The 1,077,434-nt window shown below is 40.2% G+C and overlaps 1 protein-coding gene and 1 pseudogene across 3 annotated transcripts; one reads left to right on the top strand and one right to left on the bottom strand.

Moving 5' to 3' along the window:
* Positions 1 to 120,098: 120,098 nt before the first annotated feature.
* CTNND2 (catenin delta 2) lies at positions 120,099 to 1,056,019 on the top strand (the record flags this gene model as incomplete). Of its 2 annotated transcripts, XM_082650873.1 has the most annotated exons (23): positions 120,099 to 120,135; positions 283,188 to 283,324; positions 462,201 to 462,313; positions 619,311 to 619,345; positions 620,303 to 620,419; positions 636,936 to 637,108; positions 650,594 to 651,173; positions 673,899 to 674,093; positions 684,537 to 684,792; positions 799,319 to 799,451; positions 833,328 to 833,541; positions 872,560 to 872,743; positions 914,557 to 914,674; positions 920,377 to 920,562; positions 935,852 to 936,025; positions 949,282 to 949,356; positions 950,396 to 950,546; positions 1,001,439 to 1,001,649; positions 1,011,897 to 1,011,981; positions 1,038,215 to 1,038,341; positions 1,042,074 to 1,042,205; positions 1,047,720 to 1,047,793; positions 1,054,988 to 1,056,019. In XM_082650873.1, 23 exons carry the CDS (start codon positions 120,099 to 120,101, stop codon positions 1,055,243 to 1,055,245), a joined length of 3,765 nt encoding a protein of 1,254 aa, XP_082506999.1. In that variant the 3' UTR covers positions 1,055,246 to 1,056,019. The 2 variants fall into 2 exon arrangements, with proteins under 2 accessions (XP_082506999.1, XP_082507000.1); XM_082650874.1 differs by lacking the exon at positions 949,282 to 949,356.
* LOC309820227 (sialomucin core protein 24-like) lies at positions 367,182 to 367,774 on the bottom strand (annotated as a pseudogene). The gene has a single exon. The product of its transcript is annotated as a sialomucin core protein 24-like (transcript).
* Positions 1,056,020 to 1,077,434: the final 21,415 nt, after the last annotated feature.

The following is a 1,077,434-nucleotide window of genomic DNA, read 5'->3' as shown; positions in this document are numbered from 1 at the left end:
TGTTTTCTTAAAACTGGTGGTGTTGCTTATAAACCAACAAATCTGTTCTTCATCTAATAGGATACTCTGAAATTGACACACATAGAAATATTACTAGGTGCTTACACATTTATGATTGCTCTTGACAATCTACCCTTTTATCATTATCCGTCCAATTTTCCATTCTGTTATTTACATTTATTTGCCACCTTCTGTGTACTGGGCACTGTGTTGGTTGCCTGAAATTTTAAAAATAAGTTAAACGTCAGTCTTTCTCTCAAATAATCTATGATATAGATGTGGAGGAAAACGGCCAAACTGATCATCAAAATTTGGTGTCAAAAGTTCTTTATTTTAAATTATACATTGTGTAATATGAGAGCACAGAGAAAAATGCTCCTTACAGAGGAATTAACACTTGAACAATCTGTACAATGGGTAGTGTAGATATTTTCACCAAGAAGAGGAAAGGCCACCCTAGGCTTAGAGGTATCACTGTATCTTACCAAATAAATGAAATGATGGATGAAAGAATCTCTCTCACAATTAATAAAAGACAATGCAACCTAATTTCCAAGAGAGGTTGTGTCTGCCTTCTCATGTGGGGTTTCAATTTATGTCTAACGAACTGCAGAAGCATATTGTGAGTTTCATTGCTTGAAAAAGAAAGTGATGAATATCATGTCGAGAATTTGTGCCTGTCTACAGGCAGTTATAAACTAGGCAGTAAAAACCAAAACCATCCATCACCCCAAACCATCCATCACCTGTCTCATCATTAAGATAGCTTAATTTCCATAATCACCAAATTGCATAATCACTTCTCAATGCATAATTATTAAAGGGAGTTAACCATTGCATAGGGAAAGTGTCTGGATCATCAGTTCCAAGCATTTCAATGTCTTAAAAGTGAAGCCAATGGCTGTGTCACTTAGGCAGCAGCATGTTTCTAGAAAGAATTAGCAAATTAAGTGGAAAGCATGTATTATAAAATCTACGTATTATAGATTGTATGGTTTTTGTAAGCTCCAAATTGATACATTTCGGTTATTTTACAAGTCACTTCCTCCTTTCATGACCATTAAAATCCACTGAACTAATCATTCTACAAATCCCTGGAAATCCATAGTTCTCACCTAGATGAAAATTTATGTAAACTCATCTTTCAGAAGTTAAAGGTAGTAATAAAATATAAAACCTATACACCTTTGAAAATTTAGGGAGTATATGAACATGATTATTAAAAAAGACTTGTGATATTACTGTGCTCAAATAAATATACACTGCATCGTACATGTAATGTGGCCCATTTCCTTTTATCATGGGATCACAGAAGTTCCTTAAACTTTAAAAATACGATGTTCAAAACGTGACAGTTTATAGCCATTACTTTGCAGAACATCAGTAACTTCTTAGTTTTCTAATCAAGACTGTCACTTCCCGCTGACTTCTGATGCTCTCTGAGGAAGAAAAAATTATTTTTCCTCTTGATTTATTCTGCCTGTCTAATATGCAACCCTAACTGAATTTTTATGAGGCTTCTTTCAACATACATTGGTACAGTGGATGGTGAGCTGATGTTTAGACTAATAATTTTTTGTGTGGGTTTATACAAAATTATTGGGTTCTAGAGATTTCCTTTTGGTAAAATACTGAAACATAATGTTCTATATAATAATTTGGGGTGGGAGAGAGATATTATGGAAATTGGTTTAAATTAAATACATCAGCTAAGCAATGCTGTAAAATTCATGTTCTTTCTCAGTTTTGTGAAAACTTCTTACAAACCCATAGATAACATCTGGATGTACCAACCCTAATTAAACAAACACGGCAGGAAAAGATCTCCTTACTGCTAACCCATCTGACACCTGCAAATTCCTCATTAAACCATACATACCAATGAGAAGAAGGTTTTAGACATTAGCAAAGCCTACCTCTACCCTTCACTGCCAAACTTAACAAAAGTCAGTGAAATGAGAAATCGACTTTGTGTTTAAATGTAGACTCTCAACTCCCTTGGTTTACTTTTAAAAATTAGTGCTAACTTCTAATCTTTTAACGTCTAATCCTTTAAAATATACCACATTTTGCATACTAATTTGACGATGTAGCAGTTAAATTCAGTATGTAACTTTATATTTGAACGTACACTATTTTAGGCTTTGCGTTTTAATAAAATCCGAAATAAGGCCAATAATTTCTCCCTTTAGGAATGTGTTATCTCTTCCTCAAGAAAAATAATCCAAAAAGGGCTCCACGTAACTCTATACTTGAGAATATTCCTTAGGTGTTTTATTGACAAACAAGATTTGGTAAACACTACATTCTTTATCTATCTTGAATGGTCATGTTTCATAGGAACATATTAAAGTCTCTTAGAATTGCTGCAGTAAAGACTTGTTTTCATTGATGATAGAACCTTTTTTCCCACTAAAATTCCTGTTAAAAAGATAAACTCTGGTACAACCTATCCTAGAATATTCACCTATCTTAATTTCATTTAGTATTTGCAAAGAAGCATCTTATATAGTAAAGCTAAATAGCCCCTTATGTGATACCAAGTTCCTGTCCACTGAAAGAACTGGCATGCCTAGGACGATAAGCTGAGAAATCATGAAATGTCCACCATCTGGCAGCTGGAAAACTGGAATGAAAGGCCTGAATCAAAACAGGCCATGTTTTTCAACTCCTAACTCCTCTTATCTTCCAACTTTAGAAAAAAGTGGAAAATGCCCTTTATTCAAATGTAATGCTAAGTAAGTTCCTCTCTAAATAACCATTCAGCCAAGTGGAAAAGCCTATCTGGACTACTAGAATGCTATCATTTCCATGAATTTGTTGGGTTGAAAAACTGCAGAAGTCTCCTCTGGAGCTGCTTCCTTTATTCCACAGATGACACAATAATCCGTCTCAGTAATTCTTTCACTGTCCTTTTTGTCATGCCATCCCAGGACTTCCTTTGATGGAGCACCATGGGATTAAAGATTAACATACAAATTAATTTTTTTTTATTTTATTGATTCTTTTCTCTTCTATTGGGTATAATGTACAGATTTGAAGCGTACCATTGAGTTCTGACAAATTAATACACTCATATGAATGACACTCCTATAAAGATCAATGCACTCATATGAGTGACACTCCTATAAAGGTTAAAAGTTCTTTTTGGCCTTGCCAGGGGCCCCCATGACCACCCCACACATGTGGTTTAGTGATTGCTAGGAGGATCCCAGGACTCAGCATATAGTTGTGCTCACAGCAGCAAAAGGATACAAAGCAAAACCAGAAAAGGGAAAAGGCACACACAGTGATGACTAGAGGAAACCAGGTGAGAGCTTTCAAGAGTCATCAATCAGTAGAGTTACACAGAATGAGCTTCATTCCCCCAGCAGCAAGCTATGATGACACATGTGGAATGCTGTCAACCAAGGGGGCTCCCTGGAGACTCAGCACCCATTGTTTTTATTGGGGTTGATCACGTAGACACAATAGGTCATACACAATGTATGAACATTTCAGACTCTGAGAAAGAAAGCAGATGTTCAGAATCAACCAATTCTTTGCATAAACAGTTTAGTCCAAGGAACCATTCTTATCAGAGAGTGGTGGGAACCCTTCCGAAATACAAATTCCCAGATGCAAGTCAAAGGCCAATCTTGCAAGCAGGCCTTGCTAAAGTCTCAGGATTGCTATGCTAACTCTTTTATGCATGTGTGTCCATTGCCCATCAATCCTTCAAGAAATCACAGATCTATTTTCCAGCAAAATAAATTAGTTTTGCCCATTCTATAAATTCATGTCAATGGAATCACATAGAATAGCAAAATGTTATTTAACCATTTAATTTTCATGCATAATTCATAGTTCTAAAATACTTAGGGTTTGATTTAGCCTGCATTTTAAATTGCAACATTTTATATCTCAGGAACCAGGGCCCTCTGCAGCTCCTGGCTCACCTTTACACAGCTTGGCCCCTCGAAAGGAAAATGAAGTCTCCAGTCAAGTGCCCATTTGAAAACCTCAGGTTTCTTAGTCTATTTGAGCTGCTATAACGAAACATCATAGACCAGGTGGCTTATAAAGAACAGAAATTGATCTCTTACAGTTCTGGAGGCTGGAAGTCCAAGATTGAGGCACCAGGATGGTCACATTCTGGTGAAGGCCCTCTTCAGTGTTGCAAACTTCTTGTGTCCTCACATGGTGAAAGGTGCTACAGAGTTCTGTGGGGTCTCTCTTATAAGAGCACTAATCCCATTCATGAGAGCTCTACTCTCATGACCTAATCATGTCCCAAACCCCCCCTGCCCTATACCATCATCTTGGAGGGTTAGGATTTCAACATAGGAATTTTGGGGAGACCCAAATATTCAGATTATAGCACCAACGAAGAATTCTGATTGGCCTTTGTTAAGTGATGGCTCACTTCTGACCAAGGCCTGGAGCAAAGAAGGTAGTTCAGCTGGCATTTACAGCTTAAGTAGAGGTTATCAGGGAGGAGCAGTTTTCACAAAGAGCAGGATCCAGCCGCTAGGGGAGAGGACATTGAGGGAGACCACCATTCCAATGCAACGATATGATATGATGTTAACATTTTAAGATGTCTATGAATTTTCAATTCCAAACCAAAGAATTTTAATTTATTCAACAATGTCATCACTCTGCTAGGCACCTGGGACAATACAAAAATGAATAGGAGGAAGGTTCTCTCTCACATAAATTGTTGTAGACCATCCTAGAGAATGGCAGTTACAGCCAGCCAGGCGAACATTCAGTAGATCTTATAAAGTGGACAAAAAGCATTCCACTGGAAACAATTACATCTTCCACTTTAGAATTAAAAATATTTTCCCCATTGCATGTTCATCTTCTTTGACTTCTTGATAAGGAAACCTATCTGACAAGTATTTAGACAGAAAGCTGAATGCCAGAGTTCAATCCAAGACCCACCATCACTCTGCCTTTCCGGGCAGGCAAGAGACTGAATAAAAAGTACTCCCTAGTCAAAACAGAAGTAGACTTCTTAAGTTATTTATTACCATTTTTAAAAATTATGGTCTTAATAGTAATACTTACTCTAATTGAACTGAATCATGGATTAGAAGATGACATATTGAGTGAATATTTTCCCAAACTGACCTATATATTTATTTCAATTTTTATCAAAATTCCAGAAAAAAAATATATATATATATTTTAAATATTTACAAGCTTGATCTGAATTTTATTTTGAAATGCAGATGAACTAGAAGAGCCCAAACAAGTTTGAAAAGAAAAGTCTGATTTCAAAACTTTCTTAAAAGGTACAGTAATAGGGCTTCCCTGGTGGCGCAGTGGTTGAGAGTCCGCCTGCCGATGCAGGGGACACGGGTTCGTGCCCCGGTCTGGGAGGATCCCACATGCCGCGGAGCGGCTGGGCCCGTGAGCCATGGCCGCTGGGCCTGCGCGTCCGGAGACTGTGCTCCGCAGCGGGAGAGGCCACAACGGTGGGAGGCCCAAGTACCGCAAAAAAAAAAAAAAAGGTACAGTAATAAATAGAGTATGCTAATGCAGGAAAGATACACATAATGATCAATGTAACAAAATAGTGTGTCCAAAAATAGACCCACACAGTGAGTTTTGGCCAAGGCCAAAACCAGTTCAATGGAGAAAGAATAGTGTTTTCAACAAATGGTGCTGACACAATTAAATACCGTATGACAAAAAGATTAACTTGATCCTTACCTCATATGTTATGTAAAAATCCACACAAACTGTTTTGTAGACCTATATGTAAAACTTATCAAATAAAATGCAAAAGAACATCTACTATGGGTAGGCAAAGATTTCTTAACTATATAAAAACCACGATCCATAGTTGTAAAAATGATACAACTATCATTGGTGACACTATAAAGAAAATGTACAGAGAAGACAGCCAGAGAATAGAGAAAATATTAGCAAATCACATATATGGTGAAGGACTTGTACCAAGAATATATAAAAATCTCTCAAAATTCGATAATCAGAAAACAAGTTATCCAATAAAAAATGGGTGAAAGTACATGAAAACAGGTTCAACATCACTAGTTACCAAAGAAATGCAAATTAAAACCACAATGTAATACCAAAATATATCTAATAGAATGGCTAAAAAGAGCACCAGAGAAATTTTTGGTGTGATGGAAATGTTCTATATCTTGATCATGGTGTGGTTTCATGACTGTCAAAATTCTGTCAAAACACAAAAATTAAACTAAAAAAGCTGAATTTTACTGTATCTCAATTAAACCTTGATTTTTAAAAAAGGAAAACAATCATGACAGACAAATAGTATTCATACACAGATGAAATTGTAAAGCAAACCCTTTATTTGGCTTTTTGAAGTATGTTCTCCAATTATATTCCAGAAATTATAACTGTTAAGAAAATTGGATAAACACAGTAAAGTTATCACAAGTGAGTAAAAATTATCTTATTTATGTCTATGGATGGAGAGATTGATGGATAGATAGATATGACATAAATACGGAGATATGTGTTCATTTTCAATAGATTTTTCTCATAAGCTTTTTAAAAGAGTGATTGTCAAGTAATTACTGACAAGTTATAGTCATCTAAACTAGACTAAGTAAAAGAAACTATAATAAAAGACCTAACGACTTTAATTTAAAACAAAACAAAATGAGCAGTCTAAAGCTATTTTCCTGAGACATCTAAGGAACTGAGTGATTTCTCAATATTTTGTAACTAAAGAAGTATTGGGCTTAAATAAAATGCTTTGGCACGTCATGAAAAGTCTATGTATTAAATGCAACATTTCCTACAGGTGACTCATGATCTGACCTCTATTTACGACCCTTGCAAAGTTTCTATATATATGTCAGGCTGTGTAAGCTTTTTCTGCTTCTACTTTTAAGAGAATCGTATAATTTGTGCTTTACACTTGAGCTTAATATTTACAAAAGAGTACAGTGCATCACGGAAAGTTTTACCGAGATCGATAATTAGTAATAATTAGTAGTGGAGCCAGGCAGTCTGAATCTGAGTCATCCCTCTTAAAGACTATAGAATATCGTTAAGGAAAACTCACTGTGAATTTTGATGTAGATATATTTATATATCAATCTGTGAGTGCTGTTTGATATTTGACCCTCTGGGGCTAGAGCTTAAGGCAAATACATATCAAATCGCATTCATTAATGATACATTGGGGATAGGTCATGAGAAAGCATCCCGAAAAAGATTAATTTACCAAGTGATCCAAGGGGGTGGAGGAGACAATTCAAGAATCAGCAGATGTCTCCAAGAGCATGGCCTGTGGGGAAGCAATCAGTCTTGGAGTCTGATTGGAAACACAAGAAGGTCAGTTGTATGGGTCAAGGAAAACTCTGCAAAGGAAGAAATCAGACTGGGCCAGGTGTCCTTGAGCGCTCCTACTTCTAATAAATTAGGGGGTGCATCATAAAATGTCATATATATACATATATATATGAAGAATCATTTTTATCATATTTACTATCATGAATATTTCACGTTGAGCAAAATAATGCAGATATTGTTACCACTAATTAATGTTGAAGAAACCGAGCCTCCCTTGGCTGCCAAGGTTATACATTCCAGAAACAGAGCTCAAACTTGGTTCTTTGAACTTCAAATGAAGTGTTCTTTCCCTTTTCCAAATTGCTTCTTATTTAATAAATCCTAGAAACACAGACAGCTAATCCTTAATGTAGAATTAATTCATTATTGAGGTATCTGCGCTGCCACACTTAACTGTGTATGAAAAGGAAGGAGTGGTAAAATCTTACCACTAAAATCTTACCATCACTTAAAACTGATGTTTTTCAGTTTTAACATAGGTGGTGCTTTTTAGCACCACCTTTTTAGATAGACGGCCTGCAGGAGACAACAGCTTGGAGTCAAGGGTTAACACTGAGATTGTGATTAAACCAAAATGGTTTAGATAATCCAGAGTCTAAGATACCTGAATTTATTTTTCATTAGCTAGGAAATCCAACTACATATTTGTATGCATTTATAATTAATCAAAGTATTAAATTAAATATGTATATTTTATATATGGGTTTATGGACACTGTGACACATACCGTATTCCCAGCCCTGCTCACCAAACCCACTCAGCACCAGCCTTCAGCATCTTGTCAAACGGAATTGATTAGTTTTCTGAAAACTTGATTCCGTAAGTGCCCATCTCCAACACCCAAAACATCAGAATGTTCTGCCTTCAGAAAGGGAGCTCAGCCTGGTGCTCTGTGATGACCTAGATGGGCAGGATGGGGGTGGGGGTGGGAGGGAGGTCCAAGAGGGAGTGGATATATGTATACATACAGCTGATTCACTTCTTTGTACAGCACAAACTAACACAACATTGTAAAGCAATTATACTCCAATTAAACAAAAAAAGAATATATCCTCCTTTGATCACTTGTCACACTTTGTCAAGCCGGGCCACACTGGGCCAACGTCCATCATCTCTCACACGGCTTCGTCTAAAAGCCTCCTTCTTTTTCCCATCGTCTCCACTCTTTACTCACTATAGTCCGATCTCTATACAACTACCAAAGAGAATGTTCTAAACTGTAAATTATATTGTATATGCAATCCTCCTGCTTGTAACTCTTGAATGGCTTTCCATTATTTGTAACATTATATTTGAAATAAATCACAAACATGTACCCATTACCAACACAGGCCCATATCATCTACCCTGCTAACTCCCCACTTCTGTCTTCATCACTCTTGACCTCTCTCAGGAGAAATCAATAGGGCATGCCCTTCTCCATCTCAAGGCCTTTATATTTGCTGCAAACTCTGTAACTCACCCTTTCCCCAACAACTCCCCAGAGCTGGAATCTTTCCCATCCCTCAAGTTTTTGCTCAAGTGTTCCCTTTACAGATAAGTTGTCCATCAACAACTTCTGGAAAAAAAAATACTCTCCCAACTTCCATGTGGTCACTATCCAGTTACCCTTCTTCATTTTCCTATGGCAATTATCATGGCCTGAAATTACACAATTTTTGCATTTATTTACTGTCTGACCTCTAAACAGTGGGCTCCAAGATAGCAGCAACTCAACTGTCCTGCTCCTTATGAAATACCCAATGCCTTGAACAACCTTGGTTTCTCCAAGGGGCTCAGAGTAGATGTCAGTATTAGCAGCCCCATCCTTTCTTCTGGCAAGTGCAGCCATCCCTCAGCTGGAGTGAGTATTGGCTGATAATAAGCTGCCTTCTCAGAGGAGTTCCATCACTCTCCCCTGAGAGGCTATGCGTTCCTTAGCACATGCGGGACTTGGCTAAGGATGACTGACACAGAGGACAAAGGTCTGCCTGCCTTGCACCAACCAAGATGACAAACATTCAGTCCAGTTTGTGCTCCAGAGTTTCTCGGTGGGATTAGAGTCAAACCAGTGTCGAGCTGAGTCCCTAAACCTCATTCTTGCCTAGCTTCTTCTCTGCCGTGCTACTCTGCTCCTCTTATTTCCCCTCTGAGAACATGCCCTCAATAAATTACTTAAAATAGAATCAGCATCTCAAGGGCTGCTTCTAGGGAAGCTGAACAAAAACAGCATTCGATAAATTTCTTATGAGTGAATGACTGTTGCCCAGCAAGCCTGGTTAATGAAGGCAGCAGACTCTGAGCCCCAAGATTAATTCTTGGGAACCAGAAGAAAGTTGTGAACATGGAATGCTTTTTTTATATTGGTTTAACTGAACTTTTCTGAAAGTCTCAAAAACCAACATCTGTTTTTTTAAAAAGAAGAAAAAAGAAATAGATTTCCTAGTCAAATATTCTTGAGAAACATTATATAATCTAAACATTATATAATCTAACATAAGCACAAAAGGGCTCAGGGATTGATATCAACATATTAAAGGACCTAAAAATATTTAAGCCCCTATAAAATATTCACATACTAGTCCTGGAACCTGCAATTCTGCCATGTTAGATGGCAAGAGGAATTAGAGTTGCAGGTGGAATTAAGGTTGCTAATCAGTTTATCATAAAATAGAGTATAATAGATTATCCAGGTGGGTTCAGTACAATCAAAGTGTCCTTTAACATCAGAAAGGAAGGCAGAAGAGGAATTCAAAGTCAGAAAATGACTCTCCGCCTGCTAGTCTGCTGGCTTGGAAGCTGGAGAAAGAGGCCAGGAGCCCTGCAATGAAGGTGGCCTCTAGAATCTTGAAAAGGCAATGAGTGGATTCCCCCCTAGAACCTCCAGAAGGAACACAGACCTGCTGACACCTTGATTTCAGACCAGTGAGACCCACTCTGACTTCTGACCTCCAAAAACACAAGATAATAAATTTGTGTTGTTTAAAACCACTTTGGGGATACTCTGTTACAGCAGCGATATGAAACTAAGAGATGAAGTAAAGAAGCTGGTTTACTTTTGTTGAATTCAACGTTCATCAAATACAGTGGAGCAAGAACAATATTTTCTTTAAATACCCGTTAACACTTTTTGTTAAATTTAACCGTCATTATTATTAAATAAATCTAACCACCATTATTATCATACCTAAGTTAAACCTGATTTTCTGAAATGCAGAAAAGTCGTCTTTTTTTTTTTTTTTTTACAATATAACGCTTCTGTTTCTGTAAACTATCTACAAATTTTGTCATAGGGAGAAAAAAATCATGATTAAATATTTAATCATACTCAAATCTTGGCTTGGCAAATAATGAAAATATGCTTTTTGTATAAATTTTGTAGAATTTTGATCTGGATTCACTCCTTTTAAAATAAATATTTATTCAAAAATGATAGAAAATAACTTTGCTCACCATGTAAAATACAGAGAAGACCTTTAAACAAGTAGTAGCAGTGCTATTAGCTTTTGAAGCCTTAAACATGAAAGGTCTCAGTAGCATCTCCCAAAACATCCAATACTTTGCCACACACAAAAACTTCAATAAACGATGAATAAAATCAGTTTATCCTCTGTCTCCTGCGTGTTTTCCATTCCAGAGATTCACTACTCTCATCCTCTAGCCTGTAAAATATACAAAAATAAATTGTCTTTGATTTTCAAACTACCCTACCCCCACTTTCTCTACCACCACTGATGTTCTTTTTTTTTTTTAACATCTTTATTGGAGTATAATTGCTTTACAGTGTTGTGTTAGTTTCTGCTGTATAACAAAGTGAATCAGCTATATGCATACGTATATCCCCATAACGCCTCCCTCTTGCATCTCCCTCCCACCCTCCTTATCCCACCCCTCTAGGCGGTCGCAAAGCACAGAGCTGATCTCCCTGTGCTATGCAGCTGCTTCCCACTAGCCATCCATTTTACATTTGGTATTGTATATATGTCAGTGCCACTCTCTCACTTCATCCCAGCTTACCCTTCCCCCTCCCCATGTCCTCAAGTCCATTCTCTACGTCTGTGTCCTTATTCCTGTCCTGCCCCTAGGTTCATCAGAACCACTTTTTTTTTTAGATTCCATATATATGTGTTAGCATATGGTATTTGTTTTTCTCTTTTTTCTAACTTATTTCACTCTGTATGACAGACTCGAGGTCCATCCACCTCGCTACAAATAACTCAATTTCGTTTCTTTTTATGGCTGAGTAATATTCCATTGTATATACGTGCCACATCTTCTTTATCCATTCATCGGTCGATGGACACTTAGGTTGCTTCCATGTCCCGGTCACTGTAAACTACTACAATGAACACTGTGGTACATGACTCCTTTTGAATTATAGTTTTCTCAGGGTACATGCCCAGTAGTGGAATTGCTGGGTCATATGGTAGTTCTATTTTTAGTATTTTAAGGAACCTCCATCTGTTCTCCATAGTGGCTGTATCAATTTACATTCCCACCGACAGTGCAAGAGGGTCCCCCCCGCTCCACACTCTGTCCAGAATTTATCGTTTGTAGGTTTTTTGTTGATGGCCACTTTGACCGGTGTGAGGTGATACCTCACTGTAGTTTTGATTTGCATTTCTCTAATGATTCCACCACTGACATTCTTGACAAGGTGATTTATGTTCATTAACCACCTTCCATGCACTGTTATCTGATTTTTATTCACCCTCCTCTTTTGGCCCCAGGGATTCAGGCTTCATATTAGTAGGTATCCATGTAGCATTTGATCTGCATTAGCATAGCTTCAGGTGGCCTTGAGAGAAGCATTCTAGGTCTAGCCCATTACGTGTATCTAGAGGTCTTGAGTGGCGTGAAGTGGTGTGAAGGTTAGTGTGTTCAAGAGGGCAGGTCCACTGTGGTGGAGGTGCCTTAGAACTGGAAACAACTTTAATTGACTCTATATCTAGAGGTTCAAAGAATGTCTGTGGGAGAGGGCACGTGGAGAGGCCCTCCAGCCCACGGCCCTGTGGGCTCCGAGCCAGCCACCATAGAGAGCTGTTCAAGACACCCAGCCCAGTCAAACCTTCAGAGGACTCATCCCCAGCCTCCTTCAGACTACACCCCAGGAGACCCCAAGGAAGAGCTTCCTCTATGATCAGTCAACCTGGAGGACCATGAGAGATCATAAAAACTGAGTGTTGAGCACCTATGTTTTGAGCGTGTTGTTAAATAGCAATAGATAACAATGTTGCAACCATGTTGCATTTAAGCACTGTTTTGTTTTGTTCCTCTACCTGACTCCATCTTCCATCCTGATAGGCAATACATACTTTTGTGTCTTTCCTAGGGGAAAAAAAAACACATAGAATGTCTGTGGACAGGTTTCTAATCTTGGTAGGTTTTCAGGCAAACAATTATACATAGAGAATTATAACTCTTATATAATTAAATGTTTAAAAATTACTTTTTTTAAATGATGGAATTCTGTAAGGAGTAATGGCTTTATTTTGCATCTGAGCTTAATTCAGTATGTTTGTGGCTCTCAGTTTGTGCTGGACAGTTGTATCATAAAATGCATAATACATTTCCCAATTCTTTACAAAGCTCGGTGAACGTATGTTATTGTGTAAGTTATTCCTTAAGACTAAATAAGTACTTAGGTACTCATTGAGAGTATTCAATTTATTAACTAATACATTAAGTAGAAAGCAGTGCTAATTCAATAACAGAATTACTATGGTTTAATAAAATCCACTGATCTCTGGGTTTTGTAAGTTTACGTCCTCTCGATCAATGTAAACATGCAGAATAACCTAATTAGAACACATGTATACTTGCCCAGTTCTAAAAAATTTAAAGTGAAACTGTGTTTCATTCCATATATTATTCTTTTGATCAATGTTTCTTTATGAAATAACCAAATACTAACTTGCATGAAATTTATACTTTAGAAAACTTTAAACATACTTCCAATTTCATGAGAAAAGGTAGATGCTCAAAGGCATCAAAAGTATTGATGTTATATAATGGATGATCTTCCAAAAGACTAAGGCACAGCCAGGCATGTAATTTGTAACATCCTTGCTCAAAATTAAAAGCCACATCTTTGGCATGTTGTACCTTTTAACACACGACATTTTCAAAACAAGTTTCAGAGTTAAAATGTCCAAGAAATTACTCTCTATTACTAAGGGTTTTATTATTTTCTTTAAATCTGAGTTCTTATTTTTCAAATAAGGAAGCTGTTTAGCGTAAAATAGTTAATATTGATTAAAAACATCACTGAGTACCTGCATTTAATGACCAGGAAGAAAAATCAGATTCCATTTTAGCATGTAAAAGTTTTAACTTCTATAGACATTTTAATTTTATAAATGGACATCCAAAATTAGCTGCCTTTCAAAAGTACTGAAATATATTTCCTTCTTTTTTGGGTGAAAATGGGATAAACTAGAAGAGTGATTCCATTTACTTATGGTTTGAGTGATAAAACACATTTCTAGAAGTAACTGAATGAAAATGTGAGATGTCTAAGTGAATAAAAAGTATTTAATAGAATGAAGTTGTATTTTTCCTATTTTACATTTGTGTTTTCATATTACTTTTGTAAGTAGCAACTACATGATTAGACATCCTTAAAATTGGTAGTATTATTTATAAAAATTTATATAACTTTTGTTTCCAAAAAAATATTTTAGGGCTTCCCTGGTGGCGCAGTGGTTGAGAGTCCACCTGCCGATGCAGGGGACACGGGTTCGTGCCCCGGGCCGGGAAGACCCCACATGCCGTGGAGCGGCTGCGCCCGTGAGCCATGGCCGCTGAGCCTGCGCGTCCGGAGCCTGTGCTCCGCAACGGGAGAGGCCACAGCAGTGAGAGGCCCGCATACCGCAAAAAACAAAACAAACAAACAAAAAAAAATATTTTAGAAAGGAGATGGTAACTCAGAAGAATTATTTAAACAATACCTAAAGAAAATGAGGTTCCAACCTTAATCTGGAAAGTATAAAAGTTTATAATCTAACGACTCCTAAAGAAAATGTGAGAGTGTTTTTGTTCAGCAAGTTTCTGAACTCTGCAGTTGTAGTCCTGCTGATCAGAAGGTAAATTGACCTAAATTTTATAGGCTCTCCATTTCTGTGTAGGAGAGAGTTGGAGAATTGTCATTCAATTGCTTGGGGAGCATGGCTTCAATTGTAGATTTAATTTATTAATATTGATTTTTGTACCAACTTCACAAAGCCACATGTTTACTTTCTACACAAAATAAAGTATCCTTTTTTTGCAGGTGAGGGGGTTAAATTTTTACCTTAAATTTTGCTGGTGAATCAGTTTCAAGATAATATTGAGCTAGTATTTTATGAAATCTACAGTGTGAGACCCTAGAGAGAAGAAAATGAAAAGAAAGAGTAATTTCCTATCAAGATGCATAAATTCTAGTGAGGTAGGCAGACATAACTTGCATAAAGGCTTCTAAGCAGAACTGAGTGCCAGGAAACTTCCTGGGGCCGCATAAAGGACAGATTTTAATTCCGATGGTTGGGATCAGAAATGACTTAATGGGGAAGGTACGTTTGAGATGAAGCATGATCGGAGCTTCTCTTGCTGTCAAGATGGAGATGGAGTGGCAGAGCATTCTGAGATGAAAAATAACAGAATAATATGCCAAAGTGGCTGGGCATGGTAAAGTCAGAGTTAACAAATGGTCTGATGTGGCTGGAGCTGATAGACAAAACACAGCAAGAGAGATGTGGAAAGACAGTGCAGGTGTTAGGAGAAAGGATGTAAATTAAGGCAGTGTGACTGGTAAGTGAGAACAGGAAATAGTATAGATACCACTGTCCAGAGCTAGAACCTGCCAGACTTTTCCAAGTAGATGCAGATACTATTGTAAGATCCGTGTTAGGAAACTACACAGGCCAGCACCCACCTTTATTTTTTATTTTATTTTATTTTATTTTATTTTTGCCACACCACACGGTTTGTGGGACATTAGTTTCCTGACCAGGGATCCAACCCAGACCCCCGGCAGTGGAAGCACAGAGTCCTAACCACTGGACCACCAGGGAATTCCCAGCACCCATCTTTAGATCTCCTCCAGCTTCTCACAAGTTCTTGGTCTCTATTTATCAGGTCCTACATGTTCAACCTACTTTCCTCCAAAGTCCCATGTGTGGGCCTACAACCCAAACCCACCTGTAATGTCTATTCTTCAGAACAATGTGTAAAAGTAAACCATGTGAAGTTTAAAAGGAACTTAAACACCTTTCTTTATTCCTTCATTCTGCTTTAAAAAATAGCAAAGGAACCTTCTTTCCAGGACCCCCCCCCTTTCTGGCTTCAAGTTTTAATCAGGCTAAAAATGCCCACAAGTGACTCATTATTTCCTGTGAGTAAACATCATCACACAAGCCTTTCAGTCATAAGTCCAGTCCCCAGGCCTGTCACCTGCTGATGAGAGAGCACCTTGTAGACTCACGTAATCAACCAGGGATAGGTCCAAGGTTTCCACCTACTGTGACTAGGAAGATAACTGTGAAATTTACCACGAAACAAAATAAGAAGCAAAGAAAGAATGGAAAAGAAAAGGGAATATAGAAAATGTGAGGAGAAGACAAGGGAAGAAAATGACTGCTGTATGTGGTTGGTGTAGGCTCTTGGTACTGAAAGCTGGGGTTTCCAAGCTCTTGTTAATCCAGGCCTGTGATGTGGATCTCAGGGGTGAAACATTCTCATTCACCCACGCAGCCAAAGTCTGCATTATATCAGGAGAAAGATACCTGTCAGTTAGTGTGCTACAAAGTCTTCTCCTATCTCTAAGTACATACAATGAAATGTTAAGTTCCTCAGTCTTAGAAATCTGTTACTTGTTTTTAGCATTGTGAGGCCTGCATTTGAAATAAGGCTAATAATTTTTTTAAAAAAACCTCAAATTGATACTCTTATTACTACTTGAATAAATATAACAATGTATGATTCCATATGAAGTCTTCATACATATGTCAATCTTAAAATTTATGTTCTCTAATTTCTGTCCAAGATCATGTTTAACGTTACTTCAGTTTAACTGTACTTTATAAGTTTACAGGAAATTTTCTTTTTTCTAAAGTATTAATAGTGAACAAGTGGTTAGTACTTCTAGATTCTCTATTTGGCATTTCAATTTCAGTCATCATAGGAGTCAAGGACACATTACTAATGAGAGTTCAGGGTTCATCTGTTCAGATGCACAGAACAGAACCTTGATAAAGGAGGAAAATATCAATAAAAATCCAGATGCTTGGGCTTCCCTGGTGGCGCAGTGGTTGAGAGTCCACCTGCCGATGCAGGGGACACGGGTTCGTGCCCCGGTCCGGGAGGATCCCACATGCCGCGGAGCGGCTGGGCCCGTGAGCCATGGCCGCTGAGCCTGTGCGTCCGGAGCCTGTGCTCTGCAATGGGAGAGGCCACAATGGTGAGAGGCCCGCGCACTGAAAAAAAAAAAATCCAGATGCCTTACATGACTGTCCAAAGCTACAAAACAACTGTCTTTAATTAGAACCTTAAATGATGTTGTAAAGAAAATTTTCCGATGCATTCTTCACAGTTTATATTTAGTGGATAATGCAATAAACTGTCATGTATACAACATAAACATATCTGCCACAAATAAGTGCCTATTAAGGAAATTAATGCTAAATTCTTACTATCAGTAAGACAGTGTGCTGTACCAGTAGTGATAATGATATTGTTATAGATTACACATATAGCATATATTATTTGATAGTTGCTAGTCTAAGTACGTGACATATTAATTCACAATGATACTATGAAGTAGGCAATATTAGTATCCCCATTTTTCAGATGAGATATTGATGTTTGGGAAGTTTACTCTGCTTGCCTGAAGTCACATTGTTATTATGTTTGCCAGGATTGGATTCTAGACTGTCTGGTTTCTGAGTCTGAGCCTCTGACCACACTCTAATTGCTAGCACCCTAACATGTCGTGTCTTATTGTGCCAACACTATTTCTATTCCACAAAAAAAACCCACCAGAATGAGTTCTGCTACCCTTTATTCTGTAACAAATTAAAATACAAATTAAAATTTTGGAAAAGATTGTTTTGATGGTAATTGTCAATAATAATGATATTTTCCTTCTGAGAAGAAATTAATATGATTAATTTTAAGAGTTTTGGATAATAATTATTCACATAAATATAATTCAAATTTAGAGAACTAAATCTCATGGATTACAAGTTTATTTATGAGATTTCTTGTTAATACTGAATCATTTTCTCATCTAAATCAGCATATTATAATAGCAGTTGTAGATATTCATTTATTCAAGAGTATTACTGAATATTTCTTACGTACTAAGATAATTTCTAGGAATATCCGGCCTGGATAAAACAATGGATGTTTAAAGGTATAGATGGAGAGTAAAGAACTTACTAAAAATTCAGAGGAAGAAAGTACATCAATACATTGCAATTCTTATACTGCTTGCCATAAAAATTACAAAAAAATATTTCAGCTTGGACTCACTTTTATTTCTCAGTGACAACAGAAAGCCATGGGATGAGAATTCAAAATGCAGTTTAAAGGAGCCTCTCATTGTTCTCCACTGAATGATAATTCTTTCATGTCTTATTACAAGACAATATAACTATAATTGCTTAAAGAGGCTCCTGAGGGAGTGACATCACCAAGAGGGTGACATAGGTCATTCCTGATTTCCCTCCCCCTCACAAGAAGAACTAACAACTGTTCAAGAATAGGACACTACTGAGAGAATTCTAGAACACGGGGGTGAGACTGAAGCACCCCCTCTACCTCAGAGACCAAGAGACCAAGACAGATTCCTTTAGAAGGTAAAAGAAGTGTCTACACACTGACTGAATTGCCCCTCCCCCAGGCCAGCACAGCATCACAGGGAGAGGCCTCCCCGGAACCTCCTGGAAAAGAGAATCTGGGGTGACTAACAATATCCCCCATCTTGTGGGTCAATTTGAGGAGCCCCTACTCTGACCCTGCACCACGAGGGTTGCAGAAGTACCACTGGGACACTTGAAGAGAGAGCACAGCCTATTGCTTCCCCACCAGAGTATACAGGCAAACACAGAGCCCATCCTACAGCCTCACTTGGGTAGGGAACCAGGCCAGCAGTCCTACCTAACTATTCTCAGCCAGTGGCAACCCCCCACCCTGTCCTCAGAGCCCAAATAGTTGTCTTACTAAAAAAAATAGGTCATAATATCAAGAGCCAACTGCCCAAAAAAATTACCAGCAGATACACCCAGAGACCCAAACTGAGCTGACTGGTGAAGAACTGCTTCTGCCAAAGAAAAACCTGCGAAATCTGGGAGGAGAGCACCATCATTCAAATGTGCAAATACAAACATAAGGGATCAAGGACCACAAAAATCAGGCAAACATCACCAAAGGAAACTAATAAAGATCCAATAACAGATCCTAAAGAAATGGAAATCTGTGAACTGTCAGAAAAAAGAATTCAGAATAACTCTCTTAAGGAAGTTTTGTGAACTACAAGAAAACACAGGCAGGTAACTAAACAAAAGTAGGAAAATAAAGCACAAACAAATGAGAAGTTTTACAAAGAAATAGCAACCATGAAAAAAAATGCAGAAATCCTAGAGTTAAAACATACAGTAACTGAACTGAAGAAGTCAATAGTTTCAAAAATAGACTCCACCATACAGAAGAAAGAATCTGCAATACAAAGGATAGGACAATGGAAATTACCCGGAGTTGCAAAAAGAAAAAAAAGAATGAAAAAGAGTGAAGAGAGCCTATGGTAAACATAGGGAGCAATGAAAGTAAACAATATTTGCATTATGAAAATTCCAGAAGACAAAGGAAAAGGGACAGAAAGTATAGTTAAAGCAATAATAGCTGAAAACTTCCCAAACCTGGTGAGAGAAATGGACATCCAGACCCATGAGGCCCAAAGGACCCCAAAAGAGGTTGAACCTGAAAGGGTCACACTGTGACACATTATAATTAAATTGTCAAAAGTTACACACAAAGAAAAAAATTTAGGAGCAACAAAAGAGAGAAGTTATATGCAGGGGAAACCCCATAAGACTAGCAGTGAATGTCTATCCAGAAACTTTTCAAGCCAGAAGGGAATAGAGTGACATATGCCAAATATTGAAAGAAAGTAACTGTCGACTGAGAAATCTATAGCCAACAAAGCTGTCCTTCAAAAATGAAGGAGGGGTAAAGATTTTTCCAAACAAACAAAAGTTGAGGGAGTTCATTACCTACAGGACTGCCTTACGAGAAATGCTAAAGGGAGTCCTTTGAGTGGAAGTAGAAGAACACTAATTAACATCATAAAAACATAAAAAGGTATCATAAATCTCACTGGTAATGGTGACTATATAGCAATGGTAGTAGCAGTGTATAAGTCACTTACAACACTAGTTGAAAAGTTAAAAATGGAATAGAAAGGTTTCCCGTATTCATGGATTGGAACAATTAATTTTTTAAACTGTCAATACCACACAAAGTCTCCTATAGATTTAATGTAATCCCTATAAGTTTCTAATGGCATTTTTTACAGTAGTAGAAAAACACTCCTAAAATTTTATATGAAACCACAAAGGACCCTGAATAGCGAAAGAAATCTTGAGAAAGAAGAACAAGCCGGAGTCATCACATTTCCTGGTTTCAAGCTATGCAAGTAAAGATATAGTCATCAAAACTTTTGGAACTGGCATAAAAACAGACAAAGACACCAATGGAAGAGAACTGAGAGCCCAGAAATAAACCAATGCATATATAGTCAACTAATATTTGACAAGGGAGCCAAGAATACTCAGTGGAGAAAAGACAATCTCTTCAATAAATGGTGCTGGGATAATTGAACATTCACAGGTAAAAGAATGCAACTGGACCCATATCTTACACTACTTACAAAAATTAACTTGAAATGCATTAAAGATGTAAATGTAAGACGTGAAACCATGAAACTCCTAGGAAAAAATATAAGAATAAATCTCCTTGACATGGATCTTGATAATGATTTTTTGGTTATGATACCTAAATCATGAGTAACAAAATAAAAATTATACAAATGGGACTACATCAACTAAAAAGCTTCTGTACAGCAAAAGAAACCATCAAAAAAGTGAAAAGACAACCTAGAGAATGGGGAAAAATATTTGCAAACCATTTATCTGATAAAGGGTTAATATTCAAAATGTATAAAGAACTTATACAACTCAATAGCAAAAAGCAAATAATCCAGTTTAAAAACAAATGGGCAAAGGACCTAAATAGACATTTCTCCAAAGAAGATATTTAAAAGGCCAACTGGTATATGAAAACTTGCTCAACATCACTAGTCGTTAGGGAAATGCAAATTAAAACCACAGTGAGATATCACCTCACACATGTTAAAATGACCATCATCAAAAGGAAAAGAGAAAACGAATGCTGATGAGGATGTAAAGAAAAGAACACTTGCATACTCTTGGTTGGATTGTAAATTGGTACAGCCTCTATGGAAAACAATATGGAGATCCTCAAGAAAATTAAAACAGAACTACCAAATGATCCAGCACTTCTGCTTCTGGGAATATATCCAAAATAAAACACTAATGCAAAAAGATATCTGCACCCTCATAGTCATAGCAGCATTATTTATATAGGCAAAGCTCAGAAACAGCCTAAGTGTCCACTGAAGGCTGAATGGGTAATGAAGTTGTGAGGTAGATAGATAGATAATAGGTAGATAGATGATAGACAGATAAATAGATAGATAGATAGATAGATAGATAGACATGCATACAATGGAATATTATTCAGCCATAAAAAATAAGGAAATCCTATCATTTGGACAACACAGATGGACCTTGAAGGCATTATGTGAAGTGAAATAAGTCAGAGAAAGACAAATACTGTATGACTCACTTTTATGTGGGCTCAAAAAGAAGAAATCCAAACACCAAACTCATAGAAAAAGAGATCAGACTTGTGGTTGCCATAGGCAGAGGATTGGGGTGAGGGAGAAATGGAGGAAGTTGTTCAAAAGATACAACATTCCACTTATAAGAAAAATACTAGAGATATAATGTGGCTAACACTGACATACGATATACAGGAAAGTTGTTGAGATCAAATCCTAAGATTCTCATTGCAAGGAGAAATTTTCCATCTTTCTTTACTTTTTATTGTATCTATATGAGAAGATGAATGTTAGTCGAATCTACTGTGGTATGGTAATTGTTTTGCAATATATGTAAATCAAACAATCATGTGTACACCTTAAACTTACACAGTGATGTACGTCAATTAGTCTTTTTTTTAAAGAGAACTAGGTGTCTCTCTTTTATTTACTTATTTATTTATTTATTTTGTTGTGCCAGGTCTCTTAATTGCAACAGGCAGGCTCCTCAGTTGCGGGAGGTGAGTTCCTTAGTTGTGGCATGCATGTGGGATCTAGTTCCCTGAGCAGGGATCGAACCCAGGGCCCCCTGCATTGGGAGCGTGGAGTCTTAACCACTGCACCACCAGGGAAGTACCTGTCAATTATTTTTCAATAAAACTGGGAAAACAAAGATGCTCCTCAGTCTAATTATTTATAATGTGTACATTGTAAAATTCATGAATTCTTTCAAAATATGAAAGGTGAATATTTCCATCAAATATAAACTGCAAAGTATATAAATCTCTTATACAAAATAACCATATTTGTATGACTTCCCTCACGACATTTTCCTTCTTTTCTTGTTTATTTGTTTGTTACTTGGTTGTTTTTCTTACTATTACTATGGACCATCATCAAGAGTTTGAACTAAATAATGGACAAAAAAGAAATAGAAAGTTACAATGTACAACTAAGGCATATTCTACAGCGAACTCTGCTGTTTTAAAAATAAATAAATACGATTTTTTTTTAAAAAAAGGATCTGTGTCTGTGGTATTTCATCGTGTGTCCCAACTGCAAAACAAAAGGCAGCATGGTAACTTTTGTCCTGGTTATACTTCCAAGTCACTTTCACTTGAATAATTTACTTTTCTTCTAAATTAAGCATAGCAAAATCAATATTTCCTCCTCTTTTCTCTGGAGTACACCAGTTCCTAGAGCTACTACAAATATTTATGAAAACAAAAACAGAACAAAAAAATCACTGGGGAAATTCTGTGTAAACTACAGAACAGGGACTTCCCTGGTGGCGCAGTAGTTAAGAATCCACCTGCCAATGCAGGGGAAACGGGTTCCAGCCCTGGTCCGGGAAGATCCCACATGCCACAGAGCAGCTAAGCCCGTGCACCACAACTACTGAGCCTGAGCCTGCGAACTAGAGCCCGTGAGCCACAGCTACTGAGTCTCTGTGCCACAACTGCTGAAGCCTGCGCGTCTATAGCCCGTGCTCCGCAAAGAGAATCCACCGCAATGAGCAGCCTGTGCACTGCAACGAAGTGTAGCCCTGGCTCGCTGCAACTAGAGAAAGCCCGTTTACAGCAACGAAGACCCAACGCAGCCAATAAATAGATAAATATTTTTTTTTAAACTACAAAACATATCAGTGATTTGATGGTGTTAATATACAAGACAAATCTCTCGATGAGACTTTTCATACTCATGAGCTTATTTTATAGGGAATCAGAAAAAACAATGAGCTTATTTTATAGGGAATCAGAAAAAACAAAAAAACAATCACCCAAATAAATTTTAAAAATTGCATATTGTAACTCCCAGAAGGAAAAACGTCTGGGGTCATAAATGTTCATAGAAGTGGGGCATCCCTATTTTGGGGTGTTCAGACAGGACTCCCCTCTGAAAGAGATATTAGATGAGACAGTTGAAAAGTGAGGTTCCTTGTTTTTTACCCTATCTCCAACAGTGATTCTATGAACGTGTTGTACACCTTTCCCTGTATATGTCATAACGTTGCTGCAGGTAATGTACCTAAGGGTGTAATTTCAGGGTTTAAGGCTATGCATATTTTCACATTTGCTAGATTTTGCCAAATTATTTTCCAAATGGTGTATTCCAATTTATCTTTACATTTCCACAATCATTCCCATGATTTGACATCCTCATTGATACTTAACATTATCTAATTTTAAATTTGTTGCCAATCTGATAAACATGAAGTGGTATTTTATGATGGTTTTTCCATCTCCCTGACTACCTGTGCATTTGATAATCTCTCATATGTTCATCAGTCATTCTTATATTCTCTCCTTAAAATTGCCTGTTCATTTATGTCTCCTATTTTTCTACGGAGTTACTTAGTATTTTCATTTAGATTTATATTTTTTCTATCTTAGGAATATTATACATTGCATTAATGTTTTGCAAATACATTTTCCCAACTCTGGCCTATTATTTCACTTTTTACACTTTTTCTTTTTAATTTTGATGAATAGCAAGTTTTTTTCACTTTTCAGTTTTGGAGTTTTTCTTCATTTTAATGTGGTTGACAATATTAATCATTTCCTTTGTTCTTTTGCTTTGTGTTACTGGCTCAAGAAATTCTCCCATAAAGTCATGAATGGATTCTCTTATTTTATCTAAAATTGTTTAAGCTTTGCATTTTATATTTGAATTACCTGAAGTGTATTTTTTCAATATATAAGGAAGGCATCCAATTCTATTCTTTACATATGGATTACTAATTGCCCCAGAACTCTTTATTAAATAATTCATTCTTTCACATCTGATCTATATGGACAAATCTGTCATGTATCAGATTTGTATATACCTGTGTCACTTTCAGCTTATTATATTTCTTTGATCAATTTGCCCATTGCTGGGCCAACAAAAAACTGCTTTAATTGCAACACTTTATGTCTTTATATCTAGAGGACAACTCCCTTCAACCTGTTCTTCTTCCCTTGAGGGGGTGTAAAGAAGAATCGTAGATTTAAAGTATCACTATGGCCGCCTAGGAAAAGCCAAGGTAACTGGCACTAAGGACGTGGTGATCTGAGAGATGAATGAACACTATGAGTATTTACGAGGTAAGACAGATGCAATAGTTGGTTGGATATGCTTGGTGATGGAAAGAAACATTTGATAGATGACTTCAATATTCTTCCTTGAAGAAATAAAAGAACAATGATGCCATGTTTAGAGACAGAAAAATACCAAAGAAGGGTAAGGATGATCTGCTACTTACTCAGGAACTAGCAAATGTGTGACTCAGCCAGCATTGGACTAAGATCTAATGTACCAAAACAAAACATGGTTGTTATCTATGATTCACTTGGATTTTCTAATTGTCTCTGCACTTGACATACTTGTGTTGAAAAGGAGAGAATGTTAGCAGATGGATATTACTTGAATGCATGAGGTTGAAGGATAAACTGTTGGCACTGTAGATGCTAGTACTATTTCTGAATTGATAAATTGGTTTTTATTTTGAAAAATGTATTAACTCTACAAGATAATAATTTCAGACTTGTCCCAGCTAGAATTCCTGCTTTTTTAGAATTTTATCTTCTAAAGATTTCACTTTCCATCCTATTATTCTACCTATTGACATTCAAGGGAATTAAGAATTTTGCCATGTTAGAACAGAAAGGAATTTAAAGCTTGTGTAGTTATATTACCTACACTTCAAGGGAAGCAGCTATGACATAGAGGTTTAGAGTTTAGACTCTAAGCTAGATCGTCTGGGTCCAATTCTTCCCTAGAAGTTATATGATTTAGGAAGTTACTTAACTCTCTCTGTCTCAGGTTTCTCCAATTGTAGTGGCAATATTTTTACTACTTCATATAACTGTGATTACAGTGTTTATGTATGTAACAGTCTGAATGGTGTCTGGAACATAGTAAATGGTCAATAAAAATGTCTACTTTGTTATTAAATTTTACTTCCATAGAAGAGATACATGAAATTCCAAATCACTGCCAATTGCCCTTCTTAATGTAGCCAGCCTCGCGGGCATAGAATATGGACCAGAATCTATTTATTTCTTTTCTTTCTGATTTCAAATTCTTTCCAGAAGTCTGATTTACATTTCTCCCTCCACCCAACATATACATTAAAGTAAAATGCATACCTTATACTACAATAGTTTCATTCATTTATGAGTTGTTCATTGATCTTCACCTATGTGCCAGGAGGAAAAGAGAAATGATAGTATAAAATAAATGATAAACTATACTAGTGATGCTTTATAATCTAATGGATGAACTGATGCTAGAGAACAGTTCTTCTTATACGTGCTCCTTTCTGAAGAGTACAAACATGTACCACAAACCTTCCAGAATGGAGCAAGGGGTGAGTATCCCAACCCCAGACACAGAGCAAGTGAGTTTCCAAATCAGGCCAGTGAGGGTGGAGACAATGGATCGGAGACCTCAAGAAAAAAACTGTTAAAAAAAAAGTAGGAATTGGAGAAAATCTTTGAGGTTCCTGTCTTAGCCAACTTTGAATAGATTGTATATCAGTCCGGAGAAAAAAGTACATAAATATTTTGAACCATTATAACCATCTATGGTAAGTTAAAAGAAATTTTGGCAATGCACTGTACATGAATGCTTGCCCAGAGTTTGCAGGGCATAATAATGGCTACAAATCTATTACATTATTGCATCATAAGTAGGGGCATATATTTTCAATAAGGTTAACATACTTCAAAAAATAATCATTTTCTGTACATAGAAGTTTAAAATCCAGCCTGTGAGGGTGGATTTAAGAGTATGTATAAATTGTTAAACTGAGGGATACAGCAGAATCTCAGTGGCTTGACTGCAAAGTGCATGATTGGTGAGAAGAGAGGGTTGGCTGCAAAGACTACAATTCGGGTTAGTCTGAAGTGTTAAAACAATTTTTTATATCCACTATTATTTAAAGGGCATAGAAAGAAGAGTGGTTAAAACTAAGAGGCAAAAACATTAATCTTCTTCTACCAGCTTTAATGTAGTAAAGCAAGACACTTTCTGTTGCATAAAGAAAATTTCATTTGAGATTATTTTTAAGAGGATTTCTGTTATTAGGAAAGTAAGATAAAAAGCAAAACTCCAGGGCTTCCCTGGTGGCACAGTGGTTGAGAATCTGCCTGCTAATGCAGGGGACACAGGTTTGAGCCCTGGTCTGGGAGGATCCCACATGCCGCAGAGCAACTGGGCCCGTGAGCCACAACTACTGAGCCTGCGCGTCTGGAGCCTGTGCTCCACAACAAGAGAGGCCGCGATAGTGAGAGGCCCGTGCACCGCAATGAAGAGTGGCCGCCGCTTGCCACAACTAGAGAAAGCCCTCGCACCAAAATGAAGACCCAACACAGCAAAAATAAATTAATTAATTAATAAACTCCTACCCCCAACATCTTCTTTAAAAAAAAAGCAAAACTCCATTACCACCCCATTACAAAAGGTCTTGCTATTCTATGAACACAATTGTATTTCAGGAGAAGTCACATGCCCCATGTGCATATTCACAGACAGTAAACTCTGGCTAACCTCATGGAGAGCAGTCATGGTAGAGATGTTGTGAAAGGTGCGATTCTTGATCTCTTTAGAGGAGTATGGTGTGGCCATAGACCTCAGAATTTAGTGAGAAACATACTTGGGATTTAATACTGACTCCTACTCTCTGCTACTTTTGACAATTAAATTGGGTTTTTTTGTTCATAAGATGAGAAAAATAATAGCCACCTCACAACTTTGTTTCCAGGATTAAATAATATAATGTCTGGAAAGCCCCTTACAAACATCTTGCACCTATCCCATTCACCATTGCAACATAAAGAAAAAAATACCTGGGAATAAACCTACCTCAGGAGGTAAAAGAACTGTACTCAGAGAACTATAAGACACTGATGAAAGAAATCAAAGATGACAGAAACAGATGGAGAGATATACCATGCTCTTGGATTAGAAGAATCAATATTGTGAAAATTACTATTCTACCCAAAGCAATCTATAGATTCAATGCAATCCCTATCAAATTACCAATGGCATTTTTTACAGAACTAGAACAAAAAAATCTTAAAATTTGTATGGAGATACAAAAGACCCCAAATAGCCAAAGCAATCTTGAGGGAAAAAACACAGAGCTGGAGGAATCAGACTCCCTGACTTCAGATTATGCCACAAAACTACAGTAATCAAGACAATATTGTACTGGCACAAAAACAGAAATATAGATCAATGAAACAGGATAGAAAGTCCAGAGATAAACCCATGCACCTATGGTCAACTAATCTATGACAAAGGAGGCAAGGATATACAATGGAGAAAAGACAGTTTGTTCAATAAATGGTGCTGGAAAAACTGGACAGCTACATGTAAAAGAATGAAATTAGAACACTCCCTAATACCATATACAAAAATAAACTCAAAATGGATTAGAGACCTAAATGTAAGACCAGACACTATAAAACTCTCAGAGGAAAACATGGGAAGAATACTCTTTGACATAAATCACAGCAAGATCTTTTCTGATCCACCTCCTAGACTAATGGAAATAAAAACAAATAAACAATGGGACCTAACAAAACTTAAAAGCTTTTGCACATCAAAGGAAACTATAAACAAGACAAAAAGACAACTGTCAGAATGGGAGAAAATATTTGCAAATGAATCAGCCGACAAAGGATTAATCTCCAAAATATATAAACAGCTCATGCAGCTCAATATTAAAAAAACAAACAACCCAGTCAAAAACTGGTCAGAAGACCTAAATAGACATTTCTCCAAAGAAGACATACAGATGGCCAAGAAGCACATGAAAAGCTGCTCAACATCACTAATTATTAGAGAAATGCAAATCAAAACTACATGAGATGTCGCCTCACACCAGTTAGAATGAGCATCATCAGAAAATCTACAAACAACAAATGCTAGAGAAAAGGGAACCCTCTTGCACTGTTGGTGGGAATGTAAATTGATACAGCCACTATGGCGAACAGTATGGAGGTTCCTTAAAAAACTAAACATAGAATTACCATGTGACCCAGCAATCCCACTACTGGGCATATACCCAGAGAAAACCATAATTCAAAAAGACATGTGAACCCCAATGTTCATTGCAGCACTATTTACAAGAGCCAGGTCACGGAAACAACCTAAATGCTCATCGACAGACAAATGGATAAAGAAGATGTGGTACATATATACAGTGGAATATTACTCAGCCATAAAAAGGAATGATGTTGGGCCATTTGTAGAGACCTGGTTGGACCTAGAGACTGTCATACAGAGTGAAATAAGTCAGAAAGTGAAAAACAAATATCGTATATAATTGCATATATGTGGAATCTAGAAAAATGGTACAGATGAACTGGTTTGCAAGGCAGAAATAGAGACACAGATGTAGAGAACAAACCTATGGACACCAAGGGGGGAAAGAGAGAGGTGGGGTGGTAGTGGGATGAACTGGGAGATTGAGATTGACATGTATACACTGATGTGTATAAAACAGATAACTAATAAGAACCTGCTGTATAAAAATAAATAAAATTCAAAAAAAATCTTGCATATAAAACAATGAATAGATATTAAGTATTATTAGTAGTATTATTATATAATTATTACCTTTACTAAAACAATAATATAAATCTACCAGGTTCAAATCATATACTTGGAGAAAGTGTGTCCCCAGGCAGAGTAATTTTTTTTTAACCCCTATTCAAATCTGATACTTTAAAGACTAATCTATACCCAGTTCTCCTAGGAATCCTATCAGTGGATGCTCCAGCTATCCCTTGTCATCTCTCTTTCTCTGAGAACTCCAACATGTAATACATTGTGATTTCTTTGTAGGTAATCTTGCTTTTCTCCCTAACAAATTTTTAATGTCTCACTTTGTCTTTAATATGTTGCAGTTTTACCACTATGCATCTCGGTATGAATTTTTCATTTATTTTGCTCAACATTCAAAGCACACCTTTGACCAAGACAATCAAGTCCTTTTCCCATCTGAAGAAAAGCAGAGTTTTGTCTCTTGAGTACTGTTTCTGGTAAAGATTTTACATGTTCTCCTGAAATTCCCAATGGATATAAGGGAACACAGATCATCTCCTCTCTGTTTTCCTTTAACATTTTAGGTTTCATATTTTCCAACTCTCTGTATGCTAACACCACACATGCTTGTCTAGTTCTCTATTTTCCTGGGTGGAATCTTCTGTCCTACATGCTGTGTCAGGTTGTGTGGTCCAAAGTCCAAAGGAAGCTAGCCGCCATGTCACATGAATGACGACTCTGGAGGGGGCGGGAAGATGAGACACAGCGCACTGTGGAGGGAGAGGCTCTGTGGACAGTGGGTCCTCCAGCCCCTCAATGTGGATCAGAGATAAATATTGTCCATCTTAAACTCATCCCAAATTTCCAACCCTCAAAATAAAATGCTTGCTTTGCGACAGTAACTTAGAGCAAGGGTCTATTGTTACTTGGCCATAGATATCAATGAAACAGCTGTGTCTCTTTTTATCATTTCACCCACTTTAATATTATTTTAGAACTTCCTTTGAAGGTGTCTGTGATTTTCAATTCTTGTGGGACTGATGTCTCTCCATGTTAAGCTGTTCTTTCCTGTAGTTGTTTTGGTTTTGAGTTCATTTCCAATGGAGAATGATTTGATTGATTGATTATTGATTGATTGGCATATACGTGTCCCTGTAGAGCTGCTTTCCCCCCTTTTAAAGCCACACGGTTTCCTTGGTCTTTTCAGCTATTTTCATATTAACTTGACACACAGAAACTCACACCTAGAGTTTTCCATTTCTTGCAGTTGGCTTTTTCCTCCATTCTAATTAAGGATTTGTTTGGTAGCAGCCATCCTAGCAACTTCCTTGTGCCAGTATACAGAGTTTCCCTAGTCTTTTCGTTGTGAACTGGGCAGCACTTACAGAAATCTAGCTTTGGGCAGGGGTATTATTTTAAGCACCCTCCCTGTGGGGGCTTAAGCATTTTCTCTTGTCTCTTACTTGAATAATAAAGTCACCAACACCTGGACATTATTTAGGTACCAAACAAATATGGTGGCCATGGTGTTATTTCCCACTTAATGTTCTGCATCTCTCTTCATTTCTGCACATAAGGACTTTCAAACTTGACAACATTTTAAAAATAATCTCTTTGGGTAACTTCTTCCACCCAGGATGCACAAATCTGGGATGAGTGTCACTGCACCCTAACAATCAGAAAAATCTGGTTACACAATTAAACTCAACCATATATATGAATGTATTTAATTCCAATGCTGGGTAACAACATAGTTCATATATGTAAACTTCTTCTTCCACAGAGAGAACTCTGGCTCCCAAACATTTATATAGTTACTCAGGTACTTAAATCTACTCTACAGATAATGTTGTTTAAGAATTTCTTTTTTTTTAAATTTTATTGGATTGGAGTATAGTTGATTTACAATGTCATGTTAGTTTCAGGTGTACCGCAAAGTGATTCAGTTATACATGTATATACATATATTCATCCTCTTTCAGAAGAATTTCTATTCTATGACATTAATTACAAAAACTTACTAAATAAATTCCGAAGTTTCAAATTTTTTTCTTCCTGTCTTTAGAATACATTCTTCCCAGATATATACTACTGTTCAAAAATAACTTGGATTAGTTCTGTATTGCTTTTTGGAGATGTTATTGTCAATGTGATATGCAGTTAGAGTTAGCGGTTTTTTTCATATCTTTGTTGATATCAATATATAGGTTATTTTTTTTGTTCATTTGTTTGTTTTTATACTCCTAAGCCCATCTCTTTTGTAAACAGCTTTATCGAGGGGTAATTTACATACCGTAACATTCCCTCATTTTACATGTACAACTCAATAAATTTATTAAATTACAGAATTATGCAACCAACACCACAATCTAATATGAAACATTTCCATCATTCCAAAAAGAAATATCATGCCATTCGCGTCCATCTTCATTCCCACTGCCAACCCCAGGCAACCATAAATCATCTTTCTGTCTCTACTCTTTTTTTTTTTTTTTTGCGGTACACGGGCCTCTCACTGCTGTGGCCTCTCCCGTTGCGGAGCACAGGCTCTGGACGCGCAGGCTCAGAGGCCATGACTCACGAGCCCAGCCGCTCCGCGGCATGTGGGATCCTCCCGGACCGGGGCACGAACCCGTGTCCCCTGTATCGGCAGGCAGACTCTCAACCACTGCGCCACCAGGGAAGACCCCTGTCTCTACTCTTATTCTGAACTAGAACAAAGGTCAACTCTATTAAGAAAAATATTAACTAAATTAATTAAATATTAACATTTTTAAATGCATGACATAAAAAATTTGAAAACAAAGAAAACAGTTATAAACACAACTGTCAAATCATTTAAAAATATGATATGGTGAAGTGATATGTGCTTTATTACTAATGCATTAAATAACAATATCTAGTATTGACTCTATAACAAATAATTTTAAAGTAATGAGGAGTATTAGTGATAATTTGAGTATCTGCAACAAGTATGATATGAAAGAAAGATGATTCCTATTGCTGATAAACTCTCATTATTCTTATGGTTTTCTACGTAGATTTATAAATGAAGAAAATGCTAAATTTCAGAAAAATAGTATGTATGTATTTTCTATTCACATTTAATGTAGATTCCCCTAAGTTCTCTTCATGGCCCCCTATGAACCATAAAGAATTCCTGTTGTAGAGAAATAGAAGACAGTTTTGGTTCAGTCATTGGATGTGACTGACTGTGTGTGTGTGTAATGTCATGATGGATTCTTTCTTTTTAGAAAGGTCTCTGAAGGTAGGATAAGTGTTCAATAGCCCCAGGAAACCTCAGTAGATGGAATTTTCTCCAGGTAAAAATTTAAAGCACTGCCACCACATCCTTACCAGTCACATGGCTTTTAAAAGAAACTCATACAATTAAGAGTCTAATCTCTTTGGAATTTTTATGAATATAGCTCTACTTATGATACAATTTTATTGGATTGACATTATTTGAAAAAAATTTCAGTAAAATATTCTTGAAGGAAAAAAATTCTCCCTGAAAGCCATCTGAGAGGCTTTCCATCTTCAGGTTAGAAAATTTATTTAGTCAAAAAGAGAATCAACAAAAACTATTTTCAGAGAACTTGGCCCTGACATCAGATACTCCTTCGCTCCTAGTTGGCAAATAATTTTGCTGTATCCTCAGTATTCACAGGAGGGTGTCAATTCCACCTTAGTTCAACTAATTTTTAAAAATGTGTTCAGTACTTAGCAAGTACCATGAAATATTATTATAGGTAACTGTAAGGGAATATGATATAGAAATGGCTGCCATTCTGAATCTTCTAAAACTCCGGTTGATAAAAACATATTAATATGATATACAAGATTAATAAAGACATGAACTTTATTCAATTTTAGATCATGTATATAGAAAAATATTTTTTGTGCTTTCTGCCACCTTTAAATGTTCTAAAATATATATATATACATATATATTTCATATACGTATACATATGTATATATACATATATATGTATATATCATATACATATATATTTCATATTTTCAATACTTATTCAGTATTACTTAGAGTTTATGTTTATAAGCACTGTGATATTGAGTTTATGATATTTGTATTGAACATTTGTCTTTTGGGTTAAGGAGTAATTAACATAATCTAGCATGGTATTAATTTCTAAAACCCCTGCCCTACACTGTAACAGAATATAAGGAGAGAAAGAAAAAATACACTTCACAGTTCCTCACTGATATCTCACAGAAAGTATTCCTGAAAGCAAACAACATTATATCACCATCTAAATATAAACTCATCATAAATATAGCTAAAGTTATCAACAAAATAAAGCTATAAATAAAATAAAAGGTAATATTACTCTCTACCTGCCTCAGGTACCAGCTCAGATAAAAAAATCCTTGAAATTAATGCCATACTGACTTTAATTTCCTTATCACTTAACTGGTTTATAATACAATATACCAGTTATCTCATATATTTAAGCCATCAAAGGATCTAAGGTCAAATCAAGATCTTCTCACATGCAAATCAAAGAATACATTTATTCAAAACAAGAACATAGCAAAGTATTGTTATATAAAAGTGTCTATACGGAGAAGTCAAAGATTCTCATATTCTATGATCACATTCCTCAGCCCCTTCAGGTTAAAAAATATCAGGGTAGATAATTTGAATTATCTTTTCATATATTCTCTACTCTTAAGCAATTAGAAATCCATTAATAACATCAGATTTTTCTTTACCCAGTAGAGGGCAGTGCTACATATGGAAACCCATATATTACTAGGTCTTCCAGGGTTAGTGAATGAATGACCCCATTAACTCCCATGCCTGGAATTATTTAATTTGGCTTCTTGAAACAGAGAATCAAATCCAAAGGAAATAAGTGGCGATAGAGATATAGAGCAGTAAAATGTACACACAGCTAAGCAATAACTACAGAGCTGGCCAGCAATGATAACACTAGTCTTACTGTTTAATATGAGTTAGAGAAGTGTTTTCAAACAACGGATCAAATAGATAGGTACATGAGAGTCAGAAATAAGACAAGTTTTCAGAATTAATAGTCAAGAGTATTAGAAAATATATAAATTATCTTGTATTTTCCTCTGCTTACTAGAATTAAGATTGCAAAAGTCATCCAAGACCAATGTCCTGGATGACATCATAATTTGGTAGGATGTAAATTATAGCTATTGAAGTTTTCACTCCATTTGGATCTCCACAGTGAGTGATTCATTCTTTTGAATCAAAAATCCCAACTTCATGATCCAGTTTTATTTTGCTATATATATTATGATGACATCAATATCCTAGCACCAAAAAAATTGAAGTATTATTTCCTAATAAACCTTCTTTACAAAGATACTGAAATAATAACAAAATGACTTTTTTCAGCATTTGAGCACCTTACTATATATTTTTTTTAATTTTTATTTTATATTGGAGTATAGCTGATTTACAATATTGTGTTACTTTCAGGTGCACAGCAAAGTGATTCAGTTATACATATACATAAATCTATTCTTTGAGCACCTTACTTTAAAAAGCCAGGAGCTGTTATGTGTGTTTGGTCCTTAGAGGAAGACAGCATCTACTCTTTTCTGCTATATATAGTTTCATTTGTTTTTACACTATATACATATGAAACCAGCTCCTAAAAATTGCTATGCTAGTTTATCACTTTACAACTTTGTTACATATTACAATGGGTAAAATGTTTACCTTCAAACATTTCCGCAATATTTTTCATTTGAATCATTCCTTTACAATTTATTTGTTTTTTTATTTGTAAATGTAAATATAATTACCTGTTGAAAATGATTTCATTCTGGATGTTTAGTCCTTAGACTGCCCTCTTTTCAGATGTTAGTTTTAGGAAGTAGGAATTGTGTCTTCTGTATTTTGTAAAGTGCTTAGAAATAAATGTTGGGTGATGATAATGATGATTATGATGAAGCATCCATGGGATTTCTCCTCTAGTCCATTATTGAAATCTTGACTAAGAGGAATGTCTGAAAAAAGATCTAAATAAGCATGACAAACATTTCCAGCTAGTCTATGTGGCAGCACCTGAATCAACAGTGCTATATGCTGACTCTCCTATTAAAGCACTCTGCAGGGAGAAGAAATTGGTAATTTGACAGAAAATTACTATTCAAAATAGTGGCTTTAAAAAAAAAAAGATACCGTCTGCAGAAATCTCCAGGAAACTACTATAAATTATTCTATATTTAATCATTTGACCTGAAAAATATGGACCCAGATTATTCTGCTATCATTAAAAATTCATTGATATAAACTGTTAAATGAGGAGAAAAGAAGATAATAGGAAAACTATTTTATGACTCACAGTGAAATGCTCTTCATTTAGTTCTAGTCTCTGACACTTACTTAGCTGGGTTAACGTCTGTTCTCCTATCAGTTAATTGGTAGTAACATTAAATACCTTGGAAGGTTGATGCTAGCATCACAGGCAGATATATATAGGGCACTTATCTTTATGACCAGGCTGTTTGTTGCTTAGCAAATGCTGATGACTCTCATTAGTTCTGCAAATCACATTTTATTTGATGTTGGGCAAATGATGGACTTCTCTGAATCTTTTCTTCATCCCTCAGATTGGAATTATCATGCTCACCCTTCTTATCAAGGAGTTTTGTTGATTTGAAATGAGATAATAATTGTGCAAGTGTGAAAACTTTGCAAGTGATAAAGTGCTGTATAAATATTAAGGTATATAATTAACTGAGAATATACACAGGAATTAAAACTGGCATAAGAGAAGCTCTTTTGCATATACCATCTTCTGGGAAATTGTTAGAAAGATCACTCTGAATGAAAGTTTCCATTGGCTGTAGAGAGCAGTTCATTATTTATAGCATCATTATAATTTTTGTTTGTTTTGTGGAAATCATGTTTAAATTTCAGAGTTTTGCCTGAATACTGATGGATTGATTTAGTGGGTCAGAACTAAGTGTTGACTATAAGTATGAAGTACGAGACTCCCAAAATACATTTACATTTACCCTTCTAAGATAAATTTTATTCCATAAACAGGAGAATTTCACATTTTCACTCAAGGAAAATTCTGTTACTGCAAATTTACTGATAAGAAAAGCCTGGCCAATATTACAAGGATTTGTATTCAAAATTACTGTATATATCTGTTACTTGGGAGTTCCTTAAGAGGCAAAGGACATGGATGCTTTAAACCTATAGTCTCTGAAAAAGCCGTGCAAATGTGGAAAGGCAATCTTTTTTTTTTCTCCTTTTCTTTGTCTTTTAATTTGAACAATAACAACCACAGAAAACCAATTACATTTTATTCACACATAATTATCTGAGCTTAATAACTTGCAATTATGCTATTTAAGGTAGGTTTAACTCACACAGTCAGCTCTTCTTTTTTTTGTTTGTATTTTTTGTTATTGTTATTTCTTTAACATCTTTATTGGAGTATAATTGCTTTACAATGTTGTGTTAGTTTCTGCTGCATAACAAAGTGAATCAGCTATATGCATACATATATCCCCATATCCTCTCCTTCTTGCATCTTCCACCCACCCTCCCTACCCCACCCCTCCAGGTGGTCACAAAGCACCTAGCTGATCTCCCTGTGCTATACAGCTGCCTCCCACTAGCTATCCATTTTACATTTGGTAGTGTATATATGTCAATGCTACTATCTCACTTCGTCCCAGCTTACCCTTCCCCCTTCCCTTGTCCTCAAGTCTATTCTCTACATCTGCGTCTCTATTTCTGTCCTGCCCCTAGGTTCATCAGAACTTTTTTTTTTAGATTCCATATATATGTGTTACCATACTGTATTTGTTTTTCTCTTTCTGACTTATTTCACTCTGTATGACAGACTCTAGGTCCATCCACCTCACTACAAATAACTCAATTTTGTTTCTTTTTATGGCTGAGTAATATTCCATTGTATATATGTGCCACATCTTCTTTATCCATTCATCGGTCGATGGACACTTAGGTTGCTTCCATGTCCTGGCTATTGTAAATAGTGCTGCAATGAACATTGTGGTACATGACTCTTTTTGAATTATGGTTTTCTCAGGGTATATGCCCAGTAGTGGGATTGTTGGGTCATATGGTAGTTCTATTTTTATTTTTTTTAAGGAACCTCCATACTGTTCTCCATAGTGACTGTATGGAAAGGCAATCTTAACATCTCTCTTTTACAGGACTATCATCATCAAGAGCTAAGTCCTTCCAGAGGACTACTGTAGAAGAAAACGTGTTGAATAGCCTTTAACTTCTTTCAGTATCTTTTCCCCACCAACAACCACAGCTTCACTGTGTCCTCTGAATGCCTATTCATATCCAGCTCCCTTGGAGGATAGGAAAAGACAAGACTACTTCTACATTTAAACAAACACTTTTGGTAGTTGTGAGGATATTGGTAAGACCAAATTTTCTGTCTCATGTATCTACTTACTTAATTAGGATTCCTTAACCTCCTAAACACACACATACACTAATAATCACTATAAAATTTAAGTAGATGACAGTTGATAGATAGATAGATAGATAGATAGATAGATAGATAGATAGATAGATAGATTTTAAGCTTGTGGAATTGCCAAGCCAAAGGCTCTATCTTTAACTTTTAAGTGGTAATGACTTATCCCTCTAATGGACCATATTCATAAGAACGAAAAGTGAATGGGAGAAATACGTTGTTCACCTTGATGAGGAAATGCCCCAGCCGAGGGTAACATTAGAGACCTGTTTGAATTGTTCCCTCCATAGACATCTGAATGGACATCAGATCCCACAGTAAATCCAGCTGCCTAATAAAGCACTCAGAGCATCATACTTTAAGACACACATATCTTGTACTTTTTCCTTTTTTACACCTACAGATTCTTTTTTTTTCAATTCTTAAAACACATCATGCTACTTCCAACCACACGCCTGCTTGCTCAACCTGGAATGAAATCTCCCTGCATCAAAGTCAGGCTCCTTTCAGACAGGCTGTCCTAGAAATGAGGCCCCTCCCTTGGGAGTACCCCTCTGTAAACAGGCATTGTATGACGATGTCTATCAATGTGTCCTTCCCACTAGACTACAAGCCACAGAAAAAGCAGGGCTGGTGTCTATTTTCTCATTATTGTACCTAGAGATCCTTGCACAGTGTAAGCTCATAGTAGGTACCCAGTAAATGTTGCTGAATAAATAAAGTTGGGAGGAATGAGCATTTTAATCAAAGAAGAAGGAATTCCCTTTTGCAAGAGTTTCAGATTATAGTGTCTCGTTTTAAAAAGCAAAAGATATTATGGGGTTGTTTTATGGTTAGTTAAGGAGAAAAGAGTTAGCATCAAATCCACGGAGAGGCAGAAAGGTATGGCAACAGAGGGGGAAAATGATGTGGAAAAAATAAAAGTACGTTCTGTGGAGAATTTTGTAAATAGTGTCGGAAAGACTACGTACATTGAAAGTTGCTCAATGGAAAGTGAGAGGTGACCTAGGAGTATCAAACCGTCTGTAAACATGAGAGGAGATGGTAGCAGAGAATGACTATGAAGGATGATGAAACAATACTTGTTATACGATTCTTGCTGCTGTGAAATCATGTACATTTTCTCCTACAGCTAATTAGGTGCTTGTGGAGTTACTTTAATGTTTATTTAACCAACTGAAAGTAATATCATGATAATACCTAAATAAGATAGAACAAAAGAATCATAGAAGGGACTTCCCTGGCGGTCCAGTGGTTAAGAATGCGCCTTCCAATGCAGGGGTTGCGGGTACAATCCCTGGTTGGGGAACTAAGATCCCACATGCCACAGGGCAGCTAAGCCCATGCACCACAACTAGAGAGCCTGTGTGACTCAACTATGGAACCCGTATGCTGCAACTAAGACCCGAAGCAGCCAAATAAATAAAAAAGAATCACAGAAGGTAATCCATGGAAAGGTGGAAAGTCAGCTAGTTCAACTCCTCCAGTATGAAAACTCAGAGGCAGAGAGCTCAGTGTTTTGTTTCAAGTAACCAAGCACTTTAAGGATACAGGTGGAACTGATCAACTTCTATTTCACCAAATTTTACACCAAATACGACAAACGCTTATTAGAATTTGTTACGTATATTTTTTCAGTACACTTTAAAGGGATGCAAAGTAGAAGCTTTTGTTCTACAAAAACTGCTTCTGCTAATTAAATCATAATTAGTTAAAACCATGTAATTTGATTTAATTTTGATGATATGCCTTTATTCTTCAGAAACCGAAAGAGTGTTTCTATAGTTCTGCTTACATTTTTCATTTGGTAGCTATCCAAGTACAGCTCTTTGCAAGTTATGTATCATAAAAGCTAAAAATAATGTCTGGGTATTTGTTTCAGAATAGAAGGAATTTGAGACTAATGTGATAAGTGGCATTCCCCCAGCTGCACCCATCACGATTCCATTTTGGTTATAGAGTCAGTTCCAAGACTATACAGAGTCTAAAATGCCTACCTTAATGTACTTTAAATTGACGACATTCAGAATTTCAGAGATGGGAATGCATTTGCTTCTGTGTGCTTTAATCCATAGGTGTAATAGTGAATTCTAACTCTTATTTTATTTTATCTTATTTTATTTTACTTGAGCATCATTTGAATGGCCAACATTCAGAAAATTTAGGTGAAAATTATCAAAATAGGAGCTGTCGTGGGGGGAAATACATATATATATAATATATATATATATTATATATATATGTATTTTTGTGTCCCAATGCCCAAGTCTGGTAAGGAGAATGCCAAGGTATATATTTTTTCCTCTTTTTAAAAATTCATTTATGCCCCCTTGAAACTCACATGGACATTGCGGTTATGCCAAGTAAGAAGAGAAAACCATTACTACTTAGAGAGCTAAGAATTTAATGACATTACAATCATATTATCTGTGATCAGAATTAAATTAGTTTCTCTCAATATATTCCTTTCTGGTACAATCATGCCTTCAGTCAGAACCACAGAACTCATTTCTAAACGGCGAGGATTCGATTCTAAAGAATATCAAAAAGAGAAAAAAAAAAAAAGAAGTTCCCAAATTCCACTCTCTGATCCATCCTTTTAAACATTTTTTTCAAACATGTATTTCCCATAATTACAAACAAATCTTTCCAACCAGCCCAGAACTAATTCATCATCAGCAAAGGAATAGACATCATGGCACCCTGAAATATACATACCATCCTATGTGTCAAAGCTATGACCAAATAATGGTTACTGTACTTATTTGTACCAATTCCATGGAGTAATAGTGGGGAACAGTGGGAAATGGGGTTGAGTAATCACTGGCAATGAGGAAAAGCTCTATAATCACTTGCTGGTTGTGACAGAGGCTTTATCCAAAAGGAAGAATATTTTACTTTTGGTTAGAGATGGATTGGCAAGAACTTGACTCTGAACTAACAGCACAATGGATACTCATTAATTTTAATTGAATGAATTGAATGTCCAGTCTAGATACAATTTTTCAAACCCAATTAATAAGGTACTTAAGGTATTGACAAAAGTCACTGCAAGACTTCTAGCTATAATTTAGAGAATTTGAAAAGTGGGCAAGATGCCTAGAAATTATAAGAGTCAATGCAATAATTCTAGGTGAAAGCAGGAGAGAGGAGATGATGCTGTATGCACTAGAAGTCTCAACTTATTATTCACTTCTGCACAAGAAGTCTGAATTAAAAATGTCAGTTTTAAAACACCTGGGTGAGATCAGAGTCCTAGGGAACAAACAACACTGCCAAAGAAAGAAAAAGATATGTCAGATTCCTTCTATTTCTCACTGTGCACAAGAGCCAAAATTAACATCTTGTGCTGGGAACACCTTTTATCTCTTCAAATATTATCTTTCTTGTTAAGAATATTCATATTTCAGACTTCCCTGCTGGCACAGTGGTTAAGAATCTGCCTGCCAATGCAGGGGGCACGAGTTTGAGCCCTGGTCCAGAAAGATTCCACATGCCTTGGAGCAGCTAAGCCCACGAACCACAACTACTGAGCCCATGTGCCACAACTACTGAAGCCCGCGCGCCTAGAGCCCGTGCTCCGCAACAAGAGAAGCCACTGCAATGAGAAGCCCGCACGCCGCAACGAAGAGTAGCCCCCGCTCACCACAACTAGAGAAAGCCCACACGCAGCAACAAAGGCCCACCACAGCCAAAAATAAAATACAAATAAATTAATTCATTTTTTAAAAAAAGAATATTCATTTTTTTTCTTCCTTTGGCAAAATGTTTAATATTTTCTCCTCTAAACTGGCCCATTACTTATGCTTAACCATCCCTCTCCAGGCTAAATTTTACTGAAAGATTGATTTGTACATTCTAGCATGCAATTTTTTTTTTTTTTTTTTTTTGCGGTATCTGGGCCTCTCACTGTTGTGGCCTCTCCCGCTGCAGAGCACAGGCTCCGGACGCACACGCTCAGCGGCCATGGCTCACGGGCCCAGCCGCTCCGCGGCATGTGGGATCTTCCCGGACCGGGGCACGAACCCGTGTCCCCTGCATCGGCAGGCGGACTCTCAACCACTGCGCCACGAGGGAAGCCCAAGCATGCATTTTTAAAACTGGTATCACAATATATGGCAATGTCACACGTCACGCTTTCTAAAATAAATACATTCAGATCGAGTAACTTATTCAGTTTGATCTTCGCAAATGTCTTGCATGCAGAGCCCTGTTGGCTTTGCTAAGTCAGTTCTAAGTAAGAGAAGGTTCCCTGGGCTCTGATGGTGGGGCTGAGAGGAAGCTGGCAGCCGGCTAGGGGAGGACGAGGACCAGGGGCTGTGGCTGCGATCGGGAAGATTCAGAGCTAAACCCTGTGTGGTGTGGGGTATCGATCCAGAGCTGGAAATGGGGCTCTGACCGGAGGGAAACCTGATTGACAGAGAGAGTGGATGCAGGAGGAGGGGGCTGATGCCCTGCGGCAGGTCCAATAGACAACTAGAAGCCGTAAGGGCAGAAGGAGCCCAGCTGCGGAAACTGGCGGCAGGTCGGGGTGTCAGGTGTAGAATAGGTCCCTGTGGGACTCAAGTGGAGCGGCTATGTGGGATCAAGGCTGCAAATCATGTGAGGATGCAAAAGAACTTTTTCATGTTGCCCGGGCTCCAGGCTTTAGGGATAGAGTTAATGATTTATGAGACCCTCAGAGTGTGGACAGAAACAGAGGCCATAAGAATGAAAATGCTAATTCTTAACTTACGGAATTATGTATTTTATATTAAGAGAGAGAGAGAAGCTGCTAGGTACATAATAACGTGCTAGATTCGGATCATTTTAAAATAATAAACCTACCTTCTGTGTGTGTATGCCTGCGGTTGAATCTAATTATAATCCAATTGAGAATCGAAGCGAGGAGGTATATATTGATCTCAGCCCTCCCGCTGGAGCTGGCCTCACCAGCACCCCTGAAGGGGACACAGGGGAGCACCCTAAGAGAAGACAGAGGGGCTCCAGGACTCAGCAGGAGGGAGGCAACTCTGCCTCTGGAAGGGACTGGAAACAGCTCTGGAGTCCCTTCTGGTTTTCTTCCTCTCAACTCAGCTCATCTCAGTTCTGTTTACTGAATCTCCTTCCTCATCAGGCCTGCATTTTTTTTTTCCCTGCCATATGGAAGAGAGAAACAAATGTTCTCTCCATTTCCAGACTTACAGATGTTGACGAGATGAATGCCTGAGGAAAGCGCTGCTCATTGGAGCAGATCAGTCACCTCCATGTAGGGCTGGGTTCAGGGCATGAAACGGCAGCCTGTGGCCTCTGCTCTACTGAAGGGGAGAGACTTTAATACAAATGGGAAGTGTCAAGTTTTTTTAAGTGAGGTTGTTTTTATGTAGATCTCACATATGGTAAATTTTGCTCAGATGTCTCATTATTTGTCTGGATTATGAAGTCACATACATGAATGAAAGGGTCAAATGCTGCTTAGAAACTTGTGGCAACTGGATGGGCTTTGTCAAATCCCAGACTGACAGGGAGACAGTTGCAAAGTTGCAGGATCACTGAAACTATGGATATCTCTACCTGGAGGTATACTTTTATTTTCCTTTTTTCCCTTTCCTTTTTTTTTTCTTTTTTTTCTAAGGGTAGGCACCTGATGTCTGGTATTTGTGAAATGGAGGGAGGGGAGGTGGGAAGGGTGAAGGAATGAAAACCAGAGAAAAGTCCACATTTTGGTTGGGAGTTTCCTGACTTCGTTTCCTTCTTTCATTAAGAAAGCTGTGGTTTTACGTTTTTAATTCTCATTTTCATTGAAGAGAAAATGTCAGTTTCCAGCAGCAAAACTTCCCCCAGATATTATCTGTAATAAACATCATCACAGCGGGTCCCACATAGGCCATGTGGAGGGGGACGATGCACTTCCTTACATAGTGCCATTTCCTGCAGCAGCTCTTCATGAGACAGTGGGAAACTGCCCCAATGCAGCTGCAACTCTGCAAGCTTTCAGAACCAAATGGTCCCTGGATACAGTGCTCAGGTGATCTGACTTAATTAATGATGAAATCTGAGAGAGAAAAGAGTCAGCTTGGTCTTCCAGAGTCATCCATAATTACAAAGTCTCTCAAATCACCCTCTGATGATGCTAAACAGAGATATTTCCAGGTTGTGTTCTTTGGTGAAGACTTGGATTGTAAGTGAAGCAAATCTGCCCACTGATATTTAACTCTATTTTATTTATTTTATGTAATTTCAAATGATTTTTATGTCTTAGTATTTTTTAAGAATTTATCCAAGAGAGCATGATTACTTCTCTTGGAAAGTGGGATCCATACTTTTTCTACCAGGGTTACCAATCATTCCTTACCCTTCTCATGTCCTTTTTTGAATGTATCCCTATGCGTGTTTTGGGAATACCTCCACAGAGCGGCCTGTGGTTAGTACTCTGTGACGCACCAAGACTCTGTGAATCTATTGGGCCAGAAGTATTGTCGTTCAATGATATGCGACCTGTTTCACAAAGTTAACCTGAGATCATTATATTCTCTACCTTGAGACTCTGGGCCCACCCAACAAGACAATTTGAGGGCGAGGACTTGAGAAAATATGTCATGGAGCTCTGAGATTGGGACAGCCTTCATGGAGCAAAGGGCACAGGAAAGTGGGTAGCATGTAAATATCCAGACACAACTGGTAAGAAGAAACAGACAAAAAGTTGCAGATGCACAGAGAAAGGGAAAAGTCATGAGTAAAAGATATGGGGGTAAAAACTACTTATCTATGAGCTGCCTGGAGTCCTGCCTTTGCAAGCTCTTCTGCGTTCAACTTTTCCCAGAGTCAGAGAGATGCCTCTACGCTGTTCGAGCATCAGATAAATCTGGGCATAACAACAGCAACAAAAATGGCACGGACCTGCAAAGACCATCATACAAAAGCACAATTGAAAGAAATCATCAGTGTCTTATGATAAGAGAAAGTTACCTTAAGCCCAGAGATCCCAGGTCTCAGCCCCAGCAATACTCTCCTTACTTTCTTGACCTCTATAACTCAGATGACTCTGGAATCCTTGCAATGAGCCACCTCCTCATTTTTCTTGATCTAGCTCAAGAGCATCTCTTTTACTGTAGAAAAAGAAAGTCAACATTAATTAGCATCTCTTTATTTTACTAAAGATAAATAATAAATGCATAACTATGTATTACATTTCCTTGTGGAAAATACATAAATAATCCTAGCTGTTACTTATCCTTTGTTTTTTATATCAAATGTTATGTCTCAGTTAAGCTTCACAAAGTATCTTTTTTGCAATGAGGAAATTGAGACATTAGTTGCTATTATTACTATAATAAAAATTCACCTAACAACAAGCCCTCTTTTTTTTTTAACATCTTTATTGGAGTATAATTGCTTTACAATGGTGCGTTAGTTTCTGCTTTATAACAAAGTGAATCAGCTATACATATACATATATCCCCATATCTCTTCCCTCTTGCATCTCCCTCCCACTTTCCCTACCCCATCCCTCTAGGTGGTCACAAAGCACTGAGCTGATCTCCCTGTGCTATGTGGCTGCTTCCCACTAATTATCTACTTTACATTTGGTAGTATATATAAGTCCATGCCACTCTCTCACTTGGTTCCAGCTTACCCTTCCCCCTCCCGGTGTCCTCAAGTCAACTGGCCCTCTTGAGGAGATCAAAGAGATGGCATATAGTTTAAGGTAAAATATCTAAAGGAATAAAGTAGAAAACTGTTTACAATTTAATCCCCAGTATAAATGAAACTAGTTTAAATTAAACCTTAATAAAATGTTATAAATAAAAGAATTGACTGAGTTTGGCTTTATGTTATGAAATTTAAAGATAGGGAGTGAAATTGAAGCATATTTCATATTATGACTTGCTTATAGATATAATTCAAAGCACAAATCTTTATCTTTTTCCCAACTACAGCATATTAGCTGGTTAAGTCTTTGATTGTAACATGTACATATGTTAAACTACTTGAAAATGCATAAAACAAATTATAGCAATAAATAAATTCACTTAGGCATGTTAACATATAGTAAACATGTTAGTTTTAATCATACAAAAATATTTATCTATCAGTCTTTTGTGCAATGTAATATAATAGCTTCTATGAATCCATTCTACTTGTTTGCATGGGTTGTAACAAAAACAACCAAGAAACAAACAAACATAAAAACAGAGAAAAGGAGAATTTGTGACTCTATGAGGATGAGGGAATTTATAAACCAATTTTCAAAGTCTCAACAGGGCATATATTTTTGAAATCCAAATTTTTCAACTCAGTGGTTTATTCTCATGCAGATAGCAAAATGGGAAAAGCATAAAGCATTTATGGGATAGAAAGGTACTGACATTACCCCGTAAAAAGAGAAATGTTAAGAGAGGAAACTAGAAGGATGGAAGGACACTCTACAAAAATGAGAAGCTAAAAACCCAAGAGCTGGTGGAGGAGACTGGCTGGTATTGATCCCACATTAGATGCATCTTGCAAACCCTGTCTGTGTCAAATTCAGTCTTGCACTGGCTCACATATTTGGCCAATATCCTTGCTCTTTCTCCAGCCTTTTTCAGAATCTCTCTGTTTGATCACAAAGGGATTTGATGGTATTCTCAGCTGCTAATCCAAAGAGAATTTTCCCAGGCTGATTTCTAAATGTCTAATATGTTAACTGGATCTAAAAGATCTAAGGGAACTTTGGGGAACCAGGAAAGAACCAGAGTGTTTTCTTTTTTCCTACTGAAAATTTAGAGCATTAATATCAAATCAGAGATAATAAAAACTCAAAGATACTCATGAGGTCTCATTTAAACCAGTATTTTCAACTTCTTTCATTTTGAAATTGAGGCCAGCTCTAAAACTGAGCAGGGAAATGAGTGCTTTGACCTCTGTGTTCTCTCCTACATTTGTCTCTGTGTGGTATGACACTCAAGATTACTGAAAGGGCATCATTTGTGGGCAAGGGAAGAAGGTGAAAGGGAGCAACAGTTCTTTTAACTTCTTTAAGCTTGATAATTAGATCAAAAATGTAATGACTGTACTCAAGAATGTTTAATTAATAGAGTAAATTGGGCAGCTAAATATATCATTCAAATATGCTTCTAGCATACATATTTTTTTTAACTCCATGTACCCCACACTAAACTGTTTATTAGGAACATATTCAATTACAAAGAGTTTGATACGATTATGACATATCAGAAATTAAAGAGAAATTAATGCACACCACACCTCTTTTCCCATGGAAGGATATTTGAATGTTGGTCAAATCGACTAGTCATACCATAAAGGAACTGCGGCAATTTCTACCACACGGAAGGGGGTAGAAAAGAAGATAAAAAATAAAGGACTTAAGGTTTTCTGAGTGCCTACTATGGACCAGAAACCTCAAGAGGAACTTTTCTACATGAGGTCTAACAATTTTTATAAATATTTTACTGGGTATAATTATTCCTATTTAAAGGTGAGTGAAGTGAGGCTCAGAAAAACCAAGACTTGCTGTAGATCACACAAGTAGAAAGTAGCTAAGCTTTTCTGAAATTAATATTCAGGCATGTCTAGGCCCACAAACAAATTATTTTAAATCTGCCAACTTGTTCGTTAAGTTCCTTGTTATCAGATCAGAGAAAGTTTGGCGTTAGTGGAACTTTGAAGTCAATTTCTGTTGCTAAAAAATTGGTTGGGAAAGTGGAAATCAAGAGCTACAAGATCCCATCTACAACTTTAACTAATAAAAAGTTAGAATATCTCTTGAAGTACAGATGCATTTAATATATTTAAATCCATGGGTTCATAATGATGGGGAAAAATGCGTTGGGTATCTTTAAAGTGTACTGAGAAACCAACCAGTTAATTTCAGAACTGGTAGGTAACGGAAAGGAATTTGTTTTTCCATGTGTTTTTCCTTTCCTATATGAACTGTACCTTAAGGTAACTGAACAGTTGATGTGGGAAAGTTCCTTACTGTAGAAGTATTCCAGATGATAAGTAAAGTACTGATCGAATTAGGATATCACCAGTTAGTAACCTGGTTAAAAGCATGTATGAGGTATCCATTATTCTATAATAAATCTTCCCAAAAAATAGTGGTTTAAAAGAACAGTCATGTGTTAGCTTACAGTTCTTTGGAGAGGAAATTCTGTGAATGTAAGGACTCAGCCTAACAGACCTTCTGTTTGTTTCTCCTGAATCACATCTGGATTCAGTCAGATATGCTGGTTTAAGAGAGCATCACTCACACATCTGTCCATTGGCACTATTAGCTGGACCTCTATCTCTACACATCATCTTTCACATGTAAGAGGCTACTGTAAACTTCTTCAACTAGTGGTCACAGGGCAGCACGAGGGCAAGAAGGTCTCTCTTAGGTACTCCATTTCAAACACCCAAATTCATGTCCACTGAATTATGTCAATCACAGCAAGTCACAATACCAGCCCAGAGTCAAGAGGGTGGGAAGTGAATATATCCTTCCTATATCTTAATGGGAGGATTGGAAAAGTCCATTGCAGACAGAGCAGGGCTAATGGGATGAGAAGAATTTGTGGCTAATTTTGAAATCTATCAATTTTTCATAGCAGCATTATTCATAATAGCCAAAAATGGAATAATCCAAATGTCTCTCAACTGATAAATTGTTAAACAAAATGTAGTATATCCACACATTGGATTATTATTTAGCAATGAAAAGAATAAGGTACTAATACATGCTACAACATGAATGACCCTGAACGACACTGCTATGTGAATGAAGCCAGTCACACAAGACCACATCGTATGCCTACTTTTGTACGAAATGTCCAGAGAAGGCAAATCTTCCAAGAGAATATAGATCAAAGGTCCTGAGGAATGGAGGATAGTGGAAAATGGAGAGTGACTGCTAATGAATATGAATTCTTTTTGGGTGTTGAGAATGTTGTGAAATCAGAGAGTAGTGATCATTACACAAGTCTGTGAATATACTAAAAAAACACTAAATTGTACATTTAAAAGGCTGAATATATAGTATGTGTAGTATATGCCAATTGAGATAACATTTTTAAAAAATAGTAAAATCTACTTGTGACATCAGAGTTACTTTCAATTTAAAATCTCTTTTAGGAATAAATAAAAAGTGCTTAATGCTGTATAAATTTTTCAAGGGCAATTTGAAGATATGCCAATTTCTTAGAAACTAGAATAAAAAGTATATTATCACTGCTGAATTTTTAGACCCAGAGTGGGTCTTCCTTATCTTTTCATTTATTAAATTGCCCATTTTAGAATTATCATTCATTGAACCGAGATAAATTGTCTTTTTGCAGATGAATGAACCAAAGTCAAGTGAAAGAATTTAGAACTTTTAAATGATGCCCAAACTTTAAATTATGAAAAGATGATATTACCCATTTTAAAGAAATATCATTTCATTTTCCTTTCATGTTATTTTACATTCATACTGCTGATAAGCCTAACAACAGATCAATGAAAAATACTAACAGTATACATTTCAACAGAAGGAAAAAGGAGAGGATCTTGTATGGTGATTATAAAATGCTGATTGTAACCCAGTCATCCTTTATAATCATGCAAACTTCTAGTTTTTGTTTATTATTTTGGGTAGATTTTGTTTGCATTGATTTATTAGAATGTTTTACACAAGGATATTTGCTCACTGCATATTATTTTAGCTAGCATAAGATATAAGTTTAAAATAGATTTCTACTTTGTCTTTAAGTTGTAAATAAAACTTAACCCAGATTAGCAGTATTGTTGGAACTAAACAAATAAAAGATTAAATACATTGGACTTGTCTTTGGAATTATTTATCAATATGCCTATAAATAACTGGGCTGGTTTAAACAGGAGTGTACTGTATAAAAATCATGGGACATACAGCTGTGTACAATGAAATCACTGTCAAGGTTTACTACATTAAAATTCTCTTCTGAAACCATCACTTTCATACTTGTTTAATTTGTATATTTAAATAAATTTATTGATGCCCCCGCCATGTTTTATTGACTCTAAATTTTTTTTTAAATAATTTTTAATTGGTGGATGTTACGATCAATAGAATTTTTTGTTATTGCAGTTAATGTTGCTTTCTTTTCTTTTTTCGGCTCCTATTTGTTCATTGTGCCATGGAGGGTCCATTGTTAGTCTGAGTTTCATGTTTCAAAGCCTCTGTTTAGTGCATACATTATATTTGATTATATTTGATTAACACCTTGACTTGGATAAAAATAAAAATTTCCATCTTTATTTTGTCTTGGCTGGCTAAAATACAGGGTCTCACTTTCTTCCCCTCAGAATTTTAAACATTACTCCATTATTTTTTCACACGGGAAATTGCTGAGCAGAAATCCTTTTATAGTCCTTTTATAATGAAAAACAAAACACAATGAACATTTTAAAAACACTTGTAGAAAATAGAATCAAAGAAATTCCCCTACTGATTAAAAAAAGCAACAGTATATATTATATTTAACAATAACAAAGAAAGGGAGACTAGGGATAAATTTAGTTAAAGATGCCAGAGAACATTTTGGAGATTACAAAATGTTATTGAATGACATTAAAGAAAGCCCAAATAAATAGAAAGCTAATGTCTCAGATTGCCCCATTCTTTGCATAAAAGAAGGAGTGATTTGGAGTCCCCAAAGCTCAGCCTGATTCTTATTCTAGGACATTTTGCTCAGCTGTTGCTAAAGAGTTTTTTATTCCAGGATGAAGAAGATTCACACAAGGAGTTTGAAAGATGGCACAGACTCAGTCAAGCCTAGATAGAATGATTTTCTTAAATTAACTATAAAGTTAATTCCCCAAACGCTACCCTATTCTAGATGATTTAAAGAGCCATTGCCTGACACCTCCACTTGCTCCAGCAAGCTGGGTTAGGGCCCAGCACCTAATAAATGTATCAACACATGCAATAATGATTCCAATTTCTGTCTCTACTCCACCAGGACAGGGTCCACAGAGGGCAAGAACCCTTTTATATGTGTCTTTCATTACTGTGACTAGCAAAGAATAGGTGCTAAATAAATAGGTGTATAAAAATGTCCTGGATGTAAGCCCTGACTTCACAACTACATGTGTGAATGAATTACCAAATGTGCAAATTTGAATTTTCTCATTTATAAGATGAGGTCAATGATCCTGACCTTCCTACACTCCAGCATGGTTTAGAGAATCAAATGAGATCATGTGAGAAGGTAAGCTATAGATTGCCAGTCATTTATTAGTATTGATTTTATTGTTATTAATTATATACCCTCCAGCAATTACAACTTATATAAACATAGGGTTAGTGTTTTATAAATAATTCTTTTAAACATAAATTGCCCCCAGACTTTTAAAAATGTCATGTGTGTCCTAATGCCTTCATACTGTGATATCCCAAGTGTGACACTTACATTTAAGAAGTTACAGTCATATATTCAATAAAAATGTACAGAAATGAATTATGAAAATATAGAACAGCAGGAGTAAAGGACCATTGATGAAGTGATGTAACTAGGTTGAACTTTGCCTTCTGAATTGAGTAATTTATAAATTATTATACAAAGAGAATCAGATGTTTGTGTTGGTTACAAGTCATGAAATTTCACTGTGGCAAAGGAACTTGGAGCACTTGCTTAAAAGAAATTAACACATTTATTTTCATTAACCATTAACTAAAATATGCCTTTTCCTTCAAGTATGTACTTGTGCAACAAACCACAGTGGTATCAGTAGTACTTGTGTCTGTCACAAAAAGAAATCACAGATATTGTCATATCCTACTATGGACTTCAAACATCTCAAAATATCACTATTTTGAAATTGTAGAAGTTATCAGACCCAAGGTTAGGCCTTGATATTTAATGTGTTAATAATGAAGCACATATATTACCATCGAGCAAACTATTTTATAATAGTTTGATGCTGGTATTTATAATTGCTCCTTTTGTAATCTTATTTATTTTATGAACTTTATTACATTATTTTGAGAAAGGTCCATAGGCTTCATAAACCTCTCAAAAGAACCCATGACACAAATTTTTAAAAATGATTAAGAACCTCTGCCCTACAGAATATCCAATCTTACTCCGCGTCCCCTGTGGCCTTTCTACTAAGAGTGATGACCAGCAGCATTAACTAGGAACTTACCAGAAATGCAGACCTTTCAGCCCTACTTCAAAACCACAAAATCAGAATCTTCATTTCAACATATTCTTTGGAGATCTGGACATATTTCAGTGTATAATTCTATAATTTTAACATATTTCCTAGAGCAAGACCCTCTTATTACCTATATACTTCTCATTGCATTACCTAAACTATAGTCAATCAACCAAGATCAAAATAAAACTGAGAGACTGGAAGGCAGGAGGAGGAAGAAAGGAAGGAAGGAAGGAAGGAAGCAAGGAAGGGAAAGAAAGAAAACCAAAAGAATAGCAATAATCTATTACCAATAAACAATGCATTTTCTGGTTTTAATTAGACACAGACACTACTTATCTAAAGTAATTATTTATTATATTAAATCCATGGAGGAAATAATCTTTCTAGGTTCCAAGAGACATGACTGGAACTGCCCCAAAAATGAACACACCTTGATTCTTTTTAGTCCCACTTTATAATTTAAAAGTCCATGAAAATATGGGTTTATCTTGGGGGCAGGGAAGAAGGAAGAAGAAACAGGTCACGAGGGAACATGAGAGCATTTAGTTAGCAAAAGCATTTATATTAAGACTTGTGAAATGAGAATCAGGAGAGGAAGAGATGGCTAAGGGAAACTGACATTGGCTAATTACTTCAGTTTATCATCCAGTTTTGAAAATTAAACGGATATATTAATATACTCATTAATTTAAAGGGTACTTGGAAGTCACAGAAGTGTCTGCATGATTTTCATAGAAATCCAAAATGATACTGAACTTTTGGAAAGCAAAGTTCATAAAGTAAATGATGCGATATCTTTCTACAAAAATTTTGACTCAGTGATTTCCTGCCAAAAATGTCTTTAGCAGTACTGCTTTCCAAGAACATGAATAAAATGATGAAGCACAGAATACCTTCAAAATATGAGATAAGGCAACATGCTTGTGTAATGACACTTTCTGAAATAAAATTAAATGTGCATTTTTTATTCCTTGACAGCAGTATTTATTGACTATGATGTCAAAATTCTGAGCAGCTTATGAAGAAATGAGTGGAGGAGCAAACACTGATGCTGCAACTTTCTTTTAATTCCATTTATTAAAGTTGAAAAGCTATAGACAGCCAGTTATTTTTAAAAAATAAATAAATAAGACACACACACACACACACACACACACACACACACACACACACACACACACCCCTACTATTTAACCAGGAGATCTAAAGTGAGGATTTTTTCTTCTAGCCACATTAGGAAAAAGTATATTTTTAAAAGAACATTTTTCCTGAGGAAGCAATGATTTATCAGATCAGAAACTAAGACTTTTTCATCATAAGAAAAAACTGAAAAATATAAGTGAAAATGATGAAACATACACATTTGGAAATAGAATGGAATCTGTATTATCACGTATAATTACTATCAGAACTCATGAATAAATGGACATAAACAGTGAGCAAATTTAATTACACTTCTTTCTAGGGAACAGGATTCAAGATTCAGAGTAAAAAAAAAAAAGGACTCTCATTGAACATGAGCCACTTTGGAAACTAGACGATGATGCAAAAATCACTCATCTTTGAGAAGAAATAGCCCAGTTGTAAAGAGCAACTACAATAGGGCCCCCTTCCTATCTCACGGTGAGGTTTTACCCTTATGCCTTCAGGTGTGAAAAGTTTCCAATGTAGTCTGCCATCTTGGATTTCTCTCTGCATCCCTGCCCTGATCTGGTATAAGTTTCAGGTGTACAGCACAGCAATTCCATTATATATATATATATATATATATATATATATATATATACTTGTTCAGATTCATTTTCCTTATAGGTTATATTGAGTATATAGTTCCCTGTGCTATACAGTAGGTCCTTGTTGTTTATCTATTTTATACGTAGTGGCATGTATATGTTAATCCCAAAAGGATCACATACTTGAGACTTGACAGGACAGAGGGTCTCTGTCTCAGTTACTTCACTCCATCATTTTAACATAAAAGCAGCCATAGGAAATATATCAACGAATGATCGTGGCTGTGTTCCAATAAAACAATTTTTGTGGACACTGAAATTTGCTTAATAATCATTTTGCAATAATTTGTGAATATGTACCGTGTTTTCAAGGTTTTGAAACTTATCAGGACACAAGAAAAGTAACTTTTGTGCTCATGATAGGACATGCAGAGGTGCCACCCAGACTTCCCAACAAGGACCGACATTTTCCACTGATGCTGATATGGCAAAGCTGAGCTCCACTTCAAGGACTGCCTCAGCTGCAGAGTCACCCATCCCAAGACTGTGGCCTTTGTGGGCAGATCTGCATCCAAAGACGTATGAGGCCGGGCTATAAAGGCTCACTCAATCATTTCATCCAACAAGGGACAACTCTTCAGGCCATTGTAGCCCCGGAGCTGCCTGGGAAAGGGACCAAGCTTTTGCCAGTCTCCATTGTACCTTTACTCCTCCCTCTTCCCAACCTGCTCCCTGGGTGTTGCTGAACCTAAAGGCACTCCCTAATAAGCACCTTGCTCTCTTGCGGACTCGTACTTTATCTCAGAACTTTCCGAGGAACCCCACCTGAGACGCTGCTACTTTAGAAAACCTAAGCAGGCAAGGATGGTCTTTGTTCTTTTTCTTTTTTTCCTTTTTTTTTTTCCTTCCACCTAATAGACTTTCTCTGTCTAGTAGTCTATTTTTGAAAGTATTCCAGTTAGCTAACTGCCAATTTAGTTGATGGTTAAGCACCTCCCAAGAGTGCATTTTAATGAGGAGATTTTTGAAGATGATATTGCCTTGACAACCCAAAGGAATGAAGCAAAAATGATAGGAAAAGAAGTAGAAGTTAGTATTTTGATGCAGGCAACTTCTTAGTATCAACTCTTACACCATTAAGGAGCATAGCAATGACAGGAAAACCAATGCTCAAAAGGTTTCTGACCTCAAAAGGAACTCATAGAGAACCAACTAAGAGCAACATAATGGAGCACATAGCAATACACCAAATGAATCTCTACATTCAAGGATCCACTTGAATTATTCCTTAAGCATCTGGGGGAACTACACCTAAAAGGCCTGTAGACCTCACCTTTACCTCTTCCTAAAACACACCTATAAGGATGCTCTATTGTTTGGAAATTCTAATGGATCACAGATGTTAGAAGGCTTGCTGATGTCCATCATTCTCATCAACAGCCTTCCCAGAATCATCCTTGGTAATGATCAGAAACCCAGGCCAAGGTGACAAGTTACATGCTGCCATAATCTGGCCTGTACCAAATGCCCTTTATATACTTTATGTAAATCTTATAAAAATTATTTATGGAAATGATTTTGGATTTGTTTAGGAGCTTTGTAAATATGTCCAATATGTCTAAATTCTCCTTAAATTCATGCATACATATAGCTCTTCAGCAAAAAGCACTCTAGTTACATGGAAATAACTATATTTTCTTATTGTAAAAAAATAGTTTGCTTCTTTTATTTTTATATTGAAAAGAACATGTGATCAAGCAATAGAAATTCATAACCACTCATTACATTTAACCACTTAACTTTTCATTCAATATTAAAGCACTGAGTTTTTTATACTATGGCGAACACGTGACTCAATAGATTTTTTTCTGAGTCATCTAATATCCTTGAAAAGAATAAAATAAGTGGAATATATATATAACTGACTGAAGCCACTTAACTTTCAAAAATATATCCAACAGATGTTTTTAAAGAAAGCATACTATAAGCATTTTTCCATGTAAAAAAAAGTGAAATATTCTCTTTGGCATAGCAAAAGAAATGAAGTAATTTATTGAATGATTCCAACATAATATGATTTTTACTTGAAATTTTACTTGAAAATTCCACTTGTTCTGTCACTGAAACAAGATAGATTTTTCCATAGTTACTTTGTTTGGGAATGATATGCTAAAAAAGTAATCAGTTGGACATTTGCAGTAACACAGGAAAATGTTAAATACCTTTAAAATACTATTCTTAGTGAATTTAGAGATAGAATTATATTAATTTCACTTGCTTCTTAAAGTAATTTTCACTATTAATAGAATATTTGATATAGAAAAAGTGGCATATATTTTAAAACCATCATAGTAATTAATACATATTTTGTGGAGGACACTCTGAGACTGTACAAATATTGCTTCTTGCTAAAATTTAGCCTAATAATTTTAGCATTAATTTGTAGATCTTGCCTGCCACAATTATTATTGTGATGTTCTAATGATGATTTCTATTTCCCTAGTTCCTTCTATATTTATGGAACGGAATTCTCTCGTGAGGAAGAGTTGTTCCTTCTATTTATTTCCTTATTTATTCGTTTAATCATTAGTTTATATCAGTATACTCACAGCATTTGAGTTCTATTCGCAGGATTTATTTTGAGAATTAAAATCCAAATACTATCATTATTTATTTTGCTACTCAAATTGTTCCAGATTTAGTCATTGAGAGCTCTTTAAGGTTTTTTTCTTATGTTCTTTGGACATGTCCATCTTTATTTTCTCCTTTCTTACTTCTTTGTATCCCTTTGCTTAAGGCATGTTCTTACTTTCTGGTACAAGACACTCTAGACTCAATTATATTTTCCCTGTCTCAACCCCATCTCTCCAAGAAATTCTTCTCTCTTGTGTTAGAGAAGGGGCTTTAGAAACCAAGGTCTGGACATTAGGTATATTCATTGCTCAATGTGCTTAATTTTATGTTCACTAATCATTTTCACAAAATCATGACATTTCATTAACTTTATTGCCTGTCCATGTGTTTTTTTTTTTTCCATTTCTTTCTCCTTGTCTCTGTGCCCATTCTTCAATATTTTCTCCTGATAGTATGATACCAGAGCACACTAAGACATCTTGTTAAAATAAAATAAAACAGAGACCAGGCTTGAAAATCACCCAAGCAGACAAAACCATTTAAGTCACACAAGCAAATCTATATCTAACTTATTTTGTGAACACAAGCAAAACTTAACATATGCTATTTCTTATAAATGCTCCAATAATCATAAAAGAACTTAAGTCATCTTCCTAAAATGGCATAAGATAAACACTTTTAACCAATCCCCTGCCATCTGGAAACTCCCGTTGTAATGTCCAGTCATTGTAGAGGTCAACAACTTCCTCATTTTCATTTTAGAAGCCATCCTGAGTTTCAACTCAGTTTTGGATTTGAAGACTCCCAATTCTTGAACTGTTCTTTCATGCACAATAAACTCTTACTAAATACTATTTTACTAATCTAGTTTTCATTTTTACTGGATTTTTGACAACCTCTTACTTTTGGATTTACTTTTCTTATTTTTTCTATCTAAAAATCCACTACATCCTGAAAGGTTCATCTTTCTGCTCTCCTCTTTAGTATCTGTCTTAGAAACCTTAGCCCATTTCACTGATTCACAATTGACCTACAACGTGGACCTCCTTCTATTTCCTATTTGAGCCCTCCTTTCAGGTTAAATTGCTTCAAATGTTATATTTGCCATATCTGTCCTCAACTGTCTTCAATAATACTCCATTTATTTTCACTAGAATTTTCATGGTGATACAAAAAAGAACTGCCAAAGAGTAGTTTGAAGAGGGAGTTGAATTTTTGAAGGATTTTCTTTTGTCTTCCCCCTGGCTTTCTTTCCATTCTTGCAGGATGTCCGCTAGCAATACGAGAACAATAAAGCTGCCTAGAACTGGATGAAAGCCTTCTCTCTGTAATATGGGTCCTCGGGAAAGCCATAAAATTAGAAAGGGACAAAATCCTGAAACTGTTTAATAGACAAATGCCTCATCCATTAGGACATAAGTTCAGATACTACTATAACAGAAACCCAAATGACGATGGCTTAAACTAGATAGAAATTTATCTGTCTCCTACATTAATGTTGAGGTCCAGGGATGACACAGCAGTTCTGATTTATCAGGTCATCAAGGGACCCTGGTTCCTTCTGACCTGGAATGTTCTGCAGTCTTTGGGGTACTCCTCATGATTCAAGGTTGCTCAACACCCTCTCTACACTTCAGCACACAGGAGGGGCAAGGAAAGAAAGGAGAGGGCCTTCCAGAAGTCCCAACACCTCTTTTCCCTTTGATATGTTTCCTCTCTACCCTATCCTTGCTCAGGTTGCCCTCTCCTTAAATTTTAACATGCTTCTAAATCACAATCCCTAGATGTAGGATTTTGTAAACCCGTTCACGTATCTTCTGCAGGATCCTGTGATATGTAATGTTAACCTGTACTACACACTTCCATGTATATTTCTTGTGAAATTATCCAAAAACTACTACTCCACATTTGTTTTGCCCCCTCAATAAACATCACTAAAATTTTGGAATTCTCTTGATTCCACTGCTTTATTAAAATATTACTTGGAAATATTATTGCTTCATATATTATTAATAACAAATAAAAAATTTCTTGTGACATGATACCAGGCCACCGTTATCATGTCAAGAACCCCCTGTATTCACGATTATTAGGAAACACATTAATGATACATTACTTTTCTTTGGAAAAAGTATCAACTGATTCTCATTGTCTGGAGCTTGGATGAAACTCTTTTGTCTGATTTTTATACTTTTTGGATTTAGAAATTGGATACTTGCTAAAAATTCTATATAGATACTCACTTCTTCCATTCTATAACAGTAAATTTCCAGGTCTGAGTTTTTCTCTGGACTGCATTGTTTGCTCACTGGCACAGGGATATGCAAAATTGGTCCCATAGAATATCATATTTGTTTTTAGCAGCCACCCTACTTCTGATTTCCCAAGTCTGCCCATCAACTAAAAAAAGCATTTTCCTACAGAACCAAGAATACATAGTCCTTTGATAAATACAAGAAATTTTTTGTTTCTTTGATCCCAGAAATTTTTTTTTACCTGCTCACCTTATTTTGTCTTTCCTGTATTCTAAGTTGCCAATGGCCTTACCCTCCTCTCCTAAGGAAGTCCTGCTACTTAAGGCAGCCAAAGAAGTATTTCGATAATGATAATTTTTCTTCCAACTATTCATTGGTCATTACCCTCTTCATATTAGTAATGGGAAAGTTTCTCCCCTTAAAAATATTTTCTATATTTCCATTCTTTGAGGTACATTATGATTCAAGGTATCACACAATGGTGATTAGATTTATATAAAGAAAAACTAGTGGAAACCATCCTTATTTCTAACTTATGATCCATCGTGGAATTTTAATCATACAGTATCATTCAGCTCTTCATTTGATTCAACTAGGAATCCCATCCATCTTCAGTTCATCTGAAAACAAAACCATTTCAGTTTTACTTTTCATATTATTTTTCCCAGTAGGACACCATATTCTTAGAAACTTGCACACACATCACTTTGATTTTATTTTCCCATAGAAATAACAGAAGGTCTGAACTACACTGTATGTATTTACGTATATTCGCTCTTTCTGCCTGTCACCTCTGTGCTACCTTCCAAAGTTTATCAGGAGCTCCCGCACTATAGTTGCGCTGTGAAGCTTGTCATATGGCATTTTTTCAGTTGCCTTTCACAAAATGGCACCATTTTCTATATTAACACTAAACTGTTAAGACATTATGCGATACAAGCAGGTTCCTCCAAGATAAAACTCTCACATCTACCTCCAGTTTAAAACAGCAGTGTCAGGTGTGGGTCCTGGTGCTTGGTCTGGATCAAAAGAAGGAAAGAGGGAAATAAACACAGAAATCAATCATTCTGTATTAAGCCATAGCTTGAACCAATCATAAGAATTAGTATGCTTGCATTCCAAAGCACACTTGGCAAAATATAATTATCTGTTACTCTTTCCAAGCTCTCCCTTTCCACAGTCACAGTCCAGGAAAGTTCTGAACTATCTGCAAAATGGAAGACTTAGACCAATGGTCTGACAGTAGTTAAAGATGTTATTTTGCTCAGCGGAGTCCCCAAAACCTATCTAATTGGTGCATGTAATTAAATACATCTACAATCATCATCAAATTATCCTCTGTTCCAAGCCATAAACAGCTAGATATTCCCACACTTGAGTGAGAGATGGTGCATCATGTGGAAGAGCATTATAAGAAAGATGGAATAAAGCATTATAAGAAAGATGGAATAAAGATGGAATAAAGCATTATAAGAAAGATGGAATAAAGAAAGATTCCATAAAGATGGAATAAGCCTCTGTAATACCTGCATGTTGTCCTGGAAATTTCTTTCCAAACTTCTCCTTGTGATTTCCTAGCATTTCATGACCTTTGCTACAAGCATCAAGGTCTTTCCTAAGGTGTGGCACCAAGTGTTTTGGATCATCCCTATACATAAACTTTTCAGACCCAATGAGTATTAAGGTTGCATAGATCCTACATGAATGCCGGGAGTACCAGCATCATGAGAAAATAAGAATAGAGGGAAAGCAGTCATCAGATGGACATTAGATAAGGAATTACAAAATGATGTTCAACTCTAATGGTTTAAAAATCCTAGGAAGGGGCTTCCCTGGTGGCGCAGTGGTTGAGAGTCCGCCTGCTGATGCAGAGGACGTGGGTTCGTGCCGCGGTCCGGGAGGATCTCACATGCCGCGGAGCGGTTGGGCCCGTGGGCCATGGCCGCTGAGCCTGCTCATCCGTTTCCTGTGCTCCGCAACGGGAGAGGCCGCGACAGTGAGAGGCCCACGTACCGCAAAAAAAAAAAAAAAAAAAAAAAAAAAAAAAAAATCCTAGGAAGCCTCTAACTCTAAACTCCTGAGGCTAAGGAGGGGCTCTCAGAAGAATGCCACAATCTAATTAAACCATCAAATACCAACTGTTCTCAAAAGGAGCATCAGTCAATGATCTCACTGTCCAGATGACAACCAATGGATGGTTTTCAGAGATTAGTAAAGACAATTGGCAACTTTTTCGAATACATATTAAAGTCCAATTCCTGATTGTTAAAAAGACAGAACAGGCTTTTTTTTTTCCAAAATAAAAGTTCAGTGCAAGACATAGGAGAGAGAAAAAGTAGCCTCTGGAGAAAAAAGTATAAAAAATTATTAAAAAGGAAGGGTTTAGTGGGAGCTTGTAAAAAATGAATAGAGCAATGAAGCTAAGCAATAACACAGAAAGATGGTAAATTTTGATATATCATATTTTGGCCAGCAGTGGAAGTTGGCTTACTGGTGAAGAGACAAAGATCGCCCTGGGGAGTAATAGAAGCAAAGAAGTGGAGAAAGAAAATATGCTGTGTATAGTTTCATAGTTCAAAATCTGAGTTTAATTTTTTAAAAGTCCTTTCATAAGAAGGAGATATACAGAAGAAAATAAAATAAAAATTTTTAACATACACTCGAGTATATCTGAAACTCTTCTACTCTTGTTTCTTATTAAATTCAATCTCAAATTAGATATTTAATTTTAGATTTCACTACACAATACACATTTTTAAAGCCAAATAAAAAACTCCCTTCAGCATTTTCTAGAAGACTTAGAAAACATATAAGGCATTCCCTGGTGGCGCCTGCCAATGCAGGGGACACGGGTTCGTGCCCCGGTCCGGGACGATCCCACATGCCACGGAGCGGCTGGGCCCGTGAGCCATGGCCGCTGAGCCTGCGCGTCCGGAGCCTGTGCTCGGCAACGGGAGAGGCCACAACAGTGAGAGGCCCGCGTACCGCAAAAAAAAAAAGAAAACATATATAAGGCACCGTGTGGCTATGCTTATTAATTTAATGATGATGAATCTGAAGAGAAATTTATGATTGTATTATCCAATTACGTGGGTCCAGCCTTGTCAGGAAATAAAATTTGTATACACTCTTAGTAGAGAATAACCACCCTTAATGTTCAGATTGCCAACTGTCGGCAACTAAAACACAGTAAGTATACCTACCTCTGTTTTTACAATTCCTACTTTCCTACCACTTTCCTCAACCCAACCTCCACCCTGAGTATATTTTCTTAACTTCTCTTCCATGCTGACAACTACATTTCCACTCCAGTTGCATTTCCTATTTTAGGATTGGAGCATCCAATCCTTTTCTGATGCTCTGCATTAACAAAAATGGTCAGTCATTGTGTAGGTGAGTATGTGATAAAAATTTAGTACAGTTCAGATAGTGGAACAAAGACCAGTTCGTATACCATCTGTATTAATATAACCAGAATTCCCTTTACAAAATTACGTGATTTTGGGGGGGAGGGTGTTTTTATTTTGGTTTTTATTACTTGTAATATATAGTAGATATACAATATTACATAACTTACAGTTGTACAATATATTGATTCACAATTTTTAAAGGTTATACTCCATTTACAGTTATTTAAAATATTGGCTATATTCCCTGTGTTGTACAATATTTACTGGTGGCTTATTTTATACCTAACAAATTTAAGTTTTTTAAATGTTCATTGCGCATGTGAACTTTGAGTCATTGAACAAATTTGTATTCAGTGTTCCACAATATTGTAAATCAAAATTCATAATCTACATTCATACTTGACTTATACACCATGATTATTATTCATTTCATAGTAATTTTATGTTATCACCTATGTTACTTAGATTTTGCTGCATAACAAATTATCATAAAACTTAGCCACCTAGAGCAACCAGTATTTCTTATGTCACCATTTCTGTGGATGGGAATCTGGCACAGGCTCTCTGGATGTCAGTGGCTGCAGGTCTCTCACAGGCTGCAGTCAGGGTGTCATTCAGGGCTGCAGTCTCATCTGGAGGCTCACCTGGGGGAGGATCCACTTCTAAGATCAGTCACATGATTGTGGGAAATCACGCTTTGAGTTTCCTTCTGGGTTTTGGACTAAGTTGTCTTAGTTTGTCACTGTCTGTTCACTGAGGTCTCCCTCCCTGTCTGTGGAGCACCACAGAGAGAAGCTCACAAGACGGCAGCTGCCCTCCATCAGAGTAAGTAAAACTAGCAAGAGAGGGTGCATAAGATGTCTCTTTACACCCTAATCTCAGAAGTAACAGTCTACCCTTTTTTCCATATTCTAAGTGTTTGAAGTGAGTCACTAGGGCCAGCTCACAGAGGGAAATAGGTTACACAAGGGTGTGAACACCAAGAGCTGCAGAATTTGGGCACCTTCGTAGGGGTTGCCTGCCACCTCACGTTTAACCACTGATTCCCTGAGTCCATGTGGTAGACAAACACTGAAATGACCCCAACGAATCTGGCCTGTGTAACTGCATCCCGCCTCCCTTGAGTAGAGCCTATGAATGTGATGAGATACCAATCCAGTGATTAAGTATGTGAGAGAGTTGACTATAGAAAGGGAGATTGCCTGCGTGGACCTGTCTGAATCACTTGAGCCCTTTGAAAGCAGAGAGCTTCCTCCATGCTGTGGCAGAAGAGAAAGTCAGAGGGAGTAGAAGTTTGAGAGGGATTCAAAGTAAAAGAGATTATTCATTGTTGACTTTGATGATGGAGGGGGCCACATGGAAAGGGACAGAGAGCAGCCTCTAGGAGCTGTGAGGAGCCCCAGGGCCACAGCCAGCAAGAGAGCGGAGCGGTGATCACAGTCTTATAGCCATGAGGAAATAAACTCTTCAACTGTCAGGATGAGCTTTGAAACAGACACTTCCCCAGAGCCTCTGGATGAGAACTTAACTCAGCCAACATTTTGCTATCTACCTTGAGATACCCACAGCACAGCATCAAATTGCATTGTGCCAGACTTCTGACTTACAAAGTGTGAGATAATAAAGGGGTGTGGGAAGTCACTTGGTTTGTGGTAATTCGTTATGCAGCAGCAAAAACGAATATACCCAGCTAACCAACTTTAGCCTCCTGAGGCACATTGTCCCTAGAGACTTTTTGGTGTTCAGACAAGCTTATACAAATATAAGCATTTGTGTAGTTGATTTGACTTTTTGAATTTTTTAAACAGGATATTTAACAGCATGTATTACTGTTACATGCATGCATATCTATATGCCTATATATAGACATATGCACATGAACACATACATAATCACATATATGATGACATATTCAATATATTATATCAATAAGTATATATATATTTAATTGTTTTTAAATATACCTCTGAAGATTGCCTCCTCATTTATTACAACTTGGCCATTCCCCCAAGTTCATAACTAGTAATTTAGATCAGTAGTTCTCTAACTTTCGTGGGTGGTTGACAGCAAGGTCAAAAATATTTTCATAATAATATTAAGGCTTTAGTTGCTTTCTTTACTTTCATTCTCTCACAAGTACGTGATGGAGTCTTCCAGAAGCTACATGAAGTGTGATATCACAACAGAATGAATGTAGAAGCAACTATGATAACCCAGGAATCTTCTATTAAGGCAGGCATTGAAGTGATTTTCCATATGAAAACAATGCCACTCTTCTTGATGTTATTTTTCATTTTAGTAAACATAGTTGTTTTCTTTGAAAATATAATTTATCTTAATATGTAATGAATTTACAATCATTATTTTTAAATGAATGAATACATAATGATTTTGATGTATCCTCAGTATTAATTGCTTCTATGGTAAATACTGATAGGTAACACCCATTTAAATAAAAGTTCTTTGGGTTCCCAATTGTTTTTAAAAATATAAAGCAATCCTGTGACAAAACATTTGAGAAGTCTTATTCTAAACCTTTTCTTTTTGGAGGTGCTTTATTAGCTCACTGAGTGAAGGAACCACATTTTATACTGGGTATTTGTTGATTTCGTGACTGTGAATTCCTTCACCTTTTGTTTCAAAGTATTCTAGTAAAATATAGAACCTAAAACATACATAACTTTGATCCAGCAGCTCTATTTCTGGGTATCAAGCCTAGGGAAAACAAGTTGTGATAGGAGAGAGGAGAAAAAAATGTAGTAGCAGTATTAATTAGGGAAGGCTAGGCTAATCCTCTTGGAACAAAGAAACCCAAAATAGTAGTGAATTCACACGTGAAAGGTTTAAGTCCCATTCATGCTGTATGTCCACAAGGAGGCAGGTGGACTTTGCTCCACAGGGACAAAGAAAAAATTAAGAACTAATCCGAATACTAGACAATTTATTTATAGATGTATGAGGTCAATTGTGCAAAATATAAAGCACTAATGAACTTGTTATTTTAAGACAACACTCACTATGCCACATTAATGTTGTGATAAAAACATAAAAATAGATTGCTTTATGTGGAGAGAATTAGAAAGAAGTCATAGAAAAGTATTTAAGGTTTTTTTTTAACAACAATTTAAGGTGGAAGTATATATTATGGTCAATGGCTTATTGTCTTATTTCATCAAACTAAATATCTCCTTTTCTTTCTCTTTGCATAATATTCTGCAACGTGTACCCATACTTGTCTTTTATGTCAGTTAAATTTTAAGAGCAATGTATTTTAGACAGAAGATTTTGGATGACATTCAAAAAATAACATTTTTGTGAAGTTGCTTTGACAAATAATTAGATGTGAAATGTGTATTTAAGTTTCAGACTAGCAATTGCTGCCTAGCAGGTTTTTTTTAAGCCAATAAAGCTCAAGTAAATTGTACAGATGACAGATCTAAAAGTTCATAGCTTTTTTCATCAGTCTATTGTAGATACAAGGGAAAGTGGTTGACATATTTTTGAACAGTGGTAAGTTTTTCAGAACATGATATTTTCAATTATTTTTAAATCTTGAGATTCCACTTCGAAGGTGGAAGGAAAATATCAACAAGGTTTCTCCTGAGAGTTTGAGTATATGAGTTAGGTGCTCAAATCTGAGAGTAATGCACTAGTCACATGTACATAAATCGAAAAATATATATAACCCCCCAATAATTCTAGATTTCCAAATCTTTTTTTTTTTTTATTTTTTGGTATCAAACTACCCTGATCAAGGATGATTTATTGCAAAAAAAAAAAAAAAAAAAAGGTCTTTTGAAGATGTCATTGACATAATCCTTCAGGACTTTGAGATTTTTGTACATATTTATTCATACAATCTGAAATCTGGCTTCTGCTGGCATGGATTTGCCCAGCAAACAAAATTGCAGCACAAATTATATTCCCAGATTCTGGTTTTTTCTTCATTGTTGTTTTTGTTGTATGAAAAGACCAAAATATAAAAAGCTAACTATGCATATTGAGAACATCTCTGCTGTGACATTCAGTAATCAAAGGCCGTGAAAACTGACAGAGCTATGCATGATGAGAGGCATAATCAAAGAGCTCAAAGTGAATTACTTAAAAAGCTATTGCAAAAGATGCAGATGTAGAGAATGGACTTGAGGACACAGGGAGGGGGAAGGGTAAGCTGAGACGAAGTGAGAGAGTGGCATTGATATATATACACTACCAAATGTAAAATAGATAGCTAGTGGGAAGCAGCCGCATAGCAGCGGGCTTCCCTGGTGGCGCAGTGATTGAGAGTCCGCCTGCCGATGCAGGGGATGCGGGTTCGTGCCCCGGTCCAGGAAGATCCCACATGCTGCGGAGCAGCTGGGCCTGTGAGCCATGGCTTCTGAGCCTGCGCATCCGGAGCCTGTGCTCTGCAACAGGAGAGGCCACAACAGTGAGAGGTCCACATACAGCAAAAAAAAAAAAAAAAAAAAAAAGGCCGCATAGCACAGGGAGATCAGCTCAGTGCTTTGTGACCACCTAGAGGGGTGGGATAAGGAAGGTGAGAGGGAGACGCAAGAGGGAGGGGATATGGGGATATATGTATATGTATAGCTGATTCATGTTGTTATACAGCAGAAACTAACACAACATTGTAAAGCAATTATACTCCAATAAAGATGTTAAAAAAAAATAAAAAGCTATTCCATACTACTCAGCCATAAAAAAGAATAAAATAATGCCATTGGCAGCAACATGGATAGATCTAGAAATTATGACACTAAGTGAAGTAAGTCAGAAAGAAAAAGACAAATACCAGATGATATTTATATCTGGAATCTAAAATATGACACAATTTTTCTACAAAACAGAAACAAACTCACAGACATAGAGAACAGACTTGTGGTTTCCAAGGGGGAAGAGGGTAAAGGAGGGAAGATTTGGGAGTTTGGGATTAGCAGATGCAAACTATTATGTATAGAATGGATAAACAACAAGGTCCTACTGTATAGCACAGGGAACTATATTCAATACCCTGTGATAAACCATAATGGAAGAGAATATGGAACAGAATATATATACATATATAGAGAGAAATATCTGAATCACTTTGCTGTACCCAGAAACTAACACAACATTGAAAATTAACTATACTTCAGTAAAATAATTTTTTTAAAAGCTATTCCAACGTGGTGTAGGAAGCAAAAAGAAGTGAATTTGGAATATGGAGAAATAGATTCTGACTGTAGATCATTTTCACGGTGCCTCTAAGCAGCTCTATTTGGAGGGAGGAGGATGGAGTCTCCATAGGCTCCCTATGTGGTTACAGCAACTTTCTTGTAGGCACCATCAATCACTTAATCCAAATCAGTCCCACTTGTCCCCTGCTTCAACTTGCTTCAACTGAAGAAAATTCTTCTGGGAAAAAGGAACCATGAGGCAGAAGAAACTTTAAGGTAATATTCTAAACCTAAATAAATATATACAAACATTTGAGGATAGGGGAAAATACCATGAATCACAACATATAAAACTAAGAACAGAATTCTTTTTGAAAAAGGAAGAAATGAAGAGTTGATTTATGTAGGAAGGAAACAAACAAACACAAAAGATAGAATAATCTTGGAAATGAAGCCTAGACCAAAAGGTTTAATTGACAAGGCAAAACTGACTTCAGTGAAATATAATGAGGACCACTGAAGAAGCACTGTAGGGCTTCCCTGGTGGCGCAGTGGTTGAGAGTCCGTCTGCCGATGCAGGGGATGCGGGTTCATGCCCCAGTCCGGGAAGATCCCACTTGCCGCCGAGCGGCTAGGTCCCTGAGCCATGGCCACTAAGCCTGAGCGTCCGGAGCCTGTGCTCCGCAGCAGGAGAGGCCACAACAGTGAGAGGCCCGTGTACCGCAAAAAAAAAAAAAAAAAAAAGTACTGTAAAATGACAAGAAGAATGAAAATGAGATTTTAAGAAAGGAAGTAAAAAAAAGTCACAATGGGAAGTGGTGGCAAAGTGGAAAGCAAGAAAGGAATAATATTCATATCATCGATGTCTCTGGGAAGAAACACAAAACAATGGAACAGACTAATATTGAAACATGAGCCAAGAAAATTTTCCAAAAAAAACCCAAAAAGGATTAGAATCTAAATACTGAAATAACCTACCCAGCAATCCAGAAAAGTTAACTCTGAGACATCTCCTAATAAAACTGTAAGATTCTAAAATGAAATCTTCAAGGCTTCCAGGTACAAAGATAACTTACATAGGCAAAAGACATCAGTTTTTTCACAAACCACACACAGAACAAGGCAACAATGGAGCAGCTTCTTTACAAAACTCAATAAAAGAAAGTATAAGCCAAAAAATTTATACCAGCCAAGTTTCCCTTCAAGAACCAAGGCTTTGACAGAGGTGCCAAGAATGCACAATGAGGAAAGGATAGTCTCTTTAACACAGCATGTTGGGAAAACTGGCTATCCACATGCAAAAGAATGAAATTGGATTCCCGGGCTACAATCCTCGTTTTGCCCCAAATAAAACTTAGCTCCAACTCTCATCTTGTGCATTTTTTTCAGTCGACACTAGGAGGGGCCGAGATTGGCCATCCTTCCTCTCTCCGAGGCTTGATCATTTTCCTTTCCTCTTCACTTCCCCGAAGTGCCTGTGACTACCTTGTGGGGAGGATGGAGGTGGGGAGGGAGGAGGGGTGAGTTTCAGGCACAGGTGCAAGCCAGGCTGTGCCCTAGGACCCTGGCAGATGCCCCTGCTGATTCCCTTCTCTCCTGTCTTCTTGGAGGCCCTCTTGAGCTCGGACTGGACATGGCCCAGGACCAGCTCTCCCCTCAGAAGCTCCCTTGGCTGACCCTCCTCCCATCAGTGAGTCTGGCCCCCAGCAAGGCACATCGCCTAATCCCAGCCCCACGCCCTGAAATACCTTCTCCCATTGCCCACCTCCACCTACCCGCATGTCCAGAAGGGCTAATTACTCGCTCCTGTTTCTCAAAGTAAAAAAAGACTAATAGCATATCTAATAGAGTTGAACCTTCGTATCCAGAGTCAAATGCAAGAATGAAGTTTACTTGGGGGCATTTTAAATGACCAGATATTACAAGTGACCTAAGACTTGAAGTGTGCTGCTGAAACATAGGAGTCTCATTCAGATAAATTTCTTTTAAGCTATTTTTCTTCTTTCAGGCTCAGTCAGGTTAAAACAGTTGTTAAATATAACGCATTTAGCCAAGGTTGGCAGCAGTAACCCAGGCCTTTGGGGTGATAATCCGTATGATAATAATTTTTTAAAACTGAAGAAATGCTTCGCTTTTAACTGTCAATTTACATCAACTCTAAAATACAGGTTTTGCTTTTTAAATTAACAATAAGAACCAAGCTGTATATAACTTTAGATTTTTATATACGGTAGTTTGATAAGGGTTTATAAAAATAAACACATGCACTTTTTATAATGCCAAACACTGAAATCTGGCATCATGACTCGTGGATATAGCTACAGACGGAAGTGTAGGATGGTATATGTTTAAAAAAGTCTATTTTCGGAAACACTGCAATAACAAACAAAAAAATGTGTCTGAAACTCTTCCTTCTTACGGACAGTCCCAGCCTCGACATCAATTCTCTGATAGATCGTGTGTGTTCACCTGGCTACGAGGGCATAGTACTAAGTGAGAGGTTTTTAATTACATTTAAAATTGTTTCACTTATAGAATATTCTTAGCAACTAAGGGATATAGATTCAATTAATTAATAAAGGGACACACACACTCACACATAGAGGGAGGATTAACATATTCCACACTGAGCCAAGAAGACCTCTTCTTTTTCTGGATTACATTCCTATACCCAGAGGTGATACGTTGATGAAAGTGTCTGTAGATAAAGAAGACTATAATATTCCTGGAATAACCCTTTCTTTTCCTAAGAAAGTAGGGGTGGGCATATTAGCTGAGGTTATATGTAACACAAAGGCATTAAACAACATGGAAATTAAATTTACAATAACTATGAAGCTCTACAATGCAAATCTAACAGAAATGAGTATTATTTATTAAACTGGATGACACTATTTTTCGTGCAGTAGAAATTTTAGGAAGTATAAAGAGAAGGTAACAAAGAGGTAAGAAACTTATATCATTTCTATTAGCCCAGATTAAATGGGGGGAAAACATATAAGCCATGTAAAATAATTAATTAGGCAAATCTTATGGGTGTATTTATATGAACTACTCTATTTGTATTTATCTGTACAACTTCTTAGCAATTACCCATGAAACATTTGAAAAGCTTACCATTAGCCAAAACTAAAACTTCATGGTATTCTTCAATAAAGCAGGAAACTAAGAAAACTATGAAACATGATTTGCTGTACCACTTAGAGATGTTTTTTAAATGATGATCAAGGAACTCTAAGACCCAAAGGAAATCAAGCCACAATTCAATAAGATATAGAAAACAATGATGAAGACATTATCTCTTAGAAATTATCGAATGTCAACAAAGCAGTGCTCAGAGGAATATTCAAGGCCAAAAATGCATTCATCATTTGGCAAAAGTAAATTAAAATAATTTAGGCATGTAATTTAAAATGTTAGAACTAGAACCACAGACTATCCTGTGAAAAAAAGTGAATTAAAATAGCTTAGGCATGAAATTTAAAAGTTAGAACTGGAACCACAAACTAAACCTGTGAAAAAAACTGAATTAAAATAATTTAGGCAAGTAATTTAGAAGTTAGAACTAGAACCACAAACTAAATCTATGGAAAGCATACGAATGAATTAGTAAAGATTAAAGCAGAAAATAGTAGCAAAACAAAAATGTTCAGAAAGAACAATACAAAAATCCAGTGGCTGTTTCTCTGAAATAAAATAATAATAGAGAAAAGATAACTAATCAAGAATTTTCTCAAAAGAGAACAAATTCACATATCATAGTCAGCATCTTACATACACATATATTCAAGAAATATAAATTAAAAGCAGGAAGCGAGATCCAGCAGTGCATTAAAAAATTCATAAAACACGTTAAAATTTATTCCAAGAAAGCAGAGGTAGCTAAACATTTGGCAATCTATTAATGCAATTCATCATATTAACACATTAAATAGAAAATAACTCATGAAAATGGTAATAATAAAACCCCCATGAGAGGTAGGGAAATCGCTTGGAAATATTCAACACATCTTTAAGATAAGTTGCAAACAAAGAAGCTAAGAAACTTTCTTACAATGATAAGTGTATTCATTAAAAATCTACATCCAACACCATACTTAATGAGAAAAACGTTGAAGCATTAGTTTTAAAGTTAGGAACAAAACAAAGGTAACCACTCTGGCTGAGAGTATCAGCATAAAAACACAGTAAAGACTATCTTACACAATACGACAAAAAATGATAAAATATTTGAGATTGGAAACAAAAACTGAAACTATCACTGTTAAGAGAAAATACTGTTTAGGAGAGTATCACAGACAAACGGAATTAATCATAAATTTCAACAATGTTGCTGGTTACAAGATCAATATAAAATAGGTAGCTTTAGACGAAACAACTATAACAATTAGCAAATTTATTCAATAAAATAAAAATCCCATTCTGACAGCAACAGAAAATAGAAGTTACCTAGGTGTGAATCTTAAATGATGTATAAACCTCCATGGAAGAAATGATAAATTCCAGGTATAAATAAAGATGACTATAACATCAAAATTTATACTATTATGTAGAATTAGAAAATGTCTGTTTAAAAATCACACTGCCCATCTGGAGCTGATTTTTAAGTACTGTGGTGCTAATAGCCAAATTTTTAAGCATGTTGATTGTTCTTCAAAAATCAAGGATGTTCCAAGATCAAAAAGAGTAGTATTCCAAGGGTAACAAATTAGATAATATATTGTCTAAAATGTACTTAATACACAGATCTAAATATGCAGTGTGTTATTTAATCTACATGTGGCATGGCTCAAGGGCTTTTAAAGCAGCCCAAAACTCTGTAGATTGTTTTTAACTGACAGGCAACCCCACTGGCATTAATTTCAATTGACCTTCATGCCCATATTCCTGAATTTTCCCGATCAGACTGATTATACTGACATCACTTGTGATGTTAGCTTTAACTCCAGCACACAACTGGAGTGTCCACAATTCTGTCCTCCTTCTTTTTAAATCTTTTTCTTTGTTTTTCTTTTCTCTTTTCTTTTTTTTAAACAAAGCTCAAACAGGATTTCCCAGTTGGTACCTTGGCTACTGCCCCATAGGGTTTCACAACCTTCTCTCTGAAGAACTGCTATTTCCAAATTGAATTTTCTATTTAATGAGCAAAATTTCCTCAGGCCTAAGTATTTAGGCTTTAGAGACAATTTGCAGGGAAAACATACAAAGAGAGATTTTAACCACTGGATTAAAAACACAGGGTTCAAAAGTGGCCACTTTAAAGGAGACAATATTTTGGACGGGTAATGTCACTTCACACCAAATATTTTTGGAGTACTTTCTGTTGAAAGCAAGCAAGAAATTCTCCACCTCTGCTGAGCATAACTTTTTAAATACATCATTTTAGAGTCACCGTTGATTTTTAAATTTAATAATTTATTTAAATATGTATATATTTTTTTACATTTCCTTGAAACCAAGGTGTGTTTATTTGTAGAGCAATATTTTGTTGCAGGAAGAACTCATGTACCTGCATACAGAACTGTGACATTCTTAGGTCAAAAGTCAACTTGAAATTAAAATAGTTTATTATAGAATTAAAATATCTAAAATAAAGTCCATCCCAAAATTGTCATCCATATTCATTTTCTCCCCCTTCTGGATGATTGAAATATTTAGAGCACCAAGTTCAGCTACAGGAGGTTTTGGAGGAGATGAAGGGCAGATAAAACCCCTTGAGGCACCTTCACCACCAGGACTTGCTGAGGTCTGCGAACTATTTTCTCTCCGAGAAAATCGTTCCTCAGCCTCTGTTGCTGCTTTCTCTTGCAAAATTTCTCATCCAAATTAACTAAAGAGAAATGGATACCCTAGTTGAATGGCTAATCATAAACAATAAAGAACAATAGAAACAGAAGCAAATGAACGATAAAGACAAAAACAACAATAATATTTATGTGCTTCTAGACCAGCGATGCCTCCCATTTATATGTCTTAATAAAAATTCAGGAACTCTTTTATTAGAAATGGGTTTTTTTTACAGGTTTACACACTTATAACTCTATTAAAAACAAAATTAATGTATTTAAACTAAAATGTCAAGTAAACTAGAAAGTAAAGTTTGTATGTACATACATTTATTCACACACATGAATACTAATGCAGCTCTTTACACTAAGGGATCATAAAAATTTAATGATGCAAAACAGGATATTCTGAAACTGTTTCAAACCAATTTTGAATGTCTTTGAAAAGAATAGTCATTTATAGTTAGAGTGATTTTCTTGTTTCTAGAAGAGAACAAATTCACTCTTCACCATTATCACATTTGAGTTTTTTGAACAAAGTAGTCTCTCAAAAAACGAGGTCTCAAAAAAGCCCTTCCAAAAAATGTTTATAATGGTGAATGTTCAAGAAAGAGTTTGGTTGATTGACTTTTATATTTACATAAATTACTTTTTTAAGACTCCTTGATGCCTTACTGTGCTTCTACCCTAAATAATATATTGATAATAATTTGATAATTTGAACAATATTTTATTAGTCTCTAATGCTCTTACTCAAAAATAGACAAGTGACATAATGGCATTACTAATTATTTTTATGTTCAGTTTTCCTAATCTTGTGAATATTATTTTTGAAGCCATGAAAAATAAAACTTCTTCTTAAACAATTTATTTTTTTCCTCCGCAAATAACCCAAAATAATAGTGAGAACAAAGTACACATCGAAGATTCATACTTTGTGGACAATTCTAGTCAGTTTATATTAACTTTATTGGTTTTACAGTCTTTTGATTTGATTTTTAATTTAGAGATAATTTTGGATTTCTAAAAAAAAGGAAATAAATAAAAACCATTCTCTTGAGATAAGATGATACCTCTGACATATTCTATTCTATTTGATACTTGTCACCTTTTGATGACAGTGAAAAAAAAAATTCTAAGACATTTTTATGAATCATAAATCTTAAAATTAGAATATCCATATCCCAGGAATCTAAAAATAGTAACCCCCCGACCCTTGTGTAGTGCAATCCAATTGAGTTGGCCACAGGGTGTAAACATCAAAATGATATGGAACTCATTCAAAAGGCAGCTTACAGGTTTCTAGAATATTAATTGAAAACAATTACAATCGGATGGAAAGTATATTAAAAGGTGATGGAATTTTATACTTATAGGTGATTCTGAAGAAACTGAATCTTGTAAAGTTTTTTCAGTCTTCAATCCTGAAGAATCTTGTGAAGAATCTTTCATGAATCTTCACATGAAGAATGTGAAGAAAAATTTCATTCACATTGTCTTAAAAAATGACGGTTTGTCTCAATGATCTAATATATTTTATGGACCATTCATTAATCTTCTCATGTCTGTGCAGAATTATGTTAAACTAACCCTGAAATTTTTAAAAAATAAAACACTAAATCTATAACACTATTTACAAAGACATTAAAAATTCTAATTAGAGAACATAATATTCTATTTATTGATCAAATTAAATAGTATAATAAAGCTAAAGACAGGTATTATTATTTTAATGATAGCATTTTTTGCATAACAACAGTATAGAAGTAAGCACATCTAAGATTCTGATGAATGAGCTGAGAGATTATAAAGTAAAGAGAAATACAAGCTCTGTGGAGAGAGGGTTATTCACGTTTTTTACAGCATGGAGTAAATTATGCTTTGATGACATTACAGAGAAGGATACTTAAAATTTATTTATTTTTTATTGAAGTATAGTTGATTTTCAATGTTGGTTAGTTTAGAAAAAAGGATACTTTTAATAAATTAGCATCTCTAGAATATTATATTAAAAAGTTATCAAGGAAAATACCTATAAAACATGGTAAAATGATAACTAAAATTTTACTAGCTATCTGCAACAGAGTGGCATGGTCCCCTTTGTCCTAATACATGATACTGGTGTTCAGATTCCTGAGACCACTCTTTGAATTCACCTCTTCACTGCCTGATTGCTTTGGATGGGCAATTTCTACGTGACCCGCAGGCATCTATGAAAATCAAGAGTTCCTTTGTTACAACTCAGAAACAGGAATCAATTTTTTGACACACAGAAAGGAGTGCCTCTTTAACCTTCCAAAACTTATGCTGCTTCAGTGATTACAAGTTAATTGATCTTTTCTCCTCTGTGAAAAGCCAGTCTAAATCCATGGTTTTCTCTAAGGATGCTCTAACGAGAACTGTTCTTGCCTCTTTGGAAGTATGTAGTTTAAGCCAATCTGAAAAAGATTTTAAGTGTAAAAGTCTCCATCATTTCAAGTATACAGTTAATGTTCTCTATAATTTTATTCAAATCCAACCTTAGAAATATTTTTCTCACAAGGTATTTTTATTTTACTTTATTTTTTTAACATCTTTATTGGAGTATAATTGCTTTACAATGGGGTGTTAGTTTCTGCTTTATAACAAAGTGAATCAGTTATACATATACATATATCCCCATATCTCTTCCCTCTTGCATCTCCCTCCCTCCTACCCTCCCTATCCCACCCCTCTAGGTGGTCACAAGGTATTTTAAAAATGAAGCTTCAAGAAAAGAACTGGGAGAAATAAAAGAACAACCCACAAAAGTATAAAGCTCAGCTTTTTAGTGTTTTCCCTCATGCTTCTTTTGTGAAAAGAAATGGAGGTGGAGAGTTTTCTATTGAGAATTTGGGTGTGAGATTTATATATTTGTTTCCTTCCTTTGAGTAGTAGCAGTAGAAGGAAAGCTATCAAAACCAAACTTCTCAGATTGCCAACAAACACGTGAAAGAATGCTCAACATCATTAATCATTAGAGAAATGCAAGTCAAAACTACAATGAGGTACCATCTCACACTGGTCAGAATGGCCATCATCAAAAAATCTACAAACAATAAGTGCTGGAGAGGATGTGGAGAAAGGGGAACCCTCTTGTACTGTTGGTGGGAATGTAAATTGATACAGCCACTATGGAAAACAGTATGGAGGTTCCTTAAGAAACTAAAACTAGAACTACCATAACACCCAGCAATCCCACTACTGGGCATATACCGTGAGAAAACCATAATTCAAAAAGAGTCATGTACCACAATGTTCATTGCAGCTCTATTTACAATAGCCAGGACATGAAAGCAACCTAAGTGTCCATCAATAGATGAATAGATAAAGAAGATGTGGCACATATATACAATGGAATATTACTCAGCCATAAAAAGGAATGAAACTGAGTTATTTGTAGTGAGGTGGATGGACATAGAGACTGTCATACAGAGTGAAGTAAGTCAGAAAGAGAAAAACAAATACCATATGCTAACACATATATATGGAATCTAAACCAAAGAAAATGGTCAGAAGAACCTAGGGACGAGACGGGAATAAAGATGCAGACCTACTAGAGAATGGACTTGAGGATACAGGGAGGGGGAAGGGTAAGCTGGGACAAAGTGAGAGAGTGGCATGGACATATATACACTACCTAATGTAAAATAGATAGCTAGTGGGAAGCAGCAGCATAGCATAGGGAGATCAGCTCGGTGCTTTGAGACCACCTGGAGGGGTGGGTTAGGGAGGGTGGGAGGGAGGGAGACGCTAGAGTGAAGAGATATAGGGACACATGTATATGTATAACTCATTCACTTTGTTATAAAGCAGAAACTAACATACCATTGTAAAGTAGTTATACTCCAATAAAGATGTTTAAAAAAAAAAAAAAACCTCCTTGTACAGGGTTTCATGTGAGAGAATTTAATCTGAGTACCAAATAGCATCAGGCTCCTGCAAGTGTCTGACACTTCTGCCCCAGGGCTGTTTTTAAACAATTTTCCGCTTTCCTGTCAATGAAATTTGGCATACAGCTCCACGCACTGCCTTATTACTAAAGGAGGAGGGGTAAATAAAAGTCGTTTTCCCACCTAATGAGATGTCAGAGGTGAAATCAACAAAATAAAGCAAACTCGGACTCCAATGTGGAAAAAAATATTTCACGTGTAAATTTTGTATTATGTGGACTCAGTTCTTCATAAAATTAACAGTAGTCACACAAATTATAGATTAGGATTGTTTGGTTTTCTGTGAATTATCTAAGTCCTGATAGTTTCATTTATAAAGATGGGTGAACATTAGCAGTATTGGAATTTCACCTGTAATATTATTTGCAGGAAAAGAATTTAATTCCATGATCTTTGTTAAGAGGAAATAACACAATGGAAAAAGTTCCAGAGCCATATGTAAAATGCATGAATAACTTTTCAGAAATGACTCCAACTCCAGCTGAAATGTTTCTAACGTTTTAAATACGGTCCTTAGACAGAATATGTTCTTTACCTTGAAAGGCAAAAATTTCTCCGATATTTGTTTAGAGAGTTTTTTACTTGTTTATTTCAATAGCAGGATGACAATTTAAAAGAAATGTCCTTTCAGATAATGATGTAACCAAGTTACATTATTTGCTATCAGCTGTGATTTTTTTATTAAAACCTACTCACACATACTTGCACAAATACTTATAGATTCATGGCTATAAGTTTTGCCTTCAAAATAATCTAAAAGTGTTATTTTATTAAAACTGAAGCATAGAGACATTAAATGACTTGAACTTGTACCCAGATAGCTACTAACAGAAACTGAAATGTAATAAATTTCTAGTGTAATGTTTGCTTTCTTGTTCAATGATAAAATGTATGCTACCAGTGAAATGCTTGTTATTTTAGTATTGGTTGATAAGTATTATTGAGAATAGTCATAATCATTTGTCTCATGCTATTTGCCTTCTGTATTTGTTTTACTTCAAAGTACTTCACAATCATCTTTGAAAAGAAGATATAGATTGTCTAATGTCAGAGATGGAAAAAATAAGACAGGGAGAAATTGAAGGAAAAGGTCAGCCATAACTAAAGATTCAAGCAAGAATTACAACTTAGATCTCTCTTGAAAAGAAATTCAGTTCTAAGTGACCTATAAGACACTGTCACTGTCTGTAAAATTAGTTTTTTGTTTAACATCTCCGTTGTTGAAGAATCTGATTTGCCAGATTTGCTTTCAGTGCATTGTATCATTGTTTTATTAAGGTTGCATATAATAATAGAAGGAAAGACCATTAGAATAAACATTGCATCTCTCAATTTATTTGATAACTCCTTTTACACATACTAAACTATGTGACCTTTCTTTAAAGTAAACTTTTAAGTGTACCAAACATACTGACCCCTTTCTTAAATACTGGCATAACATTAATGGAAGTAATGGGATTGTTTCACGGTATTATCAGAGTATTCATAGTGTAGCACATTAAGACTGGAGGTTACAGAGATCTAAAAATAATGAGCAATCAGTACAAAACCATATTTAGATTCCCAGGTGTAAAGCTGTAATATCTTCTGAATACAATTCCTGAAGGGATAGGACACATTTACAGCAATTAAACAACACTCCCTTTTATCTCATGAAATGGTGAAAATCTATTTTCGCTATCAGCAGCCATTATTGGTCCATTATCCTATTTTCCCTCTGAGGATTGTTCATGATCTTGGACCTCCTTAAACACATGAGCTCCCATCACTTTAGCCTTAAGGTAATAGCCATCACCATGTAAAGACAGCTTAGTAATGGCCCATCATGAAATAAAGATAGAGCACTCAGGACAGGTGACCTCAGAATATTCAAGTAAATATGTGAAATTAACAAGGGCATTCTGAAATTGCACATCATAAGACATAATCAAACATACACTGATTATGTCAATATAAATGGTATTCTCTAGAGCGGAGGGAGAACTCAGAAGAATTAAGATTTGGTAATCCACACATAAAAACCACGCAAGTGCCTCATTATATATGGTTTCAGGGATATCATCCCAGATCAAAATAGCAATAAATAAAATAAATTTATCAATCTAGTATTCAGGGAGATAAGACATAGAAGGAAGCGATTAATGACAGCAGTTTACCTTTTCCCTTGAAGGATTTCAAACTACTTTTGTAACAATAAAAATACACCTTAAAAAAAAACCACCATGCAAGTGCCTCTCATATGCAAAGCACTACTGGGGGCTGTGATGTGGTAGCCTCAGAGTTATAAGCAGAATTCTACCCGCCAAAAAATTTAGTCAGGAGGTCCCACAGGTAATGACTTCAAGGTGAAATGTGATTAACGACCTCTAAGTGGGCAAACCATGCTGGACAGTTATAGCCACTTAAATCACTCCTGGCTGGAATAGCCAGGGAACATTTAATTTAAAAAAAGCAATATTTCATCTGACTTTTATCCTTTCTGGGGGAATCTCAAATATAGCTGGACAAGTTTATTTATGCCAATGTATTTTCTGATACAGGGCAGGGTGGAAAGGCATCCCTAAGACCAGTATACCTGTCCGTTCCAGGCTATTATGAAAAAGGAGGCATTCATTCTAGGAAGGATGCATAGCTACAGTTCTCAAGCCAATAAGTGTATGGTGGTACATAACATGGCATCCTTTGGTTGACTAGGGCCTAAAGATTGTTCTGTCCTCCTGTATGTTGTACCAGTTGACCCTCCTTGAGACAAAGGTGAGAATGATTTTTTTTTATTGAAGGTAGTTGATTTACAACGTTGTGTTAATTTCTGCTGTACAGCAAAGTGATTCAGTTATATGTATATATGCATTATTTTAATATTCTTTTCCATTATGGTTTATCACAGGATATTGGATATAGCTCCCCGTGTTATACAATAGGACCTTGTTATTTATCCATTCTGTATATACTAGTTTGCATCTGCTAATCCCAAACGCCCAATCCATCGTTCCCCCATCCCTCCTCCCCCTTGGCAACCACATGTCTATTCAAGGTGAGAATGATTTGAAGTTCCATGACTTAGAGCTTCTGACCTCTAAGAAAAGTGACTACATGCTCATAAAATAAATGGAGTCACCTGGGTAAATACTGTCTGGGTTCACGTGAGTCATAGCCATTTCCACATTTCCTGGAATATGATTCCACTGTTTAAAAATTCCCACCATGGACAAACAATCCGAGATATCATAGCTATGCAGTTTGTTTTCACCCAAGAGCTTCCTCTCCAGATATTAATCCAACTGACTCTCATCTCTCCCTCCAGCTAGCAGTGTTCAAAATCATTACAGGGCACGGTAAACGATGGTTTCCAGCATAAGAGAGAAAGCAAGTTTGTTAGGAAGGCTAAAAATTCTCTTATCTTCATGGTACTATCAAGCTTACCCATTTGCTTTACAAAAAAGTAGTCTCGTTAATTGAGGTTTAGTTAAAGAGTTAAGGAACTCTTTAAAACATTTCCCTCTTACTATATATTAAAGAAGAAAAAAGAACCAATCGTGCATATGTGTTTTGTTTATGCCAAAGTAAAACACAGATCTCATCAGAAAGCCTCTAAAGTGATATATTAAAAGCTCTACCTGGGCTTCCCTGGTGGCGCAGTGGTTGAGAGTCCGCCTGCCGATGCACGGGACACGATTTCGTGCCCCGGACCGCAAAGATCCCACATGCCGCAGAGCAACTAAGCCCATGAGCCATGGCCGCTGAGCCTGCGCGTCCGGAGCCTCCGCTCCGCAACGGGAGAGGCCACAACAGTGACGAGGCCCGCGTACCGCAGGGGGAAAAAAAAAAAAATGCTCGCTCTTATGAAACTTTCCACAGTAAACAAGTGTTTATTTTTTTTTCTTTTTTTTTTTAACATCTTTATTGGGGTATAATTGCTTTACAATGGGGTGTTAGTTTCTGCTTTATAACAAAGTGAATCAGTTATACATATACATATGTTCCCATATCTCTTCCCTCTTGCGTCTCCCTCCCTCCCACCCTCCCTAGCCCACCCCTCCACGCGGTCACAATGCACCGAGCTGATCTCCCTGTGCTATGCGGCTGCTTCCCACTAGCTATCTACCTTACGTTTCGTAGTGTATATATGTCCATGCCTCCCTCTCGCTTTGTCACAGCTCACCCTTCCCCCTCCCCATATCCTCAAGTCCGTTCTCTTGTAGGTCTGTGTCTTTATTCCTGTCTTACCCCTAGGTTCTTCACGACATTTTTTCTCTTAAATTCCATATATATGTGTTAGCATATGGTATTTGTCTTTCTCTTTCTGACTTACTTCACTGTGTATGAAAGACTCTAGGTCTATCCACCTCATTACAAATAGCTCGATTTCATTTCTTTTTACGGCTGAGTAATATTCCATTGTATATATGTGCCACATCTTCTTCATCCATTCATCCAAAGATGAAACAACACTTAGGTTGTTTCCATCTCTGGGCTATTGTAAACAGAGCTGCAATGAACATTTTGGTACATGACTCTTTTTGAATTTCGGTTTTCTCAGGGTATATGCCCAGTAGTGGGATTGCTGGGTCATATGGTAGTTCTATTTGTAGTTTTTTAAGGAACCTCCATACTGTTCTCCATACTGGCTGTACCAATTCACATTCCCACCAGCAGTGCAAGAGTGTTCCCTTCTCTCCACACCCTCTCCAGAATTTACTGTTTCTAGATTTTTTATGATGGCCATTCTGACTGCTGTGAGATGATATCTCATTGTAGTTTTGATTTGCATTTCTCTAATGATTAATGATGTTGAGCATTCTTTCATGTGTTTGTTGACAGTCTGTATATCTTCTTTGGAGATATGTCTATTTAGGTCTTCTGACCATTTTTGGATTGGGTTGTTTGTTTTTTTGTTATTGAGCTGCTTGTAAATTTTGAAGATTAATCCTTTGTCAGTTGCTTCATTTGCAAATATTTTCTCCCATTCTGAGGGTTGTCTTTTAGTCTTGTTTATGGTTTCCTTTGCTGTGCAAAAGCTTTGAAGTTTCATTAGGTACCATTTGTTTATTTTTGTTATTATTTCCATTTCTCTAGGAGGTGGGTCAAAAAGGATCTTGCTGTGATTTATGTCATAGAGTGTTCTGCCTATGTTTCCTCTAAGAAGCTTGATAGTTTCTGGCCTTACATTTAGGTCTTTAATCCATTTTGTGCTTATTTTTGTGTATGGTGTTAGGGAGTGTTCTAATTTCATTCTTTTCCATGTGCCTGTCCAGTTTTCCCAGCACCACTTATTGAAGAGACGTCCTTTCTCCACTGTACATTCCTGCCTCCTTTATCAAAGATAAGGTGACCATATGTGCATGGGTTTATCTCTGGGCTTTCTATCCTGTTCCATTGATCTATCCTTCTGTTTTTGTGCCAGTACCATACTGTTTGATTACTGTAGCTTTGTAGTATAGTCTGAAGTCAGGGAGCCTGATTCCTCCAGCTCCATTTTTCATTCTCAAGATTGCTTTGGCTATTCGGGGTCTTTTGTGTTTCCACACAAATTGTGAAATTTTTTGTTCTAGCTCTGTGAAAAATGCCAGTGGTAGTTTGATAGGGATTGCATTGAATCTGTAGATTGCTTTGGGTAGTAGAGTCATTTTCACAATGTTGATTCTTCCAATACAAGAACATTGTATATCTCTCCATCTATTTGTATCATCTTTAATTTCTTTCATCAGTGTCTTATAATTTTCTGCATACAGGTCTTTTGTCTCCTTAGGTAGGTTTATTCCTAGATATTTTATTCTTTTTGTTGCAGTGGTAAATGGGAGTGTTTTCTTGATTTCACTTTCAGATTTTTCATCATTAGTGTATAGGAATGCCAGAGATTTCTGTGCATTAATTTTGTATTCTGCAACTTTACCAAATTCATTGATTAGCTCTAGTAGTTTTCTGGTAGCATCTTTAGGATTCTCTATGTATAGTATCACGTCATCTGCAAACAGTGACAGCTTTACTTCTTCTTTTCTGATTTGGATTCCTCTTATTTCCTTTTCTTCTCTGATTGCTGTGGCTAAAACTTCTAAAACTGTGTTGAATAAGAGTGGTGAGAGTGGGCAACCTTGTCTTGTTCCTGATCTTAGTGGAAATGCTTTCAGTTTTTCACCATTAAGGATGATGTTGGCTGTGGGTTTGTCATATATGGCCTTTATTATGTTGAGGAAAGTTCCCTCTTGCCTACTTTCTGCAGGGTTTTTATCATAAATGGGTGTTGAATTTTGTCAAAAGCTTTCTCTGCATCTATTGAGAGGATCAGATGGTTTTTCTCCTTCAATTTGTTAATATGGTTTATCACATTGATTGATTTGCGTATATTGAAGAATCCTTGCATTCCTGGAATAAACCCCAATTGATCATGCTGTATGATCTTTTTAATGTGCTGTTGGATTCTGTTTGCTAGTATTTTGTTGAGGATTTTTGCATCTATGTTCATTAGTGATATTGGCCTGTAGTTTTCTTTCTTTGTGACATCCTTGTCTGGTTTTGGTATCAAGGTGATGGTGGCCTCGTAGAACGAGTTTGGGAGTGTTCCTCCCTCTGCTATATTTTGGAAGAGTTTGAGAAGGATAGGTGTTAGCTCTTCTCTAAATGTTCGATAGAATTCACCTGTGAAGGCATCTGGTCCTAGGCTTTTGTTTGTTGGAAGATATTTAATCATAGTTTCAATTTCAGTGCTTGTGATTGGTCTGTTCATATTTTCTATTTCTTCCTGATTCAGTCTTGGCAGGTTGTGCATTTCTAAGAATTTGTCCATTTCTTCCAGGTTGTCCATTTTATTGGCATAGAATTGCTTGTAGTAATCTCTCATGATCTTTTGTATTTCTGCAGTGTCAGTTGTTACTTCTCCTTTTTCATTTCTAAATCTATTGATTTCAGTCTTCTCCCTTTTTTTTTTTTTTTTGATGAGTCTGGTTTATGGTTTATCTATTTTGCTTATCTTCTCAAAGAACCAGCTTTTAGTTTTATTGATCTTTGCTATCGTTTCTTCATTTCTTTTTCATTTATTTCTGATCTGATTTTTATGATTTCTTTCCTTCTGCTAACGTTGGGGTTTTTGCTCTTCTTTCTCTAATTGCTTTAGGTGGAAGGTTAGGTTGTTTATTCGAGATGTTTCCTGTTTCTTAAGGTGGGCTTGTATTGCTATAAACTTCCCTCTTAGAACTGCTTTTGCTGCATCCCATAGGTTTTGGGTCATCGTGTCTCCATTGTCATTTGTTTCTAGGTATTTTTTGATTTCCTCTTTGATTTCTTCAGTGATCACTTCATTATTAAGTAGTGTATTGTTTAGCCTCCATGTGTTCGTATTTTTTACAGATCTTTTCCTGTAATTGATATCTAGTCTCATAGGGTTGTGGTCAGAAAAGATATTTGATACAATTTCAATTTTCTAAAATTTACCAAGACTTGATTTGTGACCCAAGATATGATCTATCCTGGAGAATGTTCCATGAGCACTTGAGAAAAATGTGTATTCTGTTGTTTTTGGATGGAGTGTCCTATAAGTATCAATTAAGTCCGTCTTGTTTAATGTATCATTTAAAGCTTGTGTTTCCTTATTTATTTTCATTTTGGATGATCTGTCCATTGGTGAAAGTGGGGTGTTAAAGTCCCCTACTATGAATGTGTTACTGTTGATTTCCCCTTTTATGGCTGTTAGTATTTGCCTTATGTATGGAGGTGCTCCTATGTTGGGTGCATAAATATTTACAATTGTTATATCTTCTTCTTGGATCAATCCCTTGATCATTATATAGTGTCCTTCTTTGTCTCTTGTAATAGTCTTTATTTTAAAGTCTATTTTTTCTGATATGAGAATTGTTACTCCAGCTTTCTTTTGGTTTCCATTTGCATGGAATACCTTTCTCCATCCCCTTACTTTCAGCCTGTATGTGTCTCTAGGTCTGAAGTGGGTCTCTTGTAGATAGCATATATATGGGTCTTGTTTTTGTATCCATTCAGCCAATCTGTGTCTTTTGGTGGGAGCATTTAGTCCATTTACATTTAAGGTAATTATCGATATGTATGTTCCTATTCCCATTTTCTAAATTGTTTTGGGTTTGTTATTGTAGGTCTTTTCCTCCTCTTGTGTTTCTTGCCTAGAGAAGTTCCTTTAGCATTTGTTGTAGAGCTGGTTTGGTGGTGCTGAACTCTCTCAACTTTTGCTTGTCTGTAAAGGTTTTAATTTCTCTATCAAATATGAATGAGATCCTTGCTGGGTAGAGTAATCTTGGTTGCAGGTTTTTCTCCTTCATCACTTTAAATATATCCTGCCACTCCCTTCTGGCTTGTAGAGTTTCTGCTGAAAGATCAGCTGTTAACCTTAAGGGGATTCCCTTGTGTGTTATTTGTTGTTTTTCCCTTGCTGCTTTTAATATGTTTTCTTTGTATTTAATTTTTGACAGTTTGATCAGTATGTGTCTTGGCGTATTTCTCCTTGGATTTATCCTGTATGGGACTCTCTGTGCTTCCTGGACTTGATTAACTATTTCCTTTCCCATATTAGGGAAGTTCCCATATTAGGGAACTATAATCTCTTCAAATATTTTCTCAGTCCCTTTCTTTTTCTCTTCTTCTTCTAGAACCCCTATAATTCGAATGTTGGTGCATTTAATGTCGTCCCAGAGGTCTCTGAGATTGTCCTCATTTCTTTCCTTTCTTTTTCCTTTATTCTGCTCTGCAGTAGTTATTTCCACTATTTTACCTTCCAGGTCACTTATCCATTCTTCTGTCTCAGTTATTCTGCTATTGATCCCATCTAGAGTAGTTTTCATTTCATTTATTGTGTTGTTCATCATTGCTTGTTTCATCTTTAGTTCTTCTAGGTCCTTGTTAAATGTTTCTTGCATATTGTCTATTCTATTTCCAAGATTTTGGATCATCTTTACTATCATTATTCTGATTATTTTTTCAGGTAGACTGCCTATTTCCTCTTCATTTGTTAGGTCTGGTGGTTTTTATCTTGCACCTTCATCTGCAGTGTTTTTCTGTCTTCTCATTTTGCCTATCTTACTGTGTTTGGGGTCTCCTTTTTGCAGGCTGCAGGTTCGTAGTTCCCATTGTTTTTGGTTTCTGTCCCCAGTGGCTAAGGTTGGTTCAGTGGGTTATATAGGTTTCCTGGTGGAGGGGACTAGTGCTTGTGTTCTGGTGGATGAGGCTGGATTTGTCTCTCTTGTGGGCAGGTCCACGTCTGGTGGTGTGTTTTGAGGTGTCTGTGGACTTATTATCATTTTAGACAGCCTCTCTGCTAATGGGTGGGGTTGTGTTCCTGTCTTGCTAGTTGTTTGGCATAGGTTTTCCAGCACTGTAGCTTGCTGGTCGTTGAATGAAGTTGGGTGCTGGCATTGAGATGGAGATCTCTGGGAGATTTTCGCCATTTGATATTATGTGGAGCTGGGAGGTCTCTTGTGGACCAGTGTCCTGAAGTTGGCTCTCCCACCTCAGAGGCACAGCACTGACTCCTGGCTGCAGCACCAAGAGCCTTTCCTCCACACAGCTCAGAATAAAAGGGAGAAAAAGTAGAAAGAAAGAACTAGTAGAAGTAGAAAGAAAGAAAGAAAGAAAAAAAGAAAGAAAGAAAGAAAAAGAAAGAAAGAAAGGAAGGAAGGAAGAAAAGAAGGAAAGAAGGAAAGAAAGAAAGAAAGGAAGGAAGAAGGGAGGGAGGGAGGGACGGTGGGAGGAAAGAAGGAAGGAGAAAGGAGGGAAGGAAGGAAAAAATAAAGAAAGAAGGAAGATAATGTAAAATAAAAGAGTAAAATATAGTAAAGTTATTAAATTAAAAAATAATTATTAAGAAAATAAAAAGTATGGATAGAACCTTAGGACAAATGGTGGAAGCAAAGCTATACAGACAAAATCTCACACAGAAGCATACACATACACACTCACAAAAAGAGGAAAAGGGGAAAAAATCATAAATCCTGTGCTCAAAGTCCACCTCCTCAATTTGGGATGATTCGTTGTCTAAAGGAGGGAAGGAAGGAAAAAAAAGAAAGAAAGAAGATAAAGTAAAATAAATAGAGTTATTAAAATTAAATATTAAGAAAGAAAAAAATTAAAAAAAAGAACGGACAGACAGAACCCTAGGACAAATGGTGGATGCAAAGCTATACAGACAAAATCTCACACAGAAGCATACACATACACACTAACAAAAAGAGGAAAAGGGGAAAAAATCATAAATCTTGCGCTCAAAGTCCACCTCCTCACGTTGGGATGATTCGCTGTCTATTCATGTATTCCACAGATGCAGGGTACATCAAGTTGATTGTGGAGCTTTAATCAGCTGCTTCTGAGGCTGCTGGGAGAGATTTCCCTTTCTCTTCTTTGTTCTCATAGCTCCCGGGGGCTCAGCTTTGGATTTGGCCCTGCCTCTGCGTGTAGGTCGCCGGAGGGCGTCTGTTTTTTGCTCGGACAGGTCGGGGTTAAAGGAGCCGCTGATTCAGGGGCTCTGCCTCACTCAGGCCGGTGGGAGGGAGGGGCATGGAGTGCTGGGTGAGCCTGCAGCGGCAGAGGCTGGCGTGACGTTGCACCAGCCTGAGGCTCGCCGTGTGTTCTCCAGGGGGAGTTGTCCCTGGATTCCGGGACCCTGGCAGTGGCGGGCTGCACAGTCTCCCCGGAAGGGAGGTGTGGAGAGTGACCTGTGCTCACACACAGGCTTCTTGGCGGCGGCAGCAGCAGCCTTAGAGTCTCATGCCCGTCTCTGGGGTCCGCACCTTTAGCCGCTGCTCCCGCCCGTCTCTGGAGCTCCTTTAAGCAGCGCTCTTAATCCCTTCTCCTCACACACCAGGAAACAATGATCTCTTGCCTCTTAGGCAGTTCCAGACTTTTCCCCGGACTCCCTCCCGGCTAGCTGTGACGCACTAAACCCTTCAGGCTGTATTCACGCCGCCAACCCCAGTCCTCTCCCTGCGCTCCGACCAAAGCCCGAGCCTCAGCTTGCAGCCCCGCCCGCCCCGGCGGGTGAGCAGACAAGCCTCTCGGGCTGGTGAGTGCCTGTTGGCACCGATCCTCTGTGCGGGAATCTCCCCGCTTTGCCCTCCGCACCCCTGTTGCTGCGCTCTCCTCCACGGCTTCGAAGCTCCCCCACTCCGCCACCCGCAGTCTCCGCCCGCGAAGGGGCTTCCTAGTGTGTGGAAACCTTTCCTCCTTCACGGCTCCCTCCCACTGGTGCAAGTCCCGTCCCTTTTTTTTTTTTTATCTCTGTTTATTCTTTTTTCCTTTTGCCCTACCCAGGTACGTGGGGGAGTTTCTTGCCTTTTGGGAGGTCTGAGGTCTTCTGCCAGCGTTCAGTAGGTGTTCTGTAGGAGTTGTTCCACGTGTAGATGTATTTCTAGTGTATCTGTGGGGAGGAAGGTGATCTCCGCGTCTTACTCTTCCGCCATCTTCCCCTCATCCCCCAAGTGTTTATTCTTGAAGTCAGGTCAAGAAGAAACATGTCTTAGATCCTGCTTTATTCTCTTTCTGTCACTGCAGAGTTAAAGCTATTTTTTACAACTTTAATTACTAATGTTTATCACAGTGCAAGATATTTAAATTTAAATCACATGTTCATATTATTGTGCCAGTTAATTTCTAGTTTCTTATCTGCAGCATTGTTTTTTCCTGTACCCATTTCAATACTTTAGAAGGAAACGAAGGGATGGGGGAAATAAGGATTCATTCAATGATACTCAAGATTCTCTATTATCTAACTAGATTAAGATGCTCACTGTAAAGACTGGGAGTTTGGGATTAACAGATGCAAACTAGTATAAATAGGATGGATAAACAACAAGGTCCTACTGTATAGCACAGGGAACTATAGTCAATATCCTGTAATAAGACATAATGGAAAAGAATATGAAAAAGAATAGATATATGTATAACTGAGTCATTTTGCTATACAGCAGAAATTAAACACATTTGTAAATCAACTATATTTCAATAAATATTTTTTTAAAAGATGTTTACTGTAACTGATATGAAAATTTTCCTGAAATTATTCCCAGTCACTAGCATGGTGTTTTCCCTTATTCCTGTGGAGAAAATCCTATAATTCATTCAAGATTCACCTCAGATCCGAACTCTGTTTAGCATATTCACTATAGAAATTAACCACTATGATACTAGAGCAACTAACTTTGCCACAATCATAGCATTTATCAAAGTTTATATTTTGCCACTCTCATTGCATTTTTATGATATTACATGTTTATTGACTCATTTATTCAATTTTCTTGTTTAATAAATGCTGTCCATTATTCTAAATTCTGAAAAGAAGAAAACTGAGTCAGACTTGGATGTGCTACTCATAAATCTTTCTGTCAACGTGACACTTTGGGCGTGTACATAGATATGTGAGATTATTAAATAACATGCTAGGCCCCAATTAAGAGTTATAGGAGCTCATAAATTGGAAAAGGGAGTATCAGAAATGATGATGAAGAGTATAGTGTGCCACATGGTTGCGTAGTTTGGGCTTTCCTCTGTAAGATCAAAGTGAAGTTATTCAGCAGCAGAGTTAAATGGTCAGGTATAGCCTTAAGGAAAATTAACCTGACAGCAATGATTATGTTGAATCAGGCGGAGCATGGCTGGAATGTGAGAAAGCACTACACTATTTGAGATTTAATGGGAACCCAAATTAAGTAAGTGTCAGTGAAAGAAAAGAGAAAGAAATAGTCTCAAGATAAATGTTAAAGGTAGATTTAGCTGCACCCAGACGCTGATGATGAGACATTGGAGGTAAGGGTGGGAATCAATGTTTTGGGAACTAAATGACTGAAAGGTTTGTGAGAAGAGGAATCAGACATACAGGAAAAGAAACCTAGTCTGGAAAAGAGGGCAATTTCAGATGGGACACTCAAGAATGAAGGTTAGTAAGATATGCATCCACATTTTAGGAGACATGTAAACAATTCCATTACAAAATATGAGGAGGAATTTAAAATCCACATAGAGATATGTGAAATCATGATCTAACGAAACTTCTTGGGGGACATATAAAAAGAAAGACAAAGTTGGCCCTTCCTTTTGAGGGTAATTCTTACAAGGAACTTTTTAGTAGGTTATGGTTCCTCTGGGCTGAACTCCTACGTGGCAGGGACAGACAGTATTGAGAGATTTTTATAGGCAGACTTCCAAAACATGTTTACGATATTTAATCATTTCAAAATCTGTGTCAAGGATTTTATGCATGTTTTTATAAGGCAAATTAAGAGGAGTGGATTATGTGCTCCATAAGTTTCTGCTCCCATCTTTGCTTATTTCTGCACAACAAAATTCCTTTCTTTGCAACATAATAGCTTGCTGATAATATCACTAGTGGTGAATGAGAGGCTGAATATACAAATGGACACTAGTCAGACGGCGTATGACAATCTAAGTCTGAATCACCACCTGGCAGCAACCAGCTCAGGAATCCACACACCAACCTCTGTAAGCTTTAGACCCAGAAAGATCAGGACTTGGTGAATGACTGCCAGCTTTATTCATTTTTGTCCCTGTTAGGAAGCAGGACCAACTAAAGAAAGCCAAATATGTTCCTCTAAGCAATCATATGAGGTGCCCCACTTCTAGTTACCTGTCTTCAGCTTCCCCACGCCGACAGCGTCTAGTTGGAGCACATGTGAAGTCTTCTCCTTTTACACTATAAACCTTGCCCACTCCCCTGCCTGCCTTTGAGTCTCTGCCAAGTGCAAGTGACGGTGGCCAACCCCCTTTGCTTCAGCAAGCTCTGAGGAAATAGCTTCTCTCTTTCTCATTTGGGTGGAGCTTCATTTATTTCCATTCTTCCTGGAGAAAACTTCTGCACTGCTCATCCTCAGACCCCAGCCTACAAACAGGTGCAGGACCCGTGGCATCCCCTTGTGCCTTGCCTCTCATAACTTGTCAAGTCTGCATCGACGTGGTATGTCAACACCAGGTCTGAAATCTGCTCTTTGTGTTGGGGTCCTCAACTATTCTCAGGATGCCTGTAAATATTGTAACAGAATAAAGATTGTCCTGCCAGTAAAACAAACAAACAAACAAACCAAAAAAAAAAACCCACTGAAGATACTGATTTGTTCAATCAGGACCATAAACAAAATTGTTATCCCTCAATTCCCAGTGATACCTATCCCAAATATCGTCCTGTCTTCAATTCCTCTGGAGCCACTGATTTCATTGTAATAGAATGTGCCTTTTTCAGTGTGCCTGTAGACTAGGATAGTCAAGAGCTTTACGCCTTAACCTGGGGAGGACAAAAATATACCTGGACACTTATGCTCTAGGGATTCACTGAAGGCCCCTCCTATTTTTCTGAGGCCCTCGATCAAGACTTAAAAGACCTAAATTTCCTTTGTGATTCAGTTCTGATACAATAAGTAGATGATCTCCTACTGTGTTGAAAGAACAAGGAAATCTATTAAAAGGATCCCATTTTCTTGTTCTCAAGGTTAGAAGAAAAAAAGACATAAAGTTGCAGAAGATAAATTACAATTTTACCAAAACACAGTCCATTATTTAGGCCATGACCTATATCTACAGAATAAAAAAAAAAAATCTCTCTCTACAGACTAAAGCCTATCCACACTTATCCTAGAGCTCTTACATAACAGTTGAGAAGATTTCTAGGTTTAATTGTGTGTTGCAGACACTGGAAGCCAAATTCCTCTGAGACTGCAGCTCTCCTTTATTAATTGCCTCAGTAAGAGACCCGTGGCTTTGGGAACCCAAATATGAACAGGACTTCTAGAACCTTAGGGAGTTTCTTTAAAAGCTTCCTTAGCTACAAAATACTTTTTATTTTTATGTATTTATTTATTTTTGTCTACCTACGCATGAGTGATTTGGACAAATCTTTCTGCCCTTTTGATGGTTTATGGGAACGATCAAAAATTCATCACTTACTACATATAGTCTCACCTTTTACCCAGTTGCAAAGGCTTATCCTCAACCGCCCCTCACACTCATCTTAGGGCAATAGTTACCACTAAAAACTTGTCAATACTTGTGCTAAACTAGCTCTAGGCTCCGTACTTCACCTCCTGATTCTCAGTCAGTAGCCACACAACAGCCAGCTAATTGATGCTGTGAGATTCTGTTACTTTCTTCCTCTTATACTACTATTCACCACTACAACATCCTGAGTCCCACCATTCTCAAATCCCTATCTGAAAAAGAGGGACCTTGGGATTATCTTATGTGGGTTAGGAAACTTTTGATACCTCACTTAGATGTATCAGAGGCTCCCATTGAGAACACTGACCTAATATTACTTGTTGGTGTGTCCTACTCAAAACTGAGTCTGTAGGTTATCAAACTATATGCCACCACTAATTTAAACTCTCCCTTTATGGAATTCCCTGGTGGTCCAGTGGTTAAGACTTCACCTTCCAATGCAGAGGGTGCATGTTCGATCCCTGGTTGTGGAGCTAAGATCACACATGCCTTGCAGCCAAAAAACCAAAACATAAAACAGAAGCAATATTGTAACAAATTCAGTAAAGACTTTAAAAATGGTCCACATCAAAAGAAACCTTTAAAAAAATAATAAACTCTCCTTTAGCTACAGTCCTCTACCTGAGATAAAATCTGCCCAGATGGAAGAACTTATTGAACTTGCTAGAATTTTTCAATAAGCCAAAGTTCAGAGTGCATATACATATTGATAGCAGGCATGCTTTTGGAGTAGTACATGACTTTGGGATGTTTTGGAAACAAAAAGTTTTCTCATTACCTGGAACACCCACTGAAAACAAAAATGGACTACAAGTCAAGAAACTTTTAGTTGTACTCCTACTTGTAAAGAGATAGCTCTTGTAAAGCTTTAAGCCCATATAAAAAAATAATAATATGGAAACTAAAAGAAATTGTCCAGCCAAACAGGTAAGCTTAACCAGTTACAATTCTATCTAAACCCTCAAAAGATAAATCTCTGGAGAGAGTCAAAGAGGCCATTATAGAATACAATGTTTAGTCTCTGATTTTGAAAAGGAAGAATGAAACGATCTGGTTGTACCCTTCACTCTGTTAATCTCACTCCCAAAACAGACTCTTGGTGGTACCAGATGATTTTAAATGGAGATTAGTTAAATTTCTCCATGAAACTTCTTGTCATGATACATATAAATTGATTACTTTCTTCAATCAACCTTAGTGGAGAAAGTTTAAAAAGATAGCTGACATATTTTCATGGCTTATGTCAACTGTCAATAGCATAAGTGTAAAGGTGACACACAGTCATGAACCAAAGCTTCTAAGGTCCCTCTGAACACCTTGAGATGGATTTTTATTCAGGGTCATTGTTCAGTAATTGTATATGTATATTTTCAGGATGGGTTGAAAATATTCATTTCTGAAGATCTACAGCAATTACAGTTTCCAGAAAGCTACTTGATTTTGTTTCCAACCAGGAGCATACCAACTTTTTACGAAGAGACTGAAACTCTACTAACTTTACAGGATGCATTACAGAAAACAAAAACAGAAACAAAACAAAACAAAAACCTCTGTAAGGCACGAACACTTACTCAAATACCACAATGCCATTATTACCTACAATCTTCTGGGAAGGTTGAAAGAACAAATGACATCCTTACATTAGAATTAGCAAAGCTTTCAGAAACCCTGAAGCTCCTTTTTCTAAAGGACCTCCCACTATCCTTTATGGCCATATGGTTTCTTCCCTCAGAGACATATCCATTATCTTCCTATGAATTGGTAGCTGGAAGACTGGTGCCTGTAGGAATTTCAGCTTCTTACTAGATTCTTCCCTGCTGCATGAAGACATGGCAAAATGTTGCAAGAGACTCATGTACTATAGCCAGTCCTATCACCAACAGGTTAACCTCAGCTTCCTATAACATCTTCCTGAACAATCTCTTCATAATGTTCAACCAGAAGATTTCATGCACTAGAAGACACATCAGAGAAGAAGTGCTCTTGAACCGACCTTTGAACACCATCAGTTGGATTTTATCCACCTCCCACTCTCCAGGGGATTTGAGTATATTTTAGCTATTGTATCTTATCAGTTAACAACAAATATCTTATTGTTATCTTACTGTTAACAAGTACAGCGGTGAAATTTCAAGAAGTCAATCCTTAGGTTGACATTTCACAATTAAATAATCAATTCAGAATTCCACACAATTCGAAGACTATTCCAAGAGAAGGTCCCATGCTAAGGATTCTCAGAAATCCAATGCCCTCAGTCTTACAGACTGCTGGATCAGTTGTCCATCACCAGACCCCCTGATAAATTGCCTCTGGGCAACTCTGGTCTCATCAAATGAAACCATAGAGAATTACAGCTGATAGTATTTCCACTTGCCCCTCCATGGGCAAATGACCTTAAACAAATCCATCTATAACCAGAAGAAAAGCCAATTGTTACAATCTGTTTGTCAGACCCTAGGTAATTCTAAATTTGAATTCAACAACCTTCATAGGAAAATAAGCTAATTATTTGCCATCTAGAAGACACTGATAGAGATCCAAATATGTAGCCCAGATAATGTAAGATCTTGGTTCTGACCTTATGTTGTAATAATAAATATCTTTTCTCCTCCATCTCCATGTACCCTGACCAAGTATTACCTTCCTTTGTGATCAAGATACATGGACCTGTTTGTCTCAGACTAAAGCTTCCTGAACTTCAGGATAGTATTTCAAAATTTGTCTGTACACAGAGATACTAATCCCACAAATAACCAAGGCAGGAGATTCAAAACAAGACATGAGCTTCAAAACAAGGCCATTCTTGACTATGCAGGCAATATACCTGGGAGAAATACTGACTCATTATTTCTGCAAACAATTCGAGCAGTGTTCCCAAAGGAAGGGAATTATACAAACAGAAAAGACTGTAATAAATTGATCACTAACTTTGACAAATATAATTAATGATAACATTTTGCCATAAATCAGAAGCAGATCAGTCTCAACATGTTGGCAAAAGTCATGATGAACAATTACTTTGCTCTAGATTTCTTGTTGGCGAGTCGTGGTGGTGTCTGTGCCATTGCTAATATTTTGTATTGTATTTGGATCAATGAAACAGGTGAGGTATAACAGGCTATACATCGCCTTAAGGAAAAAACTACTTGGCTCTCTAAGGTTGATTCTCATGCCCTATGGGGTTTGTTTTCTTGGCCTGAGGTGGGCAGTTGGGGTTACTGGTGCCAAAGCATCTTACAGGGAATGTTATTTGTTCTTGGTGTGTGTGTGTGTGTGTGTGTGTGTGTGTTTGTGTGTGTGTGTGTGTGTGTCTGCGCGTGTGTGTGTGTGATAGTGGTCCTGATGCTGGTCTGATGCATTCTATCCCAGAATCTTAAATCTTCTGTGCAGTTGCTCTCTTGCCAGGTAATTTCCATGATGACACAACAACAAAAAGTTCAAGAAGATCTCTAAATACAGTTGACTAAGGAGAAATATGGACCACCCCCCAAGCCATAAAGATCTAGAAATTTAGCCTTCCCTGAACTGTTCAACTTCTCACGAGCAAGAGGGGGGATTAGGACTTGAATATACAAATGAATGTTTGAATATACAAATAGACAATGACTAGATCATATATAACAACAGAACGCTGACCCACATCCCCTGTAACTACCAACCCAGGAAGCCAAACCACAAGCTCTAAAGCAATCAGCCCCAAACATTAAGGACTTGTTCAGTAATTGCCAGCTTCCCTGTTTTCTGTCACCACTTCTAAGTCAGACCAGTTACTTTTAGCTAGCTCACCTCCAGCTTCTCCATGTCTACCCCTGCAACCAGAGCACACCTGAAGCCTTCCTTTTAAGTCAATACAGCGTTCCCTCTCCCCTCCCTGACTTGGTAGTTATCCAGTGGGCATGATATAAGTATAAATTTTTATCATTTATTGTTCACTGGTATTAAAGGTTGCAAAATATCTTGTGAAAAGTGCTGTATCACTAAGTACTCATTTTCAATTATTGTGACTTCTTTTATCAATGTGTATTGGATCCATAAAACTGAATAAAAGCTGAAAGTAATTTCATGTGAAAAAAATCTATTTAAAAGCTGTTATAGTTTTACAGACCTTGGTTTAGTATCCATGTTCATAACAAAAGTCTGTGTCAGAAAAAAATAAAAGTCTGTGTCAAATATTTCTTTTGCTATTAAGAATCATATTTGCTATAGAATTGAGAGCAAAATACAATACTAACTCGTTTGTAATTTTTTCCAGTGTTCCTTTTGATTATGTTGATTTTGTGGTAATTTATAGAATAAAAAAATCCTGAAACTCAACAGCTTTTTTTTAACTGGTTGGATTTTTATCTTCTAACGCAAAAGCATATTTAAGTCTATTTTTAGAGATATCTCCTCATACAATAATTTTTTAATTACTAAATGTGATCTAATTTTCATTTCATATCAAAATCAAGATCGAATATATGAATGAAAAGTATTATCTTTCAGATTGTTCATAATGTAAAGTTTGGATCCTCTTGAAACCCTTATTCCCCAAGCCTATTTATATGGAAAGGATACAGACACCAATAAACAAAGTAGGATCTTGGATTGTGTAGTTACTGTAGTATTTACTATGGAAAAAATCTGTGTATAAGTGGACCTGCACAGTTCAGACCTGTTGTTCAAGGGTCAATTGTACTGCATTTTGTTTGTCAGCTAAAGGCCATTTGGGTTGTTCCCACTTTTTACCTATTATGAATAATGCTGCTATGAATATTTGTATACAAGTTTTTGTGTGGCCATGTATTTTCATCCTTTTGAAGACCCAAAAATTGGTCCTCTTACCTAGAGTCCTAGTAGGCCTATGGTAAGTCTGTGACCACATATCACATACAAGAAGTGTGTGAGTGAGTCTGTGTGTGTGTGTGTGTGTGTGTGTGTGTGTGTGTGCGTGCGCGCATGTGTGTGCGTTCCTTGTGTGTTGGGGGTGGTACCTGTGGAGGTGATGGGTTGTTTGTTTTATGAGATGAAAGGAATAGAAGAGAAATCCTTAAATGGAAATTAAATATAAACATAGTCTTATAATTTAACAGAAAATGTGTTTATTTTAGGTTTCTTTACACGCAAAATGACATAGAGACATAGCATTTATAGTTTGTGACATTTTAAAAAATATTTCTAACTTTACTCTGTCACCTAAACAATATCTCAACCCTAGATTCTATTTATTACCTATTCTAATGAAAATACAACTTTGAGATATTGAAGTCTTCCTCATTCTCTTATATGTATCTTAGTATTAATCAACAATTATGCCATTGTTTGCTTTAGCCTGCTCACATGCTTCAGTCAGCTGAGAAAGACCAGCCTGCCACTTAATGGTGTAGAATGGATGAGAAGAATATCAGATTCCATGATCTCCAGAGCAGGCAAAGTGGTGCAGCAAAGCTGAGGGAGGGAGAACATGCTTCAATCCGAGCTCATCCACCATTGGCCTCACTTAGAATCTGCTGAGGATGGGCTACTCCCGGAGAGTGGAAAATGGTTAGATAATGGATGAGGAATTAATAAGGTGAGTTAATATGCTAGTAAATTTACTACATCGGATAGCAGATCAATACCTAAATTATATAACAATGTTATTCAATGTGACTTTCCAGCAATGATAGGCAGGATTTTTAATGATAAGCCTCTCTTTTATATCCCTTCATTTACCTGTTAGTTAAAAATGCAAATCCAAGTCTCTGATGATTTTTAATCCAGCTTCCTCTCTCTTATGGTGTGCTGTAAAACACACCATCCACTATTTCTGTTCACCATCCACTTTAACTCTATTTTCCTGTTTCAACCACCCATATTTTTCTAGTTATTGTTACATAATATGTGAATGGGATTTATGAACTCTAAGGATGAAAAAATTGTACTTTAAAAAAAGACACATATTTCTCTCATAAATGAGAGATTATTGGTACAATAATGCAGTTATTCTGTCTAGTCTGTTGAGAAATCTGTATTAGTCTGCTTGGGCTGCCATAACAAGAGCCCAGACTCTAGGTAACCTAAAGAACAGAAATTCATTCTCTCACAGTTCATGTGGCTGCAAGTCCGAGGTGATGGTCCAACAGAGTCAGTTTCTGGTAAGACCTTTCTTCCTGGCTTACAGATGGACACTTTCTTGCTGTGTCTTCTCATGGTCTTTCTTCAGTTCATGTGCACACACACGAGACAGGAGAGGGGGAGAGAGAAAGAGACAGAGAGACAGAGAGTTCTCTGGTTTCACCTCCTCCTTTTACAAGGACACCAATCCCATCAGATTAGGGCCCCACCCTTATGACCTCATTTAACCTTAATTGCCTCCCTAAAGCTCTAATCTCCAAATACCACGTGGGGCTTAAGGCTTTGACATGTGAATTGAAGTGGTGCAGGGTGGGTGGGGGGAGGCACAATTTAGTCCATAGCAAACCCAAGCAGTTTTGGGTAATTATACACGAACTCAGGTTGTGAGTTTTCAACTTTATTGATTACATAATATTGAGGCTAAACACTATATTCTAACAACACATTCTGCACATTCTAACTATGTGCTGGTTATCTGATTGAGACTTCTATGTATGCTGATACATCAATTCATAAACGAACATCAGCATTCCTGGTAATCTATTCCAATTTTTAAAAGCAGGATTTTAGTCATTGTTTAATTAAAATAATATAAACTTATTTCTAACAGATCATGAGATAGAGTTGAAAAAAATCTCCTTTCACATCGGATATGCTTGAGTATGTTTAGGAGAGAGAGTATTGGGACTTTATCAAACTAAAAAGTTTCTGCACAACAAAGGTAACAATCAACAGAATGAAAAGGCAACCTACAAAATGGGGAAAAAATATTCACAAACCATATATCTGAGAAGAGGTTAATATACAAAATATGTAAGCAACTCACAAAACTCAATAGCAAAAAAAAAAAAAAAAAAAGTATCCTGATTGAAAAATAAGTAAAGGACCTGAATAGATATTTTTCTAAAAATGTCATATGAAAAAATACTCAATGTCACTAATCATAAAGAAAAAGCAAATAAAAAACACTATGAGATATCACCTGTTAGCATGGCTATTACCAAAAAGATAAATGATAACAAGTGTAGGCAAGTGTGTAAGGAAAAGGGAACCCTTGGACACTATTTTGGGAATGTAACTGGCACAGTCTCTATGGAATGCAGGACAGAATTTCCTCAAAAAATTGAAAATAGAACTACTATATGATTCAATGAGCCCACTTCTGGGTATATATCCAAAGGAAATGAAATAAGTATCTCAAAGAGATATCTGCACTCTCCTGTTCATTGTAACATTATTCACTACAGCCAAGATATGGAAACAACCTAAGGGTCTATTTAGCAGATGAATGGATAAAGAAAATGTAATACACAAACACACACACAATGGAATCAGTAGACCATTATTCAGCCATAAAAAGGAAATCCTGCCATTTTTGACAACATGGGTGAACCTGCAGAATATTATGCTCAGTGAAATAATCCAAACACAGAAATCAAATACTCAAATATATAAGCAAACATATAAGTGAATAATCTCACTAATATATGAAACCTAGAAAAGTCAAACTCACAGAACCATAGAGTAGAACAGTGGTTGTCAGGGGCTAAGGGGTGGAAGAAATGGGGAGATATTGGTCAGAGGGTACAAATTTTCATTTATAAGATGAATAAGTTCTATGGATCTAATGTACAACATGGTGAGTATAGTTAATACTGCTGTATTGTGTACTTGAAATTTGCTGAGACAGTAGATGTTAAGTGTTCTCACCACACACAGAAGAAAGTAATTATGTGAGGTGATGGGTATGTTAATTAAGTTTATTATGGTAATCATTTCACAATAAATACATATATTGGATCATCCTAGAATTTTTATTTGTCAATTATACAAAATAAATAAATGACAAAGAGTATTTCCATCACTAGTATTAATTTTGAAATTTTAAGATAAATAATATGTCAGTCTTGGAAGGCTGCTCTTTTATGAAGTTGTCAATAAAATCCATTAGTGTCCCATATGTTTTCTTATGTGTGAAATATACACATATTTGACTGTTTTGCATACTACTTATTGTTCACAACTGTAATCAATTTTACTTTTTTTTTTACTATGTGCAATAAAAATGACCATTAGTAGTTTCTTTGTCTTGTGGAAGAAAATTATGTTTGCAAAGATAAATCATGTCTGATACAGAGAAAATGTCTACTCAACTGCTGTTTAATAATCAAAAGTTAAAAGACAAACTTGCTCTGGTAAAGCTGCCAACAACATTCAGAAATACCTGTGTATGCATGTGCTTCCCTTTTTCCAGCAAATTTAGACTACTTACTATATATAGAATTTCGAGTGGCATTCTGGTTGGAAAATACAATGTTGATGCATCAAATGTCAGGCTGAAATTTACAATATTAACAGCAAATACTTTTTCATAGTAACCTTCTGCAATTATCACCACATTTAAAAATTTTGCATAATCATTCTGACTGATGTGGTATAATGTTTTTCAACAAGTGTCCGCTCTCATTCAATGATGAATCTAGCAAATAATAGGAGGCATGTCAATATCAGTGTGGTATCTTAAAGCATAATTTCATTTCTCTAATTTTTTTTAATTAAAAATAAGTTATAATTAAAGCATAACCTTGGGTCTGATGTTTCATCCTAACTCTTGCGACCTTGGCCAAATAACTTATCTTCTTTAGGCTTCACATGCAAAATGAGGGAGTTTATTCAAATGATTTATGATATCCTTTTAAGGTAAGACTTTCTGTGATAATCATGTGAAATAAAAAACTCATTTCCTTCAGGCAACAAACATTTTAATCAGACTCAGATTAAAAAGTCTTCCGTTTATGGGCTTCCCTGGTGGCGCAGTGGTTGAGAGTCCGCCTGCTGATGCAGGGGACACGGGTTCGTGCCCCGGTCCGGGAAGATCCCATGCGCCGCGGAGCGGCTGGGCCCGTGAGCCATGGCCACTGAGCCTGCGCGTCCAGAGCCTGTGCTCTGCAACGGGAGAGGCCACAACAGTGAGAGGCCCGCGTACAGCAAAAAAAAAAAAAAAAATTCTTCTGTTTAGTGGCATCCCTGAAAAAAATGTGATTTCTGATTCAACCCCCGTTTCCTTTCCAAAAAAAAAAAGAACACAATCACTCAACACATACACAAATATTGAATTTAATAAAAGCAGCAGTCTAGCACAAAAAAATTAATGATTTATCAGGAACACACTCGCACTGTCTGTGTCTTGCCCTCTTATGGTGTGAACAAGAAATGGGAGGAGTGAAGGTCTAATGGTTCCCTGTTATCAGCCTTGGGTAAAAAGACTTGGAGTGTAAAATATTTGGCAACATCCAATATTTTTATATAATTATACACTGACATGATTTTGCCTAAATACAGTAAAAAAAAACAAAAAAAGAGACATTATTTGTCTCATGGAAGTGATGTCAGGATTCCATGACAAATGTGGTTAAAACACTCATACAGTATCAGGCACACAAAACACACACTGATGTGGGTTCTTTCATCCCTGTGGGAGTGTATTTTACCCTAGCCCTCACCTCTTCTTCCAGTGGGACAGGCACTCTTCCCACAGACAAGGGTGGTCTGTCTCCTCCCCCTGAAACTGGAGTGGTGGGGATTCTGGCCCCAACTGACCAATGGAATAAAGCTGAAGTGATGCCATTGACTTTCTGAGGCAAGGTCATTCAAAGAACACAGCTTCTTCCTGGTTCTCTCACTCTTTCTCTTTCATTCTCTCTCATTCTCACTCTCTTCGCACAGGGAACCAGCCATCATCTTGCGAGGAAGCCTGGTCCACACGGGGAAACCACATGAAGGTGTCCCAGCTGAAGGTGACAGCTAAGCTTTCAGCCAACAGCCAGCATCAAACCCAGATTCATGGGTGGATTAGCCTCAAGTGGTCCGAGCTCACAGCCTTCACATCTTCCGTCAGAGGTTCCGTGTATGGAGCACAGGACAGCTGTCCTCACTGAGTCCCCTTCAATTCCTCACCTGCAGAAACTGACAGGTCAGTAAAGGATTACTAGTACTTCCCTGGTGGCGCAGTGGTTAAGAATCCACCTGCCAATGCAAGGGACAGGAATTTGAGCCCTGGTCCTGGAAGATCCCACATGCCACGGAGCAACTAAGCCCATGCGCCACAACTACTGAACCTGCATGCTACAACTACTGAAGCCCGCGTGCCACAACTACTGAAGCCCGCAAGCCTAGAGCCCATGCTCCACAATAAGAGAAGCCACTGCAATGAGAAGCCCATGCACCACAATGAAAAGTAGCCCCCACTCGCCGCAACTAGAGAAAGCCCGCATGCAGCAAAGAAGACCCAATGCAGCCAAAAATAAATAAATTAAATAAATAAAAATTTTAAATAAAGGATTACTATTGTTTTAAGCCACAGAATGCTGTGACAATTTGTTACACAGAAAAAGATAACTAATACAACTTTAAAAAATTTTCTTCCGTGATGGAACATTTCAAAGGGACACCCCCTCAGTACCATTGTTACTTAATAAATGTTGATTGACTTGAATTAAAACAAATTTCATATCACAAGCATACACTAGGGTATACCTCACATGCTGTAATCAGATAAAACTCTTGAGTAATGCTTATTATAATAAAGATAATGATAGTTCTAATATTGGGCCCTAAAAAGATGGGGGAGTAAACATAGACACCATATAATGACAGCTAAAGTCATAATATATATGTTTTACATCTCTTGTCAAACGTTAGTGAAAACATACATTTTATTAAAATTATATTATTATTTAAATTAACTAATTAGTAATGAAAAATAATATTTTAATATAAATGCTTCGTTTCCCCTATTTTGTTGCCCCCCTCACTGAGCCTTAGCCAGGACCACAGTGGCAGCCTGTGATCGCACATAATATAGTGTCCCACTAGGGGGTCCACTTTACTGCACAGGAGGTGCAGGAAGAGCCCATTTCCATGGGACCAACTGTTCACTTCACTTTCCTCACCGCTCAGAGGCGCCTGGTCCAAGAAAGTGCTGGGCTGGGCTGCTAGAGGCATAGCTAGAGTGCCAGCTCAGAGGCGGCATGCCCAAAGAATGGGTGCTATTCTCCCAGGACACAGCGTACACTTCGAGTCAAAGTCCTTTCAATAGCGATGTGTCTCTGAGAAGAAGAATACATGGGTCAGGAGTCAAGGGGTAAAAACAGCAGGGTCTTATTTTACAAACTGTGCTTTCTGTCCTTGCAGTGCTGGGTTCTGCAGGTTTTGAAGTCCTGGTCCCCAGAGAAGGGATACTTCCACCAGGGACACACCAGCTGTTGCTGTCCTACTGGTCCTTTGGCCAAGAAGAGAAGTGTATTCATTTCCTAGGTTTGCATTAACACAAATTACCACATACAGGGGGCTTAGAAACAACAGAAATGTATCCTCTCACAGTTCTGGAGTCTATAAGTCTGAAATCAAGCTGTCAGCAGGGCTCTGCTCCTTTGGAAGGTTCTAGGGAAGAATCTATCCTTGCCTCTTCCCAGCTTCTGGTGCCTGCATGCCATCCTTAGCTTGTAGCTGCACCTCAAATCTCTGCCTCTGTCTTCCCATAGCCTTCTTCCTTGTGTAAGGACCCAACATTGGATTTAGGGCCCACCCTAACCCAGTCTGACCTCATCTTAAGTTCATTGTTGATACCTGCAAAGACTCCATTTCCAAATAAGGTCATATTCTGAGCGTCCAGGTGGAAGTAGCTATTTGGGGGACACTATTCACCCACTCCAAGGAGTCACTCTCCTGGCAGAGTCCACGGACTTTGATCACCAGCAGAGAAAGAAAATATATTGTACAATGGGAGTAGGGAGGAACCTAATAAATATTGGAAAATCTCTAAGTATAAGCTCTGATTTTATTAATATGTTGTGAATATTGATATTTTCTCAGATATATTTAACTGTATATTTTTCTATTAAGGTATAATTTACATTCAGTAAAATTAATTTGGGTGGGGGTGTACTGGTCTATCAGTTGTCAGAAAGGCATTGGAAAAATTTATTGGTTCAAAGGGAAATCTAACTTCCAGGATTGTATACGTTAAACACAAGTTTGTTCTTCTAAATCATCTTGGTAACCCATATGGTGTTTATTCTAGCAGCTTATAATATTTCAAGGCTGGAGGCTCATATTTCATATTGGTGAAGATTGCAAAACTGATTCTCCAATTCACAGAGATTTAGTGTTAAAAACTGTATCCACACATGGGGTCAGGCTTCCAGATAATATTTCTTACTGAGATAAGGGATAGCCTTACAAATTCATCCTCTTACATTGACACAACTATGCATTTGGGTGTCATAAATACACTCCCCTTTGCTCACAAACAGGAGTTTTGTCAACCAGTTGCCTGACCTCAATATCTTCAAAGGAGTGTGAGTATGCTCTGGCACTGGTCATGTTAGTGATGTGACAGTTTTCAATGTTTCCTTGAAACAAAACCTCTCCGAGGGCAAAGCACTTGAACAAGTTCACCTACAAGTTAGTCTTACAAGCAGTCAGTCTTATAAGCAGTCACTCTTACAGGCTGTCTAAGCTGTATTACCTCACCCCGTGATCATTCACAGGGACCTGATAGGACAAAGGTTTGAAGAGTGAAGTTCCTTTAAAACAATTTGGTAGAAAAAAGTGTGAGGAGAGTTAGTAGTTGGTAGATAAAGCATACATGTTTTTTTTCCTCTTTCAACTCTGAAAATCCAGAGTTTTATTTTTCCAGTTCAAAAGAGAAATGCAAAAAACAAACAAAACCCAAAAATGACCCCCAAACCAAGGTCATGTTTCAAAACCCTGCTCACCTTGAAGTGGTAAATCTATTATCCACGTGCCTCATTGCCCTGAGTAGTGTATCCTTCACTCCCCATGTGCAAGGTTGTGTGCAAGTTCCTCGTTACCTATGTTCAACAAGTAAAGGTAGGTTATTTATGGATTTCTGGGACATTTTGAGATTTCATGGACACAAACGTGAGTACATATTGCTAAAAATTGTAAATGTATATATGACAAATTACTTAAATTTCCTAATTTGTTAAAATGTAGGCTTTTCCTGAAGAATCAAGAAACACTTTGAAAGTAAAAATAAAAATAGAGCTTTAGCCTGGATCCTGACAGAGCGTAGTTATCGGTTGAGGCAACCAAATCCGGTGAGACTGATACTGAGTTGAGGAAGGGCATTCTACACAAAGAGAAATCGTGGAAAAAAGGACTCAGAAAACGTTGACCCCATAAAGCAAAATCTGATAGGAAAATCTTATATGGGACATCATACTTTATGGGAAAATGTTACGCTCATTAAAATTCAGTGTAATGAGATAAGGAAAAAAAGGTATGAGATTTCAAAAGGGAAGACACCAACCTGATGATCTGTTAACAGTATAATTGTCTACTTAGAAAATCAAAGGCAGCACTCTCTAAATATCTAGCACCATCTTCTTCACTATTTTTCCTCGGAGACCTTACCACTCACAATCTGATGGTATAATATGGAAAAATGAATTTCTGTGTTGCTGTGATGAGGTAAGTAATATCGCTGTATGTTCAATGCCTAGAACATGGTCTGTCGCTGAATTGGTATTTAGCAAATAATTGATGAGCTGATGAACAAATGAGGGAATGATTGGTCCAAGAGAGTGAAACTGAAGGGTGATTGACTGAAAGAGAACTAAACCCTCAATTATCATTACAAGCAATCAGTAGGTGGTAGCTAAATAGGATAAACCAAGAATCAGTAGCAGAGAAACGTATTTAGAAATACAGAAGTGAGCACAGTAAAAATAGATGAAGGAACTAGTACTTAGTCTATTAAGCAAATTGATTCGAAGTTTTAAATCTAGCCTGAAAACCTTTTTAACAAATTAGGGAAATCACATTTCTGACAAAATTTTATTAAGAAATTCATGTAAGTTTCTAAGTAAAAGGCATATGGATTACCTATTGTTAAATTTTGCTGGAACTAGAACAGATTTTAGTTTTAAATAAAAGAGACTGAGTTAAATAAGCACAAGTTGGTTGAATACTCCTCATTTAGAGCAACAGCTACTGTAAATCTATCTACTAAAGTTGAAATTTAGTTTTTGGCCACACTCTAGTACATTGATAGTTAAGCCGTGCAGGTAAGTAAGAGTAATTTATGCTTAATGAAAAACAATGTTAAATTATATGGAAAGAGTGAGAATTATGAAACTTGAAGTTAATGGATACATGTCAACCTGAAGAGGTCTCCTAAAAATTGGTACACATGAATGAATTTTAATAATAAAATTAAAACTAATTAAAAATAATAATGTAGGAGGGTTTAATTGTGTCAAGCCAAAAATTCCAGAGGAGTACACAGAATGGTGAGAGGGTGACAATTAATGAGAAGCAAAGTGACCAGAGGGTTTGAATATTACGTGGCAGCTGGGGATGGCAGTGCTGAGAGTCACAACTAAGTGACTCTGAAGGGGATCCAGGTGGCATCAGAGGTCTGCTAGGTATAGTAGACCTAGTGGGGCTTAATTTTCATGTCCATACTAGGATGAAGATAGCTTTCCAAGCCTGTGGGGAATTAGATTAGCTGGTGTCACTGATGTTCACCTCCGAATAGAATTAGCAGCAGTTTGCAATAGTTAGGAAATTCAATCTTCCCTTGAAGGCACTGGAAGGAAATTTCCCTAAACAGATCGAATGGAGTGTGTATCATTTCGTTCCATGAATACTCATGTCCCAAGGACTGGATGCAGCCAGTGCAGGCCTGGTACAGGGGATCACTGTCCAGAATCTATGACGTCCCAAGCTGGACTTGTTCGTACCATTGTTTTAACCTAAGGGAAGGACTTTATGTTTCTCTGTAGTGAATTTCATTTTGTTAATTTTAGACCACTGTGTTCATCTCCTAAAATATGTCCTGAAACTTTTTGCTCTCTTTCAATCCTTTGATTTTTATTTCTTGCATGTCCAACCTCATATTATGCTTTCTGTGCCTTCATTTACTTTTATGAGCTTACAGTATGAAACAGGGCAAGGTCACTTGCAAATCACTAAGAAACCTCTTTTCTGATTGACGTCTATCCATTAAACAACCCCAGAAATCCACTCCACAGCAAAATCATCCTGTTCAGTATTTTTCATTCTTTTTGGTCTGGAAGTGTTTTACAAAATATTTTATTATATGTCCTGGAAAAATAAAGATAGAAAAGTCCTAAGGAAGTCTCATGATCTCTACCAGAGCAGAGACTCTGACGAAACGAGATAGGTATCTTAATTTTGCATGTGTGCGTGCATGCATGCGTGTGTGTCGTGAAAGCAGAGGCACTCAAGTAACCTATATTGATAAGTTCTTGCTTGGTTATGGCTAGATGTTCAGAGACCAGGATCACTTCAAATGGGGGCAAGGGGAACGACAAGGACACCGGAGACTATCATGGCCTCTTAAGTGCATTAACATTTAAATTATTGCTCTGAGTAATCATAGAAAGGTTTGACTGTTTGCCATGCTCTGCTTAATAAAAAAAGAAATATGCCCTTCAAAAACATTTTACACAACAAAGTTTGGAATGTTTTTCAGGATCTTGTCATATATTGCAAACTAACCACTAAAGATGTTATGATAAATGTGCCTTTTATTATCATTTTTCCATTCTAACTAACACTGAATATTATAAGTGAAGGAGAGTTAGCAAATTTGATAGTGGCATATTGGCATGGTAAAACTGTTTTAGTTATTATGCCTATTATTACTAAATTCATTTCAGTGATTACATTTTACATATTTTTGTGTATTTTATATAGCTATATGTGGGTATTATAAATTTCCATAATCACATGCACAATCAATCATTTTAAGGTAACATCCATATACTTTTATTCCTAGTGGTACACACTGACTTTCCAAGGGTACTGTTCAGTTTAAGGAAGTTGCTTTCCATATAATCAATTTCCATATATGTTCTTTAAAAAATGTTATAACCCCATATTATGATTGTTGTATAAAAGGAGAGCTTTCTTCCCTACTCCCCCTTCCAAATTTCCCTCTTTGCCAATCAGACAGAAGAAAGGTGTGTATCACTCATTCAATCCTAATCTTTTTTATCTTTATGAAATGTTCCTCTTTATCTCAGTAAATTCTTTTTGTCTTAAAGTTCATTTTATAGACACTATAGCATTCTTTTGCTTACTTTTGTGTGGTAGATCTTTTTTCATCTTTTACTTTCAATATATTTCTACCTTTGTATTTAGCCTCTAGTAGGATCTTCCTTGTTACTCAGTTTTTAAATGGAGTGTTTGAACAATTAACATTTAACATAGTTATTAATATGGTTGAATTTAGATGCACCAATTTATTTTCTTTTTCTATTTGCTCCTTCTTTTTTGTTCCATTGCTTCCCCTTGCCTACCCTGCTTTGGATTACTTAGAATATTTTAATATTCTGTTTTAACATGTCTATTGTTCTTCTAGCAATATCTCTTTGTATTATTTTTATTATTGGTTGCTAGGGGAAATAATGCACTACTTCAATGAAGACATAGAAACCTTGCAATCATATAAGCATAAATGCCAACTGACATTTATGTTATAGTTGCTAAATGTGTTACATTTATGTAAATCAAAAAACACACCAGAAAACGTTAGAAGTCTCGTTTTTAACAGTCATATATCTATAACCAGACTTAAGAGGAGAGAATAGTCTTTTGTATTTGTCCAGATATTTACTATTTCTGTTGCTCTTCCTTACTTCCTAAAGTTTCAAGTTTTCCTCTGATATTTCCTATCAGCCTGAAGAACTTCCTTTAACTTTTCTATTAGAGCAAGACTGCTAGCAATGAAGTTTCTTGTTTTCTTTCATTTGAGGATGTCTTTATTTTGCCATTCATGCCCAAAGGATATTTTCAATGAATTTCAAAATCTGGGTTGATATTCTTTTCTTTCTGTTTTTTTAAAGATTTGTTCCATTGTTTTATACTTCCATACCTCTTTTGAGAAATCTATGGGTTTTTCCCAATTGTTATTTTCCTCTATGAATGTATTGTTTTTCTCTAACTGCTTTTAAGGTTTTTTAAAATGTTTTAGTTTTCAACAAATTTATTTTGATGAGTCCTTTTCCTTCTTTATTTGTATGGTTCTTTCCCCTTCTTCTTTCCATACATAATTGTGTTTTTTATTGCATTCTGAAAAATTCAGATAATATCTTGAAGAGGCACTGGGTTACATTATTTTTCCTCAAAAAATACTGTTTTATGTTGGCAGACAGTTAAGTCTAATAGGATATGTTGATGTGTCATGCTCTGGTTTTAGGCTTTCTTCAAAGAGGTCTATTACAGTTTTTTCTTTTTTTCCCGCATACTTCTAGATTGTAGCCCTCAATCCTAATGTGCAGCTAGCTTTACATTTTGTATGAGTTTGCTAGGGCTGCCATAAAAAAATCACACATACTGAGTGGCTGAAGCAACAGAAATTTAATTTCTCACAATTCCGAAGGCTGGAAGTCCAAGATCAAGGTCTCAGCAGGATGAGATTCTCTGAGGTCTCTCTCCTTGATTTGCATATAGCCACCTTCTCATCATGTCCTCACATGGCCTTTTCTCTGTGTGTGGACATCTGTGGTTATCTCTTCCCTTTCTTATAAGAACACGAGTCCTATTGGATTAGAGCCCAATCTCTCTGAACTTATTTAACCTTAATTACCTCTTTAAAGGTTCCATCTTTACATGCAGTCGCACTGGGGGTTAAGGTTCCCACATATGAATTCTGAGAGAACAGAATTCAGTCCATACACTCTTTAACCTGATATCTCAACTCGGTCTTTGATTTGTTCATAAAGACTTTCTACTCTATTTAGGCCTGACCACCCAAGTCTCCATAATACAAAACAAGTTCCAGGCTTTCTGCTCAGTTTGCTGCTGCCCAGCAGTTACTCTCTACCTAGCTTTTATGAGTCTTGTGCCCCTCTAATGAATCCAGGATTTGGTCAAGACACCCAAGAGGGAGCTCAATGGAAACTTCTGGATTTCCCTATCCATAACTCCTCTTTTTCAAGTACCTTCTCTTCCAGATCACAACCAGCTTAATAATCCCCAACTCTGATATCTGCCTTTTCTGTCCAGTGAAACTAATGCTCTTGTTTGCATTCTATATAAATGCACCACACCCCAGAAAATTTCCCTAGGAAGAAAACCAGTATAAAAGTAGGACATCCTTTGTAAGTATCCTCTCTCTGAAGGACCTCAGCCTCACATTGACTGCTGTTCAATGCCTGCAGCTTGCTGTAGTTCATATATTTTGTACACGACATAATAGATTTTATGGATACTGTAAAGATGTCATAGTTGCATCTCACAGGTTTTGATATACATATGCTTATCATTTATGTGAATATAATTCAACCTTCTTAAGTAGATATATTCTGAAGTAGTATAGATTAACCTCCTAACAGGGAGAATTTTCTGCTTTCTTTTTTTTTTTGGTATGCGGGCCTCTCACTATTGTGGCCTCTCCCGTTGCGGAGCACAGTCTCCAGACATGCAGGCTCAGCGGCCATGGCTCACAGGCCCAGCCGCTCTGCGGCATGAGGGATCCTCCCGGACCGGGGCACGAACCCGTGTCCCCTGCATCGGCAGGTGGACTCTCAACCACTGCGCCACCAGGGAAGCCCCTCTGCTTTCTATTTTTTAAATTGAGTTATAATTAAAAAGCAATATTATATTCGTTTCATGTGTACCACATAGTGATTCAATACTTTTATACATTATGAAATGATCACCACAATAGTTATTCATTTCTGACTTAATTCCACAACTGTCTGAGAATATGCTCTGAATGATTCCAAACATTTCAAACTTGTTGTGACTTGCTTTATCATCCAGCATGTGATAGATTTTGTCAAATGTTACATGTGCATTTGATAATATTTTGCATATAATGTGTTAAATTAAATTTATTATTAAAATTAATTTCAGTTGTTATATTTTTAAGTTCTGGAATTCCCAGTGGATTCTTTCTCATAGATTCCAATTCTCTGGTGAACTTCTCCATCTTTTCATGTTTTTCTCTATTTATTCCTACATTCCTATATTTTCTTGAACATATTGATCATTATTATTTTAAAAATCTTGTCTGCTAGTTTCAATATCTGGGTCACCTATGTTTCTATTTTTATCATAGATTTGTTGATTGGTTATTGGTCATTTATTCCTATCCTTGCATAATAAATTTTACTGAATATTGGACACTGTAGATTAAAAATTGTGGAGTTTTGCCTGGAAGGGTTCACTCTTTCCTCTGTTAGTCAAATAGATGACCCGATCACCTCTAATGTAATCAGGGACTTTTAGCTGAATTTAGCTGGGGTCACAGCACTGTTAAGTGTCCATCTGTGTCTGTTTTTCCCAGTTCTCAGAGAGCACCCTTCTAGGAATTTTTAACTTAAAACTTGATGAGTTTCCCAAGACACTATCTCAGGAAGGTCTTGGATGCAAATGCTTTTCTCTTCTGCATAACAAGACTGTTAAAATTATATTCTGATTTTCAGAGGCTCTTTTCTTAACTTTTTAGCCCCATGCAGTTCAGAAATTAGCAAATTTTTGAAGGGAAAATCAGCCATGTTTCAGCCTCAGTTCTCTCTCTGTTTCCCCCTTCTCACTGGGATCTTGATTAGGTTTCAATTTGAAGCCCTAGGAGATCAGCAAAACCTCTGCTTGCATCTGTGTCTCAAATGATGACCCTCTGCCCAGGAAAATTCTCAAAACTCAGCCTCTTTCACTGCATCCAGTATTGGTAAAAGTTCCAGGGAATATACAGATATACAGCATCATTTCGACCTTCCATATCTTCCGCTGTTTGAAATCGTGGAGCCTCTAGTCATTTTTGCTTCAGCAGGTTTCTGATACTTTAGAGAAATATTTTTGGTTTTTATTCACTAATTATAATTATTTTCAGTAGAAGAATTGGGCGGCCACAAGTGATTCCATCTTAATCAGAAATAGAAGTTTGATCTATTTTTCAATTGGGATGTTTATCATTTCCAACAACTTGAGAAAACAGTCTTAATTGAAACTTTATTATCATGGAAGAAATCATGTAATAACAGCCAAGTGTATAAAATAGAAAATTGGCTATATCATTAATAACCTTATAATAAGCAAGTATAGTCATAAAAATGAAATGGGAAAATTACAAGAATATAATTTTAACTGAATGAGAGGATGTACATTTGTGGACTATAATTAAACAAACTGCTTTAGTTCTGGGTCATGTGATTATGATTTTTTTTCTTTTTCATAATTTTTTGATTTTTCTAATTTATTTAGTATGAGAATTTGTTGCTTTTAAAACAAGCAAAATTTTACACAAACTTAATGTTCAGTTATTGGGAAAATTCATCCCCAACAATTCTGCAAGCTTGATGGCTTTGACTGCAGGAAATATAAAGTCTAACCAGCCATGTGCGTGTTCCATGTACACAGACAAAATCTTAGAGAATATGGGAACTATTCGATAACATTATTATCAAAAGATAAACTAAAGTGATAAATTGTATACAATACCCAATGAATGCATATAAGATATATACCATTATGAAATATAACAAAGAGGAAAGCTACTTGACTCTGGTCTGGATGTCATGCATCTTGGAATTCCTAAAAATTCAGTGAAAGCAATAAACACAGCCAGTTTACAAAATGAAGATCAGTGTAAACTCTCATCATTAGTCTACGAGATATATTTATCTGCATGTGGAAGAAATTTAGTTAATGCTTATTAGGAATAATGAATATGAAAAGCATTCATTGACAAGAGTGTATCACCTCTGTGTCTTGATGACTGAATAAGATACCAACAATCAGATAATAGGTGTGCTTTGCTATAGCAGCTAAAACAGCAGGAGTAAAAGGGCATTTGAATGTCATCACTCATATTCTCCATAATTTATTAGTTGCTCCCTGTATGCTAGGCATAGAACCATTCATTCATGTAATTCTCACAATAATCTAAGAAGGAAAATTTTGCTTATACTACCTAAAAAATAGGTAGTAAAATGAGATCTTCAAGAATTTTAATGAGTAAATTCATTTCAGAATGTGAACTCTATACAACCTTAAGAGTAACATTGGAATGGTGGAAAACATTAAGGAGACCCAGAAACTGAAAATCGTTATTCATTTTGGGAGATTGTGTTAAAATCATTGGTTATGTAGGGTGGACTCATTTTGCAAAACTTTGAACATGACTTCATTTATTGGTCAGTGACAAAAATCTCATCCTATATTAGATTTCTTTTTTTTTTTTTTTTGCAGTATGCGGGCCTCTCACTGTTGTGGCCTCTCCCCTTGCGGAGCACAGGCTCCGGACGCGCAGGCTCAGCGGCCATGGCTCACGGGCCCAGCCGCTCCGTGGCATGTGGGATCCTCCCGGACCGGGGCATGAACCCACGTCCCCTGCATCGGCAGGTGGACTCTCAACCACTGCGCCACCAGGGAAGCCCTAATAGATTTTTTAAATCATTGATTTATCTTCTACTACATGTAATTTCCGACCATATTGATGTAGTCATTTCTCTGAAAAAATTTAAATTTCATAGAAATATATTGCAAGGGAAATACTTAAAGTGATAACAGCTATAGTAAGCAGAGGGGCGAGATTATGAACATATATATCCGAGATTGCATTTGACTGAACATAACAGAAACCTACTACAATGGCTTAACCAAATAAAGGTTAATTTTTCTCCCATAATAAGAAACTAAGGGAGTAGAAGTCCCAGGCTGGTACAGTGGCTTCAGGAAACTTTCAACATCCTTCTATTTTAGGTTTAGCCACCTTTGGTCTGTGGCTCTCATTCTATGGAAAATTCCCAGTTGCAATGTGGCAGGTCCAAATCCAGCCTGCAGTCTGCATTTCAGACCGTAGGAAGAAGGAAAGAACAAGCAACATTGGGGAATTTTCCTCAAAAGCAAACTGCTCTCTGAACACTCCCTTAGACTCTCATGTTTGTCTTGATGACAGATGACATGCAGCAGCAATAGAAGCTGAGAAGTGTTTTTTTGTTGTTGTTGGTTTGTTTGTTTTTAATACATTTATTTATTTGGCTGTTGGGTCTTCGTTGCTGTGTGCGGGCTTTCTCTAGTTGTGGCAAGCGGGGGCTACTCTTTGTTGCGTTGTGTGGACTTCTCTTGTGGATCATGGGCTCTAGGCGTGTGGGCTTCAGTAGTTGTGGCACGCAGGCTCAGTAGTTGTGGCGCAGGGGCTTAGTTGCTCCGCAGCATGTGGGAATCTTCCCAGACCAGGGCTTGAACCCATGTCCCCTGAATTGGCAGGCAGATTCTTAACCACTGCGCCACCAGGGAAGTCTGAGAAGTGTTTTATAGGCGGTCACATGCCTCTCCAAACAAAATTTGGGTCCTGTACAAAAGGAAGATGGGGAAGACAGATATTGGGAAGGTAACCAACAGCGATTTGGACTTAATTAGATTAGTTTGGCTTAATTAGAAGAGTGAATAGAGAAAGTAGAGGATAAATAAATTTGAAAGGCCAAATCAAAGTTCTAAGGCAAAACAACACAATAAATGGTGATATCGACAAATATTTGGGATTCAGGGAAGAAGCTGAATCTGAGGCTGTAAGACTGAGGAAAAATCAGGATTAATTTGTAGATTCTTCCTATGCATGCATGCCAAATTTAAGGCCTGTGTATGTGAGTAATCATTAATTATAATTTTTACACTATAAAAATAATAGAATAATAATTAACATGTTTGGTGGGGTCCAAACTCTTTAATGAACCCAGCTTCCCTTCCTGAGGCTACAGTATACATGATTATAATAGATAACTATTGATTTTCCTAAGTGAATCATTTAGATATTTCATTCTCAAACCTATTGAAACCCCAATGCCTTATTTCTATAACAAATATTGTATAATGCTTAATTTGCTATTTTGAAAAGAATTTCACAGATATTAACTGATTCTTAAGGGCCTACACAATACTTTAAGATAAATATAGAGAAGAAAAAAAGGAAACTTATTTAAAATAAAATATTATGTTTTTCTTTATGTAAATGCTTGGTCACAACTAGGTTTGAAGAGCTAACCAAATACTCAGATACTTCCCCCTACGTGTAGCATCACCGTAATGATAATGGCTATAACAACAGACTGATACAGGAGTCTTCTTTTGGTGAGAAGTATACTACTGGTGACATTGTTCTTAATCTTCTGAACAAACTGTGGTCAATTTCTGAACAAAACAATGTTAAATCTTTCCATAATTTATATCTTAATAGCATTCCTGCAAAATTCAAGTTATATTGAAAGCATGCAAAATTTTTTCTTGCTTCTATGTAAAATGGAGTAATGTAGTTGGTTTAGTTACATATGAACAAGTTCTTAACAACATGGATGAAAAGCTGTGAGGGATCCAAAATTCCTGTATCCTTCCTCCTGTGGGATTTTCACATATATTGCAGAATGTTTAAAAGGTGTGGCTCGTGACCACAGACTGCTAGTGACAATTAGAAAATACCCTCTTCCACATTTCTAAAACGGAAACAGTAATGCTTCCATTAAGAACCACTGACCTAGATGTTTGGTGGAAAAACTGAAATTTTGTTGATGAAATTTTTCTACTAAATCAACTCTGCCTTAAAATTTATCTAGAAAGTCTGGATGAACCTTGATAGGAAATTCTCTGGTCCACTCTTTGGATCTTATTTTACAGGATTCTCCTTCCTATTCTTTGTCTGTAGGTATCAAGCCAGCCAATTTGGGAGTCAATTCCTTCATCCTCTAGAAGTACATTAAATTTATAAGCATTGCTGATAAATCATAGCATAACATTTATTTCTCCTTGTCACCAATGCCTGTTATTAAGATCCTGCGTCCAGGTCCACACTCCATAATTTGATGTTTTCTTTCTGTATATGTAATTCACCAATGCCTGTTGACCTAGACTTCTGACTCATTGCCCGGTTCTGATCTGTAATGCTTAGCCTTCTCCATGCCTGACCAGCCTACATTGGATTTAGACATTTTTTAAAAAATTAATTAATTAATTAATTTTAATTTTTGGCTGCACCATGCGGCATGTGGGATCTTAGTTCCTGGACCAGGGATCGAACCTCTGCCCCATGCAGTGGAAGGGTGGAGCCTTAACCACTGGACCACCAGGGAAGTCCCAGATTTAGACATTTTAATACTAGGTTGTAACTTTTGATACATGTAGGGGCCTTCGTTAGATCCCTCACTTCTCATTGATTCCTTTCCTGGGTTCACTCCTGTTCTGTTGTACCTCCAAGAACCTCAGCCTTTACTGAAAACACTCGTTGTATACCTCTTCTTGCTTTGCTTCAGTACTTTAGGTCCTATTTCCTCACCATGCTGCCCATGCCTGACATAAAACACGAAATTCCTGGAAGAGGCAAAAACAATGAGAAAACATGGAAAGAAAGACATTGATTAAACGAATCATCAACACCATAAGCATATAGACAATTAGAAAGAAATAAGGCTATATGAGTGTGGTTACCTCGTCAGTATTTTTCTTTTCTCCCATCATCTAATAACCCCAATTTATAATTAAATTCCATAAGGATAGGGATTTAGTTTTCTTGCCTATTGTGTGCTATTGATTTTCCAAATTTTATCCAGTGTCTGAACCACAGTAGATGCTCAATAAACATTTGCTGGTGAATGAATGAATGACACCATCACATGAATAGTAGCAGCAGTAAAAGGTAGTTTTACTACCTTGCGAAAGTGCGAGGTTTCAAATCAAATAATGAAATAACCCACACATTTGTCTTAATTATAATGGTTAATTCAAATTAGTTAACTTACTTTGAAAGTCTTCTAATAACATTCTCTAGTAACAAATGCATACTTTTAAGACCAGTAACAGTGTTTATTAGCCATATATATGTGTGTATATATATATATATATATATATATATATATATATATATATATATATATATACAGTTTTGTCCGTATTTTAGAGAATTTGATTTGAAATTTAAATTGCAAATTTTAAAGGAGCATCATTACTCTCTCTGTTTAAATGCTGGACAGCAACAACAATCACTCACATAGTTTAACTTTCCAACTTGTGAAATTTCCACGTGTTTATCTAGTGGGTAATTCACTTTAAAAATTACACGAATACTATCTTCTATTTGAACCTCAATGGCAAGTTACATTGCTATATTTAAATCACTTCAAATCAAACAAGAGTTTCAATCTCCTAAAACTGGCATATTTTGAAGTATAAAATATGATACATTAATGTCTAAGAATATTTTAAACTATTTGGTCTTATTCCTAAAAAAATAAGTAAAATTCCCATATAGAATATATTTGCTTCAAATTTTGAATTGATCTGAAAAATCCAGAGGTAGAACGCTCAGTATTTAGATGTGATTTCTGTATCACATAACTCTTTTGATGTATAAACAGAAGAAACAGTAAAAATTTCTCTTTTAGCATTGAGTACTATAATTTGAAAATAATAAGTTAATAATTTTCTGGTCTCATGGTGAACTAGGGAATTCAGAATATTTCTTTTCACAGGAACCATCAGAAGCAGGAGGCAAAAGATGGCAGCAGTGAGTCGTTCCAAGATCTCACACTACCCAGGTTCATTTTATTTTTCAATATTATCAAATTGTGCATTTACTAATATCTTCAGTTACAAATTATTTTAGAAGAACAGAAATCATCTTCCCTCTAAAGAAGTCTATAGGGACTGCCTACAGGTCATTTCCAAGGGATACAATTAGTGAATAGGGTTTGCTATTGCTCAGCTCAAAAATAACTCTAAAAAACTTTAGAAAATTATTTTCTTAACTTAGATCTATACGGGCATAAAAGACACCTGTATTTTCTGTGGATGGTATCTATACACCTACTTCAAATTTAATCTAAAATGGAACTGATCTACCCTCCAAGTCTGCATCCGTCCCCCCTGCCCCCCCCCCCCCCAACACTTCCTGAGTTAAAAGATGCAAAGAGGAGTACAGGTTAATTTTTTTTTTTCTAAAAATCTGACGAAAGCTACGGTGAAAACAAAGAACATCCTTTAAAATATAATGTGGCCTAATGGATACAGCACTGCTAATTAGTCTTGTACCAAATACTCCACAGTAACTGAACTGCCTTTCTGAGAACTAAAATAAAAAATACAGTTCAGCATCTGCTGAAAAATGGCCCAGCAGTGTCCTCCCTCAGAGGAGTCAGAAGTATATATATTTTAAATAAACTTATTTATATTTTTGGGTCTTTGTTGCTGTGCACAGCTTTCTCTAGTTGTGGCGAGCGGGGGCTGCTCTTCGTTGTGGTGCACAGGCTTCTCATTGCGGTGGCTTCTCCTGTTGCGGAGCACGGGCTCTAGGTGCACGGGCTTCAGTAGTTGTGGCACATGGGCTCAGTAGTTGTGGCTTGTGGGCTCAGCAGTGGTGGTGCACAGGCTTAAGTTGCTCTGCGGCACGTGGGATCTTTCCCGGACCAGGGATCGAACCCGTGTCCCCGACCTTTGCAGGCAGATTCTTAACCACTGCGCCACCAGGGAAGCCCCAAGTCAAAAGTACTTTAACATAGAGCAAGCTTTAAACTTGGAGCCAGGTTGGAGAACTACTTTTGGAGGTGAGACCAAGCCTATATATGCCTATCCAGCCTTGAGGTAGGAGGATTAAAAACGTACATTTGCACTGTTGTCAAAAGTCCTTGCTTAATCTTGCCCCTTGCATATATTTCTACCCGTCTAGCCTGTTTAAACACTTCTCCTTTGCTCTTACTTCAAATTTTAACTTCCTCCAAAGTATGCTAGAAAATAGCCTGGGATAAATATTCAGGTCATTTAACTTTGTTGGATAATCTCTTCTGACACAAAAGAGAAATACTTTGTTTCTGAGAATCACAAGCCCCTGGAATCCCTCTGATGACAACTTCCTGTATGCTGCCATGCTCTGGGGAGGGGAGGAGTGAAGATCACAACCTCAGACAGTCTGGGATCCACAGGGTCAGGGATGGTGCACGGTGGCATCGTTAGGAAGGGTGTTTGCCCTGTTCCCTGGGCACGCTGCGCTCTGCCTACCCAAGTCTTGTAATTGCAACAGGGGTGAGCCCCGTCATTACTTCCAAAACCGAGGGACACGGGTGAAGGCCCAGAGGACTTCCTTGGCACAAGGGTCTTGTTTTCTAACAAGACTTTCACTGTTCACTGCGGTGATGCTCCTTGCTGTATTTCACAGCAAAGAGAGGCAGGCAAAGAGAAGTCCCCATGGAGTCGACGAGCTGTCAAACCAGGAGGTGACATAGAAAACCAATCTGAAAGTGACAAGAACAATACAGGGGGTATAGGAAGACTTTGGGGGAAGAAACGGGTGAGGGTTTTCATCTTAGCCTGGGAGAGGGGGTAGGGGGGGAGGAAGACCAGGTGGCAGAGGTGCGGAAGTTGGAAGAAAGAAGAGGCGGCGCTGGAGGAGGAGGTGAAGTTAGCATTACGATCCATTCAAGATCCAGACTAGACAAAGGTCTTTCTCCCAGGAAGTTACATACTTCCAGGTTCAAAACCAGAGGGATTTCGTTTAAGGAGAAAGTCTCTCCACCCGCGAAAAGCATGTTTAATCGAAGCACTGGAAGTGACAGAAGACTGGACAGACGCTGTGGGGAAGACCGGAGATGGATGTCTTGCCTTCTTCGCTCTAGAACCACAGGATTTGAGAGCCTCCATCTCCACCCAGCAGCGGTCACATTCAGCCTCCAGCCTGCCCCAGCGCACACACATGCTGTCTTAGAACCCCCTCCATCCCTGCCCTTTGTTTGCACGCTGACTTCTGCCAGACTACCATAAACTGTCAGCATCTTGCACGTAAATGAAGGCACTGGTCCTATGAGCACCGTTCTAACCCCGGGTTCCAGGCCTTCCTCGGGTCCTTCCCAGCTTTCGCCTGGTTCGCGAGCATCCACCCATCTGAGGGCCGGAGTCTGCGTTCGCAAGGATGCTCAGCCCTCTCCCAACCCGCGGCCTCCTCCCCTCTCTCCTGCTGCTGCCGCTGCTGCAGCGAAAACCAGGAGAAGTGGAATGCGCACGGCGAAGCGCGGCGCTCTCGCGGTGGCACTGGGCATGCTCGGCACCCAGGGCAGGTTCGGGCGGCGGGGCGGACGCTGCTTCACTAGCCGGGCGCCCGAGCCGGCCGCCGAGGTATAGGTGGAGGCTGAGGCTGCCGCGCGCCGCGGGAGGAGCTTCGCCCGCGGCGGCGGCGGCGGCACAGGTGGCGCGGGCCGCGCGCGGGGCGCAGCACGGGAGCGCTCGGCGCCGGGCGCCGCGGCGGCCCCAGGCTCGCGCCCGCGGCGGCAGCCGGCCGAGCGGAGCTGAGGGCGAGGCGGTGGCGGCTCTCCCAGCCCGGCCGGCCGGCGGCGGCGGCAGCGGCGGCGGCGGCGGCGGCGGCGCCCAGAGCCCGGAGGAGCCCCAAGGAGCCGGGAGGAGCCCGGAGGAGCCGGCGGGAGTCCGCAGGAGCCCCGAGCCCGCGGAGCCCGCGGAGCCCGCGGAGCCGGGCAGGGGGCGCTGCGCTCGCTGCGCTCGGAGGGGCCGCCGGGCCGGGCGCCGCGCACTGGCGTCGGGAGCCGCCTCTCCCCCGCGGCGCTCGCCCCTGCTCCCGGCCGGCATCCCTTGTTCCGCGGCCGCGCTCAGACAACAAAAGCTGAAGATGCTGCAGTTGGGCAAGGTCAGGACCTTGCCCTGAAGCCGGGCGGCGGCGCGCACGCCTTTCCCCGGACTGAGAAGCTGTCGCTGGTGGCGGGTGCATGTTCGCGAGGAGGCAGTCGGGCGCCGCGCCGTTCGGTGAGTTGCCTTCCGCCGGGCTGCTGGGGCCAGGCGCATCCTTCTCGGCGTCGTCGTCGTCGTTCTCCTCCTCCTCGCCGCCAGTGGGGGTTGGTCCTCAGCTGCTCCCGGCCGGCGGTGACGGCGGCGGCTGCTGCGCGGTCCTGTCAGCCGGGGGAGGACCGCGATCGCGCCGGGTCCCCTCTCGGAAGACGGCTCTGCCTGGAACGTGGCGCGGGGTTAGTGCCTTTCTCGGAGCGGTGACCAAGTGGCTCCTCTGCGTGTTCCCGCTCCCCGCCACCCATCTCCCCCGGAGGAGGCGTATATAGGGCAACACCAACAATACTGCTCCCTGCCACCCTACCGAATATACCCGTTGCATCCATGACGTCCCTAATATACGGGAGAAGACGGGTGGGGGTGGGGAGGACTTCCCTCCAGTCTTTCGCCCTTATGTTCAATGTCATTACGATGTTTGGCTAGAACAAAATGGAAATACTTGGTCGTATGTGTCCATGGCTGTTTCTTCAGTCTCCCGCTGCTTGCCAGACCCCGAGCCCCTTTGGTCTATATTTAGCTGTTTCAGAAGAAGCATTTGCAGCTCGATTCACAGGTTTTGGGGGCTTCTGCGTCCTGACAATAGAGAGCGAGGCTCCGGCAAGCGCCGTCTGAAACCCAGGTTCGGAACGCTGTGCATGTGGGTGGGAGGTGGCTAGGCGATATTTGGGTGATCGGTAATTAATGGCCGAAAGCAAAGCTGCTTTTCTTTTTCGCCGACCTTCCTCTCGTTCTGGCGTGTACTGTGTTTCTGTCGATTGCTGCTCAGCTGGTTCCAACCACTGCGTCCCGAATTAAGTCGCTAGAGAGGTGGTGCAGCCTCCCTGGTCTGTGTGGTAGGAAAACAGTCTGAGAGGTTTTGGGATGTGTGTGTGTCTGTGTGTGTGGTTCCCACCACGAACAGTTACTTATAAAAATGCCTAAAGTTGTGTTTTCCTGCGAATGTTGGGGTAGTGAAGGGTGTGGAAAAAAAGATGGGCAGGTTGTGGTTCCAAGATGTTTATTTTCCCCTTGCGTGCTTCTCTTGAACTGATCTGATTTGCTTTGGCTCTGAAAGGTGTTTTTAAGCATGCATGCCTAATGCTACCAAGCAAATACGTTAGTTTCGAAAAGGGATATGTTACAACCATAGTGTCAGGTCTGATATGTATATATTTTCACTTTTAGGAACTAGGTGACCGATATTTAAGATGCTTGGAATTTTCTGCAACGACTTCTATGAAAATAAGGAGGTGCTGAAACTACTTAAGAGTTATCTCATTGTGCATCTTTCCATCTGCAGCTTTAAATTACCATGGCTACTGATGGTAGTTTAGTTCACCTCTTTGCTGTTAGTAGTTCACCTGCAGGATTAAAAGGCTTTAGAGCTGTACCACTTAAAAAAATCTCATGGAAGAGTGTTTGATATGACTCATACAGAATTACAGGGCTGAACCTGTGCCTCATTTGGGGCGCTTGCTCTATGAGAAGTATGACAGATAGGGGTGGGCATCCTCAACTGTGGACTCAATGCTTTAAAGCTCTGTGAAATCTCTTTGCCACATGCAGAATCCATTTTTAATGTTTTGGGGAAAACGTTCGATGGCATCCTCACTGATTGGTGGGTTACACGATCTCAGGGCTTGAATGAAGATGATTGCATCTGGAGTTAGATGTTGAAATTTGGGAAGCCTGTAATTATACAGCTAGCAAGGCGCAGCGTCGCAGAAGGACTAGCAAGGTCTATATGGCTCGAGTTAATCGAAGACTGTGATTAGTTTTACCAATGTTGCTTTAGTTTCACCTTATTCATATTCAGAGAACTTTCCAAGAGCACTCTGGACACACTCTTGTGCTTGTTGCATTGTTTTAACATCAGATTTCTTGCAGAAAGAAGCAATAGGTGACATACACATTCATTTCTCTTTTCAATTTTCCTTTTGAATCTAGTGTTTCAGTTTTAAACATGATTCTTAGAGGACCAGTAGAGATTACTCTGTGCCTATGTGTGCACACGGAGAGCAGCTGATGGGCGTGGGAAAAACTACATGGATCGGATGTGTGAGTTTTATGTTATATTGCGGGTTGAAAATGATAGTAGTTGATTGAACGGCAGTTGTAGTGAGTACAGGAGGTCGTTGCCCTAGTAAAATTGTCATAGTCTTGTGGAAAGGAGTTATTTAATTTGGTGTATGTTTGTGTCGTTGTAGAACCTAATCATTAGAGATGTCACTAATGTTTTCGTTGTTCACAATAATACTCATGCACTGTCAAATTACAGTAATTCCAGCAAATTCACATCTTTCACAATTAGAATACAAGCCACTTCTTTCTTCCACTGAAATAGTTCATCAGAGAGAAAAATGGAATTCAGATGATATTAGTTGAAAATGTGATCTATAATTTTGTTAAATAACTTCTAAGGATAATATCACATTCATAGTGACCTTTAAAATTAAAATGAAGTTATAATATTATCAAATATAACATTACTTTTGACATGTAAGTGAATACGCAGTACTTTTCCTGACAGTGTTTTGGAACTTGACAGTTTCTATTGTGCTTTTTCAAAGTTCTGTTTTATATGGTATGCATTTATGTAGAATTGTTGAAGAGTTCTCCAGAGTAATTTCATCAGGTTGTCTTTATGTAAGAAAATACTAAAGTTAACATTTAAAATAATTTATTGTAATTTGTCCATAAAGTGAGGGATAGTTTGTATGGACCAGTATTTCTGGTTGTAACAAGTCAGTTGAACTAAAATAGGAACTGTTGCCATTTTGAACTGCCAAAAGTGTTCTTTTTTTTCTTTCTTTCTTTCTTTTTCTGATGATTATCCCCAGAAGATATGAATGCCCATTAATGGTTATTTCTCTGTGTGAACTTTAATTTATTTAGTGGGGAATTGGTTATGCTAGGATTACTATTCCTAAAAGTTTTTATTTTTTATAAAGATTTTTATCTTTAAAAGATGCCACATAGTTGAGAGTACCTAAACTTGAACACACATAATTCAGAGGGTGAACAGTAATCAAGAGAATACCAACAGGTGTTTTTAAATCCAGTACTTCCATTGATGGCGTAGTTCAGTGGGTCTTTGCTGGGCTGAAATACACCTTCAAGCCAAATTCTTCAGTTGGCTTCCATGATGGTTTTCATGACTCATATTCCAAAGGTGTTCTCAGGACTATGGTACTTTGATGGCTTTGTGATAAGTGTCACATGGATAGGGATGAAAAGTTAATTTGAGCGAGAATAGTTCATGATACTTGTTGCTGGCTTTATTTTATCTGATAATATGCCAAAGCAACAGGTTTTTATATTAATGTAAAATATTAAACATGTCATAGATAAATAATTTCTATCACATTCTGTGCCAGTCTAGCCTACTGATTAATAAACTGCCTGGTTGGCTTTAATGAATCCAGTTATATTCACAAACACTACCTCCAGCCCAGGAATCTCACAGAAACATTTTACCATACTGTGCTTTTAGTCCATGAAAAATGTTAAGACTCATTACAGAAATGTGTAGTTATGACACCTCCACTTGTTTATCTTTTGATCACGTAGCAGCTGAGTGTAATTTGAAGTTCTGTATCATGGTTAATTGCTTTGTAGGAAATGTCTTAGCTATATTAGGCTATGGAAGTTACACTCTGTATCAATTAGTTTTTGACATACTGCAAATAATGACTAAGTGAAACAATGCTTCCTAGAAGCTTTCCATCTTAGGCAAATATTCACCTGTGTCCCTTGGTGAGATTCTTGAAAAGTTATCTGTGAAATGAATTACATGTATTGAAACTTATTATTCCATTAATTGTTATTTCAGGTCAGAAATATATTTCTAGAGAAAAAGTTGGGCTTTGCCCTATAACATATATATGTCATATTTTTACTATTTAACATATTTATGTATAATATTAGAATATAGATATCATAGTGTAATGCTATTTTGGATTCTGCTTCGAGTAAGTGGAGAGGTGAGAGAGCACCGGCTTCGGATGGATCCCAGCTCTGTCTGTACTAAGCTGTGTGTCCTTGGCCATTTATGTGATCCTCAGTTTTTAGCTCGGTTTTTTCAGATGTAAAATGGGTACGATAAATAAATGTATACATTCAATAAATAAATAAACAAACAAAATGAACGAGTCATGGCGATGAAACGTACAGCATGGGGAATATAGTCAATAATAATGTATAATAGATTTGTATGTCTTATTTTAAAAAATGAGTACAATAACACAGGATCTCAAAGTGTTTTAGGGTAAAGTAAGTGCATAAGTAGCTTGTAATTATAAATATTTGTACAAGTACAAGAGGTGGATATCTACATATTAGGATGAGTACTTATGCTTCACGTATGTATTATTAAATACATTGTAAAAGCCATGACCCTCTCTAACAAAGGCTTTTAAATAGATATATTCTCTCCCTACTACTATTGATATTATTAGTGTGTTATGTAGATTTACATATAAAATATGTTTTCTGCTCTTCAACATGCCAGTCCTTTACATATGAAAATATATAATAGTTAAGCTAAAAGAGAAGCAAATTATATCTCCTGGCACCATTATTTAAAAAGACTCTAATCTAACAGTCAGAAATTGCAAAATTTTGATATTTTCTATTAATGTTATACTATTCACCTGATTACAGTCAAATTTTTTACAAAGATGAACAGTGTACAAAGGATATTATAGACGGTTTAATAAACATCCCTCTTCACGAGGTCAAATGTCAAACATCCGCTCTGTTTAGAACCACAGAGCATGAATCCCGTCATAAAATCATTGTGACAAAGAAAAAAAGAAACTTAAACAGCTAAATTTATTGCATAAGGAGAAGACACACCCCACCCATAATTACAATCAAGTTTTTTTGGAAAAAAAAAGTGTGAGTCCATTGGTACCTTTTTGAAAATAAATGGTCATTTCCACTTGTCCTTTCACTCTTAGTTGCTTCAGTGAAATGCTGAACCCCTCTGGGTTTGATTGTGCCCAGCTCCTGTGAGGTAGAACTGAGATCTTCAGCATAATTTTTATGATAATAATGCTTGTATGCATCTTAGACTTTGTTACAGAATGTGACCCGTATAACAGGAGGCTAATTTATCTTCAGTCAGAAAAACATTTTGACAATAAATGTGGGTATTTATATTCAAATTTATGTATTGCTGTGGGAACTGCCAGTTATAAGTTACCAGAGTGAAATCCATGTTACCATAAAAGACCGTTCTGCTTTTTAGATCAAAGTATCTGGGTGAGCCAATTATGTTTGGTTAAATAACTATGTGTCAGAGTTTCTGTAAGTTTTGAATGATACGGAGTGTGTTACTAGATGGGATGTTTAGTTTATAACATTAGATGATAGGGAACAGTTAATTCTATCATTGAAATTAGTTATTACATTTATCCTGAATAGCTGAGGACTGGAGATTTTTCATGAATAACATTTTTTGCTTAATAGATGTCATTATTACAACTTTCATTAGACATTTGGTTTAATATATATGTATTAAGAAAAATGCATTTTGTACACATGTTTTGAATAATGTATGATTTGGTTTAGAAGCATCTTCATAATCTTATAATGCTTATTGTAATCTTTTCCTCCTTAAATATGCAACAACATAAACCACAGAAAGGTATGCATTTACCTCAAATTATAAAATGTGCAGAAATGTGGACTGGTGGTATCTCTAAGGAACCCAGTAAATATCAACCCTCCCTGATTCTGAAAAAAGTTGGGATGTGGGAAGAAAAAAAGGAGAAAGGGGTGGCCACCATGGGGGAAATACCATTTTGATTAGTATAGCTTGATGTGATGCCAAATGACATCCAGGACCCTGGCCTTCCTCCCTCCCCCCTTCCCATGGGGACAGAGCTGGCTCTGAGCTCTAGAGCCCAAGCCTTGCTCTCTGCAGGCAGGGAGATCTCCAGAGGAAGAAGGAAGAAGCTAGCCAAGCTGCTTCCTTTATTCTTGAGAGGCAGAGAAAACCAAGGGCTGGGGAGAGGCCAGAAGTGTTATATTAATTAAGTTCCTTTCGCCTGGAAGGAAATATCACCAGTAGGGAAAAAGTGTTCCTTTTATTGATATGGTTTATAAAGAATTCTGGTTGTAGAATTCTGGATATAGTAGCTTTAATGGTATTTTGCTTGATGGTTGAACTCTTTAAATATTTTATGGTATTTTGACACTATAACAGGAATTACCAGGGGAGTGTGCAATGCCCTGGCTGATTTATAGAGTATGGTCCATGAAATTCAGCTGATTTATGTATTGCCAACTTAAAAATAACTCATTTCTTCCCTTACTCCCCATGCTAGACTTTGACTGCCAGTAATTGGATGGCCTTGTAAGTGGTACAAATTGGACATAAAAAGGACAGTGTCAAAATCTGACTTCCCAAACTGTATATAAATGGTGACCCATGCTAGCTATTATTCACAGCACTTTCTACCTCAGTGTAGATAATTAGAGTTTGGCTGTTGTTTCATGTTTTAACTTTGAATAGGAGCAATAATGGACACCATTAAGAAAGAAGAAAAAAAACAGGATTTCCATAGACATGATGTCTGATTTGACTTCAAGCATGACTACTCAACCTAAAAAAACCCAAAAAACGAAAAGCTCATTTCTTAAAATAAATTTTCTTCTTCTCTCTCAAATATTTTATTTGGACTTTCAAACATTAGAGTAACATAGCGGTCATTACCTTCAGTAACACAGAATAATTTAATTTCCAGGAAGAGCAACTTCTTTGGCAGCAAAGCAAGTCTTCCGAATATAAAAGAGCCCAAATTCAGCCTCTTGTTTCTAACACATTCCTCATTGATGCTGAGCATGGTATTTTTAGGCTCACTGGATGAGGAGGGAAGGAGTTCTCCAGAAAGACAGACAGGTGACGTGGGCATCGTGTAGATAGTCTGAGAGACAGGAGGAATCATGTCACATTTACCCAGGGCATGGAAGGTAGTGCAGAAAGACTGGGGCTTGTAGTGTGTGGATCAAACTGTTTGGCCTGAGTTGGGTTGGAAAAGAATATAATGTTGAATGCATAGTAGATGTATAGACATGCAATGGCACCTCTATCCAACAGAATATTATGTAGCTACGAGTTATCTTTTCAAAGAATAGTTGAGTATATGGGCAGTATTCATGGTACTGAAGGTGAAGAAGAAAATCCAGACAAAAACCTGTATTGAATAGGATACCCATCCTACACACCCACTCACGTAGACACACAAACACAAGAACATAGTATTTATGGCAGTTTCAAGTGTTTTGTTCTTTATATATTATCTCTCCACCAAGTATATCATAACTTGATATATAATACATCACCACACAGGAAAAAAATCATGCCTTTAAATTTTTGAAAAGAATATTATATATTTGCTTTGGGATGAATTTCATTAATCAGCTGAATGTCTGACTGAAAATAAACAGAGCTCATTTTTCGTGGAGTGCATATTACACATATTCTAATCAGTGCCACACCTAGGTTTTTTCTGCTTTTAAATTTGAGAGATGTATTGTGTAGTTTTAGCAAGTTGTTGTCTTCTTGAGAACTCCGCAGCATGTTAGTGAAATATTTTTCTCTTTTTCAACTAATGCTTTATTATTGTTTTCCGTTTTTAAAAGTAATGCACGCTTATTAACAATTTGGAAAATAGAGAATTGATTCAAAGAAGCTAAAGTTCATGTATGAGTATATTTTTAGTAGAAATGCTATCCCATATCCCATACACATATTTAAATTTAGAAGACTTCTCATATTCTGTTTTGTTACCCTTTTAACATGTAAAATGGCATTTGTCATATAATTAATATTCATCCATACCTTTATATAACATCAGTTTACTTAAATAACTTGCTGTTTTTGGAGATTGATGGCATTTTCATTTTGGGGTCGTGTACATGATGTTATAATTAAAGCTAAATAGTTTTCATCTGGTTATTTTCTCTAGGTTACTTCCCTAGAACTGGATGTTTTCAGGACTATTGATATATGTTGTCACATTGTCCTCCAGAAAGATTCCATAAATTATATTTCTTCAGGCAAGGCAAGAGTGTGCCAATTTCCCCATAATTTTGATAACACTGGGTATTATAATTAAAAAATAAAACCAAAACAACAATTTTCAATTAAATAGGGGAAATATCGTGTTTTCCTGTGGTTTAGTTTCCTTCTCATTGAATATGGCTGAGGTTAAATATTGCATAAGTTTATGACGCACTCCTAATTCTTTGGAGAATTATCTTTCTGTATCTTCTGCATACTGCTTAATTGGTCTATTTGCCTTGTCCTTGATTTGTGTTCTTGTTGATAGTAATTACATTACCCTTTGCCATGTTTTATCCGTTTATCCCTCATTTTATGAATTCTTATTTTATTTCATTTATTTTTGATGTTGGGGTAGGAGTTTATTAATTAATTAATTTATTTTTGCTGTGGTGGGTCTTCGTTTCTGTGCGAGGGCTTTCTCTAGTTGTGGCAAGCGGGGACCACTCTTCATCGCGTTGCGCGGGCCTATCACTATCGCGGCCTCTCTAGTTGCGGAGCACACGCTCCAGACGCGCAGGCTCAGTAGTTGTGGCTCACGGGCCCAGTTGCTCCGCGGTATGTGGGATCTTCCCAGACCAGGGCTCGAACCCGTGTCCCCTGCATTAGCAGGCAGATTCTCAACCACTGCACCACCAGGGAAGCCCTGAATTCTTATTTTTAAAGCATAATTCTAAAGCTTGTAGTTCAGTATATCCCCATTTCTTAGAAGGAATTCTTCTTTAAGGAAACTTTCTACTGCTCTCTGCTTCTGTGTGCCCCAGTAGTAAAGATGCCAGTGGAACACATGGAGGGAATAGCTTAATAGTTGTATCTCAACATGACGGAGTTCATAGCTCAACTTTTCCATTTTTTAGTGAGTAGGTAAGTTACCACTAAGCGTCATAGTTGATAGAGGGGAAATAAAAATTCCTGTGTCTTCAGGTTTTTGTGTGGGCAAACTAAGAGAGTATGGACTTAAAATACATAGCGAGAAACTAGTACATTAGTGAACCTCACTTACTTTAGTAATTTAGTAATCATATATACAGGTACATATATATCTACATATATCATATATACAATGTACAAGTCATAGAGGACCATGCTTCTCCCGACCCCCACCCCATATTGCTAATCAGTCCCTTTTTATCACTGATTCTAAAATCGTAGGACATAGTTGGCCCACAGTAAACACTCTGCTAATCATGGTGAGACATATGTACACTTTAAAAATTTTATTTGTTTATTTATTTATTTATTTATTTATTTTACAGCAAGTTCCTATTAGTTATCTGTTTAATACATGTCAATCCCAGTCTCTCAATTCATCACTGCCCCCCCCCCCGCACCACTCTCCCTCCCCCTTGGTGTCCATACGTTAGTTCTCTACATCTGTGTCTCTGTTTCTGTCTTGCAAACCAGTTCATCTGTACCATTTTTCTAGTTCCACATATATGCGTTAATATACAATATTTGTTTTTCTCTTTCTGACTTACTTCACTCTGTATGATAGTCTCTAGATCCATCCATGTCTCTACAAATGACCCAATTTTGTTCCTTTTTATGGCTGAGTAATATTCCATTGTATATATGTACCACATCTTCTTTATCCATTCATCTGTCGATGGGCATTTAGGTTGTTTCCATGACCTGGCTATTGTAAATAGTGCTGCAGTGAACATTGGGGTGCATGTGTCTTTTTGAATTATGGTTTTCTCCGGATATATGCCCAGTAGTGGGATCGCTGGGTCATATGGTAGTTCTATTTTTAGTTTTTTAAGGAACCTCCATACTGTTCTCCATAGTGGCTGTATCAATTTACATTCCCACCAACAGTGCAAGAGGGTTCCCTTTCTCTACACCCTCTCCAGCATTTGTTGTTTGTAGATTTTCTGATGATGCCCATTCTAACTGGTGTGAGGTGATACCTCATTGTAGTTTTGATTTGCATTTCTCTAATAATTAGTGATGTTGAGCAGCTTTTCATGTGCTTCTTGGCCATCTGTATGTCTTCTTTTGAGAAATGTCTATTTAGGTCTTCTGACCATTTTTGGATTGGGTAGTTTGTTATTTTTATATTGAGCTGCATGAGCTGTTTATATATTTTGGAGATTAATCCTTTGCCCGTTGGTTCATTGGCAAATAGTTTCTCCCATTCTGAGGGTTTTCTTTTAATCTAGTTTATAGTTTTCCTTTGCTGTGCAAAAGCTCTTACATTTCATTAGGTCCCATTTGTTTATTTTTGTTTTTATTTCCATTACTCTAGGAGGTGGGTCAAAAAAGATCTTGCTGTGATTTATGTCAAAGAGTGTTCTTCCTATGTTTTCCTCTAAGAGTTTTATACTGTCTAGTCTTACATTTAGGTCTTTAATCCATTTTGAGTTCACTTTTGTGTACGGTGTTATGAAGTATTCTAATTTCATTCTTTTACATATAGCTGCCCAGTTTTCCCAGCACCAATTATTGAACAAACTGTCTTTTCTCCATTGTATGTCCTTGCCTCCTTTGTCATAGATTAGTTGACCGTAGGTGCGTGGGTTTATCTCTGGGCTTTGTGTCCTGTTCCGTTGATCTATATTTCCATTGTTGTGCCAGTACCATATTGTCTTGATTACTGTAGCTTTGTAGTATGGTTTGAAGTCAGGGAGTCTGATTCCTCCAGCTCTGTTTTTTTCCCTCAAGTTTGCTTTGGCTTATTTGGGGTCTTTTGTGTCTCCATACAAATTTTAAGATTTTTTTGTTCTAGTTCTGTAAAAAATGCCATTAGTAATTTGATAGGGATTGCACTGAATCTTTAGATTGCTTTTGGCAGTATAGTCATTTTCACAATACTGATTCTTCCAATCCAGGAACATGGTATATCTCTCCATCTGTTTGTGTCATCCTTGATTTCTTTCATCAGTGTCTTACAATTTTCTGCATACAGGTCTTTTAACTCCTTAGTTAGGTTTATTCCTAGGTATTTTATTCTTTTTGTTGCAATGGTGAATGGGATTGTTTCCTTTATTTCTCTTTCTGATCCTTCATTGATAGTGTATAGGAATTCAAGAGATTTCTGTGTATTAATTTTGTATCCTGCAACTTTACCAAACTCATTGATTAGCTCTAATAGTTTTCTGGTGGTATCTTTAGGATTCTCTATATATAGTATCATGTCACCTGCAAACAGTGAGAGTTTTACTTCTTCTTTTCCAATTTGTATTCCTTTATTTCTTTTTCTTCTCTGATTGCTGTGGCTAGGACTTCTACAACTATTATGAATAATAGTGGCGAGAGTGGACATCCTTGTCTTGCTCCTGGTCTTATGGGAAATGCTTTCATTTTTTCACCATTGAGAATGATGTTTCCTGTGGGTTTGTCATATATGGCCTTTATTATGTTGAGGTAGGATCCCTCTATGCCCACTTTCTGGAGAGCTTTTTTCGTAAATGCATGTTGAATTTTGTCAAAAGCTTTTTCTGCATCTATTGAGATGATCATATGGTTTTTATCCTTCAGTTTGTTAATATGGCATATCACATTGATTGATTTGCATATATTGAAGAATCCTTGCATCCCTGGGATAAATCCCACTTTATCATAGTGTATGAGCCTTTTAATATGTTGTTGGATTCCGTTTGCTAGTATTTTGTTGAGGATTTTTGCATCTATATTCATCAGTGATATTGGTCTGTAATTTTCTTTTTTTGTAGTATCTTTGTCTGTTTTTAGTATCAGGGTGATGGTGGCATTGTAGAATGAGTTTGGGAGTGTTCCTTCCCCTGCAACTTTTTGGAAGAGTTTGAGAAGAATGGGTGTTGCTCTTCTCTAAATGTTTGATAGAATTCACCTGTGAAGCCATCTGGTCCAGGGCTTTTGTTCGTTGGAAGATTTTTAATCATGGTTTCACTTCCATTACTTGTGTTTGGTCTGTTCATATTTTCTATTTCTTCCTGGTTCAGTCTTGGAAGATTATACCTTTCTAAGAATTTGTCTATTTCTTCCAGCTTTTCCATTTTATTGGCATAGAGTTGCTTGTAGTAGTCTCTTATGATGCTTTGTATTTTTGTGGTGTCTGTTGTTACTTCCCCTTCTTCATTTTTAATTTTATTGATTTGAGTCCTCTCCCTGTTTTTCTTGATGAGTCTGGATAAAAGTTTATCAATTTTGTTTATCTTCTTAAAGAATCAGCTCTTAGTTTTTATTGATCTGTGGTGTTGTTTTCTTTGTTTCTATTTCATTTATTTCTGCTCTGATCTTTATGATTTCTTTCCTTCTGCTAACTTTGGTTTTTTGGTGTTGTTGTTCTTCTTTCTCTAATTGCTTTACGTGTAAGTTTAGGTTGTTTATTTGAGGTGTTTCTTTTTTCTTGAGGTAGGATTGTATTGCTGTAAACTTCCCTCTTAGAATTGCTTTTGCTGTATCCCATAGGTTTTGGGTCATCGCATTTTCATTGTTATATGTTTCTACATATTTTTTGATTTCCTCTTTGATTTCTTCAGTCATTTCTTGGTTATTTAGTAGTGTATTGTTTATCCTCCACGTGTTTGTGTTTTTTATAGTTTTTTTCCTGTAATTGATATCTAGTCTCATAGTGTTGCATATCGAAAAGATACTTGATATGATTTCAATTTCCTTAAATTTACCAAGGCTTGATTTGTGACCCAAAATATGATCTAGCCTATAGAATGTTCCATGAGCACTTGAGAAGAAAGTGTATTTTGTTGTTTTTGGATGGAATGTCCTATAAATATCAATTAAGTCCATCTTGTTTAATGTATCATTTAAAGTTTGTGTTTCCTTATTTATTTTCAATTTGGTTGATCTGTCCATTGGTGAAAGTGTGCTGTTACAGTCCCCTACTAGTGTTGCATTATTGTCGATTTCCCCTTTTATGACTGTTAGTATTTGCCTTATGTATTGAGGTGCTCCTATGTTGGGTGCATAAATATTTACAATTGTTATATCTTCTTCTTGGATTGATCCCTTGATCATTATGTAGTGTCCTTCTTTGTCTCTAGTAATAGTCTTTTTTTTTAACGTCTACTTTGTCTAGTATGAGAATTGCTTCTCCAGCTTTCTTTTGATTTTCATTTGCTTGGAATATCTTTTTCCGTCCCCTCACTTTCAGTCTGTATGTGTCCCTAGGTCTGAAGTGTGTCTCTTATAGACAGCATATATATGGGTCTTGTTTTTGTAGCCATTCAGCCAGTCTTTGTCTTCTGGTGGGATCATTTAATCCATTTACATTTAAGGTAATTATCAATATGTATGTTCCTGTTACCATTTTCTTAATTGTTGTGGGGTTTTTTTTGTATGTTCTTTTCTTCTCTTGTGTTTCCCATTTAGATAAGTTCCTTTAGCATTTGTTGTAGAGCTGGTTTGGTGGTGCTGAATTCTCTTAGCTTTTGCTTGTCTGTAAAGCTTTTGATTTCTCTGTGGAATCTGAATGAGATCCTTGCTGGGTAGAGTGCTCTTTGTTGTAGGTTCTTCCCTTTCATCACTTTAAGTATATTGTGCCACTCCCTTCTGGCTTGTAGAGTTTCTGCTGAGAAATCAGCTGTTAACCTTACGGAAGTTCCCTTGTATGTTTTGTTGTTTTTCCCTTGTTGCTTTTAATAATTTTTTTTGTCTTTAATTTTTGGCAGTTTGATTACTGTGTGTCTCAGCATGTTTCTCTTTGGGTTTATCTTGCCTGGGACTGTCTGTGCTTCCTGGACTTGGGTGGCTATTTTCTTTCCCATGTTAGGGAAGTTTTTGACTATACTCTCTTCAAATATTTTCTTGGGTGCTTTCTCTCTCTCTTCTCCTTCTGGGACCCCTGTAATGTGAATGTTGGTGCATTTACTGTTGTCTCAGAGGTCTCTTAGCTGTCTTCATTTCTTTTCATTCTTTTTTCTTTATTTTGTTCTGCAGCAGTGATTTCCACCATTCTGTGTTCCAGGTCACTTATTCATTCTTGTGCCTCAGTTATTCTGCTATTGATTCCTTCTAGTATATTTTCCATTTCAGTTATTGTATTGTTTCTCTGTTTGTTTGTTCTTTAATTCTTCTTGGTCTTTGTTTAGTGTTTGCTTCATCTCGATCTTTGCCTCCGTTCTTTTTTGAGGTCCTGCATCATTTTCACTATCATTATTCTGAATTCTTTTTCTGGAAGATTGCCTATCTCCACTTCATTTAGTCGTTTTTCTGGGTTTTTTTCTTTTCCTTCATCTGGTACATAGCCCTCTGCCTTTTCATTTTGTTTATCTTTCTGTGAATGTGGTTTTTGTTCCACAGGTTTCAGGACTGTAGTTCTTCTTGCTTCTGCTGTCTGCCCTTTGGTGGGTGAGGCTATCTAAGAGGCTTGTGTAAGCTTCCTGATGGGAGGGACTGGTGGTGGGTAGAGCTGGGTGTTGCTCTGATGGGCAGAGCTCAGTAAAACTTTAATCTGCTTGTCTGCTAAAGGGTGGGGCTCAGTTCCCTCCCCGTTGGTTGTTTGGCCTGAGGCGACCCAACACTGAAGCCTACAGGCTCTTTGGTGGGGCTACTGGTGGTCTCCCCGAGGGCTAACGCCAAGGAGTACTTCACAGAACTTCTGCTGCCAGTGTCCTTGTCCCTGCAGTGAGCCACAGCCGACCCCGCCTCTGCAGGAGACCCTCCAACACTAGCAGGTAGGTCTGGTTCAGTCTCGTCTGGGGTCACCGCTCCTTCCCCTGGGTCCTGATGCACACAATACTTAGTGTGTGCCCTCCAGGAGAGGAGGGTCTGTTTCCCCCTGTCCAGTGGAAGTCCTGCAGTCAAATCCCACTAGCCTTCAAAGTCTGATTCTTTGGGAGTTCCTTCTCCCATTGCTGGACCCCCAGGTTGGGAAGCCTGACGTGGGGCTCAGAACCTTCACTCCAGTGGGTGGACTTCTGTGGTATAATTGTTCTCCAGTTTGTGGGTCACACACCTAGTTATGGGATTTGATTTTATTGTGATTGTGCCCCTCCTACCATCTCATTGTGGCTTCTCCTTTGTCTTTGGATGTGGGGTATCTTTTTTGGCGAGTTCCAGTGTCTTCCTGTCGATGATTGTTCAGCAGTTAGTTGTAACTCCGGTGCTCTCACGATACGTACAGTTATGTTTTCATTGTCCAAAATGATTCATGAACTAAGATTTGTTTGCTTTTGGTTCGTTTTGAGTGCTCAGCACTGTGGCTCTCTGGAGGGAACACTGGCTTAGAATTCCGAGTTCTGGCATCCAGGTCATGCTTGATACTAGCTTTCTATCGTGACCTTGAGTCTGTACTTATTTTGTCTTCTGCTCATTGGGATCAAAATTCACAGGTCTTTTGTGAATGTGATATGATAATTCATATGAAAATGCTTTGGGAGGCCGAATCATAACAAGCATTTAAGTATAAAATATATTCCCTGGAACTTTCGATGTGCTTCAAAAATAGAGTAATCTTTTTTTTTTTGCATGAATTGGAATCAAAAGATTTTCTTGTCTGTAAAACTAAGTCTCTGACCTCCATTACTAATAGCGTCATAAACTGCCCAATTCTCTGATGGTTGTAAAGATACTGCTACATTTCACGCCATTGGGTATCGCCTAAAGGAAGAATTCTCCTTTATCCATCAGCGGAAGTAATTCCTGTTCTTTCTTTATACCACTTCAAAAGTTATATGTTATACCAAAGTGGCTCAATAAAATTCCTTCTAAATTTTTCTTTTTTGCACAGATATTTGCCACTTAAAAAGGAAGTAGAATGAAGCCCTATTGTTCCTCAGAGATTGAAGTCTGTAGAAATGTCCCCAGAATATTATTGTCTCTCCTGGTGGGCTGCGGAGTCTGGCGCCTGGAAGGCTTTATCAGAACAGTTTTAGAAGTGTGAACGATAGCTGGCTTCCATTTTTTGAGCAGATTTCCTTAAATACTTGGAAGAAAATTTCAGAGAATTCTTATCACTGTAACTGTAGCCTGCCAGTAGGAAGAAATCATGTGTAAGTTACAGAAAAAAAAACACCCTTTAATTTGTTCCCTATTCTTATATAACTTTTGAAGGAAGGGGAGTTAATATGCGTCACTGAGAACATTTCTTAGTGAGTAGCAAAGTTTTAGGTACTCAGGAGGAGATGCAAATTATGGTTTTGCTCACTGCTTGGAGCAGGCTCAGGTATGATCCTTTTCTCTTAGAAATATAAAGTCTTCTTTCTGCAGCTGAGGGCAGGTTGGGTGATAAATTGGATAGTGATTTCATATTTCCTGGTTCAGCAGTTGAGATGATTCATGGGGTGCTTTTAGCTTGTACATATGAACCCTAGAGAGAAGCAGAGTGTGAGAAGGTGGGGCAAGAGGATGGCTGGGGGAAATTGACGCTTGGCGACATTCCGTCTTCCTCCACAGATACAGACTGTGGACACACAAGACAGTATGTTCTGGAGAGCTCTGATAGATGGCGTGGGAACTTGCTAACACCTGGGAAGAAGTGTGGAAATTTTAAGTGAGAAGAAGCAGGCAGCTTAAACTACTTTTGGCAACATAACATTTTTTAACGGGCTGGTCAACTGTTCACTGATTAATCCATTCAGTCAACAATGGGCTGAATATGAGTTTTGAAGGAGCAGTAAGTTTTAAATAGTGGCAAACAACATGCTACTTCAGAGCCAGATAATGTGCCCTGCTCTGAGTAGTTTAGCCATTTTCTCTAGTTGGAGAGTAGCTACTTCTATCCTTTGCAGTCTTCGATTTGAAACTCAGGTGGCCATGCTGCCTTGTTTCCCATCACACCTCTGAAATCCTTCCCTTCCTCCCTGCCAGTTCTATTTAAAATGCATTCATTGCAGGTAGGACTCAAGATCTTTCATTGCTAAACATAAATACTTTACGTTTATATAGTGTAATAATATGAGTTTATGTGGCTTCCTGGCAGCCTGACAAATAATGCATTTTATAATAGCAGGTATACCTACAGAATAGCAGGTGATACAGACTTACAAGGGGGAGAGCTGGGGGCAGCCTGATAAAGTGCTGTCTTGAGTTGAACAGGGTGTGAGAGGAAATATAAGCGGAGTTATTCCTTTAAGTTTCATAGCATGTTAGTCATTACAGGTGCTTTCTCATATTTTATCTTTTGAAAGGGAGGATAAGGATTTTGAAAGCAATGTAACAGATCCTCGAACCAATAGGAGATTTTGTCAGTTTTGCTTATTCTCGGAAGCTTCTTAGGTGATTTTTTTTTTATCTGAGTTTAAATACATATGCAGATCCTTGCAGTTATTCATGATTTTAGTTATTTGAGATGTGGCGGGTTGCGGGTTTGGTGGCTGGATGAGTTTTTTAGCTCTGACACAGAGAAGATGCTCTTAAACTCAGAACTAGTTTCACAGTTTCGCTCAACGTCTCAATGTTATGCTTACCCAGCTGTGTTTGGTGCCTCTTGTCTTTTCTTCTTCTTACTTTTTAGAACAAGTTGTTTTGTGGACTGTCAGGGAGAATTCTGTTTCTTATTTATTGTACCTTATTTTCAATACGTATGCCCATAATTTACTTTAAAAAGCTGCTCGCATACTATAGGAGTCATTTCAGTGTTTCTGCTACATAGTTTTTGTATAAGTAGATCATTGTTACCTACATGTTTACTGCTAATTTATCTCTGAAGATAAATATCTTTGGGCATTTGGCAAAGGGTAAGGCTGCTTCTACATTCATTTCAAGGCATTGAGAAGGACAGTGCGGGCAGGTGGGTCATCCCAGTATATCCATATGGTACTCAACACTTTGCAGTGGTACTGTTGGCACATGGAAAAGTTGCCACCATCCTATCAAGAAGCTAAGCTGTGCATGCATATTAAGCTAAAAGTGTAGATGCGAAGTGCGATTTCAGGTGTTGGGATGTGCAGATGTGTGACGTTATGGAGAATGTCATGATGTCAGAGGAATTTGTGGAGCTGTTTGCAGATCACCAGGAGAAGATGGTAGAACGTTCTGACAAGAGATCTATAGACTCCTCTGTAGCACTGAGTGGATAATTGAATACCTTGCTAAGTGGTGGGACTTTTACCTCATTCAAAAATGAGAACACACCATGTCCCCTCAGTCAGAGAATGATATCATTTCATGACTCACTACTAGCCCTCATACACAACCCATGAAATCCCCAGGATGCACCTAGGGTTAGGGTTGCTAGATTTAGCAAATGAAAATATAGGACACTTAGTTAATTTGAATTGCAGATAATAGTAGGGTTTTTTTTTTTTTTTTCCAGTATAAGTATGTCTCAAATATTGCATTGGATACACTTATACTAAAAAATATTTGTTGTTTTTCTGCAGTTGAAATTCAACTGGACCTACCCACGTAGAATCTTTTGGGCACAATAAGGACCTGCAGTTCTCTGGCTTTAATAATGATAATAATAATAAGTTGTTGAGCCTTTATTGTGTGTCATAGACTGCCACACCTTACTTGTGGTAGAAGGCCTTCTTGGTTTACTAATCATTCAACATCATTATCTTAAATGCCACTTTCTTGTGCTAATAAGCCTTTTAGTCTTAACCTCAGGCCAAATTGAACTGCTACAGAAATTTTGTTTTTCATGTATGGAGTATTTCATTGCCCTTTATATCAATCATCTAGGAAAGAATCTGTTATAATTCTCTGGGCACCTCATACAAATGACCATAAATATTAAAATATTTTATGATTGAAAGAGGAGGTTGTGTATCCTTCTCTAGGATAAGCTAGATTATGCTGCTATAACAAACAGCCCCGAGATTTCAGCAGCTTAAAAGGGTAAAAGTTGGTCCATCTGCAGCATGGGTTGGTGAAAAGTGGGAATGGAAACTTGGATAATCCTTTTTACCCTGGGACTCAGGCCAATGGCTCCCACATCTTTGCCTATTCTTCCATGATCATGGAAGTAGCGAAAGGGAAATGGAAAATTGTGTCTTATATCATTCAGTCTTATTCCATCAGGCAAACCAAATTATGTGGCCATGTGCAAATTTAAAGGGAGGGTGAAGCCCAGTCCCACCATATGCCCAGAGGATGAGGAAAACCAGCATACTGGTGAGCAGCCCTGAACACATCATAGAAAAAAAAAAATATTGGTGGAATCCTTGAATGAGAGCTGGACAGCTTACATATACTCTAACTTTAGGAGTTAGTCTTTGTGAGCCTACAGTTTTTATTAGTGAAACAAATCTTGCTTCAGAATTCTTATACATAAAATAAAAACCGAGGATTTCAGAAAAGTAGGAGAAGATGAATGTCAAAGTCTCATTAATGGCACAGACTAGGGCGTGAATCATGATCGGGAATAAATATTATGATAATGTGCTCAAATCAAACTGTATACTCCAAAGCCCTCTTGCTGTTTTTCGATATTTCCATGAAAATTAACTCTTTGATGTTGGGAAAAGGCAGATCAAACTTTTCCTATGTATACACACACATGCATATGAATGCATCTGTATCGTTTTTTAAATAAACTTGAAGACCTGATTTTTACATTTCATATTGGTAGAAACCGGGCATCATATCCAGAGACGCTTGCCAATGCTAAAAGTCCCTTTCTCATCTCAGTTTGTTTTCTGTCCTATCATTTCCCCGCCTTCCCGTCCCTGTGGCTGACATGTCTGTCCCGAGGACCTCAGGAGGCCGTGGTGTGGCGGTCAGGGTCCGCTGCTCCACTTGGCATCTGCCTTGCCCCGCCCTCCTCCGTGCGGGCCACCGTCTCCATGGAAACCGCAGGCTGCTCTGCAGGCAGCTCTGCGTGCGGGGCGGCTGGAGCTGGCAGAGGCAATCAAAGAGCGAGCAGGCCTTGAAGAGCCCTGGAAAAAGCTTCCAGTGTAATTGCGGAGACAGGACTGAAAAATGTTATTAATCTGAGACATTCAGGCCAGCGGCGAAGCTCCCAGGAGGCCCCATCTGCCCTCGCATCTTGCAGATGTGATGCTGCCACGTCCACGTGCTTCCTGCTCCCCTACCCTTGTGTTCTCTTTCAGGGTCTGAGGAAATCTGGGGAAGGCAGTGTCCAGGCTGAGCCCCTGCTCACATGCAGGAAACAGGCATGGCTCTTATGCAATAATAATCCCAAAAAAGATGTAGACACCGAATTTCATGGTCCATGGATCTTCAGCTACAGACTTCAGCTCAGGGTTCTAGAAATAACTTCCAGTCCCTTTTGCAGCTCGAGGAGCTGTAGAGTTTTCTAATGTACTCAGTTTGAGTGCTGAGTTATAGAACTCTGCCGGACATTTGCTTCTCCTCTTTTCTCTAAGCATTGATCCACCTTAAGGATGGTAGTAAAGAACAGTACAGATGCCGTTAGTTTCTTGAGTTCCTCTGAACCCTGCCTCACTTGGCCCTGACCTATTCTCTGGGGAGCTGATCCTGGCGACAAGTGAGCAAACTTTTACAAGACATAACACATCTTGGTGAGGAGAGACAGCAAAGAAGACAGAGAAGAAATTCTTCGAGGAAGAGACTGAGGAAAATGTGCGATATCTGTAATAGGTTTTTTAAAAAATACAGCTCTGGTTTTGTTTTTTTTGCGGTACGCGGACCTCTCACTGTTGCGGCCTCTCCCGTTGCGGAGCACAGGCTCCGGACACGCAGGCTCAGCGGCCACGGCTCACGGGCGCAGCCGCTCCGCGGCATGTGGGATCCTCCCGGACTGGGGCATGAACCCGCGTCCTCTGCATCGGCAGGCGGACTCCCAACCACTGCGCCACCAGGGAAGCCCTGTAATAGTTTAAAAAAAAAATACAGCTCTGTTATAACATGTTTGTTAACACTGATGTAGTTTTTCACATATAAAATGAAAAACAATTCAGGAAAAAATCACATTTTTGAGTAGGTCTCTGATTGCTTCCCAAATTTCTGTTCCTTTGTGTGTGCCTCTGTGTGTATATATAACATTGTTAAGCTGTTCTAGAAAGCACTTTCAAAAGCAGAAAGCTTGAATAGGAGATAATTGTCTTCTGCATTTCTTTTCTTATATGCAAGATTGGCTTATTTGATTCTGTCCTACAGAAAGTTTCAAAATTTTGCATGCTGCTCTTTGGTGCTTACATGTTTTTACTTATTAGGTGGATTTATATATAGTCTTATAGACTTTGATGTTTATGACTTGAAATTGCATTTTTCTTCCCTTTGTACTATAGCACTTCTTCCCAAGTAAAATAAGGCATTAGTCTTATAAGGCATTAGAGAATCACATTTGATTCTCTTATGTCTCTGTCCTAAAGATCAGCGACAGCTGCAAACAGAATATGATGATAATGATGTTGATGATGATGGTGATGATATTAAACGTGAGGACAATTTTTTCCAAAGCTTTTATTTTCCAGCTGTGGATCAAGCAGTAATATGAAGTAAAAGCTTCTCAGTAATAGATACCTTAAACACTGGGGATTATCTCCAAACATACTCAAGTGTTGATAATACAGTTTAAGAATTATTTCCTTATCTTTTGAGAAATACTTCTTTTACTAATTAAATATGATTTATTTCTTATAAGTTGGATTTATAATGATAATTCAAAGTTATTTTTAAAAGCTAACTTTGAGACATCATGATGAATTTTAGAAAATGTAACGGAATGCCAGTTAAAACTGCAAATAGCAACATTCAAAGAATGTACTTAGTGTAGTGCATAGAGACCAACTTTTCACATTCATTGCATATATCAGAAAAGAAGAATAACTGCTAATTAATGAACTAAGTGTTCATCTCAAGAAATTAGGGAAAAAAAGGCAATGGAGGAAAATGAAAGAAAGCAAATAAAAGTCAGCTCTTATACAAAGATCCATGCTACAGTCATTCCTAAGAATCCAAGTATGATTTAGTAATAGAAATTTGTTTCATTAATCACAGACCGCTTGAGTATTTACAGCAGAGAGAATTTAATGTAGGGGATTGGTTACCTTAGTTGAGAGAAAAACTGAGAAGTCAAATAAGAAGGCAGAGAAAACTCAAGAGACTAGCCTCAGGAAGCATGACTTCCATTAGCCTAGAGCAATATTTCCCAGTCAGGGACTATGTGGCTTCCTCTCTGCACCAGGAGCAACTCATAACCTTTGGAGATGTTTTGATTGTCATGACTGGGTCAGGGTGCTACCAGTATCTAGTATGTAGAGGCCAGGGATGCTGCTAAACATTCTGTAATGCATAGGACAGTCCCCACAACAAAGAATTATCTGGCCACAAAATGTCAGCAGGGTGAAGATTGAGAAACTGTGGCCTTGAAAGATAGGAGGAGGCAAGGCCACCAGAACCCAAGGCCTGGACTTCCCAGAGGGAGGGAGCCATCTAGCAGGACTTAGAGACAAGGAGGGGATGCAGCAGCTGTCAGAGAGGCTGTGGGAGGCCAGAGGAAGGAAGAGTGATATTCTGCCTCCCCCCTCCTCCCACCCAGCCTCCCTCCTAGGGCCTCCTGTTGGCTGAACTCAGCTGAAAGTCTGCTGTTACTGAAGCACAGAAAACTGCCTGCAGGGCAACCCCATGAGGCAGGGCAGAGCCAGGAAGGTGGAGGGGTGGATCTGAGGACACAAGGAAGGGACTAGCCAACAATCACTACATTAACAGGTGAAGGAAAGGAACCATTTCAATCAATGTTTTATAAAAATAATAAATTTTAATACTAGGTCATAATTAACAATTCTTAGTAAACTGGGAATTAAGAAGAATATTCTTAAACTAAAAAATACTGAAATCATAAATTTATAGTACCATTTTAATCACAAGAACTAAAGAATGCCTGCTGTCACCACTTCTTTGACCTCAGCCATCACAATAAGACAAGAAAAGACATAAGAAGCAAAGTTAACTTTGAGACATTATAATAAACTCTAGAAAATGTTTATAACTCAGGGCCAATTAAAGTGGCAAAAGTGCAAAGCAAAACAATACTGGCTATGAATACTTATTTCAATTCATAACATTATTAAATGTTCATGAATATGTGGTATGTTTTGAAGATAACTTTTTATGTAGTTTAGGCTGTTAGACTATATCTCTCAGCTTCGTTTTCCATGCAAAGTTATCTTCCTGTTTTGTTTAAATATTTATATGCATTTTCATATGTATGTGTGTATACACACACACACAGTTTGTTGAAGGAATATGATTATACTGATTTAGCTCTATGAGTAACTGTTAAACTTGTAGACTTTTAGAAATGGAATTCTTCTCTATGAAGTGCATTTGTGACCCGAGTTACCCTGTTGCAAGATTATATGTATAAATTTATAAATATATATATAAATGTATAATCACACACATGACATAGTCTTTCTGTTCTTTCAGGGGAATAGGAATAGGAGTGGACCTGGTCTTCTTCTTTTTTATGTGAATAGCACCAGGTTAAATATCTTATGTAACATTATTCAGTCATCATAGGGCTGTTATGAAAATGGAGAATTTATGTGCTTTCTTCATGACTTTATTTAATTCCTTACCAAGGATGCTCCCTTAAGACTGTTGTGGAAGCAGTAATATTCCTGATGGGGAGCCAGTATTTGACTTTTTTTTTTTTTTTTTTTTGCGGTATGTGGGCCTCTCACTGTTGTGGCCTCTCTCATTGCGGAGCACAGGCTCCGGACACACAGGCCCAGCGGCCACGGCTCACGGGTCCAGCCGTTCCGCAACACGTGGGATCCTCCTGGACTGGGGCACGAACCCGCATCCCCTGCATCGGCAGGCGGACTCTCAACCACTGTGCCACCAGGGAAGCCCCCAGTATTTGACTTTTGATGACCTTGATTGCTGTCTTACCAATGTTTATGGATTGGAAACTCCATGTGCTAGTAGTGATTCTTTCCAGTAAAACCCAGAGTCTAATCCCAAGTGCTAAGGTCCTTTGGGTAGCACTTTTTCTTTGCCAGGTATGAAGATTTTTGATTGAGTTACATATCTTTGAGTAATCACCATAAAAGCAGCATACTTGCATGAGATGGATTTAGGGGGTTAAGAAGCAAAAATTGAGACTGTGGGGTAAGGGAAGTATTATAATTATGAAGTTGGCCACTTGGATAGGACTATAGGCTGGTAACTAGTGTTTGAAACTCAGTAGAATACAGGTTTCTACCAGAATGATTTGGCAGTTTGGAAACCTTTGTGCTTAAATGGATAAAGTCTTTGTAGTTCTATAGGAAAATTATTTCTAAATTACTCACAAAGTTGGAGGATGTAGCCATGAATAGTGTAAGAGGTTAAAAGTCTTGTTTTCCACGTGTACAAACAAATATTTGGGGTTAATTTAATTTTTTCAAAATTGGAAATATCAACTTAAATCACTGGTACATATGCATTCTTTTATATTTGGGATTAGTTAATTTTTGCAAAAGTGAAAATATCAACTTCATCACTGGTATATATACATTGTTTTGTATCTAATGTGAAACATGTCTGGGTTCTATTTTCCTTTGAAAATTAATGATGGGCTTTACCTTGACTTTGTACAGGTTATCTGGGTGAGGGATTGTGGTGCTAATTTCCTAATGTAAGTGTTATTATACATCACTGGTTCAATGACATTTGATTTTAATACCATGTTTTTCTGCAGTGTGGAGGTTATGATAAGTTTTTCACAAAGAGATGGTAAGAACGAGAGAATTTTATCATTAAAGGTTGCCGTTTTCACATAGAACTAGGATAGGGCCTCAGTGTATGGGTAATGAGTTCAAAGTTTGCCTTTTCCCCCTCTTTTCCTTTAAAGCAAGTCTATAAAAGTGATCAACATTCTATTTACCATAGACTAGTAGGGCTTGAAAGTCTATATTAGTCATGATATGGCTATTATGAAAATGGAAAATTTATGCATTTACACACAAACATGACAATTTAACCAAACTTATAATACCTTTCCCACAAGTTGTTCTCTTTGGGACACAGATAGCGTGAGCAAAAATGAAAATGTAACTAGCCTATTTTTTATATTTAGAAGAAAATAACAGTGTCCAATGAAATGAGAAATGTGGGATCTTTTATGTGTTCTTATGCATGAGCTATGAAAGTGTTTCCCTGCAAAGGGAAGAGCCTTATTGCATTGTCACAAAATGATGGGGTGTGCAGAGGGAAGGTGAGATATAAAGTCATTAACTGGAATAACAAACAGTATGCACCTTGGGTGTTAGCAAAAGCAAAGCTAAGAAGTTATAAAAAACATGTGAAATATATACAGTAAAAAAGAGTTCATATACATCTTAATTTAAAATAATGCCATCAGAACCCTGTTGTACGACTTCAACCCGAATATCAAATTTAAGAGTCCAGACATGTTACCGTGGCTCTTCCCCACATGTAACACATACACAGTATTAGAAATAATTGATAAACCCTTCATATTCTTGACTCTAGGTTAGTGAGGTGTTTCTCTAAAAATCTTCCAAATAAATAGCTTTAACAAAGAAAGTATATCTTAAGCCTGTGCTAGTTTTCCCATCCCCTGCACTCCCTGGATGTGGTAATATTAAATGGTCTCTTCTGGGCTCTTTCTCTGTTGTCTTCTTTGTCACCACCAGCGAAGGCGTGTCAGCCCTCTGGTCCTTCTATTGGAACGAATGTGTTGAAAGTCAGTACTCAGCGCAAGGCTGCTGTCAAGTGCATGTTCTCCTCTTCTTATCACCTCCTCCTTGGGCCGATGTCATGGGACGGGCCTCTGTTCCAACCCCTTTCCCAGTTGGGAAGGTTCCACTCAGAAAGGGAGGTTGTGGAGTGACTGTTTTGGCCTCTAGTCCAAGCTGACAATTTAGCTCCGCCAGCAACAAAGTGGATGCTGTGTTTTACATTCCATCCACTCCTTCCTAATTGGTTCAGAATAGAGAGATGACTTATAGGCATTGTTGTTTATATTGATTTTAACTTTATGATAAAGTGGTAGTAAACTCATAGACAATCAGTAAAATCTCCTTGTGACCCAGTTCACCTTGGAAGGTAAATAGATAGGGGTTAGTGAGAAGAATTCTCCGCCATCCCAGGATACGTCTCTGTCCACACGCTGGTCCTGGGAGTAGACACACTGTAGCTCACCTTCCGCTGGTTGCCTTGTTTGGTTTGGAAAAGATGGTCACATTTTAGGGTAACTGTTTCCATCTTAAAGTGCCACTTCAGGTCATTTCAGGTGGTATCATGATAGTGATTAACGTTTAGATACTTGTGTATGAGTGTGCTCTGCCTTAAATACTGTAAATATCTTGGAACTACCTTTGACTTTTTTGTTGTTGTTGTTATTGTGTAGGAGTTTTGGACAGACATGCAAGAGATTACTAACTGTTTAGGAATGAATAGGTTTTCTGCGGGAAATATCCAGAAGTGGTCACATCGAATCATACTGCTTCTTTACCCACCCTCCCCCAAATGGTTATTGGTTTCTCCTTCCCAATAATAGAATAGGAGATTTGCCAGTGACAGCTCTTACTACCTCCACTGTCTCTTATTCTTCCCTAATCTCAGGTCTCAAAATGAATTGGGCAGAGCGGCTTCACTTTAAACTACTGAAACATTACCAGCATCGCCAGGAGGAACTACATACTCAGTGGGGAATCATTTAGAGACACAAGTAAATCCTCTAGAGGGTGCCAGAAAGTCTGTCTTTGGTACAGCTTATGAGAACTTGGTAAACTGTCAGTTAAGCTTCTGAAGATTTCAGCATCTTTTCTTTTTTAAAAAAATAGGTTGTTACAAAATCTGATAGTTCTGAACAAAACGAAACAGTAAAGAGAAACAAGGGGTTCCATGAAACCAGCCTGCATCGAATGCATTTTGTAGGTTTGCTTCAAAAGCAGTATAGGACGTGAGCTCACTGTCCTTTGAAAAGGAGACCTTGCTGGGGCCTGAGAGCCACTTGGCAGGTACTCACATGCAGAGTGACTGTGAGTGGAAAAGAGGTCATGGTCAAGTCCACCACCCCTGTCATACTGGTCCCAGTGAGAGGGCCAGAAGGGAGAGCATGGGGTGGCTGGCGGGGGCATTGGGTCTGGTAAAAGCCTCTTTTGATCCACATCGTGGTTCTCATCCATGGGTGACTTCCCACCCCAACCTCCAGGAGACATTTGGCAATCTCTAGAGACATGCTTGTTACAACAGGAGTGGGGTACTGCTGGCACCTGGCAGGTGGAGGCCAGGGCTGCTGCTAAACGTCACACAGTGCACGGGGTGGCTCTTCACAACCAAGAGTTACCCAGCCCACGACTCCACGGGAGCTGAGGTGGAGACACCCTGTCCCGGGAGAAAGCTGAGCCTGCTTGGTAGTCAGTCTAGCCATTATAACTGTGCTTCCTTTTGTATCAAAAATATTCATATTGGGGCTTCCCTGGTGGCGCAGTGGTTGAGAATCTGCCTACTAATGCAGGGGACACGGGTTCGAGCCCTGGTCTGGGAGGATCCCACATGCCGCGGAGCAACTACGCACGTGAGCCACAACTACTGAGCTTGCGCGTCTGGAGCCTGTGCTCCGCAACAAGAGAGGCCGCGATAGTGAGAGGCCCGTGCACCGCGATGAAGAGTGGCCCCAGCTTGCCGCAGCTAGAGAAAGCCCTCGCACAGAAATGAAGACCCAACACAGCAAAAATAAATTAATTAATAAACTCCTACCCCCAACATCTTTAAAAAAATTTTTTTTTCATATTGAATGTAATATACACACAGAGGTAAGCCCACAGTAATTTGAAATTAAATTAAACTTGTCGATGTCAGGCAAATATCTCTCAAGTTTATGGACAAATAATAGCTTTTATTCGCAAACCCACAAGTATCAGTAGACTGGGTGCAACACTGTAAAGTGATACCCCCAGCCACTAGCATTCATCGTTCTACTTTCTCTGTCTCTGTGAATTTGGCTATTCTAGGTACAGCCTATAGGTGGAATCACACAATGTTCGTCCTTTTGTGTCTGACTTATTTCCTGTAGCATGATGCTTATAGCTGAATAATATTCCTTTGTATGTGTAGACCATATTTTGTTTATACGTTCGCCTATTGATGGACACTTGAGTTGTTTGCATCTTTTGGCTATTGTGAATAATGCTGCTACGACATGGCTGTGTCTCCTTGAGGCCCTGCTTTCAGTTCTTTTGGGTGTATCCTCGGTGTGGAATTGCTGGATCTTATGGCAATTGTTTCTTTTTGGGTCACTGCTCTGTTTTCCATGGTAATTACACCATTTTACATTCCCACCAGCACTGCATGAGAGTTACAATTTTTCCACGTTCTCACCAACACTTATTTTCCATTTTTAAAAAATTATAGCCATCCTAAGGGGTATGAATCTGTATCTCATTGTGGTTTGAATTTGCACTTCCCTGATGACTAATGACATTGAGGATCTTTTCATGTGCTTCTTGGCCATTTGTGTATCTTCTTTGGAGACATGTCTCTTCAAGGCTTTTGCCCATTTTTGTAGTTGTTATTGTTGTTGTTGAAGGGGATACTTTTAAAGAACAGGTGAATTCCATGGTCTTCTTGATTCTGACCATCCAGTTGTTTAACAGCAAAGGCCATTAGTTTGATTCATTTAGTTTATATGGGTTTCATCCCTCATTTGAACTGGTACTTTGTCCTAATATTAATGTTTCCCATATGAGACTGCCTTGAGGTTGGAATTCGTACAAAAATGAGGTCACACAGGAACACACGAAGGCTGTCCTGACAAGTGGTCCAGCCCCAGCTCTTAGTCGTGGTCAACCTGGTCATAAAGCAGCACTGCAGGGATAGAGGCTGGAAGTGAGGCTGGAAGACCTGCCACTTCACATCTCACCGTGGCCGTGTCTACACTTGACATCTAGCCTTCGTTTAGATCGGAGGATTCGCACCTGCATCCCTTCTCTCCCTGGAACCCAGTTTTCTGTCATGGTGCCCAGAACAGCTTGGCAAGTCTCGACATGAGTCATAGGATCCACTTTCCATTTTATGGTGAGAACTCACTGTAAAGAGGTTCATCCTAATCATTGCTCATCAGTGTGAAGGTGGCAGAGTTTCTAAATATAAAAACCAGTAAAACCCCCCAGGAACCCTGTGAGCATGGAGGCAGCTCTATAATATTGATGAGAAAGATGAGGATAAGAATGGGGAAGTGACTTGCCAGAGGTCACATGTTGTCATGATTGTCACGGCCAGTCTCTACATTGGGACTCTGTGCATGCTGTCCCTGCTTCTGCACGGCTGGTTTTTCTTGGATGATCCAAGATGATGCTGAATGGCATCAACCCCATGATGGCTGGGGAGAAGAATCTGATGAGGGTTAGATCATGAAACAAGGAGAAATTTTACATGTCCAGCTCTGTGTAGATGCCACTTCTGTTTTTCATATATTCTTACAATCTATGAGCAGTCGATTATTTTCTTTAGTTACAGTGTAAGTTGGTATTTTAATAGGCATGTGGATTGATCTGTGCAAGTTCTTTTTTTTTTTTTTTTTTTTTTTGTGGTACACGGGCCTCACTGTTGTGGCCTCTCCCGCTGCGGCGCACAGGCTCCGGACACGCAGACTCAGCGGCCATGGCTCACGGGCCCAGCCACTCCGTGGCATGAGGGATCTTCCCGGACCGGGGCACGAACCCGTGTTCCTTGCATCGGCAGGCAGACTCTCAACCACTGTGCCACCAGGGAAGCCCCCCCCCCTTTTGTTTTTTTAATCTCTTTCCTTTATTTATTTACTTATTGGCTGCGTCGGGTCTTAGTTGCAGCACGTGGGCTCTTTGATGTGGTGTGCAGGCTTCTCTCTAGTTGTGGCCCACGGGCTCCAGGGCGGGCCTCTGTAGTTTACGGCAGGCGGGCTCTCTAGTTGAGGCATGCGAGCTCAGTAGTTGTGGCGCAAGGGCTTAGTTGTCCCGAGGCCTGTGGGATCTTAGTTCCCCTACCAGAGATCGAACCCAGGTCCCCTGCACTGGAAGGCGGATTCTTTACCACTGGACCACCGGGAAGTCCCTGATCTGTGAAAGTTCTTGTCTTAGGAACACAGCTTGGTTACTGATTTTTGCTGGGTGCTTCAGGGTCCACGTTTGAGACCTGCTCAGGACTTAGAGAGCATAGATATTATTGTTAAATGAACTAATAAGCAAAGAGTCTCCCTATCTGTCACTAAGGGCATAAGAGATTGCTCTTTCAAGTTACCCTCAGCTTTAATCCACAGTAATTCGAAAAGTGATGATTGTTCATCTCTCAAGCAGTAACCTCTAAGTTTTCTGCCAGGGTGACAGAGCATTCTGTTGATGGGACAGAACTGCCATCTCCATAGAGGAGAGAGAGAGAGAGAATCTTAAACAATTCATTAAAGTTCTGATTGACTGATTATAATAATCTGAGACGTTCCTTTTCGTCTGTACTGTTTTCTCTGATTTTGTATTTTCTTCCCACAAATAGAAACAAAAACAGCAATTATTTCTTGCTTCAAATAATTATTGGATATCTTTTTCTGAAATCACTACGAAGTCTGAGCGAAGGGCAATTTTTCCTGGCTAGAATTAACGTGGTACACGATTAGCACTGCAGCCTTTAGCAAGTTCATGCTTCTCTGGAGTAACGTAATTTGTTGAAACCATCCCTGGCTTCACCGTAGATTTGCATAAGTCAACCGGCTGGGTGTTCTAGGCAAGGTCGTTATGCCTTGACAGTCTAGAAGGCATTAACCTGCAAGCTTGAATCAGAACCATGAGGCCTTACATGCAGACTTGTGTTATTAAAACAAGGCTGGGTGGAGAAAATAGAATGCCATATCAAGCATTTGTCACAATGATCGATGTGCTTGCAGACATCCAGAAAAATTGTTACTGCTTATCTACTGCTCCTGATAAGGTGTCAGGGAGGCAACAGCTTGGAGTGAGTTCATGATGACTGGAATCGTGTATTGATCGGGACCACACAGAATAGCACACAGTTATTGATCATCCTGAGAATTCAGAGAGAGGCCTAAGGGCATGTGATTTCTCTCACTCCCTGTGTGTTTTGCATGAGCAGAAGTGTAGCTTGTTGTCAAGCCAACACAGGAAAGACTCTTCCATTGTGGCAAAAGCTTTTTCTGTTTGTCCTCAGGGGAAATGCAGTAGAATATCCACGATAAGCATTTATTTAGCACTTAGGATGTGCCAGGCACTGTGCTGCATGCTCTATGTCCAAAATCTCCTTAACTTCTCCCAATGGGTCTCTGAGATGGATTTCTTTTTGAATTTCCTGTATCACAGATGTCAGCTAGGGCCTCCTGATTTTCACAGATGATGAACTGTGGCCCACACTCCCGTTGATAAGGCTGTTGAGATATGGGCATCTTCCACTGTACAGGTTCTGTAAATTCCTGATAGTTCAGTTGCTAAAGCTTCCCTGTAGCCAAGCGGTATGTCCTCCCATGCTCTGTCAGGTAGAGCAGCTGACTGTGGCAGTTTGCTTTTGCTGCTACAAATTATCATGACTTGAGTGGCTTAAAACAATACAAATCTATCCCCTTACGGTTTTTTTTTTTAATTGGAGTATAGTTGCTTTACAATGTTGTGTTAGTTTCTGCTGTGCAACCAATGAATGAATCAGCTATATATATATATATATATATATATATATATATACACACACATGTATCTCCTCCCTCTTGGACCTCCCTCCCACTCCCCTCCCCCATCCCACCCATCTAGGGCATCACAGAGCACCGAGCTGAGCTCCCTGTGCTATACAGCAGGTTCCCACTAGCTATCGATTTTACACATGGTAGTGTTAGGTTAGAAATCGAATATGAGTCTCACTTGGCTAAAATTAAAACGTTAGTAAGGCTTCGTTCCTTTCTGGAGGCTCTAGGGGAGAATTTGTTTCCTGCCTCTTCTGGCTTCTAGAGGCTGCCTGCATTCTTTGGCTCCTGGCTCCTCCCTCCATATTCAAAGCCAGAAACAGAAGGTTGAGTCCTTCTTACATCACATCCCTTCAATTTCTTCTTCTGCTTCCTTTGTTCACTTTTCAGGGCCCTTGTGAGTTCATTGGGATAATCCAGGATTATCTCCCTATTTTAAGGTTAGCCGATTAGCAACCTCAGTTCTATCTGTACCCTTAACTCCATTTTGCGTGTAACATGAAATATTCATGGGTTCCAGGGATTAGAAGGATATAGACATCTCTGAGGGGTATCATTTTGCCTCCCATAGCGATTCAGACTGAAAGTGAAAATCTGACTCCATTCTCGTCTCTATTAATAAGCCATTTATCTCAATTATATCAGGAGTTTATTCACTCTGTCAAGGGCTAAAGACGTCAATGATTATACCACCTCTCTCCCCCTTTCTCTCGTTTCCTTTTCTCTCTGGAGTTATTGGTAAATGTCCCTCCTTTCTCAAACCAGAGAATTCTTTCCATCTCAGGCATATTTCTCAGTCACAGATGGGCTACCAAAAAAAAAAGCAACTTCAGAACAATAGAATATTCATCCTGAAAGAAACCTTGGTGAATATGCTTTTCTTCATCTCATGTTAGCCCATTTTACAGATTAACAACAGCAACTGGGACTAGGCAGGTTAGTGATTCTCATCAGGAGATGATTTTGCCCCCGTATGGGACACCTGGCACCAACTGGAGGTATTTTGCTTGTCACAACTAGGGGAGGAGTGGGGAGCTACAGACATCTATAATAGTTTTCTAGAGTCAAGGGGTGCTGTTAACATCCTTCAATGCACGGGACAGCCCCCTCCCCAACTCCCCCCCACCCCGCCCCCGGAAAGAGTTCTCTGACCCATAAGGTCAGCAGTCCCATGGTTGAGAAACTCTGCTGAGTCATGGTGGATCTAGGAAAGTCGCCTGAGTGCCAATCCCACATCTGCCAGACGGCCACGCAGGGGCTGAGTGCAGTAAACTGAGCTATTATTCCAGGGAAGAAAAATGACGTTTTTAGATAAACTTCCAACTTTTCTTAATTGTAAGATTGTCGTATTTGTTTTTCATGAATCGTGTTCAGAGGATTTGTAAATATCCAAAAAAAATGCATTGTTTTGGCTGTGTTCGCTACGGCTTCCCCATTTCTTGGTAGTCCAGTGATGACTTCTACTATACACCTGCCGTAGACACGTCTAAGAAGAGCAGCATCATTTGTCTGACCTTAAAATTAAATGACTCTGCTTCTGTGAATGAAACCTTTTTTCTTGAACTGGGTGTCATCGCAGGCCCTTGGTGATGGCATCCCTAGGTCAGCTCTTGGGAAGAATGTCTTCCTGTGATTAATGAAGACAAAGCAAGTCAGGGAATAACTAGGAGGTGGAAATCCTGACCTGAGCAGTGAAGTGAAACAATAGCCAGTATTTATGATCCGCTTATGATAAACCAGTAGAGAAGGCCTGAACTATTGAAAGAAATCAGAGTTCTGTTCTATGTGGACCACAAATTAGACCTTAGATAAGCGGATGTTAGGCCTGGGTGTACTAATTCTGATCTCAAATGATCATCATTCCTGTTTCATAGAGAATGTTAGAACAAATTCTAGAATTTGGAAGTATAAAACCATTTCTTTGTCTCAGACAACTGTAAATCAGACTACCCTTAATTATATATTCTATGTAATATGTTGCCTTCAAAAATGTGATTTTTTTTTTTTTTTTTTTTTTTTTGCGGTACGCAGGCCTCTCACTGTTGTGGCCTCTCCCGTTGCAGAGCACAGGCTCCGGACGCGCAAGCTCATTGGCCATGGCTCACGGGCCCATGGCTCACGGGCCCAGCCGCTCCGCGGCATGCGGGATCTTCCCAGACCGGGGCACAAACCTGTGTCCCCTGCATCGGCAGGTGGACTCTCAACCACTGCGCCACCAGGGAAGCCCCAAAAATGTGATTTTAATATTCTCAAGTTTAGTTTGGACAGAAGTGGTGCTTTAATGGAAGAAGCAAAGTATGGATGTGGTTACAATTTTATGCTGATTATTTACTTGTAGCACTTTGATATTTACCAAGCAGTTGTTAAGTTGAGCTTCCAGTGCTCAGATTTTATTATTTTCATGAAAATCAGCACTAAGAAAAAAGAGCTTCCCTCCCCTCCTGCTTTGCCCATGTAAGACATACACAAGCACCTATTGTCCTAATAATTGAATTTGCTTCTGGAAGTTATTAATAATGGTAGTAGCCTTCCATGTAATGCTTTTACCAATGAAAAATAATTGGTTTGGGAGCGGGGGAAGCTATTATGCTTGGGATCTAGTTGTGATATATCTGGCTCCATAATTTGAGTTTTTCCCATTGAGTAAAATCCTTTGAGATCTACAGCTCAGGTTCTGAAAGAGAATATTTTTCAGGATATACCATTTACGGTAGGAAACAGCTACTGTTTGGCAATCAACAGCTTTATTATTGGGTATTTATTTGCATAACAGTGTGCTGGGTACCATGAAGAATGTATATGGACATCAATATATGGTTTATTCTCTTTAAGAGAAAGCTTTCAATTTCATTAGAAAGACATAAAACATGAGCATTTTAAAAAATAAGTTTAAGAGTTAAATAAAAAACGAGAAAATAGATATCATCAGGTTGCGTTGCTAAAATGGGGAGTCCTAGACAATCAAAGCCTCCGGATCAGATGTGAGCTGCACAACTGAGCCTTGAAGTCTAACTAGTCTTCATATTTTATTTTGGCTCCAATTTTTCTTTTGGGAAAAAGAAAATGGGATGCAGAAGACTTTTTACTTTTATCTTGTGTCTTCAAATCATAGTCACTCTACTTAATTTATATTCAATTTTGATATTCAATTTAATATCAGCCTCGTTTGTATCACATTACATGTATTAAAAAATGGATGGTTAGTGGGCTTCCCTGGTGGCGCAGTGGTTGAGGGTCCGCCTGCCGATGCAGGGGATGCGGGTTCGTGCCCCGGTCCGCGAGGATCCACATGCCGCGGAGCGGCTGGGCCCGTGAGCCATGGCCGCTGAGCCTGCGCGTCCGGAGCCTGTGCTCCGCGGCGGGAGAGGCCGCAGCAGTGAGGGGCCCGCGTACCGCAAAAAAAAAAAAAAAAAAAAAGGATACTTAGTAAATACAAAGGGGTTTGAGAACTGTCAGTAGGCTAAAAACAGGAGAGTCGGCCCCGCGGTAAAGGGAGTAGATTGAAGTATAACCAAGAAACAGTGTTCTCATAATTACGATAAAACGAAGACTCCTTTTGGGCCAAAGGGTGGGAGTGAGAAGGAACATGAAGTAGCAGTCGTAAGGTTATTATTTTTTAGTAACTCTTCAAAATGTCAACCTTTTAGGATTATAAGGTAACTCATTAAAACTTTTATTTTAGTACTAATGCTAAGGAAAGCATCAAGTTCTTGTTTCCTAATGGCATTCTATACAAATGCATGTTTGGGGTGAACTCTTTGAATAGGTGGAATATAAGTTTATTTCAAAACCATAGTGCCTGCAAAATAGGAAGAGGGCATGTTAATGAATACTCGGACAGATTCCATGGTTTGAAAGGAAACATCCTCAAGATTTGACCAACAGTCCTTAAAATCCAATGGCAAGCATGAATGACTGTGGCAGATACCTTCCTATATACTAGTTTATACTGGCTGAAACAGAACAGTCTTTGAGAAAAGTTTCATAGCAATCAGTCCATATTTATGTGAAACAAATGTGGATATTTGGTTAAATCAGCAGTTGGAAGAAGTCTTGATTTTTATTTTCCATTTCATTTCATTTCACCCAATTAGAGGAGAAGGTGGTAAATGCTATGAAAAAGCATAGAGCGTGGTTAGAGGGATCAGGTTTTAAAAGATAGGGTGCATTATTTGAAATTTTAAAAAGGGTAGTCAGAGTAGGCTAGATGGAGAAGTGTCATTTGAGCTATACTTTCAAGAAGGTGGGGATGTTAGCCTTGTGGCCAGCTGCTGGCTGGAGAGCTAGGAAACAGTGGATGAGGTCCCCAGGTGTTCAAATGCCCAGTGTCCTCAAGGAATAACAAGGATGCCAGTTGTGGCTGGACCACAGGAGGGATAACTAATAGGAAATGTAGTCATGACAACAGAGCAGCAATGGGAGGGCAAATGCAGTGATTTTGTCCTCACCACCGTGAGGACACTTCCACTTTCATTTCTGAACAGTTTTGAGAAGAGAAGTGACGTGATCCAATCCATGTTTTAAAAGAATTCTCTGATTGCCCTGGAAAAGTTGGTTGGGGGGGCGAGTGTGGAAGCAGGAAGCTCAGTTGGGAGCCTCTTGCAGGGATCCAGACAAGAGCTGTCGGCTTGGACAGTGGTGTGGAGTTGCTGAGAGAAGTGACCGTATTTTGGATATGTTCTGAAGGTCAAAGAACTTGCTGACCAATTGGACAGTGGCATAAGAAACAGAGGGATAAAAAATGACTTCAGGTTTCTGATGGAAACTGGAAGAATTGACTTTAGTCCTCTGATGAGAGAGGAGAGAGTGAAGGTTGGAATGGAAGTTCAGTAGATCACTTCTGTGATGTTATTATGTTACCGTTATGTTATGTGGCAGCATTTTTTATCTGATATCAAAGTGAAGGTGTCCAGTAGGCTATAGATTATGCAGGTATGGCCTTGAGCTCTCTGCTTAATAGGACTAGGAAACGTGAAAGCATGAGGTTGGTAATCATTATATAGACATAAAAATGGACTACATATGGGTTTAGAATATGTATGTGCAGTTTGTTTTCTGTTCAGGTCTTTTCTGTGGTTTACAACTTAGAGAACAGTAACAGGAAGAACATTCCAGTGATTTTTAGAACGCTGTCATTTAACAATCTTATTTAGATTGTGATTTGCAATATAGAGAGATTTCAGAAGACATTAACCTTTAACAACAAAAAGAAACTTATGTTTTATTGAGAGAAGACTTCTACTCTCGTAGTACAACGTAGAGGAAAATTTAGTCAGACCTTGTGCCACGCTCCGTACTTACAACACTTACAGAGATGGAATGTTTTACGTGAGATCTTGGATTAATGGGATTTGCCAGTCTTCTTCAAGAACTATTATATTTAAATGCCACATCACAGTTGCTGAGGTCACTGCTTGAACTAAAGAAAATTAACAGTTCTAATTGGTGTCTAAATTACCTGGTTTAGCTTCTTTGTGTGCTTTAAGGTAAATTATAGCACTTGTTTATTTTTTAACAACAAACTGACCTCTGGCTTCCATAGGATGTAATTGTTACAAGCTGTAAAGTTATGTGTTTGTGTTTTACTTTTTCCTGTTGTGTAACTGGAACACATCTCATGTGCATTATAGAATTTTATGTATAATTACCAGGAATCCAATTAAGATTCTGAAACAACAAAATTTACAGATGAGCTTAAAAGTACCTAGCTCTAACAGAGAATTGGTCATTCACCTCAGTGTTAAACATTACTGATCATGTGTCTTTTGAAATGCTACAGAATGTATTACTAAAACAACAACATTCACAACTGTGCTCTAAAATTTTCTGAGAAGGGAATTGCCCGGCAGATGTGATTACAGGATTGACCAGTGGTTGAAACATTAGTAAATCTGCAAAAAGCAGTTGCAGAGAGGGAAATGTGAGAGCTGTTTTACTTAGAATATGCAATGCTTCTTAACAGAAGAATTGAACGTAAGATTAAACCATTTGTATAGCCAGTACGTCTTGGTTACAAAACATCCCAATTTTTTTTTAAATGGTGTGTTATTACAAATATCCCATCTATACATTCATATTCTCTAAGGATTCAAGAGCATCCCAATGCTATATAATACTTACTGAAATCACTTGCTATTTAATTCCAGTGTGAGCCAGTATAAATAGAGGAAGCATATACTGCTTAGAAAAGTTAGCTTTAGAGCAGGAATTGCTTGCAAAAAGTAGCAATTTTTTCATTCTCAGTACTCCTGCAATTTCTATTTTCATGGGAAATGGAAGTGGCAAGGCTGAAATACTGATAGAATCACTGTTCCAATGGCATTCCCTGGAAGATTAGAAACCCAGGACGTCTAAAGCAGAGTCCAATTTCTGAATGAAGTTGTACTTCACATATACTGTCCAGGAAAGTTGTAGAGGTTTTACTTTTTTTTTTATCATAGGATAATCTGGTTGAACCAGAAATACTTCAGAGGTTTCGCCTGATTGATTTCGATTCATAAGATGAACCAGTGTATGATTGACATGTGCATAAAAATAGAGCACCGATTCAAGTGACATTTTGTTTGGTTTTGTTTTGTTTTCTCACTGTGACAGTTACATTCCATCTCTGTAAGTGTTGTAAGTATGGAGCGTGGCACAAGGTCTGGCTAAATTTTCCTCTATATTGTTCTTTGTAAATAAGACCGGGGCAGAATCTTGTCTATTGCTGGTAGTGTCTACACTGTGCTTATACTGCGGCAAGTGTAGGCATTGAGGACAGCGTGCTCAATCCAGAGTAGCTGTACTACCTGCCCTCGTGGTACTCGGTCTTGTGGCAAAGCTGAGCTGAAAGCTAAGCGGGAGGAAAGCAGGATGATGGCAGAGAGAGTACTGGACAAAGGCTAATGTGTGGAGTGTACGTGAGAAACAGACATGTAAGTAGGTCTACAGAATGAACAGTAGTTATGAATGTAGGAGTCGGAGATAGAGAGCTCTGGGGAGAGCACGTGCAGAGACTCTGGGCCAAGAAAAAGCATAGACCCTTCCCTGAATTGAAAGAAGGTCTGTGAGAAGCAGGATGGGGAACAGTGGAGGCCCTCCAGGTCAGGGTAGAGATTCAGAAGGGCCAGATCATGCAGGAACTGGATTTCTTCTGAGAATTGGGAATTTATATTTCCTGTAATAATGTCATGAATTGAAATTGGGTGTGATGATCGGCTGAAAGATGTTTTGATGATTTCTGTCATTGTTGTTGGGTTTTTAAAATAAATTTATTTATTTATTTATTTTTGGCTGCGTTGGGTCTTCATTGCGGCACGCGGGCTTCTCATTGCAGCGGCTTCTCTTGTTGCGGAGCATGGGCTCTAGGTGCTCAGGCTCAGTAGTTGTGGCTCGCAGGCTCTAGAGCACAGGCTCAGTAGTTGTGGTGCATGGGCTTAGCTGCTGTGCGGCATGTGGGATCTTCCCGGACCAGGGCTCGACCCCATATCCCCTGCATTGGCAGGCGGATTCTTAACCACTGCGCCACCAGGGAAGCCAGTCATTGTTGTTTAGTGTATCTTGTTTTGTTTTTCCAGACTTGTTGCTACATGAAGGTATACATGTGGAACTTAACTCGTGCAGAGAGAGTGTGAACTATAGCTGCTAGCACTATGGGTTAGGTGTGATATCTGTAGCACAGGAATGAACTGCTTCAATTATTTGTAGGAAGCAGACATCAGTGTTAAAGGAAAGTGAAGTGAACTGCTTTTAGCTGGGTTTGAGCCACATTGGCTCTAATTTTATTCGATCACATCATTTTGAGGCAGTAAGTCCAGCCACCCAGAGCCTGCCGCAAGGAGTCCCAGTCTTGCTGTGGGCCCCAAGCACGTGTTCCTAAGGAATTCACAACGTACGTGTCTCCCATCAGAAAGTTCTCTCTTCTCCAGCCTCCTGCTGTCCGTGAGCAGGCCTCGTCAGCCTTTCGTGGATCCCAGTTGGAAGGCTTATTTTGAAATCATAATATATTATATTGTGTCTTCTTCTTTTTCCTATATGCTTGTGTACTATATCAAAACACATGAGATAGCAGACTGGCATAGTTTCCCTTAGATGGAGATGATATTTTTTTCTTTAATAGAAGAGGTAGTCAGTGATTAAATATGCACATTTGTAGCTTAGCTTATCTTGATTAAATATGACATTAAGTGGGTTAACCCATACTTAATGATATTAGCTCGTATGCTTATTGACCCAACAGATACCCTTATGAGCCAGGAGCTTTTTTTTTTACATTATTCTGGGTCCGGATGACAAGATTTGCATTACTCATTAGAACATAAGCATAAACTCATTGGCAAAGAGTAACCGGATCGTGTTATTCTTCTGCTTACCACCCTCCCCAGCGATTCAGTGCACTAGGGAGACCACCTTTTCCGTGGCCTGCAATGACATGCCCCTTTGGCCTCTGGGTCCCACCTACACGTGGCGTCTCCATTTCTCTCACACACCAAGTATGTTCCTGCCTCAGTGCCTTTGCATCTGTCACATGTCCCTTCACAAATATCTTTGATGGAGCTTCACACCTTGATGTGGCTGGCTGGTCCTTATCATCGTGGACTCTTTTCAAAAGTTTCCTCCAGGGCTTCCCTGGTGGCGCAGTGGTTGAGAGTCCGCCTGCCGATGCAGGGGACGCGGGTTCGTGCCCCGGTCCTGGAGGATCCCTCATGCCGTGGAGCGGCTGGGCCTGTAAGCCATGGCCGCTGGACCTGCGTGTGCGGAGACTGTTTCCTCCACAGGGAGGCCCATTTCTATATCTATTATCTTATACAAGATTTAAATTAATCACATGCAAGTAGAGAACATTGAAATATGAAAACAGATGTTTTCAATGTTCAGAACAAACTTTAGGATTCGGGAATCTAGTCCTGATGTTGGTAGCGTAGGAATGATTTCTAAGTACAGATATCTAAAGAAGAACATGAAATTTTTAAAACGCACGTTCTCAAAACAGCTAATTGGACATTGGTATGTCTTTATCCCTGACTAATTTCAGCTGTGTAAGTGGATTGTGTGGGGATTTGATAAATTCGAGAATAAACAGTCTTGCGTAGTATTAAAGGGGTTTCCATAATCGTGTTTCCATTTTGGTTTGACACTCTAAAGTGCTGCGATTTTGGTTTTGTTTCCTGTGCACTAACCCATCATATAAAGCTCAAATTTTTTCCAGTACGAATACACATTTTAAACATATTGTACATAGCTTAGCTTCAGCCACATTATCAGCAAATGCATCATATCCAATGCCACATGCATGTTGAAGGAAAATATATTGGGAGGTTCATTTTAGTTTTAAACCTGGGACCATATTTGGCTCATGCAGTAAGTAACTCATCCTGCAGATCTAGCCATTGATGCCCTTGTGGGCTCTATCCAAATTATGCTTTGCGGTTTTTGCTTCCATTCCATCCTCATCACTTCTCTTTCTCTGCACAGCAATCTATTCTTCAAATCTCTATCTAGCCTCTTTCTTCTCTGCACCTCAAATTGTTACTAAACTATCATCCTGAACTGAGTTTTGTGGACATGGAGACACTCTCTAAGACCTTCAGCAACTTTGTACTGAAAAAAAGAATAAAGATCAAACTCCTCAGGATGACAACCAAGTCCCAATAGCACATCCAGCCTCCTCTCTAAGAACATCCTTGTTACCTCCTTGCCTCCTGCCATGCCTGACCAACTACTGTTGTGATCATTCCTTGCGTGTTTAATGTTCCAGAGCCTTGCTCGGTTGCTTCTTAGTTGTGACATCAGGAGCTACATTTGGCTTTGTATTTTTTTAGTCTTTCTGGGTCTGAATACCTCATAATGTTATAAACTCCCAGGGGAAAAGGCCCATGTTGTATTCTTTTTGTCTCTCCTGTTGTATAGGGTGGTGGCCAGGTAGATATTTGTGAGTTGAAGGTTTTATGTCCTGCCAAACCAAATACAATTTTACCATGAATACTGTTTACACTTAATGTTTTCTACAGACATTTTCTTGCAATCAAACACTGTAAACTAGGCGCTCAGATACAGCAGTGGAGAGTCAGGTGTGATCCTTCATTGATACCTTGTCTTTTGGGAGTTGATGGCTTAGGGCAGTGGTTCTCAGACTTTGGAGCACGTCCCCGTCATCTGGGGGCTTGTTATAACTCAGATTGCTGAGTCCCAGACCCCCAGTTTCTGATTCATTAGGTCTGTGTGGAGGCCCAGGAATATGCATGTCCTCCAGGCTGCCAGCTGATGTGGATCCTGCTGTCCCAGAGCCCTGCTTCCTGAGGGAACCTCAGGTTTAGGGTGACCGGGAGTCGCTGGTACTCTGTCCTAAAGTGACTGAGGCAGAGAATGCCCACTCTGGGGGTAATCTTAACACTAGAGGTTCAGGTAGAGTCAAGTCATGTCTATTTCCACATCCCCTTTGGCTTTAGATTTTCTTTGTTTCTCTTCCCAATGAGAAGGTGCTTCCCCACCTCCCCTCCACTGGCCTTTACTTAACTGGCAGGGAAAATGTTTTCACCCGCTGTATACATATATTGAACTTTGTTTTGCTCGTTTCCCCAGGCTTGGTTACCCAAGAGAATTCCTTGGTTGACTACAGGTCTTCTAAGTGCTCCGTAGGTGGTAGCTCATGTAATTCTCAGGCTAAGCGTAGGGATTGTCTCCATTTTTCAGATGGGGGGAGGTTAGGCAGTTGGTCCGAGGCCATTTACACTGTCAAGGTAGGTGAGCCAGGGGTTGAACCCGGAAGTCTGGCACAGGAGCCCGGGCATCTCACCCCTTTCCTTCGGTCTCTCTCCAGGTAAAATAAGCTGCTGTTGTCCTTGTCTCAAACCTATGGCTTGATGCCTTCTCCACAAATCCTTTTGGCATCTCCAGTTAATCCCTGGTTTAAGGCTGCCTTCTGGGCATCATAGGATTCTGACGCTTGAATGGGAAAACCCAAGTAACCATCACTCTTTAAGGAACTGTGTCTCAATCAGATTTATTTTGGTCTGTGAGTGCAGCTGCACATCACAATTACAGAGTATTTTTATTACTTGCTTTGTAAAAAATGACAGCACATGGCAAATGGTCCAGTGCAGGGGAAGAGTGGACCCTCTCATATGATCTTTTGCACTTTTGAATTTATCATTTTACATGCATCGTCATATTTGGTCTTAAACATAAAAACAACAACAAGAAACTGTGAAACAACTGTGAAACTGTGTATTCTGATTTTATAGAGGAGGAACTGGGTCTTGGGGAAATTAAAGAATTTCTTCAAGGCCAAGTGGTAAGAACGGGGTCCCAGCTCATCTCTAGGTTTTTGATTCCCAGTTCAGTACTGAGTTCAGTCCACATTAGGAATCTGCCTTAAGTTGAAATATATGTCTTTTGTAAATTTTAGGGCAGATTTTGCAAATATTGCATACAATTTTCAAGTTAGTGCTCTGAGTATTCTTTTTTTTTTTTTTTTTTTTGCTGTACGCAGGCCTCTCACTGTTGTGGTCTCTCCCGTTGTGGAGCACAGGCTCCAGACGTGCAGGCTCAGTGGCCGTGGCTCACGGGCCCAGTCGCTCCGCGGCATGTGGGATCTTCCCGGACCGAGGCACAAACCCGTGTCCCCTGCATCAGCAGGCGGACTCTCAACCACTGTGCCACCAGGGAAGCCCCTGGGTATTCATTTATTCAACAAGTGTTCACGGAGCCTCTTCTTTGAGCCAAGCACTATTCTGGGTGCTCAGAATATATTAGTGAACAAAACGCAGAGACGTGTTCGTGGGGAGTTTGGGCTGTCATGGGGGGACTGACAGTCAGCAGTAAGCATAAATGAGTGAACTATAGTGTATGTTAGAAGCCGACAAGTGCCATGGAAAACTAAACAAAACAAGAGCAAGGCGAGGGAGAGCGGTGAGCAGGGAAGAGGAGGTTATTGACATTTTGCATTGAGTAGCGAGGAAGAGGTGAGGCTGAGCAGTGAGTCAATGTGAGGGAGTGAGCCGGGGACCTGTCTGGAAGAAGACTGGTCCAGGCACTGAGAGTGGCCGGGACAAAGGCCACCTGGACGTGGGATTTAGGAATAGCAAGGACGATGTGGCTGTGGGGATAGGGGTAGGGGAATACATCAGAGAGCTGATGCTCAGCCGGATTTTTCTAGGGCCTTGTGTCCCATGGAAGGTGTTGATCTCAGGACCGGCGTGATCTGACATGGGCTTAGATCAGTCTGGTGACTCTGTTAAGAACCCACTGTAGGGAAGTGATGGTGGAAGCAGGGCACCAGTTAGGACGCTGTGTCATGAGCCCAGTGAGTGAAGATGGATCTCAGACTAGGGACAGAGGACCGTGGAGGTGGTGAGAGGTGGCCCAGCGCTGGATGTATTTGGAAGGGAGAAGCAAATGAATGACCCAAGGGGGGTTGGGCATAGGGTGGGGGGAGGCAAAGCCGGGTTAAGATTTTTGGCCTGAGTAACCACGAAGGATGGAGTTGGCATCACATGAGACATCATAGAAGGATGTGGGTAGAGTAGGTGTGAGAGGTGGGTGAGCTTGAGAGATCAGTGCTGAGTTCAGAAGGCCTCTTGGGCATTTGGATGTCAGTGTCGAGTAGGCGGGGTGGGGGAGGATTTAGGCATCTGGGTCCAGGCTGGAGAGAGTGATAATCAGCAGGTGTGTGATGTTTGAGGCCACCAGACTGGCTGCAATCCCCCAAGAAGCGAGTGTACAAGTAGAGAAGAGGACATCAGGCCAGTGAGCCGTGGCGCACATGTTATAGGGAGGTCAGGGTAAGGAGGAGATAGCAGAAGAGCGAGGACGGGTATGGCCAGTGAAGCAGGAGGAAAACCATCAGAGTATGATGTCCATGAAGCCAAACAAAATCAGTCAAGACCTTGGCTGTGGTGAAACCTGAAAACACTGTTGGTGGATGAAGGAAGGCAGGCCTGAGAATCCACCCTGAGTTTACCAAAGGGATGGCCACAGGGGGACTGTGGCCAAAGTGGTTTTGGTGGAGTGAGGGGAGCAAAGCTGAATGGAGCGTTTCCCATGGAGTGGGAGATGGGGCGGGGTGTGGGCACAGTGGATGCTTCACACAAGTTTGCTTATTCAGCTTCCAATTTGGAGATGCTTTGACTAGGTTCCTCGGATTGGACTGTTATTTGATTATTTGGGGGAGGTTCAAAAAGAGAAAAAAACATTGAAAGATAGATACAGGGAAGCAGATAAGAGACAGGGGAGAAAGAAAAGAGATCTAACAGAATGAATGACTCTCCGATTATGGGGGGGCGGGCGGGGACTTTGAGCTGTGAAAGTGCACAAGGGCAGATGCATTATGAAATCAGTTTCCTATTGTTCATTTCCAGCCACCTGTTTCTTCTAATGAATAACAGTTGGGTCCTCTGTGAACACGTAACTCAAATACATGTTTTTGGCCTTCTGTTACATTTCTTACCTTGTTAAGCTTCGGATGTATCCCATAAGCCATTTTCAAAGGGTCAGTGGAATTCCAAGATCTAGGAGAGACTGTGTTCAAACCCCATTTAAACAAAAGTTTTGAGGTTTCAGAATGTTAAGTGTAGAGTATCTTTTCACTAGATGTGTAGTTTTGAACTTGATGCTATTTGGACACCTTGGTGGTGTTGAGCCTCTAATGTTGTTTCTCTGACCCGTGATATTGTCATAATCTCTGTTGAGGAAAGGGAGTGTCAGCAGTTTCCTTTGTATGATGCTGTACCATGAGGAGGTGCCCCGTGTTTACTCAAATATGATTTCTTACAGTATCTTCCTCAGTTTTCTATTGATTCTTGTTATTGTTTGTATTACGATTAGACCATCACTGGGGTCAAGGGAGGAAAATAATAGTTTAGAATTATCTATCACTAGCAAACAGGGATTCTGTTATCATTTGTTTCTAATTTGAAGAATGCACTTTTCTTTTTAATCTTTTTTGGACTTTTAAATATCACCTTTGATTATAACGAATGGCTCTGAAGTGAGCCTTTCGAGGTCAGGTGCTGGGTGATGTTCTTAGAGCTGAGCACAGGGCAGTTGCCCATGGTGGGAACTGAAAAATGTAAAGTTAATAACTGGAAGCTAATGACTGAAAAAGGTAAAGGAAAGGGAGAACAAACAACAAATAACACTGGATACAGTGAAGGAGGGAGCAAGGTCAAGATCTGTAAGCCTCTTCTCAGTGAATAGAGGGGAACAGAAGGAGATGGAGAGGGAACGAAGGCTTGTGGTTGACTTGAGGTAGAAGGAGAAAATGCACCATGGCTGTTTGACTAGGAAATCATACTCAGAAGCTTTTACTTACGGTTTCTGGAACGCGTGGAATGCATTCAGCTGCCCTCTGACCTAACCCATTTGTTTACCACTGATTAAAATATGAATAGCTTGTTCTGGCTAGGTTTTTGGACATCAAGACTTAGATTTTAGAGATTACTTTTACCATCAGCACCTTAGGAAACATATTGTGTTTACCAAAATCACAAATGGCATTGTTTATTGCCAAAGTGGAGAGCTGGCAGCAACACACAGGCCAAGCAAACTCCCAGAAATATAAACAGTCTTGCTGGTGGATTCAGAACTCCAAGCAGAATTCAGCACTTATGAGAGAATGTCCTGGTGAGACTCTGTTGAATGACTTTAGAAGTAGGATCACCAAACAGGCTCTGTGTTGATTAACAAGAAGGCAGAGAGCCAGCTGCTCCTGTTGACTGTGGATGGGTGGAACCAGCCACCATCAGGCCCTAGAGTGGAGTTGGGAAGTTACCTTGAGAGATAAGTAGAGCTGAGAATACAGAGCGCCAGTTCCTTCAGTCATGCAGAGTAAGGACTTTTCTTCTCCTCATAGGTAGAGTTTAAGCCAAGATCTTTTCTGATGGCATTTAAATCTCATTCCAATAAAAGAAATCCACTCCGTGGTGAACCATGTGACCATATTCTGTTTTATCGTTGAAGGTGTAGATTTTCATTGGTAAATGTATTAGTCAGGATTCATTCTCTCTCTCTCTCATATATGTGTATAACATATAAGTAATATATGTATATATTATGTATAAATATGTATAAAACATTTACACATATCTAGAGAGAGAGATACATATCTATCTATATATTGATTTATATATATATATAGATCTTTAATCGATTTTGAGTTTATTTTTGTGTATGGTGTTAAGAAGTGTTCTAATTTCATTCTTTTACATGTAGCTGTCCAGTTTTCTCAGCACCACTTATTGAAGAGGCTGTCTTTTCTCCATTGTATATTCTTGCCTCCTGTGTCATAGATTATGTGACCATAAGTGCATGGGTTTATCTCTGGACTTCCTATCCTGTTCCGTTGATCTATATTTGTGTTTTTGTGCCAGTACCATACTGTTTTGATGACTGTAGCTTTGTAGTATAGTCTGAAGTCAGGGAGCCTGATTCCTCCAGCTCCATTTTTCTTTCTCAGGATTGCTTTGGCTATTCGTGGTCTTTTGTGTTTCCATACAAATTATTTTAAAAAGGCTACAAATGAACTTATCTACAAAACCCAAATAGAGTTACAGATGTAGAAAATAAATTTATGGTTAAGAGGGGGAGGGATAAATTGGAAGATAGGGATTGACACATACATACTACTATATATAAAATAGATAACTTATAAGGACCTACTGCATAGTACAGGGAACTCTACTCAATATTCTGTAATGTCCTATAGGGGAATAGAATCTAAAAAAAGAGTGGATATATGTATTTGTATAACAGATTCACTTTGCTGTCACCTGAAACTAACACAACATTGTAAATCAATTAAACCCCAATAAAATTTTTAAAAAATATATAGAAAGAGTAATAAAATATACTAGGGTTCTTTCTCTCTCTCTCTTTCCCTGTCATTATATATAAGAGAGAGAGGGAGAGAGAGGGAGAAAGATACATATCTATCTATCTAGATTTATTTTAAGGCATTGGCTCATGTAATTGTGGGGACTGACAGATCCAAAATCTGTAGGGCAAATTGGCAGATTGAAATTTTAAGTGAGAGTTGATGTTGCCATCTTAGTCCATTTGGGCTGCTGTAACAAAATACTACAGACTGGGTAGTTTATAAACAAATTTATTGCTCACAGTTCTGGATGCTAGAAGTCCAAGATCAAGGCGTCAGCATGGTCAGGTGAGGACCCTCTTCCCTGTCTCTTGCAGACTTCTCCTTGTATCCTCATATGGTGTAAGGGGCAAGGGAGCTCTCCCAGGCCCCTTTTATAAAGGCATCAATTTCATTTTATTGGCTCCACCCTTATGACTTAATTGCCTTCCAGAGGCTCCGCCTCCTAATACCATCATATTGGGGCTTAGGATTTCAACATATGGATTTTGAGGGGACATAACATTCAGACCATGGCAGTTACAGTCTTAAGTTCAGAATCTGCATGGCAGGCTAGTCAGCTGGGAACTCAGGCAGGGTTTCTATGTGGGAACTCAGGCAGGGTTTCTATGTCGTAGTCTTGCGGCAGAATCCCTTGTTTGGGAAACTTGAGTCTTTTCCTAAGGATTTCAACTAATTGGATGAGGTCCATCCACACCTGGAGGGTAATCTGCTTTACTTCAAGTCAGCTGATTATAAATGTTCATCACACCCACAGACACCTTTACAGCAACATCTAGACTAGTTCTTGACCAAAGAACTGAGTACCATAGCCACAGCAAATTGACACACAAAATTAACCACAGTAAATGGGGAAGCTTTAGGTAGTAATTTACTTTATAAATAAATAGTATGTCTGAACTATATTTAAGGAAGCTTATCTCAGGTGGTATAAAGGATTATATCTATTTGAAATAGAAACTTTCACTTTTCATTAATCAGAGGCAAATGTCTATGAGTGAAATACTGTAATTTTAGATTTGTATCCAGGTGCTATTATCTTTATTTATTAGTGCCCAGTAGCAGAATATATTTGAAAATAAATGAACAAAAGAATTCTCCCCTATAAACAATAAATGCTGGAGAGGGTGTGGAGAAAAGGGAACCCTCTTGCACTGTTGGTGGGAATGTAAATTGATACAGCCACTATGGAGAACAGTATGGAGGTTCCTTAAAAATCTAAAAATAGAACTACCATATGACCCAGCAATCCCACTACTGGGCATATATCCAGAGAAAACCATAATTCAAAAAGACACATGCACCCCAATGTTCAATGCAGCACTATTTACAATATCCAGGTCATGGAAGCAACCTAAATGCCCATTGACAGACGAATGGATAAAGCCGATGTGGTACATACATACAATGGAATATTACTCAGCCATAAAAAAGGAATGAAATTGGGTCATTTTAGAGACATGGCTGGATCAAAAGACTGTCATACAGAGTGAAGTAAGTCAGAAAGAGAAAAACAAATATTACATATTAACTAATATATGTGGAATCTAGAAAAATGGTACAGGTGAACTGGTTTGCAGGGCAAAAATAGAGACACAGATGTAGAGAACAAACGTATGGACACCAAGGGGGGAAAGTGGCGGGGTGGTGGGGGTGGTGGGATGAATTGGGAGATTGGAATTGACATGTGTACACTAATGTGTATAAAATAGATAACTAATAAGAACCTGATGTAGAAAAATAAATAAAATAAAATTCAAAAAAAATGAATAAAAGATGTTTTCTTATGTTAACAAAGAAAAAAAAAAAAAGAAAGGTGTCTTTCCTCAACTGAATTGCTTTTGAACCTTTGTCAAAAATCAGTTGTGTAGGGGCTTCCCTGGTGGCACAGTGGTTGAGAGTCCGCCTGCCGATGCAGGGGACACAGGTTCGTGCCCTGATCTGGGAAGATCCCACATGCCGCGGAGTGGCTGGGCCCGTGAGCCATGGCTGCTGAGCCTGTGCGTCCAGAGCCTGTGCTCCACAACAGGAGAGGCCACAACAGTGAGAGGCCCACGTACCGCAAAAAAAAAAAAAAAATCAGTTGTGTAAATTCAACAACAACAAAAACCAACCTAATTCAAAAATGGGCAAAGGATTGAAGAGACATTCCTCCAATGAAGATATACATATAGCTAATAAGCATGTAAAGATGCTCAACATTACTAGCCATTAAGGAAATGCAAATCAAACCCACAGTGGGATACCACTCCATACCCATTAGGATGGCTGTTATTTAAAAAATGGAAAATAATCATTGTTGTCCAAGATGTGGAAAAATTGAAACCCTTATGCATTGCTGGTGAGAGTGTAAAATGGTGCAGCTGCTGTAGGAAAGTTTGGCAGTTCCTCAAAAATTTAAACATAGAGTACAATCCAGAAATTTACTTCTGAGTATATGCCCAGAATATGAAAGCAAACAGATACTTGTACACCAGTGTCCATAGTAGCATTATTCACAATAGCCAAAAGGTGGAAACAATGCAACTGTCCATCTATAGATGAATGGATAAACAAAATGTGGTATTATCCATTAAATGGAATATTATTCAGCCATAAAAAGGAATGAAGTACCGATACATGCTACAACATGGATGAACCTTGAAAACATTATGCTGAGTGAAATAAGCCAGACACAAAAGGACAACTATTGTATGATTCCACTTGTATTAGGTTCCTAGAATAGAGATAGATAGTAGAACAGAGATTGCCAGGGAGCAGGGGAAGAGGGAAATGGGGAGTTATTATTAAAGGTTATGAAATTTCTGTTTGGAATGAGGAAAAGGTTCTGGAGGCAGATGATGATAATGGTTGCATAGCATTTTAAGTATCCTTAGTGCCACTGAACTGTACACTTAAAAATGCTTAAAATAGTAAATTGCTATGTATATTTTACAGTAAATTTTTTTTTAAAAATCAGTTGAGCATAAAAAAAAGAATTCCCCTTATTTTTAGGAAAAATTATGTTTTTACATTAGTAATATTGGCCTTCCTTCTCATTCCCCAATCCAGTTTCTTCTGTCAATTTAATTACTTATGAAAAATGTGCAGTAGGAATAATATTAGTATTCATAAAGGACATAAAGCTGGATATTTGGTAGAAATAATGCAAATGAATCCATGCTTTCTGTATAAATGAGCAGTTGATTGTTAGTAGCTATTTTATTGCCAATGTATTACCTTTAGAATTTCACATCTAGGAAATGTGCTTGTCTTTATGAAACAAAATATGTTCATAATTTTTAATTTGACACACAATTTAAGCCTACGTTTTCCACTTAACGTTTCTCATTTCCTTGGAATTTTTGGCAAAGTGGAATGAAACTTCCTTCATGTTGGTAGTCTCTTGTCTTTGGATGTATTGTATAAATGAAAACTTCTAGTTTATCTTTGTGCCCAGAGCACCCCCTCTCAGCTGGCTTGATATATTTTTTATATTTATTTTATTGAAATATAGTTGATTTACAATGTTGTGTTAATTTCTACCATACAGCAAAGTGATTCAGTTGTACATATATATACATTCTTTTTCATATTCTTTTCCATTATGGTTTATCACAGGATATTGAATATAGTTCCCTGTAGGAACTACAGCTGATTATAGTGATTAATAAGAAAAAGAACCCAGTTAACTGCGATTTCTGAAAAACCATCAATGCATCAAAAGGCTGGCAACAGGATAAACATGGCATCATGGCATCACCTCAAAGAGGTGAGGTTAAAGTAAACAACAGGTGCTCTGTGAATCCAGGAGTTCTACAATGAAAAACAAAGTGATATAGATGTTCTGGGCTGTACTACTTTATGCTGTAACCGATTTCTCAATTTGCAGAATGAATGAAATAATTATAGCTAGGAGATTGCTTTCATTTTAATGGGAATTTGCACATGCATATCCTGATTTGCTTCAGGAGTTGCAATGTTAGACTTCAGAATCTGGCAAGGAATGGTGTGTGTGTGTGTGTGTGTGTGTGTGTGTGTGTGTGTGTGTGTGTGTGTGTGTGTGTGTATTTCAGTCTATCCATCCCTTACTTAGGAGTATTCCTAATGCATTCAAGATAGATGGCTTTATCAATTTTAAAAAGTCTTTGGGGAGCTACTATACATCCTTCTTAGAAATATGTATTAAAATATTTCTGTGAGGTTATTCAGTCTTAAATATCACATAGGCTTTATTTGGATGAAAATGGGTTTTCTTGGGTTAAAGAGGAGGTCCTATTTTCCTTCCACTTACATAGGAATATGGACTAAGGAGAGTGGAGCTGGAGGAATGATAGTTCAACACCCAATGATCTCATTAAGCACCGAGCAAACTAAAATCTCATAATTTAACCTTGATGAGAAGTAGGATTCAAACTGAGTTCTCTTGAATCTAAATCCAAATTGGACAGCAGTGTTTGAACCACTTTGGGCTACTGATATTTTTAATATTTTTTATATTTTTATATTTTAAATTTCTTTGCATTACATGGGAGCCTGTCACTGTTGTGGCCTCTCCTGTTGTGGAGCACAGGCTCCAGACACGCAGGCTCAGTGGCCATGGCTCACGGGCCCAGCCGCTCTGCGGCATGTGGGATCTTCCCGGACCGGGGCACGAACCTGTGTCCCTTGCATCGGCAGGCGGACTCTCAACCACTGCGCCACCAGGGAAGCCCCGGATATTTTTTAATTCAAAGATAGATCCAGCTACTCTTCAGATTCTTTGTGCCAGATCCAATAATATTTTTTTCTCTTTAAAAGCCTGGTCTGTTAAAACCACATAGCCCTTGAAAACATTTACTTTTTGAGATTTTATTGATCCAAGTAGAGTCAATCTCGTAGGACCATAAATAATTACTTAGCATTTTTAATAGACAGCTAGAAGATGAGTTACTTAAATCCGAAATATGAGCCAGAATTTTGTAGCTTTGTCTTGGAATCAAGAGAGTTAATTGTTTTGCATTATCTTCAATATCATATTGGTGAGATAGATATTTCTTGCTAAACTCTGTTGTCAGTCTTCATCATATATTGTTGATCAGATTTATGGAAACAGGGAGACTGTATTCACTTATTTATTTTCTCCTCCTGTAGTAGTGAAGCAGGCTGGCTGGGAAGCTTGACAGTCTCAACACAGCAATCTTTGTTCTAATAGGTGATGTGTAATTTATCCACATAGACAATAGCGAGGGTCCGTGGCATCTTTGGGAAGATGTCCACCTGCAAGCATGGATATCAGTTCCTCTGATCATGCTCTAGCCTGTCTGCACCCCCACCAGTCCTTCTCCAGAGACTCTTAGATTCAGTGATGAATCTGTGGAAGTGATGACATTCCCTACTGGGCATGTTTGGAAAACAGGAGATTTCTTTACCTGCTCGGGGTCATATAACATTATTAAGTCCTTGTTCTAATGTTTGGTTGTGTCTGAGACAGGTTAATATTTCTTCCATACAGTGGGGCTCCACACGTTTGAAAAGAGCCACCATGTGTCCTCCTGGGTGTGTCTACAGTAGCGCTGTCAGAAATAAAATGGGAGCCACATAGGCAATTTAAAATATTCTAGTAAGCCATGTTAAAAAATGCCCATAGGGCTTCCCTGGTGGCGCAGTGGTTGAGAGTCCGCCTGCCGATGCAGGGGACACGGGTTCGTGCCCTGGTCCGGGAGGATCCCACGTGCCGCGGAGCAGCTGGGCCCGTGAGCCATGGCCGCTGAGCCTGCACGTCTGGAGCCTGTGCTCCGCAACGGGAGAGGCCACAACAGGGAGAGGCCCCCGCGTACTGCAAAAAAAAAAAAAAAAATGCCCATAGAAATAGGTGAAATTAATTTTAGTAATATACTGCAGTTAATCCAATATATCCAACATATTATGTCAACATAATGAATATAAAAATTATTAAAGAGATATTTCACATTCATTTTTTGCTTACTAAGTCTTTGCAGCTAGGGGTGTATTTTATGCTTACAGAACATCTTAATTGAGACTAGCTTCATTTTAAGTGCTAAATATTTGCATGTCTTTGGCTAGTGGATTTGTGTGTTACAGAGCACATTCTGAACTAAGCATCCCCAGCGCCTTTGAATAATCCTGATAGTTATAGGGGTTTAAGCTTATCCCCTGTCATGGTTTAACTGATCTACATCTCATTATCACGTGATGACAGGTACTCCTGTATTGCAGGTGTGGTCTCCCTAGGCTGGACTAGAGTTTCACCTGGTGTGACCTGGTTAAGAGCTCGGGGTGGCACTTCCCAAGCTTTGATGTGCATACAAAATCACCTGGGAACCTTTGTAATCTGCAGAGTCTGCTTACGTATGTCTGGGGTGTGTCCTAAGATTTTGCATTTCTAACCAGCTCCCAGGTAATACTGATATAGCTGGTCCAGAGACCACACTTTAGGTAGGAAGAGCCTAGGGCGACTGCCTGCAAGAATCTCTTATTATAGGTTATTCCAACATATACTTATTACTGCTAAAACTCCTAAGGAGATTTTCTTCATATGTGTTGCTACCCAGTCTCTCCATGCGATTCTTGTTCATTTGGTTTTCTAATCCCTAGTGTAGAATTTTGCATTTGTTATTGATACATCTTACAGGATTCAGCCCATCAAACTGGACTTAAGAGGTCACCGAGGATCCTGGTTCTTCAGCCAGTGTATTCAGAATTGTCTCCTCCCTTCATGTAATCCCTACTTGTGGTACCACGTCCTCAATATCATCTTTCATATCATTTAAAAAAATGTCAGAGTTTCTGCACTGACATTGATTTCATCAATTACAGTTTTTCAGGTTATGAGGATTTGGGCAGTAAATAATCAGTAACAAATTAGATATCTTACCTGTTCAGCAAGATAAGTTAACATGGAATCCTGAAAATTCATTGCTAATGTTCAGAAATATTATATCTGGTCAATAAATGGTACTGGCAAACTGGACAGCACATGCAAAAGAATGAAACTGGACCACTGTCTTACACCATACACAAAACTTAACTCACTGGCTGAAAGACATGAGTGTAAGAGCTGAAACCATAAATCTCCTAGAAGAAGACATTGGTGATAAGCTCTGTGACATCAGTCTTGGCGATGATTTTTTGTATCTGACTCCAAAAGCAAAGGCAACAAAAGCAAACAATAAACAAGTAAGACTACATCAAACTGAAAAGCTTTGCAAAGCAAAGAAAATCATTAATGAAATGAAAAGACAACCTATGGAATGGGAGAAAATATTTTAAAGTATATATCTGATAAGGGGTTAATATCTAAACTGTATGAAGAACTTATACTACTCTATAGCACACAAACAAACAGACCCCCCAAACAATCTAATTGTAGAATGGGAGGAAGATCTGAATAGATATTTTTTCCAAAGAAGACATACAGATGGCCAACAGGTACATTTTGAAAAGATGCTCAACACCACTAATCATCAGGAAATACAAATCAAAACCACAATGAGGTATCAACTCACACCTGTTAGAATGGCCATCAGCAAAAAGACAAGTGATAACAAATGCTGGCGTAGATGTGGAGAAAAGGGAACCCTTGTGCACTGTTGGTGGAATTATAATTTGGTGCAGGCACTATGGAAAACAATATGGAATTTCCTCAAAAAATTAAAAATAGAACTGCCATATAATTCAGCAATTTCACTTCTGGATATTTATCTGAAGAAAACGAAAATACTAATTCAAAAAGATATATGCACCCCCAGGTTCATTGCAGCATTATTTACAATAGCCAAGATATGGAAGCAACCTAAGTGTCTGTCAGTGGATGAATGGTTAAAGAAAATGTAGCGCGCATATATATATATATATGAATATTATTCGGCCATAAGAAAGAATGAAATCCCTTCATTTGCGACAACATGCCTGGACCTTGAGGGCATTATGCTAAGTGCAATGAGTCAGACAAAGAAAGACAAATACTGTGTGATCTCACTTGTATGTAGAATCAAAAAACAAACAAGAAAACAAGCTCATAGATACGAGAACAGATTGGTGGTTGCCCGAGGTATGAGTGGGCAAAATAAATGAATGGGCTCAGAAGGTACAAACGTCCAGTTATAAAATAAATAGGTCACGGGGATTTAAAAAACAAAATTAAAAAGTGTTATGTCTATTTTATAACAATGTTTGCTAGTTAAACAGCGTTCTTAGATTAAAAAGAAGAGCTCAGACCTTGCCTCTCGGCGGGAAAGGTTCATAAGGAGATGCAGCATGGTGGTAGATTGGAATCAGAGGGTCTTTAGTTAGTAGAACAAACTCTTCACTGTAAGGCTTTCTTTTATTTATTTATTTATTTATTTTGCGGTACGCGGGCCTCTCACTGTCGTGGCCTCTCCCGTTGTGGAGCACAGGCCCCGGACGGCTCACGGGGCTCAGCCGCTCCGTGGCATGTGGGATCTTCCCGGACCGGGGCACGAACCAGTGTCCCCCGCATCGGCAGGTGGACTCTCAACCACTGCGCCACCAGGGAAGTCCCTGTAAGGCTTTCTTTTGAATGAAAGGTCTCTGAGTGACAGAACTTCAAAGCCTGAAGGTCCATTAAGTGCCATTCTAGTCTAATCTGTAATTTTAGATCAGGAAATTTGGAACTAAAAGGTTATGTGATTTGTCCAGGGAAAGCCAGCCAGTTTCTAGATAAGCCATAAAATATAATGTCACCTCTGCTGAAATGTCAACCCCCTAGAAAGGCCATCCCTGCCAGGGTCACTCTCTACATTCCTTGCCCTGCTTCATGTTTGTTTCTTACCACTATGTCTTTATTTTGCTGTTTATTTCTTGTCTACCTCAACTTCTAGAATGGAAGCTCCAAGAGAAGAGGCATTTGTTGTTTTGACTGTTTTATTCTTTTGCCCGTCACAGAGTGTGTGGTCAGTAAAGATTTTCATTGACTTAATCAATTTAAGGCTTAAATTCAGTGATCATGTTCCAAGTTTAATTAATTCTTTAACTGCAGTGACTTACGGGGCTGGGGAGGACCCAGTATCTCATTAGATTTTTTGTTTTATTTTGTCTGGGATTAATTGATTGCAGGTCTGGGAACTAGATATCCTGTAAGGCTGATGGTAGTGATTCTGTAAAGCACTGGCATGAGGAAACAGAGGCTTCTAAAATGGACTAGTGAGGAACGAGAGGGTGAAGATTGCCTGTTGGAAGGTTATTTTACTTCTTCTTTCATTATTGTTGGTTGTGAAGAGTTGAAATGATTCCTTGAGCATTTACAGAAAATTGGGTGGTTTGTACACTGGGTTTCTTAGATCTAAAATTGAGGGGATATCATTGGTCTTGTAGGTTTGTGGTGAGAATTCAATGAAACAAGGTATATCAGGATGGTGTTTAAAATAAAATGTGTTTCATTAATACCATTATCATGAAAATATCTTAATTGAAAAATTTTGTGTCATCAATTTCTCTGTTACATTGAAAACATATATATATATATATTTAGCATCTTTATTGGAGTATAATTGCTTTACAATGGTGTGTTAGTTTCTGCTGTATAACAAAGTGAGTCAGCTATGCATGTACATATATCCCCATATCTCCTCCCTCTTGCGTCTCCCTCCCACCCTCCCTATCCCACCCCTCTAGGTGGTCACAAAGCACCGAGCTGATCTTCCTGTGCTATGCGGCTGCTTCCCACTAGCTATCTCTTTTTCGTTCGGTAGTGTATGTATGTCCATGCCCCACTCTCTCACTTTGTCCCAGCTTACCCTTCCCCCTCCCCATATCCTCAAGTCCATTCTCTAGTAGGTCTGCATCTTTATTCCCGTCTTGCCCCTAGGTTCTTCATGACCATTTTTTTTGTTTGTTTTTGAAAACATATTTTTAAAGTTTGTTAGTGGCTGCTTTTCAGGATAGGTATGTACATTAAAAAGTGGTATTTCTAAATCACTTTAATTCATAGCACCTGGACAAACATTTTGGGTGTTTCTTGTTTTAAAGTTGAATACATTATTTACCAACATTACCTACCTCCTGTTAAATCTATGATTTCCCCTTGTGCCTAATTCCCATTGAAAATCAAGCTCAAAATGCTAATTCTGGAGGCTTTTTACCCTACACAGCATAGATTCTCATTCACATATACTCATGATCTTAAATAACAGGAAATAACACAGAATTATTTTGGGGGGCTTGGCTTGCAGCTTTTAAATCCGAGTGTGCAGGTTTTAAAAGTTGAGTCTAAATCACAGAGAATGGGTATTGCCCCGTTAATGTTTGTTTCATTGAAGAATATAAAACATATAGAGCATGTTTATTGTTTTGATTATTCAGGTCACTAGACCTCACATTTCTCCAGATGCAGTTCATAGATAAGAAGAAATACCTTCCACTAACCTGAGATAATTAATTCTGAGGGACACAGATCCTTTCATAGCATTTTGAAAGTGGTCTTCCACACATGGTAGTAAGCAATGAATATTTCATAAAGAAACATTATTTATGGTATTTTAAGCAACTTTGTTGAGAGATTTTGTATTGATCCAGTTTGTCTTTAGGAAAGGCATGCTTGCAGATCTGTGAATTTTTTTATGCTGTTTAGAATTGTTTGCCTTGGAAGAATACTTACATGTAGTTATGATATTTTTTTTCCTACTAGTCAAAAATATTGCAGTAACTTTTATAAGTTTTTTAAGAAAAAAAATCAGATTTTTCAGTGATTAACTTTCCCAGTAGAGATTATTTAAAATAGAAGGCTTGACTTTAATGTTCAGAGAATGGTCACTTTTTAAAATTTAAAATACCTCCTTGTGGCAGTTTTAAAACATATCCATAAATTTAATTATCTGCTCCTTGAATATAGACTGGGTTTAGTGATCCAATTCTAATAAATACTATGCAGAGGACTCATGACTACGTAGGCTGGGTCATAAAGAGCTAAGCAATTTCTATAGGCTCTCTCTCCATTTCTGTCTCTCTCTCTGTCTCTGTTTTTGTCTCTCTATATCTCTATCTGTATCCCTACCCCTATCCCTGTCTCTACCCCATCCCTACCTCTAACTCTATCTCTTTCTCTTTCTCTCCCTGGAAACACCCACCTTTGGAGCCCTGAGCCTACATGTAAGAAATCTGACAACTAGAAGCCAGCATCCTGGAGAGACCTCATAAACAGGCCACATAGAGATTGAGAGAGTTGCTCAAGGAACCCAAATGTCCTATCGCCAGCTGTTTGTGTCTTTCCATCCCAGGCATCATATATGTGAGATGCCTCCAGCCCTTAGTCGCTCATGATCTGGCTGCAGCCCCTTGCAGGACCCCAATGAACTCCACTTAGTTGAGCCCAAAGTAACCCTTGCAGCCATGATAGGTAGCAGTAATTTTTAAAATTGTCATTGTTTTATACTACTAGGTCTGGGGTAGTCTGTTATGCAGAAATAGGCAACGCTGGAACACTCTGTTTCCTGAAGGGTGCTCATGATGAACCCGAGTTTGGTGACCCACAAGTCAAGAAATTCAGAACTGAAATGTGGTCCAAGTCCCTCCCTTTCATGGCTCCTGAGAAGTCAAATTCACTTGGAAGGAAAGACTTCAGTTCTCTAGGTGATTAAATACTAGATCACCATGTCAATTTCTCTTTTATACTTTCATATTTAAATATCCTAAACTGAGTTAAATAGATCATTTTAATATTGTACCTTTCTGCCATCTTATTTCCATAATACTATTAGAATTGTTTGGTTACAGCTTCTCTCTTGGCTTCAAGTTACAGTAGGACTTCCTTATCTTTAAATTTTGATTGTACATTGCACCATTATATTAGGTGTTAATGTGAAAGAAGAGATGCTGACAAATATTTTGAAGATGCAGTTTTTAAAACATAATCCCAACATCAAAGACATTAAAATGTGAAAAAAAGTGTGTCTCATAAATGGATGCAATATAATATTTAATATTGATACTCATATTTAGCAAAGAATACTAAAAACTAAAAATTACATTTCAAGATAGGCATCAGGGAGCGCCACGTGATTTGGGTGAGTCTGCTCTAGGACCTGACTTTCATTCTAAAATACAGAATTCGGTAGTCAGTTACTCAAAACAGAACCTTTCTGGGGCAGCTGAATCATATTACCCCAAATCCACAGCAGTATCTTTCAGATGTCCACATACATCAGAATCCTTGCCGGGAGAGCTGGTAAGTCACAAAAAGGCTGACATTCATTTAAGGAGAGGGCTTGGGCTTCTGCATCTTTACCAAATCTTCCGTCTGACTCTCACACACTCCAAAGTTTAAGAACTGTTACTCTGGAACATACTTAACTTCACATCTGGCAGAAAAAAAATGCAAAATAAATGTGCCTGATGGTTGTGAAAGCATTAAGGGACAGCTCGGGAAATCTAAAAATGCAGAGCTGGAAGAAAAGGAGTTCCAAGAAGCATAAGTAAATCCTAGGAATTGTGCTGTTTGGTGGAAGCAAAGGTCTGAGGTTTGGACAATTAGGAAATTCCTTTATGGGGAGAGGAAATATATGAGATGTGAGACATCTTCCTGGGATGTCAGGAAGGGCGGGTTCTCTAAGGAGGGAACACAAGGATAAAAATGAAAGAGAGCTCGAAGAAGATGAGTGGTGTTTTCAGAGCAGAAACTGTGTGTAAAATGTCCCAGCACGGGTGAGGGACCGGAGTCAGGGGAACCAATTATATGTGCCTCGTGCCGGTCCAGGGGGAAGGTAACGAGAGCTTGTCATGGGGGAGGGGCTGTTGTAGTGAAGAAGAGTCGAGGCCCTGGAAATATTAATAAGAGCAAAAGTATATACGTTTAACTCTTTTCAGAATTGATTTCTTCTCAAAATATGATCCAAAGTCCCAGTAACCAACTGCTTTATGGATATTCATGACCAGAAATTGTGTACATTATTTTCTCAGTCTAGAACGTGTTCTCAAGTCTTTGAGCTGAAGAAACAAATTCAAGAAAAGATTAAAAAGTCTTTGAGCTGGGAAAAACAAGAGCAGAAACTTCAAACCTCTTGTCCAAAGGGTCTGTTTGGTCCTCAAAGATATTCATACTATAAAAGTTAAAAAACATGGACAGATCCATTTTCGCACAATCCAACAGCTAGGGCAGTGGCATAAATACCCAGCTATGGACTGTGATTCCAGATCGCCACCTCTTATAGTGACTAGTCTTCTCTGCCCTTGCCTAATCTTCCTTTCCTTATCATATGCTGGTTAAAACAAAAAGTAAATAAAGCTAATTAGTTAAAAATTCCATAAAAGCGATGAAGTCATGAGGCCTTATCAGTTCTGTTCCTCAGATATTGACCACTGGCAATGATGTCCTTATTGTATATTTGCAACTTCCAAAGCATTTAAAAAAGGAACCAACCTGAAAAGGTTACATATTGTATGGTTCCATTTATGTGGTATTTATGAAAGGATAAAATTATGAGTGACAGAGAACAGATCAGTGGTTGCCAGTGGTTAAGGGAAAGCGGAGGGTGTAGTACAAAGGGGCAAGGGAGATTTTTGAGTGGCGGGTATGTTCTGTGTCTTTATTGTGGCGGTGGTTATGCAAATTTATGCATGTGTTAAAATTCATAGAACTGTACATAAAAAGGTAATTTTACTGCCTGTTAATTTGAAAATAAAATTCAAAAAATGTGAACCCTAAAAGTAACGGAAAGGATAGAGTGTCGGTAAAAGCTGCAAAAAATATAGAAAGGATAAAGATACTTGAGTTATCTCAATACCTCACAATAATTAACTTCTCTGGACTTCTCTGGACTTAGAAAAACAGTATTTCATACACACACACACACACACACACACACACACACACACGTATTATGTGTATTTATAGCTGAATTACAGTTGAAAATAATATATAACTTTTAAAATTGAAAATTTTAGATTCATTGTCATCTAAAGAAACATAATACTTGTAATATGATCACATGCTCCATGATTATATTTGGTTTGTATGCTGTTTCCTAGGAATGAATCTGAAATTCTGTTATGTGATAAATAATCATATAAAAATTATACACTCATCAAGGAGGACAATATATATAGAAAGTACTGCAGAAATTCTAGCAACTGGTTTTGATTTTCTTCTACAAATACACAAGCTATTCATCACCAATTTCTATCTTAAATATTAGATTAACTTAAACAAACCCCTGTTAGGTACCCTGTCAGAACAATTTGTTGGAAATGAATTGTTTTCAACAGGTAAATTATTACCTTCCAGTGGTGGTGTTACCTTTTTATTATTATCAATTACCAGTATTAAATGGCCATTAATTATGTTTAGTACATGCCATGTATTTTTTTAAAGTTTATTAATTAATTAATTAATTTTTTGGCTGTGCTGGGTCTTCGTTGATGCGCGTGGGGTTTCTCTAGTTGAGGCGAGCAGGGGCTACTGCTTGTTGCAGTGCACGGGCTTCTCATTGCGGTGGCTTCTCTTTGTTGTGGAGCACAGGCTCTAGGCGCATGGGCTTCAGTAGTTGCGGTACGCGGGCTCATTAGTTGTGGCTCACGGGCTCTAGAGCACAGGCTCGGTAGTTGTGGCACACGGGCTTAGTTGTTCCGTGGCATGTGAGATCTTCCCGGACCAGGGCTTGAACCCATGTCCCCTGCATTGGCAGGTGGATTCTTAATCACTGTACCACCAGGGAAGCCCCGCATACCATGTATTGAGTAGATTCCTTCAGTAGTCTCGCTTCATGGGAGAACATAGGGTAGGGTAAGCCAAGAGCCTTGTAGAGAGCAGGCACTCAGTACATTTCTGTTCTCTTCCTTTCCTCATCCATTTGTTTAAAAAGTTCTGTAGTCATGTTTCTTTCAAGGGATGTCACCTTGAAAGGGGGCAAGTTGAGAGACCTGTGAAATCAGGAGATGTGCTTCTTGTGTTTGTCATTCTGGTTTCCCCAGTGTCAGAGTCAGAGTTCAGTACTCTGTTATGTGATAAAGGGACACTCAAAATGCCATCCATTCCAAGGCCCTGCAGGGTACAGGTGTTCATGTATATTCCAACTTAGCTGAGTGCTTTCAGATCACCTTTTATCTTATGCTCAAAAATCAACACTGCACAATTACTTGCTTTGGCTTCTCGTGCTATCTAGGGAAGCAGAATTAGAACGCATAGGAAAAATCTGTGGATACTAGTGGTTCAGGTGTTGCAGATGAAGGTAAACATGGGTGGACCGGGAGAGCTAAGCAGAGGAAGAGATCATGATGTGTTTTGTAAAGCATTTATTTTCACATGTGTAGGTTTACTAAAGGGGTGGCCTTAATATTTTTGCAGGCATTTTGATGGCGCAAGGATTAGGAGTATTAGCTCTTTGTCACTGGGTGTGTGCTTTCATTTTAATCCCCAAAGTTCTCTTTCTCTTTAGTTTTTTTTTTTTTTTGAGATTTTATTTTTTAATTTTTAAAAATTTATTATTATTATTTTTTTACAGTAGGTCCTTGTTGGTTATCTATTTTAAATATAGCAGTGTGTACATGTCAATCCCAGACTCCAGGGGAGGGACAGATTGGGAGTTTTCCTTCAGTTTTTATCTTAAGCTACTGCCCGGCTGCTCCAAAAACACACCACCCCCTCCCCTCCTCCAGGCTCAACTGCCTCTTCCACATGCATTGAATTTGTCACGGCATTAGTCCTTTGGATCTCTGTCATGTGATTCATATTTTTAAAAATTCAAGTATGTTTCAGGATAGATTGAGGCTTTGGTGTATAATATCCATACAATAAAAGTCAAGTTTTTAGGTTTAAATCCAATGAGTTTTGACAGATGCGTACAGTCTTATAACCACCACCCGAAGTGAGATATGAAATAGTTCTCTCCTTCCTCAAAGCTCTGTTTTGCCCCTTTGTAGTCATCCCCTCTCTCCATCATATCCCCTGGCAACCACATCTGACGTCTGTCCCTGTAGTTTTGCCTCTTCCAGAATGTCATTTATGAGATTCACACCATATGTAGCCTTTGGGGTCTGGCTTCTTCACTCAGCATAATGTAGTTGAGTTCCACTATACTGTATCTGGCATCAATAGTGCAATAAAAAGCTACTGCATAGCATTCTGTATGGATGTATCACAACTTGTTTATCCATTCACCAGTTAATGGACTTCTACATGGTTTCCAGTTATTAGCTATTATGAATAAAGTTGCTATAACCATCTGCTTACAGATATCAGACATATGTTTTTGTTTCCCAAGTCCATGCCTCCGAGTGGAATTGCTGGGGCACACTTTCAAGTGTATGTTTTGGCTTTTTAAAAACCATCAAACTCTCCCCAAATTGCTGTTGCACTTTTCCATTCCCATCACCAATGTATGAGGGTTCCAGTTCCTCCACATCCTTGTCAGCACTCTGAAGTTTTAATATATTTCTCTTTTATGCATTTCAGTAAATGGGTAGTGGGATTTCATTGTGGGTTTACTTTGCATTTCCTTAATAGCTACTGATGTTGAACACTTTAAATGGCCTTTTTGCCCTCTGTATTACTTCTTTGGTCAAGTGTAAACACTCCAGTACCACAGTCCATGATTGGTTGAATCCAGGGATGTGGAAGAACCGAAGGTGTGGAGGAACCATGGGTACGGAGGACCCATTATAAATTCTATGTGGATTAACCCCTGCATTGTTCAAGGGTCAACTTTGTTTCAAAGAGCAGAAGTTTTAGATCTTAGTGAAGTTCTGTTTTGTCATTTTTCTCTTTGATGACTCATACCGTTTGTGTCATATGTATGAGATCTTTACTTAACTCAGGGTTATTTATAAAGACTTCTGTGCTTTCTTTGAGCATTTTTACACATTAAGTTTTACATTAGGTCTGTGATCTTTTTAAGTTGATTTTTTGTCTATGGTGTTAGGTTCCTTTTATGTATATGTCCAAAAATACAGCATCATTTGTTGAGAAGACTTTCTTATCTCCAATGAATTATGTTGATACATTTGTCAAAAAGCAGTTGACCCCGTATAAGTGGGCATATTTCTGAAATGTCTTCTATTCCTTGGTTCTATAAGTCGGTTCTTATGTCAAAAAGATATTGCCTTGATCACTCCAGCTTCATGTTAGGTCTTGAATGAGATAATGTAAGTCTTCCAACTTTATTCTTCTTTTTCAAATGATAATGAGTATTCCAATGCATGAGAAAACTACCTTTCCTTTAATTTCCTTATAATTTTCACTGCATAAATCTTGTTATTTTATGATATTTATCCCTACATATTATATATGCTTTGATACTATAAATAGAATTGTTCTGTTTCAATTTCCAATTGTTCATTGCAAGCATATACATAAAAAATAAATTTTTCTATATTGATCTGTGTCCTGCAGTCTTGCTAAGACAACTTATTAGTTCTAGTAATCTTTATGTAAATTCCATACGAATCAGTACATAATCAATTCTGTTGTCTGTGAATAATTACTGTTTCATTTCTGTCTTTCCAAACGATGTATCATTTATTTTCTTTCTTTTACTGTCTAACTCTCTAGGACAATGTTAAATAAAAGTGGTGAGAATATACATCCTTACTGTATATTCATTCTTAGAGGAAATCATTAACTCTTTTGTCATTGAGTGATTTTAGCCATTAGTTTTTTCCTAGCTCTTTGTCAGGTTGAGATTGTCCCCTTCTGTTCTTAGTTTGCGGAGAGGTTTTATTATGATGCTGAAGTTGGTCAAGTGCTTTTTCTTCCTCTGCTTCCTGCAGAGGTAGGATGGAGGGCTACCCTTTCCCCTCCTCAGGAGAAGGACACTTTTTGCTTCTACTACCCACCGCCGCTACCACCCTCACTCAGGCCTGGAGTGAAAGCATTTGCTGACCCCCCCCACCCCCCCCACCCCCGCTTAATGCTCTTTTTCCCATGTGAGAAGGGTTTGGGGATGAGGGCTGTGTTTTTTGCCTGTTGGTTGCATTTTTAACTGTGTACTATGGACATTTATGAGGCGACTTCTCATTGGCAGAAACAGTGCTTATGTCTAACTCACTTCTTTTCAAGTCTGGATGGATTCTGAGGGACCTGGTGAGAAGAGCATCTGTCTCATATTTTTTTAACCTAAACATTTTTATTTGTACTTATAAATGTTTTCTAAAATTCCAAATATATGTACATATATATACATACACACACATATATATATACACATATATAAAATTATGACATTACACATATATTGAAAGATAGTAAAAACTACAGTGAAATGGCATTTATTACCATAACATCCCTATTCCCTGTGTGTAAGAGCAGTGTAATCTCTTCAAGTTTCACGCCTTTGTTCTCTTCCTTACCTATTCCAAACCCTCCATGAAGCTAATCTGACATTTTATACTTCTCTAATACAGCAGCTTTAAATACCTTTCATGTACTTCCCTGTCAACATAATCAATTTTTGAAAATTTCTGTAATTTTTTTTGCGGTACGCGGGCCTCTCACTGTTGTGGCCTCTCCTGTTGTGGAGCACAGGCTTCGGATGCGCAGGCTCAGCGGCCATGGCTCACGGGCCCAGCCGCTTCGTGGCATGTAGGATCTTCCCAGACCGGGGCACAAACCCGTGTCCCCTGCATCGGCAGGCGGACTCTCAGCCACTGCGCCACCAGAGAAGCCCGAACATTTCTATAATTTTAAGAATTATTTAATTTAGTCCTACTTCTTGTCCTCAGAGATAACAGTTACAACTCATCAATTAACTAAGACAAACAAACAAGCAGACAATACAAACAAAATATTCACTAATGTTTCTGTAAATGTGTCAGATGGAGGACTCTGTACATTTAGCTTGTTTTTTGTTGAATGTACAGGTCAGAACAGAAATGCTTGATACCCACTTCCTTTTTTTTTTTTTTTTTTTTTTTTGTGGTACGCGGGCCTCTCACTGTTGTGGCCCCTCCTGTTGCGGAGCACAGGCTCCGGACGCGCAGGCTCAGCGGCCATGGCTCACGGGCCCAGCCGCTGCGCGGCATGTGGGATCTTCCCGGTCCGGGGCACGAACCCGTGTCCACTGCATCGGCAGGCGGACTCTCAACCACTGCGCCACCAGGGAAGCCCCCCACTTCCTTTTTGATGCTTTCCAAATTTATTTAAATTACCAATAACGCTTTATTATTTTGCTATTGATGCTTTTGTGCAAAGTGCTTAAGAAAGGAAAAAACTATCTTTATTCTTAAATTGTTTAACTTTATGCTCATGTGTGTATCCATACAAATAAAGAGGTCTGTGATAAGGATGCTAGTGACGGAGCATAGCAATATACCATTGGAGCTTAGTGATTAAAAGTGCCTCACTTTGTGTATCATACTTTTCATGTAAACCCTTCCCGGGATGTCATTCATAATTTCTAATAAAGATTTAATTTTTAAAGTAAAACGGTATGATATAGCACTAAAATGGTACCTAATAGCATAGAAACCTTTTACATATCATCAAGAATACCTTCCCCCCACTTAATTACTAATATGAGAACATTGTTCTACCTTATAAAATTTTTGTCATGTAAAGAAAATATTTAACATCAATTTAGTTAATGAAAATGAGCTGCATAACAGCTAAAAATTCAATGGTTTGATAATGACTCATATTTACACCTTCATCATCATTATCTTCAGATGTGAAAATATCCGCAGTGATTAATATCTGAGTAGGCTGCTAGTATATTTCCATAACTGTGACTGTAATGCTTTTAGTATCAAGCTAACAATAAATAATGAGATGTTGTATTTGAAAATATTAGAGAACCAAATTGAGTCAATAAGCTAAAAATAATGAGATGTTGTATTTGAAAATATTTGAGAACCAAATTGAGTCAATAACATTCCTGATAGACTATAATAATCCTCTCAGTGCAACCCAGCCCGAACTCAACAACACAGTAATTGGGAAAAATTGCAGACATCATTAGTGGTTTTCCTTAATTTGATCTTTTCATCTTCTATTTTAGAGGGCAGTAATGTCAAAGCTTAAAATCTTCACCATGTGTAGCTCTTTAATTCTTCTCATTTTAATCAGTGTTTTACTTCTGAACAAAATTCCTATTAATTTAGTTCAATATATATTTGAATTATTGACACAGGTATGAAATGAAATCAGTATGTCAAAGAGGTATCTTCACTCCCATTTTTATTACAACATTATTCACAGTAGCCAAGATATGGAAACATCCTAAATGTCCATCAACAGATGAATGGATAAAGAAAATGTGACACACACACACACACACACACGAATATTATTCAGTCTTAAAAAATAAGGAGATCCTGCCATTTGTGACAACATGGATGAACCTAGAGGATATTATGCTAAGGAAAGAAGCTAGACACAGAAAGACAAGTACTGCATGATCTCACTTACATATGGAATCTAAAAAAATTGAACTCATAGACAGTGAGAGTAGAATGGTGGTTTCCAGAGGCTGGAGGGAGGGAAAAATCAATCTATAGATATTGGTCAAAGGGTACTGACTTTCAGTAATAAGATGAAGATTTGAAGATCTACTGTACAGCATGGTGACTATAGTTAATAATAATGTGTACTTGAAATTTGCTAAGAGAATAAATTTCAGTTGTTCTCATCACAAAGAAAGAGGCATATATAGAAAAAGAGAAAGTTTAATTTAGACATAACCGTCTTTTCTAAAATCTGTTACCCTGCATGGAAACAAAATGAAATAGTAAAGTAATTTGCAATTAAAAAAAGTAAGTTGTGTACGTTAAGTACTCTATATTCACTGTATATTTAAATACCTGCCAACTAGTGTTTAATGTTGCCTACCGTCAACTAGAACTCAGTATTTCTTTATGGTTTCTTCTTAGGTAAACTTTACATAAAATGGTTTGACTAAACTTGTGTCCATTCAATAAGTTCTGATGAATGAATTTTCTTTCAACCTTAGTTTATATGTGATACATATTTTAAAAAATCAGTGTGAGAAAACAGAGACAACTGGCCAAAGTTACCTATAAAAAATCATATGAATTAAAGTTATAAATAGAGATTTTATTTTTATAATAAGTGAGAGACAATGTTACAGAATGCCAGGGACATCAGTAGTTTGACCAATAAAGGATGGTTAATTTGTGAATTATACATCCCTCTGCAAGCTTAATTTACCACTGAGGATCATTTCTGTTACTGTGAAAATCCTGGGACTGTCAGACTGCTGCCAACTGGGGAATGAACTGAACTTGACATTTACTGCAAGTGCAGAGAGCGGGCATCCTTTAAAACCCACTTCATGCAATGCCCGAAGTTGCAAGGAATTTACTCAACTTGCTTAATAGAAATAGAGCAACTATCTTAGTGAGTGCCATGTTGACAGAAGACCTTATATCAAAGTAGCACATTAATTTTCAGACCATATAGAAAAAATCTGAATTGGAGAAATTCTGTAAATTGTGAGAAATTAAATCCTGTATGTAGGGTCATTGGCCAAGAGAATTTCATTTGAATATGTAAAACTTTTTATGAACACATCTTAGTTTGAGAGTTGGAAATGTTGCCATTGTGTTAATTTACCATAAAGTATGTGTCAATACAGACAGTGTGATTAATTTTGGAGCAGACACTAGCGTAGTATGGATAATATTTTTCAAATATTAAAGGAATGCATTTAAATTTCTACATGCAGACTTGTTTGGGGCACCATTCTCATTCTACATTTGGGCCTTCAGGTTTATAGTGCTGGGGAAGGAGATAGATATTAGCTAGTGTGGAGAGGCAACTTTGCATGTCAAGTTGACTTTCTTGTCCTCTTAACATGACAGAGACATGAATGGCATGGGATGTATAGACATAGAAGGATATTCCAGATTTCCTTAATCCCATTTACCATATAACCAGGATTGGCAGATTAGACTATAGAGTTTCATATCTGAGTCCTGATCAGATGAGGAAATGAGAGCTCCCATTTTATGCCTGTGGGTGCTGTAAAGAAAGGAGACAAAGCAGGGGAATCAGGTAGTTGGACATGTGTTCCTGTGTCCCCTCTTCCAACCGGAAGTTCTGAAAAGAAGGAGGTGTGTTAGGTCAATGTAGGAGAAAACCAAAGGCTGAGGGTGATTGAGGGCTCTTTATGTAGCAATCAGAGAAGAATTCGCTTTCCATACTGCTAAGTAAGAACAGACTCATGAAAATACATTTGGGGGCTTTTTGTTTTTTTAAGAGTGCCGGCTTTGTTTAGCTCTCCTGTAGCACTCTGAGATCTCCTATCAGGGAATAAGTCATGAAGTACCCCGACAGGACCCAGGAGTCTGCTGAGATGCCTCCTGGAGAGTTTGCCAAAGGTGTCGCCAGGTCAGAGGGGCCGCGCCGTCTAGGATGCAGCAAAGATTGTCTTGGCCTGGATTCGTCCAGACCTCAAGAGGATGGAGAGCACCTGTTGGCTCACCTGAGTCCTAAGAGAGGCTGAATTGACTCTGCTCCAGCGGAGCATGAGAAGAGATTCTGAGGTTTCACCTGCTTCCAGCGTCTGTAGCAAAACCCGACAGAATGCCAAGGGAGAGTCCCAGCAACGCTTCGGCTCCAAAGATGGTGAACAGTCCAGACCAGAGAACGTCAGGCATTTGCAGAGTCCGTCTCCCTATCCACGTACTCCGGGCACATTGAAATTGGGTACCGTCTGGGGAAGGAAAGGGGTTGGCCGTCCTCTGAAATACTGAGCATTGATCCCAGACGTACAGGTAAAGACTGTTACCTTTAGGCTGTTTAAATTATTCAGTCTTGTAAGAATCACCTCATTGCAGTAAAATTTAATTTTCTGCCAACTGGTGGCTTCAGCTCAGGGAAATCAAAATTGTTATGGAGAATTAGGAGACATATGTTTTTTAGGCTGGCATGTGTGAGTGGACAGCTGAGACTTCACTCTGATGTTTTTCTTTGTCAGTTTTGTAGTTAAATTATTCTAAGGTGTATTTATTACGTGGCGATAAAAACTGTAGCTGGTATATTGCAGATATACGCCCAAAGTCCATAAGAAACAAGGAAAACCATTTTGAATTCCTTGCTTCACCTCTTTCCACTCCTCAGTATGTCTTCAGGAAGACCCAAGTGTAGAGGAAAATAGGAAAAACTTATTAGTTGCTGCTGCCTCAAGCTACAGAACCCTGAACAGAGATGGATTCACCAGAGCTGGGATAGTTCCTGTGGGGCTGCATCCCACAGGCCTGCAAGCCTTATAGTTGTCCATCCTCAAGACTGAAGAAGGAGCCTGCAGTCAGCGACAGAGACATCCATGGTTTAATGGTTGGAGGAGCTTACTTGTCTGAAGCCAGGTCCTAGAGCGACTCTCCACCGTGTACGGCAGATGGTGGGCAGGATGTGGCAGTCATGTTCGCTCTTGGGGACAGGGGAGGTGTTACCAGTTATAGGGGGAATTGACCTTGACCTCAGGGTGGCTCATCAGTTGCCAGAGAAACCAGCAGAGGAGCACACCCCTCACTGCCCCTTTGATAAGCTATTAGGGTGGAGATGTTCTGATACAAAGATTAGAACAATCACTAGTTGGGGTCCAGGGTAAGTACGTAGACATTTACTGAGGAGGGAAGGTCAGTCAGGTGAGTAGGTGTAGGTGAGGCAGGGACTGGTCGAGCAGGGGATGCACAGAGAGCAAGAGAACAGCCATCGTGGGGGGCCTGACCATACATTCCCCAAAAGTATCTGAAAAGAAAATTACTTGAGGTTTTGCACGTTTTTTTTTTTAAGAAAATAGAGATTTTTGTCGCTTTTACAATCTGTGAACCTTCTTTTCTCTCATACTCATAAAGCCTGATTTAACAGTGTTAAGTATTTATTGAATTCCTACCATACTGGTATGTTTTAAGTGGCGTCTCAGTAACGTACAGCCCTTTCCTACAGCTGGGATTCGCAGCGCAGCTGGTAAGCAGGGCACAGGGAGAAGCTGTTTCCTCTCCTGATAGGTACCCTCTTATATCTCAGTGGGTATCTTGGAGATCCCATCAGTGGCATGAGGGGTGGGAGTGGAGCCTTCCTCTCTGGTCTCCCAAAGTTAGGACCAGACTCCCCACTTCTTAGTGAGTCTTGGAGGAGGCAGATGGCAGCTCATCTCAGCTGCTCTCCTTGGAGGGAGAACCTGCTTTGGGATTCTGCTCGAATGCCCAGACAGCAGGAAGGGTTCCATCCTTCATCCTGTTATACTAACCAATGGTTGGCACAAGCTCCGGTACCTGAATGACACCTGAATGACGCAGTTGATTTGATCAGATCTGTCACTAAGGAACACTGCTTTCATGTAAGGTGTGTATTTACCAATTAGAATTAGATTTTTAAAATTTGGCATTGTAATCCAGGTCATGTTTGTTATACAACACAAAGAGCAACTGATCTGTAATCGGAAGAATTCAGTTTGAGTCTCATAAGGATTTTATAAGATAAAAGTAATCAGCAGCTGTCAATTGGTTGAAACAATTGGTCAAATGATATCTTTCATTTAAGCATTTACTGTTACTGGTATAAGTATGAAAGTAGGCATATTGTTGGCAATATTTCCTCCAATTTCAATATGTAAAGTAAAATATTACAGGTAAAAAGTTCTACATTAATGTTGGTTCTAATTAAGATTTAATGTTAATTTTAATTTCAATTCATTGGTACAGAAACTTCACCTTTCTCTGTGGTTTTGAATTAATTTAAATTTCCTTATTTTCATTTTCATTCCATTCATGGCAGTCTTGTGTTATCGCTGTATCTGGTTGTATAGAACACCTTAGTGATATCTGTCCTCTTTTAATGAACCTGCATTTTGTAAGGATTTGGGTTTTAGATATAATTTGTAGATACGATTTCTTTAGCAAGTAGGATCCTGGCATTCACAAAACTCTCATTAATGAGAATCCTACAAAATGAGAGAAGAGCTTAAAGATAAGTTCTTTGAAAAGTATTTACCTTTTATAATATAAACCTATTGGATTTGCCCTGGTCAATTATAACTTAGCTGCATTTGGTCATAATAGTAGAAACACCAACTCACTTATCTTGTTAAGAAATCCTAACTCTAGGGACTTCCCTGGTGGTGCAGTGGTTTAGAATCCCCCTGCCAATGCAGGGGACACGGATTCGAGCCCTGGTCCAGGAAGATCCCCCATTGCCACGGAGCAACTAAGCCCGTGCACCACAACTACTGAATCTGCGCTCTAGAGCCTGCAACACATAGCTACTGAGCCCACGTGCCACAACTGCTGAAGCCCGTGTGCTTAGAGCCCATACTGTGCAACAAGAGAAGCCACCGCAATGAGAAGCCTGCACGCCGCAACGAAGGGTAGCTCCCGCTCGCCACAACTAGAGAAAGCCTGCGTGCAGCACCAAAGACCCAACACAGCCAAAAATAAATAAATAAATTTATTAAAAAAAAGAAAGAAAGAAATCCTACCTATAAATCTATATTGTAACCTCACAATGAGACTTATGGTGTTTTTTCTGCTATACGTTTATTTGATGCTTTATTTTATTTTGATCAAGTGGAGAAAGTTCTCTATATTTGGGCGACGGACTGAGACCTGGGAATCTCTAGCAAGATCCTTGACATTTGCCCATTAAAACTTCAACTTTCGGCTTCCCTGGTGGCGCAGTGGTTGAGAGTCCACCTGCCGATGCAGGGGACACGGGTTCATGCCCCGGTCCAGGAAGATCCCACGTGCCGTGGAGCGGCTGGGCCCGTGAGCCATGGCCGCTGAGCCTGTGCGTCCGGAGCCTGTGCTCCGCAACGGGAGAGGGCACAACAGTGAGAGGCCCGCGTACCACAAAAAACCAAACCAAAACAAAACAAAAACTGCAACTTTGATAGGATTCAAAGTAGCTGAGCCCTAACCAGCAGTAGCTCACCATATGCTATATAGCTTTCTCTTTTCAACTGGCCAGTTGCCATTCACTTTGCTTTTCATATATATCGTGCAGTTCTCTCCATTCCATTAGCTCATGTGCTGTCACTATTGCTTTCAAACTTTTAAGGTACATTTTAGATGGCTCTGCCTTACTGTCATAGAACTATTTAAATGAGCAATCCATTACAGTGTTAATACATCCATCAGTGATCTCCCACCCACATAGACTTGAACTGCCATCGTCTACCACATCTTTTAATTAAATGGGTGTCCACTGGGAACCCAGTGTTTCACAACAAGATGTCTTCACTATTAAGTGTGAGATTCCCCATTGCTCTCTGTAGGTACACTGAAATGTGTTCTGTTTCAAAGTATAGACACATTTAATACTCATTTTAAAATCTGCAGTAGCATAATTTGAAATATTTTGGGTACCACCTAATTGAACTCTGAAATATTTGAATTTCATCAATGTTAAAACAACATATGTTGGAAATAATAGATATATACATTAAATAAGACACATAGATGATGAAAATATTATTAGATGCATAAGCAAGCATAAATTAAAAGGTCCCCAAATTATAATAACAGCATAATTTTATTAGCAATTTTATGGTAGCTGTAATAGATTATACTTCTCAAATAATTAATCAAGTTCTTACAGGATTTACCTGGAGTAGTAAGTGTGCCCATCAATGACTTGTGGTAAAGCATGAAGATTATAGCTTCATTTTAAAGCCTCGTTAACATTTCAATTAAAATGCTTATTAAAATATTTGTTCTAAAACAGATGTGGGCTCTTTTAGAAAGTGGATGCTGGCACAAAATGAGATATATGTATCACCAAAAATGTTGGTTGCTAGGGAAATATTTGGATATTCATGTCAGTTCATACAAGACCCAATTAAGAGCAGCAGTATTTGAATACACTTCTGTAACAGGTGATGGAGGAGGAGAGTTATTCAAGCTACTAAAATGATAAATGAACAGAGAACATTTCAGATTGTGAAGACATTCCAGGGTTTGGGTAGCTGAGGCAGAGCTATGCTATTTCACTTTATTCTGGAAGGGTGTAATACAAATGAGATTCTGAAAAAGCCTCATGAAGGTGTACATCTGAGTGTGTGTGTACATTTTTGTGTATGTGGGGAGGTGGTAGTTTAGGTTGCTTTGGTCCCATAAAGTAGGAAAAAAAATAGTTGTAGGGATTTGTTACTTGACATATCTGAAAAGTCTGCTGGTATCGTGAACTTCAGGCATGGTTTGATCAGGGCTCCATAACATGTCTATGTGATTGCCTTTACTTTGTCTTCTCCTAAGAGGCAGCTTGATTCCAGGTTGTCTTCCGTTATCATAAAACAAACGCTATGACAGTTCTGTGTGTCACCTTTCCAAATACATCAACCAGAGAAAGGAACCTTCTTTTTCCTGACCACCAAACAAAAATGCTCAGCTTTGTTTGCTCTCATTTTCCTATCTTAGATTTTGTGTACATCTGAGTTGTTCACTGAGGCCAGTGGAATGACATGCGTGGGTTAGCTTAGACCTGGGATACTGACCCATCACTACCCCAAGTTTTGTCACAGTGTGCTGATCAAGTCAGTCCAAAGCAAAAGCCATGGCCACTGAAAAAATGGGCTAGGAAAGGAATGGAACTCTGCAATGTCTGCTCTTGGGGAGAATGTGAAATAGGAAACCAGAAGGATAAAACAGGGGCCATGCCATGTCAGCCTCAGAATGGTTTCCAGGCTTGCAGTTCTAAAATGACAGAAGGGATTTGGACCTACTTCCAAACTGAACTCTTAACTAAAGAGTATGTTTTACACAGAATCTTAAAAAAATGTTCTAATATAACCTAAGAATAAAAATAGGGCTAGAGGGCTTCCCTGGTGGCGCAGTGGTTGAGAGTCCGCCTACCAATGCAGGGGACACGGGTTTGTGCCCCGGTCCGGGAAGACCCCACATGCCGCGGAGCGGCTGGGCCCGTGAGCCATGGCCGCTGAGCCTGCGCGTCTGGAGCCTGTGCTCCTTAACGGGAGAGACCACAACAGTGAGAGGCTCGCGTACCGCAAAAAAAAAAAAAAAGAAAAAAAGAAAAATAGGGCTAGAATAGCAATGACTGCAAACGTGGAGTAATGATAATAACATGTGATTGTAATTAACGTAATTAACTTGATTCCTGCCCCTTAGGTGACTTCTTATCTTTCTTCAGATGTTTGTGTTCTCAGGGAGGACATTTTGATCCACTCTGTTTAAAAAGCAACATCTCTTAGCACAATTCCAGTTCACTTTCTCTGCTTGATTTCTCGTACACAACTGAACATCTGTAACGCACTAATTTATTTCAATGTGTAGTGTTTATTTCTCTCCTCTAGAAGATAAGCTCCATGAGAACAGGGATTTTTGAATATTGAATGGAATGGTGCTTCATTTGGTAGGTGTTTAATAAATACTTGATGGGTACATTATCATGTATCCTTTTATTATGTTACAGTAGCACTTGAAGTTTATGAGGATGGCATTTTAATAAAGGTTTTTAAAGAAGATCATTGAATAGAAAAGCACTCACATATCTTGCTCAGGGATACCATGTCTGATGCTGTTCCTAACCTAAGACACTGCCAGCTTCCCTCTGTCCAGCCAAGGATAGTGTAGTAGTCAGCTCGAGCTGCCATAGCAAAATGCCAGAGACTGGGTAGCCTAAAGAACAGAGATGTATGTAGTCACAGTTGTGGAGGTAAGAAGTCCAAGATCAAGGTTTTGGCCAATTCGCTTTCTGGTGAGGAGACTCTTCCCAGCCTGGAGGGAGATGGAGAGGGGGAGGGGCAGGGGAGGGGAGAGGAAGGGGTAGGGGAGGGGAAGGGGGGGACAGGCGAGGAGGGCAGGAGGAGGGAGCACACAAGCTCTGGTTTCACTTCTAAAAGGACACTAATCCTGTCTAGTCAGGGTCCCATTCTTATGATCTCATTTAACCTTAATTACTTTCTCCTCCAAATAGAACCACACCGGGGCTGGGGCTTCAACATGTGAATTTGGGGCGAGGGGAAGGGAGTGGAGCACAGACATTCAGTCTGCAACACACAGCTTACCTGAAGATCCGGGGTCTAAAAAGAGGCTGGCTACCAAGTTTTAACTCACAGAGTGACAGTGGAACTCAGTATCATGTGATTTTACTAATCAGATCCTCCCAGTATTGAAGTGGAGAAATCTTGACTAGTTGTTCCCCTTTGTCTTTTTTTTTTTTTTGACTGTTTAATTTTTTTAAACATCTTTATTGGAGTATAATTGCTTTACAATGTTGTGTTAGTTTCTGCTGTATAACAAAGTGAACCAGCTGTACGTATACATATATCCCCATATCTCCTCCCTCTTGCGTCTCCCTCCCACCCTCCCTATCCCACCCCTCTAGGTGGTCACAAAGCACGGAGCTGATCTCCCTGTGCTATGCAGCTGCTTCCCATTAGCTATCTATTTTACATTTGGTAGTGTATATATGTCCATGCCACTCTCTCACTTTGTCCCAGCTTACCCTTCCCCCTCCCGGTTTCCTCAAGTCCATTCTCTACATCTGCGTCTTTATTCCTGTCCTGCCCCTAGGTTCATCAGAACCTTTTTTTTTTTTTTTTGAGATTCCATATATATGTGTTAGCATATGGTATCTGTTTTTCTTTTTCTGACTTACTTCACTCTGTATGACAGACTCTGGGTCCATCCAGCTCAATATAAACAACTTAATTTCGTTTCTTTTTATGGTTGAGTAATATTCCATTGTATATATGTGCCACATCTTCTTTATCCATTCACCTGTCGATGGACACCTGGGTTGCTTCCATGTCCTGGCGATTGTAAATACTGCTGCAATGAACATTGCGGTACATGACTTTTTTTGAATTATGGTTTTCTCAGGGTATATGCCCAGTAGTGGAATTGCTGGGTCATAGGGTAGTTCTATTTTTAGTATTTTAAAGAACCTCCATACTGTTCTCCATAGTGGCTTTATCATTTTAGATTCCCACCAACAGTGTAAGAGGGTTCCCTTTTCTCCACACCCCCTCCAGCATTTATTGTTAGTAGACTTTCTGATGATGGCCATTCTTACTGGTGTGGTGTACCTCATTGTGGTTTTCATTTGCATTTCTCTAATGATTAGTGATGTTGAGCATCCTTTCATGTGTTTGTTGGGAATCTGTATATCTTCTTTGGAGAAATGACTATTTAGATTTTCTGCCCATTTTTGGATTGGGTTGTTTGTTTTTTTGTTATTGAGCTGCTTGTAAATTTTGAAGATTAATCCTTTGTCAGTTGCTTCATTTGCAAATATTTTCTCCCATTCTGAGGGTTGTCTTTTAGTCTTGTTTATGGTTTCCTTTGCTGTGCAAAAGCTTTGAAGTTTCATTAGGTACCATTTGTTTATTTTTGTTATTATTTCCATTTCTCTAGGAGGTGGGTCAAAAAGGATCTTGCTGTGATTTATGTCATAGAGTGTTCTGCCTATGTTTCCTCTAAGAAGCTTGATAGTTTCTGGCCTTACATTTAGGTCTTTAATCCATTTTGTGCTTATTTTTGTGTATGGTGTTAGGGAGTGTTCTAATTTCATTCTTTTCCATGTGCCTGTCCAGTTTTCCCAGCACCACTTATTGAAGAGACGTCCTTTCTCCACTGTACATTCCTGCCTCCTTTATCAAAGATAAGGTGACCATATGTGCATGGGTTTATCTCTGGGCTTTCTATCCTGTTCCATTGATCTATCCTTCTGTTTTTGTGCCAGTACCATACTGTTTGATTACTGTAGCTTTGTAGTATAGTCTGAAGTCAGGGAGCCTGATTCCTCCAGCTCCATTTTTCATTCTCAAGATTGCTTTGGCTATTTGGGGTCTTTTGTGTTTCCATACAAATTGTGAAATTTTTTATTCTAATTCTGTGAAAAATGCCAGTGGTAGTTTGATAGGGATTGCATTGAATCTGTGTATTGCTTTTGGTAGTATAATCATTTTCACAATGTATAGTCATTTTCACAATGTTGATTCTTCCGATCCAAGAACATGGTATATCTCTCCATCTGTTTGTATCATTTTAAATTTCTTTCATCAGTGTCTTATAGTTTTCTGCATACAGGTCTTTTGTATCCTTAGGTAGGTTTATTCCTAGGTATTTTATTCTTTTTGTTGCAGTGATAAATGGGAGTGTTTTCTTAATTTCTTGTTCAGAGTTTTCATCATTAGTGTATAGGAATGCAGGAGATTTCTTTGCATTAATTTTGTATCCTACTACTTTACCAAATTCATTGATTAGCTCTAGCAGTTTTCTGGTGACATCTTTATGATTCTCTATGTACAGTATCATGTCATCTGCAAACAGTGATAGTTTTACTTCTTTTCCAATTTGGATTCCTTTAATTTCTTTTTCTTCTCTGATTGCTGTGGCTAAAACTTCCAAAAATATGTTGAATAGTAATGGTGAGAGTGTCAACCTTGTCTTGCTCCTGATTTTAGAGGAAATGGTTTCAGTTTTTCACCATTGAGCACGATGTTGGCTGTGGGTTTGTCATATATGGTCTTTATTATGTTGAGGTAAGTTCCCTCTATGCCTACTTTCTGGGGGGTTTTATCATAAATGGGTGTTGCTTTTGTCAAAAGTTTTTTCTGCATCTGTTGAGGTGATCATATGGTTTTTATCCTTCAATTTGTTAATATGGTGTACCACATTGATTGATTTCAGTATATTGAAGAATCCTGCATCCCTGGGGTAAACCCTGCTTCATCGTAGTGTATGATCCTTTTAATGTGCTGTTGGATTCTATTTGCTAGTATTTTGTTGAGGATTTTTGTATCTATATTCATCAGTGATATTGGTGCGTAGTTTTCTTTTTTTGTTACATCTTTGTCTGGTTTTGGTATCAGGCTGATGGTAGCGTCATAGAATGAGTTTGGAAGCATTCCTCCCTCTGCTATATTTTGGAAGAGTTTGAGAAAGATAGGTCTTAGCTCTTCTCTAAATGTTTGATAGAATTTGCCCATGAAGGCATATGGTCCTGGGCTTTTGTTTTTTGGAAGATTTTTAATCACAGTTTCAATTTCAGTGCTTGTGATTGGTCTGTTTATATTTTCTATTTCTTCCTGGTTCAGTCTCAGAAGGTTGTGCTTTTGTAAGAATTTGTCCATTTCTTCCAGGTTGTCTGTTTTATTGGCATATAGTTGCTTGTAGTAATCTCTCATGATCCTTTATATTTCTGCAGTGTCAGCTCTTCCTTCTGCTTTTTCATTTCTAATTCTGTTGCTTTGAGTCTTCTCCCTTTTTTTCTTGATGAGTCTGGCTAATGGTTTATCAGTTTTGTTTATCTTCTTAAAGAATCAGCTTTTAGTTTATTTATCTTTGCTCTTGTTTTCTTCATTCCTTTTTCATTTATTTCTGATCTGATTTTTATAATTTCTTTCCTTCTGGTAACTTTGGGTTTTTTTGTTCTTCTTTCTCTAATTGCTTTAGGTGTAAGGTTAGGTTGTTTGTTTGAGATTTTTCTTGTTTCTTGAGGTAAGATTGTATTGGTATAAACTTCCCTCTTAGAACTAGTTTTGCTGCATCACATAGATTTTGGGTTGTTGTGTTTTCATTGTCATTTTTTTCTAGGTATTTTTGGTTTCCTCTTTGATTTCTTCAGTGATCTTTTGGTTATTTAGTAGTATATTTTTTAGCCTCTATGTGTTTGTATTTTTTAAAGTTTTTTTTTTTCCCCTGTGATTGATGTCTAGTCTCATAGCGTTGTGGTCAGAAAAGATACTTGATATGATTTGAATATTCTTAAATTTACCAAGGCTTCATTTGTGACCCAAGATATGGTCTATCCTGGAGAATATCCCACGAGCACTTGAGAAGAAAGTGTATTCTGATGTTTTTGAATAGAATCTATAAATATCAGTTACGTCCATCTTGTTGAATGTGTCATTTAAAGCTTGTGTTTCCTTATTTATTTTCATTTTCGATGATCTGTCAATTGCTGAAAGTGGGGTGTTAAAGTCCCCTACTATTATTGTGTTACTGTCGATTTCCCTTTATATGGCTGTTAGCATTTGCCTTATGTATTAAGGTGCTCCTATGTTCGGTGCATAAATATTTACAATCATTATATCTTCTTCTTGGATTGATCGCTTGATCATTATGTCATGTCCTTCTTTGTCTCTTGTAATAGTCTTTATTTTAAAGTCTATTTTGTTCATATGAGAATTGCTACTCCAGCTTTCTTTTGATTTCCATTTGCATGGAATATGTCTTTCCATCTCCTCACTTTCAGTCTGTATGTGTCCCTAGATCTGAAGTGGGTCTCTTGTAGACAGAATATATATGGGTCTTGTTTTTGTATCCATTTAACCAGTCTGTGTTTGGAGCATTCAATCCATTTACATTTAAGGTAATTATTGATATATATGTTCCTATTACCATTTCCTTAATTTTTGGGGGTTTGTTATTGTAGGTCTATTCCTTGTCTTGTGTCTCCTGCCTAGAGAAGTTCTTTTAGCATTTGATGTAAAACTGTTTTGGGGGTGCTGAATTCTCCTAACTTTTACTTGTCTGTAAAGCTTTTAATTTCTCCATCGAATGTGAATGAGATCCTTGCTGGGTAAAGTAATCTTGGTTGTAGGTTTTTCCCTTTCATCACTTTAAATATGTCCTGTGACTCCCTTCTGGTTTGCAGAGTTTCTGCTGAAAGATCAGTTGTAAACCTTATGGGGATTCCCTTGTATGTTATTTGTTGCTTTTCCCTTGCTACTTTTAATATTTTTTCTTTGCATTTAACTTCTGATAGTTAGATTAATATGTGTCTTGGCATGTTTCTCCTTGGATTTATCCTGTTTGGGACTCTCTGTGCTTCCTGGACTTGATTGGCTATTTCCTTTCTCATGTTAGGGAAGTTTTCAAGTATAATCTCTTCAAATATTTTCTCGGACCCTTTCTTTTTCTCTTCTTCTTCTGGGACCCCTATAATTCGAATGTTGGTACATTTAATGTTGTACCAGAGGTCTCTGAGACTGTCCTCAATTCTTTTCATTCTTTTTTCTTTATTCTGCTCTGCAGTAGTTATTTCCACGATTTTATCTTCCAGGTCCCTTATCCGTTCTTCTGCCTCATTTATTCTGCTATTGATTTCTTCTAGAGAATTTTTAATTTCATTTATTATGTTGTTCATCATTGTTCGTTTGCTCTTTAGTTCTTCTAGGTCCTTGTTAATCATTTCTTGTATTTTCTCCATTCTATTTCCACGATTTTTGATCATCTTTACTGTCATTACTCTGAATTGTTTTTCTGCTCGACTGCCTATTTCCTCTTCATTTGTTTGGTCTGGTAGGTTTTTACCTTGCTCCTTCATCTGCTGTGTGTTTTTCTGTCTTCTCATTTTGCTTAACTTACTTTGTTTGGGGTCTCCTTTTGACAGGCTGCAAGTTCATAGTTCCCCTTGTTTTTGGTGTCTGCCCCCAGTGGGTGAGGTTGGTTCAGTGGATTGTGTAGACTTCCTGGTGGAGGGGACTGGTGCCTGTGTTCTGGTAGGTGGGGCTGGATCTTGTCTTTCTACTGGGCAGGGCTGTGTCCGGTGGTATGTTTTGGGGTGTCTGTGAACTTACTATGATTTTAGGCAGCCTGTCTGCTAACAGGTGGGTTTGTATTCCTGTCTTGGTACTTGTTTGGCATGGGGCATCTAGCACTGGAGCTTGCTGGCCATTGCGTGGAGCTGGCTCTTAGCATTGAGACAGAGATCCCTAGGAGAGCTCTCGCCGACTGATACCACATGGGGCCAGGAGGTCTCTGCTGGTCCAGTGTCCTGAACTCGGCTCTGCCTCCTCAGAGGCTCGGGACTGACACCAGGCCAGGGCACCAAGACCCTGTCAGACGCACGGCTTAGAAGGATAGGGAGGAAAAAAGAGAAAAAAATAAAAAATAAAATAAAATAATTAAAATAAAAAAAATTAAATAGTATTAAAATAAAAAAGTAACAAAAAAAAAGGAAGGGAGCAACCAAACTAATAAACAAATCCCCCAATGTTAACAAGCACTAAGAACTATACTAAGATAAACATAAAAATCAGAAACAAGTCAGTCGCTGACAGGAAACCCCAAGTCTACAGTTACTCCCAAAGTCCACTACCTCAGTTTTGGGACAATTCCTTGTCTATTCAGGTATTCCACAGATGCAGGTACATCAAGTTGACTGTGGAGATTTAATCCGCTGCTCCTGAGGCTGCTGGGAGAGATTTCCCTTTCTCTTCTTTGTTTGCACAGCTCCCAGGGTTCAGCTTTGGATTTGAACCTGCCTTTGCCTATAGGTCACCCTCAGGCTTCTGTTACCGCCCAGACAGGATGGGGCTAAAGGAGTGGCTGATTCGGGGGCTCTGGCTCACTCAGGCTGGGGGAGGGAGGGGTATGGAATGCAGGGTGAGCCTGTGGCAGCAGAAGCTGTTGTGACATTGTACCAGCCTGAGGCATGCCGTGTGTTCTCCCGGGAAGTTGTCCCTGGATCATGGAACCCTGGCAGTGGCGGGCTGCACAGCCTCCCGGGAGGGGACGTGTGGATAGTGACCTGCGTTTGCACACAGGCTTCTTGGTGGCTGCAGCAGCAGCCTTAGCATCTCATGCCAATCTCTGGGGTCCACGCTGATAGCCATGGGTCGAACCCATCTCTGGAGCTCGTTTAGGCTGTGCTCTGATTCCCCTCTCTTTGCACACCCCGAAAGAGTGGTCTCTTGACTCTTAGGCAGGTCCAGACTTTTTCCCGGACTCCCTCCCACCTAGCCGTGGTGCACTAGCCCCCTTCAGGCTATGTTCACGCAGCCAACTCCAGTCCTCTCCCTGGGATCTGACCTCTGAAGGCCGAGCCTCAGCTCCCAGACCCCATCTGCCCCGGCAGGTGAGCAGACAAGCTTCTCGGGCTGGGGAGTGCTGGTCGGCACTGATCCTCCGTGTGGGAATCTCTCCGCTTTGCCCTCTGCACCCCTGTTGCTGTGCTCTTCTCTGTGGCTCTCTGAAGGAGCCCCTGCCACCTCTCCCCTGCCACCCTGTCTCCGCCAGTGAAGGGGCTTCCTAGTGTGTGGAAACTTTTCCTCCTTCACAGCTCCCTCCCCGAGGTGCAAGTCCCATCCCTATTCTTTTGTCTCTGTTTTTTCCTTTTTTTTTTTTGCCCTACCCAGGTACATGGGGAGTTTCTTGTCTTTTGGGAAGTCTGAGGTCTTCTGCCAGCGTTCAGTAGGTGTTCTGTAGGAGTTGTTCCACATGTAGATGTATTTTTGATGTATTTGTGGGGAGGAAGGTGATCTCCGCGTCTTACTCCTCTGCCATCTGGAAGGTCCCTCTCCCCTTTATCTTTAAATGTCAAAATGAAAATAGATCAGAAGCTTAAGTCACTTTTTATCAATGCATAATATAGGGCATATATATAGGGCATCAATTGGACTCTGTTGAAATTGGGTAGATCTAGCTTTTAAATGGGAACTTTTGCCACCTTACATGTTGGCTTATCCAAAGGGAACTTCTGAAAGCCTACTCTATTTATTTTTGTTAATACATCATCTTAGTTCCTTACAGTCTTTTACAAAAATCTAATCTAGGATCAGTCAATTGTGTTACATATGTGCACTCAGTCAGGGCAGTTAAGATGGCATTATCGGCCAAATCCTATCAGCAGTTTTACCGACCCATTAAACTGAGCTGGAGTTGGTGTTTTCAGTTCCCAAGGCAGTATTTAACCACCTTCTCTGTAGTTTACGCTCTCTACCCAGCTGTCAATTAAGCAGCAGTGTTGGGCTGGGGAGAGCATGTGGCGATTGGAATTGGAATACCAAGGTCAGATTTTAGCTCAGCTGCAAGATATGTGAGAAGGTTTGTACAAGTGATGCAGTCAACTCTTAGGCTCAATTTCCTCAGTATCTCTTACAGAACCTGAGAGTGCCTGCTTCCTAGGAAATCCAATAAGTATTTGTTGGCTGAATGTAAAATCCTCATATATTTCTAATAATGTTTTTTGAATACAAAATTTTCATTTTTAAGATGATTTCTTAAGGCTTAAAGTATAATGAACGTATCTGATCCGTATAAAGGGTAGTATTATGGATACCAATATACGAACCGTTTTCACCATTGTATGTCACAAACTATGTCTTTCTTTAAAAATAGGTCCTTACCTACTGACTCCAAGTATTGATTAATTTACCCTAGGATTTTAAGCTCACATTTAAAATGATATGACAGTACTTAATTAGCTGATTTAAGAGGTTCATTGTTTTTCATTTTAATCAATAGCATACGTGTGTGTATACACACATACACCCACAAACACACCCAGGTAATTTGGTTGCTCTTTAAATTACAATCATGCCTTATAATTAGCATTAGAAACAAAGTTGTTTTTTACATTAATGGTTTTTCTAACACAACACAGTTGATGTAATTGCAACTTACATTTTACAGTGAGTGGAAAATATGCTCATTTTTAATTTAGAAATCAACATTTGTTAAAAGTACTAATCCACATTCAAAAATTTAATGCAATGCACGTTTAATTTTCAAAACATTGCTTCAGGCAGTGGTTTGACATTTCTTATAATTTATCAGATTGCTTTTCAAAATTAAGCTAAAAAATTAATTTGCTGTAGTAAACCCTTTAAAAAATTATGATTATCATCCCAAACTCTACAACCGTCCTTAATGAAGGCCTTTCTTCTTTTTCATCATCAGTGTCATGGTTATTGTTAATTGCTTTTTAAGCTTATGTCATAATCTTAGCAATTTAACCCCAATTAACACGATAGCTCAGATGGCAACTTCAGCAAATGCTCAGGAAATGTACGTAACACCCTTTAAAATTACTGTGCTATATACCAGATATGGATTTTTGTATAAAAAACAGCATATTATATGGAAATATTTCATAGATTCAAGAATATGAAGTTCAACTTGGGTGCATATGGCCTTAAATTTAGTTCTTGTATTTAGGATGCCAAGTTTTTCTGGGCATATGGTTTTTTCAGTATTTGAAACATAGAGTACTGTCGGGTTCCATGCTTTTGCTTCAGAGACTGACATTTTCTTTGGTACATTTACTGGATCATTGATGCCTGCATTTATAGCTGATAGTGTTTCTTACGTTCTACTCTTCCATTGAGAACTGGTTCAAGTCCTCCCTCCTGAAAGAGAAACTTTTCATGATAGGGTACCGGCGACTTCCCTCATACCTTGCACCATTTAATTATTATTGACTGCACCATGCATTTGACAAAAGATACCATTGATTGTTATTCACAATTGTTTTTCTGGTTCTCCTCAGCTAAATTGTGAGCCTTCTATGAGCTGTGACCCATTCCTTTATCTTGGTGTAAAACAAGAGCTTTACCTTGTCTCTGTGTACACCTAGTGATAAATCAATATTTGGTGATGATGAGGAAGTATCCCCTGATTTTGGAGACCTGGGAGTTTGCTCTCACTGAGTTATTCCTTTGTGTGCCACAACGGATGAATTTCTTCTAAGGCTCACTCTTTCTTTACCATTTGCTACATTCATGCTTTAAAGGTATCCCATGGGGCTTCCCTGGTGGTGCAGTGGTTGAGAATCTGCCTGCCAATGCAGGGGACACGGGTTCGAGCCCTGGTCTGGGAAGATCCCACGTGCCGCAGAGCAACTAGGCCCGTGAGCCACAATTACTGAGCCTGCGCGTCTGGAGCCTGTGCTCCGCGACAAGAGAGGCCACGATAGTGAGAGGCCCGCACACCGCGATGAAGAGTGGCCCCCACTTGCTGCAACTAGAGAAAGCCCTCGCACAGAAACGAAGACCCAACACAGCCATAAATAAAATAAAATAAAATAAAATAAAATAAAATAAAAAAAGTATCCCACGGAGGTGAGTAAATTCAGAGTTGGGTAATGAAATTGTGTGCATGTTCCTTGATTTTTGAAATAAGCTTCCCAGTATATAATCTAAGAAAAGATGACTAAGTTAGAGTCCTGCCAACTTACTGTGACACGCATATACTTTTTGAATTTGAAGCTTGATACCTCTCAAAATTCATCTTTTGTGTTCTATTATGTTATGCATGGCTTTACATCACTTTGAGTGGTGTAATTCCGTGGAATACTAGAATAATGGGTAGCCCATTTAGAATTCATTCGTGCTGAGAGGCTTACAATAAGGTTGCCATAGTTGAAAACCTGATTATGAAAACATCCAGATCCCCCATCCTCACTGCAGAAATGTTTATGCTTTCATGTTTTGCACATACATTTAGAATTTAGCTCGATGCTCAACCAGCACCATTCCCAGGGAGGTAAATTCTGGGAACCCTCCACTTCCACTTTACCCACAGATTAAAGTAGCCCCCAGCAGCTTCGTTGTTGATAATTCTGGCAGCCTTCCCTTCTTATTGGACTTGGACCTAAGTGGCTCAAGTTAATTTCATTAGTATCTCCTTGGATGTCTTATTGGTAGTTGTCAGTACTCTCGTTTCCACTTCCAAAATCTTTTATAATAATACATATAATGAAACTTATTTATAACCACTGAACTTGTGGTCACATGAATATTGAGATGAAAATATGCTTTGTATTTCAGTACAAATCTGTTTTGCTGAAATGTTTTTAAGACATGTTCTGATGGATTGGAATAAATAACTAAAGGAGGATAAAATCACTTTAAAGACGAAATCTCAGTATCAGATTTGATGTGCGTTTGATTGTTCAGGGGCCAGATAGTGTGGCCAGTGCAAGTATTTGATGCCTTACCCACGATTTGGAGATGCAGAAGGCTTGGAAAACTAAGAGCTCTTTCACGTGTTCATGGAAAAGCCATTGGGGCAACGTCAACCTGGACAGATGCACAGTTATACATAATCATTGTTTAGCCTACTTATTGTGAGTACTCATATTTTTGTCTCAGAAATGTCAACATGTTTGTTGATGAGTACTGTCCCGGACCCTGCTGGGGGTGTTAACTAAAAATGGTGGATGCAGCTTTCTCAGTCCAAAAGAATTTGAACATGGGAACACATGTGATTCCAAGGATCCAGATAACCAGCTGAGGAGCCTGTAAAAGATGAAGGTTAATAATTTTTTTTTTTTTTTTTTTTTACTGAAAAATTGATGGGGTCATGATCAGGATAGAGAAGAGTTGCTACATCTAGGAAGATACAGACATGTTGGTCTCTATTGCTAATTCTGCACTGAATAACTGATTTCTATTTCCTTAGCCTCAGTGCCTGTCATAGATGAAATAACTGGATGCCAGTGAATCCAAGGTGGTGAACTAGAAGGGAAAGATATTAAAATATAAGCCATCTAGTTGTAACAGAAATCAGCTTCTGACAGCTATAAAAAGCACCACAAAAAGTTGGCATGAAACTGCTCGAAAGCCCAGAGGTACAGAAAAGCCCTGAGAGGATCTGATTCTAAATTAAAGAATTCCCAGTGGAGGTTAGGTTTAGGTTAAGTAATGATTGATCTTAGTACTTGGTGAGCTGCATCGTTATTGCCTGTTTATATCTCTGTACCCTGCTCTAGGCCACAAGCTCTGAGTGTGGTTGTTTCTATGTTATGGGGGGAGGGCTTCTCAGTTCTGAGCATGTGGCCTGCCAGGTGGTGGGTGTTGATTAAACATTTGGCCATAAGTGGATGAAGTGTCTTTAGTTATGCTCCAGTGACTGTAAGTCTGCACATTATATTTCAAATCTATGATGTTTATTGTGGTTTGGTGGAGTAGGGGAGAAGGAGGGAGGTGGCCACAGGCTTCTAGAACCTCTTTGGACAGGGAAGTGGGATTTATTTTCAAACTACAGTGCTCATGCCGTCCATCCAAATTCTGATATGTCCTGGCAGCCTACATCTGATGAGAATTTCTGTTGTAAGGAACCAGTATTACTGGTGGAATATTTCCTGTTTTTGCTTTGCATCAAAGTGAAAAATAAGGGTGAGAACCACTGTAGAAAACAGCACATAATTTAGAATCATGAATGATACCAGTTAATGTATCGGCTTAGCGGTTCTAATAATAATGGCTGTTTTAATATATATTTGATAGAAAACCCATGGCATGCATTTCCTTTTGCTTAAGTAAGCCTGTGGAACATGCGGACATAACTGGGATGTCTCCATTCATAGGTCTCAGTACATGTAAATTACAGACAAAGTACCAAGGGGAAATGTGCAATGTGTTACGGTTGGCTTTGCACACACAAATCTATAGCAGTGACAGAGTGAAAATTCTAAAGTAATGTTCGAGATTAAGTCTGTGTTTTCTTGGATTTCCAATAAATTCTACCATGTAGATCACAGCTCTGAACTGTATGTTATATACTCTCATTTCTCTGGCCTTGGTGACCTTGGTACCATAATTGCTGAAGTAATACTGAGGAACATTGGTGGCAAAAGAAATAGAGGCTTATGAATATTATTTAAATTTAAAAACCTAACCAATACAGGAACTTAAAGTTCTAAGTACAAAAATTGGGAAGCAGACAAGAGTAGGGATGGTTTAAATGAGCTAAATTCTCCTATATTAAAGTAGGAAGTCAAAAGACAATGTCTAATTAGATATAACAAGCATTCATGAGATATAATTTATAGGTGTGGAAGTGACCAGTAGGAGAAGCACAAATAGAAAAATGTTAGTGTCGCCAGCACTAAATGAGGAAATGAATGCAGAACGAGGTGGGAAAGGAAAGAGTTGCTTTTCAATATAAATCCTCCTGAACTATCTAACATGCAAGTATGTGAATATATTATTTTCATAATATAACATTTAAAAAGAGATGATATAAGCATTGACTTAATATATCAAATTGATTCAGAATTTTAAATATTTTTATTACAAGTTAATACAGATTCATTAGCAATTTGAGAAATACAGAAGAGCATAAATTAAAATAAAATCACCGGTGATCCATCCACTCAAAGGCAGTTGCTACTAGCAGTGTGGTGTCTGTCCTAGCAATTCCACCCCTGCCCCACAGATAACAATAAAATGGAATTTTAGAGTAATTGCTGATCATTTGTAATGATAATTTCTTCATGATAATAAACATCATCATAATGCTAACTAGTATTTTTTGTTATGATAGGTATCCTTTTAAGTGGTTTATATATATTAATTCTTTTTATTTCCCCAGCACCCTATGAAGTAAGTGCTTTTACAGTTTCCCTGTTAGAGATAAGGTAACCAAAGTCCAGAGTGTTAAGAACTTACTCAAGACACTAGTAGATGGCAGATTCTGGAAATGAACCCTGGAAATGAATAAACAGGAGTGATAAAAGATTGTCAACCAAATTTTGAATATGTTCTACCCTATGCGATACGAATTAGATATTAAGATATCTTTGATCCTTTAAAATTCCTTTAGGTATCTCTTCTGTATTCAGTGTATAATGTGGACTCTGGTTATCAGTTCCTGTTGCTTTTATTCACTTTAAATTGTTAAAGTGTAATACTTTTTTTGAAATACATTTTAAAACATTTTAGAACAGTTTTATTTCTACAGAAAAGTTGATTAAGATAATACAGAGAGTTCTTGTATGTCCGACAACTGGTTTCCCCTGTTATGCATTTCTTATATTAATATGGCATATTTATTATAACTAAAGAGTCACTGTTGATACATCGTTAATAACTGAAGTCTGTACTTTATTTCAGATTTTGTTAGGTTTTACCTACTGCGCTTCTTCAATTCCAGGATCCCATCCAGGATACCGCTTAGATAACTCTTGCCTGTGGGTATTTCTCAGTTTTCTCTTGTTTTTGTTGATGTTGACAGTTTTGAATAGTACTGGCCAGGTACACTCTAGGGTGACTCCTACTGGAATTTGATGGTTTTCTCATGTGTGGACCAGCCTTAGTGTACGTGTGAATGTGATTTTCCATTGGTGATGTTAACCTGATCACTTGGCTGAGGTAGTGTCTATCAGATTTCTCTCATGTAAAGTAACCCTTTTCTCCTTTGCAGTCATTGTGCAGCCCACACTCAAGGAAGGGGGAGCTATGTTCTACCCTTTTTGAAGCTGGTGTATCTATATGAATTATTTGGAATTCTTTTGAATGAAAGATTTGGCCTTTATTCTCTATTTATTTATTTATTCAATCCTTTATTAGTATGGACATGTGGATATTTATTTTATACTTTCAGTTATAATCCCATATTACTTTATTTTCTTGCTCAAATTGTTCCAGCTTTGATCAAGGCGTTCCTGCGTCTCTTTGACATACTCCTATCTTTTTTTACTAGCACTTCCTTACTTTCTGACACCATAAGATGCCCCAAACTCATCTTTATTTTCTCCATTGCAGTCCTAGAATCATCCATGTCTCCAAGGAGCCCTGGCTCCTTTTATTGGAGAATGGTGTTAAAAACCGCGAGTGGTAGGCGTGCTCATTGCTACCGGGGTGTCCTTGTTTTAGGCCCTCTCAGCTGACTGAGCAACAAATACACAGTGAGTGTATTCACCCATCAGTAATTGTTTCTGTGTGTAACAGTGTGTATCTGTATGAAGCTATCCATGAGTCCATGTGATGTCTGCAACTCGATTCCCTCACCACATGGATCGTTCTAGCCTCTTACCCTTGTTTATGTGTAGCTTCCTGCTCTAAATATGAGGAATCTGGTTCAAACCATCTGCCATCCATTTACTTAGTCATCCACGGATAGTTTACACGGATAGCAGGAGCAGAACTGTTAACCTGTGCCCCTGTGGAAAATAGCATCAACTAGATGACAGTGCTTTAGAGCAGTTTATTTCCCCTTCAGTCTTGCAGACTCCTCATGTCTGAAGTTACTTAGGTCACACCTCTCTCCCCCTGCCCCTTCAGTGAGATTATTTCATACATTTGTAAGGCAGTCAAATTGCTTCCTCACATTCCGCATTCCATTCTTGGATTCCCTGGTCTCCTACATGATTTTTAAAATTTGCATACATCAAGCTTCACTCTTGTACTGTAAAGTTCAGTGGGTTTTGGAAAATGTATAATGTCATGTATCCACCGTTACAGTTTCATATTGAATACTTTCACTGCCCTAAAATACCTCCTGTGCTTCACTATTCAGCCCTTTTTTTCCTCCCTCAGAACCCCTGGCAACCACTGATCTGTTTACTATTCCAATAGTTTTGCTTTTCCCGAGTATCACATATTTAGAATCACACAGTGTGTAGCCTTTTCAGATTGGCTTCTTTCGTTTAACAATAGGCATTTAAGATTCATCCATGTCTTTTCATAGCATGATAGCTCATTTCTTTTTGTTGCTGAATAATATTCTATTTTCTGTGGATGTACTGCAGTTTATCCATTTACCTACTGAAGGAAATCTTGGTTGCTTCCAGTTTTGATAATGAATAAAGCTAAAAACATTTACATGCAGGGTTTCTTACCCCCTCCCCCAATTTATTGAGGTATAAATGACATGTAATATTGTGATATGCATATATCTATTACGTATGTATTTAACGTATACAGTGTGACAATTTGGACATGTTTTCAAATAAGTTGGGTAAATACCTAGGAGTGTAATTGCTGGATACTATAGTAAAACTATATTTAGCTGCCAGTTGTCTTCCAAAGTGGCTGTACTGTTTCACGTTTCCATCAGCAATGAATAAGCGTTAAGTTGTTCTGTATCCTTGGTAGCAACTGGTATTATCAGGTTTATCCTTATTTTTTAGCCATTCTAATAGATGGGTAGTGGTATCTCGTAGTTTTAATGTGTAATGTATTATCTAAAAGAAACGATGGCTTTTACTTGAAATAGCATCTAGAAGTTCCTAGACGTCCCTGATTAGAGTCTTTGCGAATCTTACTCCAGAAAGTGTGGAGACTTTGAAAATGCGGAGAACTCATATGAATCCTCAGAATGAATGCCAGCAGTTAAAATTTAGTAAGACTTTTTTTTTTAACTGATTTGAGCAGAAAAAAATGAGTGAAAAAAGAAAAAACATAGCAATACAGCAGGACCAGATAAAGGGAAGTGTGGACACTGGCAATAAAACTCTGAATTCCAGGAGGAGTGGTATAAAATTTTGTGAGTCCTGGGATCTTCCTTTGAAATAGTAAGAGAAATAGCCTATAGAATAGTAATAAGTTCATCTTCCATTGGAAGGGCACTAGGCAATGGCAGCCTGAAAAACCCCGGAAAATGAGCTGCGTTTGAGTCACGTATGGCAGGAAAAGGGTTAATTTCTTTAATATTTCACTAGCGTTCAGTTTGGTGGCACCTATCTTTCTTTTACCCCCATTTACTGAATCACTAAGAAGTCCTATTGAGTCCACCTCTGAAATATCACAAAGCCCCCTAGTTTATGTCATCCATTCATAATTGGATGGTGGCAACAGCCTGTTCTACTCAATCTTGTCCACTTCAGATCCATTTTCCTCATTGGAACCAAAATAATCTTTCAAAAACACAAAGTTAAATTCCTTAACAGCTCTTCTTCCTATGAAAGCTGATACTTCTTAATTTGGTTAAAAGCCTATGTGAACTCATCCCTTCTTAATAAATTATTTATACATCAAGATACTCTCTTCCTTCTTTTTAAGTCAAGGTCCCTGATCTTTGGTGTTTCAAGAGAAGTCTAGGACACTAGATTGTAAGTTTTTGAGAGCAAAGACTGATTTTATTATGTAATTGTTCATACAGAGTACTCAAAGGTTATTAGTTGAATGAATATACATTTCATAAAGTGTTTATTATAATGCACTTAATAATAATAAGTAAAATTTTCCAAATAGCTAATAGTAGGAAACTGTTAAATAAATTAGAGAGAGCCATATAATGAACTACTATGTACTGTTAAGTGGTGTTTGGCTTGTATTCTTGGTAAAGTATATGCACTGTAACAAACAATAAATAAAGCTGTTTATATAGTATGATTCCAGTATCAGACACACATGGACATAGAGATGAGTTTGGAAAAAGGGTATCAGAACATTAGTACATTAATATCTCTTGAGTATAAGGACTATTTTTGTTTCTATGCCTTTCCTGTATTTTCCAAATACTCTATAGTTAATCATGGAATTGCTTATTTTTTCAAAATTCATAATAAAATATATTTTTGTATTCTATAGAAAACAAACTTACGGTTACCAAAGGGGAAAGGCGGGGGGAGGATAAATTAGGAGTTTGGGATTAACATATACACACTCCTATATATAAAATAGATAACCAACAAGGACCTACTATATAGCACAGGGAACAATACTCAATATTTTTAAATGACCTATGAGGGAAAAGAATCTGAATATTCTTTTTTTTGTTTTTTTTTTTTCTGCGGTATGCAGGCCTCTCACTGTTGTGGCCTCTCCCGTTGCGGAGCACAGGCTCCGGACGCGCAGGCTCAGCGGCCATGGCTCACGGGCCCAGCCACTCCGTGGCACGTGGGATCCTCCTGGACCAGGGCACGAACCCGTGTCCCCTGCATCGGCAGGCGGACTCTCAACCACTGGGCCACCAGGGAAGCCCAAATATGTATTTTGAGTATATAAAAGAACGTATATATGTATACATATATATGTTCATATATATATGTATATTTATAACTGAATCACTGTGCTGTACATCTGAAACTAACATTGTAAAAACTTAAAATAACTGATTATTGTTTAGTGATTTGATATCATAGGATTACTTTTAACTTTGACAAAAGAAAAGTGCTAGCTTTATGTTCATGCAGTTAAAAGGTCCAGTTCTAAGTAATACAGTATAGCCAAGGGTATAGAAGCAGATACAAACACCAAAAAAACAAACAAACTCACACACAAAAAACAATTGCTGCCTATGGAGATTCCCCAGTTATATACCTGGAATGTTCTAGCCATTCTCATTTCAAATGCTGTTAGATACAGTGTCCCCCCAGCAGCATTGCAAAAAATGGAAATGATAATTGCTGAATTATCATAGGTAAGAAAAAGCCAGTGCTAACTTTACACATCTCTGTGCCTACTCAAATTAGGTTATTCACAACTGAGCGAAAGCCCAGGTTTCTTTATTAAACACGGAGCCAAAAACAGATGTGAGTTAAGAGAGATCCAAAAGCAACTGTGTCATCAATTCAATGTTTTGTACTTTGTAAATGCAGCTATCACTGTTACTCACCCTAGGTAAGAGTTTGCTCATTATTACATTTGTTCTGTATTGGCTCAGAAAACAAAACCACTGTGTAACTTACACAAAAGCGCCATGCTTAACTAGCACCTATCAGCTATCAAGGCATTTTGCCAGTGTGCTGTTTAACTTGGAACAACAACAGCACAAGAATGTATTCGTTTTGGAAGATAAAATTGTAAAAGAAAATTGTGGAAGAACACCCCCGGAACTGTGGAAACCATGTATCATTCCTGCGGGAAATTAGCTTCTTAAATACCTTCTTTCTTTCAGCACTGATAGATGCAAAGAACACGCTCCTGAAGAACGGTAAGGAAACACTGTCTGCAGGTCCTCATTAGGTAATTAGCATGCTACTAGACTCAGCAACAGTATTTTCTGGAAGTCCTAAAAGTACGAGAAGGGAAGTACAAAATGTATTTTATTATTTATAAATATCATAAAGTATCTACTACTTTATCTTTGGGCTTTAAATATAATACTCAATTTTAAAGAAGAATCATCAGGTTTCCCCTTAGCTGATTATGACAAAATGCTGTTATTCTGCTAAAAGATACTCTTGCTGCCTGATTATCTCAGTTGATTCCATTTTTATCAATCATTGTTTCATATATTGAAGAGTCTAATGATAATAATTATAAAATCTTTTTTAGCCGACTGAAGGGTAGGCCATTTTTTTCCACTGTAACGGGTACCCAGCAGAATTTCTGGACCACAACAAATATCTGAAGCATGGATGAATAAATTAAGGAATTTATTCTGTCAGCTTGACGATTCAGCTAATTAGATCGTCAGACTCAATAACATTCTTAATATGTATTATGTGATTCCCTGACTACAGTACTGAGTATATCATGTCTATTTAGAAATTTGAAGTGTATGTCTTCACGTGTTTATGTCATTAAGCATTTTGAATCACACAGACAATATTAATATTCAGTGCTAGGGTCCCAGCTATCTTTATGCCGTACCATATTGAATCATCTTTGTCTTCAGCTCTTCTCAGCAGTTTTATACCTGCTAATAGGTGGTTACATAGGGAAAGCCCAAACTGATACTCTGTAATGTGAGTAATTATTTGAAGGTTTAAATTCCATTCAACAACATTTACTCAACATCTATAATGTATCAGGCCTTTTCACATACTTTATTTCATTTAGTTGCTTCAGTGACCCATGAAGTGGATATATTATCACTTACATTTTGGGGAAAATATTATTGAAGTTAAGAGAAATTAATTCACTTGACATAGTAAGTAGCTGGGTGCGCAGCCAGTCTAAGATTCTGTAATATCCAGCGCTACCACCCTAGTCTGTTCCTCCTTGAAATAATTTCAGAGGGAGTTTGGTGTAGTAAAAAATTCATGCAGTATCTTGACATGAGTCTGAATCCCTGCTTTGCTGTTTGTTTGTACTATGACTTTGAGTAAATTACATAAACTTTTCCAGCTCATTTTCTTTAAATTTATTTGATTGCCGTATAGTTGATTTATAATGTGTTAGTTTCTGGTGTGCAGCAAAGTGATTCTGTTATACATATATATATATATTTATATTCTTTTCCATTATAGTTTATTACAGGACACTGAGTGTAGTTCTCTGTGCTATACAGTAGGAGCTTTGTTATCCATTCTATATATAATAGTTTGCATCTGCTAGTCCCAAACTCCCAATCCATCCCTCTCCCATCCCTGCCCTTTGACAGCCAGAAGTCTTTTCTCTGTGTCTGTGAATCTGTTTCTGTTTCATAGATAAGTTCACGTGTGCTGCCGTATTTTATATTCCACCTGTAAGTGATATCATATGGTATTTGTCTTTCTCTTTCTGACTGACTTCACTTAGTATGATAATCTCCAGGTCCGTTGGTATTGCTGCAAATGGCATTACAGTACTATCTATACTGTTAAAACATTGTTTCATTATAAAGTGTTGCTAACACATATGCAACATTAAACAGCCCCTTCTTTAGATTTGGACAGAAAAAGGGGGGATATTTCGTAGTAGAGGTACAGTAACATCTCATATCTTCTCCCGTTAAATTCTATGTAAATGTCTATAAATTGCCTGAAAGAAAATAAGCGCATTGAAAATAATATAACTTAAAGGGGGAGTAGAAGTTCATAAAAAGCAATGTTGGATGATTAAATGTTTTGAAAACACACATAACACCTCAAAGGTGGGGGGCAGTAAAAGTGAAGAAATGAACTCTAAGCCATGAAATTCTGCCACAAAATAAAGACATCGAAACCAGCAACGAATCCAGATCTTTACTCCAAGAGATAAAAGAGTAAAACATGCGGTAAAGCAAAACAATATGGGATAAAAAAAAAAAAAAAAAAAAAAAAACCAGAGAAAGAAAACTACTGTAGAAATTATTAAAGTGACACAGAATGGGAAATTAAATCAGTGAAATAGAAGATAAAGTCCTGACACAACTGGAGAATGTGGGAAAACTTGATAAAAAGATAGAGTAGGTGACAGATCATGTAGGACCCAAAGGAAAAAGTACAGAAGTCCAAACCGAGTATACTGGTTTCCAAAGTGGCAGAAAATATATCACATACTAAATTGCTGAGTATTTCCAAAGTAGAAACAGGAATTGAGTTTTCAGTTTGAGAGACATTATAGACTACCAAGAAAAATATGAAAAACACAAACTAATACAGAGAAAATTATTTACAAAGTTTATAAACATTAGGGGAACCTTGATATATGGTGTAAATTGAAAAATGTGCATTGTGTATAAGTCAACTCTTTTGGATGTTTCCCCTATTAACTGAAGGTCATGATACGTGTGTGTATATATATATATATACACACACACACATATATACACATACACACATATATATGTGTATGTATATATATACACATGTAATACATATATATGCATATATGAATTTCACTAAGTGATATATACTTGTGTAAATAAGTTACATATATATTTCCAGTATTATTTTACTGAAATAAATTGATGTTAAAGAAATGAAAAATTCACCTAAATGTTTCTCCACAGTTTCAGGATCAGTTATTCTTGAATGGAGGGCTGTGACATTGCTGTGGAAATGTATGAATTATGACAATTAGTTATCCAGACAACTTGTATAAAGATGCCATTCATTATATAAGCACTGGAGGGAATAAATGAATATTTAAATAAACAAAGCAAAACTGTAATTTAACAATATCTTAAATTTAATGCTCAACAGGTCAGTCTTATAATAAGGAAAAAAAAGTGAAAATACAACATGTTATTGTTATGGTCTGAATGTGTCCTCCAAAATCCATATGTCGAGCAACCCCCCCCAATAACGTGATGGTAGTAAGAGGTTTTGGGTGGTGATTAGGTTTAGATGAGGTCATAAGGTCTCTTATAAGGATTAGTGCCCTTGTAATAGTCACTAGAGAGCTTGCTCTGTTATGCTCTCTGCCTTGTCCGATACAGTGAGAAGGTGGTCATCCATGAGCCAGGAAGTGTGCTCTTACCAGACAGCGGATCTGAGAGGACCTTGATCTTGGACTTCTAGCCTCCAGAATTGTATCAAATGAATGTTTGTTTAAGTCACTCAGTCTTTGGTATTTAGTTACAATAGCCTGAACTAAGTCACCAATAGGGATTTGATAATGGCATAAAACAAGCAAACTTCTTCTGCATGATCGTCTGTAAAATCATATGGTAAATTAGAAGAGCTAATAGTGACTAAAATATGAAGTAAGTGGTAAAAACTTTAGTCCAGTGAGATGTGTGATCTACGTAAAGAAAACTTAGAAATTTTATTTGAAAATATGCGTAATCTTTTTTGTTTAGTAATGTTTTCTGGTGATCTATACCGTTTGATTTTGTACCCACATATACTATGCTCCTATTATGTGCCTTGAAGAAAAGGTAGAATACAGTGTTTAGGAAATACTTCTTGATTGAATGAATGGTGGCTCTGAATCAAGACCCCTCTTTCCAGTGGATGCCATTTCTGCTCCAAACTACATGGGTTCATCCATCTTTGAATTCCTTAGAACACATTTACTTGTAGCACACTTTTAGTTAATTCAAGAACTAGTTATATATATTTGCTAGTGAATTATCCTCCTTAATAATAATGATAAAAATTGTAGGTACCTCTGTTTAGGAAAGTGTTACAAAATGGAGATCTCACATATTTAAATTTTAAATAGTTGTGTTGACACCAGAGCTTGTTTATTAGGGAAGAATTGCATCTTCACTGATCATGTAATCAACTTGAAATGTGCAATGTGCAGTGATAGTTTCAATGCATTTAGTGCAGAGTTCCTCAGGGAACAATGATAAAAAATGAAGTGCATGAGGGGAAGCTAACAAACTTAGATTTGAATGATGCTATTAATATTTTAATGGTTTCTCAATGGTTTAACAGTATATGGGTTTAAAACAAAACTTTTTTGAGGATAAGATTATTTTTATGTGGTAATGCATTTCTAAAATATAAGCCAGCTTGAAAATATGTTGTCCAGTTTCTCAGGAATATCTATCCTAAATTGAAGACAACCTCTTTTGAATTTTATGGATGAGAAGTATTTTTTTAATTTGACCTCTTCCTCTGAATCATTCTCGAAAATCCTCTATTTCAATATAAATGTCTCCTCTGGATTCTTCTGGGTAAATAATTTATATTCTAGCCTACTCACTTGCCATTTGAATCTGCATACAAAGTTCTGTTGCCCATATTTGTCAGTGATATTCTAATTAGTGTACATATTTATGATGTATTGTTTCATGAAAATATTGAATTATAAACATAATTTTCTACTTCATTGAATATATTAGGATAATGTGTTTCATAATTCATATCACCCAGAAATGCTCCTTTGGAATGGTTTTACATTATTATTATTATTTACAAATAAATGCTAGTACATTGAAGATTGAAGATTTTACAAATTAGTAAGTTATGGTTTATAAAGATTAACTAACTCAAAGAACACTCAACAAGGAAAAAAAAATATTGAAAATATTGAAAAAGCAAGATTCAGCCTTAGCCTTAGCCTCAGAATTCTGAGCTAGCCTTCTTATTTATGAATGAAACTGCCTGCAATCTCCCTCAAATTCTGAAATAAAGATCATCTGTACCGTGAGAGGTACGAACATTTTCTAAATGATTTACACTACATTATATGTGCTGTGTATAATGTGTTCAGTAAGTTTTAATGCAAAGCCTTTTCAAGCAAAACTTTTCCTGCTGAATACTTGCTGCAGAATAATGTTTACACCTATATAAATTATCTACATTTTAGAAAATGTCAAAGCATTTGGTGTTACTTTACACTTTGCACACACACATACACACACACACACACACACACACACTCACAAACCAGCAGTTATTAGAAGAACGGAAAGATTCTAATATACAAGAAAATGGTTCCCAGTATAAGGAAGTTATATGTAAAATATTTAACGAAGTACATTCATATCTTGGTTTGAAGAAACGTAAGCCATTGAAACACCTTCTCTTTTCACTTTTGCTCTGTGGTACATTTAAACTGCATCCAGGGTTAAATAAAAGTTACTTAAAACATACAGAAAAAATAGAATGTTGCATTTTTGCATGGTTACTGATGGGGGAAAGGTAACGCATGAGACCATCTTTTTTGTTAAATAAGTCTAGCAACTGTGCTTATGAATTAAATTGTTAAAATGAATTGATACAGGAAAATAATTAAAATTTACATCTATTGTTAGATAATCTTAAATTTCTAGGGTGCTAGCAAATATTTATTGCCAAGCATATTTTGAAACAGTCTATTATTTTCATAATTGTTTAAAAAAATTCCACATGTAGAAATATGATTATAGACATTTATATTTAAATTATTCAGATAAATAATGTGGAGATGTAAGTTTAGAGATGAGTTACTTGAGAACAGCATATTTAATACTGAACATTTAATTTGGGATAGTATGCTTACAAGTGATAATTAAATAAAATACTTATACAATTTATGTTTGATCATAAAGTTATCCTATAATAATGATACCACTGAACCCTCAATCTTTAGATACGTTCAAAATGAAGGAAAAAAATAATCCTTCTTATCCTTTTCCCATTCTGATAGCCCTGGCTGGAGACCAGGACCTTTCATCAGTCCAGATGAGGCATGGCCCGGGTGCAGGGCTGTGACAGTGACAGGAATGCAGAGTGTCCCTAGTGCCCTGTGACAGCAGTCAGGCTACTCCAGCTGAAATGATCAAGGATCATTTATTCAATTGCAGCAGTGAACGGAGGGGACTTTTAAAACTCTTTTCACAGTTGTTTCATCAAGAGAGCTCATTTAGGAAAAATACTTGCAACATCAATCTATATTAAAATTTTTCTTCTCACTTAATTTTGCCTTTTTTAGGATCTTTAATCACTCTTTTTCTGGTTTATTTGCTTTTTGACTACTCTTGGTAATGAGATAAATGCAGGCACAACCCAGTGCGTGGGGGGGTCTTGGTTCTGTAAAAGACTTCTTTAGTCCAGTGCTAAGTCAAAGAAAAAAATGGATAATAATTACAGACTTGTCTTTGATAGTTTGCTTTTTAAGTTTCACCAACTGCAGTATAACTAAATCTGCTCTTTTTGGTAGGAGTTTTCGGTAATTTCTATAGATATTTAATTTTAGCAGCCATTTTTTTTCCTACTGAACTATTCTGTTACAAAAATACAAGTAAATGCATTGTATAAATCAACGTTCAGTTTTCATATGGATTTTTGTGGCACTTGACTATTTGAAGAATGAAACCATCCTACAAATGGCCCTAATACCTATGATTTTAAGTACAGTATTTCAGTTTTTAAAAAAGGTTCGGCTCATTACCTTGAAAACTGGCAAATGTTTATACTTGAAAATGTTGAAGGAAAGCAGTAAGAAGTAAATTAAGTGGTTCACAGTGTGAGACAGGGTTTTCACAATGCTGTGGCTACAGAAGGACCAACTGCCTGTCTTGGGAATTCTTTTTTGGTAGGGATTATGCTGAAATACCACTGCAGAGGAAAGCTTTCTCAGTCAAGGCTGGAGGGGAAGAACATGCCCCTCAATGTGCTCTGTTCAGAATAAAATAGCATAAAAATCATTTCTAAGGAAGTAATTGGACTGGATTGGACCTCAGGTGTGTGGGCAGAAACATGGCATATGTGTGGGTTGGCGGAAGAGTGGCCCCCAATGATATCCACGTCCTAGTCCTAGGAAACTGAATATGTGATGTTACATGGCCAAGGGCGCTAGGGTTGCAGTGAATGAATGTTGCTAAACAACCAATTAATGATCATGGGAGGAAGCAGCTGACCTTGAGAGGGGGCGATGAACCTGAATTACCTGGTGGGTCTGAAGATGAGAACTTGTCCTGGCTGTGGTCAAAGGGAGAGGTGACTGGAAGAAACAGAGGAGGACTCTACCTGCCCTGGCAGGCTTCGAAGGTAAAGGGAGGGGCCAGGAACCAAGTAATGTGGGCAGCCTCTAAGAGCTGGAAAAGGCAGGGAACCAGATTCTCCCCAGAGCTTCCAGAAAGTAATGCAGCTTTGTTGGCCCCTTGATGTGGCCTGCTGAGACCTGTGCTGGCCTTCTGCCCTAAAGAGCTGTAAGGTAATAACTTTGTGGTGTTGGAAGCCACAGAGGCTGTGGTAAAAATTTTCCATCAGCAGTAAAAATCTAAAAGGTGAGGTAGAAATGTCAGACCTTCCATGCTGAATTGTTCCTTCCTGTAAAGGAATAACATTTTGCATGTTAAGAAATTGCATTTTCCTTCCTGAGACATCTTGGCCTCCTTCCTCTTCAGCTGGCATGTACCACCAGCCACTGCTGTCTTGCCTTCCACATTCTGAATCCGTCTCAGATCAGTTTGGTTCTTTCCATCCCCCTTGCTTTTCTTCTACCCCTGCCGTTCCACTTTGAATCTAGATCTGGAAGCCACCTCCTAGCTGGTCTCCATTCTCTAGTTTCACCCTTGCCTTTGAGAGACCCATTAAATCTAGGGTCACGAGCCCTAAATTCCACTTGACCTTCTCAGTTCTCTTCAGGGAAAACTGCTCAGTGGGTTCTCATGACTCATAGGATAAAATCGCATCTCCTTGAAGAGTGGTAAATCTTGCTTTCAGACTTGAATTTCTTTGTGGTTTGTATCCTCACCTGTTGGTTTGGTGACTCTTTCTTTCTTCAGTGCTCTGCTTAAGTGTCTCTTCCTCCAGAGACCCTCTTTGACCTTCTAAACAAAGGTGAACTTGGCATCTGCTACCTCTGCCTAACTCCCCACAGCGGTGGGCTTTAAAGTTTACCTGGGTGCCACTGGGTTCACAGCCCTTCGTGAATTATCTAGCCTGGTAGGCTCACTCTGTATTTGTTTCAAAATTGAATGAGTTAATGCATAAATAAATGGATATTTATTATCTCTGAAGCATATTTTAATTGATTGTTTTTTCACCCCATTGCATGATGTTGTGAAAAGAGAGAAGTCAAAAATTAATGAGAGGGCTTCCCTGGTGGCGCAGTGGTTGAGAGTCCGCCTGCCGATGGAGGGGCCGCGGGTTCGTGCCCCGGTCCGGGAAGATCGCGCATGCCGCGGAGCGGCTGGGCCCGTGAGCCATGGCCGCTGAGCCTGCGTGTCCGGAGCCTGTGCTCCGCAACGGGAGAGGCCACAACAGTGAGAGGGCAAAAAAACAAAACAAAACAAAAACATGAGGCTGGTGGTTACAAATACAGTACTATTTGGAAAGAGAATAATAGTAAGTTTGTTTTCTAGGGGGCTTATAACATGAGTTTTCCTGTGTTGAGCCTACTAATAATGAATACAAAAGTTTAAACCATTACAGATGCAAAAGGACATCCAAGTGAATATTCCTTACCCAGGAAGACTTGGAGCCACGCAGATGGGGAGAACTCATCTGCTTGGGTCCTAATAAGCATTCATTTCATTTCCCGTCAGTCATTCATACACTGGAGGAAAGGAGGTCCAAAATCTAATTTTGTAACTGGCTGGTGTTATAATTCTTGCTCTCCCTACTGCTTTACAAGTTATTGCCTTTCAATTCTGTTGGAAAATCAGCATTCCTCGTGGACAAAGATGTTTAACCACGCTTTCATATAGTAAATTAATTCTAAATACTTAAAAAATATCCCGAACAGAGATGAGGGTACAGATGACAAAGCAAACCAAAGAGAGAAACACACACAGCAAGACTCCAATCCTCTCATTGATCTAAGCCTCCTCTGATCTCTTCCAGCATGGAACATCTGTCTGCACAATTTAGCAACTAATTACACAGCGCCTCATATCAGTAGCTGTTGCATTTCAGGTTCACAAACTATTTTTTCCAAGTTTAGCTCGGTTACTACATTTTCAACGGACTGATTGAAAAACTGTAAACCCAATGGATGTATTAAAATACAGTGAGAAATGATAGTGCTTAGTAATTTTGAGGACTTCAGCTGGCGTTTTTGCTCATCCCTTTTCCAGCAGAAAAACGCTTTGGGAAACAGAATTAATATTGAAAGCTTGACTGTGAATAAAGATGAAGAGAATCTCTACTTGGACCCCAGGTGGATTGCCCGCTGTGTAGACATGTAGCAGGTGGACAGGCTTCTCCGCGATCAGCCAGAGAGGGTGGAGGAAACGACAAGCCATCGAGCTTCATACCTTTTCCCATATTTCTTCTCAGTCAATTTAAAATAATTTTACACCATGAGTATTGGAGTCAAGGTGAAACTAACAGTATTTCAACAAAAACTTGCTTGTGGGAAGAAAAACCTAGGAATAGCCCCAGAGTTAGAAGGGAAACATTTGCGAGTAACTGTATAGGTACAGAGAGACAATAGGATTGGCTGATGGATTGGATACTCTATTAGTTTGCCAGGGATGCTGTAATAACGTACCACACACTAGGTAGCTTCAGACAACAGAAGTTTATTTTCTTATGGTTTTGGAAGCCAGAAGTCTGAAATCAAGGTGTCAACAGGGCACTGCTCTCTCTGAAAGCAATAGGGAAGGATCTGTTCCAGGCGCTTCTCCCAGCTTCTGGTGGTTCCCTGGCTGGTGGCAGCATAACTCCAGTGTTCACATGGCATTCTCACTGTGTGTCTCTGTGTCCAATTTCCCTTTTTCATAAGGATCATATTGGATGGGGGGCTCACCCTACTCCAATACAACCTCCTGTTAATTACATCTGCAATGACCCTATTTCCAAATAAGGTCATATTCTGAGATATTGGGGGTTAGGACCTGAACCTATGAATTTGGGGGAGGACACAGTTTCACCCATAACCAATACTGTATGTGAAAATAGAGAGTCAAAGATGAGGCAACTAGAAGAATACAATTGCCCTTCAATGGGAAAGCGAAGGCTGAGAGGACCAGATATATGGGGGAAATCAGATGTAGGGCCCTGGAAAAATGGATTTTGTTGGATCTTTGTGAAGAGTGTATGTTTAGAGTGAGGATTGGGGAGTCTCATAAACCAATAAAACAATAAATGACAAAATATTTAATTCTCTGTGTCTGGAAATTCATATCAATAATGCTTGTGTGGAGAAAAATATATTGATTGCATAAGATAATTTTTAACTATCCAAAGCATTTATAATTTTTCTTAATGGGCATCAAGGGGTAATCATCATCTATATTAAAGAGTTATGCAAATGCGGACTTTTTCTTTTTCCTAAATAAATGTATCTTATGCATTTTATCCCTGAGTTAGTTTTTCATTTCCAGTCTTTGCTGGCAAGAGTTTATGGGCTGTGAATGGGATTTGGCAAGGAAGGCTTCCTTAGGGAATGAGGAAATGGAAAGCAGAATAGAAGCATTGTGCACTGCTAGAAGATTTTTCTTTTAAGAGGACATTGCTGTTTTATTGGTGGAAGTAACCATGGAATTTGATAATTAAAGAAAGAATAAGCAAAATTCCAGGCAACAAGAAGTGAGACTTTTATAAGAAACCATGTCAAGCATGAATAATATCTTGAACACTCAATTCATTGGCCTTGATATACTTCCTCTTAGACCCCTGCTGTAATCATATTTAAATTTCTGAAAGCTTTCATGCTCACACAAAAGGAGACAGGGAAGAAGTGTCTCAGGACTTTTTCTCTCTCTTACAGTAGCAGGCCATGTGATAATACAATATTTGTGTATTCTTTCAGTTAACCATTATTTCTGAATTATTTGGAAATGGAAAGTAAAACATAAGCATCACAGCTAATTCGATAGTCATACATTTGGGCTAATAATTATCAATGATAGGTTTTTAATATCTACACATTCAGACAATTGAAAGATATGTGCATATATGTTATACAGAAAATTGGATCTTGGTATCTATATCAGTCAGCATTGCTCAACAATTTTTGAGGGTAGAACATTGCAATAATTATTATCTGTCCTTCCTAACTATGTAATTAGAGCATTGAGTTTGGCAGGAGGTTTCTCATTTAAATTGATGATCATTGAAGAATAAAAACTTTTAGACTGCATGGTCTGGAAAAGAGAAAAGAGAACTGGTGGTGAGAAATCCTGGTTTTGTTCCCAGATTTAGAATAGCTCCATCATATAACTTGGAGAGCAAGTCAATTAATTCTATTTGTAGAGTGTTAAATGCAGTCACCCACTTTCTTGGCATGGTATCCACATCTTTGATCTTGTTTGACCAGAGTGAAACCAGCATGACTACATTTTGCATGCCTAGACTATCTGATCAGATAGAGTAATGATCCATGTAGCCTTAGTCATCAGTCAGGAAATAGGGAAAGATGAGGAAGAGGAAATTCTGAAGGTTGAGATTGACATGATCCAAGAAAGGTACAGAGCTCAAGTTTTAGCAGCAATGAATTGATGGGACAAATGTGAGTTACCAGGCAAGAAAGAGTCTCAGTGCCCAAAATGCTTTTTCGTGAACCACTTTTCTGGCAAAATTACATTGGGGATTATGACTTGTTTAGTGTTACTGTGCCTGCAAGAAATTGTGCTTTATGGCAACATCTACAAGACACATTGTCAAATATATGCTAGCAATTAACACTGTAGCCATTACCCAATGAATTAATGAGTATCTGATATAACTTTGGTAACTCTTTACCCCAGTTCACCATTATGATAAATGGCCATATTCTTTGCAATATGGCCCCCCTTCTAGCCATGTCCACTTGTGTTCTGCTTGGTTCACAGTTCAGAACATGATCCTGTTTTCATCCTAGCTCGAGTTAACATTTGACTTAATATCAACACTTTTTTGTTACCGGTGCTGTACCACCTTCCTCTTGGTTTATTCCTTTGACAACCTGAAACTCCAGCCATTCCCTGGTTCTGATCCACAGGATACTCCTAGGGCTGCCATAACAAAGTAACTCCAAGTGGATGGCTTAAACAACAGAAATTTATTATCTTAGACTTCTGGAGGCTAGAAAAGTGGAATCAAGGTGTAGGCAGAGCCACACTCCCTCCAAAGCTTCTAGAGGAGGATCCTTCCTTGTCTCTTCCAGCTTCTGGTAGACCCAGGTGTTCCTTTGCTTGTAGATGCATCATTCCAGCCTCTGCCTCTCTCGTCACCTGGCGTTCTCCCGGTGTGCTGTTGTCTTCACTTTATCTTCTTCTTTTTTTTTTTTTTTTGTGCTGTACGCGGGCCTCTCACTGCTGTGGCCTCTCCCGCTGCAGAGCACAGGCTCCGGACGCGCCGGCTCAGCGGCCACGGCCCACGGGCCCAGCCGCTCCGCGGCATGTGGGATCTTCCCAGACCGGGGCACGAACCCGTATCCCCTGCATCGGCAGGCGGACTCTCAACCACTGCGCCACCAGGGAAGCCCTATCTTCTTCTTTTTATAAGCATACCTGTCATATTGGATTAAGAGCCCACGTTCCTCCAGTGTGACCTCATCCTAACTCTTTATATCTGCAAAGGTTCTCTTTCCGAATAAGGTAACATTCACAATCACTGCAGGTGGGATGCCCCTCAACAATTCATCTTGGGGGACACGATTTAACTCAAACGTCACTTTTATGAGTGATATTTGTGCATTTCCTGTGTAAACCCTGTGCATCACTTGACATGCTAAGGCTGACATATCCAAAGAAACAAATGCTTATGTCCCTGTTGGTCAAGGAAAATCATCACAGTCACTATTTATAGAAAATCCTGTATATACCAGATACTCTGTGAGGATTAACTTAGTGTTTTCAGCAGCATGCAGGTAGGTATATTCATTTTACAGAGGAGAAGTAGGTCTCATATCACACAATTATCATGGGCCACATCAGATCTGACTCAAAAGTTGGTGCACATTCTGCAACTGTATGACACTGCCCTCGACCCAGAGGGCTTATTAAAGTGCTCTTTGAACAATTAGTGATAAGCATATGGTGGGCACTAAGTGGGTGAAACGTAATCTGGGTCAGGGAAATGGAAAGGGTGTCAAGCCAGTGACACAATGTAATTTGAGTTGATTAACCAAGGGAAGGTTATTTCAGAGAAATTTAATGTTATATAAGCAATACAGGACCCCAATACCCAAACCAGAAATGGGTGAAATTATAATTATAAATTATTATATATAATAAATTATAATTATAAGTGAAATTATAGCTCAACTTCACTTCTAAGCATTGGAGCAAAAACCTTAAGTAAAATTCAGTCATATAAATGTGAAAGGATCATAGCAAATTGAGTTTTCTTTCAGATATGCAAGGATAGCTCAATATTAGAAAACTAAATAATGAAACCTAGCATATTAATATTAATCAGAAGATAAGCCTGTGGCTATGTCCACAGATGCCTAATATGCATTTGATAAAGTATAATACCCTGTCATAATGAGAAATAATTATTTTAGGAGAATAACATAGACAGGAAGGTCTTTAACTTCTTGAGGAGTTAACAGTCAGAAATATCATATTTAGGAGTATAGTAGAAGTACTTCCATAAAAATATGGAATATTATGCCTTCTACCACCTGTAATATTCAGCATTATACTTGAGATATTAGACAATCTTAAACATAAGGGTTAAAAGGATGGGGAAGCAAGAGACAGGCCATCATAGTTGTAGAAGTCACAGTCATGTACCTAGAAGACACAAGGGAATAACTAACAAGCTGTTATCACTAATAAAGTGAGTCCATTATGCTATCCAGATCCAATCTCAAAACACAAAAAAATCAATAGTTTTCCTACATACCAGCCATAAATAACTAGAACATGTAAAATGGTATGAAGTCCCTTCTACAAAAATAATAAAAGCATAAGATATAGGTAAAATCCTCACAAAAACATGCAAAACTTATTGGGAGAAAAATATTAATTCATTAAAGTCCATAACAAAGACCAGAGGAGAAGGAGGATATATATCAGATTCATGAATGACAAGACTCACTATAGAATCCGTGCTTATAAAAGAGAGAATTCTTTCTAGTATACAAATTTAATGCACCTCCATTCGAAAACTCCAAGATTTTTCAGAAGTGGGGAAAAATTGATTCAAAAAATCACATGTAAATAAAAATGAATAAAACAATCCAAGACAATTAAAAAATAGTCATAATGATAATAAGACAAAGTAAGTACAGGCACTTTTTTTTTTACATGAATTACCTCGTTAAGTCCTTAAAACAATAATATGAAGACTAGAAATAGACTTCTATATATGTAACAATTTCATATATGGGAGGGAGAGAAAGAAGAGACTCTTTCAATCAGTGCTCTCGCCCGAATGAGGTATCATTGGCTCTCTGTATGGAAAAATGAAGTAAAACTAGATTTCTGCCTGCACACTATAAAAAACATAAATTCTGGGTAAAGGCCTGTTTTAAGAGAATAAAATAATAGGTAAAGTCATGGAAATGTTTATTAACGTTGCATATTTAATGTCCTTATGGTCATTAAACGTGAAATGGACAACACAATTAAGGATTGAGAAATTTAACCATGTCGATCCTTAAATCTTATGGAGAGAGAAAAAAAATGTCTTCATAACTAAGGTTAAACGTCCAGGGACAGGGGCTTCCCTGGTGGCGCAGTGGTTGAGAGTCCACCTGCCAATGCAGGGCACACGGGTTCGTGCCCCGGTCCAGGAAGATCCCACATGCCGCGGAGCGGCTGGGCCCGTGAGCCATGGCCGCTGAGCCTGCGCGTCCGGAGCCTGTGCTCTGCAACGGGAGAGGCCACAACGGTGAGAGGCTCGCGTACCGCAAAAAAAAAAAAAAAAAAAAAAAAGTCAAGGGACATGCAAATTAAAACAATAGCGAGATACCACAACTCATCTACTAGAATGGCCAAAATACAAAAATACTGGTGACACCAAATTTTGGTGAAGCTGTGGAGTAGCAGGAACTCTCTTTTATTGCTGAAGGGGATGCAAAATGGTGCAGTCACTTTGGAAGACAGTTTGTCAGTTTCTTACAAAACTAAGCATAGCCATACCATATGATCCAGCATGTGCTCCTTGGTGTTTACCCAAAGGAGTTGAAAACAGCTCCACACAAAAACCTGCACATGGAAATATGCAGCTGTATCCATAATTGCCAAAACTTGGAAGCAACCAAGATGTCCTTCAGTAGGTGAATGGGTAAATTAATTATGGTACAGCCAGACAATGGAATATTATTCAACACTGAAAAGAAATGGCCTATCAAGCCATAAAAAGACATGGAGGAAATTTAAATGCATATTACTACGTGAAAGAAGCCAATCTGAAAAAGCTGTGCTGTATGATTTCAACTTGATGTCCTGGAAAAGGCAGAACCATGGAGACAGTAAAAAGATCAGTGCTTGCTAGGGGTTGGGGGAAGGAGGGGTGAATAGGTGGAGCACAGAGGCTTCTTAGGGCAGGGAAAATACTCTGTGTGATACCATAATAATGGATACATATAATAATATATTCGTCCAAATGCAGAGAATGTGTAACATAGAGACTAAGCCGTAAGATAAACTGTGGACATTGGCTGATTATGATGTGTCAATGTAGATTCATTTGTTGTAACAAATGTAGTGCTTTGGTGGAGGATGTTATAATGCGGGAGACTCTGCATGTGTTGCGTGGGTGATATTGGAAATCTCTGTACTTTTCCCTCACTTTTGCTGTGAACCTTAAACCTCTCTAAAAAATTAATTCTGAATACAAAAAAGCCAAGGGACTGATGGGAATACACACTTATAAAAGCAAAGAATGAATACCGTGAATATGTACAGAACTCCATGAATGAATTTTCAAAAGTCACATACATGAATAGAAAGGAAACAGAGATGGACAATACACATAAGAAGAGACGCTCAACCTTGCTTGCACTCTGAAAGCGCAAACTAGAAGGAAATACAGTTTTCACCCATCGAGGTGACGGTAATTAATGTTGGGTAGTACGATGATTAGCTAAAGGTGTGGGAACTCTGGGACTCAAGCTGAAGAGCAACTGCTTGGGAGGGCGCTTTGGCAAGATAGTGTTAAATTTGACATCTGCATCACTCATGCTCCAGCCATTCTGTGTCTTTGTCTCTTTCCTGTATCAGTGATTCTAAAAGTGTATCTCCATTCTAGCAGCATCAGCACCACTTGGGATAATATCAAAAATACAGAGGTTCCAGCCCCACCCTGGGTATACCCAATCAGCAGTTAATGGTTCAGCAGGTCCTCCAGGGTGATCCAAATGCCCAAATTTGACAAGCAGGATTAGGGCCGTTATTAGGGAAATAATAAGGAATGACAGAGCCATGCAGTGGAACACTATAGGCTATAATTAAGCAAATATGGGATAGATCTGTAAGTCTTGCTATGCCAAGTTATATTGTTTCCACAATGCAAGCTATAGAATAGGACGTGAAGAGTAGCCATTTATGCAAGGGGTTCAGGTAAGACTTGAGTCTTACCTCAAATGATTCCATTTGTTATGATGGAGAAAGTATTACGTGTTATGTATGTACATTAAAATGAACAACAACAAAAGGTCTTCCCAAGAGTGACTAGCCCAGCATAGACCAAATAGAATTCACCATCGCCAAGTGGGCCATGTCTGGCATGGTCTCCAAATTGGGGTATGCCCAAACCATACAGTACACCTTGGGCTCTTGGAGAATACATTAGATATTCTGCTTAAATATGCAGTTTTTATATCCTGAAACAGGAAGAAAACATTGAATTTTATAAGTTTTAATAATGGGATGATAAAGGGGCCTTTGTTCTGTACATCAGATGGTTGTCTGCAGTACCCATGATAAACTGAGGGAAGGGTTGATATTCCACCGTGCAGTAATGTACCTCTGATTTTTCATTGTCTTTGGTTTATTCAGTTTAAAAGGTTAATGGAACATGTTCTTTTAATATCACAGAAACTTGATGATACTTTGTAATGGCTAGTGAGGGTAAAAAAAAAATTTGTATTCTATGTTCACAGGTTAAATGATCACTGATGGGAAAAGTTGCAACCTTCACATTTCCCAAAGGAAAAGGTTTCAAGTTTTCCTGAATTTTTCTGTGATGACAGGTGGCTGTCAGAAATATACTACATATTTGAGAAGAAAACACATTTAAAAAGTGGATATTTAAAAGTGGCCCTTAAAAAGTGAAGAGTAAGTTAAGTGCTTTTATAAGTGTGTCATTGCTCTGGAAGGAGCATTTTGAATGTTTGAAAGGACTTGGAATGTTTGATTAATCGTTACATGATTTTGTTGCTAAAATCATGTAAGCCATCTTGTATTTTTTTTCGTATTCGCCCACTTCACAAACCCTGAAAAATAGACGTTCTAAACATTTTCGATTATTCAAACATACAATTTTATTTGGAATTTGGACCCATTTGTTCAAAGCTATTAACATGAAATAACTAAGTTGGATGACCGGAGTGGAAATAAAAAATTACTACCTCAAGTTCAATAAAATATACCTTAATAGGGCTTCCCTGGTGGCGCAGTGGTTGAGAGTCCGCCTGCCGATGCAGGGGACACGGGTTCGTGCCCCGGTCCGAGAAGATCCCACATGCCGCGGAGCGGCTGGGCCCTTGAGCCATGGCCACCGAGCCTGCGTGTCCAGAGCCTGTGCTCCGCAACGGGAGAGGCCACAACAGTGAGAGGCCCACGTACTGGGAAAAAAAAAAAAAAATATATATATATATATATATATATATATACACCTTAATAATAATGAATAATAGCTAACTTTAGTCAGTTACAAGTGAAATTGATCAAGCATGTGCAGAAAGGAGCACTCAGTCTCTTTGCTGTTCAGCTCTCTCTCTGCTATTCTCTTCATTGCTAATTTCTAATAATTCTGTATTTTCTTCCAAAAGCTCCTTTTTCCTTTTCTTGCCTGTCCCACCCATGCCTCTCTCACTTTGGCTGATTTTATGGAAGTTGTTGAAAGATCATCACTGTCTTGCGCAGAAGCCCAGTTCAAGGAACTGATTCACAGCAACCGTGGTCACCGGCCAGGGCTTCAGAACATGTGGTGTCCCATGCATGTGCTGTCAGGTGCAATAATCATTTTTTATGAAGTTTATTTCATTCATTCAAATTTTCAGCCAACACAAATGGGTGTACTTGAGATGAACAAAATATAATTCCTTCCCTCAAAGAACTGGCAACCTAGGGAGGAAACGGTTAATACAACAGCAGTGTACATAGTCGTGGGGAGAGTCTGGGACCATATGGTTTATGTGACCATCTGGGAGGAGAAAGACATCAAGGAAAGTTTCCAGGAGAAGTAGGATTGGCCAGTTGGAAACAGGGCATTTTAAGAGCATACAAAGACAGGAGAGTGAAAAACAGTATAGTTTTGAGAGGAAATTACCGCGGTTTGCTCTGCTGGTAGAAAGCTGGTCCGCAGCGGATGAAATCTGGTTTTAGGCTGTTTTATTCATTGCATTATAAAGTTGTGGTTCTCAGCCCTGGCTGTACATCAGACTTCTCTGGGACCCAACCCTGACACTACTGAATCAGAAATTTCAAGTGGGCCCAGGCACTGGATTTTTTATAAGGTTAGTTAATTCTGAGGGGCTGAGAAGCTTGTCTACAGGTTGTCTGTATTTAATGCTCTTTTGATATTGCAGAGTCCCTACTTTATAGTTTACCTGTTTCAGCATGTATCCATGGCATTCCTAAGTTAGTTAGTTGTTTCCAGGCCTTGGTGTTTGCTGGAGTTGAAGGCAGCACTTTTACAGATTTGAGCAGAGCTTACTAAGAGTCCTCAGCACTAACTTGAGCATAAAGTTATTAGTCTGATTTAATGTGCAGGAATAACCTTAATAGCCAGACAATGAAAGTCTTGAATACCATGCTAAGTTATTTAAAATTTAAATTGACTGAAAAGGTGGATAATCAAACAGAGCAAAACCAACCAGGGTTAAAAATTAGATGTGGCCATCAGGTAATGACTTCAGTTTAAAAATCTCCTGAAAATACCTTTAATTTGGGTTTGAACAAGAGGAACATAACTGGATTTTCAGCGTCTTCTCCAAACACAGTAAAGTCCGAGCGAGCAGTGTTCTACAGATGAGTATCAGCTGTGTATTTGTTGGGAAATCAGGCATTAATTTCTAGAGCCCTGTCAATACATATTCATTTCTTTATACGTCCATGTAAAAGTGCATTAGAAATGGGACCTGGTCTCAGCAGGAAGTAGAAATATTCTCCCAACAAAATGCAACTGTATTTTAGGATTCACTTTCATCTTTCTTATTGAAACTCCAAAGATCGCTGTATAAAGTAATCTTCATAGAAATAATCCTTCCTAACTCATCTCAAAACTAGAGTCAGGCAGGCACACGCATGCATGCACACTCACATGTACACACACTGAGCCCATTATTAAGTGATGGGAGTTTGTGCAAAATCCAATAATTTCTAATATAAACAGCCAAAAATTTCAAATGAAGTTTCAATAATCCTTTCTGTTAATTAAAAATCTTAAATACTCCCGATTCAGCTTACTAAGAAATAAAAAGTAAACTTTACAAGTGCTCTACATAACTAGACTGATTGCAGATGTGATTAGAGTAGTCATAACTGGAGAACCTATTTCACAGTGTAGCTATGGTGGCATAGACGTGATTCCCTAGAAAAGTGGCTAAAACACAGTGTTTAATAAATCATGAATTACGATTGTTAATATTGCTGCATTTATTTTATCTGTGATTTATGTTCACTCTCAGATCTTTTTCTGAGTTGTGACATAGTTAGAAATATCTTATAGGTCTTGATTATGAACAGACTTTTCAATCTAGGTGTACATATGCATAATAATTTTGCTTAGCTCTATTTAAGCAGAATAGTATATAAAGATACCACTGCTTAAGTGAATAAAATTTATTAGTAGTACTGAAGACTTGCATTTACAAACATTTTGTGTCTTTAATAACTTGCCCACTGTAGTGTAGTCCAGAAATTCTACGTTGGAGTGGGATAATTCTGTCCATAACATGTCACAGATGGAGAGCTGACTTTAGCTCTGGAGCACATGTAAGTTGTTGCTATGACTTTATTGTTTAACCAATTTCGCATCTTTGTGGCAGCCAAGCATTAAGAAGGTAAAGAGTCCCTTCCTCTGGAATTTTCATGATCTGACTGCTGGCTTACGAGTCCGTTCTAACACTTAGAAAAAAAAGAAACTCTCGGGCAATAATAATATGAAAATGTGGGTAAACCCTAAGCTATCACCGGGAATCACAAACTCAGTATATTAGTTAGCATAACGTGAAAACTTTGGACCATTGAAGATAAATGTTTATTCATGAGAGTTATTAAGGAAAAAGTGCCAAACTTAGAAGGAGAGAGATTTCAAAGAAGAGTTATTCATTTTTTACTTCAGTTCAGTTTCTTTCATCCAAAATAAACTGATTTGCTTTAATGATCCTAGGATAGTTTCACATCATCTTTGTCATTTCATTTTTATTTTGTCTAACACCTGAAAATGTTTTATCTGTATCTTGCTCCAGCCTTTTCTGATTTAAGGAAAGAAGTGAATTTCCAACATCAGTTAATTTTCGTAACACCTCTCTGGAAAATCAGTAGCATTTACTTTTCTGGCCTGGGTATTGAGGGACTTAAGGTGTCATGCTTTATTTATAACCACTGCAATGATTTATCGAACAGAGAGCACCCTGGGAAGCTACATCACTTTAAAAAGTATTAATACATTAATAGAGTAACGGAAAGCAGTCTCAAGGAAATATGCAAATTGAAGCATTCGCTTCTGAGAGGGCTGTCTTACACTTTTCTAAAATACAATTATGACAGTTGTAGAAGCGGCTCGTGATGATAGAGAAAGAAGCAGCAGCCCCTGGGGTCCGGGAGCTGTCCTGGCGCCCAGGGCTCCACCCGGATCATCCGCACTTCAGCAGGGGGAGGTGGGCCAGGCGTGCAGCCCCGAGCTGGTACACGGAGATGCTCCAGGGAGCACCGCTGCTAAAGGAGATAGCAGCGGGACAGCCATCCATGACTGCCCAGAACACTTCACTGTCCAGCGCGAGAGGCTGCAGGGCCAGTTCCCCTTCAGGCCTGGGAGCTGAGATTCAGGAAGGGGCTCAAGTCCAAACACCATATCCTGGTCTTACCAGTATGTCACCAGTTCTGCTATGGGGGAGGAATTCTCTTCCCCTCTTGAAAAAGTTGGGGAAGATGCTAACAGCCCATCTCCAAAATTCAATCAAGGCACTTTCTTCTGCAAGATAAATTCTGACACTAGTTGCTAAGGTTCATTTGTCTGTTTTCACCGTATAACCTCCAAGTTTGGGATACTATTATATTTTCTATTTTGCAGTTTCCGTTTTTTCTCTGTTAACAATATGTGACTGGAGTATTTTTATTCCACTTCTTCTTTCAACTATGTTAAATAGTATAGATCTATTTTGATAGAAAATGCATTAAGCAACCAATTTGTATTTTATTCACTTTAAACTGGAGCTTAATTTTTTTAATTAGCTTTTAATATTTGATGTTAAGGTGTTCAAGGTACTGTAAAGTATTTAAAAATGGTTATCTTGTTAAAAAACCACACTGATGGGCTTCCCTGGTGGCGCAGTGGTTGGGAGTCCGCCTGCCGATGCAGGGGACGCGGGTTCGTGCCCCGGTCCGGGAAGATCCCACATGCTGTGGAGCGGTTGGGCCCGTGAGCCATGGCCGCCGAGCCTGCGCGTCCGGAGCCTGTGCTCCGCAACGGGAGAGGCCACAACAGTGAGAGGCCCGCATACCGCAAAAAAAAAAAAAAAAACACACTGATTAACCTTTCTTTACTTCAGCCATCATTATTTATTATATTTCTTTTAAAACCCTACCTGTCCTACTTCTAACCAGATGGCTTACAAAATTGTTAGTGACTATTTTTGACCCACAAATTATCATAATCTTTTACTAGGTATATGTAAATATTATAATATTGGGATACATTAATTATGTTTCAGTGTGTTATAATTCTCAGTATATACTGTAACTCATATTTTGTTGGGAGGAAAACAACTATGCATAATTGTTGCAATTAGATAAACAACTGTAATCAAGAATTTTTTGTTTTTCCTTTGTGTGCACATATAAGCAAGATAGACATACATGTAGTCACGTAATTTGCATGCACAGTAGAAGAAAAGTATGGCACAAATTGTGCCTGTATTATCAGTTGCTGCATAACCAATTACCACAAAGTTAGTGGCTGAAAACAACACCCATCCGTTATCTCACACAGTGTCTGTAGGTCAGAGGTCCAGCCGTGGCTTAGCTGGTCCTTAGCTCAGCACACCGCCAGGCTGAAATCAAGGCACTGGCCAGGCTGCAGTCTCACCTGCAGGCTCGACTAGGGAATGATGCACTTCCGCATTCTTTCAGGTTGTTGGCAGAATTCATTTCCTTTTGGCTGTAGAAGTCATGGGGCTTGCCTGTTCATAGCTGATAACAGAGAAAGATAGTCTGTGGCTTCAAGTTTTTTATCTCTAGACCTGCTTTAAAGAGCTCACCTGATTAGGTCAGGCCCACCAGGGCACTGGACATCCATTGTATTTACAAGTCTTGCCCACACTGAAGAGGAGGGCATATAACACAAGGGCAGAGGTATTAGGGGTCATTTTAGAGTTCTGCCTCCCATCTCCCATTTCCCAAATTCAGTTATTACTGGCATTCTTTGAGTTACTAGTATATGATAGAACCTGTATTATTATCATTTATTAAGCACTTAAAATCGTTATTTTCACAAAAATTTTAAATGTGCCACATTTAAAATTTCTCTTATTTTCCATTGTCCACTTGACTTCCATGAACATTTGTTTGATGGCTTGCATGTTTTCCAGTATGTCAACAATTGTTGTCACTTTGCCATAGCTTATTTCCATATTTCCATAGCTCATTTCCACCAAGGCACCGATACATTTTACTGTTATCAACATCGTATTCGTTCACTGATCCCAGCAGAAAGTCTCCTTATTCTCTAGTGGGTTTTGTGAACTGTTGTTGTTTTTGTTCTACTCTGTTTTGCAGCCACAACTGTGGGCACAGTGTCTACTGAACGTGGTTGCGATGCCCTGCCGTGTAAGTGGGTTTACAGGGCTCCTCCCTGACTCTCCTAGCTTCTCTGTGAGCGTTCTCTCACCCAGGGCACCACGGAGAGCCATCACCCATGAAGTCCTGGGGAATGGGACTACCGCGTGGGTGGTCAGGGCCTTAGCTACCCCTGGTGGCCTTGGGAAGGAAACTAGGAATTCCCTGAGCAGTGGAGCAGAGTAATGTCTTTTTTAGAAATAGAGCAGGTGATGTAATTGTAGGTGGCAAATGGGAAGCCCTGCCAGGATGAAACAGTGGTGCCTGTTTGGCAGTTGGTAGTGGGCATCATGACTGGGTCTGCTTGTCTACCAGTAATTCCATGTGTGTATGCCCAGCTTTCGCTTGCCACGTGGAGGCACACCAACTAGAGCAATCATCCGAATTTTTCTCAGCAACTGTGTCACTCCTGTCCCCTTGGTTGCTGCAGAGCCTGCGAACTGGCAGGTATGATCCCACCCCTCTTTCTTCTCTTTGGGATCTGCCTCTCCATTGCCCTGCTTCTTAATTGGTTAAGTTGGCCAAAGGCACCCTCAGTCCGTCTAGCTATGTATATGCTTCAGTATTAGAATTCCTTCTGACCCACAGCTATAAACCGCATTCACCAAAGTCCACTAGACCAGCACTGAAGGTGAATTTTCTCTGTACATTTGCCTGAATCTTGCATCAGTCTCTTCTTTGGTTCTAAACCTGAGTGCGAAACATGAGTGCAATTTACTCAGCTTCCTAGAGTATTCACATCATAAATGTTGGGGAGTTGTTTTATTTTATTTTTTTTATTTTTTTATTTTTTAGCTGGGAGGCCTCTTGTGGACCAGTGTCCTGAAGTTGCCTCTCCCACCTAAGCGGCACAGCACTAACTCCTGGCTGCAGCACCAAGAGCCTTTCATCCACACGGCTTCTTTTTTTTTTTTTTTTTTTTTTTTATATATAGTGATATGTTTATAGCGTTTTTATATAACATCTGATATCATTTATTATTTTATGCTCCAGAATGTGGTTGTCCACGAATGGGCCCTGGTTTCCTCATACTTTTTTTTTTTTATTTTTTTTTATTTTTTAAACATCTTTATTGGAGTATAATTGCTTTACAATGGTATGTTAGTTTCAGCTTCACAACAAAATGAATCAGTTATATATATACATATGTTCCCATATCTCTTCCCGCTTGCGTCTCCCTCCCTCCCACCCTCCCTATCCCACCCCTCCAGGCGGTCACAAAGCACCGAGCTGATCTCCCTGTGCTATGCGGCTGCTTCCCACTAGCTATCTACCTTACGTTTGGTAGTGTATATATGTCCATGCCTCTTTATCGCTTTGTCACCGTTAACCCTTTCCCCTCCCCATAGCCTCAAGTCCATTCTCTAGTAAGTCTGTGTCTTTATTCCTGTTTCACCCCTAGGTTTTTCATGACATTTTTTTTTCTTAAATTCCATATATATGTGTTAGCATACGGTATTTGTCTCTCTCTTTCTGACTTACTTCACTCTGTATGACAGACTCTAGGTCTATCCACCTCATTACAAATAGCTCAATTTCGTCTCTTTTTATGGCTGAGTAATATTCCATTGTATATATGTGCCACATCTTCTTTATCCATTCATCCGATGATGGACACTTAGGTTGTTTCCATCTCTGGGCTATTGTAAATAGAGCTGCAATGAACATTTTGGTACATGACTCTTTTTGAATTATGGTTTTCTCAGGGTATATGCCCAGTAGTGGGATTGCTGGGTCATATGGTAGTTCTATTTGTAGCTTTTTAAGGAACCTCCATACTGTTCTCCACAGTGGCTGTATCAATTTACATTCCCACCAACAGTGTAAGAGGGTTCCCTTTTCTCCACACCCTCTCTAGCATTTATTGTTTCTAGATTTTTTGATGATGGCCATTCTGACTGGTGTGAGATGATATCTCATTGTAGTTTTGATTTGCATTTCTCTAATGATTAGTGATGTTGAGCATTCTTTCATGTGTTTGTTGGCACTCTGTATATCTTCTTTGGAGAAATGTCTATTTAGGTCTTCTGCCCATTTTTGGATTGGGTTGTTTGTTTTTTTGTTATTAAGCTGCATGTGCTGCTTATAAATTTTGGAGATTAATCCTTTGTCAGTTGCTTCATTTGCAAATATTTTCTCCCATTCTGAGGGTTGTCTTTTGGTCTTCTTTATGGTTTCCTTTGCTGCGCAAAAGCTTTTAAGTTTCATTAGGTCCCATTTGTTTACTTTTGTTTTTATTTCCATTTCTCTAGGAGGTGGGCCAAAAAGGACCTTGCTGTGATTTATGTCATAGAGTGTTCTATGTTTTCCTCTAAGAGTTTGATAGTTTCTGGCCTTACATTTAGGTCTTTAATTTGAGCTTATTTTTGTGTATGGTGTTAGGGAGTGATCTAATCTCATACTTTTACATGTAGCTGTCCAGTTTTCCCAGCACCACTTATTGAAGAGGCTGTCCTTTCTCCACTGTACATTTCTGCCTCCTTTGTCAAAGATAAGGTGACCATATGTGCGTGGGTTTATCTCTGGGCTTTCTATCCTGTTCCATTGATCTATCCTTCTGTTTTTGTGCCAGTACCATACTGTCTTGATTACTGTAGCTTTGTAGTATAGTCTGAAGTCAAGAAGCCTGATTCCTCCAGCTCCATTTTTCGTTCTCAAGATTGCTTTGGCTATTCGGGGTCTTTTGTGTTTCCATACAAATTGTGAAATTTTTTGTTCTAGTTCTGTGAAAAATGCCAGTGGTAGTTTGATAGGGATTGCATTGAATCTGTAGATTGCTTTGGGTAGTAGAGTCATTTTCACAATGTTGATTCTTCCAATCCAAGAACACGGTATATCTCTCCATCTATTTGTATCATCTTTAATTTCTTTCATCAGTGTCTTATAATTTTCTGCATACAGGTCTTTTGTCTCCTTAGGTAGGTTTATTCCTAGGTATTTTATTCTTTTTGTTGCAATGGTAAATGGGAGTGTTTTCTTGATTTCACTCAGATTTTTCACCTTAGTGTATAGGAATGCCAGAGATTTCTGTGCATTAATTTTGTATCCTGCTACTTTACCAAATTCATTGATTAGCTCTAGTAGTTTTCTGGTAGCATCTTTAGGATGCTCTATGTATAGTATCATGTCATCTGCAAACAGTGACAGCTTTACTTCTTCTTTTCCGATTTGGATTCCTTTTATTTCCTTTTCTTCTCTGATTGCTGTGGCTAAAACTTCCAAAACTATGTTGAATAAGAGTGGTGAGAGTGGGCAACCTTGTCTTGTTCCTGATCTTAGTGGAAATGCTTTCAGTTTTTCACCATTGAGGACGATGTTGGCTGTGGGTTTGTCATATATGGCCTTTATTATGTTGAGGAAAGTTCCCTCTATGCCTACTTTCTGCAGGGTTTTTATCATAAATGGGTGTTGAATTTTGTCAAAAGCTTTCTCTGCATCTATTGAGATGATCATATGGTTTTTCTCCTTCAATTTGTTAATATGGTGTATCACGTTGATTGATTTGCGTATATTGAAGAATCCTTGCATTCCTGGAATAAACCCCACTTGATCATGGTGTATGATCCGTTTAATGTGCTGTTGGATTCTGTTTGCTAGTATTTTGTTGAGGATCTTTGCATCTATGTTCATCAGTGATATTGGCCTGTAGTTTTCTTTCTTTGTGACATCCTTGTCTGGTTTTGGTATCAGGGTGATGGTGGCCTCGTAGAATGAGTTGGGGAGTGTTCCTCCCTCTGCTATATTTTGGAAGAGTCTGAGAAGGATAGGTGATAGCTCTTCTCTAAATGTTTGATAGAATTCGCCTGTGAAGCCATCTGGTCCTGGGCTTTTGCTTGTTGGAAGATTTTTAATCACAGTTTCAATTTCAGTGCTTGTGATTGGTCTGTTCATATTTTCTATTTCTTCCTGATTCAGTCTTGGCAGGTTGTGCCTTTCTAAGAATTTGTCCATTTCTTCCAGGTTGTCCATTTTATTGGCATAGAGTTGCTTGTAGTAATCTCTCATGATCTTTTGTATTTCTGCAGTGTCAGCTGTTACTTCTCCTTTTTCATTTCTAATTCTATTGATTTGAGTCTTCTCCCTTTTTTTCTTGATGACTCTGGCTAATGGTTTATCAATTTTGTTTATCCTTTCAAAGAACCAGCTTTTAGTTTTATTGATCTTTGCTATCGTTTCCTTCATTTCTTTTTCATTTATTTCTGATCTGATTTTTATGATTTCTTTCCTCCTGCTAACTTTGGGTTTTTTTTGTTCTTCTTTCTCTAATTGCTTTAGGTGCAAGGTTAGGTTGTTTATTCGAGATGTTTCCTGTTTCTTAAGGTAAGATTGTATTGCTATAAACTTCCCTCTTAGAACTGCTTTTGCTGCATCCCATAGATTTTGAGTCGTCGTGTCTCCATTGTCATTTGTTTCTAGGTATTTTTTGATTTCCTCTTTGATTTCTTCAGTGATCACTTCGTTATTAAGTAGTGTATTGTTTAGCCTCCATGTGTTTGTATTTTTTACAGATCTTCTCCTGTAATTGATATCGAGTCTCATAGCGTTGTGGTCGGAAAAGATACTTGATACAATTTCAATTTTCTTAAATTTACCAAGGCTTGATTTGTGACCCAAGATATGATCTATCCTGGAGAATGTTCCATGAGCACTTGAGAAAAATATGTATTCTGTTGTTTTTGGATGGAATGTCCTATAAATATCAATTAACTCCATCTTGTTTAATGTATCATTTAAAGCTTCTGTTTCCTTATTTATTTTCATTTTGGATGATCTGTCCATTGGTGAAAGTGGGGTGTTAAAGTCCCCTACTATGAATGTTTTACTGTCGATTTCCCCTTTTATGGTTGTCAGTATTTGCCTTATGTATTGAGGTGCACCTATGTTGGGTGTATAAATATTTACAATTGTTATATCTTCCTCTTGGATCGATCCCTTGATCATTATGTAGTGTCCTTCTTTGTCTCTTCTAATAGTCTTTGTTTTAAAGTCTATTTTGTCTGATATGAGAATTGCTACTCCAGCTTTCTTTTGGTTTCCATTTGCATGAAATACCTTTTTCCATCCCCTTAGTTTCAGTCTGTATGTGTCTCTAGGTCTGAAGTGGGTCTCTTGTAGACAGCAAATATATGGGTCTTGTTTTTGTATCCATTCAGCCAATCTGTGTCTTTTGGTGGGAGCATTTAGTCCATTTACATTTAAGGTAATTATCGATATGTGTGTTCCCATTCCCATTTTCTTAATTATTTTGGGTTTGTTATTGTAGGTCTTTTCCTTCTTTTTTGTTTCTTGCCTAGAGAAGTTCCTTTAGCAGTTGTTGTAGAGCTGGTTTGGTGGTGCTGAACTCTCTCAGCTTTTGCTTGTCTGTAAAGGTTTTAATTTCTCCATCAAATCTGAATGAGATCCTTGCTGGGTAGAGTAATCTTGGTTGCACGTTTTTCTCCTTCAACACTTTCAATATGTCCTGCCACTCCCTTCTGGCTTGCAGAGTTTCTGCTAAAAGATCAGCTGTTAACCTTATGGGGATTCCCTTGTGTGTTATTTGTTGTTTTTCCCTTGCTGCTTTTAATATGTTTTCTTTGTATTTAATTTTTGACAGTTTGATTAATATGTGTCTTGGCGTATTTCTCCTTGGATTTATCCTGTATGGGACTCTCTGTGCTTCCTGGACTTGATTAACTATTTCCTTTCCCATATTCGGGAAGTTTTCAACTATAATCTCTTCAAATATTTTCTCAGTCCCTTTCTTTTTCTCTTCTTCTTCTGGAACCCCTATAATTCGAATGTTGGTGCGTTTAATGTTGTCCCAGAGGTCTCTGAGACTGTCCTCAGTTCTTTTCATTCTTTTTCCTTTATTCTGCTCTGCAGTAGTTATTTCCACTATTTTATCTTCCAGGTCACTTATCCGTTCTTCTGCCTCAGTTATTCTGCTATTGATCCCATCTAGAGTACTTTTAATTTCATTTATTGTGTTGTTCATCATTGCTTGTTTCATCTTTAGTTCTTCTAGGTCCTTGTTAACTGATTCTTGCATTTTGTCCATTCTATTGTCCATTCTATCTCCAAGATTTCGGATCAACCTTACTATCATTATTCTGAATTCTTTTTCAGGTAGACTACCTATTTCCTCTTCATTTGTTAGGTCTGGTGGGTTTTTATCTTGCTCCTTCATCTGCTGTGTGTTTTTCTGTCTTTTCATTTTGCTTATCTTACTGTGTTTGGGGTCTCCTTTTTTGCAGGCTGAAGGTTCGTAGTTCCTGTTGTTTTTTGTGTCTGTCCCCAGTGGCTAAGTTTGGTTCAGTGGGTTGTGTAGGCTTCCTGGTGGAGGGTACTAGTGCCTGTGTTCTGGTGGATGAGGCTGGATCTTGTCTTTCTGGTGGGCAGGTCCACGTCTGGTGGTGTGTTTTGGGGTGTCTGTAGACTTATTATGATTTTGGGCAGCCTCTCTGCTAATGGGTGGGGTTGTGTTCCTGTCTTGCTAGTTGTTTGGCATAGGATGTCCAGCACTGTAGCTTGCTGGTCGTTGAGTGAAGCTGGGTGCTGGTGTTGAGATGGAGATCTCTTGGAGATTTTTGCTGTTTGATATTATGTGCAGCTGGGAGGCCTCTTGTGGACCAGTGTCCTGAAGTTGGCTCTCCCACGTCAGAGGAAGAGCACTGACTCCTGGCTGCAGCACCAAGAGCCTTTCATCCACAGGGCTCCTTAATTTGGGATGATTCGTTGTCTATTCAGGTATTCCACAGATGCAGGGTATATCAAGTTGATTGTGGAGCTTTAATCCGCTGCTCCTGAGGCTGCTGGGAGAGATTTCCCTTTCTCTTCTTTGTTCTCACAGTTCCCAGGGGCTCAGCTTTGGATTTGGCCCCGCCTGTGCGTGTAGGTCGCCGGAGGGTGTCTGTTCTTTGCTCAGACAGGACGGGGTTAAAGGAGCCGCTGATTCGGAGGCTCTGGCTCACTCAGGCCGGGGGGTAGGGAGGGTCACGGAGTGTGGGGCGGGCCTGCGGCGGCAGAGGCCAACGTGACGTTGCAGCCTGAGGCGCGTCGTGCGTTCTCCCGGGGGAGTTGTCCCTGGATCCCGGGACCCTGGCAGTGGCGGGCTGCACAGGCTCCCCGTAAGGGCATGTGGCTAGTGACCTGTGTTCGCACACAGGCCTCCTGGTGGTGGCAGCAGCGGCCTTAGCGTCTCATGTCTGTCTCTGGGCTCCGCACCTTCAGCCGCGGCTCGTGCCCGTCCCTGGAGCTCTCTCAAGCAGCGCTCTTAATCCCCTCTCCTCGTGCACCAGGAAACAAAGAGGGACGTAAAAGTCTCTTGCCTCTTCGGCAGGTCCAGACTTTTCCCCGGACTCTCTCCCGGCTAGCCGCGGTGCACTAATGCCCTGCAGGCTGTGTTCACGCCGCCAACCCCAGTCCTCTCCCGGCGCTCTGACAAAAGCCGGAGCCTCAGCTCCCAGTCCCGCCCGCCCCGGCGGGCGAGCAGACAAGCCTCTCGGCTGGTGAGTTCCGGTCGGCCCGATCCTCTGCGCTGGAATCTGTCCCCTTTGCCCTCCGCACCCCTGTTGCTGTGCTCTCCTCCGCGGCTCCCAAGCTCCCCCACTCCGCCTCCCGAAGTCTCCGCCCGCGAAGGGGCTTCCTAGTGTGTGGACACTTTTCCTCCTTCACAGCTCTCTCCCGCTGGTGCAGGATCCGTCCCTATCCTTTTGTCTCTGTTTAGTTTTTTCTTTTGCCCTAACCAGGTACGTGGGGGGTTCCTTGCCTTTTGGGAGGTCTGAGGTCTTCTGCCAGCGTTCAGTAGGTGCTCCGTAGGAGTTGTTCCACGCGTAGATGTATTTCTGGTGTATCTGTGGGGAGGAAGGTGATCTCCGCGTCTTACTCTTCCGCCATCTTCCCGGAAGTCCGGGGAGTTGTTTTATAATCACAGGAGAGATCAACATGTAGAAGAGAAATAAAATTCTTATATCATAAAGAAATATGATAATGAAATATGTGAAAGATATTGTGCATTTCATGGTGAACCTAGATAGTTCAAAGATGAAAAAAGGTTAAATTAGGCCCAAGCCAATGATTTTTTTCGGCACGCTGCTTGAAATAAATTTTTGGTAGTGATATGCAACCATTATTAAAATATTGCAGCAGTAGATAACAAAGGATGAAGTTTTAAAAGAAAAAACATACATATATGTAGACTTGCTTTTATGCTGCCATGTTGACACAGGATTTGCTTGGATGGAGCCTAGATGATGGGTCTACCTTAGCCATTTTGTTGCCTTGTTATAGGATGACATAGGGTTAGTCTTCAATCTTATTCCTTAAAAGCAAATTCTAAATATCGTAAGTTTACAAAAGATAATTTTTTTCATACTTAGCATTTAGTAGAGCGGTAGCTTTCAAACAGTGGTACATATTAAAGTTACCTTCCCAAATCCAGTGTTCACCCCAGCTCAATTTCATCAGAATCTCTTGGGACAAGGACCTAGGTATCAATATACTGATACTGATATATCAATATGTATATCAAATATATATTGATATCAATAAATATCAATATATATTTAAATCCAGACAATCCCAAAGTATAGACAAGTCTAAGAACCACTGTAGCAGTAATTTAAAAGTAGTACATTCCAAATAGTCAGCGTGTAGAAATTAGAGAGATGGTGGTTACCAAATACATGGCCATGTTATCAAACGTGGTCATTGTGATACATTGCCAGTGTCATTCAGTGTAGAGAAACTCAAAGGAGAAAAGATTGTGAATATATTTTTTTTGCACTGGTGATAAATCAGTTGTCAGCCTGTGTGAATTATCTAATGTGTAAATTGTTACGTATATTTCAGAGAAAAGCAGACATTTCCCCTTGTATGTTACTCTTCATTTCAAAATCTATCTTAACATAGGTTATGTTCACAAAGCACCCTGCAGTTTTATCAAGTATTCTCCAAATTATAAAACTTATTGCAAAAAGACAGTTGAAGTGCAGTAACAAGCAAAAGCAAGGAGGCCCTTGGGGAAAGGAGCCCTCAACCTTTGACTGTAAGCTCCCAGAGGGCAGGACCCAGTATTGTTCATTTCTCTGCATTCCTCAGAATCCTTAATGCTTGGTTGTGTTTCCATTAAACTCTGGATACTTGGGAAGTGATCGTGGTAGGGAATTTATAGATTGGAATGATGATGCAGTGAGAAAGGGCATGAAATTGGAAAGGCATGGCCTTTTTTTATTCAGCTGGGTGGACCTCAAGCTGGGTTGTATTTAGTTCCCTCCTCTGTAAATGGGATTAGTGTCCTCTATCTTATCAGCTTGGTTAAGTGAGATAGTATCTGTAAAACTCCTAGGGACTGCAATAACATATGTATGTTAACATAGTTCTTTTCCATACCTGTCTTGAAAACAGTTTATCTGTGTATTTAGGTAAAGCAGTGGCTATAAAAAGGAAATAAAGTAGTTGGCTTGGGACAAAGGTTAAGGATGTTATCACATTTAAATTTGAAGGAAATGGAGAGCCCTTTATTGGTTAAAGAAACTCTTGTAGAATACAATTCAATTTCAAAAAAAACAACCCAATCATAAAATGGGCAGAAGACCTAGATAGACATTTCTCCAAAGAAGACATACAGATGGCCAATAAGCACATGAAAAGATCTTAACACTGCTAATTATTAGAGAAATGCAAATCAAAACTACAATAAGGGGCTTCCCTGGTGGCGCAGTGGTTGAGAGTCCGCCTCCCGATACAGGGGACGCGGGTTCATGCCCCGGTTCGGAAAGATCCCACATGCCGTGGAGCGGCTAGGCCCGTGAGCCATGCTGCTGAGCCTGTGCGTCCGGAGCCTGTGCTCCGCAGTGGGAGAGGCCACAACAGTGAGAGGCCCACATACCGCAAAAAAAACCAAAAAAACAAAACTACAATGAGGTATCACACTGGTATCACACTGTTCAGAATGGCCATCATAAAAAGTCTACAAATAACAAATGCTGGAGAAAAGGGAACCCTCCTGTACTGTTGGTAGAAATGTAAATTGGTGCAGCCACGATGGAAAACAGTATGGAGGTTACTTAAAAAACTGAAAATAGAGGTACCGTATGATCCAGCAGTCCCACTCCTGGGCATATATCCGGAGAAAACTCTAATTCGAAAAAATAATTGCACCTCAGTGTTCATAGCAGCACTATTTACATTAGCCAAGACATGGACCCACCTAAGTGTCCATTGACAGCTGAATGGAAAAGAAGCTGTGGATATATACAATGGAATGTTACTCAGCCATAAAAAAGAATGAAATAACGCCCTTTGCAGCAACATGGATGGACCTAGAGATTATCATACTAAGTGAAGTAAGTCAGAAGGACAGATACCATACGATATCACTTATATGTGGAGTCTAAAATATTGAATATGATACGAGTGAACTTACTTACAAAACAGAGACTCACAGACATAGAAAACAAATTTATGGTTACCAAAGGGGAAAGGGGCTGGGGGAGGGATTAATTAGGAGTTTGGGATGAAAATATACATACTGTTACATATAAAATAATCAACAAGGACCTACTGTGTAGCACAGGGAACTATACTCAGTATCCTGTAATAAGCCCTAATGGAAAAGAATGTGAAAAAAGAATACATAGATATATCTGAGTCACTTTGCTGTAACCAGAACTAACACAACATTGTAAATCAACTACAGTTTTAAAAAATTGTAAATTAAATATTCAAACATTAAAAATAAAAAAAGAAATTCTTGTAGAAATCCATGGCCCCAGGTACTTTGCTTTCCTTGTTTTCCACCTCAGTGGGAAATGACTGGCCAACTTCTGATGGGCTCTTTGGCTCCCTGATGATGTCACTGCCCTGTTTGCTTGTAGGGCTGGCCTTGGGGAAGTCATAGAGAAGGAAGGCACCGCCTGCTTTCAGCATCTCCAGGTTCAGCTTTCTGTGCCACCTTCCTTGCACCAAGGAAGCACCCCTGCCAGCCTCTCTCCACACCCCCATCCCTCTCCTGGTAGGAGCCAGTGAGAGAGCGTCTGTGTGACTGGGGGTGGGCGTGCTAGGTGGGATCTTCTCTTCTCTGAACTGGGGATAGGGGTCCATGGGTTCAATCACATTCTGCCTTCAGAGGTTTGCCATCTGGGGGTTCTCACTCAGGGGTGATGAGAGGTGCCATTTCACAGAACAGTCACCAAGGCCTCAACACTCCCTGGGGTGGGGGGGGGCAGCGGGAGGAGTCATGGTGGCCTTTGGGGGCCAGTGCAGTGTGAACAGAGGCAGTCCTTCCTCATCTTCCCCAGGTGGAGGGGCGGCTCGGGACCCTGGAGGGTGTTCCCTTCCTGAGGTCACGGCAGTGACTGACAGAGGTGGGCGATGCCAGCACGAGTGGAGTTGACCACTCGCTGAAGTTGACCATCGGGAAGAAGTGTTGTGATGGCTGGCTGGCATTGCTTTGAATTTTGGTTTCTGGGTGGGTGAAAGATGGGTCCCACCTGTGCCCAGGGGCTCAGAACTGGGCTGCAGAAGGTGGATGAGATGGGAGCCCTCGGCTTCCCAGGGGACACAGTGGTGCACTGCTCTCAGGCATGTGACTTGAAGGTTGCAGGTGGGTCATCTGGATGGCTTGGTCCCTCCTCTACAGGGTCTGCTGATGCTCAGAACAGATTCTGTGGTCCGACCTGCTCTCACGTGGCATGGGAGAGCTTTGTCTTTCCAGGAGCTGTACAGGTGGGGCCCCTTCCAGAAAGGAGACGTCACACTCAACAGGGAAAGTCACATGAAGTCCCCATTAAAAAAAAAAACAAACCCGGGGCTTCCCTGGTGGCGCAGTGGTTGAGAGTCCGCCTGCCGATGCAGGGGACACGGGTTCGTGCCCCAGTCCGGGAAGATCCCACGTGCCGCGGAGCGGCTGGGCCCATGAGCCATGGCCGCTGAGCCTGTGCGTCCGGAGCCTGTGCTCTGTAACGGGAGAGGCCACAGCAGTGAGAGGCCCGCGTACCGCAAAAAAAAGAAGAAAAAAAATCCTGCTTTGACCTTTCCCAAATCCTAGAAGAGGAAGAGAGAGAAGAGAGAAGTTGCAGCATGTAGCCTCCACGCTCTGTACAGTAGAAAACAGAAAATTGACTTGAGAATGATGTTGGGGTCTTAAAATTGACAAGCATTAAGTCCTATTAACTGAAACAAGACTGTTTTAGTAACCAAGTCAATGAAAATTTAATAAGTTGGACTCAGCTGTCCTGAAGCAAACCAGCCACCCAGCAGAAAAGGAAAGATTGACAAATCACAACAGGTAGAAGTTACTGGAGAAGAGAAAACCATTTGATATTTATACATCAACAACTGGCAACTTCTCATATAACCAAGAATAGATACTTTGAGACCAGGAGAAGCTGTGATAACAGCTGATCTCCGTCTAAGTGACTTACCAGTTCTGCCGACTCATTACCAATGTTCTAACCCATGTCAGCACCCTGTTATAAGCCAGTAGATAACCCATGTTATATGCAGACTGAGATCACCATCTTTCTGGGCACTCTCTGTACAAGGCACCCTATGATTTCCCCCGCCCCACCCAGGGCTTGTTTGTGCCCCTCGTGTTACCATGAATTGGTAATTTAGCTAAATAGCATATAAACCAATGGAATGGAAGGTCAAAGTGAAAGCTGTTGTTTCAATGAAAGCTACAGTAAGTGCTGGAAGGTGAGAATGAAAAGGTAGCCATTGGATTACGGTGTGGGAGAAAGCAGTAAGAAGTATGGTTAAAAAAAATCATAAAAACCCAAAATTGGTCTTCATTCAATCTATTTCACGGTTTTGTTTTTTAATCCGCCCACCATTTTCAAATAACTGAGATGTGAACTCATAGAGCCCACACCATGCATTACATATAATGTGTGAGGATAACGTGACCTTCTGATCCAAGGCTCAGACCTCACAATGGCGTGTTCTTCCGTAAAAAAGATGGGAGATGTGTATATTATGTTCTAAGATTTTAAAATATTGAGATGTATCTAGTTCTGTCAATTTTTTAATCATAACTGATTTTTTGGCATTTTCTTCTTATTTTAGGACACTTTTAGATTTACAGAACAATTGTGAAGGTAGTAGAGAGTTTCTGTATGCCTCACACCCAATTTTCCCTATTATCATATCTTACATTCTTATATTACATTTGTCACAGTTAGCGAACCAATATTGATAATTACTCACTTAAGTCTATAGTTTATTCAGATTTCTTCACATTTTTCCTAATGTTTTTCTGTTGCAGGATCCCATCTAGGATTCTATGTTATATTTAATAGTCATGTCTCCTTAGGCTCCTCTGAGCTATGCAGTTTTTCTGACTCCTTATTTTTGATGACCTTGACTGTTTTGAGGTCAGGGATTTTTTAGACTATCCCTCCACTGGGATTTATCTCATGTTCTTCTCATGAGTAGACTGGGGTCATGGGGTTTGGAAAGGAAGACCACAGGGATAAAGTACCATTCCCATCACATCCTATTAAGGGTATGTCCTGTCAACATGACTTGTTTCCATTGATATTGACCTTGTTCCCCAGGCCTGAGTAGTTGCTCAGAATCACCTGGAGAACTAACTCACTGACCATTCACACCCTTGGGCCTGGAGCTTTTCGTTCCAGAATTAAAAGATATTGATCACAGGTGGTTGATACAAATAGTGCAAGGACTGGAATGCAACAAATACCATTAAGAGCCTGGGCTCTGAAATTTTTAAATTCTGGGACCATCTTAGAACCAAATGCCAGGTGCCGAAACTTACAAGTTTAGGGCATAGACCAGTGGTTCTTAAATACTCAGGTATATCAGAATCACCTGGGAGAGCTAATAAAGTACCCCCAGGGTTCCCAGGGGCCTAGAGTCATTGAAAGAGCCAGGGCCTGGGCTTTTGTATTTTTTACTAAGATTTTCAGGTGAATTTTGGTATGACTGATGTTTGAGAACTAAAAATAAAAACACTGGATGTAGAATAACTTTACTGTGGAAGATGCCTGTTCTTTTGGGTTTTTTTCCTGTCAAGCATTCAGTTCCCAACTTCAGTCACAAGCCCCTAATACTTATTAGGGAAGCCCACCCTTCCCAATGTTTATGGTGGCCTCTGCTAAGATTCATAAGTGAAGCTCTGACCTGGCTAATCAACCAACTCCATGTTCCTTGTCTCAGAACTTGACCCGGGACTGGAAAGATGAACCACGTGAACCTGATTCACTGGAGTTAAGCATATTGAATGGGAACAATGAATATATACTTTGTTTCTAACACTTTTGATGTATTGAATACTGACATATGAAATACCAAGGTAAACTTGACTCAAGAAGTGTTTTGTAGGGCTTCCCTGGTGGCGCAGTGGTTGAGAGTCCGCTTGCCGATGCAGGGGACACGGGTTCGTGCCCCAGTCCGGGAAGATCCCGCATGCTGCGGAGTGGCTGGGCCCGTGAGCCATGGCTGCTGAGCCTGTGCGTCTGGAGCCTCGTCCACAACGGGAGAGGCCACAACAGCGAGAGGCCCACGTACCGGAAAAAAAAAAAAAAAAAAAAAGTGTTTTGTAATCAATAGTCAGTGAACTGATTATCTAGTTATAGGCAAAACGCCGTTTTGGGACTCATGATAGATGGCTATTGTTAAAGTAATTGTGTATAAAGGCCCTGTTTGTTGAAGAGAAAGGTGATTCATTTGTAGCTGAGAGGCAGATTCTTATGCCAAGAGATGTTTCTTGATGGTTTGCTCATGTGAAGGTCAATTATGGTAATTTATTTAAACAATTCATTGAGCATAATAAAACAAAGTAATTGAAAGTGAGGATGTGCTTCTACAATTAATTTTTTTTTTTTTTTTTTGCGGTACGCGGCCCTCTCACTGTTTCGGCCTCTCCCTTGTGGAGCACAGGCTCCGGACGCGCAGGCTCAGCGGCCATGGCGCACGGACCCACCCGCTCCGCGGCATGTGGGATCCTCCCAGACCGGGGCACAAACCCGTGTCCCCTGCAGCGGCAGGTGGACTCTCAACCACTGCACCACCAGGGAAGCCCCCTAATTTTTTATTATGGGATGCTTCCTAGTTCTCAATTATTCAGTTATTTTGACCTTTATTGTTAAGAACTTGTAACTATAGAATGTTTAAATATAAAGTATTTCTATCCTTTAGTATTCAAGAGTATGTCCTTTTTTAAAAAAAAGAACATGGAATATTTTGCTTACTACGTGATTAACTTGGGAACATCTTGCTGGGGTAAAGCAACCTGTAATCGCTACAATCAGGTATTTTGTGTGGGAATCCCAGATCAGTCACTCATCAGCTGTTTGTGAGGTTGAATATGTTAATTAATCTTTCTAAGTCTCGGTGTTCCCATCTGTGAAATAATTGAGATTTTCAATGTTACATCTCTGATTCTGTGGATAAAAAAATACGCAATAAGCCTATCGATAGTATGTACTGAAATAATGGTAGCTCTTTTAGAGTCTTCATCCATTGCATCTGTTACTTTTCCCCATCCGTGTCCCTGCAGACACACTTGTATTCTCAATAGAGGCATACAAGGAATTAAATTAACAGAAGATATTCTTTAAAATGCATTATTGGTAGAATGCGAGTTGACAATTTCAAGTCCCAGCGTTTTCAACATTGTTTTTCTTGCTCACTGGCTGAGAGGTGAAGTCTCTCAGCTCCCCACCCCCTCTGCTCTGCAATCTCATGACCACAGCAAAACCAGATTCGGGCACACTTCTCCCTCCCCAGGTGTATTTGTTTCCTAAGGCTGCTGTAACAAATTACCATGAACTGAGTGGCTTAAAGCAAGAGAAATTTGTTCTCTCACAATCTGGAGGCTGGAAGTCCTCAGTCAGCGTGTCAGAATGCCACGAATGCTCTTCGAATGCTCTAGGGGAGAAGTCTTCCTTGACTCTTCTAGTGTTGGTTGGTTGCTGGCAATGCTTGGTGTTCCTTGGCTTGTGGCAACATGCTCCAGTCTCTGCCTTCAGCATCCCATGGCCGTTTCCCTCTATGTGTATCAGTGTCCAGATTTTCCTCTTAGAAGGACACCAGTGACTGGATTAGCCCTCACCCCAATCCAGCATGACCTCTGCTTGATTACATCTGCAAAGTCCCTATTTGCAAATAGGATCACATTCACAGGTTCCAGCTGACATAAATTTGGGGGGGACACTTTTAAGCCAGTTCACCAAGGCTTCAGACACATGCTCCCTCCCTAGTCCCTTCTGGAAACCAGGGTCTCTCACATGCTTTGCCCCTCTGACCCCTCTGCAAGCAGCAGCCACCCATAAGAGCGACGCATAGCCCTCCATGACATTCTGTAGGAAGGAAAGTGGCCAAGTTCTCCTTGTGATATTATCCATGTCAATTCATTAGGTAAAATAGCTGTAAATCCTCCATGGGGTGATAGTCTCTAGGAGAAAGTGATGTCAAGTTGCAAGAGAGTTGGGGAAAATGCAGTGGAGGAACATTGTCGTAGTTATTGAATGTTCCCTGGTGTGGTGAGCTCAACCTTCATGTGCTCAGCCTCTCCCCTCCCCTCTCCTCCCCTCCCCTCTCCTGTTAGTACTTAGTGTTATCTCAATTTCACAGATGAGGAAATGGATATGGAAGTTACATGACTTCTTCAAGATCGTATAGCTAATACATGGCACAGAGGAATTGTATATCCAGTTTTCTCCGACTCAGATATCCAAATTCTTTCCTGTTCTCCAAGGATTTAGGATATGTCTTTTTCCCTTTGAACTGCCCACTGAATTTCTATCATCTTTTCTCATGTGAAATCAGAATGGTGAAATGAGTCCTGAAAAGATGATCTAGTAAAAACTGCACCTTTCTAACCAGAGGTATTAGTACCCCATGTGTCCTCTTCATCCTCTTCGTTTTGCTGTCTTTGATTAAAAACCCTCTCTGACTGCTCCTTAAAAGTCAGACAAGATGTGCATTTTGCAGGACAGAAGGAAAACCGGGATGGATTTGGATGTGAGAAGTGAATGCTTCTGGAAACGCTGCTGACTGCGCTTCCAGCTGAACTGTATTGTAGTTGGAAAATTGCCAGCGTTTGAAGTTACGGGAAAGCATACGGTAACACAAAAAGAGTAGTATTCTACAGTTGAAAAAAATCCATTCCTTAGATCAGGACTGAGATTATACATTATTTCTATTTTGCAGATGAGCATTTAAGTGACTGTAATAATATAATCAACAAGGCCAGCATAGAAACCAAGTGTTTCAGACAAAAGCCAGCATTGTTTTGTTCTCCATCAACAAATAAACAAATTGATTTAGGCTTGAAATATATTCCAATGAACTATTCTGTGTATGTATTGAAAAGTTAATGACATAGTAACATTAAGGTTTATTTAGTTTTTTTTTAAGTTATACTTGAATTTCCTTCTGTTCAATATTATTTGATAACCAGTGTTCCATCCTACAATTAGATTAATGTACTATCACTTCTTGCTTTACATGTTCAGTATTTTATCTCCTTTAACAAATTGTTCAGAACAGCAAGTGCAAAATTTAAAAGATAATGTCTATGGATCAACCCTATTGTTCATTCTTAGTATTAAAAAAAGAATTGAATGGCTTCTACGTGATGATTTCCTTTTAAAATTGATTGGGTATAAATTTGCATGTGTTTTGCATGCTTTTTTATTCGGTCCTGATATGTGGAAACTAGTTATAAAGCAAAACAAAATTATGAGAGTTCTGTCCTTAAACAGCATCTAGGGCTAAGGCTAAGCTTGGCATAACTAATTCTATATCACAATAGTTTCCAAATCAGTTGTCTATATTATTCATATAATAAAAATTAACTGTTTTGAGCAGTATTTTAATACTGCACAAAATAGGACAGCTATAAAAACCTGAGTTTTACCGCTTGAGAAAATGATTACATTTGCGTGGGCTTACAGACATATTTAAATTTACATGTGGATGCATTTTTTCCTGTTACTTTCTCAGTTGGGTGAGTGAACCCTTGCAGATTATTGACAGGAAGTTTGGGATTTTCAGTGGGCTCTACTGGTATTTGAGGTTGATTTCATGGTGGACAGTCACTGTTCAGCACAGAAAGCTCCCTCTGTGATACTGTCAATCCAGTTTTGCAGTAAAGCCAGACAGTCTGATACAGGATGATGACTTGGGTCATCTTATATTCAGCTGTTTGAGATAAGGGTGCATCTCCCTTAACTAGTCCACTGCATAATTTATTTCAGATTCTACAACTGTCACAAATTTGACTTAGGATGAGTCGTTCAGAGAACTTCTATTTGCAGAGGTAGAAGAGGAATTCATATGGCACATATTTTGCCCCTTGAACCATATTCTAATACAGTATTTTCAGATTCTGCTCCAGATTTCTAGGATCTGCAGCTCATCCTTTAGCAGAAGAACTTTGCTGTATCTGTTGGGCTTTGTGTGACATTTCATTGGAACAAAGGTTGGCAGTGGCCAAAAGATCAGATGGCTGTGTCTGCTCTTCTGAAATTTAAGGGGATTTACCATCTTTTTAAAGAAAAGGGCCACTGTGTGCTTAATCTATATTTTATTCTTTAAAGCCAAGTTCTTCACCATTTAGGTTTCATATGCCTCACTGAGAATTTCACAGAAGCTATAAGACTTTTTAGTAAAATTCACAAATTCATAGGCATCCAACTTTTCAGAGACAATTTAAAATATTCAAAGTCCACTGTAAGACCTGGGATCCCAGGTTAAGAACTCTTATCTAAATTTTATATTACTGTTATTAATTCTGCCACCAGAAAACCTGAGACAAAAAGCCCTACCACTTGACTTTATACTCTTTATCAAGATGAATTCAATAGAGATGTAATTTTAAGTCTAAAAATAAAATTTTAGAAATAGTTGAGAAAATGTAAGTATTCATAGAATATCAGAAAATCAAAGGCAGAAATAATAGTCAAAGATTGAATCAAGATTAAAACTTCAAATTTCTAAGTAACAAAATCAATAACATACATATGCTAGTTAGAGAGTTCATCTCTCTCCTATGTAAGGAACAATGTATAAGAAAATCAATGTCACAATGGTAGAAAAATGGGTAAAGACCATGAATGTGCAGATTGTAAAATGAGAAATAAAAATGGTCAAGAGGGGGAAAAATCATTTTCCCTAGTAATTAAAACTATGAGGTAACTGTTTGTCCTTCAGATCAGCAAACTTGACAAAAAATTCCTAGTACCCAGCATGGCATTCTCATTTTCCTACTGAACCCATAAATCGAACAAGCTACCTGGAGTGAAATTTTTCAGTATGTTGCAAAAGCCCTAAAATGGTACAAGGCTCGAGGCAATAATCCCATCCCAAAGAATTTAAGAAAATGGACAAGCAAGCAAGGTTTCTGTTGCAACCTCTTTTAGTAGTGGAAAATTGGAGACAACGTACAAATTCAAAACAGCAGATGGAGTGGATACATTATAATGCATCAGTTAATTAGATACAGTGGAGTCATTAAGATACTGCAGAAAATGATTACTGATATAGAAGGGGGTCAAGAGAGATATTAATAGAAGACAGCATGTTACAAAGTAACTATAGAATTTTGTGTATCTATGAAAAATATCAGTTTTATATGTCAACATATTAATATTGGTTTTCTCTAAATGGTGGTAGTTTAAGTATGTTTATTCTTTTAAAAATTATGTTGCTTATCTGTATCTTCTGTTTGCTATTGTAGTCCTGTGCTAATGGGATAATTTTTTTTTTATTTGGTCAGGCAATTGCAAAGGTTTTATTTCCTCTGACCCACATATCTAATTGTAGAAGTAGTTTATTATCGCTGCTTATATTACAAATATGTAGCTAATTAACTCATCATATTCTCCCTGAAACATTCTCTTCCCCCTCCTTCTGTGCTCTCAGTTTCTTTTCTTTTCTTTTCTTTCTTTCTTTTAATGGGATACTTTTTAAATTTAAGCAAGTTCATACCAAATTCTAAAAAAATAGTGCTGAAGATGTGGCTCTATGAAAGATGTAGTTATTTCCAAGATGGTAAGAGATTTGGACTCCTTCCTTTGTTATATCGTAAAGCTTTTAACTTCATGTGTATATGTGATTTCATATATATATTCCTATTCACATGCATATATTCGTATTAGTAGGGATATGTGATTCTGATGGAATTCAATTCATATATGGTTAAGAAAAGAAGTGGGTTTTGTTTTGTTTTATAATGATATAGTTGTGTCTCCCTAACCCAAGAAGAGGCATGTGGCTGTTTCAGGAAACATGAAACTAATCAACCCTCTGCTTCTTCTTGGGCACTTGCTGTGTCCCTCCCCCCCCCCCCGCCCCCCCCATTCATTCTCTCTCTCGCTCTCTCACTTCCTCCCTTCCTCTGAGTCTCTCTCTGTCTCTCTCTTTGCTTTGCTGGCTGACATGGTGGGAAATGCAAGCACTCACTGCTTTCAAACTCTACAGTCTTAGGGCTGTGGTCGTTGGAGGAAGATGGCGTAACCCCCTGGAACCCAAGCCAAGGATCCCAGGGTCTGTCTGTGGTGGCATGGGTCAGATGCCCATGGCAGACAGTTGGCTTGGAAGGAGGTGTGCAGTGTGGTCTAAGAACATGTCAGCTCTCCCCTGCTCCCTGTGGATTGCAGTGCAGGCATGAGTTGTTCCTTGAACATTGGGAAAAGATCAACCAAGTGAAAAATGTATCCACCATACTGAACAGTCTTTTTTGTTTCCTTTTGCGTAATGCCTGACTAGCTAAATCTGAATCTTCACTAGTATTTCATGATCTTTATATATTCTAATTATGTGTACTTGGTATAGTGTTAGTTCAGCACTAAACATTCAGATTAAGATTAGAGTAATAAATTGCTATCAAGTTCCGTGAATGCTAGTTCTGTGTTTTGAAAAATATGGTGACCAGGTTTTGGTGCTTCTCCTGTCTCTCTCTAAGTCTGTGATGCTGGTGAGGTCTTCTCAGCTTCAGGGCATCTCTGTTTTGTCTTCTAGCACGTGACTACGGCTTCTCTGCAAAGACTTGCCCAACCCTGAAAGCCTAGGCTATTCTTAACGATTTAACCCATGGTGGTAGCTTACTTGAATAGTTCTCACAGGCTGATTACATTCTTTTACATTTAGCTTTTTTGAACTTCATAATTTTCCCCAGAGTTCTAGCAGAATATAGTCCTAAAAATATACAGAAAGTTATTAAACCTGGAATTAGACTGCCAACATATTTTCAAATCGAATGCTTAATTTCATAATTGGAAAATGATACATCTGCGTGGAGAAAATCAGTGGGGTTGGAAAACAAATTATGTGTCGACGGTGTTGGTACAGAAAAATTATACATATTTATGAACGGCCAAATCATCTTATTACTGGAATTTGAAAACATAATTACCAATCATTTATAATGATTTCAAGTGAATGCCCTATCTCGGGGCATGTATTTTATGTGTGTGTGAATTTACACATATATGCTATATACTATACAGTATTTCTAGGTACCGTCTGATTTGATTTTTTAACTAGAATTCAGATTTTAGGGAATTCAGTGCTAGGGCAGATAGATACTATGTGAAATGATTAGTAAAATAAATTGCCACTTTTAAGCTCTAGAAGAATGCTATGCTTTACAGTATTTTAATAATAATGTATAATATACACTTTAAGTACATTGTGTGAATTGTTCAAAGACCATATTAAACTAAGTTCCTTTAAGGATTTCGTTTTACGGTCGTAAATGTGAAAGGATTGTTCTTCCATATGTGTTTTTATTGTAGTTCATATAATTCTCTCTTAATATTGCTGGGACTGGGTGACATCAACCTTCAGAGAGACACTCTGGAGGCCCCACCACTGCCTCCCACAAAGTTGCCATGGAGACAGCCTCACTGCAGCTTCGTGTCTGGGTTGTCAAAGTGAGGTGCAGGGCAGGTGGTCCCTGCAGTGACCCGGGCCCAGATCCCTGAAGGAATTCTGGAACTTATAAATCTGATTTTCTGGTATGCTGCCTAAAAATCTACATTTTTACCAATGTCCTCAAGGTGATTCTGTTACCCATTGAAGTTTGAGACCCACTGATTTGATTCAGATGGGAAATGCATCCATTACATAATGTATGGAAATCCGAGCACAGAAAACACTTATTTCCCTTTTAAGAGAAATCGACTTCATTATCTTAGCGGAGTGAGCCCCGTCCTGCAGAAATATAAATCTGGGCAGAAAAACTCCATTGCAACTTTCCGTCACTGAATTCTCCAAATGTCTGAAAGGCAGAGAAAGATCCCAGGACCCTGAAGACATGGGGAATCTGGGTCCTTAGTGGCAGTCTGTTTCTCTTGGGAGCATCTCAGTGATTCACCTCTGGTACTGCTTTGTCCTCAGAAGTGACTACAGGTAGTTTTGGTCAGTCAGCTCGAGATAATAGTACTTGTTTGCACGATGCAGGATGGCGTGCTGCTGAGAACACCAAATGCCCAGTCAGACAGCCTGGGTCCTGGGTCTAGCTTAGTCCCTCACTGGTTATACGAACTTGGTAAATTCTTAGGGTCCCAGATACTTTGGCCCTTTACTAACATCCGGATTGGAAGGAGGCTCTTTGGGTTCTAGGTGACCCTCACTGCCCATGATTTAGTATAACATGTCAGTAATGTAGTACTGCGGTGGTTGTTAGAAAGGCAATAGACTAATTGAGGGACGACAGAAAACCGGGTTCATTTAGTTTTGTGAAGCTTCATAGAAGAGTTTTTTCATCCCTAATACTGTAATTAGACCAAAACATTTGGAATGACAAGGCATGCCAACCCCCATTTTGGGTTATTAATAGAAAAGCAGGAGTCTGTAAATGCAACCTAGAATTTTTATATTTTAAGGATTTGGTCAGACATTATTGGAATACTCTCCTAGCTGACCAATAAAACTATGGGTTATTATGCATATTATTTGCATGTGTTATATATTTTTGTTTTCACTTAATTTGATAAATATTATCCAAAGAATGTACAATGAAGTAGCCGGGGGTGTAGCAACAAAGATTCTGTGGACAGAATGTGCAGTGCTGTTTGTCAGGTGGTCGCCAAATAACAAGTTTGCTTCACGCCACCTTCGGCCCTCCTTTGAAAGTGGACATCAGTACCCGGTCAGTGGGAAACCAGCGCAGACTCAGGGAGAATTGTGCCTTATGGCAGTCGGCCGTGATACACATTCTCTAGGAATCTATTTTCAGTATACTAAAAGAGAGGCTAAAAACACTCTGGAAGTTTACCAAAAGACAGTAAGATAAAAATGGGCGTTCATCGGACTCACTCTGCAGAGGGATATCATTCTTGTTAGTGGCTCCTTCTAAATCATCTCTTGAGCGTAGCATGTACCCGGTGGTCTTTTGTCTTAGAGACAGAGGTGCTCAGGCTTGCACCCTGAATTTCTGGAAGTGGAATCGTAGAAATTCAGTGGATGTATATGAACAGACAGGGATAGAGACACAGCACACACACACTCACACCTTAGTCATCGACGGACATTGTGTAGGCAATGGTTTTCCTGCCATCAAAGCAGTATTGAAGCGGTGGTGGTGTTCGGGCCACCACGTACAGCTGCACAGGTTGTACACTGCACAACTCTAGGAGATGTTATCCATCTATACCTCTGCCCCTCACATGTGCTTACGATCTTGTTACAATGCTCATTCCGTTCAGCTGCCAGGTGAAAGCCAATGCTGCTGGTGTACTGACCACATGGAGTAACGAGTAACCAGATGACAATGTGGATGGAACCCCCCAGAGTTGTGTGGTGGTGGAGCCCTGGGGCTGAGTTAGGCTCACAGTGAAACGCCACACTCCTGGCCACAGCTGCGTGTTACAGAGATCAGCCAGTCCTCGGTGCCCCTCACCTTTAGGGTGTATTACTGTGAATACTTCTGACTCACAGTCGTTGCCCTAAAATGCAGGGTAGGTTTGAGATTTTATGTTAACTCTGCTTTAAAATTTAAGAGCAAGGAGAGATGAGAAAGAGAAGTTACAGCACATCAGTTCATGGGTGACAGGACTAAACAGCTTCCCTTCATGGATAGCGTGGGGCTTCCAACACCACCCTGGTCTGAACTGAGGGTCAATTAAGTGTCCCCCAGGCTAACCATTCTGAACATCAAATGGATCCAAGTCACCAGCACTAATATCATTGTAACTTGCATTATCTCGATGTAGTGTTTTCCAAATTCTCCACATGGGATGTGCATTCACTCAGCCAGCCAATGACACGTTGACTGCACAAGTATATGTTAATGATTTATTGCTAGAATGTGATCTAATTATTTAATGTAAATTTAATAAAAAAATAAAAATGTATAACTTGAGTTCTCATTAGAGGAGTGAAATAGCTAAAGTACCTGTTATAAATACCATAGGATTTCCCAAAATTGAATATTATAGTACTGGCTTCATGGAAGATATTTTAGAAAATCCAAGTCTTTGTGTTCTATCTCTATGATGACTCTAGTTATTAAGAAACCATGCAAAGTCCACAATGTATAATGGATCTGTTCTGATGCAATAAACACATAACATTTTACTATCTCAATAATTGTTTTTAATTGAAATATTTAATAACTCATTACTGATAAATTACTTGTTATTGAAAAATCATGATCTAACCCTAAGTAGTTTTGAGTCATTTTGAAAAAACCACGTCCATCAAATGGGCTGCTTTTTTTTTTGTTTTCGTGGTACGCGGGCCTCTCACTGTTGTGGCCTCTCCCGTTGCGGAGCACAGGCTCCAGATGCGCAGGCTCAGTGGCCATGGCTCACGGGCCCAGCCGCTCCACGGTATGTGGGATCTTCCCGGACCGGGGCACGAACCTGCGTCCCCTGCATCGGCAGGCGGACTCTCAACCACTGTGCCACCACGGAAGCCCCTCAGATGGGCTTCTTGATATTGATTCCTGGCATCTCCTGTCTTTGCCCTTCTCTCCACCTTCTTGAGCCCATTATACACATAGATGACTCCAAGAGTCTTATAACTAAACTCTCCCACAACTACTACACCTTTTTCCAAAATAATTTTCAGGCTGGATTTAGAATAAAATTTTCAAAATATTATCTCAAAGGTCACTAGCCCATGGATGAAATCTCATTTTTAAAAACATTTTTATGTTTTAAAATTTGTTTTATTGAATTATAGTTGATTTACAATCTTGTGTTAGTTTCTGGTGTACAGCAAAGTGATTCAGTTATATATATATATTCTTTTTCATATTCTTTTCCATTATGGTTTATCACAGGATATTGAATATAGTTCCCTGTGTTATACAGCAGGACCTTGTTGTTTATCCGTTCTATAATGGTTTGCCTCTGCTAACCCCAAACTCCCAATCTACCCCTCCCTCACCCCCTCCCCCTTGGCAACCACAGGTCTGTTCTCTATGTCTGTGAGTCTGTTGCTGTTTCATAGATAAGTTCATTTGTGTCATATTTTAGATTCCACATATAAGTGATATATCATGTGATATTTGTCTTTCTCTTTCTGACTTGGTTCACTTAGTATGGTAATCTCTAGGTCCATCCATGTTGCTGGAAATGGCATTATTTCATTATTTTTTATGGCTGAGTAGTATTCCATTGTATATACGTACCACATCTTCTTTATCCATTCATGGATGAAATCTCTTAATTCATGGCCAGGTTCTTCAAAATATCTAAAGAGTGCAAGTTCAAAAGAGTGGACACCAGACCTTTCTGGCCTGGATCTTCCTTTCTTTCTTGTTACATCTTCTAAGAGTCTTTTCTCTGGGCCTTCACTCCACTTTTCTGATCCATTTGGCAGCCTGGAGACTTGCTCTATATATCACTGCCTCAGGCCAGCACGCATACTCCCGGTGACTGAAACTCCCCTGCTGACCGACTTCTGCCTGTCCCTCAGGACTCAGCTCAGCATGCTCTCCTCAGGGGTACTCCTGACCTTTCCGTGCCTGCCTGGCTCCGTCAGAACATTTGTCTCACTGCAGCAGCTGTCTCTTTATTCATCTGCTTCCCACTCAGGACCACAGAACTGCAAGATCCTTTGACTTCATTTCTCTGCCTGCTGTTCCCTGAGCTCAATGCATTAAATAGGGGCTTCATGAACACCTGCTGTCTGAGCAGACTGAAGGAAGGAAGAAGGAAGAAAGGAAGCAGGGAGGGAAGGAAGGAAGGAAGGAAGAGCCCTACCTGAAGAGAGATTTAGTGACTCCCTTCTTGAAGACAGATATTACAGTATGCACGGTGCATATTATGCGTCCATGGCCAACAGAATCTTGACACATTTGCAGTCTGAGTTTGTGCCAGTTAGACGATGTTCTTTGCTTTTCATCTAGACATATTTTTCTTGGTATGAATATAACTTATTCCTGTGAATTGGATGTGCAAGATTGGCTATTAAATTGTAAGCCCTTTGTAGTAGAAACAGCTTTTCCTCTTAATGTCTTGACTCTCTGTGTCTAGCACAGTGTCTGGCCCTTGGGAAATACAATTTTAATAGCACAAGGGACCAGTGGTATTACTGCAACCAGGTTAGGTAGCTGGATTGAGTGAAGTGTATCAGTTAGGGTCGTTGATTGGTTACAAATCAAAGAACCACTGATTCGCTCAAGGGGGAAAAATTATTTGTTGGAACAATATGAGATGCTCATAAAAGAAAAGGACATGTCCAAAAGCTAGGGTTTAGGAAGGGCAGGACCCAGGAAAACTGCAGAGGTATAGGCAGCAGGGACTAGCAGATGACTTCAGGGTGTCCCCATCGGCAGAATCAAATTCAACTATTTTTTGTCTTTGTGTTGCTCTCCTTAAGGCTCAGAGCCTAAGAGGAGCTCACTGGATTAGAGACATGCCTACAACTGGCCAGGAAAGCATGCTGTATTAGTTTCCTATGGCTGCTGTAACAAATCATCACCAATTCAGTGGCTTAAAACAACACAGATTTATTGTTTTCTAATTCTGGAGGTCAGGGACCTGAAATAATTCTCGCTAGGCTAAAGTCAAGATGTTAGAAGGGCTGCATTGCTTCTGGAGGCTCCAGAGGAGGACCTATTTCCTGCCTTTTCCGACTTCGAGAGGCTGCCTACATTCCTAGGCCCGTGGTCATCTTCCATCTTCAAAGCCAGCAATCACATCCCTCCATCTTATTCCATTGTCCTGTCTCCCCTGACTCTAACCTTCCTGACTCCCTCTCCACTAGTTGGGATCCTTGTGATTACACTGGGCCCACCCAGATAATCCAGGATCATCATCTCAATGGAGGGCAGCTAATTAGCAATGTTACTTCCATCTGCACTCATCCCCCCTTGCCATGTAACATGACATAGTTGCAAGTTCTGGGGGTTGGAACATGAACATCTTTGGGGGCCATTGTTCTGCCTACCACAGATGGGCACCCTTGATTGTGAGCACTAGAAACTTCATGCATTGTAAATGAATAACTCCCCCAGGGAAAAACTCAAGGTTCAACCAGCAAAAGCAGGGAGGAGGGCTACAGATCAGACAAAACCAACAGACTTCCCCTGCACATGTTGAAGTTCCATTTTTAGCACTAAAAAGTGCATTCTAAAGATGTTTCTCCTTGCAGTGAAGGTATCTGAAATTAGGTGAGTAAATTTGACAATATGAAATGTCTAAAATAGCATTCATGTAAGTCATGCTCTTTCTTCCACTGAAAGCTCTTGTAATGCCAACTGGCCAAGTCTGGCAGACAATTAAAGCCAAGTCAGCATTTCTTCTACAAAAGTATTGCCTTGGTCAGTTGAACCATAGGCAGGTGAGACACTAAATGACTGCTACAGAGAGGGTTCCCATCCTACAATGAAATGGCCTAAAGGCTTTGTTATCAATTTGCATGTTTTCAGAGGATTGCATTGGCCTGGGTAACTGGGCAGATTGTAATAGCTCTGAGTAAAGGTGTGTTTCTACCATTTCTGTTGCCTTTTATGAGCCTTACTGAAAGCAAGTGGAAAGAGATTCTGTGCCCTAGATTAAGAATAGTTGTCCAGGCAGGATTCAATTCATGAATTCTCTTTCTTTTGCCAAGTTAAATGTGTGATTGCAGAATCAAACTTGCAGATACGCAGTAGAAAAGAGGACACAGGCCAGCGTTTGCGGTTGGCTGGCCCCTGTAGGAGATGTACTTACTTCCTGTAAGGAGTTGCTCCTGGCCATTCTAAGACAGTTAAACTCGTAATTCATGATGCCCTAGACTAAACTCACAAGGTCACTGCAAAGCACATGAATAAAAACAAGCAAAGGAGAAATACGATTGAACACTGTCATTTATCTTAAAGCAAGCTCTCATTTGGAAATCGTAGTGCTCCTTTATTTCATCTTTCATTTACTTTTTGAAGTAATTCTTTTTCGGGTCATTTCGTTTCTTGGATACCCAGGTGTTTCATGTTACCCATAAGAGGGTTGTCCAGTGCCAGCTCTTCCTTTTGGTTCATTGTGCAAGAGTACAAGATTGGAAGCTTGCTCTAGACATTACAGTGTATATATCTAATAGACGAAACGTATGGTTTTATTCTCTGCTCTATTAAAGACTCAGGGTTTGACCTTGAAAATATTACATAGTTCCTTTGTGCCTCATTACCCTCCCATTTATAAAATATATCTGCAAAGAGTCCTTACTGGCCCAGGCTGCTTGCTCTAGGGCTGCTCGTGTGCTTCTGTACTTTTTGCTGTGTAACAAGAAGAAACATATGCATTAGATGTCAGTACTGTAGGGGACTCCAGGATTGATGAAGTGAAATTGAGGTTTCACCTAGTTATATCAACAACAAATGTATTTTTCATATTTAAATTATTACTTTATATTGGAGTATAGTTGATTTACAATGTTGTGTTAGTTTCAGGTGAATCTGAAAAAGAATAGATATATGTATATGTATAACTGAATCACTTTGCTATATTTTTCATATTTAAAGGTGAAATTTATCTTCCCCATATCTAAAACCTAAATATATTAGAAGTCACGTATGTATGGGAATAACATAGGTTTTCCTCTTACTAATTTGACCAATAACACTTACTCTACATGATGTGATTCAGTCCCTTGATTTTTCAAGTCCCATATTCTTCTCAACATGAGAGAGTCCAGTTTCCAAATTTGCCTAACATGTTAGCTAATGTGGTCAATTTGAATTTTAAATTGGAAGTTGTCTTGGTGACCATCACAAGCTACACATTCTTTTGGTATAAAATCCTGTATGTCGGAGACATTGGTTTTAGAGCCTATTCATGGTTAATGGCAGCTGAGTGAGGTCTTCTGCCACCATGGCAGCATTTCTTATATTCAGACTCTGTTTATCATCTGTTCTGAGGTTGTTCGCTCCTAAATCCTTATGTAGTAACTGTAACAACTTGAATATATAAAATTAAAATTCAATGCATTATTATTCAGTTTTCTCTAGGTACTTATACAGTGACTAAATCATGACCAGTTATAAATGATCTTGAAAATAAAATCTGTAAATTAATTTCTGATTAATGTTCTTCACCCTATTTTGTTCAATTCGTTCAACCTATCACTGGAACTTTAATCCTGTGTTCAAAGTTCAGAGAGATTTAAAAAAAAAAAAACAGTTGAGAGTGTTTTTTTCTCAATTGCACAAATTATATGTGTGGTACACAGAAATTAGATAATGATTTTTCCGATAGGGTGATGGGTTGATTTGTTATTCTAAATTGAAATTCAGTCACTTGTACAATTTAAATTTAGCATCGTTCTCAGAGTAATTACTGTTTCATAAAAGCAGTCTATCAGATGGCATTGCCTCATGTGGCTGCCACGTACAGACAAAAAGTCACAGGGGAACAGAGGCAGAATCCATGCAAAACAAAAGGTTCTTTCAAAACCCGGCATCATTTTCTTTGGTGGAATTATTGACATCAACAAGTACCGATAGCCACTTGTTTCTTAATTAAGTTAATAAATGACTAATTGATCTAGTAAGTAAATGATTCCAGGCAAAACAAATGCTCATACAATGAAAAGACCAACTAAATAATCACATACAGACGAATAAGTTAAACATTATCAATTCACTTGCTACGTTATTCATTAATTCATTCAACAAAGCAGTATTGAGCCACTGGTTGGTAAGAAAAACTCTTAACTAAGGGATTGGGACAAGTCAGTAAAGAGAAGTCATTTAAAATTAGAGAGTCATTAAAAAATACATAAAAGATATATTCATTTGATTTTGACATATTTATACCTGTGTTCACTGATCTTATAGGACCTGGTCCATTTACTTAACTATGGGCCTGCTCATAAAGGTTCCAAACGAACATTCTTGCAAACCCTTCCTCACCCTAGTCTCCCCTCATTGCATCCTCTACGATGTCCAGTTTCCATTTATCTAAAGTAAGAAATCAAAACACTTTTGGAGTATTTTGAAGGAAAAATCCTTCTAGATGTGTATAATTGTTCCCTAGCCATTTACAATCATCCCATCTATAAATCCACGGCATTTTAAAATGGATTTTCTTAAAGGAGTTTCACCAAAGCATTAAAAAAATAATAATAACAACAACCTTTTATGCAGTTGTATCTCACTGGTTTACATGTTTAGTTAAATAATAGAATCACAAGTTAAACTGGAATGAATGGATTTGGAAGCAACACAGCTAGCTGCTGGTAAACTACCCCTTAACCACTGAGGGCAGGGAAGGCCCAGCCTGCTTTGGAGTGGAGAGCCGACCACAAGTGCAGAAGGGGTCGGTCAGCGAGGGTTTAGAATGGAGCCAGTTAAAAGAGCTTCTAGAATATGTACTGCTCATTGTGCTAGGCACTGGGACACTAAAATAATAAGCACTCTGAAGGCATTCTGACTTGTAAACTTTTCCTCTTTAGAACAAAGATCCACACTTTAGATCCAATCTCTGTATTCACCATTTTTCTCTGGGGCACCTCCAAGGTGGGAAGAGACCATTTCCTATTTGTCTTTTGCATCCACTACTCGATGCCTAGTAGTGGGCCTGGCACACTTTGTGGTCAGTGAGTTATTTTTAAATTAATGAACTGCTTTTTAAATTGGTACCAGCATTGAGGCATCTTATAGATTTGTAGGACAGTATTGTGATTGAGAACCACAGGCCGTGTAGCTTTAAACAGTAGCTCCTCCCTTGGTAACTTAGGGAGGTTAACCTCCCTCAGTTTCACCATCTGGGAGTTGGGGATAGTAATAGAAGTGCAGCATAGGGTTGTTGTAGTAATTCATCATACTGGTGAAGAGCTCAGGAGAGTGCCTAGTACACAGTAAGTATGCATTAATATGCTTATGATATTGTCTTGTAAAACATATTTATTCAATTGTAACTTAAAATTTTAAATATAACTTCATAGCTATTTCCTCATTTGTACAACCATCCACTTATAGATAATATTCTTTTGTATACCTGCCAGGTTGGGTATGACACTGATATGCATTTTTTATTGCTTTTTCATCTAAGACACAGAAAGTAATTGATAGGAAACTTTATTGTAGGGAAGATAAATATAAGAGAAAATTTTTGTAGTTAAATATTTATGGTTTTTCTAACCAAATTCTATATACCTACAGTGTTTACATAATTGAGATTTTTAAATAAATACCATGTTGATTTATCTTTAGGTAGATTTTATTTTTTTAAGTCTCTTGGACATTTAGATATAAAAAATTCAATTTCCAGTACTTGTTACTATGCTTTTAATAACCCCTACAGTTTAATAAGGTTTTCACATTAGCTAGAACTTAAAAACTTTTTTCACCCTTTAAAAAATAACATCATCTTTGATTGAAATTTCATCTATCAGTTATCTTTTGGAGACAGTGGAAGTTTGTCAACAATATAAAGATATAAAAGATTGTAATCAAGTTTACTCTTGGACCTCTCCCTCCAGAAAGACCAATACAAACACCGAAATATTACCCCATAAAAAGTACAAAATTCCTACCTAAGTGGCAAAAATTTTATTTTTCTCTCTGGACATAAAACCACAATTTCATTTTATAAGGGTTATGCTCATTTTCTTTAAATTTGTCTATATTTGAACTCTTATAATGACTAATTTTTTTAATTGACTAATTTTATAACAACTAAATATCAAAATGTTTGGCATTTTATTCAGGAATAATTTGTGTACTAGAGAGTGGGAACTACTGACCTTCGGAGATATTGTAAATATTTAGGAAAAGGAGAAAGAAGAAGTAGAAAGTGGGAAACCTAATGCTAGAAAGAGACTTTTCCCCATACATAGAAGGAACTAATTGTGAAAGAAATCATTTTTAAAAGTATACTAGAAAAATGATACAGATGTATTTTTAAATGTTAAATATCAGTTTTAAATCAGGAATATGACATCATCATACCAATCCTATTTACTCATATCTGAGATTTAAAATATAATGTGATTGCGTACAATCACAGAACATATAGAGAAAATTTTTCAAACAGCTTTGCTGAAATTTTCCCTTGGAGATTTGAACAAGTTTAGTCTTTTAGCGCATGATGGACTTCATAACATATTAAAAAGGTGTTGACATAATGGTGACTTAAAAAGGTGACATTCTACTTTCAAGATCTCAAGAGTAGTTGGTACCTTAGTGACAAAAACCTAAGGATTTATCTAAAATTAAAAAAAATAAATCTTCCCTGTAACTGATGAGTATTGTTTCGTAGTCAGATTTTTAATGTAAAAGAACTATTACATTCAAACATTGAGAATCCTGAGGTCTAATCAAAAGGATATGACAAGATATCAGGTATTTGGGTTAAAATCCTCGATCCCTGTTGACTTCTTACCTCTGAGACTGGACTTGCTATTTATTTTTTCTGAGTCTCATTGTTCTACACTCGTGAAATGAAGTTATTAGTAACTACTTTTTACGTTTGCTGTGAGGGTCAGAATTTTTATCTGTAATCTCAGTACGGTGGATAAAGTGCTATAAGAGAAACATAATAACACCCACTTGAAAAGTCACAGAGTGAAAGATGACTCATGTTTCTCTGTAGTTGGAATCAGCTTTTTGTTTGCTGTATTTATTCTACAATTTAAAATATAATTTTATGGGAAGAGGCGCCAAATAGACACGTTTTTCCAGAGAAGATATATAAATAGCCAGCAGGTACATGAAAAGGCACGAAACATCACTAGTCATCTGGGAAACACAAATCAAATCCACAAGGTAACATCGCACCCCTGTCAGAATGGCTATCATCAAAAAGAGAAGAGATAGTCAGTGCTGCGGAGGATGTTGGGAAAAGGGAACCCTTGGGCACTGTTTGTGCAAATGTAATTTGGTGCAGCCATTATGGAAAACGGTATGGAGGTTCGTCACAAAATTAAAACTCTAGAACTACTTTATGATCCAGCAATCCGACTTCTGGGTATATATCAGGAAAAGCAAACAGGATATCAAAGAAATATCTGCTCTCCCATGTTCATTGCAGCATTATTCACAGTAGCCAAGATATGGAAACAACCTGTGCCCATCCGTGGATGAATAGATAGAGAAGATGTGGTACATATGTACGATAGAATATTATTCAGCCGTGAGAAAGAAGGAAATCCTGCCATCACAACAACATGAATGAACCTGGAAGGCATAATGCTAAGTGAGATGTCAGACAGAGAAAAACAAATGCTGTAGGATATCACTTATATGTGGATCTAAAAAAACTGATCTCATAGAAACAGAGCCTAGAAAACAGAAAACAAATTGGCAGAAGTCGGGCTGGGGATTGGTAATCTCCTCTTCATATATCCAATCGTTCATCCATTTAAAATATTGATTGATCCCATACCAAAGATATTGAAACCACTGATATGTAATATTTAATGAATATAAATACAAAAATAAGAAAGGTTCTTTACTGTATAACCTTCACAAGTACAATAAAAACCTCTTGTACACATATAATTTAGATTTAATTCTCTAAGCAAAGCTTTACTTTTTTTTCTCGAGGTTGTGTGCTGTAATAAGCTAATAATGTCACTTAAAATTTCTGTCTGTAGGTAAAAAATGTCAACATATCTTGGCAACTTTCAGAAATGATCATGGCTGTATTTAGGTTTTGTTTTATTTTTGTTCTTTTAAGGACAGTAGAGAGATTTATTTTTAAAATTTCCAAGTCTGTGCTAACACCTAAAGTTGTATAGGAGTAGCTGAAACGCTGTGTTCTATAGTTAAATATAAAATACTGATTGACAGTTTCCCTGCTGCAGTGGGTTAACTATATCGGCTAAGGAGGACAGATATCTATTTACGGTGTGAGATTTTGTCCTTGAATGCCCATTGATAGTAATTCCGGAAAAAAAAATGCGTGGTTGAGCTCCAGTATCTTGAGAAATTGTGAAGTGGCAGATACGTATTTGGAATCAATGTGAAGGGCAAATTGCCATAATTTGAGTAGACACTTTCAAGTACTATGAAGTGAGACCACGTTGCAAGCCAGCGTGTGGGTGGTATTTGGGGACTTGTTTAATAGATTGTGACAGTCAGAGTTGGTACTTCACAGTAAATTGTTGTGCACTGGCTTTAGAGTATGATTTTTGTTTTTTTTTGGGTACCAGACTTCATCTTGTGAATCTATGATTAAGCAAAGAAATATAAAATGGAAAACTGCATGTTTGTGTAAAATATTATTAACGAGAATATTTGCGAAGCCAGGTTGTCTTTGCTTATAAGCTTAGACGTTGTTCAGCCTCTTGCACAGATACGATGTAGGAGATGGATGGTAAGTCTTCAGAAGCTGTACTAAGGGGAACCCCAGTGCCTGGGACATTTGGCAACGACAGTATTTTCTGGGAAGTCACTGTGTGTGATGTGGGACGAGCACTGGATTAGGAGCTGCGCTCAGCATACTGTGAAATTTCAGCCAAAAGAATAGTCACTCTACCACTGAGCCTCTTTACTATAGAATATATTAGAACTTCCCCTCCTATTAAGGGGGAGTCAAAATCTAAAGTATTTTACCTATTTCAATTTCTGTTGAACTTACTATTACTGTGATGGATCTATACTTGCAGAATCTCAGACTTTCTTTCTCTGGCACAAAGAGAAATGTCTCTGTAGCCTAGTAAACCCATGGAATCAACTGTTAACACGTATTTGTGGTGTCTGGGAGACTAGGATGGTTATTGATTCTAGAAGTAGGGTCACTATCCGTTTTTTCGTAAAGAGGAGCCCTAAAATTTTATACTGTTTTTATAATAATTAAAATTGAAATAACTAATTTCATCCAGATATATTCCCACTGTAAATGCAGACACAGGTATGATTAGGAGAAATAGATATGGTTTGGCTACTTTAATATTATATATTACCCAAGCTCATTAATTTGAATATTTTTATTTTATAAACCCAGGAAGATTTATAGGACATTTATGTACCAATCACTGTTGTAAGAGTAAAATTCCCTGACAATTTAAAGTAGGGCTGATGATGCATTATAAATATTCTTTCATTATAACTTACTCACTAAGCATTAAATGATGCCAACTCTTTACTGGGAACTATTCTAGGTACTGAGGTTGTTAAAATGAATAAGACAGTTTCTGTGCTCAAAGAATTCATGACCTAATTAGGAGATATATAATGTAAAATAAAGGATATTTCCATAAATCTGAGATGCTGAGAAATGTATCATTGATTTAATAACTTTTAGTGGCAAGTGACACAAAATCCATCCCAAACGACTCAAAGGAAAAGGGTGCCAACAGTCACGTAAAGAAGCATCCCAATTTAAAAAACATTCGAAGTTTTAAAAAATCCCAGAAGAGGTAAGAACATGACAGCTCGTTGTGATAAAGGCACTGCTTGAGGGAGGTTCTAGTTATACAAGTAGCAGTCAGGAGGAAGTGGTTCAGATTGTGGAGTGGTTCAGAAAGGCTGTGGAGAGCAAGAAATGCTTGTGGGAAATTATGAAGGAGGAAGAGAGTTTAATAGCCAAACAAAATCTTAGAGGTGATAAAAACATGCAGGAAGAGAAATCTGCATGTGCAGAGTTTGATTGGATAAGACGTATTTGGAACTATAAGAAGCTCAGGGTATCTGTGGTATAAGATGTGAGGGGAGAAGCAGCCGAGCTTGAGAATGGAGATGTGAGCACTGGCCGGAGCAACAACAGCCTCCTACATCAGGCAGAGGAGATTTCACTCCATCCTCCAGGTCACTGGTCTCCAAACTCTCTTGTAGCCATCAGTTTAGTGGGTAACCGTTAGGATTTTTAAATGAAATGGAATAAAATAGAATAGAAATATGGTGCATCCCATGTTTTAAGGTTTTATATTTCCTGAAATTTTGTTTCAGTTAAGATGTGGGAGTCATGATATAACATACATTTCCTGTCTCTGTAGGTGTTGGAAACCTCTGTCCTAGGTGTTGGGATCCATTCAACTCAATATAGAAAAAAGGTGTGTCATAATCAGATTGATGGTAAGAAAGTTGACTCTCCCAATAAATAGTGCAGGAGTTTGATTGGGCGAGTCACTATTTATTGCAGGCAAGCAAGACAATTTGGACAGTTTTTGTGGCTGTCCAGGCGAGAGATGAGAGGTCACGCCGAATTTGGTGCATTGGTGGGGTTTTCAGGGAAACATTTGTAATAGGTAGTGAGATATTTGGATATTAGGTGTGAACTCGCGGGAGAAAACATCTGAGTCATTATTTGCATACCCAATGTCAGGTGTGCATGGCTTTACCCAAGAGAGGTGTGGATGGTGTTCAGTGAGAAGAAATGGACCATGTGAAGCCTTTGGAAACTCACGTGTAAAACAAAGGTTGTCAATCTTGGTGTACTGGCCCACCAGGATTCCACCAACAGTTGTAGAAAATGTCTCAAGTCACTTGTGAATGTAATAGATGCGACAAATCATTTGTTTTTTAAAATTACCAAGTTTAAGTTCATGATCTCCATCAAATTCCAGGTCATAGCCATACTTCTTACAATCAAGGATCTCCCTCCAGCCCAGCAGCAACCCCCAATTACCCCCCTCTCTGTGTTTCCAGGCTCACCTCGATGCTGCCTGAATCCCAGCCCAGGTGTTTACCCTTCCTGCTCATCTTATCTCACAGTATAGATTTATTCTGGCCCTTTCCTCTCTGCCAGGAACCCCTGGCCTTTCCAATATCCACTAATCAAACCCCAACCTTCCTTCAGCTTTTCTCTTACTCATTGGGTTCTGAGGGGACCCTGCTTGCAGTTGAGGAATCTGCCAGATGTCACTAAACAATCTTACCTGTCGGGAGACACACGTGTAGGAGGTTGAGGTACCTGCCCCTTGCTTTACCTGTGTGGGCTTTGGCATCTCAGGTCACAAGCTTGGCTGGGGCAGGGCTCAGGAGGGCCAAGGACTCACCCTCATCTGCTGACTCCTTGGTCACGAGTACAACCTTTTCAATACTTTTTTAAGGTATTAAGTGTTGATAGAGTGTTTGTTAAGACTAGATGAAGATGCCTGAGATGATGCTTTAGAAGACAAGACTGCGAGTTACTGAGAGAAAAGAGCCAAGAGAAGACCCTCTCCTGTCCTCACCAACTTCATTTTGCTAGAACTTTCCTGTGTGTGTGCCTCCCCCGGGCCTGAGCACTGCTATGCCACCTTGCCCCGTGGTCTCCACAGAAGCTTTCTTTTTTACCTTCAGACATAATTCAGGTCCTTAAGAATAATCATTCAGGTGGGCCTTAAGTCTGTGGTGATATTTAGGTTTGTCCCATTTTCCTCAACAGTTGATAGAGCACGCGGTGACTCATAATGGATTTCCTGACCATCCGTGTTAGGTTCAGCCTCCTACTGTTCCCTCTTTTCTGAATACAGATAAAAGAGTCCCCTCATGTTTGACACGTGGACTCAGCATTCAGAACTCAACAGCTCTCCACGCTGCCATCATACATCTTCCACCACAGCAACCAATGACCTTGTGTCTCTGACTCCATGGCTATCTCACACCTTATCCCCAACTTATCAGGTAGCATCGGACATTTCTCCACCTCCTGGCTTTGCCTGCTGGTGCCCCTGTAGTTGCATGTTCTGAATATGGCTCAGTGCTTCTTCCCATCCTTGCGTGGTGCTCTCCATAACTTTTGCCAGATTCTGTTTGCAAGTTGCGGGTTCCAAGTATCAAGTCCTAGAAGCCCCAGAGTGTGCTGCATGGGTGGTCCTTGTCTTAGAACCAACAGCCCAGGGTATACATTCTCGGCTAGTGCACTAAGGCAAAAGTCTTACACTCGTTCTAGGATTTGGGAAGAACAGCTTTCTTGAGTCGAAATAAAAAGATGTCATTTCAAATATCATTTAGAGAAACGTTCTTAATGCAAAACCCGTTTTACTTATATTACGTGCTCTAGTGAGCAACCACTACTGATTTTATAGTGATAGTTCATGCATTAACTCAACAAATATTTATTAACTGGCTGCTATATACTAGATACTGAGCTAGATGTGGGAAATTTAACATCGACCAAGACAGGTTGAGTTTCTGCCCTAATTGTATTGAGTTTTGACAAATTTTAATTATGATATTGTTTATGTTATTAGGAGAAGCTGAAATTTTACAGTTTTCTTTAAAAGGAAGGAGCAAGGATGGGTATATCTTTATGTGTGTAGCGTGCATCTGAGAGAGAATGATGCTATGCCTGTTCCTCTTGGTAGTGACATGCTAGTTACAAATACAGAACTGCAATTTTGGTGACCAGAGTGATTACACAGATGAGGTGTTCCATAGTGTTGTTCAGGTCATTAGTTCATACTAATTCACACATTCCCTGTACCCTAATGTTAATGGGATGTTTAGGCTTATTCTTCCATTTCACATAATCATAGTCTTTTAAATGTTGCCTGTGGAGTGGAAGGTTATAAGATCAACATGTTAATTACGTTCAGTTTTAAAATATTAAATTGCATATGTATTATATATAGATACATATATAAATGATAATATTTGGAGTATTCTAATGGCCAGTTTCATTATCTACTTGGGTGGAAGGTGATGGCCAGTTATGAAAGTGATGCATAATGATGAGGGTAAAGCTAAAAGTCAGCATTTGCTAATATTTTTGTGTTTTAGAACATAGAAGGGGGACTGTCTTGAAGAGGGTGGGACTCATGAGAAGGGAGTAAGGCTAGGTGTGGCAACATGAGTTTTGCTTGCCGGTTTGGTGTGAAGGCAAGATGTCAAGAAAGTTAATAGCAGAGAGTCTTGAAGCCATAGTCTAAAGGTGAGGGAAGAAGAGAAAAGTTCTAGAAGTTTCTAGCAACTGTAAAGTAAAAAGTGAAAAGGGACCTGGCTGAAGGGGAAAAAAGCAGTATTTGGAAATCATCAATCTTTACATTCCCTCATTCACATAAGAGTGTGGTTTCTGGCTAGAGCTGCTGTGTGCTGCCCAGATGTCAGCAGCAAAGAAGACTCACAGGTATATGTATTTGAGGTTGTAATTTTTCAGGCCAGGTCACCTTCCTCCGCCCCAAATCTGTTCCACCTGCAGTGTGGACACCTTGGCTGGTGGCCACTCAGACCAAATCCCGGAATCACCTGTACTCCTCTCTCTTTGTCTTATGTACCACATGCAGTCTATCAACGATCCTGGCAGTTCTCACTTCAAAATATAATTATAATCTGACCACTTCTTCCATCTTCTACTGCCCATGACTAAAGCCGAAGATGAAAGATTACATGAGAGAATTGACTATAGGGTCAATTGGGTATAGATCAAGGCCGTCAATGGAGCTTTCTCCAATAATGGAATTCTTCTGTATTTTCACTGTTCAGTGCAGTAGCCACTGGCCACATGTGGCAGTTGAGTACTTGAAATGTGAATAGTGCAACTAATAAACTGGCTTTTTAAAATGTTATTTAAATTTAAATAGCCCCATGTTGCTAGGAGCTACTGTATTGGACAGTGCAAGTCTAGCTAATGAAATACAAAGTGAGAGAGTGGCATGGACATATATACACTACCAAACGTAAAATAGATAGCTAGTGGGAAGTAGCCGCATAGCACAGGGAGATCAGCTAGGTAGTTTGTGACCACCTAGAGGGATGGGATAGGGAGGGTGGGAGGGAGGGAGATGCAAGAGGGAGGAGATATGGGGACATATGTATATGTATAACTGATTCACTTTGTTATAAAGCAGAAACTAACACACCATTGTAAAGCAATTATACTCCAATAAAGATGTTAAAAAATGAATTAAACATATGACATTTGTATTTAAAAAACAATATGTGTAAATAAAGTAACATTTTGTTATCAATGTAAAAAAAAAATACTTAGTGAGTCCCACTGTATGCAAGGAATTTGGAGACTCTGGAATTTGAAGCAGGTAGGACTTGCTAACCTAGGAGGAAAAAGAAAACAGGTCTCCATGACAGCAGAGTATAATTGAAAGGATAAGAGGTTGTGGGTTACAGATTGGGGGTGGGCAGCTCAAGAGGAACAAAGACCGTATCATGGCGAAAGGAACTTGTTTCTGACTCAGAGAGGAGGAGATCCAGTAATGCTGGCACAAGAATGCTGGGTTTGTCACTGAATTAGATGATTGTGTGACACAACGGTTCATCAGTTATTTTTTGAAGATGGCTTTATTTTGGTGTCAAAGTCATCAGTTGCTAGGCAGAAGTGGCTAAAGAAGGAACAGGTTTGAATTACAGAATAAAATAAGGATTTATTTTCCTTCTGTGTGTTGGAGGTCAATAAAATATAACATTGAATTGAGAGCAAGAGAGTTTAGCCTTTCTAAGCGCAGATGCGATTTTAACATGTTACCTAGTGTAAATTCATAGTGACTATGTTTGGGGAATAAAGGTTTAGAACATATATTTGGACCTTACAAAATCTTATTACATATGCATATAAGAGTTCAAGTTGAAAAGGAGTCTCTGTATACGGGAACTACCTGATTTTGCTATTACTGTCATCCTAACCAAGTTTCCTGAGTTTCTTATCAGATTGTCTACGAAAGTGGTCGTACTATGGATGTTCTTAAGTTAGTGCTTTGTTCTCCAGGCTTATTTCACAGCACTGGCACACATCTTTTTGTAAGCTTTGGTTTATCCAGGTGTGCTGATTTGAAGCAGTCCGTGCCTTATCTCGACACCTGTAGTTCATCTGGGATGAGTGTGTTAGCAGAGGGCTGCACTAAATAGTACCACCCTGCTACTCTCGCGATTCCCGGGCCTCCCGTGCCCACCTGGAGGTAATTAAGGGAAAGGAAGCTGAGAACGATCTAACCCTGTTTGTATCAGTCTGTTTGGGCCGCCATGACATGATATCACAGACTGGGTGACTTAAACAGCAGACATTTATTTCCCCACGGCTCCGGAGGCCAGAAGTCCAAGATCAAGGTGCTATAGCCACAGAGGTTTCTGGTGAGAACCCCCTTCCTGGTGGTCACTTTCTCTCCGTGTCCTCACGTGGTGGAGAGAAAAGCTCTGGTGTCTCTTCCTCTTCCTCTTTTTTTTTTTTAATTTACCATTTACTCATTATTTATTTATTTGGCATGCAGGATCTTAGTTCCCCAATCAGGGATCAAACCCGTGCCCCCTGCAGTGGAAGCACGGATTCCTAGTTCCTGGACTGCTCTTCTTATAAGGACACCAGTCCTCTCAGATTAGCACCCCACCCTTATGACCTCATATAACGTTAGTGACCTCCCTGAAGGCACCATCTCCAAATACAGTCACAGTAGGAGTTAGGGCTTCAATCTATGGATTTGGGGCGGCAGTGAAGGAGGGGAAGGTGACACAATTCTGCCCATAACACAGCTCCTGCATGTGAGAGTGTAGAGCAGTGTAACGTGGGCCCAGGGGCGGCTAGTCGTGTTGTTTTGTATTTTCTAGACCTAGAACATGTGAGTAGCAAATTCTGCTAGAGAATAAACCACCCAAAATCTGACATTATGGTTCCCTCATATTGTCTCTTTTTCTCATGCTGATGATGAGTCTGTTTAACATGCAATTTGGGTGTTTGTAGATTCTCATTCGACTACATATATGGAAAGACTTCTTACACAGTAATCATGTAAAGGGTGTGAAGGGGTATTGTATGTAGGAGGAATAAATCTGTGGGAAAATATTTCTTGTATTCGTGGTAAAATAAAAACAAAGTCAAAGAGATAAGTTTTTCTATATCAAGTTGGTGAAAGCAAGACAGGGTAATAAAGGCCAGTGTTGTCATCCTCTTGGGGAGGAGACATTCTCATGACACTGCTGGTGGGCAGGTATGTTGATTTGCTGTTGGCTCTCAAAATCCGTGCAGATTCTTCATTCCATCAAGTAACACTTTTGGGAATTTATCGAAAATGTCAGAAATGTAAAAATGGGTAAAATGATAAACAAAAAATAAGTGAATTATGATGCATACAATTATTGAATACTAAATATTTATTACATCATTAAACTATATAACAAATTTTGCTGATGTAAGAACTAGTTCGTGATAATGTTGCTGAGTGAAAAATTTTTTAAAAATCAAAAATATTACATTAATACTCCATTATGTAAAGTTCATTATGCAAAATAAGTCAAATCAAAAAAAAAAAAAAGTAGGAAAAAACCTATACCAAAATACCAAAGTAAATATGTTTATCTGGGATGGCAGAATTACTAATGGTTGCTTTTCCTTTTTTTTTTTTTCTTTTTGTCTCTCTACATTCTACAGATTTCCTGGAGTTAGAATAGATTAATTACTAATATTTAATGGATTAGCTCTGTTTAAGACTAAAGTACTTAACCGTAGGCTGCAAAGTCTGAAGGCTTAAGGCTTTTTATACTTATTAGCAATCCAGGGCTTGGTTCTGGCAGTATTTACCCAGCCCTCCCTCTTTTCTGTAAGCTCTAAGCTAAAAAGGTTGGAAGTGGAGGCCTGACAGTCTTTACCACCCATACGTAGTGATGACCAATGGTTAAATTAAATCTGGATGTTAAAAATTACGAACCACAGAAATTATTCCAAGTCATTTTCACTAGGGCATAGAGGTTGCCTTGGGTAGCAGTGCCTCTATGGTGGGAAAAGCCTTAATATTTCACTTCTCTTTCTGTTATTGCGATCAGGGGGAAGGAGGGAGCATATAAACAAACCGAATCATTGCTTATACTCTGTGGGTCAAAGTTGTCAAGTGCCTAAGGATATACTTTGATTTGTTGCCTATTAAATCCCATATTTTAAGATGACAGGTGACTATCATACTTTTAAGAGTTACATTTTATAGAAATTGGTGTGTAGACAGCATTTAGAAGGCAATAGAAGGTATGGGAAATAGGCTGAAACATCAAAGCCCACTAAAATAGGGAAAAAAAGGGAGAAAACTTGAGTTCTAGGTCCACTTATGTTACTTAATAACTTTGGGACCTCAGACAATTTCGTTGTTGAAAAATTGTGTTGATAATAATACTGGCCCAGAGCTTGAATTCAAATCAGCCCAATAAAATTTAGAAACCACAGAAGTTAAAATAATAATTTGAGGTATGTAAGAACGCTTTTTTCTCAGCGTAAGGCTGTTCTTACGTAGAGTGCCCTTTGGAGGCCCGTGCCATGGATGTAGGTGGAGATGCACGGTCAAGGGGGGGCTCCCCTAATGACCAGAGGTGACTCTTTCTTCAAGAACTGCCATTTTCCTTTCTTCTTTCTTTCTTCCCTTGCCCTGTTCTCCCATCTCCCAAACTTCCCCTAAATAGAAGGACATGCCTTTCAGGCTGTTTTACCAGGCATGACATTTGCTGGTCTGTTTATGTCCATCCTTGTGATTATAAGGCTTGATCAAATTAGAAAACCACATATGAAAGTAAACTGAACACACAAAAGTACTTTATTTTTTATTTCCCACCCCCAGCATCATAATTACCTAAACCTCTTTCTTTCCTCCTGTTGGTATCCATCACCTAATATACTTTCCACTTGTTTGCCATGGTTGCATTTGGCCAAATTATATTTCACTTGATCCTTTGCTTGCATTCTGCTTGTTAATGTCATTTGCCCAAATCCTCCCATATATTCTATGTTTGTAACAGATTTATTTTTCCAATGATATTCTAATCCCCATTAGTAATATTATAAGGAACTTCAAAAAATAAAAACAAGTCAAAACTAAGTTGGAATGTCCAATGAGAACATTAGGTTACCACGTTTTTGTCATATATTTAAAGGAAAATTCTATACTGGAGCCCTTTGGGGTTTGCATATCCCTAAATTATTAACTAAATGCCGCTAATAACATAGTACAAGGGCTGTGAAGAAAATTATGTTGCTTAGTTTGAAACCCAGGGTGCTCAGATACAGTATAATAGGAGATACCTTTTAACATTCACACAGCAATGGTTCCTGGAAGGACATGTAATATAATAGCTTAAGGCAAGAAAATAACCTTGATCTACTGCCAGCCTTTTATTTGAACAGTGATTTTTGTTGTGCCTGGGTAAAAATTGCCCTGAGTTACTTATTACTTCCTCTGCTGATGACCATTGCTAAGTAATACATGTGACAGATACTTCAGTCTTATTTATTTGTGTGAGAAACAGAAGTACAGTGGAAAAAATAACTTCTGAGAGTCCTGTTTTTAACCCATACATGTCTGTCCCTTTATGAAGTGGGCTGATGTTATCTGAGTCTCTCCTTTCTTTCATCAGTGAACTCAGACAATAAACTGTGGCCAATGAGTCTCGCCAGCTTTGCAGCTCTTGTCTGCTGTTGGTCTCAGAGTTAAGAACTCAGCAAATATTTGTGGAGTAGGCTAGCCATTTACTATATTTCACAATACCAGCCGAGGTTCTTATGTCAACTGTGGTGTTTCTTAATTACTTATAAATTATTGATCACTTATTTTGTGTGATTTTCATATCGAGGAGAATATCTTTAGGTTTTCTTTTTTTGAGGTGAAAGTATGTCAGTGCACAAGTAATAAATGTATCTAAATCAGATAGAAAATGGTAGTTTGACGAGCTTTTTATCTTTACTTCTTTATCCCTCTGTTTTTTCTCATCTTACTTGCCTTTTCTATCTCATCATTTCTTCCTCCATTTACCTCAAAGACAAGACACAAAGTTGTGAGCGTATTTTGGAATTTGGTTGGGGTGGATATAGGAGAGACTGTCTATTTGCTTGCTTCTCCTTCTACAATTATGTCACGTGCTTTCTCTGTAGTTCATACTTTCCATCTTGCCAAAGTGTACCTCTTAGAGCTGCCTGATAGTTACGTCTGTTTACAGGGCCAATATCCAGTGGCACTGAGCGTGTCCTCTTGCATTGCAGGAGCTATGCCTGTCCCAGACCAGCCTCCATCAGCCTCGGAGAAGACCAGCTCCTTGAGCCCTGGCCTCACCACCTCCAATGGGGATGGCTCAGAGACAGAGACCACCTCTGCTATCCTCGCCTCGGTCAAAGAACAGGTAGAAACATTCCACTTTTCTGACATACACGTGGGGACATTGTAAACATCATTCTTTCCAGATGAAAGATGGTGATTTAATTATGTTGGGATGAAAATCATGGTTTTCTAGCAGAATGTTGGTATTCATTATACAATTGCTATTCACGTATGATTATAATAGCTTTTGACTCCGTTTTTATTTGAGATTTAGGCAGCTTTCCTTGAAAAAATATTCTACAGGAACAAAAACGAAAATTGCAGTCAAAAATCCTATAGGTGAAGTTTTGGCAGATTAAGTGATGGACCTGACGTTTAATACTGTTAAATGTGTGAAGCCAAATAATTGGTTTGTAGAAACCTAAAGTTTAATAAAATTTCAAAGTATATCCATGACGCTAACAAACTGGTAAGAGTGAGAGCAGATGAATATTGTATCATTGTGGGCCTAAGCAAATTTGTTTTCCCAGTGTTTCCAAGATGGCTCTGGAAGAATGCATTTGAGAACTTTTCCTGTAAAGCTGTAGTCTAAATGATTCTTCCTCGACCGTTTCTTTGCCATAAAAATGAATAAGCAGATAAATCTGAAGTCTTAGATTTAAAAGTAATTGTTTCATAAAATTCACGTTTCTTATAATTAAAATGTAATAAATGATTAAAGAAAACTGGAAAATAAAAAAATTTTAATTTGTTTCTTTTGCTTACCATGAGCTAGAATGCAAATCAATATTCTTTTTAAGTGCAAAAGCATCCTGTGTTTGAATTATATGATTCAGGGATGCTGAATTAGCAGCAGCAGTGGGGTAAGAGTGACATAACTTCACTGATCCCAGGAACCTCTCAACAGAGCAATAGACTAAATGTGGCAATTAAGGACTCAACTAGTAGAAGGACTCAGTTTTCCTAGAGGACATTGATTTTGTTTAATAAATGGGGACTGATTTAGGTAAAGGTAGATGCTCAAGTTATCAAAGAGTAGCTAAGGAAAGGTTCATTGATGGAAAGGATCAATGATGCTGTCAGTCAGAATTGTGTCACTAGGTCAAGAAAGCGTGAAGCAAAAGTAGGTTCACAAAGGAGAGTCGAATAGATTGATTGGATAATCTAGTTTGTGAAAATGGTAAGTGAGCAGGAAATTGGGTTGAGGCCCAGGCTGTATTGCTTGATTAGTTTGCTTCCAAAAGCCTACCTGTGAGAGTTTTCTGTTTATTTTTCAGGGGTAATGGAAAAGGGGAGCAAAAGTTCATGATACTTCTTATACTCCAAATACTGCTTTGTTATATAGCTGGGTTAGGTCATGGATTTTTATTCTGTCATGGTCTGGAAATCTTGCTAGGCCACTAGCTTTAGAGCAGTGACAAAATGTAAAACACGAGGAATAAATTTGATAAGATAACCAGACCCGTCTGATGAACACTATAGTATTTTATCAAAGCACATAAAAGAATTGAGAATAAAGGACAAGGCATGCTACAGTCCTGTGTAGACGAGCTTGACACCATACCAATATTACTGTCTCCCAAATTAATGTAACATTTAGGCAGTTGTACTCAGGATTCTGTGGCTGACTGTTTCTTTGGCAAATTGGATCAAGCTATTTTAAAGATCGTATGGAAGCATAAATATGTGAGAGTTGCAGGGAAAATTTTGATCGAAATATTTTACCTTGGACTTATATATACTACCAAATGTAAAATAGATAGCTAGTGGGAAGCAGCCGCATAGCACAGGGAGATCAGCTCGGTGCTTTGTGACAGCCTGGAGGGGTGGGATAGGGAGGGTGGGAGGGAGGGAGATGCAAGAGGGAGGAGATACGGGGATATATGTATATGTATAACTGATTCACTTTGTTATAAAGCAGAAACTAACATACCATTGTAAAGCAATTATACTCCAATAAAGATGTTTTAAAAAAAAAAAGAAATATTTTACCTTACTAAACATACAGTTGTGTCCAGTTGGCCCCAAATAGAAAGAATAATCTCTCTAGGACATAACTAAAGATTCAGAACAGATTAAAAAATATAGAGGAGCCTGACTCATTTCAAAGTATCTCGGTTGAGTACAAAGCAGTGGTGGAACTGGTGTTAGCATAACTGGCTAAACATCTGGAAGAAAATTAAGGCCCTTAACTCACAATATATTCAGAAATAAATCTCAAAGGAAAAGCAATGTAACTGTCAAAATAAAACTATAGACTTGATGGGAGAAACATTGGGAAAATATTCATGCAACCTAGAGGTGGAGAAGGCTTTCTAAGTACGTGCAGGAAACTCAGAAGCCATACATGAATGGTTGGTACAGTTGGCAGTGTGAATACCAACAATAATAGCAAGGAATAATTTAACATAAAAAAGGTTAAAAATAGACCACGGGAAATAACGTGTCACAAATATGACAAAATGTTGATATAATTAATAAATTAAGACTTCCTAATGTTGATGAGAAAAAGACAAAGGAATAGAAAACTAGGCAAAAAATATCAACAGGAAATTCAGAGAAGAAAAATGCAAACAACCAATAAACATATGCAAATATTTTTCACCCTAATGTGCCAATCAAGGACATAAAATTCAGAATGAAAACATGATTTTCTTTAATCTACCAAATAGACATTAAAAAACAGTATATATTATAAGCTAGCTACAGTTAAATTTTGAGGAAATTCACATTCTTTTTCATTCCACATGAAAATGTGCTTTACTGTAATCTTTTTGTAAAATGGTGTGTTGCTGTGAGTTGGCTTTTGAAATACTTCATAGCCTTTGATTAGTCATGCTTAGACATAGGTTCTATAGAAATGAGTGACCTAGAACATAAGGTATTAAGTATGAGTATGTATTGCAGAATTATTTGGGATAGTAAAAAAAAAAAACAGTATTGATTGATGAAAAGTTTTAAAAATGGTATCTCCTTTATATAAAATCCTCCATATAAAAGATATATCCTTTCTATGCAGTTATTAATAAAAGTGAGTTAGATATATATCTAAACTTTGAAAAAAATCCATGAAGATTTTAGAAAGGAATGGTATAGTATTGTATTATCCTGTTTTTAAAAAGCGAAATAGTAAACATATTTTTTGTTTGTACATGTTTATGAGCCTCTAGAAAAGTGTACAAGGAAGTAAGCCAAATTATTAGATTTCTTGCCATACGCGTTTACATTTGGACAGAGGTAGGAATGGGCATAGAGGACTTAGAGGATCAGGAAGTGTATCAAAAAAGGGGAAGATAATTGGGAGACTGGAAGAAATATTAATTGGGTTTGGATAATAGGAAATAGTCCTTCAGCTTAAATAGTGATGTCTGTAGTTGAGAGAGTGGATAAGCTACTTAAAGGAAAAATACATTACAGTAAATAGAATGGCCTCTCCAAAGCCTTGATGAGAATTTAATAAAAACTTACTGTGAAGAGTTTTTTTCTAATTATTAAAATAAATTCATTGCTCGTTTTTGGAGATGCTTTGTGGCAGATAAGTAATGTGAGGAGGAGTGAAAATGTCTTGGGAAGCTGAGTTAGAGCAGGTGGGAGCGGCCAAATCAGAGACGCGGCGGTCAGGTCCCATGTGTGCTGTCTGGCAGTTTGAAGGCAGAAATCAACAAGCGGCTAAGCCCGTGGACTTCCTTAGTGTGGCCTCATGCAAACAACCAACCTCTTCCTTCACTGGGACATTTTTGTCCTAAATTATTCTTAAAACGTCCTTCCTCTCTTTTTCTCATGCATAGACCATCCTTTATGGAGTTAAAACTAAGTTAAATATATTTTTAAAAAATATTAGCTGAGATGAAAGAAAAACGACATTAGAAATTAATACCTTCTATGATTCTTAACAATTACGTGTATAACCTATTTATAAATCTTTTCACGTAAAGAATATCGTTTGCCTGGTGCTTCTGGTGCTCAGAAGAGATAGCTTTCTTGAGTAAAAATCCTATTTATTCATTTAGAGAATTTCAAGTAAAAATATTTTATGACATTACAATTATGTACCACTCTAGTCCTGGCTTCTTGGACGTCAGTTCTGTAGGAGGGAAGTGATTTTTTTTTTTTTTTTATCATAGCAAGCATATATTCTGAGCTGACTGGATATAATAGGTTCCATAATGTAATTACTAATTCATTAAATATATTGCATACCTTATTTAAGCAAATCACAATAAAGGATAATAACAGAAATGGATACGTAAAGAAAATTCAGTCTAGTAAGAATTCATTGGAATAAGTTGTTAGTGAGACTAAGAACAGAAGTTCTGGGGCTGGTAGTTGACATTGCATAGAAATAAATTCTACTCTATAACCATGGAGTGGAACTTAAGTCATGCCAAACCATGAACCATGAAATGCACCCCACGTAGCATGTATGGCACGACTTAGACATTTTTAAGCTGAGCCCTAAGTGTTTGAACACACAGCAGCCATGGATTGCTCAGTGAAAAGGTGTTCATTGATTTTTTTCTTTCTTTGCTCTGATTTCCCATCTTGATTGCTTTTTAACTGGTGAATTTTGTACTTTTATATTAACATAAACAGAACCATGATTTATGCTATACTCTATGGATAATTTTCTGTATTTCAGACACATCTGTCTCGTTGCCAACAGTTACCAAGTCTCTTGTCCCATGGGGCTCTAAGAGAGAGGGACCCAGTCCCCACTCCCTCTCTTGTGAGTGTCCTTCACCAGAAGAGGAAGAGAGGACAGAGGTTGGGCATGTGATGATTCCCATCATATCATTTGAGCAAATAGCTGAGAGGAGACTGATAACCCTTCATCACAAAGAGGAGACAGAATGATGTGATGGCTAAAGGGGCGAGAAGGGCCGAGGGATTTCAGGCTGGGAGATATTGCTATGATGATGGCAGTGACCCAGAAGAAATTAATGATGCTTGGGAGGGGTATAATTTCAGCGGGAAAATCACTGAGTAGGTGAGAGTGAAGGGGACCCAGTGCACCAGCAGAGGGAATGGCTTTTAGAACAAAGACATCTATGAGAATGGGGGAGAGGCAAAGTTCATGGCCTCAGGAGGGCTGATGGCTTGGTACGGGAAACATATGTATTTCTCTTCTCCTGTCATCAGGTAGACATGGTCAGTTTGTTTTGAGTTGTTTTGGGGTCTGGAGAGCTGGGCTGAGCCGAGGTGGAGAGGCACTGGATATGATGAATGCAAGAAAATGATTATAGTGACGGATTTTGGAATTGCTGCTAAGTGAAAAGGGGTAAAAGGCAGAAAAAGTGGTAGGAACAGTGGATTCACAGAGTGAATATGTATGGTGATAGCATGAGAACTGTGTGCTTAAATGAAGAATTTGAAAGTAATTATTGTTAGTGTCGAGACCTAGGTAATGACTCTGGGAAATGAGATCAAATCAAGAAAAGAGAGAGAGGGGACTTCCCTGGTGGCGCAGTGGTTAAGAATCAGCCTGCCAGTGCAGGGGACATGGGTTCAAGCCCTGGTCCGGGAACATCCCACATGCCACGGAGCAACTAAGCCCGTGCGCCACGACTACTGAGCCTGCGCTCTAGAGCCCCGAGCCACAACTACTGAAACCCGTGTGCCTAGAGCCCATGCTCCACAGCAAGACAAGCCACTGCAATGAGAAGCCCGTGCACCGCCATGAAGAGTAGGCCCCGCTCGCCCCAACTAGAGAAAGCCCGCGAGCAGCAACAAAGACCCCGTGCAGCCAAAAAAAAAAAAATAAATAAATAAATTAATTAATTAAAAAAGAGAGAGAGAAAGCTTGTTGTTGACTGTGAAAGCTGATGTGAGAATGAGGACAGGGCAGAGGCTCACATCCCCATCACTGGAGAGACCCGAGGTGGCCTCATGACTGCAAGAAATACAACATGTTTGCTTGTGGTTTGCCTGGGAGTAGTCATCTGATCTTCATTTTCATATTTTCATTAAAAAAAAAAATTGTTCCAGTGCTGGTCTGTACTATTAGACAAGAATTTACATTTACTCATGCCATGTAATGTTGACCTATGTATTTTACCTTAAATCAATATGTGTACTACTTTGCTCTTAAGAAAACCATGGCTTTCCTAAAACTACACTTGTTTTGAAATACATTTCTTTCCCTTCAGTTGACCTATGTCTCCTTTGATCATCACATGCTTCCAGAGTTGATATCTAAAGGGTCTTCTTATGTAAGCCAAAAAAATTATGGGGACTTTAAAAACCATGTTTTAATTGAAGTATAGTTAACTTACAATGTTGGGTTAGTTTCAGGTGTAACAGCAAAGTGATTCAGCAAAGTGATTATGATTTCAGATCCTTTTCCATGGGGAACTTTTTAAAAACCTTTAGAGCTCATATTGATCTTTGTAAATTATTATGGCTCAGATAAATGTGTTTTTTGTCATGATTCTACCAGTGAAATATACTTAATAATGAACAGATTAAATAGAAAATTCTAGATACATAACAGTATATGCAAATGTGTCATTTTGTTGGGTTTATTTAATAGTGTTTATCAATTGCCTGCTATGTGCATAACACTGTGCTTCCCCTGGGTGATACACAGATTTGGAGTTTCATTGCTTTCAGTTAGTTAGCCATGAAGCTAAAAAGATAAGACAAACATATATAAAAAGTTATAAAACATTAAAAAATTGTAGGTGAAATTTTAAGAAAACTCTCGTCAATATATTATGAAATTCCAAGTTATTTATACCAATAAACTTATTCCTTAAACTTTATAGTGTTTATAACCTTAGATACTGTATTGCTACGGTAATTTCTCCTGTTCTTTACATTCCACAAGGACAGAAGATTACATTATTGCTTTTAGAGGAAATTTTTAGGACCACAATTTAGGGTATTGCTGATTTTCAGGTAGTAAGACAGAATTCTCTTGCTTTTAATCAGTTTTGTTATTATGTTTAATGTAGAAAAGTAGGAGAAAGGCATTTCTGAGCTCCCACTCTGCAAAACTACTACACAGAGGACTTTCTATATGTTTGAACCATATAAAGGTACTAAAAAAGCATTTTAAAGGATTTATCTTATGTAAAATCTAAAAAAAATGTAGATCATTTACATTGACTCATGTGTGAGGATAGCATGCCTTTATTTTCACTTAGTGTCTACACTTATAATTTTAAAATTACATAGCTCTGTATAACAAGAATGCTATTGGGAAGGAGTACATTATAAAACACTTCCTTAATTGGTATTTTTCCAGTGCCACGTAGCAGTGCAGAATCTCTCATTATTATTAGTGTTCCTGTAATGTGCAACAATAGTTTCTGATAACACAGTGTGGGAAATGACCTATATAACTAATCAATTTCCCAACTGTATTTTGGAAAACCGTTTTATGAAAGTAATGACAAAATTATCGTCCATGAAAAAGAGGAAATTAAAACACCTTTAGGAAAGGTCGAGAAGATAGAGAAGGATTATCTGTAAAGACTAGTGAACTTTATATTCATTTAATCAGGGAGGAAAAGAATTAGACCATAGTGCCACAAGTTGAACTTTCTGCATGTATTAAAATTAAAATGAGGATTATTTGATTGATGATTTTCAAATTTATTTTTTGTGTTAGGCCAGATATAGATTGAAAGTGAAAAAAAGGGCATGATTTTCCCCCTATTTTCATTGCTAGACCACAGACTATGTTAGGAGAAGTAAATGACTGTCTGGACATGTGGATGGGGAGAGGAAGGTGCAAGCCAGGAATCTGTAGACCTGGGTCTTTGTCGATGGTATAGTTCATAACAAGGAAAGTATTAGAAAGCCTTGTAGATATCACATACACAGGAGGGGAGCCAGATGTAGATATAGTGACCAAATGGGTATTAGACTTCCAGCCGGGCAAAGAAAGCAAGCACGTGGTGTAGGTAGAGTTCCAGACTTCCAAGTAGGAAGGAAAGGGATGGTCATGTGGCACCAGCCTGATAGGACTGGCTAGGTTTGAAGCAAGTCTGTTTCTTTGTGTATCGTGGATCTTTTGAATCACAAGAATGGTGGTTGAAATTGGAGATCAAAGAAAGACAAGGGTCATAAACCATTTGTGTAAGATTTGGGGAATTAATGCTAGGAGTTCTAGTTATGGCTGAATAATTCTGGAAGTGTGGATACATCATCTGCCTCCCTTCTCCGCACCCTCCCATGCTCCCTCATGTGTATTCTAGTTGTGCCTGTAAGTTATTTTGACTTTTTTTCCTAAAGCTTGATTTTTCCCTTAACATTTTACTTTGTAACTCTTCTCAAGACACATACATACTCATCCGTCTTTTTAATAACCCCAGATTCTATTCTAAGAATTAATTCATTTGGTTGCTGTCTGCCCCGCCCCTTTGAAGGTATTAGTTCAGTTTTTAGGGGACTGAAGGCTATAATGGGAAAAATAAAAATGGATTAACCCTTTATATGCTAAGTTAGAAGGTAAGCTTTTAATAGGTGGGATTTTGTAACAGGACATCATAGTGCATTTCTAATGCTTCTTTCATATTTATTGTTAGAATTCATTGTTGAATATTAATATGTGAAATCACATTGACTATTTTAAATGTGATGTTTTAATAGTTTTTAATGAATTTGCCATTATAAAATAATTCATGCACATTGTGGAAAGTTTAAAAAACTCAGAAAGGAATAAAGATGCAAATTTTCTTTGAGAATAACACTGCAGCTAGAGGCTGCTGCAAGTATTTGGGAAGATTTCCTTCTAAGATTTTTATGTGACTATAAAATTATTTGTGCACACTTTTAATATTTTATACTTTGTACATTTAACAGTTATATCAAGAGTATTTTATATCACTAAATATTAAAACATTTTTCTAATGGCTATATGAGCAGACACACTGAATTATTTAATATTATAATTTTATTTAACTTTTTCCATCTTAATCCAGTTCTTCGGTTGATTCAGTTTTCTCAGATTGAAAAAAAAAATGACATGTCTTACTTTCTTGTACATAAATCATTGGGTCTACTTTGACAGAGGCTGCCTGGAGCAAAGTTTTGAGAATGATTTTAAAGACCCTTACAAACTCACTGAGAAAATCTGCCAAAATTAATTACTGATAAGAGCCACAGGCAGGACATATGAAGCAGGAGCTCCTGGGGTATAACCCTCTACAGGATTTGTACAGAGCTGGAAATTAACAAATAGAATATTCTAGAGGGAGTAAATGGGGAAAACATGTTTAGTATTCAGAGCAACTGAACCAAATATGGTAGAAATAGGCAGAATAAACATAGGAATTATCATAGGGCGAGGAGACAATGTTAGTGTCTCAAAATAACAAAAACATTTTTTAAAAGGACAGATGTTAAATTTCTTTAAACTTTGTATATTTTAATGAAATATATATTATATATTTCATTAAGATCTCTATGTAAATCTTATTTCATCAGACATATAATTAAATAATGACTTTTTTCTTTAGTGATTATTTTGTTCAGTGTTTCCTGTATATGACCAAAGAAACTCGAACTTTAAAAACTACTCAGTTTACCTACCATATAGGAAATTGCTATAGAACTGAAATGAGAAATTAGCTTGTTTTTCTCTATGACCAAGGTTTTGCTGAGGTCAAATTAAGTGTTGCGCCTTCCTGTATTGTTCTTATTTAACTCAGAAAAGGGAGGTGGGTCATTTCACCAGTTTGATCTGCAATGTGTTTTTGAAATCTGAAGGAATCATTAATGAGACTCCAAACAGATAGAATTCAACGAACTTATACAGCTCAGTGTTAGTTAATTTCTGTGGAGAAAATGTGAGGCGACAGGAGTCCCGTGGATTAAATACCGTAACATTGCTTTCCTGGAACATTCCTGTTTCTGAGAGTCAGTGGTTCGGACTGACGCTATCTCTGGCATGCATCAGCAACACAGGTAAACATGCCCCAGGCAGCCCATCGATCATGTTCAAGTTGCTGTCATTCGGCTGCAGTCATTAAAGGAATGTGCAGGTTCATGCCCTGGGCTCTAAATGAGCCGGCTGTCTAGCGGCTGCCATAGAAAAGTGAAGACCAGCGTCTCTCACTAATGACAAGTTCTGACTTTCACATTCTACTCATGGTCTCTGAAAGCAGCTGGAGGACTCAATATCAATGAGACCAAAACAAAAAAAACAAAAATCACTTTTGACAAGTAATCTTCGGCATTTATGTAGCGAATACTAACTAGTTCTATTCACCAAGTCTATAGATTTAGTTATCTGGGGAATCATTTTGCAGCTTACATCTCCTGGCAGATCTGCTGTATGAAGAAGTTAAGTTCAGAATTAAAAACTGAATTACATAACAGTCAACCTAAGGTTGTTCCACAGTTGTAGGCAAGTCCAAGCAATTCCATGCACAGTTGGACACTGCCATCTCTTGTGCTCTGGGAAGCAGGACTCCAAGGTATCAACTAAGGGTCTTTACAGCTTTGAGCGGATTGGAAGCTTTTGAAGGGCAACTGTAGCTCTGCTGGCCAGCGCTTCTGCCCAACACCTCCACAACTGAGAAGCCCTCCACCCAAACTAAAGATCTGCTTTGAACCTAGCCCATTAGCTAACGCAGACACTTTTAAGAAATAATACCGTTCATTCCAGCTGCTTGTCAGAGACCTGCAGTTGCCTGCTGTAGACCTGTCGAAAGTCAGAGGCAGTTTATTCTTAAAATGAATAATCTAGAATGTAAATTCTCTCTATTTTGGGATCTCTGCTCATATCAGGGATCGCACCTCAGTCCTCCGCAGTAATGTCTTCCAAGAGCGTGGCTTTAATAATGCTGCAGTAATGCGATGACTCCACCTTTAGGGAGAATAGAGGTAAGAAATTACCATCCTGGGAGCTTTTCTGGGTTGTATGGAAACCTGATGTTGAAAACCTTTTGCACACTGTAGTCACTTGATTTAGCAGAAATGAAACATTTTAGTACTAGATAGATAATACTGTTATTCCTAGAAATAATAATTAATAATGCTTATTTTCTGAGAAACATCTAAGTTTACTGATTAATTTATCGGTTAGGTTGTGACCAGGTCTCCTCCCCTTACTGTGTCACCAGCACCCAGGTGAGTGCCAGACCCAGAGGGCATGTTTAATATATTTGTGTTGAGGTTGTAAGTTGACGAATAAACTTACTGTGTTTTCCTGTTCTGTTGTAGCTCAAAAGTGAATGCTTTGTCTAATTGTGATGAAAGCCATTAGTTTAGTTGTATGGCACAAGGATCTCGTCTCCACTGTTACACTGATTACGTTCTTTTATCCTTATTTGAATGGTTGTATTGCATCCATGTCTTCCCTGCATGTTGTTTCAGAATTAGCCCATTTACTTTGATGAATCCCAGACCCCCAAATTGCAGTTTCCTCCATAAACAACCCAAATCGAAACTTTAAAATGAGGCATGTTAACTGAAACATATCCTTCACTAATAAAATATGTAGGCGAGTGTCTTTTTTTTTTCCTTGAATGGACTTGTGTGCCTTATTTCAGCCGAAAGTAAAAACAAAAAACAAGCCACCAACTTCCCTGTTAGTACATGAATCAGCAACTTCACACATAAAAAGGCACACAGACACCCAATTCCTTTTGTTTCTATGCAGTTATACCAAATTTCTCATATTTGTTGAGTATCTGTCTCAATCATTTCTAACTATTCTTTGAAAATATACTTTCCCCCAGAGGTTAGAGCAATCCAGCTACAATAATTGTTTGCTGGTCTTGCATTTCCTTTGTGTTTGGGAGATTTTTCACCTATTCACAGTTGATGGAACTCAATATGGTCATAGTAGAATCTTCTGATTATTACAGATTTTGACATACGTTGTTCTGTAGTTGCTATTTATTTGTATGTTTTTTTAATGGTGGTATGCTGTATGTATTGTGGGGTTTTCTTGTTGTTGGCTTTTTTATGTACTGGCATAAGATATATTGTGTCTTTTTAAAATTAAATTAATTTTTAAATTGAGATATAGTTGATTTACAATGTTGTGTTAGTTTCAGATGTACAGCAAAGTGGTTCAGTTATATACATATCTGATATATCTGATATATATCTGATATATATATCAGTTATCTATCTATCTATCTTTCTATATATATATTCTTTTTCAGATTCTTTTCCCTTGTAGCTTATTACAAAATACTGAGTATAGTCCCCTGTGCTATACAGTAGGTCTTTGTTGTTTATCAATTTTATATATAGTAGTGTGTATAGTAGTGTGTATAGTAGTGTATATATGTTAATCCTAAACTCCTAACTTATCTCTTTCCCCCATCGTGAGCTTCTTTATTTGGACTTTTCTGGACACATAGGAAGCTTGCTTCTTCATAACTCAATACAAGACTAATTTCAGTTGTATCTACAGGTTACAGGAAATAGAGTCTTCATATTAAAATGTTATAAGGATTTCGTTTGAATAATCATAAGTGCTATTGTAGCATATCCTGATTATGTCCCCAGCTCATTTGAGGGTTATTTTGCAGGATTTTCTCATGAGAAAACTCTACAAAGTGAAGATGGCCTTAAAACAGCTTGTTACTGAAAGCCACTTCACTAAAACATAAAATCGGAGTATACTTTCTATGTCAACACCAGAAGTGCACAGGTTGTTTTTGTGAGAAATGTGGACCCTATATAAATGTTGCCTCATGGTGAATTAAAACAGGTGACAATATATTGACCCTGTAATACTCACTGTGCAAGGTTGTATTGTCAAAAAGTGGCCATAGCGTTATTTCCCATCTCTGTGACCTTCTTCTGATGTGAGTCTGACACTCTCCCATTGACAGATGGGCTCTCTATTCCCTGTCCTTCACTTTGTATGGACTCGAGACTATGGTGGAAGTGACACCGTCTGACTTTTAAGACGAGAGTGTGAGGGGCAGTACACTTTCTAGGTGGTTCTCTTGGGATACTCATTCTTAGAAACCAGCCACCATAAAGTGGAGGTGGCTATGTGGAGAAATGCTCAGTCCTTGAGCTCATAGCCCCGTCTGAACTTTCAGCTGACACCAGCATCAACTCGCCAGCTTTCTGTCATCAACTTTCCAATGAGTCATCTACAGTTGAGTCCCAGACAAGTGGCCCCAGCTACAGTCTGATCCCACCGATACTTGAAGAATGATGACCAAGCTAAACCATTGTAGTTTTAAGCCAGTTTGGGGGTGGTTGGCTGCATAGCAGTAGATAACTGATTTAGTTGATTTTCCATGTTTATAAAAAATCAGTTGTATTAGACCGTCTGTATACTTTTCTCTACTTCTAAGTCTTATGGTTCTATACATCCTGAGGTAACTTTAAAAGATAAGCTTATTGAAATATAACTCACATACCATACAGTTCACCCATTTCAGTGGTTTTCAGTGTAGTCACAGAGTCAAGTATAGTCACAGATGCAACCGTCACCACCATCTAGCTTTGAAACACTTTTGTCCCCTCAAAAAGAAATCCCATGCCCATTAACGGTCACTCTGCATTCTCCCCAAGCCTCACAACCCTAGGAAACAATTAATATACTTTCTTTCCTGATAGATTTTCCTCTTCTGGCCATTTCATATAAATGAAATCATACATATATGGTCTTTTGTGAATAGCTTCTTTCACTTTTCATAATGTTTCAAGGTTCACCCATGTGGTAGTATGCATCATTATTTCACATTCCTTTTTATTTCCAAATAATATTCCATTGTATGGATATATTTCATTTATTTCATTTATCCATTCATCTCTTGATGGGCTTTTGGGTTGTTTCTGCTTTTTGGCCATTGGGGATACCGTTGCTATGAGTAGTTATGTATAAGTTTTTGTGTGGACATATGTTTTTATTTCTCTTGGGTAAACACCTAGAAATGGAAATGCTGGGTCATCTGATAACTCTCAGCTCAGTATTTTGAGGAACTGCCAAACTGTTTTGCAAAGAATTTGCATCTGTTAGTGTACCACATTCTTCACATCCTGCCATCACTTGTTCTTGTCTGTCTTACTTACTTTAACCATGCTCTTGGGCCGAGACAACTTTTTTAAATGAACTGCTAGACCAGAGCCTGAGGACACACACCAGACAATCCTATGGTAGATCAATAATACATATTTAAATATTTAAGTATTATATTTTAAAAACTATTTAGCAGTATATTTTTGCAGTAGACAAAATAAGCTCCCAAACATTTGTTATAAGCCCCAGTGTTTCCAGGGCAGCATACACAGTCCTGTGAAGAGTCCAGAAGCCAAGTTACGTTGAGTTTCAAATGGAAGAGCCAATGATGTTTGGCTTGCAAACTATGGTGGTAGAGTGGGAGGGGTGGGGGAGGGAAGAAGGGCTATAAGAACTGCCGTCAAATATGGAAAAGAAGGAGGAAACATCTATTGAGCAGATGTTGTACGGCTAAGAGAATTAGGACAAAGGATCAACATTTGGAGGAGGCGCGTTTCAGTTTCGTATCAGACGTGATTCTTAATTGAAACTTAGGCAATTTTAAGCTGAAAAGGAATAATGCAAAGACATAGGTAACTCATGAAATATTTTGAAGGTCCAAATAGTCAGACTTGGGGTTCATATTGCTAAGGATGATGGCCAGTTTTCTTGCAGGTCTACCTCGGGGATGGGTTCAAAAGGTGGTAACTTTCAAAAATGGAAGGAATGTTCTCAAGGATGCTGGCAAATGACAAATTTAGGAAAGTACCAAAAAGTACAACTAGTTATTACTGCCTCTTCAGGAAATTCACCAGCAAATAAGGATCAATGGCAGCCCTTTTGACCAGTGGGTGGCAGCACAGAAATGTACCGTGATTGTCTATAAATTTGTTGATAGCGATCCCTGCAGCCCTGGGTGGGGCTGGTGGGGGAGCCCTTTGTTGCCAGTTTCGTCTATTGCCTTTCCACAGGATGCTCAAAAAATGTTATTCTTTTTCTGACTAGGACATAAAACTAGGATATGGAATTTCTAGGATACTAGGATATGAAAAATTGGGGAAGGATATGTGCTGTACCATTACCTAACCCCCAACCCCCCCCCAAAAAATTAGACTTCCCATAATTTCAAAGAAAGAAACATCAAATTCTTGATTATTAAAATTAAGCAAGGAGAATCTAAATGAGTATCTGTCAGGGACTCACTTTGGATAGAAGGTTGAATTAAGTGAACTCAGGGCTTCTCCAAATGTTAAATATTTTTGAAGTCTGACATTCAACTTGTTAGTAAATAAAATCTCCTAATTAGTACTCCATCACTAAAGATAAATATTGCAAATTATTTTATAAATATTAGCAAAGTTTGAATGTATGCATATTTGTCATACCTGCTAAGAGTCTTTTCCCGGGTCTGAGATAGTCCTAACTTTTAAATATTTGGTATCTATCAACAGACCGATTATTATCGCGGAGCATTAGAAACTATTGCCTCCATAGCAAGTCCAGTTAAAGACTTAAGCTAAGACATTTGATGAACTTTGATAGGGGGAAAGGCAATTGGCATTACTGGGCTGAAAATGTTTCTTCCAGTTTCAAGGACAAATTAAAACTTCAGAGCTTCTGCCATGGCACCATAGTAAGCTAGCAGTAGCTCCTGTAGGTGAAGTGTATCATCTTGTTTTAATGATTTATTTGTAAGTAGATATGGGATTTGGGCCAATATTTGGCATGATGGGAAAAGTAATAAACTTGGCATCAGTAGATTTGATTCAAATTCTTCCAGCATTTTCTTATTGAATGGCTTTGGTTAAGGCATGTAACATCTCTCCAAAACTAAGTTTGAGGATCTAGTGAAATGCGGACAATCATATATCAGAGTTACGATGGAATGTATGCAAATTATAACACAACTTGTAAAAACACATGTTATTTAATTAGTTCATTATGATCTCGTGGAAATCTATGCTCTTAATTAGTTTATATCAGCTTGGTGAATTGCTCTTCACCAGTCTTTCTTAGGCAGTTAAACATATATGCAATCTCAAACTTTGGATGAGTTCATGAAACCCAAAGGTAAATCTGGAGTTTCTTTAGTTACTTAGGAAATTGAGAGAGAAGAGGATATTTGACTGAGAATAAAACTACATTAAATTAGCTTTTAGAGTTTTACTTATTGTCAGATTATTACGTGAGATGGTCGATAAATGTAATGCTGAAGAGAGAGTGTGGGAGGTGTTTTGAAGCTCCTTGATGACACATAACTATGTTAAATTTCAACTTGCTGGGAGAATATGTAGATCATTCTTTCTCTCACTTTTCTAAATCAAACTCTTCATAAAGAAATAAAGAAACATGTGTTTAGAACTCTTGATAATCAGGTCATTTTTGTTGCTGTGATTTAAAATCCTCTGAAACCACAGGCTGTGTAAGTCCTAGCACAGGCCAGTGTCTGATATCAAGGAGTCTGGGGAAAATCAAAGACAGCAAGTTGTGTTCCTCATATTGGTCTGCACACGGAATAGTTGTTGTGTTTGAGAGAGGAGGGAGCTCTTTCCTACAGACCTGGAGCTCAGAGCCAAAGATGCCTGGAAGAACATTAGGCCCTAGGGTTTGCATAAATCTTGGGCCAGTGGGGATTCTCACAAAATGAAATCGGGGACCCCAGGTAGTTCTACTTAAATATCAAGGACATTAGCAATATTTGAATGATACTGTGGAAAGTGCTCCTTTTTTCTTTTGTATACTATATGAAGGGCCTTTCATAGTACCTGGCATATGGAGGCTGCTCTTTGTACAGTGGTTACAATGAAGAAAGTTGGCATTATTTTGTTAATTAATAATATGACTAACAGTAGTAATGAATTTCATTCTTAACCACCAAGGTTGAATTGATTGTGTAAAATTCATTCCAGGAGTTCTGATATTTTATTGCTATTGGACTGTTTTATGGAAGTGAGTGAAATGAATCCACCTATTTCATTCAAATTGTTGGAATCCTTATAGTGTTAATAAGTGAGCTTAGTGAAACACATTTTATGGCTTTTGCAAAATTTTTGTTTGATAACAAAATTCCTAGTATCAAGGCTCCAGTACTGTCTAATTTCATAACTGGTGATGATTCAGTTTTTGGTGGAACAAATGAATGAATAATTAAATAACAGCTGTTGGGAATTATATGTAGAAAGAAAATAAGTAGACGAAATTTAATATTTTTAGATAGAGGTAAGAGTTGTAAGGTCATGATGTAACTATTTCATTAGCAGTAATACCTCACATTTAATTTTAAAATAATTGAACCAAAGTAAACCATCTTTCCTACTCACAATAATGTGATACGTCTGGGTATTTGCTTGAATTGTACCTTTCTGATAACGTACACATGAAGAATGAATGAGAAATTGCATTTTCACCTTGTTAACTTCCTTCATTTATGATTTCGTTCTTTAAACTGCTTAGCTGTGTGTATAACTAAATTGCTATTCTTTTTATTGCTAAGATTTACATTTTTTTAAGCATTATGACTTTATAATGACACAGTGTCCCTGCAGGCCTCCAGAAGTTTACTAGCAGAGATGAGACAGCTTAGAGGTGTCTGCCAGGTTACCCTAAGCCCCCAGTTTCTGTACAGTCCCAGTTACCCAGTGTTTCTGTTGGCACAGAGGATTGATGGCCTCTGCGTGGAGACTTGAACAGTGGTGGGCATATTATCACATTTCTCTGAGTCTTTTTGTCCCAGCAGTTTATATTGAGTAGAGTCTGATGGTCTAACATACGAAGTTTGGACAGTTGGAGGTCTTGTTGACCTGTGAAAAAAGCCAGAACGCTTGGTTTTTCAACTTTTTGAAAAATTCACTGAGATATCCCAGTACCTTTCCAATAAGTTATTATTATTTTTTTAACATCTTTATTGGAGTATAACTACTTTACAATGGTGTGTTAGTTTCTGCTTTATAACAAAGTGAATCAGTTATACATATACATATATCCCCATATCTCTTCCCTCTTGCGTCTCCCTCTCTCCCACCCTCCCTATCCCACTCCTCTAGGTGGTCACGAAGCACCGAGCTGATCTCCCTGTGCTATGGGGCTGCTTCCCACTAGCTATCTATTTTACATTTGGTAGTGTGTATATGTCCATGCCACTCTCTCACTTCGTCCCAGTTTACCGTTCCTCCTCCCCATATCCTCAAGTCCATTCTCTAGTAGGTCTGCATCTTTTTTCCTGTTTTGCCCCTAGGTTCTTCATGACAATTTTTTTTTGTTTTGTTTTTTAGATTCCATATATATGTGTTAGCATATGGTATTTGTTTTTCTCTTTCTGACTTACTTCACTCTGTATGACAGACTCTAGGTCCATCCACCTCACTACAAATAACTCAATTTCGTTTCTTTTATGGCTGAGTAATATTCCATTGTATATATGTGCCACATCTTCTTTATCCATTCATCTGATAATGGACACTTAGGTTACTTCCATGTCCTGGCTATTGTAAATAGAGCAGCAGTGAACATTTTGGTACATGACTCTTTTTGAATTATGGTTTTCTCAGGGTATATGCCCAATAGTGGGATTGCTGGGTCATGTGGTAGTTCTGTTTTTGGTTTTTTAAAGAACCTCCATACTGTTCTCCATAGTGGCTGGACCATTTCACATTCCCACCAACAGTGCAAGAGGGTTCCCTTTTCTCCACACCCTCTCCAGCATTTATTGTTTGTAGATTTTTTGATGATGGCCATTCTGACTGGTGTGAGATGATATCTCATTGTAGTTTTGATTTGCATTTCTCTAATGATGTTGAGCATTCTTTCATGTGTTTGTTGGCAATCTGTATATCTTCTTTGGAGAAATGTCTGTTTAGGTCTTCTGCCCATTTTTGGATTGGGTTGTTTGTTTTTTTGATATTGAGCTGCATGAGCTGCTTGTAAATTTTGGAGATTAATCCTTTGTCGGTTGCTTCATTTGCAAATATTTATTTTTTGATGTTTGTTTTGTGTCTTTTTTTTTTTTTTTTTACTTAAACCAGTTCAAATTGAGCTTCTGTCGCTTAAAACCAAATGAGTCCTAGCTAAACCATGTATTTGAAAATTGATGGGCAAGCTTGTTAAAGGCAGACCCATCACTTTTCCTTCTCTATTTTAAGACACATAAAAAATGCTTTAAAAAGGCTGTTGAAGAGTTAAAACATTCCAGAATATTGAGTTCCCGCAAGACCTCTCAGAACTGAATTCCCAGCAAAGAGCAGGAGAAGAAATCTGCTTTCCACATGTAGCTGTGATTTAGACAATATTTTGTAGTTGGTTAAAGGATCTTTTCCTTGGGTAAAAAAAAGACTTGCTTGACTCAGAGGAGAGTTCTGGAAGTAACTATGAAGTCAATTATTGGTGAATAATTGTAAAAAAAAAGTCATCACACGGAGTCGATCAAGATGCATTAAGAAGGAACTTTTACAGATTGCCTTTTAAAAAATATTTTTCTTTTTCAAAAAATAGATTAACATACAGATAAGAGCAGTGACAATCCGAAGATGTAGTGCTTTCTGAGTTCAATAAAGCCTTTGACGGTCTCCGGTGATATTCTTATGTAAAATGAGGAAGTGAAGCGTTTATGCATGACAGTACAGTTCACATCTGCACTGGCCATGGAAATAAACTCTTGCCCAGAGAGTACTGAATATTAAATTGGGGCACTTAAAAAATTCTGCCTGCCTGGGTTTATGGCAACAGAGGGAAATCTAATCTAAATTTAATCTAAGACAAAAATCCTGTCTCCCAAAAGCTTAAGATATTTTATTTTTACGTAGCTACTATTGTTGCTTTTAATAATGATAATCATAATAACATAATAACTAAGGATTACATGCCATAATACAAATAAGTATGTATCACTCTTTAGCTTCCTGAATCCTTACAACTTACTTGGGAGGAAGGTTGCTTTATCCCCATTTTGAAATGAAGTTGAGATTGATAGAATTTGCAACTTGCTCAGATTATATTATATTATATTAAATTATTATATTATATTAAATTTCAGAGTGGATCCCAGCCTAAATTTCCTTGCCTTGAAAGCGAGTTCACATCCACACTGCTCTATAATGTATTTAAATAAAGTAAGCAATCAGGGCAACAAGTGTTGGGCTCTGAAACTTTACCTGAATAAGGTGTCAGAGAGGAGAGAGAGAAATTCAGGCAATTATTTTTAGAAGAATATGGAGGTTCTCATTTAAAAAATCATCATGCCTAAGAAGATAAAAATGTTTAAAGACTTGTTGAGGCATTTGTTTCTCTGTCTGGAAGATCGACACCAGTCCATTTTTGCTGGGGTTTCCCTTTTTCATTTTCTACCAGTTTTAGCACCACAGGAACCCTCTTCCATCAGATTTGTTCACTTTGTTTTCAGATATAATCACAAGAAAAATCTTTCAGGTTCTCTTTAAAAATAAACCATCACTCACAGGAAACATATTCTCTCTGTATCACGGAATTAAATATAGAGGGTAATTTACAGTTAGGGAAATATTTCACTTGCTGTCAGACCTACAGTCTTGTCGGAGACAAGGATTTGAATGGGTATAACTTGAAATCCTCAGGGTGCCCCTGGTCTCCTCTCCAGGAGAACAGTAGGTCAAGATGGATTGAGCTTTTCAGACCACTAATTTTAATCTTCAGATCCATCACAAATTTTCTTCCAATTTATACCCTAAGAAAGATGCAGAACTGACGCTCTGTGTTAAACTTAATTTCTCCCTATTGAAGTGGAGCTGTTTTAAAATATTTTAATGATATTGACGTTGTTGGTATAGAAGCCTTATCTTCCTGATGAAAATACTAGGAAAAGAACTGTTCTGGGTATGTGCATATTTGCATTTCTTGTGTATCTAGGTGCTAAATATCTCTATAAAGAGTAAATAATTCTTAACTCAGCCTTCATAATAATAGCAAAAAAAAATATGGTGTTGGTGAAATATCTGAATCATGTTCATTTCTTCATCCTAAAGTGAAAATAAAACACTGAGTATATTTACTATTTCTGTTTGGTCATATTCAATGTTATTTTTCATAGGAAGATATAAATATCTGAAGTTCTCATTTCTTCCATCTTTTAATCTAATTTGCAACAGTGTAAACATAACACTTTTGCAGTGACTGGGATTATAACTTTATTTTTATTTAGCTTTAGCATGATTTCAGGCTCATATAGAAGAAATTATTATCAAGAAATAACCCTACTTTCATATGTGCTTTGGTACCATTTTCCCATAATTATATTGCATATAATTAATCAAAAATTAACCTTATACAGCCTTTCCTTCTCAAACCAGTATATTTGTTTTGTGTTGTTTTGAACCTATTTTAAGCCACTGGATATGGGAACTGTGGGAAGTTACTAAAGTCTAAGTTCTAGAATGAATGACTGGTTAGTGTTATTTTACTCTTTGTTTGCTACATGCAAAAGCAATGCTTATATCTCTAGGTTTTAAAAATATTGAATTATACCCATTTACTCAACATTGTTGGAAAATGAGTTTAAAATAAATAAGGGAATTTACATTTTATTAATGTTTGATCTTTGTCAGCACTATAATATTTTCATCTAAATTATCTTATAAAATTATTTTTATCTTAAGATCTATTTCCTTTAGTGAATTAAGAACAAACACTGAAAACATTTCAAAGTTTTCTTGTTGCCTGGGTATTGTTTGTGGGAACACAAAATTTACTGAATTTCACCCATAATTGTAGAAACAAGGGCTATGAAACTTTGAAGAGACAGACCTGTGTCCCAAGACAATCTCAGAGAGTTGCTTTGTTGAATATATTCCTGAAAGCTGTTTTTCTTTTCTTTTTTTAAAAAAATCATCTCCCACTTTGCCATTAAAAAAAAAAATGTAGTGAAAACATTTCGTTGTGTGAGCTCAGGGACCCTGAAACTTTCTGCAGTGGTAATTGTGGAATAAAAGGTCAAAGCAATTTTCTCCCAGTTGATTTAGTAAAAGTGATAGTTTGTATGTATAGAGTTCTTTACATTTGACCAACTGCTTCTGCAAACACGGTTTGATGTGGTTTTGTGCTACCTGTTGTGGTCGGCAGAGGAGGTTTAGCTCATTTCACTCCACAGGTAAAGAAACTGGGGAAACTCGGGGCTTACGTGTCTTCTCCAACATTATACAGATTATTAGCTCCAGATCCAAGGCTAGAAGTCAGTGTCGAATCCTAGTCATAATAATATTAACTAAACATCATTGAGGACATACTCTGAGCCAGGCACTGTGCCAGACACATTATCTTATTAATCCTCCCCATATTCAAGCGTATACAATGGCAATGCCCATGTGACAGATGAGGTTTAGTGAGGTAAAGTAACTTGCCTAATCCCATGTGGCTAGTATGTAGCAAAGCACAAATGCTCAAGATGTAAGAGTTATTCATAACTAAAAGTGTTGTAAAATATATTTCATTACGTTATTTAACCTCTCTGTGTTTCAGTTTCCTCATCTGTTCATACATCAGTAATACTGTCTACCTCATAAGGGCTTGTGAGAATTTCACAGTTCATATGTAAAGAGCCTCAGTGCATGGTGTGTAGTAAACATGCCATAATTATGAGATATTACTTTTATGTGATATTAGCCTCAGAATATCTGCTTATTTTTTTAATTTAAAAGACAATCGTAAAACCTGAGCATTTATTTCTTTTATAGCTTGGTGTTAAACCAATTGAAAGTGACAGAAATACATTTCTATATGTAAGTGGCAAGTGATAAAAATGCCCTACAGGTTAAAATTAGGACTATGCCAATTAAATTATAAACAGTGTCATCAAATAGGACCAGTCATGGGTAAACAAGAATGTGAATCTCAGTGGTACCCCTTGGAGAACTAAATCAATAAGAAAGACATTTGAAAGCAAAGAGTAGTATCTGTATGGGTTACGTGGAGTGACAGGTGATTAAAACTTGTTTGCCTTCATGTGTTTAAAGTTAATCGGCAAGGGATCAGATCGCATTGTATTTTGTTTTGCCATGACAAAGAATAAAAGAGTGGGCTTCCCTGGTGGCACAGTGGTTGAGAGTCCGCCTGCCGATGCAGGGGACACGGGTTCGTGCCCCTGTCCGGGAAGATCCCACATGCCGCGGAGCGGCTGGGCCCGTGAGCCATGGCCGCTGAGCCTGCGCGTCCGGAGCCTGTGCTCCGCAGCGGGAGAGGCCACAACAGCGAGAGGCCCGCGTACCGCAAAAAAAAAAAAAAAAAAAAAAGAATAAAAGAGTAATTTAGCAGAAATCTTACTGCTAATAGTTGAATCATGCCTACCCTTCCGCCCACTGACTATGCTCTTGTGGTGGCCCACTATCCCGAGCTTCAGCTGCAGCTGCTGGAGGAGGGACCAGGGTAGGGTATTTAGTGAAAACACTAGATACATGCAGTTAAAGTCTGATTGATCTTCAATTCCTTCCCCCCAGACCTATCCTAGAGGATTTCCATGTATAAGCTAATGAAGGAGAAAGTTTAGACATCCTTTGTGTTGCTTTTGCTATATCTGAGATCAGTTTGCAGGGAAACTATTTTAGGCTTCTTCACAACTATTTGACCATCAACTCCATTTTTTCAACTTCCAGGAAGTATTTAGTTTATCACATAGACACAGCCTTGGATTCGTATGTCAGATCCGGGGAATAAATTCCTTAGAACTGTTGAAGAGTTCACCCAGTTAAAGGTAGACTTAACCCCTGTATCTCTTCAGATTTATTGGGCTGGAATTTCGAGAACATCAGCTGAGGAGCTTTGTAAAAGATATGTTAATTGAGCTCATTTACATCATATAGGAAAAGCAACAGCGAATTAGGTATAGGATAGGGTCTTGAAAAAGTTCATTCATTTGTTCATTCAACTATTTATAGATTCTGCCAGTCAACAAACATTTATTGAGCTATTTATATGCCAGAACTGGAAAGATTAGTGAAAGTTTGTGCCTCTTTGAACAAATCACAATTAGAGTGGTGGCAGTGGTTGTGTTTTAAAACAAGAGAGTACTGTAATCAGATTATCCTTTGGGGAAAAAAAAATAACTCCAGGGGCCTTGCTGGGAATCTAATCGAAAGGGTAGGAGCTTTTGCAAAACTCCAGGAGAGCGAAAGCAGACCCCTATCCCAAGGAGGTAGCCTGGGGAGTGGAGTAGCATAAGAGAGAACTGAAGGTGATGGGATTTGGTCGCTGGTTGGATGTTGACAGTCACAGGGAGGGGTTAGTGGATCCTTTTAGCCTAAAACTTTAGGTGAGGGCTTCCCTGGTGGCGCAGTGGTTGAGAGTCCGCCTGCCGATGCAGGGGACACGGGTTCGTGCCCCGGTCCGGGAGGATCTCATGTGCCACGGAGCGGCTGGGCCCGTGAGCCATGGCCGCTGAGCCTGTGCATCCGGAGCCTGTGCTCCGCAACGGGAGAGGCCACAACAGTGAGAGGCCCACGTACCGCAAAAAAAACAAAAAAACAAAAAAACAAAAAAAACTTCAGGTAATTTAGGACATGGAGACAAAGCAAAGCTGGTCGAGATCCAAATTAATTGTTCTTGGCTTCCCAAAGCCTCCCCAAGGAACAGTCATCTCTCCTGTGCCTGCATCTCTCTTGGGACCCATCACACTTTTCAACTGGTATTAGAGTTATCTGTGTATGTCTCCTCTCCCTTGCTAGATTGAAAGATCCCTCTGGGTTTAGGTTAATTCTACAATGAAAATGTGTTTAACTTCCATGTATCACAGAATACAGAGCATTCATGGATTTTAAGTGAAACACTACAGTCATTTTCCTAAGTACATTTTGGTAATAATCTACCAATATGATTTTTATAGTATCTCCATTTAATCTTATTTAAACGAGGTTAATTTCTATTTTTTTAAATATACTTAGATGGCAGTTTTACTACAGGATGTTTTAGCTAACAGAACATGAATTTAATATTAAAATATTGTTCTTGGGCTTTCCTGGTGGCGCAGTGGTTGAGAGTCCGCCTGCCAATGCAGGGGACATGGGCTCGTGCCCTGGTCTGGGAAGATCCTGCATGCCACGGAGTGGCTGGGCCCGTGAGCCATGGCCGCTGAGCCTGCGCGTCCGGAGCCTGTGCTCCTCAATGGGAGAGGCCACAACAGTGAGAGGCCCACGTACCTCAAAAAAAAAAAAAAAAAAAAAATGTTCTTTACAAAATCTGTTTATATTAACAAGATCCCGATCTTATACTAATTGACAACAGCATTGGCATTCTTTTCACATAATTTGAGTACCATTTCAAAAATGCTGGAAACCGTTCTCTCTGGGCTGCTCTTACTGCTTTTTGCATAACTTTTAACTTTGTACATTGTTTTTGCAGTTCACTGCATGTTCTTAGTAAGCAGGAAAGAAATTAAAATAACTCAAAGTACTTGGCATTATTGTGTACCATTTTAGAATACAGTATTAGTTCATCATCGTATTTTATCCGACGTTTTGACAAGTGTCTTAACAGATCAGAGAAAAGAGAAGCTTTTACATGATTAAATTATACAAAGACACACAGACACACCATATCACAGTATAGCTGAGAATTTTCCCAGAGTCAGTAATCATTAAATAAGAGATAATTCATACCTATATATAACTGGGCCTGGGAGTTAACTCTAGCTACTGAGGTCCTTAAAAATGAAAACATGTAAAAACTCTTTGAACTTTTAAAGTCTCTGCCAGTCACTGCAGATTGGCCAAGTTCAGCCACCATCTCCCTTTCCAACCTTGCTATAAAAATGAGAAAGCTGAATTTTACCTTCCAGCCTCTTCTGCAGCGAGGCTGACATATATTTGACAAATAAGAGCATAAACCTACCGAGACAGTTCTCGCTTCCCGGATAATGGTTGATGCACTGTCCTTCCCCATTATCCCTGCCTCACTGTGGATTGATGCCTGGAACTACAACAGCAGCTCACGGCCCTGAGTTGGCCAGCAGCACACCCAGGATGGGGAAGCGTCAGGAGAGATAGAGCTTGGGTCTTCAGCGTCTTTCAGTCACAGCATTGAAGTCCTAGACTAAATACCTCCAGACTCATCATGCAAGGAATATAAACCTTTAGTTTTTAGACATTGTTATTCAGGTCGTGCAGATGGACACATCCCAGCAGATATAACAGTAGGTAAATAAAAGAGTTATAGTGAGTGTTATTTTAAGTATTAGAAGTACTAGAATCTCTCTGATGTCTGGAAAGAGCCATAATTAAACCCTTGCAGAAGGATGTAATCTTTTCTTACTTAAAGCTTTTCGTTGTAGGAGACTTTTCGGCCTCCTCTGATATATCTTGATTGTGGTAGTGCTTATACAACTCTAGACATTTGTTAAAATTCGTTAAACTTTATACTTAAAAAGGGTGAATTTTACTGAATGTAAATTTTACATCAGTGAACTTGACTTTTAAAAAGTGTTTGGAGAACACAGGTCTTGAGAAGTTCTCCTCATCCCTCTCCCCTGCCCTGCTCATGTTTTATCACCATGATTCAGATCATACTAATGGAAATAGTTTCCGTTTCAGAATTTTGCTTTTATTTTGTTTTTGGCCTAAAACAGCACACATATGTGATTTCACAGTTTCTGCAGGTCAGAAGTCCATGCATGGTTTAACGGGGTCCTCTGCTCACAATTTCACATGAAGGTAATACAGGTATCAGCTGGGTTGGGTTCTCATCCAAAGGCTCAACTGAGGAAGAATCTGCTTCCATGTTCACTCAGGTTATTGGCAGAATTCATTTTGTCACACCTGTAGGTCTGAGTGTCCACACCCGTTCAGCCTGTAAGAGGTTGCAGGCTGCCCTCAGCTCTTGGGGAGGCTTCCCTGGTTCCTTGAAATTGCCTACAGTTCCTAGCCACGTGGACTTTCCTAACGTGACTGCTTACCTCACCAAGCCAGCCAGGAGAGTCTCTTCAGCAAGGCTGTTAGCAAAGGGAGTCTTAGTAATGTAGTGTAATCACAGAGAGTAATGTAATGTAAATCTTTTGGTTAGAAGCAAGTCCCATGTGCTACCCATGCTTAAGAGGAGAGTATTACACGAAGGTGTGAACACCAGAAGACAGACATCATGGGGGTATATCCTAAAGTCTTCTACCACAGCCAGGGAGAAGAGAGAGGGGAGTTTGCTGGTTACTGGAGGGGAGCAGTTCATGGCATGACAGAAGTGGGAGCTGGATCGGGACCAGGGAAGTACTGAGTATGTGAGGATGAGCGTTTGGCAGGGGGTGGATAGGGTAAAGGTTCAACTTTGACTCAGCATTACAGTACTTTTCTGGAGAGATGTCCACTCTTTCCAGAGACTAAACTCAGCTCAGATCTTTTTTTTGCAGTACGTGGGCCTCTCACTGTTGTGGCCTCTCCCGTTGCGGAGCACAGGCTCCGGATGCACAGGCTCAGCGGCCATGGCTCACGGGCCCAGCCGCTCCACGGCACATGGGATCCTCCCGGACCGGGGCACGAACCCGTGTCCCCTGCATCGGCAGGCGGACTCTCAACCACTGCGCCACCAGGGAAGCCCTCAGATCTTTTTAAAATGGTATTTTAAGAGAATCAAAATGTACCTGTATGAGGAAAAAGTAGAAGTTTCACCTTCCTTCCTTTAGCTCATAACTCAGATATCTGTTTACATCTTCAGATGTTTCACATGAGATATTTTCTTCATATGCCTACATATACCTATATATTTATATAAATGGGATCAGGCTATATAAACGGTTTTGTAGCTTATTGATCTATTTCTCTCATCTTTTCTTTTTCTAATAATTATTATTCTTCTTTGAGTAGAGATCTTGCCCACAGTTTGCTCAAGAATGAAATTGGGTGGGGGAAGTAATCTCGGTCGGCCTACTTGCTCAGATATGTTCTGTTTCTCCATATACAATCTGTAGCATCCTTTGGACTGGAGACACATCTCCAGGTGAAGGAGTGGATCATCCTGGAAGAGGGCCCATGTGGTATTTTCCCTTTACAGGTATTTGACTGGCCATTCGGATAGGGTTTATTTCTGTACCGTTGGCAAATGTCAGCTCTTCAAATGCTTGTAGTTATTTTCTTTTTCTTTCCCTCTGGCTTCATCTTCAGTTTCTCTAGTTTAATTGTCAGAAAATGGACCATTGGTTGAGACTCTGAGGATTCTCTTATTTTATTCTAGAGAAATCTGCCTTCTGGTAAAGCTCTGGAGAGAAACACTTTGGCTTTTGTGTATCCTTAGTTGAGTTTCACTGGTTTGCATTTGTGTTGTACATATTTTCTGTTTTTAGTATATGTGATTACATCAGTTATTCTCCTTCATTCCAGCAGGTTCCAGGGAAGGGGGCCAAGGAAATATACTTAGGCAGCTTTTCTCCTTTTTGTAACTCTGAGCCACAACTAAACTGTAAAAACTACTTCATAACTAGGCTGGACAGAAGGTCTGTAAAGGAATAAGCTGAATGTGTATTCATTTAGATGTGAGCTTAAGTGCATTCATCATATTATGGGTTAAAGGTTAGGATGCATCCATTAGAGCTGATACAAATGGACTCCTCTAGGACCAGCACATTCAGTTTTAAACCTCAGTGGCCTCCACTAATGTGTGCTGTTATCTGAAAACCAGAACTTGAGCTGCATCCCTGAGGCTCAGGGCTGGGGTGCAGGATCCCTCTGCGTGACTGTGGTGCCTTCAACACTCCGCCACGTGAAAACTGAGAGGCGCTCACTCCTGTTTTCATCAAGTCCATGTTAAAGTTAACCATCTGCTACTTGACCTAAGTGAAAAATGGTATGTATCACTTCAGTTCTCATTAGGTAGGCATCTGTATTCTGAGAAGCCTTCTTAATTAATCTTCATGAATGTCAGCCAAGGCCATGCATGGAACAGTTCTGAAGTGTGAGCTTCCTTCACACCTTTGTAGGTGGTCCTTTGAGGTCAAGCCCAAACAAGATTGATAGGAAAGGTGCTCTTGAGACTTCTTAGATAATTAATTTCAAAGGAGTTTGATTACATGTAGTCTTCTAGTCATTGGTATTAAAACAGCATGTTCAGATGTTTGATTCAGAAATCATTTTCTTTCTTCTTCTCTCTCCTCCTAATGAAAGATGCGAAGATTGTAGGATTATGGACTAATGATGCTTTGAGATGAAGATTCCAGTGCAAGTACTAAGATACTATATATTGTCTTTTAAGATTCCACAAGAATCCCTCAGACAAGAGATGATTCTTTTCGTTTTCTCCCTCCAGGAAAATATTCCTTTATTCCTTCTTAACTAATTCAGTTACTAATTGGTTCTGATCAAAGACAACTTGTTCTAATTAAAGTGTATTTTATACCTTTATTCCAAATTCTAATTCTTTGACAAATATACAAGATATCCAGATAAATAATTCAAATCCAGTTTTTTAAAATTACCTTTTCCAGACACAAAAAACTGAAAGTCATATGTTTCTTTATTTACTAAATACTTCTGTGCAGTTCTCTCTCTACTCCCTTGAGGGTAGAGACAATGTTTTCTTCTGCTCTAAATCCTTGAGACAACTAAAGCAGTACCTTGAGCTTAACAATTGCTCAATAAGCATTAGAATGATGGTGAAGATTTTATTTCAATATATATTTGAGGTTGGCAGGAGCTGTGATTTGACAGTGACAATACAGGTTTGCCTGTGTAGCCTGTAAGTGCCTCTGTGTTACACTCTGACTCTGCAAAACTCAGTTAAAGGCAAGATGGGAGCATGTCGTTTCCAATAAACACAATGGTCCAGGTATCTCTCAGGTTTTTCTGCTGGAAAAATCCCCCAAATAGCTCAAACCCCTTTGGTTAGTTGCCATCTCCTGATTCAAAGGTAGCAAAACTATAGCCTCAATATCTATTTTGTTTGGACCAGGTTAAGATTTTCTTTAAAAATCAGTTGCCAACTATGTATTTTTTATTACTTTTGAGCATTTGGAAGATTGAAACACTTTTCTTGGGAAGGATTGACAAGAGCTTGAGTAGCTCTTCCCTGCTTTGGATGGAGCTAGCAGATTCTGGTCAGTTCTACGCCAGCCAGCCCACTGTAACCATGTGCATTACCTGCCTGATCCTATAGGATTTGCCTTTCTGGTCCCTGGAAACTTCACCCTAAAGCTCCCTGTGGCGGGTTTCTCCTATTGCCATGTTTTGGAGGTGACATTGTGACTAAAGTTGACATGATGAGGTACTTGGTCTCTCCTCCAAGTTAAGGTAAGGAGCTTGGTTGTCTGGCTCAGGGTGGGGTCATTAGACCTCATTTGCATCTGCAGAGAGTTGAGCCAGAAGAAATGGAAGAAAGCATCCCAGGAAAAGAGGGACTCAGTACCTCTGAGTAGAGAGAGAGAAACTGGGTTAATAACCTTGGTGTTTTTGAAGAGTGTCTAAGGGAAGCCCTCCCTATATGAAGGGATTATATTCACATCTAGGCAGAACAGCCGGACAAGGTCTTCGCCTTGGGTTTTCACCACCAGGATCCAACGTAACAATCCTTGACCTTCAGAGAGTGGCTTGGGGATGGTGACACTTGGTTATCTTTTCAGTTGTGTGTGGAAGGAGGAAAAGAAGAGAAGTGATATTGGTGGTGGATAGAAGCACTAAACGATGTGGAGAAAGTAGAGCTTGGCAGGGTCAAGGAGAATGACTTGTGTTAACATCTGGGCAAGAAATACAGTAAAAGAAGTACTCTCTGATACCGCCTTCATGTATTCTGTGTAACTCTTGGTCTGTGGATAGGGGAAACCGACACATAGGTGTGGGCTTGCAACTGATTTTAAACGATGTCCATCAAAACAGGAAAATAAACTGGGAGGTACCTTCAGATACCAGGGGATTGATAGCTATGTCAGTCATCTGTTACCAAAATTACGCTGTGTAACAGCAACCACAAAACCTCAGAGGTACACAGCGAGAAGCAGTTACTGCTCACACTGCTGGGATGTTAGCTCAGTTCTGCTGATTTGGGCTGCACTTCCTCATATGTTTAGGGTCAACTGGATGTCAGCTGGGACAACTGGGCACCCAGGTCTGCTTTCTATGTTTCATAGGCTCATCTTTGCTTATTTTCATAGCAGTGGCTGAAGCACAAGAGAGAGGACAAACCCAACTGTGCAAGTGCTTTTCAGGCCTTTGCTTGTGTCGTGTTTGCCGTTACACATTATTTGGCCAAATCCAGAGACAGAGTGGAAGGGCACTGCAGAATTAATCTTCACTAAAATCTTGTTGTGTTAAGCCACTAAGTTTTTAGGATGTCCTTACTGTAGTGTAACACAGCCTACCTTGGCTGATGGAATTATTAAATATTTTCTCAGCATTATTTTTTTGTCACAGATAAAAAGTATACAAATGACAAATATGTATGGTCATACATTTTACAAGACTTTGTGATGAAAATTCTATGCTTATACTGTAGGGATCTTATATAAAGGAGTGTGCCATAACACTCCATTCTCTCTTATTCTTTTATTCTTATATTCATAAACAGGTATTTTTTAATGAATTTTAATACACTGATTATGTTATAGTAAATGAAGTGGAAAAAAATTATGTCCTCATATACTGTCATCACATATATAGTCACCTATAAAACTTAATAATTCAGTATCTTATAATTCCTGAAGTTTAGCTTAAAGTAAAATAAATATAAATATTGACTGTATAGAAATCCTTTGAGACATTTATATTGATATAATCACTTTTGTGCAAGATGTCAATTGGCTGAATTTGATGTTATCATTAAGCTGTCAGTTAATTTCAATGTGGATTCATTTATACTTTACACACTTTTATCTTGAGCATTCAGCTGCCAGTTCCTCATGTCTGTCCAGCAGACTGGTTGAACTGCAGTTGTTATCTCTGGCATCGGGTGATGGAATTCCTTACACGGGAAGTTCCTAGCTGATGGCATAGCGCTGGAGGCTCCTTTTAGGAGATGTCATCATAGAGAGGAAGGTCTTATTAAAGCAGAAATAGACACTCAGAAAGCCTGCTGTGCCTTCAAATAAAGAGGAGAAATATCTACTCGTGGCTCATGTTTATCTTAGAAGCTCCCTTTCAGAATTTTGACGGCTCAGCTAGACACCCTAGATAATTATTCTATGCAGAATGGTCTTGGGTGATCACAGAATATTTAACCAAAATAAACATCTGTTTAATAAAGCAACTGCCATTTGATTAGGTATGATATTAATGAAGCAGAGATAATCTTCTCTGAGTAATCCAGAATTCACACACATTCTATCTTCACCAACTTCTTGCATATTCTCTCAACAGAATAAGTTTATATTGTAGACCCAATCCTCTAATTTCAGTAGATCAACATGTTTTAACAACAAATTGATCACTTGTTCTAAAAAGGCCTGTCTTTCTCTTTAGCTCAGTTCATTAGGACTCTTATTTCAGGATCACATCTCTCTCTCTCTCTTATTTTTTGAAGCTTCCAAGAATTGTTGAGTTTTTAAGAAATTCTTGTGAATTTCTATTGGTATTTATATTGACTGTTGGCTTCAGTGAGTGCACAGGTAACAGAAAAAAGTATGCCAGTGCAAGAAGATGACAGAAAATACAACTGTGTAGTGCAAATGAAAAGCTCTCAAATGTGTGTAACTATGTGGCACATTTTCACTGCACGTTATTTTCCAATCACACTTAATAAAACCAAGTGGGGATTTGATTCATTAAGTCATTATCCCACAATAAACTGTAAGCTAAGTGTCAGGGGCCATCACCTTCAGTAATTAAATCTTTGAATCAAAAATTAATTTTCAGTAAATATTGAAATGATATTAAACACACACACACACACACACACACACACACAAACATTTTAAAACCCAATGTATAAGTGATTTGGACAAAGCCTCTAAGATCAGTAAAATGGAGTTTCTGCAAAGCACCCAACTTCCTCTGCTATACAAGAATGAAGCTAGACCAAAGAGGAGGGAAACCACTTTCTATGAATTTGATTAAATTTACAGTCTGGTGCATTGTATTCTTTTCATGCTCATCCTTATAATTTCTAATTTCAGAAAGGACTAATTAAAATTTTGCTTAAGCAGGTATTTTCATTTTGGAAAGAAACTTGTGAACTATACACAATTCCATTTGGCAAGAATTTATAGAGATGCCAACAAGAGAAAGGAGATGTGGGCCAAAGTTGTTTTTGTTTTATTTTTTTTTTGAGGCTCCTCTTTCTCTTCTTCTCCTTTAAATATTTCTTTTCCTCTTGTCTCTTTTCTGTCCCTCTCACTGTATCTTTGAAGAATATTTTCCTTCCCCTGTTTTCACTTACATTGCTGAAAATTTGGAAAAGTTTTGCCCAATACTTTCTTCAGTGATTTAGACTTTTTGATTCAACTGCCCATTCCCTGTGGACACCTTGAGCTCAGCATACCCTTAACTAACCTCATTTTCTACCCACCCCAATCTTCTTCTCTTGTCATCCTCAATCTAAATCCTCAGAAGACTCAGTTATCCTCCCAGTTCCCAAGCAGAAAGCCCAAGGCCATGACATGCTCCTTTCTTCTTTGCACACAGCCAATTAATTACCAAGCCCTCATTCTTCTCTCTTACCTCTTTTTAATATCTGTTCCCCTCCATCCCTACCTCCACTTAGTTTATGCTTCTGACTCCTTACTTTCCACTTTGTCTCCTGATGGGCTCTTGACCTCTATTCTGATTTGTTCCAACTTATCCATACAATGACGAGCAAAATTCCTGAAATGCAAACCTCACAATATCATTCTAGTTCTTAATATTGTGATTGAGTGTGGCAAACCTATTCTACAGATATTCATTGATAAGTATTGACATGATTAGTGACAATTTTTAAAAGTTTGCTCCCTTTTTAAAAGAATACCTACATACTTCTAAATAATACATGGGTCAAAAAAGAAATCTCAAAAGATATTTTTAAATATTTTTAACTTAATCAAAATGAAAATACAACTTATGAAAATTTGTGGGATGCAGCAAAAGTTATGCTTTGAAGGGAATTTATAGCATTGAATGCATATGTTAGAAAAGCTGAAAGCTCTAAAATCAATAATCTAAATTTCTACCTTAAGAAATTATAAAAGGAACAAATTAGATCAAAATCAGCAAAAGAAAAGAAATAATGAGAATCAGAGCAAAAATCAATAAAATTAAAAACAGGAAATCAATACAGAAAATCAACAAAACCCAAAACTGGTTCTTTGAACAGTTCAATAAAACTAATAAGCCTCTAGCCAGAATAACTAAGAAAAAAAGAAAAGGACACAAACTACTAATACCAGAGATGAAAGAGGGGATGCCACTACAGACCCCATAGAAATAAAAAGGATAATAAACGAATACTGTGAACAACTCTCTGCCCCAAATTTGATATCCTAGATGACGTGGACCAATTCCTTGAAAGACAATTTGCCAAAACCTCACAAGAAGAAAAAAAGATGAACCAAATTGGCTTATATCTATTAGAGAATTGAACTGACAATAAATAACCTTCCAAAGCAGAAAGTGCCAGGCCCAGATGGGTTCATTGGTGAATTCTACCAAATATTTAAGGAAGAAATCATAGCAATTATCTCTAATCTCTTTCAGAGGATAGAAGCAGAGGGACTACTTTCTAACTCATTCCATGAGATCAACATTACACAAATACCATAAGTAGACAAAGACATTACAAGAAAAGAAAACTGCCAGATTTGCCAGAAAAAACCAATATCTCTCACAAACATAGATGGAAAAATACTCAATAAAATATTAGCAAATTAAATTCCATAAGAGTGTATAAAGAATTATACACTATGGCCAAGTGGGATTCATCCCAGTTAAACAAGGCTGGTTCAACATGCAAAAATCAATTAATGTAACTTATTACATTAACAGACTAAAAAACGAAAATCATCTTAATAGATACAGACAAAGCATTTGACAAAATCCAACAACCATTAATGATAAGAAACTATCAGTAAATTAGGAATGGAAGGGAACTTTCTCAAACAAAGATACCCCTACAGTTTACATCATACTTAATAGTGAGAAACTTGAAGCTTCTCCACTAAGATCAGGTACAACACAAGGATGTTTCCTCTCACCACTCCTTTTGAACCTTGTCCTAGAAGGCCTTACTAATTCAATAAGTCAAGAAAAGAAGATAAAAGGTGTACAGATTGAGAAGGAAGACATAAAAATGTCTTTGTTCACAAATTGCGTGATCATCCATGTAGAAAATCTGAACGCATCTGTAAAAAAATCTCCTGGAACTAAGAAGTGATTATAGTAAGGTTTCAGGATACAAGTTTCATGTACAAAAGTCAGTTGATTTCCTGTATAACAACAATGAGAAAGTGGAATTAGAAATTTAAAACACAATGCATTTCCATCAGCACCCAGACAAAAAGAAAAACTTAGGTATAAGTCTAACAAATTATGTACAAGATCTATATAAGGAAAACCACAAAACCTGATGAGCAAAATCAAATAAATGAATGGAGAGATATTCCGTGTTCATGGATAGGAAGACACAATATTGTCAAGATGTCGGTTCTTCCCAACTTGATGGGTAGATTCAATTCAATCTCAGTCTAAACCTGAGTAGGTTATTTGGTGGATATTGACAAACTGATTCTGAAGTTTATATGGAGAGGCAAAAGACCAGAATAGCCAACACATGTTGAAGGAGAACAAAGTTGACACTACCCGAATTCAAGACTTAGCATAAAGCTATTGTAATCAAGACAGTGTGGTATTGGTGAAAAAACAGACAAATTGATCAGTGTAACAGAATAGAAAACCCAGAAGTAGACCTCATAAATATAATCAATTGATCTTTGACAAAGGAGCAAAGGCAACATAATGAAGCAAAGATAGTCTCTTCACTAAATGGTGCTGGAACAACTGGACATCCACATGCAAAAAAATGAATCAAGACACACACCTTACACACTTCACAAAATTTAACTCAAAATGGATCACAGACCTAACTGTAAAATGCAAACTATAAAACTCCTAAAGATTACATGGAAAAAACCTTGATAATCTTGCTTTTTAGACACAACACCAAAGACATGATCCATGAAAGAAATAATAGATAAGTTAGACTTCATTAAAATTGAAAACTTCTGCTCTTTGAAAGACAATATCAAGAGAATTCAAAAACAAGCTACAGACTGGAAGAAAATATTTGCCAGAGACATGGCTGATAAAGGACTGCTTTCCAAAATAGTCAAAGAACTCTTAAACACTCAACAGTAAGAAACCAAACAATGCAATTTTAAAAATGAGCCAAAGACAATAGACCAAAATAGACATACAGATGACAAACAGCATATGAAAAGATGCCCCACATCATATGTCACCTGGGAAATGCAAATTAAAATAACAATGAGATACCACTACACACCTACCAGAAAGGCCAAAACCTGGCACACTGACAACACCAAATGCTGGCAAGGACGTGGAACAACAGGAACTCTCGTACATTGCTAGGAGGAATGCAAAATGGTAGAGCCATTTTGGAAGACATTTTGATAATTTCTTACCAAACTAAACATACTCTTACCACAGAATCCAGCAATCACACTCCTCGGTGTTTACCCAAAAGTGCTAAAATCTTATGTCCACACAAAATCCTGCACATGGATGTTTATAGCAGCTGTATTCATAATTGCCAAAACTTGGAAGCAACCAACCTGTTCTTCGGTAGGTGAACGGGTAAATAAACTATGGTATATCCAGATAATGGAACAGTGTACAGCACTGAAAAGAATTGAGCTATCAAGCCATGACAAGACACAGAGGAACCGCCTGTTTCTAAGTGAAAGAAGCCAATCTGAAAGGCTCCATACTGTGCGATTCAAACTGTATGACATCCTGGAGAAAGCAAAACTGTAGAGGCAATAAAAAGATCAGTGGTTGTTTGGCGCTGGGGTTGGCGAGAGAAGAGTAGAGAGACCAGAGAATTTTTAGGATAGTGAAAATACTCTGAATGATATTATAATAATGGATTTATGTCATCATACTTTTGTCTAAACCCATAGAATGCACACCACCAAGAGTGAACTCTAAGGTAAGCTATGGACTTTGGGTGATTATGATGTGTCAATGTAGATTCATCCTTGGTAAAAAGAAAAAAAAAAAAGAAAAATACCATTCTGGAGAGTGATGTTGATAATGAAGGAGGTTATACATATCTAGAAGTAGAGGGTATATGGAAAAGCTGTGTACTTTCAATTTTCTTATAAATCTAAAACTGCTCTTAAATCACAAAGTCTTAAAAAATAAATAATAAAAAGATGATTAGATAGCTAGGTAGCTAGGTAAAATTACAGATATGTGTGTATGTATATTATATATATAGAATTATATATTTAGTTAACTAAAACATAAATTGTAATATATTTTAATCACTTTTTAAAGAAAACAATTTTATCTTTTTCTCTTTTTCTTCCAGTTTTATTGAGATCTAATTGACTTATAGCACTATAAGTTTGTGTCCAGCATAATGATTTTACTTACATACCTCATGAAATGATGACCATGATAAGTTCAGTGAATGTCCATCATCTCATATCAATACAAAATTAAAGGAAAAAAATGTTTCCTTGTGATGAGAACTCTTAAGATTTACTTTCTTAACAACTTCCATGTATAACGTACAGCTGTGTTAATTATATTTATCATGTTGTACATTACATCCCTATATTTGTCTTATAACCGGAAGTTTGTACTTTTTGACTACCTTCATCCAGTTCCCCGTCTCTCACCTCCTGCCTTTGGTAGTCACAAATCTGATCTCTTTTTCTATGAGTTTTTTGTTTTTGAAGTATAATTGACCTACAACACTATGTTAGTTCCTGGTATGCACCATAGTGATTTGATATTCCTGTGCATTTCAAAATGATCATCATGATAAATCTAGTTTAATTGCTTTTAATAGCATAGTAATATGTGGCAATAGGTAAAAGGAAATATGTCTATTGATATGAATTATGCTTGAATAATTGTAATTTATATAATAATTTATAGTTTAGAATAAATGATAGAATATATCTGTAAATTCTCTAAAAGTTTAGTTTTCCAAAAATGATGTGCATAATGGATTACATTTGACAGTTCTTACTGTCAACTTCGTTGTGATACTAGCTCCACTGCTTTTGTGATGTTTTCAATGAATTTACCTATGGCTCAGTTGGATAAGAAAAAGAAAAAATTCTTCCTATTTAAATTCAGTCCCTTATTTCCAGTGCTCCAGGGAGAGGGAGGTAGGTGCAAGCCCAAGAGAAAAAGGGAGTGTGTAATTTAGTGTAAGATAATGTATTCCTTTAATATGAGAAATACAGTGATTTATCCTCAGCATCCAGTTGATTTCATGGAGAGTTAGGTTGGGGATCATTGTTTAGAAGCTTTTGAACTGTTTCTTAAATGGGCTCTGGCAGTTTCTCTCTCTACAGCGTTTACCCAGGTCTAAGCTGCTATTGTTTCTGGTCTTCAACAACCACTAGCCTGTGTCACCTTATACATTCTTGTCCCCAAGTCCCCTTACCCAGTTTCTACTCAGTCACCAGAGTGATTTTTAAAAGTAAATCTGATCTGTGACTCTCCTACTTTCAACCCTGCATTGACTTTCTGCTGCCTTAACACGAAAGCCTAGCTCCTAACCATGGCTTCTGGTTTTCCAGGCATATCAGCTTCCTTTCTGTTCCAGGAACAGAGAAATCTTCCAGATTCAGGGTCTGAGATGCGCTGATTGGAATGCTTGCCTTTTTCCATGGATGATTCTTTCCCATACTTTAGGCTTCAGTTTAAATTATCCCTGCTAAGATAGGCTTTCCCTGAAGGCCCTCCTAAGCAACCCTGCCACCCCAAAGTTCCTCCACCTGGAAGTGCAGAGGTTAAGAGCACAGACTCAGCCTCCAGCAGCTCAGGTTACAATCCAAAACCACCATCTTAAGGTTTTATGATGTCAAGAGATTCCTTAATCCTTGAGGATGTCCTTCAGCTTCCTCATCTGAAAGATAGGGATAATAGCATTAGGGATAACTTATTTGATAATTTGGGGTTTTGAATATGTGTCATGGCCTCGGTGCATGAGGCCAGTGCTTGGCACATAGAAATCCCTACTGTGATTTCTATTATAATAGAAATTGTGTGATTATAGTGATTACTATGCTACCCTGTTATTATCTTATAACATAGAAAAGAATGTTTAATACATTTTGTTTGCTTACTTTTTAATTCCCTCTTTTATAATAACAGTGTCACGGCAGGGACCATATCTTCTTTTTTCTACCACTATTTCCCCAGTCATTCCTGGCACATAGGAGAACCTCAGCCAATATTTTACTGAAGATCTGTGAATTGAGGTTTTCGTAAATGAAATCAAACCATATTGCTGAGGCACAACCTTTTTTTTTTTTTTTTTTTAAACAGCTAAAAGTGGAAGCAGTTCTCAAAAGCAATTCTGCCATGCCTACAGACATTAGTAAGACAAACTGATTCTCAAGCAGGCAGGAAAAGAGTGCCTCCGCCTGTATGTGAGATCAGAGAGTCCCTTCAGGCAGGGCTGATTTCAGCTACTGTGCCCTGGCCCCGTTAAATCGGTTGTTAAATGCTAGCTGTTCGTGCTAGGTGGTATATAATTCCGGGCAGTTCCCAGAGTTCCTCTGACCTCCCTTAAAATCTATAGGAGCTCTGAATGAGTAAGAAAGCGTTAAAATCTAGCACTGAATACCACTAATTTCAACAGTGAGAGCTCATTTCTAATATCTGTTATGCTAACAAGCCCCCAATTTCACCACTGACAACTCATTCTGATATAAATTTTTAAAAATAGCTGCTTAAACTGGAGATCTGCAAACTGCAGCCTGAGGGCCAGATCCAGCCTGCTGCTGGTTTCTCTATGGCCTATGAGCTAAGAATGATTTTTCATATTTGTAAATAGTTGGGAAAAAATCAGAAGAAGAATATATTCTGTGACATGTGAAAATGATGTAAAAGTCCAATTTCAGCATCCATAAACAAGGTTTTATTGGAACACATTGTTTATGCACCGTGTATCACAATTTGGCATTACTATGACTGAGATGAGTAATTGGGACAGAGACCTTGTGACCCAGAAATCCAAAAATATTTACTTGGTACCTTTGTTGCTGAACCAAACTTGGGTCCTCTCACCTGCACACACACCTGTACACAGTAAAGCCAGTTTACTGATGTGGGGTTGCAGTGAAGGAGAGTTCAGTGTTTATTGTAAGGTGCCAGACAAGGCGTCTGGGGCAGCTAATGCTCAAAAACCCTGAACTCCCTGATGGGTTTCAGGAAAACCTTTTTTTTTTTAATTTTTGTTTTTGATGTCGACCATTTATAAAGTCTTCACTGAATTTTTGTTACAATATTGCTTCTGTTTTATGTTTTGGCTTTTTGGCCACGAGGCATGTGGGATCTTAGCTCCCCCACCAGGGATCGAACCCACATCCCCTGCATTGGAAGGCGAAGTCTTAACCACTGGACCGCCAGGGAAGTCCCAGGGAAGCATTTTTAAAGGCCAGGTGAGGGAGGGTGGTTGCAGGGTGTGTGATCAGCTCATGCACAATTCTCTGCTTGATGGTGAGGTAACAGGGCAGTGTCACCGGGGTTAACGTTATCAGTCCTCAGGCTCCAGTAAGTCTGGGGGCTACATGCTCATGGTCATCAAGTAGTTAATTTCTTCCATTTAGTGGTGGTTTTAGCATCTGCAAAATAACTGAGGCCATGTGCATGAGATAGTGTTATCTAGGTACTTCAGAAAAGAGCTAAAGATTCTGTGACTGCCATATGGCTGATTTACTGTTTAAATTCTTACCAGTTCTCCTGGTCCAGTTGTTACTTTTGTTACTACCTGTTAGCATGCTTTGGATCACTAATTCTTCAGCCAGGCTTTTGTGACTCAGGGGAGGCCTAGGAGACTATGGCTTTTCTATAAACAAGAGGCAGGCAGGGAGGATGGGGGGAGGGGTCTATCCCGGGAAGGCCCCATAGGGTCCTGCTTGGTCACACCTTTACAGAAAGAGTTTGTTGATCCTGGCTTAAACTAACACAGGGGCAATATCACGCTATCTGTGCTCAGTATTTTAAAGCAAAAATAGATATTTGTAAAAAGTGTACAAATACTTATAATAAATGTGGCTAGTGTTTAAATAGCTCAGGCAATACAGGTGTGAACTAAGACTGTCACCTGCCATATCAGTAAACAAAGGATGTTGCAGCCATCAGCCAGTAGATCTGCCCTGGGACGGTGCACCCTGAGGAAACTCAGGATGAGAAAATGGAGGATACTGGCCCCAGAGAGCTGAGGTGCATATCAAAGGAATGATTTCAGTGAGCCCAGACTTTGCATTATCCGATACACAGAAAAATGCTAAATTCCTTAACTTGAGATGTCTGGTTTTCTTTAATTAACAGTCATCTTTTGGTGTTCTGACCACCTGGTCTTTGTTACAAAAACTCTTATGTATCCTGGCTCCAACCCCCTTGCATCTTCAGAGCCATCTCCCAGTTATCTGAGATGCTGGGTCCCAGGCTTAAGTCCTCAGGTTTGTCCACCGAATAAAACATAACTCTCAACTTTTAGGTTGTGTGATCAGCTCTTGCACAATTCTCTGATTGGTTGATGGTGAGGTAACAGGGAAGTGTCACCGGGGTGAACATTGAGCCTCAGGTACTGTGAACTCTTTTGGAAGACTGTTTAGTGACACTGGACAATGCTCATTATGTATTAAATGTTTAAAATACATATATATTGAGATCACAATTTTAATATTAACATATGTACATTTATAATGAAAAAGAAAGCGGGCATATTATGGGATTATGGATTTTACTTTTCTGTATTTATTGCCTAAATAAACCTATATTTATTGTACATAAGCCTCATCAGCTTTAAAATAACAAGACTCCATAATAATATAAAACGTCAAACTCATGCCAAAGCAAAGAAAAAGGGAGTTTGCATAGTCTTTTTTTTACAAATGAAGTAAACATGAATGTGGCATCATTAGGGAATAAAAATATTTCATTTATTCACAAGAGATAGGAAAGCATTGTTATAAGATATAAGCAGGAAAGCACCTCTGAATTGCTTGTCATTTGTCCATCGTATTATAAAAGAGGAAGGAGAGATGGTGGGTGCTCTCTCTGTAGTTCTTAATGATTCTCTAGAGAATAATTCTACTCTAGTGCTTTAGTGGGGTCAGAAACTCTAAACCAATGCACAAAACACAGAGCTGTCAAGACAAAATATCTTTTCCCCTCACTGCTTGCCAGGAGCAATGGCTTGGATAGATTATGATAGGGTATTAATTTCCTCTAAAGCCAGTTGCTAGACTTTGTCCTGAACAATAAGGGATGTGACAGGATGTGACAGAATCAGCATTTTTAATAATGTACTATTTAAACCCACTTCCTCCTTTGTGTGATGTCTCTTCTTCCAGGCTGCCTCTTCCTGATCTGACCTTTTGTGATTGTAACTTTCTATAGTCCTTGATTGAAGCTAGTGATTTTCTCTATCAGCTTCCTCTTTACTCAACCCCATGTAACACATTTCCATTTCTTCTAACTGTTCCACAGCCCAGCAATGTTTGTTTAAGGCCGTACCTCTGTGGGTAACATCTTTCAAAATAACCTGCTGTATATAATATTTTTTGGATGGCAACTCTACTGTAAATATTTAAGATGACAAGCAAAGTTGTGAGATTCTTAGTCCTGTTGTATATGTTGTTTCCATTGGCCTTAAAAATCTCCCAAACGTGCTCATTTTCCTATTTAGCAAGCGCTGATTGGGTGTTTACTGCTTGAAAAGCAGTATTCAAGATACTGTTGAACAGAGAGAAGGGGAGAGGAGAAAGGTATATAAAATTAGCAAGTGTGATCCTTATTGGAGTCTCTTATATTCCCTATTAGATATACAGTCAGTCCTCATTGTTCGCAAATTTTGTATTTGTGAAATTTGCCTACTTGCTAACAGTTATCCGTAACCCCCAAATCAATATTGGTGTTTCTTTTGCAGTCATTCACAAGACTTGCACAGGGTGGGGAAAACTTTTAGTCACCTGGCATGCACTTTCAGAACTGAGGTCAAACGAGGTGACACGCTACCTTTTTTTCCCCAGCTCTCATACTATAAACAAGTGTCCTTTTTGCAGTCTACTTAGTGCCCTTGTTTCAACTTCTGTGCTTGTTTTGTATTTATTTTGCTGTTTCAGATGGGTCCCAGGCATAGTGCTTACGTGCTGTCTAGTGTTCCTAAGTGCGAGAAAGCTGTGACGTGCCTTATAGAGAAAATACGTATATTAGGTAAACTTCATTCGGGCATGAGTTATAGTGCTGTTGGCCATGAGTTCAAGGTTAATGAATCAACAATATATTCTGAATAAGGTGTCTTTAAACAGAAACTCACATAAAACAAGGTGATATATTGATAGGTTGTTGAAAACGTTGTGACCCAGAGCCTCGCAGGAACCTAACCCTTTATCTCCTCTATGAACAGTGGTTCCTTTATCACTAATTCAGTGTTCGCATTGACCTTGTAAAACATAAGAGAATCTACTGTATTATGTTTAGGTTGGTACCTACTTTTAGGGAAAATTCTTAGAATAATTATTGATAATAACAGTAGTTATTCATTCAACAAATAGTTATTGAGCATTTCTGTGTGCTAGGTGAACTGCAGTGATCGGAAGACGAACATTCCTGCCTTTGTTGTGCTTCCATCACAGTTAAGATTTTTTGATTTCTAGGAGCTGTGCCCATCACTTCATGTATATCACATAATCCCCTCAACAGTACCATGAAGCAGATATTTTTAATCCCATCTTAAAGAAAGCAAGCTGTAATTCAAATAAATAAGTTGTCCAAGATAAAACAGAGTATCTTCCAGGATTGAGTTTCAAACTCGAGATGATTTGATCTAAAGTCTGTGCTCTTAAGTACTATGCTATTATGTCACCATTTATTTTTAAATTACCGAAAACAACATGCTGAGAATATAGTCATAGCAAATCCACATGACTACTGAATATTTGTTTCATATATTAAGTGCTACAGAGTAACATTTCTTCAGCTTCAGTAATTTAGATGACTATTACATCATGGTACTAATTTTGCTTTGTCTTTGGTAGATCTTTTTCATCTTGTTCTTTGGAAATTGGAGTTACCTTTTAAAACTGTTCTTGGTTTCTGGATTGTGAGTTTATGTGTAGCAATATGTGAAGATAGATAACCCAGACATTTTTAGGTTTAAACTCTGAAGAGGGATGGAGATTTTTTTCTAAAGTTTTGGGGCCACAGGAAGAAGAGATTTTTATCAACCATCTCACGGTTAAACTTCTAAAAATTTTTAATCTATGTCTGCATCATTTTCTAAATTTCACTGTGGCATTTATCGTCTCAGCGTCATTGTCTTTTCTGTCTCATATGCCTCCAGCCTCCTCTTGAGCTATTCCTCATCCTCAGGACCCTCCTCAGTCTTTATGTCCTCTTGTCAACATTTCTTGGCTACCCAGTAAGACAAAGTCCAGACACTGAGAATTTACCAAAGCTGTATCTGTGGCAGCAGGCTCATTATGCCTCTGGTTAGTTTCGTTTTAATACCTTGTTCTTTTTCTGATATTTTTCCAATTCAAGTTTTATATTTTTTAAGATGGCTTAAGATTCATATTTCCTTATTTTAAAAATAGGGTGTTTTTTTTGTTATTATTTTGTTTGGTTTTTTTTTTGTTGTTTTGCTGGAGAGTTTAGAAAAAAGAGCAAAAGGGAGAAAATTAAAATCTCCAGCAATTATATGCTCAGTGTTTTCCAAGGTTAAAATTAAAAAATATATTGCAGCCATGTTTCCAAATTATTAAATATTCATCTGCTAAAACACAAGGTTTTAATGATAGCATCATCATTCAAAAATATATTTGTGATGTTTTGAGATATTAGGTTGAGTAAACTTTTTTACTAAAGTTTCAATTGTATACTTTAAAATTATTAGCTACATAACCTTTAGATTTTAGAGAACCACTTCAAAGAAAATGTTAACATTTTGTGTGGAAAAAGGCACTGAGCACATTTAAAAAATATAGTTGCATAATTGAGAACCAGAATATTTCTTTATTTTCTTTATACTTAAATTTTCCTTCAAAAACATAAAAAATTGTATTGAACTTTGTATCTTTAAGATGAAAGTCACTTTTCAAAGCATTGATGCTTTTGTTGAGTACTTGTGTGTTTGGGGAACCTATAATTTTCGAAACTCACCCTGAATACCACATTCTGTGATCTATTAACCAAACATATCATTTCTGTCAAGATATTTACTTCATTCACATTCCTTTGTCTTTATCTTGTGGAGACTCCGTGTCTGATGGATTTTTTTTAAAAAGCATCAAAACAATGTGGCTGTTGACATGGTCAGAATCATTACGTTTTGTTAACTAAAGGTTTACTTTTTCTTTTCAGTGTGTTTTCAGGTTAGTATGCTATGATCCTCCTGTGTGGAGTTATTAATTTCATGTTAACCCATAGTAAACAGTAGTGTTTTATATCATAATTATAAATAGTCAGACTTATTATTTTGGAAACAGTATTTTGTTGAGAGCACAGATTTCTTAAGTCAGAGCTCCTGCAACCTTGAATGAGTAAGAGAGCTGTGGCGTCACTTGTGCATTTTCACTTTGTTTCACTTCTCCTATAATTCTAAAAATGAAGCAGCAGTTGAGGACCATGTGGTCTTCAACAAATACACTTTCTTATTCATTTGTAACATTGTTTGACAGATTTTTTTTAAACGTTTAGTTGTGCATTTAAGCTGCTGTGTTGCTGAGTAAGGATTTGTCCACGGTTACATGATCTTGTGATATGCCAGTGGCCTGATACATTGGATTGCATTCTCTTCCAGCTCACTCCTGGCGCTGACTTTATTTCCCCATCAAAGTGCAATTTTCTTTGACTTTGTCACTTTCAAGTCATTTTACAATTGCGGCAATTTGAAAATTGCCAAACTTGGCATGATTATCTTTTAAAACTTGTACTCAGGTTATTCTTTCTCAAAGAGCAAGACAGATTTCTCCCTGATGTTTGACTGGTGCTACATATTCTTCACAATTTTGTGTAGGAGGGAAGAAGAATGGCGATTCACTCATGCTGTATATTTGCTATCCTGCCTGGAGGCCAGGGATTGTAATACTGCTGTGACAAAGTCACTTTTACTATATGACAGGATATACTGTTGGAAAGAGATGGTAGGATCCTCATGTTAAGTTGGAGGAAATAAATTTCCTTACTTTAGCTTTCCAGGTAATTTGATGTAACTCATTCTTTATTTCTTTATGGTCACAAGCTTTTATAGCTACCCCTTGTCAAATGTCACAAGATCACCATAATAAAATGTAGAAGTGGTCTTGCTGAATAACAGACCTATTAGACAGTTTCTGCAATTCAGTGATTATTAACTGTATGAAAATGTGGCACATTCTGTGTGAAAAAAAAAATAGTATGTCTCAACATTTTCTACAGTGACATTCACAAATTGATTTATTTACTCAAAAGTTATGAAAGAGAGTGGAGTGTAATGCTGGGTTTAGGTTCTGCTAGTTATCTAGATGGTAGAAAAATTCCTTCATATATATTTTATAATTATAATAAAATAAATCCTTAGTATAATATCATGTAATTTTAAGGCAACACAATTAATCCACAAATATATATGGAGAGAGAGATTTTCATTATCTCTTACCTTCAGACTACACATCATCATTTTTAATAACCTACCATATTACTCGTCCTGTAATAAACCTTTAAAAGAGATATTGTCACCCCCATTTTACAGATTGGAAAACTGAGTACCAGGATTAAAATAAAGAAGCATTTCAAAGATCTCCTAGGTAGTTAAATGCAGAGTCTCTCCTGAGTCTGAGCACAGTGTTCATTAGTCTTTGATTGGCGCTACAGCTGCTCTGCATTATATATTACAGATTATACTACTACATCAGCATTAGACTAGACAAAAATACAATATAATAAAACAGCACTATGGAGAATAGACACTATCGGGAGTAGTTTTGGCATAAATACTGTTGGATCAAGTCACCTTGGCAGTTCTTGTCAGCGCCTCTAGTTTTGTGGTCCCCACTGCCTCATTCATCAGAAGGGTGACACCATCTGTGATTAGTAGGTGCAGAATGAAATTCTTTCCTGCTTATGTGCTACCCCCTCACTCTCAAAATTTGCTTCACTGTCTCAGATGGTTGTTAGAATTTTTCTGCCCCATCCCAGCTCCCTCTGCTGCAGCCGGTCTGCTCTGATGTGGGTGTTCTTCTGTGCTCTCTGTGCTGTAAAGTGTAGAGCTGTTCAGTACAAGCAGCCAGCCCCTTCTCACAGGACGTGGGTTCCTGAGTTCTAGGACTGCGTCTGCCTCTAGTCACTTGTTATTTCAGGCCTCAATTTTGTTACTTGGAGAACTGAGATACTTCAGTCTGAAAAGCACAGGGTTATTTTTGAGACAGATTTAGAGAACACATGCAAGAATTTTGAAAATTATAAAAATAATTTTCGCAAAGTAGTCTAGTGTCTCTGAACCTGATTGCTGAAAATCCAAACATGATGTCAGTGGGAGACATATGCTTATTTTCTATCACCGTTTTTAGAATCTTTTTTAAAAAATAATTTTTATTGGAGTATAGTAGATTTACAATGTTGTGTTAGTTTCAGGTGTACAGCAAAGTGATTCGGTTATACATATACATATATCCACTCTTTTTTATATTCTGTTCCCATATAGGTCATTACAGAGTATTGAGTAGAGTTCCCTGTGCTCTACAGTAGGCCCTTATTAGTTATCTATTTTATATATAGTAGTGTGTATATATCAATCCCAGTCTCCCAGTTTATCCCTTCCCCCCCAACCCCCTGATAACCGTAAGTTTGTTTTCTACATCTGTGACTCTATTTCTGTTTTGTAGATAAGTTCATTTGTACCCTTTTTTTAGATTCCACATATAAGCGATATCATATGATATTTCCTCAGCTCACTGTGGCATGGACACTTTTTGTTGGCCTTCTGAAAGTGTGTCGCTTATTGTTCATTTGTTTGTTCACCATTTATTCATTCGTTCTTTATCGAACCATCCCTGCATGCTGAGCACCCAGAAAATCGCTGGTACTGAGATGAATGACAGAACCTTCTTGAGTCGGAGATTTGCAAAGGCTTCTGTAATAAATGCCATGATGAAGGTACTAGGTACCCTATGGGAGCAGAGACAGAGGGTTTCTTACCCAGCTTGGAAGATTTGGGTAAAATTTCCCACAAAGATGAATAAGTGCGAATAACCAGCAGTGGAGTAAGACCCAACATCCTTACAATGGCTCCCAAATCACAGCACAATCTGCTTTGCCATGGTTTTTTGTTTTGTTTTGTGTTGTTTTGTTTGGCCAAGCTGCACTGCATGTGGGATCTTAGTTCCTGAGCAGGGAATCGAACCTGTGCCTCCTGTAGTGGAAGCTCAGAGTCTTAACCCCTGGACCATTAGGGAAGTTCTACTATGGCTTTTCTGATTTTATTCTCACGGTCACCTCGGCAACTGTGAGGCAGTCAGCCTCACAGGTCTCCCTGCCATCCTCAAATCCAACAGGCACATTCCCTCTGCAGGGTCTTTACCCTGTCCTTTCCTCTGCCTGAATCTTTTTCCCCAGATGTCCACGCAGCTGCTCACCTACTCACCTTCTTCACATCTTTGATCGAATGCCACTTTCTCAAGGTCTTCCCTGCCTGCCATACTTATAGTGACACTTCTGCTAATCCTGCATTAGTGTTCTTCATAGGAGTTTTTAACTTCCAGCATACTATATAAAATTCATCAATTTTTTAAATTGTCTGTCTCCACTGGAATACGTGTTCTATGAGGGCTGGGGTTTCCCCTGCCTGTTCTGTTAAGTGTAATGCATTTTTAGCTCTTAGAATAGGGCCCTGCAAGTATTACCAGTGGGTGAGCCAAGCACTGTAGGGAAAGCTTTCCATGCGTTATCTCCTTTGATCCTTACAGCTAAGCTCTGAGTTAGGTCTGATTAGGTCCTTCCTATTACAGGAGAAACCACGGCTTCAAGAGGTATAGCACCTTCCCCAGGCCTGTGCTAGTGAGGTATCGAAGCAGGTTTTGAATCCTGGTAGATGCTGCTAGAGCCCACACGCTGAATCTTTACCCTTGAGTCTAGACAGGAAAGAGAACCCCATGTATTGGGGGCACTGGGAATAGTTACAGTGATCAGTGTGATGGCTGTGGGTCAGGAGTGCCAGAAGTGGAGGCAGTGAGGAGGCCAGCAGGAGGCCGTGATGGAGGCTGTCTGCTGGCTTCGTGGTGCAGTTTGTTTTCTATACATGACAGTTATTGTAGGATGCTGAGCAGGGGGTGATGTGATCAGACTTGGGTTTCAGGAAGATCATTCCAGCTAAAGTATGAATAAATTGGAAAGAATCAGTGTTCTGTTTTGGAAGCCAGTTAGGGGGTTATCAGAGTAGCCAAGGCAAAAAATGGACAAAGAATTGAACCCGGTGAATGGCAGTGGAAATAGAGAGGGTGAATTCAAAAGACTTTTGAAGGCAAAATGGACTGAATTTTAGTAAAAGTAGATACACAGAGCACGTGAGAGAGAGTCTTGGGTTACACATTTCTCGGAGGGATGGGAGATGAAAGTTTCCATTTTCTTACCTTCTTGACTATGTTTTCTACTTTCCTCTATATTAAAAATATATTACTCTATAGTTTATATAATGATTATGTATAATGTACTATTATACAGTATTAAATATTATATATGACTTCCACTAACAAACCATGTTGTGAGATTTTTTAATGAGAATTTTATCAATTTTTTAAAAAAAGTTTTTGGTGAGATTTTTTTTTAACGTGCTAACATTTAGGGATGTATCACCCTCGCACATTCAGCAGCAAGAGCTGTTTCATGAGGGGTCAGGGATACTAGCTCTGGTAACCCCTGTCGGGAGCTCACAGATGCTCCTGTGAGAGCCCTTTGAATATGGCAAAAATAAAAAAATAAGTATAGTTTATTCATTAGTAATAGTATTATCATTATGATGATGATGATGTAATTTAATAGCACATCCTCCCCCCTCCACCCCCGTCAACTAACAGCTCACCTCCAAAAGGTTGCTTCCCTAACTGCCTGGAAAAGAAGGTTTACTGAATACAAAGGTGGGACTATAACCAATGCAGCGGTCTGCTGTTGGCGGGTTCTTCTGCCATGCCTGGCAAAGTTATCCACGGTCTCTTTATCACTTTATCTTTTGTACTACAGCAGAATTTTCCAAAGTGCAGTGTTTCCTATGAGTTTTCTTTTTTAATTTGTTAAGCTTGTATTTATAATATATGTGAATGTTAAGGGGACTTCTTTTTAGGGATTGTGAGGGGTTAATGATAAACACTTCCGATCTTCATCGCCTCATCTCTACACTAGGGAAAATAACTCCCATGTAGGTGTGGTGTGTAGGAATTACATGAGATAATGTTTGTAGAGTTTCTCGGAACAGAGATCAATAAAATTACTAGTGTTCGTCAAATGGCAGTTAGGAGTAATAAGATTGGTATTATCATTAAAATGATTATTGCATTATTTATTGATTTAATTTAACCTAGAAAAACCTTCCAGTGTTTACATGCAAAGCTTGCTGTCTTGAGTGTCTTTATTAATAAGTAAAAGGTTGAGTTTAAGAAAATAATTTTGTTTGGTAAAGTAAGTTGTAGTTAGAAGAAATTGCTTTATTTAAATTAATTCTTACACCTAAATCCCCAAATCTCTCTTGAAGCAACTGGTAGGTCATGTAATACTAGTCTGATTGTTTACATAAATTTGAGTACAACCTGGCACTTGAATAACCAGAAAACTCAAATTTTTTGTAAGAAATTCATGAAAGATGAGATTGTGAACTGTCCCTGTGTTTATTATGATGGCTGCCATTTTTATTTCATTTTTAAAGAGATTGAACCAGTTTTGGCTCAATCAACCAGTTTTGGCTCAATCAAGAACATGCGTTCTTCGGGTCACTTTGGTCCTCATGACTCCCTTAGTTTTTATGATCATCAACTTCATACATACAATTCACCTGCTGCCCCTCTTTTGAATGTGTGACCTCAGGTCTAGTGAAGAAAAATGTCTTAGCGGTCAGCATCGTCTTGATATTCCTGAATGCTATCTGGGTTTTGTAATCATCTACTTTTCTGAAAGTAACAATCCACTTATGCTGAACTACATGGAATTGCTGATACTAGACTGTTTTAGACCCATAAAATGGCACTTTTGTTTGGTTCTATCACTAATAAGACAAAGGTAATAAGCTGCAAAGCTTCAGTCTAATGCTAGTTTCATGAGGGTAACAAGTAGGTGATCATTTAACAGAGAAGAGGAAAGACAGTGGATCCTACTTGTTTGACTATAATAGTAGGAAGGATTCTAAGGAAGGAAGGTCAAGGAGTTTCAGAAATGGGGAAACTCTTCTTGTCCTTAAAGCAGTTAAGTAAGGAGATGATTCACATACACATCTTGAGACGTACAGGTGAGATGCCTCACCAAAGTGTTTGTCCAAGCACATAGTAATCACAGGAGTATTCAGTGGATCACATGAGAGTACTATAGTAACAAAGTACTGCAGGTACCGTATACTCTGCAACATCAAGCCTTTTGATCACCCACCTTGATGTGCTTTTAGTGAATATTATAATAAGCCTAATGTGTTCTTCCTTCTTTTTAGTCTTTGTGAAGTTTTTGGTTCTTTACTAGGGGTTCTCCTCCAATCTTCTGTCCTTTTGTAGCAAAATCAAAAACTGTCAACATGTAAAAAAGTTGTTAATATAAGTAAACATAACTGGTTTTAAAAGCCATGTTGACATTTATAATTAGAAAGGAAGGACCTTCCGGGGCTGGGGGTGGGAGGAATACTCCTATCTGTCTAAGAAGTAAAGTTCTGTTGGCATCAAGCACAGACTGTAAAATCACAGCTTCTCTCTGAAAGCGAAATTGCCACGAAAAGCCTATCATCATCCCCTGGGATATACTCGATAGTGTGTTGAACACTGGTCAACATGAAAATCAGACAGACACACAAAGGCAGGATTTTTTTGCCTATACTCTTCCCCAGATGTGGCACAGCTGCAGAAACCTTTTAAAAATGTGTCACTGTCGTCCCGGAAATCATGCGACCCTGGCACTTTTACCGTCATAACGCTTTAGAACTGTTCAGAGCTCAGTTTATTTCCTCCAAACCCTTCATGTTACACATGAGGAAGTGGGGACGTGGGCAGGACACAGTGATTTGGAGCTTTGACCTGGAGGCTGTCACTCAATCATCATGATGGAAATACACTGTCATCCTGACTGGAGCTCTGTATGTTGTTTCTCCATGGGGTTTCAGCAGAGATTTCTAGTTTACCCTGTGTGATTTCAAGTGGCATTTTAAAGGCGCGAGATTGGAAACTCACTGTGTCTGATCGGGGTGATCTGTCCCTTGGACCATTTTAGCCATGGCATTTCCACTTCCCAGAGCGTATTTGCCTTCACTTAAAAGTCTAAGAAGATATGCATTCCTTTTCTCTTTGAGCACTTTATAAAGAGCAGTCTTGTAGCAAAGAAACAAAGAATGCTAATTATCAGCAGAGTACCATGTAAATGCACAGGAGGCTTTCAGCAATCATGGGATCATTAAGTTAGGTTGTCTATGAACCATTGAAAAAGATAAATACGGGTTTTGGGGGGAAAATCATCGTCTTTATACTGGATTATGAGTATCCTACTGGTAATTTGATCATGGCTTATAAATCAAGGTTTAAATATGTGACTTAGGAGAAAGTAAATGTTAGAAGCAAATGAAACTTGCTCACTTTCTACTGCTGTTTAACACGTAGTTTGTGCAACGCTGAGAATACTTTAAATTGTTGCAGTGAAATTTTTATCACCTCTTTGGAGTTTACATTCTGACATGGAAGCTTAATATTCTGGTTAATGCACTGCATTTAAAAGAATATTTAAATGTCTTGAGCCTCCACTATGTGTCTGTGAATTTCTAAGTGATGTACAGAGAAGGATAAGGAAGATATGTCAGAAACTAGTCAGGTAACCGATAAGAACATGATTAGTAGCAGTGCAAACTGAACCTTAAGAAAATACAGGTGAATTTATAAATCGATGCATGATTGATTGGCAGATATATGATGGGGAAAAATGGGATTTAAATTATGTTGTGGTGATACCTGTTCTATTCTGAGAAAATTAATAATTATCTGTATTAAATTATTACATTTTCCACTTTCAGTTTGTAAATTTTAATTCTCCCTTTCTTTTCCTCCTCATTCATATGTGTTTATTTCTGTGATATTTGTTTTGTTGCTGTTGTCGAATCCTATTCTGAACAGCAGAATACGTGCCAATATATTTAGGTTCTTGGTCTGATTATTTGTTGCCTTTCTCTCCAAGACTAAGGACCCTTAGTATTACCTGCACTGAATCACTGAATACCTGCAATATACCAGGAACTGGGAATGAGACAGTATGTGTCTCCTTCTACTGTTCACCTTCTGTTTATCGTGAAATGTGTTTGGATATACATTGCACCAAGTTTGTTGACCTTTATAAATATAGCAAAATAAGTAAGAAGGAAAATAAAGGTGGACCCTTATTCTTCTCCTCCAGATTTACTCAAGGAAATGTCCTTCCCGTATACATTCAGTGGAATTCTTTGCTTTTGAACACATTCACCATCTACACATGCTCACATTTTATGAGTGTATCCAGATGTCACTGGTATAACGTGCAAATGGTCCTGAGTAAATTGTGTTTGGATCATCTATGGAATATTGTGTGTTAGGGCGCAAGGGCGGTCTTCAACACCTGGCCCTATCTTGTCATCCTGCTTCCAACTGTTGGTTGCCAGTAAATATTGAAACCAGCCCAGTAGAAGTGCCCTGGGCTTCAGGTACAGAGAATCACTTTAATACAAAGATCTGCTTATCTCAGAAGAGGATGTAAGGCTGCCATACATTAAACCACGGCGCTGCCTCTGCATGTCTTCTCCCTAAAAGCCAGAGAGAATTCAGATGCTGCATGACTTTGTGCTGTGATTCAATGGCGGGGAGCTACAGAGAGGCCAGTGTGCTGTTCCCAGGTGCCCGGGGGGAGAACATGCAGCGCATTTACCTGCACAGAAGGACAGCAAGCTGTTGCAGTCATTTCTATGTAGACAGCTTGTCTGTTTCCTGCTATATGGTGATAATTACTTCAAAAGGTGGCCAGGGGAAGGCTGCTGAGAAAAAGTAACCCTTTCCTGACATGTCAGGAGATTCTCATAACAGGTAATTAGTAAACTTGCAGGTAGCTGGCAAGATCTGCCTTTCTTAGGGGTGTGAGCCGATTTTTTAAAGGAATTTTGCATAAACTTGTAACACGTATCCTGGAATGGTCAGTAGTAATTACCTGGTGATAAATGACTTTATAATTAAGATTATTGTGTCGTAATAAAAAGTGTTGGCTTGTACAAATAAATGAGTCTTCATACTTTTCTGTTGCCTTTCTCCTCCCTTCATTAACTTACCCTGTTGGAAAGAGAAGGAGAAGGGTTTGTTTACTCAGGAACCAGGATTGCTGAGAGTCTTTTAGGTAGTACACAGTAGAGGCACTGCGGAATAGGTAGCAAGATCAGGTTTGCTAAAGAAACCAAACCAATACTGTATGATATCACTCAACTGTGGAATTTAAAAAAGCCCCGTGCATAGCAACAGAGACTAGAATGAGTGTTACCAGGGGCTGGGGTGGGAGTGAGGAATAATGGAAGATGTAGGCCAAAGAGTACTAACTTCCAACTATAAGATGAATATATTCTGGGGATCTAATGTACAAACATCGTGACCATAGCTAATAACACTGTACTAGAAAGATGTTAAGAGAGTAGATCTTAAATGCTGTCACCACCAAAAAAGAAATGGTACACATCTTCCTTGATTTACAATGGGGCTACTTCCCAATAAACCCGCTGTAAGTTGAAAATATCCTAAGTTGAAAATACATTTAATACACCTAACCTACAGAACATCATAGCTTAGCCTATTCTGCCTTAAAGTGTGGTCAGAACACTTATGGTAACCTACAGTGGGGCAACATCATCTAACACAAAGCCTATTTTATAATAAAGTGTTGAATGTCTCATGTAATTTGTTGAATTCTGTACTGAAAGTGAAAAGCAGAATGGTTGTCTGGGTACAGAATGGTTGTAGGTGTGTTGATTGTTGACCCTCGTGATCGCACGGCTGGCTGGGAGCGGAGGCTCGCTGCCACTGCCACGAGAGAGTATCCACCACGTGTTGGTAGCCCTAGAAAAGATCAAAATTCAGAATTCAATGTATGCTTTTCACAGGATGCATATCCCTTTCACACCATCGTAAGGTCAAAAAATCGTAAGTTAAGCCATCATAAGTCAGGGATCCTCTGTAGTTATGTGATGTGATGCAGATAGCTAACACTCTGGTGGTAATCCTTTTGCAGTACATGAATGCATCAAATAAACACAGACCCCCTGAAACTTATGCATTGTTCTAAGTCAATTATATCTCAGTAAAGCCAGGGAAGGAGAAAATCCAAACTAAGAAAGTAAAAGGTAATCTGAAAAGGCAGGACTCATACATCAGTGCAGACACATGCTTTTGACTTTAAAAAAGTAAAGTTTTTATTAAGTTCCAAAGTCTTTAATTTGGGATCACTTAGATTCATTCATTTGAATATTTCTTGAGTGTCAGCTGTGAACATGGTTCTGTTCTTATTTTACTTCATCTCCAGACTCCATGCTATAGTGTTGAAGCCTCCATCCTTCTTGAAATACTCTTTTGGCTGCTGAGTACAAAATATTCTTCTCTGGGTTTACCCTCTGGCTGTTCCTTTCATTTCCTTTGCCACCTTATTCTTCCCATCTTTTTTTTTTTTTTTTAGTATAGTTGATTTACAATGTTGTGTTAATTTCTGCTGTGCAGCAAAGCGATTCAGTTGTACATACACATATATATGTATAATATATATATATGTATATATATATATATACATTCTTTTAAAAATTCTTTTTTCATTATGGTTTATCACAGGATATTGAATACAGTTCCCTTTGCTATACAGTAGGACCTTGTTGTTTATCCATTCTATATATAATAGTGTGCATCTGCTGACCCCAAACTCCCAATCCATCCCTTCCCCACCCCCTCTTCCCCTTGGCAACCACAAGTCTGTTCTCCATGTCTGTGAATCTGTTTCTGTTTCATAGATCGATTCACTTGTGTTAGGTTTCGTGTTCCACATATAAGTGATATCATATGATATTTGTCTTTCTCTGACTTATTTCACTTAGTATGAGAATCATCTCTAGGTCCATCCATGTTGCTGCAAATGGCATTATTTCATTCTTTTTTATGGCTGAGTAGTATTCCACTGTATATATGTACCACATCTTCTTTGTCCATTCATCTGTCAATGGATATGTAGGTTGCTTCCATGTCTTGGCTATAGTGAGTAGTGCTGGTATGAACAGAGGGTTGCAGGTATCTTTTTTTTTTTTTTTTTTTTTTTTTGCATTACGCGGGCCTCTCACTGCTGTGGCCTCTCCCGTTGAGGAGCACAGGCTCCGGACGCGCAGGCTCAGCGACCATGGCTCACGGGTCCAGCCGCTCCGCGGCACGTGGGATCCTCCCAGACCGGGGCACGAACCTGTGTCCCCTGCATCGGCAGGCGGACTATCAACCACTGCGCCACCAGGGAAGCCCATGCAGGTATCTTTTTGAATTGTAGTTTTGTCTGGATATATGCCCAGGAGTAGGATTGCTGGATCATATGGTAACTCTGTTTTTAATTTTTTGAGGACCCTCCATACTGTTTTACATAGTGGCTGCACCAACTTACATTCCCACCAACAGTGTAGGTTCCTTCCCACCTTTTAAATGTGGAATAGAATTCCACGAGGCTCTGCTGGAGCCTTTCTGTGCATCTCATCCTGGTCTTCCTAGATGAGCTCATTCATGTCCATCACTGACATCTGTAATTAATAACAGCCCCACCTTCCCTACTTCCTCTAAATCTCCACTTCACTGCTTCAGAGGCACCTCAAACTCAAAACATCCAAACTGAATGTGTATTTTTTCTCTCCAAAAGCTGGTCTTCCTGGAGCCTTCCCTTTGTTGGTGAATGGTATCTCTACCTGCCCAGTTGCAAAACCTAAAACCATAGGAGTCATTCTTGGAACCTTCTCTTCCCATGTTCCCCCCCACGGCTGATTACAAACAAGCCCCTTGGGCTTTGCTTCATGACATTTCTTGAATATGCTCATACTTTTCACCTCTACAGCCACACCTGTCTGTGCCATCATTTCTGTTCTGTCCTCCTGGAGCAATTCCCCCTTTGTCCGCCCCACATCTACTGTTGCTCTCCTATTTGTTTTCCTAGTAGGAGCTTCAGTTTTTTGTTTGTGTGAAGTACATTTTGTGCACATTTTAACTTAGTACTTCTCTGCCTAAAACCTTCCTAGGGCTTCCCATTGTTCTAAGGCAGGGTTTCTTAACCTCAGCACTGTTGACATTCAGGCCAGACAACTCTTTGTTGTGGTGCTGTCCTCTGTATTGTATGATTTAGCATCATCCCTGGTCTCTACCCACTAGATGTCAGTAGCACCCCCATCCTCACAGTTATAACAGCCATGAATATTACCTTATGTGGCAGAAGAAATTTTACAGGTGTGATTCAGTTAAAGATCTTGAGAGATTGTCCTAGATTATCTGGATTTTTCACAAACCATCCTTATAGGAGGGAGGCAGAAGGGAGGATTTGACTACAGAAGAAGGCAATAGGATGATGGAAGGAAGAGGTGACATTGCTGGCTTTAAAGACAGAGGAAGGGGCCATGGGCCAAGGAATGAAGGCAACCTTCAGAAGCAAGAGAAGGCAGTTAAATAAAGTCTCCCCTAGAACCTCTGGAAGGAAACAGCCCTGCTGATACTTTGATATTACCTTAGTGAAACTGATTTTTCACTAAGTGAAACTGAATTAAGACCTCCAGAACCTATAGTGCGTTAAGCCACTAAGTCTGTGGTAACTTATTATAGCAGCAATAGCAACTAATACATCAAGGCAAAGTTCTAGTGGTGAGAGAATCTATGGAGAGAAGATAGTTTTTGGCATCAAAGACTTTATAATCTAAGTTTAAAAATACACATAATTATAGGACAAGATAAATGGGTTATAATTGAGGTACAAAGAATACGCTGTTCTGGTGCAAAGGAAAGATTGGCAATATCCTGTGAGAAAGATCAGGAGAGGCTTATTAGAACATTTGCAATTTGAGGGGGTCTAAAGGACACATGGTGTTTGGATGCACAGAGATAATGTGAGGAAAGTTCAGGCAGTAGAAACAGCTTGCAGGAGGGAAGGATGGAAACTATGAAATACATTGGGGAAAAAGGTCTAATTTATCTTGAGTGTAGAATGCCTTGAAATTAACTGAAATGAACTCAACAGCATGAGTTTGCTTAGTAAGGTAGGCTGGGACAGATGACAGAGGATCTTGACTGACAGCTATCCAGTTGGTCACATTGTTCGGTAGCCCATGAGAAATCACTGAAGTTTTTGACCAGGGCATGAGATGATAGAGCTCTGCTTTAGAAAGCAAGCCTTGGTGCATTGTATAACATGTGCTTGGTTAGAGAGAGGCTGGAGACAGAAAAACAAAGTAGATGTCTTATCAGCCGAGGTTAGAGATAACTAGACCTTGACTAAGGGTGGTAACAGAGGGAATAAAAACCAAAGGAACATCTGGAGAGATATTTTGGAAGTGGGAGCCACAACAATGTAATGAAAGGTCAGGAGAACAAAAAAATTGATGTTGTCACCAAATAGGGATTTCCATCTGAGAAATGAGGGTGTCAGAGGAACGAGCTAGTTTGGGGTTATGATGGTGAGTACTGAATGAATTTGGCTCATGCATGGGACGTGCAGAAAGGGCAGCTCCTGTTCAGAGAGGCACGAGCTGGAGATCCTCCATCCGGAGAGTCAGTAAGTGAAACGCTGGAAGGTGGGTGAGATTGCCTAGAAGGTGGGGCCTGTGAAAAGGAGCAGCCGTGAGGGTTTAGGGGGAAATTACAGGATGCTTTAGGCTGCAAGAAACAGAAAAGTCTCACCTCAGACTAGCTTAAACCACAAGATAGTGTGTTATTCCCCAAAACAGGGTGTATAGAGATAGGTTGGATCTTAAGTCTTGCTGCTCCACTATTCTTTCAGTCTTGCTGTCCTCTGCTCGTAGACTCAGTACTCAGGCAGGTGGGAAGCAGGCTGAGTACACGTAGACATGACAATTTCCAGACAGAGAGGAGGCTAGCTCTTCCAAGGTCTCTTTCTTAGTAGCAAGACAGCATATCACAGAAGCATCACCCAACCCTCACATGTCTGCCTGCCAGTTTCAAACTGGTACATCCCTGAACCAGGCACTGTCAAAGTGACCGGGATAACCATGATTTGCTTGGTAGACGCTTCCTGATCTCCCCCCTTCACGTTTCTGACTACCCCCTTCAACACACACTGACCGTGTGGAGGAAAAGTAAACTCCTGACCAAATCCTGGTCCTGGGGAGGGATCAGTGTTTGGTAGGCGTCCAATAGTGTCTGCTCATGGTGATGTTTAGGAAAGGCAGGGAGGACAAGGAACAAGTCAAGCAAGCATGGAAAGAAAAGTCAGTTAAGAATAATTCGAAGACACTGGTTCCTCAAAAAAAGACAAGAAAGGAAAGTTTCACGAAACTGTTCAGTACCAGAAGCCACAGAAGTGGTGCAAGGTGAGGTGATAAGAAGGTCATTGGTTACATGAGAGGGGACATTTCACTGAATAGGTAGTCACAATGAATCAGGTTAAAGGGAGGCAAGAGATTGAAAATAATGAAGATTCACTCTTGGCTTAAAATGTTTGACAACAAAGACAAGATCCAAAGAACCATGACACCGGCTTAGAAAGATATATTATGTGGAGTTGGTTTGCCTCTGTTTGTTGACATGTTTATGAAGGTGGTATGTAAGAGTCCTGAGCATATATAGGTACAGAAAGTAAGGAAGTTGGCAAGAGTGGTAAAAGAAAGGGACCACTGAATTAGCCAGTAAAGCCATTGAGGCAGTTATTTCAAAGTCTATCCCTAAAGCTTTGGGTTGTGGTTAAAGTTATTAGCACCTGACTGGGTGAGACCCAGCCTGGATGAAAATTCCTTGACCTTATTGCAGACTGTGTTTTAGACTTGGTTGTACACTTCTGTTAATTACAATACTTTAATTGGGATAGAAATGGATAGCAGCATCAGTTTTAATTCACATGTGTCTGGTTTTCTAGGGCTTCGCACAGGCCTGGCCCATACTAGATACTCAGTAAATAGTATCCAAATGGAATGAAAAAAAAAAATGTCCGTAGTAGACTCATTCTGTGTGGTTCTATTGGAATGGTTGATTTTAGTTGTCAAGGATAGGGATGTGACTCATGTCTGGCCAGTGAAGGACTTCATCTCCTTGATCACAGTGATTGGTTTCTGGATGGACATCACCCCATGAAGGGTTAGTCAGAGTCCCTCCATGGAATATAGTTATAAGGATGCTGAGAAACTGTATGTTTGTGTCCCCCACAAATTCATATGTTGAAATCTAATCCTCAATGAGATAGTATTTGGAGACAGGGCCTTTGGAAGGTAGTTAGGCCATGAGGGTGGAGCTCTCATGAAGGGGATTAGTGCCCATATAACAAAGACCCCAGAGACCTTCCTTGTCCCTTCTGCCATGTGAGGACACAGTGAGAAGACTGCCATCTGTGAACCAGGAAACAGGTCTCACTGACACTGAATCTGCTGGTCTTAGAATTCCCAGCCTCCAGAACTCTGGGAAATGAATTTCTGTTATTTATAAGTCACCCAGTCTGTGGTGTTTTGTTATAGCATCCTGAACAGATGAAGATACTCTTTCTCCCTCTGGTATCTCAAACTTCCAGAACGTTGTAACCCTAGAACCATCGGTGTCTACCTTGACACCGTGTGGAATATGTATATCTGTTAATGGGACCAAGCACAGGCCAGTAAAGAAGAGAAATGGTAATGAGAAAAGGATCAAACAGACATCTCTTCTTGGTTCCTGGAACCAGCTATGCCAGAAACTCAGGTACCCGGGCTTCTCATTTACAGGAGCCAGAAAAAAATTTTTTTTTTTAAACTAAGCTATAATTTGCCACAGTCTTATTAACACAGTGCATTAGAATAGTATTTGTTACTTTTTACTGAAGGAAGAACAGCCTTAACTCTTTTCATGGTCTGCCTGGTTTACGTTAATTTAACCAGATTAATTTGCAGGGTGGATCAAAGGATGCAGAACCTCATGTTAGACTTAATCCACTGCTTGTATCAATATCCAGCAGTGCTAGAGTGCTGTGCCTTAATATTTAATTTCCTAACCAAGCCCCATGGTTGTTATAGCATTAACTAATCCTTCTTATTTCATTTGAGATCTTTCATAGACTCTGCTGTGTGCATTGTGGCCTCTTGACCTGTCCAGATGAAGGAATACTGGGTTTTATTATCACTCTGGACTCAGTAGAGGCCCATAGCTCTAGACAATTCTATTCAGGTAAAATACAGTCCTGAAATTCTGAAGTCATCACTCAGGAAACCTAGGCTCCCCCCAATAGATATTGGAGTTGTTAAGTTGCAGCTATTTGAATAGTAAATGAAAGCACATTTCTATCAGAAGAGGAGGTAACTCCAAGTTGGCATACAGAGGATTGATCTGATACGAAAATACCTACTCAGATTATTTTCCTGACAGTGAAGGGAATTCTGACATTCCATATTTGCTTCATTGTCAATGCCAAGTTATTTTTAACTGTTTATTGTCAAAGTTTTGGTCAGTTTCCTGCTCATCAATGATTTATGATGGAGTGGATGTTTCTTCTGATTTGATGAAGGAATCCTTTCTCTCTCTTTGTAGTACACTATCCATTTATGGAATGTTGGGCCAGAATAGTATTCTGAAAGGGTAGAAAATAAGGAAAAAGAAACATTTCCAACATAAATAGGACCCCTGAAGTGTTCTGCTTGAAACCTCCCGAATCAGGTTAACCTGACCTTTGCCACAAATCTGGACTTCTTGTTAGAAATGTCTTGGATAAACACTGACAAAATCTAGGTATTTGGTGAGGAAATGATACATACTTATGATCAAAATAGAATTTACTCAGAAAATGTTCATTTTCACATTTTTGAACAACTGTGATTGGATAAAAACGACGACTTGAATGCATGGGTTTGCCTAAGACTGTATATATACTTTGTAATTGCTCACATTTCTCTAAATACATTATTATACCTCATAGTTTTAAATATTTCTGCTGGAAACCTTTTCCACCTCTTAATATCTCTTCATATTAACCTCTGTTTCTAGGAATGGCCATCACTATAATAATCTGTCTGGTGTCACTTTACTGGAGAACCACTTAGAAACAAAAAGGTCAGCAGAGAATCAATTAAGCAAGCCAGGAGAAAATGAAAAGATTCTTTTACAGTGGAAGCAACCAATGGAGAACCATCCTTTTAGAGAATTTTGAAAAAATGGAATGTTTGGTAAACTTTATACCATTTACTGGTAATATATTAATTTACACAAAAGGGAAACAGATTCAGTATTAATTGGAGTAGTATATTTCATAGGAAAAGTCCTGGGCTTAAGAATTTGCAGTCAAATATGTGGCATCTAAAAAAATGCTACAAATGAACTTATTTACAAAACAGAAACAGACTCATAGACATAGGAAACAAACTTATGGTTACCAAAGGGAAAAGGTCGGGGGAGGGATAAAGTAGGAATTTGGGAATAACATATAAATGCTACTATATATAAAATAGATAAACAACAAGGACCTGCTGTACAGCACAGGGAACTATACACAATATTTTGTAATAACCTATATGGGAGAAGAATCTGAAAAAGAATATACATATATATGTATAACTGAATCACTTTGCTGTACACCTGAAGCTAACACAATACTGCAACTATACTTCAATAAAAAATAAATTAGTTTTAAAAAGAATTTGAAGTCAAGCAGAATAGCAGAAAACCTTGGTAAACTTAAAATACAATTTATCTACACCAATGAGGAATGTCTCAAGTCCCTTCTACCCTTGAGAGAAAAACCCTGTGAAGGAATGATAAAATGTGGCCCAGATTTGGGGTTAAAAGAGTTTTTTCAGGTATTGAAAAAATAACTCCAAGGGATTTGAAAGATGTACATCTTGTTTCTTTTAACTTTTGTGACCATCCAAAGATTATTTAGACTAAGTTTAATATTCTGATTGCTACCCTAAAACTTTGGAGATTTACATCACTCATAAATACTCATTCATTTCCAATCTGCGAGCTTCTCCTTAATGTATTTAATCACTGAATTTCACCCCACTCTTCTCCTTTCTGACTCCTTGCCCCATAAATCAGGCCCGGGATTGACAATACTGAAGATGTGTGAAACATCTATTTCACTTCCATATTTTATGACTCTCTAAGAATTTCCCACCTCTTTTCTCAGTAATTGTAACCCTGTTGAGAGTGACACAGCAATCGTGACAGTATTCAGCTATGATGTAGATTTTCTTACCACATCTAATAAGGCCTCTTTAGAAAGTAAGCTGCTAGAGAAAGCTGTCTTTATACCTGAAAGGTGATAGAGAAAAAAGGGAAATTTATGTAAGCCATTGAAAAATGTTATGCATAGATAGGACTTGTGTTCTTTAAAAAAAATTCAAGGGGCTTCCCTGGTGGCGCAGTGGTTGAGAGTCCGCCTGCCAATTCAGGGGACACGGGTTCGTGCCCCGGTCCGGGAAGATCCCACGTGCCGCGGAGTGGCTGGGCCCATGAGCCATGGCCACTGAGCTTGAGCGTCCGGAGCCTGTGCTCTGCAACAGGAGAGGCCACGACAGTGAGAGGCCTGCGTACCGCAAAAAATAATAATAAAAAAATTCATATTTACTGAATTTATGGATGTTTCATTCACAGGGAAAATTTTTGATTGTTGCTACATTAAAAATCTCTTTGGGGTCACCTATGATTTGAAAGACTGACAACAGAAAATGCAGGAGAGAAAGGAAGAAACAAAGAAAAAGAGAGAAAAATTGGGGAGGGCTCAGGTTACACAGAGGTGGTGAGAGAAAATGGGGTCCTGGGAGGAGCAAGACCAGCCCTTTCCAGTTGCTTCAGGGTCTCTGTAACCGCTTGTGTTTCCCTCCCTTCTGTCCCACTGCATTTCCTGACCAGAGACCACCATCCCACTTGGATTTGAAATGTCTGTACTCGCCTGGCAGACCACAGGTTCTATTTAGATAAGTCTCTGTTGGCTATGCCAATGGATGTTTCAAAAATGAGATGACAGAATTGAAACAGGGGTTGGAGTAGGTGGTATGGAAGACAGGTTTCTACCTGCTGCACTGATTGGTTTATTCCCCATTTCAAGTACGTGTATGGCATATCAGGTGCTTTTTGTTGTTATTGTTTCTGTTTTTGGTAAATGCTATACTTTCTTTAGTTCAGTGCCTTTCAGAATAGTTCCATCTGCAATCTGACTTTGAATATTTGAATCAACGCAAAAATTCTGCCTTCCTTAAGTAGGTTATAAAGCTCTTAATGAAACTTGACACATGTTATCAAACCAGACTCATTAAAACTCTCTTTTTGAAAGTCAGTGGATTATTTCATTAAGCAAAAAAGCTCTAGATACTATTTTACTTTAAAATCCGCTGGTGTACCGTATGTTTGGCATTCAAAAGACATTCAAAGGTTCAACACGTAGACTGAGCATATTGTATACTTGTTTGGGGTCCAAAAAGTCATCACATTTACTCATTTGAATTTATGGATGACTTTTTCTTGTAATTAGATACTTAGATCTATTTCCCAAATCTCTGTGAATATATGTGGCTTCACTTCTTTTTTTAAGGAGATGAGTGTGCCCAGGTCTGGTCAACATGGTTTAAACTGAATTGATCTTCCCTAGATCTTGAACTTATCAAGTCATAATTATGGTCTAGGGGAGATGCACAAATCAGAAACCTTGCCAGGAGCCAACACCTGGGAACCTTTCCTCTTCCTTTCTGTGGTTCTGATGTAGGACTTGTTGACCAATGAGAGAGCCTCCAACTAACATCGGTATATAGATGTGTGTGTGTGTGTGTGTGTGTGTGTGTGTGTGTGTGTGTGTGTTCAGTTTTGTATCCCATTCTCTTATTTGAAGTTATGAATAAAGTCCTTCCTAAAACACCACTTTAATTTTAATGTAAAAATCAGTTATTCCTGATATTGAATAAGTACCAGCATGCTAACATCAACTCGAAACCTTAATGCTTTTGGCCAGAGGCCATTGTAAAACTTCCAGAACAATAAAACACAGCCTTCGGAATAAGGTTTTAAAATACGAGAAAAAGATTAGACTGAATTCCCAAATGTAAAGCCACAACATCCCAAGTTAATTTTAACTCATAAAAATGAAAGCATCTGCATAATTACTTACTGCAATTTGAAACAAGTCTTTGCTCAGTGTTGGAAGCAGCTTTTCAAAAAAAAATACTGTAAAACCACAAACATGCCTTTCTACAGTGGCATTTATATCCATATCTATCTATATACATAGTGAGAGCTATATCTATAAATAAATGGAAAGATAAATATAACGAGAGTACAGGCAGTAAAGGCAACAGCAAGAAGTACGGCCCCCCTGCTGCTCCCTACTTGTGTGGGGAAATCAGATTAATCCCACCTAACGCTGCATAAGTTCCAGACTTTCTGGAAAATTCAGGAGTGGTGTGTTTCCAAAATGGAGGTCTTGGATTTCCTGATTGTATAACCTGTGAGTATTGAAACGATCAACTAAAACATGATAAGTGATTTGCCGATTCGTATCCCAAATTTGTGGCCTTCATATCAGTTTCGTAGAAATCTGATTCTCTCAACTTTAAATGCAAAAGAATTCATTCACTTCACATTACGAGAGAGTGATTAAGACGCTCCAGCACGTTCTTTCATTTGTTTATACAGAAATGGGCCAGGCAACAAGCTCTGTGTCTACTACTCAGATGCAGAAAGAGAACAATGTGCAACGATGAGACACAACTAGTGTCGTTTTACAATCTTATTACAGTGCACTTTTATTTTTACCCAAACGTATTGCTCCAACTTAATGTGGGGAAACTTTTTTTTTATTTTGTCAGTTCTGACTATTGAGATCATCCCATCTATGAAAAGTCTTCTTTAAAACTTCCTCTCTGAAGGGTGTGTGGATCTTTCTAGGCAAAAGCATTCTTTCCTTGTTCTTTGTCCTTTTCTTAAGGTACTTGTTTTCTTCTGAGTCTCTAAGGTTTGGTTTCCCCTCTGGTATGCAAGCCTATTGACTTGGGTTGTTCATTCTAGGAAGACAGCTCTGGAAAAGGGTGCATAACTCAGCCAGTGTAATGATTTCAGCCTCTAGTTACTTATTCCTCCAACAACTTTTTGGGCAGTGCACAAACTGTGCAACTGGACATGGGGGCCATGATGTTATGTCAGGTTGCAGTTTGTGTAAATGCCTTTATCCCCCTTAACCTTTGGTTTCAGGATCATCTCATCTTTCTTCTCCATCCTTCTATAGTACAAATCCAGTTTGTGTGAAGTAAATTTAATAATTGTTTGCTCACTGCATCCAGGTCTGGTGAAGAGTTCAGATCTTTGGAAATTGTTTATATTTCTTTGCTCATAATGCATATGATTCCTAAGTGATGTTTAGCTTAAAAATATGCTGTATTTTCTTCTCCTCTGACACATTTCAGCTGTACATCTTAAACATGACACTGTATTTGTGAAGCAGGAGGGTAACTGGTCCATTTGGAAGTACAAAGCAGAGGGATTCAGGCAAGGTGAGGCAGGTAAGCCTGAGGGGGTTGACTGCAGTGAGTCCTTTCTTGTCACTGAGCTGGTCTCTGAAGACACATCTTACTCAGTTCTCAATTCTGCACCAACATTTTAAGATAGAAGTTGATACATTTTATTTAATATATGTGCAATTATGTAAAGCTACCATTTTAGAATGTTAAAACTATCCAAGAAAATAGCCATGCTTGATGTAATATCTGTTATAACGTTAAAATATAAAACAAATTACAACACCTGAAAAGGAGAAAACCCTTATATCACATAGTCTGTTTTCTTTTCAAGCTAAATCCCTTACAACAGTAACTTTCTGTCTGTGGAAATATGGTTAAGAATTATACACAGGTCTCAGGAGTTCTGTTTGTATTATGTAGCCTGCTGTATGCTACAACTAGATACTTTGCAATTTATATCAACCTGTACAACAATTCTTAAATATAAATGTTATTATCCCAATTCTAGTGACGAAGCAACTCAGCTTAACTTGTTCACTATCTCATCGCTAAGTAGTGGGACTGAGATTCACGGGCTCAGTTCCCAGGGAGTCTTTGTACTCATCACCATATCTGTGAGCTACATAATTTCATTATTGATACATACTGTGTGCCAATTCCAAATATTAGCCCAGTTACCTGTAAACTCAATCATGACTTTAGTTAGTTATTCAGCGGAAATCTGGTTGGGGAAATTAACTTCCATTTCACCCTCGCGCTCATTGTTTAACGAGGGCCAGCACCTTGAATACTAGGAAACCAGAAGACACCAAATATAAACATCTCAGCGATTTCCCATTCAGAGGAGCCATTCCTTTAGCTGGGGTTCTTTCTTCAAAGCAGTGATTTCACAATGCAATTAATTTGTCTTCGTTCTACAATTACATACTTAATCCTGCAGTGAAGAGCAACTTCATACTTCATTCTCTGAACAAGAGCTAATGGAGCAGTTCATTTTGTGGAGAATTGAAAACTAAGTTGTCAATTCCAGCTTTCCCCGATAAGTATCCGTGGGGGGAAGTAGCAAGGCAGATGAATTAGAGCTGATAATTTGGATGAAAATGATCTCAGCCATCTGAGACTCAGGCAATGAACTCATGTTTTTCTGTGATATTTTAATTTGTTCATGAGTTTATGTTATGAGATTAAGATATCTATTTTAATTTTTTAAAGTCTCCTTAATACAATTTGTCCTGAAATTGTATTTTTTCACTATTTATGTTTATTTATTTATTTATTTTAACATCGTTATTGGAGTATAATTGCTTTACAATGTTGTGTTAGTTTCTGCTGTACAACAAAGTGAATCAGCTATATGTATACATATATCCCCATATCTCCTCCCTCTTGTGTCTTCCTCCCACCCTCCCCATCCCACCCCTCTAGGTGGTCACAAAGCACCGAGCTGATCTCCCCTTGCTCTGTGGCTGCTTCCCACTAGCTGTCTATTTTACATCTGGTAGTGGATATATGTCCATGCCACTCTCTCGCTTTGTCCCAGGTTACCCTTCCCCCTCCCTGTGTCCTCAAGTCCATTCTCTATGTCTGCATCTTTATTCCTGTTCTGCCCCTAGGTTCTTCAGAACCATTTTTTTTTTTTTTTTAGATTCCATATATATGTGTCAGCATATGGTATTTCTCTCTTTCTGACTTACTTCACTCTGTATGACAGACTCTAGGTCCATCTACCTCACTACAAATAAGTCAATTTTGTTTCTTTTTATGGCTGACTAATATGCCATTGTATATATGTGCCACATCTTCTTTATCCATTCATCTGTCGATGGACACTTAGGTTGCTTCCATGTCCTGGCTATTGTAAATAGAGCTGCAATGAACATTGTGGTACATGACTCTTTCTGAATTATGGTTTTACATTTAAAATTTTTTTAAAAAAATTTTTTCTCAAAGAATGACCCAGCAGTGATCTTTTTCTTTTTCAAATGCTCTTTTGACAATGATATTGTATGTGCATAAGTATTTGATAGACATACGATATTTTGAATAAAGATATCAATGTTAGCAACCAATTTCTATTAGTATGGAATAGCATTTTCATTAGCAGCTTCAGCTGAGGCATTGAGATCTGAATGAATTTCAAGACTAAACCTTTTTTTAATTAACTTCTCTGTAGCTTTGAGATATGTTGGCAACTAATGGAATTTGAAGATGGAATAGCCATCTGGTTTTAAATGGTTTCTACCTTCTTGGCTCACTAAGAAGTGCTAATGTGGAACATTGCCAATCAAGTCCCTTCTACCATCATTAAAATTAATTTCACAAACTAACATAATTCAATGACATAACTTAGAGTTACTTAATGCTATCAGGCATGAATGCAATGGTGAAATAAAGAATATCTTTAAATATTATTATTTTACCTATCTAATATCTTATACTTATTTTCTTATTCTTCCTGAGTGAAATTCTGACTCCTTTCTGGATTATTTTATTAGACATAATCCTTGATTATTCAGGGTCTTTGAACTGAATGTTCATGTTTGAAGACTTCATGAGCGTTTAAACTTTGGCTTCATCATCTCCCATTTATAAATACTGTACTAGAATATAGTCTTTTAGAAGGGTAATTAAGAAGAATGTTTATCCTCTGTTAATTGCAAACAGATACATTCTGTACATACACACATGTAATACTAATTCATGGTCTTAGGAGCACATCATACTTCAGCGGTCTTTCTGGTTATTTTCATAAAGAAAAAAACCATTTGATTTTCCAGGAATAGATATCTTTTCTTCCAGCAATATCTCCATCCTACTCATTAAGCACCTTAATAGTTAACTTGACTCTATTTTCCGTTGGATACATAGGCTGTATATATTACAATGTCACTTGCAGATAGGAATGGAAATTCAAGTTCATCGTTGAGTATTTCCTCTTTAGTGGGAAAATATGATTCTCTTTTAATTATAGATCAACCTATGGACAGAGAACATTAGGATAGTGGAGAACATTAAGATAATCTTTTTTTTTTTTTTTTTTTTTTTTTTGCGGTACGTGGGCCTCTCACTGCCGTGGCCTCTACCGTTGCAGAGCACAGGCTTCGGGCACGCAGGCTCAGCGGCCATGGCTCACGGGCCCAGCCGCTCTGCGGCATGTGGGATCTTCCCAGACCGGGGCACGAACCCGCATCCCCTGCATCGTTAGGTGGACTCTCAACCACTGTGCCACCAGGGAAGCCCAAGATAGTCTAATTTTTATTTCAAGTTTATATTTCACATCAGTTATGCAGACATGGTTTTCTTCAATGCCATGGTCACTTTTTCTCCAGAAAGTCCAGATTCATGGAAAGTCATCTGCAGTGACTCGGTGGGTGCTGTGTTTGAGTCTTGCCTTCATTAAGACACATATTAGAGGCATTTCTTTAAAATGAAAATCTTAAAAATAACTAGGAACCCTTTGGTTTCTTCCTGACTCCCAAAACCCATTTAACTGATGACTTAATACAATCCTCTCTGGTACTTTCTTTCTCAAGCAAGTAGAGACTGGAGAATTTTGGCTACTGTATTTGTTCACTGGTGGCTTTTGTCTAAGCAGTTGTCTAGTAATCATGTTAGGCTCATAGAATGAATTAAAGTAAAAGCCTTAATTTGCTTTCCTTATTATTTACACCAATTAGAAGGACTTACTCTTCACTCGGAACTTATTTCTGTCTCCAAAAGGTAATAAGAAAAGAAATAGAAATCTAAAATTCTTTCTTATTTGGTCTTTCCAATCAGAAAGAAGTAATTACTTTCTAAAGAGGGAGGACATGGCTCTCTTTCCATTTTCAGTTCCATGAGTGGCTTTCTCAATGGCCTAGTAAAGGTAAAATTTGCAGCAACTTTAGAAATATACTTTTATAAAATTATCTCATCTGTATATTTTAACAATATATTAAAGTAATTTTGAGATGATTTTAACAATATATTAAAGTAATTTTGAGATGATTTAATCATGTTTAGGGAAAATTAATTTTGTGAAATATAAACCACTGAAGAGATCACACTGAAGAAAGTCACAAGACTCAAAAAAGTTGGCATTTCAAGAGACAGGTGATGGATTCCATAAGAATCAGTGCCTTAGTTTAAGAGATCAGGAACTAAGTTTCTAAAGGGTCTGAAGAGTCAGTAAAAAGTTAGAAATGTAGTTCCAATTTTGCTGCTTTTTTCAGTGTAAACTTTTGCAAATTCTTCTCACCTTTCTGAACCTCAGATTTTCTTCTCTAGAAAGAGCGATCTCTAAGATGTCTTCCAAGTAACATCATGGGATCTATGTGGCAAAATAGAGAGTATTCTTGCTTTTGTCTAGTACTCTTTTCAAGTCTAGAGGCTTTTTGCTCACTCTCACTCCTTATTATAATTATAATCAATTTTTTAAAAATTAATGGATTTCCTGGTAACTTTTGTAACAACTGCTTTCTTTGGGTTTAGTAGGAAGAAAAGAACAATCATCATACACTTATATTTATATCCCTAAGAGTTTATTTTTCAGATATAATGGACTGACTTTTTATGTTTTCTTATTTTATATATTTCACAGGGAAAGTTATCATGGTTAGTAAATAAATATTACTTGAATAATTCTTTAATCCAGGAATCAACTACACATGTTTCAGAAATTCAGGCACATTTTCAAATGCCACTAATATTCTTCTTTACAGTTTTCCATTTATTATTTTTTCTCAAGATTTTAAAATTAAATTTTGCTTTTAATGATACTCATCCTACATAGCTTTGTGTGCTTTAACTGTGTTTTACTTTATTATCACCTGGATAATACTGTGTCATTACAATGATAACCGTTTTAAGGTTTAATATGTCAACTTGGGAAACACAGACACACACAGACAGACACACACACACACACACACACACACACACGCAAGCTAGATTAATACTTTAAATGCAAGGACTTCTAATGGTCCCAAAGTATGAATAATTGAGACCATGTAGGTATTGCCATCTTCCCTTTCCCAGTTTGGGTTTTTCCCTAAATTCTATCTTATGCTAATGATTCATTGTCTCTCCTTATGTAACTCACCCATCTCCTACATATAAACAAATATTCTCAAATTAATGTCTTGAATTCAGTTCTATCAGGAGACTCTAGACCAATATTATCAGCTGTCTGTTGATCCTTTCCATCTTGGTACCTCATTTTTCAATGTTTGCTATCCTACCAGCCCTCCCACTCAAAATGATAGAGTTGTTTTTGAAATCAGCTACTCTCGGGAATTCCCTGGCAATCCAGTGGTTAGGACTCCATGTTTTCACTGCTGAGGGGGCTGGTTCAGTCCCTGGTTGGGTTATTAAGATCCCACAAGCTGCATGGTGGCCAAAAAAGAAAAAAAAAAGAAAGAAATCAGCTACTTTCCCCAAATTCCTCATTTCTAGTGACTGTACTTTCCCCCTCCCCCAGATCAGGCAGACTCAAAACCTTTGGCTTGTACTTTTCTTGCACCACACTAATCTAGTTGTAGTCCTTCAAAATGGAGTGTACTACTATCCTTGCATTAACTTCCTCACTGTCCCCATCCTTGTTTGTGGCCGTACCACCTCAGGTAGCAGCATCTTCACTTGTCTCTCTGTCTATGCAGATCTCATCCCTTTTCTGGTCTCTGCTAAAGCTCAGCTGGATTAAACTCCCTCAAGCACAAACTGTTGATCTCATGCTATGGGCTCAGGATTCTTCAAAGCTGCCGCTTTGCCAATCTAATGGAGTAAAAACTCTTTATTGGCAGCTAAAGAAGTCCAGTGTATTCAATGGAATATGACTCAGCCATAAAAAGGAATGAAATTGGGTCATTTGTAGAGACATGGATGGACCTAGAGACTGTCATACAGAGTGAACTAAGTCAGAAAGAGAAAAACAAATATCGCATATTAGAAAATGCATATTGTGGATTCTGAAAAAATTGGTATAGACGATCTTATTTACAAAGCAGAAGTAGAGACACAGACGTAGAAAACAAGCATATGGATCCCAAGGGGGAAGGGGAGGAGTGGGATGAAATGAGAGGTTGGGATTGACATATACACACTATTGACACTATGTATAAAATAGATGACGAATGAGAACCTACTGTATATCTCAGGGAACTCTACTCAGTGCTCTGTGGTGACCTAAATGAGAAGGAAATCCATAAAAGAGGGAATATACGTATACGTATAGCTGATTCACTTTGCTGTACAGTAGAAACTAACACAATATTATAAAGCAACTATACTCCAATAAAAATAAAAAGTAAAATTTTAAAGAATAAAATAGGATGGACCAATGGGGAAAAGAAATCTGTTCTCCTTTTTGTTCTCTTTTATTTCCTTCTTTTGGATTTATTGTTATTATTATTATTGTTATTCTTTTCCTTGCTAGTTTGTAAATTATGTATTCTATTTTCTTTCTTTCAATAATTACTCCACAAATAAAAATATTTACATGTAAAACAAAAAAAAAAGTCCAAAATCTGTTTCCGTCTATCTTTCTACTATTTCAGTAAGTGGACCTAATATTCTAACCTGTTTTAGTGTTTACTGGTCACCTGAAAATGTTCATTATGTTAGTTAAATACTATTACTAACATAATAGTAACAATTCTTCTTCACATGTATTTGACTGGAATTCTGCTTCTGGTCATAAAGAAACAATTACTAGAAGATGGGAACTTATGGCATAAGCAAATGTAAACACTGAACAAATATTGGATATGATGCAGTCATTTTCAGGCTTTGGCCAACAGGTTGTGCAGGACTTGATTCTTGAGAGAAAAGAAGCACATGAGGTGTCCCATATTTGTCTCAGCTTTCAGCCTAGGTGTGGTTTCCCAGCACTGACCCAAGGAGAGAAAGTGGAGCTTTGTGAGGGAAGGAGCAGATATCAGAGAAGAGGAAAATGTAAGATCTGCATAGGATGTTCCCTCAGGTCCATCTGAGTGCACCTGAGGGCTGAGTGCACATGCACAGGAAAAGACTCCCAAAGGCTTCAGGTAGGACAGCTGCTGTGGAACTAAGAGTTGAATGGAGATTCAACTCCACAGTCAGAGGTCATGTGGTGCTGAGTGATGTTGGAGTTCTGGTCTCTCCAGAATGAATCAGCCTAGCTGAGCACAGTGGACATTCAGTTGAGATCCCAGAAAAGCCACATTTTGGAAGTAACCACAGCCAAGAGTAAAAGTGATGTCTTAGTACTAAGGAGAAAAACAGAATACACTGACACTATCATGCATGAAATCAAGCCTGACTCTGGGGTGTTTTCGAACCCTAATAACCAGTTTTCCGATTCTCTGGATACTAATCAGGTGCTCAACAAGTAAATTCTGACAGTAACTACCCAGAGTTATGATAGATCCCACAGCTTAAGGGCTCAGGGCTGCAAGACTGCTTCTCATTTCAGATGCCTACTGCAAGTCCCGGAGTCACCTGACCTCTCATCAACCAGCTATAAATCGGGGGTTCCCACAACGCTCTCCTCAGGTCTGATTTGCTAGAACAACTCACAGAAATCAGGAAAACACTTTACTGTGACTCATTTATTGTAGAGGATACAGCTCAGGAACAGCCACATGGAAGAGATGCACAGGGCAAGTTACGTCTTGTGGCATACAGAGTTTCCATGCCCTCTCTGGGTGCACCAGCCTCCCAGCAACCAGTGTGTTCAACAAGCCAGAAGCTTTCTGAACCCCGACATTTAGGGGCTTGCAGAGGAGGGTTATGGAGGTTTCATTACATAGGCATGATTTAGTAAATCATTGGCTACTGGTGATTATTAACTCAATCTCCGGCACCTCTCCATACACCCCCTCACCAAATTTGGGGGCTGGGGCTAAAGTTCCAAGCTTCTAACCAAGGCTTGGTCTTTCTTACAACCAGTTTCCATCCTGAAGCTGTCTGGGAGCTGGCCAATGGTTGCCTAATTAGAAAAAAGAGGCATGCCTATCAATCACCCTTATCACTCAGGGAATTCCAAGGGTTTTAGGAGCTGTGTGCCAGGAGCCTGGAACAAAAAAACAAATACATATTTCCTGTTATACCACACTGAGAGAATCCAGATGTTCCACTTGTAGCTCAACTATCTGTTAGAGAAAAAGTTAGCACACTTTATAGGGGAACAGCGTAATCTACACTCCCTGCAATGAATCATTAACAAATAGAAAAGTATAGAAATATGGTAGATTAAATTCAACCTTATTAAAAATTACAATAAATATAAATGGACTAAACATTCCATTTTAAGGGTAGAAATTGTCATATTGTGTAAAAAGAAGACTCAAATCTGTCTACAAGAGTTATACTTGAAGTATAAGGTCACAGATATTCTGAAAATAACTTAAAAATTATACAGGCATAAATTGTTTCATTGTGCTTCTTTTTATTGCACTTTGCAGATAATGAACTTTTTACAAATTGAAGGTTTGTGGCAACCTTGCATTGAGCAAGTCTGTTGGTGCCGTTTTTCCAACAGCATTGACACACTTCATGTCTTTGTGTCACATTTTGGTAATTTCTGCAATACTTCAAACTTTTTCATCATTATTATATTTGTTATGGTGATCTGTGATCAGTGAGTTTTGATGTTACTATTGCAAAAATATTATGATTCGCTAAAGGCTCAGATGATGGTTAGCATGTTTTAGCAATAAAGTATTTTTAATTAAGAGATGTGCATTTTTTAGACATAATGCTATAGCACACTTAATAGACCACAGTATAGTATAAATGTAACTATTATATGCACTGGGAAACCAAATAAATTTGTGTGACTCACTTTATTACGATATTTGCTTTATTGCAGTGGTCTGGACAAAACTTGCAATATCTTTGCGGTTTCCTGTGTGCAGATTTTTTTAAATTAATGAAATCTAAATTGACCTTTTAAAAGTTTATATTTAGAGCTTTCCTAGTCTCTCTAAAATATTCTTCCCTAGGTCAAGATTGTAAAAATATTCCCTTATAACAAGGATAATTCAGCAACTGGACTTTTCATATATTACTAGTGGGAGTATAAAGTGATATAATCATTCTGGAGAAAATTCTGGTAGTTTGTTATAAATTTAATCATACATCAAGCATATGACACAGCATTCTACTTCTAGATATTTACCCAAGAGAAATGGAAACGTTTGTCTGAAAAGAGATTTGTACCAGAATGTCATGGTAGCTTTATTAATAATAGCCCCAAGGTGAAAACAACCCAAATGTCTGTGATGATAAGCATATTGTGGTAGAGCCATAGAATGGAATATTGCTCATCAATGATATATGCATGTATGTATGTATATGTATGTATACACACTTCTGAAACATACAACAACATGGATGAAACCTCAAAAATCATTTTGCTGAGCAAAAGACCCTGAACACAATTTATTTATGATTCTGTTTATATAAAGTTCAAGAACAAGCAAAACTACTCTCTGGTGACAGAAATCACATAGTGGCTGAGGCATGAATAAAAAGAACATGAAGGTACTTTTAGATGTGATAGAAATGTTCTGTGTCTTGACTCAAGTGTGAATTATCTGGTTGTATGTATTTAGCAACTTATCAAATTATATACTTAAGATCTGTGCATTTCACTTTAGGCATATGTTATCTCATATTTTCAAGAAGATAAATAACTACTTTAAGAAATTGAGTTTGACCTGGAAAAAACAAAGAAATGAGAAAAATACTTTGAATGCCCCCTTGTCTGACTTTTAAAATTTTCTAATTTATTTCCTCTCATTTGAATCCTACCAGGCTTCCAAGCCCATTTCAGATGGGAATTACACTAAATTCTAGGAATTACGCTAGATATAGATGGGTGCATTCATAGAGCAACTATCAGAAATGATCCTGCCTCACAACTGTTTGTATAAATGATATATCAGCAAACATAAATGTCCACTGCTTAAGGCAAATAATTCACCTGTTCATTCAAGAAAAAATAATTGAACTGGACATTGGGCTGAGTGTTGTCAAATCTAAGAAAAGGTACTGTCTTGGGCTTCAAGGCTCCTTTTGTTTTGAATGAATTTGTTCACTAAATGGATCTATTAATAGCATTTATTCCTCAACATTTATTTTACACAAAGTATTACCTACCATATTCAATAAAATGTTCCCAGGCATTAAGGATAACAATGATGTCTAATAGAATATGGCTCATGACTTCAAAGATCTCACAGTTAATGTTCAAGTCAAACAACTGAATAAGGAATTACAAAAATTTAGACCTGTGCCAAATGCTTACATAAGGTTAAAAGAAGCAGACTGGGGAAATGCCCTGGAGGGAAGGACTTTTAAATTGAAACTTGAAGAGAGAATATTAGGGTAAACCTTACAACCTTGCAGTATTGCTGAGATTCCGCTACTTTTGACCTACAGAAATGGCAAATCCATATGACTCAAGCTAATACCTACAAGAGCACTGTTTCTAGCAAGAGGACCTGGGGAAAGGCCCCCAAAGAAAACAAAGTATGATGCATTCAAGGAACTGAACAATTTAGTTCAGTTCTAGTAAGACCAAACCCTAGGGTGAGAGTTGAAACTGCAGCACAATGTCAAAATTATGGAGTGAGGCAGCCATTATTTCAGAATGGCAATGAGAAGAAACAAACATCAGAGAGAGAGAGGAAAAAAAGCACAAAAACATCAAGCCTGAATTCAGGAAGTGATGCATTTGGCCATCACATCTCCTAAGCTTGATGTTCTGGAAGGTTCGTTACAGCTGCGTAGAGAGAACCCACTGAACAGGTATCACGAGTCCTTATTCCCATGGTCCCTGTTCCAATTCTATCTGTAGAGACATTTATGAGCTGGTGCTCCCGCTTTAATGGACCTGCTGAGACTGGGAAGCTGTGATGCACTAGACAAAGAGAAGAATGATGCCTGGAAGTCTAGAGTCTCCACTTACTCCTCTATAGGACTTAGTGACTCATTCGAAGAGCATATACTACATTAAGAACCTTTGCGAGAAAAGAGCCTACCAATTGTGCACAACCTACCAAAATGAATTTTTTAACTTTTTATGAAAATGTGAAATGATTCTAAAATGCTATCTAGTTATACTCACCATGTAATGATAATATTGAAATCATTGTAGATCTATACATTCTTTTCACTTATTCTTTGTAAACTAGATAAAAATGTGACTTCTTTTTATTAAAAATTATTGTAATTTTTATTACAATTTTACTGCAATTGAAGGACTTCAATTTAGAAAATTCTAAATTCCGTACCTCTTTTCAAAACACATCTTAGCAGCCAATAATGCTAATTCTCAGGAAATGTATTCATATAGCACAGTGTAAACTTGTAATTCACTAATGTGTCATTTCCTCCCATTAGGAAGCAACCGTCATTTATGGAGAGCTTGAGAGCAGAGTGCACAGAGCCAGAGGGCTTAAGTGACTTCAAGATGTTGACTGTAATGTTTTTAGGGCCTTGACAACGATGAGGGATGTCAGGTTTTTTCGATTTAGTGAGTTTCCCACTGAATACAGCAATTCAGCATAGCACAGGGAGACAGGAAGTAAGAGCTTTCTGGTAATGGATTCTTTTTATTTGTTGGTTGTCAGTGATTTGACTTCACTCCTGATCCACTCCAGAACAGCCGATGAACTCAGAATGCACCACCGCCATACTGTAAAATACCTGATGTTCAGACAGGCTTTCCTTAATGCATGTTTCTTTCTTTCTTCTTTTTGCTCTTGTTCTTGACCTCTGCAGTGATTATATTCCTTGTTATCTGTGAAAGGTTTGTTGAACAAAGCTCGTGTGTCAATATGAACACTCATACATACAAGTTATTTTCAGGAAGTATGTGTTATTCTCATTTGGTGACAAAGATATAATAATGCCAGTTTCATCTTCTTTATAAAACTTGAAAGTTTATTGTAACTTGTGGATATGGACATTCAGAATATGTTTGTTATGTTAACTAGCAAATAAAAAAGATGAATGCAGTAATTTTTAAAAAAAAATTACTTGAATAATAAAATAACATTCTCTTGGACGATGGTTTGGAGAAGATTTTCAGCTACTTTGAAGATTATAAACATCTATATGGCAAAAGTCATGGAGTGAATAAGAAACAACCCAGGTATTTATGTCATTTAAAATATAAAGCATTGAGGCTTCCCTGGTGGCGCAGTGGTTGAGAGTCCACCTGCCGATGCAGGGGACACAGGTTCGTGCCCCGGTCCGGGAAGATCCCGCAGCGGCTGGGACCATGAGCCATGGCCGCTGAGCCTGCGCGGCCGGAGCCTGTGCTCCTCAACGGGAGAGGCCACAACACTGAGGGACCCGTGTACCACAAAAAATAATAACAATAAATAAAATAAAATATAAAGCATTAACTTGGTGAGTATTTGAATTTTAAGTTCAATAGGATTATCAGAAATACTTTAAAAATATATTTTGATTAGTATGCCATTTAAAATGTACTTATAAAAACATATTAATTGGAAAATTGCTTTTTGTATTATCATCTTCAGATTCATTGTCACTAATTGTGTGACTAATTGTCAGAATCACTAGCACTATTTAAATTATTGCCAAATTTCATAAAATCTGAGACACTTTAAATATGCACCATTATTTTATATACAACTAAGAGAGAAAGGAAAAGGGAAGAAAGGAAGAAAAGGAGGGAAGAAAAAAAGAAACAGCAGAGTAAAGGAAGGGGAGGGGGGAGGAGGAAAGGGAGAGAGAGAGAGAAGGAAGGGCGGGAGGGAGGAAGGAAGAAAGGAAGGAAGGAAGGAGAAGGAGAGAAAGAGAAAGAAAATTAGGATGCAAACTGGGACACAAGGGTTTTTTTTTTACTTAAAATTTTGTTTCATTCCTATTGGAAAAGCTCTTTTAGATTCATCTAGATATAGATTTTTTCTTATCATATATTATTGTACATTCTTAAAAATGAAAGTACAAGCTCCATAAGTTGAAGTATTCCCAAAACTTTTCCACAGTCTCTCTTATGATTCACTTTTGATGCTCTGTCATCAGCATCTTAGTTTTCCATGCACAGCCATCCTCAGTGACACTAAAAGTGGTGAGAGTACAGAACCTTTTTAAGAAGGGTTTCACGGTTGCCTCTGTGATTGTCTTTCCAGCTCTTGTGGCACATCCTGCAAGTTTTCTTTTCTTGATCTCACCAGAATATGTTCCTGGAAGGTTTTCAGATAATAGTCAGAACTGATATTTCTTCCTCAAAGTCCTTCAAGTGGTTTTTGAATGAAACACAGCAGGCCCAAGTTCCCACCTGTGGCAGGACTTGAGAACAGTGTCATGACCACCATCTGGCTGAAAGTGATTGTAAGAAACTACTGGCTGGAAGATGCATTCTTATTTCAGAGATGTTAAGAAATGAAAAGTGTGCATCTCAGAATTGTTGGAATGCAATAATTTTATCATTCACTTCTTTTTGTCACTCTTATTGAGTTTGTATAGTTAAATTAAAAGGTGTTAAATGTCTATCTTATGGGGCTCTGCTTTAAAGCTCATCTGTGTAGGACAGGTTAAAGGCTTTCCTATCTGTAGGTTTCTGTGGCTCATAGGTCAGTAAGAACAAAAGTTACCTCTTGAGATGGAGAGCTGGTGAGTTCATTGGGGGAGACAGCATGATATAGGTTTGAGGTAACCTCTGCGGTGACTGGGACAGAGAATCCAGAACACAAAGAACCTTTAACAGATGCTCTGAGGACGAAAATGGGGTTGTACAGTGGCTCTAGTCCATGTTGGTATGGCACTTTTCTCTGGCAGCATTCAGCAGAAAGGATAGAAGCAGAGACATGGGGTTAATCAGAGGTAGAGGTTTTATAAAGCAAGCTTCGAAGGAAAATCTCCTAAGACCTACACTGCTCTTACTTAGTTGAGTTTTGTACGACCACTGCAAAGGGTGACATTGCAAACAGAATTAAGGAAAGAGCAGAGAGGTAAAACCACTTCTTGGTTATATTTCTGCATAAGGTGCATATGGATTAAAACAGGAAAAGAATATAAATATAGATTTTAAAAGTTCAGATTTGTCTTGCTTCACCTGCCAGTCTTCTTTGGCTGCAGTTCAGTCTTGTGCCAATTTATAGGTGTTCACATTTTGTGGAACTCTCTCTAAGTTCTGTAACCGTTTCAATGACTGAAACCACAAGTGTGTGTAGTGTTTACTTCCCAGGTAACCATATATGAAATGTGTGAGAGCTGCTTCCGGCTGCTTCTAGTGCATTTGGATTGATCTAATTTGATTCCTAAGCCCTGAGTGAAAATAATCATTCAGTATAGGCAAAGGCTTCTGCCATTTGGATTGTGATTTCTTTCAATCAAAAACACATAACCTTGGGCCGAACAATGAATGCCTTCCTTAAAAATTACCTCTAAATATAATTTATTATAGAATGATTTTAAATTAACTCAGAAGGATTAATGACGACAAGAATGAGGAATAAATTTCTCCTCTTGCCTTTCCTCTGTATTTACAAATGCCAGTTGTTATCTATCCATATTATGGAAATCAGAGGTCTCCTGGGTGATACATAGCTTTCTTTTCCATCGAATATATAGCCCTATTTTGTAGGATGTGGGAGAGCTTTGGTACCCTATAATAATGAAAAATCCAGGAAATGATAGTCACTGACTGAATGTAAGAATCTCAATATTATTGGTTTTTTTAATAGGTTAGACAGTACCTGTCTTAAAAAAAAAATAGTAGAAGTTCTTTTTTATTTTTTAATCCAAAAAACATGTACGTTTATTTTAAATCAGTTTGGTACATGATACAGATTGGTTTTGGAGTTTTTAATGAACTGAAATAGAAATTTCTAAATACAGCAGTGTCTGTGCAACAAATATCTGTAAGGTAAAATAAGGGATTTTAATAGAACTACAGTCTACCTGAACAAATCAGATGAAAAATCTGCAAAGGTTTCTATATACCTTCGGGATTAAAAAGAACCCCCAAATTATTAATGGCTCAAGATACTAAACAGCTAAAGGAAGAGGGGAAAAGGCTGTGAGTTCTGTTGTAAGAGCTCTTTTTGTAAAATCCAATTCCATATTATCATTCTGTTAGAGCAGTATTCAAAATTACAGAAGATGAGAGGCTTCATCAGCTATATTTTCACAAAAATAGCTATAGTGTTAACATTAATGTGTGGCAAGGTATTCCTGTCTAGGTAAATGACAATTATAACATTGTAGCTAATTTTTACCACTTTGGGAGAATGGAAATTGTGTATATTTTCAACTGAATCTTGTATCTTAAAGTACTCACTAAAAACTAATAGCCATGGCACTATAATAAAATTTGTTGTGCAGTACCAAAAATATTACTACTGAGGGAAACAAAAATGTGAGGTAAGCCTACCTTTCCCCAAAAACCTTTGAAGCCAGAGATTTTAAACAATTAAGGCACTTGAAAACATTAGGTATATATACCAGTGTGCAAGTAAAACAAACTTTAGCTGTACCAGCAAGTAAAGAAGAAACAGTAAATCTTCATTTTAAGAACCTTTTATTATCTAAATGTAAGGAATTTTGGCTTCAGAAATGGACCAAAGCAACTTGTCATTTCTTACTATAAAATACTGAAAACCAAGTGCTAAACACAGCTGCTATAGGCTAGAGAAACTAAAACAAAAAACCTTAATGACCTAGAAAAGCAAAAGCTCATTTTAAACTGATTTAAGCCTCTGAACTAATGCAATGTGTCAAAGGCAGGGAAGAAGTATCCCTCTAAACCTGAAAAAACTAGTGCTTCATAAGGAAACTAAAAAAATAAAAGTATGCATGCTTATCATACTACAGGAATTGAAACTAAGAAGAAGGAAGGGTGGAAAAGGAGAAAGAAAAAGTACAATCTATTTATCCAGGGCAATCATCATTAAAAATCTACAGTAATCTGATCAACTAAATTTTTTTCTGAAATTACACTGCTCACATTTGCTATCTTAAAACGATTGTCTTATTTAAAGAGTTAATAAATGATTCTAAAACAACTTCTTTCTTTCTTGCCTTATAGAAGTTACTTTTCCAGAAAGCTTGGTGGAAATCCTTTTAAGGTACAACAGTGTTAGGATAAGTTTTTGAAGTACAAAGGAAAATATAATTAAATCAACTTTATACTTTTTAACAGCCATAAGCAAAATGTTGGGAGGTTCAGTATATCAACGCTTTTGACTTTGTGTAACATCCTTTAAGTTACTCAGGCTTGAGATAAAGTAGGTAAGTTTTCAATTAAATAGTAACATTATGGTATCTAAAAGCAGGTTTACTACTGCTCACATCAACAGTTACATCCTCAGTCCAACCTTTCCCTTCATTAATGTGAAAGAACAAATCACCAACATTTTAAGTTACAGTCTACCTTTCAGTCTGTCTTTTAAGGCACTGTTCTTTATTTTCTCAATGATATAAGGTGCTTTACAAGTATCAACAATAACCTGCTACACTTTAATGTTTTGTATACTTTCCCTTCATTTCTTTAAATCTGGAATGTAATTCTATGTGTGGCATCTTTTTTCTAATGTAGAAAAAATAACTTATCAAGCACAAAATTCCACTCTAAGGATACTAAATTTATAAATTTATTCCACTTTTTGCAATTATAGCCCCAAATCCACCTGATTGCTGCTCATTTGGCACATTTTTCTCAATTCTGGTCACTAAACTACATCCCAAGTTAGCATGAAAAAATGCAGCTTTCAGGCTTTAAAATGACTACATTTGAATTGCTAAGAGAGTCATGAGGTCGTCTGCGCAGGACAATGTTTTCCATCACTTATAGAGTTACATTTGGCATGTCAAGAAGAGAGAACTTAATCACACAGCAGCAGCCATTTAAAATAAAAGAAGACAGCCACAAGCATTCATACAGAATATTTTAAATATTCCCGTTGAGCAAATAGATTTAACTGGTTTCTCTTCAAGGGCGATGCTCCTATATGCATCCTCTGAAAAATTAAAGATCCTAGAATAGCATCTCCCATGTGGCACATCTTGGAAGAGAATATTTTGGTTTCAGTGAGTTACACACCAGTCCGTGTTAATTTAGCGGGTCTGTTTACAGAGTGCGGTAGTTTCGATCTTTCGATTTGCGGAATTTATAGAGAAAGAAAATTACAGCCTGCACACCCAAGACAAGGACAGTTCCTTCAACGAAACTGGCTGGCCCAAAGGTAGACTTGCGCACAGGTTGTGAAGCCGGAGTTGAAGTGGTATCCGTTGTACCTGATGTAGTAGCCGTGGTGCAGGCTGTAGACGGGGAAGGCGGAGTTGTGGTTTTCGCTGCAGAATTGGTTGGCAGTGGTGTGGCAGGGAGCCCAGGACAGAATTCTGTGCTGTTCACCCCCTTGCCATCACAAACTGTGGGATTATCTGAACAGTAGCTTTTACCTTTGCATTCTGACCCCAAACGGGTAGCGTTAGCATCGAAACAGGAAACACCGTGCTGCGGCTCTCACAGATTTCTGGGGCTGGAGTGGTGCCCGGCGGGAGCGGCGGCGGCGGCGGCGCCGAGGCTGTGCTGGCGATAGTCGGTAAAGCCGCGAGTGTAGTCGCGCTCGCGGCCAGGGTGGTGGTGTGAGCCGCGCTCATCCTGCAGAGCGCTGCCAGACAGCCGGTGGCCGAAAGCCGCGGTCGCCGGAGCCCGGGCATCGCGGCCGATGCGCTGGCCTTCGAGCGAAGGCTGGGACACCCAAGGTTGCGTCCGTCCCTCAGAAGTTCTTTTACTAGAGGAAAACTAGAGGCCTTACCCCTAAAGTGGAATAGGATGTCTAATGCAAAATTATTCATTTAAAATTTGGGGGAGGTGCTAACCCAAACAGTTTTTTAAAAGCATAGAAATGATGCATTTTGCATATCGAGGAACAAAACCTAGCTTTATTTTGATGACTTCCCTGAATAACCCAAGATAATCAACTGATAATCGTTGGAATTTATAGCTTCAACAGGTTAGCAAGAAAATATACAAAAAACAATGCTTTCCTGTAGACTAGCAATAACAAGATAAAAATAGATTGAGAAAAGTTTCACTGGTAAATATCAATAATATATGAACAGGGCTTCCCTGGTGGCGCAATGGTTGAGAGTCCGCCTGCCGATGCAGCAGACACGGGTTCGTGCCCTGGTCCGGGAGGATCCCGCATACCGCGAAGCGACTGGGCCCGTGGGCCGTGGCCGCTAAGCCTGCGCGTCTGGAGCCTGTGCTCCGCAACGGGAGAGGCCACAGCAGTGAGAGGCCCGCGTACCGCAAAAAAAAAAAAAAAAATATATATATATATATATATATATATATATGAACAGTTAAAAATATAGTACTTTACCCATGATTTGAGAGGTAAATCTGAGAGCTTAGTAGCCAAAGTCATGGGTTCTGGAGCCAAGAGAGTGTAACAAAAATATCAGCTTTGTCACTCACTGGCTATGTGATACGAAGTCATTTAATGTGAAGAGCCATCTCTGTGCTTCGGTTCCCTATCTGTGGAATGGAAATAATAACAAGGCCAACACCATAGGGTCACGGTGAGAATTAAAGTAGTTAATATTTGCAAAGCATTTAAACAATGTCTACAGTGTGGTCAGTACTCTAAATATTACTTCTATTGACAATATAAAACTTTACTGAAGAACATAAATAAGTAATTGGATAAAAAATAATCATAATACTGAATAGGAAGACTTAGCATTCAACACTGTCAGTCCTTCCCAAATGAATCTAGAGATTTCATCCAAATCTGATCCCAGTCTCAACAAGAGTTTTTATAATGGAAGTGATGCCCTGCAGTCATACACGGCACAAGTTCTAGAATCAGACAGCTTGGGTTCCTTCCTTAATGGTTCCAATGATTGTTCTCCTAATCTGTAAAGTCAATATAATGATGAAGTATATCTCATAAGATTAAATTTGATGATTCATGTCAATAAAGCCTTTGACCCAGTGCCTGACCCATGGAAAGCAATTTGCAAGTAAAAGTTGACTGTTATTAATATTTGAGGGGGAAAGTGTTTTACTAAAGAAATAATTGTACAAGAGTAGAAAAGTGATTTTTTTTTTTAAATAAGGGAAGGAGGGAAAGGGGCAATGACTCAGGGAGATTATTCTAGACAGGGAACTGTGTTCTCTTTCTACAGCAGTTAGAACAGTGCGGCACAGGCTCAAAGATGAGCGGGTGAACAGAGCTGAAGATGAAGTATCTAAACAGATGACAGTAATAATCTACAGGAGGAATTAAAGATCTACTCTGTATCAGTACTCTTTTGAGCAGTTTACATGTAAATTAATCACAACACTGAAAGATACTATTGTTGTTACCCCTGAACTACAGAGGCACAGGGAGGTTAAGTGACCTGCCCGAGGACTAGTGAGTGTCAGTGTGGGGTTGGATCTGAGAAGCTGGCCCTAGAGTCCACACTCTTCTCCACGCCCTAGGAGATTTTACTGTTTGGTAGAGCTGAAACGTTAGATCACGGGAGAATATTTAAAGAGTTTGATAAATAGTGCTAGGATAACTAACCAACTAGAAAAAGAACTATATATATATATATATATATATATATATATATATATATATATATATCGCCTTACATCCCAAATTGATTAAAGATTTGAGCATGCTAAGTAAATCTAAATAAACTTGGAAGAAATCATCATGGGAAGGACTTTCCAAAGTGTAGCAAGGTGTAAAGCTGAACCCAGATGGGTCTGTTGATTCCTCGTTGAGAAATGGATGGGTCTTCATTGGCATCAGTTAGCAAGAGTCGATAAGCTTGGAGAAAGGGGCTTTTGAAGCAGATGTCTGTGCAACGATCCCTAAAAAATGAGAGCTGAGGCATGGGGATTAACAGGGCAGGACAAAACTGCCTGGCCTTGGTTGCCTCTGTATGGAGAGAAAACCCAGGAAGAATCTAATTCCATCCAGTTCAGTTCATCTCAGTAACATGAGCACCTGCTGTGTGCCCTGTGTAATGTTGCAAATACAGTGTGGAAAAAAATCAGCACTTTCTCTGTCCTCATGGGGCCAGTTTACAGTCAACTGAGAGAGACAAAAAAATTGTGTAAGAAATTATAATACAGTGTGTTAAGTGTGATAGAAATTCAGGCTGTTTTGAATAAGAAGGGCACTTAATCCAGATTTGGCACTTATAGAAGGCTTCCCAGAGAAAACAATATCTAGGCTAAGATCTCAAAGTTAAGTAAGATGTAGCCAAGCATGCCTGCCCCTTTTCCTATGCCTATTTGTGACCACAACCATATTTTATCCAGGTGGCAAAGGCAGAAACCTGGACTTCTAAGGAAATAGGCAAATAAACAACCAGATATATAGGCTCCAAATCAGGAGCAAGATTGGATGGATGTGTAGAACGCAGGCCTCATCAAGCCAGCTGCTAGTGATGGAAAACACGTGAGAAGAGATTGTCAAGGGACAGGGTGTAGAGTTAGCACAGGTCCTAAAGCAGCATCCCGAGTCACCACCAGTTCTGGGACAGACAGAGAAACCCAGAAAGTATAGTGGGAAAGGGGAAAAATCATATAGAAAAACACTAGGAGAGTGAGGTGTCCTGGAAACCAGCGGAAGAGGATTTCAGACTTACAGGAGAAGTGAAGTGAGATCATCACTGATGAGCAGAAGGTTGGTGTGAGAGCTCAGTCCGCAGAGGAGTTCACGAGGAAGCCAGACCACAGTGGTCAGAGTGATGGATGGAGAGGAGGAGCCAGGTGACTGGGGACCTAGAAGTACTGTAGGGAGAGCTGGGGTTGGATTCCCCGCAGCATGGGTTCTCAGGAACAGCAGTCTGTGCATCTGGGCTATTTTTCCAGCGGAAATCAAATAGTTGGAACTCAGACATGGAGAAGGCAGACAGCCTAATTGGATGTTTTGCCAGACTAATAATGAAAGGAAATGGACAAGGGATTTAGAGGTCCTTGAGGAAAGCTGGCTGAGGGTTTTAATACAGCGGGGAGTTCAGCTAAGGAATGACGGGAGTGAAGAGCACTAGAGATGCTGGATAGGCAGAAACGGTGATGGGACAGGCCAGTCGTCACGGGTCGAGTCGCCCATGAGCACAGGAATGATTTTACCAGACCTAACGGATTGGAGGTGCTGGAAGAATAGAAGGCTGAAGTGGACTAGAAGACAGAAAAAGAGAAGGCTGTTTTTATGAGGCTCCCCTGGACTTTGCAACCTGGGCACACGCTGCTTTGGCATCCTGGAGACATTGTGAGGGGGTGTCGGGAGAGACGGTCAGTTCTAAGGAGGAGAGTGCCCAGTGTGCACGGGGACCAAAGAGACCAGGCCCCAAGTGTCAACAGCTCTGTGAGCATGGAGGGACAGCACCTGGGACCAGAATGCACCTTTGGCATCTAAGGGTTTGACTGCATTAGGAGGTCAGGCAGCGTTATCCTTGGACATCCTCAGGAAGTCTGGGTCAGTAGGCTTATTCCTCTGGTGAGCTCAGGAGGTATGAGACTGCAGAGAAGACTCCTACCTCAGCAGATCAGAACAAAAAGACAAATTGAACAAAAATATTATTAAATATTGAATAAAGAAAATTGGATCCCAGGAAGTGGACAGCCAAGAATTTCCACACATGTTTGGCAAAATGTGAATTGAAGATCATTTGAAAATACATGTCACAAGTTTTAAATTAGGACATGAGTAATTCCACTGCGGGAAATTTATTCTGAGAAAAACGTTTTGGCAATTTGGGTTTCAAGGTCTGTTTCAGTGAAATGGTTAAGGGAGGGTTATAGAAAACTGACCCTCCTGGATTTGGATCTCAGCTTTGCCGCCTACTATTCTTGATGACCTTGGGCAATTCCTCTGTCTCTCTAATTCTCACTTTCATTATCAGTAAAATGGGTGCATTAGTACTGACTACTTAGAAAGTTTTGAGGGACACTATGATGACACGTATAAAACCCTGAACACAGAAGCTGAGATATCACATGGTAAGTCCTCAGTTTATTTTAATCATGCTAAAAAAAGGAAAAAAAAAAAAAAAAAAAACAGAGGGAGAGGAGAGAACTGAGAAAAAGAAAAGGGAAGAGAAGAAATCATTCACAGCCTACTGGTGAAATAAAATACAGTGTATTGAGAAGATGAATACTATATTATATATTTATGCATACTGACAAGAACAATTGTGGGAAACAGATTTTTTAATTTTACAAAAGCAGATTATGAAACTAGATAAATAACATGATGCCATTTTTTAAAAATTGGAACATGGTTAATTTTTATAAAATAAGTATTTATACAGATGTAGTTTTTTTGTATTATTTTCATAGGTGGTGTGATGATTATTTTCTTCTTAATATTGTTTACTTTTCTGAATATTTTATGGTAAGGAGGTAATACTTAGATGATCAGTAAGCACACGAAAATTTTTATTTTCCTGTTTCTAAAAAGGAAACTACTACAAGTGAGTAATACAGAAAATGTGTCTGGAAGTGCTATAGACTTTTTCTTAATTACTGCACCAGAAGAGAGTCCCAATCTATTGAAAGACTATAATGATTATCATTGACATATTCAAATATCTCAATAAAGAATTGTTCATATATGGTTTAATTTAGCACAAATAACTATAGGAAATGATTTTAATATCTCTTCTTTTAAAAAAATGCTATGAAGAGCAAAATTTCTGGGTATAATGTTATGTTATATATACCTGTTTCATATTCTGCTGGGTCATAGTATAATAAATATATGGAAGGAATCATTATAGCTTGGAGTTTGTATATCAGAGAAAATTAATAGTTTGCTTCTTGATGGTTTTATAACACATCTACTAGGTTTCTGCCATCAAACTAAATTACTTCTGTCATATCTCTACTTGAAAAACGTACCCATTGAGTTTATTTTAATATTTAACCTCAGGTTGATTTATAGGTGACAAGTATCAATTGTCTAATTTTATGCATGAAGGGCCAATACAATGATAGACAGTCATGACTGATGTCCTCTGTCATTATGTATTTATAAAACCAGCAGGATTTAAAAAAATACATTATGGGGTATCATTCACACAATTTAAGTGTTGCTGTAGTTAGAAGTAACAATTACAGTTGTTTACCTAAAACATGTTCCAGATATTTACAGCCATAAAATAAGTTAATGTATTGCCGTACATATTACACAAAGTGACACTTTGGTATCTGTGTTCTCTATCTGGCATGACGTGTTCCTATCAGCCTTTCAGATCCTATTATCTAGGTTGTTTTCACTTTTTCCTATTGATCCATTTATTGATTCAACTATTAATGAACCTTTTCCCACTGTGGAGAAGATGGCCAAAAGTAACAAAGTTGGACTGTAGACTAAGTGATTTTCTTTTACTTCGTACACTGAATATTTAAGAAGCAAAATCGAGGGGCTGCTTCCCATCATCGGCCTATCTTGTGTATTTGACAACTGGAGTGGGTCATTTTTTAACATTCCCTCCTCTAGACAAAAAGTTATTTCCAATAATAATTATGAAATCAGATGAATAATAGTTATGACCAGAGAAAAGGTGAAATTGAAAATTTCTTTGATTGTACTTTTATGTATATTCAGGCTGGTAAAAAACAAACAAATATAATGGTAAAAAGGAAATATGTAATTGTTTCATATTTCTTAGTTACATTAGTGCATTTTTGAGGAAAAAAATAGAAAAGAAACATATTGCTTTTCGGTGTCACACAGTAATAGATAATATTACAGTTTAATCAACTATATTTCAGTAAAAATTAAAAATAATACTGCAGTTTAATAAGTTATGATATAAGATGAATAACAATTTAAAAATAATTTTCTAAAGTTGCAGTTGAAAACAAGTAAAATATTACTTGTATGAACTAAAATTTGCACACACACACACACACAATTACACCTTACAGTTTGCAATCTGTTTTGCTGTTTTCAATTTGAAACACAAGTAAAATGCCAAGAGCTTACATAGAATATAACTCAAGATCTACTTCTTTGCCGTTATAATCACTATCCTATCCTGACTTTGAATCTAAAGGCAGTAGATCCGCAATCCTGTAGTACCACAAGGATTGGAGACACAAACTGAATCCAGAGCAAATTCAGGCAATCTGGATCATTACAGACTTTCTCCTGCAATGAATACCTGTGGCTGAGTCGGCAGCTTTTAGGGGTTGACTGATAGCAGGAAGTTATACTGTATATCTTACATACAATTAAAATTTCACAGTAACCCCAGCAATCATTTAGAACTTAGACCAACAGAAGATTTAGGGGTTGAGAAGTATTTTATCTGTGACATTGCTTAGAGTTACTGGCACGTGATGTAAAAGAAAAGTATAGTGATTCCAGTTAGGTTTTTTTAAATTAAAAAATGTTTTTTAATTGAAGTATAGTTGATTTACTGTGTTGTGTTAGTTTCAGTTATCAGCAAAGTGATTCAGTTATACATATACATGTATTTATTCATTTGTTTGTTTATTCTTTTTCAGATTATTTTCCATTACCAGTTGGTTTGTTACTATCATTAAATTCTCCACAAAGTGTATCTTTATTGCCTGTACCTAGGTACTCTCTCCCCAATGTCCCACTCAGGGGAACCCTGCTTCCTCTTCTTTTAAGACCTGGCAGGCCCCCTATCACCTCTTGGCCCTCACCTGCCCACCTTGCCTAGCTCCCCTGCAGGCCTTGTGCATACCAGTTTGGTTTAACCTCAGGGCCTTTGCATTGCTCCTTCCTCTGCCTGGAAAGCTCATCTACTATTCTTTTTTTTTTGCTTTTTTTTTTTTTTTTTTTTTTGCGGTATGAGGGCCTCTCACTGTTGTGGCCTCTCCCGTTGCGGAGTACAGGCTTCGGACGTGCAGGCTCAGCGGCCATGGCTCACGGGCCCAGCCGCTCCGCGGCACGTGGGATCCTCCCGGACCGGGGCACGAACCCCTGTCCCCTGCATCGGCAGGCGGACTCTCAACCACTGCGCCACCAGGGAAGCCCTCATCTACTATTCTTTTTAAAAATACTTGATTAGCCTTTCCAGCAGACTATATAATTTGTTATAATAATCATTATTTTCTGCCTCCTGCTGCTAGTATCTAAGTTCCATGAGGACAGGCATTTTTGTGTGTTTTCATCACTGAAGTTGTCCAAACATCTGGGCAGTATCTGATACATAACGGTACTCAATCAGTATTTGTTGAATAGCTACCCCTTGATTTTTACTATGTGTAACTGGGGTACAAAGTTGTTTTCAAAGCCTTGTGTCTTTTTTTCGCTTTTAAGAAAAATTTTCCCTGATCTTACATGTCAATCTTGTGCAATTTAATATCCACTGAGGACAGCAAACAACAATTACATTAAGCCTTATGAGAGAAGGATGTGATTGTATCATGCCCCATAAAGAAGAGGCTATTGGGAAGATAATGGGATCAATGAATAGCTTTATCATTTTAAACATATGTTATTTTATGATACCTGAATGAATTCTTTGAATAACCTTGTGAGTGAGGGAAAAAAATTTTTTTTTTCCTTTATTCTTGTTCTGAGAAGGAAATAGATGCCAAAAGAGATTGAACGACTTTTCTGATAGGACATGGACAGTCATAGCAGAAGTGAGAGCGGAGTAGAGTTTATCTTGTTCCTGGACCAGTGATGTTTCCAGTGTATGCTTTTAACCCTCACATTGCACACAGTAGGGCAAAATGTCTGAGAGAATTAAGAGGTACCTAGCTGATGATTCTATACTGTTGCAGAATCAAACTGTTCAGTAATTTCACATGGAATCATAAAAGGGGAGGATGGCTCGCCTTTTCCAAAATCCTGTACCTTGTACTCAGAGTGGGCTTGAATCCATTCATGGTTACCTTTAGAAAAACCTCTGCCCAACACCTTGAACTCAATCCCGCATCTCATAATAAACACTTGATTTCTTAAAAATATAAATGCTACACCCAGTAAAAGTTAAGTACTTTTAAGGTTTGCTCTTAATGCTGTGTGGCTCTGGCATTTATCACTCCATTGATCAGCGGAATTGATGTGGTTCATTATCCCTTTATCACACCATTGATTGTCACAGGTGATTGGGCTCAGTTTTCCTTATGGGAACTCTGTCCAAGAGAATGACTTTGATAAACTGAAATGACTGGTGTTCACCCAAGGATGTCTCAGTAGCTAGGTAATATCTCAGTAGCTAGGAAGCCTTAAAAATATAAATTTAAAATAAAATGATAGTAATTTCTGGTACCACACTGCCTTATTACGTACAAGATCCCTGCTCTTATAGCTCAGATCTCTCATGCCATGTTGGTACAGGTGTTTGGTGAGGAAGGTATAGTGCTTTCTTTTATATGGCTGGGGGTGCCGTGTATGGGGAATTCAGGCCTTAATAACGCGGGGCTGTTGAGGTTTGAACCCAGACATGTGTGACTCCATGTTCTGGTCTTGTAGCCATTATTCACAGATATAAAGGTATGCTTTTTTTTTCTTGTAGTGTAACGCTGTATCTATTTATAAATAAGTCCATTAAGTGCCAGGGATTCAAACTTAGTATGTAGCATCCCTAAGGCATTGTTAATTGCTAAGGAAATGTCCATGATTTTTGCAAAGCTGTGGCAATTCCATTCATTAAGTGAATCTTATATAACCCTTAGTATAATTAGTGATGAAAAGAGACAGTCTGTGACTGCACATAATTTATGTGCATAATAAAGTCACCATTGGCCTTGAATTACTTATGTCTTTTCCCTTCTATTTTGCAATTTGTTCCAAAGAATTGCTTATGAAATGATTTTGGTTTTGTTTTACTGTGACATTCTGAAGAAAGTGTTATATCACTAGAGCAGTCAGATAGTATGAGGAAAGCATGTATCTTTTTAATATGATTTCTGAACAAGGAGATTTCATCTTCAGGCCTAAAGTTTGTTTTTCCTTTCAATATGCAGTGGTACCCAGGAGATTCTTCACTCTCAAGGCAGGCCTTGGGTTTTGTCTTTTGTTGAAGCAACATGTAGTATCATAGGTAATAACCCATTCAAGACTCTATTGAGAGAGATCTGAACTTTAATCAGTTTCTCTTTAGTTTCCATGCTGAGAAAAGGAAAATGTGTTCTGTGAAACCTTAAGCCTCTTAAATGCTCTGAAGAAAAATAGATCCTACGGTTAAGTAATTTGGGGAAATAGTACATATGATAGCTCTCTCTTGGAGATTATTAAGGTACATTAGCCTATTAGAGATTTCAATACATTTAAGTTTGCTCTACATAGAATTCTCCATATTATTGAGCAATGGAGTTTTTTTGTGTATGTAACAATGACTGATATCCAGTGGAACTAGTGGTAATAAGGGTAATATTGTATTAAAGACAAGATGCTGTAGCAGTGAGCCTATTATTTAAGTTAAGGGTATTCTTTTGGGCTATGAGACAGCTGATCTTTCAAAACACTTAAGGATTGACTAAGTGTTGTATAATCAGTGCTTCTCAAACTTAACAGTCCATGTGAATCACCTGGTGATCTTGCTAATGTAGATTGATTGAGTAGGTCTTGTGGTGGGACTCAAGTTTCTAAATGTAGATTGATTGAGTAGGTCTTGTGGTGGGACTCAAGTTTCTAAGAAGCTTCTAGAAGAGCTCAAAGCTGCTGGTATGAGGACAGTACTCGGAGTAGCAAGAATTCAGATCAAGGCTCTCACCCCTGGCACAACTGACAATTTGGGCATCACTGTCGTGTGTGGTGTCCTGTACATAGTAGGATGTGTAGTCCTGTCGCTGGCCTCTATCCACTAGATGACTGACTATGTAGCACCTCCTCACTTTTTTTTTTTTTTTTGCGGTACGCGGGCCTCTCACTGTTGTGGCCTCTCCCATTGCGGAGCACAGGCTCCGGACGCGCAGGCTCAGCGGCCATGCCTCACGGGCCCAGCCGCTCCAGGGCATGTGGGATCCTCCCGGACCGGGGTACGAACCCGTGTCCCTTGCATCGGCAGGCGGACTCTCAACCACTGTGCCACTAGGGAAGCCCCTCACTCAGTTTTGACAGTCAAAAACGTCTACAGACATTGCCAGATACTCCTTGGAGGAAGAATCGCCCTCTTTGAAAGCCACTGATTACGATAGTTTGTACTGAGATGATGTGCTGTCTCTGATTTCTCAAATCTTTCTTTTCAGTTCCAGTGGAAATGATTGGCCAAAACCAGGATATTTAAATTGTCATAGGTCATGGAAGTGTTTTCTTCTTAAAGAGCAATAAGAAAGTAACCTTTTGCAAAATTGGGGTTACTGGAAAGAGAGTAGTCGGCACCCATGTTCTGTTCAGTTATAGGGATGGTTGGTGTGCAGTTAACGACTTTTTTCCAGGGAACATGTTTATAATTCAAATGGACTTTGTAGAACTGAAGAACTAAATGGGAATTCAGCAAATTTGAGGACGTATGCAGAGCTAACGAAGAGAATGAAGGCATCCAGTGTATTGCTAGAATACCAGTTATACCTTAGACTAATGCTAGCGCTTCTTGCTAATTTTTAAAGTGACAGTAGAATTGAGGCAAAAAGAAAAGATTAGGAAACATAATATAAAATGCGAAAAGTTAGTGTTGATAGCTTTCCGAGGAACTGGATTCTCTAGTGAGAGAGTCCTTGGCAGAACTTTTGGGAATGGATCATTCAGTCTGGAGGCATCCTTTTTTAAAAGTGTTTTTTTTACTATTATTATTATTTTTTTTTTTTTACTGAAGTATAGTTGATTTACAATATTGTGTTAGTTTCAGGTATACAGCAAAGTGATTTGGTTATACATATATATGTATATATCTATATTCTTTTTTTCAATTATTTTCCATTATAGTTTATTATAAGATATTATAGTTCCCTGTGCTATAGTGTAAATCCTTGTTGTTTATCTATTTTATATACAGTAGTGTGCATCTGTTAATCCTATACTCCCAATTTATCCCTCCCCCCTTTCCTTTTTGGTAACCATAAGTTTGTTTTCTATAACTGTAAGTCAATTTCTGTTTTGTAAATACGTTCGTTTATACTATATTTTAGATTCCACATATAAGGGATATCATATCATATTTGCCTTCCTCTGACTTACTTCACTTAGTATGATCATCTCTAGGTCCATCCATGTTGCTGCAAATGGCATTATTTCATTCTTTTTTATGGCTGAGTAATATTGTATATATGTACCACATCTTTATCCATTCATCTGTCAATGGACATTTAGGTTGCTTCCATGTCTTGGCTATTGTGAATAGTGCTGCTATGAATATTGGGGTGCAAATACCTTTTCGAATTAGAGTTTTCATCTTTTCTGGGTATATGCCCAGGAGTAGCATTGCTGGATCATATGGTAGCTCTATGTTTAGTTTTTTAAAGAACTGTGTGCATGTTCTTTACAGAGCCATAGAGAAGAGATGTGCTGTAGCCAGACCTGGACATTAGTGTGCTGTAGCCATTAATCTCCAGGAGGGGGCAAACGCTACCCCCTCATCTAATCTAAAGTTCTCAGAATACATTCACAAAACTTTAAAAAGTCTGAAGTGAATTCATTTGAATTAAAAGAGAGAGAGAGAGAGAGAGAGAGAGAGAGAGCTAGAGAGGCTATTATCTTTTCTCATTAAAATCAAAGACTCTGGAGACCAGTTCTTTACATTAGATTTTACTGATGCCTTGTTCTCAGGTACTACTTTTCTCAAGCAGATTAGCCTATATCCTTCTATGTATTTCTTCTCGGGGCCCCAATGTCCTTCCCTATAAACTTTACAGCTATGAAATTAAATGGCTGTCTTTTTATTCTGATTCCCATCTGTTTGAGGTAGTGACTCCTTTTTCTGCTGGTATCCCTTTTTTTCCCCATGGTTTTCTAGATCATGATACTATTTATTCCTAGTACAGTCCGCCTGCACCTTGGAACTCTGAGAAATAAATTCTAAATGCACAAAAGTCCATGTGAGGAATTGCCTCCAACTTCTAAGCGGAAGGTCATTGCTTACTGTTTATGCGGTCTCCACTGCTCTTTCTTCATGCTCCATTCAGCACCAGGGTGCAAGTCTTCAGCTTGCTCTCTGCGTGGATTGATAAATAGATTTGCTCCAAGTGGATGCACTCCAGCTGGTTGCTAAGATGACACACTTTATAATGTTTCAGAAGTATCTTCCAAACTCGAACATTGGACCTGATTTTCTTTAAGAGAGTCCCACTTTTTCAGGCAGTAGAGGTGGCTTGCCAAGTTGTACTGGAGGGTGGGATATAATCAAGAGGGGGTAGAAATACTCACTGACAGTTGCCTGCACTGTCATCACTGCCTCTTATTAGTGGATATTAGTCATTGGCACAACTTCCTCCACCCCAAGTCTATATTCCCTTTCTAGTAAAAGTTTTGTCTCCATAATTACTGAGGACAGGAAATCTCTGCTATAACCGCTATCTAGATGGAGATAGCAAAGCAGTATGCCCCTTCACAAAAATTACTTCCTACTTTAATAGATATTTCATCCCAGAATGGGAAGAAGGGGAAGGCAAAGCTGATATTTCCTGTAGAATGATCCTGGGGCAAGAGTAGATTTGAGATTGGCAGTAGTTACAGCTATAAAAGAGTCTATAGCCAACTTATAAAGAGTTGTGTTTGTGTGTGTGTGTGTGTGTAATTTCCATTGGAAGTGTAATATACATGCTAAATTGATTATGTATCAAAGGATCGTTTGTAGTGTTCATTGAAGGGGCAGGTTTTTCTCATTTTTCTTTCATCTCCTTTAAACTCCATTAAGGTGATAGTAGAAACATGAATGAATGGGGATTAAACTAGTGATGCTGTGTTCTTCATGTCCTCAGAACATGAAGAATTTGAACACAGTTCTAGAAGACCGCAAATTAGCAGAAGAGCTTTGATTTATGACATCAAGTAGAGGACAGAGAAATTCAGAATGCTTGCAGAAAAGCTGGCATCCAGGATGAGGGAGGGCTGGAAACTGGGAGCTGATCTGCTGATCTGCTGGCAGAACCCAGAGAGGCTCCAGGTCCCGGACAGGAGATCTGCAAGGCAAGACCGAAAAGGGACCTGAAAACAAGGGGTTAAAAAAATAGCCTATCTACCTTATAAGAAGAGAAAGCAAGCTCTTTCCTGTGAGGAATATCAAGAGCTGATTTACTAAAGTACAGTCATAGAAACAGGAAAAGAAATGAATGTTAGAAATAAGATGAGCATATTAACCGTGTTGAGATGTGGCTGAATTGTGGTGATTCTGAAAAAGAATTTGGAGAACTGTAGATGTTAATAATAGAGATGTATTATCCCTGACATCCCTTCAGAAATAATGAAAGTTCCCTCCTCCCAGTCTCAACTCTTAAAGCGCCTGTGGAATTATTTCAGTACATAATAAACAAGGCCCTGGTGAGCTCCATTTCTGCCCCGGCATCTCCTCCCTCCCCCAAGCTTCCTGCTCTCTTGTTTCCTTCCTGCTTAGGAGGTGACCTTAAGACTCCAATTTCTCATCTTCTATCCAGTCATTACCCCTTTCTCAGGGGTGGTCCCTTCTCCTTTTTAAAGATAGCATTTAATCACACTCCTCCACACTCTTTCCTGTCCATATTCTTCTGAATCTTGCTTCATAACTTATTCTTCCTCAAATTTTTAATAACACTCTTTCTATTGCTCCATATTCTTTGCCTAAAAACGTGCCCAAATCATTGCCTCCATCCTATATTTATAGGGGAAAAAAAATCTTTGATTTTTTTCTTTTCAAGCTATCTTTCCCTTGCTGTTACCACCAAATGTCTTGAAAGGGTGCTGTACACTCTTTGCCTCTAATTCCTCATTTCCTATTGATCTTTCAACCTCTTGGCTCAATCTTCTGCCCACAATATGACATTAAAACTGCTCTAAAGGCTCATGATCTCCAGGCTGCCCAAATAATAGCCTCTTTTTGTTTCTTAACCTATTGACATGTTCACAGCATCTAATACTGTGGGCTGCACATTTAGGAAACTGTTTTCATCCTGAATTTTCTTGAAAATTCTTCTCATTTCAAGCACTGGTTCATTTTCTTCCATCTTTCCCTTAAATATTACAATGCCCGTAATTCTACCCTGATCCTCTTGCCACTATTCACGTACTTCCTGGGTCATTTCATCTTACCTTCTCTTCAACTACCACCTACTTAAAACAGTAAACTATTTAACTTTCCTGACCTGTCTTTCAAACTTCAGTGCATAGAGTGCACAGAAACTCCAACCATTGAGAACTTAGCCTCTCTTGGGAGAGAATCCTGGTTTGTCACCTCTCCTCTTCCAGAGTAGGAGGAGGACTGCAGAGATGGTACACAGGATTGGAACTAAGAAGAAAAAAGGAGACTATCCATGCATTTTACATCCCCATGAAGTGGAAGGGAAAAGTGCTTATCTATTTCCTGCTGCCCAAAGTCCCAAGATGTGAATTGTCCAGAGAATCCATTGGGAAGTTTATGAGTACTTTCAAGAAGAGCTGCCCTGCTCATGGCTCTGTATCTGTGAGCCTGTGGTGCTGCTCTGGTTCCACTGGGGCTAAAAAAAATTGGAAAAATATGGTACTAGGTACAACCAGATAAAGAAAGGATAAAGTCCTCTTTTTCTGGTGAGGGTATGGTTCCTTGAAGGTAGAGAAGATTGATCCCGTTGTAGCCAAAGGCCCAAGAGTTGGGAAAGGAAGATAGATGAGATTGGGGGCTACGAAAGCATAAGACAGAGTTGTGTGCAGCAGAAGCATGAGCCTGATTCTGTCGGCCGGATATTGGACTAACAAGGTACCTGGGTTTCACAAGTCATTCCCAGGGGGTGCTGCCTGGCACCATGTCCCTTATGCTTTCTCAGCCTCCACCAGCTCTCACAATGATATTTCTCAAGTTGCTGGGTGTGCCATGATAACCAGCACAAGGGGGATATCCATCTTTTCACTATGATTGGAATTGCGTGGTAGAATTGTTCTTGTTGTTGTCAAACCCAAGTTCGTGTGGCTGACACACAGTGAGGCCAAACAAACTGACACATTGGAGTCTTGTGCAGAGAAAGGTTTATTGCGAGGGCCAAGCAAGGACTATGGGCGGCTCATGCTCAAAAGACCTGAACTCTCCAATGGTTTTCAGGCAAGAGTTTTTAAAGGCAAATTTTGGGGGGAGGGCTGCAGGGTGTGTGCCTTTCTTCTGATTGGTTGGTGGTGAGGTAACAGGGTGGTGCTCCAGGAATCTCAATCATCAGCCTTCTTGTTCCAACCAGTCTGAGGTCCACATGCTTGTGCTCAGCCTGAAGTTACCATCCTCCACCTGGGTGGGGGCCTTGGTTCCTGCAGAAGAACTCAGAGATATGTTTCAGATCGTTATGTTTATCCCCTGTGGAGGAACTAGGCCTCTGCTTTATGCTGCATTATTGTTTCTTGACTGCTTTTCTTTTGTTTCTGTGTTCCCTCACTTCCCTGATTAGTAACTGTTTGAATTTGCCCTTTAGAACTTAGGGAAGGTCTACAAACAAGAAATGAGGGACACAGAAAGGCTTTTGTACCTGGGAGGGCCCTACAGGGACCTGCTTGGTTTCAATCCTCTGTTTTCTTTGATACTCCTCAATCTTGAGAGAAAACAGGTGAGGGACAAGAAAGGGAATAAAGTTTTGAATACAGAGGTTAATTATAAACTCAGCAGAGAACTTGGCTTTAGGAGAACTGGGTTTCATTGTGTTTACAAATAATTACCCACTTTCAATGACAGCATCATAAACAAACACCTTCCCTTTCCCTATCACTGGTTAATACCCAAGGAGAAAGATCAGGTATAAGAAGATGAACTTCACCCCTATCCACTCAAAATCACTAAAAGCCTCAAGTCTAGACCTCATTGGAAGAAGGAAGATATTTGATTCCAAGTGAAGGTTTTACACAAATGGATAGAATCAAGTCTTAATCTGAAAGACACTGTTTTCAATAACCTAATATAACTAGAAAGTTATGGGCTCAGACTGAAATGTTTTAAGAAAGTCTGTACCCAACACAAAGGGGAAGAATTCCAGTGCTAACCATAAGGGTACAAGTTTATTTCTAGACTTTGAATTCTATTCCACTGATCTATATTTCTATCACGTTTTTCTATTCATTACTATAAATGGAATACTTAAATCTCCAACTAATAGTGTTGAATTTTCTTTGTCTCCCTTTAAATCTATCAGTTTTTACTTTGTGTATTTTGGGGCTCAATAGTTTATTGCATTGTATGTACAGAAATTTTATATCTTCTGGATGGACTGACCCTTTTATTATTAAAAATGTCCCTCTTTATCTGTAGTGACATGTTTGTTTAAAGTTTATTTTGTCTAGTATGAGGATAGCCATTCCAGTTTCCTCTCTCTCCCCCCCTTTTTTTTTCTTCTATTTGTACAGTCTTTTCCCATCCATTTGTTTTTAATCTGTTTATATCTTTGAATCTAAAGGGTGTCTCCTCTGGATAGCATATACTTTGATCTTGTGTTTTTTGTGCTGTTTGTTTGTTTGTTTCAGTATGATGATCTATGCTTTTGATTGGATTATTTAATTCATATACATTTAATATTTGCAATAATTGAATTTATATCTGTCATTCTTTTTGTTTTCTATATGTTTCATGTCTTTTTTGTTCCTCTTTCTTGTTTTCTCTTGCATTGAGTGAATATTTTCTAGTATAATATTTTAAATCTTTTAATACATTTTTTACTACTTTTTTTAGTGATTTTCTTGTGCAGTTGTTCCACAAGGGATTGGTTCCAGGATACCAAAATTCTCAGATGTTCAAGTTCCTCATGTAAAATGGGACTTGCATATAGCCTATGAACATCCTCCCATACACTTTGTCATCTCTAGGTTACTTACAATACCTTATACAATGTAATACTGTGTAAATGGTTACCAGTGCTCAGCAAATTCAAGTTTTGCTTTGGGAACTTTCTGGAATTTTTTTCCTGAATATTTTCAATCTGCTTGGTTGAATCTACTGATGTGGAATCCATGGATATGGAGGGCCAACTGTGGTTGCTTTAGGGCCTAAATATGCATATTAACTTACCAGATTTATACTAAATTAATTCCAGGGAGCTATGGAAAAGTTATCCTCATATAGCTTATTTTCTTCTTCCCACTTTTTTTGTGCTTTTATTGTTATATTATGACAAATACCTGTGTTCCATTACAAAACCAAAAACGTATTGTTATAATTATTCATTGTAAAACTTTATGTTTTTAAAAGAAACTGAGACAGGAAAAGAGAGCAAGAATGTATTTACAGAATTTAAAAAAAATAATTCTTGGGCTTCCCTGGTGGTGCAGTGGATGAGAGTCTGCCTGCCGATGCAAGGGACACGGGTTCATGCCCCGCTCCAGGAAGATCCCACATGCCACGGAACGGCTAGGCCTGTGAGCCATGGCCACTGAGCCTGCGCGTCCGGAGTCTGTGCTCCGCAACGGGATAGGCCACAACAGTGAGAGGCCCGTGTACCGCAAAAAAAAAATAATTCTCTTCATTTGTTTCTGCATATGCTATTTATCATCTGGTGTCATTCCTTACTCTAATGATGCTTTCTTCCCATTTATTTCCTTTGTGCCATTTTTGTCAAATATATTTATATATATGACAGGAGCAATACTATATTGATATACACGTATTATTTTATGCAGTTGTTTTTAAAATCAGTTAAGAGAAGAAGGGGGAAGAAGTAAACATTTACACTAAATACGTAATTACCTTGAATGGTGCTCTTTGTTTTTTCATGTTGATTTGAATTAATGTCTGGTGTCATATACTTTCAGCCTGAAGAACTTTCCTTAGTACTTCCCATAAGATGGGTGTGCTAGCAATAATCTCTTATTTTTGTTTATTTAAGATTTATTTATCTCACCTTCATTTTTGAAAGATGGTTTTGCTGAATATAAGATTCTTGGCTGACAGTTTATTTTCCTTTCAGTACTTTGAATATTTCATCCCACTGCTTTCTTATGTCCATTGTTTCAGGTGAGAAGTCAACTGTGAATTTTATTGGTATTCCCTTGAAATGAGGAGTCATTTTTCTTTTGCTGCTTTCAAGATTTCTCATTGACTTTTTTTAAACATTTTAACCATGGTGTGTCTGGATGTGAATCTCTGTGTTTATTCTACTTGAAGTTTATTGGGCTTCTTGGGTGTATAGATTAATGTTTTCCATTGAATTTGGGATGTTTACAATTATTATTTATATGAGTTTTTCTGTTTCTATCTCTCTTGTCCTTCTGGTACTCCTTTTACATGTATTATAGAATACATAATAGTGTTCCACATTTCTCTGAGCTATGTTCAATTTTGTTCTTTTTTCTCTGATCTTCAGGTTGCATATTTTCTATTGGTCCATCTTCGAGTTTTCTGCATCTTTCTATTGCCAGCTCAGATCTACCATGGATCCCCTGTAGTGAATTTTTCATTTCAGTTATTGTACTTTTCAACTCCAGAATTTCCACTTGGTTCTTATTGATATTCTGTGTTTGATTAGTCATTGTTCATACATTCCTTGTATTCTTTAAATATTTTCTTTAGTTCTTTTCTTTCTTTATACATCTTTACTGGAATATAATTGCTTCACAATGTTGTGTTAGTTTCTGCTGTACAACAGAGTGAATCAGCTATATTCACACACATATCCCCATATCCCCTCCCTCTTGAACCTCCCTCCCACCCCTCTAGATGGTCACAAAGCACCGAACTGATATCCCTGTGCTATGCAGCAGCTTCCAACCAGCCATCCATTTTACATTTGGTAATGTATGTATGTCAATGTTACTGTCTCACTATGTCCCAGCCTCCTCTTCCCCGCTGTGTCCTCAAGTCCATTCTCAACACCTGCATCTTTATTCCTGCCCTACCACTAGGTTCATCAGTATCATTTTTCTAGATTCCATATTTATGCGTTAGCATATGGTATTTGTTTTTCTCTTTCTGACTTACTTCATTCTGTGTGACAGACTCTAGGTCCATACACCTCACTACAAATAACTCAATTTTGTTTCTTTTTATGGCTGAGTAATATTCCATTGTATATATGTGCCACATCTTCTTTATCCATTCATCTGTTGATGGACATTTAGGTTGCTTCCATGTTCTGGCTGTTGTAAATAGTGGTGCCAAAACCAGACAAAGATATCTAGGTATTTTTTGATTTCCTCTTTTATTTCTTCAGTGATCTCTTGGTTATTTAGTACTGTGTTGTTTAGCCTCCATGTGTTCGTAATTTTTACAGTTTTTTTCCCCTGTAATTGGTATCTACTCTCATATCGTTGTGGTCAGAAAAGGTGCTTGATATGATTTCAATTTTCTGAAATTTACCTAGGCATAATTTGTGACTCAGGCTGTGTTCTATCCTGGAGAATGTTCCGTGTGCACTTGAGAAGAAAGTGTTTTCTGTTGTTTTTGGATGGAAAGTCCTACAAATATCAATTAAGTCCATCTGGTCTAATGTGTCATTTAAAGCTTGTGTTTCCTTATTTATTTTCATTTTGGGTAATCTGTCCATTGGTGTAAGTGGGGTGTTAAAGTCCCCTACTGTTATTGTATTACTGTTGATTTCCCCTTTTATGGCTGTTAGCATTTGCCTTATGTATTGAGGTGCTCCTATGTTGGGTGCATGAATATTTACACTCACTTCTGGCTTGCAGAGTTTCTGCTGAAAAATCAGCTGATAACCTTATGGGAATTTCCTTGTATGTTATTTGTTACTTTTCCCTTGCTGCTTTTAATATTTTTTCTTTGTATTTAACTTTTAATAGTTTGATTAATATGTGTCTCAGTGTGTTTCTCCTTGGATTTATCCTGTATGGGACTTTCTGCGCTTCCTGGACTTGATTGACCATTTCCTTTCCCATGTTAGGGAAGTTTTCCACTATAATCCCTTCAAATATTTTCTCAGACTTTTTCTCTTCTTCTGGGACCCCTATAATTCGAATGTTGGTGCGTTTAATGTTGTCCCAGAGGTCTCTGAGACTGTCCTCAATTCTTTTCATTCTTTCTTCTTTATCCTGCTCCGTGGCAGTTACTTCCAACATTCTATATTCCAGCTCACTTATCCATTCTTCTGCCTCAGTTATTCTGCTATTGATTCCTTCTAGAGTATTTTTAATTTCAGTTATTGTGTTGTCCATCACTGTTTGTTTGCTCTTTAGTTCTTCTAGTTCCTTTTTAAGTGTTTCTTGTATTTTCTCCATTCTATTTCTGAGATTTTGGATCATCTTTACTATCATTACTCTGAATTCTGTTTCAGGTAAACTGCCTGTCTCCTCTTCATTTGTTGGTCTTGTTGGTTTTTACCTCGCTCCTTCATCTGCTGCATATTTCTCTGTCTTCTCATTTTGTTTAACTTACTGTGTTTGGGGTCTCCTTTCTGCAGGCTGCAGGGTCATAGTTCCTCTTACTTCTGTTTTAGGTCCCCATTGGGTGAGGTTTGTCCAGTGGCTTGTGTAGGCTTCCTGGTAGAGGGGACTGGAGCCTGTGTTCTGGTGGGTAGAGCTGGATCTTGTTCCTCTGATGGGCAGGGCTGAATCCAGTGGTGTGTTTTGGGGTGACTGTGAGCTTAGTATGACTTTAGGTAGCCTGTCTGCTAACAGGTGGGGTTGTGTTCCTTTCTTGCTAGTTGTTTGGCATGAGGCGTCCAGCACTACAGCTTGTTGGCCGTTGGTGGAACCGGGTGTTAGTGTTGAGACGGTGACCTTTGGGAGATCTCTCACCAATTAATATTGCATGGGGTCAGGAGTTCTCTGGTGGTCTGACGTCCTGGACTCTCCTCTCCCACCTCAGAGGCTCAGGCCTGACCCTGGGCCAGAGCACCAAGACCCTGCAAGCCACACAGCATGGAGGAAAAGTAATAAGAAAAAAATAAAACAAAACAAAACAAAAAAAGAACCCAAACAAACAGACAAAACCCCAACAGAAATGGTTAAAGCAAAACTAAACAGACAGAATCACACAAAGAAACATAAGCACATGCACTTACAAAAAGAAGAAAAAGAGAAAACAAAGAGAGCAACCAAACCAATAAACAAATCCAAAAACAAACGCTAAAAATTAAAGTAACAAAAAATAAAACCAGAAACAAATCAAATGCAGAAAGCAAACTAAAAAAGGCAACGAAAGCATAAAACCAATACACAAAAACGATCAAAGAAAAATGTGATGACAAAAGAAAGATGAAAACAAAAGGAAAAAAATTAAGAAAGGTAAAAATAAAAAAATATAAAATATAGTTAAAAATAAAGTGAAAACAGAGAAAAACAAGGGAAAAAATCAAACACCAGGAAAAAACACAATATAATGAAAAAGTGCAGTAGAATTAGGAAAGTAAATAAAATAAAATATATATTAAAAATAAAAGCATGAAAAGTAAATTAAAAAGTAAAAGTAAAATAATAATACTAAAAAAGAACAACAGAACCAAAGAAAAAAAAAAGGAGCAATGTCGTCTTGTGGCCTCAGCTGTCAGTGTCCTGGCCCCCACAGTGAGCCACAGGCAGTTGCTGCCTCCCCAGGAAGCCCTCCAGTCCTTCTGGGTAGGTCCCTGCACCTGCTGTGGGCTCTGTGGGGCAGCTCAGACTCTGACCTGGCCTTAGTCCTGCGTGTCCTGGCCCCCAAAGCCCACAGTTGCTCCCAGCGTCCCCACCCTCAATTGTGGGCATACTTGTTTTCTATTCAGGTGTTCCACAGGTGCGGGGTTTACCCAGCCAATTGAGGGCAATCAATCCAGTGCTCCTGCAGTTACACAGGGATATTTATCTTTCTCTCTTTGTTCGCATTTCCCCTGGGGTTCAACTTTGGTTTCTGCCCTGCCAGTGCGTGTGGGCCACCCTCAGGCGTCCGTTCCCTGCCCGGGCAAGAGGGGGCGAAAGCAGTGGCTGACTAGGGCTCACTTGCTCCCTCAGGCCTGGGGGGAGGGAAGGAAATGGCAGTCATAATTGGGATGTGCGGGGAGTGCCTGCATGGGGCAGAGGCCGGTGTGAAGTTGCAAGAGCCAGAGGTGCATCGTGAGTTCTCTCCGGAAAGTTGGCCCTGGTGCGTGGGACCCTTGGCCGTGGCTGGCTGCATGGGCTGCTGGGAAGGTGTGGGCAGGGACCTGGCTTCCACACAGGACCCTTGGCGAGAGCAGTGGCAGCCTCTGGGGTCCAAGATCACAGGCGCATCTCGTGCTCTTGTTCACGTAGGCATTGCCCTGCCGTCTGTGAGTGCATGCAGCGGGAAGCTCTTATGGCATGCCCGCGCCTGTCCTTGTGCATCCTGCAACAAAGCTCTCCTGCCTCTCCGGTGGGCCCAGGTTTTTTCCCAGACTCCCTCCCAGCTAGCTGTGGCGCACTAGCCCCCTTCAGGTTGTGTTCACGCAGCCAACCCCAGACCTCTCCCTGCGCTCCGACCGAAGCCCGAGCCTCAGCTCCCAGCCCCGCCTGCCCCAGCCAGTGAGCAGACAAGCCTCTCGGGCAGGTGAGTGCCGGTCGGTACTGATCCTCTGTGCGGGAATCTCTCCGCTTTGCCCTCTGCACCCCTGTTGCTGCGCTCCCCTCCGCGGCTCCGAAGCTCCCCCGCCCCGTCTCCGCCAGTGAAGGGGCTTCCTACTGTGTGGAAACTTTTCCTCCTTCACAGCTCCCTCCTAGAGGGGCAGGTCCTATCCTGATTCCTTTGTCTCTGTTTTTTCTTTTTCTTTTCCCCTACCCAGTTATGTGGGGATTTTCTCACCTTTTTGGAAGTCTAAGGTCCCCTACTAGCATTCAGTAGGTGTCCTGTAGGCACAGTTCCATATGTAGATGTATTCTTGATGTATTTGTGGGGAGGAAGGTGATCTCCACATCTTACTCCTCTGCCATCTTGCAGGTCTCGTCTGGTTTCCTTTAGTTCTGTGGACATGTTTGCAACAGCTGCTTGGAAATCTTTGTCTGCTAAATCTACCACCTGTGCCCCTTTCAACAACAGTTTCATATGTCTCCTTTTGTTGTCCTTTTTATGGGTCCTGCTTTCCTACTTCTTTGTACGTCTCATCACATTTTGGTTGAAACCTTGACATTTTAGATAATATAGATAGTATTAATACATTGCAGCAATTCTAAATACTGATTCGATTCCTCCTCTGACACGCATGCTTGGGCTTGTTTCCATTGTTTGCTTCCTTAATTTTTTAGTGACTTTGGTGGACTAGTTCAGTGAGGTCTGTTTTCCCTGGTCATCACCTGATGTTGCTCCTCAGAGGGTACACCCTTAGGCATACACACAGTCTCCCTTACTGCCTTCCTTCACTCCGTGGTTGACTTTGGTTTAGCCAGGCTGTCTTTCCCTGTCTCTTTCCTTGATCTCCTGAGTCTTTGAGATTTGCTCCATCCCCAGGAGTTGTCTGCATAGCTGTCTGTTTCCTGGATTCTCTCTGGTAAACTTCTAGCTGGTCTGCCACTTCATTTATTGCTATCGTGGAGCTGCCAGCTTTCTCTTAAATGCCTATCACCAGGATGATCTTTGTTTTCAGTATACCCTTAGGCTTGAACTTCCCCGTGCTCTGTTTCTAATACATTCAATCCCATCAGGGAGAGGACTGGTGCTCTCTGTTCTTTCTTTCTTTTTTTTTTTCTTTTTTTTGCAGTAGGCGGGCCTCTCACTGTTGTGGCCTCTCCCGTTGCGGAGCACAGGCTCCGGACGTGCAGGCTCAGTGGCCATGGCTCACGGGCCCAGCCGCTCCGCGGCATGTGGGATCTTCCCGGACTGGGGCACGAACCCGTGTCCCCTGCATCGGCAGGCGGACTCTCAACCACTGCGCCACCAGGGAAGCCCTCTCTGTTCTTTCTTGCATCTCCCTTTCTGCAGAACATCTGCCCCACTGCTCTGGAGTTGGGACCAGGACAGTGGCCCACTTCTTTGGAGTGACACTCCTGCTCTGTGAGCAGAGCGCTGAGCTGGGATGATAATTCCTGGTCTCAGCTTTCCTCTCCCAGCACGGAACCATCTCCTTACAAGCAAGATGGGGCGAGACCAATCAGAGCTAGCTTGCTGCAGCTGGGATAGAGCTTTCCTCATACACATTGGGCTGAGTGGAGAAAGAGTGGCCCCAGACCTCTCGGTCACATTGCCTGAAACAGAGCTTCTGCGAGATGGAGCTGCAGGGGATAGATAAGTAGTGCTGGTAGTTTGCCCTTCCTGAGAAGAAACTACAGTCCTAGACTCGGAGGTGGTGAGACGGGGAACCCTGTCTTCTTGGCTTAGCCACACAGAGTAGAGCTTCCATTCCATTTAAGGGCAAGGAGGGGAGTCTGCGATGGTTCCAATGCCACAGGTTCTCTTCATACCAAGATTTAGTTGACTGTCTTATGTAAAAATTTCTCCCTTTGTTACATGACCTTAAGATAATATCCAGAGATTTTAAATGGTTGCTTGTTTTTTTTAAAAAAATCATTCTTACCAGTTTGTTTCATTGGAGAAAGGGTTCCTGATGTTTGTCACACCCCCATTCTTGGAAGGGCTTCCCTACCACAGTCCAGTTGTAGAATCTCCCTTACCCTGAAAACTTCTATGTCCTTTTCCAGTTAATCCCTGTTCCCAATCTCAGCTTCAGGCAACTACTAATCTGCTTTCTGACTCTACAGCTTTGCCTTGTGTAAACATTTCATATTAAAATGACATCCTAAATATATCATCTTGTGCCTCTGGCTTCTTTCATTTTTCATAATGGTTTTGAGAGTCATGCACATCTTAGCATGCATCAGTAGTTCATTCCTGTTAACTGCTGAGTAGTATTCCATTGTGTTGATATTCCATATTTTGTTTACCCATTTCCCAGTTGGTGGACTTTGGTATTGTTTCCAGTGTTGGGCCATCGGGAATAATCCTTCTATGAACATTTACATCCAAGTCTTTATAAGGACATACATTTTCATTTTTCGTGGTTGTATCCTTAGGAGTATAATTTCTGGGTATGATGAGTTTATGTTTAACTTTTAAGAAACTGCCACACGTTTTCAAAGTGGCTGTATCATTTTACGTTCCCACCAGCCATGTATGAATAGTATAGTTTTTCCACATCCCAGGCAGCATTTGTGATTATCTGTCTTTATTTCAGCCAACCTGGAGAGTGTGTAATGTTGCCTCATTTTAAAATTGTGATAATGAAATAGTTATTTTAATGCCCCTAAGTAAAACTTCTTACATTTTTGAAAGTTACTATAGATTTCCTCTAAAATACCTGAAGAAACTCAGTTTTGTCTGAGGGGAAAACTGGCGTAATTATAAGTTACCAGTATTAAGTGATATTACATATCATATTTTTGAAATAATGATATGTATTAAAAATGATGTACTAGTTCCCCCTGAGATCTCACAAAGAAATATTTCAATTAATATTCTATAATGTTTAGACATAGAAGGGTGCCTTTTTGTCTCTACGTAAATTTGATTCGTAAGAACACATTTGTACAATACCATTTTAGAAATACAGATTTGGTTTGATGAGGTATGTCTAATCCTTTTATCTCTTGTTTTATTAAATTGCTCATCTTCAGTCCTGAAGCATGTTATGTTAGTAAGTATTAATTTAACATAAATTTTCGTAGTTCTGTGTTGTTTTCACTATTTAATTTTTAATCAACCTACTTTGGAACAAAGGAAGTTTCTGTACCCTCAGTTGGTCTAGATATGATCTTATGTTTGAGACAAGGCATGAAGGTGAATGCCTGAGAAATCCTACCTTCTAGGAAACTTTTCCAGAAATAGAGATAGATTACCTTTTTCACTGAAATTTCTATTTGGCTGATTTTTTTTTTTTTTTAAAGAAGATGTTGGGGGTAGGAGTTTATTAATTTATTAATTTATTTTTGCTGTGTTGGGTCTTCATTTCCATGCAAGGGCTTTCTCTAGTTGTGGCAAGCGGGGGTCACTCTTCATCGCGGTGCGTGGGCCTCTCACTATCACGGCCTCTCTTGTTGCGGAGCACAGGCTCCAGATGCGCAGGCTCAGTAGTTGTGGCTCATGGGCCTAGTTGCTCCACGGCATGTGGGATCCTCCCAGACCAGGGCTCGAACCCGTGGCCCCTGCATTAGCAGGCAGATTCTCAACCACTGCACCACCAGGGAAGCCCTATTTGGCTGGTTTTTATAGGCTCATAAAAAATTTAGAGCTTAAACAGACCTTCAACATCATCACGTCCATTCATTTTATTTTAGAAATGTGAAAACCACGTCTTGGCATCAGATTTTAGTTGTAAAGAAACCTTAAACCTTATAAAACTTTCCCTTATATTAAAACTAAATGTTTATACTTCACAGGAAATATGGTGAACAGAGTCCTTATCAATGAAAATATATGGATGTCTTTGTGATAACAGTGTATCCCTTAATCTAGTACGAATATTACCAAGAACTTAATGTTTTTATTCAATATTGTAGAATATTGAATGGAACTTTTTAAAATTAAGTATCTTATCTTCAGTATATTAAAATAGTAAGGCCGTTTGTTTACCATGTAATAAGAACAGTTTCATAGTAATAAAGTCTGTGTATGCTTGTTCAGGAAAAGAAAAACAGATCTTTGCTTCCGAGGAGTCCAGAAAGGACACTCATGAATATATGCAAACTTGATACAAGGTAAAAGTAGTAAAGCTTGCGAGGAAACTTCTCTTACAATGGGAAGAGAGTATAAAACTTCTGATCTTTTAGAGACCTAAATGTGATCCCTGGTCGGGGAGCTAAAATCCCATAAGCTGCACGGTGTGGCCAAAAAAATAAGTAAATAAAAATAATAAATAAATAAATAGATACCTAAATGTGAAAGGTAAATCCTATAAAATGTGGAGAATAAAATGTGGAGATTTTTTTTTTTTTTTTTTGGAGAATGTTTTAATGACATCAGGATAAGAAAAGCTTTCTTGAACAGCCTTTTTTTTCCCCTAAAAAGCAAAAGTCATAAGGGAAAACAATTGATATTATAAGACTATATTAGAATTAGTATTTCTATTCAGTGGAAGAGAACATGGAGAAGTAATTTAAGAGATGTATGAAATCTCTTACATCTGAGAGTTTGGGAGAAGACATGTTTATTTACCAGCAGAGAATTAATACCTATAATATATAAGGAAGCAATAGAAATACATTTTAAAAAGGAGAGGTTATCCTAGTGGAAAAATGGGCAAAAGCATTTAGCTGGACAGGTTGCCAAAGAAGAAACCAAAACCTCTTCTTAGTAATTTGTGAATGCAATTTAATAAAAAGATTATCTCCTTATACCAGTCAGTTTGGAAAAAGGCAGATGATATCAAGTGCTGTCGAGAATAGGGAAAACGGAATCCCACCTGCTGTCCTGGTCGGCGTGTGTGCTGATCAGCCCTCCAGAAGCCAGTGCGATTGAACTGGGTGAAATTCGGTCTGTGTGTTGTCCAGTGTCCTGTCCACCCTGGCGGATGTTACCAGAAACATTCTCCTAGCTCACAAGGAGCCATGCATTGCAGGCACCCATCACAGCATTTTGGGTAGCAAAGGGCAAGAGAGATGCCTCAAGGAATGAAAAAACAGTGCATGGAGAACTCAGCATCGACCTCAAGTAATGAGTTGTCCCTATACAGGCACAAGGGCTCAGAAGCATAATGTTAGGTGAAAAAAAAGGCAAACGGAGCTAAGAGACACAATGTGTCTTTTTCAAAGATACACATATAAATAGATAACCATATGGAGAATGAATTAGAAGAATGTATGGTAAATCAACTTGGGTGAGTTAGTATGAGGGAATAGGGATTGCATTGAGGATAGAAGATGAAGAAGAGGATGATCAAAGCAAACACATACAAACACAGGAACAAACATACAAAAAACATAGAGTGACCTTTCATAGACCAACAATAAGTGTTTAACCTGGGGGAAAATATGCAGATACATTTCTATATTTTCTTCTGTAAAAAATAAGGTAGTTTAACTTTCCATTAATTTAATTAGCTTTGTTTTTTCAACCATTAAAGTAGGACATATCATAGCATGTTTGATTTGGGGACTGACTCTACATTTAAAAAGAAATTGAGCAAGTGTTCAGATATAAACAACATGTGCCTTCAAATAAAACAGAAAATGGATAACACTGTAAATGGGCAAAAAAAGCCAGTGGTGTTACTCAGTTCTTGGTCACTATGTCATGATCTCCCTTAACGGCTGCTAGTTTTTTTTGTTGTTTTTTTTTTTTTTTTTTTAGGTTCAAACTGTTCTGTTTTAGAGGTAGAAATATTATTTCCACATAAATACTATTATCACTCTTAGTGATGTGAGCATCCTGGAGAATTTTAAAGAGATGCCTGGAGTCCCTATACCGCCTGTGGAGAACAGCTGTCACAATGTGCACCACACACATCTGTCCCATCTCCTTCTGTATCTTTATTGGCTTCAGGCTTATTGACTCTTATGAATTTCCCCCCCTTTTCTGGGTTAGGCAATGAGAGTATAGCCATGTTCAGTAATTCAAAGAAATACTTGATATGCATTTTTCAAAAATACTGACTCGGAACTTAGTTTTTGAATCATAATTAACATTTTCATCGGTTCTGCTAACTAGGTCATTGGTGAATATAGAATTACAGATACGTAGGGTGGCGAGGCACCTCTGGGGTCACCTGGTCAAATCGGCTGGCCTGGTTCAGCTCCCTGAACTTGCGTCATGCACCTTCCAAATGAGCACTCTCCTATGTAGAGGAATTTCCCATTTCACAAATTAGCCGGTTCTCTTTGGGGGCACTTGTAATTGCTAAGTAGTTTTTCCAGTTGGCTCTTGTCCCACCTTCTGGAGTCAGGCCAAAAAGGAAAAGTCCAATTTGCAAAGGACAGTCCTTCAGATATTTCAAGATGGCGGTCATGTCCTTCCAAGTCTTCTCAAAAGTTGTAACCATTTTTTGTGTTTTTGGATACTTTACCATCCTGGAAATGCTGTAATTTGGACAACCATAATTTTATAATGTACAAAAAGTGGTGAAGAACAGTCACCCTTCTTAGTCTGGACATAATACATCTGTTAGCACGGCTTAAAGTTGTAATATTTTAAGGGGCCAAGTCACACTTAGACTTCATTGAGAATCAGTGTAGCATGTGGATCAAGGCTTTGGACCTGGAGAACCAAGGATCTCGCCCTGTGTTGTGTCACACACTATTTGTGTGGCCATAGGTAGGTTACCTAAGCCCTCCTCCCAGTTTCAGCTGCCTCGTCTTTTACTTACAGATTCTGATATTACTACGTTGTAATGTTAGAGTATTGAGCTGAGTGATACCTGTAAAATGCTTAGCACTTAAACTGATGAAGAAGAGGTGCTCTAGGACTGTTCGCCACTAATTTGTAGTCTTCTATGCATGTTAGGGTATTAAGCTTCAGTGTCTTGATCCTGGACCATAAAATATTTTAACTTGAGATTAGGACTTTTTCATTTATCCTGATTAAATTCTACCTTTTAATCTTTAACCCAGTGTTCCAGCATCGTGAAAATTCATCGAATTCTTTCTGTCTTCCAAGTAATAGCTATCCTTAGCCAAATCACAAGTTAATAAAAAAGTCATTCGGATACTGTAAGATAACTCTCTGTCATTTGAAATAGTAGATACTGTTTCCATGTTGTCATTAAGTATCAATCTATATCTAGTGTTACTCTAGTAAATTTTTAAGATGTTGTCTGAAGGACTTCAGCTGCAGCTGTCTACAAATATTTTTGAAACCTTAATGCAGGCCAAGCATTATATTACATTACGAGTCATATTCTAGTAGAGGAGGCTGGTGTTAAAACAAATTATTAAAAGCACTGTGATGCACACCTGATAAAATGACATCATAGAGAACATCTGTTCTAAGGAACTAGTGAACAGCTTCTGGTGACTCTACCTGGATTAACTAAGGTCTGCTTTGCAGAGTTGGCCACATCTGGATAGGTCTTAAAGAATGACCAGGAATGATGAGAGTTAGAAGGGCATTCCGGGATACTATGAACAGACTTCTCAGATGCTTGACTAAAGTCCAGAAACATTGTTTTCACAGAATTCGCTAGTTCTTCCAGTGCTCATACATCTATCAGAAAGACAAAAGGTCTGTATTAGGGGACTTGTGCTTTATGACCCAATTTTGGAGCCTAGAGATCACCAGTAATTTTTCAAATGCTTTCCAAACACCTCTGCAAATTAACTCAAATTTTATTCACCATCTATTCTCTACCTGGCAGCTAAAAATAGATGAAACAGGTTCCTGGCTTAGCAGAAATAGTGAAAGATCCTCCAGCACACCAAGTAAAGAGAAAGAAGAACAATTTTGCATGACTTTTAGATTAAAACACCAATGGGTAATTTGTGTATGTGTGTAAAACTCTTCTTATGTTTTTACTTTCCTATTTACATAAAACTTATTGCATAGTCTAGAGCAAGTATTTCATTTTATAAAAAGCACAAATGACTGTATTTTTGTGGGTGGCTATGGGTGTCATGGCTTCTTCTATCAAAGGTAGTGCTAATCTTGCTGTCTTTGCTTTTCTAAAAAGAGAACATTAATTACACAGTGGCAGCCACCAGAGACAAAGTCAACGTGTCTAGCAAACACATTCCAAGACCCAATTACTTAACAGCTTGTTAAGTGGCTTAAATACCCTGACTCTTCAATTTGTGGTCGTTGATGGAATATAATTTTGTAATTAGCAATGTGTACATTCCTAATATGATAGTGTTTTATACAATCTCAGTGAATTATGTAAATGTCTTACCTGTAAGCTTATATTTTAGTTTTTACCTAATTACTCAATATCACACATGCTATAGTGTTCACTTTTAAGACAATGCAATTAAAAACTTTAAGCAAGGGCTTCCCAGGTGGCGCAGTGGTTGAGAGTCCGCCTGCCGATGCAGGGGACACGGGTTCGTGCCCCGGTCTGGGAAGGTCCCACATGCTGCGGAGCGGCTGGGCCCGTGAGCCATGGCCACTGAGCCTGCGCGTCCGGAGCCTGTGCTCTGCAACGGGAGAGGCCATAACAGTGAGATGCCTGTGTACTGCAAAAAAAAAAAAAAAAAGTTTAAGCGAGGTAATAAGGAGGCCACGACAAGCAATCAGCTTGAAATATGCAGTCAAATGGAATAAGAGGTAAACATTACTGAGTGTTTGGGGGAACAAAAGGCTTGGGTGGAAGAAACGTGTCCTTTTTCTGTGCTTGCAATGGGGAAACTTTCTAACCAATGCTTTCTTAGATTTTAGTTGGGTTTCGTTTCCATTAGGGCCTCAAAGTTTATTTCACATGAGGTATCTGATATACCTAGTACTTTGTATTCAGTCTTTTAAAGAGGTATTAAAATGATAATACCATTCTATACTGGTCAGCAGAATATTAAAAAATATATGTTTTAGAGTATCTGGATGTTCTTTGTCTTCAACTGTATTACTAGATTTTTGCTGTGTACTCATACTTTTTCTCACTTCTTGATATTACCCAATGCTTCTTGCTCTAAGTGTCAATGACTCTAAGCCCCTGGTCATTTGCAGCCCTGGTCAGAGATGACTGACCTTCTCGGAATTGTGTCTATAACAAAAAACAATGTCTGTGGTGGAGAGGGGATGCCAGGGAGTGGTCTAAGGGCTACTAATGATTCATGATTGGATTATTGTGAGGTCCATTTTGACTGTCTAGCACTTTTGTATTGTATCTAGGATTCTGAGTGTGATTCAGATAAAATTCTCAAGGCAGTGGGCTAGTAGCAAAATCCTCAGATAGGATTGGTCTATCTTATTTCATAAGTTTCTTGGGGTGGCTGGTTGCTTTCCACAGTGGAATCCCCTCAAACGAAGAGGTGGAGAAAGATAGATTGACTCTCCCTAACATAGATGAGGATAGTTCTTTCTTTCACGACGTCATGAGCAAGAACTTGAACTCTAAAGATAGAAACCGAGAGACGCCAGGTCTTTGAACAGACCCATCAAGAGTTGGACACCAGTGATATTAGTTGAAGAGACTGTTAAGTTCCCGTTGCAAAGTTCTTGTTTGTTTGTTTGTTTGTTTGTTTAAATCTCATTCCTGAAGTTATCTCACCAGTCTTCTCACCATCCTTGTTATTGGTCCTCATCCTCCCACATCATCACAGAATCCTGTACCACCTTTCATGTCCTCACTTGTGACCCTGCTGCTGACCTTCACCCTGCCTGGGGGTGAGTCTGACTGGTTCCTGGGTGGTCAGTGTATTCATATCCACCTCCTCCTGTGCTAAAGCTGCACTATAAATCTGAGCCTCGTTACTTCAAGGGAACTGACTCCTACTCTTGCTAATATTTCCCCCCCTGTATTCCATATTGCTGAAAGAAGCTGCGTTAACTTTTATATTCCCTTCCTTTCTTTGGCAGTAGCTGCCTGACTAGAAGATATATCCACAAAGGAAATATCCTAGGACAGTAGAGATGATCATGCTTATGTTCACACAAATGACAGCATTTTCCTCAGAATGTATTAAGCTCTATTCCTCTGGAATATATATTTGGGGTGAAAATAATATGCTTGTAATTTTAAAGTTAAACAAGTAATTCTGGGGCTTCCCTAGTGGCTCAGTGGTTGAGAGTCCACCTGCCGATGCAGGGGACACGGGTTCGTGCCCCAGTGCGGGAAGATCCCACATGCCGTGGAGCGGCTGGGACCGTGAGCCATGGCCGCTGAGCCTGTGCGTCCAGAGCCTGTGCTCCGCAACGGGGGAGGCCACAACAGTGAGAGGCCCGCGTACCGCAAAAAAAAAAAAAAAAAAAAAAAAAAAAAGTAATTCTGTACCTGAATTATCATCTGAAACATTAAATCAGTATCTAAACTCTGCAGCAAACACCTGTACTATTAAATTTTTTTGTTAGACTTATTGAAGTCTAATTTACTAAATCATAAAACTGAACAATTTTAAGGATGTAGTTTGATGAGTTTTGGCAAATGCATTCGGTCATGTAGCCACCACCACAAGCATGACTGGAAACCTCCCCATCACCCTGAAAAGTCCTCTTGTGCCGCTTTGTCATCAGTCCCCTCCTCCCCCTCCCTCTGACCCCTGGCAACCATTGATCTATTTTCAGACACTGTATTTGTGTGTTTTCTGGAAGTTCATGTAGATAGACTCAGAGTACTTAGTCTTTGGTGTATGATTTCTTTTAATTAGCAAAATACTTTCAAGATTCATCCATGTTATTGAGTGTATCAGTGATATGTTCCCTTTTATTTTTGAATAGTATTTTATTGTATTTGTTTATCCAATCACCAGTTATTTCCATTTTTTTGTGATTGTGAATAAAGCTGTTATGAACGTTCAAGTACAAGTCTTCATATGGACTTGTTTTCATCATCTTGGATAGATGCATAGAGGTCGAATTGCTGAATCATATGTTAAGTGTATTTATTTTTTAAGGAAACCACCAAACTCTTTTTCGAGTGGCCCTCCCCTTTTGCTTTTCCATCAGTAGTTTGGGAGCTTCCATTGCACTGCATCCACACACAGTATTATCAATCTTTTTCATTTTAGCAAATCTAGAGTTTGTTGTAGTATCTCATTTCTCCAATGACTAACTATGTTGTGCATCTTTTCATATGCATATTTATCACCCATATATCTTCTTTTTTTAAATGCTCAGTCAAATCATTTGCTCATCTTTTTAATTGAGTTGTTTGTAATATTGCTATGATTGAGTCATAAGAGTTCTTCATACACTCTGGTGACAAGTCCTGTGTCAGATGTGTGTCCTGCAGATATGTGATTTCAGTCTGTAATTACTTTTTCATTTTATTAACAATGTTTTTGGGAGAGCAAAAGTTTGCACTTTTGATGAATTCCAATATATGCATGTTTTTATTGTGTAGTTCATTTGTGTATGTCATTTTAAAGAAATCTTTGCCTAAACCATGCTCACAACAATTTTCTCATACTATTCTCTACAAGTTTTATAGTTTTAGGTTCCATATTTAAGTCTATGGTTCATTTAATTAATTTTTAATGGCATGATATAACGGTAGGATAGAGATTGATTGTTTTTCCTTTTTTTATTTTTGCATATCATTTCTTAATTGTTCCAACACCATTTGTTGAAAACATTATCCTTTCCCCATTGAATTGGAGGGACCCTTTGTTGAAAATCAGTTGACTGTGTATATGTGGTCTTTCATTACAAGTTTTAGACAAAATGCACCCCCCACCAATCATCCTAAAAAAAAATTTGGTGGAAAGAATTTTTGAGGATAAAGTCCCTTTCCTATGAAGATGAGAAGTAAGAAACAAAGGACATACTGATTCATAGCTATTTTGTAAATGTCATTGATTAATTTTTTTATGCTCTAGCAATTTCAGCCATGTGGTCATTTCTCTGCATGCTGTTTCCAATGCATGTTATTGAAGTTAATTGTAGTTTTGTGTTTTGTTGTTGCTGTTAGTATTGCTGGATTTTTTGTTTGTCTTTGCTTCTAAAAATAGTAGATTACATGCACTTTAAGTACACACCTGGCATTCAGTAGACTCTAAAAAGATGTCAGTTGAATGAATGCACAATTGATAGATCCAGGTTTATCAATGGTAGTTATATCTTTGAATTTTATTTTGGAATTTTTTTTTTGTCAAGATTTGGAACACCTGCAAATTTCGGGGAGAGAAAAGATCTATCATTGCAAAGTTCCTCCTGTTAATTTTCCTTAACTGGAGAAAAATCATTTTGTTTTATTTTCCTTTTCTAACATCTTCTGAACCAAAATCACAAAAACCACTTAAAAAATTACTGTTAATAAATATAAATTTTTCTGAATATTCTTGCTCCATTTCTTTCAAGTCTCCTTTTAATTTTATATTTGAAATTACATCTGTTTAACAAAATTGCATCTGAAATTAAATCTCTTTAACAAAATACAACCTACACAGTATATTTTGTCAATGACTAAAATGTCACAGTTGTCACTAAGTATTAAAAAGAATTCCTTATGTAAATGAAAACAGTAGTTCAATATTTTTATTCATCCCTAGAGATAGATTTCACATTTGTGCCTCTTTCCTCTTAACAAGCCAGTTGATATGAGCTATTTCTTTAGTTAAAGGAGATGGCTTGAGAGTTCTCATATTTCTGAGTGTTCAGTCTTCATCAAGACATGATCTTTTTCCTTATCCTATAAATTGCTAATATAGTATTCTCCATACCATTCCTACCTAATTTGCATAAGATTTTTTCCCAAATATATACTCTTTTTGTTACTCCTTGTTATATTTTCTTTCACTTTCCTGACTGCCAAGGGTTTTTTTGTTTGTTTGAATTCATTCCTGAACCCAATTCATATTATATTTTCATCCATATTATTCCTACACACACAGACACACACACACACACACACACACAGGAGTAAACACAATTTTGCACCAAGAGAACTCATCCAGTTCTAAACTGGTGGGAACTGAACAATATAGTTCCCTCTTCTCTTTTAAATCTGAGCTTAAATTCTAACTCTTTAAAAGATCCTCTTGTTATTCTAGATCACAGTGACTTAATGAATTTCTCCATGCAGTTACTCAAATGTGTAATTTAAAAACTGTATTTAATTGTTATTCTCTGTCTCTTCCAATAAAATGGAAGGCAGGGAGGGACCATTTCTGTCTTTCTGGGTTTATATCCCCACCACAGACTTGTGCTAAACTTCTAGTCGTCACAGGAAAGGGACTTTATCCTCAAAAATTCTTTCCACCAATTTTTTTTTCTAGGATGATTGGCATGGGGGGTCATTTTGTCTAAAACTTGTAATAGAAGACCACATATACACAGTCAATTGATTTTCAACAAAGGGTCCCTCCAATTCAATGGGGAAAGGATAATGTTTTCAACAAACGGTGTTGGAACAATTAAGAAACGATATGCAAAAATGAAAAAGGAAAAATAATCAGTCTCTATCCTACCCTTATATCATGCCATTAAAAATTAATTAAATGAACCATAGACTTAAATATGGAACCTAAAACTTGTAGAGAATAGTATGAGAAAATTGTTGTGAGCATGGTTTAGGCAAAGATTTCTTTAAAATGACATAAATGAACTACACAATAAAAACATGCATATATTGGAATTCATCAAAAGTGCAAACTTTTGCTCTCCAAAAAAATCTTTGTCTGTGAAAACAGAATAATAGATCCTCTCTGGGGATCCAATGAGATCTTATCTTAAAGCCTTTGGCACTGAATCTAACACATAGTAAGTACTCAATGCATGAAGTGTGGTCCTAATTTCACTTCTTTACCAGCCTATAAAGAAATAAATATAATCCAGTGCAAATTTATCAATGCATTCTTCTCCTGACTTGGCATTTTTCCCTCTAAAATGAAGAGCAGTCTGCCTGGAGGTTAAAAGTCTCATACATGTATGAAGGAAGGAATATTTCCACTGGAAAATTTTCAAAGAACAACTGGGTAATTTAAGTTTCTCGTTCCGTGGGAGCAGTTTGCCGGTAAATATTCTCCTTATGCTGCCAGAAAGAAACCTGTCATTCTGTTAATGTGACTTTGAAGGACATAGTCATTGGAGACTGAAAATAGTGGAAATCATGCATGTTTTGGAGCAGCATGCCGTTTCAATCATTCTGAAGTTTAATGTGAAAGATACAAAAGTTATTTGCTAGTTTGCTTTTTCTTTCTTTCTAGGTTTTTTTTCTCTTTGATATAATTGTCTCAAATCCATTTTGAAGTAGACAGGCTATACATAAATGCTTAAGAAGATATGGTTGTATGAGTGTGGGGAAGCTTTCAGAACCATGCTTTTGTGGTGACAAGTTTGCCTCTGTGGAGGCCATGTTTTTCTAGAAAACACTGGACAGAGCCATAGTCAATGTTGTCATTTAGCCATTTTAACTGCATGGTCAGTCCAAACAGTTTTGCCATCTAGGATGGTTGGAATGAAACCAAATCAATGGAAATTGTTCAGTCCACCAGCCGATAGGAATACCACTGAGATCTCTATTTATTGACAAGGACTCTTTTCAAGAAAATAGTCAAAACTACCTTTTATTATTACTGTGTTTACTGCAAAATTCATTAGCTGTATTTGCTTTCTATTGATGTTTGATATTAAGCTGGCTAGTCTTATATCTCCAATCAATAGTATATTCATTACGTTTTATGTCAGTAAGAAAATAAGTTCATCTAATTTTTGGTCATTTAATGTAAATCTTCACTTGGGAAATAGAATCTATTCAGTGTAAATTCCTATATACAATCATCATTTTAAAGTATATTGAGAGCTAGAGGAACGAGTTACATGATTCCTTAACAGAATTTTATGTTAGGTAATTATTGGTAAATCTGCAAGAAGATACAAGTGTTGTTCATTTCTCTAAGTAAGCATTATGAATTAAACCCAGTATTTGGGTTTAGTCATATTTACAGACTGTTGAATTTTAAAGAATCCATTTGAGGAATTTGAATTTAGTTTTATTTTGAAACGATGATGAATATTTCATTTTTAACATAGTATATTTTCATTTGTAGATTATATGTGCAGGCCACAGAGGCTTTGGGATAAGGGAAGGAAAAGTGATTAAAGACAGCTTAAAGAACAAGTCAACTCCAGCAGGCAAACTTTCATATATTTAATGAAGCAATCCTTAATATAGGACATAGCCTGGGTCCCTGGGGGATGGGAAGTATCACAGAACAATTTTAGTAGAATCTTTCCATAACATTAGTGCTACAACTCTTTCCCTTTTGAGTCAGACTTTTTACCATGTTCTCTTTTGTTGCATGAAGGAAACTGGGGTGGGTTGATACCTCATGTATACACAGCTAAATAAAATAAGCCATGCCACATTTGTTTGAAAGATATGTTATCATGTTTTTACATTATTTAAGCATATTTATGTAAACTGTACATGTGTGCTATTTACAGTTTTTTCTCAATAAAAAATAGGAATTCCACATTCAAGGAAATCTGTTATCTAACAAAATCTCTAAAAATATAAATGAAACTTCTGGAATGAACACCACATTAATTCTCAATTGTGAAATCAGCTCGTAGGCTACTGGAAAAGTGAAATATTTACATTTGTCTTATAGTTCAAGCAAAATGTAATGATTAATGTAATCAACATGAAATTTGTATTTAACAGATTTTTTTCCTTTGCCAAAATATAATTACTGTTGTTATCTGCCAATGAGGGTGTGTGTGTACACAAACATATATTTTAAAATTATCTTCTAATTATACAAATATGGTAGTCCAAAATCTGATATTGATTTTCCATAGTTTCCTTGATATTGATTTTACATGTTTACATACAGTAGAATACTTTAAGAAAGATATATGCAAGTGTACGCGTGTGTATATGAACGTGTGTACGTATGAGATGCATGCAAGCACTCATCCACGGAACTCCTGGGAATGCTGGATAAATAGCAATGAGCCAGGACTTGGAGCTGACCAGGATCTCTGGCATGAGACAGTGTCAGGCAGACCAAATGTTGGCTAACAGATTGTATTTTCTGTAGCCATAAACAGCTCATCAGGGCCGTACTGGGGCTGGTATGCCCTGAGCACCAGAAGAGCCATTCAGGCATTTGCATTAGGAAACGCTGGGAGTCATATCAGAGCCACTGGGTTGAGTGTCATCTGACACTTGTGCCTAGAACTAGGAACCCAGATAGAGGGGCGAGGATTCATAGTTGACAAACATGGAAACTTACAAGCAGATATTAAGACCTGGACTCAGTGACCTATTGTTTTAAAATGTAAGTTTTAGGGCTTCCCTGGTGGTGCAGTGGTTGAGAGTCCACCTGCCGATGCAGGGGACACGGGTTCGTGCCCCGGTCTGGGAGGATCCCACATGCCGCGGAGCGACTGGGCCCGTGAGCCATGGCCGCTGAGCCTGCGCGTCCGGAGCCTGTGCTCCGCAACGGGAGAGGCCACAGCAGTGAGAGGCCCGCGTACCGCAAAAAAATAAATAAATAAAATGTAAGTTTTATTAGTATTCAGGTATGGTGAGGCCAGCAGATCAGGAGATGGTTGCCATTGAAAAGTCACAGATCCAGAGAGGCAAGGATGTGCCACATGGTGAGGGGCCTTACCGGGAAAGGCCAGGGTCAGTCAGGAGGCAGAGGGAGTAAGGGGGTAAATGTGGGCAAGAATCTGTGTCGTGTTTTCCATGGGAAGGAACAGGTGAGGCAGGGCAAGCAGGTTTAGGATTGGCTAGCTTCCAGAATAATATCAGGGGGCTGGGGGGGGGGGAGGTGTAGGGGATGCCCCAGCTTGTCTATTTCCTGGCCCTGCCCTGGGGGTGATGAAGGCAAGAGAATATTGACCCTGAGAGTGAGAGCCTAATGGAGGATGCAATGGGGAGCCTGGGCTCTGGACTGGCTCCTTTGCATATGAAAGGCCTGCTCCTTGGGAGGGTCATTTACTATGCCTGGGAGGGGCAGTCTCTCCAGAGGTGTCAAAGCATCAGAATTACAGAAAATAAAAGGGCACGATTCATACACCTATGATACAGAATACTCTGGGGAAGAATCACAACAATAACGATACAGCTGCTATTTTCCAAGTTTTTATTCAAGATGTTGGAGATTTTTAAAATCTAGAAATGCGAAACATCATTGATTACGAATTTCTTTTTGTTAATATTAAAATGCATTTGACACATTATTTTAAATATTTCTTGAAAGCCTATTTAAAAACAAACGTAAAGCTCAATGTTTGGCCGCAAGTTCAAATCAGTATAACTGTAAATGAGCTGTGACACCAAGCAGAGGGCACCCACCAGAGATGCTTCCTGCCTTGTAAGGCAATAGAGCAATGTGAAAAATGGAGGCATATACTATGATGATAACTTCAGAATTCAAATAATAAGATGACTCGTGATGTTCCTCAGTGAAATATCCATATACCTTCCAATTTGGGTGCTCATTCCCTAAGTACCAACAGATGGCAACAGTCGTTGATGGTGAAGGGTTATGACTCTGAGATAAGTGAGGGAATTAGAGAGTCTCAGTTTCTTGTGCAACATTTGAGAAACTGGGATATTTTGATAATGTCATTTTTGTATACTCAGCTAAACCAAAAATACTTACGCCTTCTGTTTGGAGTGTTTAAACTCTACCGTCATGGAAGCAAGTTCAGAAATTTAAAATATATTAATTATGACCCACTTTAAAAGTACAGACAGGTTCTGATCAGCAGAGAGTCTCACACATGGGAATGAAAAAAGACTAAATAATGAATAACCCACTGGATCACAAAGCCCCTGTACTTTCAGACCACACACAGGGCAAGGCAAAGGAAGGGGAAAATATTGAAAATATATTTGGAATCGTTTCAGATTTAGATTAGGGTGTTTAAGATTAAGTTTGTAGTGCCTATAAATGAAAGTCATACACCACCAGAAAAAACCCAGAAAGGAGATAATGGCTTTTTTAAATGATTGTCTATTAATTTTTACAAAATTCTTATTTGGATTCATCTCCTAAAATTACATAACTTACAAAAAAATTGGAGGGCAACGTAGTTTCTGGTTAATTGGTAATATGTTTAGTAGAATTTTATTTTATTTTTCGCAAAATGAAATAAACATTTGAGAGATAAAATAATGTACTGATAAAGTAAGGATGCAAATGATGCCAAATATATGTAGAGGCTCATCTAATTCCTGAGAGATTGCTTGGGTGGTAATCATAGTGTTTCTTGTAACTAGAATAGGCTATAATTATTTGATTATAAAAAAATTATTTATTGTAAATTGTACCACTGAATGAGAATTATTTCTTGTTATTATCAATCTAATGTATTAAGTAGTAATTTTACCAAATGACAGCTATTATCATTTAACTCCAAAATCTGTGAGAGGGGTGTGTGTGTGTGTGTGTGTGTGGTGAATATTGGGTTGTGAAGATGTTTCCTGGGACTAATTAGCAGTATATTGTCAGCAAGGTCTTAAGGAGACAAGTGACCAAAAGCTTTTTGCCTTTTGAGTCTAAACCTGACCTGAACTAATACGATGTATTATTATCATATTAGTTAATACAATGTGCCAGAATTATTTCCCCATAACATTTACGAAAATATTGTTCCCTAGAAGGCATTTGGGAAAATGGCCCATATTCCTCAGCATACCAGTATTACACAGGAATGGAGGTCAAGAGCCATATTTTACTCATAGTCATATTAATGTGTTCTTGACCTAACAGAGCCTAGAATAGCTGCTCAGTAAATGTTTGTCGAGTGATCACATGAAAAATAACTCTTATCCAAGTACACATTGCATTATCCATACTCCATAAATGATAAATGAATGGTGTGGATGAGCTAAAAAAATGGCAGCATGGAAGGCACAACCTGAATCAAGTTGAGAGATTATGACATCAAGTGCCTTGTGGGTGTTAGATGAGATGAGAATGAAATGGTACCAGGGGTCCAGCTAGTGAGAAATGCCCAGGAATTTCTCTCCAGGGGTGAGAAATAATAAAGATGGTCTCACTAGAAGTAAATGAAGGGTCATATTTGACAGACGCTCATGAACTTGGAAATAAATATAGGAAGCAAATGAACAAGAAGAGTCAAAGCTAACATCATGGCTTTGAGCCTGGGGGGCAGGAAGAATGTATTGTTATAAACCAAGATAGGGAAGCTAGAAATAGGAGCATTTGTATAAGGGAGAAAAATACTGTTGTGATCATGATTTTCAGTAACCTTTGGCTCATCCATGGAGGTAATGGACAGTTAGAAATATATTCCTGGGACTTCTGAGGCAAGAGATGGCTGGAAGGGTAAAACACGTAGTTATGATGGATGATGCTTTGGGGGCAGACAAAATAATGGAAGAAATGTATGGAGAAGAATCAATCCTTGGAGGCAGAACGTAAGAGAATGGCTATGTTTAGAAGGAAGCAAGAGGGGACAAAAAGATGGGCAAAAATAAATGGTGTAGAGATAGAAATTAGGCTAGTATGAACATCACGGCCAAGGTACATAAACTGTGTAAAGAAGAGTGGGTCATCAACAGTCAGATGCTACAGACATGAAATGAAGTCTCTCGGGAAGGCAGTCACCCTTTAGAATGGGGAACCCATTGGCCGTGTTTGACAAAGAGTTTCTGTGGAGTGACAATGATAGAAACTCTTGCAGTGGACTAAGATGTGGATGGATGGAAAGAATCGAACGAAATATCTTGCGATGCTTGACAAAAAGTCACAGTAGAAAGTGTCTTAACCAAAAAGGTTGAAGGAAACTACAAAGTGAGCATTTTTGTAGTGAGAGAGACCCAACGAAGAAAGTGAGATTAGGGCTTCCCTGGTGGCACAGTGGTTGAAAGTCCTCCTGCCGATGCAGGGGACACGGGTTCATGCCCTGGTCCAGGAGGATCCCACATGTTGCGGAGCGGCTGGGCCCGTGAGCCATGGCCGCTGAGCCTGTGCGTCCGGAGCCTGTGCTCCGCAACAGGAGAGGCCACAACAGCGAGAGGCCCGTGTACCACAAAAAAAAAAAAAAAAAAAGAAAGAAAGAAAATGAGATTAAATATGAAAGCAAAGTTAGGGGTTAATTGAGCATCCCAGCCCTGGAGGAGCCCAAGCAGAGGGAGGAGAAGAATCTTGGCTGCAGGAGCAAAGAAGGGGAGGCTTCCTGAAGACCCAGATGGATTTTAAAGTACAGGGAAGTAAGAAGTTGCTGCTGGGAGTTGAGCGTCTGTTGAAAGTAGAGGTAAGATCGGAGGGCGTGGAGGCTGGAGAGGTCGTTAGGCCTCAGGGAGACAACAGGGGCTCCTCAAAACTGTCATTCTCCCCTCAGGGTCTTTGGGAAGCTGGGCTTACTGCCTAAGAAGTTCCTCTCGGACGTATCCACAAGGCTAACTTCCTCCTAGAAGACGTTGCTACATCCCACCATCAACAGTGCAGTTCAGAAAGTCAGCTCAACTCTTGTGTTATCTGTTATATTCTTTTTAATGCATTTATATGATGTACTAGAAAGCAAACTTGCTAGCAGTCCATACGTATGGTTTCCAGTTATTCGCCTGTCCCCAACTCATGTAATTGTTTTTGAATTTTGGGGTCTCAGTCTTCCCCGTTTGAAAAATCAAGGGCTGTGAATACATGATTTCAAAGATTTACTCCAATTTGGAATTTTTTTCTGTTTCTAAGAACTATCTCCATCATTTCTAATTTCGGCTTTTAATTGAAGAATGTATAGTCATGCTAAAGTGCTCATTTAGTAGGTGGCCTTACATTATTTTTAAGAATAGAGAGTATTTTAAATATAAACTCAATTAGGATTGGAAAATACTTTATATTGAGTGTCTACATGTTTCCTTAAGTAACGGCGGATGAACAATAACTACTATCCTTCCATGTTTAATAACTGCTATAATTCCAGTTAAATATATCCGAACTTTTTCATATGTTAAATATAACAAATATAGTTACGCTATAAGAAGTAGAATGGATCTCTTCTACATATACTTAATAAATATGAACATTAAATATATTTGAATTTTACTCAAATCCTATATTCTAGTAAAATATATTCAAATAGTAAGAACAAACGCATATGTAGGGCCATTACCCCTTCTAGGTGCTGTGTCTGTATATATACTCATTAATTCTCACGAAGGCACTGTGAGATGGGTACCATTATTCTCACTCTCGAGATGAGGAAACTGAGAAAAAAAGAGGTTACAGAATTTCCCAAGGTCACACTGATATTAGTGCCAGAGCTGGTCTGGCTCCTTCATCTGGACTCTCAACCCCATGCTACCCACTCCCACAAAATGGTGAAACACAGATTTAGATGCCTGCATGCTGTGCCCAGCTGTAGTTCACTGAGTTCACTGCTCTGGGATATTCAATCATGTGACAGTGCCACAATTTGTCCATTCACCCTTTATGACCATTTGAGTTGTTTCTGAGGTTTTGCTATTATGAACAGTACTGTCATGAACGGTCTTGTACATACCCCTGGCTTAATTTATAGTTTCCAAGAGTTTCTCTTCATTATATACCCAGGAGTCAAAGTTCATCTTAATAAGTTAATACTAAATTATTTCCAATATAAACTACATTCCTGTCAGCAAGAGAAGAGATTCTGTTGCTTCACATTTTTCATCACTTGCATTTCTTAATCTTGGTAGACTGAAGTGGAAAAAATAATCCATCAGGTGGTAAAAAGGAAGTCGGTATTTGATACAGAGGCAAAATACAGCTCTAGAGGCAACAGAACTTTCTGTGTTTGAAATCTTGTTTCTTCAGACTTATCAGAAGTCATACCTCAGGCGCAATTTTTAACCTTTCTGAACATTATTATGTACTTTTGTAAATGAAAGATATTTTATTACTCAGTTAAACATAGTCAAAACATAACAGGCAGTCAGTATAAATTTGCTAAAAATGTGAATGATGTGTAAGTAATTGGAAGTATAATTGTACCTTCAAAGGAATTGAAAACAAAAGTATAGAAAAAAAGGCATATTATCAAGCAAGGAATTGAATTTTGTATCAAAATAATAAAACTTTTAAAATCGGCATCCATTTTGTCTTTCTGTACATAAATACATGTATATTTTATATACAGTCTGATTTGTCACTGTGGATGCAAAGATGAACAAGATTGAAAGGAGTTGATAAATCTAATAAAATGGAAATGGGGATTTGGTTGGTGAGTCAGGGGAAGAGGAGGGGTAGCAAAGTTAAAATACCCAGATCAGTTGTTATTGAGCTACAGATACGCACTAACTATTACGAAAACACAGATTAAGGTCTAATCCTAATTCCAGCCCTAACCAGGCTGTGGAAAGTAGGGGAGCAGGTAGGAAAGAGGTGACACAGGAACTGAGACTTCCATGGGCAACAAAGCCTAATTCCTTGGGCTATTTACATATGGTTGTCTCTGGGAGGAGTGTGCATGCAGTATTTAATTCAATCCTGAAGCAATAAGTTGCCTGTAGCAGAAAGAGCAAATTTTTGTATAAAAATTAAATTCTGAGCAGGTCAATTATGATACGTTTGAATGCCCTGATTGGACCTCAGGTTTGGTTAGCTACTTAGCTCCTAGCAGTGGTTTATCTTCTGGATTCTGTATACCATGGTGGTCTTGGTGATATTTTCTTATCTTTCTTTTTTTTTTTTTTTTGTGGTACGCGGACCTCTCACTGTTGTGGCCTCTCCCGTTGCGGAGCACAGGCTCCGGACGCACAGGCTCAGCAGCCATGGCTCACGGGCCCAGCCGCTCCGTGGCATGTGGGATCCTCCTGGACCAGGGCACGAACCCACGTCCCCTGCACCGGCAGGCCGTCTCTCAACTACTGCGCCACCAGGGAAGCCCCTCTTATCATTTTGAAGGAAGCATCAGGGTTTGCTTTTGTCTTCATAAATGTCATAGGCAATTTTAATAAGAAGGACTTTTAAAAAGATTAATTTAAGCTTCCACAAATGACATAGACATACACACACATGCATATGTCTACACAGTTGTGGGAAAGAAGCAAGTTAATCTGTAATTTCATTACTTATACAAGCTACTTTAAACAGGATAATTGCTATATGAATGCCATCTTGACATTAAAGACAACTCCAAAGCAAAATGGATTTTGATTAAGAAATCTTGACATTGGCAAACAATTATTAGAAAATGTCACACAAGAAGTAGGTTGGTACCGTACTCCACAGCCGTAGACCATCAACAGCATCATTCTGTTCAAAGGGGAAAAGATGGGGGAATTACCTGGCAGTCCTGGGGTTAAGACTCCGCACCTCCACTGCAGGGGGCTCAGGTTCGATCCCTGGTCGGGGAACTAAGATCCCACATGCCATACAGTGCGGCCAAAAACCAAAAACAAAAATAAACAACAACAAAAGGGAAAAGGTGGGCTCAAGAGACTGATGTCATACCCAGGACAGAAAACCTGTGACTCTATTGTAAGGTGTTGTTAATTGACCCTTAGAAAACACTGAAAGTTTTTTTGTGGTTTTGTTTTTAGAGATAGGAAGAACCTAGTCTTATTAAGCAATATAATCTTAAAGCCATGCTTTCTAGGAACAGTTTTTCTTTATATTCAAATTTACCATGTAACGTGTACCATGAAAGGATAGGAAGATGCATAGCTGGTATTCAGTGTATTGTGGCATAAATCTGCTTCTTTAGGTCATTAGTAATTTAAATATATTTCAGGAATACTGAATTGTTTAATATTATTTTTTGAAGATGATTCCTTCTGAAAAATTGTGGTTTCTATAAAGACAAAACTTCCAACTCAGAAGGCATGAGAAGTGATATACTGAAAGATAGAGATTAAAATCAAACAAAAAATCGCACTTTCCTATGTTCCTTTTGCCCAAAGTCAACACCGTTTAAGTGATAGAACAGAGTGCCCACCCTCTAATATTTGGGGTTTCCTATCAGAAATGCTCATATATATATATACAGTATTAGGTTTAAAGCTCTATATTTCTACATTTTGTGACTACAGTCTAGGCTTGGTGAATACCTAGAATTGGGACTTATGTCAATAGAAATGAAAAGGATGTGATATTTTGTTCTTAGTGTCAAATGTTCCTTGATTACTTATTTGTATTGGGAACACAAGTAGGAATTACATACAGTCCTTGCCTTCAAAGAGCTCCGAGCTTAGAGAGGACTGGTGGTGAGAGACAAATGTTTATCATACACTGGACTGAGAGTTGGGATAACACATCTGCCTGGTGTTTTGAGCATGTGGTGGTCCCTCTCCTTGGGGGGAGGAGGAAAGCTTTGTATGGCAGTTGACCCTTCAACTAGGCACGAGCTAATGTTTACCGGACTGGAGTGGTGATTGCTAAGGGATTCCTGTAGAAGGAACCGAACCTGCAAAGGCTTGTGAAGCAGGGCTGAGTGTTCACTCCAGTGATGCTGTCTATCATCATAGAGACACCTAGGGTACCCAGGGCCTGCATGCTGAGCAGAGCACAGGAAGAGGAGACCTGGTCAAGGCGTCCACCTCATCTGTTCTGGGTTCAAGAAGACCTTTATCATTGCATCCTGATCAACAGAGTATAAAGTGAAAATACATAGACTCCATGATTAAGTGTAGACTAACAAGGGTGGTCCTAAATCTTGCTTAAAGTGCAATTTTGAAGGTTTTAGAGTTGATAGATTTTGCTGTTAGAGAGACTCTTTCTACTGACTTAGACCCTAGGTTTTCATCCTAACTCTTGGCTCGAAATTGCAGTCTACCTCTAATCTAATTGCTTTAGGTAAAGTGTCTCCTTTCAGCAGACAAGAGCTTCCTTTGATAGCTTGCAGTAGCATTTTTTCCGCCTAAACGTACATGCAGCTAAAGTTCAATAAGGCATCCATGTAGCCAGATCTATAATATGTCATTTCTATTAGAAATATGAATTTATTGCACTTCTTTGAGATAAATAGAACTCTGGATGATATTTTTGAACCAACGTTTTTCCCCTAGGATTGATTTAGGCAACATTCATGATAATAATATTCTATTGCTTAAAAGTTACAGACCATCAGCTAGAACCCTAAGGGTTTGTTTTCATAAGCAGAGGAAGGAAAGTGGCTTAATGGAAGGTGGGTGCCCTTGACTGAGAGGAAAACTCCAGACAGCCCTCTGGCATTAAAATGTAGTGATTTATGAACCTGGGTAACACACTTCACTCCTCTAGACCAAAGTTTCTCACCCTGAAGGGGGAATACTCTTTCTCATGCTTTATTGGGTTGTGGTGAATATCACATTGGTTATCACAGGTTTATCTTTTTAAAGTATTTTAGAATGTTCAGCTATTCTTCTTTTTTTTGGCTTTATTGGGTCTTTGTTGCTGCGCGCAGGCTTTCTCTAGTTGCAGCGCGAGGGGGCTACTCTTCGTTGCGGTGCACGGACTTCTCATTGCAGTGGCTTCTCGTTGTGGAGCATGGGCTCTAGGCACACGGGCTTCAGTAGTTGTGGCACATGGGCTTCAGTACTCGTGGCTTGCGGGCTTTAGAACGCAGGCTCCATAGTTGGGGTGCACGGGCTTAGTTGCTCCACGACATGTGGGATCTTCCCGGACAGGGCTCGAACCCGTGTCCCCTGCATTGGCAGGTGGATTCTTAACCACTGTGCCACCAGGGGAGTCCTGTTCAGCTATTCTTATAAATACATTCTTCAAGATCTTTTCAACTAGACAGTTTGAAATCGTTAGTATTTTGAGATACAATATACAAAACAAGATGTAGCTTTTGAATGTCATTTCCTTGATGGTACAAACCAAATGTTTGTCCTTCCCAAACTACACAAGGCGCTGGGTTTTTGCTTAGGATCCATTTATGAAAGTCACTACTTTCCTTGGGGTGGCTGGGCCTTAGTCAGCTCTGGCCTGGAGACTTTAGTCTGTGCCTTTAGAGGGAACTCAGTGTATGGGGAATGATAGTCGAACTTTGGGTCAGGAACCAGTCATAAAACTCTTCGTCATGAGCACTTATATTGTTATCGTAAATCAACATAACAGATACTAGGACTCAAACCAAATTGCTGTCAAATAAATCAGTTCTAAATTTCTCCTCATGTTTAAAGGAGGTCACTGTGTAGGTTAAAAGATTCTCAATGTGATTTTGTTGGGAGGAAACTAAAATGATAAAAGGCTAATAGAGTCTGGCCAAGTGGAAGAACTTTATTATCACCATGTTGTGAGGTCAAGATCCCAACCTTTGGGGTGGGGTGAGGAGGGTCCTCAGGTTCAGGCCAGACCTTGGCAATTGGCTTCAAACCTAAGGACTCCTGGGTCCAGACCAGGCTTTGTCTAGACACATCTTTCTAGGACTAGAACACAGTCAGACCTTCAGACAAGGTGTTCCCTTCTGTTATCTCACTGGTCAGTGTTGGGCATTATTAATCTCTACTGGACCAAAAAATAAGTTTCAAAATTGTGTCCATCATCAGTATTATGAAATAGACTATTGTTCTCCCAAAGATTCAAGAATGTCATTCTCGCATTAGGGTGTCAGTGATTAATAATTCTCCCTCAGTTAAGACTATCATAGTAACAGAGGGTCAACTGAGATCCACTGATTTGTTTGTTTTTTGTTTGTTTGTTTCTGCGGTACGTGGGCCTCTCACTGTTGTGGCCTCTCCCGTTGCGGAGCACAGGCTCCAGACGCACAGACTCAGTAGTTGTGGCTCATGGGCCTAGCCGCTCCACGGCATGTGGGATCTTCCCGGACCGGGGCACGAACCCGTGTGCCCTGCATCGGCAGGCGGACTCTCAACCACTGTGCCACCAGAGAAGCCCTGAGATCCACTGATTTGGAAGGAAAATTTATACTCTTGAAGAGCGCACATATTCTGTGTTCAGTAGGAAAAGAAATAGCTGCAACCTTAGGTCAACAATTCATAATTCATCAACAAGAAAAAAAAAACCTTCCTGTTTTGTAAGTAAATAGAAACTAAACCATATTGATTTACCGGGGGAGACAATAAAAGTATACGTAAAAACAACAATCAAAGATGAAAAATAAATAAGCAGTACATATACTTTCAGGTAGTGGTCAGTGGTATGAAGAAAATGAAATACATGGGGCAATGAAATTGAGCTTAAATGGGGGAGAGTTGGGCAAGATTAGGTGGGGGAAGACTTCTTTGGATAAGCAACATGTGTGCTAAAACTCAGAGAAAGAGCAGGAGAAGCCAGGTGAGAAAGAATGATCCAGGTAAAGGAATTGATTCAGGGGTCTAAGGAAGAAAATGCCATGTTTGGAGCTTAGCGAAAAGAGGGGACACTGGAAGAAAATAAAGTCAGAGAAGTAGGCAGGGACCAAATCCAGGTGCTCTGTGAATGAGATGCTGCTGCTGCTGCTGCTGCTGCTGCTGATGATGATAATGATAATGATGTTGATGATGATGATGATCATGGGAAGCCATTTGAACATTACAAGCAAAGGAGTGAAATGATGTGATTAAAATTTGGATAAAGCTCTCTGACTGCTCTGTGGAAAATAAGACTCTAGAGGCAGAGGGGAATGGGACAAGAAGGGAAAGAGGGAAACCAAGTAAGATGCCGTTGCAGAAAAGCAGAATAGAGATGATGGACTAGTTGGCATCAGTAGGGATGATGTGAGGTGGAGGAGATCAAGATATAGTTTGCAGGAGAGCAGAGCAAACACATTTGCTGATGTATTTTTGTAGGGTATAAGGAAAAGAATCTGGTCCTGAATCTCTTCTGTTTTTGTCCCCAAGGACTGGATTGATGGTGATCCAATTTTACAGAGATGAGGAAAGGTTGGGAGAAATAAAAAATTCTGTTCTGGTGTGTGAACTTATGAGAATTCTGGTAAACAAATACCCAGTGGAAATGGGCAGAAGGTAGTTGACTAGACTGGTCTAGAGTCAGTGGGGACGGCAGAGCCGAAGATGAAAGCATTGGGAATCATCAGCATATAGATGATGTTTAATGCCTTGGGCCTGGACAAGATAACTGTATGAAATTTCTCCTTCCAGTCATTTGTTTTCTGGGTTTCTATGAATCATAGTTTTTCGGAATTTAACAGAACTCTTCATAGCTTCCATTGCTCTGGGTAGGTTCACATTACATTTAGCATAATACATTAAGTTTGCAGCTCCTAATTCCAGGTTTGTTGCAAATTGTTGATAAAATTCACAAGTGCTCTATTTTATAACAGTGCCCTGGGTTCTTTTCTTATGGTTGTTAATGAGCTTGAGAATTTTTTATAATGCATAGTGTCAACTTTAAGCACATTTCCTTGCATGGGACCTAATTATGTATAAATTTCTGCTTATAGCAGAAGGTATGTTCCTTTTAAAATTGGAGGAGGGTTGATACCTGCTGTGTTCATAGACATTCAGCCCAAGTTTTGAGTTTCTTCTACTTGGGATGTTGACAGTTTGACATGTTTAACAGGTCTGAATTAAATAAAACAGTATTTGAATGAACACAAGGAGTATCGTGGCGAAGTAGATTCATAACTGAGACTGTTGGGCACCTTTCTTTCCGTAATTTTTCACAGGCTTAATAGTCAAATAATAGTAATTTATATCAATTGAATTGCAGTTGATTTTAATATCATCTAATAAAAGACGGTTAAACTTCTAAGTGAATTTATGCATTATAATTAATATGTGTTTGCTGTTTCTTAAAAAATTAAATACTTAAAATTGTGTGATTACTGCTAGAATTATTTTAATAGATCATTTTTCCTTGCCATATTTTCAATGATTTTATTTATTTTAAAATGGGTGATAATTTTATATATGCCAATTTTATATAGAGAGACTGTACTCAAAATACATCTCAAAATATATCTATGCAGCTACCTCAGGGGTCAACTTTGCAATATTAAGTGTGTGATTTAGTTAGTTAGGGCTGCTGTAACAAGGTCCCACCAACTCGGTGGCTTAAACAACAGAAATGTATTGTCTCTGTATTCTGTAGACTAAAGACCTAAGGTCAAGGTGTTGCTTCCTTCTGAGGTTGGAAGAGGGAATCTGGTCCATGATCTTCCCAGACTTCTGGTGGTTTGCTGGCCATCTTTGGTATCCCTTGCCTTGAGGAAGCATCACCCTGGTATCTGCCTTTATCTTCAATGATGTTTCCCCTCTGTGCATGTCTCTGTCCAAATTTCCCCTTTTCATAAGGACACAAGTCATTTTGGATTAGGGGCCACCCTAATGACTTCATTTTAACTTGATTTTATCTTTAAAGATGCTAAAACCAGTTGTGATCACATCCACATGTTCTGGGCACTAGGATGCCAATATGTTTTTTTGGGAGAGACACAATTCAACACGTAAAGATATGTAATCTCCTTTCCTCCCTAACATTGGTTATTTTCCTTAGACATTTTTAGTGAAAAATCTTGAGGATTTTCTAATTTTATCTATATACGTATATCCCTAGGAACACACACGTAGCCCCATTTATATGTTTATAACACATCTGTGAAGCCAGTGTACATCTCCTGCCCTGACCACTTCTCTATGCTCCAAATGTGTATTTCTGCCTGCTTTCTTATCACCTCCAACTGGATGAATGGTAGACATTTCCAGCTTAACATGTTCAAAACAAATTTTTGTTTTCTATCCCCATCCTCTAATGTTCTTCCATCATTCTTTTCCACCTCAGTAAATGATTCTTCTATTCCCCTAAATTCTGCCCAAAGAGCTAAGTCATCCTGACATGTCTCTTTTCCTTATTCCTTTCTTATATCTATTCCATTGCTGTAGTAGTTTCATACTGCTGCTGTGTCAAATTACCACAACTTAGTGGCTGAAAAGGATACACGTTTATCCCACTGTTGTAGTCCACCATGTGTCTCACTGGGCTAAAATTAAGGTGTCAGCGGTGTTGCATTCCTTTCTGGAGGTACTGGGAAGAATAAACTGCTTATAAGTTTATTCAAGTTGTTGGTCAAATTCACTTGCATGCAGTCCTAGCATTGAGGTTTCCATTTCTCTGCTGGCTGGTGGCCGAGAGCCATTCTCTGCTTCTAGAGCCCACCTGTATTCCGTGGCTCGTGACTCCCTTTCTTCATCTTCAGAGCCAGCAGCAGTGGCTTTGAATCCCTCTGACCTGTTCCCTGCCTCATCTTTTGCCTCCTCTATTTTATCTCTCTGGCTCTAGCTGGAGAAAATTCTAGACTTTTAGTCGCTCATGTGCTTAAATTGGACCAACCTGGATCCAGGATAATCTCCATATTTTTAGGTCAACTCATGTGTAACTTTAAGTTTATCTTCAAAGGCGCTCCTTGGTGGAATTTCAATGACTGTTTCAATAACCAGAGCACAGGCATCTTGCGGGGAGAGCGACCCTTTAGAATTCTCCTTTTTACAGCTCCCATGTCCTGTTTGCTCCATTTCAGGACAGTTTTGCTTTTCTCCTTTCATCACAGTAACCATATTCCCAACCACCGTTACTTTTTCTGGATTATCCTCATATCCTCCTCACTGGTCACCCTACATGATTTCTATGAATCATGGTTTATCAGATCCAAACAGGACTCTTTCTTCATAACTTGTATTATACCAGGTGGTTTCACATTAACTTAATATAGTAAGTCGATCTTTTTAAAAACAATGCCTAGATAACCAACAAGGACCTATGGAAGAGCACAGGGAACTCTACTCAATACTCTGTAACGGCCTATATGGGAAAATAATCTAAAAAATGAGTGGATATATGTATACATATAACATTCACTTTGCTGTACACCTGAAACTAACACAACATTGTAAATCAACTAGACGCCAATAAAAATTAAAGCAAAACAAAAAAGTAAAACAATGCCTGTCACATCATGTCACTTAGATCCCTCCAATGGCTCCCTTTAGCGTAAGATCCAAACCTTAAAATGCTCTACAAGGCCCTGTTTACTCCTGTGAAGTCTTGGTCACTTCACCAGACTTCTTTCTTATCCCTTCAAGAAGCCATCTTTGTCATGTATGGTGGGTGTGAATTGTCTGTGATTCTCTGTTAGAATGTGAGAACCTGATCTGTTTCCTTAGTGCCAAATCTTCAGCTCCTACAGCACACGGACATTGGGATTGTTCCACACGTTTGTTTCCCTGTAGAATTTAGGTTGCTTTCTTATGTGTACCTTCATTCCATAGCATGTGAGGCCGTTGCAGTGCTGGGTGCCCTCTCCTTTTCCTGATGAGGAGTTCCCCTTAGACACTATATGTGTTAGGCAAGTCCTTGACCCCCCAAAACTTGTAGCTTGGGCTTCCCTGGTGGCGCAGTGGTTGAGAGTCCGCCTGCCGATGCAGGGGACGCGGGTTCGTGCCCCGGTCCGGGAGGATCCCACATGCCACGGAGCGGCTGGGCCCGTGAGCCATGACCGCTGAGCCTGCGCGTCCGGTGCCTGTGCTCCGCAATGGGAGAGGCCACAACAGTGAGAGGCCCGCATACCGCAAAAGAAAAAAAAAAAAGAAAAGGTGAACTGTAAGCTATGTGAGGGTGGAGCCACGTCTGTGTATTTTACCACCCTTCAGAATAGTGCCTGGAGCAAAACAGATGTTTAATAACTATTTGTTGAATGAATGAATGAATGAACGAATAAATGAATGAAAATCAAAACAAGAGCCTTCTCAAATTGAGAGATTTCTCAACTTTATTGAGCTATGTAATAGACTTCTCTACAATACTTGTCATCTGTCGTAAACTCAACCTCCGTCTACATTGGCTTTTATTTTTAGGGAAAATAATCTTCCTGGATTTTATATTTTACATTAAAATCATGTGATTATGTAAATCAACCATACTTCAATAAGAAAATAATAATAAAAGAAGAAAATAAAATAAAATCATATGATTATGAAGTGGAATGCAGGACCTCTGTAATTAGCCATTAACCATGGATTCCTTTGGGAATCCAGTCTATTTCAAAGCAGGTACTGGCAGGTAATCTTGGTTACTTAAGATCAGGCAAGGTTTTTCAGGAGTCCTAAGGCAGCACATGAAGTCCTAACAGTAATACCAACAAAGGGTAGCAAAGTTGAAAACCATCAGCTGCTGCAGCTGTGACATTTACAGTTATAATGGGGATAACTAATTATGTTTGTTACATGGTATGGTTCATGGTAAATTTGTATTCTTTGAATCTGTTTTAAAACTAGAATTGACAACTTTCATATTGCAAGAGTAGGTGGCCTCTTTTTTTTTTTTTTTGCTGTACGCGGGCCTCTCACTGTTGTGGCCTCTTCCGTTGCGGAGCACAGGCTCCGGACGTGCAGGCTTAGCGGCCACGGCTCACGGGCCCAGCTACTCCGCGGCATGTGGGATCTTCCTGGACCAGGGCACAAACCCATGTCCCCTGCATCGGCAGGCGGACTCTCAACCACTGCGCCACCAGGGAAACCCCTGAGTCACATATTTTGATCATGAGTCATTTACCCTCGGATTCATATTTATATCCGTGTGTCAGTATTGGATAATGAACATTTATGGTCCCAATATTTGGGATTTCCTGAAAGTAGGAAGGAAGTAGCAAGTTGATGCATTTTTGAGCCACTTCTAACTTTGGAATCCTCAGCACGTAACTCAAGTATCCATTCAATTGCAAGAGAATGCGATCAGCATGTCAGAAGAAGCTCTTTGAGATTCCTTTGAGACTCCCATGCATATATATAATAAGACCCTTAAGAGACTGGGTAGTCATATCCACGTGCCATTTCTCATCAAAACAATAAACCTCGTGGCTTTATGAACCTCAATAGAAAGGCTAAATTATATTTCATTGAACCCTTTTCCGTTGCTCTGATTCGTCACTGAATCGTACTCCCAGGCATAATTCTCACATTTGATCCACACCAACCTCATAGGTAAGTAGGGCTTCCAGCCTTTTTGGGTTTTAGGAACTAGCAAAAATAAAACAAAAAGCAAAAAATCCTTTGACAGCCATGGATATCACACTTTGGGGAAAAACACTGTATCTGGTAAAAGCTGTTGTTGGCAAGTTCAAGATTCCATTCATGATTGGGGATAATGAAAACAAATTGCAAAAATGTCATTAAATAAGTACTCAGATATGCTGATACCTACAAAAAAGTTCTAGAAGACACAAGCTTCCAAAAAAAATCTGTTAGAAATAAAATACCTGTTTGAGATAAAACTTGCCATGATAAGTAACTTTTCTCGTTTAACACTGTTTCTTTCAGTTTTCCAGAAAATACCCCTGTGGTTTCATGATCTACTAAAGCAGAATTTCCATGCACATTTTAGTTGTTATTACAGGCACTGTACTTACCTTTGATATTTATAAGCCAGTCCTTAGTGAATATTAACTTTAATGAATATTAACATTTTTACACTTGCCTTTATTGATAAAATGTTTTGGTTAAGTCCTGTACTTTTCATAAATTTTCATGGTGAGTGAAGATATGTTTTTTTCAGCTCTTGGTCTTCAATCCATATATGAAAAGGCTATAAGTAATAGACACTTCTTCTCTCTCCTTATCTTTAAACCATCCCCTAGGAGGCTAATAAAGGAGAAATTGAAATGTGTTTCCTTTCACTTAAAGAAGTACAGCTAAGTCATTCAAATGTAAGAGAATAAGAGATATTTAAATTTCTGTATACAATATTGATCTTAATGACCTTTGAAATGGTCCACAAAACCCTCGTTGGTGAAGGATTACTTAGGTAGACTGGATGGGGGGTAGCTCCCTCAGGAATGTGGCTTAATATAGTAAGCTGGGGGCTGGAATTTCTCCTCATCAGAGCCTTCTTCCTTGGTAGGGGGTAGGGAGATGGATAATCCAATTCTTCATTGCTGTGCAAACCCCATAAGAACATGATGCTGTTGTGGTTTGGGGGCAATACTCTAGGAGACAAACTTAAACCTTTGCAAATAGTGATAGGTATCGTCGTGGTTAATAACACCAGTTCTGAAGTCAAACTGCTCAAGTTTATACACAGGTTTCATTACTTAAAATCTGTGTGAGTTGGGGCAAATTTTTTAATCTTTCTCAATCTCTTTTCTCATCGATAAAATGAGATTTAACTTGTTCCATTTAAATGTGTGCAGAAACAATGGTAAAATTCCACTCTGTGCTTAAATGGCTTTTTATTACAACAAAAAAGACAACTCTTCCTTACCCCACGAGGATATGGACTGAGGCAGTTACAGGGCTGTGGGAAGCGAGCCCTCCTTGTTGTCCAGTGGTGAGTTACCTACCCAATAAAAGGCCAGCTTTTCTCATCTTCATTATTTTTTTAAATATGCCCCAGTCCAGAGTGCTCGATTGTGAATTAAGGGAAGCACATGGGCTTCCCTGGTGGCGCAGTGGTTGAGAGTCCGCCTGCCGATGCAGGGGACATGGGTTCGTGCCCCCGTCCGGGAAGATCCCACATGCCGCGAGCGGCTGGGCCCGTGAGCCATGGCCGCTGAGCCTGCGCGTCCGGAGCCTGTTGCTCCCGCGTACCGCAAAAAAAAAAAAAAAAAAAAAAAAGATCAGTGTGGACTTGTGTAGGCTAGCTCCCTGCCCTGCCCCACACACATCCAAGCCCACCCTAGGGCAAAGAATGAACTTACAGAGCGTTCTCAGGCATCCAAGAAATGGAACAAATACACTATAATTCAGATTATAGTGAAAGATTGCTGAGGAAATATTTAAATATTGCTCTCAGTTAAAAAAAAAAAAACAAACTTCAGAGAAACAAATAAAAAGCACAAAAAGGACACTAGAGTCCTAAAGTTAAAGGAACACCAGCCATATTGAGCCTGTTCATCCATGTGTAATCCGCATCTCCATGACAGAAGTCCCAGTAGCCACTGTCCTCTGTATCTTAACTTCCCACACAGTTAAATCTTAGAAGTGAGAGGACAGAATGTTCCAGGCTAAATGTAAAAAATCGTGCTAATACCCAAGGAGGATGAATATCTTCTACAGGGAATAATTATAACAAAATACTTAGAGTTATGACTTGATGTATTGAAATGTATGTTTTCAAGAATTTCCTCATTTTTTTAAAAACACATCCTTCTGATTTCTTTGAACTCTAGTGTTTTTTTTTTGCAAAGAACTATTTTTAAAGTATTCCCTTTGGCTTGTGTCTTAGCCAGACACATTGTGGGAAGAACTTAAAATGCTTAGTCATGTGCGTTTTCTTATTGGTATTCCTGAGGTGCCTCGGCCTAGGGCAGTGACATCATACCTAACTTTGGCCAAAGGGACAGGGCTCACTGTGTTTTGAGAGAGTATTATTCACGATCACCACTTTACAGAAATGTTAAAGAATATCACATAAAGACATGAGCTAATTATGCAAAAACTCAAAACAAAAGCTACTTTTAATACTGGGAGATGAAGACCCAATAATCTTTAGTAGTCAGGGAAATTGAGTTATTTCTTAGGAGATAGTGCCTCAGATATATGCTTGAGATATGAAAAAGGGTAAAATAAGATAGACATTTTCCATCTGCGTTCTGCCATAAGGAAATTTAAAATGTTGCATCATTCTGCCAAGGAGTATGTTTGTGTGTGTGTGTGTGTGTGTGTGTGTGTGTGTGTGTCTATGCGCAGGCTTGTGTGAGAGACAGAGAGAGAGAGAACTTTAAAAATGAGGAATTCTGCTTTTGTTATTACTAGTATTTGGAAAGCATGTATACTCATTGTAAAACGGTTGCATTGTGGCGTTTTAGGAGTAGTCTATAGAGCAGATGTGTTTCTACCTCTAATTAATTAATGCATGAAAAAGATTGTGTTCTAAATTCATTCTCTTGCAGTCTTTGCAAGCATGTATTCAGTAACTGGAGATTCCTGTGTTCAGGCTTTGTTTATGCCTAAAATATAAATTTATATGAATTTCATGGATTGACAGTGTACAACATCAGGGATGCCAGGGGTTTGCTGAACTATAACCGGATGGTCAGTACACATTCTATGTGAGAAACCAAGAGTGCTTTGAATACAGTGAACTTAATTCCATACCAGAGGAGAGCCCTGAAATCCTTCTGTCTTAGTCCATCATTGTATGAGCTTTAATTTTAGGCAAAGAGTGAAGGAAGGCAAGTGTCTTGCTCAGTGTAAAAGGTCACACATAAGAGGGCATTTGCCCCAATAGGGCAAATGAGAACCAAAGTATGTTTTGTTAATGGGATTTAGTATAAAGATCCTACACTCCTAGTTAGAGGGTTCAAATTTACACCGATTCACGAATATGAGCTGGTGTGTGAAGGTATGTATTTCCAGCCTCTGAGTACGGACAGTCCTACTTCTGAGTGTGTCCCACACCAGGTCACCAGGGTTTAGCTGCAGCAGGCGCCATGGCAGTTTCGGTTTTATTTGAGTCGTTGTCACTACCAGCGCCCTGGGCAAAAGGCCAGCGTTGTTTGTTTGAGTTCCTTCCTCTTCCTTTCCTCCCCTTCTTTCCTCGCCCACGTCCTGCCATCCATTCTGGCCATGGACAGCAGAGATAACTGCAGACTACAAATGAAAAGCTGAACTGGCTCTAAAAATATGACTCCTTGCAACTGTTTAATTGCAAAAGAATCTTTGTGCTAGAGCTTCACCATGCCCCTCAGAAGGCCTACTCAGTAATTTGGCTGTCAGTCATTTGTAATTTTATACCTTAGAGTCTGGAGGGATAATAAATAGAATTAGCGTTTTCTATTGGAATGCTGATTGTTAGAAAATGAAAAGCCAGAATTTCCAGAAGAGCCTTTACAACGTCTCTTCAAGAGATCTGGTTTTATCAAAATAAATCAATAAACTATTCATAGTAAACTTATTTAAAATCACCACGAAGTCTGTCACTTATTTATGTTAAAGCATTCCTGTATTATTGCTACTTGTTCTTCTTACCCTGCTGTCAGTATTAGTAGGTAAAAATAGCCAGGATGTTAAAATGCAGTTTCTTTCTTTTTATGTGGTCTGAGAAATTGGATTATTTGCCCAAAAGAACCACAACATAGTGAATTATTTTAAAACGGATGATAGTACACCAAATAGTGAGTCCTTCATTCTTTGGTTCTACTTTTATTTTGTAAGACTTAAAAAATCTTTTATTTTCTTTTAAAACAAAATTGGTAAGGATATTGCTGGAAAACTATAAGGTTAAAATGGTATTTTAAAAAAATCGAGCACGTTAGAAGGTAAATAATATTCCTGTTTTCATGCATGCCTATTATAATGTCCAAATATCTGGGATTGAAGATAACTTAGGGTTTTATTTTTTAAGTATAACATACATACAAAAAAGAGCATATGCCATCAGGTATAGCTTGCTCAAGATGATGTGTGTAACACTCGACCACGGTACTGCATTTGGTTATTGGCTTATTTTCTTTGCTAAATAGCATTTCACTGTGCACATATAGCATACTATATCCATTCTTGTAACTGGGCATTTCAGTAGTGTCCAGTGGGGGCTGATATTAATATTGCTGATATGAGCATCCTAGGTGGTGTCTTCTGATGCAGTTAAGAACATTTCTGTTGAGTGTATATATGAAAGAATTTCTGGGACACAGAATATGCATAAAAAGAGCTTTAAAAGAGGTAGAGAGAAATCAAATTTCTGTTACCATTTTATATTCCCACTCACAGTCTATGAAAGTTCTGATAACACCCAATATTTGCCAATATTTGGCATTTCCTTTCCTCTCTCTTTTTTATTTTAACCCTTCTGATGGTTATGTATTGACATCCCATGAAAGTTTAAATTTCATATCCCTTGTGAGTAATGAAGTTGTTCATCTTTTCATTTGTTTATTGGCTATGTGGATATCCTGTTTTATAAAGTGCTTGTCCAAGTATTTTGAAATATATGTGTGTGTGTGTATACACACACACACACACACACACACACATATACACTTGTATATACATACACATGCGCATGCACACATACACAGAATACAATATTTTCTTCCATTACTGCTTCTTCACTTTTTCAGTGAAGTCTTTGATAAACTGATTTCTCCAATTAATATGGCCCAACTTATACCTTTTTTATTCTTTTTATGGTTAGCAATTTTTGTGTCCTGTGTAAGAAAGCCTTGGCTACTGTAAGGTCATACATGTATTCTGTATTTCACTTTCAAAGCTTTATTGTTTAATCTTTCATATCTAGACCAGCACTTTTCATGGAATTGATTTTTGCATATTTTTGAGATGGGAATCAAGGTGCATTTTTTCACCATACAGATATCCAGATGAAAGCACCATCTTTTCCACTGCATGGCAGTGTCATCAGCCTCATAAATTAGGAATATGTGTGGCTTGGTGTCCAGATTCTCTCTTGTTCCACTATTCTGTCTCTCCTTACGTGGACACCACATGGTACTAATTGCCACAGCTTTGTAATGTGCCTTCTTATCTGTTAGGTTCAGCCTTCCAGATTTGTTTCTTTTCTTCAAGACTACTTGCTCTTCTTGGCAACTTGCATTTTCATGTACATGTTAGAATCCACTATCCATTACCTCAGCCTCTCCCTGAAAGGAGAGGCTGTATTGGAATTGTGTTAAATCTATCAGTTAACCCAAGGAGATTGAAATCTTTACAGTATTGAATCTGTCAATCCATAAACACAGTATTTCCCTCCAATGATTTGGGTCTGCTTTAATTTCAACAGTGTTGTTGTTACCACACTCAGGTTAGGCAGCTTGCTGCTCAAAAGCCAATAAACGAGGGGCAAGTGTCAGTAGAAAGGAAAGATGCTCTATTCAGAAAAGCCGGCAATCTGGGGAGAAGGTGGACTCATGTCCAGAAACCAACTCTGAAGATTGTGCTCAGCCATGACAATTTTTAAAGGGAAAAAGGGGTGACAATCTCAGTTAATCATTAAGGTAGGAGGTCGGATTCTTCATCATCTTTCCATTGCATGCAGACCTGCTGACTTCTCCTGATCTTCCTTTGGATGCTTTCTTGCCTGCATGGTCTGCCTGCAGATCTACTAAAGGGGAAGCTGGGAGTGTAGAGTCAGACATTCTTTAACTACTTAATTCTTCATTCACTCCTCTAATCCAGGGAAGGAATCAACAGGTTAGGCAAGGCATTGTGTACATTCAGTAAAGCAAGAATCAGGAGCTAGCCTAGTGATCTCATCTTTATGATGAAGGTCTGAGGAAAACAGGGATGAACAAACAGAAAAGGGGCAGAGGAGCTGCTTACATTGTGTAGTGTTTAGTGTGGAGGTCTTATACCACTTTCACAGATATGTTCCTAGTCACTGGATGTTTTTCTATGATATTTATATATATATGATTATTGTTTTAATTTCTTTATTGCTAATGTACATTAAAGAAAATTGATGTATTTTTACATTTCCGTTTTGGTTTTACTCTATTGCCTAAGACCTCCAGTATGGTGTTAAGAAGTGTGGTGATAGCAGTGAATGACATTTCATTCATATTTAAGGAGATGTTTTCAGTATTTAACTCTGTAATTTTTTCATTATCAAATGGAGGGGACTCCTCTCCATGCCTAGTTTGCAAAGATAGTATTTTAAATTACAAATGACGGTTAAATTTTGTGAAAAACAAGTATTTATGCTTTTCTAGGATATAGTTTTAAACCATTATTATGAATATTCCACAATGTTCGGCTCATTCTGCTTCTTTCCGGGAAACACTAAGATCAACCAAGAATACAAAAAATTAGAAATACGATTCCACTTACAACAATGCTGGGAACAGAATCAGCCACAAACTCATATAAAGAAGGTACGCAGAGTTTAGAAACCGCTTTTCAGATTTCATTCGGTATGCAAATTTCATTTCAAAAGAAGGAAGGAGGGAACGATGGATGGATGGAAGGAAGGAGGGTCATGACTCAGCATTCTTCATAGGAACATGGAGCCCTGAAGATGTGGGGGAACATGGGAGTGACAAAAGGCCCCAAGGAGGACAAGCTTCAACAAGAGAGAATAATCTTGAGGGGGTGTTACAAGAACTGCATTTTTAGTTTTCACTTCCTTCATACTCAGCACCCCTCTCTTCCTCAATCTGTTTCTAAGCAAAAGTCAGGCCAAGATAAGGTCACCATAATTCAAAAATAAGTAATAAACCGAAGAGTTTAAATAAAGACAGTGGGTTAACACTATCAAAAAAAGTAAAAAATCAGAAAGAGAAGAAAGTAACACAATAATATACAAAAGGCAGAGAAAGTATAACTCCAGAAAATAAAATTACCCCCAGGAAGCTTAAGAGAAAGTTAGCCATATTCTTTTTTATAGCCTGAAGACATTTAAAATCATGGGGGAAAAATGAGATCAAAGAGATGATAATAAGACAAAAAAGACATGAAAGGAGTAACAGTGAGCTGGTGACGCTCATGGAAAGATAGGAAAAAATGAAGCCATTTCCTGAAATGAAACCACATTTGAAGCCTCAAGAATAGAGAGTGCAGAAATAAAGAGGACTGGTGTGGGGAAATAAAACAAAGAGAAAAAAACACATAAAAGCAACAAAAAAGAAGGCAATAGATATGGAAGAGAGAGAGCTGGGAACTAATGTATGAGTGGTCATCATTCTCACCTGGGAGAGTAATTTTCTTAAAAGAGAGACTGTCAGCCTGAGAATATCAGCCTCAGCCAGTATTGCCTTCTTCAGTTTTCAATGTCAGAAGAGACCTGAATGACTTATTCACACACATTGGAGAACCTCTAAGTAGGGCCATGATTTGCCCGACTTCAGGGGTATCTTCACAGAAATGGAGGTGAGCTGAGCTCTGGAGGCACCAGGAACACCCCATTCTAGGTGAATAAAGCCTCCTGGCCTTATGGGACAGGGATATTTACCAATCTTGCAGGTGACAGAAAATCTTATCAAATCTGCACTGGCAGGAAACACAGGCACCCATGGAGCATTCTTGCAAAACTGTCTTAGGGACGACATAGTCAATCAAGACCTAGATCAAGGTGCATGATTTAGGCCTGGACATACAACTGTATTAAGGGAGAGTGGGATTGGTGTTGGTGTGTGGAATAAGAAATACCCTTTACTTTATAAAAGTATGTGCTCTTTGAATTTTTAATAGTAAGCTTGTATTGTTTAAAAAAAATCAAAACTTAATTTTAAAAAGTCACTGTTTCTACTGTATATAAAATAGATAACCAACAAAAGGACCTACTGTATGGCACAGGGAACTATACTCAATATTTTGTAATAACCTATAAGAGAAAAGAATCTGAAAAACAATATATATACATATATATAAATATATATATGTATATATATATATAACTGCGTCACTTTGCTGTATACCTGAAACTAACACAACATTGTAAATCAACTGTACTTCAATTAAAAAATTAAAAAAAAATAAAACCACAAAAAGTTTTTTTCAGTTGTAATAAACCATAAAAAAGTCAACCTGTTTGGTTCTTATCTGAGCTAATACTAAATACAGTCCTTTTCAAATGAGGTCTAGTAGTACTTCCTTTCAACATCATCAAGTATTATCCTGACAATTATAGTTGTATAAACTTTTAGAATTAAAGACAGTATTTCGTCAATAAGTTATCACCTTGTTAATACTCTCAGTTACCTAATTACATTGAGCTGTCATCTCTGTTTTTAACTTGCCCCAGTTTGTATAACTATAAAATGTGACCTGAGTCCCTTCCGTACACTGTTCAATAAAAAATGTTTAAAATACGTTGTTCAATTTGTGTGTTTGTAAGTCATGGCTAAAATGGGGAAAATCGGGTAAAAGATTCAAAGGAGTGTTTGAGGTATTATAATAGCTGGGGGTGGATATCAGTATATAAAGTTTAGTTTCAGAGTCAGCATCTAGACAAGTTCTCTTTTCTGTGAGCCTTTTGGGTTGCTTACACTTTGCCGTATTTTTTATTTCTTTTGAATTACAATCTCATTTCAAAAAATAAAAAAAATTTGAATAAACTTGTGTTGGTTGCAGTGCCCATCTTTGAAATATAACTAGACTGGCTTTGAATGTGAACTCTAAACAATCTTGAATCTATCTCCTGCCTTTGAATTCACCACGGAAACAAAGTCTAGATTCAGTTTGAGAATAATTTTATGATTCTGTGGGGAATTTTTTTTTTTCAATGTTGAGATGCAGGTAGGGATCCAGATACAAATTCAGGGCAAAGCAATGGAAGATTAGAAAACTAGAATTTGCTAGGCAGGCTAGTGGGAGGGTCCTTTTGTGATGAAATGTTGCATAAATAATGCCGATGGGGGTCTAAATTCACTGTTGCCATGGAGACCTTTGTGCCTGGCTGAACTCAATTCTTTTCTCTTTTAAGACTGCAACCACTAAGCTTGTGGTATCTCTGATGCTTCTTGCTTTGCTTTCTCTTCAACCATTTGCAAGTGAAAGCAGAAATTAAACTCTGATAATTTGACGTCCTGACTTTTTTGAGGCTGTTTTTCCACGCCGTTCGTGATTTTTGAGCTCCTCTGGGGTTCCTTGTAGCCGTGGTGCGGGACGGGAGGAGAGGAGGGAACCGCCTGCCTCGTTGCTTGGGAAGGAGGGAAAAGTAAGCCCGCATCTTTGTGGCTAGTGGACTTGTTTGCCTAGACTACGGTTTTGAGGTATTTAAGGACCATTTATTTCCAAAGGTAACAGAGAAAAAATGAAAAGTAAACGTATTTGTTTTTTGAATGCTTTCATTGTGAATGTTGTTTTTGTGATGGTTTTAACTAAAGTTTTAAAACTGCAGGTTGAGAGTTCTGTGTAGAAAACATGGTTAGAATTTATTTCTGGCTTCACAGTTGTCAGTGTGTTCAGAGTATTAATGTTGAAATTGTAAAAGAAAATTAAATACCAAACTACCAAATACCAAATTAAACAGAAAGCAGTTGTAAGGATCGATGTGCCATTTCCCTTTCAACTAACCATTGTAACTGTTTAATAATCGTTTTTAGTAAAACTTGGTGTGCCGTAGATACATACTTTAGATTTTATGAAAGTTACAGGTTGTCCCTGTAAGTAGCCATGTATAATTAAGTGCGAATTATCTAGTAATTAAAAGCTAATTTGGAAATTATGGGTCTTTTCTTTTTCCCTTTCGGTACAGAATTAAATGAATAACCTCACCCAGAAAGAAATTACTCATAGAGAGTAAAGGCATAAAAATCACCCAAACACTGACACTATATAAGGTAACTAAAAATTCAGTATACTGGGCAGCTAACTTGTTGCATTGCATACCCTTTCTTATAGAGGTAATTTGATCCCTTTCTTATAGGGATAATTTAGTTCTCAATGATGAGCTTATATTGGAACTAGAATACAATAATTACATGTTTTGATCGTTCTAAATGGTGCAGGTGTAAATGGGTTGCAGTCATCCCATAATTATAGAAAACCTTTACCATAGAAATGTTTCCAGATTGCTTTTATGCAGATAACTCATTGAGAGAATCATTGACCAAATTTACAATGACTTCATAGATTTTACCTGTGTTGCTGCTAGAGTTAGAATATTTGTGATACTCAAGGGATTAAAGAAACAATTTCAGAATGCTGGCAATTTAACAAGATGACCGTCTGTGGGTGTTGTATATCAGACTGTATATTTGTAGGAGAGATGTACATTGTAGAATTGTGAGTATAGTAAGATGGAATGCCTCATAAAGTCTTTAGGTTTTTATCTTTAGAGCGTTTCCAAATGGATGATAATAGCAACAGAGAATGACTCTCAGCTTATGACAATCACAAATTAACAATTCTACATGATGAGTATTATTTGAAACTTGAATGACTTTGTAACTCAAATACTAAGTACAAATAATGACCATGTTGACATAAAGGAATGATTTATTTTTATCAGATACATATTGTTACATGTTTTAGTATTTTAATTGCCTAGCATGGATAAATTTTATTTTAAAGAAGCTAACAAAGGAAGGCTTGCATATACTCTGGGGGTACCTCTTAATAAATATTTCATTTAATTAAAGTTAAAAGTATATGTTAATCATATTAAGGCTAAGAAATCTTTTCATTTTTAAGGAATGGAAGTAAACGTCAATGGTATAGATTGAGGATAGTGTCTTAAGAAAACTTTGATCTTTGAAAGATTTTCCATATATTGACTTATTTAATAATACTGCCTATATATAAAGGTAAATGACTGTTAAGCTTCACTTCAGGAATATAGTGCCTAGGTACTCACTTTGGGTAACATCAGTCTAATGGGTACAAATGACATTAAATCTTTAAACCATAGAGCACAGTATATGCATTTTATCCAAATAGTTTCTTTCTTTTTTTTTTTTTTTTGCCGTATGCGGGCCTCTCACTGTTGTGGCCTCTCCCGTTGCGGAGCTCAGGCTCCGGACTCACAGGCTCAGCGACCATGGCTCACGGGCCCAGCCGCTTCGCGGCATGGGGGATCCTCCCAGACCGGGGCACAAACCCGTGTCCCCTGCATCGGCAGGCGGACTCTCAACCACTGCGCCATCAGGGAAGCCCCAAATAGTTTTTCAAAAAACAAAAAGTTAACTGACATGCAGAGATGCTATTACCCCACATTGCCAAGTATAAATATTTTTATGGGAAGGACATTTAAACTATTTTTAAGTAACTTCTTTTTAAAATCCAGGTATTTATATCATGTGGATATATCTGAAAACACACTTAAATAGGTCCTTTAGGTGACATCCTGAAACATAAGCAGAGAGTCAAACAAAATATGATTTTAAAAAAATAGGCATTCTGATGATTTCCAAATGCCAAATGGCAAAATCCTTTCTGGGCTATTTCACTCTTAAGTTTTATGCACACAATTAAGAAAAATATTTTCACATTTACCCAGGAGATTCCAGATTCAGTCCAACTCAGCTGATTATATTGTCAAGTTGCAGAATTACAGTGAATAAATCTGACCAACAGTTCCTGTTGGAATGGTTTTGGAACAAAGATTTGGGTTTGTGTTTCTACAAGTAGCTTATTAACATGTGAATTCTGATTTAGAATTCTGCTTTATAGCTCTTTTATAATTCTTGTATTTCACAATACCTTCTATTCACCAAATCTTTGTTGAGTCCCTTTTAGGTGCTAAACATTGCATCAGATGCCAGGTACAAAAATGGAAAGAGGTATTTTCGAGGTTCCAAGAACTGAAAAATCTGGTGGGGATGCAGATGTGAGAACTAGTAACTGTCATGCAGTAGACTCATTGCTCTCATGGAGGTGTGGCCAAGGAGACCATGAAACATCACTCAGGTTTATACAGCACGTTAAAATATGTTTATTTGATCCTCCCAACCTGAGATGAAAAAAGGTTAAGTGACTTGTAGAAAATGACTGTAAATGAATGACTATAAAGATCATTTCTGTATAGCAGTCAGAGATATCCTATGAAAATGTAAATCCTATCATGTTACTGCTCTATGTAGAGTAGAAGTCAAAGGCCACACAGTGGTGGGCAAGCCCCTCCGTGGTCTGCTGCCTGCTGCCCCTGTCTCCCCTGCATCTCCTCGGAGTCTCGCCTCTTGTTTACTTGGCTCCCTCGTACAAAACTCCTTGCTTCTCCTGGAGGGCGCCCACAGCACAGGGCCTGTGCATTTGCCCTTTACCTCTGCTTAAAACCCGACAACAGCCTCCCTCCACCCCAAATCCAGCCCAGGTAGACACGTTGCCTCACTCCATCAGCTCTTTCAGATCTTTGCTCAGCTGTCACCTTGTCAATGAGTTCATTCTTGATAACTACTTAAATTCCCTCCCCATCTCTTCCTGAATTGTTATTCTCCATCGCCTTTACCAAAGACGGGGCTCTATGTAATCCACCTGTCCGTTTTGTTCAATGTTCATTTTCTCCACTAGATTGTACGCTCCACAAAGACAGGGATTTTTGTCTGATTTTTTCATTGATGCTTTCCTAGCACCTAGACCCATGGCTGCCTTTTCTTTACTGAATGAACAAATGAAGATCTGAATGTAGTTGCTTCTTTGTATTGGTGGGTCCCGCCATCCACAGTTCAACCAACTGCAGATCGAAATATTTGGGAAAAAGTAATTCCAGAAAGTTCCAAAAAGCAAAACGAATTTGCTGTGCCCTGGCAACTATTGACAAAGAATTTACATTGTATTCACAACTATTTATTGTTACATAGCATTTACATTGTATTAGGTATTATACGTTATCTAGAGATGGTTGAATGTGTGTAGGAGAATATACACAGGTTATATGGGACTACTTTTTATATAAGGAACTTGAACCTCTGTGGATTTTGATATCCACTGGGTGTTCCGGGACCAATTCCTCGAGGATACCGAGGGATGACACCAAATATATAGCTTTCTACTTTATTGTTGTTTCAGATTTTTAAAAATAAAGTAGAGGATGTTGAAAGTTATCACTTGCAACCTATTATTGTAGCTTAAATGTGAAAGCAGTCAAATAACAAGAAGCAGATTCATAATTGCTTGTGCATGAACTTGCTTGCCAAGTCTCCTATGTTATTACAGAATAGGAGTTGGGAATTTCCCTTCTGTGGCATGGTCTGTGACATCAGTTGGACTCTTAGTGAAAAAACCCAGCTTCTTCTCCCCTCGTCCCACCCTCCAGCTGTGGAAACTTGACCAATGCCTTCAGTTAGTTTCTATAGCCTTAGGTTGCTTCTCACCATAAAAGGTGTGGTTGTCACTGTAATAGTCCAGCTTTCCCTAAGGTTCTGTCATTTACCTGCATGGTCTCCAAAGTATTTTTTATAAGAAACACATAAAGAAGTATGTAAAATCTCTAAAATGTTAAATCATGTATTTCTTGATGTTTCTAATGTCCATTGACATGAGAAAAAGAGTCAACGGCCTGAATTATTTATGTGATCATGTTCAGTCAGCAGCTGGGTTAAATAAAATGCTACTCAAAAAGCACAATACATTCTTGGGATCTTAAGAACGACCAATAAATATTAATCGTGTCCATAGTGATATCTTGAATCGTTTGGCCATGTCTCATGCTGGCTCACCTAGAAAACATAATAACATTGGGTATATTTTGTTATTTGTGGATCAGATCACCTGCCTCTGTCTCATCAAGTTCATTGTACACTTGACAAGTTTAATTAAACCCAGTACTTGTGGTTTTAAAAATAAACTCTGCAAGCTCTAGGAATTTAATAAACACTACAGTGTGGCTAATTTCATAGTGACCTTCTCTAGCGTCTCAATATTTTTCAAAGATGTGAAGGTTACTTCCTCTAGGAATAAAACTGTTGACTTTGTCTGTAGATTCCAGTGGTACTAGCTCACTTTTGAAGAAGAAAAACTAATTTTCCATGACGGTCAACTGTCTGTTTCAGTACGAGGCAGATAGATTATTGGACCTTTCTGTATGCCGTAAGCCTCAGCTATTTGCACAGAGAGTGTAATGTTTGTATGCATGTCCCTCCAACGAGAGGAACTCGGAATGTGATTATTTATTGCATGGGCTCCCCATTGGTCACATGGCCCCTCTTCATGAATTTCAGCTGCTTCAGTTCATTTCAAGCCCTCATGCTCTTCTGAACCAATTTCTGATCATTTTCGTCAGCATTAATAGAGTTTCTGCAGGAGATACTATATTTGACATGGAAATGTGAAAGGCAATTAAATTTAGGTGCCACGTTTGGGGATTAACTGCACCTACATTGTCACAGAGAACTTCTGCCAAAAATTAAAAAAAAAACATCAATGCAGAGGTGAAGGTGAAAAGACTTAATGAGGGAAACTTTGAGTGGGCTGTCGCCTGTGTCTACGAAATCACAGGCCCCTGGGTTGCTGGGCCGTGTGGCCTCGCTGCTCCCCAGCTGTTTGCAGCCCAGGGAGCTGTGCTGGAGTGCAGTCCTGCCTTGTATCTGATATTACTTTGCAGACTCTGTATTGTATTTGGCAAACAAAGTACACAGATATTTGTCAAATATCGTACATTTCCCCTTTAGGGACTTATTTATTCTCTAGGCATATGGACTTAAACAGGAACTTAGCATTTCTTCATTTAAAAAATGATTAACTTGAGCCTTCCTTTTATTATTGCTCTGAAATTATAAGTGGTACACTTACTGAGCCCATCCATTGATCCTGATTATGTGTTTACTTACCGTATCTCATTAAATCCTCACAAAGGCCTTATATATGTTAGATATTATCCCTGTGCTATGGATGAGAAACAGTAAGGTGAGTAATTATTTTGTTCTGTGGTATGTCTAAGGCCACAGAGATAAATTAATGTAAGATTTAAAATCCGTGTCTGCTTAACTCTGCAACTCACTCTTCTTCAGCCTTCCAACCAATGGCACTGCTCACTTTAACTGTCTCACTTAGATTTTGGAAAACCTTTGTTGAGTTTTGCCTTTTTACTGATATCCACTCCCCACCCATCCCCCCCATTTCATGTCACTCCCTCTGTTTTTTTGTTGTTTTTTTGTGGTTTTTTTTTACTAGTCACCTCCAGCCCAGGGGCTCCAGTCCACTCTCCCTTTTACTGTAAATGGTTTTACCCACTAATCGGCATGTTCCTATTTGGAATCCTGCGGGGCTCAGAGCTCAGGGATGGGTAACGGTGTGCTCCGGAAAGCCCTCCCGTATCAGAATCAGCAACCGTTATAAATGCAGCTTCCTGACTCAGCGTCTCAAAGGCTGGGCTTGGACATCTGCATTTTTAGTAGTTTTCTCTAGAAAACTGCTAGATGCATGACTACTTGAGAACCACCTCTCTGATTCTACATATGGAGAAATTGGCTGTACAGGAGGTGGAAGGTCAAGTTCAAGGGCGATCTGACAGTTCTCTGCAGAGAATAGGGAGCAGGGTAGAGATTGGAACAGTCCTATCTGCCACCTTGGAGACTCATGCAGGTGACAGGTTCAAGGTGATAAGCGATTGGAGGGGTCACCAGCAGCTGATTAGTCTCAATCTTGTATTTTTCCAGACCCTCTCTCTGCCGTGCTGTATTTGTGCATGCACACATAGACACAGAGAGGGAGGCAATCAGACAGTGGGGGGGTGGGGGCAAGTTCTGTTTGCCTGGATACCAGCTGGGCCACTCAGCGCTAAGAGGGTGGATGCTGTACACGTGGGTCCAGGCCTGATCTTAGGAGGTTGTCCCCATTTCTCAGTCCACTTCATTTTCACTCCATTTAATAAGTCTACAGATCTCAGTATTTCTAAAGCATCTCACAAGGATGTTTAAATGAAATGGCATACATCGTGCAGTTGTTTTTACAACCCTCTTTACTAAGCTTCTACTACTTGCCCTTCCCTCTTCTAAAAGTTAGGAATAAAGAGATGCCAAGCCACTGCCATCGTGGAGCTGTCATCCTAGTAGGGACCGGAAGATAAATCAATGACTACTGTTACTATCACTCCTCCTTTTCAAAGCACCACGATCTAGGAGTAGAGTGTGTTATGGTGACACAGAGGCTACGCCCCTCCTAATGAGACCCAACAGGTTTATCACTGTCAGTGTTCTGTAAGACCTTACTCTTAACTTCCATTTTTAAAAGGAAGCCAGGGCAACTTTTTGTACCGTCCTTGTTTGTAGGTAACATTGATATTTTGTGGAAAATTCAAGAATGTGTGTTTTCATTGGAGACAAAGTTTGTAGTGTATTTAACCAGGTATGAAGTAGCTTTTCATGGTAGCTTTTCACCCTTATCTGGGGTGTAGTGGGAAAAAACATGGGCCTGGAGGTCAGAGGCTTAGTTTCTTGTTTGTTTAATTTTTTTTTCAGAGGCTTAGTTTTATATGCAGGCCTCGGTACACTCCAGTTGTAGGATTTTAAGAAAATGTGGACATACTGTGTACACAACTTTTTCTCCGTAGGAATAGTGACATTCTTCTTATCGTGCTCAGGTGCAAGGTGATGGCATTTATAAAGTATATGGTAACTTCCTTTTCCATCTGCACAGGAACATTTTACTGGATCAAGGTTCCCCTACTGTAATCTTGATTTATTTTGTGGCAGTGTATTATTCATCTTAGAACAGTGTGTATGTTCACAACTTTTGAAGATAGCATTCTAAAGGGGTTCAAAGTTAGAAGACGACTCTGCTCACTGAGGGATGAGCTGAAAGATGCCGAAAGATGTAGTTAAGTGACTATCTCCCTCCAATCCCTTCTATTTCTTTTCTTTCTTTGTTGTTGTTTTTGGCTTTTGGTTTGTTTGTTTACTTCCTTATGGGGGTAACATATTTGGAGTAAGAGCAATAGAGTGGGATCAGGTCTAGCTCTGGTGTTCACCTTATTTCATTTCATTTTCTTCTCGCTGGTATGTCCCCCAAAGGGCTCTGAGGCTCTCAATCTAGTCACTAAATCCCTCTGTACCTCAGTTTTTGTACCTGCAAAATTAAAAGCTTCAATTTTGTGATCCCTTCCAAATGAACAGGATTTTATTATCTCTCGTACAGGGGCCTCCCAGTGCTGAGTTGTCACCATTTAGCTGTGGAGCAGAGCAGATTGGCTGAGGCTGGTACCATACTCGGGTTTGCCTGCTCACAACTCTAAAGCCAGTACTCGAGAGGCAAGTGTTGGTTGGAAAGGAAAGGTTGCTTTATTCAGGAGGCCAGCAACCTGGGAGAAGGTGGATTCGCGTCCAAAAACCTATTCCAAAGATGCTCCTCAGTCATGAAGGTTCTTAAAAGGAAAAAGGAGAAGCTAGTCACAGTTAATCAGTTGGGGAGGGGTTCAGAGTCCTCTTCATTTTTCACTGTGTGCAGACCTGCTGACTCTGTGTAATCTTTCTTTAGATACCATCTTGTTCACACAGTTTGTTCAATTGGATTTTTGAAGGGGAAGCTGGGGGAAAGATCTAGTCGTCTGTTAATTACTTATTCTTCGTTTCTACTTCTTTAATCTAAGAAAAGAATCAACAGGTTAGGCAAGGTATTTTGTGATCAAAAGATTTGAAAGGTGTGCTTGGGCTGGAGGTTAGTTAAGCATGGGGCATGGGGGCACCTGGTGTAAAGGTTAGTTAAAGTTTAGCTTTGCTAAACTGATGAGACAAAGGGCCTCCTGAAAAGAGCTGCTTCCTTCAAAGAGCTGCTTACAAGGTCAAGTCTTACCTGGGCCCCTGGCCCAACCTGTGTGTGTCTCTCATCGAGGGGTCTGCAGCCTTTGTCAGTTTCACTCCTTGATTAGTAAAAGTCTTTTGGGCAAGAATATCCATTATGTGCTTATTTATTTATACATGATATATATATATATATACTACTGTATCAAAACTCCTATGTTAGAAAATATAAAAATCTCATTGAAAAAATAAGAAGAACAGTAATTCAAAATATAGCAAACCTTTGCTTTCCCAACTCCAATGGGTTGTCTGGTGCATCCCACTTTAGACACAGTTGCTGCCACATCTGAGCTGAACAGCTCAGCAGTGTTGGGAAATTAACAATCAAATTCAAAACCCAAGATATGAGAAATAGGTATACTTGTAAAGCTCAGCCATTTGTCCCTTTAAGACCCTCTGCCTTGACTATAACTAAATTTGATGAAGAAGATCATATAGCTGTGAATGATCATTCATCATTTGCAAATGAGTGCATAATAACCAACAGGCATTCTGCAGGTGAGGGGCCAGTAAGGCAGTGTGGACACCACAGTGTACTCCATCTAGGGACTAGAAAGCAATCCAAGGCTTATGCTGTGCTTTGTATGCTGATGGCATGTATTAAACATGTTTTTATATATCCCTTTGGATACACCATTTAGTAGATTGTTAAGAACTTGAAATAGAGCCTGCATTAGAGAAGCATTGAGCTATGTGTGTTCTATTCAAAACTATAATCAAAGAATGGAGCTAATGTCTTCAAAGCAGGCTTATAAAATTTGTAGATTATACAAGGCTAAGAAAATATGCATACATTTGATGCAAATGTGCATGCATTCGATTTCAAGAAGAACCTAAAATGCTGAAAAAATTTGAGATAAAAACAAGAAGTTGAAAATTTGGGATATATGTCCAGCCTTGTCTATAGCTTGAAAGGTATCAACTGCAGACGTACATCCTGTATGGAAACCTAACTTGGCAGCAGTTTAGGGAAAAAAGTACTAGAGGTTTAGTTGAATTCAAATTTCATATAAGGCAACTATTTGACAAGGTGAAGAAAACTAATGCAATCTTAGGTTACATCAACGGAAGTTCAATTTCAATGCTACAAGGCAAAGGATGCTTAGGTACTTGGCACTTTTCAGACTATATTTGGAATAGTGTGTGAAATGTTGGGTATTAAGAATTAAGGGTTGGGGGAATCTACACACTAGAGAGACAATACAGAAGTGGGTAGAGAATGATGAGACCTCTAAGTACGATGACGAGGCTTCTGAACTGCCCCTTTGTAAATCACAGAAGAGAAGGTGAGTTTTCAAATATTGGTTGGTCTGTCGTATTAGTGAAAAAGTCAGTGTGATGCTTTGGTGAATCAGAAGACAGAACTAGAACAGAAGTCAGAATCAGAATCAATTACTAGATTTTTACTACAAGGCATATTATGGTTTTGACAACCGGAGCTGTCCTTCCGTGGAATGGCATGCATCTAAGTTTGAGCTGCTGTCCATGGTAGCTTTTCAGCCAGCGACTGTTTGAGGGGCTGACTCATCAAGGATGGATGATGAGGTAAATGACCCTCTAGGTCCCATCCACTTATGAAATCCTGTGAGATGTTTAAGACATTGTATGTAGGTTGATTAGAACTAGATGTAGGCTGAGTGCATCTAGATTTTGACAAAAATCTAGAAAACTCATATTGATATTTGCAGCACCCATTTTTCTACATGCTAAGGTTTTTGGAGGTAGGAGGAAGGATATGAATCTTGAAAACACTGCCCAAGTGATTCAGGCACGCCCACTGTTTTTAAGAAAGAAGAAAAATAGGGAAGTTATACTTTTCATGTAAGTATTTATTCATTCTAGACATAAAACTCTATGAAAATACCTTAAACTATATATTAAGTGTCTGTTTCCTTAGCTTAGCAACCAGTTAACTTTGGGTAATCTATTGCACTGTTGCCTCATCTATAAAACAGAAATAATAATTATTATAGTAGTGATATTATTACTATTATTATTATAATTATTGTTATTATTTCCTGAATCCCTAAAGGATATTCACTCCACTATGGGAAGAGGAGGGGCACATTGCTTTATTAGGGAAAACAATGGCAATGGCCTAAATTAATTAAAATAGGAGGGTTCTTCATGCTGAGTTTAGTAGGATATGGTTTAAGTCATTTTGCTTAAAAAAGTATAAGTTTTATAGATAGGCACGTCTTGTTGACTAATTTATGACTAGACTATCGCTTTTCCCACTTGAATAGCAAGAGGAAATGGTTTGGGAGGAAATTGGCCTAATGTGTGCAGAACAGCTGCCAGAATCACGAGCAACTTGCTGCCCAGCTCTGTGGCCGGGGAGGCTGACGTTGATCAGCTCTACCCTCTCTAGCAGTTAAAAACTGCAGTTGATGGAAATTACAGTCCCTGGTTTCAGGGGACACGAGGATAATTTGGCTGTTCCTAAAAAGGCATAAACAAAATATTGGCTAAGCACAGACAGATGTTAAGGTTATACTCTGTACATGGATTCCTGTACTTGAATTCCCTTTAATAGCATGGAGCTTATGTTGTAAGATCTTGCAGCCCATTATAACGAAGTTGTTATGGGCTGCTAATTTGCTAGAAGCTGCTGTATCATGAGCTAGCCCAGCTACCTTGATGGGTCTTCTGGTAGTTAATATGGACTAAATGTGAATCTTTTCTTTTTTCCCCTGTGGTCTCTCATAATGAGATTAGCTTGTCTACAGTGTGACCAATTCAGTGTACCAGGAGCATCTGGTACACCCTTCTTTATGACTGAAAATAAGCCTGCAAACTTGGTAATGCGCATCCGTTAAGACACTTCCCCAAATTGGGGAGATGTGGAAGGATGACGACTAGGGAAGGGATTTATTGGTCACAGTTCATTTTGCTTCTCAACGGTGCTACAGTCATCAACACTGCATTCCTACAAGTTCTTGTTTGAATTTCAGGATGCAAATATGGATATATTCCTTGATATAGTCCACTTAATTCATTTCCAATAGAGAAATTTTGAAAAGGAAAAAAAAAAATAAAAGGAAAAGAAACTAAAACTTTCATAGCTTGAAGATAGGTTTAAATTCAGCCTTTGGAAGTTGATTAGAGAAAGGATCACAATGAGATGTAGCTACTCAAGCCATGAAGCTACTGTAGTAAAGAGGGTATTTTTTAAATCATCTGTGTAGTATGATAAGGAACGAAAAGTGGACTCAACTCCTGTTGTTCTATTTGTATTTAAACAAGTTAATATAAGAATGTTCATGTTTTGAATGTATTACTCCCTAAGCAATGGGGAAATATATTTCACAGATGAAACAAAAGAGTTGATATGCATATTACATACCTGGTCAAGAACAGGAAAGACCGCTGGGCTGGCTGTCACTGTGTTATTGTCTCTGCGACACCACTAACTGGGTAATCTTGAATTATTCACTTAACCTCTCTGATGGCCAGTTCCTTCCTCTTTACACAAATGGATTGTATTTCATATCCTAAATCATTCACTGGGTCATTTGAAGTCAAAATAATTAGAGTAACAGTACAGCCGTCGTTATACAAAGAGTGAAACCATTATACTATTATGTCAGGGTACAATTAACGTATACTAATAACTCCCTCTTACCTGATGTCAGCCGAGTACTAAACTCGAGTCTCTCAATCAACAGCATATGTAACAGTAGCAATTAAAAACCACTCTGGGGGCTTCCCTGGTGGCACAGTGGTTGAGAGTCCGCCTGCCAATGCAGGGGATGCGGGTTCATGCCCCGGTCTGGGAAGATCCCACGTGCCGCGGAGCGGCTGGGCCCGTGAGCCACGGCCGCTGAGCCTAGGTGTCTGGAGCCTGTTCTCCACAACGGGAGAGGCCACAGCAGTGAGAGGCCCGCGTACCACAAAACAAACAAACAAACAAAAAAAAACACTCTGGAGGCAATGAAGAACAGGAGTTCTGAAGGATACACACGAAAGTCACCAGAAAGAAATGTCAATAATATAAATGTAGCAGAAGAGAAATGAGACCATTTCTTTGGTTGTAAAAGCCGATAGCTGTCTGTGTCCACAACCCCAGAGGACTTGACTGTGTCCAGCTAATTATGAAAAAACTCTACAGTTGACAGGGACATTTCAGGACAGGCAAACTAACATCCTTGCAGTGCAATATCCTTATAATGTAGTACAGGATCTATGTTAACACTACTGACCTTCAGATGTGAAAAAAAAAAAGGTTAAATTTTATTAGGTATTTTCTTAACAAGGAAACAGATGAGCTCAATAAAATTTCAAGGGACTCTTTACTTGGAGTATGGAAATAGATGAGATATGGTACATCACAGTCAATGAATAAGGAAAATCAGGATCATTGTTGAATATAACCTTTTACTTCTGTCTAAACTTCCAAGCTAATTTGCCTAGTATTCAGTCTTGCTCTATATGCTTCAATCAAACTGAACTCCAATTATTCCCTGAAACACATAAGCGCACGTTCAGTATTTGCCTACTTCTGTGCCTTAATTCATGCTGTTCCATCTGTAATGCTTTTCCGCTACGCTTTCACGTGCTCAAATAGTAACCTCTCCCTGTCCATCTCAGGTGCCACCTTCTGCTTGTGCCATTGTCCTTGATTTCTTCATTCTCCCCACGCCCTTCCATCTTCCCCAAGTGGATGTTGTCTTTGAAATTCATTTAAATCTCTCATCACAATTTAGTATTTTACTTTGTACTCTAGCTGATGATGTACTTTCAAAGAATTGAGAAAGATTTCAACAATTTTGCTAGACGTAAATCAACAGGATCTGTATTAGAAAGGAGCACAATGAAACATTTAAGTCACGAAGCTACTTTAGTGTAAAGAGCGTATTTTTTTAAATCAACTGTGTAGAATGATAAGATATGAAAAATAAAATTAGACTCTGTTGTTCATCTGTATTAAACAAGTTAATATAAGCGTGTCCTTGTTTTTAACATTGTAATTAACACCATCTTGAATGATGCCCACCCGCATTGGTGAGAGTGGTCTTCTGTACTTAGTCTCCTGTTTCAAATGGCAAACTCTTCCAGAAACACTCTCAGAGATATACCAAGAAATAATGTTTTACCAGCTGTCTGGGCAGCCCTTAGCCCTGTCAAGTTGACACATAAAATTAACCATCACAGGATCCGTACATGAACTAATTTTGTACCCGTGCCTTTCCTATTTGTGTCATTCAGCACCTTGCAGAATTCTTTGCATGTAAATATCTGTTGCCCTGTTTTATTTTTTTTACTTATTCATTCCATCAATGTTTATTTGGCATCTACTGTTTAGCAGGTACTAGAGATTTGAAGGAAAAGGTAGTATTGTTCTTGCCTTGGAATCAATCATAAGAATAATCACTCTAAAATAATTGGAACTTGTGGTTTGCTACCAGGCAAGTAAGTGTTGATGGCTCAGTCCCCTCCTTAGGTTGCTGTTAGTGAGAAGTATTACTTTTGCATGTCATTTGTGTGCCAGAGGAACCTGAGAAATTAAGCAGCAAAATCACCAGATTACTGGAGACAAATTTTGATTTATAGGGATCTAATGAGAGAACTCTCTAGGAATTTTGAAGCCACTGAAGACACTGGACACATCTCCTAGTTCTGAAATAATGACAGGTGCTCAGTAAACTTCAGAGAGCTACCAGTAAATTTCATTAGAGAATTTTGTGCTAAGAAGATGGTAAATCATGGGAAAATTGATTATTCTGCCACACAAATGATATAGCATAAAAGTAACTGACAATGTCAGTTTTACAGTTGAGATTTTTTTTTAAATACAGATTTCACAATCTCTCAAGAGAACTTTGGAGGCTAGGTCACTAGAAAGCAAGTACTTCCTGATGCTTTTCTCAAAATCAAAGATGTGTTCTGGGCTTCCCTGGTGGCGCAGTGGTTGAGAGTCCGCCTGCCGATGTAGGGGACACGGGTTTGTGCCCCGGTCCGGGAGGATCCCGCATGCCGTGGAGCGGCTGGGCCCGTGAGCCATGGCCGCTGAGCCTGCGTGTCCGGAGCCTGTGCTCCGCAACGGGAGAGGCCACAACAGTGAGAGGCCCGTGTATCGCAAAAAAAAAAAAAAAAAAAAAAAAAAAGATGTGTTCTTTCTTGCTCCGAAAATTATGACATACACTTCCTGGTGGCCAAAGGAAGAATATGTTTGAACACGGGAGTAACTGCGTTGTAATTACCACAAAAATTGTTTGATTGTAATTAAACAGTAGTAAAGTTTGGAAGAAAATGTGATGACAGGATTAAGTTTCAGTTAATTATTTTAGATTACGTCTATAATTTCAAATTAATAACTATATTAACTTGCAAAAATCTGTCTTTGTGTAAACAAAAGAAAAATATGAATAGGGACAACCAGTCAGACTTGTTTAACACGTTCAAGTCCTCCAATTAATATATAGACTTAAGAGAGACATCATGACGCTTGTGGTCAGGAATATTTCCTTTACTGTTATAAAGCGCTCCGCCATTGGAGGATTAAATGTTAAGAACTATTAATTTTTATCTTTAGGAAATAAGGAGTCATTGAAAGGTTCTAGGTAGATGAATAATGGAATCACATTTGTTTATTTTTTTAAAGATGATGTTTGGTTGTATCATGGAGGAGAGATTGAAAGCAGGTATGAACGAGAGGCAGACACTCTAATTAGGATAATGAGTTTAGGTTTCTGGGCAAGATGCTGGTGGCCAGAACGAGAGTGGTGTCACTGGGGATAGTGGACAGATTAGAGAGTTATAATTCTGCTGTCAATTTCAGCTTGGGGTTTTCCCCTACAGAAGTAATTCTCTGGTACCTGCTGGGTGTCCTACAGTTCAACTCCATTCTGACACTATCTATCTGGAGATGCCAACATCAGATCCCATAGGCTAAAGGCTCAGTCCTACAAGATCCTCCCCTGACAGCCACCACCCTGACATACACTTAAGATGCCAATGGAAAGTCCAAGTTGGCACTTGTTCTTCTAACCAACTGACAACCTCCTTTGCAGGTTCAGTTAATTGGCTAGACTGGCTCACAGAACTCAGAGAAACATTTTACTTACTAGATTACTGTTTTTTTATAAAAGGATGTAATTCAGAAACAAATGGACGAGAGGTATAGGGCAGGGTATGGGGAAAGGGCCCAGAAATCTCTCAGAGCAGGCCACTCTCCACAAATCACCATGTGTTCACCAACCCAGAGGATCTCTGAACCACATCCTTTTGGGATTTTATGGAGGCCTCATTACATTGGCATGGTTGATTAAATCATTGGCCATTGGCACTTGAACTCAATCTCCAGCTCCCTCCCCCTTCCTGGAGGTCCAGGGGCTGGGACTGAAAGTTTCAACCTTTTAATTACCTTGTTGCTTCTCCTGGCAACCAGCCCCCATCCTTACCTGTGGTCCAAAAGTCACCTCATTAACATAACAAGACACCTTTGTCACACTCTTCTCACTTGGGAAATTCCAAGGGTTTCTGTGATAGAAATGGGGATGAAGACCAAAGGTATACTTCTTCTTATAAATCACAATATCACAGTGGTACTTAATGATTTGTTACGTATATTTGGAGAGGACAAAGTCCAGAATGATACACAAATTTGGGGATTAGGCAACTTGGGTAAATGAAGGTGCCATTTTCTGAAACAGGAAAACAAGGGAGTGATGGCAGGTTTATAGGCTGGCTGTGATTTCAGCTTTGGACAGAACCTCTGGGTTTTCCAGAATAGATGTCAGTGGACAGTGGGATATACACCATTACTGGTTATTGAAGCTGTGGAAATGGATGAGATTATTCAGAGGAAGTTTAAGAAAATAGAAATTTAAAAGAATTCCAGGGAGAACGGTTGCTTAAGAGAGAGACATTCACTGAGAATCAGGTCAGCCAGAGAGGTGGGAAGGAAAGCAGGGGAGGGGTGTATTGAAAACCATATGACGACTTTGCTCCAGGAAGGAAGGAGAGGCCAACGAATTAAATGCTAACTGTAGGTCAAGTAAAATACTGATGTGGTTTAGTTATGAGAGCATATATAATTATTCCACTGGTATGAATATTTAGCTATTTAAATTTCAACAAAGAGCAGTGAGTGAGAAAAGATAAATATTGGCCTTTTGTCACTCAAACATTTCTGTTCTGAATAGAATTTTTTTTTTAACATCTTTATGGGAGTATACTTGCTTGACAATGGTGTGTTAGTTTCTGCTTTATAACAAAGTGAATCAGCTATACATATACATATATCCACATATCTCCTCCCTCTTGCATCTCCCTCCCACCCTCCCTATTCCCACCCCTCTGGGTGGTCACAGAGCATAGAGCTGATCTCCCTGTGCTATGAGGCTGCTTCCCAGTAGCTATCTATTTTACATTTGGTAGTATATATATGTCCATGTGACTCTCTCACTTTGTCCCAGCTTACCCTTCCCCCTGCCCGTGTCCTCAAGTCCATTCTCTACATCTGCATCTTTATTCCTGTCCTGACCCTAGGTCCTTCTGAACCTTTTTTTTTTTTAGATTCCATATATATGTGTTAGCATACGGTATTTGTTTTTCTCTTTCTGACTTATTTCACTCTGTATGACAGACTCTAGGTCCATCCACCTCACTACAAATAACTCAATTTCATTTCTTTTTATGGCTGAGTAATATTCCATTGTATATATGTACCACATCTTCTTTATCCATTCGTCTGTCGATGGACACTTAGTTTGTTTCCATGTCCTGGCTATTGTAAATACAGCTGCAGTGAACATTGTAGTACATGACTCTTTTCGAATTATGGTTTTCTCAGGGTATATGCCCAGTAGTGGGATTGCTGGGTCGTATGGTAGTTCTATGTTTAGTTTTTTAAGGAACCTCCATACTGTTCTCCATAGTGGCTGTACCAATTCACATTCCCACCAGCAGTGCAAGAGGGCTCCCTTTTCTCCACACCCTCTCCAGCATTTATTGTTTGTAGATATTTTGATGATGGCCATTCTGACTGGTATGAGGTGATACCTCATTGTAGTTTTGATTTGCATTTCTCTAGTGATTAAAGATGATGAGCATTCTTTCATGTGTTTGTTGGCAGTCTGTATATCTTCTTTGGAGAAATGTCTGTTTAGGTCTTCTGCCCATTTTTGGATTGAGTTGTTTGTTTTTTTGATATTGAGCTGCATGAGCTGCTTGTATATTTTGGAGATTAATCCTTTGTCAGTTTCTTCATTTGCAAATATTTTCTCCCATTCTGAGGGATGTCTTTTCGTCTTGTTTATGGTTTCCTTTGCTGTGCAAAAGCTTTTAAGTTTCATTAGGTGCCATTTGTTTATTTTTTGAATAGAATTATTCTTACAGTTCTTATCCCATAATTCAAGTTAGTTATACAGAAGTCATATAATGAAAGAGAAAGAGAGAGAGAGAAATTCATGGAAAAGATTATAGAAATTTTGCATTGGAAGTGCCACAAAAGTAATTTAACTTCAACTTCTACATTTTATCAGATGCATTAGTAAGTTTGTTCTATGCATACACACTATTGCACAGTTTCTTATATTGACCCAATATAATATATTTGTATCATACATTAAATCATCCATCCATCATCCATCCATCCATCAATCCATCCATCCATCTATCCATCCATTTACTGAATGCACTCTATGCTTGATGAGAAGAAGGTGATATTCAAAGGCATGGTCTCTGCCAACAAGACATGTATGTTCTAAGAAAGAAGACGAGTATGTAGTTAAGTGAATTCGATACAGCTGTTGGTGCTGTGAATGTCATGGTCATTTGTTGTCTTGTGTAAGGAGTGAGGGGCAGGTCATGAATGTACTTGTATAGAACAGATGGAATTAAATGAGTCGATGCTGAGATTGGCACCATAAAAATTGAAGGCAAAGGCATTTTCCCTAGACTTAGAATCAAGCAAAGAGTGGGGAAGAGGAAGTGGATATTCAGAGCAATGGGTACAAAGTGAGACCGTTCAGAGTTAATTTGAGGGACTGCAAGTCATGGTTCTTGGCTGAGCCTGGGGTCTGGTACTTCTTCTTTCACCCTTTAAATATTGGAAGGCTGGTTTCTCCATTACGGGCTAAATATAGACAAGGACACTGAAGTATAACCCCTCAGCATCCTCATTGCCTTCATGGGGTATATCTGAGTTTGGCAGTGGCCCTCTTAAAAGTCAAGGGCCTTTATTAGAAGAAAATATTTCAGTGGTGGTGTGGACTTAAATGGTACAGTGAGCATAATTCTTCCTATGATTGGACATAGTAATTCCAATATTTTATATCTAGAAAGGGAAGAAAAACTAAGATGAGTGAGCTGTAGTCATTCCTCATTAAGGAGAGTTGTGTTATTATGTTGGCTGTGTTGTTCCTAGTTCTATAGCTTCCATTAAAACAATGCGAACAAATACTCAAGAGCTTTGAGGCAGTGGGGTTCTGAACAGTTAATTTGAGATAGACTTCTAGTCCGAGTGCCAGCTAATCTTTGGGGAAGCTAGTTAACATCCTTAAATTTGCAATGTCTTAGAAAATAAAATGCCTCCCTTTTTGGGTCAATGTGAGGAATAAATAAGTTAATGCATGTAAAGCATTTAGTTGAGCATGATACGCGATAAGTAAATACGTAAAATATTGATTGCGATTATTGTGGGCTGTGTCGTAAATAAAAGTTATTCCCAAGTAGTTAAGGGCATAAAAATCACTAGTAGAAAATTTTCAAGATGTACATTAGGGCCCCATTACCAAGAAAATTTTATTTTGTGGCTCTGAGTTACGCACCAGGCGTTAAAAAACAGTTCCAGAGATTATCATGATGTAGGTAAAGGGTCACCCTTATAGTAGCATCACTAAACTTTGTATGCAACCTAGTGGATTCTTACATGATCTAAAACGCCCAAGAAATGTGGCCTCCTTTATTTTGTGGAGCCCTGCCTTTTAGTGGAATTAAGTAAATTTTGATAAACAAGCTTTATTTGGATATCAAGGCATTGGCTAGAACAAAGCAGATGGAATCTTACAGATTGAAGGAGTTGGTCAGAAAGAGGTATTTGTTATATTTTATTTTATTGAAACTGTTCTGGAAAGGTGCGTTATGATTCCGCTTTGGGGCGCTGATTCCTGTCATCCGCTGTCTTGCTAGGTGACCCAGGATGACAGCGTGATTGTTTAAAACATTAATCTGTCAGTTTTGGTAACTTTCACGGACAGCTCTTTGCCATAGTTTTTGACTCATCGATGAGGTTTACATAGTTTTACAGTTGACATTGATTTGTTCCATTCCATCTCGACCTCTGGGCTTGTTCTTTCCAAACTTGTTGGATGCTTTGCTGTAAGCCTGCTATTATTACCCTGTCATCTGTGCCACCTTCCCTTCAGATTTGGCTTCAGAACATGTCTCCATGGGATGAAATTAACGTTGCCCAGAATTTGTGGCTATGGAGTCCACTCGTTCATATGAAAGGAGAATTAAAAGTGATGTGAGAATAAAGGTCTCCCAGGATCACTTGATAATACAAATCCTTGATGGGTGCAGAGATGAGGGAATCAGGGGGCAAGAACTCATCTACACAGTGGAAAACTAGTCTTTCATCTTTCCTGCAGAGATTCAAGCCAGAGGACAGAGAACAATTCCTAGACCCTGATTCTCTCCCAGGTGGAAAAACATCTGAGGACAACATTTATACGATGATAATGACTATAATTCACTCTCTAATAAAATACTTCAAAACATTTGAACAGTCATTTTGCTCCACTGTTGCAAGCAGAGTCACTAAGTCAAGATTCCCTAAAATCATTGCATCTTAGAGCCTGAAAAGAACTAGCAATGATCTTCCACTTCTCTCCTTTGACATAAAATTAAAGTGATTGTGTTGATATTGGTGCTTCTAAAAACTAGATCTGATCTGCAGAAAAGATGGCAAGACATGGGGGGGACTGAAATAGAGAGGATGTAGTGAGCGTCTGGGCGAAATAGACAATGTGCTGAGTCTCCAGCAAGAGGCAGGGAGATATTAGGCAACGGGCAGCCTTAGACGGGAGGATGGAAGAGGTCAGGGGAAAGCAGAGTTATCTGTTGGGTGAAGGGCTCATTGGACAGGCCAAGGGACCATCGAATGAAGCCAGCAGCAGGCACAGAAATGGAATATAGAGAAAGGGCCTCAGTCCCCAAGAAGGTTGATTCCTTAACAAGACGCTCCTATAAAGGCCCCAGGCCTAGAGCATGATTGCTATCTTTATTACCGACCCAGGGATTTACTCAAAATTAAAACGAGGTATGGACCAAATGGAAGAAATAAAGGACACAGTAGGAAAGTTGACTGAGTCTTTCAATTTTCCTCACAGGACTAGCACCTTGAACAAGACCAGTACCTTCTGTGGCTCATTAATAGGTTTTCCTTCCTCATCTAACTTGATTCAGCACGAGGGGCAAGTTTTCTTGAGGGCTCATTGAGGAGAACCCTGGGGCCTCCACTGTGGAGGTTGAACCCGACAGAGCCCATGCCCCTTTCTGCCCTCCGCCCTCTTGCCCGCCACCATTCCGTTAGCAAACAAGAGGAGGACTTTTGGGCTTCCTTGGTGTCGCAGTGGTTGAGAGTCCGCCGGCCGATGCAGGGAACGCAGGTTCGTGCCCCGGTCCGGGAAGATCCCACATGCTGCGGAGCGGCTGGGCCCTTGAGCCATGGCCGCTGAGCCTGCGTGTCCGGAGCCTGTGCTCCGCATCGGGAGAGGCCACAACAGTGAGAGGCCCGCGTACCGCAAAAAACAAACAAACAAACAAAAAACAAATAAAAAACCTCCTTTACTGTAGGATGCCCTCTCTAATCCACCCACTTCTTTTTTCTTTTTAATTGGCACACAGTTGATTTACAATGTTGTATTAGTTTCAGGTGTACAACAAAGTGATTCAATTGCATATATATATATATATATATATATATATATATATATATATAGGTTCTTTTTCAGATTTTTTTCCATTATAGGTTATTACAAGATATTGAATATAGTTCCCTGTGCTATACAGTATGACCTTATTACATAGTAACGGGTATCTGCTAATCTCAAACTCCTAATTTATCCCTCCCACCACTTCCTCTTTGATAACCATAAGTTTGATTTCTATGTCTGTGAGTCTGTTGCTGTTTTGTAAATAAGTTCATTTGTGTCATTTTTTAGATGCCACATATAAGTGATAACATATAGTATTTGTCTTTCTCTGTCCGACTTCCCTCTAGGTCCATCCGTGTTTCTGCAGATGGCATTATATCATTCTTTTTTGTGGCTGAGTAGTATTACATTGTACCACATCTTTATCCATTCATCTGTCGACGGACATTTATGATGCTTCCATGTCTTGACTATTGTAAATAGTGCTGCTATGATTCACCCACTAGTCTTAATTCCCATGAAATCCCATTCTCTAGACAGTTTCTAAGTCCACATTTTGGGGGTATTTTTTTAACAATTTTATTTAGTATAATTGATATACAACCTCCACCCCTCACCCCGCCGCCTATATTTAATGTATACAGTTTGATGAGTTTGGACATATACATACACCCAGGATACCATCACCACAATCAAGGAAATAAATATGTAAACATACCCATCACCTCCAAATGTTTCCTTGTGTCCCTTTCCTTTTTTTTTGAGGGGGGTGCTATAGAAACACTAAAAATGAGGTATACTCTCTTGACAAAATTTTAAGTTAACAATTTTAACACTGTTGTTAAATATAGGAGATCTCAAGACTTATTCATCTTGTATAACTTAAACTTTATACCCTTGAACAGCAACTCCCCATTCACCTCACTCCCTAGCCCCTGGCAACCACCATTCTATTTTCTGCTTCTGTTGTAAGTTGGACTCTTTTAGATACCTATGTAAGTGGAATCATAAAATTTTTGTCTTTCTGTAACTGACTTATTTCACTTAGCGTGTCTTCCAGGTCCATCCATGTTGTCGCAAATAGTACAATTTTCTTCTTTTCAAAGGCTGAATAATGTTGCATTATATGTATATACCGCATTTTCCTTATCTATTTGTCTGTTGGACATTTAAGTTGTTACATATCTTGGCTGCTGTGAATAATGCTGTGGTGAACATGGGGGTGCAGGTATCTCCTTTAGATCCTTATTTCACTTCTTTTGGATATATATACCCAGGAGTGGGATTGCCAGATCATATGGTAGTTCTGTTCCTAATTTTTTAAAAAAATAAATTTCTTTGTTTATTTATTTATTTTTTGCTGTGTTGGGTCTTCATTGCTGCACGTGGGCTTTCTCTAGTTGTGGCGAGCAGCGGGTACTCTGTTGCGGTGCGCGGGCTTCTCATGGCAGTGTCTTCTCTTGTTGTGGAGCATGGGCTCTAGGTAGTTTTGGCTCACGGGCTCTAGAGCGCAGGCTCAGTAGTTGTGGTGCACGGGCTTAGTTGCTCTGCGGCAAGTGGGATCTTCCCGGACCAGGGCTCGAACCCATGTCCCCTGCATTGGAAGGCAGATTCTTAACCACTGCACCACCAGGGAAGCCCCTGTTTCTAATTTTTTAAGAAACCTCCATACTGTTTTACATAGTGCCTGCACCATTTTACATTTCCATCAACACTGTACAATTTCTCCACATCCTCAGTAACACTTGTTATCCTTTGTTCTTTTGATATATCCATCCTAATAGTTATTAGATGATATCATATTGTGGTTATGATTTGTATTTCCTTGATAATTAGTGATGTTCAGTGCCTTTTTTATATACCTGTTGACCATTTGCATTGAATCTTCTTTGGAGAAATGTCTAGTCACGTACTTAATGCATTTTTTAATTGGTTTGTTTTTGTTTTGTTTTTTTACTATTGAGTTGTATGAATTCCTTATCTATTTTAGAAATTAACCCCTTTAAATATTTTCTTCCATTCCATAGTTGGCCTTTTCACTCTGTTGGCTGTTTCCTTTGCTGACAGAAAAGGAAGCTTTTTAGTTTGATGTAGTCCTACTTGTCTGTTTTTGCTTTTGTTTCCTGTGTTTTTGGTGTCATATCATGTTTTATATAGCCTGATTTATATCACCACTTCTCCACTGAAAGTGCCCAGGAGAAGCCATATTAGCGGTCTTGTGCCTTACGCCTATTCTTGTATTTATTTTGCTGACTTCTCTTGTTCCTTGTCCCTCCAAATCCAGATAACCTGCAAAGATCTTTCTTCACCCTTCTTCTCATCTCTCTTTATAGTTTCACCTTCACTGAATTAATTTAATAGCACATATTCACTTACAACCAGTATTATAAAGTTCACTAAATATATCTACATTTATTTTTCCCATTAATTTCTTGGGTACCCACCAGCCCTTATTAGCAACATCCCTCTCTTGAATGCTCTCTCATCTTAAAGTCTCTAAGATACCCAAGAATTATTCAGTCCTGAGAGGTCTGTTCTCCCTCCAGATATCAAACTGAGTTAGAACTGGGGAAGGTCATCTTCCCACCCACATCACAGCATAAGTATCTCCCAATGGAATAGAAGCTCATTCACTGTTGTAATGTTGCCCTGGAGGATACTACAGATGCTTTTACGCCACAGGAGTGATCCAAGTTTGAGAACCTCAGTTGCAGCTCAGCTAGTTCCCAATTCTAAGGTCAGTTTTCAATTCCAAGTGTAAAACCATACAGGACTAGCTTAGGTCCTGACAGTTCCCATCCCCAACCATGTGCTGTGGCCAAAACAGCCCTTCCTATAAGTCTTAGGCCCTTGGGTTGGGGTAAGGTAGAAAATGGATGTAAAATAAGTGACAATGCAGTAAGGCATTTTGGAACCCAATCTCTAGAGTTCATACTAATAAAAACTATTTAAATAATGAGTAAATATGAATGTTAATGAACTTCATAGTTGACACTGACATCTCATGTCTCTACAGTAATGGACTGCTGTGGTCTCTGAAACAAAATAATTGACAGTATTGAGAATATTTAGTTCATTCAATATTAATTCGTTCATTCAACATTTCCCTTCTCTATGTCCAGATCTCCTAAGACATCATCTTTGATCTCATTCTCTTTCCTACTTTTGAAGGAAGAATTTCTTTCCTGACCAAGGCTAATCCTTTCATCCCATTACCTTAACATTTTTGTAAAGTAAGGAAAAAAACAGAACCTAAGAAATAGCAGGTTTATGATGTTTATATAAGGCAATGCATGTGAAGCACTTAGTATCGGTATATTTATTTAAAAGATATTTATTGAGCACCTACTATGTGCCAGGACTGTCCTAGATACCAGATACAGTGGCAACTCAGCAGGAAAAGTTTCCTCCTTATATGCTGTCCTAGTAATTATGCACTCAATAGTAAGTGATCAATAAATACTTTTGCCTCCAATTTTTTTATTATGTTTTGTGTTACTTTATTAATAAAATATAGGATTTTAGGTGCAGAAGAGAAACTTCCTTGCTCCTGGAAGACCTTGACATTTGCTGTGTACTCCTTAGAGAAACACAGAGGGAAAATTCACTTAATTACTTGCTTGTTTCATATATGCCATGACAAAGTAAACATTTATTGAATGGACATTTTAAAAGGCAAAACATTGATTCAGTTTCCTTAATAAAGAAAATTCCAATTCAATTAAAAAGTCATCATGCAAACTAAAGATACAAGTAACCCAAAAAGAGCTTCTATTTTTAATACTGAAATAGTGAACAAAATTAAACGGGTAAAAACTTCAGTACTTAGCTGTTTAGTAGTACATTTAGTATGAATTTTTAAATACAGTGGAAAATAAACATTTACAAATCAAGCATGGGGGAAAAATAGTTAATTCTTAATCTTTCACCTTTCAGCTAAGAAAGTAACAGTGACCCAGAAGTAATACCTTCCCACCTGAAACAACAACAACAAAAACAAAAACACCAGTTTTCAAAACACTACACTTTAGGCAATGAAGGACAGTGATTTTTTTTTTAATTTTTATTGAAGTAGAGTTGACATATATATATATATTTTCAGATTCTTTTTCCTTTTAGGTTATTAAAAAATATTGAATATAGTTCCCTGTGCTGTACAGTAGGCCCTTGTTGGTTATCTATTTTATATATAGCACTGTGTGTGATTATGAGTGTGTGTGTGTGTGTGTGTGTGTGTGTGTGTGTGTGTGTGAAAGAACCATAAAGCTCTGTAAGACAACTTTTATTTCTCAAAAATGCATTGTGTGGGGCTTCCCTGGTGGCGCAGTGGTTGAGAGTCCGCCTGCCGATGCAGGGGACACGGGTTAGTGCCCTGGTCCGGGAAGATCCCACATGCCACAGAGCGGCTGGGCCCGTGAGCCATGGCCGCTGAGCCTGCGTGTCCGGAGCCTGTGCTCCGCAACGGGAGAGGCCACAACAGTGAGAGCCCCGCGTACCGCATTGTGTGTATGTTACAAAAACATATATATATATATATATATATATATATATATATATATACACACACACACACATAGGTTATATATATAGATCATATACATATATATATATATATATATAACTGAGTCACTTTGCTGTACACCTGAAGCTAACACAACATTGTAAATCAACTATACTTCAATTAAAAATAAAACTGAAAAAAAAGATTCTTTAAATACATAAAGCAAATGAGGTGAGCCCTACAATTGCCCCAGCTTACTGCCTTGAGAGAGTTTCCCCACAACAGTGGAGAAAAGGAAGGGGGACCCAGGCAGAGCCCAGAGGACTCCCTGAGTTGGGGAGAAAGTACTGAGAACCCAGAGAGGTAAAGGTGCCTGAAATTTGCAGGGCAAAATAGAAGAAAGGTGATTGCTGCTCAGAAAGAGAACCCTTGAGATCTGCAGAGGGTCCCCTTGGACTATTCAGCAGAGAACTGAGCAGCACATGTATGTAAGGAAACCAGCAGGGGGCAGGGAAAGAACTACCTGGAAGGATGGGAGGAACTAGTACCTGGTGTTCACACCAGAACCCAGAATATGTGCTTACACCCTCCAGCCAAGCTGGGAAACCAGCTGGGAACCTGATGCAGATGCTAGAATTAGCAAATCAGGACACTGAAACAGTTTTTAATATGTGTATTCCATATGTTTAGAAAGTTAAATAGAGACATGGAGGATTTTTTTAAAAAGACCCAAATGAAACTTCTAGACATGTTTGATTCATCAGTGTTTGAGATTAAAAATACACTCCATGGGACTGATGGTGGATTAGCCACTGCAGAAGAAAAGACTGGTTAACTTGAAGACACCAATAGGAATTAAACAAAATGAAATACAAAGAAAGAAAAAAAGACTTTTAAAAGTGGAAAAAGGAATCCATGACCTGTGAGACAATTCCAAGTGGCCTAATGTACACTTAATTGTAGTCACCAAAGGAGAGAAGATAGCGGGAAAGAAAAAAAAAAATTTTGAAGAATTAATGGCTGAAAAATTTCCAGATTTGATGAAAACTATAAAGTCACAGATCCAAGAAACCCACTGAACCCCAAGCATAAGAAACCTGAAGAAAACTACACCCAGAGAACTTTAAAATCAAGTTGTTCAGCACTGATGATAAAGAGAAAATCTTAAAAGGAGGCAGAGAAAAAAGATACAATATATTCAAAGACATGAAGACAAGGAATATCATAGTTTTGTTTGGTTAGAAACAGTAAATGCAAGAGAGAACAGTGGAGCAAAAATGTCTTTCAAAAATGAGGGCAAAATGAGAACTTTACTAGGCATATACATCTGAAAGAATTCATTACTGAAGGAGCCATATTACAAGAAATATTAAAAGAAGCCTTTCAGACAGAAAGGAAGTGATGTCAGATGGAATTAAATAGCTGCACACAGATGAAGAGCACTGAGTATTGTGACTATAAGTTTGGAAGGCAGATTTCATGAAGAAAATGTCTACTAACACCCCCCTCCCATAAAACTAATGTGAAGAAAACATTTAGTGAGGCCACAGCCTTCAGCAAGCACACCCAAGGGTAGTGTCTGTCCTAGCAGAAGCCCAAAAAGTTTTGTAAATCCTGACTCAGATTGTCTTGCCATATTGGACTGCTTGTAACTTATGCAAAAATGCAGCAAATTAAAGTGCTTTAGATAATACGAATAATGAATTTCTGTTTACCTATGAGGAGCTCTGTATAATCTTTGTGTTAATGTTTTTAAGGTGTTATCAATTCAAAAGTATGAGTTTGTTTACTGTTATACAGACACATTTAAGATAAAATATACAGACATACCTCGTTTTATTGCACTTCACAGATATTGCATTTTTTAAAAAATAATTAATTAATTTTGGGGGGCTGCATTGGGTCTTCGTTGCCTGCATGCAGGCTTTCTCGTTGCGGCAAGCGGGGGCTACTCTTCATTGTGGTGCACGGGCTTCTCACTTCAGTGGCTTCTCTTGTTGCGGCGCATGGGCTCTAGGCACGTGGGTTTCAGTAGTTGTGGCATGTGGGCTCAGTAGTTGTGGCTCATGGGCTCTGGAGTGCAGGCTCAGTAGTTGTGGCACACGTGCTTAGTTGTTCTGTGGCATGTGGGATCTTCCCGGACCGGGGCACGAACCCGTGTCCCCTGCATCAGCAGGTGGACTCTCAACCACTGCGCCACCAGGGAAGCCCCCAGACCCTACTTTTTAAAGGTCTCACCCTAGGGCATCCCAGGGTAGCAAATAAAATAAACTCATCTTTTCTGGGAAGACAAATCCCTGTAATGCTGGGAGTTTTAGTTCTCCCAAGTTAACCCCTACCCTCTTTTTCAGTATTTTTCCACATTCTTAGAAGGTTTCCCATCCTTAAAATACAACTGTGCCAATAATTTATTTTTTAAAAGAAGTTATTTGTGACATTATGAAAACTTTTTCAGAATTTTTTAGTTAAAATACATAATTTACTATAATTATGTTTATAAAAACTTAAGTGTATGGAAAAATAAAACATAAAGCTTACAATATGGTATAAGAGTCCTGTAGCTGGAACAGCTGAAATCCTTGCCATACTCAATGAATCATTTTTCATTAAAGTTAATCTTTTAACAGTGGGTGTCAGGCAGATTTTTAGAAGCATTCTTCCTTGGTTCAGCTGGCTGTTTTTTAAGGTGATGTATCAAATATCACAAAGGTAATTCACCGTGTAATTAGACTCTGTAATTAGAATCAGCGTCCTTGTCCTTCTGCTGGAATATAAAGAAGGAAAAGTGTAGGTTTAAGGCATTATTTTCTTCAATCTGCAATAGGTAAGTAATATGAAGATGCAATTAGTATATAGAAGCACCTAGATGGCCAGTAGGGACTAAACATGATACTCCAAATCATATAACAAATAAATTGTTTATTTATTGTTTCACTTTTGGTTACAGGGGTATTAATATCTGTTGGGTACAGGACATTTGCCAAACATAGCACAGGCTTATTTTTCATGGTCAGTGTCTCATTTAATCTTCAACTCAACCTAATGAAGTAAGTATTGTAAACCCATTTTACAGATGACGAAACTGATCCTTAGAAAGACTATAGCTTATTCAAGGCCCTGCAGCTGATGGGTCCCAGGACTGTGATATGAATTCAAGTCTGTTTGAAATCCTCATCCTTCTTCGGGTCCACATCAGCAACCTCTGCTTCTCAAATTTAACATCTTGAGAAATCCTAATCTTCCCTTTGACCATACTGTCTTTTTGGTCTGATTTCCAGTTTCCGTATAGCTGATAGCATTAATCTTTTTGATGGTTTTATTTCAGGAATTACAGTTTGAAAGGCTGACCCGAGAGCTAGAGGCAGAACGCCAGATCGTCGCCAGCCAACTGGAGCGATGCAAGCTTGGATCCGAGACCGGCAGCATGAGCAGTGTCAGGTACTGTGCGCACTGCTCCTCAGGGCTGGGCTTTGAGCTGCCAGTGGAAGGAAATTGTGGTGTTTCTCTTCTCCTTGCAAACCTGGTGGTCGATTAGAACATTCAGTCAGATAGATGTTGGAAAGGAATTGTAACCAACCCAATTTAAGATGTTCAAAAGGTGTCTGATCTGATTTGTACTTGAAACTCTTCATAAAATGAATGCCTGCCCTGAATGCAAATTATGCATCATTTTACACAAAAAGGAGGCTTTGTGTTTAGTCAACTTACTGGAAATGAGGAGATGCCATGTCACAGTCTCTCAGCTTGGTTCTTTTTTCTAAATGATCCAGAGTTGCAGGTTCTGGAAATGAAGGCGAGAAGGTTTTGGTGTAACTTGTATTGTTTGCTAATATACAATGCTAAATTATCCTGTGTGTGAAAGCATTCAAATCCATAGATAGAATGGATTGCTTATTCAGTTAGGGGTTGGTTTGAGATTATGAAATATTTAAAAACAAACTTAGTCGCTTGACCACAAAATAAATTATCTGCCTAAGGACCATGTGTTCATATTTAAAAATAGAAGTGTGTGTGTGTGAGTGTGGCGTGTGAGTGTGTGTGTGAAAGAAACATAAATAAACCTCCGTAAGATGACTTTATTTTTCAAAAATGCATCGTACTTTCCTGTCATCTTGTTCTGTATTGTGGTTTTGGCATGCTACATTTTTAGGGAGGTATATTTGTTAAGGAAACAACAGTTGCTATGGCAAATAAACTCCAGCATTCTAGCGACTTAACACAATAGCGGTTTGTTTCTTACTCATGCAACAGATAGAGGTGGTGGATGCTGGTCAGGGGGCTGCTTCCCTTCCACGCAGTAATTAAGGACCCGGCTTCTCTCTTGAGAGCCCTGCCATCCCCTACGGCCTCTTGGTCAATTGCATTGTCAATTGCATCACTGCAACCACAGTCCATTGGTGAGAACCAGTCACATGCCCTCTCATAGATGGAAATGGGGCAGGGATTCCTAGTCTTGGCGTCTGTAGCCACTCTTCCTAAGAGGCAGGAACGTGAGTTTGAGGGTCTCTTAACCAACTACTGCCACAAAAGAACTAAAACATGCTTGAATCCATTGCTCTTAAAATATTCTATCATTGTAAGATTAATTTGTAGTTGGAATGTTTCCTATTGGAGCTACCTGCCATTAATCTTTTAACATTGTTCTTTGCTTTGTCCAACAGTGATAACCTTTAAATGGAAATCATTGCACCTCTTGTTAGACTAAGTTGCTTTGAAATATAATTTTCAATAGTAAAGCCTTAATTGCGGTATGTTAAAGCCCATCTGCTTTGGCACGCAAGCACCTAGGCTATACTAGCTACAAATAGATACATTGTAATCTCTTAAACTCATCACAGACTTGTCCGAACATCCATATTGACTAAAGTAGGTTGGACGAGAAAAAGGAGAAGTGAATTGTGTCCACTTGAAATTGTTTTCAGAAGGGTGACTGGTTGAAGTTAGTGAGACTAAAGTATGGGGAAAAATAATATTTATAAGTGTGTATTTGATTTAGTACATGTGGTTGTACATATTTGAAGAGCTCTTTTTTAATGGTGAACATTGCCTGAGAAGTAAGTCTGTCAGATTTTTTTAGGTCTGTAAACACTGGTTGAGTTGACATCTACATCATTTGCTTTGAAACCCATTGTTTCACCATTGGTCAGATTACCTTTTCAATTTGTATTCCTAATCTTTCTGTGTGATAACTTTGCATACTCTTCATCTCCATCTTGTATTTTGTTTCACCCCCCTCCAGCCCTTGGTAGCAGCAGGCCTGGGGGACCATGTTGTATCCTGTGTCTCAATTCCCAACTTCTGATTGGATCAAAAATGGATATCTGACCCAAGGGTGATTAATCCAGTAACTGGCCTGCAAGAAATTAGTCTTGTGCTCTTGAGAATGTGAACTAAGTGACCCCAAATCTGTGACATCTAATGGTTTGTGCTAGGAGATGGTGGCCATGAGGATTGGGTGCTGGTGGAAGAATCTGTGGTGACATAGAGTAGTCCAACAGAGACTCTGTGGTTCCTGAAAGTCAGAGACCAGTTTAGTTCCCATTAGGACTGGCTGCATTTAGATGTTGCATCTATTAGATTACCTTTTAAATTCTTAAAAACTTTCCTCCTCCCTCATTTGATTTGATTGAGTTGATATCTTTTCTTAGGTCTAATGTTTCATGAATAGAACACATCAGTGAACTGCCAAAGTAGGCAGAAAAATTATCCCATGACAGCTTGTGATTATTTATACTGTCTCTTGTATTCCCAGATCACAGCCCATGATACATAATCAATAATTCTGTATTAAATATATATTAAATAATAGTGCTGAGTGCAGATGACTCTGCCTAATTATTTCCCCTTGCCGTATAGCTATATATATGTCTTCATCAAGCTTGATTATTTTTGTATTTTGGAAATGTCTAATGTATGAATCTGCATTTGAATAATACAAGAAATTTACTGATATTTCATTGGAGAAAATCCAATACATAACTTCCACTGTTTTTTTTTTTTTTTTTTTTTTTTTTTTTCTGTCACAACCTAGTTGTTTGCTCAGCTTCAGAAATGCACCTTTGGAAATTCAAGTCTTTATTAAGGGTGATAGACTAACCTAGTTAGCACATCAAAGGGGATGTTTAAAAATAAACAAAATAGAATGTAAACAATTTTTGAAAAAGGAGAGCAGGTAAAGAAGTCTGTGATGGTTTAGATTTGTTTTATCTTCTTAGGGATACTAGGGAGGAGTAAGAGGGTTTGTTAGAGGGAATGAAACAGAATCAAATATTTTTCAGATTTTTATATAAGTGGTAAAAATGACTGATAAATACAGTTTGGTTTTCCTCTGCCTGTACTGGTGTTAGGAAATTGCTCCATCTGATTCCTAAGACCTTTCCTGGTAGTTACACTGACAATTTAAATGTAATGAAAAGACATTATTAGTATGCATTAATAACAGCCAACTTTGCAATAGTCAATCAAATCATAAATGAGAATGCCGAGAATTTGGAGAGGGGAGAATCTGGAGATAGCTATTGTTACAGCACAAAGCAACTTCTGCATCCTCATATCTAGGGTACAAGTAGCTGCAAATAAGAACACTGTGATCTCTTAAACTCTTCTCAGACTTTTCTAAGCAAATTCATATCATAGCTTCCAGAAATCAGATCAATTAGTGGTTGTTGAAGTGTTATCAGTCTTCTAGAATAGAATTATTGTTGCTTCTTACTGTAGCTACAGTTCCACTATGTCCCTCATCGCCTTCCTCTCTTGGCTTTCCTCACTGGTTTCAGGCCAAACCTTTCCAAGCTCTTGGATCCTCCTTCCTCCTACAACAAGAGAGTTTGGTTCCCTGGCTTCTCCCTAATTCCCCAGAACCATCGAGATCTGAATCAGGAATGTTATTTATATAGAGGAGGCCCTTTATTTAGGGTCATGACCAAATCCTTCTTGCTAATAGGCTAATAGCCCAATTCCACCCTCTGGCCAGTTGCAACTACTTGGTTCTCACCCATTCCTCAGGCTAAGACCTGTCAGGGAGGTCTTGGTCCAGCAGCCCTAGGAGCCACCTGGTCCTCTTCTAGATGGGGCCCTCTGTTGCTCCTGCAAGCCGCAGAGGACCTGCCTGTACCCATGCCCTTGTCATACTCTCTATAGACCCCTGGAACAGCATTCTAACTCATCCCTTTGCCTGCATTCTGCCCAAATCCATCCTCCATGTGGTGTGAAATTGATCTATGTAAACACATAGATCAGAACCATGTCTACGAAGGACCTGTTCCCGCTTCTGCAATTTCATGAATACACCACTCTTTCCCACCTCACGTGGTTATAGGCATGTGATCCCTTCCATCTAGAATATCCTGCTTCTTTTGCCAGGTCATCTCTTCCTGTGGATCCAGTTACCCAGCTCAGGGCTCACATTCTTCTGAATGTCTTCTTGATCTGTTCAAATTGGGGCTAGATGTCCCTTCCTTGGGAGTTATTAGAACTTAACAAAGTTTGGAGTCTGGGACTCTGTTGACCCTTCTAGAAGATCCTTGCCACAGAATGTTTTAACCTTCAGTCAAAGGACCCTGGGGACTTTCTCAAGTGCTACTGAAAATTTAAGGATACCAGACTAGATGCCTTACTCATATCCCTTGATTCCCATGGGCAGCAGGAACATAATGGGAGAGAACTTGAATTCAAGTAATAGTTGGACCTATCTTATGAACTCTTCCTAAAGGAGACCTGATGCTTGGAAGACTGATGATGATGATGCTGACGATGATTTTGACAAGAGTCGGTCTGGAGCTCAAAGACAATGTCAAAAAATTCAAAGCTAGAGAGATTTGACACATGATAAATTCTCCTTTGCTGGCTTTAAAGATGGAGCTAAAGACGTGGCTAGCAACACACGTGGCTTCTAGATCCTGAGAGTGATTCTCAGCTGACAGCCGGCAAGGAGAAGGGGACCTCAGTCTTAGGACCAAAGGGAATTGCATTCCACTCATAGCCTGAATGAACTTGCAAGCAGGTTATTCCCCAGAACCTTTAGAAAGGAAAGTAGCCCAGCAGAAACTCTGATGAGAACCTTGTAAGACCCTGAACAGAGAATCCAGCCATGCCACGCCTAAAAAACTTATGAAATTTACAAAATTTACAAAACTTACAAAACTGTTAGCTATAAAAAAATTATATGTTTTCTAAGCTGCTCAGTTTGTGGTAACTAGTTATGCAGTAATAGAAAATGAATATGGTGCTTTTCTATTGGTGGTATTATATATTACAAGCTGAATTATGAAAGTTTTTTAGAGAAAATAAATTTTATTCTATGAGCATCTGTATTCCATTCAAGAGTTTAATTTCTGTTGCCAATTTTATTTTTCATGCATATGCACATGCATTTGGATTCACATATTAAAATAATCTATGGCTTTGATTCTAAGAAGTAGAGGTATTTGAATGTAGAGTGGAGTCATTATTTACTGTAGAATAAGGAAAACTAATAAAGCAATCATCTTTAGCCTTGCCATTTTTATAATATAGGTACCCAAGACTCCAATTGGAGTAATATATGTTTAAAAAGACAAAATGTAGGAACTTCCCCGGCAGTCCAGTGGTTAAGACTCTGCCTTCCAGTGCAGGAGACAGGGGTTCGATCCCTGATTGGGGAACTAAGATCCCACATACCAGAGGGGCAAAAATTACAAAATGTATATATGTGTAAAAAATGCTTGTTCCACATTAGAAGATGCTCTTTCTTTCTAGCAGATGAATTATTGAATTTCTCACAAACCAGTTTCTTCAAAACATTGAGCACCTAAGTCTGTTCCAGATGTGTCACTGTGCCCTTCATCTCATTCAAACCTTTCATGATACACAGTAAGTCACGTCTGAATATTTTAACATGGGGACTTTTCTTGGACTTGAATAATAGAGCCAAGTAATTCAGTCGTGAGGATGGCAAGATGTTACCAAATAGATTTGGTGCTTCAGAGGAAGGCAGATAGATGTCTACACGTTTATGTGGGGAGTTTGTTCAATATGGGAACATCTCCAGTTGGGTTATGGCATGGACTTTATATTTGGGAAAACACAGTCTAAAAGAAGTTTGTAAGTATATTGTAAACTGCCTCAGATAGTCTAGGTGTGTTCTACATTGTCTAAAAGCTGGGCGAAAGACAGGTAGCTGGAAGAGAGCTTTTCACACTGAGAGCTCACGTGGACCGGGACTCTTAAGAAGTAAAATCACTGGTTTTATTTATTTAAAAAAAGATGCTTGTGAAAGACTGTATGGACCCAACATGTTAGCAGGCACTCCTTGGGCTTCAAAAGTGAATGTGGGGCTTCCCTGGTGGCGCAGTGGTTGAGAGTCCGCCTGCCGATGCAGGGGACGCGGGTTCGTGCCCCGGTCCGGGAGGGTCCCACATGCCGCGGAGCGGCTGGGCCCGTGAGCCATGGCCGCTGAGCCTGCGCGTCCGGAGCCTGTGCTCCGCAGCGGGAGAGGCCACGGCAGTGAGAGGCCCGCGTACCGCCAAAGAACAAAAATAAATAAATAAATAAAAAGTGAATGTGGTGAAGCTCCTGGTCTCCAGGGGGTTCCTGTCAAATACAGAGAGAGACACGTCAGCAGGCAGAGCACGCTGGAACACGTTGGTGCCATGAAGAGAACAGGAGGCCATGCCAGTGATGGTTTCACAGAGGGATATTTGTGTGTTGAAGATGTGAAACATTGGCAGGGAAGGAACTGGGATAAAGGCATTGCTCAGAAGGAAAGTACAAAGTCAGAAAGACAAGGGTGGATAGGGATCAGTGTGGTTGGTATAGTGAGCCCATAGATGGACTGGTGTTGATTAAGGGTGCAGACAGACAGGACCATTTGGTGAGCAGTCAGGCTAGAGACTTTGGGTTTTGTTGAGTGGGCGATACAACATGGAAGACGGTTCTCCCCAAGGAAGTGATATTCTGGTAGGAAGCGTTGGTTCTGCCAACTGCGTGGAGAATGGATTGAAGCCCATGGAGGCTGGTGACAGCCACATAAGATGCTAGCCTCTGTGCAGGAGATGGGTCATAAAACTGAAAGCAAGGTCATGAGCACTTGACAGTGGTTTCAGAGTTAGAGTTGGGAGGGTCTGGAAACTCACTTGTGTCAAAGGAGACAGAGCAGGATTGCAAAATTACTATTTTTTTTTTTTAACTTAAACATTTGGGTAGGCTAAGCCAACACTGTGAGCTTAGCTCCAACACAACCATTGCCTGTTTTCAACAAGGAACCTTTGATTTTTTTATTTCATGGTATGTGAATGTATGCTAATTCCCTTTTATCCAGGAGAAGCTATCATAGAATTTTAAATTTAAGAGATTGCTGCGTTAGCAGCAGGCAGCAAAGATGTTGCCTAATTTGTTGACAGTAAAGTGGTATTCATAAGCCCCAGTCTTCGGAAACATCTGTTTGTTTAGTACCTCAAGAGCTGAGGAAGTTTAAAACTTGTCACAAATTGTTGCTTCGTCTTACACACTTATTTGAGAATGTAACTCTCAGCAAGATTTTATTGAAAAGATCTGTCCAAGGAATTGACTGCCAGCTTTACCCCAAATCTAGCAATTAACCTTCTCTTTCTGATGTGTAGATGATGGTCTCCACCTGTTGAGACTCACTGTCATTTTGACAGTCCTCATTTAAGGTAAAGAGTTCATTCTGTCTTTCGGGATTCTTGGATTGCCTGTCGTATCGTAAATGCCCAAGAAATACTGAAGCTCTAATGTTTAGGAGGTGGTCCGGGTGGTGTTTAAGACAATGCAGTTTGGAACCGGTAAGTTTTGGCTTTGAATCTTCGCTCTGCCTATTGCTAAGTGTGTGACATTGGGAAATATACTAGTCCTCTAGAAACTCAATTTATCTGCCTGTAAATTGGGGCGAATAGTACTTATCTGAGATGTTGGTTATAAGGATCAAATGTGGAAAAGTGTTTAAATAACATAGTGTTTGTCACTGAGAAAATATTTGATATATGTGGGCTGGTCCTCTTCTTAATGAATTAATTAATTTTTATAAATATTATAATTATGACTCACTTGTCACGTGCACAAGTAGATAGGAAATGCCCTCATCTTCATAGAGCACTGTTATTTGTTTATACCTTTCCTTCTTTTTGTTTTATTTAGTGGATGATTATGATGATATCAAATTAACTGAAGACAGAGTATTCTGACTGTCACCATTTTCTGCTAGGGACACCACAGTATGGTGATATTCTTGAATTAATGTGTGAGCAGTATGTATGTGATCATATAGCCACGATGTACTGAAACATCACACTGTTTGATATGGTCTCATAACCATAAAAACTGCACTTGCCTCAGGTGGACAGTTGCTCAAGTCACTATAATTTTGAGTGTCTGTGTCCTACTGTTACTAATAAGCTCATTTAATGCCTTTGTAACCTGGTACTAGAAAATAATTTTACCAAAGAGATGAAGGTGGGAATAGAGAAATTCCTCAATGTTACTGAAACACTGGAATTGTTAGCACTGTTTTAAAGCCTTTTGGGGTCTTTGAGGGACTGTGGAAGCTAATAGCATCCCTCTGGGACTTGTGTCTAAAAGCTGAGGTCTGCCTATCTAGTTCCCAAATCAGAGAAGTGTTGCCCTCAGCCGTGTGAGTGGGTTGCTAGGGCCAGTGAAACAAGGACAAGTCTGTAAGAACATGGGTTTCTGGACTCCTCTTTTAGGACAGGAAGGAGTGCAAGATCTCATTCATCCATTCATTCATGGCTTCGTTAAACACACATAAATTATGGCCCTACTATGTGTCACACAATGTAATAGACACTGGGAGTACAGCTCTGGATGAGAAAAGCACATTGCCTGCCCTCAGGTAACTTAGTCTTCATGCTGCCTTAGGGATGTTATTTAGGATAATAGCAAGATCTTTCTCTGCTGTCCTAGTGTCTATAGCAAGATGTCTATCAAGCTAACCTTCGTGTGTGTGATCAACCACTTAATATGGAGATAATGCAGCAAATGCAAGAGCGAAACTCAAGAGACAGAATTAAGTTAGCTCGATTCTATTTAAACTGCCCTTTGGGGTGCGGGTACAGAGATTTCGTTTAAGCTTGAACCTGGCCATTTCAAACACTTCTTATATTTGGCTAATGAACTAGCATTCCAGAGGGAGAAAATTCATCCGAACTTAGTTTCCTGTGCAGCTCTAGAGTCAGAACAAAGAAATAATAAACTAATGAAGAAATAAAGCTCCGTAGGATATTTGAAAGTTTTTAGAGAAATATTAAAAACTTCAAAATAAGGGAATTTTAGGAAATAAGATATAAAGGAATCAGCAGTGTTTCTGCCAGGGGATTGAATTCATCATTTTTCACAGATTTCACTGGCATCATTATTCCCAGGGAGAATTCTTTCATGTTAAGTCAGAAAAGCACAAAACCAAATAAAACTCTGAAATGCTAATTGAATACAATGATAAAATAAGGTACTTCCAAATAAAAGTATTCTATTAAAATGGACTGATAGCTTATTTTTTAAATGTTATCATTGATTCATAGGGCTTTAGTTATGAAGTGAATTTTTTTGAGATTATGCTTTACAAATGATTCTCAGAAAAATCTTATACTTTAAGATAGTGGTATATATAGTATAATGAAATATATGATATATACAATGGAAAATATGTGGTATGTTTTCATGGATGTTTTCAAAAATGCCACAGCTCTACTGAGGAAATAGAATTTGACCAATGGTTGTTTGAGATGCTTTTCTGCCTTTCTTTAATTGCCTACCTCACCGTCTTAGAGATAAACACTAAACTGAATTTTTATGTTTATTCATTCCCTTGGATTTCTTTGTATTTTCCCACATGCAAACATCCAGATATGCAAAATATTATTTGGTTGGCCTGTTTTTGTTTTTTTGTGTGTTTTTTAATTAATTAATTTAATTTATTTATTTTTAGCTGCATTGGGTCTTTATTGCTGTGCGCGGGATTTCTCTAGTTGCGGCAAGTAGGGGCTACTCTTCGTTGCGGTGTGCAGGCTTCTCACTGCGGTGGCTTCTCTTGTTGTGGAGCACGGCCTCTAGGCGTGCGAGCTTCAGTAGTTGTGGCTCACGGGCTCAGTAGTTGTGGCTCGTAGGCTGTAGAGCACATGCTTAGTAGTTGTGGCGCATGGGCTTAGTTGCTCCGCGGCATGTGGGATCTTCCCGGACCAGGGCTCGAACCCATGTCCCCTGCATTGGCAGGCGGATTCTTAACCACTGCGCCACCAGGGAAGTCCAGTTGGCCTGTTTTTGAATCTTACATAATTATGTTACATATTCTTTGCAACTTGCATTTTTTTCACTCAACCGTCTCTTTTGCAGATTTATTCATGTCGATATAGGTGCTTGTAGTTCATGAATTTTTTTTTTTTCACTGATGCCTCCTAGTTCATTATCTGACTATGCCAAAAAGCATTTATCCTTTCTCCTGAGAAGAACATTTGCAGAGTTTGCAGGGTTTGCTTTTTGGAAACATATGGCTTGGGACATGGTTGTGTGGGACTCCTAGTGTAGGTGTGCATGTGTTTCTTTTGGGTACGCACAGGGCAGCCCTGGCAGCCTTTCAGGATTTGAACGTCTTCAGCTTCCTTTATAAAGTCAAAGAGCTTTCAGAAGTAACTGTACAAATTTACGGTCCCATCAGAGATGACTAATCCTTTGCTCCATATACTCAGCAAAAACTTGCTACTTTCCAAGTTTTCTTGGCCCTTTTGTTGCAAATCTGGTGGCTTTGAAGTTGGCATCTCCCTACCTTCTGCACTAACAGGACTTTTTACATATTTATTAGAGATTTGTGTTTATTTTTCCATTAAATGCCTATTGATGTCTTTTACACATTTTTCTGTTACTGATTTTCCTTTTTCTTAGTTATTTTAATTCTCAGTATATTTGTACACTCATTTTCTGTTAATTTAATGTGTTTACCACCATGTTCTTCCAGTTTGAGCTTTTTCACCTTCTTACGGTGTCCTCTGATGAACAGAAGGGCTTATTTTAGTTTTGCTAGATTGATCAGTCTGTTTTCTTTAGGATTCATGCTTTTTGGAATCTTGCTTAAGAAATCATATCTACTAAAACAACATTAAAACAATTTCCTAAGATTTTTGGGGTTTTTTTAGCTCTGCCACGCAGCTTGTGGGATCTCATTTCCCTGACCAGGGATTGAACCTGGGCCACAGCAGTGAAAGCCCGTAATCCTAGCCACTGGGCCACCAGAGAACTCCCTATAGCTTCTTATATTAAAGCCTTTTTTTTTTTTTTTTTTTGCGGGTACGTGGGCCTCTCACTGTTGTAGCCTCTCCCATTGCGGAGCACAGGCTCCGGACGCACAGGCTCAGCAGCCATGGCTCACGGGCCCAGCCGCTCCGCGGCATGTGGGATCTTCCTGGACCGGGGCACGAACACGTGTCCACTGCATCGGCAGGCAGACTCTCAACCACTGCGCCACCAGGGAAGCCCTATTAAAGTCTTTAATTCGCTTGTAATTGATTTCCTGGTTGTGTTTTGGTTTTTGATTTTTTTTTTTGGAGGGGGGCGCCTGGAAAAGGTAGAGATTCAGTTTATTTTTTTTTTCATGTAAATAACTGATTGTCCCAATACCTGCTATTGAGTAGATTGTCATTTGCTCCATGAGCTTAGAATGCCATCTCTATCATATGTCAGATTTTCACATATATGTGGTCTACTTCTGGGATATTGGAGGAAATTATAGCTTTGTTATTTTAAGTCTTCCTATTCATGAACCTGATGTCAATCCATTTTGTTTACTGTCTTTCAGTGAAGTTTATACGTTTCTTCTTAAAGACTTAGCACTATTCTTTTTTTCATTCATGCTTAAGCCCCTTAGAGTTTTCGTTGCTCTTGGAAATGTTATCCTTTTTATAAGGTGCAACTTCTAAGAGCTTCTTTTTATATAGAAATGCAATTGATTTTTATGTATTGATCTGATACCAAGCAAACTTGCTAAAAACTCTTTAAGTATTTCTGTAATTAGTTTTTAGATTCCTTCAGGGTTTTTATATGAGTAACCTGTAAAGATTACTATATTCTGTTTTCTTTTAAAATCTTTTAACTTTCATTTTGTTTTGTTTTCTTTTTGTACTGATAAGAAGTGGGCAAGGCTAGGCAACCTTTTATTTAATGGAATTCCTTTATCATTACAAGAATTGCTGCAGGTGTTTTTAAATAACAACTTTATTGATATATAATTCATATACCATTCAATTAAAATGTAAAAGTTAATGGGTTCTAGTATATTTATAGGGTTTTACAGCCATTACCACAGTCAGTTTTAGAACATTTTCATCACCCCAAAAAGAAACCTCATACCCTTCTCAGCCCTATAGATTTGCCTTTTCTAGACATTTCATATAAATGGAATCATGCCATATGGGGTGTTTGGGGATTGGCCCTTTTATCTAGCATAGTGTTTTCAATGTTCATCCATGTTGTGCCATGTATCCGTATGTCATTTCTTTTTTATTGCCCAGTAAAGTTCAATTGAATGGACATAACACACTTCATCCATTAACCAAGTGTTGGACATTTAGGTTGTTTCCAATTGGGGGATATTATGATTGGGCTTCTGTGAACACTCATGTACATATCTTTGTGTGCACAAATGTTTTCATTTCTCTTGGGTGTATAGCTACAAGTAGAATTGCTGGGTCATACTATATCAATACAGTTTTTTAAAAAATAAACTCTTTATATAGTTAAGGTCTTTCCTTTTAATTCCTAGTTTGCCAAGTGTTTTATCATAAAGAATTATTAAATTTTAATTGTTACAGATATCACTGGCTCATTCATTTTTGGTGCTGAGTAGTATTCCATTGTATGAATGTAGCACAATTAATGTGTTCATTCACCTGTTGATGGACATTTGGGTTGTTGATAGTTTTTGCTATTTACAGATGAAGCTGCTATGAACAAGTCTTGTACACAAGTCTTTGTATGACATATACTTTCTTTTCATTCAGGTAAATATCTACATGCAGAATATCTGGGTCATATGGCAGGTGCATGTTTAACTTTTCAAGAGAATGCCAAACTGTTTCCCAAAGCAGTTGTACCACCTCCAATCCTATGAGTGGCATATGAGGGTTCTATTAAGCTATTTCTAATATGCTAATTTAAATTATGTTTTTCATTTCTCTAAGTTCAATTTGTTCTCATTCATATTTGCTTTGACATATTGGATGCTCTCTTTTAAGTTTCAATTTCAAAGTCCCCTTTATATCTTTAAGCATATTAAGTATGGGTTTTTTTCATATTCTGAATCTGATAATTCTACTGTCTTCAATCTTTGTGGATTTTATTCTTCTGCTTATTGCTTCTAATTAATATGGCTCATAGGGACTTACTCATTCTGCTGTTTGAGATTTCTGATTGCAGGTTCATGTTCCTAGGAGCTTATGTGTGGGCATTATATGAGGTCTGAGTTTAAAGGTGGTCCTCCAAGGAAGATATGTCATTTCTTCTGCCAAGTATGAGAAAGCCCTAGTGACTTAAAAGCACTTTAAACTAAATTATTCACCTGAATTTGGAGAGAGCATCACAAGTAGTATAAACCTGGCATTAAACTCAATTGAGTAATGACTTCTATTTTTTTTTAATTAATTTTTATTGGAGTATAGTTGCTTTCCAATTTGTGTTAGTTTCTTGCTGTACAGCAAAGTGAATCAGTCATACATATATCCACTCTTTTTTCGATTTCCTTCCCATTTAGGTCACCACATAGCATTGAGTAGAGTTCCCTGTGCTATACAGTAGGTTCTCATTAGCTATCTATTTTATACATGGTAGTGTATATATATGACTTTTCTATCTTGTAATGCCTGTGATTCTCCTCTGTGTTTAGATTGAGCTGATAAATGATACATATCATACTTGTTTTAATTGCTTCAGTACATACTTGTGGCTTTAAACAGAAGTTGTTGACATCATCCATATTTTTATCAATGAATGAATGAATGAGTAAAACACAACAAAATAAAGCAAAGCAAAGCAGAACAACAGTAAACCTCCAAACTATTTAGTTATTGCAAACATGAATTTTACAAGTGATGTAGGGCTGTTTTTATTTGTAAGTGTTCGGTTAAAAGAAGTATCTTCTGCCCTAAACCCCATCTTCCTTACATCACAGAATGCTTCTATATGTGGAGTACACTTACTCTGAGTGGAGAGCATATCTCATTACCTTTCTGATCAACCCCTACTCTATTTCTATGTAAAGAAGCATTATTATGAGCCTGGAATATTCGAAGACTTAATCTACATAGAAAATGATAAGAGGACCCTGCCTGTTTTGACTGTCCCTGAATAGGTTAGACCCGAAGTTAGACCCGAAAAGAATTCAGTGATTTGACTTCAGATGATTGAGCAGCCTCATAGGCAAAAGAGGATTTCACTTACTTGACATACCTGTTTGTAACCCCAGAGCACAGTTAGATGAGGTATACACATGTTTATCCGAGTTCTACAGATGCCAGACAATTATGTACCTTGCCTATTCTGAGATTTTGATGTGAAAAATCCAGTGTCAATAAATGAGAAGACTAGAATTCAGAAATAAAGGGCAGGAACAGACTGTACCCCATCCCAAATGTTTTGCCTCTGTTTCCCATTGCTGTGGGTTTTGCAGGACACACATAAATCTGAGGTAGGGTGATGCATTATTAAGGCTTTGTCATTTTCCAGAAAAGGCATGGGTTTTGATCCACACACAAAGAGTGAAAATGAAAATGGAAGCCACCATTTTCATAAGTTTATTGAGAAATTGCCATTTCTTTCAAAGGTATAATTATAATAACTTGACTGGATTATAGGCCTTCTTAAGTTTATTTGTAAATACATAATCATTTCATCACCTTTCCATTACTTAAATAAGATAATATAGCAAAAGCATTTTTAAATGGTAAAATCCAACGTAAATGAAAGTTGTTATGGATAGTAATAACATATTTTGCATTACTAACTGCTCTACATCCCCAACTTATGTTGGCCGCAGTAGCCATCAAATTGTTTATTTTAAAACTAAACAAAGTTAATACTCAGAATTCTCATTTTGAGAGTTTACTCAGAGAATGAGCAGAAAAATCTAGAACGTCAAGAGAACATTTCAGATAATGGATAAGTGGAGTCATTATTTTACAATTATCCATCAATTTACCTTTCCCTCAAAAGAAGGTGGTATCCACCAAACAGTAGGATTCTGCAGCATGGTATGGGTGAGGGGTTAGAACTTGACCCAGTTCATTATCGATTATGAGTATTTACTGATTCCGAGATTTAAGACTATTCTTTTGGGTTTCCTCTGAAGCTGAAGTGAGCTGCAAGACAAGAGACTTTGAACGCAGCTCATTTGAAGCTGGAGCCGTGTTATACAGGGTGCTGTCGATTTGTAGAAATATTTGGTCAAACTTATGAGATTGCTAATATCCAGCCCCTTGACCCACAGCCATAGTAATTTCATATGGTTCAGCTTCTGAGAGAGGGTGATCCCACTAGAGAGACTAGCAAGTGACAGTACCGTGAGAGTCCCTGTGGTTGCCGACCAGATAGCATCAGCTGGAGAAGGCTGAGATCTCCACTGGCCATTGGTGTCATCCATGGCTTGCTGATTACGTCAGTGTTATATCCAGGAGATTCTTGCACTTGGCTCATCTAGACCACAGACCTGTACTGATGGTCCCCCAAACAGCAACAGTACAGAGTGACTCAGAAGTCACTAAGCCCCTTGTAATTGACAAGTTAAAATAGGTGATCAGAAGAGAGTTGGAGTCAATGCTTCCTTCATTAGGGCTGAGAGCTCTCAAGACTGAACAGAACTGAACCAATAAGGCAAACCCTTGGCTGGGTCCTGGGCCTCAGAGATGGGTGAGCTCTTTCCCAGAGCACCACCCCCCAGAAGGAGTAAGAACTCGAGTGTGGGTGCACTCTGTAGTCAACTAGAGCAACTTCCAAGTCAAAGAACCGTCTTCACACGCACTCAATGTTTGATGAATTCTGCGTCTCACATCTGCCGTGAGGCGCACCTGGAGAGCAGTGACTTTGACATTTGCACCTTGGACTGCCCCCAAAGTCTGAACGTCGGACATCAAAGAGCACTGCACACTTGTAAGCTGAATTGACTCGAAGTATATCTTACACATTGAGGAAGCAACAATTAATGTTATAAGCAGCAATTTTAATTAACTTTAATAACGATAACTTAGGGATTTTTAAAAAATTGAACGTACACGCTACACATCATTATTATAAGAAATACGGTTTTTGTTCATTCCATTTAAATCTTATCATAGACAGCCAGGTGAAAAATCTTACTAGTGAACTGGAAAACTATTGAGAATTGTTTATGAGAACTTTGTCATTAAAAGTAATATCCTGTGACTTGTTGGAGAGCTCTACAAAACAGAATGCATGGGCCTAAGTGTTCCCAGCCAGTCTGATTAGGAAAGAGCTCTTCACAAAAAATAACTAACAAGACACCAAGAAATAGATAACTTACATTTCCCTTCATTAAGCATCGATATCTCAAGTAGAATGCCATTGAGTAACGATGTAAAGTTGATCAACTGCCAAGATACTGGATTTCTTAGCATCCAGACAGTGTTATGAAAATAGCAGAAGCAGCAGCCTTAATGGCAGCAATTAATCTTGGAAATTAAGATCAGGAAAAAAATTATTGTAATAAATCTCTTTGCCCTATTTATGCAGCATTCTTTTATAGGCTAAGAATACTATTAAAGATAGTGGGCATTAGCTAAATGAGCAAAGTGTTACATTGATAAAAGTTGAAATGAGTTTAAGTTATAGCTGGGCTTCCTTTGAATGAGCATTGCTTAGTGTCAGAAAATTATTACACAATCAGCACAGATGTGTATGCTTTGCTGGGTGTCCTGCAAAGAGCGTGCAGTTTTCTTCCTTTCCCCCCACGCTTCTGTTAGAGGAAAATCCTGACTTCTAAACAATTCCATTACAATTGGGAACGGAGTTTATGTAACTGTGGTGTAATTCGAGGCTGTGGTCAATCTTCCAGTCTCAGGGAAGGAACTGGTTTATGGACACACTGCTGCTTTGCTATTTGGAATAAACCAGTATGAGCATGGATCACCTGTTCCAAAAGGGTGCTCATGCAGGAAGAGTTTCTTCAAATTCAGTTCAGGGTGAATCCCACAAATGGTAGATAGGCTCTGGAGTGGCTTCAGGATATTCTAGGAATACTGTCGGTGAGTACAGAGAGTCTTAAATTGGTGATTAATGAGCTCAGCAGTAGCACTTGTGATTCTACATGCTATAATATTATCTTCCAGGAGAATATAATGGAGAAATATTTATAAAAGTTTTATGAATATGTATTTAAACAGATTGCTTTTACTTTACTTTTCTGTAGGAAGTTAAGATATGCTTTTCATAATTTTATTTACTAAAAATTATGCTGTTAGTATGTATCCTACCTTTCTTCTTGCTCTTGGGAGAGTACCATCCTGTATTCCCACTACAAGAGTTCTCATTCCCCCAACCTAAGGGCGACTATCTTTATCATCTGGTTGTTGCCTTTCTTTTCCATGTCAAAATAGAATGAAAAGGAAATGGCATTTTTAAGGTAACTATTAACTCTCTTTCTATAGGATACTAATGCCCAACTCAAAAGAATCATTAAGCATTGACTTATCATTTATTAATCATTTAATATCTGAGAATGAATGGATTTTCAAAACTATGAGTGCTATGTGTGAGTCCTATTCAATCCCGTAACGTTTTTTTATTAAAATAAAGTTTTTAATACTGATATTTGCTCTTCATTTTGTGTGGCATTATAACAGAAAGGAAAATTTTAACATTATATTTTAGTTATCTAGTTTGTTAACCTGAGGATGGATTTTGTCTCAGAATGCCTAAGATTCACAGAGATCATTAATTAATGTTAAAGATGCCTGGGTCAGCTATACTCTAGGTAGTGCTTTATAGCTGTTAACCAGCCTTTCCCTCACCACCTCAAATTAATTAATCCATAAAAGAAAACTGGAAAACCGTTGGGAATTCATATCTATAAAAAGAGTCAGTGGTATATTCTGCCTTTATCCCAGTGGTTTGCAAACTTAAGAGGGCATTGGAATGACCAGGAGGCTTATTGAAAGACTGATTGCTGTCCCCCTCTTTTCTGATTCCGTTGGTCTTGGATCAGGCCCACGAGTTTGTAATTCTAAGTTCCCAGGTGATGATGATACTGCGGGTCTGAGGACCATACTTTGGGAATCACTGCTGTCACCCATGAAATGCATTTTGATGTAATTAGCACTATATTTATTGAGTACTTACTATGAATCAAGGGCTCTTGTGAGCGCTTTGCATATAGAATTGCATTTAATTCTTACAACAAGCCCATGAGGGAGTTTCTTGGCTTAGCCCTGTTTTATGGATGGGGTAATGGAAAGTCATAGAGTTCAAGATACTTTTCTAAGTCACCTAAGCAGTAAATGGCGTATCTGGGATTTAAGCCCAGTAATGAAGGTCCAGAGTTCATGCTTGTAACACCAGGAGAAAATGATCTTTGTAGGTCAACCCTTTCATATATTTTACTAATTGTGTAATTTTCACACTGCACAGTTTTCATATTCCACCAATTCCATTTTTTCTGAGATGGGTCAAGCATGGAAATACCATATTTTTTTGATACTATTCTGTGAGATTACAGATGCAGTAATGCTTTTTGTTTCCCTTCAATCTATAAATACTCAAGGAATAAACAACGAAAAAAGCTGCCTCTTACAAGATTACACTTGTAAAAAATGCTCATGTTATAATGGACAGTAATGAAAGCAGGGTAAGAAATTTCACACTCAGCGTGATACTACCTATGGGGAAAAATTATGTATAGGAAACAAACAAATTTGAGAAGAAAATACACCATAATCCTAACACACACACACAAGGGAGTGTTGCTGTATGTTAGTTGGGGTATTTTGAAGCCTGCTTTATCCCATAGCAGCCTGTTTCTTTGACAAGGCAGTATAGTTGAGTAGATTGAGAAAGTGAAATTGTTTTATTAGCATTCCTTTTGTATATTAAATTAGTGCAGATTAATGTACCATAGAAGTAGATGTAGTCATCTTTACTTTTTTAAGTTTAAGAACCAAAGCGAGATCAGGGAGAATGGTTTGTCAGAAAAGTCTTTGAGGAAAAGATAGCTTATGTGTTTCTTAGAATATTTAGACCACAAACATCTAGCAACCAACTAAAGAGGGAGGCATCACTCCCATTTTCAGACAAGGAGCCTGAGACTCTTATTTTAAATGCATGTTGCCATTCATCTGTCGATGTGGTAGATATACACAATGGAATATTCCTCAGCCATTAAAAAATGAATGAAATAATGCCATTTGCACTGACATGGATGGACCTAGAGATGACCATACTAAGTGAAGTAAGCCAGATAGAGAAAGACAAATACCATATGATATCACTTATATGTAGAATCTAAAAAAAACAAAATTAATACAAATGAACTTATTTACAGAACAGAAATGGACTCACAGACATAGAAAACAAACTTATGGTTACCAAAGGAGAAGGGGGGAGGGATAAATTAGTAAGTTGCCAATTAAAACTTATACACTACTATATATAAAATAGATAAGCAACAAAGACCTCCTGTGTAGCAGAGGGAACTATACTCAATATCTTGTAATAACCTATAATGGAAAAGAATCTAAAAAAAAATAGATATATGTATATGTGTGTGTATAAAACTGAATCATTTTGCTGTATACCTGAAACTAACACAACATTGTAAACCAACTATATTTCAACAAAAATTTAAAAAACAAAAAACCCAGCATCTAAATAAATAAAGCATGGTGCCAGGACTCTGGCAAAGAATCAGCCCTGGGGTCTCTCGGCCTCCGACCCCTGTGAGCTACATCGTTTCCTAACTCCTTCCAAGAAAATGGGACTCTAGTGCCTCCCAAGCCTGGGAAGCTATGGTGGTTGCAGGTATTTGCAACAGCTTTGTGTTAGGAGTCCAAGCTGACTCTGCTCAGACAAGACAGGCCAATAAATCGTGAGAGGAGGTGCTGAGGCAAGGAATATGACTTTATTGGGAGAGCCGGCAGACCAAGAAGATGGACGATTAGGGTCCCCCAAAACCATCTTCTCGGAGACTGGTTACTTGGCTTTCAAAGTGAGGTGCCGGGGGCTCAGGAACATCATCTCTTGGGAGCTTGTCAGACACGCAGAATCTCAAGGCTCTGGGGTGATGTCAGTACACATCAGGGCTTGAGAGGATGTTGACGTGGGGAGGGGAGGCCTTTGCCCAGAAGGGAAGCTTCCTGGTCCCCCAGGAGAGCTGGAGTTGTCTTGGAAGCCAGGGCTCAGCCTCCGGGCTCCCGCTAGAGCTCTGTGGTTTGGTCAGGGCTAAAGGGTGCTGATTGCCTGAGGTCCCAGCAGCTTTTGCTCGTGATGCCCAGTGGATCTGCTGGAAACGTGTTCTCCTTTGGCAGCTGTGGACCAGCAAGTCCCATCCCAGGTGGAAGGAGTCCTGAGGTCAAGTCCCCTTAAGACTTCAGGGACTGTTCCTCAGTATGATTTTTGCAGGGCTATTGAGGGCTATTGTATACATATAAGCATGGCTGATTATGTTGTTCCCTATTAAAAATGCTTATCCATTTAGGCATTAAAAGTCTTGCATTTGATGCGAGAATTCATGTCAATTCAGTATTTTTAGCAAAGATAGTGACTCTTTGGCATATGGATGTGAGCTCTCCTAGACTGCTTTTAGCTCTGAGTGTCTTTGTGATGAACCTGCATTACCGCCTTTCCCCTCCTTGGGCCCCCGGGGGCTGCACTTCACCGTGAACACTAGTGGCTGGTGTTTCCACTAATTGCCTTATCATTTCATAAAGAGGCATTAATTGCTCACATAATTTCCTCTTTTTCTCTGAATTGCATGTTCCTTTTATGCAAAATGACTACTTCAAATGCTTTGCTATCACCCTCCCTCTTTTTTTTTTTTTTTTTCCCCTGTCATAAGAGAACAACAAGCAAGCCTTGGGTGGCTTTGGAAGCCAGCATCCAACTCATCCAGCATCCTTAACATTTACTCTATGAAGTAGTGCTTAAAGTTTGTTTCCTGAGCTAGCATGATTTTTTTTTCTTTTTTATTCTATTTTGAATATATAGAAATAATTTGAAATGATAGAACAAAATATTTTTATACACGGTGGTTTTCTTATTTTCCGTTAATTTCATCAGTTTCATACCATATTGTCAATAGTTCTGTTCTCTATAGACTCTTCACCCCAACTCACATATGTACGTACAATACACACACACACACATATCAGTAATCTCCATAGAGTCTACAGAGCAAGGACTATGTTTGTTTTAATATTTTCAGCCCCTGGCAAGATGGATACCCTGCATTGTTGCTCAATAGCTCAATAAAATTTGCTTTTTAGTTCAAAGGTCTTAAATATCCTTTTGAGTCGGTATTTTAAAATTTTGAGATTGAAATTGTCTTGTAGAATGCTGTCTCAAAAGTAGTTGGAGATTAAAGAGCTTACGTTCCTAATAAATGCTCGTGTCTTTCAGGCCGGGGTCCCCAGGAAGCTGACTCTGACATGAAAAATAGCATACAGGAGGCTTATTGGGGTGCTCTTGGGGTCAGCACTGCTCAAGGGAAGGGAAGGTAACAGGACACTGGCCAGGACGGAGGGAGAAGTTGGGCTGTGGTACAGTCACAACAGAGGCTCCAGCTGACCTACAGGAGAGCTGCAGGGCTTGCTTGGGGTAAGGGGGCTGGGCCTACATATCCTCACAGCCAACCAGTCAAGGGTTGTAGGCTGCTCTGGAAGGGAAGGGAGCGTGATTCTTGGGCTGAGCCACTCCCCAGGGGGCTGACAGCTGAGGGTCGTCTGGCAGCTGGGGGAATAGATCCTTCCTGGGAGGGATCTGATCATAGCACCCACCCCAGTTAGTAGGTCTTGTAATAACATCACTGGACCTGATTTAGTGGACAAGCAAATCAATGATCAAAATCATTGTTAAATGACATTAATTGTAATCTTTGGTGACAACAGCAGAATATAAATTCCTATGTGACGACCTAAATGGGAAGAAAATCCAAAAAAGAGGAGATAGATATATATGTATAGCTGATTCACTTTGCTGTACAGTAGAAACTAACCCAACATTGTAAAGCAACTACAATACAAATTTTTTAAAGATAAATAAATAAATAAATTCCTATGTGCAGTGTTTCAACTGTGTAAAAATATTCATAGGAAAGAAGCCTGGAAAATCATATAACAAAAGGATGAGTGTTGTCTTTGGGTGGTTTTTATTTTGTTCTTTTCTGAGTTCTCCGGCTTTAATAATACCGTGTGGTAAAAATCGCCCATGTAAGTGGCTCACCCTAGCTTTTTGAGTTCACCCCCGTGAGCCAAGGTCTCCTACCATCCTCCATGTCCACTTCCCTTACCTGCATAGATTTGATTCGTTGATATACTCCCCTGTTGTTTGCTTTTGTTCCCATACTTGACCTGTTGCCATGCCCCTATTCCTATTTTCCTTGGCCAGCCCTGCTTTTTTGGGAACAAGTGTCTCATCTACTTCAGCCTGATCACACTGGATTAGGCCCTTTTTGTAAATTCAGAATTAGTGGTTCTAAGAAGGTAATAACTTTTTCCATCACTTCCTGTCCCACCAGTGGAGTAAGCCTGTAATGATGATTATGTCTGCAGGATGTGTTACATTGTCCAGAGAGTAATTTATTTTGAAAATAGCTCAGTGTAAAATGCGTGTGTTTGCAAGTTAACATTATTTTTCACCCTAGGCATGGATGATTAGCACTTGAGAATCCCAATCAGGAGTCCATAATCTAGGTATGGTCACTGGGCCCTTCAAAAATGGGTACCAAGATCTACACCAATGGGTTCTGCCAGTGCAGAAGGGGTGCTAGAGACATGTAGTCATGGATGAGATGAACAGGGTCAAGATATATATATGGTTAGAAATGTTGGCAAGGCCCTGCCGCCCTTGGGTGACAGGGTGTCAGGTTCTGGAAAATCCTGCACTCTAGAACTTTGGGTGCAGTGCTCAGGGCTTGAGGTCCGAAGTCTTGTGGGTCCCACATCTCCCCAGCTGCAGAGGACTCTGTCTCCTGGATTGATTGGAGATTGGCCATGGAAATGCTGCTGTGTCCATCTTGGAGTGAACTTTAGCTTTCTCCTGGAAAGTGCTGGCCCCAGGGCCTAAAAGCAGAGTGGGGAAGGAACTCCCTGAAGCCACAGACACAGTCTGTGTGACTTTGTGTCTACTGGGCAATGATGCCAAAAGGGGTCTAAAAACTGAATTCTTTTAAACCACATGGGTGGGACAGGATTATTCCTCTCCTACCCATTTCTATTGATATTTACCAAAAGAATCTTTCCTTGTTGTTTTCATTATGTGTATAGAGATTATACACCTTTCTGGAATCCTCACCTCACACTTGCTTCTCAGCTAGAATTATAACAACCTCTTTGGTAATGAAAAGTTTGAGGTGGGCACTTAGAGAGTGAAAAACCGAAGGAACTATTTTACTCAAGGAACATCTGGGGTGCCCGTTTGGTAGAAACATTTTGGTAGCTGAAGCTAAGCTGACTTCAGGGTACAGTATAGCTTAAAGCTCTGGAAAGCATACAGCTTAAAAAGCAATCTCATAGCATATAGTATGCAATTTTCAAGGTAAATTATTATTTCTAAATAATGTAGGAATGGTAGAGTAATCAGTACCAAAGGATTTTGATAATTCTGTTCTAGATACCTAAGTGCACATTGTTCTGAGTAATTTTTGAAGACAATAAACCAGAGCAAGATCTTTTAAATCCATGATTTTAGATTGTTTGAAGTACGATTAATCTCTTTACAGCCCTTTTTTATGAAAATATTTCTAAATCTGTGTGAAATTTTGCTCTGAATAAAGCTTAAGCTATCTGCATAATCTTGGGTTACTTGGAAGTTCCCATTCATATTCATAGTTTTGCTGAAAATCTAGTAAATCCATCACATGCTTTGTATTTAGGAGACTACGAAACATATTTCCAAACTAAGCTTTATTTGATTATGCTCCCATGGGGATATTGCTTTTTATTGAATCATTTTTCCCTGTGAGTTTCTCTTGAGCACAAAAGCAGAGTTAAAAATAGATCAGAGATGGCTCAGGTTATGGAGAAACACAGTGGATATTTCTTACTTATGAACTATAGAAGAATTTCCCTTTTTTCGTCACCTTTTTTGAATATCTACAAATAAAATGTACTTCACTGAAAGAAGATTTTGGATTTACAGAGCATTTGATTTTTTTTTTTTTTTTTTTTTTTTTTGCGGTACGCGGGCCTCTCACTGTTGTGGCCTCTCCCATTGCGGAGCACAGGCTCCAGACGCGCAGGCTCAGCGGCCACGGCTTACGGGCCCAGCCGCTCCGCGGCACGTGGGATCCTCCCGGACCGGGGCACGAACCCGTGTCCCCTGCATCGGCAGGCGGACACTCAACCACTGCACCACCAGGGAAGCCCACATTTGATTTTTTAATAGAAATTAGATAATCCGTTTATTAGCATTCCCAAACATAATGATATCTCTGTTGAAAAAACAAACAAACAGTAAACCTGTTTTTACATACTTGATAGAACATCCAAGCTAAGCATTGTTCCACCCCTGGGCAGGGTATATATAATTAGTATTCCCACTTTGATTTGGGAAGACTTCTTAGTAGGATGGAAACAGCACTGCCTTGGGTCAAGCCTTGATTTCCTTCACCTTTTGGCCAAGGATAACCAACCTTTACTCCCCAGATCTCTCAGTAGGTAATGCAGATTGCCCAAGCATCCCTGTTCTGCTCATTGCCATTTACTGCAAGCATTCACTTACCAAAGTGTGAGCCTGGGGTTTCTCTTCCCCAATATTTTCATCACCCCACTGGTCTCAGCATAGGCCTGCTGCCTCCTGTTAGTGGACTGGAGACTCAGGTGTGTCCCCTGAAGCCGCTGACATAAACTGCCGACCGCAGGCAGCTCTGCCTGGTCCAGGCAGCGGCCATGGGGGCTACCTCCATGCTGATGATAAGCAGCTTGGTGTCCCCACTAAAATGAGGCTAGATGGGGATTAATTCAAAGAAAGGCCCTGCCACACCTGACTGCCTTATTCTATCCAGCAAGCACGTGGGTGCTCACATCCTGTGTGGCCTGGTCCAGACTCTGCCCCAGGTGTCCAGCTGAGAATGGTCATCTTCCCTGAGGTAGGGCCAGGCTGAGTTGGGCGGGGTTTTTTGGCGTCTGTGTGTATCTGGCCATTTGGGACGGAGTTGTGAGGACCTTGGCCGTGCTCAGAATCTGGTACCAGACCCCGATCCTGCACCCCCCTTTTGGTGGTTTCCGAGGGACCTGGATTCCCATCCTAGTCGGGGCTGCCCTGATCCCTCTGATACATTTCAATTACTTTGACTTTCTAAAACCTCCAATGAGGCGGAGGGCTAACTCCTGAATATATTTAGTAGTAAGATATTTCATTTTTAAGTGAATCGTTGGGAAAAGATACTCTTCATTTCATGGGTTGCTGTGTTTTACTTGATGAACCCAATTGAAAAGCCGGCCATTCATTCTTTAAGAGTATGGCTTTGAAGCTCTGAGAATAATCAGTGTTCCCAAAAGCCTCTGTGCATACGGCTCAAGGCAGGCTTCACTTGAATTAACCGCGATGCCTCCTTGATGGATGACGTTGTCATTGGACACCAAGTACGATTGCGGGAGTAACAATACGTTCATTCTTTCTGAACCCTGTATGAGATGGACTGTGAAATTGACAGTGATGGATAAGTCCGCTGGGAGCTTTTAAATGTGCCCCTCTATAGGGATGCTTATATGGCATGCTTTCTTTTTTTCACTGAACCTGTTACTATTATTATGTTACTATGATGTTACTCAAGGTTATTTACTTTTCTTGAGAAATCTGTTTAATTCTGTTTAGAAAAAAATGCTCCACACCTGTAATGCATCTCACTATCCAAGTCACAAACTGTGGCCCTTACCTCGATGACTCCCTAGTGTGTCTGTTAGGAAGACATTTGTTAGGCAAATGTTTAGTGCTTGTCTCTGTGTCCGCTGTTCTCTGTTAAGTGCTGAGGGAAAAATAAAACATAAAATCACCCTCTCTTCTTTAAGAGGACACAGTAAAATTCCGAAGACAGGTTTGTAGGAAATGTTAAATATAGTGACATCGTCGCTTAGAAGAGTGTTACGTGGTCACAGAATTCTTGGTGAGGATCTATAGCTGGCGTAACAAACAAACAAACAAAAAGTCCGAGAGATGTATACTGGAATGTTGTAGAAGATGTTGGTGGAACAGACATTGATGGCTGACGGAACAGCTCCCATCTGTGCTTCAGTTGATCCAAAGTGAAACATGCAAGAAATAGGAAAGGTGATCTTGAGAACCTGGAGCTAAAGGGAAGAGGGTGTAGGCGGTTAGCTGAGGTAGGCAGGGTGCTGGGAGACGCAGAGTGTGGGTCAGAGGTGTGTGCGAAGGAGAGTGGGAGCCATGGGCAGACTGGCAGACGGCCTCGTCAGGGTCTAGTCGAAGCTTGGCAGGTGTGCCAGTGTGAGCTGTAGTCTGCCACGATGTGCCTTGCGCACGAGCGTCTCTGCGCGTTCCCATGACTAGCACTGATGGCAGATGTGGGTGCAGGTATGTGAATCCGGCAGCCACGTAGCTAACATGTGGCCTCTGGTGCCAGACCCCCTAAGCTCTAGGCCAAGCTCTGCCATGTACAGGCTCAAGGATTTAGAGCATGACATTGCACTTGTACCTTACTTCTTTTCTTTTCTTTCATGGTGGTAAAATATAAATAACATAAAATCTATCATCTTAACCATGTTAAGTGTGCAATTCAGTATCATTAAGTACATACACGACGTTGTGCAACCGTCACCACTGTTTCTAGAACCTTCTCGTCATCCAAAACTGAAACTCTGTGTCCATTAAATAATAACTCCCCTCTCCCCAGCCTCTAGTAACCTCTATTCTACTTTCTACCTCTGTGAGTTTGACTCTTGTCGGTACCTCATGTAAATGGAATCATACAAGATTTGTTCTTCTGTGTCTGCCGTATTTCACTTAGCATTATGTCTTCACTTTCATCCATGTTGTAGCTTACATCAGAATTTCATTCCTTTTTAAGGCTGAATAATATTCCACTGTATGGATAGACCACATTATGTTTATCCATTCATCTGCTGATGGCTGTTCAGGTTGTTTTCCTCTTTTGGCTGTGGTGAATAATGCTACTCTGAACATGGTATACAAGTATCAAGTCGAATCCCTGCTTTCTTTTTTTTTTTTTTTTTTGCAAATATATCTGGAAGTGGACATTGCTGGTTCCAATGGTATTTCTGTTTTTAACTTTGCATGTTAGTTTTCTTAAATATAAAATGGGGATAATGATAGTTCCTAGTGAGCAGGCTGTTGTGAGGATTAAATGTATATGAAGTGTTTAGACGTGCTTAGAGGCATATAGCAAGCTATAGGTAAGTGTCGGCTGGTTGATTTTACCTGAAAGCACAGCCTTGTGCAGCCTGAGTGGTGAACACCTGCAGATGAGGTCTAAACATCAGCGCTTTTACTAGCAAGGCAGCGTGCCCCTGCCAGTAGTAATGGACAGTCCTTCTGAGATGCGTGCCATCCGTGACAGTCCTGCTGTTTCTCCAGCTTTGGGTATTTCTGGTGTCCCACGGGTAACAGGTGATAGAAAATTAGATCTCCTTACATGCAAAACCTGAGATCTTAAATCAAAATGTTTAAATTGAACTCCTTCCTAAATTCTTTGGGAAAATCAAATATGATTATGTGTTTTTAATGTGAACATTTTATTCATAATATAAAAAGACAGTGTACCTATTGGTGTACCATCTGTTAATTTTAACTCTGAAACATCACATGTGTTCTAGGAGCGTCCTGGTGAAGGGGGTGTAGCCGGAGAGGTGGTTTCCTGTTGATAATTTAACAATTATTGGCAACTAATAATTCGGTAACCATTTCATATTGATAATCGTGCTCTAAGTGCTATGAGTTGGACTGAGGGTGAAAAATCTTCTTGGATACATAACTCCCACGTGGATGTTTGACCATATTTAAAAGCACTAAAGTCCTCACTGGTGCATTTCTCCTGAGGAAGTTAGTACCTTGGATGTATTCCTCACTGTCTCCGGAAAGACCGTCTCTAATAAACACAAAAGCCACTTTCAGCTTCTTTAGACAACCTGCCTTTCTAACTTAGGTAAAATTACTTAAATATTCTATTCAAATTCCTTTGTCAAATCATATCATACAAACAATTGTAAGCTGTGGATCAATGAACACAGCATATAAAGAATGCAAGTTAAAGGATTCAAGTAAAAGGATACCATTTTATATATATATATATATATATATATATAATTATTTTTTAGATTATATATATTTATATATATAATATATATATTACATATATATATATATATATATATATATATATGTTTGCTTCCTTCACATGATGGAAAACAAAGAGAAGCTTTGCAAAATGAGCTGACTCTCCATACATAATTGGACCTATGATGCAAGGCCCAGTGTATGTTGCCACCAGAGAACATTCATACTATATTTATTTTGTTATGGGCAATAACTGTGTGGAGGTGTGTTGGTGCTTTGTTGAAAATAGAAAAGGTGGACTTTTTTAGAGACAGGAATTTGCTGAGGAGCAGACAGAAGCTATTCTCCACCCACGAACCCCCCATTCGTCTCTAGCACCAATCTTCCTAGTACCTAAAATCCTTTTGGAGAGGGCTTTGTTGGGGAAAGAAATGTGTGAACACAGCTTTCTCTGTGCATGCCATGTCACTGTCACCATTAAAGCAGCAAGGGCTGGCGCATCGCTTCAATGGTCCTTCTAGACCCCAAACAACAATAAAACTCTTCTGTTTGCTGATGCTTCAAATTATGTTAGCCAAAGAACAAAAGCTTTTCATGCCGCAACTTAACAGCGAGAATACTTTGGGTTTAATGCTTTAGTGTGATTGTGTTGAAGTTGGGTTGTAATAAGTCAAGGAAAGCATTAAAATGACTCTGTTTTGGTAGGAAGAGAAAGGGCACACTTGTGACTGAGTGCCTGGTATTGGGGGTGTGTGGGCAGAGGGGGCGTGGTAAGGCAGAGATCCAGGGTGGGGTACATGGGGTGTGGGGGGATGCCAGGGTGCTGAGGGATTAGAGATTCCAGCAGGGGCTTTGCGGCTCCTTCTGTCTGTCATCTTACCTTCAACAGAGACAGTTCTAAAAGGAGCTGGCCCTGAAGGGATTTTTTTTTTTCTTCTAAACAAGCATTTCTGCCCATCATGATTTATGAGGATCACTTTTGAAACATGGCTGAACTTGCATAATCAGGGGATTAATTAGCTGAAGAATCACCGTGACAATAACATAGATAAAGCGCCAGGACCCAGGGCTATGGGTCCATGGGTGGAGGATTGGAGACCACACAGATCGTGGAGGAAAGGAAAATGGGAGGTGCAGGCATTCCCACCCCTCCACCCCCCCCACCCCCCACCATGCACAGCAAGGAGAGGTCAGTGTGTGCTGACCGGGTCCAAGGAGGGTTGATGAAGAGTAGGGTTATTGGACCTAAATAAAAAGCGTGGACAGGATTTGGATATGTGAAGAGGAGGCATTCTAGCCAGAGTGGGGAGAGAGGGAGAGAGAGAGAGAGAAGATTCAGGAAGCCCTCCATGCATTGGATCTTTCAGACACCAGTACATAGACCAGTCCATTCTTGTCATTATATTCCACTTGGTGATGCCCTGGCATTTTCACTATTCTGTATTCACCCCAAATTTCTCTCTCAAGAGATGTGGACTCCAGCCTATGGTACTTTGCACCTGAACCTCTAAACCTATGGGCACCTGAGAAATGCCCCTTTGTGGGTCTGGGATTATCCTGGTACAGAGTGGTAAAATATAAATATAGGATTGAAGTTCCTGGTCTGCGTGCTGAAGTTTAGGATCATTAATTGTTGAGGGATTGATGGCTGTGCAACTATGCCTCAGTACATATACTCTGTGCATTTGTGTCTACTGGGGAATTATTTTCAAAGGCGTAAAAACAGCTCCAAAATAGAAACCAAATATAAAAAGTAATCTTATGTGATATAAAAATAGCGCTGTTACACATCCACTTATTGCTGCAGATATTGTAAATGATTTGCTTTAGAGCTGGAACAAGCATTGGAGAAAACCTAATTGTTATCCTTCATCATTTTGTTCTGTATTGAATTCTGAACATGGCCAGTATTTGTGGATTATGTGTGAAATTAGTACCGCAGAAAATTTTTTTAAATCAACATATTCAGTAGCAATGACATGGCACGCCAGCCCATTGCATATAATCATGCCACATCACTCTACTATAACTTCTTGATATCAGAAATATTAGACAGTGTATGCTGAAAATTTCCTTGTTTTCCCACAGAAACTTGATTTTTAAAGTAATTAAAACTTATATGTGCTGCTGTACGAAAGTATATGTGTATGTGTAGCTTATAGAGACAGTATTTATCGTATCAAATTTTTCTAATGTCCAGACATTTCTGTCTGCTCCTTTATTATCCAAGAATGGTGCCTGTGTCTATAGGGAATGATGGGATTTAATTAGTTCTGAGTAATGTGATCTGATACCAGCTATGGCCCAGTCTGCCATCTTGTCATGAGTAGGCTGTGATCAGAATGAATGGGAAATATTGGTTTATGATATCTTTGGACTGTGTGAGATGCTCATTCACATGGAGAAAGAGTTGCCTGGCTGCAACAAATCCTCATTGTGAGTGCTGATTTAATATTGTCTCCCTGCAGATAGAGCCAGGATAGAATGTTGAATTCTAAGGTGGAAAATAGAGTTGACTGTCATCTGTGACAGTGCTTCCAGAGGAAGATACTAACAAAACACCGATTGTGATGATGAGGTTATTATTTGAAACTTAGAGTTTTACAACTGGAAGGGAACGGACAGGTTTCAGTCCTGGAGATAAAGTGACTTGTCCAAAATCATGAAATTGAGACTAGACATCTGGATTCCTGTGACTTCCTGTCCAGGACTCTTTCCACTAAATCAACCAGTCTGGAGGCTGAGTAATCAATTGTACCTTCATCATGTCTGTCATGCAAAATTTACAATCATAAATGCAACACACACATTCAAAAATCTGTTTCAGTGACGGTATTAAATGGATTACTCTCTATTTAACATCTACCTACCTATTTAATATTTTAAATTCTCACACTCTTTGATGCCAGAATTAATAGCCAATAACCACACAGTGTGCCGTCTTGATTTGAGATGCATCTCTTTCTTCTCTGTGCTTTAATATCACCACGTAAAGCTGGTCCCAGACAGCTGTGTAGATGCTATAGGTTACAGCAATGTTGTTATACAGGTAATCAGTTAACAGTAAAGAGCAAGAGAGGAGAGTTTATAAATTATTCTTGCTGGGAGTGGATCTGGTGTCGCTTGTCACCGTAATGGAATACATAGGTCTCTGCATCATTTCCTAATGGCTGTTTAACGTTGGCTGTGCACTCTTCATTCAGTGAGTATCTGTTGAGTTTGCTGTTCCTAACACTATATCCAGCCTTGGAAGGGATGCAGCATGACCTTTATCTCAGCAGAACTACAGAAGAGGATGGTACATGAACAACACTCCATATACATTTACTAAATGCTTAATTTCTGCCAGATGCTGGTTTAGGACCAGAATCCTCATAATGTGTGGCAGACTACTTTGAAGAGTGCTAAGGACATTCAAAGTAGGTGTTGATTAAGTATTTGTTGAGTGGTGATGGTGACAAGGATGACAATGACAAACATGTGTTGAGCCTTTACTATGAACCAAGCATGCAGTAAATATTCTACCTGGATTATTTCATTCAATATTCAGAACAAAGGTCAGAGCTATTATTATTCCTTTGTAAGCATGATGATGAGGAAATAGAGACTTCGATAGGTTAAATAAATTGATCAAGAGTTATCAAGGAAGGCTCAGTTAGAAAGATGAGTCCTTTGATAGGCACCTTGATGTTAAGATAGGATTTATTTGACTTGCCATTGCTGGAGGAGGGGACAAAATTAAAAGTACTATTGAAAGGTAAATAGCCTTAATAATGTATGACCATCTTAATTTTGAAAAGAGCCTTTGATATGTCATTTTTCCTTTGATATGAATATTTATTATATTTCTGAGTGTTAATAAGTATATCACCTGCTTGAGCATTCAAATGACTCCTGTACTTCTCTGTGAATTAACATAGGAAATATAGAAAGTAGGAAAACAATGAAAATTGCATTCAGTAAACTATAAACCAAATAGCACAAAGTAGTCATTTCTTTTCATTTGTTTCTTTAGGTTCAGAGAATCACACTGTTTTCTTGTGAAATGTAAATCATTATCATCATTAGCATTTCTCCTAAACAGAAATCCTGACTATATTAAGTCTATTTATTGCAAACTGCTAGGTGCTGAGCTCTGGCATATGGTAGATGAAATAACACAGCTTCCTACAAAAGCTGCCGAGGAACAGCTGGAGATCAGGGCTGCCCATCTGACTGGGGAAGGCGGAAGCATGATGATTGATGAGTTGACACTGGATGCAGGCCCTCAAAACTGGAAGGACCACACTTTGAGGTCAATCTAGACAGCATCAGACGGGACTCTTAAGGAAATTAAATAAAGCCTCGAGTGTCTTGTGAGCGACAAGTCGCTATGACGGAAATCAAGGCCTGGTGCTAAACTGTAGGTTTCTCAGAAACACCTTGTAAAAGGGATTCTACTCTGAGCTTACTCACTTTAGACCTAGTACAGACTTCACTCTGCTGCTCTGAGTTTTGGCTTCCCTGCTTGTTGAGAGGGTGGTTAAATCTCCCTTCTGGAGAGTTTAAACTCATACCATGTATCACAAACTGAACTGGTCCAACTTTAATCTATTTCAATCTTAGAATTCAATAGAGGCAGGCCAGGATAATACTCGGAATCAACAATTCTGATGCATATTGGCCAAGGAAGTGGAATTCAGACAAAGCCAACCCAAGCTTTGTCAGAAAAGAGAGCCCTTAAAGTAGAGATATTCTATGGTCACTCCTTACCAGGTCAGGTCACAGTTTTTCCAGGAAGAAGAGATTAAAGATTATACCCACACTACACTCTCTCCCTTCCCTCCTTCCATCCATCCATCCATCCATCCACTCACCCACCATTCATCTATCCATCCATCCATCCACCCACCCACCATTCATCTATCCATCCATCCATCCACCCACCCACCATTCATCTATCCATCCATCCATCCACCCACCCACCATTCATCTATCCATCCATTCATCCATCTGTCCTTTGATCTAGAAAACACTTACTAAATACTTCCTATGTGTCATGACTCATGGATCTTACATACTAGTGTGGGGAGACAATAAATCAGTAGACGAGGAAATAAAATCCCGATAATTTCAAACAGTATCTTCTGTCCACCTCTGAAAATGCAGATGCAGAAGCCAAGTTGCCAATGGTATAGGACTGAACCACCCTAATATAGCAGTTGAGCAGAAGGAAAGAGCCCACAGAAGAGAATGAAAAGCAAAGTATAGGAAACTTGAAGTCATAGCTGACAAGAAGAGAGGATTTCAGTGCTGCTTAGAAGATGTGGAAGATGAATCAAGACTAGGAACTGTTGGCTTGGCTAACATGGAAGTCATGGGTGACCCTGGCAGATCAATTTCAGTGAAATGGTAGGCATGAATATTCTTAGTAGGTGAACAGTACCCAAAGATGTAGAAGCTTTTGAAAAGTTTTGCTGTAAAAAGAAGCAGTAAATGGCTGCTGTTAAGAATGTAATAATGATCACGTATGGGGTCTATAAAATGAGACTGAGTTCAGTTCTGGCTACAGTGGTTGTGAGCCATGTTACAATGTACTGGTCACTTAGCCTTCATGGGCTTCAGTTACTTCATCTGTATAATGATTTTAATAACGCCTATTAAGGAAAGACACACAGGGCTAAATGTTTTCTTTTTTTCTTTCAACGTTCTTACATTTGTATACGTGTTTGGAGGTAGGGAGGGGCATAGAAAAAAGAGAAGAAGAAACAGTAGATGTTTTGGAGGTAAAATTATATTGTCTTAAAGTCGCTTAAGTAATATAATCACTTAAATTAGTGTTTCCCTCTCTTAAATACACGATTTTAGGCCTACTAGGTTTACTTGAACTTGATTTTGTGTGCAAGTGATTTAATTTCAGTGGGGATAGATGTAAAGGCTTGACCTTTTTTGTGTGTTCTTCTTAGATTTATTAGTAAGTATATATCTTAGTCAAAGTAGATGTAAAATTATGGAAGATCAAGTTAAGCTGGTGATTGAAGGCATAAGATGATAATCCACACGATGTGCGTATGTTTTGTGCGGGTATTTAGCAGCGTGCGCTGCACGGATCTTATATGGAGCTTACAGTGGTCAAGTATGCTTATTCAGATACTAAGACGTCCTGGTGTCTGGAATATTGAAATTCCTTTTGATATTGGAAAGTAATTATCATATACCTGCCCAAGAAATATGTATTTCATATGCAAGATACATTGTAGATGGTAGTTAACAATATAAACATCAATACCTGTAATAGTTATTACCATTAATAACTACAGTTACTGTATTTATATGAAAGTACAGTGCCTCTAAGTAGATCTTGTTTTAAATTTATGACATCTTTTTGAGGTAGGCATGGTGAAAGAAAATCCCTCTTCCAAACAGAAATGCTTAAGTTCCTTGGTATGATCATATGGTAGCAGACAGGTGATTGCAAGCAAGGCCTTCTGATTCTCAGAATAGTGCTTTCTTATCTAGAGAAGCGTCAGTATAATTAGATTGATACAGTGCAAGCAAGAAAATATCAAACACAGCTCAGACCATTGTGCAAGTAGTTGGTCTTCATTCTAAGTGCTTTCTAATGGCAGCCAAAACATCTCTGGCCCAATTTTATACAGTTTTTCAACGAGCAGAAAATGAGTATTTTAGCTATAGTTGCACATTCTCCATGCCAAAGAAGCAGTGGTTCTGTTGCTGTAAAGATGATTTTTTAATAACAGCTTTATTAAGTTCACATGCCGTGAAATCCACACTTTCAAATGTACACTTCAGTGAGTTTTAATATAGTCACCCTGTAGTGCAATTATTACCACTATCTAATACTAGAACATTCTCATTAACCCCCAAAGAAATCCGGTACCCGTTATCTATCACTCCTCATTCTCCTCTCCTCCTATCCCTCTTAGCCATGAATCGACTCTCTCTGTATTTGCTTCTTCTAGACCTTTCATATAAATGGAACCATACAGGGTGTGACCTTTTGTAACTGATTTCTTTATCTTAGCACCATGTTTTCAAGGATCATTCATTTTGTAACATGTATTGATACTTCATTCCTGTTTATGGCTGAATATTCCATTGTATGGATATACCACACATTGTTTATCCAGTCTTCAAGTGATGGACATTTGATTTGTTTTCACTTTTTGGCTGTTATAATAATGCTACAAGAACATTCATGTACAAGTTTTTATGTGGAGGTGTGCTTTCATTTATTGTGAGTATATGTCTAAGAGTGGAATTGCTGGGTCATATGGTACCTCCATCTTTAATAATTTGAGGAACTGCCAGACTGTTTTCCCAAATGAGAGCACCATTTTACATTACCAGCAGCAAATGAATGAGGGTTCAGATTTCTCAACATTGTGGCCGATACTTGTTAACATCTGTCTTTTTTTTTTTAGTTTTTATTGGGGTATAATTGATTCACAATGTTGTGTTAGTTTCAGGTGTACAGCAAAGTGAATCTGTTATACAGATACATATATCCACTCTTTTTTAGATTCTTTTCCCATATAGGCCATTACAGAGTATTGAGAAGAGTTCGCTGTGCTCTACAGTAGTAGGTCCTTATTAGTTACCTATTTAATATATAGTAGTGTGTATGTGTCAATCCCAATCTCCAATGTATCCCTCCCCCCCCTTACCCTCCTGTAACCATAAGTTTATTTTCTATGTCTGTAACTCTATTTTGGTTTTGTAAATAAGTTCATTTGTACCGTATTTTTAGATTCCACATATAAGCAATATCATATTTGTCTTTCTGTGTCTGACTTACTTCACTCAGTGTGAGAATCTCTAGGTCCATCCATGTTGCTGCAAATGGCATTATTTTGTTCTCTTTTATGGCTGAGTAATATTCCATTGTATATATGTACCACATATATACATTTCTCTGTTGATGGACATGTAGGTTGCTTCCATGTCCTGGCTATTGTGAATAGTGCTGCAATGAACATTGGGGTGCATGTATCTGTTCGACTTATGGTTTTCTCTGTATAAATGCCCAGGAGTGGGATTGCTGGATCACATGGTAGCTCTATTTTCAGTTTTTTAAGGAGCCTCCATACTGTTCTCCATAGTGGCTATACCAGTTTGCATTCCCATCAGCAGTTAGGAGGGTTCCCTTTTCTCCACACCCTCTCCAACATTTATTGTTGTAGACTTTTTGATGATGGCCATTCTGACCAGTGTGAGGTGATACCATCTATCTTTTTATTTCATTTTAGCATCCTAGTAGGTGTGAAGTGGTATCTCATTGTGGTTTTGATTTGTATTGTCCCAAATGACTAGCAATATTGAGGAACTTTTCATTTGCTTATTGGCCATTTTTATATCTTCTCTGTAGAAATGTCTGCTCAGATCCTGTGCTCATTTTTAAATTGGCTTTTCTTCATATTGTTGAGTTTCAAATGTTTCCTAAGATTCTGTGGTTTTTCATTTCAAATCCTTAATGGTGTCCTTTGAAGCACAAATATTTTTAATTTTGATGCAGTCCAATTTATCTAGTTTTATTTTTTGTTGCTTACTTTTTTTTTGTCATATCCAAGAAAACCATTGCCTACTCCTAAGTCATGAAGATTTATCCCTGCATTTTCTTCTAAGAGTTTTATAGTTTTAATGTTTACATGTAGGTCTGTGTTCCATTTTGAGTTAATTTTAGTATACGTTGTAAGGTTAGAGCTCCAATTTCATTCTTTTGCATGTGGCTATCTATTTGTTGAAAAGACTGTCATTTTTCCATTAAATTTTCTTGTCATCATTGAAGAAATCAGTTGACTGTAAATCTAAGGATTTGTTTCTGGATTCTCAACTTTATTCCATTGAGTTACACGTCTACCATTATGTCAGTATTTCACTGTCATGATTACTATAGACTTTCCCAGTTTTGAAACTGGGCAATATGAGTTCTCCATATTTGTTCTTCTTTTTTAAGTTTGTTTGACTACTCCATGCCCTTGCATCTTCATATGAATTTTAGGACCAGCTTGTTAATTTCTGCAAGGAAAAAAAAGATAACAACTGAGATTTTGATAGAGATTTTGTTGAATCTGTAGGTTAATTTGGAGAGTATTGCCATCTTAACAATATTATAATTTCCAATCTGTGAACGTGGAATATCTTTACATTTATTTAGATCTTCTTTGATTTCTTTCAACACTAAAAAATTTTTTTCACAGTGTAGGTTTTGCACTTATTTTGCTAAATTTATTCCTAGATATTTTCTTTCTGATGCTACTGTAAGTAGAATTTTGTTCTTAATTTCACCTTCAGATCACCCATTATGTAGAAAAGCAAATGACTTTTTGTATATTGATCTCATGTTCTGCAACCTTGCTGAACTTAATTATCAGTTCTAAAAGTTGTTTTCTGAATTCTTAGCATTTTCTTTAGGTAAGATCATATCATTTGTGAACAGAGATAGTCTTACTTCTTCCATTCCAATCTAAGTTCCTCTTATTTCTTTTTCTTGACTAATTACTCTGGCCAGGACTGCTATTGGCATGTTGAGTAGAAGTGACTGTAGTGAACATCCTTGTCTTGTTCTTGGTTTTAGGGGTTATGGTTTGTTTTAAGATGTAACTTGTAATGAGGTGTATTGGTGGTGACTCTGAAAATTCAGATACTTTTGTTCTCTTTCTTGTTTAATAATAATGAAATTATTGTACTTAATAAGTTAAGTAAATATTTTTGACCTGAGTGGAACTATTAACAAGTTTTCTATTTACTAAAAGATTTTTATTATTGACTCTATAGCTATTTTAGGGCTTTTTAGCAGAAAGCTGTATCTTTGAATATTTAGATTTTCCTGTAATTAACACATGCAATTCTGCTGAAATTCAAACATGAGTGTTATTTTAAAGCCCAATGTGGTGCTATGTGCATAAAAAGACACTTTGTATTTTGAAGATTGTGTAATCACATATTTGTGTTTCACTTATGTCTGGGATTACCAATACAAAGGAATTCAAAGATATATTGGTATAGAATATGATATAACTCAACCTAGTTTGCCCCTTGGTTATAATGTCTTGAATCCTCTTAACCATGAATTAAATACCTATATGTATGTCTATATGCTATCTAGTAAAGTGGAGCCCCTGCTCTGGTAAAAATATGTCATAAACTGAATTTCCATCTGAGACTCTTTTTTTTTTTTTTTTAAAGCAAATTATTTATTTATTTTTATTTTTGGCTGCGCTGGGTCTTTGTTGCTGTGCGCAGGCTTTCTCTAGTTACAGTGAGCTGAGGTGACTCTTCATTGTGGTGCGCGGGCTTCTTATTGCGGTGGCTTCTCTTGTTGCGGAGCACGGGCTCTAGGTGCATGGGCTTCAGTAGCTGTGGCACACACGCTCAGTAGTTGTGGCTCGCGAGCTCTAGAGGGCAGGCTCAGAGCTTAGTTGGCACACGGGCTTAGTTGCTCCGCAGCGTGTGGGATCTTCCCGGACCAGGGCTCGAACCTGTGTCCCCTGCATTGGCAGGTGGATCCTTAACCACTGTGGCACCAGGGAAGGCCCCCATCTGAGACTCTTGATCTCTTTTCTAATTTTTTCACATTGCATTACTATGGTCTTGTCAGCAGAAAGAGGATAGTAGCTTCATTTTGCCTGCAGGGTTTCACATCATTAACCTTCCAGTATCATTTTTATTATATGAGGAAAAGAAATGGACTAATATTTGAGGAAAAGCACACAACATTCTCCATGCTGAGAAAATACACTTTCAGACTGTGATGACCACAATGCTCTACCAAAGAAAAGCATCCTCTTTTGTAAAAGAGTTGATTTTGTTGGTGTGAATTAATGGGATGCATGTTTTTTGCTTGTGTGTTTATTTGTGTGCTTGCCTTGTTTTAAGGAAACTTGATTGGTTTGACATTCTTATTATGTGACACAAACATTAGAATACATTCTTTTCATTACTGCAACGCAAAAAGTATTTGAATGTATTCTATAGGAATATCATTGCCTATGATTTTTTGAGGTGTGTGTGCCTGTATGTACGGATACGTGTTTGCATCTTATGCAGAAGTGAGGTCAGAGTCTAAGCAAATGGGTACTTTAGAGGTTTGTTTTAATATTTCCTGTGCATATGCCTAACATGCCAACTCCTGTGCATAACTGTCACTGCACATTCATGCAATGTTGCTTTCTGAGGTCACACTTTGACATTTAAAGACAAGAAAAATTTTATTTTGTAGAGAGTTTAAAGGGCACAATAAAATAATCTTGAAGCTGGTCATCCTTGAAATGTGTTAGCAATTATATAGAGAGAAAACGATTTTTAAATATTTGTTTTACATTCATACTCTTAAACATGTTAGTAACACAATATCCATCATGTGATTACAGCCAGCCGTCAGGGAAAGAACATAGCTAACTTCTTTCTAAAACAAGACAAATTTATACAACATCATTTTTAAAGGCTGAATTATCTTGCATGTATAGCCAGGTAGTAGGTTTTATCTCAAATCTTTTAGTGTATCAATCAAGATGATTATTGCTGAATACTCGTTCACTTCTTAAATTATTTCTTTATTATAAATACATGGAAATGGAATTGCTAGGTCAAAGGCATGCTTGTCTTTAGGGCATTTGATACTTATACCTACCTTATATTATCTTATTATGTATTTGTAAATATATCCCTCTTCCTTTTTAGATTATTGAGTTATATGTTTCTCGACTAAGCACAATAGTTAGTATGGACTTAATAAGTGTCTATTAAATAAATGGTTCTACTTATAGTTAGGCTATTTTGGAAATTAAGACATACTTGAAGAGATTTTTTAAACTATAGGACTGAATTGCAAAAAAAAATTTCAATCATTTATATGTATTTGGTGATCTTCAGTTACACATTTTCACCCATCTTCTATTTTTTTCTCTAATAGAGGTGGTTTTTAATGTAATAGTGAAAATCATAATTTTTAAAGTGAAATGGTGAGGTACAGAAAAGTTGAGTGAAGGTAAGTTTCTATTCTTACAGGAACATAAGAATTAACAAGGTTAATCCATTCTCCATCCCATTGACTAAACATTTTACAGCCTATCTTATGAAATAGATGTGAAAAGATCCAGAAATTTCAGACGTGGCCCTTGCTGTCAAGGATTTCACTGTTCGTTGTTAGTCAGGACTAGTTTGTAGAACAAGCATAGTGTGAGGTCACGCATTCAGGGGCATGAGTTCAGGGCCTTTATTCCTTACAGAGAGAAATGGAAAAGAAGGAGAGGGAACTTTGGACTGTGGACAGTCCTGCAGTGCCTGGAAGGGGTGAGGTGAGTCAAGTCATGCACAGAGCTAGGAAAACAGCCATGAAACGTAGGCCATGATTTCAAGCGGGTGAGTTAGTGCCATCTTCAGGAAGATCTGGAAAGAAGCATTGGGAGAGTTTTGTACCACAGAGAAGAAATGAAGTCAAGAAAGGAAGGATTTGGGATTGGTATGAAAAGTCTAGCTTGAACCGATGCCCTGGAGAGAAGATGTGGTTTGGGAGCATATGTTTTTTTCTCCCTCTGACTTTGGTCAAAGCCAAGGTAATTAATTACCTGCCCGAGTTTCCTCACCTATTCTTGTCATCAGCCACGCTGCTGGAAGAAACCGTGGACTGGAAGAGTCATTCCTCATTGCCCTGGAGCCCTAGGTGAATCAGCTGGTAATCATTTTCCGTGCAGTACAGTTGACCCAAGGTGAGGGGCCCTACCCAGAGAGAGTGATGAAAAGCAATGAAGAGCCATACACCTCATTAGTAAAATTGAATCTTGAAGGATGGATAGAGTTGTCAAATATAGAAAGGAAGAAGTGACTTCAAGTCCATGTGATATTGACACAAACACATGAACACCAGGGCGGGATGCCCCCTGTAGGTAGGTAGAGGTAAAGATGCTTGGGAATTTACACTGGTGAATTAATTGCAGTCAAGGCCCAAAAGCACTTGTTTTAACTTTACTCTTTGGGAAATTGATAGCAGAACTTTAGTCTTTAAAAACAAAAATAATGGAGGTGAGAAGTGCCTAGATTTGATTTATGAAAATAATTCTGACAACAGGGTGTAGGGACAGGTTATAGAGAGGCAGGACTAGGGCCAGAATTTACAGGATTTGGGGACACAGCCAGTCATATAATTCATAGGGTCCAATTCACAATGAAATGTGGAGCTTGTTGTTCAAAAATTATTAAGAATTTTGAGATAGCAACAGCAGAGCATTAAACCAAGCACAGAGTTCTTCTGAGCGCAGGATCCTATTTGACTGCCCAGCTCGTGTGCCCATGCAACCGGCCCTGGTTGGGGAATGAGTGAGAGGTGAGATAAATCCAAGAAACCTCTGTGTTTATGTTTGAATGGATGAAAGTGCTATTGTCCTATTAAATGAAAACTGAATTCTGAAAGAAAATCTGCTTCATGAGAATGCAAGTAGATTTATCCTGATGATTTTGAGCTGATTTCAAAAAAAATTTTTGGTAACATCCAAGGGCAATCAGAAATATGAATCTGGACCTCAGAGATGTGAAATCTTGAGTAAAAAGCTGAGTGTTAGAAGGTGGTTTGTGATAGCCTCAGGAAAACTATATAAATAAGAGTAAAGGTGACCAAGGACAGAAGCCTGTGGGACAGCAGGATTCAAAATGGGGGAAAATTTCTTAGGATGTCTCTTTATCTCAAGTTTCCAGCTCAAGCTCAGTGCTTGGCATATAAAAGGGAAATTAATGGGCAGGAGAAAAATGAAAGGTGAAATAATTATTTGAGACAAAATGGAATTATTTCAAATAATTTGAAATAATTATTATAATTATAATAATTATTCCACAAGATGGAAATAATTATTTGAGACAAGATGGAAACTTTCTCCAACTACATTTCTCGAAATTAGACAGTCCATCTACCGAATGTTCCCAGATGGACTTGTTCATCACCCTCTAAGTTTGGGGAGAGCCAAATGGAACGGGAAATCCTTGAAGTTCGGTCTCCCCACTCTCTAAGCTTGCCTCCATCATTTACCTTCCTCCTTGAAACCATCTCAGCACTAATATAGGATTCCTGCCATCTCTAACCTTCCCCAAAACCGTGGCTCTGGATCAATTATTCTAACTCCCCAGCACATCCTGGGTTAAAACTTTGGTTGTGATCTTTGCCTACTGCAGACAGAAACCAAATAAAATGATATGTCTCTGACTCATTAAATGTTAGGTAATTTTTTCTTAGGAAAGTGAAATGGCCTTTAACATTTTCTGAGAAAACATGATAGAAATGCTGAGAGTAATGATTCCTTTAAACCAGGGGTTCCCAACCCCTGGGCCGCAGACCGCTGTCAGGAACTGGCCACACAGCAGGAGGTGAGCAGTGGGCAAGCGAGCAAAGCTTCATCTGCAGCTCCCCACCGCTTCCAATGGCTCACATTGCCACCAGACCCATCTGCCATTACTGCCTGAACCATCCGCCCATTACCTCCTGAACCATCCCCCCATTACCTCCTGAACCATCCCCCCATTACCTCTTGAACCATCCCATTATCTCCTGAACCATCCGCCCATTACCTCCTGAACCATCCCCCCATGACCTCTTGAACCATCCCATTATCTCCTGAACCATCCCCCATTATCTCCTGAACCATCCCCCATTACCTCCTGAACCATCTCCCCCATTATCTCCTGAACCATCCCCCCATTACCTCCTGAACCATCCCCTCCATTACCACCTGAACCGTCCCCCCATTACCTCCTGAACCATCTCCCCCATTATCTTCTGAACCATCCCCCCCATTACCTCCTGAACCATCCCCCTATTATCGCCTCAACCATCCCCCCATTACTGCCTGAACCATCTCCCCCATTACCTCCTGAACCATCCCCCCCATTACCGCCCAAGGCATCCCCCCACCTCGCCATCCGTGGAAAAATTGTCTTCTACGAAATTGGTCCCTGGTGCCAAAAAGTTTGGGGACCTCTGCTTTAAAGAATAACTGCAGTCAGCTCTCAGCAAGACAACGTGAAATGCCACAGGGCTTTTACTGTGCAAGGCCTTATTATCCTAAAGTTCAAATGCTTGGACATAGTACCGCAGTATGAGTTTCCTGTTTGCCATGTAGAAACTCTGCTACGTGTTCCCCTTTCATGAAATGATGACGAAAGCTAGAGGCAGAATTTCTGTGCAAATGCATTTTAATGTGAGTCTATTTACTTTTTCATTACTTTGAATTCGGTTTCTTACATAATTTTTAATGCCACTCACAAATATGTACAATTAGAGAGAGTCTTAGTAATAACTAATAAAAGAAAAGTTGGAATTGGGCCGTTCAAATTATATAAACATAACTACGAGGTAAAGTTGTCATAAATGATACCCGCCTAAACAAACTCAGTTTATCTCTCATAACAGTTATTTAGACTAGTGCATCTGAAACTACTGATCATAGGAATCGAGCGTCTTGCTGAATGCAGATTCAGACAGGGTAGCTTGCTGATGGAGCCTGAGAATCAGCATTTTTAACAAGTTCCTAGCTGACTCCCATATTGCCAGGATCAAAGACCACACTTTAAGTAGCAGGGGTTTTGGTCTGAGTGCAAAATGCATGACTTTAAAAAAAAAATTGTCGTTTATGTACCTTATAAAGATTTGATTCTGTTCCTGAAACTTACAACAAGCATTTCTGTCTTCCTAAGGAGGGGAACCCTCTCTAGAGAAGGTGAGAAATTTAAACACACTCCCCAGTAAACCCTGTTTGGAACAGCCATGTCTGTGCTATAATGTAAATGCATTTTTGCCTTAAGAAAGGGAAAGGGGCTACTACATGGACTCAAGACTTTTCCTACTTCAGAGATTTTATATGAATTGTACCTTTTTTAAAAAATAAACAAACCAAACACTCATTTCTTATTTATTTTCCTTTGGAACTCTTTGTGGCCCTTTTCTCTACTGGTCAATTTATATTTATAATTATAAATATTCTCCTACTTTCAAGCCCTCTTACATGATTCACTCTCTACCTCCCCCCCATACTTTTGTGGGTTTTTTTCTTTTTTAATTTACTTATTCATTTATTTATTTATTTTTGGTTGCATTGGGTCTTTGTTGCTGCACGTGGGCTTTCTCTAGTTGCGGTGAGCAGGGGCTACTCTTCGTTGCATTGTGCAGGCTTCTCACTGCGGTGGCTTCTCTTTGTTGCGGAGCACGGGCTCTAGGCATGCAGGCTTCAGTAGTTGTGGCACACGGGCTCAGTAGTTGTGGCACATGGGCTCAGTAGTTGTGGCACACGGGCTCAGTAGTTGTGGCGCATGGGCTCAGTTGCTCCATGGCATGTGGGATCTTCCCAGACCAGGGCTCGAACCTGTGTCCCCTGCACTGGCAGGCAGATTATAAACCACTGCGCCACCAGGGAAGTCTCCCCACCCCTCCCTGCCATACTTTTCTTACTTTTTTCCATTATTTACTTTCTTTTCCTCCCCGCATCCCCTAAGTCTACTACTGGATGGGAGAATCAGAGGAAATATAAAGCTGTTTCCAAGTAGATCAATGTCGTAGGACATCCTATGGGATGCCTTTTTAAATAGTTTTTTTTTTATAGTTCCACAATGTCTGTAATTTCTGGCATCCTCCCTCTATATTACAAGTACCTTTTGTAAGTCAAAATGCCTGTATTTACAGACAGTTGTTCCCTTTAGCCAATAAAACTCAAACCTGTTCACTGATGCAATCCCTTAGGGAAACCAAAAAAGCGCCAGACTTTAGAGTTACTGGAAATGTAGTCTTTTTTATTAACACTTAGTTATTTGATCTTCATGGTACTCTTGCATTTTAAAGCAGTTGATTGGTTTTTGGCTCTAAAAAAATCAAAAGATATCGATAAGTTACCTACATTAAAGTCAAATCACGTTAATATCATATTAAAGTCACCCTGACTTAATGATATTTCTAGTGATTCCCTTCAGTTCTAACATCAATATTACCTGTTTTGTCATTTAAATGATGACTTGGCAATTGAGCTACATCCTGGAGGAATTTTTTATGTTACATTTCTTTTTTTCTAACTCTAAGCATTTCTTATTTCCACATGAATATTAAAAATTTTTCAGAGTGCAACATAAAAGAGGTGACTTCACTTGATAATGTGTCGATAGATGGTGTTTGGGGCTACATTAAAGAAAACTAATTTTCTCCGTTGCATTATCATATCAGAAGCAGAAGAGAAACCCCTTCCTCTCCAGCTCTGCATCTGTTGTTTCAACCTGAAGTCTGATGAACACAGTAATTGTTTGCTTAGCCAACTATCAACATAAACGCAAGGAAAACAGGATCCCCTTCAGCCTAAAGCTTTGTATTAAAATGCTATGTGGAAGAGAGAACCTTGGCTACAAAATAGTTTTGTCCCTAAGAAAAGGAAGTGTTTGTAAGCAAAATTTTTCTGGGCCAAGGAGAGACCAGCAATTTCTAGTAGCTGAATTATTTTCTTAGAATAACTCCTCAGAGATAGTAGAATATTATTTCATATACTTAAAGTAATTCTAAATCCTAGCAGCCATAACATAAAGTTGAGTGCCTGAAGACAAAGAGGTAGAGTAAATAACGTGCCTTTATCTGCAGCTAATGCTGACAAAGTAAAATTCTACGGCTTTGTATGTCCAGTGCATCCTTTCCTGATTTGTTGGAGCTCAACCCACTCAGGGTTATTCTAAGTATTCCAGAGCGTTGCATGTGGGACCTCAGTGCCACAGCTGTGGAATACATCCTCCATCGCTTGCGCTTCGATTCCTCTGTTCCCCAGGGCTCTGTCGATGCTGATATGCCCAGGAGCGCGTGATCTGGGCAACTCCAGGTAGTGGGCTGGAACCGCATCATCCGGTTCTCATAGCATCGATCATTCTAACACTTGGGAAACCCCACGAGGAAAGGGTGTACACGTGCTCTCAGACCCGGCTGCTGGCCACCCTCGGGCCTGTGACAGGCTTTCAGCAGCCTCATGACGGGGGTGGGGACGCTGCGTAGCTCATTGCCACACCCGTGAGCCCATGGGGCAACACCCCGTGCCACTGAGGAAGAGGATCCCTTCCCCACTCAGAAGCCCAGCTCCTGGAAGATGGAGATGCTCGGAGCAGAATCCCCTGCCCACCTCTGCAAGGTGGACCCTGTAGCCTGCATAAGACTGTCTTACTCCGTTCATGCTGCTCTAACCAAGTTTCACAGGCTAGGAGGCTACTAAAAAAACAGCAATTTCTTTCTCACAGTTCCGGAGGCTGAAGTCTGAGATCAGGGTGCCAGCGTGGAGGGGCTTCTGGTGAACTCCCTCCTTGGTGGCAGAGCTGTTTTCTCACTGTGTCCTCATATGGCAGAGAGTGGGTGACAGAGCTCCCTGGGGTCCCTAAAAGGGACTGATCCCATCTTGGGGCTTCACCCTCATGACCTGGCCACCTCCCAAGGCCCCATCTCCTGAGAGCATCGTGCTGGAAGGTTAGAATTTCAACATACGAATATGGGGTGGGGCGGGGCGGGGCAGGGCGGGGGGAGGGGGGGAGGTTGGGGACACACAGTTCAGTCCATTGCAGAGACCTGTCACAATACACAGCAGTAAGACTGGGCAGTCCTCATCTTAACCGCATGAGGCTCCAACAATAGAATCCAAGTTATATGGGGCCAAACTCTGATTTCTAGTCACTGGTTTTTTCTTTTTCTTTTTTTTTTCTTTTTTTTTTTTTTTTGCTGTACGCGGGCCTCTCACTGTTGCGCAGGCTCAGCGGCCATGGCTCACGGGCCCAGCCGCTCTGCGGCATGTGGGATCTTCCCGGACCGGGGCACGAACCCGCGTCCCCTGCATCGGCAGGCGGACTCTCAACCACTGCGCCACCAGGGAAGTCCTGTTTTTTTCTTTAACGAGAGTTTAAGAGAGGATCAGACCAGCCCTGATACCCACTCCCCACAACCTACCCCAGATTTTCTGAGAACTGTGTGGAGGAAGTATGAACATGTCTCAAACACAAGCACTGAGTACTTTCTTCCTCTTCAAAGGCATAATCCAGCCAAAAATATACCCAATTTATATTACTAAGCAGCACTTAAAGTCTCGGGCTGAAGCACGTGCTGGGTTCACATTTGTCTGCCATCTGGGTGCCTGAAAGGGTTCCCTAAAGCAGTATCCCACCCAAAGAGAGAATGGTACCGCAAAGCTGAATTCCACTTGGCATTATCGAATGCAGGGTCTGCAATAGTTGAAGGAGCACCATTTCAGCTTCAAAAATTCCGAGATCCTTTTCCCCAACAGAACCCCCATCATCGTGGAACCAGAACATCATGATTAGCTGAGGATATTACACCGCACGGCAGGAAAATGACTGCATCTTCCAAAGGCATCTAACTTGTTCCCCAAATATGCATCAGCCACTTGGGAATTCTGGAACAATTGTCAGGATAAAGAATAAGAACTTATTTTCCAACTTGGAGTGTTGTCATTTAGATGGAATCAAAGCCTTGATTCTTTCAAGTTTGTTCCTTCCACCAACATTTAAGGGCTGATGACTCCGGTTGGGGATCTGAATAGCAGCAGAAGATAGTTAATTAAAATAAAAATAGTTTCTATCCTCTAAGCACTCAGATTTCCTACTGGTGGAGGGAGTCAGATGTTTAATGCATAATGAGGTGATAGATATTAAAATAAAGGTGTGAAGTAAAGCACACTGAGAGGAACATCAAGGTAGGAGATGGCCCTTGGAAGACTGTTGTCTAAAGTGTGTGTTGAAAGGTAGAAGTTATCCAGGCTGACCTCATGGTACGATGGCATGCATAAAGAGAATGAGTAGAAGTGGAGAATCTAAACATTGTACATATCCCTATTATCTAATAAGGTAATTGAATGTTTCCTGAACTATGGACACAAATTATAGTTACATTCTTCTGCAGGGATCTCTTTTCAGTGAGACTTTTGATACTTCTTTTCTTCAGGGCTTTTGCCTTTTTTTCTTCTCAAAGGGGCTTTCTGTCGAATTGTCCCTTATTATATACAAGTGGGAGATCATTCCCTAACACCCAGGAATTGGGTCTCTCACCAGAGACTTCTATCAGTTTAATAGACTCCAGGCATCTGTTAAGGAAAGGGTACCAAGTTCCAGCAGAGAATTTGGTCTCTGGAAGTTTGGGTTGGCACAGTTTGCTTGTCCTAGGAGTGTAGCATGTGGAGGCAAGGGGCCAGATACATCTAAAGGAATATCTTTAAAGGAATTTAAAGGAATAGTCAAATAAAAATGCCAGGTGAGTCATCCCCAGACTCTGTACTGGAGGTCTCACACAGAGAGGAAGAAACTATCAGAAACCCAATAGGACTGGAAGTCATAAGACAGTGGATGCTCAAAGTAGAGAGATGGAAGGATCTAGAAGGCACCAGGGTATTTTATAGGATTTCTGCCCCTGTAATAGGAATATGTGAAAAATGTAGCACAAAGTGAGCCTAAGTCCATCTGATTTGAAGTCTGATCTTCATTGTTCAGCCACAAAGTTTTTTAGATTGTAATAAATTTATAATAGATAATATATAAGCCAGTGTTGACTAACAACTTTGGGGATTTATTTTATATAATCTGGAAAAAAATGTGTTTCCTGCCATATATTTTATAACACATTTCAAAATGCCATAACTCACAGGTAGATATATATAGCATAGAATATATTCATACATTCATTCATTCATTTTTGAACCCATCCACTGCTCTGTTAGTAAAATTAAGATAAGTAAAATCTTCAATGAGCATGTAGTCTATTAGTCTGTAACATATATGTATGTGTCGAAATATATTTGCATATAATGTATGTGTGTGTATAGATTATTATTAAACATGGAAAAATACATGGTTTATGACAGTTTTGAGGAAGTAGCACAGAAAGATGGAGAAGGAATTAATTCTTTAATTCCAAAGAAAGTTTATTTAGGAGAACATCAGGAAAATGATGGGCTTTGAAATACAGGTAGGACTTTTATGGTCTGAAATGGAAGCAAAGTTTCTTGTGCACAAGGGTGTACAATGATTGGAAGACTGGGAATCTGAGAAGGTGCCACGTGCAGGGAATCACAGGTGCCTGCCTGCCTGCACCTGGGAGAGGAAGTTGGAAAGGTGGGTTGAGGTCAGGCCATTCGTTGCTTAGAATCACCTGGATTGATTCCTCAGGTGGTAAAGAGCCATTGAAAGTTTCTGAGCCGTTTAAAGAAAGTATTACGTAGGGACATTACTGGCAACCGTATAAGGGTATATTCGAAGCCAAGGGGAACTATTATGGGCTAGTACTCTACAAGGGAGTCCATTGTACAGTAACCCAGTGAGGGGCCTCCTGCAGGGTCTAGATGAAATGTGACGAGGGCCCAAAGTAGGTCAGTGGCTGTGGGAACATAAAGAGGAACACAGCTCAGCTTTAAGATTGAATTTTTAGATTTTGGGGGAGGTTGGGGGAATGGGCGGGATTTGGCAATTTATTGGATGTGAGGCTTGAGAAAGAAGTAGAAAATGACTCAGAAATTGATTACTGGTCTCAGTGATTAAAGCTGTGCTAATTCAGTTACTGAAGCAGGGCACAGAGCACAGATGTGAGGTGCTATCTAACAAGCAGTTAACAAAGCTGCTGTTTGTGGAGGGCTAGCTATGTTCCCAGCACTTTGTAAGACCTTGACATGCTTCATACTGTTTATAATATAATGTTTGTCATTTTATTATCATCAGTGATATTTTATTACCACTTCTGGAGCCCAGATAAAGGAAAAGAGTCTTAATTGAGTAACTGTCCCTGTTGGCCACTGCCCAGTGATAGCCCCTGAGTATGTGGATTTGGAGTCTGGGGAGAAGTCAAGGCTGACAGTGGAAGTTACCCATTTATTCACGGGCTTTACTGCATCCCTGCCAGTGGCAAAGTGCAGTGCTCTCAGCTATGGGCACCCGGACACCGTTGGCAACACCCCAGAAGCGTGAGTTGAAATAACAAGGAGTTGTGAGCAAGGGGAAGAGAAGAAGCTGAAACAAGAGGACCTTGGTTGTGCCCATGAAGGCACCATGGAAGAAGAGGAAAAATAAGTAGTCAGAGAAAGAGGAAGAAAACCCAACTCAACAGCCCGGGAACCAGGGTGGGCACCCTTGTCATTGCTCCAGGAAGTAACTCGATGGAAGAAGACTGAGGAGCTTACTTTGGGGGGTGATGAATTCCCTTCATGGAAACCAGCCTGTATGACTTTCTGAGGGATTATGAAGTGCAAAAGTGGACATGTAAGTAGACTAATAGAATTGAGACTTGAAAGAAAAAACAGATAGGGGAGGATAACTTAAGGGAGAACCAAAATGAGAAGAGGTTTTGCTTTTGTTTTCTACCTCAGATTTTTTGGGGTTTTCCTTTTGTCTCCTGATTCTACAACCTGAGGAAAGGAGATGATGGCAGAATGGAAGCTCTCCGTGTTCACAAAGTCAGCAATGGTGGGGAGAGGGTCAGGCAGTTGAAAAACCTGGTTCAAACAGAGAATCGTAAATATGATACATGTGTACATTGGGTATTTTATTTTGACATAAACCTTGTAAATGTGGATTTCTTCACTAACTTTTTGCTTAGGAGCTGGGCCTTTTCTTTGCATGGGGACCTGCTGCTTGCATTGCCTCACCATCCATTCTGTACAAACTGCACCCCTAATACTACAGTCCTGCCCCTTCCAGTTCTGGTGTCTTTAAAGAGAAGCGGACCTAGGGTTACTCGTGAAACAATTTGAATACAGAGACCTTCTTGACGGATTTTTAAATTTATGGTTCTTTCCCTCTTTGTCCATTTTTTCTCCTAAGTTATTCAATATTTTTTTTTTTTTTCGGTACGCGGACCTCTCACTGTTGCGACTTCTCCCGTTGCGGAGCACAGGCTCCGGACGCACAGGCTCAGCGGCCATGGCTCACGGGCCCAGCCGCTCCGTGGCATGTGGGATCTTCCTGGACTGGGGCACGAACCCATGTCCCCTGCATCGGCAGGCGGACTCTCAACACTGCACCACCAGGGAAGCCCTATTCAAAAATTTTTGATAATGCCTTTCCAGAGCATTCAACCTAGTTTTCTTAGAAGCATCAACTCTCTTTTATAGAAAGTTTCTTAGAAATGCATCAACTCTCTTTTATAGAAATGTTTTATACTCTGATTCAAGCCTGCCCAGCCTCCAAGCAGGAAACTGGCTGGAGTGGCCCACAGCAGCAGAGTGCAGGGCCACGGGAGAGAAGATGGTCCTTTGGACTGTAGGGCGAAAGCCAGATATGGACTCTGGGGTGGGTGCCTTGCTGGGTCATTGGGAAAGAAGCCCACTCAAGAGACCTACCAGGAGCAGGAAACTTCAGGAAAGAAGGCTGCAGGGGCACCCTCGGGTGCTCACCCAGGGCTTGGGGTGGGTCTTAGCAAAGGAATGGTGGAGAGCTACTGCCCACTTCCATTGCCCAGGCAGTGGCCTTCAGATGTTCACTGACGAGCATCTCTCCCACAAAGAGTCAGCTCCAGAGCATCAAGGCTGGGCCATGACCTGCTCCTGCAATCAGACTCTCCCGTCCTCAGCACTCACTCCCACCCACGGTGACCCCTGCAGAAGTGGGAAACCCCGGCCAGCAAGCTTGGGTGTGAAGAAAAAGGAATGCAAGGCAAGGGGGTCAGTGAAAAGTCCCACACCCTCGACTGTACGACCAGAGACTTCCCAACTGAAGCACGTCCTACCTGGGAAGACTCTTGATGAAACCGTATATATATTTTGGAATTTTGACTCTTACAAGAGACTGAGCATTTTAATTACTGAAATTATCTCACTTTTATGATTAGTCATGACCAAAAGACTTCTAAAATTATGATCTGAGTAATCAATGTAAGGATAGTAAGAATGGGGATAGGCATAGGAATTTTTTTTAAGAGTCTCTTGCAGCGCTATTCACAGTAGCCAAGACATGGAAGCAACCTAAATGTCCATGGACAGATGAATGGATAAAGAAGATGTGGTACATATATACAATGGAATATTACTCAGCCATAAAAAAGAATGAGGGCTTCCCTGGTGGCACAGTGGTTGAGAGTCCGCCTGCCGATGCAGGGGACATGGGTTCATGCCCCGGTCCGGGAAGATCCCACATGCCGCAGAGCGGCTGGGCCTGAGCCATGGCCGCTGAGCCTGCGCGTCTGGAGCCTGTGCTCCACAACAGGAGAGGACAAAACAGTGAGAGGCCTGCATACCGCAAAAAAAAAAAAAAAAAAAAAAAAGAATGAAATAATGCCATTTGCAGCAATATGGATGGGCCTAGAGATTCTCATAAGCCAGAGAAAAACAAATATCATATGATATTGCTTACATGTGGAATCTAAAAATATGATACAAATGAACTTATTTATAAAGCAGAAATAGATCCACAGACATAGAAAACAAACTTATGTTTGCCAAAGAGGAAAGGGGGTAGGGGAGAGATAAATTAGGAGTTTGGAGTTAACATAGACACACTACTATATATATTTATTTTTTTTATTTTTGGCTGCGCTGGCTCTTCATTGCTGTACGTGGGCTTTCTCTAGTTGTGGTGAGTGGGGGCTACTTTCTTCGTTGCGGTGTGTGGGCTTCTCATTGCGGTGGCTTCTCTTGTTGCACAGCACTGGCTCTAGGCGCGTGAGCTTCAGTAGTTGTGGCTCGCGGGCTCTAGAGCACAGACTTAGTAGTTGTGGCTTGCGGGCTCTAGAGTGCGGGCTCAGTAGTTGTGGCTCATGGGCTTAGTTGCTCCACAGGATATGGGATCTTCCCGGACCAGGGCTCGAACCCATGTTCCCTGCATTAGCAGGTAGATTCTTAACCACTGTGCCGCCAGGGAAGCCCCACACTACTATATATAAAATAGATAACCAACAAGGACCTACTGTATAGCACAGGGAACTATACTCAATATTTTATAATAACCTATAAGGGAAAAGAATCTGAAAAAGAATATATAGATATAGATATAGATACAGATATGGATATATAACTGAATCACTGTGCTCTACACCTGAAAACAGCACAACATTGTAAATCAACTGTACTTTAATAAAAAAGTAAACAAAAAAATAAAATTAGTCTCATTGTATACACATGTAATTTCTATATCATACGTTTTTGCTTTATAAGTAATTCACAGCCGTGTATGGTCTCCTACACTTCCTACAGATGCTAAGTAACTAGCCCAGCCACTGTTTAGATCCCACAACCAGCACAGCTGATATTAAATCCCTTGACCAGTCTTCCATCTCCCAACTCAGAGAACCGTCAGCTAGAGCTAGTTGTGTATTACGGGTTGTGTAGGATTTGGTCCCCCCAACAAGACTCCTTGAGTTTATTTTCTTCAAAGAAAGGTGTCAGTTTGTCCAGCACCATATGACCAGCACCTTAAAAAAATGCACAGCACGTAGTAGTTGCATAATAAACATTTGTTGAACCTATGAGTGTAACGGTGAGTTTCAAATTGTGGTATAAGGCCCTTTCAGTGTTGAGAGGCAGGGCTTCAATAGTTTCTGCTTGGATGGTCCTTGGTCAGGTGAGAGGTCCGACAGTCACTCTATGTTGGCCAGGAGCACAGATTCTAGAGTGCCATTCTCCTGGGACAGTGGAGCTCTTACCTGGAAAGAGTCCATCATGGAGGCTCCTGCCTTCTTCTTGGAGCACAGAAAACTGTGGGGCTTCTCCTTGGTTCCCAGGAATGGGTTCAAGAGGGATGCAAAGAAGTAAGTCTGTTGAGGACAAGAACTGTGACTTTTTATCCTGTTCTGTCATGTTGGCTAAGCTTGTAAGCATAGTGTTTTAACAAGTTGTCTAATGAAAGAATGAACAGTCAGATAACCTGCCTTCCTTCAGTGACTAAGCCAGAGTCATCTCTGCTTTTTTTTTTTTAATAAATTTATTTATTTATTTAATTTTTGGCTGCATTGGGTCTTCGCTGCTGCATGCGGGCTTTCTCTAGTTGCAGTGAGCGGGGGCTACTCTTTGTTGCGGGGCGTAGGCTTCTCATTGTGGTGGCTTCTCTTGTTGCAGAGCACAGGCTCTAGGCATACGGGCTTCAGTAGTTGTGGCTCGCAGGCTCAGTAGTTGTGGCACACGGGCTTAGTTGCTCCGCGGCATGTGGGATCTTCCTGGACCAGGGCTCGAACCCGTGTCCCCTGCATTGGCAGGCAGATTCTTAACCACTCGCCACCAGGGAAGCCCCTCATCTCTGCTTTTAAGGAGTTTTGAAATACTCTTGAGAAGCACAGAAAGTTAAACAACAAGAAAATTCAGTAAGAGAGATATTCCAAGGCAGTTGCTGAGTGATTGCACATTAAGAGGAGCTGACAGCTGACATGCTCATGTTCTTCCAAATGCAGCCCTCACATCAGGGTTCATTAGACTTTGTCTATATCAGTTCTAATAATAATCCTTAGTTTTCTCCGAGTAGCAGATTTGAAGTCTACCTGAGAGAGTACAAAAAAATCAATTCTGTTTATGTTCTTCAGATAAGATCATAACCGACTTTGAGATGCATTTAACATCGCATACTTCACAGCCTGGTGTTCAATGTCTGTGTTAGAAAGTGTATCGGTAGCTACTGGAGGATAAAGCTGGGCGGTATGTGGGGTGACAGACTGGCGATGAGTATGTGGAGAATTCATTTTTCCTGTGACTGTACGATGTGAACCAACTAAAATACTTTTTTGCCTTCCTAAGTTGTATTGAGTATTCAGCCTTTTCACTGGGTATTTTTTTTACTGTTTATTTTATCAGTTTTCGGAACCAGATAAGCACACAGTTCTGGAGAAGTTGACGTCATGTGTAACCAAGAATGGGAAGGGGTATTCTTATTCCATTGTCAATACAGAGAATCTTGGTTTATGTTGTGATGAGTTGTTTTCCTTAATCCAGAAGCTGATTATTTATTTTAATAACTGAGATAGAGTTATTGGGAGTAATTGAGATTTCCTTCAGTTCAACTTCAGCCAACATTGAAGACCTGGCCATTTTTAGGGGGACTGTGCCAGGTGCTTCCATGCATACTGTCCCAGGGCAAGATGTGGAATACATTTTATTACAGCCCATCTGCTCTACAAACAGATCATATGCAGGAAAAAGATAGTTGCTTTATCAGGAAAGGCCTGTTCCTTAGAAGAGTAATGAATCAGTAAAATGATGAAAACACGTATTATAAAAGACCGGAGGGAAGTTCAGACTGAAAGGTAAAAATATGTCTTCCATTGATCCTACTCTCCATTGAGTGAAAGGATTCTCATAGACTTTTGCTCCCTTCTAGATTAAACAGAATAAAGCCACAAATAAACATCACCTGTCTCTAATTCCCAGATTTTAGGGCCTCATAGGATGGAGGAAGAAATTCAATGAGAGTGCAAGGAAGTTATTGGCCAAACCCGAAATGTGGGAGATGCTTTGAGAAAAAAAATTAAAAATTCATTTAAAAACAAATCAATAAAAAAAAACATTCAGGAAGGAACTATTAAATAGAAAAGAGTTAAGAGATAACAAGCAAATTAAATGTGCAAATTTTGGAGAATCTTGATTTAAACAAACCAACTGTTTAAAAAATCTTCAAGATGAGAAATTTTTTTTAAATATTATATGGTCACGTTATTTATTTATTTAGCTGCACCAGGTCTTAGTTGCAGGATGCGGGGTCTTCACTGTGGCATGCAGGATCTTTAGTTGTGGCATGCGGACTTCTTAGTTGCAGCATGCGTGTGGGATCTAGTTTCCCAACCAGGGATCGAACCCCAGGCCTCCTGCATTGGAAGTGCAGAGTCTTACCCACTGGACCACCAGGGAAGTCCCAAGATGAGAAATTGTAATATGAAGTTGGGATTAGACGATAGGAGGGATTTCTACTAATTTGGATAATGGTGTATCCTCATCATCTAGAGATGCACATTGCAGGTTTCATGCATGAAATAGTAGGATGCCACGGATTTGTTTTTTAAATACCTCAGCCAAAAAAGTGAGGGAGGGGGAATAGATGAAACCAGGTAGCCAGAGGCTGACAGTTAGAGCTGGGCGACAGGTACACCACAGCATAGTAAATTTCTCTCTAAATACTTATGAATGTTTGAAATAAACCAGAAGCAAGTTGACAAACAGTAGTCCTGTAGAGGTCTGGCCTCTCTCCAGGCTTTTAACCACCACTGAGCCTGCAGGGCAATGGGGAATTAGATGGATAAAACAGGAAAAATGATTCACATCTAGAATGCGGACAGGATCAGAGCTTTTATTCTGGAGACCATGAACTCATGAGATGTCCATAGATGGGTTTCAGAACGGTCTGAACTCCCTGTAGGTACATACCAAGTTTTGATACGAATTTTTTTCTGGGGTGGCATCTAGGTTTCACTAGATCCTGAAAGGCATTCATGACTCACACAATTTGAGATACACTAGGTTACAGCAGTTCCGAAACCTATTTCAACTCTAAAATTCTGTAAACTCATATATCTAAGAACAAGAAATTTAATTGTCCTATTTGAAGAACTCTCTGCATAGTGGAAAGGACTCTAGATTTCATGAAATCTGTATTTTAGTATATTTAAATTCTTAGGATATGAGAATGTTTAAGAGCCATCAGATACATTTTTAAAAAATCACATCTAGAGGGGCTTCCCTGGTGGCGCAGTTGTTGAGAGTCCGCCTGCCGATGCAGGGAACATGGGTTCATGCCCCAGTCCGGGAAGATCCCGCATGCTGCGGAGCAGCTGGGCCCGTGAGCCATGGCCGCCGAGCCTGCGCGTCTGGAGCCTGTGCTCCGCAACGGGAGAGGCCACAACGGTGAGAGGCCCGCGTACCGCAAAAAAAAATAAAATAAAATAAAAATCACATCTAGATCTTAGGCTGGTTCAGCGATTAACACAATGGCCAAATATATCAATGCAATTTTCTCTCTTTTAGGTGCCTTTCAATGTCATCCTAGAGTCTATGCAGTAAAACCTCACTGTTAAAAGACTTACTTCAAAAAAACCCTTAAGAAGTGGGAAGCATTATAGCAATATAAAAATCCCCCAGTTATACACAAGGGAGCGATGTAATAGCTTTAAGTGCCAGCATCTTATTGGCTGTAAAGACGTGTGCTAGAAAAGACGGAGGTTTCCCTAAGCTGGAAACCGAAATGGTGTATGTGCAGCTGCTCAAAGCAGTTCTCTTTTGCCATTGCATTTTACTGATATCCTTCCCTTTTTTTTGAGTAAACTAATTTTGCAGAAGATCTGAAATATTCTGTGTAATGGGTTTATAATGAAGCCAGAGCAGTGCAGTCAGTAGCAGCAGCCTGGTTTAACTCGATTACAAAGTCATGGTCTAACTAGCCATCATTTAGGGTAGAGTCAAGGATAGTGCTTCACATGCTGCCTAGACTGCTAGACATTATTTCTCTGTTTCTTCTTCTGTTGTCTAGAGGCGAGCAAATGTGTGTGTGTCTGTGTGCGTGCGTGTGTGCTTGCAAGTGCACCTGTGCGTGTGTGTTGAGGGGCGGACACTGAGGGCAGTTCTTCATGTTACAGCTTTGTGTTAACTATTGCTCCAACAAAACCACATTGTGCACCACCCAGAGCTCCACAGATTGTTATGCGAAGCATTTATTCACACACTCACAGTTATGCACGTCACTTGTGACGCGTGGTTTCTGGACGGCCTTGATGCGTGCAGGTTGCTGTCTGCCCTTGCCTCCTGGCTGCAGGCAGGTTCAGATCAGCTTGATGTGTGGTCATTCTGGGCCTAGGATGAATGGGCGTGTCCTTCTTCTGGTTGGTCACCACGTCTTCCTGAGGCTCACATCCCATCCTCTTCCATCCCAATGACTGAATCAAGTCCCCTGGCCAACCTAATGTCAGTGAGGCACAGAAGCCTAGTCCAGCACAGTGGGGTGGGGCGGAAGTCAGCTTTGCTGAAAGATAACCTAATTTATCATAAAACCATTTTCTTACAATATTACACAAGTATGTCAATAATTTTTCTTGTTCAATGTATAGGTAGTTTCTGACATAAAAATGCTAGATTTATGGGTGATTTACACATACAAATCAATGTCTAAAATGTACAGCTCCCTGATCTAGTATGGGCCACCTATCTTTTATTTTCTAATATAAAATTCTTCTGCCCTTTGGAGATACTCCTGATCTCACCCCTGCCTATTTTTGCACACTTTCCCCTCACCACTCTTCCCCCCTCTCTACCTCCAGCAGGTCTTTCAGTTTCCTAAAATGCACCAAGCTCTTTTGTGCCTCAGGGCCTTTGCACACACCATCCCTTCTACTCTACCCATAATTCTTTGCCTCCTAGACATCTACTTATCCTTCCTATCTGAGCTTAAATGTTACCCCCAAAGTCGTCTTCACTGACCACTGAATCTAATATTGCCCTCATTAAGCTTGGGTCACCCTACCCCTTTCTTCATATCCCATCATAGTTTCTATTTACATAGTTCCTTTTTTTTTTAATTTTATTTATTTATTTTTGGCTGTGTTGTGTCTTTGTTGGTGCACATGGGCTTCTCATTACAGTGGCTTCTCTTGTTGCCGAGCACGGGCTCTTGGCACACTGGCTCTAGAGCGCAGGCTCGGTAGTTGTGGCGCACAGGCTTAGTTGCTCCGCGGCATGTGGGATCTTCCTGGACCAGGGCTCGAACCCGTGTCCCCTGTATTGGCAGGCAGATTCTTAACCACTGCGCCACCAGGGAAGCCCTATTTACATAGTTATTTATGTGATCTAACCTTTCACGTTAGACGAGGAGTGTCATTGATGCAGAAGTGACGTCTTTATTCTCCTTTGCATTGGAAGCACTCAGCCTGGTACTCAGAAAAGATAGTTTTCTAATGAATGAGTGAAAATAATTAGAACCTGGGGGAGGGGGGATTTCCACTTTTCAAATGTACAGAGTTTATAAGTTTGGAGACACATAGACAGACATGAGTTTGAGCCCCAGCTCTAGTGGTTAACTAGGCCTCCATCCTTCCCCAAGTGACTTGACTTTTCTGTGCCTGTGTTTACTCCTTCTGTCCTCCCACACTCTGATTGTATGTTTGAGGAGTAATGAGGCATACAGTGGATGCAAAGATTTTGGCCCAGAGCTAGAGGCGGTCAGACTCAGGCATCCAGTGCAGGGCTACTGTCTTTCTTCTTCCCTGAGTGTGAAGCCCGCCCCAATCTCAAACTGTGGCCAGCATTTTAGAGCTCTGGTCATACTTTCTGCTTAGTGTAGTCCAAAGAGTGTGCTTAGACACTGAGTCCAGTAATACTATGATTTATGTCAAAGAGTGTTCTGCCTGTGTTTTCCTCTAGGAATTTTTATAGTATCTGGTCTTACGTTTAGGTCTTTAATCCATTTTGAGTTTATTTTTGTGTATGGTGTTAGGGAGTGTTCTAATTTCATTCTTTCACATGTAACTGTCCAGTTTTCCCAGCACCACTTATTCAAGAGACTATCGATCTAAAAAATGATACAAATGAACTTATTTAGAAAACAGGAATAGACTCATAGACATAGAAAACAAACTTATTGTTCCCAAAGGGGCAAGGGAGGAGGGATAAATTAGGAGTTTGGGATGAACAGTACTGTATATAAAATAGACAAACAACAAGGACCTACTGTATGGCATAGGCAACAATATTCACTCTCTTGTAATAACCTGTAATGGAAAAGTATCTGAAAAAGAATATATGTGTAACTGAATCACTTTGCTGTACACCTGAAACTAACACAGCATTGTAAATCAACTACGCTATGCATCAATAAAAAGCTGTTTGTTTTGAAAAAAGAAAGTAATATTATGAGTGGGACATGGAACTAACGATCATGAGTGACACCGTTTTCATGGGCAAATGAATTTAGACTTAAAAACAACTGGCTGAGTAAAGGGCTTTTGGAATATGGTACTTAAACAGAGGATTCTCTCTGGTGAGTTCCCTTTACTGGTACTAATGAGGGAATCTCTGTCCCCCCCCCGATTGCATAGACCTCTCCCAAGTTTATCGTCAAGATGTATAGTGTTTTATCCAAGTTCCTAACGTGGCGGGTGGCGTGGGGGACTGAAAACCCTGACTGCAGCTTCCGATGGAATGCAGAATGCCAGTAGCTGCGTCCACTGAACAACCCTATTTTATGCATCCTGGGCCTGAAGAACAGCTCTGATGGCATTAACCCCATGAAGAAATCTGACAATAAAACCACCGATGCCCTGAATCACTGCTGGGATGAAAACCAAACATGCTCTCGGCGTGACAGTTCTGACCCTGCGCTGTTTGGTAACCGGGGATGGGGGGTAGGGAGGGGGGCGCACAGGACGTGCCTGATGGAGAAAGAAGACGGCTGAACCTGGCCTGGCCGTTTGAAACCTATTCATTCCTGATGGTCCTGAGGTTACCACGCACACTCTCATGGTCCCTACTTTTTAAGGCTGTTTTATCATGGCTTACAACAATAGATAAATAAACGTTAAAACTCAGCCTTGGGCTTCCCTGGTGGCGCAGTGGTTGGGAGTCCGCCTGACGATGCAGGGGACGCGGATTCATGCGCCGGTCCGGAGGATCCCGCGCGCCGCGGAGTGGCTGGGCCCATGAGCCATGGCCACTGAGCCTGCGCGTCCGGAGCCTGTGCTCCGCGGCGGGAGGGGCCACGGCAGTGAGAGGCCCGCGTACCACAAAAAAACAAACAAACAAACAAAAAAAACCCCAAAAAACTCAGCCTTGGCGGAATAGCCATGGAGCTATCTTATCCAGGTAAGGAGAGACAGACAGGGAGGCGTCTGGGGCATTGTTTAATGTAATGCTCTCAGTTCAGAATTATCGTGATGAAGGATGCTGAGTGAGTGAATTAAAAAGGAAGAGCTGTGAGGCAGGATACAGGGTGAGGAAAGGAGAGGCATGGTAATAAAGTCGTAGGAAATGATTTCAGACACTGTTGGCCTCATGGTTCCTCTCGAGGGAGAAGCATCTTTGGGGTCATTGGATTGAGGGGCTGTGGAAGAGGTGTGTGGGATGCGAGGGGCAGAGAAGGAGCTGGGGTTCTGTGTGTCCCCACCCTCTTCAGGCCCCTGTAAGGGAGGCTGGAAGTTAGAACTTGGATGAGTTTCTGTTGCAAAAGTCACTTAAGGGCTGAGCATCATGACGTGGTCTGCAAGGGTCGGGAGATGCGACAGTAGGAACTCAGAAGTTTAAGAGCCAGGGATGGAAGCTCTGCTGTGACTCTTGGAATATGCAATATCCAGCGAGGGCCTGGGGCGTCCACCTACCACTGTGCAGTGAAAAGATCCGAAGCACTGTGTTCCAGACCTCAAGGGGTCTCAGCCTAAATATCGGCTGTACACTGAAGGGCAGTTCAAGGTCAACGCTAGTATAAAAAACTAGATTAGGTCTTCCCTGGTGGCACAGTGGTTGAGAGTCTACCTGCCGATGCAAGGGACGCGGGTTTGTGCCCCAGCCTGGGAGGATCCCACATGCCGCGGAGCGGCTGGGCCCGTGAGCCATGGCCGCTGAGCCTGCGCGTCCGGAGCCTGTGCTCCACAATGGGAGAGGCCACAACGGTGAGAGGCCCGCGTACCGCAAAAACAAACAAACAAACAAACAGACAAAAAAACTGGATTAGGGCTTCCCTGGTGGCGCTAGTGGTTGAGAGTCCGCCTGCCGATGCAGAGGACACGGGTTCGTGCCCCGGTCTGGGAGGATCCCATGTGCCGCAGAGCGGCTGGGCCCATGAGCCTTGGCCACTGGGCCTGCGCGTCCAGAGCCTGTGCTCTACGGCACGAGGGGCCACAACAGTGAGAGGCCCGCGTACCACAAAAAAAAAAAACAAAAAAAAACAACAAAAAAAAAAAACTGGATTAAATCTCAGTTTCCTTGAGTCCTTTAACATTAGCCCATGGCTTACGTGGTTGGACACTGTTCCTTTAGTCTGCAGGTACATTTTGGAAACCCTGTAAATCTTTGGCATGTGGAGTCATTGATTTGAATAAACAATTATTTTAAAGGAATTGAAGAAATATTGTAAGTACCAGCAATGCTACTCAATATTCCTTAAGACAACTGCTCAATTGTTAAAGTGAAATAATTGACATTTAGCATACCATGATTAGCATTTCAACTTGTTAAAATATTTTAATAAATAATAAATATCACCATTTGACTGTAAAAAGTTTCAATTTCAAGTCAGTCAGTTAAATGAAGTCATTAAAAAAATCATGGGGCCTCTTCTTATTATAATTATTGATTAGACTATAGTAGGAAATTATTTCCTAAGCAGTATCTGTTGTTTCAACCTTAAAGCAAATTAATTCCTTAGGAATGAAAGAAATTTTAAAGAACTTTACAAGAAAAGCAAAATTTGATCCCTATTCTATTTAGAGAATGGAATTAGTAAAAATACTCACAAATATGAGAAATAATGAATGATGAAATGAGACATGAAGTCTAAATGGAATGCTGAGTACAGAAGGTATATGTGATCTTTCCTAGTCTTCTGTTCAGTAGAATAAAAATTACCTTTTATTGCCTCAGTTGGTTGGTGTGATGGGCATAGCGTTAACATGCCTGACCTCAAAAAAACTTGGAACGTTCTCCATTTCTAAAATGAATGTTTTCTACTGCTGTATTAACATTTGGAAAAATTACTTCATATCAACGAGTCAAACCTATCAAGAAGAGTGGGTGCCATCTAAGTAAGAAATTCCGAGGACATCACAGAATTGCTTATGATTCTGAAATGTTCAGTCATTTCATTCAGGGCTTCTCCTGACTTCACAAGCTTTCAGGAATGAGTGTATGCTTCATGGAAGAACAACCAAAAGGTGGCAGCATCTCTTTGAAAATTATTTCTATTTATTTCATGTCCACATTTCTTTTTCAAATACCACTCCCACTTAGTTGAACCATGTTATAATAGGCATTTATAGATCAGAAAGCACCCTTCCTTTTGCAAACGAGATGAATGCAGTAATTGCTATTGATACAATGGAACTTCAAAACATGTTTACTTTCAATGAAGGCTTGACCTTCTCTTTAGCCAAATGGTTCATCATGTCTGATGACGTAGCAACAAAGACACATCTTCTTCTGAGTCAGAAAATATTAACGGAGTCACCTAATCGTTAACAATGACTATTAATTATCATCTGGAAGATTTAGAATCTTGCTTGGCAGGATATTATGAAAACTGATATATTCTTAAAAACCATGAGTAGATCTTTTATTCCTGAAGAGTGGACACTGAATGAACAATCCTTTAAATGTAAATATTTTTCCTTAAGCACAAATCCTACCATTGTTTTTTTATAAAAAGTTTTAAATCACTGTGATATTTGGCACTCCTTTAGTGTTATGTATTTAAAATTTTTTTTTAAATAATTCAGATGTTCGTTAATCTGAATTCTCAACTACAAATCTACCTTTATCCTAGGTTAATGTTTTTCAGAACCTTAATGTTTCTCATATACTGAAGACTTATAGAGAAAATTAGCAAAGCTGAATTCAAAATTTTAATAGTTTGCTCTTCTGAAATAAGACATTATGTAAAACCTCATTGATTCAAGTAAAATAAGTTCTGAAGATTAGTATTCTGTTAAATGAAATTTCATTACTGTTGAGCACTTACGGTTAACCTAAATTAAGCAACCTTAGGCAACAGCTCATATCAGAGTCTTGCTTTTATATATATATATATATATACACCCACACACACATATAGATAGGTAACAGTGACTTCTAGACAATTAGATTGTCAGCTCCATTAAAACAGCAATATTAGAGGGAAGAGATATGGGGACATATGTATATGTATAAATGATTCACTTTGTTATAAAGCAGAAACTAACACACCATTGTAAAACAATTATACTCCAATAAAGATGTTAAAAAAAAAAAAAACACTGGGCTTCCCTGGTGGCGCAGTGGTTGAGAGTCCGCCTGCCGATGCAGGGGACACGGGTTCATGCCCCGGTCCAGGAGGATCCCACATGCCGCGGAGCGGCTGGGCCCGTGAGCCATGGCCACTGAACCTGTGCGTCCGGAGCCTGTGCTCCGCAACGGGAGAGGCCACAACAGTGAGAGGTCTGCATACCGAAAAAAAAAAAAAAAAACAATATTGTACTTTTCTGTATTTTGCACATATGTGTAGAGAGTGAAGATGCCATGCTATATAAGGTCACAGTAAATATTAAGATTAGTGTGTCTCTTTAAGGAATTAAATGACAAATGTACTGTAAGTGGCCTTAAAGATCAGAGATTTTCACACAGGTTTTGATCTTGAATTTCTAGTGAAATCTTCCTCAGAAATCCAGTCTATAACTCAGCCCAGAGAGGTGGAGTTTTAAGTTGCTTGATGGGTGTGAAGCCTAGAGTCTTACCTCCTCCCGCTGCACCCCAGACACACCGAGACTGGAAACTCAGGGACTCTGCAGACCTTAGGTTGAAAGGCACTGGTGTCGTCCAGTGCCTTACCCAAATCCCTTTTTTTTCCAAATGGCAAGTCAGGATTCAATCACCTAATAAGCAAGTGGTTCAAAGTCATTGAGGTCCGTAATTCAAACCCAGTCATTGTAAGAATAATTATATGAATCAAAATCTATATTCATTTTTATTTTACTATATCTTATGTTAGTCCATTTTTTCACACACACACAAAAAGGCTGGCAGTAGAGAGAAAATCTAGATATAAATATAGGTATAGCTATATGGACATAGACACAGGTATCAGAAAATCAATTCACAGCACATGTATAGGCATACTGTCTATATGTATACACATTTTCTGATATATACACATACTTATAAACATGTGAGACATACCCACACCATTGAATAAAACTTTCCTAGCACTGAGACGTCAAGAAACAAAGAATGGATAATATTCTGTAAAGGAAAGAACAGTAGTCTAGAAGCTGGTTCGCCACAGGGTAGTCATACAAGATTCATGTTTAAACCTGTTCAAGCCTTGAAGAACTTTACTGAGATAGAGCAAGTAGAAATACCTACTTACCTACCCTACATGGTGGTCGTAGAGATCATGTGAAATAACACAGGCAAGTGTGTTTTGCTAACGTTATAAAGCAACATATGGATGTGTGCAAAAGAGTATTACTGGTTAGGAGATTTGAAGTTAATATCCAAGTGCTGTACCCGGTTTCCATTTCACGCCTAAAGATACCCGACAGCTTATTTCAGGATTCCTCACATTGCAAAGGTTATGATCATTTTTGACAGCTGTCCTTATTCTTTTTGAAAATATTTTTTGCTAAGCAAATTCTCATGCATGAAATAGCAGTATTTTGGTGACAGCAAAGTGTCTACAGAGAACCAAATGTGCGATGGTAATTAGAAAGAATGCGTCACAAGTAGTTGCTGAGTTGCTAGATTCTTTCCAAAATATGTTATTTAAAACACTGACTGGGTATCTGCTTGGAAATCAGACTTGTCACCGTAGCATCTTTGCATTTTGGCATCAGCAACTGCTTTAAGGGTCCCCCACTCTGACAGGGAACCAGGGTGCTTGCAAAGAGGAGGGAGTCAACGGGATGAGAGTTGGAGGGAGGCTTCAGTCTTTCTAGAGCATCCACTGTAGAGGCGATGCCTGTTATTCTTGGGAGGATGTTCTGTGTTTCTGTCTTCCTAGGAGGCAGGCAGGGGTTAAGATTGTGGACCCCCAAGCCAGACTGCCTGGGTTGGAATCCCAGCTCTGCCTCTTCCTAGCTCTGGGGACCTGAAAAAACTTTTTCTCTTCTCCATGCCTCAGTTTGCTCTCCCCAGTGTTGGGGATGGTATTAGTAATGTCCTAATCTCCTGGAGTGGTTGAGAAGATGATTGAGATAACAGGAAAGCCCTCAGAATAGTGCCTGGCACCCACCCAGTCAGTGCTGTTTGACTGTTTGCACTTACTATAATAAAGGATCCAGCCCATTACACATTCCAAATCCTGTCGTCAATGTAAAACTAGAGGCCTCCCCAAGGTCCTGGAGGCGACCGTGCATCACTGGGGAAGCTGTTTCTTATCAGGACAGGTGGACCCTAGGTAGAGATCATCATCATAATTGTGTAGCACTGTGGAATTTAAAAGGCCACAGGCCTTCTAAAAATGTACTCTTGCTACCTTTTCAAACATTGGGGAATTAACAGTCACATTCATCTTACTTTCTGATTTTTTAGTAATGCCTACATTTTCCATCATAAGCAGTCTCTCGCATTTTTATTTTAATGTGTGTTCTTTTGAATATTTCATTTCAAGGAGAGAGTTTACTTGAAAGTTATTGAAGACTTCTGATTAACTGTGATCATGCATCCTGATATATTTATTAACACTGAAGAATGTGAGGTTACAGATTATAAGCAATGAAGAAACAAAATTGAAACAGAGAGAGTGTGTGTGCCCATACACACATATGTTCCATTTTGTTTCTTAAAGCCAACGTTTATTGTCAGGCACAAAAATTGGAATATAAAATTTTAAATGAAAAGGCTTGAGATGTTTAAAGAGTCCTCATTACATTTGTCTGGCGTTTTGTGGATCTTTTAGATCTCTTGGCTAGTGCCTCGACTCGTTTTTGCCCAAGAGTAAATGTGGGATAAGTATGCATTGAATTTCAAAAGCTATGGAAGAAATGAAAGCTATGGAAACTAAATCTGTTTATCTTTTAATGTTTATGTTTTATAAATAGAACATAAGGAATAAAACTCCACATAGTTCTCAAAATATCTTTTCATTTTTAATAGATAAAACACAAGTGTGAACCATTTTCCTATTCTTTGACTTTTAATATCTGGCTTCAAAAATGCATGCATTATTACTTTTTCATGTGGAAATTTTGAAAATCTCATAGACCAGAGTTTTAAAATATCCTGTTGCAAGCTCTGGGTAGCAAAAAAGTCAACCGTTAACACGATCAGTCTAGAAAGTGAGATTCTTAAGGAGAGGTTTAGGTTCTGCTTTATTTTGAAGTTTGTTCCACCACCAGCATGAATTTGCATCAGGAACTTTGTGCACCTCCAGTGTAGCCTGGGGTTTCTGCTAGGCTGTCTGGGAAGCGCTTTCTAGAATATGAATCTGAGCCATTACAGAGCAGGTGGAGCCAGGATGCATTGGAATAAACACAGTAAACCTAGAACGCAATTTGCAAAGACTGCCTCTTAGGCGTTCACCAAGTTGTCGTTTCATACACAGCTGTGCCTGCAGATGACAAAAATGCTTTCCTAATAACAAATCTAGTTTTTAAAAAGCCTATAAATAAAGCGAATAATAATTGAATGTGTGTTAGGACACCTCGATGAGCAGGTATAGAGAATAAATTTATGCGAATGTAAAAGTTATGTGGGCAGCTGTGTGCCAATCACTGCATTACTACTCATTAACTTTGCTCTCCTTTGCATATTTGGTTACATTATCCAGAATGCATCTCCCAACTCATTCTGTTTGCATTTCACTCGAAGGAAGTAAAACTGTGTGTTGAAAAGCTCCTCTATTCATATGTTTATTTCTATTCAGTGATTTTGAGAGCACATTTATGGAATTTATAAAAGCAAAATGAGTTGAAGGCGTAAGGAATTCAAAAGGATTGCCTAATCCAGCCATATTTTTATAGCCTATAGATCTTATCTAGAAAAATGACAAAGAAGAAGTATCTCTGGAGTTTAAAATGAAAGCATATACAGAGGACTTGAATAGACACTTCATCAAGAGGATATGAAGATGGCAAGAAAGCACTGGGGAAGATGTTCTCCATCATTAACCATTGGGAGAAAGCAAATGGGAACCATAATGAGATATCAGAATGGCTAAAATTTAATAACAAACAATTATTTTTTAAAAACACTGACAGGGCTTCCCTGGTGGTGCAGTGATTGAGAGTCCGCCTGCCGATGCAGGGGACACGGGTTCGTGCCCTGGTCCAGGAAGATCCCACATGCCGCGGAGCGGCTGGGCCTGTTAGCCATGGCCGCTGAGCCCAGGCATGCGGAGCCTGTGCTCCGCAACGGGAGAGGCCACAACAGTGAGAGGCCCGCGTACCGCAAAAAAAACCAAAAACAAAAACGCTGACAATACCAGGAACACACAAGAGCTGGAACTCTTACACATTCCTGGAAGGAATGCAAAATACTACGACTCTGGAAAATGAGTAGTTTCTTATAAGGTTAGATATCTACTTACCACATGACCCAGAATCAAACTTATGGGTATTTACCCTAGAGAAATGAAAACTTATGTTTATATTAAGACTGAATATGAGTGTTCGTGTTAACTTTATTTGTAATCGTCGAAGCTAGAAACAACCCAAATCTCTTTCAACAGCTGAATGCTGAAACTAAATATGGTACATCCCCAGAGGGAATACTACTCAGCAGTAAAAAAAGAACAAACTATTAATTTTTCATGTTTACTTCTTTATTTTATTGAAGTATAGTTGATTTACAATGTTACGTTAATTTCTGCTGTACAGCAAAGTGACTCAGTTATACATATATGTATTCCTTTCATATTCTTTTCCATTATGGTTTATCACAGGATACTGAATATAGTTCCCTGCGCTATATACAGCAGGACCTTATTGTTTATCCATCTTATATATACTGGTTTGCATCTGCTAATCCCAAACTCCAAATACTTCCCTCCCCCTTGGCAACCACAAGTCTGTTCTCTACTCTGTCAGTCTGTTTATGTTTCGTAGATATAAAAAAGAACAAACTATTGATACCTGCCACAACTTCAACAAATCCTAAGACATTTGCTAAGTGAGAAAAGTCATGACATTCTCCAAAGACAAAGTTGTAAAGATGGAAAACAAACCAGTGATTGTCAGATTGTCAGGGGCTATAAGTGGGAGGAAGGAGTGTCTAAAGGGATTGCATGAGGGAAGTTTCTAGGGTATTGGAACTGTTCTGAATTCTGATTATGCTACTGGTCACATGAATCTATGTGTTGAAATTCACAAAACTCTACATCACAAGGAAAAATACCAATTTTATTGTATGGTCATTAAAATTATTTTTTAAAATCATGGGCTAACGTATTTCTAGTTAAACTGTATAAGAAGCTAAAGTCACATATGGAAAAGGCCAAGTCAATGGCAATATCAAAAACTTTAATATATGTGATGAAATTATATTTTTGGTTAACATGTTCTTTATCACCTTTGTGAACTAGAAATACCTGCCTCTCAGGCAGCGCTAAGTTGGGGGAGTGAGCTGGTGCCCTATGGGATGGTTGCACGTGGCTCATGGCTGAACCTTTGCATTTTAACAGCTATATATTTCTTTCAGTGAGTACTTAAAATACACAAATAACATGTCAGATCCGTAATTTCATGGATAATGTTGCCTAAATGTAGGCAAACTACAAAAGTGGCAGGATAATTTACAGTCATTTAAAGATTATATAAATAACCATAATGGGTGATTCAAAGATAGCCGAGAAAATTGTTTGAAATTTAAGAGACTCTGAGTAGCTTAGTATTTTCAGAGATAATGAGCTTTTTGGATCATATACAGTAGGAAAGAAAAGGTTATAAGGAGATGACCATATAGTCAGGTTTTTAAGTTACAGTAAAAGTAGTAGTTTGTTTCTGAAAAAAGAAGAAAACATTATACTGAGAATTTCCATTGCTTAAAAAGTGTGTCTGTGTGGGCTTGTGTTGTAAAGGTAAATTCTAAAATGTAGAACAGGCAAGAAAAACCTAGTTTCACATTTTACAAAATAAAAACTCATGGGTAAAAAATTCAAATAAATGTTCTTTCTTGATTTATCTATTTTAAATTATTTCTGATGTGACCATTTATATCCTATATTCCATGTTCAGTCATGGATATTTCAGTAAGGATAATAAAATCTCATTAACATACAAGTGAATAAAAATATTTAACTTGTTTCATATTTTCACTGAGCCAAGTAAAGAATTGTTTTTATGTGAACATAACTATGGGCATTAAAATAATTGAACAATTTTATATATTGTCCGAAGCTTTGGGTTATTGCTATGTATGTCATATGCTTCCCAACAAACTGTGGGTATTATAAACTATATTTATAAGCAACAAGAAGGAAAAAAAAAACACATAGCTAATCAAGATGTGATTATTTATATTAAAATTTAAATTATTTAGTTGACAGCCTTGGAAAGATTTTTCTCAAGTTAGAGATTAAAAAAGATAGTTTCACATTGTCATAATACTATGAAGACTACTTAGGTTTGGTTTCTCTGGAGATAAACTGGCAATGATTGTTGAATTGCTTTTCTTTCTCAGTCAGTCTCTCCTTTAGTTCTTTTTTTTAAAAAAAAATTATCTTATATTGGAGTATAGTTGATTTACAATGTTGCATTAGTTTCAGGTGTACAGCAAAGTGATTCAGTTATACATATACATGTATCTATTCCTTTTTCCTTCTTTCTCCCTTCCTTCCTTCCCATCTGCTTTGCTCTTCCTTCCTCTCCCCTCCTTCCATCCCTCCCTCCCTTTCAGCCTTCCTTTATTTTTTCCTTCTGTCTTTCCACCTTCTTTCTTTCCTTCTTGCACAAGGAGCTTTCGGATCGAAGAGTAGATGCACTGATGTTTCAGTCGTTACTGACGAAACCGATTTCCTGAAAGGTTCTGCCAACTCACCCCACCTGCTGCCGTGCAGATGAACCCTGGATATTATCAATCAAGGATATCTCATTCTTATATAAATTTGCATTTCCCTGACCACTAATGAGGTTGAGTGTGTTTCCTTCTGTCTGTAAGCAATTTTTATTTCTTCTCCTTTTTGAGTTACCTCATTGGTCATTTTTCTATTGGGCATTTGTCTTTTTCTTCTTGACTGCCTGGGCTTCTTTTTATACTATTTTTATTAGCTATGTATATACTTTGCAAAAATTTTTCAGTCTTCTTTTGTATTTTTTTTTAACTTTGTTTTATACTGGAGTATAGTTGACTAACAATGTTGTGATAGTTTCAGGTGAAGTGATTCAGTTATACATATACATGTATCTCTTCTTTTTCAAATGCTTTTCCCATTTAGGTTGTTACATAATATTGAGCAGAGCTCCCTGTGCTGTACACTAGGTCCTTGTTGGTTATCCATTTAAAATATGTCAGTATTTTAAATTGTTTATGGTATCCTTGGACTTAGAGAAACTTTAATTTGATCACTTCTGCCTTTTGCATCTTGATTATTAGGAAGACCTTCCTCAGTACAAGATTATAAAATAAAAATAATGGCCTCATATGTTTTCATCAACTTTCATAGTTATTTTTTTCTTCCTTGGATTTTTTTTGTTTCAAATTTTTATCTAGCTGGGATGTATTTTCAATATCATGACAAGAGATCTATGTATTTTTTTCTAAAATGAGTATATAACATTCCTAACACTTATTATTTACTAAATAATATTATTTACTAAATCCTCACATACTATGAGTTATTCTGGACACTCAGTTATGTCCCATTTGATATAGTTGTCTATATCTGTCCTAATAACAAGCTATTTAAGTTATTGTCATTTTAGAATACATTTTGATAACTGATAGGTCTTCTTTTTCAAAACTGAGTTTACTGATTTTCTATAGGTAGTATTTCATATGAATCTACTTTGACACTGTAAGTAAAGAAAGGATCCAAATAGATTTTGAGGGGATTGCATTGAAGACATATATATGTTCTGGTGAGAAGTGGCATTAAAATAATATTATCTCTTTCCATCTAGGAATATGATTTTTTTCCCAATTTGCATGAAAGGTTTTTATTTTGTTTTCACTCCTTCAATGAACTTTTATGATTTTATTTTTTACATTTCTTTCACCTTTTCTGTTAAATGTATGTTTAGGTATTTTATAATTTGATCCTATGGTGAATTTTTCCCCCAATAATATTCTACATTATGTTGTGTTTTTGCCAACATATGGAAAAACTATTGAGTTTTTGATATATAACCTGTCATTAAGCTGATTTCTTTTTTGGAGACGTGGTAATTAAAGATATTTTTCAGTTGATTATTTTTGACCCTTCTCGGTGTATGATAAAATCAAGTATCAGTAGAGAGGGTTTTGTATTTTTCCTATTACATTTCTTTTGGAAAGTGTTGGTAGGCACTCCAGGACATGGTTAGATACCTTAGTGAAGGTAAGGGTTGCTGACTGTGGGAGCATTTTCTAGTATACATTGTGCTCGTCATTTTAAAAACTGCTCTATTTGTTTGCTACCATTTTAACTAGAATCTTTGCTTTTCTTTTCATAAATAAGGTAGTATTTGTTTGTCTGATTTTTATGAGTTCATGCTTGTTCTATATAAATACGTACAGATACTCTCTCTCTCATTCTCTGTGCTTTAGAATAGTTAAAATAACAGAATATAATATGCAGAATTATCAAGGAAAACTAAAGGGCCTGGAATATAGAATCTCCTCAGTAAACTACAAGGTAATGGTTAAGAGCATAGAGTTTGGAGACAGATCTGGGTTTAAATTTCAGGTCTGTCGCTGACTCCCAGTTTGACCTGGTGCAGTTTACTTAGTCTGTCCAAGTGGCCATTTCCTGGTCTATAAAGTGCAGATGACAATAATATCTGTTTTCTGAACTGCTCTCACCTGTCTCTTTGATAATAGCCTCCCCCAACATACAGTCTGGCCTGCTGTTCCATATCCGTCCGTTTTCATGTTCTGAATTAGATTATAAGACTCTTGAGCGTCCTATATTTACATTGAGTCCCCTGAAACTCAGAACCTACAGAGCGGCATGCAATATACTGTCTGATTAATTGAATTTCAGTACTTTCTTCTTTTTTCCTCACATCTTTTTCAGGTTATGATTCTTAATTTTGCCGACACAGCACATTTTATTTATTCACCGATTATCAGTAGACTCTGGTGAACTCTACTGTACTAACCAAAACCAGGAAGCTCATTTTTAAACCGTAGCTGAAATGCCTTAAATGCCTTTTAGAAGTGAAGAGTGTATTTGTCACCAAATATTTATCCTCCATCAAAGGTAATTATTTTTCAGTGTCAGGTATGAAAAGTTAAATTAAGAAGCAAAGGACTGCTTTTGTTATCGAATAGTCCAATGCATCGGGTCTGCTGCTCGCTGTGTAATTACAAAGTCGGTACCCACAGATGTTGATAGGAAGGAAAGGTGCCTTTGATCAGAATGCCGGCAATCTGGGGAGATGGTGGACGCAACGTCTCCCAGAAACCACCTCCGAAGATTCTGCTGGGCTGTCAAAGCTTTTAAAGGGAAACTGGGAAGCAACTCAGTTAATCATTGAGATGGGGGTCAGGGTCGTCACCAAACCCCATTGTGTGCAGGCTTGTTGACTCCTCATGATTCCCCTCTAGACGTTATCTTGTTCACACAGTTTGGTCACACAGTTTGTTCAGTTTACTGAAGGGGAAGCTGGAGAAGAGATCTGGTCATTTGTTAATTATTTATTCTTCATTTCTACTTCTTTGATCTACGGAAAGAACCGACACGTTACACAAGGTATTGTGTGATTAAAGGATTTGAAAGATGTGCTAGGGCCGGAGATGAGTAGAGCATGGGGGTGCCCAGTTTAAAAGTTAGTTACGATATAGCTTTGCTAAAGTGACAACAGAAAGGGCTTCCTGCCGAGGGCGGTTTCCTGCAAAGAGCTGCTTACAAATCCCCACTTGTCAAAGAACATCATCCCATTTCTATGGGATTAGGGCGAAGGTCTATCTTCTGTAACTTCATGCCGACATAGGCACCGTATTCTCAGAGTGGGTCAACAAGGGTCTGTAGCATCTCTTTCCTGACAATTTTAATTGCCCGCCTAAATATACGAGCAGAGCAAGCTACAATTATTTGATGCCCATAAAGATATTGGTTATTATAAGCAATAATGTTAATCCCATTCTCTTGAGACCAGTTCTTGGAACTGCTTAGCCATAGATTCAGTACTGCTCAGGATGGAGCAGCTTATGTCATGGCTACTGCCTGGTCATCATGCAGTTAGCTTTTTTTCCTCTGGTGTCAGTTATAGTAAAACGACTCAGGAACGTGCATCAGACACTGAGCCTGTGACTCTGTCGTCCTAATCATTAACTGCTCAGTTTTGTGCTTGGCGGAGGGAGGGGTGCCTTGCAGGTTTCTGCTTGGTTCCACTTTGTGAACATGAAATTAAAAAACAAAACCGTGGGCTTCCCTGGTGGCACAGTGGTTGAGAGTCCGCCTGCCGATGCAGGGGACATGGGTTCGTGCCCCAGTCCGGGAAGATCCCACATGCCGCAGAGTGGCTGGGCCCGTGAGCCGTGGCCGCTGAGCCTGCGCTCCGCAACGGGAGAGGGCACAACAGTGAGAGGCCCGCGTACCGCAAAAACAAACAAACAAAACAAAACCGAATCCAACATGGGGGCAGGGAAGAGTTGGTCTTGGGTGACCCATCTCAGCATGTTTGGGATCCACGGACTCCTCTCTACAGGATAGAGTTGCTGCCTTCCCTAGTGAGTAGATGTTGGTTCCCTTTGGATATAGCCCCTTCCCACGAAAGACTGACCCTTTCTTACTTGTCGGCTCTCTGTTTCTAGCTCTTGTGCTACATCAAATGGAACACACATTTACTGGCTCTTCCATAGGTGTTGCACTGCTGCCTATACAGTATACCATGTATACTTTGATGTATGTGAGCCAAATGACTGATTCAGACCCGAAGTCAACTCTGCACACCACCATGTGACAGAGTCTAAAGTTTATATGAAGTAGTGATGGGAGATGTTCAAAAGCAAATTCTTGGTGAGAGCTTTGAATAAGGAGGGAGTGTCCACAGGTAGAAGAGTAGAGGAAGGGCTTGGAGAAGAGCCTGATCTAGGAGGTGTGAACAAATGTGGATGTGTGTGAAATGTGGAGGGGTCCTCAGTTTAGCTACTTGAACATCGAGTGTGGCTAAAATGCAACTGGAAAACCAGACTGGGGAGGCTGATTCGTGATGCCAACAAATTTGTGCCGCCACGTTGACCCAGACTGATTCTGATCTCTAGTTCTAAGGCCTGCTTTTAATGCCCTTCTCAATTCGACCCTCTTGATTCACTTGTATTAACAATCCGGTTTTCCATCCCCTAGGTCTGCCTGATAATGAAAAGTCCATTCTGGGACATTTCTTTCTTCTCAGTCTGTTTCCTCCCTCACTTTCTAATCTTCCCATATACTCCTAGGACTTGACATTCCTCTAAACTTTGTTGAGCCCTTTCACTATTCTGCACCAGAAATCAGCAAGATCCCTACTCATTCGTGAGGAGCTTACAGGGAGCCTGGGTATCATGCAGGTGGCATAGGACAGGTATAAAGCCAAAGAGAGTGATGGGAGCAAAAGAGAGTAATCAAGGGTTACATGCTCCATCTAATGACACACAAATTCTCCTTTAAAACAACTGACAGCACAATGAACCAAGCCTGCCAGTTGAGTCCACTCCAACTTTAAATGCTATCTGTTCTCTGCCAACTGCCAAATATCTATCTCCAGCCCAGAATTCTCCGTTGAACTCCAAATTCCATGAACTCCAGAGCTTCCAACTCTCATGGCCTCTTGGATGTCTGATGGGCACCTAACACTCCCCAGGGTGAAAAGTGGACTTCTGCTCTCACCCATCCCAAACCTGAGTTTCTGCGCCCGCCTCTCCAAGTCAGGAAATAGCAATTCCACACTTCCAGCTGGTCAGATAGGAAAACTCAGGTGTTATCTCTGACTCTCATTTTTTACCACATCAGGTATTCAATTCATTAGACCCATTGGCTCTAACTTCAAAAATTATTCTGAATTCAAATTATTCAGAATAAAATTATTCTGAATTCAAAAATTATCCAGAATTCAGACAGTTTTTTCTGCTCCTCTGCTGCCACCTTTGTCCCAGCCACCTCTGTCCTCCGCCCATTTTCACCTTTGTCCCCAAGCAAACTCATTTCCATAGTAGCCAGAGGGAGCCTGTAAACAAAAGTCAAATCATTTTACTCCTCCCTCAGATACCCGTCTAAGCTTTCCCATCTCAGAGAAAAGTCCAATATTTACAGGGGCCTCAAAGACCCCATATACAGTCTGCTTTCTCCCTCTTCCTACTATCCCTCCTTCCCACCCAACCACACTCCCTGCACCACCCACTCACCCCTTCTGGTTTCAATACTTTAGTCTCCTTGCTGATAATGAGTCTTCCAGCCAAGCTCAGCCTCAGGGATTTGCATTTGCTAGAACTTTCCCACCAACCCCCTAGTTCACCACTTACCCCCTCATCTGATTAAAGTCTTTGTTCAAATGTCCCCTTCTCAGTGGGTTCTCGGTGAGACTGTTTTTTTTAATGTATTATTTTTTTAATTGAAGTATAGTTGATTTACAATGTTTCAGGTGTACAGCAAAGTGATTCAGTTATATATATATGTATATATATGTATTTTTCAGATTATTTTCCATTATAGGTTATTATAAGATATTGGATATAGTTCCCTGTGCTACACAGTAGGTTCTTGTTGTTTATCTATTTTATATATAGTAGTGAGTATTGGGCTTCCCTGGTGGCGCAGTGGTTGAGAGTCCGCCTGCCGATGCAGGGGACACAGGTTCGTGCCCCAGTCCGGGAAGATCCCACATGACGCGGAGCGGCTGGGCCCATGAGCCATGGCCGCTGAGCCTGCGCGTTCGTAGTCTGTGCTCTGCACTGCAACGGGAGAGGCCACAACAGTGAGAGGCCCGCGTACCGCCAAAAAAAAAAAAAAAAAGTTAGTAATATAGTAGTGAGTATCTGTTAATCCCAAACTCCTAATTTATCCATCCCCCCTTCCCCCTTTGGTAACCATAAGTTTGTTTTCTGTGTCTGTGAGTCTGTTTCTGTTTTGCAAATAAGTTCATTTGTATAGTTTTTTAGATTGGGTGAGACTTTTTTTTTTTTCTTTTTAATGACCAACCTACCTAAAATGACATCTGCCCACTATGGGCGGTCTCCACCCCATCCCTGCTTCATTTTCCTCTCCAGCACTTCTCTCTCTCTGACTCACCATCTATTTTACTTATGTATCTATTTATTGGCAGTCTTTCCCCACTGGAATGTTAGCACCTTGAGGGCAGGGAGTTTTGATCCTTTTATTCACTGCTTCACTCCCAGCCTCTAGAAAGGAGTGGGATACATAAAAGGCAGTCACGAATTCTTTGTTTAATGAATGCATAAACGAATGCATAAATGAATGCATTCACAACTACTGAAGCCTATGTACCTAGAGCCCATTCCATGCACTGAATCTTGAATACTGTTGGGGTCAGTGCTTAGAATATTTATCATTTAAATAGTGTGTGTGTGGAGGTAGCAGGGGAGCATTTCACAAAGGGGCCTTGCTCTACAGACTGCTCCCTAAAAACACGATGTGCTGGGGGGTACACACTCCAGACTGAGGAGCTGCCAGAAAGATGCAAAGTATAGAAGCGTGCACAGGAAGGGCCCTGGGAAACCTCCCAACACTGCCTCCTGCAATACTGAGGTCTATGCCAGAGCAAAATCTAGTTCAGGTATGAGGCTGGGCTTCGGTGGTGGGAGAGAGTTGGACTTTTGATCTATAGCTTTTGAACTGGTACAAAGACGTTTTCCTCAGACCCAGGGAGGCAATAGCAGGGGGTCAGGCGCTCCCTCCAACCCCCAAGGCTGTATGTTGTTCTTTACCCTTTACAGTCGAAAGGAATTCAGAAAGAAACAGCATAGCTAAACACTTTCCAAACAGTGAGGCTTGTACTGACTGCTGGTGTCGGTGATTCCCGGGAGATTCCCGGGAGAGTTTGGTCTCCCTGTACCAGTGGCTTTCCACCTTGTTTGGCTGTGACTGCAGGAAGGAATACATTTTATAGCCCAGGCCTCTCAGTGCAGATATGAATGTTTAAAATAAAAAATACTCAAGCTTCCTATGGATGAGGCACCCAGAGGATTCCTGTTTCGTTCCCTTTCATTTTATTATTACTACTTTCTTAATGCTGGCTGATGGAGCAGGATTAGGGTAAAGCAAGTGAGGAACTTCCAGCGGCACAGAACTTAAGGGGGAGCCAACAACCTCAACAACCACAATGAACCACAGTTAATAGAGAAAAATGCTATTTTAAGTCAATATTTTTAAAAGCCCAGGTTAAGGCAAACAGTCCATCAATATGATGTGGAGACTTTACATAAAGGCAGGCAGTTGTGTTTTATGACCCTGGTCAGTGGCACCCTTAGTTACTGTTACAGTGTCCTTCGCAGTCAGCCGCGCATCCCTTCCAGCTGTGTGTACGAGGGTTGACAATGGCCTGGGAAAGATTGAGCAGCATGGGGGCTTTAAAGTCATGCTTCTTTTTTAATTAAAAAAATTTTATTGATGTACGTATGTATATATATGTATCTGAATATATATATATATATATATGTTCTGTTTCAGATTCTTTTCCATTATAGGTTATTACAGGATATTGAATACAGTTCCCTGTGCTACATAGTAGGACCTTGTTGTTTATCTCTTTTACGTACAGTAGTGGTGTCATGCTTTTTGATTGTAGAACAGATATTAACTTATTCTACTTGGTTCAAAATATGGGAATGTGTTTTGATGAGTGGATATAGGGGCACATTTCTCCTTTGGCCTCAGGCTCCAACATGGCTCAGCACAGCACTGTGGGTTGACTTATGCCCACATTTATTTCCTACACAGCTGCCCTGTTACCTGCCTTCCTGGGGTCTGTGACTCCAGCAGCCTGGAGAGTTCACTTGATGTCAACCCCTTCCCACCCACCAGTCTCCTAGACAGCCCACCACCCCACACACCTGGAAACTCTCTCACCTGCATGGGGCTCTGCGTCCCTGCTTCTCTTCCAAGAACTCTTTTTTTCTTAAATAATCTATTGAATTATATATCCGTGTAAACACACACATTTTTAAATCATAAAGAGGGCTCATTTTATTTGGGGTTTAGTTAACAGAAACATATCTAAGTGGTTTCAGCAGAGTAAAGAACTATTACTGAATTGACATGAGACATAATATGCTGGGGCTCTGAAGGGAGTTTTCAGGGTTCTTCATCTGCGCACCTCACTTACATCATGGGAGCAGCAGGTCAGAGAGGAAAGTTCTATAATCAGCTCCTTCAAACAATAACACCAGTGGGGCTTCCCCTCCCTGGTGGCGCAGTGGTTGGGAGTACGCCTGCCGATGCAGGGGACACTGGTTCGTGCCCCGGTCCGGGAAGATCCCACATGCCACAGAGTGGCTGGGCCCGTGAGCCATGGCCGCTGAGCCTGCGCGTCCGGAGCCTGTGCTCCACAATGGGAGAGGCCACAGCAGTGAGAGGCCTGTGTACCGCAAAAAACAATAAAATAAAATAACACCGGAGATACAAAGAGTGCGCTCTGTGTTTTGCTGGTGGAAACTTTCAATCGTAAAGAGGTGATTACCCTGTCCAAGATTGCTCAGAGTGGCATTGAATTAAAATTCCAAGTTTGTTTCCCCCTCTGGTGTTTAGTATTTTTTTTTTAATGTTATAGTTAAACATTTTTGCAGACTTCCCTGGTGGCGCAGTGATTAAGAATCCACCTGCCAATGCAGAGGACACAGGTTCGAGCCCTGGTCTGGGAAGGTCCCACATGCTGCAGAGCAACTAAGCCCGTGAGCCACAACTACTGAGCCTGCACTCTAGAGCCTGCAAGCTACAACTACTGAGCCCATGTGCCACAGCTACTGAAGCCTATGTACCTAGAGCCCATGCTCTACAACAAGAGAAGCCACCCGAATGAAAAGCCCATGCACCACAACGCAGAGTACCCCCGCTCGCCGCAACTAGAGAAAGCCTGTGCATAGCAACAAAGACCCAATGCAGCCATATATATATATATATATATATATATATATATATATATATATATATATAAGTAAATAAATAAATAACTTTATTAAAAAAACAAAAACATGTTTGGACCACAATGAGACTTTAAGTGAGGGAGGTCATCAGAGTGGATACAGTTTTCATCTAGTGTCTCCTAACCTTAGGTCTAATCTTCGATCTAATCCTATTTGCATTTCTTTATGTTCAGATTTAAGCTTAGCAGATCGACTGTGTTAAAAAGTTCCAAGTTCACAATTAATTGCAGTGGAGATGACTAAGTTGCTTTCAGGAAGCCAGAGTACTCATGGACCAGTGCAGATTTCAGAGGACTGTGAAATAACATGCATAATTATAGTAGGCCAATGAGAAGTTCAGGCCGTCAAGGGGAAAAATAATGTATACCTTTGGGAAGTCATCAAGCAGCAGCAATATGCCCTATCTAAGAAGATCTTAAAAGCTGTTTTCTCTGGTTCAGATAAATGAGCGGATGTGGCTGGTCTGATGTGTTTTGACAAAGTGCTCCAAAGACACTGTGCTTAACAGGCTGAAAAGCCACTGCTCCAGCAATTCCCGTCTTCTGAGAGCCACGTAGCCAGATTTCACAGGTCTCACACAGGATATGAAAGCAGTTTATGAAAGTGCAAGGGATGGGGGCAATTTCAGAGCCACAGGTAAAATGCAGGATTCTACATTCAATCAGCTGTGCTATAAAAACTGCTTTTGTAAAATAGACATCAAATTCAGAGGTCCCCCAAGCACAGCAAAGGCAGTGGGTTCACAATGTGATGGATACAAATTGATAAAATAGGGTGGGAGAAATTACAGTCTTCTATGAAATAGAAGGAAAAAAATATGTGCACACACATTCATGTATCAATCCATACATACATACAAGAGCAAAAGCCTGGCATGAAGTCTACTCTAAGTGGGTAATGAAAAATCATTCTAATAGGTTAGTTTTTACCAAAGTCATATTGTTTTTTTGACTGAGTTAATTTGAGGTAAAACCCTTTCACCCAAAGCTGAATGATTTAAGGTAATGCCTCACTATTTGACAGCAGTCATATTTGCTTGATCCTAAATCCCTAAAAACCAGACAGCACAAGAGTACAAGAGTTAATTGCCAGTGGTTCACTATTTGTACCAATGTTTTCTTAGCCTCCACCCAAATTTTCTAAGGAAAAGTGAAAAGCATTACCCAATGAAAAGAAATTCTTCATAGACCATTGAAACCACAATAGAAAGATAAACTTGTAAGCGGTGGTTTTGTGGTCATATCAAGATAGGTGATATGTACTAACTCGTAAACGTTTTTCCCTTGTGTTGAATTTACCTCCCTATCAGGTGTGTCTACTCTGTCCAAGATTACCCTCATATAGTTGTTAAAAAAACAAAAACAAAAATAACTTGCTTTTCAAAGACCAGATCCTGTAGAGTTGAGAGTTAGTTGTCATGATAAGTGTGGTATAAATCATGATCTGCTAATAAAACAGTGAGATGTAAAAACTCCACCTGTAAACCTATGGGACTGATTTCACTAATAATCATTCAACACAGTCTCATTCTTCTTGACATTCAACTTGTTCTAGTCAAGTTAGAAAAGACATGACTAAGGGCCAATTATTTCCTTAGTCAAATATTCTTAAATGTGAATCCACCAAGTTTCTATGTTAAAATGAGACCCTTATATATTGATAAAAAGGGGGATGGTTCACTTCAGTCATTCGAAGGTATCTTGAACCCTTTCCATTCTGTACAATGTTATAATTTAGTTGGAAGGAAAAGACAAGCACAGAAATATCTCTGATAACACAACTGTGGCTTCAATATTACACAATTGTTTAGTATTATTTTTTACTATAAAGTGTATTAAAATGTTACATTTATATAGCACTTTACTTTTTTCAGTGTTTGGGGCTATCCTTTAATTAACTTCTAACAATAATCATGTGTGTTTAGTCTAGATTTCTTGCTCTACCCAGATATAATGCCCTCTGGGCATGTCCCCATACTGGATAGGAAATGGATGTTATTATTTATAGAAAAAGAAACTTGTGAGAAGCTGTTACAGGGAAGATTGTTGAGTGTGTGGGTGTGTGGAGCTGTAAATATGTGAAGGTGATTCAGAATCAGCTGGTGTTCAGTTTTGCCTCCAAAGTTTCCTTACCTATCTGGGCCCTACATTGCCTCACCTGAAAAACATGAATGATAATACTTATCTTGCATTATTATTGAGAAGTTTGAGTGAAATTGTGCATGTAACTCACGTAGTATGTTGTCTGGCACCTAGTAAATCATCCAAGTAATAACTTTTATTGGTAATTATAGCTGAGCACAGAAGAGTCAAGTGGGAATTTAAAGGCGTTCTGAAATTCTGAAAAGTCAGTAATAATGTAAAACTATGGATAGCGTTACAAGCCCGTAAGTGGATAATCCAAGTTAATTAGTTCCCAAAATTCTTTGGTTTGAGTCCATTCAGGTTTAGCAATATGAGGTGGTCTCTTTCCTTTATGTAACTATAGGACATAAGATGCCCAAAGCAACGCTGCATTTAAAGATGGAAAGTAGGGCTTCCCTGGTGGCGCAGTGGTTGAGAGTCCGCCTGCAGATGCGGGGGACATGGGTTCGTGCCCCGGTCGGGGAGGATCCCACATGCCGCGGAGCGGCTGGGCCCGTGGGCCATGGCCGCTGGGCCTGCGCGTCCGGAGCCTGTGCTCTGCGGCGGGAGAGGCCACGGCGGTGAGAGGCCCGCGTACCACAAAAAAAAAAAAAAAAAAAAGAATTTAAAAAGATGGAAAGTAGAAAAATATAGAAGTTGAATTGTTTCAGCTTTTGCTTTCCCTTATCAGTTGACTCTGCAATGTATTACAATATCCAAGTTCTTACTTTAATTGATAGCATTGGGAAAGCTTAATACATCAAATTTTAGGCATTCCTTCTGTCCTGATTAGAATTCACTCTTTACATGTGTGTGTCCCCTAAATTCCTTGAGAGGAAGAGTCTAATCAAGTGTTTTGCACACTCAAATTAGGCATATAATAAATGCTGTTGGACCCAAACTGATTCAGGATGGTGTATTGGAAATTTTTATGCCATTAGTTGTTCACTTTTAGGTTCTAGGGTGGAGAGAAGGCAGTAGGAATTAGTCATCCACTGCTCCTTGTGTATCTGGAATCCTAAATTTAATTTCTCGCAGTTTGGCTTCTTGAGTAAGCTTCGTAAGTCATATAACCCCTTGGTCTTACTGGACAAAAAACAAACCAGAAAAACAAAGACAAAAACCTCTCATCAATTCTACATTCTCTCACTTTCTGCCAATATCCATTGTAGCTCACACAGACTGTGTATGTGAAATAAACCTCATGAGCCACATTGCCTTGTTTGCAGTGTGAATGTGAGACTTGCTTAATTTATAACCTCTAACTTAAAGACTTTCCATAGATTGGTGGTTCAGAAAATTATCCCTGTGGAAGCAGCACAGCTTTAATAATCACACCTCAACTTTGCTGGGCAAATGCAAATGGCTGACAAGGAGATGCCCCAGAAGCACACAGAGCCAGTGAGAGTCAGGTGTACACAATACAAGTGCTGAGGACACTTCAAGGGTACCATGTAAGATACTTTGTAATATAGTAAAAAGAGCTGGGAAACAACCATAGGGAACTTGTTGAACTAATGGGACTCATCTAAGGGGCTCGGTTTGAACATATATAATGACGTCAAGACTGAGAAATTACAGTTATCCTGGTCTTCAAAGATACTTCATAAGAAAAAAAAAAAAAAATTCCCATCCAATATTCACAATGATGCTCCAAGCCAAGCCATGACTTTGGAGTAGACACGTGCCAGGGCCCCTTTTGTCTTGGTGCCCTCTCTCTGATTTTCCACCAAGAAAATCTCTAGTCCCCACCTCTGTCTTTTGAAAGCTACCCAGTGCCCAAGGCCAAGGTCAAATACTACTTTCTCCAAAGTAGTTTTTTGATTCTCACTTCTTGATTAAGTTTTGTCTTAGTCTATTTGGGCTGCTGTAACAGAAGCACCATAGCCTGGGTGGCTTATAAACAACATAAATTTACTGCTCACATCTTTAGAGGCTGGAAGTCCAAGATCAGGGTGCCAGCATGGTCTGACTCTGCTGGATTCCTCTTCAGGGTTACAAACTTCCAACACATGGCAGAGAGCAGAGAGAGAAAGCAAATGGTCTTATGACCCTTATAAGGGCACTAATCCCATTCATGAGGGCTCCACCCTCATGACTTCATCTAATCCTAATTACCTCCTTTGGGTCTACCACCTAATACCATTGGAGAGGGAGGGAAAGTAGAGCGACTATTTTTTTCTCTTTCTCCTGGGCTCTCCTGATGCCATTTTTGAAACTTGATTCTCACTGTTATAAAAATATTTTTTTGTATTACAATATTTATGTTCCCACTGGATAGATTGGAAGATCTTTGATAAGTCTTGCTTATTTAGAGGAGGGGGGGTGGAGAACACAGTATCTTGCCCAATGCATAGAGTAGGGGCTAATAATGAATTTAATCAATAAATATATAATAAGTATCTAAATAAATAATCAAAGTCTTAACCATAGAAACTGTGCTTAATTTTTTTTTCCTTCCAATTTCACATGGCCAGAATGCAAAAATCTGCAGTTACAAAGGTTTGGTTTTTCTCTAGACAAATCTCAGTGGAAACCAAATGATCATATACAGATATCTCTCTTGTTTGTGTGCCCTCAGCTCCAAACAGCATCGATGCTTTTCTTAAGGCTCTTGTGTTTGCTGCTTACCAAGGAAGAAAGGGCCCTTTAATTCTAGCCAGGCTTGGTCACATGCTCATGCAGGAGCTTAAAATTATAAGAGGGGTAAGGGATATGTTCTCACTTGTCACTGCAGTTTCACTAGGATGGGTGCAGCTCCTTTGCACCCTGAGGGTTATACCCAGCATACCCATTGGAATAGCTGTGTGCCCTACAGAGACTCTTCTTAGATACCCTGACCTCAGACTTTGTCCTGTTATTCATAGTTGTCCTTGCTAACTTCCTCCTCAGTTCCTGATTCAGTAGTTGGTCTTCTTACAGTGTTTTGACTGTGTGCATACCTGCTGTATCCTCTTCCTGGTGCACCAGGAGAGGTTTTTAACTCTCGCCTGATATGAACATCTTCCCTGGGAGAGGTGTTGGAACCATTCCCTCTCTTGTTGACTGTACCAGTGAATTCTTCTCAGCATCAGTGAGAATAAACCTGCTTGGGCTCCCTCCTTTGCTCTGGAAGCCACTGTGAATGCTGCCCCATCCAGAACTCAATATCCCCTTCTCAATTGAATGGATGCCCTTGGGATGCCAGGTGTTGCTTAAATCTTTATTACTTGGTCTAGAGAAAGCTTATTACTTACAATAAACTATGTGGACATTCAATGCCCGGAGTGTGCTAGGAGATGCTACAAGTCACAGTTGCCTCTTATTGATTTTGCATTTTCTCTCCTCCCCCCTCATGCTGTTGGCATGCCTCTGTTGTGTGCTATAAAATCTTTGAGAATGTAATTGTCATCTATTCTCCTTAGTCCTATACTCAAAGGCTCTAGCTATAAAATGAATCCCATTACTTTAGCTCTTGAGGTCTGGCAATCCATTTTGTATTTTCTGCTGAAGATTTTGACCTGCCACTAAATTTTGAGTATGGGTGACACTGCTATAATTTAATCAGTAAAGGTCTCTCATCTTAGATGGGACTAGGAAACATTTCAGTTTTATCCATTTCACTCTTTGTACCAAACTTGATGTCACATAATTGCTGGTCAGTCTAACACTTTCATACTGTAAATCTTTCCAAATTAGAAAATATGCTATAATTAAAAAAAATCAATAGCAGCCCTAAATATCTGTAAGAACCTGTTAGAAAACTTAACAGTATAAGATCTCAAATTCAGTGGCTGCAGAACTATAACATTCTTGGAAGTTATTTCAACCAAAACTGCTTGAAATCTAAATGCAGAAACTTATAGAAGTGATAAAAGTGTTATCTATTGAGAGACTTTGTGTAAAAACTGCACATTGAAAAGATGTAAGTTCTTCCCCAACACACTTATAGATTGAATACAGTTCCAGGTAAAAAACCCAATTCATTAAGGATGAGGCAAAATATAGGAAATAAAAATTAATCTAAAGTTTATCTGGAAAAAATCAATGGGTGAAGCAAAAAAACTTAGGAAAAGCATAATAAGAGACAAAATTTATCTTCAATTATGCAACAAAGGATGGTACTGGTGCCAAGCATTTTATACAAAGCTATGGCAAAGCATGAGAGAATTCCACTGAAAGTTATTGCTGGTTATCCCATAAGCTGTAAAGTGAGAATCAACACATTAGTAAGAGTTCTGTTAAGTTCAACGTTTTCCAACAATCATAGGACTCAAATGAAAATCCACCATAAAATAAACCAGGATGAAGTAAGTACTCATATCAGATGAGAGCCTCACACAGTGGTACCTTTCATTCTTCAGCATTTAATTTTAAAGGCAAGAAATTAAACAGGTTTGGGGGATGTCTTTGTATATTAAAATGTTTGCTCCTGAAAATAAAGGCTGAGTTGTTTTCACATGGTAACGGGAAGGACAAGTCATTTTGCCAGCCCGTATTATAGCCCAGACATAGATTTATTCACTTTAACAATTTTAATAGTTAAATAGTACCAAATTCCAGTACCCTGTGACTTTACTTTGGGAACTAATGTCATATTAAACCTAATTCCTGTTCTTCTTAACAGTTATATTTATTCTCTTTGTCATGGGTAACTCCTACCTGGAAATTAAGCCTTTACAATGACAGGGAGTTCCCATATCAATTTTTCTCAGGATGATTTTGGCACGATACTTAATGAACCCGTTTTTGGCCTTTACAGAATGAACTGTCTGAGCTTTTAAAAGTCATCGTCAATATGTGTCTGTCAGATAGAGAGGGACACACTGATTAGTAGCATGTGTCACCTATTTGTTTAGCATTTACTGTCAGTACATACCTTTATCAAAAGCAATATTCTCTTCCTGGAATTTATTTACAGATGTTGATAACATCACCAACTGTGCTTTAAAGACAGTAGGAAACAATAAATTCTGAGTATAATCAGTCCTTGTTTCTCCTTGTTAAAGAAAAAAAAAATGAAAGAAACTATTTCAGTAGAAGAGGGTTCAAATGTGTCTAATTTCATTTCTTATACTACAAAGTATGTCATAAGATCATATAAAAAGAAAATAAAAAACAATTAATAGCTAGAAAATACATTAAAATTATAAACTTTATACCAAATAGTTAAAATAGAAGGATTTGGAGACTGAGAAATCTAGGTTGAAGTCCAGCTCTGCCCATACTAGTTGTGTAATTTGGTGAAGTTTCTTGACCTAGCAAAATCTCAGTTATTGGGGATATAAGCATCTACCATGTTAGAACAATATAAGCATTAAATGAGTTATAGAATCCAAGTGCTTAAACATAGGGCCCCGCAAAAAATATTAACCCTCAGTACCTTGGAACCATTATTATTTTTATGGTTTTGTTCAGATAAAGACAGTGAATTTTCTATTTCCCATGAGGAATGTTCTTCTGTGTTAACTGTCATAAAGCCACTGGAGCAAGCTGAGGTTGTGAGAGGTTCTGCTCTATTCCATAGTTCATGAGTTAGGTAAATAATAATTACTGATCATTGAAGTAGACCTCTCTCCCTATGGTCCAAATAAGGGGATATAGCGTAAAAGTAGGAACAGAGATTTTTATCTTTAGACATCCTGGGTTTAAATCCCTACTCTAGCAGTTACTTATTAGCTGTGCAAGTTTGGGCAAGCTTCAAATTTTTGTCTACAAAATGTCAGTAATAATCTTTGCTACTTCCTAGAACTATGCAATAGGACATGCAATAAATGTTCATTAATCCTGTTGTTTTATTTTGCCTCATAAGAAGAGGAAACAGTAGCTCTGATGGCCTACGAAACTGGCCAGTGGTCATGCAGCTGGTAAGTGGCAAAGATTTAGAGGTTTTACTACCTCTTTGGGGTTTAGTGTTAGCGGGGGAGATAGGGTGCTTGGACATGCAATGAATTAAACAACTAAATTAAAACGAGTATTTAAGAAGAATCCACAGAGAGGTTGGATTTTGAAAGACAAGTAAAGTATGGATATGTAGAGATAAGAGAAAAACATAAGCCCATTTAACTATAACTTATATAATTATGCTTTTTTATTAGGACCGGCATTGAGTATGATCAATAGTTATAAGTTAATAATAACCCAGCAAACTAGAATCCAATATCAGAGCTGGGTACTTAAGGGAACCTTGTGTTTGGTGATCTTGACATCATAAGTCACAGGATAAAGATGATGTTCAGTGCCTGATGTTGAAAATTGGCTCACTCCATGGAGAAAAATTAGTTTTATCTCAATATCAAATTGTATAAATTCATAATCTAGAATAGTATATTGACCACCATAAGAAAAATATTTCTTAAACAAGATACACAGAGGCCAAACCATAAGTTGAGAATTTGATGTATTTGACTACAGCAAAATAAAAGATTACTACTTTGAGTAAGGGCATCATAAACATAGGTGAAAGCTGGGACAAGGTAATTGCAGCAGGTATCCAGAGTGTGCAAGAAACTTTAGTCCACATCCACTGGAAGGGCGAAATCACAAAATACAAAAAAAAAAAAAAAAAAAAGAAATGGACAGAGGAGAGGATTAGGCAATTCATAGGAGGCAAACAAATGGTAAGACTTGTAAAAATAAGTTAGACCTTACTAATTGTGATGGTTAATTCTCTGTGTCAACCTGACTGGCCGTGGGGTGGGAGAACCCTGACTGATACACTAATAATCAAAAATACAAATGAAAACAGTAAGGATAGACTGCTTTATACCCATCAGTGTGGAGAATGCTGCAAAGTCAAATAAAATTAAATCCTGGGGAGGATGTGGGCAAAGAAGCACTCACATCCCATGTAAACAGGTGCAAGCGCTTTGGAGCTGGATTGCAAAAAGCCCCAGGACCCAGTGTTTCTACCCCTGGGCAAATAAGAGGGGAAAATTCTCCCACAGGACCATAAGGAGACCATCCCAGGAATTAACTCAAGCACTTGGTGTGGACAGAGAAGCTGGAAGTATTCTAGTCTCCATAATTTGAGTCATTGATAAAAGAAAATATGGTTGATATACCCAAAGAACCATTAGGCAGCAGTCAGAAGTAATGAACTGGATGGTTACCCAAACCTAATGTTATTTGAAGAAAGTTTCTTTAAAAAGTTATTGTAACACATAGGTGTTTTTTAAATTATGCATGCAGAAATACCACCTTTTATCTAATAAGGATAGAGAAGATAAATAGGATGGTTATACATTTAATATGTTAAGAGGATATATTGGGGTAGGCATGGCATGGATGGGTATAGGGATAGAGGATGAAGGAAAAAATAATAAAATAAAATTGAACAAAAGAGGGACCTCACTAAAAGCCTTCTTAAGCATGTGCCATGAACTAATGTGTGAACAAGATGCAAGCGATGAGTGGATGCACCAAGGAGTCCTGAAAAGAAGGGGAGAAACCTGACAAATAAACAGTACCTTAGCCAAGTCATGAAGATCCACATCAACAGGGGAAAGTCATGTGGACGGTGTGCACCCTTGTTCTGACGTGATGAAGTGCTCTCTTCTCTTCTGGGGTCTTCCTCCCCAAAACCTACAATCTCAGTCTTATCATGAGAAAATAGAAAGATAAATCCCAATACTGGACATCCTACAAAACACCAGACCAGCATTCATCAAAACTGTCAAAATCATCAAACACTAGAAAAGTCTGAGACACTGTCTCAGCCAAGAGGAGTCTGAGGAGACACGATGACCAAAGGCAACGCGGGATCCTGGTGGATGGGTTCCTGGGACAGAAAAAGGACATCAGAAAAAAACTGAAAAGGAAATTGAAGAAACTATGGACATTAGTTAATGATGATGTACCAATATAGATTTAATAATTGTGATAAATATGCCATACTAATATTAGATGTTAATAATAGGGGGAAAATTGGATGTGGGGTATATGGGAACTCTCTGCACTATTTTCTCAATTTTTCTAAAACTATTCTAAAAGGTATAGTCTAGGGGCTTCCCTGGTGGCACAGTGGTTGAGAGTCCGCCTGTCAATGCAGGGGACACGGGTTCGTGCCGCGGTCCGGGAAGATCCCACATGCCACGGAATGGCTGGGCCCGTGAGCCATGGCCGCTGAGCCTGCGTGTCTGGAGCCTGTGCGTACCGCAAAAAAAAAAAAAAAAAAAAAAAGAAATGGAGAAATCGAAGCTGATGGAGCTTAAACCCAAGGCTTTATGATCCAGATATAATCCAAGAGGAAAGAGGACCAGATGCTAAAGGCTCACTACCATAAACTGAATATTTTTGTGTCGTCCCACCCAAGCTGCAACTTCATGTGTTGGGACCTAATCCCCAATGTGATGCTATTTGGAGGTGGGGCCTTTGGGAATTGAATCATCATGAAGGTGGAGCCCTCAAGAATAGGATTAGTGCCCTTATAAGAAAGGCCCCACAGAGCTTCCTCATCCCGTCTGCTATGTGAGGACACAGCAGGAAGGTGGCCGTCTGCCAGGAAGAGGGCCCTCACCAGACTCCAGCCCTGCTGGCACCCTGATTCAGACTTCCAGCCTCCAGAACTGTGAGAAATAAACTTCTGTTGTTTATAAACCACCACCCAGTATATGGTACTTTGTTGTAGCAGCCAAGCGGACTTAGATATCCACCAAGAAAGAAGGAAATGATTTTAAGCTGGATGAGAAGGGAGCTGGAACAGGGTCTCTGCACAAAGCCTGTGGACTGAAAGGGCAGCCCCACCTGTGGAAAGAGCTCAAAATGCCTCATCACTGATTTGGGATCACCAGGGAAGCTTGTCCTCTCTGGTGCTTAAGTGGGGAAATTTTTCTCCTTTGAGAAACCAGACGTGTTTGAGGGCAGGGTCTGAACTTACAGCTTGTCTGTTGTAAAGAAACCTGAGCTGAAAAGAATAAACTGAAGACTTGTCTAGAAACCCTGAGGTTTCCTAGCATTAGGTGAACATAACACTTTTCTGCAAAGCTTTTCCACACAGTAGATCATGCAAGAACTCCTTAGGAAAGAAGAGAAACCCCACTGATGATAAGCTCAGAGTTCAAAAATGTCAAGGACAAGACAAATGAGTCACCAGGAAGGAGTCAGCACTTTCAGCAGACTAAATGATTTGGGGATCCAGGAATTTGAGTGACTAGAGCAAGCTGAAAGAAACCATAAAATAAGAGACTATAAAATTTTTAAAAGGCCCAAATAGAATTTCTAGGAATGAACAAGTATAGTCACTATAAGTAAAGCCACCCGGGAATGTTTGACTGACTCAAGGATTGTCCCTATGCTCCTTGGACATTTCCGGATAAACACCTTGCATACTGTGTCTGGAGAGTGATCTGAAATCTTGCTGTTCTTTTGACAGATCATCTCTTCTGTGGTTTACACCGTGGAACCACTGAGATGGCTTCATTCTCCCCCAATTTTTATCCTGAGTGAGTTTGCTTTGATCGAAAAGTACTTCATAATCCCCCCCCCTTTTTTTTTTGTTTGCAGTATGCGGGCCTCTCACTGTTGTGGCCTCTCCCATTGCAGAGCACAGGCTCCGGACGCGCAGGTTCAGCGGCCATGGCTCACGGGCCCAGCCGCTCTGCGGCATGTGGGATCTTCCTGGACCGGGGCACGAACCCACGTCCCCTGCATCGGCAGGCGGACTCTCAACTGCTGCGCCACCAGGGAACCACCCCCCCTTTTTTCTTTTACAACAAGAATGTCATAAGTGTATTTACTATTTATCTTAATGACTCTATTTTATGATCACATAATGATAAAATTATTTTACCCTTTCACCTTCACCTCCAGTGGCCAGAAGACCTGATTGATACTTAAATTCTCATTCAAAGGATCATATAACCTATTAGGTTGCTGTGATTCCCTCTTCCATGGGCTGGGGACCACCTTGATCCCAGGATACCTGGCACCCTGGAAATATCACAACAGTGCAGTTTTCTTTTATTGTTAATTGAGCCTTGAGTTTCATTCTCCCTGCTGCTTCTGCCATTTCCTGGTGTAGATTAATTATTCCAGCTTGGCATTTTACACTGAGAGATTTTTAACTCTAATTTGAATTAATAAAAGAAGAAAAAGCAAATACTTTAGTTAAAAGAAAAAGAACAGCACAGTATCACTAAAAGCTAACATGTACTTTTAATCCTATTCTTTTTATTAACTAAATTTAAAAATAGGAAGTTTTTCTTATTCATCTTTATTCCCCCTAAAAATATTGTATATGTGTTAGATGCTTAAAGACTTACTCAACGTTTTAAATAATTCTGCATATCCAAAAAAATGGAATGTTAGTCGTACAAGACAACCAGTTGGTCATAATTCACTGGAACTGAATCTCCAATACCTGCTGCTTAAATAACTTTAAAATTTCTATAAGTACAAAGATACTCCTAGGAACCCAATCACCTTTTTTAAAAATCGAATCAAAATGTATTTATTTGTTTACTTAGTTATTTTTTTACATACCTACACACACAGAGAAAACCAACCAAATTATATTTCAAAGGCCAGACCCTATCACAAGTTATTTACCTTCAGGAATGTTCTGGGTAGCGTCGGGCACCAGCCCAACTTAGAGAACAGGAACTGACACAATAGCCACTCACCCCAGAGACCTCAACTGTCCGGACTCTCCTCAGCCTTGGACATGTAGTAAGACTGGTCCCAGTGAGGGAAGAGGAGAGAGGGGCTTCTCAGGGTTGGTCCATTTGAAATAAAGCCAGGACAAGTAGAAAGCACGCAGGAAGAGGAAGGTGGGGAGAAAAGAGGGAAGCAATCACATGGTCTAGGTGGCCTGTCGTTTCTGGGGTGGGGGCAGGTGAGCCTGGAGAGCCTGGCTCTCCTCATCCTCTGATGGAACCCACAGCCTGTGCTGGTTCCAGTGACACCTCCTGCATGTGTGGGCCACGGTTCAGACCAACTGCAGGCAATGACGTGGGTACCAGTCTTGTGGATTAGCTTATGCCTGTGCTCTTTGGATGGCTCCAGTGAGTACCCTTGTGAGTAATACCACCCTTGGGCCTGGGCATCTGGGTCCTATTATGGGCTCTATGTCTTTGCTGTGTCCAGCCCCTTCTTCTTGACCACACTTGGGATCCCTGGACCCTGGAAAGATGGCCATAACACCGTTTTCTTTCCTTGTTAATTCTACCTGTGTAACATTTCTGCTTCTGTACATGCATGTGTGGAAACCTGACCAACACATAGAACATTGTTTGCCCTGAAAATGAGCCTGTCACAAAGAATTGGTTGGTTGATAGGGCGGGGGGAAGCAAGTGGATGAGAAGGCATCAGTCACTTTCATACTGACAGTCTTACAGAACAATGATGAACAGGGGCCTTGGAAATGCTGTCATCTTGTCAGTATCTCAGGAGTCTGGGAATAAGTATGCTCTTTAGCAAGTAATTTTTTGACTGTCGTTATTAGAGGCATGATTTTTTTTTTTAATACTTCAAATTAGAATGCAAGATGGTAGCTGGTAATTTTGAACACTTTGGAAAAGGAAGAGAAAGGAGATAAAATTTTCTTATTGTTCATAGTAATTTTTACACTTGAGTCTGTAAACTTTCCTCTAAATGTGATTTGTCATAGTCTAGTGTTGATTTGATGGTAGAGTTTGGAAGACATTGGCTAGTCCATTTTGCCATAATTTCTTCAATTTTTTTCAAAGACGGTGGATCCAAACGAACTCATGAATAAACTGACGGGTGAGTGTCAGGATATAGGACACACCGAAAAAAGGTCTAGAACTCAATGATAATCAGTAGCTCTTCCAAATGAGCTACATTCCAGGTGAATGGCTGTAGGACAGAGCAGTCTCTTATTAAAAATTGTTTTATCTTTTTAAATTAGGAAATAAAAGTCCCATGAAGTTTATTTTTAGTTGTACTCCCAAACTGTTTCCATAAAGTCTGCCGTTAGGGAAGGTTACTCAAAAATGGCTATCTGTACCTGTGGACTGAAGTTGACTACTGTCTTTGACCACATTCTGTGTGAGTTAGTCCCCATGTGCTGTAGCAGTACCCACATTCTTATAATGAAATTCCAAGGAATATCAATAAACTCCAGACGGATTTGGTTATCTTCTCTCCAGTATTTTCTGAGAGGCTAAACTGGACCACCCTGCTAAATGTATTTAATCACCTTAATCGGTTTTAATATTTTCAGGGTCTGAACGATTGTGGAGGGAGAAACAGATGTTTTGTGATAGCTCTGAATTTTTCAGGAGTTGTTCCTGAAATAATTACAGATCGGGAATCATACAGTCAAAAGTCATCTTCATTTGAGTCAGTTTGGCAAAATAAAGGTGACAGGAAAGCTGTCTCACTTTTGTTTGCTTAATCCTTGCGTTTCAAAATTGGGACAGAGATCATGTGAGAATGCCCAGGTGCACAGCTGCTACACTTATTATGTTTCAAATTTTTTACCATTTGCTGAAACATGCATATCCATCTACAGTAATTGAGAGCAACCCATGAATTGTATTCACTTTGTGAAAGTAACAACATGGACTGGAAGAGAATGCAAAAAAAAGAACAGTCTAGTTTGGGGTGTCTTCTGCTATTTCAAGAAAAACTTTGAGTACACATAGTGAAAGAGTTTTCTAAAAAAATATTTTACAGTTTAATGGGAAAAGGTATGCAGATTAATAACAATATGAACAGTAACTATGTGAAAATATAAGATATATTTAGTAATTTTCAACATAATTATTTAAGAAAAAATGTGTGCTCTGAAAGACAAAAAAACGTTAAGATGTTTATGAAGTCTAAAGAAAATATTTGGCAGGGGAGAAGAAAGAAATATCTTTTCAATGAGGGAAATCAAAGCATAAAGGGAGAAATCATATTGGAATCCCTACCTGTACTCAAGGTAGCTTAGAAAGATTTCCTTCTTTCATGTTTTTAGGAATTCATAGTAAATATGGTCACAATGAATGAACACCTACATCAAACCCATGATTGACTATTCCTATAATTTTAGTTAATAAAGCATATGAGTCAATCTTGGCTCTTTTTATCTCTTAAATCCTATATTCTAACCAATAACCAATCCTGCCACCTTACTTTCATGATCCAGCCAGGGTCAGCCACCTCTCACCACCTCCTTACCTGCCTGGTCCACTGGCCCACTGAACCTAAATTGTTACCTTTACCCCATTACCAGCCTCCCAGCTTCAGTTCCCCAGCAGTCTGTTCAACACCAGAGTCAGCATGATCTTTAAAAGCATAAATTAGGTCAGTTCACTTCCTAGTTCAAATACTTCCTATGGCCTTTCAGATACTCAGAGTAAACATCAAAGTTCCTACAGTGACGGGCCATTCTCCTTCTTGCCGGAGCCCTGTTGCTCCACTGAGCTCGTCTTTTGATGCTCAGCCCCTTTCTGGGCTGTAGGCACACTGTCCTTGGGGTGCTCTGTCCCCCCAGAGACATTGAAGATGCTCCTCCCTCACCTGGGGCTCTCCTGACATCTCATCACCTGCCTGCTCCCTCTCAACATCCACTCAGTGAGGACCCCACAATACTTTATTTAGAGCTGAACCCTTGACACTGCGTATCCCTGTTTCCTTTATATCGCCTTCTAACATACTCTATATGTATTTACTTATTTACTTTGTTATCTTTCTCTCTCAACTACAAGTGAAGGAATTTTTGTCTGTTTGGTTAACTACCAAATTTCCCAATGCCTTAAAGAGGCATAGGCACATTGTAGGGTATCAGTAAATATCTGATGAATGAATGAAAAATCCAACATATTTACAATTTAGTTTTAGAATCATTTACCTAGATATAATCTCAAAAGTGAATCTTAGTTCTGGATCACCTCTAGTTAACAAAAATTAACTCGAAATAATTAATTAAAATTGGTTCTAATTAATTTTGGCAATCTCTGTAGAGCTTGCCACACTAATCAGTTGAGAGTGGAAAAGAAAACCAGAAATCTGTCTCTCTCATTTACAAATAAAATCATATTTATTAGGAACACTTTTCTGGCTGCCAAAGCTTAGCTTGACCTGGAGTTCATGAACATCTGTCTCCTTCACTCAGTGCTTTCCAATTCATTAAAAATCAAAAAGAAAAGAAATTGAGTCAGTGTTTGCTGTGTTTGCTGTTTTGCATGACAAAGGAAAAAAAAGGATCCTTAAGATTAGTTTTTTTAATATTGTAAACACATCCATATATGCTTTCTCGAGTATCTAGGACAGCTAGAACAAGGGTTTTGTGCTCTGACTTAATCCTGGAGAAGGATAAGTCAAGAGTTGGGACATAAGGAATGATGCCAGGAACTGCTTCTCTCTCTAACTCATAGGATCGACTAAGCACAAGTGATTTCTCAAAACTCATAACTGGGAACCATATTCCCGTTATGCATCTGTTTATAAGCCGGAGCAGGCAAATGAATGTGATCTCTGGTATAAATTTCTTATTAAAAACACAAGTGAGGGACTTCCCCAGTGGTCCAGTGGTTAAGGCTCCGTGCTTCCACAGCAGGGGGCGTGGGTTCGATCCCTGTTCCGGGAACTAAGATCCCGCATGCCGCACGGCGAGCCCCCCCAAAAAAAACACAGACACACAAGTGAGAGATAGAAAAGTGGTTGCATAAAAAGCCAAGACACCCAAAGGGTAAGTAATTAGCCCTTCTTATGGATTTATGGATATTTACATAACCGCACAGTTTAAGGGATGGATGGATGGATGGATGGATGGATAGATAGATAGATAGATAGATAGATAGACAGGCAGACAAAGACAATCTTACTTCTTTAGACACATAAGTACATTTTCAAGTTTTGTGCATAATTAACATGAGAAATAGTGCTAAGAGTGTACCATATACCAAAAATAGGATTATTATTTGAATAAATTTTCTAACTCGACCAGAAACAATATAATATAATTACAATACACTTGAAATGAAACGGTAAAGTGGGAGCATTTTAATTGGCAAAGCTATCATGTTGGACTTGTGTGATTAATCTTTTAGAGGAATGGCAAATAGATTTTTAATGAGTTTTAAATGTAAGACTGAGATTGATGGATAGTCCACACTTTATCAAGACTGAGGAGTGAGCAGTATGCAAATACAGAGAAGGGAGGGCACCCATGCAGAGTCCACATGGGACAGAGGCAGTTTCTGGGTAGTTAACTTGGTCGTCCTTTTGCTTGCTTCTTTACACTGTGGTGGTTTATTTGCTGTAAACCAAAGTTAAGAAACACATAGACTGGAATGGTAGCAGCTCATTTCTTTGTTGAATCTGTAATTATTTAAACAAAACACGCTATAATATAAAAGTCAGTTACTTTCCACGACCCCAGTAATGGAATTTATTTCCCATTTATATTTCTAACTTCACTTTTTATTTGAATTCCTTTGCTTCAGTTTTCATGTTGACATTTTTTCTCATTGTAGCCTATTTCAGTATCCAGCTTATCATTCTGAAGAATTTCTTCCATAAATGCACTTATAATATCCTAAGACTGAAGCCTGTGGCCACAAATGGTGAACAGTGTCCACTGCCACACCAGGAAGTGGGCAATGAAGAACAGGGAAGCCAGAAGAGGCCAAGGCCAGGACTCAGGTTGAGAGGAGAAGCTTTGCAGATATCAGTGCTTTTAATAGATCAAATTCAGACTGAATGCCAGGGATCCAGGCCGTGCCTGAAGTGGGAGAGGCAGGTTACCTGAGTCCTCTGGCTGACAAGTCATTAAAAACGAGGCATGAATAGCCTAGACTTTAAAACTAGAACTGTGATCTCTCTAGTCCTCAGCTATTTGCTCTTAGCCAGGAATTATGCCCTCTGTTTGGTCCAAGTGGCCACAACTTGCAGAAGTGTGTTTAGATATCTTTGGATTACAATGAGGAGAAGGGCGTTCATTTGTCAGCAAGGTCAAATTTCAGTGACCCTCTGTGGACGCCTTGAAATCAACCACTATGGTCTGAATGTGTCCCCCCAAAATTCATATGTTGAAATCTTAACCCCCTAATGTGATGGTATTAGGAGGTGGGGCCTTTGGGAGCCACTTAGGTCATGAGGATGGGGCCCACAGGAATGGGATTAGTGTCTTATAATAGAGACCCCAGAGAGCTCCCCCATCCCTTCTGCCATATGAGGACATAATGAGAAGTCTTTGACCAGAGGAGGTTCCTCACCCGACCGTGCTGGCACCTTGATCTCAGACTTGCGGCCTCCAGAGCTGTGAGCAATAAATCTCTGTTGTTTATAAGCCACACTCTGTGGGGTATTTTTGTTAGAGCGGCCCAAGTGGACAAAGATACCACCATGGCCTGGTCACTCACCTGGTTACCTCCTGCCCTTGTTTTCCTCTGTCACCTTTTGTTAGGTCAAGCCAGACCACAGGACTCAATATACCTGGGTATCAAATAACAGTGTAGCACACTGATAGTAACATCACTCTATTCTTCTGTAAATTTTTAAGCTTCACCAGGGATTTCTGTGGATGCTACATAGCATCTCTCAGAAGCAATGACTCAGTCCTTATTTCTTTCTAATCTAAAATTATTTCTTGGAAGATAGTTTCCCCAAGCCTTGAGTGCAAACATTTGAATTTTTACAAATGTCACTCTAGCTTTTGGATCCTCCATCTGCAGTGGCACCGCCGCCAATGTGCAGATTTTCGTGAAGACCCAGACGGGGAAGACCATTACTCTCGAGGTCGAACCCTCGGATGCAGTAGAAAACGTAAAGGCCAAGATCCAGGACAAGGAAGGAATTCCTCCTGACCAGCAAAGACTGATCTTTGCAGGCAAGCAACTGGAAGATGGACGTACTTTGTCTGACGACAACATTCAGAAGGAGTCCGCTCTTCATCTTGTGTTGAGGCTTCGTGGTGGTGCTAAGAAAAGGAAGAAGAAGTCATACACCACTCCCAAGAAGAACAAGCGTAAGAGAAAGAATGTTAAGCTGGCTGTCCTGAAATACTATAAGGTGGATGAGAATGGCAAAATCAGTCTCCTTCGTTGGGAGTGCCCTTCAAATGAATGTGGTGCTGGAGTTTTTATGGCCAGCCACTTTGACAGACATTGTGGCAAATGTTGTCTGACCTATTGTTTCAACAAACCAGAAGACAAGTAATTGTATATTGGTTAATAAAAAACATGAACTAATGAAAAAAATTTTCACTCTATTGTTTACTCATTTATGAGGCGTGTTGGCTCAACTACGCAAAAATCCATGCCAGGTTTGAAATTCAAGGATTTTATAATACTAGTTCATTGGAGCCAGAACATGCTCTAGATGAGTTAGGTCATCCACATTGAAGGGCAGGGGAACAGACTGCACACTGATCTTGACCCCTTTTCTCTGGGCTTAATCCACCCCTGAGAAAAGCCAGTCACAGAATTCTTGAAGCTAGACTAGCAGAGACATTCTTAGTTCCAATAGCTGAGAGGTTTGTGAGCAATCTCTGACTCTAAGTCTTAGTGGGTCTACTCCCACCTGGCCTGTTTCTCACTCCTTGGGTTTATTTTTACATTTAGCCTCAGGTTCTTATAAAAGGACTGGGTTTGGCCTGACATGGGGACTGTTGTGCCTTCTGCTCTCTGTTTGCATATTTGGCCATGTGCAGATAAGATTTGAAAATGCTTCACTTATTTATTCACACCGTTGATCCAATGAATTTTTATTTAGTGGCACTTTTATTCTACAAATTTCCAGGGCTTGAGATTCATCAGTAAGCAAAACAAGCAAAGTTTCTGCCTTCATGAAGTTCACGCCTAGTGAGGGGAGAAAGAAAATTGAAGAACCATAAAGAACAATGAAGGAGAACAAGGGGGAAAAGAGTGAAGGGAAGGGTGCTATGGTGAAATGATGCTTGAGCAGAGAACCCTACAGGAGGAAGAGAGGGAGGAAGCTGTGTCCCAGGGTAAAGTACTAGGAGTAGCAAGTGCAAAGGCCCTGAGGTATTTACAGGAGACCAGCATGGCTGGAATGAGGCCAGATTTAGGAACAGATAGAGAAATGCAGCAGGGCCACTTCTGGGGGTAGAACATTAATCAATTAATGAGGGTGGCATAGTAGAGAACAATGGAAAGGTACATTTCGGGTTCTCATGCACATATTTCTCAATATGAAAATATGAGTGAAATCTAGTGTCTCAACTTTTAAGCTCTTCTGATGTAAGTTAAATTCAGAAATTGGCTGGACAGGACTTCCCTGTGGCACAATGGTTAAGAATCCGCCTGCCAGTGCAGGCGACACAAGTTTGATCCCTGGTCCGGGAGGATCCCACATGCCGCAGAGCAACTAAGCCCGTGCGCCACAACTACTGAGCCTGTGCTCTAGAGCCTGCGAGCCACAACTACTGAGCCCACGTGCCACAGCTACTGAAGCCCATGCACCTAGAGCCCGTGCTTCGCAACAAGAGAAGCCACCACGATGAGAAGCCTGCGCACCACAATGAAGCGCAGCCCCCGCTCACCTCAACTAGAGGAAGCCCATGTGCAGCAACGAAGACCCAACACAGCCAAAATAAATAAATAACTACATTTATTTAAAAAAAAGAGAGAGAAGAAATTGGCTGGGCAATTAAGGAAACAGATGACAAATATTAGACATAAATTTATTCTCTGCATTTTTCTACTGAATTTCTTCCTTAGGTCATCTGTTTTCTGTTCCTTCTTAGATTATTGTTTTCTGAGACAGCCCTATGACTGACGAGTGAGATGGGAAGCTTTCAGCAGGCTATTAGTGAGGAATACCAGAGTCTCACCTATGTTGGAGGCACCCTCTGACTATTGTAGAATGAACTTTTGAGGGCAGAATGTACTGGAAGCAAGACCATTAAATCTTCTGTCAAAAGGGCATGAGAGCTCTGTCCATTCCAGTTGGATGATCTTGTCAAAATGATGCATAAATATTATTGTTTGAGAAAGGTTCGGCTTCATCAAAATTCAAAGTGTAAACTTTGCAATATTGCAACATCATTTGATCAGATTGCTTCAGTTATTAACCGTCATACCCTTTGTTGGTACACAGACCACAAGGTTTGTGAGAGGTGAGGAGAAGAATGTAGAATCTGATTTCATCTGAAGGTACTTGCAACATGATATGGACCTAAATGTATATGTAAAATCATAAAATATTAAGCACAAATACAATATTGACTGAACACACTCTGGCAGGTGTACACATGACTCCTTCCACATGGGTTAGAAATTATATTAGAATAGTTTTATCGTTATTGTCATTTGTTTTGAAGTTTTAAATGAAAGTATATTTCAATATCTTTATGCAAGTTTGAGGATGCATGGTCTGTGGAGAAGAAGTGCTTTCCTTGCCTAGTGGAGAAATAAAAGAATTATCTGGAAACATTTTCCATTCTGAGATCAGATACCTCAGTTAGCAGTGTGTGCTGATGAAGTACATGAAGGTCGGGCAGCTTTAAGTCTATCACTTTATTTGTTGTTTTTCTTCTTGGCTTTTAAAAAGTGCAAAAAAGATGTATATCATTCTTTTTCAATCTATTGTAGTTAATAAGACAAAGCAAAACCTTTCCATCACCTACCGCCAAGTAGAACTTAAGGCGCAGTTTTCATATTTACGACACTACTTGTTTTTCTAAATTGGCAAATTTAAGACTGTTTCCAGAGATAAGATTTCAGTGAAAACCTAGGACTCTGGCCTCATATTTGGAAGACAGAGTTCTTTTTATCACCAACAGTGTTGTTGTACTCTAAGTAGTTTAAGCTTTTTTTAAATTAATTTTTATTGGAGTAGAGTTGATTTACGATGTTGTGTTAGTTTCAGGTGTACAGCAAAGTGAATCCGTTATACATATACATATATCCACTCTTTCTTAGATTCTTTTCCCATATAGGTCATTACAGAGTATTGAGTAGAGTTCCTTGTGCTATACAGCAGGTTCTTATCTATTTTATATACAGTAGTGTGTATATGTCAGTCCCAATGTCCCAGTTTATCCCCCCTCCCTTCCCCCTTGGTGACCATAAGTTTGTTTTCTGCATCTGTGACTCTATTTCTGTTTTTGTAAATAAGTTCATTTGTACCATTTTTTTTTAGATTCCACGTATAAGCTATATCGTATGATATTTGTTAAATAGTTTAAGCTTTTGAACTCTGTAAACCGAAGAGTAAAATAACAATAATAAAAGCAAAACTTGTAATATCTCCTTTATCTGTGTCAAGCCCTCTGCTAAGCACTTTCCATGCATTGTCTCATTTAACTTTTACCTTCTTTTTTCCTTTGAGTCAGACCAGCACTATAATCTCTACTATATAGGTGAACAAAGTGAGATGGCAGAGTTCAGGGGGTTATCCCCTAGTATTTGCATGGAGAGCTAGTTTTTGGAATCAAGGAACCCAGTGTTTTTCTCTTATACACGTGAATCACTAAATCCAAACCATCTCTGCAAAAGTGAACTTCCTAGAACTGTGTACTCTGGTAACTTTTTCTAACATGGTCTTGTATCTTGTCCTTTATTTTCTCCACGGTAAAAATCTCACATCTGATCTCCTAGATTGGGGTGAAGATAAGATGAACATAGAATAAATAAAAGTTAGGAACAGGAGGACCAGGCTGCAACACAGTTAAGCTTACTGGTTTACAATAGGAGTTCTAAGAAACTTCAATATGTGAATGTGCCTTAGGAGTCTCCAAGGTACAAAGTCAAGTCAGGGAACAGCTATTACTGTGTTCCCCTTCTCCCAGACAGAGAAATAATGAACTGGAGAGGAAGATTTGCTTGCTCTCTGTTTCACTTCCCAGTCTTTTGACCCATTCTGCTCAGATACTGTTTTCTTGAAGGGAATTTCACATTCACACATTCACCTGGAATTCCCCAGCCATCAGGCTTGTGTGAAAATGTGCTTTAGGATGACTCATCCCTGCCTATGTTTCCTGGGCTCACAGTGTTCCCAGTTTTCTCATGTTACTCAGAATCCAGCAGCCTATCTGGACTTTGCTCCCATCCCTGTATCTGTAAACCCCATCACTTGTGCTTCTTTCCATGCACCTGTGTCTTCCATGCATCTATGTTGGTCTAGGAACCACTCTCTCATGGAAGTTAGCCAGCGGGTTTCCATTCCTTCACAGATTCACAGTCACAATTCTCAGGGATTTCCCCCAGTATACACATTGGTGAAGACTGGAGAGAAAGAGGGGGTCAAAGGTTGAAGGGCTTAAAAAGATGCTATTTATTCAGCACTAACTAAATGCCAGATTGTTTGGCTCTTTACATGTATTATTAACTCTTTTCATCTTATCAACTTTTTTAGGACCGTGACACTAAAACTTGCCCAGCTAGTAAACTGTAGAACTGGAATAGGGTTGAAGTCCAGGGGTCAGATTCCAGAGCCCATGAAAGTAACACTGTGCTGTTTTTTTGTTTTTTGTTGTTGTTGTTGTTGTTTAGTTTTTTGTTTTTTTTGTGGTACGTGGGCCTCTCACTGTTGTGGCCTCTCCCGTTGCGGAGCACAGGCTCCGGACGCGCAGGCTCGGTGGCCATGGCTCACGGGCCTAGCCGCTCCGCGGCGTGTGGGATCTTCCTGGACCGGGGCATGAGCCCACGTCCCCAGCATCGGCAGGCGGACTCTCAACCACTGCGCCACCAGGGAAGCCCCACTGTACTGTTTTGCCTCTCATCAGGTAACATGATTAAGTTTCTAGGGGGTTACAGTCAGGGAGACGACAGTGGATTCCAGGGGGTGGCTGAACTGGTGGGAAGCAGATGTCTCAGCAGTGGAGACAGGCAAGGAGCTGAAGGGCCGTGTTTTGGCGTTTTGGAGTCATCCAAAACGATGGCAAGAATCTGCTCTAAGGGAGGCTATGAAAGCATATCCTGGCATGAATTGAAAGGTGACCAAAACAGTCCACATCTGGGGAATAATCAAGCATGACCCTTAGGAGCTGAAGATACATTTCCTCTTCTTTACCAATGATGAATTGATGAGTATTCCAATTTCTTAAGGAAATAAAGTGGAAAGAATGTCAACTGTGGAGTCATAAGTCCTGGTGCCACCACCGACTAGCTCTGTGACCTTGAACAAATGATGTCACCTCTTTTGATCTTAAAAATGTGGATAATACTATAAAGGGTGTCACATGAATTAACGTGATGACATGTCAATTGTCGTGCAAATAAAATGTGGTGAATTAATATTGCTTATCCATGGTGGAGCTGATATATATAGCAATTCTGCTTCTAAAACATTTTACGTTTTGAGATTATCTGTACAAAATAGCTCCTAGACCTTTACTCTGGATAATATTTTGGGCAAAAATAATTTATGATAAAATTTTTAATTAACAGAACATATTGAAGTCTGCCTTCCCAGGTATTAGGACTGAAATGTAGAAACATGCAACTAAATGCATGAGCAGAATTTTCTCTACTCCCGTGTGATACAGCTCTCTGCTGGGTCACAGCACCTGTGTCTAGCCACTGATGTGAGACCATAAATCTGTGTATAACTTCCTGTTACTATAAATACAATATCACGTAAAATTGGAGGGTTTCCCTAAAATGAGTCTCTTTTCCATGCTCACCACACCCTATTTTGCACAGCAAACATGCAGAGCAAGACTGTTTTTACAAGTGGGTAGAACCGACACAGTCTCTTAGATTCAGGGAGGAAAACCAAACAAAATCCTTCTTCCCTTGGGGCACATCAAGAAGTAGCAGAACCCATTAAAATCTATTGCCTAGATGATTGAATTAGATTCTAAATGAATGGTGGTAATAAGTGCGCATTTGGCCAAGTGGATAAAGACAGAAATATAATTTGTAGTCTTGTGGGTGCTGTGCTGTGCAAAGACTAATTCATAACAGTGGATAAAAGTTCCATTGTCTTTAATTGTATTCATTTAGTAGCATTAATTCTCCTGGCATAGGAAAGGTTTCTTTCTTTTTCTTTTTTTTCCTAAATAAATAAATAGATTCCCATTGCCAATAGGGAAGATTTATGCTGACAGAATCTAATAGCCTAAGTCATCTTGTGTTGTTTCTCAAAGGCGCTTGAGCAAGCAGTCTTGGTTTGGATGGAAAGCAAAATGCTAAACTCCTATTATATATGATGACTTTAATTCTGAGCCAAACAAACATTCCTTGATAAGCATTTGTTACCCTTATTTAGAGTAAAAAAGTCATCTTTTCTCATGCCCTTACTTTCTCTCCTGTTGGAAATGTATGATCACTTCTTGAATGACAAAATGATTGATTTTTAAACCAACACATCCAAAACTGAAAGGCAAAGAGGAGGAAGGAAGAGGGAATGATTCCCACAGAACTTTCTAAGCGGTCTCTGGAAGAGACTTTTAAAGGTCACCTCTTGCCATTTAATTTGAAATTTCCAATGGATACTTGGAATTCTAAATCAAGAAATCTCACCATGAGACAGTAGGGGTGAGCCGCCTCTGTGTCACACATTGTTGTTCATACAAATATACGTGGTTTGGATAAATTATTTGCACTATAACAGTAGGAAGATCATGGTCATAACGTGTATACCCTGCAGTAAAGTGGCCTGGAAAAAATTAGAAGGGGGTCCAGAAAAAACTGTGTTATTATCCTACCTGGCAAAACCAACAGGATTCTTTACACTGTGCTTTGCCTTGGAAGCAGGGAAAATAATACTGAGTATCTCTTCCTTCTCTTCTGCAACAGAATGAAAGCACCTTTTAAAAGTTACATCAATTCCATGTATCAGTCCTACACTTGGACTTCTTTACTACCAGTGTTTGAATAGTGTACAGAACCTGGTGCCATGCATTCTTCCTAAGTCTACCGAAAAAAACAACAAAAGCCAGAAATTCTTCCCTACCTTGTCCAGCTTAGACCTGGAAAACGTTAATTACTTCCATCTTCAGTGTCATGATGCAAAAGGGGAGTTAAATTATTTGCCCATATTCAGTTTCCTAATCCTCAGAAAAGTTATCTTATTTGTAAGAAAGAATCCAAAAAAGTACTCTTCTCAGAAAAACCACTTTCTATCATAGATACTCTATTATATCTTAAGGTTGCATAGCATGGAGAAATCACAAGATTCCTCTAAACAAAAATTACATTTGATTTGAATATAAATAAAATTGATTTAGAACCTAGGAAAAACAAAATAAATACCACGCTAATCACATTTGTTTTTCTTCTACCAGTTGTATTGAAATATAATTGACATACAGCACAGTACAAGTCTAAGGTCTCCAGCATAATGATTTAAATTACATGCATCATGAAATGATTATCACGATAAATTCAGTGACCATCCATCATCCCATAGGGAAATGAGATTAAAAACTAGAAATAACATTTGTGTATGTGATGAGAACTCTTAGGGTTTGCTCTCTTAACAACTTCCATGTATACCACAGAGCTGTGTTAATTATATTTATCATGTTGCACGTTACATCCCCAGTACTCGTTTATCTTATAACTGGAAGTTTGTAGCACCTTCTGACTGCCTTCATCCAGTTACTCCTTCCTCCGCCTCCGCCTCTGGTAACCACAAATCTGATCTCTTTCTGTGAGTTTGTGTGTATGGTTGTTTGTTTTTGAAGTATAATTGACCTACAGCAGCAGGTCAATATTTTTCTATACATTTCAAAATGATCACCAATGATCTTGATATGGCATCACAAAGATATTACTTAGTTATTGACTACATTCTACACACTGTGCATTTCATACCCAATGACTCATTTACTTTGCAGCTGGAAGTTCGTACCTCTTAACTACTACCCTCACCCCTTCCTTCCTTCCCTCCTTCCTTCCTTCCTCTTTCTTTCTTTCCTTTCTTTCTCTCTTTCTTTCTTTCTATATTTATTTTTTTTATTATATTTTTATAAGTAGAGTCCTAATATAATCAAGGAAATGTTACAGAGAATACAAGACAACCCATATGGAGAGAATCAAATTAAATACTTTGCTATTTAATAGTTCACCCTGTGGCTCATTTTAAATATGTTAAAGCTTATAAAATGTTAATGTTGATAAGGTAAATTTTTATTGATAACAGTACTCCATAAGAGAATGGGTCTCAATTCTCCATAAATCAGTCCTGTTTATTATTTATTTATTTATTTATTTGGCTGCGTCGGATCTTAGTTGTGGCACGTGGGACCTTTCGTTGTGGCGCATGGGCTTCTCTCTCTAGTTGTGGCGCCTGTGTTCCAAGAGTGTGGGTTCTGTAGTTTACAGCACGCGGCCTCTCTAGTTGAGGCACAAGAGCTCAGTAGTTGTGGTGAGTGGGCTTAGTTGCCCTGCAGCATGTGGGGTCCTAGTTCCCCGACCAGGGATCGAACCTGCATCCTCTGCATTGGAAGACGGATTCTTTACCACTGGACCACCAGGGAAGTCCCAGTCCTGTTTATTTTTAAAAAGTTACTTGTCGGGCTTCCCCGGTGGCGTAGTGGTTGGGAGTCCGCCTGCCAATGTAGGGGACACGGGTTCGTGCCCCGGTCCGGGAGGATCCCACGTGCCGCGGAGCGGCTGGGCCCGTGAGCCGTGGTCGCTGGGCCTGCGCGTCCGGAGCCTGTGCTCCGCGATGGGAGAGGCCACAGCAGTGACAGGCTCGCGTACCGCAAAAAAAAAAAAAAAAAAAAAAAAGTTACTTGTCATCAAATTTTAAATGACTTTCAAACACAGTAATATAAATTTAACAAAAAAGAACGATCTTCAAAAGGAAGAGTACAAGTATGCATGGAAAGAATAAAAAGAGAATCATGTCATATCTTTACCTAATGAAAAACGAAATGCTTAAATTGCATAAATGCGATTTTAAATTTGTTTTTTAATGAGATGTTTGTTTGTTTGTGGGGAGGGCTACACCACAGCTGGTAATCCTGGGTTATATATTCTTTCAGTATACTAGAACTAAGATACAATATTGCGTAGATGGAAAACTCTCCCTCTTTGTCATAAATAATTCTGAGTCTTGTCCTTTTGGTTCCAACTCCATATGATTTACATTAAGCAATGACAAATTTTCCAGCGATTAAAGCATTGCAGGACAATAGGAAAGAGATTGTGATTAGGTCTCAATAAATCTACAAGTGACATAGTTTCACAGTCTCTGCAAAGAGAGCTAAAATATTTTGCAGGAACATTGGGACAGCTTACAGTGGCTCGTGATTTCACTCTTGATAACTCGGTTTTTAGTGTTAGAAGTCAGCCTCTGATATTAGCTCTCACCGACATGTACCCATTAACTTAGGATGGTGGTGAAGATTTATTGATACAGTAGTTGTGTCTGTTATAAGTAAGAAGCAGGGTTTTAGGAGACAGGTGTAGTGGAGAGGGCACAAGGTTTGAAGTTGCTGAGATCTAAGCCAGCTTCATTTGTCACTTTCTAGCTCTATGGCCCTTGGCAAGTCACTTCGGTTCCCAAGCCTGTGAAATAGAGGTGATGCCACTTGCTTTTCTGGGTAGTTGACAGAGTCTCAGTTGTATATGTAAAGAACCTGAAACAGGCAGGGACTCATCACTGGTAGCTGTTGATGAGTAGGATAGAAGATTTTTCTCCAGAAATTTCTTTCTTCAACCTAAAGTTGATCAGTGTAATATAATTACATTATGATGGATTTCAAACATATGCATTTCAAACAAATGTTGCACATAGTCTGCAAATCACAAAATTCTTCAAACTTTCACTCAAATGAAGTATTTCAAAGGAAGTTTGAGTTTCCTGTCTGAGCTTTTTTTTCTTCCTGAAAACAGCCAATATTGTAGAAATTATTGGATACAGGTCAAAATGCTCATTGGTGTAACAGGCTACAGAGAACAGATAGAATTAATAGAATCTTGAATAACTACACGTCACTCAGCATCTAGCTGTATTTTGCTTTTTTAAAAAAATATGGAGCAGACGTTGTCAGATAATGGCATCCATTACTGAACCCCAAAGCAAAGTCTTTAGAAGTTTCAGCAGAGAGAGTTGTAAAAAGTGAATTTTCTGTGAGAAAAGAGTAGCTTTCCAACAATTTCCCAGCTCCTCCCTAAACATCAGTGTTTCCAGTCACATATATATATATATATATTTGGAATTCTGCAGTAAAATTGTATGACCTAAAATATTTGCATTTCTGAAAAACTTGAGACTTCCCAGCATTTTAAAAAGGTTTAAATTAGTTTTTGGGTTTTGAAATTTTTTTTAGAAAAAGCATAAAATTTTATCATTATTTGGGGGTATATTTTTCCATAGCAGCTCAATTTCCCTTTGTGGAACATGAAATGCATTTCTGTTTACCAGTGTATTCTCTTCATTAATTCAGAGACTTGCCATAAACTATATCAGCCATAATAGTTGAAAGACTAGGATAAAAAAGGCAAACACTGAATTCCATTTGCTCTTTTTATTGATGTCCTAGAGCCTGGCTTTCCATCCTCTCTGTGCCAGCATTGGGTTCTTAGCCCAGAGGGATGTAATAGTTCTTAACCACGCAAACATGTAACATCATTAAAATAAGCTAATCTATTATTTTTAAAGTTTCTTCCTGAGGATGCTTAGCCATAGAATTTACAGTTATGCCCGGGATTATCCTTGTAATTACCATAGAAATTATCACTATAGGGACAAACAACAGAAAAGCAATCTTTGGAGTGCTCTGGTTGCCAGTTGTACTTATTTGGGTATAAATAACTAAAGGATAATGCTAAGTAGAAGGATATGCCATTACATTTTTTTTTTTTTAATGAAAGAATGTATTATTCACATGTATTGTTTAATTTGAAAAAGTCCTGATCGGTTTTCTGTTACAGATTTAAAATAGGCATATTATAGGATTTAGGCAAACATATGCGATCTTTACTACGTGAATGATATCAGTAAAAATAAGTTGAAAAAGTCTTTCATAATAAATAATGTGCCATTAAAATTTAGTATTGCAGCCTGATGCTATTGTAATATTACCATTCTTAAGATAATTGTGATGGAAATTTTTCAAAAAATGCAAGGCTTGTGTGTGTCATTGTTATACACAGTTGGGGGAGAAGAATTTTGCTGTACTTGATATGCTTCTAAATCCCCTGGTTCTAGCTATGACTCTGCAACCAAAGTAGGGTGAGCTTAGGGAAATATATAATGCCTCTGTTGTAGGAAAAAATGGGGTGCGAGAGGATGGACATGTCCCAAGTCTCGAGTGAGTCCCTGGGCCGGGCTTCCAAGTGAGCATCCTTGGCTTCATGCAGGAAAGAATTCAAGGGTGAGCCCCAGTGAAGTGAAAGCAGGTTTATTTAGAGAGATACACACCCCACAAACAGAGTGTGGGCCATCTCAGAAGGCAAGAGCAGGCCCCAAAGTGTAGAGGTGGTGCGTTTTGATGGGAATTGAGCCACCACCCGCTTTTTGACCTTTTATGGTGGGCCTTGGAACTGTCATGGCGCCTGTGGGTGTGTCATTTAGATGCTAATGTATTATACTGAGTATGTAATAAGGCTCAAGGTCTCCTGGAAGTCAAGTCTTCCAGCATCTTGGGCCTAGTTGGTTCTAACCAGTTTATGTCATATCCTGTTCTTAATGGTTGTGCTCTGCCCCCTTCTTTCCTGTCTCACCTCCAACCTTCAACTCTTACGTTAAGTATGGCTTTTCTATTAGCTGAGCTACAAAGCCTTTTTTGGGGGCATCCAGGTTAAAAGCTTATATACTACTTCAAGACTGTGATTATTACCCCAAAGGTATATTTCTAATTCAGAAATGGATAGGTATCATAAGTATAAGCCTAATCTGCATTACAAGTGACTCTGGTCCTAAAGTTAATATTTTTGTCCTTTTTAAAAAGTTTCTATAAGCCTCAGAAATTTTGCAACATTAAACTACTCATTTGTATTAAAGACTGCTCCTATATTTCCTTCTTATGTCTACCCTATATGTTAACTTATAACAATGAGAATAGTGTATTAAAAGAGACACCGGGGCTTCCCTGGTGGCGCAGTGGTTGAGAGTCCGCCTGCCGATGCAGGGGACACGGGTTCGTACCCCGGTCCGGGAAGATCCCACATGCCGCGGAGTGGCTGGGCCCGTGAGCCATGGCCGCTGAGCCTGTGCGTCTGGAGCCTGTGCTCCGCAACGGGAGAGGCCACAACAGTGAGAGGCCCGCGTACCGCAAAAAAAAAAAAAAAAAAAAGAGGCACCGGACATTTGAAATGGGAATAAGGAATTATTAGTATTATTAATAAAGAAAGAGCACTTACAAATAACAACAAAAAAATAACAAAAATTCTAGTGGAAAAGTGTGCAAAGGATATGACATAAAATTACCAAGAAAAAAGTAACTCTTTACAAGATAAATAAAAATGGAGTCAAGGTTTTAAAATATCAGAGAAACCAAAATTAAAAGAATTGTTAATGGGCTAATATTTGTGACCCCCTCCAAGATTCGTAGATTGAAATCCTAACCCCCAATGTGATGGTTTGGGGTGTTAGATCATGAAAGGGGAGGCTTCATGAATGAGACGACTGCCCTAATAAAAGGGACCCCAGAGAGCTCTCCAGCCCTTTCTCTGCCATGTGAGGATATAAGAAAACAGCTCTGCAACCAGAAGAGAGTCTGCACCAGAAGCAGATCATGCTGGCACCCTGATCTCAGGTTTCCAGCTTCTCCAACTGTAAAAAATAAATTTATGTTGTTTATACGGCACCTAGTCTCTGATATTCTGTTTTAATAGTCCAAACACACTAAGACCAGAAGATATACTACTTTTACCTACAAAATTGAGAAATACATGTTCTGAAATACCCAGTGCTAGCTTGGATGCAGGATACCCATAATGCTCATAAACTACAGGCAGGGCGAGAATATAGGTCTCAATTTTTTTAAGTGGCAATATGTTTGCCATCCTTAAAAATTATTACAGGGCTTCCCTGGTGGCGCGGTGGTTGGGAGTCCGCCTGCCGATGCGGGGGACGCGGGTTCGTGCCCCGGTCCGGGAGGATCCCGCATGCCGCGGAGCGGCTGGGCCCGTGAGCCATGGCCGCTGAGCCTGCGCGTCCGGAGCCTGTGCTCTGCAGCGGGAGGGGCCACAACGGTGAGGGGCCCGCGTGCCGCAGGGGGGAAAAAAAAAGAATATGCATAAAAGTTTAGATATAATTTAATAAGAAAAATACAAAACTAACCCTCAATATAAGGTGAATAGTTAAAAAAAATTGCAGTGCATCTACTGGTTAGAGCGTTATTAAGCCATTACTTTTTAATGAGGTGATATAGGAAAAAAATTGACAATAATATTGAGGGACAATATCACATATGCCAATAATACACATAAAAAACAGGATACCTCTGGTTAAGTTGTATGTTAGTATAAATTTTATATTTCTCTCTCTTAGCTGTGGAATATGGTTAATTTTTATATTAAATATAAATTTACTATTTCTGAAACTTCAACAATAGCATATATTACCTGATAAGGTGAAAAAAGGAGACAGTCTGGACACAATTCACTCTTTAATATTGGTAAATTATTGAACTCAATTTCTTGTTCAGAATTATGAACTTGAATAAAAGCCTATTTTGGAACATATTTTTAGGTTTAAAATCCATGTCTTTCCAGAAACTCATGTTTTATCTTGAACCTTTGATAGGACAAGGCCCTTTGAAGAAGCCAGCTGTGAGCTGGGCATTAGTGGTGCAAACCTGAAGACGTGCTGGCTTCCCTCCCTAGTACTAACATGTTGGACCATTGGATGTGATAATTGACAATACAGCTCTCTCCAGTGCCGTTAGTCATTCTTAGGAGCTTGAAGTTCTACCCACTGACACCATCACTGGAGACATGAATGTTCCATTGCAGAGTCCTAGAAATTGTTAGGATGACATGCAGAGTAACATCTTCTGTAGATTTTATGATAAAATTTACCAGTAGCAGCTTTGACTGATCCAGATTTGACAAGTATGGTGGCCCAAGGGTAGAATCTTCTGAGCGAAATTTACAGTATATATTATAGACATGGAAGAAGTAACCCATTTTATAAAAATGATATGTAGTCAAGATCTGCAGAAGGCAAGGAGTGTGGGCATGAGATGTGTGAGTCAGTGGAGACAAACCATGTCTTTCCTAAGAGCTAAGTCTGGGAAGGGCTTTTCCATCACTCAGCTTATGATAATTCTGTAAAAAGAAGGGCTCTTTCCAAATCTCTCAGAATAAAACTATAGCACATCATGCTTTCAGGCAACTGTAAAGGTGGAGAATTCCTTGGACTAACATTATATTCATTGGATCCAGCAAAAACTATCTTATATTCAGTCAACATTTATTCAGTGTCTGTGTGCCAGACGGGGTAGATATTGGGGATACAGCAGTGAATGAGATAGAAACTATCTTCACTCTCAAGGAAAGTATATTCTAGTGAATGATACAGATAGTAGGTGACTGAGCAATAAATAATATAATTTCATATTACACTAAGGGACATCTAAAAAATAATAATATCAGTTAGGATGCTTTCAGCTGCAGGTAACAGAGAACCCAACTAGCACAACCAATTAATTTAGTATCTCACTTCTCTTGAAGTGACAGTCTGGATTGGTTGTGACTCAGTGGAGTCATTAGGGACCAGAGAATTTCAGAGTCTGCTTTTCTGTGTACCATGTTGTCTATATCCTGTGAATGCACAACCTCTACCTCCATTTCATAGTCCTCAGGTGGCTCCTGGCCTCTATAGGGCCACCTGTTGTTTGTCCATGTTCAAGGGGGAGACCGGCTTCTTGATGAATAGCTGATCTAAATCTTGTTGACATCACAATGGCCAATAACAAAGTGGGTTTTGGCTGCAGTATTGTAGCTACATGTGCTCATTGTCAAAGCCTAAAGACGCTGAGTTTTCCATCCATTCACTATTCATTTGAAACAGTTGATCAATTAATTTGCCTTCAAATACAGGGACAATGAAATGCTCATGAGACAAAAGCTTAGCTTTCTCTTATAGACAGTCATGTTATATATCTATCAATAACCTTAACATAAACAAATGGCATTTTTATGACAGCATTGAAAACATTTATTTGACCTCATAATGAGCCAGAACAGTGAATTGTTTGTGTATTTTTAAACTTATTTTATTGAAGTATAGTTGATTTACAGTGTTGTGTTAGTTTCTGGTATACAGCAAAGTGATTCAGTTATATATATGTACATATATATATATATATATATATATATATATATATATATATATACACACACACACATATATATATATAGTTATTCACATTCTTTTCCATTATGGTTTATTAAAAAATATTGAATATTGTTCCCTCTGCTATACAGTAGGACTTTGTTGTTTATCCATTCTATATACAATAGTTTGTGTCTGCTAGTCCCAAACTTCCAATCTATCCCTCCCTCACCCCCCTCCCTTTGGCAACCACAACCCTGTTCTCTATGTCTGTGAGTCTGTTTCTGTTTCATAGATAAGTTCATTTTTGTCATATTTTATATTCCACCTATAAGTGATATCATATAGTATTTGTCTTTCTCTTTATGAATTGTTTGTGTTTTGATTAGAATTAACTTTAAGTGAAAAGTTTAGGTACCTAGACAATTGTGTTTTTCTTTTTCATTCTTTGGGCTTTATTAGAATCAGAACCCAGGCACTTCCCTGGTGGCACAGTGGTTAAGAATCCACCTGCCAATGCAGGGGATACAGGTTCGAGGCCTGGTCCGGGAAGATCCCACATGCCACGGAGCACCTAAGCCTGTGTGCCAAAACTACTAAGCCTGTGCTCGAGAGCCCGCAAGCCACAACTACTGAGCCCTTGTGCCACAGCAACTGAAGCCCACACACCTAGAGCCCGTGCTCCACAGCAAGAGAAGCCACCGCAGTGAGAAGCCCGTGTACCGCAACGAAGAGTAGCCCCTGCTCACTGCAACTAGAGAAAGCCCCCGTGCAACAATGAAGACTCAACACAGCCAAAAATAAATAAATAAATAAATTTATTTTTTTTAAAAAAGAATCAGAGCCCAAATTCTAGGATTAAAAATTATATATTAGATAAGAATGTGTGGGTAAGCATTTTCTACCTTTCAAAGGCACTTGAGTAAAATAAAAACTTTAAAAATTTTAAATTAGACCCTTTTACTTGCATTCTTATAGTAGCACTTGTAAAGCTAAAACCTGATTCTTTTCTTGTTTGTTAAAATACAAAACAAAGCAAAATCAAACACACTAATAAGACATTAATACAGCAAGCAAATCTAACCTCTCTGAAGGTTTTGAAATATCCTGATAATATTCTGTTTTGTTTTTTTCTTGGCTCCTGGGTAAGGACACATGTATCCCACCTGTCACCTACTGATTAAGAAAAAAAAGTAACTAAAATTTAAATAAATTTAATAAGCCTAGCACAAAAGTCCATAAACTCAGTGTTCAAATTGATGATATTCTAGATCACATATCAAACGTTTTTAGAGTTATATATTATTGTTGGCTGTTTTAAACCATTTGGTTTGAACAATGTCAATAGCAGTAACAACTGGATGGCATGGCTAATCTTAAATGCACACAGCTAGGATAAAATTACAGTTTTGTGATTCCACACAGGGAATCCATCACCTTTTTCCCACCATTCAAAAGATTTTGCCTCTCTCTCCTTCTCTTGCTTCCCAGAACAATTGCTCATTGTTTTATTTGGGGGCCAGTCTCACCTCCCAATTTCTACAACCTCATCCTTAGGAAATTGAATATGGTACAGTTGTAGATATCAGACCATCTCTAATCAGCTCATTAGTTAATATAAATAACTAGTATATCAGTCAGTCAAGATTCACGGGATGAAATCACAAGCATTTTTACTTAGTTCCCATTATCCCTTTAAAATGTATTCTGTGGGAAAACTCGTTCCTAGCCCCATGGTTTTCAGGCAGCCCTTGACAGCCAAGTGGTTGTTAAAATATCAACACACTGCTATATGGGTTGATAACAGCCATCTGCCTTGAATAAACCTCACCCACCCACTGCCAGCCAATGACAGGGCACCCTGACTTCTCCCCTGTAACCCGCTCTCCCCAAATTCCCCATATCTCAGCAGCTTAAAAGCACAACAAAGGGCCCCCAAGACTCTGCTCCAACATCGCTGGTACCTATTCTTAGTGACTGGTGCCCATGCCATACTGGTTGTTAACTATTTTGAATATTTGGTTAATAAATATTTTTAAAAGTTACTTTAATTTTTAAAACAGAGCTGCAGTATGGTACTTAGAGTACCTACTCCCGTATAATAGTCAAAGCTTCCAGTTTCATTCAAAGTTACAGCTCTTCATTCTCCCTCCAGGGAAGGTGTCCTACAGGGTTTTCTTCCGGCTACTTGGGAAGGGAATGATGAACCCCTTGCGAGGGGCACGTGTGCGTGTTTGTGTATGTAGGTAGGTGTGTAGGTGTGTGTATGATTATGGTGGGGAAATAGGGAGGAAAGGACCCCAGAGAGTTGAGAGACGCAGGAAAGTCTTGCACCGCTGGCACTGGTCTCAGCTGGCTTCTTAACATCGGCATCCCCAGCACCACCCTCTCTGAAGAGCTCTCACCTGCAGTTGCCTTGTTGCGGACGATGTGCTCTCCTGCAGGCTTTCTGCTCTCTCTGTGGAGGTCTGCCCGTCAAGGTGCCCCTCATCCCCAACTCACTGTCTGGTAACCCACATCAGGTCCACGGAATCCACGTCCCTTTCCCACCCCTCTCTCTTGTGCAGCTTGCATCCTATGTAGCCACCTGTCCTTCAGACCGTCACTCAGCAGCCAGACAGCCTATCTCTTGCCCTTGTTAGCTTTTCCAGTTCAGACTTAGAATATGAGTCCCTTGTGTCCCCACAAATAGTCACTGCAGGCTTGAAGGCACACAGGAACGTCTGCCTCTAAGGACAGAAGGTGAGCATGGCAGGTGGTACACTGGCCCCATAAATCTTCTTCCTGTGGCACACCTCACCCCTACTCACGTAGGGGTGGCCAGAGGATGTCACGTGACTGCTTTTAACCTGTGGGGCTAGGAAATCCCAACCCTCCCCTGCATCTGGGAGGAGACCAGAATTTTTGTCAGCATCACTGATTAGTACAAGTTAGGGAGCCGGATTCACTGAAAATTTGCATCTAAGTTTGCATCTCATTTGGTATCTGATCCATGCTGTCTTATGTCTGTGCCCAAACTTCCATTTAAGTACTCTGTTGCATTTACATTTAATGGTTGAGAAATAATGCATTGCACACTGACACTGTATTTTAGAAAATTGGTTTTCGTGTTATTATTTATAGAATTCACTGCCTGACCAAAAAAAAACATCTCCTTGCCTTGTAGAGCATTTGCTTTCCCATTTTCAACTCTGTCACCCAGCACTTGTGCCTCACCAGCTCTATGATTGATTGTTTTGCCCAAGTTCCCTCCCTCTGACTTCACGGCCCCTACAAATGGGCCTGCATTAATATTGATTTTTTTCTGTTGGTTCGCTGGGGTTCAGTCTTACTGTTTGGGTATCTTAGCATATTTTGGTCCTAGGCGTGGGTGCAGAAAAGCATACAGAGCCTGGCAGTGTGGCACCTAGGAGAAGCCTCTTTGCTCTTGGGCCCCCAACTCTCACAGACTTAAGGGAAAGGGAGGTACAGCCTGCCATTTAGTTCTGGTTCTGACGTGTTGAAGTCCTAACCCCAGAAACGGCACATGACCTTATTTGGAAATAGGGTCTTTGCAGATGTAATCAAGTTATGATGAAGTCATACTGGATTAAGGCGGGCCATACCCCAAAGTGACTGGTGTATTTATGAAAAGAGGGCAATCTGGACGCAGAGACACACACGGGAGAGTGCGACGGGTGGCAGAAATGGGAGTGATGCCTTTGCAAGCCAAAGAATGCCAAGGATTGCCAGCAACCACCAGAAACTAGAAGAGAAAAGAAAGGATCCCCTCTAGAATATTCCAAGAGAACATGGTCCTTCCAACACGTTGACTTCATACTTCCAGCCTCCAGAACTCGAGAAAATAAATTTCTGTTGTCATAAAGCCACCCAGTTGTTGATAGTTCGTTACGTCAGCCCTAGGAAACTAAGACAGTTCCCTCTTGGCTTTCTGTGGCAAGCAGACCCTCACACCCACTTGGGGTTGAATAGATCTTCTCTACCCTAAGCAGACCTCTGCTTGTCAGTTCTTCCTATATTTGGACACCCCATCCATGCCCCTGAGTACTGCCGCATCCACAGAACCTCAGTGCAGCTCAGGGCTCTACCCACACTCGATTGTCCACATCCCCCAAGCGGCTCCCAGAACAGGAGAGGATAAGAACCAGGGTCCTACAAACTCCTACAAACCACCAAGTTCCCAGAACTGGTCAGTTATTTATAATTACTGTGTCAAATACATGGACTCATTCCATCTTATACTCCTGATTTTCCCATTGCTCTTAGCATAGCCACTGGTGCCTTAGAGGAAGTGAATTGAATACTTTTGGGGCATTGTAGAGAATTGCTTTTTCTATATGAGGATCCACAGTTCTCTCCTGTTTTTCACTTGAGTCATTTAAGGCAATGGTAGGAAAAGTCATATTTTTGTGAACACTTTTCAGTGTATTAGGTTCTAAAGAAGAGAAAATGCTTTGTCTGTTTTCTACATAATCCCAAAAGTTGTTAGGTGATACTATTTCTCCAGTAACCTAGTGATTTATGCAGGACACATATCACTTCCACAGTGTATTAGACCAGTTGTTGAGTTGTCCGTTGCTTACTTCTAAGTGTCTTAATTCTCCTGAATTCTGGCAGTAAGTCAATGTTAGTGTAGCTCCTTTAGCTTTTTCTAGTTACTGTTAATGAACTGAGTTAAGCAAAGCCAATATTCTGCACTACTGATGGAGAGTAATTAATCACTTTATTTATCCATATGTGTAGATCATGCCATTGCTAAGCACCCAATAAACAGTTGGTGTCAGTATGGAATAAATAGATTAAGTGGAAGGAAACTAATGTTTATCCAATGCATACTTTTTGTTAAGCCTACCCATTAAGGTTGATATTATAATGCTTTCTTGGAAAAGAAACCTGAAACTCAACAGTGTTTAAAAATCTTACTCAAGTTTATGCTGTTGAGAAATCACAGATTGAATTTGAACCTGATTTTCTGTGATTTCCAAATGAAAAATGTTTCCTTTGTTGTCACTATCTCATTCTCATTATTTAGAGTGCTGGTAAATGGTCACATTTGGTTTAGTTTTTCTTAGGGTTAGCAGTATATAACTTAAGGGAATGTAAGGACAAGTAAAAAAATAGATCATCAAAATAGAGAGGAAGATAAAGATAAAAATTTGGAAGAGAATTTCTAAGTAGGGAATTTAAGTTAATCTGTATCTATCTGCATGTGTGTGTATATTATATATATTGAATAATATAAAATAATAATAATTAATATATTACATAGTTGAAGTCAAAATCTGGATTTGTCATAAAACAAAAGTGACCTGTGTTGCGTACCAGTGCCATAGTGCCAATGTATTCTCATTGGGTCACATCAATGGCTTTTCTTCACGTGCAGAATAAGTCAATATATACTTTGTTTATATGTATCGTGGTATATATCATGATTGCAGTCCCATAAGATATCCCCCCCGCCCCGTCCCTGTTATGCTGATTCAAGTGCTTTTCTTTCTGTAAACTTCAGAAATAGTTTAGGTTCAAAGCCAGAACACAACACATCTGAATTTACCCTACGTTCACCCCTTCAGCACTGAGCCTTCAACAAAGAGAAACACATTTCACAAAACTATTGATACGCACAATAAGGAAATTCTTGAAGTTTCTGCAGACTAACTGTTCTTTCTTCTACAAATGGTGATGGAATAATTTTTTAGTTCTTATGTCATATGTTTTTAATCAGCTAGTGCAGTTGATTTTCTGTGTTTATTTATTCAGTGTCAGTGTTAGTTTTATTTCCACAATAAGGAGCCGCTAAGCCACATGTTTAATAGACTAATTAGATAACTCTTTTGTATATGCATAAGAAATGCTAATTTGGCAATCTATCCAATATATGTCTGTACCTTTATCTATATATTTTTATACAAAAATGAGTTAGAGAAAAAATATCAATACACAAACTATTTTAATAACATACACGTTTCCCCACCACCACCCTTATTCTGTTTAACAGAGTACTGGTGGCCCATGTAGGATGTATCTGTTGGGTAGATGTGTAGTACCTTTTTCGTGGTTATTTCATGGAAGCTACAGCAGAGTATTGCATGGGTATCTCTTCATTCAAGGAAATATTAAGCTATTGTTAAATAAAAGAAGAGATTGATGGGATTTTTACACTCACAAAATCTAGATTCAAATTTGAGATACTGTAATTGTAAAAACATAAAAGAATGAAAAATTATTGGCACCATGTCAACTGTTTACCTGTAAGTAGTGTTATAAAGAAGGAAATGATAACCCAGTGGAAAATTCAGTCGTTCTCTTTTGCTAAATTAAGTTGAATTTGATCAGAACAAAACAAATTTAGCCAATTATACATAAGCATGTGGAGTTTTAATATTAGGCAGTATTGCTTTTATAGTTCTTTTGAGGAACATAGGGATAACATAAAAGTAGATTTATTGTGTGCTTTATAAAGGGCAGAGTGTTTTTTCAACATTTTAATCTATTTGGACTTAATTTGTATATAATTTATTGATCTTATATATTTCTATATTTTATGAAATTAGGAATTTGACCTACTGAGAATTTTCAGTTTGTAGTTGAATATTAATTTAATCTTTTGTTTTAAGATGTTTTTTGATGTGTGCCATTTTTAAAGTCTTTATTGAATTTGTTACAGTATTGCTTCTGTTTTATGTTAGTTTGGTTTTTTGGCCATGAGGCATGTGGATCTTAACTCTCCAACCAAGGATCAAACTCTCACCCCTGCATTGGAAGGTGAAGTCTTAACCACTGGACTGCCAGAGAAGTCCCTATGTAGTTTAATCTTAATATGAAATTCAGATTTATCTTTAAAAGCCGTATATGACTTGAACTTTTGTCAAACTAACTGTAAACAGTATTTTTGGAAAGAAATTTGTAAAATTAATTAAGAACACTAAAAATTGTTTGTGTTTGTCCTCACAATGCCACCTCTAGAAATCTGATTAAGGAAAACAATCGAAATTTTGTAACAATTCATTACAGCCATATGTATACATTTATACATATATATATATAATGAGATATCTATAGCATTTATGAAAATAAATATATAATCAAAATAAATTAGAAATAAACTAAATGATCAAAAATAAGGTAACTTTTAAGTGTTTTAGTACATCTATAATGATGTGGTATGTAGCCATTACAAATTATTTCCTTAAGGAGTAAAGACTAGGAGAAATGCTAACAAAACAGTGGCAAATAAAAAAGGAGTATGATTTTAAATTTGTAAAGTATAAAATAAAAAACAAATACATGTTAATGGATAATAGAGGAAGAAAATGCAATGAAATGTTCACAGTGATTGCCTCTGACTTACGGGATTAAAAGTGATTTTAATTTTTTTTAACTTTACTGAATTTCTCACTTTTTTACCATAAATGTGTATTACTTTTATTTTTAAAAAGTCTTAAGAAGTAATCAAAAGAAACTGGATTAAAAGGCACACAAAAGAATGTCATCCCTGACAAGTTTGGAAAAAGACTAGATGAGAAAGCCACATGGGTCTATTTGCTACTGCAATTTTTATGTCAGATATTTAAAGATGAAAAAAAGCATAAGGTAATTAGGGCCCAGAATTATGCTAATGGAAGCACATATTGGAGAAAATATCTTGTTAATAGTCACATTAACTGATGATTAAATGAGAAGACAGTTTGACTGATAGACTTTCCCCCCGACATGGTAACAGAGCTGAGCGGTTGCCTCTGCTCCCATCCCCTGTTGGAAATTTGCACCATTTTCCTTGTTTTCAATTGTGCATATAATGACCTCAATAATAAATGTCTTGATGAGCAGTTTTTACACTGATACCAACTCTGCTCTATGCAACCGAAATTAAACATTACAAGATTATACATAGTTGTAAGAAAAATTCTAAACTCTCACTAGTTTATTCGTTATTAATTCTATGACATATTTCAGTTGCAAACATAATTAATTACCAAGCATGATCTTGATGTCGTATTTTTTTAACTTTGACTCACAGCAAAACTATCATCCTTTTAAAAACAAAATCAGTATAATTGTAATACATTACGTTTTCAGCTCTCTAGATCAAAAGAAAAACATATTCTTCTCAATCCAAAACTGTCTTCTGGCAACTGTGGATATTCTCTATATAGTTTATATCTTTTCATGAAGGACAGTCAGGCATTGACAGATATATAATCTGTCTCTGCATGATTATATTTACATTATATTTGTTTGCGTACTACTGTGCTTAGCATGTAAAAGCTAAAAGATAGTTGACAAATGTATAGATAATAGGGCTTTAGGAATAACTTTGTGCTCTCTGAAAGTTAAATTTTAATTTGTGGAGGGAATAAATCTGTGCATAGTATTTTCCCAACACCTACTTACTTTAGCATAAATATGTAAAAAGATTCATATTAGCCCTCTAACGTCATTCTAGCTTTGAATATCGGTACATATATTTTATAATGCTGTGACTGTGAGTATTTCCAAATAGTAGTTACAATTCAAAATATACTTGAGCCTTCTTAGCTTCTGAATATAAGGCTAGATTATTTCCCAGTATTTCTCATCTGGGGATTCTCTCGAGTCAACATGGTTTCATCCAATAATAGTACCTAAGAATTTAAAAATACATTTTATTTGCTTGGAGCTTTTCATAGGAGTTCCAATATTCTCAAGGTAAATTGCCTGTCTTATTAAATAGTTTTAAGAACCCCACACAGCTAGGATCATAACCTATCACAGCCCTCTACGGCCAGTTTTCTAGGAAAGTGTCAGTAAAATTGAGCTTGAGGAGAATAAAAACCTACATCATTTCTTTTTAAATTTGAGATAAGATGAAGCATCACTTCCAGATAATTTTAATGCAGGGGATGAGCCAAGTTTCTCCATTGACTAAAAAAGTTGCCATTTAGTATACATTAAAATTAATGAAAGAATATGTAGAGATGAAGGAAAATTTATTAGATTGAGCAAATAATCATCTAAATAATACTTTTACTTGAATATTAACAATGAAATCCTTAAATTTCTGCTTAATTATGGGGAGAAGGCCCTATTCCTTGTTTGTCCAGAACAGGCTGGGTTATGCCAGTTGTCCTGACATTATTATTAAAAACCTGCCCTCTAGTCTTCCTCTCCAAAAATGTCCCAGTTTGGTTCTACTATTAGTAATAGGTGCTACTATTCACATTCATTTATCCCACCCTTTTCCATGGAGCCCGTTAACAAGAAATTAAAGGAATAAAAGGGAAAGAGTGTTTGACTTCCCCTTTTTGGCTAATGAGGGTGCCACAGAGCTTCTGGCTAACTCATGGTCAGAAGACCCACTCTTTGCAACCATTAAGGTCTGTGGGGACCCTCTGTCCCCCATCAACCCTAATAGAATACTCTGTGCAGTCTAGGTGTGATTTGCCTAAGGAATGACTTGATGCCAAGTTAAGGATCTGAATGGTAACTAGGAAAAGCATTGTATGGCTTGACTTTCAAGTTGAACAGTGTGGAGATGTGTGGCTGGTCACAGAGACCTGAAAAGCCCATGCCTTGGGTCCCAGGCTTGGCTGGCACAGAAACTGAGACCTGATTATTGAGCTGCCTCTCTGCCAGGTAAATGCCCTCTGTGGGAGAAGGCGTGTCTGCTGCTAGTTGTAGATACACACCAATCATGGTGGTGTGATTCACATCTCACAATCAGCATTGGATATTTCATTGAGTGCTATTGCGAGTTGTTGAACTTGTGTAACTTTTAGGTGTAACCACGTTTTCGCAGCTCTATTCACTTGCTCTGGGAGAAGGAATAAGGAATAAAGAGAAGAATTACGTGTAGATTAGATTTGCCATAAAGGAAGTAAGTCCCTTAAGCAAGGCTATGTACTTTATTTCCTATAAAGTTAAAATCGAGGCATGTCTTTTGGGAAGAAGTTAATCATGTTTTTCTAGACGTTGATTAAATAATCTGATCTCAACTGGTCTATGTAATAAGAACATGGGTGATAATGCAAAAATATTGTTTCTCTTGTATGTGAGACCATCCAAATACTCTCCCTTTATAAACCATAGAGCACTAAGATTAACTAGTATTGTTTTCATTCTTAGTAATTTGCTGCTTCTTACATTCTTTAAATCTTATAACTCAGAACCTTTTATCAAGTGTGATTGTGAAACTGGGTACACATTTTTAATATGGGACCATATGTTTTTCTCAAGACCATGGGTAGTTCATATATTAGAACTTGGAAACTCCCTACCTACTCCCAGAATCTTCCCCAGACAGCTCACCCTGTCCATTCCATGTGGATTCTGTATTCACAGTGGCACCTCCTTGTCTGTTCACCATTGAATCCTTGGCTTCCAAAAGTACCTGGAGCATTGTAGACACTCATATATATCTGTTGACTGACTGAATTAATTAATTAATTAAATGAAAAAATTTTAAGTGCGTGTACTTTGGTAGTTGTATATTCTCTATGAGATGCCTTTACCATAGTGGTACTGAATGTCCTTTGAACATGAAGATCCTGCTCTCCCAGTTTTGTACATTTGGCCCAACATTAAGCACCTGGCTATTTTGTGTACCTTTGAGATCCTCTTAACCTTCCTCCCCGACCAAAACTCAGCAGCATCAGTTATGGATGGACTATGGCATCTTCCCCCATGTTGCTGGTGTCTGACTGCACAGACACCCTGGGATTGCTAAGTTGAGATACCACATAGCAGCCTATACTGAATCTGCAATGAGCCACACAGGTACCAAGTTTGAGATCTAGAACCTCAGACAAGGCTCAGCCACCCCTAAGCTTGTGATGCTTGTGTGAAGGTGCTTGTGGGAAATTCTTCCCTCCATCTTCTTTCATCAGGCCATTCTACTGCTCAGAAATCTTCAGTGGCACCTAAGGCCTTCCAAAATAAATGCCAAATATTGGCATTTGGGGTCTCTCACAAACTGGCTCCAGTGTATCATCTGGGACTATCTTCTACTACCCTTTCTTTCCTTTCTTTCCCTTCTTGAAGGCACCTCCTTTACTTCCGGCCTACCAGGGTATTGTCTGGGCCCCAGACTTACCCTTTAGGTTCACACATGTCTTTATTTATCCCAATGTACTCTTTCCTTCATGCACCCAGTCCCCAACTGTAATCACACTCCCACTGTTTGTTCCTCAAAAGTCCCCCTCAGCTGTCCAGTCCAGTTCCCACACCATCTCTCCTTGGACATTTCTGCTGTTTCTTTCTTCACACCAAATCCTTCCTAACACTGTGCTTCTGATGCCACAATATCCTAGACTTGGTGCCCCCCCCCCAAGCCTGTTCTTGCCACTGAATCCCGAGTACCCCAAGGGAGGGAATGCTGTTTGTTATCTTTTCCCTCCAGTGATGGGCACAGTGTTGGGTGCAGATGAGGCACGTTAAGGTGATGCTAAATGACCTGAACTCTTATTTGTTCCCTCCTTGGAAAACACTCTCTCAGAAGAAAGCAATGAATCTCTACACCTAACTTGATGTCTTGTATGAGGAATCACGAACTGCTGTTATGAATGTACAGGGCTCCTGAACCTCAGAGTTCAATAAAACAAACATAAGGAAGCAGTTTGATTATCTTAGTCTTAAAAGGTCTAAACTACATAGTAATAATTCAGTAAATTTTCCACTTGCATATACTGACAAGTGCATTGTTGAGTTTTTAGAGTGCTTCGGTATTTCCATTTGGAACTCCAAATCATTTTTTACAAATGATGAGTTTATTTCAAAATATTAGGAAAATGTATGGCTTCAAACATGGGTAGGTTTAGTATAATACACTACCCCATATTTTTAGATATCTATCATTTTCACTTGTAAGTTAACATTTTAAGGCATGACTAATAAACTAACAAATAAAATACAGTGTCAACTAATTGAGGTGTTATAGTTATTTAATTTCCATTACTTTTATCTTTCAATTTGTAAGGGAGTCAGTATCAGGGAACTAAAAGATCTTAAAAGCAGTCAGTCTCACTTGTGTCATTTTGAAAGTGTCAGCAAAAGATAATGAGTGAAATTTTGTTAAATTCCATTTTCTAAATAAAATAGCTTGCTTTAACCCCTGACTTGAGATAAAGAGGCAGATGGTTTACAAATGTTTCATTCTTTTTTCTAAATCAATCAGACCTCAGGAAAATTTAATGAACATCTTTGGAAAGGAACTGATTATTGTAGTCTGCTGAATTCTCAGTAAAGAAAAAAGTTGGTACAGGTAAAAATATCTTCAAATACTGTGCACAATGAGTAACAAGGCCCTGTTACTAAGTATAATCTGTTTAATCTGATATTTTCTCTCTTCCAGTAACAAATTAGATTTGTAAATTGTGACCATATGTGTCCGCTTCTGGATTTAGTCCTTCTAATTGAGGCATTGTTCTAATATGCATGCCTGACTGGGGATCATTTTCTTCTCCTTGATTAATTCCAGAGATGGTGAGCTTCCTCCATCCCCAAGTATAAAACCCAAATCAGATGACTGCAATTATAGGAAGGCCTTTTTAATGGTTGAATTTTTCTTCCATTCACCTCTTATCCATTTTCCTGTTCCCAGAAGTTAACTAACAGTATAAGTTCCTGAAGGGCAGGAGCTAGGTCTTGGTAGAGGTTGGTTCTCCCACCTTGCCAGCACTGACTAGGAGCTGAGTAAAGGGAGGGAATCTCCTCTCCCCTGCAGGGACAAGTCCTTTGAAGGCCCTTACTCTACCCAGCCAGGTCTTCTTTCTCCTACCATGATTCTCTCAACACTCCTCCTAGTTATATCCAGTACTATTACTTTATCCTCATCATTATACATGAATAATAAAAACCCCAAGCACTCAAGGCACCAGGACATGTGAACATTTGACACCCAGTGAATTTGAAAGCAAGACCTGGGGCACAAAGCAAACCCAACCAGAAAAATATCCTGTAAAAAGAAACCTCATCAGGTAATAGAACTATGTCCCTAAAGTTATTTGAATTAGAAGACTTGAAAAAAGTAAGGTTGACATACCAGTTGAAGTTACTATCTGAAACAATATTCACATTATAAATTCTATAATATCTGTGATGCAAGGTTGCAGTATAATTCAATTATGAATACTCTTCAAATAGAACAGGAGTGGGCAGACTACAGCCCGAGGCCCAAATATGGCCTGCCGCCTGTTTTTGTAAATAGTTTATGGGAACTCAACCCATTTGTTTAGGTGTTGTCTGTGGCGGCTTCTGCACTGCAACACCGGAGTCCAGTAACCGTGGTACAGACCTTGTGGCCCACGGAGCCTGAAACATCTGCCCCGACCCCTAAGTAGAATATCAACGAAAATAGACATTCCTCTCATAGCCCTGAATAACTCAGATATTTCTGTAGTAAAATAGAATATTTTATTTGGATTAGCATTGGAGAAGAACTATCTCAAGCATGTTGTCAGTGATTGTATGTTACACTTGTGCATGCTATATTTTCTATACAGTTATCCAGTTAGATTAGATTAGATACACTCTTTACATGGGGAATTTGCTTTTTCCATTCATGTATACTACACAACATGTTTGAGCCACGAATATAGGATTCATTCTTTTCCCAATTATTTTCTATCATTTAATTATGAAAAAAATTAAACATGCAGGTAAGTTGAATCTGTTTTACAGTGAACATCCATAAACCTACCACCTATATCCTACCACTAACAGTTTGATATATTTGATTTATCATATTTATTTATGTATTCATCTATCTATTCTCTATTCATGTTATTTGTTATAACAAACAAATGTTATTTCCTGATGCATTTCAAAAAAATCACAGACATAACTACACTTCCCCTCCAAAATACTTCAGCAGGCACGTCAATAACTAGAGTTTAATATTTATCTCCAGTTCCTATTTTTTCCTTTGAAGTATAATTTATATGCAAAGAAATGCACAAATTTTAAGTATACCATTCATCAAGTTGTAATAAATAACACAGATGTGTAACCCAAACCTCTATCAAGGTATAGACATTGCCCATCACCCCAGGAAGTTGATTCATGCCCCTGCCCAGTAAATCTGTAAACCTCCACCCTACTATCTCAAAGGCAGCCTTGTTGTTACTCTGATGTTGTTGTTTTTCCTGCCATCAGTTAGTTTTGCCTGTTCAAGAGTTCCATATTAAATGAAACCAAGAGTATGCATCATTTTGCCTGAATCTTCCTTTATTAAGCATGAAACTTTGGGATTCATCATTACTATTGTGTGTATCCACAGCTGTTTCTTTTCCATTACTAGGCAGCATCCCATTGTATGAATGGACCACAGATTTTTTTTTTTTTTTTTTTTTTTGCTGTACGCGGGCCTCTCACCATTGTGGCCTCTCCCATTGTGGAGCACAGGCTCCGGACGCTCAGGCTCAGCAGCCATGGCTCACAGGCCCAGCCACTCCGCAGCATGTGGGATCTTCCCGGACCGGGGCATGAACCCGTGTCCCCTGCATCGGTAGGCGGACTCTCAACCACTGCGCCACCAGGGAAGCCCCACAGAATTTTTTTTAATCCATTCTCCTATTGTTGAGCATCTGGGCTCTTTCCAGTTTGGGGCTATTATAAATAAAGCTGCCAAGAACATTCTCGTACAAGCCTTTTTGTATATATATGTTTTGATTTTCTTGGGAAAATATCTAGGCTTGGAATCTCTGGATCATTGAGTAGGTGTCTGTATAGTTTTGTAAGAAACTGGCTGACCTTTCCCCACAGTAATTGCAGTTTTACAGTCCCACAAAAACATATGAGTTTCAGTTTCTTCGCAGCCTTGCCAACTTTTGGTAGTATCAGTATTGTAGAAATAGTCATTCAAGTGAGTATGAAGCACTATCTCATTTTGGTTTTAATTTGCCCTTCACTTGTGACCAAGGGTATTGAGTATTTCTAAATTTTCTTACAAATAATTTTAACATAGGTATTTACTGCTAGTACAGCAATCTTAAAACTATGAAAAACTTGATGTGAGGAAAATGCACATACAGTTTCATGTTTTTAAGAGCAGTTTTCCCTATAAAATTTCCTTATATAACTAATTTTAACCCCCTTTTTTCCAAGACACCTAAGATATTAAAATATTTGCTGTTGCAAAACGTTTGTGCGTGAACAGAGAATTATTGTAATTTGTTCAAAGCAAGGTGCCCCTGTAGTAGTTTCTCATTACTTTGTATGTTTTTTTGTTTGTTCGTTTGTTGGTTGTTTTGGGGGAGGAGGTTGTTTTATTTTGCCTATCATTTTATTTGGCTTATTTTCTCACACTCTTTCTCCTTCTGATAGATCCCAAATATCAGTGTTCAGTTGAAATGACCAATCTCCCCCCTGACACTTCCCTTTTACCACCACAATAGCATTAGAAGAAATATTTCCCAGGCTGAATTACATTCTGCAGAGCTGAGCTAGGATGTTGTCTAGAAATGTTAAAGTGACTTAAATAAGTTACTGATGTTTATTTTTTCTTTCATCTTTACCTCACATTAGAAACCTGCCATGTCAGTACTCCCTTGGAGTTACCCTCCATTGTGTTGTCTAATTTTATCCTATCATTTTTTTTTAAGATCTGTTCAAACCACATTTCTGCCCAGATAGCTTCCCTGGTGAATTTCACTTCTTTTTTTTTTTTTTTCTGGTCTATGTGGTTATATGCCCCTGTATGCTAAGTTAACAGTTTCTATGTTACCCACTCTTAATTTATAATTTTATACATTGTTTCCATTTCAAACTGTATTCCTCAAGGTAACAAGCCTTAAGTGTTTTACTTTTTTTTGAATCTCAACCCCAGAAGCTTATTGTATGGAGTCCATCTAGTGTGTATTCACTTTCATTCAATGTAAGATTAAATAAAATACAAGATTAATTTACTCAGGGTACAATGAAGCAGATAGTTAAATGTTTGACCCTGTATTTCTGCAAGTATTCTTCTCTTCAAAACAAAATGCAGAAATACATTATCCCTTGTAAATTTAAAAGTCAATCACTAGATCAGTTTCCTTTACTACTGTTGGCTGCCAAGGAGTGTTCTGTGCTATGCACTTGTTTTGATTATCTGTTACCTTTGACAAACTAGCCCAAACCCTAGTGGCTTTAACAACAAACCCTGTTTTACTTGCTCAGGATCCTGTGGGTGAAGAATCCAGGCAGGGTTCATGTGGGTAGTTCTCTTGCATGTGGCATTAACTGAGGTCATACACTCTACTGGCTGGGCTCTCAAAAGGAAGCTCCAGGAAGGGCTTGCATGTGCCCCGCCTCTCCATGTGTCTAACTTGCGCTTCCTCCCAGCATGGTTGTCACCAAGTAGTCAAACATCTAATATAGAGGCTGGCTTCCAAAAGGAGCATTCTGTCATGAAGGGATCTACAACTGTGTATCTCTGAAGGTCCAGCCTTAAGAAGTTAGAAGGTTACAAAGCATCACCTCTGCTGCATTTCAGTGGTCTAAGTCCAGGTTCAAGGGGAAAGGGAGTGAAATCACTCCTCTGTGGATGCAGTGGCAAGAATTTGCAGCTAACTTTATCACTCATCTTCCTGACATAAGTGTGTCTAGCTAGTTTAACTGGCTAGACTTCCTTTTAACCAGGATTCACTGCTGCACTGGGGCTATAGAGTATTAGTCTGAAAGCTCTGGGGTGATTTTCTGACCTCTCTATGAACTTGTGGTTTTAGCTGAATTCGCAGCAAGAGCTCTTTGTCACCTTTCACCTCTATGTGCAGAACACAGGCTTGGGATGTGACAGCAATGCAACACCTTCCACCAAAAGAGGGCTCAGGATAAAGATGAAGAAATTACATAAAAATCCTCTAAAAATGACATAACCTCAGGAAAGAATAGCTACCGAATGCTGTTTTATTTTGCATAAAGGTATTTCTGATGACCAACTCTCAATAGGTAGTATATGCTAATTATTTTTTTTCAAACAGTGATGATACCTTTCAAGGACCTGGGCATGTTAAACTGCTTAACCCTGTTGCAATACAGAGCCCACATTTATGGCATAACAGGCTAGAGTTCTTTACTGGATCTCTGGAAAGGATCAAAAAGGGGAGATACAAAGTATGACCCCTATGCTTAGCTTATTTTGTACAGACTTTACATTTTCCTTATGTTAATGCTAAGGTTAAATAATGGCATTTCTATTCTCTACTCCCTGACCTCCCTGACACAAAATACTGTTCCAACATCCATATTAGGACAAAAGAAGCTTGGTGCTTTTGGTGGTAACGGTGGGGTGGAAGGTGTGTGTGCGTGTGTGCGCGCACACACATGCAATTATATGACGATGGCAAGGGGACAGGAGGTCTAAGTAAATGATGGGAAAATAAAGAAACAGTTATTTTCATGAGTTAAATAAATTGACACCGAGTCTAGCTTGTCTAGTCACCATGGGTAAAATCAAGTCATTTTCCAGGATAGTGCATTAATTATATAAAATTCTAAGTTTGGAGGAATTGAAATTTTTGGTATTTTCCTATATTTTGAGGGTCAAAAAGGACAAAAGAAAGGAATTATGATGTTTATTTTTGTTTTGACTTTCAGCTTCCTTTTTAAAAATTTCAAATTATTCTTACCTAATAATTATTTGTTTATTTTTCTTCCAGGTTTATTAAAATATAATTGACAGCACTATATAAGGTTAAGGGGTACAGCATCATGATTTGACTGACATACATCATGAAATTATGACCACAATAAATTTAATGAATATCTATCATCTCATCTAGATACAACGTCAAAGAAATAGAAAAAAATTTTTTTTTTCCTTGTGATGAGAACTCTTAGGATTTCCTGTCTTGACAACTTCATCTATATCATACGGCCGTGTTAATTATATTCATCATATTGTACGTTACATCGCCAGTACTCATTCTCTTATAACTGGAGATTTGTACCTTTCGACCACCTTCATCCAGTTCCCCCTCCTCACACCCCTGTCTGTGAGAGCCACAAATCCGATCTCTTTTTCCATGAGCTTGCTTGTTTGTTTTTGAAGTATAATTGAGTTACAGCACTATGTTCATTCCCAGTACACAACATAGCGATTTGGTATTTCTGTACATTTCAAAATGATCACCATGATAAGTCTAGTTTACTATCTGCCACTGCACAAAGATATTACATAATTATTGATTATATTCCCCACTCTGTGTGACTCACTTGTCTTGTAACTGAAAGTTTGTACCTCTTAATCTCCCTTACCTATTTCTCTCCTCCCCCCACCTCTGGCAGCCACCTGTTTGTTCTCTGTAGCTATGACTCTGTTTCTGTTTAGTTATGTTCGTTCATTTGTTTTGTTTTTTAGATTCCGCTTATAAGTGAAATCATACAGTATTTGTCCTTCTCTGTCTGACATTTCATTTAGCATAATACCTCTAGGTATTATTATTTTTTAAGGGAAGTACTTTTATTTTATTATTATTTTTTACTTATTTATCTATTTTGGCTGCGCCAGGTCTTAGTTGCAGCTTGTGGGATCTTTAGTTGCGGCATGAGAACTCTTAGTTGCGGCATGTACGCGGGATCTAGTTCCCTGACCAGGGATCGAACCCAGGCCCCCTGCAATGGGAGCATGGAATCTTAGCCACTGGACCACCAGGGAAGTCCCTTTAAACTATTAACCATTTACACAATAAAGCAAGAGAGGTATGTCTTCCTTGATTCTGGAGGAATCATTTTATTCTGTTTATGTTCCATTCCAACATTTTACTCCTTTTCATATATATATATATATATTTCTTTAAGATTTTTTTTTTTTTTTTTGCTGTGGACCATTTTTAAAGTCTTTATTGAATTTGTTACAATATTGCTTCTGCTTTATGTTTTGGTTTTTTGGCCCTGAGGCATGTGGGACCTTAGCTCCCCAACCAGGGATTGAACCTGCACCCCCTGTATTGGAAGGCAAAGTCTTAACCACTGGACCACCAGGGAAGTCCCTCATATATATATTTTTTAAATAACTCATGTTAATTTTTTAAAAGTCACTTTTTAAAGTAATCAATAATGCAGTTCAACCCCACCAATAACAAATAAAACAAAACAAAAATTACGTTTGTTCTCCCGGTTATCTCCTTCTGAACAGGAAAAGAAAATGAAGAAAATCTCTCCTCTGGTTGGGATAGCATTTTCTCATAGGTTGATACTGACCTGTGTTTTGATAACCTGCTTACTGAAGACACTTTCATTTTACTTTTTTGATGCTTTAAAAAATCTATGCAGAATACCAAGATCTAGTTTCCATGGTACATTTTCTGTGAGAAGAGCTCATTAGAGTAATTCATCGGGGCTTGTATGACTTAGAAATGGGTCCAACAGGAGGTAAACCAATACCACCAACCCATTTCATGTAGACCATTAAGCACATTAGGTGATGAAGATTCTGTCAGCTCCCCTCCAGCCAGATTAAACCAACAAATTAAAAATGAAGGATGCCCGCATTGCCTGCGAATTTCCGGAGCTGCTTTATCAAGGCTTCCGCTGGGGTCCTGATTTGCCCTATTGCCTTCGACCAGCATGGAGGCATCCGAAGCAGAACAGGGACAGCCCTCTTGCTGACTCAGCGGCCACTGCTCACTTCAGATTGATCTTCATATAATTGTCCCCAATTAGCAACCCCTAGGAACACATCATGGAACATTTATAAGTGAAAATAATGTTTCATTTAACAGGAAGCTTGAGTGAATGAAATATGGCAATGGGCTTAATTAGGGAGAGGAAAATTAGTGTGTTCAAGTCTGTAGGATAAGTAGAATTTAACAGTTGAAAAAGAGAGAGATTACTACATAGTGACATTAAAAAAAGTAGTACTTCTGGGAAAGGACGGATTTTCCTATGTGTGTGGACATCACCCTCACCCCCTACCCCACAGAGGAAACATTTTGCCCACTGCAGCCTTCCCTTGAATCAACATATACACTGAGTTTTAGAAAAAAAAAAAAAAGGTTATATGTAAATTTAGATATACAGAAATGTAATAAAGGTTTTGTTGTTTTTATAAAAGGATTTGTCATGGTGCAACATTAGATAATAGGTACCCTTGAAGTATTTAATATTTGGGGCAACTGATAGCTTAGCAGCTGATTAGTGAATGTTTTTATTCCAGTTGAGGTTGTACAAGTCAAAACATCCACTCAGGAGGTTACTTGCTTATTCCAATGATGCTTTACGACAGAAGTATAATAAAAGTGTTAACATTCCCTTTTTTCACAGTGCAGTTCTAAGACAAACTTCAGGGAGATAAAGGATACACTTAGAATACGAAGTGAATGTCCTGCCTTTTACTGACTGTGCTCATCTCCATCTGTGAACAATTTTTTTGAGTACCAGGCACAGAACTTCCTATTTTGAAGTACAGAGGTGTGAGTGCTATTTGGTCTCTGTCCTCAAGGAGCTGACAATCTGGCAAAGACAAATATTAAAAACAAATCATCGTAGCATGTTTTGATAAGTGATAAAGCTGCTCTGGGGTCTCCAGGGATGCAGAGCCTTGATCAGCCTAGACACCTAAGGCAGGTGGCTGAGACTGCCTTCTTAAGGTGGGTCACAGGGTCCTCGCAGACGGAGCGTGCTCTGCAAAGGAGTTTGCTTGGGTTTGATCTCACAGACAGTGGGAAACCACGGAAGGCTTTGGAACTGGGGATTGCCATGATCAGACTTCTGCTTTAGGATGTTGGTTTCAGTGAAATGGAGGATAATTGATTGGAGCAAGAAAAGACTGCAGACATGAAGAATAGGAGGGAGGCAGTTGGGTGGAGTGAATCGGGGAGAATTAGGGGGGATTGGTTGATGTTCTGTTTGTGCCCAGGACCTTCATATACATTATCATTTCATCCTACAGAAGTAAGCTGAGGTAGCTCATGTGTAGAGCTGGCTATATAATCTGCAGCGCCCAGTGCAAAATGAACATTTAAAGCTTGTTGTTCAAAAAGCAGGAAGGGTGGACTTCCCTGGTGGAGCAGTGGTTAAGAATCCACCTGCCAATGCAGGGGATACGGGTTCGAGCCCTGGTCCGGGAAGATCCCACATGTCACGGGGCAACTAAGCCCGTGCACCACAACTACTGAGCCTACGCTCTACAGCCCGCGTGCCACAACTACTGAGCCCGCAAGCCACAACTACTGAAGCCCGCGTGCCTAGAGCCTGTGCCCTGCAACAAGAGAAGCCACCGCAATGAGAAGCCCACGCACCACAACGAAGAGTAGGCCCCGCTCACCACAACTAGAGAAAGCCCATGCTTAGCAGCAAAGACCCAACACAGCCAAAATATTAAAAAAAAAAAAAAAAGCAGGAAGGGAAATGCCATTAAATGTACTAAAAAGATACTCAAGCTTTATTCTTTCTTCCATGGTCTCTCTCTTGACTTGTCTTGATTTTTTTTTAATTTATTATTTAATGTCATTCTAAATAGAGAATAATTAAAATTTCAAATTATTTCCATGCAATCTACCATTTATCTGTATATTTTGCAATGTCAGATTTAAATACAAATACAAGAGCATGTAACTTGTATGCAGAATCACAGGAATTACACAATTCATATTTTATAGTCTATACATGCATATGTATTTCATTCTTACCAAAACAGTAGAAACACTGCACCAATCTACCTCAGCTGGTTTTGTTTCATTTCTTAATATGAGTGTATTCTACCAAGTTCTCTTACTGAAGACTGAGGAAGGACTGGAAGGAAACAGAACTGTGGGTTGACACAACTTCCCTTTCCTCCTAGGTCATCATTTCCAGTATAAGTAGTTGGCTAACCCAGGTAAATAATACGAGTAAGAAAGGGTTACTCTGTGATAAGTTTCCTTGATCATTCGTGCTTCTTGGAACATCATTGCCTTCTTCAATCAAAGGCAGTTCTGGTTCAGAGGGAGCATGGGGGCTGTTAGCCCTCTTGCTGACTCGGTCATAAATGTAACACACTTACACTGTGCTCTCCCCGAGTCTTATTCAACTCCCACAACACGTCATGGCCCCAGTAGGGCTGGATTGCAGTATTCACATATTACAAATGCTATGTGTGAATGAGGCAGCAGGGAACAGAGGAGTCTACTCATGCACGTGTTTCCTTGTCCTGTTAGATTTCACTTGCAAAACACAAGTTCAAAGGTAGAATTATTAGGAGTTCCAAGATGGCGGCAGTAGAGAGTTAAACCAAGCTTGGGGTCCTCTGAGCGTGGAGCCCTATATTATTGCACAGGTCTCCGACCCATGAAGTTGGCCCTGATAGTATTATCTCAGTACAAGGTAGGAGACTGAGGTTAGAGAGGGGATATGACTTCGTCCATGTTCCTCTCTGGCAGGGGGAAATTGTGATGAGTTTAAAGAAAAAATTATTCCATGACACCTGTTAAGGAACAGTAAGGCAGACTTTATTCAAGGGGGGCTACCACAGTGGGGTTTTGTCATAGTGGGGAGAGATTGGGCTCAATGCCAAACATAAGGAATAAAGGGAATTTATTGCTAAGGAACAGGGTGGGAGTCAGTGGATGGAAAATCACTAACAGAAAATATCAGGAGGAAGGGAGAGATTCTGGCTGAACAGACCTAACAGGATTCTTGCTGAAGGCAGGCCAGTGATCAGACCTCATCACCTGGGGGAGGAGGGTGGAGAATGAGGAACCTGACCAGATATCAAGGGTGATCAAATATCGAGAGTGGGGGGTTCTGGTTGACCTGACTTAGCAGGACTCTTGCTACAACCGGACTTTGCGAAAAAAGACATGAGAACCCAAGATTGAGCCTAGTTGAAAAGAGAGTCCAGAGGAGCCAAACCCAAGTTTGGACAAGGAGAATGTCATCGTCCATGGGAAGACTTACTCCTGTCCTCTGGGTGAGAGATAACAAAACTTGAGTTTCAGGGGACATTTATAGTGGCGAATGGATAGGTAGAGGCTAAGGATCTTAAAAATGAGTGAGGGGAAGAAATGCTTTAAATATTTTGAGAGCCTTAGTAGATATTTCAATTCATTGCTTTTTAAACAATTTTATACATTTGACAGGCAGTACAATTGTTTAGTGACATGTCACATCCAAATCCTCATTCTTTCTTAAAAGGAGGAAAAATACAGCTGCCATGTGATGGCAAAATGAGAGAAGGTTTGGAGGCTGATCTAGCTTTTCAGTTTCAAATATCTGATGTTAAATGTTGGAAAGAAAGTGATTTTTTTAATGCATGATTTTTTTTCCACTGCAATAAATATGGAGAGAAACGGCCAGATGTAATCACGTAGACCAGTTTCCAGGAGTCAGGGTGGGGGGAGGGGACCATGAAAGTCGATGGGCACTACTAGTCCCGCTATGAATTAGTGGGAGAAGAGGTGCTTACCTGCCAGGTGAGAGCCTAACTTGAATGAACTTGCTTCCCAGAGAGCCAGTGAATTATATCGTTTGAGGTCTCTTAGACTCATGTAGAATGCATTAAGACCTATGCTTTGCTTTACCACTGTCGGCCAAAATGCCATTTTTAATTTTCCTCAGAAGCATACAATGGTAGAAGTGAATGTGGGGATGAGCAGGAAGCTCAGATATAATGGATAAGTTTTCATTGAGAAGCAGCACAGTTCCTTGCATCTGATTGGCAGTGGGCAGTATGATTGGTATATTATGCTCCAGGGATAATGCCTTCATTTACAGAACAAAGCAGAAATGAGCCGAGAGCAGGGCCACTTGAGCTTTGCCTGTTAAGGATCCAGAGAACAAAAAGGATAATCACAAGTGGGTACTGGTGTGTTTTTTCTTTTTCCTTCCTATTTACTCCATTATTCTCAATCTTCTTTTAATCCTAATTTAATTATTACATGAGAATAATTAACTGATTGCATGTAGAAAAATCCGTTCAGGGCAAAGAAATAAAGTGACACTGAACCATACCCCACTGAATTGTTTTTACCTTTTTATTTTGAAATGATCATAGATTCATAGGAAGTTGCAAAATAAAATCCACAGAGAAGTGTACTATAACTTCTCCCAGTTCCTGCCAATGGCAGCATTGTGCATGACTATATATGTAGCACAGTATCAAGACCAGGAAATTGACATTGGCACCATCCACAGATTTCCCCAGTTTTACATGCACTCATCTGTGCGTGTGTGTTTAGTTCTCTGCAATTTTATTACCTAAGTAGCTCCTGTAACCACTGCCACAATGAAGATTCAGGACTTTTCCATCACAAGGCCCCCTCCTGCTACCCCTGTTATAGCCACACCCACACTCATCCTCCCAAAGCCCTGATGACCACTAATCTGTTCTCCACTTCTATAATTTTGTTATTTCAAGAACGTTATTTATCTTCTTCCCTCAGCATAATGGCCATGAGATCTTTCCAATTGCTGCTTGTCACATATATCATAATTGGTTCCTTTTTATCGCTACCTATGTCTCCTTGGTATGGATGTATCAGCTTGTTCAACCACTCACATGTTGCAGGACATCTGGTTGCTTCTAGTTTGTGGAAATTATGAATAAACTACTATGAACATTTGTACACCCATTAAACGTTTGAACTGAACTTTCAAATGGTTTAAAGACCACTCACTACTGGTCGTAAGGAAGTAAAGATATGATGAGAGCTGTTCATGAATATTACATGGTTTCTGCTCTATAAGGGCACTAAAATTGAAATTTATTTTCACAAATCATCTGTTGGTACTCAAAGTCATAAAACAGAAGATTCAGGTTTGTCTTTCCTATAAAACAGGCAATGGTGATTTGCATAATTTTCCTTAAATATCTAAGGGGTGTTAGCTTCACTTATATTAATAAAATTATATCAATTCCAGTCAAACCCAGTACCCAGGGTTTAACATATCTGCAATAGACCACACACTTATGCAGAAGAGCAGGTGAAAGAAAAACTATGAGTACATCAGTGTGTTTTAGAGGAAAGGAAAGGTGAGATGGACCCACATGCACGTTCACACACACTCACACATAAACACACTTTTCACCCACTCACACACACACAAGATCACCCGATCACAGGAAGCTAGGAAAACTTAAACCTAAACCCTCCTTTTGCCCAGCGATGTCTCCAGGTTAAGGTGCTCCCTTCACTGAGGGGACCCTAACAATGGGCATATTTCTGGGAAATTGAATGCAAAAGACTGAAACTTGGAACATCAGAGAACCTTGGTAGGGGCTCCACCTCTGTCAGCAAACACACCAACTAACCTTCTCTTGCCTAAGAAATCAGTTTTGAATGATCAGACTGCAAAATACAGAGACTTTCTGTTCACGCTCAGGATCAGTGAATAGGGCATTCAGGTTAATCAGAGACCTAACTGTGAGTTACGATGAATACCAAAGGAGATTATTAATATAACAATGTATATAACACGGTAGTAAACACTGAGCATATAAACCACCAAAACTATTCAATGTTTGATGGTTTGGAAAGCATTTCAAAATATTATAAGATCTCAGAATCATTTGGTTAACAGTATCCCTGGTCATCTGCAATTGCGATTTATATATTCCAATCTACGGAATGCTCACAGACAGAGATAATATAGTACTTTATTGCCTAGTGTGGCTGGCATTCAGAAATTTTGCTTCAACTACTGTAAAATTCTTGTGTACTAGTATAAGCATCTTAAAAAACACCTAGTCCGTGTGTGAGAAGTCTCCCAAAAGACTGCAGAGGGAAATATAACGTGAGAATTTTCTAGTTTATAATTCACCATTTGTTCCTTCTTCTGATATTGAATTTTACACATAATATGTCTATTGTAGTATAACTACAATCAACTCCAAAACTGTGAAAGCATTTCCAAAAGAGAAACTTGACAGTATGTCTTTCCCATGGTAAGAACTTGGCTTTATTTAGATATAGTACATTTAGGGTGATTGAGCCTAGGGCTAATTCTTTCTGGTTCCTAGAAACTGCAGTATGTATTTTGAAGGCATCAAGACAACACAGAATTCCTGTTTGTTCCCCCTTGTTTCGCTCTAGCTGGCCAGCTCACAAACCTGACAGTGTTGTGGTGCCCTGTGATAAACACTGGGGCCGTCTGTATCCAGGCCATGGCCTGGGAGCCTTACCGCTTTGCGGTATCAGTTGCCTGGATAATTGATCAGCCGCCACGTCCAACAAAATTAGCTTAGGAATATGAATTTCCCCTGCCTCAAACTAAAACGAAATTACTAATAGCAATTTGGGTCTGATTCATTTTCTTCCAGGGTTTTGAGAATAGCAAATGGTCTTTATGCTTTTTACTATGGCAAGAACAGTAGTAGTTGCCAGGTGAGGCAGCCTGTGTGGGGTTTTTTAAGCCCTAGGAAAACCCAGGGTTTGAAAAGCAAGTCATCTTTCTTTGGAAATCACAGACTGCCTCTTTTCCTTCCCCAGTTTAGTGTGGAACAAAGAAAAAGGTAGACAATTTAAATTCTGCAAAGCCTGTAACATATTTGCGTGATAATATTCATTGGCCCCCAACACTGACAAGTGGGATTCTGTAAGATAACTTATTGAACTTTCAGTTCTATGAGTTATTCTTTCTCAGGCCTCTATTCTTTTGCATGTGATAATGTTAGCTTCCTTTGTCTTGTTTTTTTTTTTTTTTTAACATCTTTATTGGAGTATAATTGCTTTACAATGTTGCATTAGTTTCTGCTGTATAACAAAGTGAATCAGCTATATGTATACATATATCCCCATATCACCTCCCTCTTACGTCTCCCTCCCAGCCTTCCTATACCACCTCTCTAGGTGGTTGCAAAGCACCAAGCTGATCTCCCTGTGCTATGCGGCTTCTTCCCTCTAGATATCTGTTTTACATTTGGTAGTGTATATATGTCCACGCCACTCTCTCACTTCTCCCCAGCTTACCCTTCTACCTCCCCGTGTCCTCAAGTCCATTCTCCACATCTGTGTCTTTATTCCTGTCCTGCCCTAGCTTCATTAGAACATTTTTTTTTTTTAGATTCCATATATATGTGTTAACATACGGTATTTGTTTTTCTCTTTCTGACTTACTTCACTCTGTATGACAGACTCCACGTCCATCCACCTCACTACAAATAACTTAATTTTGTTTCTTTTTATGGCTGAATAATATCCCATTGTATATATGTGCCACATCTTCTTTATCCATTCATCTGTCAGTGGACACTCAGGTTGCTTCCATGTCCTGGCTATTGTAAATAGAGCTGCAATGAACATTGTGGTACATGACTCTTTTTAAATTATGGTTGTCTCAGCCCAGTAGTGGGATTGCTGGGTTGTATGGTAGTTCTACTTTTAGTTTTTTAAGGAACCTCCATACTGTTCTCCATAGTGGCTGTATCAATTTACATTCCCACCAACAGTGCAAGAAGGTTCCCTTTTCTCCACACCCTCTCCAGCATTTATTGTTTGTAGATTTTTTGATGATGGCCATTCTGACCAGTGTGAGGTGATATCTCATTATAGTTTTGATTTGCATTCCTGTAATGATTAGTGATGTTGAGCATCCTTTCATGTGTTTCTTGGCAATCTGTATATCTTCCTTAGAGAAATGTCTATTTAGGTCTTCTGCACATTTTTGGATTGAGTTGCTTGTTCTCTTGATATTGAGCTGCACAAGGTGCTTGTATATGTTGGAGATTAATCCTTTGTCAGTTGCTTCATTTGCAAATATTTTCTCCCATTCTGAGGGTTGTCTTTTCGTCTTGTTTATGGTTTCCTTTGCTGTGCAAAAGCTTTTAAGTTTCATTAGGTCCCATTTGTTTATTTGTGTTTTAATTTCTATTTCTCTAGGAGGTGAGTCGAAAAGCATCTTGCTCTGACTTATGTCATAGAGTGTTCTCCCTATGTTTTCCTCTAAGTGTTTTATAGTGTCTGGCCTCAAAACTCCATTTTGAGTTTATTTTTGTGTTTGGTGTTAGGAAGTGTTCTAATTTCATTCTTTTCCATGTAGCTGTCAAGTTTTCCCAGCACCACTTATTGAAGAGGCTGTCTTTTCTCCATTATATACTCTTGCCTCCTTTATCAAACATAAGGTGACCATATGTACATGGGTTTATCTCTGGGCTTTCTATCCTGTTCCATTGATCTGTATTTCTGTTTTTGTGCCAGTACCATACTGTCTTGATTACTGTAGCTTTGTAGTATAGTCTGAAGTCTGGGAGCCTGATTCCTCCAGCTCCGTTTTTCTTTCTCAAGATTGCTTTGGATATTTGGGGTCTTTTGTGTTTCCATACAAATTGTAAAATTTTTTGTTTTAGTTCTGTGAAAAATGCCATTGGTAGTTTGATAGGGATTGCATTGAATCTGTAGACTGCTTTGGGTGGTAGAGTCATTTTCACAATGTTAATTCTTCCAATCCAAGAACATGGTATAACTCTCCATCTGTTTGTATCATTTTAAATTTCTTCCATCAGTGTGTTATAGTTTTCTGCATACTGGTCTTTTGTCTCCATAGGTAGGTTTATTCCTAGGTATTTCCTTCTTTTTGTTGCAGTGGTAAATGGGAGTGTTTCCTTCATTTCTCTTTCAGATTTTTCATCATTAGTGTATAGGAATGCAAAAGATTTCTGTGCATTAAGTTTGTATCCTGCTATTCTACCAAATTCATTGATTAGCTCTAGTAGTTTTCTGGTAGCATCTTTAGGATTCTCTATGTATAGTATCATGTCATCTGCAAACAGTGACAGTTTTACTTCTTTTCTCACTTGGATTCCTTTTATATCTTTTTCTTCTCTGATTGCTATGGCTAAAACTTCCAAAACTATGTTGAATAATACTGGTGAGTCAGCAACCTTGTCTTGTTCCTGATCTTAGAGGAAATGGTTTCAGTTTTTCACCATTGAGAACAATACTGGCTGTGGTTTTGTCATATATGGCCTTTATTATGTTGAGGTAGGTTCCCTCTATGCCTGCTTTCTGGAGAGTTTTTATCATAAGTGGGTGTTGAATTTTGTCAAAAGCTTTTCTGCATCTATTGAGATGATCATGTTTTTTTTCTCCTTCAATTTGTTAATTTGGTGTACCACATTGACTGATTTGCATATATTGAAGAATCCTTGCATTCCTGGGGTAAACCCCACTTGATCATGGTGTATGATCCTTTTAATGTGCTGTTGGATTCTGTTTGCTAGTATTTTGTTGACGATTTTTGCATCTATGTTCATCAGTGCTATTGGCCTGTAGTTTGCTTTCTTTCTGACATCATTGTCTGGTTTGGTATCAGGGTGATGGTGGTCATGGTGCTAGAATGAGTTTGGGAGTGTTCCTCCCTCTGCTATATTTTGGAAGAGCTTGAGAAGGATAGGTTTTAGCTCTTCTCTAAATGTTTGATAGAATTCACCTGTGAATCCATCTGGTCCTAGGCTTTTATTTGTTGGAAGATTTTTAATCGCAGTTTCAATTTTGGTGCTTCTGATTGGTCTGTTTATATTTTCTGTTTCTTCCTGGTTCAGTCTTGGAAGGTTGTTCTTTTCTAAGAATTTGTCCATTTCTTCCAGGTTGTCCATTATATGTCCATATAGTTGCTTGTGGTGATCTCTCATGATCCTTTGTATTTCTGCAGTGTCAGTTGTTACTTCTCCTTTTCATTTCTAATTCTGCTGATTTGAGTTGTCTCCCGTTTTTTGTTGATGAGTCTAGCTAATTGTTTATCAACTTTGTTTATCTTCTCGAAGAACCAGCTTTTAATTTTATTGATCTTTGCTATTGATCTTCATTTCTCTTTCATTTATTTCTGATCTGATCTTTATGATTTCTTTCCTTCTGCTAACTTTGGGATTTTTTGTTCTTCTTGCTCTGATTGTTTTGGGTGTAAGGTTAGGTTGTTTATTTGAGATTTTTCTTGTTTCTTGAGGTAGGATTGTATTGCTATAAACTTCACTCTTAGAACTGCTTTTGCTGCATCCCATAGGTTTTCGGTCGTCTTGTTTTCATTGTCATTTGTTTCTAGGTTTTTTTTTTGATTTCCTCTTTGGTTTCTTCAGTGCCCTCTTGGTTATTTAATAGCGTATTGTTTAGCCTCCGTGTGTTTGTATTTTTTACAGTTTTTTTCCTGTAATTGATGTCTAGTCTCATAGCGTTGTGGTCAGAAAAGATACTTGATACGATTTCAATTTTCTTAAATTTACCAAAGCTTGACTTGTGACCCAAGATATGATCTATCCTGGAGAATGTCCCATGAGCACTTGAGAAGAAAGTGTATTCTGTTGTTTTTGGATGGAATGTCCTATGAATATCAAATAAGTCCATCTTGTTTAATGTGTCATTTAAAGCTTGTGTTTCCTTATTTATTTTCATTTTGGATATCTGTCCATTGGTGAAAGTGGGGTGTTAAAATCCCCTACTATAATTGTGTCAATTTCCCCTTTCATGGCTGTTAGCATTTGCCTTATATATTGAAGTGCTCCTATATTGGGTGCATAAGTATTTACAATTGTTATATCTTCTTCTTGAATTGATCCCTTGATCATTATGTAGTGTCCTTCTTTGTCTCTTGTAGTAGTCTTTATTTTAACATATATTTTTTCGGATATGAGAATTGCTACTCCAGCTTTCTTTTGATTTCCATTTGCATGGAATATCTTATTCCATCCCCTCACTTTCAGTCAGTATATGTCCCTAGGTCTGAAGTGTGTCTATTGTAGACAGCATATATACGGGTCTTGTTTTTGTATCCATTCAGCGAGTCTGTGTCTTTTGATTGGAGCATTTAATCCATTTAACTTTAAGGTAATTATTACTATGTATGTTCCTATTACTATTTTCTTAATTGTTCTGGGTTTGTTTTCATAGGTCTTTTCCTTCTCTTGTGTTTCCTGCTTAGAAAAGTTCCTTTAGCGTTTGTTGTAAAGTTGGTTTGGTGGTGCTGAATTCTGTTAACTTTTGCTTGTCTGTAAAGGTTTTAATTTCTCCATCGCATCTGAATGAGATCCTTGCTGCATAGAGTAATCTTGGCTTTAGGTTTTTCTGTTTCATCACTTTAAATATATCCTGCCACTCCCTTCTGGCTTGCAATGTTTCTGCTGAAATTTCAGCTGTTAATCTTATGGTATTTCCCTTGTATGTTATTTGTTGCTTTTCCCTTGCTGCTTTTGATATTTTTTCTTTGTATTTAATTTTTGATAGTTTGATTATTATTTGACTTGCTGTGTTTCTCCCTGGATTTATCCTGTGTGGGTCTCTCTGTACTTCCTGGACTTAAGATTGACTATTTCCTTTCCCATGTTAGGGAAGTTTTCAACTATAATCTCTTCAAATATTTTCTCAGTCCCTTTCTTTTCTCTTCTGCGTCCCCTATAATTTGAATATTGGTGCTTTTAATGTTGTCCCATAGGTCTCTGAGACTGTCCTCCATTTTTTTCATTCTTTTTTCTTTGTTCTGCACCCTGGCAGTTATTTCCACCATTTTATCTTCCAGCTCATTTATCTGTTCTTCCACCTTAGTTGTTCTGCTATTGATTCCTTCTAGAGTATTTTTGATTTCAGTAATTGTGTTGTTCACCACTGTTTGTTTGCTCCTTAGTTCTTCTAGATCCTTGTTAAATGTTGCTTTTATTTTCTCCATTCTGTTTCCGAGATTTTGGATAATCATTACTATCATTACTCTGAATTCTTTTTCAGGTAGGTTGCCTATTTCATCTTCATTTATTTGGTCTTGTAGGTTTTTTCCTTGCTCCTTTGTCTGTAACATATTATTTTGTCGTTTCAATTTTTTTTGTTTTTTTGATGGGTGGTGCTCTCTTCCTGTCTTACTGGTTGTTTGGCCTGAGACATCCAGCACTGGAGTTTGCAGGCTGTTGGATAGAGCCAGCTTTTGGTGCTGAGATGAGGAACTCTGGGAGGCCTCACTCTGATTAATATTCCCTGGGGTCTGAGGTTCTCTGTTAGTCCAGCGGTTTGGACTCGGAGCTCGCACCAAGGGAGCTCGGGCCCAACCTCCAGCCTGGGAACCAAGATCCTGCAAGATTCGTGGCGCAGTTAAGAAAAAAAAAAAAGAAAGGAAAAAATGAGGAGTACAGTATCAAGGAATAAAAAACAAAATAAAATTAGAAAGATAAAAAATATAGTAGGAAAAATAAAACTGTAATTGAAACAACTGATTGCTGGGTGTTCCTCCTGTCCCCTTAGGTATCCGTGGTACCCCACCTGTGCCTGGTAGGTGCCCTAGTTGTGCGGAGACGCAAATTCCACGTCCTCCTAGTATGCCATCTTGACTCTGCCCTCCACTTACTTCGTTTTTAATCGCTTCTATGTTCCCAGCACTGTTTTATGGGTTTTACATACATTACACACTTAACTTTTACAAGATCCTGCTCAATGTTATGTAATAACTTAAGTGGGAAAATAATTTGAAAAAGAAAAATGCATGTATATGTATAACTGAATCGCTTTGCTGTACACCTGAAACTAACACAACATTGTTAATCAACTATACTCCAATATAAAATTAAAAAGTTTAAAAAAATTAAATTAAAAAAATACAAGATCCCTATGGGGAAATTTCTAGTAATAGCCCCATTTTACAAATCGGGAAACTGAGACTCGGAGTAAGTGACGTGCTCAAGGTCCCATGGACCTGTGTGCAGTAGTGCCTGAACACACCTGTTCCTGAGTGGTCCTTCCTGCTTTTTGTGCTTACTGTTCCATCCCCCATGAGAATGCCAAAACATGGGGATCTGTCACTGTGTCTCTCTGTCTGCAAGCCCAAAGTCATGGTGAGCACTCACCTAGGGTTTGTGGTGGACGTTGTTTTACATTTTCTCCAGGACTGGGTGTGACCGAGAGCCTAGGCACGGTCACACCATTCCTGGGTATTTCCTTAATGTCCCCTGTTCCCATTTCCCCATGTCTGTCCCCATTTTGACCCTCCTACAGTGTCTGCAGTGTATGCTAAGGGATGAAATAGATGAGAATAAGCCAGAATCTAGAAACCATAGAAACCATTTGAATAATAAAATAGGACACAGTTGCATCCTTACTCAACATGTGCCAGGTCCTGATCACTTAATACATAAATCACTTGATATTAACTCGTTTCTTTAAGCCTCAAAATGTCTCCATTTAGGCCCAGAGAGGTTAAGTAACTTGCCAGAAGTGTCCTATATAGGACAGAGCTGGAGGGAGTCTGGCCTTTGAGCCCACACACCTGGACACCATGCACACAGCCTCCTAGTTTGGGAGCTTTGTGGTCCTATGACTACCCACTGTATCCCTGTAAACATTATTGTAATAGCTGTAAAATTACATGTTGATGAAAATAGTTAAAGCAGGTAGAAGATATGTGACTTAAGAAAGAAATAAACATTCTAATTGCACAGTGGAGATATTATGACCTTCATTTGGGAATATATCACAGATACTTATAGAGACTAGAAGGCAATAGACTGAAAGGAAGTCAGCTCTGCAGAAAGTTCTGGGGGAAGCACGGTTACTCACCAACCAAACTAATAAGGGTTGGATACAGAGCACTAAAGTGCAAGGGCAACAGCAGCCTAAACAGAGCTCCAGAGGTACCACTTCTCACTATTTTTTCTAAATATGTTTTATTTCCACGGTATTCGAGACTTGACCAAGCTCATTTGATTTTGCCACCGATGCCTAGTTTTGTGATATGGCTGCATGCAAAAGCCATATACCAAAAAAGACTTTATGTCATAATACAGTTTCAGGTCATATGGACATCATAAATATAAAGCCCTTTGTTCCTGTGACCTGAGGATCGAACATCAGTTTGGAAACAGTTTACTGCACATTAGTTTCTCTGCCTTATGTTTTAGGTACATTGCTTAACTTGAAAGCCAACTAACCAAAAACTCATAGTTTCTTTCTTTATTTCATTTTGAATGACATTGTGAGCAGTAGCATGCCACACGATGCAGTGCAGGGATTGATGCCTTGGACATCAAAAAGTTGAAAAAGAAAATAAGAAAATGTATTTGAGCAGGTTCATAACAGACAGAGTAGCTGTAGTAATGGTTTGCTTTGTGCCTTTTCCTGACATTAAGAAAACTCTCTGAACTTTCTTATTAATTAATTAATTAATTAGAAATGGCCCACAGGTGGATAAGGAGACTATCATGCTAAATATGATGAGGGTGAAAATCACTTCTTGAGGAACTCAAAGGTTATTCTTTGGTTTAAACTAGATTTCCCCCCCACCTCATCCCCTCAGAACTTGAAAGTTATTGTTTGCTTACTTGAAATGTTCAAAGTATGTCAGACTTGAGCCACAGTAAAAGTGATGCTGTCATTTTTCTCATGTGCACAACAGAGGGAAAAAGTAATTATATTCAAAACCATTATTTTTCCTCTATTATTATACTTATAAATTTCAGAATTGTTTTGCATCATTTGAGTTTCAACTATGAGTGACTCCAACAATGATGAGAATATGACGTAGAATTGAATCACAAGGTTTTATGAAAGCATTTAACTAAACATGTTTCTAAATGTAAGATTCGTGATTTCCCTATTTCAAGCATCAGAGACATTCTTAAAGTAGTGTTAACATTTTCCCTCATTTTTCATAACATAAAAACATAGAGATAGGTCTTCCCTGGTGACGCAGTGGTTGAGAGTCCGCCTGCCGATGCAGGGGACACGGGTTCGTGCCCCGGTCCGGGAAGATCCTACATGCCGTGGAGCGGCTGGGCCCGTGAGCCATGGCCGCTGAGCCTGCGCGTCCGGAGCCTGTGCTCCGCAACGGGAGAGGCCACAACAGTGAGAAGCCCGTGTAACGCAACAAAACGAAAACAAACAAAAAACCCCCAAAAAAACCCATAGAGATAAAAGTGAAATTCCCTTTTTGCCCCTCCTTAGACTTATTTCTCTCTTTTCTCCCCCAGAGGCCACCACCATCATGAATTTGGGTGTATCTTTTTTTGTTTTGTTTTGCGGTACGCGGGCCTCTCACTGTTGTGGCCTCTCCCATTGCGGAGCACAGGCTCCGGACGCGCAGGCTCAGAGGCAATGGCTCACTGGACCAGCCGCTCCGCGGCATGTGTGATCTTCCCAGACCGGGGCATGAACCTGTGTCTCCTGCATCAGCAGGTGGACTCTCAAACACTGCACCACCAGGGAAGCCCTGGTTGTATCTTTTTAATCCATGTTTGTTTGATCTCTGTCTCACACACATATATGTGTGTATGTGTGTGTTTGTATTTATACACAATATTATTTAGTCAGTGTTTTAAATATTTTCATAATTGGAGTCCTGCAGTACACGTCCTATGTGCAATTTACATTTTCCACTCTTATTTCACTTTTGAGCCTGACCCATGTTGATACATTGTGTATCTGGCTAATTTGTTTTACTTGCCAAATAGTGCTTATTGCATATTTTGTCATATATGATTTGGAATCATATTATTATATTTATCCATTCTCCTATTGCTGATAACTTAGGTCATTTCTCTTGTTTTGCAACTGCCAACATAGAGGCATGAACAGTCTTGTACAAGTCTCCTGGGCACAGGTGCACAGGTTTTTCTCAAGGCTCTACCAAGAAGCAGAATTGCTGGATGATTGGGCATTTGCTCATAAAACATTATCAGGTCTTGACTGATAGCTCACCCAAGTGTTTCACTAATTTACTCTCCCACATACAATGTATGAGAGTTCATATTTCCTCATCTCCTCTTCAACACTTAGTACAGTCAGACTTTCTAATTGTTTTACAGCCTATGAAGTATAAAGAGGTATCTTTCTATTTCTATTCTTTCAATTGCTAATAGGGTTGAGTATCTTTTAATGTGTTTGGTGACCATAAATTCCTGATTTTTCTGCTCTGCAGCTGCTTTACATATATTTGTTGACCTCTCTTCTATCTGATCATTTAATCTCTATTTCATTGATTTGTAGGAGTTATTTATTTGTTCTGGAAACTAACCCTTTGTAAGCTGTATGCATTGCAAATATCTTCTCTCAGGATGTGGCTTGTTTTTTTAACTTGGTTTCTTGTGTTTATGTTTATGTTTTCATTTTTAATTGCATAGGAGTTCAACTTTTGTGCCAAGTGTGTGAATAGAATATTAGTTCAGAATGTGGCCTCTAGAACCAGATGGCCAGGGTCACAATCCTGGCTTAATTATTTGCTGGCTGTGGGATCTCCAGCAACTTCCTTAAGCACTTTTTAACCTTACCTTAGTTTCATTATCAATAAAATGGGAAAATATCACCTCTCTCAAAAGTTTTGTCATGAAGATTAACTATAAACCAGTTAGAATATTGCCTGTTGTAATGTGAGAGCTATCTATGCATTAGCTACTAGGATTTTTGCTTGTGATACAATTGTTTTAAAAATTCGTTCCTGGGCACCACAGTGGCTTTGGGACAAGTGCCTGCGTGTGGCCACATCTGCAGGAAAAGAGTGTTTCCTGTCTGTACCCTGATATCTGAGGAGAGGCGCTGCCGACTTTTTTTTTTAACATCTTTATCGGAGTGTAATTGCCCCACAATGCTGTCTCTGCTGCACAACCAAGTGAATCAGCCACATGTATACATGTGTCCCCATATCCCCTCCCTCTTGCGTCTCCCTCCCACCCTCCCTATCCCACCCCTCTAGATGGTCTCAAAGCACCGAGCTGATCTCCCTGTGCTATGCAGCTGCTTCCCACTAGCCATCCATTTTACATTTGGTAGTGTATATATGTCCACGCCACTCTCTCACTTCGTCCCGCACTGACAACTTTTATCCAGGATATTTTTTTCTTAAATAGCAGCATGGAATCTTCCTTTTCTAGAGGCTCCCATGTGGTTTACTCTCTATTTTCTCAGGTTTTAATTCTAGAAGGAAGAAAGTTTCCACCTGCTAATATAACCATGATTCCACTGAACTGGAAGTGAAAGCTGCCACTCAAGAACTTCAGATTCCTCATGCCTCTGGAACAACAGGCAAAGGAGGGAATTATGGTGTTAGCTGGCATAATTGATCCTGATTACCAAGTGGAAATTGGTCTACTATTCCAAAATGGAGGAGGGTTACCTGGCATATGAGCACTTCTGCTACTTGAAATAAGTCACAAATTAAGTGAGTGGCAGGATTCTACTTCCCATTAAAAAAAAAAAAAAAAGGCTGTAAAGAGGATGTCTTCTCTTTCCTTCTCCCTAGCTGTGGGGATGTTTTTGTTTTTGTTTTTGTTTTTGTTTTTGTTTTTGTTTTTGTTTTTTGCGGTACGTGGGCCTCTCACTGTTGTGGCCTCTCCCGTTGCGGAGCACAGGCTCCGGACGCGCAGGCTCAGCGGCCATGGCTCACTGGCCCAGCCGCTCCGCGGCATGTGGGATCTTCCCGGACCGGGGCACGAACCCGTGTCCCCTGCATCGGCAGGCGGACCCTCAACCACTGCACCACCAGGGAAGCCCCTGTGGGGATGTTTTAAGTTTAGTCAGCTGGATGCCTCCACATGGGACTTCAAGCTTGACCTGGTGACACAAAGAACCTGAAACAGTTGGAGATTTTTAGCGTGGTAGCAGCATAACCAAGTGGTTTCCCATTCATACTGCTCCTGGGGCCTGACCTCGGCTGTGCTTTCAGCTGCCTGACCTCTTCACTCTTGCACACTTTCCATGGTTGGTGTTTCAGCTTTCTTGTCAGTTTTGTGAGGTCCCAGAAATCCGTCCAATAAATTTCTTTTTTTTTGCTTAAAAAAAAAAAAAATTTCTTTCCTAGCACTACCAGTCTTACATGTATATTATGTGTATGTTTAAAAGGTAAATGTTACTTATGATAGTTTTTGTTATAAATATATATATATATTTTCTCATAATAACTGAGTTCTGAAACTTATACAAAGTTATGTTTAAATATAGACTAATCTAAATTACATCTACATTTTTATTAATTTTAATTCTTTAGAAACTATTTCTATTTAAAGAAATAGAATTTCAGTAGTGAAAGCAAACTTTATTTCCTGAATTTGAACATGCATGAAAGTTACAACAACCTCAGAAGTGACTTTTATGTTATATTAAATTGAATAATATAATTGGGAGAAAGCCACAAGTAATTCCTAAACACCTGAAATAAGAGTGTGTGAGACATAGGCATGATTTGTGTTTATTGAATGAATAAAGAGTTTGCTTTTTATAAAAGCATCCACCTTAGAGCAGTCTTTAAGAAAAAGAATTAGGGCTTCCCTGGTGGTGCAGTGGTTGAGAGTCCTCCTGCCGATGCAGGGGACACAGGTTAGTGCCCTGGTCCGGGAAGATCCCACATGCCATGGAGCAGCTGGACCCGTGAGCCATGGCCGCTGAGCCTGTGCGTCCGGAGCCTGTGCTCCGCAACGGGAGAGGCCACAACAGTGAGAGGCCCGCGTACCGCAAAAAAAAAAAAAAAAAGAAAAAGAATCAAATGCACAAAATATGCAGTTGTATAGAATCCCTTAACAGAGAGAATAAAGTGTGCACTTAGAGGAAATAAAATCTAAACCCAGTTTCTCTTGGGACTTCTATTTTCTGTGATCAGTCATACTTTTAATGCATTTTAACTGTGCTAAAGGAATCAGGAAACCATTTAAGTGATTAGTGCTCTTTGTCTACTCAAAAGGAGGATGCTCATGCTTTGAGAACATACTTTCATATTCAGTGTCAGTGTTATTTTTTCAATTTGAATAAAAAATGTTCCTTCTTGTTTCTGTTGCACGTAAAATCGAAACACTTTTGAAAGAGACAAACAAAAAGTAAATATTATTTAACAGTGTGTTGTGTAGTTCTGTATATAAAATCACCCATTATGGTGGATGAGTGGATAAATCTCAAAGGATGCGTGAAAGTGGTGGCACCACCTTGTTTGTGCCAGGTGACCCAGGACATTGTCTTCCAGCTCTAAGCTGTGGGAATGAAAGATGGAGAAGTAGAAAATGCCTTATGAGCTCAAATAATGGCACATTTCTGTATTAGTCAGTGTGACATTTATTCTACCAAAGCAAACAACCCTCCAACTTCAGAGTTTCAGCAAAACAGTGGTTTATTTCTCACTTGTGTTGTGTCTTCTCTGGGTTGGCGGAAATCTTCCCTTCGCACGGTTACTCAGAGACCCACCTCAACTCAGGGCTTAACAAGGGAGTGCATGGAGATCGCGTACCTGCCCTTCTGTGCTTGCGGAAGGAGGTGGCACATGCCCCCATCTACATGCAAGGGGGCAGGGAAGTGTGCTCTTCAATGTGCCTGGAAGGAGAAGAGAACAGGGCTTTGATGAGACATGGGAGAAGCTTCCAGTGACTTGGGCGTTCTTACTGTTTCAAGTGGGAAGTAACAAGTGTGTTTCCCTCCATGACTTTTTTTTTTCATTGAATGGAGGATTCTTTAAATTCTGTGGTGCTTTACAATTTTCAAAAGTTTCAGACAAATGATTTTATATAATTCTATAATAACCCTTTTTTCCCTCTACCCCTTTCTTACCCCTCCCTTCTTCCCTCTTCCCACTGGTAACCACTAGTTTGTCCTCTACACCTGTGAGTCTACTTTTTTCCTGTTCTCTAGTGTGTTGGTTTTTTTTTTTTTTTTTTTAGATTCCAGCTATAAGTGATATTTTACAGTATTTGTCCTTCTCTGTTTGACTTTTTTTTTTTTTTTTGCGGTACGCGGGCCTCTCACTGTTGTGGCCTCTCTCGTTGCAGAGCACAGGCTCCAGACACGCAGGCTCAGCGGCCATGGCTCACGGGCCCAGCCGCTCCGTGGCATGTGGGATCTTCCCGGACCAGGGCACGAACCCGCATCCCCTGCATCAGCAGGCAGACTCTCAACCACTGAGCCACCAAGGAAGCCCTGTCTGACTTATTTCATTTAGCACGATGCCCTCTAAGTCCATCCATGTTGCTGCAAATGGCAAAATTTCCTTCTTTTGTATTGCTGAGTAGTATTCCATTATATATCGTATCTTCTTTATCCATTCATCTGCTGATGGACACCTCAGTTGCTTCCATAGCTTGGCAATTGTAAACAATGCTGCTATGAACATTGGAGTGCACTATCTTTTCAAAATAGTGGGGTGTTTTTTGGATATATACCCAGGAGTGGAATTATTGGCTCATATGTAGTTCTGTTTCTAGTTTTTTGAGAAACCTCCATACTGTTTTCCACAGTGACTGCAGCAATTTACATTCCCACCAACAGTGTACAAGGATTCCCTTTTTTCCACATCCTTGCCAACATCTATTATTAGTGTTCTTTTTGATGATAGCCACTCTGACAGGTGTGAGGTGATATCTCATTGCAGTTTTGATTTGCATTTCCCTGATGACTAGCAATATTGAGCATCTTTTCACGTGCCTCGTGGCCATCTGCATTTCCTCTTTGAAAAAAATGTCTATTCAGTTCTTTTGCCCATTTTTTAATTGGGTTGTTTATTTTTTTGATATCAAGTTGTATGAGCTATTTGTATATTTTGGAATTAAGCCCTTTTTGGTCATATCATTTGCAAATACCTTCTCCCATTCAGTAGGTTGTGTTGTCATTTTGTCGATGGTTTCCTTTCTTGTGGAAAAGCTTTTAAGTTTAATGAGGTCCCATTAGTTTATTTTTACTTTTGTATCCTTTGCTTTAGGATATGGATCCAATAAAAAAAATATTGCTGAGATTTATGTCAAAGAGTGTTCTGCCCACGTTTTCCTCTATGAGTTTTATAGTATCTGGTCTTACTCCAGTTTGAGTTTATCTTTGTATATGATGATAGAGAATGTTCTAATTTCATTCTTTTACATGTAGCTGTCCAGTTTTTCCAGCACCACTTATTGAAGAGACTGTCTTCTCTCCATTGTATAGTCTTGCCTCCTTTGTCATAGATTAATTGACCAAAAGTGTGTGGGTTTATTTCTGGACTCTTTATTCTATTCCATTGATCTATATGTGTGTTTTTTGTGCCAGTACCATACTCTTTTGATTACTAGAGCTTTGTAGTATAGTCTGAAGACAGGGAACCTGATTATTCCAGCTCTGTTCTATGACTTTTGGAGTTGGACAGATTAGTTTAAATCCCTGCTGAGTTCCTTATGATGTGTGTGGTCAAGTTATTTAACATCAATAAGCCAGTTATTCCCCATCCACCAAAAGATGTTAATGATTGTTGTGAATTAGCAGAGCCTTGGTGTACAATAAGTACTCAGCAAAGGACTGAACTGGTAAAAGGAATGTAGTAGCATAGAGATAGTAGTAAATCTTGAAGGATATAGCATGAGAATATTTTTACTGTATCAGAAGAATACTGTATTGGCTTCCTTGGGCTGTCATAACAAATTACTACAACTGAGTGGCTTAAAATAAAAGACATTTATTATCTCACAGTTTGGGGGTCCAGAAGTTCAAAATCAAGTTCTGTCGACAGGGCTATGTTCCCTAGGAAGGCTAAAGGGGAGGAGTTTTTCTTAACTCTTCCAGGTTCTGCTGGCTCCAGACATTCCTTGGCTTAAAGATGCATAACTTCAGTCTCTTCCTCTGCCTCTGACCTTCTCCTCTACATCTTTCTCCTTTAAGGATCTTTTTTAAGGACACTTGTCATTGGATTTAGGATGATCTTATCTGAAGATCTTTAACTTAATTACACCTGTGAAAACCCTTTTCCAATAAGTAACCATTCACAATTTCTAGGGATTTGGTGTGGACATATCTTTTGCGGGGGAAGGGCACCATTCAACTCACTACAATTATGAAAGCATTTTCCACCCCTATATTAAATGCCACTTACTAAGTGAACATGCTTTGTAATTTTTAAAATATTAATTATAGGATTACATTTCTGTTTTAAGTGTTAAACTTTGCAGTTAGACCTTACTACTTTATCATGCTATATATTTTTGAAGCAAGAAGTTGCATTGGACTGAATTTGTAATGTTATCGTTTCATGTATCAATTGTCTATAGCGCTCATCGTTGCAAAACCATTTTCCACTTTTCTAAAATGGATTGGCTGAGAAGAAAGATAGCCTAAAAAAGTCATATGTCTCTTAAGGGACTACTCTTATATTCATGTATATCAATCATGGCTATTCTGAATGCTGATTTATACCAGAATTTCCTTTTCCCCCAGCAAATGTATTCAGAAGCCATCTCTAAGGTACAGATTAAAGCTCTAAAACCTGCTTGCTGTTGTGAAACTGATGAGCTATTCATAGAAGCTGCTTGATCAGAGTAAAAGATCTAGTGAAGTAAGGGTAGAAAGTCATTCTCAAAATGATACCTGTGTGTAATTGGCCTCTGGATTTCTCACAAATTATTGACATATTAAAAAAGGGTATGTTGGAACTATTTGCATATATAATGAAAGAGCTGTTCATATTTAGAAATTTTAAATTTATTTATGTATTTTAATAAATCATTCAGAATAAATTTATGTGCCTACATCATTACAATCTGCACAGTATCTTTGGCATATCATTTAGATGAGCAACCCTTTCTACCTGGGTCATTTTATAAGATGTACTTATAAAGTGAGAATTTGGGAACTGTATATTCAATTGGTGTAAAGTGTTAAAACTTTTATATTACTTACTTTAAAATATAATAAACAGCTGAAAGGAACTCCTTATATGATATGTCTAGAAGAAGGTATAGATTTATTTTATCTCTTTATAATGAAAATGGAGAAAGTTATTTCTTTGTTAGAATACCTTACAAAGTCTACATGAAACTATTCAAATTTGTATTTTAAAATGACTAAAGTTAAATAGAACTGTATGTATGTAGAAATTATTGTAAGGAATAAGTATGATATGTTGGGATTTGTAAAAAATGAGCTGTTCTTCTGAAAATTACTGAACGACATCCATTTATAACATGCTAATACCTGTGATTCAAAAGAGGTATCCATCAAACATGTTAAAGCTAAGATCGTGTTAAAATGGGATCCCTTTTCTCAGTCAGAAATTAAAGGGAGTTCCATGGAGCCACCATTACTACCCTCATGTGCCTTTGTGTCTTATAGTCTAGAGTTCTTTTGTTTCTAACCGATTCATTATACCTATGTATTCTCTCTTTTATAGTTCAGCAGAAGAGCAGTTTCACTGGCAATCACAAGGTAAAGTACAGCTTCTTTTTTTTATTGAAGTATAGTTGATTTACAGTTTTGTGTTAGTTCCTGGTGTACAGGAAAGTGATTCATATATATATATATATATATATATATATATATATATATATTCTTTTTCATATTCCTTTCCATTATGGTTTATTACAAGATATTCGATATATTTCCCTGTGCTATACAGTAGGTCCTTGTTGTTTATCTGTTTTACATAAAGTAGTTTGTATCTGCTAATCCCAAACTCCTAATTTATCCATCCCCTACCCCATTTCCCCTTTGGTAACCATAATTTTGTTTTCTATGTCTGTGAGTCTGTTTTCTAATTTGCAAATAAATTCATTTGTATCATATTTTAGGTTTCACACACAAGTGATATCATATGGTATTTGCCTTCCTCTCTTTGACTTACTTCACTTAGTATGATCATCTCTAGGTCCATCCATGTTGCTGCAAATGGCATTATTTCACTCTTTTTTTATGGCTGAGTAATATTCCATTGTATATATATATATGCACCACATCTTCTTTATCCATTCTTCTGTTGATGGACATTTAGATTGAAAGTACAGCTTCTTGATGAGCATTTATACTTAACTGCTGCATATATCTCTGTTGATTAATTTTCTTGTGAACTTTAGGAAGAGACTTATGAAAATGAATATGACAACACATGACACTAAAATTAGATGAAGCTGTTCTGATAGCTCAAGATTTCGTGGGAGTTAAGTTCTCCCAATTCCCTAGGAACTTTGTGTTCTTCATGGATACATGGACTTGGCTGGCCTTGGTTTTTAATGGTGGTTGACCAAGGGTTGCAATGTGATATCTAATGAGCATTTCAAAAAGATAATATCTTTGGTTAGGATATTTTTGATTATTAAATGATAGTCTTAAGCTTTAATATTGACATTACCATGTATTTGTTCATGTCTTTAAAATATTATATTTCAGATGGTCAAAAAGATATCGAAGATGAGCTCACAACAGGTCTTGAATTGGTGGACTCCTGTATTAGATCACTGCAGGAATCAGGAATACTTGACCCACAAGACTATTCAACAAGTGAAAGTAAGTCAAATGACAGTTAAGCTTGAAAACAATTAAAATATAAGAGCATTATGTCATTAATATTATAATATTATTATAATTTATATCATGAGTCATATCTAATAGGACTTCAAGATGTGTTTATACTTGTTTTATCCATTTCACTCCTCTCTCACCTACTTCCTTCCAACATCACCCCATACTAATTCACATTTGATTAGAAACTCTCTTAAGTCAGTAATTATCATCTAGATTTCTCACCAATTATTGAAATATTGGTGATCCTCACCAATTCTCTTGATATCCTTTTTGGCATCTAGAGTAGCACATTGTACAAACTCATCATTTAGTTGTTTAATCAACACAGTGTCTGCTTTAAAGTTAACTATCAATGCTTTACTCATACAGATTATTGTTGGTAGAGATCTTAAACGGTAGAGCAATTATATAACAAAATAGAAAAAAAATGATGTAACATATGCAGTACTATTTAGCACCATGCTATAGTACTATGCAATAACTCCTTCTATTTCTATGCTTAGCTATCTTGCATAGCTATATTAATCTCAATAGAATATTTAAAGATTTCTTTCTTTTACTTAGTTATGTGTTTTTCAACCAGAGTAGCTGAGGCTTTGAAATTAAAGTTCTATGAATTGAAATGAGCCTCATTTTAATAAATTATAAAATTCTCTTGACCTATTTTAATAAAATCCCACAAAAAGCTAAAAATTAAATCATTAAAATGTACCTTACCCTGATAATTTCTACATGAGAAATCAGTGGAGCATTTTATTCCTTAATTAAAAAAAATAAAATTTCCTTGAATACCCATCAAGGTTTGCTATATAAAAGAAAGATATAAGAGTAAGATAGCATAGTGATCTCAAAACCATTTAATTTATATATTAGTTCATTTCTCTATGATCTTTATAATACCACGACTCTTAGGGTAACATCATCATGAATATCCAGATTTATTTTAACCATATGCATCCCCTTAATAAAACTCCTAAAGTAAGATGCATGATTTGTATTATACTTGTTCTCTGTGTTTTATATTTTAAAATGTAAGATTGCTACCTCGTTTTTCTCAAAGTCTATAAATATATTTCTTTTGTAGGGGTAGTTGTAGTTAGAACTATATTTAATTAATATTTGAGGCACATGTACTCATTTTATTATAGAGTAAGGAAAGCAGAGATAAAATAATGTGTCTCAGGAGGATGATATTGGCTATCTTATTTTTTACAGAATAATAGAGAAATATATTTTATTATGATTTTAGGAGGGAGATAACCTTTTATTCATAGAAAGTACAGAAAAAAGAAGGAAGAAAAGAGTAAATTAAGAAGCAAATTAAAATAGAAGTGATAAATCAAGTATATCAATCTAACACTATATGTAAGCACTAAATTCTCTGAAAAGAATGAAAATTCAAATTTGCAGTAAATAAAAATAAAATAGTGATGTTATGTTTAATATACACACTTATATTAATGAAATAAATATTGAAATTAAAGGAATAGACAAAGTAGTGACAGCAAATACAATGAACACAAGGAGTGGGATTGGGAAGAATAATGTGAGGTGACGTGGACTTTAATGCAGAAGCACTAAGCAGGGTCAAAAAGGAATTATCCAGTAAAAATATCTTAACTTATAATTATGTGGTAAAATCTGGTGAATATGTATGTGCCAAACAAAATAGCACCTGAATATTAAAAATTATTAAAAATGTAAGAAGGTGATGAAAAATATTGTGAACACTTTTTCTTTTAGTATTCAGAATCAGACTGAATCCTAAAAGGAAAAGCCACAGAAAGTTGGAATAAATAATTAACAAATCAGTGCATTAAATAAATTAAAAACATTTTTTGAACAATAATAAACACTTGTTATATATGTCCAAGGAAAATTTATAAAAATTGATCAGCTGATGGACTGTAAAGACAATCCTAAAAATTAAAAAGCGTAGGAAGGCCACGTTCTTTGATGATAATTCAGTAAAATTAAAAGTAAATAATAAAATGCTAAGCAAACATATAATCACATTAAAATTAAGAGACATACTTTTGGCTACTGTGAATCAAAACGGAAGCAAAAAGAAAATTACATGCTATTTACAAAGCAAATAGAATAGCAACATTTTATAATGAAAACATAAGTGTATGGTAAAAAACTGCACTCAGAGGAAATCAGAATTTTATTATTAAAAATAAAAGACAAAGTAAAGAGATGTGTATTCATTACTGGGACACCTTAAAAAGAGTTAAATAAACCAAAAGAAGCTAGGAAGATGGAAATACTAGAAGCAATTCAGAGATAAAGTAATATAAAAAAGAGTAGAAGAAATAAATAAATGAATACTAAAAGAGATAAATAAATAAAATAATAGAAAGGATAAGTATATGAACTTAAAAAAAAAAACTTTAAGTCAATTAATAATCCTGAATTTCTGAATTGAGACACTCTGCTACACCCAGGAGAAGTAGAAAGAACTTTTAGTGTTCACTTTTGTATTTCTGCAGAATGTTTTCAAACACTGTCTACAAAAGATGTATCTTTATTATGGGAAATTTAAATACTCCAGTAAGATTTTTTTGAAATGTATTTGCTAACTGCTGAATTAGTTGGTTTTCAGAAATATTACTTAGTTTATGTTATTAGGTAGTGAATTATCTTTTTGAAGACTCCTAGTATTTTAGTTAATTATTCTTTTTGGAAGGCCCTGCTTCCTTGTTTGAAGATAGGAAAAAAAACAAAGCAAAATTAAAAAATGAACAAACAGACAAAAAACACAGGTGATGAAAATGCCACTTGAAAATTTTATACCAAAAGATCTGAACCACAGTGAAATGTGAAATATTTATGTTCTTATGAAATGTTTGTTCTTAACATTTTCAGAGTCGGTTTGAGACTGAACGAATTGAATAAAGTTTAGGAAGTTAATTTAAAAATATTGAGTAGACAGCTATCATTGGGGGGATCAATTATTGCTAATTTTAAGTACTGAGACTATCATAAATTAAAAATCCTGGGCTTGCCTGGTGGCGCAGTGGTTGAGAGTCCGCCTTCCGATGCAGGGGACACGGGTTCGTGCCCCGGTCTGGGAAGATCCCACATGCCGCGGAGCGGCTAGGCCCGTGAGCCATGGTCGCTGAGCCTGCGCGTCCGGAGCCTGTGCTCCACAACGGGAGAGGCCACAACAGTGAGAGGCCTGCGTACCGTACCACACACACACACACACACACACACAAAAAAAAAAAAAAAAAAAATCCTAATTGCTGTTTGTATTTGCATCAGGGTCCAGATGGGAAATAGAGTCTACTCAAAAAAAGTTTAACTGAAGAGAATTTAATTAGGGGACGATTTACAAAGAACTGAGCAAGATTCAGGGAGCAATCAATGCCTGCAGAAGTACTCAGGGGGTAGCAACCGATGGAAACCCTTGCTACCCTTAGTCCCGAAGGAAAAATCGAGGAACTAGTGCCAGCAGAGTCAAGAGGCAAGGCTGGCGGGAGCAGAGAAATAAATATCCTGGCCTCTCTCTCCTCTAACCTCTGATGCCCTTCTCGTGCCTCTCGCTGGCCAAGTCCAATCATAAACCAAGTGCCAAGTGACCCTTGTGATACAATTTCTGTGGGGAGAAGGACGGAGAATGAATATGTGGAACAAAGAGAATAATCAGCACAACCTTCTACTCAATACTAGAACAATATACGTGTTTATATTTATATAAACATAACTCATATAATATGTAATGGCTCTTTGACACGTTTCATATAATTAGCACAAGCCTATGAGATTCTGCTCGTCCCTTGTTTGTGTGATGATTCAATCAATGGACTCATTAGCTAGAACAGACATGAAATAGCTGATGCTAAATTGGACCTGGCACGCTGCCCTTGAGAGCCAGTGTCTTAGTCCTAACCGGAAAGACTCAAACAACACGAAATACAGTCTAAAACCAGCTTGCAACATTACTACAATGGCAACCAGTCTCAGCCCCTAAGCACATAGTACGGAATTTGTTGTTTAAAAGCTTTTGTTATCTTTCTTTCCAAGATCTGATTAAAGTAAAATTTGAATCTTAGTAAACCCATCTTCTTGACCCTAAGGCAAGCATTAACTGCTCTAGTATACAGACTGTAGCGTCCTACAGTTATCAGTGTTTTCCAACACTTCCCATTTTTACAAACTGTCATCGTAAACAGTATGTAAATCATGTGTACAGCCTCTGCCACCCACCACTATTTTGTGACTGCCGGCTGTGTAATTTCAGTTCTAATAAATACGTGTCATGGAGTCACCAGAATTGCTGCTGCTTTACTGGGAGAAAAAAAAAGATATTGACAGAAGCTCAGGGCCATTAGCTTCTCATATAATATACAGCTTGACCTAAACTGCCATGGACCAAGTACCATATTTAATCCATGCATCCTTGGAGATACAAACTCAGAAATAAGGGTCATTATATCTCAGCCAAAAGTTAATGAAAGTATTTGTCAGTCGAAATCAGAAAGAGAATGGACAACTTGGGGGAAAAGGGCCTATATGTTTATAGAGATTGTTAATTTGTTTAATTATTATATTTTGAAATAGCAAGTATTTTTCTATAGCAGCTGGACAAATTGAAATTCCACCATATCCTAGAAAATCCCAGCATTCAGTAGGAAGGAAATCTTAGGAACTTAAGATATTCTGAGTATTATGGCAAAGAAAGCAGTGTTATCTTATTGAGTTCTCAAATCAGAATATATTCAAGAAATCAAGAATCAATCATGTAAGTTACCATTCTTAGCAGGTAAAATCCAAATAGAATAATCATATGTAGTTTGACAGAAGGGAATATATTACTTACTCTTGATTTACAGTCTGTCATTTTCATTTAATTACTGTGAATATACTTAATTCTATGTGGTGAGAAAATTGTTGAGAGATCAGGTTATTAAAATGCTATAAAATGTTATCCCATATATTCTTATGTAATAATAACAAAGGTAAGAGACATCCTTGTGAAGTGAATATTTTCATAACTCCTGGCAAGCATGGCAACAAAGGATTCAGAAGTGGTTTAAGAGTATAAGATTTTTATAGTAATTAGAATAATCAAAATAATAAATATATACATAATGTGGCTCACAATATTGATAACCTGTTATGGTGGAAACCAGGTCCTCAGTTAGACCCGATGGGGTGGAGAGCCTCTGGGTAGGGGTTCAAGGTAGCCCATCCTGCCCTTGGAACCATAAGACCTGGATTCAAGTCCTACTGTTCCCCTCACTCCACCAGTGGTTGACGACTGTCACCTGGGCTCTGGAGACCCCAAGTCCTTTCCTGGACATGCATGTATTCAAGTTAGTTGAGTACATCCTTGAATTGTTCATTTCTTGTGAAATTACTTCATCATATGCCCTTTGGTCCAAATTTTTGAAATACAAACACGAGAGTCTCCTCTGCAGAAGTTTGTCATGGTTCAAGCCTGAAGTCGTCTGATGCTACATGTGTCCTTTTGTTTCCTTTCCAAATTCTCTCACACCCACCTCCTCCACTACCTTTGGCGTTATAGAGCCAATGGGAAGTTAGCACTGGAAGGTGCGAGCAAAAGGTGAAGGAAATCACTCAGGTAGCCCACAGGCTGTAGTGATATCCTCCAGGGAGCTATCATTATCTTTCCCTCCAGATTTTCTCTCCACCTGTTTTTCAGCTAATGTTCACTTCTTTCTCTTAAATTTCCTTCTTTCACATAGACATGTAAGAAGCATGCTATACCTTCTCCAAAGAGGTCACCAGCTCAGAGGCAGACCTCGGAATTGAGACCTTGTCTTGTTCTTGTGGCTTCAGCTTCCACCACTGATGTGCAAAGACGTAAAATACCAAGTGCTCCTTATACATTCCCTAAGCAAGAGAAAACAATGCAAATTTCTCACTAAAAACATCATTCTCATCTGTGTAATCCAGGTCTCCTGGAATCAAGCACAGAGTTTAGAGCCTGGGGAAATTTTTATTTTTATTTTTTTTTGCGATACGCGGGCCTCTCACTGCTGTGGCCTCTCCCGTTGCGGAGCACAGGCTCCGGACGCGCAGGCTCAGCGGCCATGGCTCACGGGTCCAGCCGCTCTGCGGCACGTGGGATCTTCCCGGACCGGGGCACGAACCCGTGTCCCCTGCATCGGCAGGCGGACTCTCAACCGCTGCGCCACCAGGGAAGCCCATGGGGAAATTTTTAATGAAAATATAATTGGGTTTTGAAATTGTCAAGGCACTCTAGGTGCACAACACACAAACATGAGGGTCAGATGAAAGCTGGTGGAAGTGAGGAAAAGTAAAGAGGCAGAAAGCTCTGGTGAGAAAGTCAGATTAAGCAGACTTTTCCCCGGGGCATAGTGGAGGGAGGGGTCTCCTGGTAATACCTTATGGAGATGTCATATAGGATTCCCCCAGAAGTTAAAACATTAAGACTGCCACTGGTCAAACACTAAGTCACTTCAACAGCAATTGATAAAATCAAATCTTAACATACTGGCTTTTTATTGTATCACTATAGGCACAGGTAAGTGTTACATTCTTGTTTTAAACTTCTGTATTAAGCACTTATTAACTGTAGCACAGAGAGTCTCTGCCCTTGTGGCATTTACATTCTAGGCAAAAAAGGCTGAAATCAAGCACTCTAAATACTGTAAAGTCAGGTAGGTAGTTGCCTCCAGCAATGACAAAGCCAGTGGGGAGTAGAGTAGGACAGTGTTTCCCAGAGTGCACTTGGGATTCCTGGGGGTCCTTGAGAACTTTTCAAGGGGGGCTGCAAAGGCACCCATTTTCACAGTAATCCCATGATGCTCGTTGCCTTTCCATGCTCATTTTCACACAATGAGAGCGAGAGTGAGAATGAGAGTCACAGAGAGAACAGACTTGTGGTTACCAAGGGCGGGGCGCGGTGGGAGAGGGATGGAGTGGGAGTTTGGGGTTAGCAGATGCAAACTATTATATATAGGATGGATAAACAACAGGGTCCTACTGTAGAGCACAGGGAACTGTATTCATTATCCTGTGATAAACCATAATGGAAAAGAATATGAAAAAGAATGTATATATATGTATAAATGAATCACTTTGCTGTACAGCAGAAATTAACACAACATTGTACATCCACTATACTTCAATAAAATAAACAACAACAAAAAAAGAATGAGAGTCACACATGATGAGTGTTCAGTGAAGCTTCCCGGATGCTACGTGGCACTTGATAGCATCATCGCTCTGACGGCTCATGGAAAGTGTGTGATGCAGCCTTCTCTTTTAAACACTTCCCAGCTTTAGTATCATAAATAGTATTCTATGTCACTCATATGGTAAATAAAAGCTCTTTGGGGCATGTGGGGTCTTAGTTCTCCGACCAGGGATTGAACCTGTACCCCCTGCAGTGGAAGCGTCATCTTAACCACTGGACCGCCCACAAAGTCCCAAAACTACTCTAGTTTTGAGAGAATGATCAAAGGGCCAGGAAGTCATCCTTTGTGAGAATATACTTGATCAGGGACCTGAATAAATGTGTGAGCAAACCATGCAGGCATCTAGGGAAAAGTCTGTGATTTGCAGCAAATCAAAAACTGGTTCTTTAAGCTAATGTAATTCCATAAATACATTGTAATGTTTTCAGAATTTGGCTTTTAAATTTTGTTTTCTCCTAAACTGATTTGTATTAGTTTTCTATTTCTTTTCACAGTTATTGATAGTGAGAAATATAAATCTATTATCTTTAGACTGTTAATTTATAAAGAAATATAGGTAATGCTTTTCCTCATTTTGTGCTACATTAATTTTTTTAAATGGTAAATAATCCAAAGACAAAACTGTTCAAGGAAATAGTTGGGGACTAGAGCAAGCTATAAAAATACCATTCTATGGGGCTTCCCTGGTGGCGTGGTGGTTGGGAGTCTGCCTGCTGATGCAGGGGACGCGGGTTCGTGACCCGGTCCGGGAGGATCCCACATGCCGCGGAGCAGCTGGGCCCGTGAGCCATGGCCCCTGGGCCTGCGCGTCCGGGGCCTGTGCTCTGCAGCAGGGGAGGCCGCAGCGGTTAGAGGCCCGCATAACGCAAAATAAATAAATACCATTCTATGATTATAACATTATGTAAGAATCCCATGCCCAGTAAAATTCTTGAGCTGTACATTTTAAACCAAAGTTTTATATTTGAAGTTTATTTTTTGTGATAAATGTCATTTTGCTCATTCCCCTCCATTGTATACAGATGTAAAGAAACAGTTATTGTATTTAGTGTGAAAGCTTTACCCATCTTTGGTTATTTCACATACAGTAGTCAAACTTGAAAGAGCGGACTAGCTCGGCCAGTAGCATTGATTGAATCTAAATCAGTTTAAAATGAGTACTAAATGAGTACTTCTGTATTCTTGGGACCATTACAGTTCTCACTTTTAGTAAAGCATTATACATTGAAAGGAGCTGACCAGATGAAACTGATATTCTGAAGAAAGAGACTTAGAAATCAAGTTTAGGAACACGTCTGCCTATAGAACAACCACATCAGCCCTGAGCTTTCTTACATAAGTGGGCCGCTCGAGCTTTTGCCCCCAGTTAATTTTAGGGATGGTAGATTTTAGGTTAGTGAAACTCCTTCCTGTGATCTTTTCAAGTTACTATTGAAGACCAGGAGAAAACAACTAGTTTTTCACTACTAACTACCTCTTATTCCAAGGGGGTTTGTAAATTGGCAAGTTCATCCAAAGCCCATAAAGAAGAAACTGCGGCTATGAGTGAAGCTGATTAATAGTGCAATTTAAGCAAAAGTCAGTACTTGTACGGTGTAGAGTTAACTTGCAGTTAGATATGACTAAAGTGCTTTAAGCTTGATTTAAATCAGTTCAATCACCTTACAAATAATTGACAATTTTTCTCATTGATTTTGGAATTTATAATAGCCCTTTTGTGTGTGTATATATATACACACACATATATATACATAATTTCCACTAGCTATTTCCTTTCTTCTTACTCAACATTTTCCACTAAAAGATTTCCCCTTTTTTTTATGTGTTGCTGCTCTAAGATTTTATTCTCATTTAAAATAAAATCATACTTAACCTTCAAATTATTCTTAGCCTTCCACAAAGATTGGATAACAAGAGGGTGGAAATGAATGCAGATTCTCTGACGGTTATCGATGTGTGTGAATCTTATTGGCTTTATTTTTCATGGTCTACGTAAAGATGAGATTTTATATTATTTTGAAAGAGTCAGTTTAACCTAAGAGTAAGTAAAGAATGTTTCTAAACTTCCTGACAAACGGAAATCTAAACAAAGCTGCCTTTGTCAGTTATTCAGTCCTGAATTTGTCTGTCTCAACTTGTGTGTTTATAATTCCTGATTATCCTGAATTAACAACCTAACAAAACATTCATTGAGCGCCTATGCGAGACATTGCCTAGATCTCATAGCTCTTTATTTCAGTGCATTCTTGTCAATAACTCTTTTGATGGTAAAATAATCCCTCGGAATTAAATTGATATCTTAGTTACCACTTAGAGACCTTGTCTTGTTCTTGTGGCTTCAGCTTCCACCACTGATGACTTGGAAAATTACATCTCTGTCCTAAAATTTCACTAACATATAACCAAACTTTGATCTTGGAAATTTTTTAAGATCTAGAAAGAGAGTCAGGTCTGTTAGAGCCAGTATTAAAACCAAGCCCAGACTCCCTTTCTAACTATGTGAACTCCCACCATCTCCAACAACTCCGTAATTTTAAGATTAAGCCTGTCCTTCCCCAAAAAACGGGGTCTCCAACATATGTCTCTTGCTAATCCTTCCCTTGGAATGACATGTGAGGGGAGTTTTTTGCTTTTTTCACACTCCTTTAGTGAATATTTGCTGAGTTCTGGGACAGATGTTCAACTGAAGCAGACCAGAATTAGCAACTGCCAATAAATCACCTTAAAACTTGTAGAAACAGAAGGTGTGCACCTGACACTAAGAGTTCTGTCTTGTCTGCTCGGCTTTCTAAAAGGACTTACTCTGCACTGTGGGAATCTCCCCAGCGCCCAGTGCAGTGTCAGCGAGATCCTGCTAGAGATCAGCTGAACAGTGGCCAGTCATTTCAGCTGTCCTTCCCTTCCTGTCTACTTAGTCCCCAAATACCGATGAGCTTTTTAAAAAGGATGCCTCTTAAATGTGCACTTTCTCTTCCTTCCTACCATGGCCACTACCGCAGTTCATGTTTCCTCCATTATTACCGGTTTCCTTTCTCTGCACTCCAGGAAATTCCTGGCCTCTAGTGTCTCCAAGTATCCAATCCCAGAGTCCTGCTGCTTTCACATGAATGTTCAGACTCCCTGTTTTTATCCTGTTACTCTACTTCTGTATAATACTGTACATATCTCTGTTGAAATTTCTCAGAGTCTGGTCTATGCAGAGTGTTAAGGTAGCATGATGGGGGTAGGGTTAATTTCCTCGGGGCAATCAGGCATCAGGGCAGGCTGCATGGAGGAGGTAACATTTAAACAGCACTTGAAGTTTGAGAATGTTTTGAGGTTGATAAAGATGGGAATTTCAGGCTAAGAGAGAACTTTCTCTTCCCCATCTCTTGGCTCTGACACTAGGTTTTATTTGGTTTGGTTTTAATTTCAAGCCATTTTAATGATCTATGCCTTGTATGTCTCCTTTGCAGAATGAAAGCTCACAGGCTGTTGAAAGAAAACACTGATATATGGGACAGTACTATAATAAGGGTTTCAGGACAAATTCCAATCAGCGTTTTATTCCCAGATCATGTGGCTCAGTAATTAGATAATTAGATAATAATACTAATAACCGACATTTGTGTAGCAGTTTATATTTTTCCAAGCACTTTCACATCCATTATCTCATTAGGTACTCAAATTTGTAGATATTAAAATTTTAGAGGACAAATAATGAAGCGTGGAAAGAACGCACACTCTGAAGCCAGAATGCCTTGCCTGCACCAGGCATCAGTGTGTGTGGTCTCAGTCACTGGGACCTTCAGCTCTGTCATCGTAAAGGGGGATAACGGCACGTTTATTGGGATCTTGTTAAGATTCCAGGGGTTAATAGATGTAAACTGCTCAGGACAGTTCCTGGAACTTAGCACTCAGGGAAGGTGAGCTGGTATTGATGTCCTCATCATCATTTTCATCATCATCATCATCTTCTTCTTCTTCATCCTTATCTTCTTCATCATCATCATCATCTTCTTATTCTTCATCCTCATCTTCTTCATCATCATCTTCTTATTCTTCATCCTCATCTTTTTTTTTTTTTTTTTCCGGTACACGGGCCTCTCACTGTTGTGGTCTCTCCCGTTGCGGAGCACAGGCTCTGGACGCACGGGCTCAGCGGCCATGGCTCACGGGCCCAGCCGCTCCACGGCATGTGGGATCCTCCTGGACCGGGGCACGAACCCGTGTCCCCTGTATCGGCAGGCGGACTCTCAACCACTGCGCCACCAGGGAAGCCCCATCCTCATCTTCTTCATCATCATCATCATCTTCTTCTTCATCCTCATCTTCATCATCATCTATGCTTTCATAAACGTGGAAATGGACTAGAGTCCACCAGGTCTGCTGAGTTCCAGTCCTGGATTTTTTTCCAACACACACCTGCTCCAACTGGCATGATTGTGACCCAAATAATGACTTGGGAATGCCACTTTGTACACCTCTGGCCTTTTCTTTGTTATTGCAAAGTATGTAATTTAATTAAGGTTTAGTTTTCTGGGACCAATATTTAGCTAAAGGAGACAAGAATAAGCAATTCTAAATGAAGTCTTTTTTAAATCCGTGTAAAGATAATGAGTGCACATAATCAGGAAAACTCTAAACTATCTAGTTAATTTAAGGAGAAACTGACTATATGTTTTAGTGTTTGTTAATACAACCTATAAGTGAGTCTGAAGTTTTATGCAAGAAATGAACACTTTAGCCTTTCCATCTGCTGAGGTTGACTTCTGCCCCACTCCTGGAGGACAGCAGACTTCCTCCAGCCAACACCTGGAATCTCTAAGGAGAGGTTTTTTGGGGAAGCAGTACCACAATCTGAGGCATGAAGATCTCTCCCGCAAATAAACTGATGAAAGAATTTTTCAACCTTCAAATGTTGATGTGTGTATATGACTTCAATATGCTTTGATGTTAACCAACCACAACTCCCAGAGCTGAAGGTGGGAGACAAGAATAGGGTCTCATCTTCATTTTACGGAGTGTACGACACTGGCCGACCGCTTAACCTTCCCACACTCCTGTTTATATTTCTCAGAATAATGACAAACATACAAGGGCATTTTTTTTCATGGGTTGCTAGGTGGTCTTTAGTCAATTCATATATTGATATTTGAAGACATATTAAGATATTGGTATAACACTAAGATGCTCTCCTAGGATCAATGGCGGGTCCCATGTCCCTCAACTCTGTAGTTCCTTCGGAATTTCTCCCCTCTGTCCATTTGGAACTAGTGTGTCTTTTTCTTTTTTTTGTCCGCACCATGCAGAGTATGGGATCTTAATTCCCCCACCAGGGATCAAACCAGTGCCACCTGCCTTTGAAGCATGGAGTCTTTAACCACTGGACCACCAGGGAAGTCCCTGAAATAGTGTGTCTTGAGCAGATCAGGGGCACATACTCTTTTGACTTTTATCGATTCATCAGTAAACAGTTTCCCCTCTCCTTCCTAGCCCCCAGGGCTGAGATATTTTGAATAGGACCCCTGGGCTTAACTTTGAGGACTGTCCCAAGATGGAGAAGGTCCAGAAAGGTCAAAGAAGTCACCTGTGACCTCTTAGGTCAATGTCCTGGAAGCATACATGCGAGAGGGTGGCTTCTGCTTTTGGTGACCTAATAGGACATGGTGATCGACTGTTACCCATAGTTGAAGTTTCCTCTGAAGCAACTAATTACACTAAAGGCAAAATTCCATTTCCCTAGCTGGAATTTTAAACCCAGTCTCTTCCTGTCCCCACTGAGCATCCCAAGAAATCCTCTTACATTGTCCCCATCCCCCAGTGGTGGATATACTTCATGTCCTCAGGAATACAGCCTAATTTTACCTCTAGTCCAAATAAGACTTGATGGAAAGTCCTAAGTTCTTGAGAAAATAAAAAAATCATCATTTAAAGCCCCAAACTAAAAATGTTTTTGAAATCTCTGGAAAATTGTATTTTCTACCCCAATGCACAGTAATGTTAATAAAGCTAATCAAGAGTTAGTTACATGTAAATTTTACTTTTATTATAAACTAATTAAGAATTGTCCTGTAATTTCAACCATTTTCATATTCTCGTATATCTGTCCTCTCTAAAATTGGAGTGAATAAATGCCATTCATCTGAAACCTAGTAAGCAATGGGAAAATCATTCTAAAATGCATGTGGTGTTTTGGCTGTTGTCCTGACTGTTTTGTCCTTGCCAGGTGCCATGTCAGGGTTGTAATATTATGATATATTGCTTACTGTCGCAATTACCTTTGTCAGAGTACATCTTGGTTCCGTGCTTGACATGTGTGAACCAAGTAATGAGACAGAGAATCGTGGTTTGTTTTCATGGAGTAGTGATCAAATACACGACCGATTCTATAAAAGATGCACAGATTTGATTATTTCATGATGCATATTTCAGGAGCACATAAATCATATTTTTGATTGAAATTGCTTTAAAATGGGACTGTCTATTTGTAGTGAGGTGGATGGACCTAGAGACTGTCATACAGAGTGAAGTAAGTCAGAAAGAGAAAAACAAATACCATATGCTAACACATATATATGGAATCTAAAAAAAAATGTTCTGAAAAACCTAGGGGCAGGATAGGAATAAAGACACAGACATAGAGAATGGAGTTGAAGACACGGGGAGGGGGAAGAGTAAGCTGGGATGAAGTGAGAGTGGCATGGACATATATACACTACCAAATGTAAAATAGATAGCTAGTGGGAAGCAGCCGCATGGCACAGGGAGATCAGCTCAGTGCTTTGTGTCCACCTAGAGGGGTGGGATAGGGAGGGTGGGAGGGAGAGGCAAGAGGGAGGGGATATGGGGATATATGTATATGTATAGCTGATTCACTTTGTTACAAATCAGAAACTAACACACCTTTGTAAAGCAATTATACTCCAATAAAGATGTTAAAAAAACAAAAAACAAAAACAGGACTCTCAAGTGCCACTGTTAGATCCTGCCTGGAGAGCATTTGTAGGTTTCTAGAGACTATTTTATGAATCTATTCAGAATTGACAACTTTGTTTGACTTGCTAGCTACATATGCAAGTTCATCAGAGCAAAGTCACATCATCTCTTTAAAAAAGCAAATAACCAGGACATGCAATGTTTTTGCTTTATAGATTGTTAAATTATTTATATGACAGTAAAGATTTTTTTCCATTTTATTGACATCTCCAAAAGTCTTTGCACTATTGTATCTGTTTCAACTTTCATTGCCCTGGAGATGCATTATCGTGGAGGAGGGGACATGGCCAGTGCAAGCCATTGTGTCAGGGTGGACTGTCCTGAAAGAAATAGCCAAAGAAGTCTCAGAGGGAAGCTGCCCATTGGTAGGTAGAATGCTGACCACTAACCTTAAAGGCCCCCTCTTATTCTGCCGTGACTCACTCCCCTCCATTGAGCAGTGACCTCCAGGAGGATAGGGACAAGGGGGAAAGCCCTTGGCTACAGTTCATCACTGTCGTCCCAGTACCTACCTCATTCTCCTCCATTTTGCAGTCAGTTCCCATCTGCCTCTGCCCCATCATTGGTCCTTCTTCCCTTCCAGAGGCTCTCCCACATCTCAGCCTGCCCATGGCCTGGGCATCAGAGACCACCCCTTGACTCCGTCTCCATGCCTGACAGCTTCAACAGCAGCAGTGGGGAAACTATGTTCTTGGCATCCAGAATGAAACTCTGAATGCACTCCCTGTAGATGCGTTATATTCTGGTGATTAGCCCTATTATACCATTAGTATGGATTAAATGATTTTTTGCAAGCTATCGCAAACTTCACCATCTGGTATGTACTATTTTCTTGGGACTCTGTTTTCTAAATTGCAAGAAAAAGGATTACAACTGTACTTTTGTTATGCCCTTCATGATGAAATTGGGACTGGATGCAAATGGTTTTATTTCCTTGCTTGACTTTTTTTCCAGAAACTGTATAGATTCCGAAATACCAAGTCTTACCTATTTTAGCTAATTGACTTGTTATCCAATATCTGATGATGAAAAACTATTTTTGCATTTTTTAGACGTTCCATCAGGGAATTAGAGGGAAGGGTAAGGTCTTGAAGGCAAAGATTATGTGAACCTATGCTTATTAAGAGAAGACATGTTATTTTCCCGCAAAAAAAATGGCCCATGTCATGTCAAATCTGAAGTCTCATTTGAAATAAAAAACCATGTTCTGTCCTTAGAAAGAAAGAAGTGAGGAACTTGAAGTTTGTTTATCCTTATTAGAAATTATACTATTGTCTAAAAAACAGCCAAAGAGGCAGGTTAAGGATGGGATAATGATTACACCATAATCCATGTGTATATAATTACCCTCCTTCAAAAAAGAAGTGACTTTGTATGATGGTTAAGATAACATGAGAAAACTTGTGATGTCACGTCCTCCCTCCCCCACCCAACTCACTCTACTTACCCCAGTCCCCTCTCAAACACACACAGTAAAAAATAGTAGTATACTTACACTCTTCTATACTTCTTTTCATTCCCAAAGTGAGTATGAAATTTGATTGAAGAAAATTTGCTTACAAAGGAAATGGGCAAACTGTGGCAAAGATCCCATCTAAAAAGAAAGTAAGAAAATAAACCACATTTTCTCATACAAAGTATGATTAAGTAATGAGGCCAGGAACTCCTTTCTCCATCACTTGTAGTACCAGCCATGTTAGCAGCACCGATTTAAACACTGTATCTCCTCTTTGTTCTCCTACTGTGCGTTGCTGTGATGGCAAAGATAACCAGCCATCAGAGATCATGTGAGATCAGGGTGAATCCTACATTGTATGGGAGCCATTAATATTTTACATACTGTCTACCCTTCAGGCATTAAGGTATTACATCACTATTTATACAATAGAATGTGTTACTGATTGGAAGGTTTTGAGTGTTTTAGCATCCTGATAATTAAGTAGGAGACATAATTATATTAATGCAATTAACACGTATCAAAAGGTAGACCTTTCAGTTATTTCAAATGTTTCCGATATTGTCTGGTATAAAAACAACTGCTTGATTAACTAATTTGTCTTGTTAGAAATGTCTTTTTGTAGGTCAGGATGAGATCATTTGAAAAAAAATCTACTCTTCGGAGAACTTTTAAACCACCAAAAGAAAAAAAAAATCCCACTTAAGACCTGGAGTCGAATTATATGGTCATTTTAGTTCTCAGAATTCAAAGCATAGATGGCTGGAATCATGTGCGTGTTATAATTCTAGGCTACTCTTCAATAAATAATACATGTCATTTCTGCTTCACTGAAGCTGTCACTTACTGCTCTAAATGACTTTCAATGCAGGGCCCAGCCTGCTCTCCCAGAGTGCACTCCAGCTCAATTCCAAACCTGAAGGGTCCTTCCAGTATCCAGCCAGCTACCATAGCAACCAGACCTTGGCCCTGGGTGAGGCAGCCCCGTCGCAGCTCCCTGCCCGCAGCGCACAAGCCCGAGGTGCAGGCCAGAGTTTCAGCCAGGTACGTGCGGGGATGGGGCCCTCTGCTGTGTTGGACTTTGGGCTCCAAGGAGCCAGGCAGGAAGCAGGGTTGTCAAATGGCTGTGGTGTCCCCTCCTGCCTTTTCTACGAGTGCTCTACAACTTTGGAGAGATGCCCTCTGTGCTGTGAGTGAAGGAAATGAATAATACAATATGATTATAGAGTAACTCGGAGTTATAAGCATACTTTCTGCAGGAATGTCTGTGAATTGCTCATGTTCTATCTGCTTTATATATACTTACCTATGTAAATATGCAAATGTGTGCCTGGTTCCTATTTCCGTGTTGATATGTGATGTAAATATGACATACATTCTGAGTTTGTAAGGGCACCTGGAACACATTTTCTCTCCATAAAAAAAAAAAAAAAGCGGGCTTCCCTGGTGGCGCAGTGGTTGAGAGTCCGCCTGCCGATGCAGGGGACACGGGTTCGTGCCCCGGTCCGGGAGGATCCCACGTGCCGCGGAGTGGCTGGGCCCGTGAGCCATGGCCGCTGAGCCTGCGCGTCCGGAGCCTGTGCTCCACAACGGGAGAGGCCACAGCGGTGAGAGGCCCGCGTACCGCAAAAAAAAAACAAAAAAAAAAAGCATGAAATTATTATTTGGGGTTAATCATACAAAGGAACACAGTATAAATGCATCAACACATATACAGAACTGTTCTGAAGATACTTGTGATTAGGGTAGGGATAGTTACACTTTGTCAAGTTTGATTTTGAAATGTGCCCTTAGTTGTTTCTTTAAGATATGTACTTGTTCTTATAGTTTCAATGTACACATTTATTAGCTGCAGTTAAAATCAGCTCTTGGTAAAAAGTGGCTACCAACTTCAATATTTTTTTCAAAAACATGTAAATGTTGTAATATGTGTGTGCGTGTGTGTGTGTGTGTGTGTACCATTTAATACTTCAGTTTTGATAATTTGGGGGTGCAGGCTATATTCAATCAGCCCTCCAGAATTAATCTATTGGAGGCCTATCTTGTTTTAAGCTATTTTATACTTATTTTCAGTATAAAAGGGCCTGAGACCTTTTAATCTCTGTGCATTCATTCCTGGAATGAAGAACCCACAACCCCAAAAGCACTACTTAAACTGAAGAGCTTAATTTCATCCTTTCTGCATTTATTGGGCAGTGCCTCTAGGCCAGAAACCCTTCCCCAGGCCCACTACCTACCACAGGCTACTGTAACAACAAAACTCATCTCTGTCACCAATTTATGGTTATTAGGCATCCATATGTCTTTCCAACTAAACTAAAAGCTACCTCAGGGCAGGGCCATTTTCATCTTTTATCACTAGGCCCTAGCCATCCACATGGCCCCCAAGAAATGTCTGCAGACAGAGAGGAGTCAGTGAGAGTTAGAATGTCATCGTGCATTCCCAGGTGGCGCAGTGGTTGAGAGTCCGCCTGCCAATGCAGGGGACACGGGTTCAAGCTCTGGTCCGGGAAGATCCCACATGCTGCGTAGCAGCTAAGCCCGTGCACCACAACTACTGAGCCTGCTCTCCAGAGCCCGCGAGCCACAACTACTGAGCCCACATGCCACAACTACTGAGCCCGCGTGCCTGGAGCCCGTGCTCCGCAGCAAGAGAAGCCACTGCAACGAGAAGCCCGCGCACCACAACCAAGAGTAGCCCCAGCTCGGTGCAACTAGAGAAAGCCCACGTGCAGCAACAAAGACCCAGCTCAGCCATAAATAAATAAATTTATTTTTTTTTAAATGGCATCGTACGGTCACCATGAGATGCTTTTCATAGGTGATATGAACATAAATGAAGCATAAGCTGAAAAGTCTCAGTGCATTTCAACTATTAAAGTTAAATGATTGTCCCAGCTATCTATTAAAAACATGATTGTCTTTTTCAGGTAAAACCCTGATCCATCAGTGGCTTTGTAACTTTTACCTTCTTGTGATGCCAAGGTTATGTGGATAAGAGGGGATGGTAAATAAAACATCCCACTGAGATGGACCCGTCCCCCCGTGGTGGTCTAGTGCATGACCCGGTTCAGAGGGTGCACCCACTTTAGATGGAGAGCTGGAGGTGTATGGTGCTTGGGAAGGGAAGGACCTCGAAGTCACTGAGTCCAGGTCCACGCACACAGACTAACCCTGGAGTTGTGCTATTTCCCAGCTCCTGGATCACTGCTCTTTCAAAGCATTGGTCTGTTCTGCCTCCCTTACAGAAATGTTTTAGGACACAAGAGGGAATGTCTAAAAAAAAGTGTTTTTTAATTAATTAGAAAAAATTATTTGATATACGTGCATTTATCATATATACAAAATAGTCCTTATTGTTTGCTTAGGTAAGAACATTATATAATGTTTGAAATACTGAGTGATGTTATTAGCATAGCAAACGTTATTAGATTTTTTAATCTTATTTTGTTTTATTAAAAGATGAAATGGAAGCTATAGGATATTTTTTCTCTAGGTATAGTTTTTTTTTTTTCTCTCAAAAGTATCCCATTCTCGAAAGGAACTATTTTTCATCTTCCCATCTATACTGACTCTCTTTGACAGTGATACAGTGATCATGGTGGAATATATGTAATTTTGAATCCTTCGGAAGCAAGCAAGTGGATTACAGTCCTTTTTTTACCCTTCTATCTGTCCATACTTCTAGGTCCAAGGGGCCAGAAATATTCAGAAATAAGGAATATAGTATAGTCAAATTAACCTATGAAAGGTATGAATTTAGCTTTTACCAGTTTTCTAGAACTTCTAAGACATGTAGCTAGTAAAACAATAAAGTTCTGCCTTTCTTTTATTTTTATCTTGAACTCATTTAATACTCATCCTTGGCTTTTTCTCATAAATATCTAAGACCCCTATAATTTGAGTTGAAAACATTAAGTCAAATGAAAAAAAAAATCAGATTTCCCATAGCTGGGCATCATGGGAAATCGAACTATCAGTATCAAAACAAAAAAATCAGTTAATTATCAACTTGATTTGTGAGCATCTGATAAGCTCAATGGACACATAGGACTAGCTGTTAAATCAAAGCTTTCTTATTTATAAAATTTTATAAAATTAATCGTTACCATGTATTGAGGCCTGGAAGTGATCTGTTTCACACACATCCTCTTATTTAATCCCCACCACAGGGCTGTACTAACATTTACATTTTAAAGATGCAAAAACTAAAACTCAACACATTTCGAGAAGTTGTACCATTTTAAGGCAGCAGTAGTAAGAATGGGGACAGATTCTTGAATGAATTGAAGTCTAATCCTTTCGAAAGAGTGTTTCGTAGGTTTCCTTTTCTATGTTGACTGTTTCAATTAAATATATCTACAGCTTGACCCTATTAAGAACTCTGTACGTGTGAACAAACAATATGGTGATCGATCTACTTCCATGTTGCTGGAGTTATTTCTATCATCCGCCAGTCGCCATGGAAGGGAAACTGTGAAAGCTCAAAGGACAGATTGGGCCTCACACTAAAAGTCTGCCTTAAAGTTTAATCAGAAAACTTGGTTGTAAAGATATCAAAGCTCTATATTTGAAGGCATCTATAAATGTGGATGTTCAAGGTGATAACTTCAGGTTGAGCCAGAGTTTACTGGCCTACACTCATTTACCTGACAGGTGGGTGGTTGAAGTCTGAATATTCAAACCAGGGGGTTATTCGAATCCACTTCATTAGCGGGAGGGAGGCTGCCGGTGGCTAGCGGAATCCTGTTTATTTTAGCAAAGTGGCGGATCTGGTACCATGATTCCCTTTCAGCTTCAATATGCTGTAGTGTGAAAGGCGTGTTTTATTGTGACTTCAAAATCATGTCGGAGAAATGCTGAACTAGTAAATCAGTATTTTTCCTCAGCATTTGGTGTGATAATACCCTTGAAAGCAGGGAGGCTACATCCCACTCCCGTAACATCTCCTTTGTTCCGATTATCCTAAGAATCCCTGTCTTCCAGGGGTTTTGCACAGCCCCGTGACACATTCTTTTCAATATTCTGAATGGCTCATTCCTTGCAGGCTAGATTGATTTTTAGAATATCCTATTGTCATAAGGTGCCAAAAGGGCCAGTAAAGTTCAAATAATGGCTCACAGATGCCAGACCGGGTTAATAAGGTCAATAATCTAGCTCATAGATCATGTCAGAATATAAGTTCAAAGGAATATCACGTTCAAAGATTCTTTCAATTTTTAACAAACGCGAGTTTGTTCAGCATAATAAATGTTTGTTGGGTGATCATCGCCAGGCTGTACTCCAGGCCCTGGTGCATAGCCTGCCTTGCCCTACCGTGTCAGTCTGAAAGAACTGTGAGTCACAAAATTGCCATAAATTACTAAAATCCTTGAAAGTCATTCTCTTCAGACTCTAAGATGAGTTCACGGGACTGGGCTGGAGGAGAGAGAGAGCGTAAGATCCTTCCCATCAGACCCCAAGGCCTTTCCAGAACGTGACGTGAGCTGATTCATAGTTACTCTTTGCCGCACCCCAGCGCTCTGCTCAGCCGCCCTGCAAGCTCCCCGTCCCAGCCTCTAAGGCTGTGTGTAGACTACCCCTCCGTCCCGCTCTTCCTCGTCTGAGTCAACCTTGGGCTTTGTGTGGCTCCTGTGAGGTGCCCCAATCTAAACAGAGCTGCTTTTCCAGTTGCATTTATAGATCTCTGGGCTATTCTTTTTTTTTTTTTTTTTTTTTTTTTTTGCGGTACGCGGGCCTCTCACTGTTGTGGCCTCTCCCATTGCGGAGCACAGGCTCCGGATGCGCAGGCGCAGCGGCCATGGCTCACGGGCCCAGCCCCTCCGCGGCATGTGGGATCTTCCCGGACCGGGGCACGAACCCGTGTCCCCTGCATCGGCAGGCGGACTGTCAACCACTGCGCCACCAGGGAGGCCCCTCTGGGCTATTCTTTAATGCCTTCAAGATGTTATGTGTGCTTACTGTATGCCATGAGCTATTATATGTGCTTGGGCTGGAGAAGTAAAGAGAACAGACATGATCCCTGTCCTTAAGGAACTTATATTCTAGTAGCAGCAATGGGAATTCAGAAAGTCAACACAGTGAATAAGTAAGTTGCATAGTTTGTTAGAAGGTGATGAATTCTATAAGGAAGGACAGGATGCAGACTAGAATGAGCGGCCTCCAGAGTCCAGGATGGGGTGTGGCATATGGGGCCTTTGCCCCAAGTTTGGGGCAAAGACACGAAGGAGAAGAGAGGGAAGCTGTGTGGCTGTCTGGGGGACAGCAAAGGCAGAGGCTCCTGGATGAGGTGAACTGGCATGTTGACAGGACAGCAAGGAGGCCCAGGTGGCCAGAGAGGGGAGCAGGAGTTTGTAAGTAGATGGGAAGCCAAGTTGGCCATCAGTTGATCATCATGATGACCTTGTCCTTTACTGGAAGTGGAAACAGGAGGTGGCAGAGAATTTTGAGCAGAGGCACAACGTGGCCCGACTTATGTGTTGAAAGCATCATTTTGTCATCTCACATATAACATCCTAGAGTTAGTTGCATGTAAGTCTATCTCTTCCTATCAGATGGCCTTGCTGCAAGAGAGGAAACCATACAAAATTAATGTCCATATCTTGAGTGACTGACCCAGGGTTCACCAAATATTCATCACGTTCCTCAAACCGCAGCCTTCTTGATGCTCATACTGCAAAGGCTGTGGATGGATGCAGAAGCTGGGTCTTCTCCAGGTTTTGCCTGCTTCCACTCACATCCAATTTCCTGTGCATTATATGAAATGCCGAACATAAAACTTCTGGTCCAGAAGAGTCCCTCTAAAAATGTTGGTTTCTCCCCATGGCCAAACACAAAGTAGTCTTATCAAGTGTTTCCTTCCTCAAAGAAACAAAATGAGCAAGAAATAGGAAAGTATACACCTGTACACAGAATACTGGCAAAGAAGTACAGGAACCAAAAGTTCATATCCAGCAGAACTGAAGTGAGCCTTGTGTGCATTCATGATCCTAGGAAATGCCTGCTTACTGCAGGAAATTAAGAATTGTATGACAGTTTATTAAAATAAAGCTTGAACAGTGGTAGGTACACTAAAAAAGCAGTCAGCTTTTCGAGAAGCAACTTGCCATTTCTTTTGATCTGGCCCGTCTATTTAATGTTGCACTGCCTTTTATGTCTTAAAAGTTCTCATTTGTGCTATATTATAAATACACCATCTGCTCACTCCTGCCAGAGGCTGACGAGTTTGGAACATTGGTTATTGGTGCACTTCTACATCAGGTAGATGTGAAGGTCAAGGGGATGGAGAACTCTGGATGGTGGTGGGATGGACACAGAGACACCCAGGGCTCAAAGGAGGCAGCAGTCCCCCAATAAACGCCTGCTTCTTGATTACTGAATGCAAGAGGTTATACAGAGAGCTGGTGTGACATCACTCCAGTTTGTTGACTTAGGAAAGAAGTTGTTGCTGGTAGCACCTGTAAAGAGAAAAGTCACTAAAAAACTTGGAAACCACAAAACTGGTGAGCTGTCTTTAGTGTAGAATGTATACACTATGCTGCATTTAGAGGAGAAATCATATCATCTTGTATACGTTGTCTGGCATATCTGTGGGAAACTGGCAGCTTGTTTGTCTTTAAGGTAGGTTTCAGAAGATTACCTGTGGGAAATCCTTCTCCATGCTCTGCTTTAAAATCTTATCCATTTTCTCTTTCCAGTAGAAATATATTTAATCTGGTTTCAATAACTGAAACATTTCTCATTGTGGGGAGGGTGTGTACGTGTTTTACTGTAACATTTCTTCTGAGTAAAGGTTTGGGAGTATTAAAGTTATACTACGTGAGCCCCTTGCTGAAGGAAAAGTTTTACAGAGTGTAGTTTTGCCAAGGCTCATGTTTTTTTGGAAAGAGTTGCCATCAAAAAAATCTCTCTTAAAGATAAATTTCTATGACACGCATGTCATTGTTTTAGTTTTTTCTTCTCTATTTTCTTTCCACTTGGTAGACCATAGAAATGGTCACGTGAAATACTTTTGAAAATATTTATTGATGATGACCCTAATCATACTTTTTATTAAAGGGATGTCAGAGGGAAGGAAAAGCCAGTACCCAGCATGCAAAAGTCTGCACTACCCTGTTTATACTAGTGACTTAGGGGTCCTGGGCAATGGACCACTACTACCACCCCCTTCTCCTTCTGCCTGCCTGCCTGCAGTGACAGGGGTGATGTTGTTTGCAAGGTATCTCTCTCTCTCTCTCTCTCTCTCCATCCCTCCCTCTTGATCCTCCATAATTTGGGGGCCCTCATGCAAAGAGAAGGCAATAAGGGTGGCCCCCGTTATTATCTCAAACATTATAGCTCTTATTTAATTGAGATGTTCTCATCCGAGGAAGAAATTCTTTTCAAGTGTCTTCATTTTGCAATTACTTAAGTTTAATTTGCTCTGGGGACCACCTTTCAGTGTTAGTGTAACTTCCCCACCAGGTAAACCCAGCCTTCCTTTCCTCACTTCATCCCAGTGGTGATGCCTTCAGGGATGGTGTGTAAACTGCGCACAGAAGCTGTCTCTTCATTTTACGTTTCATATGAGTTTTCACCCCAAGCAGCACTCCTCAGAGGAATTGCTAGACAAGGCACTTGATTTTATTTGGCTATTTCCAAAATCAAATCTTTCTCACAGAACCAGGATTTTCTATCTTGGGAATTATTTAGAGAGTGGCCTTTCTTCTGAGGACAATTTCAAAAGAGAAGTTACTGAGATTTGGGGAGCCGTGATAGTAGTGTTCAAGCAAATTGATTTCATCCCAGAGAGTCAAGGGGTACTTTGGGGGCGTAGATTCAGTTTACTTGCATTGTACTGTATTACGGGCACACTTCATATAATACCGAAATGAGACCTTGGCATTTTGGAGTTGGCGGTTTCTTCTCGTTTCCAAGTTGTGAGAGTAGATGGCTCTGTCCATCTTCCTGTGCAAGCCTAGAACCCTGTGCCAACTTACCCTAGAAAGTTCAACACATTCTCAGACATTCTAATCAGCAGCGTGTAGCTGATATTACAAAATCATGTTACCAGATCGTTCTGGTTTAGCAATGGATTTCTTCAAAGATGTCATCTTAAAGCCATGTCCTCTTTTTTTTGTTTGTATTCAAAAGTTATTCAGGCTTCTTAACTCACTGAAAGAATGTTCTCTGGTCATCGCTATTATTTTCTCACCACTTACTCCTATCTGTATTTGCATTCCTTCAAACACCAGCCAGACTCCTTCCCACCAAATCTACTCTCCATTCCTGTGTTTGGGCTCTTCTGTGGCGCTGGCCCTGATGCCTCTGCCTTCCTTTGAAACGTACTCTCCAGCTCTGCCTCTGCGACACCGTTTGTGCCCAGGAGCACCATTCCTGGCGGTGACCTCAGTCCCTACAACCAGGGTGACCTACAAAAGGGAGAAATCGTGAGATGAGTGATGCCAGGAAAATGAAAAGTGATGAACACAGTCTGCTGGGGGAGCAGACTGCTGATCCCAAGTCATTAGGCTCCCATCTGGGAGGCCACAAAACACAGGCTCCAGCTTCCCATTCCTGACATTGCTGGCCCGGCTGCCCAGCATTCTGGGCAGATATTCCTCCTGACCGAGAGTTAGGGGCCTCGCTGACAATTCCAGGAAACTTGGCAGGTCTAAATGCATCTCCACAAGGACTGCTTGTAAATCATGGGTCTGCTCTATAAAACGTGGTTGTGCTGGTGACAGTGCTAACTCATGATCCAAAGTCACGATTCCTTAGAGAGTTCAGGCTGTCAAGTCCCTTGTTAACTGGCTGTAAGCATTGGGTTTTTGTTTTGGTCTTTTGAGCTGCCAAATCGAGAGTGAGGCTTAAATAAGTTTCCAAGTTTGAAGAATTTTTTCCCGCTTGTCACCCTTATGCTGTCTCTACCCTCTTTACAGAAGATACAACCTGAAAAGGTCAGGAAACAGCTATGCTGAGTATTCAGGCCTAATGCCATGTTCTGGTCCAAGAGAGCCATATTTTGGGGGTTGGAATTTCCCAATAAAAAAACAAAACAAGCAATGTAATTGTGAGCCAGATATTATTCTGTAACAACAAAAATATAGCAATTTTAGATCTCCAAAATAATGTCAAGATAATGTGCCCCAGACTCTGCCTACTGGAAACTCTTTAATCAGAGCATCTACTTAACAGTGTTCTGCTTCCTTGTCAATTTCACATAGAGGGGTTCCCCACTTTGGAGGGGTGGCAAAGACATTTAAAGTAGTCCTTTGGTTTGAGACTGATTCGGAGAGCTGGGAATGACAGCCCCGGTAGGAATTGTCCTGGTCAGTAGCCCGTACTGTGTGATCCAGGACAGTATTGGGGCTCCATCTTATTCAAATGTTTCCAAAATATCTTGTATCACCATTTATCTCTTATTTATCATTGTCAGTAAAAAAATTTTCCATGCTCATCACCTGTACACACACATTTCCAAACAGTAGGATGTAATAGTCATTAGTTGAAGAAAAAGTTAAGTTTTAGAACTTTAACATTGGATTTACAGTTTTATTTATAGTTCTAACATATGTTTAAGGTAGAATTGAGCTTCCATGACAGTAAAGTAGATGAAATTCTATGTGTGTTGAAATGTGCTTATATTATCTTTAATCCAATGACCCAGGTCATAATAAACCATCCTATGAATCAGGCAGCTGTCTTGAAATGTATCCTTAAGAGTTGCTAAATGAAATTACATAATGGAACAAAACATAAACACAAGAGTGGAGATCAGCTCCCAAAAGATTACTCTTTGTTCAATTGATGCTAAAAATAAATTTTTCTGTTTAGCCAAGGACCATTCTTAGGTACTTACTATTCTGTAGACTATTGGAATGGAGTATAATACCCCCAGATTGTTTATTAAAAACTGCAGAAGGACTTACCTAACTGTGCAATCCAGGAAGGTAGCCACTAGATACATTTGACAGTTTAAATTCAAATTAATTCAAATGAAATGTGTGTTAAAATCAGTGCACGTGTCTAGGGCCCATGTGTCTAATGGCTACCATATTGGACAGTACAGATATAGAACATTTCCAACATAGACAATACCCACCTTAAAATGCATATACGGTTTTATTGTTTATGTTTTTCTTTTTTACTTGTAGAAAAGTTACTGGCAACATTTCACCAAGATCCTACCATATTTTAAAAGGTTTTTGAATTGGTTGCTATAGCCTGTCAAAATACCTGGAAATGGTTTGGCGGTTCTCAAAACTTTGATAGATTTGGGGGCCATTTAAGAATCCTTATGAATAATATTCAGCAGAGTTAGCACTTCTCCAGTTGGAAGTTCCAACATATTAAAGGGAAAATAAATTATTTGCAAAATTTATTCAAGGTTTCCCTAGGATCCATGTTATTCTAATACTTAAAGACTAGAATACTACATAATGTTGTTTTAATTTATATTAGGGTACTTTAGTATTTATTTTATTGAAAACTATGCTACTAGGGAATGGGATCTTTGATGTCACATAGCGTTATTAATATTATATATCCAAGACATACCAAAAAGTATTTGTCCTGTTGTCAGCAGGGAACTCTCCTTAGACCCTCTGGGGTTCTTTCTCCTCCTCATGTGCCTGTGGGAAAGATTTCCAGAAATTCCTGTTGGAGGCTTTTCTGTCACTTGACAGCTGGGTTCTGCACAGTGGAATGTTGCTCAGGCCCCAGGAGAGCTTCCAAAGAAAAGTGAAGAAAGACAGTCCCTATCTGCACCTTAGCAGTAGTTCTCAGACCAGCAGCGTCTTCCGGGAGATTGTTAGCCATGCAGACCCTCAGGCCCACTTCAGAGCCCTGAATCAGAATCTCTTCTAGATCAGAGGCTTGCAAACTTTAAACAAGCATCATCATCACCTTGAGAACATGATAAAACACAGATCCCTGGGCCCCTCCCCCAGAGTTCCCCACTCAGTAAATGTGGGGTGACGCTGCTTCTAATGCTACTTCTAATGCTGACTGATGGAATGGGGACCACACTTGGAAAACCACTGCTCTAGGGATGACTTGTTCTTATATTCGATTGTACATTAGAATCACCTGGTGAGCGTCCCCAAAGCCTGATGTTTGGGTCCCCCCTCCAGAGATCCTGAATTAAATGGCTAGTGGATACAGCCTGGGTACTGAGTTTTTTTTTCAAAAGTTCCCCTGGCAATTATAACATGCAGCCAGGTTTGAGAAGCCCAGGCTATACATTTCATGCTCAGAACTTCTACTGGGAGGGAAGCACAATTAGATGTAAGCAGCTCCCCACCCCCATGACTCTGGATGATATTAGACAATATCTCTGGGGTCCAGGTGAGCGCACCAGCTCTGCAGAGCTTCTCCACCATGGAAACCCTCATGCCAAACCCTCGGGACCAGTTTTATTAACCATTCCTTCACTGATTCCACAAACATTCGTGGTATCTCTGCTATGAATCCTTCTTGTTCTCGTTGCTGGAGGCGCATTACTGAACAAAATCATGGAGCTTACATTTTACTTCCACTCCTACTGTTGGACTCAAAATAATTGCTTTGTGATGCTAAAGAAAAACCAGAACTGGATAGTAGTTAAAGTGGTAAATACCGTTTCGATTCAGAAAAGAATTTAAGTATTGCACTAGGAGAAGAGAGATCTCAGTATAGAACTGGGCTCAGTTTTGAAAACAACAAGGAAAAGGAGGAATGTTTAGCCAAGGAGTAGCTTGGAGGTCAGTGGGTGGAAAATCACTAAGAGGAAATGTCAGGGCTTGGGGGGAGATTCTGGCTAAACAGACCTAGCAGGATTCTTGCTGAAGACAGGCCAGAGTGCTGCGACATTGCCTGGGAGATGGTGGAGAATGAGGAACTGGAACAGGTATGGAGGGTGACCAGACACTGAGAGTGGAGGATTCTTGCTAAAACTGGGCAGTGCAGAGCCATGTTGAGAAGGGAGTTCAGAGGAGCCTGACTAGAGTTTGGTCAAGGAGAGAAACTTTGTCAGTGGATTGATGAATACATACATATACACACCCACATATGCAAATATGTGAAATATATACATCATATATGAATGCACACACATATATATATACCCACGTATGCAAATATGTGAAATATATACATCATATATGAATAAATACACACACACATCTCCCACAGAATGTCTTTCAACAGACTCTCTTCCTATCTAGGATACTCTTAATAGAGGATTTTGATATTGGTCCACTAACTCCCTCAGATCTTCACATGAATCTGACATCCAGATAAAATTTGGAACGCTGTGTGTGCGATGGTCTGTTTTTTGCCAATTGCAGTTCCAAAGCGAGTGGAGAGGCAACATTGAAACTCTTAATGTAGAGCATCTGTTCGGTCTCTCTCTCTCCCCCTTCCCTCCATCTCACCCGCATCCTCCTCCCTACCTAATTCCCACCCCTAATTTCAGAACCTGCTCTCCCCAGTTTCTCTTTTTCTGTGTACAGTCCTACCCCCTTTTCACACCAGCCTGCTCTCAAAAAACTTTTCTGCTCCTCCGGGAAAGCCTGGAAGATCCCAGAGCTCCTGCCCAGAAGTGGTTGACAATGTAGTGTTTTCATTCGAATGCAAATTTATCTCTGGATCAGATTCAAGGAAAGTGCTTTCCCCTCCAACTGTCTCTCCAGCTCCACCCCAGCCCTTGTTGTCTTTTGTGTTCTTGAAAATAGACCAGAGGCAACTGGCTTTCAATTTGAAGACACAGCTGCAGGGGGCTCTTAAAAGCGAGCTGGAGAGAGAGAGAGAGAGATGCTGAAAGATTTGGAGCCCAGCGTTAAAATCTAGAAAAGGGAGGGTTTTTTAGTCTTTTCATTTACAACTGCTCTGCTTCCTCTGGAAATGCTTTTTCTTTTAAAGCCTGAAAGCCCAAGCATATTTATTCCGACTTCATATTTTCCCCTCCTTTTAACTTATCCACAAAGAAGAACCAACGGGAAAATGGCAACAGAATAAACTCCACGAAGTATGCTTATTTCTTACGTTCTCCAGATAAGTAGGCAACTTGGCCAATTTCAGAGGTAGAAACCGTATCCAATGAAATGCCCGTGCGAGTGGGGGGCGGGATGGAGAGGAAAGGCTGGACGCCTGAATTTCTCGTTAAAACTAACAGATCGGGATTGCCTGCAGGTAGATCCCGATGGCCCCGCTGGCTGGCCTTTTCAGAGCGTTCGGAGACTATTGCGATGCCTCTGCTCTTCCAGAAACCTCTGAGATTTGTGAGCAGCATACGTGTCCCACTTGTCAAACGGGATCCCCATCCCCTGGTCAGCCGCCCTTTGCTCTCCGGTTTTTGTTTGTTTGTTTGTTTGTTCTTTCGGTCGGACAGGAGCCGCTCCCAAGCGGCCGGAGGGGCGCGTGCGTCTCCATACCCCGCGCGGTTCTGCTTCTCGGGGGCCCCGGCGCGCCCGCGCCGCCCGGGGTCGCCGGGGCCGGGCGGCGCGCGCGGGGGGTTCCCTCTGCTTGCCGCTGGCTAAGAGCGCGTGTTCTCTGCTCTCCCGCGCACAGGGCACCACGAGCCGCGCGGGGCACCTGGCGGGGCCCGAGCCCGCGCCACCGCCGCCGCCGCCGCCGCCGCCGCTGCGGGAGCCGTTCGCGCCCAGCCTGGGCAGCGCCTTCCACCTGCCCGACGCGCCGCCCGCCGCTGCCGCCGCCGCCGCCGCGCTCTACTACTCGAGCTCCACGCTGCCCGCGCCCCCGCGCGGGGGCTCCCCGCTGGCCGCGCCCCAGGGCGGCTCGCCCACCAAGCTGCAGCGCGGAGGCTCGGCCCCCGAGGGCGCCTCCTACGCCGCGCCGCGCGGCTCCTCGCCCAAGCAGTCGCCCAGCCGCCTGGCCAAGTCCTACAGCACCAGCTCGCCCATCAACATCGTCGTGTCCTCGGCCGGCCTGTCCCCGATCCGCGTGACCTCGCCCCCCACCGTGCAGTCCACCCTCTCCTCCTCGCCCATCCACCAGCTGAGCTCCACCATCGGCACGTACGCCACCCTGTCGCCCACCAAGCGTCTGGTCCACGCGTCCGAGCCGTACGGCAAGCACACGCAGGAGCTGTATGCCACGGCCACCCTCCAGAGGCCGGGCAGCCTGGCAGGTAAAGGGCTCGCCGCCCGCCTCCCGCGGCTCGGCCCCGGGGGCGCCTGGGCGCGTGCTGGGGCCCCGGGCATGAGGCAGGCAGGCGGCTGGGCTGGAGCCAACTCAGGCTGGGCGTGTCCGTGGGCAGGTTTTCAGCGTCCGCTGAAGGAAGGGAAGGCCAGGGTGTCCCTAGGTAGGCTGTGGTAGCATCTGAACTCAAAGCTATCGGTTGCTTCTGTTTGGAAGTAATGCAGTCTCCCAAACTCTTAGTGCTCTCTCTCTCTCTCTCACTCTCTCTGTCTCTGTGTCTCTCTCTCTCTCCCTCTCCCTCTGTCCCCCTCTCCGCTTCTCCCTCTCCCTCTCTCTCCCTCCCATCCCCTGCCAATCTGAAGACGAAGATATCCATCCTTAAAGTCAAGTTTAATAAAGAATCACATAGGGCTTCCCTGGTGGCGCAGTGGCTGAGAGTCCGCCTGCCGATGCAGGGGACACGGGTTCGTGCCCCGGCCCGGGAAGATCCCACATGCCGCGGAGCGGCTGGGCCCGTGAGCCATGGCCGCTGAGCCTGCGCGTCCGGAGCCTGTGCTCTGCAACGGGAGAGGCCACAACAGTGAGGGGCCCGCGTACCGCAAAAAAATAAATAAATAAAAGAATCACATAGACCTGTTGATCGTATCCAGAAAAAGAGTGTAGAGAATAAAAATAACACTTTCTGTGATCACCCAGGTAGTTATCTACATTCAGTTGTAGAAAAAAGTAAGGAGTTTTCCCAAAGCAGACATTCACCTTACAAAGATTTCAGTAGTAATGAAAAGTTAACCCATGATTAATTGCCTTGAATTTTTACTACTTTGTGATGGCTCGAATTTATTATATTTTGTCTAAGTTTAGTCACTGGGAAAAGGAAAGGATGCTCCCATACCTGTCATTGAAATTACATAGATTCCAGCAATGGGGAAAAAGTAACCAGTGATGAAGTCCCTCGAGTTTGTTGCCTGCTTATTAAAGGGACGGGGGAGCTGGGCTGGACTGGGGTTTGGGGATGAAGCCTGCTTTTCTCTGCCAGTTCGGAGGAGGTGACACTTCTGTGGTCGTTATGCCCATCAAAAACCAGGCTGAACTGGCGAGTGTCTGCTGGTAGCACCATATGTTCAGCTTAAACAAGACACTATGATTGAACGACTAAAGTTTTGTCTCCTAAAACATCTGACAACTAACCCGGATTTACTGTCTTTTTTTTTTTTTTTCCTCTTTTGAAGGTATTTGGTAATTGTGTCACTCTAGTAACATGCTGCACTCATATGTTTCCCTTCTTGACATAAATGGATGACTGTGAAGATAAATAAGATTAAATAAAAGGAACTTGGAAGCATGCGAGAGGCATGTCCAAGGGCCTTTTCAATTCAACACAGTAATTGCTGGTGTGGACTGGCCTGGCGTAGCAGGACGCAGGCTGCAACTCCGCTGCCCCCCAAATCTGCTAAGAATGCTTATTCTCTCACTCACTCCTTCTCTCTCTGTAATAGAATTTTGGAAGTGACACTCACTGATGCCAACCTAGTGCCAGTATCCAAATACCTATTATGTAGGGGCTCAGGAGTGGCAATCTAGTTGGAAGACAGGGCTAGGGAGACCTGTATGGAATCTTCTTTTATATAAGTTTGGAAACTTTGTTTTAGAAGTGTGTAAAATAAGTTACTAGATCGTGGCAAGGAGTGGGAACCTGGGGGAGCTTGTGGGAGACTCAAGCCCCAGGACCCACTTCCCAGCCACCAGAGAGAAGAGGCAGCTCAGCCCCAGAGAGGCCCAGGTGACTTGCTAAAGGCCATTTCATCCCCTGCACAGACCTGGGGAAAGAAACCAGGAGTCTTAGCTTGCAGCTCTTTATCTCAGTGATCATACTTGCTAAACTTGGGCATGTTCCACTCTATCATTTTAGTAAAAATAGGGAGTGTGGGTCTGGTGGCGGGGGGATGTGAACGGGGCGGGGAGAGAGCCCGACAGCTCCTTATGTCACTGAATGTAGGAAGAGACTTTAAAAGTAAATGTGTTGTGAAGATCGCTTGTACTCTAATATCTGGAGTGAATGTTTCTGAGGATATGATGCGCGCGCGCGTGTGTGTGTGTGTGTGTGTGTGTGTGTGTCTGTTTGTGGGTAGGAAGGCTTTGGCCAGAATTAAGAGAACTTCAGTTGTTCAACACAATCCCATGTGCCTTCACTTCCCTCCTCATTTCCATCCATTCCTCAAATTCTCTGACACGATTTCATTTTTGCTCCCTGGTGGGAAAAGAATTCGTTGTGCCATTGAAGATTCTTGATTTATGAGCTACAGCGAGCACTTTTCATGTTTGAATTACTTTGTTTCAAATGCATACTTTTAAATATTCATTTAAAGGTTTTTTCATGCAAATTGCTGCTGGTGGGTTTTTGAGTTCCAAATTATTCTATAACTCTGCATAAATACTTGGGTTGCATAAGATCCTTGGCCCTATTTAGAATTTAGCAAACTACGGCCCAGGAAAGGTGTGGGGACCGAGTCTAACCTTTGTGAGAGATCAGGAATCTTGGAGCTTTTGGCCTCCATACCTAAATCTGTATGCTTGGTACCGTTCCAGGCATCCTAAAGTTTGGAGCCACCTGGTTTGCTCACTGAAAGCACAAAGTCAAGACTGAAAAATAGCGTTTGCGTTTTCAGGATTGTGATTTTGGAGGTTTGTCACTGATAGCTAGGAAGTGTGAACACAGGGTAGACAGTGACTTACACTGTTGGGTGCATTCATTCCTTTAATTATTTATTAAGCATCTCTTAGGTACCGGCACTGATTTAGACCCTAGGGATACAGAATTCATCAATATCAACCAAAATCCCTGGCCTCATTTCAGCTGGAGAAGACAGAAAAGTCACAGGAATGCTTAGCAGAGTGGCCAGGGAAAGCTCCACTTGGAAGGTAACTTTTGAGTCAATTATGAAGGCGGTGAGGGTGCTGGCCGCATTAATATCCAGCGGAATGGTGTTCTGACCAGAAGGAGCGGCAGTCTCAAAGGCTGGTAAATGGAGGCGTGTCTGATGTGATTGCAGAAGAGCAAGAAGACCAGTAAGGGTGCATCAGAGAAAAGGGGGCAAAGAAATGACACAAGGTCAGCAAAGTGACTAGCAACGTGGGGCTGGAAGGCCTCATATCATCAGTCTTGATGAAGATTTCAGGATGCTGGCTGTGCCCCTCCCCAGGAGCTGTTGTGCATCTGTGCAGAGGAGGGACACAATGTGGCTTAGTCTGTAACAGAATACGCTGTAGGGGATCAAGGGCAAGAGCAAGAATACGTGTTGGGAGGTAATTACAGTAACATGTAAGCAAAAGACAGTGATGGCTTGGGCCGGCATGGTAGCATTGGAGGTTATGAAAAGTGGTGTAATCCTGGATATGTATATATGGTAGATCTGACCGGATTGTCTCATGGACTAGGTGATGACAGTAAGAGAAAGAGGACTCAAGGATGCCACCGACTCAACAACCAGTAAAATGGAGTCACCATTGACTGAGATGGGGCAGGATACAGAGGGATCTGGTTGGTTTGGGGGCAGTGCTGGTGTATTTCAAGATCATGGATTTGGACGTGTGATATCTGTCTATCAAAAGGTACATGTGAAGTAGACTGTTGGATACACAAGTTGGAGTTCAGGGGAGAAGCCCAGGCTGGAGATAAAAATTAGGGAGTCATCAGCAAGTAGATGGTATTTGAAACCATGAGTCTTAGAAGATACTACATAGGAAGTAAGTTTAGAGAGAAGAGGTCCAAGGACTGAGCCCAGATGCCTCCCACCAATGTAGAGGTCTAGGAGCTGAGCGGGAACCCAGACAAAAGAAAGATAAGCCAGAAGTGTAGGTCAGTGTCATTTCTTAGAAGCCAAGAGAATAGCATGTCTCATGTAGTTTCTAACAAAAACTTAATGAGGTAGGTGTGATTCTTACCCCCATTCTGCAGATTTGAAAACTGAGGCTTATTATCAATGATAAGTCTCTTGCCCAAAGTTATCGATACTTTGGCTGGAAATGACAGGGATGCGATTTGAACCTAGATCACTTTGAATCCAGCATCTCTATACTCTTCAATACACATGATACATGGATAGAGGTAGTGTATTTTGTGTTATTGAAGAAAAACACCAAAGATGTAGAAATACAGTATAAGTTTTCAACTTATTTAGATGACCAGTGATTTTCAAGAAGCAAAAATATCCCAAAAATGTGTCAACATCCTGTTGAATATGACTAGCAGCACCAATTTTTGTTCAATTTCATAAAGCAGATTACATAATCCTTTCATTTTCCAGTTTAGAGCAAAATTAATCCTGTTAAAAATAGAAATCTGAGTTGTAAATATGTATTAAAGTTAAGTCGAACATCAGAAGCTTATTTTTAAGTAAAAATGAAATGGATTAAATGAAGATTCTTAGCCAATGATTGTAATCAAAACTGACCTAATATGGAGAGGAATTTGGTCCAGGCGTGTCTGTCTTGTAACCCTGCCAAAGGGACACCAAACGCACTGTTTAGAGGGGATCACACACTATAAATCCCACATTCCACGTATTTGGAGATCTGATTCATTCCCTGATTTGTTAATACTTTCAGGTGCACCTGTTATAAGAAAGAAAAAGAAAAAAAAAAGCCTAATCCTAGATAAAAAGCTTTGCAATCCGCACTGTCAGGTTCTCAGAGGAAACCTGAAGTCTCCTCAGGTAAGGAGCGAGTTTGTTTATCCCACAGCCCTTGGGATGTGGCCGGAATGCAATGTGATACCTGGCTGCTTCAGCCCCTTTAAACTGCACTTCCTGAAGGTGATCTCTCCCTGCCTGTGGACAAATGCTTGAACAGCTCTTGTGAACCTTCTGGCTCACCCTCAAGTGAAAAAAGAAAAGAAAAAATCCCAGTTTAGATTTACTAATTAGAATGTGATCAGCCTGTGATATCAGTCAACACTTTCATCTTCTTTCCAAGGTGGTTACAGCTGGCTGTCTAGAACTTCCAGGGGTTCTTTGGAACTGGACCTCACTGGGGACCCTTCCCCAACTGCAGAAGCTCCAGTGCTTTCCCCACTGGCCATGCCCCTCAGCCCCTTCCCCCTCCTGAGAAGCTCATGCTCTCAGAGCCCCGGCCCTGCCCAGGCATCTCCTTCTGGCTCAGAAAGTAAAGTAGATCTCTCTCTTGCACTGTGCACTGAGCCATCCTGCATCCCAATGCACTTGGGGAGTATGGGCCGATTCCCACTCATTGACTGTCTCCAGCTTCCACCAATAAAGTGATGATTCAGCCAGCCATTTTCCCTCTACAGCTCTGGGATCCCATTTCACAGCAGGGAACCCACATCTGAGTGGAAGCCCGCTCTCTCCAGGCTTTCTCTCCAGGGACAGCAGGTACTAAAATCTCTTCAGCAAACCTCCTCTGTACTTGCTGACCCCTGTCTAACAGCCTCCATGTGCCTGGGGGCCCGGGACTCCCAGACATTCCTTTTAAAGTCACTCCGTGCAGCATCTGATTGCAACATACATAGTATCTGATTGCTCTCCAATTGCTGTCCATCCAGGTCAGACAGCAGCAGGCAGTGTCGTTTTAATACCCCGTTTCTGTGAGTTCATAGCTGGATCTGGAACTAGGTGTTTGGGATGCTAGGGACCCCAAAGGCTTTCCTGATGCCTTTCTTTTTTGTTTATTCACAGAAATTAATATCTTCTCTTCTCTCCCTACCACATGGCGACCTTGCTAGTTAAAATGGGGTAAACAGGTCTTTTTTGTTCTTTTGTAAGAGAGTGGCATCTTTATGTAGACTTCTGTGCTAGCCTTTCCAATGTTATTGATACTTACATGATTTTGATCATGCTTTAATTTAACAGGGAAAATGTAAATTTTAAAAATGACAGTGTGTCTTGGACAACAGTTAAGCTAACATGGCTCTCTCCGCTCATTTGCCTCCCCCAGCCTCAGACCCTCTGAAAAATAGAGTACAGAATTACAATGGAGAATGCAGTCACAAAAGAGACAAGAACACAGAGACCAGCGGGTGGGTGTCACCAACAAGCAAGCCATTGAAAATGTTCTAGAAAGCAGAGTAGATAGGAATGATAAGCAATGAAAATGTAGAAGTTTCTCCCGAGAATTTGCTATGTCAGCGTGGTGGAGGTGGCTGTCTCACGTGAATGTTTGGCCAGGTTCAACCTTCAGAGTTCGGCTGGGGGGCTGAAGAGAAGTGAGGCTCAAGGTGGAGGGATTCATTGAAAGCCAGAGCTTGAGACAGTAGCTCCCTCCTCCCATTGCATCCCCTCCCTCCTACCAAGATGGCGACCCTGTGGCCAGCGTTTACTCCAGGGGGAAGACCAGGTGTGATCTCTTAAAAAAACTGAACAAACTGCCTGAGAAAGTGAGACTTCAGTTATGGCTGTTAGTGGCCTAGATAAAGTTCATTGCATACAGGCTTGTGGGGTGATGGGCTGGCAGGGGGCTGAGAGCTGCCGCCCACATTCTCATTCTGCAGGAAGGCTGCCAGCCCATATGCCCACCCTCCTCATCATAAATTCTAATACAGGGACGCACAGTGGAAAACATTTCTATCGATGTCGTAGCAGAAGACGCTGCCTCTGGGTTTCTCCTTCTCAAATGTGAGAAATTAGCAAGGATTACTGAGGAATTTGGGTGAATTAGTGGCATTGAAAAAAAAAAACAGAAAAATGAACTGCCTCTCAGAAGAAACAGAGATGATTTACAGAAAAGGGGGAGATTAAAAGAAACAAGATAAAACTTTAGATTCAGTACTGAGAAAGATTTAAGAAGATCTTGTATTTATTAAGTAAGAACTGTGTTGATATGTGAAAGGATCAAAGAACAAGAAAATCTCTTTAGGCTGTAAAAAATATAACTACCCACATTAAAAATTTGATAGAATGAGTGGGAAATAGTCAAGGAAATCACTGGGAAAGGAGAACATAAAGGGAAAGAGACAGAAAATTAGAATAATGCAGCAAGAGCCAAAAAGGACAAATCTGGGAGATCTGACATATTACTAACAGCCCCAGAAAGAAAATGGAGAGAAGCAAATTATCGATGAAGTAATGCAGAACAATTCCTCAGAGCTGGGGGACCTGTGTCTTCATAGGAAATACCCTACACTTGGAATAGAAAATATTTCATCTTCTACATCATGAAATTTCACAGCACCGACATAAAATAGACCCTGAAACCTAGGGAGAGGAATAAAACAGATGCCACCTGACTTTCAGTAGTGATATGGTAGGAAAAGAACACTCAGGTGATGCTCTCAAAGTTCTGAGGGAAAGTAAGTTTCAACCTAAAATCTGTACACGGCCACATTATCCGTCATCTATAAAAAGAGTATCAGATATTTTCAGACTTGCAAGTACTCATGAAATCTCTCTCTTAGGCACCCTTTCCTAGAAAGTTACCACAATTGGAGGATGTATTCTAGCTAAATAAGGGCATAAAACAAGAGGAAAATATGGTACCCAGGGAAGCAATGTATGCTAACCAGAAGGGCGATGGAAAGAAATCCCTGGGGGGTGGAAAGGTGAGACTCAACACATGAATGTTGACAGTCAGGAATGGAATGTTGGGGAAATTCCAAAGGAGTCTGAGGCATCTTAATATTGGTGACAGAGCAAGTAGAAGCATGAGTAAGAGTACTGAATTTACTTGCAGTTGTAGAAGAAATCATTGCATTATGTTGAGTTACACAAATACAGGATGCAGTGATTAACAGCATGGATTGAGGGGCTAGACAGACATGGGTGCATATCTTGGTTCCATTACCAGCTCTGTGACCTTGGGTAGTTGAGTTTGGTTCAACAAGTCTTTACTGAGCACCTGTTTTGTGCCAGCCGCTCTTCTAGGTGCTGGACACACATCTGTGAACAACAGAGGCCAAAGCCCCTGTCCTCTTAGAGGTAATGGTCTGATGCTGATAGGATATTAGGTGGTGAGAAGAGCCAGGTGGAGAAAGACTAAGAGAATTAGAGATGTTCTAGGGCAGGGTGGCCAAGCCCTCCACGATAAGGTGTCCACTGAGCAAACACCTGAAGCCAGGAGCCATGGCGAATGGACCTGGGGAAGGATGTACCAGGCAGAGGGAATAGCCAGTGCAGGGGTCCTGAGGTGAAATCATGCTTAGCCTGTTTGGGGAACAAAATGGGGCTTCTCTGAGATTGTTTGCGTATCCTATTGTGGGGATAACAATACTGCAGCAATTATACAGAGTCATTACAAAGATCCTATGAGATTGAGATCATGCCTATCAGTTGTTTATTAGCATGTCTGCATGTTAAAAGAGCCCAATAAATAACTATTGTTACTATGGAGAATCATGATATCAGCCCGGGCTCTACTGGACATTCACATATACATACAATGAAAGTCATGACTCCGGGGGTCTCCCTTGACTGGAAGGGGGTAGGAGTGATATCAGTTCAGAAGTATCTTGTGATACCAAAGCTGTGAGAGAGGACCAAAGGCTGGGGGCATCCGTGGAGGGAGAGGCACATCCAGGTAGGAGGATCAGGAAAGGGCTCTTGAAGAAGGCAGCATTTGAGGGGGGAGTTTAACGAAGTGCAACCGGACAGGTTCAGTCAAGTAGGAGAACGAGGTATAGCTAGGGAGGGACGGGCTACATATCGGTTATGGGTAAGTGTCCAGTGGTGCCCTGAGTCCATGCAGGTTTAAGGTAGAGCTTAGGGCAGGCACCGGGGATGTACGTGAGGTCGAAGCCACACGTGGTCTGAGGTCTGCTCTCCTGAGCTTGGCTCCAAGGACGTCTGACCACACTCAGGAAGCACGCGGGAGCTAGGGGTGGTTTTTCTGAATAGAGATTTTTATCCCACTTTTTTTTTTAATCAGGGTCCATGAGATTTTTTTGAAATAATAATTTCACCAGAACACCTTGTAAGCTTCTTTTCACTTGGGATTAGGACCCCAGGAGTATGGGAATGACTATTTGAGATGATGGACATGAAGGCAAGGTGAGGGTGTGAGGGGTTTGAAGAGGAACGGATTAAAATAAGGACCTGATGCTGCGAGGTGAGGCCGAAAATGGATGGATGGATGGATGGATGGATGGGTGGGTGGATGGGTGGATGGGTGGATGGGTGGATGGGTGGATGGATGGATGGATAGATAGATAGATAGGTAAAAATAAGGACCTACTGTAGAGCACAGGGAACTCTTCTTAATACTGTGTAATGACCTATATGGGAAAAGAATCTAAAAAAGAATGGATATATGTTTATGTATAACTGATTCACTTTGCTGTACACCTGAAACTAACACAACATTGTAAATCAACTCTACTCCAATAAAAATTTAAAGAAAAAAAAAAAAGGGACAAGTTCTCCAGCCCCAGAAATGAGCCAACTCTCAGGACAATCCCCTTTTTCCCTCATTGAGAAACAGGCCAGGTAGTGTTCAGCCAGGTGTTTCTTTGGTCCTGAAGTCTAGAAACCCGTCTTATTTCCTCAGTGCTGCAGATCACGTGGACGGCTGGTAGAAATAGGAGTCTGCTGGAAAAATGCTTTTAGATATAATGTCGAATCAGAGAAGGAAGTGATAAGATGGGAAGAGAGAGACACGGAGACACACGCAGCCCTGCCTTGGTTGGTCACCTGGACTGTGGCTTCCTAGGGGGTCCCCAGCACCCAACAGTGAGAAACCCTAGCTTGTATCTGACGCCATGGTGTGAGTTTCTTCCACTCGTCAGACTCCGTGCTTCTGAACTTAGGGCCAATGGGACATCGATGGTAAAATAATGCCTTGGTTCCTCCGCAGTGCTTACACAATTTAGGTCACCGGTGTGGGTTAATTTGGGCAAACAGGTGTCTGTGGTAGCCACTCACGTTAAGTATCAATGATCCTAGTTAGCCAATATCTCTGCGTTTATAAGTGTGAGGCTTCTTTTAAACATTTTTTCTTTTTATCTAAGCAAGAGGGATTATGGAGAGAACAATAGTTTTAGTAGCTGTGAAAATAACCTTCGATAATTAATAACTCAGAATCTCTCAAAATGGAGTTCATTTGCAACCGAGCCTGCATCAGAATCCCTCCCACCACAATATTTAACCAATGTGCATTTTATAATTTTTTAAAATTTATTTTATTGAAATATAGTTGACTTACAATGTTGTGTCAATTGCATTTTGTAATGTTAAAAAATTTGTCATATATTTAGTCCATGTTATACATAATATATATGTTACGTATAATACATATTTCTGCTTATTATCTATATTCTAAATGTATGACAAAAATCACTATGCACACACCCATGTGTATGTATATATACATACACATATATGTGTGTGTATATATATGTGTGTGTGGGGGGGGTAGTTTTATATATGGATAAGACTTTGCATTTGCCATGGGATAACTAAAGTGAAATACCTACAATCTCTAAAGGCTAATCTCAAGCAGATCTATTGATCAATATATGTATTTTTTGTGTGCTGTGTATTACGAAAGCACTGACTTTGCTACAAAGAAGAAAGTATCCTGAATTTTCTGCAATCAGAAGAGGCAGAGCATTTAAATAAGTGGGTTTATGGGCTCCCTGAGGGCAGCTGAGCCTTCTGCATATTTCAGAATGCCTCACCACGCCTCATCTAGTAGATATTCAACAAATGTCTTCAACTAGCTATTATAAAGCTAGCTGGTTGGCGAAAGTGTTACATCCCATTGATAATTGGAAATCATCCTTAGTACAAAGTGAAGCATGAACACAAAGAGATACCAGGTTCTCCCCAAAGTGAGTGAAATATGAAAAAACTACCAACAGCTAACAGAAAAACTTGGCTCAATGGGTATTAAAAATCTGAAGGGTAAAATGCCTGTCCTCTCACCTCTGAGTTTCCCAGTGCTTTGGAAAGTGGCTTCCTATGTCTTTAGGTATCACAGTATTAACAGACGCCCAGATAGCGGTCCGTGGAATGTCATAGGCTCACCTGGAGAGCTAGCAGCTCCCTGTGTGTAACTCCAGAGACGAAAGCGATCATAAAACAGACTGCTTATTCTGTGGCGTCTGTATATGCTAAGGACCTGCCCAGGAACCTGCAGGTAGAGACTTGGCAGCAAAGGAACCAAAGAAAACCATTAATGGTCTTGACCCAGTGGACTTGAGCAGCGCTTCAAATTTCTATTTGCTTGTAAATATCTTCACACATACTTGATAGCATTGATTTTTCCTGTCTGGGTTCCTGGATGGTGCCTGGGCCCACGGGTGCCATGCTATTAAAGAGGGGGAGCCCGTCCTGATCTGGACTGATACCTGCCTGCATTCCTTGGCGTTTCTGGCTTCAACCCTAGCTCTCCTTGAATGGACTGGCAACATATGAAAGGGGTCAAAACCTCCCCTAGGAGATAAGTGCACACATACGCGCGTGCGCACGCACACACATGTATTCATTTAGGTCATAAGCTCAGCTGGTTAGAATCAGATCGTGCCACAGTCCCTTCTGTGGCTGAGTCAGTAGCTGATTGTGGTTGACACTGCTACAAACAGACCCTTCGCCTTGACAGTCTTCTAGCATATGTAGTATTTGTTCTGCACTGGAAGAATCAATACAAATTTCTGTACTAGAAAAGCACTGGTAACATCACTACTGTACCATAGCAATTGGTGGTTAGTAGTAACTTCTTTGGATAATGTAACAGACCAAAAAAAATGGGTGGGAGAATTAATAGGCCTCATCAATCGTGCATTTATTAGGGAGTTAATGTTTTAATATAACTTGTATTCAAATAGTAATTACTCATGTGTAATTCAGTGACTAACTGGATTCTAAAACACACACATACACATATTAAAGCTTTTACCAGAAAAGAATAAAGGAAGAATTTTAGTCCTCGGAACTGTTTCTTACACAGCATAATTCCTCCCCTCTCAAACTCTTTTTTTGTATGCCAAGTATTATGTTGAGTAAAGTAATAAAACTTTAATAAAAGTGTTGATATACAGAAATTATAAAATGTAAATATAGAGAATGACTAATCTATGAAACATCTTATTTGCCATTTTTCCCCCCAAAATTATGTTGAGAGTTAATGGTGTCTTTTGCTTCTGCAATTATCACTAACGCCATTCCGTGGGTATTGGTGAAACATAGAAAGCAGTAGAAAAATGATACAGGGAGAATACATTTGAAGTTTGCGTTTTATCAGATAAATATCAAATTTTTGAAAAGGAATGTATACATCTATCTATGGTATATCTAGTACAATCTGAGTAAAAGGCCTCTGTTTAAGATGCTGAGATGCAGAACCTCTCAGTTCAGATATTTTTCAAAATATTTAAAGCAATTTATGAAGAAAATTGCATACCTTAGCTTACTTTTGCCTGATACAACCCTTCTCTTTATCCGTACATTGAGAATTTCCTCTGTGCCCTTTGATGGGCAGAAACCACATGCACAAAAATGAAAACTGAGCTTTAGTCCCCACAGCAGTTAGCTCTTTGGAAAGCAGAATGAAGATTTCCCATCCCTCCCAGCCGAAGTCTGTCTTTGCATCTCGATATAACAAAAAAGATGGGTCAGAAACACCTTGTCCTGGATTCTTTTCTTGCGAAGACTCTTAATTGTCCCTAGCGATTGGGTCTGGGAGCCAGACTCCAGATGTACTGTTGGAACGTTGCACTGATGGGGTATTGAGAAGCATCTGTGGAGAGAGAAAATGACACTCGTTGAGTTTTATCCACCTTGTTGATGAAGAAGAGTATCTGTGTGGATGTGAGACTATCTCCAGGGCTCCAGAAGGATGCCAAAGTTGAAAACGTCTAGCAGGCAAGGTATACATCCATAGCTAAATCAGTAAGTCCTGGCTTCTCAAAGGGTGGTCTGTGGACCAGCAACACCAAGATTGCCCAAGACCTTGTTAAAAATGCAGGACCTCAGGCCCTTCCCCAAACCTGTTGAGTCAGAACCTGAATGTTAATCAGGGGACTCATATGCCTGTGACATTTTGAGAAATACTGAAACACACAGCTAGTCCACTCAGAGCTACTCTCTACCTACCCTGAGATAAGAAACCAAAAACAGACGGGCGCCAAACCACCACTGTCTGTCTTGTGTGTTTCACTAGTACTAGTACCGTCTTAGACAAGTAGGTTTGCACAGGCTCTTTACTTGGAGCTATGTGTGAGTTGACACAGAACAACATCCAGTTCAGCGTGGGCAGGGAGCCACATGACCCTGGACTGAAAATAAAAATGGAAATGGTCCATCCTAAGAATGCAAAGATGTCAGACTCCCCATTACTCATGCTTCATTACCACTGTCTCATCACTTTGTGCATGCCTGCCTGTCACAAAAGGAATTGAACAAAAGAAGCCTATTTTTCTAACAGCTTGGGAAGAAATGCTTGTGGTTAGAGAGGAAAGACAAGGAGATAAGATCACAGGGGCACACTTACTGCCGCATCCTGACCAGGGATTTTGGCCTTTAAATTATTCTCACTGTAAAATATTTGAGCCCCAATAGATGACAGTATTCATTTGGTAAAAGGTGAGGTAAAGTGTCGTAATTACAATAAGTTGTATTGGAAACTTTATCAAGAAAATTACAGAAGCAAATGCTTCTGCGTTTATTCATTGTCAGAGACCGTGTGAGCGTTCAAGTTCTTCGTGATAGCAGCAAAGCTGTATTACGTTGGCAAAATATAGGAAAAAGCTAGGATTTATGAAAAAGATGGAACAGGAGGAAATTTTTTGCTTTCCAAAACAGACTTATCATAGAATCATTTTATATCATCAGATGGCCTGTTTGTTACATTGAAATTATTAAGCTTCAGTACAATTTTACCACTGAATACAAATGAATTAATAATCTCCCTTCCAAACAAATATGGCTCGTAGCCTATCGTATAGGAAATGTGTCCATATATTTTAACATTTATAACAATATGAGATAAGATGTCGAACTAATTCAATGAATGATGATCATTTGCAAATGAAATTTAGTGCATGGACTTGACTCAAGATACACAGGAAATATTTGAGGGTCCTTTAAATACTGAAATTAATATGTGAATTGGCATAGGAGTAGGAAGTAGATTTTGGAATTTTGATTTGTGTCAAAAAGCAAAAAGCAAGAATAAATCAAGTAAGTATCATGGCGAACATTTCTTACATCTAAGGTGTAATATTTGCATCTCTTGGCAATTTACTTAGAACCCATTTATGATATTAAAAAGTTAACCAAAATTATGTGACCTTTTGTATTTCTGAAAGTGCTTTTGCTGAGGTCATTTTTCTCCCAGGAGTTTAATGATAACAAATATCAAGCCAGACTTTTTAAGAAGTTCAAAGTCCACAGAATACCTAGTTCAAAGCCATAAACTCTCACAGAGGGAAGGCGTTCTGCCTACACAGGCCATGCTGCTTGGCCACGTCGCCTAGTGATGCCAACATATCTGCAGGGAACATACCCTGAAATCAGAGCATTCAGCAAGGAAGAGGTGCAGTGGGGATTTGCGAGGGGAAATCTGCTTTTATTCCAGGCTCTATGTGTCTCTATAAAAGTCCTATTTTGCCCTTCAAAGATGTGGTTTCACTAATAAATAGCAATGCATGAGCTGATTGCACACAGAATATTTTTAAAAAACCCTGAATTCTTAGATTTTACTTTGGACTTTACTTCATAGCACAAGAAGGTTATAGCTCTTCTTCTGAAGACAGCTCTTCATCTCAGAAATGAAAGTACTCAGCTGTGCCACCTGGTCACAAACTCATCGAGTCAGCTTGCTGTGGTCCACTGACCAGTATGTCGTTTAGGTCCTTCCATTTCTTTGCAAATGAGTATGTGAAACTGGCTCCCAAATTTGAAGAGAACAGGTCAATGGCAGTGTGTCCTTAAGAACCTAATATTGATATTTCCAAATGAAAACCTGCAAACATTGTTTCTTTGCAAAAGCAAGTGAATTCACATTGAATTAGAGAGCCAGAAATTGTATAGTATAGAAATAAGAGAATGTGAATGGGTCCCAGTGAAAAACAGAATGAATTTGTTTCGTTCTGTTCAGTAAAGTAATTGGCATAATGTGGTAGTAAATGATATTATTTGAAGAAAGCAAGAAATGGTAAATTGAGGGTTGTAACACATTAGATACTGATTTCTTTCGGATATGCCTGTCTCCTCTCTCTTTGATTTATCTGGGACAGGGAGGCTGTCAGGGTGATTCCTGTAGTAGAGTAATGAGGCATATGGGGTGCCCATTAAATGCACCTCGCCGCTCCAGGCTTAGATGGACTGAGTTAGAATCTTTTGGGGGTTGTGTTCGGGAATCATTGTTTCAAAGTCTCGCAGATGATTCTGCAAGGAAGAAATGAAGATTTGAGAACTAATCCTATTCTAAGGAATGAAAATTCAAATGCAAATATATATATGTATGTATGTGTGTGTATATATATGTATGTATGTGTGTATACATACACACACACACACACATATATATATATACATATATGTATTTGAGCTGAATCTTTGGTCATGCAGTTCTCATGAGTTCCTTAAGTGTGATCTCCTGTTGAATATTTCAAATGCTTTTGCTGAAAATGTGGTTACTGTGATTGTGAAATTGTGAGTTAAAAAATATCTGTTCAGTTTTTATAATCAGTTGTGGTATGAACTTATAAAGAGTTCGTATACTAACTGGCATTTCTTTTAAAAGACAATGTGGTGGTCACTTCTGTAAGTATTCTGAATTGACTCTCCGACAGAGGGCCTTTGCTCTCACTTCTGGTCCCCTCTATCTGAGAAACACATGGATCTCCCTCCAGCATGGCTCCCTTAAGTAGTCTGCTGCTGAAATGTCAGATCCTCATAAAGAACTTTCCTGACCACCGTATGAAAACAGTATACCCTCCGACACTGTCTACCTTCCCCACCCTCCTTTATTTCCCTTCAGTACCTTTATCTCTAAATGTGATGACTGATTTATTTTCAAGGCCAGGGACCTTGTGAGTCTTAAGCATCATGGTGTCCAAAACTCCTAGAAGTTGCTCACTCAGTAAATATGTGTTAAATGAGTGAACGTATCAATCAATATGGATTAACTGGCACGGGTGAACGCTCTAGGTAAAATCTAGCAAGTAGAAATTTATTTGCAAATCAGTCTAGAAGTGTTTTCTGTTGCTGGTCAAATGGAACAGAGCCTGTTGGATTCTCTCTCTGTGGGGTGGAGGCATGAGACGAGCAAGGCAGTGAGGATACTTTGCCCTTTCAGCTTTGTAATTACTTTCCATGTCAAGAACTCCCTGCAGGTCCATCGCTGGCTTCCTTCTGGATCAGCAGATGTTTGCTATCTTCGCTCAGCAAGTTTAATTTATGCCATATCCCTTTCTAAAAAGGATTCCACCTTCTCTTGGTTATTTCAATATTTCTTTCCCTTTGAACTTCATTCATTCCTTCATTCTTTACAATTATCCATTAAAAAGCAACATTAATTTTTTAAGAAAAAATAAAACCTTAAAATTTACATTTTCCAATGATATTTCACAAAATTATCAGCTTTTTTTCCATTTATAATATTTCACAATTAAATCTCTTAAGTTGTTTTTGATATTTTGATAGTTTAAATTACAGTGTTTGATTGTGTTTTAGAATCAAAAGATATATTTTCATGAGATAACAATTTCTTGATTCTAAGATCGAGTGACGTGAGAATATCTATGTTTACGCTGCTTTATCAATTGCAGAGCCCTTCACACAGATTTCTCTGACCTTGATCCTCCCACAATGCCATGTCATACAAACACATACTATTATTTGTATTTTTTTAATTTTTATTTATTTTTGGGTGTGTTGGGTGTTCGTTTCTGTATGTAGGCTTTCTCTAGTTGCGGCGAGCGGGGGCCACTCTTCATCGTGGTGCGCGGGCCTCTCACTGTCGCAGCCTCCCCTGTTGCGGAGCCCAAGCTCCAGACGCGCAGGCTCAGTACTTGTGGCTCACGGGCCTAGTTGCTCCACGGCATGTGAGATCTTCCCAGACCAGGGCTCGAACCAGTGTCCCCCACATTGGCAGGCAGATTCTCAACCACTGTGCTACCAGAGAAGCCCTATTATTTGTATTTTTACACTAGAGGTAACCAGGGCTCAGAGAGGTTCAATGACTTGCCTTGATTTGCCCAGCTGGTTAAACACAAATCTGGAGCCCAAATCATGTCTCCCTATTTCAGTTTGTTTGGGAAAAAAAAAATGACACGAGAAAAGAGCAGTAGAATTACTACTTTAGATGCTATTTTAGTTTACTTCAAACTGTTGGACATTATACGTCTGTGCTCCTAAGGCCCCCTTTTGTGTGCAGAATTGGAGAGGCAGCCATGCTTTCAAGCTTCTGTTCCCCGAAAACTGGGTTCACTTCTTGGTGGGTGTTGAGCCAATAGCCACAACCGAGCCAAAGAGCAGGGAGAGGAAAGATTTATTACTCGCAGCGAATAAGGAGAACACAGGGGATCTTTGCCAAAGCAGAGTCTCCCCAAACAGCAAAATTGGGGACGTTTTAAGCTAAGGGTCCATGCATCTTCATGAGGGGGCTTGAGCAGAGGAGAATTCAGCATAGAACTGGGGCACAGGTTGACAGAGGCCAAGCTTTAGCTGATTGAAGTCAGGAAGGTCAGCATCATCCTTCCATCCTCTACCGGAGTGAGGGTTTTAGTTTCTGCAGAACTCAAAGGTATATTGTTATGTATATCCCTTAAGGAACCAGGACCCTGCCCCAAGGCTGCACTGTTGTTTCTTGAATGCTCCTCCCTTGTTTCTGCATTCCCTCCCTTAAGATCACTAATTACTGAGATGTGTTCAACGGCAAGCACTGTAGCCAGGCATAGATCACAAAATGGCTTAGACCAAAATGGGTTCTCTTCTGTCAAGAAAGCCATTCCTGGTTCTCTTTCTCCAGGGACTCCCTAACCTACCTGCTTACACTTCTGTGTAGGAGTTGCTCTTGTAAGTGGTGGTGCTGGAGTGAAGGTACCTACAGAGCTCCAGGGGATGTCCCAGGTCTAGGGCCCCTCTACTCTCCAGGGTCCAGTCTGCCCTCTGAGCCCCTGGAGCCCATATCTCCATCTGTTACCCAATGCAAGTTCCTGTGCCCGACGCACAGTGAGACAAACCCAAACGTCAATGATTGGATCAGAGAAAGGTTTATTGCAGGGCCAAGGCCAAGCAAGGAGAATGGGTGGCTTGTGCTCTAGATACCCCGAACTCCCTGAAGGGTTTCAGCAAAGCATTTTTAAAAGCCAGGTGAGGGAGGGGGTCACAGGGTATGTGATCGTGCACAGTTCTCTGATTGGTTGATGGTGAGGTAACAGGACAGTTAACATTATCAATCCTTAGGCATCTGTAGGTCTCGGGGCTCACGGTCATCCAGTAGTTAATTTCTTCTATTTGGTGGTGGTTTTAGCATCTGTAAAACAACTCAGGAAGCGTACATCAGATACTGTTATCAAGGTACTTCAGAGAGGAGCTACAGCAGAGGACATGGAGGGAGGGGTCTGTCCCAGGAAGACCCCATAGGGTCCTGCTTGGTTACACATCTCTGCCACAGAACTGAACCTTTCCTCTCACCTCCCATTACCAGCGCCACAGCTGAGTGGCCAGGAGTGACCTGTTCTGCGCCATCTGAACATCCTTCCAAGTCAGCCCTAGCAGCAGTGGGCCAGTGACTGAGGTCCTAGGACACATGGTAGCTCTTGTGCAGCAAATGTCTCAAGCCTGTTCCTACATCAATTTGCAGGTTCTTCCCAGTCCTCCAGGGCTCCTGGACCTGCAGGAGGGCCTGGCCTGCACAGAGCACCCATGTGGTTGTTACACTACCCTTCAGCCCTCCTGGATCACAACCTCTCTTAGCCTGTAAGCTGAGCATTCATGCTTTAGATGTGAGTCTTAAAACCCATTGATTTCAGAAACATACTATATATATATGAACACTGCCAGGGCCTGGGCTCTCTAGACCCAAACTTTGTCTTCTGAAGAGGAGAAGTAGGACGAGTAAAAGCATATGATAGCATTGAAAGGTTAACATTGGATGCTGTAAGCGTTGTGGCAGAAATTGGTCATAAAGTCTGGACACAGGTATTATACTTGCATGACCTGGGTCTGCAATGGCGGGGGACCGGTTGATGCAGTTGGGCTGGTCCGTGGGGTCTGCTTTCCCTTTTCTCTTGGGCCCATCCATGTTTCCATTGCCCTTTTTCACACTGCTGTTCTGAGCCCTCAGCTTGGTCCAGGTGAGGCTCTCAGAATGGTTCTCCACCAACATAATTGACCTGGACATCTGTGACATTTTAACGAAGTCAGTTTCTCCAGCAATTTTTCTTGTTAACATTGTTTCCGTTTCTGGCAAAGATGCAGATGTTTACAAGTGGTGTTTTGAGTCCAGTGTTAACGCTGAGAACTCACTGTCAAATAGAACTAGATGGTAAAAGAAAATGACTACTAAAGAAAAGCGTATTTTCTTTTTTTTTTCTTGTTTTTAAATTGGAGTATAGTTGCTTTACAACGTTGTGTTAGTGTCTGCTGTGCAGCAAAGTGAATCAGCCACATGTATACATATATCCCCTCTTCCTTGGATTTCCTTCCCATTTAGGTCACCATAGGCACTGAGTAGAGTTCCCTGTGCTACACAGTCAGTTCTCATTAGTTATCTGTTTTATACATAGTAATGGATATATGTCAATCCCAGTCTCCCAATTCATCCCACCCCCAACTTCCCCCCTTGGTGTCCATATGTTTGTTCTCTACGTCTGTGTCTCTACTTCTGCTTTGCAGATCAGTTCATCTATACCATTTTTTTAGATTCTACATATATGTGTTAATATACGATATTTGCTTTTCTCTTTCTGACTTACTTCATTCTGTACGACAGTATCTAGGTCCATCCACATCTCTGCAAAGGGCACAATTTCATTCCTTTTTATGGCTGAGTTATATTCTATTGTATATATACACCACATCTTCTTTATCCATTCCTCTGTTGATGGACATTTAGGTGGCTTCCATGTCCTGGCTATTGTAAATAGTGCTGCAATGAACACTGGGGTGCGTGTATCAAGAAAAGTGTATTTTCTTTGAATCAGCAAATGTATACACCATCTCATGAAATTTTGGAGCCTATTCGGAGAAGAGGTTGTATGAGATTATTTTTTTCTTGAAATTGCCCAAAATAAAACAGACCTTGTTAGTAGGGGCCTGATATGTTCTTTCTTGCAAGAGTGGTAGAGGGCATGAATTCCAGAAGTTGCACTTTTAGCCTTTAATTCCTTGCCCCTCTTTTTTCTCCTAGTTCTGTCTCTCTTCCCATTAACTGTGCCCACCCAGCCACGAGCAACTAAAACCTGACCACAGTGGATAAAAGGAGTGCAAACAATGCTTGGTTTAAAATGGCTTAGCTCTATGCATAATGCTTAAATATGCAAAGGTATTTTGTACAAGTGTCTCCACAGGGAAATACTGTGAACTTACAGTTCTGTCAAAAGCATGCTAATAAAAAAAGTGTAGTATACTCTTCAAATATTTAATAATTGTACTATTGCATTTTTCTGAATACCAGCACATAGAAATTCTGATATCCACAGAGGTAGGCCTTATCTTAAGATTCTTGCTCCTTGCCTAGGACCCTTGGCCATTAATTTCTGATTTTTGATACTAATAAAAATTTCCAAATGCCCAGGAAATGCTTATAAGAAGAGGATTTTCACACATACCCTCAGCTCATGTCGCCACTTAAAAGATCAGCAGGTCCTTTTACTGTTCATCGTTGGATATTTTTAGCTGCTTAGAACCAAGGAATGGTGATAAAGTTACACCTCTAAATCTACCAGGGATGGATAACTTTTATTTAACTATATGACGTTCGGATGTAATGACTGTTTCCTTGTTTTTTACACTTGTAAGTCCTTGGCAATATTATCAAAACCTTCAGAGGTAGAAAGAACTGACAGCAGGAACTCAAGGCATATCGTACTTAAATAGATTCCTGGAAGATATAAGCATGTGATAATATTCAGTGTGATGTTGGCATTTGATAAATCAGATGCAATGAACCTAATTATGTAAAACAGTTATTTTGAATCTATCACTCATCTGAACGCTCTCTAAATCAGAACTTATTTAATTACTAGCAAAGGGAAAGGTAAGGAACTTGCCCACTTGATTCCCTTCCCTTCCTCAAAACATTCAGTGTTTGTTATCCAGACTGAATTCATAGAAGTCTTAGCACTGCCCCACTCCTTCAGAATTGCTCTATTCTGTTGATTTAAATATAAAGCAGCCTGTGTAAAATAAACCAGTAAAACATTTATCTGTTGGCAATTTCAAAACTTTTGCATGGCTTTGTCCTCAAATATACTAGACAAGAATATCAAAATCTTTGGGGTTAGATCATTCTGAGGAAGCAGCCCAATCACTGAGCACTGAAGATGTTGGCTTTAAGATGGCCACTGGTGAAGGCCGGGAAGCAGCAGGACAGAGGGAGAAGTGTCCACAAACACTACCAAAATCAAGGAACTCCAACTCCCTCTAACTTTAAGCTGGAATGGAGGGCTCCCAGTTGGGACGATTCAAAGGCAGTTGACAGTGAAATCCCAGCGTGCCATGTGGGTTATTAGCTTTGGAGAGTTAGCTGAAGGGTCTTTGCTAAAATCATCTGTAGCCTTGTTTGGGTTTTGTGTGTGTCCTGTACTCACCATTGTTAGATAACCGTCTCTCCTTGATGCCCCTTCACTGTCCCTAGATGTCCTCCACTCCATCTGTCCTCGTGGAGATGATTCTCCTGGCATGTCTACTCCTGTGACTCTGGCTTTCCCTCGGACGAAATATTCGCTCTCAGTCAACATCTTCTTTTTCGTGTGTCAACTCAAGCTCTTAGCCCTCACGAGAGTGTTTCCTCTTGCGCAGTTTCCCTGTCCCACAGCACTGCTTCAAAGCCACACCTCTTCCTATACAGTGCAAGAAAGAAAAGGAAAAAAAAAGACACAAATAAGGATTTACGACCACTACAGGCAAATGCTATGTAGCCTTGATTTATAAATTAAACCAGTTTGTGGCAACCATTTGAACTGTTTCAGAGGAAGGTAGACTAAATGCAGATCCTTCCATTTGGAGGGTAAGAGTAAAGGAAAACATAACTTGAAAACCTTTTTCTTTAAAATCTGCTTCTCTCAGGGATTTAGACTACTGTAAGTCCGAACATTTTGGTTCATTCATTGTCCAAGGAAAAACTGCTGATGAGAGAACAAATTCTGGTCCATTTTTCAGGAACAACATCAAGATGGCTTGCCACCACGGCTTATGCATTTGCTCATCGTTTTAAATAAGAATTCCTGTCGTAAAATTTCAGGTGCAAGGACTAAGGGATAATAAGAGCTTTTTAGGTTTGACTTCAATCTGACTGATCTCTTTAATGAGGAAACCTGTTACATTCGTTAGGCTGGGAAAGATGCTGTTTCACTGGCCCTGTTCAATGGGCATTTATCTCAGAATCATTATCATCCTTATACAGAGATCAGGTTTGGGCACAAAGCAAGGCAGCTGGGTGATGCAGATAAGCTGATCAGCTTGACCTCTTCCTGCCATTCATCTGATTTTCTGCAGAGTTCAACATTCCTGTCCCCCCCAGATTCAAATACATCTTGGTTAAAACAAGTTCTGTTTGAATGTCGGTCGGGTCTTACTGTCTCCTTGTCCATTCCTTTCAGCTGGGTCCCGGGCCTCATACAGCAGCCAGCACGGCCACCTGGGCCCGGAGCTGCGAGCCCTGCAGTCCCCAGAGCACCACATAGACCCCATCTATGAAGACCGCGTCTATCAGAAGCCCCCCATGAGGAGTCTCAGCCAGAGCCAGGGGGACCCTCTGCCGCCAGCACACACGGGCACGTACCGCACGAGCACAGGTGTGTATTCAGGACCCTGATGGGGGACCTGCCCACAGAGGGTGGGCCTGTCCACAGAGGGGTGGGCATGTCCACAGAGGGCGGGCCTGTCCACAGTGGAGTGGCCTGTCCACAGAGGGTGGGCCTGTCCACAGAGGGGTGGGCCTGTCCACAGAGGGTGGGCCTGTCCACAGTGGAGTGGCCTGTCCACAGAGGGGTGGGCCTGTCCATAGAGGACGGGCCTGTCCACAGTGGAGTGGCCTGTCCACAGGCTTGTCCATGGACGGGGGCCTGTCCACAGACGGGGGTCTGTCCACAGAGTGGGGCCTGTCCACAGAGGTGGCTTGTCCACTTAGGGGGGCCTGTCCACAGAGGGGTGGGCCTGCTTGGAAGCTTAAAGAACACTCCCTTGTGAAAGGTGTGTGTGTGTGTGTGTGTGTGTGTGTGTGCGTGCGTGTATGTCCTGTTTCCTCAGAAGCATTATGATACACCTGCTTCTCTCGTTAATGTTTGTGATGAGGATAGAAACCAAATATGACTCCACTTTAGCTCCCTGAGTAGATTGTAAATGAAATAAGTGCAGGGGGGTTGTCAGCTCATCTTGTCACACAGGCAAATCGAAGGAGCAGTACCAATTTTTTGTACATCCTTATTAACGTATTTAGTGACTATAACTACTTCAGGGAAGCACGGTCACTGTACAGGACATATAAAGGCATGTGCCTCATGCTGGTAACTTTTTTAATGACACAGTCCACCTGTTTGGCAAGCTTGGTGGGAAGGAAGCATATTTACTAAAAAATGTAGCATATTTTGTAAAGCCAACTGAGAATTTATTTCATACACACTATTAGGTTGAATCATATGAAATTATTTCTGAAAAGTCGGTTATTGGCAGTTGCATATGGTTCATTCAACTGGATCGCTTTCCTGGATTAAGTATATATTTTAACTTGACACAACCTTAGGCCACGTGAAGAAGGACAAGTGTTTTCCAGAACATGAAGCCATTTGCAAAATAACTGGTCAAGTGTCATGATTAAATGTGCTCGAGCACACTTGTCTTAACTGTAAAATCAATATCATCAAGGTACTGAGAACGGCACTTCCGCTAAGGGTCCCATGGCTAAGTTAGCTTAGGAAACATTATGCTGCCGGTCTGCAGACAGTAGAGCTGTCTCCTTCATTTCTAATCATACACATTATCATCCCGGGCAGGGGCCGAGGTATGGGGATGCAGAAGCTCTGGTCCAGGCCTTGGCACCGGGCGCTTCATCTTCAGACTGTTGTAACTTCCAGTTCCCAAGAAGTAGATCATAGCAATTTTGTTAAACTTCATTGTGATACTAACTTATATGTTTTGAAATCCAGGCAAGCTACGTTGCTTTTCTAGCTGATTATTGGTATTTACATTTCAGTATTTCACTGCATCATAGGAGGAAAAGCACAGAATACTCCTTGATTTTACTCTTGACGTTGTAAATGCCATCCAGTGTTAATAGTACATATCTTAGTTCAGGTAGAAAGAATACCCATTTATTCTTCTGTCAGAGTTTCTCTCACCTTCAGCCTGCTAAACCTACTCCAGTCTGAGGCTGGGCTAGTTTAACAGTTAGCTTGTTGCATATTATTAACTAGGGTAATTTTATTTCCACCCACTCCTTATAAAAGACAAAGATAACAATCTCGGTGACATTCAATATCTAATTTGAAGAAAAACTGACAACAAAAGGGATTATGTTGATTCCCTGTTCCATATTCATAGGCTTTTAGAATTAGCTCTCGTTGATAGACTTCTGGAGGTTTAATGAAAAATTAGCTACAATAGGAAAAAAGTATTTCATTCATCGATCTCAAATTAAGGACCAGGACTGATGTTCACACTTAACAACAACAAAAAAAAACAATGACGACAACAAAAGTAGTGTTTTCTCTAAGCCGGGGTTGGCAAACGATGGCCCACAGTCTCAATCCAGCTCGTCACCTGTGGTAGTAGTGCTTGCGCGTTAAAAACGATTATCACATTTTTAAATGGTTTGCGGTCAAAAGATGGATAATATTTGGGGATATGTAAAAGTCATATGAATTCCAAATTGCGGAGTCCTAAACATTTATTGGAATACAGCCTCACCCTTTTGTTTCCAGATCATCTGTAGTTGCTGTCACCCTGCAGCAGCCCAGTTGAATAGTGACAGAGACCATATGGTTGGTTAAGCTGAGAATACTTACTTACTGGCGCTTTACAGAAGTTTGCTGACCCCCATTCTAAGCCATCAGTGGAGAACGAGACTGAATGAATAAATGAGTGTTTTTCTCCTATCTCTCCTCTGAGAGAAGGCAGGAGTGTCGTCTGAGTGCTTCAGAGGGGACAAGCTGTTTGCCCAGCCCTTTCCCACTAATAGTAACCTCTGTCCTGGCCGAGATCTGTTGAGGTGTGCCATCCAGATGCCCAAGACACCCTCCCTGCCCGCATCTTTGAACTTGAGGCACTTTTGAGGAAATATGCTGATTTCCACAACACTATGGAAATTTACAGAAGTCCATGAGTGGTCTCTTGGGGACAGGTGGGGAGAAGCCACGTCTCCAGCTCCTAAGCATAAAGCCACAAGCCCTCTCTCCCTCACCCCTGCTCAGGTTACTCCCTATTTCTATCCTGAATTCATTTCAAGTCCTTACCCTTTCCCAGCTAACCCTGCACCTCCAGGAACTGTCTCTATCAGAACCCACATGTTTGAGAAAATGCTTTTAATACGGGTATATATCTCTCACGTATAAATTACATACATATTATACAATAGTATTAAATTATATCTAGTAAAGGCAAGATTAAACTTCAATAAAGAAACATTTTAAGATTGCTTTCCCAGGAATTCCCTGGCGGTCCAGTGGTTAGGACACCGTGCTTTCACTGTCGGGGGCCCCGGTTCGATCCCTGATCGGGGAACTAAGATCCCACAAGCCATGCAGTGCAACCAAAAAAATAAGTAAAAAAAAAAGAAGATTGCTTTTCTATATCCAGAGGGTTATTTTTCACATCCTCTGTGCTATACACACCCCACACTTAGTGCCACCACCGGTACAGACTTTTAAGAAGCGTCCAGAGTCAGAGCAAATACCCTAATTCCTTGGGAGAAGAGGACAGGTTCTTATGAGGCCTGTTAGACCTGAACTGTTCCGGGGTCACTGGCTTTTGGCTCAGATCGGTGGCCAAGGCGGCTGTTCAGCCTTACCTCTCTGCTGTGAAGTAAGGCCACTGGCCGGAGGTCCTTCAGTTCCATCTGTAGAGCATTTCCAGAGGATACTTCCAGGAGAGTGGGGCAGGGGAATTGAAGGCCACTTGCTGCTCTTGAGGGAATCCCCACTTGGGAGTGAAGTCAAGTGTATTGGCCTTAACAATTTGGGAATTACTGGGTGGTGCTATAGCGTCAAGCAGCTGAGACAGGATGACAAAGCATATAGCATGTCTGCCACTTTCAGCCATGGTTCTCAATGCTTTGAATGTACTTACTAATCCTCAGAACCGCCCTATGAAGGAGGTGCTATTATGATGCTCACTTTACGAATCAGAATACTGAGGCACAGAGACGTTGAGTAATCTGCCCAAGGTCACACAGGTGGTATGGAGCCAGTCTTTAAAGCTTCACACCCAGGCAGTCTTGCCCTGGGACCTGGGCTCTTAACAGTCATCTTGGTTGACCCTGCATTTGTAAAAATCATCATTCAAAAACAAAATAAAGGGCTTCCCTGTTGGCACAGTGGTTGAGAGTTCGCCTGCCGATGCCGGGGACACGGGTTCGTGCCCCGGTCCGGGAGGATGCCACATGCTGCGGAGCGGCTGGGCCCGTGAGCCATGGCCACTGAGCCTGCGCGTCCGGAGCCTGTGCTCCGCAACGGGAGAGGCCACGACAGTGAGAGGCCCGCGTACTGCAAAAATAAATAAATAAATATACACCCATTTTCATCTAGAGAGCGTCAGGATTTCCTGTGTCCTGCGTTAATCAGATAATATCTGTTGAAAACAAACCACGTGCTTGATGGGCTTCAGGTCCAAAGAAGCTTAAACCAACTTTGTCCTCACGCATGCTCATTTTAGTTTCAGAGAAGGACCTAAAATAGGACAAAATAACTGGTAACGGAAGGTAATATATTAAAGGCTAAATGAATATTCCAGACAAAAATGAAGACAGAGTATTAAGAAAAGCACCAAAAAAATAGAACATATTCAAAATTAAGCAAGCAGGATCATTACAAAAGAGAAAAGGACATCCCTCAACTGGTGACACTGGACTCAGAGGCTCAAAAGTAACTCCTTTGAAAGGTCAGCCATTCAAATTAGTTTCTTGGATGCCTGACTCACTTGCTTAGATTTGGCACAAATTCAACTAAACTGAAATAATTTTACTTACTAATATGTATTTTCCTCTCACAGGAAAAACTGGGGAAAAAAACTCCCCTCCTCTTTATACAATTGCAAAATTAAAATGACCTTAACTGTAAAAAAAAAAAAAAAAAAAGCACAGAACAACACATACTGTCGTTTCTTTCCTAGATAACATGTAACTCAAGATTGCACTATACACGATTCCTGCCACCCTCCCAGGTCATCCTTTAGTTTCTCAGCAGGGAGTGGGGCTGTGGAATGGTACCCACTCTTGGTCGCTCAGTGCTTCAGCTCTGCTTCCACCTGGCTCAGGGTCCCGGGCATTATCTCCCGTGGCCACTCTTCTCTCCCATCCCTGCTCAGGCCCATGCTGACCCCATCCCTGGGCCTCCCTTTCCAAACACCACTAAGGCCATCCTGAGTTATAGATTGTACCAGAACTGAGAGATACACTGAGATGACTATACCGAGAAGAGCAGGAAACAGCTGTAGTCCTCGAAGATGAGACAGATTGAAGCTCCCTAAACTTCCCCTCCAAAGGTGATTTCTCAGTTAGCTTCTCCCCCTATACCCAACCTACCGCCATCTTTTTTCCATCCCTCCATCTTGGCTGCCATAGTTACCCTCTCACCCTTGTTACTTTATTATGAAGACTGACTTAGATCCCGATTCAGACAAGAAGCACAGTCTACCTTTGGGTGTTCAAAAAGGTCCTCGAGACAGTAGAGAAGCTGCCCCTAGGGGCACCAGGACAGGACTGAGACAGGAGCCAGCATGGTGGTCCCAGAGATCTAGCAGCACGAGAGAACATAAAAGCGTCACTTCCTGAATCAGCAGTGGTCGCCACTCAACAGGGCTCCCCAGAGGGGACCCTCTTATCAGATCCATCCGTGCTGTCTCCCTGGGCAAGGAGACAGGATGCTGTGGCTGCAGCAGAAGACCAGGCCACTGAGCAGTGAGTGGGACAGTAGAGCCAATATCCCCACCTGCTCTTCCAGGACCATCCACCCAACGTCTGAGTCTTTACTTCTTGCACAATGAAAATCTAAAGAGGCACACTTTTAATTTGGGCGTCGGTTTAAATAGAATATACCTTTTGTCCGGGATAAACCTTGTCCAAACAGAGCTTATATAATAAGGAACACGGCCAGACAAAGAACCTGTGACTCTCATGGATATGCTTATGCTAAAGTCTATTAAGATGACACAGATTTTTATTTCAAACTCAAACATATCAATGACTGTCAACTTAGGAGTCCTTTGATGAACGTAAATACTTGACTCTGACAACCTCCCAAACACATCTTTCTAAACTAGCAAAAATGGCCAACATCGGCTGGGTTGATAGTCACATGCATTTCCTTTCGGATAAATGTGATCCTGAGTGGAGAAAACAAGCTTTCTGTGATGAATGTGTCAGCTTCTAATAAAGAATGAATTAGCGTAGGTACGCTGCAAGGAGAAAACCTGCTAAATATCCTTATGAGGTTGACAAATATTGCAACATAACAAGAAATAAGAATGGGATGAAAATATTTGCCCATATGGAGAAAGCATTTTTTAAAAAACTTAACTTTCTGCAGCAAGAGTCAATACTTCATAAAGTTATAGAGGGATTACATAGAACCTTCATATTCATAAAATTTTATTGCTATTCTTCAATAAAGTATAAATAACATTTTCAATGAAATTCATCTTTTGAGTCCACAAAAGATGTAATAGTAACAGTTTATTACTTATTAAAGGCTGTTACTTCAAATTGTAAAAATGATTGCTTCCCACTGGAGTAAGTCAAATTAGATCCTCCGTAACCTCTTAGTTAAAATTTTTACCTCTTTTAAATCTAAAAAGTCAGGGGCACATGATTACCCAACTGGAAATTTTTAATGAGCCCAGTGATAAATATCATCTTAAAACAAAGAAGAGCTTCCAGATGCTTACCTATATCAATTCACCTAAAATAGTGTAAATACAAAGTAATTACAGCTGAAGGAGAACAGAGTGTTTGCTGGTAGAACAGTCGATAAAATTTAGAAACAGCAACATCGACACCAGTAATCAACATCAACACTAATAATAATCCTGCATTAAATGCCTCCCCCCCACAAACATAATGACATATGAAGTTAAAAGATTATGTTAAATTTACCCTTGAATATTTTTCCATTGAGCTCAGCTTGGATCAACCTGTGCAGAGTGCAGAAAATTGGAAGACATGTATAATTCAGTTCTAGATGATAATACTATTGGGAATATAGTGGATTGGGTGGTGAAGGTTCCTCATCCCTGAAATGATAGAGTTGTTATTATTTAAGTAATAACTTTAAAGGTATATAGGCCATGTTTTTGGACCCATTGTCACCTAAGCCATTTTTATTTTCTGAGCTTGCAGGAGGAATGTTATTTAATCAGCTTATCGTTTGCTTACTTTGTATTTTATAACATGTGTAAAAGTATTTTATGTTTTCATATCTCTCTATGTACAAATATACATAAAAGAAAAGATAAATAATATGAAAACAAAAATACATGTTTTTTCTTTCTTCTGTTGAACCCTGCTTTATATTCCATCTCCCAAGTTTCTCCATGTGCCAGAGTCTTGTATTTTATTCTGTTCTCCTTTTTTTCCATTGTCAGTAAATAATGCATGTAACCATCTATCCTCATCAAAATAGAATGTTTGCTTTTATTAAAAAGGATCTCCCTTCCCTTCTTTCAAACAAAATACAACACATAAAACATCTATTTTTTTTCCCTTTACGCACTAGACCTTTATTTGTGTAGCTCTTCGGAAAACAGATAATTTCATGAGCAGCGTGAAAAGGCGAAGTATCAGGTCAACTGCTGAAGAGGCTACTTTTAAAATCTCCCCGGAGAGGCTACTTTTAAACTCTCCCCAAGGAGACCAGCAGTGTGATTCATTGAGTTGGAAGAGATTATTGAGGGGAGAAGGGGCTGTTTGCAGAGCAGGTGAGAAGAGAGAGGAGTGTTTACAGAGCTGATAAAGCACCTTTTACTTCAAATGTTTGCCATAAGAAAGTTCAGTTGAATCGAGTAATCCTCCAAGGTGGGTGATTTGGTCAACTGAGCTCTAAAACTCAAATGAGAGCAAGCATAGGCCATAACGTCGTTTCGGGTTCCTCCGTGCCATCTTACGAACAACCCGAACGCACTTTTTGGCCAACCGAATATAACAGGACAGAAATTAAGGGAAAATTTGTGTTAAAGAAAAGTCTTTTAATCGTGTGAGCGGTATCGGCTTATCTATATTAATAGAGAGCCACCGTCTGCAACAAACACACCGCAGTCTGAACAGGCAAAAAGGGAGAAATCAGTGTTAACGTGTTGAAATCAGTCTTTTACCTCGTGCTTAAAAAAATAGAAGGTATTACATTCTTACATTACCGATGGCTCGTTTGAGATCTCTTCGTTTCTCATGCATTTTCTTCTATATGATCATATAACCTACCCTTTAAAATAGTGTATTTTTCTCCCCATTTGTATTGCTATTCTGCATTATTTTCCTTGCATTGAGCAGTCTCTAATTTATTTGAATTTGACAGTATCAGTTTGAGTTCTAATTTTATATTTTGAAATTCTCATCGGGTACTCTATTTATTGAGACCTAAAAAAGTTGAAACTTATGGCTTCAGGAATGATACTTCTGAAAGGCCATTTGTCAAGTGACAGAAATGTGATTGCGATTTTTTTTTTTTTCAAATATGATCTTTCTGGAAGTTGTTTACCCGTCTTAAATTTCATAGTCCACTCTCTTTTTTTTTTTTTTTTAGTTTTTTTTTGCGGTATTCAGGCCTCTCACTGTTGTGGCCTCTCCCATTGCGGAGCACAGGCTCCGGACGCGCAGGCTCAGCGGCCATGGCTCACGGGCCCAGCCGCTCCGCGGCATGTGGGATCTTCCCGGACCGGGGCACGAACCCGTGTCCCCTGCATCGGCAGGCGGACTCTCAACCACTGCGCCACCAGAGAAGCCCAATATATTATCATTTTTTTAACAAGAGCGTTTCTTCACGTTTCATTATTAAATCCTGATCTCTGCCATTTTGCCCTCCCTTCCTGTTTATCACTATATCTAATGTATTAATAACAAATAATTTTGCATAGAAAAGGATTTTTTTCTGATATTAGTAACCCTTTTCAGCAAGCTTAAGTGCAGATATTTAGTTCCTGAATGGAAAACATGCATTTATCTGAAAAATGTCAGGATATAGTTAGTTTTCCCCGTTTGCCCTTGATTTGCTGGCTGGCTTTTCACAACTCTTCTAGAAAATGAAATTTTGTTTACCTCTTTGCATTTGTTCTTCCAAGAGCATGGTTATGCCTGGCCTGAATTTTTAACCCCTGTCCCCATGACATAAAGCACATTGTTCATAAATTTTAAAACATGACTTTTAATTAGACATGCTTGTAAAATTTTGGAGACAATCTAAATGCTCCATAAATTGCCTAAAGACGTAAGACAGATTTTCTGGTTGTGAACTTAATGCTTATTAGTCTAATCCAATGACTTTGAAACTTAATCCATCAGGGCAGCCCTCATCATTTCAAAATACTGCTCTTCTGGGAAAATATGCACTTTTTGTTTAGAAAGTTTTCTTAAATATTTTTCTAGTCTTCACCATGTCACAGTGCCTAGTCTCCTAATTTTGGTTATTATAAGATTAAGTATTAAAAGTTCTTTGGAATGAGAAGCCCTGAACTCTGTTAAAATCAGCTCTCATATTAGGATATGTTTCTCCAGTTCACTTTGCAACTTTTTGTCATTCCGACAGGATATCCTTAACTTTTAACATTAACGTTGTTTCCTCAATGTGACATAATTTCTTTTGTATTTGATTTCACATATGTCTTCTAATGAGAGAGAGGATAAAATAAGCTCTATCACCATCCACTATGAAGCTCTCAGAAAGTCCGAGTTGTGGGGTGTGATTTGTAATCAGAAACTAATTCCACGTAGAGCTTGCATGGTAAACGGCCTTATCTAGACACTGGCTGTATTTGGGATATATTCCGATCTACAATGCTAGAAAGTAAAGGTGCTGTCTAATATCGATCATGGCTAAATATCACAACAATTAATAACAGGTCGCATTCTATTAATATGGAAGATGCTATTTTTATTGTATATGTCAACTAAACCTTAGACGTCAAGTATTTCTGAGAACCAGATAAAAATAATGACAGGAAACAAACTCCAAAGAACCAGGAAGGAAACAAAAAACTGAAATTCAGTTTGGAAATAGTCAAACCAATTTTAGTAACTGGTGTCAAATCTTCTCCAAACAATTTAGGCATATTGAAAAGATGCAAATACTTCTGGAAAAGCCAAGTCAACTTCTTATTTTGTTTGTGTTGCAGTTGGGCAGGTCTTCATCTCCTCTCCCATGCCCACCCTTCACCGAATGTATTTGTTACTATGAAAGCTCAACTTGAGAAAGAGGCATATAAAACTCCTGTGGGTGTTTGTTAAACTTTACAAGAACTAGGACAGTCCTGCATTTAATGCTCGAGTACTAACTATGGACCTGTGTTCACCTCCACCCCCATGCATACACATCCTCTCACGTTGCCTTATTTTCTTTTATTTAGGAGAAATTAACCACATTACTAAATTTCTTTCACACCCTGAATAGAATTAATGTAACATCACCTGAGCGAGCACTTTCTGAGTTTTCTCAACCTAAACAGTAAAGAAGTCACTGTACACGATTCCTTAGAAGATGTTCCTTACATTTCTTCTGGGTTTTAGCTCCACACAGAGTTTACATTTCCAATTAACAAACCTTCTCGTGGAGGTTGGTAAGCAGCAAACACACCGCAGATGCGTTTTTGCCCTAGAGTGGAAAGGTTTATTCCTGAAATAGCATGCTAATTATCACTTTAATGGGTAACATCGAATGTGTTAGTTCAAATATGACAGAATTTTTTTTTTTTTTATTCTTTCAAACCCTTGTTTTTGTTTTTGTTTTTGTATGTGTGTAATTTTCCCCCCTGCCTAGACCTGGTTAACCGTTTCTGTGAGCAGGTCCTCAATTTTTTACTTTGTCCCTACTTTCCTGTCCTAGCCCCGTCTTCCCCCGGTGTCGACTCCGTCCCCTTGCAGCGCACAGGCAGCCAGCATGGCCCGCAGAGCGCTGCCGTGGCCACCTTCCAGAGGGCCAGCTACGCCGCCGGCCCAGCCTCCAGCTACGCGGATCCCTACCGGCAGCTGCAGTATTGTCCTTCCGTCGAATCTCCGTACAGCAAATCCGGCCCTGCCCTCCCTCCCGAAGGCACCTTGGCCAGATCCCCATCCATCGATAGCATTCAGAAAGATCCCAGGTGGGTACCAACCTTTTTCTCTTCCCAATCACTGCTAAAGAGGTTTTCAAACCAGGCCTTGTTACTACATGATTTATTTTTGCGTCGCGTTATTGCCTCCATGTCACTGGCTGAGTATGAAAGTGTTGACTTTGGTTGGGTTTTATAATCTTCTGTTTGATTTGGAATATTGGTGTCGATCATAGATCCCTAGTATCTTCTTGGTTCAACAGCAAAGACGATCTTTTGATCAGAACATTTGTAGGTGCTTGAAGGTTTCAGCTATTTGATGAGATGTTGAACAATTTTCTTTCATGCAGTAGAAATGGAGGATTGGGGGGTTATATCATTTGACTTCAAATACTATGGTCTAGGTATTTTCTTGTCTCAGTAGAAGCATGCTTTGTCACGCTGTATGTTTCCATTCATTAGAGTGGGAAGTGGCACACCTACCAGGTTATACTAAAAATTGGACATTTAGAAAACCCTTATTACCTTCATTTTTGTGTCTGAAAATAAACATGAGGCTGAAGTTGATTGGACATTGATTAAAAACTTGAATATAATATATTAAAGAAATTGTTATTATGGAGAAGTATTTCTTTTTTGCTTTCTTTTTTCAACAGTGGTGAAGGATTTAGTGATACTCTACTTCTGAAATTGGAATTGAATTCCTGTAGAGTTCAATGATGTTTTATTCATAGGCATTTGAGTTATGCAGAGCCCCATAAATATATATCTGCATCTGTGAATACTACAGATATATCAGATGCCTGGTATGTCTTTGTAACGGGGCATGTGACTTGAATCTGGCGGTAAAATTCATCTCAAGGAATTTTTGGATATTTTCTCTGATAGAGCACACAAGTGCATGTGTACTATATTGAGGGGTTTGCATAGATTCTTTTGTAAAAAGAAATCACGTCTACATACATAAAAGGCATAATGGGACCATTTTACCAAATGGGACCATTTGGTATTCTTTGAGATCGCTTCTTTAGCACAATTCAAACCTGCTTGGAGGGTTTACGTTAAATATTATATGTGGTAGAACCTCCATTGTAAAGGTGAGTTGTAATAAGTGCTCACTGTTAACTACTAGAAATAAGAAGAATTCTTATACTTACATTGTCCGGCATCCTGCTTCTCTAGATTTTCAGTCGAAACAGGGATCTCTATCGTCTTGGTCCTGAAATCTGCCCCAGATCCTTCAGTATTCTTGGCATGTGTGGGTAGAATGTTCTTCAGATAACAACACCTCAACATTCTCTATTTCTTTCTTTCTTCAATATTTATTATTTTTTTATTCAAGTATAGTTGATTTACAATGTTGTGTTAGTTTCTGCTGTACAGCAAAGTGATTCCGTTATACATATATATGCATTCTTTTTTATACTATTTTCCATTATGGTTTATCCCAGGATATTGAATATAGCCCCCTGTGCTCTACAGTAGTGTCTTGTTGTTTATCCATTCTATATATAACAGTTTGCATCTGCTAACCCCAAACTCCCAATCCATCCCTCCCCCAACACTCTCTATTTTTAAATAATTTTTCTAGACATGCTATTGAAAACATGTAGAAATAGAAGTAAACTCTTAGGAAATGCTAAATAGAAAAATACATAATTGGATTGGCATTGCTTTATTGAACATTGTTTACTTAAATTGAGGCTAAGCATTTAATCTTCAGTGGAAAGGTTTTTAAATTTCATATTAGGGGAATTTGGCTTGATTGGAGCCCAAATTTATGTTTGTCTAGCTACAGCTTCGCTTCTTTATTTTATACTGTGTATTAAATGCATTTTATTTTATTAAATGGCATAGCCTTCTCATTTTATATTACTGTCACTTTTATAGCCTTTTTTCTTCTTTCAGTGTATCATGGCTATTATCTTTTTAAGTTATGGATTATGTGACATATGTTTATTGAGTGCCCACTATAAACCAAAAAAGAGACACCAATAAGAAATGTTAGAATGAATAAGAGTATACTGGCCACTGACCTTTTGTAGGTGTGAACTTATATACAACTCAGTGTTATAGGAATTACAGTTTACTATTTTATTTTTAAGAATGCTAAGCATTGGCTTTAAATATGTGTTAATTCTGAAAAAAAAATCATACCACCATCCTAAGGCCAGGTATAGAATCAAAACAAACAGAACGAGATCTAGAACCAGAACTGAATTATTATGGCTTAATGTAAAAGGAACTAATAATAATAACCTGGCATTATGCAAAATGGGTATATAAAATACAATAATGCCTTTCTTGTAGAGTTTTCTTTTTAATAAAGGAATATGTCAAAGTGTTCAGATTTAATTGAGACAGCCCAAATCTAATCTAAAATTCTAGTCCACAATCTAATGCTTCTTTTATGATAACATCTTTGCATCTTCTTTTGAATAATGAATTTTGGTTCTTCCTAGGTGAATATTACTAGAACAGGTATCTTTTACTTTGGGGGTTCAAAATTGTTTTTTTCAGCATTATAACTTATGATTTAAACTTTTCCAGCTTTTAGATTTCTTTCAAGCTTTTATACATACATTTTTGAAGAGAATTTGTTAAAGTTTTATTTATCATTAAATACCAGACCATGTAAGCCTCTTTGCCATTGCAAACATGTATTTATAGCACATTACAATTCTCAAAGCACTTTTCCTTACATCTTTAACTTAATTCTCCTTTGTGGGAGAAAACCGATATCCCCATATTTTGTGCCTTAAATAAATGGAGAATTGGAATAAATGACCTGTGGGTACACAGGCTAGAATCCACACTTCTAGGACACGGGGCACGTATTGGCATGGGCATTTATATTTCTTTATAAAAAATAAAAAGGAAAAGGAAAGACTATACTCACATCTTTTATGATTTTCTTGGAGGACGAGTAAATGGTAGCACCAGTTTTCTGTGTGTAGGAGTGAGTGAAGGAATGAAGGAAATGATACAAATTGTCTAAATAGGTCTGGTCTCTCTGATAATTGCTTATGGATATGTGGTCTTTGTTTTGTTTTTCCTTTCTTTTCTCTTCTACTATCTGCCTATCTGTCTTATTGCAGACCAGTATCTTTTCTCTATTAAGGAGCTTCAGTGAGGAGTTTTCAAGCAAATCATCCGTTTTAAAATAAGAATTTGAAATCAAGGTAGCCCCAATTCAGTCATTAGACTTGAAACCAGAAACTCCGTTATCTTTTTTTTTTTGATATTTTGATGACATTTATTTATTTATTTAGGCTATTTTATTTTTTAAATTTATTTATTTATTATTTATTTATTTATTTTTTTTTTCCCGGTACGCGGGCCTCTCACTGTTGTGGCCTCTCCCGTTGTGGAGTACAGGCTCCGGACGCGCAGGCTCAGCGGCCATGGCTCACGGGCCCAGCCGCTCCACGGCATGTGGGATCTTCCCAGACCGGGGCATGAACCCGTGTCCCCTGCATCGGCAGGCGGACTCTCAACCACTGTGCCACCAGGGAAGCCCTAATTTATTTTTTTTAATTGAAGTATAGTTGATATACAGTGTTGCATTAGTTTCAGATGTACAGCAAAGTGCTTCAGTTATACATATATATATTCTTTAACACAATTTTTAAAAAATTTTTCTAAGCCATAGGATATGAAAGGATTGGTTCTGAAGGATTAGGTTTCTCTAGCTTACTTGACTGAGTCATACGGATCGGGGCAAAACTTTGGACTCTTCACTTTCAATTGCCCCTACTCTACTCCAGCAAAGAATGCACAGAAACCTTTTATAAAAGGAGATGGTAGGATCTGATTGCCTTTTTAAGTCAGCAATCACTTTGAAAAAAAAATTTATATATATATAATGTTTGCTTTACAGCCACGTTTGCTGAGAACTTTTTATTTGTTAATTGCATGTTATCTTCCATAAAATGTGAATTTCTTAAGAATTATCACAGCTAATACGTTGTTGGTACTATACCAGATATTGAGTTTTATACAGTGCTTTTAAACATGTAGGCCAAATATAAATCTTTAAATTATATGAAAGGACTCATCCCAACTCAGTGATGTTGGGAGTGATACGTCATAGCATCCTTATTTTGAAAATGTGATTGATGAAATAACCAGGAAAAAAGCAAGACTAATGTACCTGGTGTGCTAATGATGCTATAAATGTTCTTGTCTATATAAGAAGAGAAGTTATGACTAAGACATTTACTGACATAACTTAATGTGTAGGTTGCAGCATGAATGGCATCTTTTAATCAAGTTGGATTAATCCCTTTTCAGGGTATTGTAATCCTTGATGTAAACTACCTCAAAAGCAGTTTTCCAAGCCTGCTAAAGGAATCTAACTTACTGTAAACATGATTCACAATAAAATTCTATCTTCTTTTTGTTACGCAGTGTAACAGAGAAATAAATGCAGTGACACATCTTTATGCTGAATTTGAGCGCAAATTAGCAACTGAATTTTCAGTTGGCTCTATCAAACTTGTTCTCCATGTTTTGTTTCAAGCCACAGTATTTGACCAATAATCTAAAAATATGCGCTTTTAAGGTATTACCTAGTGTATTACTAAAATTATTTTATTATTGGATGTTGTATTAGTATATATTATTAAGTAATACTGCTTATAAATATCATTAGGTAAACCTAGGTTAAGAATGTTTTCCAAATGCTGAGTTTTTTTTCATTGCTTACCTGCCCACTCTATAACCACACATAGCATATAGTGAAATGAATGCTCAGGAAACAAAATATATACAAAGATGCTTTTTTAAAGGTGAAGATTTAAAAAATATTTTTAGAATCTTTATTAACATTTAAAGTGCCATTATTATGTCATTTAGGTAACATGTCTGAAGTGTTTGCAATAAAACAGTCATAATATTCTTCCTGGTTCAGTTATGGGGTGGTGAATCTCTGGGGAGTTTGTTTTTCACTTTAAATGTTCAATAATCATTTATTTAACTGGGGAAATGTCAGAGGGGGAAAAATACAGCATCTGCAATTTAAAGACCCTCAGTGTGAAGAGCACTTGGACGTCATTTATTCAGTTAGGCCAAGGGCAAGCCCAACAATTGGCCATTCAGTCTCTGTTTGAATGCCTCTCGAAATGGGCCACTCACCATCTCTTGAAGCATTTTATTAATTTCTTGAATAATGCAAGCCTTGTACACTCATTTATATTGAAATCTTCACCCCTTGTAAGTTCACTCCCTGATCTTGTTTCTGACCTTTGCAGTCACGTTAGAATACGTCTATCCCTTCTTCAGAGACAGCCCTGAGAACAGTTATTACTCCTCCCCCCAGTGCCTTCTCAGTGAGACTTTTTTTAATTTATTATTTTTTTTATTGAACTATAGTTGATTAACAATGTTTCAGGTGTACAGCAAAATGATTCAGATATCTATATATATATGTATATATATTCTTTTTCATATTCTTTTCCATTATGGTTTATCACAGGGTACTGGATATAGTTCCCTGTGCTGTACAGTAGGACCTTGTTGTTTATCTATTTTATATACAGTAGTGTGTATCTGCTAATCCCAAACTCCTAATTTATCCCTCCCCTCCCCCCTTTCCCTGTTGGTAACCATAAGCTTGTTTTTCTATGTCTGTGAGTCTGTTTCTGTTTTGTAAATAAGTTCATTTGTGACATATTTTAGATTCCACATATACGTGATATCAAATGGTATTAGTCTTTCTCTGTCTGACTTACTTCACTTAGTATCATAAGCTCTAGGGCCATCCATGTTGCTGCAAATGGCATTATTTCATTCTTTTTCTTAATGGCTAAGTAGTATTCCATTATATATATAAAATGAAATTATATATATATATATATATATATAATTTTCTTTTTAACTTAAATGAGGGGCTTAACATTCACTTCTTGTTGGGGGTGATTCCGTTATGTGATACTTCAGACTCCAGTTTTGTTATCCAGCATGATTATTATAATGCACTGCTCATGCCACTTGGAAATACGAAAAGCACACATATATGTCCTCAGCGAAGTTTTATCAACACATGGCCAGAGCTGGGCAGGGACACAGCCCTGTAGCTCTCATTCCTTTAAACTCTTCCCTCCAGGTCCATCTGAAGGCACATGTGTTCTCGGTGACTTTTCTGGGGAATATTGTAGGATGAACTCTGCAGGTGCAATGATAGCATGTGAAGAGCTTCATTCTTTAAGGAGCTTTTAAAGGTATGTGAGAGAGAAAGGTATAGCCACAAATGACTGTAGTGCATTGGGTAAACAAGACAGATGTGATAGAAGTACAGAGGCGGAATTGAGTGGTTGGCCGGAACCTTGAGGGATAGTTGATATTTACATATGAAAAAATGGGAGAGAAAGCTCTCTAGTTGAAAAGAAAGGAGGGCTGGAAGTCGGGGGTGGTGCCTGTTTGAAGTACTCCAGCCTGGTTGGGCTGGGATGGGAGGGCAGCTGTCCACCCACCGAGTCAGCAAAAAATGTTAGCTTGCATCTCTGTATGCGGATTTTTTTACTTATAAATTATGAACATGGTATGTTAATTTCCTAGGGCTGCCTTGCCATGCAAATTACCACCAACTGGGTGGCTTCAACCAACAAAAATGTATTCTCTTATGGTTGTGGAGGCCAGAAGTCTGAAAAATCATGGCCTGAGCAGGGTCATGCTCCCTCCGAAGGGTCTGGGGTGGCCCCGCCATCCCTTGAATGTGGCTGCAGAGCTTCAGTCTCTGCCTGTGTCTTCACTTACACCTTCCTCTCTGTCTCACGTCTCCCATGCTGTTCCTATGAAGACACCAGTCACTGTATTTAGGATCCACGCTAATCCAGGACGACTTCATCTTCACCTAATTACATCTGCAAAGACACTATTTCCAAATAAGGCCATATTCTGAGCTTCTGAATAGATATGAATTTTGGGGAGATACACTAACTCAACTAACTACACGTTTCAGTGTACTGTTTTACTATTTACACTGTAAAATAGATGTGCACTAAAGATAGAACTTGAAACAGGGGATGTTAAAGATAAAACACCACAATTTAAAGTTTTTATTTCAGTTTACATTTTTAAAATTTCTTTTATTGAAGTATAGTTGATATACAATGTTGTGTTAATTTCTGCTATACAGCAGTGTGATTCAGTTATACGTATATATGCTTTCTTTTTTATATCCTTTGCCATTATGGTTTATCACAGGATATTGAATATAGTTCCCTGTGTTGTACAGTAGGACCTTGTTGTTTATCCATTCTGTGTGTAATAGTTTGCATCTGCTAATCCCAAAGTCCCAATCCATCCCTCCCCACCCCCTCCCCCTTGGCAACCGCATGTCTGTTCTCTATGACTGTGAGTCTGCTTTGTAGATAGGTTCATTTGTGCCATATTTTAGATTCCACATATAAATGCTATCATATGGCATTTGCCTTTCTCTTTCTCACTTACTTCACTTAGTGTGATAATCTCTAGTTGCATCCATGTTGCAGCAAATGGTACTATTTCATACTTATTTTACGACGGAGTAATATTCCATCATATATATACCACATCTTCTTTATTCATTCATCTGTCAATGGACATTTAGGGAGCTGTGAAAGACAAGTATACACTTTTAATCATAAAAACCTTTCTTTAGGGATTCCCTGGTGGCACAGTGGTTGAGAGTCCGCCTGCGGATGCAGGGAACACGGGTTCGTGCCCCGGTCCGGGAAGATCCCACATGCCGCAGAGCGGCTGGGCCCACGAGCCATGGCCGCTGAGCCTGTGCGTCTGGAGCCTGTGCTCCGCAACGGGAGAGGCCACAACAGTGAGAGGCCCACGTACCGCAAAAAAAAAAAAATAATAATAAATAAATAAATAAATAAAATAAAAAATAAAAACCTTTCTTTAGAGAGAGCAATATGGTTGAATGTGTTAGATCTGAGTATATTATCACTGTTTTTGCTGGTTAACGTGGCTGACGTTCATCCCTCCGGGTGTGGATAGATGGGTGAGCATAGCTATTTTCTTAGCCCTTGGCCATGCTTGAATCATTTGTGCTACCTGTTCGCATCGGGAGGGTTAGTTTAAAGCTAGATCGTATAATCTAAAACTTCACATGGACCGGCACACATCAATAGCAATAAGGAGCCCTAGTGGTCAAATTAGCAAGGGTGTGACTGTCATCCTTGCTGTGTTGTGGCTTCCAGTAAAAAATGCACCGTCATCTGAAATGTGGGCCCAGTGAGAGGGCCAGTGCCAACCTGTGGAGAATGATCGTTCTGAATTGCTTTATTTTGTTTGGTTAAGTAAATAAGTAGAATTTCAAATGTTCTCCCCTCTCAGCCCAGGTGATGATCTTGTACAGCCCTGCAGTGCAGGCTCTCACCCACCACAGGAAGAGTAGAGGAGGTCTGGGTTGTAAAGGGCGTCTAATACCCAGGGGAAAGGATTCTCAGCAAGTCATGATTCCAGGTGTGATGCTCACCTGCTCTGTCTTCAGCGTCCGTGTATGTAAAGCGGAAATGATCAAAGCACCTGCCTCATGAAGTTGTTGTGAGATGACAGGTGTTCAGACCTCAAGGTCTTTGGGGCGTTTCCCGGCATAGGGAAGGGCCCACTGTTGTCACCACTGCCTCTCTGCTGCCAGCACAGCGCCTGCCTTCAGGAGCACCTGTGGCCCAAGCCTCGCGCTGAGAATGGCACTTGGGAGTCAGAGACGTGGAAGAAGTGGGTGAAGGCACAGAGACCGTGTGCTGCCGAGTGGCAAAGACCGGGGAGCAGATCCTGGGGGGATGCCCTGCTGGGAGGCCAGGGATGGGAGGGCATCTGGGGAGGCCAGAGCACAGGCCAGCAGGGGCGGCAAGGAGGGAAAACTGAGACCTGGGCCCTCACGACCAGGAAGCAGAATCGGAAGATGGAAGGGAAGACTCCAACTGCAAAAGGATTTTGTTTGTTTTACAAAAGCCTCCTTTTCAGGATTCCTTTTATCAACTGAAAGGAAAGCAGTGTTTACACACAATACTTGTCTGTGCCCATCTTGATTCTCCCAGAGCCCAGATTACTCATTTTGCCGTCTGTCTTCGGAATCCCTCGTAGGAGTGAACAATTGCATTTCTAAAAGAGCGACTCATTTGTAATACTACGCCCTCACCTCGTTTATACCAAAGCGGGCTCTGGCATAGGGACTTTGGCAACATCCCAGATGCATCCTTCTACCCAGGGTACTAATTAGTTGGTTAATGAGTCATTAGCAGATACTCCATCAGTTGTGATGGTAGAAATCTCTGCTTTGTGTTTTTCTGGTTTACAGGCTTTCCTCCTGAGAACCAGCCCCGTCCTTCCCCTCAGTCCACATGCTTTTGGTAAAACAGGCTCTACCGCAGGTTCAGAAGGTGAGCCTGTAGCTCACACCTGGTCCAAGAGCCACCCACTCATTGGGGCCTCCACCCACTAGCCAGACCCCCAGGGGTGCAGAGGAGCCTGAGAAAATCAAGTCCCTGCTCTCGAAAGTGGGCCACTGGACTTTCCTGCCTCATTTAGGGCAAAAAGCCATCCATGCTACCTGGAGCCTACCACGGGAGCAAAGGCTGTTGTATACCCTCCCCTTCTTCCCAGCAGAGTTCCCCCTCCCCTACCCAGCCTCTCTGAAGGTGGCCGTGGTGATCCTGGGTTTGGTCTCCATTATGAAGCCAGGAGTATTTGTCTTTGGTCACTTAAGTTGTGTCTCTAATGATCTACCAGTGTGTCTGTCATATATCCTGATGCAGTCTTTCCAGAACTTAACGTTAACCCCTCTATTTAAAGCCAACTACACTCATTCCCTGTTTTAGGAACAGAAATAGCATCTTTCCCCTGATTCAAAGCAACTGAGAAGTTCCATTCAATAATTTAATTATCATGAAATCTTTACCCAATCTGTTTATAGGAGAGATGAACTCTGGTGACACCATTTAGCATCAGGGGACCACCTCAGATCCCTAGAAGTCAGAACTCTGAAACATCAGGCAACTTTAGTTTTAATATTAAGGTCCCCAGTAATGATAAGTACAATGATAACATCAAAATAAAGATAATTGATGGTTTACAGGAATGGCATATTGGATTCCTAAGTAAAACAAATAATCAGTTTGCAGGGTTGTTATCAGCCCTCAGTATATTACTTTTGCTAGTAATTCATCTTACTTCCTGCCTTAAGGTTAATCTCTGTTTTCTCACTGATAACCAGGTTCATATGTTTGTGTCTGTGTGTTGTCTATTGGACTTAGATGTTCTCATACTGAAGAGAGAGTAGGATCTTGCAGGTGAAGTCATTCTTTGACAGGCATTTAGGATGAAGCAGAAAGCTAAGCTACAGGTGGGAGGGAGGAAATAAATCTCTCTCTTCATCTTCCTTGTGAAAGAAATGATCAGAATATTGAAGAGCCCAAAAGGAGTGTGAATATTAAAAACAGTGCTCCTTAGAAACAAGCTGAGAACCAAAAATGAGGCAGCCTCTTTCCTTGGTTTCTCAATGAGGGTTAGAGAGGCCCACAGACCTGGAACAGGAGCTCCTAAATCTTGGGGCTCCGTTTTGGGGTCTCTACCTCTATTTCCCGTCTGCGTGCTCTCCTTTCACTTCCCACTTGATGCTTTCTAGAGTTCTGGGAAATGGTTTGAAGGAATCAAAAGAAGGGTTTGTGCTTCAAAAGGGATCAAAGGAAAGTTGTGTGGGTCCAGTATTGAATAAGATTATAAAAACAGACAAGAGCATCCCTCTTCCCCAAGGTTGGTTCCCACGAGTTGGACCCCCCCCCCCCAGGAAAAAAGAGAAACCAAGAAAATCCAGGGTGACAGAACTGGCTTCCTTGGTCAGTCATTCCTCAAGGACTGTCTCCTTCTAGGGGGAACCTTGCCAGCCCTACATTTGATTTTATTAAGGAAACTGGCATCTACATATATGCCCCATAGATTATGTGTGTACATATATTATGTGTGTATATGTACATAAATAAACTATCTGTTAATCGGCTCTGCACACAGTTACCCAGAGATAAGATTTGCAAAACTTACGTAAGAACTTGATTTTTAATGCGACAAAAGACACATAGTAACAAGGTATTGATTTTGCTTCTTGTCTGTTTATCCATCAGTCTGCTTTCCCAACTTCTGTGCTTTGCTTTTATTTTGTTTTACCATTTTAAAGAAGTCATTCTAAATAGGTTCCATTCTTCAAGTCAATATTGATAGAATGTTGAAAACTAAAAATATAAATTCACAAAATGAGAGAAACGCAACATTTGTTTTCCCTTCAGAAATCCCAGTAGCTGTGAGAATATTGGAAAGCACATCCTGGCTGTTTATTTCCGTCTTTAATCAGCATCCACATAGTTATGCTCAACCTTTTGAAATTATGTGCTCTTTAAAGGGCTCTATGCTTCTCAGAGAACATGACCATATTATGAAAAGAATTTCCTTTCTTCATTATTTAACTTATTTTGCTGTAACTATGGAAAGCCAGTCTCAGTCTGTCCTCAAAACCTCCCTGTTTATCCTACCACAAGCGAAAATCTGAAATCCCCTTTGGTCATTTCACACACAAACCAGTTTTAATATTTTTCTGGATGGCTTAAGTCACTTTTCTTCACCATCTGACTTTGAACATTTAATTGAGGACCAAAATGGAGCATTCAGAACTTTTATTGTCTTACAAGGCAGGTGGTAGTTGACTGTCAGTTTGTAACTAATGGAAATTAATTTCCAGCGCTTCTTGAGATGTTTTGCAGCTAATAGAGCTCATTAATTTGGAGGCACTGACATCTGTAGAGAGAAAGTGAGCATTTTATAGTAAGAAAAAGTACATTTGGAACTGATATTTCCATTGTTTATGATACATTATAAACCTAGTAACTTAAATTCTTTCATCTACTGAAGATCATGTTCAACTACCTTAACTGGTTTGCTGAACTGAGTGTGTTCTAACATCCACTTAATTCTATAAGAAGAGTAGAAGCATGGGGAAGGGGAAGAGTAGAAAGAGAAGAAGATATCCAGTGGGAAATCCAGTGGGCGGGGTTCCTGCAAAACAGAATATTTTCTGTATGGAAAGGCATCTCATCAAGTGAGATGCGACATGTGTCCTCATTCTTTTCATTGTTTTACCTTTTCAGTTTTCTAGGGGCATTTCGCTCTGTGCTTTGCTCTTTCGATGTGCCTATTGCTTAAAATGTCATGCTAGAACAGGGCCCATGGGCCACCAGTTTTGGAAGCTCTTTAGAGCTGAAACCACCACACCAAGACAACTCTGATTGTGTTTGATAACCGGGCCGTTTGCCTAGAGGCCCCAAAAGTGAGGGCCTCCATCTACCCTCAGCTGCTCTGTACTGACAGATGCTACAGTGAGCCCCCAGGGTGACTCTCCATGACTGAAATGTGACACAGTGATTCCCAACATTTTTGGAATACAAACACTAGTTCCATTCCAAAAGCCATGTGGGTGCCAGCCCAGGGTAGCTGGGCTTTTACTTTGCAGATAGTCTCCTCCAGCCACTTCTTAGCACACAGGAAAGGCAGACATGAAATAACCTTGGAATATAGGACAGTCTTTTCAGTTGCATAAAGGGGCCCCTATGAAAAAAAATCAAAGTTGGTTTCAGACAAACGTCTGGGAACCATTGGCTTAGAAGCCACAATGTAGCAGAAATAATTTCTCTGAACAGGTGGGTAATGTAAAATTAGCTTAAGATGCTCACTATTATTCCAGTGAATGTGAAAAAGAAATCCTGGCCTTTTACCTTATTCTCTTTGCTTGTGTATACTGGGTTGTTTTTTCTGTTTTTGTTTTTAATTTTTATTTTTTTTATTGAAGTATAGTTGATTTACAGTGTTTCAGGTGTACAGCAGTGACTCAGTTATATGTATATGTATATATATATATACATATATGTACATATATACATATATATATACATATATGTATATATATATACATGTATATATATATATACATATTCAGATTCTTTTCCATTATAGGTTATTACAAGATATTGAATATAGTTCCCTGCGCTTTTCAGTAGGTCCTTGTTGTTTATCTATTTTATGTATAGTTGTCAGTGTCTGTTAATCCCAGATTCGAAATTTATGCCTCTCCCCCTTTCCCTTCTGGTAGCTATAACTTTGTTTTCTATGTCTGTGAGTCTATTTCTGTTTTGTAAATAAGTTCATTTGTATCATTTTTTTAGATTCCACGTATAGGTGATATCATGAGATATTCATCTTTCTCTGTCTGACTTACTTCACTTAGTCTGATCATCTCTAGGTCCATCCATGTTGCTGCAAATGGCATTATTTCATTCTTTTTTATGGCTGAGTAATACTCCATTGTGTATACACCACATCTTCTTTATCCGTTCGTCTATCAGCAGACACTTAGGCTGCTTCCATGTCTTGGCTACTGTAAATAGTGATGCTGTGAACATTGGGGTGCATATATATACAGTTTTGAATATATTTGCTGACTGACTAGAATTATACATTTCTTCTGAATATTTTCAAGTTTTTCAAAGCAGTAATATTCTAAAATATTAATCATTTCTGAAAAATCTCCAAATATTTAGCCTACTTTATATAATGAGCAGTAATAAGGTTTGTAGTAGGTGGTGTCCAAGATGTCCCGGATCACACTGTCATCTGGTGCTCACACCTTTGTGGGCCCTCTCTCACTCTGAATCAGAGGTGGCCTCTGTGACCAGTTCAACATCCTAAGGCTCTCAGCATCCCAGTGGAGAGGTCTGCATGGGGAAGAACCAATTGGCCCACCATGTGACGGAGCCACTTTCAAAGCAGATCCCCCAGTGCCAGTCAGGCCTTTGGGTCTTCCAGCTTAGATCCCAGACATTGTGGAGTAGAGACTAATTGTCCCTGCTCTTCTCTGTCTTGAATTACTGCACAAAGAAGCCATGAGATAATTAATGATGCTTATTGTCTTTAGCCTTTGAGTCGTGGGATGATTTGTTATGCTTAATCTGACTGGTCATCTCACCAAGGTAGTCGGCCTTTCCTTCTAGTATCTTCTGTGAATCCCCCTTTCCCCTTTTCTTGTTTGAACCCAAGCATCCATCAAAGGGTGAAGGGGTAAACAAAATGTGGTCTGTACACTGGATTGAATATTATTCAGCCTTAAAAAGGAAGACACATGTTACAACATGGATGAGCCTTAAAGACGTTATGATAAGTGAAATAATTCGGATATAAAAAGACAACTCCTGTATGATTCCACGTGTATAAGGTCCCTAGAGTAGTCAAAAACAGAGAGACAGAAATTAGAGTAGTGGTTGCCAGGGGCAAGGAGGAGGAGGGAGTTGGGAAATTTGTGTTTAATGGATAGAGTTTCTGTTGGGGATGATGAAAAAGTTCTGCACAGGGATGGTGGTGGTTGCACGGCAGTGTACGGCGAACTGTAGACTTAAAAATGGTTGAAATGGTAAATTTTACGTTACGTTTATTTTACCACAATAAAAAGGAAAGAAATAAAACAGCCAGCTAAAGGCTGCCCAGGCACTACTAATAGACAGAAACCAAGGTCATCTGGAGGAGCAGCAGATGGGACCATGGGGAAGAAGAATGAATGGAAATGGCTCCGGGGCTCTTGAACGTAACCCCTTGCAAAACAGTGCCTTCCACCACTTTGTGGGAAGCTCTGGAGCCCATTTGTAAGGAGAACATACTCAGTGTCCTATATCATTTATTACTTGCCAGATATGTTACCTAATATGAGCTCTTTAATCTCTTGTTAACGTTTTCTTTTCTTTTTTTAATTTTCTGTTGGCACATCGTTGATTAACAGTGTTGTGTGAGTTTCGGTGTACAGCAAAGTGATTCAGTTATACATATACTTTTAATATGCATAATATACACTTATACATAGATATTTAATCTTATGATTAAATAAAATAATAATATATTATAATCGTATATTAGCTAATGTATTAGCTGTAAGACTCACAGTTAAAATCATGAATGTGAAGGAGCTTCTTCAATTAGATGGCACAACATTATTCTGTAGAATAAAACTAGTTATTAATATTATTTGAGAAATACTACCTAAGGGTTATAAGTTTGAAATGTTTTCATTCAGTCATTTAACAAATATTTATTGGGTACCAACAGCCAGCCAGCACCCTTTTGGACACTAGAAACTTTTGGATAGGAGCGATGAGGTAGGAATATTAACTAGGAAACAAATAGGAAAAAATCTCATTTGAAATCATATAAACTTAAAAATAAATCAAATTTAAACAAAAACTATCTGCTACAGTTTTATTAAAAATGTCCCTTAGTAACTGGTTATACCAGCTACCACATAATTCTATTTTAATAACCTCAGGAGCTCCTACTGTGGTTTTTGCTTTCAGAGCCTAAGTTCTATTTCATGGCTTCTCCTGGGGTTCGTTTTCCCTCACGCTGAAGATGAAGGCGGTAACTCAGACCTCAAAGGTCCTAAATCAGAAAGCCTGCAACCAACACAAACCAAGCAGACAGAAAAGAAAAAGCGTCCCATTTCTCCCAGGAGCCAACAGACCTCCTATTCCTGTCTCTTCTTGACAAAAAAGTCTGCTGTATTTCAAGCCAGGCTATTTTATATCAGAAAAGAAGTCATTAAGATAAGTGGCAATTAACATCTCTACTGCAGTAAAAATGCTTCTGACTTTAAAGAAGAAAATGTAAAACATAGGCTGTTTTAGATAAACTACCATGTTTCTGCAGGGGGCCTTCCAAGATACTTGCTGGGCTTTGTTTTGAAGATTATTGAAACGTAACCAGATTTAAATTCACCATAAATCAGCGTGAAAGAAATAGGCAGTACTGCTAATATTGTCAAAGTGGCCATTAGGAGCACAGAATCTGGGCGTGTCTGTGAAGCAGTGTGCACGCTCACACACAGGCTAGACCTGCCCTGTTTAAGTAACTGCGAATCCTTGATGACTATAAATTTTCATTTGTATCCATTAGAAAGGAAAGGAGTTTCTGTTTGATTACCCTACACTGTTGCTTTAATAAAAAAGAAGGCAAAGCATGCAACATATAATGAGACCCTTAGGTACATCTCCATAGAACATACAGGTCATTCAAGCCATACTGTCTACTGAAGCGCTTGTATGTAACGTGCAGCATTAGCTCCCTCACTGCAATAAGCACTTACAAATTGCAAGGAATAAAAATGCCCTCTGGTTACCTCAGTCAATAGGAGCTTGTTGTAAGTTTCCAGAGGGGTATGAAAGAGACAGGAAGCTGTTTCAGCAGCCCCAGCTAGGCAGGTCTCATTGAAAACCAGATCACGGTTCTGGATACAAAAGCTGCTTTGGGGCCCTGGCAGGAACTCCCGAGCACGGCCCTGAGAAGTAGGCATTTGCTGGGGCCTCCTGCAGAGCTTTGGGGTGTGGGGCCTCGGCCACTCTGCCACTGCCCCCTGTCCCCCTCTGACCCCCTTCCCTTCTCCTTCTTGTCTCTTAACACCGACTGCCAGAACTGCCCTGTCTTCTCTCTGCATCTCTCTTCAGTTGTGTGTCACTCTACAGTGCCTTGAATTCAGATGTGAATTCAAGAGGGCTGAAATGTGTCTCCTCAAATTCATATGTTGAAGTTCCAACCCCCAGGACCTCAGAATGGGACCGTATATGGAGAGAAGGTCATTGAAGAGGTGATTAAGTTAATGAAGCCGTCAGGATGGGGCCCTAATCCAACAGGACTGGTGTCCTTATAAGAGAAAAGGCCATGTGAGGACACAGGAGAGGGTGGCCATCTGCAAGCCAAGGAGAGAGGCCTCGGGAGAAACCAGACCTGCTAGCACCTTGATCTTGGGTTTCTAGCCTCCAGAACTGTGATAAAATCAACTTCCAGCTTGTGGTTTTTGTGATGGCAGCCCTAGCAGACCAATGCAAGAGGCTGTGTTTGGAGCTACCGGTGGGTGTCCAGGGTAAAACACATTGTATGGAGCTCTTAGGCAGAGCTGCCTTTGGTTCAGCGGAAATCCCAGAGGTATTCAGCTGTGGTGAGATTTTACAATAATCTAGTTATATGTGTCCCCAGAGGAGGGCTTTTGGGGGTACGATTGCCACTCTCAGAAGGCCCCAAAGGAGACAGTTTACCTGGCCAGTCATTTTGCTCACATAGACGTACCTTTTCTGAAGATGAATTTTTTTAAATAAATTTATTTATTTTTTGTTTTGTTTTTATTTTTGGCTGTGTTGGATCGTCGTTGCTGTGTGCCAGCTTTCTCTAGTTGTGGTGAGCAGGGGTGACTCTTCATTGCAGTGCATGGGCTTCTCGCCGCAGTGGCTTCTCTTGTTGCGGAGCACGGGCTCTAGGCACGCAGGCTTCAGTAGTTGTGGCACATGGGCTCAGTAGTTGTGGCTTGCGGGATCTAGAGCATGGTCTCAGTAGTTGTGGTGCATGGTCTCAGTAGTTGAGGCTCATGGGCTCCAGAGTGCAGGTTCAGTAGTCATGGTGCACAGGCTTAGTTGCTCCGCGGCACGTGGGATCTTCCCGGACCAGGGCTCGAACCCGTGTCCCTTAAGTTGGCAGGCAGATTCTTAACCACTGCGCCACCAGGGATGCCCTAAAGATGAATTTTGTATAGTGTTTAAAATATCACATGTAGGTCCACATGTATACTTTATCTTCTGTAAATTTGAAAAAGATTGTGTAGGTTATGGAAAATGAGATTCCAAATCAAAGAGTAGTTTTACTAATTTTACATGTAAACCATTAAACCTATGACCAACCTCATATAATAAGTCACTAGTGCTATGATAAATTGGTCATACCCACTTATGGAATGGAATAATTTCTACAAAATAATCACTGTCTTTTCTGTTTCATTCCATCAGTTTTAAAATCATTTAAATAAAGTATCTCGATCCACCACATTTTGAATCTTATATTAGACTATATCTTTGTACTTAAAAAATTACAAATGCTAAAATGACCAAAACTTACACTTTCTAGCTCCTTCTCTAGAGCCTTGTCATCCAAACTGTGGTCCAGGACCTGGGTGCTGGTTAGAAATCCATTTACTGCATGAGAATCTGCAATTTAACAAGACACCAAGGTGATTTCTGTGCACATGAAAGTGAATCACTGATCTATAGTGAGAAACATCTTAAATATCACATCTGGTTTATTGCAGAAGTTAGAAATCAAGCTATGACATTAAGATGTTAATCATATTTGACCTCGCAAGTGTGCTTTTTATTGTATTGGAATATTAGTGGCATAATAAGGCACTAGGATCATTTGACTTTTGCTGTAAGAGTTTTCTCTTATTTGAAGAAAAGTCTGAATTTAGGAACCCACGTGTTCAAAATATATAGTTGATCATATAATCAACAAAATTTAAAGTCGCCTTTCAAAACGTTGCAGCATGAATTTGTAAAGACATAATTTACTTTTAAAAATTTTATCACAATATCTATTCCCCTTCTTTTGTATTTTTGCAATAATTGTATCATATCTTTATTATTTGTAGCTTTTTTTAATTCATGTGATATGTCTTGGTCATCTTTTCTGTCAAAATATGTAGGCTGACTTTATTCAGTTAACCATTACGTCCACAGTCTAGGTTGTAACACAGTTTGCTTCATCCCCCCATGGATTGTTTTCAAGGACTCTCTTCAGGGAACTGTTTTCCTTGATTATTATCCAAGTACTGGAATTTATGAGATGATGCTGTTCCCTTTAAAACAACAAAATGTTCAGCTTGCCTTTCAAAGATACCCAACAATTCCTTCCCTTTCCCTGATCCCAGCCAAATCCTCCTAAAGTCTCTTTCTTCTCCTCTGGAGCCTTCCTCAGCTAGCTGAGGTCATCTGAATGAATCATGCCCGAATCGCTTAGATTTGCTCACAGCCTTATTATTTCTCCTCTCTTTTCCCTTCCCTGCCTGCCCTTGACCTCCAGCAGACCCATGTCCTACTTAGCCACATCCAATCTCTCTGATTAGTTTCAGCCCAGAGCATCCCCTTGTAGCCTGAGCCCCCTCATCGTGGAGATAGGCATTTCATGCTCTTTGGGGATTCAGCCGTGCCTTGTGCGCTGCTCCTACCAAATCAGGTGGCCAGCATGGAGGTGGATGCAAGACCATCCTCTACAGCCAAAGCGCCTCCCAAGCAGAGCCCTTTAGAAAATGCGGAATCCCAGACCCCACCCCTGACCTGCTGATCAGAATCTGCATTTTAACAAGATCCCCGGGGATGCATTTTGCACTTCAGTTTAGGAAGCCCTGATCTGAAGGTCAGTATTGCCCAGGCATTTTGGTTCTGCCTCATTAAGAAAAGGCCTTGATATGTTGTCACACATTGTTGTGGAGTTTGCACCCCCGATGAAGAGTCTGGAACTAAGCTGTCAGGAAGCACAGGGACCTGGAGCCCTTGGGAGGGAGGAGAGAGAAAGTAAGACACACCCGGAAGGCAGCAGCAATACTGTCTCTGTTGTCCTGATGCTTTCTGAGGTTCAGAATAGGAGTCGTACCCCCTAAGTCCTGGGCAGGTAGCTGTGAGGCTGAGGCGGTGTGTCCCAGGTGGGGTGAGGAACACTGAGCCTTCCAAGGCATCAATTTCAATATGCTCAACTTCACCAACATCTATCTGCCTTTCACCCCTTCTCCTTTCTACCTCCCTTTCTCTCCACCTTCTTTACAAAGAAAGGCCAACCTCGCACTCATCCAGGACCTCGCTGTATAGTTATGTGAACAGGGTTCTCAAAACTGGCATCTATAAGAGCCAAAAATAGAAAGATTGGTCCTGACCTGTCTCATTCTAGCAAAAAATAACATTCGTTCATGGAGTCATAAACTAATTTTTTAAAACGCTATATCCTTCTCATCAAAGGAAGCATTTTAAATAAAATTATGTCTTATATTTAATGACAGTGTATCAAATATTGTATGCTCTAATCATCATATGTTTTGATCATTGAGTACTATTCATATCCATGATCATAGCTCAAACCTAAAGACAAAATTTACAGTTAGATCTTTATGATTATGGGAAACAAAGGATATAAAGATATATGTATATATGGACCTGTTTATACGATATTTTAATGAAATAACCAGGCACTGTCTTTTGATCTCCTACAGATGATTATTTTAAAGGGAAAGATCATGGAGGTTCCTTCAACATCTGAGATTACTTCATCATCTAGATTTTACTGGGTCAAGCTCTGAGCCTTTCATTAAGCCTGCAAAGGAAAATAAAACTTCTGAAGACTTCCATTAGGCTTGACCTTTGAACTAGTTTCTCAGAAGAGAGGAAAGTGTAGTGTCCGCTCTTGTTAAACACCAGTTCAGGCAAAGAGGGTTAGTTCTTGTGCTTCAGACTTTGATTTCCATTTAAGGCTTTCTCTCTTTAGAAAAAAAGGATAATGTGTCCCTAGGTTGAAAGCTGGAATAATTAAACTTGGCTTTGGGTTTTTTTGAGAAATCATTCCTTAGCAGATTTCAGAAGCAAACTGTTTTAGCCACAAAACAAATGGTTTCTTTCAATTAATACACAGCCAATGAGGATGTGTGGAGTCCCTTTTAAACAATGGTCCAACTATACTTTTTCCCATCCTTTTACCCTCTCCGCGGTCAATGGCACACTGTGGCAGCGATGGCAGGCTGCCCTCAGGCTGAGAAGCCTTGGGCGTTTCATCTTTTCAAGGAAGCCAGAATTCTCCCCTGCCAGTCACCTGATGTGCCCCCGACCCTGTTAGGATAGACACCATTCAGTTTTTTCATATTATTAAGAAAAGAGAAGCAAAAGGAGATCCTCTCAAATACTTCCAAGCTGGTTAATGCAAGCAGAGAGCATATTTTCTTTCGATGATCCTTGCAATCGATGGAAAAAGTCTCGTTAGTAAATTTCAGTGACAAAGAGAGCATGAGATTACCTTCTAATAGGCACCCTTCAAGGTTTCCCCAAGTGGGTTTCAAGTGGTTACGGGTGGCAAATGATAGGTAGGCTGTAACCTGGAGAACACCGCCCGCAGGGAGGCTGTTGCATAGGTGTCGTGTAGCAGGATTTCTGTCTGATGGGAAACATTACCTGTAAAGGGGTCTGGGCGTTATTCTTTATTGTTGCTTTGGAACCTGTGGATATTTGGCATAGGGACTTAAGAACAGGGTTCCTTGGGCTTGTCCAGAGTTCCTTCTGCCCCTATCAGCAGGTGTAGCCCCTCCAGGCCCTGGAATCAGAAACGATGAAGACAGTGTCAGTCATTTTCGTAGGATTCAACAGCAAGTTGAATCAAGGGCCTGAGCCCACCTTGAAAATGCAGCATCTCAGCTCAGCGCCCCTAAAGCGAGGTGCTTCTCTGCTCTGGTGATTCCCATCCCTTCGTGGAGGCTGGAATCCCATCCTGGGCTCCTTGCTGGTCAGAATTCCCAGCTGCCGTCTGCTTAACCTGCCCGCAGCCCACCTGCCCAGACTATATCCCCAACGCCAGGCTCCTCTCCTGAGGGCCATGTTTGCACGCATTGGGTAATTGTTCCCGATACCTCAGAAGCCTTCTATTTTATCTCCAAAGACTCTAAATCTGTTCTGGTCCCTCAAGTCTGTGCCCCCTGCAGCCTTCTATGTCCTAAGCTAAAAACCTGGACAGAGTTGTCAAGTCCCTCTCCTCCTCCCAGATCACAACATTGGCCGTTGGCTTTATCTCTGACATCCCATTCATCTAGACTTTCCCCTCCAGCCCCACTGCTTTTCCCTTAATGCAGACCCTTGTCATCACTTACCTGGAAAGACGCAAAGCCTTTCACCTTGGCCCACTAACCCCGGTTCTCAGTTCTAGGCATCCTTCCTGCCCCCAAAACACCATGGTCAAAACTACCTTGATCACATCATTCTCCTTCTTAGGAGCTTTCACTCATGCTCTGTTGCCTACGGAATAAAATCCAAATCCACACTCTGAAATAAAAGACTGTGCAACTTTGTACCACCTGAAGTCCTGGACCCCATCTCTACCCTTCTCCTCCATTCCACTGTCTGTGTGATCCAGCGCTCCTCCTTTACAGGAGATTTTGTGCCCTTTGAGACTGCTGTGCTTTTTCGCAATCTCTTCTCTCAACGGAAAGGCCCTTTTCCCTTCTTACTTCTGGAAAATTCAAATCCTTCTTCCAGTATCGAGTATGATCTCTTTTGCCTCTCTCTGTGCTCCCCCTGGAGGGTCTACAGAAACCTGCAGATTTGTCTAAAGAAAGGATGGGAAGGGAAAGGAAAGAGAGAGGAAAAAAAAAAAAAACCCAGAGCCCTATAATTTGAGAAATTTGTAAGCGAAAGATTTTCCAGAGGAATGGAACCTTGGCAAATGCCCAGTTTTCACACACACACACACACACACACACACACACACACACACACGGAGTTTAATTCTGGAGACTAGAGATCAGTATGCCCCAGACTTATCTTTTAGGAAAAAAAAAATCATGAAAATATTAATAAAAATATTAGCACATTGAGGGCTTCCCTGGTGGCGCAGTGGTTGAGAGTCTGCCTGCCGATGCAGGGGACGCGGGTTCGTGCCCCGGTCCGGGAAGATCCCACGTGCCGCGGAGCGGCTGGGCCCATGAGCCATGGCTGCTGAGCCTGTGCGTCCGGAGGCTGTGCTCCGCAACGGAAGAGGCCACAACAGTGAGAGGCCTGCGTACCGAAAAAAAAAAAAAAAAAAAAATATATATATATATATATATATATATATATATAGGCACATTGAAAAGAAAGTAGGGACCATTAAAGACCACCATATTTTTACGGAGATTGAGTAATGGCAAGCTAATGTCAATTTAGGTTTTTAATAAAATTATTAGATTTAAACATTAGGAATGATTCAAAGGTATGCCATTTATTTTGAAAAAGCCCTTGAAAAAGTTTCTTACGTTGTTGTAAAGAAGCGATAAACTAGTTGATTACACAGTGAGATAGTTCAAGGTCTATATTATGTTCTTTTAAACTACCTAGAGGTAGTAGGTCTCCTGCAGGAACTTATTTCTTGCCACTGTCTGAGTCCATTTACTAATAGTACAGGTGACTTTATAGCTTCTTTCTTACTTCACTTTTGCTAATATCTTATTTGACAACATTCTTAGTTTTTAAAACTAGAATGATATAAAGTGTGAACCTCTTCCCCAAACTTGCCATGGTTTGCTGGGCTTGGGGTGTTTGGAAAGATATGGAAGAATCTCGCCCTCAGAGTCGACAGAGCCCTTTGTGAAGCAGGTCTTTCTAGTGGAGAAGTGAAATGGAGTGCTGATTTTAAAGTCTTTGAATCCAAAGAGACTTGTCTTTGTCGTCTACCATCTTTTAAAACTCTCCTAAAGGTAAGGCAAAAGTAAGCATGAAGTATTTGGAAGAAATGTGAAATGAAGTTATCAACCATGAGTCTCATTAGTTACCCTCAGGAGGTTTTCAGCATGTGATGCTCTTTCTCTTGGGGGTCAAGTTCAAAACCAGGGAGGGCAGGTTGATTTCAAACCTTTTCAGAATGGCGCCACTGGGAGGGAAGAACTTACCTAGTGGCTGCCTCCTGTCTGATGGCAGACTGACTAGTCACCTTTCTCCACTAGTTTGTCATCCTAGATCATGTGACTCACTGCCTTTCAAAATGCTTTGAATATAAGAGTCAGAGTGTGTGGAAAACATTCAGAAGTATATCTCAGGTGCTAAAGTGGTGTCTCATGTATTCATGAAATAAACTACACTGTGGTCAAAGATTGCTGACAGATGACCACATCTGCCCACTGAACTAAAGACCGTGTTACTTTTGCCCTCTTATCACTTAAGTTTACACATGTATCTTTCAGCAAAATGCCCTGTAGCGTTCCCCAGAGTGCAGGTATCGCCATACACAGAGTAGGTATACATAGGAGCTTTTGGAAAGTATTGAATTCCTCAAAAGATTACACATATGTGCTTTGTTACCTGCCAAAGGAGAACACCCATACTTTGAGAGAAATCTATTTTGACTTTGAATATGTTTCATTCTATACCATACACGTCATTCAAGTCTCTTGCTTGTAGTAAAATAACTTTTAATCTTATAGCTGTCCAGATGAACAGAGCTTACGTAGTAAACACATTCAAGAGGCCACTCAAAATACATATATATTATTGTGCAATTCCATAAAATATTGAAAACAAGTATCACCCCAATGTAATAACTTGGCTGCTTTTTTATATACAAAAATGACACTTCAATGAAACTTTTATGGGGGATGCTGCATTTATGTCACTAATCTTTTTGGAGGCAATTCACAAATACTTGTTGCATATTATTCTACAACTCTGCCTTCCTTATGTCATCAGAGATTCTTTGCAGCAAATACTGCGATATCATTAAAATTACGGAGATGATTAAGATGTATACACATTTTCAAAAACCTTTGAGATGTCTGTGGAAAGTGACAGATGTCTAGTTCCAGTCCTATAACATGTGCTAGTAAAATGCTGAACTCTGGAGCGGGAGCATTTAATGACAGGAGGTAGGGAAAGCTTTTTTTTTTTTTTTTTTTAGCAATGTTTGAAAACTTTTTTCTCTTTTTTTAAATTAATTTACGTTGGCTGGGTTGGGTCTTCGTTGCTGCGCACAGGCTTTCTCTAGTTGTGGTGAATGGGGGCTACTCTTCATTGTGGTGCACGGGCTTCTCATTGCGGTGGCTCCTCTTGTTGCGGAGCATGAGCTCTAGGTGTGGGGGCTTCAGTAGTTGTGGTGCGCGGGCTCAGTAGTTGTGGCTTGTGGGCTCTAGAGCGCAGGCTCAGTAGTTGTGGCACACGGGCTTAGCTGTTCCGCAGCATGTGGGATCTTCCCGGACCAGGGATCAAAACCATGTCCCCTGTATTGGCAGGTGGATTCTTAACCACTGTGCCACCAGGGAAGTCCTAGAGAAGGCTTTCCAGAGCAAATTGCACGAGGTGCTTGGAGAAGAGGCAGTTCCTAAGGCAGGCTGATGATGAGTTTCACATGAAAGAAGAGTATGTTCCATGCAGGGAGCAAAAGTTATCCAGCATGGAAGGTGCAGATATACGGAGGAGAGGTGGGGACAGGACACCACCAGGGGGCACAGTGTGTGAGCCTTTGCATTGGTCAGAAGGACTTGGGACTGGGAGATGGTGTAATCAGATTTCATTGTGTCTCAAATCAAGGTCATAAAAGGTAGGGGAATGGGGCTGGACTTAGGAAACTGGCCTCTGCTTTAGGATCAGACATGGGAGACAGTGCTAATAGCTAGTCTTCTGTGTTCAAAATCTCTTCACCAGTGACCACATCTTGACCCAGTACTTGTTCATTACACTTGTGTGCGTGTATGTATGTGTGTGCGCACGCGTGTGTGCCTGCGTGTGGTATTTCAGCAATCTCTTTGAAACCAATCTGTTCCCGCACACGTTTCCCATCTTTCTCTTTCAACTGTATTACTTTCCATTTTTTATGAACTTATCACAATTGCAACTTTACATTTTTATTACGTCATTATCTAAATGTCTTGTGTTGATCAGGCCATAATTTGGGATGGCTTTTGCAAGTGATGACAGGTCTTTCTTCAATAGCGGTATGTGCAGGTGTGATGAAGAGTGTAATATGAGCAGTAAATCAGAGCGACTTTCTCTGGCTTGATGACTGTCGTCTGAAGCTTTAAACCTGTGTCCTGTTACCACTGTCACCTGGGCAGAGCGTGGAGATGAACCCATGACAATGGGCTGGCAGCAGCCATACTACAGAACACAGTGGGTGATCTATGGAGGGTAATATTGATTTGATCTAATCATCTTTATTATCATTCACGTCTGCAGGTGACAAAAATGGACAAGTAAGTCTTTTCAATGCAGCAACATGCGTATGTAGAAAATCACGATATTATCCACTTTTCTGTCGAGTTTTCTGATAGCTCAAACTGTTTGAATTCTACTTTGCTTGGTGGTGGATCCATCACCATTTCAGTTTTATGTCACATGTATTAGAAAGGTGATAAATGGATTTTTAGAATGCACTGTTAAGCTCTGCATTTACCTGAGAAAGAAAGGATAATGTGTGTGAATTTTTAACGTTGTAGATATTATTTGTTGCATAATATATTGAAGACATCTTCATATTTATCAAGCTGGAAAGTAGATCACATAAAGAAATACATTCTGTTTCTTTAATCTTAAGCATTGGTGTTTCTTTTCAGAATTTTTGAAGATTAAAGAGTACCTTTTTTTGTTTTTCTTTAAGATACTTTTCCTTTTCTATTTATGGGCTGATTAAATGTTTAATATTCTATACTATTTCCTCACCCACAGAGGTATTTTTTAAAACTGTAATTTAGTTGCTGGTTTGTCTGAGGGCGCCAATATTTAGATCAACAAAAAACTGAGTGAAAAAAAATAACAAAAACTGAAGCAATTTTACTTCTAGGAGTGAAAGTGAACTATATTAATATTCCCAAAGAACTCTTTCCTGCCAAAACCTGTCAACTGACTTGACAAAAACTAAAGAAAAAAGAGTTACACCAAATGCATTTGAGCATCAATTTAATATCCTTTTGATACTTGCTTCTCTTGTAAGTGGACTGTGCCAGTTGAATCGAGTTAGCAATGCCCGTGACTTATGAGCTTGAAGGTGAAGTCCGTGTCGAATGGTACAACTGTTCGGTTATACAACCGTTCAACACTCAGCATCATTTCCATTTCAAGTGTGATGAGTGTTTTCAAATGCCAGGTCGGTGCACGTGCATCTACAGCTGTAGGCATAATGGCTTCATGGAAATAGGAAACACGCTAATCATTTCGGAGTAAAATATGATCTACTAAAATATTCTGACCATCAGTTAAAGAAAATCCAAATATGCAAAATTGAAAAGAACAGTGGACTTAGCCTGTGATCTATCATGCAAAAAATTTTGCAAATGACGTGGCAGGATTACTTTAAGATGTTCGTTGAACGTACATTTTTAATTTATAAATATTTATTTGGGGTCTTCTTAAAAATATCTATATTGCACAAAATCATGGTGTAGGTATTTAACATTATTTATTTAACAAATACTTATATGAGCATCAACCGTGGACCTGGCACTTTTTCGGGCGTTGGAAAACAAACACAGTTTCTATTATGTTGGAACTTACAGAGTAGTCAGAGGAAAGAGATGTTAAACAAAGAAATACAATCACAGGTAGATAAAGGGTGCTGAAGAAAGTGAAGCAAGATAAGGAGCTAGAGGATGAAGTGGTGTGCTGCTTTACACAGGGCAGTGGGGAAAGCTTTTCTGTGGAAGTGACGTTTAAATAAAGACTGAAATGAGAAGTGGGTGTCATTCAGCAGACAGCTGGAAGAAGAGTATTTGAGCCACTGGGAACTGGATGTGCAAGGGCCCTGAGGCACAGGCCTGGGTGGTACGTCTGATGTAAAGTATTTTGAAGGCAGAACCCACAGGGTGTACTGGTGAACTGACTTTAGGATGTTAGAAACAAGGAGGAGGTAAGGACAATTGCAGTGGTTTTGTCCTGAGTGGTGGGAAGAATAGGGATTCCATTTCCTAAGATGGGAGACTCCAGGAGATCTGCAGACTGGGGGGAGGGGGGAGAGGGAAACAGTTTGGGCCTTGTCCATTCTGAGATACTATTTTATATCCAAGTAGAGACTGGAAACTGGAGCTCAGGGGATAGGTGGGAGAAAACTTTGGGAGCCATCGGTATGTAAATCCCAAGAGATTGGAATCTCCCAGAGAGACAAGCGAAGACATGCAGGAACCCCTGCAGCTTGTAAGGGCTGTGCAGAGAGAAGGGTCCAGCAGAGAAAACTGAGCGAGCTAGGAGACCCAGGTCAGTGCCGTGTCTGGTATCAAGAAGACAGTGACCAGAGAAAGAGGAAGTAATCCTGATGGTCCCGTGCTGCTGACAGGACCAGTACGATGAGGGTTGAGAATTAACCACCAGATTTCACAGCATGAGGTTTCGGAGGGTGAGGTGCTAAACCCCGATTTACTGGCTTCACCAGAATATGGGAAAGGAAATGTAGGCGTCGAATGCAGATAAAATTCAGAGAGATGGTTGAGAGTATGAGCTACCATGGTTCGACTCTTAGCTCATCTGGGTCTGGGCTGATGTGACCTGGGACGTTTAACCTCTGTGTGACTCCGTTTAGTCACATGTAAAATGAGGATGATAACGGTCCTTACTTTATTGTTAACAGTTACAGGATTGTCGTGTGGAGTCATTAAATTAATACGTGCAAAATACTGAAAACAGTGTTTGACATTACATAGGTGTTTGCTATCATTATTAATATTTTATTTTTGGTACCATTATCATTTTAAGCATTTCTAAGAATTTTTTTCTAGGGAGAGCAGGGAAGGGAAAATAGCATAGTGCTTAGAGGTCAGTGCGGGGTCAGGAGTGTTTGTGTGTGTTTGTTTGTTTGCTTTGTTTTATTTCAGATAAGAGATTGTACAGCATGTTCTAATCCTGGTGGGAATGCCCCAGAAGAAGGATTAAAAATTAGTGGTGCAGGAGGGAGAGGAGAATTGTAGGTAAGGATCTTACATATGGAAGAAGCAGTGGGTTTAGTGGTACCAAAGGGAATGGGGGACACTTTATTAATTTGAAGAAAAGGAGAGGCAGAGGGGATTGGTACAGACATAGCTGGGTTGGAAGATCTGGTGAAGATAGGGGGGCTGATTTTGCTTTCTGGCCGGGATAAAAGCCTGCTTCTCAGTTGCATAAGGGGAGGGTGCGGGGACTGGAGGACTGATGTGAGATTTCAGGGCAGGGCTGAGAGCCCACTTGGTTTGGGATTTGTCTTCAGTGATGTTCAAGACCCTCGGCAGAGCAGGCAGTGAGCCCAATGTCACCAGCCTAGAGGTTTTGCCAGGTGACTCAGTGGAGGGACAGAGGAACAAGGGGTGTTCGCATCTCGACTCTGAGTGTCAGCCAGTGGGGAGAGCCAGGGTGCGGGAGCAACACATAGGTGGCAGATGGTGAAAAGGTGAGAGGGTCCGTGTGCTGAAGGTTTCCTTGAAAGAAATAACAGATTCCCTGAGTCTGCCAAAGTCAGGGGTCGTGAGACTCAAATCCTGAATTTCCACTGGGAGTGACAGAGGGCTCCCTGGGCACCTCTGAGCACCTCTGAGCACCTCAAGCACGCCACCTATGCCCCTAGCAGCTGTCCAAGGGCTGAGACTAACTCTTAACCAGCTTCAGCAGGAGCTCCAGTACAAAGAAGCATCAGAATCCAGGTATTATTTTAGTACCATAATCCACTGGGTACTAAACTTGAAGTCATGGAGTTTTTAAAAAAATATCCGATGAAAGCTATGAGCATCTTAATATTACCAACTTTGCATGTACTCAAATATCCTGGCAAAATTCCATATACAATTCCAGTGTTACTTGAGGGCTAGGGAATTCCATCCATAGGCATGGGAACCCCAGGTTGAGAAGCCCTGCTTTAAAACTCTGCCTTACATAAAATACTAATTATCATTTGAGTGTAAAGCAATGGTGATATTCAGAATTTAAAAATGCTTTGTGTAGAAGATATGCTCTTGGCTGCAAGGAATTAGTTGAAATTAAAAGATAATTAAAAATTACTTATAATTAGCTCAAGAACTATACTTTAAAAAGACAAAGTACAATATAGGAATACATAAAGGTTTATACGATGTTCAAAATTCAATCCAGTGGGTAATTTGGAATCTATTATATATTGTAGGGAAAAAGCAAGATGAGTAGTAATAATATTTAGAAATTATGCAAGAATGTACCTAACTAAGTGTGCTCTCTGGGTACTAAAGTATTAATTTTCTAGCTGACTATGCTACCAGAGGCACCAAGAAGCTGTTATCAGTGAAAAAAGGATGTAGTAAATTGTGTACAGCAGGTAAAACGAGGGAATCTACAGTGAATGGGTTCAAATCTTCATTTGCTACTAATTGGCTGTGTGACCCTAAGCTACGTAATAAACCTCAATAAACCTCAGTTTCTTAGCCTGTAATATGGGGTTAAAATAATAATACCTACCTCATGGAGATGTTTTTAAGGAGGAAAAGAGATAATGCATCTCAAGTGTGTAGAATGTATCTAGCAGCTAATAAGGGTTCAAAAAATGGTAACTGTTGACCTTGCTTTTCAACTTTAAAAGGATGTAACTTAATGAGATATTCAAAAGGTAGTATTTTGTTTTCCCCTTGGCTGTAACCTTCTAGTTGAGGTCTGGAATCAGTTTTAACATTTAGAAGTCTTGTTAATAAAAAGAACTGTAAAAAAAATATCTTAATTAATGGGATCAAATGCTTCTTACCTCTTGGTCTCTGGAGGCACATTAGTCCAGGTGGGTAATGGCCAAAAGTGGTCTTTTTTATTAACTGCTGGGGGATTATCTGAAATTAATTTCTGTCTGCTGGTTATGGGAGGGCTGAGTGTTCCAGCCCAATGTTATTTATAAATTCATTCAAGTCAAACTCTGCTGTCAGGCTTACTGTGTAGGACCAACCAAAGATTAGGAATTTTAACCATCCATTTCCATGGCCAAGGCAAAGCCTGCCAATCTCGACCAGTGAGTATGTCATTGAACTAGAACGCTGAAAACTGAAGTTTTTAATAGCAGAACTCCAACACGTTCTACAAAATTAATTAGCTCTCAGAATAACTGAGAGGAAAAAGTCGAAAAGCTGTGAATTTCTGCTACCCAGCCACAAAAATCAATTGATCTCTGAATTTCCTGTGTTTAACATAGATATTCTCATTTATGTGTGTATTAATAACATTTTAAATCAAAATATTATTATAATTTCCAAGTTATTTCATCAGGTTGTGCTAACAATGATAATTCTAAAATTAAAACTTCCTTGATATAAATTTTTACCATAAAAGCTGGTGAAATGCAAAAAAAAAGTCAACAGTATAGAATTATTTATAAATTAATTTAATCTTTCAGAAACGCAGAGTATGTAATTTAAGGTCTCCATTAATCTCTAAATTATATCATCTTTAAACTAATAAAATGATAACAGAAAGCCCTACTCCTGTATTGAAGAGATTGTCATATGGGATCATTGCTTTATCTGCTCCACTTTTTTTTTTTTTTTTTTTTTGCGGTACGCCGGGCCCCTCACTGTTGTGGCCTCTCCCGTTGCAGAGCACAGGCTCCGGACGCGCAGGCTCAGCGGCCATGGCTCACGGGCCCAGCCGCTCTGCGGCATGTGGGATCTTCCCGGACCGGGGCACGAACCCGTGTCCCCTGCATCGGCAGGCGGACTCTCAACCACTGCGCCACAAGGGAAGCCCTATCTGCTCCACTTTTTATAGTTCAGTGTAGTATAAAGAAGACCATCATTTTGAAAACATTAAACTGATGTATTTTATTCCTGGTGAAGCCTCTGCTACCAGCCACACCTGTCTCTGTTTAGAGTTCTTACTGTGAACTAATAGAACCTAATAGAAAAGCTGGGGAATTAGAATTAATAATTATTTTTAGAGGTAAATGAAGATACATGACACCAGTTAAATTTAAATTTCAGATAGTCAATCAGTTATATTTAGTATAATATGATTTGTGCAATATTTTGGACATACTCATACTGAGGGTTTGTCAGTATCGTTTATCTGAAATTCACATGTAACGGAGCGCATTTAATCTGTAACCCTGCCAGCCACACCTGATTGGCCTCTCCCACACTGCGGCCAGGGCACTCACTTCTTCACGGAGACAGGAATCCAAGAACTCAAAGACTACCCCTCAGCTCTAAGCTTCAAACAGACATTTGAAAGCGGTTAGCTCAGTTTTGGTGTGCCAACAAGATTCTTTGATTTGAAAAAGCCAGGCTGTGATGTAGTTGGGGGAAGACTTACGGGGTGCCCAAACCACAGCTTGGAGGTTGGCCAGAGAGCAGGCCAGAAACCAGAGAGAATACCAAGCAGATTTCCTGAATTCTGGAAAGAAGTTGAAAGATGGAGCAAAAATCAGGAAGTCAAGAAATTCAGAGAAGGCAGGTCTGGGGTTTGCCACTGCATGGGACCCTTATGAAGGAACCCGGTGGATCCCACCTCCTGAGGTTCAGCCAGGGTGGGTAGGAGTTGACACATCAGAAACCCCAGAAAGGGTGGCTACTCCTCTGTGGGCTTCTGGAAGCGCCCAAGTGGTCAAGCAGGAAGGCAGCGTGGTGTGGTGGGACCGCCCCTTTCTCTCAGCCTGCAGGAATTCCACATGTTTCCCCAGGATCCCTGCAGAAGCGTCAGAGTGTCAGGCACTTGAAGAAGGGTGTCAGGACCATCCCCCAAGAGGGATGCGGTCCTTGGGTCTTTGTTGCCGGGGCTTGTGCTGCCCTTGGACCTGAGCACCATGGAGACCCTAGCCTAGCTCCCTGCCCATGACCCAGGTCTTGCTCTGGGGGGGGAGAAGGAGGCAGGGGAAGACATTCTGAACAACGTGAGGATTTTCCTCTGGGTAGCAAGGTTGAAAATGAGACACATCTCTAGGAGTTGACTGTAACTTACGAAGCACCAGATTCTAAACGGAATGGAGGAGAGTGTCAGGCCCAAGCAAACAGAGGCTCTGGAACCGGTGGGAGTTTATTTAGAGGAAAAGGAGGCAGTCCCATTTCTTCACTAGAGATTAGTAATGTTGAGATTTCCACCTGCTCCAGCAGGATGTGATGAGGACAAAAGGAGCTGGAAAGCACAGGCCCTGTAATTCTCCATGGAGGAAGGGGAGTGGAAACTGATTTTTACTCGTGTTTTGAAATGCAGATGAAGTTATCCTAGAAGGATGGATGAAACACCAAGCAAAATGTTGTTGAGAAGATACAGGAGCATGCGCAAAAGGCAGGCTGTCCAGGGGACTCTGCGGGTATTTGAGGGTCTGTGTCTCAAAGGAGGGGCCTGAGAGGGATGTGGGCTGGGGACGAGGCACCCCACACTCAGAGGGAGCGCACAGGTAGATCTGGGTGCTACGGATGATTTCCACGTCGCAGAGCAGTGGGCCTTTGTTTTTGAAAGTAAAAGACAACTCCCCAGGTGTCATGAACGAGGACTGACAGAATCAGTTCTGAGTTGTAGGAAGATTACGGTGATTATAATGTGTAGGATGGCGTGAAGGGACGGATCCGTGAGCTGTCACCAAAGATGACTTTGGAGTTTTAAACCTTAGACAGCAATGTTCTAAATAGAAGAAATGAGGGCAGAAGGAGAAATTAAGTTTTAGGGGAAGGTAAGGATTCACTTCAGATGTGTCAAAGAGGATATTGAAGGTCAGTTTATCAACAAAGATGTTTTGAACACCTACTAGGCACCAGGCCTGCCTCAGTGCTGGAGTTGTAATGAACAAGGCACTGAAAGCGTTCAGGCCCCGTGCAGCAGGAACCCTACAAGGGGGTAGTTTGATTTATTTCTGTTTAGACACCACCTAGCACAGGACCCAGCCCACTGGAAGAGCTCAGATATTTGTAATAAATGAAGCAGGTAACAAACAGACTGTGGTACACTCACATGGAAAAATCTAAGCAATTACACATGCTGCCTAGATTTGCATCATTACTAATTGCTTCTGATTACTTTTGCCCTGAATGAAACTAAATTCATTTTTCAAAATAAAAACAAAACCAATAGCTATTGGAAAATTAACAAAGACTTCACGTTGCATGGAGTTCATCACTAATTTTCAGTTTTTGATTAATGGAGCCTGGGGGAAAGTGAACCTACATTCCCTAAATCAGGGTCGGCAGATCCAGCCCACAGCCTGATTTTTAAATAAAGTTTTATTGTAACACAGCCATGCTCACTGTTCATGTATTGTCTGTGGCTGTTTTTGTACTACAAGGAGGAACTGAGTAATTGTGAGACTGTCCTGCAAAACCTAAAATGTTTACTGTCTGGATCTTTACAGAAAAAGTTTGCTTACCCCTGCGTCTAAACCAGTGTGTGGTAAGTTCAAAGCAGGTTTGCAAATGCAGTAGATCGACAGCTTGCTTAAAAAAATGTAATCTAAGCAAAGGGTAATGTTTCTTAGGCATGCAGTTGGTAACACTGATTACAGAACATCTTTACACGTAGTGATTAAAGTAAGGCTCTTCATAGGCAGTACTGTGAGTCCAATGTAATGAATATACTTAAAAGTAATAAATTTCCTTTATTCTGCAAAATTTTCGATAATCCACAGTTTTTATATCGTTAAACCAAACTATGTACTGATGTTTGTTTTCTTAGGCAATCATGATATTTTTCCCCCAGATAATTGTTTAGTGAGCGCCAGTTAATAAGAGCATACAACGATCTCATTAGACAATGAGTTAATATAATGCAAATTATTATCAGTGTGAACCTCTTTAAAAATACAGGCAGCACTCAACTACTGGAGTGTCCCTTAGCCCCTTGGCCTCTGTTATTTTTGTTTACAACACATCCGTCACAAATCGGGTCTCACGTGGTCTGTCTCACGCTGGAATAAGAAGGCTTTCCTTCCACCAGGCTGCCTCCACCAACTGGCCCCTTTACTTTGTGCTCCGTGCCCGTGAACACATGTGCACACACATGCACACACATAGCCATATGTTCACACACACGGGCACACACACACATACACACTCCTCTGTGGTTTGGGTATTATCTCAGCAACGTGGGCCTCTGATCTGCCCTCACTTTATGATCGACTCAAAAGCAGAGAAGGAGGACAAACATCCTTCTGAGTGTGGCAGGTGGAAAGAATCCCTATAGCCATAAAGAACACTGGTTAAAACTCCGCCGCCAGGCCACATGGATGAGCCCTGCACACAGACCACGAGCATCGTCCCGGAGAGGGATCCGGAAGGGAAACACAGCCCCTGGGAAGGCGGCCATCCTCAGTTTTGAGGCAGAATGTGGCACTGTCACTAAAGACAGAAGACCAGATTGTATGAATTTAAGGTCAGACTTGGTCCGCTGTGCCTTTCGGGCACAGTGCAAGCCAAGCCTTTGAGGCATTTTGGCATTTTGACTCAGCAACACGGTAAATTATCAAAGCATCAAATGGCCCTGTGCGTACATGTGGATATAAAAGCACCCCCCTACATTTTAAAGATAGCTGTGCCTTGCGTAACAGGGCCCAAGGTGAACCTGTGTGTTCTGAAAAGTTAGCAGATCAAGAAACCTAAATTCTTCCTGTTTCCAAGGCAACTGAATGACAAGTAGCTTGATTCTCAATCAAATGGATAATATGATGATTCTGGTACCTTTTCAATTAGAAAATGACTGTAGGAAAACAGACATCCCTAGATTCACCCCATGCTGGCCCAAGGAGCCTATTTTCCAAACAGCGTTGATGGAAGCATCCGGCTTCTGATCTGTTGCCAAAAAAACTATAGGCAGAAAATAGAGAGAGATAATTTGATAACCATATATTGCATGTTATCATACTAACTGTACGGGATTGGTTCCAGTGCCTTACTTACTTGGTTTATATATTCTTGAGAAAATATGCTGGTGGAGAAAAGAGGAGAAAGAGTGATGAACCCACACTGGGGAATTAGAAAGGCTACAGACTAGCCCCACGGAGCTTTGAAGGATGAATAGGATTTGGAGGCAAAGAGGTAGGGGAATGCAAACCTGGCAGACATGGAATGAGGATGGTCAGTGATGGCGGCAAGGGGTCCGTTTAAGGAGTGCTGATAACTGACGGGGCCTTGGTCCTGTGATGGGAAAGAAAGACACACAGGTTGGAAGAGGATATTGAGGTTTTAGAAGTTACCATTTTCAGAAATGTGGGTAAAATCTTGCAGGCAGAGTGCTATCAGACTTAATTTTAGAAATAGAAATCTAGGACCATGATGAGTAAAAGAAGGAGAAGTTGAGGCCAAGAGCCCATTCTTTAATTCACATAACAAATGTTTATCAAGAACAACCACTTGCCCAAACCTACCCTCCGACTTTAGCACAAATCCGTTCAATCATCTTCAGCAGCACCTGCACGTCCTTGCTCTGAGCTGGCATCGTCTCCTGCCTGGACCACTGCGGACCAGCCTCCTCACTGGCTTCTTCCCACTTCTTGTCTTACTCCCTTCTAACCCACTCTTCTCACAGCAGACAGAATATTTATTTTGCAGTTACGGAAATCAGCTTGCCTCCCTCCCCAGTGCAAATCCTTCAGTGTCTTCCCATGACATTTAAGATCAAGGTCTGAAGTCGTCAACAAAATACCCACTAAGACTGTGCCTGGTCCAGCCCGCCTGGATCTCATCTCATCCACGTGTCCCATCCCCCTTCATCCTGTACATCCTGAATCAGCCTGGGAGGCCTTCTTTCCGTGCCTTCAATGGGCCAATCTCATTTCCACCTCAAGCCCTTCCCACGGGCAACCCTCCGCCTTGGACATGCCCCACCCTTCTCACCGGACCAACCCTACTGGGCTCTCAGGTGTGCGCAAGAGAAGCGTGTTTTTGACTTCACCACCACCTGCCCGTCTAAATCACATTCTTTATGAAAAGCCTTCCTGGCATCCTTAACCTTTCCTCCTGGACCCCCCAACCCTCAAAGGGGAGGAACGGGGGTCTCTAGAGGAGAAAGGGCAGCTGCAGTGACCTCCGTGACTATACTCTGCATTTGTGAAACCTGCCAGGGGATGCCTCAGGATACAGGCAGCATATGCCCGGCATTTTCACCTCCTCCCTTTGCCAGGAGGTGGATTTCACCCCACTGCTCTCAGTGGTCCCAGGCAGCTTGGCAGAGCTGGGGACCAGAGGCCACCTTTGTAATTGCACATAACTCTTCGGCATGGTTTCCTCTCCAGTAAGTGTTAGTAGAGAGCAGGGCAAGTATCATAACAGAACTTGGGGAGGCTTTGTTTTTTTCTGCCTGTCTCTTAAGTCAACCTGAGTCTGGTGAGCTCAGTTCTTCTCACATTCAGTATTTATGGGATTGGTTGTAAGCCTCCAGCCTCGCCCCTGATGAAGGTATGCACTATTCCTTTCTCTCTCCCAGGACCCCATATACATACTTAGCACAGGAGCGGACTGTGAAAACCAGAGCACACACCTCCAAGATTGCAGCCCAGGGCATCCCAGGGTGAGAACAACCATCTCCAGATGGGGGAAGGCTCTGTACAAACAACACCGCCTCCATCTCCCTTGACCTTTCCCTGTGCCAATGGCCTTCCTTCTGATCGGGGGTGATGGTCATACCCAGCCGCTAGGAGAGCACTGCAGAGAGAAACACAGCCCTCCATCCCTCCATCCCTCTTAGAACAAATGAAACAGGTCAACCTTGGGGGAAGAATTTTATCCAAAACCACAGGGAGCAGAGAGCGATTACTGACAAAGCAAAAGCCAGAGGCACGCCTAAGAAAGCGAATTTAGTGTAGGTTTATGATTCGACAACGATCTAATTCCCACACCAGTCCCAGCTACAAGCGCTCCAAGGATCTGGTTCCCAGCTGCTCCTTCTAAGGACTGTCCCTGCCCTCCTCTGATTTACCCATTTTCCTGAGAACACGCTCAGTTATTCAGGTTGAAAGCAACGCAGGATAGAACATAACGGGACAGTAAGGGCCATCGTGTTCCAGCAGAAGTGTCATTTCCTTAGGAGAGATGATAGGAAAATCTAGGGCAATTGAGTTTGCAAAGAATGGAATATTTCTTCTTTCCTGGGATAGGAGGGGCCAGACCAGGTAGAGCTTCCCGTGTTTGTAATGGACGTGAGGTATGTGATTTTAATGTAAAAACGCACATTTTAGGATTGAAACAAAAATGTTTTAACTCACGCCCTGCCTGCCTGCAGACTGTCCTTCATCGTGGTGCTGAGGGAGCCGTGAGCAGCTAGAAATGTGATTTCTTCTTTCTCGACGGTGAATCTTCAGGGGAAAAAAAAATACATTGTTTTATATTTTTTGGTATCTTGGAAAGGAGCAAAATAGGGGAAAGAGCATCAAGTTTGAGGAAGTCCTTGAAAAACAAGCCATTGCTGGTTGTTTGTATTAAATTTTTCCAGTGGTGATACAGACCCTTCATGGTTCACCCCTCAACCCATAGTCTTGGAATCACAGGCTTTGGAATCTACTTTATCTGCTAGTTCATTTCAGCTACTCCACTTGAGAGGATCAAAGCTGCTTCCTGTTTTCTGGACCCTAGATAAGGAAGATGTGGGAGGATCATATGCTAAGATACTAGTTACTGTTTAGCTCTGTTTTATTTTCCTCTCCCGCCATCATCTGTAATCCCAGGGGAAGACTGTGCTGCAGCCCCATGTTGTCTGAGGACAGCACCCCTGCCTGCTCCCCGTTTCCAGAAACCTGTTCCCTTCAGGGTATGGGATGGAGAGGGCGGGGCTGCTCCTAGTAGGAGGCAGGGCTGAGCAGATAGTGGGGTGGGGCTGGGGGCTGTCAGCTAAAAGACAGGACATCCAGATACGTTTAAATTTCAGATAAACAGACACATATTAGTATAACTATGTCGAATATTGCATGGGACATACTTACACTACAAACTTGTTGTTTGTCTGAAATTCAAGTTTAATTGGGCCTCCTATATGTTTATTTGCTAAATCTGGAAACTTCTGGCCTGGAGGAGAGTGTGGACGACTAGGGGGTTCTGTAGTGAGTGGAGCTCCTAGCCTGGTCCTCACACAGGAAACGTCCAGGAGAGATGAGCATGTGCAGAGGCTGACTGGCCCCAAGGGATCATGAAAATATGACAGTGGGCATCTCTAAGGTTGCCGGTGATGACCAAGGACCAGAGGGCCACCAGACAGAATAGTTTCCTCCACTTGTCTCCCCAGATATGACACACTTGTGCTTCCTCCACCTACCCTGCCTTTTGGTGGAGTTCCCACCCACATTCTCTTCTCCAGGACCACCATCCTACTCTCTTCTCACAAGAGCAGGGAGTCTTATCTATTTTCCCATTCAAGGAATCTGAGTGTTATCCACAGGATTTATGATGCCATGGGCATAGGGAATTGAGATCCCTCCTGAAAGGGGGCCTGTACTCCCCCAGAGACCACAGACTCCATAGCATCTAAGATGATCAAACTGAGAAGTGAACAACTGAATGACAGCAACCAGGAAAGCTGATTACTTCTTTTGAAAGCATCATGTGTAATGTTTTCACACGTATGTTTTATTCCCGTCAATCAGCAAAACATAAAGGCCACTGTTTTTACATGATGCATCACAGTAATGAGACACCTACCCTTGCTGAAGCTCCCTCACCAGCCCCATGATTACTTAAGGACCAACCTATCTGAAAATGCCAAGGCTGGCATTTTCATGGCTGGCCAAGGCCCCCTGGCATTCTGACGGTCAAGGCTTTGCAGTTGTCTTCCTCAGTGGCCTTAGTCTGGAAGTGACCTCAGCAAGGGATCAGACCCATCTCAGGGCCACACAACAATATGGCCCTTACAGGTGCTTCTACCCTGGAGAACCCACAGATCCTGCTGGTAGGCTGTGACAGCTTCTCAAGAAGTTTCTCTCGAGGTGATGAGCATGTAGAGTAGACACACCTGCATGTGGACCATGAGATGTGACAACAGGAAAGACTGTAGCTCTTCAGGAGTATCATCTCAACAAATGTGTGTCCTTGGCATGTGTGGAACTGGGAGCCAAAAAGTTCGAGTTCCGTCTCGCCTCGGCTACTTTGAGTTTTGTGACCTTGGGCGGGACCCTTTCCGTGCTGAGCCTCACTTTCTTCAACTGTGAAATGGAAGCGATTGTGTTGAGGTCTCAGCTTGTTGAGATAAAAGGTATGAAAAGAGCTTTGCGTGTGCTTCTGTATGATAAATACACAAATGGTAGTTAAACCTTCACGAGTTGAACATCTAAATTTAGACAAAACAGCGCAGAACAGTCAATCAAAACCCTACGAACTGGTAGGTAAACAAAATAGATACTAAGATGAGAAAAGAAGCAAAGAGAAAGACAACCTAAAGAGTTGACTTAGAGCTGATGGAGAGGCAATATATCATTTTATTCTCTAATAACATAATCCACTAAAGAGACCCTTAACTCATATCCAGAGAGAGCATTTATCCATCTGTACCACAAGAGCTTCTGCATGCTGGTAATAGAAAGATGACCCAAGTAAACAGATTTATCAGCTGTATTATAATAAGTGGCCACCACACACCAGGCACTGTTCTGAAGTGTTCACCAATTAGAACTCATTTTAATTCTCACCAAACTCTCTGAAGTACTATTGCTAACCCCATATCATAGCTGAGCAAGCTGAGGCATAGACACATGCGTAGTTTGTTCAGCATCACTCAGATGTATGTGGTGGAGTTTGGCTTCATCATTATAGCCTGTGCCCTGAAACTTATTTTTATACCGATATGCAAACCGGCCTGGCAGAAGCAATTTAAAAATTTCCCCTAAGAGGGGGACTTCCCTGGTGGTCCAGTGCTTAAGAACCCGCCTTCCAATGCAGGGAACGCGGCTTTGATCCCTGGTCAGGGAACTAAGATCCCACATGCCGCGGGGCAACTAAACCCGCACGCCACAGCTACTGAGCCTGCGTGCCCCAACTAGAGAGAAGCCCGCGCGCCGCAACGAAGGTGCCGTGTGCTGCAACTAAGAACCGACGCAGCCAAATAAATAAATATTTAAAAAAATATTCCCTTAAGGAACGTTTATAGATAAAATCACCAGAAACAAGATCATAGAATTAATAGAACTAGCTTGATGAGAGACATAACAAAATGAGAGATAATCCAATTACTCAGACATTTTCAAAGTGAAGTATAAAGAGTTCAGGAGAAAAGGAATTTTACCCTTCTGACTTACACATTCATTTCCAAGCTTTAGCATCTAATTAGGAAACAAGAGACAACCATTTATTTCCTAAGGATTTTGTTATAATTTTAAAATTGCCGTGCTTTTGGTAAGGCATGAAGCTTTGATGACGGGACGGAGTTTCAGTGGCTTACTGCCTTATGTAAAAGTTACTCACTTAGAAATGCAACTTCCTTGGACAGATGGAAAGAAAGGCAACTTTGTAAGGCTGTGCTCAGCATCAAAGTCCTTTGTCAGCCAACTTGTCCAGGGTATACGGTGCTAATTGGGATTTCAACATTAGGATGGATGGTGTTTTCATTTTGTCTCAATTGTCACTGTACATTCTGAGCTGAAAGTAACTAAAAATGTGATGCTTGGAAATTTGTTTGATGATGGGAGGTGAAATACATTGCTGCGTCTTGGAATAAAATCCAGACTAATGCATACTTTAGCCTGTTTTTTGATCGTCCCCACTCCTCCCACCCAAATCCTTTGGGACAGTGGTTCTCAATCCCTCTTCTACAGGCTTAAAACATACAGAAAAACTCAAAGAGCTTTTGTCTATGTGAATTATGTCTATTAATATTTACTGTATCAGATACTAAACTTGGAAATGTTTAAATATAGAGTTCAACATGTTCATTAAGAATTCATTTTAAAGTTATAATGAATCCATTATATATCGATATATTTGTTTTAAAATTATTACATTTTTCCAAATATGGCATTCTTTTTTATTTTTATTTACTTACCTATTTATTTTTTAACATCTTGATTAGAGTATACTTGCTTTACATCATTGTGTTAGTTTCTGCTGTATAACAAAGTGAATCAGCTGTAAGTATACATATATCCCCATATCCCCTCTCTCTTGAGCCTCCCTCCCACCCTCCCTAACCCACCCCTCTAGGTGGACACAAAGCACCGAGCTGATCTCCCTGTGCTATGCAGCTGCTTCCCACTAGCCATCTGTTTTACATTTGGTAGTGTTTATATGTCAATGCCGCTCTCTCACTTCGTCCCAGCTTACCAGTCCCCCTCCCCATGTCGTCAAGTCCATTCTCTACATTTGTATCCTTATTCCTGTCCTGCCCCTAGGTTCTTCAGGAACATTTTTTTTTTTTTTTTTTAGATTCCATATATGTGTGTTAGCATATGGTATTTGTTTTTCTCTTTCTGACTTAACTTCACTCTGTATGACAGACTCTAGATCCATCCACCTCACTACGAATAACTCAGTTTCGTTTCTTTTTATGGCTGAGTAATATTCCATTGTATATATGTGCCACATCTTCTTTATCCATTCATCTGTCAATGGACACTTAGGTTGCTTCCATGTCCTGGCTTTTGTAAATAGAGCTGCAGTGAACTTTGTGGTACATGACTCTTTTTGAATTATGGTTTTCTCAGGGTATATGCCCAGTAGTGGGATTGCTGGGTCATACAGTAGTTCTATTTGTAGTTTTTTAAGGAACCTCCATACTGTTCTCCATAGTGGCTGTATCAATTTACATTCCCACCAACAGTGCAAGAGGGTTCCGTTTACTCCACACCCTCTCCAGCATTTATTTTTTGTAGATTTTTTGATGATGGCCATTCTGACAAGTGTGAGGTGATATCTCATTGTAGTTTTGATTTGCATTTCTCTAATGAATAATGAAGTTGAGCATCCTTTCATGTGTTTGTTGCCAATCTGTGTATCTTCTTTGGAGAAATGTCTATTTAGGTCTTCTGCCCATTTTTTGGATTGAGTTGTTTGTTTTTTTGATATTGAGCTGCACGAGCTGCTTTTATGTTTTGGAGGTTAATCCTTTGTCTCTTGTTTCATTTGCAAATATATTCTCCCATTCTGAGGGTTGTCTTTTCATCTTTTTTATGGTTTCCTTTGCTGTGCAAAAGCTTTTAAGTTTCATTAGGTCCCATTTGTTTATTTTTGTTTTTATTTCCATTTCTCTAGGAGGTGGGTCAAAAAGGATCTTGCTGTGATTTATGTCATTCAGTGTTCTGCCTATGTTTTCCTCTAAGAGTTTGATAGTGTCTGGCCTTACATTTAGGTCTTTAATCCATTTTGAGTTTATTTTCGTGTATGGTGTTAGGGAGTGTTCTAATTTCATTCTTTTACATGTAGCTGTCCAGTTTTCCCAGCACCACTTATTGAAGAGGTTGTCTTTTCTCCATTGTATATTCTTGCCTCCTTTATCAAAGATAAGGTGACCACATGTGTGTGAGTTTATCTCTGGGCTTTCTATCCTGTTCCATCGATCTATCTTTCTGTTTTTGTGCCAGTACCGTACTGTCTTGATTACTGTAGCTTTGTAGTATAGTCTGAAGTCAGGGAGCCTGATTCCTCCAGCTGCATTTTTCTTTCTCAAGATTGCTTTAGCTCTTCGGGGTCTTTTTTTGTTTCCATACAGATTGTTCAATTTTTTTTTCTAGTTCTGTGGAAAATGCCATTGGTAGTTTCATAGGGATTGCATTGAATCTGCAGATTGCTTTGGGTAGTATAGTCATTTTCACAATGTTGATTCTTCCAATCCAAGAACATGGTATATCTCTCCATTTGTTTCTATCATCTTTGATATCTTTCATCAGTGTCTTATAGTTTTCTGCATGTAGGTCTTTTATCTCCTTAGGTAGGTTTATTCCTAGGTATTTTATTCTTTTTGTCACCATGGTAAATGTTTCCTTAATTTCTCTTTCAGGTTTTTCATCATTAGTGTATAGGAATGCAGGAGATTTCTGTGCATTACTATTGTATCCTGACACTTTACCAAATTCTTTGATTAGCTCTAGTAGTTTTCTGCTAGCATCTTTAGGATTCTCTATATATAGTATCATGTCATCTGCAAACAGTGACAGTTTTACTTCTTCTTTTCTGATTTGGATTCCTTTTATTTCTTTTTCTTCTCTGATTGCTGTGGTTAAACCTTCCAAAACTATGTTGAATAATACTGGTGAGAGTGGGCAACCTTGTCTTGTTCCTGATCTTAGTGGAAATGGATTCAGTTTTTCACCATTGACAATGATGTTGGCTGTGATTTGTCATATATGGCCTTTATTATGTTGAGGTAAGTTCCCTCTATGCCTACTTTCTGCAGGGTTTTTATCATAAATGGGTGTTGAATTTTGTCGAAAGCTTTTTCTGCATCTATTGAGATTATCATATGGTTTTTCTCATTCAATTTGTTAATATGGTACATCACATTGATTGATTTGTGTATATTGAAGAATCCTTGCATTCCTGGGATAAACCCCACTTGATCATGGTGTATGATCCTTTTAATGTGCTGCTGGATTCTGTTTGCTAGTATTTTGTTGAGGATTTTTGCATCTATGTTCATCAGTGATATTGGCCTGTAGTTTTCTTTTTTTGTGACATCTTTGTCTGCTTTTGGTATCAGGGTGATGGTGGCCTCGTAGAAGGAATTGGGAGTGTTCCTCCCTCTGCTATATTTTGGAAGAGTTTGAGAAGGATAGGTGCTAGCTCTTCTCTAAATGTTTGATAGAATTCACCTATGAAACCATCTGGTCCTCAGCTTCTGTTTGTTGGAAGATTTTTAATCATACTCTCAATCTCAGTGCTTCTGATTGGTATGTTTATATTTTCTATTTCTTCCTGTTTCAGTCTCAGAAGGTTGTGCTTTTCTAAGAATGTGTCCGTTTCTTCCAGGTTGTCCATTTTATTGGCATATAGTTGCCTGTAGTAGTCTCTCATGATGCTTTGTATTTCTGCAGTGTCAGTTGCTACTTCTCCTTTTTCATTTCTAATTCTACTGATTTGAGTCATCTCCCTTCTTTTCTTGATGAGTCTGGCTAATGGTTTATCAATTTTGTTTATCTTCTCAAAGAACCAGCTTTTGATTTTATTGATCTTTGCTATTGACCTTTATTTCTCTTTAATTTATTTCTGTTCTGATCTTTATGATTTCTTTCCTTCTGCTAACTTTGGGGGTTTTTTGCTCTGCTTTCTCTAATTGCTTTAGGTGTAAGGTTAGGTTGTTTATTTGAGCTTTTTCTTGTTTCTTGAGGTAGGATTGTATTTCTATAAACTTCTCTCTTAGAACTGCTTTTGCTGCATCCCATAGGTTTTGGGTCATCGTGTTTTCATTGTCATTTGTTTGTATGTATCTCTTGATTTCCTCTTTGATTTCTTCGGTGATCTCTTGGTTATTTAATAGCATATTATTTAGCCTCCATGTGTTTGTATTTTTTACAGTTTTTTTCCTGTAATTGATACCTAGTCTCACAGTGTTGTGGTCAGAAAAGATACTTGATACGATTTTAGTTTTCTTAAATTTACCAAGGCTTGATTTGTGACCCAGGATATGGTCTGTCCTGGAGAATGTTCCATGAGCACTTGAGAAGAAAGTGTATTCTGTTGTTTTTGGATGGAATATACTATAAATATCAATTAAGTCCATCTTGTTTAATGTATCATTTAAAGCTTATGTTTCCTTATTTATTTTCATTTTGGATGATCTGTCCATTTGTGAAAGTGGGGTGTTAAAGTCCCCTACTATTACTGTGTTGCTGTTGATTTCCCCTTTTATGGCTGTTAGCATTTGCCTTATGTATTGAGGTGCTCCTATGTTGGGTGCCTAAATATTTACAATTGTTATATTTTCTTCTTAGATGGATCCCTTGATCATTACGGAGAAATACTCCAGCTTTCTTTTGATTTCGATTTGCATGGAATATGTTATTCCATCCCCTCCCTTTCAGTCTGTATGTGTCCCTAGGTCTGAAGTGGGTCTCTTGTAGACAGCATATAGATGGGTCTTGTTTTTGTATGCTTTCAGCCAGTGTATGTCTTTTGGTTGGAGCATTTAATCCATTTACATTTAAGGTGATTATCGATATGTATGTTCCTATTACCATTTTCTTAATTCTTTTGGGTTTATTTTTGTAGGTCTTTTCCTTCTCTTGTGTTTGCTGCCTAGAGGAGTTCCTTTAGCATTTGTTGTAAAGCTGGTTTGGGGTTGCTGAATTCTCTTAGCTTTTGCTTATCTGTAAGGGTTTTAATTTCTCCATCGAATCTGAATGAGACCCTTGCTGGGTCGAGTAATCTTGGTTGTAGGTTTTTCCCTTTCATCACTTTAAATATGTCCCACCACTTCCTTCTGGCTTGCAGAGTTTCTGCTGAAAGATCAGCTGTTAATCTTATGGGGATTCCCTTGTATGTTATTTGTTCCTTTTCCCTTTCTGCTTTTAATATTTTTTCTTTGTATTTAATTTTTGATAGTTTAATATGTGTCTTGGTGTGTTTTTCCTTGGATTTATCCTGTATGAGACTCTGCACTTCCTGAACTTGATTGACTATTTCATTTCCCATGTTAGGGAAGTTTTCAACTGTAATCTCTTCAAATACTTTCTCATACCCTTTCTTTTTCTCTTCTTCTTCTGGGACCCCTATAATTCGAACGTTGGTGCATATAATGTTGTCCCAGAGGTCTCTGAGACTGTCCTCAATTCTTTTTATTCTTTTTTCTCTTTTCTGCTCTGTGGTAGTTAGTTCCACTATTTTATCTTCCAGGTCACTTATCCAGTTTTGTGCCTCAGTTATACTGCTATTGATTCCTTCTAGAGTATTTTTAATTTCACTTACTGTGTTTTTCATCATTGTTTGTTTGCTCTTTAGTTCTTCTAGGTCCTTGTTAAACGTTTCTTGTGTTTTCTCCATTCTGTTTCCAAGATTTTGGATCATCTTTCCTATCATTACTCTGAGTTCTTTTTCAGGTAGACTGCCTATTTTCTCTTCATTTGTTTGGTCTGGTGGGTTTTTACATTGCTCCTTCATCTGCTGCGTATTTCTCTGTCTTCTCATTTTTCTTAACTTACTGTGTTTGGGATCTTCTTTTCACAGGCTGCAGCTTCATACTTCCTGTTGTTTTTGGTGTCTGCCCCCAGTGGCTAAGGTTGGTTCAATGGGTTGTGTAGGCTTCCTGTGGAGGGGACTGGTGCCTGTGTTCTGGTTAATGAGGCTGGATCTTGTCTTTCTGGTGGGCAGGACCACATCCGGTGGTGTGTTTTGGGATGTCTGTGAACTTAGTATGATTTTAGGCAGCCTCTCTACTAATGGGTGGGGTTGTGTTGCTGTCTTGCTAGTTGTTTGGCATGGGATGTCCAGCACTGTCACTTGCTGGTCATTGAGTGGAGCTGGGTCTTAACGTTGAGACAGAGATCTCTGGGAGAGCTCTCGCCTGTTGATATTACATGGGGCCGGGAGGTCTCTGGTGGTCCAATGTCCTGAACTCGGCTCTCCCACCTCAGAGACTCAGGCCTGACACCTGGCCAGAGTACCAAGACCCTGTCAGCCACATGGCCAGGTATGTGGGGAGTTTCTTGCCTTTTGGGCAGTCTGAGGTCTTCTTCCAGCATTCAGTAGGTGTTCTGTCAGAGCTGTTCCACATGTAGATGTATTTTTGATGTATTTGTGGGGAGGAATGTGATCGCCACGTCTTACTCCTCTGCCATCTTGAAGGCTTTTAGTTTTGAAAATCTCTCTACTTTCTGGCTTTTTTTTTTCTTTTTTGCTGGTATTCTTATAATAATTTAATGAAGCAATGACTAGTTGTCTAGGGTTTTACAGTTTATGTGAGTCTTTCAGAAGCATTCCATCCTTGAGTTTCAAATAATTCCCTGTGAAGTTTTCTAGGGGTTATGAAGGGGCCTCCCTGACCAAAGAGGAAGAAGCCAAATTGGGGTAATATTATGAGCCCCCAAAATTCAGTCTATTGGCTTTTAAAATTTTATATTGGAGTGTTGTTGATTTACAATGTTGTGTTAGTTTCAGGTTTACAGCAAAGTGATTCAGTTATACATATACCTGTACCTATTCTTTTTCAGCTTCTTTTCCCATATAGGTTATTGCAGTGTTGAGTAGAGTTCCCTGTGCTCTACAGTAGGTCCTTATTATCTATTTTATATATTCTACTGTCTGGCTTAATAGAAAGCAGCTATGGTCTCATGCCTGCTTCTTTGTTTAGTCTGTTGTGATATATTTTGTTTGAAATATGGGAAGAAAATCTGGCCTCACATAGATATGTAATTGGAAAAGGAAGGATTATTTTCGTAGCTTTTTAGATAATTGTGGATATTCTTTGATACTACACCAAAACTCTATAAGTTATAGTCCCTTAAAGGTTAGGAGAAATAAGGAATTTTCAAATATAGCAATGAACTTTTTGGACTGTGTTACTTAAAATCCATTGCTCTATCTTGAATGGATCATGAATGTGTTGAATGGATCTCTTGCCCATGATGATGTTGGCATATGTTGCTGATTATGAAGGTATTCTAAATTTTGATACATTTTATTAAATGATATATTTTTTTCAAGTTGTATTCATTAGTATTACCAACAATTTCATGAGAATGTCTTTAAGTACTGGGAAATGTTTAAATTCAAGGTGGCTGGTCCAGATTTTCCCACATTCTAATGTTTCCATGAACCTTTGAGTACTGTCAGTAACTTTCCTTGAAGAGGGAAGCTCCTTGTCATTGTGGTCCATAAGAAAATGCCTGCACATACCTAAGACTGAGTAGCTGTAGCTTGTCTGTCAGTCTTTCTTCCACGTAAAATTAGTGTCCCCGCAAAGAGCAGCCAATTCATTTCACAACTCAACACACAAATATGTTTCTCCAGGAGAAAACCATTTTAAAGCAGAAGAGCCTTATCTGTATTTTCCACTTTATCACCCAGAATATTAAACAGAAGTGCAATCAAGGGTCAAGATTTAATAAAATTAATCAATTTTTACTGCTATGTCAAGGACAGTCTTAATTGGAACTGGCTTTTTTTTTTACTGCGACTATGTGACAACGAAGAATATAACGGCTACAAGAACAGTTTGATGTCACTGGCTGGAATGCTGCAAAGGAAGGTACAAGCAATTTTACCCACCATTGCTTCTGCAGCTTCAGTGAAAATGTCAACAAAGTTGAAAGTACAAATATAATCTTAGTAGCAATCTGACAGTAGTCTTATAGAGTCCCAGAATGAGGTTCCTGGACCGGATTTTGAGAACTGCCCCTCTAGATTAGCTGTGGTCTGTGCTGGTTTGAGGACTGCTTTCCCTCAAAGAGAATTTTACAGAAAAACTCACAACTCTCCCCTGGGATATTTAAAACAAACAAAAAACCAAAAAACAAACTACACATTTCTTTGAGTAGTGTTTAATGCTTAAAGAAAACACACTTATGTTCTGTATTTAGTAGTTTACATCATTCCTCTCTTTGAAATAGCGAGCAAATGCTTGGGTTGTTGGTTGCTTTTTCATTCATTCACACACTGCATATTAAGACCAAATATAAATTTTGAAATGTGTTCAGAATTTAATTTTCCTTATTTGTGCACAGCATGATGCTACCATTTTAATTTCTTTTAGCAATAGCATGTTTGCCTCATAAAAGAAACAGTAAAAAATGTGCAGCCATCATGTTTGATTTCTTTATGATTCATTTTATTTTAAATAATACATCTGATAAATTAGATAAAGATAAAGTTGCCTTTGGGACCTTTCGGTGAATGTGGGCTTGTCTAAAATAAAATGAATTATTTTATTCAAGTTTCTATTTACATGCAGCACCTGAAGGAATATCTTAAGTGGAAACTCTATAGTGTGGAGAACTGAAGCTGTGTGAGTGCCACCTGTGTGACCTTGTCCCAGCCTGGGAAGGTGTCAGAAGAGGTCCTCCGGGGCCAGGAGTAGAGTGGATATGAGCTTGAGTTTTGGAATCACAGATGCTTTGGTTTGCTCAGCTATTTATATCCAGGAGATGGCCTCAGTACTTAATTTTTCTAAGCATTTGTTTATAGCTGTAAAATGGGGTAATGGTGGTGTGAACCCCTAACTGTAGATGACCCCCTGGCTACTATGGGCATTAAATAACTGTCAGTCTGCAAAACTTCCCAGCACATTGGCTGGAACTCAGCATATTAGTTTACTAGGGCTGCCATAGCAAAGTGCCACAAACTCAGGGGCTTCCACGATAGAAATTGACTGTCTCCCAGTTCTGGAAGCTGGAAGTCTGAGATCAGGGTGTTGGCAAAGTCATGGTCCTTCTGAAGGCGCTAAGGGAGGATCCTCTAGTAGCTTTAGGAAACTCCAAACTGCACGTGGCGTTCTCCCTGTGTGCACGTCTGTGCCCAAATGGCCCCTAGTTACGAGGATTCTAGCCAATCATACCAGATTAGGTGGACTCCATCCACCTTACTGCAGGATGACCTCAGATTTACTAATTGTGCCTAATAAAGACGCATTTGAAGTACTGGGGGTTAGGACTTCAACAGATGAATTTGGGGGGATACAGCTGAACCCATAACATTTAGTAAACCCTCAATAAATGTAAGGTTTTGCTATTGTTGTTTTGTTGTTATATTGCAATGCAGGTAACTCTTACATGGTGAGTAGGAGAAGTTGGAACTGAGGACAATTCTGAGGTTCTAGTTTTGACAACTACTGGATAGATACATAACTGCCATAACGACCAATGGAAACTCAAAAGGAGGAGCAGAGTCGGTGGGGAGAAGGGGGAAGTGGATGGGTCAAGGGTGTGCATTTTTTTGTAATTTAGGAACATTTTATATATCTGGTTGGTATATCAAGCAAAAATTGTAATGAAATCCTGAAGAAGAAACATCGGTTTAAGGTAAAATTTTGCCAATCAACAGAAAAAAGTTTTGCCTATGTATTACATACAAATGTTTTCATTGATTCCACAGACACTCATCAACTGCTTATTCTGTACCAGGCATTCAAATAATTTTTGTTGCAAGTTACCAGGTATTTGGGAGGTTTGGGGAACTAACAAGTTGTAAAACTAGAGACATGTTTGGAGAAAAATGAATAGACTAGTTTGACAGGAGCCACAAGGGAATTCAAGAGATTCACCTGGAGTAGGTCGGAGCCAGGTAGTAGAGGACCAGATTTTTTTCTTTGTTTTCCTAAAGGTCATGGGAAAGCATTGAGGGCTTTGAGCAGGTAATTGGCATGCGCAACGCTGTATTTTCGGAAGACTAATCTGGAAGTAATTGTGTAATGGATTGGAAGTGGTGGGCACTGGCACGGGGAACTCAGGGGATGATTAGGTTCACCCACAGGAAAGGGATCAAACAGGGACCAATGAATAGGAGAAACCCATGGAGGAAATCATGATGGTATTTGGAGACTGAACGTAAACAGGGAGAGGGCAATTGAAATTTACTCCAGAATTTCTAGCCTAGGATAATGGGAAAACCTGGTATTGCTGAAGAAGAATTGAGAAAGGGAAGTCCAGAGAGGAAACAGATTTGTGGGAAGAAGCCATTTGCCTTCAGTTGACCTCACACACGGCGTGGAGGAATCCCACTTGGAGGGAACCTGGGTCAGAAGCAACGACCCCGTGATGTCAGAGAAGAACCTGACACCAGCCATTAAACACGTCGTTCCCTGAAGATGGCTCATACTTGATGCCTCTGTCTTAGCTTCTCTGCTAAGTATCCAACTTCTCTCTCTCCAGTAGCTTAACTTTGTCTGTCAGGACCCTAAGGTAGGCGAAATGTTAATTCCCTGGGACTCTGCTCAAATCGACAGCACTGTTAAACCGCACAAAACCAGCTGCCACCACACGTCCCATATTTGGGGCCCGGCGTATCCTACTTTACTTTATTAAGTTAAAGTAACAACTGAGGTTACTTTTTGTTAAACTCATAAGAGTCTTTTAAAAAGACTCAGATTTTCATTTATCTCTTTTCATGTGGAAGAGGGGTCTGAGCCTGAGGGATGATGTCAGAGATTACGTAGAAAGACCAATGTTGGGTAAAACAGATGTTCTCAATGGAACGTATCCTTTTATATGATCCTTTTATAGTTTTTGAAAAGTCCTCTCTGAAGGTCAGTTCTGGTTGCAGTCAGGATCATTTGTTCATCTGACATCATGAAATTAGGGATATTTATTCGTATGAGGTCATGGATGGATGGATAAGATGTAACTCTCAAAATAAAAGTGATTATTTGAAGGAATAAAGACATGGTGGAAGTAGAAATGGTCCAAGACAAGTCATCATCTTTATTGTTGAAACTGAAGGTGGGTGTGGAATGCACTATCATTGAATACGTGAGCAGCAAATCCAAAGTGCTGAGAAGAAAGACACAGTCATGTGTGGTTAGTGGAGCTCTTCTTGGGCCAGAACATCCTGTTAGATACCTCATAGGCAGTTCTAAACAAAATTAAAAAGCTACTTTTGTTCTCCTATAGCTTAAAATCGAGTTTAAGGGATGAGATGCAAATTGAAATTACTTAAAGAGACTTAGGCAGTAAGAGAGTGGATCTTTGCCCACGAGTAGGGGAAAGTGCTACAAATGAATATTGTAAAACCATGTGAAAATGGAGATACACCCTAGGAGTGTGCCGTAGACCCTCATCAGTTTCTGTGTCCAGAATAATAGCTCCCTGTCTTCTGCAAAAGGTGTGTCTCTGTGCTCCAGCCACGTGGTTGCCAGGGGAGCAGCCATTTTCTGAGACTGCGGAAGGATGGTGACTTTTTCCAGTGGCGACCAATCAGGGCCTCCCTCCTGCTGACAGTGACGACCCACGATTCAGTACCTCACCGGGTGGAGCCATGGCAGCCCTTCCCTGGAAATTCTGGACTTGGGACCGGAAAGGGTGATGTGCGTTTATCCCTGGTGGTGAAGAGTGAAGAGATGGAAGCAGGGGAGTCCTTAGAAGAGATGAGGGACTGCATTTGGAGAGAAGCAGTGGTGGGGACCTGGGCAAGAGGGACCGTGAGGCTCTTTTTGAGCCTGCTCTTTTGGAGGTTACTGGAGCCCGATGATAAAGTCCCCTGGCCTGGGAAGCCACTGTTGTTGTTTGCTTGCGTGTTGTTTTTTTCCTCTTGTGTTGTTGTTACTTGCAACCAGAGGATTCTGATTAATACAGAAGAGCACCTCAGAACTTGATCTGTAGGAGAATGAGTCTGTCCTCATCATGCACTGTTTGGAGCGGAAGGGGTTGCTCTCTTGTGAGCGGACCCTATGAATAACTTTCCCAGTGCTCAACTGGTGTTCTTTTGACCAAATTCAGTTTGATAAAGAAGATGCCAGATGCCATATGCATTAGAAGGTGAATGTTCTCATTGTGCTACTAAGTAGTTGCTCTCCCTTTGAGAAATGGCATCAGAGCCTGAGGTCAGGATATGGGCACCTAGGAGCATCTGAGTGAAAATGTAAAAGACAGGATGTATTTTATTCCTATCGTGGACGTCTGATGGTCCCCTGCTTTGTGTCAGGTACTGTGTGAGGTGCTCGGGATGCTAAGAATAACACAGGTTCCATTCTTCAGGCACTCAGAGCCACGTAAACAGATGACAACCCCAGGATCTGATGAGACTAGAGGTGTGCAGACAGTGACATGGGGACACGGCCAAGGAGGAGGTCAGGTCAGGGAGGCTTCCAGGCAAGGGGGAGCACCCGGACTGAGACTGGCAGGCTGTCTCTACCTAGACGGAGGGGACCGTTAACTATAAAGGCACGTGGTCACTTTTAGGGCAACAGAGCAAGAAGAATGGTGTAAGAAGCAGAACTGATGATTTTTTTTAAAAGCCTAGAATATATCAGAGATAAAGAAATTAAATTAAAGCTATATCTTTGCAACTATTTTATGACTTTATATCCTAATTCTGAATCTAAAAGTATGATATTGCTGAAAGGATATACAACATCTTAGCAAATGTATTTTCTGGAAAAAACATAACACAACATATAGTTTTTCCATTTAAACTGTATCTTCTGTTAACTACTAAAATTAATGGAATATGGACTGTATAATCTGATACTTTATTATGAATCTGACATCGACACGTAAAATTCTCTGAAAGACAGGAAGGACTTCTATCATCAGATCATCTCCTCTTCATTATTTCTTACTTTTACCAAGTAATAAAAGCAAGGCACAAAGAGCACGGATGGTATCTTCAAGCTCCTAGGAAGACTGGTCTAGACTAATGATTTTTAAGCTACAGGTTGCAACTGATAGGTAAGGGTTTTGAAATCAATTTTGTGAAACAAGAGTCAGAGAGAAAGAGAGAATATGACAGAATGGAAGAGGTCAGATTTCATCATGTATAGTAGGAATAAAGTTTCTGACGTTTTTGTTCATTTATATACCCAGTGAATAATAAAGATAAATATGCATATGTACTTGTGTACATGTACATAAGCTCTGGCTGCCAAGCAAAATGTATTTCTTAGCAAAGGTTACAGGAAAAAAGTGGCGAAACCAGTAGTGGTCTGGGCACTGTGTCCCAGCGGAAGTGAGGTCAGCTGATGGCTCAGCTGCTTGGGAAACAGCAGGATTCTTAGAATTCCAGATGGATGTTCAGGCCAAGGTGACTCCTGACCACCTTCAGGCCAGCATCTCGGCATCTCATTACCGCACAGGCCCGCGGCTCACCTCCTGCTGGTACCTCAGCTGGACTTATCCTCCTTCTTCCCCCCGAGCGCCCTGCTTTCACCAGGCAATCTGGCGATTCAGACCAGTTTGGTGATCTCTCTTCTTTAGCGCTGGCCAAAGTTGGGACCCCTAAAAGCCACACCTGAGACAAAGACTTGGACGCAAGCGGGAGAGTGAGTCAGGGAAGGAGGGAAAATAACCTAAGCATTGACCATCAAGGTCACTGCCTTTGGCACTGAGTGAGGGGTTGAATTCTAGGAAGCAGACGAATGCTTCCCCTAGTGGTCCGGGGAGGTGGGCTGTTTATCCGCCAGCTTTCATTGGTTGTGGGTTGCCTGGGGTCATTAACTTCCCTGCGCTTCTGGGCTGTGCTTACTTGCAGCCAAGTGGGCCGCCGTGGTTTTGGTGACGGCCCCAGGCAGAAAGTACAAGACCATGGCAGATACTGCTGTGTCATCTGCACTCACAGAGAAACGTCCCCGGCAGCAATGGCTGAGATTAGAGGTGGGCCATGAGACACCAAGAAGCTTCTGCTCTGCCCGGTATGGCTCTCATGTCTGTCACGATTTGGATTCGGGTGCTTTTCATCTAGTGAAATAACAAAAGGGGAGTGGAGTCCAGCATCCTGAGTCCTAACACAGCCTGCTCCTTCTAGGATCGCCACACTGACCCCACCGCGGATTTTAGTTTGCAAACTTTCTGGCTTGTTCTTCTTCAGTTGGACTAATTTATCTGATACTCCCTGGAGGGTCCACCTTTTTGTAGTATTAGAAAACTGTATTTACAAGTGAAAATTATTTGTTTTTTACACAAAAGAAACATTCTTTCTGTCTCGCTTGAATTATTTATGTCTCTTGGAAGAAGGCTGAACATAAAGGTTCATTTACATCCCTGGCTTTTCATCACTTAGGAATCCAGTAGTAAAGGCAGCCTGGGAATTGCAGATGCTGACAACGGGAAGGATAAATCACCAAGAACTCTGGTCCCTCATGGAGAAGAGGCCCATATTGAGATGAGCTTTTCCAGAGCACACGTGTATCAGGCTGGTCTATTAGGAAATGAGGATTCGAACCCAGGTGTTTCCATAAACGTAGAGAAGATTTAGTGCCTTCGTGTGTGCCTCTGCTTTTATCAGGTTTCAACATTTTCTTGGAACCTCAGTGGAATTTAGAAGTGGCGAAATCCTAATTATAGACTTGTCAGATTCATAAAGCAAATATGTGCCATGTGTGGTTTCCCAGAGTTCACTTTTTTAGGCATAGATGGTTTGACTAATTGCACACACGTAGTGGAGAAGCAGGAGGTTTTCGTTACCCTAATTAGCCCTCCGTGTCTCCTGGGACCCATGACAAGATGATGTCTTGAGCTGATTGCTGTTGTGGATGTAAAGATAAACACTTCGCCATCCACTTCGCTACCTGATCATCGAAATAAGTGTTTGCTCTTTGGAGGTGTCAGGCCCTTTTCCCATCTATTCTCTTCCTACACGATGAGGGTGGCAACTTGGGAGCCTGTTACTTCTCTACCACACAAGAGCCATTGCTGCCTTGCAAATTCATTTACAAATAAAAGAGGAGAATTTTCAACATAAAATCCTGTTTGATGGGCAACAAGCTCAGTCATGATCTTATTCCTGTTTCTCGTTGCAGCCTTCTCTTTTATTAACACCCCTCTACTGCAGTGCTAAGCTACACCCACAGACGATCGATATCAATCCCCAGTGAACCTGCTGTCTCTCATTTAGGAGCCTTTAGGCAACGCTGCTTCTCTATGTGAAATGCCTTCCTGCCCCCTCTTTGTCAACAACCGTGACATTTAGAACTGTGCTCAAAAGCCATCTCTTCCAGGAAGCTCTCCTTGATTCTCAGCCTGGATGAGGTGCCCCTTATAGCCCAACACACTCTGTACTACACTTTCGGGCTTACTGCTTCTGTCCCTGCCAGGCAAGCATCCTGCTTTAAAGCCGTGTCTGTGTCTTATTTAGTGGTGTTCCCAGAACCTAGCACAGGGCCAGGCAAGTAGTAGGGACCGAAATGGACATACTTGCTTTGCTGGGGTTTCCACATTTAGCAGCGTCTGAAGTTACAATGTCCAGAACATCCCCCCCCCAAAGGAACACTTATATCTTACAGCATAGAAGTTGCTGTAGATTTATATATTTTTCATTATACAATCGCGTATAATCAGCCTGAAATATGATAATGTCCAAATTGCCCTATCCACTGTTTCTGACTCTTTTTAAAAAAAGCTAGTTCTTACCCCTCAGTCCCTTCTTGCCTCCCAGGATATTTCATTTTCCTAATGAGCATCAATTAGCCTACCTCCATGGTACCTTAAATATTAGACTATCACCATTAATTTGCCCAATGCTTATGGCAGGCAGAACTAGATATGTCAAAAGATCTGTATACAGCCAAGCCCATTCTATAGGTTCATGTAAACTTAATAAGTATCTGATGGCTGACAGCCTGTATAATAACACACATACACACACAAAGAAGGACTGATTTACATCACAAGGATTTTAATTAGAATTTTATTAGCAAAATTGACATGGTGTTAAAATTAATTAGCAATTGTTTTTTCTGAGTCATCTTTAAAGAAATTTCTTGAAGGCACACTAGAAAACATTTTATGAGCTGTTTCTATACAAAAACAAGAATATGACTGTAGATGATTTTTAATATATTAGTGTCACTTAGTATTTGTGTTTCTTTTGGAATTCTGATCTCATAGGGCTTTAAATATGCAGCAGGTGGTTCCCATGCCACATCACCTTGAAATATTGGCATAATGTTTCATGCAAAAAGAGAAATGACCTGCAGCCATGAATCTGCCTACAGTAACATAATAACTTAGAATGCATTGAATTATTTGTGTCCTATCTGAATGATGTCTGACATGGTCCAGAAACCATCACAGCATATTTTTGTCTAATTCATAATGAAAAAACACATTGTAAAGTATAATACACATTGGCAGATAAATTATTTTCTGTTACAAAATAAAAAAATAAATAAAAACGACAGCCCAGGAAAATGGGTAATTTGCACTGACTGTATCAATTGATTGATGTGAAGTTTTTATTCTGATATAACACTTCAGTACAGTTTTTAGAACTGGTCCAATGATTTAAATTATAGTTGAGGAAAATCCAGTCATCTTAGTCTCATGCTGGAAAATGAGGCATATTCACTTTCCTGAAAAATAAAACTCACTTGAAAAGCAACTCTCGGAATTGTCTGTCCCCCAGCACTTCTTGCATGTTAATGGGAATTTTAAACCATCCTCCGCAGTGCCATGAAGGTTGTGTATGGCCCACTGTTTATTACACTGAGAAATAAGCAGGACATTACCGTACAGACCTAGGAATGTCATTCACATATGTGTGTCCATAAACTGTTCTGTGCGTTTGTGACATTTATATCATCATCTCTATAAGTCAGGCTTCTCCAAAGAAACAGAGCCAACAGGATGTATAGATAAAGAGAGATTTATTTCAGGAATTGGCTCATGTAATTGTGAAGTGTGGGCAAATCCAAATTCTGCAGGGTAGGTCATCAGGCTGAAGACCCAGGGAAGAGTTGTGATTTGAGTCCAAAGGCAGTCTGCTGGCAGAATTCCCTCTCCTTCCCAGAAAGTCAATCTTTTTATTTTCAGACCTTCAGCTGATTTGATGAGGCCCACCCAGATTATGGAGAGCAATCTGCTTTGCTCAAAGTCTGCTGAATTGAAAGTTAGTCTCATCTAAAAAATACCTTCACAGAAACATCTGGGATAATGTTTAGCCGAATATCTGAGTACCCTGTTGACACAAAATTAACCATAACAGCATCATACTACATAGATATAGATATGGATTTATAGATCCACCTAAACCTTGCTTTTGTGACTCAACCTTGTTGAGATTTATCCACATAAATATATGTATACATACTTCATGCATTTTTCTGCTTTGTCGTATCCCATGGCATGCATAGACTGCAATGTATTTATCCGTTCTCTGATTGGTAGATATTTAGATGGTTTCCACACTCTTCTTGGTGAACATTTAGCAAGTAAAGACTGTCTTTGTATGTGTGTCCTTTGAAATTGTTGGACCAAAGGGATGTGCATCTTCAAATTTAAGAGCTACCTTTCATTGTCGTCTGAAATGGTTGTGCCAGTTGACGTTCTCACTATCAGTTAACAACAGTTCCTGTTTCACCCCATATGTGCCAACTCTTGGTATTGTCAGCCTTTTAAATCTTTGCCAATTTGATGGGTCTGTTGTTTCAATTTGCATTTCCTCAGTTATCCCTGAAGTTTAGCATCTTCAGAGTCGTCAGTTGTCTGAGAAATGCCTGTTCACACACTTTCCCATTTTACTATTGGATTAAGAGTGAGGGTGCTGGAACCAGCACCTGAAGGTATTTTTTAGATGAGACTATTACCTGCGTGTAGATCCCACACCTCTAATTGTGCGCTCTTGTACAAATTTAATCTTGATTACCTGTGGTTTATCTTAATCTTTAAAATGAGACTAATATAATTATCTACCTTGTTAGAGTTGTATGTTCTTAATAAATTACAACACGTACAGTACTTAAATGGGCTTGGTGTTCAATAAAGGAAAGCCATTATTAATAAAAATAGGAGATATTTATACATTCTTGATGTTATCTTGATTCTAATATATTCTCCCAACTTATGACATGTCTCTTAATGGGTTTTTTTTTTTTTGCTTTTAAATTTTAATGTATTCAAATTTTGTTCTTCCTATGTCTAAGAAATCCTCCCCTCAGCTAAGTTCATAGTATCAGTCTCCTTTATTTTCTTATTAAAATATTTAAGATTTAATTCTTCAGATTTGTTCTCTAATGGATCTTGAACTTGTTGTGTATGGCGTGAAGTAGGGATTTAATTTTATTTTATTTTTCATATTAATATCAGTTTTTGGAAAGGCCCTTATTTTTCCAGCACCTTTGGCCCCTCTGATTTGTAATATTACCTCTGACTTTATAATGTGGCATCACATTATTTATCGGCATCCACCTATGCTCTCTTATTAACACTTACATCATGGTGTGTATTCATAAAGATTTTTAAAACCACGTTGTGTTTAACATATATGTACAGGTCTGCCTCCCCTCCCACTCCCAGAAATACACCCCGGCTTTCAGTTCCCAACTACCTTCTTCATTCCTGTGGGCAGCAGGAGAGAGCCCAGGGCTCATAGGAACTACTGAGGACCCAGGTTGGGAGGGGAGGGGAGGGGAGGGATGGATCAAGAGGACGGAGCTTTATCTCAGGCCCCCCTGCTCAAAGGCACCAGCTCTACTGCTGTCATACCCAGTCCTTGGAGAATGGCCACCTGCCTACTACTCCCTGGAGGGCAGAGGGGAAAATCCCCCTCTTTTTGGGTCCCTAAACCTAAGGGGCAGAAAGTATGGTCTAGCACCTCACACTAGCCTCCATATCCTACTGGTTTTCTCCTCTAGTCTTTTCTAGAACTCTTTTTCCTGTCCAGAGAGAGTTCTGGTCTCTTCCTGGCATGATGTCAACTTGTGTTCCTCCCGGTTCTGTGGCTCTCAGTAACTTCTCTAAACCAGGCTTGTGTTTGATTTACAAAGCCAAGTTTTTGTGTAGCATTCCAAAAGTCTTTTTTTTCTGTCCCTTCTTCCAATGAATACACTCTGGCTGTCAGACTAGTGTATCCACTTCAAAAACTGACTTTTGAAACCCAAAGTGGTTGTGAGCTTACATTGCACAAAGGGTGTAAGCTGTGTTCTTCCCTAATGCTCTGAAGCACCTACCTTTCAGTATTTCCTAAAGTTCTTAAATGTCCTAATATTTCCAATATTTCCTAAAATTCAAGGATGGACAATGCAAGTCATCCAAAAATTAAATAATAATGATATGCATAAGAATACATTGCAAAGGAAAAAAAGCATACTAGAGGAGTATTACAAGCAATATAGATTTTATTTGGTAACAGAATCAGAGACTAAAAAACTTATTACCCATTATGTGACTTTCCAATTCTAACCATTACAGACAAATTCTAAGATAGTGTCTTTTGATTTAATCCATACATACCAATGGCCACTTTATACTTCAGTCGTTGTTTTTAGGCCCAATTTAATTCTTTTCTTCTGCCACATGCTTGAACAACAAAAGGAAATACTAGCAAGAATAGTCATTTCTTTTTCAAAGGAATGTTGTGAAATTCAGAGGATACAGATACATGAAGTCTGTAACTGCAAAACTGCTCACCAAATAGAAGGCATTCCTCGCTAATTCGGTGGGTGGGCAGAGGGGAGATGCATATGGCAGGTGGGAAGGTTAATAAGCATAGGTGAGATCGTACCAAGAGTCAGGCATCAGATGTACCTGTGAGCTTTGGTCTTCCTCTGTTCTTGTTCAGGAAAACTTTTAGACTGGGGCCTGTCAAAGAGAACCAGAGCTGGACAGCAATTAAAGTGGCAAAACCAGATTTTATTCAGGAATTACTGCAACAGGGGCAAGGAGACCCCAATATAGACCTGAGCTCAATCCTGAATCCAAGAAATAGTCGGTATTTATAGCCAAGGAGTGGATGAGGAGGTCAGCGGGTGGGAAATTCCTAAGAGACTGTGGAAAAAAGAAGAAAATTGTAAAGGTAACCACATTTTTGGAGGATTTTAAGACCATCCATTGAAGATTAAATCAGGTGAGCTTGTTAGGTTGGCTCCAGGGACTTCATTTTTCACTCTTTCATCTTACAAAGATCTGAGGAGAAAAAAATGCTAGATTGCAACAAGTTTTAACATGAGTTTCCTATGCTGTGAGTAAAAGTTCTGTGGCAAAGATCTATTAGTACTTGGAGGGCACAGTAGCAGTGATATTAATTGTTGTTAGTTAAGGTTGTAGTTAAATCTATATAGCAATTAAAAATTTAAAAGTAATAATTTGTCAGTATTACATTTACTCATGGTTCATTCTTCTATAAGTGTTAAATGCAAGTCCACTATTCATGAAATTCATGAAAGTCTACTTACTTTTTAAAATTTATTAAATTTATTTATTTTTTGGCTGTGTTGGTTCTTCATTGCTGCACACGGGCTTTCTCTGGTTGTGGCAAGCGGGGGCTACTCTTCATTGTGGTGTGTGGGCTTCTCATTGTGGTGGCTTCTGTTGTTGCAGAGCACGGGCTCTAGGCGTGTGGGCTTCAATAGTTGTGGCACGTGGGCTCAGTAGTTGTAGCTCGTGGGCTCTAGAGCGCAGGCTCAGTAGTTGTGGTGCACGGGCTTAGTTGCTCCGCAGCATGTGGGATCTTCCCGGACCAGGGCTCGAACCCATGTCCCCTGCATTGGCAGGTGGATTCTTAACCACTGCGCCACCAGGGAAGCCCATGAAAGTCTACTTTTTATCACAATTAACCGATTCAAAAAGAGATTAAGTCACACCCACCTGGGTGCCCTAAGTCAATGTTGATTCCTAGCACCTTGGAAGACACAACAGTCATACCATAAAAGTGGGCGCCTGGGAGTGCTGGCTTCAGGTCGTCACTACTGGTCCTCCATAAACCAAGACCACAATGGGGGCTTGAAGCTTATTAGAACCACTTTTTTTTTTCATTTTTAATATATTTTTTATTGGAGTAGAGTTGATTTACAGTGTTGTATTAGTTTCAGGTGTACAGCAAAGCGAATCAGTTATACATATACATACATCCACTGTTTCTTAGATTTTTTTTTCCCATATAGGTCATTAAAGAGTATTTGGTAGAGTTCCCTGTGCTATACAGTAGGTCCTTATTAGTTATCTATTTTATTTTTTAATTAATTTTTATTGGAGTATAGTTGCTTTACAGTGTTGTGTTAGTTTCTACTGTACAGCAAAGTATATATATATATATATATATATATATATATATATATATATATATATATATATATATATATATATATCTGTCTCCCCTCTTTTTTGGATTTCCTTCCCATTTAGGTCACCACAGAGCATTGAGTAGAGTTTTCCCTGAGCTATACAGTCAGTTCTCATTAGTTATCTATTTTATACATAGTATCAGTAGTGTATATATGTCAATCCCAATCTCCCAATTCATCCCACCCTCCTCCTTTCCCCCCTTGGTGTCCATACATTTTTTCTCTACGTCTGTGTCTCTATGTCTGCTTTGCAAATAAGATCATCTATACCATTTTTCTAGATTCCACATATATGCGTTAATATACCATATTTGTTTTTCTTTTTCTGACTTACTTCACTCTGTATGACAGTCTCTAGGTCCACCACTTTTTAATAGGTGCTTTTAAAAGAGTGCTTTTTGAAAGGACACATGATTCTCTGGCTCATAACATTCCCCAAATCAGGTATTTCTTTCTAGGAGGGAGAGTAGTGTACCAATGCCCAACCCTCTTGAGTGTCCCTATCAAGTATACCTTCTTTGGTGATTTAAAAATCAGTATTTTGGGGGCTCTGAAACTAATTGGTATGATAGTTTAATGGTGGGTACATGTCACTATACATTTGTCGAAACCCATAGGTTGTACATCATCCAGAGTGAACCCGGGTGTAAACTGTGGACTTTCGGTGATTATGATGTGTCAGCATTGCCTCAACGTTTGTAACAAATGCTGCCACTCTGGAGGGGACGTTGATAACCAGAGATGCTATGCAGGGGTGGGGGCAGGGGTCGTAGAGGACATCTCTGTACCTTCCACTCAGTTTTGCTAATGAACCTAAAACTCTCTAAAAAACAAAGTCTATTAAAAAACAAAAACAGTTCAGTATTCGTTTAATATCTGCTTCATGCCCGTCACCCCACTGGGTGTTGGTGTAGAAAGGTTAGAAACATCAGGCAGAAGGCTTGATTTGCCACCTCTTGAGCATCTAAGAACATTGACTACTGCTGCTGATGGAACTGAGATCTCTAGCCCATAACCCCCACCCCACGCTGAGTGCCCAGCTCACAGCCAACCCCACCAGCTTGTCAGCCGTGGTCATTAACCATCTGAAGACAGGATTCTCCAACCCCAGCTGAGTCTCCCCACATTACACAACCTGGAGCAGAGATGATCGGTCCCTGCTGAGCCCTGTGCCATTAGATTTGTGAGCAGAATAAATGATTGTTGTTTCAAATTACTAAGTGTTGGAGTATTTGTTAGGCACTATGTTATGGGCTGAATTGTGTCCCCCCAGATTCATGCTTTGAGGACGTACCCCCCAGGATCTCAGAATGTGACTGCATTTGGACATAGGGTCTTTGAGAAGTGATTAAGTTTAAATGAGGTCATTAGGGTGGGCTCTAATCCAGTAGGATCGGTGTTCTTAGAAGAAGAGGAAATTGGAACGTGAAACACCAGGGATGCACAGACCCAGAAGAAAGGCCATGTAAGGATGCAGAGAGAAGACGTCTATCTACAAGCCAAGGAGAGGGGCCTCAGAAGAAACCAACCCTGTGCTCGCTTCAGCAGCATAGATACTAAAACTGGAAGGATACAGAGATTAGCGTGGCCCTTGGGCAAGGATACCCTTGCAAATTCATGAAGCATTGAATAGTTTTTGGTGGTGAGCATACTGTCGTGTAACCAGAAGTCAAATTATAAGGTACACATAAACTTACATAAAACAGTGTTACCTCAATTTAAAAAGAAGAAGAAGGAGAAGCCAGATCTGCTGACACCTTGGCCTTGGCTGGACTTTCAGCCTCTAGAACTGTGGGAAAACAAATGCTCATTTTTTAAGCCACCCAGTTTGTGGTATTTTGTTATGGCGGCTCTTGCAAACTAATACATGCAATAGGAAAACAGATTCAGTCTCCAAGGTTTGACTTCATTTGTACAATCCTTCAAGTGTTTGCTATTGGCCATTCGTTTCCTGTTACTTCATGGTTGCTGTTTCCTATGATTGAATGATTTCAGTAGCACTAACACCTTTCATGGGGTAACAATGCCAGTCAGTTAAAGGGAACATTTTATAAAAGCTGGTGGATTTTCTGAACTTCTCCTAACACGTGGCTTACCCAGACCTCTTCTAGCCAGTAATGTAAACATACATGACCTTTCCTTTCCCTCACTGAACTTATCTCCTCCGGAATTCACTGGGCTTGTGTAATTATTTCTGAAAGGTGAAGAAAACATTTGCCCCAAGGAGAAAAGAGCTGCTATTAAAGGGCTAAAAAGATAAAATGTTTGATACAATGTTTTTTGCAGTCAACTAGCTACACGTTCATTAATTCTGATTTATCTTGAGGATTTCACATGTGGTAATCAGTAGGTACTATTTTAAAGAGGATAAATCCTGATATTCTTGTTGCTTGTTGGCCACCACTCTCTGGGTAATGCAGAGCAAGCCTTTCTCCAGCCAACACCATCCACATGCATTCCTGTTTGCTCATTGCTGTGTCCTGGGAGTTGAAGACACACAATTGAAGGGGGCTGGGGGTCTGCAGAGGGAAGAGACTGGGCTGGTTAATAGAATATTCAGGGTTGGGGCAGAATGAAACCTTCAGACAAAAACTAGCGGGGGGGCTTCCCTGGTGGCGCAGTGGTTGAGAGTCCACCTGCCGATGCAGGGGACACGGGTTCGTGCCCCGGTTCGGGAAGATCCCACATGCCGTGGAGCGGCTAGACCCGTGAGCCATGGCCACTGAGCCTGTGCGTCCAGAGCCTGTGCTCCACAACGGGAGAGGCCACAACAGTGAGAGGCCTGCATACCACAAAAAAAAAAAAAAAAAACTAGGAGGAAGGAAGAGACCCAAAGGACACAACTGAAAGCATTTGGTGATTGTAACAGAGTGTGTAAGAGAGAAACATGCAAGTAGACACTTTAACCTATTGCTGTGGACTGAATCATGTCTCCCCGAATGTATATGTTGAAACCTAAACCCCCCTGTATGTGACTGTATTTGGAGACAGAGCCTTTGAAGAGGCAATTAGGTTAAATGAGGTCATAAGTGGAGCCCTGGTCTGATGGAACAGGTGTCTTTGTGAAAGAGGAAGAGATACCAGAGCTCTCTCTCTCCCCACCCTGTGAGAATGCAGTGAGAAGGCTGCCGTCTGCAAGCCAGGAAGAGAGCCCTCACCAGAACCCAGTCAAGGTGTCACCCTGACCTTAGACTTCCCAGCCTCCAGAACTGTGACAAATTATGTCTGCTGTTTAAGTCACTGAGTCTGTGGTCCTTTGTTAAGGCAGCTTGAGTAGACTAAGACATCTATTATTCCACCCATGATACTGGTCTGCTTTTAGTACATTGATATTAATACTGGCTGGCCTCTGTGTGTCCCTCTCCATATGCAGTAAGCTATTTCTGGATTGTAAGTATCTGAACTTTACAATAAGTGCCGCTTATAGAGATAAGGGGGAGGGGAAAGCAGATATAAGTTACAGAATAGAAGACACCAGACTTTTGAACTGAGTGTGGCTGGGTCTCTTCCTCCGTGTGAGATGAGGCACCAAAGGGATTGAGCACCAGAAGGGCAGGACCTTACTTAGCTCTGGGGTGGATCACTCTGACTACCTTGAAAGTAGACTCCGGGGGCAAGATTCGAAGCAGGGAAGCTTGCTGTTGAGGAGGCCGCTGCAGAAATCTGGGGTAGAGATGGCGGTGGCTTAGGCCAGTGTGGTGCAGGGCTGGGAGTAAGGAGGGCTCAGGTTACAGGTATATTTTAAAGGTAGAGGAGACAGACTTGGCTGCCATCTCAAAGCAGGCTTTAGGCCCAGGCGGCTGTGAGATTGGGGCTGTCATTCACTGAGATGTCGGAGGTGGTGAGGGGAACAGTTCTGGAGGCAATTTCACAGTCACCGTTGGGTCACGTTAAGTGTGAAATGTCACATAAACGTCTGAAGGCAGAGTCGCAGAGGCTCCAGTAGCCAGTTCTGGAAGACAGGTAGTTCTGGATTGGCAGTGTAAACCCAAGAGGCATTTGTGTACGGAATCAAGCAACCATACTTTCTCAGATGCCCAAGATAATCCAATGCCGTTTTTACCCCCAGTGTAATTATCCAACAAATTTCATCATCAGTTTAATCTACCCCTAGTCTGATTAAAATCATGATATGAGATGGGAGCACTATGGCAGGGGGTGAAGATAAAGAAAAGAACAGAAGCGGGATGAGCCCTGGGGATGCCGCCATTTAGAGGTCAAGCGATGAGAGAGGCCAGCAAAGGAGACAGAGAAAGGGCCTGTGAGAGAAGGTGACCAGGAGAGGGTCAGGTCCCAGAAGACGGTGTATTGAGAAGGTAGGATGACCAGTGTAGGGCCACTGCAGGCACAGCCCTTGGGCGTCTTCTCTGTCCATCTTCATTCATTTCCCCATGAGCCCATCCAGGCTTGAGGCTTTCATTACCAAGGTGTTTGTAGACTTATCTGCTTACACCTCGAGCTTCCTAACTGGCCTCCCTACTTCCATCTGTGCCCCAGTCTCCTCTCCTGATAGCAGCCACGTAAGATCCCCACAGATGTCACCTCCTCGTCAAAGGGTCCCCTGAACACTGGCTTTTATGGCAGCCCTTTCCCCGTTTCATTTCCTGTTCGTTCTCTTTAGCACATAGGAATATTGGAGGTACCTTCATGTCTCCCCGACTGCTCGCCTCCCCCAAAGGATGTGAGCTCCATGGAGGAAGAACTCTTTCTCTATTTGTTTCCCTGCCTGGCACATAATAGGTGCTCCATGAATATTTGTGGAATAAATGAATGACAGAAAAAGAAACAGGACCTGTGAAGGAAGCCCAGCGAGTAGTCAGAGGGGGGAGGGAGGCAAGGATAGTTCAAGTGCAGACACCGATGGAAGGAAAACTCATCCGTGTTGTGAAGAGGTCGAGTAGAATGACGAGTGAACAGAAGCATTGGTTTGCTGGTCCCTTGAGACCACTGACGGAGCTGTCCAGGTGGAGTGCCACCAAGAGAACTGAGCTGATGAGAAATTAAGGAGCACGTTATGGTTGAAGGGGCCGGTGGGCGATGCGGGGCCGTTTTGAGAAGATGCTGGGGCAGAACAGAGGTGCTGGAGAGGAGGGGAAATTAGCAAGCAAAGAGGTGAGCAGGGTGGGATGCAGGGAAGCAAGGACAGGCTTTCGGCACAGGTGCAGATGTGGAGGTCCACTGAGGGGGGGGGAGCACGGGTGAGGTTGAGGTTGGGTGTCCAGGGCGGAGGGAGCACAGGGGAGCTGCCATCTCCCAAGTGCAGCAGCTTTGAAGCAGGAAGGCCCAGAGCAGCCCCATCACCCCACGGCCGACCACAGCAGTACCTGGAAACTGGCCCTTGCGGTTTCCGGGACTCAAGCTGTTCTACGGTTCTTTTCTTTTTTTAATTAACACATGAGTTCGACATGTTTTATTTTTTAAGTCAATTATTTATTCTTCCTTAAAGAGGGAAACTATAAAAGCAGGGGAAAAAAACCCCAGTAATTTCTGTTGCTCATAATAAAACGATAGTTTTAAATGCTTACGTTTTCTTAAGAATGTTAGAGAACCAGCACACCTGTTGAGCTGTATGCTTAGATTATGCTCTTAGGACTGTTGTTTAAATCTTTTCTCCCACTGCTCCAGGGGAGGAGAAAAAGGCAAGGGGGCACTTTCAAGTAGTTCTGTACATTAAAGAATATTTTCATTCCGTGTTTTTCTTTTTCTCTTCAAAAATATAGTGTACTTGTTTCATAAGGCTGCCATAACAAATTACCCCAGAGCTGAGAGAACTATATTCTCTCACAACTCTGGAATCCATAAATCTGAAACCACGGTGTCAGCAGGGCCACACTCCTTCCGAAGGCTCTAGGGGAGGGTCCTTCCTCTCCTCTTCTGGATCTTGGAGGCTCCAGGGGCTGCTTGACTTGGGGCTGCATCCCTCCAGTCTCTGCCTCTGTCTTCATGTCACCTTCTTCCCTGTGTGTCTGTCTCAAATTCCTCTCTTTTCCCTTATGAGGACACCAGTCATTGGATTGAGGGCCCACTCTAAATCCAAGATGGTTTTGTGTTGAGACCCTTAAATACGTCTACAAGGACCCTATTTCAAATAAAGTCACATTCATAGGTACTGAAGGTTAGGACTTGGGCATATCTTTTCAGGGGCCCCTTTGCAACTCACTATGTGTCGTTTTGTAATTTGAGATGTGATTTATTTCTTGTGTTCATTGTTATTTTGTGTTCTGGAGAGTTGCATCAGTTAAAACAATTATATAAATAAATAAAGTAGCTTTCAGTTTCAAAGAAACAACTAAGTCCATTCTTTAATTGTATTCTAGATCATGTGTAAGGAATGGATGACTTGGGAATTAAAATCAGATATTCAGCAATGTGCAAATTGTAAGTTTCTCTTGCTGACAGTAAATCGACTAGAAAACACAGTTAGGAAAATATCTTTTGAAGAAATATATTTTGTTCAGCACATTCTCCACGGATCGGCACAAAATAGAATCCTGATTAATTTGAAGTCATGTCGAACTTCAGTTCCGCTTGTTTCAAATGATTGTTTCCCTTGAACATTAAGCTGTAGGAGTTTGTGAATAAGCTGGGAACAGAGAGACGTTTAAGATGTGGGTGTAAGGGGGAGGGAATGAAGTTTATTAAGCATCTACTTGATGAAAAGTGCTCTCATCCTGGAATTTCATTCATTATCAGAGCAACTCAGGGAGATGGATTGAGTCTGTCCTGTCTCATTGTCGAAGTGGCCGTGTCCAGGACACGGCCCAGAGCACAGCTAGGAGCCAACAAAGGCAGGATTTGGAGTGTGAAGGCGGAGCAGAAGTCAGTTTTGTTCCTGTTCTGACTTCACCACTTACCCACCCGTGAACCTGAGTGCTGATCAAGAGATGGGGCTGTGAGGTTGTTGAGAGCGCCCACCTCTGGCACAAGATGCCAGGTTTTGAAACCCGTCTGTGCTCCTTGCTTGCTCTGTGACCTTGGGTCACTGCCTATGTGCCTCAGTTTCCCCGTCTGTAAAGTGGGGATGATGTTAGCTCATAGAGTTAACTCATAGAGTTGTGTGAGGATTAAATGAAGGGATTTATACATAAAGCACTTGCGACAGTGACAGGCACTTAGAAGCCCTGTTGAGCACACCTGGTCCCACCCTTCTCTCACCAGGGTACATTTATTCAGATAAAGAGTGTGAGAGTCAGTCCTTTCACCTCACCTTCAAATCCTGTATAATGAGATGCCTAACTGGTGAAATGCCCTACGAGGACCAAATACCAGTTAAGCCCAACAGGTACTGTTTTTATTTCAATACAAAGATTTTTGAGATTTGCATTAGCTATTAACAAAAAAATTTTTAGTTTTTTTTTTTTTAGAACTTTGTTGTACATCTGTAGTTCTAAATCTGCCTAATTCTGTCATTGAAAACCAACGCTTTGTTCAAAAGCAACCTTTGCTTGGAAAAAGAAAAAGAAAGATACACTATTTTTATCAGAGGCTTAAGGGCAAAAATGAGCTATAGCATTTTATGCAGGGAGAAAATAATCATTAATTATTAGACTTGATTATTTGAGTTTAGAATCTATTTCCAGAGGGATCGTATTTAATTTAATCTATGTGCCAAGACTGTGCTAAATAAACCTTGAACAAATCTTGTTCCAGGGAAATTTTTAACATATTCTGTTGCTTTTTTTTAATATCAACTATGTTTTTTTGTGGAAATAGTTTTATTTGTTTCTGAATGTTGGTTTTCAAATTACTTTCCAAAGATGTTTGTAATTTGACATTGAGGATGCTTTTTTTTTTTTTTTTTTTTTTTTTTTTTTTTGCGGTACACGGGCCTCTCACTGTTGTGGCCTCTCCCGTTGTGGAGCACAGGCTCCGGACGCGCAGGCTCAGTGTCCATGGCTCACGGGCCCAGCCGCTCCGCGGCATGTGGGATCTTCCCAGACCGGGGCACGAACCCGTGTCCCCTGCATCGGCAGGCGGACTCTCAACCACTGCACCACCAGGGAAGCCCTAGAGGATGCTTTTTTCATGCATAGTATTCTCTAGCATTTTTACTAATGAACCTCACTGTGTGTTCACATGAAATGGGGATTTAACAACATGGTAGTTTTATAAGAAAAAGTTATTATGTATTGTTAAAACAGACATACAACCAACAAAAATTTAATAAGGACCCAAAGCAGACATACAAATTGCCACACATAAATAAACCCAAAGGCCTTAAAAACAAGGCTTTGATTAATATGTCATATGAAAATTAAGATTTTCATGAAGTTGTAAAATATTGCCCACAGGATAAGTAAAACCATCAATGATCATGCCAGTAAGGTACACCTTGGCTCACCCCCTAGTTAGAATGCAAAGAAGGGATGAATATTGATGAAGATGGTTGTTTAAGGTTTTCCATTAAGCGTGTTCTAAAGAGAAGTATTTATGATGATTGGAAAGAGGGAGAGAAAGAAACAGGAGCAATCAAGGTAAAACATGGTAAGAATTAAAAGCAGAAAACATAAATACTCCCCAGAAACTCTTTGTATTTATTCAAATTGTGTTTGTCCAGTGCTAAATTTTAAAACCTTAATACCCCAAAGGGCAACACATCTTTTTCAGGGAAACTTCCTGTGTATCAGGGTAGAGTAAAACGTTTTTTTCTAGTGGAAAATGTACACAGAGGGAGCTCAGCCATGTTGCTTCATGTCCACCTGAAAACAAATAAGAATTTCTTAAATGTAATAAACATGAGGTTGTTCAATAGCCCCATTTATCTGGACCCAGAAGTGGCAGTTATCCAGAGTGCAGTTGCTATGGTGAGGAGACAGGAAGTGCTCCTTTTACTGAGATGCTTATTAAGTAGATCGTCTCCTGCTGCAGCTCTGTGCACCTCCTGTGACATCTCCGGAACTAGGCGAAAAGTAATTTCATTGAAAGAAAAGCCCAATTTCCCTTTGAGCTTATGGATCTTAATAAAACAAAAGCAAAGGTTTTTTTTGTTTTGTTTTGTTTTTTTGAGCTTTTCTGTCCTCCTGGCCCTTGGGAGATTTCCCCAGATGTTTTATTATTATTTTCTATGTCTTCTTTTTTTTTTTTTTTTTTACATCTTTATTGGAGTATAATTGCCCCACAATGATGTGCTAGTTTCTGCTCTACAACAAAGTGAATCAGCTATACATATACATATGTTCCCATATCTCTTGTGTCTCCCTCCCAAATCACTTGCAAAATTATTTTTAACAAAGTCATCTGAGTTGCCTTGGCTACAGAGAGATTCTCCTCTTCAGGGGAATGGTTTTCCCTAGAACCAAAGGGTTACTTTCACATCTGGAGCTGGGGGGTGCGGGGAGGTAGGGTGGGGAATTCCTGCACTTAGTCATGAACCTGGAGCATCTATCACCTGCGTGCTCACCTGGGTACCAGAGTGTGGTCAAGGCTGCAGTCAGATCACTGTTTAATTAATACTGATTAGTATTAATAGAAATTATTATAACAATTTAAAAATGACACTCTAATGCATGGATCAGCAAAGTTTCCGTAAAGGGGCCAGATAGCCAATATCTTAGTCTTTGTGGGCCAAGGGGCAAATCAAGAATATTATGCAGATACTTACATAAGAAGAGAGGAAACACATTTCTGCAAAATTATTATTAATGAAATCCAAAATATAATAAAATGTTAATAATAATGTTTTTTAATAGATGTCTATCAATAAGAATGAGATTATTTGGGGGAGATAACATTTCGTGTAATTGGACTTCAAGATTTTAATGTTCCCTATCATCCAATTTATTGTAACTGCCTGTCTGTTAAAGCCATTTCTAGCTGGCAGGCCATACAAACACAGGAGGTGGCCTGGATTGGGCCCAGGTACTAACCCTGCTCAAACATACTGTTGATTTTACGTGCTCATGGTTATAATTCAGGTATTCTTCTCGTAAATATAAAAGTTGATATTTTGGGCTTCCCTGGTGGTGCAGTGGTTGAGAGGCCACCTGCCGATGCAGGAGACACGGGTTCGTGCCCCAGTCCGGGAAGATCCTACATGCCGGCGAGTGGCTGGGCCTGTGAGCCATGGCCGCTGAGCCTGTGCATCCGGAGCCTGTGCTCCGCAACGGGAGAGGCCACAACAGTGAGAGGCCCGTGTACCGCAAAAAAAAAATAAGTTGATATTTTGCCCTTATGTGTTTTAATAAGATAGCCCTTTGAGTTTAAGTGATTAAAATGAATTTCTATATTTTTATGAAATAGATGCATTCTATCTATAGAATCTCCTATATCTATCTATCTCTTATAAAAGTCAGGAGTCCATGGCCTGATTGGATTAGTGCAGTTTTGTTTTCCAAATGGGGACCACCTATGAGTGAGTAGTCAAGTCAATTTAGAGGTTTTTGACCAGCATTTAAAAGATTGAATCAGATAGCCTAGAATGATTACAACGCCCATAGTAAGGAAAGTTTGGTTTGGTGTCTTGGAAAAGAGGTGTCAGACATGTGAGTGTGTGTGTGTGTGTGTGTGTATGTCTGTGAGTCTAAGATATATTTTTACTGTGGGTCTTAATGCAAAACGCTGAGAAGTATTTCCTTTCCCTAAATAATACATTCAAAAAAAATCTCCTAGATGCTGACAGAGTAACAACATTATCAAATACCTCCAGCTATTCAATGCTAATAACTTATGTCGTAACTGATGGGTATAAATTAATTTGTGTGGCTATGGCGTAGTGTTTTCCACAGTAGATGTTGAGTGATCAGAGGAAGAAATGACATAATTCTGTCAAGAAAATAATGTCACATTGCTGTGTTTTCTGAATCCGTCCACAAGTTTGAGTGCAAAAATAATCTAAACTCTTCCTTTATTTGTCAGGAATTGGTATTATAACTGCATGTCCTTGTTAGAAAATAGAAATTATAGTTGTAAAAAATATACTTTTAAATATGTTAGTTCGCATTCTGAAAACAGCTTAGGCATCGTATTTCACACCATTTTTCTCTTTCCTTGTAAAAGTTGTTTTCTCCTTACGTTAAGTGGGATGGTTTGTATCTCAGAATGAAGTCTCTTCTCTCTGCCTCTTTATTTCAACCTCCCATTCATTTCTCATTCAGCCAGTCTTTGGTAGGGACTCATCCAGTACTTGGGGCCAAAACTGTAGGTGACGTGAGATACTCAAAGGGACCACGTGGTCCTTCCCAGTGATCATGGAAGCCCAGTGTTCCCTCTTCATTTGAATATAAAATATTTCATAAGGGCAGTAGGGCCCAACTGAGAACTGAGATGAGTGTCCAGATGGAAGTGGGCAGTATTGTCACTGTCACTGTCATGCTCATCATCTTCATGTGTTTCTGTAAAGTGTTTCATATGTGTGAAAGAAGGCAAGGGACAAAGGGCTGAGTAGACCAGGAGTTTAAATAAAATTAAAGTCATCTTTCCTCCCAATCTAACTTTAGCCTTTAAAGTTAATTAGTACCCAAATTGTTAAACAAGTATGATTTTATATGCAATACTTTATATGTGATGTGTGTATGCGTGATTATCTAACACTCATATATTAATATATACATATATGTATATACATATATTGTACATACTTATGTACATAGATGTGTGTGTATATATGTGTATCTATATACATATATATGTGTATATATGTATATATATGTGTGTGTATGTGTGTATATACACACATTTTTTAAATTGCAGATTATGACCCCTCAGTGGGTAGTAAAATCCTTTTATTGGTCATGAACAGCGGTTTGGAAAATAATTTAATAGAATCGAACAGAGTAGAAAAGGACAGAACAGAAGCTATCTAAATGCATGGATCTTAGTCAGGATACCTTTTCCCCACTGAATTAGGTACACATTTATGTGTGCCTGGGTTTGTATGAACTGAGTTGCAAATATTTCACATTGTGTTTCATTGGAAACAATCCTGAGAGACAGCACTAAAGTCTCAGTGACAGCAGTGATTAACATGTGCCTTTTATTCTCCTGGATAGAGTGTATTTTATCACCATGTGCCAAAGCATAGTAATTAGTAGACTACTTCCTGGAAGTGCATCACATAATTTAATTTAGATAAATATTTGTATGTTTGGTTCCACATGGAATTCACAATAACTATTATTTAGTTAGCTTTTTCTATCTGCTGGTTATTGTAGGGGTTTTTTTATCTGCTATTTTAAGCTTTCTTGCGGTAATAAGGCTAAGCATTGGGTTGCAGTAATCCAATAACGCCAATCAAAGAAGGTATTAAGAGACATAACCTGGTGGTGTGATGAACTGGGATATTGGGATTGACATATATACACTAATATGTGTAAAACAAATAACTAATAAGAACCTGCTTTATAAAAAAAAATTAAATAAAATTCAAAAATTCAGGAAAAAAAAAAGAGACATAGCCTGGAAGTATAATGTTGAACACTGATTTAAGGAGAAAAGAGCTTAATCCTCAATAATACTGCTTCTAATGACACCATGTGTTGAAGCAGGGATCCTGTATTTTTTATGAGTGTTACATAATCTATTGTTTCCCTGTTGCATAAAAATCAATCCAGCCAGAAATCTGACACTGCAAAAGCATGAGAATTCTCACAGTCCAACTATTACAATGGATTTTTTGTTTGTTTTTTTACTGTATCGTTTTCCTTTGAATGAATACAAAGAGTAAGCTTATAGAAAACACAATAATGTACCTGATAAGCGGCATAGTTGTCATGTGTGGTATTTCACCAGCTGGTATTAGCCAGTGTATACTAACTACATATAAATGCATTACTTAATGTGTGGGTCTCTAGGTATATAAATTAGTAGTTGCTTGTTAGAACTTGAGAAATAATGTAGAGGCAAAAATCCTACTGTTCTTGAACTTTTTGTTTGTCAGCAAAATAAAAATAAAAACAGCCCCACGTTGGGGAAGCCTTCTAATAGGAACAAATTCTAGTAAATTCCAACACTGTGGAAAGGGAACTTGAAATTGAGGGCTTAAATACAAATTTCATTCAAGTTCATCTTGAAGATTTTGTTTGCACCTTGGAATTCAGAAGTGGTGAAATACAGTGTTTGTGAATGTCAGTGTTTTACAAACATGGGAGCTTTTGGAATATAGTTATTATATGATTACAATACCCAAAGTTGACATAATCATACAGTTCCAGGCTCCATGTGTAATAATTTTCAATCACTGTTTTTTTATTCTATAGTTCATAGATAGACATCTAACTTTCTGAACATTTCTGCCTTTTGGTTTACGTTATATGAATGTGAATATTGATGATGTCCTGCATATTCTGACGGGGAGGGCTTACTCCTGTGAAAATCATCCTGCAGGGTTCCCAAGGGCAAGCGTAGAGAGGAACTCTGGCAACAGTTTCAAAAAGAGGCACCCTTTTTGTAAGTATTTACATTTATGCCAAACATGTACTGTGAACTTCATGTACATATACACTTTGTTGACACCAGAGCACCAGTTTCTTTCATTACACATGTAAACCTGCGTCAGTTCATTTGGCCGTCTGACAACGCTACGAGTTCAGCATGTGCTGTGGTCCAGTTGGACATGAGGTATGGATACAACATAAATGTAGGTTGAAGTTTTTAAGTGAAGAAACAGTCTGCTCTTTTTACATTGAAGACTGTATCTATTTTGGTCAAGAACAATAAACCAGAGAAAACATTTTTCTAGCGTTTCCTTTATAGCCCAGAATAGATTTCAGATTATTCAGATTTAAGAGCCCAAAGTGTTATAAAGCTGTTCTCTTATATTTCTCAAGGCCAGGAAATGATGAAAGATGAGTGAGTTGGTATCTCTTGCTGGGGCGGGCATTGTGCTAAGCTCTCTCCCTGCCGTACCTCCCTGACTTCTCTGTAACCCTATAGGCTGGATGCTGGTATCTCCCCATTTTGTAGGCGTGCAAACCAAGTCCCACGGAGCCCATGTACCTGGCCCATGGTCTCACAGCCAATAAGTAGAAGAGCCTGGCTCACCCCAAGGCAGGTTGCCTCCAGAGGCCGAGCTCTTAGCCATGATGTATTTTTAAATGAAACATTTGATAAAAGAAAGAAAAGGAACAGAGTAAATGTCAGTGCCGTGGTTGAAATGAAGATAGCTTAGCTTGGTTGACGAACAACCCATACGTCTTCAGACACCTGTGAGAATTCTATTGGGAAAAAGGTCAGTATACATATTGCTCATTATTATGAAAATCCTATTGCAAAGGAAAAGACACTTATGCATAATTTTGAAGAAATAAGTACAAATTTAATTTAACTGTTCACCAGACCTGTGAGCTGTAACTGGTTGAAAAGTGACACTGAGAAAAGTACAGATTGCGGTGTCATACATGAGCCTTCATTATATAATTTTCATTTTGTTTAGTGTAAATAGTGTGATAATGCTTGACATGCATTTGTTTTTTTGTTTGTTTTGTTTTGTTTTGTTTGCGGTACGCGGGCCTCTCACTGTTGTGGCCTCTCCCGTTGCGGAGCACAGGCTCCTGATGCGCGCTCACTGGCCATGGCTCACGGGCCCAGCCGCTCCGCGGCCTGTGGGATCTTCCTGGACCGGGGCACGAACCCGTGTCCCCTGCATCGGCAGGCAGACTCTCAACCACTGCGCCACCAGAGAAGCCCCGTTTGTTATTTTTAAGTTGTACCTTTGGTGATTGTGAAAGTAAATAGGTATCTTAATGAAATGACTCTTTAAGCTCACTCAGAATTTTCTTTAAAATAGGCTTCAAGATTCTAATAAACATCTGGAAAAGAAAATGTGGAAGTATTGAGGTAGAGGAGACACATGTCCTGTGGCCACTTCATACAAGACCCCTGAATCACGCCTTCTGCCATCAGCACTTTCACATTACAGGCAGAGTTTCTTGGGTTTCATCGTCATTGGTTAGATCCACCTGCTTCCTCCAGACTTTTCTTTTATAGAGTTTGTCTGCCTAACAGTGACAACTTCTCACCCCTCTCTAGACTTTTAACCCTTCTCTGATACTGTCCCTTCCCTTTCAGTGTTGCAGACTCAGAGGGAGCAAATGCCCCAGGCTTCCCTCTGAGTAACAAATAGAAACAATGCAGGGCTTGGTTAAAATGTTAACACCAAAACCATTAGCACAGGCTCTTTTGTGAAGTCATTTGAATAGTTAAATATCCATGCAAAATATAATGAGCTACTAGAACGGAAGATTTTCCTTTAATCAGTCATCTGATTTTCCAAACCAGATGACTTTGGTTATTATTAGGACAAATTTGCAATACTTGGACAATGAGTGCGGTCCTACTAAGTCACACAATGGGTATTTGCCAGTTTAGTGCCAGATGGGTGGGACGACTCCCTCTCATGGTTGGTTGGTCTCCCACAAGGGAGCCTTGGAAGAGGGTCTTGCAAGTTGGTAAAAAATCTCTTAAAGGCCTCATTTATCTGTGTCTCAGTTACTAACTGGTGCCCTCTGGTGGTGGGTGGATTTGATGCACTCAAACGGCCATCCCTTGCAGATGAAGATACAAAACAAACTGCAGAGATGTTTTTCACACCTCGGACTAGGCATTTACAGACTGATGAGGGCAAACCCCAGCACCACGTGGCCCAATTGACAATGGGTAATTATGAAGGGTGAACCCTCTAAGGGCTACTCCTGCCCTAGGAGGACCATGGCAGTTTAGGAGATTCCATCAGGTCCCCTCCATGCCCTTCCCAAGACTCATCTCTCATGGAAAGTAGCCTTCAGGTCATCTCAGCGCCTTTGTGGCCATTCACCAGCAGGAGGCATTTGTCTCTCCTCGTGATGTTCCCTGGAAGAGCTTCCACATGGGGAGCTGAGCCATCATGGCAGCTTCTCTATTCAAATATGTGCAGTGGAAATTACGCTAATTAAGCTGGAGTGTAATTATAGACCAGAAAGATTCTTCGCAGTCTGAATTGAATTGTTGTAGATAAACGTGCACTAAGTTAATAGTGTGCAGCTAATTATGAAAGGTAAAGGAGAGGAAGAGGGGTAACCAGTTTCGTGATGTTTTAGAGATGCTGCTGTCCCAGGCGAACACTCCCATTAAAAGCCCAGGTAACCCTGATGGTGAGAATTCTTCTAGCGTTTGCCTCTGATTTTCAATACTGCAATTAAAATAGCCACCAGTGACTAATTAACCCAGTTAACTCTATTTGTCTGTGGCATTTATTACAGCAGAGAGTTAAATGCAGTGACACTCTGCCACTTTATGTCCTATCCCAAGTAGATGCGTGAAGTTAATTCTTTATTCTTTACTTATGCTTCTGTGTGCACTTATGATAATTACGAAAATGAGGTGAGGATCCATCGTCCCTATGTGATTTTGCCAAGCTCCACTAAAGCTGTATTCTGGGAAATAAATTCTTTTTACTTAGAATCAAAACAAGCTCAAGTGGCAGTCATCTGCCTTTTGTTCCAAAGCTATCAATTCAAAGGATCTGAGAGATGTTATCATCATGCTGTGAGTACATGAAGAAATAGTTAGTCATTTAATGCTTTCAGCTAGAGTCTTATCAGCAAGGTGGGTTTCCTGTGTTCCTTGATCAAAGCCACCTGAACTAGCTAAATGAGAGGTACTTTTTTTTTTTTTTTTTTAACACAGAGAATACATACAGTGATGCTGAGTGATTTTTCAGCAAATTTGGGAAAATGTAATGTTCACGTGCCTTCTGAGCAGAGTGGCCTGACGCCCAGTTGAACACTGTTAGAGAGTCTGGAAGAATCTAGCAAAGCCCCGAGTGTTAAAAGGACCTGATGAAGAGGGGTCCTTTACAGAGGATGTGACCGTCCAGTAGAAGGAGGGGGCTGATGTCGTGGGACGTCACACCTCACTGTTTCTTCTGGGTTTCCAGGGAACTTTAAAAAATCCCTTCAGTGGCTTTTCTTCAGCTAGAAAACCAACAGAAATGTTGAGATGTGCATCAGAGTTTTACTGATTCCTTTAAATGTCTGTTTTCTCTCCTTTCTTATCTGCAGTATTGCTGAGTAGTCTTACACATAGCTGTCTGGGACACTAACAGTCAATGACCCTGACTTTTAACTGGAATTTCCTAAACTTTTCTGAAATAGCTGTATGTTCTTTAGAGCATTTATAGCAGTTTCTTTTTTGACTTCATAAAATTTAGCCCGTCTTTGTTGTACTTCTGACGTGTCGTTACTTTTCTTTATGCCAAGATAGTATTGGCATCAGAAAGTTTCTTAAAGTTCATTATTTAATCAATACACTTTTGAGGAAAGTATGAAGTTTTTCTTGCCTGTGAGATGAGACAGTGTTGCTGAATGATGACAACCATAGTTTCTGAAGATGTGATGTCGGGTTGAGACTCCAGAACTACCCTGTGGTAACTGTGTGACTTTGCACAAAGTTTTTAACTTTCAGCCTCAGTTCCCTCACCTGTGAACCAGGAAAGTCATTGATTATCTTCCTCAAAAGGTTATAGCAAGGGTCAGCAAACCATAGCCCAAGGGCCAAGTCCAGCCCACCACCTGTTTTGCTTTTTTTTAAATACATTTATTCATTTATTTATTTTTGGCTGCGTTGGGTCTTCGTTGCTGCGTGCGGGCTTTCTCTAGTTGCGGTGAGCAGGGGCTACTCTTTGTTGCGGTGCGTGGGCTTCTCATTGCAGTGGCTTCTCTTGCTGTGGAGCATGGGCTCTAGGTATGCAGGCTTCAGTAGTTGTGGTACGTGGGCTCAGTAGTTGTGGCACACGGGCTTAGTTGCTCCGCGGCATGTGGGATCGTCCCGGACCAGGGATTGAACCCATGTCCCCTGCATTGGCAGGTGGATTCTAAACCACTGTGCCACCAGGGAAGTCCTGCCCACCACCTGTTTTTGTAAATAAAGTTTTATTGGAACACAGCCGTGCCCAGTTTTTACATTTCGTCTGTGGCTGCTTTTGAGCTACAACTGCAGAGTTGAATAGTTGTGACAGAGACTGTGTGGCCAGCGAAGGCTAAAATATTTATTTTCCATCTCTTAACAGGAAAGGTTTGCTGATCCCTAGATGGAATAGTAAATTTATGTGTTTGTGTATAAAACATAAAAACCTTTGTGTGTATAATATGACCTACATACATGTGTGTGCATATATGTACGTAATATGCATATAAAGGTTTCAGCATAATGCTTGGCACATTGCAAGCATTCAATATATGTTGACAATTTTAATTATTATTATTTAAATGTTATTATCTTGTTAAATCCACTTTTACTTCACTGGTAGAGAATTAGTTATGAAGAGGACATTAGATGAGATATCATTAAGCCCTCAAATTAATCACAATTAAAATACTTTGCTTTAAAAATATTTTCTAAAGTAAAGGCATTGTTTATCACTTAAGCAGATGTTGATTATAAATACATATATCATGGCACGTTCCCCAATGTAGTAGTTTCCTGGAATGGCCATAAAAAATTACCACCCACTTGGATGGCTTAAAACAACAGAAATTGATTGTCTCACCGTTCAGAGGCTGAAAGTCCAAGGTCGTGGTATCAGCAGGGCCATACTCTCTCTGAAGAAATTAGAGGAGGGTCCTTCCTGGTCTCTTACAGCTGCTGGTGGTTGCAGTCCTTGGTGTCCTTGGCTTGCAGACACACCACTCCAATCCCTGCCTCTGTAGTCACAGAGTGACCCCTGTGTCCGTCTTCACATGGTCTTCTCTCTATGAGTGTCTGTATCCAAATTTCTCTCTTGCCTTAAGGATGCTGGTCATTGGGTGAGAGCCCACCCTAATCAAGATGACCTCGCAACTCTATTCCATCTGCAAAGACCCTATTTCCAAATAAGGTCACACTCACAGGTTCTGGGGGTTAAGACTTTAACACAGCAACGTATCTTATCAAAAAATACAGAATCCAACCTATAATATCAAGTAACTACCCTTTAGAAAATGGATAATTGTCCTTATATTTTAGAATATATGTTAGCGCAAAATAGATGATTGAAGTAAATATTTCAGTCAGTCATTTTGATGCCTGGAACTAATAACAAAGACTAACCAAACTGCTGTTAGCAACACATTTTTTGAAAGGACATCTCTGTTTAGTTGATTGAAAGGTAAACATGAGATTCCAGATGACAGGCCACCAGAGGCAACATGAACTCAGATGCCCGGTTAGAAGAACCCTGTCCAGGGCAAGGGGGACCACATCCACTGCACGTGAGCCAGGCAGGTCACACCTGGGACACTGTGTCCACTGTTGGCAGCTTGTGAAGAAAGCAAACCGGAGTGTGTTCAGAGGAGAGGGCAACATACTCAGAATCTCACCAGATGAGGAAGATTTGGTATTTGATGTAAGCAGATATGAAGGGTATGCGGTGGGTGTGAGAACGGAGAGGCAGCAGTAATTATAAGAGCCACCGGAAATTCCCGCTGGAGCATCGTAGGCCACATGTAAATAAATTAAATGACTCGGACTGGAAAGTCTTTTTTCAAGAAACAGATTTTTTTATAACCTGTTGTTGAAAGGGGTCCGAAGGATCAAGAAAATTGGCCTGTGAATGTAAAAAGTGCCCATGAAACTCCTGATGTCTTTCATAGATAAACTGTGATTTAAATAACTAACATGTGGGATAAGTTCTAATACACCTAGATTTCTTGGTTAACTTAGACCTTTGACGTAAGATTTTTTTTTTTTTTTAAACTTTAAATTGTTGTGTAACGTTGCCGGTCTGGGTAGTCACTGAGTTGTTTTATGTTGTATTATCCTAGTACTTTAACTTCAGGTTGACTTTCAGAACAGAAAATTGTGAGCCAGTTCATTTGCAGATATAGCTACAAAATCCATCCGATTCCCCGCTTTTTCTTTTTTTTTCATTTACCAATACTAGCTGTAGGTTGGAAAGACCAAAGGCCGCTGGAGGTTCTCACACATTCTATATCTGCTTCAGGGCCAGTAGAACTTACAGGTCGAGCCTATATTTGTCCTCCGGCTGTCCCACTCCACAGCTGGAGAAACAAATGGCCCTTGGTTTGTTCAGCAGGATTCTGAGGGCTGTTTAGTGTCCGACACGGAGGCCAAATAAAAATGCTGAGTGACTCTGTCGTGGGGAGAGTTAACTGCCTTTTCAGCCGGTGGATTTTATAACTGGGTATCTGTCGGTCTCCCTTGCCAGGCACCCAGGAGGACACTGGGACGCTTGCCAAAGCCTGAGCACTGAGTCAGCATGCACAAGTAACAGATGCAGTAGTCTATCAGCAAGCTCTGGAGGAAGGAACCCCCCAAATACAAAAAGGCTCGAGCCTCACCTCCTTGTCTAACTTCGGGGCAAAACCAAGAGACGGCCTGGATCCATGAAAGGCCAGGACCTTGTTTCTAATGCTTACTGGCTCATTTGCCTCCATATTTAGAGCCTTAATTTTTAATTTTTTATTAGAGTAAAGGAAACCACCCTAAATCCCTTCTGGGCCAAGGTGAAGTGCAAGTACATACATGCACACATGACTGTGGCTCTGAATCATGCTGAAAACGTCCCAGCCCTGCCTGCATCAGCCTGTACTTGGGGCCAGACTCATTCCTCCAAGATGTGTGTGCCAACGACAGTGAAAATCTTCAGCGTCCTGCTCTTGGGCTAGTTGTAATTATGTCAGAATTAATTTAATAATAATAATAATTTAATAATAACCTCTCTACCCACTGACTCATCGAGCCCACTTCCCAGTAACGCTAAATTTAATGTTACTTCCTGAATGACCGCCAGGAACATCATAATCTTTACTTGTCACCTTGCTCTTTTTTCCAGATTATCGACTGTCCTTTTTGTGTACATTAAAAATCCAAATTACATGATATTTTAAAATATTTTTAGATTAAAAAATTAGTTGTGTGGTCTTCTCACTGGGTTTTCACTTGACATCTTGTGTTTTTTAAGCCCCCCCTTTTAGATTGTAAGTTAGAGCCTTTAGAAGAAGCAAGACTTTAAAAACGTGTCGTACTTTATACAGTATAGTAGTCATTTGTTACTTAATAGCTCTATGGACCAGACCTTCCAGAGAGGTCTAACCACCGGGCAGGGCCATTTTGTCCTTTAACCTCTCTGCACGAGTGAGTGGTTCTCTGTGTAACACATTTGTACACCTGCTCTATTCCTCTTTCTCGTTCTCATCTTCTGTTCCTCACTCCTAGCGACACACTTCAGGCGGTAAGTATTAGACATGCACACATCACTCCAGATAGGACCCTCTCTGCTCGAAATGAAACAGCCCGACGCAGCCAAGTGCCATAGAGAGAGGCGCAGGTGAGGAGAAGAAGTTAGGTCGCATCTGCGTTATCTCCATTTTAGGACAATTTCCAAGTGGCTAAAAGAGCGTGTGTTTTTTTATTCTTTTATGAGACCGTCGGTCAGGTGAGGCCACATGAGGAGACAGAGAAGAGTCTTTGTTATTCTCACAGATCTGAGGACAAGAGGCCCGCACACCACACAGGGCCACGTGGAGACATCAGAGCGCTCAGAGAAGGCAGGAGGGTAGCACACAGGCCCCAGCCTTGAATAGGGTTTCCGTGGGAAAGGCAAGGCAGGACAGAGAGAACAGTTTAGGACTGGCTGCTGGGAATAATCCCAGTGGGCTCTCAACTAGAGGGATGCTCCCTACTGGCCTGGCCTCTGGCCCTGGGATGATTAAGGCAGAGAAATACTGCCTTAATATTAACTTCCTGGGGTGCACAGGCCAGACAGAGATGTGGCTCTGGGTTAGTTAGTTCTCTGGGTCCTTGGCTACCCTAAGAATTGGGAGCCCCAAGAAGAGGCAGTCTCTCCTCACCAGAAAGGTTTTCTTAGATGTCAAAATGTAGCGTACAGGAAGTTAAAAATGTATGCAGTACAGTGAGTTTAGCCCTTTAAAAATGTTAGTGAGGAGGCTAGGAGATGAACTCCCCTCCAGACCCACCCACAGTCTTTTAATTTATTTGTTTATTTATTTATTTTTGGCTGTGTTGGGTCTTTGTTGCTGCACGTGGGCTTTCTCTAGTTGCGGAGAGTGGGGGCTACTCTTCGTTGTGGTGCGCGGGCTTCTCATTGCGGTGGCTTCTCCTGTCATGGAGCACAGGCTCTAGGCATGCAGGCTCAGTAGTTGTGGCTCATGGGCTCAGTAGTTGTGGCTCGCGGGCTTCGTTGCTCCGTGGCATGTGGGATCTTCCCAGACCAGGGCTCGAACCCGTGTCCCCTGCATTGGCAGGCAGATTCGTAACCACTGCACCACCAGGGAAGTCCCTACCCACAGTCTTGATACAGGTGAGGCAGGTCCATTAGTGCCGTCTTCTGGGTTTTTAACAACAGGCTGATGGTCTCAAAATGGTTCTCTCAGACCTTTTATCCCTGTCTGGTGGGAAAGAATTTAACAACATCAAGGCACTGTTTGGTTACATTGCATCCAGTTGCACCTTAAGAACAATGTGACAAAAGCTGTTCCTATAGGCTGTAGTTACCTGTTGCCTTATAGCAAACCACCACAAAATCGAGTGGCTTAGAACAACGAAGTATCAGAGCCTCTTGGTTCTGTCCACTGGAAAAAAAATGCACAACCTAAAAGCTGAGAGTTATGTTTTACTTGGCAGGCATTCTTAGGACTTCAAGCCTGGGAGACAGCATCTCAGATAACTCTGAGAAAACTGTTGTGGGATTGGAGGGGTGGGTCGGGTAGGCCAGGATATACAGGAGTTTTTGCAACAAAACCAGGTAGTGAGAACAAAAGGTCATTGTCAGCAAAAGAAAATGAGATATTTCAAGTTAAGGACTTTAGTGTTTTTCTATGTATAGAAAGACGCAAGAGTCTGGGCTCACTGAAATCATTCCTTTGATATGCACTTCAGCTCTCTGAGGCTGGTATCCTGTGTTTTCTCATCCTGAATTTCCTCAAGCTGCACCGTTGGGGGGGTGACTGCAGTCTCTTGCCTGCTAGATGGCAGGCATTTCTTATTTCCATCCTGAGTTCCCTCAGGGCTCACCCTTGTGGGTGGCTGCAGTCACTGATGGCTGCGACATCCTTTGTTTACTGACGTGGCAGGCAGCATTCTTGGTCTACATGTCTCTGGGTAGACTGGGCTTAGCTGCAAGTTCTCCTGTGTATCTTCCTGAGGATTTGGTGAGAGGCTGGTGGGACTCTGGTTATGTAATGGCCTCACAGAGGGCTGGATGTTGTAGGGGAGGGAAAATAATTCTCCCTCTGCCCTTCTGAGTTATTGGCTGAAACTCCTCCACCCTGGTGATAAAAGATTAACAAGAGAAAAAGAAACAAGTTTATTAACATGTATACTTCATATGTACGTGGAAGATCCCCAGGAAAAATGGGTGGCTCCCCAAGATGGCCCAAGCCACCATTTAAGTAAACATCTTCAGCTAAAGACAGAAGAGATGTTGGGGGTAGGATTGGTGGGGGGAATGGCCAGTTATGGGAGGGTCCCAGGAAAAGCATGGTAAATAAGGGTAAGGTTTGTTATGCAGATTTTAAGTTTCTGCCTTCTCCATTGATAAGTGTCTTGTAATTTAGTGTCATCTTACTCTTCCTGGTACAGAGGGGAAGACACCCTTACAAACGGAGATTTCTTTTATAAATGTAAATGTTTGTCACAAAAGAGTGGCTTCTACTCTGTTTTCAGAGCATCTTCTGTATCTGTCATTTCTCCAAAATATTCAGCTCAAAATAACCCTTATGCCAAAGCAGCCTGTTCGGGGGTGGCCCACGCTGCTACCCTTTGGCCTCCGAGGTGGTGCCCGCTCAAGCAGGCAGCTGATTCTGGATGCCAGCTGGAAGCTCAGCTGGCGCGGGTGACCAGAACACCTACGCCATGTGACTTGGGCTCTCAGCATGGTGGCTGGAATCCAAGAGGGAGTCTCTAAGAGCGAACATCCCAAGAGACCAAGAAGGAAGCCATAAGGCTTCTTATGAACTGACCTCAGAGCCATACTCTGTTAATGCAGGCAAGTCACTTAGCCCAGCCCCAGTCACGGAGGGGGGCAGCGGGGAGACGACAGCACTCCACCTCTTGAGGTGGGAAGTAGGTGTGAGGACAGGACGGGGAAGGAGCTGGCGGCTTCTTTAACTTCCCGCAGCACCAAATACAGCCATCATTTGAGATCTGGCGTAGAGAATTCCTATTTTCTCTTTCAGTCTTTATATAAAGTATGTGAGTGTGTGTATATGTGTATGTCTAGATACTTGTATACATCACACACACGTACACAACACACACACACTGAGAGAGAGAGAGAGAGAGAGATGTAGGTTGTAAGAAATTGTCTCATGAGATTGTGGTTAGCTGGTCTGAAATTTGTAGGACAGACCAGTAGGCTAGAAATCAGGCAGGAGTTAATATTGCATTTCTGAAACAGAATTACTTCTGGAAGTGTGTTTTTACTCTTATGGACTTTCAGTTGATGGGATGAGGCTCACTCGTGTTAGGGAGGGTGTTGTGGCCTGGGGGAGAATCTTCCTGAGTTCTTTTGGCTGGTCTGATCATTAAATTGGCACAGACAGATTAACAGGAGAAAAAAAAATATTTGGACGTACAGAGGTCTTATAGATATGGAACCCAAGAAGTGGCCAAAGCAGGAAGCTTTTATAATTTTTAGACAAAGAGACAGTAAATTTGTGAAGAGATGACAAGACAAAGAAGTTTGGGCTTGGGCAGTAAATTAGTGGAGAAGTAACAAGGTTTGTTTATACAGGCTTCTCAGCCCCAAATTCCTTATCTCTGGTGATAAGAATGTCTCTCTGCCTCCTGCTGCAGGGAGGGGGGATTTCTTTCCTGCACTCAGGGAGACAGAAGGGAGGGTCAGGGTGTCCTTCTGGCACTAGCGGTTTCTTAAGTCATTTTAATCAAAATAATCCATATGCCACTTTGGCATATTTGGGGGCAGCTTGCCCTGAGCCCCAATAGTTTCCACCTCTGAAAGGTCCCTGGAAGTTTCACGTATGAAAAGCTGAGCTGGTACATTGCTCCATTATGTCATTGAATCCCTGTACGAGTCTTGAGAGTAGGTCAGTTCAGTTCATTTCAGGAGGCAGTGATAGAGTTCGGCTACATTACCCAAGCAATCAGGTGTTTAACAAGAGGCATATCTAAGGAAACAGAAGAACACAAAGGTTAATGATTAGGAGCCGACTCTGCTCCAGTTTCTGAGCCCAGGGGCAGCTAGTCAAGCGATTTCTAGATCTCAGCGTCAAAGCATCTTTTGCAGTTTGAGATGTCCCTGATGATGGCGTCAGGTGTTCAGGCAAACTTTTGAGTGGCTCACACAGCAACAGGCACAAAGAAGAGTATCGAAACATAAACTGTGGTGGCAGTTTTTCTGAAGATTAAATTAAGTCATGTAGCTTCGGTTGGGAGGGCTTCTGGAAAAAGAGCAGTTGTAGTTCTCAATGATTCCAAGTTAAAAGGATGGGAGCGAAAATTGGAAATGTTAGTTTGGAGAGTTGTAGCCAAATATGTAGGAAACTAGAAGAATTCGGGATCCAGTCCAGCTTACAAGTAGAAAACAAAATCTCAAAGACATTTAATAGAACTAGAATCTGATATCCACAAGTGTATAGTATTATTTCTATAGAAACGTAATTTTCTTCTATAAAATCACCTCCATTTTTACCAAAGATACCCAAGTTAAGACTAATTTGTTTGCAAAATAAGTCTAGATAAACTTGGCCTGGTTATTTACAGAGGTGCAGCATGAATAACGGTTGATCATATAGGCTCTTTTAAGTTTGCTTTGCTGGAACCTTTTATGAAGAATCTCCAGATTGAACTTTCAATAAGCTCTTAAAGCTAAGAAGTCAATTGAAATATTTGCCATCAGACTTTGCTAGCAATACCTATAAATTTGAATGAATTCCTTTCTTCTTGAGGTTTCTAAAATACCCTGAGGTTTCTGGGCCTGCCAGGAAGTGACCTCCCTTATTCACCTAGTAAGTCTGCTGGGAACCCTGTAAACAAGGTACCAGGCCGATTTTCCAAGGGGCTTTATTGGTTTCATAAAGTCAGTCTTAGCTTCTGAAAGCTGTCTGGTCATATCTGAGCCTATGTATGTCTCTCTCAAATATGACACTCTGGTTAAAGCCTTGATAATATAACCAGTTTCCAATTGTGTTGTGTGATAAGGAGAACAGATTTTTATTGAATTTATGTAAATAAATATATTTTCAAGAAAATAAGAACGCTCACTGAGAGTTTCTAAATTCTGGAGGGATCGGATAGGGAGAAAAAGATAAATGTTTCTATTCCACTTACAAAGGTATAATTTACCAAATTTCTCCAAGTCATAGTTAGCTTAAGAGAAAAGAGCAGGAAGTTTCTTTAAATCTGGGGAAATAAAACAAAACAAAACAAAATCAGCAGTTTCAAATTTGAAAAAAAACATTAAAAATTATATTCATCCTCATCAGTTCATTCACTCCCATGTAATTAATTCTTTTGCTGCTTGTTGTTTTGTTAGAAAGTTTTGAAGCCATAAGGTTTTTCTTTTTTTTTTCAATTAGGGTTTATAAATGTTTACCCAGTTTAGTGTTATGATTTAAAGGGTATCAGAAACTTGTATTCTAGAGTACTTCTTAGATTCCTTCTCATGAATTTCTCTGAAGATAAAACATATTTGCAAGAAGCTTTTGTAAAAGCATCTGAGCAAAACAATAATGGTAAATGATAAATTTTCATTTTTAAAGATCTGATTCTCTAATGATGGAACTGACAAGGCAATTTGGTTACTTCTGTGACATACAACATTTAAGATAATGACTACAATTATGAATGATAACATTATACCACAACATAAACAAATTTTAGGAATTTCATATAATTTCTAGAACATTTATGTTACTAACATTTACCCATACAATATAACCTAAGACAGCTTATCATCACTTATTTGACAATGCTTTCCATGTAATTTAACATTCCAAATAAGCCTAATTAGTTTAGTATCTCTCTTTTATAAGGAGGTAAAACAAATATTTTGAGTGTTCCAGGGGCCCTCTGGAAAACCCCAAAGTTACCTCCAGGTCAGTAAGACTTACTTAGAATTTGATTTGGGGAAGTTTGTCCAAAATGTCAAAAGGTTTTAAAACATTTGGTCAAATAGGATCGTAGGTCACTGTGAAACAGTGCTTAGTTATGCGTTAACCAAAGTGGCAAAGACATCCTAGGCAAATTCAGAAGGTTAAATAGTTGTAAAATGTCTTAGCTCTTTGAACATTGAAAAGACTTGGTTTACTAAACTAATCAAAAGCCTGATGAAGACAGCAAACACAGGGTATTGTTTTGATAAAACATAGAATCTTTGTTTTTGTTTTGTTTTGTTTATAGGCAGATTACTTTAAAAGGTAAAGAAAACCTTTATAATTGGCTTACCAGGAGCAGACCAATAGTCCAAGTAAACTTTGTTCTTTCAGCAGATGAAAACAATTAAATACCACATTTACATAAGTACACTAATGATATTAAAGCTTGTTCTTAAAACCTTTATAACAAATGCATTTAATCTTATCCAGCTTGATCACATATAAAATTCCTTTCCCAAGATTCCTTTTCAATAAAACTTCTATAACTTTCTGTGTTCATATTAGGTTTGTCCCTTGTTCTTTTTCCTGTTCTTAAAATAACCAGCTTTAATATTCTCTTTTTTCTCAAGAAAATGCATCTCCATACCTCATACCTTTTCTTATCCCCAAATACGTTTTATTTTCTTTGCATACAGAATTGCTTCCCTTATTATTTCTAGGAGATTTATTCACATATATTAGAATTTTTAACCCTTAGAAACCTTTAATTTCTAGTGATAACTAAAAAGTAAGCAATTATGAGCTGTCTTTTACATTAACATTCTGTGGGTTAGCAAATGTATAAATGCTCTTTATAATTTCTAGAAGCATGTCCTTTCTCATAGAGAATTTCTCAGTGTGTCATAAAACATGCTTACTAATAGATCATATTATGTTTATTTCTTTTGTGAAAAGAAGCCAAAAGTAGATAAACCTGTGTTGAGGAATTAATGTTCAAATATTTTATCTTTTTTAGAAATGATCTAGATATCCAATGAAATTCTATCATTTAACTTAGCAAAATTCTTAACAGTGTAAGCCACCAGAGAGATTTGGGTACCTATTTTTAAGTAAACATACCATAAAACAATTATTGTTTAAAAATTCACCTAAAAACTTTTATTCCACTTACGTTTATTTAATTTGTTTTCAACAATTGGGTTTAGATTACTCGTGAACATTTCATCATACCAAGTTACTATTTTTTTGCTGACAAATTTTGTAACGTGAACTTATTTGATTAAGAAGCTCGGGTACTATAAAAGTTGCCTGTTTGCTTTATATTCAATGTTAATAACTTTAAAGTATACCTGCTTTAATTAAACCAACATCCTTAAACTAGCTTCAGCTTGTTAAAGATTAATCTTAGACCAGGTGAACTTGAAAAGCATTTGGGTTGGTTTCTCTTCTATTTTAATTCATATAATCACTTCTTTATTTTTAAGTCAATTAAGTAGAGCTCTTTTACAAAATAATTTTGGCAATACCGTCTCAAGGTAGAAAAACACCATACCTGTAATGTACATATATAGACATACAGACAGACACAAACAGAGTTCTCTTAACTTCCATTTTAAAATTTTAGCCATGAGTCAGGTACAATACAAAATTCACCAGTTTGTAACGAACAGTTGGACTAAATTCAGTTTACTCACTGAGATGGCTAAAGTCTTTTATTGTTTGTGGAGAAGACTTTTAAGACTTGTGTTTGCCCCTGACAAGCGGTCTTAAGGAGGCTGTGATTTAGAATTTGAGCTAAGAGGGCACTTTAGCAGTTTGTGTTTAAAAAGGCTTTTTTCCCTTTTTTTTTTTTTCCTTTCATTATCAGGTGATTGTGGGCTGTGTTTACCTTTTAAAGACTTGGTAAGATTTACACCTTCAAGAGACAGAGGAAGAAAATATGTTTTCTTCTAGGAATGTTGGAGCATATTTATCTACTATCAGAAGTCTAGGGAATTACTTTTTTTTTTTTTTTTTTTGAGTAGAGGACAATTTTGTTCCCAATATCTTGATCTTTTGCAATATCTACTGGCATTTTGAGAGGAACAGGCAGGGTTTGAGGACTGGTAAAGATAGGTGGGCCGTGACTTGCATTTCTGGTTTTGTGGAGATTTGCAAGACAAAGACAGTTGCTTCTATTAGCCTTTGAATACTGGCTTCCAGCTGATCCATTTTCTGATTACTTGTAGGAAGGCCTGGGGGAATTGCTGAGGCTATCAGGGTGGATTTCAAGAAGGGGAATTTACATTGGGTTTTTTGGTTTTGTTTTGTTTTGTTTTGTTTTGTTTTAAACCTGATTTCTGGGACTTCCCTGGCAGTCCAATGGTTAAGACTTCGCCTTCCAAAGGCAGGGGGTACGGGTTCGATCCCTGGTCAGGGAGCTAAGATCCCACATGCCTCAGGGCCAAAAAAACAAAACATAAAACAGAAGCAATATTATAACAAATTCAATAAAGACTTTAAAAATGGTCCACATCAAAAAACTAAAAATCTTAAAAAAAAAAACTAATTTCTCTTCTTTCATCTTGTTAGGGCATCCCTAAGGCTAACCCTTATATACTATATATATATGTATAATATATATATATTTTTTAACCCACTTTTTAATTTGGTTTTAGGTGAAAGCTCTCTATATTTTTTCTTTTTAAATATAGCCTATTCTGGGACTTCCCTGGTAGCACAGTGGTTAAGAATCTGCCTGCCAGTGCAGGGGACACGGGTTCGAGCCCTGGTCCGGGAAGATCCCACGTGCTGTGGAGCAACTAAGCCCGTGCGCCACAACTACTGAGCCTCGCTCTAGAGCCCGCGAGCCACAACTACTGAAGCCCGCGTGCCTAGAGCCCGTGCTCCACAACAAGAGAAGCCACCGCAATGAGAAGCCCGCGCGCCGCAACGAAGAGTAACCCCCCGCTCGCCGCAACTAGAGAAAACCTGCGTGCAGCAACAAAGACCCAATGCAGCCAAAAATAAATAAAATAAAAAATAAGTAAATTTATTTTTAAAAATATATATGTATATATATATAACCCATTCCTAGGATCCATCGTCTGGCCATTGTTGAGTAGGATCTTACAGTAATCTCAAATAGTGACTCAAACCAATAAGCCTTTTTATGGATTAACTGAAGATCCTCGAGGTGTCCCACAAGAGTAGGCAGTCCTCAAAAGATCCAGAAAGTTTACTCTCAGAGTTAGTCTAAGAAAGTAAAAGCCCTTCACTGTTACAGGTGATAAGAATGGTATAGTGAAAATGGCATTTCCAGTTTCTCAAGGAACAGGAGATGCCTCCAGATATAAACCCGCTAATCTGTGTCACCTGGCAGAGCTACTGGAACGGGATTTTTCCAGCATTAACAAAGCAACGGGGGGTTGAGACAACAAAGACCCCTTATGGATTGGAACCCCTTATGACAAACTCCCCTGAGAGCTGTCACAGCTAGACGAAGTTCTGCTTGTGACTTCATGTCTCAGAACCTTAATCTCTTTGGCCAGCAAAGTGCACCCTGCTAAGTGCACCCTCTGGATGGTCATAAAGCCAAGCTCTCAGGACACAGAACAAGATGAAAGGAAAAAACCTCATCTGGTTTTTTACGTAGGGAACCCACCACAAAGTTGGTCCAAATGGACACCTGTCTAGTGAGAACCATTAACTCGCCAGCCTGTAAGCCTGGCAGGAACAGCAGATTTACAGGGACTCTTCTTGCTGTTCAGCCCTGTGGTTCTTCCTTCTTACGACAAGTGACATAAAAGACAAAGAAAAACAGTGACCATCCCTGGGAGGAAAAGGTTCAATGCCAGAGTGGTTATATCTAAGAAACTAGTTCCCCAAATATTTTCTCTTGCTAATATAAGTTCAGAAAGAGGGAAAAACGATTCTTACCACTTTCCCTTACACTGGGCCCTGCAGGCAGAGATCTGGTAAGAAATCTTACCTTCTGCAGGCCTTTGTCAGATGCCCCAGGATTTCTAAGCTGCAGCAGACTCACGGGAAAACAGGGTCCAGCCAGTATCCTGCTGACTATGCCAGCTGTCGGGGAGGGGGAAGTTACCCCCGCCCTTCTCAGTTCTTCTGACTGGTCTGATAATTAAATTGCCGCAAGACAGAATAACAACAACAAAAAAATCAAATTTAAGTTGTACATACAGAGGTCTCGTGGATATGGAACCCAAGACATGGCCAAAGCAGGCAGCTTTCTGCTTCTCAGACAAAGAAACAACGAATTTGTGAAGAACTGACAAGACAAAGAAACTTGGGCTTGTGTTAGTCAATTGCGAAGAACCAACCAGGTTTGCTTTTACAGGCTTCTTGGCCCTGAATTCCCTATCTCTGGTGGTAAGAATGTCTCTCCACCTCCTGTACAGGGAGGGTACCTTTTACATGGGAGATTTGTTTCCTACTTTCAGGGAGACAGAAGGGAGGGTCAGAGTGTCCTTCTTGCACTGGCTGTTTCTTAAGTCATTTTAATTCAAAATAATCAATGTGCCACTTTGGTATATTTGGGGCGGCTTGCCATGTGTCCCAACAAGGGGAATCTTAAAGTCAACTGCTTGTGAATGTTAATCCCCGCTGTAACATACCTTCAAGGCACCCCCTAAATTAGTGTTTAATTAAATAACTGGGTCTGTAGCCTAGCCAAGTTGATGTATAAAACTAACCTTCACAGTATCTGTGAAGAAACAGCAGTTAAGGTAATGGAGATAAATGAAAAACAGGAGAAGGACACGAGAATCTTCTAATTCGCTGGTCTTTTGTATGCAGAGGGAAATCAGAAGTAAAGAGTAAATAAAAGATTATGGAGAATATACAGACCTTTTCTGTTTCAGTGCACCTTGGTTAAAACCTTATGAAATCTAAACATAGGAATACTGTTTTAAATGACCTAAAATTCTTGGGGGTTTATTTTTTTGAATTTCACAAACTTCGGAAGCATGACTGCTTTTTCTCTTGATCATGGTGAAGATTGTTTCCTTTCTTTTATATATCCTTTTGTCTCAGATACAATGACCTTCTTTCATTCCAAAGATGAAAAAATTACTTAGTGTTTTGTGTAACCTCTTCGATTAAAATTTAAAAAACCTTTTTTTGTGCAAAAATGAAGAGTAGCCAAAAACTTACCAAGATTGGATGATTTCCCTTTTTTTTTTTCTTTTCGGTACGCGGGCCTCTCACTGCTGTGGCCTCTCCTGTTGTGGAGCACAGGCTCCGGACGCGCAGGCGCAGCGGCCATGGCTCACGGGCCCAGCCGCTCCGCGGCATGTGGGATCTTCCCGGACGGGGGCACGAACCCGTGTCCCCTGCATCGGCAGGCGGACTCTCAACCACTGCGCCACCAGGGAAGCCCGAGGTGATTTCCTTTTAATAAGGATGAAGTGATGACCAGATGCTCTTGACTTGGTGGAATAATTAAAACGTGGAAATCTTTTTCAGCTTAAGATTTTCCCGTGTGCCCTTGAATCATTCCCCTGCCAAGCTGGTGCCTGAGCATACGCTTATTTTTCAGTGTTGACAAGTTAATGTTTGAAAGGGTTTGAGGTAACCAGATGGAAGCCACTATGTTTCCAGGGGGATAAAGTTGAGGAGAGCAGGGTCCGGAGCCAGCCCCTCCAAATGCTTTCAGCTTTACCAGCTTTCCAGCCCCTCTGGCCCATATGTCTGTTGCCTGCCTTGCCTGTGGTCCTTGTTACAAGGCAACATATGACGGGATCGCTGATGGGAAGGGTCTTGTGCTGCTCTGATGTCTGGGGTTTGTTACAGGAAATCCATTAAGCCTGAGGTACCAGGCTGGCTTCCTGCCATCACGGTGCTCATGGAAGCGGGGCTGAAAGGATCTGACTTTCAGTGAGATCTCAGTTTGATTGAGACACCAGATCAGTTGCAGAGCTTTATTCACCCCAGGAATGTAACGACTGAAAAAGCGACCCCAGCTCTAGTCCTTGATGGAGGAGGGTCTGGCAGGGTAACAGGAGAACGACGATGATGTTAAAAGGCATGAGCAGAGTTGTTTAGTAGCGGGACACCCAGGTGCCTTTTCTTGCAAATATATGCACAGACTGCAGAGCTGCCTGTGGGGAACCAGCATAAAATAGTCGTCCCTTCAGCCCACGGTTGTAGTGAGCTCTGAGAAGGCAGGCTGTGCTGTAGGAGGCCTGTCGGCCATCAGTCTGCCGCCGGGGTGGCTGACGAAGTCCTAGAACATCCCCTCTCCACCTGCCACCTGCCACGGGGTTCTCTGCGCCTCATGCAGGGCGGACGCCTACGCACTCACTTAGGTCCTGAACTGAAGGTAAAAGAGGTATTTACTGTACACCTTCCCCCTACTCTTTGCTTCAGACCCACAATTCTAGACCAGAACTCCCTGAAATCCCATGCAGGAAGCCTACTCTGTCTTTCGGCAACTTTATCAGCAGGAAAGGAGTTGGCGGAGACCTACGTCATAGGACCGGAGCCGGTTAGTTTCCTGTGGCCTTTCTCCGGTGGCATCAAAAGTCTGCCAGTCGTTCTCAACAGGGGGTGATTCTGCAGCCCCACTCCCCAGGATATTGGGCAATACCTGGGGACATTTGGGGTTGTCATAGTGTTATGCCACTATCATGACGTAAAGTGTTCCTAGGAAACCTTTCATAAGCTGAAATGGTGTGAAGTGAAGAAGCAATTTTCACTTTTTGCCTTTTTTTTTTTTTTTGTAAAAGGGGAAACCCTTTTCAGATTTCTTTCGATTAGTAAACACAGATACTAATGTAGGTCTTTCCTAAAAGCAAAGTGGTGTAAGGGGATACCTGTACTGGCATCTCATTGTTCGAAGCCAGGGATGTTGCAAAACCATCTTACAATCCAAAGAAGCCCCTCGCTTCCCTAACCCAGAATTATCCAACCCCAGAAGTCCGTAGTGCTGAGCATGAGCAGACCTGCCTTAGTCGTGTGTCTTCTCCCTCTTCCCTCACTCCTCAGCCTCCCAGACCGAAGCTCCTGGCAGCCCGCGATCTTAACATTATTCGCGGTGTCTCCTTGACACTCGGTCAATAGTGAAGAATGAAGGAATGGGGTCAGGGAGGTATGGCAAACAAGGGAGCAGGTAACTATTAAGTTAGTACTTAGATGGTATTTGCACTTATATACTTTCTTTCATTGTTACTGTTTGTCCTTGAGATGTTTTTACCTTGGAATAATTTCCTTTGTTCACTGAGTACCCACTAAACATGAGCCGGTGTGCTTATATACACTAGGAGCGTGGTAATGAGTTCAAAAACCCCATGACCCCCGCTCGCTGGCGTTTGCTTCGCTAGTGAAGAAAACCATCATTAACCAGTTACACAGATAAGTGTAAAATTTCAGGGTGACAAGTGCTACAAACTCTGTTGGCTTGCCACAAGAGAAGCCAGAGAAATTTCCACAGTGTCAGGAACTAGATACCATTTTCTCCATAGTGGTGTGACCCACAGGTGATAGTTTAAGTGTCTAGGCTAACGTACCAATATCGCTATAGATATTATCAACTTCTTTGTCATCAGAAAAGGGCTTTTGCAGGTACTAATGCTGGTGCAGAATAGCATTTGCCAGGCAAATGGGAAATGAGCCAAGTTAGCAGTGGAAGAGGTGGCGCTGCCAGGCCTGAGTAGGGAACTACAAACAGTACAGCGGTGGGAGGGAGCAGGGGCCGGTGTATGGGGATTTTTCTGGAGCAAAGTCCTGTGAGTGAAGGAATGCAAGTGCAGGGTTTCTAGAAGGTCCGTGAGACGTTTAGGGTTGCCTTTAGAAGCACTGCAGCTTTAAAGCTTCTAGAACACAGCAGTGGTAGTGTGCAGGATAAACTGGGGGTTCCAGCCTGGAGTGAGGGAGCCCATTAGGAAACGTCACAGTTTTCAAAGCAAGGAGTAATGAGGCCGTGGGCCACGGCTCCAGCAATGGGACTGTTGTGGAAATTGAATTTACAGTTCTCGTGTCTGATTGGATACTGCGAGTTGAGAGAGAGGGAGGAACTTAATAAGGACTCTTTTATTTGCGGTAATATTTTCTTCCCAACTGGTAAAGAAGAAAGAGTCCCTTGTAACTAGTCGTGTTCTTATGGGATAATGGTGCCTGCCGAGCCCTTCATCAGCATCCTTCTAGATTGGGTAACCATCATGTTCATGGCAACTTATGGAGTTTACATTTCAGAGAAAATGAGACAAGATTGACTTCTTCTCTATGTTATAATATTATGGTGATTTTAGTTCTAAGAGTCTTTTCCCAAAAATAGTTGCTATCTCCCCAGCTGCTAAATGAACAGAAAAACAGCTAGGATCCAAAGATGCTTCTTTGTCATACACTTGCCTGCCTGAAGTTCTGGTTGGGTTGTGTGTAAAACCAGCAGATGCAGTCTGCTCTCTGGGAAGGGTGTTCGGAGAGAGCTGGATGCCAAACTGCAGCAGGAAGGAGCCCAGACCTGGGAGTCTCGGGTGCAGCTGGAAAGGCCCATGTTTTCCATAAATAAGGTTTAGTTTTGTTCCATCCCCTCCCCTACATTACTGATGCCAGGCTCTAAATCACACAATAGGCAGTAACTTACAGTCTCAAGTATTTCAGAGACTCAACATAAATAGGCCAAGGCGTAGTTACAAACACTCATCGATGACACATGCATAATAGGGGATGAAGGGAAGGTGTTTAAAACGGATCCCTAAACTTTGAGTTCTGGCGTCCTCCGGAGTACAGACCTTAAATTAAAACCACCACCCAAACCACTTGGCATTACTCTGAGCCATGAAGATACTCAGCTGAATGGTCAGTGTTTTTCACCTAAAGTAGTGCTTTGATAGCTGATGTCTTGACTATCAAACCGAACATAACATTTTAGTCAACCGTAAGTATTTTCAAGTCTGCGAAGGAGGATGATACTTGCTTCTGTTAACTTCGAGAAATATTTCATAGATATTACACCTTCTGTTTGGATTTTAAAAACAGAAAAATCTTCTGCTTTTTCATTTGTACATCCCCGGTAGAATGAATCTCAGTGCTCTCATAACTTGAGGAAGTGTGCCTTCTCCTGTGACCTAGTGGAAGAAAGCCTTCTTTGAGATCTTGCCTCTGAGCACAGCCTGTACCTCTGTTACTTATTTAGATGGAAGTCAGACACTCCCTACAGAGCACCAAAAAACTTGAGTGTGTTTAATTTTATCTTGCAAAACAGGAACAGTATTCTTTGCACCACCTGTGAATAAATTACTCCTTTGTGCCCAAAGTCCAGCTTCCTTAACCATCCCTGAGAACCACAGCCATGAATGGGAGGGGTTCAGCTTCATGCAGTGAGCATATGCTATGGACTTATGGAAACCCAAGGTGACTCTTGGGGCTTCCTTCTACCAACTTTGGGCAAATCACTTAAACTCTCTGAACCGCAGTCTCCTCATCTTTAAAGTAAAGGTAATCATAGACCCTACCTTACAGAGTCCTCGGGAAGAAAACTCAATTGACTACTAATATTTATTTAGCAACTACAAAGGCCTATCACTCTGCTAAGTCAGATATATTAAAACTGGGGTGATTCATGCAAATTTAAAAGATCTAGTCAAGATTTTAGTTTATTAGATTTAGACAGTCATCATATTCCGAACATCCACGCAATGAAAAGCTTTATGTGGTCCTCATAGTGAATTTGTTTGTTTGTTTGTTTGTTTTTTGCTGTACGCGGGCCTCTCACCGTTGTGGCCTTTCCCGTTGCGGAGCACAGGCTCCGGACGCGTAGGCTCAGCGGCCATGGCTCACGGGCCCAGCCGCTCCGCGGCACGTGGGATCCTCCCGGACCGAGGCACGAACCCGTGTCCCCTGCATCGGCAGGCGGACTCTCAACCACTGCGCCACCAGGGAAGCCCTCTCATAGCGGATTTTAATAGAAAATACTACATAGTTTGGGGATAAGGTAATATATTACATCGGGTAAATAAATATAAATAAATGAATATACTGAGGGTAAAGAAAGAACTCGTTTATATCAGACCTTTTTTAAAGAACATATCTGGATTTAATCCCAACCAGCAGATTTTGATTGGCGTAGAAAATCCCTTATGGAAGACGAAAACGGGGGAACACTAAGGTTACTAGAAGAATAGAAATGAGGAAAATGTATTATATCTGGAAAATGTTGTTGCTCTTTCTCCGGTAAGGCCTCTCATTCTCTGTTCCATCACTTGTCTCTGAGACCTGGGACCCTTACAGTATTGCCTGAAATTGTGAATAGAGGAAGCACAACAGACACGTGTGCTTAAAAATAATGTTGCCGCTTTGTAAAAGTCGGCGATATAACATGTCTTTGTGTGAGTTATTGATAATTTTAAAATGATACAATTCGTGATTTAAAGAGAGAAATCAGTTGCCACTGGAAAATACATAATAGACATGGTGTTAGTCCTGATTTAGATGAATTCTGTCTTCTTCTAATTTCTAAGGGATAGAGATGCTTTCTACCTTCCAGTGGTTTGTCGAAATAGCAATGAAAACTGTTTAGTTAGACAGTGTAGCATCCTGGTTAAGAGCGTGGGCTCTGAACCGAATCTCTCTGAATTTTAATTCTGGCCCCGTCACTCGACTGTCTCTGGGACTTCAGGCAAGTTGTAAAGCCCTCTGTTCCACAGTTGCTACATCTATAAAATCAAGATGTTAATGGCACCGCCCTGATGGGACTGCGGTGGGTATGAAGTAGGTAAGGTGTCCAGAGCAGCTCCGAGCATGCAGGAGGGGCTCAATAAACGTGAGCTCTTAACTGTGTTGACTTCTGTTTGTGCGAAGGACAGTCATGTCAGTGCTTAATGTCAAGTCGTGTTGTGTAAGGAGATATTCTCTCTGATTATTAAATCTGTAATGGTCTCTGGAGGTAGTGGATAAAATATTTTCTCTGTACAGTCTCTGATCATTCCAGTGCAGTCAAATCTAGAAAGAGTGCCTGTTACAGTCACCCGAGAGCAGAGTTTTCATATCACTGACCCCATTTGCTTTCCGTGGCTCTCTCATCCCTCATGTGATTTCTTATCCGGCAGTCTAAGTCCATAGAGCCCAACAGAGACCCTGGAGCAAGGGCAGGAAGTGCGTATGCAGGAGGTCCCTCAAAATCAAGCGCACGAATGAAAACTTTAACGGCAATTTGAGACAGTTAAGAGCATGTTGGATGTAATAAGAGAAGTGTTTACAGTAATGCCACTGGCGCTAAAGTAGAATTTTTGTCGTGAACATTTCATGAGTCCATTTACTATACTCTTTATTGCTAAAGAGAAGAAAGAGAGAAAGAGAAGACAATTTTAAATGTTGATACCTCCCCAAATTCTGTTGTAAGCATCTTTTAAATACTCAAAGAATCATTAAGGAATGCTGATTCAGGCCTTTCAAAGTCATAAAATAATACATTTGAAAACATTTACCAAAGGACAAGTTGTTACAAATGAGTAAGAATATTTTCCCAGATGACAGGTGTTTTTGTTCATTAAACTTATATTCTGCGTCACTTAATTGAAATTCCATATTTAAACTTACAATATAAAGTTCCCCTTCCCCAATAATTCTTTGTTATGCTAAAATTCCTTATTTAGGTTTAGGTCATAGCTATTGGAAGGACCATTCATTTACTGCTGTTCCCAAGGTGTGTGCCAAGGAGCCCCAGGGCGACACAGCGAAATCACACAGCATCTGTCAGATGCCAAGTGAAGCATGAGTTTGACTTGGTTCAGTTTCAAAATTCAATTGTACCCAGACTTCCCTGGTGGTCCAGCGGTAAAGAATCCACTTTCCAATACAGGGGACGTGGGTTTGATCCCTGGTCGGGGAGCTAAGATCCCACAGGCTGTGGGGCAACCAAGCCCGCGCCCCACAGCTAGAGAGCCCTCATGATGCACCTAAGACCCGTCACAGGCAAAAATAAATAAATATTTTAAAAAGAAAAGGTAACACCTACTGGTAGAAAGGATCTAAAGAAGAAAAAAACTGAATCGCTTTGCTGCATGGCAGAAATTAAGGTAACATTGTAAAACCGTTATACTCCAATCAAAAGAAATAGTAATAAAAGAATAAATTAATTAAAAAAAACACAAATGCCTTGTGAACATTGACAGGAGAGGAACCAAAGATGGCAATGTTTGATGTCAAGGTTTGAGAAGTGTGCAGCGCAGAAGGCACTAGCTCATCAAGACAGAGACAACTCTTAAGTTGTTTGGACCTGACTCCTTTTTTGTTTTTTTTTAATTGAAGTATAGTTAACTTATAATGTTGGGTTAGTTTCAGGTACACAGCAAAGTGATTCAGCTCTACATAAATATATATATATATATATATATATATGTATCTATTCTGTTTCAGATTCTTTTCCCTTATATGGTTATTACAGAGTATTGAGCAGAGTTCCTTGTGCTCTACAGCAGATTCTTGTTGGTTACCTATTTTACATATAGTCGTGCATGTATGTTAATCCCAAGCTCCTGATTTATCTTCGCCTCCACGCCCCGACCTGACTCCTTAGCAAATGAAGTGGTCAGGCATCTCTTTGGGCCCAGGGGCACCATGTGAAACACTGACAGACACAAAGGGCCCTGTGATCTATGCGGTTTGGGAGCCTCTGAAATGATACAAAGTCAAGCTCTGCCCAATTATTGTATTCAGTCACTTCTCACAAAGAAAAAGTATTTGATTCAAAAATTGAATGTATACAATTAAATATTAAATTAGTTTTCTTCAAGAGCCAAATTATTTGTTTCCTTGTGGCTTCAGTTTGCTGCTGAACTTAAAGCAATGTTTTTCTAGTGAATAAAGAAATGTTTGATGAAGAAACCGTAATTGTTAATTAGTGGAAAAATGTAAAAGAAACATTGTATGCTTTTATTATCTGCATAAAGGAAACTATATTTATCTGCCATTTGCTCTTTTTTTTCTGTAATCAAAACTATTCCATCAGCCCTGTCCACCCATCTACCTCGGTTTAAGTTGTAAGAGTCTGTGGCAGCAATAACAATGTCTTTAAACTCATTGCAGTTTTCGATTAATTTTCAAATTAATCACAGCCATTCCACTGAGAGTTAGGTGGACACAGAGGTAATAAAAGCCTAGTCTAAGACTTCATCAGTGTGTAGGAATTAAAGGTTATTGAACACTATCATCTTGAAAGAAATACTTTCTTCTTACTTTTTTTTTTTTTTTTTTTTTACTGTGGCACTTTAAAAAGAAGCTTTAATGTATTCAGCCGCACATGTATGGAATCTTTCAGTATAGCGGTATACAGCTGGCCGCTCCCTACCCCTTTCACCCATCATCTGTAAGACCTACTAATAGACAGCCAGTGTTGGTTATTTTATTCAAAATAAAAGGTGATTATATCCTCTGCATTTTATGTTTGGAAACATCCAGACACCAGAAATGGAGGTAAATTAAGTTTTGTAGCAAAAGTACTGTGAACTATGATGAAAGGAAATATCTATGGATGGAATTCCTTTGCACCTAATGTCTAGTCATGAGAAACAATTGTGAATGGCCACTTGAACACTGTATTCTTTTTTCTAATGTTAAGAGTTTACCCAGAGTATTCACAGCTTCTTTAGAATCCCTTTAAGAGCAACGTGAAGTAATAGACCTAGATAAGCGTGTTTTTGATACGGACACTAGTAACAACAGACCTAACTGAATGTCGATAGTTTGGGTTGTTGTTTTTTTTTTTTTCTTCCCTATTTTAGCAGCTAAACAACGACTCTCAAAATCTTTCCTTCCATTCCTAGTGCATTTCTTCAGGTAACAACAACAAGAATTGCTAAGAGACACGATACATGAAGTCATTCATCAGGATTTTATACCCAAGTGTCAGACTTGCTGTCTATAAGATTGCAAAATAACCAGTCAGCGATACAAAAAGAGTTGGAGTGTGGCTTCATGGAGACAGAGCCACTGGTTTCTTCTCTTTTCTTTCCTTTTCTTGTCACGTGTAGTTTTGGTATCATGTTGACAGAGCTGAACAACACCGTTTAACCCCCAGAGTGACACCTCTGCAGAGGCAGCCAGTGTCAGAAAAGGACGTTTGTCTTTAGCACCTTCCCTTCCCTTTCCCTGGTTCTCACTGGGCAGCCCAGGCCTCGTGGCCAAGAAAGAGAAGAGCTGGTCAGGCATCCACAGTGAGGCCTGTTTTTCTCTTGAGCGTAGACAATTTCACAGAATATAAACATCTCATGAGGCCACTCTGATGAGCCACAATGATGGTTCCAGACAAAATCAAGGCCCCCTTATACTCATGTCTGAACACAGACAAAACATGAACATTGTCTGAACCACGGACTGATGAAAACAACCATCTTTCCTGGATCATTTGAATGACTGCTGTTTCTTCACCAGTCGTGGTTTGAGCCTTGCTCCGTTCTTCCTTCTTCTAAGAATCTTTAAGATACTCAGTCACAGAATTTCCCCCTCATCCTGGCAGCAGCCAATCCAGAACAAAGTCCTGCTGCCTTGAATCTGCCCAAAGCACGAAGCCCAAATCCTGGAAGTATATTCTAACACCGTCTTAGTGAAATACCCCACAGTCCCGTGATGTAGGTTCTTTCTTGGGAGCAACAAGCCGTGGGCACGTGTGGTCCTGATGGTCTTGTCTGGATGGCATCAACATGCTAGCCACTTGGTTTTTGAATTTACTCTTCCTGAATAACCACCCCCTTACATCCCATGACCCCGTGTCTGTCAGGAAATTATCCGCAAAACCATAGGAATTAGCGCTCTCTTCCTTCTTAGATAACGTGCTTTTTCTACTAGATAATAATGCTCCCACATTACTGACTGCTACAATCCAGAGGCCGGAATGTTTGGAGCTAGAGGCTTGAGTGCGCTGCAGTACAGACTGATGGACAAGTTAGCTTGCGCAAATGTCCCTTTGATTAAGCTTTGAATCTTGACAGTTGGGCACCAGGGTCCATTCACAGACTCATCTGTGCCCTTGGTCAAGTCACTGAACTGTCTGACCTGAGTTTCCCTGTCTCCACAGTAAGCACAGGAAATGCCAGCGAAGGTCCCTTCCCACTTCAAAATGTAAAGAAAATCAAACAAAAATACATATGTGAAAGTTTGGGAAATTACAAGCCATCATTATGGCTATTCATGATGGTATAGTTATTTATAAATGTTAGTAATAATGTAACTGAACTCAGGTTTGGCCACTCACCGTTCATAAGCCAATAACTCGAGAGGCAAGTGTCAGTAGAAAGGAAAGCTTCTTTAATCAGAAAAGCCGGCAATCTGGGGAGAAGACTGGCTGACTCTTCAGATGTTATCTTGCCCACGTGATCTACCTGCAGGATTGCTTAGGGGGGGCTACTGGGGGTAGAAAGCTAGTCTTACTTCTTTTTATCTAGGAGAAGAATCAACAGGTTAGACAAGACACCGGTGTACATTCAGGAGAGCATAAGTCAGGAGTTAGTTTCAGTTGCTTAGTGATCTCATTCCTATAATTAGGTTCTTTTACGGTTAGAGGGGAACAGAAATGGGCAAACAGGAAAGGGGCAAAAGAGCTGCTTTCAATTCCTATTTCTGTTATCGTTTGGACTGATTTGAATCCAGCACCATCCTGAAGGAGAGAGGTCACCTCCAAGGGCTTTAAATGCAGCTCTTGCATTTTCTGAATAATGTCTCTTACTCAGTGTATGATCATTACCTATTTATAGTCTGTCTTCTCCACTAAACTATAAGTGGTTTGTAGTCAGGACTCAATATTCGTATCCCCAGGACCTAGGACTAGTCCTAATTCATTAAAAGTCCTATCAAATACTTCTGGAGGGAGACAATGCATGGGTGCTATTGTCAGACAATTGGTTACCTCATTTTAAAGAATATCTTCAAATAACTTTCTCACTTGGTACCTCTTCTAAGACCAAATTTTGTTAGAAATTAAGACTTTATTCAGATTTTATTTAAAGGAAGTATCTCTGTTCACTGTTATCTGAAATAAATTAAGTTCTCATCCTTTGGAGAACTAAAATAAGGTGACAAAGATGTACCTGTATGTGTGAGACATGCTTCAAATATTTACAGGACTAAAATCAACAATGGATATGGTAAAGTAATGGCTGTCGCCCAGAGGGGACTCTGGTTAGCAATCGGCCCTCAAGTATGCGCTCACAGCTTACTTTGTAAAGACACCATGACAAGTGCCATGGGGCACGTTCTCACTTCCAGAAACGTGGAGCCTCCCATGGTAACTTAAGAGACGGTGTCCCTGCCTTTAGAATATATCTCCCAATACAATGTGACTTCTGTCAGAAGTTTTCATCAACAGAATCATTACAAGCACTGTTTTAATTGTTTCACAGAGAATTGTCAGATGATCCAGTTACCTGATGAATAAGTGTGCTGCATTCTATGATTTATACACAGTATAGTTCTAGTCCATTATTTGATATTGTTTAACATTAAGTTCTCTTTAATACACACACACGTATATATATAGTATAGTAAAACCTTTTGAGGATGATCCAGGCCTTTGTGGCCTTCTCTCAGATTCTTAATCTAATCCCGAGGTAGAATCCTGATCATCTCCTGATATTGACAAGGTAAAAACTTGCTTAAAAGTACGTGAATGGGGCTTCCCTGGTGGCGCAGTGGTTGAGAGTCTGCCTGCCGATGCAGGGGACACGGGTTCGTGCCCCGGTCCGGGAAGATCCCACATGCCGCGGAGCAGCTGGGCCCATAAGCCATGGCCACTGAGCCTGTGCGTCCGGAGCCTGTGCTCCGCAATGGGAGAGGCCACAACAGTGAGAGTCCCGCATACCACAAAAAAAAAAAAAAATACATGAATGTTATACTCCTAACCAGGACCTTGGGCATCAAATCCCTTCTCTCTTGTTGTCACTGAAGGTTCACAGGACCAGGTGATTTTCCTAAGCATAATGGATTGTTAATTTTAAAATGGGTACGTAGTCGTAGAATATAAACATTTTCCATAAATCATTATGGCTTACAAGGAGAAGTTTATGGGTACTAATTTGTTGTTCATTTCCCTTGGGCTGTTATCACTAAGCACACCCTTTTAGAATTTCCAGGGCAACTAAGTGCTTGTAGGTATGAAGTTAATTTTTTATTGTGGGGCATGTTTTTATTGAAAAAGTCTAGTTGCATTAATGAATAAATAAATAGTATTTAAAACTCAATTGTTACTGAATAAGTATTACAGTAAAACTGATAAGATTCTTTGTAATCTAATGCACTTTTAGAAGTCTTCAATAGAGGCAGAAATTCACTGGCACTTAAAATACATGTGATTAAAAATGGCAAATAATGGCATAAATCTTGCCTGAACATTTTACATTATTTTCACCTCTCAACCCCTAAAAGGCTACTGCCGGGCTAAGATTTACTTAAGGTGCCCAGTATCCGTAATGGTTCAGAAATAACCGATTTTCCCATTATTTTACTGTTTGTCTCTCTGCAGTTCAGCCTGGTAGAAAACTTGCTAGTTGAAACTGCTCCTGCTTATTCTGAAATAATAGACACCAGTCCCCAAAAGGGGGTCCTAGCCTAACCAGTCCACCCCACTGGCTCCAGGCTGGGCCTGAGATGTGAGGCAACAGGGGTCACCAGTTCATGGGGACCAGCAGATGGGAGAAGGAGAGGGGGCTTACGGGAGGGATTCACTGGGCATCTCTTTGGCATCCATCTGGCCCCCCACAGTCTGTTCTCAACCCCACAGCCAGAGGGATCCCCTCTGTAGACCCAGCGTTATCAAGGTATAACAGCGTTATCAAGGTATAGACAATAGGCATGTCCTTTTAGGCCTGTAGCTTATGAGTTTTGACAGATGCATACATCCTTGCAACCACCGACAGAGTGATCCTCTAAAAATATGAACCAGATCACGACATTCGGATGGCTCCCAGATCTGTCAGAGAAGAAGCCAACGGCCCGCTGAGGCTGACAAATGCTGTGTAATCTGCACCCCATTGCCTCTCTCAACATGGTCCCCAAGACTTGCTCCACTTCACTCGCTGGCCTTCTCACCTCTTGTCTGACGTGCCAAGCATGCTCCTGCCTCAGTGTCTTGTGACCCTTCTCCCTTTCGGAACGTCCCTTCCACCCGGCAGCACCTGCAGGTCTGTGCCCCAGGTCACCTTCTCGGGAAGGTCTTCCATGCCACTGTATTTGCAGTGTCAACGGACACACACACACACACACACACACACACACACACACACACATCTGGCCTACGTCTGCTCTGCTTTATTCTTCCCGTCACGCTTGATCAGTTTCCTGTGGCTGCCATAACAAAGTACCACAAACTAGGTGGCTGAAAGCAGCAGAAATTATACTGTAAGAGTTCGGGAGATCAGAAGCCCCAAATCAAGGTGTTGGCAGGGTTGGTTCTGTCTAGAGGCTCCGAAGCAGAAACCATGCCATGCCTCTCTCCTTCTGGCAGTTGCAGGAAATCCTTGGCATCCCTGGGCTTGTAGCCACCTCCCTGCCATCTCTGCTTCCATCTTCGCGTCACCTCCTCTCACTGTCTGTTTGTGTCCTTTTCTGTCTCTTATAAGCACACTGCCATTGGATTTAGGGCCCATCCTAATCCAGTGAGAGCCCATCTTGGTCCTGAATTACATTTGCAAAGACCCTGTTTCAAATAAAGTGACATTCTGAGGTTCCCAGTGGACTTGAATCTGGCCGGGGGGGGGGACACTATTCAACCCAATACACACTTATCACTATCTGGCAAATAATATATTTTGCCCTTTCAGGAATTAATTGGCAGTTACCATTAGAAGGTTCCCCAAGGACAGGAACTTTTGCCGCGTCCACTACTGCATCCTCAGTGGCCGCTCAGTGAACGTTGGCTGGAGGAGGGAGGGGTTCATGGCTGAATCCCAAGGTGAAGCAGGCAGCCAGGCAGCTGAGGGTCAGAGAAGCTGCAGTTCCGAATAGATAAACAGGAGGTGGTTGGGAATTCAGGGTAAATTAATAGACGCGTCTGCCTGATAATCAGAAGTCAGGGAGGACTCCCAGAGGCATACATTGGAGGTGGTGCCTCTAGGGATACTGCAGACAGCTCCCGCTACACCCTTGGAGTCACTCCAATGGGATGGTGTCTTCTAGGCATAGGAGGGCCATATCCTGGGGTCAGGTGGGCCTCTGCATCTGATATACAAACTAACACAAAGTCAGTGATGTAAAAAAACACCTTTCTTCTCCTATGGTTCTGAAGGCCAGAAGTCTGAAATCAGGTGTACTGGCCCGTACGTAAGGTGTCCGCAAAGCCATGCTGCTTCCAGAGGTTCTGGGCAAAATCCTTCTCCTTGCCTTTTCCAGCTTCAAGTGCCGCATCCCTTGCATTCCTTGGCTCCTGGCCCCTTCCTGTGTTCTCAGAAGCAGCAGCGTGTCATCTTGCTTCAGTGGTCTGTTACCTTCTGATTCTCTGTGCAGTTTGTTTTGCCATGTAAGGTGACATGAACGTGTTCCAAGGATTAAGACCCGGACACCTTTGGAGCATGATTCAGTCTCTACCCCAGTACCCTAACCAGAGACCTGCCGCAAATAGCGGGACACGTAGAGAGATCCCAGATTCTTTCCTCCTGGTTTCCCGGTGCATGAAGTGGTGGGGATTGTGTCCTTTCACCTAACAGGAACGGTCCCTTCTCTCCTCTGTGAGTTTCTCTTCTGACAGCAGAGCAGTTTGTAAAGAAAGAGTCAAATCTGCAACAGGTTAAGCAAGCATGCTGGCCTTTTGCTCATCGCATTTGCATTCTCTCTCTTTCGTGTGCTTGATTTTTCATTCCTGTTTCACCACATCCTCATAGGTGATTCGTCTGAGTTGCTTCAATATTTCTTGAAAAGAGAGGGTATAATTAATAATACAGATTTAGATGAGAAAAAAGTCACTGACAATAGGGAAGAACTGCTGGCTTCGGGGTCCCAGTTTCTAGTTTCCCGGGAGCTAAACGTGTCTACAAGGAGTAGTATGGTCGCTCCACCCAGAGACAGGTCGAGAAACTATGGTAGAGTGAATGAACGCTGTTGGTTTCTCAAAATGTAAAGCTTGGAGAGAGACACTGCTTTCTACAAACTATGGCAATTGTGTTTGCTTTCTAGGCAGTCATAATTCCAGTGCTACCATTTATGTAAAAGCAAAGATGTGTTTTTTAAATGTGATTAACCATATAAAGGGCAGCTTTTGGTTTTGGTGACAAACTATTCAGGGATGAGAATTAAGACATTCGTGCTTCCATGCATTTATCATTCGATAAGTTCTTATCTGTCAACAAGCATGAAAACATCTCCATTTTAAGAAAAAAAGAAAAATCTTTCCACCTAACTTATTCTTGTGAGCACTGTCTCTGCATCCCCTTAACCCCATCATTTCAACAAGACCAAATCAAAAAACAAAACACCTCATCTCATTGGCTCTGGATGGAAAAGTTAAAGCCAATATGGTCTTTAAAACTTTTAGCTGGAGTTCAAAAGATTATAAACGGTTGAGATTTTCATACCCTTAAATAATGTCCCTACAGCCCCGCTACCAACATAGTTTATTGACCTTGCAATCAAAAGTGAACTCTCTCCCTCCGACATAAAGCTTTGCTGAAAAATGACAGTTTGAATTTCTGAAGACTCTGATTGCCCTGGGGCTCTTTTCGACATGGAAGTCAACTTGATAAAAATGTTGTGACAGTACATCGGCTCTGTTTCATCGGCAGCCTAACACAGTAACAAATTTCAAACTGTTTGCTATTTAGCTCCGTGCTAAGCGCCTTGTAATTTTAACAACTCAGAGAGTCCTTAGAAGAGTGACGGTTTAGTCACAATATTGTCGGTCTGTGTGACAAGTTTTAATGGAGAAAAGGTTACATTTGCATATTCTCCAGTTCCATGAACATTTCTCAAGTGAAGCCCAGTAACAAATGAGAGTTATGAGCTGGGCTTCTGTAGAAAATTGTAGATGGTTCTTATTTTTCATTCTTCTCTTCTTCATCTAGTTATATACAATACCTGACATTTCTTGAGGGTCCACACTGTGTGCCAAACATTGCTCTAAGGGGTTCCTGTATATTACTTCTACTCATCCCAACAGCACTCTAAGGTAGAAATTATTATCTCAGTCTAACGGATGGACTCCATGGACATTTACTCAGAGCAGACCTCGCATGCCAGCCAGTGGAGATTCAGCAGCAAACAAGACACAGACAGGAGGAACGCTCACAGAGGAACAGCATCTGAGCCAACTCTGACTGTGTCCAGAACACTTTGCCCTTCCTAGGACTCTGCCTCTGAAGGGAGATGGGGGAAAAATCATTTCAAAATGGCACGTTTTAATGCACAGTTTTTACTACAGGCTACAGTAGTATCTCTTGTTACACTTATATTCCTTCAAATAAGTCTAATGTCCAAATGAATACACAACAGTAAAAGGTTATTTTTTTTTAATTAAATGGGTATGATATAAATTTTTAAAATATACATATATATATATATACACACCCTTATAACAGTCTTAGAGTAACAATTAGTAGTATATATCTAGCTTTTAATAGTTTGCCAAGCACTTTCACTTTCATATAGATTATTTTATGGTGGCTTTTAAAAAGAAGTCCCATGAAATAGATGGTATCATTCTCTGTATTTGATCCATGGACACCAAGACCAGCAAGCACTGAGCGACTCTCCTGTATTTATAGTCTAGAAGGGAGAAAGCCAGATGGTCAGGTTCTGAACTCTTGCCTAATTATCCTGATGCCAAATCCTATGCCAGCTCTGTTACAGTAATCACGGAGTAAAAGATTCATAACATGCTTACTCAACAAAAATGATCAGATCCAGTCCATGTTTAGACCAGGGTATCTCAATCCTGGCTCTAATGATATTTTGGGACAGACAGTTCTTTGTCGTAGGGGATTGTGTCTACATTGTAGCATGTTGAGCCGTGTTCCTGACCTCTGCCCCCCGGATGCCGGTAGCATCTTCCAGTTGTGACAACCAAAACGGTCTTCTGGCGTCGTCAGATGTCCCCTAGGGACACGGTTTTAAACATGTTTATGTTTTAGACATTGTCTAAAAAAAATCACTGTTTTAGACATTATTTCTGTTTTAGACATTACTTCAAGACAGTGATTACAGCAGGCATCATTGTTAGACGGTTAAATTTATCTATTTGAAAGCAGAAAGCTAGAGTTTTATTTCCGCCCCACCACTTAAGTTCATGAACATCTCTAAGTCTAAATTTCCTCCTGCGTGAAATGAAAGGAAACTACATAAGACTAGTTAAGGATTAAAGCGTGAAAGCATGTGAACAGGGAACCTTGGCAACCGACTTTTGGTTTGTCCTCGCAGTATTACTTAAGATTTTTTTTTTGTCTGTTCTATAAGCCTAAACATATCTAAATTTCCTTAGATTTCTTTGTCACAGTACTGACCGCAGACCAGGCCCAGACTTTTTGTATTTGAGTGAAAGGCTCTACGTGATCTCATGCTAACCTTGCTTTCCAGCTTCATCTCCACCACCCGCCCCGCAATTCCCAGGCAGCGCCGCCACCCCCCCCAACGGCCTCCTGTCCCACAGCCAGCCCGGCTGAATGCACACCTTTCCCAAATCTGTCAACTCCTCTTATGGCCCCATATCTTCCCTCGTGCTATTCTTCTGCTGGTTTTGTCTCTTCCAGAACTTTTTTTTGTCTTGTGAGCACTGTTTGTTCTTAAGGATTAAGACCTCGTGTGAAGGATAACCAACAAAGACCTGCGGTATGGCACAGGGAACTATACCCAATGTTTTGTAATAATTATATGGGAAAAGAACCTGAAAAAGAATACACGCACACACACACACACACACACACACACACACACACACACACACACACACATATATCTGAATCACTTTGCTGTACATGTGAAACAACACTGTAAATCAACTATAGTTCAATTGAAAAAAAAAAAAAAAAAGACCTCATGTAAAGAATCCATGCCTTGTACTGAATTCTGGCCCAAATAAGATAGACATTTTATTTCCTCTAGCTCTTCCCTAGAAGCACATAGGCAGCACAAAATCCAAGCGGAATCTCATCTAGGTAACACAAAGCTTTTCTAGAAAAAGAGACTTGGATGACTCTTTGGAATTTTCCTCCTTCTGTTGATTTTGGGCTGTGCGTGTGCGTGTGTGTGTGCGTGTGCATGTGTGTGCACGTGTGCGTGCGTGTGCGCGTACGCACGCACTCTCATGTGTGCGTCTGTGCATGCATGCATCGACACAAGCAAGGCCGTGTGTTTGCGTGTGTGCAGAGCCCCTAAGACTGTTCCTCCAGAGCTCTTGTTCAAAGACGTTCTTGATCTATGCTGTGTAAGCCTAATAGAGCAATTCCCATCTGGTTAATAAAATAGGCTGAAATGAATTCTTTACTAATCACTTTCCAATAGCACAGGCTTACCTGAATTCACCTTAGCCATCCAGCGTCTTTACATGATACTTCTAATTTCAATTTACAGGTGTTCTGTAGCTTTTGATTTAACCTGAACAAAGGATATAATTTTAAGAGGCTGCTAGTATAAGAACAAAGACTGTACTTTCTGGATGTTGCACATTGAGGTGGTTTAGGATCATGCAACGGAAGGAAATGAAATTAAAAAGAAAAACAGGCTTCCTGTGTTTTCATCCATAATTTTTTTCTACTGTGATCACCTAGCCAAAAAAAAAATCCAATAGTTTGTCCATTATCAGCAACCACTTAAGTATGTTTTGTGGCAAAGGTGCTCCTGTACTATATGCCCATTTGAAAATGGGTGTCTGCCTAAGACTTTAGGTAAATTTATTAGGTACTTACTGCACATTAAATCGAATGCTTTATGTTTCCCATAAAAACTGAGCCAATTCGAAAGGAACCCTATTCCGCATTGTCTTTAGTAGCTGTAAGGAGGTACCAACATGCTTCACGGTTTGCTTGACAACCTCTACCAGTCGTGATAAAGAAAAGATAAAGAGAACAGGTTAGAATCTATGAGGAAACTTTTAACCTTTGTCTGCTCCGTCTCTGTCCCATTTTTCATGACTCCTCTTCTGAGGTGACAACACTGACCTGGTGACAACATCAATAGGATGTATGCTTTTGAGTTGTTTTTCCAGGAGTCAAGTGATTGCTGCAAAGCTGTCTCTCTTCCAGCCTGGCCTTCGGAGAAATAGTACCCTTTTGTGGCTCGTGGGGTCAGGGTTTTATCTGTGGTCTCAGAGGTTGCTTTTTTATGTCTCTGTTAAAAATTGGCTCCCTGATGCAAGAATGGAACCCATACATCCGACCCTGTTAGCTCCATGCTCTGACTGGTTGAGCTGATCGATTTCACGAAAGAATATTCATTTGCATAATGGTACAGTTAACCTTGTGTTTTAGAATGGATTTAAGTATCCTGGAGCATATTTCTTAAAGTTAAATAAACAACCAGCTTCTTGGAGTAGCTCAGATGTAAACAGGAGGATACAGGAAAAGAATGTACCATGCATAAGGTTTATTAACATTGTTTGAATAAACCTAACTCTTTAAATAAATAATTTCCTTTTATAAAGCCTTCTTCGTTTTTTTTACAAATGTATTTATTTATTTTTAATTTATTTTATTTTTGGCTGCGTTGGGTCTTCGTTGCTATGTGCAGGCTTTCTCTAATTGCGGCGAGCGGGGGCTACTCTTCGTTGCAGTGCATGGGCTTCTCATTGAGGTTGCTTCTCTTGTTGCGGAGCATGGGCTCTAGACCCGCTGGCTTCAGTAGTTGTGGTTCCCGGGCTCTAGAGCGCAGGCTCAGTAGTTGTGGCTCACAGGCTCAGTAGTTGTAGCACACAGGCTCAGTAGTTGTGGCTCACAGCCTCAGTAGTTGTAACACATGGGCTCAGTAGTTGTGGCTCACGGGCTTAGTTGCTCCGCGGCATGTGGGATCTTCCCGGACAAGGACTCAAACCCGTGTCCCCTGCATTGGCAGGCAGATTCTTAACCACTGTGCCGCCAGGGAAGCCCTATAAAGGCTTCTTGTTACAATACTTTTATCCCTAGAAAATTGTTGTGTTATGATAATAACAATAATAATTATAAATATAACAAAGATGGCATTAACTGCTATCATGACATTTTAGATTGGACCCATCCAGTTATATTTTCTCTTGTCTGATAATTTAACTAAATGCTGTACCTGAACAAGACTGTTGAAATAACATATTAGAAAATAAATGTGATCTTATAAATTATCTACTGAAGACTAAATGAAACATGTCTATATTAATAAACTCATGTGCCATTTTAAGTCATTTTTTTCAGTCTTCATAAACATGTTACTTCAGTTGATACATTTAAGATTATATATGTATATGTACACATGTATATACTTACAAACCATTTACTCAATGAAATCTTTTCAAATCCTTTTTTAAGTTGGTGCATGGGCAAGGAAACCAGAACAATCAGTTGTGAAATATTCCCGTGTAAACTCTCATAGGCGTTACATAAGTGAGTTAACCATAGGCTAACAGTATTGCAGGATTTCCCTCTCATGTTCTCCTGCCTTCCTTTTGTTCAGAGAATTTGGATGGAGAGACCCGGAACTGCCTGAAGTGATTCAGATGTTGCAACATCAGTTTCCTTCGGTCCAGTCTAATGCTGCAGCCTATTTACAGCACCTCTGCTTTGGAGACAATAAAATTAAAGCCGAGGTAAGCACTACTTGGAATCGCAAACGACTGGTGTCAGATTCATCACCTCTTAGGTGTTCAGAGTAATGTTGAAAGAGAAAGAAACACGAAACTTGAAGTTATGTTATCAAAACTTAGATCCACATTTATGACTGAAGCATAGCACTTTTCATCTAAGTATTTGGCATGCCTATGTATACATTCTTCCTTTTTATATTTGAATACTGAAGGAATAGAGGACCAAGGATATATGCTAGTATCACAGAGGCAAGATTATGAAATGCTATACTTTTGGTGTGATTCGCCTTTTTCTTCCCAATTCCATCTCTGGAGTCATCTCTGCTTCTAAATCCTAAAGAAATACAAAGCATCTTTGTTGTCTCGTCAAACTTCAGCAAGATTACCACATCAATATATGGTATCCTCTGTCCTTTCTGGAAAACTCATTGGTAAGGTGGGAACTTTAGGCAATAAACCAACTCTGTGTTATAACCAAGCATTCTGAGCCATTTACAAAGATGCCAGTGGATATCATACAGATACATGTGTTCTGTTAAAGAGACTACTATCTGTGTCCAGCATGTAAACAATTGTTAACATGCTCTAAGTTTTTGGAATACTTTAAAGTGCATAAATTGTGGTGTGTGATATTTCTGGAAAATCACAGTGGTCAGCACAGCTAACTCTGATTTTTTAGACAAGGGACAAAGCGTTTGCATATGAGCAGCTGAGTAATCAAATTTTTAGCAGAGATTTTATAAGCTACAAAGAGTCATCTCCATAGCATGTAAGCAATTTTGAGGATGAGTCTAAATTAGTTTAAGAGTGGAAAGAGGAGATTTGAAGATATAATTGCAATTTATTATAGATTTTGCTTGCTTGCATTGAGATGTATATAGCCTAGCAGCTTTTCATTTTTTTTTTTTTCCTGTCTCTATTTCCCTGGGACTATGGAGGGCTTGACCCATGCTCATTCTTACTAGAACAGTCATATTTCTTTATGGAAAGAATATAGGGCAGTGGTTCTCAACCAGGTGTGATTTTGCCTCCCGAGGGACACTTGACAACATCTGGAGGTATCTTGGGTCGTCAGAACTGAAGAAGGTTGTGGTGGAGCCTTCAGCATCTAGTGGGTAGCAGTCAGGGTTTTAACCCAACTCAGGTTCAGATGCTCACCGCTCAAAAGCTGGTACTTGAGAGACAAGTGTTGGTAGGAAAGGAAAGATTGCTTTATTCAGGAGACCAGCAACCTGGGGAGAAGGTGGACCTGTGTCCAAGAAGCAACTACCAACTGCTGATCAGGGGGCAAGAGCTTTTAAAGGGGGGTTTCGGGGGTGTACAGGTGGCGGGCGTGGCTACATGCAGAACAGCACAGTCGGCTCTGACGGTCATCTCGAAATTGGTCATGCCATGGTCTGATCAGGGTCATCTTGGTTATTTTAAGTACAGTTAGTCTTCAGTTCCAGGGTCGGCTTGTTCCCATGTCCTTGAGGCCAGTTCTTGGAACTGTGCGAGACGGAGCAGCTTATGTCACGGCTTCAGTCTGGGCATCATGTAGTTAACTTCTTCCGCCAGGTGGGTGATTCAGTATCTACAAATCAGCTCCAAGAATATGGCTCAGCATATTACCTGTAGCCCTTGGGGAGGAACTAAAGGTCTTCGACTTTGTTTAATGGCTGAACTATTATTACTTTGTCTTGCTTGACTGTTTCCCTCTCTTTCTGCATTTTCTCACTTCTCTGATTAAACTTATTCTTTGGCTAAAGTTTTTCTACAGACAAGAGACAGGTGGACAACACAGAGGGTCTGTCCTGGGAAGGCCCCATAGGGTCCTGCTCGGTTACGAAGGATGCTGCAGAACGTTCTGTAATACACAGGGCAGCCTCCATAACGAGGAATTGTCCAGACCCAAATATCAGTAGTGCCAAGGCTGAGATCAAAGAAATGATTGTTCATCTAAGATAACCTTCAAGTGTCAAAACATACTCTTAAAATGATCTAAGAATAAAGTTATGTGGCTCCTGTCCCAAATAGTAATTATTGTAATCATTCTCTGCCTTTAGTAAAAAACAAAGTAGCCATTCAAAATGAAGGATAGATTTCTGATTAAGGGGTAACGTACCATCATTTTTGGAAGATGATGCCTTTGAGGGTTTCTCTAGAGACCATGAAAGTGTTTCATCCCATGACTGGCATAAAGTTGATTCAGAAGTGGTGTGGCTACCCCTCAGCAGCAGGACTCCTCCCCCAGATTTGGTTCCGATGTCAAGACTGAGGACACTGCACACACCCCACGAGAGTGTGAAAAGGTGTGTTACTCACATAATGAGGCTTATGAGGGTGAGCAGGGCGGCTCCCATAAGGGGCTGAACTTGGCTGGAGAGCACAGGGAAGAAGTATGGCTCAGGGATTTGGTGGTGGTTATGGGCTGTACCGGGGTGGGGTTCGTACATGCAGACAGGGACTTGCACGGCTTGAACCTCCTACTGGTGCCAAAGGAAGAGGCATGAGAGCTTTGTTATCAGCTTGCTCAGCTGTGGGCAGAAGAGAAAGAGCTGTCAGGGGCCAAACATGAAACAATGCAGTCAGATGCCATGACTGGGCAAGTTCAAAGTTGCTGCCTCTGTCTACATGATCCATGACTGGCTTTGAAGCCTCTCCACAGCAATGGCACCCAACAGCTAACTGACTACGGACTTGTGTATGGCCACATCAGAAGCATCCCCATGCCCTGTGGGAGACAAAAGGTGGTGTGAGGGAAGGGGTGCCCAGCACACACATCAGTGTCAGAGAGATACATCTTCCCACACCGCTTGCCTACTCACCAGCTGTGTCTCCTTGAACAAACTGATTGTTGACTCTTACCTTTAAAATAGAGATGCTGATACCTCCCCTGTAGAGTCTCTGTAGGGACTAAATGACTTAATGGATGCAAACTGCTAAGTGGTGACTACTCAGTTATTCATATTCTTTTTTGGCCAGGAACACAGTTAAGACACTTAAGTCACTATTCTATCTTATGTGTGTATGTATGTGTCTGGGTGTATGTGTGATCACTTTTTCATTTTGCTGTGGGTGCCCCCCAAGGTTGCCTGTATCACCTTTCCCGACAGCTGATCCTTAGAGCTGTGGTTCATGTGGAATTCATTCCTCTCCTCCACCTCCTAAAGGCTCCGGACGCAGACAGGACCCCATGATAATGTCCCCCGGGTACCTGGGAGGCTGTGATGACAAGGAAGGGAAAGGTATGTAGGGCACAGCCTGATGTCATGTTGACAAAATGAGATCAGAGTTAGTAAACGTGAGCCAAAGGAATGGGGCAAATGTAGGAGGGCTACATAAAATGCAGAGTGAGCCATCTGGAGTTTCTCTTCGTCTCTCCTTCAGTCACACTGGGAGCCCACATGTGTGCTTGTGTATACACACACACACACACACACAGATATACAGATGTGTAGGGACTTTGCACAGACCTATTTTGTTCTCTCATTCTAACTCAAGCCCAAACCATCATTAATGGTTCTCCCTTTGTGATGGATGGCTGCCTATCATCTCTTCATATACGGGCATTGATTTTTGTAATTACCTATTGTCCAAATACTTTCAAATTTGCTCAGTCTTCTAGTCTTTCTATTGCGTTTTAGTGAATTGATTTAGCCCTTCCGTCTACATTTCATTATTGGTATTGACTTTGTCCACACAATGGATAGGCCGCTGAGCAAAAGGCAGAATTAAATCTCCTGTATGTGGAGGGTCATAAATCATGGCTTTCTCGTTCCTTATTACAGTGCTTTGTACAGTTTTCATAGAATGAAGCCAAGAAATTAAGTTTTGCTCAAAATGATGCCGGATCTCATAGGTACAAAGTCGAGAATTCACTTCCATAAATCAACAGACAGAAACCGTGTCCCTAACTTCTCCTACTGGTCTAGTGAACTTGGATTTGAGGCATTCTCCTGGTTCCCTCCCAGCAGGGAGGTGGAAATGAGGGGAGAAGGATGGGTGTGGTTAGTTCAGCAACCACCAGTGACTATGGGAGAGTCTGCAATCCACTGGGTGCCCTGACCCGGGCACAACATTCAGTTAGGAAATGCTTTGAAGACCAGCAAGTGTCCAAAAATTGGGATAGGAGGGTGTCATGCAAACAAGAGTTTAAAGTCAGACTAAGATCAGAAGAAAAGCAGTTGAGGAAAAACAAAAGAGGAGGGGGGAAGGAGACAGTGGAAGCAGAAGATCCAGGCATTGTAGCAAACACCCCACAGCTCATCTGGTGCAGCTCATTTCCGTGGGCTGATGAGTAGCTAAGATGTAGGCGGGTCCCCCAGCTTTAAAGAGCAGAGGTGTGATTGGCGTGGATGGCTGTCAGTAATATTTGAACTATGTCTGCCGTGCACGCTGCCTCCTAAATTGTTGGGAATGTCATAATAAAATGAGCTTTAGATAATCTAGGTAGTTTTTAGACATGAAAACCTGCTCATGTATATGTACTATAGGCATCTTTTAGGAGGTGCCTAAATGTTGATAATTTTTTAATGGTTTTTCAAAAATCCTTTTTTCATTCTTTCCGGGAACCTTCATCAGTTAAGAACATTAAGGACATCTCATTGATTTAGGGATAATACTAAGTGCCTCTCATGAGTTGTAATGATTTGGATTTATTTGCACTCCTCCCTCCTGTGTTTTCCCCCATTTCTTCTCATGCATAAATAGAGTAGGCAGGTGGGCATCCCCAGTTCACACCGGGCAGGCATACACAGCCAGGGGTATATGTATCCATGGGTGTGCTACGTGGTGGCATTCAAAGCAGTATATTGTCTGGAGATAAAAAGGTATTTGCACATTTTTATGTGACAAGAAGGGATTATTTTTAAATGTTTGAATCCTTTATTTCATTGTAAATTAATAAATTAAATTTAATAAAAGTTTAATACAATTAAATCTAAAAATTTTTATAATTTTAAAATGTATTTTTTAACCATAAGACCATTCACTTAAATAGCATGCCTTTGTAAAAACTCAGACTTTATCATATGATGTTACACGTGAGAAGGACTTATATCCATGTCTCTGTAATGGATGAATGGCTGGTGACCACCACTGATTTAATTTAGATTTTGGCCTGATGGCCTCTTTGTATATGAAAAATTGTCTTCAGCCATCAATTGTGTAACCCAAGTAGTTGAAGACCTTAGACAGTAAACGTTTGCAATCTGAAGACAAGAACGATTTCTCTAAGAAACCAACACTGATTTTATTTTGCTAACTCCCAACGAAACTCCCCAATTATCATCATCCTAACTCCAATAAAACATTTCTTGTTTTTAAAGAAATGGAATTTCCAGTTCTAGTGGAAAGAAGAGTTTATTGACAGCCTGTTCTGGGTTAGTAGGAGAATCAAATATTAATAACATAGATCCTACCTTTAAGGGATCCACAACCCCCTGGAAGAACAACATGTAAACAGGGCAATATAACACCTTGTGCAAATAAGCTCCACGGAAAAGCAAAGCACCATATCCTGTGAGTCTGTTTGCAAAATGCTTAAAACCTAGCCTTGTGGAGTCTTGAAACCTAGCCTTGTGGAGTCTTGAAACCTAGCCTTGTGGAGTCTTTTAAAACCTAGCCTTGTGGAGTCAGAGAAAAATTCCTACTTCCTACAGTGATGAGTACACTGGATTTTAAATTAGAAGTTGCCAGAAAATATAGCCAAAGTCACACTCACTTAGGCTTGATGGAATAGGGGTTAGACTTAAGGTTATCAGTCCTTTGGAGAGCGCGTGCGCGTGTGTGTGTCTGTGTATGTGTGTGCGAGTGTGTGCGTGTGCGTGTGTGTGTATGAGATCATGTCCATATAGTTTCAATATGTTTGTACCATTTACACTCATTTTTTCCCAGTAGCATTATTTTCTTTAGTGCTGTTAACTAGAACATAGAAATTGACTTCTCTGTATAAAAATACACATACTGCCCCCCCTCCCGTAATTTTTATTCTACTCAGACTGATTTAGAGCATTTCGTATGTTAAAAAAAAAATTCAGACTTGCTCCTATCTACTCCACTTAAAGGGCTTCATAGTTTCTATTTTATTCTCAGTTCTTTCTACCTCACAGAATTCAAGAGAAGGTGCTATCCATCTTTTCAGTTGATTAGTTTTGAATCATTTCTTCTCTTTCCTTCATCATAAATTGTTCCACAGTTTTTGAGAAAGAGCCTTTATGAGTTACTAGATGTCAGGAGACAGCGTCCCACTGAGCTGACAAGCACGGGCCCTGGAGCAAGGCTGCCTGCCTTTGAACCCTGGCTGCTCTCCTACTTTCTAGCTCTGTGATCTCGGGCAAGTTTCTTTACCTCTCTTGAGCTTTCGTCTCCCAGACCGCAAAATGAATCCACATCGCTGCAGAGAAAATGCACACAGACTGCCAGTCAGAGTAAGTGGGTTAAGACATGTGGGTTATTGTTAGTATATGTGGAAAATATAAATTAAGGAAATCGCTTCCTGACAATCTCATAGTGTTATAGACAGAATGCCGCTGGGAAGTTAGAATCAAAGGACCATTTGCACATGCCAGCATAAAAGAACAAGCAAACAGGTCCCAATGATTAATACACTGATATTATGTGAAAGTGGAATTCATGAGTATATTCATTCAACAGATATTCATTGATCAGCCATACCGTCCCAGGCTCTGTTCTTGGCCCTGGCCGTACAGCAGTGAATGAACTAGACTCAGATGAATGGGGGGAGGCGACAGGAAACAAATAAACATGTAGGTCTATCACGTGTCAGATGGTGGTGCCGACCACGAAGAAAACGTAGCAGGGAAATGAAGGCAGAGGGTGATGGAGGGCGGCAGGAATCGACTTCTGTTTCGTGTAAGATGCTCAGGAAAGTCATCTCTGAGGAACAGCGTTTGAGCAGAGCCCGGAAGCAGTGAGAGGGAAGCACAGAGTTAGTCTCTGAGGAGAAGTGTCTCGGCACAAAGCAGCCGGAGGCAGGCCGGGCTGCGTGTACTCCAGGAGTGCGTTGGTCCCCTAGGGCTGCTGGAACACAGTGCCACGCTTTGGGGAGGGCCTAAAGCAACAGAGATTGATTCTCCACAGTCCTGGAGCCGGAAGTCCAAGATCAAGGTGTGAGCAGGGCCAGGCTCCCTAGGAGGTTCTGGTAGGATGAATGCTTGCTCGCCTCTTCCTGGCTTCTGGTGTGGCCCTCAGTCCTGGCTGTTCCCCGGCTTATCTGTGCATCACTGCGATTACTGCCTCTGACATCCCATGGCCTTCTCCTCTCCGTGGGTCTCTGTCTGCGCCTCTTCTCCTCTGGTGAGGACACCAGTCATATTGGATTAGGTCCCACTCTAATGACCTGATGTTAATTTGATTACATCTGCAAAGACCCTGTTTTTAAATAAGCTCACTTTCAGAGGTACCTGGGGTTAGGATTTCAGTGTATCTTTGAGAGGGCACAATTCAACCCATAACCCTGACTAACAAGGAGTGTGGCTGGAAGCTGGTAAGTGAGGGGAAGAGGGGTGGAGATGAGAGCAGAGTGCTCAGTGTCCAGGGCTGGGTCACACAGGCTTGGCAGGTTACCTTCAGAGAAGAGAAATCTGGGGCCCACTGTTTGGCAGGGTATTTTGGGAAGTAGCACATTTCAAGAAAGGATGCTTAGGGAGATTTTGGAACCTATGAAATGGTTCAGAGGAGAGGGTAGCTGGTGATACGAAAAAACATGAGGAGAGGCATGCATAGAGACAGTAAGTGGCTAAATGAAGTGGGCAGGCTTGTCCCAGAAAATGTAGAAAGGTAGACTTCTGAGTCAGAAGAAGCCAGAAAAGGAAGGGAGGTAACCTCGGGTAGCCTCCTGTGGCTATCTCAACGTGATTGAGAAAGTGGGAGAAGAACAAAGTGGCCACTGCATCTGAGGGAAGTGTGGGTAGTTTCGGAGGGGACAGGGGAGCATTTGGAAAACTCTGACATAAAGGAGGAAGACTTAGAAATGAGAGGCTCTCCATCTGTAGGAGGGGTGGCAGGGCCGCTGACTGACAACCTTCCAGAAAACACTGTGGAGAGGTGGCCAGAAGCCAAGCGGCAGATGAAGGAACGTGAGGAGGTGGAAACAGCTGGTGATAAGTGACCGTTAGATCTGCATAGAGAAAAAGGAGAAAGGCAGTGACTTTAACAAGCTACACTCTAAGACCTTGCTGTATTGGGGGGTCAGGTGGTAGCAAATTATGCTCAGAGACTGAAATTGTCTTTGCCTGTAGTTTATTTAACACAGGTGCGCAGCGGGATTTGTAATAATTTCACAAGCTAATAGCAGAGAGGATAATGTCTCTTAATGAGCCAATAGAGAAATAGCACCCTCCACACAAATGATGGGTTAATTACGCTTTTGTTCCAGGCAAGGGGAGATACAGAAAGAAAGTCAGAATTAAGTTGAGGTGCACCTTTTATGCAAGTTTGCTTTCTCAGGAGAGCTGGCTTCACCAAGCCGGATCTGACTTCTAGCTGCCAGGGCAAAACCCAGGTCCCTTGTTGCTAAGGCTGGTTGCTGGGGAACAAAGGCACCTGAGTCGGCGGGCCGGCCAGGGTTATCACTCCGGGGACGGCTGCAGAGCTTGGGCCACTGCCTACAAGGAGTGCCTTGCCGAGGCAAGAACAGTGTCCCTTCTCTTCCTGGAGCTGCCGCGTATCTCAGCACCACTGCTGGCCCACGGCAGCCCGGCCTTGAACAAGAGTCTCGAGACCTTCGGAGAGCTAGAGCAACCAAGGGTAGGTTTGCCCAGACTGGAACTCTCATGATATTCCTCACCAGCTCCCGGAGTTTATAGTCTAAATGTCCACTTGCTTCTCCACACGTTCTTACTGAGAAACCCCCAGTGGGCCCCTCAGCAGCTGGGCTACTAAGTGCTTATCAGTGACAACAGATGAGAGGTTAACATCCTGACATGAAAATGACAAAAGTCATAAACACGTGAGTTTGAGATCATGTCACACCATACGTAACAGACCTGTTTCCAAAATATGTGATCTCATCATTTTTCAATTCCATCAGGGAGCAGGAGGGAGGGAACACAGCGTGACAAAGGCCAGGAGTGCTGGTCACTCCCAGAGGAGATTGCTTCTGGGTGTTGGGGAAGTGTTGGCTCGATGGAGAAGCTAAGGCTTCTCAGGGACCACCACCTTTATGAATGCAGGAGCCCTGTGATATGTGATCCATGCTGAGCTACATCGCAGCCGGGAGCTAAAACAGAATGGGTGAAAGAAGCAGCCAGAGACCTCTCTGGTTTGATGGCCTTTTCTGTTGAGAAGTTTAACAGGGGAAGTGGGAGAAAGAAGGAAGCCATGTTGGGGAAAGGGTGGTCATACGGATAAAAACAGGCCGTAGTTTGTAGGTGGCAGCAAAAAAGGAAGACTGGCATCTTCTTCCCAGACTGGCTGTCAGCTCAGCTTCAGAGCTGGTGACTTGCCTTGTGCCACCAGGGCACAGGGGAGAGACAGCATAGAGGTATGGTCAGACGTAGTGGGCAAGGACAGTGTTCCCTCAAGTTGAAGGTCCCTTCAAGGAAGATGGACCCCTGCAGGAGAGAGGAGTCCAGGGGTGTCGGGGATGTGGGTGTGTTCCTGCAGGAGTCTGGAAGCTCAGGGTGAAGCAAGATGGGGTCAGAAGTTGCAGAGTGAGGCCATCCACTTGGGGCATCAGAGAGTTACAGCCACCTGGTCACACGGAAGCCATGGACCACATAGGCAGAGGAGACCAGCGTCAGAGCCTCCTCCAGCTGCTTCAGTGCAGGAAACATCTCTCCTCCCTCCCCACAGCAGTACAAGAGAAAGAAAGAGGAAGAAGGGGAGGGGAGAGGAGAACCAGAGGCTGGAGTTCATGGTCCAGCCTGCTTCCTGAGGCTGGGGTGTTGGAGGATGGGTAGGAGACTAGAACTGAAGTCAAAATGGTCAAGCAACATTCTTTGTAACTGGAATGAGACCATTTTAATAACCTAAAGTGAATGAAAGTTAAGTAATCAGACTGATATGGTGTTGAAATAGAGCCAGCCTGCTGCGAGAGTCCTGATTAAAACCACCAAGTACAGAAGGTTCTCTTGGCAAGACAGGGATGAGTCAGAGAGCAATTTATGGGGTCAGGACTCAGGAACAATGATGTAGCAGGTATTTTTCTAATCTTTGAAGTTTCTTTGCTGGGACTGCTAAAATTTGCTTGGGTTATTTTCACTTCATTTCGTCTTTGGGCCGCGCTCTCCTTCTATTTTAATGAATTATCTTTTTATCTGCCCACCCCCTGAATCAGTTTGTATTCTTTCTGATAATTAACAAAAGAAACAGATGACCTATCTAAATGTCAACCTATTGCATTTCTGTCACAGGTAGAGGACCCCGGGTCTAACCTAGCAATTTCTCACCCGTTTTTTTTTTTCCCGCCACATTTCCGAATGAGAGCTCCTATATCATATTTTAGAAAAGAAGACCTCTACCTGAAGAACGAATCCCTCATTCAGGGGCATAGTCCAACTGTATATCCACCCTAAACTTCTTCAGCCCGCGTTAAAGTCACTTTTTTTCCTTTGGCCTTTAGGAGGGACGGCAGAAAACACCTGGCCTCTGTCATCCTGCTAACACTTTGCTTCTTACTGCTGCTGATTTATCACCATTAGACCTTGTTTTTAGGTGAGAAATCTCTAAATCATTGAACCAAGGAAGAGGCATCTTGTTTATCTGTCATCCTTTTGATTTTTTCCCTTCTAAACAGTCTCTGGGTTTTCAGGCACAGAGAACTAGAGAGAACATTTTGTCAAAATACTGGTAGAAACAGCACAGAAGCTTCTACATCAGATTAGGCTCATACATAGATGATGGTGCACACTTCTCTTTTTTATGATGTCATTGTGGCTCTGTGCTTGCCTGTATTTCTGCTATCAGTTGCATTAATGCACTCTAAGTAAATGATTTTGCTGTCCCCTCTTTTGAGCCTTTGATCACGTCTCCAGCTTCACCAAGGTTATTGTTCCAGTTCATTCTAAATCCATCAGACCTCATCAACCTGATGGCACTTGTATATTCATTAATGACCCTGCTCTCTGCGTGCTTGCGTGCGCCATCTTGGAAATGGTTAACACCACTGGAGCCAGATACCATGCAGGACAAGAGCCTCTCTGACTTATTTTAAGCATGTGTGAGTTTCTAGCTCGTATTTCAGTCATTCAGAATCAGACTCTTATTGGAAGAAATGTGTCTTTATACCCAAACTATCCTGTAGATGTTTTGTCACACCTCTCCCCTATTAGGTGCACTTCATCATTACAGCTGTTTTTTAAATGTTTCAAGGAAAGCTACCAGTGATCATTATACGATAACAGTTCATGTTTGGTAGCCCCAGTGCACTTTTCAACCAAACCTTTAATATAAGTGAAAGAAAAAAATCTCCTTTGTTCAGGGCTCTTCAGAATTCAAATTGATCTCCTGTATTTACAATCCTTCTTCATTATTTTGCCTCTTGAACACAGAGTAAAACACTGAGTGGGCGTTAATTCTTTTGTTACTCGTATTTAATTTTTGAATGGAACAATTTGTGCATTTCCTTTGGATCTATACAAGCTGTCTTCAGTTTCCAAAAATTGTTTGAAAGAAAGAATCTTATGATTGAAATGTATTTTCCGTTAACATAGTGGTATATAAGGAGACCAGTCTCCCCAGGCCAGCTCAGAAAAGCCTCACTATCCCAAAATGTCCCTGTACTATAACAGTGGGTGAAATTGTAGCAGTGGGTGAACAGTACTACAATATCCAGTCTGTATTCATGAGGAAAGGCAAAAAGTTCCAGTGGGCATGCGGGGATCTCACCTCCAGTGCTCTGCTTAGAAGGCAGGTTCACCGTACCTTCCCTGTGGGTTTTGGGGTGGGAGTGGACACCATCCTTGCTACAAACCACAAGTGATGGAATCTGCTGTCTGGGGCAGGGGCTCAAGGAAAATAGAGACAGATGAAAGGGAGCAGGAAAACAATAGGTGTTATTGGGGGGAGGGTGGGTGGGTTCTGAGACTCCATGGTGTGGACCGAATGAAGGGGGTTTGGGGATGGGTCAAAACTGGATTCTAGGAGGTTGCAAGCTAAAAAGATGTGGAGAGCAGGAGGTCTGCTCTGAGTTACCCTTACAGCCCAGTGAAAGTCCCCAGACCTCACCGACTCCCTGACACTGGCTTCATTTGCTTCTCCTTTAATTACTGTCCTTTCTACTGCCACCAGCTATAGCTCTTAAGCCAGTTTCTCTCCCTCCTGGTCCACTAGAGAAGAAGAGGATTATCTTCCCAGCCATCCCCTATTCTTTTATATATAATGCAAATACGCTCAACGTTGATGTTTTATATAGATTTTACTGCCTTCATAGGTGATGGAGAAGCATACCAGGAATAAAATGTTTCCCTCATAAATATCACCCCTCTGTTTTCCTCTTACATCTTAAAGACACAAATAATGTCACGTATAAATGGTAGAATGGCGGCTTGTACATTTGACAGAAAGCTTCCCTTCGTGTCTCGTAGCATTCTTCTTTCAAGATGGAGCTGTTTGGGGACTCCTGGTGAGAAGCAGGGTGGAGCTGGGGAGGTGGGGTGAGAATTGGGCCCCCTATTTGCAGGCTGAAATAACCCTATCCTGTTCTAAGAGATACTGAAATCAGACCACAGGAGAAAGAACTCTCTGTCAACGGAGACTCTGAAATTCCATCAAGCTCTTTTAGTTAGGCATGTTTCTGAATTCCTGTTTCAGTAGATATTTCCTCTTTCTGCTATAAAGATACTCAAGAGTCACCCCTCTCCCCGCCACGTACACATCCAGTTATTTCCAGTGGTCACCTGACAAGTATCTATGTTCAGAAACATGCCTATCAGCTGTGGGATGAGAGGCACCGTTTCTTTCCTCTCTTGCTGCTGTTGGCTGCATGCAGAGGGAGCCCAGTGCCCTCAGGAGTCGATGGTGGTGATTATAAGCAAGCCATCCTTAGCTGGTGCCCTTATTCCAATTGCTCCCTCCTGGCCTGGCCTGCCAAGCACCTCTGACACTCTCCATCACTGTATTTCACCAAAACCGGCCACCCTTGCCAGGCACTGTTGCCTCTTCTCATGGGTATCACCATCTCCTTGCATCAACCATTACCCGCGCCATGAGTGTGATAGATCTTTCAAAGCCTAAAAAATGTCAAAAGTGGTGAGAATGTATCTGTACTACTCCTGATTTAGTGTTTCTGTTTCTTATATGGATCAAGAAAGCAACAAAATAAAACAGATACCACCAATTTTACTTATAACCTCCATATTTTGTATGGTCCGTATAGGACTCCAAGAAAGGCCAGTTAATCCAAGAGTTAAAAACCAGGCTGTATCCAGAATTATCCCTCTTCTTAACCATGAAGTCCTTGCTACTGGATCCAGCTGCCCAACTCCCCCTTTTTTCAGTCCCCAAAGCTTGTTCAGCATGCCCAAATAGGTCTAAGGAACAGCAGTTCACCATTTAGGCTCAAACTCCTTGCCATGTTCTTTAATTTACAGAGAAACTTAACCTGTACAAAGCCAAGAATGTGTCTCATCTCTAGTGGGTGGTGACTGTCCCTAAGCTCCCCAGCCTCTCAGTCTCTCGTGGGAACACACAGCACAGTTCAGATCAACCATGCAGATTGGTGTCCAAAGTGGGATTGATACACAGACTTCACAGACTTTGTTAAGATGGTGTGGAGCACACATACGAAAACTGAAAGGGATGGAGATAGTTCTGTAATACCATCTTGGTGGCCAGATGATTCTTAGTATGAAACCATACAACTTTGCATTTATGAAAGAAAGGAACTACTTCAGTGGAATATGTCCACTATCCCCTTGATTCTGGGTGTCACAACATTATATTGTGTAGAAATTATAATCCAAAGAGAAAGGATTGTTTCCACTGGGTCTTACCAAGCAAGCAGAGATGTCTGAGGCATTTAGCAAGGATATAAAATCCAACATGTAAAAAATATGAAAATTGTACTTGGTGTGCTAGTATCTGTATTGTAGACAGGTGGGGCAGATGTGAAAGGGGAGCTTGGCTCTTGGTAAAATATTCTCTTCAAGGAGTAATGTCTCTCTTTAGTCCCATCTGTCATTATTAGACGTGTCCAGAGAGCCATGGACTTGGGACTGTAGAGGTTTGGGCTCAAAAGAACTGGGAAATTGTTCCAATGAATATAAGCAAGGATTGAGGTAAAAATATTACCAGGGATATTGATAATGAACCAAAGACTAGTAGTCTCCAATGGATATTAGTGATATCAGGCTTTAAGTAGAATAAGTATTAATCATAGGTAGTAGCTATGCAGCCTAATGCTTTTGCCTCTAATCCAAGGTTATGTCCCTCTGACCTGGGTAGAAAACATGGTGTATGAGGCTTACCCCAAAGGGTAGAGTTATCTATATTACCTCCAACCCCATCACTGATCCTGAAGAGAGGGGGTATGGACAGATGAAGCCAACTTGGATTGATCTGTGACCATGCCCCAAATCGAATGGCACCAAATATCTTTTTGGATCAAACAATGGATGGTACAGTGATCTGGGGAGCCCTCTTTTAGAGGACCCCCATATTTCTTGATTTTTTAATTAGTTGAAGATGTCCAAGAGGAAGTTAGGGCACTCTTGCCTGACTTACCATGAAAGAGGCTAGTGGATTCTTTGGTCAAGCTGGTGCAAACAGCCATGAAAAGATGAGGAATCACAGGCAACAGAAAGGCTAGACAAAAATGGGACAGGGCAACCTAGGACAGATTCGATTTGGGAGGTGTTTGTATGGTCATTAATGAAAGAAATGGAAAAACAGTTGTCATATAGGTTGTATTAGTTTCCTCTTGCTGCTATAACAAATGACTGCAAGGGGGTGGGGAGGCTGAGTTACTCTTGTGACATTCCCAACAGGAGAGTTGAGAACACATGCTGAGGCTTGTTGGATTGGCAAGAATCTGGGAAACCATATTTTCTGGGCTTAACCAATGTAATTCTACCTGGCCATTACACTAAAGAATTAGAGGTTGTTTGGAAAGAGAATGGTAATGTTCAGAAACAAAGGGTAATTTTTCATACCCACTGGCCTAGACATATCACATGTGCAGACCACAGTGAGTTTACATTCCCATAACACACAAAGGGAATAGGTGTGGTGGCATAATCCAGTTGTGATTATATAAACTAAGTGAAAGCCCCTTGGCCAACCAAGGTCCAACATGCTCAAAACTAAAACAAAATAGATTTTCTGGAGAGGTGCTAGCAATATCTGTATTAACAAAAGAGGTAGTAGGAACTGGTCCCCTGGCTCCCAACACCTCCTTATACAAAAGACTTATTTTACCAAGGCAAGTCAGCTTTTCTAGGTCAGCTTTGTAGATTATTAGCGTCTAAATAGAATGTTCTCCCTATGGCTTTGACAGTATCCAATATAGTTCAGGCTAATAAGGAAACTCAGTGGGCACCAGGGATTTCAGTGCTGTCATTGATCTGGAAAATTCTTTATTTTTTGCCCCAATTCCAATTTCTGAGAAAAAGCCAATCTCAATTGGCCTATACCCGAGAGACCATACCGTCTATTGTAACAGTTCTCACACAGGATATGTTAATTCTCTTACCCGTGGCCAAAATTCTTGTGAAGGGACTCACATTTACTGATGATAGAAGATACTCTGATATATGACTTTGATGGTGTAATGATTATCAGGCCTATAAAAGAACAGGCCAACAGAATTGCAACTAGGGTGACTCATGACAAGGTGAAGCTGGCTTGTAAATTCTGCAGAGTTATGAGGGGTGACCCAACAAGGAATATTTGAAGAATCAGGGCTATTTCTCAGCTGATGAAAAATATTCTCCTGATGCCACTCTGAAATGAATAAGAAACATAATACTTGGTAGAACTCCTTGGGTCCTGGAGAAGTCATATCTCAAATCTGGGGATACTATCAAGTCTCATTAGAACAAAAGAAAAGAAGGGAAAAGAGAAGGAAAAAAAGAAAAGGAAAGAAAGAGAGTTGCTTTTTTTTTTTTTTTTTTTTGCGGTACGCGGGCCTCTCACTGTTGTGGCCTCTCCCGTTGCAGAGCACAGGCTCCAGATGCGCAGTCTCAGCGGCCATGGCTCACGGGCCCAGCCGCTCCGCGGCATGTAGGATCCTCGCGGACCGGGGCACGAACCCGCGTCCCCTGCATCGGCAGGCAGACTCCCAACCACTGCACCACCAGGGAAGCCTGAGAGTCGCTTTTGAAGGTCGTCCCAACAACAAAACTTCTTAAGGTCTTCAGTGGATAAGAGTATCGAGTATAACTTCCACATGCCTAAAATCCACACTTCTTTATCCAAACAGTGACAAATACCCAATGAGACTGGAGTTTACGGCAAAATCGAGTAAGGGCAGCAGAAGGACAACCTTAAGGTTTTGAACATACTGACTGCCTCACTCGACCTTTAGGTATTTACTTTGTGGAAGGTGATCTGTGGCTTGCTCTGGGCACTAGTAGAGGTTGCTCGCATCTTCAAGAGACATTTGAGGCCTGAACTTCCTGTTGAGCCTTGGAGAAAACACTGACATAAGAAAGGGTCCATCCAAAATCTCTCTGATTAAGTGCAAGGATTTGCTTAAGAACCTCTAGGTTTGGCTTACCAAAGGTGTCCACTAGATGCGTGAACAGGATGCCTTAGATGCCTTAGAACCCAGGTTCCCTGCTTTACCTTTTTCATCCTCTTCTACAGAGAAATCAGAGGCCCAAACTATGCCTCCTTCCCAGAACAAGTCCAGCAAGAGCAGGACTTGCGGACAAGAGCATTAAAACGATGCAGGAGGAACACTTTGGGAAGGCTGCCTCCTTCCAACCTAGTTTTTCAAAAAGTTAATGTTAACAGGACAAAAACCAAAACACCAGAGTTTATCTTCCTAGTTGGCCATGTTGTATTCTTCTGAATGATCATCTGAAATACTAGTTATAGTATAGTATACTAATCATTCATTACTCGTACAGACAGGGTCAGCCATCCAGTGTGCAACCTGTCCCATTAGGAGGACTCTTTCTGTCTTTCCTCATTGAAGTTATCTCAAGAGAGAATCATGTAACACTGACTGGTGTGCAGTGACCAGTGGATTAGCCATTGAGTCCATAAAATGGGCAAAGAGCGATGCCCTATCCTTGGTACTTCTTTATACAGAGCAAATATACAGAGAGATATGAGACTGCCTTGGTTCTACCAGACTTAAGTTTGTCCTGGTGATCTAGAAACACGTCAACCAACAGCCAAAGAATAAGCCCTGGTGGTTAGGCAGGAGGTGGCCTGTTGGTCCTGACTACGTAGACAGTAACTTAGGCGTTGGAAATGGATGGGCAGAGCAGCCCTGTGCTCTCCACAAGTGGGCTGATAGAAGCAGTGAAGCCTGGAGGGCAGCTCATGAACACATGATAGATCAACAGTAGATCGACAATAGATTGACTGAGTCCACCTGTGTATGGGCTTTGTATTGCTGCTGTAACAAATTACCAAAAATGTAGTGCTTTAACAGAATGTAACTTTATTATCTAATAGCTCTGGAGCTCAGAAGTCCGAAATTGGTCTTACTGGGCTTAAATCCAGGGCTGCAATTTTTTTTCTTTTTTTGGAGGCTCTAGGGAAGAATTCGTTTTCTTAACCTTCTCCTGTTTCTAGAGGCTTCCCACATTCCTTGGTTTATGGCCCCTTCAATCTTTAAGGCCAGGGGTAGCTCAGTGAGTCTTTCTCATGCTGCCATCCTTCTGATCCTGACTTTTCTGTCTCCCTCTTCCTTTTATGTAAAAGAACTTAATGAAGACACTGGGCTCACCCAGATCACCCAGGATAAACTCTTTAAGGTCAGCTGATCAGCAGCCTTAATTCCATGTACAGCCTTCATTCCCCTTTGCCATGTAACGTGCATATTTGTAGGTTTCAGGGATTAGGATATGGACGTCTTTGGGATGGGATGGAGGCATTATTCTGCCTACACAACCTGTTAGAGCAAAGAAACCCTGGGAAGCCATACCTCTGACTGAAGGATGCCACGTGACCTCCGGCTCTGTGGAGCTCTCTGCCTACAGATAAGGTTCTGGATTCTTCCCACTAAGAAAGCATTTTTCCCTTGATTAGGTTGGCTTTGTCACATCAGTCTGTTTCATCTTGATGGCCACGGGGTCTCGAAAGCAAGTGCACTGATCATGTGTTGGGCAGGTGCCAATTCTTGTTACGAAAATTCCCTTCCAAGTATTTTAACGTAAATCACAATTTTCTTCATTTTGTCATTCAAACTTGCCAGGTCCCCACCCCTGTGAGCATGGATATCTATATTAATAAATATCCCACAGTTTTTCACATTACCTCGCAGAGTTTCCAAAGCTAACATTTTTCTCCTTTTTGCTAGTCTTCCAGGCTCTAGATTTAATTTTTTTCTGCAATAAGCATACTAAGAAATGAATCAATAGATGATAATTTGCTTTGCAATTTAGATTTTTCCATTTTAGTGTCTTCAACCCTGAAGAGTGACAGCGGAATGTGAAGGTTTTGAATTATGAATAATCTTCCTTATTGTTCTGACTTTTATCTGTCTCTCTACCGTTTAGCCCAAGTTCATCTAATGGAAATTGGATATTCAACTATGGGCCTGAGTGCTACACTATTTCACATGCTTTTATATGTTTTTTTTGCATTAAAGAAGACAAGAAATTTGCATACTTATAATTAGCTAATATATTCAGCATTGGCTCCTATAAACAAGATGCAGGTGTATGTAGTACAGAAGCATTTTATACGTAGTGTTGGCTTTCACTTGTGGGAAAAAGTACCCTCACTTCATGAAGTGAAAAGATAAAGTTATAAGAAAAACATTTTTTTTTAATTTTTATTTATTTATTTATGACTGTGTTGGGTCTTCGTTTCTGTGCGAGGGCTTTCTCTAGTTGTGGCGAGCGGGGGCCAATCTTCATCGCGGTGCACGGACCTCTCACTGTCGCGGCCTCTCTTGTTGTGGAGCACAAGCTCCAGACGCGCAGGCTCAGTACTTGTGGCTCACGGGCCTTGTTGCTCCACGGCATGTGGGATCTTCCCAGACCAGGGCTCGAACCCGTGTCCCCTGAATTGGCAGGCAGATTCTCAACTACTGCGCCACCAGGGAAGCCCAGAAAAACATTTTTTAAATGTGCATAACATTTGCTGGTCCACTCTCATTATCTTTACAGTTGTACCATATTCTAAGGTTCTAAGGTCCCTTTTAGGCACCGGAAGTCTTTGTTCTTAAGTTCTGATTTGCTTGCTTGGCATATGATATTTCTCCTGACGGGTGGACTGTAAAAATTGGCTTTATTTCAAAATTTCAAAAATTTCATCATCAAAACTGCATTGCTCAAAAAATAATATGGATCATCTGTGTGCTGGATAATTCTCTCAGCCCTGGGGATTCAGTGCTGAACAAATCAGGCAAGATTTCTGCTCTCACAGCTTTATATCCTTCTGGGTAGGAGTGGAGCAGAAAATCAACAAACAAATATGTATATGAAATGTACCAGGTGGTAAATGGGAGCGAAGGAGGAATCCAGAGATGGGGACGTGGACCAGGAGAGGAGGGGGAGGGGTGTAGAGGCACGTGCTAGTTTTGATGGTTTATCAGGCTGAGTGGATTCTGACTGACTGCTGTGTGTACAGAATTTCAAAACAAAACAAAATTCTCCCTTAGGTCCCTACTTTGTTATTAGTGCTCCACAGCTACCAGCCTGTTAACAACAGAGTAGAGCTGTCGATTTCCTTCTAGTCTGGAAAAAAAAAATGTATGCAATAGCACACGTAACTCATTTGAAAATTCTTAAAGAATTAAAAATGCAAACCAAAGCATTTATGTATCTAGCATGTTTTAAATGAATAATGAGAAAATCAGTAAATAAGACAGAAAATAAGGAAACTTTTTAAACCTGGGATATTATATGTTGAAGATTTTTAAAAAGAGTCTCGATAAACTATGCGGAGAACTAAAATCTGAAAATAGGGTAAAAGCATTTGATTCTTTAGAATCGGGGTTCTTATCATTTAACCTGGTGCACTCCAGGGCAGAAGATCTTTGAACCAAAATTATTAATTTAGAGAAATAACAGTCTTCTTAATCTCTGTGGCTGTTTTTTTTTTTTTTTTTATTAGAAGGTAGAATACCTACTGGGCAGGTCCTTTAAACCCACAAGTGTGAGTTACGAAAACAAGGAAAATGAGTGCTACAAAACTTAAATTGGAATAAAATAATTGAAAGAACTGAATGAATCCCATGTTGGTAGGGGAAGGGAAAGGAGACATTTCTGAATTGCTTTCCCTTTTAAATATGTACATATAGGCGTAGTTCAGAGATATTGTGGATTCGGCTCCAGACCACCACAATAAATGGAAGATCGAAATAAAGCAGGTCACACACATTTTTTTGGTTTCCCAGTGCATATAAAAATTCTTTTTACACTATACTGTAGTTTATTAAGTGTGCAACAGCATTATACCTGAAAAACAATTTCCATACCTTATTTAAAAAAATACTTTAGTGCTAAAAAATGCTAACCATCATGTGAGTCTTCAGCGGGTCACAATCTTTTTGCAGTTGATCACTGATCAGAAATCACCGTAACATGGTCACCAGAGGGGAAGGGTTGGGGGGACGGATAGTTAGGGAGTTTGGGGTTGACATGTACACACTACTATATTTAAAATGGATAACCAGCAAGGACCTCCTGCATAGCACAGGGAACTCTGCTTAATGTTATGTAACAACCTAAATGGGAGAAGAACTTGAAAAAGAATAGATACGTGTATACGTATAACTGAATCAACTTTGCTGTACATCTGAAACTATCACAACATTGTTAATCAACTGTACTCCAATATAGAATTAAAAAGTTTTAAAAATAATTTTAAAAAGAAATCACGATAACAAATATAATAATAATGAAAACGTTTGAAATTTTGCGAGAATTACCAAAATGTGGCACAGAGACATGAAGTGAGCAAGTACTGTTGGAAAAATAGCACCAGTAGACTTGCTCAACACAGGGCTGCCACAGACCTTCAACTTGTAAAAAACACAGTATCTGCAAAGCACGATAAACTGAAGTATAATAAAACGAGGTATGCCTGTATAAATATATATTTATTTGTTTATATATATACATTTATTGGTAACTATGTTATACATTATTATATGTGTGTAACACTCTAGTGTATGTGTATGTCAAATTATAGACATGGGTGTGATTTAGTACTAGTCACTTACTAAAATTACTAGGGCAGTTGTGATGCTGTTAGAATTTCTAAGGTACCATCCACCTGAGGCCTGGAGTAAAGTCTCTTTCCTCATAAAGGATGACACACGGGTTTAGGCTGCACTGCATTGCACTTGATGGGATTTCTTAGTACCTAATTTTTAAAATTTCAAAGGTCACAGACGCACCAAACAGTGTGTTTTCTTATTACACCAAGATCCAAGTGTCATATAAATGTTCTGCTTGGGCTGATGGACAAAATGAAGAGTGAATAACATTTAATCAGCTGACAGTATCATTGAATAACTCATATTTCAAGATGCCATGTTGCAGACGGATTTCCCTGGTAACAGCTTTCTTTGTGTTCAAGAGAAACATGGGGGGAAATGAGGTTGACATGTTCCGGTTTGTGGATTCTCAAAAGCACTGGTCACAGCGGTTGAACCCGACGGGTGGGGAGCTCTGAGTGGTGGAACTTATGGTTTTTTGCTCAGCTTCTGGGATCCCCTGCAGCCTCCACTCTGATTCTGGAGACAGAGCTAACTGGAGAAGTAGGAGACGGGCTTCTCCAGTTTCCTTGGTGGGTCTCAGAGCACAGAGCTAGCAAAATAAGAAAATCAAAGTTAATTTAAACAAATGATTGAGAGATGCAGGAAACCCAGCATGCATGTTACACTCTATAAATCCCCAGATGCCAGGAAAGTGGTCAGAAAATGTTTGATATCTAGGATATACTTCTGCACGACACATGATGCCTTCTTTGTGACACTGTCAAGTTAATTCTCTTGCCTCATTGCCACAACTGCCATCCCTCTGCTCAAAAAGCATGAGTGGGTCTCCACATCCTATAGCCGCTGAAATTTTCCTTGTTCTTGTGGTTTTCAGTGCCAGCCTTAGCCTGGCCCCTTGCCGGCATCCCAACATTTCCTGGGTCCCGCCTCTGGGAGGCGCTCTATGCAGACAGATGCTCCTCTCCACGCGCCTCCCATGCTCTCCCACCTCCGCTGCCAATCGCTCTTCAGAGCCATCATCCGTGTGAGCTGCAGGAATCTTGGGCTACTGGCCAGAGAAACTTCCTACAAGCATACCATTCCCTTAAGTTCAGCGATTTTTCTTTAAAATCCCACAAGTCTTATATTCTACTTCGTAAAGTGTCCAAGTCTGATTATAAAATAATAGTAGTAGTAAAAATAATAATAATACCCCCTAATCTTTGGGTAAATTTAAGGCCAAGAAGATGTACCACCATCTAACACACTGATGCCTACTCTTCCCCCGCAACCCTACCGTAACTTGTCGCCCACTTTATAAGCATGGACTACCCCAAGCATTTTAGAATTTAATCATGTTCTACACTGTATAGTTCACCAGTTTTAATCTTCTTAAAATCAATTCAGCTGTTATTTCTTCCAGAAGTAATTCCCCCGCTCCACTTCCCAAGGAGGCTGGTTTCATGCCTTTCCTGTGGGTTTCAGAGCATCTTGTTTGTTCCTGTACATATCTCCTGTCCATGAGATCCTCAAGGAGCATAGAACAGTGCTTAGTAAATATCAACTGAACTGAACAAAACTAAAATTCTTTTCTCAACCAATGTTTACTCCAGTAAATGTTGGCTTGTTGCTACCGCAAAAGAGCCTATGAGCAAATATATCTCCCAGACATATAGGTGACTTTGTCACCTAAAATAGAAAAAAAAGAAAAAAGGACATATGCACAACAGGAAAACACTTAAGCAAATTTTATATTCTGTACAATTTTTGTAGGTATAATGAAAGTTTTACTTGATATAGTTTAAATTTTTAAAAATTTAGATATTTAACTTAAAAATAAAATAAATGCATAGGAAAGTTTTCTCTACATATCTATCATAACTCCTTTTGGTGGAATATGTTAGGTTTACTTTAATATTCATTATTTGTTATAACCATAGGCTATCTAAGATATGAAACAATTTCTCTATTATTGCTATGTCTGAATTTAGCATAATTTTATATTTTAGAAAGATGTTCTATTCCATCTGGCAATAACAGAAGAATCACAATTTTTTAAATGTGTGCTTTCGTAATGCCAGTGAAATAGAAATTTAAATGAGAGGCTGTGTCTTTCATAAACACTTTGCCATCTGTCGGTCAACCAAAAACTATTGTGATGATTATCAACATACTTGTTTTATTAAAACTGAAAGGCCAAAAACCTTAGTCACTAGTGATTCCTTTCTTTCGGTCAGACCCCATATTTTCCGCATTTTTCTACCTGCAACACAGATCTAGAATTTCACCATTTCTTGGCACTTGCATTCCCATCATTCTGATCTAAAGCTACCGAGTTTCTCAAACCTGGACAATCTCACTGGTGTCCCTGCCTCTACCTTTGGGCCCCTACAGTCTGTTCGCCACATGGCACATGCAACAGTCTTTAAATAAGCATGTTAGGTCAACTCTCATTCCCATCTTCTTCAGAGTACACCCAATGCCCTAGTGGCCAAAAGGCCCCAGATCCAGCCCTGCACCACCTATCTGTCACCCCATCTCATCTCTCCTTCACTCTGCTCCAGCCACACTGACCTCCTTGCCCTTACTTGGGACCCTGCATCACTCCCTTTTGTCACTGGTCTCTGCTCAAACATTCCCTAATCATGGTACCCGGACTGGCCCCATGCAACACCTTCCTGCGTGCTCCATCCTCTTTTCCTCTCTTCTCTATGGTTCTTATCACCAGAGAAGATCTGGGTTTTGAGGGGCTTAAAGCTTGTACAATTTGATGGATCCTCTTTAAGGATCAAAATTATAACTAGAAAATTGCTAGGTCCTCCTTCAGGGAGAGCTGCCTCTGTTTTTCACTACTGAAATGATCTTATTAGCTTCATTGCTTCTTTCTTTGGTTTCTGATTCCTCTACAGATATGTGGACTCCTTTAAAGGAAGGACCCGGTCCATCTCCCCCACTCTGAGCCCAGGACCTGAACAGGCTAGCCATTCCATAACCACGGGTCAAAGAGGGACTGTCCAATCTGTACAACAGTGAAAGCTTTGGGGTTAATATTTGTGGGCTTCCTGCATTCACATCCTGAGATCTTTTAATAATTTTTAAATAGTTAAATTATACATCTGCCTTACACAAGTTTGTGTTTTCAAAATTTATGTGCGCTCATCTAAAATTCTCTTTTGAGATGCTGAAGTGTCTGAATTTAGTGTTGCCACTTACGATACGTTAGATTGAGTTCAGTTTGGAACACAATAACAGAGACTTTTATTGGAGGCATTCTTTGTAATTGTCACTACTTAGTGATTTTGTATCTTGTATGTGCAAGGACAGCTCAAAACTTACGCCAGGTAATGGAAAGCATTAGCCATATTTAGAACATTTGAGTGTGTCTGAGTGGCATCTTTAGAAAACGAATTTGTGGAATCCATTGAAATTCTTGCTTGTTAAAAAAGAAAAGAGGGGCCTTTCCTGAGTGCTCTTACAGAATAATGTTGAAACTCGCAGCAATTCTGAGTGCCCAGGAGTGTTTGTGGAGAGTGTCAGCTCCCAGTCTCCAGCTGCACAGCTCTGAGGCCCCTTTTGACCTCCTGCCCGCTTCACTGGTGGCAGCAAGTTTTTGAGTAGAGAATCCTGCTGCTGGCTTCTCATCCACTTAGACTGACTATTTCATTCTGCAATGCGGGAACGTCTAGAAAACTTCTCTGCTTATGATCGCAGTTAACAAGAGGGGAATCGAAAGGGCCCAGGACTCTGGTATATGTAATTGGTTTGCAATGATTCAGGTGTTTTTTTCCTTTTAAAGTGTTTTGTAAAATGCGTCACTGGGTGGAATAATGATTCATGTTCAGACTAAAAGAAAGGGCTTTTCTACTTTTACCTTTATCTCTTTAAATTATAAGGTAATGAGGGTGATGAGAATGTGAATGTTCAAACTGCTGTAAAACAGATCATTTCAGAGATTTTGATGGGAAATAGTTTTCTTTAAACAGAGATATGGACAGGAACCTTTTACCAATACATAACTCTTACAATATCAGCTACTTCTCTTAAATTGAGGATAGTTTAAAAAAAAAAAAAAAAAAGATGGGCTTCCCTGGTGGTGCAGTGGTTAAGAATCCGCCTGCCAATGCAGGGGACACGGGTTCGAGCCCTGGTCCGGGAAGATGCCGTGGAGCGACTAAGCCCGTGCGCCACACCTACTGAGCCTGCGCTCTAGAGCCTGCGAGCCACAACTACTGAGCCTACGTGCCACAACTACTGAAGCCTGCGTGCCTAGAGCCCGTGCTCCGCAACAAGAGAAGCCACTGCAATAAGAAGCCCGTGCACCACGATGAAGAGTAGCCCCCACTCACCGCAACTAGAGAAAGCCCACGTGCAGCAATGAAGACCCAACACAGCCAAAAATAAATAAAATAAAATAAATAAATTTATAAAAAATAACTAAATAAAAAAAATTTTTTAAAGGGAAAACATGTTCAGATTCCCCCCTACCATTTTGTTATATGTTCATGCAGTTACCTCTGTGATGGTCTTCAGTGCCAGCTGAGGTCAAGTTCGGTGGGGTGGGAGCTGGATTTGGAAATCTGTCCAGGGTGACAAAGATTCTAGGAGTGTAGGGGCCTTTGGATTGGAAAAATAAGGGAACTCAAATAACAATAATAATGTAGTTGTAGACTTGTTTATTCTTTCCATGTCAGTTTCAAACACCAAAGAGCTTTCTGCTACACACAGAGATGAAACCAAAACCCCTACTCATCCTACATCATGGCGCACGAGTAGCATCTGGGAGGATCTACGTGAAACTAGAACCTTCACAGACACTTAACTTGTTACTGTTTATATGTTTTGCTGCTGGTTGCATTTTTTTATTACAGGCTAATTTGTTAAAATCAAAACATGGTCCTTCTCTCTTTTTGCCTAATAATTCTCTCTATATTTCAGGGAAAAAATTTTCTCCTTTTCCCAGAACTAGTATCACCTCAAAATTATTTTGAATGCCTTTTTTATTTTCCTGATCAATTCAGTTACTATAACAAGAAAAACCATTGCATTTCTGTTCTTCTTAAAATATAGATCAATTAATTCACTGTACTTCCCTTGGAAATATATCCAGCAAAATATCTCAGGGGTTCAATATTGATGCAGCAGACTTTGATATTATTTCTTGAACATGACCAATACAATTCACACAGCTCATTCTAGAATAAATATATCCCTTATATAATCTCATTAGTGGTATACCAGAATGGATTAATGACATATTCAATAATATTCAGTTTATACACTCAATGAAATTGATGAAGTTATAACTCTGAATTATAGGCCTTTCACTGATTCTATCATATGTTATATGAGCATATTATTGAGTCACATATTGACCAGGTAATAAGTCAGTTAAGAACATCCTTTAACAACTTGACACCGTGGGTAGTTCCTTGACAGATATTTACTGAGCTCATTGTTAAACAATTCACATTTGAGATTTAATTTAATCCTAAAAACAACCCTATGAGACAGGTTCACATTCTGTTCATGTTTTACAGACATTTAAGTAACTTGCCTCGGGGTACATGGGTTTTAAGAGAAGGAGGGATGATTTGAATCCAGTTGCTCCAGCTTCATAGCCAGCACCACCAAAACACAATAAACCCTCTTTCTAAAACATAATTTGAAAAGAAACATAAGTCATCTTGGTTTACCTGTTGAATGGAGAAAGTAGATCATTTCCCACAACTGTAAAGAGAGATGTTTTTTCTCTCAAAATTCTCAAAAATAGTTTCTATCATAAAACCAAAGAAGATTTTAGCCTTTAAGAATTGTACTTCTATTTTACTCAGAGGCAACTGCATGTACATACATCAACTCAAATTATACAGAAATTACGATGGCTTAACTATGAGGACGAGAGGTGGAGTTCGTTGAGATAAAATATGTATTTTACAAACTGATAACCTTGCAATTTCTGCATTAAAGTTGACAGTGAGATTCAGTTACCTCTGGTTAAGCCTCTGGTTTCAGATCTACAAACTTTGTATCTTCCAGTAGCTTTCTTTTTTTTTTTTTTTTTGGCGGTACGCGGGCCTCTCACTGCCGTGGCCTCTCCCGTTGCGGAGCACAGGCTCCGAACGCGCAGGCTCAGCGGCCATGGCTCACGGGACCAGCCGCTCCACGGCATGTGGGATCTTCCCGGACCGTGGCACGAACCCGCGTCCCCTGCATCAGCAGGCGGACTCTCAACCACTGCGCCACCAGGGAAGCCCATTCCAGTAGCTTTTTAAGCAGAGAAAATTACTTAATTTTTAAACATTCATAAGGAATATAAAACAACTGTATCTTGTTTGCCAATTTTTCTAACCAACACCATTGAAAAATAACAGTTAATTGGAAATTTACTGAAATCACTGAGTACTTCTTTTTAGTCAGCTTTCTATAAACCAGTTCTCAGACATTGTGCCTTGATCATAAATATCTCGAGCAAGAGGAAGTACTGTGTGTTCTTAGTCCTGCAGACTAGGATTTAAATTTACTTTGCATCTCAGGTCCAGCCTAGTTTCTTTTAGCACAAAGCCAGAAGCACAAAAATATATCCGTGTTGCTTCCAGTAGACTAGATCCCAGAGAGGCAGAGAAATGTATACCCAGGTCCTTAGCTGTTTGAGGTCCTTATCTCACCAACCAGTAGGTTAACAAAAGGCTACTCCAGTCTCTTTTCTCTTCTAATCCCAGCTCCAAATTCCTCTCCCTTTTAAATGCAGATTAGGTGAGCAATCTCATTTGTTGCCATGAACACCTGTAACCCATGCCCTCAGGGTCTCACTATCCTCACACTAACCTTTCATACTATTTTTCTAAATGAAGACCGGTACCTCCCAAGAGGAATCCTGTTTCCTGATAACTTTTCCACCCGATATACATCATCATCATCAAAGTTTTATGAAGGCTGTCATTAACATACAAACACTGCTTTACTTGGATATGTTCTAAATTATTCATTGATGTTGATATCAACTTAATGATAATAGCTAATTCATTTGGTAAATATAGTTTATTCTCAATAAATGCAAATAATGTTAAGAGCACCAGATCCATTAAATGGTGAGGCCCCATTTTTTTGCAATGGGCGATATTGCATTACTCGCATTTTTCTTGTATTTAATTTAATTGCCCAACCATTTGTTTTCTGAGTTAAAAGAGTTTTATATATATTCTGCCTTGTTATGAAAGGACAGAGAAGAAAACCATTGCATCCTACTCCTGAATGATTTTTAGATAATTTTAGTTCCAGAGTCTAAATTGCAAAAAGCTCTTTTAAACAGTGGACTGGATGGCAAAGGTATATAAGCTCTTTTCATTCTTCCCTGGTGCAAACTGGGTGAGCTTTACTGATTCTTTGCGCATACATCCCAGCTTTCATCCCCAAGAGACTGTCTACATTAGGTTTAAGAAGGTTCTCTTTGTAAAGAACCTAAAAGGACAGGTAGCAGGGCAAAGTTTTGCTTTGTTTGATTGGTTAATTCATTTTTATTTCCCCTGGGTATGGGGTTCATCAGCCTCCAACTTTCTTACTTCTTATATAGATTACTTCTTCCATCTAAATTCCTGAAGTTCACAGCTCAGCAGAGAAATAAACATGAGCTATTGACACAGGAACTAAAGTGGACCATGTATCAAACAATCATTTAATAAATGAATTTAAGATTGTCTAATCAGATCTTCCCTGGTGGCGCAGTGGTTGAGAGTCCGCCTGCCGATGCAGGGGACACGGGTTCGTGCCCCGGTCTGGGAAGATCCCACATGCCGCGGAGCAGCTGGGCCCGTGAGCCATGGCCGCTGAGCCTGCGCGTCCGGAGCCTGTGCTCCGCAGCGGGAGAGGCCACGGCAGTGAGAGACCCGCGTACCGCAACAAAACAAAACAAAACAAAAACGTGTACCGCAAAAAAAAAAAAAGATTGTCTAATCAGATTATGTATGAAAAGCCCTTTCCAGTCATTCCCTGTCAAGTTCAAGAAAGTAGGAGATGTGAGATTTGTTCAGTCCAGATCCAACTCAAGCTATTGTTTCCCTATATGTATTTCAGTATTGATAGTTTTTTTCAATGATTTGTATTAATGTAAATAAATTGGAATCACACAGTCAGAATGAAAAGGGAAAGAAACACAACAATAAGATACTACTACAATCTAGTAGAATGGCCAAAATGCAGAGCACTGACAACACGAAATGATGGCGAGGATGTGTAGCAAGAGAAACTCTCATTCACTGTTGGTGGGATGCAAAATGGTACAGCCACTTGGGAAGACAGTTTGGTGGTTTCTTACAAAACTAAACCTCCTCTCACTGTACAACCCAGCAATAGCTCTCTTTGGTATTTACCCAAAGGAGTTAAAAATTTATGTCCTCACAGAAACTTGCACACAGATGTTTATAGCAGCTTTCTTCCTAATTGTCAAAACTTAGAAGCAACCAAGATGTCTTTTAGCAGGTGAATGGATCAACTAGGTTACATCTAGACGGTGAAATGTGATTCATCACTAAAAAAAAAACGAGCTGTCGAAACTGTGCAAAGACATGGAGGAATCTTAAATGCATACACTAGGTGAAAGACGCCAGTCTGAGAAGGCTGCTTACTGGATGATTCCCACTCGATGACATTCTAGAAAAGGCAAAACCATGGAGACCGTAAAAAATCAATGATTTCTCCAGGGGTTCATGAGGAGGGGTGGGGGGATGAACAGGCAGAGCAAAGAGGGCTTTTAGGGCAGTGAAATGATTCTATGTGACACTATAATGGTGGATACATGTCATTATACGTTTATCAAGACCCATAGAATGTACAACACCCAAGAGTGAACCCTAATGTAAACTGTGTACTTCGGGTGATAATGGTGTATCCGTGTAGGTGCACAGATCGTAACAGATGTAGGGCCCTGGGGAGGATGTTGATAATGGAGGAGACCGTGCATGTGTAAGGGCAGTGGTATATGGGAAATCTCTGTACTTTCTGCTCAAATGTGCTGTGAACGAAAAACTGCTCTAAAAAATAACTTCTATTAAAAAAAACTTTTTAAAGAGAGAGAAGGAAACTGACATATGATAAGCACTGTACCATTCTTCCACTCATCTGATCCATATTTATTGACTCAGCACTCTATGACAGGCATTCTGCTACTGGGTTTGATTTTGTTATGATTTGTAGAGATTGGATATAATATTATATAATATTTTATTGACTTGGTTTCAATAATAGTAGACCTAGAATTTTTAAAGATTTGACTTTTGAAGAATTCTGCATGAGGATGATGAAGGGAGGAAGAAGAAGGGGTACACTGGCCTGAAATGATAGCATGGGGACCAAAACAAGGGCCCCGCCTCTTGGATGTGGAGTGATCGTTGGGGAGGATTAAAGAAAACTAGTGGGAGAGGAAGTGCCGTTTAGAAAGGAGAGTTTCCCCTGATCATCTTTCAAAGAGACCTGTACTTTGTTAATGTTTGCAGTGGGTTTGTTTGGAGCCTCATAAGAGTTTAAGGTTGGACACAAGAAGAGACTAGAAGAATTGGATGCCAGGAGAAGTTGAAGAGAGAGAGGATCCGGGGGAAAAGCAGAGGGGAAGTGAACAGGGCAACATTGGACCCATCCATACCACCAGAGGTCCTGCAAGGAATCAGGACCCTGCAAGAGAATTGAAAGTCTGCCCTACGGCTCTCTTTCGGGTCCTGCTGGGAGCGGGGAGGCTGCAGGAGGGGGCAGAACCAAGGACCTGACCATCACATTCACGTCTGTGATGGTCAACTTGGACGCATGTTTGGCTTCAGAAAACTGAAGTAGGATTCTCATATGCTTAGGTAAATTTCAATCCCAAGAAAACAAAAGGTTTTTTTTATATTGATGATCCGGTGACCCTCAAAATAAGAGCAAATGAGAAAGTTTATCATCTTATTTGTGTTGCTCTAAATGGGTTAAAATAGAAGGTTTCATTATAAAGTTGGATATATGGCATTAATTAGGGTCACACTGAAAACAGCATTTTCTCATTATACATTAAGAATTGATATTGCCTTCATTTTGAATTCATTTTCCCTTTTCAAGCTTTGGAATAGTATTTTAATAGCTTGATTCATTAAGTTATATGAATGGGAAATATATTATCATAAATTAGGAATCTTAACTATAATATACAGAATTGCTAAGGTAGAGAGATAGATTTACTTCACCATTTACCTTTAATACATAACCAATTGGTGAACTGTAAGAATGGCTTTATTACCACTTTCATAATAGTTTCATCATTATTAAAATAATTAAACCTAGATAATTTTAACGTACAGCACGTACATGCAGACACAAACACATTGAGAAAATGACATTCATAGTTTAACCTTTTTTGTACAAATGGAAATAAAAATAAAATGCATGCGTTAAAGCTCAGATGTATTTACGGGACACATGTATAGCAAGAGATTTCAGCTCTCTTGGGTGAGTGCCAAGCAGGCCCTGGGTCAAACTGTAAGTTGAGAAAAAGTGGTTTTCTGATCCTTTGATAGCTTTTTCTAATTGCCCCAATGGTCCCTTTAGCCACCTTCCACCAGTGCTGTCACCAATGCAGACTGTACAGGCACCTCGGGGACATTAACGCCTGTCTCTACACCCCTGTCCCCCTCTGGGGGTGGAGCTGTGTGGAGGTCTCCTCTCCTCTCTTCTCCTCTATCCCTGGTCCTGATCTCACGGGAGGTGTGACACCACAGTCATGTTTTCTAAATTAGGGACCTAGAGTCCATGAGTTCTGGGAGGATTTCAACTTTCTCTGTTTTCATTTGGTTGATGGATGAAAATAATTCCTCCAGGCATATTCTGAATCATGAGATGGTCCACCTTATGTGTGAGACATGCATCCTCATTTTTTTGTAAGCTGGTCCCAGAAGAGCTGCAGTAGCCCCTTGGAGACGTTCTTAGATGTTTACAAAAGGGTTTTGTTTGTTTGTTTTGTTTTCCTTTAAAGAGGACTGTTACTCAGTTTTGAGTTAGCTGACCTGAGAAAGAAACACTGCTATAACAAGTAATCCCTCCGCATTTACTCAAATACTTACTGAACTTCTACTGTGCCTGGCATTGCACTTGGAATAGGGATGGGGGTCTACCAATGAACAAGACAAAGAGACTTGCCTTCCAAGAATATACATTCTAGCAGAAGACAGACAATAACAAGAAACATAATAAAGAAGTTAGGACACATGCTGTGAAGGATTCTATGATAGATTAAGGTGAAACGAGACTGCTGGATTAGGGAGGTGGTGTGATTCAGATGGCAGTTTTAAACAGTGTAGCTGAGTGGCCTCCTGGAGAACGTGGCACTAGAGCACTGTTGAAAGAGTCTGGGGATCCGGCCCTATGCCCCAGCACATCTGTGGGATGAATGAGTTTTCTGTAATCAGAAAACTAAGTAGGGAAGTTGTCAGATTATATTCATTCATGCCAAATTATAATTCTTCAATCCCTGAGGGATATTGAGGTTAAAAAAAGGAAAGAATATTACTGAGTGAATTGTATGTATTCTTCTTCCAAATGCAGAAATATTCAAATACAGCTCTGCTAATGAAAACTCCATGAAATGTTCTGTATGTTAACCAGACCATTTGTTTGCAGTTTAAATTTTGAAATGGGTCTGACTATTCAAGGACAGCAAGGAGAAAACACATCTGGAAACATAGTGCAAGGGCTTTTTTTTTTATTTACTTATTTAAAAAAAGAAACATTTTCTTTGGGTAAAAAGAACACCCAAATGTAATATTATTTTACTGTTGTTATTAATCAAATACCTACGTTCTGCAGAACATGACTCGGTCCTCGTGTTCAGACCAGCTGCCATTGTGGTGACATAGTTTCCAGGTCTTCTCAGATGAAAAGACTTGTGTCATTTCTGGTTTTTCATTTGGCTTCTGGTTCCTTTGCAAGGTTGGGAACATTCCCCTCTTAAGCATCCTTTTCACATTTTGTACAGCAATGCTGCAGCCCTTTAAGACAGCGGTTACATTTAATAAGTCTTAGGAGTGAGAAGCATTCTTTTGCCCATGCATCTGCTTCATGCCCTGAGTATGTGGCATTTTTTTTTTTTTTTTTTTTTTTTTTTTTGCCGTACGCAGGCCTCTCACTGTTGTGGCCTCTCTCGTTGTGGAGCACAGGCTCCGGACACGCAGGCTCAGCGGCCATGGCTCACAGGCCCAGCCGCTCCATGGCATGTGGGATCTTCCCGGACTGGGGCACAAACCCGCATCCCCTGCATCGGCAGGCGGACTCTCAACCACTGTGCCACCAGGGAAGCCCTGTGGCATATTTTTATAGAGAGAAATGGCTGAGACACCCATTAGGAGGTTAAAATCATCTTTTCAAAATTCTGCGCCTTGAAAGGAAATGCATTTGAATTTTTATTCGTAGGATATTAAAACAAGTAAAAGCAATAGAATCTAAAGAGAACAATTTGTTTTCTTTTCCCTTTGTAAAAGGCCTTCATTCAGTGTAATTAATTGGATAGCAAGTACCTCATATAGAAAACCTGTTGGGGTTTAAATAGTGAAATCATCCTCTCTAAGGCAACCTTCCTTTCTCCTTTACTCCTTCAGATAAGGAGACAAGGAGGTATTCAGCTCCTGGTGGACCTGCTGGACCATCGGATGACAGAAGTCCACCGTAGTGCCTGTGGGGCGTTGAGAAACTTGGTGTATGGGAAAGCCAACGATGACAACAAAATCGCCCTGAAGAACTGTGGCGGCATCCCGGCACTGGTCAGGTTGCTCCGCAAGACCACCGACTTGGAGATCCGGGAGCTGGTCACAGGTCAGAATCCTTATTAACGGCATGACTGACTCTCAGATAAATTACCCATCATCCAGCACGGTCGCAATGTGCTCACCAAGTATTATGGTCTCGGCCTCTCTGAGAGCTAATAACACCAGTCGTCCCGATGTGTCTCTGTGAATAAGAAATGTGAATGAAACGGTATCAGGTGTCACGCCGGTAGATGGGTCATATTAAATAACTAGCATCCAGTAAACATAACCCTCCTAAAAGTCTATGACCGTATTTCAGTCTTTGTCATTTGATTTAGAAGTAGTTGACATCTTAAAATACCCATGGGTCATCATTAGAATGACATTAATCATAATTGATGAAAGGACAGAGCATGTGAGTTATTGTTAATCAGGTATATATTCTGGTTTAGAGCGTGGTTAACAACAGAGAGCTTATTGTACTTAACAGTTAATTTCTTGGATCAAATATTTATGCCTAGTAAAAGCCCCCAGGTTGTATAAAATTACAGATTAAGGAATTTCTCAAAAGTGATCATGAGAGAAAGCCTTTCTATGGGCATAGGACTTTGGAGTTTTGTGAAATGGACATAATTATGGTAACTACCTTATAGAGCCATAGGATTAATCAATGAAAAAATATAAAGCATTTAGCATGTGCCTTTGTGGGATATGTATGGATACAGGAAACAATAGTCATTTGCTGTTGCCCTTCACTTTTTACATGTGCAGTTTTACTTGTTGGAGGGCTATGGATATCGGTGGTCTCAGTACAGAATTTCAAATCACTTTTCTTGATTTTATATATATATATATATATATATATATATATATATATATATATATGCATATATTGCTGTTCTATGTGATATTTGTTTTTTGGCTCATCAAAGTACTCCTTCAAGTATTTGGCAAGGGGATTGCAAGGTTGACTCTCAGAGAAGGATCTTTCAATTATCCATGTTTCCACTGACCTTCTGTCTCAACTCTAAAAGTTCCTTGAAACTATGCTGATGAGCATATGCGCAGTTGCTCATTTAAGAAAATACATTACCGAAGCTAGAGTCATAAGTATTTGTTTATTCTTGGGTCAGGACTCCCAGCTGCAGTATGTTTTCCTTAACTTACACCCTTTAAGATTATTGTCACATCTCCTTTGTACTTAGCTAAATTAGAACTAGACTCCCAATTGTCTTTCCTTTTTTTTTTCTTTTTCCTTTTCTTTTTTTTTTTCCTTTCTCTAAGTGGAGGATTGTCTTTGTGGGGAAAAAAAAGTTGTCAAGGGTTGTGTTATGATAGTAATGTTTCACGCTAAACTAGCATGGGGTGGCTTGGTCAGGGAAGGAAAAACTGTTGTTATGCACATATTATGATGTGCAGGATAGTTTGGGGATGAGTGAAATAACTGAAAACATACCCTGCCATTAAAGTCAGGAACACCTGTGCTTATGTTTATGGATCATGTTTAAATTGGAAATGGCTGCAAATGAAAGGACTCAGTGTGCATGATGGAAAACAAACACCATGGTGCTTCTGTGCCTTGGCTTCCTTGCCAGTGGATGGATGAGGCCAACACAACTAAAGGAACACCCTGCTGTGTACTTACGCATCCATTTCATGATTTGAAAAGAATTGGATTCTACCAAGATTTGAATTTGCTCCAGCACAAATCCCTTGTCTTGAAGCGCTCTCTGTGGTGGCTTATCTCATTGCCAGAGAAACTCAGCCCGTGCAAAAGGTTGAGGTGTTGATGGCTTCGATCAGAAAGGAGATGGAAGCAATGCCTGTGCCCCATGACACTGTCTACCACAGCACGCCCTGCGCTTCTTGTGATATTTGAAGCTGCTGTGAAAGAAATGAAGGCTGGCTCCTCCCTTGCCTTTAGCTCTGCTTCTGACAGATGCTGGGTGTCACTCATTATGTGCCCCTGAGCAACATCAAAAATTTCTGTGTGAGCCCCATTTGGAAACATCAAAGGCAGATAAACTCTTCAGAATGTCCACAAGTTTCCTTTCCTGGTGAAGCTTTGGCTGTAGGAAAGATGCTTGGACTTGTTATACCTAGAAAACGTATGCCTCTTATTCTGCTCCTTTTGAGAAGAACAAAAGTTTGCACCCATTGTCAGATCATGACCCACTGTTTCCTCATCAGCATGAGCTTGTGGCCCAGACTCTCTCCTAGAAAAAATGCTGTCTTCTGCCATGACGCCATCCAAGCCATCAGAGCCGAATGGATTCAGGGTGACAGTGGTTGCTACTTCAATAGATGTTTTCTGCCTTTCCAGAGGCAGGGTCTTATTGTGCCCGGCTAAACTTCAGGCACGAATTTCACCTTTTTCAAAGAAAACTAGGTTGTCAAAACATTTAGACTGGCTGAAGCTCCTGGTTTCGGGCATTGCCACGGTGGACGCTGTTGAAAAACAACAAGCCCGTTGGCCAAGCTCCCCTTCCAGAAAAGGAAGTCCGAGGCAAGCATCTAGGAGAGCAATCCAGCATGGAAGGAATTGCCACTGCAGGTCAGTCTTTAGTGACAAAGCCTTCTAAATTTCCACGCTGGTGGAAACCTGGGGCCGCCTGGAAGCCTGCGAGGCTCGCTGACTTCCATTTACGCAGAGCAGCAAGGTGCAAATCTAGCCAAAGCTGACTCCACTGCCTGAAGAAAAAAGTCAAATGAGGCAAACGGATTCACCTCCGAGAGGCTTAGAGAGTCATTTTCATCTTCAGCACTGGCCATGGTCAACTGCCAAAGTGAGCTGTGAGAGCTGGGATTCCCCCGGCTCCTGCAGAGCTTTGAGGATACACGATTTCAGTACCGCCAACCCAACTGAACTTCAAGGTTATCCAGTCCTCCATTTCTCTTATGTGTTATCCTCTTTCCTCTCCTCTGAGAGTCTTGGACTCGGCTTCTGTGCACCGGTGCCGAATCGAATCTCAGAGACAGAGTTTTGGGCGAAGTAGAAAAGAATAGCTTTACTGCTTTGCCAGCAGGCTCCTGTGTGTCCCCGTGCATCCTAACCCAGGGGGATTTGGTGAGGAGTTTTATAACCATAGTTCAAAGGTGGGGCTGCTGATAAGATTAGGGTGTGTGCAGGGCCTGCACTCCTTTCATCTGGTCTCAGGTGATCTTCTTGATGAGCTTCTCTGGTTCCTTTTAATCTGGCCTCAGGTGGTCTTCTCTAGAATGAAGAATGCTGACATCTTCTATTTATTGGGGGTTTTAGTTCTATAAAGAGCTCAAAAGGGCTTCCCTGGTGGCGCAGTGGTTGAGAGTAAGCCTGCCGATGCAGGGGACACGGATTCGTGCCCCAGTCTGGGAAGATCCCACGTGCCGCGGAGCGGCTGGGCCAGTGAGCCATGGCCGCTGAGCCTGCGCGGTCCGGAGCCTGTGCTCTGCAGCGGGAGAGGCCATAACAGTGAGAGGCCCGCATGCCGCAAAAAAAAAAAAAAAAAAAAAAAAGAGCTCAGAAGATATCGTTCTGTGTATCCCTTGAGGAACCAGGACCTGCCCCAAGGCTGCACTGTTGTTTCCTGGCTGATCCTCCCTTGTCTCTCTGTTCCCTCCCTTGTTTGATTAGCAAATGGTTGAGTCTGCCCTTTGGGACCCAGGGAAGATCATGGAAGCTGCCGTCCGTTCCCTACAAACAAGGAACGGGGCCGTAGTGGGGAGGGGGCGACACAGAAAGGCTTCTGTGCCTAGGAGCCCCACAGGGTCCTGCTTGGTTTCAGTCTCTGTCCAAGTCTGATGAACTTTCTACTCCAGTAAGCCTTTCTCTGTGAGTCCAGGCCTTTCGCTCATTCCTTAGTTGCTCACTTCTCAAATGTTTTTGAATGTCTATGGGCATTGGGTGTGTGCTAAGCCCTGGACATCTGCACATGCAGGCTTGGCGGTCAGCTAACCCACACCAGCACAGCCACCTTGATGCTTCTGCCAGCGCCTGCTATAATGGTTGGGGACACTGCTGTGAATTGTCACACCCTGGCATTACTGGCTGCTAATCATTAAAAGAGATGTCCTGGCAAACGTGTCCATGTTTTAGAAGCTTAACTAGATGAGCATAAAAAGAGGTGATGGCGGGCTTCCCTGGTCGCACAGTGGTTAAGAATCCACCTGCCAGTGCAGGGAACATGGGTTCAAGCCCTGGTCCAGGAAGATCCCACATGCCTCAGAGCAACTAAGCCCGTGTGCCACAACTACTGAGCCTGTGCGCCACAACTGCTGAGCCCATATGCCATAACTACTGAAGCCCATGCACCTAGAGCCTGTGCTCCACCACAAGAGAATCCACCGCAATGAGAAGCCCGCGCACTGCAACGAAGAGCAGCCCCCGCTCGCCGCAACTAGAGAAAGCCCTAGAGAAAGCCCATGCACAGCAACAAAGACGCAATGCAGCCAAAAATAAATAAATAAATTTATGGAAAGAAAAAGAGGTGATGGCTTTGGAGGGTGGAGTAGAGGGTAAAAGGATCACTTCACTTCTGTTGTCACAAGGACCCTCCTCAAAACCTTTTTGGAACTAGGTTAGACACTCGTGCATGAATCAAAAAAACAGTGATTCAAGCGTAACAACTCTGCCCATTACTTCCTTTGTAATTCTTCAGCAGACCTAATCGTTCAGCAAGGAATAAAGACATCCCAGGCCGTCTCTAGTACACGAAGTTTTTTCTGTTGTATTTTCCTTCCTGCCTGTTAGTGAATTTGTGAAAATAGATGTGCATTGAAAAAAAAATTATAGGGGAAGGGAGGGTGACAGACACTTTGAATTCCTCTCTAGATATTTACAAACTAGTATGTTTTGTAAACAAATATTCGAAAGAACAATTTTAGTGATTTAAAAAAAAATAAAGCATGTTTATAAACCAGACTTTAGATTAGACTTAAGCTCTGTATCCAGAAGGGTCGAGAGCACCAAATTATAAACAATAAAAGACTAAAAGAACTAAATGACTTTGCAGAACTTTACATTATTTACTGAGTATTCCTTGGCAAACAGTTTGAACAGTAATAAAATGTTAAAAATTGAGCTATTTACATGCATTTACATTCAACACATAACCACGCTTGCTTAAAAAAACAGCTGCCTGTTTGCACTTCAGTATCTATTCATAGCAGAATATATTTTGCCACTGCCTGTTAGGCCTTGCGATAAATAATTTTCTTCCTATGCAATAATTACTATGAGATGATGATCAGAATTTTATTTAAATCCAGTTGAAGCTATTTCATGCTGGCCATTACTTGAAATGTTCCTAAGCAAATAAACTTTGATTAGAACTGCTGCCTGTCCTTTGGGCTTGACTAATACAACTTTTCTCTCCCTAAAGATGGAAATAACCTAAATTTTCAAATGCCCGACTAAAGATTTCAGAATGCTTTACAAATCATAATAAAACAATCTTTATTAAACCATAACACTTAAAAATAAGTTTTATTTCTGTTGAAAGCAAGTGTCCTTAAGAGTTCTACTTCTCCAAGAGCGGAGTATATTTTTTTCATTTTATGCTTTGTGTTCCCAAATAGTCTTTTCTTTTAACTAAGGAGACAGGCCTCAGTTTAACTATTTTACTTACTGGCATTAGGTCATTTGATTTAACGCCTAGTCTCCAAAGGGCTCCAAAGTTGAGTTATATGCCCTCAAAATTCATATGTTGAAGTCCTAACCCACAGACCCTCAAAACGTGACTCGGATGTAATTAAGTTCGGATGCTAGAGTAGGATAGGCCCCTAATCTGATATAGCGGATATCTTTATGAGAAAAGGAAATTTGGACACAGACACACACAGGGAGAAGGCCATGTGAAGATGAAGGTGGAGATCGAGGTGATGTTTCTACAAGCCAAGGAACATCAAAGATGGCCAGCAAACCACCAGAAGCCAGGAGCAAGGCATGGTCAGATTCTCCCTCACAGCCTCCAAAGGAACCAAACCTGCTGACACCTTGATCTTGGATTTGTAGCCTCCAAAACCATAAGTCTGGTAGACAAAGTGTAAATATTACTAAATATTTTCTCTACTGCCGATGGAAACCAGGTTGGAGGCATTACTCTGTGTCTGTTAGCCAGTGGGCTTACTATTTCAAAAGAATTCTGGGGTGTAACAAACACCCTTTATGGAAGGAGACATTGGAACAGAGGAGAAGCATTTTCCCCACTAGCATCCTCCAGCCTTTTTTTCTTCTCTTATTTTATTTGTATTGTCAGCCAGAGGCATGGCTCATCTCTCCAAAGCAGGAGCCAAGCATCGTCAAAGTAGCCTTTCTTGCATCTTCCTGGGGCTTTTTGCTCTTCACCTGGGACTCCTGGTGGGCATTTTATAAATTATACCAAGCGGCACTGAAATGGGTCAGAATAGCACATTATTTAAGTCAATCCAGGGTCACTGTCTTCCTAAGATTTAAAATTAAAATCCAGATTTATTTTTTATCCCAAATAATGTCCAGCCATGTTATCCAACATAGCATATCAGAGGTTTTGCAATAATGTTAAGCATCATCATAAAGATAAAAATGAACAGAGACATTCAAGTAATGAAATGCCAGCAATATAGAGATGCTTTGAATTTTAATATAATCCCCACCAAATACCAAATTCCCAAGGAGAAATTAAAAATCAAAGTTTAAATCCACTTTCATGTTGAAGTCCAAAGACATTAAAGTTCAAAGGAATTAAAGCCAAAAAATCAATATCTCTTGCCATTGTGTGTTAAAGTTCAAAGACCACGATTCTTAAGTTAACTAAAGTGTAAAAACCATCCTCCCCAACTTCTTTATTCTGCACAGTCTCTGCCAGAAGGGTTCTCTGGGGTTTGGTTTCTTCAGCAACAGGGGCTACCTCACACTGGAACTGCTGACATACTTTCAGGGCCCTCAGAAGATACATTATTTCAGTGTCAGCTCCCACTCTTCTCACTGTTTAAGGATGTGAACCCTGGCGTGTGCCCATCACCTTTAGGAGAGAAGCCACCCTCAGCCCTCAAGAACGGTTATCCCAGACACAGGTGGGTACCCAGGACCAGCCGGAGTCAAGACCATGGCAGTCACTTACTGAAGTCCGTATTGATTACCTATTGCCACTACAACAAATTTCCACAAATTTAGCCCTTAAAACAATGCAAATTTATTATCTTCCAGTTCTGGAGGTTAGAAGTCCAACACAAGTCTCACTGGGCTAAAATGGCTAAAATCAAGGTGTCAGCAGGACTGTGTTCCTTTCTGGAGACTTTACGGGGGGCAGGCCTTGCCTTTTCAAGCTTCTAGAGGCCATCCACATCCCCTAACTGCGACCCACTTCCTCTGTTTTCAAAACTGGCAACATGGCATCACTGATGAGTCTTCCACAGTCACACTTCCCATGACTGCTGCCTGGAACGGTCCTCTGCTTTTAAGGACCCACGTACCTAGACTGGGCCCACCGGCATCTCCAGGAGACTCACCTCATCTCAAGATCCTTAAATTAATCGCAGCTTCAGAGTCCCTTTTGGCATATAAGGTAACATATTCACAGGTTCTGTGGACATTGTTGGAGGACCATTATTTTGTCAACCACAGTATCAGAGGAAAGATGAGTAAATGAAGATCTCCTTGGATTCAGTGAGTCCGATGAGGCCAGTCTGGTGGTACCCAGCTTCCAGAGTCCACAATGGGTGAACTTAAATTGACTCAGGAGAAAAAAATCCCAGCCAAAGGTTCATCTAGGTGTTATGCATTCATGCATATAGTCTCCTCTTTGGGAAATTGGAATTGTATACATTGCTGCCATCTTGGAATATTGAGATGCCTTCACCAGGTGTGTCAGCTGGGGTTTGACCAGAGAAGCATGAGCAAAATGAGTGGTCTGGAGAAAGGGATTTATCATCAGAATGAGACCTGACATCCCAGCAGGAGCTGGTGAAGGAGTCTGCGGAAGGCTGTACCTCTGTGTCTGGTGCTGGGGCTGAAGTTGACGTAGGTCGGCAGGTAAAGATGAGGAAGGAAAGCTGAATATGAAGCAGGGGAGAGCGAGGGCCAGCGGGCACCCGTGAGGATAGCCTGGCGCCCTCTTCCGCCTCTCCTTGGCTGCATGCTGGCTACGTGAGAGACGCACGAAAGCTGGCGCCCTTTGCCGTAGCCCTTTGCCTGGCCCAGGACGTGGGGAAGCATGGTGCCCCCCGCCCTCCAGAGCTCACCGCCTGCTGCTTCTCCGAACCTTCCAGATTGCCTGCAGATTTCTCCCCTGACAACCTCAACCTGGAACGTGCAGGGAAGGGAATTCTGGGAGGCGTGGCTGCAGCTCTGCGGGGTGACACAGCATGGACCCGCCACAGCAGGTGTCACCAGAGGGGACTCCTTTCCCTTTCTACGTGCTTGAAACCTTTGACTGTTAATTTCCTCTTTGGGAGTTGGGTGTCTCAGCTCTGCGCCGAAGGCGTGTGTCCTGTCTGATGACATGCCTTCCACGCCCACTTGTTCACAGATGTCTCTCAACCCTGTGCCACACAGCTCTTTCCCTGCTTTGTATTTTGGAATTGTGAAATCGCCTAGCTGCAGAATCACTCTCCACAGATTCCCAGACTGAAGACACTCTTTCTTTTTTTTTTTTAAGTTTTTTTATTTTTTGATGTGAACCATTTTTAGTCTTTATTGAAGTTGTTACAATGTTGCTTCTGTTTTATGTTTTGGTTTTTTGGCCACGAGCCGTGGGGGATCCTAGCTCCCCGACCAGGGATCCAACCCGCACCCCCTGCATTGGAAGGGGAAGTCTTAACCACTGGACCGCCAGGGAAGTCCCTGAAGACAGTTGATGTCGCTGAAAAGGGTGCTTCCAGGGGCACCTCTGCTCTGTGCTGCTCAAGTCTCTGTCTCTGTTCGTGTTCTGGGCCCTGAGATCCACGTCTTCCTTTTAACCTCTGCGATGGGATGCATGTCTGTGAAGCATTCCCCTCTGCTCGTGCCCCATACCTTTCAGGAGAACTCAGTTGAGTTTCCACCTGTTACACCGGCTTCCTCGGTTGGACGCTGCTTCCTAACTTGCGTAGGGAGAGAACTGTTTGCTGGAATTGAGTTCTGCGTTCCCTTTACTTTCCCTTTGCCCTTGAACCTGAAAGCACTCTAGCAGCGACGTGCTTTTCTAACATTCCTCTAGATTCCAGAACAGGAGTTGGCAAACTTTTTCTGTAAAGGGCCAGATGGTGACTGTTTTAGCTTGTAGGCCATAGAGTCTCTGTTACAACTATTTAGTTCTAATACCGGGTGAAAGCAGCTGTAGACAATACGGAAACAAATGGGCGTGGCTGAGTTTTAATAAAACATTATACATAAAAGCAAGTGGCTGGCACCCAGGTCATAGTTCATAGGACCCTCTGTTACCCCGTCTCTTCCGCAGCCAAGTTCTAGATGCAATAAAGAGGGAAGCTGCCTCATCCACTCCTTACTCTAAGGGGTCAGGTTGGAGGCCAGGCTGCAGGTTTGTTTGCCCAGCAGGTTTGCTAATCCAGAAGCTCGGAATTAGGCAGAGGTATCCACCAACGCACAGCTGCAGAGGGGCCAGGGCAGCCTTCCTCCCCCGCTACCAACCTCCAGGGACACGTCCAGTGGAGCCCAGGGGAACCAGAGTTCCCCGTGGCCACTCATTCCCAAGAGGAAGAAGGACAGAGCTGATCGAAGCCCTGGGTGCCCACTGACTATTTGAATCAGTCCCTCCACTCCCAGGGGAGGAATGAGTGAGGGGTGTGGGAGAAGACTGTTTTACATTCATTGTGCTCCATTCAGAGAAAGGAAACAACAGCCCTGGGGAAGAACCATTCCCCACCAACCCATGGCTGTGAATTCTAATGGATCCCTGAAGGCGAGAAGAAATCAGTGTTTGTGCTTCGTCTGCCTCTTGACCCCAGCTCGTCTCCTAACCAACTCTGTATCTCACACATTTTTTATAGAGATGTCTGCTCTTATCCTCTGTCATTTTAACCATTTTAAGGGTTACCTCTCTCTATAGTAGATTGCCCAGTTATATCCAAATACAAAAGACAAAAGCAAACCTCAACACTAGTTCTGATTTCTGATTTCCTCTCCAACCAGACCTAATCAAATTAGGAAATTTAGACCATTAACTTCTTGCCCACCCCTACTCTTAGTCCTAGGCATTGAAGGAGGTCTGTAGGCCGTGGGTCTAATTTATTCATTAAACAGATGCTTCTGGAAGTGTCTACTATGTGGCAGTGAGGTTTAGGTGCTTGGCATATAGGAATAAGTACCCAGGTACCTTCTAACCAGAGACCATCTCTAGGGTACGGCACTCCTCCTAGTGGCCAAGATGGTGGTACCTGTCCTCCAGGGAGCCGGATGGAGAAAGAGAGAAAAAAAGGGCACGGTTGGGAGAGATCGTGGATTTCAGTTGATTTCAAAGTAAAGAAGTGAACTATAGCAAGACTTTAAGTGTAATTTCAATATGCATCAACAGAACCACTGCAGAATGTTTCAAGCTAGGAGCTCAGAGGCCTGCCCCCGTAGAGCTTATGTTGCAGTGGACAAGACAGACAATAAACCTGTAATTTCAGGGAGTGGCAAGTACCGTGATGAAAAATGAAGCCGGCTAAGGAGATCAGAAAGTGATGGGAACTTATTACTTGGGATGAAGCTCAGCTTAAAAAAATGAAAAGCCCCAAATAAAGCTGTGTTCACGAAGATGGACATTTCTTTTTCTCTCTCCCATAAATGAAGTCTGAAGGTTGTAGGTGATAGCACAGCTGTGTCCCATAGTCTTCAGAAACCCAGCCTCCATCCAGTCATAGATCATATTCTTCAGGGTGTGGGTCTCTTATTAACGACCAAGGTGGTGGCACCTGTGTTCCAATGAGCTCGACATTTTGATATACAGTGTTTTAAAGGAGTTTATGCTTCTTTGTGTTATGGTAAGATGAGACGTTGACTATAAATCAGTTCTACAACCCGTCTTTATGACACGTTCCATAGGGTAGAACACCAGAGAATGTATCCAAAGCTGTCATGTCACAGTGTTTCCTGTGTATTACATTCTTCCTGCTCTTCAACGTGCCTCACCTAAGAATCAGGGTATTCTCTGCATTCTTGTATACCCGAAAGGGATGAACAAACGTTCCTCAATACCCACCACTTACCAATCGTTGTGCTGGGTCCCCTGAGCCTGGAATTAAAGGAGTTGCTCAATGTCACCGCTGGGCTCTGGTACATGCCTGGGCCTCTATTTCCAGTGCCCGTCTGCTTTACAACAATGATTTCCCAGTCCCCACCCCCGGCAATCAAATACAGATTTCCAGGCTCAGGATCTCTATGGTAATAGCCTGGGACTCCACGTTTTTAATAAAATCCGACAGCAGTTCTCATGATCATGGATGTTTCAGGAATATCACTTTCTATTCTCTCCAGGCCAACAGTTACCACTGTGGGTTAGGAGGCATGGATGTATTTTGAGAGATACCAGAACAGTGTGTTGCTAATAGTAACTGAGTTATGAAAACATGTGGCTCATTTATCATGTTTTGCAAATTAGAAAGAATTTGAGGTTACTGCTTATTCTAATGTGCTTGCCCATGTGAGAGAGAAACAGTGGGGTGACTTCTAACAGACATAGCAGAAATTGCCTATAACAGTTCCCTAACTTACAGCCTGCAGTAAGCAACTGTTATTGCTGGTACTGTGAGCTGGGATGGGGCTTGCCGTTGTCACAGCCATCTACTTCCCTGAAAAACCTTTTGGGGTTTCCTCAGTACCTCTGAGCCTACCGCATGAGTGCATCCCATTTTCCATGCTGCCGAGGTAACGTGTTGGATGTTCCCAGACTGTCTGAGGTTGTCTTCATTTCTCACTGCCATGATCATTGGTTGCTGATGACGTGAAACATACCCATGGTTACCTACAATTAAGTTTCAGAGCACGCCAGCATGTCGGAAAGGTTCAAAGGAAAGTATTGCCAGGGGCACTGTGTCTTGCTGTGTTTATTTGTCCGGTTGGAAACGTACAGTGTGTTTTACTCGTTAGGTCTGACAGTGCATAACTGATTTGTGGCTCTACTTTGCAACCCACGAGATACAAGTTAATTAGAAGCACTTTTCCCTAATTATATTTGAGAGTTTGCTCTATTTGTTCTACAATTATCACAAAAATTACATTAACTAGTGTTAACGAACACACATCGAAATCCCCACCGCATCCTGGAGGAGAGGAGAGAATTAAAGAATGTCTGCATCCCCAGCCCAACACCTGGTTTCCTTCCCAGTAGATGTTTTTATTTGTTATTCTCCACGAAATGGTCAAAACAAACTTCCTCCCTGGTTGTCCCTTAGAGCAACTGTCCCCAATCTTTTTGGCACCAGGGACTGGTTTCGTGGAAGACCATTTTTCCACGGACCGGGGGTGGGGGGGGAGCGGGATGGTTTCGGGATGATTCAAGCGCATTGCATTCATTGTGCACTTTATTTCTATTATTATTACATCAGCTGCACCTCAGCTCATCAGACATTAGATCCCAGAGGTTGGGGACGCCTGCCTTAGAGGATGAAGCTCAGCCTGGCAGGGAGAAGCTTCGGTTTGGGTTTGCGTGCACTAAATTATCTTCACAGAGCGACTTTCTCTTCCAGTGGGCTGCCCATCGTGACTGAGGGTATATTTGCCATCACGGCAGCTGGGTGCCATTGATGAGGTGTCCCCCCCCTCCCCCCATGGGAATGCCCAGAAGAAGAATCTCTGTGAAATGATTTCTTAACACAGGGACCTGTATCATAGAGACCTGTAATCCCAGAGAAATAAGGAAATTGTCCTTAGCAGGCAGGCTTCCTGTCCATCTTCTTTCTTTCCTGTGTTCTCCAGTGTATACCTGAGCAACACTGTGTGCAAGGTCAAGTGGATGATATAAAATATAAAAATGATGTAGGTATGAGCTCTGTCCGCAAGGAGTTGTCAGTCAAGTATGAGAGAGAAGACACATGGGTACAAAGTAAGCACCGAGAAAGAGCCATAAGAACTTGCAGGAGCAAAGAGAATTCTCAGTCGAAGAGATCAAGAAAGACTTACTGAGGAAAGCAGTGTTTGAACAGTAGTCTCCTCTTATCCGAGGTTTCACTTCCACGGTTTCAGTTACCTGCAGTCAACCATGGTCTGAAACTATTTAAAAATTCCAGAAATAAGCAACTGCTGATAAGTTTTTAATCGTGTGCCGTTCTGAGCGGTGTGATGAAATCTTCACGCCCGGAAGTGAATCGCCCCTTTGTCCAGCGTGTCCCGCCCATTAGTCACTTAGTAGCCGGCTGGGTTATCGGATGGACCGTCGGGGTATCACAATGCTTGTGTCTGAGTCACCCTTATTGTATTTCATAGTGGCCTCGAAGTGCAAAAGTAGTGATGCTGGCAATTCGGATATTCTCTTGCCCTGCCTAATTTAGAAATTAAACTTTATCATAGGTACATATGTATAGGAAAACAACATACTCTACGTAGTGTTCAGTACTGCCTGCGGTTTCAGGCATCCATCGGTCATCTTGGAACGAACGCATCCCCCTCAGACAAAGGGGTACGACTCTCATGGGTTTTAAAGATGGGCATGAGTTTGGCTTTCAGATAATTGTAGCAGGAGATAAAACACAAGTCCAGAAGGTAGTAGGGTTAAAGCTCCCCTAGGTTGTCCTAGAATCACCTCTCCTCCAATAAGAATGAACTGAGTGCATCACTCCCGCGCATGCGTGGGAGAGCATGTGCCCTCCCCCACCCCGGCCCCCCCCCCCGCGCACTCCCCAGAGAGTCAGTCCCTTCTGTATCTCTGATATTGCCCGACTCCTCGCCTTAAGGCCCAAGGCCGCCTGCTTCAAACAGTTCTGGTTTTCTCTCTCCATCCATGTGTACCTTTTAATCTCTTACCCTTCTAGAAGCCGAGCGCCTTTCGCGGGGAGGGCATCCTCAGGATGGTGCTTTACCATTCTCTATGTGACTTGATCTGCTTCACCTGAATATTGATGGAGGTCCTCCCAGGGTCAGCATTGTTCCCTTCAATGAGAAACAACGTGCACACGCTCTTAATTCACAAACAAACAGTGATCAGGAATTAATTTACTATGCAAATGACAGTTATCCAACTTAAAAGTTTGGAAATTTTTTCAAATAATTGTTAAAACACAGAAATTTGAGCATAAAAGTATTCAGTACTTCACTTTGAGCAGTCCCATAACAAACGCATGTAGTATTTAAAATAATGAGAGACATTAGCTGAAAGAGCCGCTTGCCCTACACTCCATGTGGCTTTCACGCATGTTGGCTTTTTTTGTTAGAGAAAATGGATTTTAATTCATAAACTGATTTCCATCTTCAAGTGGCATACCCGCTCTGTTCAGAAGTATAGTTTTGAAGCTTAGCTTTGCAGTTACTAACTAAAAGCAAACATAAGCCGGTATTCTAATCTGATTTCCAGATATATTTTACATTCATAAGTATCAGTAGTAAAAAGGCTACTTCCATTCGTCACATGTTATGTTGAGTTTTTTTTGTTTGAGACTAAAAAACATTATCCTCTGTTTTTTATTCTCCATTCACAGTTTTTTTTCCTGTAAAGTTAGTGAGAGGCTGTAACATGCTTGGAATGTAAGGCTGGGAAATACAAACTCCAAAGCAGTCAGAAAATGTTTTTATTAATAAAAAGAGATCTTGGATATTAACTGTAGCAGTTTTTGTTTTGTTTCAGTTCTTTGTTTGCTTTTTAAGTGGCTTTATAGTCTGGATGGAGCAGATGTTTAATTTTATATTGGTTCCAAGCATGCTCAGGGCAATGAAATAAAAGTTTAAAAAAGAGAGAGAGAAGAAAAGTACATTCGTTTCTCTTTGGCAGTGGAGCCTCAGCTCCGGGGTATCTTTTCCAGATGCTCCCCTTTTTCCTTTGACTCTGAAGACGTTTTCTGATATGTGTAATCACTTATACACCCCCCATCACACGTATCCTTCACGAAGGGCATTTATAGGTGGGATGGTGTTAAATTGCTTTACCCTCCATGCCATTTTCAGGAGACTTCCCAATGCTTTGTTAAATTAACAGGAAGTAGAAATTTGTGTTTAACCCTCAGTTGTAGTTATAAGATGAACATGCATCATTTAGGATTTTCAAGCAGTTTGTCAATTTAATAATTTTCTGCAAAACTACCCTTGATATTAACTTAGTTATTGGAGTGTGTAAACACAGATGTGAAATTTTATTGTCATGTATAAACTTCACATTGAGCACAACTAGGTGTTTATAACTTGAACCTAATGAAAATGGGATCGAAAAGAAAGAAATGGCCATGTGATTCCAGGATGAGCACTTTCCTATAGGCGAGCACTAAGTCGGACTCCGTAAGCCACACAATCAGTGAAAGGAAAGGGATGCCTTGCTACAGTTTGCAGGTGAACCTCCAAACATCAGGGTCTTTTTCAAAGTCTTTTTACCCCAGGGAGTCCCCTTGCCATCTCTAGGTAGCTTTGCTACAGCTTCCATTAGGGCCGAGATGTAATGTAACAGTATCTGAGTTGCTGTCGAAACAGCTACATCTATGCAAATTAGTTTTAAAAAATCATTAGGCCACAAAAAGTCTGTCTGACAAATGAAATTTTCAAGGACCCTAGCCTACAGCCACTCTTGGCATCGTGTCTTCCAACTGTCCCCAATTTCTTCTGCTGTATCTGTTTTATACAAACACTGTTGAATCCTTGGGAGAGATCATGGGTAGTCAGAGCTGAAGGCAGTAAGTTGAGGGAATCACCTGCAGTAAGTGTTCTGAGAGCTTTGGGAGATGTGGAAGAATAAAGTTACCCAGACACGGGTTGGGGGAGAGAGAGGCTGAAGTTAAGGTAGATCTGCTTAAAATGCCAACTGTCTCCCATTCATCCCTCTTCTCCAAAAAATAAAAGGCGCTGCTATACATACGCCTACCTAGGCATGCACACACTCATGCAAGTGTGTCTGTGCCATGCGGGCATGCTTACACAGACACACACACGCTGACACACACACATGCGAGGAGCCCCGGGTTTGTCAAACATTTAGGTCCCTTGCACAGCCCTATCCTTACTCTGCCGGGCTCAGTTCTGCCTTAGAAGGACTGCTGTGCCCAGCTCCCTTTGGGTAACTGTTTTATACACTGGACTTAGCAGGGACCTTATAATTCTCCAACAGAGCTTTGCGGTTTCTTCCCCGCTGCTCACCGCAGCTTCCCTGGGCATGGCAGGCACTGCTCTCCTGTTGGCATGGTCTCGCCTTCTGCTCCCTGGGAGAAGTACCCCCAGAGGTGTCTGTCCTGAGCTTCCAGGAGGCTGTAGCTAAGAGGTAGTATGTGACCCAGAGAGGAGGAATGACCGGCTGCCCTTTGCATTATAATTTGTTCTGGAATCCCCTACAGAGTTTCTTCTGCCCCAGGCATTACACAAATACCTTTTTTCCATCTTTACTTCTGTGCCTTTCTGCTTGCTGGGCTGGAGACAGATCTAAGTAAAGGCTTCCCCTCTGGTCACCGAGTCCATGTTCCCCATCACTCCATCCTGCTCATGGTATCTGGTGGCTGGTTCTCACTCAAGTCAGTTCTCCCCTAGGAGGCTTTCCCGCCCCACTGGTCAGTTATGGCCTAGCCTGACTGACCTCCCCAGATACATCTAGGTCCCCACGGTGCACAGGGTTTGAGTCCTGAGTCTCTATTCTAACAGATTCTGCCAGCTCCATGCCTCCAGGCTGCCAGGAGTGCCCAGTCCTGTCTGAACTCAGCAGTGGACACAAGTACCAGCTTAGATTTGAGTCAGCATCCCTGCCACACATGAATCCTTTACAGCAGTAGTCAGCTTGCATCATAACAAGTGTGCATATTTCAGTCGGGTTCTCCGAGGAAACAGCTTGCGTCTCCATGTTTGCTGTGGAGTAGCAGACCAGGAAGGTCTTGCCCAGCTGAGCCCTTTGGGCAAAGACGGAGAAGGGACAGGTGTTACCTGCCTTGTGGGTCAGGGACCTCAATAGATCAGCCCACCTCCTTGCAGGCACCGTGATGCAGAGATGCTACAACATGAGCATCATTTATGATTCAGTGTCTAAAATGTTAAAGTGAGTTCTCAACCAATCACAATTATCTTTTTTTCTTTTAATGCTTTAAATATTAACCTGGAATTCTACCTTCGAAATAAGTGTGTTACAATTTAAGTCCACAATTTCCTACTTTCTTTGCTAGTTTCAGAATGAGCACCCTAGGCATAGCCTTCCTTCCATGAAGATCAGTGTTGTAAGTTATTTCCTCAAAGAGCAGAGTCCTTAGTTCATTATTCCCAGCAAGTGAAAAGTGTGTCATTGTCATTATCTCCATGTTGGGATGAGAAGGGAACATTGAAAGGCTAACATCATATGTCCCAAACCAAAAGTTCTTTCTTATTTAAATAGAATCAATTATTAGAATACCAATACATGCTTTCTCCAAGCCAATTACATGTATTTATAAAATTAGATATTATCCAGGCTTGCCTATTCTGAGAATAATTTAAACCTTTAATTGGAGAGTATAAATAAGATGAAATGTCCTCAGACCTCAAACTTACTAACTTTTAGGAGTGAAGGTCAGAATATGATTTCATAAAACCACAACTCTAACAAAACATCCCTTTGTAAAAAGAATTAGAGGTATTATAGGGTGTCAGTGTGATATATCTGTAAATATATATATGTATATATGTATTTAAAGGCATAGTCCATATTTTAAACTATAGCCTTGTTTTAAAAAATACAGTACAGTGTTCTGCTTTTATCTTTAAAATGAATGTCCATGTGATTTGTCTTGAGATGTTTCCATCGAGGAAAATGTGCCCATCTGAAATGGAGAAAACTTAAGCTATGAAAAATTGCTTATTATGGAACATACCAACCAACTCCATAATTAATAAATAGTTGTAAAATATTCGAGTTATCTCTGTGGGGTAATTTTAAATAAGAATTTTTGAGCTATGAATATAGTAGTTGCGTAGTCTCAAAAAGAACACTAAAACATAGGTCTTTTTTTTTAAGAATATCTTTCTAACAGCTAAGTTTAAATAGAGGATTCATGATATATTTGTCTTCCTTGTACACTAACTTGATAACAATCATTATATTCTTTTCTAGGTTGAAATGATTAAAAGTTGTGACTCCTCTGAGTCTAATTAATTTTAATGATGAAAATTTATATACTATAAATTTCTAATTTTGCATACACTTTTAAAAGTTGTAAAATTCTACAAGGCTCCATCGACTCCTCTCATCTCAGATATACCAGGCTTCCTCATTTGCCCTTCCTTTCATTTTGTGGGTACCATCTTCCATCGTGAGCCATCATTAATCATACTTTCCCCAGCCAGTGCTGATAGGACAGATTTCCCATTTACGTTGTATAGCAGATATTTGATATTATCTTCTGTTGTGAACATTAACCCATAAGCTCCTTAAGGGCAGGGACAGTGTCATAGTCATCTGTGTAGCCACAATGCTCAACCCAGCACATAGTTAGTGCTCAAGAAACCCCTCCTGGATTAATTTGGAAGCTCTGTTCCAGATTTATCCTTATTAAGCTGCACATCTGCTCTCAAACATACTCCTCAGATAATAACCACTGTTCTCCTTTTAGTTGCTAAGAGAGAGGACTAGAGCAGCGGTGGACTTACTCCGGTTCAGTGACTGCTCATCTGTCTCTGATTTCAGAGTCGGAGCTTGCTAAGTGAAAGTATGTTAACCCTTCTGTAGAGAATACCTGAACACTATTGCAAGGATTAGAATGGGCAAAGAGATCTCATTACCACCTCAAACAGTATAAACCCAGCTTGAATTCTAGGCCAACTTTTTGTCTTTTTCAACTCTTCCTTTTCTACTTCATTACTTTCAATGCCATCACCATCACCACCTCCACCACCATCACTATTACCACCTCCATCACCATCACCATCACCATCACCACCATCATCACACCATCACCACCATCACCTCCTCTACCACCATCACCATCACCACCTCCATCGTCATCACCCCTCCACCACCATCACCATCACCACCCCCACCTGCATCACCATCTCCAGTTCCACCACCATCACCATCACTGCCTCCACCACCATCACTATCACCACCATCATCACACCATCACCACCATTACCACCTCTACCACCACCACCATCATCACACCATCACCACCATCACCTCCTATACTACCATCACCATCACCATTACCACCACCATCACCATCACTATCACCACCATCATCAAACCATCACCACCATCACCGCCTCTACCACCATCACCATCACCACCCCCACCTCCATCACCATCTCCAATTCCACCACCATCACCATCACCACCACTACCACAGTCTTCACCACCACCACAGTCTTCACCACCACCATACCAGTAGCTACCTGGAATCAATGTGTTACCTTATATAACTTTATCTGATATAAACAACTTAACATAGTTTTTAGATAAATTGATGCATGTTTTCCTGTAATAAAATCAAGGATACCTTCCATTGAATGACATGTTTTATTATCACAAAGCATAATTCACTTGGAAAAATAATTGACAATGCTATCTAAATATTGCCATGAGGAGCAACTCAATATCAAAGATCACAAAACTTGTTTTTGCAAGATATTTTTCAGAATGCAAATGGATGATGCAAACATTTCTAATAGCAATTCCATGTAGTTTAATGATATTGTGGATCTAATTACTCTGAGCAAGATCCAAAGAAATGATGACCTTCAATATCTTCTCATAAATATTTTTTTCAGTCTCTAGGAGATGATAGTTAAAAGTTGTTCTTAATCATTTGCAGTGCTTATATGTTTTACGTATATTTTGATTATTTTTCTCTTACAAACTTTGGAGTCTAAGTAGTGCCTTTGATCCTTGAGTAGACAAGGATTTGTTTGCTGTTTTTATTTTTTAATAACAATGTGAATCCTGACTCACAGATAGTTTGTTAGATATCATGTATTGTAGATATAGAGTTGGCAGGAAACTGAAAATCCAATGCCTTGAATTTTGTGATTGAACATCAGTTTTCCTATCTCGACACCTAGAAACAAAAACACAAGGATTTTCCTTGAGTCTAAGACACAGAATATCTACAACCCACTCTTCTTAGAACTCTAAGCTCTTCTTTACTCCATGCTGAAAATCTAAGTGCTTGGGAATTTGTTGAGGTTAGCTAAGAGATATAATACTCACCCAACTTTACAGGTGTTATAAACTCCACCTGTCTATAACGTTCAGTCACAGGATTGTGTACCTGAACCTCATTAGCTCAGACCCCAGAAGAGAGCTTGTCTTTTAACGTTATCATCCTTAGAGTTTATATGAGAAACTAGTATGGAAAGCATATCAGCAAATCCTACCACCTTGCTCTTATGTCATTTGCTCTCTTATTCTGTCATTTTCCTTAAATCTGTTGGTGATGGGGCCAAGCAGATGGTTGTTGAGTAGGGCAGTGACATGAATCCCTACTGCTGGGTAGGAACACTAATCTGACAGCAGTGACATGATGGATTGGAATAAATAGCCTGGTTTGGGATAAACAGAGGTGGTGAGAACAGCCAGATTATTGTGGTATTTCAAGTTAGAAATGATGTGGGATTTTAAGCTAGACCTAATGAACCAGAATTGTGACAATAGAGTCCAATTAGGATGATACTGGATCCTGAGTTCCCATTATTGCAAGTTGGGGTGAGGAAACTGGGCTTCGCAGAGTAGCATGGTGTGGAGAGAGGGGTGGAAATTACTAGATAGATAAGAGCTCGTCCCATGGATTGAGTTCATCCCACTCTTCAACCATACTGATGCTACCATCTTCAACCTACAAACACAATACAACGGATATACTTACTAACATGGATGACTAGAGCTTTATGGCCTTAGACTCTGGTAACAGAGAAAAGAGTTTGCCCTTGAGGCAGTGTGTAAATGTTAACATCCACTGTTAACTGTACATGTCCGTTGGCTGCAGGTTCTCAAAGTCTTTTTACACATTCTGTTTATAATTGCGTAAGCTTGCTCCTAGCAGGACACACGGTAGACAACTCACGTCAGGGGGAAACAGCAAAGACAAATGCCAACTGGATTTTAAAAAGAAGTATTAGTCATAGAAAACAGATGAATTAAAAGGTGCCATTAAAAGTGAAATGTAGGCATCAGTAGACTAAGGGTCACAAAAAGATGAAGATTAGAAGTAAAAAGAATAAAGAATGGTTGTGGGCATCAGTACTACTTCTGATACCTTCTAAATTCTTCGGGTTCTTTACAACTTTGCAACTTTTAGTAGCTTTATTTATGTGTTTGTTCCCATGCATGACCCAATTGGGAAATACAATAACAAAAACTATGAACTGGCATTTCAAAAAAACAACATGCAAGTAGCTCGTATGCTCATAAGAAGAGGTTTAATTAAACGGAATGCCAACGGAAGGAGACACTGTGTTTGGTATTGGATCTCCAAAGATGAAAATGATTGCTGGCATGCAGCGTTGGCTAGGGCTTGCAAAACGGGCACTATTGGTGAAAGTGTCATGACTACCATCTTTCTGGAGAGCATTTTGGCAATATGCCTCAGTATTTAAAATGTAAAGACTCTCTATCCAGCAATTCAAGTTTTAGGAATTTATATTGAGGAGCCACTAAGAAAAATCTTCAGAGCAGATGAGTTAATATATAGAATGTATTTAAAATATTCTCTGGCACACAGTAGGAGCCTATGTGAGCCAAAGGAAAAAGAAATTCAGAAATGATCTAAATGTCCATCAGTACCCAATTGGATGAGAACAGTCCATCAAATAGAACATTACCAGGCATTAAAAATTAAGATGTGTCTAGATATTTGTTGATATCAAAATATATCCATGACATATGTTGAGTGCAAAAAACATGTTAAACAGCACTTGTGCTGTGGTTCTGTTTCTGTAAAGTGACACACGTGAGTGCATGATAAGCACAGAGAAATGTACAGAAAAGTGTTCCCTCAAATCTGAATATCTCTTGGTAGATTTTTTTTTCCCTTTATCCTTCATCCTTTTTTAATAGACAGTTTTTAAGGTTACCTCGTGTTAATTTTATAATCAGAAAAAAAATAGCTATTGTTTTCTTAGAAAACTTCAAAATATATAGCAAGACATGCACTTCGGGAAACTTAAAATCTGATAAAAATTAACTATACTGTAAAAGAGAATTCATTTTATAGTCTATATATCCATACAGAGAAATTGCTAATGTCAAAAAAATAGATGCATTCTAAAATTTGGTTTGAAATAGACAAAGCCTAGAAACTCCAAAGTTTTGGCATGATGACTCAGGAAAAGTTGCCTTCAATTCTCAGGAAACAGTGTAGTTTTTACACTAACCTAACGGTTAGTCAACAGATAAATGCACCACATTTGTTCAGCATATTCAACAGTATCTCTAAAAGTCATTTTATCAATTTTGTAATTTTACCTGAAGGAATAATACTGAATGTCACATAGCATTTAAATAAGCAAGATTGTCACTTTTCCTAAATTGTTTTCTGAAAATCCTATTACGTTTTACATTCCAGTCATAATAGAGGCTTTGGCATTATGCATGCTTTGCCACGCTGTGGTTCTGTTGCTACTGCTTTGATTCGGGAAATACCGAAAATAAGTGATTTTATCCCCTCATGTCATTTGTTCTACCTAAAGTCACTGAATACATGCTGTAATGATCGTCTGGATAACGCGTTTTCATTTGTCCTCAGTCAACCCACCATGGACCTAAAACAGATGCTTTTAAGTGAGAACTGCGGCTGTTTCTCATGAACGCGCGTAACAAAAGAACTTGAACTTTCAGATTACCTGTGATTAAAACAAAACAAAACAAAAACAGTAACTAACAGAGGAAGGTGTCAGCTCAGACTCTTGGGAGCAGTGTTTCCCAAGGTTAACCGTTTGTGCAGCTACATTTTTTCTAGTGCTTTTCTTCTTTGTGCCAAAATGCCTTCACCACCAGACTCTAAATGTAGGCGTGCTTAGGACCAGCCCTGGGCTTTCGGTTCTTGGTTTGAACGCTATTTCTGTGACGTCATCTAGTCCCACAGTGTCAAATCCCATCTAGATTTCTCTCTCGAGTGCTGTGCTCCAGACTCCTGCATCCAGCTGCCTCTTGACATCGCCACCGGGTGTCTAATTGGCATCTCAAAGATAGCACACCCCAGGCTGCAATCTGCGCTTGCCCTCCAGACCTCTGTGTCCTCCAGTCGCCTCACCCCTGTTGCACAAGGCCGGAATATCTCTATTTCCTCAGCCCCTCCACCCAGCCCATCTGCCAGGTCTAGCTTGACCACCTCCGTCTCTGCCGACCTGATCATGTCTCCCCTGGAAATCCGAAGTAGGCTTCTCACTGGTCTGCTCACTCCTTGTCTCATTTCAGCCCATTCTCTGCTGAAAACCTCCAGAATGGTGTCTTTAAAAACCAGCTGTCTTTTAGGGGCGATGGAAATGTTTTGGAATGGATAGACGTGATGGTTGCGCATCACGGAGAATGCCCTAAATGCCGCTGATTGTATACTTTAAAATGGTTACTTGTATGTTATATGAATTTCATCTTAATAATGTAAAGAAAAATTGTTAAGTTACCCTTGTAGCTGGGCAAACAATTGGGAATTTATGTTGCACTTCGTTTTTTTTTTTTTTGCGGTACGCCGGCCTCTCACTGCTGTGGCCTCTCCCGTTGTGGAGCACAGGCTCCGGACGCGCAGGCTCAGCGGCCCTGGCTCATGGGCCCAGCCGCTCCGCGGCATGTGGGATCTTTCCGGACCAGGGCATGAACCCGTGTCCCCTGCATCGGCAGGCGGACTCTCAACCACTGCACCACCAGGGAAGCCCTGCACTTCGGTTTTTCATGCTGTAGATGCACTAGGAAAGAATGAAACCTTGTAAAACAAAGATCCAATCATGACAGTTACCTGCTAAGTGATGTCCCTCTGCACTTATTGATTCAAACAGAAACTTCTGATCGTGGCCTCCAAGACCCTTTTTAAGATGTGCGCCCCCCCCTCCCCGCTCACCTGCTCTCATCAGGGTGCCGGCAGGACACGGAAGGCACATTCAGCTAGGATGCTGGAGAGACTTATATGAAGGGACTCTTTTCCAAGATGTGGACAGCACTAAGGGACCGAGCCAGAGGTGGTCAGGCAGATAGTGGCTATTATCAGTGGAAGCAGTGGGAGGAAACAGTGTTTCCAGAGCCCAGTAGATCAGGAGCCTTGGACTGGGGGTGCTCTAGTGACTAAGGGTCTCAGCCCTACAGGTATAACCGAGGAGGGGGGAGCATGGGGAACAGAAACACCCCAGCCCTCTCACCTCGTGCCTCCTGACCGCCCACAGATTTCTCCATTGGCTGAAACCAACTGCATGTTTGAGGGCATGGGTTCCTGGGGGGTTCAGCACAAGGGCACAGGTGATATTTTTAAAGAGCAATGTGAATCCTGACTACAGACAGTATTAGACATCATAGTGCTGGACTTCCCTGGTGGCACAGTGGTTAAGAATCCACCTGCCAATGCAGGGGACACGGGTTTGAGCCCTGGCCCGGGAAGATCCCACATGCTGCAGAGCAACTAAGCCCGTGCACCGCAACTACTGAGCTTGTGCTCTAGAGACCACGAGCCACAACTACTGAGCCCGTGTGCCACAACTATGAGCCTGCGCTCTAGAGCCCGTATGCCACAACTACTGAGCCCGTGCGCCTAGAGCTGGTGCTCCGCAACAAGAGAAGCCGCCGCAATGAGAAGCCTGTGCACCGCAACGAAGAGTAGCCCCCGCTCGCCGCAACTAGAGAAAGCCTGCGCGTAGCAATGAAGACCCAACGCAGCCAAAAAACAACTAAAAAAAAAAAGACGTCATAGTGCTGTAGACACGGATTTGGTAGGAAAGTGAACATCAAATGCCTTGACTTTATCATTGAACAACAGTTTTCCTATCTAGACACGTAAAAGACAAAAGCACAGGGATTTTCCTTGGATCCTAAACACAGAACACCTACATCCCACTCTCTTCTCATAGTCTTGACGTAAACGATATTGTCTTTTCTGAAAATCACTTAGTGCAGAGGGAGAAGATGGCATGCCCATTACCCCACCCCAGACGCTGTCTAACCACACAGACCTTCCTTGTGTTTCCTAAAGAGGATGTTCTCTCTGTCTGATTTGACTTTTGCAAGCCCTTTTGACGCGCTACTCTCAGTAGCTCCACCAAAGCTCCTTGACACTTGAGACCTCTGCTGCCGCATTTTCATTGCTGTCTCCCCAGCTCAGCTCCAATAAAATGGCTGAATTTTGTGAAATTGAATTCTTAGGTGGCTTGCTCGCTCTAAGGCTTGAAACAGTTCTTCCAGACAAAGAATATTCTATTGACTGGATGGACAAATAATCAAATGAATGAACAAATAAAGGATTGAATGATGCTGCTGGGTCATGATGATGTTTGGGTACCAAGATCTCAAAGTATGAGGCTCATTAATCACTTTCCTTTAGTCATAACTGGTAGTTTTTCTGTGTTCTTCAGCGAGAAGTCATCATGGAAGAAACTGACCGTAACTCAGTTAAATTCACCAAGGCTAAGATACAATAAATTCCAGTAATTCTTCACTCTGGCTACTTTCAAAAATATGCTGGTGTCAGGGCCCACCCGAGACCACTTATATCAGAATTTCCAGAGACGGAGACTGTGCATCAGTATTATTCTTAGTTTCCCCATGGTGGATAGCATGACAACTACTGTTCTAATGTAAGACTATGATTGTCCAAGTGGTAAGTATCCATTTGATTGTTGAGAAATGTATTTTTTTACTCGATGACATTTTAGTGGGTATCTACCATTCAATTAGGTCCATGGACGTTGACTGTTACCCGTTCACACCTGCAGGCATTTGCTTTCTCTTTCTGGACACCTGGATGCCTTGCTCAGATTCCCTGGATAATTCTTCTCGTCCTTCAAGGGCTCATTAAAGACCCCTCCCCCATATAGCCTTTCTGATCCCCTCCTTGGTGATCTTTCCTAACCTGAATTTTCATGGCATATCATCTCTGGCAGTTAATGGGTTTTATTGTATACAACTCTATAGTGTAAATTTCAGTTTTCATCAGGCAAGTGTACATTTGATCTTCCCAAGCAGACTCTGCTTTATTTACTATATACTACCCAGAGCTCCTAGCAATACCTTGTTTTTAGGCACTCAGAATGTCTGCTGAAAACTTAAAACTGTAGAAATGACACAAAGAAATGCACATTTTCCCAAATCTCTGATTTGGGTAATCGATTTTCTTGAGCAATATAAGAGAGAAGAAAATATGTTTGAAGGAAAATATGCAATAATGAATGTTCGAACTTGGAGTTATGCAAGTGAAACTCAGAAATATAAATTTGAGATTGATCATCAGAGATTATAATTGCGTCTTAATGTTCTAATTCACTGTCATCATATTTTCCATGAAAAATAACCTCTGAATGGAGTCTCTCTAAGAGGCAAGATAATTTGGAGTGTGAGAGCCTGTATTTATAGCCCAGCTCTGTCTCTCTTGTTTGTTACCTGTCCTTGGGAGATTGTGTAACCTCTTAAATCTTTAGTTATGAATCTGTAAAATGAAATCAATAGCAGTACCTCCCTCCCAGGCTTGGGTTAAGGATTTAATAAAACAGTACATGTGACCTGATACTGTCCCTATAAATGAGGGCTTATGATTACCATTAGTATCATTATGATGGAACACCAGTGTCAGACAATTTTGATGTAACTGAAAATAAGACCTAGTTTTAAAATGAATATGGTGGACAGAGGAAGGATTGAGTTTTTTAAACTACCCTTCATCTCAGTCTGATTTTTCGTTCAGTATTTTCCATGGACGATTATAGCTATGTGTGTATAATATTTTTAGTAGAGGTCAGCAGAATTAAATGCTTGCAAGAAAAATTATTTGTAAAAGTTGTTTCAAAACTGAATGTTCTTCATTCTATGAACTGAAATGACTTCCTGAAATTTCTCAAGTTATATGACCTGAGGCTAAAAAGGAACTGGCAAGAGATGAAAAGGAGAACATTCTCTCCTGTTCATGTATTCTGCTTCAAAGGACTGCATGCCACACCACCTCTCTCCAATTTCAAGGAGCAGATTTGTATGTCTGACATTTGTCTGATTGTTCATATATATCATAGTCAGACTCATCTGACCTTCACTTTCACCTACAAGTGCAATGCCATTGGATGAGGGACTCACTTTCTCTGTGTCTGTTTCCTCATCTGTAAAATGGAGTTGGTTGAAGTTTACCTGAGTTAATACATACTGGGTGATCAGCAAAGACCCGAGTGTATAACAAGAACTCAAAAATGTTAGGTATTTTTGGCTATTATTATTCTTGTTTGTTTCAGTGTGATCTTATTTGGATGCCTGACTCAGCCACGCTCTGTGAAAATTTGGGATCTTTGTACATCATCCTATCCCAGTAACTTCATTCGTTTACTTGTTCATTCATTCAATTACTCATCCATTCAGGAAGGCACCTATTGCAAGCTTACCAGAAACTAAATTCTCTTCAATCCTGATTATGTGAGAGCTGAATTAAAACTTCAGTCTCTGGTTCCCAGCTGTTTTTACTCTACCCATCTGTGTCTTCATCAAGACTGCTTTTTTTTGAGAGCCATAGGAACTAAGGGTGTGCTTTTTAAATAAAATTTTCATTGAAGTGTAGTTGCTTTACAGTATTATACGTTACATGTATACAATACAGTGATTCACAATTTTTAAAGGTTATACTCCATTTCTAGTTTTTAGAAAATATTGGCTGTGTTCCCTGTGTTGTACAGTATATCCTTGTAGCTTATTTTATACCTAATAGTTTGTACCAGAAATTATGGTGGTTTACTTCCCACATTTTTCCCCAGTCATTATATAATGAGAATGTTTGCCTTTGACTCTCTCTCCCTGCACGCACGTGTATGTGCGCACACACACACAAACACACACACAGTCTGTCCATCAGTCTGTCTCTCTTTTACTCCCTCCCTCTCTCTCTCTCTTTTCTCAGTCATTTACGAAAGGCCCAAACATAAGCTACTTTATGTAATACATATACTTTGAGGGCACAAAACTGCCAAGAAACACAACCAAAGTAATAAGAAATTATTTTTATTAGCACGTATAAGAATATGGTAATTGTCAGAAAAAGGACATCATCTTTAACTGCCGTCACTTTTAGAAAAAGAGGCCCAGGGCCAGTTTCCAGAGATTATAAAATTTAGCCTGGGTGCTTTGGTGACATTTTTCCAAGGTTCTGGCATATCCAAGGTCATTGGGGAAGGCTATAGTTTCAAGCAAGCCCACTTTTATATTCCCAATTTGATCACTTGGGAATTGAGAAATAGAGAATTCTATGGTTCACTTACAAAATGCTGTGATCAGACATGAACCCATGACTGTCACAGATGGTTACTATCAGACACTGACATCTGTAGGGGAGGAGATTTTTTTTCCTGTGCCCATCTTAGGTTGCCCAGCTGAGGTCCTGTAATTTACACAGGCAGAAGACAGATTAACAAGAGAAAAACAGAAGTTTATTAACATGTGCATGACACATACCTATGGGAGCATCCGGTGATGAATAACCCAAAGAGGTGGGTAGACCTTGGGCTCATATACCATCTTAGGCTAAACAAGGGAAAAGGAGTGTGGACTTCTAGGAGGGGGAGAGAAGTTATGGGAAGATGACTCGGAAAAGTATGGTAAACAAGGATTGTATGTTTAGGTTTGTTATGCAAATTTAAGTCAGTGCCTTCTTCATTGATGAGTTGTTAAGAATATTCCTCTTCCTGGTATAAGAGAGGTAGACTTCTTGACCAATGGAAATTTCCTTTATAAAAGGAGAACTTATGCTGATTTGAGAGCTCTTCCTGCCTCTGTTGGTGCTCATTGGCCTTTAACTCAGAATTATGCATACGCCACAGAGGCATATTTCAGGGTGGCACATTCAGTGTCCTTCACATCCAAGCTATTTTCAACTACAATTTAATTTTTTTAAAAAAATTACCCTGGGAAGAGCTTCCCCATTCTTAGACAGGTGCTACATTGCCTTGTCCCAGCTGGAGACAAGACTCAATTCCCATGAGTAGAATCTGACCTGTTATTCCTTTGTTGTAAACACTTAATAGAAGAATTCTAAAGAAACTAGAATCTGCAGACCACAACATAGACACACCTGAGTCTTGATTCTTTCTTCAAAAAAAGTTAGTCATCATCTTTTGTCTGTAAAATTACTTTGTTTTAAATGACATTAATTCAGGCTCTGAAAAAACAGTAAAGGTCAGTTTCTCAACTACTCATCAAAAATTTAAGCGAACGTGGGCCTTTTTTGTTCATCTATACCAGCTTGATTTAAACTTTTAATATAAGCTGCTGGTGCTAAAATTTAAATATGAGAGTGTTGCTGGGATCAGTTTTGGCTTTGGAACAAGCCAACACCTCAACATTGATGGCTGTATCTCGTAACACAGTTGATTTAGAACTTCAGGAATTAAAATGTCTCGGGGGGCCCAGGTGGATTTAATCGGCTTAAACCAGAATTTCCCTGGTGTGTAATAGCGAAGATCTGAATTGCTTTCTGGTGTAAAGAATAGCCCATTCTTCATCCATCCTGAAGTTAAGCATATTCTGTACATATTTTGAAAATAAGCAAGGATAAATCTGTTTGATCTCCCAGTGTTTCTGCATATGTGATTATTTTTAAAAGAATTCTGTATTTGGACCAGAAGCCGTAGGTGGCAACAGTAGGGTGACAGTGTATAGTTATTGACCGTGACAACCCAGTTCTTCTGCCTGCTCACCACAGACATTTACCAGCCCCTGCAGCCCTCTGATCTGGTCATCATCTCTGTGAGACTCTCAACTTACAATGATTCGGTGAGTTAGATTCTAAAAGGATTAACCCTCACCTAAGCCCCAAGGTCATCGCAGTTTCCTCCCTGGGACTATTAAAGAGGAGAACTCAGAGGTCACTTTTCTGGTCAGCCAACTCCCGGGACCCCTAAAAGAAAACTTGAGGAGTTTTGGCTTAAGGAACTACCCATTTTTTATTTTTTTAAAATTATTTTTCGATGGTCTCAGGTTTATTATAAATTGGTGGGATCATTTATTGTCAAAGAATGAATTGCTCTTGAGAGAAGGTTTACAAAGGAAGACAAAAGTTCAAATAGAACTTATTTCCCCACACATATCCTGAAAATACTTATATTCCATTGATAAAATCCATTAAGGCTCTGTCACTATATCCATCACCCTACTCTAATTTTCTGAAACATTAATATATACAATTATTTTTAAAAATTCCTAAGAATCTGAAAAAAATAGATATATGTCTATGTATAACCGAATCACTTTGCTGTACATCGGAAACTAACACAACATTGTAAATCAACTATACTCCAATATAAAATAAAATGTTTTAAAATAAAGAAAAAATAAAATTTCCTATGATGCAAGACACTAGGTATTAAAATAAAATTCTTTTTCTTTGTTTAATGCACTCATAACCATCTTTATTACATGTATTTTTAAACACTTCCCTGCATGCATTACACACACATTTCTTATCACACCCATTACCTGAAATAACACACTTATCCAAGTGACGTTTACATAACATACTTTTAAAAAATAATTTCTATTGTTTTAATGAGATCTAATTGACATATAACATTGTGTGAGTTTAAGGTGTACAATGTGTTGATTTGATTCACCTTTATATTACAATATGATTACCATCTTTGTGTTAGTTAACACTTCTGTCATGTCACGTAATTATCATCTTTTTTGTGGTGAGAGCAGTTAAGATCTAGTCTCTTAGCACCTTTGAAGTTCATAATACAGTAATGTTGACTGTGATCACTGTGCTGTGCATTAGATCTCCAGGACTTATTTAACCATGAGTTGCAAGTTTGTACCTTAAACAATATCTCCCCAATTCTCTGACCCCAATCCCCTGGTAACCACCATTCCATTCTCTGTTTTTATGAGTTTGGCTATTTTAGATTCCACATGAGTGATATCATACAGTATTTGTCTTTCTCTTAGCATAATACCCTCAGGGTCCATCTGCGTTGTCCAAATGGCAGAATTTCCTTCTTTTTCATGACTGAATAATATTCCATTGTACCACATCTTCATTTTCAGTCCATCTGTGGAGGGACATTTAGGTTGTTTCCATATTTTGGTTATTGTGAAGAATGCTGCACCAACATACGTTCCTACCAACAGTGCACAAAGGTTTCCTTTTCTCTACATCCACGTCAGCACTAGTTATCTCTTGTCTTGATGGTTAGGCGTTCTAATGGGTAGGAGGCAATATTTCATTGTGATTTTGATTTGCATTTTCCCGATGAGTAGTGATGCTAAGCATCTTGTTATGTACCTGTTGGCCATTTGGGTATCTTCCTTAGAAAAATGTCTACTCAGTTCCTCTATTTTTTAATCAGATTGTTTATTCTTTTTTTTTGTTATTGAGATGTATGATTTTCTTCTATATTTTAGAGGTGAACCCCTTTTCTGATCTATGATTTGCAATTATCTTCTCCCATTTCATAGGTTGCCTTGTCATTTTGTTATTGTTTTTGTTGCGCAGAAGCTTTTTAGTTTTGATGTAGTCCCACCTGATTATTGCTTTGAACTATCCATTATTACAGCAACATTTTCGTAAACTTTAGCATTGTCTCAAGATCAATGCTTTTATTTTTAAAAGCATTAAGTGAGTGTGATTTATTAATCTTTTGAGGCTATCACATATACCGTCTGGAAGGATTCTCAAAACAATTCTAATTCAACAATTGCACCTTGAAGGTCATGATATCTGAGGGACAAGGTGAGAGTATTTATGTGATGCACGCAAATACTCATATTACAGTGTGCACACACACATAGACACATGCTTGTGTGTGCATGTGCACATATGTACACTCACGTACATACTGTTGCATGTTTGTATATTCATACACACATGTGCTCACACACAAATGCACACAGTACAAGTTCAGGGCCCCAGTTTTTTTTGTTTGTTTTGTTTCTTTTTTTTTTTTTTTTTTTTTGCGGTACGCGGGCCTCTCACTGTTGGGGCCCCTCCCATCACGGAGCACAGGCACCGGATGCGCAGGCTCAGCGGTCATGGCTCACAGGCCCAGCCGCTCCGCGGCATGTGGGATCTTCCCAGACCAGGGCACGAACCCGTGTCCCCTGCATCGGCAGGCGGACTCTCAACCACTGCGCCACCAGGGAAGCCCTGCATCTGCTATTTTATTCTTTCAAATCATTACTTCATTTTGCTAACAGTAGAATACTCTTAAAATGTTCACTGCTTGGAGCACGCATCATCCTATAAAGGTCATATCAGCCAATTATTCATTCTTGTAATCATTTAACACCGATTAGGTGAGCACCTAATGTGTGTCAGAGCATATTCTGTGTGCTGTACGTGTTCTGTATGCTCTGAACACTCAGGGTCCTTGCCTTCATGTCTTGGCTGGGACCTGGTGGGGAAGAGCAGTGAGAAAATGAAAAAAAAGCAAGTAATGAAAAAGCATGGGAACAGGGCGCTGGGGGAAGGAGAGAAATAGGTGAGGGAGAGGGTAAGAGATATGAACTTTCAGTTACAAAATAAATGAGCTGCAGGTATGAAACGTACAGTATCGAGAATATAGTCAATAATTAGGTAATATTTTTGTATGGTGACAGACGACAATAGGCTTATATGGTGATCATTTCAAAATGTATGGAAATATCACATCACTGTGTTGTAGGTCAATTATATTTCAGAAACAAACTCATAGAAGAAGATCAGATTTGTGGTTACCAGCAGCAGAGGATGGGAGAAGGGGGAATTGGATGAAGACAGTCAAAAGATACAAACTTCCAGTTATAAGTACTAGGGTTATAACATACAACATGATAAACGTAGTTAACACTGCTGTACGTTATATGTGGAAGTCGTTAAGAGACTAAATCCTAAGAGTTCTCATTACAAGAAAATTTTTTTTTCTATTTTATTAATGTTGTGTCTTTACGAGGTGATGGATGTTCACTCAACCTATTGTGGTCATCATTTCATGGTGTGTGTAAGTCGGATCATTATGCTGGACACCTTAAATTCACACAGTGCTGCCTGTCGATAACATCTGCATCAAACAGGGGGAACAAAGAAAAAGCATGGGAAATATGAGACGGTGATGCAGTCTCTGCTGAAAATTAAAATAGGAGATCTGAGAGCAAGAGTCTGGGAAGGTAGTTTAGACCGATCCGAAAAAGCTTGTCTGAGTTTAGCACATTTAAGGTATATGTGAACCGAAAGAAGGATCAGCCTTGGAGAGTGTTCCAAACGGAGAGAGCAGCAAGTCCAAGAAATGTGAGTTACCAACCAGCTTGTTGTCCAAGGAGAAGAAATAAGGCGACAATGACAAGAGCGTAATGAGTTACGGCGATGGCGGAGCCGTGAGGGCAGGGACTTTTTGTTTTGTTCACTCATGTTCCCACTGTATCCAACAGAGCCTGGTCCTTAATGTGCGCAGACTGGGTAAATGAATGAACGGAAGGATCTGATTCAAAATGAATTTAGAGAAGGAGGGAAGAGGGCCTGATCATGAAGCTACAGTCAGAAGTTTAATTGTATTTGAAGCATGACAGACTATTTTAAGGGATGCGTGGTAGACTGAACAATGGACCCCCGAAGGTGTCCACGGTCCTAAATCTCAGAGCCTGTGGATGTTATCTTCCATGGTAAAAGGGACTGTGCAGATGGGATTAAGTTAAGGATCTTGAAATGCGGGAGACGATCCTGGATTATCTAGCCAGGCTCAATGTCATCACAAGTGTCCTTGTAACAGGGAGGGAGGGGGATCAGTCAGAGAAGAGGATTTGGTCGTGGATGCTGAGGTTGCAGTGATGCAGGCTTCAAGCCATGGAGCGTGGGCAGCCTTTAGAAGCTTAAAAAGACAGGGGGGCTTCCCTGGTGGCGCAGTGGTTGAGAGTCCACCTGCTGATGCAGGGGACACGTGTTCGTGCCCTGGTCCGGGAAGATCCCACATGCCGCGGAGCGGCTGGGCCCGTGAGCCATGGCTGCTGAGCCTGCACGTCCGGAGCCTGTGCTCTGCAACGGGAGAGGCCACAACAGTGAGAGGCCCGTGTACCGCAATAAACTAAAACAAAAACAAACAAACAAACAAAAAGATAGACAAGGAAATTCTCCCCTGGAGCCTCCAGAAGGAGCACTGCCTGCTGGTCCATTATAGACTTCAGACCTCCAGAACTGTAAGATAACAAATGTGCCTTATTTTAAGCACTGCACTTGCAGTAACTTGTTACAGCAGCAATAGGAAACTAATACAACATTATTCCAAATTAAAGAAAGCGTTTGGCCATCTCATAAGTCACAAACATGAAGAGGGATGCCTTTTTAAAAGGTAAATATCATTTGTCACCTAAATTAAAATGCATTTTAAATTTAGTTACAAGGTTGAGCTGGATTCCCTTCCTGTATCTCCTGTACTCTCACAGTAGACCTTAGGAGAGGATGGAGGGCTTGTAGGGAAGGAGAAAAGCAGTGAATCTAAGTCAGAATGAGAGGCGTAATTAGGAATAAAGTGCTGTAAAGGGAAAAGTGTCCAGCAGACAGAGGGAAAGGAGAGGGAAGGGAAAGGAAGGGACATTAATTACCGTTGCTGCATAACAAATTACAGCCCCCCCCCCATTTAACAATTTAAAACAACAGACGTTTATCCCATACAGTGTCTGAGTGAACCCAGGAGTGGCAGGTTTGCGTGTTTCTGGCTCAGGGTCCCACGCGGATGAGGCTGTATCGTCTGAAGGCTTGACTCGGGCTGGAGGGTCCACTTCCAAGACGGCTCCCTGCTGGCTACTGGCGGGAGGCCTCCATTCCTCTCCCCATAGGCCTCTTCTCGTACTGCTTGAGGGTCCTCACAGGGTGACGGCAGGCTCCCCCTCCGACAGGCAACCCCAGACACAGCTGGGCGGGAGCAGCAGTACCTCTTCCCTGACCTCGTCTCGGAAGTCACTCAGTTACCGCCTCCGTATTCTGCGGGTCAGAAGCGAGGCACTAAGTGCAGCCCTCACTCAGGGGAAGAAGGGTCGGGCTCCTGCGTTTGAAGGGAATGCCAGAAAACCACCCCAGAAGAAGGAGAGGGAGAAGTGAAGAGAAATTTGAGCAAAACACCTATTTCTCCTCTGTTCACAGAGAATGCCTAGATACGTCCGTTTTTCTCCACTAATCTGTCTCCCTTCATTGGGGACTAACGGATGTGTGTGTGTGAATGTCTGTGTGTGAGCGTGTGTGTGTGTGTGTCAGTGTATGTGTCTGAGTTTGTATATGTGTGAATGTGTAAATATGTTGTGTGTGTGTAGGTGTGAGTGTGTTTGTATGTGTGAGTATATGTAATGTGTGTGTGAATGTGTGTGTGTAGATGTGAATGTGGATGTGTGTGGATGTGTGTGTGAATGTGTGTGTAGATGTGAGTGTGTGGATGTGTGTGCATAGATGTGAGTGTGTGGATGTGTGTGAGTGTGAATGTGTGTGCATAGATGTGAGTGTGTGGATGTGTGTGAGTGTGAATGTGTGTGCATAGATGTGAGTGTGTGTGTGAGTGTGTGAATGTGTATGCATAGATGTGAGTGTGGGGCGTGTGTATGTGGGTGTGCATAGATGTGTGTGTGTGAATGTGTATGTGCATAGATGTGAGTGTGGGATGTGTGTGTATGTGTATGTGAGAATGTGTGTGTGCATAGGTGTGAGGGTGGGGTGTGTGTATGTGAGTGTGTGAATGTGTGTGCGTAGATGTGAGTGTGTGTGTGTGTGTGTGTCTGGCAAGACAGGTGTAGGCTTCCCAGCTGTTTCCCACTTTTGACTCCTGCCAGACGTTTATCTCAGCGTCCCCAGAGACTGCTGATTCTACACTCAAGCTTGTCTCTGTGTCCAGATAATCTAACCAAAACTCCAGGTTTGGAGGGCACCCTGCAACTAACTGGTTTGCTGAATTCCCCCAAAAGAAGTTCTGCCATGTTGCATCCACTTGACCAAGTCCTCATCCAAGCAGACGTGGTAAAAATGCCCCTGACCAGAGATCCGCTGCGTTTCTTGTAAGTCCAGGAAGCACACGTGGGCTGCAGATAGAAACTGGGATAGAAAGTTCAGAGATTTGGGTCAAGTACTGTGGTAAGTTCATTGGAATGTGAAACACAGATGGAGCCGTCTGGAAAGGCAGAGGGAATGTGAATAGGAAACTTCTCTCCATGCCTGATTTGGAATTAGGTTACACTAATTGATGAATTAATGAGAAAGGTAATGCAGAGAACAGCCCGATAAAGAGTTACCTGAAAGGCCATCTTCTTTCCCATCCTTTTCACTTCTCGTCAGATATTAGATTAGGCCTTTACCTTTTCTTGATTTTCCCCCTTTCCTTTCCTACCTCTTTTCTGTTTGTTAGGAAACAGTAAAAATTGTTTTATTATCATAGAATGCCTTTAGATTCTTTAAATTCATTGCATGGAAAAATGCAAAAGTCTTTTACTATTTAGTCTTTGGAGGAAATGTATTTTATAGCAAAATATGCCACCCATATTTTAAAACTTTTACAAGCCTCAGTTTTCATGTATTGGCATTTTCAAATCAGGATTTAGGAACGAAAAAAAATTGTTTTGTGTCTGCATAGGTGTGTTGTGTACTTAGAAAAACAGAATAACCTATAATGGAAAAGAATCAGAAAAAATATATATATAAGTGAATCACTTTGATGTACACCTGAAACTAATGCAAATATTGTAAGTCAACTATACCTTAGTTAAAAAAAGAAAAACAGACAAAAACCCTTTAATGTGATATTTTTAAAAGTTATCCTCAAATATGGTGTAAATAGTAATTTCATTTAAATGTGCTTTTTTTTAGCAAAGTTGTTTTTTTTTTTTTTGGCTGCCTTGGGTCTTTGTTGTTGCACGCTGGCAGCCAGCGGTGGCTACTCTTCATTGCGATACACAGGCTTCTCATCATGGTGGCTTCTCTTGTTGCAGAGCAAGGGCTCTAGGCGCACGGGCTTCAGTAGTTATGGTGCATGGACTCAGTAGTTGTGGCACACGGGCTTAGTTGCTCCAAGGCATATGGGCTCTTCCCAGACCAGGGCTCGAACCTGTGTTCCCTGCATTGGCAAGTGGATTCTTAACCACTGCACCACCAGAGAAGTCCTAAATGTGCTTTTTTTAAGCTGAAAACTGATTATTTTACTAGGAAAAGGAATACTGTTGTTAGACTACAAGTGAATGAAAGTATTCATTTTGATTATTTTGATTACCCAAAATCCTGTAAAACGTTTCCTAATGGAATGAATAAAAATAAAGCTTCATATATTATTTAATTCAAAATAAATGCATATGATAATACTCCTAGCATTTCACATCTGTCCAAGTCAGAATATATTTTGAGCAGCTTCTGTTACCAATAAGCATTTTTTTATACAGTCAATTTAGGGTTCTAATGGCAAGGTAAACACACACACAGAAATGTGTAGGAAATGATCCACATACTAACACAGAGGTGCACAAGATTTTTCTGTAAAAGGCCAGACAGTAAATTGTTTAGGCTTGTGAGCCATACTGTCTCTGTCACAAAATCTCAAGCTTTTCCCTTGTAGGACAGAGGCAGCCATAGATAATATGTAAGTGAACAGGCAGGGCCATGTTCCAATAAAACTTTATTTACGAAAACAGGCAGGCAGGATTCGCCCTCAGTCCAATCCTCTGTACTGAAGGACTGATTTATACATTCTCAGCACCAAAACCATATTATTTCCTTTGCATTTACCTAAATAAAATTCCCAGCAAATGTTCTTTTGAAAGACCAGTGGAAAAGTTTGTCTCTAAAGTCACATTTTTTATAGAACTGATTTAAAACTGTTATTTTAGTTATTAACAAGCAAATATCATTAACTTTCAGGTTAGTGTTATTAATGCCTTTGGATAGTTCAACATGTGCAATGCAAGAAACTAATAAAACAAATTTCAGAAATAAGTGAGTTCTGTTTATTCATAACATGGTAAATGAAACACAACGTCATTTTAAAATCTATTGAAAGCTTATTAAACAAGTAAAGTGGAAGTTGTGTTTCTAAAGATGACTATGATATTTTATTCTCAGTATCTGAAGTGATGGTGTCTATTTAGGTTAGTCTTGAGGAAAATGCAGTCTTTCTTTCATACGAAAAGAGAATATTATTCTTTGCTGTAGTTTTTTTTACCTTTAGGTGTACAATTTTGAACAACAAGAAGTAACTATTTTAAAAGCATCTTCAAATGATATTATAATGTGTATGTAATTCTTAAGACCTTTTCTAAAGTTAATTCCACTTTAAAGTCTCTTTGTCTATTGTTGACACGCCCTCCCCTTTCTCCTGCTTTCTTTGTTGTTAACAATCTGTAGGCCCTCCATGAACATCGTTTTCAGAGAAAAGCTTACAGAACGGTCACAAGTGACACTAAATTTACATTTCGTGTTGGGCTTGTTATCATCAGACCTGATACTCGATTCTTGAAAGGTCCTGTACAGTGATGGCTGGTTCTATATGGAAACTAAGTGAATCAAACAGACCACAGGTGCATATTGAGGTCCTGGATAAAACAAAGATGTCTCACTAGTCTATTTCAGATGTCTTAATAGCCCATTTCAGATAACTTTCACAGCTCTTTGGTCTTGGTTAGAATTTGGGTACTTGGGTCCATTGTACTAATTGTGGATGGAAGCCTGGTTGGTATCCTCAATTCCATCAGCGCTCTCAACCTCAGTTACTCTCCACGATGGAACCAAGATAATCATGTTACAGTTCCTCTGCGTACTTGTCAGATTTTCACAGCACGTTTGTAATGGCTTCACACAGATGGTCTAAAATGAAGGGCACGCCCTAGCACACGTGCTTACACCATCTTTGTCTCTCCTGCCTGTGCTTTTAACTGGGGAAAACAGTGGCCGTCCAAAAGCTCTGTTTGTGTGTATCTTGCAGGAGTCCTTTGGAACCTTTCATCTTGCGATGCACTCAAAATGCCAATCATACAGGACACCCTGGCCGTGTTGACCAATGCCGTGATCATCCCCCACTCAGGCTGGGAAAATTCACCTCTTCAGGACGATCGGAAAATACAGCTGCATTCCTCACAGGTGCTGCGAAATGCCACTGGATGCCTAAGGTGAGTCCCGTGTTGTTGCTACCTCCCTCTGTCAACGGGTGCTTTTTGTTTCTGTAACTTTAATTGCTGTTTTGCTAAGGATCAGAGCGTTTTGGAATACTGATACGGCAACAGTGCAAAAAGCTGGTGAAGATCATTTCTAACGAGGTACTGAAGATGCCTATGCATCTTCCACCGTCCTCTACCTACCCCAGTAGTTGACTTATTTAACATGTTTTCTTAGGCCTTAGGCAAAGAAATAAACATTTTCATTCCAACCAAAACTAGTTTTCTTTGATTGAAAACAATAGTTAACAGTCATTTCCCTGTTGTGTTGTATCGTGCATCTTGAATAACCAGGCAGACCAATTGGTTAGAAGAAGAGTCTATGACAAATACATAGAGATCTAGTTGACTGTCTCCAGTAGCTATTTTTATTTTTAAAAAATTTTCAGTGTGACTGCAAGAGCCTGTGTTTCTTGAAAATAGCTCTTTAATAAGGACTGTGGTGTGAAATGTCTTTTTAAAATAATAAAAGTAGCAAATGTGTTCTAATTATCTCCCAATGCCTTCTTACAAAACTCATCACCCGGAAATCTCTTGAGATGTTTTAGATGTTTTGTTTAGTTTTTGCTCTCAGAAAAGAATGTAATAATCAATGCATACTTCTTCCCGACTCTAGAAACTGTGTTCCCAAGGATGTTGTACGTTGTACCAAAGTGGGAAATCTCTGCCGGTTAAACTTAATGATAGGATGGGTGTGATTTAAAATACCTCGTCAAATAATCTCTATTTCAAAAGTAAAATGTACAGAATTGCTTCAGCGTGGCTGCCTCAAAGCTGCCATTTCTCTTACAGTTGATCAGTTTCTAGGTATAAGAACCAGTCTCTCCTGGAGAAGGAACAGAATCACCTTGGTGACGTTAATAATAACAATCTCATGTATATTTACAACAGTGCTCTCAGCCTGCAGTCTTGAGAGGGGTGTGTGTGTTGTGTGAATGGGGCGTGCATAAAGGGAGATAAAGAGAGTTGGTCTCCATAAATATCAGTGTGCATTCATGGGCAGGAATAGGAAACCCTCTGACAATTTTGCTTTTCCTCAAGGTCATGAAATAATGATCTTTTGGCATGATTTCTCTGGATAGGCTCCTCCATAAGTCAAGTTTACAGTTTTCTAAACCCCACTTTTGAGACGTCCATCTTATAACCTCTTAAATTCTATTATCTTTCAGAAACCTCCTGCCCCACCAGCAGAAATATAACTCTTCCAAAGCTAAAACTATAAGCACTCCTGACCCTTCTTACCTGATTTTTCTATTTCAGTTATATGCAGCTGTTACAAGTAATTTTCCTTTCTTAACATCCTTGACTTGTAAAGAGTGTCATTGTTCCTAATGAAGATTGTGGAAGGAAGTGCCTCAATCAATTGTATACATATAGTCTGTAAAGATCTGCTAAGTTCCATCAGCTAAAATTCTCTCTGAATAATATAGTAACATAATTATATATTCAGGATGTTTGACATAAGGATGAAGGATACTGATACATGAGCATTCAGCTTCATTTGATGGAAAGTCAGATGAAGAAACCAGACTAGTGTCAGTTCACCGGTCCCCTTTGTAGGTCATCTGGCCAAGTTCACACACACAGAGGCTTGAGCGATGCTGCTTCTGCTGCCAGCCAGGATTGACCACATCACAGAAAGCAAAAAGGAGGACATCTGATTTAGAAAGTGTTTCATGTAGCCTAATTTTTTTTTTTTAGTCCAGTTGAAACCAGGTTTAGGGTTTTCCCACTTTTCAGAGTTTATCATGTGAATGACAAAGCAAGATCTATCAAAATATGAATATTTCACTTCCCTCTTAATTCATTAAACTCCTTCTGTTGCCAAAACTTGGCCTTTGTTCACTGGTGCCAAATAGAAACGCAGAGACAGAGTTTTGGGTGAGGTAGAAAGAAATAGCTTTATTGCTTTGCCAGGCCAAGGGGACCACAGCGGGCTACTGCCCTCAAGACAGTGTGTCCCACACGGGAGGGGGCAGTGAGGGGTCTTATAGTGTTCAATAAGCGGGGTGTGATCAGCTCATGGACATTCCTCTGATTGGTTGGTGGTGAGGTAACTGGGAGTTAGCATCATCAACTTTCTGGTTCCAACTGGTCTGGGGTCTATGTGCTTTGTGGGCAGTGTACAGTTAACTTCTCCACCTGGTGGGCGTTTCAGTATCTGCAAAACAGCTCAAAGGACATGGCTCAGAATATCATCTATAGTCCTTGGGGAAGAACTAAAGGTACTTGACTTTGTTTAATGGCTAAAGTATTATTATTTTGTCTTGCTTGCCTGTTTTCCTTTCTTTTTGCATTTTTTCTCACTTCTCTGATTCAATGTATTCTTTGGCTAAAGTTTTTCTACAGACAACAGGCAGGTGGACGACATGGGTGAGAGTCTATTCCGGGAAGACCTTACAGTGTCCTGCTCGGTTACACTTCCCTTCTCACAAAAAGAAATATAATTTTTTCTCTCTTATTTAAATGTGTTTATGAATCAGTCTACATTAATGAACAGGTTGGACTAAGAGAGGAAGAAAATAGCCTTGGGAAGGGGCCAAAATGAACTTATCAAATAAAGACTCAGCAGATAAAAGATTTCAAGAAATTTCTACTATTACCATTTACTTAGAACCAAGTTGGAAACACACCAAAACAGTCGTAAATATTTATATCATGATGGAAGATTCTACATATTAGTATGTGAGGTTGTAGTTACATTCTTAATTTTTTCAACAAAACCTAGATCTTTATTTACCATAAAGAAATTACTATGTATGCTGTTCCTGCTTTTCAGCAGTTTGATCCATGAGCATTTGCTAAGTGACTGCTGTGTGCCAGGGAAGGGCCAGGGAGGCTGAAATAAACATGGCAACCTCTTCTGCCCTTCAGAAACTCCTCCTCTAGTGGAAGACGGTGGTACCCATACAATGAGTCCTAGTGTTATATCTTAGTATAATATAAAGCTAAGATTAGGATAGTATAGAAGGAAAACCTGGGAAGGGAGTGGTAACTCAGTGAGTGTGGTCACAAAACATTTCAAGAACCAGGTGAGACTGGGGTCAAGCAGAGAAAGGGCATCACCAGTCAATGCTTTGGGAGATGCTCGAGGCCAGAGGAACAGCAGGAACACCCTGACACTGACGTGGAAGAACTAACTCCAGCATCTGCAGGCAGTCTACAAACCTAGCAGACTTTAGGAAGTGCAGCTTGTTTAGTTGTTTCATTCCAGGTGATAAACGGCGTTCAAAGCAGAGCTAAGAAGAATAGACTTGAGTCTGTGAGGAACAGAGAGCTATGGCGAAGCTTTGACCAAGAGAACACAATGGTCAGCTATGTCTGGGAGCAATTTTACAGGACGGAGTAGAAGCGGGTAGGGAGGGGAGAGGTGACATTAAGAGCAGAGCTGTGAATTGATGGGCTGCCCTGAAGGCTTCATTTCTAAGGGACCTCCTGTAGACAACTGTAAATATCAATATTTTGTTCCATTCGATTAATTTAACCACCACTGATTTGTGGCTATGAGAACTCTCTCCATAGCTGTTGTAGTTCTGCTTTTTATCTTGGAATGTTTTTCTTCTTTTTAGTCATACTATTCTTATTAAAATGGCAGCTCTGTTATCTTATCAAACATTAGAGGAGTTTTATGGCACATGCCATTATTTGTATGTAACTGAGGTTTAATAAATCAAATCCCCAAAAACAAGAGGATTTCAAACACACGTTAACTATGCTAAATTATGGATAATGCAGTAGACTCAGCAAAAGTCCTCCTGGAACTGCAGAAATGATTTCAATATAGTCTTTAAAATGTAAATTAATAACCAGATCATCTCAATTTATAAATCAGATCTGGGCTTATACCTTTGCAGGGAACAGTTTTTTTTCTATCACAATATTTAGAAATAATTTGGTTCTTTGGTGCTTCTTTTTTTTTAAATTTTTTAATTTATTTTATTTTATTTTGTTACGTCTTTATTGGAGTATAATTGCTTTACAATGGTGTGTTAGTTTCTGCTTTATAACAAAGTGAATCAGTTATACATATGTTCCCATATCTCTTCCCTCTTGCATCTCCCTCCCTCCCACCCTCCCTATCCCACCCCTCTAGGTGGTCACAAAGCACCTAGCTGATCTCCCTGTGCTATGCGGCTGCTTCCCACTAGCTATCTATTTTACGTTTGGTAGTGTATATATGTCCATGTCTTTGGTGCTTCTGAAAGCAGAAAATAAACTCACAGCACTTGTTCTTCTAGTCATTTTTATGTATTAAATATATATATATATATTTATATGAAAAATGATACAGTGATTTTGTACAAGAAGATGATATAGCGGGTTTGTGTAATATTTGCATACCTTGATCTGGTCCATTAATTTATAGCTTTACTCTTTTTTTTCACTTTTAAAGACATTTATTGTTTTTTTTTTCAAATTTTATAAGCAATACATGTTTATTGCTGACTACTAGAAATACATGCAAGCATAAACTAATAATTAACAGTCACCCATAATCTCACCCCCCAGAGATAACCATCGTTAGCATTTTTATACATTTCCTCCCAATGTCTACATATCTTTCTACTCTTTTTTTTTTAACATCTTTATTGGAGTATAATTGCTTAAAGTGTTGTGTTAGTTTCTACTGTATGACAAAATTAATCATCTATAAGTATAAATGTATCCCCATATCGCCTCCCTCTTGAGTCTCCCTCCCACCCTCCCTATCCCACCCCACTAGGTGGTCACAAAACACCGAGCTGATCTCCCTATGCTATGCAGCTGCTTCCCACTAGCTATCTATTTTATATTTGGTAGTGTATATATGTCAATGCTACTCTCTCACTTTGTCCATGCTTCCCCTTCCCACTCCCTGTGTCCTCAAGTCCATTCTCTAGTAGGTCTGTGTCTTTATTCCTGTCCTGCCCCTACGTTCATCAGAACCATTTTTTCTTTTTTTCTTAGATTCCATATATATGGGTTAGCATACGGTATTTATTTTTCTCTTTCTGACTTACTTCACTCTGTATGACAGACTCTAGGTCCATCCATCTAACTACAAATAGTTAAATTTCCTTTCTTTTTGTGGCTGAGTAATATTCCATTGTATATATGTGCCTCCTCTTCTTTATCCATTCATCTGTCGACGGACACTTAGGTTGCTTCCATGTCCTGGCTATTGTAAATAGTGCTGCAGTGAACATTGTGGTACATGTCTCTTTTTGAATTATGGTTTTCTCAGGGTATATGCCCAGTAGTGGGATTGCTGGGTCGTATGGTAGTTCTATTTTTCGTTTTTTAAGGAACCTCCATATTGTTCTCCATAGTGGCTGTATCAATTTATGTTCCCACCAACAGTGGAAGATGGTTCCCTTTTCTCCACACCCTCTCCAGCATTTATTGTTTGTAGATTTTTTGATGATGGCCATTCTTACTGGTGTGAGGTGATACCTTACTGTAGTTTTGATTTACGTTTCTCTAATGATTAGTGATGTTGAGCATCCTTTCATGTGTTTGTTGGCAATCTGTATATCTTCTTCAGAGAAATGTCTATTTAGGTCATCTGCCCATTTTTGGATTGGGTCGTTTGCTTTTTTGATATTGAGCTAAATGGGCTGCTTGTATATTTTGGAGATTAATCCTTTGTCCATTGCTTCGTTTGCAAATATTTTCTCCCATTATAAGGGTTGTCCTTTCATCTTGTTTATGGCTTCCTTTGCTGTGCAAAAGCTTTTAAGTTTCATTAGGTCCCATTTGTTTAGTTTCGTATTTATTTCCATTTCTCTAGGAGGTGGATCAAAAAGGATCTTGCTGTGATTTATGTCATAGAGTGTTTTGCCTATTTTTTCCTCTAAGAGTTTTATAGTGTCTGGCCTTACATTTAGGTCTTTGATCCATTTTGAGTTTATTTTTGTGTTTGGTGTTAGGGACTGTTCTAGTTTCATTCTTTTACATGTAGCTGTGCAGTTTTCCCAGCACCACTTATTGATGAGACTGGCTATTCTCCATTGTATATTCTTGCCTCCTTTATCAAAGATAAGGTGATCACATGTGTGTGAGTTTATCTCTGGGCTTTCTATCCTGTTCCACTGACCTATATTTCTGTTTTTGTGCCAGTACCATACTGTCTTGATTACTGTAGCTTTGTAATATAGTCTGAAGTCAGGGAGCCTGATTCCTCCAGCTCCGTTTTTCTTTCTCAAGATTGCTTTGGCTATTCGGGGTCTTTTCTGTTTCCATACAAATCGTGAAAATTTTTGTTCTAATTCTGTGAAAAATGCCATTGGTAGTTTTATAGGGATTGCACTGAATCTGTAGATTGCTTTGGGTAGTATAGTCATTTTCACAATGTTGATTTTTCCAATCCAAGAATATGGTATTACTCTCCATCTGCTTGTATCATCTTTAATTTCTTTCATCAGTGTCTTATAGTTCTGCATATAGGTCATTTGTCTCCTTAGGTAGGTTTATTCCTAGGTATTTTATTCTTTTTGCTGCAATGGTAAATGGGAGTGTTTCCTTGATTTCTCTTTCAGATTTTTGTCATTAGTGTATAGGAATGCAAGCGATTCCTGAGCATTAATTTTGTATCCTGCTACTTTACCAAATTCATTGATTAGTCCTAGTAGTTTTCTGGTAGCATCTTTAGGATTCTCTATGTATAGTATCATGTCATCTGCAAACAGTGACAGTTTTACTTCTTCTTTTCTGATGTGTACTCCTTTCATTTCTTTTTCTTCTCTGATAGCCGTGGCTAAAACTTCCAAAACTATGTTGAATAATAGCAATGAGTCTGGGCAACCTTGTCTTCTTCCTGATCTTAGAGAAAATGGTTTCAGTTTCACCATTGAGAACGATGTTGGCTGTGGGTGTGTCACATATGGCCTTTATTATGTTGAGGTTGGTTCCCTCTATGCCTACTTTCTGGAGGGTTTTTATCATAAATGGGTGTAGAATTTTGTGGAAAGCTTTTTCTGCATCTATTGAGATGATCATATGGTTTTTCTCCAGTTTGTTAATATGCTGTATCACATTGATTGATTTGCGTACATTGAAGAATCCTTGCATTCCTGGGGCAAATCCCACTTGATCATGGTGTATGATCCTTTTAATGTGCTGCTGGATTCTGTTTGCTAGTATTCTGTTGTGGATTTTTGCATCTATGTTCATCAGTGATATTGGCCTGTAGTTTTCTTTTTTTGTAACATCTTTGTCTGGTTTTGGTATCAGGGTGATGGTGGCCTTGTAGAATGAGTTTGGGAATGTTCCTCCCTCTGCTATATTTGGGAAGCGTTTGAGAAAGATAGGTGTTAGGTCTTCTCTAAATGTTTGATACCATTTGCCTGTGAAGCCATCTGGTCCTGGGCTTTTGATTGTTGGAAGATTTTTAATCACAGTTTCAGTTTCATTGCTTATGATTGGTCTGTTTATATTTTCTATTTCTTCCTGGTTCAGTCTCGGAAGGTTGTGCTTTTCTAAGAATTTGTCCATTTCTTCCAGGTTGTCCATTTTGTTGGCATATAGATGATTGTAGTAATCTCTCTTGATCCTTTGTATTTCGGCAGTGTCAGTTGCTACTTCTCCTTTTTCATTTCTAATTCTGTTGATCTGAGTCTTCTCCATTTTTTTCTTGATGAGTCTGGCTAATGGTTTATCAATTTTGTTTATCTTCTCAAAGAACCAGCTTTTAGTTTTATTAATCTTTGTTATTGTTTCTTTCATTTCTTTTTCACTTATTTCTCATCTGATCTTTATGATTTCTTTCCTTATGCTAACTTTGGGCTTTTATTGTTCTTCTTTCTCTAATTGCTTTAGGTGTAAGCCTGGGTTGCTTATTTGAGATGTTTCTTGTTTCTTGAGGTAGGATTGTATTGCTATAAACTTCCCTCTTAGAACTGCTTTTGCTGCATCCCATACGTTTTGAGTCGTCGTGTTTTCATTGTCATTTGTTTTCAGGTATTTTTTGATTCCCTCTTTGATTTCTTCAGTGATCTATTGGTTATTAAGTAGTGTCTTGTTTAGCATCCTTGTGTTTATTTTTTTTCCCAGATTTTTTCCTGTAACTGAGATCTAATCTCATGGCATGTGGTCAGGAAAGAAACTTGATATGATTTCAATTTTCTTAAATTTACCAAGGCTTGATTTGTGACCCGAGATATGATCTATCCTGGAGAATGTTCCATGAGCACTTGAGAAGAATGTGTATTCTGTTGTTTTCTTGATGGAATATCTATAAATATCAATCAAGTCCATCTTGTTTAATGTATCATTTAAAGGTTGTGTTTCCTGATTTATTTTCATTTTGGATGATCTGTCCATTGGTGAAAGTGGGGTGTTAAAGTCCCCTACTATGATTGTGTTACTCTCGATTTCCCTTTTATGGCTGTTAGCATTTGCCATATGTATTGAAGTGCTCCTATGTTGGGTAAATAAATATTTACAATTGTTATATCTTCTTCTTGGATTGATCCCTTGATCATTATGTAGTGTCCTTCTTTGTCTCTTGAAATAGTCTTTAAAGTCTGTTTTGTCTGATATGAGTATTGCTACTCCAACTTTCTTTTGATTTCCATTTGCATGGAATATTTTTATCCATCCCCCCACTTTCAGTCTGTATGTGTCCCTAGGTCTGAAATGGGTCTATTATAGACAGCATATATACTGTCTAATGTCTGTCATAATGGGTCTTGTTTTTGTATCCATTCAGCCAGTCTGTGTCTTTTGGTTGGAGTGTTTAATCCATTTACATTTAATGTAATTATCAATATGTATGTTCCTTTCACCTTTTTCTTAATTCTTTTGGGTTTGTTTTTGTAGGTCTCTTCCTTCTCTTGTGTTTCCTGACTAGAGAAGTTCCTTTAGCATTTGTTTTAAAGCTGGTTTGGGGGTGCGGAATTCTCTTAACTTTTGCTTGTCTGTAAAGCTTTTAATGTCTCTGTTGAATCTAAATGATATCCTTGCTGGGTAGAGTAATCTTGGTTGTAGGTTTTTCCCTTTCATCACTTTAAATATGTCCTGCCACTCCATTCTGGCTTGTAGAGTTTCTGCTGAAAGATCAGCTGTTAACCTTATGGGGATTCCCTTCTATGTTATTTGTTGCTTTTCCCTTGCTGCTTTTAATATTTTTTCTTTGTATTTAACTTTGATCGTTTGATTAATATGTGTCTTGGTTTGTTTGTCCTTGGATTTATCCTGTATGGGACTCTCTGTGCTTCCTGGACTTGATTAACTATTTCCTTTCCCATGTTATGGATGTTTTCAAGTATAATCTCTTCAAATATTTTCTCAGACCCTTTCTTTTTCTCTTCTTCTTCTGGGACCCCTATAATTCGAATGTTGGTGCATTTAATGTTGTCCCAGTAGTCTCTGAGACTGTCCTGAATTCTTTTCATTCTTTTTTCTTTATTCTGCTCTGCAGTAGTTGTTTCCACTATTTTATCTTCCAGGTCACTTATCCGTTCTTCTGCCTCAGTTACTCTGCTATTGATTCCTTCTAGAGAATTTTTAATTTCATTTACTGTGTTTTTCATCATTGTTTGTTTGCTCTTTAGCTCTTCTAGGTCCTTGTTAAATGTTTCCTGTATTTTCTCCATTCTATTTCCAAGATTTTGGATCATCTTACTATCATTACTCTGAATTCTTTTTCAGGTAGACTGCCTATTTCCTGTTCCTTTGTTTGGTCTGGTGGGTTTTACCTTGCTCCTTCATCTGCTGTATATTTCTCTGTCTTCTCATTTTATTTACCTTACTTTGTTTGGGATCTCCTTTTTGCAGTCTGCAGGTTCATAGTTCCCATTGATTTTGGTGTCTGCCTTCAGTGGGTGAGGTTCGTTCAGTGGCTTTTGCAGGCTTCCTGGTGGCGGGGACTGGAGCCTGTGTTCTGCTGGGTGGGGCTGGATCTTGTCTTTCTGGTGGGCAGGGCCACGTCTGATGGTGTGTTTTGAGGTGTCTGTGAACTCAGTATGATTTTAGGCAGCCTCTCTGCTAATGGGTGGTGTTTTGTTCCTATCTTCCTAATTGTTTGTCATGGGGCATCCAACACTGGGGCTTGCTGTGCATTGGGTGGGGCTGGGTCTTAGTGTTGAGACGGAGATCTCTGGGAGAGCTGTCACCAACTGATATTTCATGCCAGGAAGTCTCTGGTGGTCCAATGTCCTGAACTTGGCTCTCCCACCTCAGAGGCTCAGGCCTGACAGCAGGCCTGAGCACCAAGACCCTGTCAGCCACATAGATATGTTACAGGGTCTTTTTCCTTCTAGGGACTCAGCCAGGATTTCAGGCAGTGGGCCCTGAGTCCAAAAATTGCCTCTATTTGGGAACTTGCCAAACACGACACAGGAGAGACTTCAATATTTTCTTGGAGTTGGATTTGCTCTCTTGTACTTCTCCCATTGCCACAAAAAAAAATCCTTCCCTGAGTAGCTGCTGCTCCTTTATCCTTAATTCCCCAACTGAACACTCTTGTTACTCTTGAAAGTTACCTAAATTTTATAAAAATGCCTCAGTTGCATGTTATAAGTCTTTTCCAATGTGTCATGACCATCACTATCATATTCCATGAAATCAGGCTAAAACATAAGCACGTGATTTAGGACCTTGTTTATCTGGTAAAAGAAAACAATAACTTGCATTTGTTCTACAAAATGTGCCGTGTGTATGTGTTTAAGGAATTCTTAAAAAACTCTGGAAGTGAAATGTGACTACTTTGGTATAAACCAAGTGAGTTGTCACAACCAGAAAACAATTCAGTTCCCTTGGTGTGATTTATGGGTATTCCACTGGGTCAAGGCAAAGAAAATTAGTAACTGTAAGAAAGTAAACTGTGTACAAAATATTTCTTACTACTGAACTTCTCTTCCTTTTTTAGATCTTCTTTATTAGGGAACCATCTTGAAAACTAAGGCATTATTGTCAAGGACCATTCTGTTGTCAAAAATTCTTTTAAATTATTTCCTTTTATATACTTCAGTTATAGAAATTCTCCAAAGCCTCTGTTGGGAGTTAAATATAATTTAGTCCTTGACATAATCATACATTTTATAAACTTGTTTTGAGATTGTATTTTTCTCATTACCATTCATTGTCAAACAGTACTTTTTGTAAAAAAAAAAGTACAATAAGCAAGATAGCATGAGGTCACTATTTAATATATTTAATATGTGAGATGTCAGTTAAGTTGGATTCAGTATCTGTCCTCAGGTGATGTTATCTCTGATATTGAGTTGGAATAGGAAGTCTCCTTTCTTAAGAAATGCAGAGAAATTGAAGATGGGAGCTGTGTGTGTGTGTGTGTGTGTGTGTGTGTGTGTGTGTGTGTGTGTGTGTGTGTGTGTCTGTGTGCCTGTGTTTTGTTTGAGTGTATGGGGGGGGCAGTTTGTTCATTCAGTCATTGCAAGTTATGACCTGGCAACATAGTAGATATTCATTCAATCATTTTACACACTGTGACTAGAGACACGATTTTTATGTAAAATTAAAATGAGAATTTTTATTCATAAAATTCTTGACTTCCAAGGACCAGGAAGTTCTGCTTTGAATACATCATTCATTCTCGTATTTATTATAAGTTCAAAAGTTCATGTGTAGCAAGTCGTGAAGCCAGTATTTTCACCCACATCCTGACTCCTGATCCAGACCATCCCCACTATACCACACTGAGGGGAAATATAATGTTATGTGAGATGAGATTGCAGATCTGTGCTAGAGCAACACAAACAAACACACGACCAATGAATGGACAGCATGCTGGTTCTTTTAATTTGCTTCTCAACATTTACCAAGTGACATCCACTTAGCCAACATCCCTTTTGCCTTTAATTGTCATCTGTCTTCTCCCTTCCCCTTATTTCTTACTTTCCCTTCTCCTCCTCTAAGACCCAAAGTATGGATGGCAGGGAACCCAGACAGAGTTAGTCACAAAGCCCTACCTAAGTCCCTTCTCTCCATCTCCATCTTAAATCTTAATTTTGACAATTAGAATGATGAGTGTCTTTTTCTTTTAAGACTAAATTTTAAGGCATGTTCTAGATAGTAGAGTTGACATTATTTTTCCAGTCCTTAGATACCTCCATCCTTTTACTGATGACATAAAATGAGTTAATATTTTTGGCTTGTTTCTATAGCTACAGTTTCAAGAATATATAAACAAAATGAAATGTAAAAGAAAATAAAACTCTTTTCCAAGGATAGTATTTCCTAACCTAGTGTACCTTATAACTCCAGTAGGAGCATATGGTAGGTAAAAGTAAATTGATCAGATCATTATTGGAGAACATTATTCTCAATTTTTGTTCCTAGCAGTATTCAAACTTGTTTAAGTCATTTCAGGGCGGGAAGCTGAGGTTAGGCATGTAAGCAATTACTATTCTGAAGGAGTACACCTTTTTATTTTTCAGAAAGAAAAAAAAAGATTATAAATGCAAATGGTACCACTCTTAAATATTCAAAAGCTTATCAGAGTGAAATTTAAGTTGGAAAAAAGGTCTATGCCTTAGTAAGCTAAAATCTAGAACACTAACATTGTCCAATCTTTAGACAAATTAAAATATCTTAAAAGACTGTCCAGTTTCTTGAGCCTTCTCTTTGGCAGTACGTGTTGTACCAATATCGATGGTGGTGCCCACCCCTCCAGCCTCAAGCACAGGACATACTAACCGGGAACATTCTAAAGAGAAGAGCCTCTTGGCTTTGCCTTTTCTTTCTTTCTTTTTTTTTTTTTAACATCTTTATTGGAGTATAATTGCTTTACAATGGTGTGTTAGTTTCTGCTTTATAACAAAGTGAATCAGCTATACGTATACATATATCCCCATGTCTCTTCCCTCTTGCATCTCCCTCCCACTCTCCCTACCCCATCCCTCTAGGTGGTCACAAAGCACCGAGTTGATCTCCCTGTGCTGTGCAGCTGCTTCCCACTAGCTATCTATTTTACATTTGGTAGTGTATATATGTCCATGCCACTCTCCCACTTCGTCCCAGCTTACCCTTCCCCCTCCCCGTGTCCTCAAGTCCATTCTCTATGTCTGCATCTTTATTCCTGTCCTGCCCCTAGGTTCTTCAGAACCTTTTTTTTTTTTAATATTCCATATATATGTATTAGCATATGATATTTGTTTTTCTCCTTCTGACTTACTTCATTCTGTATGACAGACTCTAGGTCCATCCACCTCACTAGAAATAACTCAATTTCATTTCCTTTTATGGGCTTTGCCTTTGCTAAAAAGGCATGGTGAATCTTCATAGGAAGATGGCATATCACGTTGACATAGCAAAAATTTAAGCACATATAAAATATAAAATGAAAAGGTAAAGCCCTTAGTCCTTTTCCATTTAAAATTGATTTTGGGGGTAGGAAATGAAATTTTTCAAAAGTTGACCTGTTTGTTCCTGAAATATCTATCCATCACTGAGAAAAGAGGATAGAAATGGAAAAGCAGATCTCTTAAATTTTGTTGGAGGAACAAGTTGGTAAGAGTGATCACAGCTAGATTATGGGATTCTGGGAGGTGATGGCATGTGGGGCTGGTGGCAGTTGGAGCTGGGGGTGCTGGGCAGGGGGTGGGCCTCATCTCTGCACACTTCCTCCCAGCCTCACCCTCTCCCACCCTGTCCCCAGTACACACACCTCATTTGTCCCCCTTTTCTAATTTTGTCTTTTGTTCCAATTCTGCTCAATTACTTTAATTTTTAATAAAAAAATATAAATATGTCCTAAAATAAATTTGGGAAAATGTTAGATCAGCCTAGGACTTAATTATGCATGAAGTTATTGTGCTAGTTTTTTTCTTTTTTATGCTTAAGGATGGCTCCAGGGAAACCACTTTTCTATGGCCTTAATCAGGTGATTTAGACCTTGAAATTGATTCAGTTGTGTACCTGTGATTGTTTCACTGCACAGTGTGTAGTCAAATACCTTCCAGTAACCTTTGGCTGGAATAATTATCACCTTCAGCCAAAATGTGTGTTGACCAACCGCACACTGAAGGTTCACTAGTGAAGGTCACACTGACTCAGCCTATGGACAAGCTCATTTTGGTTGAGGTCACTGCAGTAGGTTGGGTAAGTGTCCCCCAAAATCTGTGTCAACCAAGAACCTCAGAATGTGACCCTGTTTGGAAATAGGGTCTTTGCAGATATAATTAGTTAAGGTAAGGTCATACTGCAAATACTATATGATATAACTCATATGTGCAATCTAAAATACGACACGAATGAACATATCTACGAAAGAGAAACAGACTCACAGACATAGAGAACAGACTTGTGGTTGCCAAGGGGGAGGGGGTGTGGGAGAGGGATGGAGTGGGAGTTTGGGATTAGCAGGTGCAAACTATTGTATATAGAATGGATAAACAACAGGGTCCTACTGTAGAGCACAGGAAACTATATTCAATAGATTGTGATAAACCATAATGGAAAAGAATATGAAAAAGAATGTGTATGTGTACAATTGAATCACTTAGCTATACAGCAGAAATTAACACAACATTGTAAATCAACTATACAATAAATTTTTTTTTTAAGAAATGAGATCACACTGAATTAGGGTAGACCCTAAATCTAAAGTGTGTTATCTTTATTTTTTTTTAAATAACTATATTTATTTATTTATTTCTGGCGTTGGGTCTTGGTTGCTGCATGCAGGCTTTCTCTAGTTGTGGAGAGCAGGGGCTACTTTTCGTTGTGGTGCATGGGCTTCTTGTTGTGGTGGCTTCTATTGTTGCGGAGCACGGGCTCTAGGTCACGAGCTCAGTAGTTGTGGCTTGCTGGCTCTAGAGAGCAGGCTCAGTAGTTGTGGTGCACAGGCTTAGTTGCTCCGCAGCATGTGGGATCTTCCCAGACCAGGGCTCGAACCCATGTCCCCTGCATTGGCAGGTGGATTCTTAACCACTGTGCCACCAGCAAAGCCCTAAAGCATGGTATCTTTATAAGAAGAGGACATACACACAGAGACACACAGAGAGGAAATCCGTTTGAAGACAGAGGCAGAGACTGGAGTGATGCAGCTATAAGCCAGGGAATGACAAGGGCTGCCGACAACCACGGGAAGCTAGGAGGAGGTAAAGAGTTCTTCTCCAGAGCCTTCAGAGAGATCACAGCCCTGCCGACACCTTGGTTTTGGACTTCTAATCTCCAGAACTATGCAAGAATAACATTCTGTCGTTTAGGCCACCAGACCGTGGCACTTTGTTCCGGCAGCTCCAGGAGCCTGATAAGGTCACCCTAGTAAGGAACCCAGTGGAGTCTGCCAAGCAGAGCAGCCACCGGAGGACATAGCACAGGGAAATAAAGGCGTGAATAACTCAGAGAAGCTGCCTGTCCCCAAACAGTGCCCACACCCTGAACAGATACAAACAGATCCAGATAGAAAGCCGTTTTTCCCTAAGCCAAGGCCATTCCCCTCCATAGCTCACGTTCAAGGCAGCTCACCCCCTGGGGCAGGATTGGCTCTGCAAGCCCAGGTGAGGCTGCCTGCGCCAGAGAAGTTCAAATCCAACCTCTTTGGTGAGCGGCTGTGAAAGAAGCATCTCCCCACGTGTGGATCCGAGGCTTATGTTTTCTGCCCATTTATGAGCCAGGCTCCTTTTCCCTCCTGACTTTGAACTTGCTTCTGAAAGCTAAGAGGACTTGTTGACTGTGAACTTGTTGGGTACCATGGACAGCCAGCAGTCATTCTCGGGTCTCGTGCAGAGCACGTGACATGACTTAAGTCTCATTTAAGGAAGTCGGCTCCAGCAGCTGTGTACAGAATGAATGCTCTCTGGATTTAGTATGAAAGGTGACTGTGTTTTTCCATTTAAAATATCACAAATCAGGGACTTCCCTGGTGGTGCAGTGGTTAAGAATCCGCCTGCCAGTGCAGGGGACAGGTGTTCGATCCCTGGTCCGGGAAGATCCCACGTGCCGTGGAGCAACTAAGCCCATGCACCACAACTACTGAGCCTGCGCTCTAGAGCCCACAAGCCACAACTGCTGAGCCCACGTGCCACAACTACTGAAGCCTGCGCACCTAGAGCCCGTGCTCTGCAACAAGAGAAGCCATGGCAATGAGAAGCCCGCGCACTGCAACAAAGACCCAACATAGCCAAAAATAAATAAATAAATATATATTTTTTAATGATAATATGTCATAAATCAATATCCTAAAGATCCCTTCCTGGCCATTATTATCATTTCAGCGTGAACTATGGGTAAAGCCTTGCTGAGTATCCTTTTTCACTTTTTAAAAATCTGCCAGCTCAAAATGGCAATTCGGATTGGATCGGCATTACCGTCTGTCTGTGTTACATTTCGTCGTGAGCACGTAGGACTTCATCTCCAGCGGAAATAATTTACATAAGGCTGACATTGCTAACTAACATCCACAGCTCATTTCCTGGTGCCGCCCAGTCATTTCTTTATTTTTATTATTCTGGTCCCACTTCAGCATCTTGTCTGGAAGGACAACAATATACAACCCTAATTTTTTCCATCTCTCTTTGTGTACAGAGAATGTTATTAAGGCCGTCAAAAGGGCTGCACTGTGCCTTTGCTTATGAGTATAATTAAACTCAGACCCTCAATTAGTCATTTTAACCCATATAACGGATGAGCGCTTGGTCCCGTGGTGCCACTAATTCTAGAGTGACCTTGAGAAAACCCCATCACGAAGTCATACTAGTGATAATTACACTCTCCCTAGAAAGCTCCTAGGAAATTTATTTTATCTGGTTTACTCTTGCGTTAGACGCAGGAAAGAAGAATTATTATTATTTTTATGTTAAGTTCAGTTGGTTGCCAATGTTATGCATCTAATGCATAACATTAGATGTTAATGCATAACATTTATGCATCTAATGCATAAAAAAGAATCTGTTTTTTAAAGTATTTTTAAGTCTCGTAGAATAAGTTCTGGATTTATCCCAATCTTGTTTTGCCGCTGCATTGAGTACTCTTACCCAGGCCCTGAAAGGAGGAGGACCTAGTCTACATGGATGCTATGCGCAGACACGACATCACTCACCCCATCCACACTCCATCTTCCCACACCTGCTCCCAAAGCAGAGGGTGCTCCCAAAGCAGAGGGTGCTCCCCACCTGAGCAGTTCTCCACGTCCTGATCAGTGTATCTATTACGGAGGCAAAGTGGATGGTTTTCTTGAGTCATGACTCAATAATAAAGGTCCTCTTTGAAGGAAGGGAACAGAATTCAGGGGGACAGAATGAGTAGGGGGTCTTAGGGGTCCATCAGAGAAGATGGTTGGTTTGCCCATCTCTGCAGCTCCATCAGTGACGGGGGCTCCAGTTTCCATGGTGCACCCCAATGCCTCTAACTCACTTCCTCTTACCTAATCAGAAGGAGATGGTCGTTTGTACCCTTATCACTTTGCTTGGACTGTCGTAACATGGCACCACAGGTGGGGTGGCTTAAACCACAGAAATTTATTGTATCACAGTTCTAGAGCTTAGAAGTCTAAGATTAGGATGTTGGCAGGGCTGGTTCTCAGAGGCCTCTGTCCTCAGCTTGCAGGTGGCCACCTACTGGCCATGTCCTCACTTGGTCTCCCCTCTGTGCGTCTGTGTCCTGATCTCCTCTTTCTCTAAGGACACCATATTGGATTAGGGCCCAGGCTAAAGACCTTCTTTTATCTTAATTACCTCTTTGAAGACAATTTTTATATACAGTAACATTCTGAGGTACAGGGGGTTAGGACCTAACATCTGAGCTTGGGAAGGACATAATTCAGCCCATAATAATACTCCAATAGTTGGATTTCACTGTCTGTTCTCACTTTGGGAAACAATTTTTAATAAATTAAAACATTCTTCTAGCAAGGTCATGTTGACCAGTGTGAAGCCTATTTTAATTTATTGTATAACAAAGCCAAAATCATACTTATTCCCTAACCAAAAAAATAAATATATAAAGGGCTTCCCTGGTGGCGCAGTGGTTGAGAGTCCGCCTGCTGATGCAGGGGACGCAGGTTCATGCCCCGGTCCGGGAGGATTCCACATGCCGTGGAGCGGCTGGGCCCATGAGCCATGGCCGCTGGGCCTGCGCATCCAGAGCCTGTGCTCCGCAACAGGAGAGGCCACAACAGTGAGAGGCCCGCGTATCGCAAAAACAAAAAAAAACAAAAAAAAAGGTTAAATGAGAAAGTTTAGTTAATTCCCAATTGGTAGACAAAGATGTTTAATATTTATTCCTGTAAACCATTGGGTTATAAAGTGTTAGCTCCCTGATAAATAAAAAGCAAATTGTAAGTGCTGGTTCCTTCTTAACATCTTTCATAACTTCTTAATATTAAAAATACAATTTTCCTTCTTCTGCCTCCCAAATTATATTACATTGCTTCAGAAGTAGCTTCCCTGGATGAAAAGCTAAGAAACAAGTCTATTAACCGTAAATTGAAGAAGAAAGAGCTTGCCAAACAGTTTTACTTATTGCTTACATACTAATCTTCTCCAATACTTCAATCCATCTGTTTTCATACCATTTCTCCTTTCCCTTTTCAAAGTGACATTTATTTTGAAATAGAGCCAATATTTACCAGAGTTGGGACAAAACAACCAAGGAGATGGTACAATTCACAGAAGAACATCAGAGCACACACAGAGGCTAACCCATGTCCAGTAATGTTGATGAAGATCTCCAACTTGCAGTTATGACTGCTCTTGGAGGAAAGAGAAACATAGTCAGTGAGAGCCGTGAATAACATTGTCCAGAAGCACCAGTTCAGAGAGCACCCTCCTAGCCACCATCTTACGGATTCAGAGTGAAGAGCTGGATGTGCAGCTCTGCCCCACCCAGCCTGTCTCTTAATTCTGCTGCTCTCCTTATTCTCTTCCTTGAGTCTATTTGAAATAAATTTAATTTCTTCCTGAGGTGACCAAGAATATTTGAAAAAAAGAGTAGAAAATTTTCCAGTTTTCCTCCTGTTCTCACAGGCCCCCTTTCCTGGGTTAGTGATTTCCTTGTGTCCCTGTACAGGTGTCCATGACTGTTCACTGCAGGGCATTTGACAGACAGCTGCAGGGGAGGCTGACTGTGATGTCTGGTTCCCCGGGTTCCTCTCCATCACCCTTTGAAGCTGCGATAGGGAGGGATGAGAAATGGGGTCTTTGTACTCAGAGAGCTATGGCTGCATGAAGATCATAAGAAGCAGAGGTACAGGTCGCAGAATAGAGACTCTCCACTGGAGTACCTGCATCGTGGACTTCCATGTTGCCTCTCTGCTACGCGATCGTCAGCATCTCATAGAGAGTTCCCCGAGCACTGGGGAAGCTACTGAAGGTAAAAATCATTCTTTAGTGCTTATTAGGAAGTTCTCATTCTGAGCTGGCAGAAACTTCTGGAAGTACCAACTAAAGTGTTCTTCTTAAGCAGAGAAAAGTCAAAGAGAGGGGAGCCCTGTCCAGATTTCATGCTTGGTCTACATTTTCTTGCCTCCAAAAGGTTTAAGCAAAAGAAGCAATAGTTAGGAAAAACGTGACAACCTTCACACTAGATTTTCAGGACTCTGTGCTTTTCTAAGTCTGTATCATAAAGTCACTTTCAGTTTTTCAGTCTGCTAAGTAAAAGGACAAACATGCCAGGACTTCAGACTAAGCCTATGTCCTTTGTTATTGTCCCATAGAAAGACAAATCCATCATTATTCCCCATTAACAGGCACTCCAGTAGCAAGGAGATGCCGTGCTGTGGATGCACTGACTGGGGCTAATGAACCCCAACAGCTAATTACATTTCTCTTAAGGTAACTTATTACCAGAAAGGAGCTGTGTTAGCACAAAGATGTTATGAGAGAACGGCGATACCCAGGAAGAGGCCAGCGAATCAATCATCCCCCATAATTCTCCATGATAGCCCTATCTGGACTTTCGTGTCCAGACCATTGTTCTTCCCGGCATTACATTTGGCCTGACCTTATTTTGGACCAACAGTGTTATTGGTAATGGCAGGCTAATTTATATAAACAAACGAGGGCCCTGCCATATAAAAGCATCATCATTGCAGTTGGCACTCACTGCTCTAAGAGCTCTCTATTTTGCTCAAGTTTGGGTCAAGTGGTTACAGCCAATGAAGCTTACTGCAAAAAATAATTATTTCAGGGAAGAAAAAGCACCATGTCCTTGTAAAACCTGCCAGGAAGTGTGGCGTGTGGTCTGTTGCATAGAGTGGGTCCTCCCTCCCATGTTTTGGAGGAGACTGGTTTCAGGTCTTAGAATCTTAACAGGACCTGAAACGCTATTTTTCCTTAGCACGTATGAAGGGAGTGCTGATAAGCTTCTTCCTAGAACATAAAGGAACTTTACTTATTTCTCCTCTGCAGGCAGCACTGCCATCCTGACTAGCAAACCTGATTAAATGTCATTTGTCCTTGACCCCTGTCACTTTTAAGCAGCTGAAATAGATTAAGAGGCCGGTGCTTCCCAAATCAGGTGGCGCCAGGTGTCAGCAGCCAGGACCCCCTAGTAAGAGTCACAAAGGAACTGATGCTGGGGTCTATTATGATTTTCCAGGGCTCGTTTCTATTTGAGGGGAGATGATTGAGACAGATTATCCTCCTGTTTCCTCTCAAGCACCCAGCCAGGTGCAAGCTTAGACAGAGACCTTCAGAAGACAAGTGTCTGAGCATCCTTCCACTGAGGCCAGCAGGGGACCACAGCTCAGAAAGGCAAAGCTGTGGGTCTAAAGCACCCACGTGACCACTGAGACAGGAACATTGTTGGAGAAATGTTGGAGCCAACGTTTCTGGAGCCCTTACCTGTCACCTCTCAAGGACTGTAAGATTCCTCTTCTTTATATAGGAACTTTTTATGCTCCGAAGGCTTTGATTTGAGTGAAGCCAAAGGTCGAGAAGTACGAGGAACCATAAAGATCAGATTCACCTGGCCCGTGGGTCAATCTGACCAGCCGCAAAGCTGCATCCCTCTCCTCAAGGGGCCCCTTCTATTTTGACTCTGGCATGAACCCCTACATCCCCAGCATTTCCTTCCCCCCAGCTTACTTTTCTTTCATTTAACATAAAATGAACCATTTAGAAGTGACCAATTCAGTGGCATTTCGTACATTCCCAATGTAGTGCAACTGCCTCTATCTAGTTCCAAAATATCTTCATGACCCCAAGAAGAAACTCTGAACCCATTAAATGGTTACTCCCCATTCTCCCTCCTGCTGGCCCTGGTGATCACCAGGCTGTGTTCTGTCTTTTTGGATTTACCCATTCTGGGTATTTCATTTAAATGGAGTCATGTAATGTATAGCCTTTTGTGACTGGCTTCTTTCACTTCGCATAATGGCTTCAAGGTTCCTCCATGTTGTACCTTGGATGAGTACTTCATTCCTTCTTATAGTGGACTGACGAATATTTCTTTGGGTGGATAGACTACATTCTGTTTATCCATTCGTCCATCGATGGACATTTGAGCTGTGTCTGCCCCTTGGGTACCGTGACTAATGCTGCTATTAACATGTCCCTCTATTTGTTTGAGCCCCTATTTTCATTCTTTGGGGCATACGTTTAGGAGCAGAATTGCTGGATCGTATGGTCCCTCTTGGTATAAGATTTTAGGAACTGTCAAATTGTTTCCCTGCCTATTTTATGTATGCCCATCCCATCACATTTTCTGGGCTAGACTATTCTCTTTTTCTCACCTTGTTTGCCTTTTCTTTTGTCTATTCATTCCAGAGAAGTTTTCTCTCCAACTGTTGGATTATTAAGGCCATTTGTCTTTATAGCACTCTGCATGAGTCCTTAAAAGAAAGGCACTGGGCTTCCCTGGTGGCTCAGTGGTTGAGAGTCTGCCTGCCGATGCAGGGGACACAGGTTCGTGCCCCGGTCTGGGAAGATCCCACGTGCCGTGGAGCGGCTGGGCCCATGAGCCATGGCTGCTGAGCCTGCGCGTCCAGAGCCTGTGCTCCGCAACGGGAGAGGCCACAACAGTGAGAGGCCCGCGTACCGCAAAAAAAAAAAAAAAAAAAAAAGAAAGGCACTACGTTAATGTTACAGTTTTCACTTTAAAACTCTGAGGACTGGGAACAACTCACTGCAGCTACATGGTCAGAGCTAGCCAGACACGCCGAGTCTCCAGCCCCACACTGGGCCCCTCTGCCCTCACTGTGTTTGCAATGCTGGCCTCTTTTCTGTTGCTCTATACACTGAGATCTTTTCTACCTCAGGACCTATACGTGTGACTCCCAGCACCTGGAGGACTTTATTCTCTCTTTTTTACCTTTAGGCTCAGTTTAAATGTCTTCTCTTCAGAGAGACTTTCCTCAACACCTTCCCCTCCCTAATGCCTTTGCAAAGCATGCTGAGCTCTTGATCAAACCTTCTGACAGTTTGGAGTGATGTCCTTGCCTGTGTTCTTGTGTGTGTCAGGCCAGTTGCTCCACAAGCTACGTTCTTATCTACCTAAGGATCGTGTCTTTTATCGTCATAGATTTCCCTGCCCCAGAACAGCCTCTGGCCCTGATAGACCCCTATAAATAGCTCTTAACTGAATGAATGAATGAATGAATGAATGAATCAGTGAACAGTCCTTCTGTTGCTGCTTTGCTGGCTGCCTAAAAAGTGTCCTGTACTAATTTTCACCAAAGCAAGGAACCTTTTAACTTTCCTGGCTTCTCATAAAATCTTCCCAATTGCAGAGAGAATGTTACTTGCATGATCACCAGTTTCCCCGTGAGATCAATTTCTTGGTTAGAGCCACGTACCTGCTTATTTTCCAGTGTGGGTGTTTGTGATATTTCTGTTAAATAAAACCACCACATCAATCAGTTTCACCAAATGGCAGAATATATTTTCTCCTGTTTAGTTCAGTTTGTCCTTGCAGTTTGGTCTTACTACCCCTGGTTCTTACGATGCTGAATTCTTCTCCCACCTCATTGAAAGGAAGCTGTTGGACTGTTGGTGTATCAGCGCAGTTAGATAATAAATATGGACAAAAACTCTCTAATATCACTAATCATCACTTAATTCTCACAACAACTTTATAAATGATAGGTTACTGTGTGGGGTTTTATCCCCCAATTTTAAATAAGAAGAAACTGCAGCTCAGAGAACTTCAGCAATTTGTCTTAGAGCTCGTGGTAGAAAGCTGTGAGCCAAGATTTAAACCTGGGCTTTCAGAATCCAAATATCGAATAGAATGCTCTGCCGTGACGTCAGCCTCGGTGTCAGCCTATCAGCGCTCAGCACTGCAGCCAACCTGCCCCACTCGTAAAGCATCAGGACAGCCGCAGCCATCTCATCATCACCTCCTTGGTCAAGTGCTAAATCAACAGCGTAGATAAAATGGGTGACGTCTCTTGTTCCACACAAACAGATACTGAGTTTCTGGTATGTGCCCAGGACTCTGCTAGGTACCAGAGAAACACACATGAATAAGACGTGATACTTATGGCCTAAAAGGGTAGAAGGGAACCTGAGCTATAGGGTGTAATGTGTGCCCTTAGTGCCATAAAAAGTTTATGCAGAATTTCTAGAAGACCTCTGAGTGAAGGAATCATAGATTCCACCTGCAGGACTCCAGGAAGACAGCCCAGAGGCCTGCACTGGGAGGAAGGAAAGCTTTCAGGGGAAGGGGGTAGAGGAGCGGTGTTGTCCAGGCCATAGGGTCTGTATGCAGGAAGAGCCCGAGGCCCACTGGGGCTTAGCAAGTGGCTGAGGGGGGCTAGTCAGGGTGTGGTTGGCAGAGAAGGACCTGAGAGGCCCCTGGGAGGGGAAGGGTCTTTTGGGAGCCGATTGGTAAGATTGTTGGGAGGGAGGGTCATTTTGAAGAGGTTCCTTTATTCTTGTAGGCCACGGGGAACCGTGGAGCGGTAAGCTGTTAGAGACACAGTGTTCCCTGTGCCGTAGAGATTCAGCCGTGCCCACAGGGAGGAGGAAGGATGTGGGCGGGGGAGAGGCAAGGGGAGGGGATTGTGGAGCTGAGGGGCAGGTGGGGCCATGATGGCACTGGCTCTGTTTGCTGAGCCTGGACCAGTCCAGGCCATGCACTAGACGCTTCAGACGCCCTGTCTTTGAGATAGGTGTGATGTTGTTATGGGATACCATCTTAACTGTAAAGTCCAAACCAAGAGGAGCTGGCCTTCAAATCCAGATCTGGCTGGAGACCCACTAGCTGTGTGATCTTGGGCACCAGAGGTGGCCTCTCCAAGCCTCAGTTTCTCCATCCATGAACGGCGGTGATGGTGTTGATGCAGGGCAAGGACAAGGGTGCGGCGAGGAAGGCTGAGTTGTGGAGAGTTGGAGCCCGCTTTTATTTAAAATGTTGATATTTGAGGGAACTCCCTGGCAGCCCAGTGGTTAGGACTCTGTGCTTTCACTGCGGGGGGCCTGGGCCCAATCCCTGGTTAGGGAACTAAGATCCCACAAGCCGCATGGCGCGGCCAAAAAAAGAGAATTTTTTTTTAATTAAAAAAATGTTTTAAAAATTAAAAAACAGGAAATGATCTCATTAGTACCAAAGTTCTGAAACTCCAATGCCTATAAGCACCAGAGAACTGACGTTAATAACAGACAGGCATAGTTGTTCCATAAGGAATACTTAATTAAAAAAACTTAAAAGTAAGTAAATAAAATAAAATAAAATTTTGATATTTTGTTCATCATGGATTTTTTCATTAATTTTGATGAAAAATATTGTGTTAAAATTATTTAGTACAGCAGTGTAAAGGTACTCAACACAACTGAACTGTACACTAAAAAATGGTTAAGATGGGGCTTCCCTGGTGGCGCAATGGTTGAGAGTCCGCCTGACGATGCAGGGGGCACGGGTTCGTGACCCAGTCTGGGAAGATTCCACATGCCGCGGAGCAGCTAGGCCCGTGAGCCATGGCCGCTGAGCCTGCGCATCCGGAGCCTGTGCTCCGCAGCGGGAGAGGCCACAGCAGTGAGAGGCCCGCGTACCGCAAAAAAAAAAGAAAAAAAAAAAGTTAAGATGATAAATTTTGTTATTTATATTTTATCACAATTAAAAATTACCTATTATTTCTGATGATCAGTGAATTTTTGGAGTACCCCCCCCTAAATTTTGCACTGAGTAAAGGCCTCGTTCACCTCACCCTTATGCTGGCCCTGCAGCCATGCATATAAATAGCTCGGCACAGGGCCTGGCCCACAGGAAACTCACTTTAACTGCTGGCTGCTGGCTCTGGACAGCAGCCATCATGCAATTGGAATGAAAGTCTTGGGAGCTACTGGGAATGATCAAGGGAGAGTTGAGGGCTAAGTGTTGGGTCCCCTCTGTCTCCTAGGTGCTTCACAGACTATGCCTCGTCTAATCCTCTCAAATATAAGCCCACTTTACAGATGGAGAAACTGAGGGTCAGAGAGCTTAAGTGTGTTGTCCAAGGCCAGGCTGATAATATCAGAGTGGAAATTTGACGCCAAAGCTTTTCTACTCCCCCAGGCTGAGTTTCAGAGCATAAAATACTTCCATTCTTTACAAATGAATGCCAACATTTCACAAACATTGTATGACACAAATCAGGACCTGCTAAGAGAAGGGTGTGGAGGTATTCATGGCGTGTTCCTGTGTGTATCCTTCTCCCTGGCTCCCCAAGAAACCCCACTACCTGCCACTCCAGAGTGTCTTGCCTGAAATTCCTTTAACGGGATAAGAAGGTGGCCTGGTCTCTCTCTGAACTCTCTATGGACCAGGGCTGGAGAAGGAGCGGGCGGCTGGAGGCTGGTTTCCAATTTTATGTCCTTTCTGTGGCTACAGTCCATTAGTATTGCTGTCACTTAGTCCTCTGTCTCCTTCCCATGCTAGAAAGTTATCATTCACTTGACAAGCAAAGAAATCAATCACAAGCAGCGATGCCTATTTAGTCACAGACCAAAATAGGACCTGGGTGGAGACACAGGGCCATCGAGGGCTGCCTACTGCCAGCCTGTGCCTCTGAGTGCAGGAGTGCAGACCTGCTGGCGGAGGGCATCTGTCTGTTTCTTCCTAACCCTAATCAGAGTTTGTCTTCACTTGGTCCGCTTGCATGGCTGCCCATCCTTCCCACAGCTGTCCTTCTTGCAGGCCAGCTGCCCAGCCTCTAGCTCTTTCCCAGGGTAGCATGATGCTCTGTGACCTGAGTGTGGAATGGGCAGATGCCAGGGGGCAGTAAGCAAGTAATATAAGTGGGGTGAGAATTAGGAAAGCGTACAATGAATGAGCATAGAACAAAGGGATTTCACCCAGTCAGGGGAACAGGGAAAGCCTTCCTGTGAAAAAGACAAGAAAGATGAGTAGGAGTTGGCCAAGTGACAAAGAAGGAAGAGTGTCCCAGCCATGTGCCATGGGCAGGACCTTGAGTTTGACTCTGAGTACAATGGAAGGTCTTGGGGTGGTGGACTCGTGCTCCAATGTACATCTTTTTTTTTTTTTTTTTGCTATACACAGGCCTCTCACTGTTGTGGCCTCTCCCACTGCGAAGCACAGGTTCCAGACGCGCGGGCTCATTGGCCATGGCTCACAGGCCCAGCCGCTCCACGGCATGTGGGATCTTCCCAGACCGGGGCACGAACCCGTGTCCCCTGCATCGGCAGGCAGACTCTCAACCACTGTGCCACCAGGGAAGCCCCCAATGTACATCTTAGCAGAATCGCTGACGCTTCCCTGGGAGGTGGGGAAACTGTAGCCAAAATTTGGCCTCTATACACCGGTACCGAATTGAATCTCGGAGACAGAGTTTTGGGTGAAGTAGAAAAGCATTACTTTGCCTGGCAAAGGGGGCACAACAGGCTAATGCCCTCAAAACTGTGTGTCCTGACCTGGGGGGGTAGTGAGGAGTTTTATCCTAATGGTTTGCAGAGGGCATGATGAGCTTGTGGACATTCTTCTGATTGGTTTGTGGGGAGGTACGTGGAATCAGCATCATCAACCTTCTGGTTCCAACCAGAACCAGAAGGGATGTGTGTGCTTGTGGGCAGCAGACAGTTAACTTCTTCCACCTGTAGGGTTCTAGTATCTGCAGAACAGCTCAAAGATACTGTTATGTGTATCCTTGAGGGGGAACCAGGACCGTGCCCCAAGGCTGCGCTGTTGTTTCTTTTGACTGCTCCTCCCTTGTCTCCACATCCCCCCTCTTCCCTAATTAGCAACCAACTGTTTGAACCTGCCCTTTGGGACTCAGGGAAGGTCATGGAGGCTGAATGAAGCCTATTTCCTACAAACAAGAAATGGGGGGACACAGACAGACTTTTGTGCCCAGGTCCTGCTCAGTTTCAGAATGAGGGCAGAAGCAGAAAGACCGATTAAGAGACAAGAGATGCCAGTGCTATGGACCTGGCAGTAGCCATGGAGGAGGATTCTGGAGATGCTTTGACATTGGCGCTGACTTAATGTGCTGGCTGATTGGATGTAGATGTGTGGCTAACACAGGATCCGAGCAAGAGTGACACCATATTGATCCAGCAAGTTAACGTGTTCGGTGCACAGCAAAATAACGTTTAAGGAAACCCTCTGAACAGGTCCCAGTTAGCACTACTTTTCTTTTTCTCCATTACATTTTTCTCTCTTTTTTTTTCTCAGCTTTTAAGATTTCTTCTTTAGTCACCTCTGTTGATCACTGTGACCACAAATATACTTCGTAAAGGCTCCTTGTCACCCTCCTTCTTCCTATTCTGTTCATCCCCAGTGTAATTCAGGGGCTCCGTGGTGAGGGAAATCAGAACTAAAACCAAACAAACAAACCAAGGACACCACCACTAATTTAGAGGTAAGTGTCTCTGCCCATCCGCTGTGATGCAGACCAGATGGAGAGCAGGGATAAGGCTGTGGCTCGCTGCCTTGTAGCTGCTTGTTACCCACAAGCCCCCCCGACATCTCCCCACACTGCCAGTGGCCAGTGCTGATGGGAGGGTGTCGGTCATGGGCACACTGTCCTTGAGGTGTGTCCATGTGGAAGAAACAAAGAAAGAACTTTTGCTTTGCACCTGAAGCAATTCTCAATTTCTTTGATGTGGAAATAAACTATATACTTGATTTTTAGCATGTTCTGTAAAGAACATATTCTGTGGTGAGTACTTGTGATTAAAAGTAAAGTAGCACGTTGTGTTTCTTGGGGAATTTTAGGGGATATTGGATTATTGGAAATAATGAATTCGTTCACTGTGTCTACTGGCCGGATAGCTGGTGAATCTGTATAACATATAAGGATCCTCTCCCTGCTTCCCTGTTGCACAAAAATGGAATCATTCTATCCTGTCTTTGCTGTAACTTTTTTTCTTAATTCATTAACAGATGAAAACCATCCCATATTAGCACATATAAAAGGATTGGTCATAAGAGTAATTATAATAGAGTGTTAGAAAAAACTTGTGTTTCCAAATTATATTTTCTAGATTATTTTTATGGTGCATGGATGCCTTGACATTTTTCTCATGAAGTCGTTTTGGGTGTCTTGTGCCAGAATTCCAGGAAGCATTATCATTTACAAAGGGCAGTGCAGCCAGGCAACACACGTGCCCTGGGCCCGTAGTGAAAGGTACAAGTCTTGTCTTTTGTTTTTTAGTTATTCTCAGGGTGGCCCCTGAGCTGCTTTAAGGGTACAGTTTTTAAATAAAACCTTAACATTGGTTCAGCATCAGGAGAATGGCACCGGTACCATAACAGGTGAGAAACCCTCTAATTGAGGAACTTATTTAGAGTGACGAGGAGAGACAGGGAAACCAGACTCTTCACGAGCAACCTGTGAGCTGTTTTTAACAAGGCTCTGTGGCTGCTCGAAGTGTCTTTGCTGTGTGACCTTTCTATGCAGCATTATAAATCTTGGATTTTTTTAAAGCATGACTCGCTTCACCCCTAAAGCAGTAAAAGGAAATTTGCACCCAGCAGTGCCATTATCCTGTACTCATGTTGAGAGCCAGCCATCTGATGGTAGTAAACCAAGAAAAGTCACATTAGGTTATCTGGAGTTGGTGAGAGATGCGTTTAGCTTACCAGTCCTGCAGCAAGGGTCATCTAAAAATCCTAGCGACGGTATCTCATCATTCAGAACCTCTAAAATGCCTCCATTGGAAAATGCAAAAAGTTTGTCTCAAAGTTTTGAAATCCTTTAGCAGAAATGTTAAAATGAACATGTATGAAAGATAGGCATATTTTTTTCTTCTGTGGCTGTGCAAATGAAGTGGTTCTTCCATCGCTGCCGTATCAAATTACCACACATTTAGGGGGTTGGAACAACACAGACTTACTGTCTCAGAGTGGTTTACATCAGAAGTCCAGGGAGCTTGGCTGGTCTCTCTGCTTGAAGTCTCACAAATCCAAAGTCAAGGTGTCTGCCAGCGGCTCTTCTCAGGAAGCTCGGGGGAGGACCTACTTCCTGGCTCTTTTAGGTCAGTGGCCACATTCAGGTCCTTGCAGCTGTAGACTGAGAGCCTCATTCCCTTGCTGGCTGGAGGCTGGGAGGTGTTCTTAGCTTCCAGAGGCCACCACCTGCCCTGGATGGTGGTCCCCTTCCTTCATCCTGCAGAGTCAGCCATGTCAGGCCCTCTATCCTAACCTTTCCCCATCTCTCCAAGCCCCTCAGTCGGCCTGGACTGACCCCTGCCTCTCCCTCTTTTGTATTTAAGAGCTCACGTGATGACACTGAGCCCAGGAATCCTCATTCCTAAAAATAATCCTAAAAACTCAGGATCATTGCCCTGCCTTAAGGTCAGCTGATTAGTAACCTTAATTCCGTCTGCAAAGCCCCTTCACAGCAGTGCCTAGGTTAGTGTTTGAGTGTTTGATTGAACCATCAGGGGTCAGCCATCTTGAAGGGACATTTTTTTTTTAAGTGGATTTTTGGTTTTTGTTTTTTAATTTTATTGGAGTATAGTTGATTTACAATGCTGTGTTAGTTTCAGGTGTACAGCAAAGTGATTCAGTTCTACATATACATGTATTCATTCTTTTTCAAATTCATTTCTCATATATGCTATCACGGAATATTGAGTAGAGTTCCCTTGCTCTACAGTAGGTCCTTGTTGGTTATCCATCTTACATATAGTAGTGTGTCTACGTTCATCCCAAACTCCTGATTTATCCCTCCCCCCCACGTTTCCCCTTTGCTAACCGTAAGTTTGTTTTCGATATCTGTAAGTCTGTTTGTTTTGTAAATAAGTTCATTTGTGTCATTTTTTAAAATGAGATGTCACATGTGCATGACGTCATGTGATATTGAAGAGACAGCTTTAGAATTTGCCCTTCCCACAACCAAGAAGAAAAAGTCCAGTCATAGCAATAATGGAGGCAGACAATTAAACTTGATTTTAAAATGTGAGTTTCTTTGAATTGTTCTGATACTGATTTTTCCAACATTATTCCTAAATTGTGATTAAGACCAGTGCATAAACTCGAAAGGCCACATTGACACACCTCTTTAAGAAGCTGGCTTCTGCTTTCTTTTAATAAGTCTCTCAGAAATGTCTTCCAGAAATTAAAGATGTTTCAGTATTTAAGATTAAAAGTATACTGTTCTCCCTTTCAGAAAAAAATTAAAAGACAAGTGATCTTAGTTTTACTGAGTTTTCTGTATGTTTTTCTCACACAAATTATATATGTATTCTTAGAGTTTCTCCTCCCTCCTGTCACCTATCACTCCTACACTAGATATTTCCATTCCAAACCAAGAAGAAAAGACGGTGGTCCAGAGACACCTTCTGCAGCTTTCATTCATTTTTGGCCAAAGGTTGGCTTTCTTTGTTCGTTTCTCTTAGCTAGAACTATACAATAATCTCTGGCCAAATTAACTGGAGTCTAGATTTTTCATCATTTATCATGTTCTTTGGCCCAAATAAAAGGCTGCTGAATGAGTCATCAAAACGTCTAAATTCATGAAATAGCAATTAGGAGAGATGGGTACATTTTAAGAGATTAAAGGAAAAGTTTTTTTTTTTTTTATTTTTAATCACTTGCTTCGCATTTGGACATGAGGCTTAAGCTGTTTTGATCCAGGGACTATTTTTATTAGCATTTTGGCCACAAATTTAAGGAGTCGTCTTTCAAAAAAGAAATGTAAGGAAACAAGCAAACAAAAATGTTTGAAGCAGAGAGGGATGTTGTTACCAGCAGGCATCTGGTCTGGAGCAACGGAGTAACAGGGGCTTTTGCCTTCTGTTTCCGGTGTCTCCCTCTTCTAACCCCTTAACCCTCCCATGCTGGGCAAGAACAGTGAGCCCTCAGCTTAGAGAAATGCTGATGGCAACAGTCTGACAGTAAACACCCAGAACAAAGCCATATTTGGGAGGGGCTGGGGAACTGCACGGGGCACAGTGGGGTAGAAGCAGAAAGAAGAGGGAAGACACAAGAGGAAATGCACTTCTTTGCCTCTGATGATACTTTGAGTTTTTTGATTGTTGTTTCTGGGACTCAGTGTTATCTGTGAGTGATCAAAGCAATGATGAAAACAAGAAATGCACCTCAAGGAAAATGTATCATCTAGATGAGTGAGCTTTAAAAAATCACATGGATTCCCAGCTTTAATAAGTGTTTGAAGTATGATTTGTTAAAATTTCCTGTAAGTAAATAAATTGAAAGACTACCTGACTGCATATGGAGAACTAGGTGTTGAATTGGAATGAAAATGAGAAAGGTGGTTTTCATAATAGCGATTAATAATCCAGAAATAATGCCAAATCTTGAAAGTGTTCGGACCCACAGTCTGACATTTAAAAGGCAAGTAGCCAATTACCTATAATCCCTTATCAGTCAGCTTTGTTCTCCTACTTCTTAGAAGATGGAGGACTCAAAATACCCGGAATTGGATGGCCTCAGCTTTACTCATTATTTATTTAGCCACGATGCTCATTTTCCTGGAAGCTGTCTGCTTGGTGAAGTGAATACCGCATTTCTATTTCACAGTTTCCTAGCATATTTATTTATTATATGTGCTTTAAAACTCAGGTTTTGTGATTTGTGTTAACTCGATCTGGTTGATCACTGGTTTAGCAGAAAAAGAAGAAAACACTGTTTTTAATTCATGTTTGAACTTCGTTTGCGTTTTGACCCATGACATTTTCTTTTTGCTGTTGTTGCATTTGTAATCAGGCCAGGGCTGGCAAATGGTTTTGTTCTATGGAAATGCTCATTGCGGTGGTGACAGTGGTACATAGACTTGACGGGATGCTGAGGTGCCAGGACGAAGGTGGGATCTGGGGGCTTCCAATGTGAGTTGCATCCTGACTCTGAGTCTGCGCTCCAGAAAGAAGAGCCCACCACAGATGTACCTGAGTGAAATATTTCAGGAGTTAGTGGAAAACAGGGCAGGTGGGCATCAATTGGGCCACGTGGCACTGCTCTAAGCTCACGATGTGGTCCAGTAACTACAGGCTAGAAAACAATTGTGGGTGTTCGCAGAGCACAAAAAAAACATGGGCACAATTAGGTTCACAGGTAACGGTTTTAGCCACACAGCATTCACCCTTTTTTCCCTACAATTTCCTTGTAATTTAGCCCAACAGGAAACTTTGAGCAGACATTTCATAGAGCACTTAACTCTGTGGCATCCATCAATTTTAATTGGAATCATGGAGCTGAAACCCTAGGTAGTACTTGACAGCAATAGGGTGTCTGTTAACGCGGGTGTTTCTGGTTCTGCCCTGGGCATCTCCGGAACAGTGTGTGGGATGCGTGGCTGACTTCAGAAGGCACGCATCTAGGTGGTCCTCAAAAGGGACAACATTGAACAGTCAATGTCAGAGGGGCTCCTCCGTCTGTATTTGCTGGTTTACATTCCTGAATGGAGGTGGCAGTGTCAACAGGGGGCCTTCGCTCTGAGGACAGCATGGCAGTGGGGTTTACTGCTGGCTCGGTACGTAGTTGTCCTTTAGGCCACTGAAGCATTCTGTCTCTGCAGCTCAGCAAAACAATTACTGAGCTATCACTGTCCTGATTTATAAAGAAATTGCCTTCCTTGGGAGAAGACAGTAAGGTGCATAGCAGGAATCTAAGCAGTAAGACTGTGCTAATCTTAAGAAAAAGAAAGAAAGAAAAAGGGAAATTGATTTCTCTGGAAATTGTTCTGACTTGGCTATAATGAAGTACCAGCTTTAAAAACACATATGCAGAGACAGAAATCAAGAGCTTTTCAAGTAAATTCAACCTCCCATTATTTGTACCCAATAAAATTTGTGGAGGTGGGGCTATTCCTAATGCTGTTCCTACCATTTGGTACTTAGGGTTAGCATTTCAGATGATGTTCTGGGAATTCACTTAAAGCAAGGAGGCCACACTACAGACTTCACTCAATCAGAGCTGGGAAGCTGCCTCATTTCTCTCCCTTACAATCCACACACTTGTTTCCCACGCAGTGTAGAGTACCAGCTGCTGTACTTTCTGTTCCCTTGAAGCCGTGAAGACTGAGGTTTTCAGGCAACTCTTCTGCCAGAAAGAGGGCTGGCAGAAGTGAAGGATTTCAGCTAAGCAGGAGAGCAAGCTGATACCCACTGACCTGGTGGCGCTTTTGTGGTTAATCAGATCAGAGATGGGGAAAAGAAAAGCAGCATACTTTATGGTGCATCGTCATATCACATCAATATCTCCTGTGCAGAGGGCCTTAGTATGCTCTGAGTTACATAGAATATCTCCTGGCCTTGCACAGTCGAGGGCAGCACCTCACCCCATTAGGAAGAATTTTTATTGTCTTATATATGGGGTATTTGGGTCTTGGTCAAATCAATACAATTATTTGATCATCTGGAAATATCTTAAAACTTGCATGAGCCCATTGCAGATAAGCAGTTTCCCAGGGAAAGGATGGAGTGTGAAACATTTAGGGATGGTGTTGAGAAGAACTCCACTTACCCTTGAGTAAAAGCTAAATGCTGTGTATTTGTTTCCTATTGCTGCTGTAACAAATTACTATGAACTTAGCGACTTAGAACAACACAAATTTATTATCCTACAGTTTGTTTCTGTGGATTGGAAGTCTGACTCCAGTCTCACCAACTTAAAATCAAGGTATGGGCAGGTTTGTGTTCCTTTCTAGTGGCTCTTGGGAGAATCTGCTTCCAAGCTTCTTCAGGTTGTGGCCAGAACCCAGTTCCTTGTGTCTGTAGGACTGATGTCTCTGTTTCCTTTCCGGCTGTCAGCTGGAAGCCAGCCGCCTCTCTCTCTCATCTTTGCATGTGGCCCCCATACGTCAGAACCAGCAACAGGAAGTTGAAACTTCATGCTGGGATCTCTCTGACTTCCCTTCTGCTGCATCTCTCTGACTCCAGCCAGAGAATGTTCTCTGCTTTTAAGGCTCATGTGATTAAATTGGGCCCACAGGGATCATCCAGGACAGTCTCCCTATTTTAAAGTCCATAACCTTAATTCCATTCTCAAAGTCCCTTTTTCCATGTAAGGTAATCCATTCAGTTTCCAGGGATTAGGACATAGACACCTTGGGGGGCCATTGTTTGTCCACCACAGTGCACCCTCTGGTCCCCAAAGATCCACATCCACCCCACGTATTTTCATCTCATCCCAAGGTCTCATCCCAATTACAGCGTCAACTCAAAGTCCTAAATCTCTTCAGCTCAAAAGTCCATAACCAGAATCATCCAAATCCAACGTAGATGAGTAACCCATGATGTACAGCTGCTGGGGAACAATTTCTCTTCACCTGTGAACCTATGATTCTAAAGAAACAGGTTATCTGCCCTCAACATACAGTGCTGGGACAGGCACAGGATAATAGTTTTAGACATTCCAGTTCCAGAAAGGGAGGCATGGAAAATAAAATGGAGTGCTGGTCCAAAGCAACTTGGAAACCCAGCCCAGCAAATCCCAACTGCAAGGTTTCAAAGCCAGGGACTTACCCTCTGTCATCCTTGGCTCTGCTCTCTGGGTAGGATGTCAGAAAAAGGCAACACTGGAAATGCTTCTGGAATGACTTGAATTCACCAGGCAGGTGGGGGGAGCCCAAATGTCATAAATGTTCACCCGCGTGTTCCTGCTGAGCTACACCAGGCAGGAGGAGAAGGTCTGGTGATGCACTGCCTGGCACTCAGAGCAACCCACCTGGGCTGCCAGCAGCTAGATGTCAAGGAGGACTTAGCACAGGTTATGTGCTAAGTAAGAGCATCAACAAGGTTACGCTGGTGAACCATGAGCCCACCATGGTTTTAGTAGATACAAGGGGCTGGCTTAGGATGCCAGGTTTAGTAAAAATGTATCAGCTATGTGCCAGAATTGATATTTGCCACGGAATGCCACCTCTCACTGCCAGGTCCTGTCCTCCGTTCATGCCGAGAGTGACCCAGAGACCCCACCTCTGCATGGCTGTGCTTGGTTGGTATTTCCACAGGCTGTTCACCTAAAACTGCCCCTAAGTCCATGTGTACCCTTCAAATTTGAAGGTACTTTCCACTAAATTTTCATGAAATGCTTTCTTACTAAGAACGCATGTAGTGTACTCTGTGTTCTTACTTAAGTCCCAACCCATGACTTGATGCTACAAATGTTAAAGAAAACAGTTGATGTCCAAGTTTACATAATTATAACTTAAGCAAAGATTTTAATTACACCTTAAATAAAGGTGAGTCGTAAAACTTCCATCCATGTCATCCTGTGTTCGCTTTCTAGGAACATCTAGATTTCACTGGAAGTGCCTGGACATCACTTCCAAGGGGGATTGGTTCCCAAATTCTTCATACTGCTAGTTTCAGGCTGATGATATCAGATTCAGGCCCATCAAATGTACCTCTGCTTACTTTCCTGGACTGTGAACTCCTAAGGTCAACGGCCAGGTGTTTTCCTCTTTATCCCAAGACTTGGCACTGGGTGTGGAGCACAGTAGGTGCCAATCAGGGTGGGTCGTTTTGTTGGTTTGAACTGATTTATCTCTGCTACCTTTTCTCCCTAAAATGGTTCCGCAGGGTCCATCTGGCAAACCTCACAACTCCTCCAAATTTCAGCTTAACGTTACTTACACTAAAAAGTTTAAAATCACTTGGATGTCTATTAATAGGATAATAATTTTAAAAAACAGACAACGATACGCTTTTGAAGGACACAGGCACAGTGACTGAGCAATCACTGTGGCAAAAAGCCAAAACATTCCTACGTGTTTTATTTGTATGAATAGAAAACAATCTTGAATGATAAACACCACATGGTCACAGTAATGTCCTTGGACAGAGGAGAAGGAAAGTGTGGATGTTTACTTTTACTGATACATTTCCCCCGTTGTTTTAATGAGTTTACATTAGTTTGAGATTGTTTACAGATCAGCGATCAAAGTTAAGAAAATGAGGTTGTCAGGGCGGTGTGAAACCTTCCATTCTTCCCCACCCTCTCTGAGTGCTTGTGGTACAACACACCCCCCATGGTGCCCCAGTGGTCCACATGGGGTCTCACTCACCCCTGGGTGGGAGGCTCTGAGGGAGAAGCAGCTGAAGCAGTAGACATTTATCTCTGGGACTCTGCCCAGGCCCTGAGCACCTGGCTGTGTGTCCCTGTGATGCAGTGATGTCAAACCATCCCTGTAGGCTCGTTCCGGATGAGGAGACCAAGAGAAGGCGTTTATGTGCCTTCGCCCCTAGGTAACCCCATACCAGGTACACAAGAGCATCCACCTTCATTGAGGTTACTGAGTGATAAGAGGGAAACAAGCTGCTCCCTTTCTACAGAGAAGCTACAAATCAAAAGGATGAGCCCTAGTGGTTTCTGTGGCACAGCTCCTCTGAGTGAAGAGAGAGGGGGAAGGACAGACATGGCAGGGCTCACGCAACACCAAGGACCCCGTAACTGTCGCACCTGGAGTGAGAGAATCTGGCTGGGTGGCTCTTGCTATGTTGACCCAGCTGGCCGCGCAGAGGACCCCTTCCTCCCAGGCCCTGCACACTCAGCTTTCCCAGAGAGGAAAAGATTGGGGGTTTCTGGTCGGTGATTTTGGAACCCAGAGACAAGTTCTCCCGAGGCCTTTTGTAGGAGAGAACGAGGCATAGCTGCTGTTTCCCCAAGGAGACAAATACACTTGATTCCTGGAACCCAGGTTTGGGAGCAGTGTCCTGCTCACAACCACGGCACTGCTGATTTTGAGCGGAAGTTCTTAGTAACACCCCCTCCCTCCACATTTGGGACAACCAAAATGTCCTTTGGTGCCCAGACATCGGTAAATGTTTCCCGGTGGCAAAATCACCCTGGCAGAGTACTTCTGGTCTAGAAGGAGACAGACCTGAAAACAATCGTGCGTCATGTCATTCAGCAGTCACTCACTGAGTTCCTAATCAGTGCTATGCACTGGGGACCAAGGAACAGACAACCAGAAAGAGGAGGCATCCCATCCCTCCTCCACATCGTGGAGGGACCAGCTTGAACATCGGGTCTCCTCTGTGCTGTCATCTGTGGTGGATCCTGCCTCTCCCCTGCGTCCTGATGGGTTGGCATCAAGGCCCTACTCGGTGTGTGGCTTCATATTTCAGCTTTACCTCTAGACTACCTGTGTTTCTTGAAACGATCTCTGCTCCACTCTCTAAAGCCCTCTGGCAGCCCCATCCCACTCTTGACACCTGTATGTAGTCTCAGGAACCCAGCCCAGATCCTGCAGAGACCCAGCATCTGGGCTCTGCTGATTATAAATTGGGAAATGAGACAAAGTTGCCCAATGAGCAGCAGCATAGAGTTGTGCGCCGCTGTAGGGAAGGATGGTACGGAGTTTTAGCAGGGCTGGAACCCAGGACTCCAGGGACTGGGGGGTGGGCCAGGTATGAGATGACCCCCTATAGAGGCCAGATTATAAAAGCCCAAGGATCAGGTGGGGTGGAGAGGAGAGGAGGTAACAGAGAGCACAGCAAGACAAACTAATCTTAAACTAGAAAACTCTTCCTACAAGCCGGAGGGTGAGGTGGGTGTGACACTGGGACAGCCTGGTTGGCTTCAGGTGGCGAAACTGTGCACATCGCTCGACACACGGTGTGGATGATCAATATTATTAACAAGCGTAAGAAACTTCAAACTGAACAAGTTTCGTCCCCCAAATTATACACTTTGCAACTGCTTTATCTTTCTTTGCAAATTGAGACAGCCCTAAATAATCCAGGATGGGGGTTGTAGGGGCAGAGCACAAACCACAAGGTGAGACGGCTGCACGGATGGTGTGACTGACATCTGATACTTACCCAATACGCGTGGAGCACAGAGGTCAATCAGTCATGGACTACATGTGAACTCCAATCCCACGGAAGAGCTGAATGTGCATGTAACAGCCACCTGGCAGTGAGCACCTTGGACGTGTCGGGCACTCAGCTGCATGCTGGGTGTACAAATACCCTCCTGAAGGCCCCAAGGCAGCAATAAGGTCACAGCCTAAATAGTTCTAGTTCAAAATCAATGGTGATCAATAATGGAGATTCAAAGAGCTAAGGGAGTACGGAGAAGGGAGAGATTAATTTCAAGTAGCTTGATTAGTCAAAATCTCATCCCTTGGTTTTCTGTGTGATTTGATCCCCCCTATCCTGACCATCTGAAGTGGCATCATGCAAACCAAAGTCTTCCGTGTAAGTTCCACTGTGGATCCTATGAGCACTGTATGTTGAATTTTTTTTTTAAATGAGCGTAGTGAGTGAGGAAGTCTCCGAGTAGTGAGATGTGAAACAGCACTGAAGATAGGGAAAATAGAGCAGTTTAGCTAGTTACCTTTGAATAAGAGAGACTGTAAGAGATTTTATATCTTTTAATTGTAAGATATAATAATTCGTGTTTATTTTTCATCTATTAGATAAAAAGATTATAGAATCTACTTTAAGCAGAAATGACATAGCAACTGGCGGTTCAATCAAGATTATAGAGATTATTTCTAAGGAGTAGATATTATAGCATCATTGTGCATTTTACAAAATAATTACAAGTCTTTGTTTCAGTGTTACGTTTATGCATAGAATTTTGCTGCACCAGTTTCTAGCCAGACATGGAAATCACCTCCCTCAAGATGAGCAGAAGATGATTTAAGTACAACAGGAAGGAGGAACTTTGTAGGTTGGACATGGGCTCTTTATCAGATACCTACCTGGGACCATAATTACAACTAACTGTTCAGTGACCAACACATAAGGCTATTGAGATTTTTATTTTTAAACAGTGAAACGCACAAGTATAGTAAATTTTGTGTTGGGACGGGGGGAAGCAAGGAAAGGAAACCTCCTCTCCTCCAGAGTGAACAACCAAAGGTAATCTTGTGATACGTTTCACTTGTTCGGGAATAGTTGATAAAAAGCGGAAACCCAACCCCAAAGGCTTGAAGGACACAGTTACTCATTGAAAGAGAGACGTGTTCACACCTCAGTTCACTTAAAAATACATATGGAACCTCATCCTACCTGCAGACACTGTGGTAACTGCACTCTCCCCTCTGTGTCATTGTGAGGGGTGGTGTTTATGTGTGTGTCCTGATTACTTCCTCTTCCCTACTGGGACCTTAACTTATAATATCAGTCTTTCTCATTTCTCAGTATCTTACACATTTTAATATGTAATATCTTACATATTTTAATATAGTAGGCAGTTAATAATTTTTTTAATTGTGGAGGAGACTAGATGAGAACAAAGCAGAATAAGAAAATGCTCAAATTAATATTGAAAACATAATGTTGACAAAGTTGTTAATTCCTGGTCTTTCCCATCGGTTGCCCCTGCCCATTCATTGACTACCAGTGAAAATAAGACTGATCATGAGGATGTTTATTTGTGAATCAGGAGGCAGCCTGCCCCCATCGTGAAGCCACTCAAAGGAAAGACTGAGCATTCGTGGATAAGGGGAAAGGCTAGAGGATATTCGAGACTAAGGTGCACATGAGCTATCCCTACAGTTCTTTCAAGTCCAAATTCCATTCTTCTGTCTTTGGAAACATGAGCTCATCAAAGCACAAAGAGGCAGGATTTAAGACTGACAGTCATGCGTTGCACCCAGTGTCCTTCAGACCAAAGAGATCTGATTGGAATTTTTTTCTTTTTGAATGCTGTAATGATTGGAATTTTTGACAAACCTAGTACGCTAACAGTGTCAAAGCTTGACCTGGTGAAAATCATTTCAAGGAGAAATGCTCTAAAAATGCTCTTTTACAAAGACCATCCTTCTAATAATAATACCAGAGTGCCTCTCACCACGTTTTCTTTTGCAAAAAGATTTCTTTCCTCCCTCCCAGAGATGCTGTCAGAACGAGGCTTGGCCACCCCAAGGCAGATTCTATAACACTTTCCATAAAAATGCTGCCAGTATTTGCTCAGTTACGTTATCTAAGGAACTGAGGAGTTTTGTTTATATTTTAAGATCAGCAAATGCCAAAAATACTAATGTGAATTGAATAACCTTTCCCAGTGTTACATTAAAACACTGATAGATCATCTTTAAACATGTCTGCAGAACTTTTTAGATATTAAAGAAAACATTTATGTTCAGTAGCATTTTAGCATTGAGCCTATTTTATTTTGATTTAATTCCTAAAAGGTATAGTCCATATTGTACACCAAGCCTGAAGCCTTTGCTTTCCTGCCCTTCACAGACCTGGGTTTGTTCTAGCTTCTCCGCTTACTACCTGTGAAGCCTTGGACAGCCTGTCTGAGCCTCAGTTCTCTTATCTGTAAAACAGAATGAAGTATAACAGGGAAAGATGTTGGAAAAATGAAATGAGAACACTTGTGTCAATTACAGCATGAGTTTGAAGATTCATTCTGTTCAGCTACTCCTGTGTGCTCTAAGGCCACAGGTTCTTGGAATCTGCCCCATGGCTGGCCCCAGCAGTCACTGAAGAACACTACCCTCCCCAACCAAACCCTCCCCCTAGAAGTAGAGTTAGAGCTACTTTAGTTTAGGTCTTCAGTGTGAGCATCACCAAATATGCAAATTACCGGATTCCACCAGTGATCTCAAGGTGAGGCCCAGCTATCTCCATGAACACGCCCTCCAGGTGATTCTGATAATAGCCATAGCTTGAGAACCATTGCCCTACCTAGATCATTCTCTCTTTCCATCACCCTTCCCCACAGTTTCTAAATGTTTTCAGGTCCTTTGTACCTTTCATTAACTCATCTCCTCCAGCATCCCTCTAATAGCCTGTGCTGTCTCTCATTCAGTTACTGCAAAAGTTCTCTGCTGGAACTGAATCCTTAATCACGGTTGGAGAGGAAGACCAGAACACCCTCTCAGGTGGAATAACTAAAAGCACCCAAAAGATTCACCTTTGACTAGATTGTCTCATGTCTTTTGTACCTTCTGGAAGCTCTCTCTGTCTCCCAGCCGTGCATTTCATTACAAGGGGCCCCTTCTGTTGGCTTTAGCTCAGGCTGTGCCATTGTAGGAAGGAGTTTGGGCAACTCCTACCCATAAAAGGTACCATAGACATCCCGATGACTAAATTTTCACAGAAATCTCTGTGTTCTTAGAATAAATTTCTAGAAGTTTACCTCTGGCAGGGCCAAGGTAGGTATCTTTTTGAAGCAGGTGAAATTAGATCTCTAAAATACTTCAGTAAGTTGAAAAGCTTTGTGTTTGAAAAGTATTTCAAACTTCTCAAAGAAGAAGAATCCTTTGAATCAAAGAGCTTCTGATTCCCTGGTCGATTGTAAAGGAAGCAGACCTTGAAGACTTGGCCCAAGTCTCCCTTCTTGGCAGTCACAGGACTCTCACGGATAACGTGTTTGGAATTCTGCATTCTCCATTTAGAGAGTTTCCTTGCAGATATCTGTGACTCACCTAATTCCAGGATGCTTTTGTGGAGGCCGTCCCCCCCGATTAAATTATATTCTTGGTAAACCTGAAAAGGCAAGGAAAGTGTTTTGATTAAAACTATGAGAGGAGGTGACCACCGTGAAGGGCGCTGACACATCCTTTTGCTTTGCAGGAATGTTAGTTCAGCCGGAGAGGAGGCCCGCAGGAGGATGCGGGAATGTGATGGGCTCACGGATGCGCTGCTCTACGTGATTCAGTCTGCGCTGGGGAGCAGCGAGATCGATAGCAAGGTTTGTTGAATTTGCATAGGTGAAGCATCTTAGAGAAGAAGGATGCCCAGGGGACCAAACAGTGGCTAACAAGGATGGAGAGTTAATGCGATGTTTACTACTTTCACTCTGAGATCTATATCGACGTTTAATCCTAGCCTAGAACTAGACACTTAATTCTTGATTAGTAGTGAATAAAATTTTAGATTAAGTTATTGTAACTACAGGTGTTCCAGATGAGTGTATAAACTCTCACATACCAGGTTGCCCACAATCTTCTAGCTTTATTTTCTAAAATCCATTGGCAAAAGAAAAAGAAATATTAAAACTACCTGAGAGTTGAATAATCCTATATTCTTACACGATAGCTCTTGAACAACTTAATTTTGTCCAATGCCATGCAAGGAATGCCTGATGAAGTCTAAATAAATGCCGTCAAAATGCTACATAAACGAGCCTGTCAAAGCATCCATCATCAGCGTCCATTCAGTGCTTTAGTTCGCAAACCAAAATAGAATTGGATGGGCTTCACCAGCGCTGAGCTATTTTGTTTTGTCTTCACTTGTCTTTTGATGAGTTTTGGTTCGTTTTCAATAAAAAATTTGTCATTTCATAATATCCTGGTATCAACACAGACTTTACTGATACTTTCAAGTAATACATGTGATGAATGGGATACCTTAATAAGACCTTAATACATGTGATACCTTAATAAGACCTTCTCCAGAGCCACTCTGCTGACATTTGGGTCCAGTTCTCTGCTGGGGGCTGCCCTGTGCACTGTAGGGTGATGAGCGGCATCCCTGGTCTCCACCCACTAGATGCCAGTAGCATCCTTCCCGCAGCCCAGTTGTGACAAACAAAAATGGCTCCAGATATTGCCGGATATACCATAGGGAGCCAAAAATTGGCCCTGGTTCTGAACCAAAGCCTCAATCCCATGGTTTTTAATACCAACTCTTCTTCGGAATTGCCTTTGGAACATTTAATAAATGCATGTGCCTAGACCCCATCACAGCCCCCTGAGTGAATCTGAGTGTCCAACTCTTGTCTCCGATTTCTATTCCTCTGAAAGTTCATCAGGTGATTCGATGTGCATCTTGGATTGAGAACCGCCCTAGTAGATACAGCTTTGAAATGGACACTCGTTGGGAATACGATATAATATAACTTAGTTGTAAGGTCAGATAAAGAACAAATAAGAGTGATTTCATCCATTTAGTTACTCGTTGGCATGGGGGTGATTTGCCACGGTGCTTCTCTACACATTAGAGTGACTGAAAAATTTAGAAAATTACTAAAAAAACTAGAAAACTAAATTACTAGAAAAGCTAGAAAATTCCTGATGCCTGAGCCCTACTCCCTAAAGTTTAGGACCCATGATATTTTCTGGGACTCTAGCCCTTTGAGTACCAGCTGACTCCAGTTATGACACTGTCTGTCATTTTATCACTGCCACTCAGTTACATTTGCATCCATTCATTTACCGTATATGACATCAATTTCAAAAGTGAAATATGATAGAAAAGATTTAATCAACCTCTCTTGTAAATGCCCTTAACAGCCATTTTAGACCTTTTAATATCATTGACAGGAAAGTTAAGTCCCTGAAGAAGCAACCAGTCAAGATGTCTTGAGTATTTACAGATACCTGTTAACACAATAGAGGAATTTTGAAAAGAGCTACTGAAGGTAATTCGTAATTCACAGAAGCTGCAGTGCTAAGGATCTTAAGATTCAAAGTGGTAAAGACTAACGCAGGGGATGCTAAGCCTATGGATACCAAGCAAGCTTTAATAGTGTCTGGGCCTTGGAGTTGAGAATAAAATAAGAGTCAACAGCCTCTTGTCTTGGTCCAGTGCCCACCACTGGGTAAGGCAGCCTTCAGGAGCATGGTCCAAAATCAGAGTGCTGTGAGGCACGCACATCTTTCTTCTGATGTGTCAGAGGACCAGACTCCTCAGTCTCTCGGGAGACCTTGAAGATTCTCCTTGTTAATGTCCGCCCACATTTCCCCCAAAAGAGGAAACTGAAAAACTGAGGACCACTTAGGGCTGGAGTCAGAAAACTCAGATATTCCTTGAAATCATGCCATTTGCAGCAACATGGATGGACCTAGAGATGCTCATACTAAGTGAAGTGAGTCAGACAAAGACAAATATCTGATACCTCTTATATGCAGACTCTAAAAAATATGACACAAATGAACTTATTTACAAACAGAGACTTAGAAAACAAACTTATGGTTACCAAAGGGGAAAGATGGGAGGGAGAGGGGATAAATTGGGAGTTTGGGATTGATGTGCACACCACTATATTTAAACTAAATAATCAACAAGGACCTACTGTACAGCACAAGGAACTCTGCTCAATATTCTGTAATAAACTAAATGGGAAAAGAATTGGAGAAAGAATAGACACACGTATCTGTATAACTAATCGCTTTGCTGTACACCTGAAACTAACACAACATTGTAAATCAACGATGCTCCAATAGAAAATAAAAATTAAAAGAAGAAAAAACAGAAGACTCAGATATTCCTGATTGAGCAGCCAAAACACTGAGCTTGGCCCCGGGAGCGTGCTGGAAAACGTGCCATCTCGTCCTCCCGATGACCAAGGACAGGACCTGGGTGACCTCAGCTTTGAGACAAGGAGGATCCTTATAGCTGTTGAAAGGATCAAATGTGATAAACTACTCAGCAGTGCTCTGCTGGCCAGCATGTGCTATTGAGTTTTAACATATTATTATTGTCCCATCACTTTCCACTCGGCCCTCTGCTTGGCCACTTCTGAGCTTTCTCAGTGACAAGTTAGAGGAGGGAAAAATGTGTGCACGCTGTCTTTGAGGCCAGCGAAGTTAATGAGTGCAAGAGCCTGGATTCCACGCACGCTCTCAGCTCAGCGCCTGGTAACTGGAACAGTTTGTTGAAAGGGTAACATATGGTGGAGCGTTCTACAGACAGCTTCCAAATTAGCCCTTTCTAATAGAAAATAAGGAGTCAAAATGACCCTGGTGACCAAGAGGAACTACTGAAAGCTCTGTTGACGGCAATGGATATGGAAACCAAAACCACCAGCTGCCACCCACCTTCTGCTGGTGTCCCCAAGGAGGGCGGTGGCAGTCTTCTTTTTTTTCTTTTTTTCCTGCCCCTGCAGAGAAAAGCTCTTGACTTGGTAACCCTCCCAAACCAAGCTTAAGGAGAGATAAGTTCAACCCCTGGGGCCACCCCCATCCATCCCTCTCTACCACTTCCTCTGTCTCCCTTCCGCCCTCCTCATCCCCCCTCTGTCTCTCCTTCCTCTCCCCACCATCCAGCTTCTCTCAAAATCATCCCTCAGCCACAGGTAGATTATAAAACATTTCTCAAAACGGCGGATTTATTCCCCAGTGGTCATTTGTTAAACAGAGGCATGGAGGTGCCCCAGGGAAGATGAACAGCAGGATGAGAAAGGAGTTTATTCTCCCAAGACTTTGATGTAAGAAAAATCAGTTTGAGCTGATTTAAAAATCTTTCTGACTTATGCCATAACATTTTCTTTTCAGGGAGAGACTTTTCTCCCTTTCATGTATTGTCCTGTGTTTACCTGCTTTCATGCCGGTTCCTTTTTCGATGCTGAGAGGATGCTTGAAATAGAAAATCAAGTTGACTCAAAGCCTGTGGAATTAGCAGCCCATGAAACCTTGAGAAGCTGACAAGCAACGCTTGGGATGGCAAAGGTCCCAAAATATACCCTGAAAACTGGTTTTCCTGCCCACAATAGTCATGTCAAACATACACAGTGCCTTTTACCAGATTCCAGTCATAGGTGGGAACAGTGCAGGATCCGGACCCTGGCAGCTCTCACCACCCTTCCAGTCCCAACCTAGGACTAGAAAAAGTGGAGCCATCTGGTATAAGTTACTGAAAGCTTCAGACCTCATCTGTAAAATGGAACGATCTTCCCTGCCTTGAATGGTGGCTGTCCCACAGTTGGTGCCTGAAAAATGATAGCCAAGTTGGCATGCTTTTAAAAAGACAACTTAGCTCTTCTTTTTCAGATTTCGTATGCCTGAAACTGACGTGACATTGTAAATCAACTAGACTTCAATAAAAAAATTTAAACTTAAAAAATAAAATAAAACTTATCTCAGTTCAATTTATTCTCCATCATTATCTTGTCCTTTGTAAAAATTTGGTATTTTTTTTCCTCTTCCCTCGGTTCCTCAAATCCAGGACAAAGGTCTAAAGGTTGATGCGCTGGTCTGAATGTTTGGTTCCCCCCAAATCCGTATGTTGAGACCTAATCTGCAATTTGGCAGTGGGGAGTTTGGGAGGAAACAGGAGCACAGGGAGAGTTCACACTTTGGCCAAGGTCACACAGCTCATTAAATGGCAGAGCCAGGACTCCATCATGGACCCATCAGATCTAGGTCACAAGCTCTGGACCTCCCAGCAGTACCATCTCCACCATTGTTAATGATATAGATCCTTGTACAGCACTTGCTGTGTGCCAGGAACTCTTCTCAGTACCTACATACCGGGTTAGTTTCCTGTTGCTGCTATAACAAACAGCCACAAACATGGCAGCTTAAAAACATAAACTTATTATCTTACCATCTTAGACATCAGGAGTCCAAAAGGGGTCTTTTGGGGCTAAAATCAACGTGTCAACAGGGCTGCATTCCTTCTGGAGGCTTGAGGGAGGCATCTGTTTCCTTGTCTTTACAGCTTCTCAAGGCCGCCCACATTCCTTGTCTCATGGCCCCTTCCTGCATCTCTAAAGCCAGCAATAGCAGGTCACGTCCTTCTCACGGGGTTTCACTCTAACTCTTCTGCCTCCCTCTTTTGCTTATAGGACCCTCAGGATTCCATGCCCCCCCCCCGGATAATCCAGGGTAATCTCCCCAACTGATCAGCAACCTTAATTCCCTCCACCACATAACCTAACGTATTCACAGGTTTCAGAGACTAAGATGTCAACATCTTTGGGGCAGAGAGCTTTATTCTGCCTATCACATGTAAATACTCTAATTCCCGTATTCCACACAGCAGCCTAAAACGTGGCCACTATCATGGCCGTCTTACAGAGGAGGTTATGGTCACGGAGATATTGGGTGCACTGTCCAAATCTCACAGCCAGTGGTCAGAGACCTAGGGTTCTACAGGTATCCAGCTCTATGTGTGTCCTTAACCACCGTTTAACGCCCCTGCCAGGAAAATCAGCATGGAAACACTGATGCCCCCGGGTGAACACAGAACCCGGCTTGCCTGGGACCACCCTGGTTTGCACCTCTTGCCCTGTTTCACCCCCAGAAAGTGCCCTGGTAGATGGTAAATGTTAATGTCGCCCTCCCAGAGCTGACAGAAATCCAGTTATCTGTGCTCTTGGTGGTTCAGAGCCCTAGTCCCCATGCGGCCATTGTCCGTAAGTGGACGCCATCTGGGACCTCTCGTGGTTGTGGGTTCTTCCTCGCTCACAAGTGAATTTCAATCAGTGGCAGCTGCTTAGAAAAGGACCTCTTGTTGATAAGTAGTATCTTCGGGGTGAGAAAATGTCTTAGGACTTTTCCAAGCTTCCCTAAATTCTTTCCACTGTGGCTGTCAAGGGAGCCATTAGGGGCAGCGGCTACATGCATCCAAAGAAAAATGTGTGTGTAAAGACGGATTGCTTTTCTGGGTGGAGGAGTGCTGGTTAGTTTTTATTCACTCCTCCTCCTTTTTTTTTTTTGGATTCTCCAGACCGTTGAAAACTGTGTGTGCATTTTAAGGAACCTTTCGTACCGGCTGGCAGCGGAAACGTCTCAGGGACAGCACCTGGGCACAGATGAGCTGGACGGGCTGCTCTGTGGTGAGGCCAATGGCAAAGATGCAGAGAGCTCCGGGTGCTGGGGCAAGAAGAAGAAGAAAAAGAAATCTCAAGATCAGGTGATGTGGGGACTCGCAGCTGCATGCAATCTTCCCTTGCCCTAATCACAACATGCATGTTTCGTCTGTGTCTGCAGGTGCAGGGCTCTGCGTTTCTAACACGCGGTCACATCACTAATGCCTCTGCACAGGCTTTCCGTGGGGATTTCATAGCTGAGGCAGTGGAGCATTACCTGACTCCCCCCAGGTTCTGCAGCCACGCCAAGATAGGAAATCTCAAAAACGGAAAGAGCCGCTTGCGTCCAGGGCAAGCTCTAAGGTTCCAGCTCACACAGTCGAGTCAGATGCAGGCGCTAATTCTTCTGTGTCGATGCACACATTCATTGCGGCCCTTGCGGGGGCCAGGAGGGTGCCTTGCAGGTGGTACAGTTGCACAGGATAGGTGTGGTCTAAGAAGGGAAGCTGTGGAGAGAGGCGCAGAAATCCAACATATATTGTATAGGTCATTTGGGAACTTTTGGACATGCAATCTTGCACTTATTGTTGGAAAACGGAATAATTCACAGCCCTCCCAACAGAATGACATTAGAAGCTTGGCCTTGGGGGGCAATTCCGGTTACTCCAGATAGCTGTCCAGCTGGAGAGGCCTCTTCAAAATGGAACGGCCTTTCCTCCAGCAGCTGTCGGTTGCCCTGCATTGAAGTAAAGGCCCACAGGCTGTGATTCTCAGCCCTGGCAAAAACAGAACAGCCTCCAGCCCTGCCCCTCGGGAGCCTCTGGGAGGTAGAACCCCTCACCCACCAGGCCCCCAGGTAAGGGAGTAATGAGAAAAAGTGCCCGTCCTGTGGCTGCCAGAAACCCCTGCTACTGAGATCTTCCCGTCTCCTCCGGACACTGTGGTCATGTTCCCAGCCTTCCCCGACACTGTGGTTATACCTCCAGCCTTGCCCTGGACGCTATGGTTGTTATCTCCAGCTGCTGAGGGTCCTATAAACCCAAGATCTGACTGTCCTCAGGAGTGGATGACTGAGAAAGTGGGACAGAATCCCCAACATGCTCTCTTGCCAGGTTTTTAATTCAAAATAAATTTTCAAAAATATCTGTTTAGGTCACAGCACACTATTTTCTAAACTATTTTTGGAAAAGTTTAACTCCGAGTGAGGGTTAAAGGAACTATTTTATTCACGGTAAGGATTAATGGGAATGTGTCCTTAAATATAATTCCTACATTTAACCTGAATGTGTCAGTGTTAGCATTTTTGTAGGTTACAGTTCTCAAGCTGTTTGTAGCCCCTGAGGCTCCAGGTCTTTCTACAGCTTCTGGATCTGTATGTTCCAGCTTAAACACGCCTATAATTTAGGAGATACAGGCTCATTGCCTCTTTGACGGTGACCTCCCACTCTGAGAAATAAATCCCCAGCCCTGCTTTTTCTCCTGTCCTGGATCAGTACTCTGTGTCTTCCATCTCCCCCTGAACTGGAGGAGCCTTTTGGGAGTATTGAGCCATGGTTCTTAATTCTGCCTCTTAGAACCCTCCTACCAGGAGGGATGCAGTGGTTAGCCAGCACCTGCCATGTGCCAAGTATTATACTAAGTGATGTCACACACTTCAGTTATCCTACCTGGTACTTAAGGGTGCCAAACGATTATGGGTTCTGAATATTTTTCAATATCAAATAAGTTAAAGATGGCCTAACAAAGGTACATGGGTTCTTCTCATGGTATCCTTTTGTGGTGTTGCATACCATGGGGCCCAGTCCCTACACTGCTTTACCCTGGAAAGCAAGCTCAGTAAAGTTGAAAGGAAGAAAAGCCTATGGGCAAGAATATAGTGCTTTACAGTCTACCTTGTGATCAAAATCACCTGTATCTCACCTACAACCTAATGATTCAGAACCTCTGGGATGGGCCCAGCCAACTTTGGAAATCAGATTTGTGGAAGTCCATTAATATGGCATTAGCCTTGGCAGGCAGAATGAAAGAAAGAAAGAGAGAAAGAGAGAGGGAGGGAGGGAGGAAGAAAGAAAAGAAAGAAAGAAAAACTTTAAACTGAGGTTAAATTCACTCTGATTTCATGGTTTTCTCTTTAGTCTATGGCTTAGATTTTGAAGCACACCCTTCTGATAGCTTCTGTGCCTGGCCCTGGTGTCTCCTTTAGTAAGATTCTGCCCCGACACTTAACCCTTTTCCCAACTCTGCCAAGGTGTGCTCTGGTGGCTTGAGGTCTTTCGAATGACAGGTGAGATTAGGAGTTGATTGGGTCCAGAGAAGCCAGGGGTCAGAAGAGAACATTCATGGACATCACGCCAAGATAGAGCCCTTCTTCCAAGGGGCTTAGCTGCTTCCATGAAACCTCATGGTGAGCAATATTCCACCTCAGAACGCTGTACTTCAAACCATAATTTATGACATCAGTGAGCTCTCTTCTAAGTTCAGTCCACTAAAATGATGAGTAGAATCTTACGATTTTTGCCTGAAATCTAAATGAAAATGAGTACAGTCTGTTCCATTTTTCTTCTTACAATATTCTTTTAAGGGAGAAAAAAATAATTTCTTTAAGAAAGTTTTTCTGAAACCACCGTAAGTTAAAACACAATGGAACTTTGTTGTTTATAAAGAAGCTTCAAAGTTATTTCAACCAAATGATAGTTTTAAAAAATGTTTTCAAACTGTTCTCCCACATAATATAAAAATATTTTGAAGTGCCAGGAAATTCAGTATCAAGCTTAATGAGGATGTAAACAGATGGAGTGTTAGGTTTGCAGCTATAAAAATGGTCAGATATAATACATCCCCTGGAACCTCTACTGCTCATAAAGTCAGTCTCTTTAAAGAATAGGTAGTGATTATAGAAAGTGTATAATACAAAGTGAAATGAAGAAAGAGGTATATAGAGATAGATACAATGCAGATAAAACCTGGCCAGTTTAGTAAAATATGTGTCATATGCAAATTCAAAATATATGCATGTACCAAAAATATGTTTTTTTAGAAAAAGTGCAGTACATCAAAGATGATGGAAGATAGTGACTGATTCTTCTTATATGTAAATTTTCTACAATGGGCATTACAATTGTAATCTTTTCAAATATTATTTTAAAATAATATTCAAAAAGGAACTAACTGACCAAGTCAGTGTTTGTTTATGCAGGTGTATATGCTTTTTTCTCTTAAATTTGAGTTGCCTCAGAGAAAGGCATAAGATAAAATGAACAGTTGTCTAATCCACGGCAGATCCTTACCAGGACAGAGGAGCCAGAGGTTTTACCAGGAAGCAAAAGTGATGAAAATCCTAATATTGGTTTAGTGATTGACTCTGTCACTTGCTGAATTCCAGAAATTTACGTTGACTTTCACCTTGGGCATTGGTATTCTGTACCTTTGGAAAATACTATACTTTGCAGGTCAGATTTAGTTATAATAAAAATCTTGCAAACTTTCTTTTAGATCCTTGATAGGGATAATTCAAGAAAATATATGATACAGAACCATCAGATGTAAACCCCTGTGTGTGGCTGTATTGGACACTTCCATGCATCGTATTCTGGTCCAAAAGGACGTTGCAAATTCATTAATTTCTGACTTTGTGTTCAGTGCCTATCGCTGAATTATAAGAAATGACTGGTTTCTCTAGTAGCTCTTTTCAATTAGACCCTCTGCCAAAGCAGTCTACATGCCATGTGCCAAGAGGCATATCCCACCCAGCACAGTCCTCACCGCTGCTGGCAGGGCTTTGTGCCAGCAGCCTGGCAGAGCAGGGCAGGGGTGGCAATCCGAAGATTGAGGTCCAGGGAATAGCAGTAGACAAAATTGATTGAGCTGCTTTCCCACCCTTTGTAGAAATAAGCATTTTTGTTTGTTTTTCGATTTGGCATGTGGCCAAGGTTCCTGCGATGGTGTCCGGGGATCAGTGGTGCTCAAACATGGATTAGAAGTAACAGGATACTGCTGGCTGATGGCCCGAGCAGACCTGGGCCTTCAAGACCTACTCTGTGTGAACTTGACTGTGTACAGAGAAACCCGCAGTGAAAAACAGAAGTAAAACAAGCAAGATCTTCTAGAGTTCAGAAATCTCTCTTCTGCTTGAATCACCTCTGAATTTTTTAGTTCACAGGGGTATTTATATATCCACATGGGTGAGGATGTAAACCTATCAGAATTCAAAGGTGATTCTGATCCAGCATTTTTATACGATCAACTTTCTCTCTCTCCTGATAATCTTTGTTTAGTGAGCTGGGGTCAATTTAAGAGAAGTATTATTACTCTTTTTCATCTCTTTTCTAGGTTGTTGATGCCAAATGCATAGATTGTGGGAAGTTTCACCTAAGATATCAGCATGATATCTTATCCACAAAAGCAGTAGTATTGGGCTTCCATGTAAAACCTGTAAAGCCCAACCCAGCCCAGCACAGCCCAGCCCAGCACAGCACAGCATAGCACAGCCCAGCACAGCACAGCCCAGCACAGTCCAGCCAGCCCAGCCCAGCCCAGCCCAGCCCAGCACAGCACAGCACAGCACAGCCAGCCCAGCCCAGCCCAGCATCCCGCAGGCCATCTCCTCACTTATGCTCACGCTGCTCCTCTGTCCAGCATTCCCCTTCCCTTCTTCCACTCCTTGGAGAATCATCCTTTAAAACCAAGTAAAACATCACTTTCACCCTTTCAAGAGTTCTCCCAAGTTAAAGTGAATCCTTCTCTCATCTGCATCTGCATGGTTTTATTTAAACTTCTCCTCCAATGCTCATCACATCATCAGTCACATACAGCTGTTGATCTCCTAGAGGAAGAATTTTCTGAGGGGCAAGACTGTGTGGGTCTTCTTTCCATCTTTGACATCTAGCCCAAGGCCCAGCACCAGCTGTGCTGAATGGCAGTCCAGCTGTGGTCCACTGGGCCTCTAGCTCTTGCTGTGGGGTTGTTGCCAGTCGGTGGTCCCAGCCTCATCCATTGTCTTCTTGGGACACTTGGCCTCCCACGGCTGCTGTGAGCCAGGAGCGCTGCATAGCCCTTCTCTTTCCGTTTGTGGTTCAGGCTGTTCCTCCGCTTCTCAGGGCAGTGCTGCATTTTATTACCTTCTGACTCTGCGATCACCAGCAAACCTAATGAACACTCTAGATCTTGCTAATCGTCTGAGAACTTGCAGTTCATGTCAACAAGTGTAGATGCGTGTATCTCAAAGCACCCCTGGAGAAGCAGTACTTTGATCACACCAGACTAAAAGATGCTTAGTTCTGAAGATGTCAGTGTGTGACATACATAAATGGGATTAGATGCCATGAAATCCCATCCCCTGAAAAGTGTCCTTGGAGTTTCAGGACTTTGGATTGGGGGCCGCCTCAAGAGACTCACGCATAGCCCACTGTGTCCCGTGGGTGCTGTTGGCCCAGAAGTGAGGCTCTGAGAATAAATAGCAATCAATGTCCCAAAGCACAAAAATGAATTTTATTGCTAGTTTAAATCAGGACATTGCAGATTTGAATTTTAAACTTACTTAAATTTTAAATAAGTTTCTCCTTGAGACAAAATATATATTAATTATAAGTAAAAATATTATATCTATAAAAATATTTAAATAACTTCAAAAAATTTTATAAATATTTATATTAATAAATACATGCACACGTAATATGTAAACAATATACGAGTAAAATAGCAATAAGCTACAAGAAGAAAATAATGCACACACCCCCATCATCTTCCCTTCTAGTGTGAGCCACAGTAAAAATGTATACCTGGGCCTCTAATCCTCTCTGATCTCTTTCTCTCTGTATTTATGCATAGCTTTGTTTAACCTTTCAAAATACAATTATACGATATTGGTTGGAGTGTGAGTGAAGACACATCGTACCACATCAGACAGCCAAGTTCATAGCGACTTAGAGAAGACAAGTGTGTTTCCCGCTAATGTAAAAGTCGGCGCTGCTGGCGGCTCTGGTCTGCAGAATCTCCGGAGGCTCCTTAGATCTGTCATGCTCACCTCTTTAGGATGCTGCCCTCCTCCTCATGGTCCAAAGATGGCTCTGTATCCAGAGTCCAGGAGCAGAAATGGAGCCAAGAAGACAGAGGGGAGTACCCTTTCCTCTAGAACTGCCCCCGCTGAATGTCACACACATCACTGTTGCCTACACCCTCTCCGTCTGGATGGGACACATTAGCACCTGAGTTGCAGGGGTGACTGGGATGTGTAGTGTTTTTGTGGGGCAACCGTGACCCTAGGTGAACCTTGGGCATTCTCTTAACCAAAGGGAAAAGGGGTACAGTGGCATACTAAGGGGGTGCAGTAGGAGTTCTCTACCTCAGTAAGGAGGGATATTTTATCATTGAAATGGTTTAGAATTGTCTGCACAGGGTAATAAGAAAGACCAACTTTCATCCATTTTGCTGTTTGCAAATTCTCTGCAGACAGTGTAGCCCCCAATTACCTGCAGCCAGGTGACTGGCACACCACTGAAGGGAAGGACAGGTGTGGGCGCTGCACCCACCCTGCCTCGCTCTGCCGGCTGTTGTAGACACTTTATCACTTGGCTCTGCGTGACCTCTCTGCTTGCCAGTAAATACTCATCTACACCAGAATATGGAAAGGCTACCAAGAATTCCATTGTAGGGGTCTGCCGTGTTGTATGAACCAGTCCCCGATGATCAGAAAATTAGGTTGCTCCCAAATTTTAACTAACGTAAACTGCAATCAACATCCGTGTAGTTAAATCTCGCCTATATCCTTAATCACTTCTCAGGGATAAATTCTTAAAAGTAAAACATCTAGTTTTACATTTACAGAGAATGCTTTTCAGGCTCTGGCGACATAGCCAAAATTTGTCTTAATCACTCTGGATGGCAGTGACAGACAGTGTGAGTACGTTTTGATTTGCTTTATTATCACCTGATGGATCTGCCCCTTTGTGACATGCTTGATGCTTTTAAGTCCTCGTTTCCTAATATCACAGGTGGTTTTTCTTTCTTCCAGGCAGTTTCCGTTTCCTTATTAGTAACCATACTTTCTCGTTTGTGGCTTAATACCATTTCCTTTCTGACCATCTGCTGATTTCAGCTGCCGCTCATCCCTCACGGCTGGTAGCAGTGTAGTCTCGCTCTGCTGTCACCTCACCGTATGCCAGGAGCTTGGTGACTCAAGACATGCTATTTCATGTCCTCAAAGCAATAAGTTGCATGCGCCCACAAAGATCACGGCTGCACAGTTCTGTGCAGTGACTGTCCTTTGCCACTCCCTGTGAATGAGTGAGATGCTTCTCCTTCTTCTGCGCCTCTCATATAAAATTTATCCCATCACCTAGAAATGCTGCTTTTCCACTTTCAGTGGGTTTACAGACTTAACGCTCAATTTTTGGTGACTCATTAATTTGTGTTTACATTTTACCATTCGATACTCCACACCATCAGTCAGTAGTCTGTGTCTTACAGACTAGACCTGGGTTTCTCAGCCTTGGCACTGTTGACATTTGGAGCCGGGTAATTCCCTGTGGTAGGTCTATCCTGGGCATTGTGGGATGTTTATCAGCGTCACTGGCTTCTACCCAGTAGACACCAATCAATAGCACCGCTTTCCCTAGTTGTGACAACCAAAACTGTCTCCAGACATTGCCAACTATCCCCTTGGGTGTTAAAATCACTCCAGTTGAAAACCACTGTATTAGACTGTCTTTGAGGGATGTATCACCAAAGATATAAACAAGCAAGACTACAGGACTACCTCAAGGAAGTTGGCGAGTCAGGGACAGAGTCCCTTGAAAAAGCAGGTAGTAGGGTGAGTCATAGCCCAGGTTTCCCTAGATGTGGATGAGAAGTTAGGAGCAGAGAGAATTCTAGGTGAGCATTACTAGTGTTCCAGTTGGTTCCATCAGGATGACTTGGGGAAGCGGCGAGCGAGCCCGGTGATGTAGACCAGCCTTGATAACACTCCTCTTTGGTCACAACACAGTGGCCGCCTTGTGCCAATGTCTGGAGCTCACAGCATCACCCGCCTCCCTCCTGCCTTCTCCTGAGGGGTGGGCACCCACACAGGCACGGAAGTGAGTCAGCAAGTCTGTCCCTGAATGTTTTTTGTTCTGAAGCCTTGTTTGGGAAACACCATAGCCAATCTCACCTTTAAGACAGGTTTCTAATCTCTCAAATGCAAAATTCCCTGTATCTTTTGCAAGGAGAGCCTGGAGACGTGTACCACATGAATACGAGTCACTGGCCGTCACCTCTGTCCTCTCTTTCCGTAGGTTCAGCCTCCCTGTAGTCGACGGCTTCTGAACAGCTCCCAGGGGAAGTCAGACGCCCGAGCTACCCTTGCCTTCCAAATTCCCAAGCGTCAACACAAAAATCATTTCTCTTTTGGCTTTTGACAGTTGCTTGGAGTTTTTTTTTCTTAATAACCATTACTTGCATTCCCTTGCCCTCCTCCTTTTCCTCCTTCCCTCCCCGCATTAGCTGAAAGTGATGATGAAACACGGTCAGGGCAAAAATCAATTAGTAACTGCTGTTCAAACCAAATCAAGCAACAGTGGCCAATGGTGGATGGACTGTGTTTAGGTTGTGGCTCTTCAAAGTATTTAGCACTGGCTGCAGCCTAATTTACCCAAACCCTGCATGAAGGAACATTCCCTGACAGTTTCCCATTTTAGAGCCATTTTCTCTTCCTGCATTCTGTGATGTGTAACTTCAGCTGGGAGGCAAGAGTGGGATTTTAAAATCAGACTGTTTTCCTGTCATTGCACATCCACTCCCTTTCCCTTGCAGTACCTCTGGCCCATTTATGTCACTGAAATCCCTTTAAAAGAAAAGTGAGCCTGCACACATGCTGACTGTCATTCTCTGTCGCTGGTAGAGAAATTTAGGCACTAGAGATGCATTCCGCTGGTGAAGAGGCCTTTTCTATTTGTGTTCCAAAGATACGGCAGCGAAAGCTCTTTTCTTTACATAGACTGGAATGGCTGTGACATATGCGACAGGAGCTGTGTATTTTAGCAGCGCTCCTCCCAGAGTGTAAATCCTTCTTCCATGTAGGCGAGAACGTCTTGTTAGCATCTCCGTGGTACCCAACCCGGCGCCTTGGAAGTAGAAACTGGGGTAGTTGTAAGCTCCTTCAGAGGGAGGAGCTGAAATTCCCTCATTAATTCTTCTCATTCAGTAGGGGCTTTTATGAATGTAATAATTAATCTCGTGAGCCACCGTCCCCTGAAGAATCCATTTACACAGTCTCTTTGTAAAGTGTACAGACATCTTTACTTTCTGGTTTTTGAACTTTCTGATTTTTTTTTTTTTTGACGGTACCATGCAGCATGTGGGATCTTAGTTCCCCGACCAGGGATCAAACCCACACCCCCTGCACTGAGATCGCACAGTCCACCGGACCTCCAGGGAGGTCCCTGAACTTTCTGATTTTTATCCCTAAGTCAGACCTCTCTTTTCATATAAGGAGCAAATGGCTTCCATGATTCCATCCTCAAACCAGCTAAGAGAGAAATCTTCAAAATAGAATTTAAGCCCTAAGGAGAAGTAAAAGTATTAAAAGCCAGTCTAAAGAAAGGCTTTTTTTTTAAAAAAAAAACACACACACATTGAGCCCATTCCCACAGCTGTGTGATTTTCTTCCTAAGCAGGCATTCCTTACAGTCAGTGGCCAGTGTGTATCTCCTTCCCTGACCGTGACTACATCAAAAACCACTGTGTCCAGATTTCAGCAGACCCTTGGCTTCTAACATGAGAGTGTCTTAGTCTCCTCTTTTTTAAAAATGTTTGAGCACTACCTTCTCGGAGAGAGAATACATATTTTCAATTCTAACAATTTTGGATAGTGAATGATATAAACTGTTCGCTTATTTGTTTTATTGATATTAGTTTTACAGTCATACATTTAAAGCCAGTCCAGCAAAGTACTGATACATAAAAAGGAAGGAAATGATGCCATTTGCAGCAACATGGATGGACCTAGAGTTTGTCATACTGAGTGAAGTAAGTCAGAGAAAGACCAGTATCATATGATATCGCTTGTATGTGGAATCTTAAAAAATGATACAAATGGGGCTTCCCTGGTGGCACAGTGGTTGAGAGTCCGCCTGCTGATGCAGGGGACTCGGGTTTGTGTCCCGGTCCGGGAAGATCCCACATGCCGCGGAGCGGCTGGGCCCGTGAGCCATGGCCACTGAGCCTGCGCGTCCAGAGCCTGTGCTCCTCAACGGGAGAGGCCGCAGCAGTGAGAGGCCTGCGTACCGCAAAAAAAAAAAAAAAAAAAAAAATGATACAAATGAACTTATTTACAAAACAGAAATAGACTCACAGACATAGAAAACAAACTTATGGTTACCAAAGGGGGAAGGAGGAGAGGGATAAATTAGGAGTATGGGATTGACAGATTCCAGCTATCAATACTACACGTAAAATAGATAAGGAATAAGGATTTACTATATAACACAGGGAACCATGTTCAGTATCTTGTAATAACCTATAATGGAAAATAGTCTGATAAATATACATATATATATAACTGAAAAACAAAAGTGCTGATGATATGTTAGTGAATGTGGTGCTACTTGGGATGACAAGTCAGTCTGTTGGTTTGTTCTGTGATCTACTGTCAACATAATCCTGCCTTACACACTCCTTCTTTGCTGCCATCCTGGCCCCAAAAGAGCTTCCAGGGCAGGACAGCCAGGGTGTAGCTGGAGGGTCCTTGTAACACTGACACCAAACTTTCTTAGTGCTTACTGTCACTACTGTCCTGCTCAGCTCAGGCTGCTGTAACAAAATGCCCTAGACCAGGTGGCTTACACAAACAGACATTTCTTTCTCACGGTTCTGGAGGCTGGAGGTCCAAGGGGCCAGCAGATTCGGTGTCTATTGAGAGCCTCTATCCTGATTCACAGATGGCCATCTTCTTTCTGTGTCCTTACAGGGCAGAAAGAGAAAGCTCTGGTCCCTTCATCTCTTTATCAGGATACTAATCCCGTCATAGGGGCCCCACCCTCAAGACCTCATCTAAACCCAATTACCTCCCAAAGGCCTCGCCTTTAAATACCATCACATTAAGGGTTAGGCTTTAACATATGAATTTGGGTGAGACACCCAACATTGTTTTTTGTTTTTTTATTTATTTTTGGATGTGTTGGATGTTCGTTGCTGGTGTGGGCTCTCTCTAGTTGTGGCAAGCAGGGACTACTCTTCATTGCGGTGCGTGGGCTTCTAATTGTGGTGGCTTCTCTTGTTGCGGAGCATGGGCTCTAGGCGTGTGGGCTTCAGTAGTTGTGGCTCACGGGCTCTAGAGCGCAGGCTCAGTAGTGGGGTGCAGGGGCTTAGTTGCTCCGGGCATGTGGGATCTTCCCGGACCAGGGCTCGAACCTGTGTCTCCTGCATTGGCAGGTGGATTCCTAACCACTGTGCCACCAGGGAGGTCCCAATCCAAAGTATTATCTGTTGAAAAAATCTAAAATACTCTGGCATAACCCACTCAATCCTTAACTTCTTAAACTTGAAGTATATTCGTAAATTCTCAATTCCTATAAATAAGACAATGAATAAGAGGAGCTTTAATGCTAGAGATTATCAGAGTTTTTTCCTATTTAATAATATGAATGACCTGCATAAAGTATAATTTGAACATTTAAGTACTAACTTTAAGAATCAAGAATATGGGCTTCCCTGGTGGCGCAGTGGTTGAGAGTCCGCCTGCCGATGCAGGGGACACGGGTTCATGCCCTGGTCTGGGAAGATGTGAGCCATGGCCGCTGAGCCTGCACATCCGGAGCCTGTGCTCCGTAATGGGAGAGGCCACAGCAGTGAGAGGCCCGCGTACCGCAAAAAAAAAAAAAAAAAGAAAGAACAGTTAGAACTTTTGCAAGTTTTATTCGTTAAAATATAACAGATAAAATTTTAAATGTGCTTAAAATTAAGGAACATTTATTTAACTCTCAAGCCTAAGGAGTAAAACTATGAGGAAGAAGGGATATTTTCACTCAACGTTTCCCCTGTGCTGGAAGAAAACTTTTTAAAACCACAAATGCCTTTCTCCTTTTTCTTTTGCTTTCCCTTTGTCTAATTTCTGTTTGATTTTTAAACTTAAACCTGATAAATGAAGACATATAAACACACACACACACTTCTGTGTGTGTGTGTGTGTGTGTGTGTTTATATGTCCCAACTTGGCAATAATGCAGCCAATATAATCAAAAAATACTCTGCTAGCATTGCCCCTGTTGGTTTCCTGGAAATACTTTGTTGGTTGTGCCTTGTCTCTATTACATAGAAAGTTCTCCCTCCTGACCTGAAAACATTTTGTTTCTTTGTATATTATTTTCATATTTCAAGTTCTTAGAAAATTTTTGGTAATATGCCCTTAAGGTACAGTCAAAAACAAATATAGTTTGCATAAGGCTTATTTATAAATGTAAGTTCTGTGTTCTTTGGACTAAATAGCTGTGTGATGAGTGTTTTGACTGTGTTAAAGATTTAGCCACTGCTTGTCTTCAAGCCATGTGGCAGTTTTGAAGAAATCTTAGGATAAATTCATCTTGTATTTAAATTTATAAATGATGTGTTTCCATTTTTTTGATAAAAGAGTTGCATGTCCCTTGATTTCTCGTGGATCCTCACTCTAGAAGAAGGTTGGCATTAAACGTTCTCACGTGCAGAACTGTTTCACAACTTCAGTCTGATCCTGATGTCACCATTGCCCTGTAGTCCTGTTGGTATTGATTGGCTAGGCGACATGACTTCAGGTGTGTCAGCACAACTTTTAAAGAAGACTTCCGGTCTTTTATAGGTGATGAAAATCTATTTTTTAATGGACAGTTGATAGATACTTCTTTCCCTATTAACTCAATAAAAGTTTGAATAAAGTACCCAGATGAAGGCAGGATACACTGACTGGCTTTGAAATAGTTCTTTATCTTCTGTGTCGATGTGCCAGGGTGTCATCAGCGTTCTGAAATAGCAGAGAATCCCCTTTGAACTTCTTTTGTTGCCGTCAAAGGCTATCCATATTCACATCAGTTTTCCTTTTATTCCCTTCAGATTCTCTCTGTAGCCACTAAGAAAGGATTGTAATAAAAGGTATTTAAGAGCTACATAGATCACGTGTCAGAACGGAAGAAAATTATCTAATGATTTAGCCATTTATCCTGTTTTATTTGCACAGAAGTTAGAAGAAAAGAACCAGATGAAACCCAGCAAATGATAACACAGCTTTTTTTTTTTTGCTCTTTTTACAGTTTGTCTGTCACATGTTGTAATGAGAGTGCAAATAAAACTTCTCTATACCTCACGCTGTTATGTTGGCTCTTACATGAGAGGGAAATTCCATCCATGTTGAGCTCTAAATCTTTATATGAAATCTAAATCTTTATATGAAAATGATAGCTTAAAAGTATTAAGGAGATAACAAAATGAAATAATTTTGCATTTCCTGTTGCACTAGCTAGCCGAGAGATTCAATACCCCCAGCTGGTTTCCTATGAGAAGACAATATCACTCCTGTTTCATCATCAAAGTCACCACATCTACAAAAGGGCTGTTCTCTTAGCCTAGTGCTCTCTTTCTATCTGGTGCAGTGAGCCAGTCTCAAATAATGAAGCAGGAGCAATGTGACAAGTCTGGTTCACTTTCAATTTTGTTTTGTTATGTATTTAAAAGAGATGGACTGGTTTTATTGATAGGCTGTGTACAGGTGCAAAGTCCGCTTTGAAGGGTTTAGAAGTGGCTTTGGTTGAAAGAACAGGAAGATCCTTACATTGAGTGTCCTTGTTATAAAGTTGAGATAGAGTGACACTCTGAATGAAAATGACCTTTAATGGGATGGCTGTCACCCGTCGATGGGATGTCATTCATCTCTGAGCTTTAGCCTTGAACTGAGTTAAGCTGTATCATAATTGAGAAAAAGAAGGCATGAATTTTTAATTTTTCTTTTGGAAAATAAGTGATAGAATTCTTGAAATTGTTTGTGACTGCTAAACAACTTTTCATTATTTCTATCAACACTTCTATTTTTGTTGCGAGGATAGGACGTAAGCTATATTTTCTTCCAGGTAAATTTTCAGAAGTAGGGAACTTACACAGATTCTGAAATACAATTTTGTTTTCATAGGTATACATACATATATATGGACACAGGTGCACATATATGTATGTACATAAAATATCTGTGAGAAAGCTTATTATTGATATATATGTCTTTTAGATTATGTTTTAAGCAATCATTAATAAACACCAATAAGCAGTTAAATAACTTAATATTCCCACTCTGATACTATAAAGTAATTCTTTTGTTTTACTATGATTTTTCTCAAAAATGAATATGGGAGTATTTTTTCTACACTTATTACTTTATTTCTACCCTCATTAGACTCATTGCGTTTATTTTTAATGAAAGAAAAAGGCTATGTGTGATCAAAGATCAGAATCATTATTGGAACTTTTAATATTTTTTAATTATAAGGATAATAAAACAGAAAATTAGAAAGGTAGAAAAAAATGAAAGACACTTTATTAATAAATTTTTATTATCATTACATTTTTTTACTATGCATTTTATTTGGAATCAAACACAAACCCCCTACTACTTTGCATCCTGCTTTGTTTATTTAACTTTTATCATAAACATTTGTCCAAATTGCTACATGATCTTCATAGCTATCATTTTTAAGACTCTACCGATATGCCTTTGTGCATATAATCCATAATTTAAAATGTATATGTAATTAATTTTTAATTACATATTCTGTTATTTATTAGATTCAATTCAAAGCAAACATCAGAATTTCTATAAGATCAAAATTTGCTTATAGCTCACGTCAACATATGTAATAAACCGTAACAATTTTCTCTCCTTTGTCCATTCTGTCATTTGTTTGATGCCCATAGATGCAATGACAGAATATGTATTTTACAAGTGATATAGGAATTTATCACAGTTAATACTTGTGTATAAGAAATGAAGGCATTTGATAGTTACTAACTACTATGCTATGCCTATAGTATGCTTACTGTAAGGTGCCTTGATGTTTAGCTTTCCTCCACCCTGACCGATTAAAATTAACCCATCTCTTCTCCTTCCTTCCTGTAGCAGTGTGCTAGAATTTTTCTCAGAGGGCTTAGCCATTCTACTGCCAGTTACATTCACTTATGTACATGCTCCGACCCCCTCCACCCTCCATCATAAGCTCTCGGTGGGTAGGAATGGCTCTCCCATTTTTGGTGGTCCTTGGACTGCTGATGTAGTATCCTACCTACAGTAGATGCTCACCAAATGTCACGACACCCTGCTTTTGTTTTTGTCTTTGATGTTTGCCGAAGGCAATACTGGGAAGTGTAAAGATGTTGAAGATGTTTACTCTCTCATTTCTCTTCCACCAGTGGGATGGAGTAGGACCTCTTCCAGACTGTGCAGAACCACCAAAAGGGATCCAGATGCTGTGGCACCCATCCATAGTCAAACCCTACCTCACACTGCTCTCTGAGTGCTCAAATGCAGACACGCTGGAAGGGGCGGCAGGCGCCCTGCAGAACTTGGCTGCAGGGAGCTGGAAGGTATGATGAGTTTGTTACAATAAGAAAGAAATCTGGAATGATGAGAAGGTCCTTAGGAAATATGAGAAGTCCAATTTTGAGAAGTGCAATTCTAATAAAGTTTCTAAGGATGTTAGAGAAAGACCAGTTCCATTGAACTGTTGGACTTAGAAAGGTATTTCTTTTAAAAATTCTTCTTAAGGGCTCAGGGGTCGTTGAAGAGCGCTACAAAATACAGAGGAATAGATGTAAGTATAGTCATTGAAGATGCTATGAATGCTTTCCGTTATATTTGTGTAGCTGAGCTACTTCATTTTCAGGGGCGACTGACATGTTGAGACTTTTCAAAGCACTGTCATTGACAGTTAAGGGAGCTGATACCCAAACATGTCATACGAAAACTGCTGTGAATCCTGAAATGTTGTAGCTGGTCCTGTCCCCAAAGGAAAAGAATCTCTTGCATTTTTAAATTACGGGATTACAGAGGAAAATAGTTATCTTTGGCAAAAGGTTACAGTAAAGCAACTGTATGATTGGGAAAGAGATTAGGAGGGTCTTTTTCTCTGGGTCTTTACAAATACACACTGTTCCAGGTCGGTTCTCACCAAAAATTTTTTGTGGGTAGAAACAGATTCACGATAGCAAAGAATTCCTGAGTTTGGTCACTAATAGTTACATGGGCTAACTTGCCTTATGCACAAAAGAGTGTAACCTCTTAGAAGAACTGAGGGCATGTAGGGAAAATATCAAGACCTCCACCTTCAATTACTCATTCATTTAATTATCAATGCCTGGGGGTTGGGATATCCATAAATCAATCTTTTCTTTACCATTCATTTTCTTCAAAACAATATTAATATAGACACATAGCTACAGATAACTCTCAGAATCTCAGTACCATGGGTACCACAGGTATTGGCTTCAGTATCATGTAATAATACATTCCCTTCTTATTATACCTTCCAATACCTAACTCTTGTCACTTCTCTCTCTGCCATCTTCCTTTCCATGGCTACAATGTCAGCTGCAGCATTTTCTTTCTTGGATGTGACCTCCCAGCTCTTGGGACCCAGCCCCTGATGATACTTCCCAGGAGCTGGCTACTTACTCATGCATGGCAGGCTCACTTCTTCGCTTGAGAGTCTTAGGAATGAACATAATTATCCCTTTCCCTCCCTGCCCATAAGGCATCACTAATGCTGTACCTTAAGAATTCAGTTTGGGATGAACTTGAGGTGAACTTGTCTCTTGCTTTCAACAAGAGAAAAGCTTCAAATGTAGAGTCTCACCAAGAAGAATGACAGAGTATAGCCTTGCATAAGTAGGAAAGAGATAGTAATGGAAGTCACTTCCTTGAAGTTGCCCTTAGCATTAACTTCCCTCTAAAGTTAGGAGGCTTCAACTCAGATCACAATTCAAACCTAGGCTCTAACTTTTCTAAGCTTTGTGGTCCTGGGAAAATTAAAGCACCTCAGTGTTTCTCAGATGCATCGTCTTTAAGCAGAGGAGATCATGGCGGCTTCACCCCACATCATGCAGATCAGTCTCAACACTAGATGCAAAGATGCAGGATGTCATAAGCTAAGGGTTTGTCACTGTATATACCCAAGAGCACTAAGTTGCTGCAAGTCCCCACCCAGCTCCCTGGCTTTGGAAGATGGACTAGAAGGGGATGGGAAGAGAAGCTCTGGCTTCCAGGCCTGAGTCTGACCTGAAATGCAAAGCCATCTAGATAGTGGCAAATCAAGTTTGCCATCTCTTGATTTTTTTTTTTAATGAATTATTGCTTTACTTGAGAAACACTTAGGTTTTTATAAGAACAAGTTAAAAATGGGGAAATGTCTTTGAGCTCTAGAGGATTTTGAATGTAAGGCTTCCACCTTTGCTTTAAAAGTTAAACTCTATGTTCCATGTGCTGAAAAAGTTAACTGGAAACATGGAAAATTTATAAAGATACAAATAAAACTTCTGGAGTTGAAAACAACATCTGGAATGAAAAATACATGGAATGGAATCAACAGCAGATTAGACATTGCAGAAGAAAAGATTAGTGAACTGAAAGATAGCAACTGGAAACTATACAAAATGAAACACAGAGGAAAAAGAAAAAAAAATTGACAGTTCATCAGTGAGCTTCAAGTGGCCTGATGTGTAAATGGAGAACCAAACAAAACAAGAGAGAAAGGAGGAAGAGAACAGAAAAAACTATTTGAAGAAGTAATGTTGGACACTTTCCAAATTTACTGAAAACTGCAAGCTCACACATCTAAGCAACTCAAGAAACTCTAAGAGAAACATGAAAAGTTATCCCAAGTTACATCATAATCAAGTTGCTCGAAATCAGTAGTAAAGAGATAATCTTAAAAGCAGCCAGAGAAAAAAGACATGTTACATACCAAGACTGTACCACATCTCAACACCACATTCAAGGATCAGTGTCACCAATCATTCATTTATTCATGTGAGTCCTTGTTGAGTTACTAAGAATGTCCTCTAGAAGACAATCTGGTCTATAAGGCTTCTAAGGGCAGAAACCCATTCCATTTATTTCTTTGTACCCCACTGCTCCCCCCTATGCTTGGCTGAGCAATAATGCTCAGACACAAGCTTTTAACTGAACTCGTGTCTATGTCCAGATGTCTTTCTTGTGGATAACAGTCTTTTATATTTATAAACATCTATCAGTCACTAAGCAGTTAATAGCACATATTGTGGCCAGGCCATCTTCAAATGGTCACACTTTATGATTCTTTATTTGGTCCTTTGATTCAGATGGGAACATGTAGTCAGTACAGTCTAAAATTGATAGAAAGGAGGAGTTTGGGGAGAACTATTTTCATTCCAGTTTCCAGATTCATCAGTGCTTTTCAGGATGCAGATTTTGATATCATTGCCCAGTTCCACAATTCCTGCTGCAGTATTGGACTTGCTGTTTAAATTGGTAATTAAAGACACAGGCTCTGTATCTCAAGGTAGCCAGGTCAGCTGGGAAAGCTGCTGAGATATGTCTGGGTCTTTAGGTGTTTAGAGTAATAAAACAATAAATTTATAGTTTATACTATTTTATACTAATTTATTTTATACTGATTTATACTATTTTGATATTCAAAAATTCTCTCCTACTTTGGGTTGTATAATGAGAATTATGGAAGAAGTCTGATAAAAATTCTCAGTATTTTCTAACAATAACATCTTGCTGACTGTTTTCAGTGCATAACCCTGAACATTAGTTCGCAGTTATCCCCAGTATGACATTTATCCCCACATATCCAGATGCACTGATTTGGTAAATTTTTCGATTACTAATAGAGACCACTGAGAAAGAGGCAGAATGGTCTGGAACAGCTGAAATCAACATCACAAAAGCTGTTCTGTACTTTAGACAAAGTTTAACAACTATGACTCTCAAATTTCCCAGCCCTCATCAGATTTCAAGCAACAAATTAAAAAATACAAGGAGTTACTCTTGTAAGCAGGCACACAGATCTGCCTTAAGAAGGTAGAGTAGACACCCTGACAGCAAAGTGAAAAGATAGAAGAGTTAGAAGAAGTAAATACAAAGATGCAAGAAAGAAAAAAATGTCAGAGGCCATTCAAGGTTTCAGCTGTTTCATTTATTCTAATTGTGGATGGTCATAATGCTGACCCTCCGTTATCAGAAAATGTTTAATTATTACTTTAGATTATTATTACTAATTATTACTAAAGTTACTTTAGTAACTTTAGAAGACAGAAAGCATTTTAAAGACTTTTATCCCAATGGTTAAGGTAGAATTTTGAGTCTACCTCAAAGGTAGACATAAGGATGTCAACCTTACTTATAGGAAACACTGGCTTTCCTGATAACTCTAGACAAATGGAATAGTCCTCAGGCAGGGCAAAGGGCCGTTAGGACATATTTGTGCATAGTTATAAATATACATACTTATATAAGAATTTTTTTATCAAAATACAAATACACAAGTATGCATAAAGGTCAATCATGTTATCATCATCTTTTGTATAATTTATTAATGTACCATATTAAATGGCAAGGGAATATGTGGGAAGGGAAGATAGATAATCTATAGGAATGATTTGAGAAGATTGTCATTAAGCCAAACACTGATAAATAGTTACAGATCTTTAGAGATCGAGAATAAATTGTACCAAAACCAAACAAAGAAACCCTTACTTTAAAAAAGCTTGATTTAAGTAAAAAAGAAAACAAAAACTGAGCAATTAAAAGATTGACTGAAGACACAGAAACAGCATCACATTTCATGCAGACAGCATTACCATCTAAAAGCTAGGGTTCTAAGAATGTGTTTTTATAGCAACTGTTGAAATTTAGTGGCGTTTTTTTAAGTGTCCTTAACGTTTATGGCCCAAACAAAAGCAGAAATGTGAAGGTAAAACACCAGAATTTTGCATGGAGAGAGCTTTTTATAGACCTCATCATCTGAAACAATAACTTCTCTTTATGGGACGATCGTGCACACTCTTTTTCAGTGACAAATTGACTAGCAAGCTAGATCTTCATAATGGCCCAAATACTTTTTAAACTTTAAAACACTCATTACTTGGTTTACAAGCATCAGAAAAACATAATGGCAGAAGCAAAGTGAAGTGATTTTATTAGCTAACATGGACTTCGGTTACGTTTTTCTCATTTACAGTAAAACGATTTTGTTTGTCACAGAATATTAAAATAGCTGGTTATAGTAGTTTGAGGAGTTCCAAAATGTGAATTAATGCTCTTTCAACTCCCATTTATGGGTTATTTTTATTGTAACTGAACTCTCTGAAAACTCAGGATTAGAACTGTAGAAATACATGTGTACTTGCTATTAAGTCAAACATTTTAGATATCTTTGTATGGTCAGTTTTCTCCCTAAAATGTGACTATTCTCAGAGAGTCTATTAGTTGCCCGTTTATGTTTAAAGTAAGATGGAATAAAGAGATACTTGGATATTAATCTGTTAATATTTAATGAAGTAACATGATAGGAATGTAGATTTACTGAGAAGGAAACAGAATCTCTGGCCATGTGGCACATATGAATAAAAAATAAGAGAAATGGGAAATTTGAGACTTGTTCCTAAGGACAGGGGCAATGCTTTGAAGGCATTGAATTTAGTTTAGCTTAGCAATTAGTGTATCATTAAAAGTGAACTAGGGCAGATGAGTGGAGTGCAAGAAATAAAAGTAAAAATCATGGTTTAACATCTAAGACAAAGGTCTTTGTCCTACTTAACAGTGTGATGTAAAGCATAAGGTTTAAATGCAAAGAAACAGGGTGGTGAAAGATCATGATGAAAATGGGACATGAAGCATCATGCCTAATGGGTTAGCAATGGGGCCAAAATAAACACAGAGGTTATCTGAGGACTCAGCCCAATCAGCAGGCTCCTAGAGACAACACATTGAGTTGGACCTGATGCCCAGCCTGAGGCAGAATGAGGATGGGCCCAACCTCAGGAGGAGATAGAGAGGAGCCAGGGTCACCACCAGGTCATTGGTTCTAATCACACAATATTTAGTGGTTTCTTCTAAGACCCCAGTAAGTAGTACTGATGCCGAGGGCTGCACCTGTATTAGAAATGCCACATGCATCCAAACTGACTAGAGAGTAAGCCCATTTTTGGATAGTTTGGCTCTACTTTCATCATTGTCATTGAATAGCAAAGTGCTAAGTTACATAATTACATTCAGAAACTGTAGAAACAGCTAAAGCTGAGGGATTTCCACTTCCACCCAAGAGGCCAAGATGGAGCACCAAGTTCCGTTAAGTAGTAATAATAACAACAACAATAGCAACAAGCCAGAGAAATATATGAAACAATGGTTGTTAAAACACTAAGCATTAGTCAATGAAGAAACTGATCTCTGAGAAACAGGAAATAAACAAGGTGAGCCCTGTGATTGTCCCAGCTCACTGTCTTGAGAGAGTTTCCAGACCACAGCACAAAGATTAGGAACCCAGGAGGAGCTCAGCAGACTCTCTGAGCTAAGGAGATGGAACTGAGTATCTAGGGAGACCAAGGTGACTAGAGCTCATAGGACAGAGCACCAAAGAGGAGAAAGCCACTCATAGAAAGAACCCTAGAAATATGTAGAGGATCTCCCTCAAATATTCAGCAGAGATCTGCCAGTGCATGCATGTGAGAGAAATACCCAAGGCTGAAGAAACAACCTTCTGAAATGATTAGACAGAATGAAACTTGGCACTTACACAGGAATGGGCATAATGTGCATTTCCAAGTGCCAGATAGGAAAACCTCATAATTCATGGATCACTGGGAAGAATACTCTCAGGTCTTGCCTCAGTATTGAGGTATAATTAGCCCTGGACTAAATATGCTCTAGTCTTTCCTATCAAATCTTAAAAGTAAGACCCAGAAGAATCAATAGTTTCCAAGTAAATTAACTGCATCCTTGAATAAAGTTTAAAAATACCTATAGGAGTACAAAAATATCCAGCACCCATTGCATTAAAATTAATAATGTCTGGCATCCAATTGAAAATAACCCTACAAGCAAATAAACAGGAAAATGTGATTCGTAATGAGGAGAAAAATCCACCATTCAAAACCAATTCAGAGCCAACAAAGATGTTAAAAATAGCAGGCAAGCAGTTACTGTAACTCTACTACATGTGTTCAAAGAGTTCATTAGAGTCATGGAAAATATATAAAAGGCCCAAATAAAATGTCTAGAGTTGAAAATAAACTGTCTGAAATGAAAAAAAAAAAAAAACACATGGAATGGGATTAACAGCAGGTTAGACATTGCTGAAGAAAGATTAATGAGTTTAAAGATGGCAGTGGAAACTATACAAGGCGAAATGCAGAGAGATTATAAAAAAACCCTACAGATCATCAGTGAGCCTCAAGTGGCCTAATATATGTGCCATTAGAATTTCCAGAGGAGAGGAGAGAGAAAGGAGAAAGAAAACAGAAAAAAATATTTGAAGAAATAATGGTTGAAAATCTTCCAAATTTAATGAAAACCACAAACTCACATATCCAAGCAGCTCAAGGAACCCCAAGCCCAAGAAACATGATGAAACTATACCAAGGTGCTTCATAAACAAATGGCTCAAAATCAGTAATAAAGAGAAAATCTTAAAAGTAGCCAGAGGGGCTTCCCTGGCGGCGCAGTGGTTGAGAGTCCGCCTGCCGATGCAGGGGACACGGGTTCGTGCCCCGGTCCGGGAAGATCCCACATGCCGCAGAGCGGCTGGGCCCGTGAGCCATGGCCGCTGAGCCTGCGCGTCCGGAGGCTGTGCTCCGCAATGGGAGAGGCCACAGCAGTGAGAGGCCTGCGTACCGCAAAAAAAAAAAGAAAAAAGCAGCCAGAGGACAAAAGACATGTTCCATACAAAAATAAGGATGACAGCTGATTTTTCACCAGCAATAATATTAGTGAGAAGACAGTGAGGCAGCATCTTTAAAGTTGATTTTGGTTTGGTATCTAGCAGGTACAACCTGTCTCTATAGGAAATTCCCAGGATTCCTAGAGCAGCTGTAAAACTGTAAAAGAAATCCTTTCTGAGCCCAGTTTAAGACATGGGCTACCCTGGAAGCCGGCATGGTTAATTACCTGAGCAGTGGGGACACAGAGGAATTCTAATGTAGAAACTTCATTTTAACTGTCCCAGCATGATCAGAGCTGTGGTGGCCCAGGACATGCCACTCAGTATTGTGTTCTTCCGGCACTGAGGGCAAGCAAATATTCATAAGCCCTGCATCAAAAGTTCTGTTCCCACATGCAGAATTGAGGGATGAGTCTGGCTTTAGGAGAGACTCCCAAAGAAATATACGATCTCTTCAAACCCTGATTACACTTTTGTGGAAGGGGTTGGAACTTGCTGATCCTAGCTAATTGCCGTGGCTTTGATCCCTTTTATCTAGTGCCTTTCAGTGGAGAATGCTGTTCTTAAGTAATACACACGTGGTACTAGAAATCAACCTGATATTTTCTTTCACCAGTTAAACATTTTTACTCTCCAGCTGTGAGCCAGAAATTAGAAGACAGCTGACATAAAGAGATGAATGTGACTTTGTAACTTCCCTCAGGTACCGATAATAAACAGGTAAACAAAAAGCCCAAAAAAAAAACATGATAGATGCTATAATAGGAGTATATACACAAGGGTGTATACATACATATATATACACACACATGCACATATATATATATGCACACACATATACACACACACACACACAAGGCAAAAGGGTGTCCCAGGGGTCATTTTTACAAGGAAGAGGTCAGGGATGAGGAACCCCACTTCCAACATCACTAGTTAAAACCTAGAGCTAGGAGTCAATGATTACAGTTCATTTTAACACACTAGCACATCTCATTAGTTAGAGAAATTCTAGCTGCTGTAACAAAGAGACCCCCATATATGCAAGATCTCAAATGAGATAGGAGGTAGAAGCTATTTTCTCTGGTGTAACAAGTAAGGGAAGGTGCGTGAGGAGGGATGCTCCCCTCCATGAATTATTTCACCCAGGCTGACAGCTGTTCTGCCATCGTCAAGGTGTGGTAAAGATGTGATCTTCCAAGGCTACTCTTAGGGTCATCATCCGCTAGCGAGAAGCAGAAAAAGAGCGCAGATCCACAACCAGGAATGTTCTCTTTCGAAAGTCACCTGGAGCCCTCGTTTTGCCTGATGCAAAAAGAAAAAAAGAAAAAAAAGTCACATAATCTAGACACTTCTAGCAAACTCAATCAAATTCAGCTATTTCCCAGTCCCTCAAGGTTTAACACTTGGCCACATTTATGCTTGTCTTCCTTCATCTTCTCCTGCCCCCCTGTGGTTGCTGCTAAGCTTGGGGGTCTTACAGGCATTCGTATCCCTGTGGGGGATGGAGATTGGGTATTCATTTCCGTCTGGAATCATTTCTCTCCTATGCTGCCTCTTGCCCAGGACAAGCCTCCTTGTCCTATTGATTTCCCAGCTGGGACAGGGCAATTGGAGATTGGACCGTCTCTGGTCCAAGGTGCTCTTCTGGCCCACACCTGCCTTCCTCACTGTTCAGCTTCCTTGAGATGCAGGCACAGTCCATGCCTGCCATTCTGATGCATCCCAACCTCCTGGCCAACTAACCCTTCTGCAGCCCTGGATCCTTAGCCTTTTTTCCTGGCTAACTTACACAGCCCACCCACTCAAGACCACAGAAACACTCAGGGGCTACCCTGTGCCACACTGGGGCCACAGGAATCCTCTTCTGCCCAGCAAGTTCTGTTGCCATTCCTACTGTGCGACCCCTGCTCCGTGATGGTTCATGGCGGGACTTCCTGAGTCTTGTGCAACCAGCACTGAGGTCCAGGAAGGGCAGCAGAGCTTCTGTCGACTCTCTGCTCTTCTGTCTCCCAAGGGCTTTTATCACCAGCCTCTCACACACTGAGGAGGACCTGTCCAGGGGCACTTCAGGTGGCAGCCCCCAAAGATACTTTTACATCTCTCGCTTCCTCCCCAACCTGGATCCTTTCTCTCCCCTGGGAAGCTCTGTGTGGGATCTGAGGAGGGGTCATAATATTTCCTGTCTATTCTCATTCCCTTTCAAGTCTATCCCATCTTTCACCTGCATCTGTGCTTTCTACCCTTAAACACTGTTTGCTGCTTTGTTATCTGTCCCATCCTGACATCACCTCATTGGACCAAATCATGGTGGAGCCTCTCTCCAGGAAGAGCCATGGGCAAGGAGGAGAAGAAACAGCATTTATTAGTTCAAATTGTTGTCCCATCACATGCAAATAGAAGACATCCTTTCCTGACACAAGGCCTTTCTCATTGTCGTTCCAATTATACATGACTTCTTTTCTCAGATTTGCTAAATCCTGGCAGGTAGTTCTCAAGAACAGATTGAAACGTCCAGTAGCTCCATTGACAGTACTAGAAGGCTCTTTAACTCGGGAGTTTAGAGGAGTGCCAGATGGGTTATTGGAAGACTAAAATAATAACATGAATTGTTATGCCAAAGTGAATTGGTGAATTTGTAAGGGATCAGATCAACTATAAGTGCAGATTGTCTAACTTATCCTGTGTTTCTGAGAAGCATATGAGAGTGGTGGTCGATCACACCAACTCTGGGGCACTGCTCCCTGGGTTCAAGACCTGGCTGAGCATCTACAACGTGTGACCTTTTCTCATCTGTCTAATGTGAATAACAGTAGTGCCCACTGCATAGGGTTGAGATGAGCACTAAATGAGTTAGTGCAGGTCTAAGTGTTAGGTGTGTCTTAGCTGAGATCATTTTGAGGGATCATAACTTTCTGGAGGTCCTCATTGGGAAAGCATCTCACCCAGGAACAATTTGGGTCCTGTTTCTGTGCTGTTTTCTCCTGGACCAGAGCTTCCTCCTCCTCCTCCCCCTCCCCTCTTCTCCTCCTCCCCACCTCTTCTCCTCCTCTCCCCTCCCCTCTTCTCCTCCTCCCCCCTCCCCTCTTCTCCTCTTCCCCCCTCCCCTCTTCTCCTCCTCCCCCCTCCCCTCTTCTCCTCCTCCCCCCTCCCCTCTTCTCCTCCTCCCCCTCCCCTCTTCTCCTCCTCTCCCCTCCCCTCTTTTCCTCATCCCCCCTCCCCTCTTCTCCTCCTCCCCCTCCCCTCTTCTCCTCCTCCCCCCTCCCCTCTTCTCCTCCTCCCCCCTCCCCTCTTCTCCTCCTCCCCCCTCCCCTCTTCTCCTCCTCTCCCCTCCCCTCTTCTCCTCCTCTCCCTCCCCTCTTCTCCTCCTCCCCCCTCCCCTCTTCTCCTCTTCCCCCCTCCCCTCTTCTCCTCCTCCCCCTCCCCTCTTCTCCTCCTCCCCCTCCCCTCTTCTCCTCCCCCCTCCCCTCTTCTCCTCCTCCCCCCTCCCCTCTTCTCCTCCTCCCCCCTCCCCTCTTCTCCTCCTCTCCCTCCCCTCTTCTCCTCCTCCCCCCTCCCCTCTTCTCCTCCTCCCCCCTCCCCTCTTCTCCTCCTCCCCCCTCCCCTCTTCTCCTCCTCCCCCCTCCCCTCTTCTCCTCCTCCCCCCTCCCCTCTTCTCCTCCTCCCCTTCTCCTCCTCCCCCCTCCCCTCTTCTCCTCCTCCCCCCTCCCCTCTTCTCCTCCTCCCCCCTCCCCTCATCTCCTCCTCCCCTCCCCCTCCCCTCTTCTCCTCCACCCCCCTCCCCTCTTCTCCTCCTCCCCCCTCCCCTCTTCTCCTCCTCCCCCCCTCTTCTCCTCCTCCTCCTCCTCCATCTCTTCCTTCTCATCCTCCCCCTGCTCTTCCTTCTCCTCCTTTTGAATCACCAAGGATCCTCTCTTCAGCTCATGGACCATTCTTCTTAAAGCCATCCTAGTCTACCGGCTTTGTCCCTTCCCTCCTCACTGGTGGGCTTAGTGCATGACACTCTCTTTCTGTTTGCAAAAAGTCAAGTTCTGTCCAAAGATTTCCACCTCAACCACAATGAGTTAAGGTACACTTATCTCTCTTGTTCATCTATTTTCATGCCAGTGATACTTCTTTTGTTTCAATTAAAAAGCTCTTGGCAACTCATGCACGCCGCTGACCCCAGGGGCTGCAGTGCTGTCCAAGGTAACTCACTTCTCTTTTGGAAAAACTCTGTATGAGCCTCGCACTTCTGTGTTGAGTGCACTTGGGAAATATTCCTCATCTCCCCGGTACTGTATCATGTCTTTCTCTCTTTCCACTTCCGTGCTGTCTTTACTCCTTCTTGTTGGGGTACACATAGGTTCACATGTGGGTTACACATGACCTACTCCAAGACTGCTCATGTGCTGCTTAAAAAGCATCACTATCCTTGCATGTTAAGCAAACTTTGGAAACTTGCATCATCTTTTGAATGAAATGTAAATAATTCATTTTGAATTGTCATATACTGAGCTAATACTGGGGATTTTCCATATACACACAAACACACACACAACTAAAAGTTTCAAAATAAAGGTTGTTTTCTGTATATTGATAACATAAGATCAAACCCATTGTCTGATTTTCCCTTTTCACTTAGAACCTATCACTGTTGACCATTTTCTCATACCAAAAAGATGTATCTACAACTCATACACATTTTTGGCCATGCATAGCCATTTTTGGTTACTCTCAAATCAGTCTTCAGCAAAGCTGAAGGACTCTCATTATTTTCCAAACACCAAATCATCTTTCCATCCAACATGAAGGGATATAATAGCTAGACTTCTAAGGAGGAAAAAGTTAAGCTATAGCTTACCTTTCTTGGTTCATTTCAGATATAGTCAGGTTCTCCCCTCTCAATGTTTGGGAGGATGGAAGGGAGGGGAAGGCAGTTTCTGGGAGACTGAGCCCAGAGGTATAGGCAAGAGAGAATGAGATAATGGCAGAGGAGAGAGTATTGTCAGCATCACAGAGCAGATAGAGGAAGAAGACTGGGGGCCAAGGGCACAGGTGACACCTGTGGGCAGGTTGTTTAAAATCTTTGTGTCTAGATTTTCTCATCTATAAAACAAGAACAGTAATGTCACTCTCCCAGGAGTTTGGGGGATTAGAAGAGATCACTAATGCACAAGCCAGCATCTGGGGTCTGGGAAGAGGTGGCTCTGGGAAAGAGGTCATCTTTGGGCCCATGCTTCAGCCTGCCCGAGTTGCCAAAACATCCCGTCTGGTCTCTCAAAAGGCCCAGAATATCTCCCCAGTGTTCAAATATATTGTTGATGTTTACCTTACAGTATGGAAATGTTGGCACCGCCCCCCCGCTCTGATTTCCATTTTCTTCCATTATTTTCTTTTCCATTAGCTTCCCCCCTTAGTCTTAAGGAAGAACCCAACAATGAATGGGCTGCAGAAGCCCAGGTGTCTAGTCTTTTCTGGGCCCTGGAGACCAAAAGGTTCACAAGCAGGGGAGGAAGTAGATGAAAATCACGTCTCATCGTATGTCAAATTGCAAATGACCTTTCCTGCGGACATGACGGAGGTTTTGAACCGTCTTCGTGAAACGCCTTCCCTTGGAAGGGAAATCCCATCCTCACAGCCAGATTTCAATAAGAAGCTGCCAAACCTGAAGCTTTTTCCATGTCTAAGACTTTCTGACCATCCATTTCTTTGCTCCCTGAGGTTGGGTCTATGAAACAGTTAATTGCAATCAAGAGATGCTCTCATGAGTTCCATGAGCGTCCCCACCCCCTCAGGCTTCATAGAGCTTGAGGCACAGAGTAGGGGCAGGAGAAAAGCACTCGGTCTGAGTTGATGGTGATAAGAAACTATGTGAATGTGACTTCTCTAACGTAGGACGGGATGAAGTTGTGTGTTTTTTTAATCTCATATTTCATGCAGGGCTGGGCTGAGGATGTGGCAGGCATGGCATATGCCCTACGTTCACTGCCAGAGGGGGCTCCCTGCCTGCCACAGGTGAGAGCCAGCTCTGGGGTGCCTGCCCCAAAGGGGAAAGGGGGTGGAGGGACCTGGTGGGGAGGGGTGGGAGTTTTGTCCACCTTTGCTGGTCCCCAGGAGGACTCTGCCACAGAATCCAGAACCTCATGTTATGAATTTAATTCTCTTAGATCATAACTGAAATTGCAACAGAGTAAACCCTTATATTGGTTGATTTTTATGGTGCATGCTCTTCTCTGGAACACTGTCCAGGAGTATAAAGTGTGCATATGCAAATGTCTGGAAAACCTGAGCCTACCTGTATTCCGTTAAATGAATCTGAATACTTTATGGTCCTGATACTGCAAGTACATTTCTATAAAGAGCCTTAGGTGTGTTCCACTAAGGCCAACGACTGCCAACCCAAAACAAATTGTATGCTTACTTTATAAATTAGACATTGAATTATGGCCCTAGGTATAATATTATATATTGCGATTTTTTTAATTTTACAATTTTTACCCTCCATCTTCGATGTCATATTTACCTCTCCTCACCCCTACCATTTTCTAACTTACTTCCTCCTAATTATTCAGCCAACAACTTAATTGACAGTACTTTCTGTAACTTATCTCTCTGCCCCACCTCCAAATTCAAGTCTCCTTTTTAAAAAGTCACCTGTACTCTACCTTTTATCGTTTTCTACTCTTCCCAGGATTTTTTTTTATTCCTCTTAATGTCAATAGCCAGCCCTTCCTGTCCCAGACCTCCACATCTTAAAGTACCAAGTATAGACACCACACAAATGGCTTCCTAACTCAGGGACTGAGAAAGCTGGCACCGGCGAAATGAAGAGTGGTTAACTGATTAAAGCTGAAACCTTTATCCTATGTTGGAGGCAAAAATAAAGTTAAAATGTTTAAATACATGTCTAACACACTCAACCCATTCCACAATGAGATCTTGATCATCCAACCTTTTTGGCACCTGTAGACGGCAGTGTGAAAACCCACACGTGCTGTTTGCTTGTAGGGGTTCCACCCCAGCTCCTAATGTCTTTGCTTCCCCTCATTTGCAGTGGTCGGTATATATCCGAGCTGCTGTCCGGAAAGAGAAAGGCCTGCCCATCCTTGTGGAGCTGCTGCGGATAGACAATGACCGAGTGGTGTGTGCAGTGGCCACGGCACTCCGGAACATGGCCTTGGACGTCAGGAATAAGGAGCTCATTGGTATGTTCCCTCCGATTTACAGTGTCTGCATTTTTTTTAAATTGAAGTACAGTGTACTTCCCGTGGTTAAATCCATGTGCAGGACGTATATGCGTGTACGGAAACAGAGCATGTGTTAGAGGCCTTGCTTTTCCGGCTCTCCTTCTAGTGGAAATCAGTGCACTAATTTATCTTTTAGAATTTAGAGGAAAATGCGATGTTTGGTGACATTTCTAATCTTGCAAATTAAAAATGACCACAGTACTCAGCACCGGATACCATCGTCCTGATCCTCTAAATCCCTGTCAGGCTGTTTGTTTGCTTCCCACATTGTGAACTGGAATTCTAATGGGATACAGGCCACTTTTCTTCCTCTCGCTATGTTAAAATTTACTTTGGATTAGACTATACTGGCTCTTTAATCCTATTTTTAAAGAATCATCTCCCTTTAGTTTGGTGTTCAAGAAATAGGGCGGCTCTTTTATTAATGAAGCATTAAAGAGGCATACATTCACCTATTTATTCAACAAATTTTTGTCCATGACCTACTTTGTTCCAGGCCTGTTCTAGGCCCGGAGATGATATCAAAGCAGCCAGGAAGCCTTGCCCTGGTGGAGTTTACATTCTGAAGAGGGGAGATGTACAGCCAACAAAATACACACGTGAATCCCACGACGTGGTAGAAACTTTCTATGGGGGAAAATGGAGCTGGGTCAGGCACAATGTAATTGGCGAGGTTGCGATTTTTTTTCCAGTGAAGTGAAATTTACATAACGTAAAATTAACCACTTTAAAATGTACCATTTAGCATTTTGGCGATGTCGTACAGCCAGCACCTATGTCAAGGTCCAAAATATTTCCATGACCCTAAGGAAAGCCCTGTACCCATTAGGTGGTCATCCCCCAATTCCCCTTCCTCCCAGCTCCGGCAGCCACCAGTCTGCTTTCTGTGGATTTTCCTATTCTGGATATTTCCTATAAATGGAATCACACAAGACGTGAGCTTTTGTGTCTGGCTTCTTGCACTTAGCGTAAAGGGTTGTGATTTTAAATGAGAGGTCAAAGTCAAAATAGGAGATGTTGGGAAGGTAACATTTGAGCAGAAGCCTGAGGGAGGTGAAACAGGGCCCTGTGGCTCTCTGGGGTGAAGAGCACCTAACTGAAGGAGGAGCCTCTGCAGACAGCCTCCCAGAGGGGGATCTGGAAGCAGGCGGTTGGGTTTAAGGCCTTTGCAGGGCCTGGTGTGCCTGGTACAGAGTGAGTGGTGGGAGCCCAGACTGGAGAGACCTTCTGGTTCCTCCCTCTGTAACTGGGAGGATGCCCACCCAGGCCAAGGTCGAACCACAGGGACCTGCCCGGGGAGAGGCACAGCCTCCGCAGATACCACTGTCCTCCTGGGGTCGAAGATATGACTCTGGTGTTGTGGTTGACCAGTGCAGCATGAAGCTTGCCCACAGGTAGCAGGTAGCAGCAGAGGTCAGGCAGCAGGGAGCTGTACCACCCATCGTGGCAAAGGTTCCGGTTATGCAGCTTCTGGGGGATTTGGGAAAAGCAGGTGAGAGCGGGCAAAGGGGGAAGATTCCATTCCTGGGGCAGTTGGAGTACCAGGCGTGGGTCCAAGTCTCATACAAATTATGCATAGATACAACAGTCTACCTCCACTATCCAAATTCCTGAACGTGGCGTACCAAGCCCTTCATGACCTAGGAACCAGCCACTTTTCTCCTGCCGTTTCGCAATACCCATCATATCCTCCTATAAATACCAAAGGATTTGCAGGTCTCCAAGCCATTTATTTATTCACAGGGACCAGATTTCAAATCTGCGTCTAATAAATGCAATTATTTGTTATGCTTGAAGTACATCATAAGGCATGACATAAGCTCACAATTTTATAATTATACTTGGTTTGAATTTAATTTAAATGGTGGTGGTGGATGTTACATATTTAAACTACACTCTTAGCCCTCTCCATATCCACTTTCCTTTTCCTTGCATAGGTGTTTTAGACAGGACAGCGCTGGGGCTTGTAATCAAATCCTGGAGTTCCTCTATAAAATGCAGGGAAAATCAATAGCTAATCAGTCTACTGCTTGGGTACGAACTACTAGGTGTTGTGCATTTGGGTGTTTTATTTCTTTTGGTGGATTAAAATATAACAAAATAGGGAACTATTGATTGGTTTTCTAGCCTCAAGGCGTCTCTTCTTTCCGAGAAGCCAGTTATCTAGAACTGTCTCTGAGGCAGGAACATTTGGAAGTCCATATTGCCCATGTTAAATTAAGCCTTTACTATCAAATGTCACCAGACAGGAAAGGGAACCAAATGTTTAAAAATAGGAGTGAAAATATCTCAGCTTTATGGAGTCAGTAACTTTTTTCTTGAGTAAGAAAAGCAGAATTGAACCAAAAAACACTCTTCTATTCTATCTAGGAGAAAGGAAATGTGACCTTTGCTAACTCTTTTGCTTTAAATATTGTATCAAAGTAGTGGTTCTTTATAAGAAAATGCTCTACAGAACTTTATATATTGAAAAAAAAGCTGCAACAACTTTGAACCAAGAACAAAGACAAAATTAAAGTTGGACTTTTCTATCAACTCTCAATCAAAGCTTTGGTGACCTCAATGGTTTCCTGGTGTTAAAGATCATTTATATTCTGAAAACTCCCAGATAGATATTTCTGCTATGAATCTCACATCTCTGTATCCAATAGTTTGTCCACCACCTGCACCGGATATCTGACAGGCATCTCAAGTAAAACACCTCCAGACCTGAGTTCCTTGTCTTTTCCTCCAAAACCAATCCTGCAGGCTTCCACATGGCAACCTGTCCCTGCAGTGGTCCAGGATAAGCACCTTGCTGTCCCCTTTGATTCTTTACTCTCATATCCATTCCATCAACAAATCTGGTCTTCCTTCTGAATTTTCCCATAACCTGACCCTTCTCACCTTCATTGCCTTGTCCCCCCAGATCCCATCCTCTCTCACCTGCGTTATTACCATGGCCACTTTCCTGGTGGCGCAGTGGTTGAGAACTCTCTGCTTCTACCCTCACCCCCTACCATCTACTCTCAAAGGAGCAGCCAGAGTGGTCCTATCAAAACCTCACAGCATGTCTTTTCTCCACTTAAAACCTTCCATCAGCTCCTCATTTCTTTCAGTGTAAAGTTAAGTCTTTGCAAGGCAGACACGGCTCTATACAATCCAGTTCTCTGTTCCCTCTCCAGCCTCAACTTCTTCCTCACTGGCATTAACCTTTCTGTGGCCACTGCTTCACTGCAGTTCCTTTATGACCTGAGCCAAAAGCCTGCCTCAGGGCCCTTGAACGTGCAATTTCCTCTGCCTGCACTCCTCTTCCTGCAGATGTCCATGTGGTCAATCCTCACCCCCTCAGGTCTTTACTCAAGTGTTACTTTCCCAATACAACCTTTTCTGGTGCCCATTCTTAAAATTCTATCCCCTTTTCTGCTTTACTGATCTTCACAGTACTAATCACCCTCTAATATATAACATATTATTTATTTATCTTATTTCTTATCCATCTCTCCACACTAGAATGTAAACCCATTAAGAGCAGGAAGTTCCACCTTGTGTGTTTACTGATATAGCTCGTGTACCTAGAACAATGCCTGACCCATACCAGGGATTCATCAGTATTTGCTGAATGAATAACTGAATTTTTTCCTGTCTGGCCTTTATCTTATAATGAACTCCACATCAGCAAAACATTAAGTAAGCAAATGAAATAAAACATTAACTAAAGAAAAGGATTTTATATTAATAAAGAAAATCATCCAAAAGCCAGTTCATTTTCCTACTAAAGTTTACTAGATGTATGCAGACATTCAGAATTTCAGAAGGAATCCAGTTGTTTTCAATCACTGGGGTCCAGTTTAAATTACATCTCTTCTTTAGATCATTCTTTTAATTGGAGGGGGCAGCTACCACAACTCTGGTTAAGGAAAGGTTCATCTTCCTTGGACTCCATGATAAGAAAAAGTCCAAATAAGCTATTGAACAACAATCAGTCCACCCCATCAGCTCTAATGAGGTTCGGGTAGTAGCACACATGATCTAACTTGATCATGGCATATGACCCTTTTAATGTATTGTTGGATTTGGGTTGCTAGTATTTTGTTGAAGATTTTTGCATCTATGTTCATCAGTGATATTGGCCTGTAATTTTCTTTCTTTGTGGTATCTTTGTCTGGTTTTGGTATCAGGGTGATGGTGGCCTCATAGAATGAGTTTGGGAGTATTCCTTCCTCTGCAATTTTTTGGAATAGTTTCAGAAGGATAGGTGTTAGCTCTTCTCTAAATGTTTGATAGAATTCACCTGTGAAACCGTCTGGTCCTGGACTTTTGTTTGTTGGGAGTTTTTTAATCACAGTTTCAATTTCAGTCTTTGTGATGGTCTGTTCATATTTTCTATTTCTTCCTGGTTCATTCTTGGGAGATTGTGCCTTTCTAAGAATTTTTCCATTTCTTCGAGATTGTCCATTTTATTGATGTATAGTTGCTTGTAGCAGTCTCTTGTGATCCTTTGTATTTCTGTGGTGTCCATTGTAACTTCTCCTTTTTCATTTCTAATTTTATTGATTTGAGTCCTCTCCCTTTTTTTCTTGATGAGTCTCGCTAAAGGTTTATCAATTTTGTTTATTTTTTCAAAGATCCAGGTTTTAGTTTCATTGATCTTTTCTATTGTTTTCTTGATCTCTATGCCATTTATTTCTGCTCTGATCTTTATGATTTCTTTCCTTCACTAGTTTTGGGTTTTGTTTGTTCTTCTTTCTCTAGTTGCTTTAGGTGTAAGGTTAGGTTGTTTATTTGTGATTTTTCTTGTTTCCTGAGGTAAGGTTGTATTGCTATGAACTTCCCTCTTAGAACTGCTTTTGCTGCATCCCATAGGTTTTGGATCGTTGTGCTTTTGTTTTCATTTATCTCAAGATATTTTTTGATTTCCTCTTTGATTTGTTCCAAAAAAAAATTTTTTTTAAGATAGTAGCACTAAAGTAGTATCACGTACTCTGCCTCTCCTTGTCTTTCCATTTGGGCTGTTTCCATGGTTCTGTGTATGTCTCTGCCATCAGGTGATAAGTAGGCTACAGGTAGATATTTGTGTGCTTCCAAATGACGTCATGCAGTGGTCCAGGTGAATGCACATCCATCCATTTCTTTGCAGCCTTCCAAAAATGTTAATTATCCTTCAGTATAAAGTGTTATGTCATCATTCAGAAAGAGGTTTTTTTTTTTTGTGGTACACCGGCCTCTCACTGTTGTGGCCTCTCCCGTTGTGGAGCACAGGCTCCAGACACACAGGCTCAGTGGCCATGGCTCACGGGCCTAGCCACTCCGCAGCATGTAGGATCTTCCCAGGCCGGGGCACGAACCCGTGTCCCCTGCATCGGCAGGCGGACTCTCAACCACTGAGCCACGAGGGAAGCCCAAGAGGTTTTTTTTTTAATGGTAATGATTAGCTTCAGAGAAAAGAACAAACAACACTGTCTTGTTCTAATAAGTTTACCAAAATACCATCCATTTCAGCACATTGACAGTTCCTGATGAAGATGGCAGGTATTTCTTTTCCGGATTCCCTATCCTCTCTGCCAACAAGCAAACAAACAAAACTAACAAAATAAAAAACTTCAAACACCTAGGAACACTGGACAGGAGAAGTACTGGGTGGTGTTACCAAACGGCCTCTTATCCCTAACCACTCTTTTTGATGAATTATTCAGCCAGACCGGTTTTTGTACCATCATCCCCACTCACAAACCTGTACCCAAGCTGTATCCCTCCCTGGCATGGTCTTTCATCTCTGTGCATTTACTCACCCCCCAGCCATCACTCAGAGCCCAGCTCTAGGTGGCCTTCCTGATGAACACTGCTCCCTGAACACAGAAAGGAGGTGGGTAATACCTACTTGATAAAAAATCTTTTAATTTACCTTGGATTTCCATTATTTAATTTTATTTTTGTGTTGTCTCTTTTTGTGTGTATGCATTGCATTTCCCCCCAATGAAATAAGAAGCAGGAATCAGGTTCCATATTTATTTGTATGTCCTACCATGCCTAGCCCTTTGCTATGCTCAGTACATATTTGCTGAACCAATTCTCTGATGGGAGAATAACACGGGTTTTTTATTCTGGAGAATAGATCTAGAGGAGGTTTGGGGAATCCCACAAAGAGAGAAGGAGGGGTAGAGGGGAGGTCTATTTCAGCCTCTTTCCACAGCATCCAGTGAAGAGAGAAAAGAAAGACAGCTCGGTTGCTGCCTGAAATCCTGGACTCTAGTCAAACTCATTCTGCGGCCACTTTGGAAGAGGTTTGGGATTGGGCAGGAATTAGTAACACTCTCTGCGTATGCCCAGATAGCTATCAGAGATTGGCAGAGCCACTGCACCCCTGCGGGTGGCATTGGCAGAGCTCACAGGGCACCCTCCCTTCACTTCCCTGGGTGGTGGCTACATGCCACATTTTCCGGCAGGCAAGCCAGGGCTGGGGCGCTGGAAGCATCCTCCCGGCTGCCTCACTCCCCTCCCGGACTCAAGAGAAGGACCTTCCACTGCTTTGTGAACCTGCCTGGCCCTTCCTTCCCCAGCTCATCTCAGTCCTTTAGCCATATCCTCTCTACCCTGTGTGACCCTTTCCCTGCACTCTGTTATCATCTGGAGGCCAGGTCACCACGTTTGGAATTGTAGAATGCTGCCTCCATACATTCATATGATATGACCCATTCTTCGCATTGGGCTGACCTTCTTTTCACGTTGTCAACTCTCTGGGCTTCTTCTATTCAGGCAACACCCTCTCAACCCAATCCAGCCTCAAAGCACCAGACAGCACCAGACAGAATCCAGACACTCTGGCATCAGGGAGGGCCGTTTCCCAGGGGAGCCTGCTGGCTCCTAAGCACAGCTGTCCCCCAAAAGAGACAGAAGAGAAGGAGCCCCAAATCTCCAGGGGCACCTAGCAGTGCATGTCTCACACTTTTCCACACTCACGAAATCGTGAACAAAAGAAGGGCAGTTTCTTGCCCGGGAGTTAATTATGATTTAAGCAACAAGCCCATTGCTACTTGTCTCATGGTTTTCAGATCGTCCCTTTCATTCATTCTGGGGAGGAGGGGGCAGTGGGGCTGACACAAGGGACATTCCCTTCCTAGCCTTTTTTCTTGCCACAATCTATTTTAAATATTCAAATAAAAGATTTTAGCTGACCACTGTAATGATTCTTTACAGACAGTGGTTGCTTTTATTTAAAGGATTACATAAAAACGTTCTGTATTTAAGTGAAAATAAAGACGGAATAAAGGAGAAGGTAACGTTGTTGGAATGTTAACCACCCCTCCCCTGACAGCCCCTGCCCCTGTGCCAGATCTTTACTTGGTGAGAAATGTGTTTTCCTTTGCAGAACTGGAGGGGGAAAACGGGGGGAACCTTCACTGTATCCACACTCTCCTAAATGTGTGTAGCTTTGTAAACATTCTCTTTTGTTTAGTCATCTCACAGCTGAAATTTTGAGATGTGTATCCATGGAATTCTACACCTGGCAGCCCTGATCTTCATCCAGACTTTGGGGTCTATTTTACCCAGGTCTCGAATCATGAGAGCATGTTCTCTCGGGGAATAAACGGACACCTAAGCCCGTGTCTCAGTCTCCATGAAGCAGCATTCCAGACGTTACTCAGGAGGTCATTTCTCAACGTTTGTCTCCATTCTTTGGCCTAGGAATGAAATGACATCCTGGTAATCATCCTCTGAGTATTGAGAATATCACTGCATCACAGTGTCTCCTAGGGCTCTTAAAATGTATGGCACTACCATCAGTTAAAATACACACGTGTGTGTGTTTTATTACCTTCTCATCTCATGCCAGTGGCTTCCGTGTAGCAGAACTCGCTGGGATGTGGGCACCCCATTCTGGAGGGCAGACTTTTCACAGGCCACTCATCACACATGGGCACTTTCTTTATCTGTGTTCCTGACCCTAGGGAATCCCACCTGTGCCCAGGGAAAGACTTGAGGTTCTGGAAACCTCAGTGCAACCTGGGAGGCAAAGTAATCTTTTTATTCCTGGGAATGTCTGAGCTTTACTTTATTAAGTAGGTTTGAGGACATTTTTAGAGACATACCCTCTCTGCATTTCAAAACATGTTTCTTCAGACCCTGGCAGATGTTGTTTTAATTAAAACACATGTAATTTCAATTAGTATTTCAAAAAGAAGCCCGGTTTCCCAGACAAGGTGATTTTTCAGAACATTCTTTGCTGACTCGCTTTAATAACTTGATTTCATGAGCCAAATTCTAGGCAGCCAGAGAGCTGTGTGCTTTGGCCAGAACTTGGTATCTTCAGATTAGGTGCCTGTGTCAGAGCTCTCATCTCCCAAACCCGAGAACCTAATCTCATGAATGCTGCCCTCCTTTCCAGCAAAGACATGGGTTCTTTGTTAATGAACTTCAGACACCTGTTGGGGAATTTTGGTGGCTGGGTCTGGCAGATAAGAATTCCTTGGAAGGGGAAGTTGTAAATAAATTGAAGGGCCAATAATGATTTTATTAAACAAGACTTAATGATTGGCCCCTTGGAAATACTCGATGTGGGGAAAAGGCAAAACTGAGTCAACTGAAATTTCCAGTTGATGCAGATTTCAGAACCTCCACTGTAAGAAAAGAGGGAGAAAAACACCTAACTTTATTTGGACCATTTCGGTATTTATTTTAATGCCTGGTCAAACAGTTTCAGAAGAAAAGCTTTAGAGAAGAGAATGCATAAGAAATGAAATGGCTCTCCAAAATACCCCCCCTCTTGAGAATCGAAAGTAAAAAAGAGGATTTTAGCAGAATAATGGTTTTTTTGTTTGTTTGTTTGTTTTTGCGGTGCGGGGGTCTCTCCCTGTTGTGGCCTCTCCCGTTGCGGAGCACAGGCTCCGGATGCGCAGGCTCAGCCGCCATGGCTCACGGGCCCAGCCGCTCCACGGCACGTGGGATCTTCCCGAACCAGGGCACGAATCTGTGTCCCCTGCATCGGCAGGCGGACCCTCAACCACTGCGCCACCAGCGAAGCCCCAGAATAATGTTTTTAAGTTATATTCCTTCTCCATGTTAACTGCTATTTCTTCCCCTTGCCAAAAGGGGGGAAAAACATTTAATCATGTGGAAATTAATTGTTATTTTTTACTTTCTAATACTAAAAATAATGGATTAGAAAGTAGTTTAAAAGTTTTAAAATGAATACATTTTTAGCCATTCTGCCTTATGCTTGATTGTATTTATTATGCTGGATCTTGAGGAATTGCAGAGCAGGCAAGGGTAGATGTAATTGGGGGTTCCGCTAAAAAAAGAAAAAAAACGTGTATAGGCTGGTGCCGTCAATTGAGTGGTCCAGTGGATCTGACCTGGAGGACACATAAGGCAGTAAGATGAAGAGAAGGCAGACACTGTAGAGAGGTGAGGCAGCCATCCCAGGACGAAGGACACAGCAAGCCCCAGAAGAGGCCGGGGACCCAGGAGGTGATGGAAGATTGGCAGGGCAGCTCCCCTAGCATCTGGGCAGCTGAGGCCAGGAGCTAGGATGCTGGTCTGTGAGATGGCACAAAAGTAGATTTTGCTCCTTGAGAAGAAGCAAGCTCGCTGAGATGCTTTGAGAAGAGAAAGCCCATCTGTTCATCCTGCCAGACTGAGGTCAAAGAGGAGAAGAGAGGCAAAGAATCAGGCAGTTCCCAACAGCTCCTCCTCAAAATGTCCCAAAAGTTCTTTCAAGACACTTAGTTGAAATTTAGAGATATCTTCTCTTATAACCAAGAAAGCTCATGAAAATGTACTGTCTCTGAGCAAACCTGTTTTTTCAAATTTAAAATGGAATTCCCTATTCAGTTTTGTGTATGATAACATCTTTGAACAATGTCAGGTAAAATACTGGCTTTGGAGTGGAATGATAAAAGACAAGCGGCTTGTTTCCTAAAGCACGTAATATCCTTTGAATCCCAGATTTTATCATCCTTACTATTTAATGTAGGCAGTTGAACGAGAGAGAGTACAAACCAGAATGGTGCAGGTATATGGTAATATACAACGTGTTGCTTTTCATTAGGAGTTACTAATATTCCAGCATCAACATTAGAGGGTATTCAATGTGCAAGGTAGATCAAAGGATAAGAAATTCCCATGGTCCTCACTTGCAGGCTTGAACACTTTAATTTACTCATCAGAGAGGAATGTCATAGGTATGAAATGGAAAGTGATGTTAAACTTTTTAACTGAATATTAACTCCACGGACTAATACCGACTAGTGTTTGTGTGAGAGTCAGATCCCATATAAGTGACCTTGTTACTCTTTTTCTTTTCTTTTTTTTGGGGGGGGGAGAGGGGTACTTATCTATTTTTTTAATTGAAGTACAGTTAATTTACAATATTGCATTAGTTTCAGGTGTACAGCAAAGTGATTCAGTTATATATATTTTTTTCAGATGCTTTTCCCTTATAGGTTATTATAAGATATTGAATATAGTTCCCTGTGCTATACAGTGGGACCTTGTTGTTTATCTATTTTATATATAGTAGTGTGTATGAATTAATCCCATACTACTGATTTATCCCTCCCCCACGTTCCCCTTTGGTAACCGTAACTTTTTTTCTATGTCTGTGAGTCTGTTTCTGTTTTGGAAATAAATTTATTTCTATTATTTTTTAGACTCCACATATGGTGATATCATATAATATTTGTCTTTCTCTGATTGACTTCACTTAGTATGATCATCTCTAGTTCCATCCATGTTGCTGCAAATGGTGTTATTCTTTTTTATGGCTGAGTAATATTCCATTGTATATATGAACCACATCTTATTTATCCATTTATCTGTCTATGGACACTTAGGTTGCTTCTGTGTCCTGGCTATTGTAAATAGTGCCATTATGACATTGGGGTGCATGTGTCTTTTCAAATTAGAGTTTTCATCTTTTGGGAGGTATATGCCCACTAGGAGTGGGATTGCAGGGTCATGGTAGCTCTATTTTCAGGTTTTGGAGGACACTCCATACCGTTTTCCATAGTGGCTGCACCAGTTTACATTCCCACCAACAGTGTAGGAGGGTTCCCTTTTCTCTGCTCCCTCTCCAGCATTTATTATTTGTAGAGTTTTTGATAATAGCCATCCTGACTGGTGTGAGGGGATACCTCATAGTTTTGATTTGCATTTCTCTAATAATTAGTGATGTTGAGCATCTTTTCATGTGCCTGTTGGGCATCTGTATGTCTTCTTTGGAGAAATGTCTATTTAGCAGCCTTGTTACTCTTAAAAAGTGAGAATAGAGGGTGTGTGTGAGAGAAGAGCCACAGGCCTCACTCACCAGCAAATAGTTATGGAGGGACCACTGGGGCTACTGCAGGAAACAAGGCCTCAACTTGCTTCCTTAGACCAGAGTTCCCCACACTGTGTACCACGAATGGGTCACAGATGTGCTGCAACTTTGATGCCCTCAGCCCTCAGGAAGGTCTGGGGAGCAAGCGCCTGGATCTGTAACCCCCAGCAGGGCACAGCTCTGACCCCAGGACACAGTACAGGTATTAGCATTTTCTATGTGTGCCATGCTGAGGAAACAATTTAGAAGTTCTACCCAAGACAGGCCTCCCACCTCCACAGCCCAATACGAGACACCTGTGCTCTGTCACTCTACCTGAAACTCAAAAGGTTGAACTTTCAGGTCATCCTCCCCTTTACTCCTCAGATACTAACCCAAACCCTAGTTTTTTGTTTGTTTGTTTGTTTTTTAACATCTTTATTGGGGTATAATTGCTTTACAATGGTGTGTTAGTTTCTGCTTTATAACAAAGTGAATCAGTCATACATAAACATATGTTCCCATATGTCTTCCCTCTTGCGTCTCCCTCCCTCCCCAAACCCTAGGTTTTTATTTGCCCCTATTTTTCCAGTGACAGAAATGGATAGACACTTTGGGTTTTTTCCTTCTTTTCTTTATCCTTAGACAGTAAATCCATCAGGATATCTTGTTGACACTTCTTTGGGGAGTTGCTTGAATTCCTTACTCTTCATGTGTATTTCACCTTCCAATTTCAGCCTGCAGTATGGCAAGTCCAGGGCATGCCCATGGCATCCTACTTGGGTCACTTTGTCCCTCTCACCCTTTCTGAGCTCCCACCCCCAAATCACTGCTGCCACCCTGACCTTCGTAAAATCCTCCAATAAAGGAATCTTCGGTGTTTCCATGATATGCATGATACAAAGTGAACTCTGCCACCTGATTTTATTTTTCAGTAAAACAGTTTGTATTAAGGCCCCTGCAAGAGTCTCCATGCTTCCTAGCATGGGCATGTCTCTCTTCTGATCTTGCTCCAACCTCTGAGAAGCATTTGAAATATTCATACATCTTCATTCCTAAGAGAAAACTTTCCTAGTTTTCTTCCTTCCTCTTTCTTTTCCTTTGGCTTTTTCTCCTCCACTCTGCTTCAGGGCTCTGTCCTGGGTCAATCTTCTGTAAAGCCCATCACATAAATTCATTATTTCTGACATTGTATTTTCCAGTTCTAGAATTCCCATTTGGTTCTTTCTTATAGTTTCCATTTCTCTACTGAATTTGTTCTTTTTTTAATCATGCATGTTGTCCATTTCTCCACTTGATATTTAACATTTATATCACGGATCAAGTCCTTGTCTGCTTATTCTAGTATCTGGGTTATTTGTGGATTTGCCTGTATTGACTATCCTTTCTCTTCATTTTCCTGCTTTGTTACATGTCTTGTGATTTCTTGTTTACGCTAGACATTGTGTGTTAAAATATTAGAATTGACTGAAGTCGATAATACATACCTCCAACAAAATACACCATTTCTTCTATCAGTCTGCTAAGGTGGAGGGCTGAGTTAATCAAACATGTATTTTAGCTGTATCTGGGCTTTAGTTAAATTCAGTTTTTACCACTGATTCAAATGTTTCAAGAGCATGGTCAGTATTTAACCTACAGTTGGGCTTAGAAGCTGAGCACATACAGATTCTGGAGATGTCTCTGTGCATCACAGCCCAGTCATTACTTTCTGAGTCAGAGGAGATGTTTAGATCCCTGCACTACCTACATTTTTCAGACTTTAAATAATTTTACTCTCACTCTCTCTATCCAACCTCAATACTTACTTTTTATTTTTATTTTTTATAGATTTGTTTATTTATTTTTGGCTGCGTTGGGTCTTCATTGCTGCACGTGGGCTTTCTCTAGTTGCGGCGAGCGGGGGCTACTCTTCGTTGCGGTGTGCAGGCTTCTCCCTGCGGTGGCTTCTCTTGTTGCAGAGCATGGGCTCTAAGTGCGCGGGCTTCAGTAGTTGTGGCACATGGGCTCAGTAGTTGTGACTCACGGGCTCTAGAGCGCAGCCTCAGTAGTTGTGGAACACGGGCTTAGTCGCTCCGCGGCATGTGGGATCTTCCCCGACCAGGGCTCAAACCCATGTCCCCTGCATTGGTGGGTGGATTCTTAACCACTGTGCCACCAGGGAAGTCCCAACCTCAAAACTTACTGTTCCTAAGTTCACAGCTGTCCCTCTAGTTGGGCTCTCTCCCCACTGTCCCTGCTCTTACCCTTCTCTTTCCACTTGAGCTATTCTATCCCCCACTCCCCACAATTGCTCTTTCACCATCTCCTTTCTATCTACTCCTTACCCATCCTCCAAGACAAATTCTAGTTCCACCCCTTTTACAGAGCGTTCCTGAGAACTCTTTCTTTAATTTTGTGCTCTATTTGAACTCTTTCATGTTTATCAATGTATTTTCCCAAATTTAGCACATAAGGAGTATTGTGCACAAGACCCATATGAGTGCATAATGCTAATGGATGCAGCAGTATCGTCTCCTCGGCCAAGCCAGTAGCTCTTTAGGAACAAGAAAAGCATCTTTCTGTGTTTTCTCTTTTTATGCTTCTTTTGAAAGTCCTGGCAATGCCTAGCATCATATGAATGTGATGACAGCCACAGGGAGGTGTTGCATCGTTCTGCTAGAATATGAACTCCAGGGGAGCAGGGGGAGTAGCTTCCTTGTTTGCTGCTGGAACCCCCAGAACAAGGCTGTTCCAGCATCTGGCAGATAATTTTTAGGTTTTATTTGAATGCACAGTAGGTTGAAGTCATAATATTGCAGTTTTATCAACCAAATTACCAATATTATATGTTGATTTTCCTAATTATTCAAAATTGGTTTGCAGTGATAACCTATAGCATATCATCGTTGACAAATGAGACCTACATACCTACCCTCACCCTCCTTCCTCACCTTGAACACACCACCACCACTACATCCCTAAAAATAGAGCTCCAAGCCTTATTTTTATTATGTAAACAAAAACAGTTGAATAACACTTTTTCAGACCATGATTCTTGATCTCAGTTGTGTATTGGCATCACCGGAGCCCATCCCCAGAGACAGTGAGTTATTAGCACTTATTTTTCAGCTCCCTGGAGGTTGTAATATCTAGCCAAGGTTGAGAACTACTGCTTTAAATCTCTGTAAGACCCATCGTAAATAAAAACAGCCTGCTAATCTCCTGGAAAACTGTCTTCTCCCAATTTTGAAATGTTTTATAATGACTGCAGTCTAAAATTTTTCTCTGAGACATGCCATTTCTTTGATTGCAACAGACACAGAAATTTTCTCCAGAAATTATTCTGATTCAGACTTCCTCTTTACATTATTGTATGTAATGGATGATGGCTTTGAAATAGCTGATTTCAGTTAACATTGCCACTAAAGGTACTGATAGCTAGAGTCAAAACAAAGCATGAATTCTTGCAAATGTATTTACACATAGTAGGAATATCAAGTGGGCATCAGCTCCCTGTTGTAGAATAATCTTTCATAACACACACTTAGGTGAAGATGCCATGAGTCTCTTCAGTTTGGCAAAGGATTCTAACTTTACCTTTCCACTTAATTAAGCCCCTTATGGTTAAAGACTAATTGAATCAAGAGGATGATTGTAAAGAGCTTTTTGGAAACATCAAATTCAAGGGTAAGGCTGACAATAGAGTTCAGGGCCGAGAGGGCTACAGGGACTGTCTCAGTTTTTCTGATGGAAGCAGGGTGTCCCCTTGGTGCCGTCCTTCCCGACTCAGGGTGTCTGAGTTCCCCACCACTTGGGAAGCCTGCCAGTGCCCAAGCTAAAAATGCCCGCGGGGTACCAATGAGCAAGTAAAGAAGGAGAAAAATAACCAGAAAATATACAAATTAATACTTTGAGTTATAACCCTGCCTCGCAAGCATCCTTCCAAAACACGAGGGTATTAGCATTACCTTTCTGAGAGCTGCTTTTCTTGAGTTAAAGCTACTTATCACTTCCCAAATATACTCTTCTTTGTTGTGACCTTATACGTCTGCCTGGATGATTTATTAAAATGTGTTTTCTTTGATGTGCATAGGTGATGCTAGGCAGTGCGTGCTTTAAGTTGCTTTTGAATCTGGTATCTCTGGGGTTTGGTATGGGGGAGGCTGCATCAGCTATGGAAGAAGCTAATGGCTTCCCTTGAGGATCAAACCTTTGACCTTGCTTTCTTGGCTGGATGCTAATCTGCCGAACTAAGGAAAATCAGCCAATGGGGAGACCCAAGGAATAATTCCATTGGCTTCATTGAACATCCCTCAGTTGACCTGATCCTGTATACCCTAGTGTTAAGTGTCACCTTCTTCTGTGACACCTCATTTACCCCCAGGAGCAATACTGGAATTGTATTCCATTCTCACCAGTTTTCACTACTGGCCCAGGCTGGGGGAGAAGAGCTAGTGGACAAAAAGATGTAGGGTAGGTGATGAATATTGACAAGGCTATTTGTTGAATGAAGGTAAAGTGTATTGTTTCTGAAGCATCATTATAGGGGAAAATAGAGGATTGTTCAGTTACCTATTTTCCACTAGGCAAAAGACTAGAACTAGCTAAAAACATCTGAATTACAAAGTAGAACACCTCCCTGGATCAATGTTTTAAATGGTAAGCAGGTGACTGTGCTACTCAGTTGGATAGTAATGATCTGTGAGCAACAGACGATGAATGCCGAGCATTCAGTAGTTAAGTACAGTTTGCCACAAAGCCCATCTTAAATGGGTAAGTGATCTCCTATGTGTAAACATGACTGCATCCACGGTAATTAGGTGCAAATGTGAAGGGACAGACTGACTAAGTCAGGCTTTGTCTTCTTCCCACATTAGCTTAAAGCAGCACATATAGCCACCCTGCTTTTTATCTTCCCAGCTGGCTCCCTGGGTCACCCCCAGCCAGCTGGGCTGGTGGGCTCTGGGCAAGAATGGAGCAGAGGATTTGGGGGTTTGGAATGAGAGTGATCCTTGGAGAGCAGTGCTGGGGAAGTGGAGGAAAACCAGAACTACAGACAAGAGACAATACCAGTGACAGTAACAACTACAGCCTAGCCCCCATGCTTCATCTGCAAACACCCTCTCCTGTTCGGGGCCGCTGGAAGGAAGCTGAGGGCCTGGCATAAGCTGGATGCAGAATAAACAAACGGCAACTGCCTAGAACTAACTAGACAGACAAATCAGTGAGTCCAACTATTTGGGTGTCTTCTTTGGAAAAATGTCTATTCAGATCACTTTTAATCAGACTGAGTTTTTTTATATTGATTTCTCTGAGTTCTTTATATATTTTAGATATTAACTCCTTATCAGATATATGATTTGCAAATATCCTCTTCCATTCCATAGGCTGCCTTTTCATTTCCTTGATGGTTTCTTTAGCTGCACAGAATCACATTTTTAAATATAAACTGTTGCCAAAGATGTAGTTTCCTGTGTGGCATTTCAAAGATAAATCTGACACATCCCTCTTTTAAGTATACCTGATCTGAATATCATAGTGGTTTAATATCCACCATCATCCTTTTAAATAATATGTAAGGAAGTTCTTCATTAATGTTAGAAATTATATATAATTTCTGTTGCTTCTTGAGCATGTGACCATTTGACATTCCCCAAGAATTTTACTAAATGCTTAAAAGTCTCTTATTCAACATTCTTCCTGCAAACAAAAGATATACAAATTTTTTAAAAAATTTAATATTTCTTGTAGTATTAGGCTTTAAGTTTCTCTTATGTATTGTTATTACTGTAGTTCTTAGTGGGACACGAGTGAAACAGCAACATATATGTGTCATATATCTTGATTAAAATTTTTAGATATAAAAAGTAAAATTGTATTTGAAATGTATCCCTTAGATGGATGAGCCCTTTTATCCCAATCAATTCAGATAGTCAAAAATGAGTTTTACTTCTTGCTTGAATGAACAGGATTCAGTATCATTCTATTCTCATTGTGTATGTATGTTTATAGATTTAAATACTGAGAAACATCACTCAGATAAGGTGAAGGGAATCAAAGATCTTTATAGCAATATCACTTGATTCTTTCAACTTCTTTTGGATTTTATTTCAAAATCTCATTGGGTTCCATCACCAGAAGTTAGTTTCAGTTACCTATCCAATGGCAACCTGAGTAAGTTCTCCTTCATTCTGGAGAAGGTAAAGAATTGGAAACTACCTCTTTGGGAAAAAAAAAAAATGGATGAACTGCCCGTCATTAGAGTTGTTTCCTTCTCAACCCAGACACTAACTCTGTGCAGAAAAACACCTTGGTTTGGACTTAGAGCACATTTGCCACTCAGGAGCAGGGAGGGACTAGACTAGGTTCTGTACAGTCAGGTAAGGAAGGCTGTGAACATGCACATGGGAGGGTTTTCAAGCAGATCAGTTTTGTTGGAAGAGTGCATAGGAAAGCCAAGGATCTGAAAACGGGATCCCTGAAAACCCCAAGGCCCTGTGTTCCCTCAGAGAGTCTTCACGAAGTCCCCGGGCACACAGGGCCCAGTTTGGAGACCACAGCCCCAGGGTAGCCTGACCCTGAAGGACTCCGGATATGACCTTCCCGTTGCTCCCACATGACCAGGGGTTGATGTTAGGAGAATGTGCTTCTCTGATGGGTTAGCTGTATTTTCACAAGCTGTTTCCACATGCACCATTTTTGAGCTGCAGTTCCTCACGGGGGGAGCTTTACCACGTGGAGAAAAGCAGCCAACTGTGTGGTGAGAAACACCAGGCAAGATTTAAGGATTACATGTGAAGCTAATAGACTACAGTATGAATCTTATGCTCAATCATAATTTCTTGTCTACATATAAAATATCATTATTGAGACAACGGGTAGAGTATTTGAAACTTCCTGGGGACTAATTAAATAGAAAGAAGTCTGGCTTTCAGACTGGAAGCTCCACAATTCAGTTCTCATACCATAAATGTCTGATGTGATGGTTTAATACAGTTGCCAAGATATTATACTAAGAAACAGCTGGATATTTCAAGGGGTTAGTGTGATTCTGTCCTTGTCTGCTGACTTCAGAAATGTGAAATTATCTCCTCATTCATTCATTTGACCAATATTTATTGAGTGCCAATTATGTGCTGATCCCAGTAGAGCATCAAAGTTTCTGCCTCCTGGAATGTATGGTCCAATGATGGAAAGAGTTTCAAAAGGAAGCAAAAAATATTCACTTTCTGCTTTGGATGTGAACAAAATATTGTAGTTTAAGGGATTAGGGCATAACAAGCAGAGGAAACTGTTGAATGGGTGGTCAGGAGAGGCCTCTACCAGGTGACACCCAAGCAAATTCTGAGGGATGGGCAAGAACCACATGATAAGCCATCTGGAGAAAGAGCTCTCTGGGCAGAAGGAGCAGTGAAGCAAAATCCCTGCTGCAGGATGGAGCTTGGCATGTGCCTAAAATGGTGAGAAGGTCAATGTTTTGCAACTGGTAAATGAGGCAGGAACAGTTGGAGATGGTGATGGTGAGTGAGAGAAGTCTTTAAGCCTAGAGAAGGAATCTGAAGACTTTGGCTGGGAGAGAGTGATGGGATTTACAGTCCTTGAAGTCCTCTCTGGTTGCTGGTCAGAGACTAGACTGTAGGAAAGCAAAAAGGTCATTGAGGGCTTGATTTCAGGAGTCTGGGAAGATCATGTTATCATGGTCCAGAGCTGTAGCAGAGGGGTTGGGAAAAGTATTTTGAAGGTGGAGCCAGCAGGACTTGCTGATGGATGGAATGCAAAACACTATAAATAGGAAAAGGAAGGAGAGGACACAGGCTAATAGAATCAGGAGTTTGGTTTGGGGCTGAAAGTTTGAAATGTGTATTAGATATGACAGGAGAGATGTCCAGTAGAAAATGGGGAAAAATGGCTTTGATGCTTAGGACTGATATAGTCATAGGTGTATCATCAGTGGGAAAACAGAAAAGATATTTAAAGTCATGGTCCAATTATTTTAATTCTCTAAATACAGAAGCAGCTATAGGAAACCTAATCTAAAAATAAAATGCCTAGCCACAGGTAGACAAGCATTTCTTGGCTCATTAACTAAAGATAGGTTTCTTACATAATTGTATTCTTTTTCTTTCCCTTTCAGTAAAGCAGGCAAGAGATAATGTTTCTTTCGTGAGTGCTACTGAAAAATATAAGACCACATGCACACAAATAATTTTAGAATTATCTGTAGATCACATTGTGGAGCACTTTTAAGTTTGTCTTGTTTAAGTACAGTAAGCAGAGCTTATTCATACACTATAGTTGAGGCATCATGCCTGTTGATCCAACCCAGGAAAAAATATAGCAGTGGGGTGGGGAGAGGGTCAATCAGTTGAGACTGATGAGCAGTGTGGATTTCCATTCACTGGTCTAGACTCTCTTCTTGGGTATTATTTGTTTTACTTTGATTTCCTAAGGCTCGTTATTCTGCATAGTCACATTTTACTACTGCAATTTTCGTCTGTCAAGTAATTTGTGTGTGTGTGTAGTCATCCCTTATTATAGTGCTTCTGGGAATTGATGAATCCCTGAGAACAGGACAGCGTACCTAGTCATTCTATCTTTTTCAGTTTTCCATGTGGCAGAAATTGTTTTAGGGGTGTATATGTGAAATGCCAAGTTATTTGAATGGAAATGCTTCTTTGCTAGTACTTTTATAAACACAGCAGGGTGGCTACCTCCCCTTGACCCACTCATACAAATGGTCTGGTAGTGAAGTTATCTTCCATTTTTCACCTGTGTGCAAGTCTTGGCAGGTGACTTTGTCAAACATTTAGAAGTGAGAATAGCCTGCAGTGAGGGAACTGCTTCCCGGAGATAAAAATCTAATTGATAGAGGACCATTAGAGACACCTTGTAGTCGAGCTTGTTTTGTTTTGCAGGAAAAAAAATATTTTGCTTCCTCCTTCTTTTGCAGTTCTAAGTAAGGCTCTACTAAATGACAATTCTATAGATAGATAGACAGATAGAGATACAGATATGAATATAGATATTGGAAACAGAGAGTTTTGTGATACTTTTTCTTATAAATTGAATACTTTTTTTCATTCATTTGAATTTTAATTGACTGTGGGTGAATGATTTTCCTAACCTTATATATAACTGGATGTTTGAATGCCACCAGAGTTTTTGTCAGCAATGTGATTTTTGTCCCAAGCCATTTTTAGAGATTTATGTGACTCGTGGAATGGAAAATTGTGGTGGTTCTGCTTTCAAATTCCCAACAGAATTTGTACATTTGTTTGCTCAAAGTGGAGACCCAGCTCTGTAGTACTGATGACCCACACAACCCACACCACTAAACGATCAACAGTCTTCCTGTAAAAAGCTTACTGTTTCCTCTGGCTTCCTAGCTGCTCCATGAATGAGGCCATTTTCTGGTCTTGATAGCATCCTGGGACAGCTGCCCTCTACTCAGAGGCATGAGTTGGAGTTCAGGTGTTGGCGGAGGCATATGGTTGTCTATAATGCCAGTTAAAGGATAGTTACAGGTATATAGATAGACCTGTGTCACGGCAATACAGCACAAGCAGGGACTCCACACACAGCGAGTAAATGAAAAAGGCTCAACATGGAATCACCTTTGGAAATATTCGGAACGACACATGTGCTGACTTGACCCTAGACCTCCTAAATCCAAGCCTCTGGCGTGGGGCCTGAGCATCTCTGTGTCTCCAAAGCTTCACAGGCAATTCTGATACCAGTCAGGGTGGAGATCATGTTCACTGTACTGTGTTTGCTCCCTCACAAGGCCAGCCATTTCCTCTTATGAATGCATACTGCCCTTTTTACAATTACGGGGCCACTTCTCACTGAACTCTAAATTATTATTTACAAAGGGTATTAGCATCCTTAAAAGACTCAGGTGCCACTAAGATTGTTCAAGGAGCCCATGAATTTAAAATACATAAGCAGTGCTCACTTCAGCAGCGCATCTACTAAAATGGAAAGGATACAGAGAAGATTAGCATGGCCCCTGTGCAAGGATTACACACGAATTCATGAAGCATTGCTTATTTTTATAGAAAAAAACTTATGATTACCAAAGGGAAAGTGAGGGGGGCATAAGTTGGGAGTATGGGATTAGCAGATGCACACTACCATATATAAGATAGATAAACAACGAGGATTTACCGTCTATCACAGGGAACTATGTTCAATATCTTGTAATAACTTATAATGGAAAAGAAATGAAAAAAGAAGACTATGTATATGTATAACTGAATCACTTTGCTATACACCTGAAGCTAACACAATGTTGTGAATCAACTAGACTTCAATTTTAAAAAAACTTAGAAAAAAGAGAAATTTAAGAGACAAAATGACGAAATGCAACATGTGAGTCTTAATTAAAAGAAAGTGTAAAACAATAAAAATAAATGAAACAATCAGGGAGTTTGAAAAAAATACATAAGCAACTTGAAGAGGAAACGTCATTATTTTGAAATAAGTTATACGAACTATGTCAGGTTCTCTAACACACAAATACAGGATTAAAACTAAATTTTTCCCAGATTCATTTAAATGGATTTGTTCTACATCTCATTTGTCAGTATTTCTTTAGTAACGATCTAAGTTAACTCATTCAGTGAACATTACCTTATTCAAGGCATCATGCTAGGTGCTGTGATACAACGATGGCATTTATTTAGATTCTCAAAAGGTGATTCACTGATAGTATTGGGATGTGAAGGACTTATCCTCAGAAAAAGAATCTGTTGCTCAAACACCTAAGTTTGATTCCAGCATGTACCGAGTAAAGGCCCAGTGGTGGGAGACAGCCCTGGCCCAGGGTCCCAGCACTGGACTCAGTCCTCCGGAGCTGGTGTATCTGAGAGCCCACAGTACCACGGGGGCTATGGTCTTGGGAGATGACTTCTTTCTGCAGCCAGGTAGCCAGATCAAACCCAACTCTGTGGTGCAGGTGGACCTCCCCTGTCTTCAGCAGACACAGATAGCCCACCATGAGCCCTGTCTGGCCAGGTGGCTGTAGCGTGCCCCACTGTGATCCCGTCACACCTCATCATCCCCAACAATCTCAAGTGTAGGCCAGTAGCAGTTCAGTCTCTCCAGCCTTGCTCTTCATGGTAGGGTTTTCTTTCTCCAGAGCCAAAGACCACGTACGTACAGTACCGCCAAGCACAGCCAACCTCTAAAACAACCCACCACTGGCATGCCCCGGCACACCCAACTCCGGGCTTCAGATCAGACTGTGGGAGGAAAACTTCTTTTCTGCCAACTTAGGTCTTAGTGGCCTGGGGTGGTGTGCGGGAGTGCAAATTAATTGACAGTAGAGTCACATGCATGCGGGGTACTCAGTAATCTGAGTAATTCACTGAACAGCCAAGAGTAAAGGCTTATATACCAGCTTAATAGTGGAAAGGAGGGGGAACTAGGGCTTCCAGGGGGAAATAAATGGAGTGTATGGCAGCGTCTATAGAGTTTATTTATGCAATTTCTCATCACTGTGCTAATGGTCAGTCTCCTTCTTGGCTGGAAGCTCCTCAGAGAGAGGATTTATGGCATCTCCCTTCTCAAGAAGCTCTGCCTTTAGTCAGATAAGGGGAGCTCAGAAAAGGCTTCTTTCGGCATCTGGTGTATCTCAGATGTCTCCAGTTGAAAATATCCTATGTAATTCTGTTGGGTCCCTTTAATAGTTTGGGAGTATTTGTTTAGGGAGCCTTGCTTATGGCTCCAGTTCTATGTCCGTCATACTACTTTCTCAGACCTTTCCACTTCCTTCGTTCCTCAATCAAGCCTGTGGTGTGAAAGAGATGATTCAGGTCTTGCCAGACCTCAAGCCCACGTTCACATGACAGGTGGCAACTCTGACCCTCCGCATTGCTAAAGCTTCAGCCAGGCAAGAGGCTGGCCTGAAGCCCATGCCTTGTTCTCAAAAACCAGCTCAAAGACCTCAGTCTACTGTTCAACTTTGGCGAGTACATTAAAAATAAACCAGAAATGAACAGGCAATTTTATGTGATGGCAGTGTCACAACTCTTTGGATACCTGTAAACATAGAACCAACTGGGACCGCTCAGTGTGGGGAACGCAGCTCTTCATGAGAAGACTATTCTCATACAGAAAAATAAGTGGTGCCTCTGCACAAAGACCTGGAGTCATCTAGAAACTACTGCATTGTGTTTACTATGTAGCAAGCCTTCAACTTTTACAAACGCCACTGACAGCAGTGCCAGGCCAGGGGTAAGTTCTCTTTTCAAGGGAGGGAGGTGTGATATATGGGGTGGGAGGTGAGAAATGGGACGAGCTGTAAGGTTGGGGCTGAGAGTTGATACACGTGGCCTGGAACCACGAGGTGGGGTTTGCAGGAAACTGCTGATGAAGGTAATAGGAAATGTGTTTCTTGCCCTTGGTATCTCTGATATTCCTTTTTGTATCTTTTCCCCTTGCTGACATTTTTTTAAATTTTTATTTTATATTGGAGTATAGTTGATTTACAACATTGTGTTAGTTTCAGGCGTATAGCCGAGCGATTCAGTTATACATATACCTATATCTATTCTTTTTCAGATGCTTTTCCCATATAGGTTATTACAGAGTATTGAGTAGAGTTCCCTGTGCTATACAGTAGGTCCTTGTTGATTATCTATTTTATATATAGTAGTGTGTATATGTTAATCTCAACCTCCTAATTTTTGCCTCCCGCCTACCTTTCCCCTTTGGTAACCGTAAGTTTGTTTTCTAAGTCTGTGAGTCTGTTTCTGTTTTGTAAATAAGTTCATTTGTATCATTTTTTAGATTCCACGTAAAAGTGATATCATATGACATTTGTCTTCCTCTCTCTGACTTACTTCCCCTTGCTGACGTTTTCTTGCTGGCTCAGTGATGGGTGTTGTGCATTTTCTAGCTTGAATCACTTGGGCAAGTTACTTACCTTCTCTGTGCCTTTGATTCTTCATGGGTTTTTTTTTTTTTTTTTTTTTTTTTTTTTGCGGTACGTGGGCCTCTCACTGTTGTGGCCTCTCCCGCTGCAGAGCACAGGCTCCGGACGCGCATGCTCAGCGGCCATGGCTCACGGGCCCAGCGGCTCCGCGGCACGGGGGATCTTCCCAGACCGGGACACGAACCCGTATCCCCTGCATCGGCAGGCGGACTCTCGACCACTGCGCCACCAGGGAAGCCCCTGATTCTACATGTTTTAAAGAGAGATAAAAATAGTGCTGACCTCATAGGACAGTCATGAGAAATAAATGAAGACATACAGAGTACTTAGAACCATACTCGGGACTTGTCGGGCCCTGAGTTCACCACTGTTGTCATTCGCCTTATGCCTCATGGCGATAGCAGCAGGATTAGTTCTAACCAGTTCTAGTTCTATTAATAGTGTCTGACTTGCTTATGCTCCTGCATATGTTCCCCTTGGTCCTGTGGAGGCTCCCAGACAGTGGTTATTCAGTGCACTTGTTCTGTGAGAAAGAGATTAAAACTCTCAGTATATTTAAAGTTATCTCAGGCCTATTGCGATGAGGCCTTTTCTCCAAAGCCCGTTTTTCATTTTATTGCAGGCACAAATCTTTTTTTATGCAGATGCTTAAAATTTTTTTCCCAATAAAAAGCACTCCTTTCACGAAGACTTTCTATTGGGCCATCGTATCTCTATTCTTCTAAGAAGCCCACTGGCAAATAATGGAACAATGAGGGAAAGTGTTGGCAATAAAGAACTATCTGCAAATGACACAAGTAGCTGGAATCCCCACTACCTGTAATTATATTCACCTGCACATGTGCAGAGCTTGATAAAAAGAAAGATCCTGTTTTGTTATTCCTTAATTTCGAGAGGAAACACTGCCAAGAACTCTAGGCTTTAATGACCAAAACAAGCTTGCCTGAAACAGAGTCAGACACATGAACACAAAGTAGCAGATCAAATACACATTTTGTGACCTGGTGCACCCTCCAAGGGGTTCCATCCATGTCTCTCTTTGATATGCCATTGTCCCTGTACTGTCTACATGGTGCAACAAAAAGGGCCATCTCACGGTGTCTCCAGTGAACCACAAAAAATCTCAGGTAAGGGCTTCCCTGGTGGCGCAGTGGTTGAGAGTCTGCCTGCCGATGCAGGGGACACGGGTTCGTGTCCCGGTCCGGGAAGATCCCACATGCTGTGGAGGGGCTGGGCCCGTGAGCCATGGCCGCTGAGCCTGCGCGTCCGGAGCCTGTGCTCTGCAACGGGAGAGACCACAGCAGTGAGAGGCCCGCGTACCGCAAAAAAAAAAAAAAATCTCAGGTAAAAAGTACATTTTTAGGCAAATCCTTTGAGATGAGGATTTGTCGGAAGGATTTGAGTGCAATATCCAGTGTAGTTGAATTCCTCCTTTGGTATTGAATCTGCTGTGCTTTATACCAAAGAGCTCAGCCTCTTCCTACAGACATTGAAATTCATTTATTTCACTCATGGCACCATTTAAGCTATTTTTTTTTTTTCCTCTGAAACTTCTCTGATAAGCTTGCCTCCACTTACAAAAACATCAAAGCCTGGAAAGAAATTATTAGACAAGAAACAAGAAAAACACCTTTAGTTTAAGCTTCAAATGAGACCAAATTGATTAGTCATCTGAGATTAAGTTGGCTTGGCAGTCAGCTTATAGCCAATCATGTTTGTCACCCTGTTCCTATTCTAAGTTCTCTTTTGAAACTTTCAGAAAACTGCCTACATTCAGTCATATGGTTAAGAGAGGCTGATTAAATCTAAAACCAAACTAGCTGTTGCCCTGTTCGTGTCTTGTTTATTCTAAATAAGAAGAAAATAAACCAACTCATGGAAAAAAAGCATTACAGGCACAGACCATAAGTAACAACAACTTATGTAAGTGTTATGTAATAATTTTATAGCATGTCTAATGAAGGGCAAAGGCAAAAGGCTTGTTACGTCAAATGCCCTTCCCCACGTGAGTTTCGTGTGAGAAAAAGTGGTGCTTGATGGCATCCAGTTCTGGTTCCCCCAAAATCTCATCAGAACAGCCTGTTGCTAAAACCAAGCTGAGTTTATTGTTCACCTTGGCAAGGGACATCACCACTCAGTGGAGCTTTGTCAGTGTCTCAGGGGGGTGAGGTGACGTCAGATTTTGTTGAAGTTTGTTTTAAGGCGGGTCTTTCAATGCTGGAACTTGCCACAGTTCAGGATTGGTAGAAACGGGAATTCAAGGCATCATAAGGCACAAACCGTCTGTTGATGTTTTGTGGAAAACTTCATGGGTCTTTCCCAAAGTTTCTGTATCGAACAGTCAGGTTATTTTCCCGGGCAAGAGTCTCCTGGAATAGTAAGTGTCGTTCATGAGGACAGTGAATTAATTAAGTGATGTTCGTGAAGATAGTCAGCCCGTACTTGGATCCTGCTTGGCCGAGTTGTGTGTGTGCAGGAAGTGGGCATGGGGAGTTGGGAGCTGGGGGCAGAGGGTTTCAGTTCTCCATGGCCTGAGAGGGCGCATGCATCTCAAGAACTGCTTTGTTTCGTCGTGGACAGGTAGCCAGATGATACTGAGAGGAAATAGAGGCGCAGGTAACGTAAAGCTGTTGATTATTCAAAATTCATTTTCATTTAACTTTAACAGCATTTGGGCTCCAGTGTCCCTACCTCTCCAGCCACACTCAGTTACTCCCTCCCAAGTAAGCGTGGAAAGTGTGACAGGGTCTCTACTCTCAGGGACTGGGTCATTCAGCTAGAGACTGAGCCCTGGCCCAAGAAACCAACCTTATGTATTTTTTCACATACATTCAGATTACAGTGCACACTTTAAGTACTGTGGGAGTTCATAGAAAATAAACATAATGGGATGACAAGGCTTATTAAATGCACGGGTTTCAACTGTGAAGAAAGAATAAGCAAAAACTGAGTATGTTTAATGTAAAATTTGAAGTTTATTCTCAGTTGCATTAGAACATAGGTCTGATCGTGTCACTCCTGTTTGCCTTTTGAATGAGTCCTAGGCCAACAAAATCTCCGACTGTCAATCAGTATTTGTTGAATGAACAATTGGTATTCATGCTTTAAGTTCGTAGGGAACAGATATTACAGAATCTGTAGCTAAAAAAAAAAAAAAAAAAAGAACCTAGTTCTATAAAAACAGAGGGAAATTCTCAATTCTCATAAAAAATCTCTTGCAAGTCTGACTTTCCAGCATTAGAACATTTTCATATATCCTACAGAGTTATTTATTAGTGTCAAAGGTCTGGATTTTTCTATTTCTCACTTTTTTTTTCTGCTAGAGGGAGACATGCCAAGAGAAGTTCCAAATGCACAAGATGGAATGGGTGATTCACAGTGGCTGAAGCACCTGTCCATCAGGGCCCAGGTTCTTGTCAGTTCATCTCCACTCCCTACCATGATGAGTGAAGTTAGCCACGGAGTTGCGTGTCCATTTTTCACAGGCTCCTTGTCCTGGCCGAGTTGCTGTATGGCCGATTGCATGTCTCTCATCCAGAATTCTCTTCAGTTTCAATTTGCTCTTGTATCCCTCTTCATGTTCTACATCTATCCCAGGGATGGTAGCATTTTTTAATAAAGAGCCTCCTTTGGAATTCCCCAGTTGTCCAGTGGTTAGGACTCCGTGCTTTCACTGCTGAGGGCCCGGTTCAATCCCTGGTCAGGGAACTAAGATCCCACATGCCAAAAAAAAAAGAAAAAGAAAAGAGTCTCCTTGAGACCCTTGGGAAGGAAAGCAGCTGATCTGGCAGTTTCCGAATGCACACCCGCTCACGATGGAGGGGTGGGTAGTATAGAAATGAACAAAGACCATCCGAAGCTTCTGTCTCTTCTGAGCCTCCTGTAGCAGGGGAGTTGGCCACCATCACTTGTGTGTTTGGCAGAGACTCACAGGCAGGCAGGGGAGTGGGAAAACTTCATAGTGGAGGAAAGAGGAGGCTTCCACTGGGCCCTGATGTGAGGCTGTTGGCCTGGGGAAGCTGGGGGAGGGCTAAGGAGAAGCAGACCATCCTATGTGATGGTTAGGGGTGCATGTTTGCCTTTCTCTGGCTGGTTTTCTGTTGGTCTCCAAATTAGGGAAGCTGCCAGTTATTAATCAAGTCCTAGGCATTTGGGGACAATTGTTACAGTTATTGTTTAGCTTCCTGGATTGTCGCTGGAGGTAATGTGACTTTCCTGATAAGTCTGCCTTAGAGCAGGCTGGCTTCCTGTGTTTATTGTATAAGGGGCTGGTTTCCTGGGCAGGTTGCTGCAGGTTGTGGCTCCAAGTTCTATTTTTATACATGGTCTGGCCACTGCCCATTTGTATATTCCATCTCCCAGTGGGGATATATGTGAAAGTTATAATGTAACAGAGCTCTGATTTTTAAAAAGACTTTATTTTCAAATTGTATTTAGTTACAGTTGTAATAAAACTAAATGTAAAGTCACAGCAAGACCCTTTTTGACCCACCTCCTAGGGAAATGGAAATAAAAACAAAAATAAACAAATGGGACCTAATGAAACATAAAAACTTTTGCACAGCAAAGGAAACCATAAACAAGACGAAAAGACATCCCTCAGAATGGGAGAAAATATTTGCCAGCAAAGCAACTGACAAAGGATTAATCTCCAAAATATACAAGCAGCTTATGCAGCTCAATATCAAGAAAATAGACAACCCAATCCAAACATGGGCAGAAGACCTAAATAGACATTTCTCCAAAGAAGATATATAGATTGCCAGCAAACACATGAAAGGATGCTCAACATCACTGATCATTAGAGAAATGCAAATCAAAACTACAGTGAGGTATCACCTCACACCAATCAGAATGGCCATCATCAAAAAATCTAGAAACAATAATTGCTGGAGAGGGTGTGGAGAAATGAGAACCCTCTTGCACTGCTAGTGGTAATGTAAACTGATACAGCCACTATGGAGAACAGTATGAGGTTCCTTAAAAAACTAAAACTAGACCTACCGTATGACCCAGCAATCCCACTACTGGGCATATACCCTTAAAAAACCATAATTCAAAAAGAGTCACGTACCACAATGTTCATTGCAGCACTATTTACAATAGCCAGGACGTGGAAGCAACCTAAGTGTCCATCGACAGATGAATGGATAAAGAAGATGTGGCACATATATACAGTGGAATATTACTCAGCCATAAAAAGAAACGAAATTGAGTTATCTGTAGTGAGGTGGATGGACCTAGAGTCTGTCATACAGAGTGAAGTAAGTCAGAAAGAGAAAAACAAATACCGTATGCTACCACATATATATGGAATCTAAAAAGTAAATGGTTCTGATGAACTTACGGGCAGGACAGGAATAAAGACGCAGACGTAGAGAATGGACTTGAGTACACAGTGAGGGGGAAGGGTAAGCTGGGACTAAATGAGAGAGTGGCATGGACATATATACACTACCAAATGTAAAATAGATAGCTAGTGGGAAGCAACTGTATAGCACAGGGAGATCAGCTTGGTGCTCTGTGACCACCTAGAATGGGGGCATAGGGAGGGTGGGAGAGAGACGCAAGATGGAGGGGATATGGGGATATATGTATACGTATAGCTGATTCACTTTGTTATACAGCAGCAGCTAACACAACAATGTATAGTAATTATACTCCAATAAAGATGTTAAAAAAAAAAAAAACTAAACCTAACCGGGTAATTTGGAGTAAGTTATCTACCATAGGTTTTTCTCTCCCTTCAGTATTAAATAGATAGACCAGTCTGTAGCAGTGCGCACTAATTAATTGTAAAAAAAAATGTAAGAACCAGGGTGTTAGTCAATGACAAAGATTTAACATAATTTGTTGTGTCCTTGGATCTATTTTCCATTGGGACCTGAGTTGGTGGATACCCCTGAGTGTGTTTCTTGCAAAGAAGTGTTCATGAATTCTTGGTCTAAAGGTCTAGGGACCAGCAGACCTGGATAAAGAAAGAGGAAAGAAATATATGGCTTGAAAGAGAAAAGAAATATATCAGAGATTGGTAGAGATGGAAGAAAAAAAGCCTTCAGTTAAAACTCGACCGGCTAAGAACACACACAATTCAATCGTCTAAACCACTTAAAAAACAAATTGCTGGGACTTCCCTGATGGTGCTGTGGTTAAGAATCCACCTGCCAATGCAGGGGACATGGGTTCAAGCCCTGGTCTGGGAAGATCCTACATGCTGCGGAGCAACTAAGCCCGTGCACCACAACTCCTGAGCCCACATGCCACAACTACTGAAGCCAGCATGCCTAGAGCCTGTGCTCCGCAACAAGAGAAGCCACCACAATGGGAAGCCCGCACACCACAACAAAGAGTTGCCCCCGCTCACCACAACTAGAGAATGCCCAAGCACAGCAACAAAGACCCAACACAGCCAAACAATAAATAAATTAATTATTTTTTAAAAAAATTGCTAAGAAGAGATTATTGAAAAGGTGCTTTATGGAACTCGTTAGATTCTTTCATTGAAAATTTGTTGGGCCGTACTATGAACCTGGCACTGGAAATATCTCCACTATTATTTGCTAACTATAGTCTATAATCACACAGAGGAAAACACTATATATTTTCACTAAGACAGTGAATAGCTTATGGCTTCCAAATTTACTATTTAAAAGAAATGACTAACTATCAGGAGAGATAAAATGTGAGATAATTCCTGCTTAAGGAAAAAACACTCTTTATGTTACTTTTGCACAAGTGGTATTGAAACCAATTATTTATAGAATACACACCGTGCACAAGGGACTGGGTCAGGTGTCTGGAAAATGGAAAGTATTTCCAGAGTTGAAAGAATTTCGGGAAGCCTCGTAGATAAGGATGGACGCATACATCTGCAATGCAATGGTAGATAGTAAATGTGCCTCCTGAGTGGTATAAACTCAAGGGCTCCCTGGGGTCTTCTCTGAGAGGGTGCTATTTCCTTGCAGCTGGTGAGCAAGGAAGTTATCACAACACATTTGACAAGTCTTACATTTTCATTTTTCAGGTTGAAAGTTAGTACAACGTCCATGCAATGCATGTTTAGACATTTATTTTTCTTATATTACACTCTGCAGACAAGTGAGAGAGGAAATTTGACAAGCAATTTGTGTTATGTCAGTTATGCCAAATCACATCCCTCATCTGCCCCTCTAATCACACAAAGCCCATGAGGCGTGAAGTTCCAGGGTCACTGAGAAATATGGAAAGGACACAAGGAGATGTCAGCAAAAAGAATCTTCCCATCAGCAACTTGATATGACTGTCCCGTGACTTTCAGAAAGTGACTTACCTTCGCCCACTTCTAGTAGTTACCTGGTGTTATGAGGTGAATATTTGTGTCCCCCCAGAATCCATACAGTGAAACCTTAACCCCCAATGTGATGATATTCAGAGTTGGGACCTTTAGGAGGTGATTATGTTTGGATGAGTTCATGAGGGTGAGACCCTCCTGATGGGATTAGTGCCCTTATAAGAAGAGGATGCACGTGCACCGAGGAAAGGCCATGTGAGCACACAGAGAAAGTGCTGTCTACAAGCCTGGAACACCAGGAACCCAATCTACCAGAACCTTGATCTTGAACTCTCCATCCTCAGCTTCTGTGAGAAACAAGTATCTATTGTCTAAGCCACCCAATCTGTGTTATTTTGGTACAGCAGCCCGAGATGACAAAGACCCTGTCTCTCCTCACTGTGAATCTCTAGAGCAGTGACTCTCAGAAGGGCGCAATTTTTCCCCCCAGGGGATATTTGGCAAAGTCTGGAGACATTTTTTTCTTGGTATAGTGGGTTTGCTACTGGCATCTGGTGTCTACAGGGATGGTGGCCATGCAGCATACAGGATGCTGGCCATGCAGCATACAGGACTGCCCCGCCACAGAAAAGCATGTTGTAGCCCAAAATAGCAATAGTGCCGAAACTGAGGAAATTAGCTCCAAATTCAGTACAGACATCTCCCGAGAAGCCCTGGAAACCTGACACCTCTCCCCAACAGCATTATTAACTCCTGTCTTTTTCTGATAATTCCGAAAACCACCACGACTAGGAAACCCATCAAAACACTACTCTTGGATCCAGATGCCATTAGCCGGAATGTGGCCCCTCACAAATGATCGAGCTGGGCCCTCTCCTCCGTTCTTGAGTCAGCACACCCTCCTCTCCCTGTGGGCTCACCCTGCGAGCTGTGCAGAGTGAGGTCTTCCAGCAGTGTATGTGTATGTGTATGTGATGGGCATCCATGGGGCAAGTGATGACACCAAGAGAGGACAATCCAGGAGCACTTCTGTGGCTAGTTTTCTTCAAACCATTTCTCTCACTCTGCATAGACCCTTTTGGTTTCCCAGGCAACTAAATGCATTACCGAAAAATATATATGCATGCGAGATTTGTATGGTAAAAATAAAACAACATAATGTTAAATTTAGGACTAACATTTGAGATCATTCAGATCTCTGAAAGCAACTCCCTTCACTTGGGGAGTAGCTTATGCTTCAGTTTTAAGTACTACCTTGGGATGCCTGACTGGTGTTTGCATTGGTTGGGGTTCGGTGGGTTCTGCTTTTTTAGTTCCTGGCTACCATTGAGGCGGAGAGATTGGAAGGTACGTCGTTCAGTGCAGTGTTTGTGGAATGCCTGCCTTGATCCAGGCCAGTCCCAAGTACCAGAAGCTCAGGTGTTAAGTGCCTCAAGGACATGACTGAGGTGAACAGACCCTCACATTCTGCTGGAGATAGGCCTGGATTGGAGGGTGGGCACGAGCCAAAGCATCTTCGGGAGAAGGGGATATAGGAGCAGCCTCCTAAATGATGTGACCCCCCAGCTGAGCCCGGGCAAGTCAGAAGAAGCCAGACAAAAGAGCAAACAATGGAGGAAGCAAGAACAACAGGAGTTAGACCGCAGTGGCCCAACTCCTGTGCATAATTCACAAAACTACAACCAGGGCCACCTGGTGGGAGGAGCGAGCTCCTGAGACCTGCAGGGGTGCCGTTTGCCCGTCCCAGAGAGCGTGTGTTTCATCTGGTAAGCGAGGGGCTGCCATGGATGTGGTCAGAGGATGGTGACACACACTGGCTCGTGCTTCCCAGTTTAATTCTGCTGGGATGAAAATCTGACCAATTTGCATATGTTCGGACATATGCAGACCCATTCCACGGTATCAAGCGACGGGATAGATTGACTTTCCTGTTCTTATTGACCTCCCAATGAACAAAGTCACAGTATTGAAGTAAGCATCCCCAATTCCCCATCCTCCTAACTCCATTCACATTCTGTCCCTCCCTCAGGTAGACAAGAAACCCCTTGGTGGATAATGGCCTTTTTTTTTTTTCCTGGAGCAAGTCCCCCACTTTATTTCTACCTTTTCCCAAGACAGCTGAGGGACCTGGTCCCACTGGGACGGGCACAAGCTCCTGCTTCCCTTCTACCCCAAGGGGGCCCCGAGAACAGCACCACTGGGGTCTCCCAGCTTGCTCACTGGCATCCCTGGAGACTTTCTTTGCCCCAAGAACAGCCCGCACCGGGGAGGCCAGGAGCTTATGAGGAGTGGACTTGGCTGAAGGCAGAGCAGCAGGGGACCTACAGCCCCTTCCCACCTTCCGGGGCCTCCTTGGGCCAAGTCCCCAGGGGGGCAGGGGCGTGGGGTGGGTGTCAGATACAAACAAGCTTCCTGGAAACAGCAACGCAGGGTGACAGCAGCTTTGAGTCCTGACTTCAGGGCGCTCACGTTCTTGCCGAGTTTCCCAGCACAAGGCCTTTTACATGCAACAAAACCAAAAAGCATTTTTTTTTTTTATCATTGCCGTTGGTGGTCAACTGTATGTGCTGAGACTTATTTCCCGTGTTCCTCCAGAACAAGTGTCCCAGCCCCTTCCTGGGCCGTCACCTCCCGGAAGGGTGGAGGTGTGCCCTGGCAGTTTCCCCTGCTTCTCTGCAGCATGCAGAGCTGTGTGTGGGAATCATCTTTCATTTCCAAGATAGAGAGACTTTACGGTCACTGATTTCCCAGAGAGAACCATGGCCTTCTCCAGGTATTCACCATAATAAAATCTATTAAAGCTCTTGAAATTCACGAGGAGACTCAGTTGAGAGGAGTCACATAGGACAGAATTTAAACTTGATTTTCTCTTCCCAGTAAAGTGGGAGGTTATCCCCATGGAGACACCTGGGCGGCTTTCTGTTGCTGTTCAGGACTTCCTGTTGCTGTTCGGAAACTGGTCTGCTTGTCTTCGCATCCTGAGTTGGGACTGTGTGTTGTTGGCTCTGGGGAACACGGAGCGAGTTCTCCTTCTCACAGAGTAAGATGAAGCGGAATCTAGTGGTAATGACAGTGACGATCACAGCTGGGGTCGTGGGCTGAATCATCATTTTTATTTAAGTAAGTCATGTTTATTTGATTTTGCTTATCTTGTCTCCACACTAATCTTAGAGACTAGAAGGTGGGGAGGTCATTCAAGGGATTTCCAAGTGTGCTAGAAGTGGAATGACAGATTACGTGGGATCACATGTGACGGAGGATATGAGAATATTTGTCAAATAAAACGAAAGATAGCTAACTGTTGTCTGTGGTCTCCTCTTCAAAGGAGCTGCTCTGAACATGGGCCTAAATCCAAATGTGGCCCAGTATGTTCACTTGCTTTGGCTGCTATAACAAAGTACCACTAACTGGGTGGATTAAACAATAGATATTTATTTTCTCAGGGTTCTAGAGGCAAGAAGGTTTCGGCAGGGCTGGTTCCTTCTGAGGCTGGGTGGGAAAATGTGTCCCATGTGTCTCCCCTAGTTTCTGGCATTTGCTGGCCATCTTCTGTGTTCTTTGGCTTATAGAAGCATCACCTCGATCTCTGTCTTCATCTTTACTTGATGTTCTCCCTGTATACGTATGTCCGTCTCCAAATCTCTCCTTTTATAAGGACATCACTCATACTAGATTAGGGACCTACCTTGTTCCCATATGACCTCATCCTAAAAAATGACATCTGCAACGACTTTGTTTCCAAATAAAACCGCGTTCTGGAGTAATGGGGCCTATAGGACTTCAATGTATGAATGGGGGGGAGGGGAGATACCCAGTTCCACCTGAACAGTAGCATTCCCGTTTCTACCCTATTTCACCCAGAGTAGCCCCATCAGCTGCTAAGCAGGCAGCCACTCTGCCCTTCACCACAGGATGGAGGTCAGCCACTTAATTTTACTGGTTAGAACCAGCAAGGATGGCAATCCTGAGTCTCCAGCTAAAGAAGGAAGGAAAGAAGAGAAGACAGAAAGCCCTGCCGACACCTGGATTTCAGACTTGAGGCATTAAGAACTGTGAGAAAATAAATTTCTGATAGAAATCAATTTCTAACACCCTGAGTATCACCAACAGTGGCTAAGGGGACACCTCCCTGAAGTTCCAAAGTCCTCTCCAGCTTTGCTCTGGCCTGAGTTCCTTGATGAAGAACAGAACCACCAGATGGTTCTATGCTGTTTCCCAAGTCATGGTTGTCCTTCCTTGAACCTGGCTATTTATTCTAGTCCCCACCCACCTCTCACCTCCTGTACTTGACCTTTGCAATTTGTCACTGGAAGGAAAGTAGTTTCTGCAAGACCTCCAGGCAGCTGGTGGAACTATGCTAGCCCTAACTGGCACCACTGAATCTTCACTCCTTCAAAGAAGCTAATGGCCCATACATTCTAGGAAGCCTATACTCCAAGTCTCTATTGACTTTGAAAATAAGGTAGCAGAGACTGTTCATTCTGGATTATAAGATGTACATAGAAAAGCTTTTCTGTAACTTGAAGACTCCTCCTTGTTTCTGATTGGTGCTTGGCTTGGGTTTGCATGCATTGTTTTGGTTTGTTTCGACGGTGCTGACCACAATCACTGCATTATCATAATTAAGTTGTTTGTACACCAGAGTTCAGGCTCTTCGGTGATCCTTTTAGTCACGCCAAATCAGCTTGACACAGTGCCGGGGCAAAACCTGCAGTGTCCGTTCTAGAAGTTGACGCTGCTAAAAAAGTCATCCTTACCATAGGAATGGCCCTCTCATCACCACACCCCACTGCCATGAGGGCAGACAGCCAGGAAAATCAGATTTCTGAAGATGAATGCATACTTCAAGTTTTCAAAAACTGCAGCTGCTTAGATAAGAAAACTCAGACACCAGCCGCTTTGCTGGACTTTAGGGCAACTGATCTGCAGAAACCCTGTGTCTAATATTTTCCTGCCTTTTTTAATCTTCCCTACAATCTCTTCCATTCACCGTATCTTCCTCCTTTGCTACAAGTGAAATCCCATTACAATAAAGAAATTGCCAAAGGACTATCCAGTTTTTTTCCTTTTCCTAGAGTTTTGCAGTATTAAGGGTTGCTTGTAATAAATGTGTCATCAGCTGGGCCCAGATCTAATATTTAGTCACTTTGATTGAGTGGGATTGGTGGAAATAATCTTTGGTCTATGTTTGGTCCTCTAGGCTCATTTTTTGCTTCTGCCTTTATTCTCTTTTATTCTTTTATTGTTTATCTTCCTGCTTTATCTTTTTTCTATTTATCACCTTATGGAGAGTCCATATAATTATAATAGTTGTTGATATAGCTGTTGATATAGTTGTTGATATAGTTGTTGATATATAATTATATAGTTGTTGATATATAGTTGTTGATATATATAGTTGTTGTATAGCACAAACACACCAAAGTTTTAAACTCATCAAAGTATAAATACTTTAAGTTTTAGTTGTACACACGGAGCATAAGCCTACAATATAAACACTGGAATTCTAGATACATTAATAATGCCAGCAATTCCATACAAAACGTCCACTGTGGTTAATTAATAAAGAAACGGGCAATATTGTATAGCCCAATATATTTTTACATTCATAGGAGGATTGTTTTCACTAGCTAGGGAATTTGGAGAAATATCTAAAACATGACCACTTTTTATTAAAATAATTTAACATTATCTTTGGGTTCCAATAATGAACCCAAAATTGAAATTGGAATTCTGTCTACTATAAAACTATAAAATATGCCACGTTTCTTTATTCTGAAAAAAATTTTAAAATACAGGCAGAAACTAAAAAAACTAAGCTTTGACCTAGACATTTAGTTTTATAAACAAATTTTGTTAAAAATCTATCTCAAAGTGAGGACAAATAAAGAGAAGTGTTTTTTTTTCAGAGTTGCTAAAACTGTTTATTTTCAACCCCAAATTACTAGATATGCAACAGTGATGTGTCTCATTCATAGGAAAAAAGGCAGTCAATGAAACCTGACTCGTAATGGGCCACATGCTGTGTTCAGCAATGACTTTAGAGAGGCTACTATAAAGAGAAGTTTTTTTTTAAAGAAAAGGTATTTTTACTGTTGTTGGTAGGGGCTGCTCTAAATCATCTTATACCCATGGAAGGAGATTATCTCCTAAGCATAAGGAGACAAGGATCTTATAAGATCTGGAACAAGTGCAGGTCCCTGGCATATACTTTAGGGTCCCATGATGTGTGTTAGAAGGTTAGAGTGATTGATGCCTCGAGTTACCTGCAGTCTGAAGTTTATTTCAGCTGTGAAGGCGGATCTTTCATGCCCTGGTTTGACCCTGGGGAAGCAGTCACCCAAAGCCAGATAAGACCCGCTGGTATCCAAAGCTCAATTCAGTAATATAAATAGAATGAGAACTGCCTAGTAGAAACCAGTGCTTGGCTTGGCTGGTAGGTACTAGGAAGAAAATCAACTTGGGACAGAAAAGTAAGTGAATTTCAGTCAACGAATGTTCTCATTTGAGAACCTGCACGGGGAATTCATCCATAAGCAGCTCATTGGTTAACGAGGAAAGTGGAATTGTAGGCAAATAATTATAACTCTTTCTTCTGTGAGACTCATCTCTCTGGCTTATGAAGTCCTCTGTGAACGAAGTATGGGAGTAGGGGGTGAATGTATGAAATCAGAACAAGAAAAATGCATTTAGGAATAAAGTGTATTTAGAGTGAGTGGCTCCTATCAGACAATGCTTAACATACACTACCATACATCCTCACCAGCCATCCTTTTGTGTAGTCGGAGCATTTCTTTTATTTCTGATTTTTATCAACATCAAATCAAGTTGCTGTGAAATTAAGGTGTCTTTGGTGGTACGGATCTGTGAGTATTTGGTGACATATAAGCATAGTAACGGGAACAGAAATGTAGCTGCCCTTATTCATCAGGACCACCCCAAGCGAGCCCCCCTCCCCAGACCCCCAGTCCTCTGGGAAGGGAATGGGTGTCATGCACAAGAAGGTTTCTCTTTTCAGATAAATTTGGGAAACTCTAGGTTAAACTAAATTCACCAAAGGGTTTCATTTTGTCTAACTGCAAGAGGCTTCACTTTGCTAATATACATTGTAAATTTCTGAATTAAGCATCAGACACAGCATTTCCCACACATATGCTACAATGAAACCCTTTTTAGAATACAGCATCCTGTAGAACTAGAGTTCCAGGGATCTGTCACAGAGGTAGGTAACAACAGCAGGGTAAATGTGAATGAATTCCCATCAAAGTCCTGTGGTTACCTTGTGTAGTCAAAGAGCTGATGTAAATTGTTTATTCATTTATCAATAAACGTAAGGTTATTAGATGTCATCCTGTTCTTGGTTTATATTATTGTTGGAAAGATCAATTACATATATAAGCTAACTAGAGGAAACTTCAGTGAATGTCTATAGCAACTGAAAAAATGAGTTACAGGGTAGGTGTCATACAGGTGGTACAGATTATACCTGTGAAAAAAGTTCAGAGGAGGGAGTGAGGAGGGTTGGTTGGAGAGAGGAGTTTCTGGCCAAGAGACTCATGGAAAGATACCAAAGCCAGGATACAGTCAGCTCTGCAGCCTTACACACATCATTTAATCTCTTTGGGCTGCAGTTGTCTTCTATACAAATTGGAAATTGTATCTGCCTTTTCTATAGCCCTAGGGAGATACAAAGTAGAAACTGAAATAGATGTGACTTTTCTTGAAAAAATTAAACCACTCTCTAATGTAATCTATGAGTAGTAGCCCTTTGTGCCCTTTATTGAAACTCTTTTATTTTGGCAGAGGGGTAGATCAATTTGAGAAAGCAAGAACATGGGAATGCAATGTTAGAATTCTTCATTAGGCTACTTGCATTAATCAATGCATTACTCTTATCCCAATGTGCTAATATCAGGCCAGAGGTTCTATTCCTGAAAACAAGCTTTTCTTACAGAAATACTGACCTCATCTTGTCTCAGACATGCTATTGTCTGAAATTTTCATCCTAGGAGAGTTCTTGGATCTTTGTTAGACAGAAATCTTGACCTAAAAATAAAAAGCCTTCCTAGGTTTCTCCCCTGAAGCTAGCATCAGTGTTTAAATTTTCACCTCTGCTTCCTTTCTGCTTTTAAAATGAGGCAGTGAATTGAGGTAATAATTTTTTTGCTATCATGCTTAATATTTAATCAAATTATTTAAATCTTGTTAAAATGTATTATACCAGTTACTTGCCTCATTTTCAGTATTTTTCAAAAATCAATTTATTTCTAGTTCAAAACGGTGCTTCAGCAAACCTCCTGTTACTTAACTGTGGTTTGTATTTTTAGAGTGCTTCTTCTACAAATTATGTATGCATATCTTAGCCGCCTTCTTGTCCGTATTTCTACTCATTACCTTACTTCTTGACGTTTCAACAATGTGAGAATTTCTCAGAGCCTAATTCAGTGAAATCCTCTGCATAAGATCTCAAGGTGCTACAAAATACAATGCCTCTTGTCTTCCAAACAGATGGAGTAGGTTATTTATTTAGAGATGGTAACTCTTGAAAGAAATGCATACCATACACCGCAGATCTATAAGATTTGCTTTACTCGACATTATTTCTATTCAGAGGGTTGAGTTACTGATTGCATCATTTTCTCAGACCAACTGCTTACCAATTTTGGCATGTGAAATAGATTTTGATGTGTGTTATAAGGCTGTGCTTGTTTTTTCCAAATCATAGTTATTAGAAAAAAGCATAAGGAACTTTAGTGTTTCTTCCAGAATTTGTCTCAAGCTCTACCCACAGCAACCACTGACTGATTCCTTGACTCCAGCTGATCCCTTCTTACTATGACTTTTCCTCTCTCTTTCTATTTGGATAAATCGTTAATTAAAGCAGCTAGCAGATACATAAAAGAAGGTTCACTTTTTAAAAAAAATCAATGCATTTCATTAGATATTGATTCTAATCTGGCAGGAGCAAAGGGGCAGATGTAGAGACAAACAGGTCCCATTTTGGGAAAAAGGGGCCGGCGTGATGAAACCAGAGGGTCAGTGTTGTCACACCCATTTTCCAATCTGAGAAATAAAAGCATACAGACAAAAGCATCAAGAGAAAGGGATTTTTACTAACAAATTGTTGCAAGGGATCCAGACTTGAGAAAAACCAGCCTTCCACATTTAAAGTAAAAAAGCACAAATTTACCATGGTTTGTAAGGTCACATTTAGTCCATTCATGGTGGACAAACAGCAGTTTTCTCACAAGATAATCATACCGTCCGTCACATATCAGCGTTGTAAACAACAGAGATGAAGTTGATTCGAAAGTCAGCAGCTGCTAGAGAATTACTGAAAGATTCATTAATTGGGATTAGGGATAGAAGGGCGATCCCGTGTTTCTTTTCCTTTCTCTGTTTTGGATTTGTTTCCCTGAGCTGGTTTCTTGTTTTGTTCTGTCTTCCTGATTCTGGATTGTGATGAGCACATGATGTGTAGACAGTCATGATGGAGTCAGAACAAGGTACCAGTTTTCCTTCTTGATCCCTCCGATGTTGAAGTTCTGCCCCTACAATGCAGATTTAACCACCGATGTTTGTGGTTTAGCAGTTTTCTGATTTGGTGGTTGACCAGTTGTACAGATGTAGGTGTATCAAGCAGTGTGGATTCATTCACAAAGACCTCTGTGCCTGGTTATCAAAACTAGACCTATGTGATAATAAATCTTGAGAGTTAACTTTTGTTTTGTTTGTAGATCCTAGGTCTGTAATTTTGTTTCCTTTATGTAGCAGAAATAACTTATTCCCTTTCACCTCATCTACTGGGATCAATGATACAGCAGTGGCCGAGGCATTTCTGCCAGTCTTCACCTCCACTACCTGTAACTCAGGGATTATTCCATTTCTCTGAGCTCCAACTTTTCAGTACTCCTGGCCGTGCTGCCTGTAGGCTAGGATTCCTTAAGCAATACATGAGCCAAACCAGTGTCCTAGGAGGATACTGTAGACCTCAATCCCACATATTAAATCTACTTGTTTTTAATGGCCTTGTCATGCCTAATTAAATGATATTTGCCTTTATATGTGACATCTCTGGCATGGTCATGGGTACAGATTTTATTTTTTTCAATTATGTTCTAGTAGAAAGGGGGACAGATTCTAGTTCAATCTATAAAAACCTATGGTCAAAGAAGGTAAACAGGCTAGTCAAGGCATTTTTATATTATTTAACTATTGTTTTAAGCTGTACAGACAGGACCACTCAACATATGTTGTTATACTAAAAGGATTATTATTAGTATTAACTTTTCCTGATAACTTATCTACTTTACAAATTTTCAAGAGATTTTTTCTGAATTCTGAAGAATTAATTAGAACAAGATTCCATTTAAAGAACGTTTAATCTAGTTTTTATACACATAACCTGTTAAATCAAGCATTAAAGAAAGAGGAAGTAGAAAGAAGGATTTTATAATAAGCCCAATTCAAAATAGAACATGAACCACAACTAAATTTGTGTCATTTACTCTAAGTAATTAATCCTTGTTCTCTTGATCTTGGGTTAGTTTGAAGTCCAGATTCTCAAAGTGAATGAGTTCTGGAACCCTGACTCAATCCCTTGGTAGTCTGAAAGATGTTCATTTGTTTCGAGGATTTCAGCTTTACAGGAGTGTCTGTAACCAAGAGCCTATTTTCTATTGTATCAAGTGTTAATGGTACCCATTAGAGTTCTCTGATCAGGCTCTTTTGATGTTTCTTCCAACAGACCTAATTATTATTACTATTATTTTTAGACACTAGGCAAACTCTCCAAGGCCAAGCAGGCAGCTGAGCCAGGGTTGGAACTCATCAGTTTGATTATATTTATTTATTTATTTATGGCTCTGTTGGGTCTTCGTTCTGTGCGAGGGCTTTCTCTAGTTGTGGCAAACGGGGGCCACTCTTCATCGTGGTGCGCGGGCCTCTCACTATCGCGGCCTCTCTTGTTGCGGAGCATAGGCTCGGTAGTTGTGGCTCATGGGCCCAGTTGCTCCGCGGCATATGGGATCTTCCCAGACCAGGGCTCGAACCCGTGTCCCCTGCATTGGCAGGCAGATTCTCAACCACTGCACCACCAGGGAAGCCCCAGACCTAATTTTTTTTTTTTCAGATCTAATTATTGATCTGTGGTTCTGGCAGGGTCTTTAGGAGAGTGTGGGAGAAAATCAGAAACCACCTGTTGATGATAAGGCTGAATTGCTCTGATTATTTATTCATTACAAACAACAATATCAAACTTGAGGCAAGTTTAGTTTTGCAAGAAGTTAGTCAGTGACTACCATTACAGTAAGTGTATATTACGGACAGTGAGGGTAATGAAAACTCTCCAGGATCTTTTAATTTATTCCATAAAGAGTGTGTTAGGATTCCCACCAACTGAAAAGGCTCTTTTAAACCTAAAAATGGAATCTTTCTTTTATTGGCCATTACTGTGCCATTCTTTAACATGAAAAGGAGCATGTTTCTAACAGAACCAAAATGTTCATAACTGCTGAAGTATCATCCTAAGACTTGTCATCACTAAGGAGGTTGAGTTTCTCCTTTTTTCATTTGCAGGTCTTTTTTTTACTGAAGGCTTGATAAACAGGACAGCTCTTACAACAGTAATAAACCAAACAAAAACTTGCAGAATGCCAAACATTCCGAATTATTTCTAGCATCCCTTATTTCATAAGGTCATGAAGAAAACTCTTTGATGTTACCCAGCAGCAGTCAGGGAAATGCCAGGGACAGTTTAGATATAAAAGACATTTTTTTTAAGTTTTATTAGTTTGACTCTGGGGTGTAGATTTGGAGAAGGCAATTTCAAAAAGAGCTATCAGTGCAGCTCAATATTAAAAAAACAAACAACCCAATCAAAAAATGGGCAGAAGATCTAAATAGACATTTCTCCAAAGAAGACATACAGATGGCCAGGAGGCACATGAAAAGCTGCTCAACATCACTAATTACTAGAGAAATGCAAATCAAAACTACAATGAGGTATCACCTCACACCAGTTAGAATGGGCATCATCAGAAAATCTACAAACAACAGATGCTAGAGAAGGTGTGGAGAAAAGGGAACCGTCTTGCACTGTTGGCAGGAATGTAAATTGATACAGCCACTATGGAGAACAGTATGGAGGTTCCTCAAAACACTAAAAACAGAACTACCATATGACCCAGTAATCCCACTACTAGGCATATACCCAGAGAAAACCATAATTCCAAACGACACATGCACCCCAATATTTGTTGCAGCACTATTTACAGTAGCCAGGTCATGGAAGCCACCTAAATGCCCATTGACAGACGAATGGGTAAAGGAGATGTGGTACATATATACAATGGAATATTACTCAGCCATAAAAAGGAACAAAATTGGGTCATTTGTAGAGACGTGGATGGACCTAGAGACTGTCATACAGAATGAAGTCAGTCAGAAAGAGAAAAACAAATATCGTATATTAACACATATATGTGGAATCTAGAAAAAAGGTACAGATGAACCGGTTTGCAAGGCAGAAATAGAGACACAGATGTAGTAGAGAACAAACGTATGGACACCAAGGGGGGAAGCAGGGGTGGTGGTGGTGGTGCGATGAATTGGGAGATTGGGATTGACATGTATACGCTAATATGTATAAAATAGATAACTAGTAAGAACCTGCTGTATAAAAAAATTAATTAAATGAATTTTTATAAAAATAGCTGTCAGGAGACACAAGATATAAGTTCTTAGTGCCTAAAGACAGAAAGTAATTGCTGTTTTGTTCCGAACTTTCCCATGTAAACAAGCATTCAAACTCTTTCAATAACCAAATACTACCATCTTGAATGCCTCACCTCTTTGGTTGGACAGCCACATAAACCAGTCTTAAAATATAGATTTTTTGCATATGTTTTCTCCCCTTTTGTCATAAACTGTTCCTATAAATGTCCTTAACGTGGCAGATTTTTATGAAACATTAAGCTCCAAACATTGACAAAAAGAGAAAGGAAAGAGAAAAAGGAGCTCGCCATATTGCAGAAAGAGCTGCGGCTGCCCACAGAGCACCGTGCTGCTGACCCTTGGTAAGGGCTAACAACTTTCCTTTGGCAAAGGAGGGAAAGGCTCTTTTCACATTTACGCGTAGACACACAGTCACAAGGAAATCAGTGCCTCACTTTTACATCTTCAACCACTGAGCAATGTAAATTCAGTGTGGAGAGAAGATTCTGGAAGATGGTGGGTAGGAAACCCAGGAATCTGTCCCCCGCACACACACAGCAGTCTCGCTGGCAGAATCTGTCCAGTGTAACTATTTCGGAACTCTGGAGTCTAATGAAGGCTTGCACCTGTTAGAGGAAAGCTTGGACGGTGAATTATGGTTAATTTTGGTCATCTTCAGCTCTTAGCACAGTAACAGCTACCCATTCTCACACCCAGCCCTTGGCAGGCAGCTATACACGTGTTCATGGGGAACTTGTATGCAGCTGGTGGGAGCTAGGGTGGGCAATAAGGGATCCGTCCTCCAAATATTGGGCACTCTGTGTTCAGATTGTTGCTGCTGATCATGGAGTTGCAGACACAGAGGCAGCTGTTGTTGCACACGCCCCCCAGTTGTCGAAAACCCCTCCCCCTCCAGCTGAAATGACTTCCAGGGAACTTAAAGAGCTGGTGCCCTTCCCTCCCCCTTCATTGTTCTCTTTTTCCCCTTTTGGGAGCCGGATATTAAAGATTAGGACGTTCAAAAGCAAATGTGTATGTGAGGGAAATTAGAAAGTCACCATGGAGGCCCAGGGAAAGGCACAGGTTCAGAAAAGACCTGCAGAGACCTTCAGTTTACACCTCAGCACACAGACATCCTACAGCAATTAAAAACAAAACCCAGCAAACCGGCACAAGGGGAGGAATCTGAATTCCAGGGTTGCTATGTGGTTAGATTGCAGTGTCCAGTTTCCAACAACAACAAAATCACAGTGGATACAAAGAAACGGGGAAGTATAGCCCTTTCCAGGGAAAAAAGTGAACCAACAGAAACTTCCCTGAGAAAGAGTAAGTGGCAGAAGTGCTAGACAAAGACTTTAAAACACTGGGTAATTATAAAAGCTAGTCTTATTGTAAAAACAGTTTGTAACTCCACTTTTTTTGTTTTTTACATGATTCAAGAGAATAATGCATTTTTAAAAATTATTAGTCTAAAAGCTAGTATTATTGTACCTTTGGCTTACAACTCCATGTTTTGTTTTCTACGTACTTTAAGAAAGTGATACATTAAAAAAAGTTACCATTTTATGTTTTTGGACACAACATATAGAGATGTAGTTTTGTGATATCCATAATTGAAAGGGTTGGGGCTGGAACTATAAACGAGCAGAGTTTCTGTACATTATTGAAATTAAACTGGTATAAATTTAAATTGGAGTGTTATAACTTTAGGACATTAAATGTAATCCACATGGTAACCACACGTAGAATAGTTACAGAATATACACAAAAGGAAATGAGGAGGTTAAAACATTTCACTGCAAACAGAATCAAACACAAAGGAGAGAGTAATGTAAGAAATAAGGGACCAGAAAAGCTACAAGGCATGTAGAAAACAAATAGCAAAATAACACAAGTTAAGTCCCTCCTTACAATAATTATTTTAAATATAGAGGGGTTAAACTCCCCAATCAAAAGTCAGAGATTGGCAGAATGGAAAGAAAGAAAAAAAAAAAAAAAGATCCAACTATATGCTATCTACAAGAGACTCACTTTAGATCCAAAGACACATAAATCAAAAGAGAAAGGATATTTGTACACCTCTGTTCATAGTAGCATCGTTCACAATAACTGAAATAAGGAAGCAACCCAAGTGTCCACCAACAGATGAATGGATAAGCAGAATGTGGTATATGCATACAGGGGAGTATTATCCAGACTTTAAAAAAAAAAAAAGGGATAGTCTGATGTATTCTACAATATGAATGAAGCTTGAAGACATTATTGCTGAGCAAAATAAAGACACACTGTATGGTTCCACTTATATAAGATACTTAAGAGTTGTCAAAATCATAGAGATGGAAAGTAGCACGTTGGTTGTTACTGGATGGGGGTGGGGAGTTATTGTCTAATGGTTTAATAGAGTTTAATAGAATTGTAGTTTTGCAAGCCGAAAAGAGTTCTGGAGATACGTGGTGGTGACGGTTGCACAACAATATGAATTTAATCAATATCACTGAACTGTACACTTAAAAGTAGATAAGATGATACATTTTTATTATGTGTATTTTGCCACCATAAAAGATGGAAGAAAAAAAATTAGTTTAGAGCAACTCAGCAAAAACTCACAGGTCAGTTTTAGCATCTCCAGAAACAGGGAAGCCAAAGATGCACTAAGACCTCAGAGACAAAGGAGTTGTTATATTTCTGATCCAGGGCTGTTCTCGGCTGACATTTTTTTTTTAACCTCTTTCCTCTAACGTTGGTTTGAGAGATTTGAGTTTACCATAGTGCATCACAAAGACCAGCTATACAGAGGACCATATGAAGGATCCAGAGTGATATACAATCAGTTTAGGAAAGGACTCAAGATCACAGGTGGTTAGCCCATAAAACCACTCACTACTCAATACTGCCCCCACCAGTGGAGAAACCAAGGGGTAGTGCGCAAATGAATACCAGGAATAGGCTGAGTGCTGAAATAGAAACAGAAACAGGCACAGTCAGCGAGAGCAAAGCTCTGTTACCTCATCGTGAAATTCCTACCAGGTCTTCTGTGTACAGGAGCTCAGCAAGGAGCACCGCTCTAGGGCAACACAGTTTGTTAGGTACCCTGAGTCCATCCACAAGCCTCCACATGCCCACCAACTCTGAACAGAAGACCCCAAAAAGAAACATAAAGAGAAAATAGTTTTTAATTGTAATTTACAAACACGCCTGCCCACACACAGGGCAGGAAGGGTAGCAAAGTTACAAGGTTACAGTTAGTCTGTCACTGATAGGAACAGTAGTTTTTTTTTTTACACAATTGTCATATGTCCAGTAGTCATCTCATATCAATATTACACATGTCAAAGATAAAGTTGTTTTCATGAGAGACTAAGTAACTTCAAAGAAATGGCCCGAGGATTCATTTCTGTTGAGAATTTGAGCAAGACAGAGTGACCTTTAGTTGGTGGTGGTGGTGGAGTTGTTTTTGTTTTGTTTTCATCTCAGGGAGCATCTGTCTGAATCTCGGAGCAACATGCTTTTCTTTTGTAACATGTGATGCCAGTGAGAGTGGATAATGGAAAGCACCTTGGTTCCCAATGGTGGCAAGGTATTCACTTTGTTTTCCCAAATCTAAGTGTCTTTTGAACCTGATGACCAGTTTGTCTCTCCCATATGATGCTTACTAGTTGTGCATGTTTTTCTTTTTTTTTTTTTTTTGGCCGTACCGTGCGGCTTGTAGGATGTAAGTTCCCTGATCAGGGATTGAACCCGGACCCCGGCAGTGAAAGCACCGAGTCCTAACCGCTGGACCACCAGGGAATTGCTGAGCATGTTTTCTTTTGTGTGGAAAAATAAAATAGAAATCCAACGTGTCCATTATTATTAAGTTTCTGAATTCACTTAGTTTCCGCTACCCACCTCATTATCCCTGCTAGAAATTTCTGAATCCTCTTCCCCTGCGTTACCACCACCGTTTCACTGGGCTCGAAGCCTTGTCTGAGGACTCTCCATCATGGCTGCTCTTCTTTTCCTGATCCCCTCAGGGCCAGGTCTTTGTAGTCACAAGTTCCTTGCTCTTGTCCTGAAATATTAGTCACCTGCTAGGTGGTATGATCAGTATGAGTCGCTCTGTGATGTTAGGCTGTGTCATATTATTTACTTATTTTTAACCAAAGTTAAATGCAGAGGGAGGGGGAGGGGTCTTCAGTCTGCAGTGGTTGGCGGCACCCGTTCTAAGACAGGAAGCTCCTCTGTTTCCTGGCAGGCTCATCCACAGGGTGAGGCCTGTACACTTCTGCTCTCTTCCCCTGCACCCTCATAGCCTCCCAAAGCACTGCTGAGCCCCAGGTGCTCTTGATGTCCCTGTGCCCATATATATATGGCAGTGACTCCTGCCGTTTTCCACACTGGGGAGCACATTCGACAGTATTCGTCCAGCACACTGGGGCAAGTCGAAGAGGCTGCTCTGGGGAACGCGGTGGCTCCTGCCCCTTGAACATCATGGGGACACCTTGCTTCTCATTCAGGGCTCACGGGTTGGGAAGCTGTGTAAGATGAAACCACACTTTCAAGTCTGTTGTAATTTTTAAATTTTTATTTATTTATTTATGGCTGTGTTGGGTCTTCGTTTCTGTGCGAGGGCTTTCTCTAGTTGCGGCAAATGGGGGCCACTCTTCATCTCGGTGCACGGGCCTCTCGCTATCGCGGCCTCTCTTGTTGCGGAGCGTAGGCTTCAGACGCGCAGGCTCAGTAGTTGTGGCTCACGGGCCTAGTTGCTCCGCGGCATGTGAGGTCTTCCCAGACCAGGGCTCGAACCCGTGTCCCCTGCATTGGCAGGCAGATTGTCAACCACTGCGCCACCAGGGAAACCTGTAATTTTTTAAATGATGATAACAAAAACTAAAAAAAAAAATGCTCTAGCCTAATCCTCTCCCTCTCCTCATTTTTGCTTTCAATGTTGATGATGTGCAAGGCCACACAACCAGTCTTCTGTGCTCATTCAGGAGTGGGGATGCCCCTGTATGCACAAGGATTGAGAGAGTTTGCTACTTCCTTCCTCCATCACTTCCCTGATAAAGAATGCGCCCATCTTCTCACTTCTGTGAATTCAAGTTGGTCTGACAGTGGTTTGTGCTGGGTTAATGATAAAGTCGCCAGCCTGCTGAGCTCAACTAAACTCGTAGCCCGAGCTGAGTGTGATTTAATGATGAGTAGGTAAAGCCAGGTGCTCAGAGGACTATCGTGTACAGAGGATCTTCTCCAACCTGTTTTAAGTGCTGTCATTGGAAAATAAATATGCTACATTTGGGGGTTTTCAGGGAAACCATTTTTGTCAGACACTTCTCAGCTGTTGTCAAGTGAATGAAGACACTTTCCTATTTTGGTAATTTAGACATCAGCATTTTTTTTTCATCCAAGCTAAAATAAGCCACCTAAACATAGGATAAAAGCAGATACCAAAATTACGAAGTCTTATGTTTTATTTATTACTGCCTGGAATTAAGATGTCATTGCCTCCTTCCATGGTTCCATTTCCTGCCCCCCAAGCACCACGTGCCAGAGAATTAAACAGCAAAAGAAGTTATCCTTTAGAGACCTATAAGGAGGAAAAATATTTAAATGGCTTTTAGGAGCTGCCTAAATATGTCTAATTGGGGGATGGGAGACAAGACAGGAATTTAACTTTGGACACATGCCGATTCCACCTGAAAAATTTAGGAACAGGCAACTTTGCTACAGGCATTCCTCTACTTAGTTCCAGAAGTAAATTAATGGAACAGAACTGCAAGCTGCAGGTGGGATGAATTAATTGTCTTGCAGGGTTATTGGTAATGCCTAAATGGCTTTGTAAACTAAAAGTATTCCATAAAGATGTCATTATAAGTACCTCTGTCATGGGGAGTAGCATGATTAATAATGATAAAGTGAATTAAGGAAGCAAAGTTGCATTTTATCTTATTTTTTCCACGGGAAGTAAAACATGTCAAATTAGTAAATGTTATATGGTAGAACCATTCAATAAAATCCCATCAGAGAGACAGATCGATCATCCAGTTACCCTAGTTCAAAGGACACCTAGTTTTATATATTGTTTGTAAAGTTTCTCTCCCCTGCTTTAAATGTTTCTCTTTGCTTTATAGGGACCAGAATGCAGATGTCATATATACATACATTTTTGTGTTTTGACTCTTATTTGTTAAACAATACAAGTCCCAACATAGCTCCCGTCAAGGCATTCTGGAGGTTATGTTAGAATTACCCTATGTTTTCCTGACTTCTGTGAATAGCAAGCAGGAACCCACTGATTGCTAACTTCTACTGAGTCCTGAGTCCAGAGTCATCACTGTGTGTTAAGTGCTTCCCACACATTTCTTCGCAACAGCCTTGTAAGGGAGGTACCATTATTCTTGCTTCGCAATTTAAAAAGCTGAGGCTCAGAGGCATGAAATAACTTGTCCAAAGAGTCAGTCCCACATCCGTCCAGCACCAAAAGTCCGTACATTTGCTGTAAAGAAATACCATATTCTCTGTGTATGTGTCCACGGTTACCCCATAAAGAATAATCAGTGACGGGGAACAGACAACACTGCATTAACGTGGGCTCTTGTGTTCTCTTTTTCACCCCCGTCTGCACCTCTCCCTCCACACTCTTCCTCGGTTTTGACCACATTTCAACTCTTCCCTTCGTTTTCTTTTCCAAAGGCAAATACGCCATGCGAGACCTGGTCCATCGGCTTCCAGGCGGGAATAACAGCAGCAACGCGGCGAGCAAGGCCATGTCGGACGACACGGTGACAGCCGTGTGCTGCACCCTGCACGAGGTGATCACCAAGAACATGGAGAACGCCAAGGCCTTACGGGACGCCGGCGGCATCGAGAAGTTGGTCGGCATCTCCAAAAGCAAAGGAGACAAGTAAGTCAGACGGTGACTTCCTATCACAGAGAATTGGTATTGGTAGAATCGGTTCTAAGTGTGCCCAGCATCCCCTGGGTATGGGTAACACCACTGAATGTCACTGGGAAGCACTCTGGTGTCTGATAATCAAGAGAAACAGCAGATAGTTTCCAGTCTTCCAGTTTCCCCCCACACAAGGAAAGCTGATCTTACTAATAATTTTGATTTGATAAATAACTCATGACTTGGTGAGTCCTGGGATGTTAGTAAGATAGGCTTGACAATCCAGCGTCCAGTCTAGTGACTAGCAAGTTCCTTCCGTACGGAAGAGACGACCCTGATTCATTAAGGTATTTGGTGGCAGCTGTTCCTCTGCGGCTGCAAGTCCAAGTGTTGATGATGGATCCACATCCTTTTGTTCTGTGCCTCTTCAGTTCTGCTTAGCAAGTCAGGGAGGATGGGGGAGAAAACAGTGGGACGGAGTCAGAGAGAAATCAGTGTCCAGCCAGCACCCTCCCTTACCAGCTGTGCCTTTGGGACAAATTATTGAATTTAACAAGTCACTGTGCTCATACTTTCCAATCTAAAACTGAGGGAGGGGCTGTCATAAAATATTTCCTAAAAGAAGTAATAATCAAGTCTTAAAGACTGAATAGAAATTTCTGGGGCAGAGGGGATAGAGGCAGTGAGGAAGGAGGGCTTTTATGCCAATGGAATAAAGAGAGAAAAGGCTCATGTCAAAGGAGCAGCACCGCCAGAAACAGGAATGTCCCCAGTTTGATTTAAGAATCGATGGTATCTTACTCTGTGTAACCAAAACGTATCTTCACAAGCCACAGTGTCAGTATATCAGCGAGCTGTCAATTTTACAAAAACATTCACTCACCTTAATTCAGTTTTGCCTCCTGGAAGTCCCTCAATGTAATCAAGTAAGATTAAAAGGGTAAACCTTTTGTTATCAAGGGCCTACTTCTTGACTTTGCATTCCTGGCCACACCCCTCCATTCCTTTATATCTAAATGCTGAATAATTTTTCTCCTATTATTAAAGGCTGTGAAGGATGCACTTTAAGACTTTTTGGAAATTCTCTCATTTAATTCAAGATATTTTCATTGCATAATAAGTGAAGTTTCAGGGCTTCTGTTTAAGCACCCTGAGACCTCCAAATAGGTTCAGTGAACAATTCAGGATTAGGATTTGAATACTTTCCTATATCAAGTACAGAGAAGCCCCTCTGGACTCGTGTAATAATTGTGCAATGTAGATGGATGGCTTGAATTATATCTTATAATACTTACAGTAAAATGCTCTTCTACATAGGCAGGAAGCCACGTGGTTTTCTGTTTTATATAGCTTCAGTAGACCTTTGGAATCTCTAATTGAAATGCTTACCTGTTTTGAGCATTAAGAACTTAATATGTTGATGCTTTTCTTAAGCAAACACACATGCTCACACAGTAAAACCATAGTCCACAAAAACTCTCTGATATATTTGTCTATATTCATGGGACATTCCAAGACGAAAGTATTTTCTCTGAATCGTAAGACAGTAGAGCTGTGGGAGGTGGTCACATTAATTCCTTCCATCTGTGTGAGCATCCCTACTGGACCTTAAAGAGAAGAGATGCTTTTATCAGTCCTGTGGTCAAAGAAAATTATTTGATGAAACTAATTAAAAACTCATTTGTGGAAACCATCTATGAAACAGTATATATCCACATTGCCCATCCAGAAAATAGTCCTGTTCAGTCTGTTCCCATCTGGATTATTGTTAATGGGAGATTCCTTTCATTACAAATAATCTCAAATCTGTGCTTTAAACTGACTGAAAATTTCTTTATGGGATACTCATTTCATGTCATTGTTTATCTTTTTTCCCCAGTGTTAGCAGTCTGGATTTATGAATTTAGTAAGAAGTGTGGAATGGCTTTGAGTCAAGCATCTTCCCAGTTATAACTCTCCTGCTTAGTCAGTCTCATCCACTATTTTATGTGGTTTATCTCTTTTATATTTAGTGACTAATTTGGGGATCAAAACAAGGTTTTTATAACTGGAGATAACCTTGTCAGCCACCTACACTTCAATTTGATTATTACTTCTCACTGCTCTTAAAATGAATCCAGAAGAATTGCTCTGGATCTTACCACTAAACTCACCATTTATCACTCAATTCTGTCATGAGGGTAGGCACTGAGACTCCCATGGCCTTCTAGACGGGTTTGAACAAAATAGAAACACGTTATTGAAAATAGAATTTTTGGAATTGGAGATGATTTAATAATTGGAAAAGGGAGGGATATCAGTTGGCTCTAGTTAAGTTATAAAATGCTTGCAAACTTGCCCTCCTCAAAAAATGATTCAAACTTTTAACTTGAGATCGCATGAGAAAACACAGATGAAAAAACCTACGAGGCTATGATTCTGCCTTTAACATATTTATAGGTTTTATTTCTAGACATACACAAGCTTAAATATGCCGTGATACTAATGAGTCAGCCTGGCACGTTGCCAATCACAGTCTGTTTGAACTGAATAGCTCACCATGTTTTGCCAATACACTGGAAGAATTATTCTGGAATCCTGCGGCTGGAATGGCCGTGCTGAACACCCACAATGAATGGCATCAACTGAAATTTTCAGCCGCCCCTAATTTGACACCTCTGGTGAAGATCAGACATTGTGTAATCGTTAATGACTCTCACAGGAGTCTTTCAGACTTACCATTTTAAGTCTTGATAACTTATTCTTTTCACATCATTTTAAACATGCAATATGGACAAGTCCATCTGTTTCAAAAGTACATTTGTATTTTTTCAGATTTTAACAGTTATGTAGGAAATAGTGTTGAGTGTGTCACTGTATTTTGTCATAAGACAGAAAAGCCATTTAACAGCCTCGACTGTTACTTGTCAGTAAGGAGCTCTGTTTGTGGCTGAAGTTATAATCACTTGTCACATAAGAGGTACTCAGTTGTTCAAGTCCTTCAATCAATAGTTATAGTTTTTCAAGTAGACGCTGCATGGGACCAGTCTAGTGGGTGAATCAAAATTAAAGTCTAAACAGAAAGTGATGTTTCTTTGACCTTCATCAGTTTTTTATAACACTGTGATGTACTGGCATTTTAATTGAGAGGTTAAAAGCTGCTATTCATTACGTATTCACAGTCTCTTTCTATTTTGTAACTAAGCAAGGAGTAGAAAAAAAATTACACCATCAGAGGAATTTTTGCATACTAAATATGTTTCAACTATATTATCGCTACCTGAATATTATTAATATGTATTTCTCTAGAGTTGCTTGACTTTTGTCATAGATACATATCTAGCTAGTGGTGATACACTACAGCAAAACATAGCATTTGATCTTTGCTCAGCATTGATTATATAAGAATAACATGTGAGGATCATCACAGTTGCAGAGGTTCTCCCCAAGGAGCCTACCTTGGGCTCGCCAGCACCAGGAAGACCAGCCCCGAGATGGGAGAGCTGGAGGGACGCCATAGGAGACACAGACTCTGCTCCTAAAGGGCTCATGCAAAATCTCATACCTCAAAACAGAGCGTGCAGAGGCAGCAGTTTGAAAACAGCCTGGGTCAGACCCCTTGCCGATCTTAGAGAGCCTCTCAGAGAGGCAGGAGGCAACTGAGACTCCCCCGCCCTGGGGACCGAGATGCTAGCAGCAGGCATTTTGGGGAGCTAGTTCTACCATGAGGACACTGGTGCTAGCAAGTGCCTTTAGGAGTCCTCCCTCTGGTCTGTTAGCACCAGAGGCTTACCTGCCCACCAGCCAGTCAGCCCCAGTCCCGGGACCCCCTACATTGAGCAGCCGGCTGTGTCAGGACCCAGCCCTGCCCACCAGCAAGCCAGCAGCCTCCACACAAGGCAGGGCCTGGCAGCCAACTGGACCAGGGGCCAGCCCCCCTACCAGTGCCCCCACAGTAGTTGGCCCTACCACAAAAGAAGGACCCACACAGACCACAAAGGGGACACCCCTAGAGCATACATCTCTGTGACCAGAGGAGAGCGTGCTGCTGGGCCCCATGAGACATCTCCTACATAAGACCACTTCTCCAAGATCAGGAAACGTAACAGACCTACTTGATACATAGAAATAAAGACAGAGAATAAAGCAAAGTGACAGAGGAATATGTTGCAGATAAAGGAAAACTAAAACTCCAGAAGAAGAACTAAGTGAAATAGAAATAAACAATCAACTCAATAAAGAGTTCAAGGTAATGATCATAAAGATGCTCAGGCGAAGAATGAGCACAGTGAGAAGTTTAACAGAGAGTTGGGAAATATGAAGAGGAACCAAACAGAACTGAAGACTACAATAACTGAAATAAAAAACACACTAGAAAGAATCAATAGTAGATTAGATGATACAGAGGAATGGATCAGCAGACTGGAAGACAGAGCAGTGGAATTCAACCAAGCTCACCAAATACAAGAAAAATTTTAAATGAGGATAGTTTAAGATACCTTTGGAACAACATTAAGCATACTAATATTCACATTGTAGGGATCCAGAAGGAGAGAGAGAGAAAGGGGCAGAGAACTTGTTTGAAGGGATAATAGCTGAAAACTTCTCTAACCTGGGAAAGAAAACAGACACCCAGGTCCAGGAAGTACAGTACGTCCCAAACAAGATGAACCCAAAGAGGTCCTCACCAAGACACATTGTAATTAAGATGGAAAAAATTAAAGATAAAGAGAGAATCTTAAAAGCAGCAAGGGAAAAGTAACTAAGTATGTACAAGGGAACTCCCATGAGACTCTCAGCTGACTTTTCCACAGAAACTTTGCGGACCAGAAGAGAGTGACATGATATATTCACAGCGATGAAAGGAAAAAACTGCTACAACCCAGAATACTCTATCCACCAAGATTATCATTCGGATTTGAGTTTTACCGGCAAGAAAAAGCTAAAAGAGTTCAGCACCACTAAACCAGCTTTGCAAGAAATGTTAACGGGACTTCTCTAAGTGGAAAAGAAAAGACCACAAGTAGAAATATGAAAATTACCGAAGGAAAAATATCATTGATAAATATACAGTAAGGGTTTCCCTGGTGGTGCAGTGGTTGAGAGTCCGCCTGCCGATGCAGGGGACGTGGGTTTGTGCCCCGGTCCAGGAAGATCCCACATGCCACGGAGCAGCTAGGCCTGTGAGCCATGGCCGCTGAGCCTGCGCTCTGCAATGGGAGGGGCCACAACAGTGAGAGGTCCGCATACCCCCCCCACACACACACAAAATATATACATATATATATATATATATATATATATATATATATATATATATATATATATATATACAGTAAAGCTAGTAGATAAACCACTTATAAAACCAGTAGGAAGGTTAGAAAGCAGAAGTAGTAAAATCATCTATAACCACAATAAGTAGTTAAGGGATATACAAAACAAAAAAGGATACAAAATATGAAGTAAAAAATATTAAATGTGGGGCTTCCCTGGTTGCGCAGTGGTTGAGAGTCCGCCTGCCCATGCAGGGGACACGGGTTCGTGCCCTGGTCCGGGAAGATCCCACATGCCGCGGAGCGGCTGGGCCCGTGAGCCATGGCCGCTGAGCCTGCGCATCTGGAGCCTGTGCTCCGCAACGGGAGAGGCCACAACAGTGAGAGGCCCGCATACCACAAAAAAAAAAAAATAAAATATTAAATGTGGAGGAGGGAGATCAAGATGGTGGAGTAGGAGGAAACCAAGCCCACCTCCCCCCAAAAAACACATCAAATCATCTTCACATGGAGCAACTCTACTGAAAGCAACCTGGAGACTTGCAGAAAGGCTCTTCTTCAACCAAGTCTGTAAAGAAAGATACACACGGAGTCTGTATCTACAGAGGAAGGGAGGAGTTGTGGTCGGGTCAGGACCTGTGCCCTTAGCAGAGGACACAGAAGAAGAAGGAGATATCATGGCCTTAGGGATCCTCCCTGGGCAGCGAGGGGTTCATATCATACACTGAGCACCCCAGCCCTGGGGTCAGACACCAGGAAGACAAGTTGCCTTACCTGGTTAAAAACCAGTAGGATTTACAGAAGAAGAGAACAAGACTCCTTGTTAACAGCCCATGCACAAACTTGCTTACTCCTGGGAATAGCTCAGAGGAAGCAGATTGAAAACTGTCTGGAGCTCTAGCTGGTTTCCCAAGACCATGCCAGCCCACACTGGGCACCTGCTCCAGCCCCTCTTGCTCCAGCACTGCTCTCCACTAGAGCGGAGGCCACCATGACCAAGGAGAGTGTGCACGCTTAGAGAGAACAGAGCCAGCTCGGACTAGACCCTCAGGGCTTCTGCTCCAGCCCCTGATATGGTGGTAACTGCCACTGAGCACAGTAGAGGCCCTGGTTCACACCTGGCTCTGACTCTAACCCCTCCATCTCCAGCCATATCATCCAACAAGGTGGTAGCTGCCAGCACACCCCAGGGGAAGACGTGACCCATGCTCACTTCAGATCCAGCTCTCCCACTACTGTGCCAGCTGTCTCTCCATCCACTGGGCACACACGCAGATGGCATAGGGATGCTCCCACACAAGGACACCCCTTCAAGACTGGAATAGTCAGCTCCTGCACCTAATTTCATAGGGACAGAGAATGTTGAACAAAATGAGAAGACAGAGGAATATGTTTCAAGCAAAAGCACAAGAGAAGACAGTGGAAAACAACCCTAATGAAACAGAGATAAATAGTTTACCAGACAAAGAGTTCAAAACAAGAGTAATAAGAATGCTAACTGAGCTCGGGAAGAGACTAGATGAACACAGTGAGAACTTTAACAAGGAACTAGGAAATATAAAAAAATAACCAGTCAGACAAAGCTGCAGTTATCAAAACAGTATGGTACTGGCAGAAAAACAGACACATAGATCAATGGAACAGAATAGAAAGCCCAGAAATAAAACCCATGCATTTATGGTCAATTAATATATGACAAAGGAGGCAAGAATATATAATGGCGAAAAAAGACAGTCTCTTCAATAAGTGATGCTGGGAAAACTGAACAGCTACATGCAGAAGAATGAAACTAGAACATTCTCTAATACCATAAACAAAAATAAACCCAAAATGGATTAAAGACCTAAATGGAAGACCGGAAATCTGAAACTTCTAGAGGAAAACATAGGCAGGACACTCTTTGACATAAGTCATAGCAATATTTTGAGAGGTCTGTCTCCTCAGGCAAAGGAAACAAAAGCAAAAATAAACAAAAGGGACCTAATTAAACTTAAAAGCTTTTGCATAGCAAAGGGAACCATAAACAAAATGAAAAGACAACCTATTGAATATTCACAAATGATATAACCAACAAGGGGTTAATATCCAGTTGTATATATCCAAGATATATATATATATATATATATATCTAACATACAACTCAATATATCAAAAAACAACCCAATTAAAAAATAGGCAGAAGACCTCAATAGGCATTTTTCCAGAGAAGACATACAGATGGCCAACAGGCACATGAAAAGATGCTCAGCATTACTAATCATCAGGGAAATGCAAATCAAAACCACAGTGAGGTATCACCTCACACCTGTCAGAATGGCCGTCATCAAAAGGACAAAAATAACAAGTGCTGGCAAGGATGTGGAGGAAAGGGAACCCTCGTATGTTGTTGGTGGGAATGTAAATTGGTGCAGCCACTATGGAGAACAGCATGGAGGGTCCTCAAAAAATTAAAAATAGAACCACCATATGATCCAGCAATTCAAGTTCTGTATATTTTTCCAAAGCAAACAAAAACACGAATTAGAAAAAAATACATGCACTTCAATGTTCATTACAGCATTATTTACAATAGTCAGTATATGGAAACTGCCTAAGTATCTATCGACAGGTGAATGGATAATGAAGATGTGAGATAGATATATATAGATAGATAGATAGATAATGAGAGAGACAGAGACAGAGACGACTATTACTTGGCCATAAAAAAGAATAAAATCTTGTAATTTGCAACAATATGGATGGACCTAGAGGGTATTATGCTAAGTGAAATAAGTCAGAGAAAGACAAATACCATATGATTTCACTTGTATGTGGAATCTACAAAACAAAAGAATAAACATAACTAAACAGAAACAGACTCACAGATACAGAGAACAAACAGGTGGTTGCCAGAGAAGAGCGGGATGGTGGGATTGGGTGGGGGGAGTGAGTGAAATAGGTGAGGGAGATTAAAAGATACAAAATTCCAGTTGCAAAATAAATGACTCATAGGGATGAAATATACAGCACAGGGAATATAGTCAATAATATTGTAATAACTTTGTGTAGTGACAGAGTTATCACGGTGTTTATTTTGTAATGTATACAGATATCAGATCACTAGGAACTGACAGAGTGCTATAGGTCAATTATAATTCAGTTTTTTAAAAAAGAATAAAGTGTACCTGTGTCTGTATCCATGAAAAGATCTAAAATTCTCTAAATCAAAAGAATTTAATACATTTAGAGCATGATACTAGCATAAATGTGAAATCATTTAGCAACTGTCCATTTCAGTGAAAGAAAACATGTATATTACTTAAATACAGCTTATCTCTCATAGAGAAAAAATCTTGAAATTTATAAGAACTCTGTATTTTTTTCTTTTAAAAGTACACAGTATAACTAAGAGATTTTCAAACACAGGCCAAAGTTGAATTCCAAGTCAGCAATAACAATAGTAAGAGTGACTGTTACTGTTTCCAGTAAGTAAACGGATGAAGAATACTTAAACGTAGTTGGTCTACATTGCAAACGTGAAGACCCAGGAAAATAGCAGACATTTAATTGATCATGTATTAGCATCCCATCATTTCATTTGCAGGTCCTCACACATCCATTCGCTCTGGCTTTCAAATCCAAGCTCGACCTGATCCCATCTAACCATCTGCTTACTTTGCATTTTAAAAACTATTTTATGTCAGAAGCAGTTTTGATCTCAATTCAGATGTTCTCTTTGAGGGATCTGTGGGCCACTGCACCATGCGTCAGCTTCAGGGGTGGACTTCACCTTGGAGTCCTCATGAGTGGTTATGTCCTGCCCAACTCCAGGAGTCACCACATAGGCCAGGGGTCGGCCAACTGCAACCCACAAGCCAAATCCCCACCACCACCCGTTCTTGTAAGTAACACTTGATTAGAACACAGCCACCTCCATTCTTTTGTCTATTATTTATGACTCCTCTCATCCTGCAATGGCAGAGTTGAGCAGCTGCGACCGAGACCATATGGCCCACAAATCACAGAATATTTATTATTTGACCCTTTACAGCAAAAGTGTGCCAGCCCTTGCGATCAGGCACAGTGTCACAGTAGCCACTCCAGTTGTGCAGCTGTTGTGGACCCAGCCCGTTGGAACAAAGAATCCGCAGGTAGTTAATAGTTGCCCTCACCACTAGTCAAAGTGACTTCCAAGAATTGGATCAAATTTAATCAACATGGATGTATTGACCCAGTGTCTGTTCTGAGATGCAGGTTGGCACTGAACCAAAAGGCGAAATATTTAGCTGTAGTTTCATAGGGATTTCAAAGCCATGACTTGAAAAACATGATAAGAACCGCTAGTCCAAAGGTTTTCATGACCTTACTTTCTCACTCTGATCCAGAGGACAGAACTTTAATTGCATGAAGGGCTTTGTTTATAGATGCTTATCCATGCTCATCCCTCCATATAAATGTAAGAGAGTGTGTGTGCCAGTGTGTGCACACGTCAGCTTCATGCCAGTCACTTGTGCTTGGCATCATCAGCAAACGGAAAACAATTGCCTGTAACCCCTCAGGTATGTAGAGCCAACGCTATACGTGCTCTCACACTTCAGTTGAGAAAGTGAATATCTTTTTTCTCCTTGCTTACTACACAGGTGTTAAACAACACTGCCATTAAAACCCTTTTATCTGGCCTTTCCTAGTCGCTATCCTTCTCTTCTTTCTGTTCCATTTTGTAGTCCAGTGCTAAATCTGCCTTCTGACTCTTGGGTTTGCATTTGCAATGCACAGCTCTTGGGTTTGCGTTTTGAAAATTCTTTGCCAAATTGCAGTGCCTTCCTGTCTCTCCCCTTCATGGGTATGTGGGTGAGAATGAGGCTGGAGACTGGTGACAGCCATCCCTTGTACTGTCCAGTCTGGAAAAAGAAAAGAGCCAGAAAAGCCATGAAGCTTTTATTCTTTTTATTCTTGCTGTTTCCTGACAAGCCAATTTGAAGCCCAGCTGTCCCGCTCACCATCTTGCGTGTCCTGTCTTTTCTTTATCAGACACTCTCCGAAGGTAATCAAGGCCGCATCTCAGGTTCTGAACAGCATGTGGCAGTACCGAGATCTGAGGAGTCTCTACAAAAAGGTAAGGTTTGCTTTACCTTCTTGGCTCGTTAGCTGCACACAGGCCCTGAGCCCAAAGACAGCATATCTGGTCCTAACGAGATGTGTCATAGGTATGAAGGGACCTCGTCTGAGAATCTGAGCAATTGAAACACAGCTGAAACAAGAGATCAATGAAGAAGCAAAAGAAAAGGGTCACTAAGTGTCCCCAGGATATACACTAAGATTCATGAACTTTCTGGATTGGACAGACCAATAGCCATAGAGAAAATAAGCTTGTTTTTCTGAGCTTCTGTATTGTGTAATAGACTAAAAAGTAATAATGAACAGAGGGATTTTGCCAAAAAAAAAAAAAAAAGTCAATAAATAATGTAGTAATAGTAGAGAGGAGACAGAAAAAAATGTAAAAAGCAGTTCAGGAGGTTGAGAAGAATTGCAGCCCAGGAACATTGGGTAGAGACCCGACAGCCTGCCCCACGTTCCTAGCCTGAGACCCTGACGTAGTTACTGATCAGGTCGAAGGGCTGATGATCCTAACGACAGCCGTAGATCGTAGCAAGAGGCTGGGCATTCGTTCAGCAGACTCTCCCCAGGCCGGCTGGAATTTATATCATACATTTCAGAGGAGACTTCATCCCCAAAGTGGTTTAAAAATAAACCTTAAGAGAAAAAGGTCACATCTAGAAATTTTAATTCTACACCTCATTCCCAAACGCTGCTGAACAAAAGATGCATACTTTTCTTTTTTGCTTGGGAGGGGAGAGAGTCCTTTAACAACATCTCCCAGAAGTTGTCATCCCAGGATAGATTTGAGTTAACAAATGGGGCAGAGAACACCACTGACAGATTGGCAGGGAGAAGAGCCTAGGCATCGATCTCCGTAGGATTTCAGAAAACGTGAGCAGGGCTTCCATCAACAGCTGCCCAGAGCACCTCCTTGCAGCCCCTGGCAGCCTGCATGGAGGGAGAGGGGGAGCTGAAAGTCATTGCCACCTTGGTCCCCAGCCTCCCAGTCTTGGGATCGGGAGGTGGGGTCACAGCAAGAGACGCACATCAGAGGGGGCAAGACCCATCTGGCCAGAGGGAAAATCTGTCATTTTCTAAGCCAGTGGGAAAAAGTAAATATTTAATACTGGTCCTACTAAGTTAGTCTATTTCTAGATTTCCCCGAGGTCTTTCTGTTTCCCGTAAGCATTCATTACTTTGTACTTTAAAGTTTAGCCCATATATTTCAAAATTCTCTTTCAAGATTTTTCTGTTCCTTAAGAGGAAGTATATTTAGGCTGAAACATTGCAAAATTAAGGGTTAGGGGAGTGTTCTGAATTAATTATATCCTTTCCTACGTATCTTGCTGTTCATCGAAAGTGTTTTGGGTTCCATGCTGTTTGAAATGCACATCCCAGCATCCCTACGTGGTTCCTTCCGGGACTCTTCCAGGAGACAAATGAATTCTCTCCCAGGACAGGATCCTTCAGCTAAACAGGCAGCCAGACATGAAGAACACGCTATAAATTAGAAAAGAGCTGGTCGTTCTGAATTGATGGCTCCAGAAGTTCAATGAAATATTACTGCCTCAGATAAACTCCACTCTCCCTCGGATCCTGGACATCTCTTTGCTGAAATGCACCTTCTCCTACTTCTTTGCATTGAAGGGAAACGGCTTTTAGAGACTCTACAAGTTATTTGTTGAATAGTAGTATGAGTTTTCCATCTTAGTTTTTTTCTGTGTTGGTAGTAGGGTTCAGAAAGTGTAATTGTCTCTCTCTTTACGTGAAAAAAAAAAAAAGAATGTGTTGACGAATTTAATGGAGCTAAAACTCAAGAGCTAAAGAGAGTTTAAAATGTGGTTCATGTGAGGAGACTCAAGAAAGACGGGCTGGAGAAGCTGATGGTGATGTTTTTCATTGATCCAGGATTTTAAAATATTGAGAAAGATCTGGGTTTTTTTGTTTTTTTTGGTTGCATTGGGTTGCTGTGCACGGGCTTTCTCTAGTTGCGGCAAGCAGGGGCTACTCTTCATTGTGGTGTGCGGGCTTCTCATTGCAGAGCACGGGCTCTAGGTGCACGGGCTTCAGTAGCTGCGGCACGTGGGCTCAGGAGTTGTAGCACCCGGGCTTCAGTAGTTGTGGCTCGCGGGCTCTAGAGCACAGGCTCAGTAGTCATGGCACACAGGCTTAGTTGCTCTGCGGCATGTGGGATCTTCCCAGACCTGGGCTCGAACCTGTGTCCCCTGCATTGGCAGGCTGATTCTTAACCACTGTGCCACCAGGGAAGTCCCAAGAGATGTTCTTAATAACTTCCATATTATGCAGTCGTGATATGGAATGAGGACTTTATGCTCAGTATAAGTGCTGCTAATAGCAAAGCTCAAAATGCACAGAAGCTTTTCTTTTCTGAAAGGTCCTTTGGTGAGAAAACCCACATTCATTCATCCTTATGAATTGTTTTTAATCAGCAGGACAATAGATTTCCATTTTGTTCTTCATTGACAATTAATATATCTTTTAAAAAATGCCTGATCCATGTCTTTTAATTATCCATGCTTCAAATCTATGTATTAAACACCTGGTATAGGCTTAGAAAAGGAAGAATTCCAAAGAAAACATGACACGTAGAGCAGCTACTGTGGATAGAAATGAAATGTGGAACAACGATCGGCAACTACATTAGATTCAGAGTTATGTACCACAAGTCTACTGGATAAATTAAGAGAAGGAAAATTATAGAGCAAAACCTTGAATCTGTAGAGTGCGCGTAAGTTAGGAGGTAAGAGGAAAGGGCGTTATGTGTAAGAGGAAAAACATGAGTAGAGAGATGGAAATTGAAATAGAAGTGGCATATCTATGAGACAGAATTAAAGGTCCATCTGGCACTGGCTTATTTCCTCCTAGGACCCAAGCACAGAGGCCAGGATCACAATTCATTAGCTCAGCTACTTTATTTTACTTAGAAATCCATTTAATACATCAGAATATTCTTTTGGCCGGGAGTGCTGACCAAATTATGTTGGATTCCTGATACATTGTGAGCCAAAACATTTGCGTTATCCAAATCTTCAACTTCAGTGAGGGCTGGACTTCTGATTTTCTCCCCTAAGGGAAAATAAATAACTGAAGAAGAATGTTATCACTGGCAGGCTAAATAATACATCACGTTTCTGTATTTTTTTTAAATCAATCCTTAAGATTAGATAACCACAGAGAGAACTTTAAAATGTCTTTATCATCTGTACTGTATTTTTGCAGAGGATGTTTTCTAAAGGAAAAGAAGATGAGCCTTGGAATAGACTTGATAAAGGGATAAAAGAAAAGGAGGAGATCAAAAGTTCTTGACTTTTTTGAACATTGGTACTTTAAGAAAACGAGGTGACTGACATAGTAGACTGATTATGTTTGACTATGGTGTGGTCTGTTGGGACAACTCGTTTTCGAAGGAGATAAATTTGCTGGGGGTGTGTATATACAATTATTATAGAAATCATCTCTTACAAACCCTTATATAATACCTTAATCCTATGTACATCTCCAAAAAATCATTTTTGGTTAGGATCCAGGCTAAGCCACTCTAACAGAGAGACTCAAAAATACAGAAGCTCCAGCTAAACATGTCTCTCTTTCCCTCTCATGGAACTGTAGCTGGTTAGGCAGGTGGTCCAGGGTCAGCAGGTAACCCTGGGACCCGTCTTGTTACTCTGCCTTGTACCAGGGTGTCATCCTTGCCTGTGTGGACAAAGCTCCCTAGCTTAGCTCTTCCCCTCTCATTCCAGCCCATAGGAAGAGAGAGAGGATGAGTGAAGGCAAGTCATGCTCTTTGAAGCAAGCAGCAAACTCCTGCTCTCCTCCCAGGAGCAAGAACTCAGTCATGTGGCCACGGCCAGGTACCCAGCTGTGGGAGAGGACACGAAAAGTGGGCCGCCGTGATACCTGCTAAAACTTGGTAGCAGGAGGAAAGGGGTTATTTTACTAAAAGAAGAAAGGCAGTATCAGCTCCAGTAGTCATTTGATGTTGTTCAAATATCTTAAATATTCATTGTAATCGCTACCTAATGGGGCATTTTATTCCATTTCAGGGTAACCGTGATTTTTCAGAACTTCTTACATTAAGCAAACATCTCCCTATCTGCAGCATCTGCCCTCCAACTGCATACTAAAAAGTCTAATTTCTCTTCTCTGTGATAGCCTTCCTGTTTTTGAAGTTAACCAACTCTGTACAAGGCCATCCCTTCTCAGTTGTAGGAATAGCAACATTTATTATTATTACAACTGTTGACTGAAAAAAAAAAAGCACAACCTAAAAGTTAAAAGTTATGTTTTATTTGGTGTACAAAACTGAGGACTTAAGCCTGGGACCCAGCATCTCAGGTCACTCTGAGGGACTGCTCCAAAGAAGTAAGAGGGGAAGCCGGGAGACATAGGAGTTTCTGCAACAAAGACCAGGTAGTCGGAATATCAAAAGATGCCTGTTAATTAAAGAAAACCAGACATCTCAAGTTAAGGAGCTTAGTGATTTTCTGTGTATGGGAAGATGCAAGAGTCTGGGCTCACTGAAATCATTGCTTTGATGTGCACCTCAGCTCTCTGGGGCCGGTGTCCTGTGCTTTCCCATCCTAAGTCTCCTCAGGGGACACCATCAGGGGGTAGCTGCAGCGGCTGACTGCTAGATGGGGGCATCTTGCCTCCATCCTGAGTCCCCTCAGGGCTCACTGTCAGGGCGGCTGTAATGTGATGGTTTGATGGCTGCAGCATCCTTTGCTTCCTGATACGGCAGGCAATATTTTTCCTTCACACAACTCATGCTCAGTTGTAACATATCAACGTTGCCACGACCTTCACCATTGCTATCACTTTTTTCCACGTGCGTGCAAGTTTGTCAGCATCCCTTTCGTAATGTAGCGCCCCAAAATGAATATATTCTTCCAAGTTTATTTGCAGGAGAAGAAAGAGAATAATGAGACTATACTTCCCTGGTGCTGGGCACTGAACGTCAACTAATGAAGCCTGGGAGTGTATTAGTTCCTGGAAGGCTCATTGTACTAGCTGGTGAAGTACAAAGAGCACAGGACTTAGAATCAAACAGCCAGAGGTTAAGGGCACACCCCTGCCACTTACCAGCAGCATGACCTTGGGCAAGTTACGTGAGCCTCTCTGCCCATCGGTGCAGCAGCTGACTTTGGGCAGTCCTGTGGCCCACTCAGAGGGACAGGGACGATTCACCGGGCCTCACAGTCAGGGATCGGAGATGCGCTGGTGTTGTTTTGTATCCAGCTATCTGAACCTGGTGGGTGGGCAGGTTCCTGCCATAGAGTCTCCAGAAAAGTAAATAACCTCTAAAAATGGTCTAAAATGGACCTCTGTGATGCCTTCCTTCTGCTTTATGATCAGAGCCTGGAACTTTCCTCAACCGTTGCATCCGAGAACCTTCACATCTTTTCATGGAGACTGTGGGCATCTCCCCATTGGTCCCATTCCCGTCCCTTGCTTTCCTCATCCGTGAGGCAAACGCCATACACCTGCCTGGCCACATCGCTGATGACCTCAAAGGGGACAGTGGTCATCTAAGAGCTTTGTCAGCTGGAGAGTCACATACAAGTGGGAGTTAACGGCTGTGAATCCTAGAACAGTTTTCCTGCCGTTTGGCTGACAAATGCTCTTTGCCATCCTGTCCACAGGCAGCTGGACATTTGGATCCTAGTATTTCATTTTATCATTGTCATCGTTGTTCACCTTCACCTACATTTTCACGATTCCCTTTCTTTGTTCGTCTTCCCTCGTTCCAGCCCCTCGATGCCTAATCCAGTGCCCCTTTCCCAGGGTCTTTCTCCTAAGCAGCCATGCCAGCCAACGACACTGGCAATGTCTGCACAGCCCCAAAGCAAAGGCTCTTGCATGGTGGGGTGTAGGTAAACCAAACTACACACAGAGGGTTTTGTAGGAAGCCCAGTAGTGACAATGAAAGTTGTCAGGGGTTTAGAGGTAGCTGGAGCACTTTTATTCCATTTTAGTGCGGAATTTGTGTACGTGGCAGGTCAAGGAGGCTGAAGACATGCTCGTTGGAGTGAGGGTGGTGCAGAGGGTTGAAATGAGAAGGGGTGAGGTCAGGCCCTGGCTTAGGAAACAGCATGCCGTGTCCCTCCGATAAGAGGCCCTGCTGTGACCCTGTACCTTGATAGTTTGAAAATGTGATAACCAGCATCACCCTCAGAAAGTCTCCCGACTCCCCATGACACCATTGTCCCCTGAGTTGCCTCAGGCTCTCTGGTTGTCCCTCCTCCATCCTTTATGGGCTCGTCTTCCTGTTCATTCCCTGAATGTTGGTGTCACTCAGGGCTCTGTGTTTAGATCTTTCTCATCTCGCACACGGCCTCTTGCTGGGTGTCTGGAGCTCTTCCTTGGGTTCAGTTACCAGCCACGTGTAGTGGTCTCCCGCATCTCTTTCTCCAGGCCCGGCCTCTCCATATATCTAGCCATCCGCTAGATGACCTACTCAGATGCCTGCAGCGCCTCACGTGAGCCCACTGTTTCTGGATCCGGCTCCTCTCCCTGCGTTCTCTGGTCACAGCCCTCCACCTGTCACCCTAGCCAGGACCCAGGAACCACCACTGGCTCTTTCCTCTCCTTCACACATCTGCGTCGAACCCACCAGAAAACCCCAGTCTTCTGTCTCCATCCATCTCGCTCCATGGTCATGGCCATGAAAAGCTGCTTCCGTCTTCTGGGTTATCAACCCCCATCCTAACTGGTCTCTGCGCCATCTGGCTTCCTCCACTCCTGTCTGTTCTCCAAAGGGCAGCTGGGGTGAACTTCCTAAAAAGCACATCTGATTAAATTACTACTGCGCCTCTCAGTGGCTCCCACTGTCCACAGGAAGAAATCCAGACATCTCAGCGCAGCCCATGAGACCTTTCAGGTGCAGCCGCAGCCTAGCTCTGCATTTAATCCCTGCTCTGCCTGCACTCCGCCACCAGCTGTACCTAACTTCTGTGCTTCCAGTTCCCTCTCCCGCCTTGTCTCCCACCCTGTGGAGCCTTTCCAAACATCTGTACTCCACCTTCCACCCTACCTGCCTCCCTGAATATTTTTTTTAATATCACCTCCCGTGAAAATCACTTTTCCGACCTCTTCACCACATCTGAATTAAAGATCATTCCATCTGAAATAATTGTAGAGCAAATTAATTTAGATGAATGATAACTGAATCACTTTGCTGTACACTGGAAACGAACACAACATTGTAAATCAACAATACTTCAATAAAAAAAATAAATTTTCAATTCAAACTTCTAAAGAATGACTTAAGCATCATAAAAAGCATGAACTTAGAGCTAAAAATTGTGCAACATAATGGTGCTATAATATTTAATAACTAGGTAAGATTTATTTGTACTTTTATAGAAAAAACAATTTTCCTCATTGGTTCAGATATTAATTTGGGGAGGATGTGTATTACAAACTTACAAGTCATTTCTTCATAGAAATTGCAGTGAGACTTGCCCCCAACTGTAGCATAATTAATGTCAACTCCTAATGAACGGAATTCTGAATGGATACCTTAAATGTATATTATGTAAAATGAACAAATGCTCCCTGAAAAAGACTGTGTGACTATGTGCTCGAAAACAAGAATGAAGTAAATGAAATAAGTTAAATGAAGCATGTCTGCATCTTTGGCAAAAATAATGTAGATGGTTTAACTTTTTTAAAAATTGCAGTTTAGGGACTTCCCTGGTGGCACAGTGGTTAAGAATCCGCCTGCCAATGCAGGGGACACAGGTTCGAGCCCTGGTCCAGGAAGATCCCATATGCTGCGGAGCAACTAAGCCCATGCACCACAACTACTGAGCCTGTGCTCTAGAGCCCACAAGTCACAACTACTGAGCCCACGTGCCACAACTAATGAAGCCCACGTACCTAGAGCCCGTGCTGCACAACAAGAGAAGCCACCGCAATGAGAAGCCTGCGCACCGCAATGAAGACCCAACGCAGCCAAAAATAAATAAATAAAATAAATAAATTTATTTTAAAAATTGCAGTTCATACTTACTTTGATTTCTCTGTTTCTGCAACCTTCTAAATTTCCCTCTTGGCTACCAGTGTCCATGAAGGTTGTCAATGCAGCCATCAGCTTAATGACAAGAAAAATTGACGTTTATCTCATTCTCAGCCAGTACAGATCACTGCTGGTCTTCGTGAGACGTTAGGTCCAAGACCAATATAGTGGGGCTTCCTAAACACAAATTCCATTAACAGGCTTTGGTTTTAAAATTGGCGTGGCCCATTTTGCTTTCAAATGTTATTTACATAGCAGTCACTTAAAATGTAAGCTTTCTTATCACTTGAACTCAGACTTGAACAAGATTTAGCTTATGATTCTTAGGCTTTGAATCAAAATCTTCTTTCAATTCTAGTTAAATAGTTCTATGTTAATGTTTAATTATCAGAAATGCAAACAAGATCTTCACATTTGCTCTCCATGTTGGGGCAAAATAACCTCTTATTAAAGAATTACAGCCAGCATGTCTAAATGTTGCACTGGATGGTGGTTAATTCCTACCTGGTCATGGTCGGCCCCTAGGTCAAGGTGCCAGCCAGAAGGTCCCCTGCCAAATCCCATGACATCTGCCTTATGTAGGACATGTTCCTAGAGTCCCAGGGTGAATATGCCAGCCCAGCACAGCAGCTTTTTGTCCTTCCCCGGTTCCCATCTGCACCTTCAGACAAGCACTGGTCTCTGGGTCTCAATGGGACTCAGCAGGTAAGACCCCTCTGCCCCAGCAAAGACCCTTGGGAACTCCAGACCACCGTAGAAGGTTCTGAGAAAAGCCACAATAGCAACATGGAGTCATCCCAGGCCATCCTGTGCGATACCATGGGAACCCTTCTCAGGGTGACGGATCTACGGGAAGTCGTGGAGCTCCAGGTACAATGAATCTGCTCTGTCCTCTGAGGCACAGACGTGTCCTGAGATGGAGTGAAGAAGTAGCAGGAAGCCTCAGGGCATCACGGTGAGAATGCCTCTGAGCACTGGGTACCAGAAGACGGTGATGTTAACTGAGGGGGCACCACCTCTGTTCTACTGTCTTGCTTCTCCATGGGCTGCTCACCAAGAAAACATGCTGAGCCTTTAAAACAGATCCTGTAAAGTCATCATGGAAAGGGACAGGACTGTCCTTATTGTCAAGTAGACAGTCATCATGGAAAGGGACCGGGTGGTCCCTATTGTCAAGTAGACAGTTTGTCCAGTGTTCGGCTTATAACGCTGAGGCTCATTATTTTGCTCTACATATCTCAAAGGCCTTCAGAGAGAACAGCATCTACTCAACCACTCTATGAGTGAATTAAAATCCTTCGTTCATAAATGCAGGGATCAAATCAAAGACAAATCAAAGGTCAGAATCCAACCTCTTGACAATCACCAGGGTTCGAAACCAGACTCATTTTACCCCCACTAATAGTCGTGTCCCCGTGTTTCTACAGTTGTGTTCCTGTAGGGCACCCTATCGCCCTACCCACCACGTGAAACGTTGGGATCTTGCACGATGAGCTTGTCTCAAAGAATGCCCAACCACCTGTGCTTGAAACAGAAAAAGGTGGTGTTTCTACAGATAGCAATATTGTATTCACTATTGCCATTTGGATGAGAGAAACAAAGCATAAAACTAATCTTTAAAGATAGACTCTCAGGCTGCGGGTACCATTCAGCCAGTGAGTAATGAGCTTTGATGGGAGTGGAGTCATGCCCTTCACAACCTGAATCACGCAGGACTCTCTTTTCTTACTGCCATGGGATTCATTTCATTGGCCCTTGCCACCACTGCACTCACAAAAGAAGAAATCAATAAGTAATTATGGATAGGGAAGGGGGTGCCTGCGAATTTCCTCAAATGTCCAAACTACAGTGGATGAGAGAGTGGACACAGCGCTCCGTGTTGTCTTTCGCTGCTTCCAGGAGACTGACCTCTATACCTAGATGAACCAGTGGTCCTGACCCCTGTGAACTGAAGTCACATTTCATGCTTCACATCCCTCATCACCCTCACCTGCTGGATATTTAAAAATCAATACTGGATTGCAGCGAGAACGAGAAAGATATTTTGAAATACTGTCAAGGAAAAAAACACAACATGATCAAAATTTTGATCTTTAAGCTTTGCAGCAAGAAGAGCAAGAAATACTTTTATACTCGCTTTAGCATGTTGCCATTTTGAAAATTAAGAGATTTTTACTTGGGGAGTATCTAAGATGGTGATAGAAAGGTGGTAAATCCTCTATAGAAATAAATAAAACGACTGAATGTAGAGCTGTCATTTTAGCAAGGAAATTGCCTACCAGGAATTTATTAATCTTTCTACTGTGCTGGAAAATTCTTCACCAAGAGATGACTGGAAGGACGTGAAGACTTTTGGCCAGACTCTTAAACAACCTGAGTGCAGTGTCCTCAAGACTCAAAATTGTAGCTCCTTGAGTTCTTTCTTTTCTAAATCACTGTGTGTCAAGCTGGGGTCGGAAACAAAAAGGGTGAGGTTAAACTCAGCTATGACACACATTCGCGTGTTGATTTTTATATCGACAAATAAGGTCCTCCTTCATGAGGTCCCGTAACCTCTTGGAGACAATTCGCAGACACTAATCATATGATATCTGTCCAAAAACAAAGGCACAAATGGGAACAGAAGCAAAAATCAATTCTGCAAAAGTGGAAATCGATGCACATGGCAGTTTCTAAACAAGAAGTGAGTAGTTAGAGCTGTTGTGGGACTGGACCTCCAAGTTGGGGAAAATCCTCGCGAGCGGTGTCCAAGCTGAATGTTTCCTTCCTGCCTCTGCTCTGCCAGGTGGCTTTACTGTAACATTTTAAATCAGAACCTCCGAAAATACCCCAGAGACAAAAGGCAGAGGAAAAGGATTGAATCAGGAACTCGAAAACTCGCTAACCTTTTTTTTTTTTCTTGGAAGTATAATTGATTTACAATGTCGTGTTAGTTTCAGGTGTACAGCAGGGTGATTCACTTATACATATATATACAGTTACATATATATATGTATGTATACATACACGTACATACATATATATGTACGTGTATGTATATTCTTGTTCAGATTCTTTTCCATTATAGGTTATTGCAAGATATTAAATGTAGTTCCCTATGCTCTACAGTAGGACCTTACCTTGTTGTTTATCTCTTTTATATATATTAATATGTATCTGTTAATCCCAAACTCCTAATTTATACACCGGCCTTTCCCCTTTGGTAACCATAGTTTGTTTTCTATGTCTGTGAGTCTATTTCTGTTTTGTAAATAAGTTCATTTGCCTCATGTATTTAAATTCTACATGTAAGTGATATTAAATGATATTTGTCTTTGTCTGACTTTCTTCACTTAGTATGATCATCTCTAAGTCCATCCATGTTGCTGCAAATGGCGTTATTTCATTCTTTTTTATGGCTGGGTAATATTCCATTGTATATATGTACCACATCTTCTTTATCCATTCACCTGTTGATGGGAGAGGACAGATCTATCATCTATCATCTATCCTTTAGGTTGCTTCCATGTCTTGGCTACTGTAAACGGTGGTACTGTGAACATTGGGGTGCATATCTCTTTTCAAATTAGAAAAGAAACTCACTAAGTTTAATGTAAATCTACCACCATTCTTGTTGTTTACTTTGGGCAGTTCATTCAAACTCACCCTACCTTTTCAGTGGATCCCAGTAGATAGGATAAACTACTCTAAGAGAGCCTTAATTTGACTGGGAAGAAAGAACATGATCAATTTCTTCTCTCTTCCTGCCTCCATCTGCCCCCACCCCCCACCCTCTCAGAAGCTGTTCCTTCCTATGTCCCCATGCACCCCCCCCCCATCAGGCTCTGGCAGGGAAGGGGGATGAGCAGAGAGGAGAGAGAGCCCGGCCCATGAGGTTGTAGCCTGGCATTCGTATCCCGCCTATCCCCACATGCTGGCTCCTTCTCTCATGGGGGCAGTAGTGTAGTTTGCTCACCAGTACCAGCTTCCAACTGAGGACTTCTGGCCTGGACCTGGCCGCCTCCAGCTAACTGCTCCGAACTCTCCATCCACCTCAGGCTTCTGCTACTCCACTGCACATAGACCAGAGTGGATACAGATTTTGCGCCCTGTAGCTTAGGTAGTTTGGGTAATTCTGTTTAAGAAGAATATACTTTATGAATATAAAATTTCCTACAGGCCTTGGAGGGGGGTCATGCAGTGGACAGGCCTGAGACCTAAGCTTCTTAAGCTCCATGGTTGGTCCACCTCTGGCACTGAGTCTGTGCATCACCCTGATAATGGTACTGCAGACACCAGTCCCGGCGACCCCCAAACTCCAGAGAGCCTGTGGTCAGGCAGAATAAGGAGTTCACTTCCTGGGCTTCAGGAGAGGAAGGATGGGGGATGCCCAGCCCATTGACTGCCTCCGAGGAAGCCCTCCCCACTGGCATTCTCCACCCACTAGTGAATTCTCAGCCTAATCTTATATAATCTGGAGATGGAGCATGTCTTAATGCTGCAGGACCTTATTTTGTCCTCCACTTTCACAACTGTGAATGGATGATCTAATTCTTTATTTTGAGGATATATATGGAGCAATGGGGCATCTGGTATTCACTGCTTTGGGACCTTAGCCAAAACACAGACAATGGAAGAAAATTATATTCACATCCTATCGCAGTACGTTGTTGCAGGTATTTAATCATCTTAAGTTGTCCACAAGTCTAATCAATTGTGTCTAGCACACCCCCAAATAAACATGGCTTTAAAACAAATTCATTGCTCTCTGTTAGTTTCCTATTGCTGCATTAGCAGATTACAGCAAACTTAGTGGCTTCAAGAAACACAAATTCATGATCTTACAGTTCTCGAGGTCAGAAGTGCAAACTGGGTTTCACTGGGCTGAAATCAAAGTGCTGGTTCTGGATGCACCCCTTCCTGTAGCTGTCTAGAGAATCTATCTCCTTTTCCAGCTTCTGGAGGCTGCTACTCTCCTTGGCCAGTGGCCCCTTCCTCCATTTTCTAAGCCATCAGCATAGCTCCTTTGATTTTCTTTCTCTGCTTCTATGGTCACATCACCTTCTCTAAATGCCACCCTCTTGCATGTCTCTTTAAGGACCCTTGTGATTGCATTGGGCCCACTCAGATAATTCGGAGTAATCTCCCTCTTTCAATATCTTTAACTTAATCACACCTGCAGAGTCCCTTTGCTACATAAGGTAGCCTATCACAGGTTCTAGGTAACTAGGACATTGATATCTTTGGGGGAGGGGTGCATTATTTAGCTGGATCTCCATCACATGGCCATACAAACTGTAAGGCAGGCTGGGACATGTGGTCCAGGTGTGTGTCTAGGAAGAAAAGTAAATGGATTTGTAGCAGTTCTGGCCACATCCTCCTCCCTTACACGATCTCCTCCCAGGCTTCTCCACTGCCGCTCTCCCCTGGGTGTTCTCTGAACTTGCAAGCCTCCATCTCAGTCTTTTTTGCAGACTCCTGGTCTTCCCTGAGGCACCTTTGCTTTTCATCCTATACCGTCTAGTGGAGATGACCTCATCTGGCCCATGGTTGTTTGTTTGTTTGTTTTAATAAATTTATTTATTTACTTATTTTTGGCTGCGTTGGGTCTTCATTGCCTTGTGGGCTTTCTTTAGTTGTGGCGAGCGGGGGCTACTCTTCATTGTGGTGTGTGGGCCTCTCATTGCCGTGGCTTCTCTTGTTGTAGAGCACAGGCTCTAGGTGCGTGGGCTTCAGTAGTTGTGGCACGTGGGCTCAGTAGTTGTGGCTCATGGGCTCTAGAGCGCAGGCTCAGTAGTTGTGGAACACGGGCTTAGTTGCTCCACGGCATGTGGGATCTTCCCGGACCAGGGCTCGAACCTGTGTCCCCTGCATTGGCAGGCAGATTCTTAACCACTGTGCCACTGGGGAAGCCCCTGGCCCATGGTTTTTAAATACATTTGAAGGCCAATGGCATCCACATTTATTTCTCTGTGTGGTCCTCACTCCTGAACTCTAAGCTTACACATACACAACAACCCATGTGACATCTCCACTGAACTAGCTCACAAGCTCTAACCTTCCACACATCTAACACGTACCTCTCAATATCTTCCCCAAATCTATTCTTCCTCCATTGTTGCCCATCTCTATAAAGAGCACCTAACCCATCTGGTTGTTCTTTCCAGAATTCCAGGAGTTATTTAATACCTCCTTTTTCCTTATCCCATTACACTTGGCACCAAGCCCTGCTGATTCTATACTCTGAATGTCTCTCAAATCCACCTACCTCTCCCATCCTTATTTTCACATCATCTGTCCCTAGGCCTGATGAGATTGCTGCCTGCTTGGTTTCGTGGAATCTCCTTCACCATCTTCAATCTCTTTTCCCTTAAAAATTCAGAATACACTTTTATAAATCCAAACTTGGCCCAGTCAGTCTCCTGATTAAAACTTCTCAGTGGCTTCCAGTTTCTCTCACTTTCCTACCCTTCTCTCCAAGCTCACCTTCCTCAACCTCAGTGCCTTTGCACTGCATGGGCGAAGGTTCATTCCCCAGCCGAGAATGCCTTCCCTCCCCTCCCACTAAGCCTGGCTATTTCAATCTCAGTTTGTCTCTTCCCCAAGGTAACCTCTCTCTCCAACTCTCCAAGGCTAGTAAAGATCCCTTATAATAACCTGTGCCTTTTTCTTCCTGGCTCTTTCAGAAATGCAATGTGATATAATCCTATTTTAAATGTCCATCTCCCCTTTATCTTCCCCTCAGGAGCCATGCCTGTCTCTGTTCTCGCCCCTGTACCCAGCACAGGTACTTACTAATGTTTATTAAACACATCCAACCATGTAGCTACCCCAGAGTTTAAGATCAGCAGAGGGCTCATTCCATGACTCTGCTTCCATTTCCATGGTTTAAGGCATTCTGAAGCAGCGCGGAATGTGCAGACATTGAGGTTGGGACCCAGGGTGAGCTTTGAACGTGTTGGCCGCTGATGAGTATAGATGCAAAATACCTGGCTTTTCAAATGTCAGAATGACGTTGCTGCTAGAAGCCAGACATTTGGATTTGTCAACGTGAAGATGGGACTTTGCACAGTTTCACACCAAATGTAACTTTGCAGCACTAGCTGGAACACAAAGGCCATTGTTAAAGATTATCCACATCAGATCTTTGTTTGAAGGCCTCCAAAGTGATGCCAGGGAAACAAAAGGCCTGAGCCGGTCTTATTTCAATTGGCCAGGTGGTTTTCTGCATTCCGTTTGGCACCCGTTAACGACTGGTAGTTAACCATGATATACTTTCTTTGACCAAATTATATCAATTTCTTTCCAACTTGTCAAATCTTCTCAGTAATATTGTTTCTTTAGAATTAGTTCAATGGTAATAAATTGAATTCCTAAAATGGATTTACTCAGTATTTGCTTTTAAAAGATGGTACATACTGCAGAAGACTCTTATCCTTATGTATCCTTAAGTAGCCAAATCAATTTAATTAAATTTCATTAGAAGCACCAGAGCTGAAACAAACTAATGAAAGTAACCGGGTATGTCAGGTGGTATTTACTTCTGCAAATACTTCCTTGTGGCCCTTAAGATTTAGTTTAAATATTTAACTCTAATAGCTTTTGGAATTGTTGATGGAATTAGTTTTAATGAATCTTTAACAAACAGTTTACCTTAAAAATAGATGGAAGCTTGTTTTATTAGAGCCAAGAGGAGCTGTGGTTTCATCGACAGGCAAAATCTGGCTTGGTCTTCAATCACACAGACTCTGAATATTCTATTTCCATGTTTTTCTCTATAATACCTTTTACTGAAGTAAGGAGGATGTTTGTATAACTACCGCTAATTTGGAATCTTTTCTTTCTCTTCATGTGATTACATCAATAGGTGTATTCCACTTAAAAAATGACTGGAAAACTGGCACAATATTGAGGAATCACGTTTTCTTAAGTGAGCAGTAGCTCAGCTGGTTACCTTTTTCAGCAGATGGCAACAACTCAGGTTTTAACTTTCACTTGAAAAATAGGTTCCTGACGAAGTGATTGAAGTACAAGCTCTAAGTGTTCTGGGTTGAATGAGTGGATGAACTTGGTTTGCTTTAAGCCCCAAGGATTTTCACCACACTTTCTTTATGTCTTAAGTCATCATAGCAAATTAGAATTGACAAGCTCTATGGGCCGAGAGACTTCAAGGACAGTTTAACACAAAAAGCTTGTATTTGTTACTTCAGAACTAAAGAGACTCTGTATGCCTCCTGAGAAATCCTTGTTTAGATGCCAGATAAATCTTATCAAATTAAGGAAGCTCCAGAGCTGTTTTCAAAGAGAGGAAAAACATATACTGGCATAACAGTGTCTTAGTATCTATTTCGGGGAGCCAGTTAATATCCTCAGTGGAAAGAAAAACTATTCTCCATTTTCAATGTTAATTATTTTCTGAAGCTTTTGTCCAAGTCAGAGATGTCACTTATCACTAGAAAAGATTTGTTACATCTAAATTCTAAGTATAGAAGATAAAGATTCCAAAACTCACTTTGAAAACAGAACTGCAGATGGGAACCTCCCAGTTTAACTTATCCATCACAGCTGTAGATATTCACTAATTTTGTCACTTTCCACCCCACCGTTGTCTAGTCACTGAAGGGCACCTCTTCGAGAGGCCAGAGATCACAACAAAGTAACATGAAATCCCATGCCCTATTTGTTTGGTTTTTTTTCAATTTTTATTGGTGTATAGTTGATTTAAAATGTTGCATTAGTTTCTGCTGTACAGCAGGGTAAATCAGTTATAAGTATACATATATCCACCCATGCCCTGTTAATCTCATCTCCTGAAGCACGTTGATGAAGATTTGGTATTTAACCCCTTTTCTCTAGCCTCCCTCATCAGCAGATTCTCCGAACAGCCCTTGAGGTATTCACTCTTCCTCTCCACTTTCACCCTAAACTCTTTGTTACGCAGATTGAACAAGTTCTCTCCCTAATCTCTTTTCCCTCCTTGTCCAGCTGGCAGTGTCCTTCTCCATCCCTTCTCTAATCCAGCGCTAGGGACGGGGCCCACTGCCCTGCTCCGCTGGCAGTGACAGGATGCTCTTTGGCGGTCAGGGAGGAGAAGGTCTGGGAACACTCCCGCCTGGCTCATTTCATTCCATCACAGCCACATGCCCTGCACACCTCCTGTTGGCATGCACAGCGCCCTGTTCCTGCTCCAGTGCAGCGACCCCGGTCATCAGTGTTCCATGCCCAGTAATGTTCCCACAAGGTGACCCCCTCCAGAAACCAGCCCATCAGTCCAGTGGACACAAGTCACACCTCACAGCAGGTGTGGGCTCCTATACCCAAACTGAAGGACATTGGAGCATATCTAATGAGAAATGTGATGTGCTCTCCCTTCTCCTCCTTTTTCCCCAGCTCTCCTAAGGATTGTGTTTGGGGAAAACTGAGTGCATTTGCTGTGGACAGCGGCTCGTGTTTTCTGAGCTGCAGGATGCAAGAAGCAGTAGAGATTGGGGGCAGGGCATGTGCAAGAGGTAAAGATATACGTGCTCTGGGAGCTGTGAATGGAATCAGAACCAAGCCAGGCCCAGATGTGGCAGGTATAATGATGCACCAGAATTATTTACAAGATTGGTTAAAGAGGAGACAATTTTATATACCTCGCATTGAAACATGGGGAACGGAGAGAAATTACCATTTCACGTAGAGTAGGCAATCCGTAAGCTACTTTTTTCTTTCTTTCTTTTTTTTTTTTTTTTTTTTTTTTTTTAGGTACCAGTTTACCTAAACCAACACTGCCTTCAGCCCAGCAGTAAGTATGTCGTAAAGGACAGATATACCAACAGCAGCAGATGAGACTGATGAGGTTGCTCTAAGCTAAAATTAAGAAAACAAAAAACTGTAAGGCTCTGATAACCTTCACTTGTTATAGAACTGTAAGAGTGTAAGAACTGTGGAGTTAGCAGTAAAGACTATGGCATTGATTATCATTGCATTTATAACAATTAATGCGGTCATCTTAAATCATTGAATCCATCTAGCAGCATTTATTAGGCACTTCGGTATTGCAGCTACTAGGCTAGAGACCAGGAAATAATAAGGCCCAGCCCAGCTTCACAGCTGGGCAGACGGACAGGCTTGCAGCAGACATAAGTGTGAGGTCATAGCATTTTGTTCATAGCAGGCAAGGAAAACCATAGCTGTATTGCTAAAAGCTCCCCTAAACCTTGGAGGCATAATTCATTTAGCAAGAGCGATTGAATGAACACGTGCTGCCTGCCTTCTGTTTACCTAGCACAAAACTGAGCCGCGAGAGTAAGATTTGACAGAAAAAGAGAAGGTGTTGTGTCAGGTCTCAGAGCTGCCTGATCAAAGGTGGAGACTGGGAAATTGAGTCACGTGGTGACTGCTGGTTAATCGGGTGTGACTGGGGCTCATTGCGGCAGGCGGGATCGGGGGGCACCTCTCTGCTCTGAGGTTGGACCTATTTTTGTTCCTGTAGAAGTCAGTGCCTTATCTGACACTGTGAAATGGAGTCGAAGACCTAAGGGCCTCCTAGGATCGAGCCCTCTACAATGTATTCTGTATCCCTATTAGTCACTGCCAAATATGCGTGGAAACTCCAAGCCAGTGGTTCCCAGCCACGCTATTCATGAACATCACCTGAGTGCTTTTGAAAATACCAACGCCCAGACCTTACTCAGAACAATTTCAACAGAATCTCAGAGCCCGAGGCCCCGGCAGGACTATATTTAAAACTCTCCGAGCTGACTGAATCATTTTGCCCTTATTTTATGGAAAAGAAACCGAGACAGAGCTGACCAGTCATCGTGGTCCTAATCGGTCGTGGGACAGAAGGGCTGACTTGAACAATTATCTAATTCCACCTCTCTCAACAGAGATACCCAAGGTGAAAGCAGGTTTGAGCCTTGACAAACAGCTCTATTCATTTCTTTGCACACAAACCTAAGATATTCACGTGCTCATCTGAATTGAATGTCCTGCACGATTTCCAGAATAAGAGGCTATGGGGCGGGTGTGTGCTGTACTAGCCTCGTGTAGACAGGTCTGAAAACCACTTAGCCCCTTCATCTGGGCTCTGTTGGCGGAAGTCTCTCCAGTAACACAGTCTTCGTGGAGATGTTTATGGGATGGTAAAAAATATATATATAAAGGAGATGGTTATAAATTCAGGGACCTCGGAACACTTAAGGGAAAGATCTGTAGGAAATAGAGTGGCCACCATGTCGTCAAACTGTGAGGACCCAATGGTCATGAGGCTGTGAACAAAGTTACCTTGATTCTCGCACTTTCTGGACCATTGAGAGTAACGACGAAGATGAGAATAGCTTTGGGGAATAAAGCAATTTCATAAAGAAACACGCCGGGAACTTTCTGAAACTGGTGAAACTGGTGGAAGGACAGTAAAAGGATAAGATAAAGAAAATCAGATTATTTCTGGTGGCAATTTAAAGTTCCATGACTTTGAAATCCTCTTCTCTTTTGGATTTCTATCTCTTATACTTGGAACAATTTAACAACCTCCGGTTTTAAGTTTAATATGTTAAAAATAAAAACCAATCTGAGGTGCAGATATCATATCACATTTTTGACACCTTGGCTGTGTCTTGAGCTGAAGGGCACAACTTTGCGGTCATTTTGCTGGAGGTGAAAGGCAGATATTAAAAGAGTTCTTTATCATCAATATTAAGGATTAACGGCCCTGCCCTAGTTACTGTGGCTATTCTTCATTCTGTTTCCTTCCTTGAACTTTCTTATCTAAGCCAAAGGGATGGTATGAAGGGGAACTGGGGTTAAGCACCCAATAGAATTTGGGGAACAACCTCTGGTCTACAGAGACTTAAAAGGCTAAAAAGAAAATATCATCATCAAAGAGACAAATAGGGCTTCTCTGGTGGCGCAGTGGTCAAGAATCTGCCTTCCAATGAAGGGAACACAGGTTTGAGCCCTGGTCCAGGAAGATCCCACATGCCGCGAAGCCACTAAGCCCCTGTGCCACAACTACTGAGCCTGCGCTCTAGAGCCCACGAGCCACAACTACTGAGCCCGTGTGCCACAGCTACTGAAGCCCGCGTGCCTAGAGCCCGTGCTCCACAACAAGAGAAGCCACCGCAATGAGAAGCCTGCACACCGCAACAAAGAGTAGCCCCAGCTCGCTGCAACTAGAGAAAGCCTGCGCACAGCAATGAAGACCCAACACAACCAAGAATAAATAAATTTATTAAAAAAGAGGCAAATAATGATTTTAAAGCTATGTGCCCAAGTTGTGTGTGTTTCTGTAAACCACTTTCAAGTCTTTCTGCATAACAGTGGGAAGTAAATGAATCAGGTTTTATTGCAGGCTGGCTAGATAACAAGTATGTCCATGGCTGGTTGGTTAAAAGAAATGTTAGCTCAGCAATAACTTTCCCAAAGAAAATATATCTTCATGCCCTACTTCTTTCGAAAGCAAAACATTTTTTTTTTCAGTAGAATGACTAAAAATTTCATGCAGTAAAAGATGTCAAGGGTCATGAGATCTACCCTCCAGGTAGTTATTCAGCATCACTAAAACGAGTGTAGATTTACCTGTACCCTGGTCTCTAGCATCCAAGGTTACACTTTTCCATGATGTGTGGGAGGATGTGCCATCAGAACTAAACCTGAGGTCCCTTCTGGGCATTGGTGACGGTAGTGATGTTGGAAGTCTTTGTTTAGTCATCACACCTTTCACTCTGCATCAGGGAATGAGGGGGAAGATGGATATGGAGTGGGAACCAGGTCACCTTCCTTGCTCCTCCAGGGGCTCCCAAGCTGTGGCTCAGGAAGCTGCTCTAATCCAGAGCCTTAACTGGGTTTCCACTCTGCCCCGTTCCCCAGGCTCCCCCTTCCCACCTCCATTCAAAGTTTCTGTGCCCACATGCATACGATTACCGGCCATAAGCAGAGGTGTCTGGCTGGGGCGACATTCTCGGTGCCTCTGACACACTCCCTGTCATCCTCAGGTGTCCGCTGATCCCATCACCCACAGACAAGTCACCTGCAAGACTCGCCTCTGTCATGTGATTGTATTCTCAGAAATGGGTCTTATAAAGGACTTGAAATCTTTTTCTGGTGCTTTCTTATGAGTTTCTTCCTTCATAAGAAGTTTTATTATTACAACCATTTTGCTGACACTTCCAGATGAAGTGTCACATCATCAATTGTGAACCGTTGAGCAAAACATCTCCACTCACCTGCGTAAGAGGGAGATGCTGAGTACAGTGCTACTTGCCAAGTAAAACCAGACCTAGAGTTATACCACCTTTATGTCTGGTGTCTCCTTTGGTCTTAGGACATATCAGATATTAGCCCATATTCTTATTATGAAATACCTTGCCCACCTTTCATAACATATGGAGTATCATGACTTATTCATGACCAAAGAAGCCAAGGGTTTGATGAAAACAATTTCCTGAGCCACTCCTTGGAACCCTGCCCCCCATGCAAAGAATATCTTCTAAATTGCAAGTGAGACAAACATAAAATTATCTGCCTCTGTTTGGTCATGTTTAAGGATTTTTGCTGTCAACAAAGCATTCCCTTCACAAGAAAGGAACATCTTCTTAAAACAAATTTTTTAATTGTTCCTGTATGTGAGTAATGGTAATGGGTCCATTCACTTCTGAAGTACGTTACAGGCTTCTGTAAGACTGCTTCCGCCCTGTGCATGCTGCCATCCTCCGGAGGGTTTAAGGGACATGCCCAGAATTCCTGCAGAGACAGTACATTTTCTCCTCCTGCCCTGACACCTGCCTGTTACCATGGCTCCCACCCTTCCTGGAAGAGGTTTCAGCTATTTGCCCTTAGGCCCTCCTTGCCTCGGTCACCGCCAACTGCCCAGGACTCCTGGGTAAGCCATCATTTCTGGACTCTTCTCACTCAAAGGCTCTAAATAACCAGTAATCTGCTCCAGTATTCCCCCCTTTCTCCCTTTCTCCTACCCACCTCTCCTCCTTTCCCCCTTGAACCCACAGGCTACTGTCAGTAAGACCCCCTGTATCCAATACCCACCCCTTCTTTTTTCAGTCTTCTTGCTGTGACACCGGCTGTCCCCAAGGACACCCCCCAGCCCCCGGCAACCCTCTCACGTGGTGGCTTGTCATGTCCCATCCCCTCTGCCCGACATCACTAGGCTTGGAGGTGGACTAGGTATCTCTCTTGCTCCTCTTTGCTCTTTCTGGGAAGTTCTCCTCTCCTCCCTCAAGGAAACCCCTAGCATCTGTGAAAAGGCCCCATTACAATAGTCTCTGACCCTCTTCAGATCCTCAGTCCACTGCCTAGTGTTCATTCCCCATCTCCTCCCTCAATCTTCACTTTCCTCTCCACCCAGCTTAGATTCTGTGGGCTTCCATGACATGCCCTTTGCATCCCCTTGTCCCTGTCTCCTTCCAAATCACTTTTCTGACCACCCCCAACAGATTCCATCTACTCACACCTGCCCCAGGGCAGCTGAATGTGGCTGGAGGAAAACAAGCCACCATGGGGATGAGTCTTCTCCTTTTGAATTCATTGCCATGAGCCTCAAGTCACCTCTCAGCTCCTGGCCACCAGGCTACATGGCCACAGTCAGCCTGCACCCCTCCTACCTCAAGAACTGTCTCACGCTTCTCTTCTTGCTCTCTTCTTTCCTCTTCCCTCCCTTCCCCTCGCCTCTTCCATCCTCTAAACTCCAACTCCTTCTCACTCTCAGCGGATGCATGACCTCTCTTCTCATCCCCACATCCCCTCCAGAAAATGTCAGAAAACAGAACAGGACATCCTCATCGTCCCATCACCAGATCAGCCCATCTCCCTGCTGCGTCTGTGGCTGTGAAGCCTGTCTGTCTTCTCTCCTGATTCCATGGCCCATGACCCCACAGCTCACTGAATCCCATCAACCCCTCCTTTCTTAAGAAATGTTTCCCTCTCTCTCCTGCATCCCCAGTTTTTCTTCCTCTATGTCGAGTCATTCCCATCAGGATGCGAAATGCCGCAATCTCTTCCAGGTGATATATTAAAACTTCTCTTAGTCGCTCTAGCTCTTGAAGCCCCATTTCTGGGCTCCCCTTAATAATCAGCTTTTGCCAAAGGCTGTCTAAACTCACCATTTTTCCATCAGTTCTCACTCTCTTTTGAGCCTACCTGAGTTAGAGATTTACCAACCAGACCAAAGAAAGTACTTTTGTTCCAGTCATGCTGACTTCCATCTTCTCAGGGCCAAAGGACTGTGCTTGGTCCTCCTTGTTATTCAGCTGGTCTCCTTCTCCTCTCTGCATCTTCTTTCCTGGTCTTGCCTGACATCACACCCTTCTGGTTCTGCTCCCAGCTCACTCTGCTCGTTCTCAGCATCCTGGGAATTTTCTCCTTGCTCTCTGTGCCCTCTGAGTATTGGAACGTCCCAGCCCTGTGTCCTCTGCTTCCCTCATTTGCATCCACATGCAAGGCTTCCATCCATTCTCTTATCTTCAAATGATATCTGTATGCTGAACTGCAAAAGTTTACCTCTAAGTCTGACGTCACTCCTGAAATTCCAGGTTTCAGGTTCTGCTTTATTCTCTCTCTTTTCTTTCATGTCCAGCAGGCATTTCTAACCCAGCACATCCCAGATGGCAGCACTGATCTCACTTCCTAAAGCCACTCCTCTTCCAGTGGTCCCCTGTCTCAGTAAGTGACATCTCCAGCCCCCCGTTGTTCACACCAGCAACATCGGGGTCAGGCTTGATTCCTCTCTCCCACAGCCAGTAGCTGAGTCATCAGCAAATCCAACTTAGATGCAAAATCTGCGCCTTGCTCACCACCAGCCCACGCCCAAGCCAGGGTCATCTCTCCCTCCCTCTAGTGGAATAGCTCGTTAACTAGTCTCCCCATTTCTGTTCTACTCTCCGCAGACTGTCCTAGACGCTCAGAAGGCTTCTTGTCTTCCTGGCCCCCCCTTGCTCACTCCCCTTCAGTCACAGAAACTTTCTGCTGTGCTCACATCAGCCAAGCACTTTCCCACCCCAGGCTCTTCACTTCTGCTCTTCCCTTGGCTTGGAAACCCCAACCTGTGTCTTCAGTGTCTGGCTTCTCGTCATCTGCCAGGTCTCTGTCGCAACGTTAACTGTTCCCAGAGCGCTTGCCCGACCACACGCCCTCAAATAGCATCTCCTCACCTGCATTCCTCAATCCCCTCAGCTTGCTTCCAAGGACTTATCAATATGCCACATGTTTTTATTGAAGTGTAGTTGATTTACAATGTCTCAGGTGTACAGCAAAGTGATTCAGTTATATATATATATATATATATATATATATATTCTTTTTCAGATTATTTTCACTTATAGGTTATTATAAGATATTGAATATAGTTCCCTGTGCTCTACAGTAGGTCCTTGTTGTTTATCTGTTTTATAAACAGTAGTGTGTATCTGTTAATCCCAAACTCCTAATTTATCCCTCCCCCCTTCCCCTTTGGTAACCGTTAAGTTTGTTTTCTATATCTGTGAGTCTGTTTCTGTTTCGTAAATAAGTTCACTTGTATCATTTTTTTAGATTCCACATATAAGTGATATCATATGATATTTGTCTTTCTCTGTCTGACTTACTTTACTTAGTATGAGAATCATCTCTAGGTCCATCCATGTTGCTGCAAATGGCACTATTTCATTCTTTTTTATAGCTGATTAGTATTCCATTGTATGTATATGTGTGTGTGTGTGTGTGTGTGTATATATATATATATAGCACATCTTCTTTATCTATTCATCTGTTGATGGGCATTTAGGTTGCTTCCATGTCCTGGCTATTGTAAATAGTGCTGCTATGAATGTTGGGGTGCATGTATCTTTTCAAATTAGAGTTTTCATCTTTTCAATATGCCACATTTTAGTAGTTAACATGAGTCTTCACTTGTTTACTGTTTGACTTTGGGCGGCCCGTTAGCTTTCTAAGGCTCAGATTCTTCCTCTGTAAAATGGAGCTAATAATAGTATCCAGCCCATGGATTGTTGAGAAAATCTTGCCATGGAGTAAATACTCAATAAGCACTAGGTAGTAGCTTTTATAATAGCATACTTCTAATTTTGGCTTTATCGTACAGGTCAAATAGAACAGGAATAATGAGAATTACATAAAGAAAGACACAAATATTGAAATGAGTTTAAATTCTGTTCTTTGTTAACTTTCGTCCATTTATGTTTGCAGTGATTCTTTATAGAGAATTGAGTCCCTCGAAAAGGTCAAAAAAGAAAAAAAACAAAAGAGTTAAAAGTGGTTGCCTCTGTGAAGCAGGAACTGGGAGTGCAGCAGGTGTCTGCTTTTCCTTGATAATGTCAGTACTCTTTGACATCTTGCTTTGAGAAAACTAACCTTGAATTAAAGAAGAAAAAAGACTGAAAGGAAATACTGTGACATCTCAACAGAAGTTCTCTGGGGAGGAGGAGAGAGGAATTGTTGGCTATTTTTATTTTCTTCTTTATGCTTTCTAAATTCAAAAAATGATCCATAATGTATTTATATATTTTTCATGATGAAAAATGGTATACATGCTTTTCCTGTATTAACCAGATATTAGAAGGCAAATGGCGGATTGATTGGTAGGAGGCATTTTGAATATGCTGTACATTGAAAAATAGAATTCCTGGGGCAAATCAGAGAACGTAGCAACCTGAGTGTGAATACTTGGCAGCAGTCATGCTGAAGGCCTTGAGCTGGTGGGGACAGGGCATTTGAGGCAGAGAAGGACCTTGAAACCATGTAAGGGAGACGAATGGTAAGGGACGAAGGGAAGGGACGATGCTTCTCGGCATTCTGATCACTAACAGATTGGTCCCGAGAAAAGAAGAGTAAACACTTTGGGAAACTTGGAGGTGGTTGAAAAGAGGACCGGACAGAGCTGGAGCCAGGCAGGCAAAAAATAGACAGTTTCAGGCTCATTCTGAGCAGCATGTTTTCATTTAAATACAATTTCAGGCCAAAGCATGTTTGCAAAGAGACCATTTATCTCACATCTGGGGCGGAAAGCAAGCACCGAGGGCAGGCCCTCCCCGAGTCAGGCTGTCTGGAGGGGGCAGGGGGTGGGTCTCAGTTATCGCTCCTCTCTTTTAACCTGGACGATGGAGGCACAGAGATCTGAGACCTCTCCTGACAGACTGGAGAAATGCTTTGCAAATTCCAATGCTTGGCATGTCCAAGTGTGAGGAAGTGAGGCATCTCTCTGCCTTCCCCAGTTAATAGGAGCTGCTGTCTATTGCAGGATGGATGGTCACAGTATCACTTCGTAGCCTCATCTTCAACCATCGAGAGGGATCGGCAAAGACCCTACTCCTCCTCTCGCACACCCTCCATCTCCCCTGTGCGCGTGTCTCCCAACAACCGCTCAGGTAAGAGGGGCCCCGAGCCAGTGGCTGCTTCTCTTGGATCCAAGGCCCCCCGCCCCGACCCCTTAGCTGACCCCACAGGCAGGAGGGCCATCCGGACTGGGACACTTACTAGAAATATCAAATGAATCTGTTTTCTTTTTACAGTGGTGGTGACTTTGTATCATACGTACACAGACTCAGAACAAACATCTTTCTAACAGGTTTCTAAAAACCTCTAACAGGTGTCACAGGCATGAAATGCACATCCTGGGCCTGCATTCAGGGAGGAATAGGAATGTATAAAACCACCAAGTGTTTGCAGTTCAGGGTTTTCCATGGACGTTTTACCCACTTAAGATAGTTTAGGTTGCATTTGATTGATTAGATTTGGGATAACAGAGTAGGGGAGAGAGGGTGTGCTCCTTCCTCCTTGAGAATGACCTACGTTTGAAAACTGTCATTGAGGCTTTCGTTACTGTTCCGTACCTGATCTGCTTTTCATTATTACCTGTAAGCCAGCAGATAAATCATTTCATATATTCATATTACAATCAACTGTAACTTTTAAACCATTCAATTTAATTTTTTCTAATTTTATTTCATTCTTTCTTTTTAATTTTTTTATCAAAGTATAGTTGATGTACAATATTATGTAAGTTACAGGTGTATAATACAGTGATTCACAACTTTTAAAGGTTATACTCCATTTATAGTTACTGTACAATATCAGCTGTGTTCCCTGTGCTGCACAGTATATCCTTGTAGCTTGTTTTATACATAATAGTTTATACTTCCTAATCCCCTACTGCTATATTGCCCCTCCCCCATCTCATTCTTATTAGATTTTATTGTTGTTTTATTCAATGTATAATAAATAATTTTATATGGGCGAACAAACACACGCGCACAGATAGAGGCTTTTGTTTAAGTAAAGTTTCTCCTTGCTCTTCGCTGCCCTCCTCCTGCTGAGGAAACTATATTTTCTGGAACTGAGTCTCAAGGGCATGGTACAGAGCACTCCCCAGCAGGGTGGCCCCTCTGCCCTTGAGGATGTTTGTCATGAAACTTTACACCATACTTTACTGTCATAACGATGGGGAGAATCAGAGATGAATGGGGAATATTTGACTGAAATAGATTACCCTCTCCCAGCCCCGTGAAAACTCATATTTTTAGTGCGGTGTTATCACTTGTGATGTTTAGCCCCACGCTGAACGAGAATTAGGAAGCCCCGTGTAACTGGAGGAACTTCCACCTGCCTCAGAGGCATGGAGGTGGTCTTTTACACATGTTATTTTCATAGTTCTTAAAAAGATAAAGAGCAGTGAGTCTTGGAAGCTAAAGGACAGTGTCTTTAAGAGCTCTAATTATGAAGAACCAATCAGTGTCAGGAAGATGGAATAATATAATAGATTGGAAGGCACCCAGAAAGAGAAGCAGCGCTTTACAGGATGTCAGCATCCCAGGGATGCAGGTGGAGCACTGCCTGGTGGTACCCAGGCAAGGCACTTCGAAGACACCTAATAAACGCTTGTTGGCGTGATGTGATTTTTCCAGGAGTATCCTCCTGGTTTACCAGAGACTCGGACCACTGTGTGTGAGGTCTCAGGAGATAATTACACACTTGACATAGTTTAGTAAACCCCACCATCTGTGCAATATCGGATTCTCATTTTAAAAGCTTTGGTCAAGAGGCTCCAAAATATTGTCCCTTCACGATTGCCTGGCAGTGACTCATAAAAGGCCAGTCTTTATGCAGAAGATCTAGGAGCAAGGGCAGGAGAGGACTCTCCCCAGAGAGGAAGATGGAGAGAGAAGAGAGGAGATGGGGCAGAGGTGGAGGGGGTGAGTGAGACGCAGCAACCCGTGTTCTGAGAACACGCAGGAACTGGACCCAGAGCCCAGTTGAGTTACGTGGAACAATTGCAGGTTTCTTCCCTGCCTTCCCATTGGATTTACACCCAGAGACTCTGGTGCAACTGGCTGGGGGGCATGTTCAAGCATCAATGTATTTTTAAGTATTCTAGGTAACTAATTCTGATGAGCAGCTAGGATTGGAAATCTCTGAGGGTTTCAAGATCTCAGCAGTGAGCCTTGATTTTATTTGACAGGTCTGAGAGGTGGGTAGGGGGCCTTTCAGGAAAGGATGGGCAAAGGCTCCCATTGTTACCTTCCCAGTGCTTGGCTAAGACATCCTCTGAGCCATCTTCTGGTTTCAATTCCTCACCCGATGAAGAGCTCCTCAACTTCAGAAAGTGTGCTGTGACTCGTGTTTTTGTCCCCCGTGTCTAGCACGGGGCTTTGCACATAGAAGATACTAAGTTTGGTGAAATGAATCAAGTGACTCAGATAGGCAACAAGCAGGCCCAGTGGGCTGGAGCTGGGGGACCCTGTAGAGGGTGTGAACAAACAGCTGAAAGGTAAACTGAGGCTTGACTGGGGAGGGGCTTGGACACTAGTGAAGGAAAATGAGCTTTATCCTAAAACTCGGAGTTCCCCAGAGACTCACCAGGCATGCTTGCTAAATTTGGATTCCTAGGCCCAACTGAAAATTCAGATTCACAAGGTCCAGGGTCGGGTTTTGTGATCCCCAGGTTCTCAGGTGAGTCTTAAGGTTAAACAAGCTTATGAAGCACTGCCCTCGGGCATGGAAGCTGGGGAAGGCTCTGGGACCGAAGAGTAGCACGGCTGTACTCAGAATGGGTGAGATGCAACTGACTAAGCTTGGGATGCGAGTGGCCTCATTGAGGAGCGTGGAGACCAATGTGAGGTCAGCCCATAGGATGGGCGCACGGTAGCTGCCTTAGCGCTGGCACACACACTTAACCTCCACTTCTCCCAGCACATCTCTGCACTGGCAGGGCAGCTTAGTTGCTCGCAATCCATCCGATCTTTAAAGAAAACTAAACCTCTTTTTGTTTGCTTCCTTAAGTCCAAGTTCAGGTTTTCCTCTGTTCTGGGCCCAGTTTGTTAAAGAATCGTGGAATTCCTAAGGGAATCCTCTAATCACAGCCCATCACTGAAGACATGAAGACACAAACGGTTGACAGGGCTCAGTCCCCAGGTCCGACAGGCAGCGAGGGACCGGGGCGCAAGGTGTGTGGGGGAGATTGTTAGGGGCGTTTGAGATGGAGCAAGGACCCCCATCAGGAGACAGGTGCTCTCATGCCACACACCCCAGCCCAGCCCCCAGGCTGATGGAGAAGACCTCGGTGGGTGGGGCTCTACTGTTCCCCCACATCATCCTCTGCCTTCCTTTAGGGCCGTTTCTGCGTGAAACGTGTTTAAGTAAAAGCGCATCTGATTTAATCAGGGATTCTTCAGTATCAGTAATCGCTCCTCTGAAACACATCTAATTTTTTCAAAGGAAGGAAGGAAGAAGAGGGAGGGGAAAAAAAGAAAAAGAAAAAAGAAAGAAAAAGCAACCAAGACGGATCTCATTCTTGAAACTGTCCTTGAGCAGGTCACATCCCCACGAGGATGTCTCTGTAGGGACGATGCTCCCAGGATATAGTCCTTAATTCCCTGCCTCCGAGTCGTGTGTCCCCTTAACTCTAAAGCACCAAGTGACGTGGCGTAAGGGAAGGGGGAAAGACAAGAACCAAAAGAACAAAAATAAAAATCAACAGGTCCACGTACACGTACTGACCTGTGTTGAGCCAGATGCATTTATGACTTTACCTGTTTGTGTGAAAAGCTATACGTGCTGTCGAATGAGACATAGAAAGTCATCCTTCCGATTTCTTTATGTAGCAAGTGCCCCAGCTTCACCTCGGGAAATGATCAGCCTCAAAGAAAGAAAAACAGACTATGAGTCCACTGGCAGCAACGCCACTTACCACGGAACTAAAGGAGAACACACTTCCAGGAAAGACACCATGACAGGTGAGCTTGGCTGTGCACGGTTCCTCTGCAGAGTTGGTGACAGGACCTGGGACAGGGCAGAGGGCTGGGACATCAGGCTTCAGCTTTGCTTGGCAGCTCTGCAGGACTTGAGAGCTTGATAGCGAAGATTCCCAGGGATTGGCCATGAGGAGATGAAGCTGGAGGTATAAAAACGGAGCATCTTATTCCTGGAATAGCTAAGAGAAAATCCTCTCTGCACAAATTTTTTCTTCTGTCTTTCTTTCCCTACCCCTTTCCTTCTCACTTGCCCAGTTCATGATATTTTCTCAAATTAGAGGACGAGGTCACCATAGATTTCTTCTTCGTTGGCATAACCCAAGATGGTGGGCCAAGCTTTGTCCATGAGGATGGGGAAGAGAAAGAGGATAAGAAAAGGAAGGGAGGGAAGGGGAGGGGACGGGAGAGAAGCAGAGGAAGAGAGGATTTCAGGGAGACCCACAGAACTACTGTGGGCGTCTTCCCCTCTTGACATGAAACCACTCTCTGGCCATGACAAACTCCCAGGAAGATTCATCAGAACCACTGGCCTCAGTTTCCCTAGGGAGGCATTGATCTTTCATGCCCTTCGTCCTTCACTCCCCCAATCACACCCATTGGCTCATGAGCTGGGACTCTGCGGAGGCCAAAATTGGTGCCATTGCCCCCCAGGGCGCCCAGGCCAGCCTGCCTCGTGGCCAGCCTCAACTCAGCTCTCTTACTCTGTACCAGTCTCCTTGGGGTGGGGCTCGATGTCCACATTCATCGTCCCCTCCAGGATCCCCCCACACCTCTCTCCTGCCCCAGTTTGCTCCTGGATACGATTTGGCGTTATTGATGGGGGGCAGGGCGGCGGGGGTTATGCCTTGAAAGCAGAGCTGCCAGAACCATCAGGATCTCTAACCAGCGATTCCACACCCTTCTTTGCCACATGGATGTGGAGATGGGCCCCTCCTGAAAACAGACCATAGGGACTTCAACAGAACAGGGTCAGATTAGGGCATTCATAAAACTGCAGTACAAGGGTGCAATCCTAAACAGACACTGAGACCCTCTTATTCAGAAGAATCTTAAAAGCATGTGTTAAGTCTCCCTGATATTATTTAGGTGTAGACCTGCAGGGAAACAGAATAGACAAATTGGATGATTTATTGACATGTCTTTTGGACCCAGGACGTCTAAGATAAATTTTTCTCATGGTAACTGTATTTACCCCAGAGGCCGTGGTTTCCATGGTAACTCTCCCCGGCTCCAGAAAGGAGAGCCTCATAAACAGATGCTCGTGATACCCAGCCCAGCTCAGCACTCTGCCTCCACATACACACTTCACCAGGGAACGCCTCACCCTCATGCCTGAAACGTCCCCTGAATGGAGAACTGAATGCATGGCATAGGACATATCTTCTTTTTCTTTTTGGCTGTGCCCCACAGCATGTGGGAGCTTAGTTCCGCGACCAGGGATTGAACCCGCACCTCCTGCCCTGGAAGTGCAGAGTCTTAAGCACTGAACCACCAGGGAAGTCCAACATAGGATGTACCTTCTGATTCTCGTTCTCTGGTTCTTTTTTCCCCATAAGTGTTGTCCCCTGTCGTCAATGAGCATGAACAAAGAAGCTCATGAATCTGAGTGCCAAGTCCCTAGAGTCGAGATATTCAGTGGAGAATCTAATTTGTACTGATTACTCCAGAGCAGTGGTGACTCGAAATTCACCTGACCCCTTCGTTTTTCGATTATTATCGCCCTAGGTAGCCACATCACCAGCAGGCAGGGATAACAAAGTGAGACTATAATTACAAGAATAATTGTGAAATCGACTGCACTGTTATTATTTAAGTTGATCTTTTCACTTTAACTCTCTTGGCCGGTAGAATCATTCAAAAGGTTTTTCAGGGCTTCCCTGGTGGCGCAGTGGTTGAGAGTCCGCCTGCCGATGCAGGGGACCCGGGTTAGTGCCCCGGTCCAGGAAGATCCCACATGCCACGGAGCAGCTGGGCCCGTGAGCCATGGCCGCTGAGCCTGCGCGTCCGGAGCCTGTGTTCCGCAATGGGAGAGGCCACGACTGTGAGAGGCCCGCGTACCGCAAAAAAAAAAAAAAAAAAAAAAAAAAAAAAAGGTTTTTCATTGTGGTGTGTTTGTATTGAAATAGTTCCAGTGGTACATGATCCTGCTCTGCACACATCAGACAATAAAAAATAAAATCTAATATGTTTCTAGATGTTTAATCTTCCTAGAAAATGGCAGGAATCTTGACAACTGCAGCATTGAGATATACGTAACTTTTCAAACTTATTTAGAGGCTTAAACACTTTGCTCTAACTTACTTAAAAATGCAATTCAAAACTACACTGTCAATCATGTAGCAAGCCTAGAAGAGCATGAGGTCATTATTGAATAATATGTTTATACAAGAAGGTTCCCTTTAAGCCAACAAGTACTGGGTGAAAGTTAGTTGTTAGCATCACAGTGATGTTGATGGTGATGGAGGAGGTGGGGGCGGTGTTGGTGCTGAGATTGGTGGGTGTGTTTGCCCCCCTCTACGATGGTATGAGTAGCTCCCCAGCCAAGCCGGGTGGAAATCGACATTTCATGTAGGGATGGAAATGATGAATTGCCAACCTCTGTTCTGCTTCCCTTTAGCAAATGTCCATCATTCCAGCGTTTACTGGCAGATCATATTTCTTGGGACCTCCGTATCCCAAGCAGTACCTTTTCTCATTCACCAATAAATCCAGGGGGCATTTAAAGTTCAGTTATTGAAAAAACATCTGAAAAACGGCCATCTTCCTTGTTTCTAAGGCATCAGGGGATGTCTTATACCATTTCCCCCACAGGAAACATTCCCTTTGCTGTGGGAAAACCATGGGAAACGTCACCCTCAAAATGCAACATGCAAAAGCTTTAAAGTGAAAAGCAGTTCCTTGCCTGGGTCATCATCTCCTCTCCCGAGCTCTCAGAAATGCAGATCCATCTGGGTTTATATTTCAGGCTTCCCCTCCACCTGCCTTCTCTGTATTCAATCTCTAGCTTAGACGTCTCTTAAAATGTCTTCTCTCCTTAGTGTTTCTCTGCCTCTGAGGAGCCCTCAGAAAGCCAAAGGCAGCTGTTCATTCAGGCATGCAGCACTGTTATAGCTGTTTCTCGCGGTCATGATTCCCTAGGAATGTTACGTGCTCAGAAGCACGCATCAGAGGAGGGCTGTGTGATCCCAGCAGCTACACAGCCTGACTTAAAAATTCACCAGGGGATTTTGCCCTCCCACCTGAGCTTCCCAAATACCTTAACATCCAGTGGTCGATTCTGTTTCTGTCAGTATCTCTCTTATGCCTTTTAAAGCTGCTCTAATCTTCAATCTATTGATATAGTTGGAAATTGGGGTCTATAAAAAAAAAGAAAGGCATTTCCCTATGAGTTGACTCTTTGCTCAGACACATACATGGCAGAGCACCTGTGAAGACACGTGCTTCATGTATCCAGAAAGGCCACAAGTTCAATCTCAGCTACACAGTCTCCTTTACACAGGTGAAGTGCGCCAAAGAGCAGGAGGAAAGAACTTCCAGTAGAAACATCTTCAGCTTGGAAGCCACAAGCACAACAGGGAGGGAGGCCAAGGCTATAAAAATGCACATTCTACCAAAAAAAAAATGTATTTTATTCTGAGTAATAGAAAAAAAAAATTCACCTTATCCTTGGAGTAGCATTTTCCATCAGCAGGTTATAGCTCTGAAGGCAGATTTTTCTAAGGTTTAGTCATTCATTCATTCACTCAGCAAAAAAAGCACTCACTCTGTGAGCATCCCTCAAGGCCAGGCACTGTCCCAGGTGCTGGGGCAGCCTACAAAGGTGGCGGGACAGACAGATGTCTGTCCTCATGGAGCTTCTTATCTCCTAGATGAAGGGAGGTAATACACAAGGTAAACATGAAACAAACTCACTAACGAGGTGGTAGCACTTGGCGTTGAGTGTGATGGTGGAAATAAATGGGGTAATGAGACAGAGGGCCCCAGGTGGGCAGGGTAACTTTAACTAACACGGTCAAGGAGGAGACGTTTGAGCTGAAACCCGAATATCAACAAGGAGAGATAGTCCAGAGTCTGGGGCAAGCAAGTTCCAGGGAGAAGCATCAGGAAGTCCAACATCCCTGATGCAAAATAAATTTGGATGCTCAAGCCAAGAAGGAGGGCCAGCACAGCTCCCTGAACTGTGGGAAGAAGAGCAGGAAATTCTGCAGGAAGTCAGGATGGGACCAGATCACACAGAGCCTCGAAGACCATAATGCGCAGGGAATCGAGTGACATAATCCGGTCTGTCTAACATGATGATCGCTCAGGTGATGGGAACAGGAGGGATGAAGGAACAGGCTGGGCAGAGTGGAAGCTGGGCCGTTGAGAATAGGATGCTGTAGCAGTGGTCCAGGCGAGGGATGGTGGTTTCCGCAGTGATGCAGAGACAGGAGTGATGGGCGTTCAACCAGAGAGTCTATCAGAGTGGTCTTTAAAATGGGAAGTGGGCTCTCAGCTCTCACATTCTAAGCAGAATTTCCCAAGAGGAGTTTTATTGCACAGCTATTATGTGCTTTTAGTAATAAACATGGGTGGAATGATTATACTGACTTGGTGGCCTGTATCTCTGAGAGAATAGATGGTGTGTCATCCTATTTCATGATCCCATAGATACTGGAAGCAAAAGATAACTTTTTCTTGATATCTGGAGTGTTTTAGATACCTGCTGACACTCGACAATGTTTTTTTCCAGAGCTTTCTTAAACCAGGACCTTTTAGCAGCTATGAGGAGAGTCTTGCCCTGGGCCCTTCCTCTCGGCCTGTGACAGCAGCCTCAAGGGCCCCAGAGGAGGAGGCAGGCAAGTGGGCATCTTGCCCAGGACTTTGAAAGCTGCTGGCAACCGGAGGAGACCTTCCTTCCTTTTGTCTAGAACACAGACTGGTCACAAGACAGGGTGGGAGTCTCCCGTCTCTGTGTTGAACAGGACTCCGAAGCCGCAGCCGCCCAGATGCACAGGGCAAAGGCGGGTGGTGCTTCCTGCCCATCCTTCAGGCCGTTGAGAAGTGAACTGTCTCAAAGATGATCAAGCACTTCTGTGAGCTCAAATTAGAAATTTCATTCTTGGCATTCCCCAGCTAAACACCAAGCGGCCGATCCAGATTCCTGCATGCTTCAGTGCAGGTGACACGCTTTTATCATCTGCCAGTTTTCACCAGAAAACAAGGCCATAGAACTGGCAAGATGACCATCTGTTTGATGCACCTGCCTTGACCCCGTCTGCAAGCTGAATGTTATTGCAAGAGGCTGACGTGCAACGGGGATTTTATAGAATAACTGTTCTTCTCTCTTAATGTCTGTATGTAAAATGAAGTGTTCAGGGCTAACGAATTTCTTGCATCTGGAATGATCCATGAGACACCAAGCTTTGTCAGGGCAAAACTGGCCTCGATAACCATCATTCCTCATTTGAAGTCTGGCGTTCGGTGCTAATACTTTTGTTTCTCTTTTGCTTTCAGCTCAAAATACTGGAATTTCAACTTTGTATAGGAATTCATATGGTGCACCCGCTGAAGACATCAAACATAACCAGGTAAAAGAGAGGTAGCACGTTGGTGTTTGTTTCTCCCTTCGACTCCTGTGAAATATCTTGGAAGTGTAAAAAATAAGTTAGTTTCTATTTAACATGCATAAAAAATGGAAAAAGAAAATAACGGTCCCCACTGCTCTCTGCTCACGTGGGACACAGCGTACACGTGGGTGGTGGCAGTCATCAGAACAGCCTCAGATTTGAAAGCAATCTTTTGTTTTTTTGGCGGCATCAGGTGTTAGTTACGGCAAGTGTAAGATGCTGGTTACTAGACAAATTGTCTAATTACTAGACATGGATTAAGTAGCTCCTGTAACCCAGCCAATTCTTATTTGGAAGAAAGCATTCATTATACATGACAGTTACTAATAACATAGACACATCAAGTTCAATGTAAACAACTGAATAGAAGGCATGGTGTTATGCCTCACCGCTCAGGCTAGTGGGGGAACAAGCAACAACAGCATCACCTGGGAGCTTGTTAGAAACACAGAAGAGATGCTTCTCTGGCCCCTAACCCTAACCCTAACCCATTCAGGGTCTTCTGCATCCGAGTTGCATTTTATCAAGGTGTCTTGGTGATTCGTGTGGATGTTGAAATTTGAGGAACCCTGGCTGGTAGATACTTAAAGAATCCATCTGTGTTTTTGTGTGTGTTTTATTTAGCAAATATTCGTTGAAGGCTCGTTTTCTCTCTGGTTCTAAGGGGAACTATAAAAGCAAGAAGGCACCGCCTCTGCTCCTTTACTGATGAATAACCTCATACTTTTCCTTCCCCATGGTGGTCATCACAGAAAGACTGACATTCTTTATAACTCTTGGCTACTGGTAATCGTTTCCAGAACTGGCTTCTGCTGATGCTCTAGATTCCTGCCATGTGTCATGAAAATAGTACTGAAAAGATAAACCTGAAAGCTGTTTACTTGATCACAGTAACCAGATGAAAGTCAACATGAAAGGGAAATGTGTGTTTTTAATCAGTTCTCACCACCCAGCAAGGCAGCATCTTTGAAGAGGAGAGGGGCTCCCTTCCAGCAGGTAGAATGTCTGGTGCAAGACTGTTTCTAAGGGAAGAGGGAGGAGGACACAGTTCTGGTCTTTGCTAAAAGCAAAGAAGTCAGTGAATAAACAGAGGGGCATGAGCTCTAGACAAGAGGTCATCAGGGGTGGCCCCCAACTATTTGCAGATCAACATGCCTACCCAAACATAAAGGAAAATGGAAATGCCAACTCTATTTATGGAAATCAATGCTTTTTCTTCCAGCAAATAGCAGGTACAGTGAGCCAGTGGTCTCCAGCTCTTAAAGATATTTGTCAGGATGTGATGGGACCCTGGTTTTGCATCCAAGAGCATAAAATCAGTCTTCAGCTTCTATAGGTCAAGAGAAGCTCATCACCAGAATCATCCTGTTCTACGTCAGCCTTTATCTCCAGGGAATCCCACTATTGTTGGCAATGAAGAAACACCCTGGTGTGGCCCAGGGGTCCTTGGCATCGCACAGTGTGGCTGCAGTACATTCCAACAGACTGCTTGCAACCTAGGTTTAGAGGACAGTCCACGATGGTTCTAAGAGGCACATTCTCTTCACCCAAGCCTATTCTGAGCATTTAAGAAAATTGGAATTAACGCACCAAGATGGCATCCCTGCCCCGAGAGAGTGAGCACAGCCTATTGTATGCAGCCTTTTCATTCTAGGGCCTCCTGGGCCCTAGAATGAACTCGACTCAACCTCGGTGTGAAACATCAAGGCCACGGTGTCTCAGGTGGATGTACTGAAACTCAGTCTGGATGGAGAGCAAGCTCTGAGCCACTCATCAGCACAGGGGAGACGTTGCAGGCCGACCCCCAGCAGAGCTGAGTCCAGTGGCCTTAGCTCAGTGCCATCATTATTCCCTCAGCTGGTCCAGCCGAGGGAAGGGGGCAACTGGACTGTTAACTCCATTCTAATATCAAGCAACATTTTTGAAATGTCCACCAAAGAGAGTTGTTTTTTACCTAGAAAATTTTTTCCAAGAAAATCATTATGACACTCCAGTGACTTGAGAAAGTAATAAAGGTTTGACTTGTTTTGGACTCTGTTATCAGGATACACTTTGGCTTTACTTACAGCCTTCCCTCTTGGGAATTCGGTAAAGGAAGACCATCCTGACCATTCAGAAAAGTTGGCCATTTGCTCCTCTTCCAGATGGGTGCTTCTGGAGATGACCTTGTAAACAGCATCCATGGTGTGGATTTTCTGCCCATGTGAGCATGGTTGGTTATCACAGATGGCTTTTGTTTTTGGAACTTTACTGGGCTAAAAGCCACTTCACAACCTCATAGCTAGGAAATGGCCAGCTTGAAAAATTTAACCGGGAGGGATGTGCCGGGGTCCATTCGGTTTCGGTGTCAAAGCTGGGCTTCCTGAGCTTTGCAGAGGAGTCTGGACAGGGATTCATCTTAGAGAAGAAGTGATTCACCGAGGGAAACTAGTTTCAGGGGGATCTCTGGGACGAGGCAAAAGACAGTGAGATCTGAAAATAAGGCAACAGCCCTGGATGCATGGCCAAGCAAGGGAGGGGCCGGGGCAGGAGGTGGGAGGCGGGCTTCCCCTGACTCAGCAGAGAAGCAGCCAGGCAGCCTCGCAGCTGTGGCACACCCCACGTGACTACCTGCCACTGCAGTTTCGAATCAGTGAATTCCGAGCATAAGGACTCCTAGAAGAAACAACCATTCGTGTGAAATAAGATTTGTGATCCTCGGTTTTATGTTTGGGGTCACAGATATTGTTTTAAGAGTTAAGTACTCAAACCCTTCAAAAACCCTGCTGAGCTTCTACCAGTCTATCCCACACTTATAAAGAAAAATAGCTTATTTAACCGTATCCCGCTGGCAATAGGATTTTTGTTCATAAACTAGAAACAAAGGGTTTTGGTGTTTTGCTGACTGGTTTTCAAATTATTACTGACAGCAATAAAAATGGCATCTTGAGTTCCTCAGTCTGGCTGCCAGGTGGGCAGGCAAATAAAATTATCCCCAGAGCTGAGGAAATTGGGATTCAAGGAGGGTAAGGGTTCGCCCTCAGTCACCTGAAGAAGCTCGGAAGAGGCAAAGACTCCAGCCTGGGTCTTCTGTCCTCTTGTGCCATGTGCCCTCCTGTATACCACTGGTTCTCAAATTTGAGGGTGAGTCAGGATCCCTGGAAGACTGTTAAACATAAATTACTGTGCCCCAACCCCAGATGTTCTGATTCAGTAGGTCTGGGATGGAGCCCAATAATTTGTACCCCTAAAGAGTTCCCAGGCAATACTGATGCTCCTGGTCTTGGGACCACACTTTGAGAAGCACTGATCTTCACCACGGCTTCATTCATTGTATAATGATAACACCCTGAGTCTTCAGCTTTCACTGTGCAGTAGACTTTGAAGGTCTGTAGTGGGCGGCTATTTCCCTTGTGTTAGGAATACGTTCAATTGGTGGGCAAACTCAGAGAGGAATACAAAGGAGTCTTCCATCAGCGTGCTACAGGGGTGGGAGCTAAGAAGGAGCAGCGTCCTTTATAATTTACGCTAAACATTCTGCTGCTGAGGAAAGCTTTCAGCAAGGATGACTCTGTGGGAGCAGAAGCCACAGGACGGAGTGCCGAGAGTGTGGACCCCCGTGATGGCCATGTGAGCCAGCTGGTGGCACCTGCCCTTCCCAGAGAGGACACTGCCTTACGCAGAGCAGACAACAGCCTCAGGCTCCTTGGATGTGTCAGGGCTCCTCTGGACCACAAGAGACTCAGATTCAGAATACACCACTGTGGGATAGGAGCATCATTCCACCTCCTTTACAGAAGTCTGGCTTGTCCACACTGTATGTTAAAAAAAAAAAAAAAAGCATTTATTTTAGCTCCTCTATGGGAAAGGCTGGTATTGGGGAGCATTTCACCTGCCTAATCTTGAACACTGTCAGATAGTCTCTTAAAGTAAATGACAGAATACAGCCAACATACCTCTGCGGTGAATGCATCTTAGCAGCCGACATCCATACCACTGGGGCCAGGGAGCAAATTTAATCCCTTCAAACACAGCTGTGCCACCATCAGCTGTTCTGGGTGGTTCGTTCACACAAATTCTCTGAACTGCAGAACTTAACCTGAGAAGGGGTTGATATGGGACCTTATGAGCAATACAAATGAACTGAAGAAGGTAACTCCTGATATGAGACTAAAATAAGCTTGTGCTCAACCCAAAAATGTCCACCAGCCCCAGAGAACATAGCAGTAGTAAGAAATTTGAAACAGGCTTTGCCAGAAAAGGAAAAAAAGAAAGAAGCAACCACCGTGGAGGAGGGCCACGATCCTCGTAAGTAGCTTCCCCTGAAGACCTCCCAAGCTCTAGCACTGCCCCTCCCCTGGTTACTGAGACCAGCACAGAGAAGTCAGGCCTCATCTTGGTTTCCTTTGTCCATGGCCTCCCTTCTCATCACAGGGTCTGGAGTCAACTCAGTGAGGCTGCCTGCCCCCTGAGGTGGAGCCACCTTGGCTCAACAGAGACTGTGCTCCTGTCTCAGAGAGAACATGGACTTTGGAGTCAGCCAGGTGTGCATTCACATCCCAGCCTCACCCCACCAGGAGCCATGGCATCCTGCACAAGTTTCTTATCTTCTCTGACCTTCAGTTTCTTCATCTATAAATTGGGAATTGGATGGATAAATGGATGGATGGGAAGGAAGGAAGGAAAGAAGGAAGGAAGGAGGGAGGGAGGGAGAAATTGAGAGAGAGGAAAGGTGGAGGGAGAGAAGGAGATAGATTAGATAGATAAATAGGTAGATGATAGATGGATAAATGGATGGATGGATAGGTATACAGACATAAACATGCATCCATATATGTATGCATATATACATATACAAGAGTAAACAAAGAAGAATTTGTTACATGTTGAATATAGAGCCCACTGAAATAGAGCCAGTAAATTCTAGTTCCTTCCCTGTGTAATTTTTCCAAACCTCCCAACTCTAATACTTTGTATGCTCCACACTTGGGTAGCAGCACCGAGGTGGAGCGGAGAAGTTCCACGTAACGCTCAGCTCTTCAAAGACCAGCAAAGGGCACCTTAGCCTATCCCAGTGATCAGGTACACGTGGTCTTAGCAATGTTTAATTGCAGGTGTTGAAGTTCCGAATGTCCTCCTCATGCCCAGGCTCTTAGGCTAACACACATTTACACTCTGAGGACTTTCACAGGTAGACAGAAACCTCATTCATTCAGCCACCACTATCTGGAAGTGTGAGGCCACCTGGATGGCAGCTATGATGAAGTTCACCACTTCTTTGAAGAGCAGGTCGATTACTAGTGTAAATCAATGACATATAAAAGAGGGAGTTTCACTTACCTGAGAGAAGAATTACGGGCAGGCCATTAGAAGCATTCATTCACACACAACGTGCTAATTACAAATCATTATCTATCAACTAAGACCAATTTCTAGAGGATGTTTCCATGCTGAACCTTAGTTAAATTAGTAGGGAATTACCGAGTCCACTGGCAGGTGATCAAACTGTGCTTTTTTAGGAGTGTTCCATCGTTCCCCCCAGACCTCCTGCACAATCATTGCACTCGGGGAACTTTGTGGATGCCATTATGCAGTGGCTGTGGGAATGGTCCTTCCCCCATGCCTTGGGGGTATCCTCACTTTGGGAGCGTGATGCTTAGGAAGGGACCTCAGAGGCAGTGGGAAGGGGATAGGTAGGCCCTGACATATAAATGCTAATTATCAGCCTATGAACACTGTCTGTTTTACTGTCCTTAAAGCAAAGTGGAGGGAACTAACTAACTAACTAAACTTCACGTATCCCGAAGAATCCTGTGGTCCCTTTAGCCCCTAAAGGCCCCCTACATCAGACAGTAACCTGCAGAGGACAGGAATGGAAACGGGGGACACTGAAGTGGGCTGGGGGACATTGGACAAGTCTGAAGACCCCTCTCCCCTAACCAAAGTCTTCATAATCCCACATTATTCTCGAGTCCCATCAATTCTCAATTGAACCAAGTTAGGAGATGTTTTGGTTCTCCAGAGCATAGAGTATTTGAAGTGGATTCCCTCTTCTTCTCACATGCTTCTCTGTATCCTTCTAAGGCTGTGGTACCTGGTCACTTAGGCAGGTGTGATGGAGTGGCCCTATTACCGGGAAGCCTCCATCCTCCAGAGAGGTATTGGTCACATCCCTCCGAGCTGGCAGGAGGATGCCCAAGTGACCATTAGACCTTGTACATCTTCACTTTCTCTTTGTCTGGGATTACAGCACCCAGGTGTGATGGAAAAAATGCAGGAAAGATGACTATAAATTACTTGTGTTCTGTAGTGTCTAGTGTATACCTCTTTAATTTGAAAAAGGTTAACTAGTAAAATGGTTCACCTATCATGGCAGTTTTGGCAATTTCTCAAAAAGGTAAACATTGAATTACCATCAGATCCAACAATTCCACTTCTTGCTACATACCCCCCAGAAATTGAAAGCAGGGATTCAAACAGATACTGGTGCACCCACATTCACAGCAGCGTTATTCACAATAGTCAAAGGGTGCAAATAATACAAGTGTCCATCAGTGGATAAGTGGATAAACAAATGTGGTCTCTCCATACAATGGAATATTATTTAGCCTTAAAAAGGAAGGAAATTCTGTCACATGCTACAACATGGATAAACCTTGAGGACATTATGTTAAGTGAAAGAAGGGAGACCCAAAAGGACAAATACTCTATTATTCCACTTCTATGAGATACCTAGACTAGTGAAATTCATAGAGGTGGAAAATAGAACGACGGTTGCCACAAGCTGCAAAAAGAGGGTGGGATGGGGACTGAAGCTTAATGGATACAGAGTTTTTGTTTGCGATGATGAAAAAGTTATGAAAATGGATAGTGGTGACGGTGGCCCAGGCGACGAATTTACTTAATGCCACTGAAAACGATTAAAATGGTCCATTTTATGTTATGTATACTTTACCATAATAATAATTTTTTAAAAAAAGATTACCTAGAATGATAGCGCATGGACTCAGGAACCAACTTGAAAAAGGAAAGTCAATCAGGAGAAGCTCGATACTGGTAACCGCATGGAGGATGTTCGGAGCCTTGACTTTGAGAGAGGGTTGAGCGCATCGGCGGCGGGGGAGGACGGGTCAAGGGCAAATGCGCTAACCCAGGTGGATCTTCTTTTCTGGGCAGGTTTCAGCACAGCCAGTCCCACAGGAGCCCAGCAGAAAAGACTACGAGACCTACCAGCCGTTTCCAAATTCCACGAGAAACTACGACGAGTCCTTCTTCGAGGACCAGGTCCACCACCGCCCTCCGGCCAGCGAGTACATGCACCTGGGACTCAAGTCCACGGGCAACTACGTCGACTTCTACTCTGCTGCCCGTCCCTACAGTGAACTGAACTATGAAACGAGCCACTACCCCGCGTCCCCCGACTCCTGGGTGTGAGGCAGGCAGCACCGGGAACAGTGCATGTGCATGCAAGACCACAGACATTGCTATTTTTCTTTTCCCCTGCAAATTTAGTTTGTTAAAGCCTGTTCCATAGGAAGGCTGGGATAACCAGTAAGGAAACATTAAGAGCTATTTCAGAAAGCTAACTGAATCGAACGTTAACTTGAAAGTCAATAGAAAGTGATCCTCAATCTGACCTTGTACAACACCTTTCTAGCGCGGGCTGGAGAGTCTAAAAAGTGCTTTCCACTGAATGTGGCTGAAGGCAGCACAGAAGGCGGTCGGGGTGACGGTTGTAAGCACAGAGGCACGTGGTTCACACACTTCAGAGGGACGGCTTCTCACGCTTTGTTTACTCTTCATCCGTTGTGATTCTAGGCTTCAAGTTGCACTCGGGTTCCTCTGTACAGCAAGATGTTTCTTGCCCTTTGTTAATGCATTGTTGTAAAGTATTTGATGTACATTACAGATTAAAGAAGAAAAGCGCATTGTGTATATTACACCAATGCTGCGGCGTTTCCTCATCTATGGTTCTAAATATTGCTTCAATTTCAAACTTTTGAAAGATGTATGGATTTCCAGTTTTCTTTTCTTTCTCGCAGTATGTTTTAACAGAAAAAAAATGGGAAAAAAGGAATATTTAGCAGTATTGTTCGTTCTGATATGTGAATTTGTTTGTGGCAACTAAGCAAGGCATTCAACAGTTTCTGACAATTAACATCCATCATTCCACACTCCTTGTCAACAAAGTGCTTTTTCACTGCCTAAAATTTTAGATGTAGATATTTGAAATAGATTTTTTCATTTATACCAGTTTTCTTTATGATGATACAGTGTTAAAAGAAAATAAATTACAATTGATCTGTCATCCATATTTGCTAAGAATGTCTATTTCCAAGGACCTATCTTACAAAACACACATTCTACTCGTGTGTCTGTGCGTGTGTGGGTGTGTGTCCATGTATGTATAAAAATGACCTGTGTGAGATTTTATTTGGATAGAAGCTATTTCATTGGCTGTTCCTCTTGTACAAACTTTGTTTTTGGTTTCTAGTATGAATGTACATCAGCCGTTCCTTTTGTACTCTATCTATACTTCTGACCATCTAGTGACTCAGGATATTAGGCCAGTGGAGGTAAAGTTATAGGATTCTCACACATTCACGCATTCTTGGATACCAACCCTTTCTACGGGCCCATTTCCTTCCATGTTTCATGCCCTCAGAACATGATAAACCATGGCCAACTCAATAATTTCACTTTGGAGCCAATTACTTGAAATAGCCACAGAAAATGTAAACTGCTCGCCTTATTCTCCCCAAACTCTTTTGTTCGTGTGGCAGGGAGCAGTAGACAATTATGGATTCGATTATTAAAACTGAACTTGAAGCTAATGGTAGAATAGTTGTTAACAGAGCTAGGAAGTAAGGCTAACCATTCAAAAGAACAGGGGCTGTGGGTAAATTAGCTTTGCTCTTTAGATGCAAGTGACTGAGGCCAATAGGTGCCTAGTAAATGTTAACTGTTCTTGAAAAAATAAAACATTAAATAACAAAAGAAATTGGCTGCCATCTTCCTTTAAAACTTTCTCCCCTTCGCTCTACGTAGTTTAATTCAGCTCAAAGTCTAAAATTCATGGTTCTTTCTCCAAATTTAGCAACAACCAAATGATCTCTTGTTCATGCATATCTGTGCAAATGAGAAGCTCTTTTCTAGAGCAGCGTGGTAGACAGACATTTTCATATGAGTTGTCCTACAGTTTCTTACAAGTTGGCCCTTCTCGCCCTGTTTACTATAGGAATACACATTTCTGGGTCCCCTCCCAGGAATGCTCCAGCCCCTAAGAGAGATATAAATATGTAGCTTTGAGGACAGTGTTTCCACTTCATTACTGTCATAGAATGAGATAGTAAAGTTCATCAAGGCAGAGATATGGTACAGACATGATTTGTCCATAACCAAATAGCTGGTTTAACTTTTCCAAAAGTAAGGAGTAGGACTCATTCTCTGGCTTGAGTTGTGCAGGGGGAAGTTAATGCATGTCAGAAAGTCCTTGTCCTAGCAGGAGCTTTATATTTCCTCTGTGACTTTGAGTCTGTGCAAGCCCAACATTTGCAACCCTTGAAGACCAAGGAAGTCTCTGCTGCCTGTGCTTTTTTAAGAACACCTGGCACCAGGCTGACATGAACGAATTCAGCCAGAAACCTCTGGAATCAGAGTTAGAGCTAGGAGAAAGTCAATTAAAAGTGTTCATAGTTACTCAAGTTGATTCTTTTATCCTTTTCATACACACGCACACATACACACACGGAAGTAAGAAGTAGGGAGAGAGAGAAATGACAGATGGTGATGGTGGATAGATGATAGATGGTAGATAGATGATAGGTAGATGGTAGATAGATGATAGATAGATGATAGATAGATAGATAGATAGATAGATATAGATGATGATGATATATGAGATAGACAGATGATAGATAGATGATAGATAGATATAGATAGATAGATATAGATAGATATCTATAGATAGATGATAGATAGATAGATATAGATATAGATGATGATGATATATGAGATAGACAGATAGATGATAGATAGATAGATAGATAGATGAGGTTTTATCTGAACTGTGAAGTGGCCTAAAGCCATCCCATCTCCTTGGCAATAAAGGTTGATCAATGGGTGATTTATTATTTATAACACGTGTGCCTGGGACAAAAACCGAAAGTGGCCAGAAGCATTGTTTTGGCTTTCATTGTACCGAAGTGACCAAGTGTGACCCTGTCCTCCTAAGTGGCTGCCTCTTGGGTCTAAAAGAGCCTCCAGATCTTGGATTTTCTACTGAGATTGGAATGGTGTTTTTCAGAGGAAAAGAGGGAAAAAAAGAAAATAGAAAATTTCTTTTTCCTCTCAATCCTTATGGTGGACCATACTTACACCCAATGTATTTAATAGGACGTGAAATCCAAACATTATGTATGAAAAAGGACCCATTGTTTTTTTCACTTGAGAGCTTTGATTGCCAGGGCCTAAGTAAGGAACACTTAAACTATATCACTATGAATAATATTAAATCAGATTTTTAATACTGATTCAATTTTAATACCACAATTAATACGTCAATCCTCAATGTCAATCGTGAGTTAGACAATAAAATGTCAGACAGGTTTATAAGAATGAGTGTTACACAAGTTGTCACATCATACTTGGTGCTAACTAAGGTTAACCAGTGACAACCCATTTCTTGTTGATAAGACTCAGGCATTACAGAAAACTGCTATAAAAAAAGCAGTGTTTAAATTCAGTGTTTATATATATATATATATATAAATTTATTTGGCCTGTTTTGTTTCTCTTAGTTCAGCCCTTCTTCATTGACTGATACTGTCCCCCTATATCTGAGAGCTGTGCCCCTGAGAAGTGAGGTTTGGCTCTCTGAAGACACGGTATTTTCACTCAAGAGATTTGCAGTTGAGTCTGGGCTCCCTGAGGACAGGTCAGCTCTGCTCCACTCAGAATCAGCCGCTGAGGCTCAAAGGCTGGAAGCTGGAATCACTTGATGACTCAATCACTTAAATGTCTGGCACCTGGGCCTGGAAAACTCCAGTAGCTGAGGGCAGGAATAGCTGCACCTCCTCAGACATCCTATGAGGTCCCGCCACAGGCTCTGGCCAGCAGGGATGCTTCAAGGGGATCAAAATCCTGACATGTCATCTCAGGGTTCCCAAAGTCTATGTCCCAAGAGAAAGAACCAGCCACGAAAGTCAAGATGCATTCCATTACTCAACGCAATTACAAAATAGTGCTCAGTTCCAGGGGGCAGGGGGCAGAAATAGACTCCATCTCTTGATGGTGGTGGGGGAGAGGGGGCAGTAGTGGCAAGATTATGGAAAAGCCTCTAGCATTGGAAATACCGGTGTTGCCTTTCTGATATAATCTACCAATCTATCATAAAACTGATAACATTTTGCCTTAATAAATTCAGCTTCTTTAATTTGTAGCCAATATGTCTTAATAATGGCAAAAGCAGTGAGTTTTATCATAAGTAAAAAACAATTTAACTAAAAAATGGGAGAAAAATCCATGTCCTTATGTCAGAAGGAAAGGTTTGGGGTCTTGGGTTTGTATTTTCCTCCAGCTAATTGCAAACATGGAAGCAAATGGCGACTCTGGTTCCTGGCAGCCATCTAACAACCATGAGGGGACCAGAATAAGTTGAAGCCGGACCTGAGAATGGCAGATTAGAGAGACTGAAAGAATTTGGCTCTCCTCTGAAATCACTTGAAGAGCATCTAATTCCCAAAATATTCCAAAATGGGCCATCATTAAGCACTTATACACACATTCTAGAGACTTTCCTTTGCCTTCTCCTAGGAAGTAACAGAAGGCTGGACTGATGAAAAAAAATCTCAAGGTAAAGACTTACATATTCACATCATCATGTCCTCAGAATAAGAATATGCTTTTCTGAAGAGTCAGGAAAATAGATTATAAAAAATAGCCCATTATTAATTTTTGGTAAGCAGAAAGGCATTCTGTAAACACTTTCTCTAGTTATCATTCTATCTTATTCTTTTAACTACCAGTAATATACGCTATGGATTCATAACTGAATGGGTCTGAAGTTGTGTTATTGCCTCAATTCACTATCAGTATTAGAGTAATTTTAGGTTCTTAAGAAATTACACCCTCCGTGGGCTCATGCTCTATCTCCAATGAGAACAAAGGAAAGATGATTAAAGAGTTGAAAAAACTAAGAAGTAAAAGAGGTCTGATGTATTATTGAACATTGATACAGCTTCCTTCTGAGTCACACTGTCTTTGGGAATACATAGTTTCTGAATGGGAGTGTCTCCAAGTTACATCGCCCTTTATCACCTCCTCTTCTGGTAACACACACCACCTAAATTATCAATGTGATGTCATGACTGCCTTCTCTGTTTGCACAATTCCCAGCCCCACACCTTCCGCTCACTGACACTGGTCCCTGGGCCCCATGAAGGTAAAGAAGATTCAGAGCATTCACAGCAAATGAAACGTTGCTACAGACGAATGGCTCTGGCTTCCAATCTCCATCTCCAGCCATCCAATCACAGCAGCTCTGCCAACAGCTGCTTCACCGGCCCAGACCTTTCACAAGCTCCGTTAGGGAGGCATCCCATCCAGATGTTCATTCAAGACCCAAGATTCTGAAGGACAGAATCTTTACTTACCGAGAATTTACTATAAACCTAGAAGAAGAAGAAGAAGAAGAAGAAGAAGAAGAAGAAGAAGAAGAAGAAGAAGAAGAAGAAGAAGAAGAAGAAGAAGAAGAAGAAGAAGGAGAAGGAGAAGAAGAGGGAAGGGGAGGGGGAGGGAAGGGGGAGGGGAGGGGGAGGAGGAGGAGAAGGAGAAGAGGAAGAAGAAGAAGGAGGAGAAGAAGAAGAAGAAGAAGAAGAAGAAGAAGAAGAAGAAGAAGAAGAAGAAGAAGAAGAAGAAGAAGAAGAAGAAGAAGAAGAAGAAGAAGAAGAAGAAGAAGAAGAAGAAGAAGGAAGAAAAGAAGAAGAAGAAGAAGAAGAAAAGAAGAAGAAGAAGAAGAAGAAGAAGAAGAAGAAGAAGAAGAAGAAGAAGAAGAAGAAGAAGAAGAAGAAGAAGAAGTAGAGGAAGAAGAAGAAGAAGAGGAAGAAGAAGAAGAAGGAGAAGAAGAAGGAGAAGGAGAAGGAGGAGGAGAAGGAGGAGGAGAAGGAGAAGGAGAAGGAAGAAGAAGAAGAAGAAGAAGAAGAAGAAGAAGAAGAAGAAGAAGAAGAAGAAGAAGAAGAAGAAGAAGAAGAAGAAGAAGAAGAAGAAGAAGAAGAAGAAGAAGAAGAAGAAGAAGAAGAAGAAGAAGAAGAAGAAGAAGAAGAAGAAGAAGAAGAAGAAGAAGAAAGAAGAAGAAGAAGAAGAAGAAAGACGAAGAAGAAGAAGAAGGAGAAGCTGTGATGACAACAGATAACAGAACTGGCACCAAATGTGCTCATGGCTGTTAGGACCAGGAGGAAATGACTAGTAAACTGCCGTATGAAATGGACACGAAAGGACAAGGAAAATTAGGTTTCTTAACGGTTCTGTTTTGCTTTAGACTACTCCAGAGGTGTCTAAAAAGCCAGAGAGGAGATTGGCAGTCCCTTTTGGGTGGAAGTTCACTGGGACAGCAGTCATTAACCCAGTTACTAGGGAATCATAAGCATATATATATATATATATATATATATATATTTTTTTTTTTTTTTTTTTTTTTTTTTTTGCGGTACGTGGGCCTCTCACTGCTGGGGCCTCTCCCGTTGCGGAGCACAGGCTCCAGATATGTAGGCTCAGTGGCCATGGCTCAGCGGCCATGGCTCACGGGTCCAGCCGCTCCGTGGCACGCGGGATCCTCCCAGACCGGGGCACGAACCCGTGTCCCCTGCACCGACAGGCAGACTCCCAACCACTGCGCCACCAGGGAAGCCCTAGAGCTATATTTTTTAATAATTTAATAGGACTATAGCAAGAAATCTTCCCATCATGTTAATATGTAAACAAAGAGTATTTAATTAGGCTTACCAGATTCAGCAAATTAAGATACAGTGTCCAGTTAAAATTAAATTTCAGTGAAATAGCCAATACTTTTTTTTAATATAAGTATGTCCTGTACAATACTGGGAACATATTTACACTAAAATTTGTTTTCATTGTTATCTGAAATTCAAATATAACTGGGCACCTTGTATTTTATCTGGCAATCCTAATTTAACCTATAATTCTGCCATTATTTTTCTAAGGAGTAATACTTTATAGAAAAATTAAAATAAATTCAAGAATTCATTACTTGATTAATCCCATTATAGATGTATACATAATTTTATATATATATGTGTGTGAAAATACAGAGTTAGGACTCAGAAACCCTGTTTGAATAAGCTAGGTAATGTTTGGGTCTCTCCTTATTAGTAAATGGGGGTGGGTGTGATAATATATGTTGTGCTTCCACTTTACAATTTTTGTGAAGATCAGATTGGGCTTATGACCAGGTGTGCTAGTGAATGTTTAACAACTGACTCTTAAAAAGAAAAGAAAAGTAAAATTCCTCGGTTTACAGTATTTGCTAATTTCTGTGCTGTAAATACACACACCGTGACCGATTTTAAGCTACCAATATGATGTCACCAAATGCAGAATCGAAAGTAGTGCTCAGTGACAGACCAATATATTATTTCCAGGATACAGATAAAATAAACATAGTAATTTAGGTAACCTCAAGAGCATAGGTAATAGCAAAATGTAGTAAAATAATTAGGTTGTGATGGGTTCTAAGTATTTATTACCATTATTTTCTAAATAATTCATTTAATTGTAAATCTATATAACGTGATACTTAATAATGGCTGTATTTAACCATCACCTTGCAAATTCCTGCTGACGCAGGCCAGCTCTAGGACACCACGTACGACTGCTTATGACACTGTGAACTGCTGTCCAAACGTAGTTTATTAACGTTCACTCATTTACCGACATTGACGGAAGTTACCACGTAAGAGTTATGGTACAAAACTTCTTGGAAAACAGACACAAGGAAAAGAGTGCTGGGCAGAAGCATGGCTAGCTTTCTAAGGGGGCAGGTCCGAGTGAAGGAGACTGTTTTCTGAGGGACGGAGGGCAGCGCTGACTGTCACCCATGCAAGTCGGAGTGGGAGCAAATGCCCTGCCCTGGGAGGAGAGATGGCCTAGCGGGGTAAGGGCTGGGAACTCTCGGGGTGGGGACTCTGGGTGCAGTCAGCAGGGTCACAAGCTCTGTGGAGGACGGAGGAAGGGAAGGCCCCCAAGCTGAAGCACGTGGAGAGGAATGGGGAACAGAGCAGTGCAGAAGAGGAATTCGTGAATTGGAGGGCAAGACGACCACCCTGGACCATCTCCCCACCGAATCCCAGACCAGGGCCAGCAGCAGCTGGAGCGGGAATATATTGAGAACCTGAGCCATTTTGTTGGGCCCTGTAAGCCTCAGATTCTGCAAAAGCCCAGAGGAGAGAAAGCAGCTATAAAAATGACAGCTAGGGCACAGTATTGTTTTAGAAAAGTAAAGAAGTAGAACACTGTTTCCCACCTTGGGCGTGTTGAGGCAAATATTCCCTCTACCCAGTAATAACGTTACACAGTTGCTTCTGGCTCCTACAGTAAATCAATTACAGTAGCCTATTAGTTTTCTACAGCTGCTATAACAAATCACCACATATTCAATGGCTTAAAAAATAAATTTATTATCTCTGGAGGACAGAAATTCAAGATGGGTGGGCAGAGTTGTGTTCCTTTTGGGGAGAGTCTATTTCTTTGTTCTTTGCAGCTTCTACAGGTCACCTGTATTCCTAGGCACTATCTTTAAGGCCAGAAACACAGCATCTCTGTCTGATGTCTCTCTCTTAACTTTACTCTCCTGCCTCCCTCTCTCCCGTATAAGAACTCGTGATTACGTTGAAAATCTCCCCATCTCACTCTCTCCAACTTAATCACATCTACAAAGTCCGTTTTGCCATGTAAGGCAACATATTCACCAGTTCTGGGGGTAAGGATGCAGATATCTTTGGGAGGCCTTTATTCTGTCTACTGCATCTGGTTTTTGCTGTAGCATCATCGCAGAGTCCATACAAAAAAAAAAAGTCTTAAAATATCTTCTTGCTGTATTGATATCTAAATTCCTAGAATAAGACCGTAAAATAATCTAGCTCATACTATGTTTCTTGTGGGGGGCAGGGGGAATGAAACTCATTTATTTCCTGTAGCTGTATGCTTCCAGCATCCCTAAAGAGGTGACAATTCTCATACCTATTTCTGGTTTAAAAAAAAATTTCTTTTGTAAATTTATTTACATTACTTAACAATATTCATACATCTTGAGGTGGAAGGGGCAGGGGCAGGATAGATTAAATCCAGATAAAACAAAAGGAACAGGAAGTGGGAGGAAAGGGAAGCCCTCACGTAACAAAAGATCAGTGTATGAATTTTTTTTCAGCTTTACTGAGGTATAATTGACAAACAAAATTATAAGATGTTTAAAGTGTACAATGTGATGATTTGATATACATATACATTATGAAAGCATTCCCCCAGAGGTAATTACCATAGCTTATATTAAGCTCTGCTCAGTAATGGGAATTACAGTTATAATGAGACCCCTTGTATTTTTGTCTCATACAAAGAAATAGGCTTATTTGCAACCTGGTCTGCTGATCACAGAGATGGATGAAAATTCCAGCATAAGTGGAAGTCAGGTATAAATGTCCAGAGGGGGATCCCTACAGTCTGGGATTCTCTCAGGGAAGATGTCAAGAAGCTGTTCTCCCAGCAACCCCGTGAGCCCCCCTCCCCATTCATGCAGGTCCAGGCTTTCGGAATTGAGTCATGATTCTGAGGTCTCCTTCTGGCTTTGGCTCATGGCTCTGCCATCTCATGTCTAAACATTTCTTGAAAGACAGTCATAACTTTCAGAGAAAGAAATGTGTCAACAAAGAAGGGCACGTAATTTGCTCACTCAGCACCAAAGTGTGAAATGGATTGTTTGTGGCTGAAATATAGCACGCCCCCAAATTCATATATTGAAGCCCTAAACCCTAGTACCTCAAATGCAATCTTATTTGGAAATAAGATTGTTTAAGAGGCGATTAAGTTAAAATGAGGTCATTAGGGCAGATCCTAATCAGGTATGACTAGTGTCCTCAAAACAGGAGGAAATTTGGACACAGACATGCACAGGGGGTGACCATGTGAAGAGACAGGGAGAAGACCATCATCTACAAACCAAGGAGAGAAGCCGCAGAAGAAAACAACCCTGCCGACACCTGATCTCAAAATCCTAGCCTCCAGACTGTGAGAAAATAGATTTCTGCCGTTCAGGCCACCACTCTGTGCTACTTTGTATGGCAGCCCAAACAGACTAACACAGGGGTCAAAGAGCAGCGTCACTGAAGCCAATCAACCTATGGAAAAATTTAACTCAAACATGCCAGCCTCAAATCTCAGTCTTGGGGTACTCACCATGAAAACTGGATTTAAAAGCACTGGTGACCACACAGGAGGCAACAGAAAGACATCCACGCTTCCCAAACTGGGCTTCATGTTGCTTCTTCAAACGTCACAGCATTTCCTGACTCAGCTGCGTCCCCGCTACAAAAACAGGCCAGCGCAGTCACTGACGCTCTCCACCCCCAGCCCACGTGAGCACTGAGCGATGGCATCCTGTCTCTTCCCTTCCCTTCCCACTTGCCTCCATGCAAACCCTTCCGTTTGGTCTCAGCCCTCTTTAAGGAGCATGCCTTTCCCAGGACCCCACAAGCCTGTAAAGGTTCTCTCCAGTCCACTTGGGAGTACAGAAATTCAGCAATCTGATAAGTGTGATAAAGAATGGGACTTCGTTTGAGTCCCTTAAGTTTGTGAACTGAATTGAATAGTGTCCCTAGAATTCATACCCACCTGTGAATACGTAAGCTCAGAATGTGACCTTATTTGGAAATAATGTAACCAAAGTAAGGATCGAGATAAGGTCATATAGAATTAGGGTGGGCCCTAAGTCCAAAGGGCACATCCTTTTACAAGACAGAAACCCAGAGAAGAACACCACGTGAAGATGCAGGCGGAGACTGGCGTGATGCATCCACATGACAAGGAACACCGAAGATTGCCAGCTGCCCCCAGAAACTTAAAAGAGATGTGGAATAAATTCTCCCTCAAAGCGTCCAGAGGGAACCGACCCTGCTGACACCTTGATTTCTGACTTCTAGCCTCCAGACTGTGAGAGAATACATTTCCACTGTTTTGAGGCATTCAGTTTGCTGTAACTTGTTAGAGCAGCCCTGGGAAACTAAAACAGTTTGTTTAGGCAAGATTACATCTAACTGTAATTAAGTCTGACCTTGCTCTTGATATTTCACTGTTTTCTTTTAAGTCTCACTCTCCCTTCCCCTTCGGCCCTATATCTGGACAGACTCATAGGAAGACCCTGAGCTCATTTCCTCCTCTGGAACCAGCGGGAAATTTAACCTTCCCGCGCTTGGGAACTTTTCCACTGTCCCACTCCTTAGCCATTTATTAGAGATGTCTAAACCCACTCCCTCTGCCCGGCCCAAGTCAACCTGGACTTGCTGGTGTCCACCCAGCTCTTCCTGGAAGTCCTCTGAGTGAGTAATACTACCTTCCCTGAAATTCTCTGGTGCTTGGAGAGCCATCAACCTCAATATCCAAACCAAATTTTAGGTGGGGTTTTTTATTTTTTTTATTATTATTATTTTTTTTTTGCGGTACGTGGGCCTCTCACTGTTGTGGCCTCTCCAGTTGTGAAGCAGAGGCTCCGGGCGCGCAGGCTCAGCGGCCATGGCTCACGGGCCCAGCCGCTCCACGGCATGTGGGATCTTCCCAGACCAGGCCACAAACCCGTGTCCCCTGCATCGGCAGGCGGACTCTCAACCACTGCACCACCAGGGAAGCCCTGCTGTGTTTTTTAAATAGTGATTATACTTTTACTATCCAGTGATTAAGGAAATGCATAATAACAAAGTTGCTCTGAATTTATTAATGCTTTGAAATAAATTTGTACTTTTTGGTTCAACATGATATATGCATTTGAATATAGTAAGTATATGTGACAGATGTTGTATATTCACTCTAAAGACAATGCTCATTTGGTATTCCAAATTCATTTTTTTATCATTTTTTAAAATTGAAGTATAGTTGATTTACAATGTTGTGTTAATTTCAAATTCATTTTAATAGTGAACTGCCAGGTCAGAAGTCAGGGCACTAGACTAGTTCAATCCCAAAGACTTTTGTGGAACATGATAGATTCTCTCCAAAAAGTAAAACATTTTTAAAGTTTAAAAATTTTTTTAAAAAGCTTCCATTGTGAAAAATATCTAGGAAATACTGCACATTGATCTTCTCCCTCTTGGAGTCACAAAGCAAAATAAGTTATAAAATTTCCGAGAAGTCCTGCAATAATGACAGCTGTTTACTTTTGTTTACCCTGGACTCTAAATCCTAGAGTCTCCCAGTCATATTTGATTACAAAACCCTTTCTTCCCATCAGACCTGTCGGGAGCTTGGCGCTTTTGCAGAGGGACTATACAGCACTAAAGAGGGAAGAGGCACCTCTGGGAAAGACACTGGCATCGAATGACTGATATCTACAGAAACCAGCAGGACCCTAAAGTTCTTCTCCAGCAACTGGGGCACCAACCTTCACCTTCAAGTTCATCAGCAGACCCGCTCCTTCCCTTGGAGTTCATGAGAAGAATTCCAGAGGTCATTAAGACAAGCTGACATAAGAAAGAGCCAGTCAGTGTCTCTAAGAACTTTGTCCATGATGGCACCATTGACTTGATGGCATCTCACTTCAGCTTTGACCCAATTTTCAGCAAGTTTTGACAAAGTTAGCTTAATTAGCAAGCAGACAATGGCAGCAATGCAACATAAAAGAAAAGAAAGAAAACTCCTATGGCTCTACATGGTGACAACACATTTCTCAGCATCTCTGATTTGGTTCCAACTTTTGCTGCCATGAGACCCAGACTTGGCATTCACCTCCTCAGGCCAGATGCTAAATTAAGTTTGAAGACATTCCAGGTATTCATTATTAATCAGGCTTTTGGCAGCAAGAGAGGGGACTAAAGAAGCAGCAGCTGTGGTTTGAAAGGTACCATCTCTAAGTTAAGAGCTGCCAAAAATAACAAGCAAACTTTTCAGGTCAGTGCGTCTTTGATGCATCAAAGTCCTCTGCCCTGGGGTCTCAGCAGAGATGATCAAGGGAAACAATGCCCCCAGTGGCTCTGTAGCTCCCTGCATGGAAAAAAGGAGTAGCTGCCAGGTTGAGTGTTCACATTAAGTAATAATAAACCTATAAAGAAGTGAGAATGTCTCTCTCAAGGACCACGTCTGTCACAATTCTTTGGTTGCACGTGACTGAAACCTTGACCCACACTGCAATAAGTAAAATGGAATTAATTTAATCATGTCCATGAAAAGTCCAGAAGTCAGCAGGCTTCAGGCATGGCTGGATTCAGGGGCCAGATAAAGTCACCATGGACCTGTTTCTCTCTACCTCTCAACTGTGTCTCCAGTGCTTCTGGCTGCAATAACCAGGTGCAGATGTCATGAAATCTCCAGGAAGTTTGTCCTCTCAGCTTTAAATCCATTAAGACAGAATAACTCCAAGAAGCCTCAGCAAAAGTCTCAGGGCATCTCATTAGTCGTTATGGGGTCACACGCTCATTCCTGAATGAGTTACTATAGATGGAAGAATGGAAAGCTCTGAAGATACAAACTGTTTAAAAATTATTATTTTTAAATAATAATATAAAAATTTATACCACACTAAGAGTTTTACTGTGTATTTCTTAAACTCTTTTTAAAAGTCCTAATATTAAAATATACTTTGAAATATTTTTTAAAAATTTGATTTTATAGCCAAGGAAAGAGAGGCTCAGAGAGGTTAAATCACTCTCAAAGGTCACACAGTAAGTGGTGGGATTTAGAGAGTTATGTTGGTGTTTGGACTCATATACTTGAGTTACAGTGGGGCTTGGGGGCCATCTAGTCCAAAGCAGAATCATGTTTCAGCATCCCTGACATATGTTCACCTAGATCCTCACACCCTTTCAGGGAAGCACACAGAATAACGTCAGTCCGATTCAACCCAGTAAGTAGCAAAAATGTTCCCTCTTATACTGAACTTGCATCTATTCACCCTATAAGTTCCTTCCTCAGGGTTTCTTGGACACTGAGCCTTAATTTTTCCTTTAGTTTGCTCAACAGTCAAGTCACACTCTGTGCATCTGAAGCTTGAATCCATTAAAACTCTAGGTCACTTTTTTTTTTTAAATTTTTTAAGACCAGACTCTCGTTGTTGCTTTTTTTTTTTAATTTATTGTTTATTTTTGGCTGCATTGGGTCTTTGTTGTGGTGCACGGGCTTCTCATTGCGGTGGCCTCTCCTGTTGTGGATCATGGGCTCCAGGCTTCAGTAGTTGTGGCACGTGGGCTCTTCAGTAGTTGTGGCACGTGGGCTCTAGAGCGCAGGCTCAGTAGTTGTGGTACATGGGCTTAGTTGCTCTGCAGCACGCGGGATCCTCCCAGACCAGGGCTCGAACCCGTAACCCCTGCATTGGCAGGCGAGTTCTAAAACTCTAGGTCACTTTTATCTGAGGGGTTTTGTTGTTTTTGGTTTTGTTTTTGCAAATATGAATTATTATCATCAGGACCTTCTTTCATTGCATCTACACATTTGATTTCTTTAATTGCACTTGGATTTCACCTTGATTGTTTCAACCCTGTCTTTCTGCATCTGATTCAGCAATGAAGCAATCAAGCGCCTCTCAGTGCCATAAACCTGACCTTGCAGGGCTTCATTCTGATCCCCTATTCCAATAGGAGAGAGCCCTTCAGGGATATGGAAACTCAGGTGACTTTTCAGAGTCAAACAATTTTATCAGTGGGGAATATTGCTCACCTTGCTGTTTGCATCTCGGAAGAGCTGTGCTTCTTAGCTTGTAAACGTTGCCCAGATTTTTACTCATGACAACGGACACATTATAGAGGTATTAGCGTCCTAGTCTAACCTTGTCCCATGCTCTGCCCTTATGATGTGGCCTTCTAAACTTGCACTATCTCACTACCTAATAAGTGACCTTGGGCCGGCCCCTTTCTTGCCAGGGACTCTGTTTCCTCCATTGGCAAAATAATAGTATTGCACTAAATGAGCATCAAGGGTCCCTTCCTGCAAAGTTATTCTCTGATATCTCCGGCTTTGCTTCCTATACAACCAAAAGCTCAACAAAGCTTTCACTTCTGGTTCTAAAGGCTTGGTTTTGAATTTAGACACTATTTTTAAAACACCCTCAATTTACTGCAAGGTTAGACAACAGCTAGTTCAGTGTCTTACCTATTACGTTCACAGCCCATCCATTTACTTGCTTGTAGATTTTTTCATTCTCTCTCATCCCCTTTCAAAGGTTTGCGCAACAAAGTAGCTTCTCGCCTGTCCAGAAAAATCTCTCTGAGTAATTCTTGGAGATAAGTGAAGTGTACCATTCAGACATCTGAATATATACCTCTGCTCGAAGCAATTCCCACCAGAAACTCCAAGTGATATGCTTTCAATTACAGGCCAGGAATAGGCTATTTTCTGTTTAAAAGACAAGGAGTCAATGGTACTTTATTAAAATAGCATTTCCTATCTTCCGTGACCACATCTTGTCTAATTGACTCCTGGGACCTGTGTTCTCTATTAGCATCCTGGTTCAGTTGACATATTTAGGAGTCTATCAGGATACCACTACCCACACTGCTTTAAAAGCATGAGCATTTATTCATTTATCTCTGCACCATGCCAAGTATACTCATCTTTCAAAAGAATGAACTACAGGTGTAGTGGGTACATGTTTAGCTTATGAGTGTAAAGGAATGAGAAGTTATAAAATTAATGAATCCAGATGCTGTTTACAAATCTATTAGAGAAAGCCATTTGTCAACTGAATACCTTGATTACAAATGTCCCAGCTATGGAAATGTTGATGAAGCCTGGAAACTTGTTTCAGAAAAATCTATGATTTGGATAGGGCTGACACAGGTCGTTAAAATATCCAGTAACAATCACTGGACTAATAGGAGAGTTTATTTCCAATAGGAAAATTAATACAGTTGATAAGAGCAAGAGATAAGACCCTGAATAAGTAATGTCTTCACTTTCTTCTGGTCTTGGGCATCCATCCATGACAGACACAGAGAGCTTTTAAGTAAGGACTCTGATCTACTTGGAAGAAGCTATTTGAATTTAGCTTTTCCTTTTATGGATAAAGTGATATCCATTTTTTTGTGTACATTTTTGTTTATAATCCTCTACTAAATCAAGCAATAATACAGTGAAGGCAATAAGTTGTCCAAATAAGAGTAATTGATTCTGGGGACTTCCCTTGTTGTCCAGTGGTTAGGACTCCGCAGTTTCACTGCTGCGGCCTGGGTTCGATCCATGGTTGGGGAACTAAGATACGCAAGAAACTGTGCAGCACAGCTGAAAAAAAAAAAAGGAGTCATTGATTCTGGCTGATGGAGAAGAAAAATGAGGTTTTTACAGGACTGTTGGGAGGGCTAGTGAAACAGAATTGAGGGTAAGACTGCAGACATGATGCCTAAAACCCAGCCACAGAGCTGCCTAATGAGGAACCCATGCTTTTGCTGCTGCCTCTGGGCACAGAGGGAACTAGCCCTGATGTCACCTATCTATGCTGCTTCTGTATCAGAGAGGGATCTTGCCTGACAGCTGTGCCACCACCCATTCTAGGAGAATGGATTCTGCCCAGAGCCTCCCTCCTTGAGCCACTCACTTCCCAACTGAAATACCCCGTGATGGAGGCTGGGGGTCAAACTCAGGTCATATGTTTGCCTCAAAGACAGCTCAGGATCCGAATATTCCAGTCTCTCCTTGGAAAGGCTGGACTCAGTTCAAGCAAAGATGTCTGAACAGTGCCACACCTCCAGAAAACATGATAAATGCCACTAGGACATCCTCGGGAATTAAAATTACATCTACCTTTAAAAAACTAAAAATAGAGTTACCATATGATCCAGCAATCCCACTCCTGGGCATATTATCCAGAAAAGATGAAAACTCTAATCCAAAAAGATACATGCACCCCTATTTTCATAGCAGCACTATTCACAATAGCCAAGACATGGAAACAACCTAAATGTCTATCAACAGATGAATGGATAAAGAAGATGTGGTACATATATGCAATGGAATATTACTCAACCCTAAAAAAGAATGAAATAATGCCATTTGCAGCAACGTGGATGGACCTAGAGATGATCATACTAAGTGAAGTAAGTCAAAGACAAATGTCATATGATATCACTTATATGTGAAATCTAAAAAAAATGATACAAATGAACTTATTTACAAAACAGAAATAGACTCACAGACATAGGAAACAAACTTATGGTTACCAAAGGGGAAAGGGGAGGGGGAGGGATAAATTAGGAGTATGGGATTAACAGATATACACTACTATATATAAAATAGATAAACAACAAGGATCCACTGTATAGCATAGGGAACTATATTCTATATATTGTAATAACTTATAATGGAAAAGAATCTGAAGCTGTACACCTGAAACTAACATAATATTGTAAATCAACTATAGTTAAAGTTTTAAAAATTACATCTACCCTTTGTCATTCATCAGCAAACTAGCAGAAGCTGTGAGGAGGACATCCAACAGAACTCTGCAGCCAATCAGATCCCCCGGGTTCTTCTGTCCATTCCATGTGTGTCCTCCTTAGTCCTGACCTCCCTCCCAGCCAGACTCAAAGTATTCCAATGTCAAAGGCTGAGATGGAGTAACAGGAGCCAGATTTGCCCTCCCATCTTCAACACATGGAAGGCTGGACAAAATATGTGCAGCCAAGGTTTGGACAAAGGGCTGCCCGGGATTATGGTCCATGAGAGGAAGGAAACAAGGTGAACCCAGGATTGCACAAGCACACTGTCCAGGGCAGGGAGGGGAAGAGAACCTGGCTGAGCTGAGGAGAGCTCGAAGTCTGGGAAGGTCAAGGAGACACGAGTTTGTGGCGCAGATACAGGAGAGAAGGAAGCTGCACAAGTTAAGTTGAACAGGGCCCCTCTCCCCCATCATGAAAAGTTCTTCCCTTGTCCTCCCTTCCTAGACCAATACACTGATTTTCTTTCAGTCTTCAGGCATGTTAAGGAACAGCTATTGGGCTATAGATTTCTTCAATTAGCACCGTATGGTCTCAAAACTGTACACATTTTAACTGGACATGAGTGTTTCCCAAGCATCCCAGCACATACTTTTAAAAAAAGATCATCCCTTGAGTTCCTTCTGCAAATGTATTAATTAATTCAGTCTAAAATGGTCTTCTAACCAGCCTTTCAGCTCCAAGCATTACACTAAGTGATAGAGAGATTGAGATAACGTCCTTAACCCTTAAGGAGATCAGCTTGGTAAGGAACACACCTCTGACTCACTCTATAAGGTATATTTTGGAGGGTCATGTTTTCAGAGGGTAACCTTTGCTGCATATCCTGGGAACATCTTCTTTCTCTCGAATTTTCTGATAACTGCAGGCGTCTTGACTACCTGCAGCACCCTGAGAATCTTCAGTAACAATTTTGTACTCGTCTATAAAATTGAACTGCTTTAAACACATAGAGACCAAGATACATGCCAGCGAATGTTTGTTAGGTTCTGGCCACCAAGCACCCACTCATTCTGCTTCATGGAATAATGACAGTTTTCTTCTGGGGCACCACTACCTTCCCCACCCTCTGACCTGTGCATTGGGAAGGGAGTTGGCCCTTTCCCTGGCCCAGGACTCAGATCTGACCAATCAGAGTATGGTATCTCCCTAATCACTATGACTGGTTAAGAGATGATCATGTCATCCAATCGGAACCAGTGAAATACATGAAGACTTTTCCTGATGGCTCTTTAGCAATAAGGAAGATGAGAGTCAGCTGCCAGCAAGACCACCACATGGAGCCCTGAGAATGAAGCCAAAGAGGCAGAATTCAAAACCAGTAGATGAAGAGACATAAGGTTCTCCATGGCCATCTTAGAATGCCTTGGCCAAGTCTCACCTTGAGGATTTTAGTAAATGAACAAATTACTCCCCCTTTTCTGCTTACGTTAGTTGACCTTCCTATTGCTTGCTATTGAAGCACCAAACCCCACCTGAAGCAGATCTACTCTTAAGCTTTTAAATAAATGGACCTGTAATTTCCCTTCTTCTGCTAAAGTTTGAGTTGCCTTTGGCAGTACTTGCTATTAAAATCCTCCTGATATACCAGCTGAGTAACTTCTCTGCCTCGTTTTGTGCTGATTCTCCAAACTGCTTTATTGCCTGCTCATCACTGAGGAAGACAGATCGATTTTTACAGATCCTTTCTTTTATGTGTGGTCTCTGGTCATCCCTGGTTCTGTGGACAATATGATGGGAAATACTGAACGTTAGACAAGTTATTTGGCGCATGTTGTTTTCACACATGCCAATGTGCATTATGAATTTCCAAGGTTTATTTGGCAACCTCCAACTAAAAATTGGCACTGACCATTTGCCTCTACAAGGAGTAAGTCACTAACCAGTGCAGTCGCTGACCTTCAACACACCCTGAAAGGAATGAGGCACTCTGTGCTCTGGGAAAAACTGGTAGAAGAGGCCTTCAGATAGTTAGATATTTTCAGGAGAAGATTTGTATGAGCCCAAATTCTTGCATCTCCTCATATCTAGAAAAGCACTAAAATCATTAACAGTGACATCTGTTCCTCATGACTAGCAACCAACCTCTGCCAACATGTGTGCTTGACTTCACGTGCCCCCTTCACTAGAGTCACATATATACTGACGTTCCCCCCACTTCTTTGGAGCAGTTCCTCAGAGCTATCTGGGAGGGTGTCTCCCTGGCTATAGTCCTTATTTTGCCCCAAATAAAACTTAACTCACAACTCTCATGTTGTGCATTTTTTTTCAGTCGAAACAACTGAACCTATCTTTCATGTGGCAATGATTACATGCTAGGAAACCTGTGTTCTAAAGAACTCTAGTTAAAGTACTGTGTTTCCAGCAAGCCCAGAGAGAATAACAGAATAAGGTACCTTCACAAGAACCAGGTTATGAGATGTGTGACACCTGGAAGGAACCTGATGACATTGCTCTCAAGAAAAGACCTTCAAAGCTCATGAAAGATGCTGGAAGGGAGTAGAGGAGTTAGGTGGGAGAGCCAGGTGAGGCTCTGCCTCAGGGGGCTTTGAAGAGTCTGGGAGCTGCATAAGAGCACTGAGCACCAAATGAAGTAGGAAAAAGGATGAGCAGAGTCAGAAAGAGCAGGAAAGGGTAGGTGGGGGAACACGTGACACTGTGCTTAGAACAATCTTTGGGAATAATAGATGACTAGAGATGGACTTGTTCTATAAATATGTATTGGTAATGGACAAGCCTCTCTCAATTTGGATTTAAATTACTTTAAAAAACCCACATATTAACAGAGGTCTTTCTCATTCCAATAGAAACTCTTGCAAATGAATTAACACTTTCAAATCATCACTGTGGGAAGAATTTCTCCAGCATCAAGTTTTTGTGTGATTTTTAAAGTGATTGTCCTTGGGAATTCCCTGTGGTCCAGTGGTTAGAACTCTGTGATTCCACTGCAGGGGGCACAGGTTTGATCCTTGGTTGGGGAACTAAGATCCCACATGCTGCACTGTGCAGCCAAAAAAAAAAAAAAAGTGATTGTCCTTCATGTGGACCAGAGCACTTTTATATTGTTTACTAAAAGATGAGAGAAACAGGAAGATAACTGAGAGTTCAACTCATTTATAAATACACTTGTAGATAGTGACACAATTCGATACTGCTTTTTACATATGTTGTAGGACTCATTTTGTCTGTTGGAGTTTTAACTTACTTTGGTGGTGCTTGTAACATTAAATATGCTACTTGAACAGTTGAGACTTTTAAACATAAAAATCAATGAAACGCATTTGTTGAAGACATGGCGCAATGCTACTTATCCTGCCCTCTGCCCAGTGCACAATGGGGCATTTTTCAGGCTGCCACGATCCCTTGCATTCTCTCCTATCTTGTCTCATAACTTATCCAGAATTGAGAGCTCATGTTATCGTGTGCAGGCTGTATATTCCCTTGATATATTAAAGGTATATAATCATTACTCCTACGTCGGTCCTTTGAAAGCAACTGAGTCAGAATAAAGCACGTGCAAAAGTGGAAGACAGAAGAGGAGAGAGGTGGAGAATACACTTGGCCTCTAGAATCTAGAATCTAGAAAAGGGAAGGCAATGGGTTCTCCCCTAAAGCCTCCAGAAGGAATGCTATCCTACCGACACATTCTGCCCCTGTAAGACTCATGGCAGGCTTCTGATCTCCAGAACTGGAAGATCATCAATTTGCATGGTTTTCACCCACTGAATTTGTGGGGATTTGTTACAGCAGCAATAGGAAACTAATACAGACTCTATTCCATCTGGGTCCACTAGATCTCCTTCTTTCTTACAAGCCTATTTCAATTAATAATTTACCTAGAAGATATTAAAACACTCTGATTATTAGTGGGAAATATTTTTATACCTCTATTTTACATTTTATTTAACTCACTCTGTTGAGGTCAAATATGTTTGAAGGGTACATTTTCTTCTACATATCTAAAACAGTGGATTTCAAAGATGAAAGTCAATGTTATACAGTTTTATTAAATATTCAATGAGAGAAAAAAACCTTATAACAGTAAAATTTATGTCAAGCTCTTTTCTTATCAGAAAGAGACCCCTCTTGAGATGTTCATATAAACCAGCATATCTTAGTATCTGATTTTGTTATTCCATTTCTCCTGGGTCTAAAAATGACTCAAGTAGCAAAGAAAGAGCTGGAATCTCAGGAGAGCCAACTGGTCATTTCCCTGATAAGTTGTAAGCAATCAAATTATCATACTATGTAGTCGTTGATCGTTTCCAATAGAAAGGATTGGGTAAGTACAAAGAAGAACGGTGTCTCAAGGAGTAGACAATATAATGTAATTAGAGCTCCCCTGATATAGTAAAAATGCAAGCAAATGAAGGCAAAAGAAAAGTTACAAGGGCATTGACACCTGGAAAAACTGATTTAGGGTCTTTCAATAAAAAACAAGTGCTGGGCTTCCCTGGTGGCGCAGTGTTTGAGAATCTGCCTGCTAATGCAGGGGACACGGGTTCGAGCCCTGGTATGGGAGGGTCCCACATGCCGCGGAGCAACTAGGCCCGTGAGCCACAACTACTGAACCTGTGCGTCTGGAGCCTGTGCTCCACAACAAGAGAGGCCGCAATAGTGAGAGGCCCGCGCACCGCGATGAAGAGTGGCCCCCGCTTGCCACAACTAGAGAAAGCCCTCGCACAGAAACGAAGACCCAACACAGCAAAAATAAATTAATTAATTAATAAACTCCTACCCCCAACATCTTCTTTAAAAAAACAAGTGCTGAAAAATAAAATCATATCAGAGTGAATGAGTTCTTCATAAACTTGTATACAAAAAAGAACCATGCTAAGCAGTGATTGACAAAAGTTATGTTAATGAAAGATATCTAACTGTAGCTGAGTTTTTTATTTGTTCAAATTTTCTCTAAAATGTGCACCATT

The sequence above is a fragment of the Grampus griseus genome (genome assembly GCF_964374135.1).
Source record: "Grampus griseus genome assembly, chromosome: 3".
In the NCBI taxonomy this organism is placed as follows: Eukaryota; Metazoa; Chordata; class Mammalia; order Artiodactyla; family Delphinidae; genus Grampus; species Grampus griseus.
This window is presented reverse-complemented; position numbering and strand designations above follow the sequence as displayed.